The sequence below is a fragment of the Podarcis raffonei genome, chromosome 2 (assembly GCF_027172205.1).
Source record: "Podarcis raffonei isolate rPodRaf1 chromosome 2, rPodRaf1.pri, whole genome shotgun sequence".
Classification (NCBI taxonomy): domain Eukaryota; kingdom Metazoa; phylum Chordata; class Lepidosauria; order Squamata; family Lacertidae; genus Podarcis; species Podarcis raffonei.
The window spans coordinates 49,584,328-50,637,403 of record NC_070603.1 but is presented as its reverse complement, the minus strand read 5'-3'; the positions used below and the strand labels follow the sequence as shown (position 1 = coordinate 50,637,403).

General features: G+C 40.8%; 10 protein-coding genes and 4 long non-coding RNA genes across 43 annotated transcripts; 8 read left to right on the top strand and 6 right to left on the bottom strand.

Annotated features, from left to right (window-relative positions):
- Positions 1–12,027: 12,027 nt before the first annotated feature.
- Positions 12,028–20,751, bottom strand: LOC128403623 (ovomucoid-like). The gene is made up of 11 exons (XM_053368575.1): positions 20,553–20,751; positions 19,137–19,162; positions 17,929–18,053; positions 17,770–17,821; positions 15,666–15,796; positions 15,275–15,320; positions 14,792–14,919; positions 14,466–14,517; positions 13,775–13,902; positions 13,192–13,252; positions 12,028–12,169 (listed from the first exon to the last, which is right to left on the bottom strand). The coding sequence occupies exons 1-11, from the start codon at positions 20,749–20,751 to the stop codon at positions 12,161–12,163; spliced, it is 957 nt and encodes a 318-aa protein (XP_053224550.1). The 3' UTR covers positions 12,028–12,160.
- Positions 20,752–27,451: 6,700 nt separating this feature from the next.
- On the top strand, positions 27,452–34,033 carry LOC128403616 (serine protease inhibitor Kazal-type 6-like). Its single transcript, XM_053368564.1, has 4 exons — positions 27,452–28,056; positions 29,701–29,723; positions 32,729–32,847; positions 33,967–34,033. Exons 1-4 carry the CDS (start codon positions 27,978–27,980, stop codon positions 34,031–34,033), a joined length of 288 nt encoding a protein of 95 aa, XP_053224539.1. The 5' UTR covers positions 27,452–27,977.
- A 3,320-nt stretch (positions 34,034–37,353) lies between these two features.
- On the bottom strand, positions 37,354–49,392 carry LOC128409598 (interleukin-12 subunit beta-like). Its single transcript, XM_053380178.1, has 7 exons — positions 49,311–49,392; positions 46,615–46,887; positions 45,653–45,761; positions 43,199–43,386; positions 40,223–40,359; positions 38,863–39,011; positions 37,354–37,477 (listed from the first exon to the last, which is right to left on the bottom strand). The coding sequence occupies exons 1-7, from the start codon at positions 49,390–49,392 to the stop codon at positions 37,405–37,407; spliced, it is 1,011 nt and encodes a 336-aa protein (XP_053236153.1). The 3' UTR covers positions 37,354–37,404.
- Positions 49,393–89,295: 39,903 nt separating this feature from the next.
- On the bottom strand, positions 89,296–635,933 carry KCNIP1 (potassium voltage-gated channel interacting protein 1). 17 transcript variants are annotated; one of them, XM_053376528.1, is made up of 10 exons: positions 635,766–635,933; positions 633,813–633,900; positions 632,306–632,414; positions 105,350–105,474; positions 97,356–97,425; positions 96,588–96,658; positions 95,648–95,755; positions 93,320–93,424; positions 93,044–93,106; positions 89,296–89,606 (listed from the first exon to the last, which is right to left on the bottom strand). In XM_053376528.1, the coding sequence occupies exons 3-10, from the start codon at positions 632,352–632,354 to the stop codon at positions 89,559–89,561; spliced, it is 639 nt and encodes a 212-aa protein (XP_053232503.1). In that variant the 5' UTR covers positions 632,355–632,414; positions 633,813–633,900; positions 635,766–635,933; the 3' UTR covers positions 89,296–89,558. The 17 variants fall into 17 exon arrangements, with proteins under 17 accessions (XP_053232503.1, XP_053232504.1, XP_053232502.1 ...); XM_053376529.1 differs by lacking the exon at positions 635,766–635,933 and adding an exon at positions 635,723–635,741; XM_053376527.1 differs by lacking the exon at positions 635,766–635,933 and adding an exon at positions 635,156–635,300.
- Positions 152,501–175,104, top strand: LOC128407760 (uncharacterized). Its single transcript, XR_008328887.1, has 3 exons — positions 152,501–152,844; positions 153,337–153,513; positions 174,356–175,104. It is a non-coding gene; the product is annotated as an uncharacterized LOC128407760 (long non-coding RNA).
- Positions 426,988–494,460, top strand: LOC128407761 (uncharacterized). The gene is made up of 5 exons (XR_008328888.1): positions 426,988–427,012; positions 477,237–477,351; positions 478,966–479,086; positions 489,253–489,344; positions 494,312–494,460. It is a non-coding gene; the product is annotated as an uncharacterized LOC128407761 (long non-coding RNA).
- Positions 506,201–520,892, top strand: KCNMB1 (potassium calcium-activated channel subfamily M regulatory beta subunit 1). 2 transcript variants are annotated; one of them, XM_053376540.1, is made up of 5 exons: positions 506,201–506,373; positions 510,113–510,210; positions 513,902–514,071; positions 516,992–517,187; positions 520,602–520,892. In XM_053376540.1, the coding sequence occupies exons 3-5, from the start codon at positions 513,935–513,937 to the stop codon at positions 520,884–520,886; spliced, it is 618 nt and encodes a 205-aa protein (XP_053232515.1). In that variant the 5' UTR covers positions 506,201–506,373; positions 510,113–510,210; positions 513,902–513,934; the 3' UTR covers positions 520,887–520,892. The 2 variants fall into 2 exon arrangements, with proteins under 2 accessions (XP_053232515.1, XP_053232514.1); XM_053376539.1 differs by lacking the exon at positions 510,113–510,210.
- LCP2 (lymphocyte cytosolic protein 2) lies at positions 594,998–631,072 on the top strand. Its single transcript, XM_053376541.1, has 21 exons — positions 594,998–595,264; positions 599,861–599,926; positions 600,252–600,298; positions 611,341–611,406; positions 613,091–613,125; positions 614,819–614,856; positions 616,716–616,908; positions 617,276–617,379; positions 617,906–617,975; positions 618,478–618,552; positions 619,871–619,878; positions 619,981–620,000; positions 620,107–620,202; positions 622,235–622,265; positions 622,869–622,881; positions 625,447–625,567; positions 626,291–626,334; positions 626,980–627,101; positions 629,654–629,740; positions 629,908–630,063; positions 630,362–631,072. Exons 1-21 carry the CDS (start codon positions 595,187–595,189, stop codon positions 630,482–630,484), a joined length of 1,593 nt encoding a protein of 530 aa, XP_053232516.1. The 5' UTR covers positions 594,998–595,186; the 3' UTR covers positions 630,485–631,072.
- Positions 635,934–707,395: 71,462 nt separating the features above from the next.
- Positions 707,396–748,208, top strand: LOC128407755 (uncharacterized). Of its 9 annotated transcripts, none has more exons than XR_008328885.1 (8): positions 707,396–707,678; positions 708,203–708,291; positions 724,622–724,680; positions 727,569–727,654; positions 742,806–742,895; positions 744,686–744,749; positions 746,292–746,362; positions 748,014–748,105. It is a non-coding gene; the product is annotated as an uncharacterized LOC128407755 (long non-coding RNA). The 9 variants fall into 9 exon arrangements; XR_008328883.1 differs by having other exon boundaries at positions 707,396–707,692; XR_008328886.1 differs by lacking the exon at positions 707,396–707,678 and having other exon boundaries at positions 708,030–708,291; positions 742,806–742,870.
- On the bottom strand, positions 719,141–721,521 carry FOXI1 (forkhead box I1). The gene is made up of 2 exons (XM_053376519.1): positions 720,896–721,521; positions 719,141–719,848 (listed from the first exon to the last, which is right to left on the bottom strand). Exons 1-2 carry the CDS (start codon positions 721,467–721,469, stop codon positions 719,289–719,291), a joined length of 1,134 nt encoding a protein of 377 aa, XP_053232494.1. The 5' UTR covers positions 721,470–721,521; the 3' UTR covers positions 719,141–719,288.
- On the bottom strand, positions 735,899–999,086 carry DOCK2 (dedicator of cytokinesis 2). Its single transcript, XM_053376513.1, has 52 exons — positions 998,997–999,086; positions 983,985–984,068; positions 979,856–979,896; positions 977,347–977,402; positions 976,171–976,267; positions 974,630–974,778; positions 974,021–974,156; positions 972,509–972,663; positions 970,937–971,018; positions 968,975–969,110; positions 966,919–966,994; positions 966,382–966,449; positions 965,109–965,234; positions 963,674–963,798; positions 960,781–960,879; positions 958,785–958,857; positions 958,579–958,682; positions 955,734–955,917; positions 955,544–955,641; positions 952,442–952,531; positions 952,065–952,165; positions 949,493–949,627; positions 942,398–942,506; positions 936,983–937,053; positions 936,493–936,599; positions 923,632–923,774; positions 913,376–913,471; positions 828,186–828,284; positions 820,634–820,728; positions 806,693–806,771; positions 801,469–801,569; positions 801,324–801,382; positions 797,222–797,370; positions 783,262–783,347; positions 778,666–778,822; positions 777,263–777,303; positions 775,653–775,743; positions 774,632–774,751; positions 772,328–772,417; positions 771,492–771,596; positions 770,348–770,489; positions 766,350–766,431; positions 760,077–760,161; positions 759,286–759,372; positions 758,401–758,577; positions 758,183–758,266; positions 747,971–748,108; positions 744,767–744,894; positions 742,410–742,584; positions 740,085–740,205; positions 738,830–738,975; positions 735,899–737,103 (listed from the first exon to the last, which is right to left on the bottom strand). Exons 1-52 carry the CDS (start codon positions 999,022–999,024, stop codon positions 737,032–737,034), a joined length of 5,478 nt encoding a protein of 1,825 aa, XP_053232488.1. The 5' UTR covers positions 999,025–999,086; the 3' UTR covers positions 735,899–737,031.
- Positions 886,980–906,016, top strand: INSYN2B (inhibitory synaptic factor family member 2B). Of its 2 annotated transcripts, XR_008328877.1 has the most exons (5): positions 886,980–888,935; positions 891,590–891,664; positions 903,785–903,981; positions 905,360–905,426; positions 905,947–906,016. XR_008328877.1 is itself a non-coding variant. In XM_053376518.1 (4 exons), exons 1-3 carry the CDS (start codon positions 887,599–887,601, stop codon positions 903,963–903,965), a joined length of 1,593 nt encoding a protein of 530 aa, XP_053232493.1. In that variant the 5' UTR covers positions 886,980–887,598; the 3' UTR covers positions 903,966–903,981; positions 905,360–906,010. The 2 variants fall into 2 exon arrangements, 1 of the variants encoding a protein (XP_053232493.1); XM_053376518.1 differs by having other exon boundaries at positions 905,360–906,010.
- On the bottom strand, positions 997,456–1,015,310 carry SPDL1 (spindle apparatus coiled-coil protein 1). Of its 4 annotated transcripts, XM_053376515.1 has the most exons (13): positions 1,015,154–1,015,310; positions 1,012,088–1,012,210; positions 1,010,788–1,010,899; positions 1,009,540–1,009,726; positions 1,007,888–1,008,064; positions 1,007,161–1,007,355; positions 1,006,772–1,006,921; positions 1,006,221–1,006,319; positions 1,004,662–1,004,772; positions 1,003,648–1,003,788; positions 1,002,207–1,002,313; positions 1,001,200–1,001,387; positions 997,456–999,309 (listed from the first exon to the last, which is right to left on the bottom strand). In XM_053376515.1, the coding sequence occupies exons 4-13, from the start codon at positions 1,009,708–1,009,710 to the stop codon at positions 998,792–998,794; spliced, it is 1,857 nt and encodes a 618-aa protein (XP_053232490.1). In that variant the 5' UTR covers positions 1,009,711–1,009,726; positions 1,010,788–1,010,899; positions 1,012,088–1,012,210; positions 1,015,154–1,015,310; the 3' UTR covers positions 997,456–998,791. The 4 variants fall into 4 exon arrangements, with proteins under 4 accessions (XP_053232490.1, XP_053232491.1, XP_053232489.1 ...); XM_053376516.1 differs by lacking the exon at positions 1,012,088–1,012,210 and having other exon boundaries at positions 1,010,788–1,010,958; XM_053376514.1 differs by lacking the exon at positions 1,012,088–1,012,210.
- A 5,109-nt stretch (positions 1,015,311–1,020,419) lies between these two features.
- Positions 1,020,420–1,050,954, top strand: LOC128407749 (uncharacterized). Its single transcript, XR_008328876.1, has 4 exons — positions 1,020,420–1,021,032; positions 1,042,631–1,042,782; positions 1,047,717–1,047,777; positions 1,050,380–1,050,954. It is a non-coding gene; the product is annotated as an uncharacterized LOC128407749 (long non-coding RNA).
- The last annotated feature ends 2,122 nt before the right edge of the window (positions 1,050,955–1,053,076 follow it).

Here is a 1,053,076-nt window from a genome sequence, read left to right as displayed (position 1 = left end):
AATATATATGACTCTGCAATGAAAGCAGTGGAAAGACTTTTGTGGGGGACAACCACAATATATTGTGTGTGTTTTTATATTGTAAACCACCCTGGGACTTCACGGTGAAGGATAGGTAAGAAATATAATACATAATAAATGATCACAATGCAATAGTGAGGTTTACCTTTGGCTTGCATTTACCCTCATGAACAATAGTTAGAACACCTCCACTTGCCCTAGAAAAAGAAAAATAATAAAGCTGTGTTTCGAGAGACTAAGGGTCTACTTCTCAATAGACATCCAAAGTATTGTACTGTAAAGAACACAGACACATCAGGCAATACAGACAAGAAACATATCCACTTTAACCCATGGGCTTACTTTTCAGTAGGCATGCATAGAATTGCATTGTAGAGAAAATGCATACCCTCCAACACTTCTCTGATGAAAATAGGGACATCCCATTCCATAATGATAATTTTAATGTTTATACCCTACACACCTTACTGGGTTGCCCCAGCCACTGTGGGCAGCTTCCAACATATATAAAAAGGTAATAAAACATTAAACATTTTTAAAAAAACCTTCCCTATACAGGATTGACTTCCAATGGCTCAGGAATTGGATAACTCCATGCCCTCCAACATTTCTCCAATGAAAATAGTGACATCCTAAAGAAAAGTGGGACATTCCAGGATCAAATCAGAAACCGGGACGGCTTCTCTAAATCAAGGATGTCCCTGGAAAAAAGGACACTTGGAGGGTTGGAAAATGGATGCAGGAACCAGGCAATACAGAGTGGGCCCAAGCATCCCCATTGGCTGGTTGGGCCTGCTAGGGGAATGCCTGCCCAATGGCCAATAGCTGGCAGCTGGGCGATCCAGCCTGCTATTTGTTGAATCACTTATGGGTCTGGGGCCTGGCCACAGCACCACCCACCAATGAGGGTGAATTGACTTGTAGCATCAGACACTCAAGATTATGTACATTATCCTCTGTTTCCTCCCCCCACCCCCATCTTATCTTTGTAAGTGTGATGCAGGCTAGGCTAAGTTAATCTATCTACAAAAGCAGCAGCTCATCAATAGATTACAGGGCTGTGTGTGCAAGGATCCCATTCCCCACCCAGTGTACTGAGCCCAGGAAATCTTGTTGCTACCCCTGCCTGTATATTTCAGAAAGCTCTACTGGATATCTCATTTTCTACCTTCCCATACATTGGTTAATACAAATGTAGGTAAAGGCAAATGCCATGGAGGGATGTGGGTGGTGCTGTGGTCTAAACAACTGAGCCTCTTGGGCTTGCTGATCAGAAGGTTGGCGGTTCTAATCCCCACGCTCGGGTGAGCTCCCGTTGCTCTGCCCCAGTTTCTGCCAACCTAGCAGTCCAAAAGCATGCCAGTGCAAGTAGATAAATAGGTACCCCTGTGGCGGGAAGGTAAACAGCAGTACAAATGTACTCACCTTTTGGCCTTACAGAATAGACATAAATTGATATATGTTACACCGTTACTGCCACAGACAGGGTTTTCTATCATTGTGCAAACATCGTATGGAAAGTCACTGCACACATCCTATGAAACAAAATATAGAATATTTCCAAATACGATCCCTTCGTTTCCATGGAGAAATCAGTGATGAAATACGTAAGTTTGCAAGTACTAGAGGCAGCTGCCCTGGCTTGCTTTTCTTGCCATCCCCACACCTGACCAATCCCTCCCCCTTTTATACTTCACCAACCTCCTTCCTTTACACCTCACCCCAAGACTTAACCTTTTAAAGGTGGTGGTGGGAAGGTGCACCAAAGAGCAGTTTTCTGAAACACCTGCTCCCCCTCCATTAAACTTCACTGCAGCTGTATTTAACAGAAGAGGGCAGGCACTTCGCAGAGCAATTTGCAAACCACTCTGTGAAGCACCCCTGCCCCCGCCCCTTCACTAAACAGCTTGCTTGTGCTGCCCACCACCTGGGCTGGCTGCTTGCCTGCCTGTAGCAGCCGAATCTCCCTCACTGGATTTTTATTTTTTTTAAGAGGGTGGGTAGTACATCTGTCAGGGATTGCAGGGGGCTGGACTTAGGGTGTATTCCAATTCTACAATTCTCTGATTCTAACTGCAGCTTGAAGACAACCTTATATTCTGAAATATGTCCCTAGTACTGTGCCAACACTTGACTTTCCCCATGGTATTTAAGAGCATGATATATTATACATGAGGCCAAGCCGTCTTAAGCATATCTGGTGCCATGGTGCAAAGATCCCTCCAGCGCCCGCCCCCCCCGAAACTCCAAAACAAGGGAGGGGGCGGTGGAAAATAATAATAATAATAAATTTTATTTATATCCCGCCCTCCCCAGCCGAAGCCAGGCTCAGGGCGGCTAACAACAATCAAATAATCAAACAATCAAATAAACCAACATTCTAAAAATATTTCATTATAAAAATTAATTAAAATCAAGTTAATGGCAACCATTAAGCAAAACTCTGTGCAGGTTGCCAGAGGAGGGAGTCAGGCTGCGCCCTGACCAAAGGCCTGGTGGAGCAACTCTGTCTTGCAGGCCCTGCGGAAAGATGTCAAGTCCCGCAGGGCCCTAGTCTCTTCTGACAGAGCGTTCCACCAGATTGGAGCCGCAGCCGAGAAGGCCCTGGCTCTAGTTGAGGCCAGCCTAACCTCTCTGAGGCCTGGGACCTTCAGGATGTTTTTATTTGCAGACCGTAGGTTTCTTTTTGGGGCATACCAGGAGAGGCGGTCCCGTAGGTACGAGGGTCCTAGGCCGTATAGGGCTTTAAAGGTTAAAACCAGCACCTTAAACCTGATCCTGTACTCCACCGGGAGCCAGTGCAGCTGATATAGCACCGGATGCCAGGGATCGAGGCGGTGGGGAAGGCAGAGGACACGGAAAAAATGTCCTCTGCCTTCCCCACCGCCTCGATCCCTGGCATGGTGGTGGCGATGAAGCAGGAAAATGTGCTGGTGGACATGCTCTCCAGCATCGGGGGCACAAGGCGGCAGCCCAGGAAGAAGAAGAAGAAGAGTTTGGATTTGATATCCCGCTTTATCACTACCCTAAGGAGTCTCAAAGCGGCTAACATTCTCCTTTCCCTTCCTCCTCCACAACAAACACTCTGTGAGGTGAGTGGGGCTGAGAGACTTCAGAGAAGTGTGACTAGCCCAAGGTCACCCAGCAGCTGCATGTGGAGGAGCAGGGAAGCGAACCCGGTTCCCCAGATTACGAGACTACCGCTCTTAACCACTACACCACACTGGCTCTCAGGAAGGCTGCATGCCGCCTTTTGCCAGGAAGCAGGAGGAGGACAATGACCGGGAGCAGGGCCATCTTTAGCAGATGCAGAGGCTTGGGATCTGTGGGGATCGCTCTCCTCCTGCGGAGGCTTGGGAAGGAAGCTGCACGCACGCCAACCATATAGTTGGCGGGGCGCAGCTGGTAGGCGTGCAGGGAAAGGGGAGGCTGCCGGCAAAGCCGCGCAGCTCCCCCACTTGCTGGGGCAACCCTGAGAGGCCGGCGCCCCGGCACAACGAACCACTAAGACCAATGGGAAAGACGGCTCTGCATGATGCTTTAACAAGCTTTGGGATGACGTAACTGGGCAAGAGTGGGAGTTTGGTTACTGTTTTGCCTTCCAGTTAAGGTTTTATGGTTCATGATATCTCTTCCATACATTTTAGAAAGTGGTCTGTTTCTCTGTTCTATGTATCCAGACACCTTTTGGCAGCTTCTGCCTCTTATCAGCAGGGGAACACACAGCATCAAATTTAGCAGGACCGAATCCACTGTTTACCAGTTGGTGCAGGGATCTGCATCTCCAGCATATTATCTGCAGGAATTTGCTGGAGAAGCAAACCCCAAAAAGATTGGAAAGGGGGTGGCTGAGACCACAGGGGTCCTGAGATGAGAAGAGGAGACCTAACTCTTGGACAGACAGGAGGAGAGAGAGAATAGCTACCACTGCTGTGTTGGCCACCACCAGGGTCAGTGGATCTCTCACCACTGGTAATGGGTTTTCCCCTTTGCTTTTAAAGATGTTTCTTAATGAGTGTTAATTTACTGTACCAACATAAAAAGACAAACTATAAAAAAATACCAGCTATCCAGAGAATTAACCTGTGGTAACAGGGGCAGTTGTCACAGAAGTTTTAATATAAGCATAATAGGAGAAGATTTGACGTCATAACAAGATTTACCTTTGGTTTACATTTACCCTCATGAACAATAGTTATGCCACCTCCACTTTTCCTGTAAAAAGAAATGCAATCAAGTTGCAATGTCATAAAGAGGAAGTGTTTTCCTCAGTAGGCAGCATTGTAAAGAACATGGACACACAAATAAGACAATACAGACAGAAGATGTATTACGGAACTATCTTGATTGATTCCATTGGTTTAAACTGTGTATATGAGCGGCCTATATCCATGTCCTACCCCTACCACACTTACGACATGGCAGAAAATGAACGAATATTCTTCTGCTTGCTTGTTTGTTTGTTGAACTTCTTATCTGCCCTTCACAATCAAATACCTGGGCTGAATAGAACAATATAAAAAAATGCGGTATAAAAATGGGTTAAACAACTTAGAATCAGAAAAGTAGGATGAGTCCTTAAAAAAATACCTCAGGAATAAGAAGCTAGAATCAAGAGGCTTGCCTTCAAAATCCAGCAAAAACTGTGCATCTGGCACCTCTGTGGGGAAGGAGTTTCACAGCTAAGAGAAGGACCCCACAGCATTTAAGTGTAGAGCCGTGGTTCCCAACGTGGGGAACATGCCCCACAGGGAGGCAACTTGATTTTTAAGGGGGGAAATTTCAAAGCTTGTTTAGACCATGTTAGTGGTATTTTAGGCTTCCTCCACATGCATAGGACACAAATGAATAGGAGTTCACTTTTTGAATAAGAATTTCATGTCACGGGGAGGGGGGCATCAGGATTTTATAGATGCTTAGGTGGGGCACGGCCAAAAAAATGTGGGGAACCACTGATGTAGAGTCAGCTTGAACTAGACGGATGATATAGCCTCACATCAGGTACATCCCCATTCTTGTGGCTGTTGCATTAAACTAAACCCACTAACCTCCATGCTACACAGAAGAGGCATTTGTTAGTATATGTCACTCCTGTGCTGGAGCAGACAGGACTGTCCTCGTCATCGCACTTCACTGTTTCTGGGTATTTACTGCAGACATGTGGCTAAAAGAAAACCATTGGAAAAAATATTAACCTAACTATTATTAGAAATAGAATGTAAATGTGCTTTATAAGTGCCTTTTTATTAGTACAGTGGTACCTCTGGTTACGAACTTAATTCGTTCCGGAGGTCTGCTCTTAACCCGAAATCGTTCTTAACTTGAGGCACGCTTTCACTAATGGGGCCTCCCGCTGCTGCCACACTGCCACCGTGCAACTTCCGCTCACATCCCAGGGCAAAGTTCACTACCAGGAACACCTGCTTCTGGGTTAGTGGAGCTCGTTACCCAAAGCATTCGGAAGGAGGATGGTACGTAACCCGAGGTTCCACTGTATATTAAGCAAGTGTATTTTTTCATTGATAAATAAAATTACAACAGGGTATCTGCTCCTTCTCCTCCTTTTATTTCATGAGCTTCCCCTTGTTAAATCCTTTAGGTTGATTGGAATGATATAAAGCACCATTCTGGTACTGGGCAGGATTTCTGTAGAAAGTGACCAGCTCCATCTTTTCTTAAGCTCTGACTTGTTTCCTTCCTCCGTTGTTAACAACCTGTTTTCAGGTATGGGACAATGCCCAGTGTTAGCAGGCTGTCTCTCCCAAGGGAGGGATGAGGGTTAATGGACCAATGAGCTAGATAGACTCCCAAATATTGTTTACTTGGTTCTGAAAAATTGCCTATAAAATGGGGATTACCATGGCCTTCTTTTCTTTCTCTTTATTTCTTATAAACTTCGTGAAAATTCTGGAATATCACAATTTTTATATATGTATACATACAAATATGAAAATAACTTTTAAAAAAACAAATAGAATCAGAACAAATGTTTCATGGAATCAGAATTGCCTTGCCTGTATTTGGCATTCTCCAGGATATTTTATCTCCAGAGGACATCCACATTTCCTATAAACAAATCAAAACATGCTAATAAATAATACTGTGCCATGCCTTCTCAGAATAAAAAAATATCTTCATAAAAAGGAAAAACCCATGGTGTCCCATTCAGGAGGATCTACCATTTTGGTATCTTGAGATAAAAAATAAATAAAAAATGTCTAAAGTCATTGATTTCCTGGCATCACAGAATATATATGTTTTCGTGTACTGTATATTTCTCAAGCAGCACCTAAGGCAGTACTCAACTTTGTGCTGCAGAACTGCACTCCCAGATACCCCGGGATCACTTTTATTTACACAAGGACTTTATGTTATCAACTCACTTTTTGGCAATACAAAAAGCGCACTTGTTTGGGTATGTCACACCATCACTGCCACAGACAGATCCATGATCTGCTGTGCACTTGGGAGGGTAGCCCTCCATTGGTTCTAGAAAATCGCTGCAGTCATCCTGTGAAACCAAGCAGAGAATGTTTCCCAATACATCTGTTCATTAGCAGGACATTTTGCTGCAATTATTCATATAAGTTGTATGTATATAAAGCATTAAGCGAAATATATCATATTGCCCCATGAGAAAGAGCAGATCAATAATAATAATAATAATAATAATAATAAATTTATTATTTCTACCGCCGCCCATCTGGCTGGGTTTACCCACCCACTCTGGTCAGCTCCCAGAAGAATATAAATAATAATAATAACAAAACAATATAACATCAAACATTAAAAACCTTCCTAAACAGGGCTGCCTTCAGATGTCTTCTGAAAGTCAAGACACTTGCAAAGAGATAGCAGAAATTAAACAATTGATCAACCCATTAATTAAACTGTGGATCAAATCTGCATTATCAGAGCTACACACATGTATACATCTGAGGTGCAATTTATTTAAAATAAAAATGTATTTGCACCCTGCATTCAACTGTTATTCGAATGAATTGTCACATGCCAGAGTACGACTACAAATATTAGGTTCACTTTCAAAGAAATGATTTGGTTTCAAGTGAATGAACAATGATATTTACACATTTTCCTTCATGTGCCAGATCTACAAGCTTTCCACACCTAGAAAGAGAGAGCCTGGAATTAGTAAATATTTTTAACATGGAGATGAAACATTCAAAGGGAGATACTTAAGATCATACCTCCCACCTCCCCCCCATTGATTCATTGGTTCTCTTTCATTGGTGGGGTAACATAAAGATGATGAATGGAGGTACGTAATTTCACATTTTGGAAGTCTGCCACTGCAACACATGCTAACATTATTGTGACATAATAATGGATTGCAATCACTGTTTTAGACTGAAGTGAAAGAGCAGCATCCTGAAAACTAACCAGAAGCATTGATGACATCATGGAGTAATGGAGCAGTGGCAGGCAAAGTCTATTCCCCCGCCTCCGAAAAGAAATTCACCTGTTCTATTACAAACCACTCTCCCAGCTTATGTGGGGGGACAGGTTATGTAGATATTCACCTGATAATGGCACACAGCATACATTCGCTGCCATAAGTAAGACCATCAGTTCCACAAACTGGTGCAAACTTCGTATCACAGCTTATCTGGGCTCGTTTACCTTTTAGGTATTTTCTGCAGTCCAGCTGAAAAACAAAGGTAAAATGAGTTTGCAAAGGGAAACCAACAGGAAGCTTTTCTTCAGCTGTGTCCTCTCTAACTGGGTACACAATTGTAAGAGGTGGTAGAGGATTTGGGTTATTACTCACTTTAGACTCAGAGAGAGTCTATTTATTCAGAAAAGTCTGCATAGCCTTCAACTCTGCCCTCTCCACATGGCTGAATGGGTATTCTATTCAGATCCATTCTTGTCCCAGTTCCGTTTGTTGCACAAAATATGTATATATGCAATTTTAATCAGCTGCTAAGTCACCTAATGTGTCAAAATCTATAATGTTGAATGCAGAAGCAGGAAATGAATGGGTGTAATGCCAACTATTCATTCCAGCCGCACACGTAATTAAAAGACGGCAGAACTTTACTGTATTCTAAAGAGCAGCTATATTCTCTGGGTGCAATCTGTTTCCATTATTCGTTTCTGAGACACATTTCTTTCATGACAGCATGATATGCAGAATGAGAGACCACGTGATTCCAAAACAAAAACAAATATGGTATTCACAAACATGTTAACTGACCTTATCTGCAGTTCCGGTACCTGTAAAATGATTTGAGAATGTATTAAGAACAACCAATCCTGTAAAATGATTTGAGAATGTATTAAGAACAACCAATCATCACCTATGTACCGGCAATCATCTCCTGTATTTTATTACATTCTTGAGTTTTCAACAAGAAAGGCTAATTTCCAGAAGTTGAAAATTAGCTTTGGCATTTCACATTTCTGACCGTTTTAAAAAATGCTGAATACTCTGTGGTCTTACATGGCCTGTTGCTCTAAAAGATTGACTTGTATTTTTAAAAAAACACAATCCCTTTATCTGGCTGCATCAGAGGCTGCATACACACTATACATTTAAAGCAACAACTCCAAATCCTGGGAACTGTAATTTACCCCCTCACAGAGCTACAGTTCCCAGCACCCTTACCAAACTACAGTTCCCAGGATACTTTGGTGGGGCGCTTTAAATGTATGGTATGTACATGGCCTGAGGATAAAGTGAAACACCAAAGGCCCCCCCTGAAGCCAGCTGCTCTTAGGCTCCAGTCAACCCAATTGCCTCCATCAGCAGCCATCTCAGAGGTGAGCTGGTGCGACCTTCCTCTCATCCCAGAATGTTCCCTCTTTTGGCCATTACAGTATGTAACTTTGTTACATAATGCTATAAAAGAGACGGCACATGAATTTCTTCCCCCTGCTCTCCCATGCTTTGCCTTTTACAGAAACACAATATGCAAATGTGGTAAATACATGATTAACTCAAATTTCACAGAATTTTAAAATGTTATCTCTGGCAAAGAAAATGTTCTGATAAATTTGAAGCGAGAATTTAGACTTTAAGCTCCTTGTGGCAGGGATTTTTTTTTTTTTTGCTATGTCACTTTGTAAAGCAGCATGCGATTTGATGCTGTGGGGTGTAATATTGCTGCTGCTGCTGTTACTACTACTACAGCTACAACTACACATTTGTAAAATAAAATAAAATAAAAAAGGCCCGATAATATTTGTACAATATTGGATTCAGACTTCATTGATAAGGATCTTGGAGCAATTAACTGCAATCTGAACTTGTATTTGCTCCAGCGAATTCCCACAATGGGGATTACATCACAGTACAATACATAGTGGGAACTGCAATACAAGACTACAATACAATTTTGTATGGTGACACATGCATGCAATGGGTTTCTCCCATTATCTAATATAGCATTTTGAAATAAATACATCAATTGTTCCTTGGGGCCAGTTTATATATTACTTTTTCCTTTACCCACCTCCCCCAAATCTGAAGATTAGTGCACATATTTCTCCACCCCCATTTTCCTAATCGTGGATCCAGGCACCAGGAAGAGAGAATGTATCAGCTACCAAATCCATCCCCAACCTGGTGCTGCCCAGACTCTTTGGACTACAATTCCCATCAGCCCCAGCCAGCACAGCTATGATGGGTTTGGTTGAGCAAAGTTGAAGTCCAAAACATCTGGAGAACTCCAGGTTGTTGAAGGCTTTGCCCAAAGTGGCAAAAACATATATTTTAAAATCCATTGTAAAACACCCATTTTCCTGTTTTCTTTGCCTCATCTAGATAAAAAGAAATGTTTAAAGTGGTCCTTGATTACAGAGAGCTGGAGAGTATACTTACCTAAAAGGAAGCAACAGTTTGCTAGGGAAAGAATCACAGATATTTTTATCTTCATGGTTAATGAAGACAGTTCTTTTCTCTCAAGATTCAGCTAGCGGTTTGCTCAGCCCAAGAACTTATTGGCAGCAATTATGGGCACACTTATAGTGCTTGATATCTATAGAAGCAATCACATTCCTTTACCTAAATCAAAACATGGTTTATCTCAATGCTCTCTAACAATGAACATTCTTACGTTATTTCACCTGTGGCAGACGTAAGGCAGCAAGAAGACTACTGCTTTTCAAAGACAATAGCTTTATATAATGGGATTTTGAACATTCCCCCCTCCCCACACAGACACATCAAAGCTCTGGTGTCTTGTCAACAGTCATGGTATATCAGTTTTGAGATAACCCATGTTCATGCCACAAAAGATTACTATGTTGATAAATAACAACTGGAACTTATAATAAAGAATTTGCAGTAATTCTCATTGCAACAATGAGAAACGAAAGGACCACTTTGTGTAGTGAGGGTACATATGCCTCTTTCCAGCACACAATAAGGTATTCATCCCAAGTGTAGGCTGTACACAAGTTGGACCTTTTTGTGATTCTTCTCCCACCCCCCAAACCGTCACCCCCTGCAGGAGTGTCACAGGGGGTGTCACAACTATGATGTAGGATGGAAGGTGAGAGGTAGGGGTAACCAAATTTTGGCTTCACACAGAGCACCTCTGAAATTTGAGACCCCAAGGTCTGTCACTGGTGTAGAAAAGGCAGGGAGGTTGCATGAATCACACCTATGTAAGTATGGACCTAAGGATACTTAGTCAGGTAAGTTGGTCCCAATTCACTGAATGGTAAGATAGTGCACTTGATTGATTAGTGGCTTATGGATGGTACTGGAAGGCAAGAAATTATGTGAGGAGAGCTGCCTTGGAATATTAACCTTCAGAGTTGCCAACATTCTCTCTTGGAAAGTGGTACCCCCTCTTGTCTCATTACCCACTCAATAAAGCTGGAAGTGATTTACTATAGGTTTTTTCTCCCTCTTGCACTTTTGCAGTACAGAATTTGTGATAAAAAGTTCAAATTTCAAAGAAGGATGTCTCCTCCCTCCTTTTTTGTTTAAATAAACAGCTACAAGGAAATTTGTAGGGCCGCATTGTTAACCTCTTAACAGAACTGTTTCATATCATGAAATCATCAAAATTCTCTGGGTCAATTAAAATAACAAAAAAGAAAAAGTGGGAAAGGGGAAACGTTTCACCATCAGGCAGAAGTGGCAGAAGGAGGAGCATAACAACAGGAACACCATCATCCTAATGGATCTGTTAGCAGAGTGCATGTGAGTTATCAAAGAGCTGTAAGGACCAGCAGCCCCATGTCCTTCCCTTTGGACTTTGATTTTTTCCCAGTGAAAGGTTATTTCACCCAAATGTATCAGGGATGGGAGATTACTGCTGGCAGATAGTGTGCTTGGAAATTGGATGAAGGCCAACCCTTTATTGTTGTTTGACCCTTCCTGCCAATCAGAGTGGGATTCACAGAGGATGCATCCATTTTGAAATTCCTCCCTTTTTTTAGTTGTGACCTCATGGTGAGAGCATGGTGACATGGTAGGTACAATTCTATGAGTTCTTTTGCCCTCTCCTTCCAAGAGTTAAGTGGATGTATTATTTTACGTGAGTGAGTAGCAATTCTTTGTCACTCTCGGCTGAAGGAGTCTCAACTTGTTCTAGCTACTGTTGCCATTAATTGTTTGTTCAGCTGTAACTTGTATTTTGGTAATTGATGGTACTCTAGTGCTGCTCTGAACAGGATAATATTGATATTGTTAGATATATATTGTTAAGTTAAATGAGACTTTAAAATCATTTTGAAGGAGTCGTGTCTCTTGGTTGACTCTCATTCTAAGAGACATATCATGCTGTTCCCATTCTAATAGACATTTTGAAGGGGTAATCTTGTATGTATTTGATTCTGATTTCAAGTCAACGGATAATGCTAATGGAAGACAGGTGCTGCTGTTTTGCTATATTTTATGTATATTTTTTTTAAAAAGTTAGAACCAAGAATTTTTGAACAAAACCTGTAAATGGTGAATGCATAAAAATGACAACTTCATGGAATGATTCATTCTCAGGGTAGTGTTGATAACAAAACAAAGGCAGAGAATTTAGTTGCTTTGAGTTTATTCTATTAGCAGATCAGGAAAAACTTTTCTTTAAACTAGAAAATAAAGATATTTGCAGAGAGTATCTTTCTTCAGTTTAAAAGTAATTCTTGCTGCTTTCCACTAAGTCTTCTTTCATTCGCCCTGGGAAAATAAAATAAAATGTTAGCATTGTTATATCAGAGAGGTCAGGCCAGACATAAATCCATCCAATCCTTCAGTTCCAAGTTAAGAGATTTCAGATACATAGTAGTTTGGAAAACGGGGATTGAGCCTTCAGTTCATTTATTTCCTCTTCCTTTCACCCTCCCTTTCTTCTCTCACACTCTGAGGGCTCCTTCACACTTCTTTTTTGGTCTGAGATTTCCTCAGTTTGTCCTGTGACTTCTAGACATGGGACTGAGCAGGGTGATATTTGTTCCAATTCAGTGTTAAACCACAGGTTTCCCCAGAGAAAACAGCAGGACCAAAATAACAACCCCTGCTTAGACCTGTGCCTAGAAGTCATGGGACCAACAGAGGAAATCAAAGACCAAAATAAGTGTAGATGTGTCCTGGTTTTTCAGCTGTAGTTAGCTGTTTTATAATGAACAATAATATTAGTCTGAATGGTTTTTGGGACCATGCAATGACTAAACTTGCTCCTCCCCTCAAAAAAGAAAAAGGTGAAAAAACATGCTTCATGACCACAGCCCTCATCACCTGGGTGTTTAACCACCATGAGGCAAGATTCTATATGCAATTGCCTACCAAGGTGCATGTGTTATGTTGGTACAAAAACTGGAGAAACTGGAGGATTTCTCCAAGGGAAAAATCTGCCAATGTGTAAGTGTTTTGTAAGTAGCAACACCTGTGTGAGCTTTTGACATAGTGCAAAGAGCGGTGTTTTCACTTCAGTCCTAAGGATTCAGATAACAACTCAAAGCCAAATGACTTGAAGGCATGTAAGGCTGAATAATGGTTGAATACCTTTTTTTTATTAAGGATTAGAATGTGCCATATTCCTTGAGGCTTATTATTCATAAGTGAATATGTATTTTGTCATGTTTTGAGACTCTCTTTGGAGGGGAAGTTTTTATTTCTTGAATGCCTAGGAGATTACATTTGGAAGGGGTACTGAGGAGCATTATCCCACATCAGGAAATTATGTTAGCAAGTGGATTCACCTTTTGTCCCTGTTTCTCACAGGGCCCTTCATGCTTTATCGTTAGTTTGCCGCCACTTTTCCTGAAAAAGAAAGTGATAATTTTTTGGCATGGAGACTACACAGTAATACTGACAAGAGATGTTTGCAGTGTATTGTTCCCAGATGTACCAAGGACTTATCTTCCAACCATTTCCCTTTTGATCCTTCTCTAGGAAATGTCTAAAAATTTAAGAGGAAAAATAGGCCCCATTTATTCAAATACTGTTTCCCCCCCTTTCCCAAGGGCCTTTACACTACATGATTATTTTCACTAGTGCATCCTTAGATGAACCAAGGACTTCCCCCTTAAGTAAATCCCAGTGATTTAGCTTGCATTAATCTAAGTCTTCCTTTTTTCTCCAGGAAAAACAGCATATTCATGTACTGAATTCATAGCTAGGCATTTTGAAATGTATAAATTGTATGCTTTCTTTCCAACAACAGCTTTATTACTCTCTTGTTGTTGTTTTTATTGTTGTTGTTGTTGTTGTTTTTTTACCAAGTAGCTCAAAGTGACTTACATTAAAATATTTTCATACACTGGTTAACAGAAATATACCCACCTTTTGGCATCACAAAACACACACTTGTTTGGATATGTCACACCATCACTGCCACAGACTTCTGCTAATTCAAGTGTGCATATAGCAGGCTTGCCCTTAGGTGGGACTGGGAAGCCACTGCACTCGTCCTGTGAAACCAAATACAGAATGTTTCCTCAAACATCCCTTATTAACATGAAAAGGTTCATGATGTGCAACACAAGATTTGTGAATTCTACATTTTAATATAAACCCCTGATTTTCCGTGAGGAAGCAAGTAGATTCCACGAAGAAGCAAAAAGGTTTGTCTTTTCAAAGCCATGACAGAGCATTCTAAAGACATCCATCCCTTCACAACAAAACGTTTCCATATCATAAACCTGATACACTGAATTGCATTGGTCAAAGATTATCATTTACAAAGAAGGTGATTTACTCATCTAGATGGCCAGCATCATATGTGGAAATGGATAGGAAATTATTTTGCTAAAATGGGAATGGATTAAGGAGATACTTACTTACTTTATCTCCAGAGCCACACTTGCAAAATCATGCACATCTGTGTGATCTCTCCAGACTCTCACTACTATTTTCCTTTTGGAAAAGGTTGTATTTCCATTGAATTCTCCTGTACTAATTCAGCCTCTTGCATAAAGTGTTTAGTAAGAAAAGCATAAGCTGCCACAGAGAATTATAAAGCCAGTTGATTTACCTTTCCCTTACATGGACCCTTGTGGCTTATTGTGATAGTGTTTCCACTTTGTCTGAAAAAGATAAGATAAATTTCAACATGCAATACATGATCTGGTCAGTTGTGTTGACAGTGGATGTTTTTATTGCATCCTTCTCAGATGCATCCAGGGGTTAACTCCCTCCTCCTTCTGAGAGTTCTAATGTAAAATTGAATTTCTTACATGTTTTGTACATATTTTGTACGTATTTCATACATATTTCGTACATAGTTTGAACTAGAAAAATGATTCCACTAACCCGCAGGCCACTTTTTGTTACAGAAGGACCTTTATTTGATCTACTCACCTTCTCGCATGGCAAAATGCACACAAGTTGCCATATGTCTGACCGTCACTGCCACAAACAGGTTTCCATTCCAATGTACATTTAGGAGCCTGGCCCTTAGGTGGCTCTGGGAATTTACTGCACACATCCTGTGAAAGAATGCATACTGTTGGTGGTGGCCTTTGCTCATGTTCCCAGTATAAAATCTGTCTAAATACCTGTATGGCACTTGAGCAATTAATAATAGCACAATTAAGAGTATTAAAAACCTTTGGGCAGCATTCAACACTGCACTATTATGAACGTTCTGTCTGTGCAAGTCTGCCAAATGGAATCATCCCCCCTTGTTCCCCCCACATGCTATTCTTGGGGTTCTCCCAAACCTCTGTGCAGCCAGTTTAAGGGGGCGCAAGGGGAGGGGGAAGGGAATACTGTTGCACAAGCTGACAAGGTTCATTAAGTGAATCCTGCCCAATGATCTGTAAATCCAGAATTCACCTTTACCTTACATTCTCCTTCATGCTTTATGTCAAGAGGAACTTCACTGTCCCTAAAACAAACAAACAAACAAATAAACAAATGCTTAGAGCCACCAGCCCATAACAAAAACCCTCGTAATGTTCATGCATGGAAGTGGCTTGCAGCACTGTATGCCCAGCACACAATGAGAGATCTGCCATTAGAGTTCCATCGATTGAAAAATTTACAGGCCTCATTGCTGCCCAGAAAACCCACTTGTTTGGATAGGTAACTCCACAGATAGGATGGTAAGTATCTCATGTGCTCAGAATATTTGTGCATGGAATGAGCCTGTGGCATTATGCCTACAATACATGCTCCACATTGGAGAACCTGTCATTTCAGCACCTGACAAAAAGTTGGGAAAGTCACTGACCTCTTTGCTGCACAGAAGAGACATAAGTTTGCATAAGTGACGCCATTGGTACCACAGACGGGACGGTATTCTTTGGTACACACAATTGGTTTGCCCTTCTCTTGTTGGGGGAACTTACTGCAGACATCCGGCTAAGGAAATAGTAGCAAAGCACTTAGTGATTGAATGCAATCTTTACAAATAACACATCTTTATTCCTCAGCCAAAGGCCATTGTCAATCACCCAGTAGTACATTAACAAAGCAACATGCCATTCAAAATACTATTAACAAACCCAAATATTAATTCAGTTTACTAATATCAACAATACATGTAAAGAAAGAAAATTGTACATGCACTACTGATATTAGTATATTGCTTCAAAGGAAGAACAACGTATCCACTGACTGCTATTATGGAAAGTGCCAGATACTTTCCTCATCCTTTTCTTGATCTCATATTTAGTTGGTTGGAACTCAAAAAACCCTTGGATTAGTACTACTATTTAAATGAAGCTCATGATAGCATTCCATAAGAAAGAGCAAACAGAAAATATTCTAAACATATCCATTCATTGCCAGAAGTCTGTACTGTGGTGCTTTATACAAGTTATATCAATACAAGAGAACATGCCTATTTCATCTGTTTTTTGAAGCAAAGCAGCACATGGAATTAAGTCATCAAATCCTGGAATCATGGATCTGAAAGGGAGCTCTAAGGTAGTCCAAGCTGCTGTTGACGCAAGAAATCTACTGTGAAAGCGTCCCTGGTAGGTAGCAACATAAAACCTATACTGTACTTCTAGTATAGGAGTACAGAAGACCTGAAGAACGCCCAATCTTTTACAGGGGTGGGGTGCACCCACATGCAACTCCAGTTGTCCCCTTCATCCAAATCAGATTTATCCACCCACAGTTACCTCCAACTGAACTGGAGTAAGCCTCAACTTCTTTTCCTTTCTCCATCCCAAACAACCTGCTGACACCTGCTCAGGATTTCAGCAGACTCGCTGGGACTCAGTGGAGGAAATGAGATAGTGTTGTTGTGTGTCGGCATGTAGGCTAGAAGGTCTGTCTTAGACTGTCTTGGCATCAGAAATAAGGGTAGCTATCTTGGCTCATAAGAACACCGCCAAAGCCCATGTTAAGGCAGCACCAAAATGCCACAAAAATGTGCAAGCTTTCAAGTTGTCCAGAACTTTTCGCCAGGCTGGATGGTAAACGGAACCAGGGAAGGGCGTGGGGGGGGGGGAGTTGGCTACTGGAGAAGCAATGCAATCTGCATCTGGTTACAGTCCCAAGATGGCAAGGAAGCAGCCCACCCAACCCCAAGCTTCCAAGAACCTTTCCCAAGGTTCTGTCATTCGAAAGTGGGCTGTGTTTCAGGGCCCTTTAACAAACACTTCTTGGTGCAGAAATGGCCATTTTCTAAGCTGTGTGCATCCTCCCTACTTCTGAATTTGCAAGACGTGACAGAAACCGGAACAACAATCTGCTACTTTTCCTTATCGCAAACAAATATCTGGAACTAACAGTACAGACTATGATGAAGCTCGGTCCTTGCCAAAGTAATTTACGTAACCATCAAAGGAATTAAACACAATACATAGTCCTCTTTCAGTTATTCAGTCGCTTAACTTGGAACATTTAATTTGTTGCGGCAGAATGAATGCAGCGAGTTTCCCAAGCCCATTAAATTCTGCACAGTTCAGCAGGGTTCTGTCTTTGGAATCAAAGGTGTGACGTATGGAATATCTCTTTCTCAAACATATGGCTGAAACGATGCACAAACATGGAACACAATGCAGATGCAGCCATTATATGGAAGCTGCAAAAGGGAGTAACACCAGGAACAGGAGAGAAAGGGGCTCAGAAGGAAAAGGCACCCAATGGCTGTAATACAGAGCAGAGGGGAGCATTTGCCTAAAATTGCTGGCCATGTGGGAACAGATAAAATGTGATGGCAGGGTGGGATTTTTTTTTTAAAGCACATGACAGAGATAATATGGGATTCCAGTTCTCCACAGATTGCAGTTTTCCACACAGGTTGGAGAAATATACAGTCCTGTGTTCTTTATTGCAACAGTATCACTGCTGTTAAAAAGTAACCTATTAGTAGTGATTACCTTTCCTTTACATTCTCCATCATGTTTTATATGAACGTGAACTCCTGCTGCCCTAAAAATAAATTGACACTGTTATATAAAAATAAAATAAAATAAATGAATCAAATGACATGTTTCATCAAGGAAATGGTAGAAACAGCTGTGTGAAGATTTACTCACTGGTCTGCGCAGAGTGCGCATCTGTTAGGGTAAGTCACACCATTAGTACCACAGACAGGTTTATAATCATCTGTGCAGAAAATCTGGCCACCTTTCTCTGGTTTGGGAAACTCGATGCATTCATCCTGCCGAAGGCATTATAAGTATTATTTCACATTGATAAATATGTTTATTATATTTCAGTATGTCTATTCCTCTGCTGTGAAACCTTCCTGCAAACCAGCACAGCCTGTTGTTGTACACATCTGCAACTTCCCCTTAAAATATTGTGCAACCTCTCCTTTTCAAGCATGGAAAGATGGTTCATTGCTGTCAAAAGAGTGAGCATAAAAGAGCAAGCCAATGGTGTGAGTGCAAACGAGCAAGGCCCCTGGAGTGTTTCAGAAGTGGTCTAAAGTTGCTGACCCTGATGCAGACCCCAGTTTAATTAGGGTAAATCTACTGAGCCAGGAATGAGGAAAAACTGAGACGGCCCCAGCTCCTGCCAACCTAGCAGTTCGAAAGCATGCCAAAAAGTGCAAGTAGATTAATAGGTACCGCTCTGGCGGGAAGGTAAACGGCGTTTCCATGCGCTGCTCTGGTTCGCCAGAAGCAGCTTAGTCATACTGGCCACATGACCCGGAAAAACACTCTGCAGAGCAGACAAACGCTGGCTCCCTCGGCCTGTAAAGCGAGATGAGCGCTGCAACCCCAGAGTTGTCCGCGACTGGACCTAACTGTCAGGGGTCCCTTTACCTTTACCTTTACAAAGAGGTTCAAGAAACAGTCACAGAATGGTAAGCAGAACTGGTGTCTAGCCTATCAGTAACCTCTTCTGCTCCCTGAGGAAAATAAAGCAGTGGAGCACAAAATGCCCAGGTGAGCTGTCTTCCAGGACATTGTGGGCAGCAGAAGTATTACTGCCAGTAACTCAGACCAAATCATTGGCCTAAGCATTAACAGGGGGTTTTGGGGGGGAGGGGAGGTGCGGGAATGAATCTAGCTTCCCTGTTCCTTTCTTTTGCTTTCCCAAAATAATCTTTAATTATTGGTGTCATCACCAACAGTCTGATTAGGACTAGAATATGCAAAGCAGCCCATTGTTAGATGGGATCAGGATCTGTGTGCATATGAAAGAACAGAAGAGGAAGGGTCAGTAGTCTCCAAGGGCTTCCTAAATGAGCTTTGAGCAAATATGAACCTTAATTTAAAAAATGGTTGGCACTAACCTTCTGTCCATGATCACCAGAAATCCCTAGAATGGAAATACAGTTCATGTAACATATTTCTATATAAAATGGAGTTATAGGCATTAACTCAAAAAACTAGATTCATAGATCCATAGTTCCATAGATTCAAAGGTACATTTGCTGCAGTACATAGGGGATGTGTGGAATTCATTTTTGTTCTCTCTCTCTCTCTCTCTCTCTCTCTCTCTCTCTCTCTCTCTCTCTCTGCTTATTTTATAGCCCCTGCTGCCAATATTTCAATAATTGATTAACTTTGGTAGATCAAACATGTTATGTAAGGGAATCTCGTGCACTTCATTCAGTGATTGACAATGGGGAAGTGCAAGCTGAGCTTGTGCTCATTGCTGCTTGCTGCTAGTCCCATCGTGTATGGTGGGAAATGATACACAGAATGCAAGTTCAAACTGCAGAGAGGCTGTGTAGGACCCATCCTTGTCCCATTTTCCTACCATTTATCTGGGGTTACCACTACAGCTTCCCTATAGTTTGGAAATATCAAATTGTGACTCATTTCCCACTCGACATCATGGGATTTGTAGTCCCCCAAAGGAGAGCTGGAATAAGCCACTTGTTATCGCCTTTCTCAATGAGAGGCTTTTCCTTCTTCTTGGGGAATCTAGCAAGGAAGACAGCCCTGTATGTGAAGGGCTGCCATAGCCTTGTGTTAGAAACAGTCTTTTTGTCAAAGTGCTGTCTGGTTCAGGACTGAATTGATGATAAAGAAGGGAGAGTAAGGGCCTTGGCGTTGCCCATCAATGCTTAGCAGCTGGGGAGGAAACTGAGCAGGCACACCTATCACCTGGTCACAGCCTTCCCTGAAATGATACAATGCATTGTCTTCCCACTGAAATAAGCACATTAAGTTCTTATTGCTAAATGTGCATCTATACATATAAACCAGCAAAAGCAAATCAGCATCCTATTCCTGCCCGTTTTCTGAAGGATGATGCATTTCATTACCTCTTGGGGATGGGGGGGCAGGTGAATGATAGAAATTGATGGGCTCAGAGAAGGTGGAAAGGAAGTGAGCTTTTTCAGACGGAACCTGCAAAATGTCTAAATAACTTTTCTTGAACGCCAGCCCACATGTCACAGTACCTGAGCTCAGAGGAACTCCTTTAATTGCCCCTCTCTTCCCACAGATTGTTCAAAGTGTCAGGAGGAGACCTTTCTGCAAACCACATTTGTAGCTGCAGGTGCTCCCGGCCTCTCCAGGGCCATGTCCCCAAACCTGCTACTTGTGCTCAGAGTTCTACAAGCCTTGAGGGTCTGGTGGGTCACCTCTTGGTCTAAAACTACACAGAAATGTATCTAATGGAATCCATGGCCCTGAGCTAACAAAAAGAGGCCAGAAGGTACTGCAACCATCAGGGAATAGAATTAAAGGCTACTCACCTGAGAAGAAGAAGCAAAATGCAAGGAAGCTGAAGAGGGTGAAGGCGTGTGTCGTCTTCATGGTGGTATGTACACTGTCGGTTAGTACTAAACCCAGACAATGAACACATGAAGCTCTGCAAAGTTCTGGCATATATATATTCTTCTGGGCACATCCTTCATCATGATAAGAGTATGATTTCCAAAGACCACATTTCATGTGACATATTAAGAATGGATAAGGGAAAATCCCTCCCAGTGAGAACGGAAATGCTAATTACATTTTTTGAATAACATTTAGTCTTTTTTTAAAAAAAAACACAAGCTTTTTCACATCAATCACACTGGCAGCTGGATAATCACTTCTGACTCTCATCACTTTGATAGGTTTCTGACAATGATCATTTTTTCCCTCATGGATTAATAATAGCAATCTGTAATGCTTCTATTCTCAGGAGCTGGGTACTCACAGATTTTCTCACATCAGGGCTGAGATCTGGCTGTAAAGGTTTATAGAAATCCACTATATTTTTCAGATTGGGACACTTGTTTTCACCTAATCTATTCCAAACTGACTTTTTTGTGAGGAATCTCCTTTATGATACATGCATTCCCCCCTCCCCCCCGCCCTACAAATGTAACTAAGGCTTAAATCCTGTGAGACACACTGAATTCAACCAGTCTCAACTTCTGAATAGCCATGAATAGGGTTGTACTGTAACTTCCGAAAAAACTTGGAAGGATTTTTATTTTGCTTGCAAGTTAGCATCTTAGTGCTCTTAAAGTTATTGGGCATGATCCAACCAATAAACTTTTAATCCCTGTTGATTTCAGAGGACAGATTGAGCATGTACAGTTGAAGAATTAAGCAAGCTGAGTGGAAGGTTGAGGAAGCCTGTGCCAGAGGCAGATTTAGGGGAGTGCAACCGATTTGCACCAGCCTCAGGGGTTCTGGTGTGCGTATGTGACAACTATGATGGAGAATGGAAGGCAAGAGGTGGGGGGGCACCAAATCTTGGCATCACACAGGGTGCCACTAAAATTTGAGACCTGAAGGTCCACCACTGCCAGTGCTAGAGAGTTATGCAATAAAAAAAATAATAAAACCAGGCATGTCTTCCTGCTTGCAGAAGAGGTTGTGACTCATGAACTGCAATATCTTTTATAGCTCTGTGCAAACTTTTGTGCAAATGAGCTTGCAGAACAGGAGTAGTGGCTGTTTCCATTCATCTCGCAGCCCTTTGGATTCAACAGCAGGATTATGTAGTTATCATCAACATGAGTTGTCTTTTGGTAACAGTAAATTAACAGTTTAATTACAGGTTTGAAATTGCCCCATTTGATTGGTATTGCATCCAATTTAGTACCGTTGTGCCTAAATCTGGCTCTAAACTCAACGATCTTCTCAACTACCTAAACTCAACTATCTTTTTGACTGGCTTCTCATCTTATGCCAAAGAGCTGTCAGAAGGCAGTTGTCTCTTTGAATGATCAAGAACTTTTTCAGCAGGGGGCCAGTCCACTGTCCCTCAGACCTTGTGGAGGGCCGGACTATATTTTTTTTGGGGGGGAGGGAAATGAACGAATTCCTATGCCCCACAAATAACCCAGAGATGCATTTTTAATTAAAGCATACATTCTACTCATGTAAAAAAAACGCTGATTCCTGGACCGTCCGTGGGCCAATTTAGAAGGTGACTGGGTTGGATCTGGGCCCCGGGCCTTAGTTTGCATACCCATGATCAAGAAGCTGGAACAAGTTCCCCATGAGGAAAGATTACAACATTTGGGGCTTTTTAGTTTTGAGAAAGCTGACAGAGAAAGTTTTCCTTTCTTATAAAACTGAATGTTGGAAGATACAGGGCAGACAAAAGGCACTATGACTTCATACCATGCATAGTTCAGCTAAATTCACTCCCCCAAGAGGTAGTGGTGGCCAACAATATGGGTGACTTTAAGAGGATGAAACAAATTCATGGAGGATAAGGTTATCAATGGTTATTAGCTATGATGGTTAAGTTCTACCTCCACTATAAAGAGGCAGTGTGCCCCTGAAAACGGGTTGCTAAAAACCACAAGTGGGGAGAATTCTGTTGCATGTAGGTCCTGCTTGCATAGGCTTCTGGCTGGCCACTTTGGGAACAGGCTAGATGGGCACATAGCCTGATCCAGTAGAATCTTCTGGTGTTCTTCTGTTGGCTTCCTTTCATCCTCCTCAAAGTGACTGATGGTTCATCTCCTCTGATAGTCCCCTAATGTAGCTTCTCCCCTGTCCCCAAACCTCAAGACATATTATTCATAGTATATTTGGTATATCTCTGATGCTGCTTGTTTTGTACTGGAATGTTGAATTAGAATGTGACTGGTATCTTTCTTTCCACCACCCCATCCCCAGCAAAAAGCTGCGCTTTCAGCAAGTGCCATGGATCCAGTGCACGTAACAATACAAAGGTCAGATTCTCAGCATTTTGAAATCACCTTCCCATGCTTCACTGACATTATAAACCAGAAATGGTATGCTAGGGTTTACTTCTTTCCCAACCAGGTTACAAGGTTACTCCTTTCCCAACCAGCTCCACTAAAAAACAGGGGAAGTTGGCATCATAGGTCATACTTTGTACTTTATAGGGATTTACAACAGTTGCCGCTTAGTCTTGGCAATGTAGTGTTCTTTCTATTGTGCTGGCCCAGAAGAGATGGAATGATTGAACAATTGTTATCAAGATCAGTGATGATCAACTGATGGCCTTCAGGCTTATTCTAAGAATAAAGTCCCAGAAAATATAGAAATTAACCTGATCTAAATATTAGTAAATATTAGCAGCTTATCAGCTCATTTCAGAAGAGATTTCCATTGAAATATGCAGCAGTATATACCGGTAAATTAATTAATTAACTAGCTAGCATTGTTAATACATTGGGGCTGGGGGGGGCTATGCTGACTAGCCCAGACATCTCTGCATTGGTGTGAACATCTGCAAAGGTGAAGTGTTGGTGTGTAAGCCACTGGTGGAGGAAGAGGAGTGCGGGGGGAGCCCACCGCCCCCGACAGTGCAATCCCGGTGGGGTGCCATCGCGGCTGTTCCCCCGCCCTCGTCCCAACTAGTGAAAAGAATCAGTGCCTTCGCTGAGTTTTTCAACATGGCGCCGAGGTAAGACGCGCTTACCGGTGCTCTTCGGATTTCTTTTAATCTTCTTTTAATCCTTTATATTTTATCTTAACTGACCCAGTCAGTCTTTGAAGCTTTTTATAATTGCTGCAGCTACATGCTATGGCAACTTTCTGAGAGATTTGGCCCTGCTCCAGATTGCTGCAGACTGCTCCTTGTTTCTCTCTTATCAGCGGGCCGGCCTCGGCTGCTAAAAGAGAAGAGAACGCCATTATCCTAATTGGAGAGAGGGCTTAAGAGGAAGACGCTGTGTGGTGTTTAAATCCTGGATAAGTCATCGTTTGTGCCCAGGCTGCTGTCATAGAGGGTTGAGAGAGGCCAGTGGAGCCAGGACATTTGGCACCCTACCCCCTAGACATCTTGAGGCTGTCACATTTCAATAGTTCCCCTCGTGAAAAGCTTCTGCAAACTGGGTCCGAGGTGTCCACGAAAGACTGATGTTGTAAGTGGATTTTACCGCAGTGGAGAGGAAAACTTCACTATTATTATCCATCCAAGGAGCTTTCACCCACGGTGCCATCTTCTGGTGGTCTTAACTATCTTATTTGTGTGTCAAATGTTATGTTATTTTAAGAATCGTATAATCCTTGGCCTGAGGAAAGTATGGGTCAGAACAAACGCTTGAGAGACTTTGACGAGCCCCTATCATCCCCTAAACCAAAACTATCAAGGTTGGTGCCACACCGGAATAGAAGAGGGAGTGACAATGCTGAGCATTGCTTTGCGGTGGAAACCCAAAATCGCTTCCTACCTCTAATTGATTTAGAAGCCACTCCAACTCTGACGACTCAAAATTTTTCAAAAGTAAAGCCTGTAAAGGAGAATACGAAAGAAAAACTCTCAACACAGGATGATGGTTTAACATCTGATATGGGGGAGTTCCCCAGCTGTGAGCAGTTACACTTAGTAATTAAGACCCTTCACTGTATCAGTGCCTTCCTTCACAATTGCTAAGGCTGAGCTGAATTTCAAATGTACCCAAACCAGCATTACAACAGCCTATGTATCTCCTCCACAAATTACACAGTCACATCTTTCAGAGAACACATCTGGCACCTACCCAGGGAAAGCACTAACCATTATGTATCGGGCCTTAGAGAAATCCAGGAGGTGCAGTGTTAGTATAAATGTTTGCAGCATGTTTTCTGAGCTAGAGCCCAGGATTGAATCCTTGCTAGAGACAGAGACAGTGACAGTGACAGTGACTTGAATGATGGCAGTTGAACAGAAGAGGCAATACAGCTTTGATCAAATCTTCAAATGTTGCTTATACTGAAAATCAGAGGACCCATCCTTCTAATTCAAAACCCTATTGCCTTTTATGTATTGCTCTGCTCTACAAACTGGATTTTCTGGATCATCCAGTTCCTTCAACATTTCCCCCCAGTTTACTTTCATAGAGAGGGTCAGGTTATTTTCTTTATTAGGCTATTAAGCAATAACCAGCTTTATGAGAGATTCTTCATTTGAGCCCTGCGGTCATGATCTTCTTCTTTGGCAATCACTCGTAGCCAAGTAAGATTGTCTTCCACAAACACAGTCTTAATGATGTATCTGTATGTGACTGTGGAGGCCAATTCTGGATCCACACGTCCTTCCACAGTGGTATCATAGGTTTCTGGGTGGAAGTTGATCACGGTGAGGGTTTAGTAAACTTGTCTTCCTCTTAGTCGCCCTGAGCCCAGCTTCGGCTGGGGAGGGCGGGATATAAATAAAATTTATTATTATATTATTAGCTCGTTTCTCCATTTCGCCTTAAGTTCGTGCTTCTTCAAAGTCCGTGGCGCCTTTGGTAATGCTGTTTTCGAGCTCTGCTGTCTAGTCATGATAGGATGGTACCAATACCATGGATTGTATTAACCTTCTTCATGCAGGATAAAAAGAAGTTTTCAACATGTTTTTTCCCAAGGGTTTTTCTCTGTATGTTCTCAGTTTGGGATCCTATGTAGTACATTGGGACAAAACTGAATGGCTTACTTCTTTTAAACCCTTGCTGCTCTCTGTGTCAGATTGGTTTTGTGAGAGACATTACACTGTATATTTAACCAAACATTTGTCCATCCATTGCCTGTACAAATCCAAGTCAGCAATCACCTGCATTTGTTCTAACTTAATTTCTTCTAACATCTCCAAATGTTGCTGAACTATATCATCTCTGACTATTGGCCATCTCTGACCATTGGCTAAGGTTGATGGGAGTTAGAGTCCAACATCTGGAGGGACACAACTTCTCCATCCCTATTCCGTTTGTTGTATATTTTGGTTCTGACCTGTTCATAACAATTTGAGTGAGGTTCATTCTTTCCCCTAAAAACAAAGGTAGCTCCATACATAATATGAATGATCCAGAATTGTGCAGCGACAGCTAGCTGAGATAATCCCTCTCTTCAGGCCTACATCCTTCTGTCCAGGAGTTGGTCTTCAGAAACTCTTGCCCTTGTTACTGTGGTAGCAGTGGCTCAGTGACTTGACCCTTGTGGAGAACTTTTGGAGAACACAGAGGGCAACAAAAAATCTTCAATCATGGCCTAACTATTTAAGACAGAGTTGGTGAATCTGCTGCCCCAATCTGTCACTGACTATTGGCCATGCTGGTTTGAGCTGATGGACTTTGTAGTCTAACAACATCTGGTGTGGGACACAGGTTCTGTTGTTTCAATAGAACAATATTTGCCATTTTTCAGGCCATTTTTCTTTCCATTAGTAGCCAGATGGCCTGTGAGGTAGACCTCTTAAGTTTTGCACCTTCTATCTAGTTGTGTTCCCTTTCCATCTGTTAATGCCCCTCTCCCATTGTTACACACAGGTGGTATCAGCTAATAGTAAGGAGCTCATAGTTAGCTGTCATATTCCTCACTCCTACCTTGGGCTTAGAGTGAGGAGGGTGGGTTTCCCTTCCACATCTTGATTTGCTACCTCCTTCCTGACAATGCCCTACAAACCTTCTTTGCCCAAATCTAATTTTAGGTTCTTATTCAGTCTCCTTCTCCTATCTTTTTCTGAAATGTCACTTTGCTAAACAAAACTTCTGTTTTCCAGGATTTTGTAGGACCTACAAATGTTCTGTGCTTGTTCTAACTCAAGGGCTCTTAAACCTTCTGCCTCCCACCCAGGGCCCACTTGGGGAGGCTAAAAAATGGAGCTCTCTAGTCACAAAATGGCAGTGCACGTGGATGAAGGCAGAATTTAACATAATTGGCGGGCAACTACTGACTATTTTCAGTTTTCTCTCTTTGGAAATTGCTGAATTCTTTGCCACAGTTATTTCTTTGCAGCAAGGAATCCCAAAGTACAGCTTTCTTCAAGCTAAGTAGAGACATTGGCTTTGGGGGGGTAATGTGACAACCTCATGTTTTAGGGAAACAACTGCTGATCCGGAAGGCAATTCAGTGTATACTTTCCCTACCCTTACACCTCTCAATCCACTTTTACTCATCTCCTTCAATTTCTTCCACGCTTCTCCTTTCAGATTTATTTATACTTTATCCCATCCCCAATGGCCAGTGGTAAGTAATACATTGGTTTGAATTAAATTGGAAAATGAGATGTTTATAACTCAGATAACTAATTTGTTGTTGTTTCTATTTGCATCTTAAAAAGAAGGTAGAATTTTTTAAAGTGGATTTTTTAAAAGATTTAAAAGTTTCAACAGATTAAACATGCCCCATTACTTCTTTTTCTTCAAGTATTTCTATACCACTTAAGAGTTGAAAGATAAGAGGGCTCTGTCAGTCACCAGTTTCTAGCTCCTCCTATCCAGTCACATCTTTTGTTGCTGCTACAACCACAAAGTTTGACTACTTGGACCATGCCTAATATGAATCTGTTAATATTAGTCAGGGATTCATCACCACAAAAAGGAGGCATATTACTCCATGCTAAGGGTGACTTTTTGCCAGAGACTTTTTGCTAGAGATTCAATCACCATATAAATACTGAGCTTCATTATAAATGGCAGTTGCTTATCACACCCATTTATCCAAGTCTTGTTAATCAGATACACAGTGCAAAGATCAAGAATGAAATTCATGTTTGTCCTGCTTTCACAGAAGCATTCTTGAGTCTGCTTTTGAAGAACGTTCTGGGTGTTCTCTGAAACTACCACCCTATCACAAAGATTTCACAATACTATGTGCCATTTCAGCATGTAGGGACTCTACTGCAAATAAGGTATATATGTGCAAAACCTGCCCACCCACTCTTTCGTCTTTCCTTATATAGCTGTATATACACATTGGTTAGCCAGTCTTAGGGATTTATTAAGAGAAACACACTAATGTGCGACAGACTCTTCAAGACTATGAAATTTGCAGCTGCCTTTGTGCTTCTTGCTCTGATCCTGTGCTGCTTCTCAGGTGCGTAACCTACTACCCAGTGGATCCCTGTTCATTCTGTATGCTCATATGTCCAAGGGTACCATTTTCTCTCACATTTACTCAAACTTGCAGATGCTCCTGCATGCAAGTATCTAAACCATGGAACTAGAGGGTCTTGGGTTGTGTGAACTGGGACCTGTGCATGTTTGGGTCTCTGTATGCAGGCACTGTGCAAATGTTATGGAGGACAGAAATGAGGTCTGCAAGTGTGAGCCTGATCAGTCCCTTGGCATATGTCCATGTGAACACCTAAACAGGACTGAAGTAAAATCTAAACGCTGCGGCAAGTAACGGCTCACCAGAGAGGAACTTCCTAAATCCTTTTGCAGGAAAATGTATAACTGAAATATTAAGGTACAACTGGCCTACATATTTATTTGTACATATGTTTGGTTATTTCCCTAAAATCTGCACAGATGTGAACTGTAGACACCACATTCTTTTCCTGTTTTTCTGATATGCAATGAGAATCAATAGCTCTTGGGTAGTACAATCCAGACACAGTTATGTTTGTCAATTAAACATGTCAACTGGAGGCACACTGTGAATTTATTTATTTTTAAAACTTATATACAGCTCGGTTGTGAGGGGGAAAGCCTCAGAGTGGTTTACAAAAAGAATAAAGCAGTGAAATTATCAGTAAAAACAGGTAAAAATAATTAATTAAAACATTTAAAAATAATTAAAATCGACAATAAGTTAAAACTTCGCTTAAAGCACATGGCAGCATTTGACATGTCTGCACTGGCTTGCCTAAACAAAAATGTTTTTAACAGGTGCCAAAAAGAGTGAAGTGAAGTCAGTACTGCCTGATATCAATAGGCAGGGAATTCCAAACTGTGGGTGCCACCACACTGAAAGATCAATTTCTTACAAATGTGGAACAAGTATTACGTGGCACCTGTAAAAGTGCCAGTTCCACTGATCAAAGCAATCTAGGGGTCATATATGGGGCAGGGCGACCTTGTAGGTAAACTAGTCCCAAGCTGTTAAAGACTTTATATGGTGGTACCTCGGGTTACCAACACTTCGGGTTACAAACTCTGCTAACCTGGAAGTAGCATCTCGGGTTAAGAACTTTACCTCAGGATTAGAACAGAAATCACATGCTGGCAGTGCGGCGGCAGCAGGAGGCCCCATTAGCTAAAGTGGTACCTCAGGTTAAGAACAGTTTCAGGTTAAGAACGGACCTCCGGAACAAATTAAGTTTGTAACCAGAGGTACCACTTGTATACTAATCGTAGCACCTTGAACTTAGCCCAGTAGCAAGTTGGCAACCAGTGGTTGTCTGACTCCTGTCAGCAATCATGCTGCAGAATTCTGCACTAATCACAGCTTCTGGATCAAGATCAAAGGAAGCTTCACAGCAGCACATACGGCGAGGATTAGAGCCTTGACGTACTGCCCACAATTTCATTGTGTGAATAAATATGAAAGCCCACAATATTAACAACTTCAAAGAATGGGATATTGTGTCCAAAAATGTCACATCAGTAAATTATAGATTGGGGATTTGATTTCACAAGTCTAGTTTTTCTAAAGCAAAATGAAACATTAATTTAATGTATCTCTTATATTTTATCTTCTTTTCATTTGAGGATTATTATTATTTTCTAATTCTAGGTTCCACTGCTAAAGAAACAAAGGTGAGTTCATTTTACTCTTTGTCTTATTTGAGGAGAAACTGTTGAAATCCCATTTAGTTAGGAGCAAATTGCCTAATCTCTCCTGCTCCAAACTTTACTGGACCAACATTGCATTCTTCACTTGCTAATTTTCACATGGACTTTTAAAGAACAATCCTAAGCGACCACTGAGTTCAATGGAATTTACGTCCTAGTAATTCTGTCCAGGATTGAAGCATTAAAATGCACCCCCTCTCCCCAAAATACACACACTAGTTCTTGCATATGATTCACATTTTTATGAGTAAAATATTGCAATCCAAAATGTATTTCAAACATTTGGTTTGGCTGTTCATCAGTTTAATGTACAAGGTGAATATTTCTTATGACAGCACCCCATCATGTGGCAAGAGATGGTACTTATGATACCAGCTGTTAAAGTACTTTGTGTTTTTTCCTCTTTTCCTGGTGTGGTAAATACCAGAAATCACCAGCTGAGGGCATATTCATTTTTAATTTTTTAAAAATCTATATTCCCACCTGCTGAGGGATTTTTCATTTATTTGTAATATTTGTGTCATCCTCTTTTCAGGAGTTCAGAGTGCCACTATAGCTGTGTTGGTACAATGAGGTGAAGTAAGTAAGGCTAAGAAAGGAGCAGATAACCCTTTCAGCCCACAGGCCTTGGAAACCTTCCAAGGACTACATGCCTGTGGTGCTTGGAGCAATAATACAGATTTTACAGTAGGCTAGTTTCTACACACACTGAAACATACCTCTCTCTCCTCCATCCAGGCAAGCAAGTGGCATTATAAGCATTCAGTGACACATTCTGGCCAGGGGGAAAACACTTGAGGAGGGTGCAAAGCAAGGCCAGGCCACTCAGTGGTGTGGATGCAGATAGGGAGTGGCCTACAGACAGTGCCATGGACCACATAGGCCTGGAGAACCACTTTTGGCCCATGGGCTTGAGGTTCCCCATCCCTAGTTTAAGCAATAAGCCCTCTATAGGCATTCTGAATTTGTATCTGTGGAAGCAAGTGAGATTAACTCAGCCAGCTCCTCCTCCGAACCTACCCATGTTGGTTCTTCAGTGTTCACAATAGTAGGGAACCTGATCAATCCATGTAAGAAGGTTGGGAGTACTATGTGACAGGGCTGGCTTGCATGGGTCATGTCCCCGCTCCAAAGAGGCAAAGTCAGGATGCCAGTAACAAGCTGCTCAAGGCTGCCTATTTAGCTTCATCAGACCTGGCATTAGAGAGCACCAGGCATGGTGTGGTGGCAAATGCTGGGGCCTAAGGATGAGTGGTGCAGTTGTCCAGGGTTGCAAGGGATCAAAGACCTTTTGCTATTTCTGCAGCCCTGTCTCCAGTGTCGTAAAGCTGCACAATCAAGGTGTGCTTTTTAGGTGCTGTGAATGAATGAATAAAACTTCATTTGCGTCAGCCAACAACCATAGCAACAAAAGAACATTGCAGTATACACAGGACAACATAAAATGTTGATTATATAAAACACAATTTAGAGTCCTGAATCAGCAGTCAAATAGTGGACCTTTTTCCGATTGCCTCAGCTAAAAAACCTTTCAACCTTTGCTGTCATCTGCTCCTCTTGATCTGCCAGGAGAAAAGACACTGTGGCAGTGGTTGGGCGACCCGGAATGGACAATAAAAGAGGGGTGATAATTTCGTTCCTCAGGTCTTTGTAAAGAGTGCATGCCAGGAGGGCATGCACCACTGATTCAGTGCTGCCATCTCCACAGGGACATAAGCGTTTTTAGGTGCTGTTATGTTCCAAAGCTAAATATTTTTATCAACACTGAAAACACAAGGCACTTCTGTTTCAAGAGAAAGGCGTGCAAGTTCTGTCATGTACAATAGAACATGGCAGAAAACACAGCTGATGTCACTCTGAAAGAAGATATTGGAGCACTCCAAATCATTTCCCCATGGACCTGCACAGAAAATGGTTGATCTAGCTGAAAGGAAACACACAGAGATCTGCATCAAGCATTGCCATGAATCCCTAATTATTATTGTGTGATTGTAATGTTCTTGTATAATCTTAGTAGGTTGCATAATCTTAGAAGTTGTGTGGCTCTGAGGGAGCATTGCTGTGACAAGTTTTTTTCCAGCTGGAACTCAGGGTTCCAGCACCTCTCAGCTGGGCCCTGGAAATGGAGGCAGAGACCTGACCAGCCCCTCTGTGCCTCCGGCTCATGAGGAGACCCTCCCCAGAGCCCCAAGGGGACATCCTCTAGGTGCTCCAGAGAGGATCTCCTCATGATCCAAAGGCACAGAGGGGCTTTGCTGAATCTCTTCAACCTCCCAGCTATCACACCTCAGCTGAGCAACCATGAGCCGAAGCAGAATAGGGGAGGGAGCTCGGTAAGCTGCTCACCTGAGACGTGGAACCCTCTCTGTGCCTCACCTGAGCAAGCCCCCCACTCCACTGATCTGGCTCATGCGAGCTGGAGAGGCACAGTGGGGGCTCATTAAACTGCTCAGCTGAGGCATGGAAGGCTCCCCTCCCCTCACCTGAGCAGCCTCAACAAGCCTCAGATCTTCTTTGGGCTTTGGGGTGCGTGACTATCATGAATAGACCTTGAACTTCTGAATTTGTCACCATATTAGTGCTAAGGGCCTTAGGGAAGCTTTTGCTGCTGACACTAGCGTCCTTTTAAAAAACAACTTTTGTAATGGCCTGGTGCTCTGAAGAAGAGTGCAGGTTGAGATGGTTGCAGCCACTATCACCATAATTTCCCCAGGGTACCCCTGGGCCTGGACACAGAGGCCAGAAGCTTTCTGGAGGAATTCAGATGATGTCTATTTCTGCAGGTGCTTTATAGGTTTATGCCCTGGGCTGTCTGTCAGGACCCATCTTCACAGTTTGCCTCCTTGACAGTGCCATTGCCTAGTAAGCTCATAGAGGTGGGGCAAGGGGGCATCAGTGATTGAGACAGAGACATTAGCATCAGCCATAAGATGCTACACCTAATTAATACTGTCTTTTTTAATTTTCAGAGGAGCTGCATCATAAATCAAAAGGAAGAATATTTTGCGTGCCCACCAGTTGAGTCATTTGTTTGTGGCTCAGATGGCAAAACATACAAGAATACATGTTTTCTTGGCAAAGCTATGAGGTGAGGTTGCAGTTAATCAGCAAGCAGTAATGTTTTTTAACACTACCTGGCCATGTCTCTGAAAGTTAACACCTGATAATTTCAGCCCTTCCAAGTGTCCCTATTTTCCAAGGACATCCCTGATTTAGAGAAGCCTCCCCAGTCCCATTTTTCCTTAGAATGTCCCTATTTTCATTGGAGAAATACTGAGCCGTCTGAAGGCAATCCTGTAAAGTTTTTTTATGTTTAATGTTTTGTTATGTTTTTATATATGTTGGAAGCTGCCCAAAGTGACTGGGGCAACCCAGTAAGATGTGTGGGGTATAAATAGTAAAATTATCATTATGGAATGGGATGTCCCTATTTTCATTGGAGAAATGTTGGAGGGTATGTAATTTATATTCTGGAGCATTTTGGCTTATCATGTAACAAGCTTTAAAAGAGCTAGGTTCTAGGTTTGGAAACAATACCACAAAGTCACAGATTCCAGTGGTCAGTTTCCAGACTAGCTGAGATTTCATTCCATAAAAAGAAAGAAAATAGATGGGTCTAAAGAGGAACTGAAGGAATTTTATTCTACTCTCAAAAGAAGGGCTGTTCAGTTGTTTCTTTTCATAGAAACCAAATTGTCATAGTATGTTGACACTGTTAAAATACCATGATAACAGTTACTGAAGTTCACAGATGGCATTTTTTTCTGATGAGAGGATGTTTTGGTTTTTCAAGTTGATAAGAAAATGGCCGCTGATTAAAATCTGTGGTGCTGATGGTTACATTTGGTGCTTGCAGTGTATATGATGCAGCATGTTTTGTAAAGAAGTTACTAATACTTATGCCAGAGCCAGTTTTATGCAAGTTTATTTTTATTACATGGGAATGGGATGTTGATGAAAGAATGCATTGTGTTCTTTACAGTTCAGGATTTGTGAGTCTGCAAATGTGCATAGAGCTCATGTACTGTAACCACAAAGGATCCAGTCTCTTTCTTGTTAATCATTATCTAGCAAAACTTAGAACAGCTCCAACTGAACACAGAATTAGGCACTGTTTGAGCCCAGTGTTCTATTGTGGTCAATAATGGTTTGTTCTTCCAGAGCTTCTCAGTGATGCTTTTCTGTTTAACACTGATTTCTTTTCTAGAGCTTCTTGTGGAAAAGTGAGATACAGACACCCTGGCCCATGTATTGACAGAAAAAGTACTCCATGAAAATATCACTTTTGGTTGTGCTGACTAATTCTACTTGATCTTGCATGCTGGATATTGAGAATGCTGCAGTTCCACAACCTGCTTGTTCATTAAACAAAAGTCAACACATCTGTAGTCGCTTCCTGCTTTTGCTTTTCCCATCCCAGTGGCAGAGCCTCATGGTTACTGGCAGGCAGCCCATTTATTGCAGGAATGGAATTAGACATATACTCAGGTAGAATGGCTTCAATGCAATGGGAACTACAATGCAGGGTATTCTGGTCTGCTCCTTCAGAGTAAACTTTTTGTTTTGGGTTGCTTCTGAAGGGAAATCATGAATATCAACTCTAAGAATAATAATAATCGAATGTACTCTATTATTCAATTATTTTCCAGTTTGATATGTCATTGCAAAGGACTCATCATTTCTATTCAGGTGCTCCTTAAATATCGGTGTTTTTTTAAAAAAAGTTTTTGAAAAGTTCTAAAAGCATGCATAAATACACATCTAAATTCTTAATTACATAATAAATATGAACAGATGTAGGAAAAATATTCTGAAAATGTTGAAATGGAAATCTTTTTTTTTTTTTTGAGTTTATGTCCATACGAATGGTTGTTGTTGGCATCCATCTGTCTCGAAAGACAATGGAGTATGCCTCCAGGGGTGACAACAAACCATTGCGCTAGCAGCACCAAAGTCACTGGGCAGTGTGTATGGAAGTCCTGGGCACCAGCTTGGCTGCAGGAGTTTATTAATTATCTTGCATTTGCAATCAATGATAATTCATATCTGACTCAAACTAATGTAAATAAGAAAATAGTTGTTAAGATACAGGCCCTGTCTTCTGGGTTATACTCTGAAACAGGCATGGAGAATATTTGGCCCTCCAGATGTTGATGAACAGTGACTCCCATTACCCCTGGTTATTGGCCCTAAGGTGGATGGGAATTGTAATTCAGCAACATTTGGAGAGCCAAACGTTCCCAATCCTTGATTAGATAGATAGATGATAGATAGATAGACAGATGATAGATAGATAGATGATAGATAGATAGATAGATAAACAGACAGACAGATACCATAGACACAAGCAGTATGGTGGTGGTGGTGGTAGAATCATGGCCTCTAGCCCTCCATTTTGCAGGGCATAATCTCATAAGGAGCTCCATTCCCCCTTCCATGTGTTGATTTGTACATGCAGAGACCATCCGGTGACCATCATCATCATTTCATTAAAAAATAGCTTGTCATTCATAGAATCATAGAATAGAATCATAGAATCATAGAGTTGGAAGAGACCACAAGGGCCATCGAGTCCAACCCCCTGCCAAGCAGGAAACACCATCAGAGCACTCCTGACATATGGTTGTCAAGCCTCTGCTTAAAGACCTCCAAAAAAGGAGACTCCACCACACTCCTTGGCAGCAAATTCCACTGTCGAACAGCTCTTACTGTCAGGAAGTTCTTCCTAATGTTTAGGTGGAATCTTCTTTCTTGTAGTTTGGATCCATTGCTCCGTGTCCGCTTCTCTGGAGCAGCAGAAAACAACCTTTCTCCCTCCTCTATGTGACATCCTTTTATATATTTGAACATGGCTATCATATCACCCCTTAACCTCCTCTTCTCCAGGCTAAACATGCCCAGCTCCCTTAGCCGTTCCTCATAAGGCATCGTTTCCAGGCCTTTGACCATTTTGGTTGCCCTCCTCTGGACACGTTCCAGTTTGTCAATGTCCTTCTTGAACTGTGGTGCCCAGAACTGGACACAGTACTCCAGGTGAGGTCTGACCAGAGCAGAATACAGTGGCACTATTACTTCCCTTGATCTAGATGCTATACTCCTATTGATGCAGCCCAGAATTGCATTGGCTTTTTTAGCTGCCGCGTCACACTGTTGGCTCATGTCAAGTTTGTGGTCAACCAAGACTCCTAGATCCTTTTCACATGTAGTGCTCTCAAGCCAGGTGTCACCCATCTTGTATTTGTGCCTCTCATTTTTTTTGCCCAAGTGCAATACTTTACATTTCTCCCTGTTAAAATTCATCTTGTTTGTTTTGGCCCAGTTCTCTAATCTGTCAAGGTCGTTTTGAAGTGTGTTCCTGTCCTCTGGGGTGTTAGCCACCCCTCCCAGTTTGGTGTCATCTGCAAATTTGATCAGGATGCCCTTGAGTCCATCATCCAAGTCGTTGATAAAGATGTTGAATAAGACCGGGCCCAAGACAGAACCCTGTGGCACCCCACTAGTCACTCTTCTCCAGGATGAAGAGGAACCATTGATGAGCAATCAGTTCTTCTTACACTCGCATTGCCTATTTTTAATTCCATCTTCATGTATGTCCTGCTTGCCAGATTGCTTTCTGAAAAGTAAAATGAAACATTGAAGACAAATACCATTGTTAAAGCAGCATTCCTGCTACATGCAGATTTGATCACTCTGTGTTTTCTCTGCTCATATTATGTTCTTTCTCTTCCCTGGCTTTTAATCTGATACCTGTCAGAGGTCGTGAGAATGTTATGACGGAATTTTCTTAACTGTGCAATCATATATACATTTGCTTATAAGCAGTCTAAGTGATGGGGAGCATGAATTCATTCAGTTTCTTATTATTGTTCCTGGTTACATGTGTAAAAAATCAAAAAATCAAAATGGCTGGTACAGAATAATTGAAGGCACAAATGCTTAGCACATTTTCAAAAGCATAGTGGATTCCAATGAAACTCACTCTCAGTATTTCTGTAGCTGAGAAAGTATCCTTTGCATCCATTATGATGTTCCACTGTCTTTAGGAAAGGTGCTCAATCCAGGAGGAATGTGTTGCAGTCTAAACTCTGCTCTTCCTGAGAGCCAGAAGAACTGATAAATGCACCATTCAATTTCAAAAGTTGTTTTGAATACGAATATAAAACTTGACCTAACAACCCCTCCCCCTCACACACGTAAGCAAAACTCACTGCAGTCAACTGAAGGCAACCAGCCATGCCCTGTCCCCACCCCATATCACTCACCACCAATGAAAACTGATAAATGAATAGAAAGAGAACCTACCCACATGACGCTGACACAAAAACCTCACACATACACTATGTAAAATAATGAAAGTTTACCACCCCCCTTCTCTCCCTGCCCCACATTCTCTCTGCCAACCTGTCTATAACATCAGTGTCTCACATTGAATAGAACTGATCTGTAGGAAGCAGAGATGCTGTATGTACTTTTGTAACCCAAGAAAATCTTTAATAAAAACAATGTAAAAATGATAAATAATAATAATAATAATTTTATTAATAATAAATTAATAACAATAAATTATATTAATAATATTAATTGGTTTCCACAGCCAATAATAAATAGTACTTCATTAAACACATTTCTTCTGTCAATTTCTGCTTCAGTTCTTCTTACACTCGCATTGCCTATTTTTAATTCCATCTTCATGTATGTCCTGCTTGCCAGATTGCTTTCTGAAAAGTAAAATGAAACATTGAAGACAAATACCATTGTTAAAGCAGCATTCCTGCTACATGCAGATTTGATCACTCTGTGTTTTCTCTGCTCATATTATGTTCTTTCTCTTCCCTGGCTTTTAATCTGATACCTGTCAGAGGTCGTGAGAATGTTATGACGGAATTTTCTTAACTGTGCAATCATATATACATTTGCTTATAAGCAGTCTAAGTGATGGGGAGCATGAATACCCTCCCTACTATAAAAAGAGAAAGCACATCCAGCTTGGATAGAGGGTTTTTCAAGATGGTATGACACGTTCATTTCTTTCAGAGGCACCCCAATAACTTGCAGAACCAGTTTGACCAATAGATACATTAGTGGGATGAGTACACACAGTCATTGTGCAATGATGGCTGAATTATACCACCTTCAATGTTCAGAGCAGAAGTGGAGGTGGAGAGAAACTGAAAGTTGAACCATATCCAAAACTCAGAGAAGCTGCGTTGGGATAAGGCTCTCCCAGTACTTCCTTTCCAGAAACAGAGAGATGGCTGCCACCTCCTACTCTGCCTTTCCCTAATCTGAAGGGAGAAAACCACAACAAAGGAGGGGTATTGTCTGCCAATGCTCCAAAAAAGGGAAAACTTCACGTTCAGGGGCTGAATGAAGTCTTCCAGTTCTCTCTATCATGCTGTTCTCTGCAACTTAACAGAAGTGCTTTTGCCTAATTGCCTTGAATTGTGAAAATGGCTCTTGCTTCCTGCCTGAAGGACGGAGGCATATGTGTGTATAGAAACCTCTGGCTTTTGTGTGACGCAGCCTACTCTCCAAAGGTAGGAATCACATCCATTGCTTGTCCCACTTTTCCTTATGGCCAAGCCCACCACTTACATGTGGCCCCAGGAAGGGTCTGTAAAAGTTCTTTACTTCTGATCTAGGATAATAGGGCACTGGAAACTTTAGCCATCTGGAAGGCTTTGAAACAGGAGGACATGGGAGAATGATAATGCTGGTGTGGATGCCTAAACCAACATCCTTCTTACACAAACACCCATACATATCAAAATAGCAAGCCCAAACATGGCCTCAGTGTGGCTCTGTATGTGTTCCCATCATAAATCAGGAGGAATTATCTGCCTTGTTGAAAGAGGCAACATTAAGAGAATAAGTGTGGGGAGGTAGGCTTCCATGGAGCAGGTTTTGTTACAAGGTTAACTGGACTAAACTTTTGTACACATCTGAGCTTCTCCAGGCCTCATATAAGTTCAGATTTCCTTATCAATATAAAGTATATACCACAAGCTTTGAATTAAATGCAGATAAGAGCGCCAAAAATACATCCTTATAACCACCAAAACAACTTCAGTCACTGAAATCAATTGTGTATTCAACCAGATACCTGCAAGGCTCAGACCAGTTGCTCCAAGCTGAATTTCTGCTATAGTGATCCCTGGAACGGATATAAATTGTTCCACGATGGAACAATCTGTTGTGGCAGCTTAAGGAGTTTCCATCTTGAAGCTGCATAGCATTGTCAACCTCACAAATCTGAGAACAAAAGCACAGCCCACTTTAGTGAACTAGAAAGGATCCCCAAAGGAGCAGGCAAACATCTGTGCCTATAGTTTGCAGGCAGGAACTGAACATGGATAGTCAGTGATACAATGTGCCACCATATTCCTATCCTCCTCCATGCAAACATATATAGTGGTTACATACGCTTCAGGTTACAGACTTCGCTAACCCAGAAATAGTGCTTCAGGTTAAGAACTTTGCTTCAGGATGAGAACAGAAATCGTGCTCCGGCGGTGCGGCATCAGCAGGAGGCCCCATTAGCTAAAGTGGTGCTTCAGGTTAAGAACAGTTTCAGGTTAAGAATAGACCTCCGGAACGAATTAAGTACTTAACCCGAGGTACCACTGTATTTAGTCTACCTGTGGCCTTCCAGATATTGATGAACTACAACTTCCATCATCTGTGAACATTGACCATGCTGATATGACTGATGGAAGGACCACAGACTCTCCATCCTCGCTATAAACTGAGAATGAGGATAGGTGGTGAGGTTCAGCAGCATAGCATCCCCAGTCGCTGCCAGGGGAGGGCTGACAAGCACTGGGGGTGCACGCCCATGTGGGGGGGAATGTGGGGTGTATGCCAGGGGAGCACACACTGGGGGGGCACTCACTCACTGGAGCCCGCCGCTTCCACAATGCAGCGGGCTCACAGTTGTTGGACCATTATTGCCAGATCCCATTGTTGGAGAAATCAGCAATAAGGGAGGGTGAAATATCTTTAGACTGTGTGCTGTGCTGTGATGCAATGTTCCTCTGAATATACAGCTGTGGATAAACAAAAAAGAAGGAACAGCAACTTCCTTGTTTGTGAGCATCCTAATTGCATCTGGATGAACAGTGCTGGAAGGCAAATAAAAAGTAAGACTGAATGGATCTGGGTGCCTAATACAGCAAGAATGTAAATATGTCTGTGATAGCCTATAAGACCACCAAGTTCATTTATATCCTCATTCTCTCAGTTCCTCAGTTTATAGCTTCAGTTGTTTCATTCCATGATAGAATGTGGGTTGAACATTAAAGTTTAATGGGGAGGGGGGTTATTGGGTTGTTGTTTTTATTTCAATTATGTATTTTGTGGTTTTATATTTTGATTTTGTTCTGTGAACCGCCCTAAGACCTCCAGGTATAGGGCGGTATATAGATTTCAATAATAATAATAATAAAAGGAAAAACACCAATTACCCAGTCTCTCCGTGGATGCTGAACCATCTTGATTTGGTATGTCAGCCTGTAGTAACTAGCCGGAGTGCTCCAGGTTTTGGGTGGTGTCCAAGTCAATAGGCTGTTCTCCATTTGGCACTCAACAGCATCAGGCTTTACTGAAAGAGGTAATGAGATCAGCATAATTTTTAACTGTATAATACTGCTAAAATGATGGCTTTATGCCTCCACCAGTATCCTTATCATTTATTATTTGGATGAGTTCTGAGGCTCCAGATATGTTAAGGCTAGAGTGTGTGTGCGTGTGCACATACGTGTATTGTATATGTGTTATCTGTTTGCTACCCTGGCCACCAAAGAAGAAGCAACTGAGAAACTCCCAAAATCTGTAAGTGCAAGTATAACCTCTAACAATGCTGTGAAATGTGCAAATGAAATGAGGTCTTGCCTGTTAAAGCCTAGGAATGTATTGCTTAGCAGAAGGGCCTGCTATCCAGGGAAAGCTATCTGACTACATCTTGTCCCTTCATTTAAGGTAGCAGTATCATTGGTTGACCACCATGCCATTACCCAAAAGCTTCCATTGCTTTTAAGGGTTGCAGGACAAGTGAGGAAATCTATTTACCGTATTTTTTGCACCATAACACTCACTTTTTTCCTCCTAGAAAGTAAGGGGAAATGTCTGTGCGTGTTATGGAGCGAATGCCTGCGGGTGGCGGGGGGGGGGAGATCTGCTACAGTCGTGAGCAGAGGATCCATGGTTCCCCTTCCTTCCCTCCTCCATGGTTACAAAGCATGGATCCACATGGATCCTCAGGATTTTTGCATTGGGCTACTCCAAACTCACTGTCAGATCACATGTCTGTGGCCACAGCATGAACCACAAAAATCATATATCCACTATTTTGTTTAGAATATTTTTTTTCTTGTTTTCCTCCTCTAAAAACTATGTGCGTGTTATGGTCTGGTGCATGTTATAGAGCGAAAAATACGGTATTTATTTGTTACATTGATATTGTAATAGATCATTGTAATAGACCATGCTTTGAGATCTGGACTCCTTGCATGCAGACTGAACATGCAAATACAGTATGTGAATAAATCATATTTCTTAAAGCTACGCAAGTCTCTTCCACGTCTTCAGTTCTCCAAAGGAGCGCAAACCCTGGATGAGTGCCTGGAAGCCTCTGGAATCTTCCTACCACTCGGAGAGTGGGGGTGACACCCAAATTTTTTTTGTCTCAGGTGACCACTGGTGACTAATGGCAGTGGCTAATGGCAGTCTAGCCTTCCTTGACAATACTGTGAAGTCAAGTGAAAACACATGGGGAATGTGCTCATCTGAATCCATCAATGTTCATTCAAGTTCCAGACTTTTCCCAGCTATGGAATAGGACTATGCAGTGGTGACTGTTTTTAGTGGTCATAGATGGAAGACAAGGCTTTTGAGCATTGCCTGAGTGCTCCCTCATGAGCTGAGGTCTAGATTTAGTGCATAAATACAAATGTTTCAAAAGGGAATCACAGGAATCAGAAAAACACACCACTATTTTGTTTTTCTAACCGCAGCAATAAAAAACCGTAGCTGGAGAAATGGTCCCTAGCTGCTTTAATGAGGAAAATTAACTTACTGTTTTTTCTTCTCCTTTCTTATGCTAGGCACTATCATAGGAACAGAAGTATAGAATTGGAAATAGGGGGCCATTATGAGATTGCATTCTCACTGATAAACTAGTCTAGAGAATGGACCTAAATTTAGTCCAATACTCTATCACTACTCAATAATCGCTACTGAAATTGTTTCAGGATACTTTAGTCAAGATTTTAAAAGTCAAATTTAAAAGTACTTAATTTTACTTAAAGGTGGCTTCTGAATCTTTTATGTTTTATGTGTTTAATATGTCTGGATTACCAATGTTTTATGGATGTTTTCTTTTCCTGTTAAAAAATGATTTTTATTGTCTAAATTATGCCAATAAAGACTTAATGAATGAATGTTGGATGCAAACTATATGCATATGCTTGAGGAATTCTCTAACCACACTGTGCACCACTAACCGTCTTACAATTAACTTACAACAATGTAACCATTAGAACAGTATACTAATTAGCAGTAATAATACGGAAGCTATGAATAGCCTACATAATTACGGTTGGCAAACCTTTCTTTAGTGATTCATCTATTCCTTTCAAGCTCAAGCGGCAGTGCAGATTAAAAGCTACTAATAGGTTACTGAGGTCAAGAATTATTTGTTTTTGCATTTCCTTGTTTCTTTATTGGATTTGGGTGTGCCTTACTCCCTGGCATCTAACAGAGGTGGGGTTTGGCCTCTCAATAATCATTAGAAAAGATCAGAATCACCACACCAAATGACTCAAGTACGTTGTAGAGCAAGTGATGTGCCTGACATTTTATACCCTTTTAACCACTATTACTATATGAGCAAAAGTGATGGTGAAAGTTTTATAAGGAATCAACTAATGGATTCAGTATGTGAATAAAGGTATGTTAGTAAGCCCTTCCAGATGTAGAAACAATTGCTCAAATTAGGTTGTTTAGCACTCTTTATGTGGAATCACTAAATTTGGATATCTAATTATTTATTCCCACGTCATTATTTATGGTGGATTGTTCTTCTTTCAAAATACTACTATACCCCCCACCCTGCTTTTTAAATTGATTTGGAGATGAGAGTCCTTTTATCAGGATGCAATTCAATGATGGTTCGTGGAAAAACCCATGCTGCCTTCTAGCGCCAAAACACCATGTGCTACAGATGAAGGATTATATATTACTGTGGACTAGATGCAGAGTAAATTAATTGAACTTAGGTCCCATTGAAATCAATGCAGCAAGTTAATCATGACAGTGAAATTCTAATAATTTCAATGGGAACTAAGTTCAAATATGTTGCTCTGGATCTAGCCCAATTTCTTTGACGGTGATTTATTCACCACCACCACTACCCCCATTCCAAACCTTTTTGCATAACTTACAAATATCTTTGATGAAGAAGTTGTGAGTATGTTCTTCATATTCAAATCCATGGAAAACCTCTAGAGCAATCCCAATTTCTTCGTACTCCTCAGTGGATGGGCAGGGAATTCCTTTTCTGCAGGAAGCAGTGTACATTCCTGCCTCTGGTCCGACGGGCACATCACAGACTGCATTTCCTGATGTGACTCTGAATTCAAAACAGAGATGGAATTGAATGGGTAGTTCCTCCCAAATTTAGAAAAATGACTTTGTAACTCTATTTCCCAACCTTAGCAGCAATAACACATTAATGCAGGGCAGGTATTCAGAAAATATTTCCTCAGAGGGATAGCCAATTTAATATACGGCAAGAAAGAGTATTCTGGCACTTCAAAAACTAATAGGTCAGATTTATTGCGTCATCAGTTTTCATGGACTAGGGCCTATTTGTATAAAGTATGTCATCATTTAGAAGGAACTACGCGGTGCCAGAAACCAAGATGCTGACTCTGTCCTCATATCCATTCAAGGAACACAACTGACAACATCAGCCATACCACCATTAGCTCATTCACCTTCTCATCCTCTAAGAGGAGATATACTGGCAAGAGGAAGTTCTTTGTGGGTGGTCGCATCATCTACCATCTGCCAGCAATTTCCAACTTCAATTCAGTGTCTCTACACCACAAATGGGAAGCCTTTGGCCCTCTAAACATTGCTAAACTCTCATTGGTTCTGACAAGCATAGCTCTGACAAGCATGAACAGTCTGGGGATGATGCGAGTTGTAGCTCAGTGACATCTGGAGGACCAAAGGCACCCCATCCCTGCTCTATGCCCTAAAGCAACATTTGGAGAGCTAGAAGTTTCCCATTCCTGCTGTAAAGAATACATAACTGCATATCTGACATCAGAAATGGCAACTTTCAGAAGCTGGCAAGGAAACATTTCAATTTCCCAGAACATTCTGAGAGTTTCACTGCTATTCAGCAACAGAAGAGCAATGGCATAGAAATTCATATCTGGTTTGCCACGTCAGTTTCTTTGACTCACAATGTACTAATAATCTGTTTTAGGGTGAGCTCCCTTGCTGGTGAAAATGGTCTTCCGCTTGCAGTTTAAATCAAAGTTATTATGAGCTCATTTTGCACCTGTTTCCTCTGCATTCCTTAGACTATGTGCTCATAAAGGCAGCTGCTGAGTTGGTGGCTATAACATGAATGAATTGGGAGAACACCCTCACCTACATCAGAACAGTAATGGGTACACTATATAAATAGCACCTGTATAAAAGTAAATCATGCTTAGTGTATTTGGTGGGATTTTAGTGTCTTGGAATTGCTTGCTCACATTTTCAGCAGGTTTGATTCTATTAAGTTGGGACTTAATTGGAACCAGGGATTTATCTCTGATTACAGTTGTTAACACAACAAAGCTAGGAAGATACTAGGTTCTGAATAGCCACTGTACATAGTTGAGCTTTGAATTGATATCCCATAGAGATGGTATACGAGGGACGCGGGTGGCGCTGTGGGTAAAACCTCAGTGCCTAGGACTTGCCAATCGTATGGTCGGCAGTTCGAAACCCGCGGCGGGGTGAGCTCCCGTCTTTCGGTCCCAGCTCCTGCCCACCTAGCAGTTCGAAAGCACCCTTAAGTGCAAGTAGATAAATAGGTACCACTTTATAGCGGGAAGGTAAACGGCGTTTCCGTGTGCTGTGCTGGTGCTGGCTCGCCAGAGCAGCTTTGTCACGCTGGCCACGTGACCCGGAAGTGTCTCCGGACAGCGCTGGCCCCCGGCCTCTTAAGTGAGATGGGCGCACAACCCTAGAGTCGGACACGACTGGCCCGTACGGGCAGGGGTACCTTTACCTTTACCTAGAGATGGTATACCTTGTGTTTTGTAGTCTTTTGGTCCCACTAGTCACAACTCCCTATAGTATACTGAGGCTAAGACTTTGTGTATATGATAGCAGCCTCTAACTCACAAATGTAAATGCTTATTATACAATAAACTTGAAGGTTAGTCTTTAAGGTACCACAAGGCTCACTGTTTCAGAAAATCATTGCTATTGCAAAATGTTTTTAGCTTATTATCTTCCAATCAAATTAAGTCCCCCACCCAAAAAAATACTTCCTCTAAAGCAATTAGCCATTTGCGATCATTTACCAGATTTCTCACTCTCATTGAAATATCTAGGAGAAGAGATTTGGAAATAAAAGGAAGCCCTGTGAGGTTCTAAGCACAACTTCCTAACTCAGAAGTTATTGTAAAATAATATCCCAAGAAGCACCAAGACACTGAAAATGGTATTTTCTCTATCCTATAGATCTATTTAATTAATGGGTGAGTAATTTCACCACGTTGGCACTCTCTGCCACAAAAGCTTCACCCTCAATAGTACAATAATTTCTTGGGCCTATTCTCTACGAAATGTTGCTTGAAACAATGGGAGGGGGGAGAACAGTATCTTACTTAATTGTAAAGTTCAAATTTGAATTCTGCTCGAGTGGTTTCCAAAAGCACTTGAAGTCCCCAGAGTAATTGTTTGCTGTGCATTTGAAGTAGGGTCTGTTGCTTTCTTCTAGAATGAAACAAAGAATTAACACATCTAAGAGCAGCAAAACAGACAACACATTTTAGAGCATGCCGTACGTACACAAAGTTTCAAAAGCAGCATTCATTTAAGTGAGATGGGGATGGGAAATGATGGGAAAACAGATCCTGGTAGCTACTCATGGCTACTATATTCATAACCAGTTTTTACTGATAAACTGACAGGACCAAAATAAATTTTAAAAGGTACTTTACACAAAAAACCTGAGCCTATCTATCTGTAATTTAGCAAGTTTCTTATCTAAATGTATTTCTTTCATATGTGCTATTTTCATACAAATTGGCCATGAGACAAAGAGGAAGATTAAATGATTTTTTAAAAAACTGCCTCAAAACTGTAGAAAACTGCTGATTATCCACCTGAATTTTGGCACGCTTCATCCCCTAAAAAGGGATTACCACAGCTGTCAATTTAATTCAATTCTGCCCCCAATTTTTTAAAAGTTATATAAATTTCCTTAAAATTAAATGTATATATCAAAATCCAAAGGTGCCCAGCACACACACACACCCTCAATCTATTTGCATGTAATCTAGGGTTGCCATATTTCAGAAAGTAAAAAAACTATACTTCCAACAAGGGCATCCCAAGTGCTCTGAATCAAAGCATGTTGCCTTTTGAAGCACCAAATCAGGATCCAAACTGGATCTTGTGGTTGGAGGGCATACCTAGTATCATGCTGCTGAGCTGCCTGTTTAATGATATACAATAGTCAACAATGGCAGAATCATTTTTCTTATTCTTTTTGCACCTTGCTTCTTACATAGCAGTACTGATGGCCGTTCTGTGTATAATTAAAATAGATTGCGCACAGGCTTACCTTTGAAAGGACTGAGAATTGACTCAGCTACTTCACCGTTGTCATTTTTCTTCTTAATATACACGGTACTGTAACTTAAAATAGCACCTGTGGTGTTGCTCCTACAAACGTATTTGCCAGCATCTGGGTATCCCCGGATGTTTTTTTCCAAACTCTTGCCATTTCCTTCCAATTTCATATTTTTCACCCAATAAACCAATGCACTTGGCTCCTTAGATGTATTGCAGGTGAGCATTATTTTCGCAGGTAGTGCTGTGGCTTCCACAAAGTGCACTGAATATTGCAAAAAGGAAAAGTGGAAAGGAAAGAATGGTGAGCCCAACAGAAAGGTACCGTCCTCCTGGAAAATACTAATAAATCAACTTCATTTTTAGATTTACTGATATAATTGAAAGACTTAAATGGAAACTTAGACCAAAAGAAGCACATACATATGAAGGGGTGGTTTTCTTTTAAAAGTGATGGCCAAACTTGACCCGCCAGATGTTTTGGGACTACAATCCCCATCATCCCTGACCACTGGTCCTGTTAGCTAGGGATGATGCGAGTTGTAGTCTAAAAACAGCTGGAGGGCCAAGTTTGGCCATCACTGCTTTAAGTGGTCCATCTGAATCAGTGCATGGAAGGAAGCTGCTTCAGAGGAATTTCATGAGGTTGTGCTGATGGGTGTCTAGTCGGATTAGCATATTTCTGGCCAATGAGAATACTTCGCATGGATGTCAACCACCATTTTTAGCCCACATTGCTTTTCGGAATTTTTTAAAAAAACATTTGGCAAGGTGTTACAGACAAGCAGCTTACTAAGTACTGAAGCTTGGAAAATGTCCATCTGAATACCCACCCCCTTTGTGGCATACAATTCAAATTCCATGGTTTGTTTGCACATATTGTCTTTACAAAACACAAGTACTGTAAATTACTTTCACAGACACTTAGCTGTAGAATCTTCCACAGCAATGGTGTTCATTCCGTGTGAGGAAACTACTACTGTATGTCTGGAGAATAAAACAGGGCGAGTTTCCACTCTTCCTTGCCACTATACACCATGGCTCCTGGGAAAAGGCAGCCAGGGTACCTTGATGCTGTGTACATTCCCAAGTCGCAACCCAGAAATCCCCTCTTGCATATTTAAATTTGTCTCCCAGTCAGGAGAGGAGACAGCCACTACTTTTCTTCATTTATTTCATCAATCTTCCTCATCCACCTGCTGTAACAAGCAAGGAGTCAAGGTGCACTTCACAGACAGACCACTTTTTTTTTCATTCATTCTGCTACACCGTATTGCTACGGATTGCAAGCTGATGTGTGGTAAAAGTTGTCTTACTACTTGGTGATCAGAACTACATGTTACTTGAGCAAACATGGGTTCCCAACACTGATTTTGCCTAATTATGGGAATTCATATTACCTTAGAAGATGAGTATCTGGAAATATAGAAATTACAGTGAATGGCATTTTAGGTTTCATTTCTCTGGGAAACAATATGGATTCAAACATGCTGCATTGCAATGCACTAGACTTTTTACAATTATGATAAACACTTAAAATTATTCTGCTCTTTACTTCACTGGCAAATGTTTCAAAAGCTTTTCAAAACTGGCCTTTCATTTGTATACTGCCCTGAGATCTACAGGTATGGGGCAGTATACAAATTTAATAAATGATAAAATAATGAATAATACTTTTGGAAACCAATTTGTCTATTTTGCAGGATGAATAAACATGAACAAATGTTTATTATACCCTTGATATCTTGTTCAGGTTTTCCCCTCCTTTCATTTTGTGTGTGAACTGGCTACTCAGACTCTCTGAGGTTTGCTGCTGGTATAGAGTCTGCTATGAGCCTTTCTGTTCTCTGATTGAAATGGACTGACACTTTTGGTTTCACAGAGAACTGTGAATAGAGAATTGAGTAGTTTTGATGTCAGCTCTTACATGAGACTTGCAGAAACTTCCAGGGCTATCTCATATAGTTTTGTAGAAGATCAGCAACTGTACTCCTAGTATTTAGGTAAGGTAAACGGCGTTTCCATGCGCTGCTCTGGTTCGCCAGAAGCGGCTTAGTCATGCTGGCCACATGACTCGGAAGCTGTACGCCGGCTCCCTTGGCCAATAAAGCGAGATGAGCGCCGCAACCCCAGAGTCGGTCACAACTGGACCTAATGGTCAGGGGTCCCTTTACCTTTACCTTTACTTATGGTTAGGGTTAGTATATGTATGGAGAGAAGGGTCAGTTTATTTCATTTCCACGTTATGGACCAGTTTTGCTCCATTTTTGTGTGGACTAAAAAATGCATGTAAATTGTATGCATTCTGTACACATTTTACATACATTCTCCCCCTAAAACATTCCCCATTCTTTGCTTTTCAGTGTAGTTCTCCATGAAATACGCTTTCTGAACACATTTCCCCCATAATTTTTTACACATATTTTTGAACTGAATCTGCACGATAAAACCTGGAGAAGTGAGTAATCAGATGGATAGCTGTGTTGTGGTCTGGGGCTGATGAATCAGCTTGTTTTACACTTCCCAAGGGCAATCTCTGAAGCCTCTTTCCAGAGGTCTTCCAATCTTTAATCACTGTCTGCTGCAGCTGACAAGCCACGATGCAAATCTAAAACACGCCACGGTGCCTTGGATTCTGGTTATACAGTTCAAAAATGCTAGTTCAGCTTGCTGATACAGATTACTCACTATTGTTTATTTCTTCTGTTTTTCCTTCTGAATGAATAATCAGGCCCAGGACAGAAATTAGAATGAGCAAAACGCATGCCATCTGTGAATGAAAGGAACATAAAAAGGTATATAAGGAAAGGAGTAATGAATAACTGGTTATTGCACTTGCAAAGGACGCAACATAAGTGGCCTAGATATTTGTAAACGATGGCTTGTGAAAATTCATGGCTTTATTTATTTGAGGCATTCCCTCAACTTCATTGGCTGACTCAACTGAGCAGAATACCGTTTTTTAATGTAATGCTGAAGGACTGAAGTGCCTGCTTATATTGAAACACAAGTGTAAATGAATTTACGTACAAAAATGCACTAGACGCAGGTTAAAATTCAGTCTAAAACAAGATGTCTGGGTGATCTGCATAGTGTAAATGAATTTATGCACAAAAATGCACTAGATATAGGCTTAGGATAAAATTCGGTCTAAAACAGGATGATCTGCATAAAATACACTGATGTGCTAAATAGTATTTTATCCAATTTATCATAAAAATTACTTCTTGTTCAGTTCTGCAAACAGTACTTTGAATAAGTGCTTTAAAATAAAGCTTTTAAAAAGTTGCATTATAAGCAGCATCTGAAAATAAAAATAGAAAAATTTATTGATTAATGAAGACATGTTTTAAAAGACTATTTAGGAAATTTCCAAGACAATGGATAAACCAATTCTGTTTAGGATGCTGCTGGATTAGGGTGCCCATCAGCTTACATTCAAGTGTTTATAGACAGCACATAGAGACTTCTATATTAGCCAAACACATAGCATGGAATTCACAATCACACTAATATAATCATTTCATCAGTGTAAGCATTTTTACTTACTACCAGATGGAACAATCTCCCCTCTCCTCTCCCTCCACACAGTGCTCTTTTTATATAACAAAGTTTAATAATATATCTAACTAACCATTATGTTTTTTACTAGTTACTTAGCTGGAAGAGCGTATGTAGCATAAGTGAAAGCATCTCTAACAAAATAATATTAAGCTTTTATCTGTTTTGTTAGCCACTTATTTACATAGATAAATAGCCTGTCAGATTACCTGAGTGTGCCTTCTTGAAGTTACAAAATGTTAAGGAACGTGAGCCACAAACAGCTTCTCAAATGTGCTTCACTGTAACAGTGCAGCATTCTGGATCACTTCTATACTTCCCTGATGTATTTAAATCATAAGGCTATCACTGACAGTTTTAATAGATACATAGAGAAAAATGTATTAGTTTTAAACATTTTGGATACCTCCTGGACCAATATCCTTAAGGTTGTCCTATTACTTTTGCAATATTTTACACTACCAGCATCACCTTGGATGTACCTGTTAATACAGAGTCATAAAGTGCAAGGGAAAAAAATGCATCCTTACCTTTTCAACTGCAACCAGCTGTCATGAAGTGGTGTGTGGCTACTGTGAATCCAAATCTATGAATGAAGCCAAGAGTTGCTTGCCTTTTATATGTTTAAATCCTGAAACCAGATACCTTGCTTAACCACAGTGCCACATAAAAACAAACACGTGGACTCACTTCCTGTTTTAGAAGCAATACAATTTAATTGGTGAAGAAACCACAGAGTAAAAGTTGGGACTCACAAGTAATCACTGAAGAGGAAATTGGATTATTTGATGGACATTTATGCTGTGCACAGGAAATTCCTTTCCTGCTTCATTCTCTTGCAGACTTCAAAAACACAATCAGAAGAAACATTAGCGTGACCTCGTTGGAAATCCAGAATATATTATGAATAAGAGAAATGGAAAACAGTGAATATACTACTATGCAATAGATAAGGAATTTTCTGGCTCAGGATAAAAGCAAGAGGAAATAAAACTCAAATATAGGATACATTATGTCATTTGCAAATCTTTTTCCCCCTTTTGCAATCAGAAACTATCTATTGTATCTAGGATAATGTGAAAACATTTAAAGTATGTAACATGTTAATTTCTGAAGAACAATGTGAATGACTAAATGTTGATGTGGCACTATATTTAGCACTGATAATTTGAATGCAACTTGTATAAGCACAGAAGGCAAAGCATAGCTTGAACTTTCCTGGCCATATCTGGTTCACTGTGCTGACTTATAGGAATAGGAGTCTTTCCCAGCCTTACCTGCAAATGCCAGGAATTGATAACGCCACCCACCTCCCTACATATTGGCATTGCCCTTGAGGTAAGTGGGCACATGATTCATCAGACCAACCCTTCCATTAGGTAGAGTGACGTATGTGCCTCAGGTAGCAGGTCCTGGGTGTCGGAGCAGAAGCAAGCAGCTGGAGAGAGCTCTCTGTGTGTGCCATGTAGGCTGCCCTACATCCTTCAAGTTTTCCTGCTACCTCCTGTCCCATTACCAGTGAACTATAGTTCCGCTAGCAGTCCAGTTGACTTCTGTACATGGAATTGGGGGAACAGGGGAGTGCTTTCACTTTCAGCAGCAACATATTATGTCCCAGCCCTGGCTGGACTACTGGTGAATCACTGTCTTGTGGCTACACATAATGAGGAAAATAATGGTTTGCTTCAGCCATAAATAGCTGATAATATGCAACAATATGACCTGAGAGGAACTGGGAAGTAAAGATTTAATCATGAAATAAGATTATTATTTTTAAAAAGTTACATCATGGGTCATAGCACAGCAAGCCAGTGATCCCCAAGGGGGTGTATATTTGGTAAGAAAGACATGAAGCCGACTTGGAATTGAAATGGCCACAACCAGTGCTTTTTTCTGGGGGGATGCAGGGGTAGACATTTTGTGAATCTAAGTTTGGCCTCATTGAAGGGCAGTATTTCAATATGAGTAGGAAAATGAGAGTACCCCCAAACATATTTTTTTAGAAAAAAAGCACTGGCCACAACTTTATTAACTACAGGTGTAGACTGGATTTTGCATAGGCACTGGGCATGTGTCCAGTCAACCTGGTTGCTGGCTGATATCTCCATCAGGGTCAATCCTGGTGAGAGTATGCCCCCATTGATGCAGATCTGATGGGGAAATCCCACCAGGACACCATTCAGGGTTGTTCCATAGCCTGGCAGCCCCCGTCTTTGTGTGGAAGGGAAAATGAATGGATTTGAGACGTTTGGTCTGAAGATAGGGAAAATATTGCTTAGTGGAAGGAGGAACAGTTGGATGTCATCCTGGAATGAATACTTTGAATATATTTTTTGTATGCAGCTGACTGAGAATTGGAAGGCCGTTTATTTCTCTTGCTTCTTTTTCTCTTTTCTTCTCTCATTCATTCATTATTTTTATCCTTCTCTTTCTTCTTCTTCTTCTTCTTCTTCTTCTTCTTCTTCTTCTTCTTCTTCTTCTTCTTTCTTTTCTTTTTGTCATTTTTAGTGTCCTCTACTATTAGTATTATACACCTCACTATTGGTATTATACACATATGAAGGTAATGGTTGCTTGGTGAAGGACCCTGAGTGAGAGGCCGGGAAGAGCAGATCTCCCAGGGTGGTAGGATGAGAGAATAAAGGAGAACTCCCAGGTGAGAGCTGGGAGGGTCCCCACTTTCTATGTGAGACAAGAGTTAAGAGCTACTTTTGAGAGAGGACTTGGCATTTTCCTTTTCCTTTTCCTCTTTCTGTTTTCGTTTAGATTGGTTTGCTTTTTATTGTAATGTATTATGAAAAAGCTCCAATAAAAAAATAAGACTGAGGGGAAGCTTACGCAATTTGTGGATTATGACCTCATATATACATATATAGGCTTTGTTCTGGTTGTTATTACAGCACATAACAATGCATTTCCTACTTGTAGATGAATTCAGAGTCAGCCTCACATATCCTTCGGCTTCTTTGTGAGAGTGGAACTTCCTGGATTCTTAGAAAGTTTGTTGTGATCCATAGGGTGGATTTTCCACCCATATATGAAAGCATAGGTCTTATTAAGATCTCCATGTGAGAGGCTAGTTTTCCACTGTGACATCACAAATTTTTACAGGGAAATTTGGAGGACAGCAGACAAAACCTCAATTTTATCCTGCTTCCTTATGACATTGTCAAACCTAGTCAAAGCATAACTGGCTTCGCATTTCATTAGCATTAAGAACTGTTTTACAAACCATGCAAGCTTTGCTACATCAGCCTCCCACAATTAGGAAAATTTGTCAGCTGTTCCCTTTCGACTAAAAATAATGACGTTCATTGGGAAATTATATTAGCTCTCCTGGAGTTCTGAACTGTGTTAATAATACTAATACTGGATAAAGAGATAGAAAGAGAAGTTTCTGGCTGAAGGAGGAAATGGAACTATTTCATAGTTAAACAAAATTAATAATAATAATAATCCAACAGCTAATTATTAGCTGTGACAACTACTGTATAAGGAACAAGAGAAGCATACTTACATTTTTATATTGTAATTTTATCTTGTGAACTGCCCTGTGACCTGTGGGTACAGGGCACTATATAAATTCTAATAATAAGAATAAGAGTCTCTGTTTGGCAGTTTTAAGGTAAAGGTAAAGGGACCCCTGGCCATTAGGTCCAGTCGTGACCGACTCTGGGGTTGTGGCACTCATCTCACTTTATTGGCCGAGGGAACCGGCGTACAGCTTCTGGGTCATGTGGCCAGCATGACTAAGCCACTTCTGGCGAACCAGAGCAGCGCACAGAAACGCCGTTTACCTTCCCGCCGGAACTTTGACATGCTTTCAAACTGCTAGGTTGGCAGGAGCAGGGACCGAGCAACGGGAGCTCACTCCGTTGTGGGGATTCGAACTGCCGACCTTCTGATCGGCAAGCCCTAGGCTCTGTGGTTTAACCCACAGTGCCACCCGCGTCCCTACTTGGCAGTTTTACAAGGATGCTATTATATACATGGTGAAAGCACCTTCACAACATGGATCAAGACCTAAGTGTGAGGAAGGAAGTATATTTTTGGGGGGAGATTCAGAAGCTTCCCAGATTCACAGGAGTACATGAAACTGAGGAAACTGTTTACAGTGGTACCTCTAGTTAAGAAACTTAATTCGGTCCGGAGGTCTGTTCTTAACCTGAAACTGTTCTTAATTAGAGGCATGCTTTTGCTAATGGGGCCTCTTGCTACCGCTGCGCCGCCGGCACACAATTTCCATTCTCATCCTGGGGCAAAGTTCTCAACTCGAGGTAACTCTTCTAGGTTAGCGGAGTTTGTAACCTGAAGCATTTGTAACCTGAGGCGTTTGTAACTCAAGGTACCACTGTATATGATATTTTGCCCACTCTTTACCACAAAGTCCCTGAATGGGTTACCACAATATCATATAAAACAAGATAAAACCACTATAAAACAAGCAAAACTGGTCCAAACGGAAGAAGAAGAGTTTGGATTTGATATCCTGCTTTATCACTACCCCAAGGAGTCTCAAAGCGGCTAACATTCTCCTTTCCCTTCCTCCCCCACAACAAACACTCTGTGAGGTGAGTGGGGCTGAGAGACTTCAGAGAAGTGTGACTGGCCCAAGGTCACCCAGCAGCTGCATGTGGAGGAGCGGAGAAGCGAACCCGGTTCACCAGATTACGAGACTACCGCTCTTAACCACTACACCACACTGGCTCAGGACAGGACAGTGTCTGACTTTTAGAAAACCTCTGAAGGCAGCCCTGTATAGGGAAGTTTTTGATGTTTGATGTTTTACTGTGGTTTTATAAATTGTTGGCAGCCGCCCCGAGTGGCTGCAGCAACCTATTCAGATGGGTGGCATATAAAGAATAAATTATGATGATGCAAGTTATTGAGTGTCCATGACAACAACTGGATGTCTGATTTTAACCAATGTCTGATTTTAACCAAGGTGGGGGAAAGAAGTGTGGCTTGTATGTATGTATGTATGTATGTATGTATGTATGTATGCAATAAATTCTGCTGCTAACAGGAAGTATTTTTTAGTAATCCACCATACAATCAAGTTTCTCCAGAAAAAGATCTGACTGTAACTTGGGATTCTCTGTCTACGCAACCTGAATTCTACTACACTGGTGGCATCTCTGAAAATAGCTGGAGGAGTGATGGTAAAAGGACCCTCTCATCTTTGGGGGGGGGGGAACGTTCTTGTCCCTCACCAGGTGATTTTCCTCTCAGGGAACAGGGTAGCAAATGGTGGAGGATGGAAGTGTGATTAGAATTAAATCAAGCACAGCTTCACATAGTAGGCTTCCTTTCCACCTTGCTGAGAAGGGGCATTTGCTTGGCTCAGATTCTGGTGACACCTCTAGTTTCTTGCCCTGGAGAGGGGATTGGTGTGTGGCAGGCTTCCACTCCCTCATCAAAAGCAAACCTCCAGCTTATCCTGCCCATTCTTGACCCTAAATCTGTACAGCAAGAGTGAGGAAAGTGGTTGTGGTGGTTTTCCATGTTCTTCTGTCCTAGGGATGTCTCAAACATCTGCTGTTGTTCAGCCACAGATTCAACATGCAGAAGTATTCACGTTAAAGACCTTAGGCCATGGGTAGGCAAACTAAGGCCTGGGGGCCGGATCCAGCCCAATCGCCTTCTAAATCCAGCCCGCAGATGTTCAGGGAATCAGCATGTTTTTACATGAGTAGAATGTGTACTTTTATTTAAAATGCATCTCTGGGTTATTTGTGGGACATAGGAATTCATTCATATTTTTTTCCAAAATACAGTCTGGCCCCCCACAAGCTCTGAGGGACAGTGGAGCGGCCACTTGCTGAGAAAGTTTGCTGACCCCTGCCTTAGGCATTCCAAACCTTCCATTCCATTCCCTTCCCCTCCATAAATGGGGCTTAATGGAGCAGCAGTGCCTCCAGGTCATTGTGCTAGGAAGTCCACTTTGCTGTCACATGATGGCAGTGAGATTGGTTTGGGATCCAACAGATCCTGGACTGGCTCACTCCTTCTGTACCCATTGCCCCATTTCAGGGTCTTCTGCTGGCTACCACTGGCAGACATCCCACCGGAAGCATTCCTGCGCTTCCTAAATCATTGGGTTTGGTATCTCATGCTCTTACTTTGTCTCTCACCTCTGATCTAAAGAAGGCAAGGTATTGTCATAAAGAGTATCTTACCAGCTGTTTTGTTTTACCGGGAATTAGATATATTACTAAAGATACTCTGCGTTTCTAATTGTCCCAGAATTTTCATAGGAACTGAAAATGGTACGTTCTGCAAGAATATTCATAGTTGGCTCTCTCCATTACATATGATTTCTTAGTAATGGCTTAGTGTTCTTCTTAGATGAACAATTTGGAGCTTTTGGGAGAGTGAAAAAGATGGCTTCATGGAACAGCTCTGGCAGAAGACAGTGAGTCCCCTCTCAGATATTTGCCTGTGGGTTTGGCCCCTCTTTTGCCACCTAGTAACTTTTAAGGTCTGAGATCTACAAAGAATTTACTCTGATCCTTTCCTGTTTGGAAAAAAATTTCTCTAATCCAAGTTGAGATCTGGATTATTTAGTGTTCTAATGAAGGTTGTCCTCACATTTTCTCTTATCTACTCTTTGTTATTTAGTTCACCATGCTAACTAAATAGTTCAAAAGTAGCTTTATGATTGTTAAATTAGTTTTCTTGAAATGCTGATTCATTTCAAAAAAGGGTAGAGATGCTTATGAAATCTTCCTTTGCCTACTGTTTTTCTCTCTTCTGATTTTTCATTTCTCCAAAAATGTATTACCATTCCTAACAATGTTGAAATCTTTGATACATTCACATCTGTATTTCTGAATGCATGTTTGGTTTAAAGATTAAAACAAATAAATAACATTTGTTCATTTCATTGGTGCCAAAGTTCAGACTTCCAAAGTCACACAAATGGGACACATTTTCTTGCCCTCAAACTACAGGCCCTTATGCAATTTAGCATACAGTGGTACCTCTGGTTACGTACTTAATTCGTTCCAGAGGTCGGTTCTTAACCTGAAACTGTTCTTAACCTGAAGCACTACTTTAGCTAATGGGGCCTCCCACTGCCGCCGCGCTGCCGCCATGGGATTTCTGTTCTCATCCTGAAGCAAAGTTCTTAACCTGAGGTACTATTTCTGGGTTAGCGGAGTCTGTAACCTGAAGCGTATGTAACCCGAGGTACTACTGTATTTGCAAATAAAAACTTAAAAAGCACCAAGAGCATCATCAACTTATGCAGTGCTTTTTTTTCTTAAAAAAATGTTTAGGGGTACTCTCATTTTGACTCAAGAAAATCACTGGGGAAAGAAATGAAGCTGCCATTGGAGGTGGTAACAACGAAACTGACCAATCACCATGCTAGATTCCAACTCCTACTTCACACATTAAACGCTCGCTTCCGTCTGAGACACAAGAAACACCATGACAGGAAATGAGGCCGCCATCGGGGTTAGCAACAGAACTGACAATTCACCGTGCTAGAGAAGAAACATTTTTTAAAAAAATTGTTTCCTCTCCTGTTAGATTCCCCCCCAGAAAAAAGCACTGAACTTATGTATTTATTTCATTAAATTTATATACCACTTGATTGTGTGACACTTCAAAGTGTTTTGCAAAAAGATAAAACAAGAAAATCATGAAAAATTCACAACCATACTTTAAACCATACAAAAGTTAAAGTGCTAAAACATTTTAGCATGTTTTCTAAGCACCTGAGTAGGGTTTTCTAAACCAGGATGTTTTTATCAGGCACCAAAAAGTGTACAGTGAATGAGCCTGCTTGATCTCAATAGATGGCAGCAGTGGGGTGCAAAGATCCGCCTGGCGGCCCCTCTCCCAGGTAGCCCAGTCCCAGGTGCACAGAAGGGCGGAGCCAGCTGGCTACCTCAGCGTCTTGCTGGCTCGGTCACCCCCAAACTCGTGGCGCAGAGCCGCCTGCAGCAGAAAAGCCCACCATGGCGCTCTGACCGACGGGTGGGCTCTTCCCCAGACTCAACTCTCGGGCCCCGGACTCTCGGCTTGGTGCTCCTGAGAGCCTGGCGCTCGGGTGCCCCACATCCCTAGCACCTATGGGTAAGACGGCCCTGCTCTCTGATATTGCTTAATTTCAAAAAGGAAGTTAGAACTTACAAATCAGCCTTAATTAATTGAGTGTTTTCTATAAAATAAACCACCTTTGTTCCACAGACAGAATCCTGTTTGAAGCATGTGCATTGGGGTGGAGTCACCCTTCTGACACCAGTGTCTTTGCATCTCACCTGGATGGGACCAAGCCAAATGGTAGTGAGGTCAGGGCTAGGCAGACGCACTAGTACTAATGCTGGATTGGCTCTGCTGCTGTGTGTCCACACACCCTTGACCTTGCTATCACTGTACTCCAGCCTTGACTATGTAAGCTGCGGTAATACTAATGTGGGAAGGGCAGCTCTGCTGCTCCACAACAAATCCTATTGACAGCTACATATACTAGCTTATGTGGAAACAGTCACAATTCATCCAGACTCATTTCTCAATAGACAAGTACAGTATTTTGCTATAAAAGATGCAACCGGAATTTCACCTTAATGAAATCATACAGGGGATTCAGAACCAATATGGTTAGTGACTATGGATGTAGTATCGTTATAGGTGTGCGCAAGAAACCAGCCCATGACATATCAGTCCTCTTATCTACAACCACCACCATGCTGCTGTTGCTGCCACCATTTGCCACCACTGTTGTGGGCTGGCCAAGTGGGAGTTTGGGTGCAAATGCAGTGATAAATCTGAGCAGGACAGGCTCCTTGCCACCTGACATCCCTGCATGCAGGCCATAGCTGTATTTATGTGGGAGGAGGTCCGTACTTTTAAGCCCAGTCCCTGGCATTGTGTTTCACATGGTTGTCTCTACTATGTGTGCATAGCTCAGTTACATAGCTGCCCTTATTGTGCCCTTACACATGAGCAGGAGCTTGTGCACTGAGGTTGCTTAAAGAGGAATGAGGTGGGGAGTTCTAATCCAGTATGGTCCCTGAAGGCCAGGTTTCTACTTGCAGGGAGGTGTGTTTTGTTTTGTTTTGTTTTGTTTTGTTTTGTTTTGTTTTGTTTTGTTTTGTTTTGTTTTGTTTTGCTTGCTTGCTTTACATATGGGAGCTTTCAAAAGGTGGCCCGGAAACTACAACTAATCCAGAATGCAGCAGCTAGACTGGTGACTGGGTGTGGTCCCTGAGACCATATAACACCAGTCCTGAAAGACCTACATTGGCTCCCAGTACATTTCTGAGCACAATTCAAAGTGTTGGTGCTGACCTTTAAAGCCCTAAATGGCCTCTGCCCAGTATACTTGAAGGAGCATTTCCATTCCCATCGTTCAGCCAGGACACTGAGGTCCAGCTCCGAGGGCCTTCTGGCTGTTCCCTCACTGCAAGAAGTGAGGTTACAGGAAACCAGGCAGAGGGCCTTCTTGGTAGTGGTGCCTGCCCTGTGGAACGCCCCCTCCCATCAGTCATCAAGGAAAGAAACAACAAACAAACAAACAAACAAACAAACAAACAAATAAATAAATAAATAAATATTATTGTTATTATTATTTGATTTCCACCTCCGGCATGCTGAGGCTAGTGTACTGTTGTCTCAAGAATAGCTTTAAGATCCTTGATACGGTCAATGGGAGACACGGTTGAGGGCAAAACTGTTGTTTCACATTGTTAGGCTACAATCCTAACCCCACTGACCAGAGAATAAGCCCTGTTTGATTCAGTAGGACTTACCTCTGAGCAAAGAAACAAAGGAAACTGCCTTGCACTGAGTCAGACCAAACAACAGTCAGAACAACACTGCAAGTCTGTGTGTTTGTGGTGCAGTTCACTTCTTCTTTTCATTTTATGCAGACATTTGTCCCTCCTTGAAAGTGAACTTTACCTCTCATCTGAAACATAACACATATTTGATGTTTGGGGAGCCCTGTTGTTATTTGCGGAGCATGTAAAGACCATAGGCTGAGAGTCCCGACTGCAAGTTCCCCATTCTTCCTTATGACTCAGCCTGCCCTGAAGTCGAGAGAGCACAAATGGATGACAGAGACATTAAGTCTCATTACCCTTTTGGGCCTTGACTTATACTGAGACTACCCAGTAACAAGAGTGTGGGCTGTGGTCCCTGGTTTCCCATTGGATGCTCAGCTTAGAAGTGTTAGGTGGCTGGTTCATTTCTCACTCGGCTTTTTCCATGAAGTTTACAACCTGGTTTTTAAAAACTTTTTAAAGGACCTGGTATTCTTCTGAGGTTTGTCACTTTCCCGATACCAGGGCTGGGGAATTTGTGGCCCTCCAGATGTTGCTGAAATACAGCTCCCAGCATTTGAGTATTGAGGATGATGGGAGTTCAACCACATTTGAAGGCCTGTAGGTTCCCTACCCCTGGCATGGTTCCAGTTTTAGGTGTGTTGCTTTGGCCCAGAGAGCACCAGTGTACCACTGGTTTTATTTGCATCTTCTGAAATGCCAAGGACCATCAAGGTTTACTACCTTGAGAACAGTGTTGGGCAAGGGTCAGCAAACTTTTTCAACAGGGGGCCAGTCCACTGTTCCTCAGACCTTGTGGGGGACCGGACTATATTTTGAAGGGGGGGAAAGAACAAATTCCTATGCCCCACAAATAACCCAGAGATGCATTTAAAAAAATAAAAGGACACATTCTACTCATATAAAAACACGCTGATTCCCAGACCATCCGCGGGCCGGATTTAGAAGGCGATTGGGCCGAATCCAGGCCTTGGGCCTTAGTTTGCCTACCCATAGTGTTGGGAAACCTCTGGCCCTTCAGATGTTCTTGGATTTCAACTCTTGCCCCCATCAGCATTACCAGTCGGCAGAAGTGATAGTTCAAGAACATCTGGAGGGCAGTCGGTTCCCAATCCCTGCTCTAGTTGGTTTTTTTGGGGGGGAAGGGGACTTAGTTCAATTTTGCCTGTTGTGAAACATGGGAAGGAATTCAATGTAGTTCTATAGTAAGTGTTCTGTCAGTGCAAGTTTTTCAGCTTGTCAGATGTTATGATTCCCCCCTCTTTTCTACCTGTGCGCTGTTCTGGGGAGTTCTCCCAACCCCCAAGAGCCAATTTCAGGGAGAAAGCCCCATTGCGCTGGCAGAAGTCTTTGCATGGGCTTATGCTAGTGGGACTAGTTAGTGGACTCCCATGCATGATAATTAATATTGGGAAAGTTGCCCAGATGAACAAAGCACACCTACTGATGTGGGTGGCATGAAGAAGAGTAGCAACAAATATCCATGACTGAAAAAACAGGAAGGTGTGAGAGATACAGTGCCAAAAACTCACAGGGGGAAAAATCAGATCTTTATGACCTGTTTGCCACATAAGGTCCCCATCTAGAGCCATATGGCTCCATAACAGAGCCATATTTTCATATGCTCTTTTGCCTTACTTATCATTTTAGTTTCTTCTCTCATCCTTCATTCTGACTTAAAAGAGCTATTACTGGTCAGCAAAACTTTTCAATTAGCGCAGATGATAAATAATGAAAACAAAAAGTTACATATGTTATAATCTGAATGGCTTCTTCTAAGATTCCTCAGATAAACACTGTCTGCATATTTCAATGAAATTTCAAAAAGATGATAGCCATTACTTATCAAGTTAAGATCAGTGAGTTGTATACAGCGATTCCAGACCCCCAAGTATCCCTATTTTCCTTTATATATATAATTTTTATTAAATTTTACTTCAGATTTAACATCTTTTATTATATGAAACATTCATTGACTTCTCGCCCTCCCCTTCCAAGGTTCGTTTGACTTGCTGTGTATTTTAATATATCAATCTAATTCAATTTACCTTTCTTACATCACTTCAAAATATGTTATACTGTTGAATTACTTTAATACTGCCAGTGTTTTTAACTGTGCACAATTATTTTCAATATATTCGATGAAAAATTTCCACTCCTCTTTCAATGCCTGTTCTTCTTGTTCTGTTATTCTACTTGTTAGACCTGCTAACTCTGCATATTCTGTCATCTTAAATTGCCAATCCTCCTATCTAGGGACCTCTCTCACTTTCCATTTTTGGGCTAACAAAATCTGAGCTGCTGTTGTTGCATACATAAATAATTTTTTTCTGACTCCTGGGAACATCTGTCCGAACAATTCCTAGCAGAAATGCCTCTGGTTTGGGGGGAAAAGTTATTTCAAACATTTTTTTCATCTCATTATATATCATTTCCCAATTATATATCATTCTTCCTCATTATATATCATTCTTTAACTGCTTTGCATGTCCACCGCATGTGAAAAAAGTTTCCTTCTACTTCTTTACATTTCCAACACAAGTCCAATTCCATATTATACATCTTAGCCAATCTACTTGGAGTTCAGTACCATCTATGAATCATTTTCATATCGTTCTGCTTCAGTGTGTAGCATGCAGTGAATTTCAAATCATTCTTCCAAAGTTTCTCCCAGAGATTTAATTCTATATTGTATCCCATATCCATTGCCCAGTGGGTCATTGATGGTTATGGTAGGATGTCCCCATTTTCACTGGAGAAATGTTGGGGGGTCTGGAGTTATCTGACCCTGGAGCCATCTGAAGGCAATCCTGTAAATGTTGAAAGCTGCCCAAAGTGGCTGGGGCAACCCAGTAAGATGTGTAGGGTATAAATACTAAAATTATCATTATGGAATGGGATGTCCATATTTTCATTGGGGAAATGTTGGAGGTTATGCAATTTAAGTAGACCCACTAAAATGAATGGACATGACTAACTTAGAACCATTAATTTCAGTAGGTCTCCCCTGAGAATAACTGGCGGTTGGAGGATGGATGGCGGCTAACAGATTGAGGTTGAATCCTGACAAGACAGAAGTACTGTTTTTGGGGGACAGGGAGCGGGTTGGTGTGGGGGATTCCCTGGTCTTGAATGGGGTAACTGTGCCCCTGAAGGACCAGGTGCGCAGCCTGGGAGTCATTTTGGACTCACAGCTGTCCATGGAGGCGCAGGTTAACTCTGTGTCCAGGGCAGCTGTCTACCAGCTCCACCTGGTACGCAGGCTAAGACCCTACCTGCCTGCAAACTGTCTCGCCAGAGTGGTGCATGCTCTGGTTATCTCACGCTTGGACTACTGCAACGCGCTCTACGTGGGGCTACCTTTGAAGGTGACCCGGAAACTGCAATTAATCCAGAATGCGGCAGCTAGACTGGTGACTGGGAGTGGCCGCCGGGACCACATAACACCGGTTCTGAGAGATCTGCATTGGCTCCCAGTACGTTTCCGAGCACGATTCAAAGTGTTGGTGTTGACCTTTAAAGCCCTAAACGGCCTCGGTCCTGTATACCTGAAGGAGTGTCTCCACCCCCATCGTTCAGCCCGGACACTGAGATCCAGCGCTGAGGGCCTTCTGGCGGTTCCCTCATTGCGAGAAGTGAGGTTACAGGGAACCAGACAGAGGGCCTTCTCGGTAGTGGCGCCCGCCCTGTGGAACGCCCTCCCATCAGATGTCAAAGAGATAAATAATTACCTGACATTCAGAAGACATCTTAAGGCAGCCCTGTTCAGGGAAGTTTTTAATATGTAACGCTGTACTGTTTTTAACACTGATTGGGAGCCGCCCAGAGTGGCTGGGGAAACTCAGCCAGATGGGCGGGGTATAAATAATAAATTATTATTATTATTATTATTATTATTATTATTATTATTATTAATTCAGGCATCCCCAAACTCAGCCATCCAGATGTTTTGGGACTACAACTCCCATCATCCCTAGCTAACAGGACCAGTGGTCAGGGATGATGGGAATTGTAGTCTCAAAACATCTGGAGGGCTGAGTTTGTGGGTGTCCGAGTTAGATACAACCCAGTGTTATAGATTATAGGCATAGAACCCCTAGCACAACTTGGTTTTGTGTAACACTGAGCAGGCAAGTTTGTTCTTTGAGATTCTGTGGTCAGAGTATTGAAACTTGTAAATGCCTCCAGAGGAAGTATTACAATGTGTATGGAACTTTGTGTCTTGTTCTATGGTGTTCCTGTTTTGTTCTGTATAAGGAGAGTTTCCTTTTTTGCTACTTGCATTTCCCCCCACTAATTATGCAAATTTAACAATGGAGATGTTTTTGACGGAAGGAACCACTCTAGATAACCAGATGTCTCGTCTCAGGCAGTGAAACTTGGCCTTGACTGGAAGTTCCACAATATTACTTTTCCTACGATCATTTTAAGGCAGTTATGGACAGAGAGAAGCCAAAAACCCAGTTAGGATTCCTCATCTATATGTGACAATAGTTGCTTGTCAACCAGCTTTGAGAATATTACCTCAGATTAATTCATCCATATCATGACAGTCACTTTAAAACTGGATGTACAAACCTGAAACATATATTCTTGCATAAAATACATATTCCTGCCACACTCTGCAGGGCCAATGAATTAAATCAGCAAGTACCGATTTAATAAAATAAAAGCTATGTCAGCTTCTTTATTAAAGAAATCAGCCCAGCTGTACAATGGACTTCTGCCCATGAAATGGGAATTCCCTTTCTTCTCCTCCGGCTTTCAGTCACCTGCACACACCCCCAAATTTATTCTAGAGGGTTGTGGGTCTCAAGTAAGGAAATATAAATCTGATAATTTATGGGATTGTCATCATTCTACCATCACAAGCTCCCACCGGCTCTTTCTTATTGGGCTGTGGGAGGTGGGGTTCACAGGAGAAAACAACCAAGATGGTATGTGGATGGTACAGTGGCTAAAGAAACTCAGGGTCAAATCTCTGTTCAAACATGAAATTCACTCTTTCACCCTAACCTTCCTCACAGGCATGCTATAACCTGTACTGACTGCATTGAGCGCCCTGGAAAACACATCAATACAAATATATAATATGCTTTAATTTAACTTTACTTCATTTTACTTTACTTTAACATTTAGTATTCAGTTGCAAGGGATACTTAATTAGTAAAGTAAGGCAGAACATTTCTGTTACCTTCCAAAGATTTTATGCCCCGAACACTTTTGCCATGCAAAGGCAATTTCCGCTCCCTTGCATACTAACACTTCTCCAAGCAGGGATGTCATACCCTCCAACATTTCTCCAAAGAAAATAGGGACATCTTATGGAATAGTTGGACATTCCAGGATCAAATCAGAAACTGGGATGGCTTCTCTAAATCAGGGACATCTCTGGAAAATAGGGACACTTGGAGGGTCTGGGATGTTCAACTGGACACATGTGGCAAGGATGGTGGTAGTAGGCCCAAACCTTCAACCTATATGCATTCATTCTAAAAGTGGGTAGTTAAATGCAATTCTTCAGCTGTTATAGATGTTATAATGCACATTTATTTACCGGTAACCATCTCTAAGGGGGCTCCTGCTGCTTGCACATGTGGACCAGCCATATGTAGGGTTGCCAGGTAAGGAGCATCCCAGACCACAAGATTTCAGGGCCCAAACCTGAGACCTAGGGACAGCCTCTGGTGATGTCATGGGGGCAGGTCTCAGTGATGTCATTAAGCACAGCACATTAAACATTAATCACAGTCAAATACAAAGCACAAAGTCTAAAAAAATGAATGAATATATCACTGGTTGGAAATTAAAATAGAAGCCTTAGCTAAAGTGGGTGTCCTCAAGTCTAGCTGAAGTGAGGGGATCATTCCTTCTCAACTGCTTAGGGACTTTTGGTAGGGGAGGTGCTCTTGTCTACCTGGAGAGTTAAACCCTCTTTGTGCCTTGTGGGGGAGAGACAAACCTGGAGACTTTAGGTTGGCCCAGGGGGTCTGGCATACCTAGCCATCAGGGCTGGCCTGCCCATGAGGCAGATTGAAGCAGCGGCCTTAGCAGCTGCCTTAGGTGGCAATCCCACTAACAGAGTTGTGTGGCAGCAGCTTCCAACAATATTTAGTGGAACTTAATTTCTGGAATCCTTTTCTTAAGTAAGAGTTTCTATAATTTTGGAAGTTTGCTGCTTTATCTTCCTTACCTTAGAAATCCATATTATTTGGGAAGTTGCCCTCCTTTCCTCATTGCATTGGAAAAATGTGCATGGACCAGTTAATTTGAGTTAGATGAGCATCTTCCTTTCTAAACCAGAGGGGGACTACATGCCTGAGTTTGATGTTATGTGTTGGTATGTCAAGAGCTTTTTACTAGCTATACTCATGTTTGAGGACATATCATGTGTTGTCATTGCTGTTGTAAGGATCTCGTTTTTCTAATATGGAGGAAACCATGAAGCTGAAAAACTCCATTCTGACCTCATCAGGCCAATACACTATAAGAATTTGGATTTAGTATGACATGGAAATATATGAGAGTTTTAAGAAGCTAAATAATAAGTCTGTCTTTTACAGTTCCCTGAACTAGCAAACTAAACACTTTCAGATTCCATTTTCTGCCACTAAAATGTCAGCACAGGGTTACCAAATTTTCTTTTTTTACCAGACTGTGCAACAGTGTGATTTACAGATGTTCATGGATGTCTGTGCTATGAAAAGCCTCACTTGATGATTTCTGCTTATCAAACTGTTTTCCATGGCAGCAGTTAATTTAGTTACACAGAATCCTATTGCTTTAGTAGTCATCCAAAAATTTGAATTAGGCTTCAGAGGCAGCAACTTTTAAATGCCAGGTGATCAAGGGTGTGAAAAATGAAATGAAATTCAGTAACAGAAAGTGATATTTTAATTTGTAATTAAGTTGAAAGTTTTGAAATGCTGTAAATCCAGTGAAATAAACAATGAAGTAAGTAATCATGATGATTGCAGCCTGGGAATATACCCTTTAGCTCTGCCATGAGGTATGCAAAATTCATACTAATTTATCAAACGAATGAAAAATGTTCACCCCAGTACTAAACACATTATATGGATTCATGCCATTGATTTGAATGTGGCAAGCCATCTAAACTCTGACCATATTTAGAATTGAGTTCTGGTGATTTCAAGGAGATTCAAATATGGTTAAAGAGTAGCCTGTATGTGTTGATCTAACACATACTATTATCTAAAGTGGTGTTAAGACTTGCAGATACAAGAGAAACATTATGCCTATTTCAAGGCACAGCCCTTTTTCTAAACATAGCATAGGGTGGCTTCTTCCAAGATTGTGCAACTTTTGTCAGAAGAAAACTGTGAGGTAAGGCTTTCTCTCTGGCTTGCCTCACTACACCTGTGCTAGGAGGGTTGGCATGGCAACCAGAGCAGTTGCACTCTATGCGGCTTGAGGCCTCTTCACAGTCCCACACAAGGTTAATGCTAGGCTGCTACTGCACCTAACTCACATCTTCTCCTGCTTGTTTCCTTGGGACTGCTTCACTGAACTTTATGCCCCTGAATAGACAATTTGGACTGGCTAGGTTTAGGGAATTTGACCTCTGGCCTGTCTGCACCACATTCATAATCGGTTATGGGACTCATTCCTGAAGAGTGTAGGATCCAGCTTTGTTCCTGACAATATGTGGTGGTGCAGTAAGGACTGGAAGAACTCTGAATGTGAAGAAGGCATGTTGCTTCCAGCTGGGCAGTTAAATCTAATACATTATCAGTCATCCTAAATATCATCCCTGAAAATGTTTAAAAATAGGAGTGCCATGCTGGCAGTGGTGAGGCCCATTTCACAGATGAGTCCTTCCTATAAGTTGCTAGTTTCTTCATACCTCAAAGAATGCCACTGCATGCAAAAATACAGCAGAGGTGTGGCTGAGCTGGAATTTTATGCTTCAGAGGAAGCGTGAAAGAATTGGCCTGCGGTGACAAGGTTACAACAGGTAAGAGAGATTTGATTGTTATCGCCAGCAGTTTAGGGTACCATTTTTGGCACAGGGAGAAAGGGGTACCAAGAGATTCCAGAAACATGGAGTGAGGACCTGACAGACACGGCAGGTTCAAAATAAATTTAAAAAACCAGAATATCTTGGGAACATTTACTGTGGTTAGCTTTTAGTACCTCATGATAACTAGGGATGCAGGTCCTGCCAAGGAATAAACACGTATGGTCTAAACAGACAGGCAATGATACTTTCTCTCCTCTCCTACATAGTGTTCCTAGAGGCAGGTCTGCTCATGACATCTTACTGAGGTGCAGGACATTCTGTGTAGTAAAGCTTACTGGACTAGCAGTTGAATCTTACTTCAACTTCAATCTAACATGTAGTGTTTTTAAAACTGTTTCATGGTATGTTTGTAAATTGCCTTGAGATGTACGTAAAATGTGAGTGAATGATTAATTAATTGATTGATTGATAGTACCCCTCTGCCTTCTAACAGAGGGCGATGGTGGGGGGCTCTTGAGCAATATCTGGGGGGCTGCCACTGCTAATGGAGGTAGGGCAGGCCTGTGCTTTAGTCAGAATGAGATCTGTGTATAGCAGCAAGCAAAGTAAGTCATTTCATCAAAAGGCTAAAGGTCAATCTTTTGAACCCTTGTCAACATGCAGGGGCTGATTTTTGCCAGCTTTGTCAAAGGATTGTGTGAAATGGATCTTGATGGTGGCTGGTAGGTGTGTGCTGAACTCAGGCCGGATTGGTTTTTTGGAACTGATTACAGCTGCTCCTATGAAGTGCAATCAGCCTTGCTTGTAAATAATAGACCCTCTTGGCTAAGCTCAGGTTGTGCATGCCTTCCAGCAGTGGTAGTCTCACTGCTTCATCTCTGTCTGCTGTAACATAATTCACTGCATTCATTCACTCTGCAACTGTTTTCTCTGAAGCAGTAGCCACATTTGGATGCTCTGGTTGTGCGTGAAACCTACAGATGGTCCACAAGAGGTCTTGAGGGTAGCAACGTGAGAACAGGCCTTTTCTGTGTCGGTTTCCCATTTGTGAAATGCTGGTGCCATCATTATACACTATTAGCCACCAGGCAAAAACATTCCTCTTCAACCGGGTCTGTGGCTGATTATAATCTACTAGCCTTTTAAATGTGTTATGGGGGGATTATTGGTTCGTTTTTGCTCTTGTTTTTAATATGTATTTTGTGTTTTTATTTTGAATTTTTATTCTGAGAATCCCCCTGAGCTCCTTGGATGAAGGGTGGTATACAAATTTAATAAATAAAATAAAATAATCGAACATACAGGTAGTGGAGCAGCTGAAGGCACATCTGGATTGTCTGCAGTAGTAGAGTTCTGACCTAAAAAATGTTCACTTGGTGCCACTTTTGTGAACTCAATCCTGCCCTGTTCACTTGTACTTTTTAATGGCACATCCTATTCTTTTGTTTTTGTTTTACTGGATTTGATGTTTGATTATTATTTTTTTAGCACTACTGTGTTTTCCTGTTCTACTTTAGCTGTGCTGTTGCCTGTGGCTTTATTTTATTAAGTGATGTTTTAGGTTAAATGAATCTGTAAATAGCCTTAAGGGCTCCTCAAGTGCAAACATTTAAATAAATATATTGGTTCTTAGCTGAGCTCATTTCAGTTGGGCTTCTGACTTAGCTATGGGATTCAGATGTCTCTAACAAGGAATGAAGAGCCTTTGTAGCTCTCTAGATGTTATTGAACTCCAACTCACATTAGCCCCAGACAGCATGGTCATAGGTCAGAAATGATGGAGCAACATCTGGAGGACCACAGGTTCTCCATTCCCACTGTAGTAGCTTTATAATGCAATCCTGTACATGTCTACTCAGCAGTAAGTCCCACTAAGCTCAGTGAGGCTTATACTTGGGTATGTAGGCATAAGATTTCAGATTTAGTTTCTTGCCCCTAGGTGGGCCTTTGTTCTAGCAACTCAGATCACATGTCCTCCTGAAAATAAGGAATTATATTTGTTGAGGGTAGAATCCAGATTTTCCTCTTGCTCCCCACCAATAATGTCTTAAAGCTGCCCTCTGTAGGTTTTATTCTAGTTCTATCTTGCATATTCGCAAATATACCAGGGGTTTCACTGGGAGATTGAAGTGAATCCTTCCCCTCTTTTCTTTATCTAGAATGTGAGAAAAAATATCTATTCCTAATCTATTCTATTACATAAAATGGGCTTAGACAGACCTGGGCATTGTTGTCAACACACCATAAGCAAAAAGGTGTGTCATTGAAGGAAGTTTAATAAAGATCAATGGAATTAAACATCATTCAAGGAGATTGCATGTACTTCCAGTAGTGCAAAAATGTTCCTGCAGTGGAGATGACCGTTTCCATTTCCTGTGGCAGGAAAGTGGAAACATTTGAACACATAACTTGGGGTTGGCCAAGAAAACTCCCCATTGGTTCATTACAACATCCTGCATATTGCAATAAGTGAAATCACATTCTCCATATAAATCTATTATGTCATACAAAGAGAAGAGGGCCCAAGGCTTTCCCACATGACCCATTAGAATAATTACTCATTTGTTTGATTGGATTGGAGTCAGTTGTCTTCCTGCAAGGAAGCACTTTTAGTTCAGGGAAATTTAATCTACTGTGCCGAATTCACAATATATATGGTTGTGCAGAAATGTCCCTTCGAAACCTGATGACATTCTTCACAGGATGTGAAACTGAGGTGGTGGACTGAAGCTCATCAGTGGTGGCAATGTTCCTGGGGCAATTATTTTCCTTTTCTTTAAGTGCAAGATGCCAGCATGGAGGCAGGAAGTATTTCTTATTCCTTCCTTCAAATTTAATTGGCTTTGTGGTGTCAATCATTAAGCTAAATCAGAGTGAGGGCAATACTTCCTGTCATTACTCTAGCATCGTGTGGGTGAAAGAAAAATGTACCTAGCAGCAGTAGGGAGTGTAATCTTTCCAGTGTCAGGTAAATGAAGAGGATGGGGAAGTGAAAGATGTGAAGAAGGTTAGCGAGTTCATGAAACCACCTATCCCCAATTTCTCCTTTGAGCTAAAAAAAATTTAAAAAAGGAGGCATTCCTTCAGATATCGTTGTGGTCCCTGGTTAATTAGGTCAAGACCACCACCACTCTGAACTGGCTCTTGAAACAAACTGGAAGGTGAAAATTGCAAAATACAGGTGCTATATGTTCCTTGCAGTTCCACTTAAAACTCTCAACATGGCGTTTTGTACAATCTGAAGCTCCCAAATACTTCTTAAAACAGCAGTCTAACCTGGATGTTCTAAAAGCATGGATGACAGTGATCAGATCAGCTCTTGTAAAAAAGGGAAAAGAAAAGAAAGGATACAAGTGGTTAACCACCTAACCTGATAAAGGGTACTCTTGACCACCTCTGTGACCTGAGCCTCCAGAAGTAGTCCAAAACTGTGAGCCTGCGCTTTGGGGGGAAATGCAACCTCTTTAAAGGCAAGTTAAACCCCTAAGCCTGGATCGATTCCATCACCAGCCAGCAGTACTTGTCTGGGTGTGTGTTTGTGTTTGTGTTTTACATGAATAGATGTGGCACCCAGCTATAGAAAATGCTTTCTCTTGGCAAGAGGCAAGCATTTCTGGCACAGCTGAAAACCTTCACCTTCCAGGCCTTTGGGGATAGAGGATGAAATATGTAGCATCTGAGTCTACCTTGCTTGTTTTGGGAAGGGACAGATGAAGTGAATTGTATATTGTCATACTGGATTTAAGGTTGACCTGCCCAGGGATTGCTTGCCAATAAAGGTTGGGATAGCCACTTTAGAAAGAAAAATAAATAAATGGCTGTATTGTATTCAGTTACACCATTGGTGTAGTGGTTAGGGTATTGAACTAGGACATGGGAAACCTGGGTTCAAACCCCCACTCAGAGGAAAAACTTGGGTGAGTCATTGTCTTTCAGCCTAATCCTACCTCACCAGAATGTTGTGAAGATACAGTGGGGAGGAGGAGAACCATGTAAATCACTTTGAGCTCCTTGGAGGAAAGGTGGTCTAGGAATGCAGTACCAAATAAAATCTGGACTAGTTTTGTTCACTCAGAGTGGCAGTAGTTTTCCATTATTTCAGAGGAGGTGCCAGCATTTGAACCTGAGACCTTCTGCAAGCTGGTTGTGATGCAGTGAGCTATGCTTGCACCCCAAAAAAACTTGGGGTTATTAAGCACAAAGGAGAGGGCCTCTTCAGCAGTGGCCCAGCATTTATGGAACTCCAAATAAATAAAAGCTTCAAACGATAGTCCACATCCTGTCTTCCTCTGTTCACAGCCATTGGTTTGGGACTACTTCTGCCACCAGGAGTGCCCACTTGGCCCCATGCCCGTGGGTTCCCGGGGCCATGGGTGCCATGCAGTGTGCATGGCTCTGGTACAGAAATTTGTGGGTGACCAGCCTCTTTGTGGGGAATTTTCTGGGTGTTTGGGCACCCAGGGCCTCACTATCTACCACCCAGGAATTACCTATCCAAGAGCAGAAGATTTGAGGCTGGTTGATGGTTACTCAGGTTTCTGACGTCCAAGGATAAGTTATTCAATAGTAAATCTGAAATAATAACACTATCAAGGCTGTAGGGAATCAACCCTCTCTAAGGGAGACAACTCTTGTCAAACATTGTCCAGTTCCCCACAACCTTACATAATGAGGTCAAGATGTGCATGGATTCAAGGAGCAAGTCTGAGCCCCCCCCCAAATATTTTGTCCTTATCGTCAGGCTGAACAAACTGAAAAGTATCCATTTAAACCTGATGAGCAGACGTAAGTGATGTTGGTACACTCTTTACTCTCTGCACACACAACAACAACACACACATGAAATGGATTTTTTTCAATTATGTAAAGCAACAGAGGTGCTGTTGTAAGGAAATTGTAAAGGTTAGTTGTGAGAATGGACTAACATCAGGAGAAGGATGAAGAAGAGATTAAATAAGAATGAAGTGGCTACATCAAGAAGTAATGGACATATGTTAGCAACAGGAGCAGGAAATTTGATTTTGTTAAAGAAATTGTATTAAATTTAAATAATTTGGACTGATTCGTAATAATTTGGGAAAACAATTATGTGTGTGTATGTGTGTGTGTGTAGAGAAGAAGCCTATTAATAGCAAATATATACAGACATTCACCATTGCCATGGACAAGGCATGCTTAGAGTCCAACAAGAGTCCAAGACTCACTCTCTGCTTCTCTCACCTCAAGATGAAAGCAAGAGTCTCACAAGTTACACAGAACCATTGTTATCAGCACTTCCTGTCACACTGCACATGTCCAAAGAACAGTTCCCACATAAAACGTCCTTACATAGACAAAACAATCTCAGCCTTCTGCTGCTTCTTGAAACTTCTCTGTTTCTGGAACAAATGATTCTCTCACACACAAGAGAGAATATCCAACATTCATCTCATTTCTACTTCAGTTTGCAAACTTCTTTTTTAAAACTCACATTTTGAAGTGTGTAACCATTTTTGCCACCAATGTTCCCTAATATGATGCAATTTTGTACACAGACCTGGAAGGGGGCAAACTAAATGTGAAACTTTTGTTTAATTACCTAATATGCCCAGGGGGCTGCTCTGAAAAAACCAGGAAAGTTGTGCTGGGGAGGAGGGATGTTTAAGTACATCCACCATCAGGGGTTGGCTATATTTAGCACTTGCCCCAGCAAAGGGGGGGGCACTTCCAACCCCTGGAGGCTCCTGATCCCCTCTAAGCAAGTGAGCAGCGACAGAGCCAAGAAGGAAGGAGCAGAAACCTCTGTTCATCTTGCCCTCTTCCTTTGGGTAGACTGGGATCAAAGCAGAGCTTGTTCTAAGCTTCCTCCTCCCAAGCTCCTGGATGTACCTTTGTCATTAGAGGCCTAAGTGACCTCTGTTGCTAGGAGTGTTGCCAGTTTCTTTTGCTATTCCAGCTACTGCAATAACTGCATCAGGATAACCTGCTTACAGTAGTCCATGCATTGGTATCTTCAATGTTGTTTTAATTGCAATGTGGGGCTGCCCTTGCAGCTGGTCCAGAAACTCCAGCTGGTGCAGAGTGCCAACAGCATGCAACACCTCTGCTAAAACACATGCACTGGTTGCCCATATGCTACTGGACCAAATTCAGGGTTCTGCTGTTGAGTCCTTATATCCCAGCTCAGTCTCTGAGATCTTGTGAAGGAGTGCTGTTAGTTGTCCCCCATGTCAACCAGAAGTTAGGCACTTAGTGTCATTGGTCTCATGCTGTAGAACACTCTTCCACCAGAGTCAGAAGTAACCCTCACTTTTTTTTCTTACACTAGCCTAAAATAGTATTCTTTTCTCACTGTTCAAGCCTTGATTTGTAGCAAGGAGAGGAGGTTTTATAACCACAGTAGGGTTCTCTCAACCCCAATTCCCGCATCAAGCTGTTAGAGCCAGAGCAAGCAACTTCTATAGAGCTAACAGCTTGATGCGGGAATTGGGGTTGAGAGAACCCTACTGTGGTTATAAAACCTCATCTCCTTGCTACAAATCAAGGCTTGAACAGTGAGAAAAGAATACTATTTTAGGCTAGAGGTAGAGGTAGTAAGTCACAACTCCAATTCCTTCAACTTCCTTTAGTCCTCCCTGAGCACTACTTGTGTCTGGTCTGGGAAAGTGAGTGTCCTGCATGCAGCAGCAACCCCAAGAGAAGGGGAAGAGGACTAAGTAATGACTGGAGCTGCACCAGCTATGACCACAATAATGCCTCATCCGTAGGTAGGTTTCAGGGTGCCCCTTCAGCTCAGTGCCCAGTGTGGAGAACCTGCCAGCACCACCCTAAATCCATCACTGCCATACTAGAATTGAGAGCTGTCTATAGAAAACAATGGAGAAATATTGGACTTCAGCATAGCTGTGTCCTCCCCCAAACAAATGATAATAGAGAAGCAGGTGTTTGCCTTTGGAGTTCAGTGGGAAGTTGGGAATTCAGTCACCAGACACTGAGCTCATCCTCATTCTCCTGTCTCATGCAAATACACAGTTTCCTTGTTCGGACTTGGACCTGTACTCCACACACCTGAATATTGGATGTTGCAGAACAGCTTGAATCAGTCCCTGCGTGTCCTCATTGGCTGCGTGTCCTCATTGACCTCATTTTGTCATTGAGAATCATCTTCTTGTTCCTACCTCCTTATTTTTCAACACCCCTCCCACCTCCCTGATACTGTCTAGGCATGCACATAAGTGCTGGGTTGGGAGACGGTGGTGGTTTCTACTTGCTATGTTGCACTAGAAGGAAGTTTATCTAAGGGAAGGTTCATGATGTGTACCTATGCACATCTTATCATCATCACATTTCTGCACTATATACCCTGCAGAAATAAAATCCAAAACTATCACCTTGGTTATGGGGATGGGGGAATACAACACCAGATCACTCTGTATCAGTCATTGTTGCCTGCTATCAGTGCAGTTTTGCCGTATGAAGATGTTACTCTTTTTACATTTTCAAAATAATGATTGCGCACAAATCACTTACTGGTTCAGAGTTTTGTTTCTGCTGTTAATAGTGCTCTCAGCCGCTATACAGTCTTAAAAGAAATGGGGAACACTGCACATATTGTTTTTGATATATTTCAAGGCATTACCATGCAGAGAGTAAAGAGTGTACCAAACAAAGTGTGCTCCTATTGCATTTTGAACTTTCCAGTAAATTATAGTTCAAAGGAAATGACATGATTTCAGTTCATCACTGGGTGCTAGGAAACTTGAAGTCTTCCTGCTAAAGGAATAGAATTGCTGCACAAGGAAGGTAGTTGTGCTGCTGCTGCCTCACCCTTGTTTTTGTTTTTGTTTTTAAAAAAGGCTAACCCATTGTCAGTCACACACACAAACCAGAAGTAGGCAGTCATTCTAAAGTCCAGGTAAAGCCCAGAAACTTGTCATTGCATAGATCTGACCAGGGGCTTCTTTTTATGCTTTGCCTTTGTTGTTGTTGTCGTTTAGTCGTGTCTGACTCTTTGTGACCCCATGGACCAGAGCACGCCAGGCACTCCTGTCCTCCACCGCCTCCTGCAGCTTGGTCAAACTCATGCTGGTTGCCTCGAGAACACTGTCCAACCATCTCGTCCTCTGTCGTCTCCTTCTCCTTGTGCCCTCAATCTTTCCCAACATCAGGGTCTTCTCCAGGTAGTCTTCTCTTCTCATAAGGTGGCCAAAGTATTGGAGCCTCAGCTTCACGATCTGTCCTTCCAGTGAGCACTCAGGGCTGATTTCCTTAAGAATGGATAGGTTTGATCTTCTTGCAGTCCATGGGACTCTCAAGAGTCTCCTCCAGCACCATAATTCAAAAGCATCAATTCTTTGGCGATCAGCCTTCTTTATGGTCCAGCTCTCACTTCCATACATCACTACTGGGAAAACCATAGCTTTAACTATACGGACCTTTGTTGGCAAGGTGACGTCTCTGCTTTTTAAGATGATATCTAGGTTTCTCATTGCTTTTCTCCCAAGAAGCAGGCGTCTTTTAATTTTGTGGCTGCTGTCACCATCTGCAGTGATCATGGAGCCCAAGAAAGTAAAATCTCTCACTGCCTCCATTTCTTCCCCTTCTATTTGCCAGGAGGTGATGGGACCAGTGGCCATGTTCTTCGTTTTTTTGATGTTGAGCTTCAAACCATATTTTGTGCTCTCCTCTTTCACCCTCATTAAAAGGTTCTTTAATTCCTCCTCACTTTCTGCCATCAAGGTTGTGTCATCTGCATATCTGAGGTTGTTGATATTTCTTCCCGCGATCTTAATTCCGGCTTGGGATTCATCCAGCCCAGCCTTTCATGTGTGTAGTCCTTCATTAATGTACTCAAACCTGGTTTGTTGCGGGAGTTAATTGCCTCCTCCTTTGTTCGGTTCTCTTCAGTGTTTGCAAAGTCACATTCCATTGCTTTGAGATCATTCCTTCTGCTGTTCACCAACTTGTGGCTGTAGCTATAAAAAACTCCAGACAAGATGTCCAATCTCTGGGGTTCTTCCTCAGTACTCAGTTACAAAAAACAAAGCCTTTTTACAAATGCAAGCTCTTGCCAGCTTTAATTAGCAGACATTCTTCTTCTTACTTTGAATTGCTCCCTCACATTCCTGGTCCAGTCCAAATATAATTTTAATAAAGTCCATTCAACCTTGGTCAAAGGGGGAGGGCATAATAAAATATTGTTAAATCCTTTATTGAGGATAAATCAAATGCCTCCCCCTCTCTTTTCCTCAGTGCCAAACAGAATAACATAGCTACAACTACACATGACTCATTCATTTTGCCGGGGGGGGGGTCCAAGAAAGAGAAAGACCATTTGGAAACCATAAGCAGACAGTGTCTTGTCCTCCCGCTTCCTTCCTGGCTGTTGTAAGGGGTTTCAAGCTTCTTAAAAATCATTCAAATACCTTCAAAGACCAAAGCCAGTCCTTTCGGCAGCTGATTGATTGCACCCCATTATCATGCGCTGTTTCAGGAGCACCTCATAATTAACGCCAATATTCTGAATGAGTGAGGAACCGACCACAAATCATGCCAGAGACAGAGGTTTGTCCATGGCAGGGACACATTTTCTGCACCCATTCTGCCTTTCAAGTTGGTAGATACGGGCTTAAGCGACACCGCAGGATGCAGTGAACTCCCCTAAACCCACTGAGGAGCATTGCCAGGAAATTTACCTCATAAATCCTGGTTTTCCCCTGCCTGAATAACTCCACTGCCCCAGAGGGCAGTACAGCTCAACCACCATAAATCATGACGTCAGCTGGAAATCTGCTACCAACATGCTTCTATGCCTGTCAAGTAAGCCTCTACACGTGACTGAATCTTTATGGCATCCATGAGTGTTTATTCCTACTGTGTGTACTTCAACCCCAAGGAAGGAGCTGCATTGAGATGTAACTCTGCTGAGTACGGATACTAGCACACACATGAAGCGAAAGTGATGACGGACCCAATCCTTCTAAATCACCCATCAGACGTTGATGGATTGATCCAATAGTGAAATGAACTTAAGACTGGAAAAATGAGAAAGTGGGGTAAACTGAAGCTGACAGATTAGTCCACCCATATTTGTGGGGAGGAGGGGCAGGCACCTGGAGTTATTTGGCAGAGCGAGACTTCTGCTATCCGTTATTGTAGGCACAGAAGGCTTAATGGAAAAAGCAAGTTACTTTAGTAAACCCAGAGATGACAATGGGAAAACAAGGAATGCTGAAGTTCAGTAGCTTTTATTCATCTTTTCCTCCCACCGTTCTCTCAGCTCTGGCCTCTTTAAAGTACTTTGTGTAGCAATTCTGGAAGCCAGCTGTTCTGTGCAGAGTCAAACTTCAGAAAGCATTTTCCATCATTGTGGGATGGCTTCGTAGAGCAGAGTCAAGGGAAGCAAGTTTGGACTACTTCCTTTTGGCACGCTCTGCAGCACCATTTTTCTTTCCTCTCTTGGCTGGAGTTGTGAAACACTGTTTATTGTCATTTGTCTCCCAGCCCTTATCTGGGAGGATGATTTAAACTTGGTGGACCACAAAACCCTTGCTCATAGTGCCCCTGCCCCTGGTGATCCTCATTCTAGCTGCTTGATTGCAGCAGCTGTTGGCAAAGGGATATGTGTGTTAGCATTTTTTGTTGGTGCAGGAAGGAAAAAAACTTGGATTTTCCACAGCTCATTGTATGTGTAAAGCTTTTGATCTGTTTTTGTGTTGGAGCTTCGGGTGGCATTTAAATCAAGGTCTTAATCTAATGAATTGGGTAGAAGTAGAAGCAAGACAAATATGTCTTCCTTCCTTTAATACCTTTGTTGAGCCACAAACAAAATTATATCTGCCAATGGAGAACACCGCTGCAGCAAGCATGCCACATGAGAAAAGGACTCCTGAAAAACCAGTGAAAAACCATTTCTTCAGTCTTTAGAAAGAACCTGAACCAAGTCCACAAGATTAACATTGGCCCTCCTCCCATACGCAAAATGCATTTACTTTAAAGAACCCTTGCAACAGAGGACTCATCACAACTTATAATTGACACTACCGCTTAAATTATAGATTTAACCATGGATACATGAGAATGAAAGCTTCAGCTTTAATTTAATCTCCTAGCTTCCAGTTACCCACAACTGCACCACAAACCACGTACCTGAGAGCGCAACAATTCCAGTGGTGTTGGCAGAGGACGAGAAAAGGGGACTGAAGCTATGGCGCTGGTGAAAAATGTAGAACGTGTACTGTGGTTGAGCAATTTCTCCCTCTTTTGTTTCTGAAATGCCTTTTCCACCATAGGTGGTGATTCATTCACTCTTTCCCGCCCATATCCGGAGGAAGGGGTTGGGTCTGCTTTTGGCTGACATTCAGGGAATGTTGCTCCAGCCATTAATGAATTTTTTTAAAAATTCATATGATGTGTCGAGAATTTTCTTTATGGGTATACTGGTAAAAAATCTGCTGAGCAATTATGTACTGATCATGTATGTTTTGTCATTTGTATTGATGTAAATCTCCGGAATGTATTTTGTATAGCTAACTATTTAGTTCTATCCCCAGTATATTTTATCTTACTGCTATGACTAGTGGCTAATGCAAATGTAGTTTCTACCTGTCTATGTGCTGATTAGATTTACTCTTGGATGCAAGAAAGGCAGTCCAAAATACTCTCAATTAGGACACTATCCCCATATTTCAGATAGTACCCCCAAGGCCTCTTGGCTCATAATTGGCAATGCAAAATTTGGAGAAGTGCAACTTTCAAAGCATGGCTTTGTTTCAGTTCACGTATTGTTTTGGAAGGTGCAGATTAGGTAGGTTCTAATTGCAAACTGAATCAGAATACTTACCTATCCCTACTCATAATAGCAAGCTATGCTGACATAAATGGAAGGCACACAGAAGTGATGCTTGGAAGTTGTTCTCTCTAGTTTTGGGTAACACTGGATCAAGGAGGCTGCCCTTCCAAATGAATATTGTCATCAGGAGGCTGGTAGTAAGGAATATATTCTGTGAGAAAATCTACCAGAACAGAGCTTCGGGGTTTTTTTAGCAGCAATGCCTAAAGTAGCCACACTGTGGTGCCCAAAGCAAAGGAAATCCTGGGATCTTCGGAAATCCAGAAGTGAAAACCTGGAACTCTCTAAGACTTGGATACAGAATAGAGCTGCGTCCTGGCCAGTTTAAAACTGTATTGCCATTTCCCCTGCTGGGTGCCTTTTGGGTAGGTGCTCAGTTCCAGTGCTAAGAAGTGGGCTGTGTTGAATGTACATGTGCACATTACAAATGCCTGATGTGTGTCCCCCACCGCACCCCTGGACTAGATGACCCTTAGGGTCCCTTCCAGCTCTAAAATTCTATGATTTGTTAAGACAAAGCATGGTATCCTTCTAAGCTGCCTTGCAGGGATCAGGATGGTGGGTACTATACATAAGTGGACTCAGTTGTGCTTCATGGGCAGGTCCCAGAAGATACTGCAAGAGGATTGTTGTGCTTCTCTATACAGTCATACCTCAGGTTACAGATGCTTCGGGTTGCGCACTGCGCCAAACCCAGAAGTACCGGAACGCGTTACTTCCGGGTTTCAGCGCTTGCGCATGCAGAGAAGTGCCAAATCGCAACCCGCATGTGTGCAGACGTGGCGCTGCAGGTTGCGGACGTGCTTCCTGCACGGATAATGTTCACAACCCGAGCGTCCACTGTACTCTCTAGTTTATGATGTGTGGTGCCACAGGGTCTCAACCCATACTTTTTAACATCTATCTCTAGGTGAATTGGATTGGATTTGGAATGAAATTTTGTCTCTCACTTACATCAGATACCAGGAGCTCTGAAAAGGTTCTGTGTAAAATGGAGGGAGAGTGGGGAGGAGTGTGCTAAGCTTCACTTCCGCCATAATTCCTGGTGCCCTTCAACCCATGAATGATGAAGGCATGAAGTGCAGAGCTTCCTGTATGCATGGAGGCTCACTGTGTGATTTGTAAACTTGATTATGCAGGGTGTGAGTAGAGGAACATCCTTGTTTTGCATCTTCATTCCCCATGATTTGTTGGTTTTTGTGTGGTGGAGCTGTGTGTGCTAATCCCTCCTTCCCCTATTTGCATGTAGGTTTTATTATTGGAATGCTGGCATAGAGCTAGTAAGGCAGAAGACACCCTGAACTGTTGTCATAAATGGCAAGGGACAGAATGCAGGCAGGGAAGACAACAACTAATTCAGCTAAGATTGAAGTAATGAGTTTTGGGGAGGGATAACAAAGGATTAAGCATACAGCCTGGATTGGGTAGGGCTGCACTCCCTCTTTAGATACAGGGTGTGCAATTTTGGGTGCTTCATCTGTCATTACCTACAGTCGCTTAGGTGGCAGCTATGGCTAAAGCTGTGTCCACACTCCCATTTACTGTGCACTCATTGAATTTCCAGTGATGGGTTTATAATCCATGTTTATATGAGGTAATTCAAAATGCATAGGAATCCCATATTTTTCTCTAAAATAGTACTGTTCGATGCATTGTTTCTTAAAATAGCTTCACATCAACCAGAGTCCTTAAGTCATTTCTAATTCACACCTCCCTTGCCCCCCATAGCTGTTCACATCAGTAGGGGTTCATTAGTGTTAGATTTGTTTCGGTTTGTGTACACACCAAGGGGACACTGATGGGGTGGGGATGTCTTTACCATATGCAAAGGCGTTCTCACATTGTCTAGAGATAAATTAGAAATATCTGGTGTCCTTCCATCTCATAGGCAATGAAGATGTGCCCACTTCCAATAGAAGATCAGTATACTACTGATCATTTTCTCTGTTGTATGTGGAAGACCCTTGCTTTTATACCGCCGCCTGAAAAGTGATGCTTTGGGAGTCAAGATACTGAAGGGTATTACTCAGGATAACAAAAGAGGCTGGGTGCTTCAGTAACAGCAATGCCACAAAAGGTGGAATGAAATTTCTAAGGGATGTAGTGAGCACTTAGGTGCCTGAAGAGAGTAATAAGGCAGCAATTCAAAAGTGAGGAAGGGACCGAGCAGCAGGTACCCCACCAAATCTGTAGCCCCATCAGCTGCTCTTGGCCAGGGCAGAAGGTTTGTAGGCCGTTAATTCTTATTATTTGCTGCACCAGCTCTCAACTAGCATAGCAGAGGGGTCTGGAATGGGCCCCTCACCAGGAAATGAACTGGCATTAGATCTGGCAGATCCATTGCTGATCCTGCTCCAGCCTTGTGCTTGCTGGCTGCTACTGACAGGAAATGCTGCCATGATAGTGTGTACCCTGTTGCACTTTCAGTAGGTGTAGTGGAAGGCTCCATGGAGCGGGATTCTCCCTTCTCCCCATGACCAGCAGTTAAGATTCCTCTGCCTGGAAGCAATCATGAGCACATTTAACCATGAAATAATTCCTGCTGAACACTTTGACACTTGCTTTGGAGCAAACATGCATAGGGTTGAGCCAGAAGAGGACTACCCATGTCTAGATTTCTAGCAGTACTACTCCTCTCTTATGGAATCATGTAGTCAAGACACCAGCCTACTTGGCTTCATAGTCTTTCCACTGCATTAAATTCTGTGGTTCATCCTTTCTTAACCCTGCAGTGTCATCCTTGCCCAGTGAGCATCTGAGTAGTCCCAGTTTCCCAGAAGAGATTGCTGTGGTCTTGCCCCCATTTTTCAAGCGAAGTCAGGCCTGATTAGCCACAAAAATAGACATGTACATCACCTTATGAACATATTATATTTTTTATTATTAAAACCAAAATCTTTGAAAATGTTCAACAAAATATTATACAAATTGCTGTTTGATCATAATATTTGTGAAAGTGAAGCTATGCATTGCTGCTTCAACAGAATGGCTTTACTTACCATGAAATTTTGTTAATTTTCTGATGTGCTTAAAAGCTATGGAAGGAAAAAGCTGTAACACCACTGCACTCTTATGAATCACATTTCTTATGTCAACAAGTTAGAGATGGTTTTTGTTTGTTTGTTTGTTTGTAGCATGACAAACTTTCAGGGATGCCATTAATCTGTCATTCCAACTGAACATTTAGTAAATCACCTGTGAAATCTTACAATCAGCATTATTCAGGGTTACTCATGGGATTGCAATGAGTAACAGGAAAACTAACATCAACGTAGCAGATACACTGATTTTTTTTTTTTGCATCATCATCATTGTCCTTTCTGGTTTTTTAATGAACTGCTGCCTTAAATGCATATAAACAACATTTGGAAAAAGGTACTTCTGACACAATTGTAATAACTCTTAACTATTGGTCAGACAAACATTTTGGACATTGCTGAAACAACTACAGTTATGAGCAGATTTGTACAGTGGAGAACATTGACATTTTAAAACTTCGAAACCTAGCCCAAGAACTACATTCTACATAATGCTGGTAAAATTCAGGATGATGCAAAACCAATTTATCACAGTATTTTCTCTTATTATCAAGTCATTGCCATGAATATTGCAATTATGAAAAATGATCAGGCTATTGAGCTCCAGAACGTTTGCAAAGATTGGGATGATTCAGACCAAGTTAAACTTTTTTAAAGCACTTTTGAACATGGAGTTCAGTAATAGTTTTAAGCCGATGCCTGGCTTTTTCTCCTCTGGTGTACTGCATACTTTTGGCTGATTTGCACTCATTCCCATGAGCCCATTTCCTGATAATAAATGGCATTACCATGAATGATACTTTTTCTGTTTTCTTTACTTAATAGTCAGGCTGCATGCTCTATTCACAGGTTCAGTCCATGGGTGAGACCTTCTTCAACACAATAAAAGGGTTCAGATGAAAAACAAGCCAACAAACAAGACTGGATTATTAAGGACCCTGGCATCATCACAGTTAAGCGATAGTAACAAGGGAGAGAATGGCTTCAGTCTCTTTTTACAGTATACCTTAAAATAAAATAAAAAGTAAAAATGCAACATGGTAAGTTCCTGCTACCATGGCCACTAGTAACCTTAATTGCAGATGGGAGACTTTTACTCCATTTGAACCATCAATTTTTTCCCACAAAAGTCTACTGGAGTCACTGAGTTTTTATCACTGATGTCAAGAGGAGCAGGAGCAGAACCACTGTGCTATTGGGTGGCCATGCCACATGTAACCTCTATCCATGGCAGTTCCCTTTGACTTGCAAGAGCTTCCTTGTGGCATAACACGTTGAACAAGCTAACAAAATTGAGCAAATTAACTTAATTGTCAAAATACTGTATTTGGAGTTGGGTTGGGTTAGTTTTTAGCCAGGAGAAACACTGTGGTAGTGCTAATAGACTGATCACTGCAGGGAAGGGAAAGGAAAGGACACCACAGCCTCATTCCTAGTGCTTGTGTCAAAGTTCAACATTGTCCTCATTTTTGCTGGATACACACATTAACTTCCATTTTATAGCATTAGTTCCAGTGCATGAAAAAGCATATGCACTAATGACTGCAATCCTGTGCATATTCACCCAGGAGAATGTCCCACTGAACACAATGGGACTTAATTCTGAGCAGGACCTGCTTACCCATAGGTGCTAGGGGTGCGGGGCACCCGGGCACCGGGCTCTCAGGGGTGCCAGGCCTAGAGTCCATGGCAGAGATTTGGAGTCCGGGATTGAAGAGCCAGGCCAGCCGCTGCTGAGCGGCACAGAGCCCGTCAGAGTGCCACAGGCTTTTCTGCTGTGGGCACTGAGGCAGCTGGCTGGCTCTGCCCTACTGGGTGCCTGGGATTGGTGGGCCGTCGAGAGGCCCACCCAGCGTACATACACTGCTCACACAAGGTGCGCAGCTTCCCTCCCAAGCGTCTGTGGGGATTGCTTTCCTCCCGCAGTAGCATGGGAGAGTTGCATGCCCCCCCAAGAAAGCTCAACAACTCTGAGCTGCCCCCCTACAAAAAGCTCAACAACTTTGGCCTCCCCCCCCCCAGTTTTTTGCATCCTGGCGCCACATATTCTAAAGACAGCCCTGATTCTGAGGAAGCATGCATAGCATTGTGCTCCAAGTAGCCTAATAATGTCATGAGCTCCCACAAACCTTAGTCTACTTTAAAGTGGACTCAGAAGGTGGTAAGCACAAATAACACAAGTTTTAATTTACATTGTGTGTGTGTGGTGGGTGTAGGCTTAGCTGAACTACTATTGTTTACAGATTTAGACTTATTTTATCATTCAATCAGTATAATTTTCAAATTTGGGGGATTGTAGTATTCCTAATTTGGGTGGTAGGTGAGGATCCATGGAGGAAGGTGCTGAAGTAGGTAGAGTCAGTCTCCCAGAAGCAGTGTTAAGAGGAAAACTATGATGCCCTCTTAGTTCTTTTAAATCCTCAATCCTTAGTTCTCAATCCTCAGACTTTTACACACAAAAAGAGAGAGAGCTGTGCAAGCTGGTGCTGTGCATTTATCGGCTTGTGAAATGGCTGCCAGCTAGCTGGGGTGCTTTATAGGTACAGTAAGTTTAGAAGTAGGTCTTGGGGCAAAAGTAGATTTGACATCTTTTGCATTTTTGCATGTAACACACAAGTTTATTGAAATGCAAATAGAACCAGCTGGGAGAAGTAGAGAACTATTGAGATTGCAGCAGGTAATTGGGGGGGGGGGGGAATTAAACTCTTTCCTCCTCTACCATGGTCCTAAGGAAAGCCCTTTTTCTGAAGCTGAAATTGGTTTTGCGAGAAAATCCCCCATTCAAAACATTTGAGGAAAACCTGCTATAAAAAGATGTTATATGATATTTTGGTAATTCGTACACCCCATTTTAGAATAGGGAACTAGGGAACTGGACTAGAGAAGGGATGGAAACATGTGGTTCTCCAGATACTGTTGGATTCCAACTTCTATCAGTCCTGGTCAGGATGGCTAATGGTCAGGAATTATGGGAGCTTCAGTCCAACAACATCTGGGGTGACCACATGGTCTCCATCCTGGGAGAAGAGGATCAGGAGATTTACTTTATCCTGCAACAATAATAAATAATAATTAAAGCAGAAGTTCAGAAGATGTAACTTGAGTTTTCCCCATATTCCAAACCTACAGTCTCTTCCACATCATAAAATGGAAAACACGATGAATCACTCCCAACTAGTGGAGAGTGGGCAAATCAGTCAGTGTTTCATGCATAGTTCTTTTTTAAAAATAAAAAAGGTTAATTGACAAGGAAGATAAAGCAAGGGGACTGGTTGCCAGGATTTTAGCTTGTAAAAAAGGCCCTGGCCTTTTTGAGAGGAACCAGCACCACATTGCACACAAAGCTCCCCATTGAACTAGGGATGCTACAGGCCTCTGTACATACTGCACATTTACAGGGATCAGGGTTTGGAATACAAACCACTGGATCTTTTAAGGAATGGGGAGCAAGGACTGAAAAGCAACAGAGGCTTAAGAAGGAACAGTGGAGGCTGGGTTTTCCAAATCAGTTTTTCAAGGTTTAAAGGACAGTATCTTATTGTGAACAAACCTGTCACATCACAAATCCAGTTACACTAGCTATATTGATTTCTATATAAGTTTAGGCGTTACAGTTAATGTGATTTATAAAATATAAAACTATGGGTGTCATATTTAAAATATATTTGATTGCCAACAACATGTAATCTGTTTGCAAAAAATATCTGTAACACTTTCCTGGAAATCTGATGGTCAGCATGTGTGCAGTGTAACCCAATACATTCCTGCCCTTCCTTATTTCTTCTGTCCACAGCCAGTAATTTGTCTAGGCTACGAACCTTCCTAGGCCTTGTGGCAAATCAGGACACATGGCACTTGCAGGCAGCCAAATAAGGTCCTGGCACTAATCTCTAAATTTACTAATTTAGTAATTATTTAAAACAATCTTATTTTTCTAGCATGGGGACTTAAAAAGAACTAGCTCTTGTATAACTACGGAGATTAATTTTCTGTTATTTCTTTTAGTACTGACTACCCAGCTAGGGTTATACATGATAGCAAACAGTTGGATCCTATCCCAAGCAAAATATCCTCATGTTCTAGAGTGTATTCCTCTTGTACTAAATGTACTGGCAGGAACTCTTTGGGCTTGTAGAAGGCACGGGCAGTGACTGCAACTTCCTACCAAACCAAATGGTTACAGTTGTGTGGAGAAACTGTTCACCCCAGTCCAGGTAAAGTTAGCCATGACTAAGTGATACTAAGTGAAGGCAACAGGGCTTAAATCTTAACCAGCTTTACTTGGAAGTAAGGTCCAATGGTCTCAATAGAATTTACTTCCAAGCAAGTTGTTCAGGATTGTCACCTTAGGCTGCAATCCTAAACATGTTATATCAGACTAAACTCCACTGGAACTCAATGGGCTTACTCCCAAGAAAATATACATATGATTGTGCCTTACACCACACAGATAACTTTAGCTGGATTTGGGACATGTAATATGAATGGTGTGTATAATTGGAAATACTGTAAAATCTTGAAATAGTCACCATAAAATTTTACTTTACAACTATTGTCATTTTCTTCCAATAAAAGTTTCAGATTACACCCCCCAAAAAAAAACTCCCCACCCCAACTAAAAGTAGATGCTTTGAACAAAACCATTAAATTGGTTTAAAATACTTCAAAATCCCCCTGCTCTTTATCTTGTTCTTAAACAACCTCATTGTTTTGCAAGCTAGTGCTCCAGCCTCAGTGAAATCAGTGTGTGCTTCATATTGGCTCAGGACTCCAGCTACTTTAAATGGTCAAATGGTGCATGTTTTAGTGCACACTGAGCATCGTGCTTGCTTTTGTGCTTGAAAACTCTAGGCACAATACACAGGGAAACTGTGCATGATCTCAGTTCATTTCAGTGGGGCTGAGTGGGGCCTGAGTGGTGGGTAGGGACTACTTGGTGGGCTGTTAGCATTCCATGTTAAATCGGTACAGTGCAAAACAATGTCCAGCACTGTCTGCTGATCCCACATTTCACTGCAGTGTGCACTAGGGAGAATGAATGGGGGAAAACTTATGACTTTTAATATTCCAGCCCTTTAAACGCTATGGAAGCTTTGGCCTTGGACTGTGCACCTTTCAAACCAATGAAAGCAATGGGGGAAACTTATCACAGCTCAGTATATTTTGTAGAATATGCTTCAGATTTTGCCTGCAAAAGTAAACTCTGCTTTTATCTGATTCTCTCGACTCAGGTGAACTATAAGGAATTTCATTCACTTGTATGCACAATGAGAAACTTCACTGGAGTCAGTCAGAGCGACAGCAGGTGACACAAGTATAGTTTTTAATAACAGAAGGGAAGTTAAGTTATGAGTTGGGCATGTCAAGACAATCAGCTGCAAGCACACCTCAACTGCGTTCTTGGCATTGTGAAATAATCCTTCAGATCTCAGTCCAGAGGCAGTAGAGCACAAAACAATCCATATATGGGATTGTAGTACAATGGGAGTGGGCAGTTATAGAAGTGGCATTGCTGGTACTATTCCCATGCTGGATAATTTGTGTCCTATTGTGTGGGAAAGAGAACACAGCCTGAAGGAGGAGGAGGGCTCACATAACAACTGGCAGTTCCAAGGCAAATACGTGTCCATGCACATGCCCTTGAATTTTACCTTCTTCCCACATCAGCAAGTTCATCCGAAGCAGCTTTCCCTAACCCAGTGCCCACCAGATATTTTGGGACTACAACACTCATCAGCTTCCACCAGCATAGCTGATTTGGAGTCCTACCGTGTGGCAAAGTGGGAAGACTTCCTATGGAGGTGTTGGTGGTAAAACTTGACAAGAGGCTTCCCCAAGCTTTGTCTTAGGAAGAGTCAGTTCCACCTCTCAGCGAGTGCCCTCTTTGCAGACAGAGCATTGGTGTTAAAGTTGCAATATCAAATGGCTATGTGGTGAGGATGGAGTCGCATCACTTGTTATTATTGATAACATGGACACTAGGAAACAGCCAACTGCTGAAAAGCCCTCCAGCTTACAACAGCTTTGCCATTGGGGGAAATAAATCATTTCCCTAGCAGCAGTCTGTTGCCTTTTTAAGTTCTGGGGAAATGCAGTATCTGTCTCTGAACAGGAAGCATTTCCTTTGCTTTTGTTGACTACAAACTGATCATCTAGACAGGACCTAAATTAATCTTGCTGGCCATTTACCATGTTAGATTTGTGTCCATTTGCAAAACTAGCATGAGTTTTTCTAGCGCATATCTCACTGTCAAAGCAAAATATAAGCACAACTGTTTGTCCTGTGATGATACAAAAAGAGTTTCTGCTTACAACAGATGTATAGCAAGCTATTGATGCTGTGGTACCATATGCAATCCAGCTTGCTAGAGCAAAAGCAGCAGAACTTTTGTGATTAGCTAACAGAAACTTGAATATTGTTTTAATCATTTAAACTTCAATAATTCATTAAACTTTAAGCAGCAGGTCTCTCTGGTCAGGTTTTATTAGCATGCTTCCAAATGAAATAAATTCTAATCAGTGTCTCTTGAGGGAGGCGAGATGGAGTTTGTTGCATTCAGAGACACAGCTCAGTTTGCGATGGCATATAAAATCCTTGCACGCTGAGTATGTCCAAGTAGTAAAAAGCTTTCATCAAAAAAGGTGGCAGGGAGAAAAATCTTGACTCATTTTCTTCAGGGTCTCATTACATATAAAGTCTCAGATTCCTATGCTGTTCTTCAGCTGCTGTTACATGACATTTTCAAAAAGCTGTAAGGATCTCATGATATTGTCATCCTGAAAGCAATGAGAAAATAAACCATGCATATTTATATTGCATACACAAACAGCTCTGCCAGGCCTGGAGGACCGGTAGAGATGGATTTCCCCCCGAAGATCCATAAATAAACCTTAAGTTGACTATGGACGAGTCCATGTTGTGGCCTGCAAGCAGCAATGGAACAAGGCAGTAAGCCTTGAGGTTGCACAACTATCCCAAATTTGCATAGAATCTAAAGTGTCAACTGGATCCTAGTCATTTAAATCATCATTTGCAATTAATCAAGTTCATTTCATCAAACTATAAGCTAAATGCCATTTCCCATTTCATATACTTACTGTAAATATATATGAATCAGTTTGTTGAACTAAAATCTATGTATAGACCCACGCCATTGCTTGACTTGAAGTTGCTGCCTTTACATTTAAATATATATTATATACCAGGGTGAGGAACTTCAAGTTGGGGGGGGGGGAGCAAATATGGCCCTCCAGCCCTCCCTGTATGATCTTCAGGATTCTCTCCAGCCAACACCTCCCCTTAGGCCACACAACTGTTTACACACCACTGCAGTTCTTTCGCTTGGATGGAATGTTCCTTTGAACTGTAATAAAGCCCCTTGCTTGCCTGGGTGGAGAGAGATGGGACTGTGGAATACCATTCTGGTGACTTGGGAATGCCTCCCCACCCCAACGATTCAACTGAAGTTTAGGTCAGAGAGAGACAGAGAGAGAGAGAGGTAACAAAAATAGAAATGGCCTTGTACTGTAAATGCATAGTTACCGTATTTTTTGTCCCATAGGACGCGCTGTCCCATAGGACGCACCTAGTTTTTTTGGGGGGAAATAAAGGAAATCTTTTTTTCCTTTATTTCCCCCCCCAAACCAGGTCGAGGAACAGCGGTTTGGCGGCGCTGCGCCTCCCCGCTGTCCCCCGAGCTTGTGGGGCTGGCCGATGTCTGCCTGGCACAAGGGGCGCTCTGCTTAAGGGCGCCCCGCGCGCCGGGCGGCAGGCTGCTATCCGCAGTGTGGGGAGCCCTGCGGGAACTCCCGCAGGGCTCCCCACACTGCGGGTGTCTGCCAGGCGTGCTGGGCGGTCCGCTTCAGGGCGCCCCACACGCTGGGCGACAGGCTGCTATCCGCAGCCTAGGGAGCCCTGCGGGAACTCCCGCGGGCTCCCCAGGCTTGCTGATAGCTTCCTGAAGCCTGGAGAGCGAGAGGGGTCGGTGTGCACCTACCCCTCTCGCTCTCCAAGCTTCAGCGAAAGCCTGTATTCGCCCCATAGGACGCACACAGATTTCCCTTTCATTTTTTGAGGGGAAAAAGTGCGTCCTACAGGGCGAAAAATACGGTAAGTCCCTGGAAAATAATAGAAACATGTTTAAATGAGTGCAAATGTACCAGTGTCTATGGCCAAAACCAATTTCCATATGAAATAGCTCTGAATGCTATGCATTTTCTCCTATTTTATACATGTTTTATGCAAACTTGCATATCTACCAGTGCTATATACTGCCAGCCATCTGTTGTTGTTTTTTTTCCATTCAAGGCCCTGCTTCTGGACTGTGATACACTATAAACAACTTGGGCTGCAATGCAGACACAAATGCCAGCATGAGAACTTTGCTTTGACCTGTGAGAGACTTCATTAGTACATAAGGAGTCAATTAGGATTGACTGCTCTCATTCCCTTTCCAAGATGAGGTACCTTCTCTCCTACTGAAGACTTCTTAATTAATAAGCATATTATTATGCCGTATTATTCCAAATGACATTAACCTACTATGACCATGGTGATCCAAATATGCATATCCAATTAATATAGTAATATAAAATAGAATCTACAAGCAAACTAAGTGCAGAGTATGGAGCGGGTCCCAGTGGCTCTCTAGAGTTTTAGGCAGTGGACATTCTCTGGTCTACCTGGAAATGCCGGGGATTGAACTAGGGACCTTTTGCATGCAAAGCAGATGCTGTACCACTGAGATATGGCCCTCCTATAGTTTACCTTCCCTGTGGCACTTCCCATTACATCTATGTGTAATGTTGAATTAAAGAACAGGGGAGCAGGGGAGCAATCAATATTCTACTAAAGTCAATTAGTTTCAGTGGAGCTGGATGGTATTCCAGATGTCTAATTTTAATCCTCTTTCTTAAAGCCATGTGTTCATTTATTTCACGTTTATCTTGAGCTTACAAAAATACTTATATTTTCAAAATTTCAGAGACATAAGAACCACATAAGCTACTTTTTCTAGTTCACCCCCCAGTTTGCACAAATACAATCTTCAGTACAGAAGATATCTAGGCAGCTGCCACTAGTTCCAACTTATACCTATTTTAAAACCATTTTGGGGTCAAACACTGGGGTTCCGATTGATTTGCTGTACTTTGCATGAGTAGCTTCCGTACAGAACTGTTCAAAATCCATAGCAACCTCTTTACTAGCACTAATCAAAATGTCACAGTGTGTGTGAACAAGCCTTCAGGTTCTGCATAATTCTTCACTGAGCAAAGAATTCAGTGAAGTGCAGGTTGGGTAAAGCCTGGTGTCAAAAGCCATAAATGCTTGAGATAGATTGCTGAAAGGAAACAGTTACAGACTCAGTTAGATTAGGATTAGCTGTGCAGGTTTCAGGTTACATTTAGGGCTTTCTAGGCATGGGACAGGCTAATTGTGGATGAGCCCTCAGGAATGCTGAGGCAATTCCACTCACACCATTTCCATTTTTGAGAGTATAAGGTATCATGCCTTGTTTTGCATTGGAACCTTCCACCAACTTTTAGTTTTGCCATGGTTGCAGTCTTTTCTTCATATAGAAACTAAAATGCAGCAGCTACTGCTTTCAGGAATCATCTGGAAATTGTGATTTCAGATGAGCAGAGAGATGGAAATTTGGGGAGTTGTTTCTCACTTCTAGGTTAGTAAATATATAGCTATAGCTATAGCTATCTCAATCTCTACCTGTATATCATCCTAACACATGGAGAACGTGTGCAATAAGTGAAGGTCTACAGAATGGGTAAGAGAGCTTTGCTACTCTTAGTGTGAAATAATAAATACACCCACAAGGGGATAAATCCCACTAGACCTTTTTCTAAGTATGCATAAGATTGTACTCTCAGTTGCACAGACAGTTGAGAACATGACTTGGACATATCCGGATAATACAGATATATGGCGTTCTCTGTGCACATGTACACAATCCCTTTATCTCCAAACTGCAACTGTATGTGCAGCCCCATTGTATGCAATATGTGCACTGTGTCTTCCCTGTTCTTTCTACCAGTGGTGAAGTGCAGCAAAGAATCCTGAACTTCATAAGGAAGTTCAGCCATAATGGCCCAATCAAAACCTGATGTCCTGGAGCTCTCAGCTTTTGGGTGAAGTGAAATCTGAGCTTTCTGGCATGAGACAATCTCTTGGTTAGCTTTACTATGAAAGGAAGTCTTACCTCCTGACATGACTCAATAAACTCATCCAGAGTAACGACACCATCCTTATTTTTATCCATTTTCTGCAATACAGAAAAATACAAACTCTTTGAGTTCATAGCACTACTGCATTTACAAAGTGCAGTATAATATAGCACTGATAGGTTTCATATACATCTATGTGGTTTTGCAGATTTAAACAGATTCCACTGCCCAGACACAAAATGACTGAAAATATAGTAGGTATGAGTTCAAACATAAGGGAGATATATGTGCACTAACAAATGGAAATTTACCTGGAAAAAAACTTCTACGTGCTGCCTTGGAGCGTCATCTTTCAGTACTGGGTAGGTGTATTTGCCCATCATATCATAAATTGCCTTTACTATATCCATCATTTCCTGGAATTGTGACAATCAAAGCACAAGGGAGACATCAAACAGGGCTCTGGCAATGAGTTGGCTCACTAACATTTCTAGTATTAACCTTCAACAAAGAGAATGCAGCTAGTTTGTGGGCATCACCCTTATTCTGTGTTTTTTTTGAAAGCCCACACACAAAGGAATAGTGTTGCTGTGCTTTAGATCTAAATACCTATGAATATAACATATTCTGAAATCTAAAATACACAGAGTTTTCCACTCCTTAACCACCCTCAAGGAAAAAATTGTGCTTGGTAGCTATGCATTCTATGGATTTTTTATATTATTATTAACCTGGGAGCAAATTTGCTCTGCAAATGCCATCTGGTAGACCTGGTGAATATATCTGAGAGTTTCAATAGCTTTAAAAAAGTAGTTTCCAATTGTGGACCTCTGTATAAAGTGAAATTAGGCTAATGAACACCCCTCTCCCTGACTGCTTATGTATCTATCTATCTATCTATATCTATCTATCTATCTATCTATCTCTATCTATCTATCTATCTATCTATCTATCTATCTATCTTTCTATCTATCATCTATCTATCTATCTATCTATCTATCTATCTATCTATCAATCATCTATCTATCTATCTATCTCTGCAGTTTCTTGTATACACACATTATTTTTAATGACTGTAAAGTGTGCTTTTCCACCAGTCTTTTCTAATGTAATACTAAAGACAAGCTGGCTTAATTTACCAAATTATCTTCACGCATTTTACCATTGGCTACTGTGGTGGCCATGACTGTGCACCTCCTTGAATCCGATTGTAATTGAAATAAAAATAAAAATGGTCCAGTAGACCTTATAAACTTAGTTGGTCTATAAGGTGCTACTGGACCATTTGTTTTTTTTAATTTTCACTGCGTCAGACCAACATGACTACCTACCTGAATCTGATTGTAATTGTTTGTTTCTATTGTTTAAATAGAGATGGCTAGATAATCTCTTGAATAGTTCGATTTGAATGCAGTATATTACATACATTAAGCAAGAATCTACACTAGCATTTGAGTAGAGGGGTCTGGCTTTGACTGGTTTTGTAAAGGAAACACAATTTTCTAAGCTGCTCTTGCAGATTGCTGATGTCTCATTCACCACCATGATCAAATTCGACTAAGGTATCTGGCTTCTTTGATGTATGTAGCAAGCCTTATGAACCTTAGACTGTTCCATTTCAAAGAAACACAAACACTTCCTGGCACAGCTTGTGGCTCAAAAGAGATAATTAGTTCATGTAATTTGTTGAACATATTGAGGGAGGTTGTTGCCATGAAATCGGCGAAGTCGTTAAGGACTAAAATGGCCAAGTTGGCATATGGTGTTCCATGTGCTGTTAATTTATCTGTGAGACTCATTATTACTGTGGCCACAAATGTGTTGTGAACTTGTTCCCTGCTTTCATCTTCTTCCAAGGAAACTGGTTGGCGAGATCTAAGTCAGACATTTTGTTCTCTCAAAGTCTTGTCTCTGGCACGGTATGTCCAACAATTGCATTACTTCCTGTTTTCTTATTCCTCCTGTTAGTTTGCTAATGTCATATAGATGTGTTCTCTTTGAGATTAAACCAAAATTAAAGTGCTTCAGTTTTACCTAGAGATTTATATATTATAATTGAATTTGTTGTAACTCCTGGGGTCTAGGGTGAGGGTCCAGGTAGATTTTTAAAAAAATAATAAAATCATAGAAAATACCTATTATTTAACATGTATCAAAAGCCAACTCATAATTATTTTTTCCTTTAAATAAGATGTATGAGTGTGAGTTGGCTTTGGCTCAGAGCCAGCAATAGTTGAATAGGCAGCACATGCTGACCTGGGCTGGGGTGTTTTCAGTCTGTCGTGCCAAGGTTGAATTACTGTATTTTTTGCTCTATAAGGCTCACTTTTTCTCTCCTAAAAAGTAAGGGGAAATGTGTGTGCGTCTTATGGAGCGAATGCAGGCTGCGCAGCTATCCCAGAAGCCAGAACAGCAAGAGGAATTGCTGCTTTCACTGCGCAGCGATCCCTCTTGCTGTTCTGGCTTCTGAGATTCAGAATATTTTTTTTTCTTGTTTTCCTCCTCCAAAAACAGTCTTGTGGTCTGGTGCATCTTATAGAGCGAAAAATACGTATGTTTTAAGATGAGCAGCTGAACAGCATTTTCCAACCCTCCATTTTCATTTCCTTTAAAAAGCTGAATAGGTGCCACTGACTCACCTCCTTGTTTATATAGCCATCTTTATTTATGTCATACAGATTAAATGTCCATCGTAGCTTTTCGTGAACTGTTCCTCTCAACAGAATGGATAGTGCCATCACAAAATCCTTTTGACAGAAGAATACAAATATATTTTAATTGGGGCAGAAAGTTTTCTCCAAGTCTCTGTATAGAAGTCTGTGTCTTATAATATGTTGCCTTATTATAACATTCCCTTCTCTGCAATAACAGTTATTTACACCATTAACCATCCCTTCATTAATCCTAAGGATACAGTGATGTAACTTGATGATTCTGCCTACCAGCCAAGTCTCAGTGCCTAGTTCCATACCTCCCCCACATACATTTTAATCATTTTTCTTCATCTTCATTCCAGGGAAGAGTTTTGTTCCAAAGTGGACTCTTCTCAGCTCCTGTCCGCTTTCCCCCAACAATATGTTTAAAAGTTGTCCTGCTACCTTTTTATTTTAAGCACCAACAGTCTGGTTTCATTCTGGTTCAAGTGGAGTCTGTCCTTTTTGCATAGGCCCAGCTTATCCCAGATTTCCCCCAGTGCCTAACAAATCCAGAACCTGCTACCTGACACTGTCTCATCAACACATTGAAACTACAAATTTGTGATAGAGAAAGCTACCTTCTAGGTTCTGGCTTTCAACATGCTACCTAGCAACCTAAATTTTGCTTCCAGGATCTTTCAACCATATTACCCCATATCTTTGGTGCCAACCTTTTCCCTTCCATGGGGCTTGCATGGGGATGGGCTGTATCAAGAATGAGAAGACAACATGTACTGGATCAATTTCTGTTGGTTACATTAAGTACAAGCTGCCAGGCCTACAACACTTTTCTTCAGAGACATGGAAAAGAAAAGGTTTGGAAACTATGATGTCCAGTAAGATGATAGACAATAATAATCAGAACAAACTATTATTCCGTTACCTCAAATTTCACAGATCCATTCTGTGCTGTATCAAATGCATTAAAGAGATAATGGGCATACATACTAGCATCTGAAATAAAACACAGTAAGAGGATATATTGTTAAAGAAATTTAAATAAGCATATGTACAGCTGAGCTGAATGTTCTCCTGGTTAATTTTTCAACTTGAAAGTAGTGGTTTGAGAGGGGACAGCCTCTTCTCCCTTTGCTGCTGCTTCTGCTATCTCTCCCCCCTCACACACACTATTTCATTATTTCCCACGTAATGCCAGCCAGTTAGAGATCAGATATCTAGCCAGATTTGGCTCTTTGTTTATGTTTCAGTCACTAAACAGAATATGAAGCCAATTTGAGAGAGAGAACAATGTTTCCAATGCATATGGCTGACCATAGCCAATCAAGGCTCACAAAACTATTCACAAACCCTTTACAACTGTCCTCTCCAAAAATCACTGAGATAGACACTTCTAATTCTAATTAAATTATTTTTATAAGCATATGCAAACTGCAGTCATACATGCAATTATTCTGATATTATCCAAAATGATATTCAAAATTATACAGCAACCATATCATGAGCATTTTAAAATCACATGTGGAGTCAGTTTTGGTTCAATACTTTAATGTACTGGAGGTGCCTGTCAGCCCTGCATTCCAACCCCTCTATAGGGAGATCAGTTTTCTTAAGCTGACGTGCATCATTTTTGTGTGACTCATCATTTCTGAAATTTGAGCTACACTTCATAGATGGAATGCTCTCCACTCACCCCCATGTGGGAAAAACTGTGCATAGATCTGTTTGAACGTCTCTTCATTAACAGCTCCACTAGGACATTCCTGTTGGAGAAAATAATGAGTAAAAAACAGTTAAGATTTCATTTGCAATACTGCCTGTTCCCAGACACAGCATTCATATCCTTATACCTCTGAGCACCTTCTGTACAGGATGTATGCTAGCACCCAAGCAATCTCTTGTGGTACTTTCAATCAGTCCTGTCCCCTGCCTTCTATCAATAAGCAATGACTTTTGTGGTTACCAGAGAGTAAAAAATTAAGTGGAAGGGGGTTCATTGCATAATTCACTCTACTGCATATATCTGGAGAAGATGAAAATATCTGGAGATTTTCATCTGGAGAAGATGAAAAAAATTAATTTTTCCATGAAACACAAGATTGTAGACTGCTGTGAGTTTGACCCCCCACCACCACCTCAGGCAACAAACTTCAATTTGATTTCCATCAAATGAAAACCACAAGAATCAAGGCAAGTTGGGCTGTCTGGCTATACCAGGGGTAGCCAATGCAGTTCTCTCCAGATATTTTCAGACAACTCTGAGAACAGGACTCTGGACTAGATTAATTTTTTTACATTCTTATGTTAACTCCCGTCAACTCCTTTCAGCATGGCAAATGTTCAAGGATGATGGGAGTTGCAGTTCAACAACATCTGGAGGGCATTACATTGGCTACTCCTGGAATGTACATTTTGATGTCTCCCAAATTACCTCCATGCCTCTGTTAACAGGATTCTGGGTGCATTCAACAGGTGGTTACTGTTACCTTTATGCTCTTCTACTGGCTGCTAGAACAAAAATGCTGAACTAGGTGGGACTTGGTCTGATTTAGCAAAGTGACTTGCTTTTTCTTCTCTTATTGGCATGCCAATATTAACTACGGCCCAGTTTATTCAGTTCTCTAGATGGAATGCTAGGGAGAATGCTGTATGGCTGGGCTTTCAGTGCCACAATGCAATCAGTCTCACTGACTCAGGATAAAGTACCACATATACGTGCCAGAATTGACCACTGATTCAATGTTATTGTTAGGTTACTTTAGATGTGGATTTAATGGTCTTACAAGGATCCACCTCATTAGATGGTAATGCATAGTACTGCACTTTAAACTGAGGTAAGCCAGACTTGCTTACACTTCTGCTTATTCTGCAGCCCCAAAGTCCTGCCCTAACCAACAGTACCACCAATGAAACCTGAATATTTTCGTTTATCATTTCTCTTTGCATTTCTTTTATGCTATCCTTATTCCATTACTACTACATCCAGGTGGATGAGTTCTAATGCAATCAAAGAAAACTTTTGTTATTATTATAAGCCTGAATATCTAGGGAACATTTGGAAGCCTGAATATCTAGGGAGCAGCATTCAAAAGCAGCATTTTATCTTTCAGATATTTAAATATCTTTAGGGCAAAAGATGCTTAAATAGAAGAGAATGAAAAGAATGAAGGGGAATTAAAGATAATCCCTCACTTGGAGGCACCACAAGTGCTGACAATAACAATAGTAAAAATTGAAGCGCTGAGGAGTGAAAGAGAGGCTTTGGAACAAGCAGACAATGAGCCCAATCCCACTAAAGCTAAGCGCCATTAAGTCCCATTGGTTTTCCTGGGAGACTTAAGGACACACTTGACCAGAATAAATCAACAAATACTTTTCAGAACAGAAACAGGAGAGAATATTTATTTTGTGACATCACTGGTTCATCATATATGAACCAACATATAAAAATAAAGGAACTTAGCCATTCAGAATCTGGGGTGAAATTAAACCCCGATATTAGTCATATAGATCCACCCATATACGCAGAGTTGGAGGGAGAGGTTTGACAGACAGACACCACAGGGGCCGATCCTGATCTAGCATGATGGATAGGGAGACAATCATTTGCCTCAATTGCAGGCAGAATCGGGTCACTTACACCTCCCCCATCCAAAAGGATAGAGGCTTCCACACTGGCTACGTGCCCCCAAAAAGCTTTCAGTTAATTATGGAACTCTGTCCCTCAGATACAGGAAAAAAGAATGTCAGTATTGATAGCAAAATCAGAAGTTATTCAGTTGGACTCAGCCCTAGATAAGTGAGTATAGGGCTGCAGCCTAAGTGACCCAAGTCATCTTTCCTTTGTATTGATAGCCCAGAAACCCTGTGTCTGTGTATGTGCCATTATGGAACAAAGATAGATGCTGATCTGTTATCTTGTCATAGTCTGCAGCTTGAAGTTGTTCTACCAAGTTCTAATTAATATTCTCACTTGTTATGAGAAAATTAATTAGATCTGGTTAATTGATTAATTAAATTAATGAGATCTGGCTCCTCCCAGATTTTGCTGGTTCAGCAGACTTTATAGGAATATTTGCCACTAGAGGCCCTACCGCAGGGGTAGCCAATCGGGCACCCTCCACATGTTTTGGACTTGTACTTCCATCAGCCCCAGGCCACCTGGACAAAGACCAGGGATGTTGGAAATGTAGGACAGTTTTCAACTAAGTAGCCCCACTAGCAGAAGCCCATGAAAGAACTTCTGCTAGTGCAACAGGGCTTTATTCTATCTGCTCCCAGAAGCAGCAGCAGCACCCGAAATTGACTGGGGGTGGTGGTGTCAGGAGATTCCCCAGAAAGAGGAGAGGTGGTATTGTTCCATATGGCAAGCTAAAAATTGCCATAGCACTACATTGAATTTATCCCATAGTCCAGAACATTCCTGATATGATAGTATCACTGTCATGCATGCACAACTAAAATGTTTGATGTTCTCCCTACATCATTTTTAAAATCATTTTTTATAGTTCACTATGATCTCTGGCAATATTTTGAACAAAACCTTCTGGAACAGTATAAAAAGGCAATCTGGCCATTGATCATCTAGTTTCAGCTTTCTGTGACTGGACTGCTTTCAGATCCATCTGCTAATTCCAATTCATTTGTACCTAAAATGATCACAATTTTGTCTCATAAGACCCAATAATGCTCAAGAGACCTCATTAGTAGGGGAGAATAACTTAATATGGATGACTTGCCAGGCTTATTTCTTGTGAAACGAAGCAGGTATGCCCCTTAGTTTGATTTCTACTGGAGGCTGCATAGCTATTTAAGACTTGCTTATGAAGACTTTGATGAATCTTCTGTCTGGTTAGCACACAATGCATTAATATAACTTTTTTAAAAAATGTAAACACAAAAAAATAATTAGGGTGTTCCAGTACTCTTCCATCATTCCATAGTTTAAACATTCACAGAATTGGGATATCAAAGCTTATAATGAAAACATGCCCCTCTTTATTTTGCCTTTTATTGTGAAATAACTAATGGCCACTGGATACCTCCCATTTATTTCAATGGACTCAACAACCTGAAGCCAGTTCCTCTTACCAATTCACTCTTACCTATGCCTGCTTCAAACGCAGTAGTATTTACTTGGAAATTGCAGTTCTTTGTTGTTCATGCACTGTGTACAAGGGATCGCATGAGAAGTGTGGAGGAAGAAGTGGCCTGGTTCGCACACAATGTAAAATTATGGTTTATTAAACTAAGGTTGTATTTGTCCATGGAGTTTTCTTGGCAGGGATACTGGAGTGGCTTGCCGGTTCCTCCTCCAGGTGGATCACGTTTGATCCAAACTCTCCACTATGACCTGTTCATCTTGGGTGCCCTGCTCGGCATAGTTCATAGCTTCTCTGAGTTATTCAAGCCCCTTCGCCACGGCAAGGCAGTGATCCATGAAGGGTCACTTGCCAACAAAGGTCCGTATAGTAAAAGCTATGGTTTTCCCAGTAGTTATGTATGGAAGTGAGAGCTGGACTATAAAGAAGGCTGATCGCCGAAGAATTGATGCTTTTGAATTATGGTGCTGGAGGAGACTCTTGAGAGTCCCATGGACCAAGAAGATCAAACCTATCCATTCCTAAGGAAATCAGCCCAGAGTGCTCACTGGAAGGACAGATCGTGAAGCTGAGGCCCCAATACTTTGGCCACCTCATGAGAAGAGAAGACTCCCTGGAAAAGACCCTGATGTTGGGAAAGATGGAGGGCACAAGGAGAAGGGTACGACAGAGGACGAGATGGTTGGATAGTGTTCTCGAAGCTACCAGCATGAGTTTGACTAAACTGCGGGAGGCAGTGGAAGACAGGAGTGCCTGGCGTGCTCTGGTCCATGGGGTCACGAAGAGTCGGACACGACTAAACGACTAAACAACAACAACAACAAACTAAGGTTTATTAACTTTAGTTTAGCACTATGTGTGAGCCCTGCCTAGAACGTAATTATGCTTTATTTGCTACCAACCATGACCAAAAGCTATGGTTTGTTATTTGCTCACAAGTCTTAGGTTTTTTTAAACTATGTATTGGCATTTTTTGAAAACCCAGACCAAGGGTATGTTTTGTCTTAGTCATTATTTGTTTGACACCCTGTCCCAGATGCTGATAGCCCTGTGTGTAACCCTTTATCAAGAAACTGTATTGCAAGAGAATAAAAAAATGAAAACTTGCATACTCTCCTCTTAATGTGCTTATTCTCTCTTTCACCAATTTCGATTTTTGGAGTGGAGCCTGTTCTCTGGCCTCAGCAATCAGTGTTTTCCTTGAATGAACTGTTTTTGACTATGTGGCCCTTGGCTGGTCCCACACAGACCATGAATTTTAAAACAAAACAAAGCACAATTACACTGCATGGCTTTCCTGGCTTATCTGCAGATCTCCATTAAGTGCACACCAATATTTTTTTTTAGCAGCGTTCTGCTACATGATAAAAAGTCAAACTAGTATGTATCTACCCCTTCACATCTTATTACAATTTTCTCTCCCTTTCCTTTCCAGCCAAAACTAAGACCATGAGCTGCTTGAAGCACCACCTACACAGGTCTTGATTTGCTTATTTTACTTTGCCATATATATATCCCACCTTATTTCCAAGGAGCTCGAGGGGCATACATGATGCCTCATCACCTTCTCGTTTTTTATTCACAACAGTAGTTTGTGAGACAAGAGGGCAGTCACTAAGCTTTATGGCTAGGAGGGTATTGAGTGCTGAATAAATGGCAGGTACTGTGAAGTTTTTCTGATCTTTCTTTTTAATTAAAGGAAGTATAGGGTTTTAGGTTTTCCTTTGCTTGTATGCTTTTATGTTCCTCCAGCCCCATGTCAGATGACTGATTTAGTTTATCCAAAGTTAGAGGCATTGTACAGGGCATGTATCATTTAAGTCCCATGGCCTTGAATTCAATTCAGCAATTCAATAGTGGAAAGGCACACAATAGAGCATCTTAAAGGGACTTCCATCTCTCAAAGAGATATCTATTAATGTACTCTGATCTTTTCATATATGAATGCTGTTGACCCATTAAAGATAACAGGCCCAGTAATAATTCCTGCAGTACATGACCCTTTCAATCAGATTGTTAATTTTGCAGCAAGACGCAAAGAGAAGAGGCACTGTATGTGACATAAAAACTAGAGAGAAATGTATTCTCAAAAAATATCAATTTTATCAGTGCCCATTTTTGCCCCAGCAATCAAATCAGTTTGGTAACAAATTTGAGGTTTATATTATTTGAATTACTACTTTGGTGGGAGTGGGTATGTTATTGGTTTACCGTGTATTAAGATCTGGATCTACCTTGCCACTGAAAAGCTTTGGAAAATGAAGCATGGCAAAACAAATCCTTACTGTAAGAAAAATCAGGATCTGGATGTGTAAATCAGTCACATGATGACCACAACTCAATCTACTTCTCATCAAATAAAAGTGGTATATAAAAGAGCTGGTCTTTTGTTTTCAGTTTCTGGTTATATTAATTCATTTCCGACAGTTCAGTTCTCAAGAGTTCTGTGCTAAGGCAGATATGTGATTAGATGGAAATGTCCGAGACTGACAGGACTCGGATGAGTGTGTGTTGGAGGCAAGGGAGCTGGAGAGGGGGACAGGGATTTATGGGGTCCAGTGCCACCCATGAATGGGTGGGGCAGGGGGAAGAAGGGGTAGAGCTTTCAGGGATGGACAGGGGGGCTGCAGGTGGAGGAAGAGGCTGATCAGGTGAGGGGGATAGGTGAATCCCTGCCATCCCCTGCCGCACTGTCTCCTAGAACCAGGAGGAACTTGATGAGGGAAGAGCAGCAACGACTTCCATGCAGGAGAAGTCCTAGATTGCATGCATGCAACCCGTCAGAGGAGGGTATACAAGCATCCTCTGTTTGCACAGGGGTTGCAGTCCAGGCTTCTGTGCATGTCTGTGTGGGCCCGCAAAAAGTGTTCTGTCCTGTACCTGTTCTGCCCTTTTAGTGACATTTTAAAAAACTTCCAGATTTGGTGCCGTGCATGCATGCAAGGTTTTATGTAAATCAGTCATTTGCTGTATAAGCTCATGGTCCCACTGTTGCTGCAATTGCTCTGTAGGGCCCAGACCTGTGGACAGCTGCCTAGAGGCTAGAAGCATGTGTGTATCTGGAACACTGTGAGAGCTGCTGTAAGTGCTTATTTTGTTGATAAAGAGTTAACTATTAGGCGTGTGCCTTCCTTGGAGGGGCAAGCCAGGACAAGTCATACTCGTAATAGATCCAGTGAAAATAATGGGCTTAATAACCTTAAGTCCATTGTTTTAATTTATTTCCTCTGAAAATGTCTTAGGGCTCATTCACACTTCACTTCTTTGTCCCCTGCCTAGAAAGCACAGGTCCAAGAGGCTGCTGTATTGCGGGATAGAGGTTTAATCCTTTCCTTCTCTGGTCCCAGTGAAAATTGCCTCTGCCCCCAAACTGCTATTACTCCTGCACCCAATACAAATAGCAGCTTGGAAGAGGTGGTTTTCTGGCTGGCTGCTGCAAACCCACAACCCGTATAGCAAAACTCTTAGCACTTTTAAAGGTTGGGCATAGACCTAAACAATCTGTATAGAATATGCAGCTCCTACTTCTTAAATCACCGGAGGGTGGGGGGGACATTACCTAGATGTCCAATCCAATATATTTAATATTGACAAGATTCTAATTAGTCACAATTAACTGTGAGAACATTAAGAAATAAAAGAAGTTTAGAACTATAAATAGTTCTGAGCCGTTAGGAAAGTGAAGCCACAGACAAAATTTGCTAAGTAATTTGTGAGTAATTATGTATTTTGTGATTTTATACTGTAAACTGTGCTGTGATTCTTGGATAAAGGGTGGTATAATAATAATAATAATAATAATAATAATAATAATAATAATAATAATTTATTATTTATACCTTGCCCATCTGGCTGGGTTTCCCCAGCCACTCTGGGTGGCTTCCAACAGAATATTAAAATACAATAGTCTATTAAACATTAAAAGCTTCCCTAAACATAATAATAATAATACAGTGGTACTTCGGGTTACATACGCTTCAGGTTACATACGCTTCAGGTTATAGACTCTGCTAACCCAGAAATATTACCTCAGGTTAAGAACTTTGCTTCAGAATGAGAACAGAAATCGTGCTCCGGCGGCGCGGCAGCAGCAGGAGGCCCCCTTAGCTAAAGTGGTGCTTCAGGTTAAGAACAGTTTCAGGTTAAGAACAGACCTCCAGAACGAATTAAGTTCTTAACCCGAGGTACCACTATAATAATAATGTCATGAAAAACATTAGAAAAGTACCCCTCCTGCTCTAAAGCACATTAATGTGTATGCAGTATTCATGTAACCAAGACAAAAAATATATACCGTATTTTTCGCCCTATAAGACGCACCTAGTTTTTGGAGGAGGAAAACAAGAAAAAAAATATTCTGAATCCCAGAAGCTAGAACAGCAAGAGGGATCGCTGCGCAGTGAAAGCAGCAATCTGTCTTGCTGTTCTGGCTACTGGGATAGCTGTGCAGCCTGCATTCGCTCCATAAGACACACACACATTTCCCCTTACTTTTTAGGAGGGAAAAAGTGAGTCTTATAGAGCAAAAAATACGGTATATTCTCAAGTGCTGATCATTTCACTATCAGTGCTTTTGCATTCTTACGTTTTTGAATCCTCTGTAAAGCACTTGAAGTTCCTTCTTTGTGAAATTGGTTTGTGCCTCAAGTTGTTCTAGTCCTTCTGGCCGGTAACATACTGTGGTCATTTCCAATTCATCTTCAACTTTATCTAAAACAAAGACAGAAAGCTTTATTTCAGGCGCAACTCTTGGATTTCAATAAGTGATGGAAGGAGTTAAATGTAATACTAATTAATATTGAAAATAATATGAAACACTAATAATAAAATACAGCATTGTATTCATCCAGTTTCATCAGAAATGAAATCAAAACTGACAGAAGCCATACCTCACATTTCTCTTTAAGTTCACCTGTATTTTTACAACTCATTACTGTACTCAAAAGTTGAAAACCTTAAGTAGTTACAATCCAACACATTAAAGATATTTTATAATACCTTAAGATGCTTCCAGTTTGTCGACAAAATAGTTTCCCTCAATAATACACAGAGTTGAAAATATTCCACAGCATGCAGTAATATTTTAGAACAATCGTGATATCACAGAGTGCAATAGGTGTAACATGAAACCAGACATGCTTAAACATAGTAGACAAAAGCTGTGATCCCAAGCATACCTTCATGGCAGTATATACCACTGAAACTGATGCAACTTGCTTCTAAGTAATATGTTTAGGATCAGGGTGAACAATGCCTACACCGAGCAGGAATGGAAATTACTCTTTTTCTTTTGTTGTGCAACAAAAGAATTTAAAGGGTTGAAGACACAGCTAACATGATGTCATCGGAAGATCAGTGGAGATTCACCCGAGTTCCTGTCTAAAGTACATACATATTTTTCAGCTTACAGAAGCAGCAAGGAAGTAATGGAGTGGGGTAGTGTACGCTGTGCAAAATATATTTTCACTGATATGAACGGTACATGAAACACAAGAACACTGCTATACCGAAAGGTCTGCCTTCCAAGCACTATTTGCCAACTTTTTATTATTATAATGACCAGGGGTCATTGTACTTGTGTCTATTACTAAATATTTGTATGTGTGTAGTTTTGAATGGTGATTCTGACCTTGCACCCTCTGCCGGCTCAGTGAGTTTGTTTCCATCAACTCCAGCCAGTTAATAACCTGGCTTGGGTTGATAATCAATAATCATGGATGATGTAATCCAGCAACATCTGAGGGGGGCACAGGTTCTTGACCCTTGCTTTGAACATGCACGTTTAATTCTCCAAGCCTATTTTCATTGTAAAACCCCAGATCTCCCTCTCTCCACCATGCGTGCACACACAGAATTACTTCACCCTGCTTGTCTTGCCAGCCACAGCAGTTCTTCTTGCTGCCAAGGTAAATTGGTGTATAGGTATTCCTCAGAGCTGAACAGTTGTTTTTAATCATCCCATTTGCTCTCCTTCTAACATTTTCATATTTAATAGTGTCCCACTAGAACTATTGGCTATGAAGAAGAGGGAGGAAAGGAATAAGACAGGGGGAAATTGCATGTGCGCCCCTGGGGTTTTTGACATAGCCTGCTGTGCCATTAGAAGAAAGTGAGCCAAACAAATTTAGAGGATTCCTTTCTGTTCTTGGTGAAAATGGAGGGAAACAAATGCAACAGGCAAAGAGCAAGCCATTCTTTAAAACTGACAAATCATTGCTGAAAAATGACCATTTGTCTCAAGTCCCCAATAAGCCCCTATCAAATTCCCTGCCCATTTCCCTTTGTCCTGTCCTGAAACAAAATCATATCATGTTGGCTGGGGGGAAAGATATTCCCTCCCTACGATTCTTTACCGACAAAGAAACAACACATATCAAAACCCCATTGCCTTTATTTAGGTGTCTGGATGCAGAAAATTCCAAAAGGGGAGAGACACAGATGTGGGGTTTACAGGTAGTCAATCTAGCCTTAGGGAGTGGTTCAACATTGAGCAAAAATGTTCGACAGGTGAAATGTCCCTCGTGGCTCCAACTCAAAGTCAGGAACATCATCACCTCTTGTCTAGCAGTATGGGTGTTCAGTTGTCAAGGGTGCAGGAACCTGCCTGGAAAAGTAGGTTACAACCCCAAAGAGGAACAGCAACAAACATCCTGGTTACTGCTACCAGTCATGAGGTTGGATTTACCCCATGTGGATAATTAACCTGCAGAGACTGAGGCAGATGGACCTCATAAAGAATAATGAACAATAGTCACCAGTGGGAACACATTTTCCCTGAACCTATATACACAATAGCTGGTTGTGAGAGGGAGGAAAGGAAGATAGAGTAGGGCTACTAGAGTGCTGTGCTAGTGCTTATGCCTTGGTTCCTGCCCTCCGTCGCCCAAGTAGAATGTAGCAGAATGTTCCCCTTTGAGTCTGTAACAAAACACAGTGGGTGCAGTGGCTGTTTGTTCTGCTCCATATATTGGAGCTGTGCTCATGAGTGTTTTACCAGCACTGGCAATGGTCAGAATGCATAAATGTGTTTGGGAGACACTGCTCCTGCGGTTGGGGTGGGTGTGTTACAGTAACATAATTCTGACAAGTTACAGCAAAACATTCCCTCCCTCTCCTCCCCTTGTAACCCCCCGCCCCAATCCGTTCTATGTTCTGGGGTGTTATCCAAACCCTTTGGAGCAGATTTGGGGGTAGTGTAAATAGTGCATTGGCAGATGAGATGACAGGGAAGTTCTGTTGCTGGTGCGGAAGTTGTTCCATCCATAAATGTGGATAAGACCTTAGTCGGAGTCCACCCACAAGTTACCTGACTGTTTGCCGGCTACCAAATGTTAACAAGCTTACTTTTCCAGTAGAGAAAGTAGCAAAACCAATGAAATAAAACAAACAAAAAGGTTTGATGGCTTTGTTCTCCCTGCTGATTTCATTGAAATTAGATTTTGGCTGAAATTCTGTAGAAGGGAACTGTGCATAGGTCAGTTCTGATTTCCTAGATGAAGCATGGAGCTAGAAGTCCAAGAGGAGTGAAGAAGAGGGTGCAATGTTCAGTCTGCTACCATATTCAGAACACATTTTCCAATATATGCAGCCCTATAATTCACAGGAGTCACACAAGTAGTGCACAAGAGGCAATGCTGGTGACTTAGGCTACAGGATATATAACGCCATGTAGGTGGCATAACACACAGCAGTAGTTGTTGGTACCTAACCGTAATGTTCTTCCAGTTCATTCTAGGTGTGGCTGTATAGATGCGGCATGGCCCATAAGTTCATAGTCCTTCATCAGCACAGGCATTGCAGCTTTAGGCCTGAGCACAATGCATTGGGCATTTGAGTCACTGTCATTCATTATAGACTGCATTCTCAGTGACTTGCCTGTAGAGACAGTGCTGCTTTCTCTAGAGAGGGTTTGCCGAGCCAGGGCCTGCACCCTTGGCCCTGCACCCTTGGTGGAGGCCAACCCTACCACTCCCTAGTTGCCCCCCTGCTTGCAGAGACATGTGAGACATTATATGGTTATCTTATTTTTGGTGACAATAATGCACCCCTACTTTTATGTTTAGCCTGGGATTACATTATGGCAGGGGCTATTACTGAAAATACATTAGGATATATCCACCCTGAACATCGGCTGTATTTGCTGATTTATTCACACTTATAACATGTTCACACCTTCTGTATCTCATCAGCAAAACCATCAAAGCTTTTGTCTCCTTCTAATTGCACTTAGATCTTTTACAAGTATGTAGTTCAGATATTTCACACTCTCAAGTGTCTCTCATTTAATACTTGCTTGTCCACTCCTGAGACAGCCATTAAAGCCTTTCTTGTTCCCTTTAGTGGCTTTCATTAACACTAGCTTCCCTGCCCTTTAATCCCTCCTGCACCCAATCAAGTCTTAATTGACTCTACATAATTTTATCTGGTTACTTCCAGCTATTCTAATTTGCAATAAAGCATCTTCTGTGGGCATCCAGGCCTTCTCTTGAAGCAGTTATCATATGAAACCATAGCCATTCAGTCGGTGCCTCTTTCCTTTTAAATTACACAACAGAGTAAGAAAACATTATGGCTTGCATCCAAAGAAGCACCAGCATAAGGGGAGGGGAGAAGGTGACTTTCCCATACTCTCTCCTCCCCTGGGTAACCCTCCAAACCCTCTCCTGAGTGTTGGGGGATCCTGATGAGTGAGGTGGGTAATTGCCAAAAATTCCCTCATCCCCCTGTGTCCACCTCATTTCGATGGATTCTGCAAACCTTGGAAGAGTCTTGTGGGGGGAGGTGAAAAGTTGCTGGAGAAGGGTGTGTGGGAAAGCCACCTACTGGCAACCTCCTTCTTCCAGCAGTTCTCCAGATCCAAGCCACAATCAATAGCCTTCATATTACGGGGTAGTGGGGTGGAGGGAAACAGGTAAACAGAATGTTGAAACTTGTCATTCAGAACTGCAACAAACCAAATGCATTTCTTCATTCAGGTATCAGTACAGTGGTACCTCTAGTAACAAAATTAATTCATTCCGGTGGTCCGTTCTTAAGCTGCAACCGTTCTTATCCTGAGGTGCGCTTTCGCTAATGGGGCCTCTGGCGCGTGATTTCTGCTCACATCCCGGGGCAAAGTCCGCAACCAGGAGAAGCTACTTCCAGGTTAGTGGTGCTCTTAACCTGAAGCGTGCATAACCAGAAGTGTTCCTAACCAGAGTTACCACTGTATCTGCATCATTATAATTCTTTAAATGGAATATGGTGATTTTGACATAACAATAATGTGCTTTAATTAGAAATACCAATGAAAGGGAAAAGTATCAGCCTTTTTCTAACTACTCGAACTACAAATCTTTGCTGCTGTAAAGAAGTTACTTACCACTTCCAGATCAGTCTTCAAAACTAGTTCCTAATAAAAGAAATTCATTTCACTGATGTGGTCCGGCACAGGCATATTGGAATACAGACAAGAGAGGAGAGCAAAAGTCATCTAGTTCTCCTGTGTTCAGCCAACCTGTAGTTTGGATATTGCCAGCTTCAACTGCTGTGATGATGGCTGAAACAGCGGTTTCTCATTCCTACCCTACGCTCATTCTCAGCTGTTCCTCTACTGAGAGCTGCAGTTTTGCTTAGGGATGCAATGCAAGGTGATCTTGGCTTTGGAGAGAAGGAGCTAGTAATGGTTGAAAGTTATGTGTTATCTCATAATAGGAATTGTGGAAAGTTGGCTTCTCTTTGAAGGAGGTCCTCTTTGTAACCTTAGTAGATTTGGCAGTAGTTGCATCTGAGGTAGTGGGAAAACAGAGAGAGACCTATGTTGATTAAGGGGATTAATTAGCTACTGGTCCAGCCAGAAGAACAGGGTGAAAGCAATTAAAGATCTCCTGACCCAGGCCCTCTCTAGTCAAAGTAACGTGGGGTGTGTTTCATCAACTACCTATAATCTCTTAAAAGTGTTACTGCTTAATGCTTATTTTTTGTTTTTATTGATTCAATATTTAATCTTGGATTAAAATGCACACAATCACTCTATAATGGTTTATGGTAACCTGGTTCAATGTTGTAATGTTGCATGTTACTCTCTTTCAATTAGGAAGATCTAGCCGGATGAGGTGATTGGATGTGACCCAGTTATGTCTGACCAGTTTCCTGGTACACCATTAGTGGAAAAACTGATGGGCAACAGGGTGAATGAAGTCACTTGGCTACACAGGTTTCCCATACACCAAATCACATTGTTTGCTGGACTCTAGGTTAGGGGATTTTGCTTTCATAGTCCCTCCTTGTTTCCTGGTAGAATCTCACTGGCCTGTAGGTGGTCTCTGATCCAGTATTGAGATTATCCAAAACACTGGTCTCAGATAACTTCAAAATCCATACTGAGGCCACTCTTGCCGATGATGCTCAGGTTTTTGAGACTGCCCAACTCCCGGCACATTGCTGAACTGTCATGTGCTGCGCACTCTCATCTGCAAATTTATTTGAATTTTGATATAATTTGCTTGGGAGCAGAGGAGATAATGCAACTGCCTTGTCATGAATTGATGATGACTTGGTTCACCAACAATGGCATCATTGGTAATAATTCCTGTAAAAATCTTGTAAATGAGGATATAAATGTAATTTCAGCAGCTTCCAGTCCACAGTAGGAGTATTTGAAATGTTTGTCCCCAGTAGCTGATGAGTCCACTTGGTTTTCAGACTGCTGCTGGGATTTTTGTTCATGTTGTTGAAGTCTAAGTTTATATTTGGAACAGGGTGGTAGCTTGACTGGGTGATATAACTTTGAGATGTCCTCTCCAACTGAAAATAGACGGCACTGCTCCATGGTATAAAAGGTAGCTCCAGGCAATAAACCAGCAAAAGTACAATAGTCATAACATAAGTAGTGGCAAGTTTTGGACAAATCCAAATAAGCATCAGTCTGTGTTTATTTTAGAGACTGATGCATGGCGGCTATAGTGGCAAAGCATTCCTTCTTACTGCTGTGGTCATTTAGAGCAGAATACTCAATGGCCCATTGTAACATGTTTGCAGAACACTTTGTGAATAAAATCGCTCTCATTTCCATTGACTTACACCCCAGGTTGTCTTCAGGGCTGTGCTATGAGACCTTGTATTGCAGTTGCTTGGTTGCTTTTCACTTATTGTAGCCTGAAGATGTGGGCAAGGTTCTTGAACCTATCTGCATCATGGCCTTGTCCAAACTGACAGGATTTTAAAAAATACCCAGTCACCCTAAAACTTTCCTTGTGGCTTCCCAAAAGCACCTCAAAGTAGCATGGGCATGGGCTTTGGCTGAAGACATGGGTGAATTCTAAATGAAGTCAACACAGTTTAAAGGAATCAAGACAAAAAACATTTACTGAAAGACAAAATAAAGATTCTTAGCATATAAGAATAACAAGGAGAGGTTGCTAGCATGTAAGCAGCTTCTGATTAGAGCAAATGTATAATGGAAATCCTTTATAACTTCCGGGGTAAAACCTTTCCTGATTACCTATGGCTATTCTATGCACAATCCCAGTATGGCTTTCTTGCCACCTCTCTCCCTACTGTACAAACTCTTGTTTGCCCCTGAGATCATGCCATGATCTGATCTCTGAACACCAGCTACACTCAGAAAACAGCTTCTGGATACATGACCTCCAAAATATACCAACACCCGCCCCCCCAAGAAGATAGAGGCTTTCTATCCTCAATGAAATCTACCATCACCCATTTTGTTTTCTGGTGCAGTGATTAACAAATTAACCCCATTAATCCCCAAACCAACAGATAATATTTGTATTTCCATATAATATAAAAGCAGAGTCCATACAATCAGTCTACAGTTCATTTTCTTCGCAGTTCTGTTTCCAAATTATCAATCTGCTTCAGTAAATCTTTCCTATTCTGTTCCTGTACTTCACACACACCCACACCCACACCCACACACCGGCCTCTAATGAATGTTTTACTATTATCTCAATCAGTACCTGTAGAAATATCTTCTGATTGATGAGTTCTTTCTGGCACATCTAATTATTACAGCAGATAGGTAAATAATATTATCCTTACCTATATTTATCACTAACATTTATAATCTGCATAGGTACTTGTCCTACTGTTGTGTTACATATCTTTGTAATTACGAGTGATTGGAATCATATTTCCGCTTGAATAAGTTGTGCGGGAAATAGAATAAAAAGTATAATCTCTTGGATACTTATGTATTGATATAGTATCTCCCTGAATCAGTTAGCATAAAATCCCTCATGTTTGCTCATACATTAGCTGGTAATTTACTAGCCTGTTTCATATTCCTTGAAATATTTGCCTTTTTTGTGTCTCTCTGTGTGTAATCTATCAATCTTAGGAACTTGAATGGAACAGTTTGGATCCTCAGTAACAGTTAATAGCAACAATATTACCTGTCTTCTTTAGGGACTTAGCCTCTCTTAAGAATCTTGTTACCTAACACTATTTAGTTGCACAGCCGTGGCTTCTATAAAACATTTTCCTTTTCTTTCTCTTCACCACCCCTGCCCAATTTTCTTCTATTCCCTCTTTTTCTATAAACTAATGAACTGATATAATTGTAAACTAATGATAGAAACAATAATATTGGTTGGAATCCTTCTATATAAATTTGCTGTTCTTGGGATATCTGATCAAAACAATATTGATTATTTAAGAGATATAAGAACTAAGAAATATTGTTTTATCTTTTCTTTAAAGAAATTATTGCTGATTATAGTAATGAAAATATTTGAATGGACTTTTAAAATGAATTAAAATACTTGTTGATTAGATTAAGAATTTCCTTAAGATAGGATGATATAGAATGAGCTAAAGAAGTGGAAAGAATGGGATGGAAAGAAGGAAATCAAAGGGGAAATCTGTGATTTTTTTATGATAGGGAAGGAAAACAAGAAAGTCAGATAGAGGAAAAGACAAAATCATGTAGGTAACAGCAGAAGAAAAGGGAATTTTCCAATGAATTATAGAAATATGAAGAAAGAGCAGGAAAGGACTTACGAGTTCAGAAACTAGAACAATATAGGAAAACTAGAGCAAGAAAAGGATAACTTAAAGCAATTGCTTCAAGAGAGTGATCAAAAATTTATGGGACAGATTAATGAATTGTCAGGAATGGTTTTTATGATAAAAAAAATCAAGATATGCATAGCCAAGTGCGGATGCAAAAGCAAATGGGTAAGAAAATAAAGGAAGTAACTGTGTTGTAGAAAGAAGAGAAATTACTACTGAACACAGTTTATACAAACAAGAGGTCAATAAGTTCCAATAAAGGTTGAACAATTAGTTTCAGAATTGAGACAATTAAAGCTGAGAGGTCTTCCAGAATAAATTGAAGGTGACAATCTGGTTGGCTATTATTTAAAGATATCTTAGAATTAGACCAAATGTGTGAAATGATCATTGAGTAGGCATACAAAATTATTTCATGTTATGCATAATGGAATAACCTTGATTGCGACACTTTTGTAAAATATATTAGCTTCTGAGTTAAATATGCTATTTTTAAGAAACCAAGGCCAAGAAAAGAATTAAAAATTGAAAAACTTAATATTGAGGTTTTGACAGATGTGAGTTTGTACATATTGTAAAAGAGAAGAGATTTAAAATGATTGACCATATATTTGAGAGAAAGAGACATCCAATATGGTACCCTTTTAGTCTTAATGTTCAAATGGACAAATAATGGGTGGTTGTCTGGAATGTGGAAGAGGCGACTCCGGTAATAGAAATGATAGAAGAAACAAATCCCAAGAAAAAAATCTCATGATAATTTATAAAATATAGGAAACTCAGTTGAATGCAATAAGGCTTCCAAGTTGGGTTGCCAGTAAACTTTGTTTTTCTTACTATTTACTGGACTTTTTTCTCATTGTAAATAAAATAAATATTTTTCCTATTAATGTTTGGGGGATCGATGATGTTATAAAATGGAAAAAAAGTCTTTTCTAAATTAAAAAAGACAAAACTGATGTTTGTTTCCAAGAAACACATATATAGAAAGGTTATGAAAGCTTACTTAAAAACAGATTCCTTGGGATAGTATATGCTGCATGTGGAGAGAGAGAAAAACAAAAGGAGCAGTAATATATATAAAGAATCAGGATTGGCAGTTAAAAAGATCAGTATTCCGACCCAGATGATAGGCTCAATTTACTGAATTTAAGTGGACCACTGGGTAAGTATATGTACCTAATGTGGGTTTTTTTAAATATATTGTTTTCAAATCTTAACTGACTTTGCTGAAAACAAAATTATATTAGTAGGAGACATGAATGGTTGATTTGATAACCTCTGTAGCTAATGTTTCCTAAAGGAGGGCATGGTGAGATCTGTTTTAAAAATAAGCCCTCATCGGCCCATGTTTTCCAGGAATTCTAGGCTGGTTTTGAATATTTCACTTACAGACAAGGCAATTGGGTAGATTATGGTAGATCAGTTACAAGTTCTTAATGGACTGCCCCTCAACTTTTAATAATGCATACATTCATTATATTACTTGTATGCTGCCTTTCCACAATTCAAACCAGGTTCAAGGCTGTTTACAATATGAAAAAATTACATAGCTACAACATAACAAAAGTAGTCATAAAAATAAATAAAACATTTAAAAGGACACAAACTGAACAATTTCGACATAAATAACAAGATCTAAAAGAAAGATAAAAACAAGAGCAACAACCACCCTGAGATCTTTGGATGAAGGGCAGTATATAAATTTTAAAAATAAATAAATAAATAAATAAATAAATAAATAAATAAATAAATATAAAATAAACAACTCCCACCCTAGCCCAAGCTTTTTGCAGCTGGGTCAGTCAGGGCCCTACCCTCCCAGCCCAGGTGGAAAAGGCCTTCAAAGCAGGATGTTGGTCTTCCAGGACTGACAGCCAAGATGGTCTCTGGCGGGCCCTGCCCTCCCATGCCAAGAGGGCAGGGGAGCAGGTCTTCCAGGACTCACAGCAATGATGTGCCATGTAAATAGTCTTCATGATTATGCAACACCATCTCAGATAATGCTGGCTCCTGCCAGTAGCATCAGTATACTCTGCTTCTCCTTCAACGCAAGCATTACTTACATGCCATTATTGGGAACCTCATTTGTGCCCACTTAATTAACACTTGGTGAACTAAGCCCTCTCTAGATTTACCACATTCATTAGAAACCATTTCCCTCAAACTATTTAGGGGAAATTCTGGTTTATCAAAAACAAATATTTTTTTTCATGGGGCGCATTTAGATTCCTTGCTCAATTGCATTACCTATAAATTTTTCAGCTCATCCCTAGATTGTACAGGAATGCAGGGTGCTTACCAATTGTGAGGATAAATGAATTTTACATTGCCTGTATGATAAATTTCTTTTCATCATGTAAAAGCAATTATGTAAAAGAATGTTCTTGAAATGACCACCATTAGTTGTAAAACTGCCATGAACTGCATGGACGGCAGATTTATCACTAGAGGAGAAAGGTCTAATATAACAGGTAAAATTCATTAGAAAGCGGCTTTCTTATTAGCTAAAGGTTCCTTCCCACTTGCCTGCAACTTATATTCAGAGTTTTTTAAAGCCAAAGAACCTAAGGCCAACATAACCAGTGGTTTCCTTAAAGTTCTCTAGTTTAAAATACATCTTGCCTTTCAACAGTGAGTGGCTGTGGTAGGAGTCTCAAATAAACCGCCAGTGCTATCTGTATTTCTCCAAAGCATGCTATAGCTTTGCTGAATTGTGCTCTCTTTGTGACAAAATCTCTAATTTATTCTAGTATTTAATCAACTTCAACCACAGAAATGGCTCTCCCTGGCTTGCTTCAGATTTATATTTTTTTTACAAAGTCACATACCTCATCCATGACAGTACGGATGAATTAGTAGTGAGAACCAGCCCCAGACATAATGATCTCAACAGGATCTGTTTGTCTTGGATTGTAAAATCTTGATTTTCCAGAGTTCCTTATCTCAGAGGGAACCTACACAAGTTGAAGCAGGGTCCCCTCTTCATAAGGTCACTTTTCAATTCACAGAGGGTTATGGGATGAAGGGCTGAGCTTCAATACATTAGTATTGTAGGCAGCTGCTGGAACATCTGAAGAGGGCAATAATCTCTTTTGGATGGTCGCGTACAGATACCAAGGGCACATTTGAGAAATAAGGTCACATTTTGAGTATTTACTATACAGCTTGTTTAGTGGTTGCAAATGTTCTCTTAAGTTGTGCTTCCTAATGATATGCTAAGAAATCTCACAAACTGTGACTAAGCTTTAATAATGGGGTAGAGGAAAATGGTGGGAGACCTGAATTGATTTACCCCGTATCTCTAGCTGCTTGTCTTTGTTCCAGCATTTTGAAACAGTTTACCACAGGTAGAATCACACAATATATTCTGTGGCAACTAACACATCAAAAGAGTTCACTCTGTATTAAATGCTGAGCATGGTAGAATGCCAGAGGTCAGCAGCTGTCACCTCAAAGTACTGGCCTACTTTTCCCAGGTTTAAACAAAACCTTAGAGGTAGGAAAGCAGCAATAACGATTTATATCATTGTTAAATTCATAATGGGGGAAACTTCTTCTTTTGAAAGTTAGTCAAATTGATTTAAATTTTACCTCTCTGAGACAGGTAATACCACCGGGCGAAGTCTAGGAAAAAGTAAGAAAACAATTTAACAAAAAAAGACTACATACACTTTTTTCTTTTCGTTTCAATGTAAAGCTGGATGGGATCTATTCTTGATGTGAAGAGGACCCTATTTTCTATATGATATGTTTGATTCTTGTTCATTGGATGTGTGACATTTCTCATTGCATGGCCCTGCCGTCTTCCCCAGATGGTAGTATCAAATGCAAGGCGTCCCTCTCCCTCATATGAAACCGTATGACGATGAATGACAGTACATAAACAGGAAGGCAGCATGCTTTTAGTCATGCAACCATGCAATCAGCAGGAAAGCTCACAAAGAAAGAGGACAGAGCAGAAGAGTTTTGAGGAACGGTGATCCCAGACACTGTGCTAATAAAAATCTTTCGGAGACATAAGATACGTGTTGTGCAATTTGAAACATCTGTTAAAGAAACTGGAAAGGTTCCCCTTTTCAAGAATAGAAAGCTTTAATCTTCTGTTTTCTGGTCAGCACTTTTAAGCAGCTATAGGAAGGAAGAGTGATTTATGCAAAGGAAGCCACCCCAGGTAGATTTCAGCTTTACTAACCAAAGTCATCAGAATAATTACATTTTTATAGCAATAGCTCAGTGCAATGCAGATTTGGGGGGGGGGGCGGGGGAATAGAATTATTAGTAATTAAGTAGAAAAGATAAGACCATTTCCCCCCCTTTGGAGTTAATTCACACCCAACATTCCATGTCTCAGTTCAAAATCCTGTAAATTAGATTGCAGTCAACTCCCATGGGAAAAATACAATGAATTAGCAGCAACTTTCAAAATATACTAAGAGCCAACCTCTTTTCATTCTTGCATTCATGGAACAGAGGTCCACTTCTGTGGAGATCCAACTTCATTGCCATTGCTTTGCTCCCTTTCACTTTATGTTAGGTGAGACCCTTAACATATGAAGCACCTTCTCAGTTTCCACTTTCATCACATTCTCCAGACCACAACAACCAGTTTTTCCCCATCCCTTGAAAGCCACTAAATAAGTCTCCCGTGGATTGCTTATATACATCATTTGTCCGAGTGCAACCTGTGGTGTCGCATGAATGTGTTGCAATTTACAGCCCCCTTGGAATTGGACAAAAATTCTATTAACACTCTCAGTAGGGGCATATACAATTTAATCAACCATAAAGAACAAATTCTGTCTTAACCCAGGGTGGAAGAAACTCCAAGTGTAGTCAAAAGTTAGGGGATGTGTGAAGAAAACTTGTATTCTTAACTGTCTGCCGTGCTATTTGCAAGGTCACTTTGCACCAGCACCGTTAACTGCAGTTTGCAAAATCCTACATATGTTGCTCGTGTGAATTCCATTTTAAGAATGTGAGAAGCATGAATTGGGTGATAGTACTGCAGTATTATTTCTGTTTCCTCCAGCACACACTCACAAACACACACATGTAACAAAGAGAAAATCAGATTAATTCTAGCTTAATTGAGCTATAACTACATTCATGCTGCAGCTCATTTCTTATGCTTTTTGACAAATAGGTAAATAAAAATGTGATCTGCTGTATTAACACACTGTATAAAACAGATTACATTCTGAATTCCTGCTGATAATGCACACAGTGAGTGACATTCTACTTAACATGTGCATTTCCTGGTTTGTTGTTGTTTTTGCAGCTGCTGTTTTTGCAGATTATAAGGACAAAGACTAAAACAAAAAGAGAGAGAAATACTACAGTAAGTTTAAGGTAAAAAGCCCACATGACATTTGGAGTTTTGGGAAACAAAACAGATACACAGAATTCTGATGTTGTCAGTCAAGTTACTTTGCCTTTAATAGGAAAAGTTAGCTAGGAGTATGAATAAAAAACACCGCAATGAAGGTTCCAAAGGGGAAATACAGAAATCCTATTAGTGTGGGTTTTTACAGAAATAGGTTTGTGACTATTATAAACTTCTTCACAAATCTCTGCCTCCCTCATCTCATTTCGGTACCAATACCAAGTAGGGATTTTTCTCTAGCTCCCTGTAGGCTAGAAACAGTCAGGAAATATTTTGAAAAACAATTCACAGTGAGAGGTACAATATATTGGAAATGGTTAGGGATATGCTTTTAAAAATGTTTGTTTCTTTGTTTTCAGGTCATTCGTAAGAATAGGTACTGATTGTTAGAGGGAATTCAGAACCCCCTAGCATGGTTCAATGTTCAGCTCAGAGATTAATTTGAGTTAGGTCTTATTGCTAGAGTTCATGTAAAACATTAGAACTAAGATCTGCTAAGGAATCCCTGCTGGAAACTAGATACTTTATCATGGTCTCAATTATCTCTGTGGAAGCTACAATGTGTGGATTGGCCTACTGTAATGTGTTCTGCTTGAATATAATTCAGAAACTTAGACTGGTGAAGAATGCATCTGCCCAATGTGTGAGAATTAGCCTAGTCATTTTACACCTGTGGTATAAAGTTGCATAGGTTGCCAGTTTTCCTTAACCCAAGGTGGCTTGAACCTATAAAACAACATGGATTATTTCAGGGAAAGACTCCATGCATATGGATTTCCCCAAAGCTTAAGATCAGACAATGAAGCCCTCTTCAGGTTTCAGCAAGACTGAAAATTGGCAATTTTACACCACTCTTCATCAAAACTGACACCAAGAGGTTTCAGAAGGTTAAAAATACCTTACAAATTATGAAACCCACATATACTAATGCATAAAACCTAAATTGTGATCCCTCATTGACGATTCATTCAGTGAAGGGGAAAGAATCCCCAATGGAAGAAGTGTAATAATAAATCTCTTCTTCAGCCCTCAAGAAGTTCCAAATCCAAGAAGCAAAACAATATATATAGCAGTATGAAAATGAGGGACAAAGGTTAATCTGGATGGGATGACAGACCTCTTCCTTTCTCAGAAAGGGGTGCTGGAAGAAGAGGCTTTTGCTTTTGGAGTACTGGTCCAATTGGTCCTTGATGGCTTCATGTGACAGGCCTGTTCAAATATGATTCCCTAAATCAGAAATGGTAATATTTTCACCTTGTGAAGATTTACATAATAAAAAAAAACCAAAATATTAATAAACAAGATTTACATAATAAGTTAACAGTAAGTACTCAGGATTCTTCAATTCAATTTCACACGCACTATCTATATCAATATATCTATAAATACTTGGCAAAGTTAGCAACTAGTGGAAGTCCACGGTTCCTACAATGGAAGACCTATTGGTTCATTGAGCTCAAACAGTGGCAACGAGCAGAAATTCAGCTCACTGCTTCTCCTACTTCCCAGCCTTGACCTTGGGCTTGCCCACACTTCTGCTCATCCTCTGCCTAGAAAGCACAGGTCTGAGTGCTTTTGTGTTTGCCCCATAGCTTTCCCCTGGGAAACTCACTCTTTACCACTGAAGCAGAACAAATAACAATGGTCTGATTCAGCAATAAACTATGGGTGTTCCTGGAGGAAAGCAGGGAGGCAAACAGATGAGCCCATTAATCACCCATGCACTGATAGTACATAGGCATTCCAATTTGCATTAGACATGGTTTCTTTTAACATTCAGCTCACATGTATGTTTGTGTGTGTCTATATGTGGACTAGAAGTGTCTTGACCTCATTTGCATTTGCCCTAATTGTCAGGTATCTACTGTAGTTGCTCTGATTATTTTACATGAACCTTCCTTTGAAGGAGGCAAATAGAGAAATTGGTTTGCTGGTAATTTAGTATTCTGACACACTCCCTTGTATTTTATAAGAGATATTTTTCTCTTCTATTCTTCATGGCCACTTTTTGTAAGATGCACATTTTCATTCTGCCAAAGAGTTTCTGCCATCCAATCCCGCAAAATGAGCATCTGTGGCCTCTGCTCTCTTGCAGGAGAAAGGTGGCTGTGCATAAAAGAGCTGTTTCAAATCCTTCTGTTCTATATCTTTTTGGTCTATCTTGAATGAATTAAAATCTCAATTACTCTGCTTTCCCCCTCCATTTAAATATGCTTGAATTTTCCTAGAGGAGTCACAACAGTATAATTTGTGGCACTAATAAATCCTCATTTTTAGGAGATGCCAGTGATAATATGAACAATATGTTCACTTGGCTATGCCTCTGAATCTAAGGAAGTAACTCTTTACATTTCACATACTGAAAGAAAATGACAAAGTGGTAAGTTGGGGGTGTACCAATCACTAAAGCAAAAATGAAACAAAAAGCCTATTTAGTTAGCAAATGTTTCCGCAGTTGAACATGTTTTGCATGTATTATTGGCCTCCAGAACCACACTCCTCCCTCTTCTCCTTCAGCTCTACAGGAAGTCCCCTCTTCAAGTACTTCCCCTTCAGCCAGGAACTATGCACATAGGAGGGGAAACAATTAAGCAGTCCTGTGCTGTAATTGGCAGCCTCCTGTGACTGCTTTTCAATTTAATAATAATATTTTATACTACCTTTCAAACATATTGTCAAAGTAGCTTAAAACAAAATATCAAAATATCAGGGAATTGGACATGTGCCTCATACATATCTAGTTTGATTCCCATATTGCAAGTCAAAAGCTTGGAATCTATCAATTCTGTATCTTTTATATTCTATTGAACAGGTGTACACTGTTTATGTTGCTGTGAATGAGATCAGAAATCATTATTCAGTATACAATGCTAAACTAACTTTGGCTCTTAAAAGTGTACAGTACCTATAGATTGAACTCTCAGAGGTTTACAACACTCTCTTATTACTCAGATAGCCCAACAAAGAGACTGAATAAATCCAGTAATTCAGCAGCCCTGTTAGCTAATACATTTCTTTTATGGCCTGGGTGGATGATATGATCCTTTTTAAAAGTCAGGATTGCAATGCAGTACACACAGTGACTAAAGCAAATATAAATGAAGAGATATAAGTCGTGCATGAGGGATTTCCTGTTCTATTGAAATTGCTTTTTTCACTTAACCACAGAAATATGAGAATTATCCACCTGTATAAAAGCAAGGGATTGTTATAATGTCTCATGCTTGCCTCTCTCACTGAATATAACTTCTCTAATTTTGCACTGCCTGAAGAATAACCCCCTACCACCTCTGACCAGTTTGGTAAAGCAGAGCAATTTGTTTGCACAGCTTATCTGGCGTTAACCCCATAGTGCAACCCTGTGGGAACTGCCAAGAGTACAAAATGCATTAGCAAGCATTTACTCCCTGTGCTACTCCCTGAACGGTAGATGCACAATATGATTAGAATACTCTTCTCTTTCCAAAATAGATTTGTTAATGACTCCACAGGAAAAAACCACAAGCAAACCAGTTTCTCCCAGTCACAAAATCCCCAAATTCTTCAAGCTCTCAGTATCAAGCTCTCAATATATCAAGCAGAGTATAATTTCAAAACATTATTATTATTATTATTATTATTATTACATTCTTATTTGGTTTGTATACTATCACAGACACATGGTAGAAGGGCGGTTTAAAAATACTTATAACAAGCAAACATAGACAAACCATGGAGGAATTATCATATTCATCTTCTGTGTACTACATCCATGCTCTTCACTTTGCCAGTACATTTTGGTTTGGCCTTTGATCTGTGGATTTACTTTTAATACACTTCGTTTCCAATAAAGGGAACTTCAGTTTCATTATTTGATTGTTGCAAATGACCTATTGAAATATACGAGTATGAATATTTTTCAAATTACTCCCTATTGCCTCAAGAAAACCATTTAGCTAATTAAGTGAATAATAAATTATCATCAAAATAAGACGATAGCAAGTGACCCTGCTGCTCTTTCTCATATTTACTCAGCAGGACTCATTGATCTCTGCACTTCATTAGTAAAGAATAAAGTATGTTTGATCACAAAAAATGTGAAATTTCATCATGATAGGACAAACAAATGCAGAGTGCAATAAAATTTGATAGCGTCATGGTTTCTTCCTTTCACAGTAGCAGCCTTGGTAGGCCAAGAAAAGTAATCCTGCACAACTGTCCCATTTTAAGTGGGACATCCCAGATTGACAGAAGCTGCCCTGACTTCTGATCCCAATGCCCAGCGTCCCATTTTGGCTTCATGCTCTGGCCATGCCAGAGCACAGAATCAAAAGGGTGGGGGGTTTTGTGTCCCACCCTATGGCGTGAGTCAGTTGGCTCACACCACAACGTGGGACCAAAAAACAGAAGGAAAACTTACAGTACCTTGCCCCCAAAGGTCACTCTTTGGCACACCTTTGGCCGAGGCTGAGAAGGATGACGAAGGTGTGGGGGGGGGGACACATAATGGAGATTTATTTATTCGTAGTTTGATGGGCTTCAAATTATTCCAGTGTGCCCGGTGGGTGATCGCTCTTGACATTCCTCTGAATCTAAGACAGGCTCTCAGTAGTCTCTCAGCAGCAGCATTGCTGCTGCATACCAGAAGAGGGAGGGGTACAGTGGTAGCCAGTCAGGACTTTACAGACACACCAAGAGCAACACCAAATTGGCTGGGAGGCAATTGCTGCCACTCTCCACTCTATTTTACTTGGGTGAGCCACTCACATCTCAATTATAGGAGTCCCACCACCCAACATTTTGTACCCACAATTTCTTACATAGCCCAGCATTCATAGTGTGCCTTTTAAGTCTTCAAAACATTTCACATGCACAATCTCAGAAACTTTTCTAACAAAAAATATCTTATTTATTATTTGCATTTTCCAATCACCTTATAACATGAGTTTCTAGGCAGCATACATAATTAGAGGGAGTGCGTGGTGCCGTGGTCAAAACCACTGAGCCTCTTGGGCTTGCTGATTGGAAGGTCAGCAGTTTGAATCTGTACAATGGGGTGAGCTCCCATTGCTCTGCCCCACCTTCTACCAACCTAGCTGTTTGAAAGCACACCAGTGCAAGTACCTAAATAGGTACTGCTATGGTGGGAAGGTAAATGGCATTTCCGTGTGCTCTGGCTTCCATCATGGTGTTCTGGTGCACCAGAAATGATTTAGTCATGCTGGCCACCTGACCCGGAAAGCTGTCTGTGGACAAATGCCAGCTCCCTCAGCCTGAAAAGGGAGATGAGCACCACACCCCATAGTTGCCCTTGACTGAACTTAACTGTCCAGGAATCCTTTACCTTTACCTTTACCTTTACCTTATCTTACACAATTAGGTTTAAACAGAATTGTGGGGGAAGAAGTACTATGGAAAAGGATCTCTCAGTTGTAGCCACCCTCCAACCTTCAGATTCAGGGGGACTCAGAGGTTGGCTATTATTGTCAAGGACTGGAATGCCTGCTTCGCCCCACAACTGTGGGTGCCCGGGGCCATGGGTGCAATACAGCATGCATGGCCCTGGTACCAAATCTGTGGGTGCCCAGCCCCTTCATGGGGAATTTTGTGGGTGCTCGGGCACCCAAGGCCCCAGGGAGTGGACACCTATGGTCAAGGACAACCTACTGGTCCCTTTGGGCACTGCTGGCTAGAGATTCCTTAAGTATTAATGATGCTGTTAATTCATCTTACCAAAGCACAGACACTTGCATTTCTTATTGAAACAATGTGCTATTTACACCTACCCATTTGTCACACTGTTTGTGTAAAAGCTGATATTAGGCCTATTAAACTATCCTAGATATTCTCTACACGCAGATAACTCACATGGCGCTTCCAACGGATACCCCTTGGAACATTAGTTCAGCTTTATGTGCCATCTGTGGAGCGTAACCCTTGTGAAAGATGTGAGTTCAGCGGCATTGGTGAAACAAGAAGACACTATCATAACTCAAAATTATCTCGAAGTACAGAGTGAAATATTAAAATGCTTGGAGGGGGACTTGTATTGTTCATTGTCCATGGGTGTATTGCTGATGGTACATAATCTCTGAAGGATAATCACTGCTTATGGAAATCAGGTCTAGCAATGTGAGAAGTCTGTCTTCTGAATCTACCATAAGAGAGCCTGAATTCAGAAGTGGGCTGTTCTTTAACAGCCACTGAGCGCCCTACAGATGACTCATTTGCTAACACTGGAATTGCTTTCCACAGGAGTGCTATCCCAAGGTAATGATTATAGGGGTACAAGGGTTATACAGAGCTCCTCTGAGATATTTGGAAATTGCTGAGCTCATTTTTCAAATCTGCTGTGGGATCACACAGTCACTGAAGCACACTTCAGCAATTCATGAGCCACTAACAAAAGGCACTGCACACCTAATAACTAATATAATGTAATAAAGGCCAAAGTTTTTTAAAGGGACAATTTAGAGCTGCCACACAGTATGCAATCAGAATTTGTGTGCAAAGTGTGCACCATTACTACACACCTGTGCATTTTCCTTGTGTTCATGCTTCCTTGCTTAGATTCACATATTAAAGAAGCTTATATAGATTGGGAGAAAATCCTCAGAAATCCAAGGCAGACCTTTTAACATCACAGTAATCCAAGTTTATGCACCAACTACTGGTGCTGAAGAAACTGAAATAATAAATTATATTATTATTGTTGTTGTTGTTGTTGTTGTTGTTGTTTTGGATATATTCCCAGTATTATCCTACCAGATTGGCTGATATGATCTGAGTATAGAATCATAAAATTGCAGAGATGGAAAGGACCCTGAGGGTCACCTAATCCGAAACCCTAATTAATCTTCACGTTTGTATTGATATACATGAATGATAGAATACATTTATTGAAGTAATTTCTGCTTAGCGGCTTGCTCATTTCACCATTTGAAGAAGCACTGGAAGGAAGAGATGAGGAACAGCTAATAGAGATACTAAACTCTGCCCCTGAGCAGAAAGATCTTCAGAGACAGAGAACCAGCTAATGAAAATGTACTGGCTACTGAAGAAAATAAAGCTGCTGGGCCCTTAAGATCCATTACGTAGTTCTGACAGGTTTTTGAAGACATTATTTTTGTTAGGTGTTGCACTTTAACACTGAAGCTAGGCCGTGTACAAGTAATAGCAAGTAATTGATTCAAAACAATTACTAACTAAAGGTTATACTATAAAAAAAATGCTACCACCTAAATGTACAGACTTGGGTTAAGGGTTATACTCATTCTGTACTGAGATACATACATTCTGTATATTTAAGAATATAGATATTGCCTAGATCAGACCAGAGATCCATCTAGCTCAGCCTTTGGTAACCTGGTGCCCTCCCAAAGCTGTCTGGCTCCAATTCCCATAATCTCTGAACATGTTTCTTGCTGGTTAGGGATGATGGGAGCTGTAGTTTAAAACATCAGCCTGGGGAAGGCTAGTCTAGCATGACTCCAGCTATAGCCAGACAGATATCCTTTGGAAGCCCACAGCCAAGGTGTAATGTTGTCTCTAGGATACTGTCCCTAAACATGGAGATTTTATTCTTAGTATTTATGTTTAACAGCTATTGATTGAAAAAGTAATTTAATAAATTCTAAGGCTACTGTCCATGTGGATATTCACTTTCCTCCCACGTAATTGAACAATGTGGAACTTGGATGCTGGAAATAGTAACCCACCAACACCTCTGTTTGTTTGATTTGGTGGTGGGGAACAGATACCGTACTTTTCACCCTATAGGACGCACCGGCCCATAGGACGCACCTAGATTGGGGGGGGGGAATAAAGGGGAAAAAATTATTTTCCTCCCCCAGGCGCGGGGCTGGGGCGGGGGAAGCCTGAGCTTCCCCCGACCCCAGCCACCAGAACGGGAGCCAGAGCGATGCTGAAGCTGAGCGCAGCTTCGTCATCGCTTTGGGAGCTTGTGCAACCTTCGGGAGCCCGGTGCGGCTTCGCGCCGGGCTCTGGGGGGTTGCGTGGAGCTGCGCGGAGCCCGGGAGCGCAGGCAGCTCTGCACAACCTTCGGGAGCCCGGCACGGCTTCGCACCGGGCTCCCTAGGGCTGCGCAGAGCTTTCTGAAGCCTGGAGAGGGAGAGGGGTTGGTGCGCACCGACCCCTATTGCTCACCAGGCTTCAGAAAAAGCCTGTATTCGCCCCATAGGACGCACACACATTTCCCCTTCATTTTTGGAGGGGAAAAAGTGCGCCCTATAGGCCGAAAAATACGGTAACCTGCCAGGGGATGTTACACTCCATAGTTAGTACTCCCATCTGTCCCAGCCATCCTGGCCAATGGTCCAGACAGATGGGAACTGTCCAACATCATCTGAAGGGCCACAACTTCCCCATCTGTGGTTTAGATTAGGATTAGGTCCCATCTCCTCCTGGAACAGATACAATAATTTTTGGGGATCCAGATTACAGAGTTGTAGTCCTGTATGAATGGAGTTGGGAACTAGCCATCAGGCGCTACACAGTTTCTATTTTAGTAGAGACCTCAGGGCACCTCTTCTTACTTCAGGCTGTGCTAGAGCTGTAGGAGCAGAAACTGAAAAGCACTTGGAAGCCTGAAAAGAGTATGCAACCAAGGGCTGGTCACAGGTCTCAAACTGTGATCCATTTTTATAAGTAGATCTGAGAGACTCTCCACAATGTCCTTAATAAATGAAGCCCTCACCCAAGCACTCTGAATTATGAATGAAGTAATTCAGCTTTAATTGTTTTTCACTTTCTTGGAAAGGTTAGGGTGAACTACCTATGAAGAGCCCAGATAATGCATTGCAAACGAATGCCTTATTCCCTGCAGAACTCTTGTAGTTAATAAGGGTCTGACCTCATTGAAAAGCACCTTAGACATGTAGAGTTTCTTGATTTATTAATGCCTTGGATTTCGTTGTGTCAGCATGTTTTAAGCATCTGGGCAGAAAAATGAAGGAAGCAAATGGCAAATGGTAAATATAATGGATTGAACTGAGGCATCAGAAGTGATTGCCTAACCGAAGGGCAGGCAATCTTTGTGATATCAGAGTTCTTGTGAATGAAGCAATTTTGGGGACAGGGACGGAATGATGAACACCTTTCTACTTGCATTTCAAAGATGAAGTCAATTTCTGACCCAGGATCAGGCGTCTGTATTTTATCTCACTGTGTGACAGACAGAACAAAGATGGATGTAATGACAACTTGCCTGCTATGGATGAAGCTCCCAGTGGTGCATTTCAATTCAGCACATGTGGATTAAGCTCTAACTCACTCAAATGAGGGTATTTTGTTCTCCAGCACCAGCTCTGCATTTTCTCCACACTGATGTAAATTAACTGCAGAACATTCAAGACAATGCAACAATGATAAAAGAGAAGAAAACTAAGAATTGGAAGTTGGGCTTTTCAGTCAGGAGGGTCTCCTCCATACATAGAGAAAAAAGGAGAAACATGAGAGTGAATGCAGCAGCATGGGACCTACTTAGATATGGTCTGATCCTAGGCCCTAGGGGGTATCTACATCTATACTGGAACTGGTTATGATGTTTTCCATTGTTTTAGCACTTGTTATTTGTTGCCCTGGATTCCTTTGGGAGGCAGGGCAGGATATAAATTTAATAAATAAAATAAAATACTACTGCATCTACTCTGGTCTTTCCAACCCAACTGGCACTGTGTGTTTCTTTATCATTAAAGAATTCATAATCAAAAATTGAATTAGCTAAGTTTACTTAATTTAACATTTGAACATAAAGCATGGATGGAAGTAAGTGTCACACTATTATAAATGTTCAGCCTATGCAAGCATTTCAGCTTGACAGATGGAACAATTCTCCAGTGGGGGCGGCAAACGGGGAGGAGAGAGGGGAAAGCCCCGTTGCACAAGTGGAAACTCTTGTGCACTGATGAGGTTTGTTAGGTGAATACTGCCTAATAATAAGTCATCTTTGGAAGAACAGAATGAAAAAATAAGGTGCAACATGGAAACTGGTCTCAAGCATATATACCTTTTGTAAATCTCCATTTACACTTATTTGTGTCTGTGCAAAAATGTCAGCTAGCTCGATTTAGGGGAGATGAGATCTGTGCTTTGGAAGTGCATTTAAGAAATGAAGTTTATTTTGTGAGCAGTATAAAACAAGATTGGAGAATACAGAAACTAAATGTGATGTAGAAAAGTAACTGAGTTTGATGACTTGATATGCCAGTTTGCTGGTTACTTGTTACTGAAAGATGATGTAGCACAGAATAATGGCTAAAAGTGGGAGCTGTGAGCTGGGAAGACCCTGACTCATTTCAGCCACAAATGTATTACAGCAGCCTAAACCCCCCACTGGGGGTTTTCAGCCTTAAACACCCTCCTCCCAATTCAGATATGGTATCAGTAGCCAGCTCAGTAGGAAAGAGTAGCAAGATAATGTATGTGAAATCTTTTGAACACTTTTAGCCTACATGAGTAGCATCATAATCATTATTATCCTTGGAATATGATCATAAAGAAAAGATAGCCTTTGCTGGTGAAAGACAAAGTAAGCTTAAAGAGCAGTTTGGTAGCACTCAGGAAAATATGTGGAAGGTGGGGTGAGGAGCTGCAGCTGCAAGGAAGGAAATAAGTTCATTCCAATAAAATACAGGAAGAATTAACAGAAGGACTCAGGAACTAAAGCATGTGGGAGAGAGACTGGATGACAAAAAGGGTTTATCTGTAGCATAAAAAGCAGATGGGAAGGGACCCAACAATTGCATCAAGAACAAGTCATTGCAGGCATTACCCAGGAACTTCTCAGAGGGAATGTTATCTGCTCACTGATATGACCAACTGACTGTAACCCAACCTTTCACAGCAATGCCTCTGTAAAATATCCATCTTCACTAGTCCTCCATCTTGTCAGAGTGGGGAGACTATGTTTCCCCTCAACCAAGTCTGACACACAAACTGAGCAAACCTTGCTGTCTCTCAGAGAAACTGAAGAACTCAAGTAGTAGTTAGCACTGTGACAGCTTAACAAGAGCTGTTAAAGTAATTTCCCTAGGTAGGTGCAACTCTTGTGATTGGCTCTGCCCAAGGACCTGGAAACAGAACTCCAGAAATATCAATATGGTCCCTGTATCCCAGAGTTGCATAAACTTTTCCCATTCAAAGGCCACATTCCCTAAGGGCAACTTTCAAAGGGCTGTATGACAGTGGCAGACAGAGCCAAAGGCAAAAGTGAGTGGGGCCAGAAGTAAAAGTGGGCAGAGCAACCAATGCAAATCTTACCTTTCTACAGTTAGCTACATTGCAGACCTGTATCAAAGGTTTCTACATATGCATGTTGTTGTTTAGTCATTTAGTCGTGTCCGACTCTTCGTGACCCCATGGACCAAAGCACACCAGGCCCTCCTGTCCTCCACTGCCTCCCGCAGTCTGGTCAGACTCATGTTTGTAGCTTCGAGAACACTGTCCAACCATCTTGTCCTCTGTCGTCCCCTTCTCCTTGTGCCCTCCATCTTTCCCAACATCAGAGTCTTTTCCAGGGAGTCTTCTCTTCTCATGAGGTGGCCAAAATATTGGAGCCTCAGCTTCACGATCTGTCCTTCCAGTGAGCACTCAGGGCTAATTTCCTTCAGAATGGATGCTTTTGAGACTCTTGCAGTCCATGAGACTCTCAAGAGTCTCCTCCAGCACCATAATTCAAAAGCATCAATTCTTCGGCGATCAGCCTTCTTTATGGTCCAGACATATGCATACACAGCACAAAGAAAGTAAGGAGAGCAAGTTGCCTTGCTTCCTGGAGAGGAAAGAGTGTGAGTTGGCTGTTCCTTCATCTCTGTAACTAAAATAACTCCTAGTCTTGGGGGAGGGGGAACATACCTACTCCGAGGTGTGAGGGATGAACAGGATAGGGGCAGTAGTAGCTAGTAGTCAGAGCCAGGAAAGGATACTTCTTTGTCATCCATGAAAGGGATTTTGCTCAGGAACCCATATTTCTATTGGTCAGGCAAAATAACTAATGAAAGGCATGGTACTAGATAGCATACAGGTGCCAGAGACGTCAGCAGCAGAAAGTCGAAAGAGAGAGACGCAATGTCTGTAGTGAGAGACTAAGGACTCATCCACACTTCCACTTGCCCCCTGCCTAGAACACATGGGTCCAAGTGGGTTTGCCCTTGCCCCACTGCTTTTCCCTGAAGAAAACCCATTTACCGTTTCTTCCAATGCAGCACTAAATATCAGGTTCTCTGGGGGAAAGAGGCATGGCAAACAGAGGAGCCCTAACAACAATATATAGGCTTGTGGTTAATTGAACTAATAGAGAGTATTGGTCCAGGATGTTAATGCAGAATGGAGCTGGAATTTCTTTAATAGCACAACTTTGGGATTTCCTCACAGGTAAGCAGGCACAGAGGGAAAGTGGGATGGTAGAACCAAAGTGACCATGCAGGCCCTGAAAAATAATGTTTGGGGGAAATTCAGCCAAAGTTAACCACTTTTAAGTCTGATTGAGTTCAGTGGGGAATTTAAGCTTGAGCTTGAATCTCCCCAGCAAAAATCAATGTAAAAGTGCTCGACTTTGGCAGGATTGTGCTCATTGACATTTGTAGCATTTCTCTTTGTTTCTTCTACATTGGTCTCAATTTACAATGAAAGGAAGAAAGATTAGTCAGATTAAACAAGCCTTTAAGCTAACAGGGACCCTTGCTGTCAGTTCAGGGCTCAAATGTTTAGTTTTAAAGCCCTTGCAAGGTAATGATGTTTGAGACAATCATGTTTGATTTAAATTGACCATATAATTGTTCTGAGCCCCCCTAGTCAAATTTCCTCAACAAAACTGGATTTATCTGTTTGCCATGCAGTTTCTGCAGCCAGAGGGCAAGACTGTTGATGGAATTGAAGCAATTAATGGATACATTTATTTGGTACTAAACTGCACAGGAGTAGGGCTAAGCCAAAAGTAGACCTTTGGTCACACACATTTCTGCAGTACCTAGAACACAAACAGCTTGGCCTGAGCATTTATAATGAGAGTATAAAACACAACTATGGGATTGCACAATTTACCTACTAACAGCATTGAAAGTCGTGGAAATTACTCACTGGTAGGAGAGGAAGGAGGAAAAAAGGTGTTGAAAGCTATGTTAGTCCAAGTTGACCAAATGCTGCACTATGTCTCTTGTGGCACTTTGAAAACTGACACATTTATTATGGTACAGGATTTTATGGACTGGAGTATATTTCATCAGATGCATGAAGTTGTATACTCAGTTGGCATGTGGCATGTATACTCCCTGGGAATGTAAGCAGTGAGGTCAAAGGGAAATGAAAATTTAAAAGTACAGTTAGATATTGGAGGATGGTGTTGGAAATAATTAATGGAATATTTCAACTTAAAATAGAACCACTGGCATGCCTCTTAAATTTACGTAGTACAAGACTGTGCATCATTAGAAAAGGAAATGGCAGCCTTAAACATACTGGGTTGTAACCAACTAAAACCACTGCAATCAATGGAACCTAACTTAGTCATCTCTAGTAATTTCAATGGAGCTGTTTTGAGGATGACTAACACTGGATACAGCCCACTTACAATAGCAAGAACAGTGCTTGCAAAAGCATCAAAAAGTAAACAATGCCTCAACAAGATGGAATTATTGTGAAATATAGGCCATCAAATTGAGATAATTTTGTCAGCTTTTAAAATAAACTTTATGAATTACAGAGGTCCATTTCTCCTGCCCCCATGACTACCTAGTCATAACAAGGCAGTAACAGCAAATTCCTGACTCAGAAGTAGTTTGCGCAGGTAAGTTTAATTTGGGGATAAATCACACAAATCATAAACATACTACACAAACCAACAACTCTTAGAAGGCTCAAAGGTCAGCTGAGTTCAGAAAGCTTAATTCCTAATAATCTGTCTAGGGTCGTAGTTTCACAATATGACACACCGACTCTTGGTGCTTTCCCTTCTCTCCAGTCCTCCAATCCCTTAATCACCCTGTAATCTTGGCAGTGCCAACCCTCTGTTCCAACATTCAATGCTATATCAACACAAAGACAGAAGATTGTAATCATACATTTTTGCAGTGGTTGTTTCAATCCTTTGGAGGTCTCTCAGAATATATCCCTAGTTTGATAAGGAACTGCATGCACAAATAGGTGCTGTGCCTCAGTATCCTCTCCTGCTCCAAACATATACCCCACTTCCACTCTGGTAATGATGCTAATTTGGGCTGTGCTCACTCCTCCCCTGCCCCAAGCAGCTCTTTGACACTATTGCAGACTATCTGATGGGGCGGTGCATATAACAATTGCAACTCTGGCTACTGCATGCTGAATCGTTGTGTGTGTGTTCATGAATGCAAAAGTATCCACTGATTGTTCTGATTATGCATTACACTGGAAAAATTAAAGCAGCTTGTATAAATTTGCCTTTTTACAACCACTTCCGAGAGGCCTCCTGAACATTACTTCCATTTAAATTAAACCTGCACACCCACTGCTGGCTTGGGAAGCAGTGTGTAGACATTAGTCACAATCCATATGTATCCTGTATCTATCCTGTTGTTTCTGATGAAATACTGTATTTTAATGGATTTCCCCCCAAACCATATTCAACGTGAATTGAGAAAAAGAGTGACCTTGCTTTGTTTAAGTAGTGTGTTAAAGATACTATAGTAATTTGGCAGCTTTGATTCCCAAGCCAGAAATCATAGTTCTACTGGTATGGCCTATTCTCCCCCCAAACCACATTCTGTTCAATCCAATTTAGTTTAGTTTCCTTTGTAGCGGGAAGGAGGAAGGGGGCTGGATGCACAAACCTTTGTGCATGGTATCTGGCTGTTAAAAAATGGGAATTCACATCTATCTTATTGAATGCAAAAGGCAACATCTAATTTGAATGCTTATCCAATTAATGTGCACAGTTCCTAAAAGCAAGTTTATCCAATACATTCCACGGAATTCCTACAGATATCCAAGACTGTATGGCAGAAAAGTAGAAAGCTCCAGAGAAATAAAGGAACACATTTCATGCATCCCTAGCTGTTAGCAAGATGTTTGTTGTGTCATTATGGTGTATTTAGAGTACATCCCACAACCCCCATAGTATTATATCTCCATGTTTCATATAAGTTAGTCTTAGCAAAAATGTTTATTGCACTGAAATTCATAAAGAAGAAGAGAAAAACCAGTTTAGCATTTTGCAATTACCGCGTAACGCAAAATTCATCAGGCCAGAATTTAAGCTGTTTGGTCTCAAATATCTTACAGACTGCAGACTGCACTTAACTAAGTCTTCCAATGTATCTGAGAAGAGCCTGTTAGTCTTCGTTTGCATTTAGAATTTATTTTGTTCATGCCTTTCATTTTTCATCTGTATAAATTTTGATTAAATGTATCAGTCAAGTAGAGCTGCACAGAATATTCAGTATCCCAAGGGAACAAAAAGGTAAAAGCCAGAGAGGGGAAATGCGCTGTTTTGCCTTAATGCCAGAAAATTACACGAGCTACAAAACTATTTGAAAAATGTCCTGGTTTATTTCAGGGTATTTATTTTTTAATCATTTTAATCATGTGTGCATTTGGTTTTACCCTTGGGGTGAATAATTCTTGCTTCTTTCTCATTCTACTCCAACCCTCAAAACTTCTGATGCAAACCTGGGCTGAAACAGATGTACAGGTATCTCCCCACCTGTGTGCAATCAACACGTGCTCCATTTTTGGTGCTGAAATGGGGCGGGGGCAGAACTGGGCAGGGGTGGAACAGGGGAATCCCCACTTTCACGTGTCCAGGTACAGAATCCCCATGAAAGTGGGGATTCCCCTATAATCAATAGCCCAAGCAGCTTAGTTTACTTACAGTTCTATAGTATACTTGCTTGAAACAGTGGTTTTATTGCAAAGAGGGCATGATCAGAAAGTTTAAACAAATCATTCAATCATACCTTATAACTGACTTTGTAGCACTCTTGAATTTGAAACACAGTAGCCTCTGTTTATAGTTTTTGGCAAAATCTATGCAGTACTGTACAATAAAGTGCATTATAAAGTCTCCTCTAGTATTATGGTTTGATCAATGACTTGTTAAGTGTTTGCTCCAAACCAGCTGTGCTTTTGGGCACTTATCATCCTGGTTCATCAAGTTCCAGACACGTCCCCTTGTTCTATTTACAAACCATAAGTTTAAAATGTGCTGTTCCTCCCGTTGGCAAAGACTGAAAAGGATGGTGCCATGGGTAGTCATTAAATCAGTTAGCAAAGCTGATCAGTGCTCAGAGTGGCTACTCCTGACATGACTGTTCCTAAGACAAAAAGACACTGCCAGTTGGATTGTTAATTGTAACTGCATAAAAGTCCACACTTCTCTCCTGAATTAAGTTATACATACTCCTTCGCTGGAGTAATATAACTCTAAATGGATAAAGGCTTGGGGGAGGACTACAGTTGTACAGAATAAGCTAGCATTTCATAAAACTTGAGGTTTATTGATTAAGCTAGTAAAAAATACAGACTACTTAATTGTCTTACAACCTCCTGGCCTAACCGTACATATCAAAGTAATCCCCAAGAAAGCAGTAAACTGCACTCTCACTCTTTGACACTAACTTGTCAAAGCATTCAAAAAGTGGTTGATGGTTTCACCACCTCAGTCAGTACTTCAGCTGTTCGTTAAATACACTCAAAGTAAATGCCTTCATATTCCTGCCCAACACCTATGAAAACCTATATACTGTAGCATGCCACCTCAATCTCTGAGCAACGCAAGATTCTAGGGGTTCCAGGCACTTACTCAGGGTTCATGTTTCCTTTTGGAATAAGGCACAGCGGAGTCTGTGGTGTCTTTAAGACATATGGCTTATTTACACATATATACAATCTGAGCCTATGATGGAGGGGTTTATAGCATTAACACCCCAAAAAGGCATTGTTTCTCTCATAGAAGCAGCCTTGGATTCAAAAAGACATCTAATATTGTTCTCTGCCCCTCTGTCCAGCTTGCTGCTTCCTTAGTTCTAGGTCACATCATTACAAACTCTCAACTCAGGCTTTGTCGTTCTCACTACCCTTGAGTTGACGGAGGGTCCTCACCCATCTGTCATCTTGCACAGAACACATTTTCCTTTCCTTTGTTCTCTTAATGGCTCATCACCCAGGCTCATCACCAATCCTTAATAGAGGAAGCTAGCTTGGCTTATATCTTAACCCTTGCTTGATCCAGAAGTGAGAAAGATCTCAAATACTCCCCCCCCCAACTCATAACAATACTGTTTAAAGTGGAATTCATAGAGTTTTGTACAAGCACGATTAGAGGTCTCATGATACTAATATTTCTTTTTTTAAAAAAATCCAATTGAAGATTTTTTTTCATAGGTACTTAGAATCTGTGCAAACTATTCACATAAGACCAACTTTGGCTTCAGTCAAGAAATAACTGTGGAGTTTCATGTCCCATGGTATTTTTTGCTGAAGGTGGTGGGAGGAAGGGCTTGAGGAAATGCAGAACTATTGGTCATGGCCTTGAGTTTGGAAGGAAAATCCTTCAATCACAAGAATGATTGCAGTGTCTTCCTCACCCCAAGGAATTTATTGCTAAAGAGAACTCAATGTTTCAGCCCAATAAATATCCCTGTAGAGACATTGGTGCCAAATTGCTGGTTTCCCCCCACTGCACAGGAACTTCTTCACAAACATTCAGGCATTCATGATGCATTCAAAAAACATCTGCACAGAGTTTTATTCCGTTAAAGGATGTTTATTCCTTAAAAACTACATACAGCTGGAATTGACTTAGAAAGGTTATCAAGGCTTTGATATTCACAAACACCAAAGTGATTGCAGGATGTGCTGTGCCTATTTTTCATACTACATTTCCTCTGGTGCTAAGGTACCAACTAGGGTGCAAATGAATCCACCACTCAAGGCCTAAAAAGGGTTCCTGAAAGGTCAACATATGCATGACAAAGGAAGGGATTTGTGAGGGTCAAATTACATGTCACACGCTTATTGCACAGCATGCAGCTACAGCTCTCTCTCTCTCTCTCCCTCTCTCGTGAATTAATTACACCTGTGAAGAGATTGCTTTCAGGATTGCGGGGGGGGGAGAGATTTATCCCACCCCACACAACCACTGCCCCTATGCAGCTACAAGGTTACTACTGATGGAGGAGGTTTCATTTTTTTGCGGGGGTCATAGCATGGGGGGGGGGGAGCCTTTCCCTTCCCACATGTTGCACAGCTGTAATTAATTTAAGAAAAACATGAGGTGTATCTGCATATGAAGCATTAAGCATAAAATGTAGCTAGACCCTCAGTTACTGATTCTCTTATGACGTTGCCACAGGGGTAGAGAAGGTTGCACCCAGTCTACACCTTCCACTCAAACTGCTCATAAGAAATACAGTGGTACCTCTGGTTGTGAACAGGATCTGTTCTGGAGGCCAGTTCACAACGTGAAAAGCCCACAACCTGAAGCGCCTTATCTACGCAGGTGAACGACGTGATTTGGCACTTGTGCGCACGCACAAAGCGTGATTTTGCGCCACTGCGCATGCATGAGCAGTGAAACCCGGAAGTAACCCTTTCCGGTACTTCCGGGTCGGCGTGGGACACAACCTGAAAAAACATAACATGAAGCAAATGTAACATGAGGTATGGCTGTACATAAGAGCTCTTTAGATCAGGAATTGGTAATCACTAATACATTAACAAAATCACCTCTAAATTGCCTTCACACTGTTCTACACTAAAGTAATAGTCCCTCAATGAGTACAAAATTAGTCCACAATACATACTTCTACATATTCTATTTTTGTTTGATGTTGCCATTCAATTGAGGATTGCCTATGTACGAAGCAGCCCTGAGTATGCAAGGCATGATGACTCACTACTCCAAACATGATCATTGCAGACCATGCCTGTCTGGCTAGGATGCTATAGCTTCATGGGTACCAGTTACATGGTTGATCAAGAGAACTGGGAAGATCACATCAAAGTACTGTGGAAGTTCATTGATGTCCTATTAGACAGCGAAAGGTTGCTGTATGTGGAAATGACTGGATACCCTCATACTGCAATACTATTGGGTTAAGTTCCATTAAACACAGCAGGGCTTATTTCTGAGTAGATATGTGCAAGATCACACTGTCAACATAGGGGAACAACTGTCAATGTGATTTAGCTTAGAGAGGAATTGCTTGTCTATGATACGAGACTTTCATCTCACTATCTGTCACATTCACACTGCCAGACAGAGAAGACAGCTTTAAGGTTTATGGGAATGTCGAGGCAAAGGCAGAAAAGCAAGTGACCTGACCTCTTCTCCAGACTCTCAACCCAGTGGGTCTTGTTCAGCTAATATTTTCCTGCTCTTGAGACTAGCTGGGCTGCAGCATTTAGAAAACCCCACTGCAATACTGATAGCGAGATTGGGATTCATTCCCCATTGTTCAAGAGGTCCTGAATAGAGTGATGTACAGGGAGCAGTAATTGGCACGCTGTGGCCAGGGGTTTGTGAAATTTCTTTGCCTGCAGGTGGTAACAGTAATAGTTCCAATACATATAAACAAGAGACTGGCTTTTAGGTTCCACAAGCTAAATGTTGATTTCAGTTGAAGAATATAGGATACACTTGTGCTCTCACATCATCCAACAGGGCAACAGAATGACTGGCTGACCTCCCTATTCCCCCTTTCTCAGTCCCTAGGGCAATTACTCTCTTACTCTCTCTCTCTCTCTCTCTCTCTCTCTCTCTCTCTCTCTCATAAAACATCAGCCTGAAACCAGTGCTCAAAAGTATAAGCACCACCAAAATATTAGCAGTTGAGGAATGGATTCCTAACTACAACACCTTTACTAGTCCCACTTGATGAAACTTGGCCTTGCATGTCACTTATAATTTTGCCTGTGGCACCATCAGCCCCCTGATACACTTCTCCTGTGGAGGATTGTAGTTCAGTGGCAGAGCACCTGTTTGGCATGCAGAAAGTCCTGTATAGGACTTGGGTCTGAAACCTTGGAGAGCTGCTGAGCTAAGTGGTCTGACTTGGTACATATCAGCTCTTGTGTTACTGTGATGTACATGAAAATTTAGAGGACATGGGATTTTAAAGCAGCAGCAGTGCTTGACCTCATCAATGAGCGAGCATGAGCAACACTGACTTTTTACTTCGGCAGTAGGGTTGGTGTGATATGAAGTGGTATCAGAGCTCCTCCTTGGCTGCTGTCTTTCCATATGAAGGCTTTCATAAGAACTGAAGAAAAGCCTTGCTAACTAAAAATACTTTTGCAGTTCATCAAAACTATCCAGCAATATCAAGTTATAGGAAAACTGGTGTTATTAACAGTAATCCTTCTAGTTGGTTAATTGGTTTGGCAACCTCCATGCACATGACATGTGATGCTAATTATTTCCCCCAAGAGTTAAATGGTAACTAATCAGAGGCAGCTACAGCAGAGCTATGAGATTCAGGTGAGGGTCAGATGCCTTGTCTCTATCTGCAGGTATATAAGAGGACGACCCGGTCTGCCCAGGCTCACTTTGATTTGAGGGTAGAGCCTAGAAGCAGTATCTGTTGCCTCCAGTGGTGAGTTGCAGGAAACCCTCTAGCTTTGCCAGTTCCTAACCTGGAGGGTAATATGGAATGCATTCACATGGCAGTTTATTCTGTTTTCCTGACATTTCTCTAACTTCCGATTTTTGCATTATATCTGAACTTTCACTCAATGTGGAGGCCATTTCCAGAAATACAGCAGAATACAGTGGAAGTTTAATGCTCATTTCTGTGTTATTTGCTTCCAGATGGGGGAAAAAACACCTGTGTAAATGCACTCACAGTGTCAGCTATTGGTTGTGCATCGGCCAGGTGTGAGAGGTGACAAGCTCTGGTTGTGTGGTTTGTCCCTCACATCGGTACATCAGTTCAAAGGAGGTTTCTAGTGTTGCCAATTATAAATCTCTATGGCCATATCTGCAACGCACACAGACATACACACAAGCACACAAAATCCGTGGCAGGAGAATATATCCACAGCTGGGGATTATAAAGTGAATGCAAAACCAGCCACCAGGCAGGGGCACTTGATCTGCAAAGCAATGTGTATATTTTTAAAGTTTAATACAGACAGGAAATTATTATAGTTATACCATGCAGCAATGAAGTAATTCTAACTACTAATACTTTGAGTGTAATGGTAAGAAAGTGCTTATCCCTCAGAGATTAAGAGATCAAGAATATGGCCTTCATATATGTGCCGTGGAAATCAATAGGCTATTAAAGCCTGTGGCTATTGAAATGTGAAATAAAGCCAGCCCGAGAAGTTAAAACAGCATGAGATATCAGATTACTGTCTCCGTATACTAGTTTGCACAGTTCTGGCCAAGGGGAAGAATCTGGTGTAGTGGAGTCACAATCCTCCAACTGTTCATTCCAAACTAACCTCTCACTGACCTCAGTGGGAGGTCTTTGAAGCAAATGACTTGAGGACTGTAGCAACAGTGGGAAAATCAGAACAGCAATGGAAGATATAATACAAACGAGAATGTGCTTATTTACTTTTAAGATTCCATTTTGCAGCCCCAGTAAAGCAGCTTATAAGAGTGTCTCCAAACAAAGCCACACTCAAAACTAGTACAGGAATCAACTGCCTTCATATTGAACCAGGATTATCCATACAGCATTCCCTCACTCTTATCGTCTGCTGACCCAGGAGCAGCTCCCAGGGGAAATAATCTGTCAGGGATGGGAGCCCATGGCCCACCAAATGTTGCTGAGCTCCCATCAGCCGGGCCTGAAGCTGACCATAGGTCAGCAGGATCTCCATCCCTGCTCTAAAGCAAGAGAGTGACACTGAGCACTTAGATAAAGGGGAACCTGCAGCCCTTCAGACATTGTAGGACTCCAGCTTCTATCAGCCTCAGTTAACAGGCCAACAGACAGGGATAATAGGAGTTGCAGTCCAAGAATTCGGGGGGGGGGCAGGTTCTCATCCCTTAATGAAAGCAGTCTTCACATGTTGGTAGCTGTCAGGCATCAGCTCTGAGTGAGATTCTTGAGGGGAGATCGTTTCCATCATAGGCCAAGTGAATTCCAACTGCTCAGTCCCATTCCTATTCAAAATGAAGCCAGGAGATTATTACAGGAAGTGAAGTTTTTCCTAGTAGAAGTTCAGATTTATATATCCTTGACAGAAGAAATAGGTAAAGAGCCAGAGTGGTGTGTGTGTGTGCGCACGTGCAATCTATAGAGACTCATATTCCATTCCAGGAGGCCCAAAGCTAATCAATGAGAGCTCTAGCCCACATAGCTGGATAGCCCCTTATGATGACAGGCATTCATTGTTAAGAGAGCTATGGGATCGTGATATCCTTGGAGGACAGGAAAGAGCATAAAAGCAGCTTTGGATTTACAAGTCTGAATAAATTATTAGCAGAAGAAGCTCTTTTTTATTTAATGAGAAACCAATTAGACTACTTCAACTAATTGGCTTGCGGGAAGTGGATTAAAGAACTTGTAATGAAATATTGTGTCAAAAATTGTTTGACATATCACAAAAAAAGGAGAAAAGAAAAAGATGGGTGGGAAAAAGAATCTTAGGCCAGAAACACTGGAACGAGATGAAAAGTTTTTAGAAGCATAAGGGGAGAAATGATTTCCCAGCATGAGTTGGCCTACATGATTTTTTATTCACTTAGCTCTCTCCAGCTCAGGTGCATGTTGGGACCAGTCAGGAGTTTGAAAGCAGTTCCAGGAAAGAGGTTTATTAAAACCCCTAGGGAGATTGCAACACTTGTGGGGGCTTTATTTAGCTTGCTGGGTCACATCCCTAACCACTGTCTTCCATCCCAGATGGTTGAGAGTTAGGGTACACCACAGGTTCCCCATCCATGGCCTAGGCCCAGGCATGCTTCAGTGAACTGGGCACAAGGAAGTAACCTTGGTGTTGGACCTGGCTGTTAGCAATGCTGCTCTAATGTGTCGTCCAAGCCCTTGCATAGCAGACTTGGAACATGCATCAATTAGCGGATTGGCACTGTCAGCAAGACGCACTTATAAAGGAACAATTGAAACCTCACTTTAAGCTCCCAGATGTTCCTTTGTAGCTGGGTCTTTAGTTGACCCACACCTGGTGTCACATGTGTCAAGTGTGCGCAGGTGGCTGTGGTTTAGGGGAAATGGCCTTACACAACTATTTGGGATCTGTACTGGGCTGAATTATAGGCATATCACTGGAGGTTCTCCTTCCCTGGTGCAGATCACTCTGGGACCTCATGGGTAAGAAATGTAATAAATCATCATCATTATCATGCTACCACACCAAAACCAAGACTGAAAGTAGACAGGGACCATATCACCTCAGTGTTCTCTAATATGCCAGGACTATATAAAGATAGAAGCGGATGATAGAGGTGATGCAATAATATTTTTTCCTCTCCCTTAAGAAAATGCTAGTTACTTAATTGACCACGACTGTCTCAAATATATATTGAAACAGACAACACAGCAAGGTAAGTAACTGGTAGAAACTGCAGGGGTATAGCTTTTGCATTTTGTCTGCCGTTAACATAGCATTTCTTAATAGCCACTTTAACAGCAGTGTGCTTTGGAACCACATAAAGGCATAACACAAAGCTACCATTTTCTGTGCAGCATGTTCATAACTAGACGTTAATGACTCCAAAGCCAGCTGTTAAGACTTTCAATAAACTGAACATCAGAGGACAGCATTTCAGAAGTGGACATAAACAGACCAAGAAAATACCAATATGCAATATGTGAATAATACCAATGTGCAATAAGTGCCCTCCAAAAGGCTGCTTTAAATTAACTGAAAAATAAATACTAGAAATGACCAAATCACATCCCAGGCTTGGGATTCTGCAACTAATCCACACTATCATCCTGTAGCTCACCTTATTATAGCTAATGCAGAAAGGAAAGCCTGTCTATGCCATCAGGAGCTGCCAGGAGCTAATCTGAATTGATGGTTTGAGCACCAGGGGAAGTGAATAGGCTAGGAAAATCAAGAAGAGCATGCAAAATGCAAAATGCAAAATGCAAAACTACTGAATGGGAAGTAGCAAATGCCCAAGTGTGTGCAGAAGCCTGCCAATTTTTCACAGGCACTTACTGAACACTGTCTGTTCACATTTATTTACTAGACTTATTCCCTGCTTTTCCCACAAGGAGCTCAGAGCAGCTTTTACAGGCAGTTGCTCATATAATCAGTTTACATGGCCAAATATGCTTGGTTAAATCAGTAGAAATGTGCCATGGGCCTTTAGACTATTCTCTGTTAATCTGTAAGATATCATCAGTAAGAAAAAGCTCTGGATAATTAGAAAATGAGAGGATGATTGAAAACAAACATATTGCAAGGCTGGCCCTACCATGAGGCAGAGTGAGGCAGCTGCCTCAGGCAGAAATGGCAGCAAAATGTTACTTATTTAATTTGTTGTTGTTGTATATAGATGCTTATAGGATTTTCTGCCTCAGAGGTCAAAATTAATCGGCCAACCTTGGACAACATGGACCTTGCCTTTTTTGCGGGGTGGGGAGGCAAGTGGAGATGGCATTTGCTGTTGTGCCTCGGGCAGCAAAATGTCTTGAGCCAGCCCTGTTTCTGGGCAAAGAAGTGTCTTGGCAATGAACAAAAGCAGGGTATTCTGGCTGCTGATCAATAACCGTCTCCACAAATGAATCAGCAAACTTGACTCCTGGAAGGGGGAGAAATTCAGTGATCTACTGTTCAATAGCCCAGAGTTTAAACTAAGTTACAACTTACTTGCACTACATTATAACTAAAGTTTAAGTTTCATTAATATTGGAGAAATATCTAGTTTAATTAAAAATGTTTTCATTGAAAATGTAATCCTAAAAAAAAAAAAATCTGAAAATTTAACCTGGACAAAGTATAACATCTTTTGTAAACTGTCAGTACATTTGTGAGATTCATTCCTTATGTAAACACAATAAAATCGTTGTTTGCTTCTATCCTTGATGTCTAAATGAGCTGTGTTGAGATTTACAATTAAACTAAAGCCCCATCCAGAATCCCTTTCTCATAAACCCAGCTGTGTGTGGACAACTTGTGGTGACTTGACACCAATACATATTAAATTTTCTCTACATATAGTTCTATGCTATATGTAGTATATATTCATTTGAACATAGTAACTTGAATCTAAAGGTTTCTGTGCAAAAGCTTAGTGGTGTGTGTGCCTGTGTCAGTGATTTCCCCCTGGAAACACACACCTATCACATTCTTCTCTGGAGAGTCACTCCAAACGTCCAGGAGCAAGTTGGCAGGGAGGGTTCAACAGAGTTGCAGAAGGAACTGGAACCTGAAAAGCTCTGGTGCACCCACCGATGGACTCTCTGTTTGCACACAAGGATCTTTGGATCATAGACAATGTGTAGTTTCAAACTAATGTGTCCCATCAGTGCAAGGATTTCCACTTGTACAGTGGGACTAGCCAGTCAAATGAGCATGGACTCAAATTAACTAGGGGAGGACTAAGTGGTAGAGCATATGACTTGTATGCAAGAGATTCCAGGTCCAATCCTTGGCATCTTCAGACAGAGCTGACAAAGAACCCTTTGTCTGAAAGGACAGAGAGCTGCTGCCAGTATATGGAGACAACACTGAACTAGGTGCACCAATGGTTTGAATCAGTGAAATGCAGACTCCCATGTAGACGTGGATGGGTCAGCCTATTTCCATTCCATGTCATTTCTGCATGCATTTAATCATGTCAGTTCCATTTCCTTTTTTTATTATTATTACTTAAAAATCTCTAATATGTACACTGTCCCCTAAAACAGCCATTTCCCCTTCAAAAATACACGTTTAGGAGACTTTTCTATGCATTTCTCCTAAAATATGCCTTTCATCATGGAATACACATTTCTGTACACTTTTGTACACATGAACCAAGACTGTATCACACAAACAAAACAACGCAAAATCAGAGAAAAATGCAATCCAATGGTGTTCCATGAACTGTGGATTAGGCTGATTCGCTTTAAAAAGCCAACTGAATGAAATTCTCTTCTATTCCCATTCCTATGTACCTAAGCCTCAGAAGCTCTTTCTTTCTTTCTTTCTTTCTTTCTTTCTTTCTTTCTTTCTTTCTGAATATGGAAAATCCAGACCTCCTAAAAAATATCTGGTGATCTCTGTATTATTATTTCTTTTTCTGGAGAACACGTCCTTTACCAAAGCAACAGACTTGGAGATAAAAATGAATGTTTGAATGTCTTGCTTTTCGAAAAGTAAAACTTGAAGACACCTATATAAGAATAGGAGACCTTCGTTGTTGTGGCATTATTTAATCAATGCTGACAACTATCCAAGAATGCACATCATATTTGAACCAGATCACTCTATATTTAGGAGAAATGAAATGCATCAGCACCGTAAAGCTATCCCAGTGATTGATGGGGGCTCCAGTAAGAAAGCAGAACAAGAGCCAAACTCATAAAGAAGATCTAGCAGAGCCCAGACATATCCTCGATAGATGAAAGGGGCTCATGCTCCTTTCTCCAGGTACAGAGCTCTAATTCACTCATTTCCTAGATGCCAGTTAAATAAGAGAGAGACCCAGTAAGAGGATCTTTGCTCTCACTAAGGCTGAAATCCTAAAGTGGGGAGAAGAACCAAAGGCAATTCATCAACTGCCAGAGCCAAAGTCCTGCTGAGCTTGAGTAATGGGTACTGTGTTGCTCCGTCTGCTTTTGTAGTTTGGGTTTTCTTTTTGTAAAAAAAAATTTTCAATGAAAGGAAGTAATTTGGACATTCTGAGAAGCATGTTGAGAAGTGTAAATTCCTCCTCCCCACACTTGGGGATTTGTCAAGGTACCAGGGTGGCTCTGGATCCTTCAGTTCCAAGCTGTTTTCTGGTTCATGAGCTGCACCTGACACACATCTTTTTTGGCCTTACTGATGTTGGACCAGGGCGTCGGAGCCCTTGATGGTGGCAGGGTAGGAAAATCTGACATTGAATCTCCTTCTCCAACATCTGAGCTTTGTCTGATATTCGAAAGATATCTCCAATCTGTCCTGTGACTCCTGGAATTCCCTCTCGGGAGCTAAAGAATTGCACACTAAGAGGATCATTAACCTCCTTCATTCATTTTGACTGAAATGGGGAGGGGGGTTGTAGATGTGTACAGAAATGTAAGAAGATGGTGTCTTTGATGGAAAAACCATGATGTTAGAGAAGTGCAAATACATACTCAGGCGGATAAAACACCATTTTGGAATTTAATCCTCATTTTCTGCAGAAATCTCCTGGCTTAAAAGTGCGGTCTATTTTATCTTGTCTGCTGACAAAAATATTTTATGGCTTCATATGAACCAACAAGAGAAAAATTATATCCTGCTTATGAAAAAGGAGATGATTATGGAAGAAGAGATGCAATAGATTATAAGAGACTTGAATGCTCACCTTTTTTCAATCCTTTCTTTTCATGTTCCTTGATCTGATCTTGGTTTGGTACTATTTTTTCCTTACAATTACTAGGTCTTCTTTTCCTGGGAAGAGTCACATAAACAATCCCATCCAATAAGAGATCCTATAGTGAAGACAATTATGTCTTTATGCTACTTAGCCAATCAAATTTGGCTTCCTTTGGTATTCACCTAATACTTCTACCATGCTATTATCACCTTTGGTCAAACAGACTTTAAAAGTGTTTGAGTTCCTGGGTTATCTTCTACTACAAATGGTTTCAAAGGGCAGATATTCAGAAGAGGGAGTCTATGTTCATGTATCTTAGATCTTCAAATCCGGGAAGTTCACAGACTTCTTCAATGGGGACTGGGTAGAATGATAGACTGGGATAGAATGAAAAAGTAAATTATTCTTGATTCTATAAGCCTTCACCATTACATTAATGGTCACCGCTATTCCATTTTAGCTCAATAGGATGGTATATAGAATGCTATAAAGTGTTATATTTGATTAGAGATCATTTATATTTCTTTAGAATTGCAGGCTTTTCAATCTCAACAGGAGGGCCTTCATCAGGCAGAGCTGTTCAGAGGAACAATAAAATAAAATGGATTGTCTAATTATGCATTTTTTGGTCTGAATGTCTCTGACTGTCAGTTTGCTATTTTAAATCACTAGCAACCCAATCTACAATTCAGTAAAACTGAATTTCTTGTGTCAGCAGGACAGAGGCACAATTCTCATATTGATTTTGAAGCCTCCACAAGGTGACTTCTCCTTACCTTTTCATTTTGCATAATCAACATTTCTTCTGAACACACTCCCACATGCACTTACCACACCCAGAAAGTCCTTTGAAATATCACATCAAAAAGGAATATGTTCAGAAAAAAAGTTCATTAGATCAATCATTAATTAAGATTGGGGAAGGGAAGCTCTCCGTGTGATGCCTTTTAGCAGAATAAGCACACTCGTTTTGTTCAGGGATCCAATCATCTTTACTCAACTCAAGCTAGAACTTGTATTGATGAGATATTTCAGCTTCTCAGCAAAGTGTAGTATTCTTCTCCTTAGTAATATGTATGTTGTGATTGTGAGTACTGTGTGATTGTGAATGTGAGTGTTATGGATCTTGCACAGGGTCTGTGACCACAAAGGCAGAGCATAAATAATAATAATAATAATAATTTATTATTTATACCCCGCCCATCTGGCTGGGCCTCCCCAGCCACTCTGGGCGGCTTCCATAGAAACCAAAAATACAGTAAAATATCACACGTTAAAAACTTCCCTGAACAGGGCTGCCTTAAGATGTCTTCTGAATGTCAGGTAGTTGTTTATCGCTTTGACATCTGCTGGAAGGGCGTTCCACAGGGCGGGCACCACTACCAGAAGGCCCTCTGCCTGGTTCCCTGTAGCTTTGCTTCTCGCAATGAGGGAACCGCCAGAAGGCCCTCGGCGCTGGACCTCAGCGTCCGGGCAGAATGATGGGGATGGAGACGCTCCTTCAGGTATACTGGACCGAGGCCGTTTAGGGCTTTAAAGGTCAGCACCAACACTTTGAATTGTGCTTGGAAACGTACTGGGAGCCAATGTAGGTCTTTCAAGACTGGTGTTATATGGTCTCGGCGGCCGTCCCCAGTCACCAGTCTAGCTGCCGCATTCTGGATTAGTTGTAGTTTCCGAGTCACCTTCAAAGGTAGCCCCACGTAGAGTGCATTGCAGTAGTCCAAGCGGGAGATAACCAGAGCATGCACCACTCTGGCGAGACAGTCCGCAGGCAGATAGGGTCTCAGCCTACGTACCAGATGGAGCTGGTAAACAGCTGCCCTGGACACAGATTTGACCTGTGCTCCATGAACAGCTATGAGTCCAAAATGACTCCCAGGCTGCACACCTGGTCCTTCAGGGGCACAGTTACCCCATTCAGGACCAGGGAATCCTCCACACCTGCCCGCCTCCTGTCCCCCAAAACAGTACTTCTGTCTTGTCAGGATTCAACCTCAATCTGTTAGCTACCATCCATCCTCCAACCGCCTCCAGACACTCACACAGAACCTTCACCGCCCTCACTGGTTCTGATTTAAAAGAGAGGTAGAGCTGGGTATCATCCGCATACTGATGAACACCCAGCCCAAGCCTCCTGATGATCTCTCCCAGCAGCTGCATGTAAATGTTGAAAAGCATGGGGGAGAGGACAGAACCCTGAGGCACCCCACAAGTGAGACCCCAGGGGTCTGAACACTCATCCCCCACCACCACTTTCTGAACACGGCCCAGGAGGAAGGAGCGGAACCACTGTATGACAGTGCCCCCAGCTCCCAGCCCCTCAAGACGGTCCAGAAGGATGTTTGGTTGATGGTATCAAACGCCGCTGAGAGATCCAGCAGAACTAGGAAACAGCTCTCACCTTTGTCCCTAGCCCGCCGGAGATCATCAACCAGTGTGACCAAGGCAGTTTCAGTCCCATGATGAGGCCTGAATCCCGACTGGAAGGGATCCAAATGGTCCGCTTCTTCCAGGCGTGCCTGGAGTTGTTCGGCAACCGCTCGCTCAATCACCTTGCCCAAGAATGGAAGATTTGAGACTGGGCGATAGTTGGCCATCGTGGCCGCATCTAAAGATGGTTTTTTAAGAAGCGGTTTAATAACCGCCTCTTTCAGCGGGTCTGGGAAGGCTCCCTCACGGAGGGAAGCATTCACCACCCCACGAAGCCCATCGCCCAGTCCTTCCCGGCTAGCTTTTATAAGCCAGGATGGGCAAGGATCCAGGAGACAGGTGGTTGGTTTCACTCATCCAAGCAGCCTGTCCACATCCTCGGAGGTAACAGATTGGAATTGATCCCACTCAACTTGACTAGACAGAACTCTAGCACTCTCCCGCCCCGGCCCTGCTCCCACGGTGGAGTCTACTTATTCCCAAATCTGAGCGATTTTATCTGCAAAAAACTTTGCAAAATCATTGCAGGAGAACATGTGGCCCGTACTGGGTCCCCGATGTTGCAGGTGGTTCCGCTAAATTGTGAACCACTGGAAAAAGTCTCCTGCTGCTGTTTTCTGCAGATGCAATAGAGGCGGTGAAGAAATTCTTCTTCGCCGTCGCTATCGTCACTTGGTAGGCTCGATGTTGAGCTCTAACCTGTGTCCAGTCAGATTCGGAATGAGTTATCCGCCACCGGTGCTCTAGCCGTCTCAACAATTGTTTCATTGCCCTCAGATGCGTGGAAAACCACGGGGCTGTCCGGGCTCCATGCAATCGGAGAGGGCGCTTCGGAGCCAAACAGTCAATAGCCCTGGTTAACTCCACATTCCAGCGGGCCACCAGGGAATCAGCTGAAAGGCCATCAACATGGGATAAAGCATCCCCTACCGCTCTCTGGAAACCATTTGGATCCATTAAGTGGTGGGGGCGGACCATCCAAATTGGTCCCACCTCCCTGCAGAGGGGATGGGTCAAAGAGAAGTCCAGTTGCACCAGGAAGTGATCTGACCATGGCACTTCTTTCGTTTCGCTTTTACTTAGTGTCAGATCACCAACATCCATAGAGGTAAACACCAGGTCCATAAAGGTGAAGATCATTTCTTGTTTATCTTCAGCATCTTGCAAATCTCTTGTATTCCGCCTTTGAAAGATGAAAGTTCATTTAGTTATCATTCTCTGTAAGAGCAAACTCTGGTGGTTTAGTGTCTAGCATTCTGGAGTGAAATGGTACACCAAAAATAAGCTAGTTGTTTCTGTATACTCAGGAGATGCCCTAGATATGCAAAATATGTAAGTTGGAGAATTAAGACACGTGGGAGCATAGGAGCCTGCTTTATACCAAGTCAAACCATTGGTCCATCTAGCTCAGTGTTGCCTACATTGATTGGCTGTGGTTGTCCAGGGTTTTAGACAATGGGTCTCTCGTATCCCTACCTTGAGATGCCAGGCATTGAAGCTGGAGCCTTCTGCAAGCAAGGCAGATTCTCTACCACTGAGCTATGGCTGTTCAGAAAACCTACATGAAAACTGAAAAGCTACCTTACAGGAAACAGTGAGTTTACAGAATGTTGATGGCAGTTGAAATTCCAGTGAGCCAGGGGAGCAAAGAATCTAGAAGTCAGGGGGAGTGTGTGCTTCTGTCAATCAAGTCTATGACTGAGAGCAATTGGAGACACTGGATGTTTGGAATCTACCTGTACCAACTAAAACAAAACCGAAAAAAGTAAAACAAAAGAAAAATGGAGGGCGGGGGAGGAGGGGGATTTAAGTTGCTTCTAGTAAGTATTTTGGTGGGGGTAGGGAAAATTAGGGTTGGGGTGTCCTTTCCATTCCAGAAAATCACCTTGCAAGAGGCCTGGACAGCAGTATAAAGCTCCTGTTTCAGGTTTTCTGAAGATAGAAACACTTACCCTAGCGGGTGAAGATACACAGCAGCACTTCATTGCAGATCCTGCTTGTCATTATTAACAACCACTGCAATTTGCATGATATTATTATTATTATTATTAATCACTTTCTCCACGATTGCCTCAAGGTGATGTACATTATAAGCAGCAAAATACAGCAAAAAACACAAAAACCAGCAGATTCATTTAAAACAAAACAAAAATTTAAAACACAAAGTCAACTAAGCCACTATGTAAAAGAATGAAAGTTTACTATCCCCCTTCTATTTTCCTTGCTCTCTCTCTCCACCTCTTTTCTCCCCCAAACTTATACTGTCTATAACATTAGTGTCTCACATCAAACGTAACTGATCTGTAGAAAGGATCCAAGAATTGAAAGCAGAAATGCTGTATGTAATTTTGTAACCTAAGAAAATCTTTAATAAAAACAATTAAAAAAACTAAGCCAATTTGCCTAAGGAATTTCTTAAAAGGTTGGCAAGACAGTGTAGAAGCCATGCTTATCCTTTCTCAGGTTGGTTTTTCTATAGCAGGGGTGGAGAACCTAGTGTCTTCCAGATGTTGTTGAAATACAACTCCCTTTATCCACATAACGTATATCTAAAATTGCTTTACAATTATAACCTTTCTAATACAAGGTTGCTTTTAGCATTATAAGTCTTAGTTTTTAAATGTTGTACAAACCATCTAGTGAATCTAGCACACTTGATGTGTACTTACTATTTTTCTGTTAGTCTCATCTTACTGCTACATTACAAGGAACATTCTGCATGTTATTGGATTAGTTGGATTTTGTAGGGCCACACTTACTCTACAGGGAGCTGGCTTCAGGCACCAGACCCATTGACAGAACAACTTTGCGTTACAATGATTTCTTCAAATGTGACATGAAGGCTGGCAACATCAACCCCGCCATATGGGAATCTCTTGCAGATGACTACAGTGCCTGGAGACAGTCAGGTTGTGCTTCCATAGCAGTGACCAGAGGAGGACTGCTGGGAGAAGCGCAGAGAGTAGAAACATCAAAGTGCATCAGCAGTAGCACCACTGGACTCCTTCATCTGCCCCAGCTGCAATAAAAGACGTATCTCCCATGTTGGTCTCTACAGCCACAGCAGGCGCTGTAACCTTCCAAAAGTTTGACTTTAACCCCAAAGGTGCCCTCCTCCATTGTATCCTGAGACAGACAGATGCCAACAACTATCCAACAGCACTAAGTTGTGCAAAAGTCACACAAACAGGAATTGCATGAGTGGTTTTTAAAGTGTAAGTAGCAACTACAGCCCACCTCCCCAATCTAGATTGACGTTGTGGGAGGGAGGGAGAGGGGCTTGAATGCTTTATGGTTCCAATCCAAATTGGGGAGCCTGCATCTGCTATTTGTACTGGAATCAAGCTTCCAAGTTTAACTTACAACTTTCCTTATCAGTGAAAATAACAGAGATGTGGGTCCTATCCTGGAGCAGTAAAGCCCCTCCGTCCTCCACCAAGGTGCCAGTTGGGTCGCTCATTGGGTTGCTCATTGACACTAAATTTACTGCTGTTTACACTTGCAAAATATTTTATGCCACTGCTGATTTTATATATGGTGTTGCATTTAACTTTGCCCTTCAGAATTAGTCATATCCACAAGGGAAACATATGAGAGTGGCATTCCTCTTTATGATTAAGCCCACAGTAACCACACACAACCAACTTTATTTTTTGTACAGTTTGCCACCTGTTCCCCATCAGAATCACCCCCCCCCAAGGAGGTCAAAGAAAGAGCTGGTGGTCATACCTAGAAGACTCTCAAAGCCTAGAGGATTAATTTCCTTTCTCATGTGACATCATAGCAAGCAAGGTTATTTCAGGAGATGGTAAGTGCTGTTTTGAGTAATTGACATGGATCTGAGTTCCTTCAGTTGGGGGTTTTGATGGGCCCAAGGGAAAATAAATTCAGAACTTTAAAGCTATTTAGGAGCATTTTACACAACAAGCTGCCATGTCCTAGGAGGATAGTTTTACAGCCCAAAAGGCACTAGCAATTAACAACCAAAGCTGCAGAAGAGATGCAGTCCATTAGCACAGAGAGAAGCTGGATTAGCGTGCACTGCTTACTGCAAAGATTTAATACAGATAACATTGCAGTACTTGAATGAAGTTGAATGCTGCCACTGCATGATAGGTTAGCTAAAACAAAACAAAAACTTCTGCCAAATGTTCATCTCATCAAGGATTTTATAATGACAGCAGCCCAGTAAATGGTTTTAAAACACTATTATAGTCTTGAGTGCACTTTATAAAGGTCTGATGTTGTACGATGCTAGAGCTTCCACTATAAATTGATTATAGCAATTCGATTTTTCTAGGACCGTGTTGCTCATACAAAACAAGTGATTTATCTTCTTGAAAACAGCAGAAGTTCACAGTCGGAATTACAGCGAAGAGCAAGCAGAAAAGAATTCTTGCACTCACATGGATGGCACTGCAAATGCAAGCTGCTGCAGAATTTCATACTGCTTCCCTTTCCTCCATAGTACACTGAGGTGAGTCCCTTTCTTGATACCATCTACCTTGATGGTTACTTGATGGTGCTGGGGTGCTTTTTTTGGGAAGACATCTCATTGGATTTCATTTCATATCAGGGTAAATTGACCTATAATCATGCTTAAAATGGGAAGACTCAGATAATATGTAATAAGCAATATAGCTATGTAATAACTGTAAAAAAATCTATAGAACATTGGCTGACATTTTAATTTCTTGTCACCAATGGCAACTTTTTACCTGCAAGGAGCCCAATATCAGAATAGATTTAATTTAGGTGCTGCTGTCAGTGTTCTTCTAGAGCAACAAAAGGGACAAAACTTGAAACAGTGCAGAGTCCCAGTCAGTTTACTGGGGTTACTCCCAAGTAAGCATGTGTGGGATTGCAGCCTCAGCCAATATGTTTGTATATATCTCAAACATTCATTTCCTATTTGATTCTTGCTTTATACATTATTAGTAAACCTCACAGTGATGAAAGCACTGCCTTTAGTGCAGACTTCATTTCAAACAGGTTCTGGCTAAGGTAAAATGACCATATTTATTCATCAGTATGTCAAAAGGACTTTGTAAACTCTGGGGGGGATAGCTTACTCACCTTACTTTTACATTTTACATGTCAAGCAATTGATTCAAGCAATTATCAGCTTTTTAATGAATTTTATGACTACATCATGAAATACAAAGTCTTGGCTGCTAAACTTCCTTTAAATATGTAGAATAGAACTGTTTTCCTATTGCCAGATAATATCAAACCAAACTCTAATTTTTTTCAAACAAAAGGAAAGAAATCTTAGTTTATGGAGTATAGTTTCTATTTTTCCATTTATCACTTGCTTTTTAAAGCTTCTAAAATTAAGTTTGTATCTAAATACACTAATAAGGATTTCACTTGTGCACTTTAATAGGACACTATTGCACTGACTGGGGCTTACTTACGAGTAAATGTGGTTAGGCTCAAGCAGTTATGCAGCAACTACTTCCATCCAGCAAGCATTGAGTAAACCCAACAGTTTTAAGAATGAGACTATTTCCAGTTATCCCAAGAGAGGCATATTCCACCAAAGAGGAACTACATTTATGGCAAAACAGTATTTACAGGAGGAGACTAGCTTTGTAATTCAAGAACAAAATGTAAAAATACCCCTCAACTGGAATTCCGGAAGCTAGCAGCAAAACAAAGCAAAATTTCCACACTGCTGAATCAAGCAGGAGAGAAAAAGCAGTACGTAGTTATAAAGGAGAAAGGTGCTTTAAATTATGATTTCTTTCAGATTGCTACTATAGTTCTTTTTTTAAAAAATATATACATAAAAGTATACAAGCTGGTAGAACTTTGCAGGGTCTCTTACCATCTGACAAGTCAATTAGTCCAAGGTAGTGCAAAAGTTTCAGAGAGGAGCAAATCACCACCACAATTCCTAAAGTCTGGAGCCCTTCAGACTCGCCTTTGCTCCACATCCTTTAAGATAACACACAGATAGTAGCCTCCGGCGTGCTAGCAAAACAGCAGGCAGGGATTGAAAGCAGGGGGAAATTCAGCTGTTTGAAGCTTTTCTTCCTGCTGCTGGGTAAGTGCATGGCTCATTTTCTCTCTTTCGTTCTCTCCGTCTCTCCTTGTGCGTGAGTGTGATTCTCACTCTTTTCCTTTTCCTGTGTTTCCTGTTCCTCCGCCTTTCCCCACCCCACTCTCTCGCAGTCCTGCTCTTTTCTAAATTTTAACAGTAATGTATGATTTAGTTTCTCCACCTCCCCCCCCATCCTTCTCTCTCTTGAGGGCAATTGTCTCTACAGTTTATCCCCCTCATTTACAACTTAACACCATGTTGCTAACCTCAGCAGCAGCAGCTGTGGGTCACTTATCTTGCACTTGAGATCGTTTGATCAACTCCAGCCAAATGATGCTTCTTCTGATTGCTTTTGTTGGTTTGTACAATAAGGGGGGGGGTAGATACTGAAGGAAATGATAAAGGATCTTAATTTCGCTCTTTCCCCACATTATGATCTTTGTTTTCTAATCATCAAGGCTTCCTCCAAGAATTGCTCAGCATGTCCAATCTGTAAGTGGGACTACAGGTCCTCTATCCTAATCTATTCAAAAGGAAACACTATATTTACTTTTTGTGGTTAGCCATTGTCTTCTGTATAAGACACCTGAGAATGGGCTAGCAGCTCTACAGTAAAAGACTGATTTAGATTATGCGTATCCATGAAATTTCAAGGCCAGGAAGAGCCAAAGTTTCATATACAGTGGTACCTCAGGTTACAAACTCTTCAGGTTACAAATGCTTTGGGTTACAAACTCCGCTATCCCGGAAGTAGTTGCTCTGGGTTGTGAGCTTTGCCCCAGGATGAGAATGGAAATCGCGCAGCGGCAGCGGAAGGCCCCATTAGCAAACGTGCACCTCAGGTTAAGAACAGTTTCAGGTTAAGAACGGACCTCCAGAACGAATTAAGTTCATAACCTGAGGTACCACTGTAGCCACCATTGCATACAGTGATAGCATCTTGTACTTAAGATGTGAGACCCAGATTCAAATGTTCAGTCACTAAACCTAGGTTCAAACTAGATGCAACACACACTCCTGTTTCTCTTTCTCCTGACTTCTTAGAAGTGGCCTTAAGGGGCTAGCAGTTTGAGAGGAAGAAAGTTTGGTTTTCACTAGCTGTTTTTCTGCTCAAAACTGTAGCCAAGCTGCATTTCTCCTGATATAGGGGAAATCTGGTTATTGCTTTCTCGCTCTGCCCCCCACCCCAGCATGCCTAGATATGAAAGTATCTAGAGGTGCATAAGCAGGTGGAGGGAAATGGGTTAAGCAGGTGATCTTCCATCTCACTGCTTTACTTAAACTTGTAGTGTCCTCTAGGGATGCTTCAGGTTTTTGTTTTTTTAATGCAACCATTTGTCAGATGTACTTTGGTCCTTAGGTCCATTTCATATTTTACCAGGCAGACAGTCTTTTCTTAACTTTAATTTTTAAAAGATGCTCCCTGAATATCATATGGAAGAGACTAGTAATTTCTGAAGGGAATATGTACAGTGGTACCTCGAGTTACAAATGCCTCAGGTTACAAACGCTTCAGGTTACAAACTTCACTAACCTGGAAGAGTTACCTCGAGTTGAGAACTTTGCCGCAGGATGAGAACGGAAATCGTATGCCAGCAGCGCAGCGGCAGGAAGAGGCCCCATTAGCGAAAGCACGCCTCTAGTTAAGAACAGTTTCAGGTTAAGAATGGACCTCCGGAACGAATTAAGTTCGTAACTAGAGGTACCACTGTACTTCTGTAAACATATAGGACACACTATAGAGCCACAACTGGTGTTTACATTCTGCCCCCACCCCGCTTTTAGGGGCATGCTCACTTTAACCAGCCTTCACCAACCTGGTTCCCTCCAGATGTCTTGGACTAGAACTACCATCAGCCCTGGCTAGCATGACCAATAGTCAGGGATTATGGAAGCTGTCCAAAACTTCTGGAAGGTATGAGGTTGGAGAAGGCTGCTTTACTCAAACTATGTCCACGTGCAGAAAACTAGTAACTACTTCACAGTGTTACTGCAGTGATAAATGAGGTATGAATTACAAAGGACCTTGTACACTGAAAAAAAGTACTGTGAAGAGAAAAATATTTCTAAGATGATATAGAGACACTATTTCACACAACTAAGCTCTCATGTAATGTGGCTTTCCCTATTTGCCATCATTCCCGAACTCTGGCAATGCTGACTAGGGCTGATGGGTATTAGAATGAAAAATAGCTGGAGGGCATCAGGTCTCTTTACACATGTAAGAGATGGCCATGTGGAATTCTGAAATCACATGCGTCAGTAATATATATATATATAAATAAATAATTTATATATATATAAAAAAATAAAATTGCATAAGCTCTTTATTGAATATATACACAACTTTTTCCTATTGTATTATTATTTTTATTATTTATTAAATTTGGCAGTTCACAGCACTTGGCACACTTTTTGGATTCCAACTCCCAAAACATCAGCCAGCACAGGCAATGACAGGAGACACAGTCCAACAACACCTGGAGGACACAGGTTTCTATCCTTGAACATGAGGGTGGTAATGGGATTTTTTATTTCTGAGTAACCTTTCTCCTGCTTTCACAGTATTGCTGTTGTCTGTTGAATCCCCAAATTTCACATGGGAGGGTTCAGTGCTTCTTTTTGGGGGGGGGGGATTTGAGTGTATGCAATACTGGCACTCTCCCCCCCCCATGTGGCACTTACTGTAACAACTTCATGGTGAGTACTGGCACCTTTTTTCTATAAAAAAAGCACTGGGAGGATTCATATTCTATGAATACAAATATAGAAGATAGCTGTGTAACAAAATTCATATTGCATAGCAGGGTGGGGGTTTCACTGCCACTGAGTATCATTCTGAAACAACCTTTTGGGCTTCCTTAAAAAAAGTGGTGGCACTTATCCCAGACGGAGGCAACAAGATTGCTAGAACACCAAGTGCCACCTAATGCAGTAACATACTCAAGCCACAATGAACCTGCTTGCTCAAGAGCAGTCCTAAAGCAGATCCATTGATTTCAATAAGATTCTTGAGTATGTTGGCTTCCAACTTCAGCCACTCAGATGCCTCACATAAGAAATAATAGGCACAGTCATTTTCATTGCATTGGCATAAAAATATATCTGGCACTGTGTAGCATACAGATTTTTAAAAGCGCAGTTCCTTCCAGATAGAGGAAGGGAGTAAGAAATGAATCAGATTTGTCAGCTGTGTGGTAGATTTTGCATTCTGTTTTCTACCATTATTACTCCCATCTAGTAACTTGTATACAGTTGTAAAGACAGGCCCTTTCCCCAGCATATGTCTGGAGACAGACATGAGTTTTTTAGAACCTGGAAGGTGGCATGGTATTGCTTGTAATAGCCCACTAGAATTAGAAGGATCTGTCAATTTCGTTTCTTTCAGGTTTTTGGTTTTCCAATCTTAAATTCAGTTCTTCACATTTCTGCAGCAATTTGTGTATTTATTTTAAAAAGGTTCCTACAAAAATTCGTCAGCATTTTAGTGAGAATTTATTCTAATGAACACATTTTTATCTGCAGTTTTGAATGTACACATTTTCGTAAGAAATTCTTCTATTTCTGTATGTTATTTTCCCCAATATGTTCACTTTTATACAGAGTTTCCCTTAACATATACATTTTTGTAAACACGGTTTGGCTGGGGAACTGCACTGCAATATTCAGATAAAGTGTGGATTTCAAAGGATGGCTATGTTCCGGTTGTATTGTTTCAGAAAGTGTGAATTTGGTAGATTAGGCTTTAAATGTGAACTGACTTGAATTTCTTTCCCATCCCTAACAGCCACTCAATTTTTCTTAACCAGTACTGAAGGGAAGGTGTTGTGCCTTCTAGATGTTGTTGGACTCTGACCCCCAGTATCCCTGCTGGTGGGGGCTGATGGGAGCTGGAGTCCAATAACCCACAGGGGCACACATTTATTTCCTCTGCACTACTGTCTCTGGTTAAAAAGGTTTCTGCAACGTTTCAAAAACCTGACCAGTGACTGTCATGGGACAAAAGAAATTAGCAGGTTCACCATGGAAGCAACGCAGACCATCTTCCAATTTCTTAAAATGTGTCTGCCCGCAGTTTCTATGGGGGATCAAGCTCTATTTTTTGAAAAAGGAATAAAATGGCTCTGCTGGTTTTCTAATAGGATTATTTAGGTTCCCTCTGAGGAGTTACAGAAATGAGTAATTTATTTGATACTCCAACTTCAGTAATCAAATCCTCTGTGGCTGCTGCCCGTGTTTCCTCCAGCAGTGTTGGTTCACGTTTGCAAGCGTCACTCTAGTTATCCAGTGCTCTGATTTGATCGCTCTTGGTAGGAGCAATCAGTATGGATGGACTTCCTGCACTGGTTGATGTTCTTAAGCTTTCAACTACCAAAAATATATTTCTTTATGTATACTCATCTATACTCAAAGTTACATATTATTAAATTTTATTTCTGTTTTGACATCAGTTAATAAGCTGTCTAAACAAACAAACAAAGAAACAAATGGTGGTAATTTGCATGTTAATGCAGATTCTAGTGTGCATTGTTTCACATTCACTTGAAAACACAGAGATATGCTAATTTTATATAGCACATCTGTTCCCATATATAAATGAAAATAAATATTTGCAAATCTACTTAAACACACACACTATATTAATATCTGAACGTTTTTGAATGGGAAGGAAAAAAGCATCTTAACTAGGATTGTCGGGCTGGCTTTCTAGTTTCCACCGGCTTCCTCAAGCTCTTAACAACTTGAGTCATATATTCACTACACTGCTCAGAAAGACATATTGTGCTGTTGAACAGGAAACAATACAGTGGCGTAGCGTGGGGGGTACAGGGGGGGCCGGCCGCACCGGGCGCAACATCTGGGGGTTAGGGTTAGGGGGCGCAAATCCACGGGTTAGCGGGCGCAAATTACTTGCCTTGCCCCGGGTGCTGACAACCCACGCTACGCCACTGAAACAATATGCCCAGTAGTGATGTTAATCTACAATATATATTTTTAAAAGGAGATGCTTAACTTTTCATATCTGCCCCAGTCTATTTGCAGAGATCTAGCACTGGGAGCCTGGGTTGAAATAATAAAGAGTTAAATTCTCATCTTTAGGAATAAGTGTGGAGAAGGAGTTTCAGCCTGAGTCCCAGCAGTTATCTTCAAAAATGAGACAAGAGAACTGCTTAATGTTCAGAAGGAGAAAAATATGTTTGCCAGTTCTACACATATCCACCTCATAGATAAAGTTTTGAAGTCTTCAGATGAATGGAAAACAGTGTACACTAGGATCGTTATGACTATTTGAATGAAAAAGTTGAGACCTTCCATTAACTAAAGGGAAGTGTTGTTCCCAGTGACATTCTATCCCAGGAACATGGAAAGAGCAGCTGAGTCCAATGAAGCTTTTATTGTTGCTGTTCAGAAAAGAAAAAGAGGCAATGCAAAAAATGTTGCCACCCCCCCCCCATTAATCCAGTCATCGGGGGCATTTGCACCCCACACCAAGAAATTAACAAAATTCCTTATAATTTTACAAATACTTCAGGCAAGCACTAATTGTTTCATCAGACTTTAGCTTACTTCTTGGCTATATGTTCAGACATGATGCTTAGCCAGTGCTTTTTCCCCTAGAATGAAGTTGTTACAGCAAGTGCCACACTTTTTAACTACAAAAAAAGAGGTGCCGGTACTGCGTACCTTTGAGTGCCACCTTTAAAAAAAGCACTGTGCTTAACTATGATTAAGACAAACAAAGCAGTCATGTGCATGTCTACTCAGAAGTAAGCTCTACTGCCTTCAACAGGACTTACTCTCGGGTGTGTATGGGATTGTACCCCATTCTAGAATGTTGTGTTCAGCCAGTATGGCATATGCTGCACCTTAAGCTCCCTGAAGTCTCATCATACTCCCTTAACTTCCTCTTGTTGGATTCAGTGCTTATTGAAATGGAATACAGTGGATGCTCGGGTTGCAAACGTGATCCATGCGGGATGCACGTTCGCAACCCGCAGCGTTCGCAACCCACAGTGGGTTGCAATTCGGCGCTTCTGCGCATGCGCGACCGCCAAAACCCGGAAGTAACCCGTTCCTGTACTTCTGGGTTTCAGCGGTCCGTAACCCAAAATAATGCAACCTGAAGCGTCTGTAATCCGAGGTATGACTGTACCTTTGTCTGGATCAGGCCCAATATTTTCACATCCTCAGTGATTCAGAATGAAATGCAGCCGTATGAGCTGCCAGTCAAGAATTATTCATAAATACTATGCAGTGACTATTTTTGAATAACTACCAACCTCTTCATAGGGAAAAGCAGAGTTTCACCGCATAAATTATTCATTCTGAATAACACTGTTTTCTATTCAGCTTCCCGGTCTTGGGGCCATCATCTCTTTCCTTCTTGTTCTCCTAGACATGAATTTTATGTATGTATCTGTTCAGAAAAGTTACCAAAAATGGGATGGGAGGAAATTTGATGGGATCCCACAATGGTTTTCTCTGAAGAGTTCTTTACTTCACAGGCATCTCCAATAGATTGGTCTGATAATAAAAGGTAAAAGGTATCCCCTGTTGTTGTGTCATCCTTTCCCCCCTTCGTCCTAGGATGTCCAAGTGTTGTTGGATTACAGCATCCACCATCCCTGACCATTGGTTATGCTGCCTTGGACTGATGGGAGTGAGGACTCCAACAACATTTGAAGGCTACAAGTTTCTCATTTCTGCCTTAATCCTTAGATTTTACATATACTCTCTTGCTTACTCAGTTTTCCAATCCCAGCAAAATATTAACCTGTGTCAGAACAGATCCCATTTGTTGCCTGAGAGATATGTAGTTGTCATTATCTGATAATTTGAACACAATACTGGAGTAAATATAGCTCTAACTCAAGAATGTCCTGATGTGCACAAACATAACCTTCTGCCATATAAGTAAGTGGTTTCTAATGTGGACAAGTATACATCTAACCATGTGTTTTATTGTCTCCTGTCCCTATTAGCTTATTAATCGGGACATTAATCTAACAAAGGATGCTTGACTGGTGGGTCCAGAATGTGGTTAATATTCCACTGTGTGTGGCAGTGCTGTGGCCACTCCTAAAGAAACTGGCTCTTGGCCCCATGGCCGGAAATAACTACTGACCAGTCACATATACATCCTTTGGGCTGAAGGTGGTGGAAAGAGTAGTGATGTGACAGCTCAAACATTATTGGGTAGCACATATTATTTATATCTAGCACAATCTGGGTTCAGGCCTGGCCATGGGATTGAGTTGGCCTTGGCCACCCTGATATATGCCCTTTACAGGGAGTGAGACCTAGCTCCTGCTTCTTGATCTGTCTGCAGTTTTCAATACCATTGAGGATGGAATCCTCCTGTACCAGCTCTATGGAATTGTGCTACAGTGGTTCCAGTCCCAGCTATAGAACCAAATGTAGAGAGTAGCTTTGTGAGAGTGCTTTTTGGCCAGTTACACTATGGGGTACTACAGGGCACTGTTTTATTCCCAATAATTTTCCCAATAGTTTTAATCCCACCTACATGAAGCCACTGGAGTGGTTATTACGGGTTGGGGGGGCAGGTGCCATTAGTACACTGATAACAGTCAGCACAGTTTCTACATAACAACTGAATCAGGAGGATCTGTGTGGGCCCTGGACTGGTGCTTAGACAGTGGTGGGGTGAATGAAGGAAAATAAGCTGAGCCTGAAGCCTGGCAAAACAGACTCATTATGGGTGAGTGGTTTTAAAGCCTGATAAATTTGTCTATCGCCTACCCTGTTCCCTTGAAGGATCAGGTTTCCAGTTTGTGTGTGTGTGTTTCTGGATCCAGTTTTGTCACTACATATTGTGAAAGCACCAGTGGCTAGAAGTGCCTTTTAGCAGCTGTTCCTGGTAAAACAGCTTTGTCTATTCCTGGACCAGGAGACAGTAGTTCATTGGGGGGCCCAGTCCTCACTACGAGGGGGCTGCTATAGAAGGGGGAGCTTCTAAGCAATACACAGATCCACAACAGCTATCCAGGGGTACTGGCAACATACAGGTCTCCCATCCACAGACATTTGTCATAATGATGGGCATTTCACAATAGTAACATTTTCCAACCAAAATCACTTTGTGCACCATCTTCAGGTGAGACATTATTCTCAAAAAGGCTTTGAGGCTCTTACTGATATTTCTTCCCCTCCATATCACTTCTCCCTGCTGATCTAAATTGTAGCTATACAAAACTTTAAGTTTTAATGGTTAAACCCTGCTGTTTGAAGAACACTCAAGTGCAAGAAATAAAGTAAATACAAACATTTCTTGCAAAGTTTGAGGAGACTAAAAAATGAGTAACTCCACTTTAATTGGTTTTAACACCAGCAAAAGAGGGGGAAGGGGAGCTTCTAAGCAATACTCCAGTGCAGGTACTTCTAATTATATACTAAAGTTTTAAGCTCCCAGATGAATTGTCAGAATGTATTTAAGTTTTAACATGTTTTTAAAAATGCCAGCTCTTCAGTTCATTATGGTAGTTGGTACACACTCAAAGAAAGCAGTAATTTAGACTAGCATGTATACCTATGAAAGCATCTTACAGACAATACTGGCAAGATAGAGAAATAGTCTGACCTGGTGTCACACAGTTTTGCGTGTTTCCAATGTTAGGAATCCTAGAAAAATTCTGTGGATAAAGGGTGTAAACTCCATTTACATATAGGCTCAACAGATGAATAGTTTTGCTTGCACTCAGTGAGGGCTACCATTCCCTCAAGAATGCTCTTTAGAATGCCATTGTATCATGATATAGCATCTTTCTAAGGCACTCTAGGGAATTTAAAATGGTGACTTGCTCATCCCTGAAAATGACTGGCACCAGGGCTGCCAGCCTGAATAAAATATCGCTGGGGGAGGGGAACGGCTCAGATAAGCCCCACCCCACTTAATTAATCACATGATGCAATGCATGCACACTATTTGAATGACAATGTTCATCAACTTTTGGGCGGCCCAGCCCCCTCGCATATTTTGGGGGGGGCAAAGCACCCTTGTCTCCTATGACTGGCACTCTATAAACAGGGCTGTTGCTGCTGCTTTTCTAAGGTGGAGCATTTGCACTCAGCCCAACATTTCGATGTAGACTTTTTTCTGGGACTGCTAACATTAGACACAGAGAAAGTCGCCTTATACCACATCAGACTAATTGTGAACTAGCCCAGTATTGTTCACTCTGTCTGGCAGACGCTAAGGTCTTGGGCAGATGCTGTTGAAATCATTCATTATCTGTTCTGGATATGCCAGAGATTGCACCTGGAGCCTTCTGCATGCAAATAATGCACTCTTCCATTGAGCTACGGTTCCCTTCCCCATGAATGCCAAGATTCATCAAATTCTGGACATCCATTGTAACCAGGATTGGACAAATCTGTCAATTTTAGTTTCTTCTTAGTTTCTCATTTTTTAAGTCTTAAATTCTCCACAATTCTGCATCTGTTTGTGATTTAAAATAAAATGCTCTCAGGAAAATTCATCAGCACTTGGATGCAATTTTGTTTGAATTCACACAGTCCCCTAATAGAATGCATTTTTGTATGTTCTTTTCATTAATATATACACTTTTAAGTATACGTTCTTCTAATTTATGCCGTTTTTGAGTCACTGGTTATTTGGAGAACAGCATTGTAAAATCTGGAAAGGTAAGCATTTTGAATTATAGCTGTGTTTCAGTTTGCATCTGTTTCAGAAATTGCACAACCAGAGAGCTTTGCATTAAATTGTGAACTGAACTGAATTCCCTCCCTCCCCCCCCCCATTCCTAAGTGTAACAAAGCATTGCCCTATGGACTTGTTTCACTGGTAGATGGGTCTTATGTGAAAGATACCTATATACAAACTACAACTACTATTTATGAGCAGCAACGGTTAAATTATTAGCAATAGCTGAGAGCTAACTCAGAAGCAGAGCTCTTTATTCATGTAACGTTTGCACAAAGCCTCAAGTGAGAATTCTGTTTGCAGCTATTCTGCTTCCTTGTGGTCTCATGCTCCCTTGCACTGAATATGGAGGATGCTGTCTTTGAAAAAGTTGTTGTTTGTTAGTTTACTCCATAGCCATCCGTACTGCTTCTTTCAAACAGCATTAAACCGTGACTGGATTTTCCACAAATGATTTAAGACCTGACTATTACTACTTGCCTTTTCATCAGTGGCTCCAGCAGTAGACCGCTGTTTATCATGCATTCCAAATGCCACCAGTACAAAAGGAACAGCTTTGGCGTCTTTCTCTGTTGCTTTATGTATATGCTGACAGAGTTGTAAAGTGTAACTGGTATAATGCACAATAGCAATTATAAGCAATAAGTGATATTCAAGGGGAAAATACTCAAAACTGGTACTAATAGTGAGAATTCTTTCTTGCTGGACTAATATAACCACTTTCACTATCATCTTCTTCATCAACCACAACGAAAGCAGTATTGAATTATAGTGCTGTTTTTGGAGACATGTACAAAACCTGACTTTCAAGCTCGATGAAAGGCAAGCAGCAGTGAGGACAGACAAGCATCACTTAAAAGCATATGCCACAATTCATGTGCTACAATTGAAAAGGGATTCATCTCGTGCTAGAAGTGACATGCTGCAAGCCTCGGGTTTAGATCTGAGTGTATGGCCGTTCATATACCCAGGCCATTTAGGACAATGGTAGACATTTCTCCCCCATGTCGAGGGCTAATTTCCCACAGGGGTAAACTTCCAGGAACTGCATGCCAGCAGTGGGCAGAGCCAGGCCTGAAAATGAAGGGAACCAGAGACAAATGTCTTCTAGGTCAACTAACTTGGAATAAAGACTGCCCTGCCTCACTTTCACTATGGCTACCTCAGACTGGAACTCCTAGTACAGTGGTACCTTGTGTTAAATTTAATTCGTTCTGGAGGTCCGTTCTTAAGCTGAAACTGTTCTTAACCTGAGGTACCACTTTAGCTAATGGGGCCTCCCGCTGCTGCTGCACCGCCACCGCGGGATTTCTGTTCTCATCCTAAAGCAAAGTTCTTAATCTGAGAGGAGTCTGTAACCTGAAGCATCTGTAATCTGAAGTGTCTGTAACCCGAGGTACCACTGTACAGACACTTACATATATTTATCACAACAAATCAATATAGCTACTACTCAGGAAAGCAAGAGGAAGCAATTCCTTTTTTACTTTAGTGTGATACACAGCCAAACAAAGCCAATAAAAATAAGGGAATGAACAAGAAGGAAGGAATTATGATAGGAGGTAAGAATCAGGTGGCTTTACGGGGGGACACATAAAATAAGATTGCAGGTTCTGCAGCTGTGGATTAGGGCTTTCAATGCTTACCATCAGTACTTCGAAACCAGTCAAGAAATGAATTAGTTAATTTTTTTATACCACTTAGTATAATAAAAAAATCTCCAAGCAACTAATGACAAAGGAACAGAATGGGGATTATATCTTCCCCAGGCAGCATACCAGTTATCACTACATTTTGAATCGTTTCCAGACCCTTTTTGAAAGCAGCCCCATGTAGAGTACATTACAATAATCTAATCTGGATGCTACAGAAACATGTCTGACCACAGGCCAGTTTTCTCCAGGAAAGGAGTCAGCTGGTACACCAGCTGAACTTGATGAAAATTGCTCCTGGCTACTGATACCATCTGGGCACTCAAGTAGTGACAGATCCAGGAGCACTACTGTGAATTGCACTTGCAAGGAGAAATGCAGCCCCATGCAAAATAGGCTGTGTACTTAACAAAAGAAATCCCAGCCAATAGACTTGTCTTGTCTTGATTAAGCTCCACTTTGTTCAACCACATCATGTCCATCACTGAATTCACGCACTGATTCATTATTCAATACTACTAAATAGATCATTTTTGTAGAATTATCTTTCCCTTTTACATTACTGTTTCCAAAAGTTTGTGGATTTGGAATATTCTGTAAGCACAGATTTTTCCACTGAGTTTTCCATGGCAATACCAACAGCATTTTGTTGATTTGCAACATAGCAACGTGCAGGAATCATTTAAATGATCCCATACAAAACACTTCATCTTCTATTTGTCAGCACTTGAATTTCATTAGCCATCAAGCTGCCAATTTATCAAATGTTGCTAGCTCCCTTTGGATCTTCTTCATTCAATGTAGCCTTGGCATTCGGAAAGAAAATTATGCCATATGCACAGTTTGTGGATAAAACGCATCTCATGGGCAGCAAGTGTATCACTGTAAAATATAATATAAATATGCTTGTAGAAATTGTACAAGAGCTCATTTTGCTAGAATATTTCTTTCAGGCAACCTCTCCCAAAATGGTGCCCCCAGATGTTTTAGAACAACAATTTCCATGATCACTGGCCATTGACCATGCTGACCAGGACTGGTGGGAGTTATGACAAATATCTGGAGGCACCAGGCTGGGGAAGGATGATAGCTGGAAAATATCCAATATTTGTGACAAAATGTCAGCTCTGCTAATGCAGCAAAGATATACATTATAGAAATAAACAACTTAAAGGTTAGTCTGAAGCATTAACAGGTAGCACAAATCACTATGTGTGCTTCAAAGTTTGCAGCAGCCTTTGCTCTCCAGGTATTTTGGACCACAACTCTTAAGAGTGGGCCAAAAGACCTGGAGGGCATCAGGCTGGGGAAGGCAGTTCTACAGAACAGGGTTCTAGCCCAACAAAAACCTCTCTAATGCTATGTTAATTCCAAAATTATCTGTACCTTAGACAACACAATATAAGTCTTGAGGGTACATGGATGTAGGCCTCATGAATGCAATGCAGAATAACCTGCATTGAGCTTCATGAAAGGAAGAAAGGAGAACATGCAATTTGGGGAAGAAATAACTTCTAAAAAAGAAATTCTGGTGCAAATGAATAGCAGACAAAACGTGTGCACAAAACTTTGGATCCCAGCTGAAATCCGTCTCCCTGAGTGATTCTGAAAGACCAGGCTTGTATCCAATGCTAGTCCTACTGAGAGTAGTCCCGTTGGGTATGATTCAACTAAATACTACTCAGAGCAGACATACTGAAATTAATGAACCTAAGTAAGTTATGACCATTAACGTCAATGGGTCTCCTCTCAGTAGGATTAGCACTGAATACAACCCACTGAAGCTAACACACATGGCCAACTTAGGCACATTATTTTCAATGGGTTTACTGTAAGTAGAACTTAGTTGGATACAACCCACTGCATTTGCACTCACTCTTTTCCCACATTAAATGAACATGGGGCAGGAGAAGTGGGATCACAGGCCCTGACAAACACACCTCACCAAGGAGGGCATTCCACAAACGGCCACCCTGTACAGTAGGTTACATTTCAGCCATGAAAAACAACAATCAAGAGTTTTCTTTTCACACAAATATCTCCGTGTTCCCTCCAGGCAAGCAAGAGGCATTATCACAGTTCAAGAACACATTCCAGTCTGGCAAAAACACTCAAGGAAAGCATGGAGCAGGGTTGCCAAGGGGTGTTGCCTCAGAAAGGGAGAATATCAAGGGCCAGACAGAGCCCCAGAGCCTGAGGTTCTCCACTCCAACTACAATGTGTGGCATTTACATACAATGCACATGCCTGTCAATCCACCACAGGGGTACACATGCACACAAGTGTATTTCAGAAACAGAAATCTTTACATAAGAACTCTGCAGTCAAGAAAGTAGGGAGCGCAATAAAGTATGAAGGTGGCAAGCTGAATTTGCCAGCAAAAATAAGTAATTTCATTGACTGTTCAGTGAAAAGGTAAAAATAATTTGTCTACAAAATCCTGTTTACTGTAATAGTAAATATTTCAGTAGACAACTCTTCCCCATTGGCCATGAAATGATAAACGCATCATATGTAGTTAAGATAATGATTTAAACTGGCAGACATTCCTCATCCTTGATCAGAATGTACTGCATAGCTCCATATGTAAAGGGAGTTTCAATATTACGATCTGCAAAACCAATAACAAAGAAGAGATTTGTGAAATCCCCTGGCACAATTCCTTATTGGCATCCAAACGTCAGTACTGCTGATTACTACCTCTAATCCATCTTTGCACTGTGTTTTAGATTTTCTAACTTGAAATGCTATACTTCTCATATTTACAATGCCTCAGACGCTTTTGCACATTCTCATTGCATCATTGAATGGCATCATGAGTTCCTTACTGTTACTAAATAACATGTGTATGCTACTTTAATAGTACAAAACACATGATGCAGTGTGATGATAGATTACATAAGGGGCATGAGAACTATTCTGTTGAGACAGTAGTAACGGTTTGCCTGGTAACTGTGGAATTTGACAGTAGGCCTATAGACTGCAATTTGCAGAAGCAATGAGTAAAGAAAAATGGTGTGTGGAAAAGCAATAGAATTTGCTGGTTCAGAAAAAGGATTCTAATTTAGCATTAGAATGAAAGCATTAAGCATTTGAATAATTTCAAAGTTATCAATTGCTGAGATATTCACCTCTCTCTCTCTCTGATACACACACACACACAAACTCATACACAATGTGTACAGTATTTTCAATATCCGATTATCGTTGCAATTTGAATGCCAGAGTACCTGGGAAATCATATTTCAAAGTCATTAACTTATCTTTATTCTGTAATAGGAAAAAGGAGAGGAAAAAGAAAATCACCAATGCTTTCTAGCCACCAAGAGTACACACAGCCTCCCAAGCACTTTGAAATATTTCCCTCTAAGAGCTAAAATGAGGGGAAAGGATTTCTTAACAGTCCTCACACATATACACATATTCAAAAGTTGAAAACAACCTCCAAACGTGACAGTCCTTTTCATTTCTATTCTGGTTACTTTACTTCTAGAACTCAGATAAGGGTAACATCCCACCCAATCATCAGGTTGTCCTACACCATTCATATACTCATACTCATGTGGTGAAGCAGGAGCAGGACTGTGCTGGTGGTCCCACTCCTGAGGCCCCATCTTGGGCTAGCCCTGCCCCCAACATTCACACACTGAGCACAAACATCTGCAAAGAAACACCTATGGGTGAACTCCAGGTAGGGGCTCCTTGCACTCAGGACAGAGTTGCCCAGACTTGCAGTGCTTATGCATGAGAAGCAGCTCACAGGTAGGAGCTCCTTTGCAGGTGTTTGCAAATTGAGACTAGCCAGGTCAGAGCCCTATGCATCAATAATGAGTGAACAGGACTCTAGAAGACACATTATCTGACCACCAAAATTATAATGACCACCAAAATTAGCTACCAACAAAAAAGCAAAATGAGGCACACCTGCAGGCTGCCCCTTGCAGTTTTTGAAGTCCCACATGTCACGCTTCTGTCTGGCAAGACATTACAAAGAAAACACTCCTAAGCATGTTCTCTCAGAATTAAATATGTTTAGGACTGCACCCAAAGAGGTGTTGGGTTTGAAATTCTTTATTTTCCTCTTCTAGCAATTTTCAAACACATGAGTAAAATAATCTCTGAAAACTACTTTAGATAAAGGCCCAAAAAGTTTACATATGCCCTAAGTGACTCATCATATTCAACACAATATGGATTGATCCATCTTTAAATCTATGGGAGTTATTTTTTCATGTCGCTTTACTGGCCGAGGGACCCGGCATACAGCTTCCGAGTCATGTGGCCAGCATGACTAAGCCGCTTCTGGCGAATCAGAGCAGCGCACGGAAACGCCGTTTACCTTTCTGCCGGACCGGTCCCTATTTATCTACTTGCACTTTGACGTGCTTTCGAACTGCCAGGTTGGCAGGAGCAGAGACCAAGCAACGGGAGCCCACCCCGTCATGGGGATTCGAACCGCCAACCTTCTGATCGGAAGTCCTAGGCTCTGTGGTTTAACCCACAGCACCACCTGCGTCCCTTCTCAAGTTACTCATGCCCATTTATTTAATGGGTCTACTCTGAGTAGGACTAACATTTGATATAGCCCACTATGACAATTTAACATTTCTTAAGTCAAACACTGGTGAGCATATAACATTTATTTTTCCTCTCTGTTGTCAATGATTCAGTCGATTTCTTGTAACACCAGGTGATTTAAGCAATGACTAAAATTATATTTAAAGCTGCCAGGAGGTCTAGGGAAATGTCATCTATTTAAAGAAAGAGCCATGTTAAGAAATATTTTGCTTTTACTTGGTTGATCAAAGAGCAGCCATTAATTGAAATGGTACATTCTTTCTAGAAATGAAGGCAATGTTATTATCACCCAAATAAAAGTTTCACTGCTAGGAAGACATCACAGAGCTGGCCTTAGGGAGTATGTTTTGATGCACAAGAAGGATAGTTGAGTGGGTGATGTTGGTATAATTGCGAGTGCTACAAGGCAACGACAAAGAAAAATAAAATGTAGAAATCCCAGTTCTGGTGCTGCCCACACAAACCCAGAGGTATCAGAAATGTTTATTTATTTCATATAAAATACTCCACAGACCTACTGAAAAGTTCTTCCTGAGGACAACCCTTATCCTTTAGAATCTCACATTCACATTGAGGAACTTATTTATTAGTCATTAATAAATGCTGCGTTTGACACAATCCACTGCTCTGCATCTCCCTGCACCAGTCAGGATTGCTCTCTCACTGGAGTCAACAGGGTTTTGCTAGAAAAAGTCATTTCACAATTGTAGACTTTGTGCCACACGCCTGGTGCCTTTTTTGACCTTGAACTGGCAAAAATGTGTTCCCAATTTAAGGCTTCATATTCTGAAAAGGAAAAAAAACTAGGAGCAGCAGCAACATAGAACTATCTAGTTTTTTATGGTTTATCAATATCTTACTGGATATTGTGCTCTAGTAGCAAGTCGAGTCTTTTAATAAGTACCTTATATTCACTGAACCTATCTGCAGTAAAACCCCAGGTTTCAATTATTGTGAGAAAGCACCAGTGAATCCCAACCAGTCTTTTGACCCCCAAAAATAGTTTACTAAAGAGCATTTTGGAAAAGAATGTTGGAAAAGTATGTGGATTACAGTCCTATTTAGCTGCAAATACTTATTTCAAGTAACAAGGAACAGATAGGAAAATCTATCCTTTTTTGCACATGGACAAACTGAGAAAGAGTCTACAAAGAGCTGATCTAAAGTAAAAGAGAATTACATAATACTTTGTATGAAATTCACTACAAAAAAATAAGGTGACAACCACTTTTGTTTTTGTTTTTTAACTTACATCCATGGCTCTCCAAACAGCTTTCTGGGAGATTACATGTGTAAAATCACAAAGGTCTAACTCACTTTGTGGACCCACGCATAGTGACTACCACATCAGGGAGTGAAAGCCTAGAAAAGGAAAGATGTAAAAACTGGACAATACAACATTCTGGGATTAAAAATTGGCCAAAACATTATCAATTACAGATGTAGGTAGGCTTCAGCTCAGGCACTAGGTATATACCCATTCTCAGCCTCCAGATGGAGGGCTGATGCTAGAGCAGGATGCTAGAGCTACTTCTATAGCTCTGTTTTGATAATATAAATATTTTAAGTTTTTTTTTTATTAATCCAGCATATTTCCTTTTAACTGTTGAATGATTCTGTGTACATTGCGGCAGCCTTTGCCTATGTGCAATAAAACTGACTGACTGACAGTGACAGCATCCCAAAATGCAACTGCAGCTGGTGTGCACAACTGAACTCCGCATGGATTTGCTTTTAGGATGCTGCTACAACTGGTCCTAATTGAGCTATTACAGCAGTCTGCTAAAAGTCAATCTCAGCTCTGTTACTATTGCTAGCTTGAAGATCTGAAGGCTGGAGAAATTGGAAGGTGGTTTCTCCCTACTACTGCCACCCCAGCTTTTCAGGCAAAGTTCCGCTGCAGCTCTGAGGTAGTCTGCTACTGAATGTACCACTGACACCTGAAGAGGCAAACTCCCACACACTTCTTTCTGGGCTAAGCACCAAAGAAAAGATGAATGGCCTGCCATCTCGCCATTCAGTTGGCAGTACACGGTTTCCTACTTTCAACACAAAGTGGTGTCTGGGGGGGGGGACTGAGTGGCTTTGTGCCAACAGGTGCTACATGGTGAGCTGGTCACAATAGTAAGACATTGCTTATCTCAAAGCCTATCTTAATTTCAAGTAATACTTTCACTTTGGCTAATACAGTGGTACCTCGGGTTACATACGCTTCAGGTTACATACGCTTCAGGTTACAGACTCCGCTAACCCAGAAATAGTACCTCGGGTTAAGAACTTTGCTTCAGGATGAGAACAGAAATTGTGCTCCGGCGGCGCGGCGGCAGCGGGAGGCCCCATGAGCTAAAGTGGTGCTTCAGGTTAAGAACAGTTTCAGGTTAAGAACGGACCTCCGGAATGAATAAGTACTTAACCTGAGGTACTACTGTACTACAAACTAAGCCTGTCTGGAGGTCTAGCCGTAGAGAATGTGTTTGGAGTAGGAAGGAACAAAACATCCAGCGGCTCCATTCCACCTGTCATCCAAATTTGATTGGCATTTCACTAGTATATTCACACATGGCAGTATCCAATGCTGCTGTTATGCAAGCAGAACAGACTTCCATTTGCACAACAGGACTTTTCTTACCTCTCCTCCCTTCTTGCAGGCCCCCACCCGCCCTCTAAGTATGCTCCAGAGGCTTGAGGTACACCCCCAGAGCAGATTTTGCCAATGCAATGGGGTCTGAAGGGGGGAGGCAAGGAAGTGTTATTAATTATAGGCATTTGAAGAGTACACATCAGCCATGTTCCCAGGATAGTTTACATGAAAAGATACAACAAAGCAATTAAAATATAAATATAAACAAGCAGAATAAACTAAAGAGGCTGAAAAATAAACTTAAGACCATTCCGCAGCAGCCAAGTATTTGCCATATTCTTGTTGAACACAAAACTGCTTCTTTCAATCCCGATACAACATGATAGACTTTCCCACTGCAGAGTTTCTTGAACAATCTAAAATTAAATCTATAATTTGCTTGCAGTTATTGTGTTAGTGGAAACCTTTCACAATCAGTCCTCCTATCCCCTATGCTTCAGCTGGATAGAAAGAAGCCCCCCCCCCCATTTTAAGTCTAATTCTTGATCTGAAATTTAGATGAGCCCAGGTTTTGTGTCTGCTGTCTGAACGCATTAAGAATAATCATTTAATTCTCCATGTATTATTGGTCCTAAGCTTCAGGATATGGTAAACAGCAGATAAATCATTTGCAGTCCTTGCCATTTTTCCCTGTGCATATTTGCAAACTAAACCTTTGCCTGATATAAATTGCTAAGTATGTGTGAAATATGCTAATTCAGTAACTTCTCTCTTTTCCAGTTTCTACACTGACTAAGAAACATGGCCTTCTACATACTGTAAATTATGGAAATCAATCTACAACTGCTGCAATGCAACACTAGTCTGACATCCAGGCAGCACTTTGCCAGCCTCTGGGCTGTATGTTTATGGCTTGAAGCGGGTGCTATGCAGGCATGATAATGGCTACAGAAGCAATCAAGGAGAACCTTGAAAATACATAGGAAGTGATGGAATAATCTATGACTATAACACCTGCATTTATACGAGGTTCTCTTCAGTAGCATCAATCAGCTGCCCTAGCAGAAAATCCTTACTATTATCACCATCAGCTGCTTGGTTTTCCAAGTGACAACAACAACATCCGCCTAGACTTCTTTGTCTTAAACAACAACTACTGAATCAGCAGGTGGAACTCTATACAACTTGGGAGGTAAACATTAGCTCTATTCATGTGATACCGGATTGCAAGGAGAATGGGATCACACCTGCCTCCCACCCCACCCCAAAGTTCATGTGTCATCAGAAGCTCTGAACAGAACCAACATGTGTGCAAGTCTGGAGGACCTGCATTTTGTCCTTCAACCTTCCATATCTTCAACAGAACAGGTTTCTGTTAAAGCCATAGGAGCAGTGACTGATAAATGACATGGCAATCCTATGGGCTGTCTTTCATTAAATGCCTTTGAGAAAGCCCAGGCGGTTAAACTAACATATCGGAAGCATGTTTGCTACACTGCATAAACTCACCTGCTCTGATCTGAGATCCTGAAATTGTAGCATTTTATGAGGGTCCAAAGTGATACCTATCCAACACATCCCATCTAACCGCATGCTCATGCTTTTGAATGCATAGTTTTCCTCCCTTCCTAGTTCTTTATTTTATCACTTTTTGCTTTATGCCTGCTTGCAAATTAATCACTTAGACATCCAGATTAGCCTCTGCTTATTAAGCAATGCAAACATTCAATAGAGGCATTCAAAACAGACACTACAATTAAGATTTTGCCCAAGCCAAAAGATTATTTCTTAAGAAGTTATGCTGACACAAAGCTCTATTGAACTGAAAAATAAAATACAAAGAATGCTGGCTTTTTCTTATGCTAAAGCAGGGGCACACCTCCTTTCCGCAATACAATAGAATATAGTTTATATCCTAACTAGGTTTCTGAGGGTGGGATTGTACTTTAAGCAGAGTTCGTGCCAGTGAAAGTGAGATGACTGACATACACTTTCTGTCTCTTCCCACAAGGCAGCCTTGTGCCTCCCTGAAAAAAAATGCACTGGTAGGGCCCTCTAGAGGAACATGAAGGGCAGCACTCAGCACTGCAGTGGGAAGGGGGATATCTGTGAACATTGTTCCCCTCTATTGTTTGGGATCCTCCACTGGATCTTGGTACATCTTTGAATGGAAGAAGCCTTTCAGTTCATAGATACCTAGTTAGGATTCAAGCCTATGTTTTCAGCAAAACAGTATGATAGAAAATAGCAAAAAGTCAAGAAAAGGAGAAGTCAAATAATGAACTAATAGAAAAGACAAGTGGAACCCCTACAATAAATTGCAGATGATCTGATATATTACAAGTACACACTTCCACACACAAATGAAAAGAACTGAACATAATGTCCCCATGTAGCGTTATCTTTCACCTTCAGTGTATTGTACAGTCTTCAGTGGACTGCAACAGGCTGTTAAAGATAAATAGACTTTTATAAAACTGTACGAATGGCTTTATTGAGTAGCTAACATGGCCATTGTGATAAACAGCAGCATGCATGGGCTTTGCACACCACACTTACACCCTTTGTTAATTAAAACTGCAGAATAAAAAAGGAATCAAACAAGGTGATCCTATGCACAATCAATAAAATTTGGGTTTACATTGCTTCCTCTTTGCAGCTTAGAAACAGGTCTTGTAATATATTTTTGTTTGTCTTTTAGAAAAATGCTAATCAAAATGCCAATAGGTTTATCAATAGTCAGCTGAATTTTTGTTAACAAAGCTTCACCGTGAACTTCATATAATTCACAAACAGTAAGCAATGGAGCAAAAGTATTCCACTTCTTCTGATTTACAAATAGATCAAAAATTTCCATGTTGTTGTTTAGTCGTGTCCGAGTCTTCGTGACCCCATGGACCAGAGCACGCCAGGCACTCCTGTCTTCCACCACCTCCCGCAGTTTGGTCAGGCTCATGTTTGTAGCTTCGAGAACACTATCCAACCATCTCATCCTCTGTTGTCCCCTTCTCCTTGTGCCCTCCATCTTTCACAACATCAGGGTCTTTTCCAGGGAGTCTTCTCTTCTCATGAGGTGGCCAAAGTATTGGAGTCTCAGCTTCAGGATCTGTCCTTCCAGTGAACACTCAGGGCTGATTTCCTGAAGAATGGATACGTTTGAATTTCCATAGCTAATGTTATTTAGCTAATATAAAACACCAAAATAGTTGTTGACTATAAAAGCATATTTCAGCCTATGATCACAGAGCAATACAAAATAATAAGGCCTTTGCCTCCTCCACTCATGGAGTTTTGCAAGTGTGAAGTTGTTTACTATGTCACTATCCTCTTATCAAGCAGTAGTTAATGAGGTGGTTTTCAAAAATGGTTATCAGACTCAGCTCCACATTTGTTCAAGGCTGCTAATAAGCTGGACTCCCTCATGTAACTGTTATCAAGATGCTAGTTAAGCTTGTATCAAGCATTTTATTTAGCAAAACAATGGTCTAAATGGCTTTGAAGCTATTCCATAGCATTCAAATCACATAAAGGAAGCATATCTAGAAAACAGCAAGAGGATCTGAGGAGGGGGTGGGGAGATGAGCATTTGAGGTACAGTGGTACCTCGGGTTACATACGCTTCAGGTCACATACGCTTCAGGTTACAGACTCTGCTAACCCAGAAATAGTGCTTCAGGTTAAAAACTTTGCTTCAGGATGAGAACAGAAATCGTGCTCCGGTGGCGTAGCAGCAGCGGGAGGCCCCATTAGCTAAAGTGGTGCTTCAGCTTAAGAACAGTTTCAGGTTAAGAACGGACCTCCGGAATGAATTAAGTACTTAACCTGAGGTACCACTGTATTTCAAAGTTTTGTGTATTTGCCAGGTTAAACCTGAACTACACTACATCTGAAATGAGGAACCACTGCATGTTTGACTTTAGGACTGTTACTCTAACGTGAGGGGCACATCTGTACACCATATTGATGTGGAGTGTTATTTTAGGCTGCCTGTGCATTCTACAGCAACTTTTCTCACCCCGGTGTTGTTGATTGCAACATCCGTCAACTCCAGCAGGGCCCTGTTCCAGGCTATTTAAGGGTGACTGACACATGCATATCTACAGAGTGCACATTTTTAAAAGATGCATATAGGTTTCATGCATTGTGGAATATATACAGTACACAGATGTATATTTTCAAATTTCCACAACATTTGAAGCACATTTTAGAATTCAACTTTAATGCAGGTTACCTACAGCCAAGACCTCAGGCACAATTGTCCCTGTTGCCATTGTCTGTGTCTGGAAAATGAAGGTATATTTGCAAGACCAATAGTTTCACCATGCAAACAATGTAGGAATAATTACTGTGTAAGAGTAAAGACAAATAAAACATTTTAACATGACAAAGGTAGACTGATAGTGCCTTCACTTTTCTGTAAATAAATCATCATATTTCACCCTCACCGGGATGAGCTCTTCTTCTTTTTTAAGAACATTTATGCAAGTTTGAGAGTGGATCACCAGAGTGTGCAAAACTGGCCTTGGACTTTTAAGATGAAAGGCAGATACTAATGCTGACTATGGAGTACACCTATTAGCTACTACCTGTGATTTCACAGAACTCCTACCTCTAATCTACATATCAGTTTTGCAACTGTCTTTTATAAATTTGTCAATTTTAGTTTTTAAAAGATGGTACCTCGGTTCTCGAACGTAATCCGTTCTGGAAGACAGTTCGACTTCTGAAACATTCGAAAACTGAGACGCAAAGGGCTGGCTGCAAGTTCAATTGGAAAAATTGAAAAACACGCAGCGGAAGCCGTTCAACTTCTGAGGGACGTTTGAAAACATAGGCAATTACTTTTGTGTTTTCGGCATTCAAAAAACAAAATGTTCGTCTTCCGAGACGCTCAAAAACCAAGGTACCACTATGCAAATAAAGATACAGTGTGTCACTTAAGAGACAGGTAGCTCATCTGATGCACAATAAGAGGAGCAACTCAGAAGCTAGTCTAGCATTCAATTTACTGGTATGCCATCTGTCACGCAAATTGTGATGTTGGGCTGACATGATGGCTCTTTGTGACTGTACTAGGTCTGTTTTTAGCCAACTCATCCTAAGGCAGCCTTAGAGACATCCCTCAAACCTACAGAACCTTCTTTAGATCCCACTCCTTTGCATTTTCTCATCAAGTGTCCAGGGCTATGATGAAAACCAGATGGGGAACCATTGCCCACAATTTTTAGCAGTTGTACGCTCAACAGGTTGTCTGTCCACAAAACCTTCAGCCAGCACCAAGGAGTTGATGGTAACACTCTAATCTGATTTCTCAATCTCAGTTTGTGTGATTTTTGGTTCACTCATCCTCAAATAAATGAGACAGATCTTAAATTAACTGTGGCTTTACTAGTACCTTTCTTCTTATTTGAACAGGACCTTGCAAACCCTAAGGATAGCCCCATTCCCACAGTTTATTTTGATGAACGCATATTTTCCTTCAGCCAGGAAAAAACATAGTTGTATTTAAATGTCACTGAAAAAGGCCCAATACTCTCTAAAATTGGCTGCTTAACCCCTCTTCAGACAGCTGCTCAAATATTAAAGCATTATCTAAAGTAGTTTTACAAAGCTCATATCTACATAGAACCACATTCTGATCTCATTTGCCCTGGTTTAAATCTAGAGTAACTGCATTAAGCTGGTAGTGCTAATTCTGCTTACATAATGACCATTTATATTGATATTGAAATCAGATTCTCACTCTAGTGGCATAAAACTAACCCTCCATGTATCCATGTCAATCCCATTTCCAGTTCTTAAGAGTAAAGATCCTCTGTTGGGTTTGGACTTTAATCACAAACTAGTAGTTGGTTGAAACTTACGGTCTGATACAAATAGTGCAAACAATGTTTTAAAAAAAATGACACTGAAGATTACTCAGAAATAATAGCATAGAGTAATGGTAAAAAGAGAGGTTCTTCCTTCAGTTTTAAGATTCAAATGCTCACTTTGTTTAGCTAATAAACATTGTACAAATATCCCTGAAAACAATGAAAGGCAGTTTAACTGTGTTTGCAAGCAAGCAGCCAGCAAACACCCCAGTTTTTCTGAAAGGTTCTCCAATACTTTCTTTTTAATAGAGGGGAAATATGACATAACCAACAAAATTTGCATGCAGGTGTAAAGGCAATTCAGTGCCAAGTGAATATTGGAAAGAATGTGCCATCTGGAAAGCCAATGAATTTCACATTAGGACTCACATCTGTTTCAAAATTTCTCCCCATCCAGAAGATGTGGGTCATCAGCAAACTCTCTAGAGAAGTACTGTATTTTTGGATCAAATTCTACTACACAGTTGTAGGGAAATGAGGTACTAAAGGATACTACATTTTAAAGTCTTTTTTTTTTTTAAGAGAATACCCCACTCACATAAAAGCCAATATGTATATTTATAACTTGAGTTGTTTGGCCCAAGCCGTGGTGTGAATTAGCCTACCTCTGCTCCACTAATTTTTTGCCCTGAAAGGACCAGGTCAATGTGTTTAAGAAACTTCTTAACTGCATGTTCTTCATTCTTCTTGAACAAAGCAAGATCCCCTTTTTCTGATTTCAAATTAAAACTGCTGCCCCTTCCTTGGCATGGCCGTCTCCTTTCTCGGTCGAAAGCTGTAGCTTCTTCCCTCAGATGTTCCCACAAGATAAAATCATTGGAAGAACAAAACAGAAAGTAAAGGGCTTGCTCATGGGGAGTCATTTTGAGTCGGATAATATTTTGCTGCTGAAGTATGTGGGGAGACCTGGTACATTAATATGTAAGATTGTGCCTTCAGTGCATTTAAACTGCAATGTGTCTTCCCCTGAATTTTTGATATGGATTCTGCAATGACAGCCAAATTGTTTGCTGGTGTTTGCGCTGCTTGTTTTCTGAAAAATGAATAAAAATACTCTATTCAAAAAAGAAGAAAAATATTTTGCTACAGGCATGTCCTGCCACATAGAGTATCTCCCTCCTTACCCCCAGTGTGTCATGTGGGAAAACAGGCCATCAGCACAGTATTGGACAATGTGAGGCAGCAGCACTCAGCTAACCTCCTGTCAGTTGTGTTACTGGTGCTTACTTGGAAGTAGAGGGGAGAATGTGGGCACAGTGCAAATGTGCCAGTGGGACTGGCTCCACTGATACTTTTGCACCTTGCAAACATCACTGCCACATCAGTCTTCCCTCTCTATAACCTGGTAAGCAGTAGCAATGTGATTGACTTGAGGTCAGGTGAATGCTGCTGCCCCATTAAACTGCCTGCAGGAGCAGCTCTGCTTGGGGCTTTAGCAGCGCAACCCATTGCTACTTGGGGAGGCGTTTTTGGTACAGTCAATGACCATTTCACAAGGGGGTTCCATTTCCGGCACCCGTACGCATCAGTGCCCCGTTATGCCCTTTTAGTGATGTGTTCTGTGACGTTTTCAGCCACTTCTGGGTTTGGCAACTGTGTGCAATTGCATATCTTTCAGATGTGTGTTAATCGGTCATTGCCTATACTGCTGGAAGCTGGCATAAACACTGGTTACAGCACTGCAACCTTGCAAGCCAGCAGGTCCCTGCTTCAAATCTCACCACAGCCACAAACCAAGTGGCCACGTCAGACAAGCCACTCTTCTTCCCATCTACAAAATGGAAATCCAAATTATCAGGCTATTGCAGAGATAATCAAATCATATGTGTAAAGTACTTTAAAAATGATCTGTATGAAGGCCAACTACACATTACAAGATTATAACTAAAATGTCCAGTGTCCTGATTTCTTTTTCTTTACCTGTATTAGGGCTGTGGTGCGGATGAAGGGATTTGTTTTTTGTTTGCTTGCTTTTTAATTCTTTCCCACAGTGACAATCCACCTCCTACCCTGTCCTGAAGCTGATGTTATCCATGGAGGGGGAAACAAAAAGCTGCAATACAAGAACCTCTTTATTTTCACTTCTGCAGCTTGGCAATTTGTCTCAGGAAATTATGCAGCCCTGCTGTCCCTTTATATTGACTATACACTGACATAATCTGTGCATAGTTCTTTTAAAAATACACATTTTACAAATGCAACACTTTTTCTTACTATTCAAAATATCAGCCTTTTACAAATTGCCTCATAAACTTGCCCTTTATCTTCCTTTTTAAAAATAAGTGTAAAATATACTGTGCTTGCCATTGAGTTTCTATAATATTCTCTCAACTTTGGATTTAGGTAGTAAATAGATAATCCTAAAGTGAAATATATGCATCTCTGAAAAAAATGTGGTAGTGAAGTTTATAGAATCTAAAAACTCTCCTCTATAAAAACAGATTAACAAAATCTATAGATAATATAGATAAACAAATCTATCCAGAAGTGGATATCTTGGCAGCATTGAGTCAGCCCAAAAGCTGTACTTTTCATTTACATTGTTCCATATTTTCCCCAGGCTGATTGATGCAATCTGGAACTGAATCATTGCCTTCACTCTGAAACTGTATGCTTTAACAGCAAAATCACAACAACGTATTCAAAAAATAGTAAGAAATGGTATTCAGTACACAAGACACTCAGCCAAAACTCCTTTATTCCCCCCCCCTCACAAAATTTGAACACGAAATATCCTTTTTCCTAATACTCTCTGCCCCAGGAATCCCTAACCATTATGCCAGAAATACTGTCAACACAATCTGTCTTCTAATACGACAATCCTCTTTATATAACTTCTGTGTTGAATTCAGTCTGCATTATTCCACCATTAACTACTTTCCAGGAAACCTCTGTTCAGAAGAGTGCACTAGGATGCTTCTTTCATTCCATTTTAGATTCCAATGTCATATTGTGGTACATTCCAATTGTTGTGTAACTGTTTGTTGTTCATAGCATTTAAAAGGTATATGCATCTATGAAACACAGAACTGACCCCCAGTCTTTTTGTAGTGCTTCCATGCCACTGAAAGGAAAGGCGAATCTTCTCAGGCTCAAATCATGACATATTATGGATGAAGCCATTTCTGTAACCAAACCTGCAATTTATTTACTGTTATCAGTTTTGTACATTTTAGTACACCTTCTTTTTCTCCATCGTGGAACTCAAAATGACAAATGTAGGACTCCCAGGCAGACTCACATTCAGGGCCTTGCTGCACATTACACTCACCATGTTGAAAACAGTCATGTGTGAGACTGATGCTCTGGCTATTCAGAAACTCCTTCAGAAGCCCACAGCAAACAGGCATCATTACCTGTCTCTTCCTCCCTCTATTGTTTATCTCTGATTATTAGTAGCTAAGCTTAACTGAGAGAGGGAGGAGCAGGGGCAAAGAGCCACTACAGGGGAGAAAAGGCTGTTATTAAAAACAAACCCAAAGCCTTCATTAAATCATTCATTCAGGGATTTTGAAATCGCCTAAGGGATCTATTTGCCATGTGTTAATCTGAAAATTAAGCTTAAGAGTAATTTATAGTTGGCTGAAATCTATTAGTCACAGTCATTATTAGAGCTCTGATCATAAATGCCTGCATTTGTGTTTCTGCCCATAATGTCCCTGCAGAGGCTAGTGCAACTGAAACACCCCTGTATGTTACTAAAAATTTCTCAGGGTGGGCAATAATATGACTGAGTCAGATCATTGGTCTGCCTAGCTCAGAACAGTGTTCTCTCATAGCCCATAGCCCTACCTGAAGATGCTGGGGATTGTTGTTGTTGTTGTTGTTGTTGTTGTTGTTGTTGTTATTAAAATGATTTTCACAAGCTGCGGTTCAGGGGCAACCATTGGATACAACCAATAAAAGTAATTGAATAGTATTTCATGGATTATTTTTTAACACTGAACTGTCTGTACAACAGGTTTGGTTTTAAGAAGTGCATTCAGAAGTAAAGTTCACCTTGGGAAATAGCAGGGAAACATCCACATATAATCCTTATCCTTTAACAATAATAATATGCAAACTGCATGTGAGCCTCGGGAAAATAAACACACATTTCCAGGTTTTGTTTCTAAGATGCCTTGTAGCAAATGAACAGAAGGAAGCACAACTGAGTAGATAAAGGACTGACTCACAGACAAGCATCTGTGGCTTCTGTCTCTCAGTTAGTGCGACTATCTCAAAGCACAAACTATGACATATGAGAACGTTTCTCAGTCAAAATGTCCTGTAGAATTGGCTTGCAAAATAAAGCAAATAGTTATTGATAAATATATTTCCTTTTAAACATAGAAACCTTGTTCTTTGTTTTCTGGGCGTTGCTGTTTTCATCTAAGTGAAACCAAGCAACCACATGCAGCATGGTGCAAAGCGGGCTTGGATTGCTCTCCTGGTCAATTCACAGTTGAGGAGAGATTTGAAGAGGATATTAGAATGGGGTTTGTGCTGTTCTCCTTCCTAATTTTGAACTTTATTTTATCCTTTCTCTCTCTCTCCGCCCCCTTCTAAAGCAATTGATGGCAAGGATAAACATGGTTCTGAACACTGAGTATAACAAATCCAACAGTCCTGCTTTTCGCAAGTGGAATTTCTGTGATAACACAGACAAATGAGATTAATAGCAACCTAATTTTGCTTACACATGGAAACATCTCTGTACTGTACTGGTATGAAAAATAATATCATGCCCTATCCATTATTGAAGCCTCTTGCATGTTTATGTATGTATGTGTTTCTTTATTTCATAAAATTTGTATACTACTTGGTTGCAAAACACCTCAAAGTGATTTACAAAAAAGTTATATGCTAGGCTTGCCATGTCGCAAAAAGTGAAAATCCAGAGAGAAAAGCTGTTGAGCTCTGAGTTGTTGGGCTTCTTTTTTTCCTTCTGAGGGAAATCGGCAAAAACGACACTGCTGCCATGGGCTGCCATACATCCAGCTTTTCCCAGACATTTCGCCAAATTTCAGCCCAGACACTGCTTGCAGCTACAGCATTCCAGCTATGTCTTGGAAATTCCATACGTATGGCGACCCTATTTAAGCAGACCAGAGGAGCCACATGTTCTGCCATCACTCTCTAGCATGGGTGTACCAATACTGTGTTGCTTTTCCTCATAAAAAGTAATCAGTCCATTTCTGGCAAAAGACTTCTCTCTTTCAGACAAAAGACCTCTCTTAGACTGTTGCCTAAAAATACATTCCTTTTGACTTAGATCATACTTTAAAGTGGTAATTAGATAACTATTAGGAATTAATAGGTAGACAAGCAAACATGCTGAACACCAAAATACCAGTTTTCCATCTTTTAAAATAATGGCACTGTTTTCCCTCTCTCCCTGTTCACAGGGCAGGCAAATTAGTTCTTCTGAGAATACTGCCAGAAAGGGGAATAATAAGTGACAAAAGCATACAATGAGAAATGTGCAACATGTCTGTTTTTTGTTAATTAGAAACTAGAGATCTCTTATAACTAATAACGCTTGAGGTTTCTGTTCTTTGAAGAGGCAATTTTCTAATCAGCTGTAATTACTGAGGGAAAAATGGGTTCTATCCATTAAGAGTCTTAAAAAAAAATATTTCCTCATGTCTTAGCTCATAGACAGTAAAAAAAGACAAGAAAAAAGTGGCAAGATGCCAATGATTACCTGAATAGGAGACATTTAATAGTTTTATAATGTGCTTGAGTGGAAGTTATTAAATTTGCTATATTGGTCTTTCCAACTCATTGCTATTTCAGGGGAAAAAATAAAAACACAATTCCAAATTGTTTGACTGGGAAATAATTGCTTGACAAATACTTTGCTAATTAATTGTGAATTTATCACAATGCTGGACATCAATTATAAAACAATCTTATGGAACTTTTGCCCCGTTCTATGAATCAGGAAATGAGAGTCAGACTAAGCATGATGTTAGGATGAAAAAGTTGCTGAGCTATTTTTGAAAAATCACATAGAAATTAAACCTTTTTGAGCTATTACTGAGGAAAACAGGCAATAAAGACACTGCCAACATGGACTGCCCTATGTTAAGTGCTTTTTTGCATTTAATGTGCACATTTTTTAAAAAGTCATTTGGCAGCTGCTGAGTGTGGCAGCTGCTAACTACCATTATCAGAGCAGATGGGAGGAGGGCAAACCTTTCCTCCCTTACTGCCATCCTAACCAAAAAGCATTCCTCTGAAACTGCTAATTGGATTAGGAGGAAATCCCCCATTAGCACCTGCTGCCATCCCAATAATTATCAGTGACTGCTATTTGCATTTTTAACAATGTGCATGTTAAATGAAAAGATGCATTGAATATTGAATCTGGTTTAGCCCCCCCCCTTTAAATTTCAGAGGTACTGCTAAACTGTGGTTAATTTAAAATGGAAGTTTTCCGTTTCCTTCTCACTGGAGGAAGGGTGGGGGGAGAGGGCACACCTGAGACTCACTGCCAGCTTGTAAAATTAAACCAAGGTTTATCATTCTGTGTGAGTTATTTCTATCTGCCAGTACTTCGGCTTTTGACCTTCCAAGACCTCACCATTCTTCAACAGTTAAAGGCTAATGTTAATTCCAGGCATACCTAATAACGTGCATACAATCCAGCTTCATGACCCATGATTTTATGTGCCTTCAGAACATCCATTTCATATATTTCACCTAATGAACTGTAATGGGGGGGGGACTAAAAATGCATATTAATACAGCAATATTCATTTTCATGTATTGCTTTTTCCATGATACATAAGCTGAAATACTAAAGGTTTAAATAAAGTATTGTTCCAACAGTTCAATAATAAAATATTTACTTATAAGTTACTTGCTAAGGGGATTCAAGTGCAGCTTTAATGCAAGCGCGCCCTGTTTCTATCCTGCTAAAGAACAGCAAAAGTTACAAACAATGATTAAGCTGTCAAACATAAGAACAGCCTTGAAAATAAGATACAATAGACTTCCGATAAAAAGTTTTGTTATTTGAACTTGTTGCAGGGAAATAAAGGGTTTTGTTGACAAACTACAGTTATGCATAGGAGCAACTGACTTTTCTGTGATGCCGATTCAAGATCTATTTAATGATTTGCCCCAAGGAATGCTTTTGCATCTGCTAAATAAACATGATTTTCATTTTTCATTTAGGCAACTCAGTGTGTCTGCCCAACATGTGATATTTGATTCTCCAGATGTTGTTCTACATGAGTAGAACAGGCTTCTTGCATCCAATGTTGTCCCTTCAAATCATGATGAAGAAGAAGGACAGTGAGAAGGGGCAGAGCTGGCATACTAATACACATTTGCTCTCTCTGGTTGAATGAGGGATTTGGAATGTCTGAATATGACTTGTGTCTGCCTTAATTCCCTGTTCCACAAACTCTCCCTGGAATATTTCTTCATTAAAGGTAAAGGTACTCCTTTACCCCTGACTGTAAGGTCTAGTCGCGGACGACTCTGGAGTTGCGGCGCTCATCTTGCTCTATAGGTCAAGAGAGCTGGCGTTTGTCCACAGACAGTTTTTCCAGGTCATGTGGCCAGCATGACTAAGCTGCGAACCAGAGCAGCGCACAGAAACACTGTTTACCTTCCCGCCGGAGTGGTACCTATTTATCTACTTGCACTTGACACGCTTTCGAACTGCTAGGTGGGCAGGAGCTGGGACCTAGCAACAGGAGCTCACCCCGTTCTGGGGATTCGAACCGCCGACCTTCAGATTGGCAAACCCTAGGCTCAGTAGCTTAGACTACAACGCCACCCGAGTCCCACCCATGCCCTTCATTATTCAAGCACAATTATAGCTTGCAGAATCTTGGCCACATGCTGCTATTACATTGGCTAGCACCCATTAGTAAGCAAATATTTTATCTTTGTGGTGCTGGTTGGACATTAGGGTTTACAATTTTCTGGTTCATGAAAGCATTGTCTCAATGTGACATTTTTCTTTTGGGGACAACAAAAGGATTAAGCAGGTAATAAAGAGGATTAGACACTATTTCCTGTTGGTGGCAGGGATAAGCAGCATTATATGTTTTTTTTACTGAGCGTGATAGTAGCTTGTTGTTTCTTTCCCTCAATGTAGGCTGAGCAAAATAGCCACTTAAGAGCATGTTGACACATCAATTAACACTTCATAACCAATCTCTTCTGATTACGACAGCAGACTTAATGCTTACAAGATGGAGTTAGGAACTAACTGAAACATACAGAATCTTTCAGCAAACTCAGTTACTGCAGTTTATTAAATCATTCTGTTCAAATGGGAAAAACCACCAGAGAAGAGTCTGCTTGCCTTTAACAGCACTGATTGCTACTTTGATGCATTTTTCTCCATGTAAACATTTACAATAAATGTACCCAGACCATAAACCATTTTCTTTTAATGATGTTTCTCAGCATGTTCCATTTAATTACTTCATGACCAGTCAAAGGGTTTTCTTTTGTTTTTTTAAGTACCCTTGTCAAAATATAATTAAAAGTCAACATGACAACAATGCTCTGGGATTTGTACTCTTTAACAGAACTTTATTAGAACTGATGAGAAATCTAAAACTTAGCTTGACTGTACATGTGAGTGGCGAGTATGACCCACACGGTACAAAGAGGCCACAGTGGAGAATATCACAAATATATGGGGTTCACTTAGTTGGTCACAGAAAGTTCACATGGCAAGAGAGGAAAGAGCGACAGTGGGACCTATCACCATGCTATCTAACGCTGCTGTGTAAAGCCTCTTTGCCTGACTCTCACAGATTGAGAGTCACACCCTGACAGTAAACAGGACAGGAAACGGCCATCACGTAATGAAGACAATACCCTAGAGACGATGGGAGGGTGAATGACTCAATAAGTCACACACTCAACCTCGCTGGTGTTACTATGGTAAGTCAGTGCACCTGACATCATTATATCAGAACATCCAGACGTGGTGTGTGTGTGCGCGCTACTCAAGACATGAGACCAAGCACTGTGTAATTTAACCCTCTGTTCACATTACACCAACAGGGGACCCACCCATTTTCTGTCTGGCACAGAGCCACTTCCTTTGATATCTTAACAGCTCATACTTAGAGGGCCATTACCAAGAAATGTGGCTGGCCATTCCAGCAATTTGAATCCTTGCGGGATCCAGGAAACCAAAAGGACTCAGGAATATGCCTGTATTGCAAAGGGTTGGACTAGATGATCCTAAGGTTCCCTTCCACCTCTACAACTCTATTATTTTATCGCTCCACCCAACTCACAAGAAGACTGTGAATAAATGCTGTGGACATTCAGTCACTTTTTGGCAAAGCAGAAACATGGATGGAAATAACAGGTACGGTTTTTTGACCTCATTTGGATGGAAAACTACCTTCCTTTTCTTTCCATTGAACTATATGGTGCCTGCTACATGTGTATTTATTTATCAGTTTTGCAAGGTTTGTATTCCCTTTTCCAGCCCAGTGCTCTTCATCCTCTCCTTTGCTCTGATGTGCTTTTTATCTTGTTTTTCAGAAGGAGGAGGATACTTTTTCCAATTAAATCACCATTTCACTTAAAGAAACTTCAAGGATGATTCAACCCTTCATCACTCCTTCTTAGCCTTTCCAGCTCTTTCCTTTTTATTATTTATACTGCAGTTCTTTCAGTCCGTGAAAAAAGTGGTTTCCTTTAAAAGGCTGTTTCTCTATGCAGTGCCCATAAGAACAGGCAAAAGGAAAGGAAAACATGATATAAATTTGTTTTCTAAATTTATTTTAGATGCACTATCAGCCTGCCTCACCCCAAGAGTGGGTTTGATCAAAGTGGTAACAGTTTGAAGGACAACATTCAGGAAAACCACTAAATAAATAGCCAGTCAACATGCTGAAATTTGAATCAGCCCTGATTAATTCTGCACTAAAGACCAGTCATTAAAACTCTAACAGGTGTTTGTGGAGGCTTCCCATTTTAGAACCCTGGAAAGTCAAGGTTCTGAAAGATGTGGGAACTTCCACTGATACAAAATGCTCCCCACTCACCTTCCACAAGTCAAATAGTGGCAGAAACAGCAATGGAAGACCACCCAGTTCACACCCACCCACACCCAGTGTGGTACCTTTCCAAGATTTCTAACGCCTGAAGAAGGTTTGTTGCTGAAAGGTACTGAAAGCACTGTCTTGGCATGCTTGTTACTGATAGTAAATGACAACTGAAGCACACATGTTTAAACAAGTGTAAAAAGGGGGTGGTCAACTTAAATTCCAAAGGGATTTGCACAGAAATAATCACAAGGACTTTTCAACTTCTTTGGCAGATTGTCTCTTTAACTGTCTAGATAGGTGAGAATTTATCTAGTAGGGAAGTTAACTTATTATTGCTGACTCAGCAAAGGTGCTGTGAAAACCAGTTGTTCTCGTTTAGCTGTCTAAGGGTGAAGACAGTCAGACAGACACACACCCCTACACACCAGTGGAATTCTAGTTACAAGACTATTAAACTTTGTCTCAGTTAAATCATTCACATTGTCCTCCATTTTCAACAGGTGATACCATCAGTTGGAAGACAAGCTTTATTCACACATCTGGTTAATTTCCTTACATAGACAGGGGTTCACCTGAGGCTGCAACCCTAAACATACATTCTGGAAATCAATGGAGCTAAGGCAAGGAGCGAGCTGGCAGCATGTTACAGCCATGACTCATTGTCTGTGGTTCAAGCAGATGGGAAGTATGGGCCAAATTAGATGTGATATTATCCATGTCTATACTCCCTTATTAATTTATTTTTAAATTGCTAATGTTTGTAGGGGGGAGCCAGATCCAAACTATGGTGTGTTCCATATATATATGGAAGGTTTCATCTGTTCTGCCCCTCCATGGCAGTCCCAACCCAAATCAGGACCCCTGCACTAGGCATCTGCAATGGGTGGAAAACTTCCAGACATTAACTCAGACCAGGGCAAGACAAAAGGTTTTCTTATTAAAAAAAAAACCCACCGTCCTACAAGTTGTAGTCCACCTCTTCCCCCATCCTTGCCATTTATCAAAAAATATTATATTATATATTCATGGGTTAAATATATCAATAATGTCACATCTAACTATTCTTTTTTATGGTATAATGTATTCATGTTTATGTTTTTAAATGTAATTCACTTGGAGACTAGTCAAATACATCAGAAGCAGGGAACTGGACAGGGAGGAGTTTGGACCATTATATTCCAAAGGAAATTGCCTCTCCTCTGGAAATTTACATGTCTAAACTGGAACCTGAAATTCAGAGAAACTATTTTGCATTTAAGTGGTGAGTTTTGCATGAGCCAATACATAATTCATCCGGGTGATATTTCTGTGCTCTCTCTTGGTCTGAAATGTATCATGTCAACTGGTATTTTATACATAAACTCCATTAATGGTACTCAGCCCAATCATGGTTCTGATTGCCGTGCCAATTCCCTAATCCTTCCCTCGCCTTCCATGCTGGGACTTTGCATATGGCATATCTCCGCCATTCTGTTATACCCTGCCACTGCCTTGACAGGGTTCGAATTGCCCTGTTAATACTGTAAGGATTCTCAAAGAGGCATAATTGCTATCCCTGCATTTTTTGGTGTTGGAGATAATAATAATAATAATAAATTTTATTTATATCCCGCCCTCCCCAGCCGAAGCCGGGCTCAGGGCGGCTAACAACAATAAAACAGTACAAAAGTACAACACAAACAACACTCTAAAATCATTCATTATAAAATTAATTAAATTCAAGCCACTGGCCACCATTGGGCCAGAGCTCCACGAAGATTGCCGAGGGAGGGAGTCAGGCTGTGCCCTGGTCAAAGGCCTGGCGGAACAGCTCTGTCTTGCAGGCCCTGCGGAAAGATGTCAAGTCCTGCAGGGCCCTTGTCTCTTGTGACAGAGTGTTCCACCAGGTCGGAGCCACAGCCGAAAAAGCCCTGGCTCTAGTTGAGGCCAGCCTAACTTCTCTGTGGCCTGGGACCTTCAAGATGTTTTTATTTGAAGACCGTAAGTTTCTCTGTGGGGCATACCAGGAGAGGCGGTCCCGTAGGTACGAGGGTCCTGGGCCGTATAGGGCTTTAAAGGTTAAAACCAGCACCTTAAACCTGATCCTGTACTCCACCGGGAGCCAGTGCAGTTGATATAGCACCGGATGAATGTGATCTCGCAGCGAAGACCCCGTAAGGAGTCTCGCTGCAGCATTCTGCACCTGCTGGAGTTTCTGGGTCAGTCTTAAGGGCAGCCCCACGTAGAGCGAGTTACAATAATCCAGTCTGGAGGTGACCGTCGCGTGGAGATGTTCACTAAACCTCTTCAACAAATTTGCCCACATAGTGTGCATTTGATTCTGATTTTTGCTCAGAAGGGGTATGTTGCCAGATGCTGTTGTTATTATTATTAATTATCTGCCTTGCAAGATTAAAACACAGTATTAAAAACAGTTTAAAACAACTTATGCTGGATCTAGACCAGGGGTGTCAAACTCAAATTCATCGGGGGCCGCATCAGCAGTTTGGTCACCCTCAAAGGGCCGGTTGTATCTGTAGGGCTATGTGTCCACTCTTTATTATCATAAATTATTGTCACTGCATTCAATTATTACTGTTTTTTGTAATAATGTAGACGGTCCAGAAGGATGTTATGGTCGATTGTATCAAAGGCCGCTGAGAGATCCAGCTGAACTAGGAAACAAAGTTGTTACAAATAATGAGCCCTAATGAGACGATTGCTGCAATCCTATGTGCATTTACTTGAAACTCCTGTCGAAGAAAGTGAGGCTGGCTTCTGAGTAAACATACACGGCATGGGGCTGTAAATAAAATGTGTGTGTGGGAGAGAGAGAGAGAGAGAGAGAGAGAGAGAGAGAGAGAGAGCTCTGACAGGAAAGCATCAACATGCCTTGTGCACTCTCATTTTCCTTGGCTAATTCTCCTGCCCCCCCCCCCATCTCGGGGTGCCATTGCATAGTGCAAAAGGCGAAAGAGCGCAAGCACGCTGCCTGCAACTGGATCTCCGGCTTTTTCCTTTCCTTCCCCGAGACGGGAGGGAGAGATCAAGACGGAGCTGCTGGCAGGGTGGAGAGCGAGCCGCCCAATTGTGTGACCGAGTGATGGAAGGGCTGCAAGGAGCCGCAGTCCGATCTCCTCCCAGGAATGTGCCAGCGGGACTGACATGTGCCGGACGGGGAGAACCGCCCAGCGCCGCTGCGCGGGCGGGGAGTCCAACTTGTGGAGCTGAGATAGAGAGCCGGGTGCCAGATCGCCTTCCTCGCTTGGCTTGCCGCGAAATTGCAAGAGGAGGAGGAGGAGGAGGAAGGCAGCGGTGGGGTGCAGGGAGTGGAGGGGGTGCCAGGGAACACAGCCCCCTCCCATCACGGCCATCATCATCGCCGCCCCCACTTTACATTTATTTTAAGGGTGTTTGGAGTGTGTGCGCGCGCGCCTCTCTCTCTCTCTCCCACTCACCCCCCCCACCAGCCGCCCCATATTCCCAAAGAACACGGACATCGTTGGTCCTGGAAAGGCTGGCCGTGCAAAGATGGAGAGGGATTCGAAATGAAGAGGAAGGGAAGGGAAATGAAGAGGAAGGCGAAATGAAGAGGAAGAGGCTGGTGAAATCCCGCGCAGGAGAAGAGGACGCCTCCCGCAGGGCGAGTTTGCACGCCGGGATCCAGCATCCCCGGAGAAGATCTAAGGCTGGAATAAAAAAGTTTCTCCGAGGAGAAAGACTCCCCCTCCGCAGCGCAGAGAGACCTGACCTTCCGCTTGCTCTTTTTGAGCAGTGAGCGGGAGAGAGAAGCAAGCTGCCCGCCTCGCTTCAGCCCCAGACGACGAAGGCGCAAGCTGAGAGACACGGGGACATTTGAAGCAGCAGCCACGTCCTTAAGAGCGACGGGGGGGGGAGGCGAGTAGGGAGCCGCACCATGTAAACTTTATTGTGTAAAAAAAAAAACACAAGCGAAAATAAAAGGTGAAGGCTGGTGGCCGGCGGCGGCTACACGGGCCACATGACGAGGTCTGGCGGGCCGGATTTGGCCCGCGGGCCTTGTGTCTGACACCCGTGATCTAGACACATCAAAGAAGCATTTCAGTTAAACATGTTTTAAACTTCATGAGAGAAATTGGGTTATCAAAAATGGAACTCCACACCGCCATCTGGTGTCATAGTGTTAAAATGAATAAACAACACATAAAAAGTGTTTTTTCTTTGCCAATGTAGCTGAGTCCTTACAGTCACAGAATATGGTGGATCCAAAAATTATGCTGTTAGTAACAAGCCTGTACAATGCACACACCATTATGATACATGGGAATAGCAGGGGAGATTGGTAAATTCCCTTCACAGCAACCCAGAGCTCAAAATTACTGAAGTGCCCAAGTCAGCAACATTTTCCATGCATCCCCAAGGGCTAAACAGTGAATATCACTGACCTGTGTGATGAGTGAATAATAATTAAATGCCAATTTCTCTTCTTAAATTGAATTGGGGATTCGTGGCTAATTTTTACTCTAAGATAACATCTAGCCTGGAATACTCTACAACATTATTAGAAATAACTAAGCAGATGGCACTGGCAGTTTCTCAAAATGATTGTGCAGCATTAAAAACAAATTCTGGATAATACTAGCAGTAGTAGATATAAACACTGTGGCTAATGCAAGGGTAACAAGCCCTAAGCACAGGGAAGTAGATCTGAGCGATGGCCAGATATTGCCCCATGGGCCACATCAACAGACAAAATGCAGGATATAGAGGAACTAAACATGAGAAAGAGAACCATTTTGTTTGCAAATGAATTGTAATCTATGGAATACTGCAAAACATGGCAAACACATTTTCAAGTCACTCTTTCCAGATTATCCCTTTTGGGCTGCTCATGTTTAGCATATGTGTAGAATTATAAAAAGAAAAACCCAGTAAAACCAGGCTTGGACTACCGGTAATTTCCTCTCCTCACCAACATCCTGCTAATGTCTTTAAACCAGTGCAAAGAACACGGCTTGCTCTCTCCGTTTCAAGCCATAGGCAAGCAATCCCTACCACCACCTTGGTTTTAACTGAATTGTTAAAACTGAACATTTCTTTTACAAGGCAAGGCATAATGAGACCGTCAAGTATACCCAAATATTTTGAAAATACTGTTTGCCTAAACCAGTTAAGTTAATTGCAATGCAACTAGAGTTGCCATTTGTACTGACCTCGTTAGTATTTGAGCTAATTGGAGCAATTAAGGCCTGTCTAACAATGATTCAACCCAATAAAACGTTTGTAAGCAAAGTTGCACTTTGAAAACAACAGCTATCCTATTCACAGAGTAAGAGTAGCTGTTGTCTGAGGTATGCCTAACAAGTATATAGACAGCATTTTATACTAATAACATGGATTCTTGTGCACTGGAGTCAGTTGTATGTCTAATGACAGACTTTTTGTAAAAAAGCTTCAGGGGCTTTTCTACAATCAAGAAGTATATACATTTTATAAAATAAATAACACTTATGTCCTACAGACTGCCTCCCTTTGGAACTAGTGATGCACTTAGGGCAGCACTTTGGGCCAGAAATCCAAGCCCCTGCTAAGCAGAATGAGCAGCGCCCCCCCCCCCCACCACACACAACACAACATAGCTGGCTCAACACATTTTAAAGTAGGTGAAACAATGAACATTATCATCTAAAGGGGGGGGGGACGAGACCATTTGAGCTAGTGAAATAATACATATTACCACCTAAAGGGGGAGCTCCAAGATCATTTAAGCCCAGAATTTAAATGCTTCTAAGTACACCATTGTGGGTTAAACCACAGAGCCTAGGACTTGCCGATCAGAAGGTCAGCAGTTCGAATCCCCGCGGTGGGGTGAGCTCCCGTTGCTTGGTCCCAGCTCCTGCCAACCTAGCAGTTCGAAAGCACGAAGTGCAAGCAGATAAATACGTACCGCTCTGGCGGGAAGGTAAACGGCATTTCCGTGCACTGCTCTGGTTCGCCAGAAGCGGCTTAGTCATGCTGGCCATATGACCCGGAAGCTGTACGCCGGCTCCCTTGGCCCATAAAGCGGGATGAGCGCCGCAACCCCAGAGTCGGCCACGCCTGGACCTAATAGTCAGGGGTCCCTTTACCTTTAAGTACACCATTACATGGAAAGCAGGCTAAGAATGTAAGATGAGCCTGCTGGATCAAGCCAATGGCCCACCTAGCCCAGCATCCTGTTCTCACACTGGCCAACCAGATACCCATGGGAAGCCTGAAAGCAGGGTCTGAATATAACACTACTCTCTCCTCCTGCAATTCCCTGCAACTGTTATCCAGAGGCATACTGCCTTTGACAGTGGAGGTAGCGTTCGAGACTAGGAGCTACTGATAGCTTCATCCTCCATGAATCTGTCTAATTCTCTTATAAATCATTCATGTTGGTGGCCATCACCGCCTCCTTTAACAATGCACTGTGTAAACAGGTACTTCCTTTTGTCTGTCTTGAATCTTCCAGCATTCAGTCCCCGAGTTCTAGTGTTATGGGAGAAGGAGGGGGGGAAATTCTCTATCTGCTTGTTATGCCATCCTCTTACTCACACCACACCTCCTGTGGGTAATAGAGGGCTGCCCACAGGAAGCAATGGAGAAGCCCAGGAAGGAGTTCAACATCAGGTTGTTACAAACATTCAGGAAGTACAAGCATTTCTGTTTGCTTGATGGAACAATCTCCCCTCTCCTCCCTCCCCAATGTACTGTTCTGAGTAGTCTCCTGACACCCCCTCCCTGCCATCAATTTTGTGGGGAAACAGGGGGGAAGCCCCATTGTACTAGCAAAAGTCCTTGTGTAGGCTTCTGCTAATGGGACCAGTTACTTGGAACTCGACATTAGCACAGTTGTGACTGGGCAGCAGCATACACATCAAAAGGTGAAAGGTGATTTCTCATTTGAAAGTGCAAAATGAAACTTCCAAGTCAACTCAAAAGTTAGGATCTGATTGCTTGACATTGCTTAGTGGCTGTTTGCTGAATATAACTTGTCAAAGACAACAGAAAATGAGGGAATTTTGTTTATTATTACCGCACTGTTAACACTAATGAAAATTACCCTGTGCAGAAAAAGTACAATCACTTCACTTAATCAAGCTCTCAAGTCCCAGATAAATCTTAAGCTTCTCTCTTTCTCTATGCCACATTCTCCCCCCAGTAAAGTTGTAAATTATGTTGTTGACCTTAGATAATAGCTGGCAGAGAAACAGTTCCAGGGGAGAAGCATTTTGTCTTGGAAAGGGATTATTTATCAAAAGCTTCCAAGTGCTCAAGTACTGTACTTCACTATCTGGAAGATGCTTTCAAAATTCAACTGGGTACATTTCTTACAGTCAATTGTAGCCAAAGAGTCCAGGTCAGGAGTTCATAGCCTGCATATAACTTACGAGGCAGCATACTTCTGAAAATTGCATGTTGAAGACAAACAAGAGAAGAAGATCTGTTGTCCTCATGCCCTCTTTTTAAGCATTAAAAAAATAATGCTGAACTTGCCCCAAAACTGAGTGCAAAGCAAGCATTGTGTGAACCCCAAAACCAAACCACTCTTTTGATCCAAACTTTGATTATGTTGACAAGTAACTTGGCCACACAAGAACAAAACCACTCCTTTGATCCCACATTTTGCTGCTGAACAATGACAGCCAATTTGCAGAAGACAAAGTAATGAAAGACAAAAATGAAAGACAAAAAAGCTTAGTACATAAACTAAGTTCAAGTAAACGGTAGAGTGCAGGCTCCAAATACAAAACACCCAATAATTTCCCTTTCAGTTAAATTATCCTCAAACTTCCCAGACTCCACCCCCCATTGCCACCTAGATCCCTCTCAAAATCAATTAGCCCTCAAATAAATGCATCCCAATCACCTTACCGACAAAGGTGCGTATAGTTAAAGCTATGGTTTTCCAAGTAGTGATGTATGGAAGTGAGAGCTGGACCATAAAGAAGGCTGATTGCCGAAGAATTGATGCCTTTGAATTATGGTGCTGGAGGAGGCTCTTGAGAGTCCCATGGACTGCAAGAAGATCAAACCTATCCATTCTTAAGGAAATCAGCCCTGAGTGCTCACTGGAGGGACAGATCCAGAAGCTGAGGCTCCAATACTTTGGCCACCTCATAAGAAGAGACGACTCCCTGGAAAAGAACCTGATGTTGGGAAAGATTGAGGGCACAAGGAGAAGGGGACGACAGAGGACGAGATGGCTGGACAGTGTTTGACCAAACTGCAGGAGGCAGTGGAAGACAGGAGTGCCTGGCATGCTCTGGTCCATGGGGTCACGAAGAGTCAGACACGACTAAACAACAACAACAACAGATTAGAATTCCACTCAGACCGCCTTTGATTCTTCTTCCTACATTCATTCTTGATTCCTCCCCTCTACCCTTTCAAATGAAGATCCCACATGATTTGATCACAGCCAAGTAGCCCAGGATCTGGATTTTCCCTCTTGTGTCTGGGGTTATCAGTGTTTTCAATTCAAGAGCCACGGTGAGGGTTGGCTACCCTACCAAGGGCCACACAGCTGTCGTGAGTGTGACCAATGCACAAGCATGTACACACACACACACTCCCTACACATGTGGCACAAGCACACAGACGCATACACACTCAGCAGACGGAGAGGGTGGTGACAGACTGGCAGAGAGACAAGTGGAAAAGACAGGTGTCTGTTCCAGGTTTGTTTCATTTTTAAAAATTAAAACACACAAAATACAAACTTGTGAACACCTTGACTCTGGAGGAATTTGTCTCTTCCCCAATCCTATTAATTTATCACTAAATGCAGCATTACACTATCTTGGTGTTGAGCCTTGATTTATTTGGGAATCAGATTCTCTTCCCTGAGGAGCACCACACATTTCAGGGTGAGCACTTACATTAATGCTGAAATAGCATTTCTTAGATATGGCCACTGGCAGGTTTTTGTGCTGTCACAGCAGACCCTTGGCAGCCCATGTTAAGCATTATTAAGCTTTTCTTTTTTGTAATATAAAGCATGATAATGATCTGGCAGCTGTCATCTTATACAGGTTGCAAAATATAAAGCTTCTTACTTTGCAATCAAGGCATAACCCATTGACATCTTAAAACATCTTCAGTGAGGCTGACTTTAATATGTCTTACCTATTGTCAGAGGAGTAAATCGCTCTGGTTCACCACCTGCTGTTGCTTTTATCGTTTGCGCTTAAACTAAGCTTCAGACATCCACCTCCCTAGCAAATCAAACATCTTCAGTTTTCAATATGCACGGCGCTGTACACCACATATTAAAAGTCTCTATCTAAATCACCGGGTTTTGGTAATAGGCTGAAATGTAACTGTTGTTTCCCCTGTGCTGAATGTTACACTGTAAGCTCCTCAGGACAATGACCTGTCTTCTTCCACTCTGGAAAACATCATGCACACATACATATATACAAACAATGTAAGTATGTTCTAAGAAATTGGAAGACATCAACAACATGAATGTGAGCTTGCTACCAGAGGGGGGTGAGCCATTCGTAAGTAAAAATGTGGTCTTGTTATACATGTGCCCAAAGTCATGCTTAGATGCTTTAGTAGCCAGGGGGCACAAAATAGCAGGATAATTAATCTATTTGCAGGCAAACACATCAGAACCGTATGCAAAATAGGATCATACACTTCAGAATCATATACTAAAAAAACCTGTATAAGATGATAGAACACAGAGAGATAGGCCAAAATGTCTGGACGCATTTCTCAGTGCTACCCAAATTACATCCTCCACTGCCAGTTATAGGAAGGAACCTGACTGCTCCACATCTTGCTGAGTCCTTTCCTCACTAAATGGATTAATGGATGATATTCTGAGTCAAAAGATGAATTCCGAGATTGAGAAAATTGAGATGCAGCATGTGGCTGAGAGAGAAAAATCCCTTTAAAGTGTACCTAGGTCACTGCCTTTCCCAATGGTTTCCTGACTAAATTCAGAAAATGGGATGGATAGAGCTACAGAAACTATAACCAGAGTGATTCATTCCTGAACACAGAAGTACACTGTGAGATCATTAAGTTAATACCCATTAGTAAGGGTGTACATTCATTACAACGTGAATGAAAAATTGAACACAATCAAGTCAATTTGGTTCAATTTTCATTTGGTCCTATACTAATGTGTAATATCTAACAGTTTTATTATGTTCATTTCTTGAGAGACGCCATTTGTTACCAACCAAATCACAGTAGTAAATATAATAAAATACAGGACAGCATTCTTTAGACACAGTCTGCTCATGCAATGACTTACTTGGATTCAAGCCATGTTTTCCTAGTTATGGATATGTCGTGTCCTGAAAAATTCAAAGTACTTTTGGCTCAACAGGTGTTACTCTTAAAATTCTAACACCAGGCAAGCACCTTTGCTGTACTCTTTTCAGTGCTTGCTTAAAACATGTTTGCTTAGGCTGGCCTATCCACACACCTGAAGGAGCTTCTCCATGCCCATCGTTCTGCCCAGACCCTGAGGTCCAGTGCTGAGGGCCTTCTGGCAGTTCCCTCGCTGTGAGGAGCCAAGTTACAGGGAACCAGACAGTGGGCCTTCTCGGTAGTGGCACCCACCCCGTGGAACACCTTCCCTTCAGATGTGAAGGAAATAAGCAGCTATCCTATCTTTAAAAGACATCTGAAGGCAGCTCTGTTCAGGGAAGTTTTTAATATTTAATGCTGTACTGTTTATAACATTTGATTGGGAGCCGCCCAGAGTGGCTGGGGAAACTCAGCCAGATGGGCGGGATATAAATAATAAATTATTATTATTATTATTATTATTATTATTATTATTATTACATATATGTTGACAAGTTTAAATCTTTTATTGCTACTTTTAATGATCTTCTGAATGTTTTTATTACTTGTTTTTAAATGTTTTTAATAGTAAGTTTATTACAATCCCTAAGTATAAAAGTTTTGTTAAATAAATAAATAAATCAAATAAAACTCAAAGCAAAGTATTAGAATCAGCTATGTGAGAAACACAAAAGAAAAACAAGTGAAAATGAGGGCTGTGAACACAGCACGTAAATCAGCTACTCCGACAGCCCATCCAGATGTATGCAAGCCTTTCCCCAGTTCTTTTGGCAATTAATTATAACATGTAATTAGAGACATTGGGTTGAAATGGATTCTTAAAAAAAAAATCAATTCAATAGTTTTTGAGTTGTAATGAAGTGACTGCAAATAAATAAAAAGTCACGAAGAATCTGGTTTTCTGATTGGCAGCTCATTCTTAAACATATTATGTGGAAATCTGGTCCATTGATCCCATTTGTAAAAGCTCTAGGGTGAGAAACAGGCATGGAGTAATTGAATAGGTCCACAATATTTCTCACTTGATCAAATTAAAATATTCTCATACTCAACAGATAATGACAATGGGGTCGTCTCAGACAAACATTTTTAGAGGAATAAAAATGCAGTCACAATTCATTTCTAACAGACACTTGACACTTACTGCTTCAAGGCAATGTTTCTCATGTGGGCATCACACATTCTCCTCAGGGTCAGACCAGAATATTTTGCAAGTTAATTTTCCTCCCTCCATCTGTCGACAATGTGGCGGCTGCATTAAATATAGTTATAAAAGTACCATGCATGGCATTTATCTAAGATTTACTCAGAGTAGACCCACTGAAGTTAATAAACGTGAAGTTAGGTCCATTAATTTCAATGGGTAGACTTTGATACAAATTAGTTGAATACTATCCCATTATTACCTCCTGGACAATACCTATGGTATCAATAGTGGTAAGTATAATAACTTCCCCACTAGTTAATTTTGTCATTTTATCCCCACCCCAATTTATACTTTGGAAGCAGAGTACTTTACCGCTGTACCAATAAAGCATAGCAGCACATATATATCCCCTTTTATTTTAACTGCAGACAACACCAACACTTTCGCTGAAGTAGTGTTTCAGTCTCAGCATGGCCAACGGACAGGGATCATGGGAGCTGTAGCACAGGAACATCTGGAGGGGCACAGGTTCCTCATCCCTGAATTATGGTCTGTGATAGGACTTCTTAAATTATGAGTCATAACATGTTCCTGGTGGATTTCACAATGAGATTTTCACTCCCTCCCTCCAGGGTTCTCCACTTTTCTGTCACTGGGCTGACAGCATACAATTAATGTTTGTGGTTTCCCTCTTTTCTTCCCTCTGTGCCAGGGATAAAGAATCGTGACCATCCAGATGTTGATGGACTATAACTCCCATCATTCCCTAACTATTAGTACCGTTGGCTGAGGCTGATGGGAGTTGGAGTCCAACAACAGATTCCCCATTGTTACGGTATATCATTTTAAAATTCTACTTAGATATATACTGCCTAGAAACACTTACATTAGCATTAAAAATGAAATATAAAATATAAACTGGTTCTGCATTAAGTACTGAAGTGGTATTTAAGAATTCTCAGTTGCAGAGGCAGAAAGTACAGCTTGGAAGATTTACAAGTAGGTCCTGCTTGACTGAGGAAGCTTACAGGTGGGTTGCACTTTGGAACAATTGAGAAGTGCTATTTTATACTAAATATCTAAAACATAATGAAGGAAGTGAAGGAGTGGGTTTTCTGTTCTTTTCCCTCTGTCACTTAGTGTAAACATGCATATATATTTTTTAAAAATCATCAAACCTTTTTAGAAAAAAGCAGCTGCAGTGGCAAAACAACCCAAGGAAAACACATTTTAAAATATTGGCCATTCATCATTTCTCACGGATTGTAATTTATATACAGTAAATGCAAGTGCCTTGTGTACTTTTTATATACCAAAATGCTAGAGCAACTGGTTCCTTTTAGATGCTTTCAACTTTCATTTGATTTCATAAAATGGAGATTTAGATCGCACCAATCATCAAAAAGGAGTTTGAAAGGGCACATGAAGCAGAGCGAGGTGTGTTAAAAGGGAGACCTGCTATCATCCCAGAGGCAGCTGACAAGAATATAAAGGAGGGCTGTAAATGTGAAGCCAGGAGCTGCAACTTCAAACACATAGCCAAGGTTTGGGTGGCTCACACTTTTCATTTCTTCTACTTATTTCATGTGTAGTCGGCCTTTCCTTCCAATAGTTCAGTGTATATTGCCCCCACCCCATTTTATCCTCATAACAACTCTACAAGGTAGATTAGGCTGAAACACAGTGACTGGCCCAAGGTCACCCTGTGGCTGAGTGGGGGCTGGATCATGGCAGTCCTAGTCTGACACTTCATAACTACACCACACTGGCTCATAATGCACTCGTATCTAAATTAAGCTGGAGGAATAAGATGGTGGAAATGTCTTAAGCAGCAGCATTTGCCACAGATAAAATTACTCATAACTCTTAATTCCTCCCCTGTTCTCACTTGCACACCTTCACTCGCTTTCTGGTGAAACATGAAGCATTAAAGTGCTAGAAACTGTGCTAGGAGTGACAGCAATTGCATTTTCTAAGGTGTCCTTGCCAAATAATTTGCTGTACTGTGAATTCTCAGAAAAGGCATTTACAAATTGTTATTATTCAGTCTGGATCCAATAAGCAGAACCTGTGCTTCCTGAATTACAAACACTCACACTGTATTGCCTAAACTATTTTCCTCTTTGGATGCTGCACTCATATTAATGTGTAATGAGAGTTTTAGTTTTTCAGAAGTAACAAAAGAAATAAAGGTCATTTACACGGAGTAGCTTGTGTTTCTGTGGCTTCTCACTCTAATACCTATGTTAGTAGTCGAAAGCACAAAGCTTGCCCTCTTCCTTAATTTGGCTCTTTCTCAGAAGTGAAGAACACATACTGGAAATCAATCAGATCTTGTTGTTTTTCAAAGATACCCTGGATTTGCCTGCTTTGTCAATATTTTCAGAAGTGTTACAAATAGCACTTAGCCTTTCTCATGGCTAAGTTGGATGCAAGTCCCACTGTGTTCAGTGAGGTTTACTACCCAGTATATTTAAGAGTGCAGCCTCAGTGTCTTTGAAAATGTCCATGACCTGATAAATACTAGCCTCATATACACTGTAATCTTTTCACACAGCCAGAGCAAGGAATAGAGCTGAAACTCACAATACCTGAAACAACATGTGACCCAAAACCCAGTGTGAACTTTGCACTTTTCCAACTCACCTTCCCCCCCAAAATAAGTTCAAAAGATGCATATATTAGAGAAGTGTGCAGAAAAATGCATTGTCAGTGAAAATAGCAATGAAAACACATTATATTACAAGAAATGTCTTGCAAAACTTGGGATATTACAAAAATGTTCATGAAAATTTCATGTTGACCTTAAAACAGAAATTGCAAACTGTTGCAGAAGCAGAGCAAGCCGACTTAAGCCTGGAAAAATAAGAAACTCAAAGAACCCAAAATTGACATATTTGTGTGTCCCTAGTTCGAAAGAATGGAGGGGAAGCTGGATTGTGCCTATTGTCCTGGTCCCTAACCAGCAAGCATTCCAATATACAGTGGTACCTCAGGTTACATACGCTTAAGGTTACATACGCTTCCGGTTACAGACTCCGCTAACCCAGAAATAATGCTTCAGGTTAAGAACTTTGCTTCAGGATGAGAACAGAAATCGGGCTCCGGCGGCGCGGCAGCAGCAGGAGGCCCCATGAGCTAAAGTGGTGCTTCAGGTTAAGAACAGTTTCAGGTTAAGTACGGATCTTCGGAATGAATTAAGTACTTAACCTGAGGTACCACTGTAGTCAGTTTCCAACAGTGGGAAATGAGCTACTGCTATTTCTATTTCTAAGCTGTAATGCAGACAGAATCATGGACATGGATAAGAAGACGAAGCCAAGGAATCCAAGTTCCGGAAAGTATATCCACCTGTAGTCCTTACATAATTTCAGCCTGTACAATCTACCTCACAGTGTGAAATAAACAAGAACGTATCTCACAGAACCTGTGACTCCAAGTGGCTCAGGATATGAGTCAACCTGCATGGCATTTGGAGGTGGGGTGGCAGCAAACACACAACCAAGGGTCATTAGTCAATAAAATCTGAGGAAGTATCTCCCCCCGCCCAAAAAAAAGATCTCCAGCCAGACCTTGCCCATGAGCAAAACCTACTTATTCCATGTTCACAAGTAACATTATTTTGGTATGCAAAGCTATAAGGTTTGACATCCATAAATATATGGATTTGTTTCAGAAGCAATATCATGTTAAAGTAGTACAGTACACATTACTAACATCCAGTCCCACCCACTGATATACAAAATAGAAGACCTGATTCACACATGCAAATCGTAGGATGGCTGAATCTGTCATTTGCTGTGCCATCTCAAAAACTGCTTTCTTCTTGCAGCACTGTTAAACTCATCTGAATAGTTTGCTGCAGAGAGCAACCTCCATCCAGCCATATGATAAAGGTAAAGGTACCCCTGCCCGTATGGGCCAGTCTTGACAGACTCTAGGGTTGTGCGCCCATCTCACTCAAGAGGCCGGGGGCCAGCGCTGTCCGGAGACACATCCGGGTCACGTGGCCAGCGTGACATCGCTGCTCTGGCGAGCCAGAGCCGCACACGGAAACGCCGTTTACCTTCCCGCTGGTAAGCGGTCCCTATTTATCTACTTGCACCCGGGAGTGCTTTCGAACTGCTAGGTTGGCAGGCGCTGGGACTGAACAACGGGAGCGCACCCTGCTGCGGGGATTCAAACCGCCGACCTTTCGATCAGCAAGCCCTAGGGGCTGAGGCTTTTACCAACAGCGCCACCCGCGTCCCAGCCATATGATAGTCACCACCATATTACACTTTGCATGTGTAAATTAAAGTGAAGCAAAAGCATCAATTCCAAGGAATTAGTCAAGAGACCAGATCTCAGAAAACCACACCACTGATAAGAGCTGGGGGAGAAAGGCTGGGAATCATTATAGTCATCAACTCTCTTTTAGAGAGTCTGCATCTCTTTGAAGTCAGTGGAAATTTCCTGTGAAATGTAATTCATCTATACGGTGTCCTCAACATAGTTTCACATGTCAAAAAATGGATCAGAGTCAGCAAGTTATTTTCAGTGCTAATCCAATCATAACTGCTATTATCAGTGCTTTTTTGGTAAAAATAAATGAGGTGTCAGTACTCATATTGTGGGTAAAGTGGGTGCCAGCACATAATGGCTGCCACTGGCAGAAAAGAAAAGGGGTTCCCACACTATGTACTGTCATACTGTGAATACCCAATTTTCAAGCAATTTTCTAAGGTGCAACAGCAGTCTTCTAAATCTTTGCAAGTAGTTCTCTGCGGCTGGCGTACAAATCTTTAGAGTTTTGGAGTACCACAAGCAGTTCAGTAGGCACAAGTTGGCAAAAGGACTGCATCCTAAGATAGATGGATCCTCCTTCCTTATACCAGCTAACACCCTCTTAAAGAGAACCACCTCTGGTTCACACTGGATTTGTAGGATAAATACTCCCCCGACTGCTACATCATCTCTGCCTGACATGGAAAAAAAGAGCTGTAACTTTATTCTAGCCTTGTCCTCCATGAATTCGTCTAATCTTCTGTCAAAGCCATACAGGTTGGTGGCAATCACTTCATCTGGTAGGATTGAATTCCATAGTTCAACTGTGTACTGAATGAAGTATTTTCTTTTCCCCATCCAGAATCTTCCAGCCTTCAAAACACCCACTAGCCATGTAAGAACATGAGCAAGGAAACAAGGTATCAAGCTATACAGAAGCCAAGAAAGATTGTGATATCCTCATTTGACACAACAAAAAAGCATCTCCGTAAGCCTGCTCAAGTTATTCCTTCTTTTATTTTCCAGCCACAAAATTAGAGTGTTGTTTGTAGTCTGGTCTGCTTGCTTTCATACAAACTGCACACAACTAACATTCGTGCACTTTTCTAGGTCTTTGTCACACAACAGAAACATAAGCAGTGAAAGTCTCAGACCAAAAGAGAGCAAAATTAGCAATAGCAGGCTACATCACGTTAACCTTTTAAAATGTTGGCTTTTAATGAGCTGGCTATATGCACTCACTTGTAAGATGGGGGGAGAGGGGGAAATGCCAGCCAATCAAATGAAATAACATTAAAAAGGTCAAAGCTGCTACAGCTTGTAAAAAAGCTGGAGAGACAATGGGAAATGGCACCGGCTAGGACTATTTTGCTGATACAAAATGGAGCAAAATGATCAGATGATTAGAACATAAACTCTGAACTGTAAATAGGGATCCCCAGGTTCCTTTTCCCTTGCTTCACCCTGCTACTGAGAAAAGGGGTTTGGGGTATGGCCACCAGGCTATTTTGAGGTGCACAGACCAAAATCAACCAATATATTATTTCAACATTGGACATTCCATCTGGACCCTCACAGCATATGGGGCTCAGAGCACATTACCCCTCATATGAGTATATGCCTGCGTATATCCACATGCAAACAGTAAAATTGGGAATCATTTCAGGTAGTGATAAGGCTCAGATCCACTCACTTGTTTGTCCCCATTTCAGAAGACTATAGAAATGTGGTCAAAGAGATGCAGAGCCCTCCTCAGTGTACACAAGGTTCTCCCCACTGTCCCTGACTTTGCATTCCTTACCGGAAGAACAACCACAGAAAGAATCTCAGGTATTCTTGGAATACTGTTTGGTACAGAAAGACCTGGAACATTGCAATACAAATGGGCAGTCAGGGAGTTTGTGGGGTCAGGGAATCTATTAACTTCTTCCCATGATGCCCAACCAGCCAAGATCGAAGGCCTGCCTGTCTCCAGTGCTCTTCCCAGCAGGACATTATTGGGACTGTGATAGGGCATAAAGCCTCACCAATGCTGAATCAGTTTTAATAATATACACCCAGTGGTTGGCCTCCAAGTTAATCCATTTTAATGGATTAATTTCAAATAGGCCATCATTAGTTTCACAACAAACTCAACTAATTAATGTTGGGAGGGAAATCAACTTATCTACATTCTCTAGCACCCTCTGAACCAGAGTTAGGGGCAGGTAGAGTGAGTTTTAGTCAGCATGCTTTGATTTCTACAGATACATCACGGAGTGCATACCAGCAAACATATGACCATGCTTTCTGGTACACAAACTTTCAACATTGAGGTGTATTTGTTTTATACAAACATCATGCCCTGCATGATCTTGAGTCCCTAACCTTCTCATAGAACTCACACTTCTGGCTGTGACTGCTTTGTCTACGTTGCTTGTCTGCTCTCTAAATGAAATTTTGATATTTCGTAATGTAAAGTGAGGAGCCAAGGTGTCCTAAAACGCCTTGTGAGTGAATCTAAACTCAGATATGTCATTATAGCGTTTTCCATCACATGCTATCACATTATCCATTCACTCTTTAAAATCAGTACTTTCCTTTTAAAAAACAAAACAAAAAACTTTTGGATACAAGGAATTGCATCCTAACTTCTAGATTTAGATTTCTTGAGCTGCTTGTCATCATGATCAGAAGAACCTTAAAAGAAAAGTGCAGTAGGGGAGCTAAAAGTTCTAAAGCTGAAATGGCAACATGGAAAGGAATTGGGTTACCCATAAGTTTTAGAAAACTTATGCATGCATGTGCACACTTAACTCTAGCATATGCATTTCTGTACATATAACTTGGCTGGTGAACTGCACTGTAAAATTCAGAGAAGTGCAAATTTCAAACATTGGCTGTGTTTGGGTTTGTGGCTTGCTTTGGAAAGTGAGGCTTTTCAAAACTTTAAGTGCAAACTTAATCAAATTTCTCCCCCATCCTTAAATCAAACACACACACGGTTTCTACTCACTGGAGGCCACAAACAGACATAACTAAGCACTCCCAGTGCTGACCAAGCAGTGCCTTTGGTTCTATTCACATGCATTTCAGCAGAACACAGAAGCAGCCTGAAACATTTTCAAATATTATGATGTGTTATGGATGAAAGCATAATGTGGATCTTTATCTCCCTCTGGTGATTGATCTACAAACTTTTTTAAACCTGCTAATGACTGCACAATATACTCCTTTAGGGCACACCACTGTTAGTATTTAATTGAATCCAGGGAATTTAGCATGCTTAGCACACGTTAGTTGTTTTTTAGGTATAGAAAGGAGCACAAACCCTAATAGCAGATCACTACACATGAGAGGAAGGGAGGTACAATTAGAGGGGCAGACTCACAATCTGATAGTAATTAGAAAAATAACATGAATGTGTACCATATCACATCTCAATAGCTGCCAAGTGAAATCAGTCTTAATGTAAAGAAATAGCTTGCTACGAAACACTACTGAAGGGTCTATAATGTCCAGGGTTTTTCAACTTTTTTGTCTGTACTTCACTTCCAATATATTTAGTGGCTTAGTATACATATGTGTAAGCAGCAAGCCCTTTGTATAATTTCCCAAGAATTCAGTTTTATTGATACTTGCATGAGAAAACAGATATGGGATTTAGTTGCAAGATAATAAAATTAGTAGCAATGGTAAACTACAGAAGCACTATTTTTTCCCCATTGCCTCCCCAGTTGCAAAGTCCAGAGGTTGTGTTACACCTGTGGCTACTGGTTGTGCATATGGAACAATTCCCTTACCACTAGTGGTATATGAGAACCTTTGGTAAGGAAAACATTCTCCAATTCATTACAGAAATCATCAACTCTAATAAAGGCTGCTCTCCTGATTGTGTGGGCACAATGGTGCTGCATTTTGAGTTAATATTTTTCAGGATGCCGAGGTACAGCTGTTATTTTTCCCTGTCTCAGCAGTGCTTGGCACAACCTGAAAATGATGTAGACCACCATAATATTTTCTTTTAAGTTGGCAGTTTATAAATACTCTATTAAATATATAAAATAAAAAAATCTATTTTGCACCTAGCAAGCTAATCTAATTCAGTGTGCCTTACATCTCCTGTATACATGGCTTCTGCAAGCAGCAAACTTTGGGGTTCCAACATCAGGCCATCTCCCTGATGATGCTTAACATCCATCTTGAAAAACTGGAAACTCTGGAAACTCACTACTGTCTGACATTTTGCTTGGTTCAAATAAAATTCTTACTATACTGTACCTTTCTGGATTTTTTCTAGTGGATCAGTAACAAATATAAAACAAACATTAAATGAACAGAAAAATAACAAAGTCAATGAATGAACTTAAGCCTCAAGGTGAGAAATATCATGTAACATTGCATCAACTTGGAAGTTCATGTGAACAGCCAAATATTAATCACCATGTATTTTATTATATTCAAGCATCAAACACATCAGATGCCATAATAATAACAGAATAATAATAATAAGCAACTAGCTGGGAGGTATGCCATTTCTGTCTGCAACAATAGCAACTGCTTAAGCCTTATCCAAATCTATTTCAGATATTTTTTTTAAGCAAATCATTGTTGTTAAAGAAGATATAGATACAGTAATAACAAAAAAATAAAATTCTTGGAAATAAGGTGTGGTAGGCAGTGTCTCTTTTGCTGCTCTGGAAGACACCCCAAACTGAGAGTGCTTTTAGGGGATAAGAAGGAACTGACATGCACAAAGCCACATGTGGTGGTCTAGTTCCCAACCAGAGACTAAAAAGTAATATAAGACCCTAGTAAGACATGGGATGCAAAACCCATAGTTGCATTAAAGAAAGCCAAGATGAGAGCACACAGATGAAATGTACGCAGTATCCCAAATGTGGTCACACCATAGACTTGTACAATTGGCAATATCATACTGCCAGTTTTATTTTCAATGAACCCTAACATGGCATTCACCTGTTTCACAGGTGCCACACACACCGTGTTGGACATCTTTATTGAACTATCTACTATGATCCCAAGGTATTGTTCCTGGTCAGTCACTCCCAGAGCTCAGGCACGGTGTTCAGTGTGATGTGAGAATCAGATCAGATACATATTTGTAAGCTCACCACTGACTATTGCTCAAGATGCTGCTTATAGTTCCTTTCATTTCATTTTTTAAAGCCAAAACAAGGGTACCATTGATATAATGTTATAACAATGAACAGTACAACAAACAGAACAAAACCCACAGAAATCACTAACCTTATCCCAGGGGAATGGCAAGGACCACATTTCTGAAGCTGGAAGTTAGAAAGATTTCTATGAGCATAATCTTCCTTTGTATGAAGTGCAGTGATATTATGCTTATAGAAATGTTTCTAATTTGACAGTGGGTGCCTCAACTAAGTTGCAAAAAAGAGAGGAGTGTCTGTGTGTCTCTCTGTGTGTGTTTAATGATTTTTGAGACTATAGCTGTAAAAAGTCAATAAGATGTACAATTAATTCAAAAGAAAATAGAAAACTTTAACGGTGACTGACTTTTCTAAACTATAATATGAAATAGGGGTGTATAGGGAGCTGATGGCTTTCCAGGTATTGTTGCACTACAGTTCCCATCTTCCCTGACCATTGGTCATGCTAGCTGATGGGAGTTGAAGTCTCACAACATCTGCAGGCCAGAGGTTCCCCAGCCCTGCTAAATAAAATAAAATAAAATAAAAATACTTTGAGTTCAACACAATACCTTTTGTCCTTCAGTATCAGATCTTGAAGTGAATTTCCTTTTACTTTGATAAATTCTCAAAGAGTCTCATCTTTATAAGGCTTACCAGAAAGTTACATTAATTAATTAATGGAATCAATTATAATGACGGAAGGGTAATAAACACTGAAATTATTTGTCTCACTAATCATTATGTTGCAATTCAATGTCAAACAATTCAGATTGATAACTGGATAGTTTGAAATTGAATAATTGTTTTTAGACTGGCAACATGCTGCATTCTAAGAAACACCACTAAACTTCTTTTCTTTCTTCTACTTACTTATTTAAAAAACAGAAGGGGAAAGGCATGAGAGAAATATATCACACACACACACACACACACACACGTGCTCAGTCACACTGAGAAGCATGCACACATAGGCTCGACTCAGATATAGTAAAAAAATGTGATCAAGCCTGCTACTGTGATGCTACTCCCTCAGTCCTGCACACAGTTTCTCCAAATGATAAAATGAGTAAAGAGGCCAAATGTAAATTATTGAATGAGTTCCATGTTGTGGACTGTGATGAAAGGTGAATCTGAATTTTGAAAAGATTGATGTTAAGACTATAAGAAGAGCCTGCTGGATACTCATAAGAAAAGCTCTCAAAAGACAAAAACCTGTAGCAGGTTTTGAGCATGGGTTTTACACCATGCAAAAGAATTTCTCTTCCATAAATATTCAGTAATCATTCATAAGCTTTATTGGTGCCTTTGGGCAACCTAGTATCTGGTGAGTGAAATGACTGATTGGCTGTAACAAGACCTCGAGCTTGAAAATAGTGTGTTCTTCTGTGATTAGAAAAGAACAAGGTAATTACAGTTTGATATAGTTGGGAAAACAAATTATCCCTAGGGCAGAAGGCCTATTTTCAGGATGCAATGTAAACAAAACGACAACAGCATAAGAATGATGGCAGAAAACCACAAAGATCTAAATCATAGGAGGTGCTGCTCTTGCTTATATGAGCTTTTTCAGGCACAAGATTAAAAAACCAAGCCCTGTCAACTGATACATATCTCTCATACTCTTTCCCCAGCAGACCTTGGAAGTAATAATAATAATAATAATAATAATAATAATAATTTCTAGCCTGCTCTTTATCAAATTAATGATGATGAATTTAAGGAGGTTGTGTTACACTATAAGCATAGCAGCAATAAGGTCATACAGCACATTAAAGAAAAAAATGGAATCCGCAGTTTAAAAAACACAGTTTAGTGACAAAGCAGGTACACAATGGGTGGTATTCAGCTACATTTTACTCAGAGTAGACCTAATGAAATTAATGGCCCTTAGTCATGTTCATTATTTTCAATAGGTCTACTCTGAGTAATACTTGGGTTGCATGTACACCATGCATTAAAGCACCTTTTTTCCTCCAAAGAACCCTGGAAACTGTAGTTTCTCTCTCACAGAGCTACAACCCCCAGCATCCTAACAAGCTACCTTCCCCAGGATTCTGTGGGGGCAATAATGTGCTTTCAAATTGCTTTAAATGTATCATGTGTATGCAGCCTTAGCTGAACCTGCCTAGTGAACCTATTTGTGGCAGGTCTTGCTTACATCTATCTGCCAAAAAGACTTGAGTAAAGTAGTGTGTATTCAACTAGCCCAAACTTCCAAAAAGTAAACATTGCTAGTTGGACTTAACAGAGGAGGGCATTATTCTGATTATTGCTATTATTATTAGATCCCGATATAATACAAACAAATGATGAATTAAAAAATAATGAATTAAAAGTAAGGTGGGAAAGCCTGATAAATTGGGAGCTAGCAATGTGATATCTCAGCAAGGATAATTCATTATGCAATGTTAATAGAACACTATGTCTGTCGTGACCTTAGAGTCCAGAAGTAATTAACATACTGAGTCAGAGACTACAGATTCAATAGCTAAGGAGTCAAACTCTAAGTCCGACTCTGGTGATCAGGGATCCACTAAATCTGAGTCTGACCGGCGAGAGCCACCTAGATCATATCCCACATCAACAGGACCCACAGAGTCAAAAGGGGACCCTTCACACACCTACCTTAGAGCCTGAGGAACTTAGTGCTTTCCAGTGTACCTCACCAATGAAGTGGTAGAGTGAAAACACCAGGTAGGAGCCCAGGGACTGCAGAGGCCAGAAGGCTGACTCTTTGAGTACTGCAAGGGTCCCCTCCCGCAAGGGGTTAGAGCCTAGGAGGGGTGGACTTAAGGCAAATGCTCAAAAGGCCTCAAGTCCACCTCTAGCCTTCATTGGAGCAAGCTGGTCACTCAGCAGTCTTTGTCTTGCTCTGTCCGGACAAGGACCCATCCATCATTAGTTTTGATAGATATATTCTTATTAGTATAGTATCACCAATGGACTTTATTTTAAGTCCATATACAGTCAATATTTAACATATACAGTGTATTTTATGTTAGTATTACAGCAAAATGGCAAATATAATTGAATTATGACTCATTTCTCTCTTTCATGCATTTTCATCGTCCCCATTTATTGAGTTAGTCAGTTGTCGGATTTGTTCACTTTCTGCCAAGACTGCCTTGCAGTGTGTGCACACGGAGAGTGTGTGTATCTGGGTAGTACCACACTGTGAAGTTCAAAGAAAATGTTGTGCTTTCAAAGAGGGTAGGTTTGGCATATAAACTGTCCTACCTCTGATATGCAAAGGGACTGTGTTGTTGACTGAACCCTATTCCTTTTAAAGCTTCAACTATTTTTGGAGTGGTGTATAATTTAATACATTGATGGATCTCATGTCAGGCATTCTTGTACCACCTTCTCTATCTTTCACTGAAACATTTTATTTTCCTCAGTAATCGGCTTTGTTGCATCTGTGTTTACTTTTGTGATATGCACTAAACACAACATTTTGCAATTTGGATTGCCAGGCAATACTGTATGGTCAGCTCCTCTGCAATCAAGGCCTGGTTTTGTCACCATGAACTTTAAAGAACTGGGCTACATTTATGCATTGAGATGAAAACAGCAACTGCAGTTTGATGGTCCTGAATACATGGACAGATTTCAAACACTCCAGTGAATGTCATTTAACCCATGGCCAAAGGTAACACCATATTCTTTGAAACACAGCCTGGTTTATAAGGATCATGACTAAGAAAAGCAAGTATTATGTAAATCTCTATTGAATGTGGGCCTACATGAAGATGACTGAGGAAAAGAGAGCAGGCATATCAGGACAAATGAAGGAGGCAGATCAACTCTGCCTTCCCACAAGACTGCCAGAGCCATCAAGGTCAACATGTACCACTTTTGCCTCTTGGGACTGGAAATGAAAGGGTGTGGGGAGTTTGCATCCATCAAAGGGCCAGATTTAGGCCTGGGGCCTCCAATTGCTGATTTCTACTCCTAGAAATATTCCAAAGAATCCTGTGGAACTGCAGGTTTAAAAACAACAGCAACAACAACAAAAACCCTGAAATTGAAAAGGGGGCCCTAGGTGGGAATTAAATAAAATAGGATTATGTGGAGGCAGATGTGGAGGAACCAAAAGTATGATGGATTCCTGTTTCATTCTAAGAATATGTGTCCCTCTGTTATATTTGTTTTATTTGTATTATAGTTTGAGTCTGTGCTTTTTTTCCAGGGGTTACTCAAGGGTAAGCAGTATTAGCACCTCTTTTGTTGCTGTTAAAAAGTGTGGCACTTCCTGTAACAACTTCATGGTGAGTACCTTCACCTATTTTTCTAGAAAAAAGCACTGATTTGATTACTTTTAAACTATTATCTATTAGCTTTCTAGCTGTTTGTATTTTATCTGTATTGTTTTAGCTTGTGTAAGCCTCCTTGAGTCTAGGAGAAGGGTGGGATATAAATAAAGATAGTAGTAGTAGTAGTAGAAGAAGAAGAAGAAGAAGAAGAAGAAGAAGAAGAAGAAGAAGAAGAAGAAGAAGGGGCATTATCAAAGGTCAAAGTACACATTCCAACCAGGCACAAAACACTCAAGGATGCTACAAATGAAAGTTGGTGAGGTGTTGGGCAGGACTCAGGTGCGTGGCCTGGGGAAGAACCCAAGGGCCAGACAATCATGCTTGGAGGGCCACATTTGGTAAGGCTGTAAGTGTAGATATAGCTCCTTGGATTACATCACAACCTTCAATCTGTGACAGCAGAAGAAAGAGCCCCAATTGTGTGCTGTAATTTCTAGATAGGGCTTCCATCTCCTGGTGCCTGTGAAGTTGCATGTCATAAAGAAGGTTGCAAAGGAAGGCAAGATTAGGAGGTTCTGAACCACAGTGTCTTCTAGGTAACTATTCTCATAAACAAACACCATCTCATATCAGTTTTATAAGTTTATGGGGGTAGTGTATAGGAATAATATGACTGTTAATCCTAAGGTTAGGTGCAAAGTTACCAATTTTTGTTTTGAAATGTCTGACACCTCAGGCTGAGCTTGTGCAGAGTCTCTTTATTCCAAAGAGAACCAACTTTAAATGGAACAAAGGAAAAACATCACCCTTGATTATGCACAGATTACCTTTCCTTAGCAAAGAGAACAATGGCTCATCTGTAGAGACTCTCTGGACATGCAGCGGAATCTGGCCTTCCAAGGCTGCCTAGGTTGGCTATTGCTGGCTGAGAGATACACTGGGATGAAAAGAGCAAATAAGCAAAAGAGCAAATTTGTCTGAGGGTGAGAGTATTAGGCTGTCCAATACTCTGAGCAGTCTACGTTTACAGTAGTGGCTGCCAGGGACAATATATATACATGAAGTATTCCCTTTGGGCCTGTCACTGCCTCTGTCTTATTTACCTCATATGGTTCTTTCGAAAATAAAATGGAGAGTAGGAACCTATTTACTATGCCTGGAGCTCCTGGGAGGCAAGGTGTGATATAAATGTAAGAAATAAACCAACACATGCCAGCTTATTTCATTAACCTTGCAAAATGTTGCCAGCTATTCCAATACACTTCTAATACACTCTTTATCTCAATTCATATTGAAGCTAGTTTGGAGGAAAATGCACCAACACACAATATTTCACAAGAAATTACAGAGAAGGTACAGGATAGATATGGATTGTGGCTAATGCCATGTGTACAGCACCTACCAAACCAGCAATGGGAGACCTCTAGGTGGAAGTGTATACACAGCCTCTGTATGCGTGTGAGTGCACCATGGCCATCTTCTGCTCTGGATCTGAATTTATTGATTTCCGTAATGCCATCTATGTTTCTTCTACATATGCCACACAGATAAGCAGCATCAAACAGTGTACAGCCAAGTATTGAACTGATGCCTTTTGGCTTCCATCTATATCTCTTCATTATATAGTCAATCACTTTTGTTCCACAAGGTCACTTTGCCCAGTGGCCATCCCCACAGAGGTTACCTCTGTGACGAAGCACATGCCTTTGCAGAATGGATGAATAAATAAAAAGCTACAGCGGATTCATCTTTTAAAGACATCAGGCTTTCCAATTGTGCCCCCTTTTTTTGAATAACTTCACATAGAATTAGAATTAAATAGCTGAAAAAGATATACTGTTCCATATGTATAATAACCCACTTATGAAAATCCTATTTAAGGATAGTCATAGATTTGATACATTCTAAATTCTTTCTGCAGTTCTTATTTTAAAAGCTACCTTGATGAAAAGGCAGTGACGTGTCCAATCACAGCTTGATTACAGAGGGAAAGATATGGAGGCCTTGTATGAAATCTAAAAACCCCACCCCCTCAACTCTCTCCAACGTTACTCAAATCATGGTCCTCTTCCTAAAAGCTGCTTTTTATTCCTGTAAGTTGGTTTTAATTGTTGTGGTACACGGGCATTAGAACAAGGGTCAGCAAACTTTTTCAGCAGGGGGCCGGTCCACTGTCCCTCAGACCTTGTGGGGGGCCGGACTATATTTTGGAGGAGAAGAAAAAAAGAACAAATAACCCAGAGATGCATTTTAAATAAAAGGACACATTCTACTCATATAAAAACATGCTGATTCCCAGACCGTCCGCGGGCTGGATTTAGAAGGCAATTGGGCCAGATCCGGCCTCCGGGCCTTAGTTTGCCTACCCATGCATTAGAACAAAGCATAATGACATCAGGGCCCTGAAAATTCAAGTAGTATTGTCAAGGCTAAACATATTAACAGTCAACCTCACATCTACTACAGTATTCTGACTCTAGCCCTTGATCCACTGCTGTTTCCTTACATGTGTTTTAATATGCACTGAGAGAGGAAAAAGTTAGAAAAATGACACGTCCTTGTAATTTGGGGGAAGTCACATACAAATCAGACATAAGTATCTTGGGCAAGCAGGTACTGCAAAGTCTTGCTTCAGACTTGCGGCTATCTACAATAATTCAAGCTTAACTTTAAACCTATTTCCCAGGAGTATAGAGATCTGGTAATAGTATGTAAATGAGCAGTATAATGCATTCACTATCATTTCAGATAGGCACAAATCCATGAGTTGACTGGTGAAGATGCCTGTGCAGCAGCCTGCAGGAAATTACTAGCAGCAATTGTGGTTGCCTCCACCTGCCCCTCCTCATTAAGGGTATCCCATTAAAGGGATCCAGGGGTGTGGATCCTGTCCAAAGCCTGGGCTAGAGCCATGCCACGACCCTATCGGTGACCCTGGGGGTGCTCTTAATTGATGTATATCATAGGGCTCCCCCTATCGGTGGTTGACCCTTGCAGTGGTGTCCAAACTTTTTTCAAAGAGGGCCAGATTTGATGAAGTGAAGGGCCATGAGGGCCAACCAAAGTTGTTAACCTGTTTTTAGGATTGAAGTCGTTGAGGCTTTTTTAGGATTTTACCCCAGGAAATAAACTGCCACTGGAGCCGGATTAAACCGACCAGGGGGCCACATTAGGTACCCAAAACGGACTTTGGACATGCCTGCAGAGACTTCCTGCAGTGGGCAGGAGTCAGGATATAGTTGGCTTCACCCAAATGCCTAAGCCAAACCGCTCACATCTGTAGCCAATAAAGTTGTGGCCTAACCTATCCCATTAACCCAACAAGTTTGTGTCCCTGTGTGTTTATTTCTGAGGCGAACTGCGGGGCCCAGAGCCTCACCAGGCAATAGCAATTGTGGTTGAGCTACATCATCATCAACAACTACTTCTTTGTTAGTGCCAGTTATATGCTAAACACTGCAGTGAATGTCAAAGTGATTCAGTCCTGCCCTGAGGGCTGCCAATGAGTTTTCGACTGGGGGAAAAAGGGAATGACAAACGTTTAACAAAGACTCAGGAAAAGTCAGGTAGACATAGGAGGTTGAACTGAACATTCTCAGTTTTCTCAACTTTGGCTCCAAAAGGGTGGTGGTGTATTTTAGGACTCTGAAAAAAAAGTGTTGATTGATTTCAGGATGGGAGGGAAAAAAACTGCAAAGCATCCTCAACCACACAAGTAAAATAGACTGAACTGTAACAAATCTCTCTCTCAGATACATCCTGCGTTTCAGTCTAATAATTTAGTAAGTTCTTTATAGTCTTGTTAAGTGTTCTGAGTGTTAGGAAATGCATATGATTTTATAAAATTTCCATTCATGAACTATCCAAAGATTGTTTCAACTTACTACTACCAACTTTCATTTCTTCAAAAAGGCACATTTCCAAAAAGTATTGTATTTAGAAGTCCTAAGTGAATCAGTTTCCAAAATATTCTATACTGTTTGAAAAGAGGGGTCCAAATTCAACACCATCCTTGCTAGGGATGGACAATTGGCTCATTTCGCATTTTAATGTGAACCTACTTAATTTGCAATTCCAGAAACAATATGCAAACTGAAACACAGTTCCATTCTTCAAAATACAAATTTCTTGGTATTTCATTATATAATTTAACCAAAAAAAGATGTACAAAAATGTATTAGGAGATTGTGCATAGCAATGCATTTACCAGTGAAAATAGCATGCAAAATGCAACCTATTAGGGCAAAAATGTATATATAAGGTAAATTTGCTGCAAAAATATGTGTATTAGAAGAAATGCACATTAAAATGCTGATCAATTTTCATGAGGACTTTTCTAAATGCCGACAAACTGATGCAGAAATGCTAAGAACTTAAGATTGGAAAATGTAAAGAAACAGAATCAACAGGCTTTTCCATCTCCACCCAAGCCTTCAGCCTTACTTTTCTTCTTTCCCTTTTCCATCTCTCTCTCTCTCTCCAATGATTTGTGGCTTTAGCACTCAATCATACCAATGAAACAGCATAAAACCAGAGTAAAAGTTATACAAAAATACACTTCAGGTGCAAAAATATTCTTTCTCCATATTGGGAGATGTGTGAGTTCTTACTCACATTGCAAAGCTAGAAAGTGAGTCACAGTTCCTCTGTAATGTGTGAAAGTGCGCTCTCACTGCCTCTCAGACATCACATGCAGACAAGACCCATACCTCTCACTTTACTATTTAGGAAACATTACATGTTCCTAATTCTGTCCTCATTTCAATATGTTTTGGAACTGGGGGGGGGGGGGTTTGATTTTAATACTGGTAAAATAAAACAGCCAGTTTCAAGGTAAACGAAACAGCTGAATCATTGCTAATTTGGTAAAACCCTCTAGTAAAACCTTAGAGGTTTTCATACCAGAAGTATGACTTTTATTATATCTTTACTTTTGTTTTATGTTATTTTGTTAGTAAGGCTGAACCCTAAAGCAGCAATACACTGAATAGAATGCCTGAAATAAAACAGGAGAGGGCACCATTTTCCTGATTGCTCTCTCACAGAGAGGGGCAGGAGGCAGGAACATGTTTCTTCATGAGACAAAGGCAACCTTGTGGACATGCTCTGGTTGAGCCGGTAAACTAGATGGGGTCAGGTCCCTCAATGGACCCCACTGCAGACTTATTCCCACATAGAAGACTGCCAAACTTTGAAGGGAATCAGAAAGCAAGGTCAAACCAAGACCAGGTATTAGAGATGGAATCTGAGCCCAAACATAATGCAAGGGCAGACTCAGTAAAGGAAGGTCTGGGGTTTGCAGCTGAAGGGGTCAAGAAAAAAGCATGGCAGAGGAGTGCCAACTTGGCCCCATGACTGTGGGTACATGCATGGCCCTGGCACCAAAATTTGTGGGTGCCCGGTCCCTTCATGGGAAATTTTGTAGGAGCTTAGGTACCCAGGGTCCCAGGGAGTTGGCACCTACGGTACAGCATCAGGTTCAGCATAAGGAACTGAATGACATGCATTGTTTTCAGCAACTAGCAGAGTCCCAAGTGAAGCATGATATAGCCTGACCCCAACATCAGCTGTCAGTGTGTGAGTCTACTCAAAGACCTTGAGGAATGGCCTCACTCAAAAGGAACCCTTTGCTCAGGAGACAAGTGACACTGGCTTCTCTGTCACGTAGTCCATCCATGACCAGCTGCTGGGCTTGGACCTTCTGGTGCTGACACTGTCAAGAGCTAGGGGATGACTGTGACAGGGCCAAGGATTCCTCTGCAAGAGGTGAGTTAGGAACCCAACCCAAGCATCCTTCAAAGGCATCCCTGGAGGTAGGCCTTGGGAGGTCCCACCTGGTATACCAGGGAATTTAGTGCTGGGGTCAGGGGTCTAGGTCTGCTCACCTAAGCTGTCAATCATCAGGAGATCTAGGTTCTCATCATCTGAGGTTACCAGGGCCTGGCATAATACCTACTCATTTTTTATGTGAGAAAGGCAGCGCGTTGAACATTCCCAATGTGATCATTGCTGCCCATGTGAAAACCAAGAGACTAGCTTAGTGGGTGAATATTTTGTCAAAGCTCTCTGAGTTCAGCATTCAAGAGAGATAAAAACAAACACTATTTTCATCACAATCCCATATCAGTTGTCCCCCCCCCCCCAATGTTTTAGTCAACAGTTATATTACAAAAGTTATTATTTGTGTGCCACAGCATTTGCCTGTCAGATACCACAGCTGAAATTGTTTTGGTTTAGCTGTCTGGTTGTCTTTTCAAAATAGCACTGGGATTTCTCTGACTATTTTACATAGTACATTTTCTCCTGCCAGCCAAACATGGTTCTTACCTACAGATCTGCCCAGCGAGATCCCAAAGCACTTCAGCCCTATTTATATTGTACTGCTTTTGTGTGCCAGGAACTGTCACTCTCTGCATGGAAAGTGTCCAGCCTCTGCATGTGAAGCCAGGCCTTTATCTCCAGCATGAAAGGCAAGGAATCAATCATGTTCCTATCAGTTTATCTGATTCTCCTGCTCTCCTTTCTAATGTCCTAGACCTACAGAGTTTATGCTTATACTGGCTGTTATTTTTGTTTAATAGGCCGCCTGCCAGAAGGACAAGTGCCCTTCTGCTTCATCTGAAGAAAGAATAAAATGATCCTGCACAGCCTGGAAGCCAAATCAATTCTATTCAGACCTTGAAAAATGGGAATATTGAAAACAGCATCAGAGAAGAGGAGGGATCTGAATACAGATGCCTTTATCGTTTCTTTCATGTACTTGGATTTATGTCACACTGAGTGACTACAGTGATGGTCTAAAATAAGAACAAAAACAACTTCCTTGTCTGCACCAGCATCTGCAAAAGCTGTCACCCCAGAAATACTAACAAAGTACATCAATAGGCATCATTTCACTACACAAGGTCAGACTACTATAGGAGGCCCAAATAAACAATCCCTGGTTCTCAAGTGTACAGCACTTGAAGTCCTGGAAAATGGTGCAAGACAAATTCCAGGTCACATGAAGAAAAATATTACTGCATATGTTATTTAGTCTGGTTTTTAATAGGTTATCAGCTATCCAGAGCTCAATGAATGAATGAATGAATGAATCTGCAAAGTGAGACGATTCTTAAAATAGAAAAGACAGAAGTCGCTGAATGACTTCCTAAACCAAAGCAGTGTTAAGTGAAAACGTTCTAGTTATTCAGTGCACAACTGGCCTCCTTATTTTGGATCCTCGAGATAATCTTAGGTGGTCTGGTGAGAGGAAAGGTTCAGAAAGTCACCTTCTCTCTACCCAATTCTGACAGTGCTTTTCTGGATCCAAGCCATCACATTTAAATAAATGGCTTGAAAATGGCTGCTCTAAAGATCTACAATGACCATTATATCCAAAGGTAGACAAAGGAGACCCAGGTTCAAATCCCTCATCAACTGTGCAGTTCACTGGATGAATTATATCTCGGACTAACCTACTTGATTTCATTGTTAGAAGTGAACACAAAATGGAGGAAAACCACAGAGCTCTTTGGAGAAAGGTCTGCTTATAAATGTGACAAACAAACAAACCTATATACAATGATTTCATTAGACATTATAGACCTTCCTTTCCTCCTCTGCATAAGCCACAGTATGCTTCACCTGTCATGGCTTGATAATGTTCAGAGTAACTTTTGGAGGGCCCACCCTTTAGCCACTCTTGCCAAATATGCTTCTGCTGCATGTTTTGAGAAGTGCTGGCAGCATGGTGTTTAAAGTTTCAGAACTTCTGTTACTATGGGACAGTACATTCCAGTTCCTCTTAAACGGACTCCCAGGGAGGTCAATGCTACATGACAGGTAAAATGTGGCCCTCCCCACAACCAAAAGGAAAACCAGTTAGGGGAATACTGAAAGCCAAGGAAAAAATGCCTTGGAGGTGTTAGGAGGCACACAGAGAGAAGAAGAAGAAGAAGAAGAAGAAGAAGAAGAAGAAGAAGAGGAGGAGGAGGAGGAGGAGGAGGAGGAGGAGTTTGGATTTGATATCCCGCTTTATCACTACCCTAAGGAGTCTCAAAGCGGCTAACATTCTCCTTTCCCTTCCTCCCCCACAACAAACTCTCTGTGAGGTGAGTGAGGCTGAGAGACTTCAGAGAAGTGTGACTAGCCCAAGGTCACCCAGCAGCTGCATGTGGAGGAGTGGAGACGCGAACCGGGTTCCCCAGATTATGAGACTACCGCTCTTAACCACTACACCACACTGGCTCTCAAGGAGAGAGGGGAACCCCACTGAGCTAGTGGAAGTCTTTGTACTGGCTTCTACTGGCAGAACAGGGTAGTTGAATTAGGTCCCATGACTTCCCTGAAGACCACGCAGTGCTGAATAATCATTTTTATTGTTTGCTATACATCATTTCTGAAAGTGCAGCAATGAGAATTAGCAAGCTATAAGAAGTGCTTAAATCAAATATATATTGAATTATATTAACATAAAATAAAGTTATATAATAAGGAAGTCTCATTCCTAAAATCACAAATAAAACCAAGTACAAATTAAATTTCATGTATTTAAGTTTTTCCAGTAAGAACAATTATATTTTATAATCTGTTTGAAAGCTCAGGAGGGGAAGGAATCTATATATAGAGACAGAGATGGACATTAAGGAATTCTGCGCTTCTTTTTTTGAAATGCTTCTTCCTTAAAATATTTTAATTTCTTATTTGAAATAGAGCAGGATGCTGTATTTTGTATGTTCTGATTATTCAGAAATATGTGCACAGGATGAGAGGTATCCCATCTCTGCAGGATAACTTTGACTTGAAGGCCAAAGCAACAGGGTTGACAAGTTGAGGGAACACTCATTAATGGTTCTGCTCTCTTGACTAAACCTGTAAATCATTGCACTAGTGGAATGAGGTCATTGGATACTCTCTTGTGTCTGTCGGCTTTACCTATGCAGATATTCATGCTTAATGTGTGAACTTCAGTGGGTAGGCTTGAGGATCTGGGTGATCTTGCAGGTAGGGCTGGCCACAGAGACCTACCATTGCCTCTTTGGACACAAGAGGTAACTTCGCATTATTAACACATGAAATGGGCTCTAGTGTGCTGACCATTTGTTATGCCAAGGTCCTTAAAACTTCAGGATCTGCGCTTAGAACCTAACACTAGTACAGTGGTACCTCGGGTTACATACGCTTCAGGTTACACACACTTCAGGTTACACACTCCGCTAACCCAGAAATAGTGCTTCAGGTTAAGAACTTTGCTTCAGGATGAGAACAGAAATCTGCTCCAGCGGCGCGGCAGCAGCAGGAGGCCCCATTAGCTAAAGTGGTGCTTCAGGTTAAGTACAGTTTCAGGTTAAGAACGGACCTCCGGAACGAATTAAGTACTTAACCCGAGGTACCACTGTACTTTTTAACTATTAATTTATTTACCCAGACAGATACAATCTGCATTTTTTTTTAAAAAAACCTACAGTCTCAAAAATAATTTTAAAATAGCCCAAAGTAAAATGTGTGCTCAATCTCTTATATTAGAGAAAGTGAGAGGGAGGGAGAAAAGTGTTTCACATATCTACATATACTCACAAAGGATACATAACAATATATGGTGATAGCACGTACCCCGCTGAAATCCTCATCTTGCTCTCATTCCTTCAGTTACTTGAAGGGATGCTAATATACCTTTGTAATTTTATTCACAAAACATCCATTTTTGTTAAAACAAAAGCAAAAAAGTTTTTTTGGGTTTTTTAGCAAAACAATTTATCCCTGACAGGAGCTGCAACTGGAATTTGCTGTTCTCACAGTACATTTACAACCTCCTGTGCTAAGTATGTGTGTGCTAACATTCTTTTGGAAACAGATGGAAGTCAAAGTATTTCTCTTATTACAGTTAAAGCCTGTTTTCAGACTTGTTTTCATTTGATCTGAATTGTAATCAGAACACAGATAAACAGTGTTTATAAATTCTAACAAGAGCAAATAAAGCAGCATCATAATGTATGTTTCAATATGGCTTCAAAACCCCTTCTTTTTTTCCTTTTTTAAGCTTTCAAATCATCTAATAGGGTAAAAGTAAGGCAAAAGCAATATACATATCTTTACTCATTAATATAGTAATTAAAGTATGCCAAAACTCTGTCAAACTTTGTAAAAGTTATGTTTTTTCTAAAGTATTTGAAACCGGATTTAAACTGTTAAATTAATTCAGCTGCTAACAACTACATCTCTTGTAATTTATGGAATGTACCATGAAGCAAAAAGAAAGTTGTTTTGATGTGTGTACAGTCTAGCTGGGAACCTACATTCCCCTTAACAACTGTTAAAATGATCACACGTCATTTCCCTTCTACGTTTGGTCATATTCTACATAGACTTGGCCTCACCAGCTTTCTATTATACATTCACTTTTATGTGATATATTTCTCTTTCCCTGTCTGTGCAAATCATACAAACCTCTTGCAAATACAGCAAAGGCAACAACAGCCTGAGTTTCTTTATCAGCAAAACCTTACGTATATTCCAACACCAGATATTTATGTTTTAGCCAGTACAATAATGTGCTAACAAATGAAAGGTTAGGAAAGGCTGTTGATTATAGATGTACCAAATAAAAAAGCGAAGATGTAGAAAAGCAAACAATTTGAGGGACAAAATCTATTTATATAACCTAAATATCATTGGAGCAGGAAAATGCATGAATTTTGTAACAAATGCTTCCAGCAATTATATTTGAAATTGGTTGTTGTAATGAAGTTGTGAGACTGGATCAAGATATAGTGTTCACAGTTCATGCACAAAATGCAGTTCTGCAATGAAGTTATTGAAAAACATCTAATTATACTAAAGGCTCTCTGTAAATTCTGTCTTAAAAAGCCAACCCACATTTTGCAGAAAGAAAGAAACTATATATATTTCAAGATTTATGTCTGTTTCAGGAGGATTTTTTTCATCGTGACTTCTGCAGTTCAGTTCTGTGTCACCCCCCCTTTACTGCATGTACAAATACTGAAAGTGAACATTCTTAGCAACAAAACCTTTCCCCAAAACCAAAGTGCTTAAAGATCCTACCTTCGTCAGTGTCTTCCAGCAGTCCCATATGCTCAAGAGCTTTCACAAATGCCACAATTATCACCAGAACAACAATCATTTCAAGTCCCTCCAAGTTCATCTTGAAAAAAAAATTATTTGTGTGACAGCATCTTTTCGTAGGAGAGCATCCTGACTAAGGAGTTAGACCTTTTTAATTAAGCTCTCCCAGACCATGATATGCTACTCAACCAGATACAATACAATGCAAAAGAAGTTCAGCATATTGCCACCATAAAACATTACTATTGACAGCAAGATGAAGAGAGGAACGCAAGGAAGTCATATCTTACCATGTCTGCATCACTTGCCTGCACGGATACAGATGTTTCTCAGTCTCTAAGGCAACAGAATATACAGGAGCTACTTTGTTTAGCGTTCCCTACAGTAGCTGTTTCAGCCAAAGTTTACAAAATATTGGCTTAGCTGACTCTGATGGCATTTCCCAACATTAAATTGAAAACAAAGCTTCACTTCTGCATTCTTTGATTTCAGTCTAAACTAAGTGCCTTTAAAGCAACTGTATAAAGTTATTCATTTGTGTGTGTGTGTGTGATGCAAACACACACATGCATGCATGCAGATGTACACACACACTGCATTTCTGCTACTTTACAATGTAAGTGGCTGCAGGATTAAGTAAGAGATTGTGGAAGGGGATGCTTAATTTCCCCTTTGCTGTTCTGTTTTGGAAGATACTTGGAAAACATTAACAGTGGAAATCAATGACTAGTATAATATTTGAGTTGTGCAAGTGACACAAGTGCTGCATGATGGAGACTGGGTGGGCACATAGTAAGATAAAAGCTTTTGGAACTACCTCTGATGTTGTACCCATTTCATAATGAGCAAGGGAGGAGTAGCTTTGGTGGCTCGCCCCATTTCAGGGGCTTGGTCTGGCTGATTGCAGACTTGGGAGGATCTGTTTATTTTATTTGGAACAAAATGCTACAGTTGAGACATAAAACATTTTCAAGGGCAGCTTTCAATTACAAATGAAAGAAATGTTCACCTTCACTATGGCATTTGACAAATTGTTCACATATGATACAGTCTACGACAAGCCTCCCACACCATGAAAAGTTTTGATGTGGAAAAGGGGATGAATAAAGTAAACTGAAGAAAGGAAAGGAAACAGAGCAAAACAAACAAGAAGCTAGTTAGAATCTTAAAATTGTAGAGTTGGAAGGCACCCTAAGGGTCATCTAGTCCAACCCCCTGCAATTCAGGAATCTCAACTAGATCACACATGACAGATGGCCATCCAACCTCTGCTTAAAATTTTGCTTCTAACATTTGATTTTGTGAGACTTCATTTTCCCCCATATCTGTGTAGCTCTTTATTAAAATAATTTATTTTTTATCCCAGTTTTTAATTCCTCTCCATTTAGTTTCATCTGTGAATGTCATAAGTTTACTGCATTCTGCCAACCCAGTTATACTGAACATACTGAGCAGCAACAGGCATGGCACAGATCCTTTCAGGACACCTGGATACCTCCACTAAACTGCCAGTCACCTGTTTTGGTTTCTCCTGTGATGGGATTACATGAATCTAGGTTTTTGCTTCCTACATGGGGTGAGAAACTTTTTTCAGCCTGAGGGCAACCTTCTGAAGGCTCCAGGGGTTCATGGGGGCAGAGTCAAAAGTGGGTTGAGCAATTAATGCAAATTTTTATGTGTACTTTAATTTTTATGAACCGCCTTCTGTCCCTGTTCTGTGAAGAAGCCAGGATATAAATAAATAAATTTAACAATAATAAATAAATAAATGTTACCTTTCTACAAGCACACACTCACACCACTCTCAATCCTTCATCCAGGAAAGCAAGAGGCATTATCTGTGCTAAAGGATGTATTCCAGTGAGGCAAGCACACACAAGGAGGGTTATTAGCAGGGCCAGCAGGTGGTGTGGCAAGGGTGTGGCCTGGGGAAACTCCCAAGGGCCAGATAGACAAATTTGGAGGGCCACATTTGGCCCCCAGGCATGAGGTCCCCTACCTGTAATATAAACTGCAAATGTTGGCTTGTCATACATTTGCTCTAAAAAGCGTTTTATAAACGAATGAATGAATGAATGCCTGAACCAGCTCTTAGTGGCTGCTCCATGTGCGTCAACATTCATTGTACCATCACGTCCCTATTCATGGCAAGCCATTGAAAAGAGATGGGCTATGGAAAAATCGATAGACGGAAAAACAAGGCAAAAAAACCCTTTCATCTGCATTTAGCTAAGTATTGTATTGTCCTCCTGTGATGATTGGAATTGGAATCGTTATGTTGAGGCTTTAATTGAAAACCAACAGACTCTCTGTTTGCAGCTGTCACAGATGTTTAATGTCAAAGCAACTCCCAGGATGCCACCATTACCATTATCACAGGCCAAGGGCTTTCAAGGGAGCCTGAGAGTTTAGGGAAGATCTTCTTGTGGATGTAAATAAGGGATGAATTATGATAAGGGTGCTCAAGGTTCCCGCCACTGAAGGCAATCCATATTTTGCCATTGACAGAAGGGAGTGCCATAACCAAGGCCAAGGCCCTCAGTGGCTGCTCTTCATCTGATTTAGCTTGCGTGGTATGCATGCTGGGAGGGAGACATCAGCTCTTTGGCCATTCAGTTTTTAATGGACTGTTCATACAGTTACCCTGATATACTAAATCATGAGTTATATTTTGAAAGCACTGCTGTGCTCATCAAAGAAGCTCCTATCATCTTTCTGCATCAGGCCACAGTGGGGGGAAAAGGTAACCTTCCCTATTAATGTTCACACTCATCATTTAAGCACTAAGTTCCAGCTGAGCCCCCAAGAGCCTCTCTAAGAGTGATATGTAATTATACCATTCAATAGGGAAGGACCATATATCAGTGGCAGAGCACAAGATTTGCATGCAGAGAATATTATTGAGGGAGGCACCAATGGGAAGATGCTTCAGGTCTTTGTATAAGACACATCTCTTTCCCAGGGCATTCTCCGACCACTCACTCTGGTGGTATTTTTCCTTTATATATGATATGATTTTTAATGTGTTTCTTTATGTTGTGAATCAGTTCAGTGGAATGGAATTATTTCCACATAAAGACATAAATAGACTAAAACCCCTTGCATCTCCAGTTAAAAGACCTTATGCAGGAAGGCTGGAATGGGCAGGGACTGAGGTTCCCTGGAAAGGTATTCTGTCTGTTTAGACAGAAGAGGGCTAGATGGAATCAGTCTGAGACTCAGTGTATGGCAACTACATATATTGTGTCTGCATGGGATTCTATACCATACTGCATAGCCAGTTTGCCATGTTGCTTTACAGGTAAGGGTGGCCAAAACCTAGAAGGGGGCCAGAGCTTGGTGGGAGAGCAAAAGGATCTAGGCTGAATCTCTGGTATCTCCAGGTAGGGCTATTGCCAAAGGGCTGCTGCCGGTCAGTATAAATGATCTGCCTTTCTCAGTTATCTAAGTTTCTCATTTTTCCAATCTTAAATCCCGTTATCCCCATTTCTGTAGCAATATGTGGCGTGTGTGTGTTTTTAAATACTCATGAAAATGCAACATTTTAGTGTGAATTTCTCCTTATCGACACATTTTTGTGTGCTGTTTTGGCTAGCATACATATTTTTGCAAGGAATTTCCCCTAATTCATGCATTAGGGGAGAAGTGAATTGCAAAACTTAGCTATGTATGAATTCTGAAGGCTAGCTGTGTTTTGGTTTGTGTATTGTTTCAGGAAGTGTAAATCTGGTAGGTTCCCTTTTAAATACAAACTGAACTGAATTTCTTCCCCACCCCTATTGGTCAGTGCTGACAGTATTATGCTAAATGGATTAATGACCCAGCTTAGTATGAGGCAGCCTCCTATGTTCCTAATTTTATGAATTTGGAAATTTCAGTAGAATTTCCAGAAGCCTATCCAATTCTCCTCAAGCCAGAGTGTTCCACAACACTTGGAAGCCTCCTTAGACTTTTGCAGGAGAACTCTAAACATAGCATGCACAGAAACAGAAAAGCTTCTTCAAAGACCTGGTCTAGAATAGGTCCTGGGGTATACCCACCTTATACTCTTGCATTGCTTTGTCTCTTATATCACATTCACACCGTGCATTTAATACTCATTGCTTCCTGCAAAGAATCCCAGGAATTGCTTGTAACAGAGCTACAATCCCAGCACCCTTAACAAACTACAGTTCCCAATACTATTTGTGAGATGCCACAGCTGTTAAAGTGATACAAAGTGTTTTAAATGTGCAGTGTGGATGTTGCCTTAGTATACCATATTTGTTCCAATTTGTTTCTGTGCCATTTATTTATTTATTTGGGGGACAGGGGACGGGACACAAGCAGAAACATAAGTAAAAGAATAAACAGGAATGTGTATTCTTTTGGTGATGAATACTCTTAAAGGAAGTGCTCCAGCCTGCTTCTTTGCAGGTTCACCGGAAGACTTGAGGAGTTCTGACCTTCCAAATTATATCCTATTTCTTCCTTGAGGGTTCCATTCACCCCCTACCTACACGACTCCTCCCAAAAGATGTGCTCCCTATCTTATTACAATGTCCGCATTTCATTCCGCATTAACTGTATTTTGTCTTCTCCTCATGTGTGCATATTAAAAAGCAAGCAAATAAATAAATAAAACATGGCATTGTTGAAGTTACTTAGGAAAAAATGTACCAATTTCAGAGTTTCAACATTTCATCTAATGCCATTCATATTTACTGAGATGCTAATAAGTATTACATTCAAGGGCAATTTCTCTGGTGCACAAAATCGACACCCAATGATTATCTCCTGCTTATGCCTTACAGTGGCACATTCTGATGCACTGAGAATGTAATGCAAATGCAAATTAAGCCTTAGAAAACATGAATTGCTGCCTTTTCCAATTGTTATGCAGTGCCAAACGAAGGTTCAGAAGAATAATGGCTAAGAGTCCAGGACCATTATTAGTTTTCTATGCTTTATAATAAATAGGAGGACGCAGCATTACATTTCACTGTAGATTTCAAAGCCCCATTTATTTATTATTACACATCAATGGATCAGATCAGATCAGCAGCGACTGATGTTCTTTTTCAAAGTTTTCTAACTCAAGAACAAAGGAGTAAATAAACAGGCTGTGTACAAATATGGGATGTAACTGTGCAGCAGCACCTGTCACATTAAAGGGAGCTTATTTTTATCTTCACTTCTGTTTATGTAACTCAAGCAGTTTATTATTACGAGGAAAAATACCAGTACTTTCATATTATGGAACTTGAGAAACACTGGGTTAAATCTTCAAATTACATTTTGAAAGCATTTGCTCATATTCTGTATCTAGGAATCTAAAATGCCTCTGGGGTTTTATTTATTGTTCATGACAGACCACTGAATTCCATTCAAATCAGTGGGTTTTTTGTAGTTGCCTTTGGAAAGCTGTGGACTGCAGTCTTAAATACTTTCTGAAGCAAACTAAAATATTCTGATTTTTGTTTTAATTTTTAAGTTTTTGTTTCCACCCTTACCTTTCCACCTTTATTTTTTAAAGAAGGGCTTCTGGTTGAGTCTCTAAAACGTTTGATATCACATAATCGCAATAGGTAACCTGGTCAATAAATCTATATCGTTTTTTAAAAAACACTAAAAGTAGACAATGGGGGGGGCTTGGGGGCACAAAAACAATTAACAACACAGTGGGATGCCTATGGCAGTAGTCAGTTAAAAAATCCAAAATGGACTTTAAATTGTTGGAGGACAGCAAAATAATTTTAAACATTTTTTAAATAGAAAAATGGGAAGGGGGGATTTGAGAAACAAATTTATATCCTGTAGGGTGCAGTGCCACGAGAAGAATTTCCCCAGATGATCTAAGTCACTGGTCCTAAGACCCACTAGTGGATTGCTGCCTGACCCAAGGTTACAACAGGAGTGCTACCACCATTGGTTCCTAAATGCATGCTTGGGTTAAAAGTGGGACCTGGGTCTGAAAAGGTAGAATTTACCCGATTTAAGCGATCTTACAGGTCTACACAATGGCAAGTGGTCTTTCAGTTGCAGCCCAATAAATTTTGGGGGTCACAGATGCCTCATCTCTGCATTAAGTATATATCACTGCAATCCTATATATGTCTACTTAGAAGGCAGTTACATTGACTTCAGCATGACTTTACTCTCAGATAAGTGTGTATAGGATTGCATTTACTTCTATTTCAAAGGTTGGAACTTTTTGTTTTTAAAGTGTGTCAACAATTCTCTAGTAGCTAGCAGCAAGTTTTAGGATCCTTCAGAGTTATCAGAAATTGAGGAGGTTTGTTTATCACAGAAAGCTCAGCCATGGTAGAAAGCAGGTATTAACTTCATTTCTGTTCTGATCTAATGATGCAGTGTGGAGCTCTCTAGCTTGAAAGAGGCACCTCTCAAAAGAAAATGTGACCAAGTATATTGAGAGTCATGCTCCTTTTAACCAAGCTCAAAAAAAGACATAGCGCTGAACAAATAAATGAAGATGCAGCAGGGCTCCTGACAAGCCAAAGATGACAGGAGGTTAATAGTCTGTCTGGTGGGCCTAAAAGCTCATTTTTCTAGTAGCAGTCTACACCAAACCTAACCAAAGGCATACCTTTTCAAGGTTATGAAGTGGGAATTTTCTTTTTTTGGGGGGTGGAGGGGTGTTGCTTCGGAAAACTAAAGCAAGCAGCAAATCCAAGCCCTAGATGTCATATGTATGCCCCTCTCTGTCAAACCAGGTGACAATCCAAGCTCATAACCTGCTGAACTAAACCACCAACACTGCACAGACAACTTGAACTATTAAAGGACAGAAGTCAGCTGAGCTGCTGTCTGACTTGGTACCTGCAGTCACCACATAATCATGCCTGGAAGGTTGAGAGAAATGATTGACAAAAAAGAAATTAAAAAGTCATGCATATTTATAAGATCAGTGAATAGCAAGATGTGATAGCCATCTACCCACTTCTGAAGTGGGGATGATCGAGATAGTAAAGGAAACATGGAGTGTAGCTTAAAGAGTTATGGGATTAAACCACAGCCAAAAGAGCCACCCGGGCCACTCCTTTGGCTTGCCAAAAGCAAGCTCCTTCAAAGTCATTGCCTGTCACTTGAGGCAAGCTTCTTCAATATTTGTAAGGCTGTGCATGCTGAGCCAATCTCTACCCAGCAATTTAGGAACAAGTATCCAAAAGCCTTGAAGTTGCTCAAAAACAATACATGGCTTGTATAATCTAATGAACCAAAGTTAGTTCACAACTGCAGGAAATTTTGCAGGTTTTCAATATACAGTATATTGATGCTTCTATGATTCTTGAGACTTAAAAGCTAATGTGGTGCATCCTTGCCAAATGAAATTCATTTTAAATGTTTTCAAAAGAAACTGAACTTTTTTTTTTTAAAAAAAGCACCCTGTTCTTGACAGAGATCAACCTGTTAGAAACCTTGCTTTTTCCTCAATGATAAAAGCAGGTAGTACATATTTTGACAGAACTCTCATAGTATTATTCTGTATTAATACTTAGTATTAATCTTAGCACAGTAGTTACTAACTGATGGTTGGGAACACGGCCATGTGAAAGACAAGGAAATGGTGACCAATCCTTCAGTAAGGATAATGGATGCAAATACTATGAGGAACAAAGCAAAGAACCTAGAAATATACCTCTTATGCTGAGATCAGATGAACGCAAGATCCAGACACTGGTTTCCCCCTTCTCCAAATAGGCGCAGGGGACTTGATGGGACATTTTGTTCCAATAGAGGCAAAGGAAGACATCTTTGTTTGAGACTGCTGGGACACCACATCATGCACTCCCTCTCGACGTTTTGACCTGGCATTTTGAGCTACATGCGTATTAGCTCCCTCCATGCCCCCCACCATTCCAGCATGGCTGGAGTGGAAAGGAACCAGGATCGCTCTCAGAAATGGTGGCAAGGTAGAGTGTCCTTGGCACTCCCTGCAGAACCAGCACCCTTGTTACAGGTTCCCCTTGCCCTATCAGAAGACTTCTCTCTCTCTTTTTTAATAGAAAAAATGGCCAGATGCCAGATGAACAATTCAGCAGCATAAAGTCTCCTCTCTCAAGAAGCAACCAGTTGGTGATCCTAGTAGCTTGACTGGCATGCATAAATGTACATTTCTTCTCAACATCATCTGTCTCACACAAGCAGCACTGTAACTGAAATGTAGATGAGATGAGTGAGATCGCAACCCAATTTCCCAATGCCACTGATAAATATCTGCTGTTATGTGAGCTTTTTAGCCATTATGTTGGCACAGAAGCGATATGTACACAAAAACAACTTGTCACTCCACACTAAATATTTTTCTCCTTCCCATGTCACTGATAATTCCATCCAATTTTCAGGATGAAAAGATGAATGCATCAGCCACAGTTCTGAAATGAATTCATAACCCTGTATTAAGATAAACAGAACTGGCATTATTTAAAGCTCAAAATGCTTCCTTGACAGCTGTATTAGATATCAGAGAATTTTATCTAGTGCTAGAATGACCCTTCGTACTGTTGCTTTCTACCAAAATGGAATAAAAATTGCTATTTGCAGGCTTAGTACAGGATTTTTTAAAAAATGCAATTTTATTGAACAACAAATGCAGATTGTTGTGAAGTGAGATGGAATATTTCACACACACCTTAAGACTCTCCTTCTGACTGGCCCAGCCAGCTCTATAAGCATTCAGTAGGAGGGGAGAGGGTTGCTTGTCACCAATCTTCCTTCCCCTAATTCCAGGCTTCCTCTGGCTCTGAGACTACCTTCCCAGAATCCTTCCTTCAAAGCATCTCTCATCTCTTATAGGTGGCTCTTCAAACTGCACCCATTTCTTAGTCCCCTAACTTCATTTCCTGCAAATTAAACTCCTGTTCACAAACAGACTATGGTCTTGACTCCTAACTGGATGAATATTTTGGACCATAGCACCCCTTTCTCAACATACACATCCTTTTCTATCCAACATCCATATGAGTAAGAGGTATGATCAGAGTTCATGGGGTCTGAACTGGCAGTGACTGACAAGGAACAAGGCCTTGGTATGGTAGAGGCAGGTTGATGAAGATGCTGACTCAGTTTGGCAACAGCTGTAAAAAAGGGGGGTGAATACCATGCTATAGATAATTAGGAATTAGTCCAAAAATAAAACTCCAATATCACAATTACATTATACAAATCTATGGTGCAGCCACACTTTGAAGACTGGGTGTAGTTCTGGACACCTCACCTCACAAATGATGTAGACACGGAAAAGGTTTACAAAAATACAGCCAAAATGATAAAGTGGATGCAGGAACCCCCCTATACGGAATATTTGGAAGAAAAGGTGAGGGGTTTTTTTGAGGGGGGGCATGATAGAGTTATATAAAAGTATATATGGTGTGGAGAAAGCAAACAGATAAAAGTTTTTCTTCTACCATAACACTACGACTCAGGGACATTCAATGAAACTGAATGTTGGAAGGTTCAGGACAGACAGAAGAAAGTTATTCTCCAACAAGAAGCCAGTATGGTCACCAACTTGGATGGCTTTAAAAGAGGGTTAGACAAAGTCATGGAAGATAAGGCTAATAAAAGCTGCTAACCATGATAACTGTTTCTTCTCCCTCCACCATTAAAGGCAGTATGCCTTTGGATACCAGTAGCTAGGAATTCCAGCTGGGCAGGGTGCTGTTGCACTCAGGTTTCCCATTTGATTGGCCACTGTAAGAACAGAGTGCTGGATGAGATGGGCCTTTAGCTCGATCTAGCAGGCTCTTATGTTCTCCATCCAGCCAGTAGCTGAAACCTGCCTTATTTCCAAAAAGATCTCGGTTACCCTCTAGAGTTACCATGCTCTAAAAAAATTCCACAGATCCTGTGAATGGTCTGGGAAGATATGATGCATCAGTTTCTTGAATGTGAAACTGCGGAGAGGCCCATGTAAGGGAAGCAAAAATACAATAAATAATTTTCATAGCATAAAGAAGATCCCAGAAAGCCTTTTGCCAGGGTAATGCCTTGCAACTAGCTATAGACAATTCTTACTTTTCCTTCTTATCCGGGTATCTGGAAAGCTTACAAACATTTCAATAAATGTGCATAAACCAGAGATGTTATTTTAACAAAGAGGTTTAAAAGATTATAAAGAAATCACCCAAATAGTTAGCACAGCTAATTGGAGATGATTACATTTAACACGACTGGTGACAAAGTGCACAATTCCAGCATGAAATGTCTATTGTTTCTTCTGATGCTCAGCTGTATGCCCTTTCCCTTCTCCTCTTTAATTACTCAGAGGTACAACATATTCACCCAGCTATCTCTCCAAGTTAGACACTGCTACATGGCAAGTTTTGCTTCAGTGCTGCCTATTTCCTCCAGTATACGTCAGACACATTATTCTTCATTTTGGGTGACAATAAACTCCATCGAACACTCTCCAGCGAAAGGCAGATTTTCTGCCTTTGTATGGAGATGACTTCACAATCAGGAGCCAGTGATCATGATGTTCTATACTTTGAGATGAAGATGTTGTTCATATAAAAAGTCTGAATAACCACTGAACCTCTCTTATGCTATTTATCAAAAAGTTTGAGGAAGAAAAATATGAAGGGAAGCATTTGTGACATGAATGAGTATTCAAGCTAATGCAGGTTTTAGATTTGTACATTGTCTGAAGAAAGGATCACTTTAAGCTTCAAGTGTGAAAACAAATTTGACTGGTCCAGGGGTCCTTTACTTTTTACCTTTACCTACATTGTTTATGGGCTGTGTGTTACTGATCCAAAACCTCACCTCCACCCCAAATCCCACCTTGTTATCATCAGATGGACTATTTTAGTGCCCAACCAACTATGCATGTAAGGATTTAACCGATAAATCTGCGGATTATTAGTAAGTCAAGATATAAGTGGAGAACCCAGCTGATTTAACAGGGACAATAGCAGAATCAAGAGCCAAATCCTATGTAGCAGAAGGATCTCAGAAGATGTGCACATCATTTGCTCCTAGCAGCATTGAGGAGAAAGAAGGGATACGCTGAATGGAATAAAAGTTAAGAGACATTCAGGATCTGGAGGCTCGTGGCTGTTTTAGAAGATCTTAGAAAAAGAAGAGTGTTGAAGAGATCATACTGAGAGAAGGAGGATGGGGCTGAGACTAGGAGCTGTTATGCCAAAGGCTTAGAAATCATACTGAATTCCTAATAAAGACTCTAAGGCTACTGGCCATAAGCCCAAAGAAACTAAGCCAGGTTCTTCATTGATGCTTTCCCCCAAGCCCAGTTCACCCGAAAAATCAACTTTCTCCTACTCTGCTGCATCTGCCCAAAGAAGAGAGACCACAGAACAGAAGAAAAGCAGGCCAGGAGGTTGGCTATTTACAGCCACACTGCTCAGGGGTGTGGGTGTGGGTGGAGGGGGCAGCAGAGCTTAGGAGGGACAGACTAGATGGAAATATTTAAAGTCTCCGTCTACCTATAGCCTTTGTCAGAGTGAATTTTGCACCTGGAGCTTTCCACTGTCCTGCAGCCACTGGCCTGCTTTGCTGGTGGTTCAGCAGACCTGAGGGGAAATAAATGCCAGTAAGTAGCATAGTTCAACTTGGAGCTCAAATTTTTCAAGCAGAGCTCTTTAGAATTCTTCAGCCTTAGGAAAACCTGAGATCTACATTGTGCTTTCATAACATCTTCCTTGCCCCAGGAATAACATGTGGGGCTCATAAATCGATGCCTGAGACTAATGATTGCAATGCTAAAGAAAGGGAACTACCAGCAAAGACACCAATGTGTCATCTTTTATTGCCAATATAAAGTTATATGAATTCTTATTTTATTTTATTTGTTGTAGCTGAGGCTTTTTATCTGACACCAGAGAAGCCTTGTTGGGAGAAGCAGAAAAATAAAATATGGATGTAGTTTAAAACTTGCAAGCTTGGTTTTTTCCTCCCCTTATTGGGTGCTTGAATAAAAATGGCTCAGTTAAACATTGAAGTAAAGGAGATGCTTTCCAGATGAAATGTTACTATTGGTTCTATAAACCTGAGGGTAGCCTGACCTTTTTGCTAAACTAATAGATGTTTTGGATATGGGTTTCCAGGAAGTTACTAGAAGCTGGTGAGCCAAATATTGATATAGAATTCTAGTTCTAATGGGATATATGGTCTCATATAGGTTTAGGATAGATAGGTTTCCCATGGTTGTGCCCACAATGAACTATCTAAGAAGAGTCTGTTGGATCTAGTCTTCTCTCTGGGGCCAACCAGATGCCGGTGGAAAACAAGCAAGCAGAACCCGAGCACGGGAGCACTCTCTCCTCCTATGGTTTCCAGCAGTTGGTATTCAGCAGCATTAATAATATGGGAGGAGGGAGAGAGGGCCAAGCTCAGTGGTAGAGCACCTGCTCTGCATGCAAAAGGTCCCATATTCAATCCCTGGTATATCCAAGGCAGGGCCAAGGGGGACGGGGGAATACCTGCCTGAAATTCCTGGACAGCTGCTGCCAGTCAGTGTTAAGTACACTGAGCTAGATGGAACCAATGGTCTGACTCAGCATAAGGCAGCTTCGTAGGTTTCATGCTGAAACATAGGTAATTAAGGCCAGAAAGTAAAAGGAATTAATCAGAAACAACCGGATGTCAATGATAATGGCAGCTGAGCATCAAACAAAATGCAACTCGAGGATCAGAGGTGGGGATGGGAATAATATCTGCACTGATAGATCATAAAAATGCAAACAGGCAGAGAACTAAACAAGAGAGACTAGACACAATGCATTTCCACTGTTTGCCACAAAGATTTTGAATGCAAAGCTTTTAGTTATTTATTTTCATCCACCCAGTCATTCAATAAATATACCGCCCTTCATCCAAAGATCACAGGATGGCTTACAGTATAAAAAGCTACACTGTAGACTGCACAATACAGCAATGCTGTTTTCTATAACATTTTAATTAGTTTCTTGGATAAGCTGGATGTACTGTTGATTCCTTCCGCGCCCCCCACTGGTACTACCATCACATCCCGAGTACAAAATAATTCCAGCTAAAACCTTATATTCATTTTTCATATGGTCTAGTGTTCATCTGAAGACTGCAAAAACAAAAACAAGCCATGCTTCGCCTGCCTGTCCCCTTAAAACCCACTGACAAATACCCCTTCCTCTTGGTTCATGTGGGAACCAATGACACTGCAAGCAATAGCCTCCAGAAGATCAAAAGAGATTACGAGGCTCTGGGCAGGAAATTGAAGCAATTAAATGCACAAATTGTCATCTCATCTGTCCTCCCAGTTGAACGACGTGGCCCAGGGAGAGAGGGAAAAATAGTGGAAGTGAACAGCTGGCTTCGCAAATGGTGTAAACAGGAACGGTTTGGATTCTTAGATCACGGACTGCAGTTTCTTGAAGATGGACTTCTGGCAAGCGATGGGCTGCACCTCACAATGGTTGGGAGGAATGTTTTTGCCAAAAATCTCAGAAACCTCATCAGGAGGGCTTTAAACTGGCTAATGTGGGGGAGGGAGACAGTGCTCCTGAAGGTAGGAGTCTATCAATTGATGAAGATGATCATCCAAATGTCATAGACCAAATGGAGCAAACAGCACGCAGACCTAGTGGTGGGAGGAAAAAATCCTTAAATAAGAGACACGGGGAATGATTAATGGACTTCAATGTCTGTACACTAATGCGCAAAGCATGGGAAATAAACAAGATGAGCTTGAGCTCTTGGTACAGCAAACTAAATATGACATAATAGGCATCACTGAAACCTGTTGGGATAAGTCCCATGATTGGAATGTAATAATGGAGGGATACGATCTATTTCAGAGAAACAGACCAGACAAGAAAGGAGGAGGAGTTGCGTTGTATGTCAGGGATGTGTATACCTGTGAAGAGATCCAAGATGTAGAACCTCAAAGCCAAAGTGAGAGCATTTGGGTCAAAATTAAGGGAGAGAAGAATAACAGTGGACACTGACAAACTGGAACGTGTCCAGAGGAGGGCAACCAAAATGGTCAAAGGCCTGGAAACGATGCCTTATGAGGAACGGCTAAGGGAGCTGGGCATGTTTAGCCTGGAGAAGAGGAGGTTAAGGGGTGATATGATAGCCATGTTCAAATATATAAAAGGATGTCACATAGAGGAGGGAGAAAGGTTGTTTTCTGCTGCTCCAGAGAAGTGGACACGGAGCAATGGTTCCAAACTACAAGAAAGAAGATTCCACCTAAACATTAGGAAGAACTTCCTGACAGTAAGAGCTGTTCAACAGTGGAATTTGCTGCCAAGGAGTGTGGTGGAGTCTCCTTCTTTGGAGGTCTTTAAGCAGAGGCTTGACAACCATATGTCAGGAGTGCTCTGATGGTGTTTCCTGCTTGGCAGGGGGTTGGACTCGATGGCCCTTGTGGTCTCTTCCAACTCTATGATTCTATGATTCTAATATTCTTCTGTGGGCCTCTTCTCCAGTTTTCAGAGAATGACTGGAAGTGGGGAGGAAGAAAAAGGTCCTCCTTTCCTTCCACTCTGCAGACAAGTTCTAGATTTTCCCTATACCCCTTTTCCTTCATACTACATAATATATATCATTTCTGGCACCACCTTAACTATAGAGAATGCAAACAGCAGCAGCCCACCCAGCAGTCAAGCAGCAGCAGATCTGGGCCACATCCACAGCATACATTTAAAGCACTATTATGCCACTTTAAGCAGTCACGGCTTCCCATCCCAGCATACTTAACAAACTACTGCTCCCAGAACTCTTTGATCCTGGGAGCAGTAGTTTAAGTGTGGTGAGAGCTAATAAGCGTCTTATAACTCTTCTAATAATTCTTCTCTCACAGAGTGACAATTCTCAAGAATTCCCTCTTCTCAGGGAATTGTAGCTGTGTGAGGGGGTTCCTAACAATTCTCAGCACCCATAAAAAATTAGTTCCCAGAAGCCATGCCTGCTTAAAGTGGCATCATGGCGCTTTAAAATATATTGTGTCAATGTGGTCTTGCTTTGGGGTTTGATTTTCTTTTGGGATTTTCCCAGGATTCAGAAAATGAGTGATTGAGATTGCTCAAAAAGGGGAGGAGGTTGGGATGAGTTCTAGCTGAGGGTAATGTCATATGAACGATGCCCAGAAATCTTGGATTCAGCTTCAGACTCACAGAAACCCAGTATGGACCAGCTTTCTGTTCTACACATACCAAGTGCCATACCCTAGAAAGCCCTTTAAAATGACTTCCGCTGACGTGGTAAGTTTTCATTTTTCCTAGGTAAGTGGCATTTAACCACAAATGGTTCCCCATTTTTGAGCTAGCCCAGTCCCCAGGTGAGGACTATTCCCCAAAAATGGATCACATCACAATATTCTTTTTGCCCTTCGTGGGCTTCCCATGAGGAACAAGTCTAGGGACAAATACTGGAAGCAGCAGCAAAATGCAAAACCACATTTTTCTATAAAGGCGGAAGCAGAAGGATGTGGGGATTCTTGAGGACAAGGCATCAGATGAAAGATATTGATGGTGTGACTGAGCATTCAGCCAAAATGGAAAGTTTCAATATCTCTCTCATACACACCCACCAATCATTTTGTGTGTGTGTGTGTGATTTTTCAGGGGGAATAGAAATGGAACAAATGTGTTCATCTATTGGTGCAAGGCAGGTATCCGAGAGAAGAGAGAGCAAGTCTATACTGTCATGATAAGAGGGGTGTATTCCTCCTCACTCCAGCCAGAGGAAGGGAGATGACAGTTGTTTGTGCTCACTGGCATCACCACAGAGCCAATCAAGTTTTGAAACATCACACTGTCACCAAGGTCAACCCTATCGTTACCCTGACTTTGAAGAGGGGAGATATGAGACTGTTGTTTAGTGAACCAGGCAAACACTCTGTTTTGCACTGCTGTCTATCAGACCACCTGCCAACAGAAGACAAATAGACAGGGGGTGTCAGTCCAGTTGTCTTTGCAATGGAGAAATGTTCCATCCCCAGTGCTGGGCCAAGACATTTTGCTGGCTGAAGGAGAGCTCAAACAGACTTCTCCCTGCCCACGTGGTGCCACCCTATGGCTAATGATTTAGAAACCAAATCCTTCTCTTCATCAATCACTTCCAATTGTGCTACCTGAAGCAAGTCACTTGGCTCATGATGGGGTCACATTGGGAAGAGAACCTTTTATAAATGCATCCAAGGAGGGAGGGAAAACACAGCGCCTCTGAAAAACCACGAATAAACATGAAAGAAACCCTTTTTTTGCCCTGAAAAAGTTCACTTGCAAAATCTGGCACAGTTTGAGGACTAACATAGTAAGGGCAACAAGTCTAATTAAAAATATTATAATGCAAGTCAATGACAGACTTTCCTCCTTCCTTATCATATTTGCAAGGATATGCAATTTAAAAAATAATAATGATACAGTAATTAATAATGATAATAATCATGCACTTACCAGTCTTGAGCAGAGTAGGGCTGTCTTCCTGGAGGCAGATGAGCAATAGTAGGAGCAGAAGTGGCTTCCTTCTGTCTGGGTCTAACCAGTGTTCACACACTAGAGAATGCTTTTCTTCAAAACTTCCAACTATCTATTATTATTATTATTATTCAATGGTAAGGATTGCTCTGTTTTACCTGTGAGGCTTATCACATGACTGTGCTGATCCAAGAGCATACTGAATGAAACAGGGAGATGGTGGCAGATGAACTATGCCTATACAGGAGACTGGGCACATTTAAGTCAAGTCAAGTGTGTTTATTTTGAGCACTGTGGAGTTCAAACCAGCAGCACCCATTAGGCAAGGACCTCTGTCTCTATCAGGACTGCTGGCTGGAAGAGAGAACTGCATACAGTTCAAGCTACACGCACACAACAGCACAGAATCCTTATGGCTCAGGAAATCAGATGACACCACAGGGCTCATCACACCCCATTGTCCCATATAAAGTTCCCAAAGACCTTTAGTCTGGATTCACTTGTCTGCCATTGAGCATTGGTGGCAATGAACTTGTAAAGAGTCTCAAAGTATCTATTGTGGAAGTCAAGGAATAACAAGTGTTTCTAAAATCTGAAACTTCTTTACTTTGGACTTTTGCTGCTTTTTTGGTAACCATCAAGTCTAAATGGACTCCCAGGGACTTAAGTGTAATGACATTTACAGAGGGTTGCAATTTAGAAATCTACAGTGAGGCTATGTTGGATAGCTGAAATGGTGGGATTCCTATGGCGTGTGGCTTTTTTCATCCCATTGTGTTGAATGCTAAGAACCCTGGGATGGTTAGACTTAGGATGTTTCTCAGAGATACAGATATTAGAAATTGTCCTCATATCTTTAAACAGGGGAATGGGCCTGGCTTGCCTGCATTATTATTATATTTGTGGGGTACATTTTTTCATTAATCTGCATGTGACCACACCAAACCACAGATTTCACACAGTATACACTGAAAAAGGTGGTGCAAAGTAGTCATATTCAGTTTGCAATACACAAGATAAATTTCTACAACTGGAAATCTCAGGATGCAATATTTTGTGTGCATAATGGGCGTTAAGACCCACTGAAATCAGTGGAGATTGATCCCAAATACGCATGCATAAGATTGCGCTGCCATTGTTTTAAAAAGCACATCAAACCTGGAATAAAGAAAATCTCCCTTGTGCAATTTGCAAGCAACCCATTCAATGTGACCTTGATGTATAAAAGCAATCCACACCCAGATGCAGGGGAGAACAAGCCAGACCAAACCATGTCAAGACCATCTCCCCTTTAGGGAGAAATGTTCCCTTAAACTGGACAAAAGTGCTAACTGATTTCTGGATACAAAAGAGAACTGTACAGAAATGTTTTGTGGTTAAGTAGAAACAAGGAACAGTCACATTTTGAGAGCGGGGGAACCAGAGGAGATGCTTCCTGTAGGAACCCTGGGCAGTTCCTGCTGCCCCCTGCAGAAGAGATCCAGTTTTCTATACAGTGTTAAATGTGAATTCTTTCCACCATCCCTGACCACGCTAGAGAGAAAGGAGCAAAAAGGAGACGAACCCTGAAACAAAAGAAGTTTAAAATCCATGGTGGTAGAAAGGTATGACAGCTGGCTCAATGAACTGATTTCGATGTCAAGATGAATGACAAGCTGCTCGTTGCTAGCAGGCGTTCAGAGCAGCGAGGGTCATGTAGGAAGCAAGGCATGCCTATTCCACAGCAGTCATATATAATGGTTGACAGGAGCAACAATGTTCTTGGCCTGATGGTTAGTGGAAGGCAACCACTTCTTTAACCGGTTCACAAAGTAAGCTTTTCAGTGTATGACCTGTTAACTTGCCACTCACTAAAGCAAAGGGCCATAAGGAACTCTTAGAAAGAACTGATCTTAGAGGGATGGGTCTTATGGGAAAGCCGGAAGCAGAGCCACCAGCATTATATAGACATATAATGTATAGATGTGCAGTACAGCTGCACACTAGAAAAGTAACTTGGAATTAGGGTCTCTGTGCCATATGGCATTTGATCCAGACTTTCCAGATAAACACCTAAAGAATATGGAAAACAAGCACTATTCAAATGAATAATAGAAAAGCCGCCACTGAGCTCAGCGGGGCTTAGATTGTGTTGATACAGTCTTTACTGTGAATTTGATGATAGCATCATCGGCATTTCAGTGGCTTGCGGAGCCTGGGGCTGTGCAAACTTTGAAGATGACAGTCTAACCTTGTTAACAGGCTGCGACAGCTTGAAGAAGGCTTACTTTGGTTCCTTATATCCCCAAACTGCATATTTCACCAAATAGACCAATCCTGACTTACCTGCAAAAAGAAAAAAGAGAAATAGAAAACACCAAGTTGCTTGATTGGATTATTGCTCACAAGCTTCAGCAGAAATGTGTGTTGGCAAGGACTAAAAAATAAATAATGATTCTTGAGAAAAACAAAATCATAGCAGCGTGAGCTAAGACAATTTCAATGTGTCTGATGATTTATTTATTTAGAGGGTTCCCCCCTCCCTCTCTCTCCATTTGAATAACTGCAATAGCCTTTTCATCCTGGTAATTTCATTTTAAAAGGATGTGCTGTTAAATGGTAATCTATAATGCGTGTCTACTTTTCCACTCCAGATTTTCTCTCTGCCAATATGCTCTGGTGGTCTGTTTTGAAACAGTCCATTTAATTTCTTTCTCTACTGAGTCAATGTGGTTTGCAAAATGTTCATTGAAAAATGACTCTGTAGGGATAAACATCTCTAACAGCATGTGGCTGTCCCCTTTGTTCAATTTTAATTTCTTTTTTTTTTTTTTTGAGGGGCAGACAAGACAATCTGTCTGCCACCATGAAGCTGATATCCTTAAACAGGAAATGAATTCTTGATCATGTTCCACAAACATAACAAGAGGAGTAAGTTTGGCTTTAATATTACATCTCTATAAAATCAATCTCAAAAGTGTTGACATTCGACTATAAAAGTGGAGTGGAGGGACAGAGAGAGAGGGAGAGAATATTAAAGAGATGCATCTCTTGTGCTCTAACCAAATTGAAGTAAATTCATTACAAGCAATTTAATAAAACAAGCACTGGGTGTTATCACACCATGTATGAACCCAAAAATCATGGTCCTCCATGTTTCCATGTTGCCACTTGTAACTAAACACACTGGATGAGACAATGCAGAGTGTCTGTTTTGCCTGCAAAAGGCGCCAGCTTGAATCCCAAATGATATCTCCAGGTAGAGCTGGGAGAGACTACAGGCAACTCCCTATTTACATGGACGTTATGTTCCAAGGCACTGCACGTATCAGTGAAATCACGTATATTTGAAACACCACTAGAAAAGCTGCGCCCCACCCCACCCCTTTCTGTGACGTTTCTGTGATGGCACAGTCACACACATTTGAATGTGTGTAAATGGGGGAGGGGTTTGCCTGTACTAGCCAAAATCCTGGAGAGACACTGTCAGTCACTGTTGCCAGTACTGACCTAGATGGACCAATAGCCTGATCCATATATGGCAGCATCCTACTGTCCCAACAGATTGCATTTTCAAAATCATTCTGGGGAATCGACTACCAGTATGTACAGCAGAAAAGGGAAGAGGGGGACAACTTAAATTAGAAAAGTGCAGCTTTTTAAAGAAAGCGGCAATCATTTCAGATATGGGTAAATGAAAGATGGTCAACCCTTATTTGCAAATATTGCAACCAAATTAAGCAACAATGCAGCCTCAACACTGATCATTAGCGAAAACTCAGATTACCCTTTTTAAAAAGGCCTGGTGACAACCAGACAGATTTTACGAGGGCTATCCACCAACTGGCAATCCTAGTGCTCCAAGGATATCACTGAGAAAGCAACGCCTCTGGCAATGGCAAGTGTGGGACAGAATAATGATCCACCACTGGTTCTCTTTAGAGGCTTGTGGTTTGTTTATTCTGCTTAAGAACAACTGAGAATCACAGCTGAAGAAAAGAGGAGAAGATGCTAGACATTATTACTTGTTCTGATTGCTATCTGTTGGCACTAAGTGCCAAATTTCCTTTGGTCACTTTGAAAAGCTCAGTCACAGCTAGGAGTTAAGCATTCACACACTCACACAACCATTGAGCTGCCCCAAATATACACCATCTGAACAGACCTTTTCTATGAAACCGTTGGCAATTCCTAGTATAAGTAGGTGTGACTGAAAGGTGTCAGAGCACATTTTCCACATATACAGAAAAATCAAGATACAGTTGTTAAGTATTGGATCAATTTTTAAAATAGAAAATGAAACTGCTAACTAAAACAGGAAAATCTTAGACCTGGATAGTTCTAGCTGTCCATTTAAGAATGTGCATCACATTCCTCCAGAGGTTCATCTCCTGGAATGGATGATCTTCCTCCTTCCTTAAGGGTGCATGCTTGCCCTATGTTGCTGTTCCAGGACAGTCCACTCTGCCCTAGCAAGAAATTCCTCATCTTGTCCAACAGTTCATAGTGTGGATAGGTGAGCCTCGAGTTGCTATGCCTTCTCTTCCAGCAAGGCAACCAGCTTGCAATTGCTGCAGATATAGTTTTGCACATTCTCAGACAGGAAGATAAACATGGCACAAGTGTTGCAGGTCACTGCAGCAGGACCCTTGTCATCCAAGTCTCTTGGTCCTATGTACATTGTGAGACAGCATGTCGGGCCTCCCCTTCAAACTCCCCCACTAAATGCCATCACAAACACTCCTGTTTACAAGTCCTGATCATGACCTCACAGAAGCTGCAATCAGCTAAGTATGACTGCTGCCGGCTGCTAATTCCTCCCTCAACTCACTTCCTCGCTTAGCCTGGCTGCCTCTCAGCAGCAGCCCCTCCGCTTAACATCCATGCAGAGAACACTGATGTTCACCTCTGTTTACATAGGTGACCATGTGTTGGTGCCAACTGCCACACATGACTTCCAGAGTGAGACAAGTGGCACAGTCCCACTCACCTTTATTCAATTAAACCCTTATAAAACACATCATGTCTAGATGGATGCCCTCGCCTCACCACCACCTAAGTTTCCATGGATAACTGACTCTTACTCTCTTCTCCCATCTTTTCTCTTTCATCTCAGAACTGTCCAGAATTTCCTTGTACTCGCATTGGTGCCAATGCCCTGTTATACTGATTATAGTGGTGTTTCACTATAATAAAAGAAAATGAATTAATGAGAAGCCAGTAATTAAAGCCCATTCCATGGGGAACAGGAACTAACTAATTAAGGCTCATTTAAAGGACAATTCATCACCAATGACCCCTGGTGAAATGGAAGCAATTAAAAGCAGGACCTACAAGGAGGGAGCTTCTAATTAAAGTTGTAAAAGGCTCTTTGCTGAATGTGACTTGCTTCTGAATCACCTTAAAGAAGGATATTAGTTATTGGGTCATACACTGCCAGGCTAGGTAGTGTTACACAATGTACCACATGGAACTATAGTTTTATTCCTCTTTCAGCTGACTATCCAAAAGCAATGCTAGAGGCTCATGATGTAAAAGCCATCTTAGGCTCAGTGTGACAGTCACTTGAATGTATTTTCAATGTGACAGCCACTTGAAAATACAACTGCCTGACAAAGACAGGTCTAAACGGCATCCTGTCTGGGTAAGCAGGTCTCCAAATGGTTTTGTCGAGATTCGGCATGCTAACACAAACCAGGGTGAAACTAATGCTGCATTCTTGTTTTGAAAACCGTAAGAGATGTTGTGGGTGAGACACTCCAAGCAAATCACTTGCCATACATTTCCAAGTGGCTACCATGTCCCAGCACACGTGTGTGTGAATGGCGCTGTTCCCCCTCTTTGAAATATTCAACATGCATTCCCAGAGTAATAAGATTTTACCACTCCAGAATAATAAAATTCTGCAGCAGAAACTTACTACAGCATGAATATTTTATTAACAGTCAAACTTATTTATAAGCTTCACTAACTTAATAGCTCAAACAGGTGCAGGAGATATAAACCACATTCACTCCAGTTCATTTGACATGAGATGGTAAGTGTAATGCTGCCCTCTGCTGTCTATTCTGGTTCAATAAATGATCAAATATTTTAACATTCCTCTATAAACTTTCCTGCTGTGTATATCACATATATAAGCTTGGATAGAATTGCTAATCCTGTCTCATTGGTAGTTTATTTTATACTGTTGTTTTTATGACATTATAATTTTTAATGATATAGGCTGCCCTGAGTGGTGAATATAAATGCTTTAATAAATACCAAAAATATTCCTGACTTGCGATATGACCCTGCACTATTCCTTTAATGCTTTACATGGGCTAGCATTGATTCAGCACAAGTAATGCAACACTCTGCCCCCTTCTAATTGAAGGTTCACAGCCTTCCTCTGGGTGGAACCATCTTGTTCTTAGCTTGTGTGAAATGAAGGAGAAAGGAGGCAGCCAGACTCCTGGTTGTTGCTGCTGTTATTTATTTTTTAAAATCATGCTCCAGCCTTAGACAGGAAGAGTAGACAGCCTTGAAAGAACTAAATACATAAAAGGGAAATATGCACCAAATTGGAGATTCTCATTTTCTTCTTCTTCTTCATGGACCACTTGAAAATTGCTAGGGATCTGGGCCACTAATGTTTTTTTCTGTTCTACAAATTACAGGGTGGGATTCAACACACAAACCCTGCTTCTGCTTGTGCAACAGGGCTTTCCCTCCTCCTCTCCCTGCCCCTGGGATTTGGAGAGATCCCAGAACAGTGGGGTGGGTGGGTAAGAGAGGATGATTGTTACATCCAGCAAACTGAAATGCTTGTGCATTTGTAATAACATGATGCTGAATTCCACCCAAAATACATAACTTGCACATTAATTAGCACAATCTTGCCTTTCTAATGCAATGGAAACCAGTACTGGGGTATGAGAAACACAGGCCTTGGGCTGAGAAAGAGCCCTTTAACTAGTAAAATTTTAAAGAATAATTAGTAGACTGCACCAGTGCTATATTTTAATGAATCTCAGGTTCTGAGCCAGTGCTTTATTACCCTGTTTGAAAATCCAGCCCTGTCCAAAATGGTCTCAATCTCCATTGTCAGACAAAAATAAATCAAGCACAGGGCCATGTAGATACAGTGGTACCTCGGGTTACATATGCATCAGGTTACAGACTCCACTAACCCAGAAATAGTACCTCAGGTTAAGAACTTTGCTTCAGGATGAGAACAGAAATTGTGCGGCGGCAGCGCAGCATCAGCAGGAGGCCCCATTAACTAAAGTGGTCTTCAGGTTAAGTACAGTTTCAGGTTAAGAACGGACCTCCGGAACGAATTAAGTACGTAACCAGAGGTACCACTGTAATTGTTTGATGCTTCTACAACCTTTCCACTGACCACATGAATACAGCCTGTAGACCACTTTTGGCGTGCAGCCCACAGGTTGAGATTCTTCACATTAAATGTGTGGTGTGGAGTAGAGGAGAGAGATGTCTGGCTCGAGTTCACTGCTTTTTGCTTGCAAAAAAGCATTGTGTGAGTGCTCTCATGCTTCAGTGGTACAATATGGGAGCCTTCAATCTCTGAAGAAGTAAAACAAAAGAAACGAAAAACAGGTTGAGGACAGTGTTCAGCTGAGTGTGCGCCTGGTACTTGTGGCAGAAGTGAAAATATGCAGCATGACCCCAAAACAGCATTCCCACATAAGTAGATTCAAGAGAGTTCCCTCTAGTTCTGCACTGAACACACACACACACACACACTTCCACAAACCTACAGAAGAAAGTCTGTGAATAAAATCTGAGCCCCACCATGAATTTGCTATGAGGCCTTCACCTACCAGTGAGGGACAGCTTTCTCATGGTCCTTAATGTTTTAAATTTGTTGCAAACCACTCAGGATGGCTGGGGCAACCCAGTCAGATAGTTGGCATATATATAAACAAACAAACAAACAAACAAACAAACAAACAATAATAAGACACATTGGACATCCCCATTTGGCCTGCTAGGCTATTTCAGCCAAGAAATGTCTACCTGGTGTCAGATGTGGGGCAGGTTAAGATGTAGATGGACCCAAAGGGAGGGTGTTTGAGGCACTGCTGATCAACTGATTGGCAGCCTGTTGAAAGTGCCAACAATTAGTTGATCAGCGGTGTATTTGAAGTGCAGGACTCTGCCCACCTGTCAAACCTGACCCATGGGAGGTGGGTGGATGGGTGAGAAGGATCCAGCCTGCTGCTAATTCCAGTCCCCTACCCTGCCTAACTCAAATAATTTTACTTTCAGGCCTCTCTCCTGCCCCACAGTTGTGATTAATGCCTAGCATAGTCTTCCCTCCAGCCTTCCCCACAGAATATGCAGTGTCCTTATACCCCAACAACTTTTTGTACGGTATGTTTAAAACTTGTGCTGGACTCAACACTTCTTTATGGCATATCCATAACAATATATAACGATTCATATGAAACTCCCAAAGGCTGCCTAATGGCATCTGAGAAAGAGCGTCGAGTAGAGCTTTGCTCTGTAGACTTTTAAATACTCTGGTGTTTTAGGTGCTGTAAGTAAATGCTGCTTCTCTAAGCTGGTACTAACAGCACTGTGAAAGCTCTTATATACCAATCTTGTTCCAAAGGGTCCCTCCAAACCCTTAGCCTTTTTCTGGGGCTAGTGGCTGCAGAGGGGGAGGAGGTGCAACCTATGAAAATGTTTTCTTACCATTTAAAAGCATTTTCTTTTTCTTTATAAGTGTATCTCCAGAAGACCTGCTCACTGAGCATATGTCCTGATTTGTTTGCACAAAACTCATGTGGAGGTTAGACTATGTCCAGTCTTTGCAGAGAATTCATTTTTATTTTTTTTGCAATTGTTCATACATCATCCGGTCAACCTTTTGTTCACCTCACACTTTTCAGCACATTTCCCCATCACTTCCCTAACTGCAAAAGTCCATTCTTGAAAGAGGATTTGTTGTGATAGGTCAACATAACACTTTAATTGCACCAACCTGAATTTCTGATGTGCACTTGAATCCCTTGAGTCACCCAAAAAGTGACTGTCTGGAGGCACCCAAGTGAAACTGCAGGCAAACATGTTACAATGCCATTAAAACTGGATAGGACCACTAGGGTGCCACATAAAGCTCTTCTACTGGGGGTCACATAAAATCTACCTAGTTGCCTTCATTTTACAGGCTGCTAGGTTGTCAGACTTGCAATAAAGGATGCACTTTCTAGATGCTTAATGACTGTCATTGTCTGGAATTTTCACAAGTGTTTCCTAATTAGGGAAATCATCAGTCGTTTCCTTGCTGTGCCCAGAGCCCTCATATTTACCCTGACAGTTATGCCAATTACATCCCACTTTCTTAAGGCCTAATGTAAACAGATGCACCTACTGGCATCTGTTGTCTCATCAACCAAACCTCCACATTCCCTCTATTTTAATTTTAACCACGATTGGTGTTTAGATTTTGTCATTGCAGTTTTCTTTTCATTTGTGAAATGGCAAACTGTCACTGAAGATGCACACACAAATTTTCTCCATCTACGGCTTCTAACCTGACAAACGTGTCTGAATCATGTCTGAACACTAGGTGGCAACCAAAACTTACAAACTTCCTTTAAACATCTCCTGGCAAAATAGCTGGTGAAGCTACTTCGATATTGCTTTTATGGGTTGAATCTAGAAATAAAATATCTCCTGGATAAACACATGATAAATGATCTCACAACAGCTAGAATACATTGGTCAACAGAAATAAGGAAATATGGTCAGAGTAGCTATTAATGACACAACCCCCTGGAATCCAAAATCTGCTGGATTTGAAATAAAGCAGGGTGAGTGAAACTGTTGGCTCAAATCTAGGGACACATTGTAAGCACTGCCCAAGTTATATACAGCCGCTGGGAGCGGGGAGTTGCAGGTGGCCAACTAGGCAACTGGGAGTGGGCAATTTAATAGCACCTCTAATTCTGCTGAAACGACAAGTTGCTCAGCTAAGGAGTCAGAGGGAGAGTTAACAGCTTTATTAAACCAGGTAGAACTCTATTGGACTCTTGGGTCACATGATCCATGCAGAATTGGTAATGCAGTATTCTGCAGTGGTAGCTCTGCAGTGCAGTAAAGAGCAGGCTAAGAGCTCTTTCTTATTCCGCTATGCTGTCATGGTGGCCCAAAGAGTAAAAGCACCTGAATTTACAGCTTTAATTTATTATTAAACTTATTTTATTTAATTTCAGTTTTATTTATTTTACTATTTATTTGCCAGATTTGTATGGATGCCTCTCACCATATGTTCACTGGGAAGCTTATAGAACAAATAATGCAGTGTAAAGGTGCAATGCAATGATTAAACAGCTGGAGTAACAACGGCCTTAGAATTTTCTAGCAGCGGGGGTGGGGGTGGGGCGCTAATCAGCATGTAAGATTACAGTGGTGCCCCGCAAGACGAATGCCTCGCAAAACGAAAAACGTGCAAGACGAAAGGGTTTTTCGGTTTTTGCGTCGCTTCGCTAGACGATTTTCCCTATGGGCTTGCTTCGCAAGACAAAACGTCTTGTGAGTTCTTGCGAGTTTGTTTCCTTTGTTCCTTTGTTTCCTTGTTTTCTTAAAGCGCTAAGCCGCTAATAGCCGTGCTTCGCAAGACGAAAAAACCGCAAGACGAAGAGACTCGCGGAACGGATTAATTTCATCTTGCGAGGCACCACTGTATAAACCAAAACATAACTTGGACCATGAAAACTTTCTTTAAAGAACACAGTATGTTCAAAAGGCCAAGGTGAATGTTAGCAAAGGTCTTCACTTGGCCCTGAAATGGCCATAAAGATGACATCAGAAAAAGTTGCACTGCCAGACTATTGCATAGCCAGAGTGCCAACACCTAGAGAGGTCCTCATCATAGTCACCACCTGCTTCTCTTCACTTGGTGGAATAGGACCTCTGGAAAGGAGCTTAAAGACTGGATAATAATATGCATGGAAGTAGGCAGTCTTCCAGCTAGTGAGAGTGGACATTCAATTCAGTCTGCATTTAAATACTAACCTACCTAATCTGCACTTTCCAAAACAGTATGCAAAATGAAACACAGCCATCCTTCAAAATTTGCACCTTTCTGAATTTTCCAGTACAGTTCTCTAGTCACGTAATGAGTACAAAAATGCAAATATTAATGAAACTAAGGTACAAAAATGCATTAAATTGGGGGAAATTGGTTTGCAAAATATTTGGCAAAATTGCATACAAAAATGTGTCCATAGAATAAATTTACTTTAAAATGCTGATGAATTTTCATGAGGAGTTTATATGTAAATGTGGAGAAGTGAACATAGGGGGGAAAGAAAAAATGGAGAAAAACCAAAATTGGCAGATTTGTCCATATCTACTTCCAGGTAGGCCAGTAACAAGCCAGTTTCAAATCAGTTCATTTGAGATCTCTTTTCTCCCTCTCTCAAAATTCTAGGACTTTGGGCCATCCCATGAAACTGAATGTTTGGAATATTCAGGACAGATTGAAATATACTTCTCCATACATCACATAGTTAAACTCTGGAATTTGTTCCCACAGGATATAGGAGCTTAGACAGCTTTAAAAGAGGACTAGACAAATTCATGGAGAATAAGGCTATCGATTGCAACTGGCCACAGTGGCGAAGTTCTACGTCCACTGTCAAAGCCAGGATCCCCCTGAATACCAATTTGCTAGGAATCACCAGTGGAGAGAATGCTGCCTTCTGCTGTGGGCTTCCCCCTAGGTTGGCTATTGTGAGAACAGGATGCTGGACCAGATGGGCCTGTTTCTTGATCCAGCAGGGCTCCTGTTGCGTTCTTATGTACCTTACAAAGCAGAGTTAGGTGGAAGTGTATAGCAGTATCTCTTTACTCATAGAATCATAGAATCATAGAATCATAGAGTTGGAAGAGACCACAAGGGCCATCGAGTCCAACCCCCTGCCAAGCAGGAAACACCATCAGAGCACTCCTGACATATGGTTGTCAAGCCTCTGCTTAAAGACCTCCAAAGAAGGAGACTCCACCACACTCCTTGGCAGCAAATTCCACTGTCGAACAGCTCTTACTGTCAGGAAGTTCTTCCTAATGTTTAGGTGGAATCTTCTTTCTTGTAGTTTGGATCCATTGCTCCGTGTCCGCTTCTCTGGAGCAGCAGAAAACAACCTTTCTCCCTCCTCTATGTGACATCCTTTTATATATTTGAACATGGCTATCATATCACCCCTTAACCTCCTCTTCTCCAGGCTAAACATGCCCAGCTCCCTTAGCCGTTCCTCATAAGGCATCGTTTCCAGGCCTTTGACCATTTTGGTTGCCCTCCTCTGGACACGTTCCAGTTTGTCAATGTCCTTCTTGAACTGTGGTGCCCAGAACTGGACACAGTACTCCAGGTGAGGTCTGACCAGAGCAGAATACAGTGGTACTATTACTTCCCTTGATCTAGATGCTATACTCCTATTGATGCAGCCCAGAATTGCATTGGCTTTTTTAGCTGCCGCGTCACACTGTTGGCTCATGTCAAGTTTGTGGTCAACCAAGACTCCTAGATCCTTTTCACATGTAGTGCTCTCAAGCCAGGTGTCCCCCATCTTGTATTTGTGCCTCTCATTTTTTTTGCCCAAGTGCAATACTTTACATTTCTCCCTGTTAAAGTTCATCTTGTTTGTTTTGGCCCAGTTCTCTAATCTGTCAAGGTCGTTTTGAAGTGTGTTCCTGTCCTCTGGGGTGTTAGCCACCCCTCCCAGTTTGGTGTCATCTGCAAATTTGATCAGGATGCCCTTGAGTCCATCATCCAAGTCGTTGATAAAGATGTTGAATAAGACCGGGCCCAAGACAGAACCCTGTGGCACCCCACTAGTCACTCTTCTCCAGGATGAAGAGGAACCATTGATGAGCACCCTTTGGGTTCGGTCAGTCAGCCAGTTACAAATCCACTGAGTGGTAGCATAGTCAAGACCGCATTTTACCAGCTTCTTTACAAGAATATCATGGGGCACCTTGTCAAATGCCTTGCTGAAATCAAGGTAGGCTACGTCCACTGCGTTCCCTTCATCTACCAGGCTTGTAATTCTGTCAAAAAACGAGATCAGGTTAGTCTGACATGACTTATTTTTCAGAAATCCATGCTGACTATTGGTGATCACAGCATTCCTTTCTAGGTGCTCACAGACTGTTTGCTTAATGATCTGCTCCAGAATCTTCCCTGGTATTGATGTCAGACTGACTGGGCGGTAATTATTTGGGTCCTCTCTTTTCCCCTTTTTGAAAATAGGGACAACATTTGCCCTCCTCCAGTCTGCCGGGACTTCGCCTGTTCTCCAGGAATTCTCAAAGATGACTGCCAGTGGTTCTGAAATCACATCTGCCAGTTCTTTTAATACTCTTGGATGCAGTTCATCTGGCCCTGGAGACTTGAATACATCTAGACTAGCCAAGTATTCTTGTACTATCTCCTTAGTTATTCTGGGCTGTGTTTCCTCTGCTGAATCATTTGCTCCAAATTCTTCAGGTCGGGCATTGTTTTCTTTATCGGAGAAGACTGAGGCAAAGAAGGCATTGAGGAGTTCAGCCCTTTCTGTGTCCCCTGTTTGCATTTCACCATCTTCTCCTCTGAGTGACCCCACTGTTTCTTTGTTCTTCCTTTTGCTACGAACATACCCATAAAAGCCTTTTTTGTTGCTTTTAACCTCTCTAGCAAGCCTGAGTTCATTCTGTGCTTTAGCTTTTCTGACTTTGTGTCTACATGTGCTGGCTATTTGTTTGAATTCCTCTTTGGTGGTTTCCCCCCTTTTCCATTTTTTGTACACATCCTTTTTTAATCTTAACTCAGTTAAAAGTTCTTTAGATAGCCACCCTGGCTTCTTTAGGCACCTTCCATGTTTCCGTCTCATTGGTATTGCCTGAAGTTGTGCTTTTACTATCTCCCTCTTAACAAACTCCCAGCCATCATGAACTCCCTTTCCTTTTAGTATTACTGTCCATGGGATCTCACCCAGCACTTCCCTAAGTTTTATGAAGTCGGCTTTCTTAAAGTCGAGAAATTGAGTCCTAGTATGCTTGGCTGCTCCTTTCCGCTGTATAGTAAACTTCAGAAGAGCATGATCACTCGCGCCTAATGATCCTTCCACTTCTACCCCACTAACCAGGTCATCAACATTGGTTAGGACCAGATCTAAAATGGCTGTTCCTCTTGTAGCTTCTCCCACTTTCTGGACAATGAAGTTGTCTGCAAGGCCAGTGAGGAATCTGTTTGACCTTATGCTCTTGGCTGAGTTTGACATCCAACAAATATCCGGGTAATTGAAGTCCCCCATTACTACTATCTCCCTTCCTTTTGCATGCTTGGCCATCTGTTCCAGGAAGGCATCATCTATGTCCTCCGTTTGGCTTGGGGATCTATAGTAAACTCCCACAATGAGGTCACTGTTATTCTTCTCTCCCTTAATTTTGACCCAAATGCTCTCACTTTGGCTTTGAGGTTCTAAATCTTGGATCTCTTCACAGGTATACACATCCCTGACATATAACGCCACTCCTCCTCCTTTCTTGTCTGGTCTGTTTCTCTGAAATAGATTGTATCCCTCCATTATTACATTCCAATCGTGGGACTTATCCCACCAGGTTTCAGTGATGCCTATTATGTCATATTTAGTTTGCTGTACCAAGAGCTCAAGCTCATCTTGTTTATTTCCCATACTTTGCGCATTAGTGTACAGACATTGAAGTCCATTAATCATTCCCCCGTGTCTCTTATTTAAGGATTTTTTCCTCCCACCACTAGGTCTGCGTGCTGTTTGCTCCATTCGGTCTATGACATTTGGATGATCATCTTCATCAATTGATAGACTCCTACCTTCAGGAACTCTGTCTCCCTCCCCCACATTAGTCAGTTTAAAGCCCTCCTGATGAGGTTTCTGAGATTTTTTGCAAAAACATTCCTACCAACCGTTGTGAGGTGCAGCCCATCGCTTGCCAGAAGTCCATCTTCAAGAAACTGCATTCCGTGATCTAAGAATCCAAACCGTTCCTGTTTACACCATTTGCGAAGCCAGTTGTTCACTTCCACTATTTTTCCCTCTCTCCCTGGGCCACGTCGTTCAACTGGGAGGACAGATGAGATGACAATTTGTGCATTTAATTGCTTCAATTTCCTGCCCAGAGCCTCGTAATCTCTTTTGATCTTCTGGAGGCTATTGCTTGCAGTGTCATTGGTTCCCACATGAACCAAGAGGAAGGGGTATTTGTCAGTGGGTTTTATGATTCCTTGCAGTCGTTCAGTTACATCTTGGATCTTAGCCCCGGGGAGACAGCACACTTCCCGAGACATCTTGTCAGGCCCACAGATCACTGCTTCTGTTCCCCTCAGTAGGGAATCCCCTATCACCACTACACGCCTCCTCTTAGGTCTGGTCGGGGTTCTTCCGTGAGCTGTCCGTTCCAAGGTCGCCTGCACATTCCCTGAAGACTGCCTTTGCTGCTCGTCTTCATATACCTGATCGACTGTAATGAGGGAGAGATCCTCAAATGGAGTCTGCTCTTCGTCTTCCATGCTAGGGGAAAGGACCTCAAAGCGATTGCGTATTTCTAAACAATCAGAGCGAACCCTGGGCCTCCTACTTCTTTGAGTCACGTTTCTCCATATATCTGGCTCCTGTGTTGGTGAACTAGCCTCCTTCTCAGGGGAGTCCCCTGTCTCCTCCTTGGTGGAGACGGTGTGCTCTGTTGCTTCCAAGGAGAGCTCCAGCTCTCTAATTCTTTGGAGCGTAGCTACACGTTCCTCCAGTTGCTGGACTTTGTCTTTTAAGAGGGCAATCAACATGCAATTGCTGCAGCTAAAGCTGCCTGCAACCTTTGGCAAGATGGCAAACATTGCGCAGGAACCACAGGCGACTGCAGCTGTTCCCTCACCCTCCATCTTGAGAAGGTGTCGTTGGGGGTGACTACAGCGGTCCTCCATCATAAAAAGCGTGAAGACAGGACAAATAAATCCCCCCAAATAAACCTATATCTCCCCCAACAAACGTTTGAGACTAGCTCCCCTAAATCTAAAAGATGGATCAAACTTTTTGTTCCTTCTTCAGCCGCTGCCCTACAAGCTCTGACTCAAGAGCTCAGTCCGTATTCCGAATAAAGTATTTGTACAGATCTGCTGAACTGTGTACAGAAAAGCTTGTGCAAGTCCAATATATGAGAAGATAAAAGGACATAAGCTGAAGTGAACAGGAAAGAAAATTCTAAAGGTGGGTTTTTGCTCCAAAATTGCACATTTAACTCCTTAGTTACTACACTGCTTATTAAATTTTACTACTGCAATAGTAATAAACAGTAGATAGTACAGAAAATTGTGTAACTCAGCACTGTCCAGGCCATATTCTAGGCCCCAAAAAGTATGCCTAATATGTGCTGTTCAGACCACTATAATTTATGCATATGTAACTAAGTACTAGAATATAGTCACGGACTGCAATCCAGCTAGACACTGGACTATTCATGCAGAGGGACTTTGTTTTTTCTTCTTTTCCTTAACAGCTGCCCTCTTGTCACATTGTGAGCAGCTCTTGAACTTTCCCTCCTCACCTTCACCAGAGTAGTCTGAAATGCTGTGCCTGTGCAGTGTGGGCGGGCTCTGCATTTCTGAAAAAGCTCTACTTTGTGCCTTCAAAACTGTGCCCATAAATAAATAAAAATGAAGAACAGCTCATGAGTCCCATTGTTCCCACTTTGGAGACTAGCAAACCCCCATAAATATATATTGCTTTCCTTGCTTGCTCTACAATTCATGCTCTGTTCAAACGACACTCCCCAGGCTCTTAATGTGTATGTAATACATGTCTATAACTACAGTAAAAAAAAGGTAACATCTATTAAATTCCAGAGAGTACAGAACAGCAGTGACAGAAAGATAAATGTCTCCTGTGACACTTAGTAATGAAGGGGAGGAAGAATCATGGTACTTCTAAACCTCCCTCTTTACATCACCATGGGCTGAGTCTTCCCTCTATATAGCAGTAATTTAAATTGAATGCTGTGAATTACAAGCAGGGCCTAAACTATGCTGCAGGGCTCAATGTGGATAATACTTTCCCCTTCTATATGTAATTTAAAAACAAACCAGACAACCGGGCTAACAGATGACAACTTCCCATGTCTTCAGCTTCTCGCCAACAGTGTGGCTTAATTACAATCCTTAATTGCAAACATAAAATAACCACATGGCTTTCATCGTGAGGAGGGAACAGACATGTTCAACAGCAAACCATGAGAATAAATGCGCATGGACCATGGTAATCACTTATTACATATGCACCAGATTTCCACGAGCTTCTTCAGATTCAGCTGCAACCTCAAAGTTCTCCAGCTACAGACGGGAGAAATCAACTCTTGCACATTGCTAAGGCAAGTCTAGTGGGAAAGCTCAATGTACTTCTGGCATAGCTAAAACAATGAAGCAGAGTGCTTGGCACAAAGCATATTGGTAGTTCTTGTTGTAGAATCTCAGGGTTACTGTAAACAGACTCGGGGGTGGGGAGATCTGGACAATTCTAGTGGGAAAATGAAAATGACATCTGATATCAATGGCTGATCATGGGGTGGTAAATGTACCCCTGCCCGTACGGGCCAGTCGTGTCTGACTCTAGGGTTGCGTGCTCATCTCGCTCAAGAGGCTGTGAGCCAGCGCTGTCCGAAGACACTTCCGGGTCACGTGGCCAGCGTGACGAAGCTGCAGCAGGCGAGCCAGCACCAGCGCAGCACACAGAAACGCCGTTTACCTTCCCGCTATAAAGCGGTACCTATTTATCTACTTGCACTTAAGAGTGCTTTCGAACTGCTAGGTGGGCAGGAGCTGGGACCAAACGACGGGAGCTCACCCCGCCGCGGGGATTCGAACCGCCGACCATGCAATCGGCAAGTCCTAGGCACTGAGGTTTTACCCACAAAGCCACCCGCGTCCCACCGATCATGGGGTGGTATGTTTTATCAAAAGGGATGAGCCATAATGGTTTAAATGGAATCTCCATATTAAGAGTTTATATATACAGTACCAAAAATACAAGTGCTGGGGACAATCAACAAGGAAAGTCTTTTGCCTTCATGCCCTCCTTATCAAAAGCATCTTGAAAAGGATACCGCTGGAAACTCCTACCCATTACAAACCCGAGGAAGCACTAGGCACAACCCATACAACCCATTTATTGCAGTGGAAAGAAGAGTCACCAAATTTACGTATTTTCTTTACTTGCACAGGATGCCATGATGAATATAGATTTTGTTTTATATATCTGGAGAGCCTTTTGATTTTAAACTTCAGCATCAATAGTCTGGCCTTATGCATCCTGCAACTGACTTCTTAGTGCATAATTTCCCAAGTGTATATGCTAGTGAACTACCAGCTGCTTTCCATAAAAAAGAACATTTTAACAACTGCATCTGCCAGTCTACCTGCAGAGAGTAAGCATACTGACTACTTCTAAACTTTGCTACAGCCCCGTGGAATTTTATTTATTATGCTGTAATTCGAGAATTCTTTGGGTTATATTCTTTTAATCTGAATGCATTTCTCCCTTATGTCTTACTTCATGCTGTCAGAGATCTGGAGTTTGGTATATAAACTTTCCCATCTGGAACTTGTAAGCTTTTTCTCAACAGTGACTGATATTTTATAGAAACTAGTACAGAATGTATTTTCTGCTGGCTTCCAAACTCCATCCAAATATAATTGCAACACTCAAGTATTGCTATTGCTATTGTTCAGTTAGTTGGTACATCTTCTTTTTCTTATTCAGGAGCATATATCTCCTGCAGCGGGAAAGGGGAAAGGGAGGCATGCTGTTTCCTTGCACAGTTATTGTATTTTTAGAGTCTTAGAAGATCTCTACCAAATTAGACAAAAATGAAGGTTCCGTCTGAGTTTGAATTTAGAAACCCAAAAGATGGAAACAATGGCAGGCAAGCAGGCTGCCCCTTGTTCCTCCACTCTTGTATCAAGAGTAGCCTGGTGAAAAAGAGGACAGGGTTCCCAGAGCTTTCACATGGGAAGTCTAGGTTCTAAGAACAATGAAGCAGCAATTGCTCACACAGTTCTTGACACACACATTAGATGCAAGTGTGGACCACCTGGATGATGCTCATGAACCACTGGTGATCTGAGGACCACACTTTGAGAATCCCTGTTCCAGATTGTCAGGATGTCGATCATCATCAAGCATCACTTTCATTTCCTAAAAGTCTTCTCTATGCACACCTTTGCAAATAAATACTAGATCTCAGCAACTTGGATCCAGTCTGATATGGGATAACATGAAGAAATGTACCATGAACCAGCAGGATGTCAGCACACTTTGAAGCCATTTCAACATTACAATGGCTTCCTACAATCTTAGAAATGGCTTCACAGAGTAACTGTACACCACCAATTCAACTGAAATTCCCCAGCATGACTCCAGGCATTTTCATGCCCAAGAACAACCACAAAAATGACTGTGTGAAGTAACCATTTACAAGATTTCACAATATATTATGTGTTTGGTATATTTGCACTGCCCCCAGTAACTCTTCAGCTCCTAATGCTCCAGAATACACAATCCATTATGTGAGCCAATGTGTTATTCAGACCATGAGTTTTGTGCCCCAGTGGATTCTCTCAGTACGGTGAAATTATTGACATTTTTCTACTGGACAGGAAATCATAATTCTGTTAATAGCTAAGTGGCCTGCAGTTCCTGAATTATAGTCCCTGCTCTCTCTTTAATAAGAGAACTATTGATTCTCACTCTTTGCGTGGAAAAGCATGCCAATAAACACAGCCCAAGTCTCTTTGCTTGCTATATAGCATATCAATTACACATATATGGAACACAGAGTGTTTGTATTCATGCTACATTCTACAAAATTACTAAATGTGGTCAAAGTATGTTTCTTAATTATATATGTGTGTGTGTAGACACATACACACACAGTTGTAAAAGAGTTATTTTTTAAAAGGACACATTGCTCAACACAACTTTCCTTTAAAAAGCTCAACAACTTTTTGTGTCTGGATTTTTACTTCTTAAAATATGAAAACTATATATATATATCCCATCTTTCATCCCTGAACCCCAGGGCAGGCTACAAGTCAAATAGTCAACAAAATTGTCTCTTAAAAAAGAATCCATGTAGTCTATACCAAACTTACTCTATGTTCCTACTCTATATTCCTTCTAACACATCTATAGTCCTACAATCCTAAACCCTAAATAGAGACCAGTGCAGGGATTTACCGTATTTTTCCATCCATAAGACGCCCCCGTGTATAAGACACCCCCTATTTTTGGGAACTCGGATTTCAGAAAATGGCCTCGGCACTATCCGTGTATAAGACGCCCCCTAATTTTTGACATAATTTATTAGGAAAAAAGCCTAGTCTTATACACGGGAAAATACGGTATATAGGATTGTCCTACCTAATGGGAAGTAAATGCCTTTGAATTCAAACTGCATTTAATTCTTGGCAAACTTTCTTTAAATTGCACTGTTAATCACCTTTCCCTACACCTCAGTTTTTTATGCATGCAACATTAGAGCCACCACCTTCCAATGATGCATTTCAAGTAGTCCGACATGATTAGGATTACTGTCATTTTAGTACTTTAGATTACAATATATCAACTGGCAGTAAGATTATCTGGAGATGTCTGCACCAGAAGAACACACCTCAACCACCTTTCCCCTGACTTGGTTGATAACAGGACATTAATCTTTATTAAAAGAGAGGCTGTTAAAAACTGTAGGCTACGCTACCTTTGCATATACACACTTTTTATATAAAAAGAAAAGAAGCTTTGCTCTTAATAAAAAGAAAGCAGCTTCTACACGTAAATGCCCCCCCCCCCCATCCTGTCCTACTTGTTAATTCCTTATGCTGTAGTCAGGGCACTCTTCAAGTAATTTCTCAGATCACAAATCATTTTGGGAAAACACACTGCTCAACTACCAGGTTTTCATAAACCACTCCACACAACCCTTAACACATAAAATTTACAGAACAATTTTAAGCAAATGTCACATCGGGAGAGATGATTGTCCTTCCAAACAGCAGCTACATCAATACAAGATTATAATGGCAGGAGGTCTGATCTGCTGGTCGATGTAAGACCTGAGCGGTATGCTAAAACTCTGACCAATATTGGCTATGTCTGATAAGTGATTAGTGTCTGGGGATGTTATGGTTCTGACTACTGATGCTGTGCCCTGACAAAGGTATTTGCGAGCTGGTTCAAGGTCCTCAAGTGGCAGATAGATTGGCACTATCAGACTTGCCAATAACAGATTATTCAAAAAACAACAACAAATGAGTTCAGATTTGTGACCTTTTCTTCTACATAAACCAGAAGCCTCCAGGATCTGGCCTATGCCTCCAACCAAGTTAATTTGTTTCCCAGGAATTCATGAAATGTGTGCGTAGTATGAGACTGGTAATTATCCTGCATTTACCTTAACTCCATTTAGAAACAGATTGCCTTACACAAGGACAAAGAAAGACCCAAACTAACAAAACAGGGAGCTAAAATGGCATTTCTACAGATTTATATGCCAAATGGTGTTGGAGTGTGACTGATTTTTCAATCAGAAATGATTGAGTAGTTCGCATGATGACCCTGAGCTACTCCTCAGAACGCAAGGCTTTCCAAAATGCAAAAGGCAATACAAAATTGTCCAAAGCAAAGGGTACAATGCAAAGAACAGAAACATTAACAAATGTGTTTCAGTCTTAGGTATCTACTGTGAAAACCACAGCCTTGTACTACTACTACTACTACTACTACTACTACTACTACTACTACTACTAATAATAATAATTTATTATTTATACCCCGCCCATCTGGCTGGGCCTCCCCAGCCACTCTGGGCGGCTTCCATAAAAACCAAAAATACAGTAAAATATCACACGTTAAAAACTTCCCTGAACAGGGCTGCCTTAAGATGTCTTCTGAATGTCAGGTAGTTGTTTATCGCTTTGACATCTGCTGGAAGGGCGTTCCACAGGGCGGGCGCCACTACCAAGAAGGCCCTCTGCCTGGTTCCCTGTAGCTTTGCTTCTCGCAATGAGGGAACCGCCAGAAGGCCCTCAGCGCTGGACCTCAGCATCCGGGCAGAATGATGGGGGTGGAGACGCTCCTTCAGGTATACTGGACCGAGGCCGTTTAGGGCTTTAAAGGTCAGCACCAACACTTTGAATTGTGCTCGGAAACTCTCTCCTCCTACTCTGCCATGTCTAGCAGTGCTTATCCACATCATAAATGCACAGCGTATTTCCCAAGTAACACCCCACAATATTGGCTGTTGACAATGGAGGCTACTGTGTCATCAGAACACAAGAAAGAACAGAATAGGAATGGTGAGCTAGATCAGTAACTGCTGTTACTGGCAGTAAACCTATCTCATTTGGGCCTCAGTAAAGTTGAAATTAAAAATATAAAAATTGCTTAGTTGGATCAGATCCTTTCCTCCTAAAATGCCCTGATCATTTTAGTTTCATTTCTGTACTCTTTAAAGTTCTTTGGTATCCTGTTCAGGGGCGTAGGAAGGGGGGTGCGGCGAGTGCAGTCTGCCCTGGGTGTCATCCTTGAGGGGGGGTTACAAAATGGCACACCACAGGGGGCGGCGATTATCGCGGGGCCTGGCCTGTAGCGCGACCAAGCCACACGTGTCTCCTGGGAGTGACGTGGTGGCTTGGGCCCCACGCCGCCCGAAATGGCAGCGTGGGGCTTGTGTCCGCCAAGTGGACTCTGTGCATGGATTGCCACCCCACCCCCATGGACAGATCACCATGACACCCCCGTGGGCAGATCCCCCCGCCCCCCCCCCCGCCGCTCCAGGTGCTGGAGCAGCTAGCTACACCCTTAATCCTGTTGCTTTTTGAGACTGAATGCCTAGAACTGTGCACTGCATTCAAAATGTGTCTTTACCACAGATTAATCTACTGACATTCTATGCTATTTGCTATTAGAAAAGAGAAAAAGCAGGAATATCTGAAATGAGCTGCAATTGCATTTTCTGTTCCTTGCTGTGCAAACCAACACGGAACAAATATTGGGTGGTGGCATACAGTACCTTGCTCTCTCTTGGTGGGCAAATTTACTCAACTGATTTCTGTGGATGTGGTATATTAGTATATAAAAATTATTAGAACATTAAAAAAGTTATTGTCTCAAATTTAATAGTTAGCATTTTAGTCATCTGATGTAATCGTATTCAACTCCTAAAAGTTTGCCATTAATCTACATGAGATGGATCCAATTCATTTAATTAATTAAGTGCCTGAACTATTTAGTGATCCATCTTTTTAAAAAAGAAGTTAGCATATGAAAGAATAAAAAAGGATGAATACCAATAGGAACAAAGGCATATTTTAAAATGTGTTAAGGGGCAAGTTCCATCGACTCCCACTAAAGCATGCTAATCTCCCAGTTATCCTCTGACAACCAAGGTTAGGTCAGATTAGTCACAACTGCCACTGTATAGACTCTGAACATATTGTCAGACTCAGGAATGACGACAGGAACGATGAGACAGAAGCTACAGCACACTCAACAACCAGGATGTCAGCCTGCCATGTGCCACACGATCCTGGTTAGTCAGTTGCATTTTAGGGCACAGCCAAAAAACACACACTTCTGTTCTGTTATTGGAAAGAGACAGAGTCTGTTTTCTAAAAGTCCCACCAGCTCCAGCCAACACAACTAATGGTCATGCATGATGGGTGTTATAGCCCAACAGCATCTGGAGAGCTACAAGCTTCCCACTCCAGCCTCACAGGCTGAGGAGATGCATTTTTCTCTGCCTTCCAGTGGTTCTTGTGTAAAACTCCCAAACTGCTTTTTGAAAAGCAGTTTTAGACGTCTGTGAATCAGAACCTGAGAGGAAATACTTTTAAATCAAATCTGTGTATGTACACGAGAGTGAATTTGGAGGGTTTTGTGGCAGGGGGGTGGGGGTGGGGAGTCAGAGGAAATCTGACAGAAGCAAAATGCATTTCCATAAGGCTAGCAAAATCTCTCAGAGGAGTTCCGCACTTCCAGTGCACACCCATCTAGATTACATCCAGTAGTTATTATCTTTTAAATCACTTTTACTACAGGCAGTATCTTCTATGTGGGTTTTTTCTAGGTCAATCTCATTCAAACTGAGGTACAAAGCACATATATTTAAATTTAAAAAAAGCACTGAGGAAGTAGATCAGCCCCAATTCCATAGAAATATTCCCCAAAGCTCCACTGATGTCACATTTGCTGTATTCTAATCTTCTCCACTGAGCTCCAAAGGAATAAACTGCCAAGCAAAACTTGATACCCTGGGAACACTCACTTGCCTATGTTGCAAAAAGAAGCATACATAAAATCTGGGCATTTCAGCCCTTGAATAATTTACAGAGTAATCCTACCTTCCTTGGTGGGCAGAGCCAATTGCTGCATCTGCTGCTGCTGCTGCTAGGCAATGTGGAAGGTGAGTGAAGACTTTTCTTGGGGTTTTTCCATCCTTTCCTTTCTTTTTCTTTTTAAGAGTATCTCATTGATCGCAATGGGAAGGAATTAACCCCACCATCTCCAGGGCCTCTAGGGGGCAGGAAATGAGGGTGCTGTGGAGTTTATAGATCCACAACCTTCCCCCACATACTCCCAGCATGCCCCGGGAATGCCCTGTTTCTGGCTCTGCAACACATGAGGAAGTGCTAGCATGTCAGCAAGAGTTACGGCTCCATTCTGCTGCCACACTGGGGAAGCTACTCTCTTCAAAGAGGGAGATCTGCAGTATCCTTTGAGTGTAGGCTTGTTCCCTTAACCACAGGTATGACTCTGAAGTCTATTTAGCTAAGTAACTTATACCTTTCTGTTATCAATCGGTTCTCCAATGTGTGGAGAAGGAGTGTTTAGCAGACCACTGGAGAGCAACTCTCTAGGGTTCATCACTCTGATGTTTTTCTTCTATACCAGACATTCCCCAAAGCCCAAATCATCAAATTTTAGGGTTTACAGTTGCTGACTTGGAGCTACAAACATGAATACTTTAAAATAAGAGATTAAGTGGCTGGATGTTTAGTTCTTTATAACCACTGAATGTATAATTCTTTGTACAAGGCAAACCTTTACTATTAGTTTTATAAAAGATATGGATACCAGCCAGGAGCTGGTGTGAGGGACTCTGCTACAAAAGCCATTGAACAGCTGTCATGTAATCACATTCCATCAGTCTCTACTTCGTTTTGCCAGATTTAACTCACAGTGTACCAAACTCCTAGAAATTATCTTTCCAAACAGTAAACAGATTGGTACTGTGTTTGGTTACTGCAGAGCAACAGTCTGCTCAAAAACCTCTCTTCTAGCTCAAATCAAAACAGTAGGAGTTTGGAACAGAACACTGCAATGATTTGAAAGGCCACAGCATGTGAATGTTTGAAAGCCCATTTTGTGTGGCTCCTCTGTTGTGATATTAACAAGTCAATACTGCAACTCGTGTTCATGGTGGGTGGTATACTAGGGAATATCGACTGTACATGCTATTCAAGGTAACACAAGGAATTCACGCTTTTCTCCCGTCGAATTATACAACGTGTGAAACACAGTATGTGTAGTAGCACCAATAAATAAATAAATACACTTTAAAAATCCTAATCTGCATCAGTTTATCCTGTGCTGGCTGCCAAGAAAGCGCACATTTGGAGATCAGAAATGTGTAAATTAAGTACTCCTGCTGTGCAGAATTGATTCTGCTTCCCGGAAGGTGGACTATAACTCAAGTCCCAAGTTCAACCACCAGTAGCTTCAATTTAAAGGTTGTAGGTAATAAGGGGAAGACCTCTCTTTAAGACACCGGAGAGCCACTGCCAGTCAGAATTAACAATGCTGGACTAGATAATTTTCAGTTTGTCACAACATCAAGTGCTATTGCATCCAACACTACAATAAATACAAACTGCCATTAGTTTCTGGTACATTGCTGCAGGGAGAAGAAGTTTTAAATTGTGCTAGCTTCTTTGAGCTAAGCAAGATTTCAGCGACCAAAGATGTGCAACTCAATAAGTTGCGCGCACACCCTGCATTCCAGTTTCCCCCCTGAAGATTGCCTCTACAACCCAGCTTCTGACCACTGAGTCACTTCTTCCTAGGAAGGAGAGGGGGAGTGGCCAGGTGGTGGGGAAGTTAACATAGTACAATGGTGTCAGCAGGAGTGCCAGATTACCTCAATCACTACTTTTGCACCAACCCACCTCCCTGCTGCCTCGCCATTCCTCTCCTTCCCAGCATACAGCGATAACTCAGCTATCAGGAGGTCATTTGAGTGTCATTTCAACCATGCCACCCACTACTGCAAATCACAAGCAAAACACTAAATTTAAAATAAACTAAGGAGTTAATGAAAAACTCACAACACAGAATAGAAGACCACAGAAGACCACAGCCATTTCAAGTTTTTGTGGATAAAGTCACCACAGCTTTCAATGATCTGAGTTTGTAGTGTATTTAATCCAAAGCCACCATGCCCATGAGCTCCAGGGCAGGTAACTGTTTCTGGGGGAAAGGGTTCATATTTACCTATCTAATTTTTTATTCCAATGGTAAGTGGGTAAAGATTATAGCAGGTGTGGTTTTTCCTGAAGATGTGAAAGAAAAATAGAAGCAATGTGCAGAGTGGTGCTACAGAAATGACAGAAAGTCTTCTGTCTGCCCTTGAAATTCTCTGAAGGTGCTCAAGCAGCTGTAAGCAAAAACAGAGGAAGAACTGGCCCCCAAAAAGAAAACCCTTAGGCTGGGAAATAGGGATAGTTATTATACCAATGTATTAGTCACTCTCTGTTTTTAATTTTCTAAACGGGACCCAGGGGCAGCTCTGCTCTTCCCCTCTGGAGAGAGTTATCTGCTGTAAATTTGCATATTTAACCATTGTTACATACGAATAATCTATAAAACAAGGCAATGTTGCAAAATGCAAAAGGCCTGCTAGGGAGGAAAATAAGTCATATTAGTATTCATTACAGACCCCATAATCACCATTTGGAGATGAATTAATCGCTAATAGCTCCATAGGCATATTTGAGGCTGTTGATAGCAAAGAAAAGTTTAAGAAGAAAGGGCTGCTGCCAGGGAGGGAATCAGTTTATGGAATCCAACTGATCAGCATTCTATGCAAGGAAAAGGAAAACATAAAAGACTGCAGTTGGGTATTCTAGGGGAAGAGTGTTCAGTACATCAGCCCCAACATTGGGTGGCTGGTCTCTACAGACAGTGACTCTATGGGAGATATTGTGCCTCTAACTTAAGGTTACCAGATTGTTTTCAATGAATCCGGACACTTTAATTAATTAATTACTACATGTTTGTGACGCTGATGCTGCAGCGATGGTGATGGCAGAGGGGCAGCCGCCGCCTTGACATCAACCGCCACGCTTCCCCTTCCTCTAAGGCTTCTATCTCCTTTCTTCGTGACCCTGCCTGGGCAGTCCCTGAGTTGTTGGTTCTTCAGTGGTGGTGGTGGGGAAGCGGTGTGTGGTGGGTCAGGCATGGAAGGTGGAGGAGGCGAGGCTTAGGCAGCGCAAATGCCTCCCTTTCCATCGGAGCAGCCCCAATCCCACTCCTACTTACGTGCAAGCAGGAGGGGCGGGGATCCCGCAGCTGGGAAGGGAGGCTTGACACTGTCTCTTGGAGCAGCCCCATCCCAACTCCTACTTGCGTGCAAGCAGGAGGGGGCAGGGATCCCTCAGCTGGGAAGGGAGGCTTCCCGTTGCCTGAGAGATCCCTTCCCCCTCCTGCTTGCATGCAAGCTCTGATAGGCAGCATGAAGCCTCCCTTTACAAATGAGAGATCCCCACCCTACTTCTGCTTGCACGCAAGTAGGAGTTGGGAGGCTGCTCTGATAGGCAGCATGAAGCCTCCCTTCACAGCTTAGTTGCTGGGGTCAGGGAAGGTGGAGGCAGCCCGGAAGCTGCATCTTAGAGCCCCTGCACCACCATCGTATGGGGACTTCCGAGCAGCTCCTGAAGCCAGCCAGAGCCAACTGCTTCGGGCTGTTGAGACTGCCACTGCTGCGTTTCCCGGGGACATTAGATGAAATCCAGGGACATTCCGGGGAATAGAATTTGTCCGGGGACTGTCCCCAGGAAACAGGGACATCTGATAATACTCTAACTGCAGTAGAGGCAACCCTGTACTTTTCAAATATATCTCTCAATGAATGACTGCCAATGAGAAAAAGTAGAATGCTATACCTGGAGATACTGTTGGAATAAGAGGAAACATTTGTCTCCCGACAAACACTGATTGTCTACCGGGCCTCCAAGGACAGTGGTGTGGCAGGGATCCATGTGTCCCTGCTGCCACAGTTGGAGGAAAGGGGGGGAGGAGGAGTGGCAGCCACAGGTGCCACAGAGCTGCATAGTGAGGGGGGCGCCTCCAGGCTGCACTGCTCCCTTTCCCCCTCCCTTGCCTTCCCTCTCTATCGCTGGGAGAGCATGTTCCTGTGCTGCCACCCCCTGAACAGGCTCCAGCATCACCCTTACAGCCACCACCAGGAGGCAAAGGCAGGTGACAGGCGAGAGCGAGCAGCCACACTGGTGCTTGGGAGCTGTGCAAAGCTGCTTCTCTCTTGGCTGCAATGCACTCAGTAGCCCTTAAGCACCTATACTCAGGTATTCATGGGTTACTTTCCCCGAGTAATGGGCTGTGTTTTGGAAGTTGAGAACAAATTAAAAGGGAAACTCTTTTCTCTCTCCCTCTGCCCCCTCCCACCTTTCCACATCTCCTTGCTTAACTCTTTCCTGCCTTGCTGCAATTCGGGGATTTTTTAAACGTGGAATTTTGTGAAGCACTTACCTAGTTTGGGAAGGCTTAAGATGGCAGCCCTCATCTGACCATACCACCAACTCCCTATGGCTGAGGGGATCTCAGACCCCCCCCCAAAAAAAATTGGAATGGGGCTAAGCCCCCCCCCCATTGTGGGGCAAGCATTGCTGCGCCAGGCCTCACCGGGCCTTCCCGGGCCTGCAGAGAGCCCCATCAGGCTTTCACATGCCTGTAGCAGGCCATGAGAAGGCCCAACAGGGCTTGTCACAGGCACGGGGGGGGCGCCTATGACACCACCTAAATCTACCGTACTTGAGCAGTATTATAGCTGTCCACAAAAGCAGTATGCAGGTATGAGAAATTACATTCTTCCTTGTTGCTCCTGCTTTGCACTATTTTGGGGTGCTTTTGCCTGGCAGGAATAGGTGCTTGAGCTCTGTCTGTGGCTAGAGAAACAAAAGAACATGATGAGGCATTAAGTAAAGCAAAGAAGAGGTGGAGTCTAAGATGACAGGAACTGAGTTCCTTCCCACCACTTGGGGGAAAAGAAGGGAAGGACAGTTGGAGCAGAGGGGAGGACCATGGCAAGTTGGCAAGACTCCCGGATGAGAAACAGTGAGAGGGGCAGCAAACTCAGTGACCGCCCCGGGCGGCAAAAGCCCTAGCTATGCCACTGCCTGCTGCACAGAATTCACAGACACACAAACACACAGCGACATATACAGGCTTCCAGCAGTGTACAAGTTATCCTTATTCACCCCAAGCCCACTTGTCATAATGATTGGCATTTCATAAGTATAATTATACATTGTGCGACAGCTTAGCCTTCAACACTTCTTCAGTGGCTATAATAATTCACATTTTTATCGACTGTCACAGCAAGTGTCAGAATTCCAGAAATCTGCAAATCATTTTCAAGGTTTTCTCAAAGGCTTTGGCAGGGTTTTACTTGCTAGAGCACTGGCAGGACACAAAAATGTCCAAGATGTGCACATGGGTGTTTTTGCATTTGTTCCTAGCTACACTGTGTTGCCAAGGCCACCTCACATAATAATATTGTATTTGCACCGGCTAGCCTGTGGTCTGAATGTATTTTGATTAATTTAGCATCTACCCATGAATCCTCTGGTATCTTTCAAATGGAAGCCGGATGAGTAAGAGATCCCATACAGAAAACAACTCTACAGTCTCACAAGGAATGGCGGTAATGAGGCTCTTCATAAATAGATTTTATACAACTGCCCTCAAAATTGTCAGAATTAAATGGAAAACTGTTTCACTCCCTAATTCAAATCCCTAATTTTCCCCATCCAGCTGAATACAAAACTATGTCATGCTGTTGAACAGAGAAGTTTGCCTTAAAAATCTCATAGAAAGGTTATTGCTGCCTCTTAAATTCTATAGGATTTTAAAGGTTAAGATTTGAATATCTAAGCTCTCCGACTCTCACTCAGCAGCCTCAATCTTCACTGTGCAGTTTGAAGCAGCATTAATCAGCCTGAAATAACAAGACTCTTGCAGGCAAAATGATTTCTTTATTTCACTTTAATTATAACATACAAGCTTAATGCTGAGAATCTGACAAATGGGCAAGCAGGAGGAATTGTTGCTTTAAGGGCAATTATGGCCAGATAGAGTGATATATTATACCTCAATGAAACACAAGCCAGTCTTGATCAGCTATATCAGAAGATGTGTGCTGTCATTAATCCAGATTTCATGTTGTTTGAAAAGAAATATGCAGGTGTTTGAATGAACCATGAACTGACCATATTCTGAAAGCGGAGTTTGCTTTGTAGCACCACCGTTGACAAGTACCGCAATACATACATAGCACAGCCTTCTTTCATCACCTTTACCGCTAGTATTCCAGGTGAAATAAAAATGCCTGTCTTTTCAAGATGCTATTCATAGGGCGGAACTACACACTGTGCAGAAAAAAGGGCTACTGCCCCAAATGGACCCCTGGGTTGAGTTTTCCACCTCTGCCTCTAACATCACAAAGCCTGTGTCCATATATTACTATGGCAAGGGCTGCTGCTCAGTAGTAGAGCTACTGCTTTGCAGGCAAAAGGTATCTGGTTCAACCCCTGGCATCTCCAGGCAGGGCTGGAGAAGACTTCTGTCTCAAACCCTTTAGAGCCACTGCCCGTCAGTATAGACACATCCAAGTTAGATGGACCAATAGGAAGCTTCCTATGTTCGTAATCTGCATTTCCCTGAACATGGCAGGGATATCAAGCAGCATACGATGGCAGGCGGACACACCACAAGGTAAATTCTAATGGCAGTAATGCCTCCTTAGCTGTGGAATTATCGTCACCTCAAGGGCATGGGAAACTCCAACATCTGTTCTCCTATGAATTTGATAAATAAAGTCTAGGCTATTCAAGATCTGGGATGAGTTGGACCACTGCTGTTATCTGTGGTGGTTGTAATATTCACTAGAATTCCTTGTTGTTTTATGGTTGCTTCTTTGTATAATAGATTGTTAGATATTATGTAGGAAATCACTCTATGGTTCTTTTGTAATGAAAATTGGTCTAAAAGTGGTCAGTCAATCAATGAATAAAGCTGCATGCTATGGGGGGAAACTCAACACCACCCTCGTGTTCCACATAATGTGTAGCTCTATCCTTAGGGCTAAGCTAGATGCACCATTTATAATGTTGGTGTCTCTTGTGGGTTTTTCTTTTAAATAACAGAGATCGGGACTACAGTGTGGAGAGAACAATGGTGGCTGATCCCTTAGAGAAAGTGAGGCACTACCCCACCAACCTCATTGTCTCCAGCCAGCCAGCCAGCCTGCCTCCTTACTTACAGCAAGTCTGGAATGTGACACTGCTTGTCAGCATCCTCCTCCTCAGTCTCAGTGTTGCCTAGGTGCAACTCAGTGGGGAGGAGGGGAGGGAGAAAACTCAGATTAGTGGGCTCTACCTGTCTTTGGTTCTGGCTCCACCATCTGTTGGCCTCCCTGCATTCCACCCTATCAGTTCTAATGGGCCTTAGCCACTGTTGGGAGGTAGGTTTTTAACTCGTTCCAAAGCTGTTGCTTGCCCACAAATGCATCACTGCAATGTGGTTTCTGGTAGGGAAAATGCAAGGCAGGAGGATAGGGTTATACAAAAACACACACCACTGTCTTTTTCTGGATCATCCCTCTGAAACCCTGGTGACTGCTGTTTAAAAAGGAGATAACACAAGTAAGACAAGATGGGTGGGGTATAAGTAATAAAATTATATTATCAACATGTTTAATGCCACATCTAGCTTGCCCCCAATGTCTGAAGTAGAGAAAGGGATTCAGAATGTGGCTGTGTGCCAAGTGTAAATTATTGTCTGAAAGATACATTAAAAAATACATTTTCTAAAGAGACAAAACCTGCCCTCAGTATGGCTGAAAATTATCAGGAAACATTTGCTTATTAATGAGTTGGACAATATAATTGTGATCATCTAAATTGCTCTACTCTGAAAAAAATAGAGAAGTTAGAAAAGTTGGTGATGAGGGACTGGTGAGCTCCTTGTCAACAGGATCTCCCTATGCAAACAAGGATGGCTCTAAGTGCCTCTCAAAAGGTGGCTCCCAACATATGCTGCCTGATCCTTCATTCAAGTTCTGCTAGACTGTGGGGGGCATGCTTGGAAGATGTGTAACATTTAAGGGCTAGAGAAATTCGGCTGCCATTTCAGATCTTACTGTTTCTGATAAGTTTTCTAGGCACCAAACGAAGGATTTATAGGCTAAGCAAGGTTACATTTATTTCTGCAGCATAGCTCAGCTTTATGTAATTGAGGCTCCTCCATTTTTCGTTCATTCATTTTCTTCCAATTGCAGCCACTTCTCATGAAAGCGACCAAAGCAAACCAGCATCCTCTAAGGGGCTTATGTGCTCTTCAGACATAATTATCTACACACTAGTAAAGAGCTTTTAAGAGAAGTAAAGAGCTTTTAAGACATGACCAATCTGATTCCTCTACAAATCTCCTTTCCACTTTGTTTCCTCCTCATCAATGGATATTCAGTCCTTTACTGCCTCTGAACATGAATATCATATAGATATCATGGCCAATAGCCATTAACAGGCTTGATCTCTATGAATTCGTCTAATTCCCTGTGGCAATGAATTATAGAAATTAATTATGCATTGTGTGGAGAAGTAATTCATTTTGAATGTGATGAATCTACTGCAACCCCTTTTATTGATTGAAATAAATTTATAATATTACGAGAGTGAGAAAAACACTTCACATACTCTACGCCAGTGTTGTGTAGAGGTTTATGTGCTGCAATAGGATTTGGAAGACCAGGATCTAAATCCCCACTCAACCATGAAGCTTTCTGGGAGACCCTAGGAGATCTAGGAATGCTGGAGGAATCTGCTGAAAAGGGACTATCAAATGGATTTCCTTCTGTCCAGTCAATACAACTCCCAATGAGCCCTTGTTAAATGGCTAAGATATCCTTCTCTATTGTGTGTTCCATTAATAATAATAATAATAATAATAATAATAATAATAATAATAATAAATTTTATTTATATCCCGCCCTCCCCAGCCGAAGCTGGGCTCAGGGTGGCTAACAACAATCAAATAATCAAACAATCAAATAATCCAACATTCTAAAAATATTTCATTATAAAAATTAATTAAAATCAAGTTGATGGCAACCATTAAGCAAAATTCTGTGCAGGTTGCCAGAGGAGGGAGTCAGGCTGCGCCCTGACCAAAGGCCTGGTGGAACAACTCTGTCTTGCAGGCCCTGCGGAAAGATGTCAGGTCCCACAGGGCCCTAGTCTCTTGTGACAGAGCGTTCCACCAGATTGGAGCCGCAGCCGAGAAGGCCCTGGCTCTAGTTGAGGCCAGCCTAACCTCTCTGAGGCCTGGGACCTTCAGGATGTTTTTATTTGCAGACCGTAGGTTTCTCTGTGGGGCATACCAGGAGAGGCGGTCCCGTAGGTACGAGGGTCCTAGGCCGTATAGGGCTTTAAAGGTTAAAACCAGCACCTTAAACCTGATCCTGTACTCCACCGGAAGCCAATGCAGCTGGTATAGTACCGGATGAATGTGGTCTCGCAGCGAAGACCCCATAAGGAGTCTCGCCACGGCATTCTGCACCCGCTGGAGTTTCTGGGTCAGTCTCAAGGGCAGCCCCACGTAGAGCGAGTTACAATAAAGAACAATACAATAAAGAACAACAACAACATTAAAGCACATATATTTCTACATCGGTGGTCAACATAAGGGAAGACAAGCTTGTGCAAAATAAGCTAATAGCTGTGTAATGGAAAATACTAGAGGAAAGTGAGAGTGAATGTTGGAATTCAGGAATGTTCATACATCCCTAGACCAGTCACTGTCTCTCAGCCTTAACCACATCACAAGGTTGTTATGAGCATAAAATGGGTAGGGGACAACCATGTGAGGGACTTTGTCAAAAACTTTTTTGAAGTTCAGTTACGGTATATAACATCTACCAGATCTCCCTATTTGCTTGGATACTGACACCTCTGAAGAACTGCCAAAGATTAGTGAGGTAAGATTTCCGTTTGCCGCAGCCCTACTGATTCTTTTCCAAAAATACATTTTATCTTTAAAAATGTGTCATTCAGTAAATAAGGACAGACATTAACTGGCCTGTAATGACTGATGTGTAAGTTTTCAAAACTATGGTGCTTACCTATTCCTACCTTTGTACAAGCAATCCATTACGTTGAAATAGCAGATAGCTCCAGTCAATCTATGTATATGAGAGGTTACTTTTTATGTTATGACTGAAACAGATGTGATGCAAAAGATATATGATCCAATATTTGGGGGCTCCAAATTTGATCAGAGTATCGGCTAGGAGTTTAACCCTCTCTCCCTTGCCATTTTACTGATATTAATCCACTCCAAACCTGCTGTTAGTCCCTGGGGGGAAATACAAGCATGAAGCAAGTCCACCCACCCACCTGGGCTAGCAACAGATGTGGAGGGAAAACTAGATTAGGCAAACAGATCTGACAGATAAACTATCCCCATCACTGCTACTCTGATAAAAATTGGAGCCTCCTATATCTAAGTTTTTTAAAAAATGGTTTTTTTAAAATGTCAAGAGGCCCAGTCACAGATGTCTCACATATGGGACTAAATTCTGTCACTGAGAGTGGTATAAAAACACACTACTTACGGAGCATATTTCAGAATTTGAGGTGAAGGAGACAATAAACACCATGAAGGTACAACTGATAACTGGATTCTAAAAGCTTCTTGCTAAGGCATTAACCCATTGCATGAGTAAATGTGGCAGTGTGTGTGTGCATTTTGCATTGTGCATGTGTATTGATTGGAATGAATATGCATTTACCATTCATCGTTGCTGAAATACTGTCCTCCCATAGGAACACCTGGGTAATTGTTAAGCAACACCCCCCAAGTGGTTATGGCCTTTCATGCAACTTGTAAATGATGGGAACAGAGCTCATATGAGAAGACATCACTGGTAAATGTTTGAAAGCAGGAGGCATATCATTCCTTCCATTGTGCTCATGGTGGTGATTGATGTTTCTATTGTTTCTCCAATAAGTCAAATTGGCCTGTTACTGCCTGGCAAGGACATTTATTTAAAAGATGCTTAACACAAAACGTTCTACCTCAAAGAATTATTATCTTCAGGAGATAAATGAAAAGGGGTTTTCCCCCCTCCTGTAAAAGAAATTAAACTGGCTTCTTCTGGCCTATAATCTATGCAGTTCCTTGTATTTTTGTCTGTATAGCAGAATGTTTAAACAGCCCTCTTTAAGAATGGGGAAATGATTTTGCATATAAATGAATTAGACATACAGAATATGACTTGTCTTAAAGAGTCACTTTCCCCTTTTTGTACTGTATGTGTACAGTGAAATCCTGTACATGAGGGATCTTCAATCTCTTTAGGCCCAAGAGCACATCTGGAAATCTCAGGAACCACAAAGTACCCATTTCACAAAACAAAAGGCAAAAACCTACTCACACACCCAAAATAAAGCATAAACAAAAAAACCAGTCCTTCCTAAATAAAAAGGCCCCCAAACAACCAAAAATGTTAACAACAACCCCCATTTCACTTAACTATTAAAAAATGGGAGTGACAGGGGGCCTTAGTAGGTGACAAGGGGGATGTCTGAGGGTGATGCTGTGCCGTTGGGCAGCATGTTGGGAACCCCAGCTGTGCATGTTTATTCAGAAATAAGTCCCATCACGAGACTTATTTCCAGGTGATCTCCCATCCAGGCTCCAGACAGAGTCGCTCATGCTTAGCTTAGCTTTGCAAAGGTTTGCATCACCATGTGACTTCCAAGACATTGCCAGGAACCATGCCATAATTGGGAATAAAGATATCAAATTAAAACCTTCCAACAGGAATTTAATGTATGGAGCATATCATTCTCTTCTTTAACAATTCATCAAAGTTACAACTTGTGAGGCAATTTCTCCCCTAATCAGATGCAAAGGTGGTTTCTGCTCACTTGGCTATGTACTGTATCATTGGCAGAGATAAATAAAGGACAAGCAATTCCTTTCACTATCAGAAGGAAGAAAAAAAGTTGATCTATTTACTCCATGGCAGCCTGGGCAATACATCACTTTGATCTAAATCAAATTCATATTGATGTTTTACTCAAACCGTATTAAAATGAATCCCAGTTGCTAGAGATACATGAAATATTTAGAAGGCACAAAGGATATTTCCTTCCCAGTAAATATGCTTCTCTTTGCAGAACAGTGAGGTTAAGAAATAGAAATTGGCTCTTTAAAAAAGGGTAAAAGGAAAGCTGGTTTGAATATGCTTTTAATTCCATGTTTGGACCACTCTGAGTTGGTGGATTCTACCATATGAGACAGGCGTGCCTGGCGTGCTCTGGTCCATGGGGTCACGAAGAGTCGGACAGGACTAAATGACTAAACAACCATATGAGTGTTTACACCAACAAGCCGGGTTAACGTTAATCAAGCTGCACACACAAGTACAGAGAAGGCTGCCAGGTTGTATGCAGCTGTTTCACACACTGTGAGTTGTCAGTGTGGCATGCAAAAGTAGCTAATAACTGCCATTAATAGTAACCAATTACCACATTTGAAAACCTGAGTACAAAGCAGGGAGGAGTAAGAGACTTTGTGCTGGACACCAGGGGGTGGCTTTTTTCCACCTGCCTTGCCCCATCCTCCAACCCTAGGAGCCTTCAGAAGGGAGATGTTACCAGAAGGACAACTGTTGCTTAATAAATAGATATATGTTTAGTTAAATGTTTCTTTATGTCAAATGAATTGTTACGTTTTGATTTTTTTTAGTGTTATGTTGCTGTGATATTACATGGCTTACTACATATTGCTATTGCATTATTGTATTTATTTATTATTGTATTTATTCTGTGAAACTTTGAGCACAGATTCATCTGTGGAGAATGCAATTTATGAAGAAAATTACAATGGCAAAGTTATTTTCTGCACCACACGTAAACTGAGCAGAACATTCTGCAAAGGCAGAGTGGTGGTGGCTTAGTGAAGGCATGCTGTTAAGACTTTTTCTTTTTTATGCTGGAGGAATAGATCATGAGGCACATGTACCGTACTTGCTGGGGAAGGGACTCTGGGCCACTCTTCAAATCCCCTTTTATGTTTTGCTTTGTTTTGTTTTGTTTTTCTCCAGAATGGGGGCATTGTGGGGCTGTTTCTTATCTCTTTCCAGGGTGTCTGCCTCCTGCTTCTGGAGTTGGAGGCACTCTGTTGTGATAGCAAGTCAAGACTCCTCAGTGAAATATGCATAGTGCATAACTGGTGATTGGCCAATCCATCCATTTTGGTTTCACTTTCTTATTCTCACAATCTTAGTATTGTTCTCTGTACTTCCAAAGCAGCGTTGCTGTTTTTAAAACTCTCATGAAAATCCATTGGAAAATCTTAGTTCTTAGTTAGTTCATAAGTTTATTGTTGTAGCCTAAGGCCATGACAAACACGTAGCAATACTGTTAATAAAATAATACATTTTAGGGTGAATTTATCCTAATATACATATTTTTGTACACACTTTTGCCTAACATACACATTTTTCCAATGTTTTGTATTATAATTATGTTGTTTTCACTAATATATGCATTTTAATGCACACTTCACCCAAGTACATGATTTCTTGTGTACATTACTCGGCTGGAGAAGTGCACTGCAAACTCAGAGAAGTGTGAATTTCGAAGGGTTGCTGCATTTTGGTTCATGTATTGCTTTGGAAAGTTGATTTAGGTAGTTTTACCTTCAAATGTGAATTAAATTGAATCCCACTCACCCCCATTCCTACATACAGCTGCCATTAACACCACTGGAAAATGCACAGGCTCAGATCGAGAGACATCTTGTGCATACAGAAGGATCTTCTCCTTGTGCAATTTCCCTATCCCGTTCCAGCCATTCGTGCCCTATAAGGAGTGGCTTTTCAAGGTGCAAAAGTCTGTAATGAGGGAGGAGCCAGGAAAGCCCTGTTGCATGCACAGAGTTTTGCTCATCTACCAAGGATCCTTCCCATGGATTTGGGAGAATAGGAATATGTATGTTGGATTAGTGTTGCTTCAGAAACACTAGGATTGACAGCTTGCTTCTCTTAAAAGTCTTACTCAAGTTCATGAATTTTCAGCTTGAATTTTATTTTTCAATAACTTTCCTGCATGCTTTTAGAAAGCTTCAGGTTCCCCACCTGCTGTTCATCCTTTTAACAAGCCTTCAGGTAGTGCTATTTCATTACAAAATGACTTGGGACACATCACAGCATGGCTTGTCTTAGAAATTGTAACCTTAGCTGTCAGTGAAAAGTGTGATGAAACAAACTTTTTTTTCTTTGAAAAATGTTGAAGTAGAACTAAACCTGGCACTTCAGCGTTCTTATCCACTGTATTACTGCCACTCTCAATTACATCCAATGTGATTTCCTAATTGTTTAAGCTTCAAAGGCCATAATAGCTTAAGAAAAACAAAATGCACCCATATCAGTTCACATTATTTATCTGCTACTAGATATAAAAATATACAGCAATATGTGCTATTTGGCCAAGTTGCCCCTTTATAACATATAAGTGGGCAGAATTGTGGCAGCATCCAAAGCCACAAGCCAGAACTCCTTACACTGAAGCATTTCCTGAGAGTCCCCCCAATGCTTTGTCTTCCCCAACTTTACCAGAATGGAACGTGCCATTGGGGAAATATCCTGAAAAGTGCAAATAATAATAATAATAATGGTCTCAGTGTTTAGACACACATATCTGCCCACCACCTCAGGCATGCAGCCCACTGCTTCAGTCTTCAGGCATGTAGCATAAAGCCCAATACTGCCTCAGGTATTATACCAGTAAGTCTGGAAAAGGAGTTGTTGTGGAAGGTTTCTCTGGAAACTCTTCCTCAATTCTGTAAGTTTGGGAAGGTAGGGCAGCTCTGGAGTAACCTGGTTAGTTGAAACATCGTTTTTTATTTAATGGCTCTCCAATGGGAATCTGGATCTGATCTGAGATGAAAGCAGTCACAGACTTCAGAAATCAGATTCCAGCTCCATCCTTATTTTCAGATTCTGCTCCACCATTAAAAGTGTATCCAGGAACTACTTTGACTGTTGTGCAATCAAAAATCCCAATGCAAAAGCAGATTATTCATTAAATTAATCTATACCATTTCATCACTCTCATTTACGCTGTACTCTTTATCACTCTTAGGATGCAATACTCATTCAAAGCCACCTGTTCAAAGCCTTTAAACATTTAAAATTTCAAAGCACGTTGTCTATGCAGATTTCTCCAGTGAATGGTACCTGTACTGCAGCATATTTGGAAGGTCAAAACTCATGTTCAAAATCCTAACTAAAACTAATGTCCCATGTCCTCTAGCATAGTTTTAAGCGTTTTGCTGGTTTGCAGGATAATCTTTCCTTCCTACGGGAGGGAGGGACTTTATTCATACAACATGGCAAGGGGAAACAGCATATGTCTGGAAAGATATTATGATCAAATGTGGAATGCCAAATTGCTGCTAGCACTGGAAATAAAAATCCAGCTTTTGAATATTAATTGGGTACGTTAATACCCTACGGGGTAGAATCACAGAATTGTAGAGCTGGAAAGGACCACAAGGGTCATGTAGTCCAAACCCCTGCAATGCAGGAATCTTTTGTCCAATGTGGGGCTGAGATTAAAAGTTTCACGCTCTACTGACTGAGGATTTTTATTTCACTTCACTTTTAACTTGTATACCACCTTTCAATATTACTATACATAAGGTGCTTTACAAAGAACACCTTACAATAATCTGATCCAATACATAAAGTCATTAATAAAACCTAACTTTAAATTGGAACAACTTGTATCAAATAAACTAATATTCAATAATCTATTAGAATAGTACACAATAAAATAAACTCAGAACATCAGCAAATAATAATTAAACAGAAATTCACACTTAGCCATTACAATATATAATTACTAAACTATGATAAATAAAAATAACTGCAAGTCACAATTTATAAAATATCACAATACATACAAAACTATGTAAGAGGATCAAATTGAAAAACAAACACACAACTCACAAAATGATTATTTAAATCCCAGAACTCCTCTTCTCCCTTCTCAGCTGCTTCTGCTGTTCTTAAATTCAGCGCTACTTTTCTAGAAAAAGAGGGCCTGGAATTTACTATTAACACCTCCCTTGTTTTGTTATAATGGCACCCACCTGATGGGTGCTGGAACTGAGTTGCGGTGAGTTCCAGCTGAAAAAAGCCCTGCTTGAAGTCATGGCCTGGGAGAGGCTAATTGCTCAGCTGGACTTGATTGAGAGTGGCGGACGGGAGGCTCTTTCCCCTTCTTTGCACTGCCTCACTGGGGAAGCTGACTTCTGCTGAATTATTTTAGAGTCTTTACCCAGTTCTCCCCACATCAAATGGTACTGTGACATCCATTGAGTAGAAAGTTAACACTACTGATCCTCAAGAGTTGGATTACCATAGATAAATTAAGAAATCCATGATAATTTAGGTATTCTGGAAGTTCATACAGAATAACACATTTAATAAGGATAGTATGTCGAGTTTTGCAGAAGCCACTCTGAAGGTTTAGGTGTTAAAGTAAAACCACACTGCGTAGGACAGTTGTGTTCCCATTAACAGGCCCTTTTGCACAAGGTCACATTCCAAGTAGTTTGATGTAAAATTGCCTGGAGAAATTGAAAAGACTGCCTGCTGGAACTATTTGCTCTCTTCAGAGACTGCCTGGCTCAATCTGCTGAGAAGAAAAGCATTTTGGAGTCTGTGCAACTAATTCTTCATGACTCAGGGAGCGAGCACCTAATTTGTGCAGGAAGCAAGCTAGATTATTGGATGCAGCAAGACCCAGCCACCCTGACCATTTGGAATGTATTTACTTCACATCTATTCTTTCAGCTGCTGCTTCCCCAGTATTACTCATTATCCACACTGCAAATCATTGGTGTTCAAATACAAATATATAAAATTCAGAAACCATGATTGTTTTGTTTATGATCCAAATTTTATACGTTGTTGTTATCATACTAACAGGGCAATCCTCTATATGTCTTCTCAGAAATAAGCACTGTTTTCAAGTGTAAGCACCAGCAACTCAGCTGTTGGGAGATGCTGGTAAGTGTTAGGTAGCTGCTGCTGTTGCACCAGAGTCAGAAAACCAATATATTTAAGTTCTGCAGATGCACAGTGATCTTTGCTGCTATCCCACACCTCCCACTTAAAAAATGGCAATGTGGCAAGCTCTGCATGTTGACCTGCAAGAGTTCACCAGGAATGTTATATGCTACAACCAGTTGCTGTGAGAGAACTAAAGCTCCTTCAATACAATCCTTTGCATGTCTACTCAGAACTGGACTCATTTAAGTTCAGTGATACTTAAAGGTAAAGGTAAAGGTACCCCTGCCCGTACGGGCCAGTCTTGACGGACTCTAGGATTGTGCGCCCATCTCACTCAAGAGGCCGGGGCCAGCGCTGTCCACAGACACTTCCGGGTCACGTGGCCAACGTGACAAGCTGCATCTGGCGAGCCAGAGCCGCACACGGAAACACTGTTTACCTTCGCGCTAGTAAGCGGTCCCTATTTATCTACTTGCACACGGGGGTGCTTTCGAACTGCTAGGTTGGCAGGCGCTGGGACCGAGCAACGGGAGCGCACCCCGCCACGGGGATTCGAACCGCCGACCATGCGATCGGCAAGTCCTAGGCACTGAGGCTTTTACCCACAGCGCCACCCGCGTCCCATTCAGTGAGACTTACTAGGTACTTACAAGGTAAGTAACTATAGGACTGCAGCCTCCTGTAGATTTGCCCTATTCAACCCAGTGTCCCTTATTTGTAATAACTTTTTTTGAGAAATCCCTTGCAGGGCCGTCTTAAGCATATCCGATGCTGTGGTGTAATTGTCTCTCCGGTGTGCCCCCCCCCCCGTTTCCCAGAGTTGTCAACCTTTTTTTAAGGGGGGGGCCTGCCACCGCCCCGGGAAGTCCATGCCACAGGAGCAGTGGCATAGCAAGGTCAGATGGTACCCGGTGCAGAAAATTTCTTGTCCCCCCCCGAAATTCTTAAAAGGAGAAAGATACTCACAGTGAAAAGTGTTGTTTTCTGGTTTATTTACTCAACATTGTGAGCATTAGCACTTAAAACCTTTTTTCCCTAACTTTGTTCTCTGCAAATTTTGAAATCACATCATCAAAATCAATTCCTTTCGCTACTTTGTTTTCAGTTGACAAGATGACTAAATCAGAGAGCTTTGCCAATCCCAACCTGGGGGAGTTGGCTGCCCCAGAAGTCCTGCCATGCTATGTGTTCCATCAGCAGAAAACGTTAGGTACAGTGGTACCTGGGGTTAAGAACTTAATTCATCCCAGAGGTCCGTTCTTAACCTGAAACTGTTCTTAACCTGAGGTACCACTTTAGCTAATCGGGCCTCCCACTGCCGCCGCACTGCCACCACACAATTTCTGTTCTCATCCTGAAACAAAGTTCTTAACCCGAGATACTATTTCTGGGTTAGCAGAGTCTGTAACCTGAAGCATCTGTAACCTGAAGCGTCTGTAACCCGAGGTACCACTGTACTGCCTTGCATAAAGTTTATCCACGCAGCAGCCTTTGTTCAACCTTAACAAAGGTCCTTCCCACATCAAGCCTAGCTCCAGCGCCAGAAACACCCAGCATCTTGGGTCAGCTGCTGGAGCTCCCCTATTGTTTCTTTACCATTAATTCCCACAATTAACCACAAATAAAAAAGAATAATAGAAAATCCATACAGCAATAACACTTCAAAATCTTATCTTTGAGATTCTTTTTTTTTAAGGTGTGTCTTTTTTTTTTAAGGTGCAGAGGGTGACAGTGGACTACAACAGCCCTGCCATGTAGTCTGCTCTCTATACTGCATGGTGGGCAGCCTGAGGGAGTAACATAGACAACCCTGTTGTGTAGATCACTTGTATTATTATGCTCTATTGTGGTTTGGAGGAGGATTGTGGCTGAGAAGAGTTTACAACAGCCAGATGGTGTAGTCCACTCTCATTTTGCCCCTAAGGCAGCTTGGTGCTTGGTGCATGTGGCTGAGAGGTGGGTTGGTGATAGGGGGTTCACAGCAGCCCTGCAGTTCAGGCCACACTTTCTCCCCACATGCAGCTCCCTTTTCTCTTTTCATAGCTCTGTAACTGGAATTGCATGCAGGGAAGGCATGCCTCTGAGCATATACAGACCACCACCCCAGGCCCCAACACCCCATAGGGGGTTTTTTGGGGGGGTGTGAAGAGAGCGAGTGAAAAAGTTGCCTCCACTGCCTTCTGTCCACCCGTCTTTTCTGCCTCGCTGGTACGCCTCCCCCCTCCCCCCCAAAGCCAAACTTCAAAGGCCCTAAGGAGGCCTACCCTGCAGCACTGCTGGGAGTAATCTTTGGTCCCTCAAAGGGTGATGGGGGCTCCTCCCACCGTGAACCCCAAGGAAAAAGGACGGAGCGCCTTCTTTGATGCTTGCATGGCGTGTGACTTCTTTTTAAAAGCCCCTTTTCACACTACACTGTGTCAGGATTGGGGCCTCTCGCCCCCCTTCTCTCTTTTCTGGGGGCGGGGCTCCTTGCTGCCAGGCAGGCGAAAGGGGAGAGTTGCAAAGAAACTGAGACAAATGCCTAGAGGGGCTTGTGCTGAAAGAAAATGAGGGAGAAAGACGTGGGGGGAGGGGGGAGTGGCATGCTTCTTTTTGAAATGCACCAACTGTTTAATTAAGGGGATTTTTAAAAAGAAAGTTGTTTAAACACTAAGAAATGGGATGATAAGCTCTCGGGTTTGCGCCTCTATATGGATTCAGTGGTGGAGGGGGCACCGAATGTCACCCTCAGGGCGCCCCCCCCACTCCCAAGCCTACAGCGAGCGGGGGGGGGGAGAGGGAGAGCCGCAGCAGCTGCTTTGCCGCGGCTTGTCTGAGACTCAGCCAGAGAGGGGAGGGGGAGGGGGCTGCCAATTGGTGCAGCCGCACCATCCGCCCACCCACCCACCGGGGGTGCCGATTGGCGTGGCCGGCCACCCATCGGGGGTGCCGATTGCAGGGGGACGGTGCTTGCCAATGCTTTGCCACTTAGCTTGCAAGTAGTTCGTGTGGGAGTCACGGGGGGGGGCGCTGAGAGAAGAGGAGCGGGCTGCCCCAGAGTGGGGAAGTGAGCGCGCTCTGACTCTCCTTTCTGGACACTCAGCTTGTGGCACCCTCCAAAATCTGGTGCCCTGGCGCCCCGTGCCACTAACGTCTATGAGTAAGACGCCCGATCCCTTGATCTGTATGAGTGGAAATCATAAAGTTTGGATGTTTTTAAGCAGTGGAAATCAGTGCCTGGGGCTATAGAGTTAAAAACAGCCAAAAATTGAGGAGAAAATCAGGTGAAGCGTACGCCAATTACCAATTCACCTCAGGCCTTGAAATGACAGTCTATGTTTATTACCTGGGATCCACAGGAAGCCGCCTTGTACCAAGTCACAGACAATTGGTCCATGTAGCTCAGTATGTCTGCATTAATGGCAGTGGCTTTGCAAGACTTCTGACAGGAGTCTTTCTCCAGCCTCCCTCGAGATGTCAGGGATTGAATCTGGGACTCTGCATGCTAAGCATGGGCTCTACAGCTAAGCTACATTCCCTTGCAATGCACACACTGTGTATACAGTCTGAGCAGCAGGTGGGGGTTCAATTGGCTGGTATTCATCCAGTCCATTAGTCTGTGAACCACAACAAATACTAAAAGCATCACTTTCCAGGAAAGCAATTGTGGCTCCTTCTGTAATGCAGCTTTTCAAGCTCACTTCAACTATATCCCTGATCCTTGCCGGTTCCCATAAGGATGGCTGTCACTATCTCCACAGGTCAGAAGCCATGAAAAAAGAGAACAGAAACACTTTGCTGTGAGTACGTGCCTCAAATGTCTCTGGACTTGCATTCAGTTTTTTTAGACCAAGCTACCATAATGTTTGGTAGATGTCTGAATTTTGAATTAATTATATTTCCAACCCATCAATCGTCACAATGACAAAATAATCAAAACAATGCATGGTCAGAAGGCACATGAAGCAATCCCCTTGCTTAAGTTAAGCTGATCTGGGTCTCAGTGCCTGGATGGATGACTGCCTTTAGTTTTATGACATAAATTACAATATTAAAATAAAGATATAAAAAACCAACAACAGCAACAACAACAACCCCTCAACAACAACACTGGAGTCTGTTCAGCAGCCTCAGCTGGAGCCGGTCAAAGCCCTGCCCTCCTTCCAGATGGAGAGAGCAATATGAGCAGAGGCTCCTTGCTCCTGCATAGCTGGTTGGTTAGAGCGAACCAGTGAACAGGCAGTGATAGCAAGGAGGGGAGAAGGCAGGGTTGGGCTCCAGCAATGGGCCCCTTATTGTGAGTCTTGGCAGGTACTCCAGGGTGCAACTCCTGATGTTTGCCCTGGCTGGCAGATGCACAGATGGCACTCCTCTATTGCTTGGATGGAAAAGGACATAATAGTATTATACTCTTAAGAGGTGAGTCAAAGCAGTTTGCAGACAACAGGAGGGTTTCTCCTTCCGTGCCACAGAACGAGAATGCTCCTTGATTTACCTTAAGCTGTTTGGTAAAGCAGGGGTAAAAGGGAAGGAAAAAGTGGGGGATAGACTTGTTAGCTGTTCTTTTTTGTGGGAGGGAGGCTATCCTCATTTGAATAAGTTTTATGGTATGAATTATCTGCCAAATACATCTAAATGCCCGAGATAGGGGTAGAAGACTGGTGTTAAGAAGGCAGTTTTGTTGTGTTTGTGGGTAAGGATAGGCAGATTTGTCATTTTCAGTTTCTCATTTTTTTCCTGAAGAGAAGGAGAGCCTCTGAAATGTCCAGGTCAAAGCTTCAAATCCATCTGTGGTACTCCACCAGGCTGTGAGACTTGGCAGTCACCAGTTGCCTTGCAGCAGAGCACTTATTCCACTGCCTTGGAACCTAAAGCTAAACTTCCAAGGATCCCTCCAGATGGTGCAGGGACATCAGTTGTTACAAAGGACATAGAAAAAAACAGCTTTTGGCAGCAGAATGAAAATCTTGCCCAAAGAAAGAATTAAGAGAAGGCAGGCAGCATCCAGACTAGCAATTCCACACAGCAAGGAGCTGTTTTAAGAAGCAGTTTTAAAGAACTTAACTCAGCAGGCAACAGGATGTGTTAGGCACAGATACCTTTTACAAAGCATGTATTAGTGTTTGAGAAGCTGTACTACAGGAGGTTCCCAAAAAGAATTCTGGTACGTCTCTGCAGTCACCTGTTTGGCTCAACTTTCAAGGAAGGTCATAGGAGGGTTATTGCATCTATAGTCATACCTCTTGTTACGTTCAGTTCAGGTTACGTCTTTTCAGGTTGCATCCCGCAGTGACCTGGAAGTACCGGAAAGGGTTACTTCTGGGTTTCGCTGTCGCGCATGCGCATACGTTCAAAATGACAGCATGCGCAGAAGCAGTGGATCGCGACCCGTGCAGACGTGGGTTGCGTTCTGCTCATGTTGCGAACGCAGCTCCGGAATGGATCCCGTTCACAACCAGAGGTACCACTGTACTGTTTAGTCATAAAGTATCAGCACTCCATAATATCCGCTCACCCCCTCCCTTGGGTGGGCGGTTTGCAACACCGTGTGGGTACCTGGAACAGGTGAGCCTTTGTTCCAGGGAGACCATCGCCCTGCCCCCATCTCAGCAGGCCTATGGGCAGCTGGCTGGGGGTGGGGCGAGGGTCAGCATAAGGGGCCGATGCCCCTCAGCCCAGGCTCACTTGTTTTCCTTCCAGGTTCCTTTCCAGCTTCCAGGACCTTTGCTGGTGAGGTAAGTGTGTCCCGTCCCCCCGGCCATGTGGGTTTTGGGCTGCTGTGCTGGCTCCGCAATACTGCCCTGCTAGCCTTGTATGTGTGTGTGTGCCTAGCAACTGTTTCCTTTTACAGAGCAGTGTGCGCCTCTCAGCTGGATTGGAACTCCCAGGACCGCAGGAAGCACTTTGTTGTTGCGTGTGTGCTGGTTCCTGTGGGGGGAAAGAGACACTGCCGGTCTGTGGGTTCCTTTTCAACCCCCCTTGTACTGTTCTCTGTGGCCGCTTTTTCTCTGCTACCTTATACTTTTACTGGCTAGTTTTAACCGGGTAGCTCTGGGTGTCTGCTTGTGTTGCGGCAGCAATTGGCGAGGTTAGAGAGGCTGGTTTCCTCCCTCGTAACCTTCTTAAAATTCTTCTCCGTTGGCTGATCGTTTGCCTGACTGTGCTTGTGCACAATGTGTGGTTGGTTTTGATTGTGGGTGTGTTTGTTGTGCTGGTGCTTGCTTGTTTGTTGTGCTGTTGCTGGGTTTGAGAGGGAATCCCTGCTTGTTTCCTCCATTCGGGAAAGGAGCATGTGTTCGGTGGCGGCGTCCATCTTAAGTTTAACCCCGTGGCTCCGTCACCAGGGACATTGGCGTCCGAGACAACTGCATCCTGTACTCGGCTAGGGCAATTGCTGTTGCTGCTTTCAGTCTGAGCAGTCACTGCACATGTTGCGAGGGAATAATTTAGAGCAAGGGTCAGCAAACTTACCGCGCCTCGGGCCGGTGTCTCCAGCACTGATTGTGCGACGGTTTGGAGGGTGGGGGAGCGCGTGCCCATACACGTGCGCACATGCTATTTCCAGCACACTTCTGGGTTGGAGAAGCATCAGAAATAACTTGTGCGCATGTGCATGGGCCTCCTCCTACCCAGATGTGCACCAGAAATAACGCTTGCGCATGCACAAATAACCCTTGCGCATGTGCACAAGCTATTTTCGGTGCTCCTCCGACCCACCCAGAAGTGGACAGCTGCACAGCGCAGTCCCAGTAAGAGCGGGCAGCGGCAGCGGGGGTCACTGCGGGCCAGATAAACGAGTTCCTCGGGCCTTATCCAGCATGCGGGCCTTAGTTTGGGGACCCCTGATTTATAGCATATTGATATAACATTTATAACAGTGTTTTTATATATCCAGATACTGGATATTACCTGTGACACTGTGAAGGCATAGATATTATTGGTGCAGTTTGTAAAAAAAAAAAAATGGAACCCCCCACCCCTCGGTTTGCAACCCCCCACCCCACTTCACGTTTGATTGCTGTTGATGGTTCCTGCCTGGTTCATTTACTATTAATTTGCCTCCATTGTGTGTGTTATTTGTAATCATGGGCTGCCTGGAGGGCTTTTCGCAGTCTGAGGTGGTTAGTCTTTTGGTTCATTGTTTAAGACCTGCAGATACTCGTAAGTATTGCTGTTGGTTTAAATTAATTCATTTGCTTTAGCTTTTCATTTTGGTTTATTTCATTAAAGTTGCGTCTGCAGGAATTTATTATAGAGGTACTCTTGGCAATCATTAAATGATAAACAGTGGTAGTGGCCTTGTGGATTCATTTTAATTAAGTTTATACCCCTTGTTCTTCCCTGGCTGCTTTGTGCGCTTGGGGGTTTAAGCATCTGGGGTTTTTCTTGCATTTCATTCAGTTGTTCAATTGGTTTAATTTTATACAGGACACTAGACAGCTCAGAGTGTAGTGCTGATAATACCAAGTCATAGGTCCAGTCCTCACTTGGGTCAGTGGCGTGTTCCTGCATTACAGGGGGTTGGACTAGATGATGCTCAAGGTCCCTTCGAACTCCATAATTGTGTGTTTCAAATATGGTTGCTGTTCCTCACTTTCCAATTTAATTAAAGTTATTACCAGTAGCTTGAAAGCAGTCAATTACTAGCAGCCACCTATTTTCAGCCCTCCTCAGGGTGCGTTGTGCAGGTGCATCCTGGTTCAAGCGTGATGCGCCTGGATGTAATCTAACATATTACTGTATTTAGCTTGCAAGTTTGCTTTTTGGCTTTGGGGGTGCAGTTCTTGCGGCTAATGTATTGCATGGGGGTTGCCTCATGGTGGCTTACAGTTCTGGCTACCAGCACACTGCTTGGGTGATGCAGTTCTGATCTCAAGCATATGATTGTGGGAATCTAACGTATTATTTTGCTTGCCCTTCAGTATTGCCTTTAGCGGTGCATGTGCAGTAAGGTTGCTGATGCTATCTGTTAGACCTTAGTTTAGCAATCCAACTGTTAGATTTCAGCTTGCTCCCACAGTGTTACATCATCAAGCAGCTGGTTATTCCTTGTTTTCACATGCTGGTTTTACCATCAGGTCTCCCACTATGGCAACTGAACGCAGTGATATCTCCCTAGTAGTGCTGTGCAGGCAGCTAATAAGATCAAGAAAAGGGTCCTGTCTACTGGTAGGAAGGTCGCCCCTATCCCGCGTGCCTCAGCCAAGGGCAAAGACACCTCCTTAAATGGCACACCCTCGGCGGGGGCTGGACCTAGCAAACGTGGCCGTCTAGACAAGAAGGTGGCCACTCGCCACCGCTGTTGTGATACTTCATCACCTTCCTACTCTCCTACCTCATGTGTCCTTGCCCCTGCAAGGGGATGTACGCCCAGCTAGATGGCCCCTCCTCTTCAGGCCTGGGGCCTAGCAAGAAAAAACATCCAATTAAGAAGCCGGCCACTGGCCATCGGAATAGTTTGTTACCTGATGTCTCCCCTGACTGCTGCAGCCTGGAGGGTGGCGCCTCTCAGTCAAGCGGGGAAGAAGTTCTCAACTTAAAGCGTATAAATCGCCACTTACAGCAGCATTTGGCAAGGAGTTTGAAATCCACTTACAGCAGCATTTGGCAAGGGCAGAGGCCCACTTAGATAAGTCCCCGCGACATCGCTCTCGCGTAGTAGGCGTGTGCATAGATCACCGATTATGAGTTCTTCCAGTCCCAACTCGCACAGAGTGCATGCAGGAAGAAGAGAACATGCAAGTTGTGGCCTAATTTAAACCCATACATTGTTGTCATGTCTCATCTCTTGGGGGTGTGGTGGGCACCGGGGACAGGGGTTAGTGCGTGGGCTCGCAACCACAATATGTTTGGTTCCTTTATGTGAGTTTTTACATATGCATTTAGATATCTCTTTTACCACATTCAGTTTCACATTTGTAACTTAGGTGAGAAATTTTGCAGGTGGGGAATTAACAGTGAGTTTCCACACATCCACACACACAAAGATATCAAGATCTAGTAAGGCTTTCAACCCCAGGCTCCAAGGTCCAGGACCAATGCTATCAACAGAATCTCCAGGGGGGAAATTCTATACATAATTACTCTGAAGTAAGGTCCACTGAGTTCAACAGAGTTTATTACCAAGTGAGTGGGTATAGAATTTCAGCCTTAGAAATTATTGTGCCATGAATATCCTATTACAGAAAGTAACATCTGACCTGACCATCAACTCCACATGTAAATATGCATTCAGAGCAGAATACCTCCTACTCCCCCAACTCAACCTCAGCAAATACCCCAAAGCATCAAAGCTTGCACCTTCAAAAAGGTGTTGCCAATTCAGAGAACTTTTTGGAGAGCAACTTGGATGCTCCACGCCTGAATCCTTCCACTCTATAGACCCACACACTTAAGAACATTAGTCCATCTACACTGTCTTGTCTACACTGTACATAGGGCTCACTGAGGCTAAATATCTGGCTGCTAGGAAGGGATGTGGTGAGATCATGGCAAAATCCTTCTCCCCTTCTCAACACATTCCAAAAATCAGAGCACCCTGAAAATCAGACATAATCAAGAATAGCCACCAACCAATGTTTCATACAGAATTATCTCACTAGTACTGCAACTCTGCATAATAAAGTACTGAAAAACAACACCGATCCATTTGCAAGTATTTAACCTAATTGGGACACAGGTGACGCTGGGGATGTGGGTGGTGCTGTGGTCTAAACCACGTAGCCTAGGGCCTGCCAATCAGAAGGGCAGTGGTTCGAATCCCCGCGACGGGGTGAGCTCCTGTTGCTCGGTCCCTGCGCCTGCCAACTTAGCAGTTCGAAAGCACGTCAAAGTGCAAGTAGATAAATAGGTACCGCTCTGGCGGGAAGGTAAATGGTGTTTCCGTGTGCTGCTCTGGTTCGCCAGAAGCAGCTTAGTTATGCTGGCCACATGAGCCGGAAGCTGTCTGTGGACAAATGCCGGCTCCCTCGGCCAGTAAAGCGAGATGAGTGCCGCAACCCCCGAGTCGTCTGCGACTGGACTTAATGGTCAGGAGTCCCTTTACCTTTACCCTAATTGTAAGACCACATGGCAATCTGGAGGTTTCCCCCCTTGGGACAGACAGTAGGGTTCATTGGGGCAGGGAGCGTCTACCAGGAAAACTCGTTCCCTGCATGCTACTGTCATAGTCCAAATTCCCCCATGCCTTGTTTATTAACATTTGCATTCAATAAGCTTATTTGTGAGCCTTTATTTTTGTAATTGCTATTGGAGAACAGGGTACAATCACTGAGAATATTCAGGTGGCACTTGGGAATTATCTTGCTTATATTAATATATCAAAACCACCCTGTTCTGCCATTTGCCTTTCTTCCATGTTTGATAGCTTAGGGCAACAGAAAGAGGGACAAAGAAAAAAGAATAATGGCTTATCTAGTTGAATTTAGATACTGTAGAATGCAGATAAAAATACTGTTTATTAGAAAACATTGTGTAATCTGTGGTTTGTGTAAACAAAAAGGTCTATTAACTGTGACACAAATACATACCAACAAAAATACAGAGCCCAAATGTTGATATATGTATTGAAAACAAGGGCAAGTTAAAAAAGATAATCCAAATACAGTCTTGGGCATATTCATTTATTCATTCAGTGTGTTTGACAGGTGAGAGGCTCCCCAAAGATGATAAGTACTATTACATAATGAAAACTAAAAATTCACCAAAAGCACAATCCAACAAAAGGGTAGATAAAATGTCAGCACTGCAACAGATAAATGAATAAATTTGAAAGGCTAAGGTGAATCAAAGGGGTAATAAAAAGAGATCAGACAGAAGGAGTGTCTTCCTGGAGGGGGAATTCCATAGTCAGGGCTCCACAACCAAAGGGACCTGTCTGTAGGCAGTACTTGCCTCATCTATACAAGTGAGAGACCCCAGAGAATGGCATCAGAGGAGGATCTTAATTTGGGGAAACATTCATGTGGGAGAAGCTGGTCCTTCTAGATATCCAACCATTTGAGGCATTAGAGATTACACAAGCATGGGTTAGAAACCAGTGTAGCTCATTTGAAATTAGTGAGATATGTCCTCTTCACCCAACCCAAGTGAACAAGCTTGCCACAAGTGTTTGCTTGTTTTAACCAAATGCCATTTCTGGTCTTCAAATGCAGCCCCACATATAATGCACTGCAGTAGCCCAAACGAAATGTTACCAAAGCATGGATGGATAACTGGCCGGGCTATTTTGAGGCAGAAAGGGACTTGGGTAGTGAAAGACTTTTTGTAATATACTTGGGGCACCGCATATAGGACCAGATCCAATAGCACCCAATCCCACCTAGAACAGATTGGCCACCCACTCAACAGCACCTGTGCCTTATCTGCATTGAGCATCAATTTATCAGTCTTCACCCACTCATTTGCCAATCTCGGGCAGCAATTCAACACTTCACAACATCACCTGAATGTGATAAAAAAATGTGATTAAAAACAGAAGAGAGGTGAGGAGTGTGGTGTCATAAGCATATTGATGATGCTTCACTATAATTCCACAGAAGATTTCACTCAGTAGTTTCATGTTGATTAGGGGTGGAGAACAGAATCTGGCCATTGAGCCAGATCAATATCTCCTTCAGGCTAAGTTTGACATACTGTAGCTGGAACAAAGCTATAGTCTCCTAGGACCTTCTGGAAATGGCCATTCCAATAGAAACACTGTAGCAGAACAACAGGAGCACAATGTGCCCATCTCCAGGCTGTAAGAATATAATGAACAGTAGCCCTGAAAGCTGCTGAGATGTCCAAGAGAATTAACCATGTAATATTCCCTTTGTCTTTCATCCAGCAGAATGACCAAAGCTATCTTAGTGCCAAACCTCAGCCTGAAAGCAGGTTGAAATTAATCCAGATAACTGACGTTATCCAAGAGCATGGGGCAGCCAACATGGTGCCCTCCAGATCTTGTTTGACTTCAACTCCCATCATCCCACACCATTAGCTATTCTGTCTGAAGATTATGGGAGTTGTAGTCTAACAATCTTTGGAAGGCACCACAATGGTTACCCCTGTCCAAGAGCATTAAGAGCTGTTGGGCCACCACTGTCATGAACACATCTGCCCCCAGTATAGAAACAGAACATGAGTTGGAAGCAGTCAGACAGCTGTAAGCAGTTCCCCTGCCCCTCTACCTGACACAGAATGGAATGTAGATAAGGTGTCAGGAGAGAGAAGGAGGGAGAGAAGTCAGCCTGCTCAAGGAACACAGGCAGCTTCAGAAAGCAGGAGGCGCAGTTTTTCCTCACCGGAAGAAGAAGCAATAAATCCCCTAAGCCCAAGGAATAGACGTATGGGAAAGGTATTAGACAGGAAACAAAACAAGAAACGCAAGGGTCATATGTTCAGGATATTCTGCAGAACCAGGAAGCACTCAACTGACTCATAAGGCATGGGCGCTCGGTTAGACATCCAAGGCTAATTGTATTTCAATAAATCTTCAAGCTAATTACGACTTGCATGCTGTGTTATCAAGATGGCAGCCTAGGCTCCTGACAACCACCTACTTAAGTCTCTTCCCAAGAAGGATATATTTTAAATGAGCTATTAATTACAACAGTCTGCAGGATGGGTGTTCTTCTTGTACAGAAAGCAGGGTTCCCCCCTCCCAGTCAACTTGAGATGAAATCCATGTAGAACCATATATTGTGCAAAGAGGTGATATGTATTCAGTTTGCAACAAAACAAGCTCATGAGCCAAACAAGCAGTGGAACCATCCCAAGAGTTCCAAGTCAATCTTCTGTGTCGCGTTGTATTATGGTTCCAGCTAAGGAATACTGTTTTGGAGCTAATGTTGGAATTAGCTCACATTTCCTCCCTTATAGAAAGAAATATTGTGCTGTACACATAAGCAGAGTCCTTGGCCAAGAGAAAATGTGAAACTCAAGGAGCATAAACATACAGTACTTTATTGATTGATCCCCCCCCCCAGCTCTTAATACATATAAGCAAGTGCTGCCTCTCAAGAGGAGCTGAATTCTTTTTAATTACACTGAGAAAATACTCCAGCATTTCAGCCCAGATGCAGAAGTTTAGCTAGTGTGGTAATTAAATGGGCTCTATGCCAATTCAGCTAACACCTACACAGAGAATGCTGCAGGAGGGAATTGCTGAAGATCTAGCCAGGTTCATACAAGCTTTTTTTTAAAAAAAAAATTAAGCACATTAAAATAGGCATGTATAGATTATTTATCAATCTGATCACCAGTGACAACACCCTGGTTCTATCATGGGGGTCATCTGAACATTTGCTCTTACTTTAGTACTGGTTTAGAAGGAAGAACTGAAAGGAATTCCCCTCAGCTATCGTTTTAAGCAAATGGTATGTTTCTATGTAGCCAAAGATAGAAATGGCAGCTGACTTCCGTGGTTTTTGCTCAGTGAATCACTACAGTGCCGGCACAAATGTGAAAAGTTTTGTGCAGCTTACCTGACTTCCCAACTGACCTGGATATCTAAATTCCATTTACAAATTTTGCTATGTCAAGTCTCTCAGGGAACAGAGTGTTTTATTTATTTCTAATTAACACAATGTTTTGTCACTTAAAAACCAACCAACCAACCAACCAACGAAACACACAAACTGTGGATAATTTCTTCCAACTTGCAATGTCTAACATGCTTTCGATAGCTCAAGCACAATGGGTGGAATTTAATGTGGCACTAAGAACATTGTTCCATTGTCTGACAGAGTAATGTCCCCTCTCCTCCTCCACCCCAGTGTACTGTTCTGGCACTTCTCTGGACTCTCCTGACCAGATTTAGGGGAGACACAGGCCTGGGGAGTGGGAGTCTTTGTGCTGGCTTCCACGAGTGGAAAGGGGTAGCTGAATCTAACCCATGGTGTGAGATGTTTCTGGGTTGCTTCTTTCTTCCCAACTGATTAATGAATTGATTGGAGAGAAAACATTCTCTAGGCTGTGTATTATTATTCAAAGAGGCTTTGAACTGGTCAAGTTACTGTGGTATATTACAAAGTGTTAGATTTTGGCTGGTAAGAAATGGGTTCAAATTCCTGCTCAAGGATGAAGGTTAAGGAATCAAGTTTGCTGTAGTGACATAATAGGATAAGTCCTGAGTGCCAATTGAAAGAGGATGAGATGTACTTGTGCAAATAAATAAAGGCCAGTCATATTGCAACTTCAGCCTGCACTTTTCTAATATTTGTTACCATGAGGAGGGTAGCAATACTACTACTACTAATATATTAACATGACTAAGCACTGTACAAAAATGATTAACTAGGGGTGCCCCCCTGCTCGCTCCACTCACCAACTCCATCTTCCCTGCATCAATTTCCTCCCCCAAAGCATTCCTCTCCACAACATCCCCACTCTGCATGTCTGTTTCCTTCCCAGAGACCACAATTTGTTTTTCTTCTTCAGCTTCCCTGAATGAGAATATTCAAGAAGGCTGGATGTAATAACCTTGTGATATGCAAATACTAATTGCTTTAGATATTCTATGGTCTTCTAATGCCCTTAGAGTGTTCTTATTCAGCCAGTCTCTCCGAATCCATTGACTTTGTCTCCATGAAATAACAGGTACACTCTTTTGAAGGAAATACATTCATACATACTTCTTCATCTTGTATTTAAACATTAGAAACATTAGAAAACTAGTTGCTTTTCTAAAAAGTAAGCAGTGTGCAATGATTGCAAATTTAATGTTTTGTGATTTTGTGAATGGACATTTGCAAGTGTAAACGAATTGTATATTCTGCATCGATCCAAAGTTAGATCAAATTTATGTTTATGAATATTCTAGTCATGTTTTGTTATTATGGTCACACTTCCCTACTGATAACTAAATCAGTGTATCTCATTTCATCATGAACAACTAAATGTCTGGGGATAGTTGGCAGCCGTGAGTAGTTCTAATTCGCTGGTCCAGTAATTAGATCCCAATGTTGTGTTCAGGAACCCATAGGCTTATTGATATGCCCTTAACTCAAGAGCTATTTTCTATGCTCTAAATGTCAGGAATTTTAATATTTAAATGACAGGAAGATTGGAACAAACTGTCCTCTGAATTACTCCAATAAATCCTTTCAGCTGCGCCTTACTTGCCTATTTCAGTAGAATGTTTCCCAAGGGACCTTCAACATGGACAATATGTTGAGCAATAAAATGCAGACTTGATATTGAATTTTCCCAGCACTTCAACTATAATGTGATTATCTAGGGTGTGTCATGTATGACACACACACACACACACACACACACACACACACACCGTTGGTAGGTCATACACAAAGGATGAGGATATAGTTGAGGCTGCTTACTCAGGGTTGAGGAGTGAGGAGAACCAACAATATCTTATTTGGGGCCTTGCAGACAGAAGACACAGCTCTGTCACCATCCTCTCTGACTTAGAGGGCAAGTCCCCAAAGTACTTTGTCTCCCCAGTCTCACAGAAATCAATGATTACAACATAATGCAAGAGTCCTTAAACAGCCAGCCAGCTAGCTCCTCCAAGGAGATAGAGCGTACCACACTCTTGTAGACCTATATAAAGCTTCAGATGGCACTAGCTGTCCTAGCTATCCAAGGTCCTATCCCTCTCTCCTTTGACTAGACACTGTTGGCCTCCCCTGTGGCCCTCAAGTTCCCATGGAACTGGATATAGTATGACTTGTACTGATAGGCCTCTGGAATACGAGTCTGCATGTGTCATGGACATCTGCTAAACATAGTTTCCTTACAATTTGCCAGTAATAAGTGGCACAATTCCCTTCCCATTTGCATGTCCTAAATATGATCATCAATACATATTCTTAAAGGAGTGGAGACTGATCAGTGACTAGCTACCACTTTGTCACCATATGAATATATTGCCATTTTAAGTACCTTTTCAATTAATAGCACTGGTTCCTAGTTTCTCATCTGAATTTCTCCCCCAGCCTCACAGAAGTCAAAGACTACAACATAATTCAAGGGTGCTTTAATCAGCTAGCCAGCACTGAATATTCCTGTCAAGTCATGAAAACCTCAAGAGATTTTTGCAGCATTTGCTAGGAATGCTCAAAAGCACTGGGCAAAACATTCCCCTTCCATATATAGATTGAAAAAGCTTTACACTGAGAAGAGTTTAACAGGTTTCCTTACCTATGAGAAATGGTATTGCACAAACTCTCCTAAGCTGAAATGGCACTCAGAGCATGTACCACCAAGGCCTCTCCTGTGTGGAAGTGAACCCCCCCTCCCAGCCTGTTCCTTGGATCTCTCTTCCCTTTTAGCATGTAAGGCTCTTTCTCCCATTTTTCTGCTTTAGAATCATGGATAATTTGCATGATGAGATGGATACTTGCAGAGGTTGGTTGTGGATCTTATTTCCAGTCATATTCAGCTCAAAGTGGGGTGGGCTTAACATAAAATGGAGCCAGATATTTTGAGCAGTGGCACTTTGCATTTCCAAATCCTCCCTATACTATTGGATGACTTTGTTTGCCACAGTTCCTTTGGGCTTTCCCCATCCTCCTTTTTCCACTGTGCAAATATCACCACCATATAGTGAACCGAAAACATAACCCATGAAAATGCTATCTGTTTAGTTAATTCCTTCAAACCTTCTTTGAGAGGCACATCTATCCTGCAATTATTCACTCTGCAGCAAAGCACTTTCATCCCCATTTCCTTTGCATAACTGTTTAACCTTGCCTTTTGGATTAATAGATTTCATGCTTTTGCAGCATGCAACTTCTAAACTGCTCCTATGTGCTTTCCGATAAGCAATTTTTCCAAGTGGCTGAATACAACATCAGTGAACATCCAAAGCCAAGCATTATTTCAGTAATCTAGCTGATGTAGCTCATGGGCAAGATGGTCTATAGGAAACATTCCATATATACTTGTCCATAAATAGATTTCAGTTGAGATTGTTAACTACGCACACTGATCAGTGGTGTGTGGTCAGTGGACTAGGGGGACTAGGCTAGTCCCCTAAATGTCCTCTTGTGCTTTCTTCCCAAAGCCTGGGAAGCTTCTGCCTGGCTTAGGGAGGGAGGCGTGCTGCTCCAGTGAGTCCAAAAGCCTTCCCATCACCTTTCCAAAGCCTACCTGGCTTTGGGAAGGAGGCAGGAGGGCTCCAGCATCCTGTCAGGGCCCTGGTGCCTCCTTCTCAAAGCCTGGGAAGCCTCTGCCCAGCTTGGGGAAATGTGCAATGTTTACACACACAAAATTGCCCTCACAAGCTGGCGCCCCTGGCCCTGTTACCCTACAAAAAATTCACCCCATGCCACTGATATTGATGATTCCACTGAAAAACTGGAATGCTTGAGCTGTTGCATAAATGTGCTATTAATTCCAGGACTGATATATAGCTGTGTAGTATAGAATATTATAATGCATGCCCAGTCAAGGTCCTTGTGAATGAAGCAGCAGTTGGATTCTATATGTAGAATCAGAAGCTTTTGAGCATGTCTTTTGCACGCAGAGTGACAGCTTACTAAAAAAGAGTTGGATGTGACTTTATTAAACCCCATGCAAGGCCCAAAATGCTTTGATCCTCAGAAATTTGAGAATACTACTGGAATCACTGGAAAGTGGTATAAATCACCGCTGAATGGAGTGCAGATCACCTAAAAGGTGTGATTTGTTAGGCAGTAAGACTCCCATCAGTTAAGTATGCACTACAGCAGCTCCTTAGTGAAAGACTTTACCGTTCTATATTTTAGTAAATTTCCCAGGGCCAGTAACTGCAAGAAATAAAGATATTGGAGATACAATGTACCCTTGCTATCTTTGTGTTTCCAAATACACTGTTGGAAATTGCAATTCCTCCCAGACAGTGATTTTTTCAATTATGCCTCCTAGCAAATAACTGAGTCAATTTAGAAAAAAAAAACCAACAGATTGAAGACTCAGTCCTGCAGATGTGAGTAAAAGTATTTTCCCCCATTTGTGTTCTATCTGTCCGCCTTAAAAGTCACCTTTATTGGGCAGGCTTTGCAAGGTGGCTGCTCAGCTTCCTCAGTCCCATCGTTATTATTCAAAGGCTTATAAAATTCCATTAAGAGTCTGGCTGCAATTTGAATTTTATGTGCAAGCATCTTTAGAAATGCACCTAGTTGCATATGTAACCTCAAAATGAAGAGGATAAAAATGCTGGAGAAGTATCATGATGGGATTTCTAGAAATACATTCCCTGTCTCCACATTTGAAAGTAGTGTCTTCTCTTTCAAACCTTGCGAATATTGATTGCCTCATCAACATTAATGAAATGAGAAAGAAACATCAACAACTTCATGACTTAACAAGCAAGCTAGGTAAAAAGGTGAAACATGCCCAAGGAAGCAGGTTTGATAACCATCACCAAATCGTGATTACTAAGTTTATAGTTGCGAGTTTAATGGTTTATTAAATCTACTAGAAAGATCGGAAGCTGGGAGACTAGTTTTATGGATGTCTTACATTAAGAAACAGAACAAGCTGAGGCTGCAATTCTAGGCACACATAGGAGAAAGTCCCATTGAGGCTTACTTCTGAGTAGATAGAAGTCTTAAATATAAACTTACTAGAAAATCTTCAAAACTATATCCCATTGATAAAAGTAAAGATAAACTATATCTCATTGATAAAGGCATAGAGAAGACTGGGCAGGATTTTGCCTCCCTGATTTCTCTGCTAGTTTCTTTCACATCTCATATATTATTTGATCTCAAATTAATGAAGGAGTATTGGAGTGTGGGTAGGTGTAAAGTATAGGAATGCAAAGTTATACTGAGATTATGTGCCATGGCCAAGTTGGATTACAATGAAATAGAAGTATGAATGAAATATGAAGAAACTTGATTACTAAGACTTAAACACGATTACTAGGACCCAGAATGGGTTTCTGAAAAATAAGTCTTACCAAAAGAATCTCTCTCTCTCTCTCTCTCTCTCTCTCTCTCTCTCTCTCTCTTTGATAGAGTTACAAGCTTGGTGGATCAATGGAATGCTGTGAATGTAGTGTATCTTGATTTCAGTAAGGCTTTTGACAAAGTCCTCCCACATGGACTATTGCAATGTGCTCTATGTGGGGCTACCTTTAAAGGTAACTCAAAAACTACAACAAATCCAGAATGTAGCAGCTAGACTGGTGACTGGGACCATAAAACACTGGTTGTAAAGGATCTAAACTGGCTCCCAGTACGTTTCCAAGCAAAATTCAAACTGTCGGTGCTGACCTTTAAAACCCTAAATGGCCTCAGCCATGTATACCTAAAGGAGCGTCTCCACCCTCATCATTCAGCCTAGACACTGAAGTCCAGGTCTGAGGGCCTTCTGGCAGTTCCCTCACTGCAAGAAGTGAAGTTACAGGGAACCAGGCAGACGACTTTCTTGGCAGTGGTCCCCTCCCTGTGAAACTTGTTCCCATCAGATGTCAAGGAGATAAATAACTATACAACTTTTAAAAGACATCTTAAGGAACCCCTGTTTCGGGAAGTTTTTAATGTTTGATGTTTTATTGTGTTTTTATATGTGTTGAAAGCTGCCCAGAGGGGCTGGGGCAATCCCACCAGATGGTTGGGAATAGTAAATAATAATAATAATAATAATAATAATAATAATAATAATAATAATAATGATGATGATGATGATGAAGCTGGTAAGCTGGTATAATGTGGGCTGGACCAGGTAACTGTTAGGTGGATTTGTAGCTGGTTGACTGACTGAACCCAAAGAGTGCTCACTAACAGTTACTTGTGATCCTGGAAAAAAGTGACAAGTGGGATGTCACAGGGTTCTGTCCTGGGACTGTTGTTGTTCATTGGATGCAGGTACTGAGGGGACCCTAATCAACTCTGAAAATGATGCCAAACTGGGAGAGATAGCTAATGCTGCAAAGACAGAATCGAGAGTCAAGATGACCTTAAAAACAGATTGGAGAACTGAGCCCAAACTAACAAAATGGATTTCAATAGGGACAAATGTCAGGTTTTACACTTAGGCAGGAAGAACTATAAGATGGGAGACACCTGGCTTGTCAGTAGTACATGTGAAAAGGATCTAGGGGTCTAAGTAGACCACAAGCTTAACATAAGTCAATAGTGTGATGGCAGCAGCAAAAAAAGCTAATGCCTTGGGCAAGATACAGCAGCTAAATAAATAAATAAATAAATAAATCTTATTAAATAATAGTAATATTGTTTTAAGTATCACCATCCTGATATTTTACAGGAGTTGTGGTATATAAATACATATACAGTGGTACCTCTCGTTACAAACTTAATTCGTTTTGAAGGTCCTTCTTAAGCTGAAACCGTTCTTATCCTGAAGCACGCCTCCACTGATGGGGCCTCCCGCTGCGCATGCGCCTCTGGGGTGCGATTTCCATTCACATCCTGGGGCAAAGTTCGCAATCAGGAGCAGCTACTTCCGGGTTAGCGGAGCTCGTAACCTGAAGCGTTCGTAACCAGAAGCATTCGTAACCAGAGGTAGCACTGTATAAACCAATTTCAATTATGGAGCATTATTTACCTGAACATTTTATATGCTATGCAGAGTCTAGAGAGGAAGGATGGATAAATTCCTTGCTGGATTGGAGACCTTCAGTCATGGATCTACTTCGGCTGAAGGTATCTGATCCTGTGAGGCGAAGGCATTTGCTACGGTCAAGAGCCACTTGACAGTAAGATCTCATTCTCTCAGCAATCTCAGATCATTTGAGAGGAGAGTATTTCATCTCCTGCCTCCCAACACCAGAGACTTTCAGTACCTGCAGTGAACTGCAGAAGCCATTCTGCCTTCCAAGGCCCACTCCAAAGCTATATCAGAGCAAAAAGATATTCTATACTGTAGTAAAACTTCACAGTGAAAATTAACTATTTTTACCCAACCCTAATTTTTACTTAACCCATGTGGTGCAATTAAACATTGTTACATCTTAGCAAAATCAATAGGACTTCACTGCATATTCATGCACTTGCATATTGTTAGTAATTTTGATTTGCAGGATTAATCTTTTGAAGATATTGTACAGGTTTTTATTAGTGCAAGGATCAAGATGTCAAAGAGGGCAGTGAAGTTAAGGAGAAAATACAGGCAGTTAAATGCTTCTAAGACATTGAACACAGCGTGACTATGTCAAAATGCAGAATTGCTTAAAATTGCACTCTTTTCTGTTATAGTCTAATTCATACTTTAAAATCCTTAAGATAAAAGATCTGCAGGTGTGAAAGTATGATGTTAATTTTCCTTGCTTGCTGCTTACAGTAAACCAACTGCATTTATCTGGACCTTACAATTACCTCTCTATTATGAGTCTGGCTTACACAGTAGGGATTCTGTGGGCCAGCCTGCATGAAGATAATGGCAATAATTTAGCGCTTCCTTCTGACATCAAGAACACAGATTTTGAAAGAGCTTTCTCAGCCCACAAGCCATGGACTTTGTACTATCATGACACAGTTGTTCAGTGGGGCACATTAAGCTTGAACTAATCTTGGTTAAAAACATATATTCAGTTCAGAAGAGGTACTTCCCTAAGTTAGCATTTCATAGACCTCTTTTGTTTATGCCATCAGGGATCTTTTTCCCCAACTACTGTACTAGAAACCAAAGATAAAAATGGAAAGAAAAATAATATAATGACACTAATGGATCAGACAAAAGGCCCATCTAGTCTAGCATCCTGTTTCTCACAATGGCTAGCCAGAAGCTTCTCACAACACATTCTTCGTTTGATTGTTAGTTTAATAACTCATTAATGACCTATCTTTGAATTAATTAAGAAATCTGTGGAACAGGGTTAGATTACATACATTTGAATAGTCTTGCATAGTCTGCTTTTAAGTATTAAGATTTGCAGTACTTTGAAGCTCCCATGTAATAAACATACTATTTTTATAATGATTTAAAGGCGTTGCAGTGTTTGCCAGAGGGCTAAACCACACTAGTGGAGTAGGAGAGATGAAAAAAGTTTCACATCTGGCAAGCAATGCACCCCTTTGATTTCAGATAGTACATGGGTAAAAGGTAAAGGTAAAGGGATCCCTGACCTTTAGGTCCAGTTGTGGACGACTCTGGGGTTGCAGCGCTCATCTCGATTTACTGGCCGAGGGAGCCAGCGTACAGCTTCCAGGTCATGTGGCCAGCATGACTAAGCTGCTCCTGGAGAACCAGAGCAGCACACAGAAATGCCATTTACCTTCCTGCCAGAGCGGTACCTAATTATGTACTTGCACTGTGTGCTTTCAAATTGCTAGGTTGGCAGAAGCAGGGCCCGAGCAATGTGAGCTCACCCCGCCGTGGGGATTCGAACCACCGACCTTCCAATTGGTAAGCGCTAGGCTCTGTGGTTTAACCCACAGCACCACCCATGTACATGGGTAGGCAAGTCTAAAAAGCCTGGGACACAAATTTTTATAGCCCTCTAGCAGCTAGGGTGGCTCATTTACCAGAAGTAAATGAGCAAAATATACACCAGGAGATTGGTCAGAATGAAGTACAGGGATACCTCTGGTTACGAACTCAATTCGTTCTGGAGGTCCGTTCTTAAGCTGAAACTGTTCTTTTCCTGAGGTGCGCTTTCGCTAATGGAGCCTCCTGCTGCGCACGTGCTTCTGGCGCGTGATTTCCATTCACATCCTGGGGCAAAGTTCACAACCAGGAGCAGCTACTTCTGGGTTAGCAGAGCTCGTAACCTGAAGCGTTTATAACCAGAAGCATTTGTAACCAGAGGTACCATTGTATACACTTCCAGAGTTAACGATAAATACTTCTGGTAAATGAGCCACCATAGCCACTAGAGGGCTGAGGAAATTTGTACCCTGGACTTTTTAAGCATATACTATCTGAAACCAAAGGGGCGTTTTGCTTGCCAGATGTGAAATACATTGGCATTTTTCAGCTCTCCTACCCTGCTACACACTTTTCTTTGATCTAGCTGGCACAGCTCCACACCTAATTTAGCTAGACTGCATAACACAGTTCAGCACAATGCCCTAACTGATTAATATTGCTTTACAAATCAGGAGATGTTGGAACTGACCAGAGCATGGGCAATGTTAGGAAGAGGAGGGGAAAGGGGGGGAAACATGCCAATCATCTCACTTCATCCACCCTAGATCTTCATCTCACTTCATCTACCCTGGATCTAAGACTTTAGTTCTGATCAAAATAATCAAATTTTATAGATGTCTTTTTAAATTTCCACTTTGAATCTTTTCTTTCTCTGCTCAGCTTCATGCTTTTATGTTTAAAGCACGAGTCTGAGCTTGATTAAACATTTTGCATGTCATTCAGCTGGAACACCTAAACCATGTCTCCCCTGGTCCACTTGAATAATTTTATCTGACTGTAAAGAGTGTGTCCAGTCTTCGGCATTCACCAAATGCCTCAATTCACCCTGCAGCTCAGAACACATTGTCTGTTCACTCCTTCCTTGATGTGGGAGCAACAGCTGTTTCTGACCATAGATGGACTTACAAAACACAGTCCAATGAAAGTGAGCATTTTCTTTATGGAAGTTGATGAAATATAGGTTATGTGAGTGTGTATAAGAATACGCTTGGGGTCATCAGTCTCCTGCTGTAGAATCTACATGGTCTGTTACTGAATTTGACAGGCATTACAGACTTTACTCCTGCAATCCTCTAAAAAAGAATCCCAAAGACCAGAGTGGGGAGCGATCATGGAATAAAACTGAAGACTGTTTTTAACACTATAGAGCCCATGCTGCATTATTATTAACATTATTATCATTATTATTATTATTTATATCCTTCCTTATCCCCAGTTCAGGTCTCAAGGTAGCTTAAACAGATAAAATAGATCAAGCTAAAATATTAAAAAAGACAATAATTAAAATGTCATTAAACACTAATAGAAATAAAATAATATGAATGATCTATTAAAAACACAGAAAATAACAATAAAATCATCACAGCACCAGCCCCTTTTCTCAAAAACAGTTGTCCATTGTCCAATATAGCTGCCAACCACTCCTCTAGGACCATCCAAGTTATTTTGGTTGTGTACATGTCAATTTTCAGATTTCCCTACACCTGGGTGTTTGAACATACACTCATAATTCATGGACTCATATATACTTCAACCTGAGTGGAAAAATAACAGTATACATCCATATTATTTAAATATATCCTCCCAAAGACTGGTTGTTAAGTAACAGCTTCCCGGGCTATATCAGACATCTCAGTGTTTACAGAAAAACATTTTGACTGGGCATGACCCAAACCCCAGAACTGTATACTTTAGTTACCTTGCTGCAATTACAACCTTGTCACATTTTGCTGGCTGTAAAGGATTTACACATATCCCATATTAAAAAGTAAAATCAAAAAGCTTCCTATTACTTCTATCTCAAGGTTCTTCCTTATAAGTCATATTGCTGTTTTGAGGATTGAAATTGAGTATTAGCATTACATTTTCTTTTTCCAGATAATTTCCCAGATGAGTAGCTTTGAAGTGATATCTTTCTTTTTTTAAAAAAAAAGAGAAAAAATGCATGAAAAACAATAACAGTGAAGGCATCAAGAGCTTTAATTCATCTGGGCTTTCTTTATGCTTTGATATGCTTTTCATTTTCAACAGATTCCCAACAGAGGATGAGGAAGACTACAGTGAGACATTTATTAAATGGAACATTAGCTTGTCTGCTGTAAAGGGGGGAGGGTGCACTCTGTAGACTTTTTGGCAACAGAATTTATTTATTTTATTGGATTTCTTACCTGCACTTCATTTTCAGGTCTCAGGGCAGGTTACAACAGTATCAAATAATCAAACCAGTTAAAACAATTTAGGATTAGGTCTGCACTAGTTATTGCGCATGTGAGCACAAAAATAAAACTGAACTCTCCATCAACCTGTGTTAGCCATCACTCAACTAGAAGGCTTGTCAGGTGGCTGAGGGTTTTCCACCAAAATGCCAAACTATCAGTTCTAGCTCTTCACCTCTTTTCAGAAACACCAGAAAGGAATCAATAAAATCATCTCAATAGCAAGCTGGTGTTTGCTTCACACATGCAAATAAATGCCTGAGTAAATGAGGCAGTGTCTGCTACCGCTCTCTGCAGCATATATAAACAGAAAACTCCTGCAGTGCTGAAGTCTCTGCCTTCTGCTTGTTAAGCACCCTGTGTGACATTCCTGCTATAGCATTGCCAAACAATAACTAATTATGATAATCATAGCTCCAGGTGTAAGCACTCCAAATGAGTTTGTTTTCTGATTCATATTCCATTGTGCAAATAGTTTTTATGAGCTACATCAAGTCTTAACATATTCTTATAGTCTGTAATGAGAGGAAGGCAGGGAAAAATTGCAGTTTATTGTATATCCTATGCAGTGGCCGGCAACTGGCAGGCCCTGTGCCAAATCTGACCCAGGGAATGTAAATTTTATGTAAGAAGAATATACTTACATGCTGATATGCTACCTAAGAAGGGTACAAAAGTATAAAAGAATGATAAGCCAGACATATGCTCTAAGGGTGGTATTCAATCAGTGATAGAATTTGAGCTTTAAAATTTAAGCAGCGGCCTGTGTAATGCCAAAATTTGTGCTCCCTTGCCTCTCACCTTCCATTGTTTGTCATTGTTCAGACGCCCACTGCAGCACTCTATCAATTCAGCACCCAGTGCTTGGGTCATGCTTCCCTAAATCTGCCTCTGATTCAATGCTGGTCCTCTCCAGAGTAGGTCAACTGAAGTTAATGGACACAACTAAGTTATTTTCAATGGATCTACTCTGGGTAGGACTAGCATTTAATATCATCCTTAACTAGCAGCCTCACACCAGACATTGCTCAGGAATTCTAAGAAACAAAAAATTCAGTGCAGTTTTGACCGGTTCAGTCTGCCATTCTGATTCGAAATTGCATCAAACTGTATCCAAACAGATATGAAAACCAGCTCATTGTTCTCAGGAACCCTTATATAAAATTTCACTACGATAGCATAAGAAGTATCCAAAGCTCAGTTGGTAGAGACTCTTAATAACAGGGTCGCAGGTTTGAGTCCCATGTTGGGCAAAAGATTCCTGCATTGCATGGGGTTGGGCTAGATGACCCTCGTGGTCCCTTCCAACTCTACAATTTGATGATTCTATGAACTTTCCAAAATATATAGTAGAGACACTGTGCTGCAACTTGCACAGGTCTTACCAGCAACATAACTTCACACCAAAGCATACTTCATACACTTTTCCTCGAAACTAAGGCTAATTCAGTTCAATATACAATTACTGATACACTGAAGCACTGGGACTGAAGAACAAACTTCTGCTAATTTTAAATGTGGCAGCAAACTTCCCTCTGTGTTCTGTTTTCATTTGGCAACATGGCTCAACTTTGATCTGCTCATATTCTCATGTATATTGAAAAAATACCTTTGGGAATTTTATTTTTAGAGTCACTGGATAGTGGTTGTCAAGCTCCTGTGCAGCAAAACTCAGCAATACTGCAGTCTATCTGACAAGCAATAAAGGCATCAAATGGTACTTTATAAGTTTATGAACATTTTGCCTTTTTAAAATTCTACTTTATTCTATTTACTGTGGAATTATAATGCAGATTATATCTCTGTCACACTGCATGAGGAGCTACCCTTGGTAGAATATATTATTATTATTATTATTATTATTATTATTATTATTATTATTAATTTACTTATTTATACTCCCACCTTAATAGAATTAAAACTATCTATTTGTCTGTCTGCCTATCTATGATCTATTTAAAACATACAGACAACACCCCTCCCCCTCAAAAAAAAAACAGCACAGCAACAGCCCCCTAAATAAAAGCAGTCAGTTCCCAAGAGCCTGTTGGAACAAGAAGGTCTTCACTTGCTGGCAGAATAGCTCATGCTAGCTTTATAATTGGATCATTAAAAATGTGACTCTATCAATACAGTATCCCTGTGAGTTTGGGGAAGGAAGGAAGGTTAAAAGCATCTACTACAGAGTGATCCTAAACACATAACTATATCCTGTTGACTAATTGTGTTTTATTTCCCTATACACAGTATTAGAATTGTAGCCTTAGTATATTTTGTGGAGTCTTAATTAAAACTTCATAATTAACTATGAAGTCTGATCGAGTACTGAAATGCACAGGGGCTTCAACTGAAACAGTGTTTCTCACTGTACAGATAAGCACTAAACAAAGAGTGAGAATACATGTGAAATAATATGCATCCTAATACCAAAACACTCTCCACTTAATGGCTATGGTGAACTAAGAACATAAGAAAGGCTTGTGGGATCAGGCCCAAAGGCCCATGTAGTCCAGCATCCTGTTCTCACAGAGGCTAATCAGATGCCCGTGCAAAGCTTGAAAGCAGGACCTGAGTACAACACTACATCTTGTAACCAGAAGCATTTTGTCAACTACGCTTTGTTGTTTTCCCCTGATGGGACTCAAGACCGCTTACAGATAAAAACAAAAAGTGCTAAAAACAAAGAAATATGGACTAGGATGTCTGGCAGCAAACATATTTCTCTAATTTCTCTATTATTAAGCCATTTCCTAGCAACCAGACCAAATATTGATGTAACTGCATCACAGCATTAAAAAAAGATAAATCCCATCTCTTTCTTATAAATAACTAAATAGAAACAGGCTGTGATCATTCCTGCCCCTTCACTGTCATGTAATACATTATGAAGGTTTTATAAAGTCATCCTTTAACGTTTCCGTTATCCTACATTCTGCAAGCACTAATAAACTAATGTAGAAGCCCTGCTGTTGTGTCTTCATAAACTACCTCAATATCTGAGATATTTATTCTGTCCAGATAACCTCACAGTATGACATCTCAAACTCAGATAAAAGGAATATCAGCCTCTGATGATGCCACACAGCAACAGCTTTGTTACCTGCTTGGCTGTTCCAAGAAACCACACTCTGCATGCAAACTCATGCTTCAAACGTAGTCTGAGGGATAGAGTAGGATGAGAAATGAACCCAAACTCTGCCAGTTTTATGACAGAGGTTTATCCCTACTGCTCAATGGCAGTCTGTTTTTCTTGTGATCTCCATAGAGTCATTCTTAGTTTACTCTCTGAAAGGCAAAAATCAGTTCCATTGGAAAATTAGCAAGCAACAGGCCACCTAAGGTGGAGTCTGCCAAGTAGGTACAGGGAGCTGTATTAGTGGGGAAACCATCCATACAACTGCCTCTTCCAAACCCACTCTAAACTTTGTCTATACCAGGGCAAGCTAATGTTATGCCCTCCAGATGTTGTAGACTTCAACTCTTATCAGCCCCAGCCAGCATTGCCAACAGTTGGGGATGATGGCAACTATAGTCCAGACCATTTGAAGGACACCATGTTGGCTACCCCAGTCTACAGCTTTTCAATCCCCCCCATGCCATATTTACCTACTCTAAATATAGATTGCAAGAGCTAGAAACTGCTGGAAAATATTTAAAAATGCGTGTGAGCACAGGATAACAATAAAATCGGTTAGTCATTGTAGCAGTAAAGTTATTTGCTGGTGGGGTGATACTGGGATCCCAGTTAGTTCAGGGCAATTCTGTAAATTATAAATTAAGAAAAGACTCTCTTCTATTGATGTAGCCATTTTTATCCCACCCATTTACAATGTTTTTATTTACTGATTCAGGTATGGCTACATGATGCCTTGCACTTCTTTTTAGACTTTATTCTGAGCCAATAATTCAGAATGGAGAAACTTCTTTCTGATGCTCTCTCAACACGAATGGGTCCCCAACTTGGTCAGCTCAATATTTTATCTAACATATCATGGGAAACAAGCCATCAAGGAATATGGATGTTCTTTAGTTTTATTCCTGACAGGGCTGGCCCTTGGCATTTTGTTGCGAGAAGCAGAGCAGGAAATGGCTTTCCCCAGTCAAGGTGCATTAGGCAGTATATTGGACCCAGAGAAAGAAAATATCACATGCACATCTCCATAGTAGTATAAATACAATACATTAAGTAACTAATGATGCCCTTTCCTCCAATTACACCCAAAATAATCTGCACTGGGTAGCTGCCTTACTCCTTGTCAAGCAAAGCCACAGCCACAGCTCAATTCATTTTAATCACGAGATGTTATCCAAATTCATTACATTGTCTTTTTATGTAACAGACATGATTGTACTAAAGAAAAGAAACATTTCCTCCAAATGTTTAGTGATATTATATGGCTGTATCAGGCCAGTCAGATTCAAATTGTTTCCTGCTAACCAAAATCATGGGGGACTTGATTAAGGAATACAGTGGTACCTTGGGTTAAGAACTTAATTCATTCTGGAGGTCCGTACTTAAGGTCCAGTACTGGAGGTCCGTACTGAAACTGTTCTTAACCTGAGGTATCACTTTAGCTATTGGGGCCTCCCGCTGCCACCTCACCGCCGCCGCATGATTTCTGTTCTCATCCTGAAGCAAAGTTCTTAACCCAAGATACTATTTCTAGCTTAGCGGAGTCCCTAACCTGAAGCGTCTGTAACCTGAAGCATTTGTAACCCGAGGTACCACTGTACATATTTCTGCAGTGCACTGTACACTTTTATAAGTGCATATAGTGATGCCCAGTAGCTAACATGCATGCAGCCACATCTGACTTCCAAAGATCCAGCTATCAAATTATTCATAACTAAAACAGCAACCATCTAAAATGACCTGGGTTGAAACTTTGGGGATGCAGGCAAAACAGTTCCTTAGTGAACCAGAGTACAATACTTTGTTAGATCGTAGAGGCAGCCACTGGAAATATTCATCAGATGCTTTCATTCCAAATTTGTTAGAGAATTTAAAAGTTAGGAAAAGTGAGGTTACTCAATAGGTGTTTCAATTCTACATAAGAATCTAAGAGGGAACAGAATCCAGTATACTAAGCACATTATTGAACAACCTTCACAGTTAGGAGCCCTTTGATTTAACTTCATGCCCTCAAAATGAGATATCTGAAAAAGCCTGTCATCTTAAACATTAGTTGAGATTTTGTCCTTAAAGGACAAAGCTGGAATGAAGACAAACAAGCTAAGAAGAGCTCTGACATTTGCCGTCAGCATACAAATAAATGGATTTCTCCCATCCAATCCAACTTTTGACTCAATGTATCTAGGCAACAGAAGCCTTTTAATTCAATAACAGATGTTCAGACCTTACCCTATCCACAGACGCTAACACAACATTCCGTCAGCCACAGCAAGCATTGTTGGCTTTATATTATTATTGGGGTGGGGTGTTCTTCTTTCGTACTATTACTAAAAGGTTCATTGATTCATTTGGCATTCTGCTGAGCTCGGTATATTTAAGTTCATTTAGCATGAAAAATCTGTTCCATGTTTACAACTTTCTGCACAGCATATGATCTTATATTGCAATAATAGACTGAGGCACTTGTCAAAATAACAGAGAATGATGATTATGCCTGTCCCGTTAGCTTCCTGGGAGGCAGATTGTGCAAGTTCAAGCTACACATAACAGCTATTGATTGCAACTGCCTGCAGCCCTTGGTGAAATTTTGTAACTTCAGAGGACTCCAAACAAATATTGGTTCACCCTAGCCAGCTGTAAAGCAAAAGCACATTGCCCTACCTTAGATAACAGAACCTGGCCTAGGTTGCATGCAATATATTTGAGGAACTGACATTTATGGTGAAAATAATATATGTCACACCCAAGTTTGCTTGGCTGCCATGGATGCATCCCTTCTTCAAGCTAGTTTATAATGTCCAATGGTACACATAGAAGCTACTTGTGTCTTGCTAATTCATAACTATGTGCATAGCCATAGTGTAGTTTTAAAACAGTAATAAGCATTACTTAGAGAAAAGTATTTTCTGCCAGAAAACATGGTACGACGTCTTTAGGTGTGTTCGCTAAGATAGATGAGACATTGTATGGTTTTGTTATTAATGATAGAGACACATTGCTTGTTTTCAAAAAATGAAATAAAATGAATGAGCAGTATATGCCGTGCCAAGGCTGTTCTTCAAGAGTGAAGCTAGTGTTGTTTTACAGTATCAAAGCATGTCTCCTCTTACCTTGTCATTGAGGAAGAAACTGAAACATCACTGGTGCAAATCAATACATGTACTTTGATGAATCGATTATAGAGGCAGAATTGAAATTTTAGAATACAGGGAAGAAGCAACATAAGCAGAGCCTGAGATAAAATTTAAAAAGCACTTTTGGGACTAGAAAGCAATATTTTTTACAAGCCGATGTGAATTATTTCAGTTTTCCCATATACATCTTCTTTCAATTTTCTTTTTCCCCAGGATCGGCATAAAAAAAGCCTCCAGTCTGATGAAATGATATAATTAGTAACCTACAGGCAATAATGACTCCAACAACAACAAAACAATAGCAGCAGCAACTAGTTTTAGTACCAATTTCACTTCCTGAAACTTCCTTGATAATGTGTTACTTAGGGCAAATTCTAAAGGCAATGCTCATAAAAACTACTGATGGTAATGCTTTGGCTGCTTCAAATGCTATGAATTTCTCACTAGGAAAGGAAATCCATGTAGGAAGAAACATGTAACCCACAAGCAGTGTGTTGCCTATGTGTTCACTGTGTCTACTATGTCACTGTAGGTATAAGCAGCAAGAAGTGCCATGGCTTCTGAGCAGATATATATACAGAAGTATGATCTTACACTGGAAGTCCAAAATGTTGTTGCTTAAAGGTAAAGGTAAAGGGACTCCTGACCATTAGGTGATTGTGGATATACATCAGTGAATAGAGGCAAAGTGGGAAAATGCTTACCCCACCCTGACTTTTAGACAGTCCTGAACTTTTTCTGGGATTCTCAGCATTCACATATGAATGTTGACTTTCGTCATTTTTTGTGTTTATTTACTATAGCAAACTTATTTTAACTATTTTTCCCTGGTGATGATTTATTGCCCTCTTCCAGGTATAATTCATAACTGAAGCTCTTTTCTTCACTATCACCAAGGCTAGATAATGGTGGTTAGGGCCCTGGTGCAATTATAAAAATAATACATACACCGGAATAATGAAGTAAGATAACACAAAATAAGTCATGAGGTATCTTAAAGACTAAACATTTTATTACAACATAATCTTGTATTGACTACAAAAATTTTCCAGTACTTGTAGAGTTTCACAACTTACAACAAAGCACAAACAAAAAACAATTTGCCAACCTTAACAAACAAAATTGAAAATACTCCAAGTATGCGTGGTTTCACATTTAAACTGACTTTCACTTAACTAATCCTAGCCTACTTCACACAGCTGTTGTGAAGGTATTTAAGGAAGGTATTCTAGTCTTCATCCAGCTTTTATATGAATAATCCATACATTTATGGCTTTATAGAGGTCACTGAACAAAAATACTTCTTAGCCTAGATGGCCTTAAGATGTTGTTAACTACAGGTGTCATCACCCCTCATCATTGGTCATACTGGCTGGGGCTGGTGGGAATAGGAGACCAGCAACATCTAGAAAGTGACAGGTTAGTCTCTGCTGTCTTAGGGACAGTATTTTAATAAAGGGGTGGGGAGTAAACAATAATTTCCATCAAACTGAAACATGAAGAGAACTATTCCACTTTGAAAAGCCTTCCATTTTCCTCTGCTCCTTCTTTCTAGCTCCTGCCATAACTCAGCTTTCAGTAAAAGTAACATTCTTTTCTGCCTACTTCTAGCAACTATGCTGATTGACTGCACTGAAGCTCTGCAAAATGCTCAGCCACAATCAACTCAACAGGGAGCCTGCTTGCAGCATACATTTTAGTAAATTAGTGCTATAACATATCGATTTTAGTATAAGTATAATTATAAGCGTCCAAACTACTTATGCAGGTGCCAATGGGAAAGAGGAGGAGGAAGAGCTGAGTTCAGATCCCAGAGAAAGAGAGAGAAATGGTGCAGCATTTTGGAACTCTGTCCTACATTTGTATGTATTGTGACCCACTGAGTGTATCTGTGAGAATGTGAGTGGGGTCACAAGTCTAAGACCTCTCTTGCCACCACTTGAGGAAGGCTAAATCCTTATTAAACACAAACTGGCATGTATTTTGGCAAGAAGATGCAATGTCTCTAGGTAGAAGGCACACAGTCTCTACAGGTAATGCTACACTAGGGTAAGGATCTTCATAATTTGTACCGCACAAATGATTTGTTTTCAGAGTCCAGCTTGTAAGTTAAGAATAGCAAAGAGCTTTGGGAGCCAGTCATAAATAATGGACAGGCTTGAACAAGAACTACTTGTGCTATCCTATTTTACATTCTGCAAACAATTGACAGCAACTTATAGCCGCTTCACAGAGCACAGGCACACCAAAAGTGACATGATGTACTAGCATCTTCACCTGGCAGATGTAGAGATGGATGGCATTCTCTCTCTTTGGGAGATGGAAAAGGATAGCAAAAAACTCTTTTAAAGTGTGCCTTTCTCAAACAAGTTTCAGACACTCAATCAGTGTAATTGTAATCCTCTTGGTTAAGCAAATCTGCTTCCATACCATTCAAAGCCTTCTTTTCATTCCATTTTTTTTTTAAAAAAATAGCAGGCAGCATCACTGCTGGTAAATGTTAAATGATTTTCTTGAGACGCCAACCATTGTCCAAACAGCAATTTATGACCCTGAGCACTAACTCATTTTAATAATCTTGATTTGATGATGAGTCTTCCAGATCTCTGTATGCCAAAAGAAGTATGTGTCATGCAATTTGCAAAGGCTGTGGGCTTTGATTAGGGAGAACTGGTGTTTGTTTAAGCTTCTTTTTCCAGAAACCCTTCACTGATGTGCATTTGTGAACTTCAGTACCACCATCTGCTGCTGAATTCAGTCCCTTGGGCATGGACTTGAATTTTCCTCTCATTTTCACTACTAACAAGAAAGCCACTGGGCTTTTGTTAGCCTCAGAATTTGCCCAGCTCTGGAAAGTCATTTCCTTCCAGCAATTATATCATGCCTTTATACTTACAAAAATAATCAAGCCAGCTTACAGCCACTAAACAAATAACATAATAAACATTTAATAATCCAGAGACTGGTTTCAAATGAGTTATAAATGTTATACAAGCAGCAGCTAGGCCTTATGAAAGTATCTGTGAAAAAGCAACTGGAAGAAATAAAATTATCTCTCATCATTTTTGAAAAGTATACAGAGGTGTAGCTAGATTTGTGCACCACATCTGGAAAGGCAGTCTCTGTCACGCAATATCCCTCCAGCCACAAGGGGATCTAGAGAAAGGACTTGGTAGTGGATGAAATGCAGGCTGGAATTTGAGGATTAGTTTATATAGCCTCTTAACAGAAAGAATGAAATTTTATACATGCATTCTTCTACTCCAAAATTATTCAAGGGCTTATGACACTGAAAGTGTAGATGCACCTCCTGGGGAAATTATAGCAAACTGAAAAGCCAATTCTGTAAAGAGAAATTCCTGATACCACATCAGATCCAATTTGCTTAATGAGTAATACTTTGAAATTGCAGTTTCTTCATCTGAAACATCATTGCCTTTGCCTAAAGAAATCTCACTTGGAGTTGTATGTCATGTTGTTTATTCTTCCAGGAAGAAAATCCCTTGGCCTCACTTCACACAGTCTGGGTGATAAGTTTCTTTTAAAGTTTTTCTGCAGGTGTTATAGGCTACATATAGCATCCAAGGAGCTATGCCTCCTGCAACAGACAAACCTGGGTACTTTCCTAGAATTTATGCCTGGCAAAATTACTGAGGTGGTACACTAAGTGAAGGAATTCAGAACAGAACAATCTTTGAGTTAATAGACCGTATTTCTTATTTAAACAAATAATAAAAAGAAGATAGGTATTAATGTGCATAAAGCTTTTTTGCTGCTACAATAAATAACATTATGCCTTTATGGCATGGAAATTATTATGAATCTTTTCCTTCATAAAACAGACACATGGAGAAGATTGTTATTGGATAGAATTATTATCAATGCTTTGTATAGGGGTGTATTCTCATATTTCCTCTATTTTAACCAGTTTGTAAGTTTATTTAAAAAAATTAAAACAAAAAACAAAATGCCCTTTCCTTCATGACCCTCTCATCTAATTCAAAAACTGTGTACATTTGGTTACTTTAGTTCACACAGGGATCCATCTAATGAGAATCCAAAATCCAAGGTACAAATAAGGCAACCATCACTATTATGCAATGCACCATTACAGTATAAGAATACATTTATATGTGCTTTATATATAATGGTTATAGCTAGTATTGTAGTATGGTACTGGTTACAATCTTGTTTTCTGTTCACAAATCTAATGCTTTGAATCAAAGAGTGCAAAAACCTGCAACAGTAAGAAAATGTCAATGGAGATAAAGCCTTTTCAAATGCCTGTTAGGGATCCACAGCCAGTCTGACGTACTTTACTGCCTGAGGCAAAGGAGAAAATGCACAAAAGCTGACCAGCCTAGCAGTTGAATCTTACTTCAGCACTGGCAATTGAAAAATGTCTCCGCCGCACCTTAGAACAACAGACTAGGTCAGGGGGTTGAGGGCAGACCATGTGGCACACACAATACTGCCCACTCCCCAGGACCACCTGAGATGGCTTCCTCATTCTGGCTCATGGCAGGGTTGGCTCTTTAGGGATCTACATTTCAGCAGATAAGCTGTCATTGAGGCTTAAGAAAAGCTATTCCAAGAACGCACTCCTCACACAACTAACATGCTGAGACCATTTCATATAACTTTCTGCTAAAGTTAAGTCTAAGAACAAATACATTCAGCTTTATTGTTAGGTCAACACACTGAGAAAGAGTCAACAACATAAATAACTATGCACTTACTTAGAGCCACTCAGCACCCCTTCCTGTCCTTCAGTATAAAACTCAAAAAGTAAATGGCTGACATGAAGTTTAACTCAAGCATATGAACTCTACAGCAATCTCTTCTACAGGAATTTTGGAAGTCGCAAGACCAGATCCTGTCTGAGCTAGATAATAAGAGGACTGCCATTTTCATGATAATTTGGTTTTAAAATGTAGACATGAAATAAAGACTGCAACCAGCAAATGTTCTAAAGTTTGGGAAGGTCAAGAAGGTTTTGTCTAAAGGTACATCAGGCCATCACCTTTGCAAACTGAATCACTGTTTTTCTGCATCCCTAAACTGCTCCCGGTATCTGCAGCATGAACAGCATAAATATGATTGAAGCCAGAAGCACAAGCCATATGCCACATGGAAAACACACATGTTCAGAAATCTAGTTTGAACCTGAAGTTCCTCCCCTCTTCTTTAAAAAAGTTGGGTTCATTTTAGCTTCTAAAGTAGTAGACATGTAAGAGCATGTTTATTAGAAAAACTATATCCCTGTATAGTTGTACAGATGACCCTCTGAGAAAATGAATACTTTCCACAATAATCAAGAGATTAAAGAAAAATTCACTCCTACCAAAAACCTCCCAGTGGTCTAATGGGACTGACTGGTGCATAATCCCAGATTGTGACTAATTTGCTATCTAACCTTGCATATCAAAAAATAAAATGCAATTAACAATGTGTCACCAACTCCGCAAAAGCTAAAAATAAACATGTAAGCTTGATTGCATATGTACGCTGCTGTAAAAACGGATAATGTAGCTTAAATTCTAAAACTCAATGGATTTTGTATTATAACCTTTTGAGACATCTACCATATGACTTGTAGTTTTAAAAAGGTGGCTTTCCATTTAAGAATTTCTCAAGCCTGATTACAATAGCACAGCAAATAATCTCTTGTTATTTGTTTTTAAATGTAAAGGCTAGCAAATATACCCAAGTCAGTCCATCCATCCATCCATTAGCAATAATCATTATGAACTGTAAAGAGAATAGGTCTCTCAGTGTGCAAATCAGTGATTCCCAGAAGATACATCCTCATTTATAGCAATAGTTTGTCCATGCTGCTTTGCACAAAAACCTCCATATTTCAAGAGGAAATGATTATTGACACTGGTAAATGTATTATATTATTGGGTTTAGGGCACAACTAACCACCCAAATTCATAAAAATACAATAGTATCCAAAACCATCATATTTAAAATCACTTTACCACGTTCTTAAGATTGAACACTATCAATTTTATTATGGTAACTAATGAAAAGCAATTAAAATGGTTTAAGACTTTTCCTAAAGCTTAGCAAATAAGAATATATACTCCTTGAAGGAGTGAATTCCACAGCCATAGGCCCAAAGAGGCCCTGTTCCTAGTACCCATCAACCTAACAATTCTTATCAACAGGATAAAGAGCCAGCTTCAGTGGTTGATCATAAAACTTGGGCATGCAATTGTAAGAGGTCCTGATGTCTGGTCCTATGGGGTTATCCATGACCATTGGCCCTGCTTACTGGGGCTGAGAGGAGTTGAAGCTCAACAGCTTCTGAAGGGCACCACATTGACTAGCCATGGTTTAGAGCTTTAAAGGCCAAAATCAGCACTTTTAAATTGGGTCCAGAAACCCACTGTTGGCTAGTGGAAACAGCATAAAAGCAATGCAGTATGTTCCAAATGCCCTACGGCTTTTGCATTCTGTACCAACTGGTGCTTGTGAACATTACAGTAATACAGCCTAGATGTAAACAGTGCATGTGTCATTGAAGCAAGGTGCCTATTGCAAAGAACAGCCGTCTTATTCATGTTCTCTGCCATTCAGGATTTCTGCAATGAAATTGTACAAAAACCTGCAGTTTGCTACTGAGTTTCTTTGGGAGGAAAAATATGTCAAATGTTATCAGAATCAACAACACTCCAGGGGATCATCATCATCCCCACCATGTGTTTCCTGGTTGCCCTAGTAAGAATTATGCTACCAGATATTACCATATCCATCTTTAATGAGGGCTGCTATACACTATAATCAGAGCTAGAGTAATCATGTGCCATTCAAACAGGAGTAAGCAAACCCTTAACATCATTAGCGCTAAGCATCAGCTCTGTGACATGATTGTGACTGGATTATCACATAACAAATGGAAATACACAAGCACTTGATAGCCATAAAAGCAGTATGTTCTTACAGTTAAGTGTTGTCACCTCTAACAAATGGTTTTAAATGATACTGCACTTGAATGTCAATACGGTGTTCAGTTATAGCCATTTCACTTATTAGCCCAAGAGACACATAAACACATCAAAAAGATATTTAATAACCAACTATATTATGAATTATTGATGGATGATAGTTGAGTTATTCCAGCCAGATCATCATATAATAGCTAGCAGAGCGTAAGGAAGCTACATGAACGTAAAAAAATATGAATCTCTACAACAAGTACTTAGAATATTGGCATTTATTTATTTATAGCATTCATATGCCAGTTTTCCTTTATATTTATATAAAGGTAGTCTGTGAATAGGGACGCGGGTGGCGCTGTGGGTAAAAGCCTCAGCGCCTAGGGCTTGCCGATCGAAAGGTCGGCAGTTCGAATCCCCGCAGCGGGGTGCGCTCCCGTTGCTCGGTCCCAGCACCTGCCAACCTAGCAGTTCGAAAGCACCCTCGGGTGCAAGTAGATAAATAGGGACCGCTTACTAGCGGGAAGGTAAACGGCGTTTCCGTGTGCGGCTCTGGCTCGCCAGAGCAGCGATGTCACGCTGGCCACGTGACCCGGAAGTGTCTCCGGACAGCGCTGGCCCCCGGCCTCTTAAGTGAGATGGGCGCACAACCCTGGAGTCTGTCAAGACTGGCCCGTACGGGCAGGGGTACCTTTACCTTTACCTTAGTCTGTGAATATAATGCAAATCAATCCCATCCGAAAAATATACAACTTAAAAATGATAGTGTTATAAAATAAATGCCATAGCCACAATAGCCAACAAACATGTCTTCATATACACGTGGACAAACTGGATACATGTAAATATATTAATAAATTAAGATTAACATGAACAATAGGCAGATATTTTGCATAGTCAAGAGTGAAACGTGTAGACTAAAAAGTCTTGTTCCCTGACACAGTGAAAATTTTGAACACCAGCTTTAGCATGAACCCAGAAGGCATAATAATATTATTTAAGATGTGCTACAGTTACAATAGCATGTGCTGCAATGTTCAAGCAGGCAGCACTGATCCCTCTCTCACCCCAGATTCTTCATTCAGACAATAAATACTATTACATAGGACAGGAGTACCCAAATGGTGGTCCACAGACCACCAGTGATCTGTGAGCTTCATTCAGGTGCTTCACAATATGTCTGTGAGGAACACATTATTTGAATTCTATAGAATCTTTGGAATTCAAAATGTAATACAGTGGTACCTCGGGTTACATACGCTTCAGGTTACATGCACTTCAGGTTACAGACGCCGCTAACCCAGAAATAGTACCTCGGGTTAAGAACTTTGCTTCAGGATGAGAACAGAAATAGTGCAGTGGTGGCACAGCGGCAGCAGGAGGCCCCATTAGCTAAAGTGGTGCTTCAGGTTAAGAACAGTTTCAGGTTAAGAACGGACCTCCGGAATGAATTAAGTTCTTAACCCGAGGTACCACTGTACAATAAAATACGATGTAAGAAATGAAAGAAGTGATTAAATTACAGTAAGTGGGTACAGTAAACTTACACGGTGGTTACGTTCTGGAGATTGTGCCTTAAGCCAAAATCTCCTATACTCAAAACACATTGGATGCAACGGCAGGTGGGACTGCCACAGTGGGGGACAGACATCTTGATGCCCACACCATTTCCGCCTCCTTTTTATTTTTCAAGTGCCGTGTGCATAAAGCTGAATGTGCACGAGTTAAATGTGATTAAAAACCATACAACATTTAGCTCAGGGTATTACAATTGCTATAACAGGCAGAAAAAAATCATGAAGAGGTCTGCCAAGACCCTCAGCAATTTTCAAATGGTCCATGGGGGGAGGACCAATGATAAAAAATCAAGGCGGCAGATATTGTAAATGGAGACATATCCATTGGCTATCGTGGCTAAAACATCTATTTTAAAGCTGAATGTTTTGTTGCATGGAAAAGATTTGCCTTATAGTCAAAGGACTCCTTAACTACTTTGTATTCATAGGTTATCGGTCAGGGAACATATGCACTTGTTTTTGTCACTGACTTTCATTTAGCAAAAGCTGACAGCAAAAGTCACATAGGCAGTATTAATTAATCAAAATGCTAATGCTAGCCTACTATAACTTCCTGCTACTAAGACAGCCATTTCTTCCGGTTTACCCCACCTCTATGTACCTCCATTTCTGCTGTTGTTTGGCCTGTGCCAAATCTTAGATGGTAAGCCTCTCTGAGCAGGGACCTCTCTTCTTACAAGTAATGTTCTACGCAGACTGAAGGCACTAACTACAGGCACGAATAATTCATGAAGGAAATAGAATTATCAGAAAATTACAGCAGCAGCATAATGATGCTGCTACAACATCAATAGCATATAATCAATATGATGTTGTAGTATCACAGCAGCACGGGGAACAAGGCATAGCTCAGTGGTGCAGCATCTGCTTTACATGCAGAAGGTCCCAGGTTCAATCCCTGACATCTCCATGTAGGGTGTAAACAACACAGCGCTTGATGGATCAAGGGACTGGCTTAATTTAAAGCAGTTTCCGATCTTCCTACATCTATGGCAGCTTACTGAGTTAACTGTCAGAGTATGCATTCAATATTTCTTCCTCTACCGAATTTCAAAATCATTTAAATATAATTTAGCATCGTTAAGGTATAGATAAAATACAAAATCAAAGAGGGGGGTGAGATCTCTTTAAAGCACCTCCAACCAGTGCAGCTAACCAAGCCACATGCTTTCCTCATCCTCTGGCACTAAGCAACACAATTCCAAAACAAAATATACTAGATTCATACTTCAAAACGTTTATGCCATTATTTCTGCTCCTAAGAGTGCTGAACCTCAGGGAAAAACAACAACATCCCTCTGTACACTTCACTGGCCTCCTGCATTAAAGTCATTGAAAGCACTGTGTGAAATGAGCAGAAAGATTTTACTGAGTCTTGAAAGCTTGACCTTTTCCTGCGTTAACTGGCTTGCTGGTCAAGGAAGGAACGATGCAGTTGCCGCCTGTAAACTTTTTCTCTGAATGTTATTCATCATTATTTTTTGTTTTGGTAACAGCTACCATGTGTTCCCCACCACTGCACACACATACCCTGGAACAATGCTAGGTCTATGGCAGGCTCCCAGATTGGGGTGGCATGCAGCAATATTCCTGTTGTATTCCTGTTAACCATGGCTTCTGCAGCGTAAGGCAACAGCAGAGTTGGGCTGGGCAAATTTGTCAATTTTGGTTTCTCTCAATTTCTTATTTTTCCAAACTTAACTTTTCAACATAATTTTGTCATTAAAAAAAGTCCTCATGAAAATTCAGCCGCATTTTAATGAGAATTTCTCCTAACATGTTTGTATGCAACTTTACCAACTGTATACATGTTTGCAAAAAACAAACAAATGCTAAAATAATGCATCTTTGTATGTTGGTCTCACTAATCGTTGCATTTTATGGACACTGAGACATATACATTTTGCGCCTGAATAGTTGCACTGAACAATTTGGAAAAGTGCATATTTCAATTTTGAGTTAGGTAGCTTTGCCTTTAATACAAGCTGAACTGAATTCCTTCCCCATTCCTTCTTCTGAGAGGTCCCCTATTGCTGGGCCAGAGCTGTGGGCAAATGTCTTGTTCTCACATAGAGGAGACTATTCCAGTCTGCTTCCATGGTAACCCAAGCCAGGAATTCTTATGCCAACACACCTCCTATTTAACACCCCAGAAGCTTTCTTTCTCCCCTGAGGGAAAGTTCAAAACTATAACTATGCACTTCCTTCATGGAATCTGTTTTTGGCTAACCCAAGCCTGAAAGGCAAAGAGGAACATCATTCTATTTTATGTTAAACATTCGTTATGCAGAGTTAACTCTTGCTCCTATCCTGATTGGATGTGAGACAACACAAATGAAACATTGCTGTCTCTGTTGCGCGCACACAAAGCAAGTATTTCCAAAACAGATAAAAATACAGAACAACTTCCAGAAATACACTCCTTCCTAAGCATTCCTATTGAGAAGAGTGAGGAGGATGCATACATTCCTTGACATATTTACTAGGCTAGTGTGAAGGCAGAAAGCGGGTGGTGACAGAAAACTTGATGGATTTCTTGGTTTTATACAGTAATTATTAAGCAACAAGCTCTTATGTACACAAAGTACAATGATGGCACTCTAATAAGCTGTAACAATTTTTTTCATAAGCTTTTCAGCCCAAGCCACCCACATGTATGGCACAACTGTCTGCCAAAATCTGCTACTCATTTTATTCTGCCTGAGGAATGACTCTTACTAACCTCTCCCAGCAACATTTTTCAAACTGAATAGCTCTGATCAACACTGGGGAGTATGTGCTTTCTGGATGAGGACTCCAACTTGATTTTTGAAGTGGCCCTAATCAAGCCAAGTGCTCTATTTATTGCAGAGCAAATGGTTTTGAACCAAGTGTCCTCTGCAGTGCTACAGCATGAGAGGAGCCATGCAGCCGATGCACAGCTACCTCCCATAAAAGCAAAAATGATCAAATTAAACTTTTTTTTCAAATTATTCCCCCCTCCCCCAGCTCTTTCCTAAACCTGCCATCTGACACTGGATATGTCACTCTGTGCCTAAATGTCCCTTCTCGGCCTTTGCCTATTACATCTTCTAGGCAAAGCCCTGCCATTCATCACCAGCAAAACAACAACTGACTGACATGGCTGACAACTGAAGTAATAAATCTCTGCAGTGTCTAAACCTCCTCTTCCCTTCTGCAACCTCTTTGAGAACTTAATTCTGAAATCAATTATCTTTTTTCCCCCCAAGTGGCATTTACTTTTCTTCATCCCAAGGCAGCTCTCAGGGACTCAGACTGATATAATGCTTTCATCCACAGTAGACTTTCAGCATAATTCCCACAGAAAGAAGGTGGGGGAAGAGGTGGGAAATATTGTGTCAGAAGTGACATTTGAAATATATTTAAATCTCACTAGCTGCTCCCCAAGTAACTTTTATAATACATTTGTATTAGAATGCCACCCCCCACTCTCTGCAAGATTCTAGGGGGTTCCAGGCACTCACTCTGGGTTCATGTTTCTGTTGAGAATCTAGACACAGCAGAGGCTGTTGTAGCTTTAAGAAATACGAACTATTCACAAATTTACACCTGAAGTTAAATGGAGAGATCTTACAGTGTGGTCATCTCGAGATAGGTTTGTTCCCCACAGCAGTGCAGCACTGGAGTCCAAGGCATCTCTTCCAGCCTGCCTTCAACCAGCCTGCTAAAAATGGTTCGTAGTTCTCCTCCTTCTTCCCAGCATACCTCTTGCCCAGGTAACTCCTCCCCAACCATCTCCTATCCCAAGTCTAGCTTTTTAGAGGAAGTTTTCCCCCACTGTGAATACAGCCTGCTCCCTATCACCTTGGCAACCGCTGTCTTTCACAGACCTGAGACCCTTTCTTTGATGTGCTAATGACCTGCGATCAGCACCTTTATCTGTTAATGGTTTTGCTCTTAACTAGCCAGCCAGGCTGGTTTGCATAAGCTAGCCCAGGGATTTCTTTTCTGGTACAGTTTTGAAGCTTGCATTTTTCATTCATATTCCAAATATTAGCTAGATTCTGGCATTCATAAATTTATTGAGTTTGAGGGGTTCCTCCCAACCTATAACATGATATTTTTCCACAAAGAAATGTCCAAATAGCTAAGAATGCTACCCACCAATAAAATGCATTTACCTTTTTCAGAATTAACAGTTTTCACAGAACCTCTAGTTTCTATCTTCTCCCCTTTGTGCTGCTGTCTCTTCCTATCTTTATCATACAAGACCCTGGATATGCTCATACTCACCTATTGCACTCATCATAGTTGTTCTGCACCATGGATTTTGTGGTGCACTTTCAGCAGCAGATCTCACATTGCAGAATGATAGTACATGTATGAGAACATCAAGGTCCCGACTCCCAATAATATGTTTGGGGCAGGATGGTAATGCAAAAAGAAAGAGTATGTTGATGTCCCTCTACCAGTTTTGGCTTATACTTCTGGTTTACTGTGAGTTGTGTTTTTGATAGAATGTAGTTGCAATCCTATTTTTCAGTTCTGATGAAATACCCAGTACTTCCCAATGAATTTCTCAACCAAACCATTCCACAAACAGTTCATAGAGGAAAACATTTGTATAAGCCAGATGAGTCGATAGAAACCTTATTCCTCCACTTTATGGGGAAAAGCTGTGTGTATGTGTTTACCTAATGTCATATTTTCTTACGAAATATAATTGGGAAGAACATCAATTATCCATGACAACATCAGAGTTCCAGTATAAGCGATGCATCCTAAGAAACACTCTTTACAATTAGGTTACACTGGTCTTTGGGTTTTCGTTATCTCAATCAATTATTTACAGCACACATCTTCTGCAAAAGAAGTCTCATTGAAACAGCAGCAATAAGCTTTTTTAAAATTTTGCCCTCAGTCAAAAAAAAACTCTGCATCAAAGAAGAGAGCACCGCAGAGCAGGAAGATTCTTCCGTGACCTCTGTGTGAATTTCCTTTGCTCTAAACGAGCTGCTGCCCATTTCAATCCTATTGCAAAAATGAAATGTGCTGTGTGTCTGATCAGCTGCAGCTAAACTTCTCTTACCAAGACAATGAAACACGGGAGACTAAAGTACTGAGGGGGTTCCTAATTACTGTAAGTTGTTGTTGTTGTTGCTGTTTTGCAGTGACTCAGCCCTTTAAGTTACTTTAGCTAGATGGGATTCCATATGTTGGAATTTAGTTACAAGCAAATGATGGTGCTAGAACAGAGGACTATGTTAAGCCTTTCCTACTTGAAATAAGGGACACAGGTGGCGCTGTGGTCTAAACCACTGAGCCTCTTGGGCTTGCTGATCAGAAGGTCAGCAGTTTGAATCCCCACGACGGGGTGAGCTCCCCTTGCTCGGTCCCAGCTCCTGCCAATCTAGCAGTTCGAAAGCACCCCAAAAAGTGCAAGTAGATAAATAGGTACTGCTCCAGCGGGAAGGTAAACAGCGTTTCTGTGCGCTGCTCTGGTTTCGCCAGAAGCGGCTTAGTCATGCTGGCCACATGACCTGGAAAAACTGTCTGCTGAGTGGACAAACGCCGGTTCCCTCGGCCTGTAAAGCGAGATGAGCACCGCAACCCCAGAGTCGTTCACGACTGGACTTAACTGTCAGGGGTCCTTTACCTTTTTTTTTTACTTGAAATAAGGCCGAGGCACAATAGACTTTTAGAGGTCTACCACAACTCTGGAGTCCTTCCCCAGACCATGCAAATCTGCTCCAAGACCTCCAAAGCAATGAGTAAGTGGCAGCATTCCTATCCTCAGTAAACTGCTATAACAGGGGGACCTGAGAGCATCCTGGGTGACACTTCTGTTCCCAACATACTCATGAAACAGGCACTTAATAGTCCAGAAAACAATAACAAATCCTCAGTTCTCTTTGCTTGAATCTTTAGATGGCTTGGGACTTTTAAAAATAAAAATAAAAACCATAGTACTATTGGTTGCCAAATCCTCATTTCTCCACTTTGCCCCTCAAATACTGTTAAATAACTGAGCACAGCAGGGATTATAACAGCCTCTCTTCAATCAAATTAATATTAAAGATAAAGCTAATTCTGTGGCAGGCAGTGAGCATAGGAGGCTCCTTCCTTATCTAATTTGCTGTCGCAGAAGTAATCTCTGCTATTAATATTACTGAGCAGAACATGCCAAAAAAATGTAAATTCATAGCTTCACAGTGGACATTAAAAAAAGGCATACTTGAGGGAATTAGTCTATCCCTTATTTTCAAGTGTCTCTACTGAAAACAGAAGCCTTGACTGAAGCACAGTAGACAGGATTGGGTAGCAAACCCTCCCAAAGTGGAATGACACACATACACTCGGTGTGGTATGTCTGCTGCCAACATTGTATACCTTTCAATATCACTAAAAGGCCTACCCCTTTGCCCAGGTCTATGGTGGATGTTGAATTATTGTGTTAGTGTCACTGACTTCATCATCAGCTGTTTGTTTATTGTTATATGCAGAACTCGATGAAAGCTGGGCAATACTTGCCAGCCAATGACTTTATTTATAATTCGGGGTGGGAGGAAGCTTCATAACTCTACATGTGATTTTCACCAAACCACTTGATATAATTGCATGTTTGATACAATGGTCCTGCTTACATGTAACTACGACCCAGCATTAAAAGCAAACATGCAGGCTCCTGGAGAAGATATTGTGGCTGCTTTGCTCCTAGCTCCTGTCAGTCTGCTGATGCATGGCACTGAGCTAAGCTATGGTTAGGACAAACTTTGGTTACAGCTCATGGTTTCTCTGGAGACAACTAAACTATTGGCCTAGGTTAGGATAACACATTAAACCAAACCACGGCTTGGTTCAGCGTAGTGCAGCAGCAGAATGACCAAAGAAAGAGGAAGTGTCTGTAACCTCTTCTCTAGGAGCTTCCCCATTTGCTTGCTCATGTTAAGCCATGGTCTGGCCTAACATTACATGCAAACCAAATTATTGTAAGCCAGAGAACAAAACCTTTAAACAAATATAATGCAGCCATTCATAATCAGAATTCTATGAAAGATGTCCAAATTATACCATTTAGGGAAACTTTGTTTTGTTGTATGACAAACAGAAAGGGGTGTTATAATATTCTATTAAGACAAAGAGACTTCTCAAATAGACTAAACCTTAAGGTGACCAGGTTTTAGGGCAAATGCGGCACTAAAAAATATAGTTCTGATATTTTTGAATTATGCTATCCACCAGAATTTATGGTGCTTTGCAAGGCTCATTTGACACAATTAACTTTACATGCATGAGGAACTGAATTCATTTCAAAATGCTATGAATATGTAGATGTCATGAATTCTGGGTTGTGAAAAGCTGATGAAGACACTATTCAAATTATTTATTGCTTCTGACAAATCTCTCAGAAAAAAATAAGGTCATATTTACTGAACTGTCTGTGAAAGAAACTGTATAAATATTGGAGCTTCATACTATTTGCACCTAAAGCATAGAGAGCCAAGTGTCTTCATTTCAAATTCATTCCCCCCCACCCTGCACTTTATCTAATAAGTGTACAATAGGAGCCTCCAGGGTAATCCTGATGGTGATCTTTTATTCCACAACAGATCAAATGTCATGCCATGCACAATGGCATGACAGGATATTGCCATGAGTTAAATGAAACTTGGGTGGGGAAAAGCATTTCAAAGGCAAAGAATATGACTGTTTCTGAACTATCTCTCAAGTGCGAATGCAGATAAAAAGCTAATTGAAGAGAGTATCTCTCAGACACCCCAAAGCGCAAACAGAAATGTTTCAACAGATACCTTTTCCAAAGGTGCTTCCAGACGACCTGCTTACTGAGCATTCACCCTGATTTGTTTGCAGGAAGATCAGATGATATGAGACAATTTGATGAACATTCACTCTGATTTGTTTGCAAGGAGCCTAGAGAATGCAGTGTCAAAGCAAGCATTATCCCATACTTTTCACTGCGTTGTCCTTTTGCTTTCCTCATCTAAAATATGTCCAGACTTTTGGGGAAGTGGGTTTACTGCCCAAGCCATCCCATTCATCTAACCTGAACTTGCTGCAATGTGGTGTAATCCCACCTGAAGATAGCGACAGTCTGGATATACTATTAAGTATAAATGTATACCAATTTAGGGTACGTTCCTTATCCCATATATTGTCCCAATGTGGTATTAATTGTTAGTAAGGGGGTGGCAATAGTGTGAGAGAAAAACATTAAGATGGCATTGTTCATTCATTTATGAGCTTCAGTGGCAGACAGGGTGAACACAGTCTTCACTCCAGTCCCTGCTGCTGCATTTAAGCCAGCTGCAATTTGAGCCAGGCCACAGTAGGCAATAAATTGTCCCACCTACCTACCCTCCCTCCCTGTACATTCGGCTCTGCATGTGTATGACCCAGCTGTGGAGTTCAGTCAGTTGCCGTATTTGGGACCAAACAGGAAACTGCCTGTAGACGTATTAGGCCCATTTGGGGGGGGGGTTTGCCTCCCTCATAGCAACTGCCACAACTATGGCAGAAAAAAAGGCACTAGGTTGGATCCTTAGCCTAACCCAACCAGTGAGAGAGCCTCTCCCCTTGGGCATGTAAAAATCTCAGGGTACCCTAGTAAAGGGGTCTGGATTGAATATTCTGTCTGAAGATCCAGGTGCAGGCTGACAGGCCATAGAGGCCTGGAGAAGGTCACTTTAGTTGAGCTGCATCTTGACCCTTAACCCAGGACCAACTCTTCTGAATAATCATCCAGCAGTTGGGTTGGATTATTCAGGATACATACCCAATGCCTATGCCAAAGCCTACTGTCATCTGTAATCAATAAAGTTGTGGTCAGTTTAATTCCAGGAGTTTGCCATGTTGTTTTGTTGCTCCTAAATTACTACTTCTTCTTGGCTCCCATGGCACACTGCACATGGGCCCACAAAGATTATTTAAAACTGAGGAGACAAAGGGGAAGAGCTGTAGTGGAATGAAGTTTGCTGGGATTTAGTTACTCTATAAAAGGAAGGAGTGGTTTTTCTTGTAGAAATGAGGCAAACTTAATGGGAAGGGCTGAAAGGCATTGCTTTAGTTTCCAGAATCATGACATATTATGCTCTGTCATGCACGTTGTTCTAGTTTTATAATTGCACATCAATACTGTATACAGCCATAGAGTCAGTCAGCTTTGTATTGTTTGTAACCAATAACCGTTACAATAAAAAGGTAAGGTAAAGGTACCCCTGCCCGTACGGGCCAGTCGTGTCCGACTCTAGGGTTGTGCGCCCATCTCACTTAGGAGGCCGGGGGCCAGCGCTGTCCGCAGACACTTCCGGGTCACGTGGCCAGCGTGACGAAGCTGCTCTGGCGAGCCAGCACCAGCGCCGCACACGGAAACGCCGTTTACCTTCCCGCTAATAAGCGGTCCCTATTTATCTACCTGCACCCAGGGGTGCTTTTGAACTGCTAGGTTGGCAGGCGCTGGGACCGAGCAACGGGAGCGCACCCCGCCGCAGGGATTCGAACCACCGACCTGACGATCGGCAAGTCCTAGGCGCTGAGGTTTTACCCACAGCGCCACCCGCATCCCTAACCGTTACAATATAAATCCCTAAATCCCAAACATAGACAGCCATTTAAACAACACTGTATGTTTGCTACTATGGCATCCAACCATCAGTTCTTCATCCAATAAGGCAATCCCATTTTTCAAACTCACACCAAAATCCTACCCTGGCATGCGCTAGATTATATGGGACAGTGTACAATGTACGGTATTTCCCACCAGCTATGACACTGATTAATTTCTACAATTGAATTCATTTATTGTAATAAATTATGCCTTCCCTAAAGGCCCAGAGTTTCTCTCACACATACACTGATCAATGGCTTTGCTTTGTTTTTTGTTGGTTTTCTTCTTCTTCTAACAATTAACTTACTGTGAAGAAAAGCAACTAATATTTCAAATCTCCTCTGCTCAATATCTAGGCAAACAATTAGAATTCTTGAAATGATCTTCATTCATCCAGAACAAAGCCTATGCAGATAATGCAACTCTGGTTGCTAAAACAACTTGTCTAAAAAAAGGACAGCTGCACTCAGTCAGTCAATGCTGAGTTATCTGGTTAAAGCCTCCTTCATATTAAATGATTGCCAAACAGCTTTTAAATTTGCTAAACCTTTACTTATGTGAATCTAGAGTGCTGGCTCACATATGACCATAGCAAAGGGAAAGGTAAATGACCCCTGGGCGGTTAAGGCCAGTCAAACTTCACTACGGGGTGCAGCGCTCATTTCGCTTCAGGCCAAGGGAGCTGGTGTTTGTCCAACAGCTTTCTGGCTCATGAGGCCAGCAGGACTCAGAGGCATAGCAAGGGGGAGGGCAGGGGGCACTGCTGTGTGCCTGAGCCACACTTCTCTCCTGGGAGTGACACAGTGGCTCAGGCGCCTGCAAGCTCTGCACTGCTTGAAATGGCAGCATGGGACTTGCATCTGCCTGCCACCTCCCCATCAGCTGTAGAGAGGCTGAAGGGGAGGCAGTGGGCCATGGGCAGACTGCATGCAAGCTTTTTTGAGCAGCACAGGGCTGGCATCCGTCCACCACCTCCCCCTCAGCTGTAGACTGGCAGGGCTCTGTGGCGTGGAAGAGGTAGTGAGGGCAGAGCCTGGTCTAGGGGAAGGAGGTAGCATTTTATGGGGTGTTGTGCCTCCTGCAAGGCAGGACCCAGAGCTGGAGAATGGGGTGGGGTCTGAGCAGTTGGAGATGGGAAAGGGAGGACAGGATGCGCTAGGAGCGGAGGGAGAGACAGTGCCTGAAGGGAGGGGGTGGCAGAATTCCCTCCATCCCCTTCCCCACTACTCCACAGGGCTAGGAAGCTTGCAGCAAAAGCCTGGAGAAGGCACCAGAATCTCATGTGTGTGTGTTTAGTGCATCTCCAAAGCTGCTGTAATTTTGTGCTTTGTCAATAAGGAATTAAACTACCAACCCTTTGTCCTCCTTGGGCTGGGTGTGATCAGGACAGTAACATCTACTTCATGCTGAAAGTTCAACACATGGTGTGGGAGGACATGTGAGAATAAGGCTCACTTCTGCACCTACCATGTGTGAATTCTATACTCTGATGTATCTGTGAAAAGTGTCGGGTTTTCTCCCAACACCATTTTCCATCTGTTATTCTAAGTTAAAGGACAAATGATTAAATAAACCCCTCACCACCACCACTTAATTTTTTAAAAGTGAATGATAGAACCCATGGGGATTTCTTCAAGAGGATGCGCACACAGTACCCACAAATGCTTAAGTTTTTTCTGAGACACTCCCTGACAAGAGTTGCCCTCAAATAGCCAACTCCTCCAGTTCTTTTTCTAACAATTTTTTTGTAGCTATGGTATGAAAGTCCTTTTCTGTTTTATTTAGCACATTTATATCTTATTTCTTGTTCCATCAGAAAACTCAGTCTCACAATTTTCTATTCAAGAGCATTGAGGTCAAGTTTCCAGGGGAGCATAAGAACCCATTCATGGTCACGAGGCATGATCTCTTCTTCCACACTTACAGGAAAGCATTATGGAATTTTCAGAAAAAGAGGCCAAGTCAAAATTTGTGATTAGGCTCTTGCTAATGATAAACTTCTGACTAGAAGCTTACCATTATGTTACATGCTTCCAAGTTCATGATTGTTACATTTTGTTTATTTAAGTGGTGTTGTTTTCAACTGTTATTTTATGAAATATTTATTAATTATCCAGTTTCTGATTATGGATGGCAGTAAGCTAAGTCACACTGAAAGCAGACACATTGAAATTAATGGAAAGTTTTAAATGCCATTTATTTCAGTGTGTCTATGCTGACTATGATTAATGCTGGGTATCATACTTTTTAAGGGAAAGTTAGAAATAAAAGCTAGAAATAAGTAAGTAAAATGTTATCTAAAATATGAGAATGTAGTACATTGGGCAACTACCGTACCTTAATTAATTAGAAATGTCTGGCTATACCTAAAATAGCTAAACTGCTTTGGGGATCTCCTTCCTGTATTGGTGAATAGAATAGGATAGCAATCTAAGAAGTAGGCTGTCCCTAAAGTAGCCCTCAGCACACAGAATCACTTAAAGACTTGTATGGATTTTTAATCATATACCAGTCACCCAATTTTAGCCAGGTTCATGTTTTTTTGGTGGGGCGTGGGAGAGAGAGAACTTATTATGATGCTTGGAGGTTCTCACAGTTTTCTCATAACTGAATAGCATAATGCTGATGCCACTATCTGCTTAACCTAACAGTTTCCAGTCTGTCCACCCATGGAATGCTCTTTACCCCAGCAGAGGTTCCCATGAATGGAAAGGGAGGGGGAGAAAGGTGATTTTAGCATATTCCCCCTTTTTCTTGCAGCCTCATGCTGTTTCCATAGGTTTTTTTGGGTGGAGGGGTTCAGAGAGCACCTGAAGAGACAGGGAATTAAAATACATCCCCACTTCCATTCAGTATCCTGGAATGAAGAGCCTTCCATGAGCAGGAGGATGCAGTTGGATACAATCTTTTGTGTATATTGTTTATGGGGTTGCATATATACTTTCTGCAAATTCTGTTATCTTCCAAACACAAAATCCATATAATGCACTAGTTTGACAACCTCCTATTTGTTATTTATTTAAAAGCTATCTGAAAATGAATATTGCCAAATCTGACTCCATTGTGTAAGGAAGCTGTTTAAAAACTTTTAACATGATAATTATGTCTTCTTTTCCACACTGATTGCAGGTTAGAAAATAGCAGCTTGAGTCGAGTTACTTTTTTCAAATGTGATTAACTTCTGAAAACACTAGGTTTATCAAGGAGTAAAAAGAGAAAACAACTGTGCCTAGTACAAGGTTACTGTGCAACTCTTCCAAATTTCTCTCAAATATTTGCATATTAAATAACTGATGTCATTTAATGACTCCAATACATTTGAGATCTGTTATGGTAATTGCATAATACATTTTTGGAGCAGCAGTTGTAGTAATGAAGAATGAAAGGTCCTAATATTAATACTGATGACTTTAGGAAACCAAAATGTTCTCAATTATTTGTTTGTTTATTTATTTTGCTTATGACAGATTTAATACAAGACACATATAGAAAAAAATTGCCATATTCTCAAAAGATAGAACTTTAGAGAGATTACAATAATGTGTCTGATTTTTGCAAAAATTATTGATGAGATGATTTCAGGTTCCTATTCAGTACTACTCACATTTGGTTCAGTACCTGATAAAGGTAAAGGTAAAGGTATCCCTGCCCGTACGGGCCAGTCTTGACAGACTCTGGGGTTGTGCGCCCATCTCACTCAAGAGGCCGGGGGCCAGCGCTGTCCGAGACACTTCCGGGTCACGTGGCCAGCGTGACAAAGCTGCATCTGGCGAGCCAGCGCAGCACACGGAAACGCCGTTTACCTTCCCGCTAGTAAGCGGTCCCTATTTATCTACTTGCACCCGGGGGTGCTTTCGAACTGCTAGGTTGGCAGGCGCTGGGACCGAGCAGCGGGAGCGCACCCCGCCACGGGGATTCGAACCGCCGACCTTTCGATCGGCAAGCCCTAGGCGCTGAGGCTTTTACCCACAGCGCCACCCGCGTCCCAGAGTCAGTACCTGATAAGGGCTTATTTAATAAAACCACAGACGGTTTTCCTTCCACCCATTGCACCGTATGTATTAACTGTTGAGTTAAAGGAATTTGTTAATTCTGTAGTAGTTAAAAGAAGTATTACATGGCTTTAAAAGCCATCCATTGAAATGGCTTTTTAAAAAGGACTAGATAAATTCATGGAGAAGGCTTTCAATGGCTGCTAGCATAATGGTTGTCCTCTACCTCTACAGTTGGAGGCAGTAATGGAAACTGCAAGGAAGGGAGAGTGCTCAGGTGCTGCTTGTGAGTTTCCCACCGGGATCTGGTTGGCCACTGAGAGAACAGGATGCTAGTCTAGATGGGGCATTAGCCAGAGCTCTTTTTATATTCTTAAATATGCGAAGGGGTGTTTCAACTGGAATACAAAGGTGTAATTTGTGCTGCACTGTTTCTACAATCTCATTAATATTGGGATCACTAGAGGTGCTTCCAGGCAACAGTTTATTGTTTCGTAATTTTTATCCTCTCTCTCTCTTTTAAGCTTTCAGACAATGTAATAGACAGTCCCAGAATTTGAGTGCAAATTTTACTACCATTTACTACCATTTCTGGGGATGTATTTTCAGCTTCAGGAAGTGCAACTTTTGTGTGAGTTTTCTGATGAAGTAAGCCAAGGTGTCAAACATCCCTCCGTTCTCCCATCTCTTAAAACATGCACTTTTTTGTATATAAAAGTGGGTCCAGAGAGAGTTTTCTGAGCGGATGAGAAAGGCTACAGCTCAAATCTTGCACATGTTCTGGCTCTCACAGACAGTTTGAACAAAAATAAGTAGAAATCGGTCAGGCAGTGTAGAAGGATAATTAAAAACCCGATAGCAATAAAAGCAGCAAAATCTGAGCACTAAGCCTCTCATCTAGAAGCACCCTAGAAGAAAAGTAAAAATGAGAACCTGTGAACATAAAGGCAGGTACAGTAAGACTGCAAGTACGGCTGTGGGAAGCAGAGTGTCTATTTCAGCTGAAACATTTCTGTGAATTCATCACATCTCATTCCATTTCATTTAGAGAATTCCTTCCTGTTTTGCTAGTTCTACTGGGGGGCGGGGGAGAGAGACTGCCTGAAGAGTGCTTCCCTGAGGGGATTAGCTAATAAGCAAAGGAGCCATATGAGAGTTAGCACCTTGCTTTGTCTGACAACATAGGATGAGTTTGCTTTCTTTGATCTACATTCACTACAACTGCTTCAGTCTGCAAACTACACTAGAGCAAAAGTGCTGAAAAACGTCTGTATCAGCAAGACTATCCAGACACATTTTTTTATTATAATTTGTTCCTAAATTTGCTTCAGGTGTTTTACTGCTTTTAGGGTTTCTTAACAGTTTTAAAATATTTTAAAATATTTTTATTTTTGAATGTATTTTTATTACTGAAGTATTTGCCACACTTGGCTTCCTTAGGAAGAAAGTTAGGATATCAATTTATGTAAGCCGCCCAGAGTGGCTGGGGAAACCCAGTCAGATGAGTGGGTATAAATAATAAAATTGTTGTTGTTGCTAATTAATTAATTGTCAGCTAAGTTTGTCCACACCTGGAGGCAAAAAAGCACAAGTGACTTCTGGTAGATGTTATAGTAATTTTAATTAATGGTTATTGAAAACTGTCAGCATATATAGCACAGTTATTTATAATGGAGATTTGGAGTAATCATTTTGCCTTCCTCTTCTAAAGTTTTATATCTATGAGTCAAAGCATATTGATCAGTATTAGTATGTTGCCTTTTCAATATATGATTTATTTTTTATTCTAGAAGTGCTGACCTTAAAATATTTATATTCTTTATAGCTTTCACTATGCTTATGTGGTGCCAGTGTGGTGTAGTGGTTAAGAGCGGTAGACTCGTAATCTGGGGAACCGGGTTCGCGTCTTCGCTCCTCCACATGCAGCTGCTGGGTGACCTTGGGCCAGTCACACTTCTCTGAAGTCTCTCAGCCCCACTCACCACACAGAGTGTTTGTTGTGGGGGAGGAAGGGAAAGGAGAATGTTAGCCGCTTTGAGACTCCTTCAGGTAGTGATAAAGTGGGATATCAAATCCAAACTCCTCCTTATGTTATATTTAGCTGCTGATGAAGACCTTTGTGTCAAAACTTGTTCAGCTAACGTTGAAATATACAATACAGTGGAACCTTGACTTACATCCACCTCTTCTCGCGGACGTTCTAAGTTGCGACCACGGCAAACCTGGAAGTAAACACCGGGTTTGCCACGATTTGCGCATGCATGGAAGCGGCTTCTGCCATCTGCCCATGCGCACAAGCGGCGATTGACTCTACGCATGTGCAGAAGCATGCTGCCGCCGAATGCACACATGCACACATGCACAACGGCACCTCCACTAGCGTCTGGTTTTGCCCAGTGGACGGGCCTCCAGAATGGATTATGATCGCAAGTAGAGGTTGTACTGTACAGGATTTGGCTTACTAAGAATTTATTACTGTGGTGTTTGCATATATAATAATTATACCGGATTTTAAATATATATTTTTCTTTAACAATTTTTTAATGTGCACATGTGTTAAGGATCATTTGAATAGTAAGAATGGCAATTACTGGTTAAGAAATTAAGAAGTGGGAATCTCTTCATTCCATTTCCATGTGGGCATGCAATATGCCTGCTTTTGGCTGAAGTAATCAACAGGAGACATGTAACAACAAAGTAATAATTTTATTCTATAACCTTTATCTTAAAAAATATTACCGTGTCTGATATTTAGAAATGAAACAAAACAGTAAGTAGCATGCTGTTTCCCCCCCTCCTGCTTGATATGATTTGAGAATGCATTATCTCGGCCTGCAAGGATTGTCTTGACATTTACTTCTGTATTCAATTCAGAACTGAAGTTCTGAAGTGTTATTTCTTGTTGAAATAACATTCTCAACTAATCTAAGTCAGAATGTTCTATCTGAGGATTAATTAATACTTGTGGCTGCACTGGTTACTTTTGGAGAAATAATCATAGCCCCAGAGCTTGGGCAGGCCATTGGAGACTGACATTTTTAGCTTGGTAAGTTAAAACAGTGTGCTGGCCAGGTGACTCCATTTCTCAAAAACGCTGGCTTTTATTGTATGGAGTAGAGGTGCAGGTGCCCTGCCATATCTGCCACCAAATGCAGTAATTCCAGCACCACTGGTCTTGCATGTTCAAGTCGAAACAGAATGTTGAAATATGACCTACTTACGTTGGGATCCAGTGCTCCCGTGCCAAATTGGACAATCAATCCTCTTTCCTTTGGGCTGCTCTCAGCTGCAGGAACACTGTCTGTGGTCCTGAATCTATTGCTGCTGAATTCCGGCCCAGCACCCTTGTCCCTGTTCAGGGTCCTTACTGCACTGAAGCACAAAAGCAACTGAGGCACTCCTGGACCTGCCTCCCAGCATCTCACTCAGACTGCTGCTTTTTCTTAGTGATTGAGGTAACTATGGATCAGGACAGTAAGCTACTTTACTAATCTTCTGCTTCCTGACATATATGCTCAGATGCAAATGTGTGGGAAGATTCCCCTTTCCACTGGGGAAGACAGTATGGAATTTCCATTGGCCACATACATAACATGGTTAGCTTCCACCTGACACACAGTAACCTGTGTTTACCATGGATGTGTTAAGGCATGATACATTAGTGTGTTTGCTTCTTTTCAATATTTCAAACCCACCCTTCACCAGTTGGTCCCAAAGCAGGAGCACAGCAATAAAACAACAGAAAATAACCAGATATATGTAAATAAAATATTAGAAAATAAATCCATGTCGATAAAACTCAACATTGAGATTTTCAGAATATTCCATCCATAGCTGTGCTGAACGACTTAGATACTGCTCACAACCCTTTAACGATACCCTAGAGAAAGCTGAGAAACAGCTCTCTCACTGAGGTCCATTCATGGTTTAACAAATAAAGAACAATTGTTTGAGATTTCTAAAGCCAACAGGAGAAATGGATGCCTAATTCATTTAAGATTAAGAGCAGCCAGATTTTCAAGATTTCATTGAGGTAGATGAATATCTCTATTTCAGTGCCCAATAATCACTTTGTTAATATTCTTTCACGGCTGTCAAATATCAAATTCAGTTGCCTGCCACTTTGCACTGCAGTCTCCCTGGAAGGCTGGCATGCCTTTTCAAATGGGATGATTGCATTTTGCTTTGTAATGAACCTTCCTTCACACAGTGCCTTGGAATGAATATGGAGGTATCGTCATTGCCTCAACAGAAATGGATTGCATGGTTTCTTCAATCAAAATGGGAGGTTATTCCAAAATATCTGATACGAACGATTCACCAGGTGCTGGTAATTAGACTATTAGTGAATTTTACACAATAGAATGATTTCTGGCTTCAATACCCCGAAACGACTTTCAGACACAATGTGAAGTTTTCTATTGTGGTATATCTAATGATCTGGTGCAATAAATGTGCCCGTGTTACATCCATTCCTTCAGTGAAGTCTAATTCTGAATATTTTTCATGCATCCTACTTGTTGCTATGAAGATATTAATCGCGTTTGGGAATCCAGTTTTCTTGCCAAGGAAGTAAGTAATAAAATCTGATGGTTTCACTTGCATCTATTATGGAGTAGTAGCTCAATACATTTATTCACATTATTAACTGGCAGAGAGCTGTCTTCATGATGAGCTAACTGAAACCTCATAAGACAATCAATTTTCCTAAGGTAAAAGTCTGTTTCAAGTTATAAGAATAACCCTTTGACTCACCAAGTTACTGCCAGGTTGGGAAACAGGTTCTTGAGAACAAATAAGGCTGGCTGGAGTGAGGCAAGAACAAGGCAGGGGGAAAGCAAGGCAGATCAAGGATAATGGATGCAGCTACTTCCAATTCATTGCTGTGAACATGAACCATTTTGCATGAACATGTTGGTGTCTTGCAGCCACTTGAGCCCGCTCTTGAATCAAATGGCATTTAAAGATGACCTGGCCTGAATTTACCAAAATCAGAATCTAAGCAATCTTGAAACACAGTCCATTGTTTGTAGAGTAATCAGAAGATACAGAACAGTTTGAAATTATGGCAAGGCTTTGAATTCTGCTTTGTAGAAGTAAGAGGCAAAGCCTATTTGAACAAGGCTGAAGGCCCCAAAAGACACAAGGGATAGGAAGAGGGTGGAAAAAAAACAACCACCTGAAGCAACAAGAGCTGCAACAGAAACTGGATCCGTTTTCTGGGAGGGGATGGGCGATGGGGTTATTATTTTGTTTTTGTTTTTATTATGTATTTTGTGTTTTTGCTTGTCTTTTTATGGTGCGAACTGCCCTGTAATCTATTTGTATGGTCTTGTGCTTTATTTTTAATATTCCTAATGTACACAAACCAGAGATCTTTGTTTATGGGACAGCATGGAAATATCACAAGGGAAACAGTATGACAGAGGTTGTGACAAGGCCACCCATGCATTTGGCAGGACGAAGTTCACCTTAGGTGACAGACTGTAAAGTACTGGGAAATGGAAAACAATTGTCAATTTATTCATTTATTAATTTTACCACTTTGAGTTTTCCATCTCTGACATCAGACAGCCTTGGGGCTTCATTGGAATGAAATATTAGTGAGGCAGGTTGTTGACAAATTGTTGCTCAGACATTAGATCACAGAGATAACATGACACTGATATTTTTATAGTGGTGGAGCTCAAGCCTTATAGTGTCATTTGCTACAAGTTCCTGTTAGCAATTTCACTCCTCCGATGCTGCAGATGAGATTGTTGTAAATCACATGCCTGTCTGAGAAGAGTGTGGGAAACGGAAGACAGTCTTATTTCTTTTGCTGTAATATACTTTCACTTTTGCTTGTGCCTGTTTGTTCTCTCAGAGCTGCAGAGAACGGACACCATTATGCTTTTGTCTGTACATGGTGTGTAAATAAATAGTAGATTAGATCTACGATGTCTTACTCTTCTTGCTGTGTTAAGCCAGAAGATTAGTGTGCATATATCATTATGATATATGTCACTAGGAAGCGCACTGGAAGAGAAGGGAGATGCCTTTTCCAGAGCTGCGCATACCGGAGGACGCTCGGAGTCTGGGGGCTTGCAGGCACCCCCAGGGCGTTTTTCCAACAGTTCCTGCATTGGCCAGAGCTTCATAGTGCTGAATTCCCACATAACATCCTACAAACAGCTTTCACAAACAGATCCTACAAATATCTACAAACAGATTTTTTTATATACACACTGTCCAATATTAGTGTCTGCTCCAACTGTTCATGGCTTTTCCAAATAAAATGCAAGAGACTTGTGATTTCTGTGTTTCAATTTTTAATGCAACTTTATTTTGTCAAATGTCCTTGAATTAGTATTTAAATGAATCAGCTATGCACATTTGCATTTATCTAAAAAACATATAACATATTCAGAAGTTCAGTTAAATTTATGCTCTCCGCAGAGAGTGATGTTATTTTCAAAGATTTTTAACAGCATGTGATTATGGAAGATTTGCAATGAATTGGAATAACATATCATTATGGCATGAATAAAGGGGGTTGTATCATTTTGAATATGGTGGAACAACTGCACATAAGAGAAGGGAATCTAGGCTGCAGAAAGAATTATGTCTAAAATTATACAAAGGGCATTTAAGAAATAACTTTTCCTCCCCCCTCCTTAAATTTCTAATTGTGAGCCATAACAATGGAAATCAGATTTGGTTTTTTAATTGCAGTGGATGTGTGTGGATTGCTGGCATTTGTGCCCACTCTATTCCTGTGTCATATGAGCCTCATCAGCACTTGCACATTGGCACAATTATTGATAGCTCAGTTTTTAGGTCATTTTGTGTGCTGAGTTTTGCCATCTTCTTTATGATACGACCCTAAATATGTACACAGCTTGCAAAATCACTCGTGAATATTATGTTTATCCACTGTTTGCATAATTTCATTATACAGTCATCTATCTGACTGCCCCTGGCCACAAGATGTTCAGTGTGCAATGCCTATTAGAGGACATTAAGGCATTAAGAACAGGGACTTGTGGCCTTCATAACACAGCCATTATAATACTACTTTTTAAATGTATTGTTTTGCTACTTCATTGTTTGCCACCCTGAGCTCCTTTGTAGCCCAACTGACATTTTGAACAAAGAAAGGATTTTTTAAACAGAGATTGATACCCCCCCCCCACATTTGTTACATTTATTTTCTCCTACCATGTTTGCCCATTGCAACCCTGTCAAAAATCAGTGAAAAATATTTAGCTGTTTTGGCTCTGTGTTAAAAAGAGGAAGACTAATCTTTAATCAGATTTGTTTGGATGTCAAACACCTATGTGTGCTTAGCACCCCTTTATCATTTTATGGCAATTTACTGAAAGAATAAAAATATAAAGTAACCCATTTTCCCTTGTTGACATAACAATCTAATTGCATAAACTCTTTAATAGACCATGACCTCATTCTCACTGCAGCTTGCTAACAAGAAAAAGAAAGATACCATCAAGGAAGATGCTGCTTAATTGCAAACCAAGGTAGAGTTGAACATTATTATTACCAACTATTGTAGATAAGAGATAAAATGAGATCAAGCAAGGAAATGACCAAAACATCATATCTAACAGGACAACAGATATTCACCAAATTTCCCTATTACTACATTTTGAATGTCAAATCTACCTAAGAATTCAAAATATTGGTACTTTAAACAATTTCTACTTTATGGAATCTGTTAGTCTGTCGTATGACAGATGCAAAATGCTATTCCACATCAGCTATCAAATCCTGCAAAATGGTAAATATTGCTACGTCATCAAATATTCTGAAATATCAACAGTTGCATGTCAAACGCTAAAACAAAACATCACTGGATGAAAAATATTGGTATAAAATATTTGACGAACATTTGACAGAACATTAGCTATAAAAATGCAGTGGAGATTTATGAGGAAAATGACTAGGAGAAAGATAGGAACAGAGGGACCTGCCATATGCTGACTGAGACCATTGATCCATCTAGCTCAGTATTGTCTACACAGACTGGAAGTTGCTCTCCTGGATTTCAGATAGGGCTCTCTCCCATAACATGGATAATACAGGGTGAGTCTTTTAAAAGAGGCCCCATGGAACATGTGTACTATGTATCTATGGGGCCTCTTTTAAAGGACTCACCCTGTAGATGCAAACCCACTCCTCACTTGCATGCTCACTCACCACCATAAGGTCCCAAAGCAGGTTGCAAAACAAAAACATTAGTTTAGAACAAAATAAATCAACCAGCCATACACAATAATCATCACCCACCATGCAGTCATTTTTAAAGTGGCCATCATAGTTAAGTGTCCATGTGGTTCCAAACATGAAGAATGGATGAAAGCAATTATTCAGTCTCTACAGGACTTGAGCAGAAATCATGAATCTACTCTATGTATTGGAAACTTTGTAATACACGTGTAATACACGTCCCATTCTACCTCTACTTTAGACACAGGCTGAGTTATCTGCACGTATTAGAGGTACTGAGGGTGTCTAATTACTTGAGATTGCTGTAAAGCTGTAATGGCTGTTAAGCTGATTTTACCCAATCTAGCTGGAATGCACTGATTGCTTTTAGAAGTGATATGAAATTTTCCTTAGAGCCAGGAAAAGCCCTGATGTTAAAGTAGAACGCATACTGTATTATTAAGATCAGGAAAATTAGTCTTATTTAAATAATATGATTGGCTGTTCTATTGGAATATCTTGTTAGCTTATTTCAGATATGATGTATACTCTGTCCACCTTAATATGGTAGACAATCTTTGAACAGCAACCAAAATCCTAACTGTCTCAAAGTGGTGCACTGAAAAGGAATGGTTGACTAAGGATTGACTTGATACTGAGGGAGAGAACACAGAGAAAATGTAAAAAAAAAATTTGAAGCTATTTGAAAGATTGCCTCTTTTTGCATATGCCTTTTCATAATGAAATTGGGTATGTATGCTTCCTTTGGCAAGGAGTACATACTGTCCACATTTCAAAGAAATTATGTAAATGCCAATGTATACAGGATTAAACTGACCACTGCCCTATGTGGTGAACATCATAACTATAGTCTCTGGGGGAAGAAACTTCCTGGCCATTAGTTCCTCCTGGGCACAAAGGGGTAAAAAGGACTTCATTGAAAGTTACTCAGGCAACAAAGTGTACCTAAGCTCCAGTGTGTCTGGCTCTGTTTCCAGTTTCTGACATTCACCAGATACCCATTTTAAAGCCTGCTCTTCATGAAAGTCCCAGCAATGGTTCTAAGCGAATAAATGTAAAAGGCAGCATGCTCCGATCCTCTTGTAAAAATTTATGTGGGAAAAAGAAATTTAGTAGGGATTTTTTTCTTAGAAGATTACACCTTCATGCAGAAGCAGAATAAGAAAGAATGGGGTAGCAGGGGTGGGGTGAATTCATCAGGAAGGAAAACAGAGTGGTACCACTGTGATTCTCCAGTCTAAATGCCAGTATAATACAATTCTGTGATTGCCTATTCTAGCACTGCAGAGCAAGGGTTTTGTTTTGTTTTAAATAAGACACTTAAGGGTTGCAACAAGTGATTGGAGAACTTTGCAATACTTAATATGGTTTTCAATTATCAGAGTGAAGGAAGGTTTTATGTGCACAGTCAGGTTTCCAGCAATAGAGTGGCACAAAGGGCAAAAATAAATTGGCAAGTGGGCCTTGAACAAAGTCAAACTTCCCTTGGCAATCTACCCAAATAATTCATTTTCAAGTTACTTTGTGATTATGGTGAGTTACACTTGTCTTCTGCCTAATTGCCGTTCACACATCACAGCAGATTTTTAAATCAAACTCAAGTCTTGGACCGAGTTGAATAGTTACTTGAAGGTAGAGCTATATACAGTCAATACTCTTAATTCCCTGAGCGCTGTGTGGGAGGTGATGTCCTCTGTATGCCCCCTGTTAGGTCTCACACATCCATAACTTATGTTCACCAGCAGCAGTACATGAAATTAGGCTGTATTATTTATTTTGCCACAGGACATAGTAAAATGTTTTTTTTTTTTAAAAAAAATGCATAACTTGTTCCTTGGCATTCATAGTTCCTTGATCCTGTACTAATTTTCTTCCCAAGCTTAAGGATTTATTTATTTAAGCTTCTGCTTGAGTTAGTAGAAGCTGTTTATGCAATCTACAATGGAGTGTGAGGCTTGGAGGCAGCAAGATGTGAATTTTGAACCTCTCTGTTCTTGTGCATTTATGGCGGATGGACTGGGCAGGCAAAATCATGAATGCATGAAGAGGTGAAGAAAGTAGGATTGCGCCGACTATTCACGCTCCTGACCTGCACACATTCAGTTTCATGTCTGTTGCTAGGACTCTATCCATGTGACTGGGAACTCTGGCAAATAGCTGTACAAATATACAGTTGCATCTACTTCACCTTTATGCATACATAGAACTGATTGCATGAAGACCAATATGTATGCTCCTAGTCATGCACATCTTGGTCTCTTATATCTACCCTCATATGAAGGTCCCTTATATTGAGTTAGACTATTGGTGATCGTGCCCTGGAGTGCCTATGCTGCTGCCTGGCAACAGCTCAGACAACACTACCTGGAAATGCCGGGGTTTGAACCTGAGTCCTTCCTGCATGTAAAATATGTGTTCTACTACTAAGCTGCGACCATACCCCACTTCCACTGACCAAAAACTCTGAAGACACCTTCAGATATCCAAAGTCTGCTGGAAGACATTTCTATTGTATCCTTATAGTTGTAGTGCCTCCCCACTTTGTTTTTCAGATGTTCGTCCTTAAAAGAGGCCCTCTGTAGAGTGGTAAAAGAAAAATAAATTAGTTTTTTTTAAAAACTACACATCACTTTCCCCCTCCATAGAGAGTTGCTCAAAGTGGCTTACAAAAAGCAGATATAAAACTAGTTTATCCAACTACTAAAATGCAAATGAACAGATTAATAGTAGCAGCAACAGCATAGAGGGGGGACTCCAAATGTAGACCTCGAAGCAGAAGGAAAGGAATCTCTTAAACTGTACAATTTCACTATTATTAAATAAATATTATACAAAAGTGATCCAGTGTGGTAAGTTTACACTAAAGCATGACAAAAGGAAGGCTCAAAAAAAACAAACCAACCACTTTTAACCAAAGAGCAGAAACTAATGAAAAATATGTTGTCTGCCACCTTCAAACTCAGAACCTTCCTTGAAACTCTTAATTGCCATTTCTGAACATGGGACATCTGTATTTGCTTCTTCCTGGAGTGACATGTCATTTTCATACAATAATTTTTGGGAAAGGTGGAAATTGGAAAGTGTGAAGTTCTCCTCCTGCTAGCTAAATCCTCCAACTAATTCAAAAGCCTCAGTGCTGCTAGCTGACAGCATTCAAACACCGGGAGTCTGACCTCCCAAAATTGAGATTGGTTTCCAGTTGTTGCACTGTGAATCCAGGATTTCTTTTTTTCTTTTCTTTTTTAAGGCAGCACCTACTCAGAGCTGTTTTCCTTGTGGCATATATACCCTTGAAAACCCTGAGGACACTGCAGCCGCTGCTCAAATCTCCCAATTAGCGCTGGGACCCAAAGGCGCAGTTATAATTCAGCCACTCAGAGCCGGGAGAGAGCACAGAGAACATGAAAGCCACTAGAATAACAGGTGCAGCAATCACGTCTCTAGGAGCTGTTGGGGCTTCCTGAAGATATGCTGAGTTGTGGAAACCAAATGGTGTTCCCGCCTTTTTCAGAAAAGGGCGGGAAATGCAAGCTCCTGGCCCTGTTGCCTGTGGGCTCCTCCTGTGCCTGCCTGGCCATCAGGTCAGATTTCAGCTGCCCCCTACACTCTTCCCTTCCTACACTCTTCACTTCCCCAGACAACAGGGGAGAGAAGATGAAGAGAATGAAGGAGAAATGAAGAAGGGGGGAGCAGTCAACAGGAGAACCCAGTGAAAAAACTCACTCAGAAAGATAATCTAGCAAACAGGATGAAGGAGAGGACTAGACAAAGGGAAAACCCACAGAAAACAAACACTCAAGCAAGCATTTCTCTCACACAGAGAGAGAGACACAAAGACCAAACCTTCCCCTGCTGGAGGCAGAGTATGTTGCAAGTTGAAGACCCTGCCTGTCTCTAGTAGGGGGAGTCATCCCTATCAGGAATGCCATCCCCCTCCATCTGGTAAAACTGGGCAAAGCAATGGTTGTACCAAGCTAGAAGCATTGTCATGGTTCAAAGACACATTCCATCCAGGTAAAATACTTGGGATGTGAAGAAGGGTTTGTGAGACATATGGTGTGGGGAGAATTCCAAGGGTCAGATAGAAATAGCTCAGGGGCCACATTTGTCCCATAGGCTTGAGGTTTCCCACTCCTCATTTAAGTGGCCTTTAAGAAAGCAGTGTGCAAAACACATTTGGGGAGCCCACCTGACAATTTTGGTTACAATTCACTGAAATTGTTCCCTTCCATGAATCTGTTACTGTCAAACCTTTCAAACTTCTGATTCAAAACAAAATGTATTCACAGTAGACTACAGGAAAAGAAATATCAATTTCACCATTGTGCTAATAAAACTAATCTGAGGGGAAATTCCAGCATTGAAGTCTACTGCAATAAAATTATAGAAGATGTAGCATAAATCCTTTTCTTTCTTTCTTTTAGTTTAGAGAGATTATACTGCAAAAGTTATATTGAATGAGTGAATGAATTCAACTGATTTCAAAGGTGGAGGCTTACTAGTCATGGCCCAGTAGTGTGATTATAGTAAGAATGAATTTTATTTTGAGAAGTTGAAATGTCCGAAATTTATATGGGAATCCCTCAGCTGAAACAGCTAGCTGCTCACCTCAGTTACCCTGTAATGTACAAGATAAAATATTTTGACTGTGCTTGAAGGATGAACAGAGTGAGTTATTTTTTAGCAAGAATTCAGCAGAAAAGAAAAGCATTATAAGCACAGAAGCAAAGCATATATTTGTACACAAATGATCGTACATGCAAGCAAATGGATCCCTTTGAGCTCAGAAATTTCAGACAGCCAGTACTTATACACCTGGCTTCCTCCTTCTCCCTTCCTCCCCATCCCTGAGACACACACCTAGCAGTCTTAACTAGCAAATTCTAAAAACAGAGTCTGTCTTCTTCTGACATCCCATTCCACTCTGCTGGCATCATCATCAGTCATAGCTGTCATCCCCTTACAGACTCATTATAAATCAAGGAACTGGGAACATACCAACTGCATTCATTTTCTCTTAATGCTGCTATACACTTAATATCACAATCCTATACAGGTTTTAAGAATCAGCAGGGTCAGTATACATAGGACTGCAACCTTAGCTCAACATGTTGTTGTGGACTAACTTGGCACAGACTAACATCTTTCACACCAATGTGTGCAAAAGGAAGAGAGAGATTGGTCAATATTCCTTTGTACTGAATATCACCTCTTTATTTTGCAAATTCAAGACAGCAATTGCACAAGGCCACATTAGCCAAGTAGTCCAAATGATGCTTGCTAGTGGTATTTCTTAATGAAATGAAAAGCAGAATGCAAATTATTTTTAAAATAATTTAATAAAAATAAGTATTACTCTGTGCAGGAGTATACTGCCCACTGAGATGCTCTTCAACACATTAGTTTGCCACGTTGTGGTTCCTTGGAAACTTATCACACTATGATTATCATTACTGCTGTTAATATACTGCTTTTTGGCGCAAATGCCCCTTAAGCGGTGAACAGCACAATGAAACCCTCAAATCAGGAGTGCCATCTCACCCTCAGGATTGTGGGTGCCTGCCACCATAAGACGGATGTTCGACATCACACACACATGCCTTCATATAGTGCATGTGACATCACACACACTATGTGCAGGCATGTGCTTGTGACAGTGCATAACTGCAATGTCTGCTGGTGGCAGCAGAGGTTCCTCTTCCCCCTCCTCTCTGCAGCCAGCGAGGCACCCTTTTCTGTGGGAAGGGACTCAGACTTGGAGGCAGAGAGACTCTGCCTCCATGTCCAAGCCCCTCCCCCGGAAATGGATGTCACACTCGTTGGGTGCAGAGGGTGGAGCTGAACAGCTTCTCTCTCAGGGGCAGCACCACACAGACTGGCACCACACTGCTGCCGCCTGCTGGCTTTGCTCATTGACTTTGTGGGTGCCTGGCCCTCACAATTATATTATTGCGGGTGCCCAAGCACCCATGGCCCCTGGAGTTGGCTCCTATGCCTCAAATATATAGTAGAGCACAATAAAATGTCATAAATCAATCAAAACAATATGAAACAGCAAAATCAGAACAAAGGAGGACCAGAAGAAAGTCTTTGCAAGCTAGAGGACTGAATTAATACTCTTTGGTAAGAATCATAGACAATGTGATATCAAAAGGGTTCCCTAAAGGCAAAACCTCCACTAAATCACAGAGATCCAACACTGTATATATACAAACAAAGACTCTGGATAGCATGGACTTACACATTCACTTCATTTGTGATAGCAGCAGCTTTGAACTCACACTATGTCTTCATACGCAGAATTCCAACTCTTGCTGCAAACAGGGAAACTCTAGAGAAGATGTGGATTCTGAATATGCATTAGAGCTCCAGTGGAGCCAAAGAAGCTCTGAATTAGGGCATGTGAATTTTCAACAGCCAGCCATTCTGGAAACATCAGTGATCATTCAGTATATCACAATAACGGTATACTCTGTTCCCTACTGTTTGTTCCCAATTTCTTATAGTCCATGGTTTTGGTAAGTATATTAAAATGCACCTTAACAAATTAGTAGTCATAATTATTTCAACTGGTAAAAAATAGTCTTACATTTTCAATCCAGTTATTATAGTTTTCATCAAATCCAAATGCTGCCCCTAGTCCTGAAAGTTGTACATTTTCAGTCCCCCTTTAACAAAATTATACCTAACTTGAATTTACAGTGATATTGCTTCTGGTTCCACAGTTTGGTAATATAATATTGAGCCAGTAAAAGTTAGCTAATTTAGCAGTCATTGTCAAAGGTAATGAATCAAGGGGTTCCTTGAATTAACCAGTGCCAGCTTCATCTTGTTTTATGACTTTAGAATAATTTTACATTGTGATTGCTAATTAAATATATATAATTTAAGCTGCAATACAATTTTATTGATATCTCAGCACTCATCATCTTTACAACTGCTAACACTGTACATAATGTCTGTGAATCCAGGAAAAGTAAGGCCTGCTAAAGGGCATTCAGTTCAATGGGATCTGAGTCTTCTTTCAATTATATTGATTTGGGTGCATCAGTACCATTACCTGTAACCATGGCTCATCTAAGGATCAGATTCATACATTAGGAAAGAGATTTATCTCACTTTCCCATGAGCCGCCATGCAGAAAACCTGGAAACTGATTTTGACTAGGTGGCTCAAACACCAGCATACCAGCAACTGGACATTTACTTCAACACAATACACAAAAGAAAGGAGCATTAGAATAATAAGGGCAAACTCCTTTCACCCCAGGGGCTGACAGGTTTCCCACAAGTGAGGAACAGCAACAATCCAGGTGGTAACTCAGCATCTTCTTACCTTCCAAGAAATATAACAGGAAGTGTGGAACATGCTTGAGTGAAGCCCAGCTTCCAGACTGGGACTTTAAAACCACTGCAGGCTCAGGATTTCAGTGGGGTTTCTTTTGCCATTTGGCAAAGAGACAGTTCTACTTTAGTCTCATCTCCCCCACCCCACCCCCTGGTAGTTTGTCCAACCCAACACATGTTTACTTGGAAGACTGACTGAATGCGATGCTTAGGAACACTATCTAAAAATGGATGCTCACGATGGAAGCAAAGGCTCAGAAAAAGCTCAATATGGAGGCCAAATGGCCAAAATATTGGGAAATTTTGGAACAAGAAGGAGACAAATTGATATTGCAGAGTTTTGAGAAATTAAAAGATAAAGTGCGAGACTGGCTTCACTATTATCAAATAAGGGAGGCTTATAATTTGGACAGAAAAATTGGCTTCCAGGTGGAAAAATCAAAATTGGAAACAGAACTGTTAGATCCCAAAACAAATATACTTTCAAGAATGTATAACTTGCTGTTGAAATGGAATACTCAGGATGAAACGGTTAAATCTGCTATGATTAAATGGGCACAAGATGTTGGACATAACATTATGTTTGCTGACTGGGAACAGTTGTGGACCACAGGTATGAAATTTACGGCATGTAGTGCCTTAAGAGAGAATATTATGAAAATGATATACAGGTGGTACATGACACCAGTCAAGCTTGCAAAAATCTATCATTTGCCCGATAATAAATGTTGGGAATGTAAAGAAAATGAAGGTACATTCTTTCACCTTTGGTGGACATGCCCAAAGATTAAGGCCTTCTGGGAGATGATCTATAATGAAATGAAAAAGGTATTTAAATATACCTTCCTGAAGAAACCAGAGGCCTTCCTCCTGGGCATAGTCGGCCAACTGGTGCCAAAGAAGGATAGAACCTTCTTTATGTATGCTACAACAGCAGCAAGAATACTCATTGCAAAGTATTGGAAGACACAAAATTTACCCACCCTGGAAGAGTGGCAGATGAAGGTGATGGACTATATGGAACTGGCGGAAATGACTGGCAGAATCCGAGACCAGGGAGAAGAGTCGGTGGAAGAAGATTGGAAGAAATTCAAAGACTATTTGCAGAAACATTGTAAAATTAATGAATGTTAAAATGATGTTGGATTGAAATTGAGTGGCCTTAGCAACAAGATCAATAAGAATATGTAAAAATGGATTGATAACGGATGAAAATATATAGTTATAATATGTTGAGATATAGAGTTAAGATAAATGAAAGAGGGTAAGGATTTGCTGAACTAACCATGTGAATGGGAATACAAAAAAGGGAGGTGTGAGGAGGTCAGGGAAATAAGCAAACGAAATTTAAGATATGAAAAAATTGATTTGTTTTTAATTTTTTCTATCTACTTTTTCTGTATTTTGTATCTTTTTTTCTGTATTTTTGTATTTTTCTCTTTTTTTCTCGTTTTCTTTTTATTCTGTAATTTTCTTCTTTTTGTAAAACTTCAATAAATATCTTTTAAAAAATAAAAATGGATGCTCAGTGACTTCAAATTATAATAGGTTGCCTCTGCACTAGTATATTACCCATTCATTTTGCTAGCAAATGAGAACCCAAAGTTGCACAACCAGATGAAATTTTTATTTTCCATTTCTGCAAAGTAAGAAATCAAAACAACTGGATGTAAACCAAGCCTATTGGTCTTAGATAAAAGGGCTTAAAAGCATATCCATCTTTGGGGGAGGAAGGGAAAAATATGTAACTCCTACTTACTTCTTCCCTAAAATATAAAAGCCTCAGAGACAGAGTATGTGGTTTGCATGCAAAATGTCCTCAGTCAATCCTTGGCATTTCCAGATAGGAGGTGATGAGGAAGATTTCTGCCTGAAACCAGTGGTGGAGGAAAGGGGGGAGTGGGGGTGATGGGCTGCCCCGGGCTGCTGGCTGAAGGGAGGAGGAAAGCAGGGAGGAGCTAAGATGGTGAGCCACTCACTGGTGGTGCCACGAGGAGGGCTCCGGTTATAGTTCTATTGTTTGGTTAAAGGGCCAGAGGCGGGGAAGGGGGGTGTCATGTTGGCTGGCAGGAAAGGAGGCGGGGAGGGAGAGTGAGGAGGTGGAAAGGCTCTCCCGAAGGAACTCGTGCATGAGCAGCCAGTGACCTTTTGTGCTTCAGGGTCTGCTACTCAGTTCATTACTTACCTAGACTCAGGAAAGTTTAAGATGGCAGCCCTTATCTGACCACACCATCCATAGGCACCAACTCCCTATGGCTGAGGGAACATCAGGTCCCCCAACCAAAATGAGATGAGGCTGAGCCTCCTCCCCCCCCCCATGAGGAGCCAGGCCTCACTGCAAGTGAGAGAGGGGGAAAGAAGGGAAGGATAGTCGAAGGGGAGAAGAGGACCATGGCAAACCAGTGGGGCTCCTGGATGAGGAACAGCGAGAGGGGCGGCAAACTCAGTGACCACCTAGGTGGCAAAAACCCTAGTTATGCTACTGCCCGAAACCCTGGAAAACCATTACTAGTCAGATGGAAAAAGTAGTCTAGATGGAAAAAGAGTCTGACAAGGAATAAAGCAGCTTCCTTTTCTCTCTTCCTAATAATGAGCCTCTATACTAAATTTCATTGAAAGTACCCATCTCACCAATGGAATCTGTTTGCAGTATTTTGTGTGTGAAAATTATAAAGTTCAATAAGAATAAAATGCTCTTTGAAAATTTACAATGAAGCTGGGGTATATGGTAGAAGAGATGTTAACCAGAGTAGATTTTCATTGATTAAAACAGACAGTGATATATCACTCTCTGCCACAAGACAATTTCATGCCATGTTCTAAATCAAAAAAATGTTATTTATTTAAGCAACTGAACTTTACAAATAAGGGCAAGAAATTCACAACTGAAAGGATCTGGGGAGCAACAGAAACAGTTTTCAGACTGATTTTTTTAAAAAATAGTAACAAAATAGATTCAGACAAAAGAAAATTATCAAGTTAATATTTCAAATAAAAGAAAGCAACCAATCATTCCAAATAACTCATTGAACAATTGAAGATACTGTTGCCTCGTGCTGTCCAGTCTATAAGGCAAGATCAAACCACGGTAAAGCATGCTAACGTTCCTACTATGTTCCTACAAAGGATCAAATCTATCATTTTTTGCACTTCCTAGGAAGAGTTCCATACTATAACAATTAGCATGGGTTATTTTATTGATTTAGAACATCTAAACTGAGTACAAGGGCACACTGTTCAAGATTATTTTTCAAGTTCTCTCTGTCTAAAGGACCTGAACAAGATCAGTCATAAGCCAACTGAAAGTGTGATAGGATTTTCCTTTCCATGCAGCTTTATCTTCACTCTGTTTTTCCTATCACTACTAGTATCCGCCAGCAAATCAGATATTACTCTGTAAGTATGTTCAACCTATCCTCCATTGCATGGAGAGCCATTAGTTGCCATCTGACCTTTTTGCCTGCCCAGTGTACCTGTACTGTCCCCACTGCCTTTACTGGGATGGAACATCAAGTATATTCTGTGAACATAAAAGCTAATGCACATGGCCAAAAGTGTGCAGTCCATTACCAGATTTGTTTACCTGGGGGGTTGATCATGTGATTATTTTTGCTTACATACACCCTGGAGTTTACATAAAAAGGCCACACATAGTGCATAGATAAACTATGGAATCTATGGATTAGATAAATTGATGGAAGTAAAGGCTATCACCCCCAGATTCGGCCCTCCAGATGTTTTGGGGCTACAACTCCCATCATTCCCAGTGGTCAGGGATGATAGGAATTTTAGTCTCAAAACATCTGGAGGGTCGAGTTTGTGAATGCCTGACTTAGAGGAAATGTAAGTAGTGACCTTCAGAGAATATTTAAGACTTTTGGGGACTACATCAGAATGCTATTTTGCATTATCTGTTAGTCTCCCTGTGCCTTACTTTGCCATTAAGAGAATGATCTCCAAGTATGCAATTGAATATCTTCAGCACTACTATGGTATTCTTTCAGATTGCAACTGATTTCCAGTGCTTTATTCTGCAGAAAAGGGGAACAAGGGCTATGTCACCTGCTGGGTTGCTATTCTAGTTGGCAAATCACATAGTGTGCTGTGCCTTGGATTTTCCAGTTGTAAAATATATGTAAGCACTGTTTCAGCAGAATTACATGTAGATATAAACATGGTGATGCTCTTTAGAACAGCCATTGAAAATAATGAATGAATGTATGGCTCTCTCTATTTTTACTTTTAACAAAGGTGGCTGTAGATATATCCAAAATGGTGTTGCTTATACCCAATTTAATATCTGAATTTGGTACTCTAAAATGAAGCAATGCATGGTGGTTGAACTCAACTTGGTAAACAAATAACAAAAAAAATCTTAACCACTGAATTTCCATCTTGCCCTACAATTGTTGAATTGTGAGATATGGGGGGGGGGGAGAGAGAAAACAAAAATATATCTTGCATTCTTTGTCCTCCAGTCAGTGGCCATTTCAGTAGTGCGAGAATATTTCCTGATTCAAAATGCCTACTAGTTTCCAGGGAAGGCAAAGAAAAGATGTTTATTATGATCTTCACTTTTAATTGTACTTATTTCTCAGAGTTATATTATAATGAATCTTTCTTTCTTTTTAATTCCAATGCTCATTAGTTTTCCACTTTTCATCGCTCTAGAAGAAATTATAATTACAATGGAATACCCAAGGCTATAAAATAACCAAATTAGCATGAGTACTGTTTGGTAGCAGTTACAGTGATACAAACTCCCATGTTCCCTTCAGTAGTACACTCCAGAGTGGAAAATACAGCATTTTGTAATGTGAGGTCCATTTGTACAACATACATTTCCCAAGTCAAGCTCATTTGATAAAATTACATAATGATGATTTTACTAAGTCCAAAAGAAACAGATTGAACAAATTTTTAGAATTTTCTGTCTTCTGACAAGAAAGAAAGATCCATGGCAAGACCACCCCATCCCAAGATTCAGATTACTACTAGAACAGTGTAACTCTGAAAATGAATTACAGTCATACCTGTAGTCTGGAAATGTTGCTAACAGGGTTTTTTTTTAAAAAAAAAGGAGTAAAGACTGAATGCAAATCTGATACTTATGTGATTTGTTTTGCCTGTTGTTCAATTATAGCTGAGTTCTTATTAATGTTACCCTTCCACTTCATTTGAAATGCTTTTTGCATTGTAATGAGATGCTAAAATATCCCAAGGCTGAATGGAAGGTGGAAGATTGTTATCACCCTTCATTGTACTGCTCCCAATGTTGACAATTCAAATGCTGTTCATGGAACAACCAGATCTCCCATTTGCACTCTGGCAGGTGGAGAAAATTTAAATAAGTTTAAATTACAATAACGAATCTGAATTATAGCAGGGGTGAGCAGTATTAATTGAGGCAATGCACTGACAAACAGTACCTATCTCTCAAAAATCAGAGGAAACAAAAGAGCTTGAAAACTGTAAACAAAATCAGTGCTGCCAAAATAAAACATACAAATAAGCATATCTTTTTCAGCAAAATAGTACTATTAGTAAAATAGTACTATTGTGAGCATCCTGTCCTCAAAGAAACTTTCAAAAGTAAAAATGTCAAGAAAGCTGTAAGAGGAAAGGAAGCCCATCTGCTGATAGAATTCTCTGATAAAAAGAATTGGTCAGGTTTAAAATGCACCTGAAAACTTGGGGAGGGGAGGAGGAGTAGTAGTAGTATTCAATTTATTAGTCACCATATCGGAGTTACCAAGTGACTCAACAAAATTTTAAGATGGTAAAGATGGTAAAGTGTAGCACAAAATCAGAAAAAAGCAATGCATTACAATAAAAGTCACACCAACAATAGATATACAGTGGTACCTCGACTTAAGAACTTAATTTGTTCTGGAGGTCTGTTCTTAACCTGAAACTGTTCTTAACCTGAAGCACCACTTTAGCTAATGGGGCCTCCCACGGCTGCTGCACGATTTCTGTTCTCATCCTGAAGCAAAGTTCTTAACCCAAGGTACTATTTCTGGGTTAGTGGAGTCTGTAACCTGAAGTGTCTGTAACCTGAAGCATCTGTAACACATGGTACCACTGTACCAACATCATAAATGCCTGATCACTTTAATGCCCAATAGCAGAAATAAGTTTTTACCTGGCACTGAAAGAATGCTAATTATGGCACCAGGCAGACATCACTGGGCAGAATGGGGTGGCACAACTGAAAAGGCCTTCTCCCTTGGTACCACCCTCCCTCAATGGGGGCACCTGCAAGAAAACCTCAGATGAAGATCTAAGGTTCCAAGTAGTTTCATATAAGGAAAGGCACTCTGAAAGACACTGAGATCCTCAGCCAAATAGGCTTTTAATTAAAGGCATTTATATTGATCTTCCTCCTCATCTTATACAGTTGAGGTGAGCACGTTTTCTCCTCCTGTAAAAGTAGGGTTTTGCTATCTAAAGTAGAAAAACATATTAACTCTCTTTGTCAGGTTAGGTGCGGTGGAGCCTGGTCATTCTTAAACCTGATTAGAGGGGAACAAGCTGAAGCTGGAACAGCTCGTCCTCTCTGGATGATCAGCCATCTGGAAAACGTAGCATTTCCCTGTGAGCCATATATTTCTTGAGTGTATGTTTGTGTGGGGGTGGGAAGTACTAATGGCGATGTTAAGTGCTAGGTTTTCCTAATTAAGAGAGGAGAGGCGAGAGATCCAGCTTTGTGTTTCCTGAGCTAAGAGCCACTTGGAAAGGACTTTGCCCTGAGACTATTACCGAGTAAAATAGAACAATTAGTCTGTATCCATCTCAGTTCTTAAAACATCAAAAGTGGCTTGCTGGTGGCAATGGCAAGAATTTTCCCATTTCAGTTTGTAAGATTTTATGATACAAAGATCAATTGGTCATTAATTCACAAGGACATATCACATACTTGGATTATGATTTATTCCAGTTTATCTGCCCTTCCATTTTATGATTTCACATGAACAAAGCTTCCACTTGCGAAGCATACAAGTCTATTTAAACCCTTTTCCAGTGTTCAGTTTTCTCCTGTGAAACCCCAACCCCCCAAATCTTAGGAATATAGTAAGCTGCCATATATGAAGGTCCATCGAGCTCGGTATTGTCTACAATAGCTGGCAGCAGATCTCCAGGGTTTCAGATGAGGGGTCTCCCAGCTCTCCTGGAGATACTAGGGACTGAAATGGCAGTCTTCTGCATGCAAAGCTGATGCTCTGCCACTGTGCTACAGCCTTTCCTCTGTTCTATTATGTGCAAAGAAGCTCTCTTGTGCACACAAACAAGTGAGAAGGAAGTTTTTAATGTGTGATATTTTAGTGTATTTTTGGTTTCTGTGGAAGCCGCCCAGAGTGGCTGGGGAAACCCAGCCAGATGGGCGGGGTACAAATAATAAATTATTATTATTATTATTATTATTATTATTATTATTACTACTACTATTATTACTATTATTATTATTAGAAGCAGGGTTGCACTTCCAGTGTATCATTGTGCACAGTTTAGGACTCCCAGTCTCAAAACCATGATTGTGTATTAATACACTTCCAGCTTGCAAACAGACAGCATCAGAACCTATTTGAGGTGAGTGAAACCAAGGCTGTGGACAAGTTGGTGTATCGTGATGGTTCCCAATTGGTGGTCCAGGGAGTCTGTGGCTCCATTCACATAACAAAAACTACCACAGAGATATAAAAACTTTCAAAAGTAGGGAGTCCATGGCTTGGCTTTTGAAAAACAGGGGGTCTGTAGTACTTAGCTAACTGGGAACCATTGGTCGATCACATGGTGCAGTTGCTGGAGCGAAAGAGTCTCGATGTTGCATGAATAAGGGGCAAGGATTCTTGAGACAACAGCTAACTATGGCTTATTAATAGGCTACTTTTCTGAAGTTTTCTCCTCTGGGCAGAGTTTGGTGTTTTGACTATAGGCTGAATCCACAAGTCCAAAGAGTGACAAGATTCTTCTACCTTTAACAGTCACTTCAAAGGAAATGTTTTAGAAGAAAACCTTCAGCTACTGCAATCTCAAATTCTACATAGCTATTGGATACACAACCCCTGTTTGAATCTGGCTAAAGTCCCAGCTTGAGGCTTAAGTCCTTAAAAGGTAAATCAGTATTTTATCAATCAAAGGTTTCTGAGGAGGAAAAGGAAGAGGAAGAGACCATGTTATTTTAAGACAAAAGGCCTATCCAATCCAGCATTCTTTTCCCCATGGTGGCCAGCCAAATGCCTCTTGGAAGCCCAGAAGCAAGACATGAATGCAATTGCCCTCTCTTGACTGTTGTTCCTCAGCACTTGATCTTCAGAGGCACACTGCCTCTGATTCTGAAAGCCATCACAACAGGCGGTTATTTGTTTTAGGTCTTTACAGAACAAGTAACAAACTATTGCTCCAAGTTGATTTCATCTGAATACCACATTAATTAACCCTCTTCCAAGATCTGACAAACACTGAAAACATCACAACAAAATAATTCCCATTTTTATTAATTAAAATTTTTATTTATAAAAAGAAGAGAAAGATGAAAAGAGGATTCGGTGAGGAAAAACTCAGTTTTCAATGTAGTTCTATTTTCATATGTTTAACTGTAGGCACATGGAGTTTATTATCTCCTAAGCAGAATGAAAAGTTAAAGAAATGTCCACTTATAGTTAAGGGGTGAGAATGTGAAATATTCAGATATGATATCGGTCTTTACTATTGCAGACTCATCTATATACATACAGAAATTTTCATTTTCCATTACCACAATGGTACTACAGGAACACTGTTGGAAACTGGTTACATTGGCAGTTGCTGGGTTAACGTGAGGATGCTTTCAGCAGCATTCTTTCAAGAAGCAATTGCAGCAGTGTCATGTCAAGATGACATGGCAGAGCTCTTTAGCAGACAATCTGCTATTCTCTAGGAGGCCAGAGGATTCTGATCCATTCACAGGCAACTATAGTTGGAAGCAGAAAAGCCTCAGGTGTGCACAGAGGCATTTGCCTGAACATGGGACTCTGTATTTGTAATGGCAGCCAGGTTTTAAAAGCATCATGTCTGTGAGATTGCTGGGTGGGAGTAATGACCCTAAAGCTTAATGCATGTGCAGAGTTTCCTGTGCACGGTTTTATGGTGCTAGATTGGTATAGTGTAGTCTTCCCCTTTCTGATGCCCTCCGAACACTTCAGGTTACAGTCACCATCAACCCTAGTTAGCATGGTCAATATTTGGGGATAATGGAAGTTGTAGTCCAAACATTTGGAGGGCAACACATTGAGCAAGGCCACTGTACAGTGGCTACAGTCTTGGGACTGCTTTGACCCTTGTTTAGATCCTTAATTATCCATGAGACTCATTGACTGACCATGAGCCTCTCTCATTTGCAGGCGTGCTGGGTTCCACCCAACACTGGGGTGGGGTGGGGGCCAATGCTTGCATGTGATAAGGCCTGATAGGGCCCAGTGAGCCCTTTAAAAGTCCTGAGGGGCCCCGCTGCTGCTGCAGGAGGGCCCTACAGAGCCCGTCACAGCTGTGGGAAGGCTCAACATGCCCTGTCCATCTGCATAATATTGGGGGGGGGGTCTCAGCCCCTCGGCCTCCCCCATAGATGGCATATCGGCTCATTTGTGGCCAAATCTAATGCAGAATGTTGCTAGTAATAAACAATCATGTTGTGGCAGTATGACCTGGATAAAATTATTCATTGCAAAGATTCAGAAAGAAAGAAATGTTATTTTACAGCTGTATCGTTTCTTTTAAGCTGTTTTGAGTTCAGGTTTACAGAATGTTTTCTGAAGTCCAAGAAATTTGCCAGCATTTTCAGCTCCTAATGGAGGAGTTTTGACCCTGAAATGCTTGGGTATCTGAATTTTAGTTGCTATAAACTTTAAAACTTTTTTAAAACACGTGCACTTTCTGAAATAATATACCTGGTCTTGTACAGTGCAGTATTGCCACCCTAAGATAATATTGAATATTCTACATCACTGGCCTTATAACACTACACTGGCCTTGAGTTCTTTGCATGGTTTAGGGTTGGCACTGGAGGAGAACAAGGTTCTTGGCCTTTTAACAGCTGTGTGGCATGCAGAGATCCAATAGGTTAAGCCTTTTCTATTAAGGAAACATGCTTTTGGAGAAAGCTTCAGATGTCTTATCATTTGTGTGTAGCCCCAGGTTTGTTTCCTACTGTTAATGCCCTAGGCAGCTCCAAAAGGGCACAAAATCATTTAAAGAGCAACACTATGTATGCTTACTCAGAAGTAAACTCAGCTGTGTTCAATGGCTCTTGCTCTCTTGAGTATGTGTGCACAGGACTGCAGCTGCAAATTACTGTAGTATTTAAAAAGAAATTCTGAGATATTACATGTTCCCCAAATACACTTGCAGCTTTTAACATAGCATGTACTTTGGCCCTTAGATTTCCTTCCTTTCATCACTCTTGGCCAGGATTTAAATTCTGAAAGAGATCATCTGCTTAGGTGTTCTTAAAAAGTAACTGGTTGTTTCATCTATTTTCTGACAACTTTGTCATATCATGCCCTCTAGCATACAACATTGAAATTCCAAAGATTAAATCATGAATGTAATTATAAAAGATTTGGAAGAGCTGAATGAATCATAAGGGTCGGCCTATGTTCTCCACTACTTAACAAGTTTTGGCTACATTGATTTTTGCTGAGTAACTTATTAATATGATGCTTGGGAAAGAACATAGCATTTTTATCCAAATCAAATAACTGCATCTATTGCTCTAACAATAGGCATTATGAAGTATAACTTTCAACTCTATTATATAACAAATGTCTATCACTCCTATTTGACTGTGAATACATACATTAGAATTAGCTAGAGAGTTCCCAGTGCTGTTTTATTCATTGGTTGCTTGCTCATATCTTTGAATCCCTACACCAGAGCTTTCCAAACTTTTCTTGTTGGTGACACACTTTTTAGACATGCACCATTTCATGACACAGTAATTCAGTTTTACTAGCAAACTGGAGGTTAAACTAACCCCTTTCCAGCCCCAGGAGGAGTGTGGGGAGCATTCACATTTGGAAAGCTCTGCCCTACACTCTTATATGTGCAATCTGAGGGAATAGAAAAATATACTGAAAAGGACACCTGAGATCCCTGCTGCTGGGAACAGAGAACAAGTCTGGTTTAGCAACTTGGGCTTTATGCGCAATGTCAACCAAGCCTGCTGAGCAGCCTGCTGGGTGCCAAGTAAAGCCTGATCTACACATGCAAGAGAATGCAGCAGCAGAATGAACAGAATCACTTCATATTGTAGGTGGGGAAGACATGTTTTAATGCTCCATGCAAGCAGAAAAGAAACAATTAAGAGTAGCATTTTGTACACTCCATTTGTTGCTAATCTAGTTTTCTAGGTAGCATTAAAATAGCCTTTCCTATGCCGTCAGAACAAGTACAGTCTGTTTTACAAACTCATTCTAGTGTGACTGAAGACCAGACTTAAGTGGTTGGGGTAGGGGACACCTGTGAGAGCCAAGAGTCATCCTATCTATGTTTTATAACAAGTAACCAAAGTCAAAACTACTAATGAAAGCATTCAGCTTTCACTTCCCCCGTCATTTGCAGGTAGAGAATGGGACTTCATAAACTTTATCCCAGCTATCTTTTACAGAACTTTATTTTACAAAAATAAAAATAATCAATTAACAGTTTGGCATACATGTTGGCATTTTTCTTTTTTGAAATCATAACATTTGGGTGGGGGTATATGCCTTGGCACGGGTCCTGTCATGCAGAGAAGCATAAGCTTCATCCTCTTATTATTAAGGTCTACAAAATCAGCTTGTTGATTCTTGTACGTACCAGCATTGCAAATCCTCCAAACTTGGAATCCAATTGAAATATAATCTGACTTAAGTGGGGCAGGAAAACAGCACTCTTCTCTGTGCATGTGATTTTGCCTATCCAGGTAACTCTTTTGGGGGTTCTTCCTTTCTCCAGGCCTCATTTCTAATTTTCTAATTGGCTATTATTCAGTAATGATACTAGTTTTCACCAAACCGAATCAACCTTTTTACTAGCATTCCAAGACATCAGGCTGATTTTTTTTACCACTCTTTGCTAATTTGGAGTCTTTTGTATACACTACCTGGATTTTCAATAAATAGCTTTTTTTTAAAAAAAGCATACACAGATTATTTAGATTATTTTGATGCAGGTGTAAAGCGCTTAACAGGCCTTGGAACTGAGCATCTAGTAATTTCTCAGTGAAGATAAAGAACCTCAGTAATAGCCTATGGCAGTCAAAATGGGAATATAAATTGAATTACGAATAAATAATGAAGGATTGACTCTGACCTGCTATTATCACTGCTGCTCTATCAGATGCACTCTATCAATGTGCCAAAGAAACATGATGAGAACATTTTTGTGTGTGGAATCAATATAACTATCATTATTCAGAAAATGAACGCTCCAGTTCCCTATTTGCAACCTGTTGTTCAGAGCTATGTTTTATAGCCAATGCCGAACTAACTCTTATTTCCATTTACTTTTTACATCTGTGAGACAATGGTTCAAATCCCTCCGCAGCAGTGAAGGTCACTGGGTAACTCTGAACTAGTCACTATCTCTCAGCCTAGCCCCCCCTCACAGGGAAGTTGTGAGGATAAAATGAGTAAATGGAAAACCACCTATGCCACTTTGAGTTCCTTGGAGGAAAGATGAACTATAAACATAATAATAAATAATTTCAATATTTATATTTTCACTTTTTCTATATTATTTGTATGTTTTATATTGAGATTTTTCAAGGAAACAAAAATTACATAATAATATGTTGAGAAGGGACACCTTGGAACCGCCCTGAGATTTACAGGTATAGAGCAGATAGATGATAGATGATAGATAGATAGATGATAGATAGATAGATAATAAACCTTGCATGCTTAGCAGTAGCACAGAATAAGTGTTCAGTGTGTGATAACTGATGTTTGAGGTTATTATTGGAAGAACCCAGTACTTGATTTGTAACTATGCTTTGCAGCAATCTCCTATGCTAGCAGGGAGAGACCTATCCTGATAACCATTCCTTTTGTTTGGGGGAAATCCTTTTGAAGTGTCACCTCAGTAGTCCCATGCAGACATTCTAAATTTTAAGGATAGGTGGGTACAGAGAACACACTCAATCCGTAGGCTTATCTGTCGCTCTTGACCCACCAGATCTGAGAACATATATAACATGGGGAATATTTCCCCCTGTTAGTTGTCACTTCCTTTGACCCAAGGATGATGTACACTGACTCTACATTGGTAGCCTCTAGATGTGCATGATGTGGATAATCTTCCAAGTGTCTTAGTGTAGGATAGGGAGATTTTTAATATTTTGTTTTCTTAAAAGTCTCTGTCTGGTTTCCCTTTGACCCTTATTGCTTAGTAAATATTCCTCACCTCCATAAAAAACAACAGCAACTAAGCTACTTGGAGTTACATTCCTTATTTTTCCCTAAAAGAAAATAAGAGGAACACAGGCTGCCCTTGCTCCCAGTGATGGGAGGGTTCTAGATTTTTGCTACCACTTCCAAGTAGATAATGGGCTCAGAGCTCTGGACTGCCTGAAAGTGGTAGAAGGAAAAAATTAAAAGAAGTATGTACAGCTGGTCTACCTCACAAGGCAGCTGTAAGCATAGCTTCTCCACATTGGGCTAAAACTATGCATAACAAAACTAAATATGGAAGCATCTGTATGCATGTTTATTTGTTTTCAGAATGAAGAAATGTATTTTGTTTTGTACAACAACCTTATATAGGCATTGGGAGGAATCAGATGCACAAAAGATATTGGACAGAGGGATCTGATAATTCCTTTGTAAATCATCAAAATACAAAAGTCCTGTCCTCCACATGTGCAAAATGTGTCTCACATGTTTCTCAAGGAGAAATCTAGACAGAATGATTTTGTGAACTTGAATTACAATGTGATGCCCCAAATTCAAAGTGTGAAACTGCCATCTCATCTTCTTTTCTTTTAGGAAACCAACTGTGTCCTTTGATGAAGAGCAGGCATAACTTTGTAAAAGAAAAAAGTTTTAATAAGAACACAGAGCATAGGTGTTACATTCCTTGCTTCCAAAGAGAAAAGGCTCCTGCAGGTGAGAACCAATAAAAGAAATATGGTGATAGAAGAGGGCTTCAGGTATCAGGTGTATATTTTTATTATTTTAATAATGTTTCAATGTTTCACTTTATTTGCATTTAACCTTTCAGAATGTATTAGGCTTGATTTTTGTGTGTTCTGCATTTGTGAGTCTCCCCCTCTTATGCTGCATTCCATCTCTCCTTATCTACCTCTGAAAGTGGTACAAATGGCAGGATGTTTTAGCACCAGAGTGTAAATAAGCTATCCTTGAAGCTATCTGAGACCCAGGAAAAGGATTTTATGATGCTCTTCCCTCAATGAAGGCTCGGTTGCCAGGGTAACACCAGCATCTGAGACCTAAAATGGCTAAATGGTCAGGGCACATCGGGGCCACTCCAAGGTGATTGCGGGGGTGAAGATACCAGTATGGAGCCATGCATGTTTTACTTCTCATGACCTGTAACCTTTCCTGACGTATGTGAAGATGTTTTAGGATTATTTGTTTGCTGTGTTTGAACTACTATATAAGCTTTTGTTCTGAAGCACCTTGGGGCAGACCTTCTCAACGGGCATGTTGAGTTGAGTGAGCTCTGTCCTACTGCAATAGCTGTAATAAACGCTGGGTCCCTAAATCTGGATGCTGGACTTGAGAATAGTTTCATTGGTTCTGTGGTTTATTCAAAAGGTTGTTGTTCCTCACCTGGGTAATGAACAAGGAGGTGTAGAGGTGAATTCTTACCACAGCCACTCATCAACATTTGTAAAAAGAAGCATGACGTGGTTTGTGACAAACTGGTCAAGAGTTCCATTTAGAGTGCCTTGGCAAGCACCTTAAGAAAGTAAACTGCAACTGCTTCTTTGTGCTTCTATTTGCTTCACTTTGTCTCTAACCTCCTAACTCTGCCCTGAATCCTTGCCTCACCTAGCTACGTCTTTCCTGTCTGACTGCCTTTAGCTTTCCTGGGCCTGCAGATACCTAAATCTTCCACCCCAGAATGCTTCCTACCATAACACCTTCATTTTTGTTTACCACACTGGAAGGCTGCAGGGAAGACAGCAGGGTACAAATAACTAAGAAACCAACCAATCAACCTGGCTTGACCCCCTATGGGCAGCTGAGGAAGTAGTCCTAGTATTGTTTTATCAAACCAAAGTTGAGCAGGTGAACTCTGATGATCACTCTCCTATCAGATTTAAGCAGAAGGAGGAAAGGCGGGGTATAAATAAATATAATAATAATTGATGATACTGTAAAAGTAGGTAACAATAAGCAATTGATGGTGGCTGGTGGGCGTGACACAGAGGAATCAGCTGAGTAGAGGGATCAGCTGAAAGGACATACCTGTGCAAAAATTGTAATAAGAACTGCTGAAAGCAATTGTTCTAAATCAAATATTCAAAGCAAACACCAAGTCATCAAATATGCTGTCTTCAAATGTTTGGATTTAAATAATATTTGAAAGTGCACATCTGCTAATTCTATACTCAGCAGTTTATTTGTTCTTTTCAATATTCATGCAGCTCATTTCTTATAGCTCTCTTTGAAATTCTGGAAGTTGGCAGCACACGCCATGTGATCAGTGTAAAGGAGACAATTATTCTGTTGAAGGAAAGGGCACTAGAAAAGTTAACTGAAGATGCGGCTGATATGGTGAGGCAGAAGCGCCCTCCTAGTAGTCTAGCTTATTTAGGTGGGAGAAAGTTCAGGCAGGGTGGTGACAAGGTCAGGGCTGTGCAGAAGCACTGATGGGAGTAGCAGATGCATCTGCACAGTCCCAACCTTGTCACTGCCCTGGTAAGCTGTAGTGACACCATTGCCCATGGCTCCACCTCACCACACTGGCCACTACTCCAACATTGTTTATGGTTCTCTGCTTCTGAAGAATACAGAAACAACACATAGACCTGTTGTGAATGCCTCAAATTACGAAGGAAGTTTTACTGGATCATCACCCTTTCCCTTGTAAAAAGTTGGCCTGCAAGTATGACAATTATCAATAATAATAATAAACACATAGGATGTGCAACAATTATTCATATCTGCAATACACTGGAAAGAGGGGAGGGGGGAGGGAAAACTGATTTTGAATGGACAGCATAGAAACATAGAACTGTAGAATTGGAAGGGACCACTTAGGTCATTTTTAGCCCAGTGTAGGGCTCAGACCCACAGCCCTGAGAATAATAGTCTCATGCTCTATCAACTGAGAATGGTGTGCAATTAGGGAAATTATGGATAATAATAGTCATGGAATGCAAAACAATTACATGGCTGTGTGTTTTGAATACCGTCTTTGCTTTTGAAGGTAAGTATTCTAAACTTCTGAAGGCAAAATATTCAGGGAATCACTATACTTCAGAGCTGGAAGAGATGATGGAAATTATCTAATCTATACCTCCTGCTCCAGTGCAGGAATCTGCAGCTACCACAACCCTGAGAGATGCCCATCTATTCTCTGCTTAAAGAGAAAAAGCTTTCTACCTCGCTGCCCCCAGGCAGCCTGTTACATAGCCAAACAGCTCTTCCTATTAGGAAGCTTCTCTTAATGGTTATCCAAAATCTGCTTCCTTGCCATTTCCACCCATTAGTGGAACAACAAAAAGCAAATCTTCTTCATCTTCCTACATGACAGTCATTCAGATATTTGGTGGCCACTATCATGTCTCCCATTCAGCTTTTCTCTTGGCTAAATAAAGGAACAGGTTTTGCATAATTCTAAGGAAAAATAAAACCACAAAAGCTAACAAAAACAAACAAAAGTACTCTGAAATAATGAAGAAGCCAAACTGCGGAGGAACAAATTTTCCTGGGAGCAAATATGAGAAGTAATGAATTCAGCTCAACGTTTACATGAACTGAAATACAGGTTATTCACTGAAGCAGAGAAAATACCCAATTTCATTTCATGAATATCAAGAGGCAAATTCATTTTGGCTGCAGTGAAAGTACAAAGCAAAAGACATAGGATGGTAGAAAAAAATCAGGAAGATGGCTAAAGTGTAAAACCAATTAATATACTGAGCCATCTGAAGGGGATTTGGGATTTTGTCACAGGACAGCATTCTGGTGCAGAAAATCCTTTCGAAGCATCCGGTTAGAGATACATTAAAAAAGTAGCTGGAGCTGACTCCCAAGGGACCTGCCCCTGACTAATCATTAATGCTTTGACATGCCTCAAGTGGATTAGCCTGTTATACTAAACTGTCTCACCTACCCTTTGTGAATTGGAGCCCTGGGCATTTGTTAACAGGAAAAGGTCAACTTGTTTAAAGCAGTCACTTCAGTCCCACAGCAACACCCCCGCTATTCCTATCTTGGTGGAGCTCCTCCAGGCAGTGGCATGACTCTTCCCCCACCCCCACACAATCTACATGGGGAGAAAAAAACTATCACCCCAGGATATTTTAGAGTCATAAAAGAAGCATGTTGGCTTTTAATTATTCAAACATTTGCCAAGTTTGAGAAATAATGGGGAGGCTTTGCTGGGCTGGTGTAGGAGAAAGGGAGCAGAGGTGCAGCAAGGGAGCCTTTGCTGCCAGCCACGCAGATACGGCACAAGGCAACTGGCCAGTTTTCACAAAAATGACAAGAGAGGAGCATAAGCCACAAGAAGGTTGTGAGGTCAAGCTGATCAATGGATAATCAGAGCAATAAGGATTGGCAAATACATACACATACTGCTGTTTCCAGCTATAACTCTGTGCTGGGTCCTGCAGGAGGCTGCTGAAAGGATGTGATTGACCCTGCTATGAACATAGATGAAATGTTACTTTTACATGGGGATGGGGTAGTTGAAATGCAAGGGAGAAGAAAATACTTTGTCTTACAACAGAGTCCACCTGCATTCCTCACAGAGTGATCTCTGCAAAAGGAAACATAATTACAATTAAAGAATCTTATCAAATAATTAACACCTGGAATACTGTATCCAATTCTGGACACTACAATTTAAGAAGCATGTTGACAAGCTGGAATGTGTGCAGAGGAGGGCAACCAAGATGATTAAGGGTTTGGGAAATAAGCCTTACAAGGAGTGCTTGAAGGAGCTGCATATGTTTAGCCCTGAAAAGGAGAGACTGAGAGGAAATATGATAGCCATCTTCAAATATTTTAAGGGCTGTCACATGGAAGAGGGAGCCTGCTTGTTTTCACTTACTCTAGAGGGCAGGACTGGAACCAATGGCTTCAAGCTACAAGAAAGGAAATTCTGACTAAACATTCAGGAAAAAATTCTGACAGTAAGAGCTGTTCAGCAGTGGAACAGAGGTGGTGGGCTCTCCTTCCTTGGAGGTTTTTAAGCAGAGGTTGGGTAGCCATCTGTCATGGATGCTCTAGCTAAGATTCCTGCATGGCAGGGGGTTGGACTAGACGACCCTTGCATTCCTTCCAACTCTAGCATTCTGTGGTTTTGGTCTTTTGAGTATTGCGTCAAGCTGAACCAAAAGCAATCTCCAAACTTCTCAGCCCTATCAAAAAGCTGTGAAGAAAAACTGCTGCTGGTATCTGGATTCCTCATCACTTCCCCAGCACCCAGGCAGGCTGATTGGTTGGGACACACACACACACACACACACACACACACTCTTTCTACCTCCACCTCTGTGCTGGGCCATGCAGGAGCACACTGATAGGACTGTGCTATGAACACAGATTTTACACAGGGACGGTAAAAGAGGCTGGTTGAAATGATACCATGCAGTGCAGTTGAGAAACAGATGAGAAAGAGAAAAGACTCTATTTCTATCTTGTAACAGGCTCCACCTGTAATCCACATCAAGTATCAAGGTAACACTCAGGCTAGGAATTCTCCAAACATTCCCTTGAGATTCACTCTGGTCATAAGGAGACATCAAAACAGTGTTCCTTTGGTTCTTCTTGGAGACTTTGGTCCTTTGTTAAAGGGTTAAACACAAGGTGGGGGATATCTGGGATCTGTCACACAGGTCCCAAATCATTTATGGAAGGTATGGAAAACCTTCAGCCTGGGCCCATGCCTAATTTTATATGACCCTCACCCTAATTATAGCAGAATTGTAAGGAGTGAAACAAAGCAGAGAGAGAGGTAGGGAGAACAAGGTGGCCTGCTCACTTTTTACTCTGGCACCAGCCACCTTTGATTATGGCGCTGCCTACCATTTGCTTCTGACCCACCCACCATTGCCATGCAGTCCCTCAACAGGTTCTCCACCTGGGTTCAGAGTTTTATATAAAAGCAGCGCCTTGAACTGTACCTTGGAAATGAACCAGTTAGCTAGTTAAGCTGTTGCAACATCGAGCTCACAGGTTTCCTACAATTGGTCCCAGTCAGCAGTCTGGCTGCAGCGTTCTGAACCAACAGCAGTTTCTGAACCCTATTCAGAGGCACCCCCATGTTTTGCATGTTAAATATCTCAACTGATGTAACTAAGGCTTGTGTCACCAGAACGAGACCTGACATCTCCAGGAATGAGCAGATTTAGGGCACCAGTTTTCAGCTGTGCAAAGGTGTTCCTGGTCACTTGCTAAAACCTGAGCTTCAGATTCATACCCACATCCAGGAAAACACTGAGTTTTCAAGGGAAATGAAACCCCACCCAAGAGACCTTATTCCTTAACTGCCATTTTACTCAGGAGTAGCACCATTGTCCCGTTTACTTTAAGCTTCAGTTTGTTTATCCTTACTCTGCCTAATATCAGTGCCAAATACCCCACATCCTTTCCAAAAAACCTCATTGCCCCTTTTTTCACATTTGTGTCAAATCTGCACAGATGTTACAGACCATCTGCTCAAAACAATATCAAATGATCACATATTTCTGCTATACATATGCCCAGTATTTAATTCCATTTCCAAGCCTTCACCAGCTTAACATATATATTGTAATGTATCCAGGAATAAACACTTGTACAATTCAGAAATCAAATCTACTGCTTTGTGTGGGTGTTTAATAGAATCTCCGCACTTGAGTAATTCCCAAGGCCTTCGAGACTCTTGGTTGATGAATTCTCTTTGCTTACCCTGGTCCAGTAATCTTGAACTTCACTCACGTTTTAGCACAATATGTAATATGCTGCTATATGTAGACCCTACCAAAGAGTTTCTTGCTTTATCCCTCAAAGATAATAAAGTCCCATTAGTCTTGTTTATACATTGTCATTAAAACAAATTAGCACCACATGATATCTTGCCTCCCGCCCCCCCAAGGCATGGAATTTTACAATATAAACAACCAGGCCCACCATTAGGCAGAGTGAGGCAACCCCCTCAGGAAACTGGTTTTGGGTGTTGTGAAAGGGCAGCTAATGGGTTAGTTATTTAATTTATTATTACTGCATTTTAGTCCCAAGTAGAGATGCCTGTGGGCATTTCTGCCTCAAGTGCCAAAAAGCATAGCCGGCCTTGGGTGCAATCAGGCACAGCACCAGAAGTCAGTGAGGCTGTACACTAGATGAGGGCCCAGAGGCTTAAAAGGGTCCCTCACTGGCCTAACCCAGCTGCATCACCATTTCAAGCTCTACCCCCCAGCCTCCCAAATGCTTTTCAGTGGCAGTGCCACTCTCAAATAGGAGTCAAGCTTAGCTCCTATCCACAGAGGCCACCCACCATTTTATGTTACCTAAAATGCAATGGTTCCACCCAAAGATGCGTTTCATAAATCTATAATCTAGGAAAGAGTTCCCAGCATCTTTGGATCCATAAACCCGCCTTGACACACACACACCTGAAACATCCAGGCCAATGGATACGGCCTTGCCTGCCTCATCTCGCTCAGGGCACATCCACTCGAGGCAGCTCTCACCATCCCTATGCAATGGGAACCAATGGCTGCAGAATAAGGCAATGGCCCTTTAAACAACAGAACCTTCCTGTTGGCCCCACTCCCTCTAGGGTGTTACCAAACTGGCCAGCCAGCGGTTCGGTGGTCATTCACACTACCCTGTTCTCACCTTACCTGGTCCCAGGTCTTCAATACATAATAACTCTGCTGACATTCTGGGTGCCCTGGACTCTTACTTGTCCCCCTCCCACAGTGGGGACCCCAGCTAGAGGGGAACAGAGGAAGAGCATCATGACTGGACAGCACTACCCTTGTCTTGAATACATTACATGAATGCAGAAGGCTTTGAGTTTGAATTTCAGATCAATTCAGGGGGCTTCCAATATAGCTCCCAATTCTCCTTTCATCAATCTTACCCTTCAGTACTTTTATCAAATTCATCCTTCAGCTCTATAGCACTCCTCCAGGAATTGCTTTTAATTCATTTTTAATCTGTGGGTAGAAGATTACCCCACCCACAAGAACACTCAAATGTAGGACCGCATTCAAAGGTCACTTCCTGAGCAACATCATTCTATCACTCAGGATTTAACAGCATATGAGCTCTAAAAGTTTTAATTGACCTAAGTGCTCTACGACCATGCAGGTAAACTTGTGTTCTTCACCTGTGTAGCAACTCAAAAGTAGCACAAGGCTTCCTATATGAATTTAACATCTGCCCTTATAAGTAATGAGGTAAAGTGCCATTGAAGAATATACCAACTGCCAGCTTCTAGGCTGGATCCAATCTCTAGAGCAATGTTATCTCGCCCCTGGCAGGTAATGGTGATGAAAAAAGTATGCACTCACAAGAAAAAGAAAAACCAAGAGAGAGTTATTCTATACTTCAGTGTTCTTTCTAATTAGATAGCATATCTCATACCCAAGTTTGTTACTGCATATTTGCCCTTTAATTAAAAATGTGCCAGCTTTATAAACCCCAATCCCCTCATGAAGAGTTTGGTTGATGTCTCAAGAAAAGACACTGCTATCTGAGATGACAAATAGTGGCCCTCCACAGTATAGAGGGTTATTTTCTGCCATGAACATGAGACTTAAGAAATGAAAGGTAAGGTAGCTATGGCTGCACAATCATTTTAAAGCCTTCTAGAAAGGTGACATGAGCTTTATAGAGTTTAAATAAATTTTTGATACCAAACACTTCAGTTCTGTTCTAGGCATCACAATTTAAGAAGGCTATCGACAATCTGGAATGTGTGCAGAGGAGAGCAACCAAGATGATCAAGGATCTGGAAACCAAGCCTCATGAGGAACAGTTGAGAGAGCTGGATATGCTTAGCCTGGAAAATAGGAGACTGAAAGGACAGCCACTTTCAAATATCTAAAGGGCTGCTGCATGGAAGACAGAGCAAGCTTGTTTTCCCCTGTTCCGAAGGGTAGGACTTAAACCAATGGCTTCAAGTAAAAGAAAGGAAATTCTGTCTAAACACCAGGAAGAACTTTCTGACAGTAAGAGATGCTTGAGCTTGCTGGTCGGACAGAAGTTCGAATCTGTGTGATGGGGTGAGCTCCTGTTGCTTTGTCCCAGCTGCCGCCAACTCTGCAGTTCAAAAGCATACCAGAGCGAGTAGAGAAATAGGTACCGCTGTGGTAGAGAGATAAACAGTGTTTCCATGTGCTCCGGCTTCCATCACAGTGTTCTGTTGCACCAGAAGTGGTTTAGTCATGCTGGCCACATGACTTGAAAAGCTACAAATGCCAGCTCTCTCAGCCTGAAGCGAGATGAGTGCTGCACCCCATAGTCAAATTCAACTGGACCTAACTGTCCAGGGGTCCTCTACCTTTACTTTTATTAAGGTAACAAAGAGTGGCTCTGTGCCAGATGACAAATGGGTGGGCCTCCCTGCCTCAACTCACTGGCAGCTTCAAGCTCATGAACCTCAAACTGCCAGTGAGCACATGGAAACACTCTCAGGTGAGAGACAGAACGATGCTTGATTTCTGTTGTACTCCAAGGCTGTGGCTATGGGAGAAACAAGAACCTTTTGGGGTGTTGATGCTGTGAGCTCTTCCTTCGTAGGCTCAGGTCATATGAATGTGTAAATAAACCATATATCTTAAAGACACCACAGTCTCTGCTGCATCTCATTCCAAAGGAAATACGAACCATGGGTAAGCACCAGGAACCCCTGGAATCTTGCATCACTCGGAGAATGGGGTGGCATGCAACAATATGAATATCATAAATTAAAAGTAAAATAAATGTTGGAGGGGAAAAACAAATGGCCCAGCAAGGTCCTGTACTCCACTGCCCCCCTTTTCTGCAATTATTCATGTTCAGGTGTATGAGTGTTAGATCTGTTGGGTTCTCAAACACAACTTTCCATCCCAGATTTTCTGGTTTGGGATTAAGACAATTATGACTGAGAGATTATAGAACCTAGACACGCTGACCTTCACTGCTGCTGATTATGACTGAAAAAAGAATTGCAATACTAATAACAGAACAAGGCTAGAAAACAAAGCAGTCAACCATTCATATGAGTTTTAACTATGTAGGTACTGCTGGTTTGTTGCATTCATCATCAACAGAAGATAACAAGACTTGAAGAGGCAGGATTGGCTAAAGAAAAGATGCAAATGAAGCAATGCCAAGTATTGTTGCCTCAGGAATCGCCTGGATACTGTTCCTTTCAGAAAAATGCCCTATGCTTGCCAGCATTTTCGCTTGGAGGGCTAGGGTAAGCCATATGCATGCATTGATCCATGTTGAAGGTGATTAGAAATGATAGCACAGCCGCTCAGATATAATTTCTGCAGTCATCTCACAGAGAAAGCTCCAAACTATTTAACCCTTCTTGAGAAACAGCTTCTCAAATGCTGTAATAGTATCCTTTGAAGAAATGAACATCCGTTGAAAGAAATAGTGTTTCTGTTTAAGCTCATGTTGAACTAATGACATTGCTAAGCAGAGTGACTGATTTCCCCCCAAGGTACACTTGTTTTTTCAAACATGGCACACATAGAGTCATTCACCAACAATATATTAGTTGATGTGTATCTGGTCAGCAAATTCCATTTGCATGCACATATAACTGCCTGCACACTCTGACTAGACATGATTTTACATGTCAGACACTTCAATAACAGTGGCCATAGCTGCAAACTACAAAGGTTGCTCTGCAATATACACCATGCATCAATAAAATTTGAAACTCTTTTAAAATCAACCAAGCAACCAAACACACACACAAAAGTGTAGGACCTCATTTTGGTGGACTCAAGTCACTTTTACAGTTTTCTGTGTAGCCACAGTGGCTCCCACATAGATTTACACTTATGGCATTCATGAACATAGAAGAGTGTTGACTGAAAAGCTCCAACTTCCAATGGCACCAAATAACAATTATTATTGTTATTGTTATTACCCTGCCCATCTGGCTAGGTTTCCCCAGCCACTCTTAGCGAATATATTTAGGATGCATACTTGAATTTGCGAAGTGGCAGTTGTAGATCTACTGTTGTGGAAGTGAGATTCCACCAATAGAGACACAATTCTTAAATCATAATTTCAACACTATTTTTTATCATTATTTTAAAGCTCAAATGAATGTATGAAATGGCCCTCAAGTCAGGGCCAGCACTGGATAACCTGCTTCCCTAAGGCTACCTATATCACCTGTCTGTATTATCCGATGGTCAGATGGCTGATAAGTAAAAGAGTACATAAAAAGCAAAGGTAGAGGTGTTCCGCCATATGCAAAAGCTCAAAATCCACAGTTGGGTAATGTGTGGTTTGCGCATAACTTGCTTGTGCCTTGAAGCCTTGAAGAAGCACAAGCACTATAGCAACATAATTTTCTAACATCTAAAGATGGGCTTTGCATTTTGAGAGTTAAATCCTCTCCAAGCCACTAGGTAATACTCACTATTTGTATTCAAATGATTCTTCTACCGAAATTAATGTTTTGCTAATATACAGACTATCATGTTTTTCTTTGCATCTGCTTTCTGCCTAGCCAGGAATCTTTATGTTTTATTTAAGGAATGGGACGGACCTGTATAACCACCAGTCTTTTGTGCTTTCAAAAATGGGAAACAATTGCTTCTCTATTCCAGAATTCTAGGTGTACAACTTTGTATCTGTAACCCCTAGGGGAGACTTATCAACTACAATCTCCATCATTGAACTGAGTCTATAAACTGACCTAATAGCTGCAACATTCAACCTACTTTTTGTATGTTTTTGTTTATTTTTCCACCTCCCCCTGCACTGTGTAACATCTAGACTGTGGCACAATGGGTAAGTGTGTCTGGCTGTTAACCAGAAGGTTGGTGGTTTGAGCCCACCCAGGGACAGCTGTAGAGAGAAATCCAGCACTGCAGGGGGTTGGACTAGGTGAACCTTGGGGTCCCTTCCCTCTCTACGATTCTATGATCTTGCCAAATAAAGACTTCTGAAAAACTCAAAAGCCTGATACGATTTTGTGACATAAAATGAAACGGTATTCACTGGAATTTCCTCTTAGCTTCATGTAAATATAGACATGCTTGGTTCCATCCCAGAATTTGGGTATTTTTACATCTTAGTTTATACTACCAATCTGAAGACTTCTACAGTCATACATTTATTTTTAAATTGGCAACTTACATTTTTTTGAAGCTGAATATATGAGTGCACAGACATTTGGAGATAGCAACTGTGGGGAAAGGCCTGAAACTAAAATGTATCATGGTTTAAAAATGAAAAATGCCACAAAATTTACCTACCACAATTACAAACTTACCTGTCAGATTTCAAGCATCCTCCATGCACATAGGCTGGAAACTCACCACACCCCTAGTCTTTCAAGAGAAGATAAGAACTAGAAAACATTGCCTATCTTTTACTTCCACCTTCCTAGGTTGTTGAAAGGTGCCAATGACCTATGTCTCTTCGTGTACATCCCAAGTGTTAAAAATTCTCCCCTCCATGTATGCTCAAGCTTTCATGGTCATACTGATGGAGAATCTGCTGCCCCGTCAACCCCTCTCCTGATTTCACAAAGTTAAAAATAGCAGTTATTTCCTGTGAAAATTTGTCATCTGTTGGAAAACACTCCTCACAAGTATATTTGATATTCTTCTTTAGCGTAGGTCACTTAGAGAGTAAATAGTTCTGTTTCTTTTCTATTTTTTAATGCTACTTGTTTCCCCCTAATATCTCCACCCCTAATCCCAATAGGGTTTTTTTGTTTTGTTTTTGTTTGATTTTTTTAAAATTGGAATCTAGGATCTGACAGTATGAATTGAAATATCTTTCTCCTGAATGCTGGTATGTACTGTTAAGCCATCATGCTTAGACCTAGAGGAGGGTTAAAGGGAAAACAGATGGAACTCACCCAGCTAACTGGAGAGATAGCAGGCTGTTGACCCCTCACAGATTGAAAATTGAGCCATAACTCTTGGGAATTCCTCTTGCTCAACAGTTAGGTTGAACTGAGAGGTGGTGGCAGCAGGATGGTCTTGGCTTCAAGGCAGCTTAGACAATCTCCACAGCACCCACCCATGAAGGTGCATATAGAAGACAAAGGACTACTGTTTCAAACAAAAAAGAGAAGTCCTGCCAAGCATACATGGACACTTTGGTGAAGTTTAAAAAAGGAATGTGGTCATAGAAATTAAAAGAGCATTATTAACTTTCAGTCTTTTCAGTCTTTTCCTACTCATTCCACACGTCTGCCTGCACATTTACCCAGATTAGTGATAACATCAGACATCTAGGATGTACAGTTGACACACCACAACATTCATTTATACACTAACATCAACTACGGCAACATAAAGGGAACTGGCATATACACAAGAAGCCTGGTTACTCTGACAGTTCATTACATTAGGCAGCATGTGATGATACTTATGAAGACATAATTGTATTGATGCTTTTTAAAAAAATAATAATTAATTTTTCAATTCTTTTTAGCACCCCACTTAACACAATGGTTCTAATCAACATGTGCAAAACTATAAAATCAGTATTTTCTTGATCAGTCCATTGTAGAAAAATGAAACATTTAACAAAAATATTATGTAAATCTAAACCTGTGCCATCTGTTGAGGTTGGGGGAAGAGGTTTATCCATTTTTCACCAGTATTTGTTCATGTGGAGATTAACACAGTAGGACCTGCCTCACCATTATGAGGTTGTCATTATCTACCACAGAAGGTAGAATGACTTCCTCTCTAGAAAGCAGAGCGGTGAACTGTCATTCCAGAAGCTTTGGGGGAGGGGAAAATAGCAATACTGGTGGCAGTTTTATACAGTTAAAAGCAAGAATAATAAAGCTGCTTTTTTAATACAGTAAAAGGGGGGGCAAGAGGGAACTGCACATAACAAGCACCTCTTCTTTACTACTACTATTCTCAGAATATTACTACTCCACCATGAATATGAGTGACAAACGGAGGCCATTTCAGTCCAGCACCAGTTTACATAGAGTTCTCAAATTGCCCCCCTCCCACAGCTGGCTGTAGAGACTCCTTGATCCCCCGTTCCACTTCATGCATTCAGACTACATGCAAAAGGGAGGTGTGGAAGGGACTACAGTGGCTACACTACAAACTGGAGCAATCCTGCCCAGAGCTCAAGGAGTGTATCATCAACCTATCAGGACATATAAGCATGAGAACATATGACATTAATATTACTTGCCCAATAATTCATGAGATCCACAAGTGGAACTGATTTAGAACTCACGTGTAAACTATTCAAACATGGTTGACAATAATAGCTCATAATAAAGTATCAGTTCTGAACACTACATTTTAACAGCAAACATATCTGCCAACAGACACCCAAATTGTATTAGATTATGTGAATGCTCAAAGTTTTATTTATGAGGTTCATAAATGCTGATGGTCAGAGAGGTTTCAGAAGGTACAACATTTCTTGCACTTTTCAGGCATTATAAGTGTTAAGTTACCATCCAAAAGTGGTCAGTGGAGATAAGTGCACTAGCACTCCCTCCCCACACCACCCTCCACCAACTCATGAAGGGTAAACGTCTCAGGAACAAAGCCTACTGGACTTGCAGAGGCTCACCACCTGTTTTGGAACCCTAGAAAGTCAGGGTTCTAAAATGCAGGGGGAGCTTCCAAAAGTACAGAAGACTTTGTGCTTCATGTGTTGGAAGGTAATGAGAACTGTGATGGGGATAGGCATAACTAGTGCACTCATCCCTGCACCACCACCCATCATGTGGTAACAACACTAGGTGAAATGTTGGACAGTTTTGGGAAGCATTTTGAAGGTGCTTCCTTGAAGAAGATCTCCTGTAGGATTATGAATAAACAGTGTATCATATTAGTGCAAAGGGATGTGGGTGGCTCTGTGGTCTAAACCACTGAGCCTCTTGCAGTTGCTGATTGGAAAGTTGGCAATTCGAATCCATGCAATGGGGTGAGCTCCCATTGCCCTGTGCCAGCTTCTGCAAGCCTAGCAGTTCAAAAGCATACCAGAGCAAGTAGAGAAATAGGTACGACTGTGGCAGGAAGGAAAACGGTGTTTCCATGTGCTCTGGCTTCCATCATAGTGTCCCATTGCACCAGAAGCAGTTTAGTCATGCTGGCCACATGACCTGGAATGCTGTCTGTGGACAAGCGCCAGCTCCCTTGGCCTGAAGTGAGATGAGCGCTGCATCTCATAGTCGCCTTTGATTGGACTTAACCATCCAGTGGTCCTTTACCTTTACCTACCTTACCATATTAGTTCAAATCAAACACATGTGCAAAAGAGGTAAAGGGGTTGTGCTGGAAAGATTGTGAGGAGAGAGGTTAGTCTGAGCATACATCATGATTTTATCAGGAAAGAGATGTTCATAGCTCAATGAAACTGTTGAGAGAATGTATGGCACCTGTGAAATAGGTGAATTCCACACTAAAGATCATTACGAAAGGAACTGAATATTTTTAAAAATCTATATGGTAACGTCTATATACAAATCTATAGTTCAACCACACTTCAAATATTGTGTATCAAAAAAGCTATTAAAGAGCTCAAAAGGGTACAACAAAACTCCAGACTTATCCGGAAGAGTGGTGCAACTTCTCTGTGGTAAAAGTTTACAGCGCTTGCAGTTATTTAGTTTAAGGGGTGGTGGACATGGTATATAAAATTATGGATGGCATGAAGAAAGTGGATAGAGAGAATATTTTCCTCCTCTCTTTTAGTATCAGCATCCAGAGTTATCCAAATGAAGCTGAGTAGGGGAACATTAAGGACAGACAAGAGTAGCTCTTCACACAGCAACCCATAGAATTTGCTCCCTCAACTTAGCCTGCCACAAACTTTAAAGGAGATTTACCTAAAACCTTTAGAAAGGGAATTACACAAATTCATGAAGTCATAACTAACCACAATGGCTATATACTACCTGCAGCGTAAGAGTCAGCATACCTCTGAATATCAGTTGCTGGAGAACACAAGTAGGATGAGTGTGCTGTGCTCATTTCCTACTTGTGGCCTTCCCATAGGCATCCATTAGCCAGTGTGGGAAATAGAATGCCAGCAAGGCTCTTCTTATGTTTTGGAACCTTGAGAGAACATAATATTCTACGTAATCCCTGATGGATCTTGTTAAATGGAGAATGGGATAATGTGGTTTATTAGCTGCAAAGAGATAATTAATCTGTGAATGGCAAAACTGTGTGTTGTTGAATCCTGGAGAGATAGTTAGACACCTTCTATTTCCCAGTGGAGGTAAAAATGAAGGGGCAATACTGTGATACAGAAAACTGATTTAGTACACATTGCATGTGGAAAACTAGAATCCTTTCTCTGTTTATGGGCTGTGTGCACACTGTGTGCACACAGATTCAATATATCCCATGTGTGTACGGTTGTTGTTTTTTTGCATCATCCACATGACATTGTTCCCATCCAAGTGACAGTCTGCACTTCCCCCCCATTTAATTCAAATCTTCTCAATCCGTGGATAAAATCATAGGGAGGGGGTGGAATCCAACAGAAAATTGCATGTTACCTATGGACACACTGAAGTGTATTATGGGTGGAATTTTTTTATATGTGTGGTGAGGTTTTGCTGTGTCATCCATCACCATACCCCCTGCTTCCACTGGGAAGGTACTCCTTGGTGAACTACTGGTGGAACTGGGTAGGACACACATTTTTTTACATTCTTTTTAACCCACCATTTTGTGAAAATCTGGCATATCAGAAAACTTGTATCTCAAAAGAAACGTGGCAATGACAAATATCTGCATGCATGCCCACCATGGACCTCAGTTTTCTGGAATTCAGGGGGGGGGTGCGAGGAAGTACTAACTGAGGGGAGGGGACAACAACACAGAGTGGGAAGGGTGACAACTCAGTGGAAGAGCATCTGCTTTGCATATAAGAGGTCCCAGGTTTAATCCCTTGCATTTCCAGGTAGGAGACACACTTTGGAGAGCTGCTGCCAGTCAGTGTAGATAATACTGAACTAGATGGATCAATGGTCTGACTTGGTATAAGGCAGCTTCCCATGTTCAAATGCATCCCATCAAACACTACCAACTATTGTGGACTTGAAACAGTGCTCATGTGTAGACAAAAATGCAGACAGAAAAAATGGATCTGTGTAACCCATTAATTCCCTGGTGTGTACACAGACACGGATAGCCATCAATTAGAGTGGGTCAGATTGACACATAAATACAATCAATTCATAACATTAGCTGCAAGTTACAGGGTTTGTATGAATGTGAAAGGACTTAAATGTCATGCTTGGGAGTAGGGGTGTTTGTTGAAATTTGTATCCATGTAGCTTTTTGTAAATAGTGACAAATCCAAATAAACTGAATTACAAAAAAAAGCTATGTAAGTAATCAAAGAATATGTTTTTCAGTTGGCCAGCAGCATAGTAATCTGTATTCATAAATGGTTCAACACAGTGTGTGCTGCCCAGAACTTAGCTATTTTTATAGTTATAAGGATTGCCAAGAAAACAAAAAATAGAGGGGAAAACATTGAAAGATGATAAGCATTTAAACTTTGATGAGCAATAATAATAATTTTGGTCTTTAAAATGAAAGCAAAGACTGGAAGTGAAAGAGAGAATCAACAGATTCAAGAAGTACCTATGTAATCTTCAGTTAATGTTGGATGGAGATACCTAAATCCACTCTAGAATTAGTATGGGCTGAACCAACTGATTCCACCCCACTGCTACAAAGTCCATTAGAGCTTTCTGTTCCAGCGCTCTTACTCTTCAGCACTCATAAACTCCTTTCATGTATACATTCCAGGAATGAACACACATGTCTGCAAAAAGGCATCTTGGCTGCAGGCTCTGCCCCCAGTCTATACACGTTTATTAGAATTTCTAAAGAGTCCCCATTCAAGCAGCTGTACACATGACAGACTCTCTCCAGATGTTCTAATCAATATGCATGGTTCAGGAGTGGAATCTGCTGTGCTTATCCCTCACATGAATTTAATTCATTACCTCAGAATCAGCTCCTAAAAAGAGTGTGACTTTCCAGTCTTTGAGGCAGGCGTGGGGAACCTGTGGTCCTCCAGATGGTGCTAGACTACAGTTCCCATCATCCCTGATCATTAGCTATGCTGGCTGGGGTTGGCGGCCATTCAAGTCCCACAGCATCTATAGTGCCATGAGTTTCCCATCCCTTATCTGTTCTAGACCATTATTTGATCACAATGTGCTATTTAAAGAACAGGAAGTTTAGAGTTGTATTTTTCCTTGTGCAGTGGAACAATCTCCCCCTCTCCTTCCCCCATGTGCCAGCTGAATCTGTTCTGGAAGTTCCCCCAACCCCCTAAGTCTTGCACTAGCACAAAAGTGCCATTGAATACCACCCACAGGATTATAGAATAGTGGAAAAGAGCAATGCTTAGTCATTTCAACCAGATTCTTGCCTTGAGATGATGATAAGTTCAAGAGTAGTACTGTCTACTATGTAGCATGGTGGAGCTGCTATTGAGAAAAAGGCAAAGGCCAAATCTCCCTTGAGCATTCTGTTCTTTGGACCCAGGCCTTGGTGTATGACTTTCTCCACAAATATACTTGCAATGGTTGTGCATCAAATAAATGTATTGTGTTATTTGGCCACAAATCTAAACTGATACTCCTGCATAGACCAGTGGGTATGATCTGAATCAGCAGCAGCCACACAGATAAGTGTGACTGATAATGGTTCTTCATCATCATCACCATCATTTTATTTGTATCCCGCCTTTCCATTAAAACCATGCTCAAGTCAGCTTACAACATGAAAATTACAATTTACAATTACAAACGTAACAAAAGTAGTCATAAACAAGATATACAGCATATCAAAAAGTACACAACCAAACTAAACAATTTCCATATAAATCAAAATTTCTAAAAATAAAGATACAAAAAATTAACATCAACAACAGCAAAGAAAAACCCCATACAATACCCCAACCCAAGACCGTTCAGCAGGTTCACCTTTCATAGCTGGAGTCAGTCAGTCAGTCCCTCGCCCTCCCAGGCCAAGTGGGAAAAGGGCCAGCAAGGCAAGGAAGAAGTCTTCCAGGACTCACAGTCAAGAAGGTGTCTGGCCTTTTCAGCAGCCTCCTCTTTTGTATCTGGAGTCAGTTAGGGCACTGCCCTCTCAGGCCAGGTAGAAAGAGACTAGCAAGGCAGGGAGGTCTTCTAGGACTCACAGCCAAAATGGTTATTACTATTACTAATTAAACAAGTGACTACTATATTGGTTATGTAATTTTTATGATAGAATGATATTAGTGGTTTGCCAAGTAGTTTATGTTAGAAGCATCCATCATTCACACTTAACCAGAGTGTGTGTGGCTACAGTTTGTAGGCAATAGGATGAGACTACTTACTTGGACAGCTTACGGAAACTGGTTTCATTTATTGGGTTATAAATTCTACTAATTGACATTATCAAAAGATAATGTGTTCCTCTATTCACAGGAGGGTCTAACCAATTCTTTCCAGTCCTAGCTGTAAAAAAAAATCAGAGAAGCTCAAATATGCTTCCAACCTGCTTTAGAATCAATTGTGTCATGATCAGTAGAAAAAAGTGACCACCTCCATTAGCACTGTTCAAGCACTGCTCTTGGAAAACTATTTGCAGTTGAAAGATCACCACCCACAGATATCCACAGGACACTTAACTACCACAAGTCACTTAAAAAAAATAATTAGTGACCACAAGCAATGTCAAATTGCTTCTCGAAGTACAGCAAAATGATGGAGCAAGCTAAGTTACAAACTAAGGGGGAATAAATTGTAAATAATAGCTAGAGCCTGGAACTTGAAATCAATCTGAATATTACAGAGGATGATTTTAGAGCAAATCAGAACTGCATTCTGTGCATAGAATATAAATGGCTAGCAGGTTTTTAACCAGGCTTTTTGGAAAGCCTCATAATCATACAACAAGCACAATTACTTCAATAAGCCTTCAGAGTGCTTCCCTATGCAATGGACTGCTTCTACTTACTCCGAAGACTGAATATGTGGTTTGGTGTGTCTAACCCATAGCTATAGCCCTCAAATAAATAACTTTCATGGAGGCGAGATGGTCAATCTGCACACAGATAAACCACTGAAACCCCATTGACATCTACAGGATTTAGGTAACCTGAGAACAATATTGCAGTCACAATCTACAAAAAGACTTTTGTGGGAAGATGTTTGGATTAGATACAGCCATTGCATTTGACTGATCAAATGTATATTCAAGTATCATATACATAAATTGCCTTATAAATCATCCAATTGTTTGCATTTAGAATCTGATTTCCCCACTTCTCCTTTATTGCTATTTGAAAGGCAGAATGAGTTGGATTGCAGAGAAGACAAGGAAAAAAGTTATTTTAAAAAAATCTGCCAAAAACTATTGGAAGGAGATCCTGTTCAAAGGCTGTGATCCAGTACATGTAGTTTTTATATTGTAAATGCTGGTTCTGGTTCCAGAAAGGAAGAGAACCCTCAAGTTTTAACACACAGAGGCGCGCGCACACACACACACACACACCCCTCGACTCATCCTCTCCAACTCCACGTACAAGCCGCTGTACTTCAGCCCCACCCCCCTGGTGTGCCTCCAACTTTCGGCTTTCCTTCCTGTGATGCTGAGTTAACCCTACTGAGAAAACAGAGCAAACAAACCACCCACTTTCGACGCTGGAGACTTCCTGGAATATTAGCATGCTAGATGGCAAGTCTTGCCGACTTAAGGATTGAAGACGAAGATGAAAGATCTTTGAAATGCTGCTTGCTATCTCCCCTCTCTTCTCTCACTTCCGCTCTTTAGGGAAATATATCCCCCCTCGTCTTCCTTTCCAAATGATGAGCATTAGACATGCACTGGCAGCATGGCTTACACACGATTAAAGGAATTAACGTACGTACGTCTTTCTTTCAGCAACCCCAAAAGGCAGCTGGAAAATGTTTTGCCACCTTGCTAGCCACCCCCCCCCCGCAAATGAATGAATTAATAACACAGCATGGGACCGGGAGTAAACAGGTTTTCCTCCGCGAGTGTGCTGCACACAGCAGGTTGCCGAGTTCTCCTCACACACGTCTGCGTGAAAGGTTTACAACATTTCAAAAAGCAGCTTCCAACACAACCCCTGAAGCCACCCACTTTCCCCTCTTCTACAACCGCTAACACACAACGACGAGCTCACACACATGCACACCCTTCGCTGTCATTTTCCCCCTTAGTGCGAATTTGCCTCTAACCATCAGTGTGTAGCTCTGTTAGTTGCAAGTGGCACATGCTTCGCTTTGCTCTTTTTAAAATGCCCAGTGCAAAAATCCAGTCTTTGCAAACACACATGAGAAAGGGAAAAAAAGGGGAAAGATTATCCTTACCTCTCGAGGGTCTTCTTTGTTTGGTTTGCAGAGAAGAGAACGTGCCCATTACAGCACCCATTGTAACTGCTACTTGGGTGAGGGGCTACACAAAATGTATTTCCCCTCCCTCCTCCCAGTGAAACACCACCACCCAAAAAAAAAAATCTGTTTGGAATATCTACTCGGAGAAAAAGGAGGAGGGAAAAGCAAAGCACTGCAGCTGAGCGTTCAGCAAGCGTTAAGCTTTCAGATTTTTTTCTCCCCCTTTCAGTCAACACACACATGCACTGACTCACAGCCGGCTGCACTCTTATTATTCAAAACAGCTCCCCATCAAAATTTAAATGCTAGGTAGATTCCCTCAGACCAGAGCTGGCAGCAGATGCATCAAAATATTTACTGGAGCACAGCCACACAAACACACAGGCTAATTTTTTCTCTCGTTTTCTTATGGCTCCAACCAGAAGCCTGTAGGTCTACAGGGAAAACATCAATGCATCTCTTCCATTGTATACTAAACTACCATTCTGTAGGCATGGCGAAGGTCTCAAGGGATGCCAAGGGACTCAGGCTGAGTACCAATCATGAATGAATGAATGAGAACTTGCTGAATGGAAAATAATAGTGAACCAGCTGTCAAAGTTGTGGTTCTGCAGAAAGCTAATTCCTGCTGATTAATGGTCTTGCTAAAAAGGCAGGAAAGAGCAGTCACTTAAAACTCTTCCCAGCCAGAGGACTGGGGAAAGCAATTGCTTTCCTCACAAAAAATAATAACCAACAGCTAGTAAACTACACCATGTCCATTGTCCCTATTCTTCTCTTACATGCAATGTACAGACATGGCATGTGTATTTTAAAAATGTGAATCACAGTTATTTTAACTTGTGCAAAATATGGAAGGGACACTGGCTGATAGCAGTGCACCACTCTCTTTCCCCTAGAAAATATATGTGATAGGCATCATCATTATCTGAATCCCAATCAATTCACTTTACTATTCACATTCACATTCCTTATAATAATTCCTTATAACCATATACTACTATCTAAATATCATTCGTCAACTGAGGCCTTTGTACTTCTAAGGTTTCAGGGAAATCCAGGTTACACTATGTGTTGGTATTGACCATTTTGGTCAGAATATGATGTAGATTGTCTACTTCACACTAAGAATGAAAAATGGACAAAGGGTAGAGGGAAGTCAAGCCTAATTAAGCAACCAAGTCAGAGCACAGGAGTCAGCTTGCTGATCACACATCCTTTCAAGAGAGCAGCATTTGTGATAATATTTCATGGTATTGTGGAAATACACTGTTCTACAGCAGAAAAATGTATTCTATCTTAGTGGTTCTATAAGTCATTTCTATATTATTATTATTATTATTATTATTATTATTATTATCATCATCATCATTATCATTATCATTATCATTATCATTATCATTATTAAAACAAACATTAACCAAATTTGATATACCAAACAACTTTGATGTACATTAAAAACTATAGATTTCATGGAAGAGTGGCAGATGAAGGTGATGGACTATATGGAATTAGCGGAAATGACTGGCAGAATCCGAGACCTGGGAGAAGAGTTGGTGGAAGAAGATTGGAAGAAATTTAAAGACTATCTTCAGAAACACTGTAAAATTAATGAATGTTAAAAATGATGTTGGATTGAAAATAAGAGGCACTAGCAACAAAGTTAATGAGAATATGCAAAAATGAGTTGATAATGGATGAAAATATAGAGCTATAATATGTTAAGATATAGAGTTAAGATAAATGAAAGAGGGTAAGGATTTGCTGATTTGATTATTTAAATGGGAATACAAAAAGGGGAGGTGTGAGGAAGTCAAGGAAACAAAATGGGTTTGTTTTTAACTCTTTTGTATCTATTTGTTTTTTGTACTTTGTATTTTTATTTTTTATTTTTTATGTATTTTTGTATGTTTTTTTTCTTTTTTTGTATTTTGTAAATTTATGTTTTTGTAAAATTTCAATAAATATTTTATAAAAAATAAAAACTATAGATTTCAGATCATTAATAGGGTGAAAATATTCCCAAATAAAGTTTAGAGTGGTTGTTTTTTTCTGGAATAAGGAACACTTTGGACACATTGTTAGAAATATATATATCATTTTACTGCCCCAACACCTCCCTGTCAAAGGATGTAAGGCTAAGTTGTGCCCCCAAATATATTTGGGTTTTGTATGGTTTAACCTGATGCTTTGTACTGTGGAAGCTTTTTCTTCTTCTTATGTACTATCACACCCACCCTTGCTTTTCATATAGAAATTACGGCATGGAACTTAAAATAATGCCAATCCATGCAATGTACACCTCACATAGCCTTATTGCATATACCCTCTTACATATTAAAATAGCAAAGTCGCAGTAATACCTTTAATAGACCCAACCCAAAAATCACAAACAATGCAATATTTAGTCTGAGCAGGGAATGAATGACAGAAGCTACCCTACCAGCTTGATTACAGCTAGAGATGGTTGAAATCTCCCTAAGAAATAACATTTTTCGTCTTCCCTTGAAATTCCTGCACATCTTTTTCCTGGTGCTTCACCTGAACAGCTATGACAATTAAAGATGTGGCCAACGTTCTTAAACATCTGAACCCAGTATTGGAACAATATTGCTTTACCATCTCTCAAAAATCCTAAAGTGGCTTTGCCTAAGCAAAACCTTCCAAATTCCCTTCAACTATTTATTTATTCAAAACTCAGTGGGTACTGACAATGCTAATCATGATACAAAGGATGAAATTCACAACCTCTGTGTTGCACAGAGCACCTAATTCGGCCTCCTTTCAGTCTCACTGCCATTCAATGACAGATCCTTTGTGTGACATTGCATCCTGTTACTCACATTTTGCATGCATCTTTCAAGCGAAACTTGTATTTTTGTGTGCACCTTTTGCATACACACAAAAACATTCAGAAGTACAGAGAAATCCCACACATGATCCCACACAAATTTCCACATCGTGACTCATGCATTTTGGGTGACAGCACCGCAACGCTAAAACATGAACATGTAAAATGAATTGCCCTACGTAGTTAATTACACAGAAGAGATGCCACAGGGAAAAACAAGTGGAAATTAACTCCTTTCATAATGCTTTTTGGCATTTGTTGGACTGCACCCAAAAATAAAAGCATTTGATTGGCATAGGCCAATTCAGCCGACGACCTACATGGAGAATGGTGGGAAATACACTGCCAGCTTTTGTGAGGAAATCATGAAGGGTACTAGCAGAGCAGAGTTGAACCCGTTACCAAGATGTCTGTAATTCTTGTAGCTTCAGAGCTAGTGTCTGAGTATGGCAGCTGCTGTTCTCACAGAGCACCATGTTTTTCTGGGTGGATGAGAGTCTTAACAGTTGTTTTTAATTTTTCTTATAATTTATATTTTTCATTACAATCTGGCTTTAGCATAATTTTACCACAGAAAGGTAGTTTTGTATTGTCCAAACAAAAAAGAAACATAAATTGGGAGTACATCTGCCACTGACAGCCTGGCCCCACTTGCATCCCCAGTGCCTGCTCACCAATGTACATGGCAGCCTCATTCACAACCTACCAACTCTTATCTCCATGTTCCATCCAAACCTCGCCCTCCTCTGCCTCTCAAGCAGACCCATGCAAAGCTTGTCTGAGCCCAGGGCAGGAGTCTTGTTAGAACAAACTTACTGAACTCAAACAAAAAAGCAGCCGGTCCCTAGTGGGGCCACACAGCAGATTTAGGGGAGTGCAATTGGTTCAGTTGCACTGGGTGCAGAGCCTCGGGGAAGCAACAACTATGTTGTAGACAGGAAGGTGAGAGGCAAGGGGGTGTTGAATTTGGGGACCTCAAGGTCCACCACTGCCCAGGCCAAGTATACCCAGCTACCTCCCCCTCTGAACGGGGCCTGCTCTCAAGCTTGGTGCAATTTGCTCTGACTCAATCTATTGCTCTTGAGCTTGCTTGTGGATCAGAACACAACACTTGGTTGGATTGCACATTGGCTTATGGGTTGCAGTCCATTTTATATTAAAAGATATGTACAAAATGTGTGGGACGCGGGTGGCGCTGTGGGTAAAACCTCAGTGCCTAGGGCTTGCCGACCGCAGGGTCGGCGGTTCGAATCCCCGCGGCGGGGTGAGCTCCCGTCTTTCGGTCCCAGCTCCTGCCCACCTAGCAGTTCGAAAGCACCCCTAAGTGCAAGTAGATAAATAGGGACCGCTTACTAGCGGGAAGGTAAACGGCGTTTCCGTGTGCTGCGCTGGCTCGCCAGATGCAGCTTCGTCACGCTGGCCACGTGACCCGGAAGTGTCTCGGGCCAGCGCTGGCCCCCGGCCTCTTAAGTGAGATGGGCGCACAACCCTAGAGTCAGACACGACTGGCCCGTACGGGCAGGGGTACCTTACAAAATGTGTATTTTATGGATGAATGCACTGAAAAACATTCGAAAATGTGGCTGCTTTGTTTAAAAAATGGTTATCCTACATTGAAAGTATAAACAAAAAGCCTACAATTCAAATGTAGACTTATTGTGTGTCATTTCAAGAAATCCACAGAAAATGGGATGGAACGGACCGGTGATGGAGTGTTGGAACAACTGAAACATGATGAAATTAGTTGCTCATCCCTAACCTCAGTTCTCTGCTTGGGTCAAAGAAAAGAGTTAAAAAAATTTTAAAAAACGTTTCTCAATGGGAAATGCAGGGGGGGGAGGATACCCATTAGGGATGAAAACTAAGATCATCATCACCCATTCTGATGGTCCACATGCTTGAGATCATGTGGAGTAAAAAATGGCTGTGGCGGCAACAGCATTTTAAAAAGCATAGGAATGAAGTCCCAAAGCCAACCCACCCATGTGGCTAGGTGAGGCAATCGCCTCAGGTGGAATGATCCACAGGGGCAGTAGATCCAGTGTCCAAGGAATGCATCACCCACTGCTGCTGCTGCAACAGCTGCAGTGTGTTTCTTGGAGGTCAGATCTATCGCCTCCTCAACAGCCCCACCAACACCACCTGTATAGTGGATTCTTGGTGAATATGAGGCTCCTATCATTGTCCCTGATATAGCTCTTCACTCACCCCTTCTTCCCTCTCAGGGGAAACATATTGTGGTTCACCTGAGGCTCCAAAAGCACTTGGGCCGGCTCTGCCCAAAGCCTTACAGGGCCAGAGAATAACATAGGAATGAGGGAGGTAGAATGGAAGCTGATGAGTGAGAAGATATCATGCAACATACACACACAAAGTGGAGGTGCAGGGCATAAATACACACCTAACAGTAGTGGGACAGTGAATTTATGGCTCAAAGCAAAGGGGGAGGGTGTCAGCAGTGGCAGCCACAGTGAGTGCAATTGACAGGTGTCCACCAGAGAGTTTTTTCAAGAGTGTGTGTTGGCAGTCTAGCCTCCTGGTAAGCATGTGAGCAGATACTTTACCAGCAAGGGAATAACCTGGTGGTTTCTTCAGGTTGGGGCTAAATGTAGATCTCAACACTAAAGTGTTAAGAATTGCTAGCAGCCAGTTCCTACACAGGTCTACTTGATTCATGTTTCTTCATCCCATGTAGATGTGTTCTGAAGTGAAATTCTGTGAATTTCCTTTCTGAACTTTCACTTAACAATTTCATGTAGTGTTTAACTTGAATGACTCCTTTAATACTTCCAGATTTACCTCCCAACACAACACTCACTCTGCCCTCCACCACCATAATCAGATGAGCACAATAATGAGCAGAAAAAACACACCCTCAGTGATCATTGTCACCAACCTCATTCTGCACCCAAAGAATGGGGTAACACCAACCTACCCCTGCAGTGGGGATATGCTGCTATGTATTTTTTTGCTGGTCCCTCTTGCCTCTCTATAACTACATTTAATTCCAAGTCCCAACCCTACTGGGATCAGTAACAGAAAAATTAATTCTTGAATTGCACAAGGGATGTGTGCTGTGCTCAGGTTCTGTCTGTGGGTTTCCCATAGGCATGCAGTTTGCCACTGTGAGAATAGAATGCTGGACAGATAGGACTCTTCTTATGCTCACATGGGTGCAAAATTGGTTCTGAGATGTATAGGAGCTTCCAGGGGATGAGGAAATAATACAGGTGTAGGATAGGAGTACTGAGCATGTGAAGAAAGTACATAGGATTTAGTAGCTAATCATATATAATGAGATTCCTAGGATATGGGTATTTGGAAGACTTTTGAAGTTTAGACTTCTAAAAAATGTAGGCAATTCTAAGCATTTGAATAAATACAGGATTTAAACAGAGTCTTGGGGGAAGTAATATATAAACAGCAGTTTTGGAAACTGATACAAATTTTCCATTGGAAACAACATAGGCAGCCATTTTGTCATTCTTTTCCTCTAAGTACCCTTCATTGAGTGGCATAATAAATTCTTTTTTCAGAATTTTCTCAGAGCAAAATTTCCTACTTCCTTTCTACAATCATTTTAAATGGCTGTTGAAACCTCCCCACCTTACTTACATCTCCTAGCTAGCTCAATAGCAAAAATGATCATCTTAAGCAAGAGACAAATAACAGTAACAGTAAACTTCTGCCTGGAACAGAGCCCGTCCATCATTGGAACATCAGGGCATAGCACAAGTTTATCTGGCAGCACAAAATGTACTGACAGGATACAGCTGGCAAATCTGTGCACTGCAAGGATGCAAGTTATTGCTGGACACACGTCAACAGTTAGATAATTAGATTAGTTTACTAGGCATAACTAGGTGGTTTCATGTTCTCACTATTTATTTATTTTTACAAATGACAGCTTTCATTTGCCCCAACTCCTGGCTGACAAATAATGTCCACTAAGCAATGTGCATGGCACTATCCACTACAGACACTTGGTGATATACCCACATAGTTCTTCAATCTGTCATTTCAGAATCTTCAGGCAACCTTCTCTCACTTAGGGAAGCAGAAGAACAATGCCTGCTGTAGCAACAGATCTGTGTTTTTTTTATATCATCACATAAAGATTCTTAATCCCATGGATCACATTATATGGATTATTAAGCAGTATTTTATAGAGGCATTACATTGCATGGTTGGCCCATAATGATCCCCACAAACATGAAAGCCATGTATGCATCTCATGGTGTAGCTGTCCTCCCCCCGGGTAATCACCTATGAAACTGAACTAATTGTTTAAACAAAACAAGTGGAGTGAAGAATATGAAGCTTCATCATGTAGTTGTAGACTGTTCAATGCACTTCTTTGCCCTGAGCTTTGATTTTGTATATGTATATGTATGTATATATATAACTTACCCTTTAAATAAAGTTGTTGCTGTTGTTGTTTTATTTGTGCCCCAGTTACAAACTTATTCTAAACATGTCCTGGGACATTATGGTGAAAGATGGGGTAAGAAAAGTAATGAATAACAACAGCATCAAAGAATGGGTGCTTTGCTTTGTCTTCCCCTCTCAATCTCAATTAGCTACTGCACAACATATATATGTGTGTGTGAGGGGTGGGGCTGGAGTGTTAAATTAAATACTATATTAAAAAGGGACCAAAAATATATACTTCATAGATATTATACAATGGACTAAAAGCATTATAAGTTATCTATCCAGGGCATGGCTTCTGTGCACAATTTCTCTCTCTCTCTCTCTCTCTCTCTCTCTCTCTCTCTCTCTCTCATCTCTCCATTCATTAGGTCTCAGCTGCTTCCTCCACTACCAAGACATAGAACCACCATGCAATTATCAGTGGAGTCCTTAAAAATGGCATGCACCTCTTGCTCTTCTCTATCAACTAACCCTAACTACAACAGTAATTTTCCTGATGATCCTGGAGGGGCTCTCCTCTTCTGGGGTTCTTGCTGTATCTCTCAGGCAAGTCTGAAGAAACATTTTAAAAAGGGTTCTGAAGCTGTCATTTTTTTCACAATTCTAGTTCACCAATTTATTGCTGCAGCCAAAGGCCATGACAAACCTGCAGCAATAGTACCAATAAAATAGTGCAGAACATGCATCCATAATATAAGCCAATGTATGTGATGTAAGGGAGAGAAAATACCAGAGACACCAACAAGCTTAATTCTAGATTGATTTCAGATTAAACATCCAAATCACAACAATTTATAGCAATGTTATCTAATTTCTTTGTCCTGATGTTAAGTTACCGAATAGTTGTCATTCAGATTCAGGCATGGAGTTACTCATTCATATGGTTGTCCTCTCACAAGTGCAAAACTATGAGACAAAAGGAGGGTTGGCAGGCAGCCTAATAGCTTCAAGTAATTATGTACCTATGTTTACTGAAACTCAACAGGTTTATTTTTTCTGCTTAGCTCCTTATAAGTTAAAAGGGGGGGGGGTAAAGGACCCCTGGATGGTTAAGTCCAGTCAAAGGCGACTGTGGGGTGTGGTGCTCATCTTGCTTCAGTGCCATACACTCTGTCAACAGTTTCACTGAGCTATGAAGGTCTCTTTCCTGATTAGTCAATATACTGACATAAGATCATCATGTATGCTTAAACCAACCTCTCTCCTCACCTTTCCAGCACAACCCCTTTACCTCTTTTGCACATGTGTTTGATTTGCACTAATATGGTAAGGTAGGTAAATGTAAAGGACCCCTGGACACCGGTTAAATTCAGTCAAAGGTGACTTTGGGGTGCGGCACTCATCTCCGCTTTCAGTCCGCAGGACCCAGCATTTGTCCACAGACAGCTTTCCAGGTTATGTGGCCAGCATGACTAAACTGCTTCTGGCATAACGGGACACCGTGATGGAAGCCAGAGCGCTTGGAAACGCTGTTTACCTTCCTGCTGCAGCAGTACCTATTTATCTACTTGCACTGGTGTGAAAGTAGCTCCTTATATTGCACCTATGAGCTGGTAGATGGATGTTAGGCAAAAAGGTGCAATGAATAACCAGTGCTTTAAAGGGATAATCTAAGGGCAGGATTAATTTAACCAGTCATGTCAACAAAAGCCCTACGCAAAGACTTCCATGTGTGCAATGGGGCTTTCCCCCTCTCCACTCCCTGCAATTGGCTCTGAAGAGGTTGAAAGAACCTTCAGAACAGCACAGGAAGGAGAGAATAGAGGGGGATTGTTCCCTCTGGTTTGCACAGACAGAATGACTGGAAGAGTGTGACACTGAATTTCACCCAATCTGTTCATATAAACTTCAAACAAACTGCAGAGATGATATCATCCAGAATGGGTTTTTCTCCACAAAAACAATTATGACAAAATTGAAACAATTTTTTAAAAAGTACAAAAATAAAAATTGATTATTTAGAGGTCAGATCCTGCCACACTTTCTCACGTAGAGCAGCAGTATCATAGAAAATAATAGGCAAGACAGTTTTGGAAATCTATTGAAAAGGTAATAAAACAATTTATTAGTATAGCTATACAGGCCCAAAGCAACAACTCTCTCTGGATCTTGAAAGCTGCCCCAAATAATCTTCAACTAAAATAAAAATGTCACATTTCGTTCATGATTTTGAAAGTGGAAATAAAAATGCTGAAGTGTGCATGAAAAACTGAGTCCAATAGCAATGGGATCATCTGAAGCTAAAAATAAAAGATGGGTAATATGACCAGGAATGTGGAAGCTCCTTTGCTTTGTCTATACATAATAAATATTCTGGGAACTAACATAAAACCACACCAGTTACATTTAATAGCTGAACAGGACTGAGCTTTTTGAGTGTTCAGCAAAAGGAAGAATAATGCATCATATGCAAATGAGAATTGATGAGGTTTTTTCCCTTGGCAAAAAAAATGACAAACAACTCTTAAGTCCAGGCATTTCAGTATCACTAGCCAGCTCTCAAATCTGGCATGTGTACCCAGTAATGAGTGTAGTAATGCAGTGCTGTGGGATAGGTTTACATCATCAGTTCACATATGATAACTGCAATAAGCTCACAAGCAGGAGAGTCCTCTTCAGTGATGAAACAATGCAGGGATGTCCAAATACATTCTGCAGCCTGAAGTGAAATACAAGATGGCACCACTCTCATTCCATACACAGAAGGTGACCCAGACTTGTATTCTGGCACCGGTGATGGCCCAACAATTCCCCCCACACTCAAGGGCAGTAAGTTAGCACGAGTGAGTGCATGGATAAGGGCTCAAGGCAGGCCACACTGCACCCACAGCTCTATCATCCAATATCTGGTCCTCACACCTTGCCCCACACTTCAGCATCTGCCATCTGAAATGGTGCTTTATTCTACCTAATGAGATCTATATAGAGTTGAACAGACAGATCTTTCCCATGATCCAGTTTCATATGATCCTCTTCACATTGTAAATGAAAGCAAGCAAACAAACAAAAATCAACAGGTGAAGAAGATAGTCATGCATTTTAAAACTTTCTTTTGAGTTATAATGGCTAGCAGGCACTAAAATAAGACATCAGACTGAGTCTAAAGGCCCAGTGTTTGCTAATTCATAAGCATGCAGCAAGCCACAAGCCCAGTATTTGCTCATTCATAAGCATGCAACAAGCCACAAGAGCAGCAGCATAGTCACTTGTTCATTTCTGAATATATTCTCATTTCTTGGTCCGTAGTGGAGTATTTCCATTTTGCAAATGAAATACCGAAAGAGCAGATATTACATTACTTGTTCAAGGTGGAATGACATTTGTAACACAATAAAGTATGGGATATGTTAAATTAATTCAGAATCCTCTGTTTGCACACATGCACCCTGACTCCCACAAAATAGTCTTCAGCTCAACACTGTTTGAACTTTCATATAAATCTGTAAATGACTGACAGGTGAAAATCCTTCGGGTTTTTGTTCTCACCAGTCAGCCAAAGAGACTAAGTACTGAGAAGTTCTTAAGAGGAAAGTGCTACATCAAAACTGCATATAGAATATTTGAGGAGGGGGGAAACCACCCACAAATGTCAGTCAAATATTACTTCCTGCTTCAGTTCAAGGCCAAAAGGCCAAGCTGGAATGGTAAGGGAAAAAATTATGCTATCAGGGATGACAAGACAGGGATAAAAGAAGAAATAAAAAAAGAACAATCTTTTAAAAAGATGGTTTGGCTACATCTCCTAGCATCTATTTGTGCTTTAAAAGCACTCAGATGAGAAGTGCCAAATCACCAACTGGTAATTCAGGTCACTGAGCAGATCTGCACCGATTTGTTGACACAGTGGTCATCCGGCAGACTATTTTTGCTTCCCAGCAGTATTCTACCTTTTGCCACAGAATTGTGGTCAGGAACATAATGGCTGTTACAAAGCCTAAGGTATGTACCTTCTCCTCCTGTCAGGTTAAATTACATCAGGCAAAGAAAGAAAGCAGAACAAAAAGTGATTTTGTTTATGCAGAGCTTAACTTGTTTTGTTTTGTTTTATATCAAAATGGATCTGAAAAAAATAATACCTGCACTGGTTACCAGTAGTGCTTTATAAAGCAGATATGCCCCATTGTGTGTCATGCTTATTTAACTTGGCTTTAAATTATAGCAAATGCATTAAGTAGCAGTACCATACTATAAGAGAGCTGAAACTAGGAGGGGTGTGCACAGATACAGATACACACACAAACAAGAGTGACAAGGATTTGTCTCCTTTGAAAGCTCAGTCTGGTACAGAACGCACAAAGGAGAGATGGTTCAAGAGGATGCTTTCTCCAGGGCTGAATTGCAGCTTAATGTTTTGCCACTGTTACAAATCTGGCCAACATATTAGGCACTTGTACTCATCTTAGATTTAAAAAAAAACAAAGAAAGAAAAGCAGCACATGTTGATGGCACTACAAAAACAGCAGCTTGAAGCAAACAGCATTCTAAACTCTGGCAGAAATCCCACACATAGGCAGGCTGCTTAAAAATCTCATAGATTTCAATACAATTTTACTCTGTGCAAGATTGCAGTCTAAATCTCTAACAAGGGCATCCACCCGAACAGCTTTAAGCTCTGATGGCAATAACGGCTCAGTATGTGTCACTGTCTATCCCTCCCCTGGGTGCAGAGTATATATTGGGGATGCACTTCACTGATTACATAAAGCAAAAGAACCAGGAAGTTTCTTCTGTCCATGCCTGTCTGTCTAGCTGAGCACGTGCCTCACACTCTGAATAGAGATGTGTCATGCTTTAATCAGGCTCCATTTCCAAAGATGTGGAAAATGCCAGTGGGTTAGAAAGGGTCATTAAGCAGCTGGACTGGTCTGATGAGGCTGCAATCCTTCTTTTCAAGAGGATGAGTGGACTGCAAAGAAAGACAGGGTTCCTTTACCTTTCAAGAGCTGTGTGGAAGAGGGCAGTTTCAGGTGTGTTTTTCTTGCCCCAACATAACAAGCCACAACTGCTTCTACATGACTATTCAAGGAACAGGAGCTTTGCCTTCATTTAAATCTTGGCATCCTACACAATGAACTCATCACGTGAATCAGTCCTCACAGGGATAGGAAATGCTCCTCTGATGTTGTGGGCCTCTGAATACATGATTATCCACCAATTATCAAGGCTAATTGCTAGTGTATCAGTACTGCTTGCTCTCAAGGGCACATTCCACCTGACCCTAATTGATCTTCAATTATGTTATTCAATATTATATTTTTGCACCCATTGTTTTGCTTTCTTCCCCTCCACCCGCACCCTGTCCTTGATCATCTTAAATTTGCTAAGCCTTCACTTGTAATTTGCATTTATTCTGAAGATTGCATCAAGCAAACATGCTCTCCACCCACACTCCCCATACCCTGCTTCTGATCAGCTACTTGGATTTGTCTGCCGGCTATAGGAATTATTTTTAGCAATAATTCAAATGGATTATTTTTAATTTCATTGGAGTGAACACTGGTTTGTTTTATACTCTTAAGTAATCTTAACAGCTCTCTGAGAACAGGAAAGCGACATAGTTGCCAGCGCCAGCTGAGTAACAAAAACAATGAGCCCAATTTGCATAAATAGATGAATCCAAATTAGAGAGATGCTGAAAGCCCTGCATTGCAGATCTCCCTTATTGGTGAAGATACACAACTGCTGGGGTACATCCCTTGCTGCTACCCATTTCCGTGGAGACCTAAGAACTCAAAAGAGAGAATGAAAGGAAAATTCTACACCATTGTTATGAGTGCTAACTGCTTATTCATATTTATGCAAACACACTACTGCTGCTGCTTCTCCCAGTGAGAAGGAGGAACTCTTTAATGCAGCCCTCATTTCTGAGCCCTATTTATTACTATAAACATAACTTTCTCTATGTGGGATTCTGGTAATTCTAAGAGGTTATCCAGATGGTTTCTTTTGGAGACAGAGAAAAATATAATTGAAACCATAACCCCCTTCAGGCATTTGTTCTTCACAGTCAAGAAATGCATGGAGTACAGCCGCACATGCTGACCTCACCCCCAGCATTGCTGTCGCTCCTCACTGCCTCTGCCTTCCGAACCTCTACATACTGGGGAGGAGTTCTGAAGTTCTGTGCATATTCAGCTAACAAACATAGGTTCCTCCAAGCCCATGTGATCAGGGCTCCTGATCATATGGAGGAGCCCACACTGTGGAGCTGAGAGTGTCGGCTACCCATTCAGGCCTTATCTCTAATGTGCTGAGGTCAGTATGGCAGACACAAGAGGGTCAGCAGAGCTGGAGGCAGAGCTGGTACATGCAGCCCTGATTCTCCTCTAAGCATTATTGGGTAGCAAATATTTCAGGGGGCTAACATTAAAACAGAAGCCAAGAGAAGCAAAAGACAAAAAGAGAAGTGTGTCATCACTTGCACCAAAAGCTAACCAAAGGACCAGAAATACTGCAAAGAGACTTTGATTTTGCAGCAAGCAAGTAAGTAACAAATAAGCAAGTCAGGCCTAAATCCATGTAATGTGAGAAAGCTGTAATCAAATATTCTGATTAAAAAACAAAACCTTTAAAGCAGTGTGCACATACACACTTCAGCCTCCAAGTGATTTGGGATCTCTGCAGGGGTGTGCAGTAATTTGCTGTTTTACAAAACCATGTGGGTTTTTTTTGCCACTCTGTGAATATGGTTGTGGGGTGTGTGGGAGTAAGGTATAAATCTGCTTGAATAAATGAAACAAACCATTTTCCTCCTTGCCTGTAGGCTGCCCTAGTATGGTGGAGTTCTCTCCATCCAGTACATAAACTGTGGTATGCATTAGGGAAAATAAGATGAGCACTGAGAGAACAAGTCAAAGGCTACACACACTGCCCCCTTAGTCTTGAGGTAGTGAGGGTGGCTGCATAATACATACAGCTGAAGAAGGAAGTTGGAAAAGTGATACTCTCACTCTTTATCACTTCTTCTTTCTGCACCAGATTAAGTTTGCTTGATGCGGCTTTACTCAGAACCCATGTGGGCACATGCTCTCTCATTTTCCTGTCTCTCGGCAAGGGGCCAATCCAGGATTGAGCAGTGATCAGAGGGGTAGTGCCCATAGCACTTGACTAAAAATACAAATGCCCACATAGGTCTAGAAAAGGTTGACAACCCATGCATACAGACAAAGCAATACATACGGCAGCATTTTGCTGAATTAGTTATGCAGCTCTCCTAGAGCCATTTATCTGCCATCCTGCAATACCAGCCCAAATAGGAACTTCATAACTAGGATAGACTCTAGTGTGCCACATACAATTTTCAATGCAGTGTGAAGTTCTGCACAGATCAAACCAACTTCAGTCCAGTATTCTTCTCAAATTAATAATCAACTAGGCCAGACTATTTTAAATTGCTTTTCCTATGCTTTGGTCCCGATGATGCCCTGTTAAGTGTTTCTGATTATTCAAATATTATTTTAAGAGAGTTTTTCAGTGAAGTATTAAGCCATAATGTATATTGCCTGCCTTACTATGACATCCTTTCCGGGGGTCCTATTCAGTAAGCCACACCACCCTAATACCGTATCAACATACATGAGTGAGATCTCCTGCCCTTCATTCTTAAGCACACTGTACAGTACTGATATGGAACATTGGTGGTACAACTGCTTCTTTCTTTTTTAAATCTTAGTGTTGCTGTAAAATAGTGCCTTCTGTTTTGGGGGACATCAAGCAAGTTGCCACACACACACACACACACACACACACACATATATATATATATATATGCAAAACTCATTAATGTAAGCTTCATTTTGTCACCACAAGGTTAAAAAAATAAATCAGTGAGCTTAAATCAGATTTGGCTGCACAGATTTAAAAAACAAATGACAAAGGAGCCAGTAATATCGGAAAGACTACAAAACGTTCTATGACATAAATTTTCATTGGGCCAAAGTCCATTTCATCAGATGTCGTCTCTGAGATCACAAAGAAGTAATGTCTATGTCAGAACAGATTAACACAACTATGTTTCTGGAATTATTTTATTCAGGATACTTTTAAACAATCCTGGAATATCAAGCCATTTTAACATGAATATTGCCAAACACTGTTGCTTTCTCTGTTTGAAATGGCATATATATTGTGGCTTTGGCCTTGAAGTGATCATTTTTCACTATTCTACGATGATTTAGCAGCATAGGTTGGGTGGAGATAGCATACTGAGCAACATTCCCAATGCTTCCTTTTTCAAAAAATTGCTAGTAAATCTGAAAAGCCTCCCTGCTGGAAATGTGAAATACACGCTGTCTTGAGAAGTGACATATTGCAAGAGTAAAATTCAGTTAGTGCTCATGTTCTGTTTGTTATGATGCTATTCAAAAGCATTTTTCCCCCATCTTGAGCATTGATCACGAACATTTGTCAGATTCATTTCCTGGGGGGGGGGAGAGGAAGAGGGAGGGAGGGAGGATGAGGAGCTCTCTCAATAAGCATTACAGCAATTCAAGAATCTGGCATATGATCCATGTTTACTTTCATGAGAATTAATAAGGCTTCTGTTTGCATAAGTAGTCATACATGCATAAACAGATCAGCATCATCCAACACATGCATCTGTAATCATCCTCACAGTTCAGTCTGTCCAACATAAGTGATGATGATTAGGAAATTGATTTGAGAAGCAGGAAGTGGTGAAGCCCACAAATTCAACACAGCTGACAGAAGACTGTAGCGCTGTGTGGGAAAACAACCATTTCATCTTGTTACTAGATGTTTATGCAATAATTCATATTGCATCTTAAATGTGTGGCAAGAAGATACAGATTCCTTTAGCAACAACAAAGCTGGCATACAAAGATAAATGTGAATAGCTTCTTTTCATTCTAGGAAGCATCTCTGGCATTACACAATAATAAACACATTTGTAGATCCACTTTATAGAGAGAGCTTTGTTAGATTATTGGAGATCTAGAAATAGTTTTAAACTGCACAGCTTGTATAACATTAGCCCCATATTTAACTACTCCCATATTTCCATATTTGCTTTCCTATGGTGGCAATAAAGAAGTCCACAGAAGCCATTATGTGTTTCAAACAAACTTCTTCCACAAGTTTAGCCAAATATGGTGCAGCCCCGACCAAGAGTAACCGGGCATTTAGTGTGGTATCCAAATAGGGGCACCTGCACAGATAGAGATGCATGTGCACAGACTCTCCATGCAGGACATCAATTGGGTAGCATGAAGCTGGATGTACAGTTGCACACACAATAGTCTACCCATTCAGGTGTCACTGAACATGCAGATGTCATAGGAGGGGTCTAGGAGCTGCACGGACAGTGAGGGCAGCTAAGCCTGGGGTTGCTGCTCCCTCTAAGCAATTAATGTTAGAAGTCTGTGACAAGAAGGTTTATTTGAACACTCCTACTGCTATGCAAGACAGGATGAATTACAGGGTTTTTCGGGTGACTGGGAATTCTGCTTTTTCAGATAAACATCCCTTGAAACAATTAATAAGAATCAGTGTGACACAAATCACTGAGTCATGCTTTATATGCAGACCTTGGCTGCAGCGACAGCAACATGCAGCATATGTTTGGGATTATCCAAGTTTCTGACTAAAGCATTATTCATGAATATAGCTTGGTTTGAATAAGAAGGCTGTTCTGTGTTATGGAATCATAACATTGTAGAATTGGAAGAAGCCCTGTGGATCATCTAGTCCAACCCCTTGCAATGCAGGAATATCAACTAGACCATACATGACAGAAGGCCATCCAAGTGCTGCTTAAAAACTTCCATATTATGTTAGCACTAGAGAATAAAATGTGAAATATATGATGAGGAATAAGTACAGACAGTTAAGGCGTGCAAAATTCATGCACTTTCTTTTTTAAAAAACTTTTTAAATTCAAAATTAAAACAAAACATATTATCCAGAAACATATCATCCTTATTTTTTCCCCATTTTTGGAAAAAGTATGGAACAAGCGTAAATGGAAATGATAATTTTTAAAAATCACAATGGAAAACTATGGCAAATACAACAGGAAATGGTAATGGAAGATAAGATTAACAGGCACACTGTAGGCATGGGGCTAAATTTGCACCTGTTTTAGTGACTGAATTTTTGCAAAGGGGGGTTAGTGTTTGCAAGCTTGCAAAATAACTGAATGGAAACCACTGAAAAGTGAACTGGTCATATGTGCCTGGCTTCATCCCATCGTTTGCAGATCTGTGGTTCCTTATTGAGGTATGTTATAAAAGAACACTATGGAACTCTGGGAAGTAGTTTTTATTTTGACTGCACAGCAGGTGGTATATTGATAGGTACTATAATACCCTCCAACACCCTGTCCTATGCAAATTAAGCCTTTCTTAAGAATAATTAACTTTAGTTAATTCCCCAAAGTCTCCAAGAGTCAATGCATGCAGTAACCAAATTCAACTGTATGCCAAATGGTGATAATCCAAAGTCTCTCCTAATGAAAAACTGAAAACAAACTCATAATGGCCAATTAGCATGGCTAAATGCTACCACCAACATGCCTCTGAATACCAGTAACTGTGAAACAACAGTAGAAGACTATTGCCCTCATCATTTCCTGATTGTTGGCTTTCCATGGATCTGTGATGATGAAAACAGACTTCTGGTCTGGATAGGCCTTTGCTCTGATCTTGGAGGAATGTTATGATCTTGCTCTTGTGGAGCAACACTTTGCTTAGGGAATTGCAATGGTAAAGAATTTTTGTGTTCTCACAACACTCTTCATCTGTTTGGAGGTAACAAATTCTTATTACATATGGCATATGTGGAATTCCTACAAAACAAAAACAGGGCAGATACTGGAAAAGACAATGTACTGTTGTTGTTGTTGTTTAGTCGTTTAGTCGTGTTCGACTCTTCGTGACTCCATAGACCAGAGCACACCAGGCACTCCTGTCTTCCACTGCCTCCCGCAGTTTGGTCAAACTCATGCTGGTAGCTTCGAGAACACTGCCCGACCATCTCGTCCTCTGTCATCACCTTCTCCTTGTGTCCTCCATCTTTCCCAACATCAGGGTCTTTCCCAGGGAGTCTTCTCTTCTCATGAGGTGGCCAAAGTATTGAAGCCTCAGCTTTAGGATCTGTCCTTCCAGTGAGCACTCTGGGCTGATTTCCTTAAGAATAGATAGGTTTGATCTTCTTGCAGTCCATGGGACTCTCAAGAGTCTCCTCCAGCACCATAATTCAAAAGCATCAATTCTTCGGCTATCAGCCTTCTTTATGCCTTCTCACTTCCATACATCACTACTGGGAAAACCATAGCTTTAACTATACGGACCTTTGTTGGCAAGGTGATATCTCTGCTTTTTAAGATGCTGTCTAGGTTTGTCATTGGACAATGTACTAGTGATAGGTTAATTGCCACCCCTCTTCTCATTGAGAATGCAATGAAGTTTGTTGGTGTTATCATATTCCTGAGCTAAAGCAGCTGTCAAAGCAACAAGACATGAGATGCATGTTAGCAAGGAGATGTCAGACATTTCCTGATTAAGGCAGCAGAACAAGAGAAGGCAAATAGCAATGTGTAAATGAAACTGCTTAAAACTTGTGGACAAAATGCTGAGAGTCAGGGAGAAAGATGACAAGAGTAGGTATGCGAAGATTCAGTGGGAACAGGAAGGGAAAATCTAACTGAAATTACATCAAGCAAGTAAAGGAAGCTCAGGCATAACAGTACAACAGAGGACAAGGTGTTGAACAAGGAGTGAACAAATGCATGTTTGCTGGAGGAATTAGAAATAAATTCAGATAATGAAATTAATTCAGCATAAAATCCTTGGCTATCAAGGGCTGGGTGAAAGATCCATAAAATCCATGACTTTAGAATGGTGAAGAAAACTTGCTGTTAATAGAGAAGAAACAATGAAATATCTAGTGGTAATGGACTAAAATTTGCAAGGACCTGGGTTCATGAAGGATACAAGAAGATGCTATTAAATATCTAGAAACACTGATAAATATCCTTCTGAAGACTGGGCCAAAAACAAAGAACTGAAAACTGGCAGGGTTCCATGGGCAAAATTTCGCTGATGGATGTTTACCAAGCCTCATTTGAAAATGTTCCAGACAAAGGGATGTCAAATTTCTCTCAGCAGCTTGCCCAGATTTTAGGTCAGGTCTCAAATAGATGGGGCCATTACATTCACACCAATAAGAAAGACTTTTTTTTGAAATAGCTCATCAGATGCAATTACTTCTCGCTATAAACTGCCTTACATTTAATATGTAGCCTGCTGCATTAGGCCCTGATCCAGACTGCAGCCCATAGAGGGGTGCAGTTAAATACTTCCCATCCCAGTGTCGCCTCCTCCCACCTGCTATGGCATGCAACAACCAGGACCAACTAAATTCCTTCCAATAGGATTCAGTCCAGGAGAGTAGAAGAAGCAGTAATTGATGTCATCCTGAGGGTCAAGCATTGATTCCCTATTTCCTATGCCACTGGGATTGCTGACTGAAGGGCAGAAAAAGTTGGGATTCCAACACCACAAACCAGAATCCCCCTGGTGTCAGGAATCGGGGGGTCATTGGTACCTAATACTGTGCCAGTGCTAGCAATAAAGTTGTACTGCACTACCTGAGTCTGGGCACTTTGTCACAGAGAGGACACTCGACTACAGTATTTTTAGGCTATTGTCTACATTGGGCTGCTTGCTCTGTTCCAGCTTTTTGACAGTTATCCAGTGATGATAACTCATTTATCGGTTATTCAAGTTCTTGGTGGGAGAATTTAACCTTACTCTCACTCACTGGGTGCCTTACAAGGAGGAACAACACAGATCCCCATAAGCACTATTACATTACACACTAAAAACATTTCATCCTGCTGGCCTTTCTGTTGTGGTGCACACCACTTGTATCCATCATCATTCATTATAGTATGTCCCATTAAGTGGAAGAATTAGGCTGTGACCATGTGCATGTGGTTTATCATTATGCTCTGCTGCAGCAACTGCTGACACATACGCAGAATGCAACTGCTGTGAGGAGGTATTAGGTACCTTGTTAAGGAGCCATCCTTGACTTTAAACTCTATATTTATTCCTAGAGGACTTATTAGAAAATCAAAGAACCTGAAAACAAAAATACACAATTTAATTAAGGCACCAATGAAAAATGACCACCCAACTTGCAATAAATCACCCAAATATCAGAACAGAAATCACACTATGCATTGTAATTAGGACCCTCATAATCAAAGCAAATGTTCATCATATACATTAGCAAAACAAAATGACATAACTCAATTTACATTTATATGTGGGGTAATGATTTCATACTTCAAAATACAAAAAAGACAGTCCATAATAGATGAGTTCATATATGAAGCAAAGAATAAATACGATGATAAGATGGATGCTATCCACTTCCCAGCATGACATCACACAATACACCCATATCCCTACATTGCTGGGATGAGTGTGGCAGAATGAAGCTGCTTGCAATATGATGGCTGTCCTTCATGAGGCAAGATATTACAGTGGGATAGGAGAGGGATGTAAAGGACTCCCTACAGATAAGTTTTGGGTTAAAATATTTTAAAACGAGGTATTTTAATGCAGTTTATTACAATTTTGAGGCAAGAAACGTACAATAAAATTCAGAGAAGTGTGAAATGAGAAGGGTCATTTTGTTCTGATACAGGCTAGGGGTGTAAATTAGACCAGTTCACTTTAAAATTTGTACTGAACAAAATTCTCATTTCTGTCTGAGAATAAGACTAATAGGACATATTTCATAACTCCGAATGAGACTCTTAATCTCAGGGTTGTGGGTTTGTGCCCCACGTTGGGCGAAAGATTCTTGCATTGCAGAAGGTTGGACCAGATGATCCTCATGGTCCCTCTATGATCCTATGACTTCTGAATAGACATAGATAAACATTTGAAAAGGCCTGCTGGAACAGGCCAAAAGACCATCTAGTCCAGCATCCTGTTCTCACAGTGGCCAACCAGATACCTACAGGATGCTTCACGCAGGGCCTGAGAGCAACAACCCTCACTCCATTTGTGATTCACAGTAATGGGCATTCTGCCTCTGACACTCGAAGGTATTACATAGCCATCATGGCATAAAAAAACATATGAAAGCTTATGCTGCAAAGTGTAACATGCCTGGAAGAATGGCGGTATGGAGAAAGCATACCTTACAGGGACTCTTTATATTATAATATATTAGAAATAACCATTAAAGCAAATGTTCACCAGCTTGGAAAGTAGAGCTACATAAAAACAAATAAATCCAGTCCATTTTATAGGCTATCTGCAGCTGTAGTACCAAAATATATCATTTCTATTGCAACCACAGGAAATCAATGAAGGAGAAAGGCTTATGAAATGTCATATTTGTGCACATCCCAGACCTAACACCTGTCAAGGCCAAGACATATTGAAGCTTCTTATATAATTGCAGACCTCTTAAAATATGTATTCTGTCTTAAGTAATGCTTGCAGATTGAAATATTTTTGAAACCCAATTAATATATTTTATTGGAGATTTCTTGTCTACAAAAAAAGAAAAAGAAAAAAGAAATGAGGCAGTATCTCACATTTCTGAAGAATTTCATTGGTGTTCTCCAAGATGCATTAGACAAACCTGTATGCTTTATAGGCATATGTCTTCCTTTCAGCACTTACAACAGCTTTCCTAACAATTCAACAAGGATTAATATTTCCGCTAAAATAGAGGTGGATCTGGTTTCAGAGGCACTACTAACTACACATTAACATTTAATGCATTTTACATTGTTTGATAAAAAAATGGAAGCAAAGGAAAGAAACAAAAATTACACACTGGTCAAATCAGATTCACAAACAAAATCTGGAACTGGAAGACTAGGGAGCCATTAAGCATTTTCCCCTTCATCAACCACTTTATATATTTAGAGAAACAATCTAATACCCATCATAGCTTTTCATCCATAACACAGTTAATTACAGCCCCAGCATTCTGTCCATTCCAGTGATTGAAGAAATGCTACCACTTATCACATGTGATAGTTGAACAGGAATGCACTCAGTCAAGCTAAAGAAAAGCAAGCTAGCAGTTTAGTCTATACATATTTCCACAGCAGAGGAGGGGACAGCTATACTATAAAAAGAGTTGCTTTTATAGTGACTTCTGCATCTGATCTCACGCTTCCAACACCATTAAGCAGACTAAGGACTTTTAACCTAATCTCACATGATAGACGCATCTCTTTTCTCACCATTCACTTAGCAGACATGATTAATGCAGTATCCTCATTCCATGAGCATAAAGATTTATGTTTATATAACATAACTTTTTATCCTATCCTTCCCTCCCTCATGCTCCATGCCCTCCCCAGATCTGCTCTTGAGGGTTGGGGAAAACCCCAGAACAGATTTAGGTAGTCTTGCCATATCTTGAAGAGCAAAAAAGAGGTCAGCCCGAGCCACTGCCAGCCTGAGCTGGGGATAGAGTTGAGCAGGCACACCAAAAAGTGTGCGTAAATAAATGAATAAATAAATACCTCCCAAACCCCAACATTTCCTTCTTTAAAATGTAAAAATCTCCCCTAGATGCGCATGTTGGGCCCCCAATAGAGGACATGTCTGGGATTTGCCAGTCATATAGCAAATCTAATTTAGGAGGTATTCAGAGAAAGGATAGAGGGAAGTTCCATTGCCAAAATGCAAATCCTTTCCTTAATGGAATGAGTTTCCTGGGTACAACTCTTCCAGTACAACTGAAACCATGTCTACTCAGAAGCAAGTTTCTTTGAATTCAGTGGGGCTTAAGGTAAAGGGACCCTTGACCATTAGGTCCAGTCATGGATTACTCTGGGGTTGTGGCGCTCATCTTGCTTTATTGGCCGAGGGAGCCGGCGTACAGCTTCCGGGTCATGTGGCCAGCATGACTAAGCCGCTTCTGGCGAACCAGAGCAGCGCACGGAAACGCCGTTTACCTTCCCGCCGGAGCGGTACTTATTTATCTACTTGTACTTTGACGTGCTTTCGAACTGCTAGGTTGGCAGGAGCAGGGACCGAGCAATGGGAGCTCACCCCATCACGGGGATTCAAACTGCCGACCTTCTGATCGGCAGGCCGTAGGCTCTAGATTGCAGCCTGAAACTTTCTGGGCCAAAGGTAGAAAGGGAGCTTGTTAATTCCCAGTATTATTAGCAACATACACTCCCCTCTCTCTTAACTCTCTCACAAAGATTAAATATGTTAATATAACTGAACTGTACAATCATAAACACATTAGTGTTAACCTGTGGCTCAACACCTGTTATTCTACATGCTGCTTAGAACAAATCTTTCACATAATGGGAAAACTGACGTAACTCTCATTGCATGCAGATATAGAAAACCAGCCACTGTGAATTACAAAGCTCCAGGCATCACAATGTTACACCTACCTATTATGTCTAGGTCAACCTTTTCATTTTTAAAAATATTGTTACTTTTAAATGCTGATTTGGATTTTTGCAAATGCATTTATTTCATTGGAGAGCATTATCTGAGGATGAAAGATAAAGCTATCATCACAGAAATATCTGCACATTCCTTCTTGCACTAGACAATTTAAGATGTGAACTGTCAGCTGTGTAGCCTACTTTTTAATATATTACTGACATATGTTTACTTAACATCTGACTAATGCTTTCTTGTGGCTCAAGAAAACAAGACTATTTAAAATGAAATATTAAATCACTTTTGACTGGACCAAGCTGACCTAATAATTACAAACTCCATTTCAATTAACACTCGGAAGTTTCCCTGACACATCCTGCCTTGGGGTTCTTAATAGAAAATGGAAAATTAGTATGTAAAAGGAAATCTTGGCTTTAAAGTGTTGCTGCTCTGGTGTAAAAATGATGCTATTAGCTGAGTTGTCATGCTGTGTAAGTCAGATGAATGTCAACCATCAGCTTGGGCTATGAAAGTTCGAAGGTTCACTAGAATGACCAACCAAGGTGACTACAGAAGTGTATCTTGACACAATTAGCAGTCCACCATGCATGCACTCCTAACAGTCTCCATGTAGTGCATCATGTTTGCAGAAATCACTACTAGGAAGATGCAGGAGTGTCCAAAATTGCAGGAAATGAACTGGTCAGGAGAGAAAGTTGCTTGAAGGAATGGGAGAAGGAGCTCTCTGCCAAACACTTCTTCCATTTTATTTAGATATTAGGTACACTCCACTCATCCCAGCTTTTATGTGAAAGGGACAGGTGTGAATAGGGATCGGGGAGAAATTTGATTCTGCCCTATCTAATTCACACTTTCTGAAACAATGTGTGAACCGAAATTCCTCTATACCTCAAAACTTGCACTTCTACAAATTTTGTAGCGCAGTTCTACGGCTAAATAACATATTAAAAAATACATATATTAGGGGAAAGTGCCCAAATACACATGTTAATGAAAATAACATACAAAAATACATTATACAAAAATGATTATATGCGGTAGATTGCTTGCAAAAATGTGTATATTAGGCAAGATGGTGTTCACAAAAATATATATTATGAAAACTGCATTAAAATGCTGATGAATATGATGACTTTAAAAAACATAAAATCACAGAAAGATGGAGGACTGAACTTATAATTGGGAGGGGAATAAGGAAGGCGGGAAATGATAGATAAACCAAAATTGTTTCATTCACCTCTGGTTATGAATAAGATACATGCCACTACTCTGTCACATCTAGTTTGGACCCAAAACTATTTCAATGGCTAATAAGCAAAACATTGATACCACGGGATGGTGTCCCCAACATGCTGGAGCAGTCTGTGGTTGCTATAGCCACTCTATTAATGCATGCAAGTAAATCCTTCAGGCAGAAACCAGCAATAATAATTGTACTCAGCTTAAGGGAAAATATTATTGTTGGCATCAAGGTGAGTATGTTGGGGTAAATAGAGAAAGTAAGAACTGCAGATTATTCCTAACCAACCAGCAAGTGCTAATATAGATTCATCACCAATCTTTCAAATCTCTCACAAAGCTCATACACCCTTAGGGATTAGGTAAAGAACCCTGTTTGCAGAAGACATATGCAACAGCTTCTGCTTGTGCAACTGGGCTATCCCACTCTCCTCCCACTTGTGCCCCCCAAAATTGGTTCAGGTGGGGCGGGAGAGTCTGCAGAACAGTGGAGAGGAAGATAATATGCTTATGCAGACAGAGTATGCAACATAATGTGATGCTGAAGCTCACCTTTAGTCATTTCTAGTCATTTCTAACTTTACGTAGAAATCTACCCCCCCCCCTTCCCATTCTTGGTTCTTGCTTCTATCTACCTTAGCTAAACAACGCTAATCTGTGAAGCTCCTATCAACTCGTTGTCTTTACTCTTGGCTTTCTTTTTTTTTTACACCAACAGAAGAACTAACTGATGATTTGTAAAAGCTTTCCTTGTGAACAACTCAACAGGTGGTCAAGAATGGAAGTTGGGATCCTGCTGTACTCTGTTTACAGGAGCAACAAAGACTTTCAAAAGGAACTACAACTTCTGAACAGACACAATTCTTATTCTGCATTGCAGCACAGCACATGTTCTGAAGGCTTGCTCCTCTTTAACATCATGCCTGTATTTGTTAGTGAAGCACTGGCATTTTATATTCTGTTGCAGAAGCTTCATTACAGAATAAGCTGGCTTTTGAATTTGTCAAAATCTACTGAAAAATATGTGATGTCTTCCTGTCTGGGGGTATCAAAGAAGCAACATTCCAGTATTTTCTAACAGCTGACCCACCAAGAGATACAGAAAAGGACTTCTGGTTGTCCACACCTCTCATGCTTGATACCTGAAAGACTAACCACCGATAGCTCAATTGTATTGTTGACCATAAAGCTAAGAACCTAGTGCTTCTGCTCTATTACACCCACTAGGAATTCTGCTGCTTGTTTTATTAGTAGTAGCATCAGCCTCTAAGTGGAGAGTTTGATGCATTGTCATTACAAGCTCTCTTGGAGCACAGTCAAATAAGAGATTGAAAGTTGTCTTGATAAGTAAATGCTTTTGAGCTAGCAACTATGTGGTCTAGTGCTTACAGGTATAGATCAGGAATTACATATTGTTGGCTCACATTCATTCTTGTCACTGAGTTAGCCCTTATGGACTTTACACACAGAGATTGTAATTAACTTAAAAGACAGTTGGGAGAACAAGCCTCCAAAATCCTTTCCAGAACCATGAGATGTCTCAAATGAGTAATGCTTTTTATTTTGTGGGTAGCATTCCCAAGTATCTAAGGAGGGCAACTGCCTGTCAGTAAACACAGCAGTCATTCTAATAATAATTGCTTCTATCTGTTCTAGACAGTAAAACAGAGAATTGAAGCATAGGCTTCTGACATATTCAACTTTTCTTCTCCAATTACCGATGAAGAAAAATGAGAAAGAAGAAATTTAGTTTATTGGGAAGTGGAGGTAAAAAGAAAAGGCAAAATAGATTTTTTCTGTAAGGGTAACAAAATTTCAACTAGTGGACATGAATACTAAAAAGCATAGTGGCCAGAAAGTCTTCCTAGAATTCAGGATGGATACACTAATTGTTTGTAATTTCTATTATCTTAAGTTTGTTGCTGACATTACCTAGCGTATGAAATACAGAAGCATATAAGCATGAGCAAGAAAAGCTCGGGGATATGACCATTCCACTGCAAAAGGGCATGCAACAATTCAGGTCAGGGGCAAAGATCTGCCTAAAAATATGTAAGATTTTCCCCCACCTCCCATTTCTATCACTGCTGCAATAGACAAGGGCATACTGGGGAGCATAATCTAAGAAAATACTGTTGGATTTCAATCGTCTGACCAAGCTACCAAGTGTTTCTTAGCCCTAGAACATATACCAGACTGGATAGGGTCAAAAAAGTATCACCCAGGAACGTCTAATATTGGGATGTGTCACCTTCTCTTTCATCTTGCCCAGAATGGCAGATGGAATGCTGACCTGCATGAATGGAAGAATCATGTTCTCTGAATAAGTGACAGAGAGGGAAAGAGAGAGAGAGGAAATAGAAATACACAGAGAGAGGGGGAGAAATAGAGCTGGATAGGCTCCACTTATTGTAAAGAGAACTCATCACCTTCCTAGAATGATGCATTATAATTTCAGTTAGTCGTGACCTCAGTTAATCTTTGCTAGCTTTCATCAGTGAGTTAAGACAGGGAATGAAAGTGTACACACCACTCTGTAAGCAACAATATATTGATTCATTGCAGGATTTAAAAAAAATTATGCAAAACTTATTGTTTTAACAATAATTTCAAAAATTTGATAGATTGAAACAGGTAAGTTATTACTTTCTAAAGTTTTGAAATGAACTTATATTTCAGTTACATATAACAAATATTTTTAAAAGCATTTAGAAAGTCTCCTGCAGGTTTGCATTAGCTGAAGAAATTGTTGGATATACTAACCTAGAAATAGAGTTAGCACTTGAGGGAATCCGAAGATCATTGATGAACTAATGATTCATTATAATTCAAACTGACAGAGTTTTGTGCAGCCTTAGGTGGAATTTAAAGTTAACCTCAGGTAGTATCCACTGTGAAGGGCAAGCAATGGTATCGCTTGAAAGCATCTCCCTCTGGGGATTAAGTGCTCAAACTGCTGCAAAGGTGAGCAATTTTTACCTCTCTGTCAGAGTGTCTAAGGACTGACCTAGTGACCTTTTTATTCCTTGGTTTGCAGCTTTGCTGACTAATTTGACACAGATGGTGATATGCTGCAGCAACCACCTCCCAGGATAACTGGGCCACTTAAGGCTTAAGCAAAGAGAGAGCACAGCACCTGTAGAAGGCAAGAAGGATTTATCAACGCTATTGCACTCTGGTCCCCTCTGAAAGCATCTACTGTTGCCTGAACTGAGGTCTCCATTTCTCCCCCTTCCAATGTAAGAGTAAATTGGATAGCAAATTGGTAAATTGGGATTAAATTGGGATGTAGAGCATGGGGAGAGTCCTGTTCAACTCATCTAGCCAACTAGTACTATTGTTCCCTTGACAATTTTGTATCAAGAGCCACAAGTCAATCTGAGCAGTGTATTATTAACTGACAGGCTGTCCTCATTACTGCAGATAAATGTGAGAGCAGAGCAACAGATATGAAAAACTTAAAGGTCATTCCATGTTCAGGGAACATACAGTTCAGTCTTCAAACATTTAAAAGAAATCCTTGACTACTACTCCCTCATAGTGGTTAAGTGAGAGATCACTGGCGAAGGAAAAACAAGAATGATTGAGGGTAATTATCCTTACAAGTTTACTCGCAGTTCATCCCGGTACCTGGCTCTCGCTCCAGCATAGAATGTGAGGGGGAGGAGGCGCTGAGTGCAAAAGCACTTCACCTGCTGAAAACCCTCCACCATTAGGAAGCAGCGGTTCTCCTGTTAATTAGAGCTTAATTGGACTAAAGTACAGGCATGGGATAGAAGAGATGAGATCACAAACTGTAGAACAAACCAACTGCAAGGACTTTAAGGTATGAACTTGAGATAAGACTTCATTCAGTGCAAAAGACGGTGGGGAGGAGGGGAACCTACTGTTTCTTTATTTAAAGTTTTCTTCTCTACATTCATGATTTGGCAACCCTCCTCCAAATGTTAGTTCAAATTATATTGGTACAAGTGAGAATGGAAGAAAATGGATAATAAATATGGAATAGAACATCAAACGGAATTGTGTGTGTGTAAAAAAAGAAAAGGGGAAAAGGGAGGGAAGCTCTATTTTGCAAAAGGTTTATGATGGAAACCTAGAACTGACTCTTCCCAATCCTTTACTGAATAATGTTAAGCGGACTTTGAATTTAATGTAATGGAAAGTATAATTGCTCATATATCTTCAGTTGGAAGGAAGGACAAAAGAAGTCTATGAACTGCCAAGGAACTGATAAGGTTCTTTAATGAGTCATCTGCAGTTCAATAGACTTCTCTCCTACCCAGGCTGAGAGGAAAAATGGTGACAACAGTTTATTTCCTGGGACAGAGTAACTTTTGCACCTGTTGTTAAAGTTGCAAAACAATGAAGTAGGGATGGAGCAATGGAGAAATGCCTGGAAAAAACAATAGGATATCAGCTCCACCCAAGGCATGACAGATAACAGCAACAATCGGGGGAAAGAAAAACATAACATCTTGCAAGGACAGGAAGAAACACTATGGACAGTATAATTGCCACTCACTGGAAGAACAAGTATATAGTTTTAATTCCTCACATGCAGTTTTATAAATCATTTAATGTGTCAACACAAATCAAATTTATTAATATTGCAGTTGTTGTATAAAAAAAGGTAAAGGGACCCCTGACCATTAGGTCCAGTTCTGGCCGACTCCGGGGTTGCGGTGCTCATCTCGCTTTATTGGCCGAGGGAGCCGGCATACAGCTTCCAGGTCATGTGGCCAGCATGACTAAGCAGCTTCTAGCAAACCAGAGCAGCGCACGGAAACGCCATTTACTTTCCCACCGGAGTGATACCTATTTATCTACTTGCACTTTGACGTGCTTTCGAACTGTTAGGTTGGCAGGAGCAGGGACCGAGCAACCGGAGCTCACCCCGTTGCGGGGATTCGAACCGCCGACCTTCTGATCTGCAAGTCCTAGGCTCTGTGGTTTAACCCACAGCACCACCTGCGTCCCAGTAGTTGTTGTATAAGGGATTATTATTATGAATGGAACATAATTGAAACAATTACAATTTTGGAGTGTAGAAATAAAATCATCAAACCATCAAATCTAGCACGCTGGAGGCCACTTTATCTAAATTATATAATTTGGTATTTGAATAATTGGTATTGTTGTAATGAGGCTATTATTGGACTCTAATTGAAAACTAATATTTATTATTATAATAATAAAAGAAGTGAAAGGAGGACTGTCCCCAATCTATGGGAAAGTGTAACTCGGTTAATATACAATGAGCTTTTAATACAGGTGTGGGGATCCTTTGACCCTCAGGATGTTGCTGAACTACAGCTCTCATCATCCGAGGACACTGGTCATATGGTTGCAGCCCCAAAAGCAATGAATGAAATTTTATGTTGCTGCAAAGTGTGCTACCCACACAGTTCTTGTTCTGGTCTCACTATGAGCAAGGAAGAGCCTCTGTAAGAAATTGACACGATTTACTCCCAAGTAGCTTTGTTGTCTTGTGATTTGAGAAAACGAATACAAAATGGAGAAAGGATTTGAATGATTTGTTAATAGTAGGAGTCCCCATGTTCGTTTTCATTTCTTGAAAGCTTGAACCAGGCACTTTCTCTATTTTTTTCCAGGAGCCAGAACAATATCAGGCAGAATCAATCCCCACCGCAAGTCTTTAGGAAACCATTTGGAGATGGATCATCTTAATAGATCCCCCATTCTTACAAGGAGTGTAGCTAGACTTTGAAATAATAGTTGGCAGGTCTCCAAAAATATCAGTGCACAGTATATAAGTGAGATCGAAAAGAAAGGAAAGGAAAAACAAAACTTGTTAAGTCTGAGAGTAGTGAAAACATTAAATACGATTACTTCAAGTACAGCTGACAATTTCTTCTTTTTGTTATTTCTTTTAAAGAAGAGCCTATTCCAACCATGCTGAAGGCAGGTCTGGACATGAAAAGCAGAGTGGTAGAGGAAAGTTGTCTATTTGAAAGTTAGCTTCTCCCTGAATTCAAGGAAATGTTACATCCAATAAGAAACAAACCTTGGTATGTTTGTTCCTTATGTTTTCCAACTCTCTTCGGTTTTTTCCTTTTGCCTATTTCATAATCGCCACCAACCACCCCTACATGTAACTTCAAACCAATCCTGAAATCTCATTTTCCTGTTGCAGTCATGCCATCTTAAAGCCTGTAGCTAAAAAAAGTTTCAAATTTCTTCAAATGTTTACTAACATACATTCAGATACTGGCTCCAAATATTCACCTGCTTATACACTCTGTACACCAGTCCTATTTTCTGCAACATCAGATACAATTTTTATTTCCATTCCCAGCTACCAAATATTTGTTTCTTCAGTTCCACACAAATGCTTATACAAAAGAGGGGGATACACACAAAAAACCACACTATCTTAAAAAGAAAACAAAAAAGCTACAAACATTCCTGAGAGATACCAACATAATTTTGATACATTATGATACATACATATTTTAAGATGTGACAAACTTCTGAATGAATGTATTTAGAAGATAAAAATCTATCTCATTATTTAAAGACACACAAGCACACACACCCCTTACTAGATCCTTCAAAGACAAACCTATATTGGTGACAACTTCCTGTTTGGCTCTTGACTATACCTTATTTGAAACAGTAAACAAGGCTCACCTATAGGCTATGAACTTGTTTCTCCCATAAAAGACGATGAATGTATCCTCAAGTTGGATAATTCAGTGACTGCAGGCAATAACCAATGGAAAGCTCCTGTGGCATGAATGGCAATAGATTTTCTCTAAGAATGCATCTCTTCCCAAAGCTACACAGTAGCCCAAGAGAATGGGAAAAGTCATAATGAAACACAAAATCATCTTCTCTGGAGGATAAAGAAATACACACATCTCTACTTCATAAAGATGAGTATCCAGAAACAGGGGCTCTAAGACACAAATATGCAGTTAATCACCAAGCTACAAAGCACAGAGAGGATGAAAGAAACCCCTTAGTGCTGAACTCATCTCCAGATGGATGCTGCCCATTTAATGCAGTTCTCAGTGTACAATTCATCAAGACTGTGGCTGCATCTGACCTCAATTACTATGTTCCCTTCACAAGTTATTTTTGAAACAGACTATTCTACACTTCAGATGAAGCCATGCACAAAAGGCTAATAATAATGGCTAGGATTTATATAATCCAGAAAGTATCTAAAGTGACTTTTCAAAGTCGGGAAAATCTTTTCCCAACTCTGAATGTACAAATGAAGATACTCTGAAGATTTGAATCCACTAATTTATTTGACATAAATACCAGTTACATGATTTACCTGTTTCCAAGATTTACCTGGAAATGCCACATACAAATTACTTGTGTGCATCAAATATGCAGAGTCCTCTGACATATTCTCAGTCATTTTTGCATTGTGAACAACGTCCCTCCCAGCATATGCAGTTTTTACATACTATCCAAGATTTGGAAGTGATCTTCATATAACAACATAGTCATTGCTGTCTTTGGAATTGCACGAGAAAGGGCAACACCACTGAAAGCCCTAAACAACCATCTTGTTCTGACAAAGTTTGGAGTCCCTCTATTTAGTCTCTCATCCTAAGCTTCTCCTGAAAGGGCCAACCAACTGGCCTGGAAGTAAATACTTCTCCTTTCTGTGGCAGTCTGCTCAATGTGCTCTCGTGCACTGTTGATTAAGTGCAGTGGAGGTACTTGGTTGTGCAGGTGGACTGGACTGTGGGGAGGCATTCGTGAGGGTCCTGGCTTAGATTGTGCAAGCTCTTGAACATTAACCTCAGGTTCAATGTCAGGATCTTGGACCAATTCCTCAACTAGTGGTACACAGAAGCCCTGGACTCGGCAAAGTCATCCTCCTCCTACTTTGAGCTTAAGGCTGAGACCATGACAATTATCAATCCAATTATCAATTGTGTATCTGAAGAAGTGTGCATGCACACGAAAACTCATACCAATAACAAACTTAGTTGGTCTCTAAGGTGCTACTGGAAGGAATTTTTTGTTTCAATTATCAATCCAGTTCATGAAACAGGAAGTGGATAGTCACCATACTTACAAGCTTCCAGATAGCTTCAGTATGACTTGAATTACCCAGGAAAAAAAAGGGAAACTCAGCCCTGGAGCTGGGAGTGAAACGTCCTTTCACTGCCAAATCATTCTGATCCTGACTCTGAATATAAAGCCCTATTCTGATCAACTAAATGTACAAACTCATCAGGATGTCAGTTTCTGGAGAAACCCACAATTAAATCCTTTATATTGATTACATATATCATTCTCAACAGCATGACCTATATAACATTATTTCAATTTGAATGTGCACTTCAGCATCAAAAAGAGGAACCAAGAAGATTGTAGGCAGTGTCTTACCAGTATCCAGTGCTTTTTATCTAGAATAGGTGCCAGTACTCGCCATGAAGTTGGTACAGTAAGTGTCACACTTTTTAACAACAACAAAAAGAGTAGCCAGTCCTGCATACCCTTAAGTACCCCCTGAAAAAAGACTGCTAGTACCTAAGAACCCTCCCTCTGACTGGATCAGTTCACAGGTCCATCTAGCTGAGCATCACACAGTATCAAGTCAGATGCGTCTGGGAAACCCACACACAGGGCATGAAGGCAGTAGCCCTTTCCTACTATTATATATTGTTATATAACTATGATATAGTTATATCCAGTCTTTCTATAAAACCTCTTAAAAATCTATAAGAAGAGTAAAAATACACAAAGTATAGTAAAGCAACAAGAAAAACAAACTTCAATGAAAATAGCCTAAAAATTAAAGTCTAAATCTCATTAAAATATATCCCAAGTATGAGTGCAACACAGATTTTTATAGCGACATTATAATAATATTTGGAGTTGTATTTCTTAATTTCTTTTTAATAACCCCCTAGCATAGAATTCACCTTTTCCATAGCTGCTGTTAGGGATATGTGAATCTGTCAATTTCTGCTCTGTGTCACTTTCCCATGTTTTTATCCATAATTTCTTTCATTTTTCACAGTAAACTGTGGTTTTTTTAAAAAGAAAGAAAGCTAAAGATATATATTTTACTATCTACTTAAATCTGTATTTTCTCTTAAAACATGTACTTAAATGAGTGTTTTGATCCTGCTGGAAAATGTATTGCATGTTTAGAGAAGGAGTTACCCAGTGGATTGTAAAATTCTGGTCTGCACATGAGATCATGTCATTTCATATTGGAATTTGAAAAGACTGGAATCCTCAAGTATCCCAAAATGTTGTACGATGGTTCTACATCTTCAGTGACATATTCACTACAACCCCAGGATTTCTTTCTTGGTTAGAGAAAATGATGTCAACTCAAGTAGGTCCTCTAGTCACCATGGGCCCTAGCAACTGGCCATCCAGAACCTATGTGACTAATCCAGGGATAGCCAGCATGGTGTCACCCAAATGTTATAAACTGCAAAACTCATTATCCCTAGCAATTGTCAATGATGATACAACATTTGGATGACACCATGTTGGCTACTTGTGGACTAATCAAATCAACCATCCTCTTCACTAGTTATACATTAGCAAAATGTCCTACCCTTGCACGAAAACACAGAGATATAGAAATGAACCCATCTCCATTCAACTCCCCACCTCTCTAAAAAACATGGCAGGCAAGAGTTGTCACATGCATGCTTCTTTCTGTTGGCAGGGAACACCTTGGTTGCAATCCTTGAGCTGCAATACAAGGGGAGAATTGTGTTGTTAGGAGGAAATGAGTTGAATTGCAGCTTTGGAAAAGAGGGATTCTGGTGCTTTCTCCTCTGAAGCAACCTCAGTGGGAAGAGAAATTTACTCAGACACATGATTTCCTTTGGCAGGGCTGCTACTGAGTTCAAAACATTTTCCAACAACCATTTGTGGGGCAAGGATAATAAGCTACCCCTTTCCCTCTGAAACAATTGCAGGAGGGAAGGCAAAAAATGAGTCCTAGTGACAGTCCAGTCCTTGATTTACATCCCCTGCAATGGCTGTCTGCAGAGTGAAGGAAGGCTGAACCTTCTCTTCCCCTCCAGAGCATTCACAAGGGCAAGAGATTATCCCTCACAAATGCCATGGTGTAGATACACTTGTCCTGATAGAACACTCCCTCATGCTGAATTTGAAAGAGGAATGCACACCGATATATAAAATTAAGGCCAGACAGCAACCGAACTCATTCTGCAGCAACTGGAGTAAGCAGCAGGCATGGTGTTCTTGTTGCTAAGCATTATGCTCTTTTCTGGCATCCAGTATTCCTTGATTTACTTGGTTTCTTTTGCAACAAGGGCTTTATTTCAAGTACACTTCCTGCTCTCATAAATAAATTGCTAGCTGCCCAAATGTAATGAAGAGCTGGAAGAAAGCATTTTGTGCCATTAAAAAAGAAAAGGAAAAAAGAAAAGAAGGCTGGTATTTTCATCCATCCAAAAGGACAGCCTAGCTCATTGGAACATCTGCCTGCACTATTTCCGTTCAGACACAGTCTATCCTTTATCCAATAAAGTGCACTGTCAGCGGCCAGTACCATCACATCTTAATTTTGTGGTTTGCTCTCAGATTCTTCCTCATGCTGTTAGCTGACACCCTATTACCTTTATGCTTACCAGCATGGCAATTTACAAGAGTCTTCGGCAATATCCTTCAGGCCTCCTCCACAACCTGGCCCCACTTTAAACTAGTTATCCAAAGGACACCAACGCAGAGAAACTGAGAAGAGACTTTTTTTGCAGGAGTCCCCATGGCAATGCTATCGATTGAAGAAGTGCAATTTTTCTCCCCTCTATGAAATATAACAATGTCTCGACAGCACAGCTCAGAGAAATCACCCATTATAGGCAGCTGCACAAGAAAAAGCTGAGTAGGTCAGGTAATGAGGGATAATGATAGGTAGTAAGTTCAGCGTCTAGGCAAGCGAGTAGCCCAAGTAATGTTCTTAAAGATTTTTTTTTTTAAAAAAAGACAATCGCTACACACCAAGAAAATTCACTAGGCAGCAGAGTACACAAAAGAGGGGGAAATTTATTGTATTATTATTTTCACTCTGCATCCTAAAAAGTACTGTACGTTACAGAACCTTACAATGTACCAAGTACTCAAACAAGACTTACTAAATCATGTACAAATACAATGCATGACCATCCTGATAGATTGACATTTCCCCATAACAGTTAAATGGGAGTGTTTTTATGTTCAGTTAGTTATTAGGGGCACTGAAAATGAACTTTCCCTCCCTCTCACACAGGATCATACTCAACCCTCTTCCCTTTTGTGATGTTTCCCTCCCCACCCTCACACTTTTATTTTTTAAAGGTGTGCAGGGGTGATTTGAGCGAAAATTGGGGGAGTCATGATGATAAGAAATGGATATTGAAACTGTGGGTCTTTATATTGGGTGATATCCCAACATCAGCTGACATAAATCCAGCCCCCAAACAGTTCAGTGCTTAATTTGTATGATTTTAATTTGTTCGATTTGCATCATACTGCAGAATATGCTACGGCTTTTTAAATGAGTCAGGTGTGTGACTACTCAAACAAAGCTTGTCTTAGAGATAGAAAAGAGTCACGCTTTCACCTTTTCTCCCTAGAAATAATTTTTATGCAAGTATAATTTATAAATGAATTAAAAAAGAGATGTAGGCATGTAAAAGCTCCAGGAATGCTGAAACATGGCACAATCATAAGCTAAGCTTGGTAAATAAACCATGTTCGGGGGGGTGTTACCAATGAGCAGCACAGCAAACACTAAATTGTGTTTTTGCTTTGGCATGCATGTTATTTATTAGCAAATCCTCCTTTCTTCATGCCCTAGCCTGTTATTTAAAATGTAGATTTTATTTAAGAGCTGGGGAATCCTGTAAGTTCAGAATGACAGTGCATGTATAGAAGTTCATAGAAGTTCACTGGTGAGGATAAATTACATGAAAATTTCCAGAAGAAATCTCTCAGGCACTTGGGAATTGGCTGTTGCTGGCTAACCAATGTAACAAAAAATGTGTCAGTGCTCTGAAATGAGAAAATTAATACCTTTTTCTAGCTTATGTTTTCAGTGAACTTTTCCATTTAGTCTCATTAAAGAGGCAGCACAATATATGTCGTCCAGTTTTATACAACATGAGGCTGAACATGCAGCAGCTTCCTACCATACAGACGTTATCCATTTTGTTCATGGCATGGAGCACACACAGGGGGAGTTCTGTTGTGTAAGCAGATGTTCTGCTCACACAGCTGAATACCACCCTCGTTCGCTAGTCTGCAGTCATAAGCATACTGATATGGCAGGAAGTCTCTATGAAATTAGTGGGAGTTTCTTCAGTTCTCCGGAGCAAACATGGAAAGAAACAGCCTGTCACTGCAGTAAAATAGTGATAGCAACCTCAAGGGTCTTAATCAAAATAACAATTACATTGTCTGTATTCAGGGCTGTTAAAGAACACATACTACTTACTGCCGTCTACTGCAAGGACTGCTTTTCAGGTTCTCCTAATGTTTGAGCTCCACTCCTAGGCTCACTTCGTAACATGTCGTGGAGGGAGTTAAAAGTCATTTTCACAGATACACTTCCTCACAACCTTCTGTGGATAACTTCCAATTTGAAAAAGAAAAAAACCCTTTTCCTGGATACTGCAAGGCAAGAGGATATCAGCAAACCCAAGCTACAAGGCAAAAGGATATCAGCTTAGCTAAAAGATATCAGCAAACCTCTATTCCCTTTCAAGTTTGACATTATTCAGTGGAGCTAAGTAAGGCCCTAGCTGAGACAAATCTTTATGTGAAGGATTCAGCCTTTCTAACATCAGGCAATCACATTTGGGGATTAAAATGCCCCCAGGGTTTCTCTATTTCCATCTAAGTCAGCAGTTGAGCAGAGATCTGCGCATTTTAGTCCCCTATATATAACCTATTACTACACATTCATTACATCAAGGATGTGCCAGGTGATGTATCAAACAAGAATATTCCATGGTGCCTCCCACAGGGTTTATAATCTACACACATTTAAAGGTCACAAAGGCGATTTGAGTCTACAGAAGCCAATTCAGAAAACCAATAGCCTCTACTGCAGGCATAGGCTGAAGCAAGAACCATATAAAAACATCAGGTTTGATAGGGTTGCCATATGTCCAGGGATGGGCTATTTCTATTTTTTAAAAAAATACATATATAAGAAAAGCCCCAAAACGAATGGTTTTTCTGCAAGATGTTCCCAAAAAAACCTCAACAACTTTTCAGTTTTGGGAATAAGGCAACCCTAGAGCAAATTCACTGCAGATGCATCACCATGTTATATTATACTATAGTGTATAATAGAATCACATTTCCTTCCTCAACCACACACATATGAGCATATTTGCAGGTAGTGCAGATGGTCATTAAAAGGAATGGGGTGTGTGTCTGTAAAAACCTCTCACATCCTCCTCTAGTGCCACTCCACAGCTTAATCAAGGACTCATATTCCTTTACCAACTGGAAGAGGTGGACAGATCCCCCAGTCCCTTTAGTGATCTTATGCACTAACTGCATGAATGTGTATGCATGTGGTGATCTGGATCAAACTCACTATATCAATTGAATTTAGCAATTAGGTCAATGGTAGAGGAAAGATCTAGTGTAGGGGTAGCCCATATGGTACCCTCCAGACTCTATTGGACTGCCACTCCCATCAGCCCCAGCCAGCATGGCCAACTGTCAGAGATGATGGGAGTTTCAGTCCAACAACATCTGAAGGGGGCTACATTGGTTTCCCTTGTCTTCTTACTTTCCTACCTTCCTTTTTTTAATTTGATTTTTTAAAATTCATTTTCAATTACAGTGGTACCTCGGGTTAAGTACTAAATTCGTTCCGGAGGTCCGTTCTTAACCTGAAGCTGTTCTTAACCTAAAGCACCACTTTAGCTAATGGGGCCTCCTGCTGCCGCTGCGCCACCGGAGCATGATTTCTGTTCTCATCCTGAAGCAAAGTTCTTAACCTGAAGCACTAATTCTGGGTTAGCAGAGTCTGTAACCTGAAGCGTATGTAACCTGAAGCGTATGTTACCCGAGGTACCACTGTACAGTCCAATAGCCTCATTATAACAATATCAATTTATAATACAATTATGAATGTCAATCATTCAAATGCTGAATTATATAATTTAGTTAAAGTGGGGACTGCCTCCATTAAGGCAGAGCAGAACCGGAAGCCTACTTTCCTACCTCCCTAATGTCCCAAGAAGTCCCCATAAAGTTTCTTTACTACAGTGGCTCCACAGTCATTTGACTACGAGACAGTCAAAATCATCTAAAATGCTTTAATTGCCCACAGATTTATTGTTAAGATTTTTAGTGCCAACACAGTGACAGGATTTTATATCATTATTTCCAGACTCAGCATTTCATAGGAGCTGGAGAATTGTGAATCATGAAGAAAAGCTGTTACATTTGTATTTTGCCTATTCACGCTTTACCTCATCACAGCTGTCTATTGCAAGCTGTGAAATGCCCTCTTCTCAAATAGCAGTCCACATAACACTTAAGATCTCCTGCTAGATGTGCAGGTGACCAGATCTAGAATTTTAGAAAAGTCATAATTTTAGGGTAATGGGGAGTTCTAAGTGAGCAGCTTGCTGTCATAGACAAATATGTCAGTCTCGCAAATGTCTACCGTTTGCAGTCAATGGTGTCATTCAAATATAAAGAGAAGATTTTCATTTCATTTCAGCATATGCATTCATCAACATAATTAGCTCTCTTCAGTTGTTCTGACCCTCATGCAATAGGGGAGGGCAGGAACAAATGTTCTAACTCTGATGTTCCTATTAGCCTTTACGAGTTGGAGGGATAGCTTCTGTAGCAGAGAGCCATTTATACTTATATAGGCTCCACACATGAACCCAGATCTTCCAAGGTTCTAAATCACACAACAAACCTACACATGTAGAACAGACTGTCCTACAGAATTCCAGCCTCCAGCACATGGAAGACTGCAGGAGCAGTAATAGTGACATAAGCAAAGGAAAGGGGCCAGTCAACTGATAATAACTGCAAGTGGGAGAATGCCTGAAGAGTGTCATTGTCTGAATATGCAGGTGAGCTTCTGGAATTGTGGTTATTCATAAGATAGGTCCTGTATTGTTGGATAATGAACATGTTTAAAAGAAGCATATCCTCAGATATGCAGATGACACAACCTTGATGGCAGAAAGTGAGGAGGAATTAAAGAACCTTTTAATGAGGGTGAAAGAGGAGAGCGCAAAATATGGTCTGAAGCTCAACATCAAAAAAACGAAGATCATGGCCACTGGTCCCATCACCTCCTGGCAAATAGAAGGGGAAGAAATGGAGGCAGTGAGAGATTTTACTTTCTTGGGCTCCATGATCACTGCAGATGGTGACAGCAGTCACGAAATTGAAAGACGCCTGTTTCTTGGGAGAAAAGCAATGACAAACCTAGGCAGCATCTTAAAAAACCAAGACATCACCTTGCCAACAAAGGTCCGTATAGTTAAAGCTATGGTTTTCCCAGTAGTGATGTATGGAAGTGAGAGCTGGACCATAAAGAAGGTTGATCGTCGAAGAATTGATGCTTTTGAATTATGGTGCTGGAGGAGACTCTTGAGAGTCCCACGGACTGCAAGAAGATCAAACCTATCCATTCTGAAGGAAATTAGCCCTGAGTGCTCACTGGAAGGACGGATCGTGAAGCTGAGGCTCCAATACTTTGGTCACCTCATGAGAAGAGAAGACTCCCTGGAAAAGACCCTGATGTTGGGAAAGATTGAGGGCACAAGGAGAAGGGGACGACAGAGGACGAGATGGTTGGACAGGGTTCTCGAAGCTACCAGTACGAGTTTGACCAAACTGCGGGAGGCAGTGGAAGACAGGAGTACCTGGCATGCTCTGGTCCATGGCGTCACGAAGAGTCAGACACAACTAAACAACAACAATAAATCCTTTAGAAATTGAGAAAATTTGGCATTCCAAATGAATCAATACAAATACCTCAGTGCATATTGCATGATAACTAACATTCAGATTACCTTAAGCAATTCCTTCACAAACCTTGTTAGTAAGCTTTTACTGATAGGTAGAATTAGCTTATATATTTTTTGAAATCTACATAATAGCTACGTAGTCATCAAGAAACTGACTTCCAGCACATGTTTAGAAACTCCAGATGTTAAATTAATGGTGCAAACAGAATTTAACTAGCAATATTCCTTTTATTTATGTAGTCTAATTTGTTTTCTTGCCTTTCCTATTTCCCCCTCCATTTTCTGAAATATATAGCTCACTGACTCAGTCTAGAAGGTATCCAGCGAGGAAGCTATTCCCATAATGATGTACAAAGAATGAATCATCATTCTTTAGTCACTTCTTCCCTTTATTTGAAACCTCATTTGAATTCATGGTTATTTTTTATTTATTTAAATAATTATATTTGCGAGTTCATCACAAAGTCATGCAGTTAAATAACTGACAGTATAATGGCCCTTCTATCCCAATAGACAAAGCATACTAAAATTAAGAAAGGAAATTTTCTCCACAGTGTATTTTGCCCTAAGGCTTCCCAATGTTGTCTCCACAGGAAAAGTATGCATGGACCAAACTATGGATTTTTTACTTTAGTTTAACTCTAGCTTGTTTTACATCTTAGCCAAACCAGGCTTACAAACTATCTCTGGGGCCAACAAACCAACATCTGAAACCATGGGTATTATGTTCCTGATGTTATCCCACCAGAACATAAAATAGCCATTCCAAAAATGGGCTGCATCCAAGCAGTGCATCCAGGTCTCAGTGACATGGGAGAGACTGACAGGGAGATGGGAGGTGACTAGCAGAAGGTAGAAGTCTGTGCTGTGGGAATTGACAAAGGAGGAAGGCAAACTTTGCTTTCTGAGGATTGGGCAGGGGGAACATTACAGAACTAGGAGTCGGATTGAATCATCCAGTGTGGTGTAGTGGTTAAGATCAGTGGACTTGTAATCTGGTGAACTGGGTTCGATTCCCTGCTCCTCCACATGCAGCTGCTGGGTGACTTTGGGCTAGTCACACTTCTCTGCAGTCTCTCAGCCTCACTCACCTCACAGAGTGTTTGTTGTGGGGGAGGAAGGGAAAGGAGAATGTTAGACGCTTTGAGACTCCGTAGGGTAGTGATAAAGTGGGATATGAAATGCAAACTCTTCTTCTTCTTCTTCTTGAGCTGGTAAATGGACATACTGAAAGGGATTGAAAAGATGCTGAGTAGGAAAAGGAATTTTTCACACATGGCTGCAAGTTGTGGATCTCAGCTTCTACAAACTGTAGTTTGTTATTATGTCATGGCTTAATTCTAAATTGTTGCACCACTCTATCCCTGCTCCCCCACCTGGCTACAAAAATGTATGGAAAGCCTATCCCCCCTGCAAAAGAAAACGACTCACAATGATAGGGCTCTCCTGGTCGTCTCTTGCCCCACTTACTCTGCCTGGCAACAGGCTCCTTTCATAGTCCACTGAGAAGTTATCCCTTTCCAGATCAGCTGTCTGGGGAAAATATTTTTAAAGGAACCTTGGTGCTTCTATCCATATCTAATAAGGGATGTATGTTCAACGTAAGCATTTGTACAATTTAACCTAATTGTCTCCCTCTCAAAAACCACTCACTTTCCACTAAAATATTTCTGCAATAATCCACTCTCCCCTTTTTTCCTTTATTAATTACAATTTATTGAAAGTTAATCATAATTTCATACAAGAGAAACTTGCACAAAAATATAAAATTATGTATTAGCTCTTCAAACAATCTATACAAAAAAGAAAAAGGGAGTAAACCTACCTATTTACAAGAATAGTGATATAATGTGAGATACACACACACACACACACACACACACACACACACACACACGTGCCTTATTAACATTCATGTCTTAAATATCTTCTGCTATAGTACCACATAATCAATCCCCCCACCAGTTATTCCTGACTCTTTTTACTGAATTGCACCACTGGTCCTCATTTATGTAGAGCTCATTTATATACTCCTTGCTTTCTTAACATTATAGTTAGCTTGATAACCTTCAGCTGTTACCACAATTTCCTAATTAATTCTATTTTACTCTGCATGCCATCCACCTTTCAACATTTGACATTCTTGCTAGGGCAAGTTTATAGAAAAAATGTTCTTGATTTGCTGTCCAGTCAGATGTGCTGAAATGTGTATTCCACTGAACTTTGCTTTGTTGAAGTGATGTTGGCAGCCATTAACAACCATTGTTATGTACTAGTACTAGCACTAGGTGTGGCAGGCAACACCGCTGAGTTTCAGAAACCTTTTAAAAACATTGTTTCTGTGAGAAGATGTCTTTTGGGAAAACTCTTTAAGCTCTGGCGCAGACGTGACTTGCCTCAACTGGCCTTAGAGGCCTCAGAAATAGTACAGGTTTCCATCATCTCAGGAGGGGGTGTGGCAGTCAAAAGAAAAGCCAAAACACCTTCCTGATTCCACTGAGGTGCTTGCTCAGAATCAGTTTACACTACAATGACTTGGAAATTAACACTTGGCCTTCCATCTTCTGGCTCACCTAACTGAAACTCAACCCCTCTAGGCAGTGTTTTATTCCCCCTTACCTCACCTTCACCCTTGGGGCATTCCCATGCACACTCACTTCTCCTCTAACTCTGGCTTTCAGTCTGCTCTATTAGCACTCACCACCAATATTACAATATGTACTTCGGACACCACCACCAGCACCCTCCATCATCTCCTGTGGGGCCTCCGAGACCTGCCCATCTTCTCAGCTGTGCTTTCTGCAATTAGGACTCAGATGGAGCAAGCAGCACCCCTCCCCCAAGTTTCTCTCCCTCAGGATGAAGACTCCAGCTGCAGCAATCAGAAACACACTTCCATCTGTCCCCTGCCTCCTCTTCACAGGAAGATAGCAAGATCCATTATCTAAGAAGCTATATCGCCCACTGCCGGGAGAATAAAAAACACTATAGCGCTATTATAAATCGCCATACCAGGCAGAGATCATACATACATAGCTAAATGTGAACTGCAACAGTGTAACAAGAATACAATCAAAAGACAAATGTGTTTCTTTGCCTTGTTCCTTAGTCCTTGCTGACACTCAGACCCACTCATACAAGGTTTTATATACAGTAGTACCTTGGTTTACGAACTTTATCCGTTCCAGAAGTCCGTTCTTAAACCAAAGCATTCTTAAACCAAGGTGTGCTTTCCTATAGCTACGGGGGACTCAATTTACAAATGGAACACACTCAACAGGAAGCGGAACATGTTCTGCTTCCAAGGCAAAGTTCACAAACCAAAACACCTATTTCCGGGTTTGCAGCATTCTTAATCCAAGTTGTTCATAAACTAAGCTGTTCCTAAACCAAGGTATACACTGATATATGGGTTGATTTAGCCGTATCCTCCTCTTTCTACCCTAAGTTAGAAAGCTATTACTAGCACGTTTTTGTTTTGTTTTCCCAATCGCTCATGCTCAACCGCAAAGCTGTAGTACTGGAGAAAAAGTGTATCTTTACTCAAAGAGTGGCCAGAATGTGAAAGGAATTATGCTGAAGAGCTTTGAGAGGAAAGGGTTAACCCTTCATATGGAGTGTTTAGGAACAGGGGTAAGAAGGGAAGATTTAGGGAGGGGTAGGCTACCCAGTAGCCATCTCAATGTTGTGGTACTCAAGGTCTCTTCAGCCCCAGCTAGCATGGCCAGTGGCCAAGGATGACAGATGTTGTAGACCAGGAATGTATGGAGGACCACATGTTCCCCACCCCTTCCTTCAGACTTTTTGTTGTTGCTGCACGCTGAGAGTGCTTGAAGATTTGAGGAGGAATGTTCATGTTCCCCATCCCATTTTTGCACTTGGACAATATTAAGAGAATTGGTGGTGTTTTGCCAGTGCTTGGGCACTGCAAAGGACTTTGTTCTCTCAAACTCCTGGGTGAATAACTTACTGCAATACCAAACAACCACCATTAGATAAAAATAATTGTGGTTTATTTGAACATCTGTGGGCCAGTTCCTGGCATGTTCAACAAACTATGATGAAAACAAAGCTTGGTATGGCCAAGTGAAGCCAAGTGCATTGATTTGCCTTTGCAATGCAAATTTATTATTTTTAGTAGAGAGGGGGCCAAAAATAGAGGTAGAATGATAATGTAGAAAATGTAGAAATCTAGATAAGAAAGATGGTCTTGTGAAAGTAAGTTTGCTTTTGGGGGAGGAATGGAGAAACAGATGGTATTGAAAACGGTAATTAATATAAACAGAAAAAATGACATTCTGCAACCATTCAGCTTTTGTAGATGAACTGCATTATACTTATTTTCCTATTACTTAATTTAAAAATGGAGTAGGCAAAGATTCCATCCTGGATAAAAATTGATCTTGCATTTTTATAAATGGCATAAACTGAGATGCTTCAGTGGTTTTGTTCCTTTGGCAAGCCTTCGTGACAGTTAGAAAAGACCCAAAGACTCTTGCCAGCCATCTAACAAGTGTGGAGAGCTTGAAAAGACAAGATCTTGCCTCACTTGCACCGAGGCCTGGATAAAGGCAGAAGAATCCTGCTGTCTCTTTCTAATCTCCTGTTGTGCGAGGAGTAGACAGTCATAGGTCTCTACAGTTTCTCTTCAGGAGGCAAGAGGCGCTCACACCTGGCAAGCTAATGGCTGCCTGGAGATACCTTTCTTTGCATCAGATTTTTTTGGGGGGGATTCCTGAAGTTGGGGGTACTTCCATTTCCAGTGTCTTCTATCAAATTTATTTACTTATTTAAAATCATTCCACTCCATATAGTAACTTCAAATGCTCAAGGAACGTCACACACATTATTGCAGTAATCTTTACACAAACATTATAGCACAATTCTATCATATAGTCACCGCTCCACATCAAACCCCTATCGCTCAAAACTGAAGTGTCTCTATGACAACACCTCCCATCAGAGAAGCTTTAAACTTTTCTGGTAGCTAGAAAGGGCAGCCTTTGCTCTCAGATTAAGGCTAAAGGTATTTGGAGATACCATGTGAATGCTTTAAATAGATGCCTGGATCATCCACTGGCTTATGGACTTCAGCCTTTCAGAATCTTCTGCAGCCATGCTCAAAAACAACAAAGTTTATAGTATAGTGACATGATCAGTAACTCCTGGCCTAAGCAACAAGCAGCTCTGGGAAAACAGAATTGGCACAGATGACATAGGCAAAAGAAATAATAGAAAGGGTAAGGCTAGATAAGAATAAACTGTACAGTTGGAAGGAACACCAAGGATCATCTGGTCCAACCCCCTGCGATGCAGAAATCACAACCTTAGGGATCTCTTCAAAAGATGAATCTGGAAATACCCCAGAATAAATATATTTGAGCTATTTTTGAGTGAATGGAAGTGTATTGAGTGAGTAGAATCCCTACTTTATGGATTTTGATGTTTTATGTGTTTTTGTTTTATGTTGTGTATTATTTAACTTTGCTGTCAGATTTCCTTTGCAAACCACAGTGATATTTTATGGTGGGAAAAATAACATAAAAATAGTAAAGCTCCCTTGGCTGCTCCTGGTAATCTTTGCCAGTGGCCTCTCTATGCATGTCAGGAGTAGATTCTGCAACATGTTCTCCAATTCACTTGAGTATGGAAAGTGCTGAATGGATCCATTCCAGTTACTGTTCATCTTAATATCTGTCAGAGGCAACAGTACTATTCCCTACCTCTGTGGATATTGTGCCCTCAGTGTCAGTATACTTACAGAAAGACAACATGATTTCATGGCAGGTAGCCAATGGTCAATGTCTCCACTTAGGATGAATGGGTGATATTCAACTAAGACATGCTTAGAATTGATTCAATGAAATCAAGCTACTTAAATTATTTGAATAGAACTAATCTGAGTTAGACTAACTTTGGCTATCACCTAATATAGAGATAGGGAGCCTATGGCCCTCCAGATGGGACTCCAGTCCTCATCAGCCCAAGTCACCAGGGCCAATGGCTAGCAATGATGGCAGCAACATCTGGAGGACCACAGTTCTCAGCTCTTCCCCTAATATTAATGTTTACTGCCAGTTCTCACAATAAGGAAAACATAGTTATCTGACACTACATTCCTCATTCAGTACTTATTTGGCAAGCATAGTTTTCTGAATATATCAGTGTATACATCAGTGTTCTCCTGTTATTACTTCAATAAATCATTTATTGTGTGGCACATGACATTTAACTAAAGGGTCAAGGTAAGATTATGAAAAAAAAACTAATCACAGAAGAATCCCTGTGACCCAGAACTGTGTGATATTTGGTTGGGCTCATTAAAAAGTTGTGCAAAAAAGCCCTTCAACAGCTGAAATGATTGCAAGAGGGTTCTGTAGTTCAAACTGCATTGGTTAATATTGTAAGGGAGATTTTCAAATAATAAAAAACAGCTATGCTGCCAGCTCAGACCAACACACCATTCTCTTAGCAAAGGGTGGCTAGATCTGAATGCTTCTGGAAGTTTGCATTTTGAGGTACTTAATATATTTGCAGTCAATCATCTGAAAGAGACAAACTAATTTGTTTGCCAGCAGGAAAGCTCACATTACAGTTTATCAGAGAGTGATGGGGAATCAAAGAGAACAACAGGAATATGCCAGTGATAGATCACATCAGATGAAGCTCTTCCCAGGAATAAAGCACCCTAGTACAGAGGGAAAATATATGTATATTTCACACAGAGAGAGACAGAGAGAGCACCTGCCATGTGGCAACAATACATTTCTCCTTCTAGTGTTGTCATTTATGTCTCTGGGTCTGAAAAACAATTTAAACACACTTATTTGGCAGACATAATTTACATTGCAATTCAGAGCAGCTTCACACTTTATGTGGCATAGATGACTGCTATGTGTACACAGCAATATTTACACCAAGCACATAAAATGAAGATGACATACACATATCTTGAAAAAACTGTACATTGATCTGGATGCCCTAGGGCCTAGGCCAACCTGCACCCTGGCTGGGGACAGCAGAATTTTTTGGGCAGCTATACCATAACCTAAAGTAATTATTGTGTGAAGGTTTCTGGGGAAAATATAAAATAAAATATAAAAGTGCACTAAATTATTACTGCAGGGTGTGGTGACATCCACTAGTTGGCTTTTTCAAAATCTTCAACAATTAAATAATATATAACCAGAATATTTTATAAATAGAATTGGGGTGGAACATTTGGAAAAGATGTGGATTTAAAAAAAAAAAAACCTGTGGCAAATAATAATAATTGCAACTAAATGGCGTTCTCCCCCCTGCCAAATGTATCAACTATGACGGAATGATTTAACGGAACTTGGCATTTGGGCGCAATATGTCATATATATGTGATGTCTGAACAAGTAAGGTCTTAAAACTATGGGCAGGGGGAAGGGCCCCCAACATTCTCAGGTGTGTAGGCTCCCTACACACCTGATTTGGTGATTGGTGCACAGATTTAAGGAGTGGAACACACTTACACATCTCTTCCCCAGTCGGAAACCTCGCTAAACAGGATTCCTGGTTACACAGAGGTTTCTAAGTATGTTCTGCTGAACACATTTATAAACCCTCTACAGACTGTGCAGAGGTCTGATGTGGTTCCTGCATGCCCAGGGACAATGGTGGTCCCTGTCCAATGTTTAAGACAGTGCATGCTCAGGCAAATGCTTTAACAGCATCGATATAGGCACTAACCTAAGTCTATACAGATAGACTTAATTCTCCATGAATTTCTTTAACTTTTAATAATAATAATAATAATAATAATAATAATAATAATTGTTATTATATCAGCATGAGAGCTAAATGGAACCTCCATTTAGGAAAGGAAAAAGTAGAGGCCTGTGGCCCTGCTATGGGTTGCTCAAAAGCATCTCGCTAACTGCTACGGGACACATGATACTGATTATGGTTTGAAGTGAGAAAATAGCAGAATACATTAAGAAACCTTAAAATGCAATTATATATAATTTGGATTATAAATATCAATGTTGGGGGCTGAGTGGGAACTTACTAGTTTTGTTGAACTGGAATATAATTGTTGCGTAACAAATGTAACTTTCAATATGGACAAATAATAAAATATTATTATTTAAAACAAGAAAGAAATAAACATGATACTGTTAAGACCAGGGGTCAGCAAACATTTTCAGCAGGGGGCCAGTCCACTGTCCCTCAGACTTTGTGGGGGGCGGACTATATTTTGAAGAAAAAAATGAACAAATTCCTATGCCCCACAATTAACCCAGAGATGCATTTTAAATAAAAGCACACATTCTACTCATGTAAAAATACGCTGATTCCTGGACCATCTGCAGGCTCGATTTAGAAGGAGATTAGACCGGATCCGGCCCCCAAGCCTTAGTTGGCCTACCCATGGATTAGACGGGCCCTTATCTGATCTATCATGGTTGTTTTTATATGAGATGCTGTTCTCAGTCAGAAAGTTGACGTTTCAGGAGTATTGGTAGAAATGTGAAGGCCTCGGAAAAAATGGGGGTATAGAGTGGGGACCTATTTTTCCTGATTTATTTCCAATCCTTCACATCAGCAGCAGTGTTTAGGCTGCAAGGCCTAGAGCTCTTACCATTTCACCATTTTATGTCCACAAGATTGCAGCTTGGTTTCTGAAGATAAAGGTATGCAAGGCAGGAAATCAACACTGCCCCACCTGCCCCATCTTGAAAGTGCCTGATACATTTTATGTCTGATACAATTTGAAGATGCAGGAACCGTAACCAGAATACTTAATAGCATTATGAACTGTAAGGCAGAGTGGTGAATTGGGATCATCTGGAAACAGGAGTCCATGGCTTTAAATTGTAATGTAGGTATTATTATAGCCCTGAAACAGGATGGGAGCTCAGGATATATGATTATAGGCACTAGCTTTATTATACCCAATTGATGTGCTGAACTGGACAGAAATGTGCTATTCAAACACTTTTTCAAACTACTTAGCATTTCAAAGTTACAGCATGCCTGTCTGGTTTTATTTTGCCCAAAATAGAAATGCTTTCCATTTTTCAAAATTCTGTGAATTTATCTGGAACTTCCTTTTAACAATTGGTCTCAGACAGTATAGATAACTGTAAGAAAGAAAGAATAGGAATACCTCAGTTTTTAAAAAGTAGTGCTTACTATGGAAATCATCTTCAATAATAACGATGCCGTTTTTAACAATGTTCATTTTAAAATCAGCAATGGTAACTACATTTTCACTTGGAATCTGCAACTTTCTTTAAAATTCTTCCAGGCTCATTTACCTGAATAAATTGACTCCTTTCTCCATGTTTTCAGAATGCTATCTACAGTAGCCACAAATATGTGAGTCATAACTAAATATTTTTAAATAATAGCAGTACAGTAATCACAACCATCATCCCAACTTTTTGCTTAGGAGTTTAACATTGGGTGAAATGGCTTGAAGAAGCAGACATGCCTGGCAGTGCCGCACAAAGAAGAGGAGGAAGCAGCATGCACAAAACAGCATTTCCACCCACCCTAGGTGCAATCAGCATACTCTCCTCCTTGGACTGCAGCCCTATCCCACTCAGCAAAGCTGCTCTCATGCCTGGGCTTCAGAAGCAACAGCCAGGTAGAGCCGGGGCTGACAGCTAGAAGTGTGGGCAGAGTGAAATCTCTGTTAGGCAGCACAGGGAGCAGTTGAAAGGGAACTGGACAGGAACAAAAAGTTGAAAGGGAACTGGACAGGAAAAAATTCACCTCTGGGAGCATCAGGCTAGTACAATCCATATCTCTGTTTATGCAAGAATAAAATGATTATGTGTGCTCTGTGTGGTTGAACAAGTCTCACTTGTGTGCATGAGAGAGAGGGGGAGAGGGGGAGAGAGAGAGAGAGAGAGAGAGACAGAGAGAGAGAGAGAGAGAGAGAGAGAGAGAGAGAGGGAGAGAGATTTCTCATCATCTCAAAGGCTTGGCTGTTTCCTATCTGTAGAATGGGCACACAATGCATAATGTTATACATCTCTATCATTCCCCCTTGCTTGACTTTCCCCCACAAACTAAACATTCCTAAAAGTTTCAATGCTTTCTTATAGTGGAGTCACTCCAACAACCTGATCATTCCTCTTCTGTGAAAGCATTGGGTTATAGCTGCTTATCTGAACCATGCATGTCATTTAAATTATTTCTAGTCTGCAGTCACAAACCATTTTCTCTGGAGCCCTGACTAATACAAGTTCAAACACTTGTTTTAAAATAATACATATTTCATATGTTAATCCAGCTATAAGTAAAACTGTATTTCCACAAATAATGAAGTATATCCATTTCACGATCATTCAGCCAGCAAGCACAATTTCCTCTAACTGTGCATGTATTTAACATTTGATAGCATGACCATGCAGACTTCACATGCCAAAAAGACAACAAATTCTTCTAACACAGGCAAATGTGTGAAGGAAAAGCCCTGAAGTATGAATTATAAAGAACAACCAACTTATCAAAAAGTCAATAATAATAATAATAATAATAATAATAATAATAATAATAATAATTTCTACCCCACCCATCTGGGCAGCTTTCAACAGAACATTAAAAACAGAATAAAACTTCAAACATTAAAAAGTTCCCTAAACAAGGCTGCCTTCAGATGTCTTCTAAAAGTTGGATAGTTGTTTACAGTATTTCCTTGACATCTGATGGGATGGCGTTCCACAGGGCGGGCGCCACTACCAAAAAGGCCTTCTGCCTGGTTCCCTGTAACCTCACTTCTTGCAGTGAGGGAACCGTCAGAAGGCCCTCAGACCTGGACCTTAGTGTCTGGGCTGAACGATGGGGGTGGAGACGCTCCTTCAGGTATACTGGGCTGAGGCCATTTAGGGCTTTAAAGGTCAGCACCAACACTTTGAAATATGCTCGGAAACATACTGGGAGCAAATATAGGTCTTTCAGGACCGGTGTTATATGGTTTCGGTGGCCACTCTCAGTCACCAGTCTAGCTGCCGCATTCTGGATTAGTTGAAGTTTCCAGGTCACTTTCAAAGGTAGCCCCACATAGAGCGCATTGCAGTAGTCCAAGTGGGAGATAACCAGAGCATGCACCACTCTGGTGAGACAGTCCGCGGGCAGGTAAGGTCTCAGCCTGCGTACCAGATGGAGCTGTTAGACAGCTGCCCTGGACACAGAATTGACCTGCGCCTCCAAAACGACTCCCAGGCTGCGCACCTGCTCCTCCAGGGGCACAGTTGCCCCATTCAGGACCAGGGAGTCCCCCACACCCACCTGCCCCCTGTCCCCCCAAAACAGTACTTCTGTCTTGTTGGGATTCAGCCTCAATCTGTTAGCCACCATCCATCCTCCAACCGCCTCCAGGCATCATGTAAACAGTATATAAATATGGTACTGCAGAAATCTAAAGTACCAGGCGTGGTTAACTGGCTATATTTCCCAGCACAGCAAATTAAAAATCTCTCTCAAAGAAAAGCAAGGCAGTTTTATGCAAACATCTATTGAGAGCAGACTGCCTATTAAAATGTGCTCAAAGCTGGTGCAGCAAGGTCATTCATTTCTGTGGGTTTCCACACTACCTCTACCTGCAGGCTCTTCTTGCTTTTCTTTTTATCTTTAAAGCTCATATCCATCCAGTGATTTGAAGTCCCCAAGGACATAGTTATAGAGATTGTTACATGTTCTAAGAAACCTGAAGTGAAGCTGTTAAATGAGCTTTGTGTAAGTTAGCATATCAAAAAAGGGGGGAATATGAAGTATTCATACGTACACCATCTAAGAATTAAGAGCGGAGCCACATCCTACTTAAGGTCAACAAATCACTCCTTTGGGGGAATAAGAATCATATAACTGACAATTTAATGCATTTTATCTTTAAAATGGGCAACAATTACTGGATAAAATGTATTATGTAGGTGGAAAGGGTAAAGAAAAATAATGAAGACTTGTGAGGAAGGACGACAGGGGCAAAATAGCACATGTGCTGATTACAAAACAAGCCTCATATTATGAGATGTTTATTCTACTTGATTGGTTACCTATGCATTTTGCTGTGCAGCTGTTAATTAGGCTTCTGAGAATGCTTACAAGTCAACCATATCTGCTGGTTTTCAGTAAAGCTTTCCTCTGTGAAGCCTCAAGTTAAAGGCATTAATTGAAGTGTGTCTGAAAATACTTTTTTCTTCTTACTGTGGCTATTAAATAAGTAAGCAAACTGAGAAGCTGAAAAAGAAAAATATTAATTTAGAAGTGGAATGGAATATATGATTCATGTACATGCATAGTATCTTCCTTGCAACCCCTTCATTAACATCAACAGAAGAAGAAATATGTGTGATGAAAAAGGCCAACATATGAGGTGGCCACACACAGCATTCAAAATGAAAGTATATCAGACCATCTCTTCCTACCCAAAGACACCATCCATAGTAAAACTATGGAAACTATTATCCCTGTTCACATGAGCAACTGGGTGTGCTAAATGTGTGGAGGTGGGTGTGCCCATCAACCAACTCTCCTTCACAGTTCCTATGCATATACAAGTTGCACTTGCACAGACTTTGACCACTGAGCCATGAATCAGGTTTTTTCAGGATTCCTATGTACATGGACAAGCCAATGACTGTGCTGAGGTTAGGGTTGGAGCCCATCATCATGATCCTGCCTCCCTTCTCCTTCCATAGTGACATAGATCGAGGGTTCCAGAGTGTTAGAAAATGGTAGAAATTAATAAAAACTAGTATTTAGAAAATATTTGGGATATGAGGGGGAAATACAAGCTGCAGAACTGTGCCAGACAAGAAATTCCAGGGTTGGCTTATGCAAACCAGCCAGGCAGGGTGAGCTAAGTGGAGAGCCATTAAGAAACAATGCAGAATGAAATACTGAGCCATTAAGGGCCATTTGCAATGCAAAAGAACTGTCCTCCTCCCTGGCTCTGAAGATTGGCAGGTTGCCAAGGTGACAGGGGGCATGATGTCACAGGAAAAGTTGTCCTTTTTGAACTCTAAAGGTGTTCTGGGAACAAGAAAGAGGAAGAAGGGAGAACCATCTTGGCGCTGGCTGGAGGAGGCTGCACCAAGAGATGGGGAGCCATGACTGACTGCTTTGGACCCAAGCTTGCTGAAGCTATGAGAGGGACAATGAGAGACACTCTTGGGACACAGTGGTACCTTGGGTTACAGACGCTTCAGGTTACAGACGCTTCAGGTTAAAGACTCCGCTAACCCAGAAATAGTACCTTGCGTTAAGAACTTTGCTTCAGGGTGAGAACAGAAATCATGCAGTGGTGGCATGGTGGCAGTGGGAGGCCCCATTAGATAAAATGGTACCTCAGGTTAAGAACAGTTTCAGGTTAAGAACGGACCTCCAGAACGAATTAAGTTCTTAACCTGAGGTACCACTGTATATTGTTCTATAGTCCCTCCACTGAAGACTCCAGGTGTAGACATGTGTACAATAAACCATATTTCTTAAAAGACAATAGCCTCCACTGTGCCTTGGTTTTCCCAACAAAAACACAACCCTGGGTGAGCACCTGGAATCCACCTGGAATCTTGGTATCACTCAGCAGAGATTGGGGGTGGCATAAAACTTTCAAAATAATACATTCAGATTGTATACACATGACCATTTGCTCCTGCTCCAGTGCACTCCCACCACTGCTGTTTGAAGCAGAGTGTACATGGCATATGTCACAATCAGGGGCAGATCTTATATGAAACTAATGGAGCTGAAGCGTCAGGGCCCCTAATCCCGGAGGGATCCCTGAAGCTACTTTAGTTCACACTCAAATGAATTACTTTTTTGTTGTATATATTTCAACAATCCCAAAGTTTGAGAGTCAGTAGCACAAATGTTGTAAAGGTGTTATGATCTGTTACAGAACAACCCAACTGAAGAAGGTAACAGTGGTTACCCAAAGCTTGTTGCCGATTGCAAAGTGATCCCCATGACAGTTAAAGCTTGAGGGCCCCAAAAATGTAGGTCCACCACTAGCCACATATCACATGTATACTGCAGTTCCCTGAAAAATACTATGTTTTCTCTCAAACAAGCTTCCATATTATTTGAAAACATAAGTTGTAGCTGAGCTGAGATGTGGACATTTGAGACAGCTGTTGCACGTGCAGATGACAGCTTCACTGAATAGGAGTTTGGCATGGGGAAACACTATCCCCCTTTAAAGATTATTTTGAGCTTCCTTCTCTCTTTCTAATGGCTCCCACTCACTTACACCCTGTCCAACGTTTCCAACTCCTGCCTCCCAGATGTGACCCATATCTAGCACACACACACACACACACAAATGCCAGAAGTTGGGTATTTTGAGGATCAGCTGTCTCCCCCCCCCCCAATATTTTGGGCAAGTATCCAGGGCTCCTACCCTTTATTAGGGTCTTGGGGTCCTAGGTTGCCCTGCCCAACCTCTGAAATAGCAATCTCACCCATTCAAATGTGATCACCTAATAATAGACAGATTCTGATCTTGCATTGCTTATACTTTTTTGAGTAGCCAATTCTCCTTTTCCTCATTCCTTTGGTCATCTTGGTGTGCTTATTCTTGGATTCGTAAGAGCTGCCAACATTTTTTATCTAGTGGAAATGATTCATGTCTTTGGTATGCGCTCGCAGATCAACAACCTCATTCACTGTACTTCTTCAAAAAGAAAAAGGGAAATATATTTAATTATGCAAAAATCAGTCCACATCAAGAAAGCAATTCAGCATCTTTACTGGTCATTATTATGCCCTAACAGCAATCAATATAAAAAAACCACCAATATAAAATCAGGGTTTAAAATGATTCCTGGCTCTTGTTTAACGCTGTTATTGTTAAGGCTGGTTAAAATACATCTTCTGCTTACAGCAATATTTAGCATGTTCTTTGAAGAGTTTCATTTGTACTGCAGGGAAAGGAAACCTAAATCCAGATTGTGTATTCAGAGGCATGTGAGGCTTTCTAACAGAAATAAATAAAAGGCAAACATTAAAAGTGCCAGAGACTGAGGAACATCCACAGTTTCAAAGCCAAATGGAACCTTAGTCACACAATAGACTTTTAAATAGGCATTAAACAGTAAAACCACAAGGAATCATTCAAGCGCAAAACTTCTATTAGCTATTTCCCCAGATCTTGCCTGTCCAACAAGTCTTATTTCCTATAAAAGATACTGGGTTTCCAGATCTCCTCTCATAAAAGCTATTGATATTTGCTTCAGGCCATATAAACTCATCTTCCTTTTGGTTTAAACAGAAATTAAATTAGTGAGGAACCGAATCATACGCAGGAGGAATTCAGGTGGAAAAAGTAAGTGAAAGAATGTCCTTGAAAATATGTTTTCAAATAATCACCATGTTCCTGGCTTCAACTAGACTATTCCAATACATACTATTTCAGCTGACACTGCATACATGGTTTAAGAGCTAGGCTATTTCAATTATTCATTGAATATTGGTTGAATGTATTGTTATAGGATTGACAGGGGAGATCAGTCTGGTTGATACCTGTGGATCCCTTCTAAACCTGTGATCCTGCATATGTGAGGTTAGAATATGAGGAAACTTGCTAAACATGTCAAATCAGCCCCTTTGTCAAGACAATTGCATAAACTAAGTTCCCATCATCTGCATCTTAAAGAGTGAGCTCTGTTGCCATAGGGACAAATGGATGCCACATCATCCTAGGATAGGGAAAAATAGATCAAGCAGAGGGCAAGGTAAGTTTGACTGATGCTGGAAGCTGTCTTTTTCTGTGCTAGACCCTTGTAAACTGTAATGAAGAAGCTTTACTCTTTTTTTACACACATATGTGCTATAAATTAATTTATTATATATTTGGAATGATTAACCTGCCCTCTCTTAAGGGAACATTAAAATAAACTTTAAAAAATTATAGGCATCCAATATTAACAGCACGCCCTACCTGGTCCCAAAATCATTAACATTCCCCAACACCATTTTAATCCTGACCGTGAAAATCAAAGCACACACATTAAAGGAAAGAATAGCACTGCTAAAAACCTGTGTGCCTTGCTAATTACAAAGATATAACATGAAGGTCAAAATGTTAATCTATTGCTATAATTTATGCAACTTAATTCTACAAGAAAGAGGAGTGTGAATAGAGCTTTGCCTTATTATTATTTTTAATGGCTTTTCCTTCTTATATGGTAAGCAACCATTCCTGGAGGTTCATTACTTTCTCCTAACCACTTGGTCATTTCTCCACTTTCTCTGGTCCAAGGATCCCTCTCCTTATGTTCGTCTGTAGTGGGAGGAGACAGTGTTGGAAAAGAGAAGTGGTGAAGAGCTGCTATGCATGGCAATGTAAGAAGCACTATGTGAAAATAAAGTGCTCCCTCAGAGTCATCTGTGTCATTATAGTAGATTGGAGTGTACACATTCACTTTCTGTGGGGAGAAGCACACCAGACACCCACAAACTGTTTCCAACTCAGCCAACTGCCCCACACAAGGGAAACCCCAGCATGATGACACGAAGTAGACTTTGGGATATATTTCCACTGTGCACACAATGTCTTCCAAGGAGCTGGATTGCATCCCTTGGAAGTCCAAGACATAACAAGCCCTCTAACTTGTGCAATTTCAACTACACTTTTGGCAATTCTTTTCAATGGCTCTAATAGTGCTATTTTACTTTCAAGTAAATCTATAGGATTCCACTCTCCCTGTTCACTATCTGTTCTGTTTACAATATGGGGGTAGGGTGGAATATTTGTTCCAGCCTTCACTTGGTAGATTCAGTGCCATTTCACCAATAATATCAAAGGCCTTTCAGATTTCCAGTGTTTTTGTCTTCTGGGAAATCAAGCTGATATTCTGTCTTCTTCCTCTGAGTTGTTATCTCTAGCACAGCCTTTCCGTTTCAAGAAATCTTCTCTCCCCCTGAGCAATACTCTGTTCCCTCAGGCATGGGATCAGAAACAGCCAGCAAGTGGTTGCACAAAATACAGATGAGCCTTTGAAGGAATCTTGGCTTTATCCTTCAGGAAATCTACATTTCATGAAACCAACACTAATCATTAAGATTTTTCTCTGAGAAAGCCGTAAATGGGAGATGCATAAAGGTATGATCAGGAATATATATATCTATCAAAACAAAACACTATCAAATACAATAACATATAACATCAATAACATCAATACAATTGCGAGACAAGAAAGTTTGGGTGAGCGCACAAATGCCAATTTTTATTTTTATGACTAAAAAAATTGGGCGCCAAATGGGACAGGCGACTCTGTGCCCCCAAAATGGGTCTGTTGTGTATTTTGAGGGATGGGTGGCAACCCTACATAGCCACAAAGAGGTTAGTGTATATAAATATAATATAAATCTCCCAGATTCAGAGTTAAGCTTTGAGCCCTTGCACAGGCCCAGAGCAGTCTGGTGCTACACGTTGGCCTGTTGGGGTATAACTGCTGTCTTTTTCTGGAGCATCTGACGACTGATTGGGGAAGTAGGCTCTCTTATGTTATCTTGCATGAAGACCCTTCAGTGATTTTCCAGTTATATTTGGCTTGCTACTTAATAAAATCACTGAACTTCTCTCTACCAGTGTGGTTATCTGTCTATGAATCCAAAACAACCCTTGACTTTGGCAAGACAACAATATATAAAAATTAAAAAGCAAACATTAAAATCAAGAGCAGGCATAGGCAAACTGAGCCCTCCAGATGCTTTGGGATTACAACTCCCATCATCCCTAGCTAACAGGACCAGTGGTCAGGGATGATGGGAGTTGTAGCCTCAAAACATCCGGAAGGCCGAGTTTGCCTATGCCTGATCAAGAGGATACATTAAAATACTAAATGCCAACAAAATATTTCAATCAAATGAAAAGAACTACCCAACAATCTCTGCTGTGACCAAAACAATTCTCAGAACAGAAAAAGTGCTGATTCATCTTTCTTAAGACTTGACAGATAAAGCTATAAATCATTTCACTTTCCTATTTGTTTTACAATCTGAACAGGAGGTTGCTTTGGTGCATATCTAATATAAATGTTGTATTGCTTAGCCTGTTCAGGTGTATCTGCCAGGCTTTTGCTATTTAAAATGTCATTACCCATTTATTAATATTTACTGAAGAGTAACTCCAGATCCCTGCACACAGCTTTATCTTAAGTGGTGTTAGGCTGATGTTTTTTACTATCTGTTTAACAGATACACAAGACTGATCTCTTCCCACTAGCTCACCCTAAGTATAAATTAATGCTCCCTTTCAACACTCACATTAAGACCTGCTTTTCATTAACTGAAAATTCCATATTGGCAAATGATTTTATTGATGTTGCTGCTGTTGTTGGCAGTATCCTGTTTCCCTCCCTTCATGTGTACACTTTCATGCACCCGGTGAAATCCTAAAATATTTATAGTTGTATCCAACATATACAATTTACATCATGTCCCCTTCTGACTATCTCTATTTCAACAGAGCACACAAACATGTGCACATATATTTCAGTTCTGAAATAATTACTATATGACTAGAAAGCCAATACATTTCACCATAGCAGGGAAGACTGTGCGAAACAACCTTTAGCTTTCCCCATCTGCTTCAGGTGCTCAGTGTGGATGGGCAAACCCAATGACTCCACACTCTCTTCTTAAGGATCCCTACATTTAAACTGGACTTGGATCAGATAGCCAAGTAAATAGAGGACAACTTCAAACAGAAGGCAGCTTTTTACAGCTGTCTTCTGCAAAGTAGGACACAGTCTGTGACAATGTTCCCATCGTACTGCATTAAGGTCAGTAGAAGAACATTTAACTCAACTTGAGAAGCACTGAGAACAACTCAATAATTGCTTTGGACAAAACATTTTTCACAAACCAGCTATTTTCAAGGTCTGGTACTGAAAGGGAACCAAAGGACCTTTTCAAATTCTAGTACCTAAAATAACTAATCCTGAAGTCTCTTCACCACACCATATGCTTTTTAAAATGAAAAATCTTAGGAACACCTTAGATTAACATAATGCAGGCACATTCAGGTGTTTCCACATACTTCCCAATGTCTTCACTTCAAAAGAAAATTAAAAACCATTTGACTAGAGATTTCTCTGAGAAATGAAGTCATTAATATCTGGAAAAATTCAAAGGCCTAGTATTCCACTAAGTATATTCATGGAAAGCACTAAGCAGTTAAGGAGAAGAGGCACAGTCACATTTTATGTTAATTGTATCATTTAATTTTACAGCTATCGCAGCCAAAGGGCTAGACAGCTAAACTCACTAGCAAACTTAAGTAAAAGAAATATACTTTGCACCACCTCCCATTGTGATGGGTTGCCTTTCCTTCAAATTTTCATTCTGTACCATTTTGAGACAAAACTTAAAACTCCAAGGATATGAAAATTCAAATTACTAGCATGCCATTTCATTTAGTTCAAAATTATTAATACAGTGGTACCTCGGGTTAAGAACTTAATTCATTCTGGAAGTTTGTTCTTAACCTGAATCACCACTTTAGCTAATGGGGCCTCCTGCTGCCGCTGCACGGTTTCTGTTCTCATCCTGAAGCAAAGTTCTTAACCCAAGGTAATATTTCTGGGTTAGCGGAGTCTGTAACCTGAAGCGTATGTAACCTGAAGCGTATGTAACCCGAGGTACCACTGTATTCCATAAACCTTCAAATTCTGCCCCCCTCAAAGAAAACGGTCCAATGAAGGGAAAAGAATATCCACTGGAAACATTGGTCTATCTAGCTCAGTAATGGCTAAACTGATTGGTAACATTCAGAATTATTTTTCACTCCTACCTGGAGAAACCAGGGATTGAACCTTTAGTCTTATGCATGTTTCCAAATAAAAACCTTACAGGTAAATGTCACCTTATGTGAGGTTATGTTCCTGGCTATCATGTGTATAAGCAAAATTGTGCAAAGGCAGAACAGGCCCTGGAATGGCACTACACAACCATCCCTATGAGTCTGAAGCCGACACTGAGTAGGCCTTGCTCTCCCCATCAAGGCAGAGAGCTTTTTAAGCCTCCTGCCTTATTTACCGGGCTTTGGGAAGGTCATGCAAGGCCTCTGCAAGACTCTTGTGACCTTCCCAGAGCATGGAAAGCAAGGCAGGGGCTTAAAATCTCTTTCTGATGATACTTTCCCACTGCAGAAAGAGCTTTTTAAGCCCCCACCTTGTTTTCCATATCCTAAGGTCACACACAAGGGCTCCTGCAAGATCTCAGACAGCCATTCTAGAGTTTATTCCTGCTCTCACACCTCTTTTCCACAATCACATATTGAAATCTACCTGAACTTCTTAAATGTTCAGTAGAAGTTGCTTACAGATCTTTACAGCTTTGAATACTAATTTTGCAACTGATGTAGTTCCATGGGATTGTGTATATGTGAGATTGTGTATCCATGACCAGGAGAGCTGTATACTAATTTAAAGACCTTCCTGGGAAGGAAAAAGTCAAGGGACAAATAATTTCATGGGTAAAACAATTTTTAACACTTCGCTATCACATGGGCATACACAGTTTTTATAGGAATGTCATTACATTTTATTTCCAAAACAGTAAAAAGAAAGCAAATTAATGTGAATGCTTTCCTATATCTGGGACAAATAACAACATCCAGTATTTAGAACAGACTTCTCCTGGATCCACAGCAGCCTCAAATGTAATGGAGAATAACTCTGTATGGTAGCTCCAGCCAGTTCAGCATTGTCTGTACCAACTGGTGGACCTTCTCCTAGGTTTCAAAAGTGGAGATAAATGTTTTAAATAAATAAAAATTCCCTGGTTCCTTTAGCAAAGCATGCATAAAACAACTGAGCTACAGCCCGCCTCCCACTAGTCACCCCCTGCAAATTTGCAAATAGGGTGACAGATTTCTAAACTACAGGTAATAAATTCTAGTAATTTTCAGCCCTCCAGTTTCCATTTAAGAAATTAAGTACAGATGACTGGTGAAGCAGCATCTTTCCTCCCCTGAAGCAGTTAATTTGGCATTTTACTGCAGTGAAACAGGCAAACAAACAAATGCTAGTTTTGAATTTTTAATAGTTTGGGCTATAATGCTGCATGCAAGAAAAATGCAGACCGAGAACATTAATATTTCTGACCCAAGTATCATTTATCTAAAAGCAATTGCAGCATTTCGCTTTTAGTACGTTCTTTCCAGAAATTCTGCAGGTGATTTAACTACTGTGTTGCAAATTCTAGGAAAAGACCATGAAAGCATCATGTTCTACATATGGACTGTACTGCACTCTGCTGTATGCTGGTGGTATCGGTCAGCTCAGATATACAAAGCAATTTACCAGGAATTGTGAACAGTACTGCATACTCCCAGTGGCATTTTGAGTAAGCACACTCCTTTTATAGACTCGTCTTTTGTTTAGGGTTCTAAAAAAAAAAGGTATGAGTAAACGGCTTTTGAAGAAAAAGATACACAAAGGCCAAATATTCTAGGGAGCCTTGACATTAGAAGATGCTTCCCTGTAATTGACTGATCTATGAAGAACTTTCCGCAGTGCAGCTAGAAAATGAAACATCAATCAATGGAGTGGACCTGAAACCACCTCCCAGTATACAGTGGTACCTTGGTTTTCAAACTTAATCCGTTCCGGAAGCCCATTCCAAAACCAAAGCGTTCCAAAACCAAGGCGCACTTTCCTATGGAAAGTAATATAAAATGGATTAATCCATTCCAGACGTTTAAGAACAACCCCTAAAACAGCAATTTAACATGAATTTTACTATCTAACGAGACCATTGATCCATAAAATGAAAGCAATAAACAATGTACTGCAGTCACACAATCAATCAGTAGCTGAACTGGGTTCCACAAAGTCACAAAAACAAAAACAAAAGAGCTACAAAAACACAAAATAAATCGCAAAAAAAGACAGACCTCAGCGTAACACTCAAAACAGAAGCGTGGCACTCAAAATGGAGCATGTTCGGCTTCCGAAAAAAGTTTGCAAACCGGAACACTTACTTCCAGGTTTGCAGTGTTTGGGTTCTGAGTTGTTTGAGTACCAAGGCGTTTGAGAACCAAGGTATCACTATATCAGGATTGGCTTCGCAAATGATGGTCATAAACTCTATTTTATGCTATTTTTGGGCAACAGTTATTTCTTTCGAAAACAAAATACAGAAATTAATGTGGCCAAATGAGTCCTAATGCAAACAAGCTCCACCGGTCCAGCAGCTGTGCATAAATCCAAAAGGAATGTCACCCAGAGGCACTCAACTTGGCTAAAGGAGCCAAGTAGTCCCAAAACAGAGCTAAGGAACATGGCTGAACTGCAGTCCCAAAGCTAGAACAATTTGACTTGGTTCAGAACTGCCCACCCCCACCCCCCCCCGCAAAAAATTGGGCCTTCTGCCCCTTCTTCACCAAGACTCCCTGCAGACAGCATAAGAATTTCCTTTGTCTGAACAAAAATCACCTCTAGACAAATGTTAAAGGGAAACAATATGCTTTTTTTGCACCAAGGCCCAAAATAAACACACAAAAATAAATAAGTACACTTACTAACCAAGCAGAGCTGCTCCTCCTTCTGGTATGTTTCTTGATCTGTTGTGTGTGACTGTTGGACCTTCCAAAAGCAATCAGGCATTCAACACTGAAAATCCCCTAAGGGTGGGGGTGGGGATACTGCAAAGCACAGCTCAAAGTGAGGAAAGGGATAGCAGCCAGTGAATCGCTAGGGGTTAGTGAAAAAAGTGTTTGTGTGCAGGGGCCCTGCACAAATGGAAGAGCACCTAATGAAAGCCCCAAACCCTATCCAGACTTTCCCCTGTTTCAGCCAACTCCCCACACCTTTTCAAAACAAGTGGTCAAAAAAGGTAATGAGGCCAGACCTTTCTGCTTCCTGTCATTTGAACACGGCCTCTTCTTCAAATAATCAATATTATTGTAATATTAGTGTCTCAGCAAGAGAGACTGAAAGTGTAGTACACTATAACTCGAAATCTATCCTCTCATTAGTTTTCTCCTCAGCAAAAGAGGGTTTTATTTTACGGCCTCATTCTTGGGCATTTGAGAATTTATTCAGAATTGTTTGGTACAGTTTTTGGAGCTTACCTTATTATTATGAGGTGGCTGAGAGTGCTGTATATGGTTTTCATCTGAGTAAACATTTCCTCTGATACTCCACAGTTTTCTGGGCTGCCTACACTTCCTGATCCAAGAAAGCTCAAAGGAATCACCTCCACACATGTCCACCTGGGCTTCAACTGAAACATAGGCACTTGGGAAGGCTGCAGTGCGTAGATTAGGGGTGAGATGATCTGCATACTGTTAGAAAAGTCACTCCCTTGGTCACCTTAAAAGCAAGATACGCACTTTCAAAACCATGAACTGTGAAGATTGCACAGTTGTTGTTTTCTATTATCTTTTGGGAGGAAATGCAGCTTTTTTCTCATTACTTGACAGAAATTGGTTTTTAAAAATCACACACATGGGGGGCGGGGGAATCAGCACAGTGCTGACCCGAACAGTGGCCTTGACTCAGAATAGCCTATGTAGGTGCCAGAACAAGTAAGCAAGCAATCCCAAAAATGGTAAAGCTAGACAGTCACATGATTGGGTTTACAGTGGTTCCTCTGGTTAAGAACTTAATTCATTCCGAAGGTCCGTTCTTAACCTGAAACTGTTCTTAACCTGAAGCACCACTTTAGCTAATGGGGCCTCCCGCTGCCGCCACGCTGCTGGAGCACGATTTCTGTTCTCATCCTGAAGCAAAGTTCTTAACCCGAGGTACTATTTCTGGGTTAGTGGTCTGTAACCTGAAGCATATGTAACCTGAAGCGTATGTAACCCAAGGTACCACTGTATTTGTTTCTTATTTAAACATGGGAAAATCCATGCAAAACAGTGCCTTGGTCATCCAAGACACGGGAGCCAGTGCAGGTCTGTATATACTCTGTGCCTCTGGAAGGTTGGGCAGAGAAAAGCCACACTCGTATCTATGGGACCGCCTCTCCTGGTATGCCCCACGGAGAGCCTCAAGGTCCATAAATAGCAACACCCTAGTGGTCCCGGGCCCTAAGGAAGTTAGATTGGCTTCAACCAGAGCCAGGGCCTTTTCAACTCTGGCTCCGGCCTGGTGGAACGCTCTGCCTCATGAGACCAGGGCCCTGCAGGATCTGATTTCTTTCCGCAGGGCCTGTAAGACAGAGTTGTTCCGCCTGGCCTTTGGCTTGGAGCCAATTTGATTCCCTCCCTCCCTCTCTTTCTTTTTTCCTTTCCTTCTCCTCCTGCGATGAGGCTACATTTTAATATTTTAATGTTTCCATATTTTAATGTTGTATTTTAATTTTGTTTTTAAGTTGTAATCATTCAATTTGTTTTTATTATTGCTTGTAAGCCGCTCTGAGCCCGGCCTTGGCTGGGGAGGGCGGGGTATAAATAAAAATTATTACTATTATTATTATTATTATTATTACTATTATTATTATTATTATTATTATTATTCCTGTGGCTATAATGGCAGACTATAAGGCAGGGCTTATAAAGGGTTTGGACCTATATCTCTAAAAGGGTCTTTGCCCTGATATATTGTGGGTATTAAGCATATCTTTCTGATAGTATTTATATTTGTGTTTTTGTAGTTTACTGTGGAACTTATTTTTTGCACTGCATTCAGCGTCTAACTCAAACCAGACATTTATAGGAATAAACAGTCATAAAGCTTTTCAAGAAATGCAGAAAAAAATTGTTTCCAAATTTAATTACTTTTGCTGCAGTGAAATTTAGTCCTCAGTCCCTAAGATACACCGTACATACATTTTAAGAGCACATGCATCTAAGTTTCTCCCCCAAATGCACATTATTTTCATAACTGAGCAAATTAAAGTTTATTCCTATTCATGTTCAATGATTTCCTTTTAATTCTGCCCTTGGAATATTGGTTGCTCACTTCAGTGCAATATGTGGACAGCAGAGAGCAGTGTTATCTGGCTTATTTCAACATGGACTTTCAAAACTGCTGTTTGAGCTGTCCAAAAGAAGGAAGAAATGGTGTCTCGGGTTCCCATTTATCACAGAGCAGGATTTCAGACAAAATACTTCCATTCCCTGCACTTAAGTCCTAACTAGTTCCTACCTGTGTTTCATATCCTGTCCAAGTTAGAATGGCTATTAAAGTCAGAACCAAAAAAAGTGCAATATGTAGAAAAATACACAAATTGCAAAGTTAGTGCTGTTGAGCTCCACTCAGATCTTTATCATCTGTTAATAAAATGCATGTTTTAGTGCTTAGTGTAGTAGAGGAGAGATAATGGAATTAATCTGTGAATTTAATAGAAAATAAATATTTTCTCTGAGTGGAGTGCATGCAAATTTATCTATTATCTGATTCTGATAATAAAGTTTGGTGTTGCTGAGTTTAGGGAGGAGGAGACAGTAGAAAATTGGTTGCATATGAGGTCTACTGGTGGTTAAAAAAGTTGAGAAGCTACCTTTTCACATTTTAGTAGAATAATTGGGGGGAAACTAATCTTACTCAGGTAAGATTAGTCCACTCCATTATTATCTACTCTACTCCATAATTATTATTTTTTAGAAGACCTCTGAAGGCAGCCCTGTATCATGGAGTTTTTAATGTTTGGTGTTTTATTATGTTTTTATATGTGTTGGAAGCCGCCCAGAGTGGCTGATGGGTGGGGTAATAAATAATAATAATAATAATAATAATAATAATAATAATAATAATAATAATAATAATTCAATGATTATTATTACTTCATCCTTTCAGCTGGCTAAAACTAATAGCAACATCTGGAAGGCACCAGGTTGGGGAAAGTTAATTTGTTATGACAAGCTGCAGCTCTTCAAGATCTCTTTCCCCTTTCCTGCTACCTGACTCTTTTAATTGGAAATGCCAGGCATTGAATCAGGCTCCTTCTGTATGCAAAACATATGACACACAACAGCATACGTACTGTATATTAATTATTATTATCATTATCATTATTATTATTAATTAAATATACCAGCCTTTGTTAGAAGGAAAGGTACATGCTACATTGGCAACATCAGGAAGATGATGGGTTTCTGTTGATTATCTCTAGGAAGCAGCTATGTTTGCAGAATAATGTTTATAGTGGGGTCGTAATTTATTCAGAAGAATGCTGCATGAATTTGTTTAGGACTGAGCCATTAATAACCAGGCATCAAGTTCACTGCATCCCATAGGTTAGCTTATTGGCAAGTGACAATTGTGAAACCCTCCCCCCTTTTTTTGCTTGCATCTGTTAGTTCAAGAGAAGCCAAAGTGGTGTCAGTGTGTCCAATGATCAGGGCTGATAGGATTTATAGTCCATCAACATCTAGAGGGCACCAGGTTGGCGATGCCTTTATTAAATTGTAATTCTGTGGGCAGGGGCTGTCTAGTTCTGTCTAGACCTTTTGGCCTGTGGCTGTCTTAAATCACCTGTGATTTTCTCTCAATTCTTAAACCGGATACACTGTAAATTAGGTTAGTAGACAAAGAGAAGGAAGTTCTCATAACCATGCAGTACTTGCCCATTTAAAGTAAAAAAAAAGAAGAATAGGCATCTGAGCTTGCACAAAATAGTATAGCATCAACAATTCAGTTCCACATGTACAGCATGACCTCCCCCCAAAATGTGTTGGCAAAGTTTTCTGCAGGTTTTAAAAAATCAGCACAATACTTTCTCCCACCACATTTTACTGAATAGAAAATCCAGATTTATAAAGGATTCTGCAAATGAGCTCTATGATGGGCTTCCCAGAAGCAGCAGCATGAATGACAGTGCTTGGTGCTCTGGTCTTTTATGAAGGCTAATAACATCCTTCAAATATTGTTATTCCTTATTTCCTCTTAATATTCATTAATCTTTTATTTGGGAGCTGTTTAGGGAAAATGATAAAGCAAGACCAATGAAGATGAATATGCAGCTATACTAACTGCTCAGCTTCCTAAGGTAAAATAAAAGAAACAAAAAAGACCACAATTTTCTGGGTCTCCTAGAAGAAATAAAACAGTGATTGCTGGAAAATGCATTGTAGGAAAGATACCGGTATATTGAGAAGGATAGCAACAGGAATCAGCTACCAAAGCTTGGCTTTAGTGAATACTGAAAAATATACACAGAGATTAAACATAGGGATTAGATGGCAACGAAGCAAGCAAAGCCTACTCTTGAGTGCATGATTAAGTGCATAAGTGCACAGAGATGAAAGATCAAAAGCTTAGAAATTCTAAGTAGGGGTACACTAAGTAGAAGTACACTAGGGGGCATATTATTGCCATTTAGAGGCTATGTACAGGCTTATTAGAAGCCTAAAACTCTTTAACAAGGAAAATACTGCTTTAGGAGGGAACAACTGAGCAGAGAAGCAGTAGGAAGAAGGTGCTTAAGCTCTTTCCCACCCATCATTTCCCCACTTTAATTTTCCCCCCAGCAGCTTTTCTCTCCCTTTTCAATCACCCTCTCTTGAATCTTCTCTATATTGGAAAATAAGCACCAGGACATTAATAAGTTCATTTGCCTCTTAGGTGTAATTAGCCCTTTATTGCAATCATAATTGGGAGAAAAGTTGCTTCATTTTTACATTGCAAGTGTCTTGAAGCACAAACATTCCTCCATTGGTTATTATTACTCTTCATGCTCATATCCTGTCTTCTTTGCTACAGTGCCAAGAAGCAACAGCAATACAACTAAACACAATGGCAATGTTCTTCCTCCATGGTCAGAGGCAGTAATTCTGAAACCGCAGGAGGGGCTGCTGCTGTCATTCTCAGGTCCTGCTTGTCAGTTTCCCACAAGCATCTGGTTGGCCACTGTCAGAGCAGGATCCAGCAAAATTGTGTAATAGAAATTTACACAGTCCCATAGCACCCTTAACTTCCCCAATATGACATTACATTTACCAGCTCTCTCCTAATGCCGTCTCTCTCTGGATGGAATTAGACATCAACATTTTGTTGGGAAACTAACCAAGTGCCCATTTGTCCAGTCTTAACTGCACTTGCTCTCATATTCCCTCAAAACAAGTGCTTATTGACTGACAAGCAAGGTAAAATAAGAATGGGAAAGGAAAAAAATCAATGCAACTCACTCTTGGAAACTGCTTAGTGACTAACAATCCCAACACAGAGAAAATTCTCCTGTCCAATTATGATAGTTCTGTTATCTTGTGTAAGCAGCTTTATATAAATACTTGGGGGACAGAATCATAGGATGGTGCAGCATTTCTTGAATAAAAGGCAAGTTTCAAAAATACTATTAGACAGCCTGCTAACAATTAACAGGCTGGTGCTACAATCAGCATACCAAATTATTACTCTGCTTTATGACAATGCTGAACTGGTTGCAGTTTGAAAGGTGAGGCGTATCTAGTTCATGGATAGTTATTGCCACCATGTTTCCTGGGATGGAATAAACCCACAACAGTAGTCTTTTTTCCAAATGAGAATAACAATAGCAATTATTTATAGTATTTAGACAGCATTTCCCACTATGTTCAAAATTAAGGAGTGCTTAGAATGGTCTCAAAAGAAAATGGAACCTTCTAAATGACAACATCCTTCACATATCCTACACTGCAGTGCACATCAGCCTACGAGTAAAGTACTTTGTGATGTGTTCACTACCAAGTTCTTTTCGGGTGGGGGATTAAGGTACCCATTGCCTAAAAATAATCCCTACGTATAAAATGATGTCATCAGAGGAAAAGCTAGGCCAGAACCCTCATAGCATGGAGTGTGTGTGTGTGTGTGTGTGTGTACGTGTACATATAGGCATGCAATAATTTACACAGGAAACATTCTCTCAGAAAGTGGTGTACCCTCATTCATTGGAGTATTTTAGAGTGGGGTTTCTGGTTGTTGTTGTTGTTAAAATTTATATACTGTCCTTCATCTGAAGATCCCAGAAAAATACAACAGAAAAATACAAAATGATAACACAAAATACATAATAAAACAAAACAAAAACAAACCAATAATGCCCCCCCGATAAACTCATTTAAAAAGGCATAGAATGTTAATCAACCAAATGTCTTTTTGAAGAGAATTGTTTTCACCTGCTTCCTAAAGATATATAATGAAGGCCCAGGTCTCTGGAGCAAACATTCCACAAACAGGGAACCACAACAGAAAACAACCACCTCTGAGACCCATTCCATCAGCTCAGGTAGGGAGACTGCTGGGTAGCGAGACTGGTGATAAACCAGCAACATCCTTAAGCTATTTCAATTGTACAGTGCCAAGAACACAAGATCCCCTGCTCAGCTGGACAGAGAGCCTAGAGAAGAGGTGGAATCCCTATAGAGTACAATAGCTCCCCCTCCCCAACCCTCAAGTCTGTCCTGATCCTGCACTGAGGACATTGGTCCTCAGATGGGCACAGCTGGGTGAGACCAAACCCACCCAGGTCTCAATGATGCAGATCAGATTGGCCTCCTCATCCATAATCAAATCTTAATCAGAATCAACCTAGCATTCAGCAACAGCAGCCGCAGACCTGAGGGCTGGCTGATAGGACCACTGCAATCCAGCAGATTGGAGAAAGGTCAGGCACACAGCACAGACACTAGCTGTCTGTGCTGTTGTGCCCCTACCCTACCTGCCCCAGCTCCCATAACATATCTCCCTCTACCCTGAACCACTGTGACTGCTCCTCCCCCTGCTCTCCCTGGGGTCCTCTCTTCCAAGGCCACTCCCACATCTTTAAATTAAAAACAACAACTATACTGAACACAGTGTGCAACAGTCTGTTCAAATTTCTTCATTTAGAAAAACAACAACCCAGAATCAACCAAATCAGCTGAACCCTGGAATGCCTATGAGTTTCCACATCCCACACATCTGGAGCTCTTTAAAGACATTGGTTTTGGTGGAACAGCAGTCGTCTCTCTTTAAAATACAGCAGGGAAATGCAGGAAGAAATGTTTTGTCTTGGTGGCCTCAAATGCCATAAATTCTTTATTATCTGTGCCACGTTTACATAAGCAGCTGTTCCATTTTCAAAGCATCAAGCAGGCAACATAAAACATTTAGCTAAATGGCTGCATACCACACAGACTCTGTGTTAATCAGCCTCATTTGAATCAAGACTAGCAGATGAGAAGGCAGAACCTTTCTAACCATTAAAGCACATTGGGAGGATTATAAAAACCAAAAGTATTTTCCCTGTGCTGAATGTGTACAGCATGGGCCAACATGTGGTATTTATTGGTTTGTGCACAGGCAAAGAAAGGTTTCAAACCGCAGAGTAAAAGCAGGTAGCCTCACAACAGGTTACAATTCCATCCAGTCAATGAAATGGCTAAAGGAAGAGTGATGTACTCTTTGCAAAAATGCAACTATTACTCTCCAGCTGCCAATCAATGTAAGATTAATGTGCATGTTTGCATGTACACTAGATGGTATTAGACAGATGGGAAAAGCAGCAATTACAGAGGTAAATGGTGCAATAAAGCACTTCTGTTTAGCTGTTGTTAATATTTTGTAAATAATTAACCATCACTTTTGGACAGCCTTATTTCTTGTTGAGCAGACAGATTGTAACACCAACAGTGTACCCTTATAAAATGTTGCCTGCATGACCTATTGAAAATCCATTACTTTATTTCTATGGAGTTTTCCAGTGTGCTGCCCCATGCTCTTGGACATCAGTAGAAAGGCTTTGGGATGTGTCAGACATCTTTATTTTATTTTTCAAATGATATATGTGCATGTGGGATTCTTTGATCCCTGAAAAAGCTGATGCTCAAACTCAGAGACATCATAGAATCATAGAACTGTACAGTTAGAAGGGACTCTGAGGATCATTCAATTCCAACCCTCTGCAATGCAGAAACATGCAGCTGTCTCATACAAGGATCAAACTTGCAACCTTGGCATTATCAGTACCATGCTCTAACCGGCTGAGCTATGCCCCAACAAAGAGTAGTGGACTTCTGCATTTGTATTGACATTTGACACAGGCAAATGCATGAGAAATACTGCTCATAGCACCACAATTCCAACACCATTTTGCTGCCTTGCAAAACATTTCTAATTTGTGATGGGGAGGAGAGCCTAGATGGATATGCAGGAACATACTGTTGGGATACTGCCAGAGAGATGAAGTCCATCTTGGCCCCCAAGCTCGGATGCCGGACGATCCATCGACCTCCCGTAGTCAGGCAATATCAGCAATTCAGCGACACTAAGCCTCAGGCTTAGTGCACACTATATCAGCAGAATTGACACAGCAGGAAGTTGCACAAGCAGAGAGCAGAACATGCATATTTACAGTTTATTAGGCATTGGTCAGAACAAAGAAATCATGACCGTCTCCTCCGACTGCTCAGGCAAGACAGGCAAAAACGAAACGAACTTACAACATAAACATCCTGTGAGACAGGAACTTACGCAGGCTGTTATACAAACATCCTGCTCCCTTTTAAGGTGGAACGGAAATATCCTAACATCCTCCCCCTTTCCGTGTAACCTGTAGTACCTGTGGTTCAACCCAATTGCAACCTTTGTGCGTAAACCTTCAGTTGTTCTCTGTTAACAACCTTAGACAACAGATCAGCAGGAATTTCATTTCCTGGCATGTAGGACACCTGAATGAGTCCTTTCTGAATACACTCTCTTGCACGATGTAGCTTAATCTGCAAGTACTTGGTTCTTTGCTTGCAACTCTCCGAGTTCAGCAAAGCCAAACAAGATCTATTGTCTTGATACACTTGTATAGGACATTTCACAGAAACCCCAATGTCCTTAAACAGTTGCATCAACCATTCACAATCCATGAGTGAAAATGACAGAGCATTGAGTTCTGCTTCACAGGAACTTAGGCTAACTGTTGTCTGCTTTTTGCACAACCAGTCAAACAGGCAGTGATTGTACATGTAGCATACTCCAGAAGTGCTTGTACCATCCGTGGTGTCACTTCCAAAACTTGCATCTGCAAAGATTTCAAGACCTCCAGTCTTCTGACTGGTGAACCTCAGCCTGTAGTGCATAGTCCCTTTCAAATACCGGGCTATGCGCTTCAGAGCTTTCCAATCCTGAACAGTAGGATTGTTAGCATGTCTGCTCAGCAGGTTAGTGCTTACAGCAATGTCAGGTCTCGAACATCTAGCAATGAAATTCAACTTGCCTAGAATGCATCTGTACAGCGTTGTGTCAGAAAACGCTTCAGCAGTACTATCTACCTGGTAACCTGTCACCATCGGTGTGTCTGCTGGGTTTGCATCAACCAAATTCAACCTGGTTAATACATCAGTAATTTTCTGTGTTTGGTGTACCAGAAAATTACCTGCTTGGTCCCTCTCCACCTGCAGAGAAAGATAGTTGGATACCTCACCAAGATCCTTCATGTCAAAGTGCTCCTTCAGCTGAGCTAGGGTGCTTTGGTAAAAAGCCTGATTCTTCCAAAACATCAGAAGATCATCAACAAAACATAAACAATACAGTTTGTTTTGCCCCTCCTCCTTGACAAACACACATGGATCAGCTTTGCCCTGGTGAAAACCTAGAGAAAGCAACGTTTCAGTGAGTTTTGTGTTCCAACACCTGGCACTCTGCTTGAGACCATACAAGGATTTCCGCAGTTTACAGACCATTCCCTTCTGTATCTGCATCCCGTCAGGTGGAAGCATGTACAGCTCCTCCCCCAGAATCCCGTACAAAAAAGCTGTATTAATGTCATGATGGGAAACATGCATTTTCTCCTCCGCAGCGATCTTGAGCATCAGCCGAATGCTCTCATATTTGACCGTGGGTGAGTAGGTCTCGTGGTAATCCTGCCCTGGTACCTGTGAAAAACCTCTGGCAACCAATCTGGCTTTGTGTCTGACAACCTTGCCATTCTGGTCTGTCTTGGCCTTGAAGACCCATTTGCTGCCAACCAGTCTCATTCCTGGGACTACCGGTACCAGTTCCCAAGTCTGGTTCCTGTTTAAGGAATCAACTTCAGCCTTCATGGCATTAAGCCAAGGCTCAGCATCTTTAGAGGTTAACTCCTGGACCTCTTTGAAGCTTGAAGGTTCCCACACCTTCTCTGAGCTACTAAGAACAGCAGTTGCCATCTTAGCAAACTCATCAGCAAATCTCTTTGGAGGTTTGCCTTTGGTCGCCCTTTCAGACCTGCGAACCAGACGCAAGTCTTCTGGACTCATCTCCTCCTTCTTCGGAGAAAAGTGACCAATGGTGAACAGTGGTTCTTCCAGTTCATTGTCAGACTCATCAGATGGTCTGACTGAGGCCTTTGCGCTCTTGTAGTCTGCTGTGTCATCACTGTCACTGACAGCAGCAGCAGCGCCGCCCACTGAACTGGAATCCGAACTCTGATCATCATCATCATCATCCTCATCCTCAGTTTCCTCAGCTTTCTCAGCATGATCTGCTTTCTTCACATCACCTTCATCCTCCTCTGGGTAACTCTGGAAAATTCCCACATTTTCCCCCCACTTAGGATTGTACTCAACACTCCTTGTGAACTTTATGGATTTAGAGTTAGTCATCCATACCCTGTATGCACCTTTTTCGTACCCCATGAACAAACCATGTGCCCCACGCTTCCCAAGCTTGTTGCTTTGTGGGGTGTGTACCCACATGTCAGAACCAAAGATTCTCAAGTGTTTGACATTAGGTTTCTTACCAAACATCTTCTCATAGGGAGTGCAGCCAATAGGTGATGACAGTCTGCGATTAAAACTGTAAACAAAATTCGAGAGAGCCTCCCCCCAAAACTTCTCAGGGAGGTTGGCATCATGCAACAAGGTTTTTATCCCTTGCAGCAACGTTTGATTTGCTCTCTCCGCAAGCCCATTCATCCATGGCGATCTAGGCGTTGACAAGTCATGCTGGATTCCCTTCTCAGTCAGGAAAGCTTCAAACTGCTGAGAAGTGAATTCCCCGCCTCGATCAGTAAACAGACAACCAATACGTTTACCGTGAGCATTCTCCAACCAAGCACAGAATGCCTTGAACCTAGGAAATGCTTGCGATTTGTGCTCGAGCATAAACACATGAATGTACCTGGAAAAAGAATCAATTAGAACCATGAAGTACCTTGCTCCTCCCAAAGAGGGCGCTAGAGGGCCTACCAGGTCTGCGTGAACTAGCTGGTAGGGTTTGGAAGCCTGCCTGCTAGACTCCTTGCCTTTTGGAGCAACCTTCACCTTGTTCTCTGCACAAGATACACATTTCATGTGAAATTTGCAAGGTTTGATGTCCAAACCTTCAACCAACCCAGGCATCTTGGCTAGCGCTTGCCAAGAGAGGTGACAAAACCTTCGATGTGCATCATGAATGCAACCTGCATGAAGAACCTTGTTAGTTTGTGCAACACAACAAGTATCAGCATTAGACATAGCAACACCATTGTCATCATAAGTTAGACAGAACAAACCATCCATCAACTTTGCATGCCACATGTCCTCTTTGCCTTTTCTGATGACACAGATAGTCTTCTTGAAGGATACCTCAAAACCACGCCCAGTCAGCTGTGGTACACTTATCAAATTGTCCACAGCTCCTGGAACAAAAAGAACATTACTAATCGTAGTATGCAGACTTTCAAGTTTCACAGTCCCAACTCCTGTAGCTTGCAAAGTCCTTCCATCAGCCAGCTGGACCTCTCCATCTTGAGGTGTGAAGGAGATGAACAGATGGCGGTCTTTGGTGAGATGGCGCGTGGCCGCAGAGTCAACAATAAACCTGGCCTTCCCCTTCGAAGCAGATTTGCTGGCAAACAAAACCTTGTTTTCCACCAGCGTGGGCTTTTGCAGCTTGCCTTTAGCCTTTGGTGAAGCTGTGCCAGCAAACATAGCCGTGTTTTCCACTGGCGAGGGCTTTTGCAACTTGCCCCCCTGCTCCTGGCCATCAGACGTGCCTTTGGCCTTTGGTGGAGCTGTACCAGCAAACATAGCCTTGTTTTCCACTGGCGTGGGCTGTTGCAACGTGCCCCCCCGCTCCTGGCCACCTGCAAGCATCTTGCTCTGTTTACGTCTGGTCTTCCGGCCTCTGCAAAGGCTCTGACCTTGGTTCTCACGAGAAACAGAGCTCTCAGCTGCCGACTCCTTGGCTCCCTCTGGAGGCTGGAATGCTGCCTGGGATGACATCACAGTCAGCTCCCCCTGCAGCTTGCAACCGGTGCCCTCGGCATCTCTGCATTCACTAGCATTCTGGGAAACAGCCAGGACCTCCGATGCATTCAAACACTGGGCTGGGATTATTGGCTGGTGGGCCTTTTTCAAAGCATCCCACATGTCACGTGCCGTGAGATTTCCAGCAAGCGTCTTTATTTCCTCCAGAGAGACGGACAAGACTATTACGTCTATGGCTCTCGAATTCTGAGCCTGCCATCTCCCTGTCAGAGGAACTGGAGGGGCTTCACAGACAGTATGCCAGACTCCAAACTGACGCAGCAAACTCTCACACCATTTTGCCCAGCTCTGATAATTGTCCCGATTTAATTTTGGGCACTCAGCAGCTTCAGAGGCTTGGAAAAACTCCATTCCACCTCTTAACGCCAGCCGTGAGTCTTCTTCACTTCAGAGACTCCTTATCTTGGCACCCATAAATCACGATGCCTCTGGCTCGGCTCCCAGGCCAATTAGTTTTGCCGGACATCAAAGACGTCTTCCGCGGCAAACAGAAAAGCCTCTGCTTTCGCTTTTCCAACATAACTTTCAGCAGTCTGTCGCTGTCTTACTCTTCTGCAAGTGCCGTGAATCTGGGCCCAAAACCTGTTGTTGGGATACTGCCAGAGAGATAAAGTCCATCTTGGCCCCCAAGCTCGGATGCCGGACGATCCATCGACCTCCCGTAGTCAGGCAATATCAGCAATTCAGCGACACTAAGCCTCAGGCTTAGTGCACACTATATCAGCAGAATTGACACAGCAGGAAGTTGCACAAGCAGAGAGCAGAACATGCATATTTACAGTTTATTAGGCATTGGTCAGAACAAAGAAATCATGACCGTCTCCTCCGACTGCTCAGGCAAGACAGGCAAAAACGAAACGAACTTACAACATAAACATCCTGTGAGACAGGAACTTACGCAGGCTGTTATACAAACATCCTGCTCCCTTTTAAGGTGGAACGGAAATATCCTAACACATACAATGTAGATCATTCTAACTACAAAAAATGTTTTGCTTATGTAGCGCCCTGACCGAGGTTTTGCTGCACTTGTTGAGGATGAGTATGTGAAGAGACTGAAATAATTAAATTGTTCAGTTAAGTTGTTTTGTAGATAAACTGCTAGACGTAAAGAAAATAGGCCATATTTCACATGGTTGAAATGGAGTGAGCAAACTATGTTACCATGGCACCCCTAACTCTTGAATACAAGGCAGATTAGTAGGCAATCCTATCCACATTTACCAGGGAGTAAGTCCCATTGAGGGATGCGGGTGGCTTTGTGGTTTAACCCACAGAGCCTAGGACTTGCCGATCAGAAGGTCGGCAGTTCGAATCCATGCAACGGGATGAGCGCCCGTTGTTCGGTCCCTGCTCCTGCCAACCTAACAGTTCGAAAGCACATCAAGTGCAAGTAGATAAATAGGTACCGCTCCGGCAGGAAGGTAAACGGCGTTTCCGTGCACTGCTCCGGTTTGCCAGAAGCGGCTTAGTCATGCTGGCCACATGACCTGGAAGCTGTATGCTGGCTCCCTCGGCCAGTAAAGTGAGATGAGCGCCGCAACCCCAGAGTCGGTCACGACTGGACCTAATGGTCAGGGGTCCCTTTACCTTTACCTTTAAGTCCCATTGAATTCACTGGAATTTACTTCAGAATCAGCCAAGTTACTTAAAGAATCATCTGTGCTCATATGAACCAGCCAGAGCATTGCTCCCACCATGAAGGGAGGTTAGATTGGTGGGCACAATATATGGGAACTTTTCAGTGATAGCCCCACAACTGTTGAACTCCCTCCTTCAGGAATTTGATTGTCCCCCTCCTGAAACAGAATTGTTAGAATCCAAAACTAAGACTTTGTCAAAAATGTACAACTTGCTGTTGAAATGGAATACTCAGGATGAAACGGTTAAATCTGTAATGATTAAATGGGCACAAGACGTTGGACATAATATTATGTTTGCTGACTGGGAACAGTTGTGGACCACCGGGATTAAATTTACGGCATGTAATGCCCTAAGAGAGAATATTATGAAAATGATATACAGGTGGTACATGACCCCAGTCAAGCTTGCAAAAATCTATCATTTGCCCAATAATAAGTGTTGGAAATGTAAGGAAAATGAAGGTACATTCTTTCACCTTTGGTGGACGTGCCCCAGGATTAAGGCTTTCTGGGAAATGATATATAATGAATTGAAAAAGGTATTTAAATATACCTTCTTGAAGAAACCAGAGGCCTTTCTCTTGGGCATGGCCGGCCAAGTGGTGCCAAAGAAGGACAGAACTTTTTTCATGTATGCTACAACAGCAGCAAGAATACTCATTGCAAAGTATTGGAAGACGCAAGATCTACCCACTCTGGAAGAATGGCAGATGAAACTGATTGACTGTATGGGACTGGCAGAGATGACGAGCAGAATCCGTGACCAGGGAGAAGAGTCGGCAGAAGAAGATTGGAAAAAAATTAAGGACTATTTACAGAAATATTGTAAAATTAAGGAATGTTGAATGGTGTTGGATTGAAATTGAGTGGTTTCTAGCTGTAATGATATAAAGGAACAAGGATGGGGGGGGGAAAGGGTCTGGAAAATAAGGTAATATTATAAGCTGTAATGCTTTAAGTGAAGGATTTGCTGAACAAATAATTTTAATTGGAATACAAGGAGGAGAAGTATGAGGAGGTCTGGGAAATTTGTTATGGAAAAATATGATTTATGAACTATATGTTTTTAAAAATCTTTTTGTTTGTTTTGTTTTTGCTTGTTTGTTTGTTTAAAAAAATTTGGAAAATTTAATAAATATCTTTTAAAAAAAATGATTGTCCCCCTCCTTTTAGGTGGGTCTATAAAAAGTTTTTCCCCCTTTCATATTGCTATTAATGGAGGTGGTATGCCATCCAGTCATGAATTGCCAGATTCCCACTTTCTTACAAGTTTGCATGTGAAACAGTCTAAGGGCTGCCTAACGTCTTTCAAAAGTACTTTCACTAGAGCATGAGACTCCTGGCACCACTCATGATGAAATCAAAGTAGCAGGTTCTGCTTGTAGTGATGGGTCTTATGGACATGCTGCCACTCTCAGGGAACATTCTATGTATTTTGTGCACATTGTATGTTCAGGGGGAATCGAACATAACATGTGTAAAATATAGCTAAAATTCCTAAACTAAGAAAAATGTGCAAAACTTTCTATTAGAGTGATGACACATTATCAAGACCCATTGCTCCCAGGAGGACATACTCAATACAACACCTTTCAGCCATGGAAGCAATAGTTGTGACAACATTGCAGCTAATCCAGGAACAAAAGAAGATAAATTTGGCTTCTTCTTGCTCATCTGGCAATATCTTAGTTAATTAAAACAGAAAGCAGAGACAGTGCAGGAAGAGCCTATTTATTTTTATTGTAGTCCTCCTCTTTACAAGTCTCTGGTGTTTTCCCCATTTTTTAATCCAAGAGAATAGATGGAGTAAGCTCATGCTGACTTAAGCACTTTTAAAAACTACCATTCCAAAACTCACAGTCACAGGCAAGGCTCAATACTGCTAAGAATTGACTCAGCTCAGTTGAAATCACTAGGGTTATGCTAATCTAGATCAGATGATGATCATGTTGAGACAGCCAAACTTTTAGGAGGCTGACAATGCAGAACATTATTTGGAGGTCAGCAAAAGGCAGCTATACAGGACAAGTTTTGAAAACTCTAATTGCCTAAATTTATTCCCTCTCAGCTCTTATAACCTTTAGTTTTAATTTAGGAAAAGATGTGAACACAGTCTGGAGACCTCATCCGGCAGGTAAGTAAGCATACATTGGGAATTTGATTTTATAGGAAATGCTGAATAACCAATATCCTCTGGATGATAAGGTGTCTAAACACAATTATGAACTTGAGTGTCTTGATCACTTGGACTATTGGTATGGTTTTGCCAAAAGTGTTGAATGATTTTGCATAAGATCAGGTATTTAAAACCATGGATATAATGTTCACTGATAAGGTGCAACCTTGCAGGGCTCAGAGAGCAGTCAGATTTACATATAAAAGAGAATAAAATTGTATTTTAATTGTATTCTGGTTCTTTTTATTTCTTAATTTTACAATACATTTTAATACTGACTGCTTAGTTTTGTCCATATGCAGTTAACAAAAAATAAAAATAAAAGGAAACCATGGTTCCCACTATGAGAATGAGATGCAGTAAGCCTCAGGCTTGTGCATTCCCCCTTCTCCTCTTGCATACCAGAAGAGGCTATCTTTAAGGCACCTGAACTTGGAGAACTATGGTTTGGTTAAACTGTGGTTTGAGAACCAGTCAGAATTTGATTTGATTTTGACTTGTTCTTAAAAACTATACTTTAAATACCTCACACTTCCCTGAGTTACTAACCACCAGCCTGGTCAAAATAAAGAATCCTAACATTAACATATGATTAATTTTAAATTAGATCATTATAATGCTTAGGATTTTAGCAGCACAGTCCTCCACATTATCAGAAATAAGCCTTATGATGTTCAACAGAGCTTATACTCTGTGAGTTTACTCAGGAGAAAGGACTGCAAGTGTGTTTACTAAGCAGTGAGTCCAATTCTATCCAATGAAGCTTACTCTAAAGTAGGGATGTAAGAAGGCCATAATCTCAATTCCAACCTGTTTCTGTCACAATCAGTGCTGTTTCCAGTCTGCTGCAGGTCATTTTCTACCAAATGCTATGTTATCTTGCTCTCTGCTATTTAACGTAATTCTTTATGTAATTTACATTATTATGAATTTAACATAATTAATGGCACAATTATTTCCACACCATACATTTCAAAGTAAAGGAAATGTCAGAACAGTGCAAAAAGTTAGTTAGATGTGGACTTTAAAAAACTGGTGATCGTATTCAACCAATCATATTGGCTGAATTGATTTCTTTTCCAGGCCTGGGATAGAAATGCAAACAGTGGCAATTTCCATTTCCAGTGGAGTTCTCTGACATCCCTACTCCCAGGTAAGTGTGCATAAGGTTGCCGTTTTATGCACTTACCAATTCCTAAGTTCTCTACAAAGGCACAGATCAGAGACACAGTTTCCTCCATAAGCTTGAATCATAAAAGAATGGACACAAGGAAGGGGATGGAGCACAGTTTGAATTATGGCAGAGTGAACCAGAGAATTAACCAATACTTCAATGCACAGCGAAGAGAAACCTAAGGGCAAATGGGTTCCCACTCAGTAAATGAAAGCTGCAGTGTTAAGCTGCAATGTTGGGTTTAAGCAGAACACCAAAGCACGAGATTGAAGAGGAAATGGGGAGAGAAAACAGAAAGATGTATGCATTATGAAGTCAGTAAACATTTAAAGAGAATACAAGAGAAGAGAAACAAGTGTAAAGAATGAAAAAGCGTATTACAGTCATAACAAGCGGGATAGATTACAATCACAATTCATCCTCAAAGCAGCCTTTTGTGAACTGCTTCACAGTTCATTATTGCTACATTTTAAGGCTGAGAACACTGAAGCTGTGATAACAGAATCACCAGCCAGTGAATCCCTGAGTGTGTTGGGATATGAGATTACGGGATTTGATAATGATGAAATGGGTAACATCCAGGAGTAAGAAGCCCAGAGGTGAGCATCCATTTTCATAAGCAAGCCAACCTTTGATGGCTCCTCTACTGTCGCTGTTATTTGTTTTCCCCAGAGCCTTAAAGTGTTCACAAAATTAAGCCATCGTCATCTTATTCCCCCTCTCCTCCGCTTCTTTTTTTGTGCTTTGTGCATATAGGCTGTACATAATGCAAGCACAGCTGAAAGAACTCCAGCCCTGGCCCCTGGGAGCATGCAATTTGTTTCCAAGATAAAAGTTAGCAAGCTATTAGCTGTCAATGATGCTGTTGCTGGCTTAATGAGAGTGCCGTCTTATCTTTATGTCCTCGTTTGCAACAGCAGTCTAGATGCTGTGCAGTAAAACACTGCAGCTCAAATGCTATCTTGCAGTACATTTCAGGAAAGCGAGGGAATGGAAATATTTGTTTTGTGATAAAAACTCTTCCATTATCTTCATAGTATTCTGGATGAAACATACTTCCATGCATCCAAATGCTGTTTTTAATCATCTTACTACTTACATCCTGCCCACCTAGCAGTTTGAAAGAACATCAGAGTGCAAGTAGATAAATAGGTACTGCTCCGGCGGGAAGGTAAACGGTGTTTCTGTGCACTGCTCTGGTTGGCCAGAAGCAGCTTAGTCATGCTGGCCACATCACCGGGAAGCTGTCTGCAGACAAACGCCGGTTCCCTCGGCCTATAGAGCGAGATGAGCACACAACCCCAGAGTCGTCCGTGACTGCATCCTAACGGTCAGGGGTACCTTCACCTTCACTACTGGTAGAGCTTCTTGGACCATAGTATAACCTGACCTGGGAAAGAGGAAAGGAGGCCTGACAATGCCAGAAGTCACAGACCGAAGACATCCTCATGAATACAGAGATCTTTCAAGAAGCCTTCAAGTGGTGTGAGCTTCCCACAAAGTGAGAGTGAGGGCCCTGCTCCAGGCAAAGCGGCCAATTTAATTCACCTGCTTGATTATTTATACCTAGAGGGCATTTTACACAAGAATGAAAAAGGATCATAGTAAAACTGCATATAATTATACCAAAGCCAAATCAGTGAACAGTATGACTCTTATAATATTATAAACAAAAATGGAGAAACAGAACAAGAAAGAGTGTTTTTTTTCAAATGTGTTCCTTAAGATCTAGCATCATTCAAGGGCTGTGTGTGTGTGTGTGTGTGTGTGTGTGTGAAAAGTACCACTTACAAGTTACTATGTGATATTATTCCAAGGGGTGGGAATTATAGGAGGGAAAGGGGCCAGTACTGAGCTGCCAATTGCACACTTGTACCTGTTGGGAAAACTATGTGTAAGAAAGGGGGAAAGCAGCCATCACTTTTCCAGCTATGTCCCATCCTCAAATGAATACATATCTTCCTCTTGAAAATTATGGGGTTTTTCTTCTCACCCTTTCAGCCACTCTCAACTAAGGATGAGGGAATGAGATTCAATTCAGTTCACGTTTAATGGCAAAGTTAGCTAATCTGCACTTTCCAAAACAATTTGTTGTTGTTGTTTAGTCGTTTAGTCGTGTCTGACTCTTCATGACCCCATGGACCAGAGCATGCCAGGCACTTCTGTCTTCCACTGCCACCCGCATGAACCAAAACATAAGCATCCTTTGAAATCTGCACTTCTCTAAATTTTGCAATGTAGTTCTCCAGGCAGTGTGTACAAAAACACACAGGTTAGGGTAAATGTGTTACTGAATGCATTATATTAGGAGATTTGCTTTGCAAACAATGTTTACAATGACAGAATTGCATTCAAAAATCTGCATATTACAAAAAAAAATCACATTAAAATGCTGATGAACTTTTATGAATCTTTTTTATATTAAAAATTGCAAACTGATGTGGAAATATGGAGAATCAAACATAAGAATGGAAAAATGATAAATTGAGAGAAACTCAAAATGCCTATTCCTACTCTCAACCCAATTTTCTTTGCTGAGAAAGCCACCCTAAAGAACTTTAAACTCTAGGCTATCCAAAGCCCGAATTTTTCAACTATGTGAGACAAATAGCAGCAGTCCCAGACAACAAATCCACAATGGCATTGTCTGTGTAGAGGATGCAATGCAGACAAAATTTGTGCTGCCTCAGCACTTTCCCCCTTGTTTTCCAGAGCCAATATTTAAACTCCCTTATGAAATCTCCAGTGAGTATAAGAGCAAGTGCAGTTCATAAAAATTATTTCCTTTCCTCCCTGATGTAATATTCACATTATTGTAGTATTTGGAAATGCCAACAAGAAAAAAAGAAGCATCAAAGCTGCTCCAGAGTTTAAAATCCATTTATCCTAACAGTTGGCTCTTATTGGCTTAAGGGAGCATGATGATGTGGTATTCTTTAGAACACAAAATGCTCCCCCTTCTCTTTTTCCATGACTGCTTTGAGTTTCGTTAAAGTCCATCCTGAGACATTCTTTCAAGCCTTCTCAAATCCCTATGGAGGCCATTTTCATCCTTTACAAAGTTAGCTCTTAATGAAAACATACCACTTAGTTACTAGCTGATGGGGAAGACTCCTGAGGTTTGTAGAGTAGCTACTGTAAGCACTGAAAGGAATGATTTCCACCATCTTGCTCCACATGTGTTCTTTAAATGGCTGAAGGACTTTCCCCCATTCTTCAGCAAAAGTGCACAGGGAAGTCCTCTCTCAGCTTCATAGGCAATCAACACCAAAGCCCAAAGGCCCATATCTACTGTTATGGAATGGCTATGCTATTAACACTGTGATTCGGGCTTCTACAATTTACTTCTAAATTAGCACATTCAACCTGTGCAGCTAGACAAAAAACACCCCCCAGTGCCCATCACACCAAATATTCATGTTGTTTTGAGCCCATATGCTTCTCAGTATCAGTTTTCTCCTCTGCCCCCTTTCCCCCCCACAACTTCCACCCTCCAATTTAGGAAATATATGTATATCTACACTCCACAAAGGTGTGATAAGCTGGTGAGGGTGGTTGCTGCTGCTGCTGCTCTCGCTCTTGCTGCCTTGAGTGGCTCAATCACAGCATACAAAACACTGAAATTTGAGAAATATGATTGCTTAAATCTATTAGCTGGGGGCAACCTTAGCCAAGGCCTTGTGATCATTGAAGAGCTCCATTGTGATTAGCTTATCATTCAGTATGAAAGGTGATTAATTAAGGATTTTGAGTCCTAATGCCCTTCCTGGGTTTATAAAGAAAACAGCCCAACGCCCCATTGAGTGACAAGATGGGCATGGGGCAGGCACATCATCATGCTTTGACAGAAGAATATGGAAGTTGGGTTCTGCCATTCTCTCCTAGCCTCCCTTGAACAGTAGTCACATTAAAAACTCAGCTTGAGAATGAGGCTAGGATAGAAACCCACACAGATGTGTGATTCACTAAAACCCCAAGAAACCACACCATTACATTTTTGCCTCCTTATTCTCAGCCTTTAACTATTACTGTGTTTACCTCCAAATAATATTTCCTGTAAAGACATAAAAATACACTGGAATGGGTCAATCACATGGATCCCCCCCAAAAAAATGTTTTACTATCAGAAGGGATTGCAATAGCCTGATCATAAATACCTCCTGAAAATTCAATGTAAATGACCTTTAAAAAAACCTGTGTAATATAATAATCATTCCCCAAGCCCCAAGTCCCACATAGGCAATCATTCACTGGGAACTAGCAGATAGAAACACAGTTTTCTTCCTCCATGCCTAATATGAAGCCTTCTGGGATGAAAACAAAAAAATCTTGTTGTGAACAAGTGGAATCAATTACATTATGTTTGAATAAATGAATTAGCTTTTCAGTACACAGGAGGGAATTCTAGCAGCTAGTGTCATCTACGGCAAAGTAAGTCACATCCTCCAAAGGGCATGTTGCCCGACACATGATCAGGTTTAAATGCTATTTGCAATCCAAATACCAACCAACACAGAATGTAATATCGGGAACATTTAAAAGGGAAAATCGTTCATTTCTGGTCTTTCAGTCCAAGTCTACTTAGCCAAGTACTTGGAGAGGGGTGCCAAGCAGGCAGGCAATGGGTTGGTTGCTCTGCAGCTGTGGAATTGTTTCCCATGAACTGTTTCCCCCTTCAGTATACCCTTATAGTGTTTCAAAATAAGCAAACAATATCCAAAAGAATTTTGTTTATATACACACATGCAGTTTACTAAGGATTATAACAGTGAACTATGCAAAAGAGCAGAGTTCATATTCCTATAAAGAGCATCACAAGAATAAGCACGGCACAATTTCAAAAACTTGAGAGTTGCATTTCTCAATGCCTTGATTTAAAGAAGTTAAGGGCTTTTCTGGATGGAGGCACTAGTAGGAGGTGGGACCCATGGGAAATCAATTTCTCTGGTGTCCTGAAGCTTACTGTAACTTGATAAAAGCTGAGGGAAGCAAGAACATGACTATTACCGAGGAGGGTTGCAACAAACATGCAACTTTGTTACATGATACTCAGTCCATCCACATATTGATCCTGGCTTGACAGAGTCTACACTCGTTTAATAACCTGTGGTGTCAATTCACGCTACCTACCTGCCGGCCCCTGACCTGCTCCAAGCATTTGACTTGGTAGATATATAACTTTGATCATAGATCTAATCCTGCTTATTTCAGTTCAATTTACTAAGCTCAATAAATCTTTGATAGTAAAATCCACTGCTGTTAATGATTTGGGAAAGTTTGATATATGCATACACAGATCAACAAACCTTGGTTAAAGGGGAAGTTAGCAATCATATGGCATGATTCCAATTTTAAAAATAATTACTGAGGAACTTATTTGTAAGTAAGTCATGCTTTGCATGCTTAAGAAGTGTGCAACACTTAATTGAATTTGGGTTTAGCGCATACATACTAATGAATCCATAGTAAAGAGAAATCTGTTTTATATAATTCCTAAAAGACATAACAATGCCCCTTTTTCTTGCATAGCCTGACAAAGTAAGCAGTGGGTAGCAGAAGTAGGAGATGCTATGGAGAAAGGTATGGAAAACCCATGACAACTTCTAAGGAAGAGCATTAGTGCATGAAATTAAGTGAGAAAACTACATTTAGAGTTGGTTCCACTTGAAGTATTTTGCATATGAACTATTTCTTTTCCTATCAGTATAACAAATTTGAATGCCCTAAGGTTACAAAGATATTGGTCATGGACAAACAGCCTCAAATTATTTTATCAGTTTCTTGTGTCAATTTACACAAAACCTCATCGAATTCTTGTATCCATGAATAGCTCTTAATTCTGATGTGCTGAGATATGGCAATAGCAATATAAGTTAAAAGCCTACCTATGTACTGTGATGGAAATTATGGGATCAGGTTGTACAAGTCAACCGGAATCTATCTTTGCTAATGAAAACAAAATTAAAAAATTCCTTCTAGTAGCACCTTAGAGACCAACTTAGTTTGTTATTGGTATGAGCTTTCGTGTGCAAGAACACTTCTTCAGCTAATCAAGTGAAGGTAGTTTATACCACAAGGGGGAGATGTAACGTCTTTGCATTAAGGTGTAGAATGCTTTAACAAAAAAGCAATGCCTTTAAATAAAACATTCGCAGACAGAAAAGGTTTACATCATTGTTTACAGTGTCAGTATGCAGATCACTTAGCACCCGATGTATGTTGCCTGCACTTAAAATGTCTGCAAATTGCAGTGTTGTACCTTCTCCAAGAGTAACAGATCCCCCAGTTTAAGAACAAAAAAATCCACAAAATCAGCTGTGCAGCCATTACCTGTGGAATAAAGCTAAAATTACAACTTCCCCTGTTTCATGTGTTTTTCTTTCTTTGTCTTTTGCAATGCCACTCTTCTGGTATTGTGAGAATCAAGAGCTTCAGATGTAGGCTAATGCCTATCTCTGCACATTATTTCCACACTGGCAGTACAAATGTGTGCTTTTGTTTGGTCGTTAATTAGCCTTCGCAAGAAGAAAAGCACCTTTTCCAGTAAGCACCATCCCTGCAGGTAAACTACAGTATATTGAAAGCTGTTTACATTTCTTAAGGTAAGGATCTCCCCTACAGAACTCTCTTTACACCCTCGACTATTTCACTTAGCTCCCAAGGCCCACGAACCCTCTAGATGTAAGAATCTTATTGAATTTTGCACACAACACTTGTGTTTGCTCCATAAGGAAACCACCCCTGGTTGCTCTCTGGTGGAAATGTTATCACTAAACTACCTCCAGTCAATTAATGTTATCAGCCTTTTGTCCACTCTGTAGCATGCTTGAAATGTTGGCTTTGGGGAAAGTTTGTTACTGTGTTATGCCACAGACAAAAGTTTTCTAAAAATTGTACAGGTAAATGAATACCTGCTCACACAATGGACCTCAGGTCTCCAGAACTTCCAGAATATGGGCAAGTACTAACTGATGGACATGAACAACGACAGTGGTGATTGGTGCTCACTGGGACTAGAAGGGTGCAAGGCAGGGAGGTCAACAGTAGGTGGCACCAAAGCTAATGGCAGGCAGAGCCAACTAATTCTAGTTTTGTCCTCCTCTTCCCTGCTGAGTTCCAAAAGGGATCACTAAAACTGAGGAGGAGGAAGCTGACAGGCAGTGTCACCCCCTGGACACAGGAAATCAGGCATATGAGGGCTGAGTAAGGTTGGTGGCCCAGTCTCCACTAGACAACACTACACAGTGTAAATACATCCCATCAAGCACTGTGCACTACTGTGTATGGGTTACATTAAGAGAGATTTAGATTGAAAGTGCTCATGTGTAGATAAAAGTGCACAAAAACACTTACACAGCCTATGGGCTTGAAATAACATGCTTCTATAGCAGCATGTATACCATGTGATCAGGCATACATGTAGACTTGGTAATAGCATATATTTTTGTGAAGTGAACCAACAGTTCTTGTTCATGATCTAAAAATAATAAGTGTATGTTCCCCAGAAAGCACACTGTAGAAAGAGAAAAATACTGTTGCTCCCCCCCTATATATAATCTTCCACATGGACCATTTATTCATTCTATTTAATAGTATCAAAAGTGTTGCAGCCATAATCAACATGGACATTTCAGCAATAACTGGATATTTGTTTCCTGGATTTAGCACTTTTCAGCCCACAAAACCGACTGATACATACAGCTTGCCTCTTTTAATTACTACTTCTGCTTCAACATATTTCACAATAGGAGGAGCAGACTAACTCTCATAATTCACAAAAATTGAAGTGCCCATTTATTTCCTCCTAATCTGCCTCCTGTGGCTCAAGCTTATTTGAGTGCAAAATCACCTTGCCTTGGCTTGCTGGGAAGATAAAAACATAGCAAATGGCTCTTCAAGTAATCTGAAGTGGAAAGTGAAGATGTCAACTCCTCAGAATGGAACATGTCATCTCTCTGTTTGGGGAGACAAATTCAATTTCTACAGGACAAATATCTTTTCTGTGTATGTGTGGTGGGGACACAAGGCTCCAAGCACTATGAAAATTATATGCATTCTGTACTATATTGTTGCATGCCACCCCAATCTCTGAGTGGTGTGAGACTCCAGGGGTTCCAGGCACTTACCCAAGGTTCATGTTTCCTTTGGAATGAGGTACAGCAGACACTGTAAACAAATAAACTGTATGTCTTTATGACATATGTCTTATTTACACATACATGCAACATGAGCCTATGATGGAGGGATTCACAGCACTAGCACACCAAGAGGGTCTTGCTTCTCCCGTAGCCAGAAATCCATCAGATTCCATCAGAAATCAAGCATGGTTCTGTCTGCCAGCTTCCAGCTTCTAGTTTGCACACACAACTTCCAATTCTTTGTCTTTCTAACTAACAGACAGTTGACAGGACCCACACATTTGTTTTCTGGCACAGAGCCACTTCCTTTGTTACCTGAATGACCCGTCCTGGCTATTCCAGGAATTGAATTCATGCTGGATCCAGGAATTAGAAGGGGGCTCTGGCATAAATCCTACCCCCCCCAATTCATAACACTATAATAATAACATTTTGTTATTTATACATCATCCATCTGGCTAGGTTGCCCCAGCCACTCTGGGCTGCTTTTTCCAGGATGAAGATATGCAAGCTAGCCTTCCTTGTTACCCTTCTTTCCCAGAAAATACCGGTCACTTTCACACATTACTCACCTTAAGGAGCAAAGGGGCTGCACCTTTGACCCCACTCATGACAACACTCAGCTCTCTACCCCTGCTTTTCACATGTTAGCATGGATGTCTGAAGTGGAGAAGGCTTGAGGCACTTACACATCAACATGCTTTTTCACATGAGTAACACATGAAGGGAGTTTCTGTTGCCAATCTTTGCGGATTCAGGGTTTGTATCTGCAAAAAGCAGTAGCAGAATCCTCAAAGTGATGCATAGACCTGCTACCTGAATGAGCGCCAAGGTCTTTCTCAGGGCATATTCTATTTTAAGTGGCAGAGGGGAGGGGACTTTATTGAAACGGAGCTCTCTGCCAGAAGATTTTCAGATTCTTTGTGAGAGCCAAATATTCAAACATTACACAGAACATTACAGGGAAAGGTTGTTGGGGTTTTCTTTGGGGGGGGGAGGATAGGGAATTTGGTGTCTTTATTGCTTTCTTTCTTTCTTTCTTTCTTTCTTTCTTTCTTTCTTTTACAGAAAACAAAAAACAGCCACAACTGATGAACTGATCTGATAACAACCAATGCAACCAAAGATCTGATGTTAAATGGAACCAGCTGCTCTCAACAGACATCCCAGGAAACAAGTTGAAGTAATTGTTCCAGTAGTTACATACACCAGGGGGTTGGGAATGTGTGATGCTCCAGATGCTGTTGGACTCCCAACTCCCATCAGCCCCAGCCAACATAAATTCGTAGAATCACAGAGTAGGAAGGTATCCTGAGGATAATCTAGTACAGTGTTTCCCAAACTTGGGTCTCCAGCTGTTTTTAGACTACAAGCTAGATAGCAGGACCAGTGGTCAGGAATGATGGCTCAAGTTTGGTAAATACTAATCCAGTCCAACCGGATTATGCAGTTGCCCCATACAGGGATCAAACCTGAAACCTTGCCATTATTAGCACCACACTCTAACCAACTGAGCTATCCATGCTGAGCATGGTCAAGGGGTGATGGAAGCTATAGTCCAACAACATCTGGAGGGCCATAGGTTCCTATTTCTAGTTTACATGGACAAGGAAGTACAGTTTCTCCACAGATGTACCCCCCACCCCCATTTACTCATTGCTAAAGGGAGAACTATAGACGGGCCAAAAGATAGTCCTCTTATTTTACCTATAGAAAGTGAAGAGATATTATAACCAGTAATGGGTGGAGAAATAGGAGCACACAAATGAAAATAAGATGAAGTCTGTTGGGACCTGCACTAAATTTATGTCTACAAATTTTAAAAGAAAAAGAGAAGCTGGATGAAGAATTACCAGCCACAACCTGAAAAATGATAGTTTGTTCTTCTCAAGTACTTCAACAGTACAAGCATATCTAATTAAAGAGAAGCAGAAACACTGTCATATAAACAAAAAGAACATTAGCTTGCTTGTATACTGCTCTACAGTTCTAAGAGCTGCTGAACAAGAATTATACCAAACTGTAAATTCTGACAGATTTACATTCCTTTAAACCCTTTACTGACTTGGATCATAGCCCTGAAGCCAAAGCATGCATGTAAAATTGATGAAGAGAAGAGAGATGAAAAGCATTACACAGCAGGTTGAATCCCAGAAAACAGGCTGGGAAAGCCACAAAAAAAAGCATTTTAAATGTATATATACCACAATAGTCTTGACACAGAACAGGGATTTCCCAATAGTAGTTTAATAATAATAGGTAAACAGACTTTGGCACATAAATGAATGGGGTTTACTTCCAAGTAAATAGGTTTAGGAGCGGGCTGGAAGAAGACTAACATGCACTATGGAAGAATTAGAAAATAATACTGGAGAAGTGTGCACAAGAGAGATATTGTCCCTCGGACATTTTATGTTTACCATTAAGAACAAATTAATGGGACTTGCAACTAGGGATGTGAGAAGGCATTGACTTCCATTTTGACCCACATTCATTGCACATACTGCAGTTTTCACTGAGTTGCAGTTCAGATTGCAACAAAAACTACATTGTCTCGCTTTCTGCTGTGGTGGAATTTTATGCAATTACTTATGTAATTCATTACATCATTACATCATTCTACACCATTAATTTCAATGCAAAGAAAATGGAGTGCAAATTGAGGAGAGGGCTCATCAATTATGCATCACCTGTGGACTAAAAACAATAGTCAATATTGAACACATTCGCTAGATTGATTTTCTTTCCAGATATGGGACAAATAAACATTGGCAATTTACACTCTTGTTTCCATCAGAATTTTTTGGCATCCCTACTCACCATAAAACGTTGCACAAGATCAGTGAGCCTAAGTGCCAGTCAGAAATATTTCCCAGCCCTTTTTTCAGGTCAGGAGAAAAACAGAAAAAATATCCTGGGTATGTTTCTTGTGTGGCAGTAGCCATACTTTGCCTCCAAAGCAATCTGCACAGAGGCACTTGAGTTCAGCATTGGCGGGAAAGATGAAACACACCTCCTCTGAGAAAAGAAGAAGGGGGTTTACCCTCTGCATAAGCTTATCTAAATATTACAAAACTCAGTGGCTGAGTGGTTGGAATTTGCAGAGTCCCTTGTATAAACAGAAGCCCCTTTAGCTCAAGCAATGGTCCTCTAATATCTGTCAATTTTCACCACCTTTGTTTCACTTCCCATACTATTCTACAGCACTGGACTTCAACTGGTGGGTCACAACAAGAGCACTACCACTATGCAAATACTGTACATGGTAAAAGATTAAGACATGGGTCCCCACAGGCATGTTTGAGTTAAAAGTGGGTCTTAAAAAGGTTGGAGATCCCTGTTGCAGATGATTCCACTGACATTCAACATCTACTTTTAAAGAGATATAGGGGCTCCTGTAGGAGGCGAAATGGGAATCCCTCATTACACTACTGGAATTCCACTTGCTAATTAGTGTCAGTCCCTACAAAGTCAACAGAGAGACTACTGGGCTTGCACCTCAGTGCAAAATTCTTAAAGAAAGAGGACAACAATTTAAGCACAATACAATACAGTTGCATCAATTGGTTTCCAACACAAAGAATGCTAATGCTTGCCAGCAGCCTCTCTGTATATGTGATTCTCCACAGCTTTTGTAAATTACACAATCCTATAGATTTGAAAACATCTGCATCATAAGGAGATAGCAAGTTTCCAGGGTCTGCAAGCAAGCAATTTTCTGTATTTAAAAAAAGGAAGAGAGATTGGACTAGAGATCATCAATAAGATGTGCTTTATTATTAGAAGAGGGTTGATAACAACAACCCACTCCTCCCAGTTTGGAAAACAAGAACTCATTCCAATTGGAGACCAAACCCTCCCAGAGCCCTCCCTGGCTACACAGAGGGGTACTCTAGAGGACGCTATCAGCTGCATGAGCAGGGCCAGCCCAATAGATTTTGCTGTCTGAGACAAAGATGAATGCCCTCCATTCTATGTATTGAAGCCAACAGGACTGACAGTTGAAACTTACTTCAACACTGGTGATGGGATAGTGGCATTCCTTGCTCCCAAGTACAGCAGACTAGCTTAGGAGGTTCAGGACAAACCACATGGGACACACAGCTCTATTCTCCAAAACCTTGCTGCCACTCCCACCTGTCACTTCCTCACTGCGCACTCAAATAAATGCTCCAATGTGGTAGTGGGTTTGCCAGCATGTATTTTGTGAGAAGAGCAATGCATTTACATGCGTGGTGTCTCCATGCTCTGGACTGGCTGCCTCTCTGCCTCTCTGTAGGTCAGAGGCCATTTCCCAGTAGTACTATGTGTGATGCATCAGGAGAAGGTGATTAGGCAACAAAAACAGTGAACCATGACTATTAACAGGGAAGGGTCGCTGCTACCAGGGTGCCAAGATCAGGTGGATATGAATGACAAGGAAACAGCTACCTCACTCTGCCTAATGGTAGGGCTGGCCCTGCCAGATCTGGTTTTCTTGCCATGTTCAGAACAGTACAGACCACTTTAGTCAGGATGAGGATGGCATGTTTTTTTTCCCAGCCAACCATTAGTTACCACCTAAAACCCATTCTTTACCAAGTTCTTTTGGGGCAGTATTTTGTAGGTATGTCCATTATCAATACATCCACCCATGTTCTGAAAGTAACCACATGAAGAAATCCATCAAGTTGCCTCTTCTGCCAGGTTTTTAGAGGTGCAATTTCTTGAGGTCACTTTGCATTGTACACATTGCTAGCTTCATTTTGTTGTTAGTTCGTGCTATGTTTCTTTTGTATTGGTATTTTAATTGGTTTAAATTCTTCAAAAGGCACATGCTAATGTCAACAGTCCAGCAATGTAGTCAGCTTATAGTTACAAAGTAAGCTGGTATCATATAAACTCATTCTATGCTCTGTTACCAGAACTGTCTAGGATGACGCTTAAGGGTGAGCTATGTGAAAACTGTATGACATAATAGTTGGGGAACCACTGTCCACATCATTGTAGACTGTGCTGATTTTATTTAAGAAGTATAGCAAAGTTTTCTAGAGAACTTGCACAAGGCAGTGCTCAATAAGATACTATAAATCATCATAAAACAATGCAAAAGCATTGAGCAGCAAATTATAAAAAGGACACCAGTCCTTACTCCAAAAATCTGCCGAAAGAGCTTACCTTGCTTCCTAAATACAGAGATCCACTGGAAAACAATTTCCATGAAGATGTCGTAACAGTGAGGGTTCTACCCCTTTGGCAGAAATTGCCCCCACATTTTATACACCAAACAAAGAATGGGATGTCACTGCACCAGTGCTAAACTCAAGCTGACTGATAGTTTTCATAGTACAAACTAGGGATGCAGCAGATTCAAATGAATCCCAAATCTTGAACCAAAGATTCAAGAGGGATTCTGGGCCTGCCACAGGCATCCCAAAGTGAAGCAGGGTGTCCCAAAGCATTTTGCGGCACACCAGCAATTCAGACCTCAAAAAATGGCTCAAACAAGTGTCTGCTAAAAGCAAAACCGATGCTTCTGAGCTTACTCAATAAGGGAAATGCCAGGGTGTGAAGAGGGACAAAGAGGGGCTCCATTGTGACTACTAGTTCAAAGAGGGCTCTTTTTGTTGAAGAAGTAGTAGCAGGCAGAAGTTTGCCACTTTCCAGTCCTCTGACTGAAGCTGTAGGGGATGTTAGTTTGGTAAAAGTGAAGACTGCAGAAGAGTTGCTAAGATCTCAGAAGTCAGGTAGTATTGGCCAGAAAGGCACAGCCCCCCCCCCAAATAGAATTATCAGCTCAGGGCAGGCAACAATGGAGGACTTAGGGTGGGAAAGTACCGGACTGGGAGGAGGAAGCTTACAACAATCACACTACCCTACTTCCACCCTCAAAATCTAAGTTATGCCACTGCAGGGAACCACTGCAGTTATCCTGAAATTTGGAAGGATTCATTCCCTCAAAGGGGGCAAGCATGTCTGAAAATTCCATCTAATTCTGTAAAATAAATAAATAACTGTTTCCTTTTAAAATAAATAAATAAATATTAAAGGTTTCTAGTCTTAAAACTCCTAGACCAGGGGTCAGCAACCTTTTTCAGCCATGGGCCGGTCCACCATTCTTCAGACCATGTGGTGGGCCGGACTGTATTTTGAAGGGAAAAAATGAATGAATTCCTATGCCCCACAAATAACCCAGAGATGCATTTTAAATAAAAGCACACATTCTATTCATGTAAAAACACCAGGCAGGCCCCACAAATAATCAGAGATGCATTTTAAATAAAAGGACACATTCTACTCATGTAAAAACACGCTGATTCCCGGACCATCCACGGACTGGATTGAGAAGGTGATTGGGCAGCATCCGGCTCACGGGCCTTAAGTTGCCTACCCCTGTCCTAGACCTATCTGTGTGTAATTTAGCAGGTTGTATCCACTATGGAGGGTCAAGTCCACCTGTAAATTTCATCCAATTCTGTTTAAAAAGAGAAAGAGAAAGTTATAGGAGTTTTAAAAAACAACAACGTAATAGTGAAGCAGGGAAGCAAGGCACTTTGTTTCTCTGAAGTTGATTTGGCCTCAGACCCTTAGCCAAATTGGAAGATTCTGAAGCACTTTAGATCAAAGCAAACCCTTTTTTTAAAGTCCCAAATTGAGATCCAAGCCAAATCTTGAATTCAGTGCATACCTCAAATATAAACCACTAGGCAAATTAATGGAGTGACTTTACATTATTAGACTACTAACTGGTTTCTGTAGTCAACACAGAGACCAATAGCATATTAGGATATTCCATCAGATGAGCAAATACAGTACATCTCCTTAGAATGATAGCATTTGATTCAGCACATCACATTCCAAAATCAATAGAGAAATCCTTTTTGCATTGGGCTGTGGTTTGCTGTCTTTGGTTAAAAGAACACAATGTTGCTCTTGGCCCTACAGAAATACAAATCCAATGTTGGATATAAAATACTCTTTAATTGTCTATTGATTGTTCTTAAGATTTTTGTCTCCAAAACCTAGTTCAATGTATTCACAGAGAACTTATGCCTTAGTAAAATCTTTGCAAGAATATTGATCTAGAGACAGGACGCTAAAATCATGATGTCTCAAGTAAAAATGTGCTACAATTATAAAGACTCCGTCTGCTCTGTGTTGTGCTCTCAAAATGGCACCTGATTTTGATACTGTTTGCCAGCTTTCCCCAACATGGGGCTCTCCAGATTTTTGGACTACAACTCCCATCAGCCCCAGCCAGCTTGGCCAATGGAAAAGGATGATAGGAGCTGTAGTCCAAAACATCAGAGGGCAGCAGTTTGGAGTCCATTGCCTTGATTCACCATCCTCTAGCCAGCAGCACAAAGGCTGTTGCACTAGGGCAATAATAATGGTTGAGTAATACGATATCTAGCACAACTGTTGTGCCTCAGAAGCTGGCTTTGCAACAGGAAGTATCAGGGTTACAGCAATCTGTTGCACAACCAACCAAGAGAACCATGCTAGCTTCCTGTACAAGCCATTCTGCTAGCACAAGTAGCTAAGGGACTTCAACTTAGCACTACATTTAATTCATCCCCATGAAGTCCAATACAGTGGTACCTCGGGTTACAAATGCTTCAGGTTCCAAACGCTTCAGGTTACAGACTCTGCTAACCCAGAAGTAGTACCTCGGCTTAAGAACTTTACCTCAGGATGAGAACAGAAATCGAGCGGCGGCAGCGCAGTGGCAGCAGGAGGCTCCATTAGCTAAAGTGGTACCTCAGGTTAAGAACAGTTTCAGGTTAAGAACGGACCTCTGGAATGAATTAAGTTCATAACCAGAGGTACCACTGTACCCTGTTTCCTACAGTGGCCAACCAGAAGCTTCCAGGAAATCTATAAGTAGGGCTTGAAGACAATGTCCTTTCCACTGTTGCTTCTCAGTGGTATCAAGAGCATTCCACATAGCTGTCATGCCTAATGAGGATCAAGAGAGCACATGGCTCGATGCATCTCTAAAAGGACCCTGTCCAATTCATTAGGCTGCATCCGCTAAAACTGAGATCATAACACAAGGTTAAATGTGGCATTGGACCCCTAAACAGAGGCCAATGACTGGCAGCAAGGTTCTCCCAGATGTGAGTAACTTTGCTCTCAAAGTAAAGTTTGGTCATAGAGCAAAGCAAAATGGACATAGAGGTCCATCTACCACAGCAGGTGTGGTTATCTCTGGACCACTTGGAAACGTTCTGCTAGGAAATTCCCCAGAACACTGAGGAATCCCTTGGATTTAAAAAGAGGTGGTCTGACCATGAGAAAGGATTACTGTGGACTGCTCCTGCTTTCAGACAGCCCCTCTCATCACTTGGAGCGAAACTAATGGGTGTGCTTTGCTCTTTGTGTTAGGCCAGCTATCTCTGGTGACAGCCATATCATAGCCATGTAGGCTAGGAAATCCTGAGCTGAACTGACTGCAGTTTCAGCTGAACTGAGATCACCCTGAGCAATTGTCTTGTTGATCCCCCGACACCCAATGGCAATCTTCTCTTGACCTTCTGGCCCAGCTCAGTGCCAATTCTAGTACACGGGGGGGGGGGGGAGGGAGAGGTGAATCAGGTCCAGACCACCCAGTTTGCCCATCCAAGTCTCTGAGTAATGTGTGACAAGTCAGCTCCCTGATTCATGATTAAATCATGAAAGAGTGTTTTATTATTACAGTTGGCTTTTAATTTATCACATAGCATTTAACACATCATGACCCAAACAAATAAGTGATTCTTCAGGGCAGCATTGTTTTGTAGCTCTATGGGACAGAGATAGCAAATTGGTCACAAGTGTCCAGGTGCTGCTCATTAAACTAACCCTCATTAAAGTAACAAAAAAACCATATATTCTTAATACTGCACTATGTTAGTTCCTAGCTCCCTTCAGAGAGGGATGCCAGAGAGACTGACTGTGGGAAGGGCATGTATGCTCCCAGCCCCCTACAGCCCTTATGCCCTTGTATATTCAGGCTGAACACTTGAAAATGGCTCCTTTATCCATTGGCCACTTCAGCATTCATTTGCCTGACTTGAATACTGGCACTGAGCCTACCCTCCAGATCATTAGGTACCAGCCAACATGGTTAGAAAAATTAACACACAATAAAATAAATGGAGATAAAATGTGTAATGGCTAACACAGCATGTCCTCAGCTCAAGCACATCAGTCAATGATGCATTTTGCAATTAAAGCCTTGCAGGAAAGAATTAAAGAGATATTAATTATTTATTGCTGTTTTGTTTTTGCAATTACTCTCCACTGAATTTCCCCTTCATCGCATCACAAATAAAGTTCATTTCTAACGCACTTCAACTTCTGTTTCTCCAGCAAAATCTTGCTGTTTGGTCTCAGAATACATTTAAGTATTATTGATATAGAAGAGCTGTAATTCAGCAATAAAAAGTATGTGCCTGTGATGTTGTACATTTTCCAACATGTTTATGAACTCGCAAAATCAGATGCAAATCATTATAGTGCTGGGACACAATTATTATCAACCTATTCCCTTCAGAAGGAAGAATGAACATTGCTGGTATAAAACGTCTTGAAAAGGGGGGACCAGCTGTAAATGGAAGTGATCCTAAATAAAACAGTTAACTGGGAGGCCATTCAAGCAGCCCAGGTTTGAAAAGTATCTGGTTTCTCACAAATACATGTTGATTGCCCTCCAGTATGAGAAGCTAGGACTTCAGCTCCTGAGTGAGACCGGACCAAAAGAATAGCATCCTTACCTCGACCAGCCTTACATGCCATCAAGCTGATAGACCAGAGGAGGTAGCACAAGTGGCAAAAGATAGCAGAGAAGCAGCAGGATACCAGACACCAAGGCACAGGGCTGCCCATTTAAGGATCTTCATAATCAAGCAAGAGGGTGGGGGCCTGGAAGGGGTAGCCAGGGTCCAGGATATATAAATATTCAGTTAGCATGCAGCACTCATTGAAATATGTCATTCCTTCCTTTGGGCCCGTCTAGGCTTCTGAGGCAGCCTGTCTCTGACCATTCTTGATTTCACCTTCTACTACATAATTTTCAAGATGATATTAACTTATCATCACCCTGCTCTGGTTAGCTGGTCCAGAGCACTGTGTGACTGGCTTCCTCCCAACTCCTGTTGAAGTTTCCCTGGCCTGGACACCCATAGAAGAAATGGAAAAATTGAGCAGCCTGCTCAATATAATTAAATTAAGGCATAACTGAGTAAATATACAGGTGGCATTGGTCATCAATTGGTTACACCAGAAGAATGAAACCAGTTAATGAGATATTTTTTCCATTGAAAACAGTAAAGGCGCCTTACAACAAGAGGAAAAAGTGCACTTTTTTCTTGAATTTTGCAAATCAACATTTCACCGTAAGGTGTGTGTTTAAAGATAACTGAACTGTCTCCTACTGTGGTTTCATAAATTAACATGTCAGCATTCACATCTGTGAAATCAGTTTATTAACTTGGCATTTGGCATCTCTGTACACCAATAAAGATCAAAGACAACATAGGACAAGACAAAATGTAAACTGCTATAAGAAATGGATCAAGTGACCATCATAAATCCAGGGCGCATGTAAGCTGTGGGTTGATACTGTTGCAGCAATGCCATCTCTCTCTGAGACACACATGCTCATTAACCCCAGACTGAAATGGGCTTATGTCACAGCTATGTAGATGTAAATAATGACCCACATCTGACGGTATTCCATAGTTTTTCAATAGAGGCAATCTAATGTACTTTCAAATGTGAAAAGGGTGTGTGTAGGAAGATATGCATGTGAATTATAAATGCAAAGAGGAAAGCAGTCTCAACTTTCAGGTGTGCCATTGTAAACAATGGCTGAGTCTTAGCCTATGAATTTCACTACTCCACAGAATTAATATTGTGCAGTCTGTTTTGTTCCTGGTGAAGTTCATAGCCAGCTGGAAGTCCAGCCCAACAGGGGTTCTAGCAGGGAATCTAGTTCAAGACAATCTAGTTCAGGTTGTGCTTTGTACCCTGGAGAGTCACATGAACAGAATCAAATATAGCTTTGGCAGTAGACAACCATAGATTGGCTCTTACATAGGGCTGTAGCTCATTCTATGTGGTTTGTTCAACGTGATGGCAGAAGTCTCTTGTAACTAATGAGCCTTGCCCTTGAGCAACCATCAGCTCTTAACAAGTGTTTGGGGGTGTGGGGACTATGGCTCCACCAAGGTTTCCAGGCTGGAATCCTTAGAATACAATATGATAGCACAACACCAGCTAGGATGTCACCTAGGGCTTTTAAGGAAGCAGGGCCACATGGGGTTGCTGCTACCTTCTTGCTTACCTCCTCTATTTCATCATTTCCTTAAGAGTCCACTGTCCAATCCCTCACGCACAGGGATTCTGACCTTAGCACCATGGCATAGAAGGGTTGCACAAAGAACATGACCCATTTAATTTCATATTGTCAGAGGGAAGGGACAGAGAGACTGAAATCCTAAGCATACTTCACTGAGACATCAAATGCAATCCTATTACATTTATTAAGAAGTAAATTCCACTGGGTTCAGTTTACTCCCTAGTAAGCAGACTTCAGATTGCAATATTACTTTCCAGTAGCTCAATGGGGCTTATGCCTAATACACATATATAACATTGGACCATATGTTTCAAACCAGGCATAGGCAAACTCATCCTCCAAATGTCTTGGGACTACAACTCCCATCAAATCATCTGGAGGGCCGAGTTTGCCTATGCCTGTTACAAACTGATAGTTGCATATTGACATTTGTATTCAAAACCAAGAAAGATAATGGATAAAAAGTAACAGTTTGGAGCTACAATTTCTAGTGCATTGAAACTGGCAGAAATTTTACATTAATGCCATGAACTTCTCATTGCAAAGGGAGTGCAAAGGGGACTATCATGTCTTTCCATATGGTTAACAGTAGGACGGAGGCAGTCTCTCATTTGTTCACTGTGCACTTGATATTGTCATGCTGTTCAAGAATTGTGTGTCTGCAGTTTTTGCACAACTGGCAAAATGTTGAGCTAGGAAGATGATTTTTTTAAAAAAGGGGGCATATACTCTTGCAGAACTAGACAAGATATATGTAGTGTGAATTCTAATTTCCCCATTATACAGTAGTTTTTGTTACAGTTAGCAAAATCCAGCATGCTGTGGCAGTCAAAGGGCTAATGAGACTCAGTTCAAATTCACACTCCACCACGAAGTTCACTATGCAGCACTGGGGCATTAGCAATCTCACAGCCTAACATACCTTACAGGGTTGTGGTGAAGATAACAAACCTCACCTACAGTACAATGAGGGCTATGAACTTTGGGGTAAGGTGGAAACAGGAGCTAGGAAAAAGAGATCCAGAGGATTCTGAGAAGAATGACAGTTCAGCCTCCACTCACCCTTTGGCAGAAATTGGGATGTGCAGAGGAGAAGTGGGATTGCACTTAAGTTCCTGGCAGGATCTTGAGCTTTGCTTCTTGTTTGCTTACTGCAAGCCTGCACTGCTGAGAAACTGCATGTAAAAGCCATGGTAAAGCTTATACATCTTGGAGCTGTTTCCTTCATACTTTCCAGGTTTATTTAAATCTCTTTCTCTCCCCTTAGTCAGCTAACAAAAACAAACACTGAAGAGGAAGGTTTGAGCTTTCTATTTTAAAAAAGAGAGTTCTGGAGTACAGGAGTTTATTCATCATTTCCTTTGAAACCGCCTGGTTAAGTACAAACAGTTCCAGTAATAAAGAGATGGTTCTAATTCAGCTACAAGGGAAATCTGTCTCCCTCTCAAGCACCCCTGTGGCTAAAGAATTAATTAGGAAATGCTTTTCAATTAGATTAATTGTTCCACTGCTTACTCCTCAGGTCAAAAGAGTGCATAAAAATTACAGACTGAAGCAGTCATGTTAGGTGCAGCTAGGGATGGACAAAATCAGTGTATTTCATATCCATGCCACTTCCAGATGTATTTCCCCTCATAACTAAGTTATGTCCCATTGAAAACTTTAAGCTGCATTTTCTCACTGCAAGCAATTAGCAAATATGCATTTCTAAACATTTTCTCTTTTTTAAAAACATCCATGCTTAAAAATGTATTTTGATAGGTTTGAGCTGAGGACTGCACTAGAACATTCAGAAAATGAGAAAACTAGTAGATAACTGGGTTCTAATCTGCATGTTGGAAGGTGCCAATCAGGTAAGTGTTCCCTGAAATTTGCAGAAACTGAATTCTAGAAGCATCGCTAGATGCTATTCTCAACAGTTGGCATGTCTCCATATGAGGCACACAGCATGACTAACCTCCTAGTCTATTCCACTGAAATGTGTGGACCAGCACAATTTGTACAGTTGAACTGAGAAAAAGAGAAATTCTTACAGGCTCTCCAGGGTAGCGGCACAGGGTATGCTATTTTTCACTCCCCAGGGAATCTGGAGGGCAGCAGCAGTTAATAGAGACAAAGGTCACCAAGCAATGAAAAAGAGCACAGTGGATGCAGTAGTCCCTGTGGGGAACAGAGGACACAGCTGTATCTCTAGCTGCACATATAAACCTTTAATGAACTGCCAGCTTTAAGCGCTTCAGTTTCATTCTGTGCCATCCTCATGCATCATCATCATCATCATGCTTCTATAAAAAAGGGGGAGTAATAAGCAGGGGAGTAATAAGCAGATTTCCTTTATTATATCTAGTCAGCACAATATGTTTTGCACAACGATTTATTATGGGCATACCAAGACCAGATCTCATAATGAGGGCATAAGATTAAAGGGCTGTATTCAACATAGTGCTAAATAGTTTCATCATTGCAAGGATATCTGCTTGTGCAATGGAATTTCCTCTGCCTCTTCTCCCACCCATGCCCTGCCGAACAAATCTTTTCTAAGTGTTTCCCCCAGACACACCAACTCTAGGGGGCAGAGGTGTCGTCAGCCACGTCAATATTTCTTGGCAAATGGCTCAACCACCCTGAATATTGAGGGGTCAGAAGAGGCCAAACTTCTGAGCTGAGCGTGGTGCAGCATCAAAGGCAGGCTCCTCCTGAGTGTGAGAGAGGAGGAGCTGCGGTCATTGAAACTGTATGGTGCTGGGCAAGGCCTTCTCCCAACGATGCATGTGCATCACGTGTCACACATTACATGTCAGCATGTGATGTCACAGGTGCCCATCAGCTATGTAATGCATCACTGCCCCTCCCAAATCTTTGGCCCAAGGTGACACCTTTGGTTTCTCCAATCCTCCAGAGCAGGAAATTTAGGTCCAGTTTGGAATACACTTGGGATACACACAAGCTAGAAATCTCAGGAATCCAAGAGCCCTAGATCCAAAGAAAAAATCAGCCTGAGGTTTCAGACTGAGGTGAATACCAGGCCTTACAGAACCCAAGAGGGACCATCCAGACATTTTATCTTGGTCATCCTTTTGCCAAGACAGTACAACACTAAATAAATTTCAGATTTCAAAAATTCTAATACCTGGGTGAGGCCAGGAGCAACTAGAGCACAGCACCACATAAAGAAGGTGCAAGAGTAATTCCCACAACTGGCACGTTGTTCTGCCTCCACCCACAGCATACTCTTTTATGCACAGAGTGGCTAAGGAGGAACCACACGAATGCACAAATGCATATACTGAAGTGCATATCACAAGCTATAGTACTGGATCTCAGCTAAATAATCTTAGACCTTAATAGGCATGCATTAGCTACATTGTTTAAATATGTACATTAAGTTAAACCTAATGAAAGCTAGATGAAAATTATGCTGTTGATTTTTAGAAAGAATGCTAGCTTTTTTAAAAAACAAAAACAAAAACAAAAGCCACCCTTGCAATTAGCTTGAAGATTTTTAAAAAGACAAGCTAGACTGTTCCCCATTCACCACTGGCAACGCTTCTCTAAACTATGTTGTTACAGTGTGTCAGTGGTAGACATACTAAGTTTGAAATTACTTGAGAGTTTGGTAAACAGGAGGAGGGAAGGGGAATATAATTTGCCATGGATATAGGTAAAAGTAGCTGAACCAAAGAGAAACAAGAAACGGATGTGCAGTCTGGTTCTCAAGCAGCTAGAGCTTAACTTGTTGGAAGACAATGTGATGCTCTCCAGATGTTTTGGAGTGGACTATAACACCCATCATGCCTGACCATTGGCCATGCTGGTCAGGGCTGAAGAGAGTTGTAACCTACATCATCTAGAGGGCACCATATTGGCTATCCCAGATTTAACTGAGGTATTTTTCCTCCTCCATGACACTCCATTTACTGTGCCCTTTCCAAAACTGAAATGCCTTCACTACATTGCAGTCAAGCAGAGCCACTGCCAACATTTCAGAATGAGATTTCAGCAATGCTTCTTTTCCTTAAAAAATGTTTAGGGGCACTCTCATTTTCCTACTCATATTGAAATACTGTCCCTCAATGAGGCAAAACTTAGATTCACAAACTGTTTAGGGGTATTTGTCCCCCTAGAAAAAAAGCACTGGATTTCAGTAATAGCAGAGAACAGTGTGATCTCATGACTCTTTCTGTGGCAAAAATAAAATAAAAATGCAGCTGACCATACCCACGGCAGTTATTTAAACTGTCCAATTTCTTAAGGGTAGCAAAAATGTTATGCATGTAATCAGCATCTTGTTCATGGGCTCCACCATCTTGTTAAGTCTTCGTTAATAGGGCTCTGGCCCCTTAGCTGTTTCTATTACCAAAAATATAAAGGTAATCAGTCATCTATAAGCTGAGCAAAGAGAGAAAATGATTATTACAAGGAGGTATGAGCTGTTAATGACACTTTGTCTGGAGTTCTAGATGCAATCAGGCATCAGCATAAAACGTCAAGTGCCTGGAAATTCAGCAATGGAAAAGAGATTCATCCAGTAATATATGCCTAACATGCTATCCATTAAACCTTGATCTCTATCGTGAAAAAGCAACATACATCCACATCTGATCTAACTCTAGTTTCACTCACAGCAATAGCAAAGGACAACAAAGGCATCAAACACCTGGCACATCCTTCTGCCATCTGCTTAAATTGTCCTAATGCAATTCTTACATGGTTATTGCAGATGCCACTCAGACTGCTTAGTGCAGTCATTTAATCCTATGGCAAAGTCATAGCATAGCAGTACTATTGGTTTCCCACCAATATCACTAATTTCTTTGTAATTGTTTGGTAAATAGTTGATGAGTTCTTAAAAATGGTCCTAACACAGTAGTTTCCTGAAAGGGAACATTACTTTAGAAGTGTGTTTAGGGAGGAAGGAATAGGTTGTGGGTTTTAGCAATTACTCTTCCACAGCTAAACATAAATGGCTTGAAGACCATGCTAGTAACACTTTGAAACCTCATTAGCTGATGCTAACCAAACAGCAATTGTTCTTCCTGATCCATTGCTTTCAGGGCTACCCACCAACACCCATGTTCTAATTATCATCACCTGCTTCCCCTTCTGGCACATATCTCCTACCAAAAATAAATAAATAAATAAATGAATTTTCAATTGTCTCAGTTTGGATTCTGATATTAGAATTTTTATCTAAGATCCTAACACCTTAATTTAAGGGGCTGAAACTTGACATCAATGTTTAGAATCCAACATTTTGATTGTATGAATTTTCTTCCTTTTCAATAAAGTTGACTGAGTTCTACTGAAAAAAGTCATATCAGATCATGCTAAATATTAATAACTGGGGGGAAAGTTGGGATGTTACATGCTGGTGCTGAATATCAAATATTTCTAGGTTTTAATTTTCACAAAGCAGAATTGTGAAGGGATGTTGGGTTTTTGTGCATGTTCATTTCAATGCTGTATCAAACTAGCATAACTGAGACCATGTTGAGAAAAATAGACAGAAAGGTTGGCTTTGAAAGAAGCCTAATGCTTGTGTTAGCTTGAGATATCTCAATAAATAATTCAGATACGAACTGTCCTGGGGTACACACATTTCAGGATCATTTTTTAAAGAAAATGAAACAGCAGCTCTTCATCTGATGAGCAAATGTTACAACAAAATAAGCTCTTTGCTTTAACCGCTTACTGAAAATACTTTGTTTTGCTTAATTTTGTGTTATGTACCAAATATCCACTTGAATGTCCTCTTGGTCTAGCCAAGCAGGATCTAGCTTAATTATAGCTCTGATGCATGAGATTTACAAATAGTTTAAAGATACTAAATTTATAGCAGATTCTAGTTTCCTGTCCCTTGTACTTTATTTATTACAGAAGTGTAAACAGTGCAAAAAAAAAGAGGAAAGGAAAGCCCCTCTTTGCTGCAATGCAGGTGTGCACATAGAGTTTATGCTGTACAAAATGAACTGCAGCAAAGTTTCCTGGAAATGTAATTTAACACTCCAGAGTCAATTCCCTTTCTCTCTGATATAATGTTTAATGCCATATCTTTCAAGTTTCTGAACCAGACCAACTGCATTAATCATCTTACTGCTGCTGTTGTTTTTCTTTTCTTTCTTTTTTTGGAGGGGGTGGGGGAGAAAGGCCACTCGAACCGTATTTGTAATTGTGTCTGTTTCATTTGGAATACTTTAGCAACCCAGCTCAAGATCAGTTCAGTTCAGTATCAAAAAGGAAAGCACAGATATGATATATGTGCTTATAAAAAATGGGACATCTTCTAAAAAAGGAGGTGTGGGGACACTTTCTCAAGTTCATTCTGAAATTCACATTTCTTTTAACTTTTTCTTGACCTCCCACTTTATATATTTGTAAAGCTCTGATATTCAGTTTGTTTTTTTAAGGAAACATGCATGGACAAATGCATTCACCACCCCAGAGCCTGTATTATATAGTTTGCCATGGCATTAGTTATAATGGCCTGTTTTTTATTAACTGAATTCAGGGACCCCTTTGGGGGCTGACCAGAGCATGTTAAATTATATAAATACTTTCAGTTAACAAAAATCCACTTGCTGCAACTTTCCATATGGGGTTGTCTGAGACACCTTTTGGCTAACACATTTCATTTGAACTACCACCATCAGATTTGCTCTCCTCAACCTGAACATGTGGGTGTCCAGATTTACAGTATCTTAAAGGGGAAAAAACCATGCTAGGTCTACTCTCCTACAGTAAGCAAGTACTGTTTTGGGCAGGACAGGCAGATAAGACAGTGATCAAATAACCAACTCCAGATTTTTTCAATCACCTCCAGGTTTCTACTTCAAGAGAATGCATTAAAGGAATAAGATAAAGGAGCTAGACATACCAGAAACTTCATAAAAAGAAAATAAATGTTTTATTTTCCTTCCAATCATTCAGTGACTAGCATGAAGCACCACCATCCTCATGCAAGGAGATTCCTAGGACGGCATGAGCAAGCAGAAGTCCTTTGAGCCGTGGCCACAAGCACTTGCTCAAGCTATCTACTCTGTGCTTCAGAGTGCTTAGTGCAGAAGAACTATGATTTGGTGAAGAGAAAACCAGTACTAAATCAAACAGGACCTGGGTCTTACAAGTTCCAACATGTAGTTTATGCTTTAGAAAGTGTAAATTGGGAAGTCTATTGATTCTTGTCAGACTGGTTAAACACAGAGCAAAAACATCCTTGGCTGTATTAAAGCAAAGAAAAGTGCCTATGTCCTTGTTTGCTCTCATGAAAGGAAAGCTTTTAGTAGATAAAGTATTCTTTAAAAGACAGAAGGTTGGAGCTTTGGGTTTTTGTCACATCAGGGCTTGTTAGCAGTTAACAACTATGGTATTCTCTTCAGAAAAGGCTTACTATTGTCTGAATATTTCTCTACCCCTTAGCCAGACCTACTTTAAATTATTGCTAATATGCTAAGGACAGTAAAAACACTCATCTAGAATAATTATGAACACTTGTCCAATTTTTATTTCTAAGTTACAAATCAGTACATTTTCGGGAAGCTATGGATACAATCCACAAGACTGCAGATGAAAATAAAACGTAATGACGTAATAAGTGATCAACATGGATGAATGAGTCTAAGGATGAATAGGAAATGTACCATCCCTAAATGTCCGCAAGAGATTGCACATGTCAGTCCAAGTGCTTCCACTTGATCATTTGCAATACGTATGATTCCTAGACATGGAACTGGTCCCAAAGTTCTAATCTCATCTAATCAAGCTCCTACCCCACTCAAGGTCAATGCCATTTTCTGAACCATAATTCCAGCTTTTTCTTTTTAGGTACAGTTACTGTGCATGCACATATACCCCAAAATATGCTAAGTATATAATTAAAATACCTGATGATGAAGCAAAATTGGTGCTGCCCTTAAAGAATGGAAAGGCAGCACCTCTTTTGCTTCATTTCTCTTTTTTACAATTACATAAATCATCATCATCATATATTTTAATATTTTATTATGATAACTTATGTAAGTTTTGCAATGCATTCAAAATCTGAGACCAACAGAATGTCCTTTTGAAGATGAGGAAATAAATCAATACTCCAGAAAGTGGTCAGTTGGATACAAATGTACAATTGGATTTCCAATTGTAGAAAATCCTTGACTGGGCAGAATCTTGATTATTTTCCTTAGGAAGGACTGTAATATTATCCATTTTATAGCACTCTTTTTTATATATACAATCTTTGCCCCACATTGCATTTACAGTACTATTCTTGCTGTACACAGTGATCATGTAACTTTGTCTGCATGTTCTTTTTAATGGTTTGGATCACTTTACACGACCCTCTCAAATGGGACCTACATGAAACATTAGATCTAAGTTCTAATCAGAATAGACGATTGCAATTAATCATCCTAAATTAGTTTTGCGCATTAACTTCAATGGATTTACTCTGAGTCGGCCTACAACTCGCAATTGGCTGCAACTCACAGACTCTAAATTCAGCCCCCCCAAATATATATAACTGATCAAATAAAGAGTCTACACAGGCTCAAGATAGAACTCAGGAATTTAGAAACAGCGACTACCAGAAGCAGGAAGACACCCTGCATGTACATTTGCCACAAGGGTTGTTTTTGCTCTCTGCATTTTTCTTGAAGCCGTGAGAAAATAATATCCACTGTCCCCCTAGAAGGTAAAAAACCATTTTGGGATTCAGGAAGGGTATCCGGATATAGTTAGATCAACCCCTGTATATGGCATTTATTGACCTAAGGCCTTCAACATTGTAAACCATACTGTCCTGTGAACTGTCCTTCTGAAAATTGGCTACCCGGAAAAATTTATGAACATCCGGGTCCTCCACAATAATATGACAGCAACAACTGCAGATAACAATGGCTCTCAAAGTGAACCATTCACAGTGGGATCAGGCGTTAAACAGGGATGTGTTATCGCCCCAACTCTATTTATTATTTTCATCACCATGATCCTACACACTGTCAAAGGGAAACTTCCCACCAGATGGAAAGCTATTTAATTTGAGTAGGCTGAAAGGAAAGAATAAGGTTACCATAACTTCTGTCATAGAGCTTCAATATGCTGATAACGTAGTGTGTGCACACTCAGAGGATGACCTCCAAACTATCCTAAATATATTTGTAGTAGCTTACGGAAAGCTTGGCCTATTGCTCAATATAAAAAAACAACACAAAGTGCTGCACCAACAAGCACAAAACAGCCCCTCCGTAATGCCACAAATCCAACTTAACATTGGAAAATGTTGATCATTTTTCCTACTTAGGCAGTTACAGTATCTTTCCACAAGGGCCAACACTGATGCTGAAATCCAGCATCACCTGAGCTGTGCTAGTGCAGCTTTCTCCCAACTGAAGCATAGAGTGTTTGAGGATCAGAACATTCACAGAGAAACCAAAATGCTTATTTGCAAAGCTATTGTACTACCAACTTTACTGTGAAACATGGACCACTTATAAACTTATAAACACCATCTCCAACTCCTCTAAAGATTCCATCAATGGTGTCTCTGAAAATTTTTACATATCACTTGGAAAAATATGCAAACTAATGTCAGTGTACTGGAAAAAAGCAAAGATCACTGGTGTCAAAGCAATGATTCCTCATCATCAACTTCGCTGGACTGGTCATGTTGTCCAGATGCCTGATTATCATCTTCCAAAGCAACTACTCTATTCCCAACTTAAGAATGGTAAGTGTAATGCCAGTGGACAACAAAAGAGGTTTAAAGTCTCTCTCAAGGCAAATCTTTAAAAATGTAGTATAAACACTGACAACTGGGAAACACTGAGCTACGAGTGCTGCAATTGGAGAACAGCCTTCACCAAAGGCGTCATGGACTTTGAAGATGCACAAACTCAGGACCAAAGGGAGAAACAAGCTAAGAGGAAGGCACATTTGGCAAATGTTCACCATGATCAACTCCCAACCGAAAACTTATGTCTCCATTGTGGAAGGATGTGCGGATCCAGAATTGGCCTCCATAGTCACTTATAGACACACTGTTAGGACCACATTCATGGAAGACAATCTTACTCGGCTATGAGTGATCACCAAAGAAGAAGAAAACATTTGACACAATTCCTGGCAGATGTAACTTTGCAGAGTAAACTTTGTGTTGAAATCAAGTATTCTGAAGAGCACTTTTAACAGGAAACACATGACATCTTTATTAATGAGACAAAACCAATGTGGGTAGCAATGGTGCCAGATCCAACGAACATAGATCACAGTCCTGACCTTTGAAAACCCGAGTCTGGTTTTCAGTTAGTTCAGGTGCAGCATTATCCTGTGTCCAAAACAAATTTTATAAGGATTATAACGATGTCTTTTGCAGGACTGCTGAGACATCCTGCTTAAAAAGTGCATGGAGTGCAGGCAGCCAGTTCCCTGCTTTCAAACACAGACAATAGCTTACATTACATATTTCAGCTACATTCCCAAGAGAACAATATAAAACATTATTCAGACTATTACACATACCCCTTAGTCTTATTTCTGAAATGCACGATAAAATGCACCTTGTCCTCTTTGCTGTACCACACACAACACCCCACCCCAATTCTCTATAGGCCTTTTGGTGCTAAGCAGCTAGAAAAAAAACTGATTTACTTTCATAATTCTGCTCTCAAAATGCTAGTGATAAAGAACTATAAATACCACAAATTTACTGCAAACCCTGGAGAAGTCTACCTGACAGATGCACTGAAGCTTTGATATCTTTCTGTTTATTTGGTGATATAATTTACATCACTGATAAGGCAATTAAATTTATTTTACGCATTAGCAGATGGTGAAGTAGGAACTTCCTTTTGTTCCCTGTGTAAAGTTATTTGTATTTACTACCTGTATCAGCCTGCCCAGGTCCTTAGATAAGAATGAACATCCAGCCTCTTGCCGTTTCACCACCACGTGAAGTTAATTAGGTGGTAATAAGGGATAGGATTTTCTCTGTGGTGGTGCCCCCAATTATGTAATGGCCTGGAAGAGCAACTGGCACTAACACCTGCCTGTTTGCCCAGGCAATCATGGGATGCAAGTCTGCTGCTGCAATTGATATGCTGGATTTTTTATTCTATATTTAGTTTGCATTATGACCTGGTATTCTTTTGTGTGGATTGTTGTAACCCACCCTGGAATCAACTGATGAAGAGCAGGTAATAAATAAACACAATAAACACAATTATGTTTGTATCATAATTATATTGGTTTGTGACCATACAGATTAATTCATCCAAATGGGTATAAAATCTAATTTCAGAAGATAGCTCAGTTGGTTGGAGCATGGTGCTGATAATGCCAAGGTTGCAGGTTTGATTTCTGTATGAGGCAGCGTATTCCTGCATTGCAAGGGAGTTGGAGTAGATGATCCTCAGGGTCCCTTCCAACTCTACAGTTATATGATTCTATAGTCCACACTATGAATCATTAACACACTTAAGAGTAGAGGCTATACATTACAGCCATCAATTCCCATGGATAATTTTCACTCCCAGCCCCAGTTGTTGTTGGCACCAAAACACAGTGAATTCCCCAGTCCATTCTGATCGCCATGAATGATACGGAATGAGGGTCATGGGTACATGCACTATGCAAATGCCCCCAATGTACATAATGATTGATGCAGTTATTGTCAAGAAGTTTATAAATGCAAAATTCATTATTCTATCCTCACTTGGGTGATTGCCATGAAAAGCAGTCTGAATTGGTAGAAAGTTAACAATGAATATACTACCTCGCTTTATAGGATTCCTGTGATTTGGCTATATTTATCAGACCCCAAATACTGTTCATTTGGCTATCATTGCATTTGCAAATGAAGAGTCATCACATTTATTTCTGACACACAAACACAGTGTTTCCAGCAATACTGCTACAAGTGACGCATAAGGGGATGTGTCAGCATAATGCCAGCTATATCTGACAATCTGTTCAAGCAGCTGGAGCCCTTGTTTTCAATACTGTGGCATAACCAAATCCTGATGCCATTCCACATTATCCCAGCTCTGCACGTTGCTGACTAAAGTCACTGCAAACCTTATAACGTGACAGAAAATAACAATTACACACACACACACACACACACACACACACACACACTTTTGTTTATTTATTCACATCCAAACTCTCTCTTTCCAATAATAATTCCAGTAATATTATCATCTGTCCAGCTGGAAGGATGCCCTGAACCACTACACGCTTAATAAACATCTATCACCGTACATCAATGTCCATAAGTACTATCATTCTGGCATTTGGAAAACAACTGCAAGACAAAACCATTTTCAACATCAATTTCTGTAGTGAAGAGAGTGACATAAAATATTGAAAGGATTTTGATAAGCTAATCTCTATTTTATGACCAATATTCACATAGTTAATTTCAAGTGCTTACTTTAGAAACCTGGAGCAAAATGATGCTTGGGGAATTGCCCAGCCACAATTTGTATACACTTTTCTCACATCTGATCTAATGAGGTAGGCATGCAGGAAGACACCTTTGTGATGTGTCATCTAATTCCTGATTCTCTGTGGGACAGCAAGCCCAAAGGAGATGGTGGCCATCTCCCTGTTCTGGCCTGGTGTGGCAGGATTCCTGGGAGCCTCTGTGGTAACACAAGACTTCCAGGGAAGGCAGGGCTTCTTGGATATAAAAGGGAGCCCCAAACATGAGACGAGGCTTGTTCATATCAAGGCTTTTCCACTCACCACACTTCCTTCAGTCACTCACTGGGAGCATTGCTGGTCACTAGTTGACAGGGCCAGAATGTTATTTTGCTCATACATGATTGGCCATCAGAAGGGCTGAACAAGTGGTTATGACTTTGGAAAGTATACATGCATTACTGGGGTGGTTTGTCCATCTTTGGTCCCTCCACAAAACTCAGCTTTCACCTGTGGCTCCTAGAAGATGTGACTGGCTAGCTAAACTAGGTGAAGGTAGCCAATGGGACTCAAACCCTCAATGGGATAGCCAATGGAACTTAAACCCTGCATGCAAAGACAGGTTCTAGTAGATTGAGCAAACGAGACCAATAGTGGGTCCAACGGTCAAGAAAGCAGTTTCTGCACATGCTATAGAGGGAAGTGAGGGGCAGATGGCAGGTAGCTCATCTCTGGTGCTAAACCTCTGCTGCCTTGTGGGATATCTCCGAGAGAAGAAAAGGCAAAGGAGGTAGCCCTAAACAAATCTGGAGTACAGTCCCTAAGACAGTTGGATAACAACTTGTACGCCTTCTTCTGGCAACTCCTGCAGCGAAGCTGGTGCCCAGTGTATTGCTCTGCTTTTCTTTGGACCACATCAGCAAGGCCAAGAGTGCGGGCTTGTCATCTAGGCAGCCCAGGTCCTGCATTAACACTACCCAGGCTTGCACCGCAGGGAGGTCACTGTGGTGCTGCTAACACAGTTGTTTTACTTCACCCCCAGAAATTCACTCCATTGAGTCTCAAGACAGATTGATGCCAACAACAACCTATGTTCCATCAAGGGGCTCTTTACTTTAGGTTGCAGCCTTAAACACGGTTGGGGGATCTGTCAACAACAACAACAACAACAACAACAACAACAACAACAACAACAACAACAACTGAAAATAACATACAGAAATGCATCTTAATCAGGAAAATGCTTTGCAAAAATAGGCAAAATAGCATTTAAATTTGTAAATTAGGATAAATCCATACTAAAAAGGTGATGAATTTTCAAGAGGATTACACACACTCACTGATATGTAAATGTGGAGAACTGCACTTAAAAGTGAAAAAAAAGAGAAACTGAGGGAAACAGAAATTAAGACAGATTCACCCATCCCTTGCAACATAACAAGAGCATGGTTAACATTCCTGGCAATGTTATCATTGTAGTGGATTAAAATTCCCTGCGGTAAAGGCAGGGCTTGCAATAATCCTGTTAACTATGTGAGGCGGGTGCAATGAAGCAAATAAAAGTCTATATAATGGGGTCTTGTATCGAAGGCAAATTTATAGCTCCAGTGAAAGCAATATCAATCTTATTATATAAGGATGGCAATCATAAATGTTTATTAGCTTGGGTGACAAAAGAAATGTTAGTGGTGGGGGAAGGATTTCCTTTTAATTTCATACTCCAGGGAGAGACACACTAATAGATAAAGGATCAAAATGTTCTGATTTTCAAGTGGAAGAAGAAGGCATCCTTCATTTGTTTCTGCAAGGTTATTGGACCAGATTTCATAAAATGCTGGCATTGAAATAAACGAGAAAGCCATTGATCACACAATACTTGTGGGGAACTGGTTGTTTTCTCTTTTGTGAAAGAGATAAGGACACAACTATTAACTCTGAAAACAAATGAAACATGTTGGTACATAATCAAGATTTTAGTTGGAGAAACACAGAAGGTTTTAATCAGAGTCCCCTTGGGACCAAATTAAAACAATCCCTTTTCTCAGACATCACCTTTTTTTCTCTTGTTGACATTCTTTCTGGTGCTTGTCTGCACTAACCACTTTTTGTAGGGAACAGCATGAAGAACAGTCTTCTTCAACTGTTCATATCCCATATAAAGTAAAAAGGCAAGGGAGGACCCAGCTGCAATGAGTGCACAAGCTCTGCCATCTGCCACCATTCCACTTGCCCTTCACAAGCTGGAGGGCAACTGTCTGAAGCAGACAGCTAACTACCGTATTTTTCGCTCTATAAGACGCACCAGACTGGAAGACGCACCTAGTTTTTGGAGGAGGAAAACAAGAAAAAAAATATTCTGAATCTCAGAAGCCAGAACAGCAAGAGGGATTGCTGCGCAGTGAAAGCAGCAATCCCTCCTGCTGTTCTGGCTTCTGTGATAGCTGTGCAGCCTGCATTCGCTCCATAAGACGCACACACATTTCTCCTTATTTTTTAGGAGGGAAAAAGTGAGTCTTATAGAGCAAAAAATACGGTATATTCCTGGAGGCTCCCCACACATTTTAGAACCTTGTAAAATCAGGTGAAACTGGCCATACAGTTGGTTGTGCAAAGAGAAGCAGTTTTGGAACCAGCAGAATGCCCTCACCTTATGAAATCTCATCCGATGACTGCATTGACCATCATAAAGAAACAGCATCCAGCCTACCCCTTATATTGTCAAAAATGTCAAAGCAACCTAGGTAGCTATCACCCCATAAATGAGCCCCATAAGGTAGTTATTCTCCAGGTGGTCCAAGAATGAGTGGAGGAGAGAGACGGCAAAGTCTGCTGGCCCCACCTTCAAAATCCTAACGCTTACAGATCTCCATGTGTTGGGGGGTGGGTCTAAAGAGAAAGGTTGAGGCTAGCATGTATGACCCTGTTCTCCATGCCATGCCACACATTCTTGGAACACATGGAGAATACCTTCTGCATACAGCTAAAGTTTGAATACAAATGACATGAAGGAACAGCTTTCCTCCTCCACTGGCTCACTCTTTCCTCTAGTGTGGATTCCAGTCTCAAAAATTTAGAGGCTTAGTTTGTTACATCCAAGGAAGGGATAGTGAGCATTTTATAGCATGTTGGGGAAAGTCCTGCTCCCTATACAAAAGGTTATACTCTTCAAGAGGCTACTAAAGTAGGCATTGTTAATACAAACACAATTTTGTTAACTGACCCTTTCAGGAACTCACCACTGCTGTTATTATAGAGAAGTACATATTATATTAGACTGCAGTCAATGTTATGCTGAATTCCCAAAGAACTAACATTCATTACGGGGTGATTGCTCACTAATGCACAGTAAAATTTAATAACTGAAACAATCATGATCCAACACCTTGAATCTATATCTGCTCCTCTGTGAAAAGAGTGTCATACACGTTTTAATGTTCTGCCCTGCATTCTATCCGCTAGGGAGTATGCTAAAGGCATTTTTATCCTTGCCAGGCAATTATGTGCAGAAAGTCTGAATTCTCTTTGGTCAGCTTCCATAGATATTTCCCTTTACCAGCATTAAAATGACAATTTAGTTTGCTATTAATATACTTCAATTAGAAGCAGAGAGGCTAATAACCTCGTTGGGTTTTACCAAGATCAGAAATATTCTCATTTCACAGCCCACTGGTTCTTTAGAGGCAACTGAGGATTCCCCACAAGTGAAGCTAAAACACTTATTGAGCTAGCTTTGCATACTAGACGCACATTCTCCTGCACTTGAATACAACAGCTATGCTGCTTACACCTAATTTATGGATCAGCCAATACACAGAGGCTCAAACTGCACATGACATTAATCAAGTGGTGTTTTCCTCCTGACAGCTTTCTAAAAAATTATGTATTAATATACCTTGGGCCATTGACAATTAAGGTATTTAGTTTTGTGGGACCCACCTCTTACTTAATTTATATCATTTTATTCTGTTTGGAATAGCTTTTTGACATCCTGGGACCTTATGGTGAAGACAGGATAAGAAATATTATAAATAAATAGTGAAACAGCTACCTAGGCTGTTATCTGTAACTGGAAGAGAGCAGGAGAGTATTTCCTCCTTCCTCTTTTCCCTCTCCAGTCCTGCCCCTCCTTGCATCTGTTTTTAGCAACTTGCAAGAAAACATGGATGAACAGCTATTCATTTTCCCACATAGAACTAAAAACAGCTCAGTTATGCCAACCTTTCCTTCCCCAGGTCAGCCATTGGAGATTTAGATTTTTTTGAGGGAGGGCTGTTGTCAGGGAGCAACATTCCACCAGTTTATTTGTTTATTATTATTATTATTCCTTAGCACCCTGGTTCCAAAATGTAGCAGTTTATCTAGAAAGGTAAATTCAGCTTAGTATGGGCTGTGCAGGATGAATTAAGTTGCAGTTTCCCCAATTCTCCTTTAATATAGAGGAGCCAGTGACTTCCACCTACTGTTGCTATTCATAGGGTGGCCAGTTATGCATTGCCAAAAAGAGGTCAAAATAGGAAATATGCATGAAATTTGCATATGGCAATTTGGATGTATAGTTGCAAATTTAGAAATGACTTCTGCAATTTAGATGGATGTAGAATACATCTCACCATAGTGGGGAAGACACCAGGTGACTGGTTACCAACTGCTGCTAACTGTTGATGGGCAAGTTCAAAGCTTCTGTTTCCCCCTTTTGCTCCATTTACCCCTGCCACTGCTTCTCTGCTCTTTCCCCCCATGCAATATTTTATATTGCAAGATTTAAGTGTCATGCATACAGCTAGTGCAACATAAATACGAACAATTCAAGACAAACATATTTCCCCCAGCAGAGGCTACTGAAGAATTATTTGCAGCTATTACCGATTCAGAAGTCAGGCAAGGAGGTAGCCATGTCCCCACTTGACAACCATAAAAGAATTGTGAACATTCTGTGACCTGAACCCCTCTGCGGAGCTCAGCAGCACCTCTTAGAAGTCTCTGTGGCCAACAAAATTGCGGCAGGATTGCACCAATGCTCATCTATGCAACCACATTTGCACTACTATTGGGATTTCAACAAGCAACGCACATCTTACAGCAAACAGCTAGGAACATATGGAGTACTCAGCATAGCTTTAAACAATAAACAATAGTGGTTTTAAAAACCAACAATGATGGTCACCAGTGGCCCCACCAGTGGCCCCACCATGAAAGCAGCACACACTTTACAGTAGCACACATGGCTCTAGGAGGGATGTTTTCTTTTTTAAAAAATGGGATTCTTGTTTGAAAGATTCCCACTGATTTTTTTTAGTATCCAAAATCTTATTTCCACCACTAACTTAAACTCCAAGGTATAGCATTAACTATGACCAATCAAGGCCCTTTGCATCAACATTTGCACCCATTGACACACACAAACGGCTCTTTGAGACTCCCTTTAAATACCCAGCCTTGAACTAGCAAAGCATAGGGACTTAGTAACCTAAATCCCCACAATAGTTTTAGCCCTGTTCCTTTCTTCCTTAGATAGAGAAGGAAATCTTTGGAAAGCTAACGTTTTAAAGGTATGAAGCCAATTACTTTTAAGGTGTGAGTGTCTCCCCATAGTTGAAGAGGTTTTTATGCACCTCTTGCCGAACATCTGGATCTGTTTTCTCATTAGAAAGATTTTGCAATAACTAGACATTTCCCCTAACTGGAAAAGAGTATAGCAACAAGGATATAAGAGCTAATACTGAATTTGGGCAAACCTTTGACCCAGCCTTGAAGGAACATCTGAATCTAAATCTAAGTCCCTCTTTTTGCCATTTGCTTATTTTTTAGTGTCTCCCACTGTTCAGGGTGTGCTCTCAGGAGCAGAAAGTAATTCCGGAGACAGCAATGAAAGAAAAACTTTCTCTGGATCTAACAATTTCATATTCTGATCTTTATTCAATCTTTATTACTCGGATTTATAGCAATGCATAATTAAACACAATTCTCATTACAATGATGCAAAATTATAACCTGGTTATGATTCTGCAGGAATATTTATTTTATACACACACCACACAAGATCTAACTTAAAATTCATGTTTGAAAATATATTTTCATTTAATGGAGGAAACCAATATACAATAATTTGACACAGGTACCCCCAAATAAGCATCTTTTAGAGATCTATTGTATTTAGTACAAATGAAAATAGGGCCCTAGGTTGGAGTTGTTCATAACACTGTGGGTCAGCTTAGAGTCTGCAGCAATTAATCTTTAAAAGACTGCACACTTCCATACCTTACCATTTATGGTAACAGAAATCTCATAATAAGTGAGCTAAGCTAAAAGTCCAGTCCCAGCAATCAGGGCAAGGAAGTTTCGTGTAATGTAGTTTTTTCAGCTGTGGATTTGCTGCTGCTTGATTGCTAATATGGAACAGACTCGGGATATGTCAAAAACATTATGAACACAAGACCTTCTGGGCAAAGACTTTACCAATTCCCTGCAATTGTAAGTAATATTTCAGAGAAGTTTGTTTACCTGTTTGCAATCCTTTGCTGTAGTTTTGGTGTGTGAGTGTTTTAACAGAACAATTCTAAATTTCCTGAAGCATCCCCACCCCATCTAGATAGCAAACACATTTCAGAAATATTGCAGATAGCAAAGGACAAAAAAAATAAATCAATTTTTGAATAATGGACAAAAAAAGTCACAGGAGGAAATGTTTCATTGAATCCTTTGCTTATAAAAATTATATAGGGACCGGGGGGAAATAAAGTGAATAATATATGCTAAGATCTTGTGAACTGCACAGTGTGAAGGCATCATTGTGAGGGTCAGTGCTCTAGCTTCATCTAAATGAATATCCTTTGCTTCAGCAACGAATTTTTCTCAAGGAATTCAGTGAATTTGATATGCCCATTCCTAGTTTATTTTTTCTGTGGATTTGTAGTCATTAATTTTTGGTTAAGAATACTAAATGGAAAAAGCCCTTTCATGGCTGGGAATGAACCAAGAGCCACTTTAGAAGTTTGTTTGCGTTGTTTTGCTTTTCATTAAAAGACACATTTTTATTACATGTATCTTAGAGCTTTTGTGATAGAATGGGTTAAGAGATTAAATAAAGAAACCCAAAAAGTCACATGTGAATAATCCTGATAACATTTATTGCAGGAAATCATATCAAATTATAAAACAAAACAAAATAAAGCACTCAGTGGGAAAACTATGCAATACCAACCCAAAACAAGACAAACACAAAGAAAAGCCAAACCAGGAGGCAAAGAATAAAAGAAACAAAGTTTAAAAAAGCAGAAATGAAGTTTGCTGTCCTTCTTCAAAGTGTCTGAAAGTTACAAACACACCTTCATGGCTCCATGTTATTTTGTCTACAAAAGTAATTGTTGTGTCTGTTTACAGAGGCCCTGTGTTATTCTTCCCATCTTGTGTCACTTAAGATTTATTTCTAGGACAGCATCACCAGACAGCACCTACAAGGTAACAATTCACATAACAAATTTATGGAGGAGAACTCAAGGGAGTATGTACTGAGCTTTGATTCAAATAGGTTACAGAAATAAATTCTCCTTTATCCCTCATGTTATGACTGTAGGTCATGCATAACTTTGCTGACTTGAAGATTGACATGGCTTGTGAAGTCCCCACATCCCCAACAATCTGCAGCCCTATGAGGCTGACTTGCAGAAATTCAAGTGCCGTATTTTTCGCCCTATAGGACGCACCGGCCCATAGGATGCACCTAGTTTTTTGGGGGGGGGAAATAAAGGGGGAAAAATTATTTCCTCCCCCAGCCGTGGATATCTGCCCGAAGCGTGGGGCGCTCTGATTCAGCGCGCCCCGCGCTCCGGGCAGCAAACTGCTATCCGCAGCCTTGGGAGCCCTGCGGGAACTCCTGCAGGCTCCCCAGGCTTGCTGATAGCTTCCTGAAGCGTGGAGAGTGAGAGGGGGGGAAAGTGCTTCCTGAAGCGTGGAGAGCGCACTGACCCCTCTCGCTCTCCACGCTTCAGCGAAAGCCTGCATTCGACCCATAGGACACACACAGATTTCCCCTTCATTTTTGGAGGGGAAAAAGTGCATCCTATAGGGCGAAAACTATGGTAGTTCTTGCCCTACAACCAGAGACTTCACTGAAAAGAACTACCACAGGAAATGGATTTCCTCTGGAGAAAAATAGAACTCTGTATCTAAAAGTTAAAATCCACCATAGAAGCTGAACCCGCAGGTCAAGCATAATATGAAGATTATCATGAGTAGCAGCAGAGTTCCATGATTACATACAACATGCATAAACAATAATTCCCAAACCCAGCAACATTCAGCAAGGCCACAAAAAGTTTAGGATTCAAAGTCTCTAGATGTAGCTTTGGAGCTTTCAGCATTGCTTCTTTTAACATTGCTTCAGCTGATTTACTAAAATACAAGCTTGTCTCTAAGTCAGAACTGAAATTACCCCAATGTACATTTAGGGTTTTCATCACAGACATTATTCTTTCATTGCCTTAAATTCCACATTGTATTCATATGCACAAACCCAAAGCTTGGGAATGAGGTTCTATTTAAACTCTCTGTTGATATTTTAAATTCAATCAATTTATATAATTTCAACAACAAAAAGCGCCCCCCAGCAGCTGAGCAGAAAGTTAATTTGTAGGATTGCTAAACCATTTGTGTACGTGCACTAAACTTAGACACAGGAATGAGCAGACCATGAATTGTTCTGTCAGTATAAACTAGCAAAGTTAACAGAATGTATGCATACAAGGAAGAGCATGCAAACTTGTGCTTTGGATCTGGCTGCATGTGTCACGCATTACAAAACCAGTCTTTCATTTTGTTTTGTTTTGTTCAGGAGCAGCTGTACCTGGAGGGGTGTTTGAAAGAGAACAACAGTGTATATTGGTGGGGATGGGAAACTGCTCCATTATCAACCCAAGCCACTTTTCCACCTGCAGGGTCCTAAGGCTTGATGGGAGCAGTTGGGGGACCATTTGATGCAGAGCCAAGCAGTGGTGACTGAGGGGTACATAACCCTTGTATTTCCTGGTGCTTCACCACCAAGGCCTGTGCTACCTCAGGACTTTCTGAGGCAGTTGCCTCAGGTGGCACTTCAGGAGGGGCAGCAGATTTGCATCTGGGTGCCATGCTTGCAGAAGTGAGGACCTCTTCCTCCTCCCTGAAAGTGAACTGGATTTTTGTCTAACACCTGAGATCATCTTCTGAGGCCCTTCTTTGTGTGCCTTCTCCACAAGAGCTCTGGAGGGTGGCACCTGGCGCCATCATTATACACCTTTAGGCACCAGGCAAAAACATTCCTCTTTAAAGAGGCCTTTGGCTGATTCACATCCAATGCCCTTTTAAAATGGGGGTTATTGGTTTGTTTCTGTTTCTATTTTGATTATGTGTTTTGTAGTTTTATATTGTGATTTTATCCTGTAAACCACCCTGAGACCTGTGGGTATAGGGCTGTATCCAAATTCAAGAAATAATAATAATAATGATGATGATGATTATGAAGAAGAATGTAGCAGTGTAGGTATTTCCCCCCCCCCTCCACTCTAGTATTTCCCACTATGTGGACATCCTGATATGGTGATTCTAAAGTCAGGCTTAGGGCATCCTCCCAGTGTTCAGACTCATCACTGTCTTCCTGCACTGCTTTAATTTTCTGTCTCTGAGTTTCCTTGACAGGGTTTGAAAATCAGTTGGGTTTAACTCTAGAAGGTTCAACTTAGATTTTAAACTTTGCATATTTTATTGTTGTAAGCCACTTGGTAATATAGATGGTGAAAAGCCCTGTATACATTTAAATAAATAAATCAGAAGACAGAGTTGGATAAATATCCATAAAAGTGGGATTAGGCCTACATGGGTGGCTTAAGGTAAGGTGACCATATTGCAGAACTGGAAAGGACTTTAAGGTCCACAACCAGGGATGTTGGGGTGGTGTGGTTGTGGCTTCCAGGATCTGGTGAGATCACACAGAAGCATTCCTTGGATTCTGCTAACTGAGGTGGCTGCCTCAATCTGCTTCCTGGACAGGATGGCCTTGTCTATAACTATGCATAACTAACACCACATGACCCCATACAACTTCTAAACCTGTTTGGGGGGGTCCCCAAACTTCCTGAGTAGATTGAGGGGGCACCAGGGGGCACAGGAAGAAGAAATGAATACAAAATCTATTATTTTCTCTTCTTATTTCATATCCTCTTTATTCCCCTCCTCATAGGCCCAACAGAGAACATCTGCCTTACAATGTCATTCTAAAGGACTTGCATCTACATGGTTATAGGAATGTCCATCACTGCTGAAAACCTTAGTAATCAGGTATGGCGGCTCATGTTTTTTTCAAGATGATGACTGGTTCTTGAAAATACCGAGGGACTGTGTCTGAATCGCAATGAATTCCTTCCCTTCAAACTTTCTCTTCTGCTATGTCAACTTTGCAAAACTCAACACTTCACAGTTAATGAAGCTGCTGAATGCTGCGATTAAAAATATTTTGCTTCTAGATAAAACTAACCCAGTCCCTAGAAAGATGGAAAGTTTTGTTACCCTGAGAACAGTCAACATTATCTCAACATTTCTAGCTTTTTCTGCTAACCTAGAAGTACAATGCACCAGAAAAAGAAAGTGTTAGTACTTATCTCTTCGAGTAGCAAAACTCATGTGAGCTTTAGAGAGACACGATCTTGTTAAGGCATTGTATACTAATTTCTAAGCAATCTTGAAATGATGGAATAATACCACATGAGACAACAATATATCACTGAACCATTTCAAAGATCTATGATATTTAAACCAAAATGCACGGGATCTTCCTAGGACTGCTTTCATAACTCTCTCCCTCTCTCTCTCTCCCACACACACACACAAATCTAAAACTTGAGAACAACAAAAAAGCATATTGTGGCAGATACAGCATTGGTAGCAATAAAGAAATACCCAATTTTAACAACTAAAAGCCTAGTAAAGCATTTTAAAGGCCTTGGCCTGGCACCAGCAGTGTTGCGTCATTTGCCCGCACATGCGTGCCGAACGGGGGTGGGGGTTGGAGGTGTGAACAGAATCCACTGAGCCTGCCCAGTCCTCACGGCTAATGCTGCCAGGTGGGCGCACACAGGGTACAGGGGATTCACGGAGCCTGTGCACCAGCCCAGCCCTCACTACTCGAGCCATGCGGGACCATATTGTACCTCCTGCCTGCTCATGCAGGGAGGAGCCTGGCCTGCTCATGCAGCTCTTGGCAGGCAAATCTGTGAGTGGGTTGGGGATGTGGGAATGAGACCAGGCTGGGCTCTGGGGCCCAGAGATCCTTGGCAGCAGGCAGGGTGAAATGGAGATCCCTGTGTGGGGGCACCTGGTTCATGCCCCCTAAAAACGGTGCACCCAGGGCCACAGTCCCACACACACCCATGCTACACCCCTGCCTGGCACCAAAAAGATATCAGTGTTCATATTAGGTGAGCCTCACAGGGAAAAGAAATCCATAAATAAGTCACCAGCACTGAGTAAGCCTTCTGATGACGATAATCTCTGTACATGAGCAGGTTTCCCTTGCAGAACTTTTGTTCCTAACTATGTACAGTGGTACCTTGGGTTAAGAACTTAATTCGTTCTGGACGTCCGTTCTTAACCTGAAATTGTTCTTAACCTGAGGTACCACTTTAGCTAATGGGGCCTCCTGTTGCAGCTGTGCGATTTCTGTTCTCATCCTGAAGCAAAGTTCTTAACCCGAGGTACTATTTCTGGGTTAGCGGAGTCTGTAACCTGAAGCGTCTGTAACCTGAAGCGTCTGTAACCCGAGGTACCACTGTAAACTAGAGCTTTAAGAAGGTAGTACCACCAGCACTTTGAGATAAGTTGAGAAATAGTCTGGTCACCAATGTGGTGGTGGTGGTTGATAATGTATAATTAGGTAAAGGGGCCCCTGGCCATTAGGTCCAGTCGTGGCCGACTCTGGGGTTGCGGCGCTCATCTCACTTTATTGGCCGAGGGAGCCGGCGTACAGCTTCCGGGTCATGTGGCCAGCATGACTAAGCCGCTTCTGGCGAACCAGAGCAGCACATGGAAACGCTGTTTACCTTCCCACCGGAGCATTACCTACGGTATTTATCTACTTGCACTTTGATGTGCTTTCGAACTGCTAGGTTGGCAGGAGCAGGGACCGAGCAATGGGAGCTCACCCCGTTGCGGGGATTCGAACCGCTGACCTTCTGATCAGCAAGCTCTAGGCTCTGTGGTTTAACTCACAGCGCCACCTGCTTAATCCCTTAATCCAGGTATAGGCAAACTCCAGCCCTCCAGATGTTTGGGACTACAATTCCCATCATCCCTGACCACTGGTCCTGTTAGGGATGATGGGAACTGTAGTCCCAAACAGCCGGAGGGCCGGAGTTTGCCTATGCCTGCCTTAACCATTGAAGCTGCATTTTGAACTAGCTGAAGTTTTCAAAAGAATGTTCAAAGGCAGCCCAATTTGCAGAAAAGCACTAAAGGCTGCTCCATGCAGCAACAGGCTGGAGTTGAAAGCTTTCCCCATTTCATCAAAGCAACTCATTTGACAGAGAGAGCAGCTGCACCAAGACACAAGTGGCTGTCCTCCCTCATAAAACAATAGGGGAGAGAGGTCACATATCTCTCTCTCCTTATCCCTTTACTGCTTTAGAGGAAATACCATAACTTTCCTTTTATGCCACCACCTTCCTTTGCCAAAGTGGAGGAGGCAATGACAGAGACACCGGGAATCATTTCTGGTAGAAATATTAATGCAGAACTTACTTACCCCACATCCAAATCCAAAAGAAGAGCACTCAGTTACTGTGCCTGGAGCTGGCACAAGCAAAATATAACCCAAGAGAGGTGCCAGTATGTATTATTCCTATGGCTGTAATGGAAATTATACAACTGCTTCTGTTGGCTGGATGTATTTTGTCTAACTCTGTTCACAGCAGGTTTAAATGACATGGTAGTTAATGCATTAGAGGCTGCTGGCAGATTCTCTGCACAAGTATACCCACCATAGCTATAAATAGCTTTAGTGCTTAGATGACACTGAGACACTGAAAAGGCTTAGTTCAAGTGAAAAAAATCAAGCCTTAGGTGAATCACAATGAACCATGTTACCCCAATCAACACCACATGCATCAAGTAAATGCCCATTAAGAATAGATATCCCTTTGTTCATAGGGACAGCCTAGAAAACAAATGTGTGAATGCAGTTAACATACCTGGAGGGTTTTTTTGGGGGGTGTCATGTTAGGAGAAGCTTGAGGAGCTGCAGGACAATGGGAGTGGAAAGCAAATAAGTTGACTCTTTCACTCCATGCCAAAGTCCCAACAAAAATCACAGAAGCTGCAACTTGCCTTTCAAGGGAGAGTTGTTTAGATATATTTATTGGAACTTATGGGAACTTTCCTTGAAATGCTTTAAAAACATGTCAAGCAATTAATATCACACCCATTTTGGCCCACAGGTGCAGGTGAACACTGAAAATGAGTCATATTCACCTGCACTTTCTAATTCTAGCAGTGTTGAATCAAGCACTCTAAAGTAACAGTATACAAGCCCCATGAAGCAGCCAATGAATGAGATGTGAACCACTGACCACTACAACAAATAAAAAGACAACATGCATCTGCCCCTGATATGCCTGCTGCTTCCACAAACAAAGCATACCAGACCAGCTTTGTATGTGCAGTAAAACTCCAAAATTAACCAAACAGTATGTGACAGGCAATTAAGTCACACACAAACATAGATATATATTAGTCTGAGTATCTGAAATTTGGATTTTAATATTATCCCTGAATATGCAAAATTCATTCAGTGAATTGCTTTCCACATGCTACTGGGTTTCTTTTGGAGTTTTGCTTCTCAGAAAAGAAGAATGCGTAGATTTTTTTAAAAAACCACAAATTATCCAAGCTCTGCAAGATGAGGATGAGTTCTTGAGTATGTTAAACCACCACAATGGTAAAACTGATTGCTTCTGTTATTTATTTTATTTTTACACAGAGATAAAGGCCACAGAATCCATCACCATAAATCATGTTGGGGAAAAAGCCGGTGACAGCACAGAAACGAGGGGAGACCAGAGCACTCTGCCTGGGCTTGGGAATGGTAGCATGCTCAGTGATAATGTATTTCTTTATCGGAATCACCATTGTACCCTTATACAATAAAAGGTAACTGAACTTCTTGAGCAAGCATGTATGTGGTTTCCTCCTTCAGCATTCGGGACTATCCCAACATGTGGAATGCATTCTGGGTCTCAGTGTCACAGCCCGGTCCAGTCCATTTGGAATATTAAATTTTGTGATCTAGGCCTGATTTAAACATTGACAGTAATAAAATTTGCAATCTTGAAGATTGAGCCAGCGCTTCTCTCCACGTGAAACAATGTATGTTGTGTGCGGAACATGCCACACAAAGACGAGCACTCTGCAATTTCCATTATTCTTTCCTCTCAAATTGAGGAAGAGAAACTACACAAACATGTTTCCAAATGTCCATATCACACACTTCTTATTGCGGAAGCGAACAATGTGTTCCCCACAACTGCATGGCTGGCTGAATTAAGTACATCAGCCTAACCATAGATAATTCTGGACATTAATGTGTTCTAAGAACTGAAATTCTATTTCACTTAGGAAGCACTTAAGGCAGGATGTTCATTAACTATCCATTCATAACAGACCTTCATTGCTAAATATGCCTAATCAAATTTCTGTCTACAGAGAAGTTAACTTGGAATTGCTTAAATGGCAGGCGCTTTAGCTTCTGGAGCAAGGAAATATGCTTATCCTTGCTGTCATGGCTCAGATCAGAACCGTCATGGTGTTCCCCATTATGACAGTGATAACGTTTCAAGCTGGCCACAGTTAACTAACAAATATTGGGCACAGCCAGTGAAGTGAACTGTGCATATTTTGAGAAAGGAATTAGCTTATCTTAAATTTACCCTGGCACTGTCATTTCATATACCATGCACACCCACCCTCTTTTTTCAAACAGTAAAGCTATTTGTGCAAATTCCACCAGCACTTAGGAAATTCCACCAGAACTTAGAGTAGCATCTGTTTTTTGGGAGGTAAGGGAATACTGCTATAATAAAAACTTTATTTAACAACAGCCAGATTTTAGGAGGGGAGGGCAGAGGAGACTAATACCAGAAACCAAACAATCAGGGATGAATGTATGTATATTAGATTTTTTCAACTCTGCCAGTAACATATGGTTATAAAAAGGCAAGTTGGGATGCAAGTGATATTGTGGTCTACACCACTGAGCCTCTTGGGCTTGCCGATCAGAAGGTTGGCAGTTCGAATCCACATGATGGAGTGAGCTCCTGTTGTTCTGTCCTAGCTTCTACCAACCTAGCAGTTCAAAAGCACAGCAGTGCAAGTAGATAAATAGGTACCGCTGCAACAGGAAGGTATATGGTGTTTCTGTGCGCTCTGGCAATCATCACAGTGTCCAGAAGCAGTTTGGTTATGCTAGCCACATGACCTGGAAAGCTGTCTGTGAACAAACTCCGGCTCCCTCAGCCTGCAAAGTGATATGAGCGCTGTACCCCATAGTCGCCTTTCATTGGACTTAACTGTCTGGGGTCCTTTACCTTTACCTTTGTTTTAGAAAAAGGCAGCAAAGAAATGTGCAGCAACCACATTTATTAAGGGATATTTCCTCCCCAAGCCCTTTTCTCAACGCCTACCCACAAGCCTCAAGATAAGCCCTTGCATTTGCACCTTGACAAACCTTTGCATACCTCTTTACCTTGGGCTCTTGACAGTTAAGGTGTTTCATTTTCTGGGACCCATATTTTTGACTGAATTTATATTCTGTTCCACCTGGAACAGTTTTATGTATATTCCCATTGTAATGGTTTTATTTGTTTTCTAATCGTATATTCTATTGCTGCAACCTGCCCTGGAGCCTTATAGTGAAGGCCAGACAAGAAACCTTATTTATTTATTTAAATAAATAAATTTATTTAAATGAATGAATGAATGAATGAATGTAGACTGCTCCCAGTTTGTTATCAGTTGACAACAGTCATATATAGAATTGAGGATGCAAAGGTTCATTAACAGGCACCTGAATATCATACACCACAATTTACACACTGCTGTAACACAGTTGTAAATTGAACCTCATCTCAAAAGTAGTTGTACTGAATGAAGATAATTTCTATAATTTCAAAATATAATTTATTAGATAAATCAGTGGTTCACAAAGGGTGTGGTGCGCTATACTGGTGTGGCAGGAGAGGATGGCAAGTGAGGCGGGAAGATTCAAGGACAATATATAAAAAAAGAAATATTATAGTAGCAAAATAATATTTTTTTATATACAGCCATGCCTCTCTTCAAGAGCATTGGCTATTCTTCTACTATCCTCCATGACATATTATTGTGAACAGGGATTTTCAACTCTGACAAATGTGAAAGAACAGAAAAGAAGACTTCTTTGTGTTTATGAGGATATGAGTTTGTTCTCAAATTAGACCTAATATAAATAAGATTGCCGGCAAAAGCAAGCTCAAATATCTCATTGAGTTTGTATACATACTTAAGGTACATATTTAAAATGCTTCTTTATAATTATATTTTGGTAATGATCCATGTTCTTATGCAGCTGCATTGTTTTATATTTTCTGGATGTCCCATGATCATATTATAAAGTTGCTGTGTTCTATGTTATAAATCAAGCACTGCTAGAAGTTGTTTATTTTTCCCCCAATGTATTTTTTATCAATTAAAAATTTGGTGCGGCATGAGCAAATTTTTATTCTGAAACTGTAGCCCAGAAAAAAAAAAAGCTTGAGAACCACTGAGAAAAATGTCTAAATTACATACTTTGCCATAGAATTCATCAACATAATTCATTAAACTTCAGTTTCTTAACAATACTGCTTGCTGCATAATTTGCAAAAAGAGACATTTTAAAATATTTGCCCGACTTCAGCCTGAAATGCTATGGAAATGAATGAAGTAGTTGAATATTTAAGTCGTACTGGGCTGAAGTACATGGCTATAACTCTGAAAGCAGTGATATGTGGTACTGCATTTAAAAGCAGGAGGGGGGTCTTATTTGTTTTTGCAGTGTCTGGACCAATAGAGGTATATGCGAACTGAAAAATGCCAGCATCAAGGAACAGCAGCACTGTTCATTCAATGATGGCTCCAGTGATGAAAATAAGTTTCAATATCCTTGTCTGGACATCATGGTCAATTTGACACCTGTCGGGCAGGTGGTAAAGCTTTATCACCAGGAGGAGACCGTGTTCAGAAACCCCAAGGTTTGAGTTATATTCATAAGAAATCTTGATATTAAATCTACATACCAATGTCAAAATCCAGATATTCTCCAATGCACATATAGATAGCATAGGCATAATGCCATTGCTCCTGGTCACACAGAAGTAAAAGATTTCCCCAAGGAAATCTGACTCTGATACAGGTTCCTAACCCTGGGCCAGGTGACGCTAGATGTGAGATGTAAACAGATTCAAGCAAAAATTTATCTATCCCTGCTTCCGCAGGCAAAAAGTAGCCTCTATTCTACCACATTACACAATCCTTTAATTATGCTGAATTTATAAACTATGGTCAGGGATGGCAAAATCTGCCATATCCCAGGGCTACGCTAGACAATCCGCATGCATTACTTGCTCACTCAATATGTATATATATAGCCTAAATGACAATTGTGCTGATTCTGAAGATATGTGTCCAGTACGTTTTTCCTAAATAAATAAATAAAAATGTTTAGAGGTACTCTCATTTTGACTCAAGAAAATCACCTATTTATAGTTCAAATCAGGAAAAATAAATACAGTAAATGGACAAAAGTACAAAGATTCACAAAATGTTTAGGGGAAAGCATACCCCTGCGTCTCCCCCAGAAAAAAAGCACTGTATGTGGCCAATACAGGGGCCCAGAGGCTTTTAAACATTACACTGGCTGCATGGATTGCCTACATGCTTCTGGCCATAGCCACTATTATATGGATAAGAGATAAATTCTCTGCAGTTCACATTTAAAGGTGAACCTACCTAATTTGCACTTTCAGAAATAAAAGATAATCTGAAAAACAGCTATCTTTAATAATTTGTACTTTTCCAAAATTCGCAGTGTATTTCTCCGGCCAAGTAATGTACACAAAAAACTGGGGTATAGTGACCATTAAATGCATATATTACTGAAAGCAACTTACAAAAAATGCATTATATTAGGGGAAATTGCATACAATTTTTAAAATTACTTTGAGATATCTCATAGCACACAATTCATAAAATAGCAGTGCAAACATGTATAACTTAACAAAAATTCTCATTAGTGGACTGCTAAATTGTCATAAGGACTTAAATTGCAAACTGATGCTGAAAAACAGAGAAATGATCTTAAGACTGCAAAGATGAGAAACAGATAAATGGAAATTGATAGATTTGCCCATTCGGACCCCTGGGTCAGATTTGTCTCCAGCTTTGGAAGTTTCATATTCCTGAATACTTTCACTTGAAATGGAAATCAAATATCAGAATCAATCTGCAGTTCTTGCAGAGGTATTGGTCTAAAATTCAACAAGACATTCAAAAAATACTAAAATAACAACAACAACCATTTAAAAACATTTTGGCTTTTTGTAAATGTGCAGTGAATGTTTAAATAATTCATACACACATGAATTATGGGTCAGATATGTGTTTTTAATTATCCATATCAGAAAAAACCTGATATAACTCCTAAATCATAGGACCTAAGAAGCGGAGTGAGGGGGTATTTTTTGCTTTTAAAAACAAAGCATTACTGACATTCTAAAACTCACAATTCCTGTTGGAATCAAATGGAGCCCATCTGAAAGGTTCTCACAGTGTCAGAATAGCAAAGCAAAACTGAAGAAAATTGCTCATTTCTACAATATATCCAAACAACTTCAGTTTGAGTCATGTAAGAGAAGCCATAAAACCTTTTCCAAATAGGGAATTACTATTTTAAACAGAATTATTTTGCACATTCACTTGTTTGTTTTTAGCTGCATTTGTTATTAGTTTCAGTGTCTTACGGTAATTCATAGTCTAGCAGGAAATAATCCTATTTACATTGCATATCTAAAATTCCCTAGACAAATTAACAATATGGGAAATTTCCCTAATGGAAAGCTCAACTTGTGCTTCAAGGCCATCAATAGTTGCTCACGTATTTTGTCTCAGGCACACAAGGACATTTAGAAAGAAATATGATTGCACAGAAATACTTGCTCATATTAGAATTACATCTTTGAAGTAAGTGATTTATAGTTCTCCATTACATTGTTGGTGCTGTTGGTTCTACTTTTCAGTTTAACATACAGGAGAGAGCTTTTTTTTTTTAACATACATAAAATAAAATGCTACAGTGAGCAGTTCATTGATCTTAAATTGTGCGGCAAAACTAGAAGTGCTATATATTTCTCCATTTCTAATACATAATCAAGTAAAATTAGATAAATTATAAATTTCTTATTATAATAAAATTTCTGATTGTCTTACACAAGGAAACAGGTTTGCTCCAACTGTCAAAAGTTTCATAATTCTGGACATCCTTTCTCCCCTTCTATGTGACTGAGCTGTGTTAGTAGGGGTGGGTAACATGGAAGGGCAGTGCCACAGAGCTACTGTCCCAACAGCGGGGCAATGGTGAGGTTAGGTCTATGGGAGCACTGAGTTAGCTCTGCTGGTACACCTGGACAACACCAAGCTCTCCTTCCCTCTGCCCTATACTGCACTATCCAGGTAAGCAGCAGTGATGCCACTCTCAGAAGGGTGGCCTGTGCCAACACCCACCCATACTGGTTACTCTTGTCTAATAGTTATTTATTTTGTATTTCCCCCCAAGTCCTCAAAACATTTCACAAACATTTAATAATTTTTACAATAAGGCTGAAATGTAAGCCATTGTTATAATTCCCAGCAGATCATTCTGTTCTCAGATACTCTGTATTAGACATCAATAAAGGGGTAAATTCTATGTGTATTTAACTATGGTGAAATACTGAAAGTGCAATCCAGAGAGTCCTTGATACACTTTTGCACTACAAAATGTGGTGGTTATGATTCTCAGCGACACCTTCTTTCACACACCTATCCTAAAGGCATCACTGGTTGCCTTTGCTGTCAAGCAGAGTTAAGTTTTTGTTGCTGCCTTATAAGGCACTGAACAGTTTAGGACCAGGTGGTCCAAGAGAGCAGCTCCTTCCATAGAATCCAGCCCATTGCCTGAGATCAGGGGACACCAACCCTACTATACTGTGCCCGGTAGTGATTTGTCTGGTGGTGACTTAGGGGAAGGTCTTCTCCAACTAGCACCTTCCTATAGTAGGTGCTCCGCTGGCTGGGTAAAACATATCTACTGGCAAATTCCATCCCCACAGCTATTCCTGCCCACCCAATTGCCATAGGAACCAATAATCCATTTGGGAGTGACTCCTGAAATTAGTCCTCAGATTGCTTGAGTTCTTCCACTTCGTTTCAAAAGAGGTTAGGTAAAACTCTGAGGGAAGCTTTTGGAAGTTCACCTCTCTCTATACAAAAGTAATGATAATATGTATATTAATGATCTAGTTCACAGCTGGCACTTATTGCCAGAAAGCAATATTGGTAAGCATACTGCTTTTCCTGTTACTGAGTAATTATGATTAACTGGTTTCCTGGGGTTTGTTTTGTTTCTGCAGTGCTCCTACATCCCCCCGACTCTGAAGAATTATACTGCAGTGCAAGAGAATGTAGAAAAAGTAAGACAAAATTTCACAGAAGCCCAGGTGTTTTATTGTTATTATGACCCATCAGGACAAGAAGCCACTGTCCTTTTATACAGACAATATCTTCCAGAGTTCCTTTTGTTCACTTTTGTCTGGCCAAGTCTGATGTTGATTGGTGGAGTCCTGATTATTGTCCTGGTGAAAATAAGTCAGTATTTTTCTATACTCTTAGCTCCACAGTACAGAACAGGTATATAGAATGTCCCAATGGATATACATTCACATCTATATCCAAGACAAGCTGTGAACAATTTCTGAAGTTTATTCACTGTGAAGTAACAAGGTAGGAAGCTTAAAGGAGACACGGATAAGATTCAGAGCTGGAGGACATCCAAATGAGACACATTACTGTACTGCTTTTGATCAGATAAGACTTGCAGAGTCAGTTTTTGTTCATATTTCAAGTTCTGAATTGTTCTATGATCAGAAAGCTGGGCAAGGAAATTGGCTATATTCTCACATACACTACTGTTGAAACTGTGGGTACTCAGAACATTTTACAGATTGAAAACACCAGTTATTCTGGGCCAACTTAGCACAGACTTCCATGTAAGCATAGGCACAAGTCCTTCATTGTACACTATGAGGGCTAGATTTTAAAACTAATTAATATGACAAAAAGAAAGAAAGAAGCTATTTAACATAATGTGGAAAATGGAAGAACATTCATGTCCTGCCATCTGCTCCTCCTCCCCAAAGAAACCCAAATGAATGTTATATTGTCAGGATGTGACATTTGCAACCAAAATTATTCAACACCCATTGCAAATCAGGTTTATTATCAAAATTTACAGATTTTCACCCCCCAAAAAATTCAGCAATGAAGATTTTTGCAATGATCAAATCAAACAAAAGTCATTGAAATAGCGCAGCACAATGGATGCTTCGAGTGATTTCCCCAAATTCAGCTGAAATTGCAACTTCACCAGCTTTGAAAGCAAGCGCTACAAGCAACTCAATGTACTGGTAAATTACCACAATGCACTGTTGCAGCTGTTGTCATTACCTGTGCATTAAGCTAATGTTTAAAGCTTCATTGCTCACTGAAGTGTTCATGTGCTACCTAAATCCATAACAAGCATATACATGGAGCCCTCTTAATAGCAGAGTCTGAGTACCAGGCCAAAGGCAACCTTGGCAAAGACATAATGGAGAGCAAGGCTATTAGTGGGGGACTCTTCCAGCATTACTGGGAAATCCTTATTTCTCCAGGGTTTCAGATCGTACAGTCATGGTTGGTTGATAGGCATCCATCTGTCTCAGAAGACAGTGGAAGAGTACACCTTTGGAGGTGAAGTCAAACTTTTGGAGACTTACAGCACCTGCTCTGACTGTACTGACTGAAATGGAAGATACCCATTTTGTGCAGTTGGGGAAGATGAAGGCCTCTGGTTTGCTGCTGCAGATGCACCATGGTGTTTCTTCTTTCTGTGTTCCTCCCAGCAGTCATTCCTCCTCTGGTCACTGCTGTGGATACATGACCTGACTGACTGTCTCCTGGCACTGCAGCCGTATGCAAGGGATTCCCACACAGGAGGGTTAATGTTGCCAGCCTTCGTGCCACATTTGCAGACAACTTTGTAACACAGAGCTGGTCTACCAAAGGTCCAGGTGCCTGAAACCAGCTCCCCATAATGCATGCCCTTGAAGATCTTCCATTCTGTGGACATTACCAAGCTAGCACAGATTTTGCTGATACAGGAGTGCAAACATGCTGGGAATGTGGGCTTGGGAAAGCACATCTTTGTTTGAGATTCTTTCCTGCCATGTAAAGCCCCAAATCTTCCTCACACAGTGCTTATGGGAGGCATTGAGGTGTTACTCCTGGTGGGTGTAAGTTATCCACGTCTCAGTTCCGTAAAGCTTTGTGCTCAACACACAGGTCTTGTAGCCCTTTATCTTGGTATTGGTTGTTAGCATTGCATTCTTCCGTAAGCTTTTGGAGAGGCTGATTCATATACACAAATATTCAACACAGCCAGAGAGCCATTTAATTCAATGTACATAGACTGGGGACATGACCTGCAACCATACTGTGCAGGAGTGGAGTGAAGAATTTTTTTAAATGGCGGAATAATGTGAAAATGTGGAGAGCTGAACTTAATATAGGAAGAATGAAAAATCAAGAGAAACAAAAATTGACATATTTACCCGTCCTTCACCATACCTCAGTGATAGAGCACATGAGGTGGTTGGTGGTTAGAGTAATTCAGATCTCATTTTTAATTCTATAAGAAGGGGTTTTTTTAAAGCAGTAAATACAGCACAACACAAAATCCACACATGGATTCCCCCTATTACAAAAGACTTTCAAGTTTTCTAGCTTCAACTTATTATGATTAAGTGAATAAAATTAAAGAACAAAATTACAATCCATAAGGTGTCAAATACTTCTAGATTCATGGTTGCTGAATTAACTGGCTGTTCTTTAAGCAGTTGTGGGGGCTCTTAATAACCCTGGGCTCAACTACAGCTCAGGTATTTGATCTTCTTTTTGCTTGGCCCCACGCAGTGCCAAGAAAATTGCCTGTCATAGCACTGGCCTCTGCAGATGGAATTCTCTCTGTGTTTATTACTGCCTATTGAGCAATGCAAATCAAAACAGCACACCATTCATGTTTAGTTACACAGGTTAGTACTCATAATGCTTATGCAATTAGCATTTGGAAAGAAAGCTATAGCCTCAAAGGAGTTGCTGCTTTCCCCAAATATGATCAGAGCAACACCATCACCTCCCTGTTCCTCTAAGCAACTTACACTTCTGTGGTTTTATTTTGGTGTTTCACAGTTGAGTGCAAAAGGTGTCAAGAAATTGAAGAACATTATTTCACAGCTCCCATGTGTGTGGGGAAAAATCTGTACATTTAATGGTTAAAGCCAAATAAGGGGTCTGCTTCAAAAAGTGACAAATTTCACACCATTTCCTGCATGCAAGAGCTTCTCATGTAGAGAAAATACATGCATAGATTTATTGTATGTGACCACCATATATTATTTTAGTAATGTATGCAGTCAACCAAATAAAACCGTGTGATCATTACATACAGCAATACACACAGGTTCCACACCAATTCCTACATTTGTATGTATTTATTTTTGTTTAATGTCACCACTCATCTAAATAGATCTGGATGGAAATTCAGTCAGGTATTAAGACAGAAGTCTAAAATTGCTCTTCACTCCAATCTCCTCTGGGCGGTCAATGTAACCAAGGGATGAAGTTCCAAGGTGGCATATGATTTTTTTTAAATTATGAATGAAATTGATACCTTAAAAACAGATGAACCATGAAAACAGATTAATATCAATAGATTCATTGCAAATCACTAAACATATCTGCCTAATATAGAACTAGCATACCTCCCACCATTTATTAGATGGAAATTGGGACATGCTCACAGTGTCATACCAAGGTTCACAGCCCAAGCTGCCATTCTACAATTACATATTGGTTAAGACTAAGCTCTGTCTGCTGTATTCATCAACCCCGCAAGAACTTGCTCTGTACTCTTTTTAAAACCAGTGTGTTTTTCTCTTTTTATTAAAGATAACCATTTTTAAAATATAGCTGTCCTATGATCTGCTTTAAACAGTTGGAAATGAGCTTAATCAGCATGCAAAGTGGCAAGCAGTGAACCAGGTATATGGGCAGGCTGTTTGGACCAGTGAAACCGACCACCTGTCTCCTTAATCCTTGCCCATCCTGGCTCCTAAAAGCGAGCTGGGAAGGGTTGGGCGATGAGCTCCGTGAGGGAGTCTTCTTAGACTGGCTTAAAGAAGTGGTTATTAAACTGCTTCTTAAAAAAATGTATTTGGACCTGGCCAAAGCGTATTCACTCCCATCATTCAGTCCAGACACTGAGGTCCTCCTCAGAGGGACTTCTGCTGGTTCTCTCATTGAAAGAAGCAAGGTTACAGGGATTCAGGCAGAGGGCCTTCTTGGTAGTGGCACCCTCCCTGTGGAACACCTTCTCTTCAGATGTCAAAGAAATAAACAACTATCTGACTTTTAGAAAACATCTGAAGGCAGCCCTGTATTGGGAAGTTTTTAATGTTTGATGCTTTAGTATGTTCTGATATATGCTGTGAGCCCCCCAGAGTGGCTGGTGAAACCCAGCCAGATGGGTGGGGTATAAATAATAAAATTATTAATTGTTGTTGTGTTAATCTCCCTACAGCAACACTGAATAAAAGATGTATCCTCATTACTGGAGACGAGCAACTCATATTAATACAAAATGTTAATCATTACAAACTCCACAAAGGCACACCTTTATTAGGGCAACCAAAATGTCACAAAACAGTAAACAAGTTTGGCATGAAAGCCATAAAGAAAGGGAGTGGGAATGATTGATGGGACCTGAGACCATGTACCAAGTTTTTTCTGCCCCTCCCTTCATCCTTGCCAGAGGCTGGAATGGAGAGGATGGCACTGGCAAGAGGTAGGCAAGGTAATAGACTCGGATCTCCTAGATGCTATGCAGGTTTCAGGTGACACTTGGGGATTCAGCGTTGAAGAAATACAGGGATTTTACAAGGAACAAGACAGAGGGCTTTCTCAATAGTGGCACCCTTCCTGTGGAGATGCAGGTAAGCATGTACTGTATGTTGCTCTAGCCTCCTCATAAAGAAAAGGCAGCATATAAAATGCAGCTAATAGATATAATAAAACTAGCTTCAAAATCCATCCTTCACCATGATGATCTTAGGCAAGTCACTCACTTTCAGCCCAATAATCATGTATAAAATAGCCATAAGAAGCAAGGTCTTTAGTACCACAGACAGTATCTAAAGTTTAACATCCATCGGGTAGGCCTAGAGCTTGGAAATGTTTACCCATAGTCTGAAAAGAGAAGAAACCATAAACAAATGAAAAAATATCCTTACTCCTATTGCCACAAAGCAGATTATTTTCAAATTAAATTAAATTGCAAACAAAATGCATGTCTTTGGCTGTATTCAAAGTACAAAAAGTAATAAAGTAATAGAGGCCCCAAACCAAAAATGTTCAAAGGCATGAAAGAAAAAGTCAATTAAAAATATTAGCTAGAACCTCCAGGAAGCAGATGAGAAGAAAATGACTTTCTATAATGTCGCTTTCCTCTCCTTCCCACTCCCTCAATCCTACAAAAGGTGGGAGGACTATTTACACACACACACACACACACACACACACACACACACACACACACTTCTGAGTTGTGTTGTTCAGTGTGCAAGGTGTCATTTATTTACTGCTTTCTGTGCTACCCTCTCTTCAAGGAGCTCAGAATAACGTGCATGGTTCATCTCTCTTCCTTGGCTGCCTGTTTTATCTTTACACCCATTTAATTATTTTATTCTTTCAATTAGGGTGGGGATAGGGAATCTGTGGACTTCAGCTGCCATCAGCTCCAGCCAATATTGACAGTCATCAATATGATGGGAACTGGAGTCTGACAACATCTGGAGGTCAATGAATTCTCCTTCTTGAAACAGAATTAGGCTGAAATGTAGTTCTTTGTCATTTGAGGCCAGCCTTAAACCATTCTGTATCCCAGTGTAAAGTCGTCCAGTTGTTGGACCTCTATTTCTGATTTGCAACAAAACCTGTGGAGATAAACTACCTATTCCAAATTAAGTGGGAATTGAGAAGATGCACATGTTTAGGTTGGCTTTCAATTCTGCTGCTTGCCCCAAAGTGCCCCCATCCTACCAGTTCAGCATGACACAACTGCGTAAGTCAGAATGTTTTACTGCCAAACCCTGTCAGATCCTCTTGAGACCCCTGAAGATCCCATGATAAATTGACAGCTGGCAAGATGCAGGACAGTGCTGCTGTCTCAGGTGTTCTTTTGTGGCTCTTCACAGCCACATTGCATGAAAGTATGCAATTGGAAATGCCTCTTCCATCTTTTTTACTGCTTGTCTTAAATCAATGGATAAAAGCTGAAGGGAATTTTAGAGGGAAATGAAGGTCATCATTAAGTAATTAAGGCCATAAACGAAATGATTCAAGTGGATGCATGCCCACTTTGAATTTATGTGCTACTGATTATCACTTTAAATGCATTACTTCTAAATCCTCACAAGCAACAGACTATGGAAGGCGGCCATATTTTGCAGTCATTGTTCAAAGCAACTCTAGTAAGTTAAACAGAAGAGCTGTTTGCAACACAGACTGTTTAGTTAATAAAAGTGCTTCTAGGAATATTCCAGAGGTGACTACAGGCCTTTAAGGTCAGTCAAACATACAGCTATTTCTACATAATTTGTCAAGAGAAGCTAACCCAATGAAGTTATAGAAGCTTTAAACAAGGCCTCTGCATGTTTCCTGTGTAACTTTACCTTTGATATGTTAGTACTGTGCCATCAGTCAAACCTAGAACAAAGTTAGTGTGACTATGTCTCCTACAGGAGAGAGGACAGTCCTTGAGGAACAACCCACCCATGAGGCAAGGTGAAGCAACTGCCTTGGGTGGCAGAATTCACAAAGGCAGCAGATCCAGCCTCAAAGGAATGCATCTCCCAACGCTGCTGCCACTGCCACAGTTGCGGCCTGTTCTTTGAAAGCCGGATTTGCCTCCTCCTCGGCAGCCCCTCCCCCCATGCCACCTCTGCAGTGGCCTCTTGGTGAATAGGAGGTGCTGCTGGTCTCCTCCCAGCTTTGATCCCAATGTAGATCTTTATTCTCCCCACCTTGTCCCTAGTAGGGGGGGCACCATTTTGTGGTTCACCTCAGGTGTCAAATGGTCTTGTGCAAATCCTCAGGTGAAGGGCTGTTTAGCCCAAATCTAGTTTAAAGAACTATAAGAAGAAAGAGGTGGAGGCTTCAAATTTGTTATTTATTTATTTATTTATTTATTTATTTTTATTATTATTATTTTCAACAATTCATATACTACTTGATTACAGTCATGATTAAGTGGTGCAAAGGAGACTCAATATAATGAACTAACAGTAAGTTAAAACTATCAATCAGAATTTAATTAGAAGCCTGCAGGAATAAAAAAAAAAGAAGTAGGTACCAGAGGTTCAACAGGGTCTCTGATCTCAGCTGGAAGGACAGCTCCAATGGATAAGAGCAATCTCCAATGGATAAGAGCAAGCTTTTGAGCACTAGAGCTGTGTCCTGGCATACCATATGTAACTGGTAAAAGGCACTCATAGCCAAAGAGGCTAGCTGAGCGTCCAGTTACAAAGATGGACCCAGGAGCATCACCAAAGTCCAAATCTATTCTTTAATATGGAGTGCAATCACTTCTAGAACAGGCAACTGGCCAATCTTATGGACCATGGGAACAACCAACCCACAGTACTTCTGTCTTCCTGGGGATCAAGCTCAACTTACTGGTCTTCATCCACTTCACCACTGAGACCAGATAATGGTCCAGATCATGCACAGCCTCTCCTGACTCAGAAGTTATGAAGAAGTAGACCTGCATGTCACATCAGTGTACTGATGACACTTTGCCTCCAAACTCTGAATGGCCCTACCCAGTATAGCTGCTAAACAACATTGGAGACAAGATTATACCCTGCGATACACCATAGTGCAAAGCTAATGGAGCCAAAACACATTCTCCCTATGCTGCACTATGGACACGATCCTGTAGGTAGAAACAGAACCACTTTAGAACAGTGCCTCCAATACCCATTCCACAGAACTGGTTAATGAGGTTACCATACATATAAAAGACTAAGCAGGACACAGGTCACTCACTCCACTATGGTTAAAACCTTTCTCAGCGGACCAAGTCAGGGAACATGTAAGTTTTTATGTAGTGCTGAAAAAGATGTCAGTGAAGGTGCCAGATTGACCTCATGTGAGAAAGCATTCCACTAATGGGGGGCCAGAACTTAAAAGACCCTTGTCCCAGAGGAAGCCTCAGATCCAGAATCAAGGGGCTGGATAAATTCATATCAAAGTTAGCCATCTCTCTGTAGTGGCAAGGTTTGGCATGAGGGTGCTTTCAAACAAAAGATCACATTCATGAGAAAACTATATCACCTTTTGAATTGTTTTCCCCCTGTATTATTTCTAAAGTCAGCTGTCTTCAAAAGACTTCAGCAATATCTTTGTATCCTAAACTATAAGGAATTTATTTATTTTTTCTTTTCAGCAGCCATTCTAAATATAATAATAATAATAATAATAATAATAATAATAATAATTTATTATTTGTACCCCGCCCATCTGGCTGGGTTTCCCCAGCCACTCTGGGCGGCTTCCAACAAAGATGAAAGATACACTAAAATGTCACATATTAAAAACTTCCCTGAACAGGGCTGCCTTCAGATGTCTTCTGAATGTCAGGTAGTTGTTTATCTCTTTGACATCTGATGGGAGGGCGTTCCACAGGGCGGGCGCCACTACCGAGAAGGCCTTCTGCCTGGTTCCCTGTAACTTGGCCTCTCGCAGTGAGGGAACCGCCAGAAGGCCCTCAGCGCTGGACCTCAGTGTCCGGGCAGAACGATGGGGGAGGAGACGCTCCTTCAGATATACTGGACCGAGGCCGTTTAGGGCTTTAAAGGTCAGCACCAATACTTTGAATTGTGCTCAGAAACGTACTGGGAGCCAATGTAGGTCTTTCAAGACCGGTGTTATATGGTCTCGGCGGCCGCTCCCAGTCACCAGTCTAGCTGCCGCATTCTGGATTAGTTGTAGTTTCCGGGTCACCTTCAAAGGTAGCCCCACGAAGAGCGCATTGCAGTAGTCCAAGCGGGAGATAAGCCAATGTTGTCTGTATTACTGCACATTCCAAAATATATTAGCAAGTTTCCATGCCTAGTACCTATTTTATCATATCATTTCTAAAATACAGATTTCTACTCACATTTGGAACTTGTCATTTCAGTCTCAAAAGCACAATGCAGCAAAAAGGAGAAAAGATTGAATCTGCTGCTCCTTAATGAATAGAACTGAAAGGCTTTGAAATATGCTTTCCAGACACATATGGGAGAGATGCCTTCCTTTACATTCTAGTAGGCAATTAGTTTTAGATTAGCTGAAATGGGCTACCTTCCCCTCTCAATGAGCTTTTGAAATGCTAAACATCATCTTACTAACATCCCAATTTGCAGCTATAATCTCTGAACAGGAACATTTAAGAAACTTACTGGCTAGAGAGGTGAAAATGACAGAAACCTTACAAAGTTTGTTTGCATAAAAAAAGATCAATCACAAAACAACAATTTTGTGCTTTATATGCCATTAAAAGACGCCTGCTTCTTGGGAGAAGGGCAATGACAGGCCTAGACAGCATCTTGAGAAGTAGAGACGTCACCTTGCCAACAAAGGTCCGTATAGTTAAAGCCATGGTTTTCCCAGTAGTGATGTATGGAAGTGAGAGCTGGACCATAAAGAAGGCTGATCGCCGAAGAATTGATGCTTTTGAATTATGGTGCTGGAGGAGACTCTTGAGAGTCCCATGGACTGCAAGAAGCTCAAACGCATCCATTCTTAAGGAAATCAGCCCTGAGTGCTCACTGGAAGGACAGATCATGAAGCTGAGGCTCCAGTACTTTGGCCACCTCATGAGAAGAGAAGACTCCCTGGAGAAGACACTGATGCTGGGAAAGATTGAGGGCACAAGGAGAAGGGGGCGACAGAGGACGAGATGGTTGGATAGTGTTTTTGAGGTTACCAGCATGAGTCTGACCAAACTGCGGGAGGTAGTGGAGGACAGAGGTGCCTGGCGTGCTCTGGTCCATGGGGTGACGAAGAGTCGGACACGACTAAACGACTAAACAACAAAATGCCATTTAACAGCTGATGTAAGGCCATGGACACAGCTTAGAAGTGGAACATACAGAGGAGCATATCACATTGTTCAGAGACAATTCTATGATCTTTTTTCTCCTCACCACAGACCCATCCCCAAGATGGCTTGTACACCATTGGCAAGTATGGGAAAGCTGAGGAGAAAAATTGTGGCTTTGCAATGTTGTGTAGCTTTTGCAGGGTACCCTGCAGGAAACAAGAATGGGATAACTACAGTAGTTAAAGGTTGCTGATCCACTTTCTTTGGCTGTTTTCAGCTTGTTGGCATCTGCCCAACCTACCCAGTTGTGGAGTTGCTGGTGACTTACCAAAACCAGAATAGCGTCCTCCACACACACACAAAAACCCCTCAAAGTGGCCAGGAGAATGAGTGTTTCTTTTCAGCTATTCTACACTGCATTGCTGGGGGCAGGGGAGCTGTACTGGGTTATGCTTTAATTTGGTTATATGTAGAGATGGATAGATAAGCCAATATATTAGGTTTGTGCCATGCTTGCATGCCGCTTTTGCAAGTCTTCTCCATCACATTTCCAGGATACACACAGTTTATTTTTTAATTCATGCAGGAAATACAGATTTTTGAATGTTGTTTCCCTATTAATACACAACTGTAAACATATTTTATCTCAAAGACACATTACTAGTGTTTTGCCATCCAACAACTGTGTGGCACAATTGCAGTTCAACAAGGGGCCATTGTAGTCACTGTGGGCTTCCCTTCTGTTGCAAATAGCACCTGCAGAAGGTTCCACTCCAAATCTGGAATGCAGGGGACAAATAGTTAAGAGCCCATCACCCATACAATCCTGACTGAGAGGTCCTGCAACAGTTTATTTTTTTAAAAAAAAATAATTTTAAAACATTCATGCAATACCAGTTCTATGAATGTCATGTTTTTGTCCTTAAATGAACTCTTATTACAACAGTACAAACATATATAGGAGCAAAATTGTGTGTGAGCACATGTACATACATTCTAAGCCGAGTTAAACTCATCTTAAATAATTTTTCTTAGTAAAATTCCCCGGCTTATCTATATGAATCCTACATTAAACCCATGTCTGCTTTTATGAAGGGTGCACAATGAAGTGGGGAGGGGGACACATCACAATATTTAAGCACAAGCAGTCTTTAAATAGTCATGATATATATGCAGAGCTCAGAAGTCTGAACAAGGCATCTGAGTGATGTTTTCAAATACCGTTGCAATAATGAGTGATTAAGTTAAAAAAACAACCATCCACATTCCTACCAATAGAACAAATGTTCAAAATGGACCTTCTGTTTTAAGCAAAGTCAAAACGTACACTTCTCTGTTTCACTCACATTTGTGATGAGGTGACAGGTGAGGACTTGTTCCAATGGTCTATTTAAGCAGACAGGCAAGCATTCCATTAATCTGATGTGCTATGCTTCCTGTTCCACAGAAACCACCTGGTGATTTTTTTTATCACCACCAAGTATTGCTGTAGCAACTACCTTACGGAGTTCCCTCCCTTTCTGTCAGGGATAGTCAAGTGTCTAGGGTGGGCAGAGTGCAGGGGGGCAGAAGCTTGATCCAGGGAAAGGGGCCAGTGATTTGTGGGGTTCTGTGCCACCTGTGAGGCAGAGGAAAGATGAAGAAGCTGGGCAGTCATAGACAGAAGTGGTGGAGGCGAAGGAAGTGTTGCAGGAAGACACAGAAGTGGAAGAGAGAGTTGGGTTGTTAGAATCTCCTCTGTCCCCTATTTCCAAGGATGAGGAGGGAGTTAAAGTTACTGGAGAAGCCGGAGCTCCTATGCAGGAGAAGTCACTGTTGCTTGCACACACCACATCAGAAGAGGGAGTTTAAACCTGCTGCTGGAGGCATGTTCATGCTGTTGCTCCAACTATCCAGGTTGAAGCACAGGTCTGGAGAAGATGCCTAGTAGGGTATTTAACAGCAGTGGTATATTTGATTCTTGCACCTTAGGAGCTGCTGTAACCAAACTTCCAATTGTGTGTCCTCATTGGGGGGCTGGGTGTTGTTCGGACACTTTTAGTATTGCAGGCACCTACTGAAGACCACCATCCTCTGTCAACAAATCTTTGTGATCTTTCCCAGTCTGCATCAGTACGGAAATTGTTTTTTAAGATGTCTTAAACATTTTATTTTATTTTATTACTTAATGTTTGCCACCCTAGGCTCCATTGGGAGGAAGGGTGGGATTTACATTAAATTTTATAAGAAAAAGCAGCTGCCCATCAGAGTAGGTGAGACTGAGCTCAGTGTCCTAATGGTCTCATTCAGTACAATATCAGTTTGTATTTTCAATACTTTATACTAGGGTTGCAATTAATTTAGTTTCACTTACAGGTTTCCATTATATTTTGACAGCCAACATATGAAAAATCATGTGATCAATTAAGTCTGTTGAAAGTTTCCTCTTTAAAAGGGGGGGGGGAGATGGTGTTCTTTGTTAGCAAACTGCAGGATAATAGCGAAGATCAAAAAAGTCAGACATTTCGAAATCACACATGACTGGTGCACATAAAAAAAGAAAAGCTGCCTGATGCTGAATTCATCCTGATCCAGCCATGATTGCAGTGCTACGGCAATATAACAGACTGCTAGCACACAACCTCCTCTGCGAAATTGTTTCTCATGTCTTGCAATTCCTTCCTGGTGATTCTACCTTAACTTTCCTTTTATAGTGAATTGCCATCTGTTTAAACTGCTTCAGCTGGAACTTCCAACTCAGCCTTCTCTCTGCTTAAAATTGATTAGGATAAATTTCTAAGCTGCTTCATGCATGAAAACAAATGCTGGTTGATCAAAGAACAGCTGGAAACCATAGCAAAAAAGATGCACCTTATCATCTTATACCACACCTAGAACCCCAAAAGGGAATCAAATTAGTTTCCTCGCAAAATATGGGAAGAAAATAAGCAGAGAAAATCAGTTAATAAAACTAATGCATATCCCGTTTGCCAATAATGAAAGGAAGCTATGGAGCTAATTGGCACCACGTTATATATAACAGAATGAAGAGCTTTCTGCTTCTCTTATGTGAGAAGAAAAGAAAATTTAGAATAACTAGGCTTTTTAGATCAAGAATTAGTAACCTGTGGCCCTACACATGTTGTTGGGCTACAGCTTCCATTCTCCTGACCATTGAAAGGCCACAGGTTCTCCCTGCCTGCATTAGACAAATGGTGTCACGATAATGTGAAGTCTGTCATTTCCTCATCAAACACTGAATTGCAGGAATCTTGATGTTTAAATCAGTCACTAGGACACAACACAAGAAAATATACAATAAATCCAACCTACAAAGTTAAACTAAAAAAAGTACGGTAAGTTGGATAAGAATAAAAGATGTAGAATTCTTCAAAATAAATTGACTTGTCTATTCAGGTCAAAGCTTGATCAAAAAGAAAAATGGTGGGCAAATGACAATTGGATACTCAAGCTTTGGAATATGTCCAAAAAGTGTAGTTCACTGCACACAATTACTGGAAAATAAAACCTGCTACACTAACTCATATACCATTGTGATTGGTACCACCTATGCATAGCAATTTCATGGTTATGAGTGTATGGGGTGTTAGAGGAGGGGTAGTACCTCTGGTGGAGGACATGTCAGGCTCCTTCTGGGGTAGGTTGTCCTCTTTTGGTCCCCACTGCACTCAGCTCTCACCTGTGGCTTCTAGAAGCTGTCAGCATGTGACAGCGACCACACTCCAGGAACGGTTTCGACTGGCTGGCTAAACCAGGTTATGGTAGCCAATGGGTCTCAAACCCTCAGTGAGTTAGGGACTTCAATTGTATATGAAGACAGGTTCTGGTGGACTGAGCAGACGAGTGGGTCCAATGGTCAAGAAGGCAGTTTCTGCATGCACTGTAGAGGAAATCAAGGGGTAGATGGGGCTCATCAACCTGGGAAAGTAGCATATCTAGGAAAAGGAAAACTCTGATCCTAAGCCTCTGCTGCCTTGTGGGATATCTTTGGGAGAGGAAAAGGCTAAGGAGTGAACCCTACACAAATCCTGAGTGCTTGCATGCCTCCTTCTGGCAATTCCTGCAGCCGAGCCAGTGCCAAAAGTATTGCTTTGCTATCCTTTGGCCTATATCAGCGAGGCTGAGAGGGGAGTCTTATCTGGGCAGCCCAGGACCTCCATGCACACTGCCTGCCTGGGCTTAAACCCTGGGGAGGTCACTTCAGTGCTGCTAATGCAGTGGTTTGACTTCACCCCTGAAGGCGCACTCCATTATCTCCCAATTGAAGGTCTAAGGAACATCTACATAGAATTGTAGATGTGTAGGGCTCTTTGCATGAAACCAGAAACACTCTTTTTCAGGCTTCCTAGTTGACTGAAGAGAACCCTACATTCAAGGGCTCTTTTCTTTGAGAAACATCTCCATATAACATTTTTCAGGAGCTTCTGAGCTCCTTTGTAAAGTCAGGGTTTCAAATTACAGAATTACAATGGGCTTTGGCTCCACCCTGAGGTAATATTCTGAAAACACCTAAGGCCTGTAGGGGGAAAATGGAGCTGAGGGTGCAGAGGGAGAGGAAAGAAAAACATGGGGGCAATAATAGAGAAGAAGATGGAAGAGAAGAAGATCTTAAAAGAAAAGTTGAGCATTTAGTAGAACCTAAGAAAAAGGCTGCATTCTCAGGCTAAAAGAGGAAATGAAACTGGGATCTACCTAGAAGAGGTAGAGGAGGAGTTAAAAGACCTAAAATTGTATTTACTGCTTCCTGTCTTCTCAGGTGGCATAAGCCATTCTCTCTCCTGGATGCTTTTTCACCCCAAATGAGAACAGCAGGTGCATAAACAGATTCTCACTACAATTTTTCTGTTTTACTATGTCATTCACCAACATAAAGGTAAAGGGACGCCTGACCATTAGGTCCAGTCGTGGCCGACTCTGGGGTTGCGGCGCTCATCTCACTTTATTGGCCGAGGGAGCCGGCGTACAGCTTCTGGGTCATGTGGCCAGCATGACTAAGCCGCTTCTGGAGAACCAGAGCAGCGCACGGAAACGCCATTTACCTTCCCGCCGGAGCAGTACCTATTTATCTACTTGTATTTTGATGGGCTTTCGAACTGCTAGGTTGGCAGGGACAGGGACTGAGCAATGGGAGCTTACCCCGTCGCGGGCATTCGAACCACCGACTTTCTGATCGGCAAGTCCTAGGCTCTGTGGTTTAACCCACAGCGCCACCGACCTGATTAAATACAAAGATCAGAATGTAGCAAATAATCCTTCCAGGTGACATTTCAGCTCTCCATTCTATGTCACCATCCTGTCACAGCAAGATCAAGATGGGGGAAAGTTAAGAAAGCAGATTGAACTCAAACTCTTAAAATGGATACTAACCTCAACTTCATTTAATTACAAGTTCATTTTGCACCACTATGCTTATGAAAGTAAAGTAGATTCCCCAGACAACATACATTGGAAACTTCTGGATTTGTAGAAGTTTAGACTTTTAGCCCATGCACTATACAAACTTTTACAAACACATTGAGAAGATACCTTGCACTTTATGTTAAGGGCTTTTAGGGTGCGCAGCTCCAATTTTTTATTTTGGCCACCTGTCCTCCAATATAATATTTACTGTGTAAAGAGTTTACTTATGAAATAAGGATCTCATTGAAATAGTTAACCTTTCTTCCACTGCCAGCCAACAAAATGTGATCACAACCAGCAGTCAAACCTGTTCTCTTATACACATGCAGCCTGTTATTACATACATTTCAATGACATTTTATGTACATTTCAAATGCAACATACTTTTAGCAAAATATAACAAACATTATACTTGCTTACTCTCATCCAAACAGTTTTTTCCTCTGGAATTCCATGCTATCAATCCCACCTAGGGGTTGGATCTGTACACTAATTGATAAGCAGGATGGATTGAACTTTGCTTTGAGGAAAATACGAAAGGGGTATAAATAGCCTCTAGCCAAGTTTCTTTCTCCAGCACAGAATGTCAATTCTTAGCTTTGTACCAAGGTAATGAGGGATGCTCAAGTCCTCCAGATCTTCCTTGCCCACACAAGAGCACTGCCAAAAATATCATTAGTTTAAATTGGCAGGAAATAAAAGTATTTATCCAGCAAATGCCAGCATAAGGATACCTGGCAGTTCTTAAACAGTTAGGCACTATTCAGTCTTCTTCACTGAAGCATGCTCCCAAACAGAATGCTATCCATCAAACATCTTAATCCAGGGGTCGGCAAGGTTTACCTCACCTGGGCCGGTTCACTCCAGCGGAGATCCCTCAGTGGCCTGGATTGTGCATGCACATGAGTGCATGCGCCCATGATTTCCGGCATCTATGTCTGCGCAGACGTGATTTCCGGCATCTGTGCCTGCACAAACACGTTTTTCGGTGTCTGCGCATGCACAGACATGATTTCTGGTGCTGTGGAAGCAAGTCCCCACGCCACGCTGCGCCGGTTTAGCACAGTGTGCGGGGACTCGCCGAACAGGCGGCTCGGTTCAGGGGAGGCTTATGGCCCATGGGCCTTAGGTTGCCTACCCCTGATCTAATCTGCTTGAAAGCTAAACAGCAATACTCTCCAAAAAATAACATATGAAAAGGTTGTTCATTTATAATTTTAGTTTCTCTATTGTCACACAAAGGATCATTTCCTGAGATGACCTGCTCTAAGTGAACATTCCAGATTGCTCAAAACTTTTAGCTGACTGCTGTATGTGGCAGGTATTTATTTTGCAGCAGCCTACCCTACTACAGTACATGGATTTTAAAAACAAAGGTAGCATTTTTTTCTTCCAATTGAAAGCATTCTTGAAAAATTGTCCTATAATGTGTTACCAATGTTCAAAATGAAACCCATTAATTGTAAGGTGCAAAATCGCTGGTTGGGCACTGGAGGCTGCATACACACATTTAAAGCATATTATTTTCCCAAAGAAACCTGGGAACTGTAGTTTGTTAAGGGTGCTGAGAATTATAGCTCTGTAAGGATTCCTGGGATTCTTTGCCTTAAATGTATGGTGTGTACAAAACATTGTTCATGCACATGCATAGGCACGCATGCACATTCAGAAAATTACATATCACTCAGAGATTTAACTTAGATCATCTTGGTAGCTGGTTCAAAGCTGAAAAATGGGATCTCTAACAACCCCCCCAAAAAAACCCCAACAATATAAAACAATTCCACAAATCCTCCCCCCACCCCGCCATGCAAGATAAGGATGAAATAGGAGAAGCTTTCAAACAAGAACCATCTCTGGTTTGCATAACCAGATTATGCAAAACAGTTGCAAGTCAGGCTCCATTTCTCCCATGCTAGCATTTGTCACAGTCTTTAAGGTCATTTCTTGGGGAGGAGATGGGAGAAGAGATAAAATCACAGCCAGCTATCCCCAGTTGTATCCCATAAGGTTCTCCACATCAGAAGCACCTACTACATTTTATTAGATGCCTCATCTAGGTCAAACTAAACTGCTCATTAAAATAGCAACTGGTGAGAAGAAGTATTCACAGTTTAAAAACTGAATTCACAGCAATGCTGCAGATACATCTTGCAACTGGTATTAATGTATAACACCCTTTCTTCCGGCTTTTCTCCACTGGATATTTTTTTAGAAGCACTCATACCCTCAATATAAAAAAAAGAAACACACACACTCACACCATTTTCAGCAATGGCTGTTCTACATATTTTGATTTCTGTAGGGAATATCTGTGTTCACTGATGCTTCAGCAGCAAACACATGAATGTGGTCATACATTTATATATTACACCCATATTTTATCTTTGCTGTGGGAAACACTAGTGCTTCCCTGAAATAAAGCTGGTCAAATCTTGGGAATGTGCTGAGGTGTTGCTGGTTTGACTGCTATGTGAAATACCCACCCCGCTTCTCTTACAGTGCCCTGTGAGCATGATTTTTAATCAGAATGTTATAGGCTAGTATTAGCAGTGTTGCTTAGGCAGCCATGGGATGGGAGCAGGTAAGTACTTCTGTGCCAACATCAGCAAGTCATCACTCCTGAGAAAGCAGACCCTCTGAAAGTGACGGTGTTCCCATAGAACTCTTCCAGCATTAGAGAACACATGCACAAGTTCAAAGCAAGATGTGGAGTGCATGGAATCAAAACAATTATCAACAATTTCCCAAAGGGGAAGATAAAAATAATCTGCCATATATTAATGATTCCCCCCCCCCATGTGTGTTCATCATCATCAGCAGTAGTGTTAAAAAAAAAAGTACTAATGGTGAGAAAACAGGATTCCATCTAAAAGGTTATCAATGCCTTTGGTGCAGCTTTTGTCAATCTGGTTGGGGCTGATGGGAGTTATTCTCTCTCTCTCTCTCTCTCTCTCTCTCTCTCTCTCTCACACACACACACACACACACACACACACACACACAGCACCAGGTTGGCAAAGGTTGAGGGCTATTATATACTTGTAGTCTTCTAGTTGACCACTTGCCTCTGTAGAGGCTCTTGCTTTGTTCAGGACTGCTACTGAAGCTCTTCCTCCACACTCCAACAAGCCTCTGCTGCCTTTTAGCTTCCAAGTTCCCTTGACGACTGTCTCCTGGGAATTCTACTCTTCCCCATAGCTCTTTTTCTGCTCTAGCCAGTGATTCTAGCTCTTTGATTTTTCTTCACTCTCCAAGCCTCTTTAAGCCACCATGCCTGGCTCTAGCTTCTAGCTCTTCCTTCCAGCAAATTTTCCCTCTCCCTCCTCCAACCTTCAGGCACACATGAATTCTCCTACTGTGATCTCTCTCCAACCAATCCTTTTAAATCCAAGTAGAATTCCCTGTCCCTCATCAGGCCACAATCCTGGTCCAACTGGATGAAGCAAAACACCCACTTAGTTAATCAATCAAAAACAACCACATTTAAATTCTCTTTGTTTTTGACATGTATACAATATGTGCGTGGTTAGAACACGGAGGTCACCCATGAGATCAGATGAAGCCATGAGGCCCTTTCTGCATAATGGACCTCCAGCACATAGTTGATATAAATTGGCAGTTTCCACTTTTCAGAATGCATTGAATGTAATGTAACTGAAACACATCAAATGAATTTAATTGAAAGCTAGCATTTTGAGCAACATGATGTTTACTTTCACATTCTAAACTTATTTAGGGTGGAGAGGAAAGCTTTACACTTTTTTGGTGCCCAGAATAATCTATTGCATGGAGTTGTCTAACATACTATTTTAAGCTGTCTTCCAACATATCGATACTGGGGAAAGCTACTTGATTCTGCAACCTTCCCAAAATGAACAGATACACAAAGCTCTGACATTCTTGAGTAGTTAAGCTGTATCATTTTGGGTCATCTTTGAAATCAATAACAAAAAGTCTAGCACTCATAGCATATGTGTTTATGATATTCCAACGGTCTTTGTAAGCCCTAAATTGAGTTATGGATTCAATAGAAGGTGATAAACAAAGCAATTCTATTATTGTGAAATAAGAACTTGCAACATATTTCATTATATGTGTGGGGGGGGCAACAAATCCTTTATTTTTATTTCATCAGTCAGAAAAGGTAAAGATAAGAAGAAGGTAAGAAGTGCTCGGCTTAAATGCTCTGACATAGCTATTAAAAAAAAAAGATTGACTACAAAACTTGAAACGTTGCTTCTTTTCTGTCAATTACAGTGGTACCACAGGTTAAGAACTTAATTCGTTCTGGAGGTCCGTTCTTAACCTGAAACTGTTCTTAACCTGAGGTACCACTTTAGCTAATGGGGCCTCCCGTTGCTGCTGCGCCGCCGGAGCACAATTTCTGTTCTCATCCTGAAGAAAAGTTCTTAACCTAAGATACTATTTCTGGGTTAGCGGAGTCTGCAACCTGAAGCGTCTGTAACCCAAGGTACCACTGTACCTATCTTGAACCTTCACATGACCAGGTCTAAATTGACATTAATACATACAAACAAAGCAGCAATTGAAATAAATATCACACCCACACACACATTGCAACAAAGTCCCCACTGAGGTGATATCCTGCATCTATACCATAGGAACACACACACACATATATAGGAACCAAGCCAGGCTCTAACTCCAACTAGCTCAGTATTGTCCTTACCAACCAACAGTGACTTTCCTGGATTTCAGACAGGCATCTTTCCCAGCCTTATCTGCAGATGACAGGGACTGAACCAGGGACTTTCTACATGCAAAGCAAACATTCTGCTGCTGACCCAAGACCTTATCACTCCAGAATAGGGATCAAATAATTGATTGGCCCTCCATATTACATAATCATTGTATCCTGAGCTCCTAAAAAGAATCCACACTGGGAGCAAAATAAACAAAATGTTTTCTGCAGACTGACAAGCTCAATCAGCAGGTGAATGAGGAGAGAAAAAGTAAAGAATGGGGTATGGAAAAGAGTGGGGAGGAAGAGAAAAACAAAACTAAAACCTCTAAGCTAACTGGAGAAGATCATGGAAAATAGAAGTGTATCAAGATATTTCTTTAATGGGAGAAATGGGAAGTTGGCCAACCAAGTCCGTGATAACTAGTTTTCTACAAGCATGATTTAATTTTTATGTCGAGGAACAGTCAGTGATGCAAGTTGTACCTGTATCTGAAGCAATATTGCCCAGAAACAGGCATAAGAGAATTAAGCCATCGTCAGGCATCTGAAAAGACAATCACTTTCTAGATCATTGATCAGGAACCTGTTGCCTTTCAGAGGTTGTTGGAGTCCAAATTCCATCAGCCCCAGCCAGCATTCCCAATAGTCAAGGATGATGAGTACTGTAATCCAGAAACATATTGATTGCCACAGGTTCCCTATCTTGCTTTTAGACCAAAAATGTGGTGTCACTTTTCACACAGAACTAGAAAAAAGCTAAATATAATCATTGTGTTTTTAACATATACCACTAAGAGGTCATAAAAAAACACCTTAGTCTTAAAATAAGAAGCAGCCTTATTTACCCTTCACATGCCCTCCCATATGGAGTCAAAGTCATTACATCCATGACCAGAACTTAAGAGTACTGGGGCATGCAACTGCTCGATTTTCAGTCTGAAATTGGCTCTGACACACTTCTGATTATGTTGTACAGACTTGGTTCCTTAGGCAATTTTTGAAACCATTTATTTTTATTTATTCAGCTGCACTATGCAATACAATAGACTAGAAAATCAAGGAAAATGTAGGGCAGGATGATGGAGTTGGAGAGTGGAATTGCTGAGAATTTTCTAAAGATCTTCCCCCTCCACAAAGGCAGACAAGTTGGCAAGGATGTTTGTCAAAAGGCAAGAACCAATAATTTCTTTGACATTTTCTGGCAGAACACAGATTGGTTAGAAATTTCTTCAAAGCCTTAATTCCACTTTACTGATCAGTACTGTGCCTGTGCATAGATGTGTGAATATATATATTAAAGTTAAATTAAGAGATAATCTTGCTGTTATTTTCACTGCTGACAACGTGGCAAATGTCTTAGCCTAGCCCAAATCATTACATAGTGTGAACCAGGCCCATCAGGTGATGAATTTCCCCACTGGTGTGCATTGGGAAGTTCCAATGTACAATTCCAAATTTATGCAGTGAGTTCTCCCATTTAACAGTGTTGGGGATAGTGCATAGTTTTTATGTACCGGTATATTCTGTTCCGAAGGTCTGATGAGTGCAAGAACTGTGGGCAGAGTATACCCAGACCTTTATATTCATCTATTGTGCACACCACGAGCTTCTGGAAAAATCATGATGAGAGGAAAATCAACAAAGACTTTGGTAGCAACTTGAACAAATCTATAGCATTAGCTTTCTTGGGCTAATGTCTGTGGCACTGTGGGTAAAACCTCAGCGCCTAGGGCTTGCCGATCGCATGGTCGGCGGTTTGAATCCCTGCGGCGGGGTGAGCTCCCGTCTTTCAGTCCCAGCTCCTGCCCACCTAGCAGTTCGAAAGCACCCCTAAGTGCAAGTAGATAAATAGGTACTGCTTTATAGTGGGAAGGTAAACGGCGTTTCTGTGTGCTGCGCTGGTGCTGGCTCGCCAGAGCAGCTTCGTCACGCTGGCCACGTGACCCGGAAGTGTCTCCGACAGCGCTGGCCCCGGCCTCCTAAGTGAGATGGGCGCACAACCCTAGAGTCGGACACGACTGGCCCGTACGGGCAGGGGTACCTTTACCTTTATATGTACCTCCCAGAGCTAATACAAAAAGTGGTGGCAGTGGGGAGGCATTCCCTTTGGGGTTTCATGTTTCAGAATGTCTTTTAGTTACTTCTGTTAGAAAATGCCAATTTAAATTCCAGTTTTTTGTTTGTTTTTCAAAAACTGAAATGGAAATAAATTCATGATTTCTGGGCATCCAAGTTGAAATGGAAATAAATTCAGGGTTTCTGGGCATCCAGGCTGAAATAAATGCATGCTTCAACATCTACAGTGCTGGAAAATTGCTTCATGCTTAAAAAGAATTGGGAAAGTTAAACATGAACAAAGGTGCTCAGCAGCCTTCCATGGCAACAGGAGGAGGAGCAATGGAGACTCTTAATTTTTAGAGTCAATGTAGCACCGTTCAAGACCAGGAACTGGTAACTTTCACACTAAGAGTTAATCTGACCATGGAAGGCAGGCTTTACAAGCATCTAAAATAATCCACATGAATTATTTAGTTTTACTGGCTGAAATGTCATGTTCTGAAGTCAGACAAAATCACAGCACATGCCCTTTTGGCAACAGATTTCATTTCTACCCCACAGTCCCTGCCAGAGAGATAGTTCTCTGGCTTAACACATCTGAATGAGAGATATTGAAAGATCTCAGACCTACACAAGTTGACATCAAACCACCATAAGCTCACAAAGTTCTTTTGGTCCCTGAGCCTAGAGCACCTGGGCTTCTTTTATTTTGTAGTTAAGGGTGAACACTTTCAAGGCTATACATGATGCTATACTAGACACTAGGGTACTTCAGTTCCATGATGAGACAGCCTATTTTTTATCATGGCATCTTCCTGCAACATGCAAACAAAATCATGAGCTTAAAAACAAAAGACTACTTGGCTAGTTGTTTCGGTACATTAACTCTAGCATTATCTCCTGATCTCTTGAGCACTTGCTACCAAGCTTTTAGTGTTTATTTTTATTGACTTGCTTCTTGCTCCTGTTGATGTTGTACAGTTGTAAGTGGGTGTTTAATATATTGAACTTCAGATTTTTTAAATGTATTTAATGTATTTTTGTTTGGATACTCTTGCCTTACATTACTCTGATTTTAATTTAACACACACATACTTATAAATTACATCAGCCCTGTTCTATTACTTGTGTGTATCTCATGTGGACATCTACCTTCAAAAGCAGCAGGATGGGAAGAACATGCTACATCAAACTGGTCATCACCACCTGTAGGTCCTGCTATATGATTTATATAATCAAATGCAAAAGGGGGGATGCAATATACAGCACATACGTAAAACAACCACCAACCTATGTGTACATTTTAGAAACCGCAAATTTTGACCAAAAAATGTGTGAAGCAACCTGCCACTAAAACACTAAACCACAGCCTGTCTGACTTACCAATAATTGCTAAAGAAATGCCAAGAGAGTCAGCACTGTTAGCAAAAAGAGAAAACTTAGGGATGTACATGCAGGTCACATTAACACTACATGGCTGCAACCTAGAGGACAGTGCCAGCATCACTTAGCTTCAGCAAATGAAGGTCTTCTAAGAGTTCCATCCTCAAAGCATCATTTTGATCAGAACAACTGATGAATGAAGAAGTTGAAATGTTTTGCTACAGGAATCTAACATTTATGTTTCGTTAGTCAGTGTAATAAATATTACATTAGCTACATCACACCAGGATCTAAAACAAACTTGTGTTGTTTGGTGCTTGTACAGGGGTACCTCGGTTTAAGAACAGTAATGTTTACGAACAATTTGATTTATGAACTCCGCAAAACCAGAAGTAGTGTCGCGGTTTGAGAACTTTACCTCCTTCTAAGAACAGAATCCAAACAGTGGAAGGACACCAGCGGTGGGAGGCCTCATTAGGGAAAATGCGCCTCGGTTTAAGAACGGTTTTGGTTTAAGAACAGACTTTCGGAAAGGATTGAGTTCGTAAACCGAGGTACCAGTGTACTACAGCGGAACCTTGACTTACGTACGGCTCTACTTACGTACGATTCCAGTTACGACCTTCAGTAGGTGCTTTGACTTATGAACTTTCCTCTCGATACGAACAGAGGCCTTGCCAGCAGCCCAGAGCTCACCCCGCCGGCTGCAGAGCACTTGTTTTTGTGACTGTGTGGCACCCAGTTCAACTACTGGTTGATTGTGTGACTGCATAAATGGATAAAAGCCCCCCCCATCCAAACAATGACTACTGTATCATCAGTGCACGTAAGAGAGAAAAAATACAGTGGTACCTCGGGTTAAGTACTTAATTCGTTCCGGAGGTCTGTTCTTAACCTGAAACACCACTTTAGCTAATGGGGCTTCCTGCTGCCGCCACAGCACAATTTCTGTTCTCATCCTGAAGCAAAGTTCTTAACCCGAGGTACTATTTCTGGGTTAGAGGAGTCTGTAACCTGAAGCGTATGTAACCTGAAGCGTATGTAACCCGAGATACCACTGTCCTGTAAATGTTAATTTTTTTTATCTACAATACTGTCTTATTTATTTTGTAGTACAGTACATTGATTGTTGCCTTCATTTTATGGATCTATGGTCTCATTCGACCGTAAAATCTGTGTTAAATTGCTGTTTTAGGGGGTGTTTTTCATCGTCTAGAACGGATCAATTCACTTTTCCATTACTTTCTATGGAAAAGTGCGCCTCTACTTATGTATGTTTCTAGTTGTGAACGGACCTCCGGAATGGAGTTCGGTTGTAAATAGAGGTTCCACAGTACCATCTGTCCTTAATTAAGGGTGGTATATTAATTCTTTAAATAAATAATAATAATTTAGTACCTTTATGTAACTTGCTCTTTATATTGCTCACAACATTTGTTCCCAAGTAAAGAAAGTTATTATTTTTATCTTTTTCAATGGAAAGACAAATCTCATTTGTGCAAACTCCAGCAGAATACAGTCACAACATATCAGCATATTACTGCATAAGCAATTCATTTAATGTATGTTTTAAAAACAAAACTGAATCATTTCAGATTCCCATTGTCTTAGTTGGGGCTTAGATGCAAAATAAACAGAACACCTCTCAGCAGCAAAAATGCTAAGATGAAGCAGCAGAACTAAATCCAGGACTGGAAGCAGGCAAGCACACAAGGATGGAGTAGAGTGCATGATGATCAATGGAACTCAGTGCTGCCAATAGTTCAAACAAATTCAGGCTGGCACAAATGCGAGGCCAATTAAGGAAGCCAGAAAAGTGTTTGCATCATTGAAAAGAAGCAAGGCTCTTTTCAAGAGGAGAAAAAAAATCAAGAACAGCATGAAAAGAAGTGTTGGACCTCACAGCTCCATGAAGCCTATTTGTAGCTCCGTTTCAAAGTGGTCAGTCATCTGAAATAAGGCCTGTGGGGGACCAGGAGAAATTAAAGCTGAGTATATGCCAATATAGTTCAAATTGCCTGTATCAAATTGTCTTCTGCAGTTGCCATTTCTTCAGTCATCCAGTCAAAAACAAGGGGGAAAGCAGCCTAAAAAGCTATGTTTTAACAGTGATACATAGACACTGTTCATCACTGTAATACAAATGTAACAACAACAGCAAAGACCAACAGTGGGAAAAGCCCAATCTTCTTCCAATTTTTCTGCTAACAACATGGCAGCCTTCCTATAAGGATCCTAGTGTTTGTCCTATGAGTTTATCCCTTTTCATAATAAGGACACCAGACAGTATAAGAGTGCACACCATAAATTTCAGCGCCTTGCAATTTAGCTACCCCCAGTTCAAGCAGAAACTATAATTTGTGATCTGAGCAATCAAGAACAGCAGAACATAACTCCTTAACCAGGACAAGATAAAGAACTGCCCTCCTAAACTGCAACCGCAATTACCTAGTTTTATTTTCCAGCATGCAGCAAACATCTGAGAATGATGGGAGCTGATCACATCAAAAACCAGCACAATGTAGTGGCTCAGGTTTCAGGAGACTTGAGTTTCAATCCCTACCTGTCAGAGTTGTTGTGATTATAAAGAGGAGATATAACCCTGAGCTTCTCACAGTGTGAATGTAATGTTGTGCAACTTAGTCCAGAGGAAACATCTTACACAGAATAATAATTATTCAGAGGCAACATCTTATTCAGAATAATCCAAGTGCAAAGCTACGTTAATGATAAACGCTGACTATAAAGTATCAACTTTTGAAATGCAATTTTATAACACATCACTCTTTGCAGGATTTCAGCTATTTTGGGCAATATGTATTAGCACCTCGGCAATGCTTAGCTGCATCGGTCTTTTCACCACTCTTCTGAAAAGCTACTGTACCGTGCCTCCCATTTAGAGAGTTACCATTAATCATTCTTACTTTAAATCTCGTAACTACTTAAGTTATCAGCAGTTGATGTAGTCCATCCTCTTTCCTTGGAAAGGAAAATATTAGAAAACTGGCAACGCAACAAAATTAGAAGCTTACTGAAAAATGAAAGTAAGGGTAGATTTGTAATTCTATGTGAATTTAAACTTCCCAAGTGGAAACACTCCATGAATATTCATTTCAAGGAGAACACGGACTTACAATCCTGATGTGTTTTCTGCCTGTATCCATTTAAAAAATCTGGAACTGTGCTAACAGCTGTAGACCGATATTTAATGTCGCTGTATCAACCACACCTGGCTCTTCCACAGTAAAATATCTAATATAAACCAGTCCATTCAGGAAACAGCCCATACCATACTACCATTGCCATTCTCCATGACATAAGAGACAGGTGAAAAGAGATAAACACAAGATGAATATTGATAGGGTAAGAAAAGAAGCCTGCAGCCAACGATGGAGCTGTATCACATTCTTTACAACAGGGATAAGAAACCAACAGGCCTTCAGATGCTCTAGGCCAGGCACGTCCAACTCCCTAGAGACAGTGATCTACCCATTGTAATGGGGGCGGAAGGCCAAGGTTGTTGAGCTCTTTGTAGGGGAGGTTAAAGTTGCTGAGCTTTTTTTAGGGGAGGATTCAAAGCTGTTGAGCTTTGGGGGGGGGGCAAGTTGTTTAGCTTTTTTGGGAGGGGAGGCTTCAGTTGTGCAGCTTTTTTTTACAGGAGGCAAAAGTTCCAGAGCTTCTTTTTTTGGGGGGGAGGGGGGACAATAAACGCTCAAAAGCAACAGCACTATTGACTATTAATAGCACTATTAACAAATGTACTCAGCAAAATATACGGAAGCTTAGTAGCACTAACGACCGCCCAATGCATGTAACAAACGGGCAGAGCGAGGGTGGCAGGGGGAGGAGACTTTCAAAACAATGCTTTCTGCTACTGGAGATTTGGAGATTGGAAGTGAGCCGCAATCGACCACGACTGACCACGATCACTCGGGGATCAACCAGTCGACCTGTTGGACATCGCTGTTCTAGGCCTACAATTTCCACCATTCCTGTACATTGGTCCTGCCAGCTGGGGTTGCTGGTAGTTGTGAGTCCACCCAGAGGGTTATTCTCTTTCCGTGGACAAATATCTTCTTTATTTAAAAGGTTATATTCACAGCACCTCCACTTCAAGGAAATCAGGTGGCAAGCTTCTAAAAGAATTTTGCCCAAGAGACCGACTATCATCAGAATTAACACTGCATAAGGCAGCTCATAAAACATGCTGAAAGCCATTTAGTCTGAGGGAAGAACTGCGTGGCAGGATGTTTTTTGTCCTCATGGCATGGGCATTGCACTTGGATGTTGGATGTTGACTAGGGGATTGAAGTGTGAGAGAGAAAAGAGTGCTTCCAGAGATGAACTGCTGTTTATATCAACTGTAACTTGAATACCATATGCTTAAACTTGCTTTCTCCTCATGTGTCATGATTAAATTTTGACCATCTTCTTGCTGATTTTTGGAAGCTGCTCTGAGAGTCTTTTTGGCTATGGGGGGGATATTAATCCAATAAATAAATAAATAAATACACTTTATTACAATTGCAATACAGAAATGCTAAAAGCTCCCTGAATGCAGTTGATCATACCTACCTGTTTGTCAAACAGTATTGCCTTTCATAGAAGGAGGAGTTTCAGATTATGCCAATAAAGTGCCAAATTCTACATTGGATCACTGTCCTGACTGAGATAAAGCAAAAATATGCTTCCACTATCACTGATTCCTGCTGATGTTCTCATCACATCTGCAGTTACTTCCTTTGGCTTACTAGGAAAACACAGCAGCAGTTACATACTTGCATAGACTGGATATTTTATAGGAATACATTGGCCATACAGATTACATATCACAGTTCCTCTGTTATACTTAGTAGAGATCAATCGTATTTGTTACACAAGTACAAAGAACATCCCTTATCACCACAAGCATGAAGGCAGCAAACATTATAAAATTAATCCAGACATTATATGCTGTTAATTATATTATTACGTTTGTAAATATTACACAGCTCATGTGTTCGCCAGGTGGGAGGGGGAGGGGGAGAGTAGATGAAAAGACTGGGAGGGCTTTATTTCACCGGAGCAGATAATTAGGCAATTAAAATGAAAAGTAGGCAAAAATTACCAGCTGCCAGAAACTTAGAATGCATAATAGAAACTAAACATACACACAAAAAATCCCATGTATTGATCCTGAAGTGGTAGCTTTAACAAGGACTTTCAGGAGCAAAGAAAGAGTGCAGGTTACTTAAGCTACAGAAATTTCTCCAACTTTGAGAAAGAAGATCCCAGATGAGTCATCAACTAAATAGCTCTCTGCTCTTATTACATTATACAAACAATCTCATTTGAATTATCAACCTTGGGTACTTTTATGGACCTTTTTGAACAATACTAAATAAATAATGGCCAGAATATCCTAAACCTTGGCCCAGGTACTGGTACATATTTCAATTACTGGTTATGCATTTATGGGGAGTGGGCTCTACACACATCTGCTGCGGACTTCCAAGAGGTGGTGGCTCATGCACAGGCCTGTTGCATCTGCATATAGGGCACTGATGAGTTACAAATTCCAGAAACCCTTCCTAGTGCAAAGAATGCATATTTCTCCCCCACTTTTATGAGCCACAATGCAGGAGTCAGAAACAGGACTACCTATTTTCCATAGTAGTATTGGTTCAAGGAAGAGATCCTTGGAAGGATTATTCACTTCTAGACTGATGGGTGTCCTCCACTTGCAACCAAAGCCCTGAGCACCCCTCCTTATCACTGCTGTTAATGCTGCTGCTTGTTCACTTTTCCTGAAGCAAGTTTGCCCTCGCTCTCCTCACTTGATTATGGCAGTGAACAGACAGCTGGGAGGAGAGGCAGAGCAGCCAAGTAGCTTTTGGAGTTCCCTTCAACACATACCTGAAAATACTGATCCCTGACGGTAGATGACATTTCCCTTCCAGCTGCAGCGCTTTACACCACATCAAATGCCACTTCCCAGAGAGTCTGCAGAAGGAATTGGGGCTCCAACAAGCATTGGTGTACAGCATGCACACCAACACATGCAGTCACGGACTGCAAGTAACCTGTGTAAGAACAGCAGTCCATTTACTTGGGCTCTAGGATTTGCAGCTCTTAACCTCAACTTTTACAAGCCATAGCATTAAAAACAGCAATGGATCTCATAGAATGTTGACTGAAAGTATGGCATATCATTCTGTGGTTTGAGTGATTTTTACTATTTTTGTACAATTTGTGCTTGAAAGAGGCAATGTGGAAAAACATGTCTGTACCACTGGGGTGAAGGGGGTGGGAGGATGGGGATGGTACAGATCTCTTTGGATCTGCATTATATCCAGGAGCAATCAGTTTAGTAAATAAACAGAATATCCTAAGTGTCTGAAGAAGAAACATTTTCTGGAACATACAGTTCTCATCCCATCAGGTAATCACAGTTAATTGTAATGCCATCATTTACCCAGGACTGCTTTTCTCTTCAAGATGTTTAATCCATTAAATAAGTGTTTATTTGACTTTTTAGTTTCCTAACTTATTATATGAGAATGTTCAATTTTAATTACATCAGATACTTGAGAGACATTTTAAAATCAACTTGTTCCTACTGTTTATGCCTTCCTAAGTCTGCATCTTCCAGTCTGAAAGTCATGCTGCAAAAGAAAAGACATGATTAAAGTTTCAAAAGTTTGATTCCTTGGAGACCACAAACATCTAATGTTTGCAGCTTTGAAGTTGGATGTTGCCAGAAAACAGAAATGACTAAGTCGGAGCACACATCATCATTTCAAACAAGAGATGAGCAATGGGACCATGATTCCAGTGTTGTAAAGCAACACACATTTTCTAGTCATTTGTACTGGTTAGAGGGTCTCACACTCATGCATGACCAATGTGAAGCATAATCTATAAATTCATTGCAAGAACTCATGTGCAGAAGCCCAGCAGGTTTGGAGATTCAACAGGGGTGTTTAATTCAGAAGCAAGACCATTGTTATACCCTTTATTTGTGCTGGTCTAATAGGCATTTCCTCTTACCAGATCAGATATCTGTGGGAACTGTGGTTCTCTGTGTCAGTGTGTGTACAGGCATCCATCTCTCTCCCTCTCTCTGTATACACACTTAATCATATCTCTCCCACACACAACTAACACCTGAGGCGATTGACAAAATGATACTCTCGCTCCCCATCAGGGAAGAAGGGGTGAGTGAAGATCTATTATCAGAAACAAGGAGGGAATAAAGGGCTACATTGGGATTTGCTGCTCCTATGGATTCTGCCACCTAAGGCAGTTGCTTTACCTTGCCTCATTTGGGGGTGGGAGGTGGGGCTGCACGCACATGCACGCGCACACACACACACACACACACACACACACACACAACTATTACCAATATTGTTTTCAGGGGAACCATAATCATTAGATGGCACAAACCCCATTGTAGTCTCAATACACCAATATCCCAAAATCAATCTGAAGTAGTTCTGCATCCTCCACATCCCTTTATATGCTTCCAAGATATTAGCATTGTAGTTATCAGTACATTTACTAGGCAGCACACATCATTTAACTCATGGGAACTTCTCAGTAAACATCTTAGGCTCGGGCTACACACACACACATGAACTCTGTCTGCTTGAGTTTATTGCATAATCCATATACATAATCACATACTGTATAATAAATTGACCTTTGCACTCCACTGCCAACTATGCTTCTCCTTCACCCTTTTTCCTCAGGGATACTAAATTTATCCTAATTTTGTTAGTGTTGAATGACAAATTTCCTCATTTTTTTGAAGATATCAAAGGTGAGCATGGAGGTTGCTGGTCTAATGAGGGATCAATCTGCTAAAATTGTATTAAATCAATTGTTTGGAACCATAATGCAGCGAGGATTCTTGGGTCTTCTTGCCCAAGGCATCATCTGGCACTTTGAAAGACCCATATCTCTGCAAGGAGTCCGCTGGGAATTACTGAACCTTGTGGTTATACCTACCCTCTCTAAGCACCCCAACAGTGATATCTGTGAGAAGATGAAGCAGCATCCTGCCTGTGCCTTCTGTTCTCCCTCAGGGCAGTTGTGCTTAGAAGGGAGGGCTATCATGCAGTTTGCAGTGGTAAGGAAAAGGGGGGCCACTGAGAGTGTCTTGTCCAAGTGTCTCCCAAAACCTTTCCCCTAGGTGGCTGGCACACCTGACATTCAGAAAGAGGCCAGCTTCACTGAAGGACAAAAGGGGGGGGAGAAATCACCAAGTTCAAAGTTTTAAGAACACACACAACTTCTTTCCACCATAGAAGTAGGAATTAGTACACTGGTGTGCTGGAAGCCTGAATGCATGGGGGAAGAATGCCACCACTTCTTTTCTCAGCACTGACATGCAATTGTCCAGCATGGTATTTGTCCTGCAAAGTTTTTTTCAGTGCTTCTGTATGAAAAGGCACCTTGGTGATGATAAAGAACTGCCACCACCTGATAGTTATAACAAGTTTTAAATTGTTTGATTTTCATTTCTCTCAGCTGGTCTTACGCTCAACAGTCTTCATACAAAGGAAGAAAGGAAACAGCAAAAGAATAAGTAGAGAAACATGGAAATTGTAATGTTTTGTATAAACTGACTTGGAAATCACGAGAGGAACCAGCCATTATTGGATTTTTGAATCTGTTCATTACAAATACAAAGGAATCAAATGAATTAATTCCCCAGTCTGTACTAGAAGAGGATGTGCTAATACATTATATCTTGGTATTTGTCACCAGCTGTTAACATACATCCCCAGGTACACATTAAGTTATTTCTGTGCGAAAATAATATCCAAAACAAACACACATTTCCCCCACAACCACTAACACCAAAATAGTACATATGAGGTTTCAAACTTCTCAAGAAACATTCCTTCATTTTTCTGATAATGTACCTAATGTGTTTTTAAAGCTTTATGTTCTTTTATTGAAATAAACTCATCAGGTAACCATAATGAGACTCAACAGCTGCATTAAACACACATGTGATCCTGTTTTTAAAATGGGCTCAAGCCAATAAACTTTAGAGAAGTCTCAACTAGATATTTGAAGCAGTTGAGGTCTGAATGCACAGGACACTTAAGAAAATTAAAGCACTTTCCCTGTTCCTAAAGTTCAGACAAACAACAGCCAATGAAAATTTCACTCTTTAAAATGATTTTTGAAAAAAGGCATTGATTTCAATACATTCAGGGACCACCCCATTTCTGTAACTGGGGAGGGAAAGGAGAAAGTGGAGGTAAACAGGAAAGAGAAGGCTTTGACCCATCTAAAAATAAACAGATTCAGTGAACTGATTCACACTTCACTCTAGATACTGCAAGCGTGCAAGAATAATAGCTTTTGAAGCAATGCCTGCAATAACTAATGTCCCAGATTTAGAACTAAAGGTTTTTAGAGACACACACTACCACTTGCAACAAGACGAATTCTCAATCAAGTACACTATTAAGATACTAATCTGACACCAGAGCAGAACACTTTGCCAAACCTTTTTATTTTGTGTACACTAGCAAGCAGTGACTTCCTACAACTGCACAAAAACCTGCTTGTAGAACCAACACCTCCCCCCAAAAAAACATGAATGAAAACACTGCAGTCTGAATGTCTCAGAGCCCACAACTACCTCTCCAAAGTTACAAACAGTTATGTAAGGCTAACCAGAATCACTTCCATCCTTCACTGCACATGACTTCACTCTAGGAAACAACGTCCCCAAAGGGACCTGGCTAATTTCAGCCGTAATAAAAACCCCAATTGGAAACAGCGGTTCCCCATTCCCCACAGTTTACAGAAGACAGAATTCCTTGCATTACCTTTGTTGAGTGTCCCTGTGATGAGTTTAAAGATGGTTTGGGCAAATTTAACAATTCCATGTTTACATCTCTTCGAACAGTCACTCATGGTTGACCGAAGAGGAGGGAAGCTCTTCTCTCTCTCTCTCTCTCTCTCTCTCTCTCTCTCTCTCTCTCTCTCTCTCCTTCAGTCCAGAGACAGGAAAGTCCCTTTCCAACTTAGATGGTACAGAAGTCTGATCTGAGATTCCAGTGGCAGCAGCAGCAGCAGCAGTAGCAGCAGCACCTCTGTGCTGAAATGGATTTTTCTCTAAAGCTTTCAGGGAAAGGTTGCAGTAGAGGCTTGTTTGTATAGTCTATGTTAAAGGTACAGCTCACCCCAGCAAGATTTTAACCATGCAGCCTACATTTATGCCGTAAGATGCCCTGTGGCTTTACCAATCCGGATGGTACTTGGTGCACAGAGAGCCTTTGTAGAAAGCAGCAGGGAGGAGGAGTTTGCTCATATACCAAGCTTTGCTGACTTACAGGACAGTGGTAATGCAGCAATTAATACCAAAGTCAGAAGGGGGATGGCTACTGCACTGAAATGCTGCTGTTTAAAGTGCATCTTTCTGCTTTACATCACATTTCTTCCCTGTAACTCTCATTCATGATTTCTGACTTAGTTCTCAGAGACGGGGGAAGTGATTTATCATGAATGAAAAGGGGTATTTTTTAGGGTTTTTTTTTAAAAAACATGCAAAAGAATTTGTGCCCAGCACAGTGTGGCATGCAGTAAAAGCAAGTGAAATTTCTCTCACTGAGATTACCATGTATACAAACAATAGCTTGACTTCGGAAGCCCACTGCAGGGTTGGCTGCCTATGGCAGCAGGAGTTAACTAACTACCCAATGCCTAAGAAGACAGACTGCTTCTCAGAAAAATCTTGCCTACTTTTGAGCATAGCTGTCAACTTTTCCCTTTTCTTGTGAGGAATCCTATTTGGAATAAGGGAATTTCCCTTTAAAAGGGGGGAAAGTTGACAGCTATGTTTTTGAGTTCCATTTCCACACCAAACATACAAGTTGCCACTTACTGTCCTTCTCAGTAGCCCAACTCAATTGTGGCACATATATTCCATTGTGTTCCCAGCCATAGAGTCTCTGTCCACTGGGGAGTCTGACTAACTAGGGCACGGGTGTCAAACACAAGGCCCGCGGGCCGAATCCGGCCCGCCAGACCTTGTCATGTGGCCCGTGTAGCTGCCGCCGGCCACCAGCCTTCACCTTTTATTCTCGCTTATTATTTTTTTTACACAAGAAAGCTGCCTCTTCAGCGCATGCACGGCAGCCTACAAGCCAGAGAACGTCTGCCCGGCTGTTCTACACAGGAAACCTCCACTTTACATGCATTCAGGAAATCTCCACTTGTTTTTATATTGAGCACATGCCATCCTGTGATGTGACAGATCCAACGGCTGCCTGTACCCTTCTCTCCTGTACTGTAAGTACATATGATGTATGTGGGGGGGGGAGGGGGTCTGCTTATAGTCCTACAGATACAACATAGTCCTACAGATACAACCGGCCCTTTGAGGGTGACCAAACTGCTGATGCGGCCCCCGATGAATTTGAGTTTGACACCCCTGAACTAGGGTATATGAATAAATGGACACCACAACTGTATGGGATTAAAAAGGCCACAACTTTATAGAGGTAGGCCACAACTTTCAGAGGTAGGCAAAGATTTGGCATAGGCAATGGGCATGTATCCCTCTCAGCCCCATAGTGCAGGGTCTGAGGCACGACAGGATCTGCTTGGGGAAGAGAAGGGGCCATCGCAAAATGCAGGTTTACATGGATGGCCTGACCCTAAGTGCTGAGGAAGCTCCATGGCCCAGTGCCCACCCGCTTCAGGCTCTATGGTCTTCTTTCAAGACCCCTCTAACGGGGTGCCCTGTAAATGCCACTGCTGGAAGGGGGGTGAGTCACCACTTCAACCCCCCCCCCCCCAAGGTTAGGAGATAGCCTAAGGATTCTGCCCAAGGCCTAAAGCACCAAAGTTGTGAGTAGTGCTATGGGGAAGGCAAAACCTGCAGTACAGGGGAAATTCCTTCCCAGATCCAAATATGGCAACTGTCCAAAGACCATAGCAAAGCCCGCTAAGCTGGAAAGAAAAGGGGCTTAAAAGAAACAACAGAAATGTCTAAAGGGAGGGTTGCACAGGTGACGCTCCTGGATGACTGCGCTGCAGTCTGCCTTGGCTTGCTTTTACACCTGGGAAATGTACCTGAGGGAAGACTGTGTCCCTCAGGTCCACTCCCCAAACCCCCCAGGCTGCCATGGATAGGCCAATTTGAACAGTGTGCTTGGTGGATTGCCATGTGGATCTGCAGCAGCCAGGGAGCAGCAGCAACGGCCACTGAAAAACTGTGAGGCTGCACGGGGAGACGAGGCATTGAGGCGGGCCGCCACAGACACCACGGAGAGAGGTAAGTGGCCATTTCTATCCCTCGCTTCCTCTGGAAGAACCTCATAAATTAAGCAAGTTAAGTTGCTCTTATCATTTCAATAAAAGCTTCACCTGCTTTTTCTGATTACTGTCAAAGACACAGGGGCAGGAAAAAGAAACTTTACAATCTTGTTGGGTTTTGGCAAAATGCATTACAAAGTAGTTTTGGCTTGGCATGTACAAAAGAAGGCTTCTCACATCCCAACAACTATAATATTTCCCCAGTTGTTTTGTTAGATACATAACATGCCCCCACACCCTGAAAATCATACAGGTTTTATGGAAAAACTGTCTGGGGCAGCATAATATCTCCAGCTCAATAATTGGTCTAACTTTTTGGATTCAATGAAAGGTTGCAACTTGAATGGCTATTTAGAAGTTTGGTGCTTTTAACAAATGCGTGCCAGATATTTCAGAAGTGAATATTCTCATGCATCTGCCGTAGAAACCACAACTGTTGAATTTCTGCTTGCCATTTAGTTATTAAACAAGGTAATAACTCTCTTTATGTATTAGAAGAAGTAGCTTTATGAGATCCTGAATACAATAAGACCATAATTTACCAAAGGTCTCTATTCCTACCAATTTTTGTTTTGTCTTTTCTTTTCTTTTTACTTTGAGATGGATGTTTGGTGAGGAGAAATTGGCTGCTTTTAGGAAGATGTTGCCTTTTCTTGTCTGTGTCAGTGTTTGCGGTGGGGGGGAGTATTTTGCCTATTTGGCAGGGTAGGGGTGAGGTTCTGAGCATTGCCAGGGTTTCCCTTCTGTGTAATGGGCATTTTGTGGTGCCCATGATAGTTTTTTGTTTTTTTAAAAAAACCTCTGGCATCAGAGTAACTCAAATGCTGTGCTAAGAAAATATGAATTCTGGAAGCAACATAAACATGAATGTTGGAACACTGCATATTTATATATTCTGCATAATTTGGGCTCTGTCCCTTGACCATGAAAAATCTTACTCAAACTTTTTTTCTTTAAAAAAAAAGACGAAAGCAAATATGCTCTAGATGTTCAGTACTGTGTGCTCTGTTACATTCTGACCTTTTTAAAGGTAAAGGTAAAGGTAAAGGTACCCCTGCCTGTACGGGCCAGTCTTGACAGACTCTAGGGTTGTGCGCTCATCTCACTCTAGAGGACGGGAGCCAGCACTGTCCGAAGACACTTCCGGGTCACGTGGCCAGCATGACGAAGCTGCTCTGGCGAACCGGCACCAGAGCAGCACACGGAAACGCCGTTTACCTTCCCACTATAAAGCGGTACCTATTTATCTACTTGCACTTAGGGGTGCTTTCGAACTGCTAGGTGGGCAGGAGCTGGGACCGAACGACGGGAGCTCACCCCGCCGCAGGGATTAGAACCGCCGACCATGCGATCAGCAAGTCCTAGGCACTGAGGTTTTACCCACAGCGCCACCCGCGTCCCTCTGACCTTTTTACATTGTGTAAAAAAAAAATATGGAACATGACGAACATGGGTGGGTAGGCATATAGTTTATATTCAGTAAAGTAGAATGGAGCAGATGACTTTCTTACAAAGCTTTTCTTCTCTTTGTTACTCTGAATATAAATGAATAGTTACTTTTAAATCGGGGGTAGGGAACTTTCTCCTGTTGAGGCCACATTCCTGCAGGAAGAGTCTGTCAGGGAGTGCATACCACCAATGGGCAGGGCTGAAGCCAGTGAAAGGAGGTCAGAGCAAAGTGAGCAGTGCACCTTCCTCCTCACCCCCTCTCTCCTTGCAACCCACATTCATTTGGGCTGAGAGGGCATGGAAATAGAATGTAGGCCGCCCTCTCTCTGCTTTAAAGTCTGCATAACACGAACCATTTGGCAGGTACATATATAAGGTTATTAGTGCAGTAACAGCTTTACTTCCAGGTTCCAACAGAAGGTCCAAGAACATCCAAAACGTAGGGCTAGAATGATGACTGTATGTAGGGGGCTGGTCATACCCTTAGGCAGGCTTCCTCAACCTCGGCCCTCCATATGTTTTGAGACTACAATTCCCATCATCCCTGACCACTGGTCCTGCTAGCTAGGGATCATGAGAGTTGTAGGCCAAAAACATCTAGAGGGCCAAGGTTGAGGAAGCCTGCCCTTAGGCAAGTGATCTGGGGTGTCACGAAGTTGCAGTGAATGGTTTAATGTGTTGTTATTTTGCTATGTTTATTACTGTCAGGGAGGAGTTGCACAAATCTCTGCTTGTGGTATTTTATTTTATGCCCCAGGTGGGCAAACCTGGCTGGTGTAAACTAAACTTGGCTCCCTGAACTAAAGTAGAAAATTGAAACAAATTAAGGCAGAGTTAAAGACTCCCTTGTGTTGCAGCATTGTGCCACCCCTTGCCAAAAATTGGGATGAGGGGCAAGAGAGGCTAACGCTTCCCCCTATTTCAAATCTTAAGTCCTCTTGCGTAGAACAAATCTTTAAAACTTAGCTGTTCTCATCTAGCAGCTCCCTGCAGCACACTCTAAGCTGTTGCATTAGATTACCCCCTACAGAAAGCAAAGACTATCTGCTTTATTATGTACATGCACAAAAGCTGCTTGCTTTTGGTTTTTAGTTTGCTGTCATGGAATCTGAGGGCATAAAGTGACTCTGGATAGTGCTAGAGAGATTTTTGTTTTAATTGCCTTGTAAGGTTGCAAATGCTTTCCAGCTTTTGAAAGGAAATATAAAGTGTTATTGTGTTTATTTTGGTGACCAGTGTGTTCTTAAAAGAGCACTTGTTTGGGTAATGTGTGTGTGTTGTGTAGCCTGATACTAAGGACGTTTACTCAGAAGTCACAGGACTGGGCTCCAAATAAAGATGCAGCCTCACCATCTCTCACATTTGCTAGGTAGCTTCTCTTCTATAGCCAGCATTTGTCCTAAGGAGACTATCTGCTTTGATTTAATAATGGTTAATAATCAAGTTATTTAAATGAAAGTTTCATATGACACAAAGATACTCTAATGTGAATTTACAGATATACTTACAACTTGGATTACCAACTGACCTGGTAAAATGGTCTGGCCTGCCCCTGTGCCTGGAACATAGGTCTGATATACAGAAATAAACAGGTGAAACTTTCATTGGTATGAAACTAAATATTGCCACCTTCTAATTGAAGGCAAACTATTTTTAAAGAGGCAGCTACGGGGGCTTGTTCAAAAGCTGACAAGCTTTACTGATGCTTCATACAATGCTTACTAGTTTGATAAAATTGCTGATGAGTAGAGAGAAAAAGTCATAGAAACAGGACACGAATGTGGACAGTAGGACTAGCTTTCATAACACAGATGGGCACATTAACCCTTTCCCCCCACACAGTGGTTGCAATGCCAATCACCCCTTTGGGGCTAGGGAAAGGGGAGTGGCTCACTTGGCTAGAGGCTGTTAGAAGTCTGGAAGCAGAGGATATTCCCAGTCGAAAGCAGAAGAGCTGTGATTTGGTGGTGTGTATGTGTGAGACAGTGAGTGGGTGAACCTCTGTCTTGCATTCCTAATTAAATCCCAGTTACCTTGTGAGGCCATTTACCCCTATCTATAGCTGCCTTACACCTGACATCAGATGTGGGACAAGTAGAGATAGGCACAAGACACAACTGGGACTCTTAAAGTGTGCTGTCAATTGTGGCACGAGTGGCTTGCTGCCAGTGGCTTGCTGTCACTGATAATCATTTGACTGACAATAAGAGGTACCACACAGCTGATCCCTACCCAAAACAAGGCTTGGGGAACTCCAGCAGGCTTGAAGGCACTACCTACTAGCTAATAGATGGTGACTCCAATCCCGCTAGACCAGCTGCACAACTAAGCTCACCAGAGGGGTACTTGGTTGCTCAGCTGACTTGAAAACAGGCTTGAGGTCACTGCATATCAGCTGATAGGTGTTTTCAAGCCTCAGCTGATCAGTGCCCTTTCAGAGCACTTCACAGAGTTTTTTTGCAATCCCTGCATGGTGCCTTGAAGTCCCAGTGATCATCACCAGATGTCATTATGTCAGGTTAATTGACAGGTGAATTGCTACACCCACCTGTCATATTTGATGGGGAAGGAAGTACACTTTGAAAATTATAGAGTAAATAAGGTTGCAATCATATGCAACTCAGTGGGGCTTAATTCTGGATAACTTTTTATAGAGTTGCACTAGGAGGAAACTTTCAGCTGTATCTGTAAAATGGTAGTTACTTTTGTCTTTTTCTTTGAGAGTGCCTCCAGATTGTCACTATTTTGCAGAGGGTAATTAAAGTGCAAGCTGGAAATGTACATTTGTGCAATTGAAGTGGATTAAAGTGTTTAAACTTTGTGTAAGCAAATCAAGAAGAATGCTGAATAGACAGGTTGTTTGAAGGAAACCGCAAATCTCTGCTAGAAGAACTTTGGGAACATGCAAAAAGCTAATACAGTAGTCTTGATCACAGGATACCCCTGAAGCTGTATACGTGCTCTTTGCTTGGCAGACTTTGATTGCTCATTTAACCTACAACATTCCAAAACTTCCCTACAGAAATGTTAATGGGTTCCACGTGGCCACAGGATTCCTACACATTCCCCCCTGTATGGATCTGTAGATTACTGGATTCTTCAAGAGTTTTACAGCTGAAAGTCAAAAGGTTTCAGGGCAATTGAGGCCATTCTTTCTCTTGAAGGTAGTTTCAATAGAAAGGAGTATAGGGTGGCCATGGGCTATACTGCTTTCAATTTAAGAAAAATGCATAGCTCAACACTTATTAAAATTTTTGATAGTATAAGGTGATGGTGTGAGCTCATGAGCTCATTATGATTATACAAAAGTGACACTAACAAAATACTGTTTGTTTGAATTTCTGCAGTGAAAGAAACAATTTAAGAGAACAGTCTATGTCTCACCTTCCTTCTGTAAGAATTCGGATGAGGCTTTAAAGTTGCTGTAATAATCATGGTTATATTCTTGCTGGGCCCTGTTATCAATGACTTGCATATTTGTTTTTATTGTCTGGTTTTATAATTATGTATTGCAATGTGGCCTTCCTTGGTGATTTTTAATATTTTGATTTGTTAGCCACCCAAAGGAACCTTCAGTGCTCATTGAATAAATAAATAAGCATACCCCAAAATAGGATTTAAATGCTTCTGCACATATTTAAAGGCTTGACATATTTTCTCTACTTTTAGAGTTTCCAGACTGTTGCTGTTTTCAAGTGGCATTTGATGACATACCAGCAGATGCTGGCTGTGCAATTACAATTGGTCAGGAGGTCCTCCACACCAAAGTTCAATTTTTTTGCTATAAGGAAAGTGACAGGGAAAACGAACTGGATAACATTTATTATTTACTTGTTTATATACTGAATTTCTATCCCACTTTTCATTCAAGGAGCTCAAGGTTCTCCTCTACCCCATTTTATCCTCAGAAACAACCCTGTGTGGTAGGTTGGGCTGAGAGGCAGTGACTAAACCAAGGTCGCCCAGTGATCTTCATGGCTGAATGGACTTTGAACCCAGATCTCCCAGGTTGTAGTCATAGTCCAACACCATAACTACTACTAGCTTGACTATTTAACCAATTGTTAAATAGTTCAGCTGGTTGGCATGATCCTCTTAATCTCAGGGTCATGGGTTTGAGCCCCATGTTAGCCAAAAGATGCCTGCATAGCAGGAGGTTGGATTAATTAAACTCATGGTCCCTTCCAACTCTACAATTTTATAATTCTATGACACAACATCGTCTAACCTGCCTGCAAAACAAATTCGGATGAATGCTCAATGGACAGGTCAACTGCAAGCATCTATAATCAGAATATGCTTCCAAATTTCCTGAAGTTTGGGACCAGAATACTAGTCAGTGGAAAGAGGTGGGACTTGATCTGCTTTTAAAAGTGGAGGACTCAAATACTCTGGCCCATGCACATAGAACCCTTTAATTATGCTGTTTTAAATGTGCATTTTATAGTTGACTTCCTTTAGTAGCATTTTCTTCTGAAATGTTTAAGATAGTGTTTGTTTTGTTAACTTTGCTTCCTTAAATGTGCATTCTGTATTTGACCTCCTTTGCAATGTTTTATTCTGAAATCTTTAAGGCACTATTTTAGTTTCCTGTTAATTATGTTGCTCTGAATATATACTTTATATATGACTTTCTTCAGTAATGTTTTATTCTGGATTGTTTTATTTGATGTTTCAAGGTAAGCTGTAAATCATTTGAGATTTTTTTCTTAAAAATAAAAATCAGTACAGTATAGAAATGAATAGAGTAATAATAACGCCTGGCCCAACATTGCAGTCCAGTAGACACCTACCTGCAAGAAAGCCCTACTTAGCTCAGTGGAACTTGCTTCCAAGTAATCATGAGAAGGATTGAGTGGCACAATGTATACAACAGAAAGTTTTTGTGAAATAAATCTTGTAATAGTTGCATTTTCAGGTTGGGCTTAACCATAGGTACTGATGAACCTTCTGACATTTTAGAGTCTTCATTATTTTTATGGCACCTGGATAGCCTTTGTGAAACTCGTCGTCTAGCCTGTTTCAGAATTCTCTGCTAAAGCAACCCTGATTTACTTCATGCTTGGGAGTTCTGCCAGGGGAGTGCTTAAGTATTGAGCTGTTTGGGTATTAAGTAGCATGCAGGTGAATAAATGTCTTGTTGGCAATTGAGGACTCCATGTACTGCACTGCCAAGTAGCCTAACATTCCTGCCATTACACCTAATCAACAGAATTGACACCTGCAAAATCATTTCTCTCTTATATAACATTTCTTTCCAGAATAAGTACCTTGAAAACGAAGGCTTAACATAAACTAATGGTGGTTGAGAGATAGACTACTAACTCCCTGAAGGTAATAACAATGTTGACACTTAAACAGAGATGAGTAATCCCAAAGGGCTTTGCATACTTTGAAAGCTCTTACCCTGAAGCATGCTGGTTAGGATTATTTTATCCTTTGGCATGTGTAGGATTGTTTGCTTGGGGGTATATTGGCTGTATTCCAGCCTCAATCATTAGTTTCATCATTTTCAAGTTTTACTGAAGGTTCAGTTAGAGATTTTTCTCTCCCCCGCCCCTCCAATTTCCCTCCCGGGCTGGCTGCGGTTGTTCTGTTCTGTCTGTGTGCATGAGAAAGAGGATATGCGCACAGTATTTTTACCATTAGCAAAAGGTAATCATAGACAGGCAAAAATTCTATTCTTGGAGGAAAAATGAATAAAAGTGCTACAGAAATTTATCAGAAGCAAAATCTGAGTCATATTGTGGATCTGGAAATATATATTGTAGATGGATAGTTCAGTTGGTTAGAGCATTGTGCTGATAAAACCAAGGTTGTGGGTTCAGTCCCCGTAAGGGACAGATGCATATTCCTGCATTTCTGGGGGTTAGACTAGATGATCCACAGGGTCCCTTCCAACTCTATGATTCTATTATTCAAAAGTTCTGGGTATCTAGCTAGACTCTGTCTTGCTTCCTTTAGATCTATGGCACATTCATCAATAAATCAATAGATCAATAGTTCTCAATTGTTTCTAAGCTTTCAATGATCATTAGGGATCTGCAACAAAACACTGCATTCCTGTTCAAGAGCATTCCTGTTCAAGGTTTTAGCTAGCCATGCTCTCCTTCAATATGCTAAGGGCCAAAGTCCTACTAGCACAATGGGGCTTTACCCCTCTCCTTTCCTTGCCACAGCACCACACCCAAAATCAGCTTTACAGGCTTGGGATAGAGAAGGTTCTTCCATCAGGGGAGCAGAAATGCTTGTACTGACAGAGCAGTCTCTTTAGCACTACTTTGAATTTCACCCCATAAGTCTTATCAATGTCCAGAATCATTGGACAAATCACTTTCATTTGTGTTGTTTTCCTGAGTCATCTTCTCATTTAACTGCAATTCTTTAGTAAATCATTAGTTCTAAAGTGGGATAGGGTTGACAGAACACAGGAGTGTTTTAACTTTTTCATTATTACTACCAGAAACCTTTTTTGCTCAAAGTTTTGTAGTGGATTTTGGCCTATAGCAATAAGTAAAGGACAATGCAGCCCAGACCTTTAGAAACCACAGATAATATCTGACCCATTACTAATTATGATTAAAGTCACAGTACTGGTGATCTTCTATGTAATACTCCCATCTACTCCCTGAAATGAGAAATAAGTTCCCTCCTTTCTATCCCTTCTCAAGAAGTAGAGTGCATGGAAAGTGTGCTGATTCTCTGAAAATTTGTTCTGGGTTCTTTCAAAATTCGTCAGACATTTCACTCGGAGAGCCCCAGGCTCACTCTGAATTTCAATTTCAATGAAATCCAGTGGCAAACACATTAAGCAAACAAATAAATTAACTCCTGGTGTTTTACTTTCAAAACACAAGCCCCCACCCCAACACACACTTAGCAATGGGGACTTGAATTATATTAAGAATGATCCACCTGTCTTTCCCAGATATTGTCTTCCTCAAACTTCAAAACAGTTTCAGGAAGGCAACTGTATTTTGTGCACAACAACAGAGAAAGAAAAATACTTAAAAATAATATTGCAAAACCACTGCCACCCAAAGTACATGAAATTAAATAGCAAAAGGAAAATGAAGGAATCAGCATATTAATTATTAGAATTGTTTATTAGTTTTAAATTAATAAAAATACCCAAATGATCAATGGCTATTAGGCTCCTCTGAGCATATAGCCTACAGTCTGGGCATACAAATAATTCAGCTGGCTTTAATAGCTTGAAATAAAGTATTCTACAACTACATCATACTGTTAAAACAAGCATGCTTGAATAAGTTCATCATTGAGGATTGCTCTACAAAATGCCTCAATTTGTACTTCTCAGACCAAAGTGGGGGTTGGAATTCAGCTGTCAACTAGACTTCATACTTCTCTGAATGTTGCAGCTGTATTTGTATTTTAAAAATAAATAAATGCATGTTTAAGTGTATGTGTGTGTGTGTGTGTATAGAAAGAGAGAGAGGTTTTTTAAAAGCAGTTTAATGCAAAAATGGAGTGGAACTATGAATAAAACTGCGTAAAAGTGATTATAAACAGATGCATGATGTCATCATCTCTAGTCTGAGGCTGGGGTGTATTAGGTGTTAGGGGATGGGTAGTTAGGGGTGGGGGACATGTCATGCTCCTTCAGGGGTGGTTTGTCCCCCTGGTTCCCACCCTGCACTCATCTCTCACTTGTGGTTCCTAGAAGCTATCAGCATGTGACAGTGGCCACACCCCAAGAATGGCTTAGACTGGCCAGTTAAACCTGGTGAAAGTAGCCAATGGGTGTCAAAGCCTCAGTGAGTCATGGATGCATGTGAAGGCTCCAGTGGATTGTGCAGACAAGACCAATGGTGGGTCCAATGGTCATGAAGGCGGTTTCTGCACATGCTGTAGAGGGTAGTGAGGAGCAGATGGGGTTTGTTAATCTTGGGATGGTAGCCCATCTAGGAGAAGGAAAACTCTGATCCTAAGCCTCCACTGTCTTGTGGGGTATCTTTAGGAGAAGAAAAGGCCAAGGAGTAAATCCTACACAAATCCAGAGTGGAGTCCCTAAAGAGGTTGGGTGGTGCCTTGCATGCCTCCTTCCAGCAACTCCTGCAGCCACGCTGGTGCTAAATGAATATAAGCTTTCCTTTGGACCACATCAGTGAGTCTGAGAGGGGGGTCTTGTTGACTGGACAGCCCAGGACCTCCATACGCACTGCCCAGGCTTGCGCACCAGGGAGGTCACTTCAGTGCTGCTAACACAGTGCACCCCCAAAGACGCACACCATTGTTTCTCAAAACAGACAGATGCTGAGGCTGCACATACACTATACATTTAAAGCACATTTCTCGAAGAATTCTAGGAACTATAGTTTACCCCTTATGGAATAACAATTCCATGCAACCCTTAACAAACTACAGCTCATTGTCAAAGAGCTACTTCACATATGCATGTTCCCTGCATCTTCATTAAGGGGTTGCTTGGGTGTATAAATGAATCATAACAAATCAAATAGGAAAGAATCTATTCAAACCACATGAAATGCAATGCTTTTCACCATGAAGCCAGTTCACACGTTAAGGTAAAAAGCATCAAGAGGTGAGCAAACCAGTGGTGATAATCAAGTGATATAAATACATCTGTGAGCCAGCATTAAGATAGCCCTTTGAATCTCTTTATGGAAGTGTTTCTCCATTAACTGCATATCCTGAGATTGTAAACATTTGTTAAATAACTCAGGTCAATTGTTTAAGGGGGTTCGGATCTGGAGTACAATTTCTACCTTTTGGTTAGGAAGACAGTACTGTATACTCTTCTGTAATAACTCAGATATAAGAAGCAGACGTTTTCAGGGCAGGATTCCCCCCCGCCCATGCATAGAGTGCTTCCATGCAAAGGAGGAATCTTGAGTGGCCCAGGATCCTGATTCACATAGTCGTTAGAGCTGCTCTTTATGCAGAGGACTTATTCTTGTGGCCAAATGTGTGACCAGTAGGGGGCATGGCCAGCAAAAGAGAGAGAGACAGGCAGACAAACAGCCAGCCAGCCAGCCAACAACTCTCAATTTACGCAAGAATATCCATAAGGATCTCTTAATGAAGTTGGACTTCACACAATATTTTATGTGCTTAACTCAATAGTCATGGAATATATCCTTACTAGTATCAATAGCTGAATAATTCAAATTTGAAATAGAGAAACTTTCACAGACAAAGATAGTTATTTGATTTTGCTGCATTTATTTATTTATTTATTTATTTAGAACCATAACTTCGTCTATCTGTATTGTATTTCTTTGAATTTTTATCCCTGTAAGTTGCTATAAGATTCTCTTTTGTAAAAATAGCAAATAACTAATACAGCAAGTGTTTTATTTTTTTCAATAGCATTGATGCAATAGCCTGCATTGCAACAGAGAAAATAAATCCTTAACCACTTTTGCATTGATTTTTTTTTGAAAATGAGGTTAGTACTAATGCAGGAGAATAGACATGCTTCACAGTTTGTCTGGGTTTAGCACACCATCATTGCTACAGTGTACTTTTCTGGAAATAAAATCCAGGAGCCAGGTCCCCTGTATGTTCTGTCAATAAACAAGGCATGAAACACCCACCCCCCAAAAGCTATTTAAGAATCTTCTTTTCATTATTCCTAAATATTCCATAATTAACAGAACCCTGTGGATCCTGCCTTCTCCCTGTAAAAATATCAGAAAGGACTCCAGTAACAGCTGATAAGAGATGCATTCACCACCACCCCTTTTTAATCCTGCAATTCTTCATTGATATGTATCAATGTGTATCTCTTGTGTGTCAAATAGATTACTTTTACCAGTATCTCTTCTGGTGTTGTACTTTATATTATTCTCCAGTTCCCAACACTCAAGATTATCAGTCAGAACTGTCTACATACTGGGAAGAAACCTATTGCTGAAAGAATATCCGGCGATGACAATGAAATTACATTTGCTTTACTCTCTGAGAGTTGTCGTTAGCTCAGTGGAATGTGTAAATGGCTAATTTTTGGCATTGTCTGCAAGCAGCACTGTGATGTTATTCTGTTCAACATGAACAGCATGAATCTTTATTCTGAGAGACCAACATAGTTTGTAACTGATGGTACAATGGGAAAATAAAGGATACATGCCAATAGGCTGATGAATGTAATCAAATCTGAGTATTCTTCTAGGGTAGGAGTAGCCAAACTGGTGCCCTCCAGAAGTTGTGGACTACAAATTCCATTATATTTCAATACTAATTAGCCATCCTGTCTGGCGCTAATGGGAGTTGTACTCAAAGACCTCTGAAGGCACCAGGCTAGCTACCCCAGCTCTGGTGGTGGTGGGGATTGGGGCCAGATTCAATTAACTGCTCTTGCTGGCAAAAGCCAGCGCCAGGACTTCAGCTAATGCAATGTGGCTTCCCCACTATTCTCCCTCTACACATGCCCTGCACCCCGACAAATTGGCTGGGTGGGGGTTTGGGAGAACTTGCAAAACAGCTCACAGGGGAAGGAGAGGGGAGCAATATCCTTAGCTCTGTGTTGAATTTTGCTCCGTATTTGTGTTATAAAAAAACCTTTGTTTTTAATTCCACCTCGCTAACAAGAAAACTCTCAAATTGGCTAGCTACCAATAAGAAACTGCATAAATATGTATTAATTCTATATTTTAGGTCAAGATGAGTCAGGGAAATCAATAAGGACATTCATAGCACATTAATATTTCTTAAGCAGATGAGGAATCAGAACCCGTCTTAATGCCAGCAGACCATGGCCCATTCCTAAGGTACCATGCTTTCTACTATAAGTGCATGTTACTTCAATGTTCAGAGCTATCCCATGTTGATCCATATCTTCCTTCACTGAAGTAATCAAGTAGCAAAGGCCCCCACTCATAATCCAGGCACAGAGCAATTATTGGATACTTGTGCCAAATTCAGCTAACTAAATGCAGCCTGTTTTCTTTGCAGGCTTCTCGCTTGCATGTCTTGGCTGCTGTTTATCCATAAAACACCCAGAAAAGGGGAAAGCCCACTCCCAGCTAACCCAAACTGTAGGCAACAATTTTGTAATTCAGTTCAGGAGGATATCATCACATTCATGCATACTTCTGACCTCAGAACATAATTATATATAATGTAGTTCTGAAGGAGATAGACTAGTCTGCTGCCCTTCATCTAGCCCAAAAAATGGGAAAATTCATGTCTCAAAGAATGAAAACCTACCCACAAACAGACACCAGCCTGAGTTTTACAGCTCTTGTCTGTAGGAGCCTGAGTAATGCCCGAGTGGTGTGCCTTGACTCCCATTATGTCGATCCTAATCACACACACATTTGTCAGTGGGAGATTAAAAGCAGCAGGAGAAGCTGAGCAGCATGTAAGCTCTCAAGAAAGAGTCAGGAGGGAAACAAAATATATTCAGAAGGTAGCAGAACTCTGCAATCTGCCCGTTAAATTCAGCCCTAACTAAAATGCTTGCGGTGATGAATCACTGCCAATATTTTAACAACATCTCAGAGTAGCTTTTCTCCTTAGCTCCCTGATAAACTCTGTATCCTCAGGCTGTGCATGCTTCTGATAGAATGGAGACTATCCCTTTTAATTTCCACACACCCTCTACTCATACACTTCAGCCAAAGATATATTGTATTAATACCTCATCCACAAGTGCAGGGCTGAAGAGAGACAAAATTGGATTGCAAACAGCACAACTAATTCTGTCATGTTTCAGTCTCACTTGCACTCAATCATAGGTCTGTTCCATCCAATCTGTGCTGATTGGTTCAAAGAATATGCAAATGTCTACATTAAAATGTTACTTATTGTGTGTATGTTTTCATAAAATGGGACGCGGGTGGCGCTGTGGGTAAAACCTCAGCGCCTAGGACTTGCCGATCGCATGGTCGGCGGTTCGAATCCCCGCGGCGGGGTGCGCTCCCGTCGTTCGGTCCCAGCGCCTGCCAACCTAGCAGTTCGAAAGCACCCCTGGGTGCAAGTAGATAAATAGGGACCGCTTACCAGCAGGAAGGTAAATGGCGTTCCGTGTGCTGCGCTGGCTCGCCAGATGCAGCTTGTCACGCTGGCCACGTGACCCAGAAGTGTCTGCGGACAGCGCTGGCTCCCGGCCTCTAGAGTGAGATGAGCGCACAACCCTAGAGTCTGTCAAGACTGGCCCGTACGGGCAGGGGTACCTTTACCTTTCATAAAATACACAAGAATGCATCCAACAAAGTTGTCCTGTTAGCACAGGGACATCCACCTTTTCTCCCCCTCTCCCCTTCTTGCACTTCGCACACCCAACCAAGTCCTGGGATTTCCTCCAACTCTCCAAAGCTGGTGGGGGTGGGACACAGAGTGCAGAGAAAAGAAAGGGAGAAGAAATCATGTTGTGCAGGTGGATGTCCTTGTGCTAATGGGATGACTTCACATTTTGCAATGATCTTCAATGCTCCCATCACCAATTCCTACTCACTAATTTTAATATTGCACTTTGCATTTTTTTTACCGGTTTGTAGGGTGTCACTCTGCTACAGAGAAAAACAGCATGTAAGATTAACTGCATAGTCATTTTAATGGAGCCTTATAACAAGCAATTCCAGCTATGTGAAACTAAATTTTGATGAAGGCAAATAGCTAATATGAGTACCAAAAAGTGGAATTCATCTCCTTCAGAAATCTCTCTAGAGTGATTTTTGTGTATGTCATTGACTCTCATCTCTTAGCTATATCATGGGTTATTAACACCCTCTTCAAAGCTCACTTCAGTAATCAGGGTTCCTGATCAAGCAAAGGATTCTAATTGCATTCAGCTGGACACAGAATCTCCCTGCAGACCTTTGTGCTCAATGCACAAAGTGTCAGGAGAGGGCAGGAACACTGCACATGGGGACACTGGGGGTGGTGCTCCCCTACAGGCATTATTCTGAATGCCTGAAGAGGACTTGGGTGCCTCTGGGTGGGAAGGGAATTCCTGAATTGAGGAACAGACACTTAGAATATCTCCCTCGCCTTCCTTGCTGTCCTGACTTCATTAGGCTGAAAAGAGGCAATTAGATAAACAGAGCGTGTAAAGGCCATTGCTGAACCTCTGCACCTCACACAGAGAAGGGAACTTTTTTGGATTAGCAAATATATCAGAAGTCCCAACAATACCCAAGCAAGATAAAAGTGTCCTTTGGGTTAGCATCTTAGCAACAAGCAAGCAGAAGATGTGAAACGGAGAGGGAGCTGTTCTTGGTCCTGAATCCTGGTTTCTATGTATCCTCATAAAGTGTCCAATCCCACCTCCCAACAAATCAAGATAGTCACTTCTGTCAAGTATATCCTATTATTGTATTTCACTATAACTATTCTGAAGCTAGAGAGAGGCATCAGAGTCCATCACAGACTTAGGTTCTCTTAAAACCCAATGATTTCAATTGTATAAGAGGGGAAGAAAATAATAGGAACAAATGCCTACAGTGTTGAAAAGTTCCTGAAATGGGATCTGAAATCTTAAGGAAGCAATAAGCAGAAATTATTGCAAATCACAATATTGAGACAGTGAAGTTACTTACTCCCCTTAATCTGCACAATAAAAGCTGGAGGTGCTAAAAGCTTCTACCACCTCCATGGGGCATTACTGGTGAGAGGGAACCCTTTCTGGGCTTCAGGCCAGGATTGGTGCATGTGACCTTTCAGCATTGTTATCTTCTTAGATTAATAAGAGCCATTTCAAATATTTTAATAATACATGTAATATGGAGCTTCTACCATTTTTGTTCCTTCTTATTGTACCATGTCCAGTGAAAAATTAACCTTGTGGACATTCAGAGATTTGGCTTACATGAGGGTTTATCACCTGTCTTTTTGAAACATTTTTTACCTAAACAGAATTTCTACATTGAGTTGGAAAGTTATAGACTTCAAATATTGCACATTGCAGATCCTGTTAAGGACATAGATAACCCTGTTTCATGTCTCCTATCTTATTGAGTCCAGCAACAAGCACTTCACTGAATTTCAGATAAACTAGATCTACTTCAGTCTTCCTTGTTCAGAAATTCAATTATCCCCCCCCCAAAAAAAGGATATCAGATTTGTCTGATATGAGTGCTAACTTTATATCCTGGTTGATGTTTTATTTCTGCTTGATCCAGCTGATCAAACTAATCATATTCAAGATTATGCTCTTTACTTTTTAAAAAGAAGATTGGCAATATGTTATCTATCAGAGAAAGCCACACACAATGAGAGTGAGAGAGACTTAAAGAGCTATAAACAATTGTGCTGACTATTCCTAGTGCTTGTCTCAGCACTGCAAAAATACTGCATAGTGCCACCATTAGACAGTTACTTTCAAATCTACATAGTGGATTACTTTAATGGCTTTACAGATACAGTGATTAGATAGATGCAGATAATAACGATAATTCTACTTAACAGCAATGGGAAGAAAACTATAGACCAAAGTTACACCCCAGTGCACCCAAAGCAGACGTTAGTTAAGAGATAAAATGCACCTTCTTGTATCTCAAAATTCTGTTAATGGGCTCTTTGGTCTATCCATTCAATTATATAGAGAGAGAGAATCAATGCCTTTTTCTTTTGATTGATCCTTTCAGCTAAACATACTTGGCAGCCACAGTTGTTAACTACCCAACACTTCTCCTCCTTAGCCCACAGGTCTCTATCAAGTGCAAAATGTGCTAGTCTTTCTGTACTTATACAAGCCAAAATTAATGATCAAGGGAAAGTATATTGAGGCAACTCATGAATGCATACACACACTCATCCAGAGAATGAGAGAAACACTATTATTGCTTTACTGGGTCCTGAGAAGAAAAATGGACCCTGGACACAATTTGGAGATTTCACCAATGTAAAGACTAGGGGCAGAATCCAGCCAAAGTTACATTCTTTTTAATCCCATTGTTTTCAACAAAAAAGATTAAGCACATTCCTATTTAATCAATGGAATTTAACGGTGCTTAATGTTTGCAGGATCATAATCCGAGAATTCCATGGCTGCTTAGTGCAATGCCCTTCTATTCTCACCTAAAATCTTTATTTTCCTCACATGTCTCTGAAAATAAAAAATAGTGATAACAGAAAAGATATAAAACTGGAAAATGCCTTGCAGAGAAATAGCTCTAAGAAGCCCCTGCACATGTACTTGGACTAAGCTCTACTGAACTCCACACTGGGATGCACTTCTGAGTAAGCATGCACAGAATGAAGCTGTATAGGACTCAAGCAAGCAAGATTATGCACTACAGTGGAAGATATTCCCACTTTAATCCCAAAATAATGATTTTACTTTTCAGGAAATGTTTTCCCCATATGACAGTCAATCAGATAATATAGCCAACCCACTGAATCTTTTATAAAGAGGTGAAATGGGCATAGGGTTTTTCAGCATCTCATTGTGCTCATCACTGATGCCCCAGAAGGACAAAAAACACCAAATACTGCTTGGATAGATGTCCATTTTTGTTTTGGTTTTTTCTTAGATTAGAAACTCCTGTTGAAACCCTTCATTTTATAACAGCTGTGAAAGCATAATTTATTTCCTCCATTTGGCATTCTAATGATACCAAACAAGTACCAAATGAGTCTATTTTCGGTTCCAGCTTTTGCATTGTATTTAAAATCGTTTCTAAAGATGTATCCACAGCTGGCCCCAAGGACCTTTTTCCTCCCTGCTACTGCAAGTTACTCTTGGGATATTATCTAGTTTGCAGTCTCAGCACCGAGAACTAAAATTAACCAAAAATCTCTCTTCCAGCTGCTTCCTTTTTCATAGAATCAGAAAAGAACAGTGGTAGCCAGTTGGACATCCTCTGCTCTTGTTGTCTGTGTGCCAGAGCCTTCTGGTTCATCTGGTTTAAGGCAAAGCTTCACATCTCAGAGGCCAAGGATTATAATGGTCACTTGAAAACATACATTTACAAACGTAAAAACAAAAACGCCTTTGTGTGTATTCTGACAGCCTTTCAATACAATAATTTAATTGTGCAATGGAATTGAAGTTGTTGTTACTCTGTTGCAAGAGATCCAAATGTCTTTTCTCTAACTAGCTTGCCATTTTACTATAATGAAAAATCATTGTAAATTATTTCCCTACCTGCCTGTTTTAAGGGCTGTGTGCTCCCCAACATACCAGTCTGATGAGAGGACTTCTACTAACTCTTAAAATGATTTTTCAAAAGCTGCTTGGAGTACTTGTCAGACAGGTGGAATAAGAATCAAAGCAACATGAGATTAGCATATTTAACGAACATGAACAAAGCTAGCTAATGTCTGGTCTAAACCACTGAGCCTCTTGGACTTGCTGATCAGAAAGTCAGCAGTTCGAATCCGCGCAACCGGGTAAGCTCCTATTGCTCTGTCTCAGCTTCCAACTTAGCAGTTTGAAAGCATACCAGTGCAAATAGATAAATAGGTACCACTGTGGTGGGAAGGTAAACAGAGTTTCCGTGTGCTGTGGCACTCATCATGGTCCTCCGTGTCCCAGTAGCAGTTTAGTCATGCTGGCCACATGACCCAGAAACCTGTCTGTGCACAAATGCCAGCTCCTTTGGCCTGAAAAGTGAGCCTACTGTCACACCCCATAGTCGCCTTTGGCTGGACTTAACCGTCCCGGGGTCCTTTACCTTTTACCTTAGTCCAAACTACCCTTTTGATTCTCTGTCATTTTTAACCATGTGTCTCTTTGTCTCTGCATCTTTGTGGTAGAACATGTTATTGTTGTTGTTGTTTAGTCGTTTAGTCGTGTCAGACCAGAGCATGCCAGGCACTCCTGTCTTCCACTGCCTCCCGCAGTTTGGTCAAACTCATGTTAGTAGCAGTAGGACATACATCTATTTAATAATAATAAAAAAATGGGAGAAATGAAAGAATATATCCCTTCTTCCTTCATGCATTCAACAGAAACAGGATAATCTGTTCCCAGTGTTGTGCTGCTTTAGCAGCAAGAATAAAAACTACTTTTTCATTCTTCCTGGAAAGGTGATTCTACAAGGTCTCCTTCCTGTAGGTTCATGCAAATTTCCTCTTTCCTCAGAAATAAAAGCGCATCAGTGCCAAGCAAAAAGCACAGAAAGGAGTCTCTAGAAAAAGAGCAATGATTTGCCTTGAAAGATTTATAGTTCCTGCTGGCCGATGAAGAAACACATATTTAAATGTGCCCATAGAGGATATGTTTATCAGTATCTCCAAATGTCTTTGCTTGTTATCCAATCAAACAGTATGGAGAGCATAACTGAGTATCAGTTGTTTGGTGGTAAAATCAAATTTAGAATCTTTTGGATTTATAAAAAAAATCTCATTGCCTAATCTGATTACCAGACTCCCTAATGGGAGTAATACTCATACTCACAGCAGGAGGTGAAACAAGAACCCCCAATTATTTCTGAGCAAAGAATATAGCAAATTATTCTTGATGTGTAGAGAATAATCATTCATGAGAAGAGATGTGAACATCTTTAGTACCTTAGAAAGTCTGTTTTTAAACAGGCTTTCTGCTTTTATTCCTGGCTAGGGTCCATCCTTTAACAGGATGGCCATCTGTCAAGTATGCTTTAGTTGAGATCCCTGCATTTTTATTAAAGTTTAATAAAACCAAAACAGCTACAAAAAGTACAAAAAATAAGAAAAATACAGAGTCCTCTCTTAAAGGTAGTTCTTAACCCACACCACCCACAGAAGGTAGTAGCCCCTATCAGTTCTCCCTTGGGATCTTTCCTTTCCCCTCCAACCCTTTCACCCTGGGTGGGAGACCAACATTTCCCTGCATCATACTCAGGGTCCTTCATCAACCATCTCCAACAGTATGAAACTGATAAAGCACTCTGGAGTTTTAAAAGTAATTTCATTCCAAATACTGAAAACATCCATGAGAAAAATATGCTTGATTTGAATTGGATTTAGGCCCAGTTCTGACCAGCTGAGTCTCAGCTATTGATTCTTTAATCATGATACAGCAAGCTCACTATATAAAATATATATCAATAAATATTATTATTATGCTTCAGAACTGTTTATATGCTTCTGAGAAATGCCAGGAAGCAACAGAGAGAATATTTTAGTATAAACGGCAGCCACCTAAGTCAACATGTGTACTTGTTAGAAAGGCAGTGTATTAAATATTTAATAACTTTCCTGATTATATGACCTAAGGACATAAAGCAAATTTTATAGCCATTACTAATCATGTTGCTTAACTGAACAATACTGGGATCACTTTGAGACCAGAGCTTTAGCTTACATAAATTTCAAAATATTAAATTTTGCCAACAAACCTACTATCCATAAAACACCCCAATACAAATGCTCAGCCTAGTGAAAGGTTCCCAACACATACTCCTAGGGGGAGATTTTTGCAAGGCTGAGGCCTCAGAAGAGAATGAGCACTGGCTTACATACATGCATTGCTAAGAGTAAAGTAAAAGAGGCTCTTAAATCCATGGTTGTTTACCACTGGTTCTTCAAGTAGTCATCTTTGCAGACATACATGGCTTCTGCCCCTGCACTGGGCCTCATTTTGGAACTTTCTAGAGATACACACGCGCATTGGCAGGCAGCACACTCCCACTCTTAGTACACACACCGAAGAGGCCAAAGCTCCCGTGCAGTTCCTTTCGATCAACACCATGGCATTATCAGTAGGGAGTTTCACTCATCTTCTGAGCTCAAGCTACATTGTGTAAAAATGGGGTTCAATCCAATGGTGTCACTCAGCTGGTGGTAAGGCTTCCTTCGGTATAATGGGGAGGGAAGCAATTTTCAGTTATTCCAACTGTCTGAAGCAGAGTTCTAGATGTGGGGGCTGCAGGAAGGATGAAGAATCACTTAAAATCACAGTGCATTATGTACATGTCAAGCTTTCGTCTGAAAAATGTATGGGCTCAAAAGCAGCCATTACATATGTAATAAAAAAAACCTACAGGGGTATATCATATTGCTCACGTGGACATGAAAGCAGAATCATGTTTGTCCAACCGTTGCATCTTGTGATATTTTTTGGAAATGTGGAGTAGAAATATTTAGGTAAATACATGAAGGTGGTACATAATGAATGGAAAACTTGGCCCCAATAATGTCTTGGGTTCATGAAACTTGTGGCACCAGGAAGCCTGTGTGTATGTTTTGGGTGCTAAATGCATGTTCAGTGATGTTAAGGAACAAAAGGTGCACAAATCCTAACGGATGGATTTCATTTTGCATTGTGGGTTTTGCAATCATTCTTGTCCATGAATATTTCACCAACTCAAAAATGAACTGTGCCCATTCTGTGCCCACCAAAAATAATTTTCTGCCCAAGTCCATGCACACACACACACATCACAAACAATTATTTTGAAAGAGATGGTTGATTGTATAAACCGTGTAAGCATTTTAGCAATTCAACATTGTGTGTCTGTCTGTGTGTGTGTGTGTCAAAATCTGAATGTTGAATTATGGAAAATTGAATTTTCCAAGCATTTAATACAGGTGTTTCTCACCACTGGACAATTTCATTATAATGACTTCCGAAAGATAAGCCAGCTACATTTAACGTTTATAATTTTATAATTTTATTTTGAGAGGAATGTGGGATTAGCAAAGTCAGCAGCAGCTTTGTGGATACTACCTGCTGTGCCTAACTTGTTACTCTCTTGCTGGGATTGTAATTAGAGTTTAGGAAATTTGACCATAAAACTCATTAGTATTAGCACACTTGAATTTTGTGCATGTTTAGCTAACTTCATTTTGCGGCCTGCAATTGCTTATTCTTCTCTATTTTCCTTCCCGAAAAGGATGCCAGAGGGGCTGGAGCAGATGCTACTGCCGCACAGATGATCACTTTTTCCTTCAACCTCCTGTTGTGAAGAATCCTTGGCATCAGTGCCCAAAGCCTATCAATTTGTACAAAATATTGGACTGAATCCTCTGCTACACATCCAATCTATAAAAGCAGAGGCTTTAAATAGCTAGCAGCAAATAGTGACCATGCACACATAAATAAACACAGTGTTCAATCCAATATAATTGTAATAATAATAGATAAAATAGTAAATAAATAAAGGCAATGCAAAATATGATCGGGGAGGGACTTCCGGGTTAGCGCCATCGGCAATGGCGGAATTCCTCTGACTCAGAGGAACCCGCTCCGTGAAAATCGGGTCTTGCCGCCGCGGCGAAGGCGGAGACCCCTTAAAAATCCCAGGCGGAGGAAGCCTGGGAACGTGGGATTCGGCTGACACCAGGAGCGCCTCCCCTACTCGCAGGGAAACCCCTTTTTCGGGGATCCGAAGCGACGTGGGGTGAGCAGCGCGGTGTCTTGAATCGACTGCTATTCTTACGGAGTGAAGCCGCACAGCCGTTGCCGGAGAGCACTGACTTTTTCCTGTGGACAATTGGACTCTAAACAAGTACCCGTGAGTAGAACGGAAAATTGGATTAAGAAACACTTTAATTTGGCATTGAAGTGGGAAGGTCTAAACAGGAAGTCCGCCTTCCGCTTTTTGTATATAGACTGAAGCAAAAATTGTGCAAGCCAAAGTCTGGAGAGTTGTATATAAAGACCTAAATTTCCTTCATTTTTAACCATCAAAACCCCTCTTGGAAGCAGGGGAAAAGAGGGGGAATTTTGATTGTTTAAGCCTGCGGAGAGAGGGTAAAGAAAGATAAATTTCCACCGTCTCAAACCTGGGAACGGGGTGTCAGAGACAGAAACCTTTGGGGAAGCCCATCAACTGTGAATGGAATGTTTTTTGACAGATAGTTAAAGAAGAGAAACAAATTGATTCCAAAGTTACCTTTTGCACTTAAAAGAAACAAAATTTGAAAAATGAAAGTAACTTTCTTTTGCTGGACTTGCCTTCAAAAGATGGATACAAATGGAAATTGTTCCCTCTAGAGGGAGCTTGTTAAATTGTTGCTGGAGTCGGTCTGAGGATTTCACAGCTGTGGAGATTAGGATCGTGAGACCAGACTCTGACCTTGAACAAAAATGGATATAGAAGAAGTTTTGGTGCTTGCTTTTTGCAAGACAAATGCTTTGCTGGAGCAGATGCATGAGAAGATGAATCTGATGACTGCTGCAGTTCAAAATTTTGGACAAACAGTGAATACTTATATAAAAACCACTCAGGACCCAACCCAGGAACCTGTTTTGACAGGGCAAGTGCAAATGCAGAAGACAATGGAGGAGGTTGCTGTTGAACCTCAAGCAACACAAATGGATAGAACCGAGGCCCTGCAGGAGCACAAGCCGCTGTTTTTGAATATTGAACCTGGAGTGGGCCGGGGGGGTCTGGAGTTGTGGGGGTCCTTAATTTTGGAGGGACTTTGAAACATGCATTTAAATATTTTCTGGACTACCCGGTTGACTGTGGGGAATGGGACTGTGGGGAATGGGCTGATCTGATGAGGGGAGAGGGAGATATTTTTGGGTTGGAGTTTCCCCGAGACCTACTCCTCAATGAGAAAGGAAAGAAATTAAGAAAGAGACCAACAAAAGACAAGGCAAAGTGCTGGTATAAACAAGAAGAAGAACTGCAGAAGGGACATGGAAAAGACTTAAGAGCCTCGGACATAAGACTACCAGGTTGATGGACTAGATGGAAAGGACAGTAAGGCCTGACATAACCCAAGACCAGGAAGAAGGGACGTTGGATGAAGATTGGAAGAAAGTTTTAAAAATTTATTTTGGGAATTAGGGTAAAATTTATTTTGGGAATTAGGAAAAATGGTGGAATGAAATTATTTGGCTTTAGTAGAAATGATATTAGGAGATATGTATAAATAAGTATTAAGTTCTAGGATTTAAGGTATTTTATCGTAAGATAAGGTTAAAATAAAAGATAAGGTTATCGTAAGATAAGGGACGCGGGTGGCGCTGTGGGTAAAAGCCTCAGCGCCTAGGGCTTGCCGATCAAAAGGTCGGCGGTTCGAATCTCTGCGGCGGGGTGCGTTCCTGTTGTTCGGTCCCAGCGCCTGCCAACCTAGCAGTTCGAAAGCACTCCCGGGTGCAAGTAGATAAATAGGGACCGCTTACTAGCGGGAAGGTAAACGGCGTTTCCGTGTGCGGCTCTGGCTCGCCAGAGCAGCGATGTCACGCTGGCTACGTGACCCGGAAGTGTCTGCGGACAGCGCTGGCCCCCGGCCTCTTGAGTGAGATGGGCGCACAACCCTAGAGTCTGTCAAGACTGGCCCGTACGGGCAGGGGTACCTTTACCTTTACCTTTTTAAGGTTAAAATAAATTAAGGTAAATTGAATGACAGAATATTTTGAAAGATGAAAAGGATTTGCTGAGTTAATTGATAGGTTAGACTGTTAAGATAAATTATCCAATAAAAACTGAGAAAGATGGAAAGAATTTGCTGAAACAAATAATTAAATTAGAATACAAAAAGGGAGGTGTGAGGAGGTCGATGAAACAAGTAAATGAAAGACAAAGAGATGGAATATTGGATGTGTGTTTTATTTTTTCTCTTTTTATTGTTATTGCTGTATTTTTCTTTCTATTTTTACTTTTTTTCTTTTTTCTATTTTTTAAAATATATTGTAATGTATATGTTGTTAACTTTTTTGCTGTTTGTTTTTTGTTTCTCTTTTTTTGTAATCTCTACATTCTCAATAAATATCATTTAAAAAAACAAAAAAAAAATATGATCGGGGAGCACGAACAATATAATGGCTTTAAAAGCTAATATACAGTGACGTCTGAGAAGCAATCCCTCAAAGAGAAATATAATGTGACATGGTTGTTGCACTTTGCATGGTAGTATCACTCCTCTTTTGTGGGTTATTTATGCAGAAGGTCCCAGGTTAAATCCCTGGTAACTACAGGTGGGGCTGGGAATGTCCTTTCTGAAACCCTAGAGAACCCCTCTTAGTTAGTGTAGAAAATTGTGAGCTAGATTGACTGATGGTCTGATGGTGTAAATCATTTTCCTATGTTTCTATTTCTCTGGAGCACAAATCACCATTCTCAATGCTTGCTGTGTGGAAGAATCAGAGGTGTGACCACCTGTCAAATAATTAAGACTGATGGGTGTTTCCCACCCATAAATGGTATCCCCTTGAGACACACATGCCACTATAATGTCAAGGAGGAAAAGCATTATAGTGGAAGCTGCAAGAGATTTTTTGGTGGTGGTTTGAGAATTGTGTTCCATCAGTTCTTACCCAGAAGAATTGTGACTGTAGTCTTAAAAATAAAATTGCTCAGGAAGAACATTTTTAAAAAGTAATTTTAGTGTCCTAACTCATTTCTGCTTTGAATTTCAGGTGAAGGATATCCAGTGCTGAAATGATGAGTGTTTCTTGTCCTGGTGTTATAGAAGGGATTGCTCAGTGTTTGGCAACCATGTTTAGAGCAAGATCCCTGTGCCACTAAGTGTGCTTTTGGGCACTAAACACACTGCCTGGATACTGTATGCCCTTTTTGCAAGTCTAGATTTATGATCCATTAACTTGGAGCCTCAGGTGAGTTAGCAGTTAGTTACAATATCTGAATAGAACCTGTTTGAAACTAGGTTCTCTGGAGTGGAAAATTTTACATTTTACATTATGGAGATGGGCGCAGCAGGGGTATAATTGAAGGAATGCCTTTGTGGCATGGATGGAAGCCTACTTGAATGACAAGGGACAGGTTAGCTTTTACAATTGCTGCGGCTGAGGGATTCTGTGAATTTCCAATCTCCTTCCACAAGCCTCAAGTATAGGCCTGGGTATCATATGATTAATGCTAAGCTGTGATTTTGCATATGCATATCGTTGTACATGCACATGAGGACTAGGAACTTCCTCCCAGTACAAACACATCACATCAGAAGTAGAAACTGTCAGTTGGAACCAGTGGTATTCAATGAAATTTTTCGTAGGGGAACAGTTAGCGCCAGAGGTTAGTGATTGCGAGGGCAATGGGGGAGGGGAACGTCACACACATTAGAATCATGCCTCTCTCCCTAAGCCGGTCAGCAGCTTCCTGGGCTTTGGGAAGGAGGCACCAGGCTTTAAAACTTACTGGGAACATTTAGGGAACTAGCCTAGTTGCCCATGTCTACTGACCATGCACCACTGGTTGGAACAATTCATGGAATCATAGATTTGTAGAGTTGGAAGGAGACCCCAAGGGTCATCTAGTTCAATCCCCTGCAATGCAGGAATAATAGCTAAAGAATCATTGACAGATGACCGTCCAACCTCTATTGAAAAATAGAGTTCACTGAAGGAGAGGCTAAAACCTTCAAATAAGGTAGTCTGTTCTACTGTCAAACAGTTCTGTCAGAAATTTCTTCCCAATGTTTGGTCGGAATCTCCTTTCTTGTAATTTGAATCCATTGGTTCTGGTCCTACCCTATGGAGTAGCAAGAGCAACCTTGCTCCATCTTCCATGTGACAACCCTTTGGATACAGTATTTGAAGGTGGCTATCAAATCACCTCTCTGTCTTCTGTTCTCCAGGTTAAACATACAAAGGGCCTTCAACCATTACTTATAAGGCTTGGTTTCCAGGCCCTTTATCATCTTGGTTACCCTCATTTGCACACATTCCAGCTTTTCAATATCCTTCTTAAATTATGGTGCACAGGACACAGGACTCTAGATGGGGTCTGACAAAAGCAGAATAGAGTGGCACTATAACTTATTTTGGTAAAGTGAAAGCAGCTCTCCCTGCTCAGTTTTCTAGACTTAGATGATCTTAGAATTTAAAGAAATAATTATAGGGTAATTCAGTCCATCCCCTGCATGAAGCAATGCCACCTTTTTGTGCATGTATGTGCATGGGAGAAGGGTCCAATGGGGAAAAGAGAGGTATCATATTATAGAGTAAGGTAATACAACGGTATGTAGTGCATGCCGAAGGGGAAGATGTTACTTTAAGAGATGTGATAATGCACTTACAGTGCCTAGGCAAGCCTACTCAGAAGTAGGATCCATCAAGCTGAATGGGACTTACTCCTAGGTATGTGCGTACAGGATTGCAGCTTTTTGTCAATGGGACGTACTTCTGAGTAGACATGCAAAGAACTGTGCTGTTAGTTTTTAAATATAGATACTTAGTCCCATTTCATTTAAGGAAAACCCAAAACCTATACATTGAATGTGGTGGGATATAATCCAAGTAAACATTAATAAGTCTGGTCCGCCTATCACTTGCTTTTAGTTTGTTAGATTAATTCTTTAATTACAAATGACAACCTGAAGATTATGCAAAATGAAAAAATAGCATCCATGTTCTCAGAGAGTGTAAATTTGAATGATGAGATGAGAGGCACACAGGAGGGATGATAATATAACAAAAATGACAACTAGGGTACAAATACAGCAATAGACCTAAGAATTGACCAGAAGGAAAGAAAAAATAGGATTATACAAGAGCAGCTTTGAAATAATATAAGGGTAGAACATCTCACCAGAACAACTTGTGAGATTTAGCAATCCATGTTATTCTTTGATAACAATAGTTCATGTTTGGCATGTGGCAAGTATTCAACTGCAAAGACATGTCGTATCCTACAGCTAGTATGGCAAAGCTTGCAAAGTTTATGTAAGTAATGTTTCTTAAGCAAATGTGTCATTAGATTATAAACTACATCTTATACAACAAAAAATAATATTTAGAATTTATTGGACTCTATCAATTTGTACAGACAACATGTTGCTGAGGATATAAAGAAAATGCTTATTTGAAACATATGCTTATGCAATGTCCAACGCTTATTAATTTTGGGACAAAATTATTAGTATGTAGAAATATGACAACTCTTGCAACATATTAACGGATTGCTTTTAGATGCAGATTGTGTATGGATCTCTACTGTTCACAACAATAACAATGCTCTGAACCAGAGATCCATGTGTATTCCAGCAGATTTGTTGTTCACACTAATCTGCTTCGTTTGTTTAAATTAGCTGGAAAACTATTGCTGCTGAGGGAGCCTCCTATGTACACACTGGAATAATTGGCATCTGAAACAGATCACTGGAGTGGGGCAAATGATTAAGGAGTTCTACATTGATTGCGCAGCATAAATATTGTTTACAAACACCCATTAATAATTAATTAATGGCAGCCTAATTAAAACACCACATTTTTAAATTCTGTAATCATTTTAGTTAATTAAGAGTGGCTTTTGTCCCTCCCAATGTGAATATTGCCTGCTGTCATTTACCAAAATTCTCCTACTTAGCAGAGCCATCTTCCAAGTACTCAGAATAGAATTATGCTTCTCACTGGAAAGCACCTTAGGAGCTGAGCTGAGAATGTATTATTTATGCCTTCTGAGGTTACGTCACAGAGTCAAACTGTGTTGCAAGCAGGAATGAGGCAAATGAAGAGCAGTAGAGAATCAGCAATGAAAACTGAAGCAGCACTTTCAAGTAATTTGTTTAATAACGTGTCCCGGGGAGAAAGACAAGGGCAGAGGAAAAGCATGAGTGGTATCAGAACTGCATGTTCAGGTCACAATAGTTGATTTATAGGAAGGCAGCTGTGATTCTGAGACAGAAAGAAGAACTCACTGATTCAGCACGAAAACTGTACAATTGGGTTCTCATTGCTTTCAGTGATCAGAGTGAACAAGATAAGTGCCATGAGTAGCAGTGATGGTAATATGAATTAAGGGCTGCTCTGTCTGACGTATATAATGGTTTTCTAATAGTAAAAAAACTGAACAGAGAGATGCTTCAGGAAGGAACAAGAAAGTATTTCAACAATTAATTTTTTAAAATTTTGGGTTTTTTAAAATACTTTTTCCTCTGGCCAAAACTTCTACTATAAGTGAAGAACTGTGATGAGTGGATACTACCTGCTGTGCCTAACTTGTTACTCTCTTGCTGGGATTGTAATTAACTGGCTAAGAAACTGGCTAAGAAAAAATTATTCAAGGGGGCATTAGGAAACCTCAGTTGTCATTCTGATTTGGTAGCTTGACTTTTATGTCATGCAAGGAAAGTAAGTTCATTAGGAACATAGGATGCTGCCTTATATGGAGGCAGGTAATTAGTCAATGTGGCTCAGTATTGTCATCAATACATTGACTGCTAGCAGCTCTCTTGAATTTCAGACTACACCCAGGCCAACAATGCCTAGTCCATATCTATACATCAGAAAGAATATCTGCACAGTACTTCAAATAGAATTCTCATTATACCAGAAAAATGCAGTGCATACAATATCCCTAAGTATGTGCTGTGCTTAAGAACCCAGTCACGGCTTTTGCTTCAAATAGTTTTTCCTTTCTTTCTATGACTGGACCACCAGCTGAAAAACAGTCTCCTAAAGGTTGCCAATTACATCCAGGAATTTTCCAAAATGTACTGATTTTAGAAGTCCTGAGCAGCAGTAACTTCCAGATACTTCAGAATGCAATGGCTTGTGAGAATTGTCCTGCAGCAATAACCTGGCTAACAGAACAGTCTTTGCATGTCTACTCAGATATATATAAACAAGAAATCTGGTTTCTTAAACTAAAAAAGTGCAGGCAGCCTGTGGGTGAAGAAAAAAACCAGTGTGCTTCCTACAGTGCACATGGATCTCTAGTTTGGTGGTTTTATTTTTTGAACAGTAGATGCTCTTTGTTTGCATTAAACAATCAAGCCACTGACACTTGATCAAATGGTAAGCAAATGTCAACAAAAAATCTTTGAAATATTGGGTTTTTCTGAAATAGTATTGCTTTGGGACATAACTTTATCTTCAAGGAGAGAACTGAAATGAATCACCCTGTCTGAGAAAATACTGCTTTGCTGCTTACTATATTCAAGGGGCATCAAGACACTCAATTATTGATCTACAGTTCTTTATAGCTTTCTTTAAAATGCTTTACTGCTACCAGCAGCATATCTTTATAAGTTTTTATATACAGAAACTTATATCACAATCCCATGCATGTTTACTTGGAAGTAAGTCCCATTGTGGCCAATGTAACTTTCTCCCTAGTAAGCTCAAGTGGGACTGCAGCCTTAATATAGCATATAACCAATGGCAACATATATGCAAAACAACCAGTGCATGCATGAATCTATCCATACCAAACTACAGGGCAAAGCAAGGCTGGGTATGTGACTGAAGCCTCTGTTGCTGCCTGTACCAGTTTCTGGAAGAAGCAACATTGCTGCCTTCTTTTGGAAATCAATAGAGACAATGGGAGGCTTGGTTATAAATCTTATTCATTAAGACAATGATGTGTGAACCAGACTAATGTCCCTCTCTTACACATTATTATTGATGTTTCCAAAGTGGCCATGTTTTATAGTAGTAAGAATAGTATGCCAACTGCAGAGAAGAAACTTCTTCCCTTGAGAGTTTGCCATTAAGGTTTAATATTTGCACTATGCTTTCTTTGAAGTACCTATCATCTGCTCACATCACATAACATCGCCGCACAAAATCATTTGGGCTTTTTTCCCTCTTTAATGTCAAGGTCTTGCTAACATCACACTACCCTCCTCATTATCAGAACTTAAAGTACATTAGACTGCTGCTCATAAACACTTGGCAATAGGAAACAGAAGTCAATTTGCTAACAGTTTGCTTTGTGGAAATGCTTTTCCATGAAGGTGAAAGTCATATGTAGACAAATGATGTCATTTAAACACCCTTGAACATAGTACTTCAAAAGCAGCTTGTAAATGCAATCAGATTTTTATTTTTTTTATCCAACGAGGGATGTTAACTGGAAATGGAAACTACACAACACAGTTAATGCATTTTTCTTTGGAAAACAAACCCCTCAATGCCCTGAAGATTCCACAATTCAAAGTCTTGTAGCAATAACTTGGCTAACAGCATAGGCCTAATCATGTCTACTCCAAAGTACGTCTCACTGTTTTCAATGGAGCTTACTCCCAGGTAAGCATGCACAGAACTGCAGCCTAGGCATGCTTCCAATATATTGTTAAACATTCCTCCTTTCCCTGACACAATGAGAAATCCAAGGGCAACACTACTGCCTTTTATTTGCTTTGATGACTGAGGCTTAGGGAGTCTTTATAATATACATTTTACTTAAATATATACAGGTAGTTCTGCTAACTCTGCACCAAATTCCCAAAGAAGCCCCCTCCCAGCCCCTCTCCAGTTTCAGCTAAATCCAACCCAAAACCCCTCTGAGCTCCTAATTCAAAATACAAGTTGTTGTTTTTACATACTTCTGCAAAAATCTCAGACCCCAGCTTCTACAGGTAGAGTGGACTGCACCACAAAATTCTATACAGGTAGAAAACTAGAACAGAGGCAAGTGGCTCATGACAGATCCTCCCCTGAATAACAGACATTCTCATGTTTAAAAGAAGACCTGATATACTACTGCTTCAGTTACTAAAATATAAAGGCCACTGGCAGAAGACACAGCAGTTTCAGTCAGAAAGCAAAGCCATTACTGCCTAATGATGCGTTTAAGCCTTGAGTGAGGCCACTGCAATTATGATACAAACTGGATGCAAATAAAAACAAGCAGTCACTGGTCTGTTGGTCTCTCTCCCTCCCTCCCTCCCTCCCTCTCTCTCTCTCTCTCTCTCTCTCTGTGTGTGTGTGTGTGTGTGTGTGTGTGTGGACTCAGCTATACAGCTGCAAATAAATTTTTTTGAATGTGTTGTAAAGTGCAATATACAATTGTGACACTAGATGGTAACTGTGAGCTGCAGCAAATTCTATGCTTTTTACAAAACCATTTTTAAAAAAAGCATTTTCACAATGTTTTTATCATGTGTATAGATTCCACCGGTGTGTTGTGTCACATATGAAAATAAAAAGCTAGAATTTTAATGGTTTAGTTGTTGGCATGAAAGCTGCTTGCAACTGCAGGTAGGTGACACTCCCACCAAAATGCAGGCTGCCCCTTTAATATTTTTTAACACTGAAATGAAGTGATCCTTTCCGCATCTTAAAAATATAGGGAAGGCTGAATGTTGATGATGTTTTATTTAATACATTTATACATCGCTCAGTATTTAAGATAGCCTCTTCATAGCTGTCAACTTTTCTCTTTTCTTGCAAGGAATCCTATTCGTAATAAGGGAATTTCCCTTTAAAAAAGGGATACGTTGACAGCTATGAGCCTCTTAGCGGCTTACAAAATAACTCGTGTGTGTGTGTAAATAAAACAAACAATGAAACTGAGAAACTACAGTGTAATGCAATGCAATATTACGTAAAACTATAATACAATGCAATCAAACAACAACCACTCCCCCAAATGATTGTACTCCAGATCTCTTTAATAAAGTGGCAGCTCTAAATCTACAGCACAATCACATCCTTCCCCCTCTCATGTTAAGCACTTTGCCAATGTAAGAGGGATGTGGGCCACCTCCTTTAAAGCACCATCCAGATGCCTTCAGGCATTGCATTTCGTGTACCGACCATCTGAGCCATGTTAACACAAGCATCTTTTCAAGTGACATGGTCTTCCATGAATAATTCCATACAATTGGACGTTATAGTGGAGAGTAGGGGCTGTTTAAGTTTGACTTTTCTGCTCTATATAACTAAGAGAGTGGCAAACAAAATCAAACTTTAAAAAAAATTCAAGGTAATTAATTATTCATTAAACAATCTGCAGACAACTAAAAGGTGCATTTATGTTAATGCTATTAAAAATGTATAGTTGGTAATGAATGGAGAGTGCCCAGACACCTTCTCTTGGAGTTTAGATGTTCGTTTGTTATTAGCACCAGCTAACGGATAATGCTAATGGGTAATAGAATTTTTTGTTTTTAAAGGGGAAATCCTTTGGTAACCAGGTATGAAAAAGGTGAGGAACACAATCCTCCTGGCATTTTATCACTGAAGAATGCAAGATGGGGGTGGTATGTTAGAATGCTTCCACATGATTTTTATTTGGCTTTAAAAATATACAAACCACAGTACCCTGCATGTAAAAATAACATCAGAAAGAATGCTAGGCTAGAACCAGACACATGCTAGATTTCTAAGGGCAGGAAATGTGTTTACAACTGAGAATACTGAAACATGCAGTACCCCCTCCCCCTCATCGATTCTGAAGCACCACAGTCTCATTGGATTGTACCACATGCTTTTTCTGAGCACGTAGTTCTGCACTAACACATTCTATTTTTAAATGAACCCAACTCATTTTCTGTACTGCTGTTTTAATATTCCAATCATACCTACATTTGTTAAATTAAAGTACAGTCAAAACAAATCAATTATATACTGTACATACCAGACATGTTCTTTAAGTTTGAGGCTTGTTATCTCTACACACACACACACACACACACACACACACACACACACACACATTTTTATCAATTGGGAAATCATACTTTCTTGCCAAGTCTACCCAAATTGTTCTACTTTTATAAGACCTCTATCCAACTTCCCCATCAACCATAGCTTCTTCTTTTCTCTACTCAACTTCAGCTGGGCTTTAATGGGAGCTGCTTCTGCCATTTCTAATCTTCATGCGAACACATAAGGAGATGTGGTTTATGTGGCTTGGTGGGAAAGATGTGGGATGCAGAGTTGAGTTAAAATTCTCACTCAGACATTGACTTATTGTATTAAATTGGGGAAGTCACTGGCCCTCTTCAGGAATACTCTAAACGAGTTCAGCATACAGGCTTGCAGAGGTTCTTCATGTGTTTTAGAACCATGGAAAGTCTAGGTTTTAAAATGCGTGGGAGCTTCCACATGAACAGGAGCCCCAACTCCAGACAGCATTACATATGACAGGGATTGAAAACACACTTGTCCCCATGGCCCACCTGCCTCATGTGTTCACAGAGCTTGGTTAGAGAATGTTTAAAGAGGGTTGCTGGTTCTCAGCTTCAGTTACCCCATTGTAAACTGAATTATAAAACTGAACCAAATCATTGTTCACGACAGTAAAGTCTGGCATCATATATTGTAATGTCACAAAAAATATTCAGAGAATGACACTAACCCTTTTAAAAAAACCAAAATCATGTTTTTATATACACACACACACTTAATTTTTAAAGACAATGATACAAAAAAAGAAAAAAATCCCTCACAGCAGATGCTTTGAAAGTGCAGTATGAAGGAAGGAAATCCTTCTGGTCACTTGGTTCTTGTTGCCTCTATTAACTTTGTCAGAATATGAACTGAATTACACCCATTTAAACTTTACTGGAAGATTATTGGAACATCTTGCTGTTTGCTTCTAATATCTTGAACTGCTATTTTCATATTCTAAAGGATCTGCCTCAGCAGAAAAGCAGTCATTTTCTGAGTCTTTGGCAAAAGACAATATGCTGCGTCCTAAATTCAGCACAATAATGTGCAACCTAGGTCAGCCTCTCCTCTGTAGATCAAGATAGAAGATATCTGCAGTTCCCATTTCACTCTTCCGAGTCTGGAAGGTAAAAGTCCTAAATTTGCAGTTGATTCATAATTTGTCATGTTAACCAATTAAATGCAAATACACTTGAATACTATCAAAACTCCAGTATAAATACTTTTCTAAGATGTAGAAAGACGTGTGAAATGGCTTGCACAGGTTCTTTAATCACTTTTGATCAGAAGAAATGTCCATATTTTATACCTTCTATTCAATGTTAAGTGAAGTAGCACAACATAACTAAAATAGCTTTAAAAATAAGCAAGTGGGTCCATAGTTCCAACCCCATAATTAAACTTTACCCACACCAATTAATCAATTAAAATGTCAATTTGATTAACATATCATACCTATTAAAATGAAAAGTTTGCAACCCAAAAGAAATTCATGTGTAACTACGAAGCTGTGCCGTGATGTGCTAAAGGCCAGTATCTTCCTTCATTTTGACTATCTGGCTGAAAGAGCATCCATCTTCCCAAAGTGCTCTTGCATGTATGTGTTTTCTGCTTCACTGAGCAAATAAAATACTTGCTGATGTTAGTTCAGTTGTAGAACCTCTCAGCATGCAACATCATCGCCCCATAATATTTATGGAGAAAAGGTGTCAGCCATGCATGACACTTTTCCAAAGTTATAGATATTTTTTTCAATCTCATTAATGCCTTTGTATCACTCTGCAAGACTTTTAAATATTGAGAGAGTTAAGCTTCAGTAAGGACAGTAACCTTGTGTTTGAGGTTGCATTCTCAGAGTCAACCTGAAATAAGAGATTCCAAAGTGACTTCAAAGCCTTTTCTTCTTTCATGGGCAGTACTGCAGAAATGCTGAGCAGAACTCACTCTTTTATAGAATTTAACAACAGGGAATGCCATTGATGCAGCTATACAGCACAGAATCTAATCCAGTGCACACTGTGCCCATGCTGCATGTTTCATAAGTCTTTAGGTTACTGCCTTGCCAGAAAATGGCTTGCATTGGCACAGATGCAGCAGCAGCATATGCTGAGTGAGGCAAGCATGGCAAGACCTCCAGCTATGCTGTGAGTCAAGTTCATTGCTAATGTAACAGCTTACCTCTCTGTGTCAGGCAGCTGGTAATAATACACTACTAAATAATTTTGTAGACCACATTTCACCAATACAGAAAAATAAAGCAATCATAAAACAATTAAAAATGATTCAAATGAAGTCAAGAACAAAAAGCAGAAAAATTAACACCACAAACCAACAGCAACAATGTAAGCTAGCAGCTGAAAATGGGTTGAAAGAAAAGTGCTACTTGTATGCACAGGCAGAGTAAGCCCCTTGCCAAGAAGCCTGTGGCAGGGGGATGCAGAAGTAGAATAATCATAGTACAATGTTCCTGGATCAAAACAGGCCACAACTTTTATTTATTACAAATGTAAGTAGGCTTTGGCTTAGGTACTGGGTATCCTGAATGAGCCAGCCTGCTTGCTGGATGATGACCATTGGGGGTAGATTGTGAGATAGGGTTGCCCTATGACATACATCAAATAGAAGCAACCCATCAGGACCGCCACCTTGGGGAGTGCTATGGCCCTTAACCCCCATCTGGGTGTAAGGACAGAAGCACCTCTTCGAGGAGCCTTTTAATGAGATACCCCATTTCCTTGGAGGGGGAAGGCAGATGCTTAAACCACACTCCCTCCACCACTGATGAAGGATCCAACCCAATGCCTTATCTGCCCAAAGCTGGACAATTGCTGAGATTGGGGGGGGGGCTCAGACAGGCCCAATTTGTCTGGAGGAGAAATTCCTCCCTGGTCCCATTAAACGTTAAACCATGCTAACAAGGTGGGAGAGAGACTAACTGGCAACAGAACATGGAGGTGGGCCTGAGTATATCCCCAGGGAGGAACAGAGTCCCAGTCAGTTCTGCCCCCTGAAGCACCGCCTCTGGGCCTGCTTGTGATTGATCAGTGGGTGGGAAATTCAAATCCCAGTTGCTGGTGGGAGAATACATGGCATTCCCTGCCAGCTGTTGAGATAGCTGCTGGCGATGGGGGGGGGGGGGGTTGTGTGGAGCCACAACTGCTGCTTCATATTGCATGCTGAGTGGAACATGCCCACAGCACACTAGAACAGCAGGTGCTAAATTCACAGCCTATGGAAACACAAGTTCTGTGGCAGCGACTGAGAAGGGTTTGCTTCTTATGAAGACAAATCTAATCACACACTCTAGGGAGGTTCATTTGGGGTACTCACTACAATTCCTGGATAGTTTTAGGGGGAAATAGATCAAAGTCAGTACATAAAGAAAGGTTGGAAAATCCAATGGGTACAGAACTGCAGTCATATTGCTTTAGTCCTTAAACAGCTACACTGGTTACTAGAATATTCTGAGGTCTGTTTAAGGACCAAAGCAATATGACTGGAGTTCTGTACCTATTGCATTTTCCAACCTTTCTTCATGGGCAGCTCGACAGAGCACATTGCAGTAGTCGAATCTCAAGATTATTAAAGCATGGGTGACAATGGTCATGACTCTGTCTTCCAGCAGAGGGTGCTGTTATAATACTGTCAAATAATGGTTAAAAGCACCCTGAGGTTATTTAATTATTCAGGAAAAGGTCTGTATACAGAAGTACTCTCTTCTAAAAAGGCACTTTCCCCTTCCAAGCAGTCCACTAAGTCCCTCATCACTATCACATCCACTTTGTCTGGAGTGGACTGATCTTAAGTTTATTTGTCTAGCTCAGGGGTGGTGAAGCCATAGCTTACCCCACCAAACCACTATAGATTGTCCAACAGCCCTGTGACTTCTTAATTTTGACCTTAGCTCAACCCACCACTGCACTGGGACTATCTGAATTCAGAGTTTACTTCCAAAGTCTTTCTCACAAATTAGTATAGCTGCAAGGCAGCGGAGGTTAAAGGTAAGTTTTACTTCTCCTAGATGGGCTACCTCCCTAGCTTAACGAGCCCCAGCTGCCCCTCATTTCCCAGTACAGCACATGCAGAAACCACTTTATTGACTGTTCAACTCACTGCTCAATCTGCCAGAGCCTGTCTTCACATGCAGGGGGTGAACAAGTCCCTAACTCATTGAGGGGTTAGGACCCATTGGCTACCCTCATCTGGCTTAGCCAGACAGTCAAAGCTGTTTCCCAGGAAGTGGCTGCTGTCAGATGCTGACAGCTTCTAGGAGCTGCATGTGAGAACTGAGTGCTGAATGCCATTGTGCTTTGGTCATCTTTGAGACATCTTTGGGAAAAGAAACTACTAAGGAGTAAATCCTACACACATCCAGACTGTAGTCCCTAAGACTACATGCAGCTTACATTGTCGCTGCTCCTGCCAAATGTATTGCTCTGCTTTCCTTTGGACCACATCAGTAAGTCCAAGTTGGGGTCTTGTTGTAGGAGCAGCCCAAAACCTCCATACACACTGCCCAGGCTTGAGACCCAAGGAGGTCACTTCATTTTGACTTCATCCCTGGAGGCACATTCCATTCTCTCAAGAGAAGTGGATGGCAACAACTTGGCTAGAGTACTGCATTGCAAAATTGGCAGAAGTGCAAATTTCAAAGGCTGGCTGTGTTTTGGTTCATGTATTGTTTCAGAAAGCATAAATTTAGCAAGTTTGACTTTAAATGTAAACTGAATTGAATTTCTCCACCATCCCAACTTTCCAGAAAGTGTGGTTAGGATTGCCAGCCTAGTGTGCTAAATGCTATGGCTAATAGCATTGTTCACTGGCTTGACCAGCAAAGGATTTCCCACTGAAATTATGGTCTGAGGCACAACCTATATGTAACAGTAGATGTCTTCAAAGGTGGGTTATTCTGTCCTCAATCACAAGCAGGGACGGAGCTACCTGCCCTGGCACCCAGAGCAGCGCAGGGGTGGGGCTAGCTACCCGCGGGGACGGGGCTAGCCGCCCACATGGCAAGCATCCCTAGTCGCCTGCTGCCCGTATGGCGAGCATGGGGGGCGCTGCTAGCCACCCGAGCAGCCCTAGTGGCCCGCCGCCTATGCAGCAAGTGTGGGGAGGGTGCCGCAACAATGTCACCCGCCCTCACTGATGACACCCGGTGCACACCGCACTCCCCGCACCTGCCTTCCTCCACCAGTGATCATAAGGAATAAGGTGCTGTAATTGTATGCATTCTTACATAGAACTAAGCCCCAGTGTATGTCCCTAGCACATGTTTTTCAGACTGCAATGTTTGAAAAGCCAAAGGGATGCATAGGTTAGGGATACTATCCTCATACTCTAAGTTCACTCCGCACTTTGGCTCTAACACCTAGAATAAGGCCTTTTAACATCATACATATCTATCCTACTCCTAGTTCAAGTTATGAACAAATTCAGTATGTGAATGCAAATAATTGAACTTTGCTGCCTTCTTGTGGTAATACGGAGAATTTGCTGTCAATCCTTTCTTTATAGAACTGAATAAGCCTTACCTTCACCATTTCGGGGATAATGACCAAGGCTGAGGCCTGGTCTAAAGACAAAGCAGAACGAGATGATAGAATCTTGATTTGGTAGAGTGGGCTGTACCATTTCAGTCTGCATGGATGCACCTCACATTTCTAATGTTCCCCCATATTAATGTTTCCCCACATTAAAGCTCTCTACAGAAAATGAAAACAAAAAATATGACGGGGGGGAGATTTCTCTTTGCTGCGACTATGTTTCTAAGTGGAGCATTCAAAAATATAATCCCTGCTTGTAATGTGGGGGGTATTACCACCTCTACCAGCTCAGAACTTTGCCATCACATTCTTTTTAATGTGTATAGACCCAGACATCAGTGACCACTAGATTAGCTTCACATTGGACACGGGGGAAAGTTTCCTGGGTCATATCATTTCTTCCTTGTCACTGTAAAACCTTCTTTTGCAATGGTAGGATTGAGCCCCGTGGTTCCTTGTTTACGTATTTAGATTCAGAAAAAGGAAGTGGTGGAGTTGACTAACTAGCTGACGGGTTTTCTGAGAAAGAAAAGAAACCGTTTGGTTCACACCGGAAGCTGTTGCTCTGAGCAGTTTATTTGCAGCACAGTTTTGAAGAAAGCCAAAAACTTGGGAATTTACCAGTCTGGGTCACTGTGTGGGATGAGTCCTGTTCTTGGATCACTTGCAAGATAGGCATTAACAGGCTTGTAACTGGCTAGGCAAGAAGAAGAGAAATGGATTCACGAAACACTCCCTATCGCTCAGAAGTGGCCCGCTGGTCCCCAGATGAGTTAGCAAACTACTTCAAGAGGGTAAGTTTGATTTCAGTTTTGCTGCTCTAACTTTATGCTACAAAAATTATTTTTGTTACATGTATGAGATGATCACTTTATATGAATCCTTGGGAAGCCATTTCTGATAGACTTTATGCCTCCTTCTGAATGTGATGGAACTTGTTAGAAACTTCCTAATTCACTTTTCTGAAAGGAAAGGATCCTGTCTCAACCCATCCCTATCCTTTCTCGTCACTGAACTGGGATTCTAACTTCTGTTCTGTGAATAAAAACTGAGTTCCATTTATCGAATGGGTCTTCCTCCTCACACCCCTTGCAACCTCACACCCCTTGCAACCCAAAAGTCCACTTTTTGATGGTTGGAGGACCCTTCAAAACAGCATGACATGTGGCACAAGAACAGGAGGGGAGGAATCACAGAAAGCCAGGAGATTCCCCCTTGTGTGAGCAAAAGTGTCATCTGAACATGTAACCATACCTTTTGAGCCAGGCTATTGTCAGTCCCTAACTTGTCACATCTTCTCTGCCTTGTGTATCAAATATGGATTTGTAAGCTCCCTGACAAAGGACTGTGGCCCTTCAGAACTCTATATAGAACGTAGCATGTAGTTGGAGAGAAATGAATGTTGTTTAAACAATTAGGAACACTAGTGATTCATTGGGCACTCTGGTCCAATATATGAGCACATCAGTCGCAGGTTGTCCACCGATTCCAGTGGCAAGATACTAGCAACGAAACAACACAAAGGCCTGTCCTCCATCATTTGTCAAAGAAGGTTTCACCCTGATTTTACTTTAAGTGAGAGAGAAGCTTCACATCAGGGCATAAGGAGCCCAGAGGACGAGTGAGCTGCCTCCATGATGTTTGCAGCCTGGGGATGAGGCTAAAATGCTGGGGAACCTTTGCTGTGAAGGTGTATTTCCAAAGAACCTAGAAAATACATTTTTATTTCCACATATTTATTTATCTCATAAATCCTCATATTTATTTTCATACAACTTAGCTCCAAAGTTCAGAGAATTTCAAAACTCTGAATGTATCTGTAAATGGCTACAATCTCTGTTCCTTTCACTCCAGTTGGCTATGAAGTTCTGTGTGTTTCCATAGGCAAATTGCATATCTCTCAGCCTAGCTTACATCACAGGGTGCTGCTGCAACCATCAATAAACTCAAATGCATGCCATGGGGGAATGGGATAAAATATTACATTTACATAAGCAATCTAGGAACTTGTAACTTTCTTTGCAAAGTATAAGGTTTGTTTTCCTTTGAATACTTTCACAGTAGTTCACATTTTGGCAGTGTTCAAATTGCAGGGGAAGAAGTCTATGGCTTAGTTATTGCTTTAGAAAGCGGTAGAGAGGTTTTCTGATCCAGAGTTCTTCCTTGCCTTGCTTACTCAGGCTGCCAAATATCCAGCAGGGTCTATCTACCTACCTGCTTGGCACAGTCCCCCCACCCCCAATACATTTGTTTTGATCAGACACTCCCTCCAGTCAATCCACCCCACTGCTACCTTTCAGGCCCACATCTGCCTTGAAGTCTATGTATACTGCCTGGGAGAAGTTTCCAGAACACCCTTTTTAAATTTCCTTAAACTTAGGTGCTTTCCACAACAAGCACTGCTATTCTGCAATCAACTGAGAATGAAATTAAAACAATGATTCTATATGGCACTTAACACTGTGCTATAGTCACATTAGGACCCAGCAATACCCATTCCCAAGACTGAGGCTTACATGACCCAGGAGTTTTCCATAAGGAATCTTGCAGAATTCACTCCATGTATCAGATATTTGGCTCACACTCCATTAACATTGATGCTGGGCAAAACTTAGCATTTGTCCCACAATAAATAGTTTCCTTTCTCCAAGTTTTAGCCATTCATGAGCAACACCCCCTATGCTGCCAAGTACGAAAAATGATCATCTGGCTCCAGAGACACAATTCTATTTTGCCCTGAAATCTCCTCTGAGCTCCAGTTTTGATACAGGAGTTGCCAAAAAGGAGTTAGAGCAAGGATTCCTCTCCCAATACTGTTTCCCTGCACTGGCCCTAGCATCACCTCCCTGCTTTGCATCTCTCTCCCTTTTTGCCTTTCACTGCTTCCTCTCCCTACTGGACTCCACAAAATAATAATAATAATAATAATAATAATAATAATAATAATAATAATAATAATAATAATAATATTTATACCCCACCCTGGCTAAAATGGAAACAATATTATTTATCTGATAATCCAGTAAAATATCCTGGAATACTATTGAATGGAAGGGAGTCAAACGAAAAAGAGCCATCAGGAATCTCTTAGTACCATGCCTGTGTGGGTGTATGAATTTTGTCTATTTGGGCTGCTGCAGATTCTGCTGGCGATGGGCAGAACATCTGCCATGAAAGAAATGCATGGTGTTTGCTGGCCCCTCTGCAATTTGACTACCCAGAATGGAGGGCATGAAAACAAAGAACAAAGTCTTGAAAATCCCTTTCTGGAATTAACAAAGGGTCAGAAATACAGGCTCCAGCCTTGGGGTACTCTTGTAAATTATTTTAACCACAGTGTGTAGAGACAGGCTATAGAAGTTTTTGCTGTTCGAAAGGGAATTGGGTTGATTAGTGAAGAAAATCCACTGTTAATCGTTGCTGTCTTGTGCCATCCAATCTGTATTCCATGCATATGCTTTGGGTTGGGGAGTTTCTATTGGATGAAGCCAGAATTTCCTTTTTGAAACTAAATCTCACAAGCACAAATGAGAAGACAGTTGCTTACTGCTGCCAGGGATTTTTATTTTGCAGTTACTGAAGTGGGGAATCATTTAAGACCAAATTCTATGTGAAAGTAATGATATGATTAGCAACCAAATAATGTTTAAAAGAACAAATACCAGGCATGATGGGGGGTAATCAGTATCAAAGCACATAGGGAGGGGCAGTTTTAAGCCTTCTCCTTACCAGCGGCAATCTCTGAATTTTATGGGGAGGAATAACATTTCAATTGGCACCAGTGGAGATATTGTGATACTTTCTCCCCTTCCTCCAACCTTTCTGCTCTTAATTGCCACTGCTGGGAGCCATTTTCTCAAATATGATGTCAGGCTATCATTGCTTTGGGTGCAAAATTTAAGTTGTGCTTAAGATTCTCTAGTATGTTCTTAGGCCCAAATTGCTAATTTACACAGGATTACAGTCTACATGAAGTGTCCAGTAGATTATGGACAGATTATGAACAGCGTAGGCTAATTTATTTTTCTGAGTTAAAACAGATTCTGAAATCAAAGTTTAAGCTTCGAGAGTCACAGGGAAAGACCAGACAACCTTCCCAAAAGGGAAAGACCAGACAACCTTCCCAAACCATTCTCACAAGTGATCCTGTAAACTGATTAGTTTACACCAGTCTCTCAAATGCAACACTGCAGACTTTCTACACAAAATGGCTGCCTGCCTCTCTAACTGTTGAAATTATAGAAAATGAGAAAAGTCTAGAAAATTGTGGCTGCTGCCTTAGCTATAACCGTAAGTGACCTGTGACAAATTCTAAAACTACATTCATTTTGAGAAGGAACTGAGGAGATTCTTTGCTCTGTTGTATCTTTCGGACAAACCTATTGTCTTAGGAAGGAAATGCAGTTCACTAGATTTCATTTCTGAATTACTACCGCATGGCAACAGTGCATTTTATCCTCAAAGTAGAGAAAGGGTTTCTTCTTAAAACTACAAGAGTACTCCAGTTTGGAGTCAGCCATTTCATATACCACAGTTATTTTGAATTGTTTTACAGTGGTGCCTCGGGTTACATACGCTTCAGGTTACATATGCTTCAGGTTACAGACTCCACTAACCCAGAAATAGTGCTTCAGGTTAAGATCTTTGCTTCAGGATGGGAACAGAAATCGTTCTCCGGCGGCGCGGCAGCAGCAGGAGGCCCCATTAGCTAAAGTGGTACCTCAGGTTAAGAACAGTTTCAGGTTAAGTACGGACCTCCAGAACGAATTAAGTACTTAACCTGAGGTACCACTGTACTTGAACCCTTAAAATGATAGGAAAAGCTCTCTTTAATTTAAATTACTCATAGCTGCTCAATATGTTAATAGAAGATAAGTAAACACTGCCATCTAAATTTTCAGGAAGATAGGATTAGATGGGAGGGATTTTTGTTGTGAGGATTTTTACATCAGTGTACATGTCAATCTGCATTTTATTGAATTAACCTGTTACACAAGGGACAGAACTTGGGGAAATATTTTTGTTAATATACTTTTATCTTTGTGCCTTTTATGATCTCAACGCCTTTAGTGACATTATTCCTGTTGAAATTTAAGTTTTTTCCATTCTAATTTCAGCAGGCTGAAAAGCTATGACAAATTGTGCCCTTATAAACCATATCCTAGCTCTGTTAAAGTAAGTCCAGCTGAAATAAATGAGTTTAGTGATGAAGTTGTCTAAGGATGTAATCCTATGCACACAGAGGAATTCCAGAAGTGCCTATATTAATGAGACTTAATTCTGAGTAAGCATGCATAATAGTCAGCTATGGTTATTCAGAGACCTATCTGATATAAATGTATTCTTTATTAAAATGATCAAGTTTTCCTGAATATGTGTCTTTTCATCAGCAGTTAAACTTCAAGGACTGTGAGAAAGTTGCAAGGAAATACAACATAACTGGACAAAGATTTCTGGTAAGTTTTTCTATAAAATTACACTTTCAAAAATTGTCATTCCTTTGGATTAAAAGGAGAGGATTGCTAGCTAAGTGGAAATGGTGTGGTTGCATAGGAAGAGAGATATGGATGAATGATTAAGAAAAGTGGTGAAAAGGTGTGGAAGTGTTGGTCACTCTGTGGTGCATTGTATCTGTCACATTTAAGCAGATTGTCAAGTTTTAAATGCCACTTCTGTGTAACTACAGCACTTTTAGTTTTATTTTATAATAATCAAAACTACAGTGACCAAAACGTGTTGTACAGGCACCATTATAACATACTGCATGTGTTTCTGTTTCAGAATATGTCTGAAAATGATATTCAGAAGTTTCCAAAGCTAAGAATGCCGTAAGTAAATCAGATGATATAATCAGATTCTAAGGTGGATGTGGAAAATGGGTACAAAGTTACTGTATGGTATGGAAAAGACAGATAAAATCTGTTCACCTCGGCTTTCATCAAATGCATTTTCTTGGGGCCAATCCTGTTCATGCAACAGGGTGAAACAACTAAAGGGTAGTGGGGATAGATGAACTGAAGCGGGGCAGTAAGATTTTTAAAAGTGTCCTCCTTAGTGTGAGTGCATCATTTTGACTGCTTCAGGCAGCAAAATGTATTGAACTAGTGCTGCCTTTTCTAAAAGAAATATTAAAGACATTGGTCTGGATCCAGACTTAGTTGCAGTTAGCTCTCACTGAGACCAATGTTTGTGAGGTCTGTGCAAACAATGCCAGAAGTGCCACGTGGATGCCACAAACAAATTGCATTCAAGCCTGTCGGAGGGGCTGTACATTTTGGGGTAGGGGAATGACATCCGTATGTGTGGTAGACCTGTACAAAGGTGAACATGTTTGGGTGTTCAGAGAAATCAAAGCAATAAAAGGGCAGAATGTTATTAAACAACCCAAGCTGGCATTATTCAACCTTTATTCAGGAGATAATATGGACCTGCATTATAAACACATTGGACAGTTATTGCTAGCAGCAAGACTAACAATAGCCAATTAATGAAAACTTTTGGAGGGTGCCATGCTGACTTCATGGTACACTACAAGAAAATCTGGCAACTAGTGTTAACAGAGAAGCTAACCAATACAATAAAAATACCAAAGGGAATAAAAACAAGAGATACCTTTTCAGGTACCCATTTCATACATACACAGCTGCAGGAAAGAGGGCAGGACACACACACACACGCGCACACACACACACACACACACACACTATAGAGTTTTTGGGCTGATATGATTGTCTACTGTAACCAATGTTGCCACACAACTGGAAGCATGAGGCTGTGAGATTTGAGTCTCTAGGGGTGAGATCCCATTTTTCGTATCTTTTATATGGTTTGGTAATTGTAAAATTTAAAAAATTGTATGCATAAGGAGCACACATCCTACAATAAACAACCATCTGGAAGCACCCTTACATACTTTATGTAAGTAGTCTGCAGAATACATATTTGCTGTATTTCAAGGAATTTGCTTTCAGGACAAAGAATGTGTCATCAAATCCCTTTCATCATTTAGAAGTATATTGATACTTCAGTACATCAGACTTCCTCAAACACAGAAGTCCTAAATCTTACGTCTATCTCTCCCACACACTGGCCTTATGAGTCCTTTATTACATATGTGCTGAATCTGTCCATCCTTTAAGATCAGCTGTTATGGCCCTCTTGTGTAAGCTATTCTGAGGCATGACTGGTGGTAACACCAAGATAACTTTCCTGGTGGAATTCCCTGACCCAAGAAGCTAGGTTATCTTCCTCTATTTCAGTTTCAACAGAAACTGAAAATATTAATTTTTAAACATGCATTTGATTCAGTTGGTTAACGTATTGGTTGTAAGAGATGCTCATTGTGTTCTTGTATTTTGCTGCTGTTTTTAGGTTGATCATTTGTATTGTAATCATTTGATGACTGTTTTTTATATTTGTAAGCCGTGAGCAACTCCTTTGTGGAAGGGAAAAGAGAAATATAGAAGTTTTAAATGCATAATAAATGAAATAAATGTATTAGAACTACTATGTAAAATGAAGACATATCCTCCCCACCCAACCCAGCCTTTCATCCAGTGTGATTCTGTGTTGCTTCCTCATGCATAGATTTGGGGTTTGCATCTGTTTGTGTTTCCATTTAGTTTGCATAGTCTACATAACATTATCCCCAAGCCCCCCCCCCTGTAAATTTAGATTTTCCTGGTGCAGGGATAATCTGATAAATTGGGGAAAATCAGGCTATAAACCCCTCCACTCATGGTCACAGACCATTTGTTTCTGAGTTTTTGGGTGGGTGGGTGAATTGTCACTTGCTGCTTTATGTGCTCACTACTTCCTTGATATTTTCATTTATTTTCTGGTTGCCTTACTTACTTTATGCTTTTGCCTTTGGACTACCCTGGTCTTTTTCAAATGTGGAGAGAGGGGAGTAGATTAACAGTTAAATGATGCTAAAATGTGGACAAGCCCTTATTCTCAGGAAAGCTACCTGATCTGCTTCAGTTGCATTAGCTTGGAAGATTTTTCATGAGAAGATCCAATTGTAAGAAAGGCATTCCAAATCCTAAAATGTTTCCAGCCTGAAAGTTGTGTTGTAGCTGGTACCTTCTTCAGTGGAAGCTGTACTTCAGTTTTCAGTGAAACTGAGAATACTCAGTTTGTTCTACAAATGTGGCCTGATGTCTGGCAAATGTTGCCAGTAGGAACTGGGAAACAAATACTTAAGAACATAAGGAGAGCCTGCTGGATCAGGCTAATGACCCATCTAGTCCAGCATCCTGTTTTCACAGTGACCAACCAGAGAGGAGGAGAATTAGAAAGTGGTGGGAAGGACCTTCAGTCCTTGAGACTGTTTCATTTGAGCAAGACCTACTGGGCAGCAGTTGCTGGGACCACTAGGCCCGTGCTGCTTTGGTTTCTTTGAATAAAGACTTAACTGCATCAACACCATATTTTTTTATTGCTGACCTACGCTTGACTCTGGCTACTGCCAAACGGAAATCACACAACATTTGTCATTATAAAGCATATCAGGTTTTTAAATAAAGTTAATAGCAGCTGCTTAATTTTATATGATTGTATAAATTTGATAAGGGGACTGGCTTGCTGGCATTGCCAAACACAATCCAGTCCAACCAGCATTCCCCACAGCTTTAAGACAGCCATCACAGAAGCAGCTCAAGAGACAGTAGGCTTCTTGGTTCGCTTGGAGGTATCTGAGCAGAGGCTGGGTGGCCCTTTTGTCAGGGTTGCTGTAGTTGCATCCTGTAGATTCTGCACTAAGCAGGAATTGATTTTCAAGATCCCTTCCAAATCTGTAATTCTGTTACCCAGACTCTCTAAGACTCTTGCTTCCCAGTGAGCTCTGCCCTTTTAATATCACTGAAGCCCAGAGAGTGACTTCTGGCTGGGAGCTAATGGGCAAAGGAGCTTGAGTTTTCATTTGTCAAGGGATGTTGGTAGCATTTTTGGTGTAAATGCCAAATTACATTGGTCAATTTTTTTATTCATACTGGCCAGTGCTTGTTTGGTATATGTTGATAGCTGGCTTTCTGTCAAGCAGGACCTGAGACTGGCCAGATTTCCACCCTTGTGGAAGCAGGATGGAGTGGGTGCTTTGATTTTCCCCCTTTCCTACTTGTGGTTTCTGGGGTTTTGTTGGTAGTGGTGTTAGCAACTTAGCCTTTAAAGTTCATCCATCCTGTGCTTCTTCTTTCTCATGCTAGTAGGTGTCTGTTTTGTTTGCAATGGATCTATTGTGCCATGGAGGGAAAAAATAGCACGTGATGTCTAGGACTTTTTCCATTGTCACCTTCAATGTAACGAACATCCATCTCCACTAGCTCTCAGAAAGCATTGCAAAGCCCACTTATCTCGGGCACCGTTGTTGTCGATGTTGCCATTTATATTTGAGGTTGTTCTCTTTTTTCATTTTAGTTGTTAGTTTTAGATAGCAATTAAATCTGTATTATTTGCCAACTGTCCTAAATAATTGGTAGGCAGGCAGACAAGCAGGGAGCCAGAACTGTGCACCACAAGAAGAGACTGGGAGGGACTCTGATGCCCCAAGACCAGAAGTCTCTACAGAAATCTATTCAATAAGATCTCACATAGTGAATAATTTGGCATGTTCCACATAAAAGTAGAGAGACTTATTGTTCTTAATATCCATAACTTCAAGACAGAACTGCCAGCAAAGCCTTATGATGCCCTGCCCTGATTTCACTTTCCACATCCCAAATAAAGGCTTTTATATATATAATAACAATACAGTGGTACCTCGGGTTAAGAACTTAATTCGTTCTGAACTGAATCCATTCTTAACCTGAAACTGTTCTTAACCTGAAGCACCACTTTAGCTAATGGGGCCTCCCGCTGCTGCTGCACCGCCGGAGCACGATTTCTGTTCTCATCCTGAAGCAAAGTTCTTAACCTGAGGTACTACTTCTGGGTTTGCGGAGTCTGTAACCTGAAGCATATGTAACCTGAAGCGACTGTAACCCAAGGTACCACTGTAATCCAGTACCAGCAAGGCTTCAGTATCCCACATCATACACTAATACTAATGCCTAATCATTACCCATGCTGGCTGGAGCTGATGTGATATGTTCACTAATGCATCCCATGTCTGGAATAGAAATCAATCCAGTGAACATGATTGGTATTTGCTACTGCTGCTGTTTTCAGTCCTTAAACAATACACAGCTGATGTTTTGTTCCATTTGCATTGTGTTTCCTTTGCATTAAAATGAACGGTCTTTTTGCTGAGGTGAATGGTGTGGAACAACGTAGTCATAATGCAGTTAGTTACATAATTAATTAAATAACATTCCACCACAGTGGGCAGTGTGATGAATAACACAATTTGTTAGACGCCAAACTACAGTTTAATGTGAACAGCACTGCCTGAAACAAAAAGTACCTTGGAATGGAAGCCAATGCCTTCTTTCATCCCTGTGCCAGACAGATTTGACCCTATTGATTTCCCCTTTCAACTTCCTTTTATCTACTCATTCTTGAGAAGTTTCCTCTTTTGAAATCAAGTAACAGAGAATGACTTAGAGGGTCATTACATGAAATTTCAAATTGGGCAACAAATGCAGGAAAAGGGAATTGGATCTTGCTGGCCAGCCAGATCACTACCTCCCCCACATCTCATGAGCCAACTTTGACAGGTGTCAGTCACCCAAAGTTACGATGGTGTCACAATGATATAAAGCAACCCATTTCCCTTTGCCTACATGGTTAAAAATAAAGCCACACGGGTAAAGGTACAGAGCTTTGCAAGCACCATTGATTGGCAACACTTACAAAACCGCAACTGTGTCTCTGTAAGCACTGCTGATTGGGTGAGTGTTGGTGCTTGGAAAGCTTGTTTCAAAGCTATGTTGGTTCTTACAAAAGCACTGGCACAAGGCCTTGGCTTAGGCAAAACACCCTGATAGGCCTAGTGGGGAGGCCTGGCAGGTCTAATTAAGTTGGCAGACCAGAGGTTTCCCACTGCTGCTCGAGATACAAACTTTGTTTTGTCTTCAACCTTTAGCGAAATTAAGCTAGCCACCTCCTACTATTTGGAATTATGAGTGAGAGGAAAATTAAAATGTTCCAAAAACTTTGACCTGTCCATGTGGGAGGGAGACAGGAGACAAGAGACAGGAGTATGAGTAATATTTTCTGCAAGTCTGCTGCCTGCTCTTATCCTTAATCAAATGCAACCCCCACTCCCTTATAACTAAGCAGTGTGGTTTTTATACTTCCTTCCTTAGCTGCAGATTCACAGGCCTCCTGCTTGAAATAGTCAAGAAAGAAATGGTGTAGAGGCACTGCCATTCCTTGTAACATTTCATAAAAGAATGCATTAAAACTCTTTACTTTGAGCTACAGATGCACATTGGATAGATTGTGCACATGTAGCACTGGTCAAATAATTGCTGCAGCATTACCAGCTGTTTAGGGATAGGGGAGGAAGGGGCAGAGGGACACAATTCAACACAGGACCTGTAAAAGCTTGGTGTGTGGTGTGTTCACAGCAGCCCTTTACATGTAGCAAGGACATGTTCTTTGCATGCAAAAGGCCCTAGTTTCAGTCACAGGCCTTTCTAGATAGAACTGAGTGGGGGTGCTGTCTGAAAACCCAGAGCTATGTAACCAGGCACTGTAGACAATATTGAGCTAGACAGACTCTGTAGAAGGCAGCTGCCTATGTTAAAATTTCATTCAGAAAACAACTTTTGTTCAGCCATGAAAAATAATGATAAATAGAAGCTATCTGTAGTACAGGCTGCAGATGGTTAAAAGTATTATTTTAATAACATAAGAAGGGTCTTGCTGGATCAGGCACAAGGGCCATCTGGTCCAGCAACCTTTTCTCATAGTGGCCAACCAGGTGCCTTGCGGGACACCCACAAACAGGACCCAAGCACAATAATGCTCTCTCCACTTGTGATTCCCAGCAGCTGGTAATCTGAGACATACTGCCTCCAACACTGGAAGTAGAACAAATATATCATGATTAGTAGCCATTCAGGGAAGTTTTTAATGTGTGACATTTTAGTGTATTTTTAATCTTTGTTGGAAGCCGCCCAGAGTGGCTGGAGAAACCAAGCCAGATGGCCAGGGTACAAATAAATTATTATTATTATTATTATTATTATTATTATTATTATTATTATTACTATTATCCTTTTTTAAAGCCATACAAGTTGGTGGCTACTACATCTTGGGGGAGCAAATTCCATAGTTTACCTATGCACTCTGTAAAAAAAAGTGCCTCTTTTGTTTACATTGAATTGTTTATGCCATTTTACTGCACATTTGCCCAGCTTGGAGCTCCTAACAATCTGGTTGTGTTTTAACTACTTTGAACAATTTGGTATCAGCAAACTCGGCTACATTACTGCTCACCTCTAACTCTAGATTATAAATGCACGAGCTAAAGGCGCAGATTCCAATATCAAACTTTGGTGGGCTTCACTTTCTGGTGTGCATCCTGGTGATAACAGAATAAATGACGTAAGGAGGGAGCTATAGCCCAAGATAGGAAAAGAGGTGTTAAGGGAACACCTGGCTGCTTCAAATGATTTCAAATCTGCAAGGCCTGATAAGCTGCACCCAAGGGTACTAAAGGAGCTTGCACATGTAGTCTCAGAGCCTCTTATCTATAATCTTTGAGAATTCTTAGAGAACAGGTGGGGTACCTGCAGACTTGAGGCGGGAAAACGTTGTCTTCATCTTCAAAGGGGGGGGGGAGGGAGAGGGAAGAAGACCTAGATAACTACTGACTTGTCAGCTTGATGTCAGTACGAGGAAAGGTCCTCCAACAGATAATTAAACAGTTGGTCTATTAGCAACTAGAAAAGTATGCTGTGTTTACTAAGACCCAGCATGGGTTTCTCAAAAACAAATCATGCCAGACAAATCTCATTTCTTTTTCTGATAGTTACAAGCTTGGTAGATCAGGAGAATGCTGTGGACATAGTGTATCTTGATTTCAGTAAGGCTTTTGACATAGTCCCCCATGATATTCTTGTAGAGGAGGGTGACCAAGATGATCAAGCGTCTGGAAACCAAGCCTTATGATGAATGGTTGAGGGAGTTGGGTACATTTTGCCTGGATAAGAGGAGACAGAGAGGTGATATGGTAGATATCTTCAAATATATAAAGGGCTGTAACATAGAAGATGGACCAATCTTGTTTTCTCCAGCTCTGGAGTGTAGGAGTATAGATACAAGAAAGGAGATTACAATTAAACATCAGGAAGAACTTTCCACCTGCAAGAGCGTCCAGCAGTGGAATGGACTTCCTCAGAAGGTGGTGGATTCTCCCTTGGAGGTTTTAAAGCAGAGGTTAGATGCCCATCTGTCATAGATGCTTTAGTTGAGATTCCTGCATTGCAGGGGGTTGGACTAGATGACCCTCAGAATTCTTTCCAACTCTACAATCTATTATTCTACATATCAATAATAATCACATTCAGATTGTGCCCAACTGTGAACCCGTATCTATTGAATGTGTTTTTAACAGTGTTAACATATTTGCTATAATATATGTTAACATATTTGCTGTAATCGTTTGGTTACAGTATTCTGAATCAGCTGAAGTTTACAAATACTCTTCAAATGCAAGCCCACAGAAAACATGTTACAGTAATCTGAACAAGCTGTTACCATGGCTAGATTTGACATCTCTAAGAACAAACATCACTGGCATACCAGACCCAGGTACCAAAGGTATTTTTGGTTACCACTGAGATGTCTAGGATCAAGGATTAATCCAAGAGAACACCCAACTGTACATCTGAGTCTTCAACGGGAGTGCAAACCAATCTGAGATAGGTTAACTTTTGTTCCTTGATCAATTTGGGGTAGGTTAGGGTGACAGATACATAAAAAAGGAAGAATTACTGCACGCAGCACAATAAACAAAGGAATTTGCTTCCACAAGATGTAGTGACCAACACCAACTTAGAAGGTTTTAAAAGGGGAACAGACAAATTAATGACAATAAGGTTACTAGCATCTTCTAATTACGATGGCTTTATTATACCTGCAGTATCAGAGACGGTAAGTCTCTGAATACCAGTTGCTGGAGTACAGAAGAAAGAGAGTCAATAGTACATCATCCCTACTTATTGGCCTCATATGCACATTCAGGTGCCCGTTGCGAAAACAGGATGCTAGACTAGATAGGCATTTGGTGTTATGAAGTAGTCAGGCTCTTCTTATGTTTTATTATTGTTACCATAACATGATCTTTATTTTTCATAATTCTAGTACTTAAATAACAAAAAATAACATGTTTTCAAATCCTGATGTTTATAACAATGTTTATATATATACTGATGTAATTGCAAGTTCAAAACAATTAAAATAACATTTAACATTTTAATTACTTGTTTCTGTAATAATCAGTAAAAAGATTTGATAGTAATCAGTAAAAATATTCTAGTTCACTTCAAAACTACTTCATCCTGTCTTTTCTCCTTGCTTCTTATGCAATGAGTTAATAGCCATATAGGCCAACACCCACATTTTGTCCAGCCACTCTTTTAATGAAGAGAAATTTGAGGCTTCCAACATGAATTAACCTTGTATTTCTGTAACTTACTAATTCTTTACTTGTCTAGTCTAATCCCAAAAAATATTTTAGCTGGTGTGCATTCCTTGCATGAATGATAATATTTGTAGAAAGGTAAATGTAATTAAATAAATTAAAAGATTTTATGTTGGGTTTCAGGTAATATCATAATTGCACAACACTATTAAAATGATGTTATTGCATTCATGAGCTTGCAGAAGTTATTCTAACATGGAAACAAAGCCATCAACGGTTTCAGTAAAAGGAGGTAGCATGTTTTGACACTACTTCAATATCAGCATCATTAAATGCTTTAAGCATTCAAGGGATTTTCCTCAGACTGGCTGTTTACAGCAGCAGGTGTATGTCTACATCACCTCTCATGACTCACTTCATAGAAGCTCTGTTAAAAGCCTCATTCCCAGTTATGAAGGAACACAAAGATCAGGAATTAATGGGGTTTTACGCAAACAGCTCTCAGTTGTCTTTCTATGATTTCTAGCTGTTTCTTGGAGTAGGAATTGGTGAATGAGAACATGTGCACAAATCCTACTGTGGGGGTTGACAGGACAAGGAGGCAAATTAAAATGGTTAGGATGAGGAATGCTATGAAATGTTCCTACAAGAGAACATGAGGGACATCACTATAAGGCTAGTAGCATCTGATGTATGAGATACTTAGTTCTAAGAAGGGGGGAAAGTGCAGGACAAACTGTGGACAGCATAGCAGAGCCTATGATGAGGAATTAACGGGGTGGGGGGAGAAATAACCAAATATTAAGTGAAGGCAACAACTTTCCATTTGCACAAGCTGCCTGCACAGGATTACTGGCAATTCCCACTGCAGATCCCACACCCCAGGCCTTTATGGGGGTCCTCAAACTCTCACAGGAGACTTTGAGGGAAGCCACAGGGATCTGCAGTGGGGAGGAAGGATGTGAAAAACCCCTCGCACAGTACTGAGTACAACTGTGTGTGTGTTTGTCCAGCATGACTAAACCCACTTGTGGTGAATGGAACACTGTGACGAGTGCCAGAGCGCATGGAAACACCATTTACCTTCCTGCCACAGGAGTACCTATTTATCTACTAGCGCTGGTATGCTTTCAAACTGCTAGGTTGGCAGGAGCTGGGACAAAGCAACGGGAGCTCACCCTGTCACATGGATTCGAACTGCCAACCTTAGGATCAGCAATCCCAAGAGGCTCAGTGGTTTAGACCCTAACCCTAACCCATTTGCACATCACACAAATCCATGGTTTAGTGTGTTTTGCAAAGGCAGGAATGAGCTGCAACAAGCCTGCAACTTGCACATTACACCCTCCCCTGTCCTTCCACATGGCTGAAGAGAGAACTTCAGAAACTTCTACATTTAGTTAACCACAGTTTCACCCTTATACACAATTGTGGTTAATACCTAGCTTATTAATACCTTCAGAAACCAGTGTGAAGCTGGGTGTTTGAAATAAACTAGATCTAATCTTAGTTTTTTATGCCAAATTACACAACAAACCATGGTTAAAGGAAAGCAAATGATCCCAGCTGTGCAAGAGGAAGAGATGGGATGAAAGCATGACTGAGACTCTCTGTGGCTCATTCCTGCTCATGCATGTTACACTAATCCATGGTTTAGCATAACTTGAGAAAGAAGACAATGTGTTGTTCGTCTATGATAGGCATGGCCAAACTTGGCCCTCCAGCTGTTTTGGGACTACAACTCCCACCATCCCTAGCTAACAGGACCAGTGATCAGGGATGATGGGAATTGTAGTGCCAAAATAGCTGGAGGGCCAAGTTTGGCCATCACTGCCCTAGGTCAACAAGTTTGGCCATGCCTGGTCTATGAAAACAACATGTATTTAATGCATGGGGTTTCTACCTTATTATTTGTTTTCTTTCCTCTTTTAGTAGCAATGTGCCAAAGCTGTCATGCTCTGCACTGAGTTTACTAATTGCTTTGTTTGGGTGTTAAAATTATTCTAATGTCATAGCTCCACTTAACAGCAGGTTTATCTGTTCGCATGAAATTGAGAAAAACATATAATTTGTTGTCTCTGTCTTTCATTCCTCTGCTAAAAAAGAAATCATTCTTATATTCAACAGTTTGAATTTACCACATTAAAACAAATAAGAAAAACTAGGACAAAATGCACCTTTTATTCTCATTATTTTTAACCATAGACCTGAGCATGTGCTTAACTTTTTCCCATTGACGTTAATAAAAATGCTTAATTTTGGCTGAATTGTACAATACAACTGAGATTCTCCTTCCAACATATTGACTTGCTCTAATAACACGTTTTTTTACCTTAGAATTCTAAGCAAGTTAAGTCAGGAAATAAACCGACATGAAGAAAGAAAAAGTTTTTTCCCAAAAAGGTAGGGAAATTGTTCAGTATTTTTTTTCTTGTTACAACAGTAAATGAGTTCTTTTTTGAATTTCTTGGAGTAGAAATTGGTGAATGAGAACATAATCAAATTTAACCGTGGGGTGGAGGAAAAAAGGCCACTATATTTAAATGAGATGTGGAGGAGGAGTAAACAGGTGACCATGTACACCTTCGAAAACTAATTGTATAACTTAATTTGAATACATTAAATATGGTTTCCATACTCCATGAATAAATAGAAAAAACAAGTCCAAAATTTCAGAAGACCCGATCTAACCTGAACATGAACCCAGATATTTATTCTAGAATCCCAAATGAGTGTGATTGAGATGCTTTCTGTTTAAATGGTTTGTAGATCATTAGTGCATGGAATGCCTTTTACCTGCTGTGGCTGGTGCATCATCTGCCATTCTTGGACAGGGATAGTCTGGCCATGCACCGGAAACCGCAGGACTTGATTACTGGAATGAACTCTACATGGGGCTACCCTTGGGCCTGATCCAGAGGCTCCAGCTGATGCAAAAAGCTGCATCTAGACTGCTGCCAGACTGTATAAATCAGACGCTCAGAAATTTGCATTAGCTGCCCATATACCACCAAGCCAGGTTCAAGGTCCTTCTATTAAATTACAAGGGCCTTAACAATTTGGGTCGTAAACTGCCTAATCCTTTATATCCCTGCTTGATCACTGACAACTTTAGGGGAGTCACTGTTCTTACGCACCAGGAGCTGTGTGTTTAGCATTGTAGACTGAATTTTCTGGAACTTCCTTCTAGTTGAGGTCAGACCCTTCGTACTGAATTTCCATTGTCTATGGAAGACTTCTTCTTCTTCTTCTTCTTCTTCTTCTTCTTCTTCTTCTTCTTCTTCTTCCTCTTGCAGGCTTTTAAACTGAAGCAGGCTTTTTAACTGATTTTGTTGTTTTAAATACGGTATATATATATTTTCTGTATTGTATCCTTGTAAACCACTTCAGAGGTTATTGTGGTTTGCATATATCCCAGAGGAGCACATTGGGCTACTTAAACTGAGATCGGTTTGCTGGGGCAGTCAGTTGCTCCTGCTTTAAAATGCTACTTCTGAGGTTTTAGCTTTTAATAAAGAGAAACTTATTTCTCCCTCGGTGTTCATGGGAGGAGCACTGGCCTCAAAGAGCTTGTTGTTCAAAACTGCAAAACAAGATACTCATTTGTGATTTTACTGTATTTGCTCAAAGGAAGTATCTGAGGCAGCAACAAGAAGCTGTAGGATACCTCTGATTGTTGCTAAAAACACCAGTCCTCTATTTATTCCTTGCTTTCCTCCCTGGCAACAAAGTTATACCAAACATATCATGTCAGTGTGCTGCAAAGTTTTTTGCCTCACAAAACTACAGGCAGCAAAGAGGGGCAAAGTTGGGGAATCTCACAGGACAGTGGCAAATGGCATCTGTTTAACCACACAACCTTATTCTTCCAGGTGTTATGTTACAGATCTTTTGCACTTTGCCAGGATTTTACATGTTATCATTTTAGGCACTGTATTTTGGCACGTTTTGCCTAAATGATGTCGGTTAAAATGCACATTTATTTGGATACATGATGGCTAGGTATTATAATGCTCACCTCAAATATATTCAATTTATAATTGAAATATGAACTATTAACTTTCTCATTTTCCTCCCAAAATTGCAGCAGGTCACAAACACAGAAGGTACCTGAAAATCCAGGTAAATACACTGCCAATTTATATCTGTGTCCACTTTCCAGATATTTAGAAGCCACCCTCTTCAAATTCAGTTTTGTTCTGTAGTGTTCTCTGTCTATGGATTGGATCCAGACTAGCAGAGCAATCCAAACTACAGGAAGACATTGTAATTTACACCATGGTAGACTGTGCTGGTGCAGACTTTTTTTAGAAGCAGTCCAAGACTAGCGGAGGAGAAACTAAATGTTTAAAATTGAGTTTGACTTGCACCACCCTTTTTGCCACTTAATTTCCACTGGGTTGCTAGGTTACATGACCTGAATGGAGTTTGGAATAAGAGTTTGGATATACACTGTGTTGGTTTTCCATTCAGCAGAAGCAGCTGAGCCAGAATAGAAGACTCACACAGTGTATGTACAGTTGAGCCAGGACGGCAGACTTTAGCCAACATAGTGCCAGCTGAGCCCAGGCTCAGCCAGAAATCCACCTTTTCCAAACCCCTCTCATCCCAACAAATCATTGGTTTTGATTGCTCCCTAAGTTAATTGCATTTAGTTCCTATTAAAATCAATGGGACTTAAGTCATGTCTAACTTTTCACATTTATTTCAGGGGAACCTAAATGCAAGTTTTAAATGGATCAAACCTTTTCTTATTCAGTGGGGAAATATATAACATGCTAGTGTTTATAAACAAAATGTAGCACAAGAAAAACTGATCCATAGTAATGTACACAGAATTTCTAATTCTCCTTATGCTAATTCTTATATATTTTCAAAGAAGCAATTGTACACTCATGCAGTTGTAAAGCTGCTCAAGAAGCCTAGTGTGGAGTTACATTTTTCACTTAATAAGGCAATATCTGCATGGGCCCCCTTTGCCTCTGTACTCCATCCTCATGCTGGCTTTCCCCCCTTTTCTCAAAAGAGGAAGTCTTTGTTGTTTCCTGTTATGTGGTATGGTTACCAGGACCAAGAAGCCAGAAACTTGACACTGGTTTAAGATCCTAACTTGTTTTTATCCTGGTGACTATAGAGAAAGGAAAGGGCAGCATGAGGATAGAGCACAAAGGAACAAGGATCATGCATACCACAGCTTATTAAGCCAAGGTATGTACCTCAGCTCTGGGCCTGGGCCATACAGTGAAAGTGCTTCTTTTGAAATCTCATACAGCCAAAACAATCCTTTTACAGAGCATACGGTCAGATTTTAATGTGATTTTTACGACGCTAGAATTTACTGTTAAGGTTTTATCTTAACATATATGCCAATTGATGATTGGTGCCAGAGCTGCAGAATTGAATACTTTATTCAATTCCCTAGTGTAAATTGGATCATGTGCACATGAAAGTAATTCTTGACCTAATATTTCATGTTTTATTTGATAGAGATCATTATATATTAATCACACATGTGTTGGTTATCTAAAATTTGCTGAGTTGTGCATCTGGAACTGTCCTTATTTTCCTATTCATATGGCAATATGTGTGAAATGAACATCATCAAACAATACCCAGAGAGCTTTTATATCACTTTATACAATGTTTCTCAACTGAGGTGACTGACCAGGTAATATGTATGCATGTGTGAATCAGCCTTGGCTGTTTCATTAATGTCTGCCACAACTATTCTTGTAGTTATTTAATTGTTAATTGTAAAACCATCATGAACTTGGAGATTTATAGCTGCTGTGTGATTTTTGTTGCCTTTCCATAGAATATAGACGGGATGAAGGTGATGGTTGGTCTTCCTTTGTAAGTATTTTTTATCAACACTACAAATGTATTCAGCTTAAAAGAATGACATGGCAAATATCACTGCACTCATATGTTCCTCTTTAGAGGCATCCAATGTAGGTTGTTTGGGGGCTGAAGCTGCTATTGAAACTTGACAAAATAAAAAATAAGATTTCTTCAACTTTTTAAGATAGATGGAGTAAACATCCTTGATTATCTCATTCTCTGGGACTGTTCAGAAAGGCCAGCTGCTTGCCTATTCTACAAGTTCAAGGAAATAGAGGCATGTTTGAAGGGGGCACATATGAAAATAATATATTTCCAATTAACTGGTTACCAATGTTTCACTGGAGGTCCAGTCTGAGAAATCTTATCCGATTTGCACAATTAAATGCTTGAGGCAGATATAACTGAATTCTAGAGCTCAAAAGACAAGTGCCATAGGAGTTCACCTATGAGGGTTTTGTTCTCTTCTCTTCTTCTCTGATACTCTGATGTTGCATCTGAGTATATGAAGGCACAAGAGGGCATGTTCATGTGAACACTCTGTGTTCATACGCAAGCCCCACCCACTACCCCAGTGTCCCTGTGTGTATTGCTCTGTGTTCTCAGTCCATGACAGGGAAGGTCTGCAGGGGCATTTACTCATATTTCCTTGAATGTGAATGGAGGGTCTAAAAATGTAATCGGAGGGGTCAGAGTCAAGAAGAGTACGTGTTTCAAGGCAGCATCCATTAAAAAAGTAGGGGCTAGGCAATGGGTATTATTCAACAAAGTGTTGCACAGAGTAGACCCATTGAGATTAATGAACATAATATATTAATTATAATAGGTCTCTTCACAGTAAGACGTAGTTGAATACAGCCCAAAGTTTTCATACCAGAAACAAGTTGCTCAGGTTGATCAAACTTTTGGGCCTTAACTTTATACGGCCTGGTCTTCTGAGACTGGATACTCAGACTGACTGGATGTGCAGGCTGACTGGATGCTCAGGCAGGCTAGCATTGTAGCCTAAATAGCACTATAAATCCCCAAGCTGAGTATACCAGATTCACATAGGAACAAGAGCATCAGTGTGGCTGCTGGGAGCTCTGGGTTGAGACCCGTTCCCTAGCTCTCTGCAGACACTTGTAGTACAACTCAAACTTCTTCTAATATACAGGCTAAAGTGGTACCCAATAAACAATCTGCTGGTGACTGGTGTATAGAGCTCCCAGATAGCTACAGTCCTGCAGTATCAGATGCAGTATTGTTGCTGATGGAAGTGATTAGGTTTTCCTTCTGCAAAAACAGCTGGCCTTCAGCCTGTCTGCTGTGTATCCAAGTGATGTGCCCACCCTCCAGCTTAAGCCTTCTTGCCAGCCTCATATCACGTTTCTTGATTCAGTAGATTGCTAGTATACTAAATTGAACAAAATGTATTTTTCCCTCCTCTGCAACACTAACACTGTTCTAATGTAATGTTATACAGCAGGTGTAGCCAACATGGTGCCATCTAGATGTTTTGGAGTGAAATTCCCATCAGCACCAGCCAGTGTGGCCAGTGGTCAGGGATGATGGGAGTTGTAGTCCACATCTGAAGGGCCCTAGGTTGGCTATCCCTGCTGTACACAAAAGTAGGATGCCTCCAAGAAGACACTAGTCTTCTCTGCTGTAACACCATCAAAACACAGTCACTTGTAAACAATTCCCATTTATTCAAACCTGTGAGTTTTTTATGTATCATTCTTCCCCAATTTAAATGAATAAGGCTTTGTTACAATTTCTCATGAACTCTAGAATTCACTTTCATTCAGCAATGGAAAGCACAGGGATGTAACAATACAACCTTGCTACATTAAGATATTTTTGACAGTCTGATACTTCTGTTTTGACAGGATGAAAGTGATGATGATTATGAAAGCCCAGATGACCCGGAGCATGAAGATGGTGTGGACTATGAAACACCCAATGATCAAGATGGTGCTGAAGATGAAGCAGATTATGAACCTCCTCCATCAAATGATGATGACACACACCGAAACACCTTATTTCCTCCCACTTTAATACCAGCTGCCTCAGAATACATAGGTAACCATGTCAAATGTTCTTTCACACTTTTCATTTATGAAATGCATTAGAGAGTATTGTCTAGTTTTGGGAAGGAGACACAGAAAACATTTTTTGTTTTCTAAATACCAACTCTTATTGGCAATTTTAAAATAATTCATTTTGAAACTTCATTTTACTTGAGCTTTCATAACATTTTTGTGCCCCCTTCTGGGTAAACCAACTACAAGCTTGAAAATGTGCTTTATTTCCTCAATGGATTAATTTAGTTCTCTCAAATGACGTCTCAAAGTATATAAAGATGTGTCTTTTTAATGAGATCAAGCAAGAAGGATGCCCACCCACCCCATATATTCTGTTATTTTGTTAATGTTATTCCTTTCTTCAGATCGACATCCGGCAGAAAGGTCTAAAATATCTACTCAGCCTCCCATTCCACCAAAAAGGCCTGAATCTTCCCCTGTACCACCAAGTGGAGGCAGAAGCCCTGGGGTAGGTTCCATTGGTGCAAAAAGAATGTACTGTTTCATTTTGTATTTATTTTTTTCCTGGGGATTAAGTGCATAGCAAACCACAGTCAATCAGTGAGGAACTGCTACACAACTGTGTATCAGCTTTGGAAAAGCCTTTTTAATACCTTACCAGAATAATTCACCAGCCCTATTTCTGAAAATGTCACCAGTTGTTTGCATTATTATTTTGTTGTAGTTGGCCAGTATCTAGTATGGCCAGATTACACTGCACACGTCAATCAGCGCTGGACTAGCAAAACAAAAACAAAAAATTCAGCATGTTTCAAAATTGTGTAGATTCACAACCCTAGTTTAACTGGAAATAGATCCAGACATGGGGGGGGGGTGGAGGAAGTAAAACAGGAAAGCAACAGTTCTGTGATACTTGGTTATTTTGAACACTGGTTGGCAGCTATGAAATACCTTCAAATAATCTCAATAGATTAAAATCAAGTCTGTAATTACCATTCTGCTAGACACAGTATTTACTAAATCTATTACTTTAGCAGCCACATTTCCTTTCTCCTTCAAGCAATAATGAGAGTATCAGAGAAAAAAGCATCAAACCCTTTACACGTAAGTGCTTTTATTTAACCTTTTAAAAACTGCATCCTTTAGTATATTTACATTGCTTTAAACATAAAGCATTATTTTTACATCTGTCCTTCCAGCTTTTCTCACAACCTGCAACTAATTGTTAAACAATTTCTTATTTTAACTCTAAAAAGGAATATTACTTTATAAGAATTACTGAAATACTGTGCTGAAATTCATATCCAGACAGCTGTCAGGAATTCACTTCACTTAGAAGTGAAGCAAGCCCCAAGATTTTTATGTTTTCAGTGTTGAAAGCTTTAATTTTTTTCCAAATTGTCCCAAATTAGTCAACTTTATTTCTGCCATTCTTAATTCTTCTTTTTTTAAGCTTTTAATACTATTTTATGATCTGTGTTATGTTTTGTACCAGATAACTATAAACTGCTTGAGTATTTTCTGAATGTAGAGGGGTTTTAAAAGTCTAAAATAAAGTATTAGCACCAAGTTTAACAAAATATTTTTTGTTTCTCACTGTCACCAGCTCCCATAGATAGAAGCAAAAAGCCCTCACTGGAAAAATCTGGGCCTCCATTTGACAGAGACATCCTACGATCAGGTAGGCATTGGTTCATAGCTATAAACTGCCAGACATTGTACAAAGCACTAAAATAAGCTGACCATAAATGGGGAAACAAAATAAAAAAATTCCTTCCAGTAGCACCTTTGACACCAACTAAGTTTGTGATTGGTATGAGCTTTAGTGTGCATGCACACTTCTTCAGATACACTGAAACAGAAGCCACCAGACCCTTATATATAGTGAGAGGGTGGGGAGGGGTTTTACTCAGAAGGGTGGTGCGAATGGGTGTGGTTGTTACCACACCTATCAGCCAATCACCCATTCCCACCACCTGAGTAAAACCCCTCCCCACCCTCTCACTATATATAAGGGTCTGGTGGCTTCTGTTTCAGTGTATCTGAAGAAGTGTGTATGCACACGAAAGCTCATACCAATAACAAACTTAGTTGGTCTCTAAGGTGCTACTGGAAGGAATTTTTTTATTTTGTTTCGACTACAGCAGACCAACACAGCTACCTACCTGTAACATAAATGGGGAGGGTATGAACAAATATGTGCTGTAAGCTACTACAAAACTTACAACTATGACCTGAAAAGTCAAACTGTGGGCTATTGTGGGCAAAACATACTAAGATGTCCTTCTGAAAAACTTGATATGGCTTGTTGGTGATTAGAAAGGAAAAGTAACTCACTGTAGTAGCATTTTAAGCTAAACTTCATCATTATACATTACTACCTGATTCTGAGAGATAATCAGAAAAAGGCAATCTAAAATATCAGTTAAAGTAACAGAAGTAGCAACTATTAATAAGGTGTAGTGGTGAATAGACTTGAACAATAAGACAGGCTCTCAAGACTCAGTCTTTTAGCATTTCAAATACTGCAAACTTTCCTTAGTAAGTTGCATGCTTATAAATTAATTCAGTTTAGCTTCAGTAATACAAGTATGAAATGTTTTACCTTATTGCCTCTCTAGAGGTTATCACAACATTTAAAAGCTGGTAAAAGGAAATAGATAGGGTTGACGCACTGTATATTCCTATCCTCAGACATGCCAAAGTAAAGAGAGATTTACAACTCAGTTGTCAGTGACATACTTGCTTTGTGAAAAGGAAATAATCACGTGAGCACTTTCATTTTCAGAGATACCATATAAGATGTCTTAGATTTATGAGAGAGAGAAGAGAAAACACCACCTATTTTTGTATTCTATGCAGTAGGTTAACAAACATACTCTCAGAGTCAAATTGTGACAGTCCTAAAGTCACACAATTAAACTTGATCATGACAGTGGTCACCGATCACAACTAGCTACTTTAACTAACTTTTTTTTCTTTTTATTTCATCTTTTCAGGCAAAATGGTAAGAAATGTCTTCACTTCTACTGTATTACATTTTAATCCGTTTTAAATATATATTTTACCCTTTCATTTAATTTGACCTTCCTTTATTCCTTCCTTATAGCCTTTGACCCCTCAGCTGAGGTAAATATTTTATTTTCTGTGACACAGATTATCACAATTAACTGCTTAGCATGGCAGACCAAAAGTAATCAACCCTATTCTTTGCTGTTTTTCTCTTTTATTTTAGAAAAGAGTTAGAAAAGATACAGAAGCCTCCAGTACCATCAGCTGATAGCTATGACAGAAACAATGCTGCCTCTAGAAGGATGCCACCACCTATAAAGTAAACCTACATTTACAATTTTTTTAAAAAAACTTAGTGTAAGCATACAAAATATGTAATATAGTGATTTGTTATTTCCTGACCTTCCTACTAATATATTGGTTGCATAGCTCTAATATCTAGCATGCCTTTGATCCACTTGTCAGAAGATGAATACTCAGGCTTTTTTCTGCCATATAATAACATATTTTGCAGTGGTAGGTGGGTGGGTTCATTTTGTAATTGGAATGAAATACATTTGTAACTGAATGTTCAGGCAAAGAGTAATGATTTAGCAGAGAGTCATCTTTAAAAAAGTTAAACTGGAGGAAAATGTGCAAGATTAAAGTGTTATATAGGATAAGATGACAGCCCTCTTATGGACCAGGAATTGGTTAAGAAACAAGAAAAGAGTAGGGATTAATAGGTAGTTCTCCCAATGGAAAGATGTAGGAAGTGGGTGTCCTCCAAAGTTCAGTATTGGGTTCTGTGCTTTTTAACTTGTTCATTAGTAGTTTAGAGTTAGAGGGTAAGCAGTAAGGTAGTCAGATTAGCTGATCAAATTGGTCAGAATGGTTAAAATAAAAAGGGATTATGAGGAGCTCCAAAAGGAACTTTCCAGACCAAGTGTATGGGCATTAAAATGAGAAGGTTGCAATATGTGGGAGTTTTCAGTTTAGGGGGAGAAGGCAAGTAACAGGAGACATGATAAAGGTGTACATTATACATGGTACAAAGTGGATAGAGGGTTTTTTCCCCTTTCTCGTAATACTAGAATTAAAGGCCATCCAATGAGGCTAAATGTTGGAAAATTCAGGGCTGATACTTCCTCACTCAGCACACAGCTACACTCTGGAATTCTCTCCCACAAGATATAGTGATGGCCACCAAATTGGATGACTTTAAAAGGATCAGATAAATTAACGGAGGGCTAAGCTATTATTAAGGGACGCGGGTGGCGCTGTGGGTAAAACCTCAGCGCCTAGGACTTGCCGATCACACGGCCTTGGTTCGAATCCCCGCGGCGGGGTGCGCTCCCATCGTTCAGTCCCAGTGCCTGCCAACCTAGCAGTTCGAAAGCACCTCCGGGTGCAAGTAGATAAATAGGGACCGCTTACCAGCGGGAAGGCAAACGGCGTTCCGTGTGCTGCGCTGGCTCGCCAGATGCAGCTTGTCACGCTGGCCACGTGACCCGGAAGTGTCTGCGGACAGCGCTGGCTCCCGGCCTATAGAGTGAGATGAGCGCACAACCCTAGAGTCTGGCAAGGCTGGCCCAAACGGGCAGGGGTACCTTTACCTTTACCTTTAAGCTATTATTGGGGATGCGGGTGGCGCTGTGGGTAAAACCTCGGTGCCTAGGACTTGCTGATTGTATGGTCGGCGGTTCGAATCCCTGCGGCAGGGTGAGCTCCCGTCTTTGGGTCCCAGCTCCTGCCCACCTAGCAGTTCGAAAGCACCCCTAAGTGCAAGTAGATAAATAGGTACCGCTTTATAGCGGGAAGGTAAACGGCGTTTCCGTGTGCTGCGCTGGTGCTGGCTCGCCAGAGCAGCTTCATCACGCTGGCCACGTGACCCGGAAGTGTCTCCGGCCAGCGCTGCCCCCCCCGGCCTCTTAAGTGAGATGAGCGCACAACCCTAGAGTCGGACACGACTGGCCCGTACAGGCAGGGGTACCTTTACCTTTAAGCTATTACTGCTGGGGGCAGTATGCCTCTGAATACCAGCTGCTGGAAGTACAAGCGGAGAGTTGCACTTGAGTCCTGTTTGCAAGTTTCCCATAGGCACCTGGCCACTGTGAGAACAGGATGATAGCCTAGATGGGACTTCTGATCCCTCAAGGCTCTTTTATGCTCAGTGCCCAAGATGGGTGTTCCTTGCTTATAACAAACACATTTTCACCTAGAAACTAAAATTTTAAATTCTAGCCTCTTTGATGGAGGTTGACTAGCAAAATAACTAGGCAGTAAATTGCAAGCAATGTTTTTTCTTAAATATTGAGTGTACCAGCTAGTCTCATGATACATACAATTATTTTTATCTTTCTTTCCTATAGGAACAATCAGATAGCTGAAAGGAAGACAGAAGTAAGTATGCATTTTGAGAAAGTGTAGAAACTATATTTAATTTGCTACAATTGAATCTTATTTTGGGGAGAGCCAAGTGTTTAAATCTCACTGTACTTGATCTGAAAACATTTCCTGCTCCAGGAACAGAGTAGGCTCACATCTGCCTAACTTTAAGAACTACATCACATACCTTCTAATAAAACAAGCTGTTTTCCTGAATTAAGGCTAGAGAAAATGAAACTAGAGAAAATAACTATTCTAAGATGATACCTGCTGTGCCACATGTGCATTATCTAAAAGAAGAAATAATGCTTTTTTGCCTTTAAAGCTATTTAGTTCATATGACATATGCTTATTAGGGCCATATTCAACTAAATTGTTGCACTAGCAGAAGCCAACACAATGATTCCCGCTAGCAAAACAGGACTTCCCCCTCATTCTCCCTCACCCTCTCCACATCTTCTGGGGGGGGGATCAGGAGAACCCCCAGAACAGCACACAAGGGGAGGAGAGGGAAGATTTTTCCATCAGGCAAGCACTGCTTAGTACTGCTTTGAATACAGCCCATGATAATCAGCTAATATCTTTAATTAAGTGACAACCCTTTTCTTCTTCTTTCAGATGGAAGATGGCAGTATGTAATGTATTTCTTAATTATTCCTATTACTATCATTATTGTTGATATTTATTTGAACATGCAGTTCAGCTTGCTTAGGCGTTCTTCCAGTTAGGGATGACCACTAAGGAGCTAAGTAAAAGGCTTCCGAAAAAGTTGGCAAATTTCTAAGGAAATCTGAAGGAAGAAAAAGGTGATACTAAATTCCACTTTATTTCACTGGAACTCAAACTGCTTTCAGGATTGCCACATTGGAATACTACTGGACCCATCTCCATGCATGGAATCCTAAAATGTAATGGTAGCCAAGATTATTTTCTTTCAGCAACTGTACTCCAGAAAAATTATGTCAAACTAATCCTTAATTTGGGACGCGGGTGGCACTGTGGGTAAAACCTCGGTGCCTAGGACTTGCCGATCGTATGGTCGGCGGCTCGAATCCCCGCGGCGGGGTGAGCTCCCGTCTTTCGGTCCCAGCTCCTGCCCACCTAGCAGTTCGAAAGCACCCCTAAGTGCAAGTAGATAAATAGGTACCGCTTTATAGCGGGAAGGTAAACGGCGTTTCCGTGTGCTGTGCTGGTGCTGGCTCGCCAGAGCAGCTTCGTCACGCTGGCCACGTGACCCGGAAGTGTCTCGGGCCAGCGCTGGCCCCCGGCCTCTTAAGTGAGATGGGCGCACAACCCTAGAGTCGGACACGACTGGCCCGTACGGGCAGGGGTACCTTTACCTTTACCTTAATCCTTAATTTATCAGTTTCAGCCGTCACTGTTATACTTCAAGAGTAGCCTACATAAATTTGCCTTTAAAAGCTGCTTGGAAATTTCAGTTAATACAATATATAGTTGTCTGCCTCCTAGTGGTTTTTTCTTCCCATGTACTTATTTTGAGAGCTGGACCATAAAGAAGGCTGATCGCCGAAGAATTGATGGTGCTGGAGGAGACTCTTGGGAGTCTCATGGACTGCAAGAAGATCAAACCTATCCATTCTGAAGGAAATCAGCCCTGAGTGCTCACTGGAAGAACAGATACTGAAGCTGAGGCTCCAATACTCTGGCTACATTATGAGAAGAGAAGACTCCCTGGAAAAGACCCTGATGCTGGGAAAAATTGAGGGCACTAGGAGAAGGGGACGACAGAGGACGAGATGGTTGGACAGTGTTCTCGAAGTTACCAACATGAGTTTAACCAAACTGCGGGAGGCAGTGGAAGACGTGCTCTGGTCCATGGAGTCACGAAGAGTCGGACACAACTAAATGACTAAACAACAACTTATTTTGATCTATAAATCCCTGAATGCTGAATACCTTGCATGCAGTTACGCCTATCAATAGTGACCACAAGTATCTGCTTCAGTCTGCTAAAAGACTGAACAAGGAACATGGGGAGCTCCTCTCTTAGAACTGTGAAATCTGATCACCGTCAGGACTGGGTGAACCAAGCAAGGTCATCTCAGGAATTTTGGGCATTTTTAAGTGGCTACCAACCACTAGCATTTCAGTGTATGTTAGTGGTACCAAATTTCACCAAATAAGGAATTTGACAGCAAATCTGCAGTTTTACCAGTGTTAGTAATACACCAGGATGGATATGGAACTTAACAAAAATGGGCAGATTTTATCATCAATTCAGAAATCTTCCTGGATGCTGTGGTTCTCACTGTATATTCACAGAGGTCAGGGGTGTAGGAAGGGGAGGCAGAGGGGGCGGGCCACCCTGGGTGCCACTTTGGGAGGGGTGACAAGATGGCCCCTGCTTCCCGCCTGCTGTAGAGCGGCCGAGGGCGCACGGAGTCTGTATGGGTGCCATTCGCAAACCGTGCATATGGGATGCCGCTCACACGGCAGCCTATATGGACAAGTGGCAGACCATATGGCCGCCGTGCGCAAGTGGCATCCCATACAGACTGCGCATGTGCAGCATCCCGTACGGTCGCCACACATGCGCAGTCCATATGGGCAGCCGCTTGCACGGCGTCCATACGGGATGCCACTCGCGAGCGGCAGCCCATATAGTCTGCACATGTGCGGCATTCCATACAGAGTGCGCACATGCAGGATGCCACACATGCACAGTCCATACAGGCTGTGCCACCCTGGGTGCCGGAGAGGGTTCCTCTGCCACTGACAGAGGTTTCTTGTGCAGAAACTTACTATACTAAATTTGTGCAAGCGCTTTAATGTAGCATTAATTCTATCAGGATTTAATAGTTTTGAATGATTAATTTTTTAGCAGTTCTTATTTTTATCTGTAAGCTGCCTTGAGTCCCTGTCAGGGAAAAAGGTGGGCTATTATAAACTAAAACTAATAATAGTAATAGTAGTAATAATAAATGCAATGTGTTATTTTGTTCATGCAAGGTGAAGCCTACTGTGTCAGTGAAACTTGAAGATCTGCTGGAACCTCAACTCTCATAGTTTCTATGCTGGAACTACAGCATTTTGAATCTGAAATGAATTCCAGAATATGAGTCAGAAATGCCTAAGCTTTTCCAAAACAAACTGAGTAGTTCTACAAATCTCTTATTCACTGTCCCAATCTGAGTCAGTTAACTGTGTTTTTGTTTTTGGTGTGTGTGTTTTGCAGATATTCACCACAGGTCAGTTCCCCAGCCATTTTTGCAATGTAACACATTTCCAATCAGATCTCCTAAGCCACATTCTAAACAGAGCCTTTTACCATCCAAGACGATACCTGGTGCAGAAAGGTTTGTTGAATTGAACTGACCATTAGTTGTGTGCTATTATTATTACTTGTTCATTGCTATTCTTAATTCTATAACAGAATTAAATTCTATGAGAATCAAATGCAGTAAGGGCAATTCATCCTGCTCACATGATTGAGACTAACTCCAGTACACTGGTACCTTGGGTTACGTACACTTCAGGTTACATATGCTTCATGTTACAGACTCCGCTAACCCAGAAATATTGCTTCAGGTTAAGAACTTTGCTTCAGGATGAGAACAGAAATTGTGCTCTCGCGGCGCGGAGGCAGCAGGAGGCCCCATTAGCTAAAACGGTGCTTCAGGTTAAGAACAGTTTCAGGTTAAGTATGGACTTCCGGAACGAATTAAGTACTTAACCCGAGGTACCACTGTAACTGTTTTCCACTCCCTCCCCACCCAGCTATACCAGTTTAAAACTGGCTTCTGTGGGCATAGTTCTGGAATGACTATGTTCCCATACTATAGATAAGAGTACGTACACACACACACACACACATATACATACACACATTGTCCCGGATAGTTCCTTTATTCATCCTGTGGATTCCCACAAACAATTTGAAACAAGAGAAGAGTTGCAACCTGCAACCAATTCTGCTATACCAGCAAGTATTTTCTGGCCTCATTTCTAAGATATAAAACTAGTCACTTACAAAGTATCAGATCTCATTTGTACATGCTAATCATTGTTTATTTTTACAGCACTCTTTCATCAAGTGGATCACTACCACCACATTTTCAGCCAAGTATGTACTATATAAATACCTCATAAATATTCAGGCTTAGATTTTCAAAACATATGATTGCTGCCAGTACAAACTAACAGCTTTTCCATTAAATATTTTGCGACAATGCAAATTTATGAAGCATAGGTTATCTGAACACAAGTTGTTTTGTTTCTTGAATTACAAGGTTTTAGAGCAGTATAGTAATGAAATAACCTAAATCAGAAATGGGGAACCTGGCGCAACAGTTATTTTTAGATTCAAATTCCCATGATCCCCATCCAGCATGAACAGTGGCCAGGGATAATGGACATTATAGTCCAGCAGCAAATAGATGGAACCAGGTTCTCTAACCTTGATATAAATCAAATAAATGCATTTAGGAATGTCTGTCATAATGCTTCTCATGTTTGACGCTTTGCATTTCTGTGAGATTTTGTGAGTTATGCGGCCTATTTTTCTGTCAGACTTGTCTACTCTTTCCCTTCAGTTTGCCAGTTACTGCTTAAAGCATTTAAGTTGTAATGAAACATATTCTCATCGGAAGTCAATTTCATTTTTACTTTGTCAAGACCCTGTCAAGCTTGTGTGGTTCGTTAGAATCATGTTCCAATGTCCATTAAGTCATCTGGATTTAATTTTTAAATATGTTCATTTTTTCTGAAGGTAATATTGGCAGAACTGCTTCAAAAGGCCCTGCTGATGGAAGACCACCATTACCAATTCCTAACAGACCATTCACACATTCTCTCAATGCTGAAAATGAAGCGATGGATCAGTACCACAAGGTACAATAATAGCATCAAAAATGTTTAATATATTGTGAATTCCAAACGAACAATTTATGTGATAGAATACCAGACCCAGTTCCTTCCAAGGCATACATATGAGGCTGTATTCTTGCCCCACATCTATTTAATCTATATTTGAATGATATGAAACAACATCTACTCATTGTGAATAGCCACCCTCCTAGGTTAGGACCTAAGGCAGTTCCCATACTTTTATATGCGAATGACACTCTCCTCTCCTGCACCAGAATTGCGCTCCAAAGGTATCTAAAAGCATTCTTTCATTACTGCCAAGGAAATCATCTAGCGATTAATTATTCAAAATCCAAGATCTTAGTATTTTCAAAATGGCTCCCATATAAATAGTGTATTGGTGATCAAGAAATGGAACAAGTTAAATCGAACAAGTTAAAAGCTTTAAATACTTAGGGATCACCTTTTATTACAATCTAAAATGGGTGACCCATTGTAACAGGACAACCAACTTAGCTAAATGCACTGCAGCATGAATTAAAGGATTCTAATTTTTTTGATGGTAACCAGAATGTGCCTACAGCAGTTAGGGTCTATAGTGCAAAAGTGTTTTTCAACTCCTTTATGGGATTCCCTTATGGATAACTGACTTTAACAACAAAGTCGAGGATGTACAAGCATCCTTCCAACAAATTCTAAGATCCAAAATGCGTCTCCTACAGTGGTACGTCTGGTTATGAACTGAATCCATTCCAGAGGTCCATTCATAACTGGAAACCGTTCTTAACCTGAAGCGCGCTTTCACTAATGGCGCCTCCTGCGTGCAATTTCTGCCCGCATCCTGGGGCAAAGTTCGCAACCACGAGCGCCTACTTCTGGGTTAGTGGAGCTCTTAGCCCGTAGCGTGCATAACCAGGAGCGTTCATAACCAGAGGTACCACTGTATTTAGCTATGTGTGCAGAGTTAGGCCGGCATCTCTTAGAATCTAGGGGCTGGATTATGACTTTCAAATTCTGGTTAAAAATTTACATTAATACAGACCCGGAAAGTTTCCTAACTTCTTTATTGAGACAGATAGGTAGCTGTGTTGGTCTTCCGTAATCAAAACAAAATAAAAAAATTCCTTCCAGTACTACCTTAGAGACCAACTAAGTTTGTTATTGGTATGAGTTTCATGTGCATGCACAATTCTTCAGATACACTGAAACAGAAGTCACCAGACCCTTATATATATAGTGAGAGGGTGGGGAGGGGTATTACTCAGAAGGGTGGTGGGAATGGGTGATTGGCTGATAGGTGTGGTAACTCCCTTATAGCTTAAAATATAGATTTACAAAGGGTCTATAATCCAATATTTGTTGAGGGATGATACTCCCAAAACTACCAAAATTGTTTCAGGGTATTTAGCTGAGATTTTTAAAGCTAAATCAAAAGTTGCCTGATTTGCTCAACGGTGACTATCTAGTCTTTTATATATTGTATGTGTTTGGATTACTAATGTATTTGGATGGCTTTGCATGATTTTATGATTTTATTTTTTAAACTTATGCCAATAAGGACCAATAACAGAATACATATGAGCAAAGCATAGGAAAGCTGGGTAAGACAAGCTGAAGAAAAACAGTCCATATGTAGCAAGGAGCAACAGCTTGTACAACAATTCTGCAAGGATTTATTTATTTATCCCTTGTAGGTACTGAAATTAAAGTCTTATACTGTATAAACATCTTGTGAAAATAGATTCTCTAAACTGGGTGCGCTGTTGCAATCAACATGCAGCAATCAGTGCACATAGATGTGTTTCTTTTGGTATTTGGAGCCATTAGAAATAAAATGGCTAGGTTGTGCTCCGGTGAGGAGCAAATGCAAGCATAAGGACTCATGCACACTTCTGCTTGTCCTGTGCCTAAAAATCATGGGTCTGAGTGGTTTCCCACTTGGCCCGCTCCTTTCCCATGAAAAACTATCATTTTAGAGCAAGTATCAATCCAGAGCAAGTATCAATCCAGAGAAAATTGCCATTTACTACAATTAAGTGCTAAAAAGCAGTTTTTCCCAGGAGAAAACAGCAGGACAAGAGGAAGTGTGGATAATAAGTGTGGTTATAGAGACTTCCCACCAAATCCATCACTACATTCATGACAAAATGCCCATTAACAACAACAACACGTAGGAGTTTCCACGCATATATACTACAGATATACAACAGGTTATTTTTACTTATCTGTTTTTCATGATAAGGAGAAAGCTAAACTAAATGTCAGAAAATAATAATTAAAAATGGGCTGGCATTTTGCTATTGCTATTGATGTCATATTAACACGGGGGGGGGACTGGTGGGCAAGAGCTGCAGCAATTTCACATCAAACTTCCATAAGGAACACCCCCCCAAAACAATGTCTTCAGTTATAAACATAAAGAGGAGAAAAGAATGACTGGGTACCTTACGAGTAACATATTCAGTTAATAAATACCATACCTGCCTTTCAAAGCTCTGTACTCCTTTGCCCTACACTGGTAATACCATATTCTCACTAATAAACAGCTCTTTGTCTCTCTTTTCATGTGGCTCAAGTATAACCAGCTCCCGCTAAATCAGGAATGGTATGCTGCTGATATAACCCGGACAGATGCAGAAGCTGCTCTTAGGACCATAAACCAGGTGAAGAGTTAAATTATAACATCAATATAGTAATATGAGAAAAATATTGAAATTGAACACACACTCCAAGACTAATCCTGAACACATTTGCTTCGAAATGCAATCAATTCTGTTCACAGTTGTGATTACATTTGTCTTAAAAATATTTTAATGTGTTACTTTTCTAGGATGGCACTTTCTTAGTAAGAGACAGCTCAACGAAGGCTGCTGATCAACCCTATGTCTTGATGGTGCTTTACAGTGCTAAAGTATACAATATTCCAATACGTTTCCAACTGGAAGATAAAGTGTATATATTAGGAACTAGCTCAAAAGGAAATGAGGTATGATGTAATGTTACTTTATATTTATTTATTTATGCTAATATTTATTATTTATTAAATATAATACTTTCTACATAATGACAACTTTTCTTACTACTTCTCCTTCAAGGTTTCTCAAATGAGAGTGCAGTAACTGAGCAGAATCAAATCTAGGCTAACAGCAAAAACTAGAACCAATGATAGTTTATTTACTGTCCCTAAAGAACAATTTGTATAAAACAAAGAGCCAAAATTACGTTGCTTTAACTTTCTCTATAGTCAGAATCATTGACTGATTGACATTCTGTAAACCACACAGGATTTTGCTTCGGTGGCTGATATAATTGATTACTTCAGAAGAATGCCTCTTCGACTGATAGACGGAAAGGATCGGTGTTCAAGAAAGCAGTGCTTGCTGACATACACGGCTGGATCTCTTTAAAAGATAACAGAAAATTTCCTGGAGGATCACCTATTTATCTTTGAAAGAGAAAGCCAGAAGAGTAACTGATTTATATTTGGTGAACTTCTCTTATTTTCATGTTAAAATGCAAGTTCATTTCTTGCCTTAAGTTCTCAAACTGAAAACATCAGTGTATTACTTCTCACTAAGCATACGCTTCATGAGACAGTTTCATGTGTGTGATAGCCACTGTCTGAAATGCAACATTACACAGACTGAAAATAACTGTGTGGTCTTACAATTTGTGTACATATTTCTTTACATGTGAATGCTTTTTGTGGAGTAGTGTTGTATAAAATACAATAGACATATTCACCTGAGAATAGCTTGGTGTATTCAAGTTGTTTGATGCTCTCAAACACAGTATCCATGCTAATGTCTAATGTTTGTGGGAACTATATCTGTGTACTATATTTCACATATGATAACAGCAATTAGTTTAAGATGCTGCATTTTCAGATGCAGCTAGAATCAATAAAGTATCTATCTGTTTTTATATTCCTTTTTCCACTGCTAACCTTTATTACTACCCATTTCTCTCACACAAATAAACTTCCATTCTCTGTATGTCTCTTTTCAAGTTAGCCACTGTACAAGATGGACTCCCATAATACAAATGACAACCCTTTAAGTATTGCTTTAGTCCTCATATAATTACTAGGAGCTGCTGCCCCTGTTCTTTCCACTCATCAACTCCACCTACACGCCAACCTCTTTGCCAACTATTCAGCCGCACCTGGCCAACCCCTCCTCCCTTTATACCTCACCTTGCCTAACACCACAGCTCACCCCAAGCCCCACCACTTTTTAAAGGAAGAGAAGGTGCTTCAAAGAGTGGCTTCTGAAGTGCCTCCCCCTCTGTAAATCTCATTGCAGCCACATTTAATGGAGGGGGCAGGCATTGCACACAGTGGTTTGCAGTTCCTGCTTGCTCATCTGGAACTGGCATGGCCACCTGTTGGCAGCTACATAAACTGCAGCATGACAGCTGTACATTTTTATGTATATAGGAAATTCAATCATATACTCATAGATTCTATCCAGTACCAATAATTCCTATTATTTCAAATTCCTGCCTAGACTTCACAAACACAAAAAATGGCTTAGTACTAACTTTAAGCCACTGTCCATCTGACTTATCAAGGACAAATTTGCAATTATGTTTCCATCACATGGCAGGGTGAAGCCCAGTCTAAAAGTGTTAAAGTCAGTTTGAGTTCAAAAATCAAAACCAATCACTGAATCGTTAAATTGGATTGGATAATTGGCATTAATTCTGCAGCACTTTATTAAGAAATCCATCCTTATGTTCTGATAAGGCAAGATACTATAGACATATTTTTTTCTGTTATTTAAGAACATTAAATGTGCACAGTTTTGTGTCCAGTAAAAGTAGAGCACAGTGGAGATGCAAGGGATGAGAAGAAGCTATTCTAGTAAAAGCTCACTGCTCCTTTGTTTTTTTGAAAATTGAGGATTTGGGTGATATATTTTTGTATCCATTTATTCCTTAGCTTGCTCTACACACCTACTATGTGCAGTAAATAAAAGAATAGCACCAGCTAACTTAACACACCAACGCCAACTACAGAAAAACAGTAATTTAATTAGTAATCAAATATAGCATGCAATTCAAAAACTCAACACTTGACATACTTTGTAAAGTGTCTCAAAGGAACAATATTGTCCAGGGGCATAAAAAGTTAGGAAAGATAAAATTTATCTTTCAGCTTGCCCTTTTAAATGTAGCACCAACTACTGACAAAGTGTTAATGAAGAGGGACAATAAATGGGACTCACAGATTTGTGGACTCCTCACGTTTCTTTTCATCAGCTTCTGTTGAAACATCTGTTAGAGCTGGATGGCTGAAGTTCAGAATAAGATCACAAAGCAGCAGTTGGGTTTTTACTGTAGAACAACAATATTTCTGTATTTATTCATTTAGTCTGTTAAATTTATAACCATGTGAAAGGGAGCACCTAATTTCAACACACAGACCCCTTTCACTATTGGTAAATCTACTTCCTTCCTCCCCTCCAAACCCTCTACAGTGGTACCTCGGGTTACATACGCTTCAGGTTACATACACTTCAGGTTACAGACTCCGCTAACCCAGAAATAGTACCTCGGGTTAAGAACTTTGCTTCAGGATGAGAACAAAAATTGTGCTCTGGTGGCACGGTGGCAGCAGGAGGCCCCATTAGCTAAAGTGGTGCTTCAGGTTAAGAACAGTTTCAGGTTAAGAACAGACCTCCGAAAAAAATTAAATACTTAATCCGAGGTACCATTGTATTCACTATTGGGAAATTAAAAAATGGCTACAACGTTTTCATTTGGGGGAGAATTGGAAGACATTTGTAGGCAAATGTAACGCTTCTGAGGGCATGAAACCTATCAATTGTCAGTAGTATAGCTGCAACAGTTGTCCCACAAGGACAGCCATTACAGCAAAAGTAGGGAACATTTTTGGCCCATTGGCCACATCTTTTTCTCTCTCCATCTCAGCAGGGTTTCACTGGAGTTTGGGACCATCTACTGGTCAATCATCTGTTGTCATAATAATGCCTGGTGATTGACAACTGTCAAAGTTTGGGCTTTGCACAGAGCTTCCCAACAGTTAGCTGGTTGTCAGGCACTTGGAAAATAATCCAAGAGGGCTTTGCAAGCCCCATGCTTGGGAACTGCTGAGCACAGGGCTTGCAATCTTTGCTCAGTACTTGCAGTGTCCAACAATTAGCTGGTTTTTGATCCCTTGGGAAGCACTGTGCAGACTTTGCAGGCATTGCCAATTGGTAGGGCCCACAAAGTCTTGCCATTACCTGATATCTGGTGTCATGTATAGGGCAGTTGTTCATGGCTTGGTGAAAACAGCCTGGTGGGCCAAATGGGGAGGCCTAGAATGCCAAATTTGGTCCACAGGCCAAAGGTTTCCCACCCATTAATTATAGTTTGAGGCATAGTCATCCCCTCCTGCATTCACTGAATAGGAGCAGGGGAAAGCTGTAGCTTTCCCCCCTTTTGAAAGTAGTAAATAAAATTTGCAGACACATAGCAATGACATTTAACATTAACAGAAATAATGTGTTCCTGAATAATTGTGACTTCAACAGGAGATGCACAGGTTATAACCATCATGCATTAAGAGGAAGTGGAATAATACTTTATTTTCTTATGCAGTTAGGTAAGTTTGTATATATTGATTCATATACAATACATCATTTCCTAGAACTCTTCAGGCAGTAATCATCACATAATAGGAAAATAAATCATTATCTTCATTCTGACAATAGTAGCATTAATAATTACCCATAAGTTTATTCAGTTCAGATAACATTTTATCCATATTTTTAATTGCATTGTCAATAGTAAACTGATCATCATCATTCTTTGACATCTAAAAAAGACCAAGAAATCAGAATGAGAATCAGTAACTTTCTTAGGGTTAATTATATGAGAAATGGCTTTATATGCTTAAATTTTACTTTCATGTGTTAAAACATCCTTACAAGGATCACTTGTTCAAAGGGCTTAAAAACTGTATAATCTAAATTGGAAAATAGCTGTGATGAGAAAACCAGCTCCTTCCCCAAACAGAGAGCAGACTCTTCTGACACGACTAAAAAAAAAGCCAGTGGCAAGATAATTTTAGTCTAAGTATGTGTTCACACAATACAAGCATACAGCTGTAACTATTTTGTAATGAACAAGTATAGTTGGCACCAGCTAGAGATTTAGACCTCACTGGAATAAGGAATTTTGCATCTGGCAAGCCGCAAGTATGTTAGGTACTGGTGGAGGCATCATTTTAAAAAGCTCCTGACTAAAGAAGAATCAGATCTTCATTGTGTGTGGATGTAATCCTTCTGAACTAGGGAATGTGAGTAATCCCAAGGAGAAATCAGAGGTTTTATGACATCTCCAAGTCTGTGACTGTAGCTACTTATCTAAAAGACATTGTATGGTTTCCCTAGAAAGCATATGCTATGAAAATAAAAAGAAGTTCACCTGCCGAAGACAAAAATTATTCCTTACTGTTTGTAAAGGGAAACAAACACTGAGAAGTTTGTGTTCAAACTAGCTACAGCCATTTTTATAAAAATCCTTAACCACAAGAGGGTGCCATCATATTGCAGTAATAATATTGTCATCTTTGGAAGTTAATCATAGGTTCATTGTTGACATTTTATTACATTTCTCACTGAACACTTTAGGACTAATCAGGTATGCTCTATGGAATCAAATGTAAAGTTATTCCCCCCTTAAATCGTTGGGAAAATGTAAAACATTTTATGTGGATTATAAATATAGTGACTTTTCTTTCCAGACTTGTATAAAATATTACTTCCAGGAAAGCTCACAGAATTTAGAACATTTAGAACAAAGGTAAAATTGCTAGTTGAGCCCCAGGGGTTGTTTTTTTGTTGTCTTTTTTTTTTAAATGGCTAGGTTGGTTTTTTTTAGTGTGTGCATATAGATATAAGACAGAATTTCAATAAAGGGGATGAATGTTGAGGTAAATGAACGTAATGGAAACAAAGAGTTGAGTGGATTAAAATTCCTGAGTGGCTGAGGGAAACCAGAAATGAGAGTGCTGGAGGGATAAGCGAACACGGTTTATAATTATCAGATAATTTATTATTGGGAAATACTCTAAATGGCGGGGTCTAACTGCCGCACTTCGAATCCCCACCACCACTCGAAGGCTGGGCAGAGAGAAGTTTCGACTCCTGTGTCGGCGCCTCCTCAGAGAGAGCGTTTCTCTTCACCACAGATCTGACGCGACGCCGCAAGAGGCCGCTGACCAACAAGCCTCACAAAAGGAACCATTTTAAACTGGAAATCCGCGCGCCCGCGCGCTCGACGCCACTGCTACTCACGGCAGCACGAGGCAGGAAAAGGGAGCCTCTGAATTGTGGGGACGTGACCTGGGTCAAGATATTAGCACACAGCCATAAAATATCCCTCCTGCGGGGCGGGGAATGGGGTAAAAATAGTTTTTCTCTCTCTCTCAGTGCTTCTGAGGAGAACTACAGGCGCGCTCACATCTTTTCAACCCAAAACCTGACTAGGTTTTTTTGAGTGCTGAGTAAAAGAACCATCACATCCAAATTTCAAGCCCCAGAAGAGCACACATTCCTTAGCCGTTATCAGTTAAAATAAATAAATGTATAGCTTTTCAGTGCTCCCCCCCTCCATAAAGAGTTGCCGGGACTCACCACAAACAAACACCTCCCTCGTTAGAAGGGCAATGGCACCCACCTGAGGTGCCGGGACTGAGTTCCCGTGAGTTCCCGCCATTCTTATGGCAATGGGAGAGGCCAGCGGGAAGGTGAACTGAGCTGAAAAGGCTGCCTGGATTTTGGGCTCTGAGGAAGCTCGAGCGAGAGGTCCACGCAAGGAGCTGGAGCAGGAAGTGATTAACAGCGGGGAGAAAGGAGAAGTTTAAATAGCAACATAAAAACCTGAAGGTCGCATTCACACCATTCACACCATTTGAAAAGCGTGATTATGCCTTTTCTTTTCTTTTCTTTTTTTACATACATGGAGAATCCTGAGAACTGTAGTTTGTTAACGAGTGCTGCTAACTTGGCCCTCCAGCTGTTTTGGGACTACAACTCTCCCTAGCTAACAGGACCAGTGGTCAGGGATGATGGGAATTGTAGTCCCAAAACAGCTGGAGGGTCAGGTTTGACCATGCCTGCGTGACAGGTATAGTTGCTAGCATAGTTCCCAGGACTCTCCATGGCTAACCGTGGCATAGCAGCTTGTGCTTTAAATGTTAATTCTAAGGAAAAAGAAAGCCAAAGCTTGACATGTGGACCCGTAAGGGGGGGGCGGGGTAGAATATGTGAAGGAAAGTGGAGTTGTTTAGCTCTTAAAAACAGAGGACTTGCTAACTTCACTATCTGCAGCTGTATGAATATTATTTCTGCATATGTTGCTCTGAGTTAATTGCAAGTATATGGGTGAGCGGGGATGCGGGTGGCGCTGTGGTGTAAACCACTGAGCCTCTGGGCTTGCCAATTGGAAGGTTGGCGGTTCGAATCCCCGCAACAGGGTAAGCTCCCATTGCTCGGTCCCAGCTCCTGCCCACCTAGCAGTTCAAAAGCACGTCAAAGTGCAAGTAGATAAATAGGTACCGCTCCGGCGGGAAGGTAGTCATACTGGCCACGTGACCCGGAAAAACTGTCTGCGGACAAAGGTCGGCTGCCTCAGCCAGTAAAGCGAGTTGAATGCCGCAACCCCAGAGTCGTTTGCAACTGGACTTAACTGTCAGGGGTCCTTTACCTTTATATGGGCAAATAATTATATCTATGGCACAGTACACTATGAAAGGAATCAGTTAACTGGTGCTTGCTTAGTCAGATTCTGGGGGGTTTTTTAATCCCTCCTGTCCTCCTCACTCCCCATTAATCTAATTCTTAAAACTAGAAGTGTATTGCTTTTCAGTACAATCTGCATAATCCGGGTTTGAACACTCTCTGAAAGGCAGGGAAAAGAAAACAATTATTATACACCATTCGGTGAGAGGAAGACAAAGCCATTACCTTGAGATCTGACGTCTTGCTGAAGAATTTTGAAATACTAATTTCCACATGCTTCATTGTAATAGTGAAATGGTGCCAACCAGAGAGAATGGGGTGATTTCTGCACACCTGCTGGAGGGGAACCGACAAGATCAAGGGCAGGACATACATGTTGTCCTGAAATCCTGGCAACCTGAAAGCAGATCACTGAGGTGCAAACCTTCAGGCTTAGCTTCAGGTGGCTGCTTAGCTGGAGCTGAGGTAAAGGGAGATACATACATACATACATACATATGGTAATTTTATTTCTATACCACCTTTCTGCAGTACAACATGGGGCGGGGGAACATAGCTACAACATAACAACAGTAGTCATAAACAATAAATAAAACATAATACACAGCCAAACAGAACAATTTCCACATAAATCTCAAGATCTAAAATAAAGATGCAAAAAACCAACAGCAACCCCCCCACCCCCAAAAACAAAAAAATAAATACTACCTTAGCCCAAGAGTCTGATGTCCTACCATGCACAGATTTTACACTCCTTCCAGTTCAGGGTTAAAAAAAAAATTTTTTAAGGACTCTGACTCCTTCACAGCTTAAAGACTCCTGGATATGGAGTCAGAGAGAAAACCACTTTATCCTGTCCCAATTAAATACACAAACAAGTGGGAGAAACAAACCACAACCCAGGTTTAGTGTTATGTCCAAACTGTGTTAGGAGATTGTTATGTTGTGGGCGAACATATCAGACGACACAGCGATTCTTCCAAAGCAGCTCTTTATTTGTAAGCTGGAACAGAACAGAACTGAGGAGCCCAGTCAGCCTGCTTATATAGAGCTCCACTAGAATGCAACAGTAACCATTTTCTGTAACTAGCCAATCACTGAACCTCACTTTCGATCCTTCATTTGCATAACTAACTACAGTATCCCCCTGCTGGCCCAGGGTGAAAACTTCAGTACATAACAGAGACCTCTATTCCCCTTAAAAGAGCTGTTGTTTTCAGTGTTGTGAAAGTCACTTCCCCTTCGTAGGAGGACTGTAGCTCGCTGAAGGGAATATGGGTCTCCTAGCAACTCTGACCACCCTTTAACAAACTATAGTTCCCAGGATTCTTTGGGAAGAGGGGGCCATGACTGTTTAAAGTGTCATGATACTGCTTTAAATGTACAATGCGTATGGGTGTGGGTTGTGTGTGTGCGCGTACACACACACGTGTACTTTGTTATTGCTGCTGGCTTTCTGTGACTGATGTACCTACCCAGTTTTAAGTGGTATATATACATTTGCTTTAGAACTCTGCTTATTGACATTAGGCAGGTACCCTTAATGTATTGTTTTAGACACCTGCTGAAAATATTTTATCAGACCTAACCAGACATATAATTTAGTTACCTATATTTGTTTTTAAAGCATAACTGGCTTTATCTGTGTTTTACTGAGAATTATTTTATGTACATTCGTTTAATAGTTTTGTGGATCTTAACTGTGTTTTGTTTACATTTTATTTGTACTCCACTTTTAAATGAACAAAAAATATATTAAAAATAGTCAGGAGATACATCATTAAACACATTCTTAAGTGTGTTGAGTTGTTCAGTTTGTACAGCATAAATGCCATTTTGCTTAAATTCAATTTATGTCATGTAGTTGAATGGATAGAATCAATTTATTATGTCTCAGTACCCCCCCAAAAAAATCAACACTTCCAGCTGTTAACTCATATTCAAATGCTGATACATACACAGACCAGAATATTTATCACAGCCACAAATCTCTAAGGAAATGACTCCATATACTTAATATTTCAAGCACAAATACACTGGCACTATTTTAAAATTAAAACTAATTTTGTTTGTTCTGACAATATGGCAAAAAACATCACTTATACCAAGTGATAAATTATCCTGTAGGAGGCATAGTGAGATATTGTTGGAGGAATTCTACCTTTGCAATGACCTTATGGCACTTTCCTGTAATTACTTTTTAGGTTTGGATATTTCATATGCTGGATGTATTAAATGAGGTATGAACAGAATTTTAAAACTTGATGTGATTACTCACTGCCATGGTGAAATAAATGTGTCTTGTGAACTCCTAGAAATGCATTCAAAATTAAAAGCTTTTATTTACACAGTGGCATAAGAGGCGGATGTATGGATGGTATTTATTGTGTTAGGGTTGCTTTAAAATTTACTGAATTCAGCTTTCAAACTGAAACAGGTTTAAAATGCCACTGTGATTTCAATGGAGTAAAGGAACGGAGATGAGCAATGCTCAGCCTATCAAAGGTTTCAGCAGCTGCTCTGACTGCAGCCATCCTCCCAATCGGTCATTAGAGCTGACAGAGGGATGCAGGTGGCACTGTGGTCTAAACCACTGAGCCTCTTGGGCTTGCAGATCATAAGGTCAGCAGTTTGAGTCCTCGCAATGGGGTGAGCTCCTGTTGCTCTGTCCCAGCTCCTGCCAACCCAGCAGCTTGAAAGCATACCAGCATAGATAAATAGATACCACTGTGGCAAAAAGGTAAACAGTGTTTCCATGTACTCTGGCACTCATCATGGTGTCCCATTGCACCAAAAGCAGTTTAGTCATGCTGCTCATATGACTTAGAAAGCTGTCTGTAGACAAATGCTCCATCAGCCTGAAGCGAGATGAGTGCCACACCCTAGTCAGGGGTCCTTTACCTTTACCTTAGAGCTGATAATCACCAAGTTCTTCCTGATCATCTGCCTATAGGCAATTCTCAGAAGTATTCGTCTCACCCCTCATAATGTAGTGGACATCTGAAAAAAAGTGTGTTTCATTCATCTGATAAAACTTCTGCTATGTATAGCCTTTCTACCCAACAAAGGCCATCGGGCCATCAAGGTGACTCATATTTACATTATAATATTAAATTAAAACTTTGTCATTTAAAAAAGAAGTAACTGTAAAACCAATCAGATAGTATATACTAAAATAAAGTCTAGCTAAACAACATGGGCAAAACCTTTTATTTATCCAGAATATCTTGACCTGCCATTGAAAGGCCAAGGGGAGTTCAGCTGTCAAACCAGGCTAGGAAGAATGTTCCGAAAGAATACCACTGTCAAAAGGCTCCACTCCATTGTTGTAACTATTGGTCTAACCACAGAGACATAAAATATTCCGAGCAGGGAACACTCTGAAGATCTCAGCATGCAAAAAAAACCCCTCATACATAAAGGAAACAAACATTTATTTACATAAGCAGGACCCTTCAAGGTGCCAAGTAACAACCAGGCAGCTATGGTCTAATTCTTAACAGTTTTCAAAGGCACCCCGCGTAAATCATATTACAGTAATCTAATTGAAAGGTATGGTTGTGAACCCCATGCATCTTTCTATCAATTAACACTGACCTGAGCAAACATTACTATGTCCTTGATAATAAATCTCCAATTCAGATAGAAGAACAGTGAGGGCAAGTTAACCAAATAAAATCAAAGTTGCTAAATTTTCATGATTTATTCTGGGGTATGACTCTTTTACATAGAGGCACACTCTTTTGTTTTCTATTTCATAAACAAGGAGATTCCTGATCCAAGCATATTTTACAAAAAAAAGCCCACGTATTCATCTTGGGTTAATAAATGTTTCTCATTTTAAGATGAATGAGTTTACCTTCTGGTAGCACCTAATTCAACTTGATAGTATATGTGAGAAAAATATTTAAACATGGCATGACTTCAGAAGCATTAAGCCCTCTTCATATTCACTTATTACTTAGTCAGAGCATGACAGAAACAAATACAAAGCAGGATTATATTTTATGTCTCATATTGTTTATTATCTCTTGACACTGCTGGAACATGCAAATCAATCTTCTCTTCCTCCTAAACTTAAATGAGATGCATTTTTAAACTAAAGCAAACAGCAGTAGTAAGAACATTTTAAAGTTAATTGCCAATTTGTGGGTAATATAGCAGCTTTTTCATGCTGATAACTGTAAGAGCTAAATCTATATAAACAAAGTGACCTCTGAAATTCAAATGCACTTTACATGTGCAATGTTTGTGTTCCTAGTTTATCTTAAGTATTTTATTCAGATTTCTCTGCTTGTGGCTCTGCTTCAGAGGTGGATTACTGCTTTTCGTTTCAGTTAGTTTTGCATGAAGATATTGAGTTTCTTTCTCTCTGGATTTATTCCTTTGTACTGTAAGAATGTATATAAAGATAAACTGCTTAAGGGATCAATATTACTTGTGTTTAGTCAATGCCTTCTTTATTCCTTTTTGCATTAGCTTATGAAGAAGATTAAACATATTTTAACATATCTAATGACATTCTCAGTTTTGTTTTTTCAATATCTGCCCTTGATCCTAACAATACAATTTTTATTACTCTTTAAAAAATTGGGAACAGCCTAGGTTGCTGGACTCAGTGCCCGTTTGACGTGGGCCACCTCCAGTATGCAATTCTCTGTCCTTTCTATAGAGTTTATATCCAAAGATAACTGTGTCCCATTAGTTCTCACCACTCTACCAGGTTGTCATTATGTCCACTGTATCCATGCTGCCCTCTATGACAAGCCCTCCAGTTCACCCATCTTGGCTCAGAGGCTTCTAGAATTAGTGTATAAACAACCCTGAGCAGGGATGTTAAAAGGCATCATTTTTTATTCTACTTTGTATTTGTTGCATTCAGAACTGTCTCCATTCTGCTCCATTCTGCCAAAACCAACATTATTCCACTCACGGTCTGCAATAGTGAAATTATGTAATTAATTACATAAATTATGTTATTACATTATTCCACTCCATTTCAAGGCAAAAGGATGGCAATTTTATGGATTATATAACATTTGCTGACTGAAAACATCAACCATGGTGAATACCATTCAGACTCGCTGCCTTGATTTCCATTCTGAACATGGGACAAATAAGTGAACAACCGTGATTTTCACTCCTGTTTTATTGGAACTGTCCAACATAATATTCATCCCTAACTCTGAGTAAGACCTAGTTGGATACAAACTAGTGTTTTGAATTATATTTATTGTTGTACTTTGATACATTACATGAACCAACCTGGGAATAATTTTAGTGTTGAAAAGCAGGATAAATTAAATAAATAAATAAAGATTAATATAATTTCAGTCCAGATTTCCACACATTTTTTTACTATGCTAGAAGCATGCTTATGGACATTGTTTATGACCATAGCATTTGACTCCCGAACTCACCTTGCAGTGAATTAAGCAGCTATAGAATTGTCAAGGCTTCTAGTGAATTTTTCCTTTTTCTGCTTTATATTCATCATGAGCCTTGGCTCCTTCTCAAGTAAATACACTGACATTTAGTAGTAAAATGATGGATGAAAGTTTTTTTTGTAAGTACAGGCCTTATTCTTGGGACTCATCACAATTTTGCTGCACATTGATTCAAAGTAAAATCGTTTTTAAATGATTGAGAGATAATATTCTTCCAAGTTTTTTTCTGAAGTGGCACTGAATAATACAATTGAAAAGTTCTCAATTCAATAAAAATATGTTTCAAAAGAGTTGTCCCTGACAACAGAGAGATTATCAAGTTACTCACAAGAACGTGGATCTATCAGTGGTGCTTCTGATAGGTTTGCTAACCCCAGCTGTTGTTTTAAACAAGAGATACTTTCTGTTTGATGCATTTGAAGGATCATAGAATCATAGAATCATAGGATCATAGAGTTGGAAGAGACCACAAGGGCCATCGAGTCCAACCCCCTGCCAAGCAGGAAACACCATCAGAGCACTCCTGACATATGGTTGTCAAGCCTCTGCTTAAAGACCTCCAAAGAAGGAGACTCCACCACACTCCTTGGCAGCAAATTCCACTGTCGAACAGCTCTTACTGTCAGGAAGTTCTTCCTAATGTTTAGGTGGAATCTTCTTTCTTGTAGTTTGGAACCATTGCTCCGTGTCTGCTTCTCTGGAGCAGCAGAAAACAACCTTTCTCCCTCCTCTATGTGACATCCTTTTATATATTTGAACATGGCTATCATATCACCCCTTAACCTCCTCTACTCCAGGCTAAACATGCCCAGCTCCCTTAGCCGTTCCTCATAAGGCATCGTTTCCAGGCCTTTGACCATTTTGGTTGCCCTCCTCTAGACACGTTCCAGTTTGTCAGTGTCCTTCTTGAACTGTGGTGCCCAGAACTGGACACAGTACTCCAGGTGAGGTCTGACCAGAGCAGAATACAGTGGCACTATTACTTCCCTTGATCTAGATGCTATACTCCTATTGATGCAGCCCAGAATTGCATTGGCTGTTTTAGCTGCTGCGTCACACTGTTGGCTCATGTCTAGTTTGTGGTCAACCAAGACTCCTAGATCTTTTTCACATGTAGTGCTCTCAAGCCAGGTGTCACCCATCTTGTATTTGTGCCTCTCATTTTTTTTGCCCAAGTGCAATACTTTACATTTCTCCCTGTTAAAGTTCATCTTGTTTGTTGTGGCCCAGTTCTCTAATCTGTCAAGGTCGTTTTGAAGTGTGATCCTGTCCTCTGGGGTGTTAGCCACCCCTCCCAGTTTGGTGTCATCTGCAAATTTGATCAGGATGCCCTTGAGTCCATCATCCAAGTCGTTGATAAAGATGTTGAATAAGACCGGGCCCAAGACAGAACCCTGTGGCACCCCACTAGTCACTCTTCTCCAGGATGAAGAGGAACCATTGATGAGCACCCTTTGGGTTCGGTCAGTCAGCCAGTTACAAATCCACTGAGTGGTAGCATAGTCAAGACCGCATTTTACCAGCTTCTTTACAAGAATATCATGGGGCACCTTGTCAAATGCCTTGCTGAAATCAAGGTAGGCTACATCCACTGCGTTCCCTTCATCTACCAGGCTTGTAATTCTGTCAAAAAACGAGATCAGGTTAGTCTGACATGACTTATTTTTCAGAAATCCATGCTGACTATTGGTGATCACAGCATTCCTTTCTAGGTGCTCACAGACTGTTTGCTTAATGATCTGCTCCAGAATCTTCCCTGGTATTGATGTCAGACTGACTGGGCGGTAATTATATGGGTCCTCTCTTTTCCCCTTTTTGAAAATAGGGACAACATTTGCCCTCCTCCAGTCTGCCGGGACTTCGCCTGTTCTCCAGGAATTCTCAAAGATGACTGCCAGTGGTTCTGAAATCACATCTGCCAGTTCTCTTAATACTCTTGGATGCAGTTCATCTGGCCCTGGAGACTTGAATACATCTAGACTAGCCAAGTATTCTTGTACTATCTCCTTAGTTATTCTGGGCTGTGTTTCCTCTGCTGAATCCTTTGCTCCAAATTCTTCAGGTCGGGCATTGTTTTCTTTATCGGAGAAGACTGAGGCAAAGAAGGCATTGAGGAGTTCAGCCCTTTCTGTGTCCCCTGTTTGCATTTCACCATCTTCTCCTCTGAGTGACCCCACTGTTTCTTTGTTCTTCCTTTTGCTACGAACATACCCATAAAAGCCTTTTTTGTTGCTTTTAACCTCTCTAGCAAGCCTGAGTTCATTCTGTGCTTTAGCTTTTCTGACTTTGTGTCTACACGTGCTGGCTATTTGTTTGAATTCCTCTTTGGTGGTTTCCCCGCTTTTCCATTTTTTGTACACATCCTTTTTTAATCTTAACTCAGTTAAAAGTTCTTTAGATAGCCATCCTGGCTTCTTTAGGCACCTTCCATGTTTCCGTCTCATTGGTATTGCCTGAAGTTGTGCTTTTACTATCTCCCTCTTAACAAACTCCCAGCCATCATGAACTCCCTTTCCTTTTAGTATTACTGTCCATGGGATCTCACCCAGCACTTCCCTAAGTTTTATGAAGTCGGCTTTCTTAAAGTCGAGAAATCAGGAGAAGGAGAAGGAGGAAGCTTGGGATCAGGAATCAGATAAATGCATTTATCATAAGATAAGACAAATCACCACGCTTCCTCCTTCGAAGTGCCATTGACAACAATCGGGTTCTTAAGGGGAGCAATGCAACAAAACATGTTTTCCAACACATCATATGCTTGTTATTCAGCACACTAAAGGCAATTGTGCAACTCCCCAGTGACTGTGATAAAGTTTCCAACCATCCTACACAAGTTATTACTTGGTAATGTTGCGGTATTAAGTTGTTTTTGCTGTATTGTCCTTGTAAAAAGAGAGTTTCTGGGGGCTGTCTGAAATGCTTCAGATACTATTCCTGCATTGCTTTTATCGCACATTGCAGGAGTGTTCGATCATTAACCTTTATCTGCTACTTGATATGGAGGTGGTGGGTTAGTTAGGGGAAAGTATGGGAAATATAAACTTTCTCGGGCATTACTGCAACTTCAATAAGTAGATCAGAGAGAGCCGTATTTTCTGTGGTTTTGAATTTGCCATGAATAAGTGTAATGATTTATCAGCTATGACCCTAAACCAGAGAGATGTAAGTGCTGCAGAAGGCTAGCTTCAATAGCTGCATTTGAACGTAGCCTCTATTCCCCCACACTGAGTTTTTTGTACTTCTGCAAAGCTTGGAGTTCCCCCAAGCCTGCTAACTTCTCCATGTTAAGTATGGATACTGAGCTACACAGACCAATGGTCTGACTCAGTATAAGGCATTTTCCTGACTACCTTGGCTTCATAAAGGTTGGCACTCAGAGAAATGAGTTCAGTATCAATATATAATATGCTAAAAAGTTGAAATTGGGCTTATAAAATATGATGTATCTCAGCAACCTTTGATCATTACAACAGCACGTAATTATTTTATTTTTTCTGGTTGTTGAAAGTCATGCCATGTATTTATTCTTGCTGTTTAATTATATATGCTGTATTTTAACTTTTTATGTAATCAGCTGTGTGATTCCTATCGCAATGAAGAACATGTAATAAATATTTCAGATAAACCAGCTCTGGCATGCACATGGAGAGTTTTAATACCCTGGAGCTTCTCAGTAAACATTTAAATGCAAAGATCACTTGGCATAAGCTGAATCTGACATCTTCATAGAAGTGAATGAGGAAGCCCTCTTGTGTTAGAACGGTAGTGTTGTGGATTGAGGGTGTTGTATTTTAATAAAAACACTGACCATTGTTAATTATGGAGCAAATGTGGCAAAAATTAGGACAAACCACATTAAAAACAACACAAAGTCTTGTGGCACCTTAGAGACTAACAACTCTATTATAGCAAAAGCTTTTGTATCCTACAGTATACTTCATTGGAGGGATGAAATGTTATCCTGAGTTATAGGTTGGGTAAATTAACTTGCAACTCAGGATAACACTTTGTGCATCTGATGAAATGGACCATAGTTCACAAAAGCTAATACATCTGTTAATATTTATGGCGCTACAAGACTCTTCGTAGTCCTTACTGCAAAAGACTAACATGGCTGCGTCTTGGAAAATGCAGTAAAATAATGAACCAATGAAAATTTCACCTTCACATCTCATAATGATTCACCTGTTATTCCTCTTTGGTTGGGGTGCAAAATTAACATCTCCCAATGTAAAGCTAGCAGGCACTCTTCTAGTCAATGACCTTTCTCCTCTGTACAGACTTGTTTGCAAGAGTACACAGACACAAGTGGGCACAAACACATTGAGCTTCAGCACCCAGCAAAGGCTTATTTTGCAAAGAAACACCAAGTGTTAGTTGTTGAAACTATTTTGTGCATTCCCACAAACAAATGACACTATTTAGAATATTTCCTTTCTGACCAGTAGATAAAGTCTTTCATGTTGACAATGCTAATATTATATGCAAAAATATATTTTGTCTTTATATTTTGCAGATTTTATTGCTTTATATAAATTGCCCAGCAGGGACTCATTTTGAGAAAGAAGACAATTTCTCAGGACTGCACTGGACAGGGTCAGGATATTAGATTGCTTAAGGAAGGAATATGAAAAGAAAATGATCTTCTGTGAGCGTCATGCATACATAAGTGAAGTAGGTCCCAACGATTTTTAAAAGTTACTTCTTGAATTGCTTTGTAGAAGGTGTCTTCCTAAATGAATATTATACAATGCTTTTACTGCTTGTACTTAAAAAAAACTGCCTTAGCTTTCACAAGATACTATGGCATGACAATGAAGAACTTGTCAGCGTGGGGAACACACTGTTTTATAGCTAGAAACTATACTTTTGTGACCACTTCTTTTTTGATTAAAGAAAAACCACAATTCTGAATAAAATAAGGAGCAAAGGGTATGTGGAAAAAGTAATATTTTTGAGAGAAATTACAGAGCAGGTTGTAAGGAATCATTTCTTCTTGAGTGTTACTGAGACTACACATTTACACAATTGGTCTCTGGAGGATGGGTGTCTAGAATTAGCCTGCCTGAACATGAATGAACATTATTAATTACTGCATTTAAGAGAATTCAGATAAGTAAAGCCTTTCTAGTAAATGTTTCATGAGGTTGATATTGTTCTTGTAAATATCTCTTTCCACTTAATGGTTCAAACAGCAGTGTTAATTTTATTTCTTTCAGCTAATATAACCATGCTGTCTTCTACCTTGCTTGAAAAGAATTTTCTCCAGGAGGTATCCTTTAAAAAGAATAAACTACAAATAAAAACATTCAATTTAATATTATGATATACAATGCAAAAGCTTCATTTTGAGAGACAACTTGTGAATGCTTGTGAATGTTTATTTTGCTATCAAAGAATTTTTTGTGTTGGGAAAGGAAATTTCTTCATAGTTCGCATTGGTCAGCATAGCAATCAGATATTATCTGAAGCACAGATATGTGTTCTTAATTTTAGAAATAAATTTCAGATCCAGATTCTGATACTATCAGAGCCCTGTCGAACTGGTTGGATGCACCTTTTCATTCAAATCAGAACACCCATCCAAAGACAAAACTCACTGTGTGTGACTGCAGCTGAATCTACTACAGCAAAATGACAACAGGGTTCGTGTGTGTGTGTGTGTGTGTGTGTGTGTGTGTGTGTGTGTGTGTAGTTTCTAGTTTTCATATGGCATCAATCCAGCACTTTTATTGGGGTGGGATCAAATTGTCTAATATGTGTTTTTGAAGATAATGTGGCAGCTTTATATCCAAACATCTTCATATTGTCTTGCATTTAAAAAAACCAAACCTTAATATATTAACAGCTATGGCTAAATTACCACATCCCAGTGTTTCTTCTATTAAGATAGATTAATGTATGTGCTCCTAAATATGGGTTGTAATAGGGAAAACATGCTTCTCTATTGTCTGTTGTCTCAATTTTAGATATATTTAGAAATTAACTACATGGTGTTCCAGAGCTGCATGTGCTGGGAAGACTGTTTAGGAGCCTATTGGGACATGCACAAGGTCTGGTAGAAAGTGATTAACCTGCTATGGCTGTTCTCGCATTGCTCCTATAAATATTTGTATGAGGTATTAGTAGTAGAATTCTCTGATAGTCAACCTCTTTCCTCATCACTTCCTATTCCCTTTTGCACATCACTATACAAAAATAATATACTATCAGCCTTCCGTGTTCCTTTCTCCCACACCTATTTTCATGACTTCCACCATATTCTTACCATGACTAGAGCAGTGTTACCATTTCTATCAATCAACCAAGCCCTGTTATCTCCTTTAAATCCCTTTTCAAACCTCATTTGTTTACCATTATTTTCCAAATCTCGGTAGATTTTTTTTCCGGTTCTGCACACTCTCTGTTTCCAGTTAGCCTTCTATTCCTATTCCATTTTTGCTACCCCTTTACCAAATTCTGTGTGTTTTTTTTTATTTTTACTTCGCCACTGTTTTGTCCATGTTATCATATCAGAGTAATGGCTTGATGGAATTGTTGTGTCACTTACTATTGATATTTGTAAGGAGCTTTGGATGGAAGGGACTGTTGAAAGAGCAGGAAGACAAATTTGCTTTAGTTAATCCTCCTATATATTTTGGGATGAGTATTTCTCAAAGGATTTGTGGCCATCTGCTCTTTTGATTTCCAGACCTTTGAGAAGAAGCTCTTACTTGAATCTAGGGCAGTACATAAATCTTAAGATGTTTATTGCCTTATTACTACTTTGATTTTTTTGAAGCGAGCAAACTGCATAAAAGAACTGATTATTACAATGGACCAGAGTAACCCATGTGTTGTGGCTATATATATATATATATATATATATACACACATACATACATACATACATTAAAGAGTAAATATATAGTTTTCAGTCAGGGAAGAAGTTGTGGTTAGCCAGGCTAATTTTTCAGCAGTTAGTCTTATAAGTGTTTCCCTATATATTGCTCCATTCATAATCACTTTTTAAAAAGGTTTTTAAAGTAGTCATGTATTCAAAATTAAAGTAAAATTATAAATTAAAATATGAAGGTAATTTTTTAAAGACAATAAATGTTTGAATTGTTTAACTGGTACAGAATTCTGTTTGGAGAAGAAAAGGACATTGTTTGCCGACTGGATTCTGTTTTCAATTATCAATTGAAGTCTGACTTATAGGGGTGTTGGTTATTCCACACCTTGATTTTGTAGAGTTATAGTAACTCCAGACCTTGGAATTCACACTGTTCACAATTTAGGACTGCAAGATCATTGAGCAAGGTCCTGACTACTTTTATTACTTTATTTGCTTGATTATTTAACAAGGTTTATAGACTGATCAATCAAAAATATAAGAAAAAGGCTCTAAGCTGTCGTGTGAGACTCTTGTTAAAATGTTGTTTGCACTGATGAAGCTGTATAGGTTAATAATAAAAATAATAAAAGTGTGAGAACAGTCAACTCTGGAAATCAAAAGCCCCTTCTGGGCCTCATCTAATTCAAGCACTGACTCGTAATTTGGGCATGCATCCACTGTTGTTTTTGTCCTGATCAGTACAGTGAAAGCTTTAGCTGTTCATGAGGCTATCTGCTTACAGGTGAGTCTTCCTTTCCCATGTCTATATTTACAGGGCCTTTTAAAATATTATCTTCAGGATTCAGTGGTGTGAATCATCACTTGGTATTAATAAAGGAAAAGTTCACACACTTTTGACCATTAGATTGTATCTTATGTCCTATTTTATCTTGAATGAAAAAGAAGATACTTTATATTAGAGCTTTCAGGGGCATTGACCAGAAATGGAACGGCGAAATGGTTTATACACCCTGAAAACACATTGGAATCACCTCACCCTATGCTATCTTGGAAATTTGTAATCAAACGTTTTCTTTGACATATTTTTAGCAACCAAATGTTTTTGCTGGATTGTGCAGTAGAAACACATTTTATATTTTGGAAACCTCCTTAGAGGTTTTCTTACAGTGAAGCAGTATAAAAATTTTATGAACCAAAAATAAATAAAATAAACGTGCTTCTCATCATAAAAACCATCTAGTCAGCTATGAAAGCTGCACAAGTAAAATAAAATGGTTAAAATATGAACACTTCTGTGGAACCTAAATGAAAGGGAAAAAGTCAAAGGCACAATCCAGCCAAATAGATGGTGTTTAAGTCCCAATTATTTCATTATCATCCATTTGTTTTTCTGCCTCTTTTACACAATATTGTACCCAGTGGCTATTGGTAGTGGTCTATGATCATAATAAACTGATTGATTGATTGATTGATATGGTTAGTGGTAGTAGTAGTACTTATTTGGTGCATTTTTATCACAGTAAACTCGAAGTGCCTTATAATATTAAACAAAAATTAAAACCATTATAAATCTAAAACAACATAACAATTGAAAACAATCAGATGCATAAAAAGCTGCCTAACACAGAAAGATGCCACAATATCTAAAACTCTTCAAGTTGAAGGCCAAGAGCCTAGCTGATGAGAAACTAGTGATTATGCCAGGCTAGCCTTCCTGGGACAATGAACTCAATGAATTGAGACATGCTCAACTGCCACTAGACTTCAGAAAGAGTAAAAAGGATACATTTTGGCTGGATCATGCCCCATTGATTGTTTTAATTTTCTGTTTTATATAGATGGGGGGGAGAGATATAGGCTTACATTGAGATACCCGCTCATAGTGCAATCCTATACATGTCTACTCAGACGTAGGCCCCACCGAGTTCAATGATTATTTTTTATATATTTTTATATTCCCTTTGAAATAGTGTTTCCATGTAATGCTCTTAGAACAAGAAAATAGTACAGCATTCTTTTTTAGCCTAAGGATTAGACACCTCCGTAAAATAATAGGAGAGTGGTACCTTTCAAGAGGTTGTGCCAAGTCTTTGGAAAGGCTTTAACAAATCACGGTATTCTCTATGTTGTCCAGCCACAAACAGTGATAATTAGTCCTCAGGTCTGCTTAAGAGTTGAATTGCCAACATTTTTGACTAAGATAATTTTTGAATTTAATTTTGGGTGGCGAATTCCTGAGGTGAAATATTTGGGTGTCTCACCTCAAGAATTTTTGTGGAAATCCAAACGTTTTGACAAAAGTAGCAAATTTCTCAGGGGCTCTTGGTAGGTTCCTAGGTTGTCCCCAGATTTTACCTGAAATGAAACTGAAGGAAATTTGGATGTAAAACATCTGTGGAAAATTGTTTCCAGTGGCTGGAATACAAATAATTACTAAGTAGTTCAATACAAATGAGGCTCAAGACCTGTGATTTTTGAACAGCTGCTCTTAATACCAGATGGCAATGGGGGGGGGACCAACATGGAGGAGGTTTTGACATAGTACAGGAGTGTGCTGGGCATGTCCAGTCTCTTGGGGTTCTTCCAGACAGGTTTTTGTTGTGGAATAGGTGCTGCTCATGCACACAAGTCTTTCCATGGAAAATCCGATAAATTTATGTAAAAGAAAAAAAACCAGTTGCCAATTATCCATTTGTGAGATCAAAGTGATCTGCTTGCAGTACTAAGCACCGCTGTCTGTAAGAACCCTTAGTTTTTGGATCCCAACTACAGCCTCTTAAGTTGGGCCCAGGGATTTTCCATTATCTGCATTTTCCGACACCCTTTTGTCCTTCAAACCAGAGAAGGCTTGTGCTTATTTACACAAAATACTGATGGCCTCATTTCATCGTTTCGGTATGTGCAACCAGTATAATGTACTACTCCATTTTCCAGTCCTAGCAGGAAATAAATCTACTACTGGTCACAAATACATGACTTGTGGGCTCAGTTCATTCTGAAAGCTTCAGCAAACATGTTGTCTCTAACAACACATCTGAGGTAATGTTTATAAAAGTCCGGACTGTTCTGTTTCCTAGTTATTGGTGATATGAGTGTTATCAAAACACGCCATTACAGCTTTTCGTGCCCTTGACTTTCAGGAGATCAGATGAAGGTGATGTTGGAAAGTAAAAGTTAACTCAGTGTTTGGATACTAAGTCAACACTTCTTTCATGAAGCTGAAAAGCTGTTTCTGGCTTTTATGGTTGATTGTATTAAAGTTTTGCGCTGAAGAAAAAGGATGCTTTCACTCCCTTTCTGGCTTAGAACATAAAGAAGGAATCAGATACCAAAACCCATTAAAAACAGAGATGAACCGCAAAAGATGCTGTGAAACCTTTTATCAGAGAAGCATTCCAAAAAGTTTAATATGCTTCAAGTGAATACTCTGTAGATCTTAAAAATGGTGTAATTTTTAAAACACATTTCCCTACAGAATCCGTATGTTAGTCTCATATCACACTGCATTCCTATGCTTTTATTAAGCTGCCAATTGTTTGTGTCCAAGACAGAGGTTTTCAACCTTTTTGAGTCCATAGCTTCCTTGACCAACTACATTTTTTCTGAGGCTCCTCAGTGGGGAAATGCACTCTAAGCCTCAGAAGCCCAGTTATGTCCCCAGTTGCCTGCAGAGCCGGCAAGCGCTCAACCCTTGTGGAGTGTTTTCTTTCTCCTCTCCTTGGGAGTCCTCTGGATAGCAGCTGCCCCCACTTCTTCCAAGGAAGGTGCCACAGGAGCTGGGGAAGAGGATAACACCAGCCTTAGTGACCCAACAGAGACTGGCCAAAGGGTGAATGTGAGGCCAGCACCTTACTCACCATGTAAGGCAGCAGTGGCAGCAGCAGTTGCCACCAGGCCTGCATACTGGGAAAGCTCACCTTCAGCACTGGGCACTCAGCTCCCAGGCAGGCATTGCACACAGCAAGCACAAGAAAGGCCAGTGCCTGCCCACCCAGTCTCCCAATTGTTGGTCCATTCCCAACAGCAAGGGCTGGTGGACTGGCTGGCCGGGCTCTCTCACCCACTTGCTTGCTTACCCCAAGGCTGCCTCAGCTCCTGGCAACCAGCACCCCCTGGCCAACCCCGAAGGCACCATTCACCTGCCAAGCTTGTAGCCAGGGCTGCTGCAACAAACAGCTGTGCAAGCCTTTGGGGAACAGAGACATGAAAGGGCATCAGAGGAGGAAGGGAAGGGAAGAGGGATAGACGCCAGTGTTGTCTGTGGCACCCCTGATCATCATTCAAGACTCTTCAGGGTGCCATGGCACACTGGTTGAAAACCTCTGGTCTAAGATTTTAAATGCTGTGTTATATTGAGCAATTTCTGTCTATTAAAATGTTTTGTTTTTGAATTGCATCAGTCATATTTCCAATCATAGAGAAAACATTTTCCAGAATGCTTCTTTTATAAATGTTTCCATAGCACCTTCAGAGATACTTCTAGATTTTCTGGTTTTTATGGGTGCATATTTGTACATAAAGATGAAATAAATTAATAGGGAACAAACTTCTAACAATGAAAAATTCTATCATCAAAGTAGTTTACTGTTAAAATTTAAAAACAATTATTGAAACTGCAATATGAAGAAAAACACAGTTCTTTCATTCTTCCATGTCTATATATTATATAATCTTTCACCCTAACACATATAAACACATACTTAATGTCTCTTCCCCCCCCCCGCCACACACACGTACAAGCACAGGCCATTTAAGGTGGAGCCTATCTCATTGAATATACACACACAAACCATTTGGCTTGGGGAAATGCTGATCTAGGCTGTCTATCCCAAATGAAAGTCCTCTATGTAAATAATGGATGTAGTCCTGTGTAGTTGTTGTTGTTGTTCAGTCGTTTAGTCGTGTCCCACTCTTTGTGACCCCATAGACCAGAGCACGCCAGGCACTCCTGTCTTCCACTGCCTCCCGCAGTTTGGTCAGACTCGTGTTGGTAGCTTCAAGAACACTGTCCAACCATCTCATCCTCTGTCATCCCCTTCTCCTTGTGCCCTCAATCTTTCCCAACATCAGGGTCTTTTCCAGGGAGTCTTCTCTTCTCATGAAGAGAGTTATAGTTATGTATGCTTAAACCCAGTAGCCTCAATAAGCCTAAATTCATCTAACTCAGGAGTAGCTGGGCCAAAATCTGGATTATGCCCTCCAAGCCACTGAAAGTGACCCACCAGCCCCTTCCTGTCGATCATGTCACTGGGTTGAGGGTGGGGAGATGTTTCTCTTCTCGGTCCAATACTGCAGTGGGAAGCAAAATCACTGCCTGCTGCTCAGAGAGCACTCTCTGAAGACCAGAAAAGCCATTTCCTTCTCCATCACAGCACTAGACCTGGTGCAGATGTTTAAACTTCTCCACCAAGTACAGCATTACAATGGAGAAATCTCCCCATCACAGCACTGGAATGAGAGGAGAAGTTTTAAACTTCTACAGCAAGCCCAATGCTGCAATATGGTTCAGTATTGTTTCTGTGTGTAAGAGAGTAAATATGTTGTATATGCCTGCATGTGTGGGAGGGAGTGCATGGGGGGGAGGAATTGCAATTGTGGAAAGTGCAGTGTGCACATGTGAAAATGAGTGCTCAGTGGCATGTTTGGTCATGACCACCACTGGCACGTGACTCTCTCAAAGTCAATTTATCTAAACTGAAAAGCACCACAAGTTATAAGCTTTCCTCATAGGGGAGTTGCTCCATCCCCTTCATAATTTTACTGTATCCTTTTGATGTGCAACATTCAGAACTGGACACAGGATTCCAAGTGTGGTTGCATCCTAGATTTATATTATAGCATTATAATATCGGCCATTTTGTTTTCAGTCCCTTTCAATGATTCCTAGCATAGGCTTCATCTGTTTTACACACTGAGGCGTCTAATGTTTGGTTATGCACATAAATCTTTTAATGGACCCATTCAAAAAAAATAATGAAGGCCAATGAGATAGACAGCCTGAACAGATTTGGAGATGAAGAAGGAACTTTCATGTGCTGCTGTATGTTGTTCAATAAGGAAAGCAGCTATTGGCACATAGACTACATGCAAATTCAGTGTGCAGGAAAGTACACGTAGGATCCAGTTTTATAAACAACCTTTTGTTTGGGAACAGCCTTGATTTTAAAGTCCACTAATCTTTAATGTAAGTTAAGCTCTTCTTCTTTCTCTTCATAGTTGACATCTCAGTCATGCATTTCCCTAAGATAAATACATTACTTTAATCAGTATAGATTTTTATAGCCAACTTCACAGCCACTTCAGGGCATACCAAACACACATAATTGTAAACTTTTACTTTTTTAATAACAATTGACATATTTGTAGCTAGACATTGCATTCATGCAAAAAGGGTTAGAAGTGTTTTTTACAGCCCATATTTACCCAATTAATTTGAGTTTAACAAAAACATATTATGGTTGCAACCCTAAATACACTTATTGAGGAGTAAGTCTTATTGAGGAGCAAGTCTCCAGATAGTGGGATAGTTGCTTTGAAGTAGAAATTAAGAGGCGTTTTTTTAATCCTGTGAGATTTATAATATAAGGGTCTCTCTGGACTCTTCCCTACTCTGTCCTGCAGAGGTCAATCTTGTTCCTCTTTCTGTTTCTTCATGCTCATGACGCCACTGAGAAAATAGTTTGAAGAGAACCAAACTGTATCTCTCTTCTTATAAACTCAAGGGTGACATGGAAATTTACATGCAGCATTCTAGTCTCTAATTTAAGTAGATTTAAGTAGTGATGATTGGAAGGTCCTGTTGGGGCCCTTTGCTGCCTTCAGCCCTCAAGGTCATAGCCTTGGAGTGGTGGGTTCCAGCCTTGGAAGGGCTTGTCAGTTCATCTACTCTGCATCGGAGGGTGTTTACAGGGACACACACACACACACACACACACACACACACACACTGAAGCTGGTGACCACCATTCATGCTTTATCACCTATGAGGCTAGACTAATGGAATGCTTGCTCAGTGAAGCTCCTCTAGAATATTCTTTGAAATCTTCAGCAGGTACTGAACCCAGCAGCTTGATATCTACTGAGGGTGGCTGCTCATCCTCATTTTGCATTAATAACATACATCTAAATCCTTATTATTACTTACAAGGTCCAAAATGTCCAACATAATGGACTAGCTTTGGTGGGAGCATAGAATTAAGTTGATGGGGGTGAGAGGGTTGGTTGTTGTTGTTTTTTTAAAAAAAACTTTTTATTGTGGTCTGTTTTCTTCTTGTGAGATTTTATCAGAGGTATGGGGCAAGCTGTAAATCTGATTAAAACAGTAAATATCCCCAACATTACCTCACAGGACTTTGTCCTTCTTCAGAGAAACACAGACCCTATTTAGAGAGCATTCATGGGGACGATGTCAAAGCATCAAACCTAATGAGCCTGCCCCACTCTCCCACTCCAGTGAACATGCGGACGAGAGGCAGTAGGACAATTCTGCTCCCCCATACATACATTGATATTGCCACACACATTGCCTGAAAGGGGGCATGTGTGGGGCTGAATGGGGCTGCAGCATTTTCTACATTTGTTCTTAAGAAGATGTGAACAGTACAGAAGTAGAGCAAAAAGCTGGGCCAGAGGCGATTTTTAGGGTAGTGCGACTGGTTCACCCGCACTGGGTGCTGTGCTGCAGGGGCTGCCACTATAATGCCGTATAACAGAGTGAGAGAGGTGGGTAAGTGGCTTTGCACAGGCCGCTGCTGAAATCTGAGAGCCCAAAGTCCACCAGTGTTTGGGCACAGTCATACTGCAGCACATAAGATTCAAGTAGCATTTCTTGGTTTGGAATGTGTGCTCCTACCAGAGATGACAATGAACAGCCCAACAATGGCTTTCAACATTTGTGTTGCTTCCGATTCAAATTCAGTTGCCAACTTCACAATTTCAAAGAAGTATTTTCCTTTTAGCCAACTGCAAAGGAGCTGTGAAGCACATGTCATATTTGCTTCAAGTCATGGTTGATGATAGCATTGATAATTTTCAGGGACAAACGCCATATCAAATCAGAGAAATGGATAGAACAAAAACACATCAACAGGCACCTGTTTTGACTCAGATATGCCTGCCTTGCTTCAGAGCTTGGGTGAAGGGATTGTACAGCCCTAATTGAGAACCTCTAACTGCACTTTGTGCATGTCACACCTTTGGGAAGCTGGCTTTTGAATGTCTTTTTCTCAGTGTAGCATTTCAGAAATCAGATACTTTAAAAAAATGCACAACACTATGGACTTTATTTATTTATTTATGAGATTTATAAATCCCCTTTACCCCCAAAGGAGCACAGGGTGATATACAACAAGCATGTAAACATCATAATACAAACCTTATTGTTACTAAATGTAATTCTTCAGTGGCCTCATAAAACATGTGAATATGATCCCTCCAGTGACATTCCCAGTCCTTTCCCAGCAATGCATTTACAGTAGAAGAATCCAACTGAAGGGCTTTGAAACCTTCCCTTGTTTAACATAAGCACCTTAAATAACCTGGCCTCCTTTGCATTTATTGCCTTCCCGGGCTTGCAGTCAAACCTCTATTTCTTTCCACTTTGCTCATCATTCAGCCAAAGTAGACATATTTAATCCACATAGTACCTCTCCATAATTCCTTTGAGGCAGAATTCCTGGAATAAATATATACTGCCAGAATGAGCCAATGGGCACCCTCACTCCATATCTTACAATTGGTCGTATCTTACAATTGGTCATTATGGGGCTGGATACTCATTGTGCTGTCAGGATCATCACATGTTGTTACAGAATTTGTTCACCAACCTCTAGAGGTCAGTGTAGCATTTTAGGAATAGGATACTTTAAAAAAAAAAATACAGACATCTGCATTGATCCATTATGGAAAGAAAATTTCAAAAACAGGAACATACTCCTTTGATTAAGAGCAGCTAAAAACTATGAAATAGCAAGCTGGATTTGATGGATGGGACAGGGAAGTGTCTTGTACTTGGGATCAATTAAAGATTCTCAGCAAGATGCAAATTTGAGTTTGCTAACAATGAATCTGGATGTTTGAGCTAGCTGTTCTTCAGATGAAATTTCTTCAGATGAAATTTTAACCAGGAGTGGGGATAGGTATCAACTCTTACCTTGTTACAAGAAACGGGAAAAGTCTATATATAAGTTTACAAGCAAAGGCAAAGTTCTCCAACTCTCTCTTCAAGTTCTAGTGTTTCCTCTTCACTATCTTTTTTTTTTTAATTCAGAGCAGCTGCTTGCAGCACCCAGTAAGTATTTTATTTCACTATTATATGCATTGAACCTAGCGAACTTACCAAGACCAATGACAGTGCTTTCACTGACTTCAGGACTGGGAGCCACTTTACTAAATTCCTTGACAGGAATAATTGCAAAAAGGTAAAATTATTTGCATTATACTAAGAGGAAAAACTCATACCTGATATTTTCTGTTGATCCTGCCCCCACCCCGTGGACAATTGTTGCCAAACCATAAAACACAGATCACTTAATTCTGCTGCATGTATACAATTTGAATTGTATAGAATTCTATTAAATTCAAATTTGTTTGTGAGGATGTTATACATCTTAATAGTGTGTTCTTCTCACACTTTCCTGCTCATTTCCCCATTGTCTTCCTAACTGCAAAAAGTCTGGTGTGTGTGTGTTTTAATTGATTTGTTGCACCAGAATGGCAGAGCATTTTAATCCACTTTAATGGTGCAAATCTAAATTTTCACAATATGCTTGAATCCCTCCTGCAAAAGCTGCCCATCTGGAGTTAACCACAGTTAATTTTTCATTCTAACCCTGACAAGTGAAACTGAGCTGTCCAGTTGTGTGCTCCAGCCAAGGAAATTACCGGTACACACTTTCCATCCAGCGCCCTACCTTCAGAAAACTTGTGCACAAGACTTCATATGAGAAACCTCTGAGTTATTCAGAACTGGTGTTAGATAGGTTATTCTGAATAGTTTCAGCTACCCATACTCCCATAGCAACAGAGATAAATTCAATAAGAAAGTTAGTATTCACACTTATTTTCTCCGCTTCTTGCCTGCAGCATATTAGTTTTATCAGTACAGTACCTGTGTTCTATTTTATAGTGCTGTTCAGGTAGCACAGTTTGTGTTCCTGGGAAAGTGATGCATTCTTTATGGCTCTTGAAAGGCACAAATAATGTGTTTTGTGGAAGTTTGTTTCCGAAACACAAAGCGGTCTCCAGTATGTCTCTGAATCCTCACACTATTCTCCTCAATAAAAACTATTATACCCTGTAAAAACAGCAATATCTTGCATCAGTAATTTGGAGGGACAGTGGGTTGAGGGACCACACTTGGAACATTCACGTCTTAAAAAACTAATAATAAGCAATAGAAGCAGTGCTACAGAACAAGTGAAAACCCTCCCACACACATTGCCAAGGTGCTACCAACAGAAATTATTTCCTGTGCTAAATCTGGCAATAACCTAAGCATTTGGAAGGCAACAGGAATCATCCTGCTCAACCTTAATCTCTAATCCTAATGTCACAGAGTTCACAGTGGAAGAACAATAGACCTGATTCAACCATTTAGAAGAAGAATTATGCTGGTATTTAAATGGCTCCTCCAGGCATCAAATACAAACACACAGTCTTGGGTCTTGTACTTTTTCAGAACAAAGTTTTCCGTTTCTCCACCTGGACTCTTCATACTCAGTTGTTGAAAAACAAATCCATATAAAAATCTATCTCTACCTTGCCATTGATGGCAATAGGGAATGTGCTGCTGGTCCTTCAGATAACAGAAATACCTCTGTTTATGGAAGGGTTATTTTTTAATAGACCCCTCTGCCACTACTTATTGCCAACCTTTTCACTATTTCACAACTGTATATCAGGAATAGAGAGCCAGCATGGTCCAATGCACTGGTCTTCAACTGGTGGGTCAGAACCCACTACTGAGTCACAGCCTGGTTCAAGGTGGGTCGCAACAGGAGCACTACCACCATGCAATTAAATGTTAGAAGGTTAAGAAATGGGTTCGCAAAGGCACGAGCGGGTTAAAAGTGAGTGCTGGGTCTGAAAAGGCTGAAGATATCTGGTCCAGTGGATGGATTCGAATTCGTATTCAACTCCATCATGTTGACTGTTCCTTCAGCATTAAGTCATATCCGTAACATCTGCTCAGCACCTGTTCTTCATATGCAATATGGGAATCATACTGACCTACCTCACTGGGTTGCTGTGGGAAGAAATAAGGGACAAAAATGGGACAGAGGAATTGCATAGAAGCTAAATAAATTCTTTTTATCACTCTTAACTGCAGAAAAGAATTGGAAGTACTTCTTGGAGGGATACCATAAGTTATCAACTAGCAATAGTTTGAAGAAAGGCAGAATCAGTTATTCTTCTAACAGTGCATCATTAACGAATATAATTCATGGCTGCATGGTGCAATAGTGACTCTTTAAAAAGTCTAGACAATATATGAACAATAGATTTATCAATCAAATAGCATTAATAGCTGAAAAGCAAGCTTCTCTGGAGATAGCTATCACAACTGTGCTTTATATGTGAGTTGCCTAGGAATATGGATCTGGTGGCTACTGTTGAAGATGGAGCCTGTGACTAGTTGGACCTTGTCTGATCAAGCAAAACAATTCTTACATTCATGTGGTGAAGAAGTACTTTGTTTTTTGTTTTTTTAAACAATGTTTGAATGCACTCTTATGAATATTACATCTTATTGCCAGCACTGCATCTTGCAAGGTGGAATTATCCCCTCTCCCCACCCCTTCATGGTGTTATGGGTCCCCTCCCATAACACTCCCCAGTCACATTTCAAGGAGCACATGGAGGGGCAAAGAGGGGAAAACCCCTTTGTGCAAACAGAAATCCTACCACAGGACTTTTGCTTATGGAGAACATTAGGTGAATCCTGTCCTTTATTTCCACATATATCATGCTCACAGTGGGTTCCAGACACTCTTCCATCTGAGTACTGTATTTAGCATGAAGAGTATATCAAGATGGATTGTACGCCCACAGACACTCTCTTGGGCTAGGCTGTGTTTTGATTGTAATAAGCTTTCCGCTGTTCTACTGAGCCACACATACAAACAATCATTTTTGCAATCACCTTTGGTAACAGTTGTTCTGCTTACTTGCGAAGCAGTCATGTATCCATTCAGTGCTGTGCTGTGCTGTGTTCTGTTTGTGTGTGTCTGTATAAGCTGCAGCAAAACTCCAGCAGAACTGAATAGTGTAAGAATAATGATAAGAAAACATATGCTTGCCTCTAAAAACCATGCCTATTTCACATTTTGTCAGACTCAGCCAAAAGGTTCAACACAGCTTTATCTGAGTGGTATGAACCCAGCATAACATCCGGTTGGAAATGATTGAACATGGACTTAGAAAGGGGGCAGCAAAGGGGGCAGATGCTCACTGTTTCAACTCACCTGGGAGTTGGACTTCACAGTTCTCGGAGTTGAGAATATTTCAGCAGTGATGGAAGTGATGGAATTGGGAGATTAGCAAAACCAATTGGTACTTTAACTGTAATAAGTTCCAAAAGAAGGGTCACAAAGCATAATGATAGAGAGACTGCAATGAGGTAGAAGTGCCTTTACTCATGGAATGTAAAGATTTCTATCATTTTTCAAGTTAATAATTGAATGAACTCTTGTAAGAGTAAGATAACAAGTACTGTGTGGTTCAGCTGCCCATTTGAGTGTTGATGCCAATATCTCAGAGACAGTGTGTGTCCACTGTCATATATCTTCAGAAGTTGTTGGATGTTTCATTGACTTGTACCTGTTAGTCGGAAGCACTAACTGAACAAAACAAAGGAATTTAGAAGACAATGTCTTCAGCGATCTGAAGGCACAGAATTAGACACTTGTCTAAGGCGCTGCCTAAGCTACGTCACGTAACTCAATTTATGAACCAGAACATTCCTGTTTCCAAGAACTGACGCTTGGGCCTAGGTCTGTAGTATTTTTGTAAACAGGTTATAGGGGTGGAGTGGCGAGAAACAGAGATATTGACCACGTACTGCTGAATGCATTAACAAAATCATTTTCGTGTTTGGAAGTAAAATATATGTGAAGTGTTAAGGCTGGCTATTTTGGATATGAAGGGAAGGGGCCAAAGCTCAGTGGTAGAGCACATGCTTTGCATGTAGAAGGCCCCTGATTCAGCCTCTGCCACCTCCAGGTTGGACTTGGAAAAACTCCTGCCTGAAGCCCTCAGGAGCCATTGCCAATTAGAAAGACAGGCCAGTACAAAGGGCAGGGGGCAGGTGGGCCAAATGACAGTGGGCCTATGATTTTGAGGGGGCCTACTTTGAGTTCCCCTGGGAGGGACCCTTTGGTAAAGATGATTGAAATGAGGCCTACATTTCCCATCAGGCCTGGGCCTATTTCCAGCTTTGCTTGTAGATGAACCAATGGTTTCACTTAAAGGTAAAGAGACCCCTGACCGTTAGGTCTAGTTGCAGATGACTCTGGGGTTGCAGTGCTCATCTTGCTTTACTGGCCAAGGGAGCCGGCGTACAGCTTCTGGGTCACGTGGCCAGCATGACTAAGCCACTTCTGGGGAACCAGAACCAGAGCAGGTGAACCAGGGCTGGATTAATCACCAGGCCAAGTAAACTATAGAGTATGGCCACACCCGGTAGTGATGCTTGTGGTGAGATGGAACTACTGGATGGGACTGGGGCAGTGTGGAGGCAGGAATGAGGTCAGAGCTGTATGGAAGCAGCCAATCTGCCATTCCTCCAATGTACCCATGCAGCCTCAGACTTGCCATCACCCAGTGTGGCCCACAACCGAATAGTGGCCTTTAAAAGAAGTATTTTTCTGAGACATGTGATTAACTTGCTTAATACTTCTGATTAATTTAAAATCGCTAGCTGTTCAAATATCATCACATATCAAGGGTGATGGTGGCAGTAGTCACTGTAATCGCAGATATGGCAGATTTTTAAAACTCTGGTTGCTCTAGAAGAATGATTGCTATGTGCCATAAGTTGCTTAGAGAACTTTGGGTAAAAAGCGACTGACAAGTCAAATAAATACTAATACTAACATGCCCAGTATGAGGAGAGGATTGAATCTCTACATAGATGTAAATGGAACATAGGAACAGATGAAGCTGCCTGATACTGAATCAGACCATTGGCCTATTTAGCTTAGTACTGACTACTCTGACTGGCAGCACCTTCCCAGGGTTATCTAAAAGGGCTCTCTGCTAACCCTAGCTGGAAATTCTAAAGACTTCTGATAACTTCTGCATTCAGAGTTGATACTCTGCTGGAAGAAAAGATAACCTGCTTTTTCAGATGTGTGAAAGTCAAGAATATGGTTCAACAAAACTATGGAAGGTACCATGTAAATTAAATTGACTCTGATGAAGTAATATTTGATGATCCATGCACTAGTTTATGCCCAAATACTTGTATTCTAATATTAAGCTATGGATCTTGCAATGTACTTGTTCCATCTTTGTTTTTAAAATGTAATAAAATAATGTCTCCCAAATGCCATGGGGATATGCCATTCTATTTCATATCACAGCCCAAAGCTTTCTTCCTGACATAACTTCCTGACAAAATTATTTGATATGTGCAATCACTTTGAGAATGTGCATGGAGTTCAGTTCATTTGAGTGCATGTGAACACATATATACATAGCTTTTTCAGTCCAAATAGGTATGCTGCTTTATTTTCAAACATTGGAATTATATTTCCTGTTGCTTTTGTTTCTTTTTTGTTTCATATTTCCAAAAGCACATGAAAGGGGGAGTATAGATACAGGTGTGTGTGTGTGTGTGTGTGTGTGTGTGTGTGTGTGTGTAATATAGCTTCATCATACAGAAATCATTATTTATATTTCTAAAGCATTTTGTCAAAATAGAATGTCCTGAATTTCATGGGGAAAGTATTGGTTTAGAATAGTTAAAAATCAAGGCACCCATCTTATAGGGTTTTTTTATAGCCTGTAAAAAAAAGATGTTGGTAATGGCTCTAATTTGGTTCAAATGAAAGAAGAAAAGAAAAGAAGTAGTACATTTAATCTATACCTTTAAACTGAAATGCTCTAAAGAAGATTTACCTTCAGGTTAGGCTCTTGCAGCTGGAAAGCAGGGAAATGGTCCAACCAATACATTGTTCCAAATATACCTGGCTGCTTGTCTACTTTGATGACTTAAATGCTGTTTACCCTATAACCCTCACGCAGGTAGATTGCAGTATAGCTCTCCAGAGGAAGGGAGCTGTGGAATTTTTGCATTCTGCACAATGTTATGGGTTGGCAGCCGCTCCTTTGTGCTACACAGATAGACTCCATCCCTTGTGTTTATCCTATAAACAAGAAAGTGCTCCACACTGTTATCCTGAAAAAAATACTGAAACCTGAAGCAGACCAGTCCTGTTCAAACCATCCCAAGACATGCTGCCTACCACGCGTGTTTGTTTTTCATCGTAATTGTTAGTACAAGCTGGCAGCAGATGCTATATCTTCATGGATATCATTCAGCATGAAAGAAAAAGAAGACATTCCATTAATTCACACCCGAATGTTCTTCTTTTTGCTGTTTCCCCATCATATATAACTCTCAAACCAATGAATTTCAAAAAGTAATAAAATAATGGCAACACTTCTTGCAGCATTAAAAAATGTAAGTGGAGCTCTAGGTGCTTGTGCAATATGGAGATTTGTAATTGAGTTTAAACTATCTCACAAAATCCTTAGGGGCTCCTTATATCCTAAGAAATTGAGGTATGGAATATTTTGCCATATTGAAGAAGGATTTGTCATTTCTCCTCTATTTAAACAGGAGAATGTCAAGCGATTGGTTGGTTTTTAATTGATTAAATTTAAATATGTTTCCATATCTCCCAAACCTCTTTTTGAGGTCTTGAAGGAAATGTAAGAGAAATTATACAAAACTAATTTAATAAGTTAAATAAGCAGGGAGACATTATACAGCCTTGTCGTACTCCTTTCCCAATTTTGAACCAATCAGTTGTTCCATATCCAGTTCTAACTGTAGCTTCTTGTCCTACATAGAGATTTCTCAGGAGACAGATGAGGTGATCAGGCACTCCCATTTCTTTAAGAACTTGCCATAGTTTGCTGTGGTCGACACAGTCAAAGGCTTTTGCATAGTCAATGAAGCAGAAGTAGATGTCTTTCTGGAACTCTCTAGCTTTCTCCATAATCCAGCGCATGTTTGCAATTTGGTCTCTGGTTCCTCTGCCCCTTCGAAATCCAGCTTGCACTTCTGGGAGTTCTCGGTCCACATACTGCTTAAGCCTGCCTTGTAGAATTTTAAGCATAACCTTGCTAGCGTGTGGAATGAGTGCAATCGTGCGGTAGTTGGAGCATTCTTTGGCACTTCCCTTCTTTGGGATTGGGATGTAGACTGATCTTCTCCAATCCTCTGGCCACTGCTGAGTTTTCCAAACTTGCTGGCATATTGAGTGTAGCACCTTAACAGCATCATCTTTTAAAATTTTAAATAGTTCAGCTGGAATACCATCACTTTCACTGGCCTTGTCATCACTTCCACTGGAATTAAGATTGCCGGAAGAAATATCAACAACCTCAGATATGCAGATGACACAACCTTGATGGCAGAAAGTGAGGAGGAATTAAAGAACCTTTTATTGAAGGTGAAAGAGGAGAGTGCAAAATATGGTCTGAAGCTCAACATCAAAAAAACGAAGATCATGGCCACTGGTCCCATCACCTCCTGGCAAATAGAAGGGGAAGAAATGGAGGCAGTAAGAGATTTTACTTTCTTGGGCTCCATGATCACTGCAGATGGTGACAGCAGTCACGAAATTAAAAGATGCCTGCTTCTTGGGAGAAAAGCAATGACAAACCTAGACAGCATCTTAAAAAGTAGAGACATCACCTTGCCAACAAAGGTCTGAATAGTTAAAGCTATGGTTTTCCCAGTAGTGATGTATGGAAGTGAGAGCTGGACCATAAAGAAGGCTGATCGCCGAAGAATTGATGCTTTTGAATTATGGTGCTGGAGGAGACTCTTGAGAGTCCCATGGACTGCAAGAAGATCAAACGTATCCATTCTTAAGGAAATCAGCCCTGAGTGCTCACTGGAAGGACAGATCGTGAAGCTGAGGCTCCAATACTTTGGCCACCTCATGAGAAGAGAAGACTCCCTGGAAAAGACCCTGATGTTGGGGAAGATGGAGGGCAGAAGGAGAAGGGGACGACAGAGGATGAGATGGTTGGATGGTGTTCTTGAAGCTACCAGCATGAGTTTGATCAAACTGCGGGAGGCAGTGGAGGACAGAAGTGCCTGGCGTGCTCTGGTCCATGGGGTCACGAAGAGTCGGACACGACTAAACAACAACAACAATTTAATAAGGAAAGGCTACAATGTATTGTTAGATTGAAAGACCATGGGGGAAAGGAAGTAATCTATTTCATTTTCTAATAGAGTAAAACAGCAGAACCTGACCTCAGGGAAAACAACAACCACTGAGGGCCTTCTCAGTAGTGGCGCCTGCACTGTGGAACGCCCTCCCATCAGATGTCAAGGAAATAAGCAACTATCCTACTTTTAAAAGACACCTGAAGGCAGCCCTGTTTAGGGAAGTTTTTAATGTTTAATGCTGTATTGTCTTTTTAATATTTGATTGGGAGCTGCCCAGAGTGGCTGGGGAAACCCAGCCAGATGGGCGGGGTATAAATAAGTAGTTATTATGATTATTATGATTATTATTCGGTTCCACCACTAGAAAAGCAGCATTAATAGCAGAGTAAATGTGATCCTCAGCTATGGAATGCAGCTAGGTTTATCTAGATTCAGTGACTTAAAGTCATATTTTGGATCAGGGCAGCCTACCACTGATTCAGAGCTATCAAAAGAAGAGGATGGCCCAAGTGGTCTAAGCACACTAGAATTGTGATAGATGGAGCTGTTAAATGAAAAGACTGAGCAACTAAAGCAGCTGCCCTAATAACTAGCAACAGAATGCCCCATGGCAATCAAACCATTGCAGAACAAAATCTCCAATGTAACCATGAACTTGACAGATATCACTGAAACAGCCAACAGAATTCTGGACCTCATTATTAAGCAGAACAAGAAATGGGAAACCCTCTATAAAACTTCACTGGAGAAGCAACTTGAACAGAAGTACCTAGAAAACTTAGCCAATTCTTGAATTTTAGGGCATTTTTTAGGGCATTCTGGAGTTGGTAAAAAGACACAACATGGTCTCATTTTTTGCTCAGCAAAAAGCTTGCCTGATTTATCAGCTACATAATTTTGACAGTGTGTTCAAGACCCTGTCACCTAAACCTTTCGAGTTTATTGAAGGTATGTGTTTTTCCCCAGTCTCCAGCAAAAAAGGCCACCTGGAAAGGACTATGATAGTTTTCCTCAGTTTCATATGAAGGGGAGTCTGTCATGATTCTTCCGGACCTGCATCCAGAGATGATGCAATTAAGGGATAACACAGAGATATTTTATTATGCTTTCCAGCTAAGGCAGCTGCTCTCCTTGATGCAAAATGAATAACATAAGTTTTCAAAGAGTTTTAACAGAGCGTCTGTATGAGAAAATGCCATTTACCCCAGCTGCACTGAGCTATCTTAAGTTAATATTTCCTTCCTCTGAGTCAGTCCAGTATGCTGCCTCCAAAACCTTTTGTTTCCATACTTGAAATTATTAGAATAAAGAGTTAATTGTGATTGTTGCATGCTTTTCTCTATTTTTTTCCCCCCATGAGCTGAAATGTGTTTGAGCTGCTGCCTACCTTAAATCAACCATGATAATTTTTCAAGCTTTTTACTCTAATGGTGTTTCTATTCAGGATCAGGGCTGGGCTGATATTGGAAAGTGTGAAGGGACCACCTGCTTCTTTGCCTCACATGCTCCCCTCTCTCTGTTGCTTATTGACTTCAATTGCACAAAACAGGTTTTCTCCAGCAAGCAAGGATTTGGCTTTGGCTGGTGTTAACACGACATTGCATGCATTATAATATATTATGTGTGATCGTCAGTTTGTTTTTTTTGCTTCCTGTAACTGTGTATGCTTATTGTGTACTGAGTAAAAAAGTTTTTAACAGCTGCACCTGTTAGAACATTGGCATCTTTCCATGCAGTTCGCTCTTTCTCCACGATCGTTTTGTAGGCCCCAAACAAATTATCCATGGTTCACGTTCCAGCAGTGGAGGTGATGAAATATAAGGCTTTCAAAATTAATTTCTTTCATAATCTTTTGGACCTAAGAAAATTGTATTTTGTAAAGCAACCATTTGCCAAGTGTGAAATTATCCTAGCTTCATTTTTCACTTATATCAAATTGTCTTTCGCTTAGTGGCCTGACCCTTGTAAAGACATTTCTTTGTAGCACAAAATGCTGCTCACTGCTATGCTATTTGTTACAAATGAAACAGCTTCAAGTTGAGTACAGTAGTACCTCGGGTTACGTACTTAATTTGTTCCGGAGGTCCGTACTTAACCTGAAACTGTTCTTAACCTGAAGCACCACTTTAGCTAATGGGGCCTGCTGCTGCAGCTGCGCCACCACTGCGCAATTTCTGTTCTCATCCTGAAGCAAAGTTCTTAACCTGAAGCAATATTTCTGGGTTAGCGGAGTCTGTAACCTGAAGCATATGTAACCTGAAGCGACTGTAACCCGAGGTACCACTGTATCTACAATATCTTACCACCCTGATAACCCCAGATACATGAAAACACTGAAGTCTAGGATCTTTTTGAAAGTTCGGTGTGGTTGCTTAGAACATTCTTTACCTGTGGGGATTAACCTGCTGCCAGTATCTTTGCTTTTCTTGTGCTTTCCAGAAGCACTATCAAGGTGTAGCTACACTGATGAACCTGGTCTGGCTGTCCATGTACACCACTGTCACTCTAAGCATTTCTGTGCTGTTGCAGCAGGCCTTTCCATGACACCATAAATGGACCAAAGCTGTCTGCTTGTATAAGTTCATTGCTGCTATTAAATAATCAAATCAGGCATATAATTTCTCAGATTTGCAGACACTAAAGCACTGAACACTAACCCTCCTGGAACATTCCTATGCAAGCTCCATTGAGGCAAAAGGCAGGTGAGTGTGTGCACCTTCATCTGTTGCAAAGCTTCTCTCTATGAGGCTTAACACGGGAGAAATTTCCAACAGGCTATGCTCCTTAACTTTGTGCATAATGACAATCTTCCAGACAACACCTGTAGCATAGTGGCCACAAGAAAGAGGTGGCAAACCCATGTCTGGGCTACACCACTTCAGAATTCGGTTGCAGGCTTGTTCCGATGATTCAATTTTCCTCTTATAAATATTTATTTACCATAGAAGACCAGTCCTATCCCTGGCATCCAGTTTATGTGCAGGTTTTTATTGTTCTGGTTATTTTTTGCAAAAGGGAGCAAGTGGACAAGTTAGTAGTCTCAAGTGGTAGAGCCCAGACACAGGTTTACCACCTCATTGAGAACAGATTGAGAACTGTAATGTATAGGAAGTCCCCAGATCATGCATTTGCCATGAACTAGTAACTTTCTTGATCACAGCTTAGGCAAAACTCAGCCTCTCAGCCTCAGTGCTATTCCCATAACACCCCTGTCTGCAATGAGAGAATTATATGGAACTAGTTACAGAAATTCCGTAGAGAGTAACATAAATGAAGTTCTTTGAACACCATAAATCACTATATAAATGCTCAGGAATGTTATTCATTAAATTTCCAGATGAGGTGTATGAGTTTTTGTGGTGTTTAAAGCATAATATAGATTATTAGTTATGCTAGGATGCCATACATTCAATAACAACATTTCCTTATTATATAAAGCTTTATTAAATGAGCCTGAAGGACTATAATGTCTATGAATATGAACCCCAGTATCATTGCGCAATATTTCCTATGAGTTTCTAACCATTCGTTTAAAAGACAGGCTATTCTTTTAAATAAACTGTGTGGCAAGACACAAATCTAGACATGCTTTCCTAACAGAATATCATCTTCTTCACTAAACTCTCGTTCTGAGGAACTATTTATGATTCAATTATCTGAAATGAGGTTGCAATGGGAAGTTGTATTTACATAGGTTTAGGAACAAAGGTAGCTGTCTCATACTTTTCTTTTTTCTTTTTATTGGGTTTTATAAATAAGAATAATGTTGCCTCATACTGAGTGAGTCTAAGGCTCTATCTAGCTCAGTATTGTCTACAGTCGCTCTCTGGGATTTCAAAAAAGAGAAATCCCTAGCCTTACTGGTCTGTTCAATGTGGAATGCTTTTACCTGTTTTATCATTGTTAACATGTTTATAATTGTATATTTTCTTGCTATAACCCGCCTTAGGACCATGTGGTGAAGGCCATGTAAGATATCTTATAAATAAATAAAAGCATGGAGATATTGATTATTGAACCTGGAGCCTTAAAAATGCAAATCATGTGGTCTATCACTGAGTTAAAGCCCCTCTCCACTGAGATGATATATGGTGTCAACTCCGAGAGGCTCACATACCCTTTTAAGCTCATGGTAGAAGAGATCTGAAAAATATAAACTAATAGGAAAACCATTGGCAACCTGTAAATGTACGAGAACAGATCCACCTTTTCAATAATCTCTGAAGTGTTCCTGTTTCAACAAAGAACAGAACCTATTGTTCTTAAATGCCAAAACCATACATTATATTGAAAGGCATCTGTCATGGAAGTGCAGCAACAAATGGCTTACTCTTCAACTAATGCAATCTTGAGGAGACAAGCAATGAGGTTTTGGTCTGTCATTTAGTGTTAACTGCAGATAAGAAACAACCTCTATATTTTAAGAAACCTTTGTGCACTCAATATTTAGAGTTTCACCTGAAATACTTACTTAAGTTTCATAGTCTCATGAAAGTGAGTCATTTTTATGGATCACTAACTAGTTAAATAACAGGAAGCAGAAGGAATAAATAAATTGGGAGTTTCAGAATGGACATAAGAAATAGGATCTCCACAAGGGTCTACACTGGGACTAGTGCTTCTTAACTTGTTCATAAATTATCTGGAGTTAAGGTTGATCAGTGAAATGATCAAGTTTGCTGATGCCACCAAATTATTCAAGTGGTAAAAACAAAAAAAGTTCATGAAAAGCTCCAAAAGGATCTCTCAAAAAATGAGTGAATGGGCTATGAAATGGCAAACAGCTCAATATAGGTAATGTGATATTCTTTGGGACAAAGAGAGAGTTAACTTCACATATACACTAATGGCCTGGTATCTAGGGTCATTCAATAAAAATGAATGAAATGTCAAATCAGTGTGTGATAGCTGTGTAAAATGTGACTACCTTCTAGGGGGTCATCTGGAAAGGAAATAAGAGGTCAAGCAACAGGATTGACAGAAGCTCAAAATTTCAAATTTGTATACCTGAGAGTCCCTTTAAATGTTGCCCTATGTGTGTAGTGCTTAAATAACCCATCTATAAGATCTATAATAGCCCTTACTTGGCCTACAACACAGTAAGGGCCTATGAATCAGCAACCCTGACCATGTGGGGCTTATGCAACACATAGTCACTCAACATTCATCATTCTTGAATTAGGATGGGTCACAGCTCAATGGAAGAGCACAAGATTTGCATGCAGCTGGCCCCAGGTTCAATTCCCAGCATCTCCAGCTGAAAGGATCAGGTAACCAGGCCATAGGAAATGACTTTGCCTGAAACAGACAAAGCTGTTGCCAGCCAGAGTATACAATAATGAGCTAGGAGGACTTGTTATTTGTTGCCCCAGAAAGTGGGATGAGATCAGGTGTGGGGACCCTTTGGCTCTCCAGATGTTGCTGAACTACAACTCCCATCAGCCCTGGCAAGCATGGATGATGGCTAGGGATGATGGGATTCAGCAACATCTGCAGGGCCACACCAGGACTAGATATAATTTGCTAAAGTTACAGGAAGGTAGATTTCAGTGGAGCTTCTTAGTGGTAAGAACAAAATCTGAGCAACGGAATCAGTTACCCTGGTGTATTTTCCCTCATTTGAGGTCTTCAAGCATAGGCTGAAGAGCCATCTTCTGGAGCTCCGGATTTCCTGCCTCAAGGAAGGGGTTTGGACTAGATGGTCTACAAGGGCCCCTCCAACTCTTTGATTTTGTGACTTTGTAGATGAACCTTCACCTAAATGTTCCTCTGCTAAGCACATACAACTATTGCATATTTGTGTACTTATGGCTTTAAAGTGCTGAGTCAATCAATCTGCCTTTTATAATAAAATGAACAACCTGTAAAACACCTTGACAGTTTTTTACTGTATAGTGACATGGCTAAACAAACAGCAGACAAAGATCTTACAATTTCATTAAAATAATTTACATCTCACTCGACCAGAATGCTAAGGTGTGAATTGTCCTTTGCGGGTTATTCATTCACAGTCCTGTCATTAATCATAAAGGATGCAGAGCTCATGACTACCTCTATTATGTAAGGTTCTATCTCTTATCAATCAGCCCCCCCCCCAATTCCAGTTACTTTGTTCCACCTGTCTTTCCCTTTGTGTCTTTCTGATGCTAAACTTTTTTTGGCAATAGAAACCGAAGCTGTTTGAGGAAGGAAGGAGGAGCTGAGGCTGCATCTAGTTTAATCCAGTGTTTCCATTTTCTTAAAAAAATAAAATCCCCCATGCTGCACAAGCAGTTGCATTGTTTAAAATGGGGGTGGAGAATCTCTGGCTCCCCAACCCCCATCAGCCCCAATCAGCATAGTCAGTGGCCAGAGATGTTGGCAGCTGTAGTCCAGCAACACCTGGATTTCCATAGGCTCTCCAACCCTGGTTTAAAGAATGTTACGGAATTTATTTTGAAATGTAGAGTCAGATTCTTTTATACTTGTTGAACATAAAAGCATTTTAAGTCACAGCTATGAAACCTGGACAACCATTTAAAAAATTTGCAGGAAATGATTCTACATCATCATTATATTTGAACTAGGTTTTCACTATTGTCATCCAAATAATAAGATATCAGCTCACTACATGATGTTCCAAGCTCAGCTACTGCTGAGCCAGAATGGAACGGCCTCTTTCATGAAATCTTTGCTTCTATGGAAAAGGGCCCAACATTATTTTGATTAGTCACATGAACAGAGCAAAAATGTTCTTCACAGTGATCAGTCGACTGATGCACAGTGTGAGTCCTACAAAAGATGAGGAGGAATTCCATTGGTCGTCATATGGCATATGCACCACTTTTTAAAAAATGATGTGATCCATAACATGCCCTGTGGTGAAATCTCAGCGCAGCACAGGGAATGTGCTGTGGATCTTCTTCAACGTAGCATTACCACATTGAAGGAGGTGATGCTCCTCACACTGCAGAGAAGGGCTGAAATCACACCCTTGATCATGCTCTAGATTGTGCTCTGCACTGCCTCCTTAAAAATTGCATGCATCAATCACTTTAAAGGAGATGATCTGCAGGACCACACACTGTGGCATTGAAGGTACCTGAAGTACATTCCCTCTAAGCTTCCCCTTTAAAGGTAAAGGGACCTCTGACCGTTAGGTCCAGTTGTGACTGACTCTGGGGTTACGGCACTCATCTCGCTTTATTGGCCAAGGGAGCCGGCGTAAAGCATGACTAAGCTGCTTCTGGCGAACCAGAGCAGTGCACGCAAACGCCATTTACCTTCCCACTGGAGCGGTACCTATTTATCTACTTGCACTTTGACTTGCTTTCGAACTGCTAGGTTGGCAGGAGCCGGGACCGAACAATGGGAACTCACCCCGTCGCAGGGATTCGAACCGCCGACCTTCTGATCGGCAAGTCCTAGGCTCTGTGGTTTAACCCACAGTGCCACCCGCGTCCTCAAGCTTCCCCTTTAAGAGGCATTTTATAATTTGCATGATACAATGGGCATCATATGAAAAGGGAAACATCATTTAGCCTAGAATTGTGCCCAAAGCAAGAGGCAAGTGCCATCAGCTCTGTGCGTTTGCTGAATAACAACATGAAAGGGGGTTATTCTGGGGAGTCTTTCATGTTACGGAGCCAGATTGTGCCATTAACCAAGCAACAAAACCACACTAAGGCTGCGAATGGCGGTATGTCTCTGAATACCAGCTCATGTCTTATTTGTAGGCTTCCCATCTTCATCTGGTCAGTTACTGTAGAACAGAATGCTGGATTAATGGGACTTTAGTCTGGGCCAACAGGGCTCTTATGATATTGTGCAGCTGCAAGTGGAAGAAGCAACAAAATGGCCTTTTTCCTGGTGGCTGGCAGACTGATATGAAAAATATCAGAAATTTTCTTAGAAAAATGTCATCTGAGAAATTTCAGCTCAGTGTTAGTTTAGACCACATACAGTAGCAATTTATTATGGTCAGGAGGTTCTTTAAATGCTTTTCTTTCAGACAGAAAAGAAAAATGCGAGCCCAAGAGCAAAATGAATCACTCTTGCTGTTCTGCTAATAACCATGTAGGTTAAAGAAATCTTTGACATAAAGAAACTATGCATTAAGTGCTTGTCTTCAAAAACAGAAGTTGTAATGCATGTGATTCCCCCCACCTCAAAACAGGAGGGTGGAAAAAGATTTCTAATATGCCAAAGCCTAGAGCAAACTGAATCATCTCCCCAGTGCTTTATGGCAATTCAATCTTTATGAAACACTCATCATCCAATTTCATGGCTTCTTCATTCCCAACAAAACGTCTCCTCTGAAACCAAAGGCTCAGCAGCCACCAAGTGCCGGGAAATCTGTGATGAGCTCACTAAACTGACTGTAACATTCACTCTATCTAATTAGGTTCTGCTGGCAATGCCCAATGTTCTTTTCTTTAAAAAGAGACATGGAAATAGATGAAGACAAGACTATGAAAAAACTTGCATTTGGTGGAACACCCCAGGACTCACACAGTGGCAATTATTAATGGAAACAGTTTCGCCTTTGAAGAGAAGATTTGCTGAATGGCTCTGTGAAGAGCACTATCATTAAGGACAGACAAAAGGCCTTTAAATGACAGTCCCTGTCTACCACAATCAACCTTCCCTAATGACAACAGCATGTGAAATGGAGGACCGTTCCCAAGTCAGGCTACCCTGTTCCCCCATTTCCTGTCGTTCTATCATTACAGTGCTGCTGTTTTGTTGTTCAGCTTGTGATTAAGTATTGGAGCAGGGAGGCAGGGAGAAAGAACATTTTGCTATGAACTTAGCATTTTTACCAAAGCTCAAAAGAAGATTTTAAATAGATGGCTTTAAAAAACACCCACACGTTTTAACAGTAGTTTAGATAGAAGCTTTTTGTCTAGAACATCAATGTGCTAGTGTGACTTCAATGGACTGTGCTGCTGAATAGTGTAGTCGAAGGGGGGGGGCAATACTGGATTTTCTCAGAGCAGGAGCAAGATCACCTTCAAGAGCAGGAGGGAAAATTGATGGACCTTGCTTCCTCTGCCAAGTGAAGGTGATGATAATGAGACTTTCAGGCTTGTTTGCAACAGATTAGCATGGAGGAAGGGTAGGAAACCTCAGGTCTGGCGGAGGGGGGCATGAAGTGTAGCTCTCCAGTACTCTCTTTCCAGTTATCAGGACTCTCTCTCTAAGCAGCCCCCTCACCAGTCCTGCTCTGCATGTTCCTCACATGTTTATACCTGATGAGTGTGTCCTTCAACTACAATAATGGCTTTTGCTTGCTTTGATGGGAGATAGAGGGGTGTGCATGTAGAAACCTATGATTGGATGCAGCCCACTGTACATTTATTGCTGCACCCACTTTTGCCTCTGACCCCACCCATCACTGACATGTGAGTCCCCTCCTTCCAAAGAAGGTTTCTCATGGGGAGTGTGGACCTCAGACCTTGGCACAGAGGAAGAGAAACAATGAGGAAAACCGTGTCTGGATGCTTCTTTCACTTTCTGTAATGGGTTCCTACTTTGTGCTAGCAGCTTATATTATAACAGTTCATTGCAATATTGTTTGCATGCCTGTTTAAAAGTTAAGGTTGCATTTCAGCTGGCTGGAGGTCTTTTGGAAAATCACACCATGCTTTACAAATTGAAACTCTGCAGTCAGAAGAAAGGACCATGACAGTCAATGGACTTTACTCCCAAGTAATGCTGACCGTAATAAATTAGATGTGCCATACACTGCTGGTCTTTGTGTGCTATGTGTATGTGTATTATTACTATTTATTATTTATTTGATTTATATCCCCCCCCTGAAAATCAATAATGCAGGAGACAGACACACCTCACTAGGGAGGGCATTCCACAAATGGGCAACTGCCACGGAAAAGGCCCTGCCATGGGTCACTGCCAGCTGGGCAGCCCCCAGTGTCAGCACTGTCAACAAGGCCTCACCTGCAAATCATAGGGCCAAAGATGGTTAATAGGGGAAGGCATTGTTTTAGGTACTTGAGTCCCAAGTCATTTAGGGCTTTATATGCTACTACTAACACCAGTAGCTTACCCTTAAGATGTTAAATTTGGCAAAGATAAAAATTACTGTTGTCACCTAGGAATCGACAAGCTGTCAGTTTTGGTTTCTCATTTTTTTCAATCTTAAATTCAGTTCGCCACACTTTCACCTGTTTGTGATTATTTTTACGCATATATGCATTGTTATGCACACTTTATCTAGAATACCCATTTTGTACACATTTTTGTTTTTGGTTGTTGGGATCTACACCTATCCAGATTTTGTGGCACAGTTCTCCAGATAGGAGGGGGAAAATAGGTCTTTTCCCACCCAGAAGTGTGAATTAAGTAGGCTCACAATAAAATGTGAACCAAGCCAAATTCCTCCTCAGCCCTATTATTACTCTGTCCTTGGCTTATAAGTGTCTTGGTAGCCTTTCAGATGCCACAGAATTCCTTGCTGCGAAACACTGTAGCTTGTCAGTGGGCCCAGTAGCTGCTAGCATCAAGATCAGTCTTTGATATGCAACTGCAAAGACTCCTCCTTCAGACTAACAAGAATTTGCCTTTAGAATCCTCTGAAGATCAAAGCCTATGCATGAGGAGGGGCTTATGCCAGTGTTTTGATAGACTACATTATTATCAGTGCATTTGTTCATTAGCATCCTAATCACTGGGCTGAGCATGTTTAGCATAGTAATCACTGGAGCATGCATCTTCTCTCTGGTTGTCTGCCCTGCACCAGCTGTTGTTGATTTCAAATCTGCCTTGAAGATTACCTGGGTGCATAGTGAAGTCGCTCAAGCATGCAATCACACATGATCTCGCCCCTCCCTATGTAAATACCACATTATGCGTAAATCGGATGTCAGCTAATTCCGTTACAAATTCTATCCAAGGGCATAATGGCATCCATTTTGTGAGTAACTTAACTTTAAATCTCCATAATGCCTTAGGCAATATCATTACAACCACCCCCCACACCCAACCTTTGAAGAAAACATGTTAAGACTTGATATTAGAAATTTAAATTAGAGAGCTGTCATGATCATACAATATCGCATCCAGCTAGTCATTAAACACAGATCTTCCTTTTCTTTTTCTTTTTAGCCAAGTACTTGAACTTGCAAAGTTTTATTCATTTCACTAATAGTGAGCCTAAGGGGAATTCTGATGAAATTTCAGAATGACAAAGACATTACGTATAAAGCGCTATGCCTGATATTTGCTGTACATGCAGTTAAGAAGAATTCATACACATGGCATGTAATTGTATAAAAGATTTAGGGTTGATTTAGTTGTAATGTAAAACTATGGTTTGGTTTTATGTGAATGAGCTCTCTGCTCAAATACTCCATCTTCCACTCTTCCTCAATCCTGACCTTGCATGTTTCAATTTCTTTCCTAACTTCCAGTTTAGCAGGGAACCCTAATTTAACCACAGTCCAGGACTGCAAACTATGGCTGATTTGCTGCCACTACACTACTTCCTCTGAATTCTGGAAAGAACTGGAGGTGCATCTAGTGGGAAGATCCAGAGTGTCAGAAAAAGGATTGGGGAAGGAAAGAGTTTAAAGCAAAGAGGAAGATAAGCTCAGGATCTTAGAGGTTAGAGGGGAGAGGAGAGCAGAAAATAGGTATAAAGAAGGTATAATAAAGCCACCTTCTCTGTTTCCATTCTGGCCACAGGGAGCTGGCAGGGCATGGAAGGTGGTGTTTGCTCTGCCCTAGATTCTCCCCACCCTTTGCCTCCAGTAAGATGGGTCTGTTAACTACAGACTTGAACCAAAACTCCATATAATTCAACCCCAGGAGAATCCCATTTGATCATTCCTCTACTGATAACCAAACACAATACAGACACCAGCATGCTACACACAGAGAACTGTTGCTCTGCAGAAAGGTACCTGCAGAACTAGATGAGTAACAGGACTAATGATTTAAGCACCAAGCTGTCCCCCCACCCAGATAATGACCTTAAACATGTTCCCACAATAAATGCCAATCTTTTCTTCAGCTAATAAACCCTCTTACATTTTCATGGGTAAAACAGGGGTCATTTCTGCATCTACAGTTAGCTCATGGGTGTAACTCTCATCGTGCGTGTTTTGAACTAATTAAATGAAAACTGCTGATTCAGAAGGTGAGGAAGCCCAAGTTCAGGAAATTTGTTTCACATTGTTTTGATCACATTAGAGGGTAAAATTTGTTGTCAGGAAAGGAGGTGCAACTATATTGTTGTTGCCATCCATCTGTCTCGAGAGATAATGGAGTGTGCCTCTGGGGATGAAGTCAAACCACAGCATTACCAGCACTCCTGGGCTACTCAGATGACAAGAACCTCCCGCTTGGCCTCACTGATGTGGTCAAAAGAAAAGCAGAGCAATAAGTTTGGCACCAGCTTGGCTACAGGGGTTGCTGGAAGGAGGTGTACAAGATGCCATCCCACCATTTTAGGGACTCCATTCTGGATTTCTGTAGGGTTTACTCCTTAGCCTTTTCTTCTACCGAAGATATTCCATAAAGCAGTGGAGGTTTAGGATCAGAGTTTTCCTTCTCCTAGATGGGCTAACCTTCCCAGGTTGATAAGTCTCATCTGCCCCTCACTTCCCTTTACAGCATGTGCAGAAACTACCTTCTTGACTGTTGGACCCACTATTGGTCTCATCTGCTGTCTGAGGGTTTGAGACCTATCAGTTATCTTCACCTGGTTTAGGTGGCCAGTTGAAGCCATTCCCGATGTGTGGCTGCTGTCACATGCTGACAGCTTCTAGGAGCCACAGGTGAGAGCTGAGTGCAGGGTGGGGAACAAAGATGGATAAACTACCCCAGAAGGAGCATGGTGTGTCCCCCACCAGAGATACTACCCTCCCCTAACACCCTATACACTCCATACTATGTATACATTCTTAAACGCAGTGGCTTTAAAAAAATGGGAATAAATTCCCAACTTATCTCATAGATGCAATAAAAGATTTAGAATGCTGCCAAGATTTTCATCTGTAATTTTAGTAAGAGGGTATTGAATAATGGAAGAGTCAACCAGGCACCAGTGCCTAATCTAGGATATTCAGACTTACGGTAGAAGTTTTAAAAGTGTCCATTCAAAACTGGTCACTGCTATTTTAAAGAAACATGCCAGAGGAAACCTGCTGCCAGGAACAAATTAACATGGAAAGTTTCTCTCCTAGCCTATATGTCAGGCAAGCTGTTTTGCCTGCCAAAAGATATACACAATGGGATTTATTCGGGAGGGGTGGGATAAGAACTTGAAATCCAGCCCAAGCGTAAGCCCATGAAAAGAATTGTTTGTAGTCATTTATGTTTGACCGTTAAACTGGTTATACCTGTACTGCTGATACCATTCCTAAACTGGCACCAAAGCTTGTGGGTTTGGAAATGCTGCATTTCTAGCTGAAGCTATCTTTTGGTGTCTTTTTTCTTTTCTTTTAATGATGCTGAGTTATTGCCATATTTAATTTATTGTCCTATGTTACGTCTCTTCACAAAGACTTGTAAAAGAGTTAATTCTTAAGAACATGATGTTGCAATCCGTGCCTTACAGGGAACTGCATACCACTGCAGGAAAATAAGCAGGGTACATTGCCACAATCTTCCAAGGTCCCATTCAGATGGATTTGACATGCACAGCAAGGTCAAATTGTGGTATTCCTGATCTACGGCTCTCAGATCCTAGAAGGAAAATGGATGCAGTATTTTTAATAGACAATACTACTATTTAAAATACTAGAAGCAAATAATGGGATAAACCTGGTTTTCAAACTTAGGACTCTGAAAATATCAGAATTTCAGGGCTCACCTTTTAAAATATTAAGAGCATAAGAGCATATTATTTTGTCCTGGTCACTTATTAGATTTTTATCCCAATCTTCTTCAGAGTCAACATGCTTAGGATGATCCTCACACAATTCTGTGAGAGACAGTAACTAGATGTCATTCATCTGGCAATGTGGGCTCCGGCACATAAAAGCTAATGTCACAAGAAACATTTTAGCCTTCAAGGTGGCACCAGACTCTCCGCTATTTTTGTCACAACAGAGTTACATGGATACCACCTGAGTGCTGTGATGCTCATGCCCTGCTTTGGAGCTTCCCATAGGCATCTGGTTGGCAACTGTGGGAACAGCATGCTGGACTAGGTGGGCCATTGGCCTGTTCCAGCAGGTTCTTATGTTCTTATTCTAGAATATATTAATTAACCATTTCCCTTATTTCATCACCATCAGGCAAGACCGTGGACTATGATCCTGGCCACTTGGTGAGCTATCCTAGCAGGCCATAAAGTAGAAGCCATTAAATAATGTCTACCATTCTTCCTTTGTTTCATGTGCTCCAACTTTTGTTAAGATGCAGCCAAGGGCAATTATGGATGAGCAAGCAATGACCACACTTTACCAAGTATCAATTAAAACCACCAAATATAACCCTCCAACTTTTACCAACTTCCTCCCTCATTTGCAGTTTTTTGCATGTGTGTTTTTGGCCACTGTTTTATCAGATCCCTGAGACTAAATATTCCTAACCCAGTGGTGTTAATTCATTATGCCACAAACCTAGAAGTGGATAAATGGGAGAGATGAAGAATAGCCTGCCGATTTAACAGTATGAAGGTTGGCTGTGCTGTAAAATGAAAGTTCCCTCAGCTTCCAATCCAAGATGTTATGTTATCACCTCTGTAACACAGTAGGAAAGTCTAGGCACTAATTACAATGTTACACCTTTTCAACATGCTGAAGTCAGGAGAAGCCCTAAAGTGCCCTAAAGTGCTACAGAAAAAGGAGATAGTATGACCACAATAAGCGCTAAGGACACCACAACTTCCACTTGCTGATCTCCTCCCAATCCCAGACTGACAGAAAAAGCCAGACACCCATAGTCTTTGCATGAGTTCTAGGTGAGAGTCAGATCCAGTGGAATGAAAATGTATTTTCCTGAATTTGTGTGATTTTACACAGGATTTTAAAAAACCAAAAAACATTGTCAAATTAAAACGTACAGTATACTTGTAGGCTGTATAGTAGAAGTTCCAGATCCAGTGTTTGCCAGCTTTACAAAAAAAAAAATTGCATACATTTGGTGCCTAGTACATTTCTTTTGCAATTATTTTAAAGTTTGAACTTATTCTTACTGGACTATGAGGTCTCCTCTGACTCAAGGAAATGATGGGTCTAAACTAGCTGACTCTATGGGAACTGTTCATCCTCTTTGTGGCACTGGGGGATTTAATAAAAACTGGTCTTTGCTTCCTCCCAGGCCTCTGAGCCCCACACTTCAGAGACATACACTCTTTGGCAGATGAATCAAATAACTTACTAGAGGGCACAAAGTGCCATTTCTGTAGCAAAAGGGAAGAAGCTGTGACTGTCTACCATGACTATTTTGCTTGCTGCATGGGAGGGGATGGAAGAACAGTAGATGCAGGAGCCAGGCACACTGCCAGTGTTTGCAGTAAACACTGGACAGAAGGTGGTCCTGCCTCAGGGAGTGGACTACAAGCAGCAACAGCAGCAGGGCAGGCAACAGGTGCTGCTTGCAAACAGAGCAGTAGGCGAGCCAGGGTCAAATGAGGAAGCAGGCAAGATACAGAGTTTCCTAGAGTATACCGCACCCACCTAGCTGCAATGAGTAGTAGCTGGTTGAACATGCACTCAACCCAGCGGTCTCACATTGCAATAACTAGACACCTGATCTTTCAAGAACTAAAGGCTGCAGTCCTAATCTTATACCATACACACTTAGGAGCACAGGGAGCTCCCTTGTGCCTTATAGTAAGTCAAGACATACTTAAGTGGTAGGTAAATACCTTGAAAAAAACAATAGAATAAAATATCCAGCACTGACTGTCAGTCACTTTCCGGGGTTTTAGGCAGGGAATATTTCCAGTCCTACCTGGGGATCCACGAATTGAAGCTTCACCTTTTCCGAGTGGAAAATTTATTCTCCACCACTGAGCCATAACCTTTCTCTGCTGGATGAACATAGAATGTGTTTCTTTTTTCAGGTGTGTAAAATAAAATCAGACTGTTGTTCCGCATATGATATCATGCAAATTAATTTGATCCTGTTGAAGGGGTACTTGGTGACCCAGGCACTGGTTTACATATGCTTAGGAACATAGGTAGCTGCCTCAGGCCTTTGATCCATCTAGTCAAGCACTACCTGCACTGACTGGCAGCAGTGCTCCAGGTTTTCAGACATGGAATCTTCCCAGCCAGGTATTGAGATGCCGGGATTTGAACCTGCCATTTCCAGCACACAAAACAAATAACTGCTCTGTTACTGAGCTACAGTATGTTCCTAACCTATTGAATATAATGACCTACTTCAGTGTAGAAATGTATAGCATTACACAGTAAATACAAGGTGGGGTTTTTAAAGAGCTAGATGGAATAAATAAGAAAGGGTCAGGGATAGAGTTGTGTGTGCAAGAAGAAAAAGTTAAGAGCAACTTAAAGCCATTTTTGTGAGTCCACATCTATACCTCTCTAGGACCCCAAAACAATTCCTGGCTTCATTTCTGACATCAAGGTAATCCCACTGTGTTATACTTAATTGTTTGATGAATAACAAAAATGTATTCTCACACCTTTATCAGGCTAAGAAAACATAGTGAACCTTTATGGTCAGAGGCAATCAATCTACATAAAAATCCAAAATGTTAGGAAAGAGATTCATGCCCTGCTTGCAAGCTTCCCATCTGGATGGCCCAATCTAGAAACAGCATGGAAATTACATGTACTCTCATTTGGATGCAAAATGGTTTTTCTTATATTCTTACCATAGAATCATAGAATTCTAGAGTCGGAAGGGACCCTGGGGATTATCTAGTCCAACCCCCTGCATATAAGTGCATTCCTTGTTACATGGTCATTTCAGAGATTCCAAATCCTTCCCTTTAAAAGACCTGGTACTAAATCTCACCTAGGGGTTAAGAAGGAGAAATAAGACTTATATGCTGAGGTCGAGAACTTCATGTTCAGCGATCACATTATGCCTGAATAATGTTGTAGAGATCTAGATATTCAGAGCTCCATTTAGTTCAGTAACACATTTATGTACTTGTCCTTCTGAACAATGGTGCAATCATCCTTTAACACTGGAGATGGCTGGAAATGATTGCTTGTTTTATGGTCATTTTATTCTGTGGCATTTCCCCTACATTTTCCTTACCGAGTACATTACCAAATCTCTTGGAAGATGTATGCAACTGTGGAATTTGCCCTTTCAGAATCTTAAAAGAGTTGATAAATCAAACTGAGGCTGAAATAGCTACTTTAACCTACTGCCCTATAGCTTGCACCCCAGGTGACCTCTGAAATTGAGTGGGATTTAAAACACAAGTTTGTTATGAAATGCGGGGAGCAGCTCTAAAATCATCAGCTGATGCCCCTTCATTGGCATCAATAGGACCAAAACAAGTTCTGTGTGGGATCATTGTATTCTGATCCACATCAGGGTCTGTCCCTAACTTCTTAACCTGCTATTGAAAAATGCAGTGATATTTTAAGTAGCATGTGTAGGGTCTCACCTTCAATTAATCCTATGCAAGTAAGACATGTGACCCCTGATGTTTGACACCCGAAAGCCATAAGCTCTCTAGTAAATGCCTTGGTGCTCTGAATTTGAGTATAACAGTCAGAATAGGCTGGTAGTGTACATGTATTTTACTTGCAGAAAATGCTCAAGAATGAGTCAGTTTGTCCAGGGGGAATTTAATTAAAGGTGAACTCTCAAGAAACTGCTGCCTGTCCTTAAGCAATAATTGCTTTGTCAGATGATGACAGGAGTGAGACCTTAAGGTCAGTTTTCACTCTCCCAAAGTAGTCATTACATATGTTAACAGCTGCTGTTATGTTAAAGGCATCGTGGCCACACTGCACAAGGTGGTTATTAATGGTCTAATAAAGGCAGTGCTTAGTTACAGAATGAATCTGTGTTCTAATGGGAGGAAAGCAGGTTTTTCTGATACAGTAGCCATTATATCTGTCTGCCTATTCTGCAGTGCTTATAGCTCAGACACACTGTGGCATTATTTTAACCTATGCAAGCAAGGAGCACATTATGCCATCTATTGGGGCTGAAATAACAATTGAAAAAACCATCCAGTGCTATTGGACAAATGTGGTTGTTTACTTATAAACTATCAAGCCCTTTGTCACAGACTCTAGGGAGGTGTTCAAACAACCCACACGTGCACACTTTTATTTAATGTACGAGAGGGGAATGGCATGCCAGTACTTGTGCCAGCCATGCCCTTTACCAGCATGTCTTTGACAGTAGCGTGAAGGGCTCTAAATCTGTACAGATGCACTTTGGCCTCCTCCATCTGCATGGGGGTCCTGATTGTCTCTTCTCATGAGGAGAAGCCCTACATGGATACACCTGTACATGTGAAAGACACCCCCCCCACACACACACACTTCTGCTGCATTCCTGGCAGGAGGCATGGTTGGTAGGCATTTGCAGGCATGGTGAATGAGCAAAATCCCAATCTCCCAGTGTGATCCTGGGGAGTATCTTGCAGTTTCTCCTTTGAATACAGTGGTACCTCGGGTTAAGAACTTAATTCATTCTGGAGGTCTGTTCTTAACCTGAAACTGTTCTTAACCTGAAGCACCACTTTAGTTAATGGGGCCTCCTGCTGCCGCTGTGCTGCTGCTGCACGATTTCTGTTCTCATCCTGAAGCAAAGTTCTTAACCTGAGGTAATATTTCTGGGTTAGTGGAGTCTGTAACCTGAAGCGTATATAACCCGAGGTACCACTGTACTGACAACTCATTGCAGTGATTATGCAGTTGACAAAGGCATGGCTCTAAACCTGAAAATAAATGCAGTATGATAGTTTGCAAAGTTTGGCTACCAAAGATTAAATATGCGATGAATCAATACTTTATCACACTTAACCCCAGGTGTTGAAAATTGTTACATTTGTTCTGAGAGTACAGACATGGGGATGGGGTAATATATGAGGAGAGTATTTGCAGATTAATTCTATCATCAGGTATGGGCTTCAGATGGTGGTGAGATCATACATTACGTGTGTATGTAGGGTGTGTGTGTGTATGAGATCCACCTCTACAAATACCCCAATAGTCATAACTTGTGAATGACAGTCTGAAAGTCTTCTTTAAATCTTGCTGTATTAATTTTGTAACTACTAATTGAGTGAATACAGGACCATAGTAGAAAATATTTTTTTCATCTCAACATTTAAACAAAAGTCATAACTCTTAAGATGGGCAAGAACAGATGAATTGGATTCCTAAGCTCTGATATCCCTTAGATGACTGAATCTGCTAGACAAACTCAATCTGTATATCTGATTCAAGATATATAAAAAAGTATTTGGCACAGGTACGACACTTACACTCCACAACCTTTAAATTCTCATGCCCGCCTGAAGGGAAATGCCTTGGATGTATGCCCACTTTTAATTGCTAGTGAAAATGAATTGTTAAGCAATCACGAAATGATCAGCAGTTATCCAGCTGCAGTCTAAGGACATGTACACGTGATGACTTCCAGTAGTGGCTCTGAAAGATTTCAGAGAGCTGGTCACAAGGCTTTGGGGAAGTAAATTTATCAGTGTAGAAATCTGGAGTGAACCAGACCCAGCCAGGACAAGCCATATTGTGTGAAATTCCAGCTCTCCACTTTTATAGTAGCTCTAGCTGCCAGATGTTGTTGTTGTTCTTACTGTAGTACTGTAAAGATGACCACTAATATTCCCAGCTAAAAATGGAGGGGGCAGTTTATTTTCTAGCCCCCTCAGTTAGTGGCTGACTGAAAGAGCGACAAGGCCTTAATTTTATTTTATCCTATTTATTGTAGATTATTAGCTCTATAAAATAAGATTACCTTGTCTTTGGGGGCAGACAGGCATCCTACATATTAGTCATTCAATTTTATACTAGACCAAAGTTATTTATAATTCTCATGCCTTACACTAGGCCAGGGGTCAGCAACCTTTTTCAGCAGTGGGCTGGTCCACCGTCCTTCAGACCATGTGGTGGGCCGGACTATATTTTGAAAAATATAATGAATGAATTCCTATGCCCCACAAATAACCCAGAGATGCATTCTAAATAAAAGGACACATTCTACTCATGTAAAAACATGCTGATTCCCAGACCATCCGTGGGCCAGATTGAGAAGGTGATTGGGCCGGATCCAGCCCCAGGGCCTTAGGTTGCCTACCCCTGCACTAGGCAAAAAGATTTCACAGTAACAATTATGTTAGGAGAATGCATTACTGCTTTGCTTAAAGGAGAATCAATGATCTAATCTACACATCATTAGAAGTACATTGTGTCACAGGTCTTATATATTATGAATGAGTGATTTGGGGGGGATGATTTTTGGTTTGTTTGGTACAGAAAAACATTATTTCACATAACCCCCCTACCTCTGGTCTGAAGTGGTACAGGAACAGGTTTACCATTTCAGTGACAGCTCAGCAATAGTTTCAGTACAAGTCAGTATGATTTACCTCGTCAGGTCTGACGTGCTAAATGGGCAACCTGTACATTCTCTGTTGCAGCAGGATAACCTCACCCCCTTTGGGGGGATTTGTCTTCCACTACAAATGAAATAGATACAGAATGTACAGGGAAGGGAGTGAGTCTTGCTTGACAGAATGATAAATAATGCAATCTCATTGCAAGTCACCACAACCCAGAACTTCCACACCCTCCATGGTTCTTTCTTGTCTTTCTTCAACTCTTAGGAGACTCAGCTAGAAAAGCAATCCTAATCATACTTACTTGGAAGTAAATGCCACTGAAACAAATGAGACTTATATTACGTGAAAATGTTTAAAGTCAGGATGAAAGTCATAAATGCACAGTTACCAATAAAATATACAATGTTCTTACGCTCCATTAAAAGTTGAAAGCGCATTGTTAAAAGCCTTCTTGCTAACTGGTATCGCAACACCATGAAGTGTATGCATAGATCTGGAGGGCTGCTTCATTTCATTCTCTGCTCTCAGGATTTACAGTGGTAATATAAATTTAAATATATGTTTCACAATGATTGCTCATACCTGGCAGTAAAGCCATCATTGTCAGATTACCACCACAGAATTTTTTTACAAGCATATCTGATCATACCACTATTTTTAAAGGAAAAACTGAATTAAATCGACCCTCTCCTCCCTTCTACTACTGGTCATAGAATATAACTAGTTTACGTTGGTTATTTTAAAGACTGTACACTGAACAAAACGAATTCCAGAACAACCACAATAACAGACCCCACACTATTTCTAAGGTGTCCAGAGATGAATTCAAAGGACAGATGCTTGTGATAAAGGATAGATTTTACAAAGGGGGATTTAAGCTAACAGAATTCAATTGTCCTTCTAGAGTATGGCAATCAGGCATGTTTCCTAGGTGGACTAGAGATACAGCTATACTTCATGTTTTAAATGTGTAATCTGTTTCAGAGTGATGATCTCCTTCAAAATTCTCTGAAAATTATGGTTTTATTAAGGTGCTGAGAATACCATGTCACTGTCATATTTAATGGTTCCTTCGTACTTATAATTGTTTGAAACTGATTTAAGTATGCAGTGTAAATTAATGCCCTTGGGGAAGGGAGTGCCTCTTCCTTGCTGTATTTCTTGTTTATAACCATCCTTCTACTCTCACACCAGTAAGAGCCACATGTAAAAAGCTTTGCTGGAAAGATAAAAGGAGATCTTATGAAAATTAGAGCCTAAAGAAAGGACATCATGAGGCAGGTAAAATAAGCAGAAATCTCGAGAGAGCAGCTATTTAAGCTATTGTATATCACAGTGTGTGGAGAAGATTTATGGAAAGGACAATTATGTGATGACTTCACTGCAAATTTGTTAGGTACAAAACAAATTCTATTCTGCCTGTATGTCAATTTGTGTGCAGAGTTGCAATAAACACTTGTGCTATGCCAGGGTGGGAATCCTCAGGTCCAGGGGACCAATTGTGACCTTCCAACCCACTCTGTCTTTCCCACAAACTCTCTCAAGGATCCATTCCTTCAAGCCACATCCTCTCTGCCCAGCATAGCATCCTCACCAACCCTGCTATGTGACCTCCTCAAGTGCTTTTGACCAGCTAGAATGTGTCCTTGATCTGTGAGAATGCCTCTTGCTTGCCTGGGTGGAAGAGTCTCTCTCTCTCTCTCTCTCTCTCTCTCTCTCTCTCTCTCTCTCTCTCTGTGTGTGTGTGTGTGTGTAAACATAGTTGGAATGCACCTTACTCTACAAAGGGAAGAGTTGTGTCTATTGCCTTGCCCACTTTTCCAAATCACCAAATTAGTATTTGACCACATGAACTGTCTATGCAATTGCTGATAAAACACAAGTCTATTGGGGTTGGGTTTTTTTACCGTAATTGCTTGTATCGCTATTCTGCTTAGCAAAGCCCTATGGGGACATCATTTGCTATACACACAAAATTAAGGAGGATAATCTCTAGACAACTCAAATCTGATAAAACAGACAAATATGGAGTTATTAATTAATCTCAAATGGCCACTCCAACTAAAGGCCCCAAGGGCTCCTCTTTTCAGAATAGACAAGACTGGGCTAGGTAAACAAATTCTATAAGTTAATATAAGTTAGTTTTCATGTATCATATGTCTCAGTTATGTTTAGATCCCAAGCCCTATTCCCCATTACTTCTCTGAATCCTGTCCAGTTTGTCAACATCTTCATTCAAACTGATTCGTGCAAGACTGCACAGAGCTCTTTGGCTTGAGATACTTGGGGGCATACTATATGTTGATAATGAACTCACTCTATATGTTGTTCATGAACTGTAGGCAATAGTTCTCTACAAACACGTTGTCTCTGACTCTATTCTCCCCTACTTGATTTATCCTACTCTTGTATAAACAAGAGAAACAACAGCTAGGATTTCTTCACTTATAGCAATAGCACTTGCTCGGCAACAGCTGTTCAAACATTTGTTAAATCACTTCACAGCAAATAACATCACAGTGCCGCATGGCTGTTCCTCTCTTAATCTTAACCATAACACTATTATCATAACCCAGGGAACACATATGCTGCACACAAGCTGCAGGGAAGAATGCCTCACCTTTCCTGTGACACCATTATGTAGCTCCTCAAGGTGACTGGCATACCTGAACCTCTTAAGTGAGCCCCATTTTCAGCCTGCTCCAGACCAAGGGGGACTGGGGGAGATGAAATTTGGCTGATCTTCAAAACCAAGGAAGCCATATCTATGAAGCAATCGCAAAGCAATTACAAAGCAAACAGTTTTCCTTCACTCATGAGAATCATTGCTACTTCATTCACTGGGAGTAGATTTGTCCTTGTGAGTGTACATCTGGAGACAATTGGGGATAGTTTTGCATGGAAAACAGTGATGTGTTAACTGTGATTCCATACTAAAGTAATTTCTGACTTCCATACTGGCATGACAAACCATTGTCTGTTTCTCAGTTAACATAGGTTTTACTTATTTGTGAAATTAACAGAAGGATGTTATCTAAACCACACCGTTATAAACCAATTTTCATCAATGAATGATGGCAAGGAATCACATTGTGTGAATGTTATTTCTTTACCATTGTGGCAATAGAACTATAAAATAATGTTATGAGCATAAAATATCACTTCATGCTAAGGCTCATTTGTTTTCTTGTTTATCCTTTCAAGCTTAGTAACTGAAATAGCCATAGCACCTTTTACAAGGCAGTTATCAGTGAGACTAATATCTGGTAACTTGCATAGCTATTTATGGAGGCTGAGACAAAGAAATTGAGCACTCATTGCAGATGCTTACATCTTTCTAGGTCTGTTTTGGTTGCCTGTAGAACAAGGCATTGCTTTTCCCAGCCAGATGGGTGGGATAGAAATAATAAACATATTATTGTTATTGTCATTGTTATTGTTATTATTCCATCAGTTCCAGAATTGAAGGCTAGAAGATCCTAACTATTGGATTAATCAACCAAAGTTGGCAAAGACTTGATCTGACTCAGACCTCCTACTGCATGGTAGGAACCTTTGCACCACAGGTAAACCTATTCTACAGATTAAACGTATAGGTAACACCTTTGGCAACAGCAATTAGTTCAGGAGCATGGCTTAGTGTCAAGCATGTGAAACTTCTATAAGTTCCCAAATTCAGAACTTGGCATAGACTTCTTACCAGTTCAGCAGTGGCAGCAGTTGCAGCCCGGCATAGTCATGGGAGAGCCAAGAGAGGAGCCAAAAAGCTTCCAGTGTTACTGGCTGGCATTGTCATTGGCCTCAGCCAGTCAAGGGGAATATCAAGGGGAGCCAGTGTGGTGTAGTGGTTAAGAGCGGTAGTTTGTAATCTGGTGAACCGGGTTCACGTCTCCGCTCCTCCACATGCAGCTGCTGGGTGACCTTGGGCCAGTCACACTTCTCTGAAGTCTCTTAGCCTCACTCACCTCACAGAGTGTTAGTTGTGGGGGAGGAAGGGAAAGGAGAATGTTAGCCGCTTTGAGACTCCTTAGGGTAGTGATAAAGCGGGATATCAAATCCAAACTCTTCTTCTTCTTCTTCTTCTTCTTCTTCTTCTTCTTCTTCTTCTTCTTCTTCTTCTTCTTCAAGACGTTTCTGTCAATCAAATTTGAACTGGCCAGCTGTGGCCAAGCTAAGTGAGGCAGACATGACTGAAGCCTGGCTTCACTCAGGTCCATCTCCAATGCATTTAAACCAGCTGCAGTTGCTTCCATCAGTGCAGTCAGCAACTCCACACACCTCACAGGTTTTGGCTCTGCCCAGTGGTAAGTGGGCAGTGCATGTGTATGACCTTGCTGTGGAATTACTTGGTCACCGTATTTTAAGCCAGGGAAGAATTTGCCTGCAAGCAAATTGGGCTGGTTTGGAGTTTTTTCAAAAGTACTCTTTGTGTACCACATTATATGCAGCAGAAGATCCCATGAAAACTGAGATTCTAGAAGTACACCTGCATTCACAGGTCTCCTCTCCAAGCATACTGTCATCCTTATACCTCTGCAACGTGTATGTTCATGTCAGACAGCAAACCGCAATACTACATCAATGTCTTTAAAATGTAGCATGACAGGCAACTCCAGGTGACATCTATGTCTACTCAGGAAAGGTTGCTTTTCCTTTTTCCTTACAGCCTAGCAGTCCTGAACAACCTCGGGCACATTCAAACATAGAATACGGTTATCTTGTTATTTATTAGTTTTAGCCTTCGTCCAAGCAGACCCCAGGTGGTTTACACAACCCATAAAATACAACTCCTCATAAAGTACAACAATAAATTCTAAAACCAACATTAGAACATTATACACAGCAGACGGCTTCTGCAACTCCACAGCATTCTAGGGTCCAAACATAGCTCCCATTATCAGCTCTGCCCAAAAGCCTGGATGAATAAAAATGCTTGAAGCTAGCATCAAGAGATCTTCAATGAATGGAAGGCTTAAATTGCTGAAGGGAGGGAATCCCATAGGGTGCCACTGCAGTGAAGGGCCCCTTCTGTACTACCAAGGAACATACCTCACCTAGATAGAGGCAGCACTGAGTTCTGTTACTGCAGTAGCTAGAGAGGATGCAGCTGCAATCATGAAAATCACTGCTATCTCTAACATATTAGCTTTGTACATGCATGTGTGGGTATAATTATTTCTTGTCCACTTTTGCCTGTTGGTATGTGGCTCCCCAGAAGGTTACCCAGAAGGGAATGTAGTTCTAAAAAAGGTTCCATATGATAGCTCAGTTGGCAGAGCATGAGACTCTTAATCTCAAGGTCATGGGTTTGAGCCCCATTTTGGGCAAAAGATTCCTGCACTGCAGGGTGCTGGCCTAGATGACCCTCATTCAAATTTATAAAAACCCTGTTTACCTCACAATTACTTAATATCAGAAATATATAAGAATGTGAGTTTAAAGTATTGAGGGAAACTGTGTAGTTTGAGAACATTACAAATCAAATCAAATCCACTGTTGGAAGAAATAAACCCTAAGAAATAAACTTAAGAAACATGCAAATTCATTTTCTTTGTCAGCCCAAAGGAGACACAAGACTGTCTGACTGCTGTATTTATTAGTTTTTATCTTGTATTTTAAGATGCCTATCTGAAAAAGGAACATTCTCTTTTGGCTTCTAGTTTGCATGGCTCTGGCAATCGTCATTCAAAACATATGCAAATATGAAATAGGTTACTGTTAGGGCTTTTGAAGAAACATCATCTGAATACATTTACTCAAATGAATCTGTTAACAGTGAGTTTGAATTATATCTATATTTGAATTGGGGGGGGAGAGAAAGAAGAGAAAGGACACTCCTTGTTCTTTACCTTCAGGGCTAGGGTTCTTCAAGGATGATTTATGTATAATTGCAGCCTACATTTGAATCTTTCTCCCAAGCTAAATTCACAGTCAAAAACAGGATAACGAAGTGCCAACACTTCTCCACCCAGAGTCTCAAAGTTGTTTCAACAAGAATCGCACAAAGAAAAACAATTAAACTTAATGTAAAGCTACCCATCGACCTGATTCCAATCTGAGCCATAGTTTAGCTGCATGATGTGCACAAGTCTGGTGTCTCCTTTTTCTCTTGAGTGAGTGCAGGAGAAGCATAATTTCATAAAACTTCAAAAGCATCTCTCTTATATTTTCAAACCCCTCACATCTATGAAAGTCCATCTGTTAATTAATACTGTAATATCAAAGACAGAAACGGTTCCCAGTTAGTATAGTTTCCCTGCTTAGAGGGACATATGGTTAAATGCGACTTCCGATCCACCTGCTCCCACCCCTACCATGGAAGAACAGAAGCAACCGCATGCGGGTGCATGAAGTTGAGATATGATCATCAGAATGTGGCCATATTTTATGTCAGTACAAATACCAACAGGGACGTGGGTGGCGCTGTGGTCTAAACCACAGAGCCTAGGGCTTGCCAATCAGAAGGTCAGCAGTTCAAATCCCTGCGATGGGGTGAGCTCCCGTTGCTCAGTCCCTGCTCCTGCCAACCTAGCAGTTCAAAAGCATGTAGATAAATAGGTACTGCTCCGGCAGGAAGTTAAACGGTGTTTCCGTGCGCTGCTCTGGTTCGCCAGAAGTGGCTTAGTCATGCTGGCCACATGCTGTACGCCGGCTCCCTCGGCCAATAAAGCGAGATGAGCGCCGCAACCCCAGAGTCGTCCATGACTGGACTTAATGCTCAGTGATCCCTTTACCTTTACCTTACAAATACCAATGTCATGAACCTACTCTATCAGTAAGGCCAAAATGTTTGATTTATATAAATATGAGTTATGCTTTTTATATTAAGTTCTGAGTTGCCTCTTTTTGCATAGGTCAGCCTGGCAAATAGTCTTGTACAAACCTCTCCCTTTGAGGGCAAGTATTCCAGTATTTATAGACTGGCTACTTTGGCTAAGAAGGTCTCCGTAATGTAGGGTTGTCATATTTTGAAGAGCAAAAAAGAGGAGACATTTGCAGACTTCTGCTTTTAACTATGGATCGCTATGACAACTCTACCCATGAAAAAGAGGACATATGGCAACCTTAAAAATGCAGCGCTTCATTTGTGACCCTGGATGATGTGATGCATCCATTGATGAGCAGTTGCATTTTTTTCTACAAACATAAACTACCTTTATATAGCTGATTGAAAACAAAATTACACAACTAACCCTTGAAACATTCAATTTGGGGAAGTGAACAAAGTCTTTCCACAAAGTATGTTGGTCTCAGCAGAGGTTTATTTTTTTTAAAAAAAACTTTAATCAACTTCTTTTTAATAATGTCTTTTGTATTCCAAAGTCTTTAAGAAATGTCAAGAATGCTATTCACCAGGGTGCCCATCCCAGTAATTAAAAGTGGAGCCCAACTCTGAGAGGATTTCAAAGCACTTTAGAGGAAATGACCAAAGTTTGCTTTCAAAAAAATCTCAAGCATTTGTCCCTCATCCTTTCATTGTCTGATTCAAGAGTAGCTGACCTGTTATTTATTTAAATACTCAGGTTGTTTTCTTAGTGATATTTTCTTTCATAACCTGTACACTCCAATTCAGGGTTTTAAAGAGATGATTACAGAGACTTATAAAAACCATATGCTGCCCACACATCTTCTTTTGTAAAGTTGGCAGATCTATGATATTGAGATAGATAGATGATAGATAGATAGATAGATAGATAGATAGATAGATAGATAGATGATAGATAGATTCTGCAAGGCTCATGAATATAGATGTTGCGTTGTTGTTGTTGTTTACTCCACATTTCTGCAAAAATACAAAATATGTCCACACAAAATTGACACAGACACAATTGACGTGTTGCTAAATTTTACCAAAACAAGATTCAATGTGAATTTGGAGGTGCTTACTCAGCCAAGGGGGATGCGGGTGGCGCTGTGGGTAAAACCTCAGTGCCTAGGACTTGCCGATCGTATGGTCGGCGGTTCGAATACCCGCGGTGGGGTGCGCTCCCGTTGCTTGGTCCCAGCGCCTGCCAACCTAGCAGTTCGAAAGCACCCCTAAGTGTGCAAGTACATAAATAGGTACCGCTTTATAGTGGGAAGGTAAACGGCGTTTCCATGTGCTGCGCTGGTGCTGGCTCGCCAGAGCAGCTTCGTCACGCTGGCCACGTGACCCGGAAGTGTCTGCAGACAGCGCTGGCTCCCGGCCTCTTAAGTGAGATGAGTGCACAACCCTAGAGTCGGACACGACTGGCCCATATGGGCAGGGGTACCTTTACCTTTACCTTTTACTCAGCCAAAAGATCTGGGGAATATTGAGGCAAACCAAAAGAATCTTGAGGACTAGTGGCATTACGTGGGAGAGAGGTGCAGAACTGCAGTGCAGCCTATAACCTCCTTTCCACTGCTTTTCATTGTCAGTGCCATCAGTATACCTATGCTGCTGCCTCCAGCTATATATTTTATGGTTACGCTCTGTCTAGCTGCAGGCATTTCCACTTCAGTCCCAAAGCCTGATTTTATAAGGTTAAAATTCCTTCTGCCAGGATCAAGTGCTTACCAGTAACTAAGGGTTTATTCACACTTACCTTTGCTCTGCTCTTTCCAGGCACACTCTGCGATTAAAAGCTTCAGGTCTAAGTGGTTCCCCCCCTCTTTTTTTGCTCTGGAGCTTTCCCCATGGAAATCCTCTCTTTAAAGCTCAATCAGAGCAAATGTCAATCCAAAACCTGTGCCTAGAAAGAGTGGAGTGAAAAGTTAGTGTGGATAAGCCCTCGATCTTATTGCTTTCAATGAGACTTATTCATGGCTATCGGGTTTGAGACTTTAAAAAGGACTTTTAAAAGGAGCATGAAAGTCCAAGTCATTCAGATGGATTACATTCTATCTTAGCCTTTACAGTGGTACCTTGGGTTACAGACGCTTCAGGTTACAGACGCTTCAGGTTACAGACTCCGCTAACCCAGAAATATTACCTCGGGTTAAGAACTTTGCTTCAGGAAGAGAACAGAAATTGTGTGGTGGCGGCACGGTGGCAGTGAGAGGCCCCATTAGCTAAAGTGGTACCTCAGGTTAAGAACAATTTCAGGTTAAGAACAGACCTCCAGAACGAATTAAGTTCATAACCCGAGGTACCACTGTATTAATATCTACCAAATACTATTTTCAATAATATTCATGGACATATAATGACTTTGCTCTGTCTCACACCAGGAAGGAAATGAAAAATAGTGCAGATAAAGGTGATTTTCATTTATCTTTAAAGCCCTAGTCTTAAACTGTATGTCTTCTATGAGCACAGTGCCCACATGCAAAGGAATCTCCCCAAGCTGCGCCTGGGGCAACACCCCCCAGCCCCCCCTCCGCCTCTGGATCCTCATAGGGCCTAACCATATGTGCAGTGCATCTTGGCAATTCATCTTCCCACATCCCCTACCAGTTTCTTGACCAAGCTGAGTGACATGACTGGAAGGGAATGTGAGAACTACACCCGGCATGCAGCGTATCCATGTACCCAAGTGCTGCAGGGAAGGAAGGCTCTGTTATGCCACATGGGGATTGCTCTGTTCATGACCTCTGCTCCCACGGTGGACAGGATTGAGCCTTTTGTAGTTAAAAATAGAGGCGGCTGTGCAAGAGCAATGCTAAATGGATTTGGACTGGAATCTAGGTATTTGCTTCATCTTTTTCTCCCCTTTGTTATTTTTGGAAGCACAAGCACTCTCAGCTGCCCAAACTGGAAGCTTTTATGCAACAGATGGACAGGTTGCCTGGGAAAAAGCCTTCCTTCATAGGTAAACACTTACCCTCCACAAATGTCACAGGGAGACAGCAGCAGCTTCAGGACATTTCATAACAATCATGCCAGTGTTTGTACCTTTGGCTATGGAGCCCTCAGAGACTGATGGAACCGGATGTGTTCCTGAATGCTCTGGGGGATTTTCCAATTGAGAAAGCTGGCGATCCTGTTGAAGCCCCAGACTCGCTATAGAATGGCGAAATGAAATGGGCGGTTGGCACAATAGCTTCCGAGCGCCCTGTCTGGCACTTTGGAGCCCAGGTTGTTCCTTGGTTCTCTGAGGAGCTCTGGACTATGAAACAAGCCAGACGAAGACTGCAGCACAAGTGGCACAAGTCTGTCTTGCTCTGAGAACACATAATTGTGCTTACCATGTGTCAGTGGGGGCTCGCATTGCACCCTCTAGTAGCTGGCCAGCGGAGTTATCTCGGACAGTCTGGAGGTTACTGACCCCCAGTGTGGGGAAGGGACCCCTGAAGCCTTCAAAGACCTGCTGTGATCAACTGGCTACACACTTTGAGGATAAAGTTGCTCGACTTCACAGTGATCTTAGCTCTTCACTTGTTGCAGCTCCTATTGAAGTACCAAGGATGCTTTCTGGGATCAATGTCACCTTATGCAACCAGCAGATGTGAACAGGATGCTGGAGGCAATGCATCTTGTGTCCCCTCTATGTGAGGCTTCCCTCGTGCTTTATCCATAAGCTGCAGTTTGTGCAGAATGTTGCAACACGTTTGCTGACAGGAGTGAGGCCTTGTCAGCATACCACACTTTTGCTCAGAGATATGCACTGGTTGCTGATTTGCTGCCAGTCCAAGTTCGAGGCATTACTATTAGCATATAAAGCCCTTATTAACTTGGGACCATTTTACCTACAATATTGTCTTGCCCCACATATGCCCACCCAACCACTTCAATCAGCAGAATTGGCACCACTACAGGTGCCACATACCCCCTCCACATTTTTAAGAACTTGATTGTTTCACATGGCAGCACCTGCACATTGGAACTCCCTGCCTATTGAGATCAAGCTCTTTCACTGTATTCTTTTTGGCTCCTGCTAAAAACATTATTGTTTGGAAAAGCCTATCCACATGTCTAAAAACCTGAGACAATTTTAATCGGTTAAAAAACAAACAAAAAACTTTTGTATGTCTTATAGTTCTGATTTTTTCTTGATTTTAATCTTCCATCTTTTTGTAAACCGCATTGAGGTTTTGTTCTTGCAATCAAGCAGTGTATAAATTTTATGAAATAAATAGATACATTTAGGGGGGACAGTACATCTCTCTCCAGCTTTGGCCAAATACACTTTCAAACCCTAATCATTTTTGAGGTCTGAACTGTATGTAAATGAATGAGAGTGTGGACTCAGTAGAAATCTTGTTTTGCCATGGTAAATTTTAAAAACTGGAAGAGAAACCACTGTGGTAACAGTGATGGTACCAGGTTCAATCCCTGGTATCTTCAGGTAAGGCTGGAAAAGACTCCTCTCTGAAACCCTGAAGAGATATGGCCTGTCAACATCAACAACAGTACTGAGCTAGACAGACCAATAATCTGACTTGGTATCAAGCAGTTCCTATGTAAGTAATTAATTACACATGCCAACATTTGAAAAGCCGGGGAAGTCTTCACAACTAAATTCCCAGAATGTTACCTGGTAGAAAAACAGCACCACCTCCCCCACTTGCCTACTCCAGATCACCACTGAGCTCCTAGGAGGATAAATCCTTCTGACAGTCACAATGATACATTACAAAAATTAGTATTGTGATATAAAAAAAACACACAAAGGCAGCTATGTTGGTCCATAAGAAAATAAACAAACTCTGAAATCCAGTTGTGCAATAGTTTTATGAGGACTACTGAACATAACGTTCTGGTTTCCAACTTCTCCTGAACACTTTGCCAGCTAAGATTATGCACCAAGTAGGATGTGGGTGGGTGGGGGAATGTGATATTGGTTGGTCCTAATAAAGGTATTAGCAGGGGGCACAGTCTTTCTGGACCTAAATGCCTATATTTGCTTCTTATGTCTCCATTGTTCATTTATACATTGTTGTATACATTTTTATTGTTGATCTTACAATTCTTAATCACTTCAAGGGAGGTGATAAATAAATGGAATTAAATGATACAATAAATAAATATGCCTTGGAGAACACTGCATCAGCCATTCACAGTAGAATCTTCAACCAAAGGAAAATGATTTCTATACTGCCTGAAGAGAAAGACCTTGTATTCTGAGGCTTACATGCCCCTTGACCAGTACACAATTTGCCTTCAATTGACTCTTTCACCAAGTGCACCATTGAGAATTTATCCTCAACATTTTTAGTATAAAGGCAGGCATACGTCTCTTTGCAAGACTTTTTTTTTGCCAAGTGATAAAGATTTTGTCATATTAAAGAGTTTAAAATGTTCACAAAGATTATATTCTGGAGTCACAAGATCAGACCACGATGAATACCGTATGTTCTTTTTGATCAGGTGATTAAATAGGCAAACCATATACTGTACTCATTTTTGGTTCCTTCTTTAGTTTTCCTCTGTCGCCTTTTTTATTACTTTTATTATAACTAGGGGTCTGAATAGCTAGAAGTGGGAGGCCTGGGCCTTTCTGGACCCCTGATTCATTCCTTCAATCTCCATCTTAAGACTGGGTCTAAATGCAAGCTTTGACACTTCAAGATCCTCCCTGTTTCTGCTTTTTAGTTTGGGTTTTCCCCTCTCCAACTCCTGCTTGGTGTAACATTCCATATGGTGAGAGTTCAGGAGAATTCAAAACCGTGCGCACCATTTTGTGACAGTTTGGTTGGTCCAAATAAAGGTATTGCCCAACTGTGCATTTTGAATATTTAGTTTTAATCTTAAGATTGGTACCACGATAGCTTCCTGTATACTTCAAAAAGATAGGGAACCTGTGGCCCTCCAGGTGCTGTTAGGTCAAGATGACCTTTGGGGTCCCTTCCAACAAGTCTATGTTTGTATGGTCAGCAGTCAGGGAAGATAGAAACTGAAGCCCAGAAACTTCTGGAAAGGCACATCCCTAACCTGAACCTATGCAGAGTTTTAAATGATTTTTTAAAAAATAAGTTGTCTTAGATAATGACACAGTATCATTGCCAAATGAGCATGTACAGTAAATGCCTTCTCTGTTTCCAAGTGTGCTGTGAGTGAACTACGTCTATGTTAGAGAGAGAGAGAGAGAGAGAGAGAGAGAGAGAGAGAGAGAGAGAACCACAATGAAATTTCCCAGAGATCACCCACCTACATTAATTTAGGTTGTGCCACATTTGAGGGCAGAGCTCATTGCCGTTTCTCATAGCCATGAAGAGCCCAAGGGAGATGCAGATGAGGTGAGATATGTAAGGAGCATATGCAGATGAGATGCCGCAAACAGTATCCTAATGATGATGAAATGGTAGCTCCCTGGAATGACCAAGGACACAAGAATAGGGTGAATAAGATTTATACCTTCTGCTAGGGAAAGGCTTTGTGCAAGATAAATGGAAAGAGCTGAAAGCCAGCAGAAGTTTAATTGTCTTGGCAGCAGGAGAAAGGTGCCAATATATGGCACACATTAGCATGAGATATAAACCAGACATGGTAATGCACTGAAAGAGTGTCATTCTGAATGGAGAATGATGGCCCAGTTGAACTCACCAATGGCAGTAGTTATGATGATGAAGAACGCTGATGTTAAAGAGATTGCAGGCTTTCAATATTTGCAAACAAACAAACATACACAGAAGACGAAAGTCTGAAATGACTACATTTTAATATAATAAAAGTCCTTGAGGTCATACAAATATATGAAGTAGCCTTATACTGAGTGAAATCATTGGCTCATCTAGGCCAGAACTGACTGCTCTGACCAGCAATGACTCCTCAAGGTCTCAAGCAGAGGCCTTTCCCAGTCTTGCTACAGGAGAAGTGTTTAACTGGAGTCTTTGGGACTGAAGCTAAGACCTTCAGTGTAGATGCAGTGCATCTGTTTTGCTACTGAGTTACACATTTGACACCAGGTATAGAACAGGACCGGGAAACATCAAGCCTGGGGGCTAAATGTGGCAAGAAACAGTGGTAAAGGGCACCTTCCAATCTCCTTGCGCTGTGCCAAAGGAGCAGAAGGGCTTGTGCTTGCAATGCTCAACTATGATCGAGCATTACTGGCAAGCAGACTATTAAACATGCAATTAAGCCCTGCTTCATTAAGCTCTTTCTTCTCAAACAGCAGTTGTGGCACAGATCAATACTGTGGTGCAGGAAAAGTGGGATTTAATGCACATCTTGCATCATTTTCGCTCTGAAAATTGCCCACAAAGATGCTGTTTCTAGTACCTACCACCTTTGGAAGCACATCAATTTTTGAGTGCGGGGAGGGGGGTAATGTGGTAATTTTTATTGGGAAAATTGTACCTGGAGGAAGGTTAACTCCCTGTCCCCTCTGCTGCTGTCCTGTTCCAGCTCCCACTCCCTGCAGCCTTCTTAAAAATGAGATTATGGCAGATTGTAATTGTTTCATCAAATAGTATGCTCAAAGTAACATGTAGTTTCTCCATAAAATCTTCTGCTTAGGTGGCTGTCATCGCATAAATAGCAACCACAAAAGTGATACCTGGACACTGCTAACACACCATTTTACATACATGTGTTGTTGTTTAGTCGTTTAGTTGTGTCCGACTCTTCGTGACCCCATGGACCAGAGCACACCAGGCACTCCTGTCTTCCTCTGCCTCCCGCAGTTTGGTCAGACTCATGTTTGTAGCTTCAAGAACACTATCCAACCATCTCGTCCTCTGTCGTCCCCTTCTTTTTGTGCCCTCAACCTTTCCCAACATCAGGGTCTTTTCCAGGGAGTCTTCTCTTCTCATGAGGTGGCCAAAGTATTGGAGTCTCAGCTTCATGATCTGTCCTTCCAGTGAGCACTCAGGGCTGATTTCCTTCAGAATGGAGAGGTTTGATCTTCTTGCAGTCTATGGGACTCTCAAGAGTCTCCTCCAGCACCATAATTCAAAAGCATCAATTCTTCGGCGATCAGCCTTCTTTATGGTCCTGCTCTCACTTCCATACATCACTACTGGAAAAACCATGGCTTTAACTATACGGACCTTTGTTGGTAAAGTGATGTCTCTGCTTTGCATGTACATACATGTACATGCACTATATTTAGCATTGCAGTGCTCAACAGTAATCAGATTTTCCTTAAAAGCAGCAATGGATTCCACACACACACACCCTAGCATGAATCCATTTTTGTATCAATATTCTTAAGTAGCAGCCTTAGTCTAAGTAACATCAAGAGTTTGTTATGTCTGCATATAGTGGCTACGTGAAATAGTTAGCAGACTGGGAGAATTTCTGTGTTTAATAAACACGGAGCAGCATTGCTGAAGTCGGTAGCTTTCAAAGCATCTCACTCAACCATCTAGGCATAACACACATTTTCTACAAACACAGTTGTTTTACCAGTTGAACTACTTACTTGCAGAGTCTAAACGCCAGCCTGATCACGTGGGGATGAAAAGGAAGTAATCAAAATTCACTGACAGAAATCTAAGTAATACGAGCCTCCTAACAATGTAGTAGCCAGAGGGCTCCCTAGGTAAGCCACCCAGGTAGTATTAACATGAACTCACAGACCAATTCTAAGTGGGGTTGAGGAAGAGTGAGTTGGTGGGTCAACCACTGCATTCCAAGCCCTGCTGTGGGGGCAATACTGTAAATGGGCCATACACAAGGGCTGGCTAATACTTTGGGGCAGGGTTTGGTTTTCTTCTTATTTGTTATACAAGCTCCAGTCTGGCATAGCTTAGGGACTCTAAGATGGGGTTTTTTATCTAGTAGATGTCCTTTTGGGGTCTTTCTGCCTCCCTGAGCATACCTGGAACCTCCACTGCAAAGGCCAGCAGAGAAGCATCAACACACAATTCTAATCTCCCACCATCAACCTTGTGGGGAGGAATTTTGCTCTCAAACCTCTGGTTTTGCCCCATGCAGGACTGTACCAGAATCGTATTCTTCCACTCTTGTGAGAACAGGAAAGCAACAAACCAAATGCAGTTTGCAATCTTTTGAATGCCTATGTATAGAAAACCTTGATTGAACACATCTTTTATTCTCTACCAGCATACAGCCATTGAATAACAAAGCCCCTAATCATTTGGTATGACAAGTTTTTATCATGTGCCAAAACTGCATCACCATTGACACCTGCCTTATTTCTGGAAGGAGGCTATTCCAAAGAGTGGTGTCAGGGACTGGGCAGAGGAGGAGAAGTGTTGGAGTCTGCCTCCCCATCCTGACCCTTCCAGGCAGAAGGAAAAGGAAGACAGTATCGATTTACAACAGTGGTTTGCGGGAGATCACAGCTCAGAGGCAGATGAGGGGGAAAGTTGGGAAATGATGGGAGAGGAGGAGCAGGCAGAGCTGGAGAAGAAGCTGGCTGACATGAAAGCATTCCAGACCCACCATCTTCCAGAACCTGGCAAGCCTTAAAAGTAGGAGAGCAAAGAGCTCAAAGACAGAGGGCACTTAGTGGCACCTGTAGAGGAGATGATGATGATGATGACGAATAAGGAAGTGGGAGAGAAGCGGGGGGTGGAGATTCACTCAGGACAACACCATTATCCAAGAGGCTGGGTTCTATAGCTACTCTCTGTAAAGTATGAAATAAAAAAGGACTGTAATAAACTTTTCCTTGTCTTTATACTTTCCTGGGCAACCAGCCGGGAGCCTCTGACAGCACCTTGTCAGGTGGACACCACAGCAGACAAGCCTTTTTTTCCTGGTCACCGTAAGATGAGCTTCAGCAGAACCAAGAAGGCCTCAATAGATGACTTCAATGACTGAGCAGGTCTGAACAGGATAAGGTGTTCCCTCATATAACCTGGTCTCACATTGTTTAGGACATTGTATGTCAAATCAAATCCTTAAACTTGGCCCTGTAGCAAATTGGCAGTCCGTGCAGTTCTTTTAATAGTGATGTTATATGCTGTGCCAGGATCTCCACTCAGTTGCTACTAACCTAGGACTGCATTCTGCACTTGCTGCTTTCTGGACCAAGCTTCTGGGCAGCCCCACATAAAGTGCATTATAGTAAATGAGTAATGAATGTGGCAAAGTTAACATTTTCCAGGAAGGGACATTGCTAGCATACCAGCTAAGAAGGTAAAATACCTTCTTAGGTGCTGTGGCCACTTAGACCTCCAGTAACAAAGGTGGACCCAAAAGTGGTTTTGAAAATGATTCACCACAGTTGACCTGAATTAGCTTTCATCCCCTTTATTGAGTTCTACATTAATAAAAACGATGCTAATGCCAATTAAATGGGAACATTGTAAGACTTAAGACTCAGCTATACAGCTGCAAATAAAAAAATTTTTTTCTTTCCAGTAGCACCTTAAAGACCAACTAAGTTAGTTCTTGGTATGAGCTTTCGTGTGCATGCACACTTCTTCAGATGAAGCTGCAAATAAAACGTTTTAAGTGTGTTTTAAGTGCAATATGCAGTGTGACACTAGATGGTGATGGTGAGCCTTATGGAAAATTCGATGTATTTTTTAAAACGCTTTTTAAAAAAAGCATTTTCAGAACCTTTTTAAATATGTGTGTAGATTCTACCTTGGTGTGTTAGCATTTAGTAATCACATTGTTAAGTATTTGTTTAGTATGTTAGCATTTGGTCATCATGTGATGATGAAATAAATAAATTAGATGAAATGGATAGACATTGAAAGTTATGAACAAAAATGAATTGAGCATTCATTCAAACAAACTGAGCTAAAAGTAAACACATTTTGTTTAATGAAGAGATACGGTTATTTAAAATGAGTGAACTGTTATTTTAAAAGGCTGGATGAGTGTTGCAAAGGACTCTACCGCAGGGACCCCATTGGGTTGAATGTGTGAAGCTTTCATGCACTCCCATTAGCAATTACAAACATTTTATTTTCTCCAATGTGGGTAAATGTTCTTGTTCAAGATGACATAACCCTATACTTTAGTGGGTTCCCAGGTGTTGTTGGACTACAACTCCCATAATCCCTAGCCAGCAGGGAGTTGCATTCCAACAACATCTGGGGACGCAAGGTTAGGGAAGGCTGCTCTCAAAATCAGTGGGAGACAATGGTGGTGCAGTGGTTAGAGTGTTGTACTATGGCCTGGAAGAACAGGATTTGATTCTCTACTTGGCCATGAAGCTTACTGGGTGACCTTGGGACAGTCACCACCTTTCAGCCTAACCTACCTCACAGGGTTGTTGTGTGGATTAAATGAGGAGCAGGGGAAACTACCTTGAGCTTCATGGAGAAAAAGGTGGGATATAAATGCAACAAAAATAAATAAATAAATAAATATAAATAAATAAATAATCCATAAAACACAGGGAGGACACCAAAATCAGTTCTTCAATATTCAAAGGACAGGGCAAAGAGGTGCATTTTAAGCAACCAATGGAAGCTATAAAGAGATGGTGCCAGATATTCTCTGCATGCTGAGAGTTCCACATTCTTGAGGCCATCACTGAGAAGGCCATTTTGCAAGCCACCACTATCCCAGAACCCTTGAGAATGGTGCAGGACCTCCTTTGTTGATCCTAATCCCCAGGCAGGCCTATAGGAAAACAGGTGCTCTTTCAGACAATCAATCATAACCACAAAATGCTTAGACTTTTCACCTCATGCTATGAAAAATGCTGGTCCTGCATACAAATGTAGAATGTTTGCTATTCTCAACATAATTCCATTATTATTAGCATAGTCCTTGCTTTTAGTTAGTTTGTTTCTGTGTGGTTTTGACACCAGTAGGTGCAACAAGGAAGCAATAATAACCGTTGGGAAAACACTACAAAATGCTGCAGGAAAGTTTTCACCTCAGACACATGAGACTGTACGGCAGACCCAAATCAAAAGTTGACCAAACCCTCTTGCACCTTCCACCCCTCACTGCAGGATGTTCCCTTTTAAGATCATTATCAGAGCATATTTGTATTTTTTTGTCAGGGAGAGAGACTCCTCTTTGACCTTTTCAGGTTTTCTTTCATTTGTCTTGCATAATCCTCAAAGGCAGCCTTGGGGAGGTTTCCTTTGGACTTGGCTTTTGCTTAAACATGAGTTTCAGTGAAATCCAACCCTCCCTTTTCTACAGCACAATTACTCACATAAAAAGCTATCAAAATGGCAGTGAACCTTTTGACCAGTGCCTAATTGTAACATTGAGAGCTGAACAGGCTCTTGAGTGCCAAAAATCCAACCCTCAGACCTGGAAGATGTTCGCTTCTGGCCTCATTCCTCAAAACGTGTGTGGGATAATTTTAGTTATTAAGTAAAAAAAGAGCTTCTCTGAACACGATTAGTTACTTTCTGCTTCACATGCCCTAGAGTAAGTTATGCTATTGAAAATACATTCTGGCACTGGTCCGTGGCTCAAATAAGCCAGTGACTAGAAAACCTTTTTTTAGCATGAAGACCACTATCTCCTGAAGACAACTTTCTAGGGCCAAATATGCACTGGGTGTTGCCACTCTTGATCGGCAGAAGCTATGAATTGAACACAAGACCTTCTGCATGCAATACATATGCTTTACCACTGATCTATGGCCCTTCCCCACTCATGGGGATGTTTCAAAGTGTTTCCAGTTGAACTCACTCCTTTGGTGAAATTTTAACAACACTTTGCAAATGCACATTTCACACTGAGGTCTTTGCCTTTATAGGTAATGTTTGACCTTAGGTGCAAGTTTTGTCCCATCTCTTCTCCCATCTTTTGCATTTCTGCAGTTTCATTTAAGGTCCAGGTCAAATCTATGAAATAAAATGTTTATACTGTTTGTTTGTTTAAATATTCATAAACTGCACTTCCATAAAACACAACAAAAATATAATATTGCTGTACTATCAATAAATACTGCTGTTGTTGTTGTCATCATTATTTCAAAAAGTATCATGTTCCAACGTCCTGTTTTCAAAAGCTGTCTAAAAGAAGGGGTGACTCCTGCTGGACCTCTACTGGGGAAGAGTTTCATAGGACAGGGCCTGCCATGCTAATAGCTTGGCTTCTGGTAAAGGCTGACTGAAGCTCAGGAATGTGGGCTACCACCAGAAGTTCCCTGTCAGAAGATGTAAGCGATTGAGGTGAAGCATAAGGAACCAGGCAATCCCTAAGGTACTTTGGGCCCAAGTTTCTTAGGGCATTGAGAATTAACACAAGAAACTTGAACCTGGAAAATCAGTAACCAGTTCTGCTCTCTCAGCTGTGGCAGTGCCACATTAAACCCTCTGAAGTCCCCATGGCAGTCAAAATCTCGGGGCCACCCTTGCAAATCATATCCTAAGATGTTTTTGTAATTTTCTTTCTTGATCAAATCAATATTGTTTCGATCCGTTGTTGTGTGGAGCCCATAGGTCGGTCAGTGCCTACTCTGCCTTTTTGGTAACCTGGCACTGAGTCATATAGTAACATGTTGCCAGTAACCAGTTCCAGGATGTTTTAACAGGAATCAAGTCTTGAGGTTACCAATGCATGGACTGCTGTGGTCAAACTATCCTGGTCCAGGAATCCAGGAATCATGACAGTTGGCATACCAGTTGAAACTGAAGGCACTCCTAAGTCACAGTTGTTACCTGGGCCTGAAGTAACAAAGATGGCTCAAGGAGTATCCCAAAGCTGTAAACTTTCTCTTTCACAGGGAGTGCAGCCCCATCCAGAACATGCAACTGAACACCTCTTGGACATGGGAAACAACCACCCACAAGGTCTCCTGCTTTGCTGGATTCAAGCTCAGCTTATCGACCCTCATCCAGTGCACCATGGTATTCAGGCACCAGGCCAGGGCTTGCACTGCCTCTCCTGACTCAGATGTAGCATCTGCCTAGAACCTGGCACTTTGGTATTGGTATATAGGTACCTTAGTTTCAATGGTGTGGTATTAAGTGTGTATTATGTGAAACTAGTTTTGTTTGAGCACCACAGTATTTGAAAGAAATTGTCACTACCCTTTCCTTCAGTCTGTTAATTATATAAAACCAAGTCTGCCAGGTCACATACTGCTACGACTTATGAAGAACCAATATTGGTGCTTTGAACTTCAGGAGCTTTGAGCATCTGAAAAAGCACATTGTGTGTGTGTGTGTGTGTGTGTGTGTGTGTGTGTGTGTGAAAGAGAGAGAGAGAGAGAGAGAGAGAGAGAGAGAGAGAGAGAGAGGGAGAGTCTGTGTCTGTCCCATGTTTAGAAATCCAGGCCATGTTTTCTTGGCAGTTTAGTACACTTGAATCTGAAGCGGATCCAGCCCAGGTTTCATTTAAGATTCAACTACTCTCAGCCAAACTCTTGCCTCACAAAAGCTAGAAGTGGTGGTAGGCCTCGGTTTGGATACGCGCCCAATACTATTGTAATAAAACCATCTTTTGCAGTGCTTAGACCTCTGCATTTTCCTGGGTCCCTGAAGAAGATCACTGTCTTTTCCTGGATTGGAAAAAGGACTGCATTTTTCTCTTAAAAGGTAAGGATGCAGCGTAAGGACAGAGGGCCGTGCTTCTGAAATGGAGAGCAATCAATCCCATATATCCAAGGGAAACACCTGGATTTAACTCTCCTAGTTTCAACCTCAAGACGTGGTGACTCACTCAGCACCATGTTACCACAACACAAAGGTCTGCTCAACCTGCAGCTTAGGCAAGCTCATATTTTCTGCTTCCATTGTTCAGCCACCCATGTGTCTGTGCCAAGGCAACACCTTAGTCTCCTCAGTATCCTGCACCTTGGCCGGTTCTGCCTAGGCCTTCCTGAACCTGCAGATGGCCAGGACAAATTACCTTTGCCTGAGGTGACTGGTTTCTTCCTAAAACTAACCGCTTCTCCCTTCCTCCCTTTATGGCAATTGCCTGAAGGCTGGATTAGGCCACTTGTTTATATGTAAACAGATGGCACGCTCCACCTGTATGAGTGTTTGTTTTCAGTTTAGCTCACAGATAACAAGGCTGTAAATTTTATGGTTAAGTATTGCATGCACAGCGGCACACCATGTTTCACCTGATAGCTAGAGCCCAATTCAGACCTAATCTGAAATGCATGTCACTATTCGGTGCTTAAAATGGTGTCACCCACTCTAACCCCTTGGCATATGGTGGCATGAAGGTCTGCAGACAATGTGTTGGTTGAACACACACCCTCTGGAGAACAGAGTATAGCTCTGGGTTCTGTCACTGAGGCATTCTGCCTATTTCTCCCCTCTTGCCTCTTGGTAGTCTGCACTGTGGTTCATGGGTTATATACCATCAGACACCAGCACTATACAAAGGTATGGTTCACACATAACAATAAGCTCTGGTTTAGCACTGTGCGTCTGAGGTAAGGGTCATTTCCCTGCTCTCCCTCACCCTCTCACAAGAATATAAGAGCCCCCTTGGTTCAGACCAAAGGTCTATCTTTATCTAAGTTGGTGGTCATCACTACATCTTGTTATGGAGGTTTCAAAGGTCAAACTAACTAATGAGAACTTCTTATGAGCCAGGATTCATTGTCTGGTCACAACAACAGGCTGGCATTTGTGAAAGTTAAGCTAATCTGTGACAAAGTCCTCTTCCTGGCTGGGTGGGAGAAGGAGAGAGTGAGTCCACATGCAGGGGTCAGCAAACTTTTTCAGCAGGGAGCCAGTCCACTGTCCCTCAGACATTGTGGGGGGCCGGAATATATTTTTTGGGGGGGAGGGGAAATGAACGAATTCCTGTGCCCCACAAATAACCCAGAGATGCATTTTTAATAAAAGCATGCATTCTATTCATGTAAAAACACGCTGATTCCCAGACCGTCTGTGGGCTGGATTTAGAAGGCGGATGGGCCTATCCATGGTCCACAGCTTTGCTCGCTCGCTTAAGTTCATACAAGCAGCACTAAACCATGGGTTAGTGTTTGTACATATATACCCAAAGATAGGTGAAAAAGTGGGAAGGAAGCTCTTCAGTATGCAAAAAGTATTGCATGACATGAAAAGTTTTTTGGTGTGGTGGTGAGAATGTAGAACTAGGACCCAGGTTCAAATCCCCTTTTAGGCATAAAGTTTGCTTGCTTTCATAAAGCTTTCAGCCTAAGCTACTTGAGAGAGTTGCTGTGAGAACAAATTGGGGGGGGGGACTGTGTATACCTTCCTAAGCACCTTGAAAGAAGAGTGGTATAAAAATAAGATAGATTAATGAAGGAAGGAATGATAAGGCAACATATACTGCAAGGGCAAATAACAATTCTACAGTAACACAATCCATAAAAAAGTCTGTTTGTACCATTTTCCTAAGACGTTTTAAGGAATGGTAATGTTGAGTTAAAAACTGATAACTTCAGGCTGTAAATTCACAATAAATTGGTTACAGTTGTGGCAGGTAGTTTTAAGAGAGGCAAGCCCATTTACCATTGATATATCAACTAGTCAATTTCAGTTCCAGTAGTTGAAACAGAGCAGAGAAAAACACCTTCATTCCTGTGATACAACATATTCAGGTTACCCATCTCCTTGATCATTCCAACTCCATGCTCTTCCTCATTAGCTTCTCGCAGTTCCACAAGCCTCTAAAAAGAATGAAAGAAAGAAAGAAAGAGGCAGAATTACAACATACGACTGCCATTCTGCCAATGGAAATCTGAGAAATGGCTCTCTTGCTTCATAGATATTTACAAAGTTTAATTACAGTTTAATTTCAAAATAGAGAAACTCAAATATACAAATATGTCATTCATAATGCCAGTTCTCCATAAATGGAGTGCTCTGGTTTATAACACCAGACCCAAAAAAGTAGTTTTTGTAAACTTGCTCAAACAAACCTGAATAAAAAAGACCCTTTATTTCATTGAAGCTCCCGTTCTCCACACAGTAAAGACTGTCAAAATGCTACACTTACATGGTATCAAACTACTGTAAGTGGCTTAAATGCCGAATCCATGTTTAATACTCTCTAATAATATAAAGGATATATTATAAATAATTATAATATAAGGAAATCTTTTATAACCTTTTATGAAGCCAAACTTTTATAAGCTTAGTCACGACAATGCCAAGTAATCCTGCTTTGTCATTTTTTAAAAATGCCACTCTCAAAAGTAAAAGTCATAAGAACTACACACCCTTTAGGTCTGCATGTTCAAAGTATACATCTAAAGTGGTGCTGACAGACAGGAGTGCATGATCCCATTTCCCCTTCTGTGCACATTCATTGTATGCCTAAGTAACATGTATACAGTCCTAATGGTGAATAAGAACATAGGAAGCTTCCTTATACTGAATCAGGCTGCTGGTCCATCTACTTCAGCTTTTTCTAATGTGACTGAGAGAAGCTGTTGAGGATTTCAGACAGGAGGCTCTCCCTGCCCTATCTGGAGATGTCAGGGATTGAGTCTAAGAAACTTTGTGTTAAAAGCACTAGCTATAGCACTGAGCTAAAGCCTCCCGCCACCCTGCCTCTCAAATACTGTGGTGATGTTTGTGATAGAATGAGGCCCTGTAAATTGTGGAGATTCTGCAGAGAAACACATAGATATTCTCTGCTTTAGACCTAGTCTGACCTATGAAATGAAGTGGTTTTAAAAACTGCGTGCTGGTGGATTTTATTAGAATATATTACTGAAGTCCTATCAATGATGGCTGATCATGCACAGGCCTGTTATGCAATCTATCTTACTTAAGGAGAATAAATTTCACCAGTGGGAAGGCAGAGAACAGGGATCTCCCAGCTTTGACTTCTGTCAGGATTTTAATCAAATCTTACTCTCTCCTACCGCCTCACTTCTCTCCCCACCCCATCCTACTTAATGCATGTGGTATTTCTGGAAAGCACAGTACAAGATAATTATACTATAATAAACAATTCTAGGTTAAACATAAAGCATCAAAAAAAGTTAAATAAGCTCGTTATAAACTCCTGGCAGCAAAAGACTACATAATAATCTAATTAGAGCAATCACCACTAGCCACACACACAATCCTCTCGCATCCACAAAAAAAGTGCTAATGAGCTTGCAAGGTTGCTACTGCACAGTGAAGAAGCAGATCCTAGTTCTAAAACTGAGACCGTTTACCCAGTGAACTAGCCCTGAGCCTTTTGAGTAGCTACCGGTAATTGATTGCTTATGGGTGTTTAAGTAGGGAGAATTCAGCAGAGAAAGAGTGTCATTCTGTGGTTTGTGGAAACTACGGTACAGAAATCTGTGAGGCTGCATTTCATCCAATATGCAAAATGCTGTTGAAATTATAGATCAGATCATATGACAGCAATTTCCTATTTATAGGATTTTCCTATGATCGTTGACAAAGACGATAGTCACTTTGGAAGCACAGCAACAACCAAACTTTGTCCATAATAAAACTAGGGAATTGGCCAACTTTTGAGCAGCACAACACTGAGCAGGCCACAACATGATGGAGAACATGTGGTACTCCTTTAACATTCCTAACATTCCTACCATAAGCCTTACAGCATAGATAGAAAACAAGCCAGTGTTTGTTCGCTTTCCTTCCTGTTAGAGGCAAATGGAGTGAATTTGCCCTGAATTTGCATGGCATTTTGCATATTGAGAGCTTGGAATGTGGCAGCAAATGATAAGCTGTTTTAAGTTCAAAGAAAGGCATCAAACACCCTTGTTGGTATGTAAGATACTGTGCATCCAAATTACCCTGCAGTACCTCAGGAGGAGGCTTAATCCCATTGCTGTCTTATTTGTGACTATCCCAATGCATGACATTCTGTTAGGGAGAAGTCTCTCTCAAATGCTTTGAAGAGAAACAGGCAGACACTGTGTTGCTTCCCACTGGGTCTGGGATTCATTGTTAAGTATAGGGCTTCTGCTGCTTCTGCATCAATACAGCAGAAATATTTATCCACTGAAACTAAGAAACAGACAGTTCCAAAGGATATATGTCCCTCAAGTACATAAGAAGAGCCCTGCTGGTTCAGACCAAAGTTCCATCTGGGGCAGCATCCTGTTTTCCCACAGCAACTAACCAGGTACCTCAAGAAAGGCTGCAATGAGAGCCTAAGGGCTGCATCTGAACTATTTAGCCACCATGCCTACATCCTCCATGTATTTGTCTAATCCCCTTGCAGACCATCTAAGCAAGTGGCTTATCACCACATCTTGTAGCAGCAAGTTCCATAGTTTGTGAGGAATGGACCTCCTGATAAGATGGTACCTGCAGGGGGTCCTCAACTACAGAGCATAGTGATTTGATTGGGAATATAAGGAGTGTGGTGATATTTGGGGTATCCTAGTCCCAAGCTGTATAGGGCTTTATATACCAAAACTAGCCCCTTGAGCTAACATGCAGTCAGTGCCATTCTTTAAACAGTTGGGTAAACAGTTACCCCAATGAGCAGTCAAGCATCTTGCACCAGTAGCAGCTTCCAGACCAAGATAAAGGTTATTAAATGTTTCATGTTTGCCTCTGTGAACAGGAGAGAGCACTGGAGCCCTTACGGGTCCCAATATTCTCAGCAGATAAATGATCATGTATTCTAGTAAATCCTTTGGAACAATCATAATTTTAAAAGAAACACAAGCTTGAGAGCTAGCAATATACAGCCTATGCCATAATAATTATGCTTAAAATGAAAAAGTTCCAGATTTGTTTAGAAGCATATTAGCAGGCTACCAAGAAGGGCAGACATGAGCTGTAATAGCACACACCTGGGACGGGAAACCTGTGGCCCTCCAGTTGTTGCTGGACTCCAGTTCCCATCAGCCGCAGCTAGCATGGCCAATGAGATGATGGGACTTGAGAGTCCAACAGCCCTGATTTAAGTCTTCAGGTGTTGTATATCAACCTGAACATTTCAAAACAATACACCAAACCCAAATGAAAGCTGTCCAAGTCCTAAACTGTTGGCATGGAAATCACTTGTTCTGAATATTCCATGAGAGCTCATTTGAACATGTACCTTCTGTACATTTGCTTGACGTGACAGGTTCTTGCAGGGAGGAGGATAGTGTGCCAATTAGTTTGTGCACAGATTCAAGTGGAAAAGATTTCTTTGCCTGACAACCTTCCTTGACATAATGCTTCCTGGTGATCTTTCCTACTCCCTTAGAGACTTCCTCCTCCTCAGACTAAAAAAGAGAGGTGAAAGGGTACATAGACCTTGACTGCTCAACACCTGCCAATACCCAGCACCTGTGTGTGTTGGATTAGTTGAAGCTGGAAGGTCATTATGTACAAGTCAAACAAAAACTAGGGATTAGCACTGGTCTTTGGTCAGTAACGAAGTAGTTCTGCGTATGCTTTATAACCCTCTAAGTAAGAATGTGTTGACCAAGCACTATCTGAGGCTGCATTCACACAGCAGTTTATTCCATTTCCCTGATGTTTCCCTAAATGTTAATTTCCGCATTATATTTCAGGCTTCACATGACGTAAAAGCCAGTTCTCTCTAAGGGCTCACTTCCATGTTATTTGATTCCCTTAACCCAGAAAATCGTGGCAGTAAAATGACAAAATTTGCGGCCATGTACAGTTCTTTTCTACTGCTTTCAGAAGGAAACACACGTGTGCAGAAAGGGTGGGCAAGTAGCAACATCATCCAACAATATTTGTTGTATCACACCATACCCACTGGTGTGAACGAAATTTAGCACAACTTGCTGGTATAGCAATCAAATAGCCACAGTTCCATAATGTCACAGGTACTGCAGTGGGAAACAAACAGCAAACAGGAGAGAAGCACTAATATTCTAATCAGGGAAACTAACACAATATTCCCTGTGTCAAAGTGCACCCTGAATCTTTGGCCACACTGCATGAAGGACTGGCATGTTTGTGAGTGGAGAGTAGAGTGGAAATAACCGTGTCTTAATTCATAAGGTGGCTTGATGAGTCAGTGCATCTGGCTATTAACCAGAACGTTGGTGGTTTGAGACCACCTAAGGGTGACTATAAAAGGGACGCGGGTGGCGCTGTGGGTAAAAGCCTCAGCACCTAGGACTTGCCGATCGAAAGGTCGGCGGTTCGAATCCCCGCGGCAGGGTGCGCTCCCATCGCTTGGTCCCAGCGCCTGCCAACCTAGCAGTTCGAAAGCACCCCCGGGTGCAAGTAGATAAATAGGGACCGCTTACTAGCGGGAAGGTAAACGGCGTTCCGTGTGCAGCTCTGGCTCGCCAGATGCAGCTTGTCACGCTGGCCACGTGACCCGGAAGTGTCTGCGGACAGCGCTGGCCCCCGGCCTCTAGAGTGAGATGGGTGCACAACCCTAGAGTCTGTCAAGACTGGCCTGTTCGGGCAGGGGTACCTTTACCTTTAAGGGTGACTATGGGCTGGATTCCTACATTGCAGGGGGTTGGACTAGATGACCATCAGGATCCCTCCCAGCTGTACAATTCTAAGGCCGAGCAGAACTTGTTTTAAAAATGTAAATTAGAAGTGCTATGTAGAAATTCTAGAGATTTATACCTTATTCCATTAGCTACCATGCATCTTCACCCTACCCACCTTGGGTTACCCTTTAACGATCTGTGAATACATATATTAAAACTCACTCATGCACAATTTGAGCATGTTATTATGACGGTATGTAAAAAAATGTTCAGGAATACTTGACTGAGGCAGTATGAATTATTACCTAGGTCATCTTTCTCAGAGGTGCTTCTGTGATTCATTGCCAGAAGCTGCCCCTGAGGTCAGCAGAACTGATGCCACCATATTCCTCTCCTTTCTAGAATCATAGAATTGTAGAGTTGGAAGGGACCCAGAGGGTCGTCTAGTCCAACCCCCTGCAATGCAGGAATCTTAACTAAAGCACCCATGACAGATGGCTATCCAACCTCTGCTTAAAATCCTCCAATGAAGGGGAGCCCACAGCCTCTTGAGGGAGACTATTCCACTGCCGAACAGCTCTTTCTGTCAGAAAGTTCTTCCTGTTGTTTAGAGCAGTAGTGATGGTTGATTTCTTGGACCATTCGAGCACACATTATTTACCGTGCCCCTCATGGTAGGATGCATGGCAATACTTTTCACATTGCCTAGAAGGGCAGCAGGAAAAGGGCACTGCAGGTTGGTGAGCTCTCCAGAGTACTTCTAAGTTGTTCTCTTTTTTATGCTCCACCTCACCACTCACATCCTTGCACAAGCAGATTGGCAGAGAAAGCAAACTACTGCAGAAGACCATGGACCCATTTCACCGCTCCCTGCCCTGGCTTTGGTAGGCCTGGACCACTGGTGGCTTTCCCACTAGGCTCTGAGCTGAGCATGTGCATGAGCATGATCAAGGCCAGCTCCAGCACATAGCAGGGTCAGTCATCCACCAGACCCCCCCAAACCAGCAAAGGCTTGCTGCCAATCTTAATTTCCACAAAGCACGCAGGAAAATCTGAGGCAACATGAGAGAGTTCTCAGCTACCATTTCATGTACACACTCTACATTAAAAGCATATCTCCCTGCCTCCCCAGAGCTACAATTGCCAGCCTCCTTAACAAATTGCAGTTCCCAGGATTCTTTGAGGGGGGAGAATGTGCTTTAAATGTAGGTTGCATATGCAGCCTTAAGAGGGACCATTGGAGCCAACACTCAGCAGGATATCAGTGTACCAGGGACATGGGGGTAAAGTGATGCAGGATAGCCATTTTGTCCCCAGATCACTCCATACCCAAACACAGGAGTCACGTAAGTGCTTTGCTTTGGCAGATGGAAAATCTTAGGAGATTTTAAGTGGGAAAAGCATTTAGTCTTAAGCAGTACGGCAGGGATTTTGTTTTACTGCTTCTGTTGCATAAAACATTCACGTTTCCTTTCTGCATGCTTTCATTTTTCAGACATGTGGATTAATGCACGTTCACACTTTACACTTTATGTAAATAGTTGACTAAAGTTATTGTTCCCCACCCACCCAAGCGCTCTCAGGCAGGACTGTAATAAACCCCCAGCTTCTCACAGTGTTCAAGGCAACTTACAGTAGACCAACTCATTTACATAATGGACGGGATTCAGACTTTGCTCCCAGTGGCTGAGGGAGTGGAGGCTGTCTTTTGATGATTCCCCTTCCCTCTGTAGCCTCAAGCAACACTCTGCCATTGTTCCAGAGGGCTGGGGGACCTTCTGGACCAGGGGTGGGAGCTTGTGCTGGGGGCTGCAGGGGGAAGGAGATTGCCAACAGTCTTGTTAGCCTCTCCTTTCTCCTTCAGTGGGATCCCTCTGCTGGATCAAAAAGCTTTCTGTGGCTGGGAGGGAGTCTTTATGTGTTCAGCAAGTTAAGTCAGTATTCCACCAGACAGGCAGTACTCAGCTAAATAAGTCAGCAAGCAGAATGGCTTCTGCTTGTGCACAAAGTGGAAGTTCCGCTTGTGCAAAGCGCTCCTAGATGTCTGGGAGAAGACATCTGAAGGCAGCCCTGTTTAGGGAAGCTTTTAATGTTTGAGGGACTACTGTATTTTAATATTTTGTTGGAAGCTGCCCAGAGTGGCTGGGGAAACCCAGCCAGATGGGCGGGGTATAAATAAATTATTATTATTATTATTATTAATTATTATTACTACTACTACTATTACTACTATTACTACTACTATATTGCATAAAACACATATTTACTCATAAACAGACATGACAACATCCTTCACCCAGAGACAGATTTTGAGCATGGTGCAGCCAAATCTTACTCCAGTGGAAGGCCATGCAGTTGGCTCTGTTCCATTGTAATCAGGACTAATTTAATTTAGCTGGATCATTATTACGTATTTCCCTCTTTCACTAGTTAGACAATTTGTGCCACTCTTTTGTATGCAACTTAATACTGGCCTTTAAGTTTGGGAAGTGGTATGCGATAACTATAGCTGACCCATTTGACATTTGTGTCCTGCTTTGTAGGTGTTATTTTGTGATCAGGGCATGTAGCTCACTGATATTAAAGAGCCGGCTAGCAAATGTTGCCCTGTTTTCCCCTTTGAATGAGAATTTGTTGTGCTAGTTCCCCACCAGCCTGCAAGTTAAGTACAAGTTAAATCTCCAGATCTTGAGCTGTTGTCAGAAGAACATCACAATAATCCATTTTCATCTTATTTGTTTTGGCACTTACTGTCAACTTCAAGTACAATACGCACACAGTTTTTACAAACAAATATTTTATTAAAAAATACTTCCCTGCATGTGCCCTTAATGAAACTGTAACCAAAATATGCAGAATAAAAATATCAAGCAACAGTGTTTTCTTTGTCATCATAATACATAAAGGTCCCCTTGGCAACCTTGCCAGAGAGCATTTGTTAGGGCTGCAATCCTTTACCCCCTTATCTCGGAGTAAAGTCCATTGAACTTAATGTGACTTACGTCTGAATAGACATGTATAGGATTGCACTGCAAAACTGCCCCAAGTTTATGTTTTACAGTATTGTATAAGAAAGGTGTACATAAATTAACCTTCAGGTTAAAAAAAAGAAAAAAAAGAATGCCCCATTTGTGTTAATACCGTGGACAGAGATTGTTTAAGAACTGTAAATAAAAAGGCTTCTTTTCCCCCCTTGGAAAATGCACTAGCAACCAACATGAAAGATTCTTAGGTTCTCATAAAATAGCAGTGTTGAAACTTGGCGAGTACATAGAAATTTTACCTTTCCACCCAAACACCATGCTAACAAAATTATCAGTGACAACTTCTATGTCAGGTTGGCTACCTGGACTAGCATGACTGCATGCTCAGTTTTAGATTTATTTATTTTTAAATACCAGTAGTAATAATGGGTTTTGAAACAGACCCAAACTATCAATTCCTGTTTCGAAATCTTTTTACCCTCACATCTGTAAACATAAAAGATTAAAGGCAAGGCTTTTAAATATGGATTTTATTAAGAAGGAACAGAAGTTTCTAGTACTTCCTACCCTTTGTTACACTCCCCTGCCCCGGTAATTGTTGTTATATCATGTTTCACAGAACCATCAGAATGCATGTGCATATTCTGAAGAAAGTAGCAGATCTCATGGACATGATCCGGTCAATGTTAAGTACTTTTAAATCTCATTGGTTTCAGCTGAGGAGAAGCATCAACTCTCCAATTGAAAATCAATGAGATTTAAAAGTACTTGCCAATGACCAAATCATGCCTTGTTTTCAGTTAAGCAAGAAAGCAGAATCAAGACCATTTCATGAAGCTTTAGTCACTTTGTATGGTGAGCAAGCAATAGAAGAGTCGCTTTTCCAAGGTAGTCTTTGGTGTAAAGTGATGATTCCATTCTGTTTTAATGGCAGAAAGTATTGAAGCAGTGATTACTATGGAGTTAAAAATGATATGCTGTCCTGTACAGATCCTAAGACAAGCGGAAGTCTGCTGTTAGTCATGGCTGTACAGTGCAGCTTGAAGCCTCTGTGGCCTATGAATACCACTACCTGAAAACATTGGCCATGACAGAGATACCGTTCTGGTGTATCTTAACATAAATTGAAAGAAGTGAGGGGGCTAACGTGAAGCACCTTTCCTGACAATATTTTCTCTCCCTGTATCCTTACACTTTCCCCTCTTTTCACAAGACCTCCCTCTGTTTACACCTCAGTTCCCTCTCTGGAATATAGAGTATTATTTGCAGCGAGGCTGTTGTAAAAGCTGCTGTTGAACTGGTTGAGAACTGAGCTGCCATAGCCAAGATGACCAGAGGACATGGAATTGGACCATGGCTCTCCACTGCCATGGCTGGAGATGTTGGCAAGAGGGGTGTATGAGTTGAAGCCTACCACGTTCTGTCCCATTTTGTCACCAGCATCGGTGCCAAGTCCTAGGGCCACTGAGCGGCTGACTGAATTGGACCCATTCACATAAGCTGTCATGCTGGACAGGAAGTTGTTGAGGCAGGGAGTGGTGGAAGATGGTGGTGGAGATCTCTTTTCAGGGGAGCTCTCTGCTCCAGAAGATGAGTTCTCCAGCAGGTCTTGGTGCTCTGCTGCCGCCTTGGGGCTGCCAGTTAAGGCGCTGTCCTCCGATTTGTCAGAAGCAAGAGACGCTGTGCTGGCGCTGCAGTCAGACTTCTTCTTCCTCTTCCGCCGAAAGTTTCCATTGTCAAACATCTTCTCACAGTTCGGATCCAGAGTCCAGTAATTGCCCTTCCCTGTTAGAACAAGAGCAGCAGAATGTAAATATAAATCACAGCCAACAAAGAGATGGTTCTCAGGGCTTATTCTGGCTTGGTTTCAGAAAAAGCAACACATTGGGAAACACCCTTTAAGAAAGACAGAGACTCTCTGCTTGTATTCAAATCTGCCCAGATCCTTATAGCCAGCCCCTGTCCAGGCTTTAGGTAAACTGAAGCTGAACTTTTACTTCAATGCAACTTGGTATTTCAGTCCTAATAGCCCACTCCACTCCCCGCCCCCACCGCCAAAAAACACTTTACAAACCCTTCATTAACATCAGCAGATTTTACTGAGACAAGGCACTATTTGCCCTCAGGCAAGACAGCAAGCAGGCAGGGTGATTGTGTCCCCCAGTAACACCCAACAAGAAATCAGCCCTGAAAGTGAGTTCCTTAAAAAAACAGCTCAAGTTTTTTATAATCAAGACAAAGGAACTAATGAATTCTAGGCCACCTATGGACCAGACACCCCCACCCAAAAAAACAGCCCTGGTTGCTTGTGTGATCTTTAATCAACAAGGAAAGAATTTCACAGCATGGAAAAGATTATCGCTTGCCAATGTCTTTGAATCAACCTACTATTAAAGTCATAGGATCAAGGGTTAATGAAGAAGTTGACAAACTTACTAAGGGTATTCAATTGCTGCTATGAATGGCAATTTGGAAGGGAGGGAGCCTATAGAAAATAGGGATTGTAGAATCTTACAAAAAAATATTTTAGACACATCATCAGATTCAAAAAGCAAACAATTTTTCTCCCACACCCTGGCACCCCAATAATTTTATTTCCCTGGTGGTAACCAAGCAAACAGGTATTAGGGAGTAATTTAGGATTATCAAATCTGGTGAAGGAGAGGACAAATAGCCTAGCTACCATTCAAGCTTTCATAGGACTCTGCCTTTGCTTCACTGGAAACTGGATCAGAATCACATTTAGCTTACTAGATACCTTGGGGAACTTATGGGCGATTGTCCTCTTAAGGGAGCCTGAGGGGTGAAATTATTATTAAAAAGTCTTCTTACCTGGGTCATCTTCATCCCGGGGCACCTTCTTGAAGCAGTCATTGAGAGACAAGTTGTGCCGTATGGAATTCTGCCAACCAGCTTTGCTTTTGTTGTAGAAGGGGAAGTTGTCAGCGACATACTGGTAGATTTGACTGAGGGTCAGTCTCTTGTCTGGGGCTCCGTGGATGGCCATGGCAATGAGCGCAGAATAGGAATAAGGTGGTCTGACCAGCTTCATCAGCTCTTCTTGAGAAGGCATTGGGAGCCAGCCCATTTCATTCCCTGCCAAGCCGTGCATGTTAGGCAAGAGCTGCCTTTGCATCCCATAGGCTGGTGGGATGTATGGGCTGCCATTGGTTCCCGGTAGGTAAGGTGGACTGTTAATGGAAGGTCCATTTAACCACAAGTAAGGGTTGGGTGTAGCATTGTAGTCTCCTGTTTCAAAGTTTGTAGGCCTCTGTGGACTAGGAATATTCTGTGGATGAAAGAAATTTTCATAGTAGATGTTCATTTCAGGAGGTTCCTGCCCAATGTTAGGAAATTGCGGGCTGCAGCGGTGTGGTGAGTGTATCTGTGGATCAAATGAGCTCATAATCTAGCTCTGGCAGTTGACCAAGTTTCAACACACCTGTGTTACTCCTTTCCCTGAGACAGGTGCATCATCTGTGCTGGCTAGCTCTGGTACTTATACACCTGTAATGTTTAGGTTTCCCTTCCAGGGCTCAGCCTAGTGCATCCTGATAGGCTGGAGATCAGGGTGATATCCCTTTTTTGGAATGCTGACAGCCCAAGCCAGTAATAGATGTCGCATTAACCAAATTTGAAAGTTACAACTGTTTATCTTTTTAAATGAATGGAGGAATTTTCCACTAGTATGATTGACATGAAGAAACCTGAAAATCACTTGCACGTAAGTTGATGCAATGAGAGAGATAGTCTTCCTCAAATGCAAGTAGAACACAATAGTGAATGCAGAGACAAGCAGATGTGTATATTCTGTTGTTAATACTCTTAAACTTCCAAAGAGATCTGCAGTTTAGGAATATTTATGATTTCCCTGTTTAGGAATATCCATATTTTAAACTATGAGGGCTTCTTCCTGCACACACACTATGGACTACGTAAGCAAATGCTCTTAGAATCACACTGTAAGCCTTTCACATTTCTTATGGAAACAGTGTATTTGGTAAGGAAAATGTATCTTGCTAACAGCACAATCCTGTGTTGCTCAACTCAGAAGCGATTCCCACTGGCTTCAGTGGGGTTTACTCCAAGGTAAGCCAGAGGTTAGAGACAGAAAATATTTTACCAGCGTGCTGCTAATGAGCTGTCTTTAGGCAGAAGGAAATAAAGGATTTTTAAAAATCCATTGCTGAATATCTTGGGAACCTAAGAATAGGCTTGCTACAGTTTTATCTCTCAGACAGGATTCTTGTACCTTTAAAAACTCTGTTAAACAGAAATTCAAGGGGTGAAGTTTTCCCTTTTATTTTGTCTACTCCTGGGTTAGGCATAAGGGATTTGAGGATAGATTTCTGGGTAATTTACAGTAGATAAGCTGTGTATCACACTACTTTAATTAATAAATTTTTGGATAGCCAGTACTGGATTTTGTGTGTCGAAGGACTGTGGACTCTGTTCATTTCTGGTTGTCAAGACAAACTATTGGGCTTGGAATTCTTGACTCTTAAGAATATGTCTTTTGTACCTCACTCCTGGCAGATCTGAAGGTTATAGTAGAAAACAAAGTGGACTCTGAAAGCCTGAAGTCTGCCTACCCCGTGTTCTTTACATGCTGGGGAAAGCACTACCAGTTGAATTTCTGCTTGACATACAAGAACTACCTCACTCCCAAACAGAAGTAACAACCCTTTCACTTTAAAATTAAATTAAATATGTTTGTAAGGAATTATAGAAGCTAGAGGTAAACAAATGGGGTAGCAGGGAGTTTGGAGTGTAACTTGACTAATTATGGAAAGAAATTGTACATTGTTCTTTGTTATATTAAAAACCAACCAGAACATTGCGCGCGCTCTCTCTCTCTCTCTCTCTCTCTCTCTCTCTCTCTCTCTGTGTGTGTATGCACATACCACACACACACTTATTTCTGCCTGTAAAATTTCATGCCTCTTTTTTGTGATTGTGGTAGAAATTGTTGCCTCAATGTTAAAACTTCATCATTATATTGCAAATAATTTACCACAATGCAAATCATTTATTTAGTATAACCAAGTCTCTTCTTTCCTCATCTGAATCCTGGGGAATTTACAGTCATTGGAACATTGGTTTAAAATACTTCAATAAACCTTGATTTTTAAAAACAAATTGCCAAGTCATCAGCAACGCCAAAGGTCACCTGCAGCTTCTTCCATGTTTCTATAGAAAAGTTTGTATGCAGGAACTACATGGGTGGGGCTATGATGTAGTTCCTTCCCACTTGAGGGTTGCCAAGCTTTGAGAAGGTGGGCAAAGTTTCCATCCCAATGCAGAAAATATATAAATTGTCCTAGAAATGCAATAATACAAGACAAACCAGAGGTGTGAAATGCCCATGATAGAAGGAACCAGGTAAGAAAAAAACTCTTTCCAGCTAGACTTAATTCTTTCATTACCCATACACATATTTTAAAGCCATCTCATAATTTAATCAAGGAAATGATTCAAGTATCTTAAATGTTACATACCATATCAGAGCACAAAACAGCACAGGGTCCCCCACAAAGAAAACAGTCGTTTCACAGAAAAGCATACCTGCTGGACTGGAAAACATAGTTTGTACCAACGAACATTATTCTGAATTCAGTAGGTGCTTCCTGATTGTGTTTGTGGCTATACCTGCTGAGCTTCTCAACGCTATTCAGCTGCTAAAGGTGCAGGAACCTCTGTTAGGAAGGGAGGTGGCAACCTTGAGTGCAGATATTAATAAACTGGCCAGTGGGTATTTTTCTAATAGTCATTTTGGAAATGCCACATAAATATGAACAATGCTCTTCCCAGCTATCATACTGAAAAGTCCTTGCTCTGCAGCTCTCTTCCATAGCAATATACAGATCCAGAGGAATCACTTAGCACAGCTCTCTTGGCACTGCATATGTTTGGAATGCATGTGGCGAGTGCATGATTGAAATCTTCCCCATGGTCAAAGCCTGCATGAGGGAGAAGGCCGCACGAAAAGGAAGAGCTATTTCTTCATGTACATACTGATACAGGCGGAACATTCAGCCATGCAGCTCCTCACCTCTGTTCAAAAGTGGTCCAGTCCAGTACTGTGTGAATCTTCTGATTAGGCAGATCAGCTAGTTGCTGAGGATTCTAGCACCTTTCAAAAGGTACTGATCAAACCTCAGTTAATCTGGCCATTTGCTTTATTTGCATTTACCATCGGGAATAATATGAATGCAATCCTTTCTGGGCTTAGTGTTTGCATAAAAACTGTTCAGGAGAATCAGATTCACAAGTTACTAATCTTTTCGGTCTATAACAAGAGAAGCCACTATGGTTGGAAGGAAGGGACTTTGCTGATTTGAAAATGCAGCTAGAAAATACCCGGAGAAGGTTGCTAGTTCATTAATAGTGCACTTGAAATGCAGACAGGTGAAAGCCTTTTAAAGGCTCTTTTTCATGTAAGTGAAAGTTCAGCCACAAGTAGGCTTTGATGATTAGCTTCTAAATGGGTTGCTCCCTGGGGCAGCGTGTCCTTATTTATACCTAAAATATACTGACATGGGTGTTTTCCATATGCAGGCTTTGTAAAGAATCCACAGCTGGGGCAAAGGAAGAAAAGAATTGAACTCACCTCCAAGGTATTATTAAACCTACTATTCTAAAGTTCTAGATATCAAAGCAGAGTCCAAGTGGTCCGTGCTGTTGGCAATTTGTTCAATAATTTAAGGCTACAATGCACAAAGGCAAGCGGCGTGCGCTGCACCAAGGAGAACTTGGGTAGCAATCCTAGATGCATTTATCTGGGAGCAAGTCCCATTGAAGTTAATGGGGCTTACATTTAAGGAGACCTATATAGGATTGTGATGTTGCAGAAAGATGGTAGGCCTCCTCTACTCCCAAAAATTAGACGCAAGTCTGCATAGCAGATTTGTATTAAGCAAGTAGTAAAGAAGTTGAGCTCATCATGGGCAGCTCAGTATGTGAGCTGTTCATGCTGTTTCAGCCAGACAAGGAGAAAAGAAAGCCTTGCAGAGCAAGCAGAAGCCTGCCTACACAAGCATTTCATTGTGTGTTGTAACTTGTAAATTTCATTGGACTTTATGAGAATTGGCTGTATTGGTTTGGCTTCAGCAAATTGATAATACATCTTGATAGAATACCATTTATTTACAAAGCCTTTGCTTTGCTTTAACAAATGAATGGAACGCCTGGATGGAAATCACTGCCCTCCTTCCATAGACAGTACCTTAAACTCAGCAGCAGCAGCAACAACAAATGCCATCAGTTAATTTTGCTATCACTTTAATTCTCTCTCTCTCTCTCTTTTTCCTGGTTTAACGTTTTCAGTCACCAGTAATAGCAATCCATTTATTTGTCTGATTGCATGCTGGCAATTGTAGACATAGTTCTAGGCCAAATGCGGTCTCCGGACATATCCAAGGCTGCAACTCTATACTCCAGGGGTGGGGGACCCTTTTCAGCCTGAGGGCCGCATTCTGTCACAAGCAAGCTTTGCGGGGCCCACATGCTAAAGGCGGGCAAAGCCAGAGGCGAAAAGTGGGTAGAGCAACAGGTGTGATTCTTTCCTTTGTACAGCAGGCTGCATTCCAGCAGTGTAACAATTCAAAGATTTCTACACACACACACACACACACACACACACACACCCTCCATTCAAGCAAGCAAGGGGCATCATCACAGTTCAAAGACACATTCCAGCCAGGCAAAAGCACCTGAGGTGGTTGCAGAATAGGGCCAGTGAAGGGCGTGCCCTGAGGAGAAAGAGTGTCAGCTGGGGAGAGTCCTAAGGGCTGAATAGAGAGGCTGCATTTGCCCCCTCAGTGTGGAGGCTCCTCACAAACCTTCTAAGCCTGGAATGAATCCCCATTGAACTTTTGAGTTGTGCAGACAGCTGGGCCCCTTCCAACTGCTGATTCAGTGGGACCTTCTTCTGAATAAATGTACAGGAATGCCCTATGCTTCAACTTTCCTGCTACTTAAGAGCTGTGTAGAAATATTTCACCCAAGTCAAATTTGCTAAGCTCTCCTACAGCATAAGGCTTTAACTGCCAACTCAGAATTAGGTCCCTCTGAGTTCAGTTGGGCTTACACATAGGTAAGTGGGTGTAGGATAGCAGCCCTCATCTCTTTTGCAGCTTGACATTTAATTAAATCTTTGCTGTTTGCATTTAAGAAACACTAAAATATTCTTCAGAGAAGTAACCATCTTAAATTGTCTTGCAAGAAAGTGTATTTTGACATGTTAAACACTTCACAAATTTATTGTGCCATAAGCTTTTGTGGACTACAGTCTACTTCGTCAGATTCATACGGTACAACCTTTGTTGCAGGTATATGGTCAGTAGAGGGACTGTAAACAGAAATAAGAGGGAAATAAAATGCAGAAAGTACAGAGAAAGTGACAATGGTATGTAGGTAACTGGTAATTCACAAAGGTAAAAGGTAAAGGACCCCTGGACTGTTAAGTCCAGTCAAATTCAACTATGGGATGTGGTGCTCATCTCTGCTTTCAGGTTGAGGGAGCTGGTGTTTGTCTACAGACAGCTTTTCCGGGTCATGCGGCCAGCATGACTAAACTGCTTCTGGTGCACGGAACATCATGATGAGTGCCAGAGCGCATGGAAACGGCGTTTACCTTCCCGCTGCAGCAGTGCCTATTTATCTTCTTGTGCTGGTATGCTTTTGTTGAACTGCAAGGTTGGCAGGGACTGGAACAAAGCAACGGGAGTTCACCCCACTGCATGGATTCGAATTACCAACCTTATGATTGGCAAGCCCAAGAGGCTTAGTGGTTTAGACCACAGCGCCACCCGACAAAAACAAAATAATGTTGCTAACACAGACATCCTGGCATTGATAACCAATTAACACACATAGGCTGCAATCCTAGCCCAACTTACGTGAGAGCATTCAGAGAGAGAGAGTTCTACTTCTGAGTAAACATGGTTAAGATTGCGGCTGAAGAGTGACTGATAATAATGATCACCACCCATGCTTTTCTACATAATAATAATAATAATAATAATAATAATAATAATAATAATTTATTATTTGTACCCCGCCCATCTGGCTGGGCCTCCCCAGCCACTCTGGGCGGCTTCCAACAAAGATGAAAGATACACTAAAATGTCACATATTAAAAACTTCCCTGAACAGGGCTGCCTTCAGATGTCTTCTGAATGTCAGGTAGATGTTTATTCTTATTCTACATTGTTTTTCTTTCTGCTTACCCACACACCAGCAACGTATATATGTTCCTGCATTTCAGGATAATTTATGCATCTGATGAAGTGGACTGTAGCCAACAAAAGGTTAAGCTATAATAAATTTATTAGTGTTTAATGTGCTATAAAGCTCTTTGTTGCTTTTACTCAAATATTTACTTCTAATGAAGTTATAAAATGATTTAAAACAAGGGTGAAAAACAAGGTACTGGTTTTATGTTTTGCCATAGTTTTCAAGTATTTATTTATTCAACTGACTCAGTGTGTTTTGACTACTGTAGGTGAATAGCTCCCTCTTGTGAAAGCTGTTAGAAGCACACTGGAAAAAATATGGTTGGTCTATTCAGAGCTGCAAAACCTTGTGCAGGTAAGTACACAAGCCAAGCGGCTGCTTCTCCTATTATACGTTTTAGAGTGTTGGGAAAGCTCCCACCATGTTTCCACACATTTGCACAAGTACACCAATATCTGTTTCTAAATCAGCACTATATACAACTTCAAACGCTTTCTTAAGTGATGCTGAAACAAAGCACATCTCAGTACTAACGTTCAGTGCAAATGGAGTTAAAAGCCATTATGTACATTCCAGCCAATGCAGGTTTTATTTTTAAATTACAGATATGGGGAATGTGAGAAGCAATTTCAGGATCACTTGTGAAAAGTCTACAGAATTGCTCCTAAAGCATTGCTGTTGATGATGAGTCTATTAGCAAGTAGATACATGTACTATTCATCCAGACAATTCCCTTGCAAGTAAAAAATGAAATATATGCAAGGTTGCTACATAATGTATGAAAATTGTAACAGCTTTTAAGGCTGAACCTGAAATTACATTTTGGAGAAAAGAACATATATACCCCTGTCTAAGGCTGTACGGAAACATAATGTCGGAAAAGTATCCTCTACAAAAGCTCATACCAGTAACTAACTTAGTTGGTCTCTAAGGTACTACTGGAAGGATTTTTTTTATTATTTATTATTTTATTTATTTTATTATATTTCATTTGTTCTTTTTTCAAAGCTCTTTAGCCAGAACAACTCGCAGAGTGGCTTATTTTAAAATATTTTAAAAACAGCCCCTGCCCTTAGGCTTACAACTTTAGGAAAGGAAAATCTGACATGGAGGGGAAAGGGGAACAAGTGAACATGTTACAGGGTTCTTATTACGACCAGCTTGGATGGAAATGGGCTGCTCACAGTTCATAAAATAGGCCTTGGCAACCCCTAAGGAATAGCCTAGTAACTCAGACTTCCTTGGAACAAAGACCACTTCAAAACAACAAACAAATTTGTTGGTAAACTGCTTCTTGAGATTCCTGCATTGCAGGGGGTTTAGATGACCTTTGGGAGCCCTTCAAACTCCACAAGTTCTATGATTCTGTGATTCAGTAGCAGCTCATTCACTGGGGCTTCATATAAGAGGAATGCTTGTGAATTTTAATCTCTCAGAATATTTGGAAACACAAAAGTTCCCTTCCTTAAAAAAATTGGGGGTTTTTTTGTGTTACAAAGCAAAAAACTAAACGGAATGGTACATCTGTTGTCTCCACTTTCAATTCATAGTCTTTTTCACAGTTTGATTATGTTTGGTGAGAGACATTTTTGTCATAGACACCTTGCAGTTGGGGGAAAGGGGAGAGGGGGATGTTGTTCTTTCGTTCTATTGCCTATTCTTAATGTAGTGGGGGGAGGGTTGTGTCAGCATCACACGGGCATATCCTTTGTGTATTTATTTATTCTTATAGCTATTGCGAGAGGTTAGGGGTTCCTGAGCTTGGTTGGTTGTGTTTAGTTGATAGTGGTGTGGCTTATTTGTGTGAGGCAAGCAGGCTAAGTTGTTGGGTCAGCTTAGCCATATTGATTTGTATGCTGTTGGGGCGGACAGGTCATTGTCCTGTTGTGCTGAGTATGTAATAAAGGGGAACCACACTGGGGTGAAGGCATCCTCTGCAGCTTTCCCCCATGCTAGTTTGAGTTAGTTGGTTAGCTTTTCTAGTGTTGCAATTTCCTGTGCGTTTTGGTACCAGTGGTCTATATTCACTCCTGATAGGTCCTTCCAGTGTCTAGTTATGATATTTCTAGCCGCATGAGAGTAAGTGACTTATGAATTCGTTGTAGTGTGCGTGTGTGTTGTTGTCCTGGAAGATATTTAATAGGGTGTGTTCTGGAGTTGCTTCTATTACTTGTTTGTTATTTTGGAAATTTCCTGCAGCACTGATATCCAGAAGGATTGGACTTTGGGGCATTGCCACCACATGTGGAGGTTTGTGCCTATTGTGGTGCAGCCTCTCCAGCATTTAGATGAAGTTCTTGGGTGTATCTGTGCTAGTGTCTGTGGTATTAGGTACCATCTGTATATATGTTTTAGGGTAACTTCTCGTCTTTTGGCTGAGATGGACTTGAATGGTGGTTTAGACCATATTCTAGACCATTTGGTATGGTTTAATTCCTGCTCCCATTGGTTTTTAATTGTGGTAAAGGGGTCTGTAGTGTCTTGGAGTAGTATTTTACATATTGTAGAGACCACCCCTTTACCGTGTCCTTCTGTTGTTAGGAGGAGTTTCTCAAAACTAGTCAGTGGCCTGCTAGCTGCTGTTTTTGTTGCTGGTTTAGGAAGTGGTTTGTTGTTGTTTAGGAAGGCTTGTAGTTGGTGGTGGGTTAGCCACCATTGGAGTGTCCCCTAGTTTATCTTGTGTTTCCTGTATTGTTATGGGCTTGTCATTTCTGTAAAAGTTGATTGTGTGTGTGTGTGTGTGTGTGTGTCATGTGGGTTGGACCCAGAGTATCCTTTCTGTGCAAGGGAGGGTTCAATAACTGGAGGACACTCACAATATTTGTCTATTTCTCCTGCATCTCCAACACCATTCCAAAGTGTCACCAATCCTCCAGAACAGCTTTTGAAGGAGCTGCAGTGGGGAAGAGGAATTGGTAAAACTTGCTTCCCCCTTCTTCTTCTTCCAGCAGAACTCCACTCGTGGGAATTCTGAATCCAAGCCTCTGCCTTTAATCTGATTGTTTAAAACCACCACTCCATGGGTTCATTATTCTTCAACATAATAAATATAGCTCCCCAATCATGCTGGGTCCAACCCACATGACACACACACACACACACACAAATCAACTTTATTGTGAAAACAATAAACTGTCATCTGATTGCACCTAAGGCTGCATTTATTGTGTTTGTTTTACTTAGACTAGTGCTTCTCTCTTGATTTCCTAGCCTACAGGCCAGTAAGATGAAGAAAGGTTGCAATTCAGCAGCATCATGGAAAGACTTGGGGTAATATTCAACAGGCTGTTGATGGAGGTTTCTCCTCCATCTCTGTTCCCCCAGGCTTCAAAGGCATCCCTGTTTCTGTCTTCTCCATTTCCTGGAGAAGAATGCTGTAGGATGTTTATAAGCAAGTTCCTCACCCTCTGCTGATACACTATTGCTTGTTTGGTGTATCAACTTGTATTCTGCTCCTTCAAAACAAAAACCTACGGTTTCTTGATCTTCAAAAGACACCTTGGAAAACAGGTTAACAGCATGCAGGGATGATGGGCAGGGATGAGTATACATGCTCATGTCTCCTCCCCACTTTTACTGCTCTCCACAAGTCAGGATGATTTAAGGGGTGCTCACATGTTACTGGTACATCTGACGAGTGTACATTTTTTGTTCCTGTGTTCACAAGTAGCTGACCAGTGTACATGCAGTTATTCACATGTAGCATTGAATGAGTGTGTAGTTTGTAACTGTGTAGACAGTACTTGAGCTGTATGGAGAAGTGTATATACACTTGAATAAGCACTTGTGTAGTTTTTGCAGAGGCCGCTTGCACCTGTGTTTGGTGGAAGGTGTGAACCACCTTCTGAATCGGGGAGCCTACTCTATGGGCCTGTATATTCCCCAGCTCTTTGCAAAACCTCTGGTACAACCCATGTTACAATTCTTTAGGAAGTTGTCTGCTGGGTCACAGAAATGGAATTTATCAAGTTTTGATTAGGATGGAAGGGCAGTTTGATGCCTTAAGCTTATACAAAGACAAAGTTTTAAGAGGCGACTGGCAATAAAGCAGAGTTTATTGATATATCAATTTCATTTTTTGGAGTCCTGGATTTGCCTACTTTAGTGATTCTAACAAATTGGTCATTAATTGCTGGCTTGGTGTTAAGTTTCATATCTCATTTGTAATTTTCATATATTGTGGTCACGCACAAAGTTTACACTCTAATTAAGTAGACATAAAAATGTTTCAACTGGAAAACAGATTACATTTTATCATTTGTAACACAACAGTCCTACAAAAAGTAGTCCCTGTAAACATTTAATTCAGCACTGAGTTCTACTGATTTCAGTGGCATTTAGCTGCATCTAACTGAAACTTTTGCTAGCTATCTCTTCTGTCATTTTCACCCATAGGAAGTGTGAGCACAAGATTAAAGAAAGCAATACATTCACTGAATGAAGTCCAAACATTTGACAAAACTTCAAAGGATTTCTCAGGATGGTCTCTGTAATTGAGCATTTTCCGTGCATTAATCCATTGCTGTTTGGTGATAAAACGTCTATTAAATGTCATGGATACATAATTTAGGATGGGTTTTTGAAAGAAAAAATCATCCAGACTGACTGTTGGGCGAAACCTAGCTAGGACTGTTGGGTCAAACCTAGCTGGTGCTCACAGGGCTCAAGGCACCGTGATCACTAGAAAAGTCTGGAGAAGAGACTTTTGTTCATCTTTTCCTCAACACAGGGCGCTGGCTGATAGAACAACCACAGTTTCCCAGGTTGAAGGAGTGCTGGCACACTGCACAGTTACTAACTATACTAGTAGCCAAAATTGTGGAAACCTTTTGGAGAAAGTGTATTTGTAAGTGCAAGTGTATTTGTATAGTGGCATAGAACCTATCTGCTGCTGTTGCTGCCAATCCTGCTAATGGTGGTTCATGGCGGGCAGCAGCTGCAGAAACTCGGGCTCAGTGACCTGAGTCTGCCCTAAGAGACAACCAAGACAGTCTATAACATTATATTATAGCTTGTTCAGACACTTGAAAAGCTTGTATATTAAACAATTAAGCGATGAATAGGGCTTACCAAATTTGATTGATGGAAAAGGATTAACTTATTCATTCTCCACTTCATAGTGTTAGAATGATTCACCCTTGGTGTCAAAACTGTCTCTGTGTTATTTTCTGTAACGAACGGTGAGCATGAGATCATAATTCACATGCAAATGAGAAATGTGATGTTAGCAGCAAAGGCTGTAGAACTGTTTTTCTGTATTGATACTTAATGGACACAAATACTTTAATATATTCCAGGATCATTGATTCCTAGTAAGTGTACAGATGCTGTATAAAAATAAGCATCATCATTATTATTAATATTAACAACTCATAGTTGAGTTTTTATATTGCTTTTAAGACCAGCATTAGAAGAGTTGGGTATGTCTACACAAATAATTTTGATTTGCTTAGTTCCTCTGGCTCATATATAGCAGCACACACATATATTTGAGAATAGTCACCAGCAGATCAGCCAATGAATTATTGTTTTTAAAATTGTTTTTATTAAAGTTTTTTGGGTGTTTTTTGTTTTTTGTTTTACAAAAGTACATACATCATCTGTTTTCAGATCGTAAAGTCCTTTCTACAGATCAGTTATATTCAATGTGAGACGTTAACATTGTAGTCGGTATAAGGTTGGGGGAGAAGAGAGGTGGGGAGGGACAGCGTGGGGAAGAGAGGGGGTAGTAAACTTTCATTCTCTTACATAGTGTCTGTGTAAGGTTTTTGTATCAGCGTTGCATGGGTAGGTTCTATTTCTATTCATTTATTAGTTTTCATTGGCAGGGAGAGGCATTGGAGCCCAAGGGTTGCCTTAAGTTGACTGCAGTGAGTTTTGTTTGCATGTGTGAGGGGGAGGGGTTGTTGGGTAAAGATAGCCCTATCAATTTGTATGCTGACAGTGGTTTCTTGTTAGGCTGTGTGTGTAATAAAGGGGAGCCACACCAGGGTGAAGGTGTCCTCTTTTATTTGTCCCTGTGCTAGTTTCAGTTTGTGGGTTAGATTTTTTATCTAGTAGGGCTGTTTCCCATACAGTTTGGTACCAATAGTGCATATACACTCCTGACAGGTCCCTTCAGTGTCTATATGATGCTCCTGGCTGCTGAAAGTAGGTGGCTTATGAGCTCTTCCTAGTGTGAGTATGTATTATTGTCTTGGAAAATATTCAATATGGCTAGTTCTGGGGTGGCTTCTAATACCTGTTTAGTTATTTTGCATATTTCAGGTAGGGCTGATGTCCAAAAGGGTTGGATCTTGGGGTAATCCCACTACACGTGGAGGTATGTGCCTGTAGAGATGCAACCTCTCCAGCATTTTGGTGAGGTTCCTGGGTGTATCATCTCCAGCTTCCGTGGTGTTAGGTACCATCTATAGATAAGTTTCAAGGTCCTTCTTTTGGCTGTGATGAATTTAAAGGGAGGTTTAGACCACAGTTTAGTCCATTGGGTAGGGTACATTTCATAACCTATGTCATGGTCCCATTGTTTTTTGATTGAGATGAGGGGGGTTGTGGGATTCTGGAGTAATATTTTGCATATTGGGACTACCTTCCCCTTGCCATGTCCCTCTCCTGTCAGGAGAAGGTTTTCGAAGATGGTCAAAGGCCTAGTGGCTGCTGCTTTTACTGCTGGGTTGTTTAAGAAGGTGTGCAGCTGGTAGCATGTTAGCCAGGGTATTTGGGTGTCCCCTAGTTTGTCTTGCATTGTGTCAGTATGGGTTTGTTATTTTTGTAGATGTTTGTTAGGCAGTGTAAGCCTTTGGCCTGCCAAGTTTTTATTTAGACGTTTTGGGCTGCGTAATGCCAGGGGGGTTAGTGGGGATAGTTTTCCTACTTTTTCGTTCCATGCTATGAGCATGGACTGTGTGAACCTGTTTAGTGTTGTGGGGATTTTCCTTTGTTTTGAAGGAATGAGTATGCTGTGGCCGAGCTGTTTTCAATTGTGTGTCTCTGTGTATTCTCAGTTTCATTTCGTCTTCTAGTATGTATGGGATTACGATATGGGGTGCACTTGGCTGACAATGTAGTATAGTTCTATATTGGGGATTCCCCTTCCTGAGGGGAGGTGCAGGTATTTGGGGCTTATTCTTGGCTTTTTGTGTGAGAAAATAAACAAGTGTAGTTTTTTCTATCATTTATAGACTTTGGTTGAGGGAATCCAAATTGGCAGGGCTTGGAATATGTAGGTTAATTTTGTGTGTGTGTGTGTGTGTGTGATCATGGCTATTTTGTCTGAGAGGGTGAAGTTGGTGTTGTTCCATTTCCTCAGGTCTTTGTTATTTTCTCACCACATGATGTTGTAGCTGTGGAGGTATAGTTTGTTAAGGTTTCTGGTTATTTGTACCCCATAGTATCTGAATTTGGTGCTGCAGAGTTTCATTTTTGTGATTCTTGTCTTTTATAGCAAAATATGAAAGGAAAATACCACAGTCAGAAATCTTCCAGCATTTCAGTGAGACAGTACATAATGAGGATGAAACAAGAGCCCAGGGTGGGGAATCTGTGACCCTCCAGCTCCCAGTGGAGGCCTGACAGCATTGCAAATGTGTTGAATTCTTTGGTAGGGTGATTGCTGTGCTTCTGGGGCCTGGTGTTGTGATCATCAGGTCATCTGTGATCAGCCAAGGAATTATGAGTGACAATGTGTACAGTGGTACCTCGGGTTACATACACTTCAGGTTACAGACTCTGCTAACCCAGAAATAGTACCTCGGGTTAAGAACTTTGCTTCAGGGTGAGAAGAGAAATTGCGTGGTGGCGGCGCAGTAGCAGTGGGAGGCCCCATTAGCTAAAGTGGTGCTTCAGGTTAAGAACAGTTTCAGGTTAAGAACGGACCTCTGGAACGAATTAAGTTCTTAACCCGAGGTACCACTGTAGTCCAAATGGCAAGTTGGAGTTCCTTTGCTCAAAGCAAGGCCACCAACCATCTACTTAAAATTAATCCATGGGCAGCACACTGGTTTGCCTTTTCTGGTGGTTTGCTTGTTACTTGCAATGCCAGTCAAAACAATATGAAGATCAATGCACAGAATTAGTATTTCATCAATAAAATACAAACTTTCTCAGTTAACTTTTCTGGGGGGAAATGCTCATCAACAGTGCCACTTGGGATGAGTAGACTGTACCAGCTGTTTGGGATATGTCCCATAATATCTTTTGTGAAATCAATCTTTTTGATAAGATTTCAGAAACTTGGGAACAAATCTGACTTTCCTAGAAATGACCTAATTAGCTGATAGCATTCTGCCAGAGGCATATGGCTCAGTTGTTTTAGAAAGCTGTGTAGTTTCTTCCAAATTTCCTTCCCATTATATAATCATGGCATTATTATAGTTGCTGTAGGCTCTAAGCAGGAGACCTTTATCACTGGCTGCTGCTGCTTCTGGTGCTGGTCAAATGCTCCAGGGAACAGTGATCAATCCTGAACTCTACCCCATCTCAGTTCCAATTGCAGCAGAATATAAATTACCAGGAGGAAGTGGGCTTTTAGACATTCATATTTTCCAGAACACACAAATCAAAGTTTACATTTTCCTGTTATAACAAGCAATTTAAAACTTTACCTTGAAGCCCCAAAACTGGGCACAGTTTATTAAATCAGTGCAGTTTTTACACAGTAGCCAGGAGATACATAGGCAAATGAATATGTCGAAATTTCTGAGTAATCCCAAATCAAGATGATACATTTATTAACTTCTTTAAAATAAATGGGTATGTTATGCAATAATAGTACTAAAACCATGTAGCTGTACTTTTGTCTCGGAGCAATGAAACAAGCAAAAAGGTATAGCATAAGCATGTCGGAAAGGTGAGAAAATCAATTATATTGGCACAGTAGCAATACAGGAATTGTAGAGTTCTCTTGTCAGTAAGACGAGATGAATTATGCAATATACTGAGGAATTTGGAGAAATTCCATGAAGGATGATTCAGAGCAAATTAGAGAACACATATAACATTTGATTACTAAATTGCAGGAAGTATATAGTCTATAGAAAGGATGTAAGAGGTTCTTTCATACAGAAACTTTTTCTTGCATGTTTGCGGAGTATGTGTGAAATTAAAACACAAAAGAGCTATCATTCTTGGGGGTGCGGTGGTAATATAATGGCAAGACAATTCCATGACAACAGTCCAAAGTTGTAAGTTAAGTGGGGCCTGTACTTTAATAAAAACAGAATTTCAGTCAACCTTTAAACTTCATTGGGAATTTAAAATAGGAATTACCAGTTCAATGAGCTAACTAACACCCGATTTACAAGATCAGTCTTTTAGGTATCCTATAAGTGCAGTGGAATACAGAAGCCAGCACATACACTTAATAAAAAGTGCAAATAAAATGCAAACGGACTGCATAAATCAGGTTAAGTGCATATTATCTGTCACATTATGCCCTGTGCACAGTGGCAGGTGGATGCTTGTTCTAGTGAGCCACCATGTTCCTAGAATGCTGAGTCTGGGAACTGGCCTAAAGATTACTAAAATTGCCTTGACTTTATAATCTTGTTAGAAATGGAAAAGCAAATATTTTAATTACTATTGTGCATTGATTAAAACAGCAGATGTATAGATCGTGCAAGTGAGTTATACGAGTTAGTAACATTCTTTTATGCCAGCCTTCCTGTCTGGTTTGGAATCTTGTTTTCCCCACTTGCTGGGAAATCTCTTCTCTTTCAAACAAGGTAATTTATTCACTGGTCTGGGAAGAAATCAGATTGTCGCTCACTGGTATGCCTCCCATCTTCAAGTTGTTTGGTCCTGTACTGGATACATAAAAAAGAAGGTTGCCTGTCAACGTTTTTCTTCCTCTAGTGACCTTGCTGTAAGCCAGGGGTGGCCAACGTGGCACTCTCCAGATGGGTTCCAACTCCCATCAGGCCCAGCTAGCACGACCAGTGGTCAGGAATGGTGAGTCATAACTGAGCAGCTTCTGGATGGCACCACATTGGCTGTAAGCACACCAAATAAGGCACTGTCCAACAGCTAACCCAGCAGTCTCTCTTATCACCTGGGCTCTTTGTCAGAATGGTCCAGTGCTTTCCTCCCACTTAAATCAGCCTGTACTCCAACTCCAAGCAGTGATGTTTATTTTTATGTTAAATATTTGCCTTTCTGTATAAAACCCCAAAGTGGCTTAGGTGGCATGGGATTCCTTAAAGACCTAGCTACTAAGGCTTGCTGGGTCCCACTGCAACACCCTCTTCTCTGCTACAACACTAGAGCAGGATGTGTGGTCACAGCCAAGATGATGGCTGTATCCTTGGACGTAGGCAGCAGATGTATATATTCCATATGACAGCTGCAAGGCAGGTCTTTGGTTTTTTGCTTTTCATTGAGAGATTCCCTTTCAGGCTTGTCTCAAAGGAGTTTAAACCCGCAAGATTCCACACTCGCATCTAAGCTCTTAGGAGTATCCTTTCTATATTCTCTATCCTGTATTACTGCAAGTGCAAACCTGATACTTAAAACCAGACTTTAAAGTGCAGGGAGATTTCAGAAAACAAACAGTGAATCAAATCTGAAGGTTGTTACTAAGGTTGCTGTCCCTTTGAAGGGGAAAACTTCCTTGTTCTAAGGAACTCTAATGAAGTCAAAATATAGTTTGGCTGACTGATGAATTAAAGCCTAGCTTTTGTTTGGCTCTTATTAGTGAAAGAAGTGGCTTTCAAAAATATGTTCCCTCTTGTCCCGCAAGCTGTTCACTTTTGATGTGATTTGATTTACTACTTCAAGGCTGCAATACTGTGCACACTTAGTTGGAACTATTCCTATTTGCTCCAAAGCAAATCACACTGAGTTTTAAACATGTACATGATCAAAATGCAAGTAAGATACTCTTGAACTCTACACTTGTGAGGTCAACATGAAAGCTAGATTCCCTGTAAGAGCTTTTTTTGTAAAGTATTTTTTAAAAACAGGAGTTAAAGAAAATCTTAGTGGCAGATACTAGGTGTGAGCTGATGCTGGCACCACAAACAAGATAATAAAACCAGTGGCAGCTGCTGCTGCTGTATTGGGGAACCTATAGCTCTCCAGGTGCTGTTGGACTACAACTCCCTTCATTCCTCACCATCAGTCATGTGCTCTGTAGTGCTGCTACTGTGTGGTTGAGTTGTCCACCTGACATGGCTTTCGTTTTTGTTTTTTGAAATCTTAACGAAGCATTAAATTTTTGCTGGGTTGGCAAATAAATCAGGCCAGGAGTACAAGCGAAGGTCAAATGAGACTTCTTGTGTTAACCTAATATTAAAATTGCTGTTCTGGAGCATGCTGTGCATACAGAATAGGTAAATATTAAAAATAATGCAATGAGCAGATAGATTTCCTCAGTAGGTCATTTTGGGTTGTGCGTCTTCAGTCCCTCACATTTTCAATGCAAGTTACAAGCTCTGATATGAAAACTCAGGGAAAAGGTGGAACACCTCAGCAGCTAGAAGCTGATCAGACACCACTATTCAGTTGAGCCCCAACTTGAAAATTTTCACTTACTATTGTTTTGAAGAGCTGGTTCACTTTCTTCTTTTTTAGAGTTTTCCTGTCTACCTCCAAGATGGGAGGAGGGATGCTTGCCTGGCTCATCCTCTGTGGTGCATTTGGTTCCTCAGGTGGTGGGCAGCACACGGACATAGTTACCCCTTAAAAACAAGCAAACACTGGTACTTAATGAAGTAACAAGAGAGAGCCCAAATTAATTAATTCTAAAAAAAAATGGAAAAAAAATTGGCATGCAGAAAATGTAACTCCATGACTTCCCATGGTTGGACAATGGCAATAATTAAACAGCTTGACTCAAACTGTGAAAGCAAAAAGACTTTATGCCTCTTAGGGCTTCCATTCCAAGTGCATGTACAAGGATCAAGATGACTGATAAATGTTGCCACCCAAGGATCTCTGCAGAAGCACCAGTTCCAGAATAAATGACTACTCTTGTAGGATTCGCCCTACTCCAGATCTAGTGCAATGGAAGGGTTTGGCCTTCTCCCCATCTGTCAGGTAGCTCCCAAGATTCCAGCAAGATTAATATTTCACTCCTCCTCTAATACGCTTGTTTGGATGCTGTGCATCTGGGAGTTTGCTGGGAATTGTCCACAAGAGCTTTAGTTAATCAAGTGAAGAGTAAGAACTGCTAATCGAGAAAAGAGCAAGGTAGAGGAGTGGGATACCCGCCTCCATTATTGCATTTATCAGGGGTGGGTTTTTGTCTTGCTAAATATATGTCCAAACACTCTTCCTTTTTTTCTGTGCTGCACAAAATACCTGTCCCACCACTTCACAAGTTCTTAACTGCAACAGCAATAAAATATTTATGTTCCTTTGATTTTGCTATTACTCTTTATTACTCTGATGCTGACACAAAAGTGTCTATACTTTTGAGTTTCTAAATGGCTCTGATGCCTGTGAGGACTATCTGAGCACATTGCTTGTGTTTGCGTCTGCGCACTCTATACACACAGTGATAGTTAAAGGTCTCGAGTGATAGCAATCTTAACTGATTGTAACTGTAATAATGATTAGACAACATTGAATAAAATATTAGTTGATGCTTGGCCTGTATCAAAATGTCTGCTTTAGGCACTAAAACATTAATATAATACTTAATATTCAACACATTTTGAATTTGAAAAGATTGAAGTTCTTTTTTAAAACAACAATGAACTGAAGTACCCTATTTTATTTTATTTTATTTTAATTACTAGCAGCCCCAAAGTACCGAGTTCTCATTCTCTTATCCTAATTGCCTTACCTGGAATGGTTGGCATAGAACGGCTGGCGAAGCTCATTTGCTTGAGAACAGATGTTTTGTGAGGTATACCCAGATGTTCAGAAAGATTCGTGTCACTCATAAATGCATGTTTTCTTGACAGCTGTACAGTAACACACAAATCATTCAGTACTCAGGAGGGGGAATTAACCAATTTTAACAGTTGCATATAAGGTAAAATTATTCGTGCGAGTTTTACTTGTGTTGGCAAACATAATTTTTTTTCAATTATTTGAAGAGACTACTGCTTCCTCACAAGTGAAGCTGCCCCTGGCGAAGCCAGAAGAATGCAAAATGCTTCATTTAATAACTAAGATCAGTAAAGCCAAGCAGTCATTTTATTGACTCAGGTATGATGCCTAAGACCATTAAAATCAATGGGAGTTTTTTCCTCTGTAATTCAGTAGAATATGAACTGTGCTCTAAAAATACAGTCCACTGGGAGGTTTTGTACAAGTTATCTTGAAGCTAATGAGACTTGCCCAAGGGCACAAAGGAGGTTATAGCATCCTTGAAATCTTACTTAGTCAAGCAAGGGGAGCCACTTCCATTTCTTATAGATACTGAATGCAGAGGAAAGATCACCCAAACACACTTCTATTTTCTTACAATGGCCTCATTTGCATGTCACAGTAAACATACTTTCTCTGTATGAGCAAAACATACCCCTTCACTCTTTTCCACTGTTGCAAGGAGTGGGGAGGGAATCCACAACTCTTAATATAGCATTAGGTCTTAACCCTGGACTGTAGTTTGTTTCACTCCCAACACACAGTTCCGTGCACAGAAGCCAAATAGACTGGATCTTTCTACAACACTGGTGAAGTATTGACCACCATACCTGGAACAGTAGGCCAGTTTGGGGCAGATGGTGGGAGGAAAAGGTCATTTGGCAACAGAGGAGATTGGTTGGGGGCTCAGGGGGAACAGCCAGCAGCTGTTTTGGCTGTCCCTGAGCTTCTGCCAAACTCTGCCTAATGGTTTTTACCCTGTCACAAAACTGAAATGAGGCAGAAGCTTTGTTCTATAGGATATCACCAACAGAAAGCTAGAAAAATCCCACAGAGTCATAGTAATTAGACATACATGCTCAAGGACACTTGCTAAATTTCTGAAGGTTAAATAACTGGCGTCATATTCACTTCTCTACCACATCTTTCTTTATTTGGCAAAGGTGTGGCCAACACTCTAAATCTGTTCAACATCTGCTTGGCAGGCACAAATTGAGTTTTAGTCATTTATGCCATGACAGTCTTTAAAAACTGAATTTTATACTGATCTCAGCAAGCACATGAAACATATTTAGAATTATTGAATTTTAAAAGTTATGTATGTTTACATTTTATGTGATCACAAAAGGGAGTAAATTTACTTCTGGGGTGAACAGTAAATGAAGCTGATGACCATTTAATAGGGTCTTAAACAGATTATATTGGGATAGAACTTTATGTCCTTTGTAACAATTCTTCCAAAGGATTTATGATTCAAAATGATTTTTAGTTAGCTTTGCTTCTGGATAGTAAACTAAATTAGATGAGGCTTCTTTACTGAACTGTTTTTGATTTTTGCTTTAATGACGTTGCTTTTTTAATACTCAAAAACATTTGGTTCTTAGGGGTGATGTTATAAAATTGTGCAATGCAAGTCAGGCTGATGATATATTAATGTGCTCAAAGTGCTCAAATGATAGATCGCACAAAAAGGTGCCAATGGTGTAGTCTGCAGCTTGGCACTGTTTATAGAGCACAGTTTGCAAACTTGCAATGCCCTAACAATATTTAATTTCCTTTAGAAGACTCATAATGACCACCTATCCCACTTGAAAGTATCCACAAAAGTGCAGCCAACTTCTTTCTTCTGGATCACTGCTATAACCTCCCACCAAACAAGCCATCTGACTGTCACCAACAGTAAATAAAATAATAATCTGGTTTAGGTCAGGATATATTCCCAGCCTCCTTGATTGTTAAGCGTACTGTAACTATACCGGTTCACTTATACCAGATGTGGGGAACCTTTGGCCCTCCAGATGTTGCTGAACTACAACTCCCAACATCCTTGGCCTTGCCTGCTAGGGCTGATGCTAGGAGTTAGCGTTCAGCAACACCTGACATGTTCCATTAAGCAAATGTATCTTCCACCACTTACCAAGATGAGTGTCACATCTTGCAAGAAAACCACATCTTTTTCTTTCATGGACATTGATACTTTAAGGGACACATACTGTCCAGAAAACATACGTCTACTATGAAATTGACAGTTTGTACTTCAGAATTCTAATGAGACTACTCATCTATAACAACGTACACTTTTCATATCAAGAAGTTCAGGTGATGCTTTTTCATCTGCAAAGACCACACTGCTTCTCTTTGCTCTCTTCCTGCACTTTCTCAGCTTAACTTCAGGCAGGGGGCTTGCCAGGCGTACATTCTCATCTGACACTGACTTGGTAGCCTTGGGAGACGGGACTTCCAGTTCAAAGCTGAGGATAGAAATTGAGGCAAAGCACTTTTAATTATTATGCCCATAGCACTGCTCCTATATTGAAAGATGATTCTATTCAGCATTGCAGGCCCATTGTGCAAGACAGCTTGGGATTTCCTCAGGTGGATATATGCATGAAGCTGATGGAGGAGAATAGAAGATGAGGGTCAGAGCAGGTTTATTGGGGAAAGTACCTTTATGTAGTCTCTTTTTTTGTAGTGGCACAAATGCAGCTGAAAGGAAATGGATGGAACAAGAAGTGACAACAAAGCAATAAACAGCAGGTGAGCTCAGAAGATTCTCGCAGAGGTAAGGTACTGGAAGTTGTGGCAAAGAGTTCAGGGCATGGCTAAAATAAGCCTGCTAGGGCAGGCTTCCCCAAACTCGGCCCTCCAGCTGTTTTGGGACTACAACTCCGATCATCCCTAGCTAACAGGACCAGTGGGCAGGGATGATGGGAATTGTAGTCCCAAAACAGCTGTAGGGCTGAGTCTGGGGGTGCCTGTGCTAGGGTGAGAGAGGGGAGCTTGGGACCAGAAACAAAACAAAACACTTGAAACGTCTGCTGTAAATACTTCTGGGGGTAAGAAAAACAAACTGCATATAAATAGGTAACAATGGTACAGCAATTCTTTGTTATGATTTGCAATTTATTTATATACTGATTGTATGCCCAAATCAGTAAAAGCAGTTTACAACTATAAAACCAATCCATGCATGCAAAATTAAAATATCCTTAGTTAACATATCCAAGGAAACAATAAGAATAAGAGTTAAAAGAATATTTGAAATACAGTTAAAACAATAAAATCACTAGGTTTTTTTAATAATTCTAGGCTTTATTTCTTCACTGTCTCTTGGTGATGTAGCAACTCAGCAAGGATAGTTCATTAGCTGAATGTATTAATTAACAGAATATCTTTGGCATCATCATAATTAGGGGACCTTCCTATGTTACTTTGGAGGACAATGGTGCCCAATTAGAAGTTACCACATTATCTTAAAATACATGGACAGATAATCCAGGAAGGCAACACTCATGTTTTAAAAACTGTGTTTTCAAGATCTCATGTTTTCTCTGTGAAAAAAGCACACATCTTTTCATTTGCCTAATGCATATTTTTGTGGCTATGACTCCTGAACTCACTGTAGTAGCAAGTAGTGCTGGAATGAGAATTAGTAAGTTTTCAAAGGTTCGCCAGCGATCTATGTAGTTGAATTGCCATTGCAAATTTCAAAAGTAGCTCTTAGTTTTGAAATGGCTTTCCCTAAGAAATATAAAAGATTAAAAAACCTTTCTCAGCTGAGTCATCACATGCTCAGGATTCTTACTGTCTCGGCTAAGCCATTGCATGCTAGTTCAGAATTCAGTGGACAGAATATTAACAGGGACCAGGCAGTCTGAACATATAAAAGCAACTCTGGTCTGGCTGCACTGGTTTCCACTGTGTTTCTGGGCCCAGTTCAAAGTACCGGTTTTGATCTATAATACAGTGGTACCTTGGGTTACATACGCTTCGGGTTACATACGCTTCAGGTTACAGACTCCACTAACCCAGAAATAGTGCCTCAGGTTAAGAACTTTGCTTCAGGATAAGAACAGAAATCGGGTTCCGGTGGCACGGCAGCAGCAGGAGGCCCCATTAGCTAAAGTGGTGCTTCAGGTTAAGAACAGTTTCAGGTTAAGTACGGACCTCCAGAACGAATTAAGTACTTAACCCGAGGTACCACTGTAATGATTTTGTTATTTGTACCCTGCCCATTTGATTGGGTTCCCCAAGCCACTCTGGGCATCTTCCAGCATATGCAAAATCATAATAAAATACAAAAACATAATATGCAGATTTGGAACCGCAGTGCCTTTCAGAGAATTGCTTTCATTCTCTCTTTACTCCTAAGCATTTGTTTATTTTGTCTCCTGTTACTTGATTTTTGTTGTTTGCTAGCTTTTAGATCATCACCATTATGCTGATGTACTTGGGGAATGGTTGGGAGCTGGTATACGATTACTATTATGCTCTAGTGTAATTTTTAAAAATTCTCTGTAGCATTATTAAGTTGCTTTGATAACTTTGTTGTATAATGTGAAATTGTAATAGGAAGATGAAGGAGAAGGAAGGAAGGAAGAGAAGGAGAAAACTCCTGCCATATCTGTATGGAGCGGTCAGTATAAAACTCACCTTTCTGCAGTAGTCTTGCTTGGTGTACCACAGTCTGAATTCATAGAGGACAGGGAAATAATAGACATCTGACGATACGATCGCAGCATAGATGTTGGCCGACCAACTCGCCTATCATCAAAATCCGGCTGAATAGGAAATATAAGGTAGTTAATCTTCCCTGGTGGAAAGGGAGATCGGTATTTACCATGAGGTAGAACAGATAAAACTCAAATACCTCAGCAAGGCATTTAACCCTTGATTTTGTTTTCCTTTGATTTAATCCCATTTGTAAAGTTTGCAAATTAAGTGGAAAATAAACAGTGTGTTGTTGGAAGATAATAGCGGAAAGCATGTATTGAAGACATAAAGGTAGCTCAACTTGGAGCTCAGCAAGGTTCAGTTATGGCATACTAACCTAACACACCCTTTCCCTGCATCTTGTTCTTTTTTCTAACCTTGGTGTTTCTACTGTAACTGGTTTAGAGAGTTAATGTTTAGACTTCAGTTGTTCAAGGAGAAACTCTGTATACTGGCACTACACCCTATTTTTGAAAAATGAACCAGACAGTGTGCAAGGTCTCTAATTTTCTTTCTAACCAACCTTGAAAATGTAAAGGAGGCAGCTACAGTAAACTTGCAAGTTGCACTTGTTTCACTTAAGCAATCACAACCTTATACAGGTGGTGATGGAGATAAACAAATTAATAAATGGAGAGCAGAAAAAACCCACCATTCCCTGCTCTCCATATATTTATTTTCCCTCCCACCTGCACACCCAGTGGCTTTGGGATGGCAGCACAAGCGCTCTGACAGCATCCCAGAGTCCTCACTCCACTTTCCCAAAGCCCAGTAAGCATGACTGTGCCTTCCTTACTGGCCTCCATGAAGGAAGTACAAGGGCTCTGGGAGCATCCCAGAGGCAGGCAAGGAAGATGCAGTCTTGCTCACTGGGGCCTGGGAGGCTGCTGGGTCCCTTCCACGACCTTCCCAGACCCCAATAAGCAGCCTTAAAGGGAGGGGGCAGTTCCAAGGGTTCCTGACTTTGCATGATTTTGCCTTACTTAAAATAATTCCTGCTGGCTGAGGACACTCTTCATTCACCCACAGATCAGCCTGAGAAAGGCTGCCTAGCAGCTCAGTATGTCCAGGAAAGATCAAGTCTCCGGGGTTAGTGCAATCCATGACTAACTGAGCTGTATTTTGAACTTAGATCACCCCCTTGATTTTCAGCTCACATTATCGAAGAAGCAGAAATTTCTTCAGTTACCTAGCATTAAGGCAGAGAAGCTATTCTCAATATGTATATGGTGTAAAAACCTGCCACCTCCCTGAGTTTAATACTTGAAAGTCAGGGCCTTTAAAAAAAAACAGATTTCAGAGATATTATGAAGCCTCTATGGAAATTGGTATGTAATCTCATACTTCAGGCTCCATTCTGACGCTGTCTCATTTCACTCAGAGAGCCACCTCCGGCAAGAGACTCAGGAAAGCCATTTAGAGCTCCCAAGTTTATTTTCAAATACATTTTACATTTTATATGCAGTGGGAATTGCTTCTCATCTGGTGAACCCCAGGTTCAGAGAGAAGACACAATCACACAGCTGCATTTTACAGGTAAAGAGAACACACCAGCCAGCCAAAGAGATGATAAAACCAGAAGGGGTCTGCTCTTTGAATTCATTGGCTTTTATATGTATTGGAATATATATTAAATATTGGCATCCCCCAAGCATATTAATTTATGTGGAATGTATTCAGAAGTGATGAAATACTTCATTTTGCAACATATACTTGAAGGAAATTACTTTTCATTTTTGCATTGATATGCATGCGAAATTTCAGCTCAAGTTGGAACCCAGAATAGGCTGGGAGATGTTCAAATCTAAAGGGAGTGAAGAAACCACACTAGTAGTTTGCTTTACATTTAAAACACTAGAGCCAGGCTGCTATCTTATCCATGTGCTTTATGTCAGGTTGTGCATGTCAGACTCTGGGAACTTCCCCATGGTTTGCTAAAGCCCAGGTTAAATTAACTCATCTTGCAATGAGACACAAATCAGCAATCGGGATCTATTTATATCAAGCTCCCAGTGAGAACAGCTTAGGCGAAGTGCAAGTGTAGCCGGGAGAACCTGGATGCATTTTAGCTGACCTGAAAGTGACAAGGACTGTTCAACCAAGCTGACACTGGCTCTAGTCATTCATAATGCAAAAATATGCTTCAGTGCTGCCATGTGGACAATACTGAAAAAGCCTGAGCAATGTGTCAGGTTTGTGCACCCCCCCCACTCCTCCCCATTTATGGTTGGGAAGAAGACTTTAGCAGATTGTAATTTTGCTATTACTGAATCCCATCTTATTCTGGCTTTCAAACAAGAGTCCAAAGTTTGTTTAAAGGCAACTATGGATTCTGAAGCTAGTTTATTAAGTTAATACAAGGGATGTTTACAAATTATGGCTATTGTGCTATATGCACACAAAGTAGACAAGTAGCCATAATTTGCATTATTTGGGACTTAGGCCGTGTAATTTCTCCCAAGGAATAAGCTTAAAAATTCACCACCTAGAAAGCCTTTCTTCAGTAAAACCAAATCAGACCATTACAACCTGCAAGGGCAGTATGTTCCAGGCAAGAGCAGAAATTCTCTTTCATAGACAACAACCCTCTCATTCCTAATGCTATCAAACATTTCATCTAATTATTCGGCTATTTAGTTGGCTGTGCTCCAAGAGCTGTCAGAAACACATAGTGGCTAATTCTATTGCACAGCCTTTTTATACAACCATTTTAGCCTCAGCTAATGCATTTATGTTTTATTATAGAGCTTGCTTCAGAAGCAAATTCAGCAAACAGCTGGAATCTTCCAAGAACCAGGACCCCTGGATATTCAGTCTGGATCAAAGCTCTAAGCTATTAAAAATTACAGACAGAGGAGAGGAAAGGAAGCAGGGGCTCTAGGTCTTGGCCAGAAAACTTTCATAAGGTTTTTAATTCAGCTCCCTAACTACGTGGAATAGCTTTTACATAAACAGAAGGATCTTGGCTTTCTGCTAGGGGAAGCCTAGTGCCCCAGAAGTGGATCTGGCTGCTGGATGAAAGCTGTAGTGCCTTCAGATCACAGGATGCACCTTACAGTCCGATGGTCATTGATTCCTTCCCCATCCCCCTTCAAGCAGCTAAAATAGAAGTAAAAATAGAGAAGTAAAAGCAGGGAATCTTACCAGTTCTCTGACACCATATTGTTTCTCCACTTTGACCTTTAAGTGCCTGAAACACTCCTCCATACGCTCATGGAAAGGACGAAGGCTATCTGAAACCCTCCTCTCATGGATCTTAATTCCAGCTCCAAGAAATGGAATCTGGGAAGGAACAGCAGGAAGAAGTTTAGCCACGTTATCTCCCTGATCTACAGAATGTGTAAAAAAAATCCTGCCGCAATATAGCCAAGAATGGTAACATTTAACAGCAGTTTGGCATCTTATTGTAAACTGAAGACAATTCTAAATAATAAGAGGTAGGTGGTGCAGCAGTACAACGGTGAGCACATTTACAAAGCTAAGTAGGATCCAGTATGGTTTCAGATTGGATGGGAGACCGTGTGTTGAGATTTTTGTATTGCAGGAGGTTGGACTAGATGACCCTTGGGGTCCTTTCCAACTCTGCAGTTCTATGATTGTGTGTGTTTCCTGAGGAAGATCACAGACAAGTAGAGGTTTAGATAGAGGGAGGCTTTATTACATTTCATGTAGTTTTAATACACATAATGAGAGCAAGGACTCAAAAGCGTTTAGGCTCTGAACATAATGTGCCAGGGCACGCTTAATCAGTCCAGATTAGTAACTGGAAAAATACGCTGCAGCAGTCCACCATTTCACTTTATCCTGTGCTGCTGCCTTTTAGTGTACTGGGTTAGTTGAATCCAGCCCTATGCAAACAATATTTAGACATCTAAATGAAGGAAAGACGCCATTCCTTATGCCTGAGATTAAAAATTTTCTTGCATACACTTACAGCACCCACAGAATAAACACTCTGGGTAACTATCACAGCAAACAGCATTTTTCTTGTTGATTCACAAAGGAAGGAAGAAACTGACAATTATTGGTGCTTACACAGGAGCAGACTGGCAGCAATAAACATTTAGCTCATGAAAAGGAAACTTTGCCATCACGCTGCATCCCTCATGTAGTTTTGTTGCAACATTAAATAATTGACAAGAACATAAAAATGAAAGTGATATTTCCAGGAGATCTGATTGCTCTCGGTTTTCCCATGTCCTCATGCTGTAGCTGCTAATAACAAGGGAACCAATGAGGGCTATTTCTCCCCAAAGTCTGAGCAAAAGCTGTGCTCTTTCTATGACATTGCCTAGCATCCTTCTCTAAAGTCCTGCAAGGTAAGTTTTAAATTCAATATTTCTCTTTTTCAAAATAACAAAGCATTTTGAGATAAAGGAGAAATATCAGATATTTAACTTTATGCATGGAGGGCCCTTTGATATATGCACATAACAACTGCTTGCATAGTCCTCTTCCTCTATAACCCCATGAAATCTGTGTAGAACCCACACATGCAAAATCATGCGTATATGGCTTTCCTCAGAGTCCCATGTGCACTGGAAGTTTCTGAATTAGTTAATCTTTTTTATGACACAAAACCTTCTTTTCTGTGTTTGCCGTTAGCAGCTGGCCTCTTCCCTTTATCTTTTATTTCAAGAATATAGGCAAAAATGTAACATCAGCCATATTAGAATCTACTATGCCACCTTGCTGAATCAGAGCTATGCTATTGAAAAGTGAAGGATCACTTCAGAGGTCATTTTTAAAATCCTGCTAACTGACTCATAGGAGGTTTGGGATGATTTTAGCTTTTTACCTGCTCTTCTCTGCAATCTACTCAATTGTTTTTGACAAGGGTCAGTGCACCATTCCACATCCCATAAACAATTTTTAAGCAACTCCTCAAAATAAAAATTAGTCTATTTTGTATGTAGGATACAAAATGGGACTCTGCTTCTACAAAAGGAAAAATACAAATGTAAAAAACAGACAGTCATCAATCAGCCCAGGACATATTTCTGTTGGAAATCAGAATACAGTGGTACCTTGGTTTAAGAACAGCTTAGTTTATGAACAACTTGGATTAAGAACGCTGAAAACCTGGAAGTAGGTGTTTTGGTTTGTGAACTTTGCCTTGGAAGCAGAACATGTTTCGCTTCCTGTTGAGTGTGTTCCATTTACAAATTGAGTCCCTTGCTGCTATGGGAAAGCACACCTTGGTTTAAGAACGGACTTCCAGAACAGATTAAGTTTGTAAACCAAGGTACCACTGTAATTTTTAATGAGTCCCACTGAATAGTACAACAATTTACTGTTGCTGGTTCCTCAGCTATAGTCCATTTTCCTACCCTTTCAGGGGCAGTATGGGATTTATATTTCCTATCTTCTTGTAGAATGTTAACACTCCACTGAGTTTTCAGAAAAGCATATACAGTGGTGCCTCGCAAGACGAAATTAATTCGTTCCGCAAGTTTTTTCTTCTTGCGAGTTTTTCGTCTTGCGAAGCACGGTTTCCCATAGGAATGCACTGAAAATCAATCAATGCGTTCCTATGGAAACCGCCTTCAGGCCAGGTCCGGGGACAGTCTGTCCCCCGACCTCTTCTGAAGGCTGGGGGGGGGGGACAAGGGCTTTTCTTCCCACCGCCAGCCTTCAGAAGGCTGTTCTGAAGGCTGGCGGTGGGAAGAAAAGCCCTTCTCCCCACCTCCCACCCCGCAAGCTCCGGGGACAGGAGGGCTTTCCTCCCGACTGCCAGCATTTTAAAAGCCCCCAGGACAGCGGAGACTTCTCCGCTGTCCCGGGGGCTTTTAAAATGCTGGCGGGCGGCAGCGAAAGTTTCGCTGCCGCCCGCCAGCATTTTCAGATCGCCCCGGGACAGCGGAGAAGTCTCCGCTGTCCCGGGAAGGCAGGCGGGGGGAGCAAAGACTTTTGCCCCCCGCCGGCCTTCAGAAGAGGTCCAGGACCTCTTCTGAAGGCCGGCGGTGGGCCAAAGTCTTTGCTCCCCCCCCCCGCCTGCCTTCAAAAGCTGTCGGGATAGCGGAGAAACGCGCTGCGCTTCTCCGCTATCCCGGGAAGGCAGGCGGGGGGGGGGGAGCAAAGACTTTTGCCCCCCGCCGGCCTTCAGAAGAGGTCCAGGACCTCTTCTGAAGGCCGGCGGAGATTTCCCTATGGGCTTTCTTTTTTGCGAAGCAAGCCCATAGGGAAATTTGTCTTGCGGAACGACTCAAAAACGGAAAACTCTTTCGTCTTGCGAGTTTTTCGTTTTGCGAGGCGTTCGTCTTGCGAGGCACCACTGTAATACATTAAACAGGCAGTAGAATCTTCCATCAGAACTTTAACAAGATTGGCTGCAACAAAGGTTTACAGAATTTCTGCCAAGGCAGGCCATGGAAGCACAACCACACAACTGGAGGTATTTTGGAAGCACCTGACCGCTTGGCTAAACTGGCATATTGATATTAAATGGAAAGAGCATCTTATTTCTTCCATTATTTTTATGTGGTTGTAGCAAAAACTTCTGAAAGATCTCAAGCTTGGTGCACTTTGATCTCCTACCCACACCTATACCTGCCTAAGATTACTGCCTAGCACTTGATCTGTACACACATATTTTAAAACAATAGGATAGTTTCCTTTCCTGTATGTTATAAGGTAGGAGCAACTTCATGGATCCTGAATCTAGATGTTTAACTCCTAAAATGCTTTGAAATTAGCCAATAAAAGCCAATCAGTCTTTGGATGAAAGTGGTCAGTTTTGACTATTTCCATTTCTCCTTGTTTTGTGAGATATTTCACAGCAATAACATGTACTTCAGACCAAAGGGAAAGAAAGTTTATGTTCTATTGAAATCAATGGAACAAGTTAGCAATGACAAATGTAATTTCCATTGATTTCAATGAGATGTAAACAAGAGTAAGATCCTTTGAATTGGGTCCACTAGTTTTCCCACAATCCTATGACATTAGATCAGGGGTTAGCATATTTTGGGCAAAGAAAGTCCAGAATATGTCAACTCAACTTCATGATGAGGCTGCTCTTTCATCCCAACTAACACTTTTTTTTTTTTTTATAAATTTTTTTATTGCTTTTTTCCAGAATCTAAATCCATCATCAATAACACAACAAAAGCGGTTTTACAGAAAGAAAAAGAAATTAAACAAGAAAAAATTCATTTTTCGAAGTCTTTTTTTTTTTTTTTCATCATCCACTGGACTTCCCCATCTCCTCCATCCCTGCATTCTTTATAATAAATATAAACAGCAAATTAATACCTTGTTTCCTGTGTTTTTGTATTTTCATCTAATTATTCACTCTGAAATTAAAACTTTTCTCAATCATTAACTTTGTTTCTATCAACTCCGAATTTCAATACTGAAGCATATTTACCTCAAACCTTAGCAAATTTTTAACATTCATATATCTTATAATGTTTTTGTAAATAGTCCTTAAATTTTTTCCAATCCTCTTCCGCAGCCTCTTCTCCCAGGTCTCGGATTCTGCCAGTCATTTCGGCTAGTTGCATATAGTCCATCAGTTGTGTGTGCCATTCTTCCAGTGTGGGTAGCTCCTGTGCCTTCCAGTATTTAGCTATGAGAATTCTTGCTGCAGTCGTTGCATATAGAAAGAAGGTTCTGTCTTTCTTAGGTATCCTCTGGCCCACAATGCCCAAGAGGAAGGCCTCTGGTTTCTTCTGAAAGGTATACTTAAATACCTTTTTCAACTCGTTATAAATCATTTCCCAGAAGGCCTTCACCCTCGGGCATGTCCACCAGAGGTGGTAAAAAGTTCCTTCAGCCTCCTTACATTTCCAACATTTATTATCAGACAAATGGTATATCTTTGCAAGTTTGACTGGGGTCATGTACCACCTGTACATCATTTTCATAATATTTTCCTTTAAGGCACTACATGCCGTAAATTTCATACCGGTGGTCCATAACCTTTCCCAGTCCTCAAACATAATGTTGTATCCAATATCTTGTGCCCATTTTATCATGGCTGATTTGACTGTCTCATCTTGAGTATTCCATTTAAGCAGCAAGTTGTACATTCTTGAAAGCACTTTCGTCTTAGGTTCAAGTAATTCTAGTTCTAATTTTGATTTTTCCACCTGGAAACCAATTTTTTTATCTTTTTTAAAGATCTCTAAAATTTGGGCATAGTGAAACCAGTCTCGCACCTTCCCTTTCAATTTTTCAAAGCTCTGCAACCTCCAAGTGTCACCCACTCTTTCTATTATTTCACAGTATTTTGCCCAGCCACCCCCCATATTAAGTATTTTTGTGGCTTTAGCCTCCATCGGTGATAACCACCTCGGAGTCTTGTTTTCAAATAAGTCCTTGTATTTAGTCCAGACAGAAAACAGAGATTTCCTTACAATATGGTTTTTAAACAACTTATGAGACTTTACCTTGTCGTACCACAAATATGCATGCCACCCAAAAGCATTGTTGAACCCTTCCAGATCTAGGACATCAGTGTTTTCTAGCAAAAACCAATCTTTCAGCCAGCAGAGGGATGCAGCTTCATAATACAACCTTAAGTCCGGCAGGGCAAAACCCCCTCTTTCCTTTGCATCTGTTAATATTTTAAATTTTATTCGGGGCTTTTTGCCCTGCCAGACAAACTTCATAATGTCCCTCTGCCACTTTCCAAAACATTCCACTCTGTCCACGATCTGTAGGGTCTGGAACAGAAACAGCATTTTTGGCAATACATTCATCTTTACTGCTACAATTCTTCCCAACAAGGAAAGTTTCAATCTTGACCAGATTTCTAGATCCTTTTTAATTTCAGACCAACATTTTTCATAATTATCTTTAAACAGATTCAAATTTTTCCCAGTCAAGTTGACCCCCAGGTATTTCACTTTATTAACAACGTTTAGTTCTGTTTCCTTCTGAAACCCATCTATTTCTAAAGGTGTCAAGTTTTTTGCCAAAACCTTAGTTTTTTGTTTGTTTAACTTGAATCCCGCCACCCGACCAAACTCAGAAATTAATTCCAATACTCTTTTTGTGCTGGACACCGGCTCCTGTAATGTCAAAACCAAGTCATCTGCAAAGGCCTTCAGTTTATATTGTTTTCCTCCGACCTGTATTCCTTCCACCTGCTGATCCTTCCTGATCAAATTTAGCAAAACCTCAAGGACAGAAATAAATAGCAAGGGTGATAGGGGGCACCCCTGTCGTGTTCCTTTTTCAATTTTAAACTCTTCTGTCACCACATTGTTTACTATCAATTTAGCCTTTTGTTCTGAATATATTGCATCTATGCCATTTTGGAACGCCCTTCCCACTCCCATCCCTTCCAAATTCTTCTTCATAAATTTCCAAGATATATTGTCAAAGGCCTTCTCCGCGTCTATAAATATCAAAACTGCTTTTGTATTCAAATTTGTCTGTAGAAGTTCCAGAACGTCAACAATGTTCCTAGTATTATCTGACAAATGCCTGCCAGGGAGAAAGCCTGCTTGGTCTTTATGAATAACTCCATTTAAGACTTTTTTCAATCTATTTGCCAAAATGTCAGCAAAAATCTTGTAATCCACGTTTAGGAGTGAGATGGGACGGTAGTTCTTAAGTTGAGTCTTTTCAGATTCCAATTTTGGTATCAAAGTGATGAATGCCTCTTTCCACGATTCTGGTGCCCCCTTCCCTTCCATAATTTGATTACATACCTCCATCAATGGCTGAGTCAGGTATTCCTTCAATATCTTATAGTATTTGGAGGTAAGTCCATCTGGGCCCGGGGATTTGCCTAGTTGCATGTTCTGAATGGCATTTTCGATTTCCTGTTGGGTTATTTTATAATTCAGGTCAGTTTGTTTGTCTTGTGTTAGTTTTTGTAGGCCATAGCTTTTTAAAAATTTATTTATTTCAGTCTCCACTTGGGGTCCTTGGGAAAACAATTTTTTAAAATATCTCTGGAAACACTTTCTAATTTCCTCTGGTTTCTGAATACATTCTCCTTCAACCTCTAGATTGGTAACAAAGTTCAGTTTTTGTCTCTTTTTCAGCTGCCATGATAGCAGCTTCCCACATTTATTTGCCGATTCAAATGATCTTTGTTTCATCTGTTTGATTTTCCATTCAACTTCTTGATTTATCAGTTTTGCATATTGTGCTTGATGGAATTTTATTTCTCTCAAAACTTCTTTTGATTTTGGATTTAGTCTCAACTTTTTCTCTCCGTCTTTTATCCTTTCCAAGATCTTGTCCTTTTTACCGTTCCAGAGTTTTTTCTTAATAGAATTCTGCTGTATCAGAAACCCTCTCATAACAGCTTTGCTTGCGTCCCAGATTGTTTTTTTTTCCACCGAAGTGTTCAAATTTAGTTCAAAGTAGTCTTTCATCGTCTTTTGGGCCTTCTTCACTATCTCCTGGTCTCTAAACAATGCATCATTCATTCTCCATCTGAAGGATCCAGCTGGTGTAAGTCTCAAGTCCATTTTCAAGGGGTTATGGTCGGAGCAAGTTTTAGGGCAGATCTCTACTTTTTTGGTCTTGGGTGCCAGTCCTCTAGATATCCAGATTTGGTCGATTCTTGTCCAGGATAGGTGGGCCTCAGAAAAGAATGTACCCTCTCTACCTAGGGGGTTCTTTGTCCTCCAGATATCAATCAAGTCCATATTGTCTGTGAGTTCAAAAAAAGTCTTTGGTAGTCTGCCATCTTTAGTCACATTTTGATTTTGTGACTTATCCATGTGTGTGGAGACAACCCCATTCATATCTCCCATCAGAATGATGTTATTATAGTCCATATGGTCCAGCATTGTCTCATGCAGCTTCCCATAAAATTCAGATTTCCCCTCATTTGGTGCATAAATTCCAATTATCAAAAATTTTTCTCCTTGTGATTGTATTTCGATCGCCAAAATTCTTCCTTGTTCATCTTTGAACACAAATTTTAGTGCTAGGCTCTCCTTTGCATATATCACGACTCCCCTTTTCTTTTCTTTAGCTGATGAAATAAATTCTTGGCCTAGTCGCTTGTTTATTAGCACTCTTCTGTGGAGCCTAGTCACATGGGTTTCCTGGAGACAAATGACGTCTAGTTGTTCTTTCCTCAAAATGTGAAAAATCCTTTTCCTTTTTTCAGGGGAATTTGCCCCATGGATATTCCAACTAAAAAGCTGCAGAGACATCCTGGATCAGCTTGTTAGCCGATGGGGTTGTCTCCCTTCTCGTCTATGTCTGGAGGTGGATCTTTTGTACCAGGCGTGGGGGGTGGCCAGGTACCTGCTGTCCCTTTTCGAAGGTCCTCCCCGTGATCGTTTAGGAATTTTTCTTGCTCTTCTGCTGTTCTGATTCTCACCTTCTTCCCTTTCAAATTAAAAGATAATCCTTGGGGGAATTCCCACCTGTAAGGGATTGTGTTGTTTCTTAATAATCTTGCCAGATCCTTGTATGTAGTTCTTAAGTCCAACAATTGTTTTGGTATGTCTCTGAAGATTTCTGCTGTCTTTCCCTGTATCACCAATGGGTTTTTAAAATGTAGGCCAAGTATGTTGTCTTTTTCTTGCTTGTATCTCAATATGATCAAGCAATCCCTTGGTTTATCTTTCTTGGCCACTCTTCCCAATCTAAAAGCGGTGACGATTTTGAAGTCTTTCTCTTCTGCCAAACCCCAGAACTTGGATATTTCTGCAGTCAAAAAGCCAGCCAAATCTTCCTTTTCTAGTTCTGGAATATTTCTAATCCTAAGATTACTTTCCCGGTTTTTCAGCTCCGCCATAGACAGATAGGCCTGTTGTTCAGTGACCTGTCTACTCAGTGGTCTTACTTCCCCTCTTAATTCCTCAATCCTTTTTTTGTTTTGGTCTGCTTTCGTGTTTGCGTCCTCAGCTAATTTTCGGTTCTCTGATATAGTCTTTTCAAAATTTCCTATCGCCTGTGTGTTTTGAGCAACTTGGTCTGTCAACTTATTAATCGTTGCTGTAACCTGGTCAAATTTAGCCGCTTGTTCATCAGCTTTCTTATTTAATGCTGCCAGTTGATCCAATATTTCTTTAGAAATAGGGTCTAATCCTCCTGCAGCCATATCCTCCAAAACTGGCTGTTTAAATTGTCCTTCTTGCAGACCTGTCACAATTGGAACAGATGATCTACGTGGCTGCACAGGCAAAGTTGATTGCAATAGTTCAGTTTGTTTTGCTTTCTTGGCAGCCCTTGTTTTTCCTGCCACACTCATTCCACAACTGTCTAGGTTTCAAGGTCAAATTGTAAATCCCATGGGAAAAGCAATCATCCAGGCAAAAAGATTTCCAAAACAACCAGCAGTTCTCAGAGGTTTATATTTCCACAATCCAGCAGGGGGAGCTCCCCAAAAGTTTCCACCATTTAATTCCCAAATATGGTAAAATCCAAAATAAGGGGGGGAAACCCTCTAAATTCACTTTAAACTGCAGATGATAAAGGTTCTTTGCGAAGGTGTGAACAACAGTTCCTTTTTTGTAGCTGCAAAGTAGCCCAATGTAACTTTATGTCTCTATACACAGTTGCCACAGTCTGATGTTACTTTGTATCCAGGCAGCCCGTGAGCTGGGGCTTATAACTTTATAATCCACAAAATATAGAGAGGTATAGCACAGTCTCACAATCAAATCCAAACTTGCAGGGTAAGTTCCAACTTCTTTTAAACTCCTTTCAACGCTTCCGCTTTAAAAAAACTTTGCTCAGTACTTTAAACAGGGACGGAAGACTGACTTCCTTTTTAGCGTCTCCCGCTTTCAGCCGAAATTCACCAATTTGATGTCCAAATAAAGCCTCAAATTTCTTACTCACGAGTTTGTTGTTTCCAATCAAATGTTCAAAGAAGAAAGGTCAGCGCTCATCAGCAGCAGCCGCGCGGCTTCGCTTCCGCGGAAAGAGCGATGGATTCACAGCACCGCTACCCCCTCCACGTTCCGGAGCCCCTTACGGGGTCCCTTCTGCGTATCCGAGGTCGCTCCTGGTGCCCGCCGAATCCCACGGCCACGGGCTCACTCTACCCGTGGTTTTCCTAAACGGGTCGTCGCTGTGCCGCAGCGCACGACCCTTTTCCGCGGAGCCCCTCTTCAACAACTGAAGAGGACCGCCATTGCTGTTTCGCGCCGCCTCCGGAAGTCCCATCCCAACTAACACTTTTAAAGAATTTTTTATTATTATTAAAAGCCTTTATGAAAAGCTCCTTCTCAGTAATAATAGTTACATACTGCAGAGCCAGTCATTTTTATTCCCTACTTTGTTACAAATATATATTAAGATAAAACATGTGCATATTATACAAGTAAAATCACATTATGCTGCTCCACTAGAAACAAGATCAATAAATGAAGAGGCAGGGAGGAAAGAAGAAAAAGCTTCAGAGAATTGTGCCCAGCATTGTATTACCTGCCAAGCAATCAAATCTTTAAGTCTGTTTAGTTTCTCATGATCCTCAGGGTGGTCCCTGATGTACTCATCAGTGAAGAAAGCCTGCAAGCAGAAAACAGATCATTCCGTCTTTCTTCCTCACATTAGAACAAGCAATGATATCTCCAAGGTTGTGTTGTTGATATAATAAATCAAAGCATTATTTTAATTTTAAAAGTAACTATTCAAAACCTTACCTTCTCATATTTAGCAAACCCTCCCATGACGGCTGGATCAACAATTCCATTCAGAAGCATGGACAGAGGGTTAATTGGAAGGTTCTCATCACTTTGGTACTGATTAACCATGGCCAGAATCTTCTCGTTGGTCATAGACATTGTTTCAATAGCATTTTCCAGGGGGCTAATGGTAGTCTGGGGGGAAATAAATCAAGAATATAATTTGTGTAAACTGAAATTGTACTACCTATCTATTAAATAGATGTGCTTCAAAATCTTGAGTGAATTCTGCATTCAAAATGCAGGGTCAACTCCAAAACATATTTTTAAAAAATCAGAATTGCCAATATCAAGAAGGAGGGAGGGAACCCAATCCTTGTTAAGTACTAAGAATGAATTCACTGGTAATATAGTGTGTTGTTGTTGTTGATGATGATGATGATGATGATGTTGATTATTAGATTTATATAATGCTCTTCATCACAAGATCTCAGAGTGGTTCACAGGATAAAAACACAAGGAAATAGTTAAAACAAAAACAACAAAGCAATAAGCCCCCTCCCATAAACACATTTAAAAGGCTTTAGAATATTAATCAGCTATATAAAGCAAAAATAAAAAATTAAAATACAAAATAAAAATTAATATATAACACTTAAGAACAATTTAAAACCACTCCCCCCCAAAAAAAATAAACAACCCCCCGCCAAGTTAAAATCCCATCCCCATTAAAACCCTATTTTTAGCACAAGGGGGCTGGCCATGCCCTCGTTCCAGCCCCAAAGTGTCTCCCCCTTTGGTGTCTCCCCTTTGGCTTTCCATTGAAATAGTGCTGAGTGTATTTAATTTGTATTTTTGTGAGTTAAACTGTGTATTAACCCTAATCAGAATTCAAATACACACCTGTGACATAGCGATCACTTCAAACCAACGCAGGATTCCAGGGAGCTTGTAAGCAGTAACAAAGGATGTTCTCTCAATCCACATAGACTGTTAAGAGACAGAGGGAATAGGGGAGTAGTGAAACCATAATGTTACGGGTACTGGAACAAAAATGTAAATAATAGCAGGAAGCTGCTCCCCTCCTTGCTCCACATCAGCATTGTAACAGCAATAAAAATGCAAACATAGAAGAGGCGTCTTTCTAAATCCAATTTTAAACTAGGCCACTGTTATGCAAGCTGTAAACATAAAGGGAGAGTCAAGCACCGAAAAAGAAACAGAGTAATGGAGTAAATAACATACTGGATTCTGAACCAAGATTATCTGGAGCAAAAGATTCATTGTATGTCATGACCAACAAATCATTTATTACTTTATCTGCCCTGGATATTACCAGTATACCCACCAGGAATAGTGGAAATGTGTTCTCTTTGGCAGCAGCATTCTATGTAGTCAGGAGGAAATGCCTGTTTGTTTCCTTCTCAGGCCCACTTATGATTAAATTTATCTCCCCAAATAGCAGGTGAGGCTAAGGCCCAAGGAACCAACCATTTTAGAAGACCAGATTCACTTGGCTCCAATGGTGCTACTGAGGCACCCTACTCTTGTCCCATTTGTATGCTGATTCCAATTTTTCTGCTGGTAACACAGCCTGCAGTTCAGCCGGGGCCTTCGCCACACATCGCCTCTACACAACTAATGTATGCAATCTTGGTCAATCTGAAAACATAACTGGGGGAAAAAATACTTACAGCAAATTCATTTTCGGGGTCAACAGACCCTTTTCTGACTGGTCTTGAGTAGTGGAATCTTTGCACATGGTTACACTTGTAAAAGCTGAAAGAAAATAAGTATTACAAAACTCTTCAATTGCATGTTTGCTTTACGTTCCATTGAATGTGCAAGTAAAATAATTAAATGTATTTTTAAATTTTTTTTAGTTCCAGCACAGTTAACTCACTGCAGGCAGCTCTGGTCCATATTGCAAAGGTAACACTGGAGCGAGGACTCAGAGGCTGGCAGTTTTGGGGTGCAGGGAGGAGAGAAGACAGAAAAAGGGGTGAGAAGGGGACTTGCATTAACTAACAGAGTGATTTGGCACAAAGGGGAAAGTGAAATGATGACACTTGTTAAAAGTATTATACGGAAACCAAAAAAATGCCAACATTTTCTAAGGTCAAAAAACAAGTCTATCCAATGATTCTGAATGGCAATTTGCTGAAATCTCACTCTGCAGATGCTGCTGTTTCCTGTTGCCAATCTATCAATCCTCTCTCCACCACTTTTTTTTATGGACAGACATAAAGCACTATGTTTTATGGTGAGCTGTAAATGACCTGGTGCAGCAGATGATATTTTCCTTGTTGATACATGTGATATTTCAACCACTTTGCAGACATAACAAGATCACCTCTTGTGACAATTCCACTTTCAGTGCGGAAATCTAGACACTCAAAAGCATGAAGCCATAAAACAATTCTGGTTTGCAAAGGGTAGGCAAGCCTTGAAGGAAAAAAATCTTACTGAAAGTGATGCCAGAGCACCAGAATCCATGTTATTTAATGATGCTCTGTGCCCTATATAATCACAATTAAATCCAACTGCTTTAAGGGTCAACAAGGAACAGTCATAGCTACATGAAAATGAACAAAATTGTTCTTGTATCTTTAGAATACGCAGGGATGTTCTTATTTCCCCCCAAAATCGTTATATTATCTATTTTTAATATTGTCCAAATGTTTCTCTCTCTTTGTGTGTGTGTGTATTGTGCCTATTATGATTTTAGAATACCATAGTGACTATAAAATACATGCAAGTTAATGTAATAGGTGCTGTTTCCTACCATTGGACTTAAAGAACAATACATGCAGCTGTTTTCTATCTCTACTGGATATTTTACAGCTATTCTTTGACTCCTTGTTGTGTACCCACGTTTCCATTCAACCCTGTCATCAGCAAAACAAAGAGCAGGGGAGAAATGTAGGCTATGATATCTTTTCTACTTTGATTTTCCACAAAGGTTTTCAGAATTAAACATGGATAACTATTAATAAGAAGTGTATGTTTCTTATTAATTTGTTGCCATTCAGTCAGTCAGCCACATAGAAGACAAAAGTAGGGAAGGTGGACACAGTTAAGCACACATGAACCAAACTGAATAGATAATTGATGCCCTCCGGCCCAGTACTATCTACTTTGACTGTCTTCATGGCAAATATATCTCCAGGGCTCTTTCCTAATACCGTAAGAACTAGAGAGGTTGAACTAGAGAGTCTAAAATTTGAATCTGAGAACTCATGCTCCTTCACTGAGTGAAGAGCTCTGGACTGTAAGCTGGCAAACTAGTCTGCCCAGAAGATGTTGGATTTCATATATCATTTAATAATAATAATAATAATAATAATAATAATAATAATAATAATCCCTTTATTCCCAATTTGTTTCACTCTCTTAATCATGATGGCTGGAAAACTCACCTACTTAAGCATGTTTCTGAAGTCAGGATAGTGATATCTGTTTCAGATCCAGCTGTCTTAGTTTAATTATAAAAGTCTTATCTCTAGAAAATAAGGCAATCCTATATATGTCTCAGAAGTAAGCCACACCAAGATCAATGGTAAAAACAACCAACAAGTCATGTGGTGCCTTAAAGACTAACCAATTTATTACGGTATAATCTTTTTGTGGACTGCGGTCCACTTCATCAGCTACATGAAGCGTTTCCTTGAGTTCCAGTGGAAAACTCACAGACCAGTTTCCCGGAATGGCACTATTAATGTATAAGAGGAAGGCTTGGGGGAACTCCAGGGCTTGCAAAAGTACAAATCTAAGGCAGGAGATAGGCTCAAAACTGCTCAAGGAGGACCAAGCAGGATCAGTGTGCATGGAATACAAACTGACTTGGGGGAGGGCAGAAATGGAAAACTGGGGGCAAAGGCATGGCTGGCTGGCATCCTGAACAAGAGTACTCTACTGTGCAACATTTCGCTGCTGGTCCTGAACGTATAACTCCAAACAGTATGAGATGCTGAATATATAATACTGAATTGCCAGAGTCTTTGGCTAGAAGTGACACAGTGATACAGTCATTGTTTATGAGCTAAGACAGGAAAAGGTAATGGAGCATCAAGAGGAGTGAAAGACATTTAACTGGCAGCAGGAAGTGCACAAAAGCAACATCCATGCAGACCTAGTAGCAGAGGGGCTTGAAGAACGGGTAACCAGATGGACCATGTCTGTTCCAGACACCATCATCATCATCTATTATTTGTACCCCAACCATCTGGCTGGGTTTCCCCAGCCGCTCTGGGCGGCTTCCAACAGAGATTAAATATACATTAAAACACCAGTCCTTAAAAACTTCTCTAAACTTCAGATGTCTTCTAAACGTCAGGTAGTTGTTTATCTCTTTGACATCTGATGGGAGGGCGTTACACAGGGCGGGCGCCACTACCAAGGAGGCCCTCTGCCTGGTTCCCTATAACCTCACTTCTCACAGTGAAGGAACCGGCAGAAGGCCCTTGGCGCTGGATCTCGGTGTCCGTGTAGAATGATGGGGGTGGAGACGCTCCTTCAGGTATACTGGGCCGAGAATAGGAAGTCAAAGGGACAGAAAGTAGAGGTTTCTGAGCCCAGAGTGTGCAAAAGAGGAGAAAGAAGACAAAGAGGCACCTGTGTAAGTCTAGAAGGTGACTCAAATGGGAGCAGAGAGCTATGATCTCCATCAGAGCTATTTTCATAGCTATGGAGAAGGAAGATAACGGAAGGGAAAGAAGGCATCATGGTACAGATGTTGTTGCCCATGAGGCACATGCTCATTTGGGTGACTGCTATGATCATAAACAGCAAACTGCGCCTTCTGCTCCCTCCATTCAAACTGTACCCAACAGTTTGACCAGAACTCAGAGGCATACTTAGGCTCCCTTGTACCCTTGGCATGGAGCTGTATCTGTGTCCCCTTGTGCCTTGTGCCCTTGGCAATGAGATATATTGGCACCCCCCCAATTCCTTGCACCTTTGGCTGGGAGCTGTATTGGCACCTCTGAAGCCAGGAGGGACCCTGGACCAGAAACTCAAAAAGTTTGCTTTCCTCCTCTGCGATGGTCCATTCTAGTAATGGGATTTCTCCACTGAGGTACCCAGAATAGTCTGCGTGCCTTGCCAGGCCACCCAGAGCAGCGGAGAAGCTGCCCAGGGAACGTGGACAGGTGGGTGGGCTCCTAGCCACTCTGAGCCAGAGTGGTGGAGTGATTTTTGCACCCCTCTGGGCCTGCGCCTTCGGCAGGGGCCAACTCGCTATTTTGAATAATGGATACATATCCACTTAAGAACTCACAGGCCTTTAAAAAGAAGATTCCGTTGGTAATGGAATTAACTGCTTATGACCTAGTCTGGTAAAGATGACACTGTAAAATGTGTGTGTGTGCGTGCGTGCGCGCGCACACACACACACAGAGTTCTCTAATTACTTTTGTGTGGTTACCAATCTACTGGACCAGAGCTAATGCCACATTAGCAGCAAGAGGGAAGGCTTGTTCTTCCCAAACAGCTTGGCTCCCGAACAAATCGGCTCCCGAATGTCGTAAACCCGGAAGTAAGTGTTCCGGTTTGCAAACGTTTTTGGGAAGCCGAACGTCCGTTTCGGCTGTCAGCATTGTCTCCGGGGCCAATCGGAAGCCGCACCTTGGTTTGCAAACGTTTTGGAAGTCTAATGGACTTCCAGAATGGATTGAGTTCAGGAACCAAGGTACTACTGTTATTATTTGTACCCAGCAAACAATAGGAAGGAGATCACAATGGATGAAGTCTTTAGGTAGAGAAATGAATCTTAGACACTGATGAGGAAACAACAGAAAGATTTGACCATAACCTCAATTACAAAGTATAGTAATGAGGGAGTCAAAAGCCCTATTCAGGTGCTCTTGTTGAATATATGTTGAATAGCCACACCCGCTAGCCCTGTGATGAGGAACCCTTTCCAGACAGCAGGTCAGATTCTGGCTTGCACCACCTATCTGCCAGTCACCTAGCCTTTGTACGTGGAAACTTCACATATACAGCTATACATGGTAAAGAACCCCAAGGTTCTGGGTCATGAGGAAGCTGTACAGACAAAGGACCTATTTCTACAGACTGTTCTTTGAGCAAAGAAACTGGCATGCAAAGGCTTGGTGCATCCCTTCTACTCACTCCCATGTTGACCAGTAGGGACAAAGAACATCTGAATAAGGCTAAACATTCAATATGACATGTCAAGTAAAAAAAGGAGAAAGAAGTATTAGTAGGGAGAAGTGTGGCTTGAAAGATTAAGAGTTGCAGCTCCCCCAAAGCAGCCAATAAATTATCCCAGGGTGCTAGGAGAATGCATTAGGGTGGGCAGAGATGGGAAAGTGGGCAGGGATCCTACACCTTTAATAATTGTGTAGAAGAGGACATTTTAGCAGGTACATTTTGCCTTTTGCATCTGGCCACTCTTGAGCACATTCACAGATGTTGGCATTATTGTTAGCTAATTTCCCTCCCAAGTTAGCACCGTGATATACTTGCCATCCTCCCATTACAGCACAAATGATCAAAAGAAACAAAAGCTCAAAAGGTTCCATCTAATAGATTATGGCTATTGCATTACATTTGAATTATCATTCTCTTCAATCAGCTGCTTTTGGCAGCATTAGCTAGACTGGTGGTTCAGTGTCAGGTTTCCTGCTTAATGACTAGGGTGGGTGTGGGGAAATAAACTTAGCAGTGGCAACATGACAGATGGAAGGACAGATACAAAGACTTATGGAGTGCATCATTTCAAGGTGTCCCTTATTAGGATAGCAATTTGTGTGTCTCATGGTAGAAGAGTCTTTAAATTAGCTAACAGATACAACTGGGAAGTGCCTTATGCTGCCAACTTTAAAAGTTACTTATATAAGGAGGATCTCTTTGGAGTTAACATTTGATGAACTAAACATGTTATTTATTGACTGGTATTTAAGTCTGTATGTGAAGCAAAACAAAAACAACTGGTTCTCTATATGTTGTTGGGCTCCATGGCTGTGACACGGTAGGGTTCAAACATTTGACCCAAGGGGGAAAAACCTGGTCCAGTAGTCCATATTGTAAGCAGAGAGCACTTGCTTACACACATCCCATTCTGAGTCCACGGTATTTTGCATTTTAATCCTTTTAACCCTTCATGCAAGGGCTATAAAAATTAGAACAAAGTGCATTTTGTAGGTCCTATTGATACTCTCTGCTGATATGGAAAAGAGAGTGCCTCAGACTTCTATATCCTGACCTGGGTCTGACTCTCAGTCTGTTACGAGTCAGGGGAAGAGGCTGAGGGTTTTACACAGCAGCGTTAGCTAGTGTGATGGTTGTGAATCAGTACATAAGTATGTTTACTTCAAAGATCAAAAGAACTGTATATAGTAGATAGTAGTGTTTAGATTTGTCGTTTGTCTGGAGACAGTAAACACTTTATTCCTGTGAACTGTGTGGGAGAGGAATCTGGAACAGGCTGTTCCATTGGGAGCAGGAAATATCTGAAGACTCTGCTAGGGCTCCGCAAACTCTGCTGATACATCACCCTGGTTGAGGTGTGGTGGACTACCAAATGACACCCACAAGTCACCAACACAGTTGTGTGCTGATAACAGGTCCTACCAGCCTCCTTATGCTGCTTACCACCTTCTAGTTCTACTTAGTAGGTGTCCTTTGCACTCCTTTTTCTGTACAGTCCTCTCCCTTGCCAGCACCCTCTGAACCTCTCTTGCCAAGGGCACCCAGAAAAGTGGCCTAGATGATTCTCTTGCTGTCTGAGTAGGTTCACATTGGAAGAGGCGTTCCAACAAATACTGGGATCCTGAATGGTATAAAGATTAAAGCTCCTCATATTATGAAAGGCTACATTCCAACTGAAGTTTGGCTTGGCTTTTAGACTTCTAGCTGGTAGGGAAGCCAGACAGAAGATAACCCACTGACTGCCACTCTCAAGCATTTTTATACAATCAGTTTCAACAAATACATAAACTCACGTGATAATCTGATCGGGAACTGGCTTATTTTTGAACTGAGGGTGTTCTTCCAAAACTGGTTGAACTGTGAAGCATTGTACATCTAAGATCACACTGGTTAAGGACAAAAACATTACGGCATATTCTGCTAAGCTTTGTAAGCGGATATGAGTAGCTTGGAAACAAAAAACATGGAGTATTGGGGAGTTGACAGTAGTTGCCAAAGTAGACATTAATTAAAATTTAGGTTCAAAAATATTACATGACTTTCAAGGTGTCTAAAATATATTGAACCAACATGTCCTTCTTCAAGCGATTTAACCAACACTTTCAACTTAGCTTGGTAGCTAATTGGCAGCCAGTGAGTTTCTTTCAGTAGTAGCATAACCTGGTGGTGGTAACCTGCCCTAGTGAGCAGTTCAGCCTCTGCATTTTGCACTAAGTTCAGCCTGTGGGCCAACCTCAAGAAACAGTGGTCAGGCCATTCTGGCTGTAGATGCCTTATTAGTTGAAGCTGGTAAAGTCACTGGGGCCTCTGGTGACAAAGATAGAATCAGAAGTCTTTCAAAGGGCATATGACCCCAACCCAAGCAGGTAATCAATTAATTATCAAGACTAGGTCCTCTGTTTTGCCAGGGTCAGACTCAATTTATTGGTTCTCATTCTAGTCCACCACTAAGTACAGGCACTGGTCCAGGTCTTTCATGGTCTCCCCTGAATCAGATGTTACAGAGAAAAAGAGGTGGCATCTCACCCAGATCTCATAATGACTACTCTCGATGGCTTCATATAGCTGTTAAACAGCACTGAGGACAAGATGGCACCCTGTGGTATTGCACAGCAAAAGTAACAAGGGCCCCCACCCAGTGCTATTATTTGAAACTGAACTCGGAGATACAATCAAAAGCATTTTAAAATAGTGCTGTCAAAACGTCTCTCACTGACTTGGTTCATGAAGATGATGACAACGACGATTTTATTTGTACCCTGCCCATCTGACTGGGTTGCCCCAGCCACTCTGAGCTGCTCAATAGTATCAAAAACCACAGAGACGTCAAATAAAAACATCAAGGTCACACTCTGCTTAACTGTCTCCTTATCCTTGTCTTAAATTTATCCATCAGGGAGACCAAGGTTCATAGTAGGATCTGAACCAGGACTGAAATGAGTCAAGATAATCAGTGTCCCACCATTCAGTCACTTTATGAATGACTAAAAAGGAAGCTTCCTACATCTTACATCTTTGAGTGGAAAGCACTGCAGCATAATATAGAAATCAAACAAGGAACATTTGTTTGGTTACTAAAATTGTGCTTCAAAATTGCGCCCTACAGGTAGGAAATGTCTCTTTTTAAAAGGTGATTGTGTATGTGTGACAGCTTCATTTCCCAGAATAGGAAGCCAGAAGAAAGGAAAGGTGAAGGGTGAATGGAAAACAAAAAGAGCTTGGTTCTTAAGTGCTTTTAGCTTGAGTGTTGGGCCTGAGAAATGGAGACACATGATATTTTGACAAGCTGTTATAAAACATTCCTATAAAAGACAGGCTTAAGGCTTTTAAAGCTTTCTAAGCCCTCCTTACAGTATAAACATGGTCTTGACAAATCATGATCCAAAAATACCACCCTATTGAATAAACAGTGTCATGCTTAGAAATAAAATCACCACAACCTTTCACTTCAAAAGAACAAATACAAATAATGCATTCAATGTTGCACCGTGCTGAGAAAATAGCTAAAGCGAGTGTATTGTGTTTTAATTTTTTTGAAGCCGCCCAGAGTGGCTGGGGAACCCAGTCAGATGGGCGGCATATAAATAAATTTGTTGTTGTTGTTGTTGTTGTTGTTGTTGTTGTTGTTAGCATTAAGAAAGCTCTGAACCAGGGTTGGGGAACTTGTGGCCCTCCAGATGTTGGCCAAAGGTTAGGGGTGATGGAATTTATAGTTCAACAACCTGTAGAGCAGGCTTCCTCAACCTCGGCCCTCCACATGTTTTTGAGACTACAATTCCCATCATCCCTGACCACTGGTCCTGCTAGCTAGGGATCTTGGGAGTTGTAGGCCAGAAACAACTGGAGAGCTGAGGTTGAGGAAGCCTGCTGTAGAGGGTGCTAGGTTGTCCATCCCTGCTCTAAGTGACTGTTTTTCCTTCAATGGGAGGGTGATGCTTTGCTCTACCTCTTGTTGTTCAGGGCATTCAGATAGGCATTTCTATGAGGCCATTCAGATACTTCCTGATGTGTCCCAGTGACGCTTTTGATTTTCATCCCTGAGTGATAGACTCGATGGCAGCTGTTTTATAGCACTTTTTGTTTTAAATGTTTTATATCTTATTTTACCAACCACTGTTGGAGTTAAGAGGGCCATTGTAGCAGGTTTAAAAATAAACAAAAAGGAATTACTGTGGTGCTAAAACTTGCATTGTCAGTATACAGCTTTGTACCTGAGGGTGATGGTGGTCTAATGAAGAAACAAACCGCTCTCTGATTTTGTGAATGATTCTTAAACACTCTATGGACTTAGGTGTGCCACTGTGGTCAAATTTGTATTATTTCTGTGACATATTCATAGAGCGGGATATACTGCTAACAAGAACTATGTGCAAAATTATTTTAAGTAGTTTCGTTGATGCATTTTGCAGTAGTGGACACAGTATTGACATGACGTACACCATTCTCTGTGTAAAGCCTGCCTGCAAAAAGCACAACTGTGATATGACAGCTGTTCCATGTATGCCTTTAAACCATAAGTGTTTATCATCCTGTCAACATCTCTTCCCTCTTAGGCTGGAGATGGACAGTAATTTTTCAGCATATTAAAGTTGTATGTGAAAGACATCATGGTTTGTGGTATCTATGTATGCTCACCTCTGGTAATGATGTTCAAATGAAGGTTCATAGTTCAGTAGCAGAGGTCCCCAGCATCTCCAGTTAAAGCAGAGGTTGAGCACATTCAATCCTCTAGCTATTGGGCTCCAACTCCCATCAGCCCCAGCCAGCATGGCTAATAATGACAGATGATAGGAGTTGGAGTCCAACAACTCAAGGGCCAGAAGTTACCCATCCTGGAGCTTAAAGATCAGGAATACCTTTGCCAATCACAGTCGACAATGTTGAGTTAGATGGACCAACTGTCTTAAGTCACCATAAGGCAACTTCATTTTGCAGGGTTCTATAGTAGGTTTAAAAAGTGTATGTACACTGAGGAAAATAATAGTGTTATTATAGCACTTTCAACTCTTAAACGTAATTTTTTGTCTTCAGCATTGAACTATGCAATCCATTATAATAAAGAAGTGAGAAATGAATGCATCCCACATTGTGTTTTATTAAGGATTTTGATATGCACTTAGCACAAATGGCAGATTTATCTTTATGGAGAAAGACCCTATTTCAATTTTAGAATGTGCAATTTGCTTCCTCCTCTCTCCTATCCTCTCATGCAAATATATTTTCTCCTGCCTCCCTTCCCATAGTTTGCTTATATCTATAGTTACCGGTATAACTATAGATAAACACAAGTATCTGCAACTGTCTCTCAAGTGATGTTGGTTAACGCAAACATTTTCTAAAAAATAAATACATAATTAAAAAGAAAGGTGAAGATCACTGTGGCCAACTGGAAAAGAGCTGCTGAACCCAATAGATGTGTACTTACAAAAGCAAGGATACTCACATATGTTTTTTACTGGCAGGTCGTAGCCTACAAGGGAGTACATTAAATACTTCAGAAAACCTAAAATAAATATAGCATTACACATTAAGTAGAGTAGTAAATTGTGCCAGTTACCGAGTGCTCATAGAGCCACAACCAAGCATAGCTTCTTGGAAAATGTGAATATCTATTTGTATACTCCATATATTTCCAATGTATATGTAAAACACTTTATGAGCTTATTTTCAAAAAGCATACCTAAAACACTGAGAATTTCGGTATTGCTCTCCCTAGACTTCCATCTAACACTAGTCATCTCTTTCCCCTTTATTAATAACTATAGATTATTAATAAGGATTATAAGGATACATTGGCCTGTGGAGTTTTTGATGTTCTCTCCAGGGGGTGCAGTAGTAGTCATTTTTTCAGCATTTGGAAAGTGGCTGATCAGCTGCGCTTGAAAATCTTCCCTCCGCTCATATTCTTTGCCACGATAGATGAACACTTTGTTCTGCAAGAAAAGCTTAGATGACTTTTGAGACTACAAACTTGTAGATAATATTGCTATGCATTAGAACATTACTTACTCTTTTCCTCTTAGCACTAGTGAATGCAGGCTGCATATGCAACACTGTCTTCTTAACACCAGCAATATTTCAAGGTCATCATTTGCCACACATTATATGTGAGGGCCAATTTAAAAAGGTGAATAATAATAATAATTAAAATAATAAAATTTTATGTATATCCCGCCCTCCCCAGCCAAAGCCGGGCTCAGAGCGGCTAACAACAATAAAGCCTTGCCATTCTTTAAAGAAGCAAACAGTCCATTTATTATGGACCACTGCTCCTTACTCACACAATTCTCCTGTAGGTTGATAGGCTGGGTAGGGACATCTAGTATTCTTCAGTATATCTCAGGCTATGGCTGCGTTGCTAATCAGTTTTTGAAGGGTGAGGAAGCGGAAATTGTCTTTGTGGATTAGCAGCATTTGAAAGTTTAAGCTATTAACAGCAACAGGAATCATAAAAACTGTAGTAAAGGCACAACTGTTTTATGAGATTTCACCTATACAAATTACAAATATAAATGGAAGCGCACTAGATGTGATAGTCATTAGATTTCCTGTTTCATTCTCTGGGCTATTTGTATTGCTGTTATTATTGTTCATTAGGAAGTGTTCCAGCTATAAACCATTCCTTAATTATGATTGTCTTGTAAAAATCCAGAACATTCCCTTATCACCACTATAAGCCTCTTCTAACCTTGAAAGCAGCAGGAAAAAGAAGAGAATGCAATAAATCACATTTCTTTCTGAAAATGTGACACTCACTATTGTTACAAATGACACTTCAGATGGCTGCAAGAGAAATCCTGTGCATTGCAGAGTCAAATGAAGATAAATCTCTCCTGCAGTAAATAACTCCATTTTCACTGGCAGAATATTGGTGTTCCTTAGGGCTATGTACAAACAGTTATTAAAGATAAAGTACACAAAGCAGATGCATTTACCCTTAGAAAGGTGGGGAACCCTTGGCCGTAATATCCAACAGCAAAGTAGTCTGGTTTAGGCCTCAGAATTTTCATAATATTTTCATAGAACTTTGCTTGCTGCCTCTGAAAGTAAAGACACGGATAGGTTCCTTTAGCATCACAGTCAAAAGAAACTGGTTAACATCACTTTCATTAAGTATGCAATTATGCTTTGCATAGCCTCCTTGAGCATTTTTATATTAGTACATTTGCATATTACTATGAAAAGAAAAACAACTATTCACCCCACCCAGCGAATTATTTAAAAAATTCTAGACGAGAGAAAAACTGATGCCTGAAGCGAATAAAATCTGAAGATTTAGAGGACACTTGACCAGAAAGAATTTCATGTGCCTTCCAGCTTGATGAAGATTTCCTGGCTACATCATAGCTACCCTCCTACAACTTACAGAATGTCATAACAGGCCTACTCCTCTCTCCAATCAACTTAAATAAGAAAAGAAAGCAAAGATCATTTTTATAAGTGCTCTTGATTTACTTTTATTAAGCAGCTTAATACAGATTGACAAACACCACCTAAGTAAGTTTACACATGCACTTTCATCACTCAGCAAATGCAAAACACACTTCAGGATTTGCATATATGGAACAGCAAGGAGGAATCAAATACCACAGACAGCACTTTTAGTTCACTTGACATCACATATTAAACTGCAAGTCTTTGAACGTTGGGTAATTCAGCAGTTATGTATGAATCAACACGATTAATGCTGGCCATCGGATCTACATAAAGGTTTTAAAAAGAAATACGAAATTACAAGTAACTGGATATTTTTGGAGAGTGGCATTCCTACCAGGTTCTGGCTGAGAAGTTCATAATCAAAAATTTCCATTTCATACTGTTCTGCCAGCTCTTTGCACAAGGATATTGCTTCTTCCCACATCTGCAACACAACAGGACATTCAGAAGCATAATCACAAGATCACAAAAATAAATAATGCTTTCAATCATCACCAAGTATGGAGATCTTAGTGATGCTTCCAGAGAGTAATACTGTCCACAATGCTATTTCATAACTATATGAAGCTGCTTGGAGTGATCTTTAGGAGATTAGGGCAAGGTGTCACCAGTATGATTCTGCCTGGCTTGATTTCTTTGTGAAATGTGAAATGAGAGTTCATGCATATTCTAAAATGGTGCCAGCATGAAGTCATGGGTTCAATTAGTGCTAATAAGGTTGGATGGTTTTCAGATCTGGGAAATGCGTTGTTGTATATAAGATCATAATAGGGTTGCACTTTCTCTGAAGGAAGAGGTGCATAGTTAGGGGTGCTTCTCTCACAAGAGCCCCAGGTGATCTCAGTGGCTTGGAGAACACATTACCAACTTTAGCTGGTACACCAAATTTGGACTTCTGTGGACAAGAATAGTCTTGTCATGGAGATTCAGACATTGGTAAACTCACTGTTAGGCTACTGTAATGCACTCGGTTCGGAAGCTGCGGCTCATGCAAAATACAGCTGTTGCGGTGCTTAGTGGGACATCCACCTTTCCACATATTACACCAGTGTTGAAAGATCTGCACGCTGCTCAGCTTTTTGTGGTACAATCACATTTTGTTTTCATCTAGTCCTTACAAAATTCTATTGAATATTGAACTGCTTAGAGATTTTTATTACATTAAGTGGAATACATTTTAATAAACAAAATAATATATATATCTAAAATGCCACTAATTTTAATTATATGTAAAATGAAGTATTAGAGGCAAACGTATCTGAAACACAAAAGACTAATGTGCAAAAATAAAGGTGTAAAATTAATAAAAGTAAGGTACATGAATCATTAAAAGAAGAGCACAAGTAGGGCAGCTTTTATCTTTGAATACCAGAAGAATGTCACTTCTGCTACCAGAGGCATTTGCTTTGAGCCAATATTTTTAAAGGCTTGTGTGTTACCTTTCCAAATGTATTATATTTAAGTGCCATAAAGGGCACCTAAATCAATCTAGCCTACTTTATACCCATCTCTCTTTTAAGTTATGCATACCTGCTTGTTAAGATGCACAAAAATATAAAGCTAGAAATTCAACACATAGCTCATTTATTTCTGATAGAAGATGTATGATTTTTGGGGCACCGTCAAGAGTATCAAACAACTACACACACCTTCTGATAAAAACAGGCTAATGTTAATCTTAACATGTGACATTTCATACATGCAAATCTCAAAATTTATTATTTTATTATTGTGGGAAGACTTCCCTAGGTTCTTGCTGTGTCAGTACAGACTTAATGCAGTAAACCAGGTCTATGCTAAATTAGATCAAGTTCACCTTTGTGCAAACATGCCCTTATATTAAAATCTTTTTAAGACAAGGACACCAGATATTATCCAGATAACATCTACAAATCTTAACTTTTCCTGCACTGTATGATAGTGACCTGTTTATGTACACGCACTGGCCTTCTCCACATCTGTGCCACATTTCATGTTGCCATGACAAAAAGTAAATGTTCTGGAGAACAAACTTTCACAATGCTATCACCAAATTCCAAGACCTTTTGAACTATTGCCACGGCTAAATGGAAGATGTCAGTTGCACAGGGTAGAATTTACTACAGCCTAGTGCCTTCCTAGGAGATAAATACGCCTTCTGAAAGAAAGCCTTTAAGTTCTCCAGTGATTTCAATGCAAACATCTGCTCTTTACAGATAAAAACTGCTTTACTATTGACCTCAAAATATGACAGATCAAAGCCTAGATGGCTTTAGCAGTGTCACGTAGACCTTAACGTGTTGGCTTGATCTCAACACATAATCTATGTGTTGCCTCAATCATAGCAACACCTTGCTAATGGAAAGGTCACCTTGCTAATGGAAACTTGCATACACTTGTAAAAAATAAATCTATGCACAAACACTGTGTTTGTACCACCAGTAAGACTAAAAGCAATATACTTCATGATGTATGCAAAATGGAAAGAATGTTTACAAGTGGCTACGTATATTAGCCCATCAGACTATTTAAAAAGCAACTGGTGAGCTTTATATTGAGGAACAAACTTAAAAGCCATTGTCTAAAGCTCCTCAGCAGGAAATAATAATAATAATAATAATAATAATAATAATAATAATGATGATGATGATGATGGTACCTTTCCCTTGTCAAAGTATTCTATTATCATCTCATACAAGTGTTCTTTCAGGTGCCGATGAGTTTGTGAACTCTGAAATTCTGTTTGCATGACTTGGGGAGTGCACTGTTCATCAGACCACTGAGGAGGAGGAGGAGGAGGAGGAGAAGAGAAAAGAAGAAGAAGAAAATACATAATTGCCATCTGTCTATAATTTAGGAGCTGGAGTGATACAAACAAAGCAGTCTTGTTCTGACAAACCAGGTACAATACTGTAGTTGAGTACAAAATACATGCACTGAACATGGGCCCAGTCCTTGTCCAATCACTCACTGTATGCATTTCAGTGTAAAACAACACCAGTGATACGCATGTTGATTCTGATGGGCAAATTTGCACATGTACATTTATATCTCAGTAGAAAAAGTGTTGTATCTCCTTTGGAGAACTTTTTTTAAAACTAATTTTTATTAAAGATTTTCTTCCGTTACAAAAGTATGTGCATTGTCTCTACTTTTGGGTCGTAGAGTCTTTTCTACAAATCAGTTATGTTCAATGTGAGACATTAATGCTGTATACCAGGCGTCAGCAAACTTTTCCAGCAGGGGGCCGGTCCACTGTCCCTCAGACCTTGTGGGGGGCCGGACTATATTTTGAAGAAGAAAATGAACAAATTCCTATCCCCCACAAATAACCCAGAGATGCATTTTAAATAAAAGGACACATTCTATTCATGTAAAAACACGCTGATTCACAGACTGTCTGTGGGCTGGATTTAGAAGGCGATTGGGCCGGATCTGGCCCCCGGGCCTTAGTTTGCCCTCCCATGCTGTATACAGAATAAGGCCGGGGGAAGGTGGAAGAGCGTGGGATTTAAATGGGCTTCAGTGCTCTCCCATTTCAAACTTTGTTAGGGGCGCTAATGGAAAAGGGCCAGTGGTTTACAGTTGTCTTGATAGTCCCCTATTTGTAGGCCCCATGAAATGTATCAAATGTTAGTCTCAGCCACAGTAGACCAACTGAAATTCATAACATAACTTACTTTCAGAAGCGAAGCATGCAGCAGAAGAGTATAGGCTGCCTCAGTGTAGTTCTCGCAGTCTAAATGAAGATCCCGAAGTTTATACAAGTACCTGTTAGTGGATGAAGCAAGTGAGTGAGACAGAACAAAAGAAAACTTAATGAAGAGTTGGCAAGATGAGCAGGACTGCCAACATTTAAATCTGGGACTTATAATAATAAATTCATGTATTAAAACTGAGTTCAGACTAATAGAACTTTAAAAATGCTTAATTTCTGGCTGGACCAAATGTTATATTTCTGACTGCCATCATTATGAAGCAAAGCTTGACAATGTGAAGGCACGGAAGCCAACATACAAATGAGAACATAATGAGAGCTTGGAAGACCACGCCCACTGACTTTTGCTGCATTACAAAAAAGAGAAATGAGGGAGCCTCACATCCTTAATTTTACTCCTTTCACCACTTTGCTTCTATCTATACTGAAAACAGGCCTAAAACCAAAGTTGGTGCTGATGCTTTCTTGTAGTCCATGAAAGGAGCTACGTATATCTTCTGTCAGTTGCAGCTGACATTATCCAAATTCACAGAGACACAAAAGGCTTGCTAAATATCCATATCCATATCCTTATACTGTATTTATATAAGGGAAGAAGCAACATGCCCTGATAAGAAGGTGGGCAAGTTTCATGAAGAAACTGATGTAACATGTTGAATTCAAAATTTTAAGAGGAGTGCATATTCAAAAGGAGGATTATTTTTTGTGGGGCAGGGAGAAAACAGTTCTTGCATTGTATTTTTATTGTTCCAAGAGAAAGAAAATGAACATCAGAACTGAAAGCACAGGTAAACTGCATGCACTGCACATCTCCAAGTTCACATTGCAGGTACGATCCATCTTGACAAACTGCCTGTCCTAATATACTAGTTTGAAAGATGCTTCTTGGCCTGCTTTATAAAATCCTAAGTTTGCCTATGAGTTGAAAATAGGGAGCGAGGAAGGGAGAAACAACTTGTGTGTTTCTAGCAGGGTTTAAAATGCTGACTGTTGCCTATGGATTTACAGATGCAATTTAATGGCTTTACAAATCTAATGTGCCTATTTATCATCATCACACACATATTCACAATATACATCGTATAAAAAAGCTGTTTCTGCAAAGATATCTTTGACTTCCAATCTGATTCCAAATGTAGTGTTCCATGTGCAAGACACTACAGCAGCAGCATACCCCACAGAGCATGTCTTTATTTACAGATTTTTGTCTAATGCAAAGCAATCAGGATTGATTCCATTTGCCAACTTGGAATGTGTCATCTACTTTGCTTCAAATTTCAGCTCCCGTTACATAACTTTTAGAGAGAGAAAGCCAGGCACCTGATTGGTTCACTCAAATGAAATACCAGGGTGAGGTGGGGAATTAAAGTTATATGTATGGCATGGCTTAGTTGCAGAAGGCTCAAGCAAAATTTATACAGGACTGGATGAGCCTTAGACATTGCAAAGTCGAGGGGAATGGAATGCTATCAGTTATGTACCACAATTCCATATAACTTCCTGTAGATTATGTGAGGAAAAGCAATAGCGGTTTCTCCAATAACAACAAAACCAGCTGAGCGATCACCATACCTTATATACATCTCTTCACGGTTAATCTCCTTGTAGAAATTCTAGGGAAGGAAAACGAATGAAATCTTATCACCTTTGCACACAGAAATCATGGTTAGTTTCATTCGGGGAATCACTTTGCCTTTATGTCGTATTTCATCACTAAAAGTTCAAGGCTTTAATTAGCACTAACATGAATATACATTTATTACGCACTGCCTCTGATTGAAACCAGAATTCATACAATAATTGTTAATGTACTGTCCCAATCTAGGGTCATATTTTCCCACAGCAGTTCTGCTGATTCTCAATGAAATGATATTTTGAAACCATTAGGGTGAAAATCTTTTGAGTTCATGACCGCAATGGTTGATGAAAAGTTTTTGCTTGAGAAAAGTAAGAATCAGGCCTTCTATTTGCCCAGTGATATAACATGAATTCTAATGTACTGTATATGTTATTGCTGGCACTGACAGTTTTTCATAGGTAGCCAATGGGACTATTTTTTATCAACTACACAAACTGTGACATACAGTCGATGACAGAAAACAGGGTGGACAAGTTAGGCAGCTCAGAGTGTACCTTGCAGGTACAGCAAATGTTGCCTTTCTCTGTAAGGTGTGGCTTAGTTAAAATGCTGAGCATTATGATTGCTCAGTTGGTTAGATTGTGGTGCTGATAATGCCAAGGTTGCAAGTTCAATCCCTGTATGGGGCAGCTGCATATTCCTGCATTGCAGGGGGCTGTACTAGATTATTCTCAGGGTCCCTTCCAACTCTACAATTCTATGATTTCTATGCTCTAGAACCATATGTTGTTTTCTATGATGTATACAGCAGTAAGAGACAGTAGTAGTGTAGATAAGCTGTGAATCAGAAAGTACCTGGTTCATTCAAGTTTTACCTCAGGCATGAGTACACTAGGTGTGATTCTACCCTCTAAGCCTCAGTGTCCCATCAACAGGATAAGGGGAATTGTATCGACCTACCTTACTGGGCTACTGTAAGAATTACTGATCTAATATAGTACCCCAAAGGTACTATATAAATGTTGTTGTTGTTGAGCATATTGGCTTGCTGCTCCCTTAGTTAGCAGCCCAATTTTATTTTTGGGGAATACATGGAGTGTTCTCTTAATACTTTTTGGGTAGAAGTTTCCATCTAACATTATAAAATTTAGACTTGATAACTTATTTTTTCCCTTCCAAGTCTATGATAATATGAGGATACAGTATAGCTTCCATTTCCTTTCTATGTTTACTCCCTTCAGTCATTACTATGAGCCACCTTCAAAACAGATCAAGCATTTGCAGATTTTGTAGATTGCTCACAACTTCAAAACATTTCCCCACCATGCTAGTGTATGGAATTCTTGATTTACTATCTGAAGAACGTCTTCAAGCAACCCTTCAAAACACTACATACCAACAAATTCACAGTGCAGCTCATGCGGTTGTTCTTGCTTTCATCATTCATCACAGCACGGTAATCCAACAGCTTTTCCAAAAGGCCTTTGACTAGGCTTACAAACGTTTCAACTGCCTTGGCAATCTTGGCATAACTTGAGGAACACTCGGTGAGACTGAAAATAAAGAAGACAGTATGAGAACCAGCATGTTGGAGAAGACACACTGGTGGATGTTCCTCTCTTGGGGAGAGAGGGGAGCAATGAATAAAATCATTTGACTGCAAGTCTGGGATTATACCTCTATAAAAATGATACTCTAGGCACTGTTGCCCAGAACCCCACTATTCTACACACACGTGTACATTGATACCAGAAGAGGTTTTGCAGGTCTGCCATGTTTTTCCAAAGTAAAGCTTCTGGCTACTGGTTTAAGTTAAAAGCCCAGAAATAAAAGAAATCAAGCAGTTGAGATTTACCCATCTGGGAAATGTGTGCTCACACCACCTCCATAGCCCAACCTGATGGCTATTTCCCTACTTCTGGCATTTGGTTATATGCCCCCTTGCTACCCAATAAGCAAACCTTATTGATAATTCATTCTGATTTACTAGCACAAAGATTAAGCAGAGGTTAGATTACATATGGTCTTTCTTGATCATTCATTCTGATTTGTTTGAATGCCCTGCAACCATCTGGATTTGCTTGCAGGTGTTTATACATCTTCCCATTAGTGATTTGTTCATTCCACACTTTCTCTATGCATTTCCCTGTCACTTTCCAAACTGCAAAAAGGCCATTTCTTTTTTTTAAGAACCGCTCATAGGTCCTTATAATATCAGTGGAAACAGTTGGTCTTGGCGAGTATTAACCGCTTCCAATTTTAATTTTGTTTGAATTCATTGTGGGATGTATCTTGATTGATTGATTGATCGCTTGTATTATGCATATTGCCTTATTTATATGACGTTAGCCACCCTGAGCCCGGCTTTGGCTGGGGAGGGTGGGATACAAATAGAATTATTATTATTATTTTTATTATTATTAAAAGTGGATTTGTTGAACTAGCATGACAGAGCCACTTCAACTGCACAAAACCAACATTCCAGTATGCACTTAAATCCCTCCAGCAAGATAGTGACAGACTGTTTCTCAGGCATGGCAGAGCTGGTCAAGTACTGCCATGTTACCCAACTTGTGCACGTCTGTGATTATGTGCTAGAAATACTGTGTGAACTAGAAGTACATGCATACACTACAGCGAACCCATGGCAGCAGCAGTCAGTTATGCCATGGTCATACAAATTGTTGTAATCCTCTGTGCATAAGTACTTACAGTTCACAAAAGTACTTGCTGTCCTTGATCAGGTGTGCAGAAGGTCTGCGGCAGTTGCAAATGAATTTAATATGATCATTTGGAGGAAATCTCATGGGGGTGTTTTGCCCATCCTGCCAGTCCTATCCTGCCTTTTCACTACCATTTCAGTGAAAAAATGCACTGGAAAGATAGGATAGCTGCTTCTGTACAGCAGGGTAATTTTCAGTCTTGAGTCATTGAATGTGTGACACTACAGTGCTGCCTGAATGTATTTTCTTCATGTCTTCCGGCTTTGCTTTAATGTGAGGCAGGGGATTCATGGGCTCTGACAAAGTGAGAGGCTGGTGATGTTTCTTTTTGCACCATTATAGTCACATCCTGTTAAAGCATCCTGTCTTCCTATATTCTGATCTAGCTTTTAAGTGACTGCAGCAGCAACTAACCAAGTCCATTAAGGATTTTAAGTCTGATAAATTATGGAAATTATGAGGGACACTGCACTGGAAAATAATGACAAGAAGTTAGCAAATGCTCAGTTTCATTCTTCACCGTCTTAAAACGCAATTATCCTGCATGTCTTGAATTGTTGCTTTGCTGCAGTATGTACAGTTCTTGATTTCCCTGGGCTTCATTAGCAATGTTCATTTAAATGCAAAGCTGTGTTGTAATGCACTAGTATATTTTACATATGCAAATATATTTTGTAATTCATTGGCATTCTTTAGAAACTGCAATCTTGCATTTTCATTAGATATCACGGCATTATGTTTTAATAGGTATTTAATGTTACCTCCACATAATAATCTAACTTTCATCCTAATATGTGGGCTTTCCATAATGAATGTGAGGAGCTACTCTGTACACTGGACATTTATTTATGCTTCCTTTCGTAGTTCACTTGCACCTTGCTCTTCCATCAAAGGCAAAGGTGGGAAACCTGTGGTCTTTCAGATGTTGTTGGACTATAGTTCCCAACATCCCTCACCAGTGGCCATGCTGTCAGAGGCTTTAGAATTCCAAGACCACTCTAATGACACAGCTGCAGATTCAAACTCGCTCCATGGTGACAGTGAAAAACAACCGTGGTCAAATCCTAATTACCCTTTTGGTTCAATTTAAATTGATTTCTCCCTCGTAAGCATATTGAGTTTTCTTCTCCTTGAGAAAAGTTCCATAGAGATGTAAACATTTTTCCTTGCTCTCTGTAATCTAGCACACCAGGGACAGTGGACTATAGCAGCATCTTTTCACTAAAACACTGCGTGCAGTGCTTTGCATTCCTATACAAAGGGCATATTTGACACGGAGGAACATTCCTTGTACTATCCTCAGCCTGTGTTCTGAAGTGACCCAGTGCCACATTCTTTTTTCCTAAGGTTATTGGATTGCAGTATTACTGTGTAGTGCAATCTATTATATTTAAAACAGCATTTGACTTAATTTCTATTGTTTCCATCTTCAGTGGTATATCAGTTGAATAACTTCTGACCTCCAGGACACAATTCATGGTATGGCATATTCTTCCCATATTGGTCTTAAATAGGTTTTGCAGGAGGGAGTTTTTGACATGGAAGTATTTTCAGAAATGCAATTCTCCACATTTTAACTTTTGAGAGTTATAAGGAGGAATGTGTTCTGTATACATCAGACCATCTGAAACCATTACTTTAGGACAGAGTAGCTCTATTCCTGTCTAACATGTTACCTGTCCTGCCTTCTGAAAAAGGGCAAAATACAAGCATCAAGCAGCAGACTATGAGCCAAAGCAAATTAAATAAATAGATATTCCGTCTTATTGCTTTTACAAACAAACAAACAACTTATTATCCACAGCTTGACTTCAGGTGGCACAATGTTTCTGGGATACTCCAGAACAAAATAGGGGTCATGTCCCCAATTATTCACTCTGGCTATTCCCAATCTGGCAGAAATAATATAGATGGGAATCTATAACAAGGTGAATTTCATTAGATTCTGTCATCTCATGTAACAATTCAATTGAGCAGCACTGAGAAGTGTCAGGGTGAAATACTGCAATGCTTTCTGTGGCATTCTCCAGGAATCTCTATAATTTTGAAAGTGCAGATCATCATCATTTTATACGTTCCAAGCTGATATATTTCCACAGACATATTTAACCTCTTTCCTGAAATTTCTGCCTCCAAAAAGGACCAATGTTGGGGATGTTTGTCTTCTGATTCTTGAGGTATTCTGCTTAAACTTATTTTTCCCTTAAAAGACTTAATTTACCTGAAAGTTTGTATGTAGTTTGTAATGGTTCTGCCCTTCAGGAAATAAGAGATTTGCATATTTCAACATTATTGTCCACACTTCTTCTGTGACCTCTATGCACAGACCTCTAGTTGCATATGTATTAATTCTTTTCTGATTCTTAGGCTGCTCTTTGATAAAGTGATTCACAGTTCAACTGTCAAAGAGCATGTTCAGAGTTAAGCATGAAAATTAAGTATTATTTTGTAAAGCAGAAAGTTGTAGGCCACAGCAACGAAGAAGGCAAAGTCAAGAGATGATGCAGTTCATAATTTGTTGTTTCTGTGATGAAACTGTGCCTTTGAGATCAACAGCTCCCTTAGATAATAAGAATATATCTTTACCTTGGGAAAAAGAGAAGTAATTATCCATTTCCTAGTATGGCCAGAATTATGGTGGGTGACAAGTTGAGGTAACAAAGCCACTACTATACTTTTGCTCTTATGCTTGTTCGGTTCCATTCTAGAAACAGAACCCATCCACACATGTTAAGAAAAGGAGGGAAGATTGCAGTTATTAAACAGACCTATGTTTATTTAAGACACACACACACCCCATCAAGGAATACCCTGTGTGACTGCATAGCTGAAGCTAAGCAGAGGTGGATCTGGTGGCCATATTCTAGGAGACCACTGGAAGACCCATGTAAGAACAGGGGAGAAGTACAATAAATAAGTTACTATATGGAGCATACTTAAAACAAATGTTCAACTTTAAAATATAACAACCTTAAAAATTGTGGGAGGCATGCAACATTGTTCTGTCAGGGCAAGCAAGTGATTGTTCTGTCAGGGCAAGCATTCCAACTTACTGGATGGAACAAGCTCCATTCTCCTCCCACTGTGTGCTGTTCTGGAGGTTCTCCCACACAACATTCCCCCTGAACCAATTTTGGGATGTGTGTGGAAAAAGAAGAGTGGAAAGCCCATTTGTACAAATGGAAGTCCTTGTGCAGGACTTCCACTGATGGGGCTCATTGACTGAATCCTACCCCAAAACTAAGGATTTGCCCCTTCTTTGTACTTACATTGATTCAAACAAATGCAGATATTGCTCATCTCCACGGCCTCCTTCCACTTCGTGGTCCAATTTTAAAATGATTTCGTTTTCAAACTGTTCAGGGAAAGAAGGTAAAACCTTTAACCACTGTGCACATAAAGGAAAATATGTCCCCCACACCAACCATTTAAATATTTAAGAACATTGACGGTTACCAACAGCTTGGTGATTATAGAAATTAAGACAACATTACAGACTGAAAACATAGTATTCCCCCCCCCATAAAGATGACTGGCCCTATTAAAGTATTATTGAGAAGTCAGGTTTTGATATTATTGCTGGGAGTAAAGCAACAACACATGCAGTAAGTTTCCTGAACTGGGGAGGGGGGGAGGCATAGACAGAAAGGCAACCTGTCTGTGCCACTCCCTGATTCCTTCCCTTTCAAGTATCCTTCCTTCCTTCCTGCTTCTTCTCCAAGTTAGTCAGTCCAAGCATGAGCTAGCATGTACTAGTGTTAAGTTCTGGCTCCATCTGGGCCACATATAAAATCTAGATTTAGAATGGCTTTGTTTGGCATGAATAAACCTTACATTTTATTTATGTTTTAAAGTAGCAGCCTTACCAGACTATTTTTTTTCTGCACAATTATAAAACCTACTTGTTTAATGAGGGTGAAAAATACAGTCATTTACTATGAAGAAAAAAACGTGGCTAATTCTGAGTTATTCTGAAAATAAAGAACTGAGACAAATTTTGAAGGCAGTAAGACTGAATGATGTGTGGAGAAAAAGATTTTGCCTTAGACTGCTGAAGCTCTAAATAGTAATATCCAGGTAAGTCTTATCTGAGAAAAATTGACTTCGGTGATGAGCCATTGCTTTTATAGTTTGGGTTCTTAAGGCTGTAACTTTATTTTTAGGTCACTGATTCAGTGCTGGGTAATGGCTATTATACATATGCATTGAAGAATCCTATCTGAACAGAAATTGAATTGCTTCTGGGGATTTTTTACAGTGATAGTGTGTGCACATGCATGTGTACATGCACGTGTACCCACCCACTTTCTTTATAAGGTGATTTATAACCTCCAGCCTTGATTCCTCAGAGAACTTAGTTTTGACCAGTAGGCTAAGCTTTCTGGAGGTGACAGAGTTGGAGATCAACAACCATCTGGGGACTCATGGTTGAAAAACTGATTTACATGTCTAGTCTATCAATGTACAAACAGTTACCTTGCATTCTTGGTTACCTTTGAAACAAATGGTTAAAAAAAAAATGGAATGAACTGTTTACTGCTGGAGATTTGCTCTTTCTTGTCAGTGCCATTTGATGTGACAATGAACCCATACAAGCTGGTTGTGAAGCTATTTTGGTTCAGGCTTTACCCCCCCCCCCCGGCCCTGGCTGCATGTGAAATCTCACCAGTGCTTGAATGTTCAAAGTTTGAGCATCAAAGATTGGCAAAGAATCATTTTATTCTATGTTTGGAAAATATGCAGATGATAAATACAAGTTGCATGGAATCACATTTCCCTCCAAGTAAAGTACTTAGGTCCTAACTGGAAGGAAGAGACCCCAAGTACACAGAGGTCTGTCCTCCACCTGATATCTGCCATGGACCCAGTATTACTTCACACTTCAAAAAAAAAAACTCCAACAACCTAAGGGAACCTCGAAAACTTGGGGTGACTTGTACATACACAAAATAGAAAGTGAGCAATTAAGCAGAATGGATAAATGATAATGTAAAAGACGTAAGACAAACATGGGCACAAGTATTTCTAAACAGTAATGGTTAGTCATGTTGCTTGGCTAAGAACTAATATTTTTGAAAGGGGACTAGTGCTTAAAAGGGGGAGGGGGGATCCAATAGACACTGTGGGCCAGATTCAGCTAGCTGGTTCCAGTAGCAGAAGCCTGCACAAGGACTTCAGCTAGTGCAATGGAGCTTTCCCCTCTCCTCCCCTCATGCTCCCCTCAAATTGGCTCAGGGTGGTGGAAGATACCCTAGAACTGTGTGTGGAGAAGAGGGGATATCATTCTGTCAGACAAGCAGAAATGTTCACAATGATGAAATGTTTGTGGCAGCTTGATGTTGAATTCCTCCAAAATGATAAAAGGGGCTGGAGCAACTCCCCTATGAGGAAAGGTTAAAACATTGGGAACTTTTTAGTTCAAGAAAAAAGAGGGATGGGGGAGGGGCAGGAGAAGATAGAGGTGCAGGAGAAAGTGGATAGAGAGAACACCATGATGAAAATGAATATTGGGGGGTTCAGGACAGATATAATGAAATACTTCTTCAAGAAGCAAATAGTTAAACTGTGGGATTCAATGTTGAAGGATGTAGCATGGCCACCAAATTGACTTTAAAGGGAGTTTAGAAAAATTCATTGAGGATAAAGCTATCAGTGGCTACGAATCGTGATGACTGTGTACTACCTAAAGTATCAGAGGTGGTATGTCTCCGAATAAAAGTTGCTGGGGAGCACAAGTGTGGAGCATGCTGTTGCACCCAAATTATGCTCGGGGGTCTCCCATGGGCATCCGGTTCACTGTTGTGAGAAGAGGATGCTGGACTGGGCCCATCATCTGTTCTTATGGCAGAGGTGTGGCCAGCAGAATTAAATATGATGAAGCTGCTGGCTTTGCCCCTGCCATTTGCAGGCCCAGTCAGCACTTGTTCTCTCTCTCACACACACACACATCCATGCCAGCTGTCACTCTGGACAGGTAAGCAGGCTGCTGGCTGCAGAGGTCAGTGACTGTGTAGGAACAGCAGGCTGTCCCGTGGTGCTGAGCCTGACTGTAGCACCAGGAACCCTCCCTGTTCCGATATATCATGTTCTGATGTGGGCCCTGGTTCTATCAACACAGTACACATCCAGTACAATTAGTATTTATTGCTGAATGGCATCATTGTTTCCTTGGTAACCTTGGAGAAACACAGTCTAGGGACTGAAAAAACCCCATTTAAGTAACAGTCAACAGCAGCATAAATAAAGGCATCCTTCATGCAGATCTCTTCACCAGTACAAATATAGAATATTTGTCTACTTCAGTACTCCAAATAACTAAATACGTTGTACATTTTTGGAACAGAAATCACTTGCAAGGTTATTTAACAAGATGGCAATTTTTATAACCACATACTCAAGAAAAGTCCCTGAGGAACCAGTAGCATAAAGGTTGTAACTCGGAAATATATTTGAAAAGCCCCCCTATAAATATTTTCACAAAACTAGAGAGCAATACTTTATAGAATCAAGTCATGTAATCAGCACAAATGTCTTCTAAAGTTTTATGCTGACCAGCAGGCCCCTTTTTGGCAGGAATCTTCTTTTGCAGCTTGGCCTGAGTTCAAGCCAGGCTGCAAAACAAGAAAAGAAAGAATTGGCTGTGAGCTTCCTGTTCTTTCCTTTGAAGGTGGGTCAGCTGGTGTCATGGGTGATGCCAGGCGACTGACTGGTGGGCAGCACTGCCTGCCTGTCAAAGTGGCCCATGGGGGTGGGAGGAACTGAGGACCCCGCCTACAGACCCTGTTCTCCATCCCTGTTTTATGTTAATTTGGCAGTGTGCTAATTCATAACAAAAATGTTGAAGATGAGAGTTTGGCCTGTGGTATGCAACCTGCTGAAAAAGGCAAAACTCCAATGGCCGAAGAGTGTAAGGCAAAGCCATGCATGCTTCTTTAGTTGTTAAAGGAAATAAATGCACCACCTATCCCTTGCCATTCATTGTTACTCTTATAGCTGCCTTAGGCACAGCTGGTATAGTATGGTTTGCTACCACACCAATACGTATGTTAGCAAAAGCATTTTCATCTTCTGCTATTTCAGGAGTCAATATCTGTCCCAACATGTGGTATCTGAATTAGGTTTTAACTCATGTTATGTTTGTGCTGTTGTTTTAAACTGTTTTTATATAAATAATTAGGGTGCTATTTTTCTAAATGCTTTTAAATGCTAGCGTTTAAACTCTTTTTTATGTTATGTTATGTTTATAGATATGCATTTTATTATACTGTGATTTGCTGCCATGTGGGGAGAAATGTATAAAACAACAACAACGCTGCAAATAGATATTATGGCAAAGATGTCATTAACCCCAACATCAGTGCACCCCAGTCTCTCCATATTTTTAGTTTGCTTGGATTATAATATCTATTATATACCAGCAGACACCCTACCCCACAGAGCTGTGTTTTACCCTTTTCTGCTTTAGAGACTTTGCCCCTGGTTACAACTGAATTGGCTCTTGGTCACTTTCCACTTAGTCTTAATGCTTGCACTAGCGGTATCTTTCCTTCATTTCCCATAATTCTCTTTGTCTTTCATTTTTGTATGCACAATTATTCCATCAACCGCCTATGTTTCTTGTGACATACAAGGACATCAGCAACACTCACGCCTACTTCGGCCCATTTCCACAAAGTTATCATACTTGGACCACTGTAAACCACAAGTCAAACATTTAATACTGACTATTGCTTAAAGCTGCTTTACAAGTACATGCAAATTTCTGATATTCCTCTGTCCCTTTGTCCTCTCCCTTCATCTTTGTCCTATGCTACCTAGATTGTGCTGTAACTAGACAGGAAACGTGTCACTTCTATGCTCCGCTCTGCTCTTCAGATATGCTCAGTGTGATTAATTATCCCACTGAGTCTTTCGTCAACACTGTCTACACTAGAAAACACATCTTTTTCTTTGACCTTCCTTTCTATGTGAGGCTAGCTGGATTTGATTACTGATGACTGAGCCTTCAAAATGCTGCTGCTTAAATGTCTCTGAAAACTAAAATTCAATTCAGACATATCTTGCACAACAATGGTAGAGTGCAATGTCCTAATTTAACCATAGAGATGGTGCTTGCTTTGCCATTTTCACTTCACAGGACACAAAAACAACCTTTTCCAAATCTGCTGGTCCAACAGTGGCCATATATCTATGCATCTCTTTCTCATCTTATTTGTAATTCTCCCTCTCATCTTTTTTGTTGGTTGTAGAAAGACACAGTGCTCAGTGGCAGCACCTACATGTCATAGTAAACCATAGTTAATAGTTTACTGAGAATAAGTGGATGCCTCCTGATCCACTCCTCCCCTACTGCAGGTACTAAAACATCATCCCTGGGTTAGTATAACACCCAAGCCAAGGGTAGTGGTTTGTTTTGCTGAACCAAACCACAATTGGTAAACCAAAAACAAACCTGATGCACACTGGATCTAAGTGTGATGGAAGTGTTTAAACATACATTTGGTGTATTTTGAGACATTTGTCATCATGGCAGAGAATGTTTATTTAAACCACTTAATCTATGTTCTATCACATTTAAAATGCCCATCTCCCTTTATCCATTAGGTTTAGACGACCCATCCCTTTTATCACCCCCTCAAAACACTTAATGTTTATGGTGCCCATAATATTCTAGGTGGCTCCTTATGTAGTTTCTCCCTGATGTTACAAGCTTCTATTTGATCTATAAGGTCTCACGTCCAAATACAAATCTAACCTCTACTTTTGGATGAAAATCCAAAATAGGCCAGGAGGAACTAAAAGTAGAAGGAAGGGGGTGGGGAAGGAAAGAAAATAGGTACTAAAAAAAGAGCAAGATTCCTCATTCATCTCTTATACATAACAGGTAACAGATATCCTTTCTCTCTCATTCACATGGGTATTAAGTCTACCTTTGATCAACACCAACCACCCACTCTCTTTGGCGATAACCATTTCATAGACACAACTTTCCACCCAGTTGATTTGGTTTGTGTCCTCCTTCCCCCGTCCCCCATTTCTGCAGTTTCTTCCTTTATTTCATTTATTTAATTAAATTATATGCCACCCTTCATTTGAAGATCATAGGGCAGTTTACAACATAGAAACACAAATACATAACATAACAGCAGAAAAAAAGCAGCTATACACCCCAATTCCTCTCTTTCCTTAACTCTGAGGCCCATGTCAGACAGTTCCCATGACATCTAAATAGCATTTTGATGATCTTGGCCTGTTGTTCCTTTGCTGGAGTGGCAGCTAAAGAGGAGGCAGCCAAAGGAAAACACTTATCTATGCTCTCATCCACTGCCAGAGGGTACCAGCACATTGCCAGGCATTCATGAAATAAAGGCCAAAGAAGATCTGTTCCTATAGACACAGTCCAGTCTGTGTCACCGAATCTTGGCAGCAGTCTGTCTGCCATTTGCAACGCATTCTGCTCATTTCCCCAGGCCCTGCGCTTCTTCTCTTTAGGTGAATATAGAAACAGTGCATGTGGATGATGGCTGTTAACTATGTTGTTCCACTCCTCATTCCCTGCACATTTGGTTTAAGAGGAGGCAGGGAGTCTCCAGTTCATCCAAGAGTGGTTACCAGATCTCTTCCTCATTGGCTTCTCTGTGTATTTTGGAAACACTATCTCTTCCATGGCTGAAGCTTGCCTTCTCTTATTGTTTGCTCTGATCCATATTTGGAGGTTAATGCAGGCACAGAAAGTAGTAAATTTAAACTGATGCGCTTCTGTTGCAACAGTGGGAAAACTGCAAGAACTAGGTGACCACCTCATCAGAAAAATGTGGTTCCTTTCTCCCGCAGAGACTATTGCACGGAATGCAAGAAAATGAAATTAAACTGAGCACCCTCACAATACGAGGCTGTGAAGCATTGTACTGCAGAAAGGCATCCAAGACAGCAAGATGAAGATATCCACCTCCTACACACAGGGAGGAAAGTGGAAGAGGGAGTTTAAGCCTCTCTCTAGATTATCAGTGAAAGCATACAGTACATCAAATGAACCACAGTAAGAGGTAGAAGTAATGTAGGAACATAGGAAGCTGCCTTGTACACAATCAGATTAAGGTTTTGGTAGTGTTGGTGCTGCCTGGCAGTAGCTGTCCAGGGTTATAGGCGGGGGATATTCCCAGCCCTATCTGGATTGAACCACTGAACTACCACTGAGCTGTGGCTTGTCCCCTGAGCAACATAGAACTATCTCAACAGTACTGTGGTACCTTGGGTTACATACGCTTCAGGTTACATACGCTTCAGGTTACAGACTCCACTAACCCAGAAATAGTACCTCGGGTTAAGAACTTTGCTTCAGGATGAGAACAGAAATCGTGCCCCAGCAGCGCAGCGGCAGCGGGAGGCCCCATTAACTAAAGTGGTGCTTCAGGTTAAGAACAGTTTCAGGTTAAGAACAGACCTCCGGAACGAATTAAGTACTTAACCCAAGGTACCACTGTACTGAGTTCTTAAAGGGGAGGGGGGCATACACTGAAAACATCTGTTAAGAACATAAGAATCCTGTTGGATTAATCAATCTTTGTGGTCAAAGACCAGACAGATCCTGTTGGATCAGGCCAAAGTTCTGTCTAGACCCAGCTTCCTGTTCTCACAGTAGCCAAACAGAGGCCTATGGGAAGATCACAAGCAGAACCTGATTGCAGAAGTGCTTTCTGTACTGATACAAGAATGTAAGAACGTAAGAAGTGGCTGCTAGATGAGGACAAAGGCCCAGCATCCTGTTCTTACAGTAGCCACTCAAATGCTCAGGGGAAACCCCAAAGCACTCTCCCCATTTGTGATTCCAAGCAACTGGTATTCAGCCTCCAACAGTGGAGGGAAAACATATCCATCACAGCTAGGAGCCATTTGTAGCTTTATCCTCCAGAAATTTATCTAACCTTGTTTCAAAGCCATCTAATAAAGGGCATCACTACATCTTGTGAGAATGAATTCCGCAGTTAACTATGTGCAGTGGGAAGAAGTGCTTTGGTCTTTCCTGTACTACCTTTCATATAATATCATATAAAATGATTCTGGAGTTAAATCACTATTCTCATTATTACTGTTGTTCAGCCTGTGATTAGGCAGCCAAAACGGCATCATCCATGCACAAGAGGGAGGCGTTAGCAGGAACACCAAGGTTTGCTAGGTGGAAACTGAAAAAGAGGAATAGCCATGGAGTGCTGACTCTTTGGGGGGGGGGGCGGGAACCAGGTGGAAGAGAGGGCCGAAAGAATAATTGCATTTGGTAACTGAAAGTGTTGCTCATCTGTAATGGACTGTTAAAGTGTTATTAATTGTTCTCTGTCATTCAACATATATGTTGTTATGTTGTTAAGAAGCTGGTTTATTTTAATGTTTGGCAACTGAAAGTGTTGTTTAGCTGCAGTAGGTGTTAAATTGTATTCTCACCTCTATGCTATTATTATCTTTAGATTGTTTTCTTTCACTGCTACTTTTGCATTTATTTTTAGTGAAATGCACAGGGTATTGTTGTTGTTGTTTTTACCAGACTTGTCATACTGTCTGGTATGCTGGAGGAGGGCGCTGAACTGAAACTATCGATGCTGCACCATTTTATAGCAAGGGCTCACTTGTTTGATGCAATTTTGTATCTGTCCTAAGACTGTCCTTCTCATCTTGATAACCCAAGGCACCATGACAGATCAAAGCAGAGGGAACGCACACTGTCAGCAGCAGAATGATCATGAGTGGATTCTTTGCCCACCTGGCAGAGATGGCTGTGTCACATTGCCATATAATCTTGCCAATTGGTTAAGATTTGCCTCAGGGATCTTCTGTGAGTGCTCACCATTAAGCTCAGTTAGGTTGGCAAACAGAAGAAACAGGGCCCCCAAAATATGGAACTCCCTAGCTATTGACTTCCATCTTGTCTTGTACAGCTGTTTAGGTGAAAACTGAAGACTTTCCTCTTCGATACTGTGTTTAGCCTAATTAGTTTAGGCGTTACCGAGTAGCTTCTTAACGTATATAGTAGTCTTCCTAGTATGGCTATTATATCTTTTGATCTTGCCTTGCTCCTGTTTGTGTGTCACCTTGTGGGAGCACAGCACAGCCCTCAGAAGCAACTAAAAGGAATACTTTAAATAAATCATGTCCTCCTTCCACCTTGCATGATGCCTGGGAACTGAGCCTGATCCATCAGGGTGGTAATGCTGGTGGCAATTCTGACGCACTCCTTGCCTTGCAGGATTAACTTTCCCTCTAACTTCCAAAAGGTTCAGCAGAAACAGGATGAGTTTATGTGCTTGTACTGCCTCAAGGCTGACAGAAGTGATGGGAGCCAGGGGATTAAAGCTAAAGAGCGTAGGCTACTAGGGGAAGATGTGAACATTTTTCTTTCCTTGAGCCAAAAGTATCTATAAAAGGCTTTGAAAAACACAAGGGTAAGGCAAGTGCCTCTTACAGAACACCTTCTGGTTGCTTACTGTCTAAGAACATGCACCTTCCTTTTCAAGCAGACACCTGTATTATGCTTTCCAACATTATATTACAACCTTGAGAGGTGGATTTTCAAGAGACCACCTGTGTCTTTGAAAAGAACACGGGAATTAGAGCTCACAGTGAATCCACAACCTATCAATGAATGCTCAAAGTCAGTACTATTTTTGCTGCCTTCTAATAACTGCCAGGCAAGAAAAGTAATTTAAAAACCTGCTCACAGCTGGTTAAAATATGTGATGGAAATGTTGAGTGAAGGATTTAAACAGGGATCTGCAACATGAATACATGTTGCTTACCAGGATCAAAATAGTATTATGCTTAGGAATTAATCTTTGCTAAGCCAAAGACAAATCTTCTTTTTTAACAATAATCTTAACCCAATATTTATTTCAGTGATGTTTTCATTTATGTTGCATATTATCATTTCATCCCTTACAAATAGTTTCGAATACAAACCATTTTATTTTGGGGGCAGATGTTTCATCAGCTCAGCACATAAAACCATTGGCTGCTCATTCAGAAAACTATTCTTCAAAATGGAATATTAGGACAAAATTCCATTTAACTCTCTGTGTGGACCTTTGAGCTAGTAACTACAACTGTCTACGCCTTTGGATTTAATGGAAGGAATCTTAGAGTAGTATTTAACTATGCTTTACTCAGAGTAGACCCATTGAAATGAATGAACATGACTGAGTTAGGCATATTAATTTACTCTGGTCTACTGCTCTGAGTAAAACATAGCTGAATACCACCCAGAATTGCTTATGCGTGTATTATTAATTTCTCTCAGTATCTATTAAAATTGTATGTGAGCAAGAGAGAGAAAAAACACAAAAGGACTATTTTTTTCATAAGGGTTTGAATGGATAGGATTTTTCATTTTCAAAAAACATAATGAGAAGTGAAATATTTAACATCTCTAAAAGCATGATTTACCTAAAAAATGCCCTCTAAAGGGTTGCTTCCTGGGACTTAATATACCGGGGGGGGGGAGTTATATAAAGGGGCATATTTTAGAAATGGAATAATAAAATTGTATAGTTATAGAGTTTGAAGGTGCTCTGAGGATCATCTAGTCCAGGAGTAGGCAACCTAAGGCCCGGGGGCTGGATCCAGCCCAATCCCCTTCTCAATCCAGCCCACACATGGTCTGGGACTCAGCGTGTTTTTACATGACCAGAATGTGTCCTTTTATTTAAAATGCATCTCTGGGTTATTTGTGGGGCATAGGAATTCGTTCATTATTATTTTTTCAAAATATAGTCTGGCCCACCACATGGTCTGAGGGACGGTGGACCGGCCCACGGCTGAAAAAGGGTGCTGACCCCTGATCTATTCCAATCCCTTGCAGTACAGGATCTGGCCCGTATGACTCAAACCTGCGACCTTAGCATTATAAGCACCGCACTCTAACCAACTCAGCTGCAAGTTAACAATAAGTTTCTGGGTTTTTTTCTTGAAATGAACATTATCTACAAATGTCTTTGGGTATTGCAGCAGACTGTAGCACTGTCATGCAGTAAAACATTACCCAAATGGCAAATGGCAGGCTACACAGTGCACCTTACAAACTGATCTCCTTACGAGAGAGCACACCCAGTTTCTCATTGCAAACAATGAAAGAAAGTGCTTCCCTGTGTGGGAATCTACCAACAAGGGCACGCTCCAACCTGACATTTCCCCCATTACCCTTTTCTTTGTTCCTTTCGATTCTTGCACACAGGCTGGCAATGCTCATACTGCAAACAATGAAAGAGCAACACGGAAAGAACCAGACGAGTGAAAGAAAAGAAATTAAATGCATTAATTATATAAGGCAGTGATGGGAACCTGTGTCTCTCCAGATGTTTCTGGCCTACAACTGCCATTGTCCCTGACAGTTGCTTGTGCTGGTTGGGGCTGATGCGAGTCAGAAAGAATCACAGAATTGTAAACTGGAAGGGACCAGAGGGTCATCTAGTCCAACCCCCTGCAATGCAGGAATTCCGCCCACAGCTATCCCTGGGTGGGCTTGAATCGCCAGCCTTCCAGTTAACAGCCAGACACACTGACCCACTGCGCCACTTGAGAGTCCCGAGTCCAACAAACTATAGAGGGCCACAGGTTCCTCTTCCTAGTTGGTCAATTTCATCCAGTACTGTGTGTCCTTGGATGGCTTCAAAAGAGGATTAGACAAATCCGTGGAGGATAAGGCTATCGGGGTTACTAACCCTGATGGCCATGTTCTACTTCCACTGTCAGAGGCAGTACACTTCTGAATACCAGTTGCTGGGAATCACAAGTGGAGAGAGTGCTGATGTGCTCAGGTCCTTGTGGGCAGGCTTCCCACAGGCATCTGGTTAGCTGCTGTGAGAACAGGATGCTGGAGTAGGCGGTGTGGTGATCACACAGGGTCCCCGGACATTTCACCATCTATTGATCCCTGTGCCACCACTTTATTTCTCGCTGCCACCACCCAGGCCCTATCTGGTAAAATACTGAGTCGAGTCAGGGTTAAATTGGAACATAAACTTGTGTTTAGTTATTGCAGTTTAACGAGTGTGTGGTTTCCATAAACGGTCTCAGTCAATTACAACCATAGGGTGCCTATCCAGACCTATAACTTCTGCTACCCGCTCTCACTCACTAAACTACCCCTCAGCTATTTACTTGTCTTCCTAGCTCCTAACTGTTCCTGACTCAGCTTATTTCGCTACACTAACTAAACCTACCCACAGACTCTATCCTAATTCACTCCCACTCCAACCAACCACCCAACTCCCAACGAACCCCTCGCAGAGCTGGTTTTATAGTCCCTCTGGCTCCACCCCCCTGGGTTCTGATTGGGTAACCTGTTTAACTATTTGAGCTCCAGCACTCTCATATGTTAACATCACAGGTGGACCAGTAGGCTGTTATGTTCTCCAGCATCAACTCACCTGGAGCTCAGGCGGTTGTCTTTTCCAACCTTGATACACAAATTATTTTTATTTTTTTAAAATAGAGACACCAGGGGTTGAGTCCTCAACCACCCTATAAATGTCCAGTGTTGGTTTTCGTGTATTTCAGTCTTAGGTTTATTTGTCTGATGATAATGGGATTTTATTATTGTATTTTACTGATGCCTTTTAGTGATTGTTCTGAAAGGCTGTTAATAAACATTTTAAGCAAATAAATAAGTACCACTGGGGCACAGCTTTAACAACCCTTTGGTGCAGCTTTAACCATCGTATGTGTTTTATGTCCTTATTCTGTAACACCAAACTATCCACCTGAACCTTAGAAATCTATTTAGCAACTAAATTGTGTGTCCACACTGCAACTATAATTTCCTAGACTCTTTAGATGTTATCCTTGTTAAGCTTATATTACCTTTTTTAGTCTGAGATACACATTTTAGGAGCATTATTATTATTATTATTTTGGTCCTACTACCTGCTTGTCTGCATTGATCCCCAAGAGAAACAGTTACAAGCCAAAAATAAGAAGCAGTAATTAAAAACGGAAATAGAGGGCTATTAAGTCAAGGGAAGAGCAGATGCAGAGAAGCAAAACGGTTTTCAGTCCTGGACTCAGGCCAAAAGCTTTGTGCTGTGCTACCAACAACAATAATCCCACCTGCCAGATTGTTCCAGGCTCAACTGATATAATCATGATGCCTTAAATGCAGTGCACACATGTGCCCCCGTCTACAAACCATGTTGAACTCTTCTTTCTTCTGGGAGAGTAAATACTGAGCACTTAATAACAACCTTTCCAAATGAAATCTAGCAATAGATAGAACCATCATTATTAATTTACCACAGCCTGCGTCGCGGCTGCTCTTTGAACCCTGAACTGTGATTCACTGCACTAACTGCAAGGCAAAACTGTTGAATGTCTTAAAGGCTAATGCATAAATAACAAATTTGGTTCATTTGTAACCTAAGCTGCCATGATCTTCCTCTAATAGTTCACCAAATACACAGACTTATCTTCTATCTATCTATCTAAAGGTCAGGAGGAGAAATTAAAGTGTGGATCAATTAAATGACCCCTCCAGAGATCCATAGACAGATATTTGGGAGAGAGACAGTGTTAAGGGGCCAGAAGACCATTAAAGAACTGTTGTATCTAAATACAGGTAGCCCAATATGTATGCATTTATTTAACTGTATTACTCTTCATGAGCAATTTGCCATGCTTCGTTATAACTTTCCCAAGTAAATGTGCTAGAGACTTGTTTTTTAAAACAAAAGCTGAAAACTCACAGAAGGTGCATTCCCACACAACACACACACAACTCATCATTGACCACATCACTTTCCTCCATGAAGTGTTCTAGTTCTAGATTAATTCATTCAACCACATACTTTGCTTCTCACTTTCATTTAGGTATTTCATATCAATGTAATTCATTTCATCCCACATAACAAACTGCTCAGAGTGTATACACACACACACACACACACACACACACACACACACACTCGGCATATTTGTGAGTCTGATTCTGTAAGGATGACTTCTTAGGTTACGTGTTTCAGATGAATGATATGTTTATGACAGGAAAAGGCCACATTAAATCACTGATAAACTCAGTCTTCCATATCTTTGCCCAACAGTGCTGCAGCTCTTTCCCTTCTTTCTATAGCACTCACCTTTCTATAGAAAAATGTCAAGAATCACAAGCACCTTTCTGGAGTATTCATATAATATTGCTGTTATTTAAGCATAATGGCAGTACTGACAAACACTATGTGAAGCTAATAATACCTTTCTGAATTCTCCAGTGTTTCTATATTCACACAACATCATATCAAAGAAGATTGGGATGGTGGCTTTCCGTAACTCAGCTTCAGGAATAAGGGTCATCTCTAAGATGGGTCCAACCATTCCAGGAATAAAGCGGATTTTATTCTGCCCTGGATCAAAGTGTGAAAGAGAATATTAAAAATGGGACACAATGCATGCAGACATTTTGTGTAGCTACTCTATTATTTTAAAAAACTGTTAACCAGCCTTCACCATACGTGAAATCTGCTCAAAAGAGAGATGTACAAAAGTGTGTATAAAAAGAGATTCACACACAACTTGCAATTTTAAATCAGCAAATGACAAAAGGACAAGGGAAACACAAATTAAAACCTCAAAAAACATTATAAATAAAAACAATCTCAAAGTTTCATATATCTTAATGCTTCAGTTTTAAATAATTGTTTTGCATACATATATCATACACATTTAAGAAGTTGTTGGTTCAATTCGGAAAAATCCTTCCAGTGGACTAAGAAATGTCCCATCACATAAGTTCTACGGGTCTTCTGCTTCTTGCCCCAATGTAGTGGAATGGACAAGACTATTCCTTCTATGCTAAAAGTCCAGATTCAGTACTTTTACGACTATAAAGACTAGTATCTAATGCCCCTCACCCACATCATAGTTTGATGAGTTCTGAATATCTTGTGCCTCAAGCTTTCCATAAGCTTCCAATTTCCTCTTCCACTTACTAAGAACTGATGTTGTGTAGTGCTTAAGAAGAACATGGATTATGACCTGTAGTTCAGCTCAGCCATAAATACACTTGCAAGCCACAAGCCACTATGTTTAACCACCCCACTAAAGATGTATAATATTATTAGCCTTCTTTGCACAAATAGGCATTCATGAAATTCTTTGAGCACCCCATTAAAAGAATAACAGCAAACTATTACAATGAATAGTATAATGAAGAACATTATAGAAACAATGCTATCATCATTATCGAGAGCAGAATTATTGATCATCATTATTGGTAGTCGTGGAATTGGCACTACTACAGGTGCCATATAATACCTGTTCTGCATTTGTAAGAACTCAACTGTTTAGTGTGGCAGCATGTACACCTGGAAACTACCTGCCTACTGAGATCAAGCAGGCACCTTCACTGTACTCTTTTTGGTTCCTGCCTAGATTCACAGAAGATTGAGGTAATTTTAATCTGTTTTAGTATTTTAACTTTTGTATGTTTTAAAGTGTGTTTGTAAATGTTTCTGGCTTTATCTTTTAGTAAAACATTTTGAGGGATTTTTTTTTCTTTTTAACGAACCAAGTAGTGTATACGTTTTATGAAATAAATAAAATACATTATTGCGGCAGTCTTACATACAGCTTAACTTTGCAAGACCACAAACTTGCACTGCTGCTATAGCAGATTTGCAATTCGAGATGGAATGCCGACTCTAGAAGCACCTCACAATATCCTAGGTAGTGGCCAACTGACATGGAGTCAGTTTCAAACATCTCATTGCTGAGTGTGCTTGGAAAGGAAAATAATTGGAAACAATAGATTTCTTCACCCCTTCCCATCAAAACCCATCTATCAGACAACATTTTACAGGAGCCATTTGACATGTCCTCTTCTCTCCATCACAATGGACAAAACTTATCTGCCTTCATTCCTGGATGACTAATGTCAGCCATTAGAAAGCTCAGAATAGAAATAGTGTCCTGCTAACTCTATTATAGATTCGCTGTACAATGGCTTAAAAGCCATATGAAATAGAGAGTCATCGGAGTCTGCCTTAGGAGACATTTGCAATTATGACAGACGATAAAAAAAATGAAGAAATGAGGTTGCAAATGTCATCTCTAACAGGAAAAAACAGCTTTTTAATATTCTTAAAATATGGCTTTTTGCAGGACAAAATCAAATGCAGAAAGACTCAAACAATTTGTTTGTTAGCTTTAATGCTCTTTTCCTAGAAATCCTTAATGATGCCTAATACTTCAGGGAAGGTAGATAAAAAAAACCCAAACACGAACAGTTGTGGTCTGATTTAGGATTGATTTGTAGCAGTACCGCCTAACACAAGGCACCTTGTAAAACCACAAAAGAGCAGCAATCCATTCCCACATTGGAGCTCATTCCTCAAGGTCTCATTTCACAACCAGAGCTGCTCACACTTGTATAATAGGGACTAATGCAATTGCTTGGATATATTAGACCTGCCCCATATCCATTATTAAATCTTGGGGTATTTTCCCCCTTTTTTCCTTTTTACAACGTTCATACCACCCAGTAACAAATGTTCTCCTGGCAGTTTACAGTACTAGTAAGTATTTCTTCTGCAGAGCAAATAGCAATATTTAGGGGAGGCAACTTTGGTTGGGACTATGATACAAGGAGATATGGCACAGGGTTTTTGTTTTCTAAAATAAATAAATCCTCCCACAGCATAGAGATCCTGATCCCCCTTCTCTCCTCCAGCTGCTTTTAACCTTAAGAAAAACCCTGGTGAAAGAAAAATATTTTAAGTGAATACATTTTTTCCTAGAGATAAGCATGCACATCATGTATTGAATATGGCCTTTCCCCTCAATAATAATAAAGCTGTTTTCAAGATGTGCTTTAGTGGCTTTAAAAACATGTGTGGAACAACAATCCTGTTCTTTTTCATTTCCACTGGATATTAAGCAGCTGTTTTTACAGTTTCTGTTGTTGTTTTTAATCTCAGCAGAAATAGTAATCTGTACCTAAAGCATCTTTTGTTTTAGTACCCTATTAAAAATCAGCTGAAATAAAAGAAGAGACCCATCTGGATGGAAAAATAGTAATAACTATGAGAAACAATAAAAATCCAAAATAATTTTCATTCTCTACATTACATTTTCAAACACACATCTATACCAAAGGAAGAACATTTGAACATTTGATTTCAGTAAGGCTTTTAACAAAGTCCCCCATGATATTATCGAGACGAAGCTAGTAAAATGTGGGTTGAACGAGCTAACTGTTAGGTGGATTTGTAGCTGGTTGACTGACAAAACCCAAAGAGTTCCTTGTCATCCTGGAAAAAAGTTGACAAGTGAGGTGCCGCAGGGTTCTGTCCTGGGCCCCTTGTTGTTCAAAGTCTTTATAAATGACTTGGATAAAGGAATTGAGGGGAAGCTCATCAAATTTGCAGATGACACAAACCTGGGAGGGGTAGCTAATGCCGCAGAAGACAGAATCAGAATTAAAAATGACCTTAACTGGGCGCAAGCTAACAAAATGAATATAGGATGGTGGACACCTGGCTTACTAGCAGTACATGTGAAAAGGATCTAGGGGTCTTAGTGGACCACAGGCTTAACATGAGTTAACAGTGTGATGAAGCAGCAAAAAAAGCTAATGCTATTCTAGGCTGCATCAACAGAAGCATAGTGTCCAGATCAAGGGAAGCACTAGTACCACTCTATTCTGCCTTAGTCAGACCACACCTGGAATACTGTGTCCAATTCTGGGCACCCTAATTTAAGAAGCATGTTGACAAGCTGGAATATGTGCAGAGGAGGGCAACCAAGATGATCAGTTTTCTTTTTTCTTGATGATAAATGAGAAGCTGCAGTGCCAGCCTAGGTATTTGCAATCTGCAGACAAAAGATCAAAACATATGCCACTCTCCTTGGACAGGAGTTCTTTTAACGACAACCAGACACTGGAGTCCGGAATACAGTGTCCGCTCATGCAACTGACACTCCAAGTGGACGAGTTCAGTTTGATCTGCCTGAATGTCAGCTTTCTGAAGCTGTCAAAGATACAAAACCTTCCAGGGTCTCCCAATGTGTTCCACTGCAAATGGAATTTCTTCTGTTACCCATCTTTGCAATACTTTCCCCCTTCTCATCCTCTGCATATTCCAATCCCACGACACTTGGTACCTTCACACATTTAGAAGTTATTTTATGCCATACACAACCCAGCCAACAAACAAACAAACCTATAAATTGCAGGATGGAGCCACTTTAAAACACAAAAATAAACAAAAATAAATGTAACAGCTCATCTGATCTTATTAGAAATGTTCACTCAACACCTATTTGAGGAACATCTGTGTTCCTGACTGCACTTACTTACCAAGTTTGTACCACATGTCACGAATAGCAAACCCAATCAAGCGTCTCATGTCTCCATATCTGTAAGAGAAAATAGAATACACTTAGTCATCATCAAAGCTTTGTTGTGAAAATGAGAAGAAAATATAGCTTTCAAGAAGACTTACTTGCTCACAATCTTTATGCACTTTGCATGGGAGAATTGTTCCAGCTGCAAAGAATCCTGGGTGATAAAAGCCACAGCAAGATGGAAATAGTTGTTCCACAGCTGTAAATTAAGCAGAAGACAGACCCCTGAATAGTTGTAATGGGTTTCACCTAAAATGGGAGGTGATATTAAGCTGTGTGAAACCTAAATAATTTATGAAGGCAACCAGCCGAAGCAGTGCGAGGTTGGAATATTATGCAAAGTTGGAAGCTCTTATTACCGTGCAATTAGAATAAAGGCAAGAGTGTGATTTTTATACCCGTTGGCCTGCATTCCCTCAGTAGCATCAGGAGATTCATATGGGGTTCATTAGCTAATAACAATAAACCACAATTTACAGCAGTGCCTGTGAAATGCTGCATATCCCAAGTTAATCACAACTCCCCAGATCCAAACAACCAATGTAATTATAGTGTGTTATGGGGGCATATGTTAACCATAGCTTTGTGAAAACTCCCAGTGTTTCTGATGAACTAAATGTTATCAGAAGAAAAGTAAAATACGACCAAGAATAATTTCTATTCACGTCAAACTTCTATTCATTCACATGCAGTGAAATCTTTCAAAAAGCTCAGAATTCTGAGGAATAAAAATGGGAGATGAAGATGAATAGATGGGAACTTTTGCCCACCATCTTTCATGAATGAAAGGCAGAAGGATATGTTTTCAAGGAGGTGGTGGAAAAGAATTGTCTGCAGAAGGGCCCCTAGTTTATTGTGTCAGTACAGAAATGCCAGTATACGTTGAGTCTTGCAGCAGTGGAAAAGCATTTATTCTTTCCCACAATTGTGGTGATTTTTGCATCCCACTGCAGCCCACCCACCCCACCCCAATGCCTCTTCTCAGGATGTTCCAAAGGGAGTGACTTGGGGCTGCAGTGAGGAGGAAGAGCCAGGGAAACTGAGCCAACTTCAGGAAAAAGCAGCAAGACAAAAGGTTGAAAACTCTTCATAAACCGTATGACGCATTACGCATAAACCAGAACTCTACTGAATCTATTAATTCATAGCTATGACATCGTCTTTCACTGTGGCATTGAGCAACTACCCTAAGTTTACTTTCAACCTGGTCTGCTAGCAACACCCCTATGCCAGCACACTTTTTTCACACATAATGCTGCAGTAATTACCGGAGGCGAAGGGATCACACTGTTTTTGTACTTTTCCAATCTCTAAAATTAGCATATTTACCTCCCTTGCAATAAATCTCATTTATATTCACATCACAGTTCAATCAGACCCTCAAACAGTATAATCTTTGCAAGTGTCACTCTTCCACCACGATTTATCAAACAAACTTGGAAAAGGAACGAAGCATAAACCGAATGGTACTATCAAAAAGTAGGGTCACATAATTTACTACTATAATTTGATAGGAGGCAAACTGATGAAAAACTAATCAGGGTCAGCAACGGAAATATTTATTGAAGAGCGAAGTAGAACTGTTCTTTTTTCACACACTGAAAAATTGTTTCACATACACCTCCCAATCTACCAATTTTATTTTCATTGCCACAGAGCCCAACTGATGCCTAAATTCATTTTTTGCTATTTCAATTCTAGCAACTGCAGCCAGAAGGGGGTCAAAACACTTTTGGGGGAAGATTTTGCTGCAACAGACAAACATGACTGCAGCTTCTGATACAGCTAGAGTTAACTGTGAGGGAACAAGGAGTGTCTGAGTGGCATCAGTGTTATCCTAATTGCTCCCTTTGTGTAACTGTCAGAAACTGAACAGGCACAGAAAAGGAATTAGCTTCTGTTTGCTCACAGAAACCCTGCCGCTGAGTCAGCAGATGGGTGCACTGAAGAAACAAAGTAAAACAAAGCCCCTTGCCCCTTTTCAGATCCCTGTTCTGCCCCTGCCATGTGACTAAGACAGCAAAATGCCCAGCTTCAGAAGTGTCACTTTGCTTTGACATTTCCACAAGCATTAAATTCACTTGAAAATAAACACTTGCTCACAACAGATACACTTAAAATGTCCACAAACTGAAAAGGAACAAAGAAAATATATTGTCACAGTCTCGCTGAATATAGTGGAATTCAGTGTTCCTCTTCTAGACAAGGAAAAGAAGTATGGCTGATGGAATGGAATGGAATGGAAAGAAAATACAAATAAATTCTGTCATACTTTGAGATTGCATTTCTTCTGTAAGCACTGCTGATGCAGTTTGGGCTATCGCTTTTCAAAAACCAGTCTCTAAGAGGGGCATGAGCAGTGGAGGCTGGCCCATTAGGGAAAGGGAGGTGCTTTCCGACAAACCTACAACCCACTCCCCTTCTCTGTTTCTTACATTTATATTCAGTACATCACTTCACATTTAGAGACACTCAGGACTCATTTCTGCCCATTGTCTGTGCTGGTCAACTATCTCTGTTCAGCACAGTCAATCACAATCATTCCTATGGTCCCACCCCAGTGTCTAGAGATTAACAAAGGGGTTTTAAATAATAAATTCTAAAAGGAAGGGATTAGGCCTTAGAAGGGGCAGAGGACCAATATGAATCTCCATTTTCATTTGATTTTCCACTTTTCCCAATGGAGTAAATACTAGCCAATCAGCAGTCCCTTAGTAAAAGTGATTGAGGGGCAGGGGAGGGGAGTCCACTCTCTGTGTGTATGTAAGCAAAAGGAGAGAAAAAACAATTGGAACTGTTTGTGTACACACACAGAGAGAGAGAGGAACAGAAAGCAGCCACATGTGTTTTTTGTATTCCAACTCCCATCAGCCTAGCTAACATAGCCAATATTCTAGGATAATGGGAGTTGTAGTCCAACAACAACATCTGAAGGACCTCAGTTCCCCTCCACATCTTAGAGGTACCTACAGACAGGGAGAGATTCCTTATTTATATATTGACTTAATTTTCTGCCTGTATTTAGCATATATCTCAATCTGAAAGCATGACTAGTGAGTCTTTGGGGTTGGGGCAAGGAGTTAATCATTAAACGTTTCAGTGAGAATTAGGGAAAGTAGGCATTTATTCCACAATCTGAAGCAAAGTTCCCTGATTTGCACCTACTGGGCCAGAGCTTGGATCAGAACCTAGCTAAATAGATTAGGCCACATTCCTATGGACCTTTCTAAAACAGCACTTGCTAGAAAAATGTCTATAGAAATGCCCTGAAAACAGTCTTATGTTATGATGGGGTGTCTGATTCTTGATAAGTCTGTAAGGGGAAAAAGATGGCTGTCCCCTTGTTATCTTAAGTGACCCCCCACCCATATAATGCTCCTGTGAAACTAACAGGGACATTGCATAAAAGAAAGATGGCTGCTGCGTGGACAGGTGTTGTGCACCTAGGATTCTGCAAAATGAGTCTGACAATTTTGAGAATATACTCATGTATATTACCCTTATACTATTTTTAATGTAATGTACTACTGTTTTTAATGAAATCAGCTATAACCTGTGTGAATGACAGACGAATGAGTGAATATTTGGAAAGGTGGCTCCGCAAGGGTGCTAAAGAAGGATGACATGTTCCAGTGGTTGATGGCTATCTCAAATAAACAGGACTTTGCTTACAGCAAAACATCAGATGAAAGGAAAGCAACATTCCTTGGAAGAGGAAATGGCATGTTCCAGGACAGCTGTGCCCACTTGCCTAGAGGCACTTCAATAAGGCTAGATATGACAACTTTTGGGTCACATCACCAGAAATGCAAGTGAATGTTTGCAGTTAAAACTTCAGTCTACTTGTCACGTACCAAGAGACTGAGCCAAGTAACTTTGGTGTGGTGATAGAAACATTTAAACACCATTTTCAGCAATACCCAAAGGAACTATGAAAACCTTCCACCATTGCCCTGCTCCATCTATCCCTCAGTTTTACTAGACTGGTCAATTTGTTAGACAAGGCAACTACTTTTGGTTATTAAACACCTGTAGAGCATTTGTGGATGTGCTGTACTACTGAAAGCACTTGAATAGATGCAATTAATAAATCATTTTTGAAGAGTAGCACCGTTGTCTTGGTCTCTGTGCTTTACCCCCTCTGATCCAGGTTTAGGGCTGGCCCACCCAGGTGGCAGGATCCACAGGGACAGCAGATCTGGCCTGCAAGGAGTGCATTGCTTGCTGTTGCCACAGTGGTTGCAGCACCCTCCTTGCAGGCCAGATCTGCCGCCTCCTTGGCAGCTCACCACTCTGCAGTGCTGTCTCTATAGTGGCCTCTAGCCAAATAGGAAGCGCTGCTGGTCTCCTTCCACCACGAGGAAGGAAATGGTTAGGGACGGCACCTTAGGGTCTCCTGGGCTCTGCACCCACCTGGGTCCCTTTCTCCCCTGCAATGACCTTTGAGTCCCTTTTCAGCGATTGGGTAAGGTTAATTAGATTCTTCCCTTGTTCCCAATGAAGTGCTTCACTCACCCCTTCTTTCCTGGCAGGGGGAGGGGGCGCTATTTTGTGGTTTGCCTCAGGTGTCAAAATGCCTTGGTCCTGCCGTGCCTGGGTTGCATTCATGACACAGACATAGCACATCATAACATATTACTACTTCCAATGAATTTTAGACGCATTTCCCAACAAACATGGCAACCACCATGCTTTCTACTTGCCCCAAGTAGCTTGGAGCGAAGAAAGGAAGGAGCGAAGAAAGAAGAAAGGAAGGAGCACTTGGACCACCTCATTAGGTATGGGGGCCACATGCCAATGGTGGATGGGGCAAGAAGCCAAAGTGGCAAAGCAACAAATGTGACTGTTTCCTTTGCAAAGCAAACTACATTCCAGCCAAAACTAGCAGGTGTACACACACACACACACACACACACACACACACACAAAAGCACCTGGAGAGTGTGAAGCAAGGCTTGTGAGGGGTGTGACCTGCATGTGTGTGGTCAGAAGATAATTCCAAGCGTCAAACTGAGGGGCCTGGACGGCTGTATTTGGCCCCCAAGTCTGAGGTTTCCTATCCTTGCCTTATATTTTTGGAGTGTTCATGATCATAACTTTCAACATATAAGTGTAGCAGACTAAGAACATTACAGGAGTCAAAATATCAGTACCTGCTCACAGAGCAATCATTTCCCACATTGACTTTTATCTTCCAGATATGCTGTGATAGAATATTGATAGAGAATATTTGCTACTGAAATAACTAAGTAATGGAAAAACATACGTTCAGTTCTTGGTTTTGTTAAAGGATAATATAAAAGAAATAAGACAGGTACTTACTTGTTCTTCAAAATTCATGTTTTCCAAAAACTTCTGGTTCATAGTCTCGGAAAATTTGTTGATAGCTCTCAGAAACACCCTAAAGAAATAATTGAGTTGAAATTTAGAATGGAATTTTATCATCTTAGCTAGTATTAAAACACAACTAAAGTATGAATGATACACCCATAGAATACAAATTGCTTGCAACAGCATATAATTAATAGTATATTATACAGAGGGAAAACATTTCTTTCAATTTCTGGTATGCAATATGTTCTAATTAGTACCTGCCACAGAAGAAAAGACCCTGTCTTTTTGGTCTGCTGCACAATTACAGTTTGTTCTTGTGAATACAGCATAGTAGATTTTTCACATTCAAGTTGCTTCTTCAGACTTAGAAACCCTTCCCCTCTTTTAATTGTGTACAGCTAACTGATCAGCCAGGCAGAAATATTAACTTCTTTAATTATTTAGATTGACTTTTAGCTTATTAGAAATAGCCTCCTACATAATGCCCAGCAATGTGAAATATGAAATTACCCTATTTATTTACCACTTTCTGACTGGCTATACATGATGTCATTTAAATCAACACAACCATTTTTTGGTGCAAAAAAATTCATGTAACTACTGCTTTTAGTAATTAAACAGAAAGACAGACTAATATGTCTTCCCTGGAAAAAAACACATGATGGCTTATTAATACAAAATATTTCAACACCCATTCCCTCTTATTAATAGAGAGACTCTGGCTTCTGACACCTCCCCGTTTCTGAAAACAGACCCCCACTTAACACTGCTTAATATGTTACTCCTGGAATTTGGGCGAAGAGAATTGGGAGAGCTAGAATTTGTAGGAAGAAAACACTTGGAGGGCTTGTTGCATGCACAAATGTGTTTTTTGGATCTCAGCAACACTTTAAGTAAAAAGAACAATTTAATTCATTAACATTTGCAGACATTAGTCACTAAATTATCTTCTCTTTGGTGGCTTTTGTAAAATGTATACACACGCACACAGGGATAGCAACTGGTACACTTATTAGCACCCCATGACAAGCATTCGTTGTAATGCATGCTTTTTATTATGATAAAACTGATCAAATAACTGCACAATATTGTTTTGTGTTAATCCATGTGTATTGCCTTGATCATTCTGCTGTGCTATACAAAGTTGTACCAAACCATTTAACAGTTGGTAAGGTTGGCTTTACATGAATTAATTCTGGGTTTCTAACTGCCATTTAGCAGCACAACAGAAGCATCCTATGCTCATACTTTTACTCATGGTTAACAAACCAAAATATTAATTGCGGAAGAAACAACATAATGCCAAAAATGTGGGAAAGTGAGAGATAATCAAATATCTGGCTACAAGTGTGCACCATTTGACTGTGCCTTGGCAATACTATCTGACTTACATTTAAGGAGATACAATAGAGGGAACAATTTTTTTGTACTTGCAGGTATGCCTACAACCTTTCCAAAGTAAAAAGAGAGTTTTGCAAGTTTCCACACACACTTCTTATCTGAGCTAGTTAAGGTATTGTCACTAAGGCTTGTAATATAATGTATGAGCAAGGCCTGTTTTACTTCTGGATCTATCAGTGTTCTCTACTGCTTATAACATTTCCTTGTGCAATTGCAATCATACATATGGCTAGTTAGATGTTGTAGCTTCCCATGTGTAATGTAAACCACATTTCTTAGCCAGCTCAATCTCTTTTAAAAGTGGGGAATAATTAAACTTGAAAATGTACATGTATACCTAGATAAAATGACCAGATTGTTTAATGAACTTGTCTTTTCAGAGGTTTCTACTACTTCAGCATCAGTCCAATCAAAATAGCAATAGGTTGACCCAAATATTCACCCACCAAATGTTCTATTAAAATATTTCTGCACCTCAGTAGAAGGGAAGGTATCTAAGATCTGGGGGGGGGGTGTATAAAAAATATTTCCCTACCCTAATACTTGTGCTATTTTGAGGGAGACATGGGACACCCCTCAGAGCTTAGATCTGGCCTAACTGAAATCCACCCTAATCATCACATATAGAACCTAAAATGGCAGCCACAAACTGCCAACAGTTTGGATTCAGAGCATACAAGACCTACTGCTACAGATCATGTAAGTAACCAGTATGACAGGAAAAGGATTGGTGTGGACATTTTCTTGTTCCTCTGTATGCAAAATACAGTGAAGATGAGATACCTTGAAAAGCGCAGAGATAATTGCAAGAATGGAAAAATGTCAAATTTGCTACGTGAACGACAGACGCAGTTTGACAATAGTGTGACAATCTACCAATTCACAAAGAGAACACGTTGCAAGATGGAATTGAACACAAGAAATGACAACCCATTATGAATGTGAAAATTTTCAGAGGCACAGATGTCTGATGTATGAACTTTGGCAAGACTTGTCATGTAGCCATCAGAGTGATGAAGTGATTTAATTTGAATGGACTGTTTTCTGGTAGGGCAAAATGCTTCCTTGCAAAATTCCTAATGCTGTATCTTCTATGGCAAAGTGAATAGGCTCACACTTCAATATTTCTTTTGAAAGAACTGCAGCAGTTTGTTTTTTTACTATTCTATTCTAACTGCACTCTAAATCCATTCTGTCCTGCCTCTCCAATAATTTGCTTCTTCCCATCTCATCTTCTAATGTTTTAGGACTGCTGTTGGTCTAATTTTATATTTTCCCTTCTACGAACCAGTAATTGTATTTGAATTTAGAGTATTCCTCGAGTGCCTAGTATTTTTTTAATTCACCTGCAGGAAAACTTAATGCAGATGTAAGTTTAGGCTGCAATCCAAAGAAACATATAGGTATTTCCTTTTCAGGCTTGAGGCATCAACGTTTCCAAAGTCCTCTGTAATCTATTCCAAGTTTTTCTTTTAAAGCAACGGGATTTGGGCAAAATATATTTTCAAAAAAGTAAAGCTCAAAACTTAATGAAAATCATACTAGTTTTTTGCTAGTTTCTCATAGATAGGAAGATTTTGAAACAGGTACTTCAAGAGAAATGATCCTCTATCTGAATCCCAAGAAGGAGCAGTCTCTTGAGGATGCTGTACAAGATGCTCTCTCACGAATGCTTAAATTTGCATTCAGACTAGAGTTACAGTCTTTAGTCATACAATTAGAACTTTAAACCACCTGTCAAAACTTTGGCTGAGTACAGTAAATTTAATATATTTACTTTTGCAACAAAGGAAATGCTCCAATGAGAGCAGCAAGCGCTAAGATAAGGCAGAAGAGAAAGGAAGAATTAGGCTGATCCCTGCAATTCCTACATAAAGGCTCATACATTTACATGAGGACATGGCATTGTGATGTAACATGATTAGGTTTGTTTTTGATGTATTAGCTAGTTACCTGGTTAATTCAACCCATACTCAGGCCCATGTTGAAAGAAACTGATACAGTTCATAATCCTAGCATATGTTTGTTGCCTAGCAGTCTGGATATCAGCTGAATTATTCATATGAGCAATACATTTATTTATTTAACCAAAGGTGATTAGGAAGTATACAAAGGTTGAAAAACGAACTGAAAAATTGTTGTGCACTTGTGTTCAGTTACTGATTCTGGATAAAAGTACACAGTCTGAGAGTGCTATAGGGTCTGCACTAGCTCTCTTCAGCAATGGTCTTGCAAATGGAGACCCTTTTTAGAACCCAAAAGCAAGATATAAATATATTCAGCGCAGTAGATTTTTTAACCTCTTTCTTTGAACTGTTCACCCCCATGGCATATCACAAAACTGATTTGAAACTCCCCTCAATATCAAAAGCCATTTACCATGCTACATGGAGGAGCATGCTGTTTCAAGAAATATAAGCCAAACCTCCGCTGGACTTGCGGAACTTCTTTCATGATTCTTTGGATCCTGGCCCAGATTTTCAGCATGTAACAAATCAAAGAACTCCCTATAGTACTCCTGGGCTTTACATACTACTTTATAAAAGGAGAACATAACTGATTATATATAAAGAGCAGATGACAAATGCTTTCTGTGAATTGTACTATTTGTCCTCCATTCCTCTCCTGAAATATGAAAGTGTATTACATATTTGTTTTCCTTCGGGCAAAGCATCCACTGTGATAAGAGCATAAAGGATTACAAGCCAATACAAATGCGTTTCACTTTCATCTTCCCTGAGCTTTGTTGAGATACAGCAAATGCAAGAGGATGCTGCCTTTACACTTGACTCCACTATTGAAAAAATATTGAAAGAGATAAAGAAAGTGCTGTGCTTGCAGTGCTAACTTTAATTTTTCACCTTGAGGCAGCAAGAGAGAGAGAGAGAGAGAGAGAGAGACTGGCCGCATGAGAGTGTATTGTGCATAGGGAGGCAATAAGATTACTACCTCAAAGCAACTATTAGAATAGTACGAAACGGGTTTATAGTGAATCAGCAAATTCTCCCTCAAAGTCAGATGCATAATAGCTTTAACTATTGTCTTCCTGAAACTGCGTCTTTGAAAATGAAGGTCTCATTCAGAAATAAAACCAGAATATATATATAGAGAGAGAGAGAGAGAGAGAGAGAACAGTCTTTGGGGTTTACAGATTACTTCTAAATAATCTAAGGACTGGGTGTGCAGCTCATATACACAACTGCATTGTGCAGATGGAATAAGAAACTTCAGTCACACATTTATATATTGCTTGAGTTAAAAGGGTTGCTTCATACTTCTCATTTTATTGGTTAGTGGTCATCTACATGCAGAGAGTATGATGTAAACAGTAATGTGTAAAATACATTGCAAGGCCTCTTTGGAATAACTGTAACTGAATGAGCTGGAAAAGTGTTTATTGTGTAGAAGCTCAAAAGAGGTCAAAGACTGAAGTTCCTCACTAATCTCATACTTGTTGAGCAGTTTATAGATGAAGTGAACATACTCTCTGGTGAGTCTTGGTGACTCAGCTGGCCAGCTGTGACATGCATATCTCCCCTGAGATGTTCTGCTTGCTGTCTGTGATAATGCATGGCTTTCTATCCAGCTAAGGAGAGGTTCTGATTCTGCAGCGGATTATAAACAAGTCTCTCCTTGGCAAGTGATATAAACTTCCATTGTGATACTATGCACTCTGACAAGCACAATAGTTTTTCTCAGCTTGCAATGCAGAAGAATTTAGTGCCATGTTGCCTGCCCAGAGTCTAAGATACTTGGTGCCTTGGATAATTGTCTAATAATAATAATAATAATAATAATAATAATAATAATAATAATAATAATAATAATAATAATAATAAATGTGTATACTTGTAAATCTCAGGGTGGTTCACAGCATAGAAGCTATCTGCCAAACCTTACTTCTCCTTGGTATTAAGAACCAGGCAGACACATGTTTATAGTAACTTGTATCCTGATTATTTCATATGAAAGATTAGTCAAGTTGTATAATTGTATCTGTTATGACCCCAAACCATGGGACTTCATTGTACATGGTAGAATATTCTGATAAATATTAAACTCAGGTCACTTCTGTGAGGGAGTTCTATCTGTATTGTATTTGGAGTTTCCCAGCCAGGGAACATAGCCCTGCTACCACCCTTAGATTCAGAAAATGTGTCCCCTGTAGTGGCATACTGAACATGCTTGCATGTTATTTACTTGTATGCACAAACTCTATAAATATTGAACAGCAGGTACATCATTTGGGGGGCCATTTTACAGATCACTTAACATTAGCATGGTCTAAGTGAGCAACTACAAATAGGTAAAGGGTAAAGGGACCGCTGACCATTAGGTCCAGTCATGGCCGACTCTGGGGTTGCGGTGCTCATCTCACTTTATTGGCCGAGGGAGCCGGCGTACAGCTTCCGGGTCATGTGACCAGCATGATTAAACTGCTTCTGGCGAACCACAGCTGTGCACAGAAACACCGTTTACCTTCCCGCTGGAGCGGTACCTATTTATCTACTTGCACTTTGATGTGCTTTTGAACTGATAGGTTGGCTGGAGCAGGGACCGAGCAACGGGAGCTCACCCCGTCACAGGGATTCGAATATGTAGAGGTATAATAACTCTTTGCCCCGAAGGAAGCAGCACATCATATAATAATGATTTTGATACAGTGTGTCTGTTTCTTTGGGTTTTCATGAATTTATACAACACATTTTCATGATGAAATAAATCCAACTAACAATAAGTTTTTTAAGGTATGCATTTTGCTTGACACACACACACTCTTAACTATTGTCAACAAAATTAGCTTTCTTGATAAATCAGTTTTATATTATGCTAAACATCTTCCTTTTTCCAAAACAAATTTTCCATCCTCATCATGGAAATGCTGTTCTACTATCAATTTTTATTTAACTTTAATGCCTACTTCTCTGCACAGTTTCAAATATTTTATGAGTGATAAAATTCCAACAAGATCTGCATTCTATGTGCCTGTTTTAAAAAACAGCAACAGAAGTTCTGTGAATGCACAACTAGGTCTAAAGCCTTCTCCAGCTAAAAACAGGGTAAAATTAACTGGAGACTAAATGTAGCATGGTAGACAAAAATATAATGTAGTACGAACATTGCTACAACCATCAACTCTACAGAAAAGCATTGCCATTTATTAACTGCAAAAGTACTTTATCACATAACAGCTTTAAAGGTGGGCCCCAAAGATCCAACTAAAAGGAGCAGCCTATATGTAGGAGGTAAAACATTGGACCCTTTGGAACAGATATTAATACCCTTGACTCTGCCAACTTCTGATTAGTGTTGTCACTGCCTCCAGGCTTAATTAGACGATAGCAGGAAAGACTTTGTAGATTTTGTTACCTGAGGGTTCATAAACTGTTTGCCCCTATGAAATAAGTGCACATATGTTCCTGCACATAGATACTCCCCTCCCCCGCTAATCAGTTGTCATGATCATCTCCCATACTGTGAGTACATGATATTTTCTGATGTTACATTTGGACCTGATCAGGCAAAGCTGTTTTAGCTCCTTTGGTTGCATTTAGTTTAGGATTGCTGCCTCTTGGGGGGGGGGGTTGCCTGCAATATGGGTCTGACTGCTAAAGATACAGAAATGGCTGATTAAGGGAGATGACTGATAAGTAAAGTGTTTTCCTCTCCCCTTGGAGCCCTCTTCTGCCATCTCACCCCAGGCTTGTATTTGCCTGGGTAAGGGACAGAGGGAGCAAATAGGGGGAAAGACTGAGGAAATTGGCAGATTCCCCCTGCCCCAGTTCCCTTCTACTTGCCTCTTGCCCCATTCATGACTTGTGTGTTCACTCTTCTCTTCTTGTAAGAAAATCAGTCAGCCCAATCTTTGGATGAGCTGAGTGACAGCAGAGGAGCAAGAAGTGATGGGGGTAAGAAAACACTGCCCAAACAAATCCATTTCCTTTCCCATCCATGCCTTTCTTTCTCCACTGAGGGTAGACACAGCTTAAGAGCATAAGCCTTGCTGAAAAAGACCACAGAGTCCAGAATTCTGTTTGTAACAGTGGTCAATCAGATGCTTCTGGGAACCTTACAAACAAAACATGAAGACAACAGCCTTCACTGTTGCTTGAGCCTAATGTCTGGTATATGGAGGTGTACCACCTCTTAACTTGTTTAGCTATCAGTTAGCCCTATTATATTATACCCCTATTGTCTATAAGTTTATCTAACCAATGGGTTGCTGTCATGGTGCCTGTGGATGCCCACATGACCAAAAAGACCTTCTGCTGGTGTCCACAGGGTCGCATCCTACCTGCTGAAATTAGGCTTGAAAGCATTATTCAGCAAATAAAATGTTTTTTAAAGCTTAACTTCATACCCTCTAATACTCTGAAGCCCCAAACCAGGACACCATCGTCCCATTATTTTATTATATTTTTTGCAAGAGCACAGCAGTCAATTTGATTGCTCTGATCTCATGCCATGGTCCCCCCCCCCCAAAGTGTCTTTTTCCTAGCGGGAAATCACCCTGTGAAATCGTGAGATCATGGCAACCAAAATGGTTACCATGTTCTCATGATAAGAAGCGGGATGTCCCAGTTTTTCCGGGACACTTGCGGGGTATATAATCGCAGTGGGAGCAATTTCAGTGGGGCTGCTGCATGGGAGGACAGAGTGATGCCATGAGCAGTTTTCTGGTTTACAAACATGCCCACAGACCCAATAAAGGTTGGCAACCTGTGATTTATCCATTTGGAACATAAGGATAACCTTGCTGGATCGGGTGAACTGCTCATCTAGTGCACCATCCTGTCCTGTGAGAATCATGCAAGGTTATTTTTGTAACTATTGTTTCAATGTTTTGTTTCATGTTACTTTATGGCTGAAAAGAGCAAGCTCAAAATATTTAAAATAAATGATTTTTATTTTATTTCATGCTGGTTCAGATTTTCAAGATACCAAACCATGGTTTGATTTTACATCTCAGCTGGGCCAAAGTGTGTTTAAACCTCTCCCTTGCGGGGGGGCATGGAGTGAGTGAGTGGTAGATTTTATCAAACACTGACTGCCAACACTGCGCCATCTTGAAACACATAATGCTGCTCTTAGTTACTGGCACTATCAGGCTGTAAATTCAAAGTGTTCCCCATTCCCTCCTCAATACACTGCATTTTGTTTTTAGATTTGTGTGCGCTGCAGGAAACTCGTAACATAAACTGCTTACTATTGTCCATACAGCAGAAAAATAAAAGCACAAAAACCACAGGGGACATATGGTGAAGCCATTAGGCTTTTGCAAACAACCACCGCTACCCACTGCATTAAAGGTTGTTATATACATTGGCATATAGTTTAGAAATGGAGTCTTTCAATTAAAGAAATGAAAAAGGAAACATTCTTGTTAGAACGATGCATCCCACAAAACATCTGCTACTTTTTGGGATCCATATGTGCTGAGTTATTATCCTTACAGGAAATATGTTAGAATGCAGCCTACACATACACACGCCCTAGGTAACTTTCTTAGTCTATTAGAAAATAATAATAATCTAAGACTCAATTTTTTTAAAAAAAAGAATTGCCCATCACATTGTTGAAAATGTTCTTTTTTAAAAGCTTCTCCAGGACAGTTGGATTTCTGTACTCCCCTGGAGATTAGTCTCCTCAGCTTTGCCACCCATGAATTCTGGGCACCACTGTGGACCATGTTTTAATACTGTTAGTCATATTGTAATGTTTTGAAGGAAGCAGTAGACTTGGCCCCTGGTCCTTCCAGCTCTCCTTTCTTAGCTCATTGCCCGTTTCATCTATTAATATATAGTACCAATAGATTTTCATTCAACTGAAATTTCTTGGAACTTTCTGAGGAGTGTTGGAGAATTTCAACTTCTCCCCCTGACCCCTGAGCAAGATCTGTCTGCACCATCCCTAAATAATGTAGTGAATAATGGGAGGCCATTTTTACTCATACTGTCTCCCCTCCCACCCCGCTGCTGCACAAAGCCATTAAGCCTAGTACCATATTAGGACCAACAAAACAATCACAAATAGTAAGCAAGCTTTTGAAGACTACAGAATTCTTCAGGATGGATTTATATATATTAATAATTGGGGGGGCAGGAAGGAAAATAATAAACACTGGGCAAGTTGTTGAAGCCTCAAAGAGTTGTCTCTAATGTAGCTGTTCGGCTAGCACAGATTTCTGCTTATTTATTTAAATTTCTGCTTCTGCAATGGAACTTTCCCCTACTCTTCCATGCACACACACCCCATATTCTCCATAGGCCTGGAAGACCCTTCAGAGCAGATTTTGAGGCTGTGCAGGAAGACGAAAGGAAGGGGAAGCCCAACAGAATCCTGAAGGCACAGTGTTGGAGACAACCCATAGTGTATAGTTTGCAAAAGTTTGAAGATGTAATGTGAAAAGTATCAGAAAGACTAACAGGACAGTCATATACATGTTCGCTCAGAATTCCATTTCATTGACTTTCCATTGAGCATAACCCCACACTCAACTACCTTGAACCTGGTGGGACTCATTTTTGAATATACATGTATAAGATTACACCATTAACTAAATTAGACAGATTTGGGTTTCTGTTTAGCACTGCAAGGACAAGAAACAATAACAACTATTCCACCATTTTTGAAAATATAAAACCTAACACTTACTCAGAGTTAATCTTCTTCCTTCCCCAGTAAGTACAAAACAAAATGCCATTTGATGTGGGGTAGTGTCACCTTTTGAGCGTGAGAAGCTCAACTTGGGCCTCCGTCGTAGATATTTAAATGCACAGGGTGGATTACAGCTGCTGATCTTTGGCTCGAAGAGGGCCTTCTGATTCAACAGACGCATCTGCTATTGTAAGGGGGAGGGGATTTTTTTTTGTCAGTTCACCCTCCCTCTGCAATTCCCAGTCCCCCATCCCCAAATCAGCTCCAGAGAGTCAGAAAGGGACCCTCCACAACAGTGCAGAAGGTAGCTTTGGGGGATTACAGAAATAAGGGGAAAATTATAAAAATGGCCTCCCCTCCTCTTCTGCTATAGCAGAGATCTCCGGATTCAAAGTCTTTCTACATGCATAACTGTATCAATTGGATTCCACCCATAAGGACAGCAAAGATTCTGGTGGTGTTTTTTTTTTGTTTTGCTCCAAACTTTTAGCAATAAAGGACCCTAGGCATATTGCAATAGGGTGGCAATGCGGACAGAAAGTGTAATCTCACACATGAATTGCTAATGTCAGGAACTGATGCAATGTAAATATAAGGCAATCCCATAGGGGAATGATGCAAGCTGAAATCAATGTGTTGTCATTGCTCTGTAGAATTAAAAATACTGTTGTACTCATGAATAATGCAGATGCTGACATGTTCTTGCTGTGCAGAACAATTTAGATGTGAGAAGTCTTCAGATACAAAGGACTGTGAAAGTTGTGCTAGTATTAAAAAGCCATTATTTAGATTAACAACCTGTACAGTCAAATACTCCAAATGGTGACAAGCATCAAAGTGCAGAAGAAATTTCTACACAAAACTCCTCTTGTTACAGCCAAAACCTCCTCTTCTTTTTTTTGCAGAATGAGACAAGTGGGTAATACTTGCTGCCTACAGAATTTCTCACGCAAAACTAATTGGGGATTGATTTGTAAACAGGAACATAGCCAATATGCATATAGTCCTGCTTGAATCCCTGATGATTAGACCAGCAGCTTTTTTGAACTTCAGAAGAGATGAATCAGGGATGGGGAATGTTATCGGCCCAACAAGCAAGATACCTAACTGTCCCCACCCCTGCAGGCCAATGTTGACAGGTGTGTTTATCTGCTAAAAATGGGCCATAAGTGGATCAGTTTGAGAATTTCCTTGGGGGGGGCTACATTCCCCTACTAGCTATTGTTTATGCATGGGGAAATGGAGTTTATAGTCTATTTATAAAGATCCTGGATTAGCTGTCAGTGTCCAGGTAAGCAGGGCAGAAGAAATAATCAATAGTGCAGACAGGGGGAATCATTAATGACATATGAGGAAGCATCCTCCCCCAATCCCTGGGCATGTAAGCTGGCACATTATTACTCCACAGCCAAGAATTTGCTAAAGTGAGCCTTGGGTAAATTATACCCCAGCTTATGTACCTGGACCCTGCTGTCCAGAATTTTCCATGATGTGCAGGCCAGTCCCCAAGGAAACCCCAAGCCTCCAGCTCAGAGATGGCTTGCAGAGGCAGAGACCACCTTGAGTCTCTTTCCCCCTAGGAAGGCTAGAGAAAACCTGCCCCCACCAAAGGCAGGAACAGCGTTTTCTGGTACCTGCCCCCAGTAAGGCAGTGTTTTGCTTTTGGGGGAAATGCTGGATGTCTATTAGGTACATCTCTAACTGGTGGGCATATGCATCTTGAATCTCTCTGATGAACAATGCCAGCTACAAGCTACAAACAACCGCAGGTACAAGTGAGCCATACAGCACTACAAGCAACAAATAAATTCTGGTGGGGAAGATGCTTACTTGCTTTACTTACAGAGCAATTTGCTACTGTGCTACCAGTGGGTTGCCTCATTTTCAAGGATCTGCTGACAATTCAGCAAGGAAAGGTGCTATCAGATCACCTGCAATTGTGCCCATGAGTGTGGCAACTTGTGCTTGTGCCAAAATAGCAATCCTTCAGATATGTGTGGGGCCAGAGGCCACCTTGTTATGAGATGGTGACAACAGTTTCCCAGTAAAATAAAAAAGCTTGGTCCTATCTCAAATTAAGCAAGAACCAGTTTGAACTCCACTAGCACTGCCTAAAAAATGCAGAACACTTCCACTGAGAGGATAGACACAAACAGAGAGAGAGAGATTTAAAATATGAGCCTGTACTCTTGGGAAAATCAGGTTTGAGACTGATGACAGCAGTCACTCAGAATGAACTGCAAATGAAAAAGGGAAAGAATTCTAAATTTTGCACTGAGACATGCATCTGGAGGAGATTCAGCCTGCAAGTAGATTTGAAACTCCAGGAAACTTGGGTGAGGACGCATTGACTCAGGGTGAGTCTGCTAGGTCTGATTAGTAGATGCTGGTTGCTAATTAAAAAAAGCACAGCCAATGACCAAACTGTCAAGTTAGTCTCTAATCTGCTATAGCAAATTTACACAATTCCAACAGTGCTAATCTAATTTCCTCCTATGTGTCATGATTACAAGCACTGTATCAACATACAATTGATGCTTAATTAGTTATCTACGTAAATGGTCAATTGTTTGTTTATTTGAAACTCCCTAACCACTTGACAACGCTGTCATAAAGATGGGTGCACAAACCATCACATCAGTGTTTTATACCTAAGTATTAGGTACTGTGTGGATATTTTTGAACAAATGTCTTTCACAAGTACATAGCAGTGGTGTTTCTGTTCCAAATACTGATGATGATTCAGAGTACTAAAATAAGAATCCATAACATTAACTTCCATCCCCCCACCTCACCTGACAATAGCTCCACAACCCAGATCCTTCTGAGCTGAATGTTAAGATCAAGGCTGGATGCCCTGATATTGTAGGTGGGTTTGGATCACATTGCTAGCAAAATCTTAGCCTTGTGTTATCTATTCATGCCTTGCTTCGTTTAAAACTTTCAAGATTATGTATGTCCAACATCACCGAGCAGCATGGAAATTCCAGGGCTCGGTTTTCTTTGGAAGGAGGGATCACTTAAAGTGTTTTGTGCTATTTGACTTCATTTACAAATAGGCAAGATGAACATAGGTGGAGGGACAGCTGGACTCCTACAAACAGCAAATTTCATTGCATCACATCAGATCCCTTGAGTAGACACATACCGACACAGATTTACCGTTTTCGGTGTTTGCTAAAAACATTTTTGTTCAGGCAAGCCTACTCAGATATATAAAGTGGACATGTATTTTAATATGTTATTTTATTTTATGATGTATATTTTAAACTGCTGATTTTATTTATTTTTTGAATTTTTTTAAGGTCAACTTATTTTTATCTTCTGAGTTTTCTCAATGATTTTAATGTACATTTCATATTTAAAATAAAGAGAATTAGTGCTGTGTCAAACCCCACTGCCCACTTTAGCAAAAGTCTTTGCACCCTATGAAGGAGGCATCATTTATTCTGCCACTTTTGCAGATATGAGTAAAACTTCCATGCATGTTTGGGACAGAGGTGTGAACAATGTGCCAGCACAGGATGAATTTCGTTTTTTGAAGGTGTTAGTAAAAAGAGTACTCGGTCACCTTCCACTTTTAGTATGGTAAGTGGACACCACCACCTCACCCTGCAATGTTTGCTAAAATTATTTCACTCTCACCTCAGCCTCTTTGAAGGCCACTTTAATCTGCTCACTCTCAACCTCCTAAACTTGTGACCACCAAACAGAAAACAACCTATAATGTGGCCTGGTGGATGACTGGCACCCCCACGCCTATTTCTTCCCCAGCCAGAGGTTCATTCAGTTCTGGTGGGCTGCCAGAGATTGCTGGCTGGCTACGTTTGGCCTAGTATACTGCAAGTCTTCCCTATGGCTTTTGATTACCTGTTCTGCACCATGCTCATGGCCATCCAGTCCAAGGGATAAACATTTTTTCCAATGAGATCTTTGAACATTATGAAGGTTTCCATCAAAAAGTCCTAGGAGGAGGAAAATGTCACTGTGGATTATACTGTTTACACTAAAACAATAACAAACTTCTGAAAAACAGACAGTGATATCTTGCTCCCACATGCTCAAGTTATCATCAGTTATCCCAAAGGCTCTAAAATGAGGTACCTGTCTAGCAATAAAATGCAGCAATGAACAGACGTCATAAAACAAAATCAATGCTAGTATTCTGCTCTTAAGAGACAATTTTCATGACACTAGTATAGAAGTATAACTACAAATGATTAAAACAGAGAATGTCACAGTTGAACATATTCCTCTCAATTTACACCAAGTTCATAAGCAACCAGTTGAAAATATGTAAACCTATGTGTGATGGGATGATGAGCTGCTTGTGCGTAAAATCCTAATCCCTCAGAGTTTGGCTAAGTCCCCAAACCTCTGTCTGTGATGGAGCTCCTTAAACATGACTCCATCAATCGCTCGTTGAATCGGACAGTGGGCGTTTACGGAACTTCTTCCAGCATAAAAGCTCCTTAACGGAAACGCGTCTTCTGGACTCTCGGCGTGACAGTTTCCGCCGAGGAGTGGGTGTCCCTACAGGAGGTCCTGAAATCTCCCCGCTGCTCCCGCTTGAAGTGTCTCTGAGCCCTCCCTCCGACTCACTTTCCCTTGGAACTCCACTTCTCCCCCTGCTGGTCCCCTCCTCCGCTGAATGGTCTCTCTCACCCTCCATGAGCCCTTTCACCTCCTTAGTCTCAGATGGCAGTTCCCTGACATCCACCTCCCCTCCAGGGCCCCCTTCACCCCCTTCCCTCCCCTCCTCTGCGGGAGGCGAGAGAGCAAAACCCCTGAAGGAACCTCCCTCATCTTCCGAAGTTTCGAACACTTCCCTCCACCTTTTGCTGTCTCCGGTTTCCAAGTACTCCTCCTCATCGGAGTCTGTTCCTCCTTCCAACTCCGATTCCCTGAATCCCTCCAGTTCCTCCTCATCGTCGGTGGTGCCAAAGTACTCCCTCCGAAACCTCGCTACTGGCTGAGGTTTCCTGGGGAACCTTTGGTGAAACGTTTCGATCAAGATCTCGTCACGGACCTCCTCTGCCTTCACCCAGGTGTTTTCCGACTCCGGTTCCCCTTCCCACGCGACCAAATACTCCACCTGATTACCCTTCCACCTGGAGTCAATGATTTCCGCCACATGGTTGCGGCTTTCCCTTTCTTCTATGGCTGGCCCCCGTGTGGATACCCCTTCACCTTCCCCCCTGTATGGTGACAGTAATGACCTGTGGAATACTGGGTGCAGTTTCATGTGGTTCGGTAACCGGAGTCTGAACGCCACTGGGTTGACCTGTTGGATGACCTCAAATGGTCCCAATCTTTTGGGTCTCAATTTCTTGCAACCCCCCTTGAACGGCAACCCTTGGGTTGATAGCCAGACCCGACTCCCCACCCTAATTGTTTCACCTTCCCTTCTGCTCTTGTCTGCCTGCCTCTTATATTCTTCCTTGGCCCTTTCTAAGTTGAGTTGGAGTTGACGATGGATCGCTTCCATTTCTTCTACAAAAAGTTCCGCGGCCGGAACACTCCATCTTTCCCCTCCTTCCCCTGGAAACGCCCTGGGGTGGCACCCATAATTAGCCAAAAAGGGGCTCATCCCGGTGGACACATTCTCAGCATTATTGTAAGCAAATTCCGCTAGTGCCAACTTTTCGACCCAATCGTTCTCTCTGTCATTGACATAATACCTCAGGTATTGTTGGAGAATACCGTTTGCTCTCTCCGCCTGCCCATTGGTCTCAGGGTGCCTGGCAGTCGAAAAGTTGACCTCTACGTGCAATAAGCTCATAAGTTTCCTCCAGAATCTGGACGTGAACTGTTTCCCTCTGTCGGAAACCACCCTCAAGGGGGCGCCATGCAGTCTGAAAATATGTTCTACAAACAATTTCGCTGTTTCTTCCGCCGTGACTGCATGTGAGCAAGCTACAAAGTGACCCATCTTAGTTAACAGGTCTACTACGACTAGTATGGCGGTTTTCCCCTGGGATTTGGGCAGATCAGTCATAAAATCTATCGACACCGCCTCCCACGGTCGTTCTGGTGTGGGTAACGGTTCTAATAACCCCGCTGGTGCCCGCCTTTCTCCTTTGGCTCTCTGGCATTGGTCACACCTTCTCACATACTCCCGTACATCCTCCCTCACCTTGGGCCACCAAAACTCCCTGGTCACCAACCACATGGTCTTGTGTTGCCCAAAATGCCCCGCTGTGGGATTGTCGTGCAGCTGTTTGAGTACTCTCCCCCTCAATTCCCCTTCGGGTATATATAGCGCCCCTCTGTAATACAATGCCCCGTTTCTTTCTTCAAAACCCCCGGGGTCTTCTCCCTCTCTCCTTAGACCTCTGAGCTTGTCCTGGGCGTACTCATCATTTACCGTTCCCTCTACCAGTTCTCTTTGCCCCACCCAGGCCGCACCACACACCCAGTGGTCCTCTGGGATAATATGTCTCTCTTCCGGCGCTCCCTCCCCCTCCAAATATTCAGGTTTGCGAGAGAGAGCGTCCGCTCTGATGTTTTCTGGACCTGGCACATAGCAAATTTCAAAATGGAATCTGGAGAACTCCTGGGCCCATCTCACTTGTCGCTGGTTGAGCACCCGTGCCGTTCTCCAATACTCCAAATTCTTGTGGTCCGTACACACTTGCACCTTATGTTGTGCGCCAATTAGTAAGTGTCTCCATCTCCGGAACGCTTCGTGAATGGCGAGTAGTTCTCGGTCATATACCGTGTAGTTCCTCTCGGATTTGTTCAGCTTACGCGAAAAGAAGGCACACGGTCTCCATTCCGACTTATTGCTCCCTGGCTGAAGCAGCACCGCCCCCACCGCCCGGTCTGAGGCATCAGTTTCCACTCTCATGGGTTTTTGTAAATCCACATGCAGGAGCTGTTCTTCCGAAGCGAATGCCCTTTTCAATTCCTCAAAAGCATGCTCCGCCTCCGCCGTCCAAACGAATTTCTTCTTGCTGCTTAGACAGTCCGTGATGGGAGCCGTTAAGTGGGCAAAGTTCTTGATGAATTTACGGTAAAAGTTCCCAAACCCTAAGAACCTTTGCACATCTTTTTTCGTTTTCGGTGTCTTCCATTCCAGCACCGCCTGGACCTTCCCTGGATCCATGGCTAATCCCTTGTCTGATAAGCGGTACCCCAGGAATTCCACCTCCTTGGTGTGGAACTGACACTTCTCCAATTTCACCCACAACTGGTTTGCTTGCAGCTGGCTCAGCACTTCCCTGACATCCTTTACATGCTGCTCCTCATTCTCTGAATATATCAGCACGTCATCGAGGAAGGCCACGCAATTCTTGTAGAGCAAAGGTCCCAGTACGTGGTTCATGAGCGATTGAAAACAGGCGGAGCCTGATTGTAATCCGAATGGCATAACGAGATATTCAAACGCCCCCAAAGGGGTGAACATGGTGGTTTTCCATTCATCCCCCTTCTTTATTCGTATCAGGTTGTATGCTCCTCTCAGGTCCAGTTTCGTGAATATCTTTCCCTTCCTCACCCTGGTCAAAATGTCATCAATCCTGGGCATGGGGAAAGTCACTGGTTCTGACACGGCATTTAGGGCCCGGTAGTCCACGACCAATCTCGGTTTATCCGTGTTTTTTTTGTCCACAAAAAACACTGGGCTCCCCCCCACCGCTCTGGACTCTCTGATGAAGCCCCTCTTCAGGTTTTTATCAATAAACTCCCTTAACTCCTGCATTTCCCTGTCTGACATGGCGTACAGCTTGCCCACGGGGAGCTGGGCCCCAGGGACCAGATTAATTTGGCAGTCAAAGTCTCTGTGCGGTGGTAATTTATCTGCTTCCCTTTCACTGAAGACCTTGCTCAGGTCAGCGTATTGTTTGGGCACCTTCCCTTTGTCCGCCACTTCCGTCCCTGCTAGAGAGGCTTTTGCCCCTTCTGGCACCTTTCCCTCTCTGCAGTGTTCCAGACAATGTGCTGACCCAAAGGAGACCACTCTCTGATGCCAGCCCACTAGCGGGTCATGCAACGCTAGCCAGCTCATTCCCAAAATGACTGGAGCCCCTCCCAGGGTGGCTACATTGAACGCTATCCTCTCAGTGTGCCTGGCCACCCTCATAACCATTGGGACGGTTTGTAGGCTGACTTCTCCTCCCAGCAGCTCCCTCCCATCGATCGTGGTGACCTGCAGGGGGTTGCTTAAAGGGAGTGTCTGTATCTGGTGTTCAGCTGCAAACTCCTTGCTCATAAAATTACAGGAGCTGCCTGAGTCCAGCAGCGCCTTAGTCTTTAGTGGGTATCCGTTTGCCAGCTCTAGCAACACCTCTATTACTAGGGCTGGTCTTGGAGGTTCCGGAGTGGGCACTTTTACTGCTCCTTGGCCTGTCTGCAGTGCCCTGACAGAGGCAGACAGGCGTTGGCTTTTACTGGCTCCTGGACTTCCTCCTCCTTCCCCCCAACAGCTCCAGCCATCCCTTGCCATTCCTTTCTTTGCGGGCAGACTCTGGCAAAGTGACCTGGCTGCTGGCAGAGATAACATTTCTTGGCGCTGTTTCCCTCCTTCTTCCTCCCTTCACTGGGATTTGAAACTGCGCGCGCGCGCGCTGTTCCAACTTCCATCGGCTCTCCTGGCGGGAAACTTGGTTCTGGAATCTCTGGAATGCGGAAATCCCTCCAACGCTCTCCTTTCCCCTCCCGCTTCTCCAAGGCTCTTGCCTCCTGGCGTGCTCCAATGGTCAGCGCTGATTTGGTCAGCTGGTCCATAGACTCCGCCCTGGGCGCCCGGGAAAGTTCATCTTTCACCGCCGAAGAAAGCCCCTCTTCAAAGAGCATTTGAATGGGTTCCGCCGAAAGGTCCCACCCCAATCTATGTATCAACATTGTAAACTCAGTCCAGTACTCACGAACCGATCGGCTCCCCTGTTTGCACGCCATCAATTGTCTGCGCACCAGCCCCTGTTCAATCTCGCTGGAAAACATCAAATCCATGGCGCGAAAAAACTTCCTCGCGTCCTTCAGCATGTCACTATTCCCTGCCATCAGGGGTCTGACCCAATCTCTCGCCCCTCCTTCGAGATGGCCAATCACAAACGCCACTCTCGATGCCTCGTCGGGAAAGTCATTAAACTGCAGTTCAAGAGCATACTGCATCTCTGTCCTAAAGGCTTGGTAGTTCCTGGGGTCCCCCCCAAACTTCTGCACCATTCCTGGCATCTTTCTTGCTAGTGTAGCGCCTTTTGCCTTTTCTGCATCCTGCGCCCTCCTTTCTTCTAGCCTCGCCGTTTGCATTGCTAGCTGGAGTTCCAACACTCTGTACCTTTCTTCCAGGCTTGGACCCTCTCCAGCTCCTGCTGCTGCTCCGGCTCCGGCTGGGTTACTCATGATGCCTCTCTGCACAAGCTGCTTTCAGGGACTGTCCGATTGCTGTGATGGGATGATGAGCTGCTTGTGCGTAAAATCCTAATCCCTCAGAGTTTGGCTAAGTCCCCAAACCTCTGTCTGTGATGGAGCTCCTTAAACATGACTCCATCAATCGCTCGTTGAATCGGACAGTGGGCGTTTACGGAACTTCTTCCAGCATAAAAGCTCCTTAACGGAAACGCGTCTTCTGGACTCTCGGCGTGACAGTTTCCGCCGAGGAGTGGGTGTCCCTACAGGAGGTCCTGAAATCTCCCCGCTGCTCCCGCTTGAAGTGTCTCTGAGCCCTCCCTCCGACTCACTTTCCCTTGGAACTCCACTTCTCCCCCTGCTGGTCCCCTCCTCCGCTGAATGGTCTCTCTCACCCTCCATGAGCCCTTTCACCTCCTTAGTCTCAGATGGCAGTTCCCTGACACTATGTCACCTCATAGTGGTCCATCCACATTATTTCCTATTCTTCACCTAAAACATACAGACTGAGACATCGCATTTGTGTAAACTAATATATACTTCATATCCATTACTGTTATAAGTTTTTTTTAAAAAAAAAAGCCTGGACATCAATACATTTCTGATCTCCCACCCAAGGATTTAAAATACAGCAGAACCCAGCTGATATTTTAAAGATGAATCTAATTGGGATATAGATTCAAAGATATATGTCTAGCAGCAGCTATCTCTGTCTGGTACTAGCATTCAGAGGCTATGGTCAAGGGAATGAGCAAGAACATGGCAAACCTGAGTCAAGACAAGATGGCAGTAAAACTGGAAAGAAATGGCACTGGAAGGGGTAACCGCCAATGACTGATGAAGTCTTTGTAATCCTATCTGATTAGAAAGTACTTTGCAACAACAACATGGGACTTTTTAAGATGCAGAATTGTTACAAGTGCTATCTTCAGACTCTGGCTAATATGAATGTCCTTCCCTGTCCTAGACAAGTCAGACTTCAATATATTTAACCATGCTTCTATAACTGGATTACTGGAAAACTCTCTACATGATGCTGCCCTTGAAGCTAACTTGGAAGCTTTGACTGATACAGAGAATGCTGCTCTACAATTGCTAACACGTACTGGGATGCTATTCTCTCAATCAGGTGGTGTGAAGTGGTAATAGATTCAGACTCTGAATCTATAAGAAGGGCTTGCTGGATCAGGCCAGAGGCCCATCTAGTCCAGCATCCTAACCTCACAGTGGCCAACCAGATGCCCATGGGAAATCTGCAAGCAGGACCTGAGCCTCAGAGCATTCTCCCCTCCTGCCGTTTCCAGCAGCTGGTATTCAGAAGCATTGCTGCATCTGACCACTGATAGCTTTATTCAAGTTGGTAGCCATCACTGCCTCTTGTGTGAGCGAATTCCATAGTTTAATTACCCACTGTGTGAAGAAGTTCTTCCAAGAAAGACTGGAAAACAGTGCCCATCCCAGACTGGCTGTCTAGAAGGCTACAATAGTTGATCATAATATGAGAGGTCCAGCAGGAAATATTTATTGATCAGTTATGTATTCTTACCTTTATAACCCACATTTCCTTTGTCATGGAACCCAAGGCAGTATACATGTGGTTCCTAGCAGTCACTAATCCAGAAGGCCAAGACTTGCTTCAGCAAAGTGTGCCTTCTGTGCTTATTTGTCCCAGCACTGATCATCCACTAAGGTGACCAAGTCCCAAACAAAACCTGCAGTTGCATCAATGCTACGTGTTCAAGCAGCTTGCCCAATAATAACAAATTGGAGGCTAGCCAGAAACTATCCAGTAGGATTGGGTGTCATGACAGCTTTTCAATAAAGACCTCCCCTTGATCTCTCCCCTTGATCTACTCAGTCATGTGATTTTATACTGCTAAAAAGATTGTTTTGGTTTTCCTTTCACAAGGAAATGAAGACTTTTCTGGCAGTAAGTGTGGTGACAGCTATTACTATTACTATTTTTATTTTTATTTTTACAAAAATGTTTTGGACCTTTGATATGAAACTGGTGGAGGTACAAGGTGTGAAGGGGGAAAACTCACTTGCCCTCCTACCCACGATTACTTACCACTAGCTCTGAGCTTGTTCGAAAAGTTTCAATATATGAGGCATAATGTTGGTCATCCATTTGGTTCAAGATTGCTGTCATGCAAGCCACAAAATGACTCTACAAGGGAAAGATAAAGAGATTAGCAATACTGATAAGCACATTTAGGTTGAGCCGCATGAAGAAGCAGAAGAATACATTTATATTATGTGGCGCCAAAATGTACTTAAAATGTTTAGGAAGTTAGACATATAAAATCATAGTTGATCATAAATCTGATGGCAGGCAAGGGAAGAAGTGCTTCTGATTATGCTGCATAAGTGGCAATTTACAAAGATCTCTGCCACTTGGAATGAGTTGTCTTCTTGAAAAACTGGAGGTGTTTGACTACAGACACATATCTATCAGCCAAAACCGATAAATTTAACATTGTCTTAAAATCCCTTAAATAGATTAAAATTTTTCAGAATTTTGTAGAGCAATAATTATAGGAAGGGAAGACTATTTCCCCAGAGAAAAATCCCTATTTATGCAATTCCTTTAAATGCATTTTCTTTTTGAATTGTTGATTGGGTAACACGGACACTATGTTGGCAGGCAAAAAACCCAGGCAACACCAAAAAGAAAAGAAAGTAATTTTAAGTTTTGCTGTGCAGATAACCTGGTGGAAAACCATTAATAGCCATTTCGGAAAATTAAGTCAGACGTGGTGGGGGCATGGGACTCTGATAGATTCTATGAATTTTCTGTATGTCAACTATTATGGAGGTATTTTCCAAATTCCTGAAGTATATGACTTGTATTCCTGTGTGACATGCTTATTACACCTCATATGTGTGTTCGGCTTTTTAAAAGAGTCCTTTGAACGACAGTCCTAAGCACATTTCACTTTCAGGTTAGCTGAACTGAAATCAAGACTTCTTACTTCTCTAATTAATGGGTTTAGAACTGTCCAAAGGCATTATTAGAAACTCCAGGTTTCTTCCGGCTACATGTGGCTATAGGGATGGAGGGGGAAAACAAATCAGTATGCATTTAAGGCTGAATTTATCTAATTTGCTCTTTCTGAAACTATATGTGAACCAAGATACAGCTATCCTTCAAAATTCACAATTATCTGAATTTTTCAATACAGTTATCCAACCAATATTCAGAAAAGTGCATATATCATCACCATTATATTAGGTGTAAGAGTGCATAAGAATGAAGATATTCATGAAAATAGCTTACAAAAATGCACCATATTAGGGTAACTTGCCTGCTAAAGAACGTTACTCATAAAGAATGAGTGCATGTTACTCATAACGACATATAAAAATGTATTTCTCAGGAGAAAATTGCACTAAAATGCTGATGAATTTTAATGAGCATTTAAAAATAAATAAATCACAAATTGCTGCAAAATGTTGGGAACTGAAATTAAGATTGGGAAAATGAGAAACTTGGAGAACTGAAACTGACAGCGCCTTTCATCCCTATATGGATACAAAATGCTATGAAAGTTTCTTGCTGCCATAATTTTTTTTTTAAAAAAACAGCAGTTTGTTGATAATTCTGAGTTGTTGCTAGGAAGCAATGCTTGTGCATGTGCACACACACAACCCAAAGTTGGATGTGTCCATCAATCGGATCGGATTCATATCAAACTTATTAGATCAGTTTGTTCGTGCTTCCAACGATTGTTCAAGCTTCTCGGTCAGAAGTTCATTTCACATATACAGCTACCCTGAGAAATCTGATTTTACCCTGTGATTTGTTTATGGTGACAAATTCAGCAAGGTCACACATCACTGTAAACTATCTGCAGTTTGACATACTCAACCATTTTGTCTACCACTTAAAGCAAGGAAAGAAGCCTCTTTAACTTCAGGTTACAGCCACTAGAGGTCTTTTTTACTTTCATATGGTAGCTTCTGTTCAGTTGGTGCTGCTTTTTTTTATTTATTCCTACGTGAGCAGACCCAGTACACTTCTGGCATATAAACAGTGAAAATTACAACATAAACGATTACTTATTCCTGCTTTTGGAGTAACATTTCTGCTACTCAGAGTTTTGGCTATCTGTAGGAGTCTAAAAGGAGATATTTCCAGCAGGTAATCACAGATCTTTCAGGTAAGGATTCGTGTGGCTTTTGTTACTGATCCTCTTCCTAATAGTAAATGCTTGTGTTTTGTTTTCTGTCTTCATGCTATGGTAGTTTACTTTTACGAGAGCAAATGTTCTGGAGAGCATGTGTATATGAAAAATGTCAGCTGCCTGCACAGAACATCGTGCTAAAATTATAATTGCATTGAGACAAGCTTTGCTATCCAAATGTCCTGATTTTGATTTTGGGGGTGGAGGGTGGGGGATCAGAGCTAGTAGAAACCAGAAAGTAATCTATATGCAAGGATGCTGTGCAGTTTTGATCTCTTTAATAATATGTGAAATATGTTCTGAATGTATCTCTTCATTCCCAAATGATTTTCAGTAACCTCTTGTGGCGTAAGCAGCATCACTAATAGCCTTTAGGCAGAGGTACCTTGCAACTGAATCAAAATGATTTTAGAAATGTTAATCTAACTTTTAAAAATGCAGCTTGCTGTGGATTGTAGCATTATATGTTCACTGTAGCCCTGCATGTGTGCATAGACTTATCAACTGCAAATGGGAACAGTGTGAACTAACAGATGACATGCTTTGTTTTATGAAAACATTTCTGCTACCAGTGGGCTAAATTTATGGTTCTGCTACTTGAATCAGTCATCAATGGGTACTACAGATGGGACAGATTATAGTAAGTTTGCTGCTGAAAAGTCTTACTTCATCATGCCATGCCTGTACAGTAACTTTATAATCAACCGACCCTCAATTTGTTTCCCTGTTTGAGAGATTCTTAATATTACAATTAACCATCTCCCATTTAGTTCTGAAATCTACCCCTAATCATCTGAACAGCATCCAATCAAGGAACTGCATGAGCCCAGATTTCCAGGTAGAAAGGCTTGTTTCCAAGTTACCAAGAATCTCTGAAATATATTTTCCAAAACATCAAAACTTGAGCATACTTCAGGACTGCACAATTCAAACAGCGAAACTAGGAAATAGATGTAAGCAAATCTACCTTGTGTAAAAACAACAGCCTCAAGATTGGGCTCATTGGATGCTTTTGTACACTATAGTAAACTGCCCCCTCCCTTACCAGAGCACCCTTTTCTTTTTGTCATCAGTGGTTATAACTGAAGATAAAGGCACTTTGTGCAAACACAGCCAATAACCAATTGTGATGTGCACCATGTTGTGTTTTTAGACAGAGAAATGAGACTGTTGATACCAATAAGCGTAATGAATAAATAACTAGGAGCCAAGGCAATGAAGTTGTTCAAGTGGAATCCTGACATGTCATTTCAGCTACACTTAGCCTTGTTAAAAATGTGTCTAATGATGAATCACTGCGCTGATATGCATGATTGAAACTAGGTCAAACATGTGTAAAAATAAGTGTAATCACAGCAAACACTTGACTGATGAGGGAGCACTTAACAGAATGTTAAAAGGAATAAGTCTGTTTGGAAGACACAATGCTATTTCCAATAGAAGCAATCAATAATGTGCATAAATTTCATGGCTGCGTGCACAGCAATGTCTCACCATCTGACTGTAACCATAAACTTTAAGCAAAACAACGTCCATTAAGGAAATTGGCTGACAATATTTGAAAAAATGAAATACAGACACTTTTTTGGCTGGTGAGGAAATAATGACAGGGTGGGTGTTACTGAATTTATATCTATTAGCACAATAAAAAAGATGAAACTAGATGTCAAAGGAAAATGAGATACTCTTCTAGTAAATGTTCAAAGTCCTCTGACAGCAAAGAAATTATGATAAAATGATTCATTAGACTCTGAAAAAATGTAATAAAGAACTGAGTGGCCTTAATGCATAATACTGTGAAGCGTCGGCTACAGAAATGTAATATTGTACTGTGTAGAATTTAAAATAAAATAAATAGAAGTGACAACTTATCCTTATCAGAAGGAGGAACATACCTTGGTAAACTATACAAATAGATGGCTAAATTAATATATCATTATCCCTAAGAGTTTGATATGTAATTTTGATAGATTGGCAGGGGGGCAGGGCGGGAAAATACCACAGGCTCCACAAAAAGAGATGGCAAACTTCAGCACCTAGCAACCAAAATCTCATCATACTTTACAACACCAGATGGTGACAGGTTGCCGTAGTAACTTCAAACAACATAAGAAAGCCACATAAATAAAAGAAAAGCTCTAAAAGAAGCAGGAGGAGTTAGGACACTGTGACTAATAAAGCTATTTGTCAACACTGCTCTAGCATGGTTAACCTTTGGTGCCCTTAGCAGACATTTGTGATCTTAGTAGTGTGTGGATGGCTTCCCAGACACCCTCAACACATGACACCCTATTAGCAAAAGGGAGGTGTAAGTGTCCTACTTTCCCAACAGTGGAGTAGCTATGGTGGGGGAGGGGCTGAATAAGCAAAGCAGTAGCTTCAGAGATCAGTGAACCGCAAGTAGAACTGCCTGTGCTGACATAGGAAGTTTCATGTCTGGGATCCCCCAACCCCTGGGCATGTGTGTAGGAGATTGACTTGTGCAAAATAAGCAGAAAGTGCATGCTAGAACACATCACATATATAATATGAACCAGTAATCGTAAAAGCTTCTTTGTTGAGACAGCAGGAGGTCCACAGTCAGCAACTTTTGGCTTTTGCCGTTGTGCTTGATAAAAACTTCTGTGCAGCCATTAATGTTATTTCCATAGTAAAATCAGCATACACAGTGCTTTATAGAGTAACAATCAAAAGACAGATCCCCGATTCCATAATTTAGAATCTATTGTGTATGGTCACTGCAGAACTATAAAAAGGCCACTAAGAATGTCAGGGGGTGGCACTGTGGGTTAAACCACAGAGCCTAGGGCTTGCTGATCAGAAGATTGGCGGTTCGAATCCCAGTGACGGGGTGAGCTCCCGTTGCTCGGTCCCTACTCTTCCCAACCTAGCAGTTCGAAAGCACCTCAAAGTGCAAGTAGATAAATAGGTACCGCTCTGGCAGGAAGCTAAATTGTGTTTCCATGCGCTGCTCTGGTTCGCCAGAAGCATCTTAGTCATGCTGGCCACACGACCCAGAAGCTGTCTGCAGACAAACGCCGGCTCCCTTGGCCAGTAAAGCAAGATGAGCGCCGCAACCTCAGAGTCGTCCGCGACTGGACTTAATGGTCAAGGGTCCCTTTACCTTTTAAGAATGTCAGAGGTTTGGAGTAAAAAATGAAGAAGAGGAGGCAAGCACACTTTCCCCAACTGATCATATACTTATGCATAAAAGCTTAACTTTGTGTCTGCAGGAAAAATGTGAAATGAATCTGGAATAGCAGTTTTGTTAATTAGACAGCATAGTTTTGAAATAAAAATAATAGGGTTTTTCCACAACTGCAGTGTAATCCTATACACGTATATGAAGAAGTAGCCAGATAAGTGGGTAGAGGACTGAAGACTAGTTAGTTGTACTTAATCAATACAATTAAGTTAATCAGTTATTTTGACAGGAACTAAGTACAGCTTACGGAATCTGGCTCCAATCCATTGAAAACAATATGATCTCTTCCTTCATGCCAAAGAAGCCAAGAATATTCGTGTAATACAAATGTTGGCAATCCGCTATTGTACACCAATTTTAATTGTGTTCACTTAATGTAACGAGAATGTGGAAACTCAGCCATCTTCTTCATGTTTGTCACAGCTTACTGGCATACATTCCACAATAATCAACTCCATCACCTTCGAGATCTATTCTTTCATGTGCGTATGCTTCATGTCTTATAGTTCACTAGAGCTGTCTTCTTGTCTTTCATAGGTGACTGGAGTGTAGGCCATGCTGCCCCATCTGCACATCTTACTGACAGCTTCATGTTTTAGATTGAAAAAATGAGGTCTGCTGCCTTGGCCCACTATTTGCTTTACATTCTAGGGACATTAGGCTTAGCAGAATTTAAGAGGATAGAAATCTACCTGCTGGACTTATTTATGGGGAAACCTAAGATATATAATTTTGAATGAACATGAGAAGGGAGTCGTAGCAGCTGGCGTTCTGCAGTTTAAAAAGGCTGCTATGGCTTATAAAATTAGGGTGCTATTCTTCCATGCTGTATCACCCTAGTAACCAAAATATTAATGCAAGCAATTCCCCTAATGTTGTTACACTAATCTGAGCCCAAATCACTGTTAGGGGCATTTCCCCCAGTTTTTAATAATAAACTGTATTCCCCATGATCTTTGCATGTTTACTTCTGTCCCCATGTGCTTTCTCAGATGAAAATTTTTCAGTAAAGAAATATGAGTGTAGCTATTCATTCAGCCATGTTCTTAGTTGCACTGTGCTACATGAAGCTGAATAGATAATTCACCTGTTACATGCTATAGTGTAGCTTGATTTTCATGCATTGTGCAGACAACTGCATACTCACAATTTGCAAGCATTCAGAGGAGTCACTGATGTTACAAAATGCAGTGGTACCTTGGTTCGCAAACTTAATCCGTTCCGGAACTCCATTCCAAAACCAAGGCACAGTTTCCCATAGAAAGTAATGCAAAATGGATTAATCTGTTCCAGACTTTTAAAAACAACCCCTTAAACAGCAATTTAACATGGATTTTACTATCTAACAAGACCATTGATCCATAAAATGAAAGCAATAAACAATGTACTGCAGTCACACAATCAATCAATCAGTAGCTGAACTGGGTTCCACACAGTCACAAAAACAAAATGAAAAAAGCTGCAAAAACAAAAACGCAAAATAAATAGCAAAAACAGACAGACGTCAGCGTAACACTCAAATCAGAAGCATAACACTCAAAGTGGAACACGTCCAGCTTCCGAAAAAAGTTCGCAAACCAGAACACTTACTTACGGGTTTGCAGTGTTTGGGTTCCAATTGTTTGAATACCAAGGTGTCTGAGAACCAAGGTACCACTGTAGTGAAGTTTAAGAGGTGTTTTTACATGGAGCCAGTCAGCTAGACTTGGACACGGTGATGTGTTGCTCTTAGAGTTAGCATATGTTTCTATGGCATTAGTAGACATGCAAAGAAACTTTTTTTAACATTATGATTTGATGGATCTGCAAAGTTACAGCTGCTGTTAAAAATGGGAAGCAGCAATTATATCAGAAAAGGGGAACAAGTGGCCTTCCATCCACGACCTGATTGTGGATGGAGGATTTGACCTGGCATGTGTGACAGAGACCTGGTTGGATGAAGCAGATGGGCCTGTCCTTGCCGCTGCTTGCCCACCAGGTTTCTCTTACGCACAGCAACCCAGGTCATGTGGGCGGGGAGGGGGGGTTGCAGTGATTTTTAGGAAGTCATTAGTCTGCACCAGGCGTCCTATTGGGAAGACCCAGTTTTCTGAGTGCATGTTCTGGAAGTTGGGCAATAGGGGCAGTACAGGATTCCTACTGGTGTACCGACCTCCCCGCTGCACCAAGGATTCCCTGCCCGAGCTGCTTCAGGTCGTGGCGGATATGCTCCTGGAGACACCTAGCTTGGTTGTCCTGGGGGATTTTAACATCCATGCCGACACGACCTTACAAGGGGCCGCTCGGGACTTCGTGGAAAGCATGGCCTCCATGGGGCTGTCCCTGAATAAGTTTGGCCCAACTCATAGCCGTGGACATGCCTTAGACTTGGTGTTCACCTCTATGGATGTTGGTGATCTGACACTAACTAAAAGCGAAACAAAAGAAGTGCCATGGTCAGATCACTTCCTGGTGCAACTGGACTTCTCCGCAACCCTTCCCCTCTGCAGGGAGGTGGGACCGATTCGGATGGTCCACCCCCGCCACTTAATGGATCCAATTGGCTTCCAGAGAGTGGTAGGGGATGCTTTATCCCAAGCTGATGGCCTTTCAGCTGATTCCCTGGTGGCACGCTGGAATGCGGAGTTAACCAGGGCTATTGACTGTCTGGCTCCGAAGCGCCCTCTCTGATTGCATGGAGCCCGGACAGCCCCGTGGTTTTCCCCGGAGCTGAGGGTGATGAAACAATCGTTGAGACGGCTAGAGCGCCGGTGGCGGAAAACTCATTCTGAATCAGACCGGACACGGGTTAGAGCTCAACGTCGAGCCTACCAAGTGGCAATGGCGACGGCGAAGAGGGCCTTCTTCGCCGCCTCCATTGCATCTGCAGAAAACAGCAGCAGGAGACTTTTTCAAGTGGTTCGCAATCTATCGGAACCACCTGTACCACCGGGGCCTGGTAGGGACCCCAAGATCTCCTGCAATGCTTTTGCAAAGTTTTTTGCAGATAAAATCGCTCAGATTCAGAAGGAGGTAGACTCCACCGTGGGAGCAGGGCCAGGGCGGGAGAGTGCTAGAGTTCTGTCTGGTCCTGTTACATGGGATCAATTCCAATCTGTTACCTCCGAGGATGTGGACAGGCTGCTTGGACAAGTGAAACCGACCACCTGTCTCCTTGATCCTTGCCCATCCTGGCTGATAAAAGCAAGCCGGGAAGGGCTGGGCGATGGGCTCTGCGGGGTGGTGAATGCTTCCCTCTGTGAGGGAGCCTTCCCAGACCCGCTGAAAGAGGCGGTCATTAAACCGCTTCTTAAAAAAACATCTTTAGACCCGGCCAATTTGGCCAACTATCGCCCAGTCTCAAATCTGCCATTCTTGGGCAAGGTGATTGAGCGGGTGGTTGCTGAACAACTCCAAGCACGCCTGGAGGAAACGGACCATTTGGATCCCTTCCAATCAGGGTTCAGGCCTCACCATGGGACTGAAACTGCCTTGGTCGCGCTGGTTGATGATCTCCGGCGGGCTAGGGACAAAGGTGAGAGCTGTTTCCTAGTTCTGCTGGATCTCTCAGCGGCCTTTGACACCATCGACCATAACATCCTTCTGGACCGTCTAGAGGGGCTGGGAGCTGGGGGCACTGTCATACAGTGGTTCCGCTCCTTCCTCCTGGGCCGTGTCCAGAAAGTGGTGGTGGGGGATGAGTGTTCAGACCCCTGGGCTCTCACTTGTGGGGTGCCTCAGGGTTCTGTCCTCTCCCCCATGCTTTTTAATATCTATATGAAGCCGCTGGGAGAGATCATCAGGGGGTTTGGACTGGGTGTTCATCAGTATGCAGATGACACCCAGCTCTACCTCTCCTTTAAATCAGAACCAGTGAAGGCGGTGAAGGTCCTGTGTGAGTGCCTGGACGCGGTTGGAGGATGGATGGCGGCTAACAGATTGAGGTTGAATCCTGACAAGACAGAAGTACTGTTTTTGGGGGACAGGGAGCGGGTTGGTGTGGGGGATTCCCTGGTCTTGAATGGGGTAACTGTGCCCCTGAAGGACCAGGTGCGCAGCCTGGGAGTCATTTTGGACTCACAGCTGTCCATGGAGGCGCAGGTTAACTCTGTGTCCAGGGCAGCTGTCTACCAGCTCCACCTGGTACGCAGGCTAAGACCCTGCCTGCCCGCGAACTGTCTCGCCAGAGTGGTGCATGCTCTAGTTATCTCACGCTTGGACTACTGCAACGCGCTCTACGTGGGGCTACCTTTGAAGGTGACCCGGAAACTGCAATTAATCCAGAATGCGGCAGCTAGACTGGTGACTGGGAGTGGCCGCCGGGACCACATAACACCGGTTCTGAGAGATCTGCATTGGCTCCCAGTACGTTTCCGAGCACGATTCAAAGTGTTGGTGCTGACCTTTAAAGCCCTAAACGGCCTCGGTCCTGTATACCTGAAGGAGCGTCTCCACCCCCATCGTTCAGCCCGGACACTGAGATCCAGCGCCGAGGGCCTTCTGGCGGTTCCCTCATTGCGAGAAGTGAGGCTACAGGGAACCAGACAGAGGGCCTTCTCGGTAGTGGCGCCCGCCCTGTGGAACGCCCTCCCATCAGATGTCAAAGAGATAAATAATTACCTGACATTCAGAAGACATCTTAAGGCAGCCCTGTTCAGGGAAGTTTTTAATATGTAACGCTGTACTGGTTTTAACACTGATTGGGAGCCGCCCAGAGTGGCTGGGGAAACTCAGCCAGATGGGCGGGGTATAAATAATAAATTATTATTATTATTATATTCCAGATGTTATTGGACTCTTAACTCCCTTCAATCCCAGCAAGCATGGCCAATGGTCAGGGATGATGGAAGCTGTTGTCCAAGAAATCTAGAGTGCCACAGATTCTCTTTCCTTGCATTGGATCCTCTAGTTCAGCGGTTCTCAACCTGTGGGTCCCCAGATGTTGTTGGACTACAACTCCCATCATCCCTGAGCTCTGGCCTTGCTAGCTAGGGGTGATGGGAGTTGTAGTTCAACAACATCTGGGGACCCACAGGTTGATAAAGGCTGCTCTTAGTTGGTCCTATCCAACAGAAGGTTGTCACCCGCAATACCGAATTTATTGCTGTGAGCTGCAAGAATCAAGAGGATCAAGGCAGGAAACTACTTTTTATTTGATAACTTGAAGGAGGGTTGGCAATTTCTTGGCTTCAGCATGACCTGCACCCTATTTAAACAATGATTATTTTAACTTGTGACACATTGTTTCAAGATAGCTAAGACTGACATAAATTCAACATGCGCTGAACTCAAGTTGTTACTGTAGGGGTTTTTTGTAGTTGTTGACTGCTATGAGGTGAGGTGAAGCAGCTGGCACTGGTGGAGAAATGGTACTGGCACCAGCACCCCTTAGAACTCGTTTTCATTGCCAATTTGTGCCGCTGCTGCAAAACCTATGTAGGGGATGCGACGGCAAGGCAGGGCAGCACTTCTCATTTCACCTCAAGCAGCAAAATGGGACATGTTGCCCCTGGTCCATGCTGAGTTCAGCAAGGGATGTCTGATAATTTTAATCTTTGTAAACCTGACCAGCACTTCTAGGGGCAGGTAAAAAATTAGCTTTTCATATCTGTGACACAGGATAATGTTGTGACAGACTTGTATGCAACTAACATGACTGTATCAATGGATCTACCCAAGAATGACTTACTCAGATATAATGCTTATTTTGAGAGACAATCGTCATCTAAATGCATACTAGAACACATATTTATAAAATTTATCACAAAATCAGTACATTATGAATTTAAGGTACAACAAAACAAGCTGAGTTTTCAACCATGCTATTAAAAATTACTAGTCACATGGAGGGTTTATAGAACTACTGGTACAAAGATTCACTGTTTCCCATTAGTTAAATCAGTACTATTAAGTCATATGCTGCCCAATTCTATCCATATTTATTCAAAAGCAAGTCCAGGGTTGCCCCCCCCCCCCGCATGAGGTGAGCCCAGGCAGCCGCCTCAGGTGGTGGAAGCTCATGAGACAGCACCCCTGCCCATCCTGCCCCCTCTGCCCCCAGTAGAAAAGCGGTGCTGGAAGTGGTGGTGGTTTCTGGTGAGATCTCACTGAAATCTCATGCCATCTGCAAGATCTTGCTGCTGCTGCAGCTTCGCACACACCACCACGCAACCCAGGTGAGGGAGGGTGGGGGTGACATGGCAGTGGCAGCAACACTTTTGCCTCAGGGAGCGAAATGGGATACACTGCCCCTGAGCAAGTCACATCGATTTCAATGGATTTTACTCCCAACCACTTTTGCACAAAATTAAAGCCTAGCAGCACAATCTTAATCATGTCTACTTAGAAATAAGTCCTATTGAATTGAGTGGGGTTGCTTCTTAAACCTTCTAAAATATATATTTTTCTTGCTAGATGCTTGTTGTGTTTATAGTACAATATGTAATTAATCCCATCATTCATTTATTTGAAGTTTTGCTTATGAATGGCTCTTTCCCTGCTGCAAATCTTCCTGTTTTTATTATAAACTTTCATGAGGCTCCACAAAGAATCTGCTAGGAGTAATAGAAGAAGTGACTGTTAATAATAGGAAATATAACTTGTGTTTCTAATTCTTGTGCTAAGTGTGAAATAACTTGCTTCTTGGCATACTGCAAAACTCTACCCCAAACTAGATAAACGTTGCTAAAATGTAGTAACAAAATGAAACACAACATGAGCATTTTTCAGGATCAAAGGTCACAAGAAATCCATAAATTTAAACTTCAATTTCCTGCATTGTATCCATTCAAACTGGAAGTCATAACTTGTGCAAATGTAAAATCCAACTTGCCTTTTTATACACTTATTTTTGTGTTCACTTGCTATACTATCACTGTGAGTGTCAACAGGTGTAGTTCATTTAACAATGAGGATGAGGGGAAAATTTGGAAGGGGAAATGAAAAAAAAAAGGTAATGGAAAGCAGAATGGCATACAAAAGCAGCATATATCCAAATGGAATTACTTTCTCCCGTAAAGGATTCCTTGTCATTCAGAGAAATGTTCAGCCATGTGGTGTGCTTTTCTGCAACATTGCCGGAACTACTGCAGAGAAAACTTCTTAAGGTTGCAATCCTATAACCACTTACCTGAGAGAAAGCCCTGCTGAATTCAGTGGGACTTACTTCTGAATAGGGATGTACTATAATGCTACAAAACTATTCAAACTTACTTGGGAGTAAACTTTATTTACTTCAGTAGGATTTACTTTTGAAAAAGCATGCATTTCTTATGATTGCCCACCTTCCACTTCAGATGTCAGCAGTAATAATAATAATAATAATAATAATAATAATAATAATAGTTTATTTTTTATACCCCGCACATCTGGCTGGGTTTCCCCAGCCACTCTGGGCGGCTCCCAATCGAATGTTAAAAACACAGCATTAAACATTAAAAACTTTAACTTATACTATAATATTATAGAATCAGCTTATTCAAACCGGCATATTGTCTTTTCACTTTTATGCTACTTTGAGTGTTTTTTAGCCAAATACCTTTTGCTTAATAGTAATGGCTGCACAATGAGTCTATTCTGCTTGTTGTTTATGGCTGAACAAATGCTGAACTGATTGATGCCTGGGAATGGAAACAAAGTGGATGAGGTCCAATAAAATAAATCTCAGTATTGATAAGATGGAGATACTTTTGGCGGTCCTTGAATCAACACTTCCAGAACACTCATACATGAACTTTGTGAATGCTTCTCTGATTCTGTGGAAAAAGCACTACTGAACTGTTCTAGAGACAGCGCTGAAGTGAGGTAAAAAGGTAAAGGGACCCCTGACCATTAGGTCCAGTCTTGACCGACTCTGGGGTTGCACGCTCATCTCACTCTATAGGCCGAGGGAGCCGGCGTTTGTCCGCAGACAGCTTCTGGGTCATGTGGCCAGCATGACTAAGACGCTTCTGGCGAACCAGAGCAGCGCACGGAAACGCCGTTTACCTTCCCGCCAGAGCAGTACCTATTTATCTACTTGCACTTTGACATGCTTTCGAACTGCTAGGTTGGCAGGAGCAGGGACCGAACAACGGGAGCTCACCCCGTTGCGGGGATTTGAACCGCCGACCTTCTGATCGGCAAGTCCTATGCTCTGTGGTTTAACCCACAGCGCCAAGTGAGGTAGAACCACATAAAAGAGGCAACCTACAACACAGCTGTGTGCTCTTTGGACAAAAGAGAGGCTGGTATCAAGGACATGGAGCTTCTTATCACTGCAAAGTGTGTGGTTCTTGTGAACTACAAGTGTGCACCCTCAGAGAAAATACTTGCTGCACTGAGAAAGGCAAGGACCAATGCCCAGAGGATTGCCAGACAATATGCCAATGGCTACTGCCTTAAGCTGTGTCAAAACATTCAACTTGCTGCTGATAGTGGCAATACTCACAAAATGTATGAAAGCATGAAGAAAGCCTTCGGACCAACAGTCAGAAAAACTGCACTGCTGAAAACCTTGTTTGGAGAGACCATCAGTGATTGCAGTAAGTAGATTAAGCAATGGTCAATGCACTACCAAGAACTGTACTCGTGGAAAAACATGGTCTTTGACACAGCAATTGACAGCATTCAGACTCTACCTGTCTTGGAAGAACTGGATGTTCCTCCCTCCCTTGACAAGCTAAAGAATGCCAGCAACTTTTAGGCATTTGGTAAACCCAAACATAGGACAAAATGCTAAAAGCTGGCTTCAACTCCTCCCTCATGATGCATCTCCATGGCCTTCTCTTGCAGTGCTGGGAAACAGGATCCGTGCCACAAGACATGTGCAACTCCAGCATTATGACCCTTTACAAGAAATGCTGAGTACTGAGGAGAAAGCCTTCACCCATGTAGTTCTCAGCACACTGTGACTCAGGATAAACCCTGTCAGCAAGTGAGACTTCCTGCTGACAGTGGCAATATTCGCAAAACGTACAAAGGCATGAATAAAGCCTTTGAACCAATGGTCAGAAAAACTGTTCCCCCTTGTCATGGTTTGACCACCACCTGGTAAAATTTGGACTAGCAGTGACTAGCAGTTTGGGTGCAAGGTGCCATTGGTACATTAGTGATAAAGGTACATTAGTGACCCCTGACAGTTAAGTCCAGTTGCAAACGACTCTGGGGTTGCTCATCTCGCTTTACTGGCCGAGGGAGCCGACGTTTGTCCGCAGACAGTTTTTCCGGGTCATGTGGCCAGCATGACTAAGCCACTTCTGACGAACCAGAGCAGCGCACGGAAACACCATTTACCTTCCCACCAGAGCGGTACCTATTTATCTACTTGCACTTTGACATGCTTTCGAACTGCTAGGTGGGCAGAAGCTGGGACCGAGAAATGGGAGCTCACCCTGTCGCGGGGATTCGAACCGCTGACCTTCCAATCGGCAAGCCCTAGGCTCTGTGGTTTAATCCACAGCGCCACCCGCATCCTAAGCTCTATTCCTTCATATCATCTGAATCTGGAGAGACCATGTGAATCCTGAACTGCTGCTTAGGTGCAGTGGTGGAATGAATGAGGGAGCTTGAATCCTGACAGGATGAAGACACTGTGGGTGAATGGTTCCAATTTTGTGAATTGCCTGCCTTCCCCTGAAGGTATGCAATTTGGGGATGCTCCTGGATCCAGCTTTGTCGCTGGAGGCCCAGGTAGCCACAGTGACTAGAAGCACTTTTTAATAAGTGCAATCTTAGGAACTGGCACTGTTACAAGTGCCACATAATATTTGTTCCATACTTGGAAGAAATCATTTTTGTGTGTGTGGGCGCACTTACACTTTGGAACTCCCTGCCTATTGTCATCAAGCAGACTGCTTCATTGTACTCTTTTTGGCACCTGCCTATTGGTTTAGACAGCCTATCCAAACACACAGATGTTGATGCGTTTTAATCTTTTTTAAGCTACTGTTGATTTTAACCATCTTTTGAATTTTCTCAATTCCTCCCTTTACCCTTTTTATTTGCATTTTTTAATGTTTTATTTTATACCACACAAAGATGGATTTAAATACGTTTGTTAATTAATAAAGAAATATAAATCAGCTTCAATGATAGCAACTAAAGATCCAAAGTAGTGAGTTCCTCTATGGAAGCAAGGAACTGTGCTCATAGGTAATGCCAGTGATGGAAGAATTATGGGAGGGGAATAAAGACAGAAAAGACTAATTTAGCATGCAAGGTTGTAGCTATTTCAAGATGCTTCTGACAAACTAGCATCAACACTTACACAATCATATGAGGGATCTATGACCGAGTTTGACCTTCAAGCCTTAAAATAGTTTTTTTGTGTGTGCTGCAGACAGAGATGGAAGGAGCCAGAGGCTGGGAAGCTTTGAATCAAACCAGACAAACAACAGCAGGAGATTCAAGGGTGTACCTGGCTAGAAGGAAAGGGTTTAGCCTCATCATTAATGACTTCTTTTTCCTGACATACAAACAGTCCCTACAGATTTAGATTTGTGCAATAGCTCCTAGATATCAGGACAAGGCAGAAGTTAGCAAGTGAAGGTATATATCACTTAGGCAATTTGTGCTAAGAAAATGTACACCTCTAGCCAAGGAGAAAAAATACACAATACTCTTAATGCATAGACTGGGTAACTGTGGCACACAAGCTGCAATACAAATGCCATTCCATTGACTTTGAAAATTGTAGTTCCCAATTAGATTTCATTAGTCAGCCAAGTAATTTGCGCAATGTGAGTGCTCATCAGTATATTTCTGTTCACATCAGGGACAGCTCAAATATTATATTATGTTTAAAGAATAGTACTTTCCCCTTAAAGTATGAGGCCTCTAATGATGCCAGGCAGCTAATAGTATGATTTTTTAAATTTTTTTAATTTCAGGGATTTTCAAACTGGTACATAATACTCAGTAACACATTTTTTGCTCATGTTCTGTAGAACAACATTTATTGAATTGCTCTTTATATATTAAGATGTGAACTGGGATGCAAAGTGGTTTTTATATCATTTCACTTCAATAAAGTACACACAACAGTATGGCTTCTAGCTCTGCCAGTTCCGGTTGCCAGAGGGCAATTATGGATTGCCACTGGTAGCCAGGAGATTAGCTAATTACAAGCCTATGATATCTTCCCGCATGCATAAATGTCTAAGTATATGGTAACAACCATATTATTGTTTATAAAACTTTAGCAGTGTTATTATCACTGAGACCAAACAGATTATTGCTTCTAGGGTACTTCAGTTGACATATAGTGAAATAGAAGAATCATATAATTTGACTGAAGAAAATAAATATTAGGCAAGCAAAGAAGAAACAATAATCTTTAAAGACAATAACGTATATTCTGGCATACAGTATGCATTACACAAATGAACTTGGCAGGGCAACCCTCGGCTTTTAATCTTTTGAAAAGAGCCTGGGCTTTGCAATAGCATTATGCAGGGATTTGAATTAAATTTATTGAGTAGAGTTTCTTTACAACTCTACTGTGATTTAGCAGGATGCCCTTCTCAAAAAGATTATCTTGCAGAATGTTTGACAGAAGGTACAATCAGCTTTTATCACTATCGGAAAGGTTTTCATTTCCCATATTACACTGCACAATGGGCACTCATTTTAGGAATTCTTAATATGGAATGTCAATGAACTCTATTGCTTCCATCATTCTTAGAGCCAGCTCGTGACAATTTGTACCCCAGAATCTGTTTCAATGCCATGGAGAATGCTGCAGTCCATCCAGAATTTCTGCTACAGCTGCCAAAGCTAGCATCCACTGCAATATTGCAGAGGATGCTGGGATGCATTGCTCACATCACACAGCATATTGGGTTTCCTTGGCAACCTTACTCAGCACTATTTATTTGTTTATTTATTTATTTAGTCACTTTATCTTGCCCAGGGCAACCCAAAGTGACTTACAACCCAACAATAAACCCCACAAAGATACATTAAAACCAAGAGGAAAAAGAAATACACTAAAAACATCCCACCAATTTCTAAAAAGCCACAGATAGTTGAAGCCAAAGTCCTGGGTTATACAGGAAAGTTTTTGCCTGCTGCCTAAAGAAATGTAACAAAGGCACAAGGTGAGTCCTCCTGAAGAGAGCATTCCACAAATGGGGAGCCACTGCAGAAAAGGCCCGTTCTTTTGCTGCAACCCTCCAGACCTCTTGTGGAGGGGCACATAAAGAAGGGCTTCAAATGATGAGTGCAGGCCATGGGTCAGTTCATATGGGGAGAGGCAGTCCTTGAGGTACTGCGGTCCTGAACCATTTAAGACTTTATAGGTCAAAACTAGCACTCTGAATTGGGCCCAGAAACTAATCGGCAGTCAGTGCAGTCAGGCCAGGATTTGTGTTATATGCTCAAACTGTTTCACCTAGTGAGCAGCCTGACCACTGAATTCTGCACCAGCTAAAGATTCTGAACCATCTTCAGGGACATCCTCTTGTATAACACATTGCATTAATATAACCAAGAGGTTACCAGAGCATAGATGACATAAGTTAGTTTGCTGTGGCTCACTCCAGGATAGCCCAATCTGGGCCAGAGTGTACTGCTCCTAAAAATACGTCATCCATATATGCAATAGGAGATTTGTAATCTGCAAGGTTGTGTAAATCCATGTAGAAACTCATCTCAAAGAGCTTTGCCTGGAGTGCATTTTGTAGCAATTGAAGACCAATTCAAACAAGATGCAGAGTTCCAAATAGTCTGTTGTTGCATTTAAAGAGTTAACAAATGCATATCTTATATATTAGTGATCCATGGTCCAGAGGGAAACCATGCTGGCAAACAAATGCTGCATGCATAGGAGCTACCCCGCATGTTAAGTCCCCTGTAAAGTTACAACCAGTCCATGTGAAATCTAGCATATGCAACTGGTTTATGCAAGTTAAGACAGATCAAATCATCACAGTACAAATACTTAAAACTGACATAAATATTAGTTTGTTCTAACTACATGATCCAGTTTAAAGTTGAGTCTTTGGGTTTCAATGCCATGCAGGTTTACTTGCGGGATAAGTCTGCTTCTTCCACTGGATAAATGATACACTATTAATTGTCTATGCAGGGGCCAAGCCCTTGATGTGATCATGGATTTTAATTTCATTTTTAATGAACATTTCACTTGAGCGGTGTCCTTATCATCCTGGGTACAGCACAAGGTTATAGTATCACCTTTCCCAAGAGGATGGCAGAATGCTTATCTTTGCTTTTTCTGATCTCTTTACTAGATTATTTCAACTCCTCTTCTGGATGGTAGCCAGGGGAGGCAACACATAGACTTCCATTTGATTCCTGAGTGCATCCTCTCCAGCCTTTTCACACAAAGTAAACTATAGACTCATAATTCACTAATTTTATATTGGCTTCCATTTAGTTATCTTATTGATTTTATAATCTTGTTGTATATGCTTAAGGTACTATAAAGGATTTGGGACCCCTTATTTTATTAAAACTCTACCATCATTTGACCTTTGGTTAATCTTGTAATCAGAGGGTTAACTTTAAAAAAAAGGCTATAAGTAGTCACTGATTTTGGAATTCAGGCTCATCACACCACTTTTCATTACATATTAAAAATTAACCTAAGCAGATGCCCAAGATACCTGACCATTAAAATACTGGAACCATCCATTTATTTGCACAAAGATTCCCAGAAGCAGCGTGTCTAGTTATTCTCTGGGCAACTATAAAGACACCATTTTCAAGGCAGGAAGATATAAATTAGATGCTAGATCTGTCCCCCGCCCCCCATTTCCACAACCTTTATTTAACTCACCAGATCAGAGAGAGTTCATTTTTTGTTCCTTTAGTGAAAGGGAAATGTAAAGAAACAGTGCACATCATGACCAAATGCTTTTAACATTTGGCAGTGCAATATAGGGTGACATTTCATAACCACAGTTTGCTGTTAGCAAGACCAGAGCTACTGAATGGATGCAGCAGACATCCAAAAGGAACTTGGAAAACATAAAGGGGTTTGGGTCAGATGGCCCACTGCAGCTTACCTAACTGCTATTTCCTTACAGCCAAAGCCAATAGAATTACAGAATTTTAGAGTTGGGAGGGACTCCAAAGTCATCTAGTCCAACATCCTGCAATGCAGGAATCTCAATTAAAGTATCCATGACAGGTGGCTATCCAGCCTCTGCTTAAAAACATCCAATGAAGGGGAGCCCACAACCTCCCGAGGTAGTCTGTCCGCTGTGAAACAGCTCTTACTTTCAAAAACTTCTTCCTGATATTTAGTTGGAATCTCCTTTCTTGTAACTTGAAGCCATTGGTTTGGGCCCAATCCGGGTTAGCGCCAGCGGCTAATGGCGGATTCCCTCCGAGCTCCGGAGGGAATCGGCTCCACAGGATCAGGGTCGTACCGCTGCGGCGACGCGGGGACCCCTAAAAATCACAGGCGGTGAAGCCTGTGAACCTGGTGACTCGGCAGGCACCATTTGCGCCCCCCGACCTGCGAAGGAGCCTTTTTAAAGGCTTCGGAACGGGGGACGGGGTGAGCGGCGCGGTGCTGAGAGTCGACTGCTTCTCCTGTGGAGTGAAGCCGCGCTGCCATGGCCAGAGAGCGCTGACGTCTTCTTGTGATTTGGACTTCAAAGTAACAACCCGTGAGTAGTACGGAAATTGGATTTTTAAAGAAAATCTTTTTTGTGAATTAGGTACGATCGGGGAAGGCGCAAACAGGAAGTCCGCCTCCTCGTCCTGTAAACAACCTAAAGCAAGGACCTGCTAACTAAGGTCGAGAGAATTTTTTCTTTTATTATTGGGCAAAAGACATTAATTTCACGATTTGGCACTAGAAGAAACCTTACTGGAGGATAAGAGCTAATTCTGGGAGCTGAAGTGCCACCCCCCCGGATCCGGGAGTGATCCGCGAGAGAGCCTGTTGAAGGTATTGAAGAGTTTGACAGCCGTCAAATTAGCTGTCAAGACGGAAAAAGAGAACTTTGTTTCTGCTGCTTCTGCTGGCTATATTTGTTACAATTTGACTATACTTTGTTGAAAACAAGGAAGAACTGATACAAACTAATTTGATTTTTGGATTTGAACTGGAAAGAATACTAAGTAACCAAAATCCCTCTAGAGGGGTTTTTGGGACATTACAAGAATGGCTGAAGGAGGGGAAATTCAAGCTGAATTGGACAGAGTTTTTGTTCTCTTGGGAAAGCTACAAGGCCAAATTGATGTTTTGGCTACAAATGTTGCAACTCTGGACTTAAGAGCAAACAAATTCATTGAATCTGATAAGGAATTGACTCAGGAAGCCCATGCAGCTGGACAAGAAGAGAAACTTGAGAGCTTTGAGAGTGTGAAGAAAGAGATATATGTTGTTCCTGAGGAAAAGGGAGGAGGAGCTGTAATTTTACAGATGATAAAGGAGAGCCAGAGGCCTGACATGATGGCTACAAAGGAAAATAAGAATTTGATGGTGAAAATTTGGTCTGAATTGGAGACTGAAGAATGGAGATATCTCCTTATGTGGAGATCTGAAGACCCAAGGATTACAAATTTGATCAAGGTGGAAGTTGGAGCTTTGGAGACATTTGGATTTGAAAGGAGTAAGAAACAAGATTCAGGCTCCACTTTTAAGTATGGAGGTCTGGCTGGAAGAAACATGGACTCTATTGGACTAGAGCTTCTCCGAGATTTGGTGTTTAATACCAAGGACTATCAAAAAAACCGGCAGAGAGGAATTGAGAGAGAATTAAGAGCCTCGGATGTGAGGTCTCCAGGCTGATAGTAGATTGATTGATGGACGCTTATTGGGGATTGGAACCGGGAAAGGGGGGGTGGAGTTTGGGAATCCAAAGGGTGTATAATTATAATCTGTTTTGCTTTTTTCTTGTTTTGTTATTTGTATGAGAATTGAGGAAATCGTGGAAGGGAATTTAGGCCGACTTTAGAAAAAGGCTTTAAGAATAAGCACTGATGTATAATCATTGATGTCTACAAGGCAAAATTGGTTTTTCAAAAAAATATAAAATATAAAGTATAAAAAGGTTAAAAATTAGGGACAAGAACTTGTTGAACCAACAATTTGAATTGGAATACTAGAGGGGGAGGTGTGGGGAAATCAGGGAAATATGTTATTGAAAATAAGAATTCTGAATTCTATGTGTTTTTAAACTTTTTTGTTTCTTCTTTTTTGATTTTTTAATGTATTATAATGGAAAATTTTAATAAATATCTTTTTTTAAAAAAACAAAAAACAGAAACTTCTTCCTGATATTTAGTTGGAATCTCCTTTCTTGTAACTTGAAGCCATTGGTTTGGGCCCAATCCTTCGGAATATGAGTAAACAAGCTTGTTCAAGCTTCCATGTGACAGCAATTTAGCTATGGCAATCATATCTCCTCTCAGCCTACTCTATTCCAGGCTAAACATACCCAGCTCCTTCAACCATTCCTCATAAGGCTTAGTTTCCAGATCCTTGATCATCTTGGTTGTCCTCCTCTGCACACTTTCCAGCTTGTCAATATCCTTCTTAAATTGTGGCACCCAGAACTGGACACAGTACTCCAGTTTGGTCTGACCCAGGCAGACCAGAGCACGACATTGATTGGGGGACTGTACTTCTGTTGATGCAGCCTAGAATAGCACTAGCTTTTTTTACTGATGCATCACGCTGTTGACTCATGTTAAGCTTGTGGTCCACTACGACCCCTAGATCCTTTTCACATGTACTACTGGCAAGGCAGGTGTCTCCCATCTTATATTTGTGCAGCTGCTTATTCCTGCCTAAGTGTAGAACCTGACATTTATCCCTATTGAAATTAAAATAATGCTAGAACTGGATAGCTTAATATCCATTCTAGGACAGTAGCCACGTTTATGGCATATATCAATTTTAAGAATGGGACGAAAACTTACATTTAAATGTAAGAATAAGCGAGACCCAAGGCTGCACCTATTCTCAAGCTCTTGCTCTGCAATCAGATCCAAGACCTTCCCCCTCATCTGCTTATCCAAAATCATTTTATACATATTTGCTATACGAAGCAATTAGCTTATTATAATTCCTCCATAACTTATTTTAAGTCATTTTATTGTAATGCAGTGCTCCAGTTACCATAATTCAGTTCCTTAGCCAAAAAAAAACACAAAAAACCCCTTTCAGAGTCAGGATGGATATGAAAGCTGGGTATAATCACCATAGCAATGGCAAGCCCAGCATTCACGCAAAAGTAATTCCCTAAGGAAGAACAAATCATCAGGCGTTAGGCTGAATGGGCACATAAGACAGAATCTTGGATCTAGGCTCTTAAAACACTGTCTTCAAGGACAGAACGGCTGACAGAGATTTTCTTTCAGGCTTTTTGCTGGCCTAAGCCTCCTCTTTCATCAAATGTAAGCTGATGACATTACTTTGCTGTCGACCACTCCATCAAAAGAGGGGCAATAAAAGATCATCAGCATGAATTCAAGGTATATAACACCAGACAACTATCTTGCCACTATACTACTGTCCCTTAAACAAAGGCATAAAAATTATTTATTAATGTGTAAACCACTTAATAACAACCTAGGCTTCCAAAAGGTTTGCAAGTAAAAAAACAAATTATCCAAGTGTTAATTTGGTTTTTTGACACAAAGTAGCACTTAGTTATGTTCTCCACCACCAACATTCTGAAGGGATGTTTTGGGGGCTTTTTAGCAGGTAGTTCACCCCTGAACCCAACAAGATAGCACAGAAACATCCTAAGGGCACATCGAACTGTACAGCAGCAGAACATTCGGTTTTAAAAGTGGTCCACTATGGACACCTTATACAGTTTGCACATTATGGATCACAAATTATGACAACAAATGGTTTTATCTTGTCTCCAGATGTTATCAGCACAAAGACAGGATGCAAGATAAAGTAAAACTTTCTCTTTCCAGGGAGCATTCAAACTGCTATAGTGTAGCGCCTACAAAGACCCTTCCTCAGTTTGAATGATCCCAGGCCTGTGGTCACACAGTCTTCAGATCCCCGTGGATGGCGGAGTTCAGGGACCAATCCTGATCAGCTTCAGTAAAAGGCAAACAGAGATGTAGATAGGAAAGCCATTTTAAAGGAGTTGTGTGAAAGAGGATGGATAGACAAAAAGGTCAGCCTCTAATATGGGATGATATTTGAGGTTCACTCAGTCTAGCACACAAGCCGAAATTTTGTTTATTTGTTTTGACTTAGAACTTTTGCTCATCATAACAAAGTTATTTGGGCAGGTAAAAAAAAGAGAATAAAAATCCAAGGCAAGATATAAAAACATTTAAAAAACACCATAAAACCTATAAAAATACAGCAAAACAGAATTTGCCACACCCTAAAAACACAGAGACCCCATTAACCTAAGTTATTTTAAAGGACTGGGTAAACAGAAAGGAGCCTCACTAGGAAAGCTATTCCACAACTAGGGTACCACTACTGAAAAGGCCTTCACCCAAAAATATTAAGGAACCAGTACCTAGCATCCAGCTAAGCTAAATACATATCTGGAATAGGTGTAAAGTTGAAAAAGATTTATCTCTTTCTTTCTATCAGGCATTTCATTGTGCACTGGGCAACAAACCTGGTGCCCTTGTGTTGGCTTGATTTGGAGATTATGGAAGACAGGAACCTTCCTCTCCTTGCTAGATAAAAGGAAACACTCCACAGCAGACAATGGATTTTTAAGAGAAAGAGAGGTTTTTAAGGGAAAGAGAGGTTTGGGCCAAGTGAATGCAAAACCAAGTGAATGCAATCTGCATAGTTTAAACTAAAGGATGCATCTGCGCAAGCCATACATTTTTCAGTTTTGAAAGCCCCAAGCTAAACAAAGATGCCATCTTCCCTTAAGTATCAAGTTAACCTAATACATTTTGAATTAAGACACAACATGATGCCGTTAATTTACAGCTACGCTCTTCCCACAAAATAATCACTTCAGAAGATGAGCAAAATATTTCATATTGGTGCAACCTATCTATCATCTATCTATCTATCTATCTATCATCTATCTATCTATCTATCTATCTGTCTGTCTGTCTGTCTGTCTGTCTATCATCTATCTATCTACATTTCCTTTTTACAAGTTGAGTCAGTACATGTTATGCATGTTTTCATACCGGGAAGTGAAGCATTCATGCAGAGCAACTGCGAAGATGCCAAAAAGTTATCTCTGCTGAGTTTGATGTGCCTTTTCATGCTGCTTTTCTCAGGGCTCCAAATTTCGAAAGCGTTTTGTAGTTGGTATCTTCCTTAGCACATCAAAATGAATATATAATGTTCATTGTTTCAATAGCCTTTGCTATGTGCAAAAATAATAATTACACATAGATTCTTAAGAAACGGAGAATTGAATTATTATAATACCTGCATATAGAGGCAAATATATTTCTGGGACCAGGTATATTTCAGTGGCTCTGTGAGGGAGCAATTGCTACTGAGTAGGGAAGATTCAGTTCACTGATAATTAACCTTTGCTAACCTGTCTACCTGCAAATTTTATTGGATCATATTCGAGCCAAATGTTACCTTGCATCTTTTTAAAAATTGTAAGCTCTATTTCATGACTACTGTACATCACATACTAACTTTAAAAGCTTTCCAAAGTGAATATGATAATGGAAAAATATGAATGTCCTCACAAGGCATGCTATTCACAGGGCAGGATTATCATCATGTTAAATAAACTCTAGAATGAGGCTTATCAGGGAGTGCGTCATTATGAAGCACATCCTCATCCAAAATGCCTAAGAGCCCAGAGCTGCAGGGCATTTCAAAGGCTATATATGAAAATTTAGAACACCAGCAGCTTGCTTGGCTAGCAAGAGACACAGTAGCCTTTATGGTGAGGACAGAAAGGGATTAACAGGAGTAATGAATGCTGTGCTCATGCAGGTGAACCAGCTGTTTCTATGTTGTTCATGCATCTGATACAAGATCCACAAATTATAGGTCTGTCCAGTGCCTTGTGTTCTTCAAACCTGGTTTAGACTCTTATCTTCTCAAGGTTTCTGTATTCTGAGGTTCTGAAACTTTTACCCCCTTCCAGTAACAAGCGGCATCTATACCCAGAGCTATCTACACCAGACAACTGTCCACAGCACCGTAACCGGCAACTCTTTTGAAAAACACAACTACTGTTCTCTCTTAGTTCTCAAATGGAGGATAAGTTTAGATTTCAAATGGTAGGCTTCATTCTATGATGAATATCCTTTCCTCTCCATCATCTTTCATGTTGCAGCACTGCAAAACAATTAAAAAGTGCCCAAAATACACAGAGACTTGTCATAGCTACTCGTTAAGTGGCATTCAAAGGTTCACCCATCAAATAGCACTGGGAGCTGCAGACCTTTGTGACAGACAACTGAAGATTTGTGAGTTTCTCCACAGAATAATTATACTCAGCACAGCCACAATACTGCATCTATCAATATCTGCAATGGAAATGGGGCCAATGCTTATTAAAAACCTTTCTAAAACCCAGTGTCACTTTTCAAAATATTAAACACTGGAGAATAAATTTAGCATTCCTCTAACAAGCAGACAGTTTCCAAGCACAGATGGGAAGGCTGACTTCAGAGTCCAAAGACAGGTGCTTCTGCAATTCAGTATTCAGTGAAGATTTTTAACGTTCAGTTAGCACATGAGCAGAAGTAACAACAAAATGATTTTTGGCACCAAGTATTAATACATTTTATAAAACAAATACAGGCATTGAAACAGCTGCATATTTTAAAACCCTCTACCTTGATAGTGAAATTAATTAGTCTACATTAATCTTGCAGAGCTTATTAAATACATTAAGATACTTCAAGATACACAGGAAGCTATGCTTTTGGCAACCCCCTGCAACATTCCCTGCTAGATCTGAAGCAGGCAAACAGAAATGCTGAGCTTTTAAAAGTGTGCAAATGCATACCTGCAATTTAAAGTTTTCTCAACTTACCAGTGTTCATCACACTCAGTGCTGCCGTTTATACAAGCTTACACTTAGCAGTGACCAATAGGGAACACAGTGTCCTAAAATTCTAATATTATGCACCTATCCTATAATCATAAATGACTTTGATTATATGAGAAGTAACAGAATTTTCAGATCTTGTGAAATTAAAATGTGTGGAAGCTTTTGTGGCAGTAGAATACATGAAGGCTTAGCACCCTGACAAAAAGATTTATTATAGAAGTGACTTTTTTCAACTGTAGGCATTTCCTCAATAAATTTAATTTGGTTGACATCAAAAAAGAAATGTAAGTTCAATAAAATAAGAAAAAAGACTGATTTCTCTCTCAGTTGCTTGCATACATAAAAGGAACTTATGTGAAACAATGGAAACCTATTATTTACATTCAGATCCTGTGTATCAATTAGATGTTGCTGTAATGTAAGATTTGGGGAAACGCCAAGATTTGTAGTGGTGCGGAAAAAAACTTTAGAAAGCCCCTAAGGGATGGGGAAAACCCATAAAACCCCTAACAACAACAATAAACAGTCCAGCAAGGACTGAGCATGCTCATTGGCTATGGAATGCTGACTATCTGATAAGAGGGGGAAATGGAATGGGAGAGTGGGAGTGAATGGAATGGCTGGAAACCTGAACAGGAGGGGAGCGTACACACACACACACACACACACACACACACACACACGATGGGGCATGACAGTCCAATGGAATAGCACAGAGCTTTCCAAACTGTGTGTTGCAACACATTAGTGTGTTGGCTGCAGTGTGTAGGTGTGTCGCGTGAACGCTCCCCGTGCTCCTCCCATATTTTTACTATGGCTAATAATTAACTACAAAGCTAAAACTGGAAACTGATGCAATGGAAATAAAAATCTAGCTAAATAAGTAGGACTGGACTTTACTTATTGAGTTGACTGATGGCTTTTAATTAGGTGGGGTTTTATTTATTTATGTTTAATTGTGTTTTGTTTCATGCCATATCTGTTTTACAGTATTGTGCTCATCATGTCTGCTTTATTTTGTGATGGCCTATGGTAACAAGGACTAAAGTTGAACTGAACTATAATTTCTTATACAGCATGTCATTCCATACTGCTGAAAATTGCAGAGCAACTGTATGAAAAAGCTTTGAGATGTAAACATATATTAGCAGCAAGTAATACAAATGTAATCACATTGTAATTTAATCTGAAAAAGAAGCAAGTGGGATACTACTCATATACAAACAGAAAAATAGACTCTGGAAATTTATACTGCAATATATTAGAACGTCTCTAAAAATTAAAAACAGCAGTTCAAGATTATATTCAACTGCTAGGCAACAATGCACTGATCTATAAAAGCAGTCAATCAATTAAAACTATGTCTGTGTATAGTTCAGGCTCAAACTACATGATATGTTTAGTATGTAGAGATCTCTCTCGTTTTTCTTTAAATAATTGCAGAGAGCATTGTTACTGGGATTACAGCACTTGGGCAAGAAAGAGATAAATAGGGAGTTTGTCCCTTTCTTCCCCTCCTGTGTCCTTCCCCAAGACATTTCCAACACCTTTGCACCAATGGGAACTTTTCAAAGGAAACTTCCTAGGTGCAAGTTGTGGGGGAAGCTGGTGAAGTTTGTGACTGGCATTCAGCAGTAGTTGTACTCAAAGTAGACCCATCGAAGTTAGTGAGCATGACTAACTTATGTTCATTAAGCATCTACTCTGCATAGGACTTAACTGAATACCACCCCATGGCTGACGGGAAGAGATAAACCTTTCCTCCCTGCAGACAGCAATCCCTATGGCAATCGCCCCCTCTTGCTGTACGTAATGGAAGAAAAACAAGAAATGTAGCTGCATCCCACAAATTAAGTGTAACATGCAGTTTGACCCTATAGCTACATCTGATAGAAATATAGATAATACAAGTGGGTATAATTTCAGGAGACATGAAGGATTCTAAAATGGAAGTATCCTTTTCAATCATCTCCACCTACATCCCCATTACACCTGTAATTGTAGTTACATATTTGGGGACCATATATCTTATTCTAGTCACACAAATCAACTAGCTTAGAGGAAACACAACCATAATTCATTTGGTAGCTAATTCTCTGCAGCCAGAATGAGTGGGTCTTTCTCCCTACCTTATATATATATTTTATCAAGAACTGCTTCCCTCATGGCATAAGTGCTTTTAAATACTTATCAACTGGGACAATATGCAACTAATACTGAACAATACAAGGAACATTCGAAAGTGGTTCTATGGATGAATGAACTGTCCCTTAAATGCCTCTCCTTTCCTCATATCTAACAAAGGCTCTGCTTCTACTCTTTCTGACAGCCCCAGCCATTGGGATTTTCTTTCATAGTTGGTTTTTCTAATAAAATAAAAGAAAATAAAATAAAATGTCACATTGTAAGGCCCATTCTAAATCCATTAACCATTCAAACATTCCTGATCTAGTAAAGCTTTCAATTTCACAGGAAGAGAGCAACATTTTCCCTCTATTCTCTGCCAATTGTATGACAAGTAGTTTAAGACATAGTTTTATGGAAATAGTTTGTTTTTTTTAAAAAAATCTACTATGTATTGAAATGTCTTAAAGAAAATTTCTGCAGAAAATTGGTGTTATTACAATTTGCAGCAAGCCATGCCTGTCTTTTGGCCATTTATTAGCTCTGTTTGGAATAACAGACAGGAACTTATAAAAGAAGACTGCAAACAATCTTCAGCTTTTTAGTTTTGATGAGCAAATGCCATTCCTAATTGCTGTTTATCTGGAGCACTTTTGAATTTTAATAAAAGCTGTGTGGAAATAACTGCCTTTTGATATTTTTAGAAAAATTGTGTGGTTTTTTGCCTCAAAAATATCAGTACTATTTTCAGCATGATTTGACAGGCTTTCCAACCAAATTCATTAACTAGAAGTGATAGTTAAAATAAACATGAAATGTAAAAGCATTTTACTTATAGCTTGAATTCTAGGTACGATTTCTGCTTTGGGAGACTTAGGGTTGTATCCAGCGCTGTGTCAGTGAGGTTCCTTCAGGCACAAGAGGATTCCCATTTCCTTTGCTTGCAACCATTTTATTAATGGCCACAAAAATGGTTTGAACCAGAAAATAGAAGGACTGGAATTCACCTTCTGTTTGGGAGCAGTCAGTAAAATGTGTTGAACTGGTCATTGATATATTGACAAACATAGTTCAGGAAAGGTATTAGAGGAAATATATATTCAAAGAAATGGAACTGTTTTGTGGGCTTTTGAAATAGGTTATATGGAAATGAAAGATTAGTGCACAAAATGTATAAACTAATTATCTCAAGTAGATGATATAACCACTTTTTTTACTGCTTTCCATTCATCCCATTCTTTCTTCTGCCTGTGTAACATGCAACTGAAGAATATATTATCAGTGTTCATTGTGATCCATATCCACATACTGTATCAGGGACTGCGCATCAGTGAAACTATCTTTGAAACCGTGGCAATTGTCAAAGCCCAAATAATGCCAAAAAGTAACTGCAACCCTATAATTAGCAACCTGATCCTCAAGAGGCAAAGAGACTAAGAAGTAGGATTAAAGATTAGACAGCAGGAAATGTTCATATCCTGAAACATTAAACACTTAGGAAGTCCGTGGCTCCATCCTTTATGCAAAATGCATAATTGCTTCCTGTGTACACTTATGTTTCCTGCAACAAATACGTAAAAGTGTGGATGATGCACGTGCAACTTTAAAACTCTGTATGTATGCATTTGGGGAGCTTGATTGGCCCAAGGTTCTGAGATATGTTTAGATGGCTATCTAAAGGCACTCATATGTTATCCATACATTGTGCTTTTGCTTCAGAAAACACTGGGTTGCAAGCAGCAATCATCTGTGCTATGTAAAGCATGGAACTGCCCTTTGATCTACTGACATAAAAAAAGAATAGTAAGCACACTTATATGCAGTCTTAGCATAATTTGTGCTTGTGCTTTTTTATGGCTGTTGAATCTCACCTGCAGGTGAGGTCTATGAACTATGAGATCCCACTTCTGATGGTGCAGCATCCAGGGAACAGAAGACAAACAATTTCTGTGTAATGTGTGCATTTGCCCTTTGGCAGAGGCAAAGTACATTGATTGAATTTCTAGGCAGCCCAACAGTAGAAAGTCTTGGGGCAGCAAATCATCCTCTGTCTTTTATAGCAGCATGTGCTTTTAGAGAGGTTCAAATACATCAGAATAGCATTACCATTTGTGTCTTCTCTGTAACCATGGAGATTTATGCTTAATTAAGATGCATGCTGCCCAAAGTTAGCCTTAAAGCGAATATTTATGTAAACTTGCAAACAAGATGAAGCTGTACTAAAAAAAAACCACATTAGAAAAACTCACTGATGTCATGAAGCATTGCAGTGACATCTCTCCCCATGATAGGTAGAATTTCCCAGTTACATTCCCCTAGAACTCAATCTCAGTTTAGAATAATTTATTCTTCAAAAAAGCAAAGTAAATAGTCCTCCTGGTTCAGGTCAAATGTCTCTTTACTTCAGTTTCCCACAGTGGACAACCAGATGTCTGTGGGAAGCCTGCAAACAGGACATGAGTGCAATAATGGTTTCCCACTTGTTATCTGTATGTCTCTGATACTGCAAACAGAATCCACTGATAGCGTTGTCATCCGTGTATTTACCTAATCCCCTTTCAGCTAATTCCATGGTTTGACCATATGCTATGTGAAGTGACGTGGGGAAATGTAGTGAGGAGATCCTGGAAAAGAAGTATGGGTTGCTAGCCGGATGTTGAGAGCCTTTCAAGGAACAAGCCAGGTCTGAACAAGAGAAAAGGAATCCCCTTGAACCAGGATGGAGCCAGACCATTGGCACTCAAAACCAAAAAGACTGCAGAGCAGCTTCTAAACTCTTGGGGAGTGGGAGCTGAAGGATTTGAAAAGGGTCTGGATCACAACAAATCTTCTCCTCAGGATGAAGGTGGAAAAATACAATATTTCAAATGGGGTAGAACTAGGTGCCAAATAGCAAATCAAAGAGGGAAAAACCCTGTAAACTAAAATGCCAAAAATACGTGGAGAGATGTTCTATACATGAATGCTAGAAGCCTCTGAGCCAAAATGGGCAAGCTGGATGTTTGGCCTTAGATGACAGCATAGATATAGTGGGCATAACAGAAATCTGATGAAAGGGAGACATCTCCCCAAGGACAAAGAACAATAAATGTGCATGTTTTAATGAATACTTTAGGCACATTAAAGTTCTGTATGTGTATACAAAGAAAAAGGATCATTAACCTTTCTGCTTTTGCTTGGCAAGAGAAAGTAAAGCTAGTGCACAAGTAAAAGCATTTCCAGAAGTGACTGTTAATGTTTACTACAATCTGAATATGTGAATGTTGCTGTTGGTTCAATGAACTCTCAAAATGAATGTGCATTTTGATCAGTATGATTCCACCCCCCAGTTGAACTGCAAATGCAGCAAATAAAATAAAAAAGACATTTGTGATACTGAGCTATAATTTACAGACCAGAGTTCTCTCTGTTTTGGAATACAGGAGCTCTGTTAGAAATTATGCTAAAAATGGCATCTTAATTCCTTCAATGACTTAACTGTGCACCACTGATAAGTTTTTTAAAAATCTTGAAGGCATAATCCTGCAGATTTGCTTAGGACCCAAAAATCAGAGTTATTTGTTCTGGTCATACTTCCTTCATCAGTATTTTTTTTTTAAAAAAAATGCAGCTAGAAAGAGAGAGAGGTTTTTTATTCCTGCTGTGCTTTCCCTTATCAGGCTTGGTTCAGTTTAGATAAAAGAGTATCAGGTTGAAAATCTGGCATGCTCCACTAAAGGAAATGAGGTTAAAAAATTTACTGAAGGGGCAGAGCTACTAAATAATGGTGCTTTTGTGACAATTCTCTCATTAAGACAAACACGTTGTTTAATTTTCAGGATCTAATTAAATTGGACAGCAACTAGCACTTTAATTCTTCACTGTATGAAAGTATGCTAATGTATGCTAGTCACAAAGTTATAAATGTGCAAGCTCAGAATGGGAGCTCATTTATGCACAATGGAGATGAATTTCAAAAGCCCCAGTGCAGAAAATTCCCATGGTTTTAATAGCAATTTGAAATTGTATATCACCTAAACTGCTGAATATGTAAAGGTGCTGAGAATACGCACATCAGTGCAGAATAGACCTTTGCATTCACTGCACATAGGAAAATGTTGTATTGTTCCTGGGTAGCTTAAGGTTGCTTAAGGCTGGGTGGCTTAAGGCTAACTACCTTTGAGGATGGCTTAATACTGGGAGGAGGCAAGAACAAGGCAAAAGTCCTACTAGAGCAGGAGTCATCAGTGTGGTAGCCATGTGTGCACTAACAGAGGCCATGGTGCAAACAGGGTCCTTTCCTTCCAGCAACTTTCCTTCCCCACCCCCAGCAGAAATTCAACTTGAAAGCAACATTACATTATAGCCCACAGAGAAGACTGTGGGGTGTGCTTGGTCCACCTAGGTCAGTATTGTCTACATGACTGGCAGTGGCTGTCCTGGATTTCCAACTGGGTCTCTCCTAGATCTACCTGTGTCCAGTTCTGGGCACCACAATTTAAGAAGGATATTGACAAGCTGGGATGTGTGCAGAGGAAGGTGACTGAGTGTTCAAGGGTCTGGAAACCAAGCCATATGAGGAACAGGTGGGGGAATTGGGTATATTTAGACTGGAAAAGGAAAGACATCCCTTTAAATATCTTCAAATATTTAAAGGGCTGTCACATGGAAGCTGGAACAAGCTTTCCCCCCCCTCCTGCTCTGGAGGGTAATATCCAAACCAATGGATTCAAGCTACAAGAAGGAAGATTCTGACTAAATTTCAGGAAAAACTTTACAACAGTAAGACCTGTTTGACAGTGGAACAGACTCTTTCGGGAAGTTGTGGACGCTCCTTCATGGAAAGTTTTTAAGCAGAGTTTGGATGGCCATCTGTCATAGATGCTTTAGCTGAGATTTTTGTATTGTAGGGAGTTGGACTAGATGATCCTTTGGACCCCTTTAAGCGCTACAATTCTATGGTTCTACCTGGGGATGCCAGAAATTGAACTAGGAACCTACTACTGAGCTATGTCCCTCTCCATATGACACAGAATCATTTTGTTGTGAGAAATACCATAAAAATCACATGTATATCTTCTCATGCAACAGTCTCACATATGAGTACATGCAGACAATCTCTGCTTTCCAGCTTAGGTGACTGTAATTTGACTCTAGTGGAACCTCCTCATATAAATGTTAAACCCCAGCCCATACACTGTTATATTTCAAAGATACTTTCTTGGGAGAAACCCATTATCTCAATTACATAAGATGCCCTTCTTGGTGGTGGCATCCCATTCATGGAACTCCCTGTCCAATGAGGTTTGATTTGGCACTTTCCTACTAGATTTCAGGGAACGGGGAGCAATCTGTTTTTCTCAGAGAGCTTTTAAACTGAGCCAGTATTTTAATTGGAAGGGTGGATTTTTTTGTTTGTCTTTTAATCATTGTTGTATTTTATTCCAATTATCATGCTCTCTTGATGTTATTGGTTGCTTCATTTCTCTCTTTTTTCTGTTTTATTGTAAGCCACCCAGAGAGGCTTGCTCTGAACTGATAAAATAGTACTTCTAAGAGCAGGAATTGTAGTCAGATTGTCACATGCTCTGAGCTGCTTGTGTGATCCATGTAACTAACTGCATGGAGTAAGTTCCATGTTGGGGTGTTGTCAACCAATGCAATGGTGCTGGTGCACCACTGTGATTTAAGCCATGGTTTGTGTGTCATTCAAACCTGGGCTCAAAGCTTTCTCTCCCTTTTTAGACAAACCATGAGCTGTAATGTTAACCTAAACAATGGCTTGTCTCACAGCACTACAGCAGCAGAACTGGAAAAGGAGCCAAAAACTAAGAGCCTGCACTTGTGCATGTTTGCAGTAAGCCATAATTCATCTTGGGGCTGGCTACCTTTAAACCAGCTTTGCGTTTTGACAAAGTAAATAGAAGAAAAACTTTTTTCAAATTGCAGGCTGGTACGAGGAATTTAATATTAAGGAACTCCTTGGCACAGAGGCTTCTATGGAGGGGCATCTCTTTACATGTGCAATATTAACTGCACACAGGAGCCCACACCACTGAAACCCCCAAGGATAACTAAATCAGGGCAATATTTATAGTGCCAGTTGTATTTTCACAGAAAAGATAAATCTTGTTTGTAAAATATTGCAACACCAGCAGCACCTGTTCAGCAATCAAAAATGGCACCAGCATCTGTTCTTTCCCTTTTCAAAACATATATTTATGGATTCTTTTAGTACAAGTATCACAGGTATGCAAAAATGTAGTAGTAGTCATAACATGCCAGGAGTAAAAAACGAAAAAGAAAGAAGAAGCAGCCCAAAATAAGGAACAACTCTTGCCTTCCCCTACTCCCTCCCCCAGACCACTTGGGGTACCTAGTTTGAGAAAATATAGCATGTAACCACAGCTCACACTTTCTTAACTGTAAATGAGTTTCTGTAAACTTGGAAGAGGGGTGGAAGAGAGTAATATACATGTTTTTGAGTTAGAAATTATAAATATTCCTCATAAATTATGCCATTTCCCTGACTTTTCAGGAGCTACTTAAAATAAAGAATTGCACTGACACACAGTATGTATAAATAGTTCCCCTTTCCATGGGAAAGACAGAGAGATTTGACCAGGATAAAGAATAGTATAGATTGAAGAATCAATGGATATTGAAGACCTCCCTAGTGTTTATAAGAGCCATCCAGCACAGTGCAGAATGATTCATGGTAGATTGTGGGAGAGAGAACAGAATAAGCAACTATATCTGGGGTTAAATATGCATTTCTATACATAAACTCTCTAGAAATGCAAGGATGTTGGGAATGGAACTTGAGCAGTGAAAATTAGCTCTCCAGTCAGGCCCCTGTAAACTGGAGACAAAGAAATAAGGAGGATCAGGGTTCTGCTTGCTCAGTAATTTGCACTTGCCAGTGCTTGCAAGCTTTTACAGACATATTTCCAAATCTGGCAGTAGTTCTCATGATTGTGATGACTGGAAGAAGTGATGTCAGGTATGAGAAATGTCACAAGTCAAAGAGTTAGGCTCAGTTCAGACATCCTGTCAAACCATGGTTTGGTTAAACACGATCTGGAATGAAAAACGAGGCTTTAGCTTCCAAACTTACAGGCAAAGCATAAAACTGCTTGCCTAAACATGACCTCTCGCTTGTCAACAATAATATAGTGGCTTAAATTCAAAGATAAGGTAAATCAAGGAAATACACTGAAGGAGATTTCTCATCCCCTCTTCCTCCTCCCAGTTGCTACCTGCTCCCCCCCCCAAGCCCCTCTGAATGGTTATGGAGCTCTCCTGAACAATGTGGGATGGGGCATGGGGTTGGTGGGGAATTGGTAAATCCCCCACAAACTGGGCTTGGATCACGAGACAAACCAATATGCAAATTGCAAGATCACAATATAATCTATCACACTGCCTCCATGCTTTGTAAAGTGGGTATATTCCCTGGGCAGATATCCCTCTGTCATACAGGTTATTATTAGCAAGGCCCCTCTGCCTTACAACTTGGGTTAAACAAAGCCCTGCATAATTACATCTATGTTCTTTAGACAAAGGGGAGGTACCTCTGACTAAGTAAATATCTGGTTTCAGAATCTGATTGTAATGGGTGTACAAATTTACATTGTTGGCTCCCATACATGCATAAAATCTCCTGCAATGATAAATACTGCAGTAGAATATGGGAATTCCAGGGATTCTGTATAATTATCTAGTTCTGTCCAGATAGTATTCATAGTACTGTTTTTTGGGGGGGGGGACAAGGTGGTATGTAGACATTAATCAGCATTAGATATACTTGCCAAACTATAACCAAGACAGCCGTTGCAAACGGGTTACATGGAATCATGGCGGTTGTAGTTGTATTCAACTTTGTGGAGATGAAACATGCCAGACCCCCAGTGGCCCTACTACCTTTCGTTGAGAGAGAGCAGCTGTCAATGAGTGAAATTTGTATCTGTTAAGCATTATAGAAGCCATTGTGCCATGTTTCTTGTAGCAGAATAATATCAAATTGCTCAAAATAGTTCATCAGCTGTTTAATATTCTGCTTTGAACACCAACCTGCTATGTTCCATGACATCAGTTTTAGCCCCAATTCCTTTAAGGCTCTGTGCTTGTCGCTTCCACTTTGTCCACTTTCTACCCAATTCCGTCGTAAAAAAAGTTTCCATTCCTCTTATCAGTGGGAACCCATTCAACGGTGTTAGTAGGCTGACTTCCAGTAAGGCAGGGGTCCCCTATTTGGAAATATCAGTAGAACAACCTCACATGGTCTCAGTACCAGGTTGATTGAATGAGGATGCCTTCCTATTTCTTTAATTTTTGACAAGTTGTTCATAGGCATGAGTTTGGGCTTACTGTGCTTCTCCCTAGGTATTGTTAAGGAGGGAGAGGTGGAAATACATTGCAACTTGTAATGTAAATTGTCAAGCTTCTTAGATATGTTTTTCAATTGTTCAAAAATATTTTGAACTGTCTGACCAGTCAGCAGGCAGCACTCCACTAGCAGTTCCACCTTTCTATCAATCAGCCTTTGTGCCACAATTAGAGGAGTATTAGCTTTATCCTTGTTAAATCCAGGAGAGTCTCCCCTCTGCCGTTTCTGTGTGCAAAGAGTTAAAAGGATTTGCTTGGAACCTGAGATATGTTAGCTCAATTAAGTTCATGGAAGGAACATTTCCTGTCCCCTTCTCTTCCTGATCAGCCTGCCCGCACCCCATTTCACATTATTCAAAAACGCCCTTCTGACCATCCAGAGAGGCTTTTGGGAGGACACAGAGGGAAGGAGGAAATGGGAATCTTTCCTTCTGTGAACTTTTCAAAGTTAACTTCTTAGGACCAAATTTTAAATTATTTTCAGGTATTTAAGTAGCTCATAAAAAAGGTAGGAAAACAAACTATAGATGAAAAAAATGATGGGGGGGGGGAATGGTGTAAAGTCTTCATTGTCTTGGTCTCTACAAAGGCCAAGGCTCAAACATACTAGAATAAGTAGAACTGGTTCAGTGATTTCTCACATTTATCTCACCCACTCCCCGTTTTGTCCAATTCTGTCAATTGAAAGACACTTTGGGGGGAACCCCCCCTCAAATGCAGCATATACATTCCTAAATAAATTAAATAATTAGTGGCATCAAGTAAGCCACTGCAACAGCCACATAAAAAGAATACTCAAAATGACTTCCCGAATAAGACTACAGTAGATTATTTTGATCAAAACTGCCCTTGCCCTTTTTTTTTACCATAGCTTCTGGGGGAAGACTGGCTTCTTAAAATACAGAGAGAATTACTATGGGCAAAAATGCAAAGATTGTCCCAGAGTCTGAGAATAGCTATTCGTATGGGGTTTGCTTCTGGCAGCTTCCACTCTGACTCCCTGAAAATGCCTAGCTGATTAAATCACTGTGTTGTTTCAGTTTAATATTTTACTTTAAGGTGGCCAGAGGGGGGATGCAACTCATTTTTCTAGTTCAAACTTTAATGCTAAAATTGTTTAGGTTTATTTTAAAAGAAAGATAAAGTGCTTGAACAAAGCCAATAATTTATAGCGGACACATGCTGGACAAGAATGACACTTTGGGGGATTGCTACAGTGTTTAATAGTAAAATGTACTGCCTTGCATGTGACATCTGATAAATTGCAAACGAGGCCAGGGCTCGTGAAATTGATTTGAAAATTTTTTGCAAATGTTTTACAGATAAAGGGAAGCATGCAAACCAAATCTAGAGCTATCATGGCTTGGGAGAGACACATTATGGAATATTACTAAAATCACAAATATAAACTGAAAAATGAATATGAACTGTGTTCTGCACAAATGAGAGACCACTGTTATTCAAAGAAATGTGTTGTGCTTGTGCATCAAGATGGAGGTTAGTAAAGCCAAAGAGCAAAAACAAGGCAGAACATCAATTCATAAGGCTGCCAGACAAAATGTCACACACTTCAAGGCAGATTCATTTCCATCCATGGAATCTTAACTCTGCCACTTAAAAGCTGTGTATAATTAAAATGCCAAAATGTAGAAGTTGATAGTTTATTGTGTGGTGTGGGTGGATTCAGTATTCTGTCAGGGGATGGCTCAGGGTTAAAGCAAAAGATGAATTCATCAGAAATGAAACTGAACTGTATTTAAATATAAGGAAGCACAAGAGGAAAAATGGGTAGCTGTGCTTTAGAAAGACTGCAAAACTGGATTTCTATTACAGCTTTCAGGGCTCTTAAGGGATCACGGTAATGTAGCACATACATTCCAGGCTCTGTAGTATTTCTGGTGCATAAATTACATAGTTCACTTTTTAAAATCAAACAATGCAGAGCTTGGAGTAACTTAAAAACAACAACAACTAGCTCAACGAGCTGCCAGAGAATGTGACATTTGTTTTTTTCCTCTGTATTAGGAAAAGTTCGCACAGCCATCAAGGTATTTATGAAATAAACTCAGTGTGTGAGGGCTTCAGGGTGGTTATTTTTTGCCAAGGTTGAACTCAGTGAAACAACTTCAGAGAGCAATAACTATTGGGAATCCAAGTTTAGTATGTGAGTAAATAATTTTCTTAGTCATTTTATAACATCCATTCAATAACAATGTTTTGATATCAATTCCACTTTAGCTAATAATGTGCTTGTTGGTTACAATTTATTTGTATAGCAGGTCTATAAGCTACCTCCTCTCCTCCATTTATGCAATAATTTGCATTTATGAATATTTAATTCTCCCAGGTTCCATTGCAAACACATGTAAGAGGAAATGTGGAAAACCAAGAATATTTCAAGCATATTTTGGAACACTGACTATATGAATTGAAACCAGACACTGATATAGGGCGAAATGTTTTGGGTTTTTTTAAGTTCTAGTCTGAATATTGAGCTTTGTATGATTTGACCATTAAGCAGAATATTTTTTTGAATAGTTTGCATTTTGAAGAAAATTAAGATGCGTATTAGTGCGTTTGGCCTTCAGTGATTCAGTATTACCTGGACACAGTAGTTTGCTTGAGTAAGAGCAAACGTGTCCTGTTAATAAAAATATGGATTTTTTTCTTGGACTTCATCCTATTGCCAAAGCTATCCAGTAAGGAAAGTGAAAAAGTCTTGAAGCAACTCGTACAGTTGACCTCATGTGATAATCCTCCATCAGTTTCTGAACATTCTATTAAATATTCACAAGAGCATAACTAATTACTAATTTTAGGTGCTTAAGTTCAGCAGCAGGTTCTCCTAAAGCAACAGGCTTTTAAATTACTACAAACCAGAAACAAATTTAGCACCTTGGACAGTAGGACCCAACTCTGCACAACTTCCTTAGTCTGGGTCTGCATGCCTTGTTCTCTGATCCTTTGTACCACCCTCCTGGACTGGACTTGGCTATAATCTTCTACCTGAAGTACAACAGGATTAATGATAGCCCCACTAACCTTCCACTTGGAACTATACCAACACTAGTGACAGTACCACATTGAATTCAATAGGACTTATTTCTCAATATGCATAGTTAGTTTAGGGTAGCACCTGGCTATCCCACTGACACTAAAAGAAGAGGGCTGGACAACCTTAGAAGTTTGGTTGTATTTTTAGATGTTTTGAGGGTAATGCAAGCAACTCTTTTACTTGCCTTGCTTATTAGAGCTAAAGCTTAACTTGATTAATCAAATGCTCTTTAAATCCCAGCAAATGAAAACAGCTAGTATAACCAATGATTTGTCTTGTGGTGAGCAATTATGTACAAACTCTTTATCTACTGGAGTTTAAATCTGCAGAAAGAATGCAATCCCAAATTGTTCTGGTTGGGATTATTTTTTTAATGGAAAAGGAGATTTATTTTATTGAAGCGTGGAGTGAAATGTAGGTGTCAAGCAGAGGTTAAATAAATTTATTTACATGCAGAGGTCTTGTGGTTGGCCAGGGCCCAGAGAAACATGATGAATAAAGGGGGGGGCAAGGTCTTGGGTTCAAATAGGCCACAACTATTTGATTACAGATGCAAATAGGCTTTGGCATAGGCACTGGGTATGTATCATATCAGCCAACCAAAATGCAGGTTAATTAATGGTTGGGTCAGCCCTAGCTTGAGGGTTGTCCTATAATGCTCATCAATTCCAGGAGATCACACCATGACAACCATTTGGAGGGGGAGCTATGGCCCATCAGCCCCCATCTGAGCTTCTAGACAGTAGCAAGCCCTCCCAGACCCCCATTTCTTGTTACAGAAGGGGGCAGGCTCCTAACCTCTGCCAAGACTAAGGATGCATAGGGTGGGAAATCCAACTCTGACTGAGCTGGCTGGGAGTGGGTGTAGGGTCACAGCCTGCCTAAATACCTGGCAAGTGGACCTGAATAAAGACCTTGAGTGAGGCTCAGATTCTCACTCAAGTCCGATGCGTAGGCTACACTCCCTTGCCCATCTATGATTGGCTCATTCAAACAGGCAGCCACCCAGCAGTTCGTGCAACTGGTGCAGGAGCAGGGTGTCCTCCAATGGTTGCACAGGGCAGGAGGAGGGACCCAGGCTGGTCCACGGCTGAGCTGAGTGGCAGCTGCCTCCTGCCACCATTCAACAGTAAACAGTCCTCCTTTAAGAAGAACTATGCAGAGAGACCAACAGAAACAGCTTCAGAGGTATGCAAAACACATATGTAACCAGTGCTCAGCTCTTTCTTCTACTTCTAAAAGAAGTAATTCATAAACCATCTGTTTGTAGTAATTGTGACAGTACAGTTTATACAGAGAGAGGGAGATAGCTAACTCTATGTATCCTTTCAAATTCAGAGTAGTTATTTACAGGCCCAAGACAGCACACCCATTAGAATGCATTTGATTCTAAAGTCCAAACCTATGCTTTATTACAATGAATGTAGGGAACAAGCCAAATTATTCCCTCTAACATCTTTTTCATATTGAAATATGAAGTATGTGGATTTCACATCTGAGCACAAGACTTCTGACATTTCAAAGATGCATAACTTCCACAATTTGCTGGTGGCTTACTCATCCTTTGAAACCACAAGTTCTTAAAATGTATTATTATTAGAAAGAATCATAACGTCAGGTAAAGCACAGTGTAGGAAATAAGCAAGGTGGAGGTGGTCCTGCTGAAGTAATTCTTTTTTTAAAAATCAATTCTGTCTTAAGAGTTGATGAGTGTGCACTTAAAAGAAGAACACAAAAGTGCTTCTTGGAACGCTGCTACTTTGTTTTAATTAGGATTCCAAGCAGCACTATCAAATGTTATGCCTTAGAATTGCTTCCAAAAGGAAGTGCAATTTAATTCCATCACTCTTTATTGCAGACCTACATATGCAGGAAGATTAAAAAAAGAACCAGAAAGGAGTCAGTCCACCCTCTCTGGTATACTTTTGCCTTGGTCCTCCCCTTCCCCATATTAACGTAATGTTTCGTTTCCGCCTTCCCCCAGGAAGACAATATCTAGATGTTTTCCTTTTGCTTACATTTCCTTAAATCAGTTTTCCCCAACCTGGCATGCTCCAGATGTTCAGGTTCTGCCGCTCCCATTGGCCCCAGCATGCCCATTGGCCAGGGCTGATGGGAGTTGTAGTCCAAAACATATGGAGGGGAAGGCTGCCTTAGCTGTAAGAATGTTTAATATCTCCTCTTATTTTTTTCCGTGTAATTCCTGAAGATTTGTAATATGCTCACCTTTACAATAATATCTGTTGAGTCACTTTGATAGTTTCTTTCTAAATCATCCTTTTTGTGGTTGTTATGCAGTGAGGATAATGCTTACAGTCATTTTCCAAAAGGTTGTTATGACTTTACCCAGGATGACGGCAATCTTTAAAAGGGCAAGGCAGCAAGGTAGAGTATGTACGCTTCTTCACTACCTGGGGTAGCAACAAAGATTCTAGTTTTGCTCTTCAGCAAATGGAAGAGGATGCTGGTCAAGGGCAGTGGTGCAATATAGTGCATTAGAACAGAGGTGGGTATCCTCTGGCTCCAACTTACGACTCTCATCAGCCCAAGACAGCATGGTCAGGGATGATGGGAACTGCAGTCCAGGAACATCTGGAAGATCACAAAGCTAAAAGCTAATGCTATTCTAGGTTGCATCAACAGAAGTACAGTGTCCAGATCAAGGGAAGTAATAGTACCACTCTATTCCGCCTTCGTCAGACCATATTTGGAGTACTGTGTTTAGTTTGGGCACCACAATTTAAGAAGGATGTTGAGAAACTGGAAAGTGTGCAGAAGATGGCCACCAAGATGATCAAGGGTCTGGAAACCAAGCCTTATGAAGAACAGTTGAAGGGGCTGGGTATGTTTAGCCTGGAAAGAGGAGACTGGGAGGAGATATAATAGCCATCTTCAAATATCTTAAGGGCGGTCACACAGAAGATGGCGCAAGCTTGTTTTCTCCTGCTCTGGAGGGTAGGACTTGAATCAATGGCTTCAAGCTACAAGAGAGGAGATTCCAACATCAGGAAGAGCTTTATGACAGCAAGAGCTGTCCAACAGTGGAACAGACTCCCTTGGAATGTGGTGGACTCTTCTTCATTGGAGGTTTTTAAGCAGAGGTTGGATGGTCAACTGTCATGGATGTTTTAGCTGAAAATTCCTACATTGCAGGGGGTTGAACTAGATTACCCTTGTAGTCCCTTCCAACTCTACAATTCTATGATTCTATGCACCATCTCTAAATGTAAATTGGGTCTTATGTCCCCTGGGCAGCATTATGAAAACAAATTGAAGAAAAATAAATAAAAACGAATGCTTCATTGCCTGATATTGTGTTCAACTGTTTCATCTGAGAGGAGAAATTCAATCTTTAAATGCAACTGATTCACCCCTAAATGCCATGGCATAATGGATAATGATAGTCAGTTACTGTTCTCATTCTCATTATTCTGAATAACCTAATGATCCAAGGAACAGAAGCAGGAGCAGTCATTCTTCCCTACAATGTATGTACTTGGGGAAGGATTTCATGTTAAAATGCTTTCCTGCTTCTTGGTGGTCTTGTGGAGCTCACTGATGCTTTCAACAGAGCTGCTCTTTCAATCACTGAGCGTTTTTAAAAGTCAAACATGTCCCACTTGGACCTATCACTCCTATACTTGACCTGCCTGGCTCCACAATCCAAGGCACAATAGTACTGCAGAGAAACCTCATTTCACAGTTAAGTCTGAGATGTAGTTAATCTCTGGCTGTATTGACACAGTGACTTCACTTAAGTGACCCCCTACTAAAGAAAATAAACTATAATGGGGAGAATTAGGCTACAATCCATAGAAGCTTACAATTCTAATGGAAGTTTTATCGCCCCCCGACCCCCCGGCCATAATCAGGCCTTTCACATATAATAAAAACCTGGGGGTTTTTTTAAGCTTCGGGAGCTTTAGAATTAAACGCAAGGCTAAGGACCTACTTTTACCAAGAAAAATGATGACAGTTCAATGGACTTTTCAAACCCTTTCACACACCCTTTCAAATTTTTGATAGATTGCAGTTCAGGTTTGCTGATGGGCTGGTTAGGAAAAATGCCTCATAGCACCCACCAATTCTCTCTCTCTCTCTCTCTCTCTCTCTCTCTCTCTCTCTCTCTCTCTCACACACACACACACACACACACACACACACAGAGTCAATAATAGCTGCAGGGTAACAATATGCACTCACAGCTGCAGTCTGACTTAATTTAACACTAGCAAGCCACGTGGAATTGCCAAAGCTTTCTCCAAGTCAGCTAGGCTTTGAAAGTTATCACACTATAACATGCTTCTAACCTGAAGCCCTTATTAACATTTAGGGATTGGAAGGATTAATGTTTCTGAAAAAATGTTTCAAAACACAAGAGTGAAAGAACAGTAAATATATCATTTCAGCAGAAACAAGGAAATTGGCATCCCAGAAATGAAAACTTGTTTTGATCATGGATACAAATCAGCAGATGTCGTGCTGGCATAGTGAATGTATGTTTAGATGCAATTGGAACTAGCACAGTGACTGATAAACTATCAAGCAATTGTTTTGACAATAACACAACAACACTACAGTAGCTCCTTTTTAAATTGTTCCAATGAGTCATGCAAATGCATCTCCAATAATATTAGGCAAGTCCATTCATTTACACCAGTGTTCTTACTAAGTAAGATATTACTACTTCATATTGGATGGCGTAGAACCAAGTATATTCTGATACTTCTGGTTATGGAAGTTCTAGGCATAATTACTGATCCTTTAAGTAACTTCTTTGCCAACCAAAAGCTGACCCCAGCACAGGCCAAATAAGGTGAGCTATTGGGTGTCAATGAACAGTGCAAACTTTATTTGTTTGGGCTATATTATTCTGTTGTCCAAAGGAAATACATAGCTTTCTCTTTTTAGCTTCTTGTCTCAGTGGATGGTGAATCATGGTTGTTGCCAGCTTTGGGTGACCTCTTATGGCCCATTGTGGAAGGTACCTGAATTGCATAAACTTGAAAGATGGACACCGTATGAATCAGTTTCTGCATATTAAAATTAAGCAGAGAAAAATAAAACATTTGGCACTTTGGAGCTGGATGCCAGAGATTACTAAGTGGGTGCCTGCTGGTTTTTTGCATGCATTTATTTAATGATTTATAAACAGCTTTCCAATAAATGCTTCCAAAGTGGTGTAACAACAAAAGAACATATATAAAAAATAATAATAATAATGTATACATAGTAATCTAAAAGTTTTACAGGGCATTCTAATGCTGGACTGATACTGTTTTAGATATATGACCTGAATGTATGCCTACTTGCTTTCACATGTTCTACTTCTATATTTGTAAACAAATAATAGTCTACAGCAGGGCCTACTTGAGATATGTGAAAATAACTAAGGTCCACTAAAAGGCAGTGCAGGGACAGAGCCAGCCACAAAATGAAGGCAGGTGGACGCAAAGTTTGGCATAATCAGCTGGGGATCACCAACGTCACTTTCTACCAATATCTAGTCCATATTTGGAAATTTCTAAATTCTTTGCCACATTGTTTTCCTTGTAGCAAGGAGTTCCATAGCTTAGTTTTCCATATCCTGAGAACAGACAATTTGCTCCTGAAGTATTGTGACAGCCTCACCATTTTCAGAAGAATTGGCTGATCCAAAGACTCTAAGTGGAAGAGGCTATATCTATATTTCACCTTTCTCATCACTCCATGCCTCTCAAAGTATTTTTACCTGTCTCTTCTCGTTGCTTCTTCCATTCTCCTTTCACACTCAACTTGCATCTCATTCCCACCTCCATCCCCCAAATTGCCAGATTCTTTTATCCTTCTTCTCTAGTCTTTTTACATTTACTTCTTCCTCTTATAAGAGCTTTCCTCTCTTATTCTCTTCATTTCTATTCCCAGTCTGTTTATTACAATTATTGTTAATAAAAACCTTTTATTTCACTTTCTAATTTCCATCCACAACTTCTCTAGATCTTTCCCCTCAGAGAAGGGAGACTTTCCTTCCTTCCTCATCCACCTCCATGCAATTATCTTTCTCTTGGTCTCCTCTACTCAGTGTGCAAGAGGTGCTGACATTGATCTAATCAAAACACTATGGCAAGGGTTGGGGGCAGGGCAAGCAAGTGAGTAGGCACTGCACTGTTTGTTACACTGAGGCCCACTTGAAAATGGTCCAAAGCCCACAGGTGGGTCTTGGCCCACCGTCTGAGAAACACTGGCCTATAGCACTTGTGATTAGTGAAGAAACTGGCCTATGATTTACCTTAGAACGTCCTACATTGTTACCAGATGGATGGATGGAAAGATAAATGCCATATAGATAATGCTTAAGGAATTCTGTATTTGAGAACTCTGATACAAACAGACCTGATCTGCACCTCCTAAACTAATGTGCAGATAAGAACTTAGTTGCACACCAGTTCTCATACTTCCCAGATGACTGGATGCAGTTCTCGGCTCAAAAAAAGTTCACAATATATTAGAAATCCATATTTTCAGAGGAAAATCATAGTATGGGAGAAAAAATACATTTAGAATGTATATTTTAATGCTTCTTAAATGTACATTTTTATGCTGATCTTTTTAAATTGCAGATTAATGCGAAATCAGAACAGAACAGATTTATGGAAAGGAAATAAACTTGTTTCACTTATCCCTAATTGATGGATAGACAGGGGCAGTGTAGCAAATATTAGTGTGTGTCTGTATAACTTTGTTAAAAACTTGCTTCAAGTTCTGTTTGTCATGTGTCAAACAAGGTTAATTTATGTTAAAAACATGATGGTTATTGAATAGGGGTCTTAGAAAAGAGGTAAGAAGGAGACTGGTTATGTCAAGGGCTATGTGACAGTTGCTATGATACAAAGAGCGTTCTTCTGCCAACACCAGACAAAGCACTAGCAAGCTAGCATGTCACAGCAGAGACTGCCCCAGGCTCCCACATCATAAGGAGACCTCCTTCTCTGAAATACCACATTAAATTCCTTTGCACGTTGATATTCAAACAAGAGGGAGGAATTGAAATCACTATTCTGATGCAAAAATGGTTTGATATAGGGAAAAGAACTGCGGATGAGAATATGAACAAGATAAGATTTGGGTCATCAGCATAAGGGACTTATTTCTCAATTAAAAATTCAGCACATCTCTTCAGATGCCAGTCATCACCTCCTTGTGCAGCACTAGGGACTAGCCTTGACATTTTGTCATATGAACCACTGGCTCTCTCATGAAGCAACACTTAAAACAAAGCTCAAATACCTTTGCAGCTTTATACCAGTGTAAGCCACACTTTAGTCATTTAAGAGCTAATTAATGCCAAGAACTGATGGGTTGTATCCAACTGGTGTCCCTTCCTCCTGAAACCCATCATCCCAACCCTGGGTTTGAGGATCACCTTCACCATTGCCAAAGATTGTCTCGGTCTGCTGGAACAAAGAGTTATTGGCTGGAGAAGCATCAATTGGATACAAGTCTGTAAGTATTCTTCTGATGAGGAGCCAAATGATAACACTATGGATGCTGTGGGCAGGTGTTAACAGTTCTGATTTGGGCAGCTCTTTAAGAACAGATAGCAGCATACAGGAATATTAGAATGATTTTTAATATTAAAAGACTGAGCCCAGGACTTCCAGAGGCCCACAGATATTGGCCTGGCCTACTGCTATCCAGCTGTTACCTGCTTGCAGTCCTGATCATCATAAGGACAGAGGCTCACCCCAGCCAGCAGGTACATGGCTGCTTCATATCAAGGTTTCCACTTCCTTCTCCAATAATGTAGTAAAAATCATACTGTGTCCTGACATCACATTGTGCATTTCCTACCTGCACCATGCAATGTTGCAACACCAGGTGAGGAAGGCAAGAGATATACATACGATGCTATCAGGGCACAAGCTATGGAGAAGGAAGAGGAGAATGTGACATGGGGCTGTTATTTTCTGTCGCGGCCTCCTCTTTTTCATCACACTGTTTTGAGTTTGGTTGCAACTTTCAAGGACAAGTGGGGCATACCTGGGTCTTTCTTACCATTGGATTAAAGCTATTGAGGCATTAGAAAAGTTTGAGATGAGCAGTATACACAGTGTTTGTCAAATAAAAAGTGCCAGGTGCCTCACCTCTTCACAGGATCTGGCCTCCTCTACACTACTAATAGGATTTCTCCCATCCCCACAACTGTTCTAGTTTGGAACAGCAGCAAAAAGGTTATTATAGAACTGGAAATATGTCTAGAGTTTCTCTATATGGTTCCCTGGGATCAATGTTACTGATTCATCACTTACAAGAAGTTATATAACAAGTTTCAGAAAATATAACTCTGCAGTAAGCGGCAGAGCAATGACTGTCCCCCACCTCAGTGGACAATATTTAAGTTATGAGGGGGTGGGCATAAGAAGATAGAATGAAAAATGCTGCAAAATATATATCTTATTCCTTTTTAACTTCTAGGAGTTCCTCGGACATAAAGAAATTATAACTCAGCATCAACATTGCCCCTTTAAGGCAAGCAAAACTAAAGGCAGCATTAACATACTATTAAGTTTCAGTTCTCAAGGCACAGTTGGCACTACTAAAGCCCAAGCAAAATCAAAGGCGGCATGAAGGCACAGATCTCTGAGCGCAACACTTGAAACATTTTTAATATAGAAATGGAGAAACTTGGATGTCTCCACTCTGTGGGTCACTGTCAAGTGAGAAAATTGCAAAGTGAAAAGTCACCTTAGATGTCCATGAAACAAAGTATGCTCTAATAACACAATGAATCAATGTCCTTCACCTTTCACTCATGTGCAAACATATACTAGCTCACATAAAAGCTTCAAAAGTCACAGGGGAAAAAAGATTTAGCCACTGTCTGGTATTTGAAAATATGCCTGAAAATATTTGTTGGGTTTGTTCTATGTAGGGAAGCTCATACTTCTAAAATAGTATTGATGATAGCCAATACTGACAACATCTAGTCCAGCCTTCTCTGTAAAAAAGCATTCACAATTGGCCGTAGACCCAAAAGATTTCAAGTAGGGAGTCAGCCTGTGTACCACTAGTCTGTTCTGTCCAAATAAACTAACAAAAGGGATACCAGCAAGGAATCTTCGTAACAACAAGCCAGAAAGGAACTTACCTAACCTGTTTAAAACTCTGATGCCATACTTGCCACTGATCTAAACAACAAACAGTCTCTGTTGATGTATTCTTCCAGTAGACCACATTGACCCTGTTTTACTTTCACACATCCCTCATCTTGCCCTGCTTCCAATTTAACTGAAGTTTATGTTGATACTCCCATGGCCCCCAAAAGCTGACCAACCATTCCTCTTTAAGACCCTAGACTTTCTCCTAAGTGGTGCCCGCAACCTGATGTTGAGATGTAGTGTTGAAATGACCACAGTCAAATTCAACACATATGTTAAGTTGGAAGTTACCAATGAAGTCCATCACAAATCACATTTGATATATATAAAAAAGAAACTTCTCAAAGATGAGGGGACTAGTTAAAAGAAAGTTTTAAAAGGAGGAGGATCAAATATCTCCAAAATCCTTAGAGGTTATTTTAAACCATAAAAGCTAAAACAATCTAATGGAAGCATCCCATTTGTGCAGTAACTCCCACCTGCACAATGGAACACCTGTCCAAATCTGAGAGTGAAGAGAGGGAATGGAAGTCCCATTGCATGGGCATTTGTTAGATACAACCCATAGCTAGAATGTATAAGGACACCAACAAGTCCAAGAGGATGTCAGAGTGGTTAATAATTGAGCTAGAAAAGCTGCAAAAGGCAAGGGTGATTCCTTCAAAGAAAGGGGGGGGGAATATTTATTTAAAATGATTTAGATCACAGCCTTTCCACTAAAAGAAGATTGTTATAAACCACTGTAATATCTACATGATAGAGTGGCAATGTTTTGGGGTTTTTTTAGAAAAAGAGGTGCTTTTTTTTTAGAAAATGCACCATGAACACCTCCCTCGTTCTCTTATAATGGCAATGGTGCCCACCTGGGAGGTGCCAGAACTGAATTCTGGCAGCTTCCAGCTGAAAAGAAAGCCTGTAAAGTGATATATAAATATTTTTATGAATAACTTTTTTTAAAAAACCACCCCCACCTCCAAATACAAAATGCTCAAGAGAAATAAAGAGATAGTGTGACATAACAACTGGAGTTCATATTTTAAAAACTTGTCTAAACAAAACTGCCTTGACCAGAAGGCAGAAAGCCAAAAGGAAGGGAACCTCTCACAGAATAAAATTCCATAACTGGGGTGCAGCCACTTAAAATACACTTCCACATATTGCAGACAGCAGAGCCTTAAGTCTGTGCTGGGATACAGAAAGGGGCCTTGAACGTCTTACCCAAATGAGAACAAAAGAATGTGATGAACGTGGCAATATTAAGGCAATCTAAAGAAAGAAGAACAATGTGAGGAGCTTATTACTTTCACCACAGATGAAGCTCATCAGCATTCCACCTCTCAATTCAAACCCAGTTTAATTTACATTCCCCAACCCTCAGTCTCCAGTCTCCGACCCAGGTACAAGCTCCTCCACAAACAATTGCCCAAGTGGAGTGTCCTCACCTTCATCTCACCTCAACGGACTGGACCAAAGTGCTAAGAATTATTGGCAAAGTTCAGCATTTACCCACTTTTTAACCTTTACCATACATATTCAAGAGATATGGACAACTTGTGGCACAAGGAGAAATGGTGTCAAACCTATATCTGTTTACAAGTGCTGTATATACAAAGAAGAAGAAGAAAAGTTTGGATTTGATATCCTGCTTTATCACTACCCTACGGAGTCTCAAAGCGGCTAACATTCTCCTTTCCCTTCCTCCCCCACAACAAACACTCAGTGAGGTGAGTGGGGCTGAGAGACTTCAGAGAAGTGGGACTGGCCCAAGGTCACCCAGCAGCTGCATGTGGAGGAGCGGGGAAGCGAACCCGGTTCACCAGATTACGAGTCTACCGCTCTTAACCATTACACCACACTGGCTCTCCAGTGGCTTGACATTACACAGAATCCAGCTACACCTGTTTATCCACTTTAAATTGGTGGAAAGGATAAATATCTGTTAAGCAATTTCAAACCTGTAAGAGAGTGGGGGGAAGAATGTGTTTTATTCGTTATATTCATAATAATGCTTTAAAGCTCTTGCAGCAAGCCAAGGAACAGCATGCTCTAAAACAGAGGATCTCATTTAAATATTTGACATAAGCAATTGTCTGGATGGCATACACATTTTTATGAGCAGCACTTTTTATAATGCTAGTGGCTGTAAATAATGGAAAGCCAATTAAAACGAATATCTTATCAAGGACAAATGCCATTAAACTACAAATAAAACGTTTATGCCAAGTCGTGAAAAATCTACCCTATTTAGTTAATGAATTGAGCATGGGATAATTTAGATTGCCAAACTACAATTTTAGAAAGCTGATGGGGATGTAAACCTGTGGAGAACTGCACTTCTGTGTTAGTGTATTGATTTGACTAGCACTTATTATGTTAGCAGCCTCTTGAATTTTATTATGAAGAGGAATTGAAAAGTTCCTCTTTTTCTGCTTGTCTCCTTAAACTGACTTGTTTTATTTAATGTATGCTTCACATCCCATTTAAGATTAGATTAACAACACAATCCTATGCATATTTACTGAGAAGTAAGTTCTACTGAGTTGAATGGGACTTACTCCCAGGTAAGCATTTATAGGGTTGCAAACTAAGTCTGCACTCTACAGGCAAAGTGTTGAATAACTTCAGAGAATTCAGTGCCAAAGAATTATGGGCTTCCCCACACTACATATTTATTGAGCATTCATTTATTTTCCAAACCACACAAAGTACAATCTTTTTTCAAAAAGTGGATTTGTTGCCATTGGGGTAGTATATAATTAATTTTTACTGTGGTGTTTCCCATAGGCATCTAGTTGGCCACTGTGAGAACAAAATGCCATTGGCCTGATCCAGCATGCTCTTTTATGTTATGTTCTTACTCTTACTTTATTTTGATTGGTCAACTCTGAGTAAAATTTAGTTGAGTGTCAATCATACTATCTAATTTAATTGCCTAAACCTGAAATTCTGGTTCCAAAATTAATCCCTTCCATGAAAAACCAACAATCTGGAGGCACCCCATGTCCTTCTTCTGCCGGATAAGTGTTTTAAAGAATAAAGTTGAGACAACTGTCCCCTTTTCTTCCAAAACAGATTTTTTTAAAAAAAAAACCCCAAAGTTTAACCTATAACTAACTCACAAGTTACATTTGGTTTCAAATGTGACCAAACTTTTCCCATCACCTGAAGGAATTCTAACATTATCCAGGTGCAATAAAATGTGCTTTTAATGCCACTAGAGAGTTGCTTGAGTATTATTACAGACACAGAACTGGCTGAGGAATCAAGAAGTGGATGAAGAAACCAGCTTCTGGACTGACAACTTTGTTATTTAATAGGATCCATGATAGGTTACTAGTCTCAATGCAGGCACTCTCATATAGTGATGAGTGGGTGAATTGCTGCTGCCTTCAACCCTGAGTGCCCGGGTGTCCCAACTGTGCATAGACACACTGTGTACAAGCAAGTGCTCCCGCATATAGGTTTCTCTGCAGTCATTTTCACTCAGTGAAGCAGGGATGCATTCTTGGTGGAGGAACTGGCAGAGTGACTCTGCTCCTGTTTCACCATACGAATGTACTTGGAAACTGGTAAGGAAATCTATCACAAAGTGTGCAATGAGCAAATGATTAACGTTAAATGAATACGTATAAATGCCCAACGAGCAAATCAGAATGAATACAAAAGGAATGCTCAATGTTGTATAACTGCCCTGCAAACAAGTTGGAACAAATGCTCAATAAAGACTGGACATAATCTAATTTGTGCAAGCAAATCAGGATGAATGTTCAATAAGTAGGTCATGTGAGGGAGTCCATAATTTGGCTTTGAACTCTCTGAAGTTATTTAACTCCTTGCCTATAGAGTGAAGATGAAGCCCATATTTCAATAAATGCTTACCTGGAAGTAAGTCCTATTCAACTCAGTAAACATGGATAAGATTGTGCTCTTAATCTAATAATCTTAAATGATGTGTGAAGTTTATGTTAAACAGAGCAAATTCCAAGGAGACAATGTTATGCAAACAGCAAATGGAAACCTTTTTATCCCTCCTCATAAAAAGTAAAGAGGCTAACATAATAAGTGCTAGTCAAATCAATACACTAACACAGAAGTGCAGTTCTCCACAGGTTTACATTCCCAACAGCATTCTCAAAATGTAGCCTGGCTATCTAAATTATCTCATGCTCAATTCATTAACTAAATAGGATGGGTTTTTCAAAACTTTGTCTGCTTTATTAGTAATTTTGTGGCATTTGCTCTTGAGACAATCATTTTAATTGACTCTCCATTATTTGCAGACACTGAATGTATTTATCAGATTTGTTTCCCCAATTTCTGATCTTAAGCAGCTCACATTATTCTGTAAATACAGCAAAATTAAATCCAAACAGATCCCTGAAGAGAGGGGAAGCAGGAGAACAGAACCAAAAAACGGCAACAGCAACAAAAACAAACACACAGAGAGAGACACAAGAATATTTTCCCACACAGATAAAATTCAATTTCTATAACAAAGGCCAAAGGAACAGAAGCAGAAGCAGCTCTGTACTGACTTGGGACACACATGTGATGGTGTTTGCCTTCCCTTTCCTTCCTTGCTTGTCCCAAACAGGGCAGCTGTCATAGATGCTGTGTGAAGGGATTCAGGCATGGCCAAACTTGGCCCTCCAGCTGTTTTGGGACTACATTTCCCATCATCCCTAGCTAACAGGACCAGTGGTCAGGGATGATGGGAATTGTAGTCCCAAAACAGCTGGAGGGCCAAGTTTGGCCATGCCTGGATCAGTCCCACCAGTAAATAAAGTCAAGGCACTGGATGGTCTTCACCTGCTTCCCTAATATGGTTTCCTTAACGCAGGATAGCTGGTCTTTCAAGACCACTGTGGTTGTAGTGATGGAACTCCTACTGAGATGCAGCACCTGTGTGCCAGTGGCTTGCACATAATTCATAGTAATTATATGCAACATGAAAATAACTACACATCATTCTAAAAATTATATTCTGCAGCCTATACTAACTATGCATAGACTATACAACCAACTCTAACCAAGCAATCCAGATCCCTAACCCAATGTGGTGGAGAAGGTTTAGATGAGATGGAGGCTTGCCTCTGCTGGTCCCTGCCAACAAAGGATCCCTGCCTCTTGGGAGCACCCAGTGGGCCTGCCTAAATGGCAAGTGAGCAGAAGCTTCCACCAGTGCTATCTCCACTGGCATCCTGTAGAACAGCTCCTGAAACAGAGCATTCAGATCTGACCTGGGCTGGAGCAGGATCTGCTGGATCCAGAACCAGATCTGTTGCCATCGTGCAATGGCAGTAGACTGGATCCAGGCCTCTTCACTGCCCAAGCCCAGCAACTAGATTAGCAAAGAGGCTCCCCCCCCCCCCCAGCCCGCACCTTCCACCCTGACCAGTGTGAGTGGCAGAACTGTGGATGCAGCAATGGCGGCACTGCTCCATTAATACCTGCCACTGCCAGCCATGGGGTTTAGATTCTGCTCTAAGTGTATGTACTTGAGTTTTATGATTTCAGCAAAGACAATTACTTGGCCAAGAGAAAAATAGAGCAGAAAATATGTCATAAATGTTTTGTGAGGCAGCACTGTGAACAAGCATGTCTCTGTGCTGCACGATCAATCTGCTGATTCTTTTAAAAAGTTACAAGAGCAGGCCATAAATCAGAGGTACAATTTATTTGCAGCTTTATAGAGACATTCTGAGTCACAGAGTCTTAAATGACTTTGTCTTGACTTTGTGTGCATTTTTGTTTTAAGAAAAGATAAGAGTGTTACATTCCCAATTTTGTATTAAACGGTAAAATAGGAATGCTCCTTTTTCTTTCTGTTGTTGTTATTACAGTGGTACCCCGGGTTACATACGCTTCAGGTTACAAATGCTTCAGGTTACAGACTCCACTAACCCAGAAATATTACCTAGGGTTAAGAACTTTGCTTCAGGATGAGAACAGAAATCGTTCTCTGGCGGCGCAGCAGCAGCAGGAGGCCCCATTAGCTAATGTGGTGCTTCAGGTTAAGAACAGTTTCAGGTTCAGGGCAGACCTCCAGAACGAATTAAGTTCTTAACCCGAGGTACCACTGTACTTAGTTGCTTTCCTGAAAACCCAAGGGTGTTTGGGTAATTTTGTTAAATGTCAGAAAAATAAGACAGTCAAATGAAAAATCTATCATCTATCTATCTATCTATCTATCTATCATCTATCTAATATTCCACACACAGAAAGCTTCGTGTCTATACATGGGAGTAGCCAGGATTTATTTGGGGGTGAGAGACTTTATGTTGCTGGGGCAGAACCGAGTTATCTGGTTCAGTTTGTTATGTATTTTTATTTATTTATTTGATTGGGGGGAACAGTTGCCCCTCCCTGCACCCACCTGGCTACGTCCATGGTAAATGATCTGAACACAAACTTCAGACAAAAGACAAAAATACAGGGCCAAATCCATGCTTATTACTCTACCCCCACCTGTCCCTATTTTTTTCTCTTTTTCTTACATGGTAGAAGAACAATTGGTGTAAAAGTACAGCTGCTGACAGGGCACGTACCTGATAAATATTGCTTGTCTACCTTCAATGAATCAATAAGGTCAAGATGTGCCCAGCCAAGCAGAGGTTTTGCTGGTGGAATGATTTTGCTTTACTTAAAAAAGAGAGAAAAACCTTACTATAAAAAATAGTAATATATGAAATGAGTGATTATGACTTAGTCCTTCCCCATTTTTTTACAGTCATCTATATTCTCTCTCTCTCTCTTACTGAACTACAATTTAATATATTATTGGTATTTTGTATTAAAAAAATATTCAATACCTTATCATAGTCCCTGTACTGTACCTTGTACCTAGGAGGATTTGGTCCAGAAAGGTGGCTTATAAATATTTAAATGAATAATATAATATAATGGTCCTAAGTCCGAAAAGAGGTTTAAATAATCTTCTCCATAGTTCTTGGGTGTTTTGAGTTAATTGTGAGAGAAAAGGTATACTAAAAAAAAAAAAAGAGGGAGGACTTGGAAACAGAACAAAAAGCTCATTTTCCTACTTAGAATGGTTAAATATATTGTACTGCACTTGTGGTTAGGAAGGCTCCTCATGACTGGTGTGCATGTGTGTCAACCTGGGGGTGTGGTGGAGGGGGAGGCAGGGAAAGAAAGTTTTGGTTGCACAAGTGAGAAATACACAGAAATTAGTAGCCAGAGAGATTTGTACCTACATGGCAAATGGGTAGGAGAGACATATGACAGACAAGAGACATGACAGAAGAGAATGAGTTTGGCGCTATTGAGAACATGCATCAGGAGACGTTAGAAGTCTGCATAGTGGTGGGGTGGGTGGAATATAAGTTCTACAATTCACTGATTTAATAGTGGGGGCTGAGAACTATATGTACCAGAATTTACCAGCTAAGGTAATAGCTACAGATCTCTTTTGTTGTTGTTGTTGTTTAGTCATTTAGTCATGTCCGACTCTTCATGACCCCATGGACCCAGAGCACACCAGGCACTCCTGTCTTCCACTGCCTCCCGCAGATCTCTAATATGTATTATATTTCCTGATGCAATATTGAAGGACTGTTACATAGGACAGGACCTATGGATTCTTAAAAATCGCCAAAAATCATCAAATAACCGACCCACTGAAAACAGGGCTAGATCTTGACACATCAAAGAAGCGTTTCAATTAAATGCGTTGTAAATTTAAACAGGGAAAATAGGTAGAGAAAAACAAGGGTCCACAGCACCATCTAGTGACACAATTTTATTTCGCATATACAACACATATAAATACCGGTAGCTTTTTCTTTACCAATCTAGCTGAGTCCCAGGTGTGCTATAAAAAAAGATTTACTTAAATTAAAGGTGATGCTATTAACATTTGTTCCTGTAGCCCATCAAACTGCAATGAGTCCTTTCTGGCCTTCCTGAACTTACAATTTAGCACAAAAAAGGGCTGTAAACTCTGCTGCGGTTTCTTATGTTATGCAAGTTAATGCTGGCCATTAAAATCTGTCCTAGGATGACTTGCCTTAATAGTTTTGCTGTGGATTTCCTTCAAGAGTACTGTAAGAAAAATGTTTCATACATTGCTCCCTTGTACTTGTCACAAGGTATTTAGAAATTTGCTCAGGCATTTTTATGATGCTATATGACCACTAAATTCTTAAGTACCTTTATACTGGGGGCAGGGAGAAGTTAAGCTTTTGCTCAAACAGCAACTTTTTATTATTATTTCACCTCTAAAATGCCTTTTATCTCCTGGGAAAACTTTGACACTCTGTGCTGTGTTAGCATTTTGCTGGCATAAATGTTTCAGTATTTACACCCCATAAACAAACAAACAAAAAATAGAAAGAAAAAGCACATTGATCAGAGGTGGCCCTTTCTTCTCTCTCTTTTCGTAGTAGGCAGTCTCTAGCAAAATTCAAACCAGTTTTTTTATTAAAAAAACCTTTATCAATCACCTAAACATTATTAGGAAGGCATGTACTGGGAGAACAAAGCAAATGGGAGAAAAATCGATATAGTTTTAATATTATGCAGAGTTGTCACTTTTTTTGGATGATACATTTAAATGAATTCCATATTTATGACTGCACTTGGGTAGATTTAATAACTTATCTGATATAACGCATCGCAAATTGTGCTATAAAATAAAGAGCCAAGTGAGTAAATACTGCTAGGAATACTCACAGTGCTATTCTATCAGTGTTTACTCAAAAAAATGTCCCACTGTGTTCAATGAGGGTTCTTTCCAGGTAAGTGTCAGGTTGCAGCCTAAAGCTAATCATGAAGGAATTTCCAGAGGGAGGACGTTTCTTTCCCCCCCTTGTTATCATAGAATTTTTAAAGTTTGAGGATCCTATGATTTTGTGAACGAACATGCTAAAAATAGCTCTATTTGTTCTTTGCATGACTTTTTATCCAGCTCCGATTTTAAGGATTAAATTCAGAATTGAATTTGTCACCACACATAGATGAAACCAAATCAAAATCAGAAACACAATTAATTTCTCTCTGGGAAAGTTGTCATAAATAAAAAGATACTTCTGATTCATATGCAAAGCCTTGAGTGGAAATAACACATGCAGGAAAATAATGGTGCGAGTAGGGGTGTGTTTTAAAAATGGAACTTCTACCCTATGCATAAATCAGGTAATAATAAAGTAAAATAGCATGGGCTTATAAATGAAATTCAAGTCTTAGGCACACATTTGATTCAATGCTTCAAAGGTGATCAGAACCAGGCCAGGTTGCTCCACTGGTTGCTGATAACAGATGGAAACAGGTGTGCTTTAGATGGTCAGCAGTCCACAGGGCATATGTAGAGCCCAGCATTGTCATTTGATATCTTTCTGGTGTAAGGTGAATTTTATTCATCCAGGTCTTTCAGGTGTTTTAATTTGTGTAGATATGTGGATTCAAAGTCCTGGTTATGACCTTACAGTTTGGGCCTAAGTTACCCGAAGGCCTATCTGCACATGTATCCACCTACCTGTAGCCTGAGATCAACCCCAGAAAGCTTGCTCAGATGCCCATCTGTTAAGACTATTAGGTATGTCACCACCTGTACTAGAGCCTTCTAAGTGGTGGCCCTGCAGTTGTGGAACTCTTTCTCTTTGGGAGTGTGACAGGCGTCACCCCTAGCAATGCTTTGAAGACCCATCTCTTATCAGTGGGTTTTGGTGAGTAATATATATTGGAGATTTTATGCTGTGGGCCCTTGAATTTTAATATTACTTTGCTGACTTATTCATTAGATTACTTAATTGATCCTTTTTTCTTATATTTTATTATACTGCAATAGCAGTATAAGACAGTATAAGACAGCAGAATAGTTTAAGAAAGCTACTTTGACTATTAATTGACAACTCTTTTTCTTTTTCCAGAAAAAAAATACTTCTATGTTTTTCTGCAAAGACAGGCTTTTGGAGACCAAAAATATTTCTGGATCTCTATCACTCAGTTTGCCAGACGTCCTTAACCCCACAGTTCTGTGAATAAGATCAAGGAATATACTTAAATAATTTGCTTCCAGTTAATCCTGTTGGATGCGTTACTTTCATTTGGACACAACTCTCTGGCTTCTGTTCAGCTACTTAAGATTAGTTTCAAGAGTAACAGTGAGAAGATGGGACAACAAGAAGAAAAACCCCTAAAGGAAAAGTCTCAGTTTATTATTAAAGGATATGTTCTTCCAGCAAAACTATGCATCAGGGAGGCAAATGCCCTAAACTGCTATTATGCTTGTTATTTATATTCTATGCAAAGACAAAATATCTGGGATCAGATATTTAAGTTGTAAGTTTACTATTTAAGTCATAAAATAATATTTTAATAGAAGTAAAAGAGTAATAAAGAAAAACCCTAACACCAGGAATTGCTAACGAAAATATACATGGCAAGTCCACATAAAATGAAGAGTTAGGTTTTCACCTAATAACAATAGAATCTGTGGCCTCAAGCCAAATGCTGCTCAAATGACCAAATGAAATGGGTCGCAAAGAAACACATTATCTGCCTACACTAAATTGCGACTCAATGGCTCAGCAAGGCATCAAAGTGCGCCCTGTGCTGCTGAAGCGGAACAGTCTGGATTCAGTGGATTTTCGGAGGCAGCCCCACCATCGCAGGAGCAAATCTCAACAAGTCCGATTCAAAGACGATGGAACAGACAACCCACCTGTGGCAGAATCGGAACTGGAGACAGCAGCTGCTCAAGACCCATGCGAACTGGGTAAAACACAAACGTCCCTAGTCAGTGGTTCCCCCTTTCTAACTCCCTCTCACAAAGGATTACAAAACATTGCCATACAGACTTCTCCCAGCCTCAGGAAGCACTTTCCGGTATTTAAAAAGAAAAAAATCACAACAAGCAAGTCCTTAACAGAAATGCCGAATGAATCTGAATATTCAATTCAAGTCAATGGCAATCTTTCTGAGCAGGACATAATCTCTTCCAGTCTCTCTTACCTAAGTATCACGCAGCATTTAGATGATGGACCAAGAGCAGCCAATCGGCTGTTTCAGAGGGTGCCTAAAGCACAAAGCAACGGGCCTGTCCATTTGGTTTCGGATAAAATTACAATACTGGAAAAGGCAACTGTTTCTACCCAGGCCCCTGAATACACACACCTGGGTTCTGCACAAGACAATTTTTCCATTTATGGCCCGCACACACAAATGGAAATCAGCAGCCCAATTCATTCTTCTACAGCTGTCAGACAATCCAATGAGAACTGTTCAGTGCACATGGGCTCAGAGAAATCTCTCCCCTGCTTAAGTAGTAACTGCAATGAAGCCAGTGCGGATCATAGTTCCTATGAAGAAAAAAACTATACTGAGCTACTCGCATTTAAGGATGACACTAGCACTAAGGAAACCATTCTGTCATCGCCTCAGCTACACCACAGTTCATTATGCTGCTCCCTCCAAGAACATCAGCAGCCAATTCAGCAGAAAACAGACTCTGACCATAAGACATTGACTAATGATATACAAACAACATCACTCACTAACAACAATGCATCACCGTCTGTTCCCTCATGTCAAACTGTAACAGAGAACGTTTCTACCAATACCGAAGTGCCACAGTATGACAACTGCTTAGAAGGCTTTCACATAAATGCCTATCTTCCAGGGGCTGAAATAAAACCACACAACAAAGAGATTAAAGAAATTAATCAAATTCACTTGGCGCACAGCGAGCTGTGTGCCCTGCAAGATAGGCTCCAGTCCGTTGAGGAATCTTTGCAGTCGAACCAGGAGAAGATTAAAGTCCTTTTGAATGTAATTCAAGATATGGAAAAGGCCAGAGCCCTCAATGAAGGGTACGGTGTGTTTTGTATTTAACACTACTTTTGTTTATTAACACTATCATCTATCTATCTATCATCTATCATCTATCTATCTATCTATCTATCATCTATCTATCTATCTATCTATCTATCTATCTATCATCTATCTATCTATCTATCTATCTATCTATCTATCATCTCTACTGTCCTCTGTTTCTCTCTGCTAACAACACTATCCCCTAAACCAAATCCTGCTCTTATTCATTCAGGGTTATATAACCATAAGGAAATTTGGGGAGGCCCAGTCCCCTTCCTGTATTTTCAGCTTGAACTTTAAAACCATTCCTAGTTCAGGCTTCCCAATCCTTCAGATGTTGTTGGACTTCATTCCCAACATCTGTAACTACTGGCCATGCTGGCTGGGGCTGGTGGGAGTTGGAGCCCAAAACACCTGAAGGGCACCAGGTTGGCGAAGGCTGCTCTAACTCTTTTGCTTGTGATATATTTTTTTAAGCTGCTTAACTGTTTAAGCTGTAAGAAGCAAAACTGCATCTGCTTTCCAGTGTTCTAGCAAATTAGCACAAAGGCATTGTGATGACTTACAAACACAAGTAACTTATTTTCAATTTTTATAAAAATCAAAAATTTATTAGTGTGCAATACAAATAAAACAACCTTAAACATATTAAACCACTGGAATATACCTTCTGACTGTGTTCTGTATTGATCTTCTCCTTACAGTGTATTTCAGGCACCCTCAGCAAAAAATGCCTGGCTACAGGCCTATTTCTGTAATGTGCAGCACTGAAAAAGCAGTGCCTAAAGCTAGTTCTTCTAGTACAGAGCTTGCCGTTTCCCATGTTATCATCCAAGACATACCACAATCCTTTTTTTATTAGTGGGGAACCAGTAGCCCTCCAGCCACTGCTGAACTACAACTCCAGTTGTCCCTATGATCACGATTGTTGCTTATGGTGGCTGGAGACATGGTGGTGGTCTATAGGCTCTCAAATTTCAGCAGTGCCCTGTGCTGTGCTAAAATTTGGTGCACCCCCTCCCTCTCATGCTCCATTCTACAGCATAGTTTTGGTGCCCCCTGCAGGGCAGTGTCAAGTGTGGCTGCACCAGTTGCACTACCTTAAAACCACCTTTGCTGGAGCATCAAACATCTGGAGGGCCACAGGTACCCAATCCATAGCTTAATTCCACAGAAGTGCCTGAAATATCAACATAGTTCTCAACTCTATAACAAATCAAGCTTTAGGTTTCTAGTGGTTCTTCTGAACTCGTTTTATCACTGTGACATTAAATTTGTAATGTTTGCAATTTTCAAAGAACTTTTATGGTGGCACAACTATCATTCAGTGCTGAAAAGAAGAGTAAAATTAGATCCTAAGAGAGAATTCATGGATTCGTTTTGGGCTGAACACGCCCACACCCGTAACTCAGTGCAAGCTGTCAGTGAGTAATGGGGTGATTTTGACCCATGGGAATGAAAATCCCACTAAAATGTTACATCCAGGCCATTTCACTGAAAATAGGCTTACGTTATTGCACTCATCTCTAAATCATTCCTGATAGATGACTGCTGAGCCTAGCCTTGAAGGAAATTTCCAGGAATGGCAGCTTGGATATTTGCTCAAGCAGGTAGCAACTTAAGGAAGAAATGCTGCAAATCATGTTATTTAAAATTAAAACATTCTGTAATAACATGGCTTTGTGGAAGACTTTAAAATAATTATTATCTCTGTTAAAAACAAAACAGGGGCAGTAAACCATGTGTGTGAAATAGAAAGATGGATAAGTGCGGAAAGAGAACACTAACTTTTAATTAATGCGCCCTGTTTTCCATAACATTTCCCACTCATGTATTTCCATCATTCAGTCTGATACTCCCAATTATGGCTGCATGTAACTGCATGCAACAGGCATAGCCTCACTCATATGCTCATGATCACAAGGATAAATTTAAGTGTGAACCAGGCAAAACACAAGCATCTCATTTGCCACTGATGTATACCCTTCAAGGAACAGTAGACAATCCAAGTTGTATGTTGATTATACCTGTATGAAGCATACCTTAATAGATGGTTACAATTCATACTTTACATTCTTACTTGAAACATCCCCTTTAAAAATGCAGTATATTAAGTGGCCCACAGATACAATACGCAATAATTTTAACAGCACTTTCCCCCCAACCATTGCAATGCAAAGCCTTACCACCATGGATTTTGGAATCCTTTTACCACTGGTGCACACCTACATTTTCCCCAGTGAGATACATCTGGAATTTTGTGTAGTCTGCTTCCATGTAAGTAAGAGAAAGAGATAAGCTATTTTGAGCTCTTTTAAGGATTTGCAGTGCAAGGATTTACAGTACAGTTTACTCAAAAGTAAATTCTACTGTAGTCAATGGGGCCAACTTCCCAGTAATCTGGGAGTAAGGCACATTAGATTCAATGAGACTCTCTTCTGAGTATTGAGTTGTATGGGATTGTGTTGTAAGAAAGTGCTGTAGGATTCCAGTCTAATTCAATCAAGGTAAAATTAAATATTAAGCAATATTATTAGGAATTTGAAGCGTTACACATGGAAGTGCCTGCAGAATAAGTGTTGTGACTGAGGAGATAGAAGTAGAATTGCTGGTTTTCTAAATAAATCATAGTACCTATTGTTTATTGCAGGCGGAACTTCTACCGCACTGGCCAAGATCTCAACAACTGCAGCACTTGCCAGAACACGGCATGTATCATTTACAGGTAGGTAAAGGTAAAGGATGCCTGGATGGTTAAATCCAGTCAAAGGCGATGATGGGGTGCAGCGCTCATCTTGCTTTTCAGGCTGAGGGAGCCAGCATTTGTTTGCAGACAGCTTTCTGGGTCATTTGGGAATATGTTTCTGATTCTAAGAGATGCAGAACACGTTGTTTAAAAATTAGCATGTGTTTGTAAAGTACAATTAGTATAGCCAAATATTTATTTCACCTATACGTCTAGGCAGCGGCATAGCTAGCCTAGTGCGGGGGCGTGCCCATGGGGGCGGAGTGGGGTGGGCCTCTCCAGCGCTTGGAGCCTCTGCACTGCCTCCCCCTCAGCTGTAGGGGTGCTGAGGGAGAGACAGAAGGCAGACCAAGTCCCACGCTGCCGTTTCAGGCAGCGCAGAACCTGCAGGCGCCTAAGCCACCATGTCACTCCTAAAAAGTTTTGTGAGCCCAATTTTTTTAAAAAAACCAACAACACACCCTCATTTGTCACCCTCCCCAGTAATGACTCCTGAGATGGACAGCACCCCCCGCACCCCCCTTCCTCCACCACTGTGTCTAGGTCTGTTCAGAAATTACACTGTGTGAAAGAGTGTTCGTTTGTTGATTTCTACAACTCATTTACGGTGCACACAGTCTGTACAGTTGTTGAATATTATATGTGAATAAATCTTTGAGTGTCCAGCCCAGCTAATGTACATGTGGGTATAGATTGTACATTTGTTGAATGTGACATGTGAACGTGTTACAGATACAATCCTTCAGTTTTGCAAGTGTTCCTTTGGCTTCTTCTTAAGACTCAGATAATGACTTAATATTCCATTCAGCAGATGAAGACAGGATGCTACTATTTCATTGTCCTCAATGTCAGGAAATGCACATGTGAAGGCTGTATGCCCAGATGATTTCCAAAGAGAATTGGCTAGTTTTCAAGCCTTCTCTCTAACATGGGTTTTTCATGTGAAGTCAATTAATCTATAAATGTAGGACTTTGCTACCTCAATTAAACATGTCTGAGGCCCACTTGTACATTGTGCCCTCATGGCAGTTCTTTGAGAACTCAAATGAGAAATTGCTGAAATATGTAATGTATTGTTAAAACAAGTTTCCATGCCAGAAGACTGGAAGCTGGCCAACATAATGCCAATATTAAACAAAGCATGCAGGGGAGATCCAGGAAACTGCTTTATAATGCTTGTCTTGGTTAAATTAGTGGAAAGCCTTCCTGAGGCTAGAATAATTCAACATGATGAGGTTTTAAAGCCTAGCGGTGGGAGCTGCTGTATTTTTTTATTGTAAAGCTTACCACTATAGAAATAATAAATGGCATGAGGAGATCTACATGGCTTCAGAAAACAGAAGCCTTGCTTCCCCTTAATTGCAGTTGTCAACGCAAGCATTTAAACAGATGTTATCTACTAGTTGCTATATATTTGGATTGTATTTTTTTAAAAAAAAAACCTGCACAAAGAAATTTAGCAACCATGGGATAAAAGGATATCCTCTCCTAGATCATCACAGGTTAAAACTTAAAAGAGAGGAAGCAAATATATAAATACAGTGACAGTTTTCTGGCTTGACACAGTTGGAAGGAGTGCTGGACTATGCGGAATTTTGGTATCATCTAGCAAAAGTGCAGCTACACTATTGGTTTAATTTTATGTTTTCTGCTTTGTTTTGGTAATTATGCCCTGCTTCATTTTCAATATCTCCATATTCTAATTTGCATACATCTGTTTTGAATTTTATGAATAAAAAATAAATTAGCAAAGCATGCTTGTAAAGTCCCGTACAACACTGGCACCCAGCAGAGACAGGCAAGTGCACAGACGGCTCACCAAGTAAGATTCCAGTCACCAATATCCTCTTCTTAAAAAAAATTTACAATTTTACTAGAACAATTTTACAACAGCTTATTTCTAAACCAGCTTTCCTGATATACACATTTATGCATGAAAAGCAAGAGCCGTCACTTAAACTGCAGAACTGAGTCACTCATTCACCTCAGTGTATCTCACGATGGAACTGCTTTGAGGTTTTCCCTACAATATATATAAATTTTATGAAATTAAAACATAAACTTTCCCTTTAGCAAAACGACTGATGTTATAGCGCCACAAAGCAGTTCTTGTGGTTGGCCTACACTAAGGTGAAATACATCAATGGAGAACAAAAACTGCTGTGATGCCAGCATGGTGGTTGTGCTGCAAAGTGAATCAGAAGCCAAGGTAGAGGCCCCTTGTAATCTAAGTTTCTCCAGAAGCCTCTAACCCCTGCTTATGGAAAAAAGCTACTTTATTGTAGTTTTTACATAGTTAAATTTATCTCAATCATCTGATACTTAAATTACTTGCAGAAACAAGCTACCTGAACAAATAAATCACTGAAATCCAAAGAAGACCAAATATATAAGCTTATCAATTTTTGAGAGAAAATGTTCTGCATTAGGAAACAGGATAGATCAATAATCTTGCATGTTCACATTCATTCTGAAGCCTCACATTATTTAATGCACACAATAAAGTCAACTGCTTGTCTGCCGGTTTATGGAAGAAGCGTAAGCACCAAAGTACTTTTGTGACATCTACCATGAAAGCTTTAGTTCCTATCTCTTAATATAATATAAAGAGCTAGTTTAACTTAGAACAACTCATCCAGTTTATTAGTTTAGGCATTCAGTGAATGTCAGCTTCAAAATTATAGGAGCAGGTATCCTATAACCAAAGGAACTGTGTTGATTCTCTGAACTTTACCACATACAGGGCATCAAAATCATGGCAGATATATGCACATGTTGAGAGGCAGTATGCTCCTAAATACCTGTACAAACTGCTGGAGAGAACTATTTCTTCATGTCCTGCTTGTGGGCTTCCCAAAGGTATCTAGGACATAGAATCATAAGGTTGGAAGGGACCATGAGGTGTCATCTGCTTGGCTGCTCTAAAAAACAGTGGTCTAGTTAAATGCTTCTTTCTCATTCTGTATTCTTGCAGTATTGTTGAAACTTTCTAGGCAACAAGCGCCACCAGCTACAACTCTCTTGAGTCTTGTTGCTTGCTTCAGATTCTAGGAGTTAAGGCTTAAGGTCCATCTCTTCTGAACAGCTCATGTGACTGCCAACTATCTGCCCCATTGTGCAAATTCTGCCAAAATTCAATAACCTTGATAACCCACACTTTTTCTGTCCTAGCCTTCCTTTCCCTGCTGTGCAGCCACTCCTCATCTGGTTAAATCTCCCCTTGCCTGCAATTTCTGTGATAGATAATGCCATATTTTTGTTGTTTTTATGTCTAACTTATGCATTTATTTCTAACTCATGCGCATGCCACTGTTAAAAATAAATGCCTGCAACATTCATGTAACAACATTCTATACGGAACTCGCTATCGCAATGGGAAAGTGATTATTTCACAAGAGATGAAATATTGCTGTCTGAGTACTTGGAAAAGGCAGAGAATTGTGCCACTCATTACTGTAAAACGAACTGGTCATATCCCTGCCATACATCATGTGAAGCATCTACTTCTATCTGCAGTACTGGGGAGATCTGCTCCCCTTTGTAACAAGGTGGGATGTCTGGCTACTAATTGAACTCATGGACCTTTTCAGTCCCACTCAACTCTACCTAACAGATCCACTTACTCCTTTCAACTGTGTTAGAATGGTGGGTTGGGAAAGAGAGAGGGATCTGGGTTTTATTTTATTTTAAATTTAAGCTGCATATTATGCAGTGAGATCTTCAATTATGCTTACTTTTATGTTATTTTTATTACTGAAAGTTAGCCTAACATTTTCTTGGTTAATTTTATCTTCTAGTACCATACAAAAATATTCTAGGGCATAAACCAACTTTAATCAAAGTAGTTCCTTCACATCTGAGACTCCCTGTGATTTTAATTATCTTCCCCACCTACCCACCCTGTTTATACTTAGAATTGCTTCGTCTTCTCATTAGGCTACAGGTCACCAAGACAGCTTGAGACCATTTAGGTCACTTTTAAATTATACATTGCCATTGAGGGAGGTTTACATGCTACCAAATAACTGTTATCACAATTTCATGTAACTAACCTTACCAGATGAAACTGCTAGCCTCAGTCTACAAACAGTAAGCAAAACATGGATCATTGCCTCTTATATGCTTTGGAAGCAAACATTCCAAAATCAGGGTCAAGCTGGGAGGCGCTTAAAGGCAATGGTCCATAGTGGATGCTGACTAACTGAATGTGTGACTTAACCCTTAATCAATTTGCTTATTAAGTATACAATGAATACACATATCTAATAGGAAATTTGAATAAGTACACTGCAAGTTTGATTAGTCACCTACAGTTAAGCCAAACTAGCTAAAGGAACCCCTTCATGGATCACTGCCTTGCCGTGGCGAAGGGGCTTGAATAACTCAAAGAAGCTATGAGCTATGCCGTGCAAGGCCACCCAGGATGGACAGGTCATAGTGGAGAATTTTGACCAAACGTGATTCACCTGGAGCAGGAACCGGCAAGCCACTCCAGTATCCCTGCCAAGAAACATATCCATTCTTAAGGAAATCAGCCCTGAGTGCTCACTGGAAGGACAGATCGTGAAGCTGAGGCTCCAATACTTTGGCCACCTCATGAGAAGAGAAGACTCCCTGGAAAAGACCCTGATGTTGGGAAAGATGGAGGGCACAAGAAGAAGGAGACGACAGAGGACAAGATGGTTGGACAGTGTTCTCGAAGATACAAACATGAGTCTGACCAAACTGCGGGAGGCAGTGGAAGACAGGAGTGCCTGGCGTGCTCTGGTCCATGGGGTCACAAAGAGTCGGACACGACTAAACAACAACAGCTAAAGGAAATTATACACTGAGATTATTTGTTTATGGAAGGTGATGAACATGCTGTGAGGTTCCTTCTCCAACCTTATACTAGGTAGGCACAAAAAAACCCCATCCAGTACAAACAACAAAACTAGCTAGAGGTGTGATATAGAATCCGTACATTTCGAGAGAAATCAGGGCACTTGTTCAAATCAGGTACTGAACTACATAGAGAAGGCTTCCTGCTTCAGACCTTCACTGTCTGTGACTTGGAGGTTGATAGTGACAGCCATGGAGTGGGATGTGGGAAGCTTAACATTCTCATCCCCTGCTCTTCCCACTCTCGTGGATGTTTTACAGGCAAAACACCTGACTGGGGTGTCAGTGATCATTCCAGGTTCAATCCCAGGGAGTTCCATTTAAATAAGTTCTCAAGTAGCAAGGCTGGAAGAGATGCCCTGTCTGAGATTCTGAAAGGCTACTGCAAGTCTGAGTAGTCATCACTGAACTAGGTGGGCCAATGATCATAGGTCTTCTTAAAGGAATTAAACAACCTTTTTTTAAGACTTAAGAATAGTCAAGAGTTGTGCTTCATCTTCACAACTTTTCTTTATAAAATCAATTAAAAATATTTTTTTAAAGAGCTGTGCTTCAATACATATATTGTAGACTGCAGTGCTATGCACTCTTCACTGAGAGTAAGCAAAACAGAATGAGAATTAGCCTTGAGTAAACATGCACAGGAATGCACTGCAGGTTAAAAAAAAACAAGAAGCAAAACATTACAAAAATCTTATTGCATATCCCTGCATTATTTAACTCCGATTGATACTAACATGCTTCATCCAGCTAAATTCTCTGTGTACCACTTTGAAATTACAAGGGTCAACGTTTCCATAGAAACAAAAATGGAGTATAGTTTTCTCTTGAATCACATTAATGAGAGAGGAAAGAATATACCCTTAAGACTTGCAATTATGCTTACTATAAACATAAGGGAGAATTTGCCATCTAATTATCTCAGCTTCAGAGGGGTAGCAAGTATGAATTGTTAAGGATACTAAATGTAAGATCTGAAGGAAGCTAAAAAAAGTTGGCTTGGGCATATTTTTAATTAAGAAATTTTAATTTTTGTGTATTTTACAGTCAGCTGGGTTCAAACGACATTAACTGAATAAACATACTGATGGAAGAGGTCACTATTTAAGATGAAAGAAAATGCAAACAGAAAAACAGATAGTGTGGTTTCTCCCCCCCCCCCCCAGAGATTAAGAGTAACATTTTAATTACCTCAAGGTGAAAAACTAGGGCAGTGTTTCCCAAATTTCTGAGAGCTAAGGCACATTTTTGTTCTGAAATGAATTGTGGGCTCACTTTTCTGTTGCACCGCAAAAGTAAAATAGTGTAAGTAGTGAAATAGTAAAAATTGTTCACCTTCAAGATAAGAACATAAAAAGAGTGCTGCTGGATCAGACCAAAGGTCAATTCAGCATCCTATTTCTCCCTGTGGCCAACGAAAATGTCTATGAGAAACCCACAAGCAGGGCATGAGGTTCAATAGGCCCCTGCCACTTTTGTTTCCCCAACAAACTGGCATTCATGGTGCCAGTAGCTTGCCTAAGACAGAATGTCAACTCTTCAATTCAAAGTAAAGGAAAAAGGTCCTGTGAACCAAACATCAATTTATCTTGTACCATCTGAAGTGCCTACATCCAGCAGAATCATCAAGATTGCTTCTTTCACTATAGTTTTAGCAGTTCCAGGTTACAAATTTATTATACAGTTGATAATTTGTGCTCATTACATCCTTCTATCACATGAGAATGTGCTGTGGTGAGCTGCAGCTGGCCCTGATTTCCTGCAGGATTTATTTTATTTTATTTTTGAGGGGGTGGGATATTTGTGTTAAAATAAATACATGTGTTTACTTCAGTGAATGCCATGGGTTCCTGTTAAAATAGAGGCAAATCTTAAATGGGAATCCTGTACTATGATGTTACTCTTCACAACTGCACTGCAGTGTTTAGTTTTCTTGCACAGCCCTGCAAAGTGCAACCTAGGCTGCAATCCTAACTCCACTGATCTGGGAGTAAGCCCCACTGAATTCAATAGGACTTACTTTCGAGTTGACATGGTAGATTGTCATGAATACTTACCTGGCAGGGGAGACACCTTGATCATGAATCTGTTCATGCCACATAATGAAGTTGCTTCTATTGATAGGTGCTGAGGGGGTAAAAATGATACAGGTGGAACAGGTGAACTGTGTCATGTTGCACTATCACATTATCATCTGCTAAATCTGATCAGGAAGGCTGCAATTGTGTCCGCATAGCTTCTTATCTGTGCCTAGTGGCATGGTCCATTTGTGTTCTGGTTATAGACTGTTGCTCACATACAACCTGTGGCTAAATAGCAACTTGAGATCATAGTGATTTCAACAAAAGATTCCTGCATTGCAGGGGGTTGGACTATATGACCCTTGTGGTCCCTTTCCAACTCTACTATTCTATGATTATAAGCAGTTAAGAAAGCAGAAAATGCAAAACAATACATTTTAACACTGTAAGAAACATTGCTTTGAATCATCTGCTAAGTGGTCTGAAAGAGATCTGGGGCACTTAAATATCCTGTCTTATGCTGTGATATAAACCAGTTAGAAATGTTTTCTATGAGACAGGTAAGCAACAACACATGCCAGTCAGGAAGCAGGAAAACACTAAGATATTTTGCTTATGTGTATGCATATTTCCCAAAAGATAAGTGGATGGATCATAATGTGTTTTGAAAATGTTGCCTCTTTAGGAGGGGTGCATTTTGTAAAACTTTTTCCTAAGATGATACTGACAGATGGTGTATGTAGCTTGTTCCCATCTGAAGAGCGAGCAACAGTGGAGACCTCTGTAATCTAAATAATCCTTATAAAAATCCTTTTTAACGTGTTATTACTACATTTAGAATTGAACTACTGGAATCAGAATTAAAAGCTTGTTCCTGAACCAAGTATGCTGGTGATCCCACACAACTTATCTCTTTCTGAAGATTACTCGTACTCTTAGCAAGTGATAAACTTATTATTGATAGCCATCTGGTCAAACATTGATGATCTACTGGGCAATCTAGCACAAAGTTTCTGAATTTCAAATGCAAAGCAAGTATGGCATTTAATCGCTTTAACTTTTATCTGTGATCTCTTTTGAGCTGTTGCACTGGATGAGGGAACTGTTTGTGACACACTCTCACAGAGAGAAGATAGTAAAAATTCATTATTCCAAAAGGCTCTTATAAACTATCAACATTTAATATCGATATTACATGGTCAAGAAAGCTACCATTAATGTGTGAACATGTATCATATTTCTTATTCCATAGCAAAATAACCCTGTCAGCGAAAATGCTCATTAAAAGTCTACCTTTCCCACCATTTACCCCATTCTCTCCAGTTCATCAGTAGCACACTTTCAGGGATATCTAACTCACACCCAGGGCGCACCTATAATTTCCCACTAAAAATAAACTGATGGTGAAGGAGGCCTTTTTTAGAAGTGTTTTGGCCTGTACTAGAAATACCAAAATACCTCCAGACCCATTCTGCTCTAGATGGTGCTGCCTCATTAATACCCTGGTCCACAGCAATCTCCATCATTTGGGTGACATGCAAGCAAGATGGTGAAAGCAGGCTCAGAGGACTGCTCAAACCAGCTTCATGATAGAGCAATTTCAGGACCCTAGACAGCACCAAAGGTTCTTTATACTGTACTCAACACTAATGTCTCATAACCAATGTAACTGATCTATAGAAAGGACTGTACAACTTGAAAAAAGATACAAGACATGTACTTTTGCAGTCCAATAAAATCTTTTATAAATAATAACAAAAACAAAAACAAGAGTTTGAGACCACAAACAACACCTAAGGGCAGGAAAGGATAGAGTTGCCTCAGCCCTGGCTTGTTGCAGCTGCCAGAGTTCTGTAGTTTGATCTGGAGAATCCAGACACTACTAATTAAAGGGCCGTTGGTGCTGTCACTGGCTTCTTCCTAGACAACAGGGTCTTTATCCTCAGAAGAGACAGTGATATAATCGTCAAAGATCAAATGCTAAGGGATTTTGGGGGTACACACAGAATCTTATGTCAATGTGTTTACTCAGGATGAGATAGTTAATGGGTCCATATCAGCTCAGGAACACTAAGTCTGAGGGTTCCAGGGCCATAGCAGATAGAATATCCCCCCCAAAAAAACTGCTCATTTTTTATGAGGTAAGAATAATTAGAAAGACTTGGACTGTTCTACATCTAGCCAGATAGAAAATAACTGAACCACGGCTCTCATCAGAACCTTTTTTAGGAGGGTTGTCAAACAATTAAAGATCATATGTTTTTCAGCTGATTACATCTAAATATATTTGCATGTAAACAAAGGCTAACCAGAAGTCCCTTTTGAGATACTGAAGGAAATTCAAGATAACTTAATGAACAACCGCTGCCATATTATTAAAAGGAAAGTCATCTTTCTTATTTTCTGTTTCATTGCCTATTACAGCAAGACACCACAGTCAAATAGCCTTAAAAAGATAAACAAATGGGTCTTTAAATCACAGCTCCACTGATTAAATTTGGCCTGACCAATTAAAATTGGCCCTTTTCAATAAATCAGCTAACACTTTAATTGATTAATCTTCCAATTAAAATTTGCACCTCACATTTCTAGGTCTGCAGGTCATTTTAACTTAGTGCCTTGTAAGCAACACAAAGCAGTCACTGGGTGCAGGAAAAATGAACAGCGGGAAGACGACCTAGAGACAAACAGAGTCAAACTAGTGTTAGGATGTACAGCTGCTTTAGTAACAGCAACTCTTTTAAATTAGCAGAAATTGCATAATACCTTTTTATTCATGTGGGTGGCATCTTCTAAGTTCTATTCTCATAGGAATATGGCAGCAGCCCTGCTGGATCTGATCAAATGTTCAACTAGTCCAGTTTACTGTTCTACACAGGGCCAACCAAATGCCTCTGGGAAGCTTCCAAGTAGGACCCAGCAACTGGTACTTTCTGAAACCTGGAAACTGCCCAGTCATTGTAGCAGCCATCATAGATTTATCCTCAGTGATATTTTAAGTCATATTGTTGTATTGCATATTATGTGAAATCCCTAATGGAGAAATCAGTTGTGTTTCTCTTCCTTAATATTACCAAGCAGAACCTCAGCATGATATGGTAAAAACAGAAAAACCCCTATCACTTCACTCAGGGATTTCTGATTTCCACCAATTTCTCCCCTCACCCCATCTGGGATGACTTCTTGGTAGGTGGGAAAGCCCAATTCCCAATGGAATTCTGACAATGGTTCTCTGGATACACACCATAATGTGATGGAAACACTAAGCATTTTCCCTTTTGTTGCTGAATGTTTCTATAAGATAAACATTAGGCCTAAATCCAGAGTTCAACCACCTACAAGTTTACAAATTAAAATGGGTAGAAGATAATGGCAACACACTGGAAAAGGTAATTGGATAACAAGCAGAAAGTCACTCTGTGGCATACTTATCAGCTGTAAGTCAGACCACTCGTCACAGCCTGAGCCCTGCATATCTCAGATCTACCCATTAGTTGGGCTTCAGTGAAGCTTTTTTCCAGTTATTTGAGTATAGGACTGATGCCTTAAACAATTAATGAGGCAGCAGGTTTTTATTTTATTTTTTAAACATTTTCAGTATGTTTTCATTTGTTTGGTATATTGATAAATGGCTGAACATTCCAACATACCATAGAAGTATATAACAGCAAAAATGCAACAAGTTGAAATGGATAAAGCAATTCTCAAAAGAGAAATCAGATACAGCCCAAAAGTCAATTCATCCTTCTGGGAAAGCCTGTAAAATTAAAAAATAACAAAATGTTTTTAGCATCCAATTCACCATCTACAATGTTGCAGCCTGTGTAACTTCAAAGGGCTGTGTGTTCCACAAAGTGCGTGCTAGGCAGGACCTAGTCTGAGCCACCACGTATGTGACAACACAAGGAAAGGTTCACACAGATGACCAAGGTGCAGGGATATAGGGGGAGCCTTCAGAAAGTTATTTAGGGGTTTATACACTAACAGTAAAAACTTAAAATTTAACCCAGTAAGCCTATTGGCTGTTTTAGTACTTGGTACTTATAAAAACTGCAGACGGCAAGTCCCATCTTCAGAAAATAAATAAACAAACCCCAACCCCATCATATAGAAGGCAAAGTCTTTTCTTAGGGTTAGGCCTGCTACAACGCAAATAGCCCTTGCTTCTTGCTTCAGAATTATTAAATGTTGATAGATCAACTTAAAATTCGCATGATTAATGAATGATCAGAAAGGGGCTGTAGCTTGATGACAAAAAACTTGTTCTGAATGTAGAAGGCCCCATGTTCATTCCCTGACATTTCTGGGTAGAATTGGAAGAGACTGTTGTGACTCAGTTTAAGGCAGCTTCCTATGTTCGTATGACTAAATTTTAAATTAAATTGCTTTTATTGATTTATTATTACTATTAATCTGAAATTATTATTACTATTAATCTGAAATCAAGCAATTGGAGGGAGGCCTTTTTTAAAGAAAAGAAAGAGGCCTAATTAAAAACAACAACACACAAAGTGGTTAAATTTTGACATCCTGTTTGATTACAGTCTGAGCTATCTGGAAACATGTAAAGCATTTAAATAATGTACTGCTATCTTAAATACATTTAATTGATTTGTATTTTACCACAACACTCTGACTGCTCTCTTTTCAATTCAATAAAAATATTTTTATTAGATATTTTTACACCATTTAATAAGAATGAATAAAGTATGTAGAAGAGAAATGGCAAGATATTTATTTTTACATCCTTCTCATAAGTTTTACTGCATAATTATTTGCCTACTTGAAACTGACAGCTTTGGCCATCTGTCAGATTAACTAAAGCAGTTTTAAGCACACAGGAAAGCAATCAGAAAAGCAAAATCTTTACCTCAACTGCTATTGGAATGAAATATTTTAAAAGAAAAAGACCTCCAAGTGCAATAATTTGAACTGGAACTCTTTTTAAGGTAATCTTTTCACATACAAATCAGATTTTACACAAACATGCATAGATCCAGAACCTTCGTTACAAATATGGGAAGAAATTTCTATTTCAAATCTAACATGCCAGGTCAATTAGCTCAGTAATTCAATTTCTAGACTGACTGACCATATGAATTGCAGCGTTTCAAGCAAAGTGTCAAACGTAATTGTTTCTTGAAATGCATACTTGAAAACCCCCTAACATATTTCTCTCCCTGTTTTCATTATGTAGTGTAGAATATGACTTCAGACAACAGGAAGGGAGGTTTCACCAGGTTCTGAAAACACTGGATGAAGTAGAAGAATGCCCTCCTGTAGTGGCTCTACAAAGGCAACCATCTGATCATCCAGTCCCTGAGAAACAGGAAATAAGAAGAAAGTCAAAGAAAAAGAAATGCTTCTGGTGGATTTGAAAGCCTTAAGAACTGGGTATGGGTATGGGCTGGTCCAGCTGTATGGACTTCAAATATGAAAAACCCTTCCTTCATATACTCTGATTTCTTCCTTCACTCCCTGGTTTGTGGCAAATGCAGTGTGCCGTGATGCTCATTCAGACAAACCATGGTCTGGATGCAACATCTGAACTGGGGGAACTAATATCTGAAGGGGGAAATGGTGCTTGTAAGTCAGGGCTGTGCCTACTTTAATATACATAAAAAGCTCAGTCTCAAAAAAGGCTGGAACAAGATAGAGATCCAGCTAAACTTGGTATTTCATATTAAAATTCTGAAATGAATGGAACATTGGTTTTCTTTCTGAATCTGACACTCTTAGCAATTCCGTCACATGAATATAACTTGGGCATGATGGAATCATTTGGGTCCCCCATTCCTTGTTATGGTTAGCTTGAATCAGAATTTCTGAAGCTTTCAGATTTTATAGCTTATTTTCCCTGACAAACTCCTTTATAGCAACTCTGTATTAATTGTACCAAAGTGCACCTAACATCCTTCACATTGTAGAAAGGTGTTCCTTCTAAATAAAGCCTAGCACTCAGCATAAATGCTGATGTAGGAAAATGTTGAGAACCAGATTTTTCCAGATCTTTCAAACAATAAAATATTTAACTATAATTCAGGAAAAACCCCTGTGACTGTTATATTCCATTTTAATCACAGCTCACAAATAAGATTTTTTTTCAAGCTCTGCAGTACTCAAAGTAACTTTGAACTAGGGGGGAATTACTTCTTCTGAAACAACAAATGATGGCTTGGATCCTAAAAATAAGTTAAGGATGTTCAGAGAAGGAAAATTTGCTGTCTCCTCCTCCTCTTCCCTGCACAGTTTCTCTGGATGTATGGGGAACCCTCCTGAGCAATGGGGGATAAGCACAGGGGGCTGCTCAGAGAAAGGAGAAATGTCCAGAATTGGACATGCTCACCTCCCCTGGGAAACCCTGAGCCCCATACATAGTGGATCTGGAACCCCCTCTCTCTGGGAAGGCTTTTCAGGAGGTACAGCCATCTGCACTAGGGGGGAGGCAGGAATGAAGACCTTTTTGTCTATAATCTTCATTACACTGACTGAACGATCAAAGGATCCAGGCCAAAGCACTTCCTGTCCAGGGGACTTGAAGTTTAAACAAAAAGTTAAGACTTATCTTTGATAAGTCATGAAGGCACAAAAGGTTAATTTAGGCAGAAATATTTATAACCTAGCCTATCTTAATGGGTTTAGGCACACATAACATTGCACAGTGTTGGGTTGTAAATCAGTTCCTGAAAACATAGCTGTGTGGAACACTGATAGAAGAAAAGAAAAACACTAAGGCATGTCCTCCCTTTTCTCCCTGTGTGGTTGTTCCTAGGTGCACATTCCTGGAGGCTGCTGGCACTGACATGGAGACTCTCCATGTGCTTGGTCCAATCCATGTGGTAAGTGCCAATGTTATAGCTCCTGTCACCAGAGGGAAACATTTTTCAGTGGCTTCTAAAAAGAGCAAGAGTTCCTTGAATGCTGGGAGTCAGGAAAGGAACAGATCACTGGATACCTCTCTGTGAACTGCAGGATAGCGTCACATTTTTGATAACGGATAGTGCTGCACATGACCAGCTAAGAGCTGGCAGAGGAGTATTTTCATTTTCGTGGCTACAGAAGTAAGTGTCTGTGATGCTAAGAGAGACAAATGAGACCAAAATCAAGTTTTCTAAGATGTGTTTCTTAGATCACACCAAGATTTTAAAGCTAAAATGTTACTTTCCACCATTTGGAATAAATAACTCCAGAAGAACATTGCACCATCATTTAGCATGCCTGTCAGATATAAACTGAGAGCTACATTTTAAAATGATAATGGACTTATATGAATTACAAGCACCAAAATATATCAGTTATCTGCAGCCATGAGATCCATGTTACTGATGTGCCTTTAGTTTTCCCACCCTTGTGTTGCAGCATCCTTTAAAGATGGACCACAGATGCCAAGTTCAGATGTTAACCTGAGCACGTTTTTCAACATTACCACGGAAACACTGGAATGTGTTCTTCCATCCATCTATCCCACATCATTACAGCAACATTCTGATATATGGACAACTAGTTGCAGGAACTTCCAGGATCTGCAACAACCTATGTTCAAGGTCACAGACTGAGCATCCACAGCTGACCAGTTCACATGTTATTAATGTGAACACGGGTGTCCTGATCCAGCAGAGATAAGCAACATGCAGAAGAAAGTTCCACATCTGCATTCAATCACAGGCCTGGTCTTATCATTTGTCAGACTGAGACAGATGAGTTTGAGTGTTATGAAATAGCAGGAAATGGTTTGTTTATTCGCAATTAATTTATTATTAGTATATTTTTACTTCCAAGTACAGTGGCCAGTTCTTGGGGGGGTGCCAAAATAACATGACTGGTTTAGGCACTGTGCACCTTGGGGAGGGGAGGGGGTGCGACTTATAGCAGTTCAAACCCAGCACCTACAGTTATCCATGGGGTGGTACATGCTGAATGAAGTCAATGTACACAGCCTGTTGCAAATGTTTGGTGTCATGGGCTCTGAAATTGTCACCTTTTTCTGAAAGGGAAAGACTCAGAATTCAGGCTTTACCTTTCCTCTGATATATGCTGTGTGAGCAGGTATTTCAACCATCTGTTAACAGTACAGACAGCAGCATCATACCTTGCTTATGAGTTTCCAAAGGCACCTTGCTGGTCAAGCTGGAGGCAGAATCATAGAAAAGATTGCTTTGGTCTGATCCACCAAGGCCCTTCTTCGGCTCTTGCTTTGAACATGTGTTATTTGGCTTTAGGAGGAAATCTGCATCAGGAAAAGGATGTGCTCACAAACACATACCCCACTTCTTATTTAGATTTTTGATGCAACATTACAAATAAGTAAAATTTATTGACAGTTCACACTATGCTCATATTTCAGCATTGAGAATTAGATTACATATATTTAAAAGTCTTTATTTAAAAACTATGTTAGAAAGTATTGTGTATGATGACAGTCTACAACACCTCTGGAATGCCTTCCAGAAGGGTTTCATTTGTATGTACCTGCAAGCTGGGGATAGCTTTCAGTAACACTAACTGTATACAGAAAATACATGACGTGCTGCCATTAAAAAAAAAAAGTGAAGTGAGGTACTTAAGTGAGAATGTTTGTAAAATACTGTATAGCACATATTACATATTCTTAAACTACTGTACTTGAAATTCCTCTGCTTTACAGAGGAAAGTGAACTTTTGGAAGAAAAATTTAAGAATACCACAGTCAATCTTCTATGAACAGTATCTTAATTAAAGGTTTATGTACTCCTACAGTATAATAAATACCTATTCCTCCTACCCACAGTGACAACTCTTGGAAAATAAGCAGGCTCCAATACAGATTACTTTCCTGATAAAATGTATTACTCAAATATACTATTTTGTATATTTCTAGATTCTTTTATTGGCATAATATCTTTTGCAATAAATGGACATATTTTTTCTGTCTCCGGATTCTAACTTGATAGCAGAGTTTATGGTGACTGAAGGTAAGGCACTCACTCAAAACCAGCAAAACTCTTGTTTTCCAAATGGTCTTTCCTCCACTTATTTATCAATTTTGCAAGGTCAGTTTTACAACATCTGGTCAGGATTCAGCTCCATGTTGAACATGACACACATTATTATTATTTTTTTAGGTGTGCATCGGATGGGTTTTCATACATTTTCAAAGGCAGTAAACATCACTATATCACTGCCATTTGGCCACCTGCCTACAGATATATCTCATGTTTCATGCTCTTCTTTCACAATCAGTTAAATAGCCATCTGGATAGAGCTGTTTTGATGGAGGATTGCTTTAATCATGTTTCCTACAAGTTTCTTGAGTATGCGAAGTAAAGCAAATAGACCTACCAGACTGGCTACTTTCTATGAAAAGAACCCTTTCACAACAAAGAAAAACATGGCAAAAGAAAACACCAAGAGATTCAGTTACCACACAATATGCACTGTAATGAATTGAACAGAATATTTTAAATAGAAATACAAAATATATTCCTAGTCTCACAGCTGATGTTATTAGTCAGCATTAGAAACTAAACTTCACCTTTCCCCAATATATTTTTTTAAAAAACAAAGCACTTTACAACCTCCTCCCTCCCTGCCTACTGAACCTGTAAGGTATAACACACAGGGCCACAGCATGAGTAATGGTGCTGTAGAGTGCCTAGTCCAGGAATGGGGGCACCTCTGATCCTCCAAATGTTATTGGACTACAACTTCCATGATGCATGGCCTCCAGCTGGAACAGATGGTAGCTGATGTCCCACCACATTTGGAGGGCCACAGGTTTCCCATCCGTGGTTTAGTCACTGCCCCCCCCAGCAACCTCTTTCCAGCATTCACTCAACAGCTACCTAGTTCATTAACATTGTCCTTGCTGTATAAAATTGTGCATTCTCATTTCTTAAAATCAGATTCATCATTTTCTCAAAAACACCAAAGCAACCTACCAAAGTTAATTAAATATATGAGTTAATATAAAGTAAGATAGACAGACAGATACAACATCAAACATGTCAACAGTTCAGTCTCTCAGTGCCTTTCAATCATGTGGTTAAAGGGGCATGTGAGTCACAAATCTGGGTCATCTTTTTTGTAATAAAATAAAAAGTTAAGCCACAAGAAGCAAGAAAAGAGACAAACTTACAAGAAAGTTTCCTATAGCTGACTCCTCATTTTAAGATATGCTTAAAATGTCTGTTCCTGCAATTAATTTGTCTCTTACTCTACCAACTTCAAGTCTCAGAGAGTTATATTAGCAGATTCTTAACTTTGGTTACTTTATAAAATCTGATAAGCAGCAGGGGTATACTTTTCCCCCTAGATACTTTGCAAATTGCTGGGTATCTCATGGCATCTCAATGCATAAAATAAGAAGAATCCTACTGCTCAGCACAGCTTATCTGTCAGCATTTAAAGCACAATTACCATTAGAATAAAGCAACTAAAATTAACACAATAGGGTTCCTTATTAATTTCCTTGCTTATCAAATCCTGTGAGTTTCATTATAATTGTATCCATATCAAAACAACTTATTTTTGAAAGAGTCGCACCACTTGCAGATTTCTTTTCTGAGGTTTTGCCCTTCCTAGTCAGCCCCACTCACTGCCTAGGGTACCCGATTCTGGATATGCCTGTCATCAGAAAGCTATCCGCTTCCCTTTCTCAGGCAGATGCACATCAGCAGTAACTGTTTAACAAAAAGCATATGCAAGAGAAATTATGGGCAGTTCAAACCAAACCAACCCGCCCGTTCAGACAGGAGTTCAGACAGGCTAGTGCTGACCCACTCCTACCCCATATGTGTCCACCCTCTGGTGTGCTTGAGAAGGAATACTACACACACTCCAACATAAGCATGTAGAGGGAGGGGGGAAAGTATTTGTTCCCCTGCTAACTTTACCCATTTGCCCTCTGACGAATAAATGACTAGTCCATAATTTTAATGGTAGGTTTATTGTAGCTGTGAGAGACAGAATAACAACAGGAAAACACCCAGAAACCCAGAAGACAAAAGTTAGAGATTGATGTGCATTATAATAAATGAAATAAGTATTTCATCCCCTATTAACCAGCCAGATGTCAGGCTACCTGGTATCTTCACTGTATAGAATGAGCTGAGATTAGAAGCACCTGCTGTAAGGGAGAGGTCTTACCTGTAATCCCAGTTCATTACAGTACTTGTACAAAAGACACCTGTCAACAGAAGCAATCAATCCAGCAGATTCCAAAGTAGCCACCATGATCAAGACCAAAGACCTGTCAACCTGCACAAGGCTGGACTGGGCTACAAGACTATTGCCAAGCAGTTTGGTGAGAAGGTGACAACAGTTGGTGCAATAATTTGCAAATGGAAGAAACACAAAATAACTGTCAACCTCCCTTGGTCTGGGGCTCCATGCAAGATCTCATCTCGTGGAGTTGCAATGATCATGAGAACGGTGATGAAGCAGCCCAGAACTACACGGGGAACTTGTCAATGATCTCAGGGCAGCTGGGACCATAGTCACCATGAAAACAGTTGGTAACACACTACGCCATGAATGACTGAGATCTTGCAGAGCCCACAAGGTCCCCTTGCTCAAGACAGCACATGTACAGGCCTGTCTGCAGTTTGCCAATGCACATCTGAATGACCCAGAGGAGAACTGGGTGAAAGTGTTGTGGTCAGAAGAGACCAAAATTGAGCTCTTTGGCATCAACTCAACTCGCTGTGTTTGGAGGAGGAGGAATGCTGCCTACGACCCCAAGAATGCTCCTTGCCTGGGGCACCATTTGCTGTAGGATGGGACCTGATCCTGGCTTCCTGTATATCATATGGGAATGACTAAACATAATTGAGTTTGCTAGATTATATTTAGGTGAAATGCTTTCTGTGGCAGTGAATTAATGGATGCAGTTTTAACAATTATGAGGACCGTATTGTTGTTTAGCAGTCACCCAAAAACTAAAGACAAATGACCATAAAACACTCACCAAGCCAAAGTTTCATTGCTGGTGAACGACCTAACACTGAAAGCGATCAACTGTACATATGTGTACTTGTACAAGGATGATAAGGATAAGAAATCTAGGAGTGTTGCTGAAAAGGTTGCCCAGTGCCACTTTGATTATGTATGGCACCCTTCCTGGCACCAAGAAAGTGCCAAGTAACTTAAGAATGCAAATGAGAGGCAACAGGCCTAAGCCAGGAATATCTGACCTAGAAAAGCAGGCTGCCTGTGTGACACAGCCACTGCAGGAAGCAACCACACCACTGAACACTATATATATGCACTAGATGTGAATGCTGAAACATTTCCAGCCAGAAGCAGGTGAGTCCTGTAAGTAATCTATAAACAAGCCCCTGTAGTCCTTAGTCAGGGAGATGTAATAGCAGAAGCAATGGCTGCTTTGAATGGACTGCAGCAAACCAACATCACAGTCCTCCTGAGTCTTTCCTCTCCACGCCGGAGGCAATATTATCTACTTGTCTTAATTCCAGCTGTAGCTATACCAGTTAAAATATGCTATTGTGGAACTGGCAAAACAGCTCTTTTTTATTTATTACAATCATTTTAGTAAGTTGTAGCCCACTTTTTATATAAAACATAACCTCACAGCTGCTTACATCATAAAGATAATAATGCAAATCTATCCAATGTGAAATTAAAAAGCCCTTCAGACAGGCATTTCTTTTTCCAACAACAAGAAGAAATGCATCAGTTTGTGAGGGCGTAGGCACCAAATAAGTGGGGAAACTCATTTGCAGACAATTCCAACAACCATGGGATTGTTTAAGTTGATGTAGCATAGCAGCTAAGAGATGGAACTGAGAATTGGCAAGTCCCCAGAGTTTCCTGTTCTCTGCATGAGCTCACTATGTGGTCGTAGGCAAGCCATTCCCTCAGACACTCATCTGCAAAATTAGCATAAAAATACTCACCTATCTTCCACTGTTGCTTTGGAGTATTTGAAAGTGCTCTAGAAGTATGATTATTAATATATGACAACCTTCCAAAGAAGTCCACAAAAATGACTCTACCAGCAACCATTTTTGCTTGCCAGGTCTCATAAAAGGCCTATGCACCAGAGAAGAAGCCAAACTATATCCCACTTAAACAAAGCTGGACCGCTGCCTATTTATTCACCAGGAGAGTATTCTTATTCTCCACAAATGACTAAGCAAGTGGCAGCTTACATGCCTACTTTAGGACATGGTAGCCATTTGGTTCATTTCTCAGTGGTGTCTATTGTGTGGTTTGATACTATAAGTACTCCTTCCACATGCCTGTCTAGATAAAACATCACTCTTTGACAGTCTGTTTTTTTAATACAGGGAGCTTCACTTTTTTTTTTCACTTCACAGCTGAGACAGCTTTCACAGCTAAAATTTATGAGGGCAGCATTGTACATCATTCTCTGAAGCAAGTTATTGTGTTTGGAATTTTTTATGGGAAGAAGAATGACATGTTAAAGGCACCTTTGGTGTTGTACCACGATGATTTGACCACCTTATACGCAGAAGCTTAAAAATTGAAAATATATTTTTTAAAATTAATATGTTAATATATGAAAACAAAGCTGAGTTTGGACAATCTCATTTTCACACAAAAAACATTCACAGATGATGTTAATAATATATGTTTTCTACTGCTTGAAATCTAACACACAATGAAAAGCAGGCATTAACTCGGTTGGAATCAAGCTGACATCATTATGATGCCACAAGACAAAAGCGATCGTCTGGTAGCCATGGACACAATAGATAACACAAAATAAACACATGGGGTCTGTAAGTGGCATTGTATTATGAACAAATCTGAACACAAGTAGCTTTTAAATGTGAAGAATAATGCACAGGAATCAACACTGTTTGTAGCACAGCTGTTTTGGAGTATTTACATTTGCAAACAAACTGGCAGCCAGATACCGTACTGTCATTTAAATTGCCAGCCCAATCTTTTTTTGACAGCCAACTATATCAAACGATGCTGTGGGGGGGGGGACTAGCACAGTTATTTTGATTTTCTTGATACCTTTTTCTTGCAAAGTATCTTAAGCTCTGTTGAAAAGCACCCTGTTTTCAACAGTGTGGTTACTTCCTGTCTTTATAAAATGCTTAGCTATCAACATTTTATTCAAGTACCTTCTGATCTGCCAAATACATAATACTGTCAGGGATGATTTCATCTTTGCTACAGCTAAACTGTTAGCTGTAAAGGAACCAATAACAGATGAGGGTCAGGCAAGTCAGCACACCTTCCCAAGAGCCTCCTTATGAGGATAAAGAACACTCAACACTGGTTCTAAACCTTTCAATTATCTCTTACCTTCTGAAGTAGATGAGGTCACCCAAAAATTGGGAAAGCACTTATTGGTGGCAAAATATGCTCCTAGGGATTTTGGTTGTGGTTGTTCATTTGTCCAGGTGCAATTATTTGCCACACAATGTTTAGTATTCTTTCTATCCTGCTTTTCTTTTTCAAAAGAAGCACCTCAGGCAGTTAGCATTAAAAACTCCAACAGCATAAACAACAAATGGACTCAGGAAACCAGAGAAAGGACATCACCAACCCCTTCTCCACTTTTGCCAGCTGCACCAATGCTGGCCTTAGAGGGGAGAAGCCAAGTGGCAGGTGGCCTGGGCAGGCCAATGGGACTGGCTAGTTCCCTCTGCCTGCAGCAGGATGGCTGTGTACTGATGGGCTTTGCTCTGGGAGCTGCAGCCTTCAAACATGCCAGGGTAGCTATTGCCTGCTAGTTCTACATCTTCCACTAATGGTGCTTGTGTGCCCAGAGCTCTAGCAGTGAAATGTATTTACAAAACCGATTACTCACAATTAAGGTGTCATCTCTTCCCATTCTAATGACACCCCTGTTAATGGTGCGCAGCAGCTGGACCATTATTTCTTGTATGTGCTGATGAGTTGACTTCTGTAAAGCAAATGCAATTATTTTCACAATAATGAAAAATAATCTACATAGAAAATGCAAAGGCACACTTCATTCTGAGGCCTATGAGCAGAGTACCTGTCAGAGAGCTAATCACCTGATAACTGCCACCTCAATTGGTAATGCAAATTGGCAGTGTAGTTGAACAGAATCCCTCCACCACAGCAAACCACCAGATTTACCAATGTCGTAAGTATAATGGCTTCTTAGAATTAATTAAGCCATTTGGGGCTGTATACAACTGCTTAATGTATTTATTTGAGACTCTGGTTTCTATTCCATCCTTTATCAGTTCACAATCCCAGGGCTGGTTACAACAATAAAATCCACATAAAAACCATTCGAAACATCAAAAAAAAGGACAATATAAAAACATGGCATTGCAGCAGACAAGGCAACTGACCACTTTTCAGCTGGACACCCCAAGTGCCTTTTAAGTACATACTATAAAAATGCAATTCCTTCTTCTTATGTAGCAATATTATTTCAGTATTATGTGATAAATCACTGGTTTATCCCCACCATCTGATAGCGATATCTGTAGAATGACTAAAAGTGGACTAACTTTTCATTTTCCTCGGATATACTGCTGGGCTGAAAGTTTCCCTGTGCATTGCCTCAATTTTTTTCTAATGTCACCTTGGGTTTCAGTTACTGGCTGAACATGAGCCTTGCAGTAAATTGATTTTTTTAAAAAAAGGTTACAGTTTTGTCTTTCTCTAAGGGCAACAAAGTAGTTCAAAAAACACTGCATTTCTCATCACTGGATTCTTAAAGGTAACTTAAAGAGTGATCTTATGGCCATAAGCCAATGCTGTACCAGTGTAATGTTGCTGCAATCCTACATACTCCAAGCAGGAAAGTAGATAATAGCATAATTGCAGCAGAAATCAGAAGCAAATAGTGATACTGCTAGATACTCCACATAGACCCCAGCAACTCCAACATCACCCACTCATCATCACGAAGCTCACTAAGAAATCTCCATAGCATCCACAGACACAAGTGTTACTTATGTACTCTGCTTATATTGATTAGCCATTGCTATTTATGTGTTTAAAATTCTTCCTCTGTGCCCTTCCAATATGCCCTTTTGCCAAAATTCCCCTTTTTTGTGTTCATGGTTCTATAACCATTGGGACGGATTCATTTAGTCTCATGATCCACATTTTGATATATCAGCAGTGTTCCCTTTCCTGTGTTTACTCAGGGATCTGTGCTGGTTTCTGGTCAGAATCCTCTCCTCCAGTATATATGGAGGGGGAGCAGTTTGTATGTGGCTCTCCATTAACTCTAAAGGGAATGTATTTTTCATATGCCACCTCTTTTGCTAGTATAATGTTGCAATGACATTGGGAGTTAGAACAACTTGGGCATGAGCATAGGATTCCAATTATGCTGTGCTCCAAATTCCACTAATTTTCCCCATGGTTTTGGCAGTGTCCCCATAGGTTTATGCTGGCGCAGTATACTGCCAATGCAATCCTATCACTATGCTGGCATAGATCCACCATGCTGGCATAACTTTTTGTTCTGTTAGTCAACAAGGATATAGTTTATCATATCTCAGAATATGAGTACAATGCTAGTGTTTTATATATTCCCAGTTGTGTAACTATACATATGCGTATTTTGTTCAGATTGTGCCTCATGATCAATATTTTGAACATAATTTTAACATTAACAGTTTAGGTACATCACCAGAAAAAAAGGGGGGGTCTGACCTATCGAAGTTTCCATAGGGGAAATCAAAGCTTCCTGGGATAACACTTGCTTATATTACTGTGCAAATGCAAAATAGTTTCTCCCAATTTATTAGCATTTAAAAATTCTGCAGGTTCCCCAGTCCTACACTCCTCCGGTTACAACATGCATGTATGCTTGACAATATGAGGAGTGATTCACATGTTCCTAGATGTGGGACTGGCAGAAATGCCCATTGCTCAAATTTCCAAATATTTTCTTCTGATATCATACCCAAATTGGGACTCACAGATCTCACTGTGAGTAAGATGTTAGTCTTCACATTGGGCATTACATCAGAGTACAAGTAATTTTTGGCTTCAAGAGTTGACTTCAAGTCTAGCAGAAGTGCACCTCTATGTTCAGGGACATTCCATCTATATCAAAGCCAAATAATATTTATAGTTTTTACATTTTTCCAACCTTAACAAAAGTTACAATATGACAAATGTAAAACATTCTAGAGTGCAGGAGGAGGAATGCAGAACTGGGGGAAAATATCAGTGACTGCATCACTGAACTTCTGATTCTCTTGCATGCATTGTATTCCTGTTTTGTCTTCCATCAGTTGCTTCCTATTGCTCTGTTACAGATTGAATTCATACAACCTGTGCTGGCTGTATCCAGTTACCTTTCATTCTCATCTGGCTTGGAATTGCTTCAAATCTTCTAAATAAGAAGCTAGCAGGGAAAGCAAAGATGAATTGTGTATTCTCTCTTATTGCACTTTTGAGGCAGCATTTGGAAAGAAATTCATACAAATATTGCATATTTATTCTTTTTAGAGTTTTCACTTATTGTACTCATTTCTTGCTGCTTACTCAGGCATGTTACACTCGGGGCCAGTTTCAATAGGTGGTATCCTACTAACTCAATCGATCAGTATAAGAATCTCTGCTTGTGCAATGGAACTTTCTCCCCTTTCCTCCCCCCATGTCCCCCCAACCTGTTCTAGAAGTTCCCCCAACCCACCAGAGCACATCTGGGGAGACTGTAGGGTGGATGCAGAGAGAAAAGGGAGGAGTTCCATTATGCAAGCAGAAATCAATGCATGGATTGAGCAAGTTAGTTGGGTACCACCCAGGTAGAGATCGACAGTGGGCCAACAAATGAGGGTCTTTTTAATAACAACAACAACAACAACAACAACAACAACAACAACAACAATAATAACAATATACCCCGCCCATCTGGCTAGGCTTCCCCAGCCACTCTGGGCGGCTTCCAAAAAAATATTAAAATACTATAATACATCAAACATTTTTTACATTCAAATAAGTATAGGCTCTCCCCAACTGGATGCATTCGCATTTTGCTGCAGTACATTATATACATTATGCAGTACATTATGCAGTGCAGTATATTTGGGGGAAAACATCAAAACTTGGCCTCATTTGACTTATTCTCCAATTTATTTCAAACCTATTTATGTATTTATCCCTGGAAAAGTCAATGAGGTGCCCTCTGGAGGTTAGTTTTGCAACTCCCGTCAGTCCCAACCAGCAAGGCCAGTGCTGGGAACTGTGGCCCAAAAAGCTTCTGAAGGGCACCAGAGCAGGCTACCCATGATTTATACTGCCCTTCTTTGCTTCACTGATATCTGATTAAATGAATGCCCATGATGGTTTATGACAAGACTGGTTAATTGTTAACTCCTGTAACAGCTTCTAACTTAATTTGCAGCAATACACCTACAGACACATCCATTAAACTCTCAGTGTTCATAAATCTTCCATGCTGTCTTTAAGCACAGCCTTTACCAAATAAAAATATAGACTATTCCTTAAGCGTGACTCGGCAGCTTAAAATATTGAACAAATGCTTTGCCTGGTCTAATTAAGAATAAACATGGGATGCTACTGGCATTCCCACTTTTCTTGAAGTTGTTAAAACTTAACAGATAACAGCCTTACTCTTGCACCTACTTTTATTTCCCTAGTCAGCCTACTAACCCTCATCCTCTTTCTTTGATCAGCAATTACTGTGCCAGATGCCACAGTGGGGTAGGGTTCTTTCCAAAAGCAGCATCTGGTTGTTTGGCAGATTTCCCAGTTCCTTCTGGCAGGTTTGGCATTTTCAGAGGGCCTGTCATACATTGCTGCTGTGATCTGACAGAGTTTTCCTAAGAGGCTATCTCATTCCTCTCTCCCCCTTCACTCCCTCTGCCTTGATAAATGTTACAAGCAACTATAGGTCCAAGTTCTCCTAAGAGTTCTCTAATTAGATACTTTACTCTCCCAAAAGAACACCTCATCATAGATGTTGAATAATTAGCTTGAAGCTTACATTTTGTTAAAAGGGGCCCAGATTGAAGTTACTTATAGCCCTGCTTTTTAAACAATAATAATAATAATAATAATAATACATAAATCAGGCTCGGCCTTTCAATTCTGGAAAGGAGAAAGATAAAATAGTGAAACACTACTCAGTACTTGATAAAACAGAAAATAGTATGGACTGAGCTGGCTCTTTTCCTTTCAGAGAGATAAGTACAGAGGCAAATTAATTGAAAAACTACTTGCCATGTATGCAGAGTCTCAGAGACTATACAGGTATGTGTGTATTTAAAATTGGGGTCGCTAACTTGTGGTTCCCCAAATAATGCAGGAGTATAATCCCCAGGATGCTGCACTGATGTAAGCTGCAGTCGGGGAACAACTGGAGAGCTAGAGTTTATTCACCCTATTTTAACGCATGATTAAATGGTATTCAAGTTCAGGAGAAGATTCACCTACTATGAGTGATATACTGTATCAGCTCTGCTACATATTCAGAGCTCCCATGAGTAAGTGGTGTCCCATTAAGAAAGAGAACAATTCATGGGCAATTCTGATGACATGTGAACAAAACTTCCACTAACATTCAAGTAAATGTTGCAGTCTATAATTAACCAGATCTCTGTTTGCATAGTAAACCCCAATAGAACCTTGTGTTAAGGTAACCAGGTCACTTTGCACTTTAGAAGATCTGTCAAATATTAATTGCCTTGCCTGGGGCCAATTGCCACTTTATTCCCTTTCCCAGAACTCTCTCTGTGTGTGTTCACCCATTTCAGCACCCATTGTACCTGGTTTTCTCTGAGGAAGAGTTTAAATATCAAAGCACCTTCTGTTGTAGGGCTGGGGAAACTTTGGCCCTCCAGATGTTGCTCAACTACAACTCCCATCAGCCCCACAAGCATGGCCAAGGATGGCAAGAGCTGTAGGTTCAGCAACATTTGGGGGTTCTGTTGGCTCAGTTCTGAGCAATAAGTGTTTGTCACTAACGATTCCATATGGCTGCTATCAAAGGCAGAAGCAAGACATTGAGGTCCCTTCCACTGTCCTAGTTGGGTGGGACCAATGGCCATTTGGCCCCTCCCTCCCGCAACTACCACTTGGTCAGCCTGTGCACTTGATGGAAAATCTTCAGAGGCCACATGGCTATAAAGGGCAGCATCAGAACCAAATGTTGACACAGTAAAAGTGGGCAGAGTCAGCGCCCACTCTCTCTTTCTACCTCACACTCACCTCACTTGTTGGCCCCTTTCCTGTTTTTTTTTAAAAAAGCTTCCATTGGTGCCAACACAAGCTTTTCTGGGATTTCCCCTAATGTCAGTGATTTGAGGAGTGCGGGGGGAGAAGTGTCATAATATATGGGTAGGGAGGTACAGGTAGGAAAGGACAAGTTAAACTTCCTCTCCCCAGCTTTACACCCCTGAAAACCACCACCACAGCAATGAGGCTTTAAGAAATACCTCAGATTAGCACCAATGACATCTTTTAAAAGCTTATTTACTGCATAGGGCCAGGGAAACCATAGGCCACTTCTGGTCCAAGGGCTATAGATTCATTACCCCCTGATCTACAGCTTTTCTGTCTGATAGTTCTATGTAATGGCAGGGACCCATTTTGTATAATACTCATGAATATACAAAATTATTAATAATTATATTATTATTATTATTATTATTATTATTATTATTATTATTATTATTATTTAAAATGCAAATGCACATTTGGCTTCAGTTTGCACTTCAAGTTATCAGGTTTGAAAAGGGAATTCAAGCATTTAGCAGTAGAAGAAATGCACAAGTTCACTTTTCAGATGTGACAAGCATGGTTCAAAAAGCAGGCACATCTGCTTTATTATGGTGCATTTGCTTTTTGCTGTTTGTGCAATAATACACCCTGCATCTGCAGCCTGCCAGGAATTTAAGGTCACTCTTGCACCTGAGATCCCAACATACAATCAATTTAATTATAAAACAGTGTTTGGGGGATAACCTTTGAGATTTCATACATGCAATCTGTAACAGCAAGTAGCTCATCTTGAAGGAGACAGCATCTTTTCAAAACAACTGAGGGCAACAGCTAAATATTACTTTTAGAAAGGTGGGGGGAGAGAAGAATAAGATGTGTTTTTTCATTTTTCTGCTTTAATATGGCCTTTTCACATTGAAAGCACAACTTTGTCAAACAGTACTAGTCAACTTGGCATTATCACAAACTAGTATTGTCAAGCATGGAAAAGAGAAAATGTATCATTGGCTCCTAAGTCCTGAGTGGTAAAAGCTATATAATAGCTATACAGTAATAGATAAGAGACAAAACATGAAAGCTCATTATAATATCTATACTATGTTTACTCTATAATTATCTTAAACAACTATACTTTAAATGTCAAGGGGGCATTGCAACCACACGCTTCACATACAGAGTTATCGTCTTGCTCCTATTGTAACAGTTTCATTTACAAACCTGAGTAATCAACCCAATCGCAGAAATTGCTGGAGGGTGGAGGGAATGTAACAAGCTCACGTAAAGTTAAACATTTGTATTGTTGTTCCCAAGGTGGGGCATCATTTGGCTTCACTGCAATGCCCTAAGGAGAAAGTTTTAGGCTACAATTCCATGCTCACTTACTTGGGAGTTAATGTCTTGGAACTCAGTGGGACATATGAGTAAACATCCATAGGATGAGGTTATTAACAGATTTCTCTCTCTCCTTAGTAGTGGCTGTGAGCATCTACAGAGCGCCTCATCCATCATGTTCCTAAGCTGGATTTTAAACATTTGCCATATGCTTCCAATTTAGTTTAATTGCACTAACCTTCAGGTATGTTAAAACATGGGAAAAGGAAGACACTGCATTATGTTAACATTTAATTTTTAAAGTACATTTGAAACTAAATGTTTGGGAAAGTGAATGTTACTTTGCTAAAACTGCTTAGTCCTATAGAAGGTCCCCTTTCCTTCCATTCAGCACATTCTCCTTCTGTACTTACTAATTATGTATTCCACTGTCATCAGGTACTGGATCAGAAAGTTCAAGGATATGCCTCCTAAGTCAATTCAATAGGCCCTTAAGATCTTATGTGCTTTACTAAGATATTTATTTGTTTAAACTACTCATAGGCTAAATATGAAAGCCAAAATATTAACACTGCAATAATCTACAATAATAAAACCACAATTATCACCAACAGAACCAGCCATGAAACTTAAAAACAAAACATCCAGCAAAATACCAAACACCAGTAAATAATTACAGCAAAAAAACAATTAAATTTGATTCTTGATCTCTAACTTAAAGCACTTCAGCAACAGTTAGCACGCGTGCGGATCTTCATACCTGCCCCCTCCAATTTACTCTAGAGCAGCGGTTCTCAACCTGTAGGTCCCCAGATGTTGGACTACAACTCCCATCATCCCTGAGCTCTGGCCTTGCTAGCTAGGGGTGATGGGAGTTTTGGTTCAAGAACATCTGGGGACCCACAGGTTGAGAAAGGCTGCTCTAGAGGATCCCCAGGCCTCTTGAAATTATTTGGCAGAGAGGCAGTGTGGGATGCAGGAGTGAGGACAGCACAGGGGAAATTCCATTGTGCAAGCAGGACCCCATAAGCAGAAGCCTCTTTTAAGCCAGTTGCTCCTGGAAGCCTGTAATGAACACCTTCCTTGGGTATGTAGGTTGTCCAGACCTAAAGATTTCCTTCTAGTGAGTACACAGTGCACAGAGAGGAAGTCTCAATGTCCTGCTGAGAGATGCATTAACTTTACAACAATTCATCCAATGATCTTTCCATTTTTCAAAAGAAAGAATTTCGCTGCCAAGGAAAGTGAAAGGTAGACTGTCGAAGTGCATCCTAAGGAACAAATGATACCAATTTTCTAAGCCTGGCCATCTCTACAAACTACTTGTGAAATGGAAAGAATACTTTAAAATCACAGAACTGAGAAAGAAAAAAGAACCTGCCACTAAGGCTATGACTATCATTCTTGAGCCCTGTATGATCTCAGCCAAACGGGGTCATCTAAGCCAAAGCTTTTTCTCCTTGAAAATTCAGGTCAAACAAAGTACATTTCTGATAGAATAATAACTATTCTATTAAACTTCTTGCATATTAGCATTGTCACAATGAAAACTGAAGAGGCTAGTACTTCTACAGTATCTCAGACTCTCCCTAGCAAGCAATACTGCCTAACTAAAATCGATAAAATAAAGGAAATTCAGCTATGCAGCCACCCTCCACATATTTCAAACAGCACAACTTAAGTGACTATACAGTGTCACTTTAAGAACCAGTGATACAAATTATACTGAGGCGCCTAAGGTGGCCCAAAATTCATCCAGTTTCCACTTTAAGACATTCTAATTGGGAAGAAATGGGAAGAAACTGGGATAATCTCAAAAGAAGTGGCCAATATCTTTGTACCTAAAAACACAAATTAAGTGTATATTAGAAATGCAGTAGTGGCAGGCAGGGCGGCTTTCCTGATGACTGCCAGTAACAGAGAGGAGAGTGGCAAGGTAGCAGCAGCAGTGTATGGCATTGGGAAACCAAGTCAGCTTGTCAGGAAAACATGTCATAGTCACAAGTGAAATTTCAGAGTTCAGCACCCAGAATAGTGTAAGAACTTTCATTACTAACATGATTTTTTAAAATGCAGATTAGTGAAGGTGCATTAATTAAATGATAACTAAGACAGACATTGAGAAATAGAATATAACTCATCTCCTTAAGTCTAATGCAGATTTCTGCTTGTGACCCTGCACAAAGATGACACATTTTTATACATACCTTTTAGAACTCTCCCATTGTAGAAATTTGTTGCATACGTGCACATGGATCACATATGCAAAATGTGGAAAGCAAGCTTGTACAGCAGCTAATATTAAATAAGCACATGTGATGATGGCAATATGGCTTATGAAACAAGGACCCGGCCACTGCCTTTCAACGCATACTAATATAACTCACCCTTAAAAAGTAACTGTTCCTTTAGTGTTGCAGAACAATTTTGAATATTTATTAGAAGCAGAAAAGGCATAAAAATGACTTGTTCATTTATTCACTTGGATTTTTTCATACAGCACTATCAGTGATTCAGTGCAGACATAGCTATGGTATGGATATCAGAAACATCCTGTGGAGTTTCCTACCTCATTAACTTCCATTTAACAATGTTAAATATATATATATCCACACTGGCACTTACTAGGGCACCAAGATTCCTCAAACCCATGACTTAAAGTGGATTTGAAACCACAGTAGGCGACTATGTTCTTTTAGGTACCTGTAAACACTTTTTAAAAATTCCATAAGCCCATTTAGAGGTATTTAGTTATGTATACTTGTTTTTAATTTAGTTTAAAAATAATAAAAAGTGGTATTGGTATTTTTTAAAATGCTGATTTTAATTTTTGAATTATTGACATTTATTTTAATTTATTTTATGTACAACACACAGACACACGGTTTATGCATTTTTATAAACAATGATATAAATTGTCTGGGGCAACTTGGATGGCCTTAAACACAGTACAGTGGTACCTCAGGTTACATACGCTTCAGGTTACATACTCTTCAGGTTACAGACTCCACTAACCCAGAAATAGTACCTCAGGTTAAGAACTTTGCTTCAGGTTGAGAACAGAAATCGTGCTCCGGTAGCATGGCGGCAGCAGGAGGCCCCATTAGCTAAAGTGGTGCTTCAGGTTAAGAACAATTTCAGGTTAAGTACAGACCTCCAGAATAAATTAAGTACTTAACCCAAGGTACCACTGTATCAAGGAAAGAGTGAGCCAGCAACATGTTCCCAAACTCCACAGTTCATGTGTCTAGTGTCAATGATACAATGTGTACAAAACAGCATGACTCCTTTGGCTTTAATAAAATAAAGCTGATTCAGGATTGATGATGTGTCAAGGCAAATGATCCTGAAAACCAAGAGGGAAAAATTATAACTCTGTTTCCAGTGTAGTACTGAAAACTAAGAGAACTCTTTCAATCTGTCAGGGCCCTGTTATATTTAGAATTTAAATGAGAGTCATCAGCATCAATATTTTACAACTTAATCAGCACCGTCTTACAACCTCCTGGAATCAGCCACATAATCATTCTAATCATCAATACTCACTGGATCTTGACAGCTGAGAACCTCCAGGATGCTGTTGAGTAATTCAACACAATACTTCTTCTCTTGGTTTTGTGCCTCTTCCCTTGGATCCAGTAATTCCTTCAGTTCTTTGGTAATGACAGGAAGCAGGATATCTCTACATTCTGAAAGTAATAATTTGCTACTTAAGATTATCACAGAAATTTTCCTGTTTTTCTTCCCAGAAAGCATACAATGCAGCTCCCCCTCCCACAACTATGCTTAATTCCAATCACTTCCCATGTAGAGCCTTCTGGCTTCTATCCCCTTTCATCTTACCAATGTAAACATGAAGAAAGCAATTAGGATCTACAGAATGAATGTCTAAGTAACTAAAGGCAGTTCAGCAAGGAGTAATACCACATTCTACACTTCATGAAGATCTGGCTGGTGAGTGAATCAATCATTCTGAATAGAGTACATGTGTATGCTTTGTGGGTAATAAATGTCTTCCTGCAATGCCAATTTCCTATTATTATTATTATTATTATTATTATTATTATTATTATTATTAAACTTTTCTTGTCGCATTAATAAAAGAGAAAGTGAAAAGCTGACCAAGAGCTAGAAAGGCAGCAAAATATACATTGAAAATGTGAAGCTTGCATATGTTTGACAGCAAATCAGAGCAAATAAATCCAAATGGCATGGAAAACTATGCAGAAGACCAATTTGCCAAAAAAACAACAACAACCCAAACACATTATCTATGAAGCTGAGCTAAGTTCTGCCCACAACATTTACATTCAAGATTGTTCCTAGAACATCCTTGGAAAAGCAAGAGTGCCTCTTACTCATGAATTGTGCATATGCACACTACTTCAGATATTTGGGGGAAAGGAGAGAAACAATGTAGCAGATACTCAGCATCTAAGCCCTCTGTTCATGAAACATAAACAGGCATAATCAAAACTCAAGAATGGCCATCTGTAACCCTACTCTTCCTACCAAAATTTCACTCCCAATATCCCCCAAAAATGCCACCTTCAGCACCAGAAACACACCTTTTCCCCAGCAGCTTATTTTATGGTAAAGAAGAAATATGACATATGAAGAATATAAAATAGTGTGAAAAGCTGGATGATGGTGGTGGTAGAAAAGAGAAGTCTTTCCTCCAAAACCTTTTCACTGCTTAATAAAATTTCCAAAAGTTTTTAGTATTCATGCCTTGCTTCTCACAGTGGCAAATCCCCCAATTAAAAGTGGTTTTATTTTAGAATATTAACTGGCCAATTCTGACACAATCCCTAGTTATACCTGACATAGTATTGTTTAGTAGGGTTGTGCATCTGAATCCAACAAGTCCCAAGGTGGTGAGATGCCTCAGAAGTATTGGGGTTGATTGTCACAGGTGAAAGGGGATCTTTATGAGGTATCACAAGTCAAAAGAAGGACTCCTGAAGCATTGACAATAATGCAGACAAGCATTGGCTGAAAGGGGAGAAAATTATTTTACCCACATTTTCTAATCCCAGTGCTTTGGTGAAGGAAGCAGCTTTTCAAGAACAAAACTTATGCCTCTGAGATCAAGGAAGGTGCAAAGGTGAGGAGTGGAAACAGGTCAAGATCTCCATTGCAACTGGCAGGTCAAGTTTGTATCAGAGGAAATTATTTTTTCTTGGAAAGTGAATCATTTGGTTCTTTCCACCCCGAAGCCAACTTTAAAGGTACCTGGCACAATCCGCTGATCCTATTTGTTTGTGATTTTAACAGGTTTCTTACCCAGTGTCACCTCTTTTATGTTTGCAATTTTCAGAGCAATTGTCCACAAAACACTAAAGGAGATTAAGTGATTCCCACCCAAAACTGCCACAGCTGCTCTTGTATCACAGCAGCTTTGCTTCAGACAGTTTGAAGGATTCATGGCCAGGAATAGGGTTACTTTCCCAGCAATTTCATCAAATTCTGCTTCAAAATAAAAATCGGATTTTCTCGGTTTCTAGCACAAAATCCCCTATACCTATTTGTTTATAAATTTGGAAACCTTTATTCAGCCTGAGATTACATTCACTTCTGCCAGAAGGAATAAAGTGAGAGTCATTTCTTGAAAATTCTCAGTAGGGAAGGAAGAGGAATGGAGCAGATCCTAAAACTAATTGCTGCCTTTGCAGGAAAACCTGCAACTACATTTCTGAAATTTGAGAGAACTGATGCACTCAGAAGGAGCAACATTGCCTTCAAATGAATCAAATTTTGCTCCAAGTTAACAAGTACTTTGTATGGGAGATACCATATTTTAGAGGTATACAGAAGGCTTTACTCATTTTGGAATGATTGTGGTGCCTGCAAATTTCATCCATTTCTATAAAAAGCAGGGGATTATAGCTGTGTCTACAGTGATTGGGGCAGAAGAATTAGACTGCCTATGTCTGACCAAATCAGGTTGTTATGAAGCACCAAACTGAAGTCCAAAGTGAATCTTGTGGTTGATGCATACCTATTTACACAAAACCATGCTCTTTCCCTATGAAAATATTTATTTACTCTCTTGCTTACTGTTTGAAATTGCTTTGTACTATTAGCTGTAATAACATCCAGTTTTCCCCAGCTTACATTACTGCGGGAGGGAGAAGTCAGCCTGAATGTCTGCAATCCCCCCTACAGCCCCTCAAAATCTGTTTTTGGGGGTTGAGGGGTACTTCCAAAATGGAATATTGGGACAGCGGTGCATGGAGGTACAACAGAAGGGGATTTGGCAGAATTTGGGAGGAGGGATCTTGCCATTTATTTGGATCAAATGTGGAAGAGCTGATAAAGTTTGGGTAATGGTAATCCCTGGCCCAGATGGAGTGGTGGCTGTTTTTAAGCTTCTTAAAAGCAATCCTTTCTATTTGTTGTAAATCCCAGCCACTGTCATTAATAATTGAGGTATACTTAGCAAGCACAATTTAGTACATAACCTGAAGCCTTACTTTTTGCGCAAATTTTAATTTTAAATATACTTTAGCTTGACATCCCTAGTGTATAGCTTCAGCTTGTTTGGGTGAATTGATATATCTATGGAATATATATATATATATATATATATATATATATATATTACATCTTTTCAGAATTTATTATGAAGTTACACTCTTGTGGCTGCAAAATATATGAAAATAACATTTACAGTGCTTAGTCAGAGCATCTCTGGGGAAGAATATATTTATGGCAGGGGTAAGGTGCATTTGTTCTGTGACCCAATAAATAGAATTTTTTTGGCAGCTGCCCAAGTCCTCAGCTCTTATCTTTTAAAGCTTGTAACTCTTTATTCAAGGGAGGTAAGATAAGATGAATTGGGTGCAATTACACAAACAGGGCATTAAAAGCTTGCATTATTATTGAACTTAAAAAGCTGAGTGAAGGCAAGGACTGAAACAGGAGGTACAAATTAATGCATACAGGGTATTTATAATACCTACACTCCAAGATGATGGGAAACTGCATAGACAATAGAATGAGTCAGGAAGACCTGACAATTAGGTCCTCTTGAGATGTACCCATAGCTGGGAGCTGTTTTTCCATGCATGGATCCCACGTTGCTTCATTCACATGGTCTGAATGTGGCAACCATTTAGGCGGAGAACCAAATAGGTCTTTCCCATGGTATATACTGTCCTGAAACCATGAGCGCATTCTGATACTTCTACAAGTGGTACCTCTGGTTAAGAACTTAATTCATTACAGAGGTCCGTTCTTAACCTGAAACTGTTCTTAACCTGAGGTACCACTTTAGCTAATGGGGCCTCCCGCTGCCACCACACGATTTCTGCTCTCATCCTGAGGTAAAGTTCTTAACCCAAGGTACTATTTCTGGGTTAGCGGAGTCTGTAACCTGAAGCGTTTGTAACCCGAGGTACCACTGTATTACATTTGACTGCAATCAATTCTACCAAGACAGCATTTTTTCTCACTCTTTTTGAGTGGAAAACAATAGCAGAACCGTAATAGTTGAACTGATTTTTTTTCTCCTAACACATTCTATACACAAATAGTTTCAAGCATCCATTTTCATACTAGCATTAAAAGTTTCCTTTAACAGTAAAACAAAGCAGTACCCACACATATAATAGAAAAAAATAATTTGTACTTGTCACTGTTTTTAATATATAATAATAACTTTGACTGTTCTGCCTAAGAGAAAATTGGGTTATGTGGTAAATGTCATAAAGTAGGAGAAAATATGCTAACTATGCAAGATGGGTTGCCTGTTATTTATGCAGCACTGTAGACCCAATTAATACACATTTTCCATTAATAATGTTCATGAATTAACTAATAGCCAACTTACCATGTTAATCTTTATTATTAAAATAATGTAATCATGATCGTTCTAGCCTTTAATTTAGCTATGCAGGCATTTTATTACAGATAATAGAAATTTATATAGCTATTTATATTCATTCCACTTCAGATTTCTTTAACAATAGCAGACATAATTGAATCTTAATTCATCCCCTCCCCTACACACACACACACACACACACACGATAACCAGTATTGTTTTCACCTATACTGGTGGTTAACTGTTTTGAATACTGTATATTATTGCTTGCATAATAAGATATGCAAAAATTCTCATCTATGCTATATATTGTACAGCCTCAATATCAGTTATTTAGATTTTTTCCCCTTTCAGATTTAAGTTAGGAAGCATGCTTCTATGAAGAGCAGTCACAGTACACAAAGGACCTCCCAAAGTAAACCAACCCCAGGTAATTGCTGTGCCCCTGAAACTGCTGGTGGCAAGGATAAAAATAGGTATACAAGGAGAATTTGCTGGATGCCAAGATCCAGCTTTGGGGCAGGTACTTTTTGGTGAGAGAACCCCAGCAGAGATTTAAGATCAGAAAATATGCAGCAAGGTGTAGAAAAATAGGCTGTTAGACCTTTAAAATATGCCCTTGTGGGTTCCAAAATAGTCCCTTCCTCCTCTAGCGTAGAAAAAGGCCACGTTTAGTAAGTAAAAATGGTTTACTACTTACAAGCTCTAAAGGCAGATTCATGTGCTTTTCCATAAAGCATTTAGAAAAAGATGCACAGACAGTGAAACATGGCTAAGTTACAGTGGTGAAAGTTCCTAAAATTTTGGTGTAGGAACTCAAGTGTGGATTGTGAAAGCCATGCGGCCTGAGCTTGGAGTAACCAGCTGAGACCCCTTTGCATACTGAGTTTCTCAGGTAGACTGGGCAGCAGAGCTGTTGTAGGGGGGAGGTTTGACAGACCCTCACAAGGTGAGATGAGCCTGGCAGGACAGCTTTATGGTCTTAACCACTTCATGCATTAATTAGAGTTAAGCATGTTGGTTATATGAGGCTGGTTATCTGACAAACTCCTCACCAGTTGAAACAGTAGGGAGCGCATAATATATTTCCCCCAGAATTGAACTGCCAGGGATAGATTGAAAGCAAGCTTTTAAGTTTGCATGATGCCACTGCCATCCCCATCACTACAGCCAACTGAACTACTTCGAAATGAAATTTAAAACTTGAAGAGATCAACTCAAAAATCTCCCTCATAGCATCTGTTTTGACCCTAAGAAAGAAGCAGCGACAACTACTGCTTAGCTGCAGTTTGAGCTGGGAACATTTTTCTAGGCCAAAACAAAATTATGCAGCCCAAGAGGTTTCTCGGAGTAATTTTGATAAGCAAACAGCATCTAAGGCTATTGCGGCGTATACATCCCAAGTTGCCATGTGCTTTTAAAAGTATAAATATTTGTACAATTCTGTAAAATTAATTTTAAGATGAAGAAATTTATAGACTTGCCTTTTATAAGGGGTACCGTTTTCACAACAAATCTTTTGTACATTTGTATTCTTGCTGTACCTCGAGTGGCAGATTTTAAAACAGAAAAGCTTCCTCCACAGTACAGAAATATTTACTGGCAGAGGTTTTGTTAGTTCTTGTAGTTTATGATTGACTTAATTGTCACATCTGTAAACATTAGTTATGGAAAATACCAATAAGTAACACGTTTTAGCATAATTATTCACTGAGCAACTGAACTCGTTTGAAATTATTATCTTTAAAGACACCAAAAATACTTGCCCTTAACTGCATATTTTACATTCTGATTTAAAAACTGATGTACTTGGATTAAACACACAGGAGCCCTAGGCTAGATGTTATACAACCATATGATTCAGCTCTTTGCTTATATCATATTTTCCTATAATACAAAAACTGGAGACCAAACTAATCACGAAGGCAGCAAATGCATGTATTGAAATTGGGCTGCCACCCAATCACTGTAAAGCACTGTAATATAAAACAGAGAAGAGGTGGGTGGGAAAAGAGGGTTGAATCCTTACCCTTGCTCATGTTTGCCAATGCCCAATGAAAAGTTCCCTTACTGTTTCTTTCTTGGTGAGTAACCCTCACCTGGATAACAACAGTAGACCTTCCACTGATGATCTTGAACAATGACCCCAGGCTCCCTTACTTGCTTTGCAGGGAGTTGGATAATTTGAAAATCTGAAGCTCTCGTTTTCACTTAAATATATTTATATCCAGAACTTTAACCTATAATTGGCTAAGCCAAAGGAGGACTTTGGGTACTGATCTGGTTGATGTTCTGTTTGAAAGTTGCATATCAGTAATGTGATTCCTCTGTTGAGCATTGCTATGCTGCTATTTAGTACAACTCAACATGTTAAGAATATATGTTGAATATATGTTCAACCCCCACACCTATTTTCAAGGTAGAAGAAATCACAGAACAATGTGCTGAGATAAAGTGAGATAACTTCCCATGCATGCTGCGAGTTCCTGGAATGAGGGTCAGGATACAAATCTAATAGACAGGCTACAAGAAAACGTTCCAACATGGGAATTATTTCATATTAGTCCTTGGGCAGAAAATCCACCTAAGAACGTAAGAATCCTGCTGGACCGAGCAAGTCGCACATCTAGTCCAGCATCCTGTTCTCACAGTGGGAAGCCTGAATCTGAGTGGGACAGTACATTCCCCACTTGTGATTCCCAGCATTTTATATTCAGCAACACAGTGCCTACAACAGCAGAGGTAGAGGTAGTTTTACAGCAGAGGTCAAGTTGCTAAAATGTATTGTCTCCAGGTGTCCAGTATCAGATTGCTATCTTCTGCTTCAGTTTTTCTACTTGAAATATTATGATTAAAAAACCCACCTATTTATAAGAAGTTTGGCAAACATTCAAATCACAAGAATATTTGCTGCTTTGATATAAGATTTCCATGCCCCTGCTTAGTACAGCAGATTTCAGTCATAGAAAATGCAATTTCACGAGCTTCCCTTTGTATGTGTGAGTAGTGCTGACTAATAAAACTCTCGCAGTTGCATTTGCATAGATTTCTAAATGGAAGCTATGATTTCCTGACTCTCATTTTGACAATATATGTGACATCATAGGTCCATTTAAAAAAATGTTATCTTTAATCACTGGTGTATGAGGTAAATTTTTGTTCCATTTTATTGTTTTTAAAAGGAAGTGTTTTAAAGGTATTTAAAGGAAAATGGAGGGGCTTATCAAAGAAAAAGACTGTGATGTTAAATGCAACTTTGAATTTACTTCACAGGTTTTATAAAACTGAGGTGGCATCATTGGAGGAGGTGATAATGATCAGGATTGTTGTAAATCAGAGAAAGTGAAGCTGACTCTTTCATTTGCAGATGTAGTCCTGAGGAAAATCCCTTTTCTGCAACCAGAATTTGAATTGATAGGAAATTCCCCATTTGTGCCAATGGGGGATTTTCTCCCAATGTGATTACTAGCTTCAAAGGAGAGGGATCCGGGTGGCGCTGTGGGTAAAAGCCTCAGCGCCTAGGACTTGCCGATCGAAAGGTCGGCGGTTCGAATCCCCGCGGTGGGGTGCGCTCCCGTCGCTCGGTCCCAGCGCCTGCCAACCTAGCAGTTCGAAAGCACCCCCGGGTGCAAGTAGATAAATAGGGACCGCTTACTAGCGGGAAGGTAAACGGCGTTCCGTGTGCTGTGCTGGCTCACCAGATACAGCTTGTCACGCTGGCCATGTGACCCGGAAGTGTCTTCGGACAGCGCTGGCTCCCGGCCTATAGAGTGAGATGAGCGCACAACCCTAGAGTCTGTCAAGACTGGCCTGTACGGGCAGGGGTACCTTTACCTTTACTCTCAGCACCTAGGAGTATCATAACTAGATCCTGGAGGGACCTGTCAGGAGTGAACATGGACCTCTGGTACCAAACTGTATGGGAAACAGCCATACTAGAAAAGCTAACCAACAAACTGAAAGTAGAATGGTATCTCAGGCCAAATGTAACTGATCTGTAGAAAAGACTCTATGAACTGAAAACAGAGACACTATATATATCTTGGTTATCCATGAAAATCTTTCAATAAAAAAACATTTTTTAAAAAAATGCAGAGGTAGAAGGGGTTAATTTCTACCTTCCTGCTTGCTGTGATCCGGATAATTATCAGCCCTCACCCTCAGTCGATGCTATTTATATTTTAAATGCCAAGACAGCAAATCTAGTGTGGCCCTAAGTGAAAGTAGTACAGAAGGCAATCTTTATAGTTTTATCAATGGAAGTGCTGCTTAGCCTTACCGAAGCTTTAAAATGCGGTGAGATTTAAATGAAGAAAGCAGAATGGAAGGGAAAGGCGAAATGTGAGGAAAAGGCTACACATCCTTCACCCTAAGCTGTTGCTCTTATCAAAACTCACATTTATCCAGACCTGTGTTAGATGCAGGCTGATTATTCTACAACACGTCAGTGAAGGCCAAGCATTTTATAGAAATAAAACATACCGGTAATTGCTGAATGCAGTTGGAATCTTTGGCTCTTTTTTTGCACCTACCAGGTCACCTTCCTTTTGAGCCATTTTTGAGGCAATGTGTGCTGGTTCTGGTATTGCTTGGTCTCATGACTTGAATTATAAATGTTAAAATTAACAACACTTGCTTATTTTTTAATAGTTCCCCAACTACAATTTTAAGATGCAGAAATGATGAGCTTCATAAAATATTTGGCATATGGGAAAGCCCCGTGGTCTTCTAAAACGAGGTTCACTTGGCAAATCTCTCAAGGAGTTGCACAGTCATTTGGTACAAACTATCCATTAAGATAAAGAAGGCTATCCTGCAGAATTTGGGACCTGACTTCCAAAAGATCAAAATACATTAATTTTAGTTATTTTATTCTGCAGTTCTTAAGTGTAAAGCATTATTATCCAAATGAAAAAACTTCCAATGCTCTTAGTGACTGAAATTCCTAAAAGACTTCACTGTGGGCACCTGTGCTTTGCAATTGTGTTGCTTTTTAGCTATGAAGACCAAATACAGGGGAGAGAAAAAGGCACCTGTCCTCATCTTAATCATATTTAGACAAAATCAAAATTCATCTCAAACTACAATGTTATTCTCACCTAACATTTCTCTGAAGTAATTAGCTTTCTCTTACGTACAAAGGCAGCAAAATATTGTTTTAACCTATTTATTTTGACTTCTGTGGATGTGTTGTTTGAAGTGGGAAACAGAGTCTGACAATCTGAAAGGAGTTTGTTCATTTATTTACTCTCATTAAATTTTGTAGGAGCTCTTGAGCCCATTGTGAAAGCCTCTAGGCACAATTAAAAATGGATTGCCTTTCTTACCAACAATGAAGAAAGGGACCTGACAGTTTTGCAAATAACTTCTCAACCAGAGTTAGAAACACTCTGAATAACACTTCTCTATTGCTACTAGACAAGGGATTTCCTTTTAGCAAGGACTTCTGCCTTCCAGATATCGAAGAGTCAGGGGGAAAGCTACCAATATTTCCTTCCTCTAAAATTTATTTAAAGAGAGAGCTCTCAAGGGAGAGCTAGAAAATTGCAGGTCACTTGGTTTAACAACTGTCCTGTGTTATTTCAAAGAATCATATAATTGTTGGAAGGGACAATGAGGGTCATCTAGTCCAGCCCACCAGAAAAAAAGAAATCTTTTGCCCAGTGTGGGACTTAGACCCACAACCCTGCTGACTGAGCTATTCCAGCAGGATGTGGAAAACACAATTAAAGCTAGATTTGTTATGCATGTAGAAGAATAAGCCTTTGTGAGAAAACATAGCTTCTGCAAAGAGAATTCTGCCTCACCCTGAAGAAAAATTACCTTATGTGGATTGGGGTTAGTTTGGTTAACATCATACACTTGGACCTCCAAAAAGCTTTTGCCAAAGTTTCTCACCAACAGTTCCCAAATAAATTTGGGATAATAGAATGGATCCATATGGATGAGTGCTGACCAACTGGCAACCTCATATTAAGCTATTAGAGAAGTTAAGTCTCCAAGGAAAGTAAAAAGAGTTTTCACAGTGTCCATTTGTGAAGATCTGAAGGTCTGTGGAATGTTTATAGAGACTTCTAGGCACTCTGCACATCATGGCTGCTGCCAGCCTGAGCCAGGAAAAGAGGTGCACAGGCACAGCGGCCCCACGCACCAGCACGTCTCTTTCCCCAGCTCAGGCTAGCAGTGGTTCAGGCTGTCCTCTTTATCGCTCTTCAAGATAGGGCAATCCAAATTACAATGCGAACAAAAATCTCATGAAAGGAAAAGCTAGTAAGTTGGTTTCTTTGCTTTTCCAGAAAACAAATAACTTGCACATTTTCAAGGTGGTGCTGCTTTTACTACTAGCATGCTGTGTTTATTGAATGGTCTGCTTCATAGTAAGGAGCTCCCTAGTTAGAGGAGGCATGTAACCATACTATTTTATACTCCCTTTTGAAGTAACATTAGTGATTCCAGTGAATGTAAAGTCTCCTGCAGCATTAGAACAAACAGTCTTGTGGCACCTTAAAGACCCACAAACTGATTGTGGCGTAAGCTTTCGTGGAATGGCACACTGGGCTTTGGTGCACGAAAGCTTAAGTCACAAAAACTTGAAGATGCCATAAAGCACTTGAAACTCATTTAAGCAGATGCACTGTGTATTATCTTTTACTCTGATACAAAGTGTTTCAGAACATAATACCATATTAGAAAATAAGGAAGGTTTCACACAGATTCCTGAAGAGTCACAGCTCCTGGGGGAAAATACCAAGGATGATTTGCCAGCCCTAAAGGATAGTTTAGTGTTGATGCTGGAAGTACAATCTGAAATGATCTGGGAAGAAAAAGTGACTAAGCCTCCTGCAGTAGTATCGGTGCTGGAAGCAACGGAACAATGTTGTGCTGGAGCTATGACGTTGGAGGAGGAAATGGAATTCATGGAAAGAGGACTCTGTGTACAACTTGGAATCATCTCAGAAGAAAAAGTGGCCGTGCCTCCTGCAATACTATTGTTTGGGCTGTGAATTAATGTCTACATAATTTGTTATGGATATTGTCTTATTATATAAACACAGCAAAGAAACTCGTGAGGAATAAAGAATAAGCACCGCATGTCTTTTTACATCAGGAGGTAAAGTTGTGGTGTTTGACTGGAGGAAGATTAAGGTTGATTCTTACTTATGAACTTCATGGATGGGAAGGAAAAGGAATGAAACTGAGATGCCTGGATTTAACATCAGCTAGCAGAGGGAGGAATAACTGGACATTACTCTGGACTGAACACTGGATTATTATAAGGAACTTTTGCAGGCACAACTGACAGTTGGAAGTCACTTTTACTTATCTCTTTCTCTTTTCTGTTATTATCTCTCTGTGTCTGCTTGGTTTTCTCTTTGTTCTCTTTCTTATTTCTTGTTTTGTTTCTTTTTTATTGTATGTTGAAAAGCTTTATTAAAACTTTATTATAAAAAAATAAAGAAAGGCAGTTTAATCTGTAAGTGAGGTGGTGAAAATGAATGGACAACAGCTGAATTATACTGGTGGTGGGTACGTTTTGCTGAGGTGTGTTTTGCACCAGCACAAATTATTAGGCATTGTTGCTCCTATATCTTGTAATGCATGCCTTATCCTGCAAATGGGTGCTTAAGACACTGTTACGATAATTAACTTATAAGCATCAGCAGAACTGAGGAAGAAGGAGATGATAAAGTGCTTTTGAGGCATACTCTGCAGCATTTTTTGCAAACACCCGAAAGGCACAAAAACATCTGGAATTCAAAAAATCTCTCAAACACCTAATGCAAACTGTTAGCCACCAAATAATTGATGCCATAGCATATCACTAGCATTTCTCAAATGCTTTCAAGGATACAACAATTAAAGAATCAGTAAGCCCTTTGTTTTTAAATAGCAGAGCATATTGAAATGGCTCAGTGAACAATTCAATCATTAAGTTTGTGATGGATATGCAGCCTGTCTGCAGATGTCATGCAACGTCTGGATATTCCCTGGTAGAAGGGAAGAAATCAGTGGTCTTGTTACATCTTGTTACATGTGGTACCACTGATGTGGTGGAATGCAGTCATGCAGTCCTGGAAGCAAAATTAAGGTTGCTAGGTTGGAGGTTGAAAACCAAGACCTTCAATGTAGCTTTCTCTGAAATGCTACCTGATGAAAAGGCAGAGCCAGCTAGACAAGCACAGCTGGAGAGTCTTAATGGGCAGATGAGACAGTTGTGTCAGAAGGAGAAGTTTGAATATGTTAGGGCAACGTGATGGAACAAGCCAGGCCTGTATGAAAGGGATGGGCTCCACTTGAACCAGAATGGAACCAGATTGTTGGTGCTTAAACTCAAAATGGCAGAGCAGCTTTTAACCTGATCTTGAGGTAGAGTCTACAGGAGCTCAGAAGCATCTCAGTTCATGGTAAATCATACGTAAGGGATGAGGGTGAAAATGTCCAAACGAAAGTGCAGAGGGGCCAAAGCAGTGCAGGAGAAAGAGCATGTGCCTAAGATATCTGGAGAGAGACCTAAACCAACATGGGATAGCAGGGCTGTTGTTTTTTTAATCATTATTCCCAAGTCATTCTGAATTTACCTTGTTTTTTGAAGAGATTGCTGCATACTATATTCTTCATGGAGCGCACTTTATGATTCTGTAGAGATTTTGGTGGAATGCAAGTATAAAATTCATATAAGAGCTGGCTGCAAAAGATAGAAAAATGAAATGATTAGATTAGATTAATATGGTATATTTTAAAAAAAGAATCTGATGAAACATATGGAGGTCTTCCAAACAGTTAAACTAGCTAGTGTTTGCCATAGATCTTTCAACTGTCACAACAGAGCAACTGTTATTTTCCTGCTTATTCTATATCTGGTACTGAGAAGCCTATGCTTTTTAGACACATTGCTTATGTCAACTTAAGCTGTTTCTGAAATCAGATATGACTTCAGTTCCAGAATAACAGTTTGCAGCAGCAATGCATCAAGTGTGAATTTACTTACCTAACTAACCCAATACCAGCATAGTCCTGCCAAAGGTATAGTGTCACCTAGATGACACTGAATTCTGAATGTTAGCTCACCTAAGTAACCTGACATCAAACACTGTTTCTACATCTTGGAGAACAGAAGGAATATACTTCAAGGCAGCCACCTGAAAGAAAGAAATATAAAATACTTGATCATTTTGTTGCATGTTTCATAAATACTTGTAAACTAAAGGCCATCATACCCAGGAAAACCCACGTTTTACCGCTAAATAAGAACAAATGGCAATCCTTGGAAAACCTAATTGCTGCTTGCTCTGATTTAGCTGTAAAACACTGATATTCCCGAGAAGAGTGCCAGGACCACCACCACCCCTCCAAAAAAAACACCACTGCTCAAACATGCAGTTTTAAAGCACAAATGTGCCTAGAAATGCAACACAAAGGGAAGTCTGGATGAGCCTCAAGTATCATCACAACTTAGGGATACATGGGATAGCTTAATAAATGGGACCCTGAGCTCCTGGTAAGAAGCATTTAGATCGATGAAGAAAAACAAATGGAAATAAAATAATAAACTTGTTTTCTCCTGACTCTCCACTACGAAAGAATGACACACATTACACAACCATACACTCCCACAGAACCAACCTGAAGTAAATCAACTGCATTTGCTTTCGCTCAGTAATACCTAGGCTTATATTTTAGACTGGAAAAGGCATTATGGTAAGTTAGGTTTCTGGACACATTACCCATGCACATGGATGCTGCATATTTATGAGATGAGATACACACACACTATTCCCACCACAGTATTAATATTTTAGCTGATTCCATCACAACAAATTTGTGAATGTGAAAGATACATGATGATAATTATGGCAGATACATTCCGGTTTGTTAATAAGAAAGCAAGTCCCTGCGCTATCCTTACTCTCAGGGGAGCAGTAGACACATCGAGGCTCAAAAAGATGGCCCCAAAGAAATGGCAATAAAAGCTCAGTTCAATTTTTATTCAAGTCTTTATTACACAAAACTTCAAACAGAGAGGCATGTGCAAAGTGCTGCTTGTTGTTTCCACATGCTACCACACACAAACACACACGCAAATGGTACGTCACATGTCCTAAAGAACACCACAAGGGCAAACCCATTAAGTATGGCACACTCTGGCAAAAACAATGTTGCTGTTAACAATGCCTGGTACAAAGCTTGCTATTCAGGTTCACCATACTCCAACAAACAGAGATAACAAAAGTGTCACTTCTAATTTATTTCACAGTTATTTTGACTGTCTTTTAAAAGCAACGTGCCAACTCATTCCATTCCTTTTGGGTAACAGTCACCACAAAATGCTACTTGCAACATATAGCTTTGCATGTACTGTACTATTGTGTACAGTTTTTGAGGGGGGAGGGTAAAAGGGAACAGAATTATTCATTTTATTACATTTTTATCTCATCCTTCTTTCAAGTAACTTAGGGCTGTGTGCATGGTGTATCCCAACCACCACTTTGTGACAATTTTAGGTCTGTACAGGCAATAATTCTGGGGGCAGACTGGAGCGAAGCCTGCTCCACTCTTCTCCGCTCCCAAGTCCCACCCCCATGGACTGGCCTGATTGGCCAGAACTCAAAATTGAGACTGGTGGGAAACCCTACCCTCTTCCATGGCCACCCTGTCCAGCATTGTTTCCGGGGGATCAGGAACAGTCGCAACAGGCTGCAACTGCAGTGCACCACAGGACTGGGTAAGCAGCCATTCTGGGAAAATCAAAGCACATGGGCAGTGGATAGCACTGTGCCTGCTAACCCCACCAACAATCGCAATACATGGATTGACTCTTCTGCACATAGCCTGTTTATGTACAACTTGCACAAACATAAGCTCTGCCCACAGATTCTGTACTGTGAAAAAAATACCGAATGAAGTCCACACAAATTAGACACATTCCCAGGGCTGGATTAACCATGAAGCAAAATAAGCAAGTGCTTAGGGCATCAAGGGAACAGGAGCACCACAGAAATTTTCCATTGCCAGATTTTTAACATTAATGGTCACAAATTGCTCCACTGAGCGTTCATTTTCTCACTTGAAGTATGTTAAAAATCCCAACAGAACAATTATGCAACAAGGCAGGCTGGTTACCTTATCTCTACTAGTCTAGAAGTAGATGTGTTGCGTAAGATTAGTTTTGAGGATGTGATCAAAGACTTTGCAATTAGAAAAAGTAGGAGATTTTTTTTTAAAAGTATAAATAAAGTGGAAGGATACAAAAATAAACATTATTTTCCATCGTACTATCGGTTTTGCAAAATAAAAAAATATTTTATGGTTTATTAGTGTGTGTGTGTGTGTGTGTGTGTGTGTGTGTGGCACCAAAATCTTTTAAGTGCTTATGACGTCTACAAGTGTTAATGTGGCCCTGCATGTTCCTTCCTCCATGTGGTAATTATCCTCAGAACTCTCTTTCACACTAGGTTCATGTGACATAGGTTAGGCTGTGAGAAATTCAGCCAAGGATACCCAGGGAATCGTATGAATGAGAAGGAATTTGAATTTGGCTGACCAGCACTCTAGCCATTACACTGTACTGGTTCTACTAAAAGGCCAAAACATTTCTATCTATCTAGTTATTTATTTATTCTATTCCATAAAATTTATATACTGCTTGATTGTAAAAACAAACCTGAAACTGGTTTACCAAAACAATAAAATATATCAGTAAAAGAATAAAAGTATCAGTAAAAACAGCTATTTAAAATATCTCAAAAACAAATCAGCAATAAACTAAAAACAAATCCAAATCAACATTCCACATATCTGAGTAGGCTTGTCTAAACAAACATGTTTTTGGCAGTCACCAAAAAGTACAGTGAAGGAGCCTGCCTGCCTGATATCAAGAAGCAATGAGTTCCAAAGTGTAGGTGCTGCCACATTAAAATATAGATTTCTTATGAATAGCAAAGTAAATCTAAACAGCCAGAAAATGCCCACAAAAAAGTGACATATCTGAAGTTAACAGACATGTACATGGACATTTTCATCATGTGGTCCTAAGCATTAGCTTGCTTAAAAGGAACGAAATGTTCACAGATATTCACTGGGGTTATTTAAACAAAAACAATTTTTTTTATCATTTGTCTCTAGAAGTGAATAGCCCCTTAAATTGCAAGCAGGGAGGCTTAAGAAACTTAAAAAGCAGGCCACCTAAATATGACTGTTCCTTCAGTAAAATCCCTTCCCACTCTCCTCAAACAAAAATTAATTTGAAAGGCATTTCTTGTAGCCTTACTTGATTCTCCAAGATTGATTGTTTTTAAAGTGCCTATTTGTAAGGCAGTTTCTTCAGAGCAAGATAATACAGAGATTTGGAGGTGGGGAAGAATAGTAAGAGAGGGTTATTTTTTAAGAAATCATTACATTGTCTGGTTTCTATAAGAAAAGTATTCCAAGCAAAGGTGGGTGGGGGGGACACTTAGGAAGTTTGAGGGGGAGACTTCTCCACCCAAATTCAAGTGATGCAACTAAAAATATTCCTGCAGTTTCGCTCAGGATCGTAAGCTTAGTTTTATGATCAAAGTGCTCAGCTGCTCTCATTTATACTCAGTCCATGTACATACTGCTGTGGCATTTCCATTTTAGTGCCTATCTTTTCCAACATACTTGGCACCTTATCTTTCCCTGCTGCTGAAGTCTGACTTAAAACATGGCATTTCCTTTCCTTGTGGTTTCAACTTCTCCCATGTTCTTACTGAAATATTCATTTGCTGACCATAATTTATGATATTTGGACATGTTTAGGGCGTTTCTGCCTCCTGGACAGCTACGTGTTTAAAATCATCTCTGTGTGAGCAATCAGTTATTTCCCTAGACTACAAAGCCCAAATGAAATCAGGTGCTTGAGGAAAACGTATTTGCTTTGCTTAACAATCACACCACAAAGCAAAACCAAACAAACAAACAAAACCCAACTTTTATTCTTCTGAGCAGAGGATTAAGAGGATAATTCTATATATATATGTATGACACATTTTCATATGCTGACCTTCAACTATTATCAACAACAATAGTCCTTAGCTTCCTGGTTCATTTTTTTTAAACAACAACAACAACAACTGTAAAATGCCATGCTTAAATTACTTTTAGCAGCCTAAAGTCCACAGAATGTAAGCCTCTTCATCCATATTTGGTCTCACTTTCCCAGTTTATCACCACCTATTCCAACCTGCAGATCTTTAGCATTGAAACTAAACAGAGGGATTCAAAGTGCAATTGATTATTTTTTGCTCTAATACTCAGCTGTGCTACTTTGCAGGAAGATTGATCGTCCAGACCTTAGTAGTGGGATTACATTAGCTATAAGATTTCACAATGCTATCACAAATCTAAATAACACCTGGCCTCAAAATAATAAATAAATTTGAATATATCTCCAAGAAAGGCTTCTGCAAATACCCAAATGGAATTTAGATCGTGTGCTAGCCTACTTGGCACCTCAATATTTATTAGTGCTATGCACTAATACACAGGATTCAGACCAGCTGGGACACAAGACTCTTAACCTCAGGGTTGTGGGTTCGAGCCCCACCCCTTTGGGCAAAAGATTCCTGCATTGCAGGGGGTTGGACTAGATGACCTTCGTGGTTCCTTCCAACTCTACGATTCCTTTTTGGAGCCTCAGAAAACAACCTACCTAAGTCTAAGGCATATCATACGCTGCCTGATTAAGCTCAGATTTCCTCTGAGTCTTCTTTATCCCTCCCCACCCCATTCGATACAACACCAAGTTGTCAAAGGAAGCTATACAGCTACATTCACTTTCTAAAAGAATGAGGAGGGGCAAAGGTAGTCATGTTGTTGGTGGGGAGGAATAATAAAGAACTTTCTGACAGTAAGAGCTGTTTGACAGTGGAACAGACCCCCATGAGAGGTGATTGGCTCTCCTTGGATGGTCGTATGACGTGTGTGATCTAGTTGAGATTCCTGCATTGCAGGGGGCTGGACTCAATGACCCTCAGGATTTCTTCCAGCTCTACAATGCTATTATTCAAATATTGACTCAATACTCAATATTTCAGCATTTATTTATTTTAAAAAATCTATTTCCCAGCATTTTTCGTGTGGACAAAGCTAGTTACATAGGCACAAATTCTATCAGAAAGCCCTAAACTTTTGGCATGCTTTCATATGATTGCAGGAGTCCCACAGAGTGCTACCCACATTGTTACTGTAACACTGAAAGGGCACTCTGGGCAGACCAATAACAATGTATTATACTTCTAAGCAGCTGCTTAGAGTAGATTATTTGGTCCTAAAGAACTTTCAGTGTTAAAATAAGCATACAAACAACATGCGCGCACACACACAAGTTTCTGAGAGCTCTTGAGAAATCCTATACGTCCATTAAAGGGAGGGAGGGAAAAAGAGATTGAGCTCCCCAAAGCTGTCTATCTACATTTGTACTTCCATGTGCTCTAATCCAGGGCAAGACAGGTAAAGCAGGCAAACCTGTGGTATAAGGGCTGTTTTTTCTTGACTTCTCATCAGGTTGTTGATTGATTCAAAAAGCCTCCTCATTGCTTCTTCAAATTCTGTCACTTCTTTGCCTTCATACAGCCTGAGAGAAAACATATTCTCATTAAGAAGTGTAACTCCCTAACAAAACAAAAAATTGAAATCACTGGATTGTTATTGTCAGACAGATACATCGGTATGTACCTAAAACGACTAACCTAATGTTATTGTTCCAATTCATGGACACAGCACATAAAAACGTACTTATTTCCCCACTCCCACCCCAAGTTAATAGCCTTTACAGAAAAAATACTTGAGGCTGTCTTTGGAAGACAACTTGGACATTTCATGTAGTATGCATTGCAGTAATCCAGTCTGGAAGTTGCTAGAGCATGGAGTAACATGGTTGAGTCATCTCCATCCAAAATGGCCTGTAGCTAGTGAACCAGCCATAGCTGGAAACAGGCACTCCTAGCTACCTGGGCCTCAAATGACAATGTTGGATCCAGGAGTACCACCAAGCTATGGAGCTGTTCCTTACAGGGGAGTGCAACCCAGTTCAGAACAGGCTGTCTCCCCATGTCCTGCACTTGAGAACTTGGAAAACATATACAGACATTATCAGGACCCATGCAACTACTAAGAACTAAGACGAAATAAAAATCTACTACTAGCACTATTAGCAGGAGCAATCTAGATTAATTCAGGACTAGTTTTAGGAAATCCCAGACAATAGTAGCCCTATATTTTTAAAACACAAACACATCACTGCTACTTAGATTACTAAACTTCTAACTGTCCAAGCATTTGGATGCCACATATTCTGTTCAGATGAATAATGCTGTAGCCTGTACTATACAAGTCTGTAGCACAAAACTCTCAAATTCCTTCTCATCAGTTTCTTGTAGCACAATGAAAGCACCCAATGCTATTCATAATTGTTTCCTGAGTAACTCCATCACTATCCAATTCTGTGTCAAATTGAGATATTAAGAAAATGAGACAGCAAATGTGAATTAGATTACCAGCCAGCATGAATTAATATCATATCCCAGCAGTATTTATAAAAGGCAAAAGCAGGGTTTAGCCATTCATCATCTGGTTGTATTATACCTTTATTAAATCAAATATCAGTTAATACATATTGCCTTTTTCTGAAAAAGGTAAAGCTCAAAGCTTGCTAATTAACAACAAAATTAAGGACTTTTCCCAATTCACATTAGTTAATAACAGTACTGCAGCCTTCATTCTATCAGGTTTATCAGTGGTCGTTAAAGCTGATTTAATCTTCTTTATTAGCAAATTAATCTAACCCGCTACATGAGGTTGAAACAAGAATGGAAATGCATGTTTTATTATGACAAGGGAAGGCTAATACTTGCCTGAAGCTTATATACAAAAGCTAACAGCAATCCAATCTGCAAGTTACAGTTGCTTCCTCTGGCACCATTTACTTCCAACTAAAAGTCAAAGCTTACCCTTGCATGAAGATGCGATGTAGTCAAGCACATTGGACGTGTAAGACTCTCTCATACATTATAGCAGCACAACATGGAAACAGGATTTGTAAACATCACTTTTTACAACGTATTTTCTCAGCTGGAAAAAGCCATTTTATGATTGTTTCTACTCACATTTTTTGCCGATTATTTCAACTATATTCTGATACACCATACAACTTGGTTACGACAGCCAAGCATCTATGTTGGTGAAACGTTGCTTACCTTTATTAAACATCACTGCTTTGATGTATATAGCATCGCCTTATATTAATATACCAGTTTCATAAACCCCTCAAGAGTAGCATATTATTCCTTTGTCACACAAAGAGCCAATTGCTGTTGATACATTTATTTAATAATGAGCATAAGTGCTGGGTTGCTGTTGGTTTCCCACCCCCAACCCCCATATCTGCTACACAGCGTCTCAGTTTCCTGATTTGACAATATTTATGTTTAGTTTATATTATAGTACTAGTGATCCAGAGATCCGTTGGTACCATCCAAAACAATTAAACAGAACTAATTTCAAGTCAGTATTGCTCCAGTCTCCCTCTCCCTCTCACATTTTGCGTACGTGTGGAGAAGAGCTGAAGTGGGCAACTGAATCCATTTAACCACCCTGCAACTTTCACAGGCACAAGTTGTGCTGAAAGTGCAATGACATATAGCCTCTCCATCAACACCAGGTATGTACATCATGATGAATCTTCAATAAAAATAATGCCTGGAGGGGTCCTGATATGTAACTATAGACCAGCTTTGAATGAAGCTTGCTCAAAGTGCTGGGAAGTGATTTTCCTGTGTTTGCAAGAGGGTAGGAAAATAATATCCAGAATGTGTTGGGGAATGAATATTTCAAAAGACTGAAATACTGAGTGAAGGTCAAAAGTGATTGTCTTTTGACAGATGGCAAACTTGCAGTAATGAAAAAAAGCTTAAAGCTTTTGTCAACAACACTTGAGAAAAAATAAAGCAATCATCTAAAAAGATACTGTGATTATGGCTGACGGTTGCTGCAAGGTTGTAGCTTTTAGTTGATCTAATGGATACATGAAAACCTAGAGAAGTAGACGTAACTTCAGCTAATGGGATGTATCTTTGGTTTCATTTTAGACCAGTAGTTCTACAAATAAATCAGACTATCAACATATGTATAAACCATAGGTTTACTCTGATATCCCTCTCCGGGGTTTCATTTGGATGTGTACTGACAACAATTGTGTTGTGACAATAATACAGGCCAGAATACTTGTGCTTAAATTATGTGAAAAGACTTCACATAATTCCCCACGATGTCACACACAGAACAGAAACAGACCAAATGCTGGAAGGACGGTATCCAACGCCTCTTGTCCCAATATAAATTACAAGATTTTCAGGTGACTATGAAGATAGACAAGAGGCACTTAAGAGATTGTCTCTTTAGGTTCCATGCAGAAAGGGATCTAACCATGATGGCTTCTACCAAGCGTTCACCATGGTTCCCATGGTCAAAGCTCCCACTTGCCGTGCTTAGAATTGCTTTCACAGAATTACGATTCCAATCGATGCCCTCGGCGGTGTTGGATGGATGCTACGGCAAAGTACATTATGAAGAAAGACTTTGTCTTGCGGTTCACTTTCTCCTCCCAGACCTCTCGTCGTATCCACTCCTCTCAATAACAAACTCAGCTTTCAATCAATTAAGCACCCCAAATAAAAAAAGAAACAGTCTCAGCTTGGACATATTACGCGGGGGAGGTATATACAAAAATACAATAACTCGGAACAAAGTCTCACTTATATATCCTAAACGGGGTGAAAAATTACCGTCCCTTTTGGTCGCTGGCGTAGCGCACAGAGCAGAAATGTTTCTATCCGCTTTTCAAATATTCAACTGTTTTTAATCAATCCATTGCCTCAGATTTTTACACTTTGTATCTGAAGTCTCTCCGCAACGCCCACTCGGCAGTTACAATCTTACTCCCTCTCTCTCCCAGTCAGTGGCGTAGCGTGGGGGGTGCCAGGGGTGCCGGCCGCACCGGGCGCAACATCTGGGGGGAGCGCAAGTCCAGAGGGCCCAGCCGCGTCGTGCCCTCGGCCCGCCCCTATTGTCAGAGCGGCCGGCCAGCCTCCGCCTGCTCCTACCTTGCCCACCCGAGGACTGCGGCAGCGCCCGCCCCCGTGGCCACCTACCCTCGTCTCGCCCATTGGCTTGCCTCCCTCGGCCCCGCCTCTCTCCGATGGCCGCGGGGGTGTCCTGCTCGGCGCCAGCGCCTTTTTTCAGGAGGTAGGGAGGCTGGACGGGGAGGTGGGGTCGGAAGCGGGCAGAGAAGGAGGGGAGCTCGTAGCCAAAAGGGCTGCGCCGGCCGGCAAAGGGCCGGGGAAAGTTTGGAGAGGAGAAACGCACCGTCATGATTTCCTGGTGGAAGCGGCAGGATTAGGGATGGCGAAGCGTAATTACGCACGAATTTCGCTGGGTGAGAGCTTCGGGGATCGATCGGCGGAAATGGGAATCAATTGGAATATGAGAAAGAGAGAGAGAGAGGGACCATCATTCATAGGCATAGATTTGTAGGGTTAGGGGGCGCAAATCCACGGGTTAGGGGGCGCAAATTACTTGCCTTGCCCCAGGTGCTGACAACCCACGCTACGCCGCTGCTCCCAGTCTTCCGTTACACGCCGGTTACTCTTACCGCTGAGGCGAATTCCTTCTTCTTTCATGTCATAATATCTTTGTTCCGCTGGTTTCTTTAACTTAAATTCAGTCTGTTATTGTTTTAGTTATAACCCAGCTTCTTAATTGTTGTTGGAGCTTGCCGCTTTCACTCGGAGCCTGAGGCTTCACAGCACGGGGTCTGCTGCTTCCCTTTCGTGCTGCAGCTCCAATCCTGTTCTCAAACTTGGTTTAAAATGTCCGAAAAACAGAGAGCACCGGCAGCACCGCCAGGTATCTGTCCCCCAAGATAATCCTCTTGGGGTTTCGAGGTCCACGGAGCCTTCGTGACACCTCTAGACCCCCGTGTTGTTCGAGACCCCCCCGGAGGGCAGCCTCGCGCTCCTTTCTTGTGGCTGCGGCTCGCTGGAAGTCGAGCACAGCAGTCCTTGTGAGGCTTCAGACCCCGCCCTGGGTCAGGTGGTAAGTGGCAGGAAGGAGCAGGGCCCTCAGACACTCACACCTGTTCTAACATCACTTATTAACATCCCCTGTTTCCGAATGGAACTCACTTGAATAGGGTGGAAAGGGTGAAATGGCTGCTGAGCGATACTGATGACTTTGTAACTTATAAGGTAGCACTCTATGCGCTGGCAGCTAAGAAGATCAGGAGGAAAGAACTAGATAAAATAGCGGTCAACTGCAAAGGGGATTCGGATATTTAATTTAGCATATTTTACTAGCGAATCTTCTGCTATTCTATTTTATGCAACAAACAATCTTAGTAGTTGTGACTGTGGTTTATATTGTATGTGTGGTGCCTGATGATTTTTATGATTATTGCTGGTTTTCCTTTTGTTATTTTTCTGAATGATGCCATGGCCTATGGCTAGCGCAATAAATGTCTATGATGATGATGACGACAATGACAGGCAATACAAAGTCTAGTCTAGTTATAACAAGCGCACTAGATAAAATTGTTGCAGTGGGGAGAAGAAGGAATTTCAACCTAAGCATTAAATTAAATTGTGGTAAAATGTTGGTCTCCATGCTAAGCTAAAATTGAGGAGTTTGAGCTGAAGTTTTTGAACAGTCTGGGATTTATGTTTCCAATGTGTCAAAAAAAAAAAGATGCTGGAACTTCAACAGGGCAGGGCAAGAGTGTGATAGTAAATCTCATTTTTTGAGATTACGTTTAAAAAGAGAGGACAGATGTCCCTAAAATTGTTTGTTTTTACTTTTTGCCAAAGTTGAAAGCACAAACATGACCTCTGTACAAAGAAGAATTCCAATTGTTTTGAAATTGTAATCTGATATGATACACAAGGTTTAATAATGTGAACTGCTGCAGAAGTCAAAATAATTCTTGGGAGTATACAGTATAAATCAGCAGGTGTGGTTTTTTAGCTTTAGGCCTTGAAGTAACCCATCAAAAATGTAGTTGCTACAAACATGTAGTTAGCACCTTCCTTTGGTGTGCTTTGTAATCTGAAGCTAACTTTGTTTTAAAGTTAATTTTATTTTTAACATTTTAAAATGTATGAAATCCTTCCAGTGAAGCTCTGATGGACCCCTAACAAAGAAATCCTCCCTTTCCCGTAATCAAAGTCACAGCAAGCCTGGCTATGATTTGCTGCTTTAATAGCTAGGTATTTAGCAAGGAAAGCTAGGGATCCTCCAATATTCCACAGCTTGAGTAGAAGAAACTGCTGGATATGTAATACAAATGTATTTATTTCTTCTTTTAAACATACTAGATACTTTTGATAAGATGGGGAACTCATTTTTTGAGAGTTTATGCTAAGCATTCCGCAAAGTATTAAATTATAGACCAGGTCTGATGACTCGCTGGGATCATGGCTATTTCTTTCTTCAGGTTCTTAAATGTTATTCTTATTGTGGCATTTTGCACTGAAAACAATCCCTCTTGTCCAATTACCAGTTTTGTTTCTGTGCTATTTCTCCTAATGCATGGAAGGTAACAATTTGGTTAAAGAGTTGTTTCTATTTTGTGGTTCTGAATTTAAAACGTAAGGGCAGTTTCCTTGCACAATGTAGCTTTATACTCCTTATTGGGGGGGATATTCCCTCCTGTGCTCTCAGATCTATCATATAAAGAGCGGGGGTAGGGGGGGACTGTTTTTGTATATAGTAAAAGTCAACTGAATTATCTACAGAAGAAAGCAAAGTCCTTGCTTAAATGGCAAGCCTGTGCTTCTTTTGGAGCAAATGGAGAACTTTTGCTCTTAAAAATCGTAGATCTTAAGGAAAACACTATTCCAAATTCAAGATTGCTCCTTGAAATTAAATGTACAAGCTTATTACACACTTATTGGTTTCTCAAACTCCCTTCTCCTCTCTGGGCCTATTTGGCAACTGTAATGTGTTGATCCTGAAGAATACAATTAAAGCTACTGGAGACTGCTATGCAAGTTTACATTGCTGTGCTGATTTTGTATCCTGAAACACAAGATGCTATTTTACAAGTGCCATTACTACCTCTAAGGACAGCACAAACAAGGTTGATAACCTCTGCCAATACTGTAAATTGTGCCACTGCATCAGGTGCCATGTATAATATCTGTGTGCAATATCTGCTTTCATTGACCTTGCAAACAAAATTTCATCTGTAATCTTCTCCGGCCCAGAGCATTTCCAGTTCTATTTCTATTATGGCAAAATGTGAGCTCACTGTCACAGTAACTGCAACACCCACCCAATTAATCTATTTGAATAATAGGCAGGTGAACACATGTCTTTTTAAAAAAGACATGTGTCTTTTTAAAAAAAATAAATAGATTTCCAACATTATTTAACAGAGTAGGTGATAAATTCCCCGAAACTCCCAAGAGCCTGATGAAATTAAGCAGGGGCCGTGTCTGGTGGTCGGGCCAGAAGCCCCTCACCCTTACCTCAGTGCTATTTCAAAAGTAATCAGACTCTAATACTTACTGTGAAAACAAAGTCCTTGACCGAACTATGAACTTGAACACATATTCCAGAGATTTCAGAGTTCTTAGTATAGGTTCACACTGTTCCCCTCTGCAGGAAATGTCCAAGTAAGTCTTCAAAACTGTCATTAGTTTCCTGAAATTGAAAAAATGTGTTACAAAGGGGGAATGGGGCTAAACTTTATCACATTTCCTTTGTATAGAGTGTAAAGTGGCAAATATCTATATAGTGCATGATGTAACATGGCAGACTTGGTTTTATTACTTTATAATTCAAATAAAAATATTGCACAATTCAATGGGGGAAAAGCACAGTAGCATGACCTTTTATTTCCCATTATTATTTCTATCTATCACACAGGATGGCTTTGGACAGTGGCCACGGTCATTGCACTGAATAATATTGCTAGTACAGTGTAGGGCTGGGAATTCTTGGCACCAAACAATCTGCAACAAAGCAGTACTTTGGGTTGCAGTATTTAAACGTTTTTGCAGCATGCAAAGTATTTTGGCAAGGACTGGAATGATGATGAAGATGACAAAGGACTGTACCTGAAAGTTACTGACTCATAGCTATGAGTGGAAAATATATTGGTGGAAATATATATTGTAAATCATACAATATATTCTGTATGCTCCATAGTCTAATATGCTCTTAGAAGAAAGTGCGTGTGCAATTGCACACACAAAACACCTCCCTTTTCAAAAATGGATTGAATCTAGCCTAGGTGAGCTCCCCTTTTGTAAACTATGAGACTTAAGTCATGACTGGTTTCAATAGCAGACTGATCCTCCCCTCCCCATGTGCTGTTCTGGGGGTTCTTCCGACTTCCCTGCCTCAGAGCCAATTTCAGGGAGCACCAGGGTGCACAGCCTCATTGTACAAGTGGAAGCCCTCGTTAGGTGAATCCTGCTCTTAGTATGAAGCAAAACCATTTTATATAATGACTAGAAACAAATCTAAGGACACATTCTGAACCGTATTACATACCATACACACATGTGGATAGTAAAAATTCTCTATGTATCAGTGATCTTAAGAAGACTGTAGAATGGTACCAGCAATCCCTTGAACATTTGAGCAGGTGACCTCATTCCAACTCACAGCTTATGAAACTTTAGCGCTAACCAGATTCTGACTCTTCCACAGCCTCCCTGGAAGGCCCCATGAAATCACACCCCAAGCACCATGGCAGACTTCTTAGCAGAGCCAGCCCAAGACATTTTTCTGCCCAAGGCAAAGGTCAAGATTCCACCCTCCATGGACAGAAGTTGACTGCGCTGGCTGTTGAACTTAAGTGCAACATTGGCAATAGGGTAACATATTCCACAGCACCTGAGGGCAGCAGGGGGTGCATTGTCTCCATGTGCTACCTAAAGAGATTGATTAACTCATTCTACCTAATGGGAAAGCCTTAGACATTGCCCATTTTTAAAAAGAGATTCAAAGCTCCAGAATCCACTGAGGGCAACCATTAGAGAACAGACAGAAGCTGTGCATGAAAGACTGCACCCAGCTTGATGCCCCAACACATGCAGTTTAGGGGAAGTTCCAACCATAAGATCTAACACATTCACATCTCAAGGGACTAAGTTCTCATCTACACATGGAACAACATAACTAATTTTGCAGCTTGTGGAGCTGTAGTGTAGTTCACCATATGCCTTGTCCACACAGTGCAGAATCTCCATACCATCATCACCACCAGACAAGATCTTCCATCAGTGGCATGGAGTTCTGCTACACATAATGCAGGAAATCTATTCGGCAAGTTAAACTTTGCACAGACAAGCCTTGTATACAAAGCATGTAGACCAGCACTCAGAGATCAATGAGGAATCATTTTCTTGAAAATACAGTGAACAAAAACCAACATACGGTAGTAATAGATGGAGTTTAGTGCCAACAAACTCATTGGTACTTTTATTCCCTTTTTCCTTCCTGAGCGTATGGTAGATCTGAAGACCCATAGTGTTCTAAAGTCCCCACCAAACTAATAAATAGGGGGCAGGGTTAGGGGTTGCTTTAGTGCACTTGGCTTTGATGTGTAATCAATAAAAAGAATGCCAAATTGCTGTGAGTGAGCCTGATTTTATGTGACCTTTAGTGAGTCTTATGTTGTGGGCAAGTTTTTCCAACAAGGCAAGATGACACAGCTTGTCGTACCATCTGTCTATGGAAAATTTGTGCACCTCTCTTCAGAAATATGACATTTCCCAAGATGAGTATCTGTTGGTGTTTGTATGTTAATTTGATGACAATTTTTATTTATTTTTCCATATTGATCTGGAGAAGGGAGCATTATCTTTCCCGAAGACTGACAGAAAAATAAAAATAAAATAATAATAATAATAATAAATAATAGTAATAAACCTTTATTGTCCCTACACCACCTATGTGCAGTGAAATTAAACGAGCCCCCCCCTCCCCTAAAGTCCAGAGAAGATGTCACTTCCAGCTCTGCCACCGAGTTTTACATGGAGATACCAGGGATGCTATGGATGGTGTGAATGCAAATTATTTGTTCTATATATCACTTTTCTCTCTAATGATTGAAATATCGTCAACTTACTTGTAGGCTAAAGTTGCGCTGAAGTGCTGCTGTATATAAGCCTCCAGTACGGTATTGAAATGCTGGAATTTTCTGTCTGCAATGAGTCCTATTATGTAGATCTGTAACAGGTTAATAGGATTAGTGGTTTTTTTGTTTTTATTTTGCACACCAAAAGTCATTTGAAAAGTTACAGTTTGCAATGAGCTCCTAAAAAATTTCAATTAGGTATTTTGTGTATTAGCTAAAGCCAAAAGTTTATTATCGAGGGATGCAACATATCTATGTTGGTGATCCTGAAGCCATTTCAGTTACAAGCAGTGCCTTGCTCCTATAGTAAATTGTTTCAAAAAATGGAGCCCATAGTTTGAACTTGAACAGCAGAGGGCAATCCTTACCAGTGCATCAAAGACGAGAATGTCATATTCATCACTATGAGAATGTTCCATCATGATATTAAACAAGGCATCTAAAGTATCTTGGAGGAACTAGAGAGAGAGAGAGAGAGAGAGAGAGAGAGAGAGAGAGAGAGAGATGAACAAATATTTTACAAGCTCTGATATCATGACAGGATAAAGATTCTTTGAGAAATATTTTCATGTCTTTAAAAGAAAAATTCCACCTAGCCCCAGGGAAAGCATTTCATGCCTCAAAGGATCCATCTTTCTAGCCTTGTCACCTGGAGCATCACCACATCTTTGAAGACTTATTTTCTTATCATAGCACACATTTGACTCAAGCAAGCAAAGCAGTCATTTCCCCCCCAATGTAATGCTAAGGATGGCCTACAGTTTATACTGGAATGAACAGAGCATTTCCTATTCCCCACAAGTGGAAAGTTGATTGCTTTATCTGTAAATGTTCACAGGTGTACTGCAAGAGGTTTGTAAGTTGCACAGTCCCTTAAAATGTGGAAAGTAATTGTTTTCAGCAGTGTGTCACTGTGAATTTAGCTGCAGCTGGTGTTAAGTAATATCCCTCAGCCTAAAATGGCTTGATAGTATGCCCAGACCATCAGGATACTTAAAGCACAAATGCAGGGGAAGGAGATAAAGCTAGTATCTCTCCTCCCATTAGCGTGCCTGGTCTCAAGTCTTCGGTATCACCCAAATCATTGCCAAGTGGGAATGAAAACATGGTGCGTGCCAACTGGAAGAGGATTCTTCCTTCCATTCATACCAGCTCAGGTCTCTCCCGCCCTTTGTGCTTTGTCAGAAAGCTCAGATGAGAAGAAGGAAAGGAGGGTGAAGAGGTTTGCAGCAGGCCAGGATCAGCCATTGTGCTGCCAGTTGCCAACCACAATTCCAGCCTCAGAAACTTGGTGCCCGTGAACCCCAGCTGGAATATTCTACAGAATACCAATAGAGAGGATGATGAAAACTTTTATTTGGCTTTTCTACCACATGTTGCTTATGATATAGACATCATAAGAACAACATTAAAGCTCCAATATGCGAAATACATGACAATGATCAGGAGATGAACTGATCTTTTACAAAAAGAAGAAGCTACAAGCTAGCCCAGGGACAACTCTGAACTTGATCCACATTTCTTAAATAATCAGTTCTTACAGCAGAAAAAGAAACATCAGTTCAATGCAAGGAAAGATTAATGAACTACTTATTTACACGGTGCAGAAGGTGGCTTTTCAAGTTTAGAAACACTCTGAATAGATCTTGTAGAATAGCCTGGGTCAACTGAATTCCTTTTCTCAACCCCATTAAAGAACCGTTTGAATGAAGGTTTATAATCTCGCCCTCTTCATCAGTGCTTCTAGTGTGACTGCTGTGTGTAACATCTTGCCTGATGGAAAACATTAAAGTTTGTGACATTTTGGTTGGCCCTAATAATGATGTTACCCAGCTGTGGATTTTGTATGTAGGTAAGTAATCCTTGCTACATATTTCCATAGTCATAGTCTGAAGTATAGTTCTTCATAGCAAAAGGAGCTTGCATCACATAGATAAACCATTACATGTTCACATTTCACCAATAAACACAAATATTTTCCAAAAAAGAGCAACACTCACCTTGTGATCAGAGATCAATTTACTTTTTATATATATTAATAGGAAAGGAAAAGATAATGGGTAGCTTTTCTTAGTCTCACAACCCTCTAAGCATATATTTCATTTCATTTTTACAGGCAAAGACACATTGCCTTTTAGATTTGCCTTGATATTGTGCTTACTTTGAGTTAATCGTGCGTAAAGAGTAAAGACTTGAATCAAAGGATCTACGGTTGTTACAAAACTGCCATGCCCAGAATTTTGATAAGTTTGGGGAGTGCTAAAGCAGCAGCTCGCTGATTCTACTTTAATCAGTGTGAGTGTCCCCAAAGAATATTTGTGTGAAGCTTCAAGTCAAGGGAAAATGAATTATACCTGCTGTATTTAGCACACATGCAGCCTTAACTTACTTTCAGTATTGAAGCTAATATGGGAGAAAATTGCTCAGCACAATGCAACAGAAGGCAGGTGTGACCCTCCACCCAGGTGCCCCTTTTGATGTAAAAATCAAACTTCATCCTTTATTTGATAAACGAACAGAGCAAACATATGAACAACCAGGACTGCCCCCATCACATATAATCAATCAGGAATTCGCAAATAACCTGCTCCCACCGAATCAGGGGTCACTGGGGCAGAGGGCATATTTGGGGGGGGAACTCTAATACCAAGTCTTTGAAAAACATGCTTTCTTTTGTTTGAAAATATTCTGAACACAATTGTTTCATCATTGTCTTTTTTTAAAAAATTACGTTTGCTGTTAAAAAACAAAAAAGCCAACAAAGAGAAGCATATTCCAGGGCAGCATTTAGCACAGCACGGTTAATAAAATACGAAAACATTAAAATAAAATAGAAACTCTGCCATGTAAGGTATGCCTGAAATCCAGTTCAATTGTTGAGCTGCCATCTGTTTTCTGTGCAAACAGGACTGGTATTATCCTGAACTGATGTCACTTTGGGGCAATTATTTCCAAAAAGAAGTGGCTCTCCAGGGTTTCAGGTAGGGGAAATTCCCAGCCGCATCTGAAAATCCCTTTGCATGCAAATAATATGCTCTACCACTGACCCATGGCCTTTCCCGCAACGAAGCCAACAAGACTGATGCCTTGTAAAAAGAAAACACAACTTTATTATTTGAGAACTATGCTCTCAGCCTATGATGGCTGATACTGAGTGAAGACAATTTCCTGAGCCATTCTCAAGGGATTAGTTTGCTTCAATGAGCACAAAAGATGTGTTACCACTTGAGATAGAAAAACATGTTGTTGAAATGGCTAAGATTTCCTACATGGATTTTGGAAATAAGTTGAGGAATAGCACCAGGATTCCTAATTTGTCTCTCTAGGAAATATTTATCCATTGAGGAACCAAGGACTGCACACTACATAATTTCCCGGGAAAGGGGGATGATTACCTCCCCCATAGTATATGGCTTTTCAGAAAGTCCCTGACCTAAAATTACACTGCTGTAAACATTTTAAAAACATACCTTCACAATTTCTTCCCCATCCACAATCTTCAGTTTTTCTAAGTTCTCCTTCAAGAGCTCTGGCTTCATACGCCACTTCAAAAGGCCCAGTAAACCAACTGCAGAGAAGAGCAGAAATATATTCACAGAGAAAGGGGGTCTAGCTTTCAAGTGGAACTTAAAAAGCCTTGTCAGAAGCTTATATTCTTACCATTTTGAGTTAGCTTGGTTGAACAAACAAGCGTTGAAATGGTAAATGTGTCTCTTGAGCTTACTGAGAGCCCTCCAACACTGCTTGAACTCCGACTTAAGGTTGAGCCTTTAGAGTCTATGTTATGACGTGAGGAAGGGAGACTCAGGTAAGCACTGGCATCCTCCATTTTCTTACTATCACCCTTGAAAGCAAGGCATGAAAACAAGGTGAGAGTCAGTGGAATGAGCTAAATTCACATATAACTAGGATAACTTTGCTGCACTCTTCCACACCAGTAGCCTTTTAGAAATAAATCTTTTTTAAAAAAATATTGGATTGAGAGACTTAACCCAGTGAAGACTGCAAAAGTATATGCAATTTCTCTGCACAAACAAAACTCACAATCTACTTTTGAAACTAGGTGAGGATACGTGGGCAAATAATTTTCTGCTGGTTTATAAAGAGAAGAGGTCACAACATGCACATAAGTCCGTGGACACACGGAAACCATTAAAAAAATCTTCTCAGTGAACAATGGAAATGTAAACAAATTAATTTTATTTAAATCATGTTTACCTTGCTCTTCAATCAAAAGGGTCCCCTGAGCAGCTTACAAATAGATCAAAACTATGGTCCTTAGACCACTGGTGGGGAATCTGTGACCTTGCAGATTTGGTTGGACTCGATCTCATCAATCCCAGCCAGCATAGCCAAGGGTGAAGGATGGGGGGGGCGGGGGTTGTTGTTCTCTAACAACACCTGCACAGTTTCCCCATCTCTGCCACAGTTCCCCCATTGCAGCAGGTGGGGCAGGAACTAAAAAGCAAACTCAAGCACCAGTTTTTAAAGCAACAGTTCTTATAGCAACTGGATGGGATTAAATTATGGGATACATCAAGGTGAAAAGTAAAGCTTCAAAAAGTAGCAGCTTTGGGTTGAATTGTCCTTCAACTGACACCAGGGAGCGCTCTCCATGTGATGTTGGATTCCGTTCCCCATCAGCCCAAGCCAGCATTGCTCTTGCCAGAACTGATGGCAGCTGAAGTCTAGAAACGTCAGGATTGCACCACATTGGTTACCCTAGTACAGGCAGACTTAGTTATGCTGCTGTGTGATCATTTTGTGTATTATCCTGTTCCCACACCACTGGCTGGGTATGGAAAGACCACAGTATTAAGTCTGTCTAAATTTTATTATCCTTTTGGCAGGGACCAGCTGCATGTGAGAGTTCCCTGCAGGGAATTAGCATCTACAGGCAAACCAAGGAGAATTGACCCCCACCTCCCACCAGCTGATATCACCTGCCCATCAGAGTGATGTAACTTGATTTACATGCAGGAGTGGTTTCAGAAAAATGGCCTTGCTGGCCAAATTGCAACTAGGTCAAGATAAGCCTACAGGACATATTCCCCAGCCCTGGACTAAACATGACAGGAACAGCTGGGAAAACTTGAACAAGGGCTTCCATTTTCAGCAACAGTCCTACAACCAACTCATTGCTAGTTGTGCCCTAAAACTCCACAAGTGAGAGTCTTTTTCATTTTAGCAACACTCAGGGCATTGGCCATGTCCCACAGGGCTTCTAACTCTTAAGTACTAAGAGTAGGTTCCTAAATTGTACTGCAGACTGTTTTTCAAACTTGGGGAGCCACACAACTCTGGTGCTAGGGACACCTGCTTCATACAACTGATTTTCCTTATTTATCTTCAAGGAAACATTGCGGATGTTTAGTAATAAACTGCTTTTAAAAATGGAAATCAAAGGGTATTTAGGCAGCCATTCCCAGTTTAGCATTTAAAACTGACTAAAGGTTTTATCACCAGACTGCAGCTTTTTGTCTGACAGATCTCCAGCATCCTATAAGGACATATTTGGAAAAGCTCCAAACAACCTGAAATATAGTCAGCTCAGTCTTTTCGTCCCTTTCTTTCTGTTTCCCACTAGGCCATTTGCAAGGATTTTGTGTAAAAGCCAGAAACTTGGGCTAGTTGCCAGATGTGTTGAGTACACCTGAATTTTTTTAGGAAAAGCCAGCTACAGCATTTTCACTTGCTGTATGTGCTAGAACGGTGTAAGTCAAGAATAGTCAACGTGCTGGCCTCCAAAGTGCAACTCCCACCATCCCTAGCTATTGGGTATGCTGGCTGCGACTGATGGGAATTGTAGTCCACAACAACTGGAAGGTACCATGTTAGCTATTCCTGGCGTAACTCACACTACACAAAGAAATCACCGAGTTCAGTTCTAGCACTGATGGATGTTCCTATATGAATATGCTATCCTTCAGGACCCCTCTTTCAAAATTTAGGCAGATGGATCTGGGCTGGGGAGAAGGGTTCCCCCCCCCCAAGTATTTGCATGCCAGTTATAGAATGCCCTCCCCCTAGTCCTTTCAGGCTAGGAGTTGTTGGCATCTGTCTGTCTCAAGAGACAATGGAGTGTGCCTCTGATGGGAAAGTAAAACCACAGTGTTAGCAGCACCAAAGTGAGCCCCCTGGGACTCAATCTGCCCCAGCCTGTCTTCACATGCAGGGGAAGTCCCTAATTCACCAAGGGTTTGAGACCCATTGGCTACCTTCACCTGGTTTAGCCAGCCAGTCAAAGTTGTTCCTGGAGTGTGGCCACTGTCACGTGCGGACAGCTTCTAGGAACCTCAGGTGAGAGCTGAGTGGAGGGTGGGCACCAAACGTGGACATACTACCCCAAAAGGAGCACGGTGTGTTTCCTACCAGAGGTACTACTCCTCCCCTAACACCCCACACACCCCAGGCTTGGAGCATAATGTTTTAAGTAGACCAGCAGGAGACTGTTAGTGGATTGTGCAAAGCAGTGTGGAAGTCTATGCAGCAAAACCGACAATACCTTTAGAACGGCCAGATCATGAAAGCCATCAAGCAGAGTTGTCCCATCCTCCTTCATTAACTTCACATATGCCATTGCAAAGTTCTTTTCTCCTTTGTCTTTAGCTGTGCAAGAAATAATTTGGTATGATTCTTTCCCCCCGCTTATAACATGTCCACTTATCTAATGTTGCATATTGAAAGCAAGTAATCAAGCGGGTTACTTACACTCCTGAGATGACCGATGTCTAAACGTAAAGCGCAAGTGAATTCTTTGCATATCCTCAATGGGCAATGCTACCTATTTAAATACATAAACAGCTATTAAAGTAAAAATGATATGATGAATACATGGAGGGAAGGTCTACCAGCAGTTCTAAATTAGCGCTGCCCAAATATCCATCTATGGCTAAAGTCCTGCTGTAGTCATCAGTGGCAGCTATTTGTGCACAATGACCTAATGTTATGCTCTGCTGCACTTTTTCAGGACTTGTATTTCATTATTTGCCAAATGAAGCGATACCACCACAAGATTACATGCCTTTGAAATAAACTTTACATTTTAATGCAAATTCATATCATGACTAATGCTACTGTTGAATGAACTTTCTTGCTGAATAAGATAGTATTGCTTAGTCATAGATATATTAAAGGGCTTGCTTTGAAGTCCCTACACTGCAAAAAGTAAATTCTAATGTGCCTCCTTTGTTATTTGATCTTTAAATTGTACGTGGATAAGATTCACAGTGGTGGAAAGTTGTATAATAAAAGGATCCACCAATGTAGAAATGGGGCCAATTCAGATGTAAATTCCTCCACAAAGAGGAGCCTTGCTATTTTAAGAGATAACACCTGATCTGGTGTTAGTTACAGGTAGGTAGCCCTGTTGGTCTGAAGAGGTGTGCATGCACATGAAAGCTCATCCCAATAACAAACTTAGTTGGTCTCTAAGGTGCTACTGGAAGGAATTTTTTTGTTTGTTTGTTTTGACCTGATCTGGTGCAACTGCCACTATTTGGGGAGTATGACATCATGTCTCATGCAAATCCTGGAGTTCCAGTATTTGGGAAAGTAACAAGTCAGATGTTTCATCCTCAGTGAAGCTACACTCTGGAACCTATGGTCTGAACTCATCTTTATACTACACCAGGTATCTTAAGCTTGTATACAAAGGTCACCTTTCTAATATCTGCCAATTCCCCTTTCGCACCACAGCTCTCTGTGCTACATCTCATGCTGTTTCAGAGAGCTACCCAGTTTTGAGCGCTTTTTAGGGGACACAAAAGTGGGGAGGAGAGACCATGAACATTCACTCTCTTCTAGATCCAACCCATCATTCTAATTCATTATAGCAGCATCACCACACGTACGTTTGGACACTACTGATCAAAATCAGGATTAACTTGGAATTAGATGACTCCAAAGGCTAGTTTTAAAAAGCTCCAAATATTATAAGCTTAGCTTGGATTTCCATTAGTGCACCATTTTCAGAAGAGACACTGCTTGACACATAAATATTTGAAAGTACATGGAAATAAATACATTTTGTACCCAATAATAATTTTTATTATGCCATTTTTTTTCTCCCTGCTGCCCTCTGTCTCTTCTTGCCAAAGCACCTTAATAGAATTAAACTCATTATCTACCTAAGAGCCACATTATGACAGCAATTTTCTATAGTGCTCTCTCTTTAAAAGGAGCAGATTTACAATAAGCTTTTCTAGTAGCCTACAGCCATTTTGTAATTATTTCCATCACAACCTTCCAAGAATTTGCTTATTACAAGTTACATGCAAACCATAGAGATGTCAATTAATTCTTCTCTAACAAGGATATAAATTGTAAAAGGTCTTTTTTCATGAGGTGACAGAAGTTACCGTATTTTCTAATTTTTCTCAGCTTACTGGACCATACACTCCTACGTTTGCTCTAAGTTTTTTTAAAATGCATTATTATAATACTAGAAGAAAATGGAATGGGATAAAATTTCTATCAAATTCATCTTGGAGATTATGGGCAACTAAGTTAACTGTATACTTTTACAAATGGAAAAATCACACTTCTTGCTTCTAGACAGCAAAATAATGCAAGCAATTCCTTGGTGGCTTGCATTCTTTCAACTGTATTGTCAGAGCTTCCAGTTTAGCATAAGCAGCAGAGTCCTAGGTTCCTCTTAAGCAAAGATTTTAAATGGGGAGGTGAGGCGTCTCCTCCCCTTTCATACCTTTAATGTCTCCGCCCAGCGGGGCTGTTTAATTTGGTAGTAGACCACTGATTTATATTCACTTGTAGGCTTGTCTCCAGCTCCTAAACATATTGCATTCTTACACAAAACAGGGGAGAAGAGGAAAGAGGTGCAGCTTCTTAGTTCTTACGTACATATTTTGAATTCAGAACTATATAAGTACTATAGTTTTAATACTGCCATCCATACAGTCTATGCTAACCTCTAGGACTCTTATGTCTTGACTCTCCAGAGAGGGCAAGTGTACAGTCCCAAAGTGGGGCAGAAACCAAAGGAAAACCACGGAAAATATGTTTATGATGGTGCAGCCCTGTAAATTACCTGAACAGGCAGGAAAGGGTGAAGTGCCTCACAGCAAGAACGTAAGTAATTAAGGCCAGCGTCAGCACTTAGCATTATGGACCACTGGCAACTCTGATGCACTTTGGAAGGGCCCACCATGTTACTTTGGCCTAAATTGTATTTGTGAACTGTCTGTGTCCCTCAATACCCCTGATACTGCCATCAAGGCTTTGTGGAAAATGTAAAGCGGTGGCCAGCCTGCAACCACCTGTTGCCACCAGTGCTTTTCACCACCATTGGTGAGCCCCCAGAGAACGCTACAAAGCATTCGGGGCCCACTAGGCCGCACTTTGCTGAGGATTCCAATAGACCCAGATCTGGCACGATATTAACAGACATACTTGCAGAAGCAATGATTGCAGTTAAGCAGAAATTTAGCTTAACAACTCAAATGCTGGTGCACAGAAATTCTCACAGAAGCACTTTTAGGGACCACATTATCTGGGAATGTGGCCATGTCTGTACCTGTCTCTTCTTACTGAACAAGAAATGCTTTACTTCTCCCACTTGTAAAGGATAGTAACATCTGTCCTACCAACTGTAACTCATTAGCAAATTTAACTGCATTTCCACTACCTAGCCCCTAAAATTATTCAGCTACTTCATAAATTTTCAAATATTGGAAATAATGTTCTCAGCATCCAACAAAACTATATGGTGCATGGGAGAGGAGATTAGTCATTGAAGGTTTTCTGGCTACTTCTTCTCTCAGCAGTTTTCCAGAATTTATATTTATGTAACTGTTTTATGCTACTTATTTGCATGTTTAGTCTTTCATGCAAATGCCCTGCCAATTTTTTCTTCCTTTCCAACCAATATCCAACCAATACTCTGATCCCTAAGTAACTCCCAGGAAATTTAACAGTGCAATTATTTTCTCAGCCAAGGATATCTTGCTGTTCCAATAAATTTTTCCTTCTTTTCACTCTGTATCATTTATTTTTAAAGCTAAGATGTCAAATAGGTTGGTCACATCTACTTAAGCACACCTACACAGCAGACAAAAATGTATATAGAGCTTTTATCTGAATTATTAGTCAGAAGGAGCATGAGAAGATATATATATATATATATATATATATATAAAATTATAATAATATATTATAAGGCAGTGGAAGACAGGAGTGCCTGGCGTGCTCTGGTCCATGGAGTCATGAAGAGTCAGACACGACTAAATGACTAACAACAACAACAACATATATTATAATATACAGTGGCACCTCGGGTTACAAATGCTTCAGGTTACAAAAGCTTCAGGTTACAGTCCGCTAACCCAGAAGTAGTACCTCGGGTTAAGAACTCTGCCCCAGGATGAGAACAGAAATGGCGTGGCAGCGGGAGGCCCCATTAGCTAAAGTGATACCTCAGGTTAAGAACAGTTTCAGGTTAAGAATGGACCTTCAGAACGAAGTAAGATATATATATATATATATATATATACACACACACACACACACACACACACACACATATACACACACACACATATATACATATACATATACATACGGTATATATACATATATATGTGTGTGTGTGTGTGTGTCATTTAAATATCAAGGTGTTTTGTTTTTGTTTTTACAGGCAATTTCAGCCTTAGATCAGACCCGGAGGAAGACTTGAGACTCTCTGCCACAGACTGTCAATAATCTTTCCGCAGACCTATCTCAGATTTTTCACATTATTTTGGAACCTCCAGAAAAGCCTCGCAGAGGCAAACACCAAAGGGAAATTCTTTGTTGTTCACTACTGCTTCACTGGCAGCTGGGATTTCAATTTGCATTGTTGTGAGTACGCATGGAACTTGCAGGAACAAGCAACCTTGCATGACTTTTGCATGTTGGAGTATGGAGCTGAAGCTATGGAATATATCAGCGAATGGGCTTGGGCCCAAAATGGATTACTTTAAAGTGGCATCTATGATTCTATTATTTGTGGACTCTAAAAAAATTATGTTTTGCTCTTAAGGAGTGTTATGAAGGTCAACAAACAATAGTTGCTGAAGTAAACCTATTCTTGTTGCCCTTGATTTATTAGCTAGCTGCTTCACCTGTAAAATTCAAGGGCAGAATGTGGGGCGGGGAAAAATCTTTTTTATACTAAAAATGCACAATTATATATATATATATAAACCAATGTGCCAATGCTATCAGTATATTATATATCAATATATTATACTAGGGTTCTTAGAATTCTTACTAAAATCTTACTAAAACTTCAACAGTTAAAACATATGGCAATCTATTTAGGCTAACTTGCATCTATACGACTTTTTTTACCCCCTCATATATCAAGTGCAAACATATCTCTCAAAATATGTCATGACTGGGATAAGATGGCTTGCCAATATACACCTATGGCTGAAGAATTCTGTGTGCTGAGTTTCTGAATCAAGCGCTCTTCATCAGCTTATAAATGCTAACAGAGCAAAACCAACAGATCTGAACTGCAGCACAAGCTTTAGGAAATGAGGTTACAGAAAAGTTGTGCTTGTTCATCTTCAATATGCACACAAGAGAGCAACACTTACTGGTATCACTTTCCCATCTTCATCACAGACACACATGTTGACTTCTATGTTTCTCTGTGAAGTTTTATTAGACTTATCCAGGTCTCCATTTAGCAAGGTAATGTAGATGTCATTTCTTATATCGCCTATGAAAGAAATGCAAAAAGGTAGATACCAGGACAGAAAGGACCGAAGCAGCTAAGGTTACAGAATGCATAATATCCATGCCTTGTCCTACTCAGTGATATACTGAAGTGTGAATGTTCAGGGGAGAAAATGAAATTCGGCTTTGATGTCTATTATCAAACTTTTATAGTCTTGTCAGGAAAGAGCTTGACAATGCTTCTACAGCGATATGTAATTCTCATCCTACAATGACACCTCCTGGTGAAGAACAGCAAAGGCACACCAGCTAGAGGGAAGAGTGTCATGCAGATTTGAAAGAACTATGCAATTAGTAACATGTTGCTGTAAATTTAATTTGTGAATCACTTTTTGTGTAAGTTTCAAGGTGGTCTATACTCAAACAGTAAAAATGACAAAATATAGGTTTAAAAACAACACAACTCTGCAAGGCAGAGACCTAAAAGAAATAGTACAAAGCAAAACTCCCCTTCAAATTTTAGGGGAGGGGGCAAAAGTTAGGATGGGGGAAAGTCACTGACTGCAAATGGGACCATTTTACCACCAAACTAATTTTGAAACAGAAGAGAAGCACAAGGCAGCTTTTGATACAGGATGACTGTCTGTTGTATTTTTTTTAAGGAATTAAAAATAGGGTTGATTGAAAAGTTGTCAAAACTCTTTTGGCTTGAAATGAAGGAAATACACACAGGCAAAGGGTTTCATGAACCAGCACTCTGACTCACCCTTTTCACCACCACTGCCTGCTTCATGGTCCTGGGGGCAACAGTATTCATACAGTGGCTGCAGTGATTGTGAGGCACCATTTCCCTCTCTCCCCCTCGCCACTACCAGCTGCATCCAGAATGAGGACAGAAAGCTTTGCCTTCACTCTGGTGTCACTGTGTCATCATGAAGCCAATTGCCTTTTGATCTCACTCAGGAGCCATTTGTGGCAGGGGATTGGAACCACCAGCCAGTGAGACTCTAAGAAGCATGATGGTGGAAGTCGCAACTTCACAGCACACTTTATCACCTTTGTGGTGCCACCCTCCCACCCCAAATTGCAGAACCACCCCAGGCAACGTCACAGCAGGAAAAATATGGGTGGTGAAGCTGGTCTCGGAGTATTGCAACAGAAGAGGAAGTCAGGGCATGAAGTTCCATAAATCCCATTAAGGCATTACCACTAATTTATAGGAAAATTGAGAAATAAAAGTCCCAGTAAAAACATTACTGTTGCTTTCAGCACCTCAGAACAGACTTTCTTTGGGTGGTTTCATTTGTAAAAAGAAAATAGCCAGCTTCTAAGCAGAAGCAAACAACCTCATACCTGGCATGATTATTTCCGGAAAACCAAGCTTCCTAGCAACGACTGTTGTTCTGTCAACAAGATGAGGGTAGTCCTTCCTAATCTGAGTAGTGTCTCCAACAAGCATTTTCATAGTTACCCATAGCCCTGTAGAAGAAAAGAAGACAATATTTATAGTCCAATGCAGACTATCATTTTAAGAAAAGCCTGCTGAGGTACTTTGTGCCATGGGCCAGGAGTCACTTTAACCTGCTAATCAGAAGGCGGAGTGACTCCACCTGCTGCTGATCAGCCTTCAAGGACACAGAGGAGAAGGCACTGATGAGAATCAGCTGGCTTCAGCCTTCTTAAGCAGAGCTTCCAGCAGCATTCAGATGCTGGTAACAATGCTTGTAGTTTCTGGCCCTACCTTGCTGATTCCTTGACCCTTCACCCCATGATCATCGGATTCCCTGACCCCTGGACCGTGTGACTATGTGGATTGCTGTTCATCCACCCCTAGGACTGGACCTGACTTTGGATGCTGCCTCTGCCTCCAGGCAAGTACATGTCAGAGATTCTTCTACTTGGCTGATCTCCCACTCCGGTGAGCTCTGCACATTGTTCCTCAGCAATGAGACCACGACACCTTAGTTCACAAGCCACAAATCTACGGGCATAGTTACATTAACCACATCTTTCCAGCAAGGAACTCATAGGGCCTGTTAGGCATCTCTATGTGACCAATGAGGGCATTTTGGCTAAGCCATGTCTATCGGCCCCACACAAGATGCTAGGTGTGGAACAGGTAGAGATCTGGCTTGGTGATAGTGGGGTTGCAGGTACCAATCAGCTGATCATCAAAGCTTGCACAGCACTGTGCACAGAAAACTAGACATCAGGGCTTCCCTAACACTGTGCAAAAAAAGGCTGACCTGCTGTCACTGTGCCATCAGGTGACTGACAGATAGGTGACCTTGCCCACCTGTGAAGCTTGGTCCACTGGGAAGGGGAGCCCTCTGGCCATCTAGTTCCCCACCGCTTACATCAGGTGACAGCACATCTGTCTTAGAAGCTTAAGCTTGCTGCTATTTGTAAGAACCAGCACTTCTATGTGAGCTGCTGTGGCTAAGCAAATCATAATCTAAGTACATATACCTGCCCACATAAGAGTGCCTATCATAGAATTCTTGCCTGCTAAGGCATTCAACTTGGCACCAGGTGAAGTGCAAACTGGTCCTAAGGTCTGTCAATAATGCCATCCTATTTAGGTTAAAGTGAGTGGGGGTTAAGAGCAGACACCAATATGCTTTACCTTGTCCATCACCTTTGAGTGTTGTGACCTTGCTTAAGAGGTTATGCAAGAACTCATTCTCTGACACTCTAGAGGAAAAAGAAGGAGGAAAATATATCTATAAAAATAAACCATTAATACAAGCATGCAGTAAGCTGAACAGGAAGCACAATTGGAGGATGTTTGCACAAATGCTTGTTCCATTTCCTCCACCCAATGCTTGAATTTGCAACAATGGGAGGAATTCAAAATTGTGCTATGCCAGAAGGAGCGATCCCTGGTCTCCCTCCCTCTGCACTGTTCTGGGAATTCTCTCTCTAGCCAATTTGGGGCTGAGGGCTTAGGGGGCATGCTCAAGGAAGGCTTTGCACAGGGCTTCTGTGGTGGGACTCCAGCCAAATACACCTGTAGAGCCTAACCTAACCTCCCTCACAGTGTTGTAGTACAGATAAAAATGTAGAGGAAGAAGCATGCATGCCAGCCTGAGCGCCTTGGAAGAAAGGTGAAATATACATGCAATAAAAAAATAAAATTAATTAATTAATTAAAAATTCTTACGGGTGAAAAGGAATGAAATGTTGCTTCTCTTCATCACTTTCTGCTTTTCCTTTTACGATGTCTGTAATATCCATAACTGGGGTGGGGAAGAAAAAATCCGTCCAAATGTGCATGAAAGAAATGGACAAACAATTCCTCTTCTTGTTAGGATCAAATACCTCATCAATTTCATCAAGTTGGACTGTAGACAAGTATTATACTGCAGATTATACTCTCAAGCTTATTATGCAAATTCATTCCAAATAGCTTCAAATGTAATTACTTTTCCACATTTTTTTTTAAATGCAAGTTTCATTTTCTAGTGTGTACTCCAAGTCTAATCATTCTAACAATATCAAACTCTGCAGTGTTGTCCAAATCCAACAAAACACATAGTCTTCAGTATGGCCAATTTGCTGCCAAGGAAGTTTCTCCTACTGTGATGCTGATCTATAACCAGGGAAAACATTTTGTGTGTTCTCAATTATTCAGAACTTACAAAATTAATTAAATTATTTGCCTCTGATTCCTGCCTCATCAATTAATTTAATCATGTAGCAATGAAGAACAGCCAATAAATACCAGAGCCCTAGGTAGATGGTAATTAACTTGACTTCAAGGAAGCTGAGACAGCTAATTCGTTGTGCATTCTTAAATAATACATTAGCATTCAGCTTTTGCTTATGTGCATTACATCCCTACAGTTTCTTTTTGTTACCCTATGAAACTCCAATGTGGCATCCTATGCTGAGGTATTCCCCCAAAAAATTGTTTAAAGCATTTCATCCTGTACACCTTTTCCACACCCAGGAGATCTCATGCCACGTACATATCTCAAACAAAAGGCCACACACAAATTTCCATTTCTCTGCCACAATCCTGCCCATACTACTGTAGTTTTGTGAACTTTTTTGAAGTGAATGTTCACTAAAGAGCTTCAAAGAACACATTCACCTAACAACACCACCCTGATCAAATTTAGGTAGCCACTTTCTTAGTTTCGCTTATGAGCATTCCACGAGCAGAGCAGTTATAACTCCATGTTTAATGTCCAGTATTAACTTCAGTTATTTCTTCAGTTCTAGACTCTTTCATAGAATCATAGAGTTGGAAGTGACCCAAGGGTCATCTAGTCCAACCCCCTGCAATGCGGGAATCTCAGCTAGAGCATCCATGACAGATGACCATCCAACCGCCGTTTAAAAACCTCCAAGGAAGGAGAGTCTCATGGGAGTCTGTTCCACAGCTGAATAGCTCTTACTGTTAGAAAGTTCCTCCTGATGTTCAGTAGGAATCTCCTTTCTTGCAACTTGAAGCCATTGGTTCTAATCCTGCCCTCCAGAGCAAGAGAAAACAAGCATGCTCCCTTCTCCATGTGACAGCCCTTAAGATATTTGAAGATGGCTATCATATTTCCTCTCATTCTTATATTTTCCAGGCTAAACATACACAGTTCCTTCAAGTGCTCCTTATAAGGTTTAGTTTCTAGGCCCCTGATCATCTTGGCTGCCCTCCTCTGCACAAGTTCCAGCTTGTTAAATTGTGATGCCCAGAACTGGACACAGTATTCCAGGCGTGGTATCACCAAGGCAGAACAGAGTGGTATTATTACTTCCCTTGATCTGGAGACTAGACTTCTGTTGATGCAGTCTAGAATAGCATTAGGGTTTTTTGCTGCTGCATCACACTGACTCATGTTGACCTACCATCATTAAAGGGGGGGGCAGAGTCATGATCCAGAGACACCTTACACCAGTGGCTGTATGCCTATGACAAACTATGACAAACTTAGAGTAGACCCACTGAAACATTTCAATGGGTGTATGCTGAATATGACAGCCAGTTACAGCCCCACGTATCTTCCCACATACAGGGTGGGGAGGAACAATGTTGCCAATTTTCACATCCATTGGCAGCCCTTTATGCATAATACAATGCCCCTTTAGAGGATCCGCAACTTTCAGAGGCAGCTTTTTAGGGGTCGGGGCTTTAAAAGACAAAAAGTAGTTTAAAAGCCGCAGTGTACCTGAGGAAGACCATGCAACCCTCTTTGGATCCTGTCCAAGTATTTTCTTACCTGCCACTCCAAAAGGTCGTCTTATGCCCTGGGTATATTTTCTTGTATTACTGTCTTTAAGATCCATTCTTCCAACCCGTACAATCTGGCAAATCAAATAAATTTTTTCTCTTCCGAGATCCTTGTTTCCAAGATCCTGATATTTGTGAAATCAAAGACCAATTACAAGAGTCACAATGAAATTCCATACCATGTAGAGATTCATAATGTATAGGTACAAAGAGTGGTGCAAGAATATGTCCATAATGGAAAGGAAATGTTTTCATTTAAAGGAAAACATCAGTTCAGAAAACTGGATTTGACTGACATGAAATCTGGATTCAAAGTATGCATCAACTTCAAAGCAAGAAGCTAAGTGAAGTCAGTGAAGCACCTTGAGAAATAAGTCACTGCATGATCAATCAATCAGCAGACCTTCACCCAATTTGATCCAACACTTTCAAAATACTTTCAAGTTCACTGAAGCAAATGACGAGCTACATCAGAATCAGTTTGACCTTTCTAACAGGGCATGTGGGGTGTGTGAGAGAGAAGGAACCGAATGTATTGATCTCAGAGTTCTGAAAATGAAGGTGAATTTTCAGAAGTCTTTATATACAATTCATTCACACACTATTTTGTAAGCATATTAGGGTCGCAACCTAAAAGACTGCAGATGCAATCCTCATACTCAACTTTTCATTTGCTCTGAGCTGGAGGTTTTACATGCCACCCTCAACCCCCGCCCCCTGCAAAAAAAAAAAAAAAACACCCCGATTTTTAAACTCATCCAAAGTTAAACTGTAGTTGAGGATTTGTTTCAAGAGTTTGATAAGAAAACTAAGGAGATAAATAGAAATGTCCCTTTCAAAAATTCACAAGCCCAATCCCCCAGCTGCTTTTTAAACTGGGGAGGGTGGTGTGGGGAATTCAAGAAGTAGTCTTGAAATCTTGCAGAGTATCTGGTTCTAAGAGAGAAGCTTCCTGGAAGAGTGTTCACAGGTTTCGCTGACTGGCCTTGAGTTTTCTATGCATTCTGCTTTTTCTAAAATTAAACATGATTAAACTGAACAGCCACAAGTTCATTAAGCTTGTATTGGAGGGGGGGGGAAATATTATTGGTCCCTTGGTGCCAAATAAGGGTTTTTTTCTTCCCTGGGTGATATGCATAAGCAATAATTTACTGATGTCCTTGAGTAATCAGAATAGGAATTGTATGTCTCAGTGATTTCAATCACCTCTTCTGTTTAGTGTAACATCTGTCTACAAGATTAATAGAGGTATTTTCCCTGTACTACAGTATTAACTTCTGCCAAATATAGCTACGAACAAGCTAATATCATACGGGTCAATTACTGCTGAGTCCTGACCAGCATCTATTCTACTAGGTCATGTATCTAATGTAAGCAAAATACACTGGCATATTATTCATCCTGAAAGAGATGAAGAGTGCAAATGGAGCTGAAAGCAAAGTTGAATTCAAAGCAGTTTAATACAGCGTAGACCCCCAAGGATTTAGACTTGGAACTAATGTTCCAGATGCGTGGAAATGTTTCCTCTATGTATCCTGGGCTAAGAAATGTTGCTGTTTATTATTTTAGCATTAGTTTTCTGATAATACGCTGAACAATTTTTCAGAAACATAGTCATGTGTCTATCATTGTGCTGATGAGCATACTGACAGTATGATCCTATACATTTCTTTTCATTTTCTTTCAGGTAAATTTGTATAGGGCTGCAGGCTAAGACATCTCTCAACCTGGGCCACATACAGTTCTGCATGTATTAGGTATATTAAGTCAGACTAAATATCAGGACTAAACTAGACACTCCATCCTGTCTCCTGAAAATCTAATAATGTTTAAAATATAGAACAGAACATCCTGGAGATGTGACAAAATTTGAAAAATGCTTGATTCAATAAGCTTTCCAGAAAAATGCCACTGGCAGTTAAGTACTATAGTAAAGATATAAGCTACTCACAGTGAAAACCACCTTCAGATTGTTGAAATTGTCGATTTCTTTCACAAAACCTTTGCTCCCCCATCTCACCAAGTAATTTTCACTGTTTAAAAAGAACACATCATGTTATACTCTGTATGACTGGGTCATCTAATAGCTTCACAAAGCATAATTGGCGAATAACATTATATAATACACATTGCTCTGCACAAATCTGAACACCTGACAATGCCACTTCTACAAATTGACTCTTATTCAGATATATACCCCATTCTTTGCTTTTGACAAGCACATTCTAAAGACAAAATAATGGCATGCCGTGAAGGCTGGTGTCTAGATAATTAAGCAAGAAATAAGGTTGAAAATATATTGTGTCTGTACTTTAAAAAATGGATATAATGGATAAGCAGCTAAGGCCCCATTAATGGTTTTGAGACATAAAAGTATCTTCCTTCTAGTCTTATCCTACACATGGCTGCTGAGACATAAATACCGTTAACTTCAGTGGAGTTTATTTCTAGCTAAGTATTCACAGGATTTTAGACTAAGAAGGGGTTCAAAGGCCACTTTCCTGGAAATACTTCCAAAGTAATAAGGGTGCAAAAATGAGATCAAATTCAAAGAAGAATGCACAAGGCAGCTCAGACCAGAAGAAAAAAAGCACTCAAATGTGTTTAGTTCTACAATAGCATAAAAGCAAATACTTTATATATTTAAGAGTATAGCTTTCTTCAGTATTGTGAAATTTTATAACTGGATCCTGTGGATGGGTTCAGAGGAAACAATCCTGGTCAGTTCCTGGATTCATAGCCTGGTTTCCCCCAAGCACAGCTCCACTCAGGAGATGCTCCAGTCAGCAGGAACAAAATCTGGATCTAAGCAATAAAGAATGGTGGTTTCCAAGAGATCATGCTGTCTTACTGGCTCTATATGTTACTATTTTAGCTTGGTATACTATTTATACTAAACCTTCCAAATCTTCTGTCAAAGAATTCACTAGCATGGATAAGTTCAAATGCTGCAAGCCACCAGAGTCATGTGAAGCTTCTCAGTGTACTCAGTGTAAATTCATCTAAGCTCCATTGTTCAGTTTATTTTTGCACATTTAAAGATATGTAATAAATAACTAGACCCAATATTACCTCGTTCCTTAATATTTTGGAACATGCTTATCATGCAATTGAATTCCATACTAATATAATTTATTTATTGCTTATTTTATATTGTTCTTCCTCCCAGAGCTACTTAAAATGCTTAACTGTAGACATTTTGGTTTTTTTCCTTTTCTGTTCTATCTTTTCCCCTTCTCTTTTATAGTATGAATATTCATTCTGTCTTCGATTCTTTGACTGTTCTCTCCCTTAGGGGTCCAAAACACCTAATGAACACTGAAATTACAGTTGCAAAGATTCTCATTGATAGTGTGAAAGTCTATTTAAAGTACCTGACAATTTGCAATCTCTTTAAGCTGTGAAACGTGTGTGTGTTTTCATTTTCAAGGGATCATTCTTAGACTTCACACATTTATCCTAAAAACACTTGTCAGCTTGGCAAGGAAGGTTGACACCTCACACCAGCAAAACAGCAGCATACCTTATAACTGTCTGCTTCTGGGGATCATAGAGTGACATGAAAAGTTCTGCATCTTCTCCTATTCTGCAGACAAAATTCCTCACGAAGACATAAAGACTGTGAGTGGGGGATGAAGAGCTTCTGGAGTAGGTCCCATAATCAGATTCATCCTTTGACTGTGTATGAACAAATCATAAGAAGATAGTGTTATCCAAACTACACCTAGAACCTACCTCCTCCTCTGTGTTAGGTTTCACAGTAATGCATCATTTTGGCCACAGTACACAACTTGAACCACTATATTTATTAGGTGCAGAAACCTTTGCTTTCAAATTCAACAATTGATGCACTGATTTTGTGAATATTTTGAGAAACCAGTGGGTGGCACCCAATGGGTGTTCCTCCTCCAGCGCAAAACATCCATTAGTGGAACAGGGAGGGTGGCAATTCCCTGCTCCAGAAGGTCACATCAATCCTCCATAATAGATTTGGAGGGGTTGCTGGGGGGGGGGACGTGATGAAAAACTGGAGATGGTCTCCCTTTCTGTTCCTCTGACAGAGGTCTTCATCAGTGGAAGCAGGTCATCGGGCACCATATCATTTTCCAAGTCCAACATACTTACAGATATAACCAGAAGTGCATTTTCAATAGAACAGATATTTTGTATTGTATCTGCTGGTTATACAATAATTTATGACACGCTATCAGTTTATCAATGTGGCATTTATTGTGCACTTGATTTTTAAAATGATGCTCGGTCTTTGTTACTTATTAATGACATTAAATAACTATCTGAGGGTATTAAGGGTATTTCCACACAAGTTAAGCACTAATTCAAAGGGTGGGCTCAAGCCTTCCAGTAGATAATGACTTCTATCCACCCAGCGACAGATAAGCTCACCAAGTTTGTCTTCTCAAGGAGGGTGAGATGCACTGGCAGCTTAATCCTGGGTTATAAAGAACAGAAGTAGCACAGCATGTCACTGTGGAACTAGGCTGCAGGAATAGACCTGACATTGTCATTGTTTATTTTATTTCTGCTATTTATATACCGCTTACTTATCCAAGTGTCAAAGTTTAGATGGTGCAATTGCTGCTTCCGTAATAATGAGCCTGGAAAGCTATTGCTTCAAGAGGACTGAAGCTTTTTAACACACCAACAGATGATCAAGTAAGTTCCAAATGTAAAATAAGGCTACTTGGCTGGCTAAAAGGAATGGTCTTGGGGAGCAGGAAGCGAGAGATGAGCATCTAACTTTTTGAAATCTTATTTGTCACCGTATCAGACTTTGAATTTTCTTTTGTCTCTATAGCAGTGATCTGTGCTAATTGGGGTATCCTTTGCAGCTGAAAACTTAAATAAAAAATTAACAGTACAGTACATAGTAAAGACACTTTATACAAAACATTCTCAATGTACACAATCTGTTGATGAAAAAGCTTTCACTGGCTAAAATCAGAAAACGATAAGGTTCTCATGAGAAAGGAAACTTCTACTTGAAAGCACAGAAATGGGTGTGTAAACTTCATACCATCTCCTCTTTAATCCGTTCTGTGATTTTGTTAGTAGCTTCAGCATGAGCATGAAAGAGGCTGATGACACTGGTCTTCTCTGGATCCAAGATATTCCCATCTTCATCTCTAACTATCAGATCTAGCTCTAGTATCCTGTAAGCATAAAGAGGAAATAACATCAGTAACCTTATTTGTTTTTTAGAGCTCATATCAACCACCTTATAAAAGCATACCTTTCCAAGTCACTTAGCATTTAAATAATCTGAAGCTCATGCTTGTCTTTAGATATTTAAATATGTTATGCTTTAATATGTATTTAGGAATCACTTTTAAAATGTCTACATCCCCATGAAACAGCACATCAGGTGTTCAAATTTATATATATTGGTTGACGGGCCTTGTGAAAAATCTTAAGAATGAAAACACTTTAAAATTAAACACAAGCACATCTAAATAAAAAATGCCTGCCTAGAACAATATGACATCACTATGATTTTCTGAGTTCATTTTTGAAAGCAATAGTAAACCCAACTCAATCATTGTTAACATTTCTGAAATATCCCAGCTTGCAGCATACACTGACTTGAACTGTATCAGTAGCTGTAAGCCAGAACTGGAGAACTTACTTGTTGCCATAGTCAATTTTGGAAGTGACTTTTTGCTTCAGTTCTTTGAGCTCATCCTTGGGCAGTGTCCCTGAGAGAAGCTGAGACCTCCACTCCATTAACTCGCACATCATAGATTGTACTTGTCGAAACCGGTCCTTCTTGTTTGCCTGAAACATGTAACACATTTCAGATGTCAACTTATCTGAAATTTCAAATACTATTTGCTTTTATTCCAGGGATTAAACAATTATTGGATTGCAGAAAAATAAGGATCTTTCCTCTGGTATTAAAGCAAAACCATCCTACTTTCGAAAGCTACAAACCAATCAGTGCATATAAAACTAATGTTATCATATTTACAAAGGCTTGGTGCATATTATGCTACAGGGTGACAGAGAGATGGGATGCAACAGTGAAAATTAGAGGTAACAAGGGCAGACCTGATTCCCCAGGATTCCCCAGGGTGTAACCCACAGGGAAGGGTCATAGCTCAGTGGTAGAGCATCTGCTTTGCATACACAGGTCTCCAGCTGAATCCCTGGCTTCCCCAGCTGGGGTTCGGAAGGACTCCATGCCTGAAGCCCTGAATGGTCACTACAAGTCAGTGCTGACAATGCTAAGCTAGATGGGCTCTTGGCCTAACTCACTGTAAGGCCACTTCCTATGTTCTTATTCCTACCCTTACTCTCAGCACAATTTAAACCCCATCATGCCAAGCTTGTCAATCAGAAAAAGGTGGCCTAGGTCACACCTCACCACACCAAGGGAAGAAATATTATTGCATGGCCTAAGAGGAACCTGGCAGTACCACACCCACTGCAAGATTCTTTCTTTTTTCTAATTTGGTTTTGTGTGTGTGATGGATCTTTTATTTGGTGAAATTCAGCTAGAAGAGAAAAAAAAGCTTTTAGGTTTCTTATTTGTGCCTTTGACAGAGTGCTATAGCCACTGAGTCACACTGCTTTCACCACTGATTGTGGCAACTAAAACACGCAGTATAGAGAGGCTATTTATAATAATGGCACTTCCTGTTAAGGTTTAAATACACTGTGCAGTAGTGCTGTCCTTTGGCACGCAAAATTCCCTTTCTTTGAATTAGGCAGGCTGTCGGAACACATTAAAAATAGACAAGTTGTTTAGAAATATATAATAGCAGCTTTTCCCTATAAGCAAAAAGTAGTAGGTTCTGAATTACAGGTGCCTTCAACCTCCTACTGTGAGCACATTCCTGCATTGCGTACTAAAGGTCAGTAAGAGACTGAAAGAGCATAAAACTCAAAGTGGAATTATACTGGCAGGCTTTTAACAAAAGAGCAAACTCTTCAATGAAGGGATTGATTCTTTATAGTCTCTTTCAAAGGAGTGTTCTTTTCATGAAATGAAAGACAAATCACTGTCTTAAACACTTGGCATATCCATAATTAAGCCTACAAAATAAGGCTAACATAGCACCTAACCCTGTTAACGTCTTCTTTGCCTGCAATCAATAATTTTATTCACATGAGGTACTTTTTGTTTAAAATACTTGAAGTAATAGACCTATCCGAGAGATTGCTTACCACATAGAGCTGTTTCCAGATATTGCCCCATTCCCAAAGTGTGCAGGTAACCTCTTGCACCAAAGGAATCTCAGCAGGTATTACATTTTCTGCATTTCTGAACAAAAGGATAAACAGTGGTTTAATGGTGTGATTCTGATCGGTAGCCCAGAATCCAGCCCAGAGGAGGAACGGTCAGCCAGATCAGAAGGATCAATGGTAAAATACACAGGGGGTGCTAGAAGGACACAAATGGACCCAGGCCTAACACCAAGGCTGAGCCAATCAGCTTGGAGCCTCTTAAACCTCACATTCCAGAGCTAGAAGCCCCCGAAAACAGCCACACACAAACTCTGGCCAGGCTGATTTCCTCTGTGAGAAAGCCCCTCTACACCAAGAACCTCACACTTGCCAGCACAGCACGCCAGAGGGAACTGACAGGAAGGAGGTGGAGTATTAGGCTCCAGACCAAAAGACTACCCCTTTAAGGTTCTCCATTCTTCAGGAAGGAGGAAGAAGCAAATGGGGTTAGTTTGGCTAAGAGGCACACAAGTCTTGGAGACATTTTCTTGTATTTTTATGCTGTGAACCACCCTGAGATTTACAAATGAATGGTGGGATACACATTTAATAAATAATAATAATTTTGGCACCTGAAATGAACAACAAAATGGCGTCCCCAACCTTTCAAAGAAGAAGAGGGGAATGGGGGGAGGGGGTAAAGTTCCACATTGGGATCAAGGGGGTAGTGTAGTGGCAGCAACAGTGGGCATTTCTTGGCGGTTGGATCTGCTGCCCCTGTGGATCCTGCCACTTGAGGCAGTTACTTCACCTTGCCTCATAGGTGGGCCAGCCCTGGTTGCAGATAACACTGAATCAAGTTGCTAACTTGGAACAGTCCAGGGTCCTACTATGCCAGACTGTTACCTGACTGACAACACCAGCCACAAGCACCCCTCACCCTCCTTGTCATTAGGAAAGGGCACCTTACAAATCTTTTGCCTATCAGCTACTGGGTGTGCACATTCTAGCTTTTCCCATCAGACGATAAGGATCACTCTTAGCAAAGGACCCTTTCAAGCATTAGTTACAGAAATTATTTCGCCAAGCTGTTCAGCATCAATCACATGGGGGATTTTAGCTATAATACTCCCATCCGCTGACATATACCTCAAAAGAATTATCTCAATGAAATACCTTTTTTTCTCAACAGAAAGTTCTTTGATGTGGATAAAAGATTTTGGAAATATTCCCTAATGGAAGAAGAAGGGGGAAAGCACATTTGTTATATTGTACCGAACATTTCTTCTATGACAAATTAAAAGGACCAAAAGTAGGTTGATATATAGAGGTTCTGGAATAAAACTCTGGTGAGTTTTATTCTCATGTAGCTGCAACTACTATGTACGGAGTTAAATTATTAACCATTTGCCACTTTTCCCAGCCTGGGGCCTTCCAGATGTTTTAGACTACAACTCCCAGCAGCTCCAGCCAGCCAAAACATCTGAAGGGCATCAGATCAAGTTCACACATTACCAGGGTTGCTCATAGAGTCCTGTCCACTGCAAACGAACGTCCACCTATTTTCTTCATCCTCAACAATTTCTTGACGCCTGACTCAAGTGTTGGTTCCATAAACCAGCTTTTTCTTTGACTGAGTGGTAGAGCACAAGCTTTGCAAGCAGAAGGTCCCAGATTCACATAGCTGTCAACGTTTCCCTTTTTTAAAGGGAAATTCCCTTATTCCAAATAGGATTCCTTGCAAGAAAAGGGAAAAGTTGACAGCTATGCAGATTCAGCCAGAGCCATCTCTTGCTAAATGTTTCAAAAAGCCAGTTATTTGAAAGAGCTCTGCCTCAGGCCTCAAAGCCACTGCTAGCTGGAAGAGATAATACTGGAGAAAATGGAGTAGTCGTCTCCATCTAAAGGAACCATTGACTTCACCAAAGTACAAACATTCAAGGTAGCATCTCCATTCATATAATATTTTATAATACCTACGAGGCTCAAGAGGAGTTTATTTATTAAAGTATTTTTGTCATGGTTCTGTCTACAAGCTGTGGGTCTGGTGGCCTAACAACACATTCAGTTACACAGGAGGATTAGCAGTCACACGCTAGGTTCTTAAAAATTAAATACCAGGCCAGTGCAGGAGACCACAATTCTGATCAGCACCACAGCCTGAGAGGATAGGTAGCTGAAGCCTTGGTGCCACTGAGCATTTTTTCCTATTGCTTATTACCATGTAGTGGGGTGGTTTTGCTGAGATTGCAGCTGGAGAGAGGAGTCTTAAACCTTCGCTCCCAGAGTGTTGCAGTGACCATTATATCCTGCTTCATATTTAAATTTTTTTGCTAACCACGTGATTGCTAATCATGTTGATGGAACATGTAGCCTAAGATCCATTTGTGAATCTTCTCTTTAATACAACACATGATACACATATCCTCTTGTGATCAGCAGTCAAGCTGAAAAACTGAAATGTCACTCAGATCCTGGATTATCCTGACATTAAACCTGAGCTCACTGTTTCATCTAAACTGAGGGGAATTCAAGTTTAAACAAACCAGGATGTTCATGCCAATGCTCGTCAGTGAAGGGAGGGGAAAGGGAAATATTTAAATCGGCACATAAGAGAAGAAGGGAACGGGAAATGAAAAGGGGTGCTCATGTGTTAAATTCAACAAATGTAGTGTCTGTGTACACAATAACTGAGCTGTACAAATCAAGTCTACGCTCTTTCACACAATCATTTGTACTTACAGCTACGTTCAATGTCATGTGGGGATAAGCCTAATGGGCAGAGTCAATGGGGAAAAACCAAAGGGAACAAAGCAACTTAAGAAGTGGTTGTTAAATGTAAAAAACAAAAGCACACAGTCAGATGTCAGCTGGAACTTAGGCACTGCAGGAATAAAGGGATGCCGGTTAGTAATAGGGTAAAGCTGAACTAGAAGATACACAGCTATAGAGCTGCAAAATAGCTCTGAAAGAGGCACTGCTAGATCAGAATCCCTTATGAAAACAGGAAGACCTTCCATTTGCAGAAGGGCATGACTTGATCCAATCAAAGTACTGGTTCTAATGTACTCCATTTTAGGCAGGCATTTTTTTCCTTAGAGGCTGTGGTGTTCTACCTGTGCACAAAGATGTCTTATCATACTGCTGTTGCTGTTATGCCTACGTTTTTATTGTCATGGTTGTATTTTTACTTTTGTGATTTATACTCTGGTGTTGTGAGATGCCTCATGGGTGCTTAAATGAAAGTGTGGTTAAAAAACCTGGTGCAAATAAATAAATAAATGATTTGGCTCAAAGATTTCAGGTATGTCCCTAGGCTTCAGCCAACCTATTAGGATCTTCAACTTTTATCTTGTGCTATATCATAATTTGCTTTTAACAGCTACATCAGTTTCAATTAGCTAAAGGGCACTGCAATTTGTGATACACATGATCCCTTCAGTGTATACGACTAGTTGGACGCGGGTCAATCCATTATTTGTTATTTAATCTACCTTTCTCATAGTACAAAAACATTCATTTCCTTATTGAAATATTGGCCACTGACATAGATTCAGTGACTCTTCTCAGGATTAAACTCCACACACTTAAAAAGAAATAATAAAATAATAGTCTATTACAAAAAAAATAATCAAACAGATAATCAACAGCAAAAAAAGAATAAAGTCAATAAGAATAATCTTACCTCTACCCCTTTATGTCTTACAATGTATCCTTTGTACCAACCTAAAAGTCAAAGCAAAACCATAGTTACTTATTATATGATTTTCAATGTCCAAATTGAGCCAATTCGTTCAATTTCTGCAAAACTAGGGTAGCAATCCTATGCACGATTACATGAGAGTAAGTCCCACTGAACACAGTGCAGTTTACTTCCTGGTATGCATAGATTAAATTGTGTTGAAAGAAGATCACTGGTATGTATGTATGTATGTATGTATGTATGTATGTATGTATTTGTGTTTGTTTCTTTGTTCATAATAAAGTATTCATAAATGCCTTTCAGGGCAATTGCCCAAGCAAGGAGGCACACAAAATTTACACAATTAGCATAGCAATATAAAAAGAATAAAGTTAAAATCCACATTACACCCTTTGATGAGCAGTAAATCCTCAGGACACAACTTAATGAAGACACACCAAATAACAAAAAGGAAGTGGGTGCAAATTTTAAAAAATCTAAAGAGTTCTTCTAAAAATCACCAGTGATGGGTTCATGCCATAAATCCCTTTTATGAACCAAATCTGCCTTTTTAAAGATTTTAGAAGAGCGTTGGAGTTTGATCTTGCCCCGGAAGTAATATATAGCTATCCAGACTCAGAGCCATGGATAACCTTATCCTCCATGAATTTGTCTAATCCCCTCAAAAGGCTGAGTTGGTGCCCATGACTACATCTTATGGAAGCAAAAACCACTGTTCAACTATGTGTCCTGTATGAAGTACTTCTGCCCTGAATCTCTCAATACTCAATTTCATTGGGCAGCCCCAGGGTTCAGTATGATGACAGGGAGAAAAAATTATCTGTTCCCACTTTCTCCACACACTGTGTGCATAATATAATGCAACTCTTTCATGCTCCCTGCTTACCATTTTTCTTAACTAAAATTCCCCCGAATTTTCTCTCCTTCACGTGTAACCACATTGTATATATAGTGCAGGGGAGAGGGCAACATGCCAAAATAATCTGGGTTGGGGGGCGAGCAGCAATGTTACTTCTCTCCTAGCTGATCCCCCCCCCCCCGTGCTCTGATTATAGCTTTCATGTCTTGTTCAGTCCTCCAGTCAGGAGGCACAACAGCATCCTTTTCAGAGGTTGCTTTGCCTTGTAGGCCTGTCGGACTAGACTATAATCTACCAGTAGGAGCCAGAATTGCTTTGACAGTCATTTCCTAGAGGGAAAAGCCACCTGAGCCTAAGCATAGCTTCACCGACAGCATCCAGGACACGGCGGAAGCTCTGCTGTACAGCCATGTTGCAGCATAGCCAGATCTTCTCTGCTATGGGAAAAAGCTCAAGCATTTCCCTTAGCGGCCAGTATTAATTATCGTGTCAAGGCACACTTAAAGCCCAAAAAGGCCATGTTTGTCAGCCTCAAAGTCAGACGTTTAACACTATAGGGTTAGGCCACTAATCACTTAGTAGATTGTTAGAATCAGGCCTGTGCAGTGGGGGCAGCCAGATATACTTGCCCCCAAGCCTCAGAGGGCTATAAGCAGGCCGGGGAGGCCTCATCCATGGCCTGCTGGACTTACACTGTCATGCCAAAACAAGACTCCCATCCCAGGCCTCAGACAAGCTCTGCACAGGCCTGGAGAATAGTTGCTAAAAGGCAAAAGTTAGATGTTAACTTTTGGTGGCCAGGAACTCTTACTGTTGTGAGACAGTTCAGCATGATCAGAAGTGCCTCACTTCCCCCGTTTGGCATCCTAGCTTGTCCCTCTTTGAACCTGGAAGCTCGCTGGCAAGTGGTCAAAAAAACAAAATAAGGAACCCAGACACTCATCCATCTTTGGTAACTGTCAGAAGTGGAAGCTGAGGCAGTTCTGGAGAATGGGGAAGGGCAACACACAAGGGGGAAATATTTGAAACACACCCTGTGGAATTTCCAGGGCATCCAAACACACTAGAGCTGCCTTATCAGATTTTGAAGCAAGCAGCGTAATACACATTACCATCTAAAAATGGTCCCTCCACAAGAAAATTAAATCTAGAGTCGAAAATTACCTAAGTGCACCACTGAGTACATCCTTTACAGGATGAGGCAGTCAAGGTATGATGTGTGAATCACAGGACCCAAGGCAAAAAGAAAAAAAACACACAAAAAAAACACCCTGCAGACATAATGTTGCTTATGAGATGTCAGTTAACTCTCCCTGAAATACAGTGGTACCTCGGGTTACAGACACCTCAGGTTACAGACACTTCAGGTTACAGACTCTGCTAACCCAGAAGTAGTACCTCAGGTTAAGAACTTTACCTCAGGATGAGAACAGAAATCGTGCAGCAGCAGTGGGAGGCCCCATTAGCCACAGTGGTACCTCAGGTTAAGAACAGTTTCAGGTTACGAACGGACCTCCGGAACAAATTAAGTTCTTAACCAGAGGTACCACTGTAACTATATTTTGAAGAAAATGCTTTTTAAGGCTCTCAGGTCAATGTTTGTAGCTCAAGAGAGACCTCTTCTGGTAAGAAATATGTTATAAACACATTGAGTAACTTTTTCATATCTGCGCTAATCTCATCTGTGACATAAACCTACAGAACATCTCTCTGGGGCTGTCCACCTTTGTTCAGATTAACTCTGCCATCTCATTTTTCCCCAGTACTGGCTTTCAGTCCAGCAGTTTTGTGTTTCATTTCTGAGCACACAACTTTCATATGTTAACGGTGCATTTATGAAATCCAAAAGTTGCATTTTCTCAAGCTTTATAACCCCTGAAAGAATGCCATCCCTTGAGATTGAATAAGAAAAAAAATCTCTGAATTAAAAAGGAACAGAGCAAAATCACATTTTTTTGCTTCAAGATAATAAGGGAAACCTACTTTCGCTGCTGCATGGAACTACCACCACAGGTGCTACTTGGTTGAAGAGTGAAGGACAAGGAAAGAGGTCACTCTCCTGCTTCTCATCCACCTTTCAAACAGATGGAGAACATGGCCATTCCATGGAGATTGTTTGTTTGTTTCTCACTATCCTACTACTGAACCCAGAGTGGGTTACAACACAAAACTTTTTAATTAAAAAACCCCCCAGATGGTTAAAATTATACAACACTACTAAGAAAAGCCCAGAGCAAATTAAATATTGGTTTGGTTCAGACATATAACTAAACCTTGGTTTGTTTAGCCTAAGTATGATTTGTCCGAACCTAGCCTAGCAGATTAACCATGGTTTCTTTTCTGGCAACAATGATGAGAAGCCATGGTTTCTTGCCAGCATACCAGCCATAGCTTGCTTTACCTATGATTTTGGTGCCATGCCTGAACCCAACAACCTTGCTTAACCATACTTTGTTTGGCCACCCTATCCCAGACTCTTGCTAAGCTACAGAGGCATTGGGCAATATCATTTGGAAAGCAAACTAAGCTTTGGAAAAACAGGAAATGTGAAAGACTCATTAACTAAACAAACATGTGCAATTGCAGTCAAACTAGATAATCAATTGGAGTAAGTACTGCAGCTCCTCAGCCTCTCAGTCACACTGAATATTTCAGTGTGCACATGCTGCATGGGCACAAGAGCACCAGAAGGTCTCCCTCTGTTTCATAGTTAATATATCGTATTTTTAAAAATCATGTTTATTTGAGTTCATATGTTGGTATCTCTCGCCACAAAACTACAAAGCCTGCTTTGTGGCTACAACTATGGATAAAACATTTCTGGTTATCATTTAACCAAAACCACTAGCAGAATTAAGGCTGTTTTTATTTATTACGAAGTGTTCTTCTGCTTATGTTAGTTCTGATGGTTTTACCACAAAACCCACACATAAAACTCACAAGCAGGAAAAAAGGAGACAAGTTAAACAAGTTTCACTCCTAATAACTCATATAATTGTATTCATAATACAGACATCACAGTTTCAGTGTAAGGAGGTAAGTCACATCTGGATAAGAGTAAAATCTCATTAATGTCTCATTAATTCACCAAAAATGCACTCAGGGAACAAATATGCTTCTAAATATGCAGGCATGATGGCTGCATGTTTCGAGACAACAGTAATAAAAGCATTGTCTCAGGATTTTTTTATTTCCAATGAGCTCATAACTCAATGTGATGATGCAAGATACAAACCAAAAATTATTTCTCACCTTCACAGTCTTCCAGTATATGGACTACATCACCAATATGCAGAGATAGCTGTGGCACTCTTGCAGCTCTGAAATTGGATATTGCTGTGAAAATACAATCACTCAATCAATCTTTATTACGGTTAAACAGACAACAGAAATAGTATCAACAACATGTACTACATCAGCACTAAGGGGCGGACGCAGTGGACAAAATAAAAATTTCCCTATATACTTATTTACATTAAAAATAACACTCCTTCAGCTAAAGCTGTGAAAATACAGAATAAGCTATTATGGATTCAATCAAATTAGCATTTTAAACACAAGAGCTGTGTTTTAGACAAGATGCTAAACCACAATTTGGTGCTTATGGGGGCAAGCCTTGAACTTGCTTACTTGCTACCCACTCCCTTTTCCTCCTTTGGTGCAGTGACAAGAAATTTGGAAGCTTGCTAGATCCGAACAAAGAACTGTGGTTAGTGTAAAGCACGCTTTAAAAAGACAAACCAGAATCACCAACTCCAGTTTGAAATTGCCTTGCTTTCCTAAACCATAGTTAAGACTAGCTACAGTCTGTCTGACTTTGGACATAATAAAGTAATGACAGTTGAAAGCAAAAGCAAAATCTTCTGATTTCTTCAAAACAGCCATATCAGAAAGGAAGGCCCAACCTTTAAAGCTCATGCATGTAACATCAAACTATAGCTTAGAGTTGCCATATTTCAAAAAGTAAGATCCAAGACAACCCGAAAGTTGTTGAGTTTTTTTAGTAAATGCTACAAGAATGTCCTGGAAAATCAGGACGTATGGCAGCCCTGCTATATCTTAGCATTGCATGTGATCCAACTTAATATGGGATTATAAAGATTATTTTGAGAGTCAACATTATTTTACATAGAAGCACAGCAATAAATATTAAATAAACTGAATATGAAGGTTCAGTTCTCTGCCTCACTTGCAAAAGACATCTCCATAAAATGTGGAAATTGGAAATTCACACCTGAAATATCAATCATAAGAAATATATGCAGATAGCAAGCTGAAGTAATATGTCTCCAAAATAAAGCAACTAAAGGGTGTGGCAATCTTTATAGACTGTTTTCTAACCACACACTAAGAGAGACTTGCACCTGAGGAGGAGGGATCAGAGAGCTACCTTTTTAATTTGTTTACTGTTTTATTTCTCAAAACTGCTTTTATTTTTCAAAACATTTTGTTTTGAAAACTCAAGAGCAGTAAACAAAGGGTAATGAAATACTTCATAAACAATTATAAAACAATTATAGGAATAAAACCATACAAACTCCAAATAATACAGCATCCATAGTTATTGGCAGCCTGCCTCAAAGCCGGTACTGTATTAATCTTGCACTGGTTGAGCTGATGTGCTTTCTGCTTGTGAAACAGCACTTTTGGATACAAGCCGATGTACTGTCAAGTATGCTTGTCTAAGCCAAAGCATAATACCATTTGTAAAGCAAATCTGCAATTTTTATTAAATCAACTTGGAAGATAGGAGTGAGAATTAGACTTGTTCCAAAGTGAGAATTGGGCCTTCAATCTTAAATAAATTGGCATGGGCAGAATAGCCTTAAAGCGTCAATTTACTGAAGTCTTGAACACACTTAATAGCTTCAAATTGTTCTGAGTTCTCCTCTTGTCCCCCTAATTCGCTGCCATTCAGAAATCAATCTTGGCATTCTTTCCAGTGCTTTTGGCCAAAATACAGAAAAAGCCACAGAAGGCTGTTTCAAGTTATAGCAGCCACAAAACAAAACAAAAACAGTATATCTCAGCAACAATTAAAAACAAAACTTTAGTGCATTTTGTTCTCACATTTGGCCGCCCCTTTTAGAACTCTAAACATACCCTGTGACCCAGATTCAGATATCCAGAGTATTTGATGTAATTTAGTTCTAATCATGGTACCAGCTCAATACAATTTCTATAGCCATGTTTTATTAAGCTGTTCTTGTGATACATTGTGTTCCATTCTTCTTAAGTTAAAACAGTGACCCTTCCACAAAATGGTCAGTTTCATGAACAACAACCTAAAAGTGTTTAATATTTAAGTACTTTAGCTTTTACATCACTTCGTCTTCCATTTTTGTTCTGTTCTTCCTCACCATTCCTTCTCCAACCTCGCAGCTGGCTGTAGCCTTGGCAGCTGAGGAAAGTTTACCTTAAGGTTCTCTTTCTCCCTCTCAAAAACACCCTCTCTGACTTCTGGGTATGGCCTTTTGACCACCTATAAAGGTATACAGGTACTTGCACACTGCTAGTCCATACCCTCCAACATGTTGCCACGGAAACCAGAATGTGCCCCTTATGGTGCCATGTTTCCACGTGAGAGCACAGCCCCCATAACATGATTCCCGATTTAATCAGGACAGTTGAGGGATTTGCTAGAATATGCAGATAATGTATTTCCATGATCCAATATTTGGGTAGCAATCTAAGACAAATGAGAATCAAACAAATACTGACTTGTCACACTGTACTTTTTTTAAAAAAAAAAAAGCTATACCTTTATTGTTAGCTGTCCTGGATTTGAATGAGAGGGTATAAGAAACAAAACAACAACAATAATAAATACCAACAACTAAACTATTTCCTATGGATTTTGGCATTTAAAATAAGCTTTCAATAACCAGATGAAGGGGAGGGGGAGTGCATTCTGTCCTTTAAGCCATCACTACTCGTCGTGCTCATTTAAAGAAAAAAAACCCCTAAAAGTTCAGAGCATGGTTGTGTTAACATAATATTGCATTGCTTCCCAGTGGTACCTTTTTTTTCTTTTTTCTTTTTACAAAGGGTTAGTATGGTGACATCAACCAACTGACAAAGGAAGTGGTTTTGCAAGCTTGATGTTTTCTGAGTAAGTGGAAACTTACAGCTTAAAGTCATTTGAAAGTACAAAGGTCCTGTTTCTTTTCTTTACTTTAAAAAAGGGAAAGGGGGAATAAAGCAGGAACATGAATGTTTTGTTGGAGCCAAGATATACAGAGCACTATAAACAAATTCCTGAATCCCAAAGAGGAGGTAGGACCCATTAAAACTCCTATCGGTTAACAATTCCCAGCTGGATGTCTATTGTAGTAAAAAGCAACAGGTCCTGTGGCACCTGAAGGTCAAAGAAATGCATTGTGGCGTAAGCTTCTGCAGTCCAGTGCCACTTGTCAAATACTTGGAAGTGTCATCCTGAGTTGGCAGAGGTGCGTGTGTGTATGTCTGCCAGCTGAAAACAACATTTTTCCGGGCCATGAAAGCTCATGGCACACTGTATTTACTGATCCTTAAGATGCCACAGCTGATTTTACTATTGGTTAGCACAACTTGTTGTGGCTATGTGTGTCCCACTTCCCTGAGCAGTGAGAACTGCCTGGGTTTGATTTCATTTGGAAGGAGGGATCACTGGATACATAAGGTGCTTTGTAACAGAGTTTACTTACAAATTTGTAGAATTTGTTGATAGGTAGGTTGAGCAGAGGTGGTCATGGACAGCTTAAACAGCAACCCTACATCAGATCTGTAGCAAGGAACACTTGCCCACTCACCCAGTGCTGCTAGCTTACAAAGCCCCCAAAACTGAACTCAGACTACTCTGTTCTTTACACAGAGAAACCTAGTTTATGGGAGCTGTGGGAGAAGGTATGCCCATGTCCCTTTCTCTGACCATTTTAGAGTAGTCCTCCATCACAAAGCAATCTCCCAACCATTAGCCCCTATTGAGGGCTGTTAAAACTACCTTTGTCAAGTTCAACATTTTGGCAAGGTATTGTCACAGTCTTGTTCACAGAAATATGATAGTAAGCCCATAACAATTGTGCTCCGGTGGTGCGGCAGCAGCAGGAGGCCCCATTAGCTAAAGTGGTGCTTCAGGTTAAGAACAGTTTCAGGTTAAGTACGGACCTCCGGAACGAATTAAGTACTTAACCCGAGGTACCACTGTATTTGTATTGAAGCTTATGCAGATAGCCTATCAAAACTCTCTCCCCATTTTTCATGCTCCACAGTGTCCTGGGCCCAGCATCATTACACAGCATCATTCACCGGGGGAGGAAGGGGGGGGGAACAGCTTCCACCACAACAAAAACGGTAGAGAATATGTGTAGAAATTTCTTCAAAGTGCTCTTCCATTTTGTACGGGGGGAGGTGGAATTCAGACATTTTCTCGGAAAGAAATGGCTTTTCTTTAATTTGCATGTCTGGGGGGAAGCAAATCCAACCCTCGCCCTCTGCATTACAATCCATTAATACTATCTCCCCACCCCACACACCCCTCAAAAAAAATAGAAGAGGGACAAGAATGGGACCTCTGCAGATGAAACCTGATTCACATTACTTTTTCAGCGCTGTCCTGGATTGAATATATAAACCACAGTTGAAGTCTCACAACTTCCTTTTGTGGCACTTGCTTGTGATCCATGCTTGCTTCATTATCATGTTTTTTAAAGCTCCTGGAGGAGAATCAATGATGCTAACAGGGAAAAGAAAAACAACTAAACTTTCAGAGTCCTGGCCTGGTTTCAGTGTGAACTTTTGGAATGTTTCCATGGACTTAACAAATCAAGTATATACAGTCAGGACAGCCGTTTTCTAATTTGGGGGTGACTAACATGTGTCCTTCCAGCTAATTGCCAACTCCCAGTAACAGCTGGAGGATCATAGGTTAGCCACCTATATTCCAGTTCAAACTCTTGAAGTCTCCTTAGTTGCTCAGCCCTAAAAAAAAAATCCAACTTTTCCAACACTTGCCTCCACTTAAATGAAAATCATTTTAAAGTGCGATACTTTATTTATCTAATACCACAGCATTTAGCAAAAAGATACCTATACAGTCGTACCTTGGATCCCAAACGCATTGCGAGTCTAACGTTTTGGCTCCCGAACGCTGCAAACCCGGGAGTGAGTGTTCCGTTTTGCGAACATTCTTTGGAACCTGAATGTCCGACGCGGCTTCCATGGCTTCTGGAGCTTCCTGCAGCCAATCAGAAGCCACGCCTTGGTTTCCAAACATTTTGGAAGTCAAACAGACTTCCAGAATGGATCCCGTTCGACTTCCGAGGTACCACTGTAGTGTGAGAAATGTGCTGCTCACTTCCTATTTATTTTTAATTCATTTATAAAAGAATATCTATACCAACATTTTATGAAAGCAGTGGTGTACAATATGAAGCGCCATTAAAAACAATATAGATAATAATTAAAGTGACTGGCTAGTAAAAATAAAAAAAAGAAACAGCTAGAAAGGTCTTCAGGCGATTCTTGAAAGTCAAAAGTGAGGGTGCCTGTCAAATCTCTTTTGGAAGAATGCTCCATTAACATATGTGGTGATAATGTGAAAAAAAGTTAGTTTTGTGTTTTTTTAAAAAAAGAAACCAACTTTTTCACATTATCACCACATATGTTAATGGCAATGATTTGGGAATTTTAATCTTTTTTTTAAAAAAAAAAAGATTAAAACTCCCAAATCATTGCCATTATAAGCAGAACCATCAATATTCCTTACAGCTAAATCTGAAGTGTATATTTAAAAATGCAATTCAACCTGACCATTTAGATCCTCTATGGACTGTAACAGCTGCAAGAATTGTAATTGGTGCTTGTTGACATTTACCCCTATTGACTATCGAAATTGTGTGGTTTAGCAAATCTTGGCATCTGGTCTTAATGATGAAACTAGCACAATTTGTGGGTCTACTCTAGGTCTAAAGGAAGACCAAGCGGAAAAACATGCCACACAAGTAGAGTTCCAGGTCTTCCGGGGGCTCAGTGGGGAGAAGAGTGAGGTGAAGTCCCCATTTGTGTAAGTAAGACGCAGACACAACTGGATTTTACCTGACGAAAATAAAATTTCTTGTGACTGTTGGCTCTATTCATTTCTCTTGAGCACCATCAATTAAATTATTTGTATCAACACATTAAAGGCTCCACCTTTGTTTTACTGCAATTGTAAAACCTTAAGATGACTAGGATTCATCTTCCATAGTTAGTGCAGGATTGCTCATAAATTATATGATATGAACTATGTACTAGTAGAATTATAAAATATATTCAGTACATATACGGACAATGGTAGATGCTATGTATTTTGTTGTGGTAGTATTTTTCCAGAGTAATTCAAGCACTGGGCCCAAGAATCTTTTCAGAAGGCAGCAAGAGACTTCTGACCATTGACAAGAGAGAAGTCAGTATCCTGGTTCTTTAGTTTTGCAAAAGGAGCTATCTACCAAGCTTAGTATGAGTTTTGAATAATTTTGCAATGTTACTATTATCATTGCACTGAAACTCAATTGTATTTTGCTTCTGGCATTTCTTCCAGAAATCCAAATAATTTCATACAACATCAAGCAAATCAGAATGTGTAGATTGCCCTGTCATCACCACAGGAACATACACAGCTGACTTAGACAGTCAATCAATCCAGCTAGGTTTGTATTGTCTACAGATTGGCAATGGCTCAAACGGGAGTCTCCTCCAGCCTACCAGAAGATTGAACTTGGGACCTTTTGCATGCACTGAGCTACGGCCTTTCCTAAGTTTCAAAATGGGGTTGAATGTTTAAGCTTTGGCCATGTTCACTCATTTAATGATTTCTCACATGAAAGTCTCCTAACCCAGCACAGTTCATGGTAATTAGCTGGTAGTTTGCTGTGGGTTATAATTATATTACCACTGGAAAATGAATGAACAATCTCAACAAGAAGATTTTAAAAGCAGTGGACTAAACAATCTACACAACACATAAGTACAAGTTCAGTTATTTAGCACATTTATTTCCTGCCTTTTGTTCCATCATGTAATTCAACATGGGATTTTTAAGCACTGACAAGACCCAGCTAGGTGACTGCATGATGCGGCCAAAGATCACACCCAGAACCAGTAAAACAAAAGTCTCAGGAGCACAGTACATATAGTTTGTTTCTGAAAATGTGCTTGCTCCCTTTCCATTTCCTGTTTATAACAGAGCCAATAAGAGGACAACTTGCATAACTGAGTCAATGCCTAAGAAGAACTCGAATGTCTAAGATTCCAGTTTGGTTATCGCAAGACAAAGGGTTGTTTTTATAGTTTACAGCTTCAAATTTAGTTAGTTCCACAGGACTTTCCACAAGAATAGGGAAACAGCACTAGGCAAAGATTGATTGGAACAAAGTATCAATGAAGCCTTCTTATGTGCGTGTTCAGCATAGACCCATCAGACAAGGCACAAAACAGCTATTTTGTTGTTTCAATTTTTGGGGGTTTTTGCTGACCAAGTTGATTTATCTTCGTGCATTGCAGCACTTCTCCCCACATCCTGCAGAGGAGGAAAACCCCAGAGAGGAGCTTGCATGATACATACCCACTCCAATCTTCTTATCGGTTTTTTGCCAAGGAGTCATAGCCAACAAGTCCAGCAGGCTAGGGTAGCCTTGATTCAGGAGAACAGCTGTTTGGTACCGGATAAAATCCCAGTAATGTTCAAGGATGGAGTCAAGTGAATTGCAAAGCAAGTTTGTCTACTGCTGCAGTTGCAGCAGGGAGCTTTGCTCTTCTCACAATCCCTCAGCTTCCTTCCTCTTTTTCTGTGCACTGTCCTCAACGAGGCTCTTACGCTAAATGAAAGTGATGCTTCTATGTAGAGGAGGGACAACACCGGGTGCCTTGCTGACAGGGCAATGACAGCAAACACAAGCAAATAGGAACGTAAGGGGACTATGGTTACTACCACCACTACATGCTAAGCAAATCACACAGCTTCTAGACACCATGTGCTCCTCCCAAGATGGTAAGATCAGTTAATGAGGTGCCGCTTCATGTTCCATCCTTTTTAATGGTGACTGTATTACAGCACCGTTTTAGGAGCAACACCTACCCATCCCTGTCGCCACCAGCTGAAAAACGGGTACATATTTCATTATATTGTTGGCCTGCTTTTAAACAAGATTCTGTTTAGTTGTCCTTCTATTGTTTTTAAACAGCTTGTGGGCTTTGTACTAGCCTTATTTTGCATATCACATGGTTAACTCTACAGTATAAGACTTGAAGATTTTAGGGAAAAGGTTATGTACAAGAGATGCCTTACTTCTCCCGTTGTGATGCTTTTCCAAATGTTCATTCTTCAGCCATAAAAGACAAAAGTATACTTCTCCCATGCCTGGCAGGATTTGTATTTTTCCGTTTTATACCGAGAAACATGTATTGTTGGGGAAAGGCCATGCAGCAGTTTCGCTGTTATTCCATTAGCCTGACCAGGTCGGAAATGTGGAGGCAGAATAATGGAGGAACATTGAGACACCACTGAGAAAAGGATAAAATGAGGACTGCAGCCATGATAAAACCAGGACCCTATCCAAGAGAGTGGGAACTACAGGATCTGAACAAGGAGGGTCTGAACAATAGAATGCTTTAGCTTTATTCAGTATTAAAGATACAGCATCATGAACAAACAGTAGTATCTGTGCTTAAGATAGCCTGGCGTTGTTACACAGCAGTCTGTTTCACCCATGCTGCAGGATGGACTACTACTCTTCAGTTCCAGCTGTACTGCCAGTCTTCCTTCTCTCCTGCCTGCAATGAGCCATTCTGTGCCCACAGAGCAAACTTATATCTGATTTGACCATTTAGGTCACTACCCCTCTCTTATTTTGGAGGTTTTCACGGTGTGAATACACTTGCTGTCTTAAATTATTTAATTTCAACACTGGAGTAGATGGGCAGCTGCCTTCTGTTTGTCAGGACACATTAAAGTAACGTTTTGGTGTGGTCCAGAAAGGGACTTGTTGAAACAATGAGATTGTTTCAACAAGTCCCTTTCTGGTCCACACCAAAACGTTACTTTGGAACGCCCTCCCATCAGATGTCAAAGCGATAAACAACTACCTGACATTCAGAAGACATCTTAAGGCAGCCCTGTTCAGGGAAGTTTTTAATGTGTGACATTTTAGTGTATTTTCGGTCTCTGTGGAAGCCGCCCAGTGTGGCTGGGGAAACCCAGCCAGATGGGCGGGGTACAAATAATAAATTATTATTACTGTTGTTGTTGTTGTTTCTTCTAGTCATTCTGTCATTCTCCCACACTGTTACCAAATTTCTTCTTTTTGTCATTCTCTGAACATTCTGGGCAACTAGGTTATTGCACAGCTGTTTTCTCCTCCTGCCCTTTAGAGTTTTCCCCTAAATATTCTTTGTGGGGTTTTTTGGTAACTCCCTTCTTCATGCGTGGCCTGGTATGGCTACATAAGGATAGATGCTAGGAGTGATGTAGCCTTATGTCTCCTCTTCCATCAGCACAAGGATTTCTCTTGCACAGTAAAGGTCTCCCCCTCCCATCACAACACTGCTAAATCAGTTGTAGGGTGTCCCCCAACCATCTGGAGCAGATTTGAAGATGAGGGGCAAATGCAGGGGGAGGAGAGGAGGTAAAGTCCCATTGTACAAGCAGAAATCTTTTTGCTTACAGGATACAATAGTGGTATACTCGAATTAGTATTACTTAGTATTAATTAGGAAGACTGAAACTTGTATCATTGTATATAGCTCACTCTGAAAAATGTATCCACAGTGAGACTATGAATTAAGCATACGGTTCAATCTGAGATATACAATACAGTATTTTAAAAACTGAGCTATGGCTGGAGCTTGGTTTTAGTATGACAGAACAATTTGACTGACAGAAGAATGAGAAAGATGGGTTGCATTTCACCTTTAAGCTTTCATTTTAAAAAACCCACACACCTAAAGGTATAGAATTTATTAATAAAGAATCGAGATTACAAATTGAATACAATAACTCAAAAAAATTATTTAAGTCAAACATGGTCAATCTTTCATAACATTAGTACATCCGAAAAGATCAGAAATGTAGTTAAGGAGGCAAGAGAACCACTAATCTACATTTTGCCTCATAAGAATAAACTTGCCAGCCCAGTGTGCAATTAATGTCACATTTTAACAGGTACCTGAAACTATTACACATTTCTGCTTTGTTAACCAACCAGTTGATGTGCTTATTTTACTTCTTCTAGAGCAACAGCTTTTGAGGTATATCACACAGCTCCTGTAGTAGAATCTGAAGAATTTAGTTTCTGTTCTGCATATCTACTCAGCTAAGGCAACATGATAAAAGTTGCCTATATGAAGTCTGAGTTTTTAATAAAAGGCACTGAAGAAGATAACCAAATGTTCTAGTAGATTGCTGTACACTTAAATACCTCAGTAACAGAAAAGGCTATTCGATTTATTGTTGAGTACACTGAGTTTCAGGATCTTGTTTGGGAGCCATAAACATTATGGGGTATGTTTTCTTGTGGCCTTTCTTCTCATGTTTTCTTGTCTGTTCAGCTGCAACAGTGTAGTTTTCTTCTGTCTTTATTCCAGGGTCAGATGTTAACCTATAGGTAAAGCAACCACTCTCGTTTCACTCTAAATTTTAATAATGAACACTGAAGTTAACAAACTACTACCCAAAACATGTTAAATACCATAAAATTAAGTTATTGTTTCCTTGTTCACAGGCACTATTAGCTTCTGAACACTTTTACATCAAGCCATGCCAAAAATGTAAAAAGCAGACATACAAGAAGCCATGGAGACAACACAAGTTTACTAAAAAGAACAAAATTACATTATGTGTTAGGTACAATCAGAAGTTTAGTGTTAATCTCCTCACCAGGTTTACCAGCTGCTGGAGTAAGCATATTAAGCAGTACTGTTTGTACATTTGGTACACAAGCAAGAAATCTTTTTCTAGCTTGACTAGTGCAAAAATTGGGAATTAAACTGTTTCAAGTCAGAATACCACAGGTACTTCAGGCAGCATAAAGGTTAAAATAGCCATTCATCTTCGACATACAAGAATTGCTTCTAGGTGAATAGACAAGGAAGCTGTCATAAAGTGGAAGGAAAATGGTGGTCTCATTTTAGGCTTAAAAAAACATCCATAATAGACAGAATACAACACTATAGAGTGTTTGCACATCGTGGCAAAATAGAAAACATGTACAATAGCCCCAATGTAGATTGCCAACTGTCAACAGCATGCCCCAAACACCACCTGCAAATGGCACATACCAAGAGTCTTAGTTCTAGCACTTTGGGGCCTTTGTATCCTTCGCTTGTCTGTGACAGGAGAACGAATGAAGAAAGAAAAATTCAGTGGCTTACCCTCCCCCCACATCAGAGTGGTAGGATGAAGTGAGGATCTTGAAATCATCCTGTCAAAAGTAGTGCTTGGCAATACAAGAACACTTGTTCTCAGATCCCCTTGACATCTACAGTCAGCATTGTGGGGACCTCATCCATGTGGTGCGATATGCTGCTCATTTAGGGTATGGCTGATTTGCATACATCTGGGGTCCCCAGGATGGCAGATGTGGGTGCATGGCACCAACAATCTCCCCCCCCCAAAAAAACCTGGCATTTGCCAATGTCCATTGTCCCTACAGATTTTATTTTATTCTTTAACTGAAGACTTAGAGATATTCTTTTAGCCTTGGTGGGTACTGGGCTGGCTGGAAAGTGAAGAGTGGGAATCCCACCACCCTGCCCTCTTTCTTACAATAATTTAAATATACTGAACTTTAGTTAAGCCAATCTACTAATTTTTCACTTGGCAAAATTTATCTATTCATGCTACTGAAGGAACTTTGTCTTTAGTGGAAATTGTTAATTTTTAAACTGTTGGTTAACTGTCTTCTTTTTGTTTCCAGTTCTCCAGTAGGATCAACTTCCAAATTCTGAACTATTTGTGTCTTTTGTGCAGACGTCCACCTCCACAATGCACAAACAGCCAAAGAAAAAGCAGGGCAGTGTTGAATCCTTAAATTGCCAATTCAAAAGTCAGAGCAGAATAAAACAAACTTGTACCTGCATACAACTTGGCCCCACATTTTCAAAAGTTCTACCCCAACTTGACATGTAAGACTTCCATCTCTCAGAAACAACTGCATGCCTTTCAACACCTTCTCTTTAAAGTTAAATCCCTCCTTTGTAATCTCACTAATTATTCTCTCCTCTGACCAAATATCCCTTCTATTTAATGTGCCAAACCTTCCACACCCAACTACCTTCTTCACATGACTAATATCCATCAGATTCCACATCTTAAACATATCGTAACATCTTAACCCCAACCCTGTGTCTACATGCTTCATCTTTTTATTTTGAATATAGAATGCCCTTAAAATTATTATTATTATTATACCACCACCCTATACCTGCAGGTCTCAGGATGGTTCACAACTTAGTCCCATGGCTGGCTGTATAAGCAACCCCTCACATACATCTGCCATTAGTAGGTTTTCATTTTGAAAATACTCGCACATGTATTTCCAGGGCTTTCCCTAGGTTTTTGTGGGGAGGTTTTGGGGGGGGGTGGAGGTAGAAATCTGAAAAAAATGCCAACACTACACAAAAAATGCAACAAGGATTTTTTTTCTAGTACTACCTGCCCAAGTCAATCAGCTATTTGCACATGTAATTTAAGTCACAGAATTCTTGCTTCTGACTGTATTGCAAGTAAAATAATGCCCCATGCAATGGGACCAAATGTGCATTAACCTCAGCACTGCAATTCTTTATTCCACCCCAAGCCTGGCTATATGTCTGACATTTTTTGCCTTATCTGGATTTGTTGGTAATCATTTTCCTTACCCCTGGAAAAGAATTCTAAAGTAGTGTATGTAGTCTACAGGAGAGCATAATAATTCACAAGTGCACAAGATCAAATAACACATACCATGTCAAATACACAAGACAAAAAGCCTCACCAGTATTCCCCCCCTACACCGCCACTTACATAGTAAATGTAACCACCTACAGAGCACCAATGCCCTAATATTCTTCTACTAACCCTATTAGACAGTGTCCATTTCTAGCTCCCACCTAACCACCTCACTTTCTACAAACACACACACTTTTATCAAGTCACTAATATCAAACTGTTTCTTTCCCTTTTCTTAAATTACTATGCTGGACAATATAAGCACGCAATAACTTGGTTTTACAGGATTGCTTGCGTAAGATTTGTGCAATACTATTCACACTTACTTAGGGACATGGGTGGCGCTGTGGGTTAAACCACAGAGCCTAGGACTTGCCTTTCAGAAGGTTGGCGGTTCAAATCCCCGCGATGGGGTGAGCTCCCGTTGCTCGGTCCCTGCTCCTGCCAACCTAGCAGTTCGAAAGTACGTCAAAGTGCAAGTAGATAAATAGGTACCGCTCCGGCAGGAAGGTAAACGGCATTTCCGTGTGCTGCTCTGGTTTGCCAGAAGCAGCTTAGTCATGCTGGCCACATGACCCAGAAGCTATACGCCGGCTCCCTCAGCCAATAAAGCGAGATGAGCACCGCAACCCCAGAGTCGGTCACGACTGGACCTAATGGTCAGGGGTCCCTTTACCTTTATTCACACTTACTTGGGAATAAGTCCCACTGAAGTCAGTATGACTTACTTCTGAGTAGAAATACATAGATCATACTGTTAGTCAATGTTAAAAAAACAACAACAAAAAAACACTGATTACTACAACCGCTGATCACAGCTATCCAAGCAAATTTTACCTAGCAATTAAAAAAATCCTGAAACTGTCTATGCCAGGGATGGCAAAGCTTCAGGCCAGTCCTAGACTGTGAAACCATTTTTACTGGCCTGCCACTATCTTCCAAAATCAGGATCGATCTTTTGACCTTTGAAAAATGTCTCTTCTCCTTCTGGCATGGTGCCTGAAGTGATGCGCAAGTAAAGTGGGAAGAGAGCTCCTTCCTGGTTTCCCGGGCTCCTAGGACCTTCTTACAATGGCACCAAACCAGAAGTAGAAACGCCACTTTTCAAAAATTAAAAAAAGATGCTCCGTTCTGGGCTTTCACCCCCATTGGAGCACTGGGGTAGAAAGGTGCACTGGGTGTGGTGTGTGCATGCTGTATGCACACAAGTGTAAGTGTACATTGGTCAGACCTATCACTGGCTGACATACAACCCTTGTAGGCTTGGCCAATCCTCAATGCACCTCTCTGGATATAAAAGGTTTGTCACACCTGGTTTAAGCAATCTTGTACAGTGGTACTTTGGTTGTCGAACTTAATCCGTTCCGGGAGTCTGTTTGACTCCCAGAACCGTTCGAAAACCAAGGTGTGGCTTCCAATTGGCTGCAGCAGCTTCCTGCACTCAGTCGGAAGCCGCGGAAGCCGTGTCGGATGTTCAGCTTCCCAAAAAAGTTCGCAAACCGGAACACTTCTGGGTTTGCGGCGTTCGGGAGCTGATTTGTTCAGGAGCCAAGCCATTCAACAACCAAGGTACCACTGAACTTGAATGTCTGAGACAAGTTACGTACTGCATCTGTACAAGTCAGACCTTCACTGCTAATCCTCCCAAGAGCATAAAAACAGAAATATATATCAATTAGAAAATATAACTTGGGTGTGGGGGTGAAGAAACACCAAAGCAAAATATAATCTGTAATTACATTAACACAAAAAATAAAAAACTCCTGGGAGTTTAATAGCCATATAATAGCCTTCCATATAAGGAAAAGCTCACCTAGTTACCTAGTTTCCCCACCCATTTCAACACTAAATTTCTATATCCACTTATTCAAAACCTTGGGGCTTTAAGTTTAAAATTTATTCTGAAAGCTAACAATGGTTTTTCAGGCATTTTCATCATGAAGTTAATACTGCAAATTTTTGCAAAGATCGTATGCAAATTGAAAAATAAGCTGGAAAGTACAATAGTGTGAATTACACAACTGCCAATGCAGAGGGAAAATATAGTGCAGGCACGAGATTATTGCAGTGATTTTTCAAAGTGAAAGAACATTTTAGTTTTAAATCAGTCCATGATTTAAGAGTCCTTTTGATTCTCTGTAATTTTGATCTTTTTAAACAGTTTTGAAAATTTCAAACTAGGTAGCTGGAACTGAGGGACGACACTGCATGCAACACTGAGAAAGTAAATGAAGAAATGGATAGCAAAGTTCATGCAGCGGAAAAAAAGTGATGCAGGTCTGTGCTGATTGCCTTGCTCATACATATTAGAAGACACTGACCTGGTAGAGAGGGAGGGTCCAATTTCATTCTTATCTTTCATATTTATAGCTGTCCTATCCAGTTCTTCCTCCTTGATTTTAACCTTCTTCCTTTCAGGTTGATCACTTCTCTGTTCAATTGCAGAAAGATGAACTTTGTTCACTGATACGGCCTGAAGTGTGGTTTTCAGAGCATCATCACTTGGTGTTGTCTCTTCCTTTTTCTGAGATAGCATACAAGAGATTTCACACTCAGAAGACCCCCTGCTACTTAAGTTGTATGAAATCACATCCCCTGGAGCCTTCTTGAGATTGAACGAATCTCTCATTAACTCTAGAGTAAAAAAAATATGAAACAAAACACACAATTGTTTTGGTCAAATAGGTTTGATTGACCTCCACCCCTTATCTATATTCATTCCTTTTTCATTAAAAGAAAATGCATTTTGGATCACCATGGCAAAATCTTAAGATTTCACAGTTTAACTACATTTTTGTTCCGTTTACTCAGAGCAACTGGAAGAAATATTTCAACATCCAGATACGAAAAACATTTTTTGTAACTTTTATATATCTACAATCATTAAGTCAATGTTCTGCTTGCAAAAGGAAAGCATAATATTGGATCAGAAAGAATTGTGTAAAACATTACCCCAAGCAAACTGGCACCGATTCTGGAGTAATGACATAGGCCTTGTTTTCATTGGTTAATTTTGCCATGATCAAGGATGCAAAGCATTCTGAGCAAAAGTGTTCTCTGAATGTTGCAAGATAGTAAAGCAATGTATTCATAGCAGGCCACAGGAAGCCCTCTTGTCTATAGCCGAGAATCAAATTAAGTTACCACACAATGTGGTAACATTTTTTATGGTGGCTGCACGTCAACTCAAAGCAAACAACTAGAAAGGTAAAAGGAATATTTACTTTTAAAAATGGTACAAATGTATCAAACTTAAGTGAAATTAAAAGTCAAGAGACAGGATAAATTGGAAGATTATTTCAATGTACATTAATATAACATTTTAGTTATTGATAAACTAGTATTATTCCTCCCCATGCTTGTGGATGGATCCAACTTATAGATTAGGCTGCTGGATTATATTATAAAGGTTGATAATTGAGTCAAAGGGCTAATATTTCTTGCAGCCATACAAGTATTGAACAGATGTAGTGCATTTATTATTTTATTAGTAAAATACATATTTGATAGGTCGTATTCAACTAAGTTTTATTCTGAGTAGACCCACTGGAAATAATGAACATAAAACTGTTGAATACCACTCAGTATCTCTAAAATACTATATACCACTGGGGCTGACCACAAAGGTTTCCAATGGTTTCCCAAATTTAATTTCTGTGAAACGAGAGTGGTGTGGCTACATTGTATACTTCTCCTGGTGGTGACGAATGCTTCCTGTTATTAGATAGCAATAGCATTAGTTTGTCTAATGTCCTTAATAAGGATCAGCAGCACATAGCTGACATCTCATTGTAAGCATAAGGTTACTGGGAGTAGTTGTCTCTCTAAATTTGTATTATGCCAGTCCCAGGGACAGCCATTTTCTATTATGCCATGCCCACTCCACAGCTATCATTTTGTGCTCACTAGCCCAAAAAAGTTGACAACTGCTGACATCATGTAATAACAAAAAACACCCTGTGATGCATCATGTTACACAAAATAAACTCGTTTTCTAAAAAATGTCAGACACTTCAATCTTTGCAATTAATCAAATCGCAAGTTCTTATTTTTTACATACATTAGAACAGAATAAAAGTCAGACATGTAACTAATTGATGCAGGTCCTTGAAAAACTCTTGGGCAAACACATACAACAGACCTCCTCATGAGCAGTGGGCTTTACTGCATTAATAACACTGCTTTATAACCACTACACAGCTGATTCCCAGCAAGGAAAGAGGATCAGGATGAAGAGAAACCTTTGAACAGAAGGTAACTGAGCATATGCCAAGGCCAAGAAACACTACGCTATCTAACCTCTCAGTTTTCCTACCAGCATTGATCAGCTTTATTGGATGGAGGCAAAAATACATAGCTGACACTGGTCACATTATGCCATAACATCACACCGGGGATGGGGGCAGGGAAGCTACCCAACACATAACAAACTTATTCCAGGATACCTGCAAAGCGCAAATTAAATCATATGGCTCTCCCCATTCACATACTATACATACAAAATAAGGGAACAGAAATTGTTACCTTCAGGTTGATACTTTATTCTCAATTCATCCAGCATCACACGCAAATTTATGCTCTCACTTTGAGAGGCCTCAAGTTGTCTTTCCTTTGCAAACAGCTTCCTTTCCATCTCCAAGACGCGTTGACTCTCAAACAGAGCCTTCATCCGCTGTAGCGACAATTCACTTTTCAAATTTTCTATCTCTTTTCTGCAAAATAAATTATCTGTATGAATACTGAAATACATAGTTGCATTAACATTAAGTTCCTAGTGTTCCTACCATTCCAGCCTTGAACTCACCACCTTTCAGTACCAGGAAAAAAATCCTCCTATCCCATTTATTCCAATAATGTGTGCATATTATTAAGATAAACTACAGATTGAGTAGCAGCAAACATTTGTAAAATAGATTACTAGTGGGCCAGAATACAATAGAATTAGCAGATCCATTTAGGAGTTACCTATGGTAAGATAAACAAGAATAGGTTCATGCTGCTGCCTTATTTGTGTCTTCCTTGCATGGATGTGGGGACATAAATGTGCAACTTAATATGATGGTTGGGCAGAGTTGGAAGGACACTGTGGAACAGGCTGTCTGTGTTACCATGTTTCTACAATTACTCCTATGTTTTTACTACCTGTCTGGAAAAGAGAATGGGGTTCTGACTAGTAAATTTGTCTCAGAATTATGAAACAATACTTAACTTTAACTAAATAGGTTTGGTTTATTTGTATTTATTATGTATCTCATTTATTTCCCATCTTTCCTCAAAGGACCGCAAGGTCTCGTATATGGTTCTCTTCCTCTACAATTTATTCTCACAAAACCCCTGTGAGGGAGGTTAGGCCGACAGACTGACTGACCCAAGATCACCCAGTGAGTTTCATGGCTAAGCAGAGATTTGAACGCTGGGCTCCTAGTTCCTACTCCACACTCAAACCACTAGACCAGACTCAGAATCAGGTTGTCAGTTTCTATAACCAGCTGTGAGGTTTTAATACTACATTTCTAATTCACAAGACTTACTCTGAATTCTCAAGTTTCATCTGAAGCAAATCGGTGTAATATCCATCTTCAGATTCTGCATATTCTGAAGTGCTTGAAAGTTTCAGCGCTTTTGAATTTTCAGACTTCTGGGAAGATAATTATTTTTTTAAAAAATGAGCTCTTTTCCTTTTGCCATTTCAGTCATCTGGGTTTGAATATTAATGGCAAAGAGGAAACTTTTTCACATAGACAACCCTGACAGAAGTGTATCTCATTCAAATGTAATAATAAATTATGATGAATATCAGCAGAGGAAGTTGCTATACCAAATTCTCATCCCACCTTGGTCTACTTCAGGGCCAAGCCAGACAGGCTTTGTATTGCCTGCTGAAGAGCTGAAGCATACCTTGCTGTTCAGTATTTTCTGGAATCACTACTGAAGGTGTTATCTACCAAGGGCTAAACTAAAGTAATAAATGGCAACCATTCAGCAATTCCTCAGCATGTCCCAAAATATGTTTTGGGTGTTAAATAATACCACGGGTGTTAAAATTTACAATGGACAGTTTGATCAATCTCTTCTTGCTCATACAAATAAGGTTGCCTTCTGTTCTCCAGTCAGAAATATGTGACACTGAGCATAACCAAGCATACAAGAATACAATTTTACTCCAGGCAACTGTACTTCATTTAAACCAGGACTCAGTCCTTGTACTTTTTCAGAAAGTGTTCAACCCTGGAGCACAAATAAAAGAGGATGCTAGAGAATATTATATACATCTTTAAACTCTAATTAGAACCTATTGAAATATATCTGAAATGAGAAGGGCTCAGAACCTGGACATGGAAGAAGTATCTTGCTAGGAATATGCACATACAAGTGGGGTCTCTTTTTACCATCACTTGTGACTGTAGGCTCCCAAGTGTGCATGGTAAATAGTTTTTAGGCTCCAAATAATGCTCCAAGGAGCTGGATCAACTCAACATCCAGATTATTTCAGTTATATTTAGATACAGTGGTACCTCAGGTTACAAACACCTCGGGTCACAAACACTTTGGGTTACAGACTCCGCTAACCCGGAAGTAGTACCTTGGGTTAAGAACTTTACCTCAGGATGAGAAGAGAAATCGTGTGCTGGCAGCGCAGCAGCGGAAGGAGGCCCCATTAGCTAAAGTGGTACCTCAGGTTAAGAATGGACCTCAGGAATGAATTAAGTTCATAACCAGAGGTACCACTGTAATTCTGTAAATGTAGTTTTTTCCATTTACTTCCTGGCATAAATACTTGTCATACAATTAGTAACATTCTGTTTCAATCAGATGCACAATGCATGCTCATTGTCAAGTCAGTGATCCAGATTACCTGGTTCTGTGCTTACTGTGCAATGTTTTCCAACACAGTTGTATGTGCTTCCTTACCCAATTACTAATACTTAAAAAAAAAACAAAAAAACAGAATTTTATTCTCCATGCATATACCATGGGCTTTTCCAATTGCTTCACTTTCATTAGAAGTTCTTCTATTTCACCATTCTTTTGTTGAAGCATGCTTTGCAAACGTTCCAGCTGATCATGCTCCCCTTGTGAACCTTTCATCCGCAGAAGAGCAGCCATCTGTAGCTACAAGATAAACCAAATATTGGGTTGGCACTTTTACAAATATTCTGTTACAGTACACATTAATGCAACTCAAGTCCCAGAACAGAATGACCAAGATTCAGAACTCCAAGACACTAGTTCTCTGAACTCAAAGAAGTTTTGAACTTGGTTTTCCCTCTGTACTCCATACCACATGTCAAATTGCTTTTGAAACTGATTGTTGGCTGAAAAGCTCTGTGTAATACATCATTGGTCTCAGCTGCTTAAAGTTATTGAAAATTCATTCGTGAATTTTTACCAGCCTCCATCATCTATTCAACAATAGCCATGCTATGAGCTGCTTGCTAGTAGCTGCTAGCTAATTTACCAGAACACAATGTTATCACTTTAAATTTCCTCCACTGCCCCTTCATTCCGTAGGCTTATTTCACCAAAGTTTATCCCTGAGAGGCATATCAAACTAATACTGAGCTGACTATGGCATTTGGAAGAACCCTACAAGCAGGAGTCTTCTAGTGTACAAACACTGTGATTTGTTTATAGTAAATTTAAGTAAAATGACATTTGATGCATTGTTGTCGGCCACTCTGAGCAAATTTGTAGAAAAGCAGCATGCGAACAGCAACTCAAAAGAACCCTTGTTTACGATCTCAAATTACACAACAACTACTAAAGGTCTTTATTGCTCAGCTTCTTAAACAATGCTCATTTCTCCAAGCTGAGTTTTTAGAACATTCCTCACATCTTAAATCACTTTTTAAAAAACCCAATTCTATCATTTATGTATATGAAAAATAAATGTCTCAGAGAGTACAGAACTCTAGCACACATACTTTTAATTCCTATCTTATAGTTTTTCAATTTCTAACAAAGGAAATGTTGACTTAATCATACCTTCAGTCTTTGCTGCTGTTCTCTAGTGAAAGAATACTGATTTTGTAGCAACTGATATTTTACTTTCATACTTATCAACTGACGCTCCATTTCTGCTCTACGGTCCTCTACCTACAACACATTAAGAAAAAAAAACTGTAGAGTTGGTTCCGGTATCATTTAAAATTTTATACTTTAGGAACTAATAGTAATGAAACCATAGTAATTTGTCTTTCACATTATCTTGTATGTTAGTGTCATTAGATATCTTTGCTTTATTAACCACCATGTCAACAGAAACATCTGTACCATTTGCATGAAGTACTGGCCAGATTACAGTGGTACCTCGGGTTACAGACGCTTCAGGTTACATATGCTTCAGGTTACAGACTCCACTAACCCAGAAATATTACCTCGGGTTAAGAACTTTGCTTCAGGATGAGAACAGAAATTGTGCTCTGGCGGTGCAGCAGCAGCAGGAGGCCCTATTAGCTAAAGTGGTGCTTCAGGTTAAGAACAGTTTCAGGTTAAGAACGGACCTCCGGAACGAATTAAGTACTTAACCCGAGGTACCACTGTAGTAGCAAAAGAATTAGTTGCCATGAAACCTGGCAGAAACATTTCTACAAGCATTTGAAGGAATACTTTATATTTAATATATGTAAAGTCATTAAGTAGTTATGTATTACCACCACCACAGAGATTTCATGCACCCAGGCATAAAAGTTCAACCCTTCAATTAAACACCAATATTTGTTAGAGCAATACACACTGACTCAGCCTACAATAATAATAATAATAATAATAATAAAGCATCCATCCATGATGTTCTAATTCTTTCTTTCAGATAGTGGTTCCTGCAGATCCAGCTCTGGGAGTTGGACAGGACACAACTCAAAGAGTTATTTCCTTACTAGGTGTTCTGAATTACTGCTGTTGTGCTACCTGTATTTATGGCCCTGGACTGTTCAGACTAACAGGAATCAGCATGTCCAACCTGCAGGCACTTGGCACACCAATTCAACATGTGGAAACACTTCAACAGAACTACTTCAACCAATCCAGAGGATTTTTGCAATGACATGGTCGTCTTGAAGTATTTCTACTATGAAAAGGCATTAAGCTCAATAACTGTAAAGTATAGTGAACTAAAATATTTGTTCCAAGTATTATTCTGACTTTAAATTGAACAAAAGATTCAAATACATTGGTCAGTTTTTGAAGTGAGCAAATGCAAGACGCCTGTATAACCACAAACATACTTTCTAAAAATCTTTGACATATATACTTTCCTGTCTTTTTTAAAAAATAATCTTATTAGGTTTTCAAGAATAACTAAATATATAATCAGGAAAAGTTATTACTGTATTGAATAAAGTATGCTGATACAGTTGCATTACACTATTATACTTCCCTCACCCAGCAAACTAACATACACAGAACCACTATAAGAAATAAACAAACTGAAATAAAAGTAAATACCCCTCCCTCATCCCCCACAGCCAACAGACCCTTTGATTCCAAGTGTCATAAGAATGGCCCACATATACATTTTCTGTTAACAAAAATAAGATGAGTACCTCAGCGAATAAGGAATTGCCTTTACTGGAAGGATCCAGGGCTTCTTGCCGTGCATGGTCAAGCTGAAGCTGAAGGTCTCTATTTACTTCATGAGCTTTCTAAAATTGAGTCAAGGAAAATCGTTAGATCTCCGTTACATTTTCACAACTAAATTTGTGTTGTAGTGTAACACATGCTCTTCTTGATTTGTGGAGTTCACTTTCAGGATCACTGTTGTGTTGTTTAATAGTTAATGCAATAAATCTGTCACCACCACTGCAAAGGCACACCCAAAGAGCCTGCTCTTAAGTCACATCTAAGGAAAATGAAAGAAAAACTGATGCGACTTCCCCCCTTCATGAGTGCAAAGCCACAAGAGGCTTCTCACCACTGCAAACAGCATTTGAATGTTACTGCAGCCATACAATGTCAAATATTCAACCTGGTGTCAGGCAGTATTTCAGCTAAAACTATCCAAACAGCCTTGGTTAGAAAATAAGCTTGCTGTTTCAGCATTAAATGTGTAGTGTTATTTTCACCATCACTATCGGTAGGAAGCATGATACGTCACCTCTAACGCGTTACAGTATGAAACAATATCTTTTTCTCTGTCTTCTCTCTCCTCTTCGAGACGTGCCAGTCGATTGGTCAGATTGCTGTTTCCAAGTTCTAGTTGCTCCTTGCTGTACTGAAGATCATGTAACCTGTCCTCAAGGTCTGCCTATCACAAAATTTAGATACCATATGAGTAATTTACTTGCTAATTGTATATTCTGGAATACAATTTTGCCTTTTCAATTATTTGTACAAGGCAAGGACTGCAACCTGAAGCAAAGATGAATATTAGTACTAGTGCATTTAAGGATATTAGACCATGATCAAATTTCTCTAGCAGGAAGGGTGATTTTATCTGTGGTTTATTATTCTTAAATACTTTATTCACACTAATTTGCTGCATACCTTTGCTTGTTCAAGTGCCACCAGCTCAAGTTGAAGATTGAGCACTTCTGAAGACATGGTTTCATGTACACGCTCTGACATCATGCGCAGTTCTTCTGTTTTAGAAGCAAGGACCTCCTTCAGATGGTCCACTTTGTGTTTCGACTGTTTCTCACTAAGAAGGGTTTCCTCTAGTTCAGATTTCAGTTTTTCCATCTTCAAAACAACACCCAGAGAAAACACCTTTTGAGTTCAGAGTCCTTTAAGCATGTCCCTCTACCCATTTATGAGCTGATTTTTCCAAATAGCATAATACATTCATTATTTATTACATTTATATCCACTCTCTTCCATCATGGAACTGAAGGCAGCATGCATACGGTTCCCAGGAGGTCTCCCATTCCCATCAATATTCTATCAATATATGATAAGGAAGCCATCCCTTCCTCAGTATTTGCCCAACTCAAGCACATCTGAACTACATAGGATTTTAAGATTATGATATATGCTGTCATTATAAAAACATTGTTCAGAATCCCAAACAAAAATACCATAATTCTATCATACACTATGTAATCATACACTTATAAGTGGCTAATTACCACGTTTAATAAGTGGCTCTTTATCACTCATCTATTCAAAACAGCTTTGTCAGCAACTGAATTATGTTTATAACACTTTTAAGATAGGCATTAATAATTGCTTTAAGGTATCACCTGCTGCACATAATACGTATTCTATCACCAACCTTATTCTTAAGTTCATTTGTTTCTTGTCCATGCATTCTTACTAGTTGTTCACGTAGTGTATCTAATTGTATATTTTGGTGTTGCTTAAGTGTTTCACATTCAAGGTTCATACTTTCTAGCATTCTGTTCTTAAGTTCTACTTCTCTCTGGAGAGTATATTTTTCTTGTTCAAAATTCTGAAAAATAAATTTCACATTTACAATGCAGGATAGAAAACTGTTTTTAAAAGGACCTTCCATTAAGTATGTGGTCAAAAGTATAGGCCTTAGCAAGGATGGAAAGGTCCCTGTACACACTTGGGTTTCCCAAACCTTCTTTTCTATTTCACCCACCAAAAGAGATCACCTGAGGTCCAAGAGTATGCACAAAGCACCACAAACACAGTGCACCCAGATGCAGGCAGATGAGGTACAGTTTTCATCATGTGGCAGGGATTGCTTTTTAAAAAATCAGGCTTATTTTATGTGAGACAAGGTATTGTTATGAAGAGTTTCATAGGCCACTGTGATGGCCTATGAGACATGCAAACGTGGAAGACTGGTCTTCCTTCTTGTCCACCCACCCATGCACACACAGCTACCCCAACTAAACATCAGGAACTAGGCTTATGGGAAGCTTGTGCTCCTTTCTCCCAACAGCAGATAACGAAAGAGGGACTTCAAAAACTAAACTTTGTTGCTGTACACATCTTATGCTGCCTACCTCTTCACAAGCATGCCTCACCACAGGCAGTATGTGCTGCCTTTAGCTTTAGCAGGCAGAAAATTGTCAGAGAATGTCTCATAGCTACTGTGTCATTAACAGATTTGCTTAATCCTATACATGACAGTGAGGTAGTGAGTAAAATCCAGGTGAGTAGGAGAGATATTTCCATTACTTGGCTTCCATCTTTCTCCCCCCATCCCAGCAGCACATTTCCCATGCATGTTTACCCAGAAGTGTGTCCCATTTACTTCCTCCCAAAGTGCATCGACCTGCAGCCAAACTCTTTTAAGAGCAAGAATCTTTTGTAGCAGTAGATAATTTGTACAGTATTTGATTTCATAAACTTCCATGTTTTGTTTAGTACACATAGTGCTGTATCCTGCAAATCCTCTTAAACAGATTTAGGCAGAGCCAGATGACCCTGTGAACTACCCTGCACATATCATTGGGAGTCCCAAGCAGCTCTCAATAGAACCAGGCTGCTAATGCTTCGCATCCAGTACCAGTACCACATTTTGTTCACTTCATGCTAAATAGCAGGATAGGGTACAGCTTGTTTTTTTAAAACAACAACAACAACAACCTGAAGTCACGTTTGTTGTTGAGGTACTACTAAAAGGCCTTGGCAAACCTGGAAGTTTTTTTCAATAGGTATTCTGTACATATTGATCCAGAAATAGGTCTGAGAAGTCTGGGTTTAATGAGGCTTCCACTCTAGCAACACGTTGGCTGCTCTTTCAATTATCTTATAGGTACAATAGCACTATGAGAGGATTGGATTTTATGGTTCGCTATCAAGCTCTGGCACAGTTTGCTAGATACTCTTCTTACATGTTAAATATTTTAAATTTAATGACTAACAGCTTTGGCATTCATGCTCCCATCAGTAGGTAGAGTGGAATCAATCCAGGCAGAGCAAATTTCTGTTGATTGTTTAAAAGCTCACCTCCGTTATGGTGACTATTTCATTCTGCAATTTATCTAGCTGATTCTGTAACAAGCTCTCGCTCTCCACCAGATCTAAACCATATTGTGCTGCCTTTCTTCTTTCCTCCTCGGCTTCTTTGAGCTGACGTCGGAGACGTGAAATTGTTTCTTGATCGGCCTCCATTTTCATTAAAACTCACACTGTACTGTATGTAAATGAAGGAAACAATTAACAATATTAAGCCTATTTTATTAATTCAGCTTTTACTGATAAGAGCGCTGATAAACTTGTGGTTTTAAACAAGAGGGCCATGCCATGGAGGCTACACGTGCCTAGCTCTTTAAGGAATAGACAACAAACTTCATCAGTCATACATGCTCAGCATTAAAAGGAAATGGTCTCTAGATTTAGGGACACACGCACAGGAGTTTTTAATCCAGAGCCAGAAGTCTTTTAATGATTGGGGACAGCGGAGAAACAGCCATCTGTTTGGCACTCATAGCTTGACACCAGATCAGATACTGACTAGCCCTTTAACAAAGTGAGAAAATGGGAAGGACATTTATCTACTGTAGTTAAAACATCAAGGGACCTTTAATCCCAAAGAGCAGGGGCAAGGCAGTGGAATGACAGGATGAGCACAAATACATGATTACCAGGTAGGTGGGCAACTGCATAAAACTGCACCTAACTGCATATAAAACAAGACAATATAATGCGGAAAATCGTTGTCCAAGCTAGAAGCACAATGCTGTTGCACTAACTAATTTGCACATTTTAACGCTTTTCATGTGGCACTGTTTGTAACTTTAAAACAGAAGGTTTCTCTCAGGGATGAGTACAACAGAAACTGCAAAGCTAAGTTTCCAGACTCGGGGCCAAACTAGCTGTTACTTTTACTGCATTGTTAGCAACAACAGCTGTCTGTTGCCCCCTCTGCTCACATCTTCCCCATCCCTAGTATTTAGTTTTTAAACTCAACCAGATATAGCTGCTAACCACAAGAGTATCTTTAATAATGGGACACAGAAAGAAGAAAAACGAAAGCTCTTTTTCCAAAGTATACTATCTAAGCAATGTGGTGGTTGGGGGTGGTTCCTGGGCAGACTGGCCTGATCAGGGGCAGAGGGGGTGGGCGCTGTGCACGGCCCTTATACACGGCTCTCATTACTATCAAATGGTGATGCACAAGTAAAGTGCATCCAGCCTGCAATTTCAGTTTCCGTGAATTGTAAAAGATGTTTTCTAACGTTAGCTGTTACTTACACAGTTACAGTGACAATAAGTGTCTTTATCCGCTTCAACTTGATTAGGCTAGGTAGCTTCCGTCTGCATTGTAATCTCCATGATAATCTCCATTTTGGGCTTTCAACAACTCCTATGCATTTTCAAAGTAGAAACTGAGTGATATTTTTGCTTGATAATCATGAAGTGTCACTAAAGAAGAAATATAGTATCAATACAAAACCAAGAGCTTTGTGATGGATTTTTAAAACTCAAGTAACAGCTTGAATTGCATTTTTTGTTATTGTTTGGAGCGGGGGAGGACTGGAGCAGGAACACAAAATCCCACTTTTAGACATTCACTATACATTAACAACAAACTTAAGTATACAGTCCTGAAAACAAAAAAACAAAAATAAATGTTTTCAATGTTATTCTATCTTGTAGATAAAAAACTAGTAACTCACCTTTAAGTGTATTCCATCTTAAGATATTGTAAACTAAAATTCAGTGACTTTTAATTAGCAAATAATCTACTTCTTTCTGCTCCAAAAAATCTTCAGCTTTTTCTATCACACTCACTGTTGCCTCCCAGAATAGGTAAAAATCACATGGTGAGATAATTGAAATGCAAATCCTTTTCAATCTACTTGGAGCAGCTGTTCACTATTTCCATGGCTGCCAAAGCCTACAAGCCTGTCAAAGAACAGTGGCTCTCTGTAACCAAGGCCAACATAGTTCTTGTCTCTCTTTGCGTTCCAATACAAGCCAAGCCACAATAATAATTAAGCAAGCGTCCCCCCCCCCATCATTGTTTACTAAGCTTTAATGAACTTTGGAGCTCAGCATATTAGATTCTTGGAAAGTTTACACCCAATTCCATTACGTAAAATTAACATTTTAAAAATTCTATGCTAACTATGTATAGTATACAATCAGGGCATTTCAACTGGTATCTTACTGTACACACTCTTCTACAGCTGATGACTTGGCAACAAAACACTCCTGCTATTTTACACTTCGAAGAGGAAACAGGAATAGAGAAAGGCATACGAGATAGATGCTTTTGCTTGTTTGTACATAGATGCCTACTCAAAATAAAAGAGTAAAATTAATAGTGATCAAGTTTTGTTGGGCTGTAGGTTATGACTTCCCTTATTAGGGGAGTGATAAACCGCTCTGGGTAGAAGACTATAAATACTCAACAAATAACATTTACAAAGCAATCCTAATCATGTTTACAGAGAAGTAAGCCCCATTATGCTCAATTTGCTTTACCCACTGTTTAGGATTGAGGACTTATTATAATGTAGTCTATCGCAATAAAACATTCAAAACTCACCTGAACCTGTGACTACTATCACAACAAGAATGGAAAGGAACTTGGAAAATCTAGGCTGTGACTCATCTTCATTGTACCACTTCAGATTAATGATTTCAGGGCCAGAAGGGAGACACAGAACAACTGTGCAGGGTTTTTTTCTTTTTCTCAGATATGTTTCAAGGAGAAGTCATATATAAAGAGCAAGTAAACTTTTTGCTCTCTCTACAACTATGCATGGTTTATTATTTTAATAACAAAGCAGAGATACAATCTATCCAGTTGCGCCTTAATTTTCACAATGTAATTTGGCCAAAAAAGGTGAGCATTAGATTTGAGTAAATACGGTATTACAGCTGATCACCTGCTACTGGGTAGATCCCTTTCCTTCCAACCCAGAACCTCTTATCTACAATTTATATGGAAGAGAAGAGGATGCCACCCTATAATTATATGTAGTTTTTATGGTTCCTCATATAAAACTAGGTGGCAAAATATAATCTAAGTTGCAATTACTCTACAAGTAATTATTAGGACCACATATAAAAACATGGGATAGCTGCCCAGAAAAGCCAATGACGCAACAATTTGGACTGAATTCTGATTTGAGCCATATGCATTATATCCATCCTATTTCCTTGAAGATAGCACAAAGGGCCACCTTAGAATCTGCTAGCAAGCACAAATTCAAGAGCTAAGACATACCGTATTTTTCGCCCTATAGGACGCACTTTTTCCCCTCCAAAAATGAAGGGGAAATGTGTGTGTGTCCTATGGGGCGAATGCAGGCTTTCGCTGAAGCCTGGAGAGCGAGAGGGGTCGGTGGGCACCGACCCCTCTCGCTCTCCAGGCTTCGCGGACCTCTCCGCAAGCAGCAGGAGCGCTCCCGCTGCTTGCGGAGAGTTGCCTGCATGCCGAAGCCTGCGCGCGCTGAGCTCAGCGCGCCCAGGCTTCGCGGACCTCTCCGCAAGCAGCAGGAGCGCTCCCGCTGCTTGCGGAGAGTTGCCAGCATGCCGAAGCCTGCGCGCGCTGAGATCAGCGCGCCCAGGCTTTGCGGACCTCTCCGCAAGCCGCGGGAGCCAGCGCTGGGCTCCCACCGCTTGCAGAGAGCTGCCTGTTTGGGGGTTGGGGTCGGGGGAAGCTCGGGCCTCCCCCGCCCCAGCCCCGCGCCTGGGGGGGGAAAATAATTTTTTCCCTTTATTTCCCCCCAAAAAACTAGGTGCGCCTTATGGGACGGTGCGTCCTATAGGGCGAAAAATACGGTAATACTTAGTAGTTCACAAATTCTGGGCAGCTTTCCTAGTCAGCCAAGTATTGGTGGTTGCCAGAAGCCTGCCCCTCATCCAAAGCCTTATTCCTATTCATGTGCTAAACCTCTGAAATACATGTTCTCAAGTATCATTCCCTGTTCTATTGTTTGGGGTGGGGGTTACAGCATTAAAAACCAAATTAAAAATAATGTAATTGCATTACATATAGCTACAGCCCTCTTTTTCAGCTAGGAGGTTGAGAGGAGGGTGGGAGTCATTCTCAGTTATGACGGATCAGTGTTTGGATGCCCAGTGTAATTTGCAGGCATGGCTCCTTCCCATCTCCAGCTAGAGCTAACCATGCTTGCTGAAAGAGGTTGTCTCCTCAGTTGCACTACATTTCAGAAGCCTTCATTTTCTGACCACTTCCATCAGGAGACCAAGGAGAGCAAATATTCCTTACCAATGCTTGCAAGCACTTAGGAGCTACTACACAGGCTCTCCAACACACCTTTTGTGACAAAGGCTGGAGGAGAGGGGATGGGAGGAAGAAAGCTAGCCTGACAGCTAAGCAATGGAGCCAAAGGCCTTCATCAGGCTATTTGGGCTTCAGGATTTCAACAAGCTATCTCTACCTACCTTCAGCAAAGTAAAAATAAGAGCAGAGCGAGAGAGCAAAAAAAGCCTGCCATGATGAAGTGCAGCCTCATAATTCCCCAACTTCATCGAAAGGCAAGTGGCTCAAGGCCGCACGGACTTTACTAGCCCAATACTGGAAAGAAGAAGGTGCCCCATCTAAAGAAGATTGGCAAGTTAAACTAATGGAATATGTTTATTGCATTAAACTGACGATGAAATTAAGAAGAAGAGAAGATAATGAATTTAAGGAAGAATGGAAAATGTTTATTGTATGCAGTGGTACCTCGGGTTACTTACGCTTCAGGTTACAGACTCTGCTAACCCAGAAATAGTGCTTCAGGTTAAGAACTTTGCTTCAGGATGAGAACAGAAATTGTGCTTTGGCAGCGCGGCGGCAGCAGGAGGCCCCATTAGCTAAAGTGGTGCTTCAGGTTAAGAACAGTTTCTGGTTAAGAACAGACCTCCGGAATGAATTAAGTACTTAACCTGAGGTACAACTGTATATACAGAGGCAATGTACACAGGTCAATATATTAGCAGGGTTTTAAGTTTACTTGTAATGTTATTATGAATGGATAATACATTATTTAAATATGTTATAAACTTAACCATTGACATGCACTATCTTGATAAATTATTGAACTAAGGAAGGGATTAGAGGGAAGTCAGTTTGTTTTGTTATTATTTTTTGTTATTTTGGGGAAATTAATAAAATATTATTAAAAAGAAAGGCAAGTGGCTCAGGCGCCACTCAAGAAAGCAAGTTGAGGAAAACCGAGTGGAGGAAAGGATAAGCGAGCAGAGATGTGAAAAAAGACAAGAGGGAAGAGCATCCCTGAGTTTCATTTGCTTTGAAGCAGCCTACGGGAGGAGAGCAGGTGGATCTCCCCGCTCCCCAGAACAGAGATACAATTGGGTCGGGGTGTTTCACCTCAACTCGCGCCACTGAAAACTCAAGAGCAGGACCATTTTAAAAAGCAGTTGGCGACCATAGCAAAAGGGTTTCCTAGAGAAAGGCAGAGAGAGGAGGAGGAGCGGGGGTGGTGGGAGAATCCTTCCTCTGATAATCCTTCCACATAGCAGCCCCTCTCTATAACCCCCACACCCGCCAAGCATTTCCCTCAGCAGAGAAACAGGAAAGCCAAACGGAAAGAAAGAGAAAATAAACTCCTCTCGCCCCCTCTCAATTGCCGCTCACCTGCGTCTCCTTGCAAACGTCCCCAGTTCCGGCTGCTGGGGAAGCAACAGAAAGATCCGCCTGGTCTCCAGTTTAAATTTCGGGCCCCCCCTCCGTCCCCGCGCGAGACGGCCCAAATCTCACGATACTTTATTGCTTTCCCTTTTGTGGGTTGGTCGGGGCAGGGGGGCGGGGCAGCCCAGCCCCAGATGCGCGCGCAGGTCCGGAAACCTCTCTGCGTTACGCATCTAGCGAGATGAGGCGCGCGGGCTCCGCAATAGCAAAAACGACGCGACGAAGGGGCTTCGCTCCCTACTCCCCAGCTAAGAGCAGGGAAATGTCCCGTTGAGCAGGCTCGGTAAGCAGCCGCCCGTGGCAGCTGCCGGCCCGTATTTGTAAATGGCTTCCCTATACTGTACATTACCTAAAAGACATCTCTCCGTAAAACAGCGGGCAAGCGCAGGAGATCAATAGGCAGGGCGCAAAAGTAGGTGAAATGTCGGGAACGGAATGGGATAGGGTTACAAAAGCTAATTTTACGAGCCGTGTATTAAGGAGCCGTTCTCTCCGGCGTCCTTTTCTTGTGGCAGGTTGAATGCTTCTGCCGTGAGAAATAGGCACCGGCGGCAGCTTCGCACGGAAGAACAGGCGCTTCCAGAGCCCTGCAAATACATAGCTGGCTGGGCGGAGTCGCCATTTTCAAAGTTCTTCATTTTACGACATCCTTTTCCCTACCTTTTTACTTCCCGTCATCCCTTTTTCCTTCGTAAAGACTGGCGGGAGTAAGCAGCTGGCGATACAGTGCTGCTGCTTTCTCCTATAGACCGACGACTCCTGCTCTGTCTTGTTTTGTTACTAAGTCCGTCGCAAGTGTTAGAATCATAAAGGCTCATCAGATCGGCTGTCCGTTTCCACTATTTTTATTCTTTCAAGCAGCTCAGTCCCCAACACCTCTTTCTTCACAAAAGACTTCTGTCCGTTTACTTTCTAGCATTCAGCATGCTTCACATCTATGGAGCAAGTAGACTTGAAGTGGAGAAACTCATGCTAAGAAAACAAAACACACTTGCTAATGTACAAAATAATGATACAGTGGTACCTCTGGATGCGAACGGGATCCATTCCAGAGCCCCGTTAGCATCCTGAAAGGAACGCAACCCATGTGTGTGCAGGTTGCAATTCGCTGCTTTTGCGCATGCACGTGACATCATTTTGAGCGCATGCACGAGCGGTGAAACCTGGAAGTAACCACACTCTGTTACTTCTGGGTCACCACAGAGCGCAACCCGAAAATACTTAACCTGAAGCTACTTCAACCCAAGGTGTGACTGTACATTAAACACTGTTGCCATCAATTACATTTTATGTTTGCTCCTAAAGTAGAGATACCTTTTGCAACCTTCAGCTACTTCACCACCAACTGGGCCTGTTCCCCAAGAACCAGCTGTAATACATTATTTTGTAACTGCAGCATGGACGACTGCAGCGCAGTCCTCCTGGGACTGCCTTGGAAGACTATTCAGATATTTCAGCTAGTGCAGATACTAAGAGCCAATGCAGATTTTTGAGTATGGGTGTTACGTGTTGTCTCTAACACTTCCGTTTACTTCCAACAGAACAACGCCCCAAATTACCTGTCACTGGAGCCCTATTCCATGTGGTTGACAACTGTGTGGGAGGGAGAGTAGGGACGTGCCCTACTCTCAAGTTGTGATAAATGATATGAGGTAGGCAAAACCCCAGATGAGCCTAATTTGTCTGAAGGTAAATTCCATAGTGACTGAAGGCTTCCATAGCAAGATCTTACGCAGCAGCGCTTGCCTGCTCACCCTTGGGCAGTCCTACACATAAAGCATGGGATGGGTGGAGAATCCAGGGCTGACTGGGTGAGGCTGAAGCCTGGGTACAGCTGACCCTAAACAGCACCCCAGGCTCACCCGTGATTGACTACAACCAGGCAAGCCCCAGCAGTCAGTGTAGCTGGTGAATGAGGAAATGATGTCCTTCCCTGGCTGCATCAAAGGTGGAAGATCACCTCAGTGCCACAGCTACACTGGACTACAACTGCTGCTACACACACACCCCACTCAAACTGGCAATAACCTAACCTGCTTTCTGTTATGTTGAGAATGAACTTAGAGTAGGAAATAATAATACAGTACTGGTATGGAATTCACGTGTTTCATTTGACTACACAATGAAAAAGTAGATATGTCACATTTTATTCAGTGGTTAAGGAAGGCTGGTACACCTAGCATTATCTTTTCTCAAAATAAAATCAGGAGTTGAAAAGGGCAGCAGCAGAAGGAACCAAGTGCTATTTAGGCAGTGATCCAACTTTCTTAACAAACAGACCATTTTTCTAGCATAGAGTTTGCAGTTTAATAACATGCAGCTGCATTATGATTTAACTGCACAAGCCCTTAAGTACTGCTCTAGTGCCCATCCTTATTGCTTCAATCAGAAACTAAACAAACACTGTACGTGTATTAAGAGCCAAATTCTTCAGTCATTCTGTACTTCAGAATAAAAACAGCCTCTTTATAATGTACCATTGTATGTTTTTTTAAAAAAATTGTACCAAGAGCTCATTCAAAATAATTTGAACTTTGCCAATGGAACTGAAAGTTCATGTTTACTTTCATTTTAATGAATGAACCATTATTAATTACTTTTAATTCTACGAGTTTCCTTAAGTATGTGGTCTAGTTTTTACAAACTACAAAAAGGATTCTGTGTTCAAGTGAAAGTTTCCTGTTCCAGAGCATACACTTTGCTTTCTCTCTTTTTTATATTCTGTCTATATATATATATATATATATATATATATATATATATATTCTGCCTTTCTACCAGGATAAACTGAGGGCGGTGTAAGTACATTTACCATCCCAAACCTGCTCTACTTCAGCAAAGTTACTTCATTATGTGTTTTTAAACCATCATCCCTTAAGAACCCAAAGCAATCTTATCTGGCCTCCTGGCTAGAAGGTGTATCAAAAATACAGCAAAAAGTGTGGTCACATTTTCTCTCCTAAGGAAATGGAAGAATATTTTCAGCTTGTAAAAGAAGTCATATTTTGACTGTGTATATATTACCACTTATATGGTCCAGCATGCTTCCGCTGTTGGTGTTTGACGCTGAATATACATGGCATTAGCTGCAATCCATATCTGTCCTGTAGCTTCTTGAGAAATACTGCTTTTGATGTATTTCCCCCAAAACCAGCTTCCAACTGATTGGAAAATGGAAATCACAGTTAACCTGAGGTGTGTACGTCAGAGACAGCCATTGAACATGTGCAGATGACAGCTTCAGTGATATAGAGTTCAGCACTGGGTGATGTGCATCGACTGAAGAGATTCCCCCCCCCCCCCGGTCTGTACAGCAACGTGATGCTACTTGAAATGATGCGGTGAGGGGAGGGGGAGCACGAAGACAACATCAAACTGTTTTTAGACCCTAATGTGTTCATAGCCTTTAATGCTACATCTTTCCTTGTAGGCCTTGAGGCCTATTATTGTGTCATTTCATGGCAGCATGCTGTGTTTTTCCTTTTACATTTTAGTTTACATTTTGTTTTGTTTTAATTTCTTCCATCACAGATCTCCAATTGCAACTGCATGCTTAGATGAATTTTTCTCATTTCTATACATGTCAGAATTGTGAGAACAATCAGTACTGGGTAGCCTAGAGGCATGAAAGGGGTGTCTTCTTTGTTGAGATTTCACATGCTTGCAACTACAGTGGAATGCCTTCAGCATATTATCTGGCAGCACTCTTCAAAACAATATATATTTATATTCCTCAGAACCCGCCTTGTTTGCAAGTAGGCCTGGACTGACATCATGCTCTGGCTTAGGAGACAGAGCCTCAACTTGTTAGGAATCTTAATGTTTGTATATTATTATTATTTGCCAGAATTGCAAAATTTGAAGGCATCCCCTTCTGAAATGAACCATGCTAAAAAGAGGCTAATTGATGCAGACATCTTCTTTTTTTGTACTTGGCAATTTAAAAGTTTGAGGCGTTTTAAAATGGGGAAATGAAGAAATGCATACAGTATTGTATTTATTTATTTTATCTGCAGACTATTATATGTTTAAATAATTACATCATATACTTAGGAGCAGCTAGAGATATGACGGGCCAGAGCCCTCCCACCCCCACATACTTCCCCCTACTCATCCTATCCCTACATATCTCTAGCAAGTAATAAGAAACAGTTTACCAAAAAAAGGCAAATAGTGTTTTTTATTTCAAATAATGTTTTATTATTATTTCAAACTAACCCAACAGGCGTCTGCTTCCTGACTGTTTGATTACTTACTCTTTTCTTATATTCATTTTCTGTAAAAACTCACCCTTAAAATAATTTCTATTTTTTGTTATTAATTCAAAAAGTAACAACCTCTTATTTATAAGCAGCCAGGAAAGCTGGGGGGGGGCAGAGAAAAGGAGAAATGGGTTACAGTACACTGACTTGCACATCTACAAAATCCCGTCTGAAAGTCCATGGAGTTCTTCTGCACAAATCTGACTTGAATGCTGCATATCCGTTCAATTATTATGCATTAGCTCCCTCTTGTGGCAGTTCTACACATTTCTTCATTATACTGAATTTTGTGCATAAAATACTGGGGAAGCAAGATTTGAGATTTGCTGTTCTGTGAGTTTAGGGTTGCTTTTCCCATTCCTTTTTCATTTGTTTAATCTATTTCTTAATGTATTTATTGTGAAGGAAAGGTAGGGCTGCCATATGGCCTGAATTTCCTCCAGTCTGTTTTCTGGTACACCTTGGACACAGTCAGTGCTCAAGTGAAAAACAACAGGGCTTCCTATTTTACACAACTATTAAATGTGCAAGAACCCTCCCCTCTCCACATGGAGGAGCCAGTGTGGTGTAGTGGTTAAGAGCAGTAGACTTGTAATCTGGGGAACCGGGTTCACGTCTCCGCTCCTCCACATGCAGCTGTTGGGTGACCTTGGGCCAGTCACACTTCTCTGAAGTCTCTCAGCCTCACTCACCTCACAGAGAGTTTGTTGTGGGGGAGGAGGGGAAAGGAGAATGTTAGCCGCTTTGAGACTCCCTAGGGTAGTGATAAAGCGGGATATCAAATCCAAACTCTTCTTTTCACCAGGCCAATCTAGGTGTATTCCAGTGACAGTAAACTCAGCCAAGACAATCTCTGTTCCAGCCTTTGCAGTTCCTGACACAAGCATTTATGCTGGTTAAATATTGAAGTAATAGTAATACCTTTGATTTAAGTGATGGGAATTAATTTTAGAAAGATCGCCAGTATGAACACTGCAAGACTAGTGTGACTGGTGTGTAGGGTACTTTAAACTGACTATCCAGTCCCAGCTAGCGGACAACCAAGGAATATGATTTGGACCCATGGCGGTTGTGTAGCAAAAAGAAAAAAGTATCTAAGACAATCATTTGCAAATATGAAATAAACTGCAAATAAGTATACTATTTCCAGTAACATTTTAAGAAACATTTAATATGAAGTCGCAAGCCTTATTTCAAACACTTATTAGTAGCTGTATACTACTAAGTATATCAGCAGTTATAACTAAACTAAAGGTTCTGTTAATACTAGGGGTGTGCAGCAGATTTGAATGAATCCTGAATCTTGAAGCAGATGGTTCAGAAGGATTCTGGGCTTGTTCAACCCTACAGAAACCAAGTAGGGACCTCCAAAGCACTTAGTGGCTGCACTTTGGGTTGACAGTGGACACCAGACAATATTTATTTTAAATTTGCCTACAGGCATGTGAGACGGTGCTGGAGCTGTGACAAACACAAGGCCCACATTCCTAGAACTAGCCAAATCTGTAAAAGAATGGAAGTTGGAAAGTCCATCAAGACATGAAAGCAATAGATTACTAAAATGTGAGTAGTAACAATGAGCAAGTTTCCTATTATTTACAGTGGAAGTAGATCACAGACCAGACGGTGATGAAATGTAAGATTTGTTTATTTTTAATAGATTTTTCCAAGTGTGAAATTTCCTGGTTTTAGATGTATGGTTTGTTTTTTATTCTTAAATTGTATTTGGAGCCATGATTCATGGAAATGGGACTGTATACGATTTATTTAAGATTTATTGTAATGGCTAGTGACAAATTGCTTGATACATTTTCTAATAAAAAAAGAAAAAGAAAACAGTGTTTTCAGAAAAGTATTAATTCCCGTAAGGAAAAGAGTCGTATGACACTTTAAAGACCGAGTAATTTATTGCAGTATGAGCTTTCATAAAATGAAGATTACTTCCTCAGACAGTGAAGGTGTTGGAAATACATTAAATACGCACAGAGGAAAACTCCTTTGCAAGGTGAGATTAAAAGATAAAGGAAGACATTGTGAAAGCTTATACAGTGGTACCTCAGGTTACATATGCTTCAGGTTACATATGCTTCAGGTTACAGGCTCCGCTAACCCAGAAATAGTGCTTCAGGTTAAGAACTTTGCTTCAGGATGAGAACAGAAATCGGGCTATGGCGGCAGCAGGAGGCCCCATTAGCTAAAGTGGTGCTTCAGGTTAAGAATAGTTTCAGGTTATGTACGGACCTCCGGAACGAATTAAGTACTTAACCCGAGGTACCACTGTATATGCGATGGAATTAAACATCACACTTTGATGAACATTCTGTCTGCTCAAGCTTTTCAGCCTGCCACCTGAGTGGTCACTCCCCCCTGCCCCCCCCCACCAGTTTGCTGTTCAACACACACCCCTCAGCCAATTTTGGGGGTGCACAGGGGTAGGTGGGGAGTCCTGTTATGCAAGCGCAACTCCTTGTGCAGGACTTCTGATAGGGCTCTTTAGGTGAATGATGCCAATTATATTTGGACTCATGCAGATGGCATTCAGCATTCATCCTGATTTGCTTGCACAAAGTTAACACGGTGATTGGACTATGTCTGATCTTTATTGAGCATTTCTCCTGATTTTTTAATGGGGTGCTTATATGAGCATTGATCCAGCAGTCATCCTGACTTGCTTACAAGGTGTTTATACATATTCCTGTTAATTATTCAAACATTCCACTTACATTGCTTACATAGCCAAAAGAGCAACAGCAATGGGCAAGAGCGAAGTATCAGGATATTTTGGTGAATTGCACAACATGTAGAAGTATGGGTTTTTCTCCTATAGGGAAAAACACCTATAGGAGAAGAAAATGTAAGAGGAGAGGAGAACCCTCCCCCAAAAAACATACCAGTAGGGATTGAGAATGCTTAGTGCCCACACTATGCTGAGCAACTGTTGAGTGGTGGAGGGACAGACTGAAACACAGAATGGGAAGAGTGGCTGCAGAAGGATGGCAGAGGAACAAAAGCATAGGCACCCACCCACTCACTTTCCCACCAGCCTGCACCCACCCTGGACTGGAACACTGGACAGCAGCACTACACACTGCAATGTGTTGCTGAAGATCCCACTTGTCCTGCCTAAAGTTCATTCACCTGCACATCTTCCATTCTGCCTCCAAGGATGATAAGGAATGGAGGATATAACAGCCCCTTTCACTTGTTTTCTTCACATATTCTGCATTGCACATGGGGCAGGACCATGGCAGCTGGCCACACCCACAACATCTGTGTGCTCAGCTAGCCAAAGGAAAGGGACATGTATTCCCAGATGGTTTGTAACAATTACAACCCTTACTTACTAATTCAGCCAAATTTCATTAGCAGGGATGTCATCAGCAGTCGGAGTGGTTCTGACCCGCTCTGTGCATGCAGCTGAGTGTCTCAGAGGAAGAGCTAATATATGCTAACACTACATTAGGATTGAGTACCACTCAACAGCTCCAACAGAAAAGACTGCTGCTCTCACTGAAGATTTTAGTGCCAACAGAAGGTAGATAATTACCACCTTGATATGCAACTTCCATCTTAACAGTGTTTAGTCTAATACATCATTTACTTGTATTACTAAGACAGCAGTAGCTATTGCTAACATATGATAATTTAAGGTTGGAATCACTTAGCTCACAGACTGTGAAAAACAAATTACTCTTTGAAGACATTCTATTCATACATTCCACCTATGAGAAGCCCCCCTCTCCATATTTGAAAGATTATGCCATCTTTAAGCCATCGTGAGATTATTAGCAATAGCAGAGCTAGCTATATGAAAGCACAGTAGTTTATAATAAATAGCTGAGGGTGGCCAATGCAGCTTTATTTTGGTTTTTGCAGGAGTCCACAAGCTCAAACTACCACTCCATGTGGCCTCTACATACAGAGTGCAATTATGGCTGGTTTTATGCTAGCCAACATGACCTGAACATTAGTTAAGTGTGAAAAATTCAGCAAATACATCCATATATTTATTTCAGATAGGATCATATGGGTCTGTTTCGCCTGTCTTTGCAACCCTTTTGTTTATTCAGTCAACAATGCTGAAGCTTTCATTTTTGGAAGGCATTTAAAAGCAAATAAAGCCCTTCCAATATTTTTCAGGGCAAATGTTTCCTAGGCCTTCTGATTACCAAAGTATTACTCAATGTTGGCAACCAATTAAAGATACAACCCTCTTGTAGGAGCTACGTTCATTATCCTTATAATTCCTTACCGGATCCATTTAAGAAATGCATAACGTCTAGCAACTACTCCATAAGGGATAGATGCATTTTATGTGGAATCCAACATAGCACTGAGTCAGGTATGTGTGCAGGGGATGAGGTCTGCTCATGCAGTAGAACTTTCCTTCCTCTCCTCCCCCTATGCACCTCCTAAATGTGGTCTATGGGTCCCCCCCACCTACTCTCCAGAGAAGATTTAGAGGGTGCAGAGGAAGACTCATTACATGAGCAGACCTTGTTCCACATACACAACAACGTGTTTGAATCCTGCCCTTTATGCATTTTGCTACCCATTAACTTAGTTTGGATAGGCCCTTTTGGAGCTCTTTGCAATCCTTTTTGTTTTAATGACCCTCACTGCTCGTCCCTAACTCAATATAGTTTATGAACCAATTAAAAAAACACAGGTACCAATAGCAATCCTTGGGGAAAACTACTTTCTACATGGGAGAACTGTCTTTGTTATGTAGCCAGTTCCTGATCCCTAAGAGGACCTATGTCCAACTGAAATGAAAATGGCTTTACTTCTGAATTCACTTGTCCTGTTAGAAGAGAAAGGACACAATCATTTTCAAGTGTGTGTCAGCATTTGATAGCCATAGTCTTGTAGGGTGTTGGATAGATTCATCAATATAGATTCATCAGCTTTTTTCTTGAATTCTTTTCACACCAAGTTGCACTTCAGCAGTAAGGCTGAACATTATGACCATTAATCATGCTTGATATTTTGTGGCTCTTTCGCTTGCGACCAAGCTACTCAGAATCAATGGCTAAACTGAGAATTGTACTCATTCTGTTCAGCATGTGGTATAGGCCTTCACAATCCTAAGCCACAAGAGAGCATTGCAGCTATTTGCATCTTTCCCAGATCATCTTCCCCTCCCCCTTTTTTTAAACTTGGGTATCTTTTCCGTAAATCACTTTCTGATCAAAAGCACAGGATCTTGGAAGACATCCATGCAAGTTATTGGAACAGGATGCTGCAGCACATTCTTATCACTGTGGGTTGCTTCATTGTGCTTTTGAGCCAAAAGCCTGATCCAATTTTTTCACACTTTTATGCAATGCTATGTGAAGCTCTGCCAGCGCAACTTGTATTCTTCTGCAAGCCAGGATTCCTGAACGCTCTCATCTACTTCCCTGATGCTAAGCAGGCTCGTGCATGCACGAGCTAATGGAGCAGACTTCACAGAATTTTAATCTTTAAGCTCATAAGTTCTTTTGACAGCTCTATTCACTTTCGCCTAGTAAATATGAAGGTTGCTTCCATTTTCACATAGCACTTCCATCACTGACCAATTGAGAGGATCATAAGTGAGTTCTGTTCGCCGCTTCAAAAATGGATGAACAGAGTATGGCTCTGTTCAGGGCTCCTTTGGGACAAATTGTCGGATTAAATTTAATTTGTTGATAAATAAAAATTAGTCATTCTCTTTTCTTCCCAGTTCAGGATTAACAACAAATTTATAAACACTGCAACTTTTGCTTGGCATCCCACTTGCAAACAGCCTCATCCAAATCTTGGCATTGTTGATTCTGTATATCTGTATTTAGCATGTGTTTTCCATTAAGACTTATATCAAAGTAGTTTCTAGTGCAAAGAGCATGGTACCTGTTCTATACAAGCTATCGTGCATTTATAGGCAAAAAGATTTCCCCAGCTCAGTTACCTGTACAAGTTATTGCAGATCATTTCTACATGCTTAAGGAAACAATGCTGAATATGCCTTTGGGCTTTGCCTTTAGCGTGGAGCATGCTGAACTAAGATTTCGACAAACCTATTAGCAAGCCGAGTTTGCATCCATTAAAACAAATGAATCCACAATGGAATAGCACTAAAAAGGGCCTTTCTTGACTCGCACCTGGCTTCCAGTTCTGCTTTGCCTTAATGGGGGCAGCCCCCATGACAGCAGAAGATAGTTGGCGAAGGAAAAACAATGATGATTGAGGGTAATCATTCTTGCAAATTCCTCCCAAGGGACAGAGGGAACGGGGCTTTACTCACAGTCCATATTGGTACCTGGCGCTCGTTCTAGCATGGAATGTGGGGGCAGGGAGGCGCTGAGTGCAGAAGCACTTAGCCTGGTGAAAACCCTCCAACGTTGCCATTAAGAAGCAGAGGTTCTACTGTTAATTAGAGTTTAATTGGAGCAAAGTATAGGCACATGCTAGAAGAGATGAGATCACAAACTGCGGAACAAACCAACTGCAAGGACTTTAAGGTTTGAACTTGAGATAACACTTCATTTGGTGCAAAAGACGGTGGGGAGGAGGGGAGCCTACAATTTCTTTATTTAAAGTTTTCTTCTGCACATTTATGATTCAGGAACCCTCCTCTGAATGTTAGTTCAAATTATATTTGTACAAGTGAGGATGGAAGAACTTGGATTATAAATATGGAATATAACACCAAATGGAACTGTTTGTGTAACAAAAAGGGGAAAGGGAGGGAAGCTGTATTTTGCAAAAGGTGTATGATGGAAACTTAGAGCTGACTCTTCCCCATCCTATATTATTTACAAAGTGAACTTGATAATGCTAAGAGGACTTGGAATTTAATTTAATTGGAAGTATAATTGCTCATATATCTTCAGTTGGAAGGAAGGATGAAAGGAGTCTATGAGCTGCCAAGGAACTGATAAGGTTCTTCACTGAGTCATCTGCAGTTTGACAGACTGCTCTCCTTCCCAGGCTGAGAAGAAAAATGGTGACAACAGTTGATTTACTGGGACAGAGCGACTATTGCATCTGTTGTTAAAGTTCTCTGTCCAAAAAAACCAACTATAATAATTGGCCAGAAGGAGCCTGAGTTTCACTTTCTCTTTCTATCTCTCTTCCTTCTGGTGTGCTGTTGTGTACATAGTATGCTTACTGTTGAGGTTTAGACTTATTATAAGTTATTGTAAGTTTAAGTTAAGTCTGCTGCAACTGGATTTCTTATGGACAGTGCCAATCCTGGGTGTATTGGATTTGTGACCATTATGCTCATTTGCCTTCAGTAACAGTAAAGCTCTGCTGGATTAAATACAATTGCCTCTGGTCTATTTTGGGGGATCCTGCAACGTGTTTAAGTTTTTACTCTGCTAACTATACATTGGAGTTCTGCTCTGGATCACTATTGAGTAGAATTTCATGACAGTGCAGGAGGTAGCAAGGGGGAGGAGAGGAGGGGGGAGTTTTGTTGCCCGAGCAGAAGCCTGTTTTGCAACAGTGTTGGATACAGCCCAGTGTTAGAATGAACCCAGTGGTAAACACACAGTGAGATGGATGTCATCTCTACTGTGATCAAAGCTGCCAAGGAAAGTGTAGCTGTCGTCATGGACATCCGTGTCACTCTCTGCATGTATGCTTCAAATTGTGCTAATCTTGCTCCTCAAGACAACGTACTCACATACATGTTTGTGTGGAGGAATTTGGCAGTGTGTGAACCAACCTACAGAAAATGCCAAAGCTGCAGCCAAACAGCACACAAGACCTGCCTGCACCCATCAGCCAGCCAGGCTTTGCAAGTCGCAGTGTGTCCACACATTCTCTCCCAGGCCTACCTGGAGATGCTGGTAATTGAACCTGGGACCTTCTGCATGGAAAGCAGTTGGTCTCTATCACCAAACTACAGCCCTGTCCTCTATAAATGCACATGCAGCCTGCTTTACGTGTTAGTTGGATTTGTACTTCAGCAAAAGACTTCAGTATCTCATTGAAAGTCATGGTTTCAACTGATGAACATTAGCAATGTGCACAATGGAAGCAGAGGGTGCAGTAATAAGTGGCTGGATGCCTGTATGCGGAGAGACGTCACTGGGAATTCACATGTTTCTTTTTTTCTTGCACCACTCAAATTTCTCCTTGATCCATGAATCATTGTAATTTCTAAGTAAAGCATAATTAGAAGGAATGTAGACCTCCATGTCGTATAATTGAAAAATATGTTTATGGAATAAATCAATAACAGCCTGTTTTGCAAAAGTGGCTTTGAACTGGCTAATTGGATTAGCAGCAGATGGTGGCTTTTCAATTGCCTTGGCTTAGAGCAACTGATTGCTTTTAAAAAATAATAATCACAAAAGACTTTTATTTAAGACAGCTATTCCATAATCTGGGAATATCTATCTCTTCTCATCTGCCTGTGGCCTATTGTGCAATTTGAGTAATTCATAACTTTAGCGCTCATCTTATTTCACATGTTTAAAAACAGCACTGTGTTGACAGACACATTTTCCCCTTTAGGACAATGTGTTCCCTTGCAACATTGTTCCTATAAATTAAGCATGTTGCTTTGCTAGGAATTTTAACAGGATCTTCCTATTGTACCAGATTCTTTGGTTTCTGCCTCTGTTTTGCTTCGTTCACATCTACTAATGACAGCACTGGGGTGAAGAGCCAAGCTCTAATTTGAGTTTTATAATTTCCTAACTTAAGCATTTTTTTTCATGCAGTTCATTTGCTGCAATAAACCTCTGATTTGCCTTATTTATTCATTTTTAATAGAATTGTATCAGTGTTTTAATGCACTCTGAAAGCTTGGTTTAGGGCCCAATAAGCATTTTCTATTTCCATTGCTGACTTTTGAAGTTAAAAGCAGTAAAACTCTATATGGAGTTTCCTTTGATACTTCGGAAGCTCCAGCTGGTGTGTAGTAGACAACCTGTCATGTTGTCCTCTCAGCCTCATAGGGTAACGTCTCATAGCAAAACTTCTCAGTAACCAGAGATTAGAAGCCAGGCTTCTCTGTAGCAAACCAGGATAAAATGATGGCCAGAGACAGTTACAACACAGGGGGCAGTACACTAACAAGGTCAAAGGAGGGGGGGAAACAAATAGATGTTCTAGTCTAGAATATCATCATTAAAAAGGTGAGGGGGGCAAGTCAGTCTTGTAGCCTATTAAAAAGAATTGAAGAAAGGGGTCTGGAAATGGCAGGATAGCCATTTCCATTGGTAGCCTTGCCATTTCCTTTTGAAAGGCTACTATTCTGCATATATGGACAGTGTGTTCATTATTTATCAAACATTCACACCCTTTAAAACCCCAGGTGTCACGAAGTGTTATAATGGGGGAAAGTACAACAAAGGCCTCCTGCACTGGTAGGGCCAGTTCTTTTGATCACCCTTCGTGATGGAACTGTTGTAAAGCTGCTGTACGGAACAGGCCTTTTAAAATAAGAAGGGCAGGTTTAAAAAGAAAAAAAAGATGGCCAGGTGGCAAATCTCGATCTGCTCAGTCACCTGCTTTTTTTTATCAGCTTTGCATAAGTACCTGGCACCAATTCATGTCCTTTTCTAAACTGGAAAGTTTCCAGTTTCACAGTTTATGTTTCCTGGAGTAACTGCAAGCAGGGACAATTATCTTTTCATTGCATTTTGTTTATGTCATCTGTACTGTGAAGTATCATACTGATCCATGCCTATATATGCTATCTTACTCTTGATCATTTTTTATTTTATCACTATAATTTATATCCTACACAAAAACACACCCACACTATAATAGAACAATAGCAAACTTGTTCTTATGCTATTTGACAGCTGACTGTATTCATTATTTGACAATAATTAGCAAAGGGACTGTTAGAAGTTCCGTATTGTTTTTATTACCTTAGGCTTCAACGTGTCTGTCTAAATTAAATTCAACGACACTAGATCTTTAGGGTTATCCTTTTAAGGTTAAATGCTAAACTTACTTTTTGTTCAAAAAAATGTATTAGCATTGAGTCTATTGCAACGTTTCAGTTTCTAAGTTTTGCACACAGAGATCCAAAGCTTGATCATTGGCATCTCTAGTTCAAAAGGCCAGGTAGTAAGTCAGGCATAGGCAAACTTGGCCCTCCAGATGTTTTGGGACTACAATTCCCATCATCCCTGACCACTAGTCCTGTTAGCTAGGGATCATGGGAGTTGTAGTCCCAAAACATCTGGAGGGCCGAGTTTGCCTATTTGTGTAATAAGTGTTTTAAAACGCCGTGAAGAGCTCAGTCCGCCACAGTGGGCAACACTGGGTTAAATGGGGGGGGAATAATCTGATCTTCTATAAGACAACTTCCTAAGTTTGTACCAATTTATCAATTGCTATTTTGTATGGAGCAGGTAGAATACATCGAGCGGTACTGCTAAGATCCCTAGGGCTGCCATTGCATGCATACTTTTTTCAAATAAGCATGCATGGGACTACGTGTTGCTTAAAAAACAGAACCGTACATTCTGTTCTGTAAAAAAAGGGGGGGGGAGATACTACTACCAATATATTTCTGATACAGCAGAAAAAATGGGATTAATTTTGTAAACCTGCATTACCTTAGTTGGGCCACATGCACTATTTTTCATGCACACTCCCAATCTTCTGTCTATTTGTTTTTTACTTGCCAAGATTAAAGCATCTTTACAGTCCATCCATCCTGTTTTTCTTCACTTTTCTTTCCATACATGAGTTTTGCAATAGGAAAGGGCATTTCTTCAAAGTGGACTGCTCACTCGCAGCTGTAACAGTATCAATCTATGTGGGCTTGAACTGGTTCAGAAATAGCTATGAGAGCTTATTCTCAGCTTGCGAGCAGGAAATGGTTTACCAATTGCTGAAGCAAAATGTTAAGAAACTTTTCATTTAAAAAACCCCTATTTTACCCTCCAGTAAACAAAGTGCTTTTGTTTATTTCTTTAAAGTAAACTTATCTAGTCCCCTGCATTGCCAAGTATAGCTGTTCATGCCAATGTGAGCTGCTAGTTTTTGCCTGCAGCTTCCATGCAGCTTCCCCAGCACTGGGTTTCTTGAAACCAGATCACAATTAAACCTCTTTCCAACCGTCCAAATTCCATGACACGTAGAAAACCTTTAACATGCTTTGTAAATTACCTATCGCAACAACTCCTGAGAAGGGCCTGTGAAATAGTTGGTTGTTTGATAGAATGTTTATGCAACCATAGAAAGAAACAGGAACAATATTAAAGTCCAGAAGGATGGTCAAACAGGTTTATCAGAAACACACTAAGGCTGAAGTTGTGCATGCACTGTCAAGCACATTAATGGTCTCTCAGGAATCTTCCCTTCAGCTTCTCAAGAACATAAGGATAGCCCTGATGGATCAGTCCAGGCTCCTGTTCTCACAGTGACCAACCAAATGCTCTTGGGAATCTTGTGACCAGTTTAAAAGCTGCTTTGCCACATTTTTGATTTTAAGTACCAGCAGTTTGTTTCCATTGCGGTTCAAATGGAGGAGCCCATTCCTCTTGTAAAGGCCTGGCTTGTCCCATAATGTTCCCCAGTGCCTAACAAATCCAAAACCCTCTTCCCAATACCATTGTGTCATCCACACATCAGGACTGCAAAACTGTGCCTGTCCAGTTGGCCCTGTGTGTAAAACTGGCAGCATTTCGATAAAGCTACCGGTACCTTGTTGGTCCTGGTTTTCAACATACAACTGGTTTTCAACATACAACAGCCTAAAGATCTCCAATAAGATGTGAAAAACTGTTATTACACTGCCCCTCTGCCTGTCTGCCATTTCTCATTGGGATATCCCTGTCTGAGGTAGTTTGTCCACTTATAATTGCAGTGTATTACTTTCAAAAGTCTGCCTATGATGATCATAGTCTTCTATTCAAAACTGTAATTTGCATTTGTTCAGCTGTTATTTCCATCATTGTTCCAGCGTTGAGTAAACAGACAGTGTCAGCTTTTGGAATATTACATATTCACGTTCTTCTATATTCTGCAAGTTATGTGAGATGTTCTCAGTGGTGGTCACGAGGGCCCTATATTTTAGTATATATTGAAACCACATTGTTGCATACCATGAGTCTTATTTCATGTTCCTTGCTTCACTGCAGCCTTTCACATTCTGCTAAAACCTACTATGCTATTTGACATCTATCTTTTATAAACAAGTCCCTCTAATGCATTTTCAGAGAGGGTTACTTACCAGATGAAGCTGTTTTAGCCTGAACATTTTAAACTATTAAACCTAGGCTCTCCACATTAGCCAAAGCACATATTTTAACCCCTGTGACTATTTCATGCTTAACTCCATAAAGCTAAGACAGAAAAGACGACTAATGTAAAGAGACATTGCTATTTGCCTTGCTGATGCCGATGCTGTTTATTCTCTTAACAATAAGTTTTGCAGTTCCCAATAAGAAATAAATATTAGTTGATTAGTGAATTTTGTTGGTCACTGATGGTCTCTACATGAACATACACCTTTGTTTTTAAATGTGATATATAAGAGATACGTTCCATTTACTTCATTTTTGCCCGTCGTACATATCAGGAAACATTTCTCCTTAAAAGGCCAGAAGGGTCACCACTGCAAAGAAAATTCTGGTCAATGGGATGATCATAAAAAGAAGGTTGTACCAACTAAGTTTTACCCAAAAGAGACCCACTGAAATTAATGGACCTCATTTAGCCATGTCCATTAATTTTAAAGGGTTGACTCTGAATATTACTAGCACTGGATACAACCCATACATTTGTTTTTGTAAATAGCTACCAAACTTTTAAGTTTTTTGTTCTGTTCAGCTAAGAAATTAAGATACTGGTTTAAAAGAACTGAGGATGGCCAGCCCTTGAGCCAGAAGCTGCATCTGTTGCTGTTTGTGACCACAGCATAAGAATGACTGCTGCCGTCATCCATCTTACTTTCCTTCTGCTCCATGTTCTGTGATACAGAACTGGAGTTTCATTTGCTATCAGAAGAAGGAAAGCAGGACAAGAGAATGGACTGTCACACTACTGAGAAGGGTATCACCTTTCTGACCGAAAGTCAATGTGCTGGCGCTGTTAAACAAGAGAAAAGTGTCTCCTGATCAGGACCCGAAGTGTGTTGATTGCAGTCATGTCAAGGATTTAGCTGAAAAGCAGTTGTGTGCTACTGACTGTGTTCTAGTTTTGGACTATTTTAGAGAGTTCCAACTGTTTCTGGTTAAACTAAAATGTGTCTGAAACAACAGTTTGGCTTTTTTCTTTTTTTCTTTTTGCCCTGGCAGCATGCATAAGCGTGCTTCAGCTCAGCCAATTTTCTTTTAGACAGATCTTTCAATGTAAAGCTTTTTTCAATGCTCTTGAGCAGGTTTTTGATAACATTGTCCTGTGAAAGCAATATATCCTTCAACATCTCACAGACATAAATATAGGCACGTCTGTTGTACACCTTCTCTGACCCTTTATTGGTCATAGTAAATATAGTTATATGATGCACGCACGTGCACACACACATCTTAGGGCTGTGCCATTTAAAAGTCCAGTGAGGCCTAACATTCTGCTCCTAATAAACCAGAATTGCTTGTGATCTAAGCTCACCCAATACACTTGAAAAGGTCCACACACAGAACAAGGGGCAAAGTATCCTGATGGTATAGACTGGGCTGTTCACATGTGAGGGTTTATTTTCAGGCATCCATGCTCAGCGCGCATCAGGGATGGCGCTAGTCCAGATGCACATCATTGCAGATGAGGTTTATTCTAGAAGTTTTAGGATGGCCTGAGATAGAAGCCAGAAAAAATAGCTAGCTAGTGAAGTGTAGGTGGGTTACCACGAAGCAAGACACAGCAAGAACAGCAAGAACCTTTATTGAACTAACAGAACTGGATAACAGGGGCAAAGCAACTGCTTATATGCATTTCTGAAGGCCTGAGCCACTTCCACTCCCAACGTGATTGGCTGTCTAAACTCCCAAGCTGCAAATCATAACTCAGAGTTTAAGGGCCAATGGCAGTTGCCCAAATCTTGAAATGTTCTGTGATTGGATATCATGTATCAAATCAGAACACAGGGGCTCAGAATCCTTAGTCCAGACTCAAGCTCAGGCAAACACAGACCACTGAATAACAGATGATAGATTAGATAGATAGATAGATAGATAGATAGATAGATAGATAGATAGATGGATAGATGATAGATACAGATTTTTTTGTTTTCTAATTTAGAACAAATATGCACTTTACATACAGACATAAATACATTCATAACCCTTTATCTTTTTCTCTTACACAGACTACACATACATGTTTCTCTCTCTCTCATACAGACACACACCCTGACTGTGTTAATACCCATTGTTCCTTCTTATCCTCACCCACATACTTTAAAAACAAAATAGCCCTTATAGGGGGCTAACCAATTAACTACGGTCGGTTCCACATGGCTGGTGGGCAGGAAATGGCTGAGTGAATAGGCTGATTCCTCTGTCCCCACGCTTTTTGGGGAGAGTTACCCCAAAGGGCTAAGCAACTGTTTGCCACCAGCTCCAAGGAACAGACAAGCCAGAAACTCCTGAGGGAATAGAACAATCCATGTCTCTCTTTCTCAAAAAGAATAAGAAAAATGGACAACAATAGGGAATGAAGACAGCTTAAGCAAAGGGTGAAAGTACATTTTTTGGTATCAGGGTGCAAGGGTGGGTCGTCTGTCTGGCAGGTTTCCATACTTGCTGTTCAAGGGGGACTTTCTTTTCTGCTTTATAACCTAATCAGCAGCGTGGGAAGTCATAATCCAGAAGTGTCTATAGTTTCTGTGCCAATTATGCTCTTGCCTTGAGCACAGGAAACCATCTACCAGGTGAGAGTCATGAGATTACTGGTTTGGATAGCAATACCTTTTGGCTTGAAAAGAGTCTGCAACTTTGACTATGTGGGATGTCTAACTAAGCTGGTTTCATAGTTCAAGGCCTATTACCCTGATGCAAATGAACCAGCCTCTAAAGATGCAAAATACTTTGTTCCTCGTTGTGGCTTGCCCACTGAAAACTTTTAACTTCATTTCTGTGCTTATCCTGAATAAACATCCTCCCACATATCAAAACACCCAGAGGATGCTAGTCCTTTGTACAACAGTTGCAATGAATTACCCAGCCCCTCATTATGGTTGAATGGAATTAGCCTTCTCATGAAGGCTGTGGATGGGAAAAAAATCTCTCATTTTGGCTGGCCACGGCCCGCCACAACTTTGGCTGCTTAGCAGAGCCACCAGTCTGCCTGCCAGTGGCCAAATAACCGCAACAGGAGTCAGCTTTAGTTCTCAGGCTAATTAGTCCCAGGCATTTTGGAATCAAGGGAAAGTTTGAATGGGGGAAACAGGAACGAATGACATTTGCACATTGTTTTGGAATTAGGCTTCTGTTTATTTACTGTTCACAATAGGTATGCTACAACGGCTGCTCCCCTCCACACTGTTAAGAGAAATATGATCCCAAACTCTTGGGATCCTGTGTTCCACTTAATTGAATTGGGCTTATTCTCCTATGAGTGTACACAGGATTGCAACCGAAGTCTTTTGGGATAGCACACCATGGTGGCCAGCTTAAAAACTTCAATCATGTTAATCAGCCAATCTATGAATGATCTTGTTTTATGTTATTATGTGTGGGGAAAGAATATATATATATATATATTCCCTGCTCACAGTGCACATTAGCTCCATCTAAGTAATGGAAGACTCTTGACATATACCAGATCTTAGATAGCGTCCATTTCGAGAGCTTGGCATTTTCCCCAAGTAAACAGCCTTATAAGCACAGAAGGGTTTGCCTTGCGAACACACAAAGCGAGAGCAATCAGCCTAAGAGGGAAGGTCTCTTAGATCGGAGTCCAAGAGAAGATTTGCCAGAACAACTTATAGAGAAGGGACATAAATGCTCATGCATAAATACTTATTGTTTACCTTCAGCTGGTCAAAACTAGTCAAGATTCAAAAGAGATGAGTCCAATGTTATGCCGTGTGTTTATAGCTTTGTGATGCACTGATCTAAGGCAGATCTCACTTAAATAAAAGCGACCAAAGCAATCACTGAGCTAGTCAGAGACATTGGAGTATAGCAGATATGCATGAAAGGGAGGCTCTGATGAAGTGCATTCACATTAAGATTGACTGCGCCTGAGTTGGACAAATCTTCAGATGCGTAAGAGAGACTGGACAAAAATCTTTACTTGCTTAAACAGCTCTATTTGCACATCTGGAGAAATCCCAAGCCATAGGTTATAGGGTGTGTTTCGTTTGTTTAATGCCAGGCACCATATGGAGAGCGGAGATTGAAGTACCAGTTCTCTGCTCACAGCATCACCAGATTTTCTGCCCTGCAAATGGGCCCACAGGGATTTTGAGACAGACAGCAGAAACTGTGGGAAGACACATCTTGAGCCAGTAAACCGCACCCTACATCCTTCTTTTCAACCTCCAGGGCTCGCTGCAGTTCATCTACCTGTGCAATTTGCTGCTGAAGGCAATTAGAGCAGCAATGGAGAACCTCCAGCCCAGGGGCCAAATACTCCATGGCTGGAACTAGACACATCAAAGAAGTGTTTCAGTTAAATGTGTTGTAAACTTTGTACGAGAAATCGGGTTGGCAAAAACAGAACTCCACAGCGCCATCTGGTGTCACAGTGTTATAATGCATATACAATGCATATAAAGTGCTTTTTCTTTGCCAATGTACTATAGCTGAGTCCCAAGACACTCGTCAAGCTGCACCTCTCCCTAGCCAGGCCCCTCACTGGCCCAGCTTCACAGTTTCCTTGCTGGGAAGTGTCCTGGAACTCTAATGCCTCTTGCTTACCTTGAGGATAAAAAGCAAGCATGTGAGTGTATGTAGATACTGGCCTACTGTACATAAGTAAAACTTGCACTTGTTGCTTTGCCCACTTTTGCCAATGGATCCTCAGCCTGAAAAACGTTCCCTACCCCTGAGTTGGAGTACAGGAAAATCACAACTTACGCAGATTTAACTTGTACTCATTCAGCTTTACATGCTTGGTAAATAAATAAAAAATACAAAGGGAGCGGTCCTCCAGGAAAAAAAATACTAGGACTGGAGAGACCTGGATTTAAATTCCTGTTCAGTCACAAAGATCACTGGGTGATCTTGGACAGGCCAAACTACCTCTTGGCCTAACCTGCCCCACAGGGTTGTTGTGAGGATAAAATAGAGGATGGAAGAGCCATGTACATTGTCTTTGTTTGTTTGTTTAATTTGCATCAAATGGAAACTTCAACTCTTTGGAGGAAAGGAAGCGTATACAACTAGTAAGTAAGAAACCCAATAAATAATATTAAAAACAACTTCCAATATATCTTACCCATTTTAAAAGGTGTTTGGGATCCTTTCAAGGAGTAACCTGCTCAGCTTCAAAGCTATGTTCCTTGCTCTAAGCAACCTATTCTTTTTTTTTACAGACTTGTGCTACTATATAACTACACAGCGTCTGAATTCATTGTCAGTGCCATGCTTTATATGTGCTTACCTAGAGAAGGCCATCTAGTGGTTAAATATGGGAAGCAAACATCACTCTTTTGTGCTGTATAAACATGCATATCTTGTAACCTGAACTGCTCAGTATGTTATTTTCTGCAGATAAATAGTTTCCAATTTTATAAGACACATCTTTAGTAAATTACATACTTCCTGTTCTTCCTGATGCACAAAATGTGCAAATTAAAATTGTGAACATTTTGTACACACCAACCAAAGTTAACCAAGCTCTGCCTTGTTGCATCAGACCATGGTTTATGTAGTCAAGCATTCTGTTTTCAGCAAGGCATGAAAGTGATCAATATCCCCTGTTGTTTGACACTGCTCCCTGGTGTTCAGAGCTATGCCTCTGTACATGGGGGTTTCATTCGGCTGCCATGACCAAAGTGCTCTAGTGTGACCTGTTCCCTGCCCGGGATTCTAGCACCTTGGTTCCATCTCCCCTCCCTGTTTTCTGCTGTCCTCCCCAACAGCCAGGCAGTGTACCATGGCAACTGAGCACACTCAGTGCTCCTCAGCTTATTCCTCCCCTCTTTGGGGTTCTTTGCTAAATGTTTTTTTGTACTTCCACAAACTTTGGTGCTCTTCCAAGCTTGCGGATACCTTACTCATGTGTGTGGTGCATCGTGCCATTTTGGCTACATTATTACAGGCTCTGACAGCCTGAACATCGGAAATGGAGAGAATTACAGACCTATCTTAGATGACTCTGTTTAATCCTTTTTAAATGCCATCTGCTGGTTGCCACCGCCACATCTTTGCAGCAATATATTCCATGAGTTAAGAATGTGCTGTCTGAGGAAAGTGCTCTTTTCCCCTAAATCCAGAATCAGCTGCCAATCAATTTAATTGGACAGCCCCAATTCTAGTATCATGGGAAAGAGATTTCTATCCATCCACTTTCTATCACATTGCCCAGCATGGAAAAGCCTCAGATGTTTTCCACAGAAGAAGGTGCTCCAACTCCTAATCCCACATCCTATCACAGCTACTTTTATTACTTTATTGAGAGGACATGATGGTTTTGTAAAACCTATCTGTGAAATTGATGAAAGAAATTGATGTGGCACCAAGGCATCCAGCCACTACAAACAAATATAATGGCAGATCACACATACACAGGGATATGAAGCTCTGTGCTAACTATAGAGGAAAATAACTTAGGTGCATTTAAAATCTTAACTTCTTAATGATCTCATAAAAATGGTGTTTGTTATTTTTAGCCCCCCTTCCTTCCTTCCTTCCTTCCTTCCTTCCTTCCTTCCTTTTAAAAAAAGCTTTTTCATTTTGCCTTTCTTTAAGGAGAAAACAAGGTGCCACCAGGTTCTGTCCTGGGCCTGTTGTTGTTCAACATCTTTATAAATGACTTGGATGAATGAATTGAGGGGATCCTCAACAAATTTGCAGATGACACCAAACTGGGAGGGGTAGCTAATGCCACAGAAAACGGAATCAGAATTCCAAATGACCTTAACGGATTGGAGAACTAGGCGTAAGCTAACAAAATGAATTTCAATAGGGACAAATGTAAGGTTCTGGACTTAGACAGAAAGAACCAGATGCACAAATATAGAATGGGGGACACCTGGCTTACTAGCAGTACATGTGAAAAGGATCTAGGGGTCTTAGTAGACCACAAACTTAACATGAGTCAACAAGTGTGATGCAGCAGCAAAAAAAAAGCTAATGCTATTGTAGGCTGCATCAATATAAGTATAGTGTCCCAGTCAATGGAAGTCATAGCACCACTCTATTCTGCCTTAGTCTGACCACACTTGGAATACTGTGTCCAATTCAGGGCACCACAATTTAAGAAGGATGTTGACAAGCTGGAACGTGTGCAGAGGAGGGCAACCAAGATGATCAAGGGTCTGGAAACTAAGCCTTATGAGGAGCACTTGAAGGAGCTGGGTATGTTTAGCCTGGAAAATAGGAGACTGAGAGGAGATATGATAGCCATCTTCAAATATCTTAAGGGCTGTCACATGGAGGAGGGAGCATGCTTGTTTTCTCCTGCTCTGGAGGGTAGGATTAGAACCAATGGCTTCAAGTTGCTGGAAAGGAGATTCTGACTAAACATTCAGAAAAAAACTTTCTGACGGTAAGAGCTGTTCAGCAGTGGAACAGACTCCCATGAGAGGTGGTGGGCTCTCCCTCCTTGGAGGTTTTTAAACAGAGGTGGGATGGCCATCTGCCGTGGGTGCTTTAGCTGAGATTCCTGCATTGCAGGGGGTTGGACTAGATGACACGTGGGGTCCCTTCCAACTCCAGCATTTGCTGTCCATTCCATGTCTTCTCATTCAATAAGTCTTGAGGAAAATTCCAAGAAATGTTACAAAATTGACTCTGCCCAGTGTAGTTCACATGTACCAAAGGCTGCTCTGTATCAAGCCTCATGATGTCATGAGTCCCACAGTTCTGGCGGGATTGGGATTGGGATTGGTTAGGCAGGTTCTGATGCAGGAGGAGGAAGAAATTGAGGGGAAACCATATGGTGGGAACCTGGTTCGGAGAAAGGGCAATCTCCCCTTTCTACCCCAACTTCAGAATGGTGAGCAGGGATGCCAGCTCCCCCACCCCCACCTGTTCCTGAGGAGCAGAGAGCCTAGAGTGCTGTGAGAAGCAAAGTGGGGTGGCAGAACTGGATGTGGCAGTGACTGAACAGCCTGAACAGGAAGATGAAGCCTTGCCACTTAGAATGAGGCACTGCCTTCACTGCAAACCCACCCACCCAACCAGAATTTTGCAATCCTCACATTCCTGCAAAGTGAGCAAGTCTCACGAGCTGAGATTTGCTCTCATGAGCATGCCATGCCTTACCTTGAAAAGCTTGGTGGCCAGGGCATGGAAACTTATGGAGGCATCTCCGTTGCTTCTTCCCACTTGTGAACTTCTTGCCCTGCTTTGGGTCTGCTTTTGAGCCTGTACTGTTATTTGCCTGAATAAATATCTCTTTCTACTTACAAGTAAGAGGCTCTGCTTACATGATTTGGGGTAGCAGAAAGGCCACCTATAGCTTCTTGAATCTGTGTAAAGTCACTGCATGCCTTAAAGCTGTCTGTAGTATGCCCATATGTGTGATTTTACTTATTGCGTTTTTTTATAATTTATATTCTACTTTATAATGCTGAAAGATCCTCAGAACAGTGGCAAGTTAAAGACAGTTGACTAAAGTATCCAATCATTAACATGAAAAATAATAAAATGTCAGAGCTTTAACAAAGTCAGATGTTAAAAGCCACAGAAAATCATGCGCTCAGTGCCTAATGTGGCAGGCATCAGTAGTATCATACATAACCACATAATCCAACCTAACCACTTGGGCACAAGTTGCAGATGTTAGGAGAAGTTGCTCGGTAGCAAAAAATAGCAATATGTAGGTTACTCCAAGTAAAATATAAACAGGACCTCAGTTTTGTGCACATTACCACTTGAACGCTGTTTTTTTGCAGGTATTTTCGTAATACAAATCTGTTTATGAAATCTGGTCTCCTACATAATTTCCTCATGACCTATGACTATGTACCAAACAAGCCAAATTTGTAATGGTGAGGTAATAAAATATATTCAGTTAGAACTTACCTGAAGTGTCCACTGCAAAGATAACTATATTCTGTGATGAGGTTTTTGTTTTATTTTTGCTATCCATCCTCCCAGTATGAATCTGAATATTTATATTAAGTTTCTCAAGTTATGACTTGCTGTGCATATGAGTGACTATCACAAAAACAATACCTTCATATCACCATCCACCAGCCCAAACATTACACGTTTCTGTGCTAGCAGTAAGAACTGAAAATCATGATGACATTCCACATTATGAATATGCATATGTGAAATAATCCCTGAAATAATCCCAAAAATGCTTACCAGGAAGTAAGCACCATTAAAGTCAGGGGGATCTGCTTTTGGGTTAAAGATGAGATTGCCTTCCAAATGCGACTGTACAATGCCCATTATAAGTATCTGTCTACCAACATTACATAAATAGAGTGACATCAGTGTTGCATGAATGAACTTTCCCTTGTGTACATGCTGCCTAAAACTGATGAACTTCCAACCCTTTTGTTACTGGTAATGACTTTGTCCCTGGTACATAAAATTTGAAATAAACTTTACTGCACATATAAAGAAAGAAATAATTTAAAAAGGCAGCACTGTCAAACTTTGCAGGAAAGTAAGATATATGCACAAAACGTTTAGATGGGAGGGAACCTAGTTATTGGGGATAGGGGCAGAATGGTTGGCCTTTCAGATTGAAAGGCAGATGTCAAATGCTTGAACAAACATTAGAGAATCCTTCAGGAAACCTGTTGCATTAAACAGAACCACTGGAGAAAACCATCAAACTAAATGACATTGATTTCTCTCCCTACCCCCTGCCTCTCTCTCTTAGAAAATATACAATGGCCTACAGAAAGACATTTAGAATTTAAAGCAACAAGTCCAACACAGCACATCTGTTTTCACTGCAAATACAATGTATTTGCACCACTGCAACTAAAAGCAAAAGCAAGCCAGACCCACCACATAGCACTTAATTTTCCGAAAGTCAGAGACACAGGTGTGCATTAGACTGCAACTCCCTGAGGAGGCTGTGTGGTGAGGCTGGCGATGCTCCACGCCTTCTGTGCCTTGCAGATTTCCCTAAGGCCACAACTTCTGTGACACCAAAGAGCCTTGCGCTACCCGTGGCTCGGTCACTGCACTTCTTCGGTAAGAGCCCCAGCTGGAATTGAGACTCTCTTAAATGCAACAAGTAAGAAAACCAGATCTGTCTCAATGAATTGTGTTCTTTATGAGTAGAAAAGAGCAAGCTCACATCCTAATTCCTTTGTTCTTATTATATTCTTGGTGAAATAAAGCAAAAGGTGGCAGGAAACTTTACAAGTATTCAAATTTGTGGAACTGTTGCTTATCAACAGCTACTTTGTCAACATAAACAAACAAAATGCCCCCAACTACCTGAAGTTCCTCACAAGAAAACAAGGAAGGGAAGGGAAAGAAAGGCAACTATATTAATGTGAATAACTGCAGTTTTGTCTATTTAGCTGGCAATCATTTATCTACTTACCTGGAAGTACTGTATGCCCCATTGAACACAGTAGGATTTATTTCAGAGCAAACATCTGTACAATTGTACAACAGTACACATAGATTTGGTCTTCATTGTGGGAGATTGTGGAGATGAAAAAAGACCTTCATGGGAAAGTTAGGGTTTAACATAACAAGTGTTCCGTGGTTGTGTAGCTCATAAACCTAAAAACCACAACTGAACTCACCGACATTCTCTGTGCTTGACGTTGGCCAACATATTTTATGCAAGATGGAGACCACCTAAAAGGTTGCAATCTGATCTAATGGAGGATTGAATTTAGGTCTCGCCCATCTCCAAAAGACAAACATTATGACCTGGCTTCATAGCTATCCTCTAGATGTTATTTGAATTTATTCTTGCATGGATAAACTGCTGGCTGGAGCAAGAATAGAAACTCATCTGTTTCTCTTTAGCCATTGTTTTTAAAGTGCCCTAACATACAAAGGAAAGATGCTATTGTGGTTCCTATCCTTATTTGTCCTTCACTGGATGTAATTAATACTGCTGGTGTGTGCGTGTGTGTATCTGTTAATGAAAGTGTGGCTTCTTTTTCACATCTCCACAGAACATTTCGGTCCTAAAAGCAAGCTGTCACTTGACATAGGGTTAACATAAAACTCATGTCAAGCATCTGATGTGGCATCTGGGAAGAAAGCCAGCATTTAAGAATCACTAGTTTGCTTCCACCATGAGTGACTAGAAGAGCTGAACAAATAGGTTTGTAATCCTTATGTACTGAAAGAATATCTTGTGGGTGAAGTAATTCCATTTTGTTAGAAGCAGGGGCTCCTTTCTAATTACATATCTGGTACTGAAATCAGTAGAGTTTAGCTGGCAAATGCAATTCATACTGCAAAGTTCCTGGAAATTTTGAAGACACTGAAAATTGGTTTCTGTGTTTCTCTGGAAATAGCGAATCTTAAAATAAAATAAAAATACATGTGCTAATTGCTGTAGGACTATTTACTGCTGCCAGGATTGGTAAAACAGGGCATTCTACAGCCTTTTTCCATATTACTGGAGTCTTGCACAAAGGGGGAACCTTCCCCAGCCTAAAGCCCTTCAGATGGTTTGGACGACATCTCCCATCAACTTCACCCAGCATAGGCAAATTGGACACCAAGATGGGCAAAGCTGTTTTGAGCACTCACCCATCAAACAGACAGTTGGTGTCAGATTGGCTCTCCAACAAATGTCATTGGTTTATCGTCTCCATCATCCCTGAACAATAGCCATGCTGTCTGGAACTGTTGGAAATTGTAGTACAGCAAAATCTGGGTTACTGTTGGGTTGGAGATATGGAAGGCAGAATGTATTTGGAAAAAGAGGGCAAGCACAGAATATTTGATGACTATTACATTAGCCAGATGTCTCACTCTATTCCCATGAGAGTATAGGGGCCAGAGTTAGCATGAGGTGTAACAATAGAAAATAATCTGATAAATTGTGTCCCTACAGTCAGTTTAGTGGACTACATCATATCAATGACCATTTTACATCTGTTTCATGGAAGTCTTTCTGGAGAACTTCCAACTTTCTGTTTTGTCTCCACTCCCTCAGTATTGCATCAAAATTCATAGGTCCTTTAATTAGGTTCTGCGCTATGAACCATTTCCTGTGTCAAACAAATTGGCTATTGATGAGTATGTAACCTTATTAGGAGAGTAGCATAAAACAGCATGGAACACAGTTCCACACAGGGAAGTTAGCTATTCATTGCACAGTAACATTAAGAGAGCAAAAATAATTGCAGCTGTATTTAAGGGGGAGAATGCTGTAGAGCATTCTTGCAGTGCTCTTTAAGGGGAGAGGCCATAGCTCAGTGGCTTGCCTGCAAAGGCTCCTATAGCACCTCCAGGGGCAGGGTGGGAAGACGTCCATGAATTTCCCATTTTGTGGGAATTTCCCATTTTCACTTTCCCATTTTGTGCCTTCTCCCCCCCTCTCGACTCCCACACCAACTGCTCTGCTTCCCCTCTCCTCACCACTGCTTCTTCTCATGCTACTTTCCTGTGTAAATAGACAAGTTTGTGGGGTGTTGGGTTTTTTTTGGAAAATTGGGTTTTAGTCATATAAGTGTGGAATACAATTCAGCCGTAATGTTCAACTATATGTTTTATTTTCACTTCTGTAGTGTTTCTTTCTGCAAAATATTTGGCTGCATTCTGTGATTGATTTTTGCCAGTTTGAGGAAAACAATCATACATTTGTGAATACAGATCTATAGAAAGCAGCAGTGGTGAACATATTTATGGAAAAGTTGCTATGGAAAAATAAACAAAAATCACAAGGAAGTAGAAATCAACAGATATTAGGAAGCCAAAAGTATGTTGGGGAACTGAACATATTTTGAAGATATCTTCCCGTGCATTTGAAGGATAGAATGTGAACTGATAGAAAAGATAAATGTAGTTAGAGAAGAATGAAATGTAGCACTGCAACACAGCCTTTGCCAACCTGGTGTCTTCCAGATTTTTTGACTACAACTCCCATCAGCCCCTGCTGGCATGACTGTAATATATAGGACTGATGGGAATTATGGCCCAAAACATCTAGAGGGCACCAAGTTGTTGAAGATTGCTGTAAAATAACCACTTACTTGCCTTCCTCTTGCACTTTATCACCATTGAAAGAAACTGAATGGAGATGTAACCATTACTCTATCTGGAAACAGACTAGCTTGTAGAGAAGGCTCGAGTAGAATATACATTCCAGATCCCACCATCGATAGGGGACAAACCTTACTATGTTAAGACAAACTAAGACCGCATTAATGTGGTCATGTTCAGGTCCAAGATCTTGTGATGCCAGAGTTTGTTGGTTCAATCTAGTTACGGTACATAAGAAATGCTCCCAAGGAGCCAGCGCCATAATATTAACCAGATTATTTAGCAGTCTTGTAGTCTTTAAGTGTGCTTAAAGCAGAATTTTATAACCATCCATTTTTGCATGTCTAAAGCATGACATTAGATGAAAGGCACAAAAAACAAACACCCCCAAAACAGATGGCCATATCACAAAAGAATGATACAGCTACATTAAGATAGCTATTGAGATCTGGCTAGCATCCTGTGTAAAAACAAGGGCACAATACTTTGGGTAAAATATGCAGAATCTGAACAATGAGAAGAGGTTGTTGCTATAAATTCAGAGAAAGGGTACATTTTTAAGCTTGAAACTCAGAAGATCATATTGAGGACATAATTTCTATGTTTTAATAAGAAAGTGAGGAGTCAGAATGGCAGATGATTGGAAGAGTGGGCCATGAATGTGTGGTAATTACAGTGTGCTACTGCAATCTCAGAACTGATGTAAGTATGCAATACAGAGTCATTTGAATTCAAGTCACGATGCATCCTCAAAGAGCCCAGAGTGACAGTGCTCAAGGTAACTTGAAAGGTATGTTGGTTTGAGTCCCAGGGTTTGCTCCTAGATCCATTGCTGTTTACTAGAGAAATCCAGCTGACTCAGAGTGCCCATTGCCAACTTTAGTTGGTGCATCACCTATGGCAATTCCTGGACAGGAGTTACATTGGTAACTCATGATTAGACTACTGTAATGCGTTGTAAGTGGGGCCTCTCTTGCACCTGATTAAGAAGTGGCAGTTGGTGCAAAATGCAGCTGCCAGGTGGAACACCCAGCTTTATACATTTCACATCAATGTTGGAAGATCTGCACTGGCTGGCTATTAGCTGCTGAGCCACGTTCAAGGTTTCATTGTTGACATTTACTGCCCTAAGCAACTTTGGACCAAGATGCCTAGCAGAGTGTCTGTCCTGGTACAGACCTAGCTGATCTTTGAGATTTTCTAAGGAGACAGCCGGCAGGTTGTCACCAGTGAAAAGTGAAATTCCCCCCTCAAGTGGTTTGCGGAGACAGTAATGACCTTTAAACACCTTTTTAAAACTTATGTTTACCCACTCTTTCCCAAACACTGAAGCTTTATTTTTATTTTTGTTTTGTACACTACTCAGTTTTATCTGCAATATACAGTTGTTGTTTTTTAATCTAATTTTTTTTAGGAAGTTGTATTGAGTGTTTGTGGGGATTTTAGTTTACGTAAACCACTCAGAGATTTTTTTTATTATATTACAGGGTATACATTTAAAATAAATATACAGATTGGGCAAAGGGAATGTATCCAAAACTGAATTAGATTAAAATATCATTACATAAAGGACCGCCTTCACAGGGAGATAGATTGTGTCTGTGTGTGTAGCTGCATTGATTCTCCTAACCTCTGAGCTGCTTGCTGTAATGCAGACTATGGTACCTTTCTGGTTTGGGTGGCTTATTTGGAGATTGACAGAGATTTTGCTATCCACTCCCAGAAAGGTCTCAGTGGTTATTGCTATACTACTACTACTTATTTGTACCCCACCCATCTGACTGGGTGGCTTCCAGCATATATAAAAACATAGTAAACCTTACAGAGCTTCCCTTTCTGGGCTGCCTTCAGATCGTTTCCTAAATGTTATATAATTACTCATCTCCTTAGCATCTGATGGGAGGGCATTCCACAGCATGGGCACCATTACCAGGAAGGTCCTCTGCCTGGCTTCCTGTGGCTTCAGTTCACAGTGTGGGAACCGCCAGAAGGCCCTTGGTGTCTGGGCTGAACGATGGGGATGGAGACGCTCCTTCAGGTATACAGGGCTGAGGCCATTTAGGGCAACTGTGGCTCTATCCCATTGGATTTGTCCTGAACAGAGCATGCAACACCTGTGCTGAAAGGTCTACAGTTACATTCTTGGCACAATTTGAAGTGCTTAAGGTCAATCTACCTTGAACTAGGCCTCTTCCTGAATGAACTTGCCCATACACTGAGTTCAGCAGCTGGGCCCCTGTTTGAGTGCCAGTATTGTCTGATTTTGGATGGCTGGAATGAAGGGTAAGAACATAAGAGGAGCCCTTCTTGATCTGGCCAAAGGCCCATCTAGTCCAGCATCCTGTTCTCAATCAGATTCCTAGGGGAAGCCCACAAGTGGGACATGAGCTTATCAGCACTTTCCCCACTCATGTTCCCCTGCAACTGGCATTCACTGTCTCCAATACTGGAGCTGGCACACAGCCATTATGACTAGTAGCCACATTGTTAATGGCGGCATCTGCATTGTAGAATGCCCTCTCAAGAGGCTTGTCAGGCTGCAGTTCTGTATTTATTAGAAGTCTGGAAGTCATGAATTTTATCTCAGACTTACCTAACCATTTTTTTAACAAATCACTGCTTATTTACTTGTTATTCAGGTTGCTTATTGTTAAGCAATTTTATTGTACCAATCTGTTTCGAACCATTAAAAAAAACTCCCTAAAACAGCATTAAAGAATGTGGCAGGATGTAAAATCAAATCTGATGAAGACAGATGTCTCTGTTGACTATCACCAGTGAGTATCACATCTTGAGGAACTCTGCATGAAGCTCAAGGGTATATAGCCCCATAAATAGAAATTAACAATGGCTATATTCCTCTGTTCGGCTCTGCGCACTGCAATTCTATTGATATTAATGGGCATCAAGTATAATTCAGTGCAGGACTGAAAGCCAAAGAAAATATTTTCTCAAACCATGGGACCCCGCACAAACAAAGTTGCAAACATCATCACTTGGGGCTCAGAAGTGATTTAAATGGGATCTCTATTTGTTTTGCAGGCATAAAAGCAAACATATCCCGTGTGCCCGAGAGACAAATGTGGTTCTACTAAAAACCAAGGTAAGTTTCCCTTGCCTCAAGTCAGGTCTGTATTTCATTTGAAGTACTTAATGTTCAGGTCCTTGAAATGCTGGATGGTAGAGCTAAATGAGCTTGCTTTGTTTGAGCTAACTTCTCCTTACATATACATTTCTAAAAATGTATTAAGGTTTTTCCTGCAAATGAAACAAAGCAAACCACTTCTACCAGATGGTAATGACATTGGCTACTTCATAGGGTTACTTCCATTAACAGATGGACTAACTTCCATGCCTTCCAGGTTATAGAGCCTAAGTTTCTTTCTCATCTACTTTAAATGCCCACCACACTACAGGTCTGAGGACTGTGACTCACTCATGCTTCCTGTACTTCTGTATTTGTACATGAAGTTCATGTCAAAAGCCATCATGAAAGGAGAGCCCACATTTCAAATGTTAATATAGTCCTTGGAGCTTCACAGATTCTAGCTAATACACAGCAGAGAAGGGTGACTTTTTCCTCTTACATTCATTCTCATCTCTGTCACAATGCAGGTGGGGTGGAATATTTTCCATACTAATCTAGGAAAGCTAATCCCATCTGTGGTAAAAGAGAAAGCGGTGGGGGAAAGAAAGCTATCCCTGAGGGTTAAAACATACACAATCAGACATGACAAGCAGTGCAAGCAACATGAGGTCCAATAGAGGTTATCAGGGGGAAAAGGAAAGGTACTTATTAGAAGTTGAATTGCCATACATAATTGTGTGAAGGGTTCAACTGGTATCTTGACAGCCAATCTTGAAAAAGCAAGAGTCTTTTGAAAAGGAGTATGTCAAGGGAAAAGTATGAGAAGTGTGTGTCCAAAATATATCCAGTCAATCTTCTTGTTAAGACAGTGAACAAAAGGAAAGCAACACACACACACACACACACACACACACAAAACCCCAAGGTAATAATGTATGATGTTTCTGCCAGCGCCTAAGACTGGCCTGTCACGCAACAGGGTGAAGTGGTTTTTTTCCAGGCAGCATCATGCATGTGGATGCAGAGAAAGTAACTGGTGTCTTTAATGGTGCAACAAGACTTTTCAAGTGCTGGTCCTATCAGGGAGAGGAGGGGATGATCGGAAGTGCCATAGCTCAGAGGTAGAGCATCTGTTTTGCATGCAGAAGATCCTAGGTTCAATCCCTGCTACCGCTAGGTGGGACTGGGAATGTCCTCTGTCTGAAAACCTGGATAGTCATTGCCAGTCAGTCATATTGATCTAGATGGAATCAATGGTCTGACTCAGTATAAGGCAGGTTTTGATGTTCCTATTTGGCTTCTACTTCAGACAGCAAAATTTCATGGGCCAGCACTGCCAATGATTAAGATCCCAAACAGTTCTCTGTCCTCCCCAGTAGGCATACACAAACGGTACTCACCCTTGCTTTGGCACCAGAATGGCGCTTATCCCAGGCCCTCTAAACAGGAAGCTGTTCATTTTAGGTCAGCTCCTCACTTTCATTTTTTGGACTCAGTTACAGATACCCAAGTAGAAACTACAATAGTAGTAGTATTTCAGAAATTCCTTGGTACAGAAATAATATGAGAGATATAAAGGGAGAAGAGGAGGAATGAATAATAAATTGTCAATCTATGACACAGGAACAGAAAAGAATTAAATATGAAAAAGAAGTAAGAAAAGAAAGATGGATCTAGAAGAAAGAAAGAGAAAGTTAGATGAAGAGGATTTCATTCCTAAGGAGTATATTCCTTGGGCCAGTTGGCAATGGAGCATTCCTGTTTTCCTGGCAAGCACCCGAATGCTTTCCTGTTCCAAGTTGACATATGTTCCACCAACACAGAGATGAGGTTTTAAATGCAAATGTGTCATATGGAATGACCTGAGGGTATTAGTAGTTGTATTTAAGGATGCATGCCCAAATTCAAGGGAGAGATAACTGCATTTTAAAAACTTATTTGTTAAATTTGTTAAATCCTTCCTTTTCACCAAATGTTGTTCGGACTTATACACTAGCCCTGCATCTATTTCTGTATATCAAGCAGTGACCTTTAACATCAGCTCAAGAAACCTCATGTTGAATGGTCAGAAATAATTTAGATTCATTGGTCAGTCTGTCTCATTTGGTCATTAGTTATTGTATTCTTTATTTATTGCATTTACATCTAAGTGGTCTTACAGTTCAGTATTTTTCTTTCATTCATCTTGTTTAAAATCACATGCAGCCACCACCTCTGCAACTCTACATGACACACACAACTGATGCCCATGATTTAATTTGCCCAAGGCAGCTTCTGCCCACCTGGTACACTTCAAATATTTTGGGCTATGACTCCCAACTGCCCCAGGCAGCACAGCTGCGGTGTAAAGGATCACCAGGACTTTATGTCGACACTTGCTTCTCAAACATATGTAGCAATCATGAAGAAGTATGCTGCTTGATGGATAAATAATGTTTTGCTTGCCCACTGAATAATCACAACCAGCCGATGCATTGAGGACCACAGATAAAAGGCGCCAGGCCAGAGGGCATAAGGTGTAGGCAGGTTTTGGCCTTGGCAATTCTTCTTTCAGAAATGAAGCGCCACTTGTGTTTATCACATCCTGATGCTGAAACTTCACATTATTAACTTACAGGTACTTCACTGCTTCCAACTATGTAAATATCCAGAGTCTGTAGGAAAAGCAAGCCTAACCTGAAGACCAGATGGACCCAGGTACATTATCTTTATCCTTAAGTACACAAGTGGAAGCTGACTTAGCTTACATTTAAACAGGAAGATGTGATTAGTCTTTAATATTTTAAGTGTTTGTTTAACTTTAGTTTCCCAGTTCATTACCTCAGCTTTAAAGCTACTGAAATGCAATTAACTGAACAGGCTAAGAAGGGGTGGGAAGAACTAATTGCTGGCCAAGATATGGGCTTGAAGACAGTAAGTGATTGAGCAATTCAACAGAACCTGTTGGGTGTGATTTAATTACATGAGAATTTTTTTTGGGTGTTGCACTTAGAGAAATTAAATAAGAATGACTTTAAGGTGGGTTTAAAAGGCAGCCATATTTAGATGCAAGCAAAAAATACATTTCCTGGCACAGGTCCTTGGCCATCCACAAAACATGTTGTTCAATGCAACTCACGGCCGTCTCACATTAAGTAGATGAGATACGGCTTACTGCCTGTGTGGGACAATAAAATTGCTCTTTTTGAAAGACCATTAGTGGGCAACCACCCTAAACTATTTTTAAAAGCATTTAACTGATTCTCTAATGCTCCTTATTATGGCTGAGGGCATGACCCACTTGGAATAACATCCAAGGCTATTCTCTCTTCAGTTCTAAAGCCAGACTTTCCTGGGAGGGGAAGGGAATAGAGAGGGTCCAAAGGAAGCCCAGTGTTTCAGAGATCATGTATTGTAAGTTAACTGATATGGACCACTTGCTGGGGGCTCTGCCCTATCCACGCTCCCTTTTGTTTTCAGGTATGTGTCATGTTCACTCAAAAGATTATATGGCCAAAAGAGGACTATAGGTTCCCCATCTCTGGTTTAGATTGGAAGCTCCTTGGGGAAATATTCATTGACAAAGTAGAAGGGCAGGAAATGACTGGATGTTGTGGCACACTGTATGCACAGCACTCTACAAAAATTCAGAAATAAAACGGAGAACGACAGAGAATTCCTAATGCTCTGGTTCTCATTTTCTTTTGCTGGGTGCATAATGTTTTTACCTTGGATGCACCTGGCAGTATCATTAAAAAAAACAAAACCACTTCTCTTTTTACAAGGAACTGTGCCAATCACTCACGTTGTGCTTCCTAATACCCCATTTGGAAGTCTCCCATACCCCTATCAAGCATTTAATAGCTAGATTGCATTTCTTGAAACATCAGTAGTGTATAAATGTGTCTATTCATATAAAGTTATAGCCACGTATTTTGGGATTAGAAAATCTCCCTAACTTGATTCACCACCAGGCAAAGGGACAGAAAGAAGTTATAGTCTGGGAGAAGCTGGGAAGAACATTGCTTGCCCTGAGTAGGTGACTAGCTACTGTATTAGAAAAGTTAAGTCTGGTTAAAAAGAGAAAGCATTTCTACCACCAGAGGGTAGTACAAGAGTGAGGAAAAAAGAAGAAAAATGTGATTTCACTGGAAGTTCTGGAACTTGAGAATTTTGAATAAAAGACTAACTTGCTGGGTGGCTTTCCCCTGCGTTGCTGTCTATAAATGTGTGGCTCTGGAAAACTTAGTGGTCTATGAAAAAATATCCACCAAAGCAGGGGGAACATGTACTAAAGACTTTTGTGCATCTTCCATAGAAGTCAGGTGGGACATTTAAATCTTATACAGCTATCCTTATATGTCTACTCAGAAGTAAGCCCCATGGAGTTTGATGGGAGTGTGCATAGGACTGCAGCTTTTGCTCCAAGAAGAGTGATTCTGGAGGTTTCAATGGAATGAGAAATGGTAAATCATAGGTCACCATGAGATTCTTGAAGGAGGAATCTGTCCACTTGTATTCCGCAATGCCTCATGCATACTAATGGTGTTGTAATGTAGTAGCTATGTAAAGAAACAATAGAAAGAATGACAAAAGAGCAAGCTAAAATGACTGGGTGATATCCAAGGTTAGTCATAGTAGACCCACTAAAAGCAATAGTCTTAAGTAATGGAATCTACTCAGAGTGTGACTTAGTTTGTTTTTAACCACTGTCCTAGAACCAAGTAATGCCCAGAGAGATAATGATGAAAATATAACTTTTTAAAAGTTATGTAATTCCTTCTGTCCAATGAAACAAATCATGCTAATAAATGTGTTCTCTGTGAAATCAGATACGGTCTCCATAATATGGCAAACACACAAATGTGCAATTGTCACTTTCTAGTGCCTAGAGGAATGCTTCTAATTTCCTTTGTATTTAATTTATTACCTGTGGCCAACCACAGAGCTCGATCCAACTGCCTAGGTTTCTGCTTCCAGTTTCTGTGACCCACTGAGTTTGGATCACCAAGTGGGCAAAGTAAACACAGCAGAGCTTGCCTTTTGAAATCCAACTGCTTTGTCACAGAAATGTATTCTTTACTGCTTTGGTTCTCACTGAAAAGTGATGGTTCCTCCAAACAAAGATTCAGGAATATAAGACCTTCACAGGTATTTAAAGGAAATGAAGACAACCTAAAACTGTGTGGTTGCAGTGGTGGGGAGAGTAGAGATCTTATTTCTACAGTAGTAGCCAAAACATTTCAGGTGACATGTAGTTTCAAGGTAGGGGTTGCTCCTTGGATCTCCCAGGACCAGGTCACCCACTTTTCAGAAAACTGGGAACAAGGATGAA

Coding starts and splice junctions, on each gene's coding strand:
- FOXI1 (XM_053376519.1), bottom strand. CDS start 721,469: ATGAGCTCATTTGATCCACAGATACACTCACCACACCGCTGCAGCCCG. Junction 719,849..720,895: donor CCGGGATGAAGATGACCCAG/GTAAGAAGACTT, acceptor TTGTTCTAACAG/GGAAGGGCAATTACTGGACT.
- INSYN2B (XM_053376518.1), top strand. CDS start 887,599: ATGGGTCGCAAAGAAACACATTATCTGCCTACACTAAATTGCGACTCA. Junction 888,936..891,589: donor GCCAGAGCCCTCAATGAAGG/GTACGGTGTGTT, acceptor TGTTTATTGCAG/GCGGAACTTCTACCGCACTG. Junction 891,665..903,784: donor ACGGCATGTATCATTTACAG/GTAGGTAAAGGT, acceptor TTCATTATGTAG/TGTAGAATATGACTTCAGAC.
- LOC128409598 (XM_053380178.1), bottom strand. CDS start 49,392: ATGGCATGCGTTTTGCTCATTCTAATTTCTGTCCTGGGCCTGATTATT. Junction 40,360..43,198: donor CTTCTTCATCAAAGATATTT/GTAAGTTATGCA, acceptor TACCTCTTTCAG/TAAAGCCTGATGCTGTTGAG. Junction 37,478..38,862: donor AACTGGTCTGAGCCTTGCAG/GTATCTGGTTGA, acceptor TTTACTTTTCAG/AAAGCAATCTGGCAAGCAGG.
- SPDL1 (XM_053376515.1), bottom strand. CDS start 1,009,710: ATGAAAATGGAGGCCGATCAAGAAACAATTTCACGTCTCCGACGTCAG. Junction 1,006,922..1,007,160: donor TGGCACTTGAACAAGCAAAG/GTATGCAGCAAA, acceptor ATTTTGTGATAG/GCAGACCTTGAGGACAGGTT. Junction 999,310..1,001,199: donor AATAAAGTATCAACCTGAAG/GTAACAATTTCT, acceptor TTTTTACTCTAG/AGTTAATGAGAGATTCGTTC.
- DOCK2 (XM_053376513.1), bottom strand. CDS start 999,024: ATGAAATTGGACCCTCCCTCTCTACCAG. Junction 966,995..968,974: donor ACGACCTTTTGGAGTGGCAG/GTAAGAAAATAC, acceptor TCCCCACCCCAG/TTATGGATATTACAGACATC. Junction 783,348..797,221: donor ACACTGGAGAATTCAGAAAG/GTATTATTAGCT, acceptor TTCCCTGAACAG/TTTGAAAACGAAATCATTTT.
- LOC128403623 (XM_053368575.1), bottom strand. CDS start 20,751: ATGAAATGTGGTCTTTGGAAATCATACTCTTATCATGATGAAGGATGT. Junction 13,903..14,465: donor AGGGTCCATGTAAGGGAAAG/GTAAATCAACTG, acceptor TTGGTTTCACAG/GACGAGTGCAGTGGCTTCCC. Junction 13,253..13,774: donor GTGTTTTGTGATGCCAAAAG/GTGGGTATATTT, acceptor TTTCTTTTTCAG/GAAAAGTGGCGGCAAACTAA.
- LCP2 (XM_053376541.1), top strand. CDS start 595,187: ATGGATTCACGAAACACTCCCTATCGCTCAGAAGTGGCCCGCTGGTCC. Junction 613,126..614,818: donor GAAGGTACCTGAAAATCCAG/GTAAATACACTG, acceptor GCCTTTCCATAG/AATATAGACGGGATGAAGGT. Junction 617,380..617,905: donor GTGGAGGCAGAAGCCCTGGG/GTAGGTTCCATT, acceptor CTATTACTTTAG/CAGCCACATTTCCTTTCTCC.
- KCNMB1 (XM_053376539.1), top strand. CDS start 513,935: ATGTTGGGGAAAAAGCCGGTGACAGCACAGAAACGAGGGGAGACCAGA. Junction 514,072..516,991: donor GTACCCTTATACAATAAAAG/GTAACTGAACTT, acceptor TTGTTTTTGCAG/TGTCTGGACCAATAGAGGTA. Junction 517,188..520,601: donor CCGTGTTCAGAAACCCCAAG/GTTTGAGTTATA, acceptor TTGTTTCTGCAG/TGCTCCTACATCCCCCCGAC.
- KCNIP1 (XM_053376521.1), bottom strand. CDS start 387,015: ATGGGTGCTGTAATGGGCACGTTCTCTTCTCTGCAAACCAAACAAAGA. Junction 117,406..386,954: donor ACAAAGAAGACCCTCGAGAG/GTAAGGATAATC, acceptor ACTTTTTCCTAG/ACTTCGCCCGGTGGTATTAC. Junction 96,659..97,355: donor ACAGTTTTTCCCACATGGGG/GTGAGTGGAGAG, acceptor GTTTTATTTCAG/ATGCTAGTATGTATGCCCAT.
- LOC128403616 (XM_053368564.1), top strand. CDS start 27,978: ATGTGCGACAGACTCTTCAAGACTATGAAATTTGCAGCTGCCTTTGTG. Junction 29,724..32,728: donor CCACTGCTAAAGAAACAAAG/GTGAGTTCATTT, acceptor TTTAATTTTCAG/AGGAGCTGCATCATAAATCA. Junction 32,848..33,966: donor TTTCTTGGCAAAGCTATGAG/GTGAGGTTGCAG, acceptor TTTCTTTTCTAG/AGCTTCTTGTGGAAAAGTGA.